This window comes from Sarcophilus harrisii, chromosome 1 (genome assembly GCF_902635505.1).
Source record: "Sarcophilus harrisii chromosome 1, mSarHar1.11, whole genome shotgun sequence".
NCBI classification, from domain to species: domain Eukaryota; kingdom Metazoa; phylum Chordata; class Mammalia; order Dasyuromorphia; family Dasyuridae; genus Sarcophilus; species Sarcophilus harrisii.
The window spans coordinates 577133668-578112817 of record NC_045426.1 but is presented as its reverse complement, the minus strand read 5'-3'; the positions used below and the strand labels follow the sequence as shown (position 1 = coordinate 578112817).

Sequence of the window (979150 nt, the reverse complement as noted above, 5' to 3'; positions counted from 1 at the left end):
CTACCTACAGGATTGTGAGGATCAAGTGAGAAAACATTTGCAGAACATATTTAGTACAATGCCTACCATAAAACCAGGCACTTAATAAATGTTTATTGATTGAAAATCAATTAGTCAATCAATCAAAAGCAGTTGCTTTCATGAAAAGTGTGGTAGAAATTTTTTAAAAGTCCATTTTGATTAAAAAGGATGGAATGAGAAAAGATACAGAGATAGAAAACAGAAGAAGGAAGACGGGACATGATGAGTGGTCCATCTTGGTTGGAATGAAGAGTATGTAACGGGCAATAAGATAAGACTGGAAAGGCAAAGAATCCAGATTGTGGAAGGCATTTTGAAAGTCAAAACAAGGAGTTGATGATTCTTTGGTGGAAATTGTGGAACCACGAGAAAGTTTTTGGATAGAAGAGGAAGGTGATCTAAAGAATAATTTGGCAATAGTATGAAAGATAGATGTAAGAAGGAGACAGGTAAAAGGTGATAAGTATAGGAAATGAAGAAATACGGGGTGTTTAATACAGTCATTAAAGCTATCAAAGCCTAAACAATTATTAATCTGTTAATTAATGATTTTATGAATAAATAATTATTTTTTATTAATTTAAATGATTAAATAAACTTAATTAAGCCTTAATACTTAAAAACAGCACTGACATTTGGAATATTCCATATTTCAGATGTGGAATTGATAGGAATGAGCAAGCAATTAGATTTGGTGGAGTATGGAAACAGACTCAACCAAAATATGACTTCCAGAGGTATTTACATTTTAAAAGTAAATAATAGTTTAATGCAAAGAGACAAATGGCACAATTTCAAACAGAGAGCATACGTTTTTGAGGTATTTGAACCTCCCCAGAGAGCCCCTCAAATCCCAGGTTCTTTGAGTACCTCTTATTCCAATTCTAGTTACTGATAAACCAATTGAAATGAAGTCAGATCTTCTTGTTCTAATATGAGTTTCAGTACTCAAGGAGTGAATATTATGACAATTTTCAAAGAAAATGGAAAAGGATGAATGGTCAAAAAATCTAAGACAGCGAGTCAGCATAAAGAAGGAAGAAAATAAGCATTTATCCAGACCTACTATGTGCTAATTATTGTTGTCATTTTTCAATTATGTCAGACTCTATGAGACCCCATTTGGGGTTTTCTTGACAAAGATACTGGCGTGATTTGCTATTTCCTGCTCATTTTACAGACGAGGAAACTGAAACAAACAGGATTAAGTGTTATGCTCAGAGTCACACAGCTAATAAGTGTCTGAGGCTGAATTTGGACTCACAAAGATAAGTCTTCCTGACTTCCAGTCCAGTGCTCTATCCATTGTGTTACCTAGGTAGCTGCCCTATTATGTGCTAGGCACTTCACAAATTTTAATTTCATTTGACTTTCATAATAACCTGTGTGATAGGTAATGCTATTATCTCCATGATACAACTGGGGAAACTGAGGCAAATAGACATTAAGTGACTTGTCCAGGCTCATATAACTGGTAAGTATGTGAAAATGAATTGGAACTCAGATCTTCTTAACTCTAAGCCTGGTGCTCTATCCATTGTATCACCAAGCTGCCTCTAGAAGAGAAAACAATTACTAGTAACTAACTAGATTGGATTTATCAAGCACTACAACCAACTCACATGCATTGATCACGATCTGGTGCCATCTTGTATCAGTGGCCTTTCCTGTCAGCACTCAGCAATTGGTGCTTTCTGACCCACCTAAATTACTTTACATTTATATTATATATAAACTTGATATTTCCTCCTCTGTATCCCATGTTGTAGTCCTTAGGAGAATCAAAAGTTATTGGAGTCCAAAGACTTTCATATTTGCCTGTGAATCCCTTGCACATAGTAGGAGTTTTATAGAAGTTTATTGAATTGAATTGAGTTCCCTTTGGTGAGTGGGGTTATTAGAATGGTTTCTCAATAATATGGACTTGCTATAAGCATATGCATGGACTTCAGAAAAATATTTGAAAATGTCTCCACCATAATTGTGGACAAAGTATGGTGAGCTAGTTGCAAGCAGACTTATGTGGATCTGCAACTGTGCTGTGGTGTAGAGGAGTGTCAGAGAAAAGTGTTTGCCCCCAGAGATATAGCTTAACAAACTTTATTGTTCCAAGGGGAGGAGAGCAGCTGCTAGCAGGGCCTGTCTCAGTGGGCGACCTCCATGCTTGTAGTAGGTAGCACATGGGGGTAGAGTGGGAAAGGTTGCAGTTGTCTAAAACTGGGGAAGAAGGAGGGAAGCATCTGTACTCATCACAGGCCTAAAGTACATAAAAACACATATATAGTTGGCATAAAGAGCCAGTAGGACACCACTGGGAAACTCTTTTGTCTATAGGACCAATAAAGTGAAAATAGTCTCTCAATTATTTAATAAGGAGGAATGAAGATCAGAGAAGATGGAAGGAGGAATAAGGAAGTAAGGAATTTAATACTAATGGTACCCTCTGAGAAGGATGCTGAAAAAGAAACTGATTATCTGGGCTTTGAATTAGCCTTTGAATATTTGCAGCCTAGAGGTCATTTCAACTGGGTTGGTTTTCACCAGTCCCTACATCCAAATCCCTCAATGGTTATGTCTGTTAGAACAAACCAGGATAGGACGTTGGCTTCTTCCCTCTGCTAATGCTAATCTTCTCCAAGAAGTACTAGGGGGTTTGCCAGGGCTTCCTCCTAAAGTGCAGCAAACATTGACCAAAAAATCCATGGATTCTAGGGGCACCAGGGTAGCCACTCCCAGAAGGTTTATGTCAGGATTGCTGTTCAGGCATCTACAATCCAATAAATACAAAGCAGAAGATGTAGCCAGAGGTCCAGGCTGAGTTCCTGTTATCCCATGGGGACAGTCACCTCCCTAATGGGGGCTAGAGAAAGACAGCAGCCCTATTTCCTATTCTTCTAGATAGGGATTCAAATAATCCTCCCGCGATCAGAAGTCAGAAAAAGAATGATGCAGAATGGAAGTGATTCCTCTGTAAGGTTTACCAGCTCAGTAGCTCTTTCTAGTCAGTGGTCAATAAAGGGATACTTGGTCATCTTAAAAGTCAGACCCTTCAATGATGAGTCATGCATGTCTCAAAAATTGTCAGGGGAGCTTTGCATATGTTTCACGGGATGGAGCTCCTTCCCCCTGTATAATTTCTGGGTTGAGGATGAGCAGCTGTGCCTTCCAGGATAAGCTCCTTGTAGGGTTAGACATGATATTTAAGCTGGGCACTGAAGGAAGACTTTATGAAGCACAGGGAGGGAGGATTGCGTTCCAGGTATTAAAGACATTCTACGCAGAGTCACAGAATATGTATGAGGAACAGAACATGGGCCAGTTTATCTGGAACACTGAGTGTATGAAGGAGATTAGTATGCAATTAGCCTTGAATTGGATTGTGAAGGACTTTAAATGCCAAATACAGGAGAGTGTAATTGGCCCTAGAAGCAAGAATTTTTTGAGGAGGAAGGGGTCAAGGTCAGACCCATGCTATAGGAATATCCCACGTTGGTGGGACTAGCTTTGTTCTGTTTGACTGAAGGGAGAAGAATTAGGAACAATGAGAGAATCAGATTTAAAATTCCTCTCTGAAAAAGGAACAAGAATTGAGTGTATTGGGCATCGTGCTACATATTTGTAAAATATCATCTCATTTGATTCTCACAACAATCTCACAATTAAAACTAGCCCAAAGTAGAACAGGTTGCCTCAAGAGATAGGAGTCCCTAGAGATGTTTAAGCAAAAGGTAGATGACCTCTTGTTGGGGAGATTGAAGAGAGGGTTTCTGTTAGGAATGAGTTGGACTGGATGTCCTTTGAAATCTCTCAAAATTCTATAATTCTTTGATTCCTTTCTGTGTGGTTTATTGTGAATAGGGAGTTGTATGATTCTCTGTACTGATAACCTCAGTGTCTAGCACAGAGCCTGGTACGTAATAACTATTTCCTAAAGACTTGTTAATTAATTGACTGATTTGTTGCTATATTAGAAGTGACTTCAAATAGTGGACTATACTTTTAATTTCTTGGAATTCAGGCAGAAAGAGCTGCCTATGACTTGATCAAATTTTATTTTTTTGAAGGTGAACATGTCTTGGATATGTCCTTAAAAGTAAAGCATATATGATTGTGTCAGAATTGTGCAGTGCCCTCCATCCTTCCCCATCTAATCACAAAACACAAAACAGAATCCCTTTGAATAAACACAATGCATATTATTCTTGCAAATGGAACAGATTTATTCAAGTATTTACTCTCATCAAGGAAACCATTTTTCTTAAGAAAATGTTACACTTGGACAACAATAAAATACTGGCAATAAAAGATTTTAGTCTTGCTATTAAAATAAGAGAATTAAGACAGAGTTGAGAAACATTCCACAAGAAGGTAAAAGTATTTTTTGAAGTCAAGAAACAAAACCAAAATCAGCCTATGGGGCTCTATAATACTGGATTCTGGAAAGAATATGGTTTCTTCCTTGTTTTTTAATTTTTATTTTTTATTGTCTGGGCAACATCTCATCTAGGTCAGCAATGACGTAGGAGACAACAGCCCAAACAGCAGCCGAGTAATTCATTTGCATGGGATCCAGTGCTGTCATGGTATCTCCGTGGGAATGATGGAAAGAGAAATACTGCTTTAGGTCATCCAAGAGACTGGCACCTAGGGAGAAAACAAGAGGAATTCTTAGTGGCGTATGATTACATTTACATAAAAATCTGGGTAAAATTCACCTCTTTGCTCACCGGAATCAGTAATGTCTTCTCCTAGATGTTGACAGAAAAGAACCTTCCTATACCTCACCACTAGTTTGCCTTTTCCTACTATAACTGGATTTTTAATTTTTTGTGTGTCACGGACCCCTCTGGCAATCTGGTGAAATGTGCAGATAGACTAGATGATTTCTTTGTTCTCTTTCAGCTTCAGATCCTTGATCCTATAAATACTGAAAATGGATGTCATAGGAGTAACTCTCTACTCTGATCCTGACTCATATGTGCTTATGGGCCTGGAATGAGGTACAATAAACCCTCATTACCACTTCACCTAGGGCTGGCTATCCAGTTTGGGATTAGGAACGCAAACCATGAGTAGTTTACACCCTTTAGCCTCTCCTCATCCCCATCCCACCCCCTTCCTTTGTTGGAAGCATCATCCAGAATCTATTCCTCATTACAAGCCTTTCCTTTTGATTCATTCAAGTTTAGCTCAGAGTTCAGTCATGGTGTTATACACACTGTAAACCAATGAGGCAAAAATAAAAAGCATAAAAAATCACTCAGTCATGAAACACTGGCAATTAACTGTTCAGGTGCTTGTCTGCAGGTGCAGGTAACAGTATATAGTTATCCTTTCCATTATTGCTTGAGTTAGGAGCATGGGTGCCCTTGTGATATAGAAAATGCACTTAAATTTTTTTGTTCTTCCCTAGAGAAATCTGAATTATTATGGTATTATAAGATAAATTATATTGATATTATATAATACTGTAATACATATATTTTATGTGTTTCTGAGTTTCTAAACTTCTTTTGTGTCATTTGCTGATATGTTGCTGCAGCTTCTGCAAAACTCCCCCAAAATTCCCATTTCTTATGCTGACCTGTGATATAAAATACTCTTTTGAGGAAAGTCACAATGTTGATGGGATAACTATACATTAAGTTGACAGTATCTATCTAAGACCTCACTTGAATTTAGAAGGCATTTTCTTCTTTTATTTCTGAACCTGTAAACAGTGATTTTAGCTCAATAGCTAGGAAAGAGGGGAATCAAATTGCCTGTAACCCATAGCATGATATTGTCAAAAGGTTGCTAGGCATGGAATCAATAGACCTGGCTCAATAAATCAAATCAACAAATATTAAGTGTTTAATATGTGCTAAATGCCTAAAGAAAGGCAAAAACACTCTCTGCCTTCAGGAGGTTTACCTTCTAATGGATGAGACTGTATGCAAGTCATTATGTACATGTAAGACAATAAAGAGAAGGCAATCTCAGAAGGAAGGCAATTTTATTCCCAGCTCTCCCATATAATACTTGTGACACTAAGTTCCTTAGCCACTATGATCTTTAGGTTCTTCATCTATAAAACAGAGAAAATAACATTTTTTTGCCTATTTCCTGGTCCTGTAAGGATCAATTAAGGTAATGTGTATTAGTAACAATGCTTTATAAGTTTAAATCCACATTGATTAAGTATCTACTATATGAAAATGAAAGAAAAGCTTTATAGTGAATAGAGTATTAGCCTTGTTGGATAGACCTGGTTTCAAGTTCTACCACTAGACATACACCGGGACTATGACCCTGAATACTTCACAACTTGTTGCTCAGAACCCCTGGTAATTTAAGGCTATAAATAGCAGGGCTAATAGCCCGGGAGGTACTAATTTCTGAGAGTATAGTTTCCACATATCAGCAAACTCACAAATTCTAATCCAAGTCATCCTCACAACCCCTTTCTGGCACTCCCCAAAGTACAAGAATTATGCTAGGGACTGTAGATACACCAACATTACCAAAAACAGTTTCTGCCTTCAAGGAACATACATTTTATTGGAATGGAAAAATTTGCAAGATATTCTACAAATGGATAGCAAAATCTCTAAAGGAAAGGGCTTTCATTTTTGTGTTCCCATCTCCAGGTCTTAGCTTAATGCCTGTGGATCAATTAACTATTTCTCTACCTCTTCCTTCTCCATTTCAAAACATTATCTGACTATGCTATGCTAGATATAATGCTAGGTAGAGATACAAATGGAACAGTCTTTTCTCTTATTATGAACAACAACAATAATACTGAGATGGGATATTTCCCTGAACAAAGTTCAAGGTTAACAAATATTCAGGTCACTGACCAATGATGGAAGAAATTCTTAGAGAAGGATGTTATGGGGAAAGACTGGTCAATATGGGGTGGGGGACATTGTATTAGTTGCAATTATATTAGCCAATCTTCCTGCCTTATATAATTTAACTTCATTTCCAGTAAACAATCAAACGAAAAATGAATATGATTTTGACAGAACTGGAATTTCTGAATATGATTTTGACAGAACTAGAATTTCTAACCGCATGTCTTATCTCAAAGTCACATGCAGTAAAAAAACAATTATGCTTTCTGACAGAAAAACAGTTTCTATTTGAAACAGAAGACGCTTAAGAACAAAATGGCACATGGAACTCTAATTCTGACCATATCACATCTCTTACAGATTACTGACAGTCTGGCAATGAGAGGAAGCCCTAGAATAAAGAGTATACAATCCCTTTTTAGAGAAAGAGATCCAGCCATTTACCTGTATGTCATCTCTTCAGTATCATCTATGTCCCCAAATCTCCCAGCTATCAGTCATTTTTCAAACTCTTTAAATCTCTTTAGCTCTTTGTGTTGACCTTTTCCTTGCCCTTATGCTTAGTATAATAGCAATTTGTGTACATTTCTTATTCTACCTTTACATCATAAGTTCCCCAAGAGGAAAAACTATTGTCATTTTTCATTTTCCCATCTCTAATAGCTAGCACATTGCCTTACAAACAATAGCTCTTTAATCAATATTTGTGGAATTTAATAGAACTCAGAGCTTCTAGTTCTGAACTTCTCATAATCAAAACAACTGGAAAGGTTATGTTAATCAACTATCCTATAGTTCCACATATCATTCCTTTTTAGACGTTTTAAACCAAAATAGCAATCCCTGGCTACTACTCTCTGGTACACTCTTATGTTGTATCCTTTTATTAGAATGAAAGGTTCTGTATTTGTAACTCCAGAAGTTAGTATAGAGTCCAATACACTTTAAACACTTAAATGCTCATTCATTCATTCACTTCATCTCCCAGAATGAAAGAGGCTAACCACTCATTAGGCAGTAATCTCACGACTTCCTAGACCCTGTGGATTATAGACACATACTTTTTCAATTCTTTTGAGACAGTAGAAACAGCTCATAAAACTAAATGACCGAACCAAAAAACCATGGCATCAAGCCTCACTGGCAAGAACCCTAATAGCCACAGCTGAGACTGAACTAAGAGTAACTCACTAAAATGTTTTTTTCTCTAAAAATTTAAGAAGACATTTTTTCCTCACTGCTTACTATTTTCAAAGACTAGTAGAAAAGGAGAGCCAATATTTCAATTTTCTTAGAGCATCTAAGATTGCAGAGTAAGGGGTTAGAGGTAACGTCAAATACCCCAGGGATGCAAATCTAACACATTTTGACAGGGAGGTGAACTTTAAGCAGAGAACCATGAAATATGTTTCAGAAATAGTGACATGAAGGAAATGATTCTGATGTAAAAGCCAGTCTCCTCTTCCAAGAGTAACTTATAATATCTGTATCAAAATATGTTTCTTCATCTTATCTTTAGAGGTTGTGGATGGCTCATTTCCTTTAGGATGTGAGCCATGGGGGCAGAGGGATACTGTTTGATGTGGTGGGGGGGGGGGGGGGATAATAATCTGTCCTGTATATCACAGGACACATGATCAGTACTTAACAAATGCTAAATAAGGAAAACAGATCATAAATATGTCAGTACTTTACTATTTCAAGGAAACTTTGATTTCAGTGGTAGAGGGATTCCCTCCAATGAAACAGATTAAAGTCTTTATACATTCTCTAAATTGATTATTATTATTTTTTTAGTCTAAAGAAATTCATCACCTGGGAGCCACACTTCCAATAGTCAGCCTCTGAACTTAGATAAGCTGGTCCCCATATGAGATATAAGCAGTCACATATGCAGCCAGCAGGGCAAGCAGCACAGATGACCCTCAAAACAGCTTTATAATTCATGATATGGAAAGAATATAAAATGTAAGAAAGATAAATTCAGCTGAATAAAAGAAAGTTAGTCACTGCAGAGGCTGCAGTTTTAAGAGTTTATGTGTTAAATTTTTGCACCCTTTACATCTCACTGCCCTGAGGCAGAACCCTAGTATCTCTGCCACAGATTAGGTTTCCTGGTATTTTTAGCTTGGTAGGAATTGGCTTGTATTTTGTTAGTCTAACTTTTGAAAATTCTAGATTATTTTCATTCATGATGAAGCACTGGAATTGATAGATATAATTAGATATATCTGTATGATCTATATGCCCATATATATATATATGATATATGTGCATATAAACGTTTATCCTGTTTTCTTGCTATTTTGCTATCTCACTATCTAGGCAGATAGACAGATATGTAGATAGGTAAATAAAAGGAATACTTGTTAATTATTTGTGACAGGCATTGTATAATATGTGGGATAAAATCAAATAAAACAAAATGCTTTCTACTCTCAAAGAACATGTTCTAGTAGGGAAAAACAATACACAAAGAAGGCAGGAGAGGGAAAAGAACTGGTAGAAGATGTTTATACTTTTATGGATAAAATATTACAAAGAGTGTATAAAACCAAATGAACAAACTGAAGTTTTTGCTATTAGATTGGAAAGCTCAGCGATGAACTATCTGCTGTTCTTTGACCCTAAGTTTTGGATTTTTTCCCCCAATTATGCAATCACCCAACATTTATGAAAAGCTTATTCTGTGTCAGTTGTGGGGGATACAAAATCAGAAAGATGGAGCTTATATTCTATCAGAGAAGGTAACGTGCATGAGAAATATATGCAAGGTAAATTTTTGGGGAAGGGTGGGAAGTAACAGAAGTTGAAGGGAAAGTAGAAATCAGAAAATGCTTCTTTTAAATCTTCTTGAGAAGTCAAAACATACACACACACACACACACGCGCGCGCGCGCGCGCTCCCTCTGCTCCTTTCCTCAAAGGCAATATTTTCTGGCAGTATAGCTGAGTGTTAAATATTTAATTTAAGTGACGTAAATATATATTTATTTATGTTTATACATATATGTGTATAGGTATATATACATACATATATACAAATACATGCATACATATCCACTGCTATTGTATCTGCTCACAAGAAATTGCAGTGAAAGAATTATGGTAGGGTTACTAGAAAGCAAGTGAGCTGGATTCTAGTCATGCCTTTGATGTTAGCCTCTTATGTGACTATGGGCAAATTACTTGCTCTCTCGAGGTCTCAGTTCCTTTGTAGCATATTAGGTTTTCAGTATTTAAAATGGAGATTACACTACATGAACTCCAAGGTCCCTTCTACCTGTAAAATTCTATGACTGTCTCTTGATATTTCAATCCCTTTTGATGTGATTAGTTGATTTCAGTGTAAGCAAACTGAGTGATTAATTTTATAGAAGTTTCTGAAAAGATATTTGAAAGCTTTTGAAAGTTAAAAATACAAACCCGCTATTTTGGTGCATGCATTAACTTCTGAAAAGACTGCATTAAGATGCACTTACAGCTGTGGAAAATCCATTTCTCTTTTCTAAACAGATCTTTATCAGTCTGGGGACATAATTTAATTGCATGGAATGTATAACAGACATTCTCCTAATCATAATAATTATGGGCTTATAGAATAGTGTTATGTCCTTAATTTAGTTCTCCAAAGAAAACTTGCTCTCCCTAGAATTCATAAAATGCTAAAAATATACTTAAAATGTAATTAAAAATTACTTTGTCTTTCAGCAACTTTATCAAGTGAGAAAACTTTGTTGCCAAAACAATTAGCAAATCAATTGATGGAATTTGCAGATGTTTAATTTCCCTTTTCAAAGAAGGCACTTTTATGATGCCTGTGCTCTGTCTCACGGAGGCTGAGACTTAGAATCAACTAATTAATAGCTTCCCAACCAAGAGCCCCCCCCACCTGAGAAAACAATTTGCACATGGCATTTCTGAACTCACACCAGGAAACCACCATCCCTGTAAAAAAGCAAGCAAGCAAGAAAAAAGAAACATGGATCCTAACTGTCCAAGAAAAGAATTATGATTTGTTTCTAAAATAACATGTGTAATATTAATGCCTGCTACAGCACTCGGGCACACTGGGTTTGGAGTCAGGGAACCTGGGGTCACAATTCACATCTGTTACCAGCCCTCCCTCGCCAAGTCACAATCTCTTTGACCTTTAGTTTCCTAATCTGTATGTTGCAGCTCTACTATGCTACTCAGCAGAGAACAGATATTACCTTCAGATTCAATGGGTGCTCTGTCTACAATTAGGAGCTCATGAGAATCTAGCCCCTCCTGCCTTCTGGTGGGGAGAAAGAGAGTTAGGGAGGGATGGAGAGGAAGGAGAGGGAGGGAAGGAAAGGAGAGACAGAGACAGATTCAAAGAGAGAGATGGGAACACACACACACACACAAACACAGAGAGAGAGAGAGAGAGAGAGAGAGAGAGAGAGAGAGAGAGAGAGAGAGAGAGAACACACAGAGAAAGAGTTACAGAGAGAAGGAGAAGGAAGGAGAGAGGAAGGGAGAGAGAGGGGGAGAAAGGGACAGGGAGAGACTGAAAGACAAAGAGAGAGGGAGACAGACAGGGACAGAGAAACACAGAGACAGAGACACACAAAGACAGAGAGAGTCAGAGACAGACACACAGAAAGAAAGAGTTACAGAGAGGGAGACAAACAGAGACAGAGGCAGAAAGAGAGACAGAGTCAGAGACAGAGAGAGGGAAAAAGTAGGAGAGGGAAAGATGGAGACAGAGAGAGACAGAAAGAGATAGAGAGAGAAAGAATTGGAAGAGAGAGAAAGAGACAGAGATAAACAGAGACAGAGACAGGCAGACAGAGACAAACGGACACAGACAGAGAGATTCAAAGAGAGAGACAGAGACAGGCAGACAGAAACAGAGACAGACACAGAAAGAGACAGAGAAATTCAAAGAGAAAGACAGACACACAGAGAAAACGAGTTACACAGAGGGAGACAGGGAGAGGGAGACAGAGGCAGAAAGAAAGACAGACTCAGAGACAGACAGAGGCAGAGAGAGGGAAGAAGGGGGAGAGGAACAGAGACAGAGAGACAGAGAGACACAGAGACAGAGACAGACAAAGACAAACAGAGACAAGCACAGGCAGAAAGATTTAGAGAGAGACAGAGAGAATTACAGAGAGGGAGACAGAAAGGGAAAGTGAGAGAGACAGAGGCAGAAAGAGATACAGACTCAAGAGACAGACAGAGACAGAGAGAGGGAAGGAGTGGGAAAGGGAGAGAGACAGAGAAATAGAGACAGAGACAAACAGAGACAGGCAGACAGAGATAGAGACAGACACAGACAGAGATTCAAAGAGAAACAGATACACAAAGAGAAAGAGTTACAAAGAGGGAGACAGAAAGGGAGAGGGAAACAGAGACAGAGGGAAGAAGAGGGAGAAAGAGAGACAGAGACAGAGAAAAGATATGAGAGTGAGAGAGAGACAGGGAAGAAGGGAAAGAGAGAGGAAGGGAGAGACAGACAGAAAGAGAGAAAGAGAGAGAAAAAGTTGACTCAATCATTACAACAACCCTGGGAAGTAAGTGTTATTATTACCCTCTCATTTTATAGATGAAGAAATTGAGGCTAAGAAAACAGACTTGTTAACTATTTGAGGCAGGTTCAGCTATCTCTCTGTGATACCAGCTAGCTACCTCTTTGAGGTAAGAGACAAAAATTCTTCCCTTTTGCTCTTCTTCCTCCCTCAGCTTCTCTCTCTTTCCCTCATTCCCTTCTCCTTCACTCCCCATCTCTGCCTCTCACACCTATATACATTCTGGCGACAGGCAGAAAGAAAGAAAGCAGACAGGTCAGAGGTATTAGCTCAAAAAGTTGTTAATGTTCTGGACGTCACTGGCAAAGCAGATGTAGATAAATCAACAGGATACCAGAATCATGGTTTTATTTGAAAACAACTCAAGGATGAAATGGTGGAATTGTTCACCAAAATACACTGGCCACTATTGAATAGCCGAGGTGCTATGTGTACATCTGTCTGTCTGGGTAGCAAAAGGAGGGCTGGATTGGTGGTCAGGAACACTCATGTTCAAATCTCGGTAAGATTATGCGATCTGGGGCAAATCACTTAATCTTTCTCCCTTAGTTTCCTTTTCTGTAGAATGGGATAATAATAATCATATGTACCTTAGAGGATTCCTGTGAAGAATAAATATGATTATAATTGTAAAGTGCTTTAAAACGTTACAATATTATTGTTGCTGCTGTTGCAAAAGGCTCCTGAGGATGTTTTGGAAACTACTGACCTGTAAGTCTGATACTCATATTGGAACTCTGGTGAAAATGTAGAGCTAAGGAAAGGGTCACTGGGCCCCAAAACAAAGGGTCTTTCTCTTAGGAGAAGGATAACATCATTTCTGTGAACAGGCAATGTGGTTCAGTGGATAGAGCCCTGAACATTTGGGGAAAGGAAGACTGAGGACTCCAAGTGTCTAAAGAAAAGTCACAGGGAAGTCAGTTACATGCATTCTGTTTGGGACTAGAGGGAAGGATTATATTAGCAGGGGCTGGAAGATATAAATAGGTAAATTTAGGCTTGACGTAAAGAAACAGAACTAGCTCAAACAGGAGTACTTGATTAGGGATTACTGTTCCCTACTTTCAAGAAGCCTATAGTTTACTGAGAATAGTTGCCACGATAAATATTAAACAATATTAGAATATTTGTTGTTGTTAAGTCATTTTTCAGTTGTGTCCAACTCTCCATGACCTTATTTGAGATTTTCTTGGCAAAGATAATGGGTTGCCATTTCTTTCTCCAACTCATTTTACAGATGAGAAAACAGAGGCAAACATGGTTAAGTGACTTGCTCATGGTCACTAATGAGCTAATAAATATCTAAGGTCATATCAGGAAGATGGGTCTTCCTGACTCCAGGTCCAGCACTCTATCAACATGACTCCACCTAGTTGCCTTAAGTGTGAACAATTCTACAGCAAAAATGGTTATGGTATGAGAAACATGCACAGTAATATTTTTGTAAATATGTAAAACTTTTTGATAAATGGGTAGGAGATATGAGGATGTCATTTTTTTGCAAACATTAAAATGTGAATCGATGAAAGGTCATAATATAAATATTTTTTTCACCCTTGTAGGAAAAAAAAAAATGAAGCCTTTTCAGAGCTCTAGGCAATCCTATGAGACTCCAAGTTAGGGAAGGTGTTGAAGTGGATTGGAAAAGGGAGTTTCCTTATACAGGAATTTCCTAGATCAATGAAATCATATCCTGACCCTTTCCCAACTCCACAGAATGGACTGCCACACCTAAGATATAAAACTACCTCCTTTCAGAGACTTGGTTAAACATAGTAACAAAACTCAGAAAACTAAAGTTGCCTTCTAGCTATAGAACTCTTTCTAAATCCAGAAAATCCTTTATTATTTAGGCATTAACTTGGCTTTTCCTTCTCTTCAGCATGGCTTCTTAAATGTCAGAACCCATTAAAAATTAATTTAAAATAATGATGTGACCATTTCTTAGGGATATGATGTGTTAAAGACATTATTATATAGTCGAAAGCCTACTGCCCTGGGAATGAGGACACCCGCATTCTAGCTGCTACTCAGCTAATTCTACGTGCTCTTGGCCAAGTCACTTAATTTCTACAGACCTCAAGTTTCCTCATCTATAAAATGAAAGAGGGTGGTCTAGATGATCTCAAAGGACCCTTTCTTGTCTGAAGCTTAGTAATTCCAAGATTATGTACAAACTACTTGGCTTGACAAAATACGACTTGAACTCTCCTCCAAATCAGCTTCTTAAGAAAGGATCCAAGATGGCACCTACCCTGAAACCAATATGGAACCAGTAAAATTGGATGTTGACAACAGCCAACATGATGGAGGTCTCTGGTGATATTTTTCTTAAAGTCTTCAGGTTTATTTATAAAAAGAGCTTTTCCTTTTTACTGGTCGCCTGGTGGTTTCCCATCTTGGAAGCTTAATAAAATTAAATGATTTTAGCTGAGTAGCTGCTAAAAGGATACAGATTTTAGGCACCCAAATAAAACCTACATGGGAAACTAATAAAATGTTTTAAAAATTATATTCAGCAAGGGAATCAACTTGTTAAAAATGTAAGCTCTGTGAATTCCCAAACAAAGGAAAACAAGTCTGAAAGAACAGATCTGTGAAATGAATATATTTTCCAGTGCTCTAAACACATTTCACTGAAAGCAAAATGTCTGTTAGAGCAATATCCATTAACTGGTTATCCTCTGTGAAAGGATTCTGGAACCCAGCAATTCATTTAAAATGTGTTTATTATGCAACAACCCATGTTTAGCCGGGATGTAGAGGTTTTGCTCTAGAGTCTGGATTATTTCATGGAAAGAACAGTGGACCTAAGAGAACTGAGTTCTAATCTGGGTTTAGCCATAAACTAGGAAATGTCAGGAACTTCACTTAATGATGTACCCTATGTCCAAAGCCTTCATATTCCTCGTTTTGTAAAATGAAGGGGTCAAATAGATCATCTCTAAGGATCCTAAAAGTAGAATGGCAAAGGATAACAAAGGTGACCTCATCCAACCTCATCATTTAACAGATGAGGAAACAGGCTTGAATAGGTTAACAACTTGCCCAATATTACACAGATGATAAATAGCAAACCCTGGATTTAAATTCAGGTTTTTAGTTTTTGTTGTTCAGTGGATTTATTTAATCCACTCTTTGTGACTCAATTTGAAGTGCTTTTGGGGAAGGCAGGATTTCTAGGGAGAAGTGGGAGAAAGAAGTGCACTTTGGGAAGCACTAGAGCTTCCAATATGTGGACATAAGATATGTATTGGGATGAGCTGGTAGTCTCACTTCATTGGAGAAGAGAGATAGGAAAGATAATCATAGAAAATAAGATCAAAAAGGAAGATGGGAACCATAATGTAGAGGGCTTTAGATGCCTAGCTAAGGAATTTGTACTTCATCTTAGAAGAAACAGGAAAACAATGAAGATTTTTCAGTGGGGTTGCTGACAGTCAAATTAGTGTTTAAGAATATCTCTTTGGTAGTTTGGGAAAGCTAGATTGGAGAAGGGGGACCCTGGAGGCAGGAAGACCATTTAGGAATTTCTCATAAAATAGTCCAGCTCAAGGTTGATAAAGCGGTATTGTGAGAGTTGATAAGGGAGTGTGTGTAAGAGATGGAATGGAAGTAGCATTGATAAGACTTGGTAACTCTGGATATATAAGGTGATGTTGAGGGAAGAGTCAAGAATGACTCTAAGACTGTGAACTTGGTTGACTAGCCAGAATGATGATGAGGACCATATTTGAACCACAAATTTAATCTTGATATGAAGGGGAAAAATGTTAGATAAATTCATTAGTGGAAATGGCCCTTTAAGAAAAAAGATAGAAGGAAAAAAGCATTTATTTACCACCTACTATATATCATGTTCTGTGCTATTCAATTTGCAACATCATCTCATTTAATCCTCACAATAAACCTGGGAGATAGATAATATTAATATTATTATTCTCACTTTACAAATGAAGGAACTGAGGCAGACAGTAGTTAAGTACCTTGCCCAAGGTCACACAGCTAGTAAGTTTGAAGTTACATTTGATTTTCTAGACTTCAGACCCAGTGCTCTATCCTCAAAATTGCCATCTGAAGTGGGTGGGTTTCCTTCCTTTGGAGATTTTTAAACAGAGGCAGAATGACCACTCATTGGGTCTTAACAATGAGATACCTTTGTAAGGATCAACTAGCTGGCTACTCAACTTTCTGGTTTTATGATTCTTGCGAGACTTCCCTGGAGAGAGAAAGTGCATTTTATCCCCCCCTCCCCCCCCACCAAAGACTCTAATACTTTAGAGGTAACAATTCCATTTATTTTCCCATCATTTATGCCCCTTAATACTACAAGGAAAGTGGCCAAAAAGTGGGGAAAAGAGCTTGCTCAAGGTCCTGACATGGCTTCCAGAGCAGAGTTTATAAATAACACTGGATTCCTGCTGTTTTACCTCCAGAATCAAAATTTTTTTTTTCCTTACAAGGCTTTAGAATTCATGACAAAAGATAAAGGGAAGGCCTGAGGTCCTTCACTGGCTAATTAAACCACAAGAAGATCACATCATCTAGGATAGGGAATATGTAGCATGAAGTATTTCTTGTTTAATTTCCTACATTTGAGTAATAATCTTACGGCTGCTGTAAACAGGCTAAATGACTGCTCAGAATGATCGCAGCCACTCTGACAATATATTAACCTTTCACTCATTGCTGCAAAGCCGCTGGAGCAGCTGGGGATTTTTTTTTCCCCAAACTAGGCTTGCATAAAATTGTGTGAAATTGGGTCTTGGGGAAAGGAGTTCCACTCTGCAGAACAAAGGTTGGCTGGAATCGAAAATAACACATCCCCAACTGCTTCCAACTGCAGAGAAACAGATGAAGCTTAAACACTGCAGGGCCTCCAGGGCTCTCATTTCTCCAATCCACCCTGACCCCCCCCTCCCCAAGTTTGACATGAGCGCAGGTTTTATTCTGAAGGCTAGCACATCCTGCAGCATGATATTGGCCAGAGGAAAGGCATGCAAGGTTTTACCCGGTTTATTCCAATCATGTCGTCTCTGGAGGAGCATTTATGCAAATGTAGTTAACAGAACGGTAAAGAGCAAGAAAAGTCTCTCTAGATGTAAGCTAGGGATGTCCACATGGATTGTCTGACTGTAAGAGAAGCGGCTTTTGGGTGGCGTGGGTAGCTGGAATGCCCCAGGAGGATTCAAAGGATTTTATGTTCTTGTCTTCTGTCTCCAAGGGGCATATCAAGTTAGATTGATATCTATCTTCCTCCTAAAATATCTGTGATCTAGGGATATGGAGCAACTAGGACGTATAGTGGATTGAAATCAGGAAGATTCAGCTTCCCAAGTTCAAATTTGGTGTCAGATATTCCCTAGAAAGTCATTTAAAATCCTATAAGCCTCAGTTTCCCTATTAGTAAAATGATCTCTCAAAAAAAAATAGCAAACCATTCCAGTATCTTTGCCAAGAACACCCTAAATAGGGTTATAAAGAGTCTGGCACAACTGAAATGATTGAACTCTGGGTATGAATCTGAGTTCAGAAAGAAAGCTCCTTTTCTAGTCAGTCATAAGGAGTAGGGAAATCCTTAGTTTACTTTCATCATTAAACTGTGGTTGTAGAAAAGACCATCACAAATAGTAAATGATAAGTAAACTCTCATTTATCAAGTAAACAGCCAACAGAATCAGAGAAGTAATAAAGATCATAATATACCAGAAAATAGACAAGAGTGAAAGAGCTCTTCAGTTGAAAGTAAAGTAAATATCTCAGTCCCAAACAAGAGAACAAGATTGCTCCCAAGGGAAGTCTTTTTTCAAGTTCTGGAAGGTCAACATGTTTGTGTGCTGGCTTCCCCTACATTACTGCAGCTCTGGGGAGATGTTGATGCTTTTCTCTTGCAATAGTCTTCCTTAGCATTCTCCAGTGGTCTCAAGATAGTCCTTTCCCACCTCATGCCAAGTACCCAGTATCTCTGGGGTCCTCTCTGCCAATTAGGAGTCCCATCTCTCTCTGCTATGCTGCAAGCAGTACAATTCTGCAAAAACACCCCAGGCTTGACTGGGACCTGGTTACACAGATAAAAGGAAGATTTGGGGCTTTCTTCAAACTGTAAGTTTCCCAAGGGCAAGTGCCAATAGCTTTGCATTGCACACCCTTCAGAATGGTAACTTGTAGAAAAATATGCAGTGCAATGCTCTGAATAGACTGAAGTGGGTAGCCCTGATTCTTCTGAAAATGAGAACACTTGTGTATGTACCATTTTGCATTTCATACAATGACTTATGTTTAATTTTACATATATGCCCAGTTTATCCCCTAAATTCAACTTGGAGCTCCCTGAGAATAGAAGTTGGATTCCCTTACTCACCCTAGCCATCTCAGAACACTGTCTGTTCCTACACAGCACAGTATAGTAGACTGTCTCTGCTCTGCACAACCTGAAGTGAAGAGTTATCATCTTTTTTAATAAAAATATTTATCATTTCATTTCATATAATACCTTATGTTTAACTTATGAATGTGCCTGATTTTTTCTGTGAATTAAATTGTAAGCCTCCTGAAGGCAGAGAAATTGCCTCTTCTTTACCACCTAAAATTATGTACAGAAAAATAGCTTGAACAGTCTGTGTTCTATATCATTAAATAACACCAACAAGATATGCAAAAGAGCCTGATGAAGTAACGAATAGACTGGACTAATTTCTCTCATATCTTCTATTTATTTAGAATTCAGTCTTTCATTCCAGGAAACACTGGATGTACCTGTAGCAGGATGTCATGATTATAGTATTGGGGTGAAAAGACAATTCAATCAATTACTTCAATCAAATCTCTCCTAAACATTTCACTTATGATCATTTCTTTCTGGAGAGTTTCCTTTAGATCTAGCTATTATCTTTTCCTGTTTATATTTGATTTCCTTCTCCTTCCCATCCTTTTTCATCTGGGACGTAGAAGAGTAAGGTTTCTCTTCTTGCCACTTCCTCTTCCCTATTGAAAAGATGGCAACTTTGTGAGTTTTCAATGGTTGAAAGATCTAGAATTCTCATTGATATTGGTCTACCTTGGAAGCTAAAAGATACACTAAGAACAAATCAGATACATGGAGGAAAGGTAGCTTAAGGGAGAACATTAGCTTGGGGCAGAGAGGACTATCAATTATGGATTTTACAAGATGCTGATACTAAGTCCCAGCAGAAAGCAAAATCAAAAAGGAACTTCATGAAGACTCAAAGAAAGGAGAGAAGGATTCGGGGTAACCCAGATTTGCTACATGTACTCACTATATGGGTACCTTACTACTTTTGAACTTTCAATCTGTATTCACCAGGAATATAGGTTCATGTTTGCAAGATGAGAGGATACACATAGAGTTCTGTTATTCAAATGTCTTTGTTATACCTCCTTGGTAAATACCTTTTCTAAAAGCTACTTATGTCTAGCTTATTCTTAGTAAAAAGTTCAGTAATGGGGGCTTGTAAATGAAAGTACCAGAAAAATCTAATGATTCTAAGGTTACTCCTGAAGTCCCCAAGGAAAGTCAGAGTCATGGTCTTTTAGGGATCTGACTCTGCCAGTGGGAATGGGAATTGGAAGAGTAAGCCAAAAGGGAATGCTATGCTTGAATGAAGACATCCATAGACTATTTATCAAAATTTTATAATATACAAAACTAGATGGGATAGGTAAATAGGAAAGACAGAATCAGGATCCAAAAGGATAGTGGAAGGATAATGTAATGGGCTGAATCAAATAAGATAGAATTTAGTAGAAATAAATATTAATAAATAAATAACTCCCACACTGGAGTTAAAAACATTAATTTCTAAAGGTGGAAGTCTGTCTGAAAAGATCTGGGGAATTTAGGACTCTACTTTGATGAAACATCTCTCAAAACAAATGTGATCATAGACAACATTGAGATTGTTGAGAACATAAGATGTATCATTCTACAATTTTTTCCCTCCCCAGAATTCAATTTTATTCAATTCTGAGTACTATACTTTCAGAGGGACTTTGGCAAGATCTGGAGAACATTAAGAGAAGGGTGACTGAAAAAACTAAGGAAACTTAGCTTGGAGAAGAGGAGGTTTGGGGTAGGATGGCAGGGATAGGATAACTGTCTTAGAATATTTGAAATGTGGTCATGTGGAAAAGGGATTATATTTGTGTTAATCATAGAGGGCAGAACAGGAAAGGATAGAGAGGTAGTTGCCAAGAGATAGATTTATATTTCAATAAGTAAAAATTTCTTAACAGTTTCACCTGTTGCAAAATGGAATAGATTGTTTAGGAAAAAATAGTTTTTCTTATCACTCTGAAGATTTCAAAGGCTGGTTTGTGTAAGAACCACTAGTATGGGATGTTGCTAAAGGGAGGCCTAGATGGTCTACAAGGGCCCTTTTAACTCTGAGATTCTTTAATTCTTAATAATTTTCTTTCCTCTCATAGTCTGGCAAAACTAGAGTCTGCTAACTGTTGGGGGAAGAAGGGAAAGGTCCCAGCAGTTTATGCCAGTGTTTATAATTCTATTTGATGTGCCCAGCAACCTGGGTATTGGACATACTATAAAAATCAAATAAAAATTAATCTATTTTTACATAAACAAACACAGATTTGTTCAGCAAACCAACCCATGCAGTGAAACTGATTTCCTTTCTCTTTTTTTCTTGAATAGCATGGTGTACAGGTGTTGAAAGTGTACCTCCATCATTGCTATTGTATAAAAATGGCCTGCTGCCAGGCCACCCCCTGCAGGGATGTTGGACCAAGTTAGAGTTCCTGTCTGGTAAATGTTTAATGACAGTCTTCAGAGTATAAAAGGATAAAGATGCAATTAAAATCTGCATTTACGGACAGATACTGTGATCAGATTAGACTTTTGTGCATTATTTCCGTTTTTGATGTAGTAACATTGTGTCATCTTCAGTACAGTATCCCTGATCTAAATAATCCCCCATTGATATACATGAGGGAACTCATATCAAAGAATAATGGAATCTAAATCATTTCTGACTCATCTGACAATTTCTACCAGTGAAAATAATACTTTGGCTTTATTTAGCCTTTTCCTAAAAGGGAAAAAAAAGGAGCAACAAAACTTTTCTATTTGTTTTTCATATTTATTTTAATCATATTTCTCTGAGAAAAAAAAGAAATAGGGATATGGGGATGGAAAAAATTGGAGAAAGTGAGCTTGTAACCTCCCTACCCCCAAGATGACACAGTCACAGTGGCAGAGTCTGTTTTGCAATGAAAAAGTCTGTGTGTTCTTTTTCTTAGATCACGGAAAGTGCTGAAAGCCTTGCTTGCTGCAAAGCCAAAACAGCCTCCCCACAGAGACATGAGAAAACTCAAAGAAAATCATAGAATTTTAGGAATAAGGGGGGCCTGGTCCAACCCCATTGTTTTATCGATGAGGAGAGGAAGGGAGCTTGCCCAAGGTCACACAGATCTGGATCTGAATTCAGATTCTCCTAGAGGTCAGTGCTTTAGCAGAATGAAGGAGGATGGGAAGGGGAAATGGGGAGGGGAAGAGGTTGGAGGCAAGCAGAGCAAGTGGCAAGAGTCAGAATGAACCCAGTTCAGGGAAAGCTCTTGGCTGGGGATCAGAGGCAGGCCCAAGGAATGGCGCTTGTGATGCTGGGGTTTAAGTCTTTCTAATCTGTTTTTGTGTCTTTATTGAATGTCTATAACACACACACACACACACACACACACACACACACAGAGGAAATGTTTAATTTGTGTATGTTTTTAGAAAAGTCTATTTAGAGTCAAAATATAACTATTCCCCAGCTGAAATTATTAGATGAATCAGAAATCATGTGACAGTATTCATGGGTAACTCCACTAGCATTAATTTGAAATTGTAGCTCATGTTGATCTAGTGTTCACATCATGTAGGAATTATGGAAGCTCTTTGAGGACAGAGACTACATTGTTTTCTTTTCTTTTTTTTTTTTTTTTCTTTGTAAAGTCAGTGTCTAGTATAGTGTTGCTTAATAAATACATGTTAATTGGTTGGTTGATCCAGATTAAAAAACAATGCTGTTTTTAGGGAGGGAGGGAGGGAAAGAAGGAAGGAGGAAAGAAGGAAGGAAGGAAGGAAGGAAGGAAGGAAGAAAGGAAGGAAGGATGCTTACTCATGGCTGGCTCAAAACTGACAGCTTTCATTTTACTGTAGATATCACAAACTCCTAGATTATACAAAGATAAAGTCATAAAGAATAAAGCAAGTTTGACTAAGAGTCAAAATATCTAGATTTAATACCTGGCTTTAATATCTATTGGTAGTATTGTCATACAAAAATCACTTAATTTCTCTTCAGTATAAAGTATCTCATCTATAAAATGGGTATAATTCTTACACTAACTTTCTTACAGGATTATAGAGGGAAAAGCATCTTGTCAGCCTTCAGCTATAAAATAAATGGGAATTTAACTAAAGAAAGCTATGGGCTAAATCAAAACCAAGAGTCAGCACTTTTTTCCTGGGCTTTCCATTCCTGTCTTGATTTAATCACAGTACTTCCTATTCTCAAATACATCCTCCATCTCCTTTTCCTCTTCCTCCTTTCTCTTCTTCTTTTTCCTTCTTCTTCCTCTTTTTTTTTTTTTTTTTAAAGGCAATCAGGGCCACACTGCTAGTAACTGTCTGAAGTGAATTTGAACTCAGCTCCTGACTCCAGGACCCATGCTCTATCAAGCTCATCCCTTTTCCAAATTTCCCTATGTCTGTGGAGATTACCCTTCAGGTTTTTTTTTTTTGTTTGTTTGTTTTGTTTTGTTTTGTTTTGTTTTGTTCTTTAAATTTACAACCTTGGTATCATTTTGACTCCTGTCTCCTTCATTCCCATATTAATTTGGTTGCTAATTCTTGTCTCGCCCCCTCACGTCTCATATACAACTACTTCTTCCTCCTCACACATCCACCACCGTGGTTCAGACCTTCATACCTCTCACCTAACAACAGCAACAACTCCTACTTAGTATTCTGGCCTGAGATTTCTTCCCTTCCCAATCTATCAACCACAGAACTGTCAGAGTGATTTTTTCTAGAGTTCAGTTTTCTGACCAGATCCCTCCCTTATTCTTAACTCCATGGGCCTCCCTACTGCCTCTAAGATCAATTACACCCTTTTCTGTTTGATATTTAAAGCTCTTCACAACATGGCTCTAACCTACATTTCCAGGTTCATTGCACATTATTGCCTTTAATGTACTCCATGTTCCAGCCAGATTTGCTAACTTGCTCTTCTTCACATGTACAACCTATGCCCTGTGCAACTTCCCCATCATTGCTTGGAATAAATCTCCTCTTCACTTCTGTCTCTTAAAACCCCTACTTAGGCCTTTCCCAGATTCCTCATTTATTAGTCCTCTGTGTCTCCTCCTGCTTCCCCACCATTTACCTCTAAATGCAGATAAACATTTACATGTGCTCATCTATGAATACGTTGATTCTCACTACATTCCCATGTAGGCTCCTTGAGGGCAGAAGAGTTTCACTTCTGTCTTTGTATCCCAAGAGCCTAGCACAGAGGGTGATGGATAATACTTTTAAAAATTCTTCTTGGTTTTTGACCAGGCTGCAGGAATTAAAGAGCCTCCCTGTGGCTTCCAAAGGCAGGCCCCACTGACTCACCCTGGCCTATGGTACATTAAAGTAAATATTGAGACTATTAAAACAAGGCAGTACTGGAACGGTTGCTAATACAGACAGACTTAGGAATCAGAAGGGACCAAAAACCTTGGCAAGAACCACTGTAAAGAGCTTTTGGGCTTTCCCTATAGAAACCCTCATCACTGTGAACCTCATTCTCATTTTTTGGTTTCAGCTAGGGACTGTTTATTGAATATATTCTATTTTTTAAAAATCAATTTAAACATGCATTAGTGGATTCTGTTTCCACTGCAAACTGGCCAGACCTAGTAATGAGTCCAACAAGCTCCTATTTCAGTATGGATTAGCATATGTAGGGGACATTCCCTCAGACAGTCAGATTGTCCTAAGAAACCCAGACTCATACATTAATTAGACACACATCAAACTCCTCATCTTTTTTAGCCATAACTAGCCAGTGATTCTTGTTTCTTGGATCGACTTTCTCACTTTACTTCCATAATGCTTTGTATTATTTAAGGCCCTTTCAGCTCACTATTTATATTCTTTTACCTGTCATCTTTCTTCCCTTCTGTTTCTTCTATAAAATATCTTCCCATTTTGAGCATTTCTCTTCTCTCACCCATTTTTCTTTGCTATCTTCTTTTTTTCTTCCTCTAGAGTACCCTAGTCATCATTGAATTCCTTTTCAGTTTTTTCATTGTCTGTTTCTTTATTGTCAAGGTTATATATATTTAAGATAGTTTTTTTAAACTTAAAAGTTGTTTTATTTCTTTTTAAAGATTTCATTCATTCCTAAATATATCCTTTCTCTGAATTCTCTACTCATGGAATTTTCTCTAATAGCAAATGGAAGTTTAGTATGACAGTATATACAACATTAAGATACTTTAAAAAAATCAACACACTATATTATTCAGAATACTTCTTCACGGATCCATGATTTAGATCATAGGACCACAGATTTAGAATAGAAGGAATTATACAAGATAATCGGTGAAACCCCTTGAATTTGTTTATTTTTAATTTGACCTTTTAAAAAATTATCAAGCATTTGGGGGGAAGAAACCTTGAACAAACACCCATAGTCAAGCAAAATGAATTCTCCTATTTGTGAGAATTCTCACATCCAAAAATGTGCGCCTCATTCTGTATAGTTAGCCTATTCACTCTTTGTCAGGAAGAGAAGTGGCTTTCTTCAGCAATGGCTCTCTGGAATCATGGTTGGTCACTGTGCTGATCAAAGTTGTTTAAGTCTTTGAAAATTATTCATTTTGACAATGTTATTGCTATAGTATAAATTGTTCTCCTGGTTCTGCTTGCTTTACTCCATGTCAATGCATCCTTTCATTTTAAAAATGGGTAAACAGAAATCCAAGCAAGTTAAGTGCTAAGCTAAAAGCTGCCCACATGGCAAGCAGTGATCCTGGATTCAAAGCTAGAAGCTTTGACTTTGAACCCAATACCCTTTGGCCACAGAGAATTTTCCTATGGTAGCATGAAAAAAATGGTTAGTTGATAGCCGGCATTCTAGTGAGGAGATATGAGTAAAAAACACTTTTAAAGCTAAAAAGTCAATGTCAATGGATTTTCAAAAGTTGAGTTTTAAAGTGCATTATGTTGGAGCAGAGGGCAGTTAGGTGGTGAGGTGGACAGAGTGCCAGACTTGAAGTCAGGAAGACTCACCATTCTCAAATACAACTTCAGGCACTTACTAATTGTGTGACCCTCAGCTTCAATTCACTTAACCCTGTTTAGTTTTCTCATCTATAAAATGAGCTGGAGAAGGAAATAGCAAACAACCCCATTATCTCTGCCAAGAAAACCCCAAATGGGATCATGAAGAGTTGGACATGACTGAAATGACTGAACAACAACAAAATGTTGTAGATTCAGGGAGAAATCACATAAGGGATTCAGCATTAGCTTAGCAATAATTCTCAATAACCCAGTTTTGTGCCTCTGTGTTTATGCCAGAGAGAAAAGGAAGCACATGATTTATCTGAAGCCTGACTACATATGGGCACAAAAACAGACAGACAGACGAACAGAACACATATTACACATACACAGTAAATCCATCCAATCAGGCTAAATGCAAACCAGAGAACTTTCCTTTCCATGGTGCTGTGAAGCCTGCCAAAGTCAGGCGCCGGCCAATGATCTGAGGAGGATAAATTCAAAAAGCCCTCAAGTTTTCTGAGAACAGTTTGTAAACCAACTGTTCCCATGGAGTTTGGTTCCAGAAGCCTGATCACCTGAGCCAGGGAGCCGCAGTCCCACTGGGTGACTGGACTTTATGCTTAATGGGCTGAGGAATTCAAGATGTAGGCTGCAGATCGCAAATCTATTGATACCAATATGTGCTCTCTCTCTCTCTCCCCCTTTCCTCTCTCCTCTCCCTCCCCCCCCTCTCTCTTTCTCTCTCTCCACCCATCTATCTATCTACATATCTGTCTACACATTTATCCATCCATTTATCCATCTACCTACATATCTATTTTTCTCTATCTAAATATCTACATATCTATTTATCTCACTTTCTTTCTGTCTTTCTATCTATTCACCTTTCTTTCTATCCATCCACATATCTATCATCCATCTTTCCTTCTCTCTCTTTCTTTCTTTTTCCTTTCTTTTCTCTCTCTCCCTCTTTCTTTCTGTTCTTTTCTTCCTTTCTTTCTTTTTATTTCTTCTTGTCTTTCTTTTTTTCTTTCCATATATCTATCTTTCTTTTAATTTATATATCTATCTATCCATCTAGGTAGGTTTCTTCCCCTTCTCCCCCCCCTCTGTGTGTGTGTGTGTGTGTGTGTGTGTATGTGTGCAAGCTATATATGTGTATATATACATACACATGGATATCTAGGTAAAAAGTTGTAGTGCTTTCAGGTTTGTAAAATCTTTACATGTATTATCCCATTTGATACTCATTTTACAGAAAGGACACTGAGGATGAGACAGGTTACATATCTTGTTCAGATTATGTCAATCAGTTAATAAACATCTGAGGCAGGATTTGAATTCAAGTCTTTCCAACTCCAAGTATAGGACTCTGTCTACTATACTGCTCACCTGCACGAAATTAGAATATTAGGACAGTTAGATAAAACCCACTAATTCTAAGTCAAGATGCAAACATATGTTAATTACATACTGCACATCAGGCACAAGGCTAAACACCAGGAAGACAGAGAAAAGCACTGACTCTCGCTCTTCCTCTGCCCTCTGTTCCTCTTCACAAGTTCCTTCTCTTAAGGAGCTCACAGCTTAATGGAGATGACAGACATTCAGTGTTTGTCTGGGTCTGTGAGCAGGATTCAGAACTGTCCCTGTCAATAGAATTCTAGGATACAAAAGACAGAGAAGGTACCAATAATGATCTCAGTAAGAATAGATAGATTTCTGTCATGCACTGTATATTCAAGGCCATGGGCTTGTGTGGAATTAGAAAAGGCACCCAGGGTGTCTTTAGAGCAGTTGGTCTCTCTTAGTGAGAATAAAGCTAATAGGCTTTTTCTGAAACAATAATAAGGCACATTGCATCTCGAGCCCCAACTCCTCTTTCTGCCTCAGGAAATTTCAGTTTTGCTGAGAACCTTAAGAGAGAAGGATGGGAAAAGGGAGGAGGAAGACATAAATGCGGGGAAAAAAACCTCAATTTAACCAGGAAGAAATCCAATTAGGGAATTGAGGACTGTACTTTTTAAAATGGAAATGGTAGACACATTAAACTGTCCATTAACCAAATCTAGGAAAATAAGATGGGGGAAAGGAGACAGACAGAGGAAGGAGACAAGAGGAGTCTGCTATATTTCTCAAAGAGGATATGGGGACAACTGAGAATGCAGCCTAGATTTGCATATCCTACAAATACATGACATTTGTTGGTGAGCTTCAACAATGAGGAAACTTCCTAGCAATAAAGTATGATACTGGGGGAAGGCTTTGTGGTTTTATGTCTAATGTGAAATTTTCCACAAGTCTACTTTTGAAGAAGAGAGCTTTGTCCTAGGCAGAACCTGGGGACACACAAATGGATGACACAGTTCTTGACCTTGAGATACTTACAATTTAAATGGATGGAGGGTTGGGGAAAATATATCTGCATGCCTATCTATCTTAACATATATCTATATTTATCTATCTATCTATATATACATATATATATATATCCACATATAGCTATCCAGAGTTATAATATCCACATACATATATCTAGATAACTTATCTATAGATAATTATATCTATATATTTATCTATATCTATATAATTATATTTATAGATATAAATATGTAGAGAGATAACTAATTATACATAATATAAGGGCACAAGAGAAGCTATGCTGAGGGACCTGAGAGATCCAAAAAGAATGGGACTGGGGAGAAGAGACAATAATAGATGATAACTAGCATTTTTCTATGTTTTAGGGTTTGTAAAGAACTTTATACATATTACCTCATTTGAACCTCACAAAAACCCAATATTGGAAGTGTTATTATTAGCCTCATTTTACAGGTAGCCCCAATCTTTATCCACTAGATAAAGATGAGGAATAAGAGTTTAAGGGACTTCCCTAGGGTCAGGAAGTTAATAAACATCTGAATCAGGATCTGAACTTGGAACTTTCTGTCTTCAAATTCAGCACTCTATCCATTACACTGAAGCACATCCCATGGTGATTACAGAAGGCTTCATAGCAGCAGCGGAATGTGAGCTATAGCTTGAAGGAAGAAAAATGATTTCAGCATATTGTCAGTGAATGGATTCTCCCAGTCTAGTACAGATACATTTATGTAATGAAATTCCCAGGTCTCTTCATTAATTGAGTAATCTGTTAGCAAATTAATACACAAGAGGTAGAATTCTGGCAGACTCAAGGGAATTTCCAAATTTGTAGCAAGGGGAAGGGAAACAGCATCTTTACTTGCTTATCGTCTAGGTCTCTAATGTTCAACTCCTCAGACATTTGTTAAGTGACTAATGTTTATTGGACACTGTTCTAGGAACTGGTAATGATGGATTAAGTAAGACAAAGTCCTCCTTAGCACTTTTTGAGGCAACAAAAATTTTAAGACAAAGTAAGTGTTTAAAGATTGAAAAACAAATGAAAAAATATAGAAAAAATATTATTGTATGTATATAAAGACAGGATGAATCTTGGCACTGTTACAAAGATCCATTTGTGATGTTTTTTCTTGGAGTACAGGTGGCCCTGAATTCTGTAATGCTGTGCCAACATAAGGTTAGATATGGGAAGTTCTACCATTTTGAAGAAGTTTTGATTATGAACTTTCTGAAGCCCAGCCTAGTTAAGGATAGAAAAGTTCACCAGTAAAAGATTCACCAAATGATGAATTCTTAGTGCACAGTTAATACATAAAAAAAGAAAAATACAAAATTCAATAAAAATGAGTATTTCTCATCTATCCATCAAAATAATTTAATATTCCTTTAAAGATATAGCAAAAAAGTCAATGCTCTGATAATGTTCAACAAGATGAAGTATGCAACAGGGAGAAGCAGGTTCAATAAAGATGTTTGTCTCTATGATAGAGAAGAGCTGGAAACTAGATTGGAAAAGGACATATTGTGGACGGTGGGGCTCTCTACATGATCCTGTTTGTACAGAGACTAATGGAGGATATCTGGAACTACTAAAAAGATATTGGACTTATTATCCACAATGAAAAGACCAAATGGATGATGAATGGCTATTGTCCAGATTATAAAATGAACATGCATATGCATATACATACATACACACACATATGTGGCTAGATAGCCTCTCAAGCTTGTTTATCCATATATTTATATGACACAAACAGTACATGTGCATAGAGAAATGGATTCAGAATTGAACAAAAAGAGGAAAGCAAGGTAGATTGCTTTTAGGAAGTTTTAAAACCTCTTTAGGGATCCCCAACTTCCATAAAAAACAAATTGCTATCTTTTTTAATATCAGCATTTTATAATTATTCCTATATGTCAGTAAGAAATGGGACATAACAATATCTGAAGAATTAAAAATGAGTATCACAGGGAGAGAAATGGAGAGAGGTACAAAATAAACATCAGGAGACATAAAACTGATGAGAAACTTTGAAGAAGAACAGGATTAAAACACAATGCTGAGGAAATTTATGATTAAAAAAAAGAAGATGAGTTGTTCATCTTCTTTTCACCCGCCAAGGAATGGCGGGTGGACAGTCAGAATGTTCTTCTCTACCTTTACAACATCGTGGAGAGTAAAGAAGACTTTTTAGCACTTTGGGGGGACCCTTATTGGTGAAATTTAGGGTAGTGGACACAGGAGGGATAGGAAGATATGGGTTGTGATCTGAATCATGGGAGGGAACTTTAAATTTAGGAGATTATCAATCTATTTGAGTCTCTGAGTAGGAGAAATGATGGACTTGAGACACCAAATGGAGAGAATGTAAAAAAAGCAGAATCCAGAGAATAGGAGGCCCAACCATCACTACTAAATATCACTTAAAGTAGTGCTGTCAAATTCAAATAGAAACAGAGACCAGGGAATCACATGAGGATCCCCACAGGCTCCATCCATCTTGAGTTAGATTTTGCAAGTGTTGTGGGCTCGGTATTTGACACCTCTGTCTTAAAGGAAGCTAAACTCTGAATAAATGGAACACCAAAGGAAGGTTCAGAAAACAAATAAAGAAACACTTCTCCCTCTACATGGAAAAAGGACTAGTAGGATATAATAATAACGATAGTAATAATAATTTGCATTTACATAGTCCTTTAAAGTCAGACTGCCAGTGCATTGGAAAGAAGGAAGGAAACAGTCTTCTGAGACATTATTTCTCTTTATACTCTATGGAGTCCTGTTATAATGATCTGTTTATGGTTCTGCACAAACATCTCCCATCTGCATGCTTTTGTCCTCAAACCTTAGAATGTGCTTCTTCTTCATTTCCAGCTACTGGAATACCTGGTTTCCTTCAGGACTCAAATCAAGTATTAATTATTATATAACATCTTTCTTAACCCCTTTCTGCTCTTCTTCCTCAAACTGCCTTCTTATTTATTATTTTTTAAATATACTTAATGACCAAATAGATGTGTTTTGTCTCTCCTAGTAGAATGCAAGCTCCTTGAGAGCAAGAATTATTTTGTTTTTTCATTTGTATTCCCCAGCACTTAGGGCTTGGCATAGGAAGTGCTTAATAAATACTTCTTGATTGCTTGCTTGATAGGGAATATTTGGGATCAGTAGCACCTGCAATCACATATATAATTTCAGTCTAGTTTACCAATAATTGGACTGTGAATTGGGCGTCTTAAAATTATGAGATGCTAAGTGGTACAGGAACTAGAATGTTACTGAGCTCAAATCCTGCCTTGGACACTAATTAAATGTTTAGGCTTGGGTGTAACTTAACCTCTCAGTCTTAGTTTCCTATCAGTGTTGGGAGCCCAAGAAATCAAGGCCAGGAGAACAAAAATCAGAAATATTATAAATCAAACTATGTGGAGACCACTGAAAATTTGTAGTTCCCTAATCTGAGCCATTCTTGAGTTCTCTGAAGAATATAGCACAAAACACCCTGAGAAAAGTGCAGCAGGACTCTAGAAAAATATAGATCAGGACTACACAAGATTATACCATTTTCTCCAGAAGTGCACTGAACCTGATCCTAATATAAAGTTCTATATTAGGAAAAGAGGCTAAAAATGAGTGGACATATAAGATATCAACGATAAAGAACTATTTTGAATCTAGGGATATGTAAGAGACAAACCTAGAGGAAGAGAATAAATATATAATGCCTTTGGTAAAACCCTCAAATAAAAACATGACATCCATAAATAAGGTCAATCAGAAATCTTGGAAGAAATGAAACTAAATTTTAAAAGACACTTTAAATGAAATGACAACTCTAGGTAAAAGAATAGGAAAAGAAATAAGCGTTTCTGGAAAAAAAGAGTTAACAACTAAGTATAAAAAGTATAAAACCTTATTCAGGTAATAGATTCCCTGAAAATTATAATGAAACAAAAAGAGGTTAATAATAACTCCAAGAGACAACACAAAATATCAAAACAACATCAAATAAGTAAAAAAGAAAATAAAATATATAAACTATCTCGTATCAAAAACAACTGAACTGGAAATTAGGTCAAAGAGAAAATCCATGAATGTCTAGTATGTTGACATATCATCTATGGAAATCTACTTTGGGTAGCTTTCAGTTAAGAACCTGAGATCTCCTAGAAAATCATTAGGGAAGAAACTAGTACCATCAATGAAGGACTGTAGATTCAATTATTTTTTATAGGTTTATTTCAACACTAATTAAAACTTGAGGGAGGAAAAAAATAAGACTCTTGGAGGGGTAGAGGTTACAAGATACTTCCATTATGGAAAAAACCTTTCCTTGAATTGTGGGATCATCAAGATAACTGCTTCTACCCATACCTATTATGAAGTATTACTTCCTAATAGTGGGGCCAACAAGCTGGATAGAGAGAGAAGTTTTAAGGGAAAATAATAATTAAATTTGGATATAATTGAGATGTGGTATGGAGTTACTGGTTTGGCATAATAGAGTTCAGAAGCTGGTAAAGGAAGACCTATATTTGTCTCAATATTCATTGTGGAAAATCAGTGTAATTTGGATCACTTGCTTACATGACCGATTTCCCTTTGTTTTCCTGTAATATATATTTGTAACTCAGGAAAGTCACGGGGCCAGACAATGAATTCTGAGAGGTCTTAGAGAGTTAATAATAACTCCAAGAGACAACACAAAATATCAAAACAACATCAAATAAGTAAAAAAGAAAATAAAATATATAAACTATCTCGTATCAAAAACAACTGAACTGGAAATTAGGTCAAAGAGAAAATCCATGAATGTCTAGTATGTTGACATATCATCTATGGAAATCTACTTTGGGTAGCTTTCAGTTAAGAACCTGAGATCTCCTAGAAAATCATTAGGGAAGAAACTAGTACCATCAATGAAGGACTGTAGATTCAATTATTTTTTATAGGTTTATTTCAACACTAATTAAAACTTGAGGGAGGAAAAAAATAAGACTCTTGGAGGGGTAGAGGTTACAAGATACTTCCATTATGGAAAAAACCTTTCCTTGAATTGTGGGATCATCAAGATAACTGCTTCTACCCATACCTATTATGAAGTATTACTTCCTAATAGTGGGGCCAACAAGCTGGATAGAGAGAGAAGTTTTAAGGGAAAATAATAATTAAATTTGGATATAATTGAGATGTGGTATGGAGTTACTGGTTTGGCATAATAGAGTTCAGAAGCTGGTAAAGGAAGACCTATATTTGTCTCAATATTCATTGTGGAAAATCAGTGTAATTTGGATCACTTGCTTACATGACCGATTTCCCTTTGTTTTCCTGTAATATATATTTGTAACTCAGGAAAGTCACGGGGCCAGACAATGAATTCTGAGAGGTCTTAGAGAGTTCAATAAAACATGGGCAATGCTGATTTTGTTATTAAATAAGCAATTATTATTAATAACACCCTCTAACTATACCATCATATTTCTCAAGGCAGAATGCAGAGAACTTTGTAACCAAATAGATGTGAAATAAAAAGGCAAGGGAGCTATCAGGCAAAGTTTCAGGCCTCATTGTCTAAGGGCAGCTAGGTGGTTCAATAGATAGAGCTTCAGAGTTGGAGTCAGGAAATTCAAATCCAGCCTCGGACACTTCTTAGCTGTGTGACTGGGCAAGTCATTTAACCTGCTTCTGATTCCTTCAGTATAAAATGGGGATGATAATAATAGCACCTACCTCCCGAGGTTACTGTGAGTATCAAATGAGTTAATATTTGTGAAGCACTTGGCAGTGTCTGACACACAGCAGACACTTAAAAGGAGCTTGCTGCTTTCTTTCCTTTCTAACAGTGATGCCAGCAACAAATACAGAGATGTTGGAAAGAGGGACAAGTTGTAGGGAGAAATCATTCTTAATTTTTTATATACTTCAGATGTTGTATGGAAGTACTGGTTTGACTCTACAGGGTCAGGAGTGGAGAACTGAAATTGAAGTCAGGGAAATACCAAAAGAATACATACATATATACATACTTATAAACCATCACTCATAATATATATGTGTGTTTATATATTATATATATGAATAATATGTAATTTGTATAAAGACAAATATACAGATATATGTTATGTTTATGTACACATATTTATATGTGTATTGATATCTATCTTTATCTCTACATACATACACCCATGAATGAGGACTAATGAAAGAACCTTAGGTGACTTTTATAGTTAAGATTATTAAAAGTTTTCTAATATCTTTTTGATTAACATCTTATTTACTGTATGGATTTGGAAATGGGTTGTAATCACAAGCTTTTTCTTTCCCATTAGCTTTAGTCAAAATGGCAGATCAAAGAAAAAAGGTAACAATGGCTAAGGAACAGTACTGATGAAGTAGATTTACATTATTAAAAACTTAAACTTAAAAATGTTTACCTTTAAAAAGTTAACACTATTAGTAATCTGGCATTTTCAAACAGTGCTGTTTGTACTTGGCCATCATCCACATACCCTTCTTAGTGGAACTTGAATTCTACCTTTAGGATCCTAGGCTCTAATAGATGAGCTCACCTTATCTTGCCCATGCCATTTTCTGGCCTTTTCCAAACCATGTCTCCTGAACTCTAGCTTTTCTACACATTCTAGGCCCACTTTTAGGCTTGTTTCCCCATTAGAATGTAATGTTTAGAGTGGTTAGAATATAAGCTTCTTGAAAAGTTTCTAGAATATAAACTATCTCCTGACTTACATGAACGATGCTGAGTGAAATGAGCAGGACCAGGAGACTATTATATACTTCAACAACAATACTATATGATGATCAATTCTTATGGACCTGGCCATCCTCAGCAATGAGATGAACCAAATCAGTTCCAAGGAAGCAGGAATGAACTGAACCAGCTACGCCCAGAGAAAGAACTCTGGGAGATGACTATGAACCACTACTTAGAATTCCCAATCTTTCTATTTTTGCCTGCTTGCATTTCTGAGTTCCTTCACAGGCTAATTGTACAATATTTCAGAGTCCAATTCTTTTTGTGCAGCAAAATAACAGTTTGGACATGTATACTTATTTTGTATTTAATTTATACTTCAACATATTTAACATGTATTGGTCATCCTGTCATCTAGGGGAGGGGGTGGGGAGAAGGAGGGGAAAAATTGGAACAAAAAGTTTGGCAATTGTCAATGCTGTAAGATTACCCATGCATATAACTTGTAAATAAAAAGCTATTAAAAAAAAAAAAAGAAAATGCTATCTCCTTTGCTTGAATTTCCACAGTTCCTGGAACATAATAAGTACACACACACACACACACACACACACACACATACATACATACTGGATTTATATTAGAAGTTTTTCCAATAAATACAGAATAAAAATAAGAATTCCCCTTTTCCTGTTATTATTTGCTAATATAGGCAACAGCAATAAAATAAATTAAAAGTATAAAGATAAGCAAAAAGGAAACAAAACTATCTTTATTTGCTTCTGACATGATGGTTAACATACAATATTGGAAAATCAGCAAAGAAACTGAGATAGTTATTCATTTCAACAAAGTTTTGGACTATAAAATAAATCTTTAAAAAGATCAGTATTTCTTGCTTTACATAATTGTATAAATATAACCTTCCTGATTGCTTAACACCTCAAGGAAGGGAAAGGATAGAAAGGAAGATATAAAGGAAGGGAGGTACAGAATTTGGAATCAAAACTTTAAAAAGTATTAAAAATTGTTTTAACGTAATTGGGGAAAAACAATATTTTAAATTTAAAAAAATCAGTATTTCTATATAATTAACAATAAAATTTAGGAGGCAATAAAAGAAAGGAGAGTACCATTCAATGTAAAGACAAAATTCATAAAGTATTTTGGAGTCAGTTTAGGAAAGTATATAGAGAAAACTTCAGAGACTTGGTAGTAACTCCCTTGAAGTAACCTTGAGTTCCTTTACATTTCTCCTCTGTGCCTATTCTGTGTGGCCTGGCTGCTAATCCTCTGGGAGAGGTACTTGATCTGTCAAGAGTGCATGCATATGCATGTGTGTGTGTGTGTGTGTGTGTGTGCATGAGAGAGACAGAGACAGAGACACAGAGAGAGACAGAGAAGGAGAGAGAAAGAGACAGAGAAAGACAGAGACAGAGAAACAGAGAAAAAGACACAGAGAGACAGACAGAGAATTGGGGTTAAGTGACTTGCTCAGGATCACACAGCTAGGAAGTGTTCAGTGTCTGAGGCTGGATTTGAATTTAGGCACTCCTGACTTCAGTGCCCTAACCACTATACTATCTAGCTGCCCGAAAGAGGTACTTGAGAACTCACAGACTCACAAGATAATAGGATCACAAATTTAGATCCCAAAGGGATCTTACCATTCTTTATTATCATAGATTCATGTTACTCTTTGGGAATCGATCTCATAATGAAAGACAATGTTGAAAAGAATGTTGTTTTCCGCATAATTTCTTAAGAAAATAACTATTTACCAAAAGGTGCCTATGATGTCCTTCCCCATTATAGAGCAGAAACAAATGTGGGGTTGTTTTGTTTCCTGGGAGAGAAGGATAAGAAAAAACTGTTCCCAGCACTCCCACCCCATCAAAATATGTATAAAAATCAAATAAAGCAAAGAGAGGCAGACAAATGAAAGTTCCTACATTTCATTCTCAAGATGAAGCAATCCTGATCTGGTTACACAAAGCAGTGTTCTACTTAATATCTCTTTTTAATACTTTTTTTTTCTAGTTTGATTTATTTTATTTTTAATTTATGGGAATAAAACATGCATTTTCATAACAGAATAATAAAAAATTGCATAAAATGCAAGTCTATGATATACAACTTGCTATTTTAAAATATATATATCTATATAATGGTTATATAAAATTCTTTTTTCCCCCCTCCCCAAGAGAAGGCTACCATTAGACACAAATATGTGTATAAATATATGTATGTATGTATGAATGAATGATGTGGACTCTGAAACCAAGTTTATTCTCTTCCCTTATCTTGAAGAATCCCAGATGGTTATTATCAGTCATAATCAAGTTCTAGATTGTCTTGTTTGTATAGCTATTGTCTAGAATGCCAACCTCTGAGACTGTCTAGTTAGCATTTTCAAACAACCTTTGAGATCTTGATTAGCATATTTTTTAGACAGGTCTGGGTCAGCTAGATGGATTCCACCTGATTTCTCCTAGATTCTGCCTTTATATCTTCTAACTCCTCAGTTCTTCCCCTTAAGTCCCCTGCCTCTGCTCCCCAGAGACTTTAAAAATTGTTTACCTGGAAATGCAAATTACTCATTCATTTATGACTTTGCATTGTAATTGATTGAGACCAGGAAAATAGCTTCACATAAATAAAATAGAACCCTTTTGTAACCTGTGATGGATGCCTGACTTGAATTCTTCAGGTCATTTGAACTGTAACTGAATCTTTATTATACTCTTTTTATATAATATTCTTTTACAATCTATTGCTCTCCCGAGTCTATTTCATATTACTACTCCTGGTGCCTATTTTACTTCTTCATGTATATGTGGGTGTATAAAATCATAGTATTCGTACTTTATCAGTTCTTCTATTTATCAACTTCTCTTAATAAATCCAGATGTCTGACTGCTTTACCATGTGCCCCCAAATTGGAATGACTAGTGATTAATAAAATAAGATCAGAAGTACTTTCTTACTAGAAGAGAACAGTAAGTGAGTGGTAGGGAGGGAAGGGGAACTGTGCTAATAAGATGTAGAAAGTTCATTCTGAGCAGGTGAGGAGAAGACAAAGATCCCTCCAACTTCAAGTCTAGTTGGGCATCCCACAGTAAAAACCACACATAGAATTTTTAAAGAAGAGACTGATCACTTGGTCCAGCACTGGGAGGTTCTTAGTTGCCCCGGGATTGCCTTAGACATCTAATTAACCTCTGGAAGCTTGACTAGTTCAGTTCCACCATTCTGGAGAAGTTCAATTAGAGAAAGGTTAGAGAGATTAAATCCTGATTTTTCAGTAGATCAGAATTTTTCCAAGGCTGTTAATACTGGTTTGTTCTCCCCAAAACTCTTCAAAATCCCAGAGGTCAGACTATTCCTTGAACTGAGACCCTTCTTTTTCCAAAAGCTGGCCTGTCCCTTGGGCTCTGGGAGTAGACTACTCATTGTGAGTCCTTCCAGGCTTGTGCAGAGTCCTAGTAGACTGGGAGGTGCCTAAGCTATTGGAGAAGTCCAAATACCTGGGTTAACAGGAATAAAATACCTACAGGTAAGATCAATTCTTCATTTTAGCCAGCTCCCCAAAGCTGCAAATAGCCTTTTTCTTTTCAAGTTGGAGAAGAAATCCAATAGTTTGTATCACTTGCCACTATAAATCTGATAAAACGCCTTTCCTGAAGGCTATAACAAATGGCAATGTGAGCCTTTATGTTAACTCTGCAATATTGTAATACACAGCTGGACCATTCAGACTGTATTGATCTTGGACAGTTATTGCCTTGTCATGTGCCTCAGCACAGCATCCTGTTAGCTTCACTGCTGCCTTTATCCCTCATTAGATGCTGGTCCTCACAGTGGGGGGGGGGGGGTCTGGAGAAGGGAGGGTGGTTAGAAAGGGACTTGAGTTGCTATAATGCAGAGCTAGCACTTGGCCATGATTAATATTTGAAATGTTCTATTCCTCCCAATTTGAAGCGATTCTCTCCTTCCTCAAATTTCTCATGCAACTTGATCAATGAACTTAACTCTATTCTAACTTGCATCAGATTTACTCCTGTAGACACCTCTTTCCTTATGATACTGTCCTGAGGGACTATGTCGTTTTTCATTTTTCTAATAATATATAGCCACGTTTAAAATAAAAATTGAGCTCAAATATTGCTCCTTCTGCAAAGCCTTTGGCAATTCCCTCAGTTAGAAGTCCCACCCAGTCTCTCCCTTTTCAAATTACTTTGTTTTACCTTAACTGTGTACACACTGCATTTTTTAGTCAAATGTAAAATCTCTGAAGATGGTGACACCTTCATTTTTGTTTTTATATCCACTGAACCCTACCTTTCTGTGCCGTACCTCCCACAAGATATCCATTTCCTGACTTGGAGCATTTCCTCCCCCTGTTTTGAATTCTCTCTCTCCTCATTTCCATCTCTTGTCTTCCTTCAAGTCTCAGTGGAAATACAACCTTTCTGAAGCCTTTTGTTCAGTTCCCTTTAATTGTAATATTTTAATTAATCTGTTGCTTATCTCTAATTTACTATGTTGTTTTCATTGTTAACTGTCATTAGAGTGTGAGCTCTTTCAGAGCAGGAAGTATTCAAACAAGAGGTGTTTAATATATGCTTACAGTCTGAACTATTGATTTATTGATGTCTTAGCCAGTCCAATAAATGTTTCCTGAATTGAATTAGCAAAGATTTGTTAAGGTGAGTTGTTTTTTGTATCATCCCTTGAATCTTCAGTATCTCTTATCTGCTAAATTCATACATATGTCAAAGGTAGGCCATTCAAATTGACCACTACCTGTTGCACCTATCTTTTTTTCTGGGACAGCCAGCATCCTAATTTAGACCTTTACTACCCCCACTTAAATTGAATCACATATGAAAAACATAGTTCCTTCTAAGAAACTTAAAAAAAAATTTACAAATGTGTATTACTTCATTAGTCCTGATGATAGCCTGATGAAAAAGTAGGAGATGTAGGTATTAATGAGGTCCTGAATAGTGGGTATAATGGTCATAGAGAAATTGAAGAATTCATAAAATTGATCTCTGAAGCAGGCAGGGAGAAGGCTCTGATAGAGATCAATTTAGCTCCATGGTCCTACCTTATGTGGAGATCATTCAGTCATAAATCCAAGTTATGTCAAACTCCTAAGGTCCACCCTCTGTGGGGATCATGGGCAGCTTCACCTTGCCACTTCCTGTCAGAATCCCAGGAATGTCCCTGAGGCTAAATGTTCCCTATTAATACTTAGTGCCTTCCTTTGGGTCAGTCTTCCATGACATTCTGTTTCGTGGTATCTTTCCCCTTACCCTTACTCCATGCTACATGGTGCCCCTTCTTATGGCTAACTAACTCTTTTAACTATCCTTTCAGGATTTAGCCTATCAGCTAGGGGCATCCTCCAACCTCATGGGATGTTCCCTTTCTCCTGGGTAATTGTGAGTTCCAATAAGGAACATTTACTATTCCTGCTGTTTGTTTTATCTCTTCATTTTGTCTGTAACCTCTTCTCCTAAATAAACCTACCTCCTGCCAAAGAGAATGGCCACTGAGAATTCTTCACAAGACCGAATTCTAACATTTGGTGCCTACAAACATCAGCCACATAGGGTATTATTTCTATAATGCTTTTTATTCAAACAAGGAATAATATAAGAGAAGGAGTTCTTGTCTGGAGTCATGGCACAGCATCCCTGAGTAATTTCCAGAGTTGCAAAGTCCCTTGGTAGCTAGCAAGTCCAACTTGTGAAAAATAAATCTTTCTATAGCATAGTCCCCAAAGTATTCATTCATCTTCAATTGAACAACAAGCATTTATTAAGTGCCTATTATATGCTAGGCACAGTGCTGGGAACATAAAAAGTAACCAAGACCAGACCCTCAGAGGATTCTGATTAAATAACCTCTAAGGAAGGGAAACTCTTCTATATCCCAAAGTGATCCATTCCAGCTCTAGATACTTCTTATTGTTTGGAGAATTTAACTATTCCTGGATTAGATCCCTGGCTGCTGCTAACTTTCCATGTTACTTTAGGAAAGTCATTTAGAATCTCTAGGACTCAGTTTCCTTGTCTTTAAAATGGGGGTACTAAATGATCTCTGATTTCTCTTTAAATTTTGATAGTCTGTGACCATACTGTAAGGGTAAAGTCAACAACCATAGGTAATACTCTGGGGATTAAATTATCCCACCTGCAATAAGAGAGACTGAGACAGAGATCTGAGCCAATGGCACAATAGTAAAGGGTTCATAGTTCTCCCTAATGAAATGGACTTCAGATATTCTTCATCATGAGCTGACTTGTTTCCACTTTCCAAGTCCCATTTTTACATAGACCTATACCAAATACAGAATAATTCCATTGATTAACATGTGATGCATAAGGTAAAAGCAACATATCATCTATCACTATTTAAGATTAAACAGCCTTCTCCTTAATTTGGGCAGGATGAGGTGGTACAAGTTATCACACTCAGTGACCTAAGTGGTCATAAGATGGTCATCCCTTCCCATTGGACAAATGATTGGTCCAAAGGTGCAGAAATATTTGGGGGGACTTTCCTTGTAGTTGCGATCTCTACCATACTGGACTTGGTCATAATGACAAGGCAAAACAAGAGTGGAGGGCCTGTAGTTAACTTGTTATAATTAAGTAAGTGAACTTAGAATCTGTTGTATAGAACTTTGATATGATTCCCTCAAATTGCTCAATACTGATTGGAACAGAATAGCAACAAATGAATTATGTCTCTCAACTATATATTTTAAGGATTGCAAAATACCTTAATGATACGAAACTATTTGGTTCTTATTATTACTAGTAAATATTTGAGGATATATCTGAATTCAGACTTTTATAATTCTAAGTCAAATAGTATTCACTATACTTCCAATCTGATTTCTTAACACTAATCAGATGGCCTTAAACTTTTCAGTTCATGGCTCCTAATTCTGGATCCTTTGACATCCACTTCTTTCCTACTTTCAGATAGAATATCTTTTCTGTTCTTACTAAACAGCATTATGTTCAGTAAGTGGTCACAGTGTCTGGCTCAGAGACTATTTGATTTTACAAATACAAACACTCATACATATCTATTAAGGAAACAGATGAAACCTCCTGCAAAGACTCCAAACCACCCAATCTCTCTGACAATGTCATCAACTCAATTCATTGGTAGCTGTCATCTGCATTCAGAACAGACACTCTCCAGAGCAATTACCTTACAAAGGGTTATTATTGTGAGTTTCCAATATAATGGAGCATCCTAAAAATGAGGAAGATGAGGGCACATTGACAGTACTCATTGATGAAAAGACAGAGGCCACACAACATGATATTTTATGCACCCGCCTCCTGGAAATCATACAGAATTACCAAATAGCTTTGCCACCTTATATGATTTGGACAGTATAGAGGTGTAAGAGTGAGACTGGCTGGAGAACTTTGAGCTGCATCTGTGGTGCCCAGCTGGAGATGAACTCTCAGCTCTGTGTTGGCACATGGTCAAGGGTTTTCAATTCTATTTTCTTTTTCCACAAGTCTGATGTTTTTTGAAATGTGTAATCAACCTAATGCATTCATAGTATTCGAAGATTGTCATTTTAGAGTAGGGAGGGATCTTAGAGGTCACTGGACTCAATACTATTATTTTATAGATGAGGAAACTGAGGCACAAAAAGCCTAGTGATTTTCCCAGAGTCATACAGCTAGTAAATAGGTAATATAGGACTTTAACTAAATTACTCTGAATCCAAATCCAAGAACCTATCCATGACACCATGCTGCCCTTTTAGGATATTAAAAAAGTGTCCCTTCCCCCACAACATATAGCATTTAAGAATTCATCCTAACTCTAAACTAACCCTAAAATGCAGTCACAGGAGTAGTAGCTAACTCTTTCATCATGGTCTTAGAGAGGATTTCCAAAGAGCAGTTACATTCATCACAAAAAAACACTAGCCCATGTGAAAGATGGGAAGTAAGGAAAAAAAAAACTTGAATTAAATTTTGTGCAGAAAATAAATGTATGAAGGGATGGAAGGAAAAAGCTTAAATTCTTGAAATTTGTTTTAATTTCTGGAATGACAAAATCATTCTCTCAAGTTCAAAGATAGAAGAGAGCTTGGACAACAACAACAACAATAACTGAGCTTATATATAATGCTTTAAAGTTCATAAAGTACAAATATCATGTCGATTCTTACAACAAATTTGGTAGGTAGATGCTATTATCATCCTCATTTTTACATGGAAGGAAACTGAGGCAGATAGAATTTAAGTGACTTGTCCAGGATCACACAGCTAATAAATATATGAGACTAGGATTTGAAGTCAGATCTTCCTGATTCTAGATCCAGCACTATATTCATTGTGCTACCTAGCTATCTGAATTTTCTTTTTCCAACTCTCTTATACATATAAGGAAATGAAAGACTTTTTGGGTTTAGGTTCTCAAACCCTCATTTCCTAAGAGATATTACTCTTGGGTAGCTCAGTAATACAGCAGTTAGAGCACTGGGCTTAAAGTTGGGAAAACCTGAATTCAAATCCAGCTTCAGGTATAGGAATCTGATACTAGGTATAGGAATCTGGGTAAATCAATCACTTAACCCTTGTTTGCCCCTTGTTTTTCACTGCTGTAAAATGTGGATAATAAAAGCATCTACCTCCCAAGATTTTGGTGAAGAACAAATGAAGTTATATTTGTAAAGCATTTCTCCCAGGGCCTGGCACATAGAAAGTGCTATATAAATGCTTATTCTCTTTCCCCTAATATTCAACATTCAAAGTTGAATGCAATTGTTTTCATACTTAAGTTAGAAGCTGGGTATCATGGTGGAAAGAAAACTGGATTTGAAATCATAACTGGACAGAGTAGTCATTCATTAGTTCAATGTCAAGCGTGAAGGAAATCTTTAATAGAGACTTCCAGGGATCTGTCCCTAACTCTATCCTATTCTTATCAATGGTGTAAGGGCAGAGATTACATATCTATCACGTTTGTGGATGACACAAAGTTGGGAGGGACAGCTAACAGACTGAGTGACAATAAGGGCCCAAATACATCTTGGCAATCTAGCTTATTGGAATGAGTGCAATACAATGAGATTTGGTAAGCAGAAACACTTAGTCTTAAACTGAGGTTCAAAAACCAGACTCCACAAGTATAAATACAAGATAGAAGAGCATTTAGTTTGTCTTAAATCTGGGTGTTTTTAGTAAACTGCAAGCTCCATATGAGTCAGCAGGGTGATATGACAATCATGAAAAGCTCTTAGGAGAAGTACAACTTCCAGGAATAAAGACGTGATCCCAGCCCTGTGCTCTGCCCTGATTACTTCATATATGGAAGACTAGATTCTGTCCCGTGCCTCACAGTTCATAAAGGTCATTGATAAGCTAGAGACGATTTAGAAAGATGGTGAAAGACTTTGAGATTAAGCCACACAAAGATCAACTGAAGAACCAGCAGCTATGTTGTCAGAAGAAAAGAAGATTAGGGAGCTAGGGGAGATGGGGGGAATAAAGTAGTAGTGTTCATATGGGAAGGACTGCCATGTAGAAAAGGGGTTGGACTCATCTCAGTACCAAGGCCAAGGAGCATAAATTTCGAAAAAAAGATAAATTTGAGCATGATGTAAATGAAAACTTCTAACAGTTAATGAGAATGATCTCCACTCCCACATCCTAAACACACACACACACACACCCACCCATACACACACACACACACACACACACACACACACACACACACGCTGCCTTGATGTGGTCTCTTAGTGTGGTTTTCCTTGTTGGAAGTCTTCAAAGGCTGGATCCTTTGCTAGACATGATAAAAAAGAATGTAGATTGTATTCAATGGGCAGTAAAATGCCTCCTTATTTTATAATCAGATATCACTTCCCTGGGTAGTCTTAACCATTAGAAACTGAGCAAATCTAAGTATTAGCAAATGGAAGAGGTAAAATTCCTGGGCAGTATTTTCTATTCATCTGTATATCATTTACATATATGTTTGCTTCTTGTTTCCCTATGAGTTTTTGAGCTCCTTGAGAGGACTATTATTTTTTATCTTTTTTTTTTCTTATTTGATGTCTTAACTTTATTTTTTTTCTTTTTTTTTCTTTAATAACTTTTTATAGACAGAACCATGCCAGGGTAATATTTTACATTATCCCTTGCATTTACTTCTGTTCCGACTTTTCCCCTCCCTCACTCCACCCTCTCCCCTAGATGGCAAGCAGTCTTATACATGTTAAATATGTTACAGTATATCCTAGATACAATACATATGTGCAGAACTGAACAGTTCTCTTTTTTGCACAGGGAGATTTGATTCAGAAGGTATCAATAACCCGGGAAGAAAAACAAAAATGTAAACAGTTTACATTCATTTCCCAGTGTTCTTTCTATCCATCCTTGATCAATTGAAGTTGATCTTCTCTTTGTCGAAGAAATCCACTTCTATCAGAATACATCCTCATACAGTATCATTGTTGAATTGTATAATGATCTCCTGGTTCTGCTCATTTCACTTAGCATCAGTTCATGTAAGTCTTGCCAATTCTCTCTGTATTCATCCTGTTGGTCATTTCTTACAAAAAAAAATTTTTTTTTTTTTTTTGGTAATTTCTAGTGGTTAGTACATACTTATTGACTGACTCACTTCTGACACGAGAGAACATGTATTCCCTCTTTCTGGGTCTCATTTTCCTCATTTGAAAATGGGACCGGAATATAGTTTCATAAGGAATTTGAAACTTTTGAGTCTTTCATTTCATTGATAGCTTCAGTATCCGTCTTATCTTCAAAAGTAAGATATTACACAATGGGTACTCAAACAAGGTACTCTTCTTAGAATCCCTGGTTTCCTTTAAAACTCAACTCAGTTGAGTTTTAAATTGAGGTAACTCAAATGAGTTACCTTCCTCATGAAGCCTTTCTCTATCCTTATTACCCCTTGGTTGTAAGAGCCCTTCCTCTCCCCCACCCCCCCAAATGACCTTGTATTTACTTTTGCCTATATTCTATATATACCTTAATATGCATATGTTGTCACCCACTTTAGAATGTCAGTTCCTTGAGGACAGATACTATTTTGCTTTGTCTTTATATCTCTAGTATTTAGCACAGGACATGGCACATACATTTAATAAATGCTATCTGGTTGGTTGGTTAATTGAAGAACACTCAGAAACAAAACACCTACACTTTAAAGGTGGATACCTTAGGGAGTGGCAATTTACTTTATAAAATCATCCTTCTCTTTATTCACCATAGGGTTCTATTAAATAGAATGACATTAACATATTTCAAAAATTAACTTCTAGGACATTTTATTTATATGGTTCTTCAGGGACATGTGTAAAAAGCATAAGGCATTGTGCAACTTGTACAGTTCATTAATGCTTAGTTGTTATGAGGAGTCCTATGGTAATGGTTTTGGAAAGGATTATAACTTATTTCAAATGATCCTTACAACCACCCTTGGAGATCAGTAAGGCACCTGTTATTATTTCCATTTAATGGATTAGGAAAATGAGACTCAGACAATAGACAAAGCAACTTAGTTAAGTTCACAAAATTAGTAAGAGGAAAATCTGGGATTATAACTAAAGTCTTTTGATTCCAAGCCTGCAATATTCTTTCTCGTATACCACATTGCCTTTATTTTCCAATGATTTCCCAGTAGAAAATAGGAAGGCATTCTATTTATTTATTCTATTCTATTCCACACTTTGGAAGAAAATAAAAACTTCTATAGCCACAAGAATCATAGCACAACAGACCTAGAATTGTAAGGGCTAAGAAAAGCCATTTAGTCTATTCCTCTCAATTTACAAATGAGAAAACTGAGGTACAGAAAAATTCTGGTGTGCCCAAGATTATATAGATAGTGAGTTTCAGAAGTAGGAGTTGAATCTATGCCCTCTGACGTCAGAAATTCCTCAGAAACTCAGTACATTTTAAAATGCAATGGAATTGAGTCATGTTGTTATTTAGTGAAAAGATTCATAAACTTAAAAATCGGAAGAGGTGAGTAAAAATTTCAGCTTTGCCACTTAGTAGCTGTATACCTCTGTAGGTCACTTAGTGTCTAAGAGACGCATTCCTATGCTATCTAAGAGTTCCCAATGTATCTCAAAGATTTATTGTAAGGAAAGGTCTTTTAAAACTAATTCTTAAACTATAAAAGATATACATGTTGCTATTATTGTTATCTTAATCATCATCAAGAGAAATGAAGATTGGGGAGACAGGGGAGATGGGAGGAGGGGATAAAATAGCTGTGTTCAAATGGGAAGGGTTCCCATGTAGAAAAGGGGTCAAAATCATCTCAAAACTAAGACCAATGAGGAGAAATTGAGAAAAAGGATAAATTTGAGTATGATGTAAGTGAAAACTTCTAACAGTTAATTTGAATGCTACACACACACACACACACACACACTCTGCCTTGATGTGATCTACTAGTATGATCTTCCTTGTTGGAGAGACCCCAGTAGGAGTAAGAATTTTCCTGATCTAAACTTGCTGATCACTGGAATCTTAAATCACACCACAAAATTTGTTTCAGGCAATGTAAAGAACTCTAGGACTTGTCCATACTTGATCATGAAACCCATATTTAATCTATTTGGTTAAGAAGTCAGAATTGTACACTGGAAAATATGGGACTTGAATTCAAATCCTCACTGTCACTACCCACAGAATTCTGGGCAACTCATTTAATCTTTATGGACTTTGGTTTCTACATCTACAATATTAGGGAATTGGAGGAGATAACCCTTAAGGCTCCAGATCTTTGTTCCAATGATATGATCTGAAATTTCCATTCCTTCTTTAATAATAAGTTTAGTGAATAACTACTGAATTTTGAATTATACAGCTAGGCAGGCTCAGTAACCATGGTTTTGAGAATATTGTTGAAAAGAAGTTTAGACCTGTTTTTGTCAAGTACTTTAAAGATGAGGAATATTATTCATGGCAGAAATCCTTGACAACAATAAATCTTTGTCTAATGTGCCTTGACAACACAGGTACCATTGGGTATTATTCTAGGCAAGTTCCTTTACTGACTCATTGAATGGATTTTACCTCCCACATAATAACTTTGCAGAACTAAAATGAACATTTCAATTTACAGCAGTGGGACAAATTTTACTTTGAAATATCACTTCAAATATACAGTTAGAAATCCAAAATATTTTCTCACTGAGTTTTGAAATTATTCACTAAACAAACACTACATTTCTGCCTTTCCAATTGCTCCTTCCCACCCTCTAAATGGAAACATACAAAATCTCAAAAATTGGAACGGACTCCAGAAATCATCTACATTAACTTGTATCTTGATAGAAATCTTTTTTTTTTTTTAACATCATTCTCAGACAAATAATCATCCTTTGCTTGCAGCCCTCCTTTTGCCTACTGAAGCAACTCATCTCACTTTGGGTGAACTATGGGAATTTTGGGTTCCCAAATCCAAATTTAAGAAAGATAAAAGATTAGAGAGATGCTTTGTCTCACTATGCTCTATCATTGTGAGACTCACTCACAATGTGTTCCATTTTGGGTATCATATTTTGGGGACTACAGGGATAAGTCAGATGGTAACCAGGATGATGAGGGACCTCCTGATTATGGCATATGAAGATCAAATGAAAGCATGGGGGGGTGTTTAGTGTAGAAAAGAGAATGTTTGGGGATAAAGGGTATGTTCTAGTTTTTGAAAGGCTACTCCATAGAAAAGTGATTGGACTTGATCTACTTAACTCCAAAACCTAAAACTAGGAACAATAAGCTCCTACTTCTATATGAGCTATATGAGCAGTTGCAAAGAAGTAGTCTTAGGCGTGATGTAAGGTAATGTTTCCTAATAGTTGGAGCTATCCAAAGGTGAAAAAGGCTTCCTCCGAGAGTCTAGAATCCCATTCACTGGAAGTCTCCAAGTAGAGTGGAGGGCTACTTATCAGGTATGTGGTAGAGAGCATTCTCATTCAGAGGGGTATTGGACCCAATAGCTTCTGAGATTGCTTCTGACTTTGAAATATGTGACCTGGAACCTATTTCTCTACAAGGACCATTCTTTCACTTAGTATAGCTCTTGACTGACAAGAAGAATGAGTGTGATTCCTCTTTCATGTGACTACTCTTCAAATGTCTGAAGTTAGCTATTATTTTTCAGGACAAATCTCTAGGCTAAACATTCCCAGCTCCTTCTCTTGGTTCTAATGTGGCAGGATTTCTAGTCTTGTGAATATCTTGATATTCCTCTAAAGGGCAAGGGCTCATGACTTAAGGTCCATTCTAAAATGGGATGTCCAGTACCTGTTGTTGTTCATTCTCTCTCAAAGATGATCAAGGACATCAAGAGCTGAAGTTTTGACTTGCAAGTGAAATGAATTTACGTGAGGCAGAGCTGTGCAAAATCAGCAGCCTCACTCTTTCCTACAGCGTGCCAAGTCATTGGTTAAAGTGACTGGAGATGGCCAATCTTTCCCTAAGTTCCCAAGGTTTTTCCCAGTTTGTTTGAGACAACACTTATTCAGTAGTTAAAGGCTAAATAAGAACTTAAGTTTGATAGGGAAGGAACCAAACTGGGATAAAGGTTAGCTTGAGGCTTACAAGTACCCAGACTGCAAGAAAATTTTCTTCATTTTGTTTGCCTGGGCAAGACCATGGGTTCACTGCATCCTAATGTCCTCTCCATTAGGTAATCCTGTCATCCACAATTCTATAATCTTTAAGGTGCCTATCAGCATTAAATCCTAAAATCCATCTGGCTCCTGGTAGTTGCTTTGACTGTTTCTCAAGCCTGGAACATCTTTCTACTCCAGTTCAACTAATGACATCCTTGGCTTCCTTTAAGTCTTAACTAAAATCTCACCTTCTAAAGAAAGCTTTGCTTAAACCCTCTTAATCCCAGTACTTTCTCTAGTTTAATTATTCCCCTGTTGTTAAGTCAGTTCAGTCATGCACAACTCTTCGGGACATCATTTGGGGTTTTCTTGGCAAATATATTAGAGTGGTTTATCACTTCCTTTCCCAGCTTATTTTACAGATGAAGAAAATGAGACAGATTGGATTAAGTGACTTGCACAGGATCATACTCATACACGTAGGAAGTGTCTGAGGCCAGATTTGAATTCAAGAAGTTAAGTCTTCTTGACTTCAGGCCTTGGCATTCTATCTATGGTGTCACATAGCTGCCTTAATTCTAGTGTTTTCCTTCCTTTATTTTCCATTTACCTTGTATTTAGCTTGTTTTAAATATATTTGTTTACATATTGTCTCTCCCATTAGATTGTAAGCTCCTTGAGAGCAGAGACTGCCTTCCCCCCCACTTTTTTCCTTTTTTTTGGATCCCCGGCATTTAGCAAAGTGCCTGGTAAAGAGCAAGCACTTAATAAATGTTCACTGAATGAATGATTAATTCTTATCAGAAAATACTTAGTCTAAAGTTAGACAGTTATGTGACACAGTGGACAAGTTCAGGAAGTAATGAGCTCAAATCTTGGCTCAGTCATTAAATACTTCTCAGCCTCAGTTTCCTTATCTATAAAATGGGGATAATAATAGCCCCTGCCTGTTGTGAGGATAAAATAAGATTACACACACACACACACACACACACACACACACACACACACAGAATTTTGCAAACCTTAAAGTGTTAGATAAATGACAGCTACAAAATATTGTGATTGCAATAATGATTATAAGAACAATAACAGAAAGTATTATCATTGATCTACAAAGGACTTCAAAGGCCATTTAGACCAATTCCTATATTTTACAAAGAAACTGGACCTCAGAGAGGTAATGTGATTTGCCTAGGGTCACCCACCTTGAAATCATTTGGAGACTTAAATTGATTGTAATTAAATTGTAAGCTCTTTGAGGGTAGAGCCTGTCTTTTATTTTCTTTTGTAACCCACAGTGCCAGGAACAATAGGGGACATTTAATAAATGTTTAATTGAATTGATGATAGTCTAATGGCCTGGCTACACAAGAACATACATTAAGGTGCCAGAAAGTCTAGTATCCCATGATTCCCAGAAAATAAAAAAATGAATGTAGAATATGAAACTTTTAGTAGCATTTGCAGGAAACTCAGATTTGTTCCACGTAGAGAAATGGAGACTTTCTACATATTCAACAATAGTTAAATACTATCCAATTCAAAAATATATGATAGCAAAGTCCCACTGCTCTTGAAAAAAAATTAAAAGAAGTTATAATTTTTGAGATCACTGCTTTCCACATATATTTTTAAAATTTTTCTTAGGGAAAACAGGGCTGAATTTTTAATGGGATTTCAAGGGAAGCAAAAGGTTAGTTGAGGAGGTGCTATTTGGTCCAGCAAAGCAGATTGTAAGAAATGTGATTATAACTAAAATTAACAAGAGTGTTGTCTGAAAAGTGAACAGAAACTCCAATCCCTTCTAAAGCGGATATAAAGTGAGGTGGGAGGGAGGGTTAGGACAATTGCCAGAGTACAAATCTTGGGAAATCTGGCAACTCCAGCTTTCTCATTTATTTTCTGTGTTAAATTAAACTTACATTTGAAGGCTTGGGGGGGGGGGTAGATGGGATGTGTGCCTAATCTAACATATTGTTCTCTGATAACATACACCCCTCCCACAACATTTCAACAACAACATTTGTGCAAAGGAAACCAGGGGTTCTAAACCCAATAGATAACAAAACAGAACAAGAAAAACCTGAAGGCAGGCTAGCCCAGTGAGCTCAACTGTCTTATAAGCAATGGAAGCCCAGTCCTCCCTATCAAAAGACAATTTAAGGCTTTTTTGTGTTGTTATTTTTATGTCATTAAATTTAGCAGTTTAGTAAAAGTTTTATGGACTTCTCAGAATAAAGAGAATGAAATAAATTTATGAAATAAGATACAAAAGATTATGAAGGCAACTAGTTATATTGAAACACAGGTAAGAAAAATATTTTTAAAGTTCTTAAACCCCAATTTAAGAATCTTTGCTATATAAGATCAAGTGTAGTATTTGACACTTTAAAAATAGATAACCAGTCCTCTGTACCACAGAGAATTTAAATTACTATTTGTTATAATTGTTCTTTGTTCTTGAAGAGGACCAAAATGACATTTCTATGTTTGGAGGCAAGGTTCTACTATGTCTGATCAGACCACTAAGAGCTCAGAAAATTCTTCCACAGGCCAGGCACAAATAGTACCTATGGACATCTAAAGAGGAAATGTTTCTAAATTTGTTCATCTCACTAATAAAAACTAAAAGAGGGAGGTGAATTTTAAGTTTCCTCCAATGAGTTTGTCAGCAGATTCACACAATCTAGATCTACTAGTAGTGAAAGAATTGGCAGATATAACAGCAGAGATCCTATCAATGATATCTGAAAAATCAAGAAAATGAAAGAGGTAACATTAGAGTAACTACCCTAGCTTTCAAAAAGAAGAGAAGAGACTAGAGCCTTTAAACTATAAGTGAAGGAGCTTAACTTTGATTCTTAGGAAAATTTTAGAATGAATTATTAAAGAGATAACTGGTGAACATCCAGAAAGGGATATAGTGATTACTAAGAGCCAATTGGCTTGATAATGAAAAGATGATGTCAAAATAAACTCATTTTCTTCACTGACATGGCTATTAACATGGGAGATGAAGGGAAGTCTATAAATTTAATTTACCTAGAATTTCAGCAAAGCTTTTGTTAAAGTCATCTTGTGATGAAAATCTAGACAGAAGTTAACAAGATGACAAAGCAATTAAAAAGACTCAGAGACTAATCATTAATTTTTACATGTTAATACAACTGGAGACCTTTATAGCAAGAGTATACCAGATTCTGTGCTTGACTATGTACTAAAATGTTTATCAGTAGCTTGGATTAAGGAAGTGATAGCGCAATCATCCAATATGAAGATGACCCTCAGCTGAGGAGTATAACCAATAAAAGAGAGGGTAGATACTGGAACCAAGATGATAATAGCAGGCTACTATACTGAGTTGGATTTAGTAAGATAAATTTTGTTAGGGATAAATGTGAAATCTTAAACTTATGCACACACCTATACACACACACACACACACACACACATACACACACACACACACACACACACACACACACAAAATCAACTCCACAACTGAAAACAGTTAGATGCTACTTTTAATGGACTACAAACTCAATATGAGTCAGCAGGGTGATGTGGCAAGAAGAAAATAGACACATTAGTCCACTCCTAGGACGATAACTTTTAGAGATGAAAGAAAGAAGAATAGGACCCATTTGTACAAATATATTTATAGCAGTTCTTTGTGGTGAGGTGAATTAACAACTCTAATCAATGCAATGATCATTATTCAAGAGGACTTGATGAAGAATACTACTTATTTCCTGCTAAATAGGTAATGGACTAAATGTGCATGAATGAAATTGGGGTAAGAGAGAATGAAAGTCTTTATCTCCAATGCGAGAAAATATCAAGAAACTCATTGAGTAGGTTAGTAGAGGGTGGAGAAAGTTGAATAGTTAAATAAATTGGTAGGCACAATCTCTAGTTATCCATTAATCTTCCATATGAGGAATTTCCTGAGACCCTTCTCTTCCTGTTTCCCCCACCAGTGTGCTTTATCTTTATCTTTAATGTGCTCCCAGCTCTAACTCCTATTTCCTCTACTTAAGTTTTCAAAGTGACATGGAGGTGACTGGGCTTTTAAAGGACTATATCAGTGAGCCTAACATATTTTCTGGTAAATACTTTGAAGCTCTAAGGCTTTAAGCATGAACTGGCAATAAGTTTATTAATCATAGGGAAGCCCAATTGATTATAAACTCAGAGAGATTAATATATTGAGAAGATGAACTGGTATGTGAAAAATTGTTTTAGGTGCCACAATTTAGCCAACTATTTACTAAGGCAGGAAAGGGCAGCAATCTGCACTGGTGAAGGAGATACTCAGAAGGCTGAAGTCATGATTCATTTGAAGTATCAAAGCTTAATCTTGAAGTCTTTTATTGACTTTTTAAAATTGATCATTAATAGCTACATTCCTTTAAATATAATATAATTGAGAAGATGTATTTTAAGAGGTCTGAGAGCCTATGTAGCTAGCCTTAGCCTCAAGAAAGACTTTCTAGCTATGTTCAACTTTTTGGAAATTAAGCTTATGCAAATAATTTGGTTGGGTCCTAAAGGAAGCACTGGTGAAGAAGACATTGCATAGACTACTTAGGTCATGAAGCTTCCACTGGAACCTTTATTTGGAGGCTGGACCACCAAAGAGGAACTTTCCATTCTATATGTTTTGAGGTATGGTTTTCTCCCTAAGCATTTAAAAAAATGATAGCCATCCCACTTATTAACCTTTATCCTACCGGGCAAATTTTTAAAAGTAAAAAAAAAAAATAAGTCCTCAATTCACAGCTGCATATTCCAGCAAAAGAAATCAGCCCATTAGCTTTGTTTGAAAATACATGTTTTCTTTCTTCATCTTAAGTTCATCACCTCTATCAGAAGATAAGGGGCATGTTTCACATTTATTGTTTTGAGCTTCTTGGTCTATTACTAAATCGATTAGTGTTGTCTTTTTCCATAATGTTATCAGTGGTACAAATTGTTCTTCTAGTTCTACTCACTTTGGTTCAAAGAGAGTTTCCCAGTTTCCTCTGAAATTGTCTTTCATGATTTCTTACTTACACGTTTATACTTACACATTAAGCTCTATTATTTTCCACATACCATAATTTGTTTAGTCATTTCTCAACAGGAACTGATTCTCTTACTTGGTAATTTTTGACTGCTATCGGAAGAGATGCTATATATATTTTGTTCACCAAGATTCATGTTTTTGGTGGGGGAGTATAGTCCTTGTAGTGATATCATCAGGTCAAAATGCATACATAGTTTGGTAATTTTCTGACCAAGACTAAGGCCTCCACAAAACCCTATCCTGATGCCCCATTATGACATGGAAATGAATCTGTATTCCCCAAATCCACATAAATAGATTATAAAGTCCAGTAGGTTAGAACATGTTAGAAAGACTTCAACTATGGTGACAGACAAGATCAAATCCATTTTCCAAGAACCAATCTAACTAATCATGAAGAAGCATAACACCAAGAAGTTGGTTACCTGGTGAAGATTTTTTTTTTAAGTCACAGCAAACCATGAAACAAAGAAAACTTTAAAAATGTTCTGTAATCCTGTGCAGTTCCCTTCTTCTTTGGGGGCAACATGGTGAGAAAAAAGAAAACGTAGCAAGTTTTTAGAATCACATAATTTTTAGATGATCAGTAAACTTTAATACTGGTACAGAGGCCAGCAAAATGTAAGCATGTTGAGAGCAGGAATTATTTTTCATTTTTTGTCATTTTGAATGGATATCCTTAGCGCCTAGCATAGTGCCGACATTACACTTAATAAATGCTTATTAAATTAAATTGGATTGAATAGTAAGAAATGATCCTTTGATGGTGTAGTAGGTAGATCACATGGTGCTGAGAAGCCCTAACTATCAGGTAGGAGACTAGGGTTTGATTCCCCAAAGGAGAGCCTGGAAGCAGCTGGGTAGCTCAGTGGATCACGTGCTAAGGCTAAAGTAAGGAGGACCATTTTAAAATGTGGCTTCTGATATTTACTGGCTATGTGACTCTGGGAAAAGTCACTAGTCTCTGACTGCATCAGTTTTCCTCATCTGTAAAATGGGGAAAATAATAGCATCTACCTCATTCAGTTGTTATGAGGCTCAAATGAAATCACTACAAAGCACGTGACATGGTGTCCAGCACATAGTACACTTTATATAAAAGTCAGCTATTATTACTATTAATTAGAGCTAAGCCCCTACTCTGATGGCTATTTATGTTGGGCTGAGAATGTTTGCTGAGGCTTCACACTTAGGGGATGATACCTGGAGAAGGAATTTGCTCCCTGACTACAGCAATGAAAGCACTGGGTATTAAACCCCTAATGAAGTAGAAAAGCATATCATCTCAAAGAAGATTCTGTCCAGCCTTTCTACTTGGCAATGACCAATCTTCACAGGGAGGACTAACATGTGACTATCTTTAATTGCTTTATTATCTGGCACTGTGTGACTTTGGGTAAATCATATAACTTCTCAATTTTTCCATCTATAAAATGAGAGGGTTGCAATAGATGATGTTTAAGCTTCCTTTCAGTTCTAAACCAATGATCCTATGATATGCTATCCAAATAGGAGCAATTGCTCCTAAATAAAAACCTGGCAGAGATGTAGATTATACCATGAAACTCATAAAGAGTACCCTGGCGTGCCAAGCACAAAAATCCAAGGACTTAACTGAAATAATAAATTATGACATATTTAAAGGTTTTGGGAAAAAATTGACAAGAAACATAATGCCTCCTAACTTATACAAATTTCAGCATTGCACATGTTCAAGTTATAAACATATTGGATGAAGATAATAATGGCAAAGAGAAATCTTTGTCCTTTTTCTTTTGATGATTTCTACTTTTAACAGATCCATGGGTATTGAACCAGTTCAAATTGCAATTAGGTATACCCTCTCCTTCTGTAAAAATTTTGTCCTGTCTTTCCATAAATCCTCCATAGAAAAATTATCCAATATGCTGCAGAATTTTCTCAGTTTCATTTATATTTTTTGGATGACAGTGCTCCAGTTAGGCTGTGCATCTTACCATTCATTCACTTGGTCACATAGTACTTGGCCTATATCCATATATGTCCTTGATGCTTATTTTTTCTGAACTTCTCAAGGCAAGTCATGTTGGAAATATGCTGTTAATTGCTTGCACCCATTTGGAATTTTTACATTTAAGTCACATGAAGTTTTAGGAGAGCTCTATGACTTCCTGGAGGGGGAACAACACTGGAAGAATACTGATGTTTTAGAAAGATCAGATTTGTTGTTAGCAAGTAGCCTGCGATTAATGAAAGTGCTTTGTGATTTTCTAAATGCAAACTTATTGGCCCAGTTCAAAGCTCATCTGTAGCATCTGTTCAATGTATAGTGAATGTAAAACTAAAATGCTGCCATCCATAGAAATGCTTCCCTGAGACTCTTTCAATGAATCTTCCTTTCAAGTTTTCCAGTTACATTGAATCAGTTTTGAGAACTCCCCCCCACCACATTTATACTCTTTTTTCTGCTTTTACATGATGTCTTGCATAACAGTGAAGCACCCACACACTGAATCATTAATGGAAATGATTTTATGGTTTTACCCATTTTTTAACCCAGTACATTTCAAGCTAGCTTAGCAGCTGTTTTCTATTTTCAGTGAGTCAGATATATTTTTGGTGACCTTTCAGGTTCTGAGTGTGGGAACCATTAGGATCCCAGGGGCAGTGAGTGAGGGTTTTTAGGAATATGGCATGGATCTTGGCATCTTAATATCTAAAAATAATTTGAGACAGGATGAGGGTTTTGTTGATAGTCAGAGGAAGATTTTCTGTGTGCTCCGAAATAAAATGTTAAAAACATGTTACCTTTCTTGGTATTATATCTGGGCACCAGACTTGGAGTTGGAAGAGCTGAGTTTATGCCTAAGATTATAATAATAATAATAATAATTATTATTATTATTGTTGTTACTAATGTAACTGCTTTTATGAAGATCTTGGTTTTGTTCCACAAAAAGTGCCTCATCGTTTGTCATAGCATTCTTATTAGATAAGTAGGAAGAAAGTTTAATTATCTCTATGTACACACTGAGAAGTTGAGTCACAGTGACATCCTGTGACTTGTTAAAGGTTATCCATCTGATCAACAATGGAGCAGGTGATTTAATTCTGGTCAAATGACTCCTGTTCTAGGTCACTTTCCCAGGAACTATTGGATGAAGTTATATTTCCCCTAAATAAGAACTTATTAGTAAACTGTCTTTGCTTCAAAAGTACTTTTAGTTTTGAACCAGACAACATAAGCATCAAAAAAGTAGAGCCTCCAATTTACTAATAAAATACGATATTAGTAAAACAAAATATGAATAAATGAATATCAAAGTTAAATAATTGTACAATGGTTACAGAAGTAAATTCAATAAGAGACTGAATAATTACTTTTTAAAAAATTTACTTATTTAATTTTTTTGGCAAGGCAATTGGAGTTAATGTGTCTGAGGCTGTTGAACTCAGATCTTCCTGACTTCAGGGCCAGTGCTCTATTCATGCGTCATCTAGCTGCCCCCAATACCAAAAAAATTACTAATTCATTGATACTCAGATGGGTTTGTGATTTCAATGGTATGTATACTATGGATATTCCTTTGGTGGAGACAAATTATAATAACCTTTGATGTTAGCAAGTGGGTTTCCAGTTGTGTTCAACACTTCATAACCTCATTTGAGCTTTTCCTGGCAAAAATACTGAACTAGTTTGCCATCTCATTCTCCAGCTCATCTTATAGTTGAGGAAACTGAGGAAAACAGGGTTAAGTGACTTGCCTAGGATCACACAGCTACTAAGAATGTGAGGGCAGATTTGAACTTGGGAAGATGAGTTTTCCTGATTTTAATCCCAGCATTCTATCCATTATGTGATCTAGCAAAAATGCTACTAATTATAATAAAAGTAATTCACATTTGTCCACATAGTTTAAGGTTTGCAAAGTGTTTTACAGACCATATTTGGTCCTTACAACTTTTCTCTGAGATGGGTTCTTTCTATCATTATCTCCATTGATTCTGATGAAAAAAACTGAGTCTTAGAAACTTGGGCTGGGCCACACAGCTGGAGTCTGAGATGTAATTTGAAATGAGGTCTTCCCAATCTCATATTTGGTGTTTTTTTTTTTTTTTTTAACTAAACCACACTGATTCCAAGGTAACAATATTTCTTTTCTTTGGTGCTTCTTGTTTTTGTTTCATCTCTATGAGTCTTTATGGTTTTTATGTTTATTGCATGCTATAATTTGAGATTTATTTTTTTAGCCAATCTTTAATTCTAACTTAATTAAATTATCATTATTTTGGAGGCAGCTAAATAGTGCAGTAGATAGAACACTGAGTTGGAAATAGGGAAACTCATCTTCATGAGTTCAAATTTTGCCTCAGACACTTACTAGCTGTGTGATTCTAGGGAAGTCACTTAAACCTTTTTCTCTTAGTTTTTCATTTGTAAAAAAAAGATGAAGAAATGGCAAATTGCTCCTTTTATCTTTATCAAGAAAGCCCCCAAATTTCATGAAGTTAGACACAATTGAAAATGGCTGAACTGACTTCAAGCTACATGGGGGCCAAGCAAGTTAAACTTGACCTCAACAAAGCTATAGTATAATCTAGTAAATTAAAATGTCTATTACCTTCAGCTATGCAGTCATGGAGCTTAAATATACTGGATCCTATTGCTGAAGTCTTTCACTGAGTAACAATGGCAATATATGCAGAGTAGAAGAAAGAAGATAACAGAACCTCTGGGAAAGCTATTTGCCACAACAGCATTTAGATCTCAATTACTCTAATTTTCACCATTGAAACTAATAAGACTATTCAGCAGTTGTGGCACAGTTAATCATTCTTATTGCAGCCACACACTTTGGTTCTGAAAAGGAAAAATCCAGGTGGTGTACATTCTAATACTGGTGATAGATCTCCGAATATTCTGCTGTGGGACTTGCATGAAATATATAGAACCAAACAACATGTGTTAAATGAAATCAATGAGCCTTTTAGATTCCCCCAACCAAAGGGTAACCTTGAACACAGATAATTAAATGTGTTACACAGGAAGCACATAACCATTTGCAAAAGCAAACTCTAATAATCAAAGAAAAGAATATCCAATTTTAAGTTACCATCAAGTTGGCAATTGGTTTAGACAAGATGGACTATACCTATATGAGGTAATCTTTATATAATGTTCACTATCATCATTTTTTGCAAAGCATTTTTAAGAAAAGAGGAAGAAAAGGAGGCAAAAAAAAATCAGTAAAACAAATCTAAATTTTGGAAAACCTGATATGAAGTAGAATGATTCACCCCTTTGATCCTTGATCTTTGCAAAAAAGACGAAGTGTCTTATACCCTTTCTGGAGTCAAGCTTGTGTTTTTTATTTTTTTAAAATCATTTCATAACATGGTTTCTGCCATTTTGTGGTCATTCTTTCCATTTACATTGCTGTACTTGCATGTGTTGTTTTCTTGGCTTTGATTACTTCACTTGGTATCAGTTCATGTAAATATTTTCTGTATTCATCATGTTCTCAATTTCTTGCAGCAAAGCACATTATATTCCTACTCCACATTGAGCTTAGTCATTCCCCAATCTTTGACCATCATTTTTGTTTCCAGTTCTTTGATATCACAAAAAATGATAGTATAAATATTTTGGTGAACATTGAGCCTCTCTTTCTTTTCTTTTCTTTTTTAAAACCAATAACCTTTCTGGGTTATACACCTACCAGTTTAATCTCTGGATTAAAGAGTATGGAAATTGTAGTCATTTTTATTCACATAATTCTATACTGTTTTCCAGATTGGTTGTACCAATTCACAGCTTCAACAATAAATTGATTGTTAAAAAAGCACCTATCCCCTTTGAGAATTCATATTCTAAAGAATTAAGGTGATCAGACCTTTTCCTTTAATTCTTAGTAATAATAGTAATAATAATAATCATTATCAATATAATAATTATCGTTAGATCTGAGATGCTTTAAAATTTGCAAAGAATTTTATATTTTATAAACATTACTTCATTTTATTTTCATAATAGGAGATAGACACTATTATTATTTTCACTTTATCAATGAGAAAACTGAAATAAGTGAAGTGATTTGCCTGTGATCTCAAAGTTAATAGTTTCTGAGGCCAGATTTGAACTCTAGGTTCAGCATGAATGATGCTAAGGTCCCAGAAGAATTATGGGGCAATCATATTCTGATTGTAAGAGAGGAACACATCTCTTTTCTTTTATTTGAATTATATTAGTAGCCTGAACTACCAGTAATTTTTAGTAATTTAATACCTAATAGTTCAAGAAACCAAATATACTGCAGAGAGCACAACAATGTGGCTGACCACATTATTCGAATAACAAACATACACTTGCCTAAAAGATGATTTTATGGAGAACTCATGCAAGAAAGATGCTCATGTGATGGTCAGAAGAAGCAATATAATGACACTTTCAAGTTGTCTCTTAAGGACGTTGGAATTGATTGCAGAGCACGGGAGACACTTTTAGCAAAGGATCGCTCAGCATTGCAGGGTCACATCAAAAAAGATGCTGTGCTTTATGAGCAAAGAAGAATTGCAGTAGTTCAAAAGAAATGTGAGGTGTACAAATTTGGAAACATTTCTACCCCAAATGTTCTGTGAACTACTTGTTTTCAATCTGTGGTAGAAGCTTCAGAGTTCATATTGGTCTGATCAGCCACAATTGGACATATTATAACTTGACTTTGACAAAGTGATACTATTTTGGTCTTCAAGAACAAAGGATAACCAGAAGCCAATCTAATAAGCTAATCACAACATGATAAAATAATAATAGCTAAACTTTATAAAGTGCTTTGTACTTTGAAAAGTACTTTATATAAGCTATTTCATTTGACAATTTAACTTATTATGTTATCACTAACTTGTTGACCTCATGCCAACTGATAACCCAGTTACACAATATTGGGAGATGTTGGATACATGTTTCTCTTTCTCCTTCTCACTGCTGACATAACCAAGAAAAAGGAGTGAGGCAGAAGTCTGAGGTAGCAAGGCAATGAGCATTAATTAAGCACTTACTATATACTGAGCCCTGGTTCTACAAATACAGATAAACAAAAAGGATAGTCTTTGTCATCAGAGAACTTACATGTGTTGAAGAAACTATACAAAAGGTAGATGAAAGCCAGAATATGTTGGAAGACAGGTTGAAATTACTCAGCAAGGGAATAGTGTAAAATTTGGAAAATCAGAACCAAAGCTGTCAGGGGGAATGAAAGTTTTGGCCGGTCTTTTCTCAAAATGGAAGCATCAAGAGAAACTTACCAGTGAAGTAAAGGAGCTCATATGGCAGAAGAGGTAAAACATTTATTGCTTCAAATATACATTTCTCATAATTAAGCTTAATGTCTTTTATGCTAATGACTAAGTAATGAAAAGAGGGAGAAAACTCCCAGCAGGAGTCTGGACATCACATATTAACAAGGGCAACAACAATAATAGCCAGTATTTATCTGGTATCTACTATGTTTCAGGCACTGTACTAAGTGCTTAACAAGTATTTAATCTGATACTCACTAAACTGTGGGAAGTAGGTACTATTATAACCCCATTTTATAGTTGAAGAAACTGAGGCTAAGTGTATTGTCCATAGCAGGCAGTGTCTGAGATGTGCTTGGAAAGAAAGTAGTATTCTACAATGAAGAGATGAGAAGGAAGGGCATTTCAGACATGAAGGATAGTTAGCACAAAGGTAGGAGATGATAAGTTATACAGTGTGATTAGCAAATAGTCAATCTAGAAGGAACATAGAAATGATGATGATTATAATGATGATAGCAGTTGACACTTACACAGCACTTTAAGGTCTGCAAAGAACATTACACATATTTCATTAGAGTCTTACAACAAATCTAGGAAAGTAGCTGCTATTTTCCCCATTTCACAAATGAAAAAACTGATGCAGAAATCAAATGTCACTCAGTAAGGGTCAGGTCTTCCTGGCTCAAATCCAGCACTCTATCCCCACCACTTAGCTGCTTATAGGATATGAAAGAAAGTACTATAAAAATAATTTATAGAAATTCATTGGTATAATATTTTGAATAGATTTAAATGTCAACAAAGGGGAGTTATAGGCATTAAGGAGTCACTCTTGAGTGACTTCAGAGATAGAAACTGTGCATCAGGAAAACCAGTTTTGTAGCTGTATGGGTGATGGATGAGAGAGAGAATAGCCTAGAGACAAGGAAATCAATTAGGAAGTTATTTCCATAATTTAGGGGAAAGGTGAAAAAGAGCTGATTAGAAAGTTGTCCATTTCAGTAGAATGAAGGGGAAAGATACAAGAGATATAATCAAGGAGTTTGTAATTGATTAGATATGAAGTGGATGGGTGATGGAGAGCAAAGTCAAGGGTGATACTGAGATATTGATCCTAAATGACTAGAAACATAGTGCTGTTCTCTACAGAAATAGGAAAGTTAGGAAAAAAGGTATGTTTGAGCCAGGAATGATGTTACACTTTGGACATGGTTTGTTTGTAGCATCCAGGTGGAGAGATCCAGAAACTAATTAGATGTTAGTTCTCAATTATAGTTCAAGAGAGATGTAGATTTTGGAATAATCTGCAAAGAAATTGACTCCATGAAAGTTTCTGAGATTTCCATGTGAAAGTAAAGTATGAGCGAGTGGTATAAGTGATCTGAAGAAAGAAGATAAGATCTGGAACAGGTATGTGAAGTATGTAATAATAGGGAGTTAATAAAGGAAGGGTAAAATAATTGCTGTGCAGGATTGAGGGCTTAAGTGAGATCAAATAACAAAGATGTGTAGTGTATCCAAAGCTATAACCCTTTGTCTAATAGTGTTATTCCATGAGTAGAAACAGAGGAGACAAATAAGGAAATCATGTCAGGCTGAAGTATGAGAAGGGAAATGGAGAGTGATTCCAGGGTAGAGAACAGTGTGAAATTAAAATATCAGGATTTCAAAGGGATAGGGACAGCACAGAAAGTTATAGAGTAATGGGAAGCTTTAAGGAGAGTGAGACACAGGCAAAGATGGAAAGGTAAGAGGCCATGGTTGGCTAAAGAAACACAAGTTTTGATACAATAAGTTAAACTTCAAATTATAAGTATCAAAAATGGATTGTAATTCATAAGAACTTAAATGCCACTAGAAATCTCTTGATGTGTGACAAGATATAAGGAATAAGTGGTTGCAAATACATCCCTTTTTTCCTTTAATTGGGTACTAAGAAATTGGCATCTATCTTTAATCAAGTATTGGATGTGAAGAGGAAATATCAGAGCTGGTAACAACCATTCGAGAAAGAACTTTTCAAATTAAGCTTTCAGAATTCACATCTAGAAATCCCAGCTGATGTCAGTTCTCAGATGTAATGACAGCATTTTGCATTTGTGATTCTGAGGATTAGGGTAAGGGTAATGAATGCACAAAGTTGGCTAATTTAGCTTAGTTTCAGTCCCCAAAATTGATGTCACTGGATTCCTAATGGGAAGCATTTTGATTTTAAATTCTGGTTTGGATCTCTTCATTTACTATTCAAAAAGCAGTGTCAATTAACATTTTTTAAAACCCTCAAAAGATTTCTTAAAGAAAGCAATAGAACAGTATTGTGGGTTAAAGATTTTCCAAGGCAATATTGCTTGTTATTCAAAGGTGAAGACTCCAGTTAAACATCAGATACCATCAGTATGATGTGGTCTGGACACATGAGACCTGGGGACAAGTTAAATTCCTCATTTCCTTTCCTTCTGTCCCATATAATTTGCAGCTATTATCATAGATATTAGACATGAAAAAGACTTGGCAGGTCATCTAATTCCCTGGCCCTTTGTGCAAAACTGTCTCTGATGAATATTTATGAGAACATTAGTTAGCAGGACTCTTCAAATATAAGTGTAATGCATCATTTGGCACTATAGTGTGGGCAAACAGCATCAAAATAATAGAAACATAAGGATGAATAGGGGAATAATCACTAGTAATAGTAATAGAAATGATGGGGTAACTAGGTGATACAGTGGATAGAGTACCAAACCTGGAGTTAGGAAGATTCTTCTTTCTGAGTTCCAATTCAGTTTCAGATAGGTATTAACTGTGTGAATCTAGACAAATCACTATACTCAATAATCATATAACTCACTGTTTGCCTCAGTTTCCTCATCTATAAAATGATCTGGAAAAAGAAGTTACTTCAGCGTCTTTGTCAAGAAAACCTCAAATGGATACAATCGAAAAATGACTAAACAACAATAATAATAAAGATATAAAGTAAAAGGAATAAAAAACCGAATGGAAATAGGATAAGGTTCATTTCATCCTTGACCTTCTATATAGACACAAATATTTTCAATAAGCATACAAAAAATGAGTTTGCATCTTACCCCTCTTATTCAATCAGAAAAGAGAAATCATTTTATTGACCTGTATAATAGTCTACAGATTATTTAATCTGGGTGAATAATACCAGGATAGGGTTTTGTTCCAGAACTGTTTTCTATCTAAAAATTTATTTTGAAAAAATGATAATGAGTCAATAATAACTGAGATGAAGAAAGGCAGCATGGAGTAGTGAATGGAGAGCTGGCTTTGCTCAGTGACACTGGGTCCAAGTTCTGAATCTGTCACATATGGCTATGTAATTATGATTATGTCATTTAATCTATTAGTACCTCAGATAGCTTTCTAAGACTAAGCTACAGAGTCTGGAGGCAGTTTGTTGGTGCCATAGATGGAGTGCTGGGCCCAGAACAAATTCAAATCCAGCTTCAGACATTCAATAGCTGTACTACCCTAAACAGATCAATTAACTTCTTTCTTCCTCAGTTTCCTCAACGGTAAAATAGGGTTAATAACAGCAACTAACCACTTTTCCTACAGAGTTGCTGTGAGAATGAAATAAAATATTTGGAAAGGACTTAACCCAGTGCCTGACAGTAGGTTATAAATATTTCCTTCCATTTACCATATGCATTAATAGAATAGCTTCCTCATTGGGAGTTTCCTATACCAATCAAATTAGATGTCTGTCAAAAACATCCAAACACACATTTTATATAGCACTTCAAAACTGTCAAAATGTTTTATTCACAACTTGAGCCCTATAGATAGTGTAAATGTTTTCCATTAATATTTTACAGCTAAGGAAATTGAAGCACAAAGAAATTAATAAGCTTGCTTAAGAACTCCTGGCTACTAAATGCCAGAGCCAGAGTTCAGACCTAGGTGTTTCTATAGGCTAATCATCAGGCCCAATGGTGAGGAGAATGATGGGACACATTTAGATTTACCAGAGAAACTTGAGAGTATGCTTCTGCTGGGTGTGTGTGGTCAGCCCTCAGGGCTCCAGATCTTTTCTGTCAATTGTTTCTTCTGTTTTTAATAAAATGTCAAAGTAGTCACGTGCTAGGTATGGCATGTTGATCAAAAAAGACTATGAGATTTTAAAAGTAGATTTAATTTGTGCTGACAGAACTTACTTAATGAATATAAGAAAACTTATCTAGCATTTCACTTGAAATCCAAGTGCATTTCACTTGACAGCAAGGCACAGTGCAAAAGACCACTGGACTCCAGAAGGCATCAGTAGCTTTGCTCCAAAACCAGAAAGGACTTATGTAACATCTGGAGCTCCAAAGTAGCTGTTGTTGTTTATCCTTTATTCTTGAAGATCAATGACATCAGGGGTGATGTCTTGACTTGCGCATGAATTACATCTAAGTGAGACAGAGTTGAACAAAGTCAATGGCCTCCTTCTCTCCTCCAGAGTTATCAGAAACCACTGGCAAGACAAAAGTCAAGGTCACTGTTTCTGGCTCAGTGGATGAAATGCTGGGTGTCTAGTCAGGAAGATCTGAGTTCAATTTGTCCTCAGTCACAGTAAAGCTCTGTGATTCTGGGCACATCACTTGCTTTTGTTTGACTCATTTTTCCGATCTATGTTCCAATATAATAATAATATCTACTTTGCAGGGTTGTTTCAAGGATTAAATCAGATAATGTTTGTGAAAAATTTGTAAAAAGATAAAGTTTGTAAAAACAAAAAGTTGTAAAATGTTAGGAGAACACTTTGCATGTAGGCATTATCTAAATGCTTACTCTCATTCTTCCCTCCTATCCCTTAAGAAAGATAGAAACACAGGAGTCAGAACTGGATGGGACTTTGCCACTTACAAGCCATGAGTCAAGTTATTTAATCTCTTTGAGCCATCATTTGCTTATATGTAAGATGGTAATAATTTATTCAGAGCCTTGAGATGTAATGTTTGTACATGTTCAAAGTATGAGAAGATAGGGGGTTCACTTGTGGTGTGGGAGGAATACACATGCTAGTTTTGCCATTCCTAAAGAAATGGCTGTTGCTTGAGAAATGGAAGACTAGGGTGTAGGTACAAGATACTGAGGGAAAAAAAGTAAAAAAAAGAACACGACCCAGGATAAGGTAGGCCTGGAGAGGAAGTTTTTTTAGGAAGAGTATTGTCAATATTCTCTAAATTTTGGGGGCAAACCTCCCACACTATTTATGGATTTGATACTTATTCCTAAATCATAGGATTGTGAAGAAAGACCATTTTACATATTATAAAGTCTCAATAAGGTGAATTTTGATTATTTATTATAATGGTAATGGAAACATGTAAACTATTTATAAAGCAAAAAGTAAAGAAAAGATCCAACATTTTTTTTTTGTATTTGTAGAATTTGGGAAGCAAATCTCCAATATCAGTTCACACCATGGGGCTTGGTCCAGTTGACTGCTTCCCCCTTTCAAGGACACCAAGAGAATAAGAGTGCTAAGATCAGTAACCATTAAGTGTTGCTGGCAATCTCTAGTATTGTTTCTCATGAGCTCCCACTGGTGTGGTTTTCATTGCTTATTAACCGATCTTAATTAAAAAGGTTATTTAGTAAGTGAGTATAGCAAGGAAGTTATTATAGAAACTTCTTCCCAAGCCAGGGTCAAACTCTCCTCTTGCACATACAATGTCTCTAAGAGGAGTGGGCTCATATCATTTGACTATTTATTAACTGAGGAATAGAAATATATATATATATATATAATTTAACATATTTATATAAAATATAAAATTATTCCTTGTATGTATGCACACAAATTAATGTACACAAATATACATTTTCTCTGTCTGTCTCACACACACACACATACACACACACACCTCTAATGGTAGCCATCTCCAGGGCAGGAGGGAGGAAAGAAAAAAAAAGAAGAAAAATGAAATTTACATGACAAATTATATTTAAAAGGAATAGCAAGTTGTAAATAATAGATTTGCAGCTTCATATGCAATCATCTTTTTAAAAATTATATTGTTGTGGAAATGCTTGTTTTCTTGCATAAGTTTAAATTTTTCACATTTATTTTTAATAAAAGAGAGGGCACAAATTTGTAGAGTAAATGTATCCAAAGAGTAGACTAACAGTTTCAGATTACTTGAAACCTTTTTTTCCCTTTCAAGAGACCATCATGAAGTTCCCATTAGATGCAGCTGGGCACTGAAGATTAGTGCCCCTGCAGAGTCCTGAAGATGCCTTTCCTCAATATGCTGAATTTATTCTCTGTGTATCTCCTATTTTGGAATATGTATGTTGCCATAAGCCACAACTGCTCCTGGAAAATTGCTATGATGATTGCTTTGCTTACAGGAACTCTAGATTTTCTGATCTTTTTAAGTTCACATTTCAAAACTTGAGAGAAACTTGTTCTGCCTACCTCAGTATTCTTTACCAAAGTATTCAACCAAGCTGGAACGTGTACACGGTCTGATACACCCTAGGCCTATCATTAGATTTTTCCAAAATGGCATTCATCTGCTTTTATCTCATAATCCCTAATTTCCAAAATCTTTCAAATTTATTACGAACTTATTCACATGTAGTTTACTTTTGATGGATTCAATTGAAGTACAGCTAGGCCTTCTATGATTATGCTATTTAGAAAGAGGGTGCTTGCAATTTGTTAGATTAATTTAGATAACTCATGAAGATCATTGATGTCCCAAATGTTCAGTTGTATCAGTCTATATGCTGTGTCACTTTTATTGAGTGTGCCATAATTGATTATGGTGATCCTAAACTCCAGATGCTTATTTTAAGTAGATTTTTTTAGGGGCAGAGTGCAATTATTTTACAAGTAAAACTGCACAGTTCTAAATGTAATCTCAGCTTCAAAATTTTTCTAACCTACTAAACAGCACAGCTAGCTTTTTCAAGTGCCAAGCAATTAAAATTGCTCTGTTAGCATACTACTTGAGTTTAATAGTTCCAAAGCTATGCAAAAATTGATGTGGGTGGGGAAGCATACTTTTGCATCTCCTTTCCCTCCAGCAGGATGAGGTGAACCCTCAGTGGCTCAGAAGACTAATAATTCAACAGCCTGACTTTTGCTGAATTCCTAAGGTTGCTCAAGATATTTTTTTTTAGCAAACACTGAAGAATCTTCACTTCACTTACCACACCATGGCAGCAATCCATTGAAATATTCAGGATAATTAAGCATTATAGCACCTGATTCTTTAAAATGAAGCAACATCATTAACTACCAAGAATGAAACCATCATTGGCTCGAGGCTCCATTTTCATTACAGCTTTTTCCATTACCTGAAATGTAGTTCTCTCCCTCCCTTCACTCTCATTTATAATTCAGACTTATTCTATCTTCATACTAAGGCATGACCAAATATCTAAGTGTTTATGATCAAACATACTATCCAGTGATCTGACAATGTACACCTAGTCTCACTTCCTTTATGAGTAAGTTATTTCCTTAGTAAAGTTGCTTACCCATTTGAGTCATGAAGAGTGAATGATATAGTATTCATGAAAAAGATGACACACCTTTCATTGGTTTGAAGTACTTTGGGGGAAGGAATGACATTCTTTTTTCAATATCTGACCCAATATTTCTCTTCAATGTCTCTCTCCGGAGTGAGGCAACACCATATGGAAAATTAGTGGTTTAACACCCAGTACAGAAAACAATTTAATATCAGGTTGTTAAAAAATAATAACAATAATAAAATGGGTAAAACCATAGAGAACCCAGGAACTAAGTTATTAGAAAAAGAAGGAATGAAAAAGGAAACCAGACTCATTGAAATAAGCTTTGTGTATGAATAAAATACAACAGACTCTTTATTCATTTTCTAACATAAGTTGGCTCTCCTTTGGTGCATACAAAAATTAATAAGGGTGAGAGAAGGCAAAAAAAAAATGTTCCTTTATAAGGCATTTAAACACATTCTTGAGCAAAATTAAACTCTTTGGTTCCAGGATAGTAAAAAAAAAAAAAAAAAAAAAAAAAAAAAGAAAGAAAGAAAAAAGCATATGCTTTGTACAAAGTCCCGGAGGGTTCGTCAAACAGAGGCATATGCCATGGAGTGATTGGCATCAACTGCTCCTCTATAATCTTCAACAGATGTGGCATGCCATTTGATGGTGAAAAGCAGCTTCTAGTTAGCACTCATTGCTTTCTGGTGATGGATAGGACCAAAGTCTTTGATAAATGTAGTACTGGTGGCCAAGGCTCACTGTTGAATTGTGCTAAGTTGTCTGATTCATATTTTCATTAAGTTTATCAAAAGATCCAAGAAGTAAAAAACAGAGAGAAAAGAAAAAAAAATTTCCCTGCGACTTGCAAGGAAAAATATGAGAAAAGGAATTGAAACAGAGACGTATTCTAGCATTGGATAAATGTTACTAGGAGCTACATAAAATATATAATCAATGAATGTAAATGAAGTCCTATTAGCAGAAAATGAAATGAAATTGGCCTTAGGATCAGATGGGGGTGAGGCAGGAAGGAAACTTTATTATTTTTTTTTAACCTCAGGATATTCTAATAATAAAAACATGTCTCTTCTTTAGAGATGGTGACTTGTCAGTCTTTTGGGCTACTTTATACCCAGTAGTGAACATTCCATTCCAGTGTAATAAATATTTCCTGATTCTCACCTAATAGCCATCTCTTGCATTTCTTTGTCTATTTTTACAAAGGGCTTTACATCTTAGTGGATCTTCACACCAGTCCTATTAGGTAGTGGTTAGGGTGGGTGTTTTTATTCCTAGATTATAGAAATAATCTCATCAAAGTGGGACAATTTGTCTGGTAAATCAAAGAATCAGGTCCAAAATGCCTTCTGACTGTGCCCAGATTCCCTCCATTACTTCACTCTTCCTAAAACATAGGAAAATATCAAGGTCAGGCTTATTCAACATGTAGTTAATAGGGAAATGATATTGGATCAGTCTGGAGTCAGGATCCAAAAGATCTTGACTTGCTGGAATGATGAGGTGAATCTAATAAAATAAAAATTCATATATATATATATATTCTTATATATTATATATATATATATATTTTTATCATATCCATTCTACAGTTGAGGAAACTGAGCCAGTAAAGTGACTTAGCCAGTATTTCACAATTAGTAATTCTCTGAGGATGAATTTCAACTGAAGTCTTCTGACTCCAGACTCATATCTCTATTCACTGAGCCATTCTAGAGCTACTAAGGTGCTTTACATTCAATATGAATCATCAGAGCATTATTCCAGCCCCCAAAATTAATATTACCCAGAGTATATTAAGACAAGCATAGTGTCCAGAAAAAGTTAGGGGATCATTCAGTTGGATCTTGTTCTGATCATATTGCATCCAGGATCTAGAATATGGGACTCAGTTCTAGGTGTTTCATTTTAAGATTCATACCCTGAAGAGGATGGCTAGGTATCAGGAGAACTGCAGACCATGCCTTAGGAAGATGTATTGAAGAAATTAGCATTATTTCAGCTGGAAAATGTGCTTTCTCCTTGTCCTGACTCTGCATCTGAGAATTCTTAGCTTTCTTCAAAGCACAGTTCAGAAAGCATTTCCTGATCTCTCATCTTGTTAGTTTCAAGTTTATTTAATATATAATTTGTGTAAATTTTGGGTTCTCTTACTCCTAACACTCACCCTCAACCTCCCAAGAAAATATAACCTTCAAGGGCAGGAACTGATTTATGTTTGTATGTTTTGCACCCCTAAAACAGTTCTTGACATATACGAGGTGCTTAATAAATGTTGAGTTGGCTGATTGTGGAAGTGGTTTTCAGTTGGGTCCAACTCTTCATGATCTCGTATATGGTTTTCTTGGCAAAGATACTGAAGTAGTTTTCTTTTGCTAATTTAATATTTATCCAGTATATAGCTTACTTTTTATATATTTATTTGCTCATTGTTTCCCCTGTTAGATGGTAGGCTCCTTGAGATCAAGGACTATCTTTTGCTTCTTTTTGTATTCTTAGCACTAAACACAGTATTTGACACATTGTTGGTGGTCTTTTGTTTTTAAAGAGGACAAAAATGACATCATTTTGTTAAAGTAAAGTTACTGTGTCTGACTATGGATGATCAGACTAAGATGAGCTCAGAAAGCTCTACCACAGATTGGCCACAAATAGTCCCTATGAAAATTTGGGGTATACTCTCTAACTTTGCACATTTTGAATTTCTTTTGAGCTTATTCAATTCTGCTTTGCTCACAGATCACAACACCTCTGATAAGGGACCACCATGCTTGGCTGTATCATACAATCGATTCTAAAGTTCTTAAGAGATACTTGAAAGTGTCCTTTTATGGTTTCTTCTGACCATGTTGCGAGTGCTTTCCCTGAGTGAGTTCTCCCAAAAATAGTCTTTTTTGGCAAGCGCACATTTGGCATTCGAATAACGAGACTCTTTGCAAGAAAGTTTGGATGCTTGGCAGTTTACTTAGAGAAATTGACCTCAGTGTCTGATATCTTAACCTGCTAGGTGATCTTTAGAATCTTCCTAAAACAATTCAAATGTTATAGCATAGTAGGAGTCTGATAAATGTTTATTGATGGAATTGAACTGAAATGTAAAGATATAAAAGTACCATGATAGTTATTTACAAATCTTTCAAGAACTATAATGAAGAAAAAGGATTAGGTTAATTCTTTTTAACCTCAGAGAGCAGAATTAAGAACAATATAGGGGAGTTACAGAAAAGCAGATTTCAGTTTAATGTAAGTAAACAACACCTAACAGCATTATTCTAAAGTGTAATGAACTTCAAGAAAAGAGTTGGTTTCTTCTCCCTGGCAGTTTGTAAGCAGAGGCTGTGGAGTAACTTGTCAGGGATGCTACACTAGAGAGGCTTGCTGAGGAACATATCAGGCTAGGTTGTCTTACATGGCTTCTAAATCTGAGATTCTGTGATTTTATGGTTCTAACATTCTGAGAGATCTAAAACCCCAGCAGTCTGCTCATCATCTCTTGAGCATTCTTTTCTAGGAAATGAACCTCTTTTGACTTGATTCTGTATTCTGTATTGATGTCTCTAGCTTTGGAACCTTAATTCAGGATATCTTATCCTCACTTATTTTCTATTCAGTTGTTTGTGACTTATTTTACCTTTGGCAGCTTCTGATTTCTTACTATGACTTGTATGCCCTGGAACAGATACTATCTGTGGTGTAATAGAAAGAGTGTTGGACTTAGGGGATCTGCATTCACATCTTATCTTAGCTACTTTCTAGCTGTGTGATTCTTGGCAAATGATTTAATCTCCCAAAGCCTCAATTTTTTCTTCTAGAAAATTAGGATAATATCACCACCCACTTCACAGGGTTGTTATGGAAATCAACTGACCATTATTGTTGTTGTGATTATATAATAATTATTATTATATAATTATACATGCCTCATGGTTCCATTACCCATTCTAGTTGTTTGATCTGGGTGTCTGGCATTCAGATAAAAGCATAGCTGGTATAAAGGATATCTTAAAAAGATTCCAAAGAATCCCATGGCAACACCCATTCTGCTGCTTTCAATAACAGGAGATTTTCCCTAACAACTAACCTAAATCTTTCTCATGTTCACTTCTTCTGCTTTGTTACCAGGAAGGTGTTCTGCCTGTAGTAGACAAGAAAGGCAAGGAAGGAAAAGTTTGGAATTCATAACAAAACTGACATATTGATAAGTTTTCTGACCATAGGCAAGCTAAATGGCTTCTCTGACCTTAAGTTTCCTCATCTATAAAATGAACATAATGCCACTTGCCCTCTCTCCCTCACTGGGTTGCTGTGAAGAAAATGATTTATGAACTTTAACAAGTCCAAGTAATATGAGTTATAAAACATGATTTTTTATGAAGCTAAAGTTATGAAATATATACAAGACATACATTCTCCTTTTTCTTCCCGTTGGTGTTTCTTCACCAAAAGGTGATAGTTGACACTTTGATTTAATAAAAAGCCATGAAGGCACCCTTTACATAATCAATAAAACCCACTATTTTATATGAAAAGAGGAATTTATTCTTGTTCTACTAACATTTGACTTATTTTTTTCCCTTTGCTTGTTTGATATTGCTGCCATATGATATATACCACTAATACACTGAGCTAAAATGTGTCCCTTCCCACAGGAAAAAGAAATGTATAATAGAAAAAGCAAGAGTCAGAAGAACTAGGTTTCATTCTCACTTCTGCCTTTTACTATTTGTGGGACCCTGGACAAGTTCTCAGTTTCCTGATTTGTAAAATGAAGTAGTTGGACTAGATAGCTTCTAACAACCTTATTTGTTCTAAATATATGACCTAGGTGGCTTTGGGCAAGATACTTCACATTTCTGGGGTTCAGTTTCCCTATTTGTAAAATGAGAGGGTTAGGCTAGATGACATATTAAGCTTCTTCCATCTCTAGATATATGATTTTTTCAAATGCATAAGAATACTAGAGAGTTTAACAAATGCAAAAATATTTGAATTCTTTTAGGAGGAACCACATAGTAGGTATTCCTAAGTGCAAATGTTCTGCAAATATCTATAATACTGCTAGCATATTTCCTCATTTTCTTGGAAATATTCCATGGGTCCTCGCCCTTAGAATGATGAAGAAGAGTAAGTGAGGATAACAAGAAGCAACATGGAATCATGGGTAGAGGACTGGCCTTAGAAAAACCTAAGTTAAATCTACACATATTAACTACAGAACCATGCATAATTTATTTAACTTTTCAGGACCTCCAATGACTTTCTAAAGCTATAAATTACAATATACTGGCACTTTGTATTACCGAGGAGAGTTTTCACGTTGGAAAACCATACATTTGAACTAAAAAAAAGAAAAAGGAAGAGCATCTTCAAAGTGTTTTTCAACTCTATGATTCTGACTTAAAGGGATATTTATCATCTCAAGTGATTAATAGCTCAATTATAATAGTGCTTTAAGATTTGAAATGTACCATATTTGAGTTATCTTATTTGATACTCAGAAAAAGCCAGTGACGTAGATTCTTTTGTGACCCCCTACCACACACACACTTTTGCAAAGGAGAAAACATGTTCAGAGAGTTTGGCTCAGTGTCATGCACGTAGGGACTGTTTGAGATAGAATTTGAACCCAAATCTTCTTGAATCAAAGTTTGTTGTTCTAACCACTCAACTATTTTCCTCTTAAATACACTTTTGAGGAACACAAACATTATGTGTGGGGAGATCATATTTGCATGAGTAAAGAAATAAGTGCTTTAGATTATTTGATCTCTTATTTCCCTCACTGCCTTGCATCGGCAAGCAAAGTCTAATCAATCCCCAGATTGGACTCGATGTCAGCCATTAAGTATTTCTCTCTCAAAGGAAGCAAATGGCTTAATAATTAGACAAAAATACTTGCTTCTGGCTAATCTGAACACTGAATTGGTCTTCATTTACAAAATAAAATAATAGCTTAAGCAAAATTTTTTCCTGGACAATTGAAGTTGAGATGCAAAGTTTGTGACAATGACCTGGGTATCTGGGGCAAAACTTGAGGAAATATCTACTTCATGGGTTGTATATAAATGCATATAAAGAATTTTATAAATCTTAATTTTATAAATGTTGACTTTTATTATTTTGGAGGAGGAACTTGGGCATATTGAGAAAAGACTGAATTACCCGGAAAATTCCTTAAATTTTTTACTTCCCTTTGTGATAGACTCCACCAAGGAAAGGTAAATGATACTTGCTGTCATGCCAAACTGTTGAGCAGTTAAGACAAACAAATATTTCTTAGGTACAGAAAACATGTATGTTGTAAATATATCAGTAAACTTTTCTTTTTAGAAACATTTGGAACACTAAAATAGAAGGGATTTTAAAAATCATTGTGATTCACTCCCTTTCATTTTATAGATGATGATATTGAAGTCCAAAAAGCTTAAATAAATAGCAAGTAGCAGAGCCAGGATTTGAATCCACATTCTCTCTGAATACAAATCTAAATCATATTTCTACAAGATGGTCCTAAGTGTATGTAGCTAATGTCCCTATATAGTGGTCAATACGTTTTTTGCTATTAGTAGTCCACCTTCATTATAAGATGAAATAAGAGAATGTAGGGGAAAATTGCATAATTAACTCATACAATACTAACATAATAAATATTACATGATTAACATGTGAATTATTTAATTCACATGAATGTGAGGGGATAGGAAAGAATGGAAACAAAATGTACAATTCACTTCTGTTAAATTCAACACATTCACTCACATTCCAAAGACATGCTATCATCATTCATTGAATTTCATGGAATTCACTAGTATTTGTTTTATTTTTATGAAAGTACAAATAGTCAAGACAAGAGAAATTCTAGTTACAAAGCATCAGGACTGAAGATCTATTTAAGTTTTTAAAAACAAGTTTAAATTTTTAAAATTATATAATCTCATCAAGCTTTTATAAAAATTATGAGGGAATTTGTCATTCATAGTACCAAAAACTCCCACATGGTAAGTAAAAAACAGAAATATGTCCCAATAGGGCATTTTTTAAGTGCCAATATTGAGATGAATTATCCATACTGAGGAAATCCTCTCTAATCACTTCAGTTGAAAGTACTCTATCTCCAATTTTCCTTTGGTAGATTCTATTCTTTGCTCTTGGTCACATGCTACTTTGATTCATATTTATTTGTTCATATTTCCTATGTTATTAGATTGTAAACTTTTTGATGAAAGAAAATTTGTTGTTATTATTATTTGCTCTGTGAATCTTCTAACACAAAGAAGGTCCTTAATCATAGTTTGTTGACCTGAACTGTCTGTACCTTGTTAGCATACTTTATGTTTTACGGTAAAAAATCATTAACTAGTACTAGCTCACTTATCACAAAATCCCTTGCTCATTGTGATGTTTTCCTCATTGCTTCCATAATTCCATGATTATTAAGTAAATCAAATTGCTAAACCTATCTTAGTAAAGTATTTAGGTGAAATTGATAAAATGTCACAATACTGTAATGCATATTTGAATCAAGGGAGATTCAACAAGTTGTTTTATTAAGTTCAATTAGTTTCCTCATCACTGTAAATAATCAATCAATCAATATGTATTTATCAAGCATCTTCTATGTGGTAGGCACTATGTCAGGGGCTAGAAATAACAAAGACAAAAATTAAAAAAAAAGTCCTTGCCCTTAAAGAATTTATGTTCTATCAGAGAAAACAACCTGAAGGCATATAAAGTAAATTGATACAAAATATGGAAGCAAAATAAACAAGGGGTAAATAAAAACAAGATAGTTTGAGGAAGTGTAGAAAGACTAACAACTGGAGGAATCTGGAAATCATTATTGATTTCAGGTGAAGAGAACATTCCTTATAGAGAAATGCCTTGTGGAAAAAATATAATAATAAAAAAAAAAAAAAAAAAACAGAAAACCATGGGAGAAACTGGCTAAAACCAGTTTGGTGTGACCCAGTAGCAGGAAAAGATACTTTAAAAATTTTTTTAAAATGTCAATAAATTAATTTTATATATGCACACGTGTGTACACAATACATAATGTATATGTTCACATGTATAATAGCTTTATATAGCACATTCAATATATTCCTATGTATAACATATATATGTATTATATGTTTACATATAAAGCATTCATCTATTGAAATATGTGAACCTCCTTCTTCCAAACCATATTGCAAAGCACTGTGGGAACATTTGCAAAATGCACATTACAAGATAAATGAAGCACAATTAGCAAAGAACAAAAAAAAAATAAGATATTTGGAAAGGAATTGCTAGTTAAAATAAAACAATATTTAAGAGATGAATTATTAACAACTATAAGTACACATTATTGCTCTTCATCATAAACAACTAAAATAGGATTCAATTCATTTGAATTGGATAAACATTTTTAAAATGTCTCACATGCAGATAATCTTGGAGATATATCAGGCACAGCATGATGACCTTCCTCCTTCAATCTTACAAAGCACTCGATCTTTCTTCTTGTTAAAACACTTATCATGTATCATGGTGTATTATTGTTACTATATATTGTATGTGTCTTAACTCCCATACTAGGTTATAAGCTTCAGGAGGAGAGTAATTGTTTTATCTAAATTTTGCATTCTCCCATACAAAGTGCTATAAGTTCAGTGATGAAAAGATTTCTTCTAGTTGAGAGTTTGACTTCATGGAAGACATGGGAATTGACTGGGGGAATAGGGAAAATAGAAAAAGATTTCAAAAGGCACATATTAAAGATGGAAATTAGATCTTGAAAGAAATATTTTTTGATAGTCCAAAATGGGAGTTGGAAAGGCATTTTAGGCAATGAAAAACCAAATGAAAGACATGAATAGGGAAATTGTAAAATTCATAAACATCAAGTAACCCAGCTTAGCCAGAGCACCAGCTACACATTGTTGTTTGTCCTTCCTTTTCAAAGAGGGCCCATGATCTTGCATGATATCTTGACTTGCACATGAATTGGATTTAAGTAAGACAGAGTTGCACAAAGTTATCAGCCTCATTCTCTCTTCCAAAGTCATCAAGGTCTAGTGACAAGACCAAAGTCAAAATGGCTGGTGATGATCTGAGATGCAGTGCATAACCTTGGCAATTCTGATGCCTGACCAGCTCTATTTGTTCCACAGCACCTTCTTTGGTCATCTTCATGACCACTGGAACTAGTTGTTCTCCTTGGCTCCTTGAATTAGGAGGAAGTATTCACAAGCTTGGGGTTGACACTCTCCTAATTCACCAACAAGTTTTAAACTTTTGGTTTACCAAAAGTTTGGTGGCCTTTTGGTTACCCTCACCCTTTTTTAGTCCATCCGCCAAGAGCCAAGATAGTTTACCAGAATATGGTTGCTATAACTTCCTAGATCCATAGGTGAGCGTTTCCATGGAAAGGGATTGTGTCTTCATCATATTTTTGAAGCACTAAAACAACACTATTAATTTAGTAAGCATTCACTTACTAAAGTCTTTACTCATTAAATGATGAGTGAATAGCAAAATGAAAGGAGTGTCATGGTATGGGTCGTGTGTCTTGATCCCCAAACTCATGATGGCTTATCATTCAGTCATTCAGTTGGACCCAACTGAACATGGAATTTTCTTGGCAAACGTGCTTGAGTGGTTCACCATTTCCTTCTCCAGGGCATCAACTTTAGCTAGAAATTTGCACTATGACCTGTGTGTCCTGTGTTACCCTAAATAGCATGGCTCATATTGTTATTGACCTTAAATGACTTTGGAGGAGAAAGTGAGGCAGCAGACCTTGTACAGCCTTCTCTTATTTAAATCCAATTCACTTGTATATCATGACATTACCTCTTTTATGTCACAGACTTCTTTGATGCAAACAAGAACAACACTATGTCAAAAAAGCTAGCCTGGGTGGTCTCAACTCTTTCAAATAATTACATATACAGAAATTGTGGGGAAATAAGGAAAAACAACAACAAACTATAGTTCTCATAGAAGGACATATTCTGGAGGATGGCAAAATTTCATGGTGAGCATGAGAGGGTCCTGTCTGAACCAAGAGTTTACTGCCTTCCAAGTAGCAACCTTATTATAATATTGCCAGGTTTACAGAGGAATGAGGTAGCTATGGCTACAGTTATGTATCCGCTGGAAATGTTTGCTGGCTTATGGAGTAGGGTAAGATTTAGGGGGAAGAGACTAGCAATATGGCAAGCAATTCCGTCACTAAAAACTGCAAGTCTTTTGTTTTGGAGCCAGACAATACTGTCAGTCTGCCCAAGGCTAGACCAACACTTGTGAGTGATGGGTAGACATCCAGGCAGGGAAGTATAATCTTTGCCTGGGGAGAGAAGAGACTAGATCTGAATTGGAGGCAAAGAAGGAAGAACCAAGAAGCCTGGCCAAGCTAGCATCAGGGAATCTGTGCTATGCCCAAATTCAAGATGCTAAAGCTTGCCCCCTCCCCCCCCAAAAAGCAAACAAAACCAACCAACCAAACACTCCCCTTCCAAATCCCTTCCTCCCCATATAAGACAGATAACCAGATCAGAACTAGGAAGCAAAAGGCAGACATAGTCACACTGCATCATTGCTTCCCTGGTTCAGTCTGTTTACCACAAAGCTTAGTCTATTTGATACCATTTATTGGCATTCTCTTCTCCTTTCATGGTTAGGGTCCACCCTAACTCCACCTGACTTTAGCTTCACAAAATTGTCATTTGATACCATTTATCTAAATTTTTCCCTTTCTTTTTTTTCAGGATTAATGATCCCAGTTTACTTTTTACTCACAAAGTGCTTTTTAACACCTTAAGTCATTTCCATGCCTACTTTGCTGTGATTCTTTTACTTGGTTAAAGATAGTTCACTTAAAAATAATTAGACATTAAAGTGATAATTCTTGTAAGGATCTGGCCAGTATTGAGTGCAGTGGGATTTTTTGAGTTTCTGCTTCTCATTACTTACTAGTCAAATAGATCCATGGTCTCATTGGTCCTAGAATTTCCTACAAAGATGCCTGCTCATGCTGTGGACTCTGATTCATGCCTCCTATTAGTTCTATAAAGAGGGACCATTGCTAGTCACTTTTTCCTTTTTCTCTATATATATTGAGAGGAGTGGAAGCTAGTGATTGTTTGTCATCCTTTCATTCTTGCCAAGTGACTTTTTCCTCCTATTATACAATTCCTTGATAATATATTTTAGTTCTGTTTCTTAAAGAGTTTATCATAGATTATATGCTGTGATCTTCTCATACCCACTAGATACTTTTCTACCAATTACCTTCTGTGTCATGCTAAATTTTTATTCTTCAGAGGCAATTGTATTCCATGTCTCAAAGCCATATAGTAATACCAGTAGAATATAGGATTAGCAAGGCAAGCCTTTTCTTTCATAGAAAGCTTGGAGTTAGTAAAGCAGATTTTCAATTTACTTAAGCAATTTAGTCTGCTTTCCTTCTTCTGTTTAACTCTGGATCCAATTCATTGTCGATTTGAACTGTCATATAAATATATATGCATGTATGTGTGTGCATATGTAACATAGAGAAGTTCACATAGAGATAAGTGCACTGGTGAACAAGCTCTTTAAGGTATTTCTCCAAATACATGTTGGAATTTGGACAACAGACACCCTTCATCAATTTGGTTTTTTTTCTGTGTGGATATATAGAACTAACTGCATTGAATAATTACAAATCTCATGCAATCCCCACAGTGTCATCTGTAAACAGTAGTATCTGGAAGACTTCACTATCCATGAATAATCCCTCTCTGACTTGAGTCCACATTCGATCTCTTCTATCACAGGATGAATGCCTTTGGCAAGCATACATTTCCCTGTTTTATGTCTTATCTGACATTTATTTTTAGAGGGTCACTGAAAGGGTTATTTCTGTTGTTATATCTTCCAAGGAATCTTAAATAATTTTGATGTACATATGAGAGACACCTTGCTGTTGAAAGAAACTGTAAGGTGGTGTTTTATTTTACCACATCAATTTTTTTTTCATAATGAACAAACAATAAGCACAATGGAATTGTCTGTCTTCATCTTTGGATAATTGTAAAATGACAAAGATGAAGTCTCCTGTTGAATATCATTTACAAAAGTTTTCTTGTTCTTTAATAATTCTCATAACTGAGTTTTCCCTTGATTCATATAAAGATGACTTTGATAAAGATTTTACAAAAATGGGAAATTAGTCACTTAGGTCAGTGGTTATTCATATTCTCTTGGTAGCCTTTTTATTTTGTACTAATAAAGTCTAAGATTTTTTTTTTTTACGCCCTTGGTAACTTCTCCTTTACCTTGTATAATAGTGTTTCAAATTCTTACAAAATCTTCAAATGGATCTCTTTCCCCTCCTTGCTTTTCTTCTATTTCTCCTCCTCCTCCTCCTTCTCCTCTTCCTCCTTCTCCTCTACTTCCTTTTCTTCCTCCTCTTCCTTCTCCTCTTTCTTTTATCTCTCCCTCTTCCTCTCTCTCTTTCTCTCTTTTTGTCTCTGTCTCTATTTGTCTCTCTCTAAATACACACACAGACATAGACACAGACACACACACACACACACACACACACACACACACACACATACACACACACACAAATATAATCCAATACAGCTGCTTTTATGTCTTGGTTTTCTTTAATGCCATTTCTATACCTCAGGGATCATGATATTCTGCTAGCCTCTCTCTCTCTCTGGGATCCATCTCCAAACCTTATCATATGACTGAAATTTTTCTCTTCAAGGACATCAATGCTAAAGCTATTCACTTTTTTTTTCCCAACCTTCATCGTCTTTGCAATATTCGACACTGTGATGATTGACATCTCTTCCTGCCTAGTCTCTCTGAGTTTTTGTGTCAGAGTGATCTTTTCTGATTCTCCTTTTACCTGTCAGATCATTCCTGTGTCCAGATTATCATCTACATGTGGGTGAATCCTCAGGTTCTCTTCCCTTTTCTCCTTTCCTGACTTTTTCTTTCTCCTCTTCCTCTTCTTCCTCCTCCAGCTCTTCCTCCTTATCTTGCTTTTCCTCCTCCTCCTTCTCTCTCTTCTTCTTTCTTCTCCTCTCTAAATCTCTTTGTTGGTGATCTCTTCAACTCCCAAGGGCTGATTTACCATTTTTATGCAGATGTTTCCTAATCCATCTATCAAATCTTTCTCTCTCTCTCCACGACCTTACCACCAACTGATTTCTAGATAACTCCACTTGAATGTCCTATACACTTCACTAACCAACACGACCAAAATAAAAGTTATCTTTTCCCCAAAACACTCTTATAATATTCCTACTTCTTTTGGAAACAACCACCATCCTCCATCTAATTCCAGTTTTCAACTTTGGCATCATTCTAGATTCTTTCCTCTTCTTCACTCTCCATATGAAATTACTTGCCAAATATTGTCATTGTTATCTCCAAAGATTTTGTACAGGTTCTCTTCTCTCCATTTACATAGATATTTCACTAGTTAAGGTCCACATCTCTGCAAACTGAGATTATTGCAGCAAATTAATTATTGGTCTCTTTGCCTCTAGTATCTTCCTTTACTGGACTGTCTTCTACCCAGCAGCAAAAATGACATTCCTAAAACAGAGATCTAACCATATCATTCTACTGTATGATAAACATCAGTGGCTGTCCACTACCTTTGGGATAAAAACTTTTCAGTATACTATTTAAAGATTTAAAATCCTTCATAATCTAGCTTCAATTCACCCTGTCAAACTTAGTTCACAATACTTCTAATTATGCACTTTATGCACCAGTCAAACCAATATTTTTTTGGGGGGGTCCCTTTTAAACAATATTCTATATGTCCCACATCTATACCTTTTCATAGACTATCTCTGATGCTTTTTACCCTCACTTTTGACTTTCAGAACCACTAGCTCCAGTTACAAGAACCAACTCAGGAGGCTACCTCTTACCTAAGGCCTGCCTTCACTGTTAATAATTCCCTGTTCCCCAAATACTTTGTATATGAATTGAATTAATTTTGTATTAATCTATATTTATTTATACACTTTTCTTCTGATAGAACATAAGCTCCTTGAAGGCAAGAACAATTTTCACTTTTATCTTTGTATCCTCAGTGTCACATAATTACTATTAATATTAATACTATTAATACATGTCTGTGGAATTGAATTGAAAAGTTCTCAGCTCAGTTTGAAAATACTTTACTGATGGAGATTTTCTGCCTGAACAAAAGGCCATTCAAAGAAAGGGCTTGATTTTTTAATAAAAAGTTTAGTGAGTGATTCTTCAAATGCCAATTCAATTAGTATACTGACATTGGTAATAATGCTTATATTTTAGCCATTCCAGTATATTAGGTCTCCAAGGGGGAAGAGCACTCAACTGGTACATTTTTATTTTCCATTTGAGACTTCTACTCTTTTTTTCCCCCTCAAATTTCCAGTTTCTGAAATTTTCAGTGAGAAATAAGAATCACAATGAAAGTAGCCTCATCTTAACTTCCAGGAATAGTATAAAAAATTGAAATACTCAATACTAGCTTCAAAATACTAAGGAGAAGACAGCAATCATCCAGTTTCCATTGTAGGACTCAAAAGAAAACTAAAGAGAATTCCAGGAGAACATTTATTGCTTTAAATGAACCACTGACTACAACAGCATACAACACAATACAATAGAGGGGAGTTGCAAAGGAAATGGGTTATGAAAAAAATAAAAGGAGCTATTTAGAACAAACTTCTTTTATTACATTTTGGTAGAAAGTTGAACTAAAATCCTTCCTATTAGTGGAAATGAAGAAATGTATCCCTTAAGATATTTAAAAGTAATTAGAAAAACATAGTTTATGATTTCATTTGTCCAGCGATCCCAATCATATTATCATGGGACTGGAGGGTTTTTGGTACCCATAATATTCTTCATATTTCAGTTAAAAAAAAACAAAGTTAAAATTAACAAGATTAACCAACAGGCCAGCAATTGTAACCTATTACTATTGAATGGATCAGGCTTTATGCAAGCTATATATATATATATATATATAAACCAAACCAAAAAAAAAACAAACAAAAGTAAAGACAGGACTACTTCTTAGCTATCCAGCTTACTGAGAAAGACAGACATTATAGAAATGTGCATTCCTTACATAAGCTCCAGTAGTAGTATGTATCCCAACACAAATACTGAGTTATTAGATGAAGGTTCTAGCCTCAGATCAAACATTGATTATTTCTATAAACTGGGAAATTATTATTTAACTTCCTCCATAAAATGTGAGGATACGATTAAATAGGATGTCCAAGTTGACTTCCAGGTCTAAAATTCTATGGTTCTAGTTAACTTTAGTCATTATTGTCACACCTTTCTCCTATATTGCACCAAAATTTTGCCCAAAACTATATATAGCAAATAGACTGATTTGGATTTTTGCATATTCTTAGTAAATAATGATTCACTGAAGCATTCTTCTTAAAAAAACTTTCAGCTTAAGAAATAGGATTTCAGGAAAAATAATTCTTCAGTCTAATTTAAATGTCACTGACCATGCCTCTAGATAGTAAGACTAACTGCAGAAGAAACAATAATAAATGACCAGAGACAAAATTTAATGAAGATAGGGATTCCATCTTACTCCTCTTAATTTCCTCCACAATAATAAACACACAAAGAACAAAGTTTATAATCGACCTTTCATAGATATTTACTGAATGTCATCAAATGATAGTGATTAAAGACACTGATCATTTAACTTTCCTGCTCAAGGAATTGCCCATTCCCTCTTAAGCACAAATACTAACTCCAATGCATTTAATACCTCTTACAATCTAAGTATAGACTATCTTTCTAGGATAATTCCTCATCACTCTACTCTATGGATTCTAGTTTTAGCCAGCCTGCCTTAATGCCTTTCCCTGTAACTAATATCTCATTTCCCACCTTGATGCCTTTGCAAAGTCCCTTTACAATAGTAAACACCTAAAATGTTCTCTTTTCTTATCTTTACATTTTAGACATCTTAGCTTCCTACTGAACTCAAGTCAAGTTTTACCTTCTTCAAGTAGCCTTTCCTAATTATTCCAATTATTAGTGTCTCACTTTTGAAATAACATTGTGCTTATTTTTTCTGTATTTTTTATTATTTTATGCACAAAATTGTTCTATTCTCTTAGAACAGTGTCGGTCTTAGGGATGAGAGACTATTTCACATCTTATTTGTATCCATTGGACCTAGTAGATATATAGTGTAATAGATACACAGGCACATAGTACTTTTTAGTATCAAAATGCTTGTTGATTGACTCACACTCTGGAATAGTTTAAGATGTCTGGTCTAATGATACACTTACCAGTGCTATGTACAGGACTGTTCCTTTAAGACAATCTCAAAGTTTGGTTAACAGACACACAGAAAGAATGAAAAGAATTTGCAACTTGTATTTTTTTTTTTTAAAGATAGTTTATCCTATTTTTAGTTATGAAAGATTATTTTAAGCCTTAAAGCCAAAATCATGATTATTATCTACATTGTCACAAGTAGAAATTTTAGCCATTAAATGCCACCATCACCACCATGACCCCTGAAACCCACTCCCCACAAAACACTTAAATACACATAGTACATTGTCGGTGAAGTCCATTTTACAATAAAAAAAATACATGGGTTGTTTGTATAGGTATAGCAAGGAGGGAGTGGTTATTTCTAGTTTTTTTGTAGCTATAGAAATGCTTTTCAAAACAATGACAAAAAACAAAGTCCTTGAGGGCAGGTATTGATATGGCAACATTTTTTCCCCTCTGTATCTCTACTGCCTTTCACAGTGCACATAATTTGACAGGAAGAAGGGAACAAGAATTTATTAAGCACCTATTATGTGCCAGCACTTTGTTAAGCACTATAGATAGTATCTCATATGATGCTCACAACAATCCTGGCATCCCCATTTTACAGTTAAGGCAGACTGAAGTAAGGAGAGTTGTGCAGCTGTAGGATTAATCTAGAATTGAAATTCATATTCAACAGGCAGAGTCTTAAAGAGGATGGGTACAAGCTTAATACTGCTCAGACCCTTGATTTATACAAGATAAAAGAAAAGAGAAAACTTAGAATATGAAAGTAATGAGCAATTAACAAACACGGTGATGACCAAGATGACATAATTAACAGACAACATACAACACACATCATCACCACTACAAGGAAGCACCAGCACCTGAAGTCCTTTAGCTGGGAGAACCTGGGTCACAGCTGTTCAGAGTCTCAAGTGGGAGGCTGTGTTAAGCAAGAGCACCAAACTTCCTAACTGAATTCTCAAAGTTCCTTTCCACTAAGAGGTTTTTATAGGCTGAGAACAAAGAAGGCACTATGCTAAATATTCTCAGTTGATATGTGACTTTTGAGACAGAGTAGCCCCTCCTTGGTTACAGGACGCTCTATCACAAAAGATCTAAAAGAGAACATTTGTTTATTCCTTTAGGAAGATTATATTTACTCCAGGAACTGTCCAGGTTTATGGGGTAAATACAAACCTGCCATAAAGGATGTTAATTAATTAAGGCACCAGAAAAATAGCCAATCTTCCTAATGCTTCCTGAGATTCTATTAGATTGCTGGTAGCATATTCTAAAGTTCTCAGCAAACAAATTTACACAAAGGCATGCCTGAGACTTACTGGGATTTCTTATTAGAATTCCCTATAGTAGCTAATATATCTGAGGTTGAATTTGAACTCAAATTTTGACTCCAGGCCCAGCACTCTTATCCACTTATCTAACTTAGCTACACAAATGTTTTCCAAAATAATGATAGGATATAAGCTCCTTGAGATCAGGAGCTGACAGTTTTTTTTTTTTTCTTTGTGTCTTTATTGCTTCTCATTGTACTTGTCCTTATTAGATGTTTTTAGAATTGAAATGATTTCAAAATTAAAAAATGATTGAAAGTTGAGTCTAAGCTTCTAGAGGACAGGCTAGTATGAGGTTACCTGTCCCCCTCCATTCCTTTTTCTTTAAAGATAGGGCCCCAAAACAAGTTCAGTTGAGAAAAATGCAGATGAAATGCATCATGAGACTCAACCTGATCTCCCAGCTGTTACTGCTACTTAATCTTATGTTGCTACATGCAGAATGTAAGTATACTATAGCAACCAAAGTTATTTGCTGAGTGAGGCAACTATCTACAAATAATCTTGATACCATGATGATGACACAGTGATAGGAAACCCAAATCAAATGCTGTCACAGAATGGCATCATCTACTCTCTCTTGAATTTTCTTAAGGGTAGAAGGGAGTTAAAATTACAGCAAGTTTTCTTCTGTCATAATATATTTGCTTTCTAGACGGGTACTGGAGGAAGAAAAACAGGTGGCTGATCACCTACATCCAAAAGGCCCTTAGGAATCAGTCTGTATCACTCACTTCTAATTCTGTGGCCAAGTTTGCTTTCTCAGATTGGCCAAGAGTTTAAAGTATAAAATCACGGTCACACAATATTTCATAAATGTATCTCCACTGGCTCATGTGCCCTCATTTTCCACTAAAGTTCTTACTTCACAGAATCATAAATTTAGAGCTGGTAAGAATCTTCAGACCCTTTGTTCCAGTGATTTTTATTTTATAGATGATAAATAATAATCATTAATAAAAGTTATAATGAACATTTAGATAGCATTTAACAATGTACCAGGTACTATTTTAAGTGCTTTATAATTATTATTTCATTTATTCTTTGCAACAATCCTTGGAGGTAGATGCTAGAGTACTTGATCTGGAGACTGGAAAATCTGAGTCCAAATCCCACATTATTACTTATTAACTGATTAACTATGTGATATTGAACAAGTCATTTAATTTCTTTGTGCCTCAGTTTCCTCATGTATAAAATAGGGATAATAATAGCATCTACCTTCCAAGGTTGTTACAAAGAACACAGTTCCTGGCAGGTAGTAAATGCTATATTAAAAGCTATTACTAATACTAATATTAGCATCAGAAACCAGACTTGAACCCTTCCTGCTAGTACTTTATTCACTATACCATTTTACTCAATAAGAAAACAAAATAAAAATAAGAAACACATGATCCTCCAAGATCATTCTCTCTATGGTTCTTATAGCTTTTTTTGTAACCCAGACCTTTCCTACACTTACACTTTTCTTATACTTTATATCTTTATACAATATCACACATGACATCAGACAACTTGCTATTTCAAACACATGATACTCTTATCTTCTGGTTTTGTAACTTTTCACAAGCTGTCTTACATAGCTGGGATGGTCTTCTTATCCACCTCAGCCTCCTGATTTTCCTGGCCTCCTTTAAGACTCAGCTCAAATTCCATCTTCTGCAAGAGAGTCTTAGTCACACCACTCCCTCCCAGTGCTAGTCCTGCTTTGAAAATTATACTATATTCACTGACACTTATACTGTTATATATTAAGATTTATATTTACACTGTATATATCTTATAGGTATTTAATTGCATGTTGTTTATCCCATTAAAATGTAAGCTCATTGAAAGCAGAGTCCATGTTTTTGCCTTTTTTTTGCATACTCAGCTCTTTCTTATCATTATATTATTATATATATTATATTTTAATATAAAATTATTATTTTATTATAATACCCATGCCAAAGTAATTTTTTACAACATTATCCCTTGCACTCACTTTTGTTCCTTTTTTCCCCTCTCTCCCTCCACCCCCTCCCCTAGATGGCAAGCAGTCCTATATATGTTAAATATGTCGCAATATATCCTAGATACAATATATGTATGCAGAACCAAACAGTTCTCTTTTGCACGGGGAGAATTGGATTCAGAAGGTAAAAATAACCTGGGAAGGAAAACAAAAATGCAAACAGTTTACATTCATTTCCCAGTGTTCTTTCTTTGGGTGTAGCTGCTTCTGTCCACCCTTGATCAATTGAAACTGAATTAGGTCTCTTTGTCAAAGAAATCCACTTCCATCAGAATACATATTCATACAGTATCGTTGTTGAAGTATATAATGATCTCCTGGTTCTGCTCATTTCACAGCATCAGTTCACATAAGACTCTCCAAACCTCTCCGTATTCATCCTGCTGGTCATTTCTTACAGAACAATAATATTCCATAACATTCATATACCACAATTTACCCAACCATTCTCCAATTGATGGACATCCATTCATTTTCCAGTTTCTAGCCACTACAAACAGGGCTGCCACAAACATTTTGGCACATACAGGTCCCTTTCCCTTCTTTAATACCTCTTTGGGGTATAAGCCCAGTAGTAGCACTGCTGGGTCAATGAATATTCAGCTCTTAAGTGAACTCAGAAGACTAGAACCCTAAGAGAATGGTAGAGCCATGTGGGATACAAGTTATGGGAAATGCTTGGGTTCAGCAGATTTTCCTGGATACTTCTCAAATCACAATATTTAGATAATTACCTATACTATCAGTAAATAGGATCACTTCTGGCATTTCCATCAGGTCATTTTGGAACAGAGCGTTAGAATTTCAAAAGTTGTGATTGTACAAATCAATTCACTTCATTTAAATTAAACATTTCTTTTTTTCTGAGTCAAGCATTCTTACCAGGTACTCCAGCTTTGATCCAGTAGTTAATGTCAGTTCCATCTCCATCCTCAAAGACTTGGGTGATATTTATGGGTTGTAGCAGGTTCATAACCTCCTTTATAATAGCCCGGGCTTTATCACTTCCAGTGAATGCCAGACCTGTGGGCATGAAATTGCCCAAGTCAGACTCCATTACCAGGCTGAAGTTAGAGATGTTGACCTAAACACAAGAGAGAAAACAGTTTAGTTCACATTCATTCACTTCAATTTTCTCTTGGGAATGTGCAACAACACCACAAATCCCTTACTCATTTGTTCCCATAATGACAAATTCTTTGGCTTAGAAGGGTTAATATCTCAGGGTCATACAGTAAATTGAGCAGGGCAGCCTGTAGTCTGGCAGTATTAGCATTTGCCTACCTCACACAATTAAACATTAATGAGGTATCTACTATATGCAATGGCAATTGGTTCTGGAGTTACAAATACAAAAAGGAAAATCACCTTATCTTCAAGAAGATTTCTGTTGCCCAGTTAAAAGTCTATTTGAAAAGATAATTAATGAAGATAATAAAACACAACTTAAAATAAAAACTGTCATGAAAATGTATATTCTCCATGACACATCTAACATTCAAATCGGGCTTTATGATTTGAAAAACACTTTCTTTATATTCTATCTCATTTGGGCTTCACAATGACCCTATAAGTGAGTTCTACAAGTATGAACACCCACAGATCTAAGCTGCATGTTCTGCCCCATTCAAAGTTTGGGTTCTTATTAAGTCTAGGAGATTTGATTTGAGTTTCTGATTCTGTTGTTCTTTTTGTTGAATCCCCAGAGTAGGAGGTAATAGTTCAAGGCCTCAAACACTAATCTCCCTGGTGCAAAACTGCAGAGCCCCATTCCCAGGTGGCTGACCTGAGCAGCCCATGTAGAAACTCTAAATTAAGTTAGCTGGAGAAGCACAGTGATGAGGGGGTAGTCTCTGTTTTCAGTGGGAGAGCTTAAAATACAAGATACTCTCAGCAGGTTACAGAGCTCAAAGGCACCCAAGTCTTAAACTTGCTTAGCTATTAAAATTCCACAAGTTTAAAGTACTTTCCCACTGGCAAGTCCATCTGTTTGTCAGCTTCCATCTGCCTCTTCACTTTGTTTGCACTGGCTACTATCATCCCAAGATACAATAAGGTGTTTAATGGTATCTTTATTTTTTATTATAACTATGGTCACTGAGTAAATAAAAAATAGTAAATTAATAATGCATCAGTAGGAAGAGCAATGGATTCAGGGTAGGAGGACCTGGATTCAAATTCTAATTCTCCCTATGCAACTCTGACCAAGTCATGCAAACCCCTTTGGTGTTCCTTTTCTTCATCTACAAAATGAAGGAGGTAAGGTAGATGGCTTCTGAAGTCACTTTCAGTTCTAAATTTATAATCCTATGATCCCAAGTAACACTTACTCTGAATTATATAAGGGAATAGATTTTAAGTCATTACCAAGAAGAATTTTCTTATAATTGGAGTTACTCAATAAAAAATGGTTTCTCTGTAAGAAGTGAGTTCCCTGTTGTTAGATATATTCAAGCAAAGGCTGTATGACTACTTGTCAGAGATATTATAAAAGTGACTTTTGCAATAAGGAGGACCTAGTTAACCTCTCAATCCCCATACAACTCTGAAAATCTATTCCCCACCCCCATCATTTATTCTACAATGAGCTAAATAAACACATCTATTAAGCTATTACTCCATTCAGAAAGAGCCCAACAGCACTGAACTAGAGATCAAATTTGAATTCTATCCCACTAGAATAACTAGTTGGTTCAATGGATCCAGTTCCAGGCCTGTAATTAGGAAGACTGGATTCAAATCAGTCTCAGTTACTAGCTGTGTTATCCTGGCCAAATCATTTAACCCTATTTGACTCAGTTTCCTCATCTGTAAAATGAACTAGGGAGGGAAATGGCAAAAGATTCCAGTATCTTTGCCAAGAAAACTCCAAAATGAGGTGAAAGAGTCAGACATGACTTAAAAATGACTAAACAACCACTGTGTCACTAACTTGCTGTGTGACATTATGTCAAGACAAATCTTCTCTCTCTGGGGCTCAGTTTACACTTTTTAATATAAAGGAAGGAGTTAGACCCATTCATCTCTAAGATTCCTAGAACTAATGTTCTAGGAATCTTTAATAGTTACACATAACTTTAGATTTCTGTAATTTTTTGAGGTTATATAAATATTTCTATAAGCTATTTCTGAGACTAAAAAGATTTTCTGATTTTAAATATAGAAAATTATTTGTGCTATAAGAAAATCACAAAACCTAAAAGGGGCTCTTCAAATATAAGCAGCAAAGTAAATGAGGTTTCCTCTTCCTGGTCCACAGGGCTATTTTTAGCAAGCTTCTAGACCCATGGGAACAGCTAACTTGGTTAGAAGACACAGTGCCTGGAACTATGGAGAAGAGTATATTTAATCGTGATTTCATCCACTACACCAAGTACATGTGAAGTTGAGAGAGGCAGGGAGATCCCTATTGTTAGGACATTCAAAAAGAATTACAGAAGCAACAGCCACAGATAATCAAATGGTAGCTGCAGAAGAGGGCTATGGATGCTATCAGTTGAAAGTTGTAGAGATCTTCAAAAAGAATGCTGCTCAGAAATAACAAACAAAAACTCCCAATGGCAAAGAAGTATTTATATTCTACTATAGGCTGTAAGGAGTAAACCGAGAGGTCATTATAGGATAATTTGAGGAGACAGAGAACACTAAAGACCAGGGAATCAGGTAAAGTTTCTCCTGTGAAGTGATACCTGAGATATTTCTTGGAATAATTTAAACAGCAAAAATGAGAAGGGAATATATTTTAGTATCGGGGCCAATCTCTTCAAAGGTTCTGAACATGCTGAGTTCTAGGAACAATAAGTAACTAATATGTTTGGAATCTAGCAAGTATAACAGAGAATAATGTTTTAATATCAAACTAAGGAAATAATGGGAACATGGTGGGTTGTATCATATAGAAAAGTCTTTAAATTTTCTAGATAAGCATTAATGAGCCACAAGTATGAGAAAAATCTACCCAGGTCCATATGTAATATGAGACTTTCTGACTTAAAAGGTAAGAGAAAAATAAAATAAATTCCAGCTGAGATAATAATTTGGAAACACCACCAATATAATGATGACCCAGAAGAAAGAGACCCAAAGCAAATGACATGGCATTGCTGTACATTCTACCCTTTCTTGCTGTTTTTGGTAGAAAAGAGGGTTATGCAGAAGAGGCCAGATATAAGGAATTTTCTTCCATAGTGATATACCTACTCCCTAATAAGCACCATAAAAAGAAAGACAGGTGGAAGTTCATCACTACTCTAGAAGTCAGAACATTTATTTATTTTAATTCATGTATTCACATTAACAATAAATGAGAGGGGAGGATTCTGGGAAGATGGCAGAATAAGGCAGTAAATTTTAAGCTCTCAAGATTTTCCTCACAAATAGAACACATTTGCTCCTCCAAGATGAACACAGACTGGTGAAAAATCAAGAAGACTTGGGGCAGAATAGGGGTCCTCCAAATACAACTCAAGAAGATCTAGGCCAGAGATTAACCCACGTGAAGTACAAAGAGCTCAAGGCTGGCTCACATAAACACCAAATGGGGAACCCTGGGGCTAGCTGGGTTGGGCTGGAGCCTTAGCAGCTAACCCAGAAACTTTCACTTCCCAGATAGGTAGAGTCTAAGGTCCTAGTCCAGGAAGACACAGAGAGAACCTAGGCTAATTAGGAATACCAGACCCAGCTATGTTGCAGAGATATGGCCCTGGGCAAGAAGAAATCAGCATACCCAGTGAGTGCAGAAGTAATGGGGCAGGGATGCTGCTGGCTGTGGGCACTTGCAGGAGGGAGTAGCTCTTGGTTTGGTGTTCCAGGTCAAAGAGGAGAGCTGAAGTGAAGCTAGAGGCACCATATCTCCACCTCACAATTAGAAGGGCTTACACTAATCCTTCTTATTTAAAAGAAATGAACCACAAAGACAAATCCAATTATAAAAACTTATTATGGGAACAGAGAAGACCAGGGTTCATCTTCAGAGGAGGGCACTGAAGTAAAGAAAGTTTCTTCTAACCCAAAGAGTAGTGGTAAATGGCTCCCTACCCAGAGAGAATTTACAGAAGAACTCAAAAAGAATATAAAAATCAAATAAAAGACATTGAGGAAAAAACAAAAAAAAAACATCCAAGAAAAACAAGATTATGGAAAAAAGTTATCCAACTACAGAAAAAAGATACAGAGTCTTAAAGATGAAAATAACTCTTACCCAGCAAAATTATCCACAAAATTAAATGAAAAAAAGGATATTATTTTTAAAACTTTCTTTTAATTAAACCTGAATTTAATAGAAAATTTAAGATCTAATATCCAAGAATAATTTCAATGAACTTAACCTGGACAAATTGTTTATTTTTTTTTTTACATGGAAATATAAGCCATATGTTTAAGATTGACATTAGTAATTATGTAGCTGAAAAGAAAGAGTGGAGCAGAGTTGAGTATAATCTCTCAACTTTTTGAGAGATTATAAAAAGCAAAACTTTCTATGCCAACATAAATAATAACTGTTATACACATGAAGTGCAGAGGAAGAATAGTCACAGAGTGGGGAGGAAGACACATAGTTCTGAAAACCTATAAATATTGGGAATGAGTTAAATAGACAATATTACCTAAATATCATCAAAGTTTAGCACCCTCCAAAATCTATGAAGAAATGAGGGTAGGGGGGAGCAAAAGGTAGGGGAAGAAGACAAGGGATGGATCCACGGGTGGAAGGAGGTTAAGTAATAGCAAGAGTTAGGGATAGGAAAGAAAAGATATACCAAACACTACAAAAAGAATCAGGAGTAGAATTTATTAAAATAAAAAGTATAGCTACTAATCATTGATCTTAGACAAAGTCAAACAAAGATTTAATCAACAGAAAAATCTACATTGTATGTCAGCAATATTAAAATAATTTTAGATGCATTTTTACATATGGGTAAATGCATATAGATATATAAATGTGTCTCAATATATGTAGATATGTATCTCTCTCTCTCTCTCTCTCTCTCTCTCTCTCTCTCTCTTTCTCTGTGTGTGTGTGTGTGAGTGGGTCTGTAGATGGGTGCAAAAGTGTATGTGCATCTGTGTATATGTATATGTCTATATAAATAGGTATGTGTTTAACTATAGCCTATTTGGGGAAGATGTGGGGATGAAAGGGGAAAAAAAGAATAAAGCAAAAAAAAGTGTGCAGCAGAGAATAAAAGAACAACCTACAAGACAGAAAAGATATACATTCATGAATATAATTTATTTCACTACTATATATCCTTTCTTGAAATGGAAATTTATTGTTAAATATTTTGAATCTTCCCTGAAGTTTTGCTAGACATGTGCCAATATGATGTTCTGTTTTATTTTGTTTCTATTTTCCTTTTCTGTCTTTCTTTTTTCTATTTGTTTTTTTCTTTAATGAAATAAAAAAAATAACTGAGAAGAGTTAGTTGAATAGTGGGTAGAGCCAGCCTTAGAGCATAACAGAATGATTTCAGTTACCACCATCTGATATTATAAAGGTAGTTTTCCTTTTTTTAAAAAAAATATTATTCAGTTTTACTGTTTTCAGTTCCTCTTGTCCCTCTTATACCCATTGAGAAGGTAAGGAATATAACACCCATTATAAATATGAAATTATGCAAAGCATTTCTTTATTTAATATGCTTGGAGGGGAATAAGAAAAAGGAAAATAAAAAGAAAATAATTGTTCCAATCCATACTCTGAGTTCATCAGTTTTTTATCTGAAAGAAAACAGCATTTTTTAAAATTGTTCTCCTGGTTTTGTTCACTTCAATTTTGCATCAGCTCATGTAAGTCTTCCCTGGTTTTTCTAAAAAAAAATTCTCTTCATCATTTCTTATAACACAATAGCATTCTATCACAGTCATATATCATGACTCATTCAGTCATTCCCTAATTGTTGGACATCGTTAAGAAGTGCTTTCTCCAGTGGCACTCAAAGCTATTGATAAAATTATACTTATTGAATGGAGACAGTAGCAGATGGAAAGTTATACTTGTAGCCAAGAAGATTTGGGTTCAAATTCCATCAAGTATACATATTAAGTGACGCTAGGCAAATCACTTAATATCTCAATGTCCCAGGTTACTGGGAATAAAACTACCAGCTGAAAATCTGATAGGTAGAAGTCTCCTTTGGTTGAGGGAGTTTACTCACTGACAGCTCCTTATATCAAAAGAATCACAGATCTGGACCAAAAAAATAGCACCCTGATTTTTATGTAATGCATTATGGTTTGCAAAGCACTTTGTATATATTTCATATGAATTTCACAATGACCCTCCCATGTAAGCACTATAGATATAATCTCCATTTTACAGATGAGAAAAATGACTGACAGAGTTGAAGTCCATCCGGGTAAGAAGAGTTGGATTCTTGGCTCTGAGACCTGTACTCTACCCACTAAACAACACTGCTTCCATCTAATGTCTATGAGACATTTGTGAGGTGATTTTCTGAGACAGAACTTAGTGATGAGATTAGGGTTATATAATAAAATATGACACCTCAACTGTAGCTACTGATGATGCACTATGGTGATGTCACTGGAGTTAATAATATGTGAGATTTGCATTACATTCAGACCTCATGTTCAACCCTTGTTTGGTGATGTCTGGTCAGCTTGGTGATGTCTGGTCAGCAAATCTGCCATGAAATTCTGCAATACTCATCAGCTTCCCCTCTTTTGTCTCCCACAACACACACACACACACACACACACACACACACAGCATAAAAACAAAAATAAAAACATACTGCCATAAAGGAGGGCTTCCAACATTGATCCCAGAACTCTTCTTCAGGGAAAGGAAAAACCCAACAGCCTAATTATCTACCATTTAGGTTAAATGTGGAGACTAGTGTAGAAGTGAACTGTTATGCTTTGACAGCTAAGTGCTAATGAGGCAGCTGGGTTCAATAGAGAGAGTCCTAGGATGACAATTTCCAGAGACCTTGCATTCTAGTTCAATAAATGACAAGTTGAGCCACTTTAGGGGAGAGTTAATCCTTCCTTCTTTCTCCCAGTTATTTAGCCTGGGCTTCTCCATCTGTAACCTAGGGATAATACCATTCTCAAGAGGAAAAAATAAGAATGCTTAGACAAGAAATGTAGCTACTTAAAAGAATAATGTATATGGCATCCATTCAAAGGACAGTAAGGTGTAATGGATAGAGAACTGGCCATAGTCAAAAAGGCTTAGCCATTTTCATCTACTGGCAGTCTCAGTACATCAAGCAATCTTACAAGATTCAAAGTCACAAAGAAGGTATTAGTCTAAACTTCCCACTGGGAATTCATTATACTAGTGAAATAATAGGTCCAGTTGCTGTTATTATTTTTTAATGTCATACATATGTCAAAATTATACAAGATTCCTTGAAAGCCATAACAAAAAATAGTAACTAATAGGTTTGTTTAACCACCCTCTTACAAACAAAGGAGGCATATGCTCCAAAGTTGTTTGCCACGATCATGAAGGAGACAAGTCAGAATTCAAAAGGAAGAAGAATCTCCTGCAGATAGTAGGGGGTCTTTTGGATATTCCTGTTTGTGGATGGCATTATGATGAATGCATTTAACTAGGACCTTGCAAAAATTCCTGGATTAGATTCATAATCATTTTAGTGAGTAGTGTTTAACGATCTACATGAGTAAACCAAGTAGATGAAGAATTCCTATTTTTCCAGTTGAATGGAAAGCCTATAGAATTCATCTAGCAGAGTGCATGCACACACACACACACACACATTCACACAGATATAGACACAGATATAGATGGCACATACTGCAAATGGACAATCAATTAGATCCAGATAGAAAAGGAAAGAAGAATGAATTGGCTTTGGGGAATTTCAACATTCTTTAAATTAAAATTTAATTTAGAAAATATTTTTTAATACCAATATTTTCCTGTTGATGTTATCTGGTTACAAGTCATAGAACCGAAACTAACAATCACCAAAAAAATCAATAGAGAAGTACAGTAGTGGATATGAGCAGACTCCAATACATTACAAACACAGAAATCTGAAGGAAGAGGAATGTAAAAGATGCCATTAAAGAAATGTATGGATGAAAAAAACAAAACAAAACAGGTACTGATCATATGGCTAGAGGGAAGGATAACAGATAGCAGTTCTTTATACCACTGAAGTCTCGGGTCCAATCCTTTTCTAATACATTGTTATAATTGGCATTGAGTCCCCGGAGTCAGGAAAACCTAGTTCAAATCCAACCTCATACATGTTGGTTTTATGATCCTGGACAAGTCACTTATCCTTTTTTATTTTATTTTCATTATTTGTAAAATAAGCTGGAGAAAGAAATGGCAAACTACTGCAGCATCTTTGCCAAGAAAACTCCAAATGGAACACAAAAGAGTTGGATCCAATTAAACAACAATAATAATGGTATAAAATAATAAGTATAAATTCTGTGCCCTCAAACAACAACCAAAAAAACTTCAGAAATGGCTCTAATACCATTAGATTAATGGGAAATAGATAAATCTCCCCTGGAGATGTGGATGGAGGAAGGAGGGCTTTTTGTTGCTCTTCTATCCCCTCCACTTCTTTGCAGTTCAGGAGGTGCATGGACAGGATGGATGCTAGGCCTAGAAGGTGATTTGCTTAAGCAAAGGGAGTAAAAAAAGAACAAATATACTTTCCCTGTTGACCAAATATTTCCTGCTGATGAGAAATAAAGAGCCCAAAGTAATAAAACTTGTTCTTGCTCTGAATAAGCCAGTACACACAGATATCAATGCACCACAGCTCTGGGACCACTAGGTAGAGAAGTGTTTGATTTTTACTCATGCTAAATTTTATAAGCTGCTGCTAAAATGATGGCAGCCTCCCATTGTTTTCTATTTATATATAAATGTTCACATATGTTTTCAATAAGAAACCTAAGAAAACAAACCACCCACAGTACACGACACTGCCTTTTCTCCTCATTTATAGAATCACTATCTAATTGTTAGCACATGGAGAAGAGGCCAGACCAAAACTTCTTTGGACAAAGAATTGGGGATGAGCAAACCGGATCATTGAAATGTTAGGAATCTCTGCTTCTCTAGTAGGTCTTCATCAACATCCTTGTTCCTTATCCTGCAATGAGTAATTGAGTAATTAAGGCAAACCTCCCATGGATTTGGACAGCAGAACACCATAGGTTCCAGCAGAAGCAGCCTGCATTCATTCATGCAGCCCATTTTAGACTGTAGACTCAAAAAATGTTTGAGAGGGAAGGGGCCTTGGAGATCAGCCCATCCCATATAACTCAATATTTAGGGTGTCAGACAAAAAATATTTCATGTAACTGAATATTTTATTTCCTCCTGGAACAGGGCTGGGTTTGCCACTGCTGAATGAAACAAGCTGAGGTTGGATTTGTTCCGGTGGATAATTTTTGAAGAAATTAATAGATACACAGAGCTGAAGGATGCCCCATGGATCAGATATTAGCTCAGCTGCTCTGTGTCCACTTAAAATCTGCATTTTAAACCAGCATGCTAATTAAGAGCTGTTGAAATTGTCATTCAAAGGCTGGGCAGTTACCGCAAAGGTTAGCATTCTTTATGATGATCTGTGGGAAAGCCTCCACAAGCAAAAATGAAGAACCTTGACCTGGGCTTGCTCCAAATTCAAAACTCTTAATATTTTTCTCTGTCTTTAAGGGTCATATTATCCACTCCCCAGAGAATTTGGTTAACTGTAGTCTAACTATATTAATAGTCTTAAAAAAATTGGAACACCATATTAAATCAAAACATTTAAGGTAAGTATTGGCAGCTAGGTGGTTCAACGTATGAGTGCTAGATTTAGAGCCAGGAGGACTTCAATTCAAATTCTGCTAGTTGTACCCTGGACAAATCACTTAAGCTCTTTAAGATATGGGGATATCTTTCAGTTAATGGTGATAGTAATAGCACTTATCAGGATTATAGTGAGGACCAAATGTGATAACATCTTTGAGATGTTATGTAAACTTTAAATTGCTATAGAAATGCTAGTTATTATTAGTAAGAGTAATAGTTATTAGGTTCTAGAAAACACTTTCTTGTGTTTTTAGAGGATTCTAACATAGCAATATTCTGAAATGTAGAATTAGAATTTTCAAATAATTTTTCCCTTGGAAGATAAAACAAAAACAAAAAACAATTAAAAAACCCCAAACTCCAGACTTATCTTTTTTGTTATAAAATGTTCATTGCATTGTATGCCAACTTTGATTCCATCCAAATGACAAGGGAATTTTTACTTCCAGTTAATCCCGCAATTAATGTAGTCATTAAAGAATGAAGCATCAGTCTCAAATAGGCCAACAAAGTCCACTGATTTGGCTCAAGAAACTAACATGTTACAGGCGTTAGTGATGTTTGGTCAGCTGCTTGCCTTAAGTTGAGTTTTCAAAAACATATTTTCATACAATAAATGTGCTGAGTCACTACACACCATCTTCTCTACCTGCAGCTGGGATCCTGGAATTTCCAGTTCAAATGAAAGAGGTAGAAAGGAGATAGAGTGAGACAATAAGCAACCTGTGCTTCTTCACAGATTTTCTAATGTTTCTTTGTTTTAAAACAAGCCATCTCCCTGCCAGACACAGTCAAGAATAGTGTTTCCCTTCAAAGCTGACTGCTGAGATACTTATAGTGTATGGCTCAGCATTTGACCCTCTGACACAGTGTCCAGAACTCAGCTTTGATCCTTGGTCTTGCCTACCAGAGGAAGAGGCAGAAAAAGGCATGATGACAAAGTGGAGGTATTCAAGTTATTTTTATTTGACAGCTAACCTTGTTTCAGCTTCAGGAAAATGGGCAGTCATTGTGCTGTTACATGAAGGCTGAAATAGAAGACATCTATTGAGATGTAAGTACAGTCTTAGTTCCAGACAGGAGAGGAAAATGAGTGATTTCTTGAGGTCTCCTTCTAGTTTTGGGATTCTGGGCATGTGTACAGAGGGATGCCTATGTGTGACAAACCTGTGTTTACCAGCAATTTTCCAAGATGCCATCTGAGGCTGCCTTGATCTCAATGAATACTCCTCTCATGCTGGTTACAGTCAAAGAATAGCTCTCTAAACTTATTTAAAACAACAACAATAACAACCCACATCAACCCTTGGTGAATATCACTATGGTAACAATGGCAAATGAAGAAGCTTATGGAGAAATATGGCAAAAACATATGCTAAAAATCCCAAGTGTTTGTTTGGCAGGAAAAAAAAAGATAAAAGAAGACAATTACCAGAATATTCAGTTGATGCACTTAGAAAAAACTCAGATGGCAATAATGTCAATCTTGATTTCTAATTTTAGTCCAGCACAATGGAAGCAACAAGATGGCATAAATGGGAAGGAGAGAGAACAGGCTCAAAACAGATGTCAAAAAGCAACAGCAGGAGCAGGACTCTGAATCTCACAGCTGTGAATAAAAATTTCATTCCTTTAAATACTTGGATTCTCAGTAGCTTAGGGCAAGAGTCTAATGTTGTTAAGATATAAAACCAGGCAAATACTTCACTACAGTATTGGAGAAGATGAATCTCCAATTGAAGCTGGGATTGCATTAGCAATGTGCCCCTGCTTTCACTGGCCCATAAAGCAAGAAGCAAATTGTCTCAGTGGGAAAGCTTTTTGGAACTTAAGAGTTTTTCTATACAGCATCTTGACACCCTAATAATAATAACAGCAGCTCATATTTATGGGGAGCTTTAGGGCTTACAAAGCACTTTCCTCACAATAATTCTGCAAGGCGGGTAGTACCACAGTTATTTTTTTTTCCCATTTTACATATGAGGAACTGAGATTCATAAAAGTGTTTGCTTTTATAATGAATTGTCCATATGCTCATAGCTAGTGTCTTAGATGTGTCCAAGAATCATACAATAATCGAGATAGTACCAGGGATTTCAGTGGTCAAGAGATCCAATCCATATCTGAACAGGAATCCATTTTACAACATGAATAGAAAAGCTAGTTCATTTCATCACTATTCCAGAGTGGTCATTATTCTCTACCTGAATTTACTCTACCTCTACCTCTACTTTCCATAATAGAGAATGAACCCATTAACTTCTGAAGAAGTCCATCCACTCTGCTTTTGGGCATTTTAACTATGAGCTATTCTCCAGATTCTAAGATCCTATGATACATGGAAGGTTTCTCCTCCACTTTTAAAAGCATGTTGTATCTGTTTTCTCATCATAATTGGTGAGAAAATGAACATAACTTTGCCTAGCCCGTATTTGTTAGCATCAGAATAGATGATGCTTAATTTCCCATTCAACAGTCCATCTAAGCCACCTTGCCATCTGTCCTGCTTCTCTCCACCTGCAGTAGCACCATTAGGCCCTGACCTAGAAAACATTCCTTCAGGTCCAGGAGGAATGAATCCACTCAGCTTTGGAACTCCTACCTTGAGGTTCAGCTGTGTTGATCCTTAAATATGTGAGTGCAAGTTTGCCTAGTACACTAAATCTGGCTGTCCTCCTGACTACCAGACCATGTTTCATATCATATCCAGTTTCCCACCCCAAGACTTATTCTGTTCCTTAGTCATCACTCCCTTATACACCTTTTCTTTTGTATTAGAATATAAGCTCATTATAGTGATATTGTGTCACTATAGTTACTTATATTACTTTTGCAATATTTGGTACATAGTAAGTACTCAAAGTTATTTTATTTATTTATTCATTCATTCATTCTTCTAAAAAGGAAACTGCTAGACATTTGATTAGAAGGAAAACAAGGGAATGTGTGGAGAATATTAATATTTTAATATTCCTTGCATCTTCTCCCCAAGATGGAAGACCAAACTGCATGTTGTATACATGTAGCTATTAACTGATACTAGTAGGAGCATGAATGTAGTCAGCTCTGGATAGATACCTGGGATCTGCTTTTATCCACTATTTCTTGCTTGTGCTAAGAGCCTCATTTTTTTTCTACTAATTCCCATGACACTGCTGTGTCAAGTGTTCTTTCACTGGAAAAAGAGTGACTTTCCCATGTTTCTCTTGAGCTTTTTACATCTTTACTTACTCAGGTATATTTGATCTGCACTAAAAAACTTTCTGGCAATGCCTTAATCTAATGAGTAGTGGCCCATTTATCCTTGATTACTTTCTCTTATCTTTTTGTCAATCAAATTTCATAAATTTAGACCTTACACTTAACCAAGCATTTTCTGGGCTTTTTTTTTTTTTAATATGATGCTGAAGCAAGGATGTATAAGAAACTGCTAAAAATCGAAAGCCAGCTATTAAACTTGCTGTGGAAACATTTATATATCAGAAATCAGAAAATTCTACAAATCATAATTTTTGTTGATCATCTAGACTTAAGAAAGTGATGCAAAAATATTAATGTAGATTACACTTAAAAAAGGACCTACATGTGCAAAAATGTAGTAGCTCTTTTTGTGGTAGAAGAGAATTGGAAAAAGAATGGATATCCATTAATTGAGGACTGACTAAACAAATTGTGCTACATGAAGGTAATGGAATATTATTGTTCTATAAAAATGAGGAATAAGCTGATTTTAGATTTACATGAATTGATGCTGAGCAAAACAAGCAAAACCAGGAATATGTTGTACACAATAACAGCAAGAATGTACAATGATCAACTATGAAAGGCTCCGTTCTTCTCAGCTTCAGTGATCCAAAGCAATCCCAATAGACTTTGGACAGAAAATGCTGTCTGCATCCAGAAAAAGATCTAAGGAGAACGAATGTAAATCAGTATGTTGTTCACTTCTTTTTTCTCTCTCATGGTTTTTCCCTTTTTCTCTGATTTTTCTCTCACCATGATTCATAAAGCAATATATATTAAAAATAAATAAACTTAACTACAATAAAAACGCAGACATGACTCAAAAGATTTAACAATAATAAACTGGGTGATCATGGCCAAATCAGTTAAAATCTAAGTGTCCATTACCTCATCTGTAAAATGGAAATAATACTGTTGTACTTGGTTCACAGGGCAGTTGTGAAGATTTGTTTACAATAACATATGTAAAGGATTTTGCAAATTTTAAAACACTACTGAAATGTCAGCTATTTTTATTTCACAAGGTGAAATAATTGATAGACATGAAATCTGAAATTTTTTCATTGTACTATCCGATAGGTTTGTGAAATTTCATCCAGGAAAGGCTGACAAAACAGAAAAAAAGTATTATATATACATTCCTACTCAGGTGCTAAACATTTATCAGAACACCATAGTAGTTTAATAAGTCTAATCTGCATTTATCAGATTTCTAACAAATTCCTAAAGCAAGTTATTGCTATCCTTATGTCTATCTGTGAGAAAGTAAGTGTACGTATTGTTTTCCTTTTATAAAATACCTCAGTTTCTGCTTTCATCCTCGAGTTTGATCTTTCTTTTTATAAATATATTTTTATTTCATTAAATATTTCCTTTGAATCTCCTTTGAAAATGTTAACATTCATTTTAAATTTTAAGTTCCAAATTCTCTTTCTTTCTTGCCTCTCCCTTACCCCTTCTGAAGGCACGTAATATAATATGGATTACACACTTAAAGTAATATGAAACATTTTTCCATATTAGTCATGTTGAAAAAGTAAACAAAAAAGAAAATGAAAAAAGTATCCTTTCATTTACATTCACAGTGTATCAGTTAATTCTTTGGAGGTGGATACCATTTTTTATCATGGGTTTTTTGGAATTGTCTAGGATCATTGTCTTGATCAAAGTGGCTAAATCTTTTAAAGTTAATTATTATTATTATATTTACTGTAACTGTATACAATATTCTTCTGGTTCTGCTCACTTCACTTTGCATCAGTTTACATCAGGTTTTTCTTAAACCATACTTCCAGAAAAGTATTCCATCACAATTACATAATACACTGTTCAGCCATTTCCCAATTGATGGACATACTCTCAATTTCCAATTCTTTGATACCACAAAAAGAGCTGCTAAAAATATTTTTATACAAATAGGCCCTTGAATCTTTGTCCCTCTTTAATCCCTTTCGGATAGATTTAGAAGTAGTATTGCTAGATCAAAGAGTATGCGTACTTTTATAGCCCTTTGAGCATAGTCACAAATTGTTCTCTGGAATGATTGGATCAGTTCACAACTCCAACAGTGCATTAGTATCCCTAGTTTGCCACATCCACTCCAATATTTATCATATTCCTGTCATATTAGCCAATCTGATGGGTGTGAGATGATATCTCAGAATTTTTTTTAACTTGCATTTCTCTAATAAATAGTGTTTTTAAAGTATTTTTTCCTCTAAGTTTTGATTAGCTTGATTTCGTCTTCTGAATACTGTCTGTTCATATGTTTTGACCATTTATCAATTGGAGAACTAACCCATATTTTTATAAATTTGATTCAGCTCCCTATATATTTCTGAGAAATGAGACTTGTATCAGAGAAACTTGCTTGTTTGCATTAATTATATTTATGCAAGAGATTTTTAATTTCATGCCTTAAATTTCACTTAATTTCATGCATAATTTACTTATGATGTCACCCTTTATATCTAAATCATTTATCTATTTTGATCTTATTTTGGTATACTGTGCAAGACTGAACTTTATGTTTAGTTTCTGTCAAACTATTTTACAGTTTTCCTAGTAATTTTTGTCTTACAAAGAGTTCTTATCCCTAAAGCTTAAATCTCTGGGTTTGGCAAAGATATATTACTATGACTATTTACTACCGTGTGTTGTATACTTAATTTATTCCACTGATCTATCACTCTGTTTCTTAGCCAGTAACCAGATTGTTTTGATGATTATAGCTCTGTAACAATTTAAGATCTACTACTGCTAGGTCACCTTCTTTCACATTTCCTCCCCCCTTCCCCCCAAGAATTGGCATTCTTGACCTTTTGTCCTTTCAGATCATTTTTTTAAAGTTCTATAAAATAATCTTTTGATAACTTGATAATTGGCATGGCACTGAATAATTATACTTAGGCAAAATTGTCATTTTTATTGGCTTGGCCGACCCATAATTTATCCAATTATTTAGATCTATCTTTATTCATATGAAAAGGGTTTTGTAATTATATTCATATAGTTCCTGGGTCTATGGTAACAGGTAGACTTCCAAGTATTTTATATCATCTGAAACTATTTTAAATGGAATTTCTCTGTCTCTTCCTAGCAGTGATCTTTCTTAAGATGTTTCTTTTCCACAGAAGAGAAAATTAAGATAATTGAGAGAAAAAAATTAAAAAGTCTGGCTATGGTAGTCAAAATTGAATCTTACCATTTCCCCTTAGATGTTGATATTGATTAGAGGTCTCTGGAAGTATGTATAATATATATTCCAGAAATATTTTAGGCTACAATCAAACTGAGATGATGAACATTTTACAGTTTGTTATAGTTTTATGGCCCTTTTGCCAACCCTTCTAACCTGAATAAGAAACTTGATATTTTTGGTAGAATAAGACCTGGCAATTGTTGGATAAATCTAGCTTTTGAGAACACTGTGAAAATATCAAATTCCATGAATTAGTGTAGCTGACATCTTATCAGATTCATTTTAGTCATAAAGAAAACCATGAAGAAGAGTTGTGTGTTTGATTTATGCGTATCTACCTAACTTAGCCTTGATGGCTTTGTAAGGATCAATTAATTCTGCTTTGAAGTTTTCCTATTAATGACTTATAGTTCACCATTTGTCTTAGAGGTACTCCTAGGCAACCTAGTTTCAATGAAGCTATGTCTCTCTAAAGAAAGCAAGTTAAACAAGACATTTCAAGATGTGAAGTTTTATGCCTTGAATGTCTAGGCACTTAAGTGATTAGTATATACAGAAAGTTAGATTTAGACTGGAAGGTCTGAATCCAAATCTTATCTCACATGCTTACTAGCATGTCTGACTTTGGGTAAGTCATTTAATTTTTCGCAGTGCCAGCTTCATTATCAGCATGATAGGAATAAAAATAATAAGAACTAGCATTTTTATAGAATTCTAAGACTTGCAAAGCATTTTACAAATATTAACTCATCAATCCTCACAACAACTCAGGTATAATTATTGTGTTCATTTTACAGATGAGAAAACTGATGCACATTGGGCAATAATTGTATATTAGGCTTAGGTTCATACACAAAATAGAATAATTGAGTATAAAGAAAACACGTTTACTAATGATTTTGTTTTTAAAAAATTGGAACTCTTATTAAAATGAGTAATTATAACACACTAAGGACTTTTTTTAATGGGGAACATTTACAAAGCATCTGTGAATTTTACATTTTTAAGATTTTAAAAATTCTGATTGTGGCAAATATTCTTAAAAAGATATTTCCATATATAAAAAGAGGATTATATGTGAAACCATGTATTTCTGTTTCTTGTAGTTCAAAAACTACAGGAATAAGTTCTTGAAGAAATCAACATCTAGATTCAGTATGATATTTTTCTCATTAACCTTCTGCTGTTTCATATTTTGCTTAATCTAAATTTAGTTTTATTCCTAAGCTTAAATAGAATAACAGTTTCTAATTCAAAGTTGTGTCTTTATTTTGGAGTTGGAATTTCTCTGAGATAGTCAAGAGGCTTATGGCCATCATGTCATCATTCTGAAAATTTCTCCTCAGCAACCAGTCTACTGTTGTTTATCTCCCCTAATAAGGGGCATAGTACTCACATGCCAGGTTAAAAGATCCCAAAAAAAGGGTAGCCACCATTTTTACTTGACTTGTCTTATTGGCTAGGAAAAAGGAAGGGCGACATTTCAATTGTATGTTCTGTCTTCTATGGAGTAGAAACAGATTTCATGCACAGATCTCAAGATGAGTAATATGAATTTCCGCTATTCTTTTTCAATGTAAGTAGGATTTAAAAAAAAAAAAATCAGTTTACTTCTTATTTGTTTTTAGAAGACCTTATTTCTGGATTTCTCTCAACAACTACCAACCTTCCATTTACCAAAATAATTCCCCTTGGAGAATTGTGGTCTTTGCTAGGAAACAACCCCTTTTAAAACTGTTTCAGATGAAGAATGGTCTTGGGGGAAAATTTCCTGAGATTTTATTTTAAGTACTCTTAATTTTGTCAGAAAAAGAAACAATAGAAATGTACAAAGAATAATTTAACTAGAAAACCAAAGAAAGTTTCCAAAAAGATTTAGTTTATTAATGATGCAGATTTGTAATTAGATAAAATATGAAGTCCTAGTTAATAATGGACTGGAATTTGCTTTTAAGATATTCTAGAATTCAATGAATAAAACTTATCCAATATGATGTGCAACTTAAGGATTAACACAGTGAGAGATAATTGGTTTTTGTTTTTGTTTTTTTGTATTTGTGAGACTAGCCATCAAACTCAGCTGTTTTTGAACATTTATCTCCTACGAGTGGGAGACAGATGTTTCCAGGTGAGATTCCAGCTGATGTGAGGATACTCATATGTAGTTGTTAGTGAAAGAAAAGTTTTATCTCCTCTAAACCTCTACACTATTGAAGAAGCGGGGTGTGTGTGTGTGTGTGTGTGTGTGTGTGTGTGTGTATGGAATTTGAACCAGTGCACAGCAAAGTTATAGTTAGTTTTTCAGTTTGATTTTTGCAGACTCTGGCTGGTTCCATGACTCACTCATCTTAAGTGACTGGTGGTAATAAAGTTGAATCAGAAATTCTCTCTTTATCATATCATATCATATCATGAAGTCAAACTCTATGTGTCTACCCATGGCAGGAGAATTCAAGTATGTTCAGATCTTTGTAGCATCAATTTGAGGGTTCAGCTCCTCTTCCAAGGCTACAGTAAATAACATAAAATAAAACTTAATTGTTCACTGCAGTGCCAAAGAGGGTAAGATCAAGTGGATTTGGAATTTTGATTGGAAAACTTTGGAACAAAGAAGGGAGTCTAATGAGGCAGAGAGAAAGATGCTCTGTAAAAATTTCCTGTTCATGCACTTAGGAGCTGGCTTATTTCTATTTCCATCCCTTGGCTTTGCTCCCTTCAAGTCCCAGCTAAAATTTTCCCTTCTGTAGGAAACCTTTCCTGATTTCTTTTAATTCTAGTGTCTTCCTTTTGCTAATTATCTCCACTTTATCCTACATATGGCTTGCTTGTATATAATTACTTGCATATTGTTTCTGCTATTAGATTGTGAGTTCCTTGAGAATAGGGATAATTTTTGCCTTTCTTTATATTCCCATCATTTAACACAGTGCCTGCTACATAATAGGTGTGTTTAATAAAGCTTCTTGACTGAAGACTCACTCTAAGATAGGATATAGTGAAATACATATCCATAATTTAAGAATTTTTTTCTGAGACTATTTTCATATCTTAAGATGATAAGCATCCTTACTTTGTAAGGAAAGGAACCCTTACATGCAAAGTAATCAAGGATCAGCTTGTTTAGAGTGATTCTACAAAATCAAAGAATCTCTTGAGTTGAAGGGTACCTCACAGATCATTTTTAATAATAAGAACTATATATACATAGATACACAAACACACACACACACACACACACACACACGCACACACACACACACACACATATATATATATATATATATATATATATATATATATATATAATTTATTATATGCCAGATACTGTGTTTGGTTCTCACAATAATCTCATTTGATTCTTACAATAATCCTGTGAGATTATTATCACCATTTACAGATAAAGAAACTGAGGCAAAGCAGAGTTAAGTGACTTTACTCAGTATCACACAGCTATAAATCTGAGACTAGATTTGAACTCAGGTCTTCCTGATGCCACGTTCAGCATGCTATCCACAGTACTGCTTAGCTGCCTCCACAAGACTACCTTCTGCAAGATCTCTCACAAGAAGATATCCACTCTTTTCTGAGAAAGTTCACTTTACTTTGCCATAACTGTTATGGAGCCAAGATTTGCCTCTAGTTCTGTCCTGGTGCAGAAGCAGAAAGTCAAATATCTTTTTCATAGGAAAGGCTTTCAAATGACGAAAGATGTGCCATCTTTCCCTCACCAAATTTTTTCTTCTTTAAGCTAAACATCCTATATCCCATCAAATGATTCTCATGTCTTATTATGTGATTTGTAGTCCCTCAATCATCCTTTGTCTGAAGGACTTTCAATTTAGGATTATAAATTTAAAACTAGAAGAGATTTTAGCAGCCATTGAGTTCAACTTCTTTATTGTACAGTCTAACAGTTTGACTTTGTGGTGTCCTGTCTGTTATGATTCAAACTCATCTGAGTTTGAACTTCATGATTCCAAGTTTAACTATACCACCTAGTTGCTAAGATTTTTTTTTTTTTTGTAATGAAATGAAGGAGATTTCATCTCTATTAAGTTTTCTTTTTTTTTTTTTAAATTTTTTTTTTATTTAATAGCCTTTTATTTACAGGATATATACATAGGTAACTTTACAGCATTAACAATTGCCAAACCTCTTGTTCCAATTTTTCACCTCTTACCCCCCCCACCCCCTCCCCTAAATGTCAGGATTACCAGTAGATGTTAAAATATATTAAAATATAACTTAGATACACAATAAGTATACATGACCAAAACATTATTTTGCTGTACAAAAAGAATCAGACTCTGAATTATTGTACAATTAGCTTGTGAAGGAAATCAAAAATGCAGGTGTGCATAACTATAGGGATTGGGAATTCAATGTAATGGTTTTTAGTCATCTCCCAGAGTTCTTTTTCTGGGTATAGCTAGTTCAGTTCATTACTGCTCCATTAGAAATGATTTGGTTGATCTCGTTGCTGAGGATGGCCTGATCCATCAGAACTGGTCATCATCTAGTATTGTTGTAGAAGTATATAATGATCTCCTGGTCCTGCTCATTTCACTCAGCATCAGTTCGTGTAAGTCTCTCCAGGCCTTTCTGAAATCATCCTGTTGGTCATTTCTTACAGAACAGTAATATTCCATAATTTTCATATACCACAATTTATTCAGCCATTCTCCAACTGATGGACATCCATTCAGTTTCCAGTTTCTAGCCACTCTATTAAGTTTTCTTTTATTAGGTTTGGCCCATTATTCTAGCCTGCCAAGAGCTTTTTGGAACCTAATTCTTTCATGCCCCATGCCAATGGAAATTATGTCAATAAAACATTTGAAGTGGAATGTGTGTGAAGTTATATTAATCAAAATTAGCCAAGTGAAGGGCCAAGAGAGGATAGCTCTACCAATTTTTCTGCAGAGGTCAAAGACCCATGGGGTGGAACAATGTACCTAACAAGACTTCTCTGACATGTGGATCAATTTTAGTATTTTTTTTTAATATGAAGGATAAGTGAGAAAATGGGGAAAGAGAGAAATTATGAAATTTAAGTGGTATAAAAACAAAATACATGTATAAAAATTGTTCTAAAATATATTTTATCAATGAGCACTCTATTCTTTTGCATGGGTCTCCTCAGAAGTCTCTCTCTATCTTATTTCTTGTTTATTGGACTTATTTTTCTTTGCCTCATTATAATTTTATTCTTATGAGCTTCTCATCTTTTTAGAATTGACATCCTCTATAAGGTCTTTCTTTGAAACTTTGAAATTTATTCTTTCAAAATCTAGACTTTTCCTCCTCACCTCCATTTCTTCTTGATTACTTTAACTTTGTGACTCACCTCAAATCCTACATTCTGGGGAAAAAAAAGTCTTTCATGGTCCCAATGCTAATGCATTGCTTCTCAGATTGTCTTCCATTTACTCTGTATGTTTGCATACTATTACCCACATTACAATGCAAGCTCCTTGAAAGTAAGGACTATTTTCTGATTTCTGAAGTAAAAATAATCACATTGAAAATTTAACAATCAGCTTGTGAACCTATATTAGTCTGCTCAATCATGCCTTTGAATGTCATCCCTGAATAGAATATGATTCTTGAAGAAAATATTGTATTTAAGGAAAGGAGGGAAGTGCAGAGTGACACTACATATTAAGGATACACACACACACACACACACACACACACATACATGTAAGAAAATGTGACCTCCAGAAGGACAAAAAGCATTTGGTTATGACCAATGGAGAAAGAATAGAAGCAATATTTTATAGATAATTTAAAAGAAGAAAAAAAAATAGAAAAAGGGATTTGGTACATGAGTGGGAAGCTTGGCAACAAAGATCATTCTAAGGGGGGGTTGGAGAATTTCAGTTAAACATCATCTACTGAAATTATTTCTATCCAAAGGAGAACACATCTAATATATTTTTGGTTTGCTTTAATGAAAATTTTATTTTTCACAAGATAGGAGAACTGATGAGAAATGCTATGGTCGAACTAATTCTGACCAGCAAGGCATAATTATCTGCTTCAAGAATGATCTGAATATTGGAAGAAGAATAGTCACTTCTTTGGAATTCACAGGAGAGGAAAAGATAACCTGGGAATTGTCTGAAGTAGAGCCTCGTCAATAAATCAACAAGGATTTGTTAAATATTTACTATGGCACTAAAGTGCTTAAGATTCAAAGAAAAGCAAAATATATCATTATCAACAAACTTTTATAAAGATAGAAAAATAATAACTAAACTCATCTGAAAGAGAAAAATGTCACAAATATCAAGGGAATTAATGAAAAAAATGTGAAGGAAGGTGGCCTATCAGTACCACATCTCAAACTGTATTATAAAGTTTAATCTTTGAAACATTCTAGTACAGGGCAAGAAGTGGAATGGTAGATCAGTGGAATAATTAATTATATAGTACTGAGTAGTAAATGATCATTGTAATCTAATATTAATAAAACCAAAGATCCAAGGTCTTTGGACAAGAACTCACTATTTGGCAAAAATTGCTGGGGAAATTGGAAAGTTGTTTGTCAGAAACTAGACATAGACCAATATCTCACACTGTATACCAAGACAAAGGCAAAATGGATACATGATTTAGTGTGACACCCATAAACAAACTAGGAAAGCATAGATAATTTTATCTGACAGATCTATGGATAAAGAAAGAATTTATGACCATACAAAAGATAAAGAGGATTATGGGATGCAAAATGAATAATTTTGAGTAAATTAAATTTAATAAGGTTTACATGAGCAAAACCAATGCAACCAAAAGCAGGAAAGTGGGGAACTGGGAGGAAATTTTTACAGTAAGTTTCTCTGATAAAGAGAACAGAATGAACTCAGATATATAGAGAACTGAGTCAAATTTATAAGAATATGAGTTATTTTTCAACTGATATATGGTCAAAGAATATCAATAGGCAGTTTTCAGAAGAAGAAATCAAAGCTATCTATAGTCATGAAAAAAATGCTTTTCATCACTATTGATTAGAGAAATGCAAAATAAAAGAATTCTGAGTTATTCACACCCATCTGATTGGCTACTATGTCAGAAAAATTTACCAATATTGGAGAGAGTGTGGAAAAATTAGGACACTAAACATTTTGAAAATCAATGTGGAACTACGCCCAAAGGACTATAATTATTGTTGCACACCCTGTGGCCCAGGTCTGCATTCCAAGGGATAAAAGAAAAAAAAAGGAGCTATTTGACAAAAATATTTATAGAATCTTTTTTTGAAATGCAAAGAATTAGAAATTGAGGAGTGTGCATGAATTGGATAATGGCTGAATAAGTTGTGGCAAATGACTGTAATGAAATACTACTGTATTAAAAGAAATGAAGACCCTGCTGGTTTCAGAAAAACCTAGGAAGAGATATATGAACTGATAGAGACTAAAGTAAACAGAACCAGGAGAGCATTGTATATAGTAACTGCAATCTTGTATAATGATCAATTGTAAATGGCTTAGCTATTCTGATCAGCACAATGATCCAAAACAATTCTGAATAAATTATGAGGAAAAATGCTATTCACCACCAGTAAAAGAGCTGATGGAGTTTAAATGTATATTAAAGCATAAATTTTACACTTTCTTATTTTTCTTTTTTTTTTTTTGCAACAAGGTTAAGATGAAAATATGTTTTGCAATGATTTTACATGTATAATAGTTATCACATTTCTTGTTTTCAGAATGAGTGGTAGAGGAAAGAAAATTTAGAACATTTTTTAAAATCAATGATTAAAAACAAATAATAAATTTTTACAAAAGAAAGTAGATTGAGACATAATTTAAGAATTATTAAACTAACTCTTTCTTTTTCATTTTGTTCTTAAAGAATACTCACATATGACAAATAAACACAGTTCTAACAACAACAACAACAAAAAGAATTATTAAACTGCCAGAAAGGCATAGTTTATAAACAGAGCCTAAATGTCATCTTTTAAAAAATGTAAAGTAAAACTGCCCAAATATTATAGAATCAGAGGATAAAATCAGACTGGGCTTCTGATGGGATTATGTACAAAAGGAATGTATGTATATAAATATATATATATATATATATATATATATATATATATATATAAAGAGAGAGAGAGAGAAGGAGAAAGAGAGAGGACAATAACTAACATGAACTTTTCCTGTACTATTGTGCTGAAAGGCAGACCTAGATTCTCCCCTTTAGTGAGAATAAAAAAATTAGAAACCCTTCTGAAAGCAAATTTCAAACAAAGGTTTTTCATGTATTCTAATTATTCTACAATAACAATGTGATGAAAACTATTAAAGGTAACTCAATTTCTGACCTTAAATTAAACAATTTTCATGATTTTAAATGAAACATTTGACCAAATATCAGAAATGATCAATTGCAAATGAATAAATGCATTGCTTTGGTTTGCTTAGCTCATTGGAGATGTTTGGAGCATCAGATGAAGTTAAGAGATAAAATCTACTCAATCCATTCTCTATATTTTCAGGCATCTCTCTCTCCTATTTTTCCACCTTGCCATCATCACCTTATACTGGGAACTCCCTGAGGGTCAAGCTTATGCTTTTTCAGGAACAGAGGAAAAGATACTTCTAAGCACAAAAGCGTTTATGCATAAAGAAAGCCTGCAGAGCTCCCTGGATAATACCAGTTGAGTAACTGAACCAGCAGTCACATCATCAAATGCAATCTTCTAGCTGTCATTTGGGGAAAGAGTTCTGGAAGTCCATGACAAGGAAATCTTTTAGCTGGACAAAGGATATGTTTTTCAAACTATTGTTCACTGAAAAAAAATCTGAAAATAGGGGAAGGGAAACAATTCTAATAGAGGAGACCTTGAAAAAGACCTTCCCATGATGTGATACTAAGGTTCAACCTTATATTTGTCTTACTGAAATAAAAATGTCTTTAGAATGAAGACATTCTGGGAAAACACATTAGGAAAGCTCCTATTCACTATATATTTGTAATTTGCAATGTAATCTATATTAGGTGCCTCATGTCAGAATAAAAGAATAATAAAAACAGAGAATCTTTTTTAGTTGAAAAAAAGCATAAAATATTTCATTTAAGCATTTAAGGGACAAGATCAAATATAGTTTAATCAACCAGAATTCATTAGTTATAGGTAAGTGGTAAGCACTAAATGGGATATGAAAATGAATAATATGCAGTCTTGCCCTCAAAGAACTTAAAGCATAGTGGAGTTAGAGAAAGAAACCACGTATTTAAGTAAATATAATGATAAGCAGAATTTCAAGCGGTCTAGGAAAGTGGCTAAGAGAGGCAAAAGAAAATACCATGAGAATTTTAAAGAAAACAGAACCAGGAAAGATTAGGAACATAAGGGCCCTTTAAAGAAATCAAGTCTACCTTGTTTCCAGGAAGGCCTGTGGCCAAAACATACAAGATAGATGACTTTTTAGCGTATTTTTAGAGGACTCCAGTAGCACAGATTTCACCTGTCCCAGCATTTCTTTGCATCTTGTAATCACAAGCTAGCTAAGTAGTAGTTCCCACCCACCCAGTCAAAATTTTAGGTGTTATTGAAATGTCACTTATTGTCCTGTTGCAGAAAATTCTTTTTAAATGGTAACTTTGTGGCTTCAAAGTTAAATCCTTAATTCCCGTCTATGTTATGAACAGGAAGGTGCTCCCAAGGAAAGATGGAAAAAGTAGGAACAATTTTAGGAGAATTTGAAAGCAGAAAGTTTAGATTTAAAAAATAAACTTGAAGAAGAAAATAATATTTTTAAGAAGCTTATACAATTATAATTATACAATGCATGGGACAAAGTTACTTAACAAATACTTGTTCATAATAATGTCTGTCATAATAATGACTAATCATCATGAATCTAAATTCATGAGGAACAGTATGAAATAGTAGAGATAGAAATAGGAGACTGTTTTTGCATTCCTTTAATACTCTAATTTGGTTCTATATCTTCTAATTAAGAATTCATTTATAAGATCTCTCTGAGGAGAGAGCTCTTCTTCCCCTAAGCATATTGAGTTACTCCAACTGACTGGAGAGAGGCCAGCAATGAAAAGGAGGGCTTCTGGGTGAGTCAGCTACCCAAAAAGAAACAAAACACACAAAGAAAAGTAAAGGAGCATTCAGGAACAAACAGTAACAGGAGGCTAGGGCACCAGACCTACAACTTTTGTTTTTCTTTTTCTCTCTTTTTTAAATGTTTTTTTTCTTCCTTTTATTCTTGGAGATGCTTTGACCCTCAGTCATTTATATCTTCTCATCTTTTAGAGCATTAACATAATATGGCAAACTATGTTGAGGCTCTAATTTAGGCATCATTTTATAAATCACCAAGGAAAGAATGGAACAAATGAAAAGGGGGAAAAAAATACCCTCATGCAAAGTGGCTACCTTCAATTCTCTAAAACTATAGTTAATAGCTAATTATACTGACATTCCCATTGTGTGGAAATGGAGAGAATGCAAATATAATTCCTTAGATAATTATTTCATTAAATGAAAATGACTTGTGTGAAATAGCAAATTAACATAAATGTCTTCTTAGGAGCTAGAAACTATGTATTTTAATTTGGAAATGTTTCAACTTTGAAATAACAGGAAACCCACTGCATTTTTCAGGTGACTATAATGATGAAGTTTGAATTGGATATCATATTTACTCAAATAAATGCCATTCTACCTTTAGTTGTTATTTTATTATTAAAATGGAATGAGTAAAATATGTAGGTAGATTCCTACTAATAAAGGGGCTCACGGAATCTCCAGGGCTGTTACTGAAACCTCAAGCATTAGTTAGTACTTTGAAGACTCCTTTTCTTTGTTTTTAAAATGTTTCCCCTTTTACATTTTAAATTCCAAATCATCTCTCTACTTTCTTCCCCAGAGCCCTAGAGGAAGCCACTATTTTCTCTCCCTCCCTCTCCTTCCCTTCCTCTCTCCTTCCTTCACTCCCCCCACTGTGTCTCTGTCTGTCTCTGCCTTTGTCTCTCTCTCTCTCTGTTACACACACACACACACACACACACACACACACACACAACCATACTATACATATTTCTATTAGTTTTTTTCTCTTGAGGTGGATAGCATCTTCCTTCACATGTCCTATGTAATTAAGTATTTATAGAATAACTTAATCATTCACAGTTCTTCTTTAAACAATATTACATCATTTTGTACAATGTTCTTTTAGTCCCGCTTATTTCCCTCTTCATTATTTCATGCAAATTCTTCTATATTTTCCCCAAATCAATCTGCTTGTCATTTGTTATTGCACAGTGCTATTCCATCACAATCATATGCCATAAATATTTAGCCATTCTCCAACTGAGGAGCCTCTCCTCAATTTCCAGTTCTTTGCCACTAAAAAAGAGCTCCTAAAATTTTTTAAAACATACAGATTCTTTTCCTTTTTCCCTGATCACCTTGAGAAATAATGATGGCATCACTATGTCAAGGAGTATACACAGTTTTACAATTTTTGCGATATGATTCCAGATGGCTCTTAAAAAATGGTTGGATCACTTCACAGTTCCACCAATTGTGTATTAGGATTCGATTTTCCCCCATATCCTTTCCAACATTTGTCATTTTCCCCTTCTATTGTTTTAGCCAATCTGATAGATCTGAGATTTTATCTCAAAATTGTTTTAATTTGTATTTCTCTAATCAATAATGATTTAAAGCATTTTTCCTATGACTTATATGTAGCTTTGATTTTTTCATTCAAAATCTACTTGTTTATCCTTTGATAATGGGGAGTGATTCATATCCTTATATATTTGAAAAAGTTCTCTATAAATTTGAAATGTGATTTCTTTATCTGGGAAACTGTATATAAATTCCTGCTCTTCCCCCTCAAAATTGTTTCTCTGTTCTTTTTCTAATCTTGGTTACACTGATTATATTTGTACAAACTTATTTTTTAAACTTGATATAATCAAAAGTAGACATTTTACATCTCACAATGCTGTCTTATTTATTCATATACTTCTATTCTTAAGAATAGGAATATATATATATATATATAATAGAAAATGTTTCATGTTCTTTTAATTTACTTATGGTATCTCCCTGTATATCTAGGTTATGTATCATTTTTAATATTATCTTAGTAACTGGTGGAAGATATTAATATATACCTAATTTATACCAAGAATTCCCAATAATTTCCAAATTATTTTGAGCAAGTAGTGAATACTTATCCTTAAATCTCAAATCTTTATGTTTGTCAAACACAAGATTACTATCAATATTTACTATTATGTATTGTATGTTTATTCTGTTCCACTGATCAACTTTTCCATTTCTTAGCCAGTACCAGATAGTTTTTTTTCATATTTACTATCTTATAATATAGTTTAAGATCTGGTACTGCTAAACTTTCTTCCTTTACATTTTTCATTAATTTATTCAATATTCTTGATCTTTTGCTCTTCCAGATAAATTTGGTTATTATTTTTTCTAGTTCAAATTAATTTTTTTGACAATTTAACTGATAGGGTATTGAATAAATAAAATAGTTTAAATAGAATTGTCATTTTTATTATACTGGTTCTGCCCACCTATAAACATTATTTTTCAAATTATTTAAATTGGACTTTATATATATATATATATATATATATATATATACAAATGTTTTCTAATTATGTTCATGTTGTTCCTAGGTTTGTTTTGGCAGGTATACTCCCAGGTATTTTATATTCTCTGTTGTTATTTTAAATGGGAGCATTTCTTAGTACTTATTCTTGCAAGCTTTTACTGATGATATATAGAAATATATGCAGATGATATATACTTATTATTTATATGGGTTTATTTTAATGGTTTCAAGTAGTTTTTTTATTTAATCTCTAGGATTTTTAAGTATCTCATTATATCATCTGCAAAAAGAGATAATTTTTTAATATCATTGCTTATCCTGATTCATTCGATTGCAATCTTATTGCAATTACTAGTATTTCTGATAATATGCTGAATACTATTGATGACAATGGGAATCCTTATTTTATTTCTGATCTTATTGGAAAGGTTTCTTGTTGACTTGTCTTTTAAGAGTTCAAAGCATATGAGCCTTTTGATCTCAGAGGTGAGATGAATGAGGCAGGAGACTCATAGAGAGTGAAAAGAGTTCCAGTTTATTATGCTGTACAGCCTTGTTGCTAGACATTTTTGCAAGTGTGATCAGCGTGTGAACAGTAGGGAATTCCCAATCACCATTCAGAGAAGCAGCTTGTGGGCTTTGCATTTGCATTGTATCTGCCAATGGGAGGAGAGCCAATCTAGTGATTCAGCAGCTCACTCACAAGTGAAAGGCCTTGTCAGGCATCCCTGTTCACATAGCCACTAACTGTGACCCTTGGCTTACACCGGTTCCCATGATCACAAATCATTGCTCCTTGCTTAAATAACGTGTTTCTGCAATGCAGCAGAAAACTTATTGTGTGTCAAAAGTCTAGGTAGTCTCGGTACTCCCTCTTGGCAGGGTCCCATAACTCAACAGTTTCTAGCTTATCCCAGTTAAAAATAATGCTTGCTAATGGTTTTAGATAGATAGTCCTTATCATTTTAACAAAAAAAAAATCCATTTATACTTGTACTCTCAAGAGTTTTTAATAGGAATGAGTATTGTATTTTGCCAAAAATCTTTTCTGCATTTATAGAGATGGGTACATAATTTTTATTACCTTTGTTATTAATACAATCAATTATGTTAATAGTTTTCCTTATATTAAACTATTCTTGCATTTCTTGTATAAATCCCACATGGTTACAATATATAATTTTTGTGATATATTGTAATTGCTAAACTAGTATTTTATTTAGGATTTTTGCATAAATATTCATTAATAAAATTAGCCTTTAGCTTTCATTCTTTGTTTTTGCTCTTCCTAATTTTGGTATCAGCAACATATTTATTTCATAAAACCAATCTGGTAAGGCCCTTTCTTTGTCTATTATTCCAAATAACTTATTCAATATTGGAATTAATTAATTCATTAATTTTGGGATTGATTTAATATTGGATTAGTTGATCTTTAAATGTTTTGCATAATTCACTTGTAAATCCATCTGATCCTGTTTTTTTTTTCTTAAGAAGCACATTTATAGTCAGTTCAATTTCATTCTCTAAAATATGTTTATTTAGACATTCTATTTCTTCTGTTAATCTAGGCAATTTATATTTTTGTAAGTATTCTTCCATTTCACTTAAATTGCTACATTTATTAGCAAATAATTAGGCAAAATAACTCCTTATAATTGCTTTGATTTCATCTTCATTAGTGGTATATACCCCCTTTCATTTTTGATATCAGCAATTTGGTTTTCTTTTTTCTATTTTTAAATAACATTAACCAAAGGCTTATTTTTATTGTGTTTTTCACAAAAAAATAACTCCCCATTTTAGTTCTTAATTCAACAGTTTTCTTATATCCAATTTTATTAATCTCACCTTTAATTTTTAGGATTTCCAATTTAATGTTTATTTGGGAAGTTTTAACTTGTTCTTTTTCTAATTTTTTAAAAATTGTATACTCAAATGGTATATGTCAAATTTCTGACAAAATACAATATCTATTGTTGATTTTAAAGCATTGAAAATCAGAGAAATAAATGGACTTTTCCTTAAAAGTGATAGCAATATACAGTGATATCTCTGCACTCATTGCTAATTCATTCTAGAAGGGAGATGAAGGGTGAAAATGAGGAATACCTAATTTTTCCCATAATACATCACCAGTCTGCAACCTAACCATCCCTTCCCATACAATTCCCTAAAGTGAAAAATGGGGCTTCCAGCTGTGAAGAAACAAGACAGTCCAGCCAGGCTTTTCCCTTCTTGACCAAACTCACTTACTGAGAGGAACTTTATACTCTTTTTCTACCCCAAGACATCCAAGCCACCAAGATGTGGGAGTGGGGCTGGATGTGGAGGCAGAGCTTGGATATCACAGGTAAGGGAAGGTGATGAATATAGAGGTTGTAGTTTCTTTCAGCAAGTTAACAAGTACTAAGGTACCATTGTATTTCTATTTGACAAAGTATTAGAAATGCTAGCTATAGCAATAAAACAAAAAATGATGGAAAAATCATAGTTTAAAAAACCCAATAAGAATCACTTTTTATAGATTATTATAGAAGGAATAAAGTGCTTGGTAATCTACTTTCCAAGACATACACAAGAACTACACAAATGCAACTGCAAATAGCTCTTTTTATAAATGATAGACCTAAGTAATTGGAAAAAATGTTAACTGCTCATGAATAGGATGAGTCAATAGAATAAAAATGACAATATTGCCTAATTTATTACTCAAAGCAACCCTAATTAAATTGATTTCACTTAAAGTATTCAATAGGTTACTTTATAAAAATAGAAAAATAATTACAATATTCAAAGAGAGGGAGGAAAACAGAGTAGAGAATATATATTAAAAAAAAAATAAATAAATGGGAACAAAGGGGACCTAGAAAGGCCAGATTACAAATGACACTACAAAACAGCAATTGTTAAAAACAATTTGGTTTTGGTTAAAACATAGATTCATCAGTGAAATATACAGAGGTAAATTATATAATACCTTAGTATCAATAAATACAAATACCCCAGCTGTTGGAATATGACCTATAATCTAGGCCCTTCCTTCCTACTTCCAGTTTTCTTACTCATTATTTCTGCTTTCTTTCCCCTCAATTATTCACCCCAGTGCACCACCTCACCATAATGAACTATTTATACCTTCTTAAACACAATACTTTATCTTCAATTTCCGTTCCTTTTCACTGACTGGCTCTCATGCCTGAAGAAATCTCCTTCCTCATCTACTCCTCTCAAAATTCTTCCCTTCCTTCAAGACTTGGCTCAAATGTAAAGCTTCTGCATTACATAGCTCTTTCCTGGTTCTCCCAAGTTCTAGTGGTTTCCCAATTATGGTCACCTTTCATTAATTATACATGTATCACTTATGAACTTATTTATATGATACTGTCATTATATCATACTATACTGTATATATATCATATGCATATTTATTATTAAATGTATATTTATATATTACATTTATAATGTTACATTATATAATATGAAAGCTCTTTGAGGAGAGAGACTTTTTTGTATTTTCTTTGTATATAGTGTGTGACAGAGCAAGCACCTAATTCTTACAAATTGACTGATTTTTGTTAATAATTTAGAGTTTCTTATTAAAATGATTTGTTTTGACAAAAATTCAACTTATATACATGTTTCCTGGGAAAATATCCTTTATTCAAAGTGAGATAAATCTAAGTCATCAAAGATTACCAGTTCATTTAGGAAAGAATTTTATTTATAAACTGAATATGGCATACACAAGAAAGAACTATAACTCTAAAATACCATGTTAAATGGTTTTTTTTAATTGATACATTCCAATTCTAAGATTTTGGAAAAACATAATATTTCAGCAAGAAATTTATGAGAACTTTGAAAATATTTGTTGTACCTTAACTGAATGTCAGAACTACAATGAAAGATTTATAGCATTTATTGTTGTTGCTATTTTTTAAATGGTTAACCTTTAGATATAGAACACAAAGTTAGAGAGGGTCCTTGATTTTTTATCATCAAAGTGTGCTTTACTGAACTTTAAGAATTTAAACAGTTGGATACAACCTTGTAAGAAGGATAATTTTGATGACAAATCAATAAAATAATTTAAAGCTAAAATTCAGTATACTAATCACAAGATAATATTTTACCTATAGACTTTTGAAGAAAGAGAGTGAATAGAAAGTAGGTATATGAAAACTAGGGAGAAAAAAGTCAAAGTAGCCAAGGTCAATGGCCTGCTAGGCATGTATCATTATTTAAAACATTTAAATTATTTGAAAATCCCTGTTTTCCTGGAAAGGTCATCACAAAAGTATTATATTGTCACCTGTCACAATTCAATTGCATGTAGCTTTTCCTACTATATAATATATATATATATATATATATATATATTATAATTCAAGATACACTGCACATATTCATTGCTTAAGAATGCTGATCAATGATAATCATTATAAATTAGAGATTGCCTGGTAGATACTAATCCTTGTGTACATATGAAAGGCTATATTCAATTCTGGGTGCTATATTTTTAGAAAGATTTTGACAAATTGCAGTATATGCATAAAAAAGCAACTAGGATGGTAAGAGAACTCTAAATTTGGATCCTAAGCAGGATATAAGACAAGCTAGAGAAGAACAGCATGGCTGGTATAGTCAATATTTAATGGGGAAAAATAACTTGGAATGGAATAAAAAAACCAATACTTTGGGTCATATTGATGAGTAGAATCTGAGTAAATAATGAAGACAATGTAAAAATTTACCTCAAGGAAATAAATATCAACTTTACCGAAAGCCCTGAGCCTTGCTAGTGGGTATGACTGGAGTATAGGAATGGAAAAATAGCCTTGCTCAAAAGAAATAGATCAGACAGATGAGGCAGATATATAGTAATGTGTATCAAGAAAATGGACATTTTTACAGAAATCCATGTAATTTAGTCAGAAACACTGTGGAGAAAATTTGTATGAAGATAAAAGGAAATAGGGATAGAACTGGACCTTTGAATTTCCTGGTATCTAGTGTGGAAACTCCCTCTTCACATGCAGGCTGGCACTTTCTCTATAAGAGTCTTAGAGAGCTTATGAGAACAATGTGGCATTAGGTGATTTGTCCAGAGCCATACAATCAGTAAGTGTCAGGAAGGGGAATATAGCTCTCCGTGTACCTTTGAAGAAGATTAAAAAGTAAAACATAAATGGTGATTGGAGGCACCTATCCCATTAAACTATAAGCACCCTGAAAGCAGATTTGTGTTTTGTTTGTTTTTCTTGTATCCCAGCACTAAGGGCAGTACCTGGCACATATAAGGAGATTACTAAATACTTGTTGACAACTTATGTAGAAAAGCAGAGAAAATCGATAAGTTCTTGGTAGCGATTACAAAATTGGCATGGAGGGTAGTCATAGTACAGTATTATTATTTTTTTTCTTTTACAAACTCAGTAATTAAGATATTGCTGGCATGTAATAGATATTTAATAAATGCTTACTAATTGATTAGTAATGGGGATTTTCAGTACATAGGTATCACATAAGTCACAGAAATTTTATTCATTTAAAAGCGGAACATTTAACCAACTTGCTTTGCTGACAGTTTCAATTCTTAGAAGGAAAAGAAAGCAATGTCAAAGAATAAATTTAATTCTGGGCAGTGAAGAAACACTAATTGGTGAAATGAAAGTGACAATAACTTTGGGGGGAAAAGTACCATAGTCTTATCACTTATTATAACCCAGTAAAGGAATGCTATGATTTAAGAAAAACAGAGTTTGAAAAGTCCAGAGAACAAGAAGAACAAAGTCCCATGAGACTTTAAAAGAGGAGATGACTTAATGGGAGATAATAATACTTAAGACTTTTCCAGTTTACAAGGTATTTCTCTCACAATAACCCCATGAGACAAGTTTCCAAAAATTTGAAATTTTAATTTATATAATCATAAATAATCTCAATGAGATTAGCAACAACAAAATGATAGGGTCAGCTAGGTGGTACAGTAGTAGGTAGAATACCAGTCCTGGAGATAGGAGAACCTGAGTTCTAACTTGACCTTGAGAAAGTTACATAAATCCAATTGCCTCACTAAAAATGGGGGCAGTGGGAGAATGGGCATGAGAAAACCTTCGATAAGTTCAGATTTTCTTTTTTTTAAAGACAAAAAAGACAGATTATAGTATTTATTAAGAGGTTACCATATGCCAGGGACTATGTTAATATAAATAAGTAAGGCAGTCCTTGTACCCAAGAAACCTACATTATAATGGGCAAAACCAACAAAAGGTGAAGATGGATAATTGCATATTGTAGCCTGGCTTGAAGATGGCAGAAAAAAAGTGGTTTCAAGGCAAGATAAAGTGAATGGTCACCTACCAGAGATTGGCGTGGTACCGGGGTAAAGTCTAAGTTCTTGTGGGGAGGATGACCAAGATGGAATTGGAGTGATAAGAAGGTAGCTGAATTTTGACAAAGATAAAAGATATAGATGGGTATATAACTAAGGAAGAATACAAAAGGCTGGCATGACCTAGAAGGATAATATCAAGGTCAAAGTTCAAAATGAACTGTTTGGAAAAAAAAAAAGAAAAAGAAAGAAGAAATGAAGGAATAATTAAAGAAAGTGAAGGAAGATAAAAAGACAAAATAAAGACATTTTAAATTATATTTTGTGTCAAGAAAGGAAAACAATGGGAACTAGTTCTTAGACTTGATTTTGTAATGTTAGATCAGACTATACAAGTCTTATTTTGCTTGCTTTTTCACTGACAAGAAGCATGATGTTCAAATCGGAAATAAAGGAAACAAGAGGAACAGACATGATGAACACAAAAATGAAGAGATAAGTGAAGATATAGGAAGAGCTCACTAATTTGTTCAAAAATTTCAACTGTCCTATCCCAAAAGAATTACACTGATTCTGAAATATTTTGCAAACATGATGGTGATAATTTTGAAGGGACTGAAGAAAATGGAAGAGGTACTTGAATTCTGGTGATGGACAAATGTCTTGATTTTCAAAATAGGGGAAGAAAGAAGAAAACACTGTTAATTTTAGATCTGAAATTCTAATGTGAATATATATATATATATATATATATATATGTATATATGTATAGCAAATATCTAGAGCTCATTAGGAAACAAGTGACTTTTAAGGAAAGAAAACAAAAAGGAGTGATCATATAAATGCATAATCAGATTTGACAGTGAAATTCAAGGGAAATCAAGTCTAATGCTTCTGAAGACCATACTATAATTAATATGTTATTAATAATAACACCCACCTTATTTCGATAGAACTAGTTATTAAGAAATTCCTATTCCTTTATTACTTACATTCACTTGTCCAGATTTCTCTTTATGGAGTTACAGATCCTCACAATCCTGTTGAGATAGGCATTACTATTATCGGCCGCTGAGGAAATTAAGGCAGACAGCAATCAATTGACTTGACAAGGATCACACAAACTGGATTTAATTAGGTTTTCCTAATGCCAAGTCCAGTACTCTATCCACTGAGTCACCTACCTGTCTCAATCTCTCTTTGAGAAGAAAGAGTTGTTAAACTCTTCCAAAATTTGAAGCCCACAGTGATGTTCTCAAATTTTGTCTTCTCCCAACTAGAAGAGAAGGAGTTAACTGTTGTTGTTGTCCCTCCTCCTTCTCCTTTTTTCCTTCTCTTCCTTCTTCTCCTTCTTCCCTAATCTTCCTATGACATGATTTTAAGCCCTTATTATTCTAATTGCTTTTCCCTGAACACAATTCCAGCAATGTTATGGCTAAAATTTAACATGACATTTCAATACAAAACATACAAAACATATAAGCACCAAATGGTATATCATCCAGATTCTTAAAGGAAAAGTTAAATGGCTTTCAGGAAGAAATAGACAGCAAAACTATGCTGGCAGGGGACCTCCAAGAAACTAAGGATGTAAATAAAATATTACAAAAGTTAGATATGAGAGACCTCAAAAATTCTGAATGGAAACAAAAAGAAATATTCTTTTTTTCTCTCAACAACACATGGAACCTACACAAAATAGACTATGTAATAGGGCACAAAACCCTCAAAATTAGATGTAAGGAAGAAGAAACACTAAATGTATTCTTTTTATATCATGATGCAATAAAAATTACCTTCAAAAAAGGATAGTGGAAGTATAGATTAAAAATTAGTTGGAAACTAAATGATCTAATCCTAAAGAATGAGTGTTGTCTGTAGTGTGCAGCCCTCTACAGTTGTTAAAGAACAAATCTTAGAAACAATTGATAATTTCATTAAAGAGAATTACAACAATGAGACAGCATACTAAAATACATGGAATGCAGCCAAAGCAGTACTTAGAGGAAAATTTATTCCTCTAGATTCTTATATCAACAAACTGGAAAAAGAACAGATCAATTTATTGAGCATGCAAACAAAAACACTTGAAAAAAAAAACAAATTTTAAAATCCTCAATTGAGCACTAAATTAGAAATCCTGAAAATCAAAAATGAAATTAATAATATTGAAAGTTAAAAATTAAGCTAATAAATAAATCTAGGAGCTGGCTTTATGAAAAAAACCAGTAATATAGATAAGCCATTCATTAATTTTATTTAAAAAAAGAAAAAAAGTAAAGCAAATACTCAGTATGAAAAATGAAAAGGAAGAAATAACTACCAATGAAGGAGAAATTTAAGCAATCATTGGAAAATATTTTGTCCAATTACTCAGATTTTACAATCTGAGTAAAATCAATGAATACCTGTGAAAATATAAATTACCTAATTAACAAATTTAGAAAATAAAAAGCCTAAATAATTATGTCATAGATAAAGAAATTGAATATGCCACTAATGAGCTCAGGAAAAAATCCCCAAGTGAATTCTACTAAACATTTACAGCAAAATTAATTCCAATATTATATCAACTATTTGGAAAAATAGGTGGACATAAATTTACAATACAAATATAATGTGGATATTTAAAATAGGAAAAGCTAAAACAGAGAAAGTTATAGATCAATTTCCCTAATGAATATTGATGCAAAGATATTAAACAAACTACTAATAAGGCAGTTTACAGCAATATATCGGAAGGACAAGATGAGATATATACCAGAAATGTAGGGTTGGTTTAATATTAGGAAAACTTATAATTTACCGTATCAATAACAAAACTAGCAGAAATCATACAATTTTCTCAGAAGATGCTAAAAAAGCTTTTGACCAAATACAGTACCCATTCTTATTAAAAATATTAGAGGGCTAGAATAAAAGGAGAATTCTTTATAGTAAAAGTGTTATCTATCTAAAACTATTATCAAATACTATCAATAATGCAGATAAGCTAAAAGCCTTCTCCATAAGACCAAGGGTAAAGCAAGGATGTTGTTTCAATATTATTGTTATTGTTGGGAAGAGATTTTGGAAAGATGAAGATTGAGAAAAATGTCACTATATTTTTCAATTAAGACAGCTTTGATAAAATCTGGAGAGAGCAATTTCAGCTGAATTATGAAGTTGTAAACTAGGTTGTAAAGGGTTTTAAAGAGTTAGAGGAGAAAATAGAAGTATCCAGAATAGACATTTTTTCTCAAGAAATTTAGCTGACAAAGGAAGAAAGGAACTAACGAAAGGGTTTTGTTCTTTTTTCTTTTGTTTTTGTTTTTGTGGTTTTTTGTTGGTAAGAATGGGAAGTGTGGGTTTTACCAGAAGCAGAAAGAGTCAGGAGATAATGAAGAAATAGAAGATTAGAGTACAAATGATGGTGGAAGTCATCTACTGGAGAAGATGGAATGGGCTGGAATCAAAGGTGAATGTCGAAGCAAAGAGCTACTTAATCAAAAACTGCAATGAAGGATGAGACAAATATGAAAAGATATCAGAGCCTATATATGTGGAAACAAGGGAGCTTTTGGTGAACAACTTCATTTTTTAAAAAAATGAAATATTACTACAGATCCTCTTTCTACTTGTATAAGTCCTCCTGCGCAAGTGCAAAGAAAATCTGGATCTAAATCTAGAATTCATTTTTTTTTAAAGTTTAATTTGAGATGAACACAAAGAAAAACACAAAGACTTATATGAGCTGTTGCAAAGAGAAGTAGGAAGAACCAAGAAAACACTATACAAAATTTGTACAACAATGTAAACAGCACAACATAAATTTCTACAATGTAAATAGCACAAATAACCAAAAGAACATTACAAAATATAATGAAAATACCTTGGCCATCCCCAAAAGAGATGTGAGAAAATATTCCTGCTGCTTTGAAGAAGTGGGGATACATGAGCATGGAACATCTTTTTTTTCCCCTACTATGTTGATTGGTTTTGCTGAATTCTTTTCTCGCATCTTTTTTTTCCCTTTGTTATTAGAGATGGATTATTGGAAAGATGGATACAGAGGAAAATGTAGGAGCTATAATAGCTAACAATATTAATAAAAGATCAAGGTTTCCTACCACATTTGGGACCATCTCCAGTCCTCCTGATCTATATTTTGCTATTGGACTCAAATGACACTAGAGAAAAAGATGGGGATGGTGACTTTGTACAGCCCTCTCTTACCTCTGTAAACAGTAGTAGAAGCTACCCCACTGGCATTCTAGCTGATTGAACAACACTTCTTTTCTTTCTTTCTTTCTTTCTTTTTTTTTTTTATATTCCTTTCCCTTCCCTTTCCTTTCCTCTATTCACATAGGATATCATACTCTTAACCTGCAGGAACTCTGCCTAAAGGAAAGCAAATTTTGATCATGAATAGCTCACAAAATATCTTGCAGTTTACAGGCTATATTTCTTTCAATATAGACCTAGAAATATTAGATGTAGTAATAAGAGAAGAAAAAAAATTGAAGGAATTAGAAATAAAAACAAATCACTTGAAATAATTAAGAACTTTGACAAAGAGGCAAGATCACAAATCATTAGCATTTCCTTATATAACCAATAAAGCCCAGCAACAAGATATAAGAAGACATTTGGTTTAATGGAATTTAACTTAATTTAAAATAACTATAAAAATATAAAATGCTTAGGAGTCTATGTGCCAAGACAAATGCTATATATGAACTATATAAACACAATTACAAAACCCCTTTCACACAAATAAAGTCAGATCTAAACAACTGGAAAAATATCAGTTACTTGTGAGTAGATTGAGCCAATATATTAAAAATGACAATTCTACCAAAATATTTTTCTTATTCAGTGGCATGCCAATCAAACTACCAAAACTTATCTGATAGATCTAAGAAAAACAACAATGTAATTCATCTGGCAGAACAAAAGTTCAAGAATATCAAAGGAGTTAATGAAAAAACATAACAAAACAAAAAACAAAAGAAGGTAATCTATTAATACCAGATCTCAAACTAAATTATAAAGCAGTAATTATCAAAACTATCTGTACTGGATAGAAAACAGAGTGGTGGAGCAGTAGGAGAGATTAAATACACAAGGCATAGTAGTACATGACCATAATAACTTGTCCTTTGATGAAACTAAAGACCCCAGCTTTGGGGATAAGACCTATTTGACAAAAATTGGAAGAAAAACTGGAAAACAATAAGATACATATGATATCAATCAAAACCTCACATCATATTCCAAGATAAGGTCAAAATAGGGACATGATTTAGACATAAAGAATGACACCATAAATCAAATTAGAAAAGCAAGGAATAGTCTACCTGTCAGATCTATGAGGAGGAGAAAAATCCATGACCAAAGAAGAGATGGAGAGAATTACACAATCCAAAATAGATAATTTTGAATAAATTAAATTAAAAAGCTTTTGTGCTAACAAAATAAAAACAACTAAGCTTAGAAGGAAAACAGAAAGCTGGGAAACAATTTTTACAGCAAGTGTCTCTGATAAAAGTTTCATTTCTCAAATATATAAAGAAGTGAAATTAGAAGGTAAATATGGCAATTTAGGTTTGATGTCAGGCAAAACTTCCTAACAATTAGAATTGTCCAAAAATAGAATGGACTGACTCAAGAGAAAGTTGACTTCTTTCCTTAGAGATCTTCAGGCAGAGCTAGATGTCTATTTGTTGGATAGTGACAATTCCTTGAATGTATGGATAGGATGACCAGGAGGACTTCTGAGGTACTCTTTACATCTCAAATTCTGTAATTCTGTGTGTTTAGATTTCCAACTGTCAAGGATATTATAGAGAGGGCTTATTAAGGGGAGAGGGGTTGCTGGGCTGGAACAGAATACTCTGATATATCTTCCAATCCAAACTTTGATTCCTAATCCCAAAGGTGCATTTCTGCAAAATTTGCTTATGGAAATTAGAAAGTTAGGAGATGACACCTGAGAGGAACCTCAAGGATGAGAAAGACCCTGAAAGGTGAAGATAAGGAAGATATGTTAGAGATATAGAAAGCCGCACATACATTTGTAGTTCTACAGCACCCTTGTAGTAAAGTTTGTTTGAAATTTAGATTTTGTGAGAGGACAACGGGACATAAGGCTTAAAGATAAATTGGGGAACTTTCTATGTCAGGCTTAGGAATTCCCATTTTAATCCAGAGACATTAAAGATGTACTAGTGGATTTTGATGTAAGTAATATGATTTTCTTTGATCCCTCACCTGAAAATATTCTGTCCTTCCTCAAAGATTAATTGAGCAGCTCCTGTGGACTCCTCTTTTGCCCCTATTGCACCATACTTTGTATAATTCTGATCTGTGTGTACATGGTGCCTTCCCAACCCACAACACTACAGAATAAATGCTCCTTTAGGACAAAGGCTGTTTTTTATTTTTATATACACACAGGGCTACCAATAGGCAAGTAAGCCTCACAGCCCTAAAAATTATAATAAATCCCAGATGACTTGTCCTTTTTCCAGCCTAGTCCCCACAGATGCAATCTGGCAATCTCTTCTGCCAGAAGAGCTCCTATCTACTCAACAACCACATGGAAAAGAAAATTCTTGGTACTAAGGTCCTTGGCAATTGTTCAGTATGTTCACATTAAAAAGTGATATGGTTTTATGAATGAAAATTATACCAAAGAAGATGCATTCTCATTTGCTTTATGACCACCTTAAGAACCATGAGGGCTTTCCATGTCACTTGTAGTTGAAACCTCTTATTAGTGATTGTCTTCCAAATCAGAATTTGGGCTTGACACCAAGAACTACATTGCCCTGCTAGCAGACCCAAAATTTAGCAGTGTTTGGCACACTGTAAGTGCCTAATAAATGCTTTCCATTCATCTGTGTACTCAGTTACTGCCAAGCTCAATACATTAAACATTTCATTGAACATATGTACAATTGAACTGCATCGAGTCTGCTGAGCTGATCAATCTCTACCTATAATCAGTGAGTATGTGACACGTCACAAGTCTTAACAGACTACTCAGGAGGATGTAAATAAATGCAAAAGATAAACAGTTTTTTTTTTAATAAACAAATACTATCAGAGTCAAATAGCTCCCATGGGTACTGTGGAAATTATATGAATGTTAAAAAAAAATAAGAGTTGCAAACTTAAAGCCTACAGAAATAAATGAAAATCCAAGAAATGTTGATCTGCCTTTGACAGATTCATGCAAATATCTAATCTGTGAAAGAAAAGTCCAGGCTGCAAAAAAGCCCAACTGTACTGATGGTGACAATAACTTATAATTAGTAAACTTATACTGCATGGAATGGGGAAGAAATAAGTCAGGCTATCTTTGGAAATAGAGTTGAGATGAAATCAGACTGAATGGCTACAGCAATCCTGTTATTTTCATAGCAGTATATGAAGACCATATTATTCCCACTTTAGCAATGTCACCATAACTAAATCTACTTTATATAAACCCAAACACTACAATGATGGGTCGACAAAAAAGAAAGGAAGAAAGAAAAGAAACCAAACCTAAAGAAACTCATTTACATATATATATATATCTATTTCTAAAGTGGTAACATAAAAATACAATTTTATTTGGTGTCAGAAGATTGCCATTAAATCCCAGCTCTGCTACTTACTATCTGGGTAATTTTTGGCATATTAGCTTATCATTCTGGGATTCCATTTCTTCTTTCCCAGAACTTTTTGCAGCACTTTGCAAATTTAAAGCACATATAAATGGTAGCTATTAAGTGCTTTTTCATTTGATCTTCACAACAACCTTGTGATGTAGGTGCTATTATTAATTCCCATTTTGTAAATGGGAAAATGGAGGTTAAGTATTTGCCTGGAGTCACATGACTATCTATGTCTGAGGATAGATTTGAACTCAGTTCTTCCCAACTATAAGCATTGAGCTGCCAAGCTGCTTCTATAAGAAATGGAAGGCTCTAAGATTCCTTTAAACTCCATATTTTCAGTATGTTTCTTAATTTTTGAACAAAGATGCTGTATATTTAGAAGTTGGCAAGAGTCTCATAATTAAAAGGAGAGTCTTTGTAAATTTATACTCTAAGCATCCCCTACACAGGTTCTATTAAAGTTTGTTTCTGAATATTTTTGGACAGGAAATTCAATAAAATAGTACATAGTTTCATATGACCTTTTTTTGCTTTACAGTTGGCTAGAATTAGGATAAACCTATGCATTTCAGCAGCTCATACCAACCATTCTTCATTTAATAAAATCCATTTAAAATACTGCTCTTATTAATGACTACCACGAAACAGCAATGATCATACTCCCTGTAATTCAATTGCCAAAAGTTTGTGCAATAAATCAGGAAAAGGTTAAAATATTTTTTCATCCTGGAATCGAACATATCAATCTAGTTTATTTGATTACCTTGTCTTATGAGGCTTTCTAAAAGCTGGATAACTTGACTTGTTATAATTATGCCAGATCATATTTTGTCTTTTAAAAAAGCTGACAATCTGGTTGATATTATTCTTGGATTATTTTTCCCCTTCTACTTTGTAAATAATCCTTCACTCAGATTCCGACTGAGTTTAGTACATAAAACCCAACAGCCTCAATCTACTTTTCCCCTTTCCAGGCTAAGAAAGAAATCAAGCTCTGTCCCATGAAGAGCAGCTTAGGTAAAATGGCTTCTTGGAAACTCTCTATTTATTCCTTCATTTGAAAATACAATGGAATACAAACCTAAAACCTATTCCAAGGAAAAAGCTCTTCATGAAGCATCAGAGTTACATAATGCAATTGCATGAAAGGAGAATGAGGTTTTTCCCCCTTATTAAACATTTAAAGGATTCAAATGTCTATCTCTTTGAATCTGAATGCAAAGGAACAATAACAAGAAGATGGTTTAATGAAAAGAATGTGGGGTTTGGTATTAGAAATCCTAGGTTCAAGTCATATATTATGTGTCTAACACCTGGGGCTCTCTTTCACACATGGAATTGTGATACCCCATCTACTCAAGTACATAACTCAGGTTCAAGTAGCCCCCTAGGGCTTTAATTTTTACCAGACAATAGGAAGACATATTTATGCTAAAAAAAATGGCACAAGCAAATAACAGAGAAAATTAAGTGACAAGAAAAGATATATTCCCTCCTGCCCCCTCATTCCAATTAAGCACATGCTATACCCTCTCCACAGGGTTATCGAAATTTAAATAGCCTTAATTCAGAAATACATATGATCAGGAAATACACATGGAAGGAATACATATTGGGGTATGCATATTCAAAGAAAAATTATGACCAGGCCATATGTATTAGATATCTTTGTGGTCAAGGAGTGAAGGGGACAAACATAAGGAACCTGGACATATATCTAAGGATCATACCTAGAGGGTATGTGTATTCATAGTGAAAATTGGAGCTAGGACAACTCATACCTCAAAGTGCTATAGAATTCCTGATAACCCTTGGTAATATGATTTGTTGTTTGGTCTCTCCAAATGTGTCAGACTCTTTGTGACCCCATTTGGTTTTTTTCTTGGCAAAGATACAGGAGTGGTTTTCTTTTCCGGCTCATTTTATAAATGAGGAAACTGAGGCAAATAGGGTTAAATAACTTGCCCCCAAATCACACTGCTAGTAAATGTCTGAAGCCCGATTTGAATTTTGAAAAAATTAGTCTTCTTGACTTCAGGCCTGGCAGTCTGTCCACTGTACCACCTAGCTGCCCTCAACTTGGTTCTATATCTTCTAATAAAGAATTCAGATTATTTATAACATCTTTCTAGTGACCTCTTTCCTAAGCCCATTGATTTATTCCACTAGTATCAGCTGATTGGAGAGAAGCAACCTTTAAAAGGAAACTGAGAACCAATGAAGAATCATCCTGAACTAATGCAAAGTGAAGCAAGCAGAACCAGGAGAATAGGTAACCACAATACTGTAAGAATGATCTAAAGTGAAAGACTTAGGTACTCTGAATAATACGATGATCCAAGACAATTCCAAAGGACTCATGATAAAAAAAAAAATGCTATTCAACCCCAGAGAGAGAACAAATGAACTCTGAATACAGAATAAAGTACATTGTTTTTCCCTTTATTTTATCTGCTTTTTTATTTCATTTTATTTTACTACATTGCTGATATGTAAGACTTCATACGTATAATATATTGCTTGCCTTTTCAATGGGTAAGGGAGGAGCTAGAGGTAGGAAAAGAAATTAAAAGTTTTAAATGTCCCTTGTCTTGACATTTCTCTTACTATGAGCCCTAATAGGGTCATAGTATCACCTATCTAGAAGTAGCAATGATAGCAATGATCATCTTGTCAAATGCAGATTAAAAAAATAGATAAAAACTTCCAGTGGATGAGAGGGGGAGCAGCCATTAAAAAAGGGCATGGCCATTGAACTTCTGGTATTCTCTGCACAAACCCATTTCACACTGAACAAATGTTAGCTCAAAAGACCTAGGATGGCTTCATTAACAGTTGATTCTAAACTACAGGAAAACTCTAATATTTGTTTGTTTCCCTTCTCACATATAGCATCTCCTATTTGCAGCCTTATCACACATTTTATCCAAAAAACTATTTCCCTGAAAAGTGTTATAGAGCTATTTCAGTTTATACTGTTTAAGGTATTTATACAAAAGACCAGCATTTTGCACACTCACCACACTTTAAAACAGTTTAATTAAGCGCACAGTGATAGTATTAATTGTGTTAATATTTAAATAGCACTGTAACCTCTTTGTCATTATGGCCAATTAACTAATCTATAGTCACACATGATTTATCTATACCGTTAATGGAAAAGGCACAGAGTTTTTATACAAAAACAATTTAGAAAATGACAGATGAGTATGGGTCCTGGATTTGCCACATAATTTAAATTTAATTTCATGTTTTTCTTGGTAGAAAAATTTGCAAAACTTAAATTACTAGGTAAATGTCATATTTTATTCTAAAGCTAAAAAAAAAGACATAAGGCTAAAATTATTATTAAGTTTGGAAAACAATAAAAATTAACATCACATTTAATTTCATTTTCTCAATTAGATAGCTTTGGCCCAGAAGAATTCCTTAAGAAATAGCTTTTACAGTACTTTCACTAATAAATAAATTTTGAAATTGATGTGGAGAGGAAAAACCCACATTTGGAGCTTTTTGTTTATATTTAGTGGGTAAGAAACATTTTTCTATATGGTATCCTCCATTTTAAAGCAATAGAACTGAATATAATAGAGGGCTAAAGTAACTTAGTTCATAGATTTAAGGGCTGAAAAGACTTCTTTGAGAGCATCTGGTCCAATACCAATTTTTCAAAGAAAAAAAACTGAGGCTCAGATAAGAGATGTGATTTGCTCTTTATAACTTCTTCCCTCTTAAACTACTGTGTGTAGTTTGTATTTTCTAACCTTTATATGTGTTATAGGCAACAGTTGAATGTCCTCTCTGAAGCAGAGGCTATTTCTTTTTTATCTCTCTATTACTATCAGGGACTGGCAAAAACAGTGTGGTACAATGGGAAAGAATACTGGGTACTTCTCAAACAACCCAATATCAGATAATAAGAATAATCATGATGTTGAGAGGAGGAGGAAGAAGAAAAGAAGGAAGAAGAAGAGGAGGAAGAGAAAGAGGAAGAGGAGGAAGAAGAAGAGAAGGAAGAGGAAGAGAAGGAAGAAGAAGGGGAGAAGGAGGAGAAAGAGGTGGAAAGGTAAAAGGAGAAATATCATTTGATTCTCACAAATTTGGGGAATAGATGTAATTACTGCAATAACTGAGGCTAAGAGATTATGATTGCCCAGGGTCACAAGCTAATAAGAGCTTGAGGCAAAATTCAAACTCTAGTCTTTCTGATTTCAAGTATAGTGTTCTATGTACTGTTGAATAAGTGATAAAAAAAAAAAAAAAAAAAAAAAAAAAAACTTACAGGGGGAACCAGTCTGAACAAAGTAAGAGGTGAATTACAGCAAATTTTTAAAGAGCAGTTAATATCTATGGTACTTAAATTATTATAGGAAGTTAAGAAAGAAAATATTCTACCATACTCTTTTAATGAAACAAATAGAGTCCTAATATGGAAGGAAGAAATTGATAGAGCAAGGAAAGAGGACTACTGGTTGATCAATAGTTGAAAACATTCATTTCTGCTAAAAATCTTATGACATTTTGATATTGAAGGCTAATTTTTATGAAATAAAAAGGAAACATCTAAAACTCCATGCTAGCATAATTTACCAATGACAACACTAGAAGCTTTCCCAATAAATACAGAAGCAATGCCAGGTTCCTTTCCTCCCTGTCCTTTATTAGAGTCCTAGAAATGGTATCAATAGCAGTAATCCAAGAGATAAATTGAAGAGATAAACCACAGGCAACAAAAAGAGGACATACTTGTAGATGAAATAAAGGTTTACTTAGAAATTCCCAGAGAGTCTATAAATCAATTAATTGAAACAACTAATTACCTAGTAGTGTGATAAGGTGAGAAGTCACATAATCTCTCATTAATTAATCTCCTCACCTTGAAATGGGGATAATATAAAGCTCAAGTGGGAAAATTCATGTAAAACATTTTGTGAACTTTAAGCCACTATCTGAATCTCAGTGGACTCTGGCGATTTTTTTGTTATCAGACAAGCCTGTGCACCCTCTTGACCACCAAACTTCCAGAAGAAGCAAATAAAAATTAATTCTTACTCTCAAAGAGCTTCTTCTAGTGAGGGAAACAATACATAGAGAGAATAAAGGGACAGGGGATGGAATTTTGGTTTGGGGAATCAATGGATTGTGAACAGAACTATAGGAGGTCAACTGTTTTGCCCTTTGGTACCAAAGATGTACTAATGTTGTAAGTGCAAGACCAAGGAAAGGGGGAAAAGAGGGCTGGAAGAGGAAAACAAGGTATGTTCAAGTAACAGGGCAGAAAGGAAGATGCCTGAATAGAAATGGCTTCCTGAAGGATGACTGGATAAGATGTCTAATGTCCTCTGGACTTTTTTTGTTGCACTGTTAATTTATTTTCAAAGCACATTGCTTTATGAATCATGTTGGGGGGAAAAAATCAGAGCAAAAGGGAAAAATCCTGGGAGAAATAAAAAACAGAAAAAAGAATTGAACATAGTATGTGTTGATTTATATTCAGTCTCTATAGTTCTTTTTCTGGATGCAGATGGCATTTTCTGTTCAATATCTATTGGGGTTGCTTTGGGAGTCTTTTGGACATACTGTGTTTGGGGAGACTTCATTCAACTTCTTCCCCAAAATCAGATCAGCTCAGGTCCAAGGTAGAATTTTAAAACTGAGAAAAATAATCCTCAGGTTTTGGTCTCTGGAAGTCTAGTCAGAAGAATCATTGCTCTATAGAGAGAGGGGGTCAGATGATGGAGGCAAACAGAGAAAATATATGTGGTAAGGGTATAGGCAGAGAATCAGATTGGGCTGGGATGTTGAATTAGCAATAAAATACCCTTATGGGATGGGTTTCCAGTTTGTTCTTTTTGCGTCCTCAATGTGTGTGTGGGGTGTGGGTGTGAATATGTATTCCACAGGTGTCTATGATGGTCTAATGGGGCAGCTAAGTGGCACAACGGACTGAATGCTGGGCTTAGAGTCAGGATGACTCCTCTTCAAATCTGGTTTCAGATTCTTACTAATTATGTGACACTAGGCAAGTTTCAAGAGACTTTTCCTCAGTTTCCTCATCTATAAAATAAGATGGAGGAAAAAATTGGCAAATCACTCCAGTATCTTTGGTACAAAAACCCCAAAATGGGTCACACAGAGTTGGACACAACTGCAATAACTAAATACACAGAGTCATCCAAAGCCTGTGCTGTTTCAGAGCCTAGAAGCATAGATAGTAGGTGCAATGGATAGAACACTGAGCTTGAAATTAGGAAGACTTGAATTCAAATGTAGCCTTGGACACTTTCAAGCTGTGTGACCTCAAATGACAAAATCTCAATTTCCTCAGCTGCAAAATCGGGATAATGATAGGTCCTATCTCTCAAAGTTGTTAGGAGAATCAAATGACATATTTGGAAAGAGTTTTGCACAGTGTCTAGCATATAAATATATATAAGTGCTATTACTGTTGTTGTTATTGTTATTCACTATTTACCAGAATAGCAATACTGAGGAGAAATCCATTCCAGATGCAGCTTAAGGCTTCCTAGCTGATTGAAACAGCTGAGCTCCCTCCTAATCCACTGTCTTTGGACAAGACGGTTCTGGGAGCAAGCATAATACTTTTCAATTAAGAAGCACTTCTCTATGCAGAACCTCATGTGATCCTCACAACAACCCTGTGAAATTAGAATTATCCTCCCATCCTACAGATGAGGAAGTTAAGATTCAGCAAGATTAAGCAAAGTTTTTGTTGTTCACTCTTTTCAATTTTGTCTGACTCTGTGACCCCATTTGGGTTTTTCTTGACAAGGATACTTGAGGGTTTTTTTCGGGGGGGTTTTGTTTTGTTTTGTTTTGTTTTGCCATTTCCTTCTCCGCCATTTTACAGATGAGGAAACTGAGGCAAAGAAGGTGAAGTGACTTTCTGAGGGTCATACAGCTGGTGAATGTCTGCAAGCAGATTTGAACTTAGGGAGATGAGTGCTCTGTGCAACTATGGCATCTCCTAGCAGCCCAAGCTTGCAGAGCTAATAAATGGAGCTGCAAATTGAACCTGGGTCTTCTAGCTTTAAATCTAGTATTCATTCCATTCAGTTCTGAGGAGGAAAATATTCACGGATTCTACATCTTTTAGATATCTTTTGCACATACCAGAGAGCAAAAGTTAATAGAAGATAAAATATAATGGTTTCTCAACAAAGTTAATTGTGAAGTCTGACTTAGGGATACAAAGGGTACCCATACACTTAGATAAGGGAGGTAGTGACTAGGGACCTTAGTTTTTACCTTGTGCAGCTGGTAATACTGGAGGGAACCCACACCACCTTGCTCCTCTGCAGTCCACATCACCAAGCGCAGGGTCCTTTTTGGCCGCAGCCCTAGGAAAAGCAAATGAAACACTATAGGTGCCCAGCTCTTTTTACTTTTTGCATTCAACAGAATTGATTTTCTGCCTTCTGGAGGAAGGTGGGGGCAGGAGGTAATCACCCCCTTCCCCTCCCACCCTGGTCCACAGAGCCAAGAAGCCCCATACACACACATAGCTCTCTAGAGAGGGTTAACAAGGAAAGCAATAGTGATAAATGCTCTCTCCAGGGCTGAGAAGTGCAGGACCAGTAATCACACCCTTATCTGAACACCCTGCATGGCAGCTCAATGGAGCACTGTGGCCTACCAAGCCAGAGGTGACTATTGTACGTTATTAAAGCACTTTCTGAAGATTCAATCAGGTTGAGGAGGAGGAAAGTCAAGGGAAGGGATCCCGTGACCTTACAATGGCAGTAATTGAAACGCAGCAGTAAAGTGGGGCTCTGCTCCAGAGTTCTAAGTATCTTATGACCTGAGAAAAGAGAGAAGGGGGAGGGAAAAAAGGGAAGAAAATGGGTTTCTCTATGCTGCTGTGTCTTAACAACTGAGTGAAACTAACCTTGCTGAACCCAAGAAGGGGCTGAGCTATAAGACAGAGGGAATGTGTTTGGGGGTTTTTTGCAGTCAGAGGTATTTTACTCCCTTTCTTGGAAATATAAGATTATTCTTTCAGTAACAAAGACAGGAAAGAGCACAAAATACCTGTCTCATAGAATGCATAAAGATTGGTTAATGGTTGCCATTAATCTGTAACAAAGTCCAAGAACCATAGCTGGAACCTCAGTTCCCTCTCAATACTTATTAGATCAATGATTTCCTCAATGTGGGCATTGTTTACTCCAATACACATTTCCACCCTTTTATGATTCTTTTATTTGTTTGTTTGTTTGGAGGTGAGTGAATTGCCTAGAACCACACAGTTAGTAAGTATCTGAGGCTAAACTTGAAATCAAGTCCTCCTCACTCAGGGACCAGGGCTCTATCACCTGGACTGCCTAGCTGCCCCTTTCCACCAGTGTTCTCTGTTCTCAAAAAAGACCAAGGAAAGCTGGAGGTCGAGGTCTTGCCTTGCAAGTAAACTGGATTTAAATGAGGCAGGTCTGTGCAGTGTCATCTGCTTCACTCTTTCCTCCAGTGATCTGAGCCCAGTGGCAAGACATAGGTCAGGACATCAGGAGATGGACAGTGGCAGACCCAGGCCTTTTTAAGCTAAGATTTTTCTTTCCCAGATCCCCCCTTTTGCTGAATGTATCTGAGTATTGTCTTAAGCTTTAGAGGTGGGGCTTATAATAATAGTAATATTAACATTTCCACAAATGCTTTAAGGTTTACATTACAGGGGTCCTCAAACACGGCTGTGGACCAGATGCTGCAGCTAAGGACTTTTATCCCCCTCACCCAGGGCTATGAAGTTTCTTTATTTAAAGGCCCACAAAACAAAGTTTTTGTTTTCACTATAGTCTGGCCCTCCAACAGCCTGAAGGACAGTGAACTGGCCCCCTATTTAAAAAGTTTGAGGGCCCCTGGTTTACAAAATACCATCCACGTATTAGCATATTTGATGTGAATGAAAAAATTCCTCACTGGGCAGCTGCACTAGTAATGATCCCTTCTCATAATTATTCAGGCTGTCAGTTGGATGATGCATGTAAAGTATAGTCCCAAGACGATGCTCAAAGCCTTCTCAACTTGGCAGACCTGCTGGATCTTGTTCTTTCTAGAACAACTTTCAACAAACCCAGAATAAGCTATTCACAACACTGAGGCAGCAGACTAGTACTTGCGTGGATTATAAATACGGCAAACAGGTATATCACTAAAAATTATCTATAAAAGATCTGCTTCTTAATTCACTTTTCTCTCAGCTTAGATAAGCTAAACATGCTTCCCCATGGTAAATTATTCTATTTGGAGGTAGTATGGTACAAGAACAGAGCAGTGACTCTGGAATAGAAAGACTTGGTTCAAGTGGTAAACTTGGGGGTTCAGTAACAGCTTGCTGGACTTGGAGTATGAAACATGTAACTTCAACTCTTGTCTCAGACTCTAAGTGACTCTAGATATCACTAAATTTTGTTCAGTCTCAGTTTCTTTACCTGCAAAATGGGGTAAGATTGAATAGCTCTCTCATTGATTGCTGTGAAGATCAAAAACAATAACATGTAAAGTTCTTGGCAAATTTTAAAGCACTTATGTAAATGCTATTATTGCTATTAATTAAATTTTGCCTCTGATGTTTACTACCCATATAACTTTGGGAAAGAATGTCATTTAATTTCCTTAGTCTTCATTTTTTCATCTTTTAAAAGAAGGATGTTGAATGTGATAACAGCAAGTCTCTGCTGAGCCCTTGAGCTGCGGCCTTATTCTATTTTAAGTGAACCTAAATGATGTTCTTGAGAAATAATAAAAACAGAAAAATATGAAGCTTGCCTCAAGCAGAATAAATGGATTATGTGTAAGGAGAATCCTGCTTTGGTTCTACCTTACCAGGGGGCCAGAAGTAGTGATTAGCTTAGTCATAATGTACGCTGGACAATTCTGAGATATGCATGAAGGGAATATTAAGACTCCATTCTGTATGAGAAGCAGCTGAGCCCATTCTCTGGGCTTCTCTGCTTCCTTGCTAACAGCCTTCTCATCCCAGTGATAGCTCTGAACCCAAGGTCTGAGGGGCCCCAGTCATGCTTAGTTCACCCTGAACTTCTCTTTTCTAGCAACCTTGCCCTCTCCTTCAAACCTTATTTACACACACACACACACACACACACACACACAGAGCTCCCTTTCACAAGTCTTCTTCCCCCATTAGAATGTAAAGTCCTTAAAGGTATACACTGTCCTGTTATTTTGTCTTTGTATTATCACAATGCTTGACATTGCAAGTTCTTCATAAAAGCAATGTTCTCCCTCTCTTTCTCCTTTTTTTCCCTCTTTCCCTCTCTTTCTCCCTCTCTCCCTCTCCCTCTCTCCCTCTCTCCCTCTCCCTGTTCCTCTCTTTTTCTCCTTCCCTCTCTCCCTCCCTCATCTCTCTTCCTTTCTCCCTCCCTCTCTCCTTCTCTCTTTTCCTCCTCCTCTTCCCTCTCTTCCAGGAACCTCCTTCTCTTCCCCCCTCTTTCCCTCCCCTTTCCTTCTCTTTCCCCCCTCTCCTTTTCCCCTTCTTTTTCTTTGTGTCTCTCTCCCTCCTCCCCCAATGCTCTTACTCTTTCCTGTCCTTCTCTGCCCATGTCTGTTTGTCTTTCCCTTTCTCAACTATCTATCTACATCCCATAGCAGAGAGAAAAAGAAGATGAAAGTCATGTATTAGCTCTTTCTCCTACTACATATGAGACCCTAAGCAAACTACTTCCGTTTTCTAGGCCTATTTCCTCAGGGTTGCCCTGGATGATCCTGAAGGTTCCTTCTGCCTTTAAATCTATAAAGACAGCTGGGAGACACAATGAATAAAGAGCTGGACGTAGAGACAGAAGGACCTTGGTTCAAATATAGCCTCAGATACATTTTAAATGTATGATTGTGAACAAATCACTTAACTTCTCCCTCAATTTCTTCACCTGTAAAATGGAGACAACAATACAACTTACCTCCTGAGGTTGCTATATAGATTAATTGTATTTGTAAATTATTTTTCAAGCCATATATTTGTATGTACAAATAATAAATAAATAATATATATGTGCATATATAAGGATATCGATAAACCTACACAAACACATACCTATATAAATCTATATAACGGCTAGCTATTGTTATCCCTATAACCCCATGTTCAATATGAATATACAAGGGAGTATACTGAGTGAGAATATTGGAGTTAAGGATTAGAGTGATTTCCAACTCTGTATTTTTTCCTCAAACTGCTTCAAATGCTTACTTTTCATCATCAGTACTGGAGTGTTTCAAGAGGTATTTTATAGGAAATTGAAAGAGACTCAGCCGCCATACAGTCCAACCATATACAAAAGGAAATCCCACTATAACATCCATGACAAGCATTTATTTGGAAACCTCCTCCCATGTCTCCAATCAGTCTATTCCACTTAAAGATGACTCTGACTCTTGGCAAGTTTTTCCACTTTGCAATGTCCAGTCATAGCTCATATAGGTCCATCCTCTGGGGCCAAATAGACTTAGTGTAATCTCTCTTTTGCATGACAGCTATTCAGATACTTGACGCTAGGTATGATGTCTCCACTGAGTCTTCCCTTGTCCAGAGTTAACATTTCTAGTTCTTTCAAGTGATTTCCTTGTGAAGTGGACTCAAGGCCCTTCAACATCCTGGTTTCCATCTTTTGGACATTCTTTAATTTATTAGGGATTTAGATCATGAGTTTACTATGCCAGGATCATAAATATTTCTACTATGAATAATACTGTGAATACCCTGACACACAAACAAGTATAGACTGAGCGGCAGTTTAGAGGCAGTCAAGTGGTTCAATAAGTAGAATATTAGACATGAAGCTAGGAAGGTCTAAGTTCAAATCCTCCTGCAGATATGTTTTAGTTATATGATTCTGATTAAGGAACTTAACTCCTTTCTAGCTCAGTTTCTTTATCTGTAAAATGGATATAACAATAACACCTGCCTTACAGGGTTAATAAGAGAATCAAATAATATAATATGTGCAAATGCTTCATAAACCTTAAATGTAATTTAATTTTTAAATTAATACATTAAATTAAAATAATTAAATTAATACATTTAATTTAAATGTAAATTTCAATTATTATTAATTATGAGGGCTCAGAGTGAAATTTCATACAAAAGCATCCAATGTTGGGGATGGAGAATTCTTAAATACACAGTGCCTCGTGAAAAATGAGGTTAAATCACCTGTTCACAGACACAGACACAGAAAGCTGTTTTTATAAGACAGAAATCTAATCAGAGAAGCTAAAGATTACAATCTTTGGATCTCTGAGAGCAAAAAAAGCTTAGAGCCAACTCAATCCAAGTCACATTTTGCTTGCAATACAGACAAAAGTCAACCAAGGACAGGCTACAGTTATTCATACATTACCTTTGCAGATTCTGAACAGAGATAATTAACACAATAATAATCTATAAGAAAAGGATGGTGAAAGCACCATACTTTTTTACACATTTCTGCACCCAAAAGCAAAATGATTAAAATGGCATTCTCTAAACAGGGATAAAATAACAGTTAATAGACTGAAGAAAACTCATTTTTTAAAAGCAAAAGCTCTGGTTATCCCTAAAGATTTACTGTTCCACTTGAAAGTCATTACACTATAGGATTATTCTCTTTCACATTTCAACTCAGCCAGATGGCCAATGATGTCATATTAAGATAATAAAGAAGTAACTAAGATATAGTGAATAAATTTGAGGCCACAATATAATAGCAGCTGTTGGTCTGGAACATGAAAGGAGAGACCCTTGCAAGCATCTATGTAGTACAACACAGAAGACATACATTAGCAGAGAAAGTGTCTAACTACTTAACTAACAATCAAGGCTTTGTGATGGAAAAAAAATCAAGGTTGAGCTAAATTATAGGTCTTAACTGTTCTCCAAGTTTCTTTAAGCTTTATAATACAAGGATTCCAGGAATAAATTTGGGAAGAAAAGGGATATGTTGTAATGGATTTGGATTTGAAGTTTGCCTCTGACATATACTGTGTAATTAATCATGGACAATTTACTTAACCTCTTGGTGCTATACAAGGTTTTCTGAATCTCCAAGTTGCAGATAAGTATGTTCATTTGCATCAATAGAGGACATTTTTACATGAAGAGTTCCTGTATCCATGAAATCATAGCTGAGGACTGACTGACAAAAAACTTGGGGTCATCCATAAAATAGAAGTTAACCTAGATTGATTGGTTAACTTTGATCCTAATTTGTCCTAAACAGCAAAAATATTGCAATTTTTTTAAATTAAAGCTTTCTATTTTCAAAACATATGCATGAATAATTTTTCCTACTTTCCAATTTTTCCAACAATTTTTATCAAATAGTGAATTTTTATCCCAAAAGCTGGAGTCTTTCAGTTTGTCAAAAATTAGATTACTATAGTTATTGACTATTTTGTCCCATGAACCTAATCTGTTCCACTGATTGACTGATCTATTTCTCAGCCATACCAAATGGTTTTAATGACCACTGCTTTATAATATAGTTTTTAGCTCTGACACAACTAGGTTATCATCATTTGCATTTTTTTCATTAATTCCCTTGAAATCCTTGACTTTTTGTTCTTCCAGATGAACTTTGTTATTATTTTTTCTAGATCTGTAAAATTATTTCTTGTTAATTTCATTGGTATGGCACTGAATAAGTAGATTAATTTAGTATTGTGGTACTGTCACTTTTATTATATTAGCTCAGCCTACCCATAAGCACTTGATATTTTTCCAATTGATTAGATCTGACTTTATTTGTGTGAAAGAGTTTTGTAGTTGTGTTCGTATAGTTCCTGACTTTGCCTTGGCAGGTAGACTTCCAGATAATTCATATTATCTACAGTTATTTTAAATGGAATTTCTCTTTGTATCTCTTGCTACTGGATTTTGTTGGTAATATATAAAAATGCTAATGATTTCTGTGGATTTATTTTATATCCTGCAACTTTGCTAAAGTTGTGAATTGTTTCTAATAGTTTTTTAGTTGATTCTCTAGAGTTCTCTAAGTTTACCATCATATCATCTGCAAAGAGTGATAATTGTTTCCTGATTACCTACTCTAATTCCTTTAGTCTCTTTTTCTTCTCTTATTGCCAAAGCTAACATTTCAAATGCAATATTGAATAGTAATGGCGATAGTGGGCAACCTTGTTTCACCTCTGATCTTGTTGGTAATAGTTCTAGTTTGTCCTCATTATATATGATGCTTGCTGATGGTTTTAAATAGATGCTACTGAACATTTTAAGGAAAAGTCCACTTATTCCTATACTTTCTGGTGTTTTTAATAGAAATGGGTGTTGAATTTTCTCAAATGCTTTTTCTGCATCTATTGAGATGATCATTTGATTCTTGTTAATTTGGTTATTGATATAGTTGATTATGTTTTCCAAATATTGAACCAGGCCTGCATTCCTGGTATAAATCCTACTTGGTCATAGTGTATGATCCTGGGGATGATTTTCTATAATCTCTTTGCTAATATTTTATTTAAAATTTTTGCATCAATATTTATTAGGGAAATTGGTCTATAATTTTCTTTTTCTGTTTTTACCCTACCTCTTTAGGTATCAGCACCATATCTATGTCATAAAAAGTATTTGGTAGCACTCCTTCTTTCGCTATTTTTTTCAAATATTTTGCATAGTATTGGAATTAATTATTCTTGAAATGTTTGATAGAATTCACATGTAAATCCATCTGGCCCTAGAGATTATTTCTTAGGGAGTTGATTAATAGCTTGTTCTATTTCTTTTTCTAAAATGGGACTATTTAAGTAATTTATTTCCTCTTCTGTTAATTTAGGCAATTTATATTTTTTTAGGTATTCCTCCATTTCACTTAAATTATCAAATTTATTGACATATAGTTGAGCAAAATAACTCCTAATTATTGCTCTAATTTCCTCTCATTGGTGAAAAGTTCTCCCTTTTCATTTTTGAGACTAACAATTTGATTTTCCTCTTTCCTTTTTCTAATCAAATTAACTAAAAGTTCATCTATTTTATTGTTTTTTTTTTCATAAAAACAACCCTCATTTTTATTTATTAATTCAATACTTTTCTTACTTTCAATTTTACTAATCTCCCCTTTTATTTTCAGAATTTTAAATTTGGTATTTAATTGGGGTTTTTTGATTTGTTCTTTTTTGTAGAGTGCCACAGATAGTGGGGGAACTCTGGGTGAGGTATAAGACTTTTCAACTCAGAAGGAATCTACTAACAATGTCTAGTTCAGCTTCCCATGTCCCCTAAGGGCTCTCGGTCTTCCTGAGAAGTCGGGGGCAGTGACAACCTACCTGTGTTGTGATTGAAGTAGAGTAACAGCAGGTGGAAGAGTGATAGCAGGTGGCAATCTACACATAATAGCAAGTTGTTTATGTGGTCCCACATGTGAAGTATATGCTTAGCTCATGCCTATGTTTTCATTACATAAGTGCATTAATATATAAAAAGGGGAAAGAAGTGAGAATAAATGGACACCATATTTGCACCATCCTCAGGAGTTCCGCCTTGTCACTTCTCCACTGTGGCAGTATATTTTAATTACCCCGGCGTGGGGGCTCTAGAAAGCATGGTACATTTTGTCACACCCATTGATGAGATAGAGAAAACATATTATAAAAGAAAGAATTCTATTGGGGCAGCTACATTAAAGAATAGATAGAGCACCCACCTTGGAGTCAGGAGGACCTGTCTCAGACATTTAACATTTACTAGCAGTGTTACCCTGGGCAAATCATTTAACTCCGATTGCCTTCAGAATGAAAAAGAAGGAAGAAAAAGAAAGGAGGAGGAGGAAGAGGAGGAGAAGAGGAAGAAGAAGGAAGTAATTTTAAGTAATAATAGGCACAATGAAACAAAACAAATTCCCACATTGGTCACATCTAAAAAAATGCATTTGTTACTCGTCAGATTGGTCTATCATCTCTCTGTCACAAAATGGGTCACATTCATCTCTATGAGTCCTCTGGAATTACAGCTGATCAGTTGGTTGAGGAGAGTTTTATTTTTCAGAATTGTACATTTTTACAATAAGTATGTCAAAATATAAGTTGTTCTGCTGGCTCTGCTTATTTCACTCTACACCAGTTTATACAAGTCTTTATCTCTTTGAAGTTGTCTTTTCCCATCATTTTCTACAGGCTTGCATTTTATATTCACATAGCCATATTTTGTCCATCCATTTCAAAACTTATGGATATTCTTTACTTTCCAGTATTTTTTACCACCACAAAAAAAACTACTAGAAGCATTTTTGAACATATAGCATCTTTTCTACTTTCTTTGATCTTTTGAGAAACATAGGCTAGTAGTCATTCAGTAAATGTAGTTAAAAAGCATGTGCTGCTTAGCAACTTTTGATCCACAATATTCAAATTATTCATTCATAGTTCTATCAACCACATATAAATATGCCTGTTTTTCCATAGTCCTTCCAACATTTGTCATTTTTCTTTTTTTGGTCACCTTTTCTAATATGTTGGGTATGTGATGGAACCTCCGAACTGTTTCAAATTCACATTTCTCTAATTATTAATGATTTGGAGCATTTTTTTCACATCAATATTTGGTCTAGGAATCTTCCTTGAAAACTGCATATTCATATCCTTAAACCCTTTATCAATTGAAGAATTTCTCTTATTCTTATAAGTTAATTCTTTATATATATCTTCAAAATAAGACTTTTCAAAGAGAAACTTATTCAAAAAAGTCCTTCACTGATCTGAGTAGCTCATCAATGTATATTTGTTACTAGTTACCAGAAGAATCAGGTCAGAATAAGTACACAGACTATTCATCAATTCAGCAAATGTTGACTGAATATTTGTTATATGTAAAATATTTTGTCTATTACCATCACTGGGACTGTTAAAGTCGTCAACAGATTCAATTCACCAAATGTTTATTAAGTGACTAAAATGAACAAGGTACTGTCCAATATTTCCCCAACTTTTCCATCATGTAATTGAGCTTATTCTTAAGTAAAAAAGCATTCATCAATGAAATCTGATTCTGTCAATGTGAGATTTCACTTAACAAGGCAGATTATAATCCATCTATAGTTTATCATCTTAAAGTATTTTTTGAGGCTCAGAAAAATTAAATGATTTGCTTAGAAGAACACAGCTTCTGTCTTGACTCTGAGTTCATTACTCTAATATGCCAAGTTCCTTCTCAAACTAAAGAAAATGCATGTTGAATTAAGTATTTTTAAATGTGACTGCTCAAACTCTTTCTTAATATGGAAATTTAATCACACCTGCTTCATGTTTATGAAAGATAACCTAAGCTCTGTATGTTCTACATTTTCCTCTACCTCCTTCCACATAGAGGGGGAAAAAAATCTAAAACTCATCTGAGCAGAATACATTACAAAGTTTAGAGCATCAAAAGCTAGTATTATACTTGAAAACTAAATGCAAGAATTTACTTTTATGTTACCTGCTAGTGTTCTCTTCCACCACATATTTCAAAAATAACAATAAAATCTCTTGTGGCTTACAATACTAGTCTATTGTCTGCTTGCATTTGTGTATCTTGAAACATGATATTGTTTTTTGTGTGTCCTTATTTACAGTATTTTTATCTATAGAAAGAAGTGGAAAAACCCTAGTAAGTGATAAATTTATGGTCAGATTGTACATTCAGCACATGCATTTTAGCCAAAAAGTAAAGAAAAACATTACACAAACTGCTCTATGCCAGGATAAATTAAGTAAAAGTACCACACTCTTCTTGCATGCTTCCAGCAACTAGGACTGTCCTTTAAATAACTTCTCCTCTGAGGATTGTACCTCAAGGGGGAAGAATGAAGTGTTTACATTTATAGGCAAACTATTTAAAAAGTAATATGTTTTCAACAAGAAATGGAAATCAGGAATTTCATTGAAACTATAACTTTTGGACTCCAAAGAGCAAGCATGAAGTATAAGCTGCTTAATAATGCAATAGTCTTTTAAATAGATTTTAATGATATCTTTTGTTTTTATATCACTTAGATTTTCTCCTATATTCTTTCCCTTCCACCCTTTTAGGGAGTTAACTCTTTTCATAAAGATTTTTTTAATGAAGGGGAGAAAAAAAACTATTAAAACCAAACATATATAAAATGGCATTATTATATGCCCCACTGCATAGCTTTGGACCCCTTCTCTGCAGAAGAGTTGGGGAAAATATTTTCTCAGATCCTTTTTTTCATGGCCAACCTTAAAGCAAAACCCCACAAGTAGTTAAAACAACAAATCTAGGAATATCAATCTGTATGGAGAGTATGAGAAATGTTACAAAGACTTGCACTTAGTGTATGATATTTAAATTTCTATCACAGCTATCTGACTATTCCAAACAGAGGTTATTCTCATTCTCTCTCTCTCCTCTCTCCTCTCTCTCTCTCTCTCTCTCTCTCTCTCTCTCTCTCAATAAATTTGATAAATACCTCTCCATATTTCTTCAAGCTGAAAACATGATGGGAGGAAAACGGGAACTCTAAAACAAATTATATTTGATAATAGGGATATATTGTATGGGAAAAGTAAAGCAGTCCCACAAAAAAATAAGAGTAGGATTCACTGGAGAGGGAAGATATAAAGTGGGAGATGTGGAAAATGCCTCATCAGGAGATTTGAGAAGAGAAAAATGTCAGAGTTGTTGTATAAGATAAAATTTATAAAGCACTTAACATGGCACCTGATACATTCCAAGTCCTTAATAAATGCATGCTATCTTCTCTTTCTCTTAATCAAAAGGGCTTTAAAACTAATAGAGTAGAGATAAAAGTGCCCAGGTTTATCTATCAAGCTAGATAGCACAAGAGACACACTAATAAATAAGAGAATATAGCAGTTGAGACATCCAAAAGTTAAGAGGAGACAAATTCAAGAAAGAAGATAATGATATGATCCAATGTTAAATCCAATGCCCAAAGCTTAGACAATAAAAAAGAGTACAAGTTTCCAAAGTAAAGGGACAAATTCAGTTTTACAAATATCGCTATGAATTGGTCAGAAGAATCTCTATACTGAAATGTAAAATCTCTTATTCAAAAGATCACACAAGTTGCCAAAATGATTTCCTAAAGCATGTTACTCTACCACTCAATAAACTCTAGTGGCTCCTTATTTCTTATAGAATCAAATATAAGCCCCTCTCGTTGGCATTTAAAAGTCTTTAAAATTTGGCCCCAAGTAATTTTTCTAGTCACAATACATGCTGTTATTGTTGCTTTTGAGTTGGTTCACTCCTGCCTGATTCTTCAAGATCCCATTTGGAATTTTCTGGGCAAAGATACTGGAGAGATTTGCCATTTTTTCCCTCCAACTCATTTTACAGATGAGGAAACTGAGGCAAGTAGGATTAAGTGATTTGCCTGGGGTCACATGGCTTCTAAGAGTCTGAAGCTAGATTTCAACTCAGCTCCTCTTGGCTCCAAAACTGGCACTTTAACCATTGCACCACCTTCCTGCCCATATACATGCTGTTTTCCTTAAAACAGAATCCATATGAAATGGGCTCTCTTGCTATTCCTCATACACATCATCTCTAATGCTGTCCCCTATGAATTTATTCCCTCTTCATTTTCACTTGAAAATATTCTGAGGTTCTTCCATTCATTCTCCTCATGATCCAGTCAATGTGGCTTTCTGCCTATTCCTAACATACAAGTTTCCTTCTCCCTCTCTGTGTCTTTGCATCAACTCTCCCTAATGCTTGGAATTAATTTTCTCCTCATACTAATCTCCCTGACTTTCTTTAAGGCTTAGCTCAAGTCATTACCTGAGTGAAGCTTTTCCTTGACCTCTCTATGTTACCTTTCTTTGAATTTTGATTTTTTTGATTTTGAATTTAATTTGAATTTGATTTTGAATATTTATTTTGAATTACTTCTATATATTCTTATATACATACACATATATATATATATAAAATCTTGTTTCCTTCAATAAGATATGTCTTGAATTTAGAAGCTGCTTCCTTTTTATTTTCATATTCCTAGAATCTAACACAATAGCCAGCCTAAAATATATACTTAATAATTTTTGTTAATAAATAGTTCTGGATAACAACTTCCACATTAAAACATAACACTTTTATCATTTAGTTATTTCAATGCAAAAAGAGATCTAGTAAAGAAGAAATGTCAAAACATATGTGGACTGCAAAGAAATATGATAGTTATGTCCAGGATTATAAAATTACATAGTTAGAGCTGGACCCTAAAGCCTAAAGTCATATAGTCCAAAACACTCATTTCACAGAGGAAGAAACTGAGGCTCACAAAGTCAGTGTCCTTCCTGAAGTCAGATAATTAATAAGTGACAGAATCAAGATTTAAACATTAATCCTTGGATTCAAAATTCAACATTCTTTTCCCTGCATCAACATTTTCCTCAAGAAATAATTAGGAGGGACTAGGCATTTCAAGTGTCAAATAATATTATAAAAAATGAAACTGATTATATTTTAACAAATAGGAAAACAACTAGTTACCAAAGGGCCAATCATTCCCCAAATCAGCTTCTATATACGATGTCTTGGAGTAAAGATAACTGATTAGAAGAATAACAATAAGGATACATGAAGTTTCCCTTGGGCAAGTGCCAGCCAATCTGTTTGAACCTATCTTGTGCTGGAAAATGAATAAAACAAGAGATGCCAACACAATTATCATTTTCTAAGGAAGTTTAACCAGTGTAAATCAATAGTCACAACTAGAAGACTGAGAGATATAGAAACTGTCTCAACTCAAAAACTCTTCATTTCCTTGACAAATAGAACTGTGGCAAGCAAGGATAAGGTTGGATTAGGATATAAATTTGTCTGTAGAATCTCACTGACCTGACAATTCAACAAGCATGTAATATATACTTCTATTTGTCAGACACTAAGAATGCAAAACCAAAAACTAACTAGGTCTTATGCTTAAGGAGTTTACATTTTGCTAGGGAATGGGTCTAAACACACACACACACACACACACACACACACACACACACACACACAAAGATACACACACACACAGATACAAAATCCTCCCAAAATAGACATAGTAAAGAAAATTTGAGAAGCAGTAAAAATTATTAAGGTTTGGTGGGATCAGGAAAGCCCTCCAATAATTGATCAATCCATAATTGATCAACAATAGGTGTCTTTATCAAGAACCTACTACGTGCCAGGAATCAGAGGAAATGGCAGTTGAGCTAGATTTTGAGGAAACTAGAGTTCATTATATACATAAGTGAGAAAAGAAAGCATGCCAAGGAAAAAGGACAGCCCATACAAAGTCACAGAGGCAGGAAATGAAACATCACATACAGCAAATATCAAGTAAGTCAGAAAAAGGGCTAGCAAAGGGAGAAAAGGCAAAATTCCCCTTCAAACAACTTTAAAATAACACTTCAAAACAAATTCTGGAGCAACAGATCTCTAAAAAAGACAGAGTGAAGCACTTTTTCCAGTCTAGGACAACTTAGAAGGTCAAAAGTAAACATTTGTTATATTGGGTGAAAGTGAAGTGCAGTCCACTGTAAAAAATTCCCCCATAAGATAAAAATAGGTCTTGGGAGTTACCGAATTGATAGCAGCAGTTTCCAGAGCTCCTAACCTATGGATGATAAGAAGATAAAACAACTATTCAGAAGGAGATTACAGGGGTCCCTTTGCCAGTATTGGTGCAGAACTCTATTATATTATTTACATGTAGATCCAAATTGCAATCCTGAATCTCAATTCCAAGGTGAGAAGGAGTTCTAGCACACTGGAGCTTGCAGTTCCTTTTATTATTATCTTTTTTGGAAGAACTGAAAACTTATGAGATGTACAAAAATTTACTAAAGAAAGGCACTCTTTAAAAAAGTAAAATTGGCAAATAAAAGGACACACAAAAATTTACCAAAGAAAATAATTCCTTAAAAATTAAAATTGGGCAACTGAAAACCAATGACTTCATGAGATATTAAGAAACAATAAAACAAAATCAAATGCAGGAAAAAGTGAAAAATATCATTGGAAAAATAACTTGGAAAATAGACTAAGAAGAAATAATTTAAGAATTATTGGACTACCTGAAAGCCATGATCTCTAAATGAGCCTATATACAGATCTGTCAGGAAATTATCAAGCAAAACTGCTCTGACATCCCAAAACAAAAGTGCAAAATAGAAATTGAAAGAAACCATCAATTTTTGAAAGCAATACCAAAATGAAAATCCTCAAGAATGTTACAGTCAGCTTCCAGAGCTCTCAGATTAAGAAGAAAATATTGCAAGCAGTCAAAAAATAAAAATGAAAATATTGTGGAGTTAGTCTGGACAAAGGCAAGAATTAGAGGATCAGAGTGTTTGAAATATGATATTCCAGAAGTCCAAGAAGTTGGATTGCAGCCATGAATCATGTACCCAGCATGGGCATTCAATGAAATTGAAAACTTTCAATAACAGTTGATTAGAAAAAATTTTTTTTCTAATACAAGACTCTAGAGAAGCATAAAAAGGTAAATGGGAAAGGGAAATCATAAGAGATTCAATTCCCAAAACTAGGTAGTGGACAAGAGATTTGTCAAATGGCACTTGATACTGTGCTGGCAGAAGGATCTTCTAGAGTCTTTTTCTGCCTGAGATGTCCTAGCATGGCAAAATGACCATGACAATTTGTTGACTTTCCTATTTAGAATTCAATTTAGGGTAGTATTTTTTAAATATTGGTATACAGGGGGTATACATAACTCTGCACAAATACTGATCCATTCTACTATCTTGGCTTCACCCCTGAAACTGAATATTTGTTGAGTTTAAGGTTCAATCAATACCAATAGCCCATTCTCCCATCATTCCCTCTAATGCAATAGCTTTTTAATACCCATTTATGTGAAATAATTTATCCCATTCTACCTTTTTCTTCCTTCTGCACCCAGTCTACTTCTCTTTTTTTAATCCTTTAATTTTTATGCCATTCCCTCAAATTCATTTTATATCGATATTCTCCATCTAAATAATATTCCTTCTAGCTATACTGTCAGTATAGTTTTCTTTCTGCTCATTTAAAAATTATAACTCTTTCCAAATCCAATTCAATGTTGTCCTCTATGAAACTTCTGTTTATTATAGCGCACAGTGATCTCTGAACTCTATAGCTCTCAATCATATATGGTTTTTCTGATAGCTCATTTATATAATGAAATATTTTAAATATTTATATCATTATTTAATATTTCATGCATTTATGGTTGTTCTCCCAATTTGCTTTCCCAGAGGCAGCTAAATGGTACAGTGGATATAATGCTGGGCCTGGAGTCAGGAAGACCTGAGTTCTAGGGGAAAAGAAAAAAAATGGTTTATAAAGTAGAATTGGCAAAATAGAAAGGAGATACAAATATCCATTGGGGAGAAAACACAATTTCTTAAAAAGTATAATTGACCAAATAGAAAAGGAAATACAAAAACTAATTGAAGAAAACAACTCCTTAAAAGTTAGAATTGAGCAAGTAAAAGGTAATTTCTCAATCAAGAATCAATCAAAATAAATTCCAAAGAATAAAAAAAGAGAAGAAAATGTATAATTCGTCATCGGCAAAACAATTGAGCTGGAAAATAGATTCAGGAGAGACAATGTCAAAATTATTAGACTACCTGAAAGACATAATCAAAGGGAAGACATGAACAGCATCTTTCAAGAAATTATCAAGGAAAAGTGCCCTGATATCTCAGAATAGAAAGAGAAAATAGGCATCAAAAAAATCCACTGATCATCTCAGGAAAGAATTCCCAAAATAAAAACTTCAAGGAAAATTATAGCCAAATTTCAGATCATCTCAAGGGGAAAAACTATTTCAAGTGGTCCGAAAGAAACAATTCAAATATCAGGGAACCACAATCAAGATAACACAGAGCTTAGCAACTGAAACATTAAAGGACTGAATGCCATGGTACATAATATTTGAGAAGGCAAATAACTAGGACTATAACCAAGGATCTTCTACCTAGAAAAATCAAGTAGAATATTTCAAAGTGGGGAGAAAGAAGGAAAATAGTCATTCAAAGAAATAGAAGGATCAGAACTGAATCCAAAAAAATGATCTCCAATATTAAAATTCAAGATTAGGCTTAAAAGAGCAAAGAAAAAGAGAAAACATAAGGCATTCAATGGAGCTGAACTATATACATCTCTTTATGGAAAGATGATACTTGTAATACTTAAAAATTGTACCTGACACTAGAAGGAATATTATTTAGATGGAGAATATGGATATAAAATGAATTTGAGGGAATGGCATAAAAAATTAAGAGATTAAAAAAAGAGAAGTAGACTGGGTGCAGAAGGAAGAAAAAGGTAGAATGGGACAAATTATTTCACATAAAGGGGTGCTAAAAAGCCATTGCATGAGAGGGAATGATGGGAGAATGGGCTATTTGTATTGCTTGAACCTTAAACTCATCAATACTGGCTTAAAGAGGGAACAATACACACAATCACTTGACTAGAAATCTATATTATCTTACAGTAAAGTAAAAGGGAAGAAGATTAAGTAAAGTGAAAGTGTGGGTGGTAAGGGAGGACAGAAAATGACAGAAGAGAGAGCAAACTAGTAGAAGCAAAAGAGTGGGAGGGAAGGAAGGGAAAGGAGAGAGAAGACAAACAAAATGAATAATAGAATGGAGGAAAATATATAATAATTAGAATTATGAATGTAAATGGGATGAATTTTCCCACAAAATGAAAGCAATCAGCAGAGTGAGCTAGAATCCTTCCCAATAATGCAAGGAATGAAGCAAGAATGTTTATTATCACCACTACTGTTCAACATAGTACTAGAGATGTTAGCTATAGCAATAAAAGAAGAAAAAAGAAATTAAAGGAATTATAGTAGACAATAAAGAAATAAAACTATCACTTTTTGCAGATGATATGATGGTATACTGAGAGAATCTTAGAGAATTAACTAGAAAACTATTTGAAATAATTCAAAATTTCAGCAAAGTGAAAGGATATAAACTCACATAGATCATCAGCATTTCTTTATATGACTGACAAAGCATAGCAGCAAAAGACAGAGAAATTCCATTTAAAATAACTGTAAACAATATAAAGTATTTGGGAATCTACCTGCCAGTGGAACTATATGAACACAATTACAAAACACTCTTCATACAAATAAAATCATATCTAAACAATGGGAGAAATAACAATTGTTCATGGGTAGCCTGAGACAAAATAATAAAATTAGAATTCTGCCTAACTTAATTTACTTATTCAATACCCATACCAATCAAACTACCAAAGAATGTTTGATGGATTAGAAAAAATAATGACAAAATTCATCTGGGAAAACTCTTGAGTTTTCAAAAAGCTCAATATATCTAGGGAATTAATGGTAAACAAAAAAAAAAAAAATACAAAGGAAGAAGGCCTACCAATACCAGATGTCATACTATATTACAAAGCAATAATATCAAAACTATCTGATACTGGCTAAGAAATAGATCTATGGGGAGGGAAAGAAATCAAAACCAAACAAGAGATGGAAAGCATTAAAAATGTAAAATATATAACTTTGATTACATACAAAAGCTTTTGTACAAACAATAGCAATGCAATCAAGATTAGAAGAAAAGCAGAAAGCTGGGGAACAATCTTTATAACAAATGTCTCTGATAAAGGCCTCACTTTTCAAATATATAGAGAATTGAGTTAAATTTATAAAAATATAAGCCCTTTCTCAATTCATAAATGATCAAAAGATATGAATAGAAAGTTTTTAGAGAAAGAAATCAGAATTATCTATACATGTATGAAGAAGTGCTCTAAATCATTTGTGATTAGAGAGATGCAAATTAAAATAATTCTGAAGTACCACTTCACAACTATCAGATTAGTTAATATGACCAAAAAAAAAAAAAAAAAAAGGAAAATGATAACTGTCGGAGAGGAAAACTAGGGCATTAATGCATTCTTGGACTAATCCAACCATTTTGGAGAGCAAACTATCCAGCAATATTACTATTAGATCTGTATCCTAAAGAAATTACAAAACAATCCCAAAAATGTGGAAAAAGATCCACATTTGCAAAAAAAAAAACAAAACACAGCACCCCTTTTCATGGTGCAAAATATTGGAAACAAAGGAGATGCCCTAATTAGGGCATAACTGAACAAACAGCGGTATATGAATATAATAGAAATAAGAAACAAACAAGCAAATCTCAGAAAAATCTGGAAAGATCTGATAAATGATGAAAAGTAAATGAGCAGAACTAGGAAAATATTGTATTAAGTATTATCAATATTGTGTAATCAGCTATGAGTGATTCTGCTCCTCTCTGCAATATAGTGATTCAAGACAAGTATATGTCAAGACTATGCCATTCATATCCACATAAAGGACTGATAGATTCTGAATGCAGATCAAAGCATATTTTTTCACTTTATTCTTTCTTGTGCTTCTTTTCCTTTTGATGTCTCTTCTTTCACAACTCCTATTAATATAGAAATATGTTTTACATGATAACACATGTATAAATTACATCAAACTGACTACCATCTTTTGAAGAAGGAAGAGGAGGTACGGAGAGAAAAAAATTAGAACTCAAAGTCTAGTAAAAATGAGTGCTAAAATTAATTTTTTTGACTTATACTCAATTAACTATAAAGGACATATGAAGAAAGATGCTATCCACATTCAGAGAAAGAAATGATAAATAGCCAAAGGTTTAGAATAATTATACATATATATATATATACACACAGATATATATGTTTATATATATTATATAATATGTGTGTATATATGTGTCTAATTGTAGACACTTCTAAAGTAGGGGAGGGGAAAAGGAAAAAAAAGAAATTTACATGATAATTTCAGTATATATTTATAAGTAATAACAAGTTCTACAGAATAGATTTGTAGTTTCATGTGTAATGGTCTTTTCAAAATTGTATACTATGTTATGAAAATGCTCATTTTATTGCATAATTTTAAAAGAAAAGTTTTAAAAGTGTTCCTGCCCTCAAGGTGCTTACATTCTAATGTAAAACAATACATACAAATAAGCATATACAGAATAAATGAAATTTAAAAATTTACAGAGTGCCTGCTATCTGCAACTCAAACAGGTAAATTTGGTGACAAAGCCAAAACCTATTTGGAATCTGTCAGGCTAAGAAATGAAGGGAACTTTTGGAATGCCAGTCCTACAGTGAGCACTGACTTATTCACTTTGTACCTTATAAATTTCCATATCAAAAAATGAATTAAAATTTCCATGCCCCAGTGAAGCATTGCTATTGGATACCTTTTTGATACTCTGAACCATCCTGTACAACCACTTACCTATCTCTGGTTTCTTTCCAAGATTTCCCCATAACAAAGAAGAATCTGTATGGTCCCCCCCAAAATACACAAAAGTATGACCTAGGACACACATGGATAAATAGCAGTTGGTGATTAATAGTGTTTGCAAAGCATGATAATACATGGTTGCATTTGATTCACACAAAAAACCTGGGAAATTTTTGTTGTTCAGTCAATTTTCATTTATGTTCTACTCTCCATAATCCTGTTTTGGGTTTTCTTGTCAGAGATATTAGAGTGGTTTGCCATTTCCTTCTCCAGTTCATTTTACAGATGAAGAAATTCATCTGAGTTAAGTAGCACATCCAGGGTCACACAGCTACTTCATGTCTGAGGTCAGATTTGAACTCATAAAAAATAATCTTCCTGATTCCAAGCCCAGTGTTCCATCCACTCTACCAGCTAGCTGCCCTCCCTGGGAAGTAGGCTCAATTATAATCCCAATTTTTTAGGTGAGGAAACTGAGGTAGACAGCACTTAGGTATCTTGTCCAAGGTTACATAGATAGCAAGTGTTTGAGGCAGAATTTGAATTCAGGTCTTCCTGACATGAGATTCAGCATTCTACTACTCAATGTGTCACAGAGCTGTCTCAGTTGAAAAGACCTGAGGTTTTAAGGGGACTGTAAGCTAATATGAATTTAGCTTGCATTAAGAGAGATAAAATTTTGAGGAATAAAGAGGTAATGATAGTCCCATTGTACTCAGCTTTGGTTATATCACACTCAAGACGAAGAGCTGGAGCACTGTGCTCAGTTCTGAGCTCCACCATTCAAAGAAGACATTGATAAGCATTAAGGAGTGCATGGGGGAAGACATCCAAAATGGTGATGGACCTTGGGACTATTCCATAGGACAATTAGTCCTATCCTCAGCAAGAAGGGAATTCTCATGGAGAACATGATGGTTGTTCAGTCATTCAGTCATCTTCCACCATAGAATGGACCATAGAACCCCAATGATGTTCATGAGTTTTTGGCAAAGATACTGGAATGGTTTGTCATTAATTCTCCAGAAGATTAAGGCAAACAAAGGTTAAGTGCCAAGGATCACATATACAGCAGGTGTGTAAGGCCATATTTTAATTCAGTTCTTCCTGACTCCAAGCCCAGCACTCTAACCACTGAGACAACTAGTTGGAGATCATAATAGATATTCTCAAATATTCAAAAGGTTTTCATGTAGGAAAGGAAATAAGTTTCTTCTCTCTGGTTCCAGAAGGCAAAACCTGGAGTTGTAAAGAGACTAAGTAAGGTTTGATGTGATGGGTATAAGAACAAAACCTCCTCATCAGTAGAACAATCCATAAGTGGAATGAGCTGCCTAGGACTTTGGTAGGCTCATCTTTTTGGAAGATCTTCAGGCAGAGTTAATAGCTACTTTCAGATGTTTAAAAATCTGTCAAATAGAAAAGAGATTAGACTTGGTCTGTTTGGTCCTAAGTGGAAGAAAGAACCTGGAATGACGGATGGAGTGCAAAGAAACAAATGTAGGTATTCGTGTCAGGAAAAACCTCTTGACAATGAAAGGCATCCCAAAGCAGAATTAAGTGCTTTGGAAGATTATGGGCTCTAGCCTCTAAGTAGAAGCTGAATGACAATATAACATATATTGTATATTTACAGCTAAGTGCATGCTAAAACTAGAGTCAGAAAGAAATGTGTTCCAGTTCAACCTCAGACACTTAACTGTGCATTGTTGGGTAGGCAAATCTCCATTTGCTTTAGTTGCTTCACCTGTAAAGTAGGGATAATAATAGCACTTACCTTGCAGGGTTGTTGGGAGGATCAGATAGGATAATTGTAAAGCATTTAGCAAAATTCTTGGGACATAGTAAGCACTATGTATTAGTTATTATTATCATTATTAGTTATTTACTGAATAAAAGTTGTCCCTCCCTTACCCACTGTATCATTCTGTGGTTCTGTGAGCCTGCATGTAACTTCTGTTGTTTTAGGCTTCTGTTTACCTCATCCAATTCTGTACCACTGACTTCAAAATTCAAAAGGAAGAAGCAGCAAGTACTAGAGGCCTAAACCTGGATTGCGTATATACATACTTTAAAAAATAGGTAATTTTTCTTTTTATATAATCTTTATTTCCATGCTATATTCCACTTTGTTCTCACCCCAGAGATTCATATCTTATAATAACAAAAATTAAAACAGAGAGGAAAAAAAGCTTAGACTAACTAATTAAGACATTAGCCAAGTGTGATAGTGGATGTAATGTTACATCCCTATAGTTTCCCCCACTCCTGAACTAAAAGTAAAATGGATTTTCTCATCCCTACCTCAAGACCAAACCTGCTTATTATAGTTTGTTTGACTGTTTTTTAAAGAAATGGAGAGAGAAAATGAGAGTAGTGCAGAAGGGAAGTGAGACAGGGAAGTCAGAGCAAAAAGAAGGAATTGCAAGACTGGACTAGTTAAGAGTTATCTCTTAGGTGATCAGGAATTAAATGTCACAGGTCCTTGCTGGTACATAGCAACAGCAATGATAAGATTTAGAAATGTTCAGTCTAGCAAATCATTAACTCTGACAAAAAATTAACTCTGACTAGACATGAGCAAACATACCAGGGGAATCTTTTTGTCATTCTGAGTTGTTTTTAATCTCCACTTGTGGTTAGTTGGGCTTAAATCTAGCAAAATTTAAGATGAACTCCCAAAATGAACTTCCCTGAAGCCAACTCAACAAAAAAAGAACAAAATTCAATGTCTGAAATAACTTTGTATTTCACATGGCTTAAAAACAAACCACCGCATAATTCCATTAAGTTTGCTGTGAAAAATAACAAAATGTGTACAATCACTTTTATTGTCAGGAATAAATATGGGGATGAAAGCTCAGAGGGATGATAACAAGATAAAAGATGTTGGTACAAGTACGGACTACACCCTAAAATGAGATTTCTTTGAAAGAAAAACATGTATATAGACACACTTTAAAATAACATCAATTATAAACAGAAATTAAGTTTTATGAAAGCTGGATCCAGGAAGAAAAAAAATGCATGTGACTGACATATGAAAAAAATGTGGTAATGTATACAAAGCCTATGAATTCTTCTAAGGAAAAGAAATTTCTAAAAATACTACAGAATTACTATATAAAAATATAGAGAGTTCACCATTCAATGTAACATGAATAGACTAACAGGCTATATATAATATGCATATGGAGAGAAGTCAATAGCAGCCAACTTATGAATTCTTACTTTGTTCAAGGGTAGAGTAAGAGGAATTAACACTTATAATAACAACTAGCCTTTATATAGCTCTTTAAAGTTTGTAGAGGTTTTTAATTTGATTTTATTTGATTCTCACAGCAGCCCTGGGAGGTAGGTGTTATTATTATTGCTATTTACAGATAAAGAAATGGAGGTAGACATTTAGAGATTAAGCAACTCAAAAGCAAGAGAGAAAAAATAAAATAAAAGCTTTGGAAGAAAGACTTAGGAAAATGGCAAAGGCAGCTGGGTGGAATGTGGATAGAGTTTCCAGCTTGGAGTCAAGGAAGACTCATGTTCTTCCTAAATTCAAATCTGACCTCAGACACTTGCTAGTTTTATGACCCTGAGCAAGTTCCTTAACACTGCTTGCCTCAGCTACCTTATTTGTAAAATAAGTTGGAGAAGGAAATGGCAAACCATATCAATATCTTTGCCAAGAAAACTTCAAATGGGGTTACAAAGAATCTGGCATGATTGAACAACAACAAAAACTTTCTTAAGAAATGGATTCCCTGAAGATTAGAATAGACAGCTAGCATATCTTAGGAGTTGGATTGGAAGTCAGATCTTACTGATTCCAGAAATAGTACTCTATATCCACTGTGCCATTTAGCTGCCTTTATCATTTTCCAGTCTTTCCTTCAGAGATTTCTTTTATCTCATTTTTCTCTTGCTTTATTTCTTCTAAAGTATTCTTTCACTCCTTGTAGAAAATATTTTTCCTCTAAATGCATTTGTCAAAAGCTACTCCTTGTGAGGAAGAATTTTTATATCTACAATGATTCTTTATACTGGATAGTGTTTTCTTTTATTTATTTATCTCCTCAGCTTTTGTCTTGAATTTGGACTTTTTCCTTGGGCCAGGCTTTTAGTTCTGCAGTACTTTGCCATGCTAAGTTTCCTCTTCAGTTACCTAGGTTCCTGAGCTGATCTCCATTTCTTGAGGTTTGTGCCCCATGGATCTTTAAGGTAACTAGTGCTAGATCTTCAGGGCCTCCTCTGGCATCTCTGGAAGATTTCAGGATCCCTGGACCTAAGCTATCCTGGTCTGAACGTTATGATGTGGGTCTGGAAATAGTGGTATCACATTGGTCTGCCCGATGCTCAGGGCCCACTGCCTCTCTGTGATACTTTATGATCACCCGAGAGCTTTCTTGGGGGAACCCTCTGTAATTATTGCTGTCTTTCTCAACACAGAGGCTTGCAGGCTCTCAGTGTCTCTGGCCCAACTTTGGGCATGGCAGGTGATTACTCTGCCATGGCTTTGCTAATAGCACCTTTTCATTCTCAGGCCTCTAATTGACATTTTATGCAATTCCAAAATGGTAGACATCACTTACTGTAATTTGTCATTGATTTTTTGATAATTATCTGGTCTGGCACAAAGCTCATGGTTTTGTTGGAATAGTTTTGTGAGAGATAAGCAACCTACTTCACATTAAGAAAGTCATCTTGGCCAAAAGTGTCCTATCTATAAAAACTTTCTATTCATAATGATGAATCTGAATTTCAGAAAGTTAACTATTTGATATATGCCTCAAACCTCGATTTTGTGATTTCATGTATAGTGTTCTTCACAATACACCAAAAATTAGAAATAGGTATCTGTCATTATATTGAGAAAATGCAGGTAAAACAATATAATTTAGGAAAAAAATTAATAATTTAAGCCAACCTATTGTGGGTCTCCACAATGAATAGGGGTACAGGTAAACAGCTTTTATAACATATTCTTAATCCATTAAAAAAAAAACACCTTTGAGTTTTAAATTCTCTGCCTCTCTTCTTTTCCTCCATTGCCCACTGAAAATCTAAGCATGCTATCAATTATACATGTAAAATCATGTAAAACATATATCCATGGCAGCCATATCACAACAATAATAACAAAAATCAATAAAGTAGAAGCATATATGCTTCAATTTGCACTCAGAGTCATCAGCTTTCTCTCTGAAGATGGAGAGCATCTGTAGATTCTGACACTGTTACTGTGGTACTTGTAGTAATTGGCCATTGGTATCTGATTTATTTTTCTTCATGTGTGTATTGTAGAAGAGAGTAGAAAGAGTGAATATGATAACTCTCTTCAAGCAGTTAATGATCTGTCACATGGAAGAAGTATTAGACTTTTTCTTCCTGGTCTCAGAGGATGAAACTCGATGCAGTTGGTGGAAGTTGAAGAGAAGCTGATTCACATAAATGTAAACTATTATGTGCCCTTTGGAATTGTCTTGGATCATTGTCTTGGTCAAAGTAGCAATGTTGATCATCACTACAATATTATTGTTACTGTGTTCGAAATACTCCTAAATTTGCCCACTTCATTTTATGTCCGCTCATACAAATCTTTGCAGGGATTTTCTAATATTTCTATAATTTATAATGCAAAATATTTTTTCTTATAATGTATTCTAGTTATAAATATAATGCTGTTCTGAATTGTATAATTATCATTATTATTATTATTGAAACTAGATTGTGTATCTAGGTTTTAAGTATAGAAATCATTCAATGAACTCAATTCTACTACTGATTGACATGTAAACTTTGACTTGCTCCATTTCTAAAATGAACTGGTTTGCTCCTCCTTTGGTAGTCTGGTGGTCCCTGCTCCTAGGGCTCACACCCCAATGCTAGACTTAGTACCGACACCATTTGACTTTAACCCAATTACACATTAGAACTCCTGAACTCAAACAATTCAGCAGCTGCACACTCCCTCAGAAGCAAGGTTTATAGGTGTATGCTACCAAACCTAACACTGTCTTCTAAAGGACATTTGACCAATTGTGTTAAATTACCAAAAAAAAAAAAAAAAAAAAAAAAAAAAAAGGCATTATCAAAAGAAGAAGGGATATCTGGGATATCTATTTCTTAGATTTCTTACTCATTAGCATCATTCTTTTCCATGCTTTACTTTGACTGAGATCATGGGGTCATTTAATTTTGCTGAGAAGATGTTTCTTTCTTTTTTTTTTTGAATTTAATAACCTTTTATTTACAGGTTATATGTATGGGTAACTTCACAGCATTGACAATTGCCAAACCTCTTGTTCCAATTTTTCCCCTCCTTCCCCTCTCCCCCTCCCCCAGATGGCAGGATGACCAGTAGATGTTAAATATATTAAACTATAAATTAGATACACAATAAGTATACATGACCAAACCGTTATTTTGCTGGACAAAAAGAATCAGATTCTGAATTATTGTACAATTAGCCTGTGAAGGAAATCCAAAATGCAGGTGGGCATAAATATAAGGATTGGGAATTCAATGTAATGGTTTTTAGTCATCTCCCAGAGTGCTTTCTCTGGGCGTAGCTGGTTCAGTTCATTACTGCTCCATTGGAAATGATTTGGTTGGTTTCCTTGCCGAGGATGGCCAGGTCCATCAGAACTGGTCATCATATACTATTGTTGTTGAAGTATATAATGATCTCCTAGTCCTGCTCGTTTCACTCAGCATAAGTTCGTGTAAGTCTCTCCAGGCCTTTCTGAAATCATCCTGTTGGTCATTTCTAACAGAACAATAATATTCCATAATATTCATATACCACAATTTATTCAGCCATTCTCCAATTGATGGGCATCCACTCAGTTTCCAGTTTCTGGCCACTACAAACAGGACTGCCACAAATATTCTTGCACATACAGGTCCCTTTCCCTTCTTTATGATCTCTTTGGGGTATAAGCCCAGTAGAAACACTGCTGGATCAAAGGGTATGCACAGTTTGATAACTTTTTGAGCATAGTTCCAAATTGCTCTCCAGAATGGTTGGATGTATTCACAATTCCACCAAGAATATATCAGTGTCCCTGTTTTCCCACATCCCTTCCAACATTCTGCATTATTTTTCCCCGTCATTCTAGCCAGTCTGACAGGTATGTAGTGGTACTGAGAAGATAAGTTTCAAAGCAAATGGTAAAAGAGGGAAAAGGAAGTAAGTGATCTTAGAGGTCAGTTGCATAGATTGTAGAACCAGAGAAATGAAGAATTAGGAAGGTCAGTTAATCCAACCAAAGCAGAATAGAAATTTCCTCTACCAAATCCCCAATAAATGATTACCAGAAAATCAATTTGAAGATCTCTAATGAGAGAAATCTTTTACCATCTTCCAACATAGTCCATTCTACATTTGGAAAACTAATTTTTACAATACATTCCTTTATAAGGCAGCTAAGTGGTGCAGAAGAAAGAGCTCTGGTCTGGAGTCAGGAGAATCTGAATTCAAATGCAGCCTGCAACATTCCTAGCTGTGCGAGTCTGGTCAGGTCATTTAACTTCTATCTGCAACATTTTTTTTTTATCTGTAAAAAGGGGATAAAAATAGCACCGATCTCCCAGTGTTGCTATGAGTATAAAATGAGATAATAATTGGGAAGTACTTAGCACAATGCCATGTACATAATAGGTTATTAATATTAGCTTAAATTTATCTGAATCTGCTTCTCTTCAACTTCTACCAACTGCATACCCAGAGAGAGAACTGTGGGAACTGAGTGTGGTTCACAACATAGCATTTTCACTCTTTTTGTTGTTGTTTGCATTTTATTTTGCTTCTTTTTTTTTTAACTGGTTTATTTTGATTTTTCTTGTGTAGCAAGATAATTGTATAAATATGTATGCAAATATTAGATTTAACATACATTTCTATTATATTTAACATATATTCAACTATTTGCCATATAGGGGATGGCATGGGGGAAGGAGGGAAATTAGATGACAAGATTTTGCAAGGGCTAATGTTGAAGAATTGTCTATGCATATGTTTTGAAAAATAAAAAGCTTTACTAAAAAACAAAAACAAACAAACAAATAAATAAAACCCCTTCAACCAACTGCCTCAAGTTTCACCCTCTGAGGCCAGGAAGAAAAAGTCTAATACTTCTTCCATGTGACAGATCATTCACCGCTTGAAGAGAGCTATCATATTCACTCTCCCTAGTCCCTTCCAGAATACACATATGGAAAGGAATAAACCAGATATCAATGACCAGTTACTACAAGTACCACAGTAATAATGTCAGAATCTACAGACCACAGACCTTTAGGAAACAAAGGGAGGGGAAGATTAGAAACTTAATGAGCATAGTGGAGTGGTCTGGTAAAATTGACAAAACTCCGAGACAAGGGCTTCCCAAGTCCCACTACAAACATGAGGGCCCATGAAATCACAACCTCTCTGAGATATCTTATTTAAAAGATAGTAAATGATAAATAATAGTTCTTCTGAAACTGGTCAATGTTAGTCTTGGGAACATGTAAAATTGGTGACCCTGCTTTCTAACAGTAAGATGTAACAAAGGGGTCATGGACAGTCATCCTATGACCTTAGTTTACAACATGTTTTTTGGATTGGCTACTGAGCCAGTAATGGAAGTGCATACAGAAGACATCTTCATGGAACAAAAAGCACTTTTTTGGGAGGAAATAATGAGGTGAGGACGTCAATATGTCTTTGGATTAGGGTAAAGAGGTAAGAGCACTGGCTTTCTTTGGTAGCTGCCTATCTCAAATTAAGCTGACCAGCTGACCATGAAGATGATTGATAAAAAGTCACTCAAAGTAATCTACTGCCAGGGTAGAGATCTCGGATGAGACTATCTTTTTCTGTCTCTGTTACTCTCTAGTTAATAGATATCCAGTAGTCCTAATAGAATGTATAAGCATTAATAATGCCATAAGTTGTAGACTAAACTGGGAAGGAAGATAAAGAGAAGGTGAGAAATCTAATAAACTTTGATCAAAGTTATATGACAAAATGTTTTTAAATCTCTAAGAAGTACCCAAAGATTGAGAATGAAAATGGAAATAATTCCCTTGCATAGTCTTTATACCTTCCTCAAAGTCAAAAGAAACATCATCACAGATAACATGAGGAACTGGAGGGAAAGCTGAAAAGGGTAGATTAGTGGCCAGACCCTTATTCCAATTTTATCTACAAGAATCTGTTGAAATTTTTAAGGTGTTTTTAGTAAAGACATGTAGACAGAAAACCTGTTCTAAGAAATTCAGTAAATGATAAAGAGAATGAGAGTTTTTAAAAATACATAAGACAGAAAGCTTTGGATAATGGAACATGATGCATGTAAATTTTCTGTTCATAAACATTTAATAGATATTACAATTAAGCCCCTTGTGGGCAGGAGTCAATCTTTTTTTTTTTTTTTTTAAATCATTCTCTTCAGTACAAAGCATGACTCTCCACATGAATATATGTATTGCCTTTGATAGGAATGGCAGTAATGATGGTCATTATAAGATTAGTTCTCCCTTATTCAGAGTACTACAAGATAAAATAAAGCATGGTATCCCAGTCAAAAATAAAACAAGACCTAAAGCCAATGTGAAGGTCCACTCTGATAGTATTAAACTGACCTAAAGTAGAAGGTGTTAAAAGAAATCAGAATACATATACTCCCCAAAGCCTCAAAGCAATTGGTATTGAGAAATTAGTACTGAGATGATAGAACCATTGATTTCAGCTTCCCAGTTTTTCTTGGCTTGACTCACTCCTTTAGTTGCTTAAATTTATTTCTGCACAAAAAAGCAAATCAATAGTACAGAGTCAAATTGTTCAGAACAAATAAGTTTTCCTTTAAAATCTTAAAATAGCAATTTCTGCTTAAAAGCCTGAAGAAACATCGATGATCTAATAATTTCCTCATGTCCAGAAGACACGGGAAGCAGTTCACCAGTTTGTTCCCATTCCCACCTGTATTTGGGAAGCATGCATAAAGATCTGGGCTTAGATTTTATTAAGTCTTGAACCTTTAACACCTTGGGTCAAATGACTAATCCCCAAAAGCAGCATTTCCTCATTTATAGCTCAAATAACCATAAACATATAACTGAAAGGGTCCTTATAATCAAATGGCATAAGACTCATAAAAAATTTTTAAATATATTTTTATTGATGAGCATAGCTCCCCTTCTCATTGCTCCCCTCACCCCATAAAATAATCTTTTTGTTTTGTTTTGTTTTCTTTTTTGTTTTGGTGAGGCAATAAGGATTAAGTAACTCACCTGGGAAAACACAGCTAGTAAATGTTAATGGCCTGAAGCTAGTTTTGAACTCGGGTTCTCCTGACTTCTCTATCTACTGTTCCATCTAGCTACCCCCTTCTAGGATCATCTTTAAACAATTAAAACTTACAATAAATAAGCATAGTCCAGCAAAACAAATTACTCTCTGGATTTTAACCCATCCAGGATTTTAAGTCCATTATTCTCTAGCAATAGGTAGGAGGTATAATTCATATTCAGACCTTTGGACTTATGGCTTATCACCGTTAGTCAATTTTTCAAAGTTGTCTTTCTTTTTAGTGTCATTGCCATTGTGAAAATTGCTCTCCTGGTTCTTTTTTTACTTCACTTTGCATCAGATCATAGAGATTTTCTTAGTTTCTTCTAAAATTATCCACTGTGTCATGTTTGTACGTGTGTGTGTCAGAATAAATATTTCACAGTTTATTAGGTATTCCCCTAAATACTTACTCTCCTACTTTGGGACTACTAAATGAATGGATAGGTGAATAAATGAATAAATGAACTATTACAATTTTCTGCAAGTACTTAACTATGACTGGGAAACTAATATTATTTCATCTTGATGAAATTTCCAAATATGAAAATCAATGTCTGGTTTATTACGTTTTTTGTGTCTGAAAAATATAATCAATAATCATAATAATAACTAACATTTACATGTCTAATAATAGCTAATAATAATCTAATAGCTAATATTTATAATGTTCCTTATAAAATAATCTTTTACTGAAGTTTAAAAAATTATAACCAGACTACATGGATAAACTAAACAATTCTATAATTTGGCTTTATGTTATTCTATTTTATTCAGTGATTGTAACAGACAGTTATTCTTGCCCTAATTTTAAAGTTTTCTAGTTAAAAGCTATCATCTTGGGTTTCTTTACCAAGTTAACCATTTAGTATTTAGAGTTCCAAAACATTAATGTATTACATTTATATTATATATGTATTTACATTTATGTATTATATATTATTCAGAAAACTTTCATGCTTTATATAAGATATACAAATCTGAAATAAGATACTATAACTGATAGCTGTTACACTTTGCAAGCTGCATTGTGGTGATTAACACCAAGTCTTCCAAACATTATGTTACTTGCTTTTTTATAAACTTGATCTTCACAACAACACTAGGAGTTAAAGACAAACAGCACTATTATCACCTCTATTTTGCAGTTGAAGAAACTGAGGCAGAAATTAAGCCACTTGCATACCTCCCAGCTAGAAGGTACCTGAAGTTGAATATAAACTCAAGTTTTCTGACTTCAGGTCCAATATCTATCTTTCCACTGTGCCACTATAATAAACTTTTGTTTTAAGAATAAAAATATCAAAGCAAAACTACATTCTGGATATCTGTGTTTAAGAAAAAAAAATCCAAATCTATTTGATTTGCATTTTTAACTTTTTTCCTATTTTTTTCTGCTCTGCAGCAGATCTTGCTTTGGCTACTTACAGTCAAAAAAACCCTTTCTAAAGCCTAGTCAAATAACTTCAGCCTTATGCTATCATGGTAGGCTAATCTCTCATAGCTGAGTTAGAGTTACTATTCAATTTTTAGAACTGTCTCTTTTAAAGACTAAATTATGGGCCAGGAGGCCCTGTCAGACTTATTTATTCTTTTTCCCTGAGTAGTACCTATTGTATACTCTCCAAGTGTTCTTGTTATCATCAGATACCACAGGGGACATGGGATGACCCTGGCAAGCAGAGGTCTCACTAGAAAACACCATCCTACATCCACTCCCAGAGTTCTAATGCCAAAAACAAGCAACACAGAAAACTATTGTGTAAAAAGTCCACATGAAATGAAAGACTCTGTATCTTGTAATGAAAGCCCCCAATTTCAGAACCAGCTGCTAAGTTCCTGCTTAGAGATCCAGAGACATCTATTCAAACAAACATTTGGAAAGAAAAAATAAAAAGAAGGTGGATATGGAGGAAATGGGCGGGCTTTTTAAAGTCTTGTGCTAGATTTGCTTTCCTTCGCTTTTCTTCTGTGTTTCTTCATAAAGACTATTTCATACCTTCCCTGTAATTTCACAAGGTTCTTTTTATATACTGAAAAGCTAAAATAAAAAATAATCTTTGACACCATGTACTCAACTTAGGTACCATGAGGGAAGGTTTCAAGCTCTGTGCATCAGTAATACAGTCACTGAATTTACATTTTAATAAGTGTTTTGCTTTTATTACATTTTTCTTTATATGTATAGTTCCCAGAAAAGGACCTATCTGTGATAACCTATCCAGCTCAGAGTAGGGATCAGATGCATCTTAATGAACTGCAATTTCCAACCAAGGAATGTAACCTGGAGTCCTGCCCAAGTCATCCTTCAAAAAAGACAAATATTTTAAAAGTGATAGGTGTATTCTGGAACAAATTTATTCTTGTTTGGTTTAGGATTGTGTCCTAAGCAATTTCTGTTGTCCTATTTACTAAAAACAAAATATGCAACGGGGATAACTTCGTTTTTCTGTGAGATCAGGAAACCAGTTACAAGCTCCTTCTTCCTTCCTGCATGACTGAGCAAAGCTAAGTGTTAAGTATATCTTTTTTTGAGGGGAGATGGGGGACAGAAATGTAACTTCAACTATGTATGGTGCTTCTGGTGTGGAATTCCTTTTACCAATGTAGGTGGATAGTTCATCTATAAACTATAATCTTAAGGATTTATCCAGAGCAGAGGCTTCAAAGTGGTAGGGTATGGGGTTGGGAACACTCTTGATTGAGGCTGAAAGAGATTAAAATGTAATCAGGAAATATTTAACAAAAATAAATAAAAATGCAATAGAACATAGATAATGCCCATCTGTGATTTTTCTAAGTCACCGTTGGCCCAGGGAAATCCTTATATATGGCTTAGTAGGTCCATTTTTATTTGAGCATGATATCACTGGCCTACAAGCACAGGGAAATGTAATAAGCACTTGGCCAAGTTCCCAATAGGTGTCAGTGGTAAGAGATGTGTTGGAAGTCTTCTCAAACAATCATCTGATCTCTATTATACTATGCTGTCTCTAATTCAGAGATTGTGTCATGGACTCTTTCTCAGAATAATGCTTTGAAATACATAAAATAGAATACATTTCATTAAAAAGGACTGAAACACAGTTATCAAGATGTTAAAAAAAATTCATGGATCCCAGGTTTAAGAACCCATGTTCTAATTTCTTTTCTTTTTTTTTTTCATGTTCTAATTTCAAAAATTGCATTACATATAATAATGAAAAACCTATTCAAATGGCAATAGTATCTGAGGTTATTTCTTTTACCTTTTTCTTGTATTCCTTGCACAAAATATACCAATCTTTTCTTTTAAAATCCTCTTCTTTACTTTACCTGAAATTATTATACTCCATGGTCTTTCACTTTCTCATTACCATGAATAAGCATTTCCACTGTAATTTCAGCTCAAGGTCATCAACTACAAGGATGTCATTGGGAGGACAATGCCAACTGACATCAATTGCCTTCAAAAGGATAAAAAAAAATCTGACTAAAAGGAAAGGTCAATCAGAGTATGCCTAAATGCTTGGTTATAGTTAGTGCTAGTTATCAAATTCAATTTTTTTTGGGTTCAGAGCTCTCAAATGGGTAGAGAGCACCAGGATCAGCTGTGGTTTGTGGTCACACATTTTATATCACATCACTAAATATAGCTTGGGGAAAGAGATACATTTAGGGGACGTTCATCATGTGTGTAGTACTAAGTGGATATGTGGTAAAGCTGTATTAATTAGAACTAGAGCCTTTCTGAAATCATCCTGCTGGTTATTTCTTACAGAAACAATAATATTCCATAAAATACATATATCACAATTTATTCAGCCATTCTCCAATTGATGGGCATCCACTCAGTTTCAAGTTTCTGGCCACTACAAAGAGGGCTGTCACAAACATTTTTGCATATGTGGGTCCATTTCCCTTCTTTAGTATCTCTTTGGGATATAAGCCCGGAGTATGCACAGTTTGATAATTTTTTGTGCATAATTCCAGATTGCTCTCCAGAATGGTTGGATGTATTCAATTCCACCAACAATGTATCAGTGTCCCAGTTTTCCCACATCCCCTCCAACATTCAGCATTATTTGTAGTTTTCAATTTCTTTGTCTGAGAATTGTCTGTTCATATCCTTTGACCATTTGTCAATTGGAGAATGGCTTGATTTCTTATATATTAGATTCAATTCTCTATTTTGGAAATGAGGCCTTTATCAGAACCTTTGACTGTGAAAATGTTTATTGTTTCCCTTCTAATCTTGTCTGCATTAGTTTTGTTTGTGCAAAAACTTTTCAATTTGACATAATCAAAATTTTCAGGATGATTTCAGGAAGGCCTGGAGAGACTTACATGAACTGATGCTGAGTGAAATGAGCAGGACCAGGAGATCATTATATACTTCAACAACAATACTATACGATGATCAATTCTGATGGACGTGGCCATCTCTGGCAATGAGATGAACCAAATCAGTTCCAATGGAGCGGTAATGAATTGAACCAGCTACACCCAGCGAAAGAACTCTGGGAGATGACTAAGAACCATTATACAGAATTACAATCCCTCTATTTTTGTCCACCTGCATTTTTTATTTCCTTCACAGTCCGATTCTTTTTGTACAGCAAAATAACTGTTTGGACATGTATACTTATTTTGTATTTAATTTATAATTTAACATATTTAACATGTATTGGTCAACCTGCCATTTGGGGGAGGGGGTGAGGGAAAGGAGGGGGAAAATTGGAACAAAAGGTTTTGCAATTGTCAATGCTGTAAAATAACCATGCATATAACTTGTGAATAAAAGCTATAATAATAATAATAAAAGAAAGCTACTTTAGTAACAAGGAAAATCTAAACACCAATTCAGAAGATCTAAAACAATTCTGAAAGATTCACAATGGCAAATGCTATCTACATCCAGAAAAAGAACTATCAAGCCTGAATGTAGATTAAAGGATACTATTTTCACTATTTTTGTTGTTGTTGTTTATCATGGTTTTTCTCTTTTGTTCTGCTGCTTCTTTCACAACATGACCAATGTGGAAATATATTTACATGTATAACCTATTTCAGTAAATATTAAGGGGAAATTTTATATGTCTAGATGCTTTCTTGCATTAAATAGAGAAAGAGAAGATCAATAAATTGGGCTTGCAACTAAAAATACTAGAAAAAGAACAAATTAAACCACGTCCCCCAAATCAAACACCAAACTTGAAATTCTAAAAATAAAAGGAGAGATCAATACAACTGAATCTAAAATCTATTGGATTAATAAATAAAACTAAGAGTTGGTTTTAAGAAAAAAACAACAAAATAGATAAACCTTTAGTTAATTTGATTAGAAAAAGGAAAGAGGAAAATCAAATTGTTAGTCTCAAAAATGAAAAGGGAGAACTATCCACCAATGAAAGCAAACTAGAGCAAATATTAGGAGTTACTTTGCCCAACTTTATGCCAATAAATTTGACAATTAAGTGAAATGGAGGAATACCTACAAAAAAATAGATTGCCCAGATTAACAGATGAGGAAATAAATTACTTCAATGGTCACATTTTAGTAAAAGAAATAGAACATGCTCTTAAGACTATACAACAACCAATTCTGATGGAAGTGGCTCTCTTGAATACTGAGATGATTCAAACCAGTTCCACTTGTTTGGTGATGAAGAGAACCATCTACACCCAGAGAGAGAACCTTGAGAACAGAGTGTGGAACACAACATAGCATTCTCACTCTTTCTGTTGTTATTTATTTGCATTATGTTTTCTTTCTCAATTTTTTTTCTTCCTTCTTGATCTGATTTTACTTGTACAACAAGATAACTGTAAAAAATATGTATACATATACTGGATCTAATATGCATTTCAACATATTGAACATGTATTGGACTACCTGCCAGCTAGGGTGTGGAGCATGACGGGAAATTTTGGAACAAAAGGTTTTGCAAGGGTCAATGTTGGAAAAATTATCCATACATATGCTTTGTAAATAAAAAGTTTTCAAAAAAAGAATGTTAGAATTTACTTGTATATTAAACAAATACTATGGTGTGTTCACTACTATTATAGTTATTAAAAGTCAGAAAGACCAAAATCTTGATAGTAAACAAAATTACTAGATAGTATGATAATAGACATTCAAAATTAACTTAAATCTATAAAAACTGACCAGGACTGCTGGACCACATGGCCAACAAAATGGAGGAGTTGACATTTTCTTGAATCCTTGAAACGCTTCAAATAGAAATAAAGCAATTTCTATTTTATTTATGGCATGGCTAGGTAGAACCTCCCACCCCCAAAAAAGTTTTTAAAAATTAATTGACATTTCTCTATTGTCCACAATGCAGCATGCATCAACAAGCCAAGGACCCAACCTGCAGGCCTATTACAATGCATTTATCTACCTTGTTTTCCCCTCTCTCTTTCTAAGGGTTTAGACTCTAGACTGTGGAAGTTTGGGAGGCAACTAAGAAGCTTTGAGATCTACCTCCCAGAGAAGTATAAGTGATGAGGGAGTTGGATAATGAGCAATAAGGAGAAATGATGGAATTTATCAAAGATCACAAGAAAAAGAAAACAAGAGACTGGAACATAAGCAGAAATATCAAATGGGAAAACATTAACAAGCAGAAAGAAAAATAGCCTCCACATCTACTAAAGGAGTTCAGACACCTTGGAATAATGTAAAACAAAGGAAAATGATCCAACACTTAAAAAGACAGAAAACCATGTAGAGTGAGATAAGTACATGGAAAATCAATATATAATTTCTAAATGTTTTTTAAAAAGTAAGAATGATGAAAGTAGAATTTATGGTCTCCAGAGTAAAAATAAATTACAGAAGACAAAAACGAATCCATAATGGTCTCATAAAAGAAAAAAAAAATGAAGGATTAGGAACACAAAAACACATAAATTAGTGACAATCTGAAAGAAGAGAAGCAAAACACAGTAATACAAAAGCAAAATATATTTTCTATCCTAAGCAGAATGTACTTATTCCAAAAATAGGAGATAGGACAACTTAAGGATTGTAAGTCTCTCAGAGAAACAGAATAGGTTAAAAACTTCAACACCATCATTCAAGAAAAATGTCAAAACAACAACAAAACTCAACTGTCCAGGACTCTTGAATCCAGAAAAATGAAATGCCATATTGAAAAAGAATTGAAAGAGATTACATAACATCTCCTTAAAAGAGAACAAACTCAAGTCTGCAAATTTCAAGGCAATAGTTAAATTTAATAATTGAAATCTGCAAATGATCAGCAGAAAAACATCAATATATAGAATAAATGAAACTCAAATAACATAAGACTATTCTGCACTTATCATAATATTCAGGAGAGAATAGGATAATATGTTCCCAAAAGCAATAGAACTCAGGATGAAGTCCAGCATGACCTACCTTGCAAATATGAGCTTAAGTATAAATGAGAAAAGATGGACATCTAATTATGAAGAGGCATTTCAAACATTCTTAAAAAGAAAATCAGATCTGAAAAAAATGTTTCCTTCTGGAACCCCCAGAACAGGGAAATTCAGGAGGGATGAGCAAATGCTAATACCAAGGACAGCAACTGAATTGAGAGTAGACTAGTAGAGATTCCTTTTTAATGTACATATGACAGGGTCCAAATTAGGTAGAGGTAACTATGAAGAGGCAAACAAAGTCATTATAGACAGAACACTGCAACACAATGCCTACAGATGAATCAATGCTTTTTTTTCTTGGAAAGGGAGGGTAAAATTACATAATGAATGAGAAGGTACATGAAAGGAGGTTGAAGAAGAAAATAGAGTAGAATAAGGATGTATTTGGATCAAATTGAGGGCTAGCAAAGAAAAGAAGTTCTAGGAAAAATAGAGCCTGTAATTGAGTAGGTAAAGAGAGAGGGAAGATTGAGAACAGACATACTAGAAAACAAAATTCAACAATGTTTTGCTTATAAGAAAAAATGTGTTGTATGTATGTATATATACATATATATGTGATTTATGATATATTTTTAGGAATATATACAAGATAAAACTGAGGAGATGGAAAATAATTTATTATGCATCAAACCATGATGGAAAAAACATTGAAATGTGATATAAAAAGTAGAAATGGTAAATACATCCTTTGCAGATTAATTAACTTTTAGCAAACTATATTAAAAAGGAGAAAACAAAATCAATACACTACCAAAAGACAGATGTGAAATTGCAACAATACCAGAAAAAATTTTTAAAAGGATCAGAGCATATGTGCTAACAAATCTAAGAATACAAAAGAAAGAGTAATAATCTTCAAATGTATAAAATACTCAAATTATAAGAACTCCAGAGAGAGATAATATATATCCCTATCTCAAAGAAGGAAATAGATGATGGTATAAAGAACTACCAAAGAAAAAAATTCTAGTCAAAATAGATTCACAAAAGAAAAATTCTATCAGGCTTTTAAAGAACAATAAGTATTCTTACTTTTCAAATTATTCTAAAAAAAAATAAAGCATCTTATCAGAATATTTACAGTCTTAATACATAACCAGAAAAAGACAAAACACAGAAGGAAAACTATAGGTCAACATTATTCAATGAATATTGATTAAAAAATTTTAAACAAAATTTTGTCACTACAGTAATTTATTCAAAAATTTATTCAAATTTATTCATAATTCATTATGGCCAGGCAGAATTTATACCAGGAATGCCAAGATGGTTCAATATTAGGAAAATAATCAACATAATTAATCATATCAAAAACCAAAACAGCCTAAACCCCATAATTATTTCAACAGACATAGGAAAAGTTTTAAACAAAGTACAGAATATTTTTGCTAAAAACAAACAAAAAAATCCCACCAAACTCTACAAAATATAAAAATATGATAAAAAAAAACAACAACTATTCAAACACAAAAGAAAACATGATATACAATGAAGATATACTAGAACCTTTTCTGATATAATATGGGAGTGAAATAATGATGCTAACTCTTCCAACTATTATTTGATATCATTCTGGAAATACTAGCAAGAGCACTAACGTAAAGAGAAAGAAAATAAAGTTATAAAAACAGGTAAAGAGGGGAGGAAATTGTCCTGATTTGTTGATAATAAGATAATACTGGAAACCAATAAGGAATCATTAAAAATACTAAATTAATTCATTATTAACGTCAGTAAAATTTCAGGCTACAAAATAAACCTTCAAAAATGAGCAATAATGCAATATAACAATAAAACAAAAGAAACCATAATAGAAGGGGAAATTCCATTCCAAATAATTATGAAATGCATAAAATATCTAGGAATTGACCTTTCAAAGCACTCACAAGATTTGTGTAGATTCAATCATAAAGAAATAAATAACAATTTACATAAGTGAAGGAATATTCATTATTCATGGCTTGGCCATGCCAATATAATAAAAATGACAATACTGTCAAATTTAATTTACATTTTAAATGTTACATCAATCAAATTGCATAGAAGATGCTTTATGGAACTTAAGAAAATAATACTAAAATTTACTTGGAAAAACAAAATATCTAGAATATCAAATGAAATAATGAAAAGAATGAAGGGAAATAACACTTTGAGACCTCAACTATATTTAAAAGCATGAGTCATCAAAATCATCTGGTACTGATTAAAAAATAGAGCAAGATCAATGAACAGGTTAGCAAGGGAGAATGCAACACAATAGAACTAAGTAATCTAGTGTCTGACAAAAAGGAGAAATTACCTAGGGAATATTTTATGTAATTGCTGGGAAAACTAGAAAGCAGTCTAGCAAAAATTAGGCTTATAACCAACATTTTACTCCATATTCCATAATACATTCTAAATAGATATGACCTTAATATTAAAGACCATATTATTTTGTAAAATTAAAAATGAAGCAGAAGAGAACATGTGCTTTTTATATCTATGGGAAAGAGATAGAAGCAATTATAAAATATAAAACTGATAACTGATTATATAAAACTGAAATGCATTTGCACAAGCAAAATTAACACAGGATAAGAAGGGAAGTGGTCAAATAAGGAAAAAAAAATATATCAAATTTATTTTATAAGAAATTTTACATCCAAAATGTATAAACAACATGTATAAACAATATTTATACATGTGTACATATACATATAAGTGCACATGTATACTTATATATGAGTATATATGTGTGTATACAGACACATATATGTATATAAACTAATAGCCATTCCTAAAAGATAAATCATCAAAGGATATAAACAAGATTCTGAAAAAAAAAAACCACTAAGTATTACAACCACATGAAAAATGTTCCAAATCATTAATAATAAGAGAATTGCAAATCAAAGCAACTCTGAGATTTCATCTCACATCCTGCAAGTTGGCAAAGATGAACAAAAATGGTGATGGTGAAAGTTGAGAAAGGCTATGGAATGATAGGCACACTAATACATTGTTGATGATGCTGTGAAGTGGTACAATTATTTCAGAAAGCAATTTGGAATTATGCAAATAAAGAAAACTAAAAGATATATATATATATACATACATATATATATAATTTTTATCATAGCAAAGAACTGGAAACAAAGTAGATGCATATCAATTGGGAAATGGCTGAACAAACTGGTATACAAAAGCAATGGAATATTACTTTCTTCTAACAAGTGCTATATGTGAAGAATACAAAGAAATATGGAAAGATCTAATGATGAACTAATACAGAGTAAAGTAAGGAGAACCAAGAAAAATATACACAATAATTACAACAAGAAACACATACAAGCCAATGTAATAAAATTATAGAAATAAAATGTGATCTGGAAAAAGAGATAGGAAGAGCCATCCTTATCACTACATGGAGGTGGGAAGTCCACAAGTATTATACATTACAAATGGTTTTGGACTAATCAGTTATCATGAATTTTTTTTTCCTTCTTTTTCTTTCTTCTTTTGATTTTGTCTTTTAAAAATGCCACTTGCTATATGAGGTGACTCTCTGGGAATGAGGTAGAGAATTATGCTGGAGAAAATCATAATAATACATAAAAAGAAAATATCCATAAAACATATAAAATCTGTTAGTAGATGGTACAGTGGATAGAGCACTGGGTTTAGAGGCAGGAAGAACTGAGTTCAAATCTAGCCTCAGAGACTTTGGAGGTCTAGGCAAGTTATTTAATTTCTTCTACCTCAGTTTCATTGTTTGGGTCCCAATTCAGATTGAATGTAAATAGCAAGCATTTCTACTTTGGTCAGAAATTCTGAGTGTTTTCTCCTCCCAGATTTATTTATTTAGATTTTTTTTTTTTTGACCAGGTTAAAAAAGAGATTCTTTGTCTCAATTGCTACCTATCCTTAATCACTGAATGGGTGTGATCTCAAACAGAGACCTGTTGAAGACCTTAGCTTAAAAAGGCCAAGGTCTCCCACTGCATCCAGGGCCATCTCCAGTCATCCTGAAATATATCTGGTCCCTGGACTCAGATCGTTCTGAGGGAGTGGAACGAGGACAACTGAGGCAGGTGACTTTATACAGCCCTCCCTCATTTAAATCTATCTCCTTGATGCCATGGTCCTCTTTGAGAAGGAAGGACAAAAAACAACTTCCTGGGCTTGTCTTAAGGATGAAAATGAAATAATTGTAACATGCACAGTGGTAGCATATAATAGGCACTTAATAAATGCTTACTGACTGATGTGCAGAAACTACTATTTTACATTCTTAAAAATATTTTCTCATTTATTTATTTATTTATTCTTTTTTTTTTATTTAAATATGCTTTTAAATATCCAGATAAAAATTTGGGTTCTTACATCAGGAATAGGTTCAAAAGTGGGTTATAGTTAAGAAAATTACCTATGCATATGTTTTGTAAATACAAAAAGGTTTAATAAAAAAAGGTGACCAGCAGAGGACAAAAGAACAATTTACAAAGAAGTAAAGAAAAGATGGATATTCATGAATATAATTTCTTCTATATATATTCATATATATGTGTATATATATATATACACACACACAAATACACACACTTTCTTGATGTAGTAATTTGTTGTTATATATTTTGAATCCTCCTTGATGTTCTATTGGACACATGACAATGTCTCTTTTGTTTTGCTTTATTTGCTTTTGTGTTTCATTTCTATTTTTCTTTTTTCTTTTACTGGCTTTTTTCTCAAATAAAAAATGAAAAAAAAAGAAAATTCTGGGTTATTCAAGAGAAGCCTTGGATTGAACCAGGATATAAGCAACATCTCACATCTTTGGTAGTAAATGTATAGTAATAACCCTTTAGGACTAACTTTGCATTTTCAACCCCATTATATGATGCCACACAAAGGAATTTGTAAAAATCAAGTGAAATGAATATTAGAATTTATTACTCTTATTTTTAATATCAATGAACATATTAAGCAATGTATTAAATAAAGGCAACAATATTTAGAAACAAGAAGCTTATCTGTTCATTCCACAGATACACCTGAAGCTCCAATACAAAGTTAATTAAGTTGTCCTGAAAACTGGCAGGAGGTTGATCCTGGTCAAATCAAGGGGCCAAATCAATTACAAGAGACTACTCCCTCTTGTGAGAATATCCTTTTCCTAGGTCCCTGGTGTTTATATGAACAATCTTTGCATCTATATCTTTGGTCAGTTTTCTCATAAAACAGCAGAACCAATTCTATAAGCTCTAATCTACTCAGCCCAGACAAACTTTGTAGGAAGACCTTTAACTGTTAGAGAATAAATCAGAAAAAGACTTGGGAATGCCTTTGATCCAAATGTAGACATTACCAGAACTGTTTTTCCCCCTCTCCTGAGACAAAGAAAACATCTCAATAGACTTTCCAAACAGAAGTTCCTGATAAAAGACTACTCCAGCACTATGAAACACTCATAAATCCTAACTCTCTTATGCCCTAGGAGGACTTAAGGTGAGTGATGAGAGAACAGGGACCTCTTAAAACAGGGCCAATGGCTCTTCTTAGAAGAAAATTTCCAGATGTTCAACCTAACTTATAAAAGTAGGCACATATCAACTACTACTCTATTCTGATGAATAAATTCTGAGGAAAGATGGTCAAAATTTTGAAAAGCATCATCTTATGGAAGAACTTACCCAAAGAGATGCTCTCGTGATTTTAAACTCATTCCTTGATACATAAGAGAATAGGAAAAAGACAAATCCAGAACTACTACAACTGATTGAAGGGGAGGAGAAAAAAATTGAATTAAAATTTTTTTAAATGGGTCAGAAATATTGGTTACTATCCCAGTTAAGTAGTAAAAACTAAATACTTTGCTTGTTGGATAAGCTAACTAAGTCTCTGGGAAAGAATATTAAAGGCTTTGAAAAACATCCTCTGATTGTTAAGATTATTCATAAACAGATAGGGTGTGTGTGGGCATATGTCTGTTGGCTAAAAAAACTGAGTAGTTGCTAATGTCCCTATCAGAAAAGAATAATTAACAGATCTATGAATCACTGCTCAATTTAGACATAGAATACCAAATTACATTTTTTAGCTTAAAGCAGAACAAGCTAAACTTGATTACAGGTGTCAATAAAATGAAAATATAGACTGAACTTCAGGCTTTGATGGTAGCTGATTAAAACACCCACACAGAGAGATAATATTCTTGATTTTTAGTAGAGTAAGAGAGAGTGAAAGACAAGAGAAATGATAACTATCTATCTAGTAGGCAATATTAAAAACAGAACAAGGACTCATATTTATAGCAAAAATGAATGACTGAAAAATCTATTAATGTTAAGGTCTTATTTACACTTCTGCATATCTTATTCACTGATTAATTCAATCTTATGGCTTCTAACTTTTTAGTAGACAGCTAAGCAATATTTGTCAATAAGATCAAATAATAAGAATAATAACTCACTTTGATGTAGTGTTGTATTATGTACAAAGCATTTCTGTACAACAGTGAAAGATACACATGTATTTTTTTTTAACTCTCCCCAAAAGGTACAGAAACTGAGACCCAGAGAAATTAAATAAATTGTTCACAATGATGAAGCCAGCGAATATTTTCCAATAGCATTGTGAAGTCAAATAGTGCAAGTATTATTTTACTGATTTTAGGGATGGAAAAACTGAAGTTTTGATTCTGATTCTCCAGACTCTGCCACCAAGAATCACCCTTTAAAATTTTTTTTTTCCTTTCTTACTCTGCTTTGACCACCATCTTCAGATAATAAGCTCCTTCTAGGGTCTCCATTTGGGGAGTGGGTCCAGGCAAACTATCTTTCATTCCCTTTGATGCTTGCTTCTAACTCTCTCTGGACTCAGCCACTATACCCTCACATCCTTTCTTCCCATCCTTTCTCCTTTTAAGGGGATATTCTCTTCTCCCATTAGAATTTAAGCTCCTCCATTGGCATCCAAAAAGAGGAATATGGAAACCAAATGTGGATTACAACATGGTATTTTCACCTGTTTTGTTATTTGCTTGCTTTTTTTCCTCACTTTTTCCCTTTTTGATCTGATTTGTGTGTGTGTGTGTTGAATGATAGATGTAGAAATATGTTTAGAAGAACTGCATATGTTTAACATATATATATTGGAGGGGATGGAGGAAAAGGAGGAAGAAAAATTTGAACTACAAAGAAATTCACATTCACAAGGGTGAATGTTGAAAACTATTTTTATATGTATTTTGAAAATAAAAAACTATTAATAAAAAGAAGAATGCAAGTTCCTTGAGAAAGGGATTCTCTTTCTTTTTCACATGTATTTGCAAATACAGCATTAAGTGCTATATCTTGTACTTAATGAGTGCTTAATAAATGCGGATTGCCTGCCTCCTTGCCTGTCAGAGTTAAATACTGAAACTTGGATGTAAATCCTGACCTCCAAAGTACAAGTTCAAAACCCTTCCCTGATTCCACTTGAATTCTACAATGACTAATGAACTTCAATCTGGCCTTCTATGGTCAAGGACTTAATCTCAATATAAATGTTCATAGACTCATAGAATTTCAATTTGGAAAGGACCACATTCACTTCACATGGCAATTGTGATAAAGCACAAGGTCACAGAAACCAACATATAATAACAGTTTAACTTGATATAGTACTTTGTGGCTTATTATCATTTAAAAGTGAGTCAATTTGGCAGAGAAGACTGGGTTTTAAGTCAATAATATCTGGGTTAAAACCCTTACTCTGATTCATATAGCCATGTGACTATGAGAAAGTCATCAATGGACTTTGTAGCATTCCAGAAAAAAAATGAATGCTCATGACATAGCCAAGTTTCACTGGCAATAGTTTTCATATTGACATTTTCCATACTAATGAACACACTATTGCTTTTTTTTTTTATTAAAGCTTTTTATTTTCAAAACATATGCATGGATAATTTTTCAATAAAAACTTTGTTTTGTAAAACTTTGTGTTCCAAATTTTCTCCTCCTCCCCACTTTCTTCCCTAAATGACAAGTAATCCAATATATGTTAAACATGTTAAAATATATCTTAAATACAACAGTATATATAATTATACAATTATCTTGCCGCATAAAAAAAATCAGATCAAAAAGGGAAAAATGAGAAAAAAAAGACAAAATGCAAATAAATAACAACAAAAAGAAAATGTTGTGTTGTAGTCCACCCTTAGTTCTCATACTCTTCTTTCTGGGTGAAGATGGCTCTCTTTATCACAGGATATTGGAACTGGCCTCAATTATCTCATTGTTGGAAAGAGTCACGTCCATCAAAAATGATGAACACACTACTGCTGAGCAAAAATAGAGGAAAAAAGAAAGTTTACAAAGACCATCGTCATAACAACTTTTGTAGGTCAAGCATATTAATTATTACACCCCCATTTTATAGATGAGACAACTGAAACTTAGGAAGTCTTAAGTAATTTGACTGAGATCACACAGATATTAGATAGCAAATTTCAAATTTGAAACCAGTCCTTCTGAGTCTGAGCCCAGTAATTATGTCCACTATGTCATCCAGCCATTTCCACATTAGAAATGAAATATAATTCAAAAACATAGGGTTATAGAACTTCAGGGTTTGAAAAAATATCAAACATTATCTAGTCTACCCCTCCCCAAAATGTGAATATTTTCTACTGTTGTAAATAAATACAAAAAAGTGCTTTTCCATCTTTAGCCTAATACTTTTCATCTTGGGAAACTATGTTTTAAAGAGGCTACTGTTTTCTTTTGTTTTTCTTAGTAGTATTTTATTTTTCCAAATACATGTAAAAATGGTTTTTCACTTGATTTGTGTAAGATTTTGTGTTACAAAATTTTCCCCTCCTTTTTCACTCTCGCCTCACTGAGACAGCAAGCAATCTGATATGAGTGAAACATGTACAATCCTTGTAAACATATTTCCATTTTTGTTATGTTGTTACTATTTTTAATGGCTAATTTTAAAAACTTCTATTTGCCTGAAATCTACCTCCTTAAAGTTTCTTCTCATTTGATAATGGTTTTAGTCTCTCATCTTAATAGAATAAATCTAATTTCACCCATAAAATAATCCACTAAATACAATGACAGCTAACTCCTTCCCATTAAATGTCTGTTATCTCACTATCACTTTTGATTTTTTCAGCCACCAAGGTATGGTTTCATCCTGGTCCATTCTCCTCTGGAAATGATTCAAGGAATGAATATCCTTTCCAAAGTGTGGTGCCCAGAACTGAAAGGAGTATCAAGTGTGGACCTCCCTTATTCTGGATAAAGCAGCCTCTAATAACCAAGACCATGGTATAACACAGCTAAAATTACTTGTTTTGGCTATTGAGTCACCTTCTTGACCCATATTGAACTTCTGAAATCACCAGGTTATTTTTCACATTAATGGCTATCTAATCACTGTTCTTCCATTCTATATCTGTGCTGTTGTGTCTGTTTTGTTCATTTGTTTGTTTATTTTTTATTGTTTTGGGTTTGTTTGTTTGTTTTTAATGTAGTATATAACATTTACCCTATTATATTTCATCTATTTTTATTTAGCTCATTGTTCCAGGGTACAGGGTTCTCAATCTGTCATCTACCATATGAGCTATTCTCCCCAGTTTGAGTATCTGAAAATGTCATAAGCAAATAAAATGATTCAATTTCTGTCAATAGCACCTTCATATCCTGATGGTGATGATTTTACCTTACTCTACTATACAGACTTAATCAATTACTAAACCCTGTCAATTCTAATTCTCCCTCTCCAGTCTTTCACATATGTCCCTTCCTCTTCACTGACACCATTCCATTCTCTTATTCTTTTTTACCTTTTAATTTGAGGAGACTTTCACAATGGAAGGAAAGCTACAAAAAGAGTTAAATTTTTTTTTGCTTCAGATTCCATTTGTGCTACAGTATCTTTTTGATGTTGGGTAACCACTTCTTTTGTGGTCTCATTTTTTAATATGTAAAAAGAAGGGGTTGGACAAGATGACTTCTAAGATTTCCTTTCGCTCTAAAATCTATTATCCTATGATCAGGATAGGATCCTATCTATGATCCAATTTTATAAAAGACAGCTACCAAAGTCATCTTCTTAATGTCTAGTTATGATTATATCATGCCCCTGATCAAAAGTAAGCAATGGATCTTCATTGCTTAAGCTAAAAATAAATTCCTTGATCTGGAACTTTTAGGCTCTTTGTAATTGAGCTTCCATGTACCTTTCTTTAGAAGTCTAACATTTCTATATAGTTAACATTCCAATCTAAATGGTACTACTATTTGATGCTACTAGTCCTAGATCATTTCCTGTCCACTCTACCATTAAATCAAAATGAGCATTCCTTATACCTGAATTAAGCTTCTTTTATATCACCACCAACTGAAATCCTCTTCCTCCTCTTCTTTATTTTCCTCCCTTCCTCCTCCTCCTTTTTTTTTTGGGGGGGGGGGAGGCAATCAGGATTATACGACTTGTCCAGGATCACACAGATAGCAAATGTCGAGTCTGATGCTATACTTGAACTCAGGCCCTCTTAACTCCAGGGTCACTGTCTACTCACTGTGCCATCTTGATGTCTCTTTCTCTTCTTTCAAGGTCAAACTCAAGTACTACTTTGTCAATGAAGCCATCCCTAATGCGGTCAGCTGAATGATCCCTCTGTCTTCATTAGGTCAATAATTACATTATCCTTAGTATTAACCTCATTTATATGCACAGTTTATTCCTATTTATTGTACTATAACATTTCTAAGGACAAAGACAATGTTATTTTTCAAGTCAATGGTGTTTTTATTCCCAGTATTTAGAATAGTGCTGGATCCATTCAAAGCACTTAATATATATGTCTGAGTCAAATTTTTTGAAAATGCATCTTCATCAAATTCATTGATTAATATTTTAAAAAGTACATGCCAAGAAGTCTACTATCCATTTTACACTATTAATTTCTCTTCAGAATTTAATCATGACTCTAACATTCTCACATATGGTGTGACATGCAAATTACTACATAAGATTAGAACAGCTTCAACCTCCTATTTAAATAAGCTATCAATTAGGAAAAAAAAATAGATGAACACAATAAGACTTCAATTCCAAATACAAGTTTCTCCTAGAAAAGTTTCAGTAATACAAAACCTTTGCCAGAATGTAAGGCCTATAGTAGTCTAGAATGACTTTAGTTAATTTTTAGTTTTAATCCTTTCTCTGATGCATATTCCCTTTGTAACCATGGCCAAGATACAACTCCCTAGGCTTCTGTTTCCTTGGGTTAAAAAATATGAGGAAATTGTACTAGATGGCATCTGGGATCCATTCCAGTTCTAAATCTATGATCTCTTGATTTATGATCTAAGGATTCTTATAAAGTTGAGAGTCATATAAATAACAAAAGTCTGAGTACAGGCTCATCTGCATACATTTCAGAGGAGAATGATAGAAGACAGTCAGCATCTCTTCACAAAATAATGAAAAAACAGTTGAATGGAAAATAAGTCTATAGTAATATGGTTTAAATCCACCTAAACCAGAGCATCCTGAAATCACAATTAGTGCCTAAACTCTGAGAAAAAAAAGGAAAGAAATATTTGGGAAATTTAACAGATTTACTTAGCATTTTGTAATTATCATGTCTCATCAATGAATAGAGTAGGAGTATAACATTGAACTTCATCAATATAGTATGTAAGAACATGGTTCAGATCCATGAAATGAAGTCAAGAAAAAAATCTAGAACTGATAGAAAAAAGTTTATTTTTAAACTATTTCTGAGACAGTATGATTCCAAAACATTAGAAAGATTACCAAAAAGGAAACTAATATGATCAATCCTTGACTAAAACTCTATTAGCATAGGACTCTCCTCATTGATTGAGACTAATTATGCAATGATTCCCACCTGTCTGAGAGGCAGAATTGATAGAAGTTTAAGAAAAGAGATAATCCTGATCTTCTGGCTTCCAGTTTTAAGAAGAAAAAAAAAAGAAAGAAAGAAAGAAACATGATTCCAGAATGTCTTATATTCCTGAATAAGAGAAAGATTCTGGGAAGAAGCCAACACATGAAAGAGCCAGCACCTCAATAATTTTGTCTTCTAAAAAGTCTAAAACAAGGTCTTTTGTATTGGAAAGAAGAAGCAAGAAGGCCAGTATATTTCTTCTCTCAAACTCTTGCCAACTCTATCCTTCATAGAGATAAGGAGCATTGAATAAATTGATCTCAAACAATGAGTAGAGGCTTGTGCAAATTGATATTGAGTCAAGGTTGCACTAAAAAAAAATGATGGCAACTACCAGTCTGTATGCTTGCTCTCTTATGATTACAAAATCTTTATAAGAGTGATCTATACATGCACATGAGAAATTAAGAAGCAGGATTTCAAAATGTTCTGCAACATATGGTTTCTTTATTATAATTGATTAAAAATTAATAGAAAACATAGCATTCTGCTATTTGTATTATTTCTGGATTTTTAGAAAATCATTTCAGAATTTTGAAAGTATAGCTTTCCTGACAAGGTCTCTCTCAATACATATATTTAAAAGGACATAAAAATCTGTGACAGCAAAATAGTGAAGTAAACAGAACCATGAAAACTTTGTCCAAAGTAACAATAATATTGTACAATGATCAACTCTAAATGACTTAGCTATTCTCAGAAATACAAAAATCTAAGACAATTCCAAAAGACATGATGAAAAACACTATCAACTTCCAGAGAAAGAACTGATGGAATCTGAATTCAAAATGAATTCTATTTCATACTTTCTTTTTGTGTTTTTCCTTTCTCTATGTTTTCTTTCACAATGTGACTAATATGGAAATATTGTTTGCATGACTGCACACAACCTATATAAAATTGCATTCCATCTCAGGGAGATGCAAAAGGGAAAGAGAGGGAGAGAATTTGAAACTCAAATTCTTTTAAAAATGTTAAAATTTTTTTTTACATGCAATTGGAAAAAATAAAATAATAGCATGTACAAAAAAAAAAGAGTCTATGACAGGAATAAATATAAACATACTTTGTTCACCAATCTAAGCATTAACAACACCTGGGGTATCAAGCACAGAGATGGAAATTTACTTAAGGCATTCACTAATTATGTGGAAGGTAACTTGCTTAGGTTTCAAACAAAAGAAGGAATTACCCATTAATGGTGGGTCTCTAAATATTCTTATTTATAAATGACATTATATTCATTTCATTGAGCAATCAAAAATTACAAAATTATCTCAGCGAGATGCTCTAGGTATATTTTCTATGTAAGAGTCTATGAAAATACAGACCAAAAAAAAAAAAAAAACCTATATAGGGTACAAGGAATGGGGCAAGTACTCATGGCAATAAAATCACAAATCTGACAGAGTATGAAGTATGTGGTACTATATTACACCTGTATAGTTTTAAGTGTTTAAAAGACTTTCACAAATATTGTCTCATTTGTGTAATGTTCTCGTTAGCTTTCTGGGGGACCATCAGATTGGCCTTGATCTTCTTAGTGGAGGAATGCAGAAGGCAGGAGAACCACCAGGATGGTGGGAGATGGAATGTCTGTGGCTGACTTTGTCCTCAATTTAAATACCCTATTACATTTACATCAATTGTAGAACTATTATATCACTATGGTAAGTACTAAGTATATGTAAACTAGATAACCATTGTCTTATGGAATCCACTGAGTTAACACCTTGTTGTAAGAATCCTTGTTTCAAGTACATTTCTCCAGAGTTCTAGCCCATTACACACTTGTTCCTTACAATAACACTATAAATTAGGCAAGATAAATATTAAAATCAACACTTTTACAAAGTAGAAATTTGAAGTTCAAAGAAATCAAGTGAATGACTAAAATCACAAAGCAAGAAAATAAGGATCCCGAAGCTCCAACACATATGTGTGTGTATGTGTGCATCTATTTTTTTTTTCTAGAATTCTGTGAACATGGTATAAGGAGATCCTCAAAGGCAGGTTCTGTCTTAGTTTTGTATCTGTAGTTTCAGTATTCAACAAAGTGATGAATATACGGTAGATAGAAATGACTGTGAACTGATTGATACTGATTTAGGTATGCTCATGAAGAGATAGTATTCCTATACTAGGGCTTAGGGTTGTTTAGAGACCGATGGGGGATCTTCTAGTTTCTGGTTTAATATTAATTTGGAGTTAGTTACCTAAGCATTTCTGCTCCCATAAAGCTAGTCTAACTAGCCATTGCATTCCAGCAAGTTCTGTGTATTCCTACAAAAATCAAATGAGAGTTTTATTCTCCTGCAACTTTTACTAATGAGAAAAACAAGAGGGATTTTGTAAGAGGTATCAATCAGGTTTTCAGACTTAAAGAGGGCAAGGACAACAGATTTGAAGCATTAGCAATGGATTTTGTCCCTCTACATATATTATATCTATAAACTAAATATTATATTGTCACTTTTTATTCTAGATTAATTTCTGGACAATTATAGGGAAAGTGGAAAGAAAAGCTCTTGCAGGTAAATCTACTATATCTTCAGAAATGTAGCATTTTTTTTTCAAATGATATCTGAGGACATCTTTATTTTTAATTAGACTTATTTGTTGAATTAACATACATCCATTTTATCTTTCTCTTACCTTCTTCCCTACAGACAGAAGAAAAGAATGCCCCAAATATATAATAAACATGCATAATCCAGAAAAACATTTCTCAAGTTGGTCATGTCTAGATAAAGTATGTCTCAGCTTGCATACTGAGGAAGAGTTGCAATGTTAAGTTAGAGTTAACTAGTCGGGTCATCTGTGCCTCTATAAACATATAAACATATGTATAATGAAGGAGAAGTTTTTCATTTTTTGTTTTTTTTTTCTGAAAAGTGAAACTACAAGACCATTGGTTTTTGAAAACTAGATTTGCTCCTCTTGTAGTTGTTGGTAGATACTTGGAAAAGTCAATACTTACATATCTGAATGTGAGTACTAAACTATCTGAGGTTTAGGGATGGCACTATCACTATTTATGTGACTTTGGACAAATTACCTCTTCTCTCCCTGGGTCACTTTTTTTTAAAACCTGAAAAAATGATTTGAATTGGATGATAGCCCTTTATGTTCTGAAATTATGTTTCAATATAATAAAGCCTAAAATAGACAGAGTATGTGAAAAATTTATAGAAAATGTAGCCAATAGGGATAGAGACAGTAATTTGGTTATTATGCTTAGCTATTTCTCCCTAATGATGGAGAAAACAACAGAACAAAGCCCACATAAAAGGTCAACATCATTTATTCTGCATATCAGGTATAAGAATTAACTAAGAATCCGAGAAGAAAACAATGTACTTTTGAAGCTATTAACTCATGGACCAAAAAAAATGAGTTTTTGACTTCTGCTGGTACAAGTATTTACTTCTCCTCCAACCTTTGCTTAGTAAGTAGGATATTTATTGAAAATAACAGAATCTACCTCTTAATACAACAACATAGTTTGGACATCCTACATGGCTACTAGAAAGAAGAGACCAAAATTAGCATTTGAAGGGTCAGCTGAATACTGTCCTTATTTGTCTAACACCAAGGGAGTTCTTATATCTGGCCCTACTTCTGGAAAAGATAAAAAAAAAAGGAACAAGAAAAACTATCTATGGAGGGGAAGGTCTTTCATAGATACTATGATTCTTATGATTCCTGATATAAAACCTGGCCAATGATTAGCTTTATTGGTCGTCATCCATCATGATGTGTAAACACTAACCTGCTTCTTTCTAAAAAGTCACTTGTTTAGTATTCAGAAGGAACAGCATTAACTGCCATGGGAATCAAATATAAACAATTTCACAATCTTTGAGATTCGATGTATTCACTAGATGTTTAACAAATGTTTTTTCAAATGAATTCTATAAGTAAAGCTGTTCTTTTGGGTGGATCTGATAGCTCCTAGAAGCCACTAGTTCCAAACTGAACATTGGAAACAATATTGCAGAATACGACTAAAAGCCCTGATTTTGGCTCTGTAGCTCTGATTTAATTTAAGTCTGTCTAGCAGAGAATATCACCAAATTCAAATATGGACTAAGTGTCATTTATTTCCAAAATTTAATACAACATTCACAATTCTAGTATCAAGCTCAGATTGGCCACTAGAAGCTCACCTGCAAAATGATACAGTAGCTACTTTTCTCATATACACAGATAGAAGAAAGATTGTAAAGAGCTTAGGACACTCACTGGATTGAGGGAACATCTAAAACAGAAGATTTTTCTCTTGCTGTTATAGAAGTTATTACCAAAGACAAATAGTTGATTATAATCCAGTATTTTAGAAACAAGAACATAAGTGACATAGGTATCACCTTGAGTATTGAGTATGGCAACATGGGAAGAGAAGCAATGATTGTAATAAATGTATTTTCCAGGCATTAATTCTTTTAATAATATTTTATTTTTCCAAATATATGCAAAGATAGTTTTCAGTACTCATCTTTGCAAAACCTTATCTTCCAAATTTTTCTTTCCTTCTCCCTCCCTTACTTTTCCTAAAACAGCAAGCAATTTGAATATAGGTTAAACATGTGCAATTCTTCTACACATTTCCATATTCATTATGCTGGATAAGAAAAAATCAGATCAAAAGGGGAAAAATATGAGAAAAGAATAAAAAAAGCAAGCAAACAACAAGATAGGTGCAAATACTATGCTTTGATCCACTTTCATTCTTCATAATTTTCTCTCTGGATGTGGCTGGGCACTTTTCATCACAAGTCTATTGGAATTATCTTGGATCACCAGGTATGAATTTTAATGAAACTAGAAAGCAGAGGTACCACAGTGTGAGCAACAGTGGAAGCTGATGATTGGGAAATCCTCTGATGGGTTAGAATAAGAATAGAGGTTGAGAGTCAGGACCTCAATGTTCCTTTTCCTAGTACGGCCATCATTGCATTCTAAGAATGAGCACAGAACTTGTGACTTGGTTGCTACTATCCTCCCAGAACAGAGCACACATTGACAGCACACAATGAGCAAAAAAGTTAAGACCAAAAAGCTTTTTGTCTAGTACAACCTATCCAAATTGTGGGAAAATGAATTAAAAAGGAAATTGGCAGGAAAGCAAAGGGAATAATAGGCAACCTAGCACATGTATATATTTATGTATATGCCTCCAAACATGAGAAATGTTAATCAATAACCAAAAACTGTTTTGTGTCTATTATGACACTGCTTTATTCAAAAAAATCTTAGGATTACTTAACTTTTAAATAAAATGGAACTCTAAAGATCATCAAGTTTAAACCCCTCATTTTAAATGGAAAGAAACTAAAACTAAGAAAGAAGAATTAATTTGACCATTTGATCATTATCAAATCTATTTATCTATTTAGCTAGCTAGCTATCATTTCTGTCCCTCTTTTTGATCAGCAGTTTTGATTTCACTCTTAAAAATCACTTTTTGATTTTACTCTCTAAAAATCACTGAACACTCCCCCAAAGAGCTTTTGTTTATGTAGGTTATATTTATCATATTAGAAATTAAAACATAGTAGTATTATGAAAACAGTTTTGATCTTAAATATCTCCCCAAATAGGGTCAATGAATCACACTTTAAGAACTACTACTTTAGAGAGACAAAACTGACATCTTTAAAAGCATTCCACTCATGGAAAGGGGTCCTTTTGGTGGGAATCTTGGAAAATATAAACTTCCATATATTCTTGAATTAGACTGAACACATCTGGATAAAAAAAAAAAAAAAAAAAAAAAAAAAAAAAAAAAAAAAGATAGACTTTTTACTTGTTGATCTTTAGCCTAAAGATTTTTGCAACTAAAAACAACTCCAAATTTTCTACTTCTCTTCAAATCATACCACATAATAAACCTAGACTATCTAGAAAGATATTCAGTAAGTTAGGATGAGGGATACCACTCCCCAGCAATGAAAAATGTGGAAACCATTTCTTTGAATCCATTTGTCTTTTTCAGCATGCAGCTGTTTCAATGGAAGTCACAGCCCACCAAGTTCTTACTTGCTTCTTTCAAGATTCATTCCCTTTGAATGGGAGATGCAGATTTCTTTCTTCAGTTTCACTCTAAGGATCATTTTCTCTTGAAGATAATCCTTCACCCTTGTGGTTCTTGTAGAAGGAGGCTTTTATTCCATGGTTTGAGACTGACTGAGAGCTAAGAAGAGGCCTAAGTTTTGTGTCTGATATACTTCTGCTCATTTTTGGCTGCTGTAAGGGACCTTGGGAAGAATAAGTAGAACTCTCCAATAAAGATGAAGTCATCAGACTACCTCAGTTTGGGACATATGAATGGCATCAACAGAATAGATAATACTATAAAGATCTCAAGAGAGTCAGAATAAACCTGATGCCTAAGAGACTTTGTTAAGTTTTTATACATATAAACTTAAATATTCTGAGATAGGCACTTAAGAAAGTCATGCATTTCTGCCAGAGGGAATCAAAATTGAGCATAATTGATTTGAATTACAAACATGAATATAGTTTAGCATGCATGTGCCTACATACTGTATCAATGCAGAACTGCTAAAGCAATGATTACAGCAATAATGTAATCTTATAAGTAAAGGACACAAGTCATAGTATTTGATAAAAACTATAATATTTTCAATAAACACAGGCCTTTTGAAGCAGGACTTTTTAAACTTTTTCCACGCACAACCCCTTTTCACCTGAGAAATTTTTACATTATCCTGGGTATATAGATATGAAAAATAGATGTGCAAATCAAACATTTACTGATAATAAATCATAAAGAAATCTACTTTAAAATAATTCTTTGGTATACATATACTTTTATCACTTATTAAATACAAAAGCAAATTTGCATACTAATGAGATATAATGAGATGCTTGTTTATTTTTACATACAGAATTAGATCTTGCTAGAATATTCGATAATTTTTACTGTTGTCAAACTTTTTGGTCCCCCACATTCAGTTACATGATCCCAATGGGGGTTGCAACTCAAAGTTGAAGAAGTTTTGTTTTAAAGCATCAAGAGGTGAAAAGTAGAATGAACATTCTATTTTCTTACTGGTACCTCATATGGGTCAACTCAACTGCTAACATTATTACTCCCACTGTTGAACTACAAGAAATAAATCTTTCTAAATCCATGAAGGCAACAACCAGAGTTTTGTCAAAGCCAGAAAACAGAGCCTATCTTGGGATGTTTCTCACGGTTCCAAGCAGTAAATCACAGAAGGGAAGGGGGAGGTGGAGGGAAGACATTTATTGAAATTAAATCATCAGCTTATAAACAGTAGAGCTTTTTTTCCCATTGTGAAGACACTAAAAGAAAGGGGGAAACAACCTGAATAGGTTTTGTTCATAAATAGACCAGAAAAGATGGTGATCTGTCTTCAGTGCCATTTTTATTTAATGATGAGTGTATCATTGAATAAACATCCTCAAACATGTTAGAAGCAGGCATGTAGACAGGGGAAATCTGAATTTAATGAAGGTGATTCCATACAGGAAAGATAAAAAGATTCCTTTTTTTTTATATGGGACTATGAAGAGAGGAAGAAATGAACTGAAGTGAAATCCTGTGACAACTAAAGATAACAAATCTATCCAGCAACCAACTGGCAAACAGCTGTCAAACCCAAGTAAAATAAAACAAAACAAGAAAATTCCCTCTGTGTCACTCAATTTATCTCATACATTTTTTTTTGGGGGGGGAGGGAGGAAGTTAAATCAAGTCCTACACAATGTGGGATTTCAAAACCTATGAGGATTAATGAGAGCACTTCAAGGAAGACTGCAGCAATTCATTGAGCAGAACAGACTCTGTCATGCCAGTTTATAATAGTTCGATAATTTTTGTAGAGCTTGGTGAATTGTTAAAAATTGGTTGACAATCTGGTCACCACAAATCTCTCAATACTCTGAAAAAAACTTCAATGAGATCTGTTTCCTTCCATAAGTGGGGATAAGTGTCATCTAGATGGAACATAAAGGACTCAAAAATTGCTGACCAATATAGTCTGAGTTTTTAAAAAAGTTATATGAATTTATAAATTAAGTTAAAATCCAAGGGTTTTTAAAGTGGGAGCCAGTAAGCATGAAAAGAAAAACAAGCAGCAAAAAAGGTGAAAAGCTCACCAAACATTAAGTATGGTGACCAGATGTCCCATTTTGGACAAGAAACTCTCCCATCTAACTTCCTGTCCCTGCAAATTCATCTCTGAAGATGTTACTCATTGACATGTATGCTCTCCTGAGTCACACTCTCAGCTTTTTGTTTCTGCTTTCTCTCAACAACAGACATATTTGCTTGCCTTTATTATATTTCTGTGTTCTAAGGCAATTTTATAGCTGCTGCCATCAATTCTACTGGTTGGTCATGCTTTTACTAATCATATTCATCTCTTCTCTGATTGACACATAACTCTTAGATTGGAGTATCCAACTGATGCCGGCTATATAAAGAGATAGAACAGGTAGCTACCTAGGTAATAAAATGAGGAATCAAAATACCAACTTCCATTGCAGCTTAGAAAAAAAAATAAACTCATGATGGTCTATCAGTTAAAAGCTAGCACTTTTTATGCTTTAATTTTTGAGTGTTTAGGTGGCCAAGAAGCTATGTCAATGACCCAAGCCCTTTAGTCTTCTGAACTAATTAAGTTCTAGGAAAATTTCAATACCTAAGGGAAAATTAGCCTGATGCTCATGATTTTAGAATACTGTTTCCTCCTCACATGTCCTTCATGCAAACACCCAAGCCACATAAGTTCCTTAGGCATCCCTTCTCTGCTCATTGCTGGTGTGTATGCATTACTGGGAGTATTTGTCACAGGTCACTGGGAAGAAGGAACTGGCAAGGACAAAGAATATTCCATATCTATTTTTTTTCTCATGACATTATTTTACTAAATGATTTTATTTTGAATTAGAGCCATCATTTAAGACTCTGGTAAATGTAACACATTGGTGGTGTTCATGAGTTATGGTTTTATATGGATATGGTCCCAAGATCATCTTGAACTTGGGACAATTTTTTCTTAAGGCCCTTTACATGTGGTTAGGGGTGAGAACTCCTAAGTACTACTCCTAGATTTGCTAAATGTTTACTTCTTTTCATAGTTTTGTGTTCCCTAGAATTTGACACAACTCTTGCAGTTGTGTCATGAAGGTCATGACCATATATTCCAGTCTTATTTCTCGAGGCAAACTTTAATGTATATGCTTTGCAAATAAGGATTCCATTTCTCTGGTCCTAAACTAGGGCGTTACTTCCAAATCCACAATGAAATGAAAAGAGAGAATCTTACTGTTAACATTACATCCTTAAATCAGTGTGAACACATGAAGACAGCATGCAACTTCTAAATGGTTAAGGCATTCATTTTTCACAGGACCTTAGTGCTAGGAAAGCATACTCCTAAGCACAATTAACTAGCAAGGGTATTTCTGTTGCCCATGAAAAAAAGTTAACAAGACTAGAGATGCTCTGGCTAGAAACGTCTCATAAGGTTTTCTGCCTAGGCTTCCAATTATCTTTCAGCAGATGCTTCATTCAGTAGTCTTACTTTCCTGTTTTCAATGAATATTAGGACATGAATTAAAATAGCTATCTCACAAGTGAAAAAAGATCTCCTATCTCTCCCCAAAGGAAGAAAGACAAGCATCCCTTCTGTATCAAGGGAATAGAGGCACTAAATAATTTGATCTGGTTGTCATCTGCAAAAGCAGAGGACATTAGCATGAAAAATAACATTTAAGATGGATATCTCCTGAGGGAAATTTTGATGAAGCAAATTAGACACAGTGAGATATAATAGAAATGTGTTTACATGCATAATCAGTCAACACATATATTTACTGAGTGCCTACTATATAGCCAATAATTTGCCTATTTAGATAATACTTATCATTGCCAAATCAAAGTTTCAAAAACCATTCAATCCCAAGTTCCATGACAGTAGTAGTGGCCAAAAAAAAAAAAAAAAAAAAAAAAAAAAAAAAAAAAGTTAAAATATGAAAAGTTCTCAGAAACTTTCATATACAAAAAAAAAAAAAAAAGTTGTCCACATGAAATTGCCATGATATTTGAAATAAGCAATGGAGCTAATACTAAAAGTACAGACTGTTGGGAAAAATTGCTTTATCTTCATATACTTTAGCCTCTTCATCTGTCAATGGCGAGAACTGGGAGATGAGATATCCTAGGAGAGAAATGGACAGTGGTGCAGTGTAATTGGATTATAAAATATATAGAGGGAAGTAAAATATAAGAAGATGGGAAAGATGGGAAGAGATCAGGTTGTAAAGGGGCTTAAATACCAAAAAGAAGATTTTATGTTTTAACACAGAAGTAAGATTAAGTCATTGATGTTTACTGAGAAGGTTAGGTTAATATTGTCTGATATGAGAATTACTTTGTGGGGGCGTACAGATTGAATCTTCCTAGTTCAATGAAGCTAAAGTACAGCACTCCCTCAAGGGTGGGTTCCTATTAAGAAGGTCCTATTCTATTAAGAAGATGTAATAAGTCCTAGCTTCTCTACTTTGGGGACCAAAATGCCCCTAAAAGTCTTAAGCAGAAACAAAGTGGACATCTGGATGTCACAGGAGAAAAAGGTGATCATGAAACTTGGACTATGGATCTTGATCATGCTGCTTATCTTATTTGACATAATAGAAGGAAGAGGCAGATTAGAAGAGAGGGTTGGGTGTGATGGTAATTGGATTTTATAATAATCAACCACTTTTTTTGTTTGTTTACTTGCTTGCTTTTTGGGAATAGTGGTCTTTTGCTCTCTCTTTTCTAGGCTTTTCACGCTGCCTATTCCTAGCATTTTCTAAAATCTTCTATGCCTAAAACCTTCCATGGCACCTCATTTCCTGTGACCTCAGAAAACAGATTAAACCATCAGATACAACAAATAATACACATCCCACCTTTAATTCATTATTATACTACTGTTTTGCTTATTTTTTCCTTCCTCCTGGTCTTTTCCTGAATCACTGAGCTGCCCTGATACCTCAACTACAATAACTTCAGAGATTGTGCCCAATGATCCGGGTGTAACAAGAATTAGGTATAACCTATATGTGCTAAGTTGAGAGAGCAGCCTCTCGCAGGACAATGTTGCATTCTTCTCTCCCATCATGGTTTAATGGCCATTTCCCTTAAAGCCTGGGAGACAGCCTTTGTGATATTTCTTCCTGCCCATCTCCATTCTGCTTTGGAGGTATGAGCTGCTGACCTAGTTAGGAAGTAGATGCCACCATAGTATCCTTCCCTTGCTTTCTCTGACTCTCCCTCTGTCCTTCTCTGGTCCGAGTTAAACATGCTCAGTAAAGCTCCCTTATTTATAGCATCATAGGCTGTTCTTGTTCCTTTTTTTAAAGCCTTTTTTTTTTTTTTTTTTAAATCCCAGAGCAGCTGTATAGGTTGGGGACAGGTGGCAGAATTTAAATACTAATCATGGTCTTAGTGATGTTTTTTGGAGAAGGGAACTTGGAAATTTTGACTTTTCAAGGTCCCTTCCTTCAGGTTGATAATTCAGTTCCCTCTCCCCATATACTTTCAGGAATATTTCCCAAACCTATCTATAGTTCCATTCATAGAGAGCTGTCACATACCCGCACAGCTGAAAATATTCCTGTGAATCATTATTGTACATTACCTGTCATTTCAGGACTAAATCAAAATATCCCAGAAAAGAATATCAGAAAACTGAAGGGCAGGCAGAGGAGTCTGCTCTTAATGAACCTACAAAAACAATTATCACAAAACAATAACCACAACAATGTTAATAATCACAATAATGCTTCACAAGGGTATAGAACTTTGGAATTTACAAAGTGATTTCATTAATACTCCCTTGAATACTTTATATGAATAATCTGCTCAAGCACTATTCAATATTGTATTAGAAATATTAGCTTTGGCAATAAGAGAAGAAAAGAGGTTAAAGGAATTAGAACAGGTAAGGAGGAAACCAAATTATTACTCTTGGCAGATGATATGATGGTATACTTAGAGAATCCTAGGGAGTCAACTAAAAAACTACTAGAAACAGTTCACAACTTTACCAAAGCTGCAGGATGCAAAATGAATTCACATAAATCATCAGCATTTTTATATTACAAACAAATTCCACCACCAAGAGATAATAACTGTAGATAATACAAAGAGGCAAAGTTAAGAACTATATGAACACAATTACAAAATACTTTCCACACAAATAAAGTTGGATCTAATCAATTGGAAAACTATAAAGTGCTCATGGGTGGGTCAAACTAACATAATAAAAATGGCAACACTACCTAAATTAATCTACTTATTCATACCAAACAAACTCCCAAGAAATTACTTCATAGAGGCAGAAAAAATAATAATAACAATCATCTGGAAAAAAACAAAAGGTCAAGAATTTCAAGGATATTAATGAAACAAAATGCAAATGAAGGTGGCCTAGCTCTACCCCATCTAAAACTATATTATAAACAGTGGTCATCAAAAGCATTTAGTACTGATTAAGAAATAGAGTAGTCGATCGGTAGAATAGGTTAGATTCACAGGACAAAATAGTCAATAACTAGAGTAATTTATTGTTTGACAAACGCCAAAATTTTTTATTTATCTTTTGGGATAAGAACTCATCATTTGAGAAAAAAATACTGGGAAAATTGGAAATTAGTATGGCAGAAACTAGACATTGACTCACACCTAACACCCTATATACCATGAGGTAAATGTGTTATGAATTAAGCATAAAGATTGATATTGTAAGCAAATGAGAAAAATCAGGTTTACCTCTCAGATCTGTGGAGAAAGAAGTAATTTGTGGCCAAAGAACAACTCAGGTACATTATTGAATGCAAAATAGATAATTTTGATCATATTAAGCTAAAAAGTTTTTGTATAAACAAAACCAATGTAGATAAAATTAGAAGAGGCAATAAACTGGATAAAGACTTACATTCAAGGGTTCTAAAACAAAAGTCTCATTTCTAAAACATATAGAAAATTGACTCAACTTTATAATAACTCAAGTCATTCGGCAATTAATAAATGATCAAAGGATATGAACAGGTAATTTTCAGATGAAGAAATTAAAACCATTTCTAGTCATATGAAAAGGTGCTCTAAATTATTATTGATCAGAGAAATACAAATTAAGATAACTCTGAGGTACCACTACATACCTCTCAGATAGACTAAAATGATAGAAAAAGATAATGATGAATGTTAAAGGAGATATGGGAAAACTGGGACACTAATACATTATTGGTGGTCTTGTGAACTGATTCAACCATTCTGGAGAACAATTTGGAACTATGCTCAAAGGGATATCAAACAATGCATATTCTTTGACTTTCTTTTCAATTTGTATTGGACTTATATCTTAAAGAGATCATAAAGAAGGGAAAGAGACACACGTGCAAAAATGTATTTGTAGCCTTTTTGTAGTGGCAAGAAATTGTGAAGTGAGTGGATGCCCATCAGTTGGGGCATGGCTGAACAAGTTATAATATGTGAATGTTATGGAATGTTATTGTTCTATAAGAAGTCATCAGTAGGATGATTTCTGGAGTGACTTCCATGAACTCATGCTAACTGAAATGAACAGAACCAGGAGATCATTGTACATGTCAACAACAAGATTATACGATGATCACTTCTGATGGATGTGGCTCTTTTCAACAGTGAGATGATTCAGGCCAGTTCCAATGATATTGTGTTGAAGAGAGGCATCGATACCCAGAGAGAAGACTGTGGGAACTGAATCTGGATCACAACATGGCATTTTCATTCTTTTTGTTGTTTGCTTGCATTTTGTTTTTTGTTTTTTTTTTCATTTTCCCCTTTTTGATTTGATTTTTCTCATGCAGCATGATATTTGTGGAAATATTTATAGAGGAATTGCATATGTTTAACATATCACTTGTCGACTGGGGAAGTGGGTGGGGAAAAGGAAGGGACAAAAATTAGAACATAGGGTTTTGTAGGGGTGAATGTTGAAAATTATCCATGTATATATTTTCTTTTCTTTCTTTCTTTCTTTTTTTTTCTTTTTTTTTTTTTTTTTTTTTTTTTTTGCTGTACAAAAAGAATCAGACTCTGAAATATTGTACAATTAGCTTGTGAAGGAAATCAAAAATGCAGGTGGGCATGAATATAGGGATTGGGAATTCAATGTAATGGTTTTTAGTCATCTCCCAGAGTTCTTTCTCTGGGCATAGCTGATTCAGTTCATTACTACTCCACTGGAAATGATTTGGTTGATCTCCTTGCTGAGGATGGCCAGGCCCATCAGAAGTGGTCATCATATAGTATTGTTGTTGAAGTATATAATGATCTCCTGGTCCTGCTCGTTTCCCATGTATATATTTTCAAAATAAAAAAGCTTTAATTAAAAAATAATGAAAACTCCAAAAAGACTTGGTCTTACTGAATCAGACACAACTGAAAAATCACTAAACAATATCTTTCTGATTCTAGGACCAGCATTCTATTCATTGTACCACCAAGCTGCCTCCAAGGCTCCTGAATTAAGACTAGAGAAAGAAAACTCTGAACTAGGAAGACTTGGCTTCAGTTGGCTGTATGCCCCTGGGCAAGTTACCCAAACTTTTATGCAGTGCTCTCTTGAAAATACTTGAAGAATATAAGTTTCAGAGAAGATGATGCCAACCTACATTGGTGGAGGGAATTTCTGCATCCTGGAGGTCTCTGAATCAATAAAATCATATCTAGTCTATATCCTTTCTTTCTTTCTTAGGATAAAGTATAGTCATTCAGTCCTGGATATATATAAAAAGCCAAATGAATATAGCAATTTAGAAAAGAAGCAATCAATATGACTGTGGACAATGATCAGTGAATCAGAGTGGTAAGAAGGATCTAGGCTGAGATGAACTACATCAATAGGCTATGAGTATAAAGGTTGATTTATTGGGAGATTGACACTGACGCTAGCAATGAATCATATCCACAGTTTTGACTTCCCTTTGATTTCACCAGTACTTGTTGTGATATGGAAGTCATCTGCCAACTTTTTTGGCTGTCTAACTCAGGTCTAACTCAGACCTGTAGAACAGATCTCTTTATGTGAGAGGATGATGATAATACAAAGAGACTGAGAGGCAGTTGCTATTCTCTGACCTCTCCACTGAGAGGCAGTTGCTGTTCTTTGACCTCTCTCCTCTTCCCTCTGCCTCCAATTTATTTCATTCCCAGTCCACAAGCAACACCTGTGTCAGTAAAGGCTGCTTTGCAACTCCTTCAGATGTTAGGATTCACAGTTGTGGAGGCTCTGGGAGAATTGAGCTGTCCCTTCACCTAGGCATGTTCCTTAACAAGTACTAAAGAAGGGGAACATGAAAAGTGCTGATAAAAATCTTCAACAGAAGCTGTGTCCAAGACTTCAATCAGTCAGTTAATCATTAAGATAAATGAAACTTGGCCTGGGATCTATTGGTGGCCAATGAGAATCACACTGGTTTTGATTTAAGGCATGGTCCTTAAGAAATCTAGCCAGTAAACCCCAAGATATTTTGAGAGGCTTCAGAGGTACAAAAGAAAATAAAAAATTACTTTTAAGAGCTTATGTAGGAAAAGGAATGATACCCTATGTGGACAGAGGGTAAGAAAGGGAAGGAGGGAAAGAGAGAGGGAAGGAAGGAAGGAAGGAAGGAAGGAAGGAAGGAAGGAAGGAAGGAAGGAAGGAAGGAAGGAAGGAAGGAAGGAAGGAAGGAAGGAAGGAAGGAAGGAAGGAAGGAAGGAAGGAAGGAAGAGAAGGAAGGAAGGAAGGAAGGAAGGAAGGAAGGAAGGAAGGAAGGAAGGAAGGAAGGAAGGAAGGAAGGAAGGAAGGAAGGAAGGAAGGAAGGAAGGAAGGAAGGAAGGAAGGAAGGAAGGAAGGAAGGAAGGAAGGAAGGAAGGAAGGAAGGAAGGAAGGAAGGAAGGAAGGAAGGAAGGAAGGAAGGAAGGAAAAGTTTTCCAATAGACCAGTTCCAGCCAACTTTACCCACAGAGATGGTTGTTTGTCCTTCATTCTCAAAGAGGATCATGAAATCAGGGATTTGATGCCATGACATGCAAGTGAATTGGATTTAAGAGGGGAGGACTATGCAAGGTCATCTGCCTCACTTTCCTTTGCAGAATGATGTGTGTGTGTGTGTGTGTGTGTGTGTATGTGTGTGTGTGTGTGTACGCACACATTTGGGCTAGGTGAAAGAGGAGATTCTTTGCCTCAGCAGCTACCTATCTTTAATCACTGAATGGATGACCTCAGTCAAACTTTGGAGTTTCAGCCCTCTACAGAGATCTGTTGAAGATCTTAGCTTAAAAAAGGCCAAGATCTCCCATTTCATCCACAGCCATCTCCAGTCTTCCAGAGCTATATCTAGCCATTGGACCCTGATGGCTATGGAGGGGAAAGTGAGGCAGGTGATCTTGCATAGCCCTCCCTCACTTAAATCCAATTCACTTGCATGTAACATCACCTTCATGATGTCATGGTCCTCTTAGCAAATGAGGGTCAAACAACAATGATCAATAAGCTCTTAGACAATAAGTATCTGATGAAACAGTTTGTGCCCTGGAGGAGACTGGGTTCTATTGTGGGGAAGATAACAGAAAAGCATATTTACATACATCTATGGGATCAAATATATGTGAAGTAAATACAAGCTACTTTTGGGAAGGTGCTAGAAACTGAAGGGAAGAGGAAAGGCTAATGATTTAGGTCTGGAGCCAAAATATGGGGCATATGGTTGTAGGAAATTACATACTACTAAATAAGAGTCCATAACCTTTCTCGTGTCATGAATCCCTTGGCAGTCTAGCAAAGCCTATGAACCCTTGGTCAGAATAATGTTCTTGAATGCATAAAATGCATGAGATTACAAAGAAAGCAATCACATTAAAATCTAGTGATCAAAATATTGGAAAAATGAGCTATTATACCCTAGATTAAGAGCTCAATATAGAGTAAAAGGCCTGTTGTATTAAAAAACACAGAATAATACTTGGAGGAGATCTCAGAAGCCATCTAATCCATTTTGCTTCATTTTGCAAATAAGGAACTGAGGTAAACTCATGACAAGTAGAAATTGTATCATTGTTTTTATATGGTTAATGCCTACCACATAGTATGCATTTGATCAATATCTATTGATGACTGCCCAAGCTCCCACAGATAGTAATGATCAAAGGTATGATATCAACCTAGGACTTTTGATTCCCGACCCATTGCTCATTCTACTATAGCATGCTGAAACCCTTCATAAGGTCCTTTTCATTTTTCTAGCAGATACTCTTTCTTTCCTTGGTCTTTCCTTCAGTAAGGAGCACAAGACTGTGAAGGAATCTGAAAAGAAGCCACAATAAATAGAATCCCACTCACTTCCTAATGATCACTTTTGAAATGAAACTGATCACACAAAAAAGACCAAAATGGAGAAATGACTTCAACAGACACAGGGATCTCAGAATATATTTCCTTATCAAAATCTCCCAGTCCTGATACGTAGATCTCAATTTTTAGACTCAATGATATAAATGCAGTAGATTTTGGATCAGCCCTGAAAGATATCACAGACCATACCCCCTCATGAATTCAGAAGAACAGGTGGCAGAAATAACTTTAATAATCTAGTGTTTGACAAACCCAAAGACCCCAGTTTTGGGGATAAGAACTCATTATTTGACAAAAATTGCTGGGAAAATTGGAAATTAGTATGGCAGAAACTAGGCATTGACCCACACTTAATACCATACACCATAAGGTCAAAATGGGTTCATGACCTAGGCATAAAGAATGAGATTATAAATAAATTGGAAGAGCATAGGATAGTTTACCCCTCAGACCTGTGGAAGAGGAAGGAATTTATGACCAAAGAAGAACTAGAGATCATTATTGATCACAAAATAGAAAAATCTGTTTATATCAAATTGAAAAGTTTTTGTACAAACAAAACTAATGCAGACAAGATTAGAAGGGAAACAATAAACCAGGAAAACATTTTTATAGTCAAAGGTTCTGATAAAGCCCTCATTTCCAAAATATATAGAGAATTGACTCCAATTTATAAGAAATCAAGCCATTCTCCAATTGATAAATGGTCAAAGGATATGAACAGACAATTCTCAGATGAAGAAATTGAAACTATCTCTAGCCATATGAAAATATGCTCCAAGTCATTATTAATCAGAGAAATGCAAATTAAGACAACTCTGAGATACCACTACACACCTGTCAGATTGGCTAGAATGACAAAGGGAAAGATAATATGGAATGTTGGAGGGGATGTGGGAAAATAGGGACACTAATACATTATTGGTGGAATTGTGAATACATCCAGCCATTCTGGAGAGTAGTTTGGAACTATGCTCAAAAAATTATCAAACTGTGCATACTCTTTGATCCAGCAGTGTTTCTACTGGACTTATACCCCAAAGAGATACTAAAGAAGGGAAAGGGACCTGTATGTGCCAAAATATTTGTGGCAGCCCTATTTGTAGTGGCTAGAAACTGGAAAATGAATGGATGCCCATCAACTGGAGAATGGTTGGGTAAATTGTGTTATATGAATGTTATGGAATATTATTGTTCTATAAGAAACGACCAGCAAGATGAATATAGAGAAGCTTGGAGAGACTTACATGAACTGATGCTGAGTGAAATGAGCAGAACCAGGAGATCATTATATACCTCAACAATGATACTGTATGAGGATGTATTCTGATGGAAGTGGATTTCTTCAACAAAGAGCTCTAACTCAGTTTCAATTGATCAATGATGGACAGAAGCAGCTACACTCAAAGAAAGAACACCAGGAAATAAATGTAAACTGTTTGCATTTTTGTTTTTCTTCCAAGATTATTTTTTACCTTCTGAATCCAATTCTTCCTGTGCAACAAGAGAACTGTTCGGTTCTGCACACATATATTGTATCTAGGATATACTGTGACATATTTAACATGTATAGGATTGCTTGCCATCTGGGGGAGGGGGTGAAGGGAGGGAGAGGAAAAGTTGGAACAGAAGTGAGTGCAAGAGATAATGTAAAAAAAAAATTACCTAGGCATGGGTTCTGTCAATAAAAAGTTATAATAAAAAATTTTTTTAAAAATACTGAGATTTGATAGATTTAAGTGACTCACCCAGAGTCACAATGTAAATGGCAGAACCAGGATTTTAAGACAGGCCCATTCTAAGATAGGGACATAAAATGACTTTGATCATTACTATGGTCAAATTAATTTTTAAAAATTCAGCCAAACAAGAAAAAAAAAAAAAAGAACAGGTGGCAGAGAGGGCTTCTGGTAGGGAATATCCATCCTCCTTCTCTCTGCCTCACAAAATTATTTCTTTTTGCTGCTCAAGCACCAAGCCTTTCTTGAACTCCACAACTGCTCATGTCCTTCGTCTCAAACTACTCTGTTGTTATTTATATTTGTATTCACTCACTTATTATTTAACCTGGATATACTTAAGTTAGGTATTTTTTCACTTTCCTTTCCCCACAATGAAATATATGATCTTATCTTGAAGAGGGATTGTTTTACTCCTTTGCATTTGTACCCCAAGTGCCTAGAACAGTGCCATTGCACTTAGCAGACATTTAATTAAATACTTGCTGATAAACTGAATGATTGAAGAGTTACCTGGGAAATGTATAGCTCAGGTTCTTGATTTTTTTAGCATGTTTAGGGAAAGGAGACAGCTTCACCTTCAACAACCACATGATCCAGGGAATCTAGCCAGGAATGTGGGGGCTGTAGTTCATAAAGAGCAGCCCAGCTGGGATCTCCATCCTGACTAATGCTCATGGCTTAGGTTCCCCAGAGCCTAATTATGTCATGTCTTGCTGTATCACCAAATCAGTCTGGCAGGAACCTTATGTAGTCACCTAATTCTGCTCTTCTTTCTCTAATGCTAAGGCTTTTTTTTTTAAGGACAGCAATGGGAATGGATAAACAAATTGTGATCCATGAATATAACGAGATATCATTTTGCTGTATGAATACAGAAAAGCATGGTAAGACATACAAATTATTCCAAAGTAAATAGTAAAGTTACATATGTGTTTATATATACATCATATACATATTTATAATTTTATATATACACATGTGTATATGTGTATCTGTGTGTATATATACACACATATATATGTGTATATACATATATATGTATCTACATATATAGATAGATAAATCAATATATATGTAAAATACCTACAAAATATGGATGGAAAAAATAATAATCACAAATCCATAAAAACATAATGCTGTCAAATCATAACTTGGCTTTAAAGAAGAGTAGTGAAAAGGCACTGCCCACTTGCTCCTTTGTAGAAGCCAGGGACCAAAGGAGTGGAATATGCTTTTAACATTAGATTTTTGTTTCCAATTGGTTTTATTATTTTTTCCCTTTAAATATATGTTTATGAGTGTTGATTTATAAGAAAAGGGGAAGATTACATAGGAAAATTTAGGTAATATAAAGACAAAAAATATAAATAAAAATCAATTTTTAAAGAGGACACTAAAAGAATGACTAAACAAAATGTGACAAATGAATACAATGGGACTATCACTGTGCTATAAGGAATTATGAACATCAAGAATTCAGAGAATCCTGAGAAGACTTAGTTAAACTGATGTGAGTGAACTAAGCAAAAGAAAGAAAACAGCATACACAACAATGTAATTGGGGGGAAAGAAAAGAAAAAACTAAACTAAAAACTGTGTAATTAAAATGACCAAGTTTACCCCTGAAAACCTGATGAGGAAAGGCATCTTTTTCTTTCCTTTCCTTTATATACTATCAAACTTATTTCATGTTAGTTTTCTTAACTGCCTTTTTTCCTCATTTTTTTTCCCACAAAGAATGTTATCTTTAAGTAAAAGAAAATAAGGCAATATAAAAACAAAAGCTTATTAATCAAATTATTTTTTGAATTATTAAAGATCTCATAATTTTTAATAGTAACTTTAGTTATTATTATTTATTGATCCTTGTTGTCAAGATAATTTTCCGTAGAGGAAATATGATAACGGTAAAGTGATCTAGACCTTAAAGTCCTAAAGATTATTAATTCTTCTAACAACTTAAATATCTTAAGCCAGCTGACATTTATATCTACTAAATCTTATCTTCAAAAAGAATACTTTTTCCCCACATTCTAAATAACTTCTCTTCATACAGTCATGAAAGTTGGTCACTAACCTATATTAGGGTAAGATCTGACTCATCCTTCATATAGAAAGCAATTTTTTGGTTTTAGCTAAAATAAATAAATAGAAGTATTGTAGATACATTCACCCTGTCTAAGGCAGAGGAGAGGTTTTTAAATGGCTAAGAGAAAAAATAAGAGTTTGCTTAATCTAATCTAAAAGTTAAACCATGTTCTATGTAGTTAATTTTAAACAAATATTAATTTATACCATTGCTAATATGGCATTCATATTTATCAAGAATGATTTCCTTTCTTTCTTTTTCTTTTTTTGCAGACATGGTGAAAATTTCTATGTGCATAACCCAAGTGGCAAAGACGTTAAATATGTTGATGAAAGGGAGAAAACTTATACGTAAGTTCAAACCAATTTGTAGCAAAAGAATTCAGCAAATCCCAGCTGAGAAAATATGTATCCACCACAGGTCTAATAATAAACACAAAAGCTATACAACTCGCCACCAGAGGAAATAAAATATTTTAATAAGAAATGAGCAACTCATCTCATAACCTCATGAAAAGATGCCACAAAAGAAAACAAAATATATTCTATATCACCAACCTATTTTTGGGAGTTATAAATGTCTATACCAAAAGGTGTTTTCTCAAAAGGAGAAAAGTAACCAAATGAATTTCTCAGTTGATTTTTATATTTATGATTTAGGCATCAACAAAACATAAATCTAGTCAATCATATAACAAGTCCTTTTCAGTAAAAGCAGATATCAACTTCCAAACATTAAAATTAAAATAAGGAAAGGAAATAATAATAAATATAATGTTAGAAGAAAAAATATGATGAGGAATTTAAAAGAATTTTATTTGTTTGCTTTAGTTAAAACTTTTTTATTCTCTTGGAGTATTTTATGAGTTGATATACCATTTTTCAGAAGATGTTGAGAGAAGGATAATGATTTTAAAAGAAAACATTTTCCTGTGACTAGTCTTCTTCCCAGCATGCAGCATTCAGGAGTGAGAAAAACTAAGTGTTAGAGGACAGAGATTTCTTAAGTTCATTAATCAACTCTAGGGGGGAAAATTCCCCTCCCCAACTTAAAATCATTTAGTCACATGAAAATTTGGCACATTGAGTTTTTTTTTTTTTCCAAGTGTAATCAGCAAGATACACACTCATTAAAGTTCAGCCACAAGGAATAGGGAAGTAATTCTTTGGGTACATTTTGCATTTGAGTATGTTTTAACATACATAATTTAAGAACTGATTTTATATTTTTATAATTTTATAAATTTTTGTAATTTTTTATAATTTTATAATTGTACAGCTATTATAGCCTAGAGGTCAAAATTAGGTATAATGATAGAAATGACAAAAAAGTAAATTTAAACTTGATTTAAATCAATGCCTTGAGTGGTGCTTGGTTCCCTAAGATCAGAAGTTTTTAAGTAAAGGCTATATGGACACTTAAGTATGTTAGATATATTCAAGTATAACTGGACTGGATGACCATTAAGTTTCCTTTTCAACTCTAAAGTTTGTGATTGTATTTTCATTCTTCTGATTGTAGATGAAATCATTAAATGTTTCTATCAGTCCAACATTAATATAGTCCTTACATGTGGAAAGATAGCTCCTCAAATACTAGAATGAAAACGAAAACAAAAACAAAAATATCCCACAAAGTCAGTTAGATATACTCTAGATTTTAAGCTGTTTGTATCTCAAGATCTTGGTCCTAACCTTCTCAGATATATGCTAGGGGTAAGGATTAAGCTGAGATTCTTCCAGATAAAATATCTGACATTTTTACTTAGATTAGTCTCTGGGCAATAGTTAATTATAGCATTTCCCTTTAGGGCTCAGTTTCAATATAAAATACAAAAGATGTTTTTTTCCATGAGTTCAGAATACCTCTTCAACCTTAGTTCTCTAGAATTAGCCTCCTAGCACTATCTCTAGGTAGAAGGATTGGCTCTACACTTGACCTCCACTCTTGCATTAATATTCACTATTAGTGATGATGTAAGTCCATGGGAATGTGATGAGAGCACTCAAAGGAGTTCCATATTAGTAAGTGATATCATTACTAGATCCTTATATTAATGGCTTACCAGACTTTTCATAATTTTCCTCCCAATTCCAGCTTTGCAACTTTTGCTTCAGTCAAGGATTAGTAACCATCAGTCTTATTTATTCCTATGAGCCTACACAGAATTGTTTGTGAACTTAGGGGAAGTCATACCAGTCTTCTACTGGATTCATGCCTGCTCTCTTAAGAAGAAGTTCCATGGGAAACACGCAAAGCTTTGTGTGCAACAAAAAGTCATTTCTTCACCTTCTAACACAGTAATTATTTTTCTCCCTATTCTTCTCCAGAAGTAAAAGGTTTCTTACATATCCCAACTTGTGAGGGCCAGTTAACATGGCAGGTACTATCTTACATCTAATTAGGACCAAAATCTCAATATCCTGTATCTGGCAGAAATAATTCAGCTGGAAAACTTTTGGGATTGGTGGTGGTGTGTTTACTTTTTGAGTAATAAATTATTAAGTTGAAGCAAAACATCTTTAGCCATAGGATTTGTCCATTGGCACCAAAGTATTTTTGGCAACAATACTCAAAATAAACAAAGCTTTAAATCCAAAACAACTTCAAACAAACACACACAGTACTTAGCAGAATTGCATGAAGAATAACCTTTTGTTTACAGCTATTGGGAGTCTGTGCACTGATAAAACACAAATAACTCTGGAGCTGGATTAGTTGATTATTGTTCACATTTATGCCTGCTAGGAGTGAAGCAATAGGGGTGGGGAAAAGGAGGAGAGAGGCAAGGGAAATAGAATGAAGTATCTTAGAAAAACATTCCCAGTTTAAAAAAAAATCCATAGGCCAAGACTATAACAACATTTCATATAGACTTTACCAAGGACCTTTGACAAGAATGCTATATGACATATCATCCATGGAACATCTACCAAAAAAAAAAAATCAAACCCCTCATTTTCCTGGGAATAAAAATTTTTTTTCCCAAAGGGTTTTCCAGATTTCACCAATTTAAACATTCTTGGTTCCATGTGATATTAGGAACCCATTTCTTGCCCTCCAGTACCATATCCTGTTTCTTATTCAGCTATATCAGTTCCTTCATTAGGGATTTTTGATTCTCAGCATGTTAGGGGCTCAGCTGTTGCTGAGAACACACACAGGAAAAGCAAACTAAAGATAGAAATCTGTGACCATGATTTTGAAAAGAATAATAACAACAATAATAGAAAAACCCACCACAGATTTCTGCAGTGGGATAATTGATCATTTTGAAAGCCCTGTATACCTTTAAAGCAGACGTTTTAAGGAAAGCCAACTTTAATCCCTTATGCTTTAAAGTACAGACTCAGAAACTTTCCCTATAGTTTTTTTTTTTTAAGTATTAGTTAAGCCAGGAGACATTGAACAAATGTATGATGTGAACAAAAACTGAAATAAAATTTTACATGAAATGAATTAACTACTATGGGAAAAAGAGCCAATTTGGCATCACAGGAAAAGGATCAGTATTGGGTTCAAATTCTATCTCAGATATATATTATTAGCCCTTAAGCAAGCAATTTATCTTTCAGTGACTTGGCAATCCTGTAACTATAAATTACAGAAGAGTTGCCAATGTGTATTGGTAGAGGGAGTTTTTATACAGGGAATTCTCTACACTGAAGAAATACAGACAGAACTCTACATTACTCCAACAGCACAGAAAGTTCACTGAGTTATGTATTCATCATTCTCTAAATCATCACACAATTTTTGATTGCAAAGTAGAATGGGAAATAAATACAATAGAATCCTTCAAAGGATGTGAATTCAAGTCAGAATTCTGTCATTTCTAACTGTGTGATAATTGAACTTCATTAGTACTTGGCTTCCTTAGCTATAAAATGAAGGATTAGGACTTGCTGACCTCTGAAGTCTTTCCCAAATCTTAATTTATGATTCATTGTTTGTTTCACCTTATATTTTAGAATATAATTATTAATGCAAAGTAGAATATAAGTACAAATAAAAGGTATGAAAATTTTCAGAAAATTGAGAGTCCAATTCTACTTGAAAGCATCAGGATGGATTTCGTGGTACAGATGACAATTGAGCCTTAAAGGCCTTAAAAGATAGGGAGAATTCTAACAGGCAGAAATGAGGTACATAACAGATTTAAGGAAGGCAAAGGCATGAGGCAGGAAAATACAGAATATTCATAGGGAATTTCAAGAAGACTGTTTAATGAAAGGCAATAATAAGAAAAGAGTCCAAATGAGGTACCTATGGCCAGATTGTGCAAGGCCTTGAACTGGAGGCTGAAATTAGATTTTATTCAGTAGGAAATGAGGAAGCATTGAAGGATTTTGAGCAAAAGACAGGTTATCATATTACTAAATTTGTGTGTTGGGAATTAGCTAAGGAGAGATTGAATGCAAAGAGACCATGTAGGGTAACAATGTTTCCATAATTCTACTTTGATGAGTCTACTGTAGACTCATCAGTGTAGGAACTCTGTTCAAAGATGTAATCATGTCCCATTTGCACCTGCTTTTCCTATGAAGCTTCTATCTTTGTTATCCTGGAGGTGCCAGAGAGGACCCACCCAACCTGCTGCAATTGTTCCTCTATATCCCTTGACAAAGCAATGGAATCTGCTGATTATCCCCAGTTATCCTGTTTTGTTTTGTTTTTTTTTCTTAATGACTGACCTGTCTTTCTTTTCAATTATACATTTCTCTACTGTGATATTTTGTTTTGATTCTGCATCGTGATCCCTCATTTATAATTACTGTAACCATATATGCTCATTTTTAAAAATCACATATAGTTCAGCCTTAGTAGACTTTTTCTATTTTTTTTTTAACCAAGGACCAACCTTTTGTTCATCTAGAGTTGTCTGCATTTAGCCAATGAGAAGCACAACACCTTTCCTGCTTACACCCCAGTACACCATACCCCTTTTTTCCAAAACATGAGTATGTTGCATGTGAAATTTATTTCTATTGTGACTACACCAATGAAACAGAACAATTAACAAAAGTATAAGTCTGCCAAGACTAGATAGGTCAGTAGGTGCTAAGGTCTCTTAAAAACAAACAAACAAAAACCCCCAAATAGAGAGAAAACACCTTTTGTTTATCCTTACTACATTTTACATATATTATAGCACACCAAACATAATTGGTGAAAATGTGAATTGTTCTAAATCTTCTGGAAAACAATCCCAAATTAAGCAAGAAAATGAACTAAATTGTCCATACCCTTTGACCCAGCAATCTGACTACTGGATATATATCCTAGGAAGATCAAAGATAGCAACAAAGGCCCAATAGATTAAATATATATATATATATTTATAGCAGGTTCTTTTTTGTGGGGAAAAAAGGAGGGATGGGAAAACTGAGTGTCCAACAAATGGTAAATGGCTAAGGCATCATGGTACAATAGAAAGATTACTGGGTTTAAAGCCAAAGAACTGGGATTTGAGTCACAATTTTGAAGTTTAATACCTATAAGAATTTGGACAAATACTTACTTTTCCTCAGTTTTCTCATTTATAAAATAAGAGGTTTGAATTGGATGACCTCTGGGTGTCCTTCTAACTCTAATTCTATGATCCAATCAGAGGAACATAATAAAATATTATTGGATGCTTTAAAAAAGATGCATATATGGAATTTTAAAAAACACAGGAAGATTTATATGACTTGAGACAGAGTTAAATAAGTAAAACTAGAAGGAAAATATTTATAATAACTACAATGCTATAAATGAATACAAAAAGGAAACCCAATTCTGAGTAAATCTAATAACCACTTAGTCCAGAAAAATAATAATGAAACATCCTTCCCTTCTAGATCTCACCAAAGAGGCAGAAAGCTAAAGGAGCAGAACATTACACCCATTGTTAGATTCCATTACTGAATAAGTTTTAATAAGTATTTCATCATTTTTATGTTTTATGAAGGATAAGAGTAGGATGGGAGGAAAATGAGGAGTGTCATATTTTACTAGAAATAAGTTTTAATACCTTAATGATATAGTAGCAATAAGTTAGTCATTTTCAATTACCCATCTTCATTTTGTCTTAAGCCTCCATTTTGGGTAAATTATTTTCCCTTATTTTTCTACATTTAAAAAAAATTATCTTTCAAAAATAATTTCAATAGTAATAGTAGTAGAAATTGATAGACACTTGTGGACCTTCTAATAAGACAGACCACCAATGAAAAAAAGAATATAAGCAACTTTATCACTAACTTAAATAGTAAACTACCAAACAAATTACGTGGTTAAAAACAATAACAATAACAACACTTGGAAGCAAACATAGCTAGGACTGGAGACCCCAGCTATAATCCTGTTCCTAGGATGTGACTATAGCTGGTTCCTAAACTTGAGACTCAGGAAAGCCATTGTTTGTTAGAGGGGATAATATTGACTGAGTGACAAAAACTTGTCAGATGGCCAACTTGGAAGGAGACACACAACCTCCAGACAGACAGAGGATAAACCCTGTTGTGAGTACAGTAGGAAAGATACTTGCTTATCTTAACTTTTAAGACTCAAATTGGTAGTTTTTCCATAGTTTATTCTGAGGTAGTTGTGTATGTTCCCATGATCTTCCCTATAGAATAATGAAACAATCCCATAGTGATGAGGTATATAGTAGACTAATGATTCAAAGATCACATCCAATAAAAGCTAAATGTTTAACTTCCACTAGAGATGACTATAACAGTAGTTCTTCACTAGAACAGACAGTTCTCAGTCCCAAGAGAACCAACCTTTCTGGTCCTCACAATAAAAACACCTCTGCTTTCTACTTATAAAGGTGCTCATTACTATACAATTGTTCATTTCTTCTCCCCTTCTAAAGTCCACCTTTAGATTTCACTGAGAAAGGTATTGTAATCTAGTCTTGCTGGTTTCAGTGGAGTGACTCATAAATGTCTCCTTCTGCCCTTGGGCTGGTCTTTGAAGTCTGATTGCCAATACCACTTTTATACATAGCACTGAACTAAAAAAACTCAACAAAGTTTTTTCTACATTTGTACAGGGACTTGAGAGAGTAAGAACCACCAAGGCACTGCTAGTTTTACTGATTAAACTATTTCCCCTACTTTCTTCATAGAAATCTAGCCTCAGTCTAGCAGAGGTATCAACCACATTCGATGACTAAGATGGTGTTAGTTACAATGGCATACTAATTTTCCATAATGATTAGTCTATTTAGTACTTTTAGTGTGTGGAATACAGTTTAACACTTCACTCTTAAATTTGGTTCTAGGAAATTAGTAATAGGGAAATGCAGGAGGCTTTGCAAACACAAGGGAACCAATATTTTGCAACATAGCTTGTTCCTAGAGTTAAAACACCAATGAACATAACAACAAAGATCCTACCATTCTTGAAATGCTTATACCTCAGTTAACAACTTTTTAAATATTTACCTAGATCTTTAATAAGAGAGAGGGCTTCCCATGATACAAATGCTCCACTGCCATCATCAAGGGCACCCTGTCCAACATCCCAGCTGTCCAGGTGTCCACTGACTAAGACAACCTAAAAAATATAAATACATTGATTTACTAAATGTGAAAAGAAAAAAAAGTTAAAATGGCACTTACTACCTGGACTGTAATTATTCTCTTTATAAAATATTACAAGAAAAAAACTTATGAATACATTAGATGTAATAAAATTTATAAAGCCAATCCTCCACTCTTGTGGTGCCTCTCCTTCAAACTGTTCTCCATAGTATAATGGATACTCTTGTGAGTAAAGATTTTAAAATTTCTATATTCATATTCCTAGAGTTTGTTCTAGTGCCTGCAATTTATAGTAAGTCTTCAATTCTTATTGATCTACTAGTATGTGTGGTACTTTCTTAAATTTTATGATCAATAAAAGGAACACTATTTAAAATTAAGGGTCTCAATTCTAATTCTAGATATCCCACTAGTTTCCTGTGTAACCATGGGAAAGTTGCCCAAACCTCTATGGGCATTATCATTAATTGGAGAATGGTATTATTTTTGTAATGTATGATTTTTATAGAACACTGTTGTGCTATAAGGAATAATGAGTTCAATAATTTTAGAAAAACATAGAAAGACTTGCTCAAAAAGATGACGGGCAAAATGAGTAGAACCAAGAAAACATTGTATACAGTAATAGCATTATTGCTTTAAAAAAAACTTTGCATGAGTAAGCTATTTTGACTATTATAAATATCCAAATTAACTATAAAGAATATATGAATGACAATGCTATCTACATCCAGTGAAAGGAATGATAAATAGAAGTATATACTATATATTTGTGTCTAATGGTAGCCATTTCTAGGATAGAGAGAAGAAAAATATTTACATGATAATTTTGTTGTATATTTCATATGCAATTATTTTTTCTATTGTACTATGTTATTGAAATGGTTGTTTTATTCTATAAATTAAAAATAAAATTTAAAGAAAAAGAAAAAAAGGATTTGAGATTTGGACTAAATAGTTTCCAAAATTCCTCCTTAGCTCTAAATCTATGCCTTATGATTCAAAAGAATTTGGAACAGGAAGGACTCTTAAAATGTAAATACATTAATTTAAATGCTTAAATTTACTATTGTTAAATAAGTCAGGAGATAATAGCATTCTCTAAGAGGTAGAATCCCTGCAGCTTTCAGATAATCATGCTTTGTGATTTTAAAAAATTAGTAATTTTTTCTTAGAAAATAGATGTTTCCACCTGAATCATTTTTCTATGTGTGGATAAATTTTTAAAAACTGCCAAGTGGAGTTGGATTAATTATCTGAATAATTAAGGCTAAGAGAAATCTTTCTGCTTTTAGAAGGAACTGAGCTTCCTTTCCTCTATTGCCTCTATCTGAATAGATAAAACCAAACTCCCTTTCATTGTAGTCACATGTGACTCTTATACTGTTCCCCTAAATAGCTATGGAGCTGACCCAGAAGGAATGATTTCTTTGGGCCCCAAGGAAAGAATGAATACATATTGCAAAAAGAGGAAATTCTGATTTTAAAAATAGCATAATCCCATTTGGGATGCTATTCTAATCAGTTGGCATTCTTATCTTTCTTGCAATCCATGAAGTGACACAATTAAAAGGAACACTGGATTAGCAAGAGTTTAACATTTTTTGAATGAACTTTTATTTAGATCAGTTTTGTTTTTTTTAAAGAATAAAAGAAAAGTTAATTTTGCTTTTCCCCCCTTGAAATGGTTCATATGCACAAACTGTAATGGATTGGGAAATGACACTTCTTTTTTTTTTAATATTCTTATTTTCCCCAATTACATATAAAACAATAATTTTGTGGGGTTATATATGTACACTCATTTTTTATATATTTCCATTTGAATCCTGTTGGGAGAGGAAAATTAGAATAAAAATAGAAAACCACAAGAGAAAAAAGAAGAAGAAAAAAAAGTGAACATAGTATGTGTTTGATAAGGTTTAGATTTAGGGAACCAAAATGAGATTAGGGTTTCTGTTGGTCAGGGAGTTAAATGATAAGGTCTAGTGGCAGGTTCGGGGTTTAGGGAACCAAATGGAGAGGTTTGGCTCCTCTGCAACCCCTTGGGATTCGGCGCAAGGATAGGGAGTTTGGGGGACTTCCTTCTGGTGGTACAGAGGTTCTCTGTAAAGGAATTTACAGACCTGAAAACCTAGATTGATAAACAAGGTTTACTATGGGGATTGGAAGTAAGGTTAGAAATCCTGCCAGGCATAAAGTCTGGTTAGGGAAATAGTTGAGGATAAAAAGAGGGTGACACTGGAAAAGAATATTCTAGTAGACAGAGGCTCCTTGGCATCCCAAACATAGCATAGCTGGCATGTTTGGAACCTCTGCAAAGAGAAGATTTTAGTTTGGCTCTTTTATAGAGTGTCCTAGTGGGGGCTGGGAGAGCCCAAGTTGGCTCAGACCCAGTGGGGGCTGGGACAAGCCCAGATCTCCTATTAGAATTTAAAGGGATGCTTTTTGACCAGTGTTTGTAATTGAATCAAAAGCTCTGGCATCCTGGAAAGACAACTTGTCTGGGGAGGATATGCCTCAGCCAGGAGGGGCTGGGAATCTGAAAGGAATCACAGATCAATAGGAAATACAATTTCTTAAAGGCATCACAACCTGCTTCATATTGATTTACTTTCAGTTTCCATATTCTCTCTGGATGCACATGGCATTTTCCATCCAAAGTTTATTGGAATTTCCTTGGATCACTGATCAATGATGATACTGTTGTTGCCATGTATAATGTTTTCCTTGTTCTGCTTGTTTTGTTTAGCATCAGTTTATGTAAATCTTTCCAGGCCTTTCTAAAGTCAGCCTGTTCATCATTTTTTATAGAACAATAATATTTCATTCCTCAGTTGATGGGCATCTACCCATTTTCCAATTCTTTGTCACCACAAAAAGGGCTGTTACAAACATTTTTGCACATTACCAACATTTTTGCACATATGGGTCCTTTCCCTTCTTTTATTATTTCTTTGGGATGCAGACCCAATACTGGCACTGCTGGATCAAAGGGTATACACAATTTTGAAATGGCACTTCTTGATAATGTTTTCCCAAATGTCTCCCACCCCCCCCAAAAAAAGTTGAATCCTATTCAGGATTAAATATAAAATCAGAAGTGAAAATATAGTCAAAAAATAGACAAAGATTCTGAAAACCATGGGGCATTCTGTATAATATGGTCTTTGGTGTCTCTGTAGCACCTTTATCCTTTATCTGAGCAATGGAATAATGACTAAAATATTAAAGGTATCAAGAAATGGAGGGGGGAAAGAACACCTAGTAAGACTTGGGTTTGAATCCCAGTATTGACACTCATTAGCTATACGTCTATGGCCAAATCCCTGAATATTTCAGTGCTTCTTTTTTTTTTTTTTTCCATCTGTAAAGTCAGCATAATATTAATTACAATTATTTTCAAATAAGTCAATTAGTTCTATGGAAACACTTATTGATAATTAGAACTATCATTAAGTAGAATGGGTCTCTCCAGTTTGATTATAAGTTCCTTAAGGGTAGGGGCCATCTTTTACTTGTTTTTGTATCTCCAGAGATTAGAACAGTGCCTGTCAGACGCTTAATAAATATTTATAGAATGAATGAAGAATGGGATGCCTAATGAAATTTCCCCTCACTGAGGTTTTCAGGCAAAGAATGGATGGCCACTTGGGGGAAGTGAGGTAAAGGGACATAAAGGGGCATCTTGGTAAGGTATGGATAAGACAAGATGGCCTCAGAGGTCCCTTTCAAGTCTGAGGTTTTGTAATGCTATGTCTGTGAAGTAATATGTGAATCTTTGAGGTTTACATTTAGGGGGAAAGAGCCATTATGTGCCAGCTATTATTATGTTTGTTAATATTTTACTCTAAATTTAATATTAGACAAATGCAAACAATGACACTTGCATTGCAACTGCTTGAATATAGATAAATGAATTCTGAAATGAGTAAAGGGCATTTGCAAAGGACTTCAACCTGGAAATGAGGTCAAACTCAGAGGACATGATTAGAATTCAAAATATATTATCAAAGTGGTCAGATGCATGCACAACAGGCAACTGCTGGAGAATTTTTATGTTTTAAGAACAAAATAAGCAGACATGTGGCAACATGTGAAAACATAGAAAAGGGTTTAAATATGATCCAGCCACAAGGAAAGTCATCATAATAATTGAACACATAGATCTAAATTAATTATAAGATTAAAAAATAAGTTAAAATAAATTAACTATAAGATATTCTTATCAAAACCTCAACAGACTCTTTTTGGGATAAAAAAGGCAAATATGATTGCAATGGATTTCAAGAAATTGTTAATATCATTTTGTTGTATGGAAATTTTAGTACATTAAACATCGGAAAAAAGTGGGCCAAGTGGTGGACCAAGATTGTGGAGTAAAGGCAAGTTCTCATTTGAGTTCTCTTCAGCCCCTCTGAACGCTTTTAAATAATTCCTCCAAACAAATTCTGGAGCAGCAGAACCCACAAAAAAAGGCAGAGTGAAACAATTTTCCATGGGAGGTTAGGCAAGTCTGTCACACCTGGGTAAGAGTGAAACACAGTTCAGCACAGGACACACCATAGGCTTCAGAAAACCAGAAACAGACCTTAGAATGGATGATTCAACAACAGCAGCAGAAATTTCCAGAGCTCTCAGCCCACAGATAAATGTTCTGAACAACTGCTCAGAAGGAGATTACAGAGATCCCTTTGCTAGCATTGAGGCAGGATTCTGTTGCTCTGTCCATATGAAATCTAGATGGCAGTCCTGAGCAGCTAATACACCAGAACTTGCAGCTTGGTCCTGAACTAATTTTCAACTCAATAGAGGGTGCAATTAGTCCCACCAAGATAACAAAATGAAACTACTTTATCTTGATTTCCTGAGGTGGGCTTCTCCCAGAGGAGAGTTTCTCAAGAGTTCAAGGAAAGTTTCTCCTCCTCCCTCTCCCTACCCCCCCCCCCCCCCGGCCCCAAGCCAAAGTCAGAGGACAGTTTCAGGGTTCCCTCATCAATATCACCTTAAAGAACTGAAAACTTAGAATCCCTAGAAATATCTCTGAAAACAGATGCACAAAACCCCTGAATGTTGGGAGAGAATTTACTTTCCACCCTGGAAGCAGGGTTTACTTTAAAAAAAAAAAAAAATTAATGGTCAAGTTATAGACTAAGAAAATGAGAAAACAACAGAAAAAGATTCTGACCATAGAAAGTTACGCTGGTGACATGGGAGACTGAAACACATACTTACAAGATATCAAAGTCAAAACTCCTATATCTAAAGCCTCCAAGCAAAAAGAAATTGATCTCAAGCCATAGAAGAGCTCAGAAAGGATTCTGAAAATCAAGTAAGAGAAGTAGAGGAAAATTTGAAAAGAGAAATGAGAGTGATGCAAGGAAATCGTGAAAAATAAGTCAAAAGCTTAGTAAAGGAGACACACACACACACACACACACACACACACACACATGCAAAAAAACAAAACAAAACAAAAAAAAAAAACCTGAAGAAAAAAAGACCTTAAAATATAGATGAGGCCAAATGGTAAAAGAAACACAAAAAGGCAATAAAAAAAAGTCTCAATAAGCAGAATTGGCCAAAGGGAAAGAGAGACTCAAAAATTCACTGAAGGGAAAATAAAGCTCCTTGAAGAGAATCAGCAAAATTTAGAGGGGAGGAGGATCTACTGAAGAAAATAACTCCTTTAAAAATAGAATTGGAGATGGGAAAAAAGTATCAAAGCTCTTTGAAGAAAATAATTCTTTAAAAGCAAGATTTGAGCAAATGGAAATTAATGGTTTTATTAAGAATCAACAAATAATACCAAAAATATAAAAAAAATTAGATAATATGAAGTATTTCATTGGAAATACAAATGATCTGGAAAATAGATCCAGGAAGATAATTTTAAAATCACTGGAATAAAAAGCTTAGACTTCATCTTTCAAGAAATTGTTGTCAAGGAAAACTAGTTTGATATTCTATAATGAGAGGGTAAAATAGAAATTGAAAGAATCCACTAGTCACCTCTTGAAAGAGAGTCAAAAATTAAAACTCCCAGAAATACTATAGCCAAATTCCAAAGCTTCAATGTCAAAGAGAAAATACTGCAGGCAGCCAGTAAGAAACCATTCAAGTATCTTGGAAGCACAGTCAGAAAAACATAGGATTTAGCAATTTTCATAGTAAAGGATCTGAGGGTCTGGGATAGGATATTCTGGAGAGCAAAGGAGTTAGGATTTCAACCAAGAATCTTCTACATAGCAAAACTGAGCATTATCTTTCAGAAGAAAAATAAATACACATTCAATGAAATAAAGGATTTTCAAACATTCTTGATGAATAAAAATACCAGAGCTGAATAGTAAATTTAACTCTCAAATATAGGACTCTAGAAAAGTTTAAAAAGATAAACAAGAAAGGGAAATCATAAGGAACTTAATGAGGTTGAACTGTTTGTATTGCTACATGGGAAGATGAGACTTGTAACATAAGAAGATTCCCATTATTAGGGCAGTTATAAATAAAATACATACATACATACATACATATATATATATATATATATATAGAGAGAGAGAGAGAGAGAGAGAGAAAGAGAGAGAGAGAGCGAGCGCACAAGTGTTAGTTGAATGTGAAGAAATGATATCTAAAAAATAAAATTTATGAGAGAGGAATGTACTGAGGGAAAGAGAGAGATAGAATAGAATAAATTATCATGTATATAAAAGCAATAAAAAACTTTTAGAGTTGAGGGAAAGAAGGGTGAAATGAGCAATAGTTAAGTGAACCTAACTCTCATTAGTATTGACTCAAAAAGGTAATATCATCAACACACAACTGTGTATAAAAAATCTACCTGTCCTTACAGAATAACAGGAGAAGGGGAAAAGATTATTGGGGGTAAGATTGATAGAAGAGAGAGTAGATTGAAGGAGAGGACAGTCAAAAGTGAAACACTTTTGAGGAAGAAAAGGGTGAAAGGAGAAAAAGAATGAAGAGCAAGAGTAATTGTGAAAAAAAAAATGAAGCAAGTTTCTGTGATAAAGGCCTCACCTTTATTTCAAACATATAGAGAATTGAGTTAAATTTATAAAGAGATCTTCCCCAATCGATAAATGATCAAAAGATATGAAAAATTTTGAGATGAAATAGTAAGTTATCTGTAGCTGTATAAAAAAAAAACTCTAATTGACTTGATTAAAGCAATGCAAATTAAAACAATTTTGAAGTACTATCACATACCAATTGGATTGGCTAATAGAACAGAAAAGAAAAATAACAAATAATGGAGTTATGGGGAAAATGAGATATCAATGCACTGTTGGTGTAATTGTGAAGTGATTCAACCATTCTGTAGAGCAATTTGGAGCTACTAAGGAACTATAAAACCATGCATGCCTTTGACCCAGCATTTAGGTCTATACACCAAAAGAGATAAAAAACAAAAAGAGCTATGTACAAAATAATACTTGTAGTATTTCTTTTGGAGAGGCAAAGAATTGGAAATTGAGGGGATGACTATAAATTGGGGATTGGCTGAATAAATCATGGTATGTGATTATGATGAAATACTATTGTGCTATAAGGAATGATAAGCAGGATTCTCTCAGAAGAATGGGGAATGACTTAACATGAGCTAATGCAAAATGAAATGTATTGTGTACAAAATAGCAGCAATATTATAAGATGCTCAACTGTGAATGACATCACTGTTCTCAGAAATACAGCAATGCAAGACTACTATGAAAGACTAATAATGAAAAATGCTATCCATACTGAGAAAGAATTGATAGTGTTGAATACAGTTTGAAGCTTAGTTTTTGTGGGGGGGGGGGGTTGTTTTTTTTCTTTCTTTCTTTCTTTTTTTTTTTTTTTTTTACTTTCTTTACTTAAGAGCTGAAGTTGTTTTTGTTTTTTCTTGATTTTTTTGGGGCAGGGAGGGCGTTGTTCTATCTTTTTTTCTTTCACAACAGAACTATTATGGAATGAGTATTTTGTATAAATTACATGAAATTGTTTGCATTCACAATGAGGTGGGACTGGGGAGGAAGAAGGAGGAAGAATGTGGAACTCAAAAGTTTCAAAAACAAATGTTAAAAATTGTTTTTACATATACCTGGGAAAAATAAAATACTAAAAAAAATAAATAAATAAATAAAATAAGTGAACCATTTGCTGTTGTATGTCAACCATCCTACAGAGGCTTTTGTCCTAAGGAGATATGACCAGGATATTCACTTTCCTACAGTTTTAGAAATGTGTGGACTACTGGAAGGTAAATTCAGAGGCCAACATAACAGATCAAATATCTAATATTTTCCGTTCAAAGTTTTTGTTTTCAATGATATAATTGAAAGGCAGTGAGATATAGAATAAAGAATGCTAGGCTGCGGGCCATGAGATTTGAGTTTTGGAGCTGCTACTGCAACTAATCCATTTTATGATCTATTCTACAACATTCCATTTTGCCTCTCCATGACTCAGTAATGAGTAAGAGATATTTAAGGTCCCGTCTAGTTTTAAGATTGTCTAAGTCCATGGTCAAGTATGTTAGGAAACCTCCATTATTTCACTTAATATAAATCCTTTTTATAACCAAGTGAAACATGAATAGGGTCACCTATATAATCAAAATGGGGGAAAAAAAAAGATTCCTACCTTCAACCTCCCACCATCATTCCCATTTGTTTCATTTGCTCCTGGTCAGGAACCAAACTGTGTGGCCCTTTCTTATCAATCTCATTTGTCCTTTATTTTCATGACACTACTACGTCGAAATCTCATTGAGTTGACTGTGGTTAATTTTGCCAAAGCACATGTAATAAGAAGTCAGACTTGTTTGAAAAAAAAAAAGGTTTCATGGTATTTCAGTACTTTCATGTTTCCTTTGTTTATATACTTATCTTTTGAATGACTGACTAATCTTGACACCTGGTTTTTAATATTCTACACCTCAAATTCAGCTACATATATAGATTTATTGCTATGACTATGATCCCTTCGATGCATTACCGATAAGTGGAGGCATTTGCTAAATAATGTCAGTCAGATCATTAGGCAATAAAATTTATTAAGTACCTACTGAATAACAGATAGTACTCTGCTTAATGTTGAGCCTGCTTGTAAAGTAAGGAAAAATACATTCCCTGTTCTCAAGTAGCTCACAATCTAATGGTGGAGATAATTATATAAAATAAGCTATATAGAGGATAGATAGGAAATAAAATATTAGAATTAAAAGGGGTTGGGAAAGGCTTCCTGTAGGAGATGGATTTTAGGTGAGACTTGAAGGAAGACATGGGAAGCCAGTGGAAAAGTATCCCAAGAAGGGAGGACAGCCAATGAAAATGTCAAGAGTTGGAAATGGTATGTTTTGTTTAAAGAACAGCAAAGATATTACCACAAAATACATGCTGAAGTAGAAAGTATAAGAAGAGTGGAAAGGTATGAGGGAGAGGAGGAAGGGCAGGTTATGAAGAGCTTTGAAAGCCAGATTTTACATTTTACTGGAGAATATTCTCTTTTACATATATTCTATTCTGGACTAGAAATTGGGAAACCAGATGTCCTTGATTGTTTTTCCCCCAGACTGATTACTTTGATCATATTGAATTGGATCATTTCAGGAGGTGAGAAAGGGTTATTAATGTTATGAAATGCAAGTGATGACGCATTTTCCAGACCACAGGGGAAATCCTCAAATTCCTAACAAGGAAGAACAGTAAAAGGCTGAAGACTATGAACTATAAAGAAAAGAAAAGATGAAAGAATTCAGCTTATTTAGCCTATAGGTGGAACAAGCTGAAGGCTGGTCTAATAATGGTTTTTAGATGTGATGGCGAATAGTTGAGAATAAGAACAAAGAAAGGGGGATTAAACCACAGCAATAAGAATTTAGGTTTCATAAAAGGAAAAATTTCCACAGAGAGGTAGCTAATCATAGGACTGCATGACAGTGGAAGAGGGGGAAGCCTATTACAGGATTTTTAAAATAGGATTATTTCATGTTTAGAATAGATGCCTGAAAGGAAAGAAATGCTTAAGAGAATAAGGTAACCTTGCCTGATCCCACTGAGGCCTATGATTCCACGTCACTTTTCATGGCATCTAATTGTTATAAAACCCATTTTAATGGGGAGGAATTTGTTTGAAAAAAAATCTAAAGATATCATTAAAAGTGAAAGAGGAATTAGCTATAAGAAATAGAGTTGTTCTTTAATAGAATAAAAGACTGAAAACATTCCTAGTAATTAGGAAATGGCTATATAAATCAAAGTATATTAATCTTGAGCTGCACTGTGTTATAGTGTTTGGACTTTTGGGTTTAGATTTAGCAAGCCCAAGGTTCAAGTTCTGCCCTTGACACATAATAGCTATGTAACTTCCACCAAGATCAAGTCATTATTTCTCTTCATGACCCAGGCAATGCTTTAAGACTTTAGAGGAAGTTTCCATGCTGGAAATTCCCTTTGTTGAAATTCCCATGAGTCTAGATATAAAAATACATAAAACATCTATATACATATATGTATGTTTACATATGGTATCCTAAAACAACAAATATAAATAATACAAAATAATATGGTGAGATATGAAGTAATATAAAGCAAAATCATCAACACAGGAAAATCAATATACATTCACGACCTAAATATAATTTACTAATGAAGTCTCCAAGAAGTTTTTTAGGCCCAGAGAGATTAAGTGACTTTCCCCTGATCATACAGATAATGTCAGCCAGCATCATAATATTCAAAGCCAAGGTCTTCCTGTCATCTCTCATGTCCAGAACTTATTAAGTCCCTTGCTGTGTTACGTTTTATCCTTGATCTTTACTCTTACTCATCAGACAAAACCAAAAAACCAGTCACCAAATCTTGTTTCCAGTTCTACAATATCTTTCCCTTCTGTCCCCTGATCTCTACCTACAAAAAACCACCCAAATTCTCATAATCTTTCACCTGCACTACTTCAATAGCTTCTTTCCTTGTCTCTACCTCAAATCTCTTCCCATTCCAATCTATCCTACACATAACCAACAAGGTAATTTTTCCTTAAGTTCAGTTGTGCTTTGTATCTTCCCATTCACCAACCCCTATTCAATAGAGACTCTCCATAATTCATTGGAACAGCTGGACCTAATGGCACATTTACTGTTAATATGCATGACACTTTTCTATAATCTTGCACTGGTTATCCTTCATGTCTGGAATCTATTCCCTTCTTATCTTCATCTTTTAGCACCCCCAGTTTTCCTCAAAATTCAATTTATTTATCACTTTATATACGTAGTCTTTCCTGATTCCCCCTAGATACTAATGTCTTTCATTTCCAAATGCCCATTTATTTTCTATATACATATATATGTAAATATATATATATATATATATACCTAGATGTATACACATGTATACATGCATGTGCAAATGCTATTTCCCTTGTTACAATTATGCTCTTGGAGGGCATGGATTGCTTTGTTTTCAAAATCAGGAAACTGAATTTCAGAGATATTTAGTGACGATCACAAGAATAGTAAGCATAAAAACTGGATTTTTTTTAAAAGGAAGGTCTCCTTATCCCCCTGAGCTTCAATCCCACTAAAGTTTAGAATGGGTCTTAAGAACCATTCTATTTCCAACCTAAGCACTCAATCTTTCTTGGACAGTCCATTGGTCCCCCAGCTTCCCATGGCTCACTATATCAGTAGTGATACCTGATAGTTTTAGCCCTAATGAAATTCAATAAGTATTCTATCATCCTCAATCCCCTCATCAATAGAAATTACATCTGACTCACAAGTAGAATTTGAACCCAAAATGCTCTCACTTCAAAACTAATGCTCTATCCACTGCACTACTTGCTTCTAGATAGGAACCCTGTATTTTGCAAGAAAATGTTGGTGAATATACTACTCAGTATAGACAAATATGGCTTAATTCAAATAAATATTTCCCTATATAAATATTAGAGGCATGTCTGTGGAATAGAAATAAGCCTCACAATAGAAAGTGGTGTCCTCCAACCTTTACATTGAAAACACAGGGTCTTCCCTTTCCTAACAGTTCCTTATCTCCAGGCTTTGTGCAATGGAGCCTTTGGGTGTTGGTAGCCCTGAGGAAACATATCACTTTCAAAAGGAAATGTGCCATCTATCCAAAAACTCACACTGACTGATGAGGTGCTCCTGGGAGAAGAGCTAAGTAAGGCTTGTCCAGCCTGCCCCCTCTTTTAAGTGTAGGAGGGAAAGTCAGATTTGCTTCATGAAAAGAAAATCATGTCTGTTCCTGGATGAAATCTCTTAGTGCAATATTGAACTGATAGATGAGGACAAAACATGAGGAGACCTAATTTATCTGGGGCTCAAGAAAGCCAAGCCACTGATGGATTTACAAAATGGGATTGCAAAGCATTCGGAGAGAAAAATGGCTGTAATGGATTAAAAATTGATTTGGGGATAGGGGAACAGAGAATGTCTGTGGGAGGAAATCATTCTGATTAAATGAAAGCACTGGGGTTCAGAACAGCAGTAATGACAGGCTGCAATAGGAGATGATCTCTTAAACAAGGGGAAAGAGTGCCTTGAGACTATCCAAGGGATAGTACTACACCACAAGAGAGCATAAGAACATGACAGAAGTAGGAGGGCTGCTTTCAATAATGGTCCTCTAATTTTTTTTAACTAAAGAGAGTAAAGGAGAGCGCAGAGATAGGACTCCTTTCCCTTAGACCACAAAATCACTTTGAAGCTATCACTTTATCAAAAAGTAAGGCTCACAATTTACAATCTGCCTGGAGAAATATCTAAGGCAGGACCTGAACACAGATCTTCCAAATTATGTCCAGTGCTCTATTACACCATCAAGCTCACAATACTAACAGTGAGTTTTCTCTCTCCTTTTAGTTAAATTCCATAGAAGCATGAGAGAAAGCATGAGTCTTTACAACTCAAGCATAAGATATAGCATAAAAATAATTTGTTATTGAATCTGAGGGCTACTGGATGGGACACTGGGAATAGAATCAAAGAACCTCCCATTATTAGCAACCATGGGAGCTTAGAAGTAGTGTGTGTGTATATATACATATGGTATATATGTATACATATATCTATGTCTATGTGCATATAGATATCATATTGTTGGTGTGTGTATATATATACGTAGATCATATCTAAAACATAAAAGTATATAGATATAATCTATTATATATAAGATATTATAGGTAAAATATATACATACATATATATATACATATATATATATATAAAAGAAATACAATTCAATGGAAGAATACAATATCGTATTCTTTATTCACTGTTTCTCTTCTAGCTGTAAATTATTGATCTTATGGTATTAAATTATCCTAGACATTCAGCCCTATGTCCTAGGATAGCAAGTCACCAAGCAGAAAGAATGTTGAACCCAGAGTCAGGAAAAACTGGATTGAACCTTTCCTTAAACAGTTACTTAGATGCATACTATAAATCTGGGAAAATCACCTCACTTCTCCCACTCCACTGTAAAATGAAGATATAAATGGTACCTACATCCTAGAACTGTTGTAGGGATCAAATTAATTAACATATATAAAATTCTTTGCAAGTCTTTAAGTGCTACATGAATATTAGCTGTCATCAAATCTCCTACATCCCTTGAAGCACTGTATAAATATGAATTGATATTCCATGTCTCAGTTTCCTCATCTATGAAATACACAAGAAAATAATATATCACAGAGCTGCTGTGATGAAAAAGCCTCATAATTTTAAAAGGTACATAAAAATATTAATTTTTAGTATCAGTCCTACTATTTTTTGTTTTGACTTTTGCTCCATTACAATCAGTCTCAGAGTTCTTCTGGATCTGACAGTTTCTAAAATCCTAGAAGTCACTTGCAGCCTACTGCAAAAATACTGATAAGCAAAATTTTATGTGGTTAATTAGATCAGATCATTCAATCAATCTAAAGGCATTTGTTAAATGCCAACTATAAGCCAGATAGTATCTTAGGTAGTGGAGGTAAAGAGATAAAATTAACAGTCTCTGAGCACAAGGAGCTTTTATTTTATCAGAGAGATAAGCTGTATACATATAAATAGAAACAAAATAAATACAAGGTAATTGGGATGGGTAAGAGATGCATGCACTGACAGATGGTCAGGAAATGTCTCATGTAGGTTAACTGGGTTGTTGATTTATTGGGTGGTTGTTGTCCTGTATTCTTAAAGAAGACCAAGATGATATCAGTGTATTAGAGTCAAGTTACAGTTATCTCATTGTAGCTGATCAGAGCAAAATAAGCTACAAGTCAGTCACACATAGTCCATGTAAACATTTGGATGGATTCTCTAAATTTGTACATTTTACATTTCTTTAGAACTATTTCAATTCTGCCTTACTCAAAGAGCACAGCACTTTTCTGATGAGGGCATATTGTAAGAGGTCTTCATGTGCCAGTGTCTCCCATGTCATACAATCAATTCCAAAAATTTTAAGAGAGAGTTTGAGAGTATCTTTATATCACTTTTTCTGACCACTTTGTGAGTGCTTGCCTTTTGTTAAAAATAGCGTTTTTGGCAAGCATTTATTTGGCATTTACAATGTGGCCAGTCCAATGGAGTTGCACTCTCTACAGTAGAATTTTAATGCTAGGCAGTTTAGTTCGAAAAATGGAAAATGATTCAGTTTCCTAGCATAGTGCTTCAGGTTTCACAGCCACACACACAGGACAGCACAACAGCTCTGTAGATCTTCAGTTTGGTAGGCAGTCTAGTACCTCATCTTTCCCACATTTTCTTCCAGTATCTCCCAGCAGTGACCTAGCTCTGGCAATATGTGTGTATCAGCCTCATTATCAATGTATACCTTCCTGGAAAGTATACTGCCAAAGTAAGTAAATTTATCCCCAGCATTCAAAAATTCTCCATTTGTTGTAAGTGTTATCTGAAAAAAGCTTTGAAGAAAACTAGGGATTCTGAGAAGCAAAGGTGAGAAGGGAATATATTTGAGGCATTGGAGACACTATGTACAAAGGAATGGAGATAGAGCATGAGTTTATGAGAATCAGCAAGACTTTAGTTGGCTTATAAAATGTGATAAGAAAACTGATACATATAAAGACTGGGATGAAGGTTGAAAATAGGTTGTGAAGGAGTTTAAATACACAAAAGAGCATTATATTTAATTCCAGAAATGAAAGGGAGCCATAGGACTTTACCTACTAGGAGAATGGCATATTCACACTTATGCTTTAAAAATATAATGTTGGAAGTTGTGTGCAGGTTGGATTAGAGTAGGGAGAGACTTGAAGCAAGGAGGGGAATTCGATAGCTATTATATTTTTCCAGGTCATAGGTAATTAAGGTCCTGAATTAGGGTACTGTCATGTGAATGAAGAAAAGGAAAGGAAGATGAAAAAAGAAGTACAATTAACAAGACTTGGCAACTGATTGGATATGTACAATGAGAAAGAGTAAAGTATGAAGGCTGGCTTTGGGGCTGCGAACCTAGAAAACTGAAATAATAGTGGGACTTTTACTATAAATAATTTACAAAAAGAGAGTTTTTTTTTTTTTTTCCAGAGAAGTTTATGAGTTCTGCTTCAAACATGCTGAGTCTGAAATGTCTTGGAGACATCCAGTTTAATAAACTCAATAGTCTTCCCATAAAATGGGACCAGAGTTCAGGAAAGAGAATAACTAGAGATATATACATATATATGTGTATATATAAGTAACAATAATATTAACTAGCACTTATGGATTTAAATGTTTGGAATGTACTATCTCATGTGATTTTTTTAACGACTCTGAAATAAAGACTATTAATATCCTCATTTTACAGCTGAGAAGACTTAGAAAATTTAAGTGAGTTGCTAGCAAGCATTTAAGTTAGGATTTGATCTCAGGTCTAACTAACTCCAAATCTGGTACTCTAACCATTAACTAGTTAAGTAATAATGGTTGCCAGGTTATACCTGATTGTCTAATGTGACAGTAACTGAACTTATGTGAAAGAAGTGCAATCAACAAGAGAGTATGGAGAGTGAAGAGGACCAAGAAGAGATCTTTAGTATGCTCAAAATTAGAGGGCATGATCCAACAAAAGACACTAAAAAGGAAATGTCAGCAGATAAGAGAACCAAGATTAAAAATTGTCAAGAAGGGGCAGCTAAGTGGCACAATGGATAGACCATCAGCCCTGAAGTCAAGAGAACTTGAGTTCAAATCTAGTCTCAGACACCTAATACTTCCTAGCTGTGTGACCCTGGGCAAGTCACTTAACCCAATTGCCTTAGCCAAAAAAATGTCAAGAAAATTCAGAGTAGTATTAACTATTATTAAATGGAGCAGATAAGGAAAGAAAGTTAAGAAAGACTGAGATAAGAATATAGGATTCTGTTTATGGCAGCCCTCTTTGTAGCGGCCAGAAACTGAAAACTGAGTGGATGCCCATCAATTGGAGAATGGCTGAATAAATTGTGGTATATGAATATTATGGAATATTATTGTTCTGTAAGAAATGACCAGCAGGAGGAATTCGGAAAGGTCTGGAGAGACACATGAATTGGTGCTGAGTGAAATGAGCAGGACCAGGAGATCATTATATACTTCAACAACAATACCATATGATGATCAATTCTGATGGACGTGGCCATCTTCAACAATGAGATGAACCAGATCAGTTCCAATAGAGCAGTAATTAATTGAACCAGCTACACCCAGTGAAAGAACTCTGGGAAATGAGTATGAACCACTACATAGAATTCCCAATCCCTCTATTTTTGTCCACCTGCATTTTTGATTTCCTTCACAGGTTAATTGTACACTATTTCAAAGTCCAATTCTTTTTGTACAGCAAAATAACTGTATGGACATGTATACATATATTGTATTTAACTTATACTTTAACATATTTAACATGTATTGGTTAACCTGCTATCTGGGGGAAGGGGTGGGGAGAAGGAGGGGAAAAGTTGGAACAAAAGGTTTTGCAATTGTCAATGCTGAAAAATTACCCATGCCTTGTAAATAAAAAGCTATAATAAAACAAAAAAGAATATAGCATTCCACAATTAAGAGAAAGGAGAAGAGAAGAAGCATTTGTTAATTGCTAAGCTTTACAAATATTGTCTTATTTGATCTTCACAAAGAATCTATGAAGAGGTGCTATGATCAGCCCCATTTTACAGTTGAGAAAGCTGAGACAGAAAGAATTTAAGTGAATTGCCTTGTATCACACAACTAGATAGATTTTGTACTATCTATCTAGTTGTGTGATACAAGGGAATTCACTTAAATAGTACAAGTGGATAGACCACTGGACTTGGAGTCAGGAAGACCTGAGTTCAAATATAGCCCTGGAAACTTATTGGCTTTCTGACCCGGGCCAAGTTACTTAAATTCTATTACCTACCTCACCGATTTTACCAGGTTATTGTGAAAATAAATTGAAATAATATTTTTAGAACACTTTAGAAATTTTAAATCAATTTATAAATGCTTGCTATTGTCATTAGATATTATCATGTTTAGCAAAAACTTAATTTTATGACATAAGAATGACCCTGTCAATTGCTGTTCTAACCCTAAGATTCTGGTATAGTGGTCCTAACAAGTCAATCAAAAGGAAATAAGATTCTGAAAGGCACAGCCAGTTTTCCAAGTGCTGCCTGATATTTTCCTTTGGAATATGAACCCTTTAAGAGCAAGGACAATGTCTGTATCTTTCTTTGTAACTTTCATGCTTGTAAGTGCTTAATAAATGCAGTGCTTAATAATATTGTAAGTTAATAATATAATAATAATGTAAATGCTTAATAAAAACTTTGTGCTTCTCTCAATAATCTTTATTTTTTAATTTTAATTTTTGTTTTTTATTTACAAGTAATATGCATGGGTAATTTTACAGCATTGACAATTGCCAAATCTTTTGTTCCAATTCCCCCCCCCCTTCCACACACTCCCTCCCTCAGATGGCAGGTTGACCAATACATGTTAAATATGTTCAAATATAAGTTAAATACAATATGTACATATATATATAGTGTGTGTATATATATATAGAAATATATATCTATATATCTATATATATATATATATACACACATACATACATGTCCATACAGTTATTTTGCTGTACAAAAAGAATCAGACTTTGAAATAGTCTCACAATAATCTTTTATTTCTTTGGGTCACTTTGAGGCTAATAATAACCTCTGTTTCCTCTTAAGTGAATGAATGAGGCTAGAAACTCCCTGAACTTTCTCTCTCTCTCTCTCTCTCTCTCTCTCTCTCTCTCTCTTTCTTTCTCTCTCTCTCTCTCTCTCTTTTCGCAAAGTAAGTGGAATTAAGTAACTTGTCTAGGATCACACAGTTAGGGATTATTAAGTGTCTAAGGCCAGATTTGAAATCAAGTCTTCCTGACTCCAAGGCCAGTGCTCTATCCACTGCATCATCTAGCTTCCCTTCCAAGAACTTTTATCAACTAAAGGGTTACTACAAATATTAAGTATCTTATTGACATGCATACTTGTCCAAAATAATACTATTTTTACATATTAAGCCTAGTCCCACTTCAATTTTATCACAGTTAGGATAATATATTTAGGGAATTCATATATCATGCAGTTCATTCTGTTCAATTTACAAATAAGGAAACTGAGGACCATGGAAATTAAATGCCTTCCTCAAAGTCAATTTGAATCTAAAGCACAGAATCATAGAATTTTAAAGTTGGAAGACGATAGCTCATTTAAGCCATACTCCAAAAGTCCCCTTTACTACAACAGTCATCTAGTTTCTGCTTGAAGATCTCCAAAAGCAGAAAATTTACTCTGGAGGAAGCTCATTTTGCTATTGTTGTTCAGTCATTTTTTCAGTATTTGTCTGAGCCTTTTGGGGTTTTCTTGGCAGAGACCTTAGAGTGGTTTGCCATTTTCTTCTCCACTGGATAGCTCCAAATCTTGGCAATTTCTTCCTGATCTTGAGCCTGAAATCACCTCTTCATAACATCTACCCTCTGTTCTGTGTCCCACCTTTGATGCTAAATCCAGCACTTTTTCCATGATACTATTTAACATAGCTATTCTAGCCAAACTATGCTTTTACAGGCTCTGTAAGAATCCAACAAAAATGTATACTTTGTATATAATATAGTTTAGCATAATATGGAGGGATGAGGGAAGTCAGCCTGTCTTAAGTGTTTGAAATGCAGTGTAATAAATCTTAACTTCCAAGCTCTTGATTAAATGACAGTTTCAGGAGGAGCAGAAGTGACATTCCTAGTCTCATAAGACTCAAAAGCCATTAGCTGCTAAAACCTGATGATTAGCTTTTAAAGGTTCAGTACCTTGACTCACAAAGAGCATTCTGAAAGCTGCTGCTTCTGCAGAGTACAAGGTTGAGCAGAGAGAATGGTTACCTCCTAATAGAGCTCTCAAATAAAACCTACCAACTACCCCCCACAAAATGATGAGTCAATGACAAGGCAAAGAAAGGAGCCTGAGAAACATGAATTGTCATAACATTCAATGAAGGAGGAGATGCCCAAGAGAAATTAATCTAAATTGGCTGCTATTCCACCCTGAGGGTTAATGAGGGACTATTATTTAAAAAAAAAAAAAAAAAAAAAAAAAAGAACATGATGGAGAGACAAGGTCATTTTAGATCTCTACAAAGCCCTGAAATACTTTGCCTTAGATTCCCCCTCTCCAAAACTGAAATTAGTTAAAATTATCATTATGGAAATGGAAGCAAAGGTAGTATGACATATGGGCATTTCAAATATTTAGGTTTATAAGGTCAACACTTAGGAAGCTTTTTATTTTCTCTTAAGTTCTTTACCTGGTGATAGTCTATCTTAATCACAGGCAAATGTTGGTACTTGGTTTATGACCTTGGATACTGATACACACATTTCACCCAAACTGTAGTTAAGTGAAAATAATTAGAATGTTTTTTCATGTAATTATATTTTTAAAAACAATTTAGCCTATTAAAACAGCTTAATATAAATCAACTAGTAATAGCATTTTATGTTAAGCTCTACAACTAAAACAAGATTTAAAGAAATATAAACATTAAATATGAATTCTTTCTACAACATAAGAGAACTATTCTAGCCCTTTGTTTCCTTTCTCTCTCCCTCTTTTCTCTCCCCTTCCATCTGGAAATTAATCAAATACTTCTCATAATAGGAAATTTATTATTTTATGGGGCTAACCACTCTACTTTAGAGTGTGAGATTTCAATTATTTGGAAGTTCTTCCTTATGTAACTGAAATTTGTCCTATCTCCAACTTTGATTCAATAGTTGAGCCAAATTCATAAAAAACAAGAATCATTTTTCAATTAATAAATGGTCAATGGATAGGAACATAGAAATATTTTCTGAAGAAATCAAAGCTATCCACAATCATATTAAAATGCTCTAAATAACTATTGATTAGAGAAATACAAATTAAAAGAATTGTGAGGTACTAACTTTATACTTATCAGACTGACCAACATGACAGAAAAGGAAAATGATAAATGCTAGAGAAAATGTGACAAAATGGGTATGCTAATGTTCTATTGGCAGACTGGTGAATTGGTTCAACTATTCTGGAGAACAATTTTGAACTATGCCAAAGAACTATAAAACTGTACACATACACTGTACACTCAGCAATATAAGAAATAGGTCCATGTCCCAAAGAGATGATCAAAGAAAAGGGAAAAAAGGACTTATTTGTACAAAAATATTAAAGTGGTTCTTATTGTGATGGCAAAGAATTAGAAATTTAGGGGATGCCATTTGATTGGAAATGACTGAACAAATTGTGGTGTATGACTGTGATAGAACACCCTTATGCTAAAAGAAATGACAAGCAGGACAGTTTCAGAAAAACCTGGGAAGTCTGATATGATGGGAGTAGAACCAAGAGAATATCGTTCACTGTGATAGTAATATTTGTTATGATAATCAACTATGAAAGATTTAGCTACTCTGAACAAGTCAGTGATTCAACACAATTCCAAAGACCTATGATCAGGGGTAAAAACAAACAAACAAAAAAACCAAACAACTCTCTAGAGAGAGATCTGATGAATTCTGAATACAGAGTGAAACATACTTCTTTTTTTTAACTTTTTACATGTTTCTTGCTTTTATTGGTTCTCTTTTTTTGTAACATGGTTAATATTCAAATATATTGTTACAATTTCATATATATATAATTGATATAGTTTGTCTTCTTTCAATGAATGGGGAAGGTACTGTAAGAAAGCACAAAATTAGGAATTCAAAAACTTTTTTAAAATAAATGTTAAAAATTTTGAAAATTAAAGAACTAGTGAAAAAATTAGTCAAGTCAAGCCAACCAACAGACCCACCAATTAAGAATTGGCTCTTATCCCCTCAACTACCTATACCTCTCTTTCCTTTCTCTGCCAAAGTCTTTGGGGGAGGGGGAGCCAGAGTCTATACTCATTGCCTCTACTTTCAACACTTTGCAATTTGGCTTCTGGTATTACCGTTCATTTGAGTTCTCTCCAAGGTTACTAATTCTTAATTGTTCAATCTTTTCAGTGACTTGACTCGTCGACCAATTAATTCTTAAATTCTAGGTTTTATGATCTTTTCTCTCAGCCTTTAAACTATTTGACTTCCCTGATACTTTTTACATTATTCACCACCTTTTCCTTTTGGACATTTCCCCACACTGAAATTTCATATTACTTTCTTCTGAACTTTCTCCTACCTAACTATTCCTTCTCAATCTTCTTTGCTGGCTTATCACAAAATAATTATTTATTGGTATGGGTTGGTTTTTGTGGTTGATCTAATGAAAGTTTGGTTTTTTTTTTTCCTTTTTAAAGGATAGGCAAGCTTTGAGCATGTTTAAAAACAGCAGGGAAAGAATGGATGGGTAAAGACTACAAAGGTAGGGGATGAAAGAGAGGCAATCTGCTAGAGAAGATGAGAACTGATACGTTCCAAGAACTACATAGAAAGGTTGGTCTTGGCAAGAAGAACCATATATCAGAAACCATATCAGAAACCAGAAGAACCATATATCAAAGGAAAGGAGGAAAGAGAAGATTGTATAAAGTTTTTTTTTTTTTTTTAAGTTTTCGTTTTAAGATGAAAAAAAGGAGAAAAGGAAGCTCACAGTCAAAAACTCCAATTTTCTCAGAAGAGTATGAAGTCAGGTGCTCAATTAACAGAATGGGGGCAAGGAGAAATGTAGGAAGCTGACCAGAGCACAGTACAGTAGGGTGGATATCTATATTCCCACAGGTGCTTTATTTAATGCAGCCCAAGATTACATTTTTTTTTTCCTGGGGAAAGAATTGCTATTCACATTATTTATTCATCCTGAGTTTCTCATCCACTATATTCTATATTTTTTAAAAAAATAAGGAATCACAGTATTATCTTAGTTCATCGCTCCACTTTTATCATTCTGAGATCTCTCTCATACATTCTATTATCTATAAACTATATTGCATATCCATTTCTCTAAGATTGTACCCTATTAATCAGCTCTACTCTTTGGGATTAGAAGAAGGAACCTGCCTTCTGCTAAGATATTTGGAATTATGAAAAAAACCCCCCCCCCCCCCCCGCAAATATTGCTTTTTGACACATTTAAACACAATATTTCAAAGTTTTTCAACAGATACAAAGTAAGCTTATCCACATCTACTTTTTGGCCATCTTCATAGTGACATGCTATCATCTTCCATCCATCCTCTCCAACCTAACTCTCAAAGATCCTATCTAGAGTTCCAGGAATTCTGATTAATTATCCCCCATAGATAACTTTGCACTCACGCCAAACACTCTATTTCTTAACTTGAAATACAAGTTCTTCCCTCCCATATCCCTTTCTACACTAAATGGGAGAGCAGTAATCCACTGCTTCTGGGCCATATCTCACTAAGATGTTTTCTCTAACAGAATGTAAACTTCTTGAAGGCAGGGGCTATCTTGCTTATATGGTTTTCCCATAGTTTACCATTGTGTCTAGCACATAGGAAATGCTTAATAAAGGTTTTTCCATTACCTTAATCAAGGATTGCTGAATAAGAATCAGCACTAGAGCTCTTTAGAAGTAAGCAGAGTAAAAATGCCAATGACCCATATCATCCTCAAGACAATCTCCCCAAAGTCTTAAGATGCTTCCCCATCCCTACCCCACTCCCTGCCATGATTTCACCTTCACCTCAATCTATTATTTGGTACAGCTCCGACCTGACACCATACTGAGAGATGAGAGGTTCAGAAAAATCATAAACACATATTCCTTAGTATTCTGTGGATAAGGAAATAACTGTGAGTGCATGTGTGAAAAAAAAGTTAGTTAAGAAATTCTTCTAAAAAGAGGTAACAAAAATGCTCCCAAAAGCTCTGACCCTAAGCCTGTTCTAAGGGATCTTATTTTCTCTTTGAAAAACAAAAAAACAAAGAAAAAAAACACCCCAAAAAACAAACCTAAACCTAAGTATTTAGCTTCTTTCATTGGATTTTCTTTCAAAAGTTGCCAGCTACTTAGCTTCTCAGCCCTTAAAGTGCTTAATTAGAATTTAAAGCAAAAATGACCAGTTCAAATACACATACTTGAGCAAGCATCCCCTTCTCTCTCTCCTCCCCCTCCCTCCCTCCCTCTCTCTCTCTCTCTCTCTCTCTCTCTCTCTCTCTCTCTCTCTCTCTTTCTCTCTCTCTCTCTTACACACACACACACACACACACACACACACACACACACACACACAATATTCTCCACTGAGTGGGTTTATTTTTTCTCTCCTCAACTTTGAGAAACAACAGAGAGATGAAAGGAAAAAAGTTACTCTCTTAAACTTCGGGAATGAAAGGGACCACAGAGGCCATCTAATCCAATCTCATCATTTCACAGTTGAGGAAAGAGGGGTAAAGTAAATTGCCTGTGATCACACAAATGGTAAGCAGGGGAGCTTGACTACATTGAACTTAGGTCCTCTGACTCCAAATCCATCACTCTTCCAAATGAACTATTAACAGTTACAACAACAAAAAATTTCAGGGTACTTCCCTGGGAACCTAGAAATCCAGCCCAATTTGCTACACTTTCCATATCAACATCTAAAGTGCTATGTGATGACAATTGATGCTCAGAATGAGGTCCTAGGGTCTTGTAATATTTCATATCATTAAAAAAGAATAAAATTTCTAAAGTATAACTGTGCTCAATGAGGTAGGAACACAAATGAATATATTTTAGAAAGACAGTCAAAAAGCAAGAATTAAAACTAAAGATGATTTCAAATTCTAATCGTTAATAAAAAAAAAATGATTTACTGGAAAAGCTTGCTCTCCAACTGAGATTTTTACTGCAGTAGGGTTCCTATTTTCATTTCCAACTTTGAGACTTTTTAAACTCACAAGCCCACATCAGAGGCTTCTTATCTGACCCTTCCTTTAAGATTGAGGACCAGTTTCACAGGAAAGTCATAAAACTCAGTGGATGGCATAGGGCTCTGTCGGTCACTTCTATTAATGCTTGGGAGAAATCATTGTACTTGGAAAAATTATAGATTGCATTGAAACTCTTGGGAAAGAGATATAGTTAACAATGAGTTAGGATCCCAAACAAAAGAACTGGATGTTTAGTGTTAAGAAAAGTTGGGTGAGTGAAGAATATTGATATGTTAACAGTGTTGAAATATTTGGGTGACTTACTTTTCATGTGGAAGAAGGGCCAAAATTATTTCTGTGCTATCTCCTTTATTTGATTGACCACAGAAGGCAGAATATTTGGAGAAAGTTACAGACAGGTAGATTTGGGTTCAATTTTAAGGTATAACTACCTAATCATTAGAATAATCTGAAAGTAGAACAGGGCCTGGAAATATGTGTGTCTACTCATTAGGTATGCTAGATAGGGAATTGCTGATCAGGTAAAAATTAGAACTGATCATGTCAAAGGAAAATTTCACTAGATTCTGTAACATTGTGATATGGCAGGCTAAAAAGAGAATGTCTGAATTCATAGGAGCAGAATGTGGTGGTCCAAATGAATGGAATGAAATTATAGCATTACAGAATTCAAATAAATCTCACCAGTCTATACCTGAACAGGTACAAAACACCTATAAAAAAATCTCTAGCAAGTGGCAGGTTTTTCCATTTGAAGAGATGATGGGATTTATTTCAATTCTACATATATTTATTCAATGCCTATTATGTCCATAGTACCCACTATTTCAAAAAGAAATTCATTTTACTTTTGGACAACCCAAGAAAGGCTAGGAAGATTTCCTTTCCTGGAGTCAAAATCTGCTGCTCTACAATTTCAAACCAGTGCTTCTAGCCCTGCCCTCAAATTCAGCAGAACAATTCTAATCCCTTTGAGGCAATTAAGTAATACATTGGATAGAACTCTAGGCCTGGAATCAAGAATGACCTAAGTTTAAATCTGACCTCAAACTCTTATTAGCTGTGTAACCCTTGCCAACGAATTAATTTCGCTTTGTCTCAGTTTCCTCAACAGAAGAATGAGGATAATAATAATAATAGTACCTATCTCCCAGGGTTGTTGTGAAGATCAAATGAGATTATATTTGTAAAGCACTTAGAACAGTTCCTGGTGCACAGTAGGCACTATATAAATGATTTTCCCTTACCCACTTTCCACATAATAACCTTTCAGATATTTGAAAAGAGTATTCATGTCTTTCCTTCTCCTACTGATTTGTTTTCTCTTTACTAATAGTCCCTAAGCATTTCAAAATATCCGAAATAGAATGGTCCTACTCATTGTATGTTAGTCAACTTCCTAGAGTAAAGGAAGGAACAAGCATTTGTTAAGCTCCAATTCTGTGTCAGGCACTGTGCTAAATACCTTACAAATATCTCTTTTGATCCTCATAACAACCTTGCCAGATAGATGTTGTCCTCATTGTGTCCATCATCTCCATCATCATCATCATCATCATCCCCAAGATCAGTTCTAATTTTTACCTGACCAACAATTCCGACACAGCAAACCTAATGCGTAGTCACACATCTTCCCTTGCCCCATTTTACTTTCCAGACAATTCTAATTCTTAGATAGTTATAACTTAAAATTGAGCCTACATCAACTGTCTGTAATTTCCTCCAATTGTTCTGCCTTTCTGTGGCCAATCAAGTGGAAGGAATGGGGCAAGAATAATTTTAATCTTTCTTCCACATGAAAAGCAAGTTACTCAAATGTTTTAACACTGTTAACATATCAATATTCTTCACTCACCCAACTTTTCTCAACACTAAATATTTGCTGGTCCTTAAAATTGGTTGCCAAATTTGTTGAATGACACCGAACATTCAGTCTATTATAACTACTAATACAATAAAAAAATTTGTGGGGTATGAGAAACACCAAGAGAAATTTTAGAAGAAAATGATTTTTGTAATACTTACAAACAGAAAAAAAAATTGCAAAGGGCCCCAGGGAACCTGAAATCAATTAAATGATCAATGAAAGAGTTGAAAGCAAAGGTAGAGTAGAATCAGAGAATAAAAAACTTTAAGGGACAGAAACCAGAGGTAAAAATCACTATATCTATGTCTATATATCTATATCTATATCTATGTGATAGAGGAAATGGAGCCCAAAACATTAAGAAATGTGAACACAAATTTGAAGCTTCAACAATTGGAATAACTCAAGCTCTTCTTCCCTTAGAAGCCAGAACTCTAAGAGGCAGTGGGTAGAAATATTAGGAGGAGGCAAATTTTGCTTTGATATCAGGAAAATGTTCATGATGATTAAAGCTAACCAAAAAAAAGTAAACTCTCTTCAGAAAATGGTAAGCTCTCCTTCATTAGCAAAGCCTGAAAGATCACTTATTGGATATGTTGTAATGGGGATTTTTATTTTGCTATGTTGAAGGAGATGTCATTTGAGCTCCCTTATAATTCTTAAATTCTATGACACTGTGAGATAGTTAATATCAAATTACAAAAAAAACAACAAAACAATAAAGCTGTACAAAAAGGTCTTAAAGAGATTGTTGAAGGGAAATTGGTCTTCCAGGAAAATATGATAAAAGAGCATGAGTAAAATAGCAGCAACAGCAGCCACAAAAACAGCAGCAATAATTACAACAAATATCCAAACGCTAACTATCATATTTTGGGAAATGATGAAGGCTCAAAAGTACTGGAGTCAAAGAAATGCCATACCATACTAACATATTATCCATAGGACACCACTAGAAATGAACCCTGGAATTAGATCTTTTAAAAATATGGGTGTCGATCTACTGAGAAACCATATCAAAGTAAAATATTGTAAGTAACAAGGAACAGATTGATCATACTTCAAGAAAATACAATCAGATTTATGTAAGAATACAATTCTTGAGAGATTAATGAAAAAAATTAAATAGAACATACTGAAATTTTTTGAAAAGTGTCTTACACCCAAGAATAAATTATACAGAACAGTCAAACATAATCTAACAAGGGAATAGGGATTTTAAACAGCACTAATGGCCTGTAAGCATTCATTTGAGAAAAGTAGAGTTAGAGTTTTTGAAATATAAATAAAATGGATAAACTACATTGAAGATGAACAAGTTGAACTGGTTTGAAGGGCTAAATGATTATCCAGTGTTCATATTCTCAGAGAAGGAAGACTATTGTCACTTTACAGTGTTATCTTGTTGAAGGATTATTGAGAAAATATCCCCATAGAATCTTTCCTGATATGTCTACCTGAAAGTATTTGGTATCTTCTCAAATTACCTTATGTTTACTTATCTACTATATCTCTCCAACAGAATACATGCACTTTAAAGAAAGGAAGTACTTCATTTTGTTTTGAAATCCTCGCTATCTAGAACACAATTATCATATGAGCAATAATAGTGATGATAATGATGATAATAATAATAATACAAAAAGCATTAATGGTAAAAATAGCAGTATATCTCAGTGGTATAAAGAGCTAATTATATAAAGGAATAATTAGAAGAGAAGATATTCAAAGATATCTTTTGACTCAAGTATAAAATAAGTAAATAAAACTCTAGACATGAGGATAAAGTTCTTCATTTATACCAGGGAAAAATGGACACTGATGACTTCAAGCTTTGATCTAAAGAACTTATAGAACTAGTGGATGAAGGCCATTCCAACAAATTCCTTGGTCCCCTCCAAGCAAGATATATTAAGCATTACTATAACAATAAGAAGCCTATGACTAATAATATTAAGATGCTACTGAAATCAAAGCTGAATGGATAGAACACATGTAAAGCAATTAATACATATGCAATTTCAAGAAGCTACTGAAAACGTGTGATAAACTGTAATGGATTTAAAAGGCAGCCTACAAAAATCGTAAGAAAATATATACATGCATATATATATATATATATATATATATATATATATATATATATATAAATATATGTGTTCCTATATATAGTGCTAGCAAAGAACAGGGTCTATCACTTTAAAATAGCTATAGAAAATTAATATTTCTTTACTAAAGATGAAGAAGATAGACATTTTAAGGTCAATGGATAAACAGTTTAAAAATCAATAGAAATACTTATAGAATTAGTAGACCATATGTCACTGAACATTAAGAAAGGCTAATAATCAGTACACTCCATTGGATTTGTCTGAAATTGAAATGGTTTATCTCTAAATGGAACCTATGAAATTTCTATGATAAAACAACTAAAATGATTGTAAGGAAAAAATTCCTATTAATTCAACCAACAGTATGCCAGGAAAGGGAATAGGGGAGCACTAAACTGACTGAATTGTGGATTTGTTTGTAGAACAGGAGGGGTTTATAAGGGCAGCTCAAGACCTGAACATTGCCACCAGAAAGTAAAGAATGAGTATCCTCAAGGAACCAGGACTTAAAGGTAGAATATTTGGGTTATTATCTATAATTATATAGGTGAGAGATATAATTATTTAAATTGTTATATACATTTTGATTATAAGGAGTAGAGTCAAGAAGACCTGGGGGTCAAATATGGTCTAAGACACTTACTACTTATGTACTCCTGGGAAACTCACTTAATTTCTCTCTTTGCTTCAGTTTTCTCACCTGTAAAATAGGAAAAATAATAGCAACTATCTCCTAGGGTTGTCATGACGATAAAATAAGATAATTACTGGAAAGTGCTTGGTACATAGTAAGCCTTATATAAATGTTAACCAATATTATTATTATTATTATTATCATTATTGTTATTAAAAGGTAGCAACTGTGTGATATATCACTGCAGGGTATAAATAATGTAGCACTTACTGATCATATGGCAAGACATGAGCTGGTGGTTAGAACTATATATCAGCAGTACTTAATCGTTCATAGACTGATAGATGAGAAATCCTCATACCTGGTAGCATATCCAGGTAGCACAGAGAATAGGACACTGAGTCTAGAATCAAGAAGACCTCCAGTCGAATTTGGTCTCAGACACTTAATAACTGTGTGACCCTAAACAATTTATTTAATTTGTATGTCTCAGTTCCTCAACTATAAAAAGAAGATAATTACTTCCAAGGATTATGTGAGGATTAAGTGAGAAATCTATAAAGTACTTAACATAGCACTCAGTATGTAATAAGTATTTAATTAATACTTAATATCATTTCTTCGTGCAAAAAAATACTCAGAATTTTCTGGAGACCTGAATCTATGAACTATGTTGGAAAGAGACCATTATCAAATATCAAAGTGTTGTCTACAACTGCAGTACTTAGCACTGATCCCAGGGCAGCTAGGAAGCAAAGTGGAGAGAGTGGGAGAAAGACTCATCTTCCTCAGCTCAAATTTGACCTCAAGTACTTGTTAGCTCTGTGATCCTAGGTAAGTGACTTAATCCTGTTTGCCTAAGTTTCCTTATCTATAAAATGAGCTGAAGAAGGAAATGACAAATTACTCCATTATCTTTGCTAAAAAAAAAAAAAAATCCAAATGGGGTCAGAAAGATAAGACATGATTGAAAAAATGACTCAGCAGCAAAAGCACTAAGTAATAAAAATTTTAAAAATACTTTCAATACATGTAGCCATACTAAATTCTCATATTTGATAAATATATGTAATTAAGCATTTTGAAATATAAAAACCCATAAGAATTCAAAACCATGTGTAAACACAGTAAGATGCATATCATCTCTGTTTTCTTATCTATTACTGGAATTGTGCTGAATATAGTTTCTGCAACAAAGCCACTATTTATCTATCTGTGTAACAATTCATAGATAATGACTTATCCTAGCCCTATTTCTATCTGAACCCCAGCAATAAAAATGAGAAGAACAAGATAACAATTCTTACAATAAGCTTTAAGAATGAATACAGAGATAGAATCAAACTAATTGCCAAAGATGATAATTACAAATACCTCAGAGTCCCACAAATAAGACACTCTGAGGACAAAAATATGAAGGAAAAAGGTGTGAAATCTTAGCTTAATGAGAGCACATAAAACAACTTAACACATTACACAACTCTTAATATTCATATTGAAGATCTCAAAATAGACCATAATGGATTTGGAAAGGCTCCTAACAAAACTGATGTTGTTAGTCCTTTATTTTCTAAGCAGACCAATTATATCTGGACTCATGTGTGAATTGGATTTAAGTGAGGCAGATTTGCTTAAAGTTGTCACTATCATTCTCACTTCTAGAGTCACCAAAATCCAGGAGCAAGACAAAACTAGCAATGGCTGAGGATTCAGGAATGATCTTGGTGCCTCCAAGGGCTCCACAGTTCCACTTTAAATTACTACATGTGCCAAAAATTCTTGGAGTTATAGGTGAGACTTGAGTGCTAAATAGATACCAAAAGTGGATGAGTCTCCCTGAATAGGGCTGGGTAAGGCTTCCCTCCAGAGGTGCTACTCCTATTCAAACACCTTATAGACACTAATAAAAGCCATGAAACATAAATGAAACTCTAAGACAGATCTAAAAGGTGAATACTTTATTAATAATCACTCTATTAATAATAATTATCTATTAATAATTAATAATAAATAAGCATTTATTAAGCACTGAAATGTGCCAGTTATTGTGGTAAGTGCTGGGATTAAGAAGAAGAGAAAAAATATGGTCTTTGTTCTCAAAGAGCTCACATTCAAATGGGGGTAAGGGGAAACAATATGCAAATAATCATATACATTCTTTTGCAACAGACTACTTCCCAAAGCAAAAATAAAAGATGACCACAAATATTACTTAACTTGCTGAATATAATCCAATGTGCTTTTATCTCCTGATTGAGCCTATAAAACAGAAAAGCTCCATCCAAGAGCAAAATCAAAGTTGTATGTGCTGACAAAGAAATGTGGAACAAATAGCTAAGTCATGTGAGTTTGTTTACAGAAACAGAGAATGTTTTAATAGATAGACATATGTATAAAATTTCATTTTATTTTTAATTCTACCCCTGCCCCCACAAATTGAGAAGACAAGAAATACTAAACTGATTGAAACAAAAAAGTTTAGGATTGTGGTTCAGATCAGGTCAGTGTCACATTACAGAATAGTACAGAAATTACAGATATATTAGTTATTATAGAGTATAATTAGAAATTACAGATAAATTACAGATATATAGTACAGAAAATACATATATAATAGAAATATTACCCTTAAGAAGTTTAGGATTGTCCACTGATACAAGTAATGTGATAAAGTGGTAGACACTATGTGATCTAGCACAGCAGGTTGCAAAAAGTTAACCTCTATTTGATTCCTAGAAAGTCATGGTCAGATGGCTAAAATTATAAACCAGAAACACTCTATATCTTATCAACTAACAGAGAAAAAAATATATATTACATTGACAAATTAGGAAAGAAAACTATATTTGATCCATAGCATAATTATAGACAAAACTGTTGCTTGCAACTTCTAAAACATATCATGATTAATTTTAAAAATTAATAATAACATGTTTAATAGAAGTTGTTCTACTGCATACTCATAATTTCCCAACAACATTGAATGAAAATACTTTAAAATATATAGAACTATCAAAAGAAATGAAAACTATGTGAGAACAGGATTCCCATTGTCCTATCTGGTACCAGAGCTGTTCTAGAGATAATTTCAATGATTCTCTAGAAATAAGCTTCAATTCAATACTCTTTTTTCAATTATAAAAATAATCATTTTATCCATTTGTGCACCACTCTGCAAGACATAAAATATAAATAGTAAGATAATACCTTGTCTTTAGGTTATTTCTAGCTAAACCCAATTAAACAAAAAGATGATATGATGGTTTACTTATAGAACATTAAAGATTCAAATAAAAATTAATTAAAATAATAACTTCTATAAAGTATATAGATATAAAAATAAACCTACAAAAATCATCAACTTGTCTTACAATTACCAACAAAACCCAGGAGGAAAAAATAAAATGAGAAATCCCATTAAAATAAGTAGAGAATTTATAAAATATCTGAGAAGTCCATTTATCAAGATACTCATAGGAATTATATGAATATAACTGCAAAGATTCATTACTGAATAAAAGGAAAACTCAAAAAGGCATTAACTGTTAAACTGGTCCATAGCAATATAATAAAAATGGCAATGGTCTCTAAATTAATTTTCATATTCAGTGCCATACCGATTAACCTGACAAATGGTTATTTTATAAAATTAATAAAAATTAACAAAATTCACATGAGGAACAAATAGTCATGAATCTCAAGGGAAATGAAGACAGTTAAAAACAAAGGAATCCAAAACAAAAAGATCTGAAGATATGCTATAAAACAACAATCACCAAAATAATTCTGTAGTGGTTTAAAAAACTGAAAATTGGATCAACAGATCAAATCAGATACAGCAGAGACAAAAACTGTCAACCATAGTAGCAAAGTGGTTCATTAACTGACAGATGTCAACTACTAGGACAAAGACAAAATTCCTTGGAAAGCAATATGATAGAAAAAAGATTAAAACAAAACTCTCACAATTTATAACATGATATACTCCAAATGTATACATAGTATGTGTGTTTATATGGTCACAAAAGAGATAGGAAAGTCTGATAACATACACATAATGTATATAGCTTATATGTGTGTATGTATACACATAAACATATATGTTTGTATATGGATAGGTTATATGCACACCTGAACACATATTATACATAAACATTAATAGATTAAGAATTTATATAAATATATAAGAAAAAGAACTTCTCCCCAATAGTCAGATGGTCAAAGAATATTAAAAGGCAGTTTTCAAATGCAATCAACAACTATGTGGGAGAAAAAAGTTCCAAATTAATAATCAAAGAAATGCAAATTAAAAACATTTACATTCAAATTCACACACATGAGATTGACAAAGATGAAGAATAAAAGAAAATAACAAGTGTTGAAAAAAGCATTGTTATAGACCTATGCATTGGACTAATCATTCTAGAAAAGTTTATACCCCAAAACTATTTAGTTGTACATATCTATGACCCTATATCAGGGACAAAAAGAAAGGACACGTATGAACAAAAATATTTGTTTCACTTTTTTTTGTTGGAGCAGAGAATTAAAAAGCAAAGTGGGTATATTTCAATTGGAAAATAGTTGAACAAATTACAGACTATGAAAATAATAGAAACACTGTCACAAAAGACAAACAAGATGGATTCAAAATTTAGGAAGAGTTCTATATTACAATAAAGAAAGAGTGAAGTGAGCAAAACTAGAAAAATAATTTATCTAATGATTATATTAATAAAAAGGAAGTATTTTAATAAGACTTAAGAACTGTGCTCAGCAGAATGGACAATCATGACTCTAAAGGAATGATGATAAAACAACTTTCCCATTTCTTGGCACATAAATAATCGACAGAGGTGTAGAATTGGATATAAATCTCCTGTCATAGCCAATGTATGCATTTGTTTTACTTGACTATATATAACTATTATTGTTATATTGCTCTTATTTTTTATTTATTTATCAATGTATTGGGGGGGGTTGCAATATTGTGGGGGAAAAGGTGAATAGGGAGTAATAGACATACTTTAAAAGTGTCAATGAAACACTAAAAGATACAGAGATTAGAAAGTTTAGAAAATAACAAAGAAATAGGGTAATATTGGCACCATTGTGTTAAACTTAATTGATACTTCTAAAAATGAGTTCAAATTTTATATAATAGAACTCCATGGTTTTATACATTCTATATTGGAAATGTTTGTCTTTATTGTTTAAGGTAAAAATAAAAATAAAATATATAAAAGCAATGAAAAATCTTTTATCAGCTAAATTGATTTTTTTAAATTTTTATCTTATTTATCTTAAAGACTGGTTTCCAAATCAAATTATCACTCTTTGCTGATGATATGATGGTATACTTAGAGAACCCCAGAGATTCTACTAAAAAGTTATTAGAAATAATCCACACCTTTAGCAAAGTTGCAGGATATAAAATAAACCCACGGAAGTCATCAGCATTCTTATATATCACTAACAAAATCCAACAGTTAGAGTTACAAAGAGAAATTCCATTTAAAGTAACTACTGAAAGTATAAAATATTTAGGAATCTATCTGCCAAGGGAAAATCAGAAACTTTATGAGAAAACTACAAAACACTTTCCACAAAAATTGTCTGATCTAACCAACTGGAAAAATATTAAATGCTCTTGGATAGGGCCTAAACTGATCTATTTATTTAGCGCTATACCAATCAGACTCCCCCCCTCCCCAAATATTTTAGTGACTTAGAAAAAATAACAACAAAGTTCATAGGGAAAACCAAAAAGTCAAGAATTTCAAGGGAATTAATGAAAAAAAAAAAATCAAATGAAGGTGGCCTGGCTGTACCAGATCTAAAATTGTATTATAAAGCAGCGGTTACTAAAACTATTTAGTATTGGCTAAAAAATAGACTAGTTGATCATTGGAACAGGTTAGGTTCAAAGGACAAAACAGCCAATAACTTTAAAAACCTAGTGTTTGACAAACCCAAAGACCCCAGTTTTGGGCATAAGAATTCACTATTTGACAAAAATTGCTGGGAAAATTGGAAATTAGTATGGCAGAAGTTAGGCATTGACCCACACTTAGCACTATACACCAAGACAAGGTCAAAATGGGCTCATGACCTAGGCATAAAGAATGAGATTATAAATAAATTGGAAGAGCATAGGATAGTTCACCTCTCAGACCTATGGAAGAGGAAGGAATTTGTGACCAAAGAAGAGCTAGAGATCATTACTGATCACAAAATAGAAAAATTTGATTATATCAAATTGAAAAGTTTTTGTACAAACAAAACTAATGCAGACAAGATTAGAAGGGAAGCAATGAATTGGGAAAATACTTTTACAGTCAAAGGTTCTGATAAAGGCCTCATTTCCAAAATATATAGAGAATTGACTAATTTATAAGCCTCCAATTGATAAATGGTCAAAGGATATGAACAGACAATTCTCAAATGAAGAAATTGAAACTATCTCTAGTCATATGAAAAGATGCTCCAAGTCATTATTAATCAGAGAAATGCAAATTAAGACAACTCTGAGATACCACTACACACCTGTCAGATTGGCTAGAATGACAGGCAAAGATAATGCAGAATGTTGGAGGGGATGTGGGAAAACAGGGACACTAATGCATTGTTGGTGGAATTGTGAATACATCCAGCCATTCTGGAGAGCAATTTGGAACTATGCTCAAAAAGTTATCAAACTGTGCATACTCTTTGACCCAGCAGTGTTACTACTAGGCTTATATCCCAAAGAAATCTTAAAGAAGGGAAAGAGACCTGTATGTGCAAGAATGTTTGTAGCAGCCCTCTTTGTAGTGGCCAGAAACTGGAAACTGAGTAGATGCCTATCAATTGGAGAATGGCTGAATAAATTGTGTTATATGAATATTATGGAATATTATTGCTCTGTAAGAAATGAGCAACAGGATGATTTCTGAAAGGCCTGGAGAGACTTACATGAACTGATGTTGAGTGAAATGAGCAGGACCAGGAGATCATTATATACTTCAAAAACAATACTATATGATGATCAATTCTGATGGACATGGTCATCTCCAGCAATGAGATGAATCAAGTCACTTCCAACAGAGCAGTAATGAATTAAACTAGCTATACCCAGGGAAAGAACTTTGGGAGATAACTAAGAACCATTACATAGAATTTCCAATCCCTATATTTTTGTCCGCCTGTATTTTTGATTTCCTTCACAGGCTAATAGTACATTATTTCAAAGTCCGATTCTTTTTGTACAGCAAAATAATTGTTTGGACATATATACTTGTATTTAATTTATACTTTAACATATTTAACATGTATTGGTCATTCTGCCATCTAGGGAAGGGGGGGGGGAAGGAGGGGAAAAATTGGAACAAAAGGTTTGGCAATTGTCAATGCTGTAAAATTACCCATGCATATAACTTGTAAATAAAAAGCTATAAAAACAAAAAAGGCTGGTTTCCAGCATTATTGTCAGTTCTAAGTAGTAAAGATTTCTATTAGGCATATGAGTACAGTAAGCAGATTTCAAACAGGGTTGCTTCAATGGATGGATGCTGTTTTGGGAGCAATTATTCCTTGTCACTTTAAATTATGGAGAGATTCATTCTCAAGTACCCATTACTGAGAAATATGACAAATATTTTAAAATATCTTGTTTGGGAAGCATAATTCAAACCAAAAGAATTTATTTTCTTTGAAAATATATAATGAAGGCAAGAAAAATATCTGAATTGTATCTTGATGTTGAATAACTGTGTGGGAATTTACATACCAAGGAATAATATAATTATGGCATTCTCAAATTCCACTTTAGATGCAAGGTGGAGCGATGAGGTAAAAATGAATGAATTTGAAATAAGTATTTCAGCTGGGAACTTCCTCTTTCTCTAGGATGAAAAGCACTGTATAGGTGGGATGACTTAATATGGTCCAAATTCAACACTGACCCACAACTGCTATTTTGCATTCACTGATTTGAGCAAAGCAGAAAAACAAAAGTCCTTTCCCTCAAAGACTCCTGCCTGCATGTAGCCTTTGAATGAAACAATCGTTTGAAAGAAAGGGAAAGAGGAACTTCACCTGGAAAAGTGGTGGTTAATCTGGGAACCATGTTACTTTCTATCTCATTTCACAAAAATTACGATCAGGCAGCTAGAAGGCAAAATCAATAGAAGAATGATGACCTTAGAGTCAGAAATACCAGAATTTAAATCCTGACTGAATCACTTATTAACTGTGTAATTTTGGGCAAAGTTTGAAACCTTTTGAGTTTCAGTCTCTTTATTTGTAAAATAGAAGAGTGTTATTATGTGTTGAGAATGTAAGTCCCATAGATTGTAAATAATGAGAAATTATTTTCTAAAAATAATTCTAAAAATTTAGTCAGTGCTAACATTATTGTTGTAAAGTTTGGGCATCTGAAAGTAATTCTTAGCTACAGAAATCAAAAGAAAGAAACAAGGAAATGTAATGATCTTAGCTTCAGAAATAAATAGAAAACATCAAACTATCTTTGAGATACTTGTTCCTCTTTCTAAGACTCCTCAGAGAACAGGAACTAACTCAACATTTATATTTGATTCCTCAAAACCAGAAATATATAGTGTCTGGCATAGAGTAGATGGTTAATAAAGCTCATCACCTGACTAACTGATTTCAAAGTCATTTACATTCATTCATTTTCAATATCTGCATTTCAAAGATTAGATTGTCAAAAACAACAAATAGCTTGCCTATATTCAGTCTCTCTTCAACAGCTCTACTTTACATTATATATCTTAGTAATTTGCTAAAAATGGGAGTGGTTATGACTTAATGTTGAATTAAGAGTTATCTGATTCATCTCTTCTATCAATATATTGTTCAATCATTGAGCAAGGATGTAGAGTAATAAGAGTCAAATAAAAATCTGACAGGCTAAAAATTATGTGATTTTTAGCCTCTCTCAATACCATGGCAAATTAAAAAGGGACCACATAGGACTAAAGATGATCTTAAATTTTTTATTTGTTTAATGGTTTGCTACGGCTAAATAAAATCCTTACTTGTTGGCTAGCCTATTGGTAATGTGCTTCCACAGGTCATTATGAGGTCCTAGGAAAACAGAAATTAGTATGCATATTTGAGACAGAGCATGGATAACTTAATAGTGAGAATGGGTAGGGAAGTGAATAGGAAGAAAAGAGATTAGTTAGATTTCCTTTGGGAAATTGCAAAGCTCCTTTGACCCCAAGCTTCCCAGGAAAACACAACCCCATATTTAATTTTTTTTACTGATTATTTTTTAAATTTTATGTATTTTTATTATTAGAGTTTTATTTTCAAAACATATCCATAAATAATTTTCAACATTCACCCCTGCAAATCCCCATGTTCCAAATTTCTTTCTTTCCCTTTCCCCTATTCCTCCCCTAGACAGCAAGTAATCTAATATATGGTAAAGATGTGCAATTCTTCTAAACATATTTCCACAATTATCGTGGTACACACACACACACACACAAAATCAAATTAAAAAGGAAAAAAAATGAGAAAGAAAATAAAATACAAGCAAACAACAACAAAGAGTGAAACTACTATGTTGTGATCTACATTCACCCCTCACAGTCCTCTCTCTGGATGCAGATGGCTCTCTCTCTCCATCACAAGATCATTGGAATCACTGGAACTGGCTTGAATCATCTCATTGTTGAAAAGAGTCGCATCCATCAGAATTGATCATCATATAATCTTATTGTTGCCATGAATAATGATCTCCTGGTTCTGCTCATTTCACTTAGCGTCAATTCATGTAAGACTCTCCAGGCCTCTCTGAAATCATCCTGCTGGTCATTTCTTCTGGAACAGTAATATTCCATAACATTCATATACCATAACTTATTCAGCCATTCCCCAACTGATGGCCATCTACCCAGTTTCCAATTCCTTACCATTACAAAAAGAGTTGCTACAAGCATTTTTGCACATATGGGTCCCTTTCCCTCCTTTATGATCTTTTTGGGATACAAACCCAGTAGAGACATTGCTGGATGAAAGGGTATGCGCAGTTTGATAGTTCTTTGGACACAGTTCCAAATTGCTCTCCAGAATGGGTGGATCAATTCACAACTCCACCAACAATGTATTAGTGTCCTAATTTTTCCATATCCCCTCCAACATTTGTCATTAACTTTTCCTGTCATTTCAGCCAATCTGACAGGGATGTAGTAGTATCTCAGAATTGTCTTAATTTGCATTTCTCTGATCAATACTGATTTAGAATAATTTTCACATGAATAGAAATGACTTTAATTTCTTCATCTGAAAATTGTCTGTTCATATCCTGTTAGAATCCTTACAAAGTGATGAGTCAGTTGCCTAATTTAGCATGGTACTTAGCAAATTCTCTAGCTCACTAATGTATTTAAGTACTCATTGGAGTTCACACTTTTGGAAGATTCACAAATCAGTATTCAGTATGAGATTCACAAGTCAGAAACCCAAAATCCCACTCTCTCAGAGGAGGAGTCAACCTTTGAGTTCACACCTCTAAAAGAGTTAGTGAAGTCAGTTCAGTTCAGAAGAAGCCACGAGTGGGAGTTGAGCTAAAGTCAGAAGTCACTTCGGAAGATTGAAAGCCACAAATTGGAGTTGAGGCAGAGGCAGAAGCAAAGGACAAGCTGCAATAGCTCTTGGAATCAAGGAAGGAGAAAATAAACATTTGGATTTTATCAGCTGGCTGTATTTTTGGTGATTATTACTCAGAACTGAAACTAAGGTTGTCTCCAGAAAACCTCCCCAAGAAACCTGCTTAGAGAGAACCATTATATTTTAAAGAAGAGAACACCACACTATCCTTTAATCATTTATCAATTGCAGAATGGCTTGGATTTTTATAAATTGGAATCAATTCTCTCTATATTTTAGAAATGAAACCTTTATCAAAACCCTTGAATATAAAAAAAAAAAAATCCCAGTTTATTACTTTCTTTCTAATCTTGACTGCCTTGGTTTTGTTTGTATAAAAACTTATTAACTTAATATAATCAAAATTATCCATTTTGCACTTCATAATGTACTCCAGTTCTTCTTTGGCCACAAAGTCTTCCTTCTCCACAGATCTGAGAGGTAAATTATAATTTGGCAAGCTCATATTTTTAATATTAGCATTCTACCACTGTTGTTGTATGACAGGGAGGCATGGAATATAACAGTCTCCACAGCAATAAAATTGAGAGGATAATATAGAAGTGCATGATGGTTTGATCAGGTTACAATATCTGAATTATAAAGAATCTAAGAAGAAATGAGGAACTGTATTATATAAAGATGTACTGAGACAGAGTCAAGGTGATGGAGTAGAAGCAGAAGTTTGGCCAATCTCTCCCACAAACTGCTCCAAATTCCTTTAATTAATGATTCTACACAAATTTTAAGACATCAGAACACCCAAAAGCTGAAGACAACTTATGAGTTGTCTGAGACACCAAGTGAGAGTACAGTCCTGCCAGCTCAGCCTCAGCCCCAGCCCCAGTACTGGCACCGACCCCACACCAGTAAAGCAGGAGCAGGGTTAGTTCTGAATCACTGGCAGTCCTAGTAGCTTCCAGACCTCTCAGGCCAGAGAAACCAAAAAAGATTTAAAGGGCAACAAATAATAACTGTGGCAACAGGATAAGGGTCTAGCATCCTCCAGCCTCAACCCTAGCACCAGCACCAGCAAAGGAGGAGTCCATTGCTTCAGTATAGTAGATCTTACAGTTATAGTGGTATGGAGACACTACTAACAGTTCCAGGGCAAAAAATGCTTGTGGTCAGATTCCTAGAAGGACACAAAATCTCTGAAGCTTGCAACAGTGTACCTTCTATCCTAGAAACAGAGCTGTATTTTAACAAAGAGTTGAAAGTAGAGTAATAGGCCTAGGAAAATGAGAAACAACAGAAAGAATAATTTCTGACCATAGAAAATTACTATGGGGGCAAAGAAGATAAAAACATTCCCTCAGAAAAAGATTACAAAGTCAAAGATCTTACATCCAAAGCATCCAAGAAAGATAAATATTGGTCTTGGGGAAGAGCTCAGGGGATTTTGAAAATCAAGTAAGAAAGATAGAGGGAAAATTAGGAAAAAATTGAGAGCAGTGCAAAAGGAAATACAAAAGGCTAATGAGAAGAGGAATGCCTTAAAAAAGCAAAATTGGCCAAATAGGAAAGGAAGTAACAAAAACTCATTGAGAAAAATGATTTCTTAAAAATTATAATTGAGCAAATGGAAGCTATTGATTTCATGAGAAATCGAGATACAATACAACAAAACCAAAGAAAGAAATTTTTAAAAAATTGGAAAAGTGGGAAATATCTCATTGGAAAACAACTGACCTGGAAAATACATCCAGGAGGGATTGCTTAAAAATTATTTTTCTACCTGAAAGTATAATAAAAAAAAAAGACCCTAGACATCATCTTTCAACACTTTATCAAGAAAAACTATGCTGATATTCTAGAAACACAGGGTAAAATAGACATTGAAAGAATGCACTGATAATTTCCTGAAAGAAATCCCAAAATTAAAACTCCCAGGAATATTATAGCCATTCCAGAACTCCCAGGTCAAGGAGAAAATATTGTAAGTATACAGAAAGGAACTCAGTCTCAGTCAGGATAACACAAGATTTAGCAGCTTCTACATTAAAGGACTGGAAGGGATTGGAGTATAATACTTTAGAGAGCAATGGAGCTAGTATTATAACCAAGAATCACCTACCTAGCAAAACTGAGTATTATACTTCAGAGGAAAAGGTGGAAATTCAGTGAAATAGAGGATTTTCAAGCATTGGTGATGAAAATACCAGAACTGAATAGAAAATGTGATTTTCAAATACAGGACTCAGGAGAAGCATAAGGAGGCAATCAGGAAAGTGGTATCATAAGGGACTTCATAAGGTTTATCTATTTACATTCCAACATGGGAGGATGATACTTGTAGCTCATTAGAACTTTCTCATTATTGTACCAATTAGGAGTATATACAGACAGAAGACAGAGGTGCAAGTTGAATATGAAGGGATAATATTTTAAAAAATGAAATTTCTCTGGGAAAAAGATAAAAGGAGAAGTGGAATGGTATAAATTATGTGTCACAAAAAAAAAGGGGGGGGGGAGCTTTTCAGTAGAGAAGAAGGGATGGAGATGGTGAATAAGTTATTCTGATCAGAATTACCTCAGAGTTTTGAAATAACATAGACACTGAATATGGATATAGAAATCTATCTTATCCTGCAGGAAACTGGATGGGGAATGGGATAGGGAAAAGGCAGGTGATAAAAGAAAGGGCATATTGGAAGAGGAAGTGTTTTCTTGTATTCTTATAAATTTGAGTCAATTCTCCCTATATTTTAGAAATGAGGCTTTTATCAGAACCCTTGGATATAAAAAGTTTCCCAGTTTTCTACTTCCCTACTAATCTTGTCTGCATTGGTTTTATTTGTATGAAATCTTTTTAATTTAATATAATCAAAATTACCCATTTTGCATTTCATAATGCACTCTATTTCTTCTTTAGCCATAAATTTCTTCCTTTCCTATTATGGGCCAGAACTCTGAACTTGAAATAAAGGATTATTACAAGGTACTAAGTCAGTGGAATTGATAGAGACAATAGTTATCTAATTTAGCATGGTTCAGTATGATTGATTTAATCCTACAAGGAGATGCTATGGGCCAGAACTTGAAACAAGGTACTAAGTGGAATTGAGGAGACAATAGTTAAATCTAGTTTAGCATTGATTTATTCCTACAACAAATAATGGTTTCCTAGTGATATAATGATTGGTTTGTACTCAGTGTGGGGTATATAAGGAAGAAGCTCTCAAGGCCAAAAAAAGGACAAATGCACTAGAAGCTCTCGGAGGCTGAGACAGATTCATTCCATCTTCCACCCTTGTGGTGGCTGGAGGCTGAAGCACAAACTTTTGGATTCGGGGAGATTCAGAAGCCAGAGAAGTCAGGTGGGAGCTCAAGCTCTCAGAACCAAGGAGAGAGATAGGCCTCCAAAAAAACTAGCAGAGCCCCAAGTGAAGGAGACAAGACTTTGAAGGAAACAATAAAGGATTTGGACTTTAATACCTGGCTGCATTTGGGGTGATTACTGAACTGAAACGAAGGGTGCTCCAGGGACCCCAAGAAAACCTCAACAGAGAACATTACATTTTAGAGAGAATATTACACTTCCCCACAGATCTGAGAGGTAGACTATCCTTTGTTCTTCTAATTTGCTTATAGTATCACTTTTGATGTCTAAATCATCAACCCATTTTGACCTTATCTTAGGATAGGGTGTTAGGTGGTGGTCAATGCCTAGTTTTTGCCATACTATTTTCCAATTTTCTCAGCAATTTTTGTCAAATAGTTCTTATTCCAAAAGCTGGGGTCTTTCGGTTTATCAAATATTAAAATAGTATAGTCATAGAATATTTTGTCTTTGTGAAACATTTTTGAGGAGGGACAAGGTGAAAGCAGAGATAATAGAATAAATGGGGAGAAATACATTTAGCAACAGTAATTACAAAAATAATTTTGAAGCAAGTTTTCTGATAAGGCCTCATTTCTCAAAGAAAAAAAAAAAACTGAGTAAAATTTATTTAAAAAATAAATAAGAGTCATGCCCTGATTGATAAATGATCAAAAGATATGAAGCCCAAAGGGCTATAAAATCATGCATATCCTTTGACCCAACAATACTACTATTAGACATGAATCCAAAAAGAGATTTTAAAAAAGGAAAAAGACCTATATGTACAAAAATATTTATACCAGCTCTCTACACAGGGTAAAAAACAAAACAAAACAAAACAAAAAACTAGAAACTGAGGGGATACCTATCAATTGGAGCATGAATAAACTGTGATACATGATTATGATAGAATATTATTGTTCTCAAGGAAATGATGAGCAAGATACTCCAGAAAAAAATTAGAAAACCCTCCACCAATTCAAACAAAGAGAAATGTACTGTGTAGATAGGAGCAGCAATGTGGTGGGATAATAAACTGTGAATGATTTTGCTATTCTTAGCAGTATAATAATCTGCAACTGAAGACCTTATGATGAAAATCTTATCTATAGCCAGAGAAAGAACTTATTTATCTGAATACAGATTTAAATATTTTCTCAGTGTCTCATACTCTCTCTCTCTCTTTTCTTTTTCTTTTTTTTAGGGGTGGGCCTACATTTTCTTTCACAACATGAATTACAGAAAGGTCTGTGCTTTTTTAATGAAGCTGAAGGAGAGATAAGGAAAAGAATCTGGAACTCAAATGTTTAAAAACAAATGTAAAAAATGTTTTCAATTGTTTCAATGGAGAAAAATATTTTAAAAAAATTTTTAAAAGAAACATAAAAAGATGGACTGATTAGGTTGCAAGGGTAGATAGCTGTAGTGCTCCATTAATACTCTTGTGAGATCAGAAGAAGACACGGAAGGCCTTTGGCACTTTGAGTGAATTTCATGCAGCAAATTTAAGAGAGGACATAGGTGGACATTGCACAAGATGAGCAGACATGAACAGATTGTTGTGTATATTACTAGTAGAGCATCCCCAAATCCAGGAGATCATCATTTCATCTAAATATTGAGAAGTTCTGGATATATCTATTATAAGCACTGAATAATTATGAACTTTGATTTTGTTTTCTTTGATAGCAACATGATTTAGAAATGTGTTCAATTTCTAATAGAAAGTTTAAATTATTTTCTGATCAATGTATGATTTCTATGTGTTTCCAATAATTACTTCTGTCATTCATAACTTTATTCAAAAGATACTAAACATTAGCTTATAAGCAGCCATTAGATTATTCACTTTATTTTCTCCAAATGTAAACAATGTGCATGTATAAAAGGATTATTCCTTAGTTTACCCTTCAAAAAACTAGAATCACAACAGAACCATAAACTACACAAATTAGGACATCTTAGTCAATAAGCCTCTATGAATGATCTATTATGTGCTAGGCACTATGCTGAGCATTAGGGATAGTCCCTGCCTTTAAAGTGTTCAGAATCTTATGGAGAAGAAAGCATGCAAAGAACTATATGCATACAAGAAATATATAGAATAAGTTGGAAGTAATCAACAAAGGAAAGTCACTAATAATAAAGGGGATCAAAAAGGTAAAGAAAGTTAAAAATGATTATAAAGGTGATTATGAAAATTATTTGTCCATCAAAGAATAAGATGCAGTTTAAAACTTAGTTTTAGGATAAAAATTGTTGACCATTAACATTGGGGGAAAGATTTTCAAAAATTTCCTTTAAAATAGAAGTTAAAAACCCCAATTAATGCAACTTGCATTAAAATTATAGAGTTGATGGATAAAGCAATGTAGGAAGTCAGAGGATCAATTTAATTTCCAACAACTGATTCACAAAGAGTGTTGTAAACAATTCTTTTCAAGCATGGAAAAAACAGAAAGAACAACTGAATAGGGAGCCCTAATATAATTTCCCATATTTACTTTTCTAAACACAACCATTATTCATATTTTCCAGTATGTGACATGAGAATAGGCTAAGTATTTAATTTTAATAAAAATATTATGGAAAGACAACCCCAGGATTTTCTTTTTAAAAGTTATATCTGTGTACCATGATATAGTGGAGAGAGGGTTGACTTTAAAATCAAAAAGATCTGGATTCCAGGAAGGAGAGATTTATTCACTGCTTATTATGTGCCATGCTTTGGGCTAACCGAATTCTGGGGATGTAAGAAGGTACCTGTGAGAAAAATAAATGAGGTAGCCCAAAAACACAAATAGAGAAATAGTTCTTTGAGGAAGGTCCAGTGAAAAGCTGACTTCACAAAAAAATAGCACTTGTCTGAGCAGTCTGATTTCCTGCCAGCATCACCCAATCAACACACCTGCAGGGGCTCTGGGAGGATGAAAAGCAAGGCTACTGTTGAAGGATAGCCACCTTGGAGCTGATTTTGGGAAATTGCATTTCATAGTGTTGCCAGGTACAGGTAATTAACAAGCGTAACCAGGACTAGCAATAACCAAATGTAGAGGGTTCTTCTCTCAGAAAAATGGAGAACAAGGGAAAACTAATTAAAGAAGAAATCTTAGGTGAAAAATTCTGAAGAAATCGTTAGGTTGAAAAAATAAAAAGTTTTGGGGGAAAATGAAAATTTTAAGGGATGTAACTGTGTAATCGAGGCCATGAAGATAAGAGAAGCTTGGTATAAAATCTATCATTTACCAGATGGGTGACTTTGGGTAATTCATTGAAACTCTCTGAACCTTAATCCCTCACCTGCAAAGTACAAATATTATTACATTCTTGTCAAGGATGTTGAGGATTAGAGATTTAGAGCTAGAAAATGCTTGTTAGAGACCATCTAGTCCGATCCTTTTCCTTTCCCCTCCCCCAATTCCATTTTGCAGTCAAAGGTCTGAGACCCAGAAAGAAAAGCAAAGTGATCAGGGTTACACAGAATAAGCAACATTCTCAAGATTCAAAGGTAGCTCTCCTGACTTAAAAATCAGTACATTCTGCTGTACAGTGTCATAAGGATTCTATGAAAAATGTAATGAGTTCTTTGTAAAACATTATAGACATTGTATTTGCTTTATATTACATATAAATTATATGTTTTGCATATACTTTATATCATGAATAAATTATATATTTATATATACATTATATATACCTAAGGAAAAGGCAAGAGAGGTGCAGATAGGGAAATGGAGTTCAGTGGTGAAGAATGGATTATGATAAAAGCTCCTGAAATGTAAGCAAGAAAGCTGGCACTATATAATCAAAAGTCCTCCACTTGTGTTGTGCATTAAGGTTTACAAAATCCTATATTCACCCCAAATTTATGAGATACATAAGAACCAATGCAGGCTAGTGATGACTGGCAAGAGATGGAAATGTTCAAAAATTCTTCAGTTTTTGGCCCAGGTAATTCTGAGGATGGTAGTACCAAGCTCAGGGGTTTGGAGTAGTGGGGAAGGTAATTATTATTATTATTTTTTGACTTGTTGAATTTGATGTCATGAACAGTAGGGCAAATAGGTGTAGGTCAGATGTATAGAGAAAGTTTGGATTTGGAGGTAGAAGACCTGGGTTCAAATACTACCTGTGTCACTTGGTGAATTTTTAATCTTGGGTCCTCAGTTTTCTTACTAGCAAAATGAGCAAGTACACTCTATAACCTTTCTCTGAGATCCCTACCATCTTTAGATTTATGATTCGATAATCCAATTAATCCACAAGCAACAACTACTGAGTGATTAATCCAAAAAAGTGAAAAATGTGGACAGACATATTTAGATAGATAGATAAACATAGATAGATATAAATAGTAGGAATAGATGCATGGAGATAGACACAAAATAGACATCTAGATAGAAGAGCTATTTAAACATTAAGCTAATTTACTATGTGCCAAGCACTATGTTGAATAATGGAGATATAAATACAAACAAACAAGATACTATTTATCCTCAAGGAGCTTACATTCTAATGGAAGGAGACAAAAAACAAAGGGGGACCAGAAATGTGGAAAAAGGGAAAGAAGAGTATAATAACTGCAGCCATAAGAGAAGAGGTAACTGATGAGAAGAATTTAGAAATAATAGAGATAGCTCAAGTCATCATCTTGTAAGACATAAGGAGGTAGCTGAAAGAAAGAAAAGTGGTAGCACATTAAGAAGTAATCAGAGGGAGAAGAAAAGCTATAATGTGATTGAACAATGCCAGGAAAGTCAATAAAGGAAGTAATATAAAGAGAACAAAGAGTTATGGTATAAGAAAGTGATGGAATATTATTGTTCTATATAATGAACAAGCTGAGTTTAGAAAGGCCTAGAAAGATCTACACAAACTGATGATGAGCAAAACAAGCAAAATAAGGAATACAATGTAGCAAGCACAAGTACAAGTAACAGCAAGATAGTGTGATGATCAACTATGAAAGACATGGTTCTTCTCAGAGGTTCTGTGATCCCAATAAACTTTGGATAGAAAACATCATCTGTATCCAAGGAGAGAATTACAGACACTGAATGTAAATCAACACATCCTATTTTCTCTTTATTTTCTTTTGCTTCAGTTGTTGTTTCTCTTGTGGGTTTTCCTTTTTCTGATTTTTTCTCTCACAGCCTGATTCATATTTAATGTGCTTTTTAAAAAAAAGTCCATGTATAATCAGAAAAAAAAAAAAAGGACATGGATCAGAAATTTTCTATTTGGAAGAGACCTCAAAAATCCAAACTATACATAAATAGAACTTCCTTCTATACCATCCACAATAGTGATAGGGTTCTTATAACTTTTAATCTGACCACTGCACTTTTGGACAACATCATTTGTTAGGAAGTTTTGATCTATCAAGGTGAAATCTGCCTCTTTAAATTCTGCTCGTGGCTTCTAGCTTTGGCTTCTAGAACCAAGAAAAACACATCAGCTGCCTTGTCCATGAGACAATCTTGTCAATACTTGAAGATAACTATTATAATCTAAGATTGCCTATTTTTGTCACTGTACCTGGCATTGTGCTTTGCATAAATGATTGTTGCTACATTGCTAAATTAACTTTTAGAATTGGTAGCTGACAATGTTGACTCATATTACCATTGTTGTCAACTAATATTTCATTTTTCAATATGAAGAATTGCATAATCAAGACTCCTATATCTGTACAATGATTTTTTATATCCCATGTAAAACTTTACATTTATTCTATCAATTTTCTAGTCCACATGTGTGAATCTTGCCCACAAAGATATCTTCAAATCATTGTCAAATGCCTTGCTAAAATATAATTATGCCATGCCTTTAGCATTTCCCTAAATCAACTTATCTAGTAATTCTGTCAAAAAAAAAAAAAAAAAAAAAAGAGTGGAATTAACTGTCATTCTTGATAAACCCTTCACAATCTGGTTACAACCAACCTTGCTCTAAATTACCTCTCTGTACAAATTCTTTAGTCCACCTACACTAGCCACCTTGATCTTCCTCACCCATTATATATCTCTATACCTTTACACAGACTATTTCCCTCATGCTTGGAATGCAGTTTCACCTCATCTTCCCAACTCAGAATCTGTAAGTCCTTTTAAAATTCAGCTAAACTGCCATACCCCAACACAAAGGCTTTCCAGACACCTTCCCCTCACCACCAGTATTACCTCATACTTATTTCATATATACTTAGATATGCATATGTTGGGTTACTTAATAGAGTATAAGCTTCTTTACCTTTATCTTTAGGAGAAAGATAATAGCTTCATTTTTGTCTTTGTATTCAAAGAACCAAACATAGTAGATGCTTTAAAAATGCTTGTTGCTTGCTTAATTGATGACTCCATATTGATAATCAATTCCTTAAGTGCACAAAACCCACATCTTTACAAATTATATGCCAATATTCCTTAGAATATTGCCAGGCTTCCAAATCAAGGTCACTCACTACCATCTGAAAAATATACTTTTACTATCATTTTGAAAATCCTCTGCTTTCTACTTTCCTTTTATGTGTTGTAAACTCCTTAAGGGTAAGAACAATTTGTTTTGGCTTATATTTGCATTTCCAGTGTTCAGCACAGTGTGTGGTCTAACTAAACTCTTAATAGATGCTTTATCTATCCATTTATCTATCTAGACCATGGAGATACAGAGAAGCTCAGTCATCTTGATTTGATTCTTAACATCTTGCCCTTTCTTATCGAGAACTCAAGTAACAGAAATGCTGAATAGAATGGGATAGAGGGAGCAAAAGTCATGAAGAAAGTCCCCTACCAGTAGCGGACTGTTATCATATTTGTTAAGTATGGGACATGTGGCAGCTAAGTGGCCCAGTGAATAAGGTGCCAAGTTTAGCCAGGAAGACTTCACTTCCTCAAATCAAATCCAGCCTCAGACATTTATTAACTATATGAGCTAGGACAAGTCACTTAACCCTATTTGCCTCAGTTTCCTCATTTGTCAAATGAGCTGGAGATGGAAACTGCAAATCTCCAGTGTCTGCCAAGGACCCCAAATGGGGTCATAAAAAGTCAGGAACAATTGAAAAACAAATAAACACCAAAAAATGTGGAGCACTGCATATAAGATGTTAAATGCAAATCTCCAGTGTCTTTGCCAAGAAAACCCCAAATGGGGTCATGAAGAGTCAGAAACAATTGAAAAACAAATGAACAATAAAAAATGTGGATCACTGCATATAAGATTAGAATTGGTTGACACTGATAAATTGGACCACCAGGTGATAGGTTGAATTAGAAGGGACTTTAGAAGCCATAGAATCCAGCCACTTCAATTGACAGATGAAGAAATAAGGGCCCAGACAGATGAAATAATTTGCTTTTGACACATTAATACATTAGGCACATACAATACAATACAATAGACACATTAAGAAGTATCTGAGGTAGAATTGACACTCACCTCCTCTTGTTCTAAGTCTCATGATCTATTTACTATTCCATGTGGTATCTAGTTTTACTAAACATTTTTTCCTCTTTATAAAACACCTTTCTTATATTCTATAGTTCTTTGGGAGTGATATTTTAGGAAATAGAGGTGATATAAAAATAAGAATTGGCAATAAAAATTTTTTCAACAGAAATTTGATCCATTATAGGAGAGTGAATCAAGGCATTTCTTCATTCCCCATCTCAACCAGAAACCTGTAAAAGTTAGGAGAGGAAAAAAAAAGAAGCAAAACATGCAGAAACCATAACCTTTCAGAAGCACAACTGTTTGAAGAGTCTCCATCAGCTTTCTCAAATACTCTAAAACAATAAGCAGCATGACATTTTTCAAACAAATATTTTAAAACTTGGGTCCATATGTGTGCTGAAAATTAACATCGTCTGTTCTACAAGAACAGCCCTGGTTCATTTCCACTATCACACAACAGACTGTATTTGCTTATTTCATTAAATCCCCCAAAGGTTACAGCCTGCTGAAATATTAAAAATTCCACACCTCCACCACTGGGAACTTTACATGAGGCCACACAAAATGAGAAATGCGAAGCAGGATCTTCTAGTACTCCAATTCAATTCAATATATTCAACTAAAGTAAATGAAGCAGCCACCAAAGACTAGACATTATGAGGTGGCTATTCAGATGATCAAGAACCTTACACTCTAGTGGAGAGGAAGGATAGAGAAGAAAAGTGACTCCCTCAAAAAATAAAACAAAACAAAACAAAACAAAAACACAGGAAACTAATGAGACAGAGATGAAATACAAAAACCAAATTTGTATGGAAGTAAAAGAGAGGAGAAATGTTACAAGATTGTTAATGCAAAAAAAAAAAAAAAATTGTTAACCACATCCAGGATTACAAGGAACCTTTAAATTGAGTTGAAGGAATATTCAAGCACAGGAAGTAAACTACAGACTTGATGCTATTTAGTCTGGAAAAGACAAGCTTTGAGATTAAAAAAAAAAAAAAAAAAAAGAATTTAAGAACACTTTTCACATAGAGGAGACACCAAAATATGATAAATGACTGATCTACTTTTTTCAATGAAAACAAATTATAGAATGGAGTTAAATCCTACCCAGAAATATTTCCCAGTTGTAATGACCATACGTGAAAATAATATAAGCTTGCTTTATGATATAGTTGCTAATGTGATCTTGGGACTACATTGAGGATTGCTTCCAGAAATAAGGATGAAATATTCCAATTGTACTGTTTGCCCTGGCCCTGGTCAGATCATATCTCAATTCTCATGTCAGTTCTGGGTACAATAAATTAGAAAGGACAATGATGATCTAGGGAATAACTAGATGAGGCAATTGGAATAGGTAAGGATTATATTCATACCCTATGAGGACTATTCAATACTGGAGATATTTAGCCTGGAGTAAAGAAGACTGAAGGAGGTCATGAAGGATAACTTTAAATGATTAGAGGCTGTCATATTGAAGAGATATTAAACTCCTGTCAGCAACCAAAGGGCAAGAACTAGAAGCAATAACAAAGTTTTAAAGAGCCTTCACTTGATGGGTAAGGGGAAGTTCTTCATAATTGTTTGTTCTTCAATCATTTTTTCAATCGTACCCAACTCTTCATGATCCCATTTGGGTTTTTCTTGGCAAAGATACTGAAATGGTTTGCAATTCCTTTCTCTAGTTAATTTTACAAATGAGGTAACTGATGCAAACAAGGTTGAGCAACTTGTCAAAGATCACATAACTAGTTAAGTGTCTTAGGTTAAATTGAACTCAAGAAGACCCATCTTCCTGACTCCAGGCCCAACACTCTATAATGCCACCTAGTTGCTTCTTCATGATTAGATAATAAGCAAAAAATGTAATGGACTGCCTAAAGAAGAGACAGGTTTTTCCCTTACTAGAGATCTCCAGATAAAAACTGTATAATTCAAATCAAGTCATGAACACCTACTGTGTATCAGGTACAGGAGTAAATTATTGAGTGTACTATAGTGGAAATTTTTAGTGGGGAAGGGATATGTGTGGGTTATTCTAGATTCCCTCAGAAGTCTCTTCTAACTTTAAAAGACTAATTCTTAGCGTTTCTAGATTACATTATTGGAAAAAGAGCAATACTCGAAAACTTAATTTTCTCATTTGTGAAGTGAAGGTTGTGAACTGTTTGCACCTTGAAATTTTATCAATCAATAAGTATTTACTAAGCACCTACTATGTGTAGTAGTGATCTGTTCCTATCTTTACATGAGGTGTCTCAACATCCTTAGAATGTGCTCCATAGCATGCTTTAAGGCTCAGCTCAGGTGCATAACAGTGCTCTTTCTCTCATAATTATCTCCTACTTCCTTGTCTATTTTACATGTTTATATCATCCAGCAGAATGCAGAGGATAGAGGCAATTTTCATTTTATCTTACTTCCTTATAGACCATAAAAGTGTCTTGTACATACATAGCAGGTTTCCAACTTTGATCCCAAGCACTGAAATTAAGTATCACCTTTTTATATGAAGCTATCCCAACAGCTAATAGTTCCCCTGTACTTTCCTCCTGTAAAAGTCACTTTAGCAGTTTTGTATATAATATGTGTATAAACATGTTGTCTCCTCTAATAGAATAGAAGTTCCTTAAAGATAATTTCTTTCAGTTTTCTTTTTTATACTCCAAAACCTGGAACATAGTAGGCACTTAAAAATTCCTCTTGAAAAATTGATGTTGTAGAGACTTGGATTAGATTGAATAAAGGGAATCAAGGAATAGAGAATTAAGAATGATTAATATTAATATTAATAATTAATAATAATAAAATAATATCATAATCACATTAGGACCCCAAGTGATGATTAGAATTACACAAAATTAGGACATTTTGAAAGTCATTGGATTTAGGAAAGAAGATAAATTCTCTTTTGGATGTTTTTGTGTTGAGTGTGACATGCTCGGGTAAGATACACTATCCCTTTAAGATAAATGGAGCTATTTAATAATGGCAGAGACATGAAAAAAAGAGATTTATATTGATTGTCAAAAGATGTTAGATATTGCCATTGTTATGGATGAACATTTTGATATGCAATAGGAGCAGAAACACACACACACACACACACACACACGCAAACCTTAAGCAGTCCTGAGTAGTACAGATGTTCCTGAATGCACTAATAACATCATGGTCTCCTATCCAGAGGTGTGAGTTATATATAAGCACATGTGTTTTCCTCTCTCATGTGTTTCCCTGCCAGATTCCTATAAGTGTGTCCCCATTCTCTAATAAAGATACTTAATGAATTGAGGGGAGAGTGTGACATGAATTTAATATGTGCATTTAATATATGTAATATATTTTCATATTTATGCATTTGCTTTATCATTTTAGTATTTGCAATTTATTTTATTTTGTTGTTAAGCAAATGGATAGGTATAAGATCCAAAAGTATCACCGTATACACTGAAAAAATGATTGAAGAACAAACAAGTATGAAGAACTTCATGAAGGTTGATTTGAGTTTATGGTTGTCTAGATAGAAAACCCATTGCATAGGTGCTTAAAAGCCAGACTGTTGACTGGGAAAGTACATTTCCTTCAGATAGGGACTATCCTTAGGACACTGAGTTTGATTATAGTCATGAGGTGGTAGTCTATATTTTGGGAATTAGTCACAATTTTGGGAATTGTGAACATAAGAGCAGCTTAGAGTAATCGATCATAGACAAATCCAGAAAGGAGCAAAGGTGTTTGACACATGTAGGTGAGAGTTATCAGAGACAGTTAGATGACACAATACGCAAGATATTCTATGTTCTATTAAGGAAATTCTGCATCCAAATCCAGTTCAAATACTTCTTAGTTGTATGATTCTGAGCAAGACACCTAACTTCTATTTTCCTGTTTCCTCAATTCTAAAGTGGGAATAATTGCAGCATCTATTTTGCAGGATATTGTGAGGATCTAATAAGACAGAAGCACACAGGGCACAGTACTAGCACATAGTAGGTGCTTAATAAAGCTTTTTTCCTGTTCCCCTCCCTTTGCTATACATATAGTCACTAACCCCACAATATTGACTAGATTCCCCACCTGTAGCACATATATTGTTATATTGTAAGATATTTGATGAAGTGCCAAGAACATACTGGCCACCCTATACCTACAAGATATCCAGATGGAGTAGGATTTATTAAATTGAGTATGGCAAGCTATAATTTTTTGATTGCAAACTCTCAGAGTAACTTGAACCTGGAATTATTGCCTTTGGGGAAACTAGCCCTTAAATGGGATATGAGGAGGGAGGTAGCCTATAAAAGGCCTGATTCTTTGCTAATTAACATTTTTATCAATGACTCAGAAAAAGGCAAAGTTGGTATGCTCATCAAATCTGCATGTGGCATTGAGCTACAAAGAATAGTTAACAAGGAAAGACAGAAGCATAAAATTTAAGTTCATAAGAACAATATGGGGGAAGATATGATTAGAAACTAGTTTGAAAAATATTTAGAGGTATAAGTTGACTACAAGTTCATATGTGTTAATAAGAGCATCAAGAGAAGTATGGCTTTTTAAAATAAGGAAACAAGCTCCTCTGTACTGTACCTGTCTCACACCTCAATTGGAGCATTCCTCTCAAGTATGGGCACCAGAGTTTAAAAGGAACAGTGATAATAAACTGGAGAACCCATAGAAGGACAGCCCAGGATATGAAAGGACTTTGAGCCCATGCCATGTGAAAAGCAGCTGAAAAAAACTCGGGATGTTTAGTCTGCTGAAGAGAAGATAAGGAAGTGAATGGAAGAGTAAGAATATCTTGTCTTGTATTTGTATTTGGAAGTCTCAGCTGAAGAATAAGGATTAGATTTATTCTGTTCAGTCCCAGAGGGCAGAATCAAGATTAGAGTGATGGATACAGATAGTGGAAGCAAATGTAAACATGACATTAGGAAAGACTTCAAAACAAAAGCTGTCCAAAAGGGAAGTGGGTGGCCTGGGGAGGAGGCAGCTTCTCCCATTTTAGAGATTCTAGAAGAACTTGGATAAGCACTTTTCAGATACATTATAATGGTGATTCCTTTTGGACACAGGTTAGACTAGGTGGTTGCAGAGGTTTCTCACACCTCCCAAATTCTATGATTCCATGATTCAGACAGATCTTTGTAACTTCCCCATGGTCCACTCTTTTTAGGGATTAACATTATAGGTTGTTATTTCAGCACACCATACTTTTCTAATTTCTTTTCTAACTAGACAGAGCTCTCTTTGGATTTTGATTTAAAACTATGCTAGTGGTCTAAGTGTCTCTCCAGAAACAGAAATAATCCCCAGGAGGGATTCTTTAAGCATGGCCAGTGCATTTTCTTCTGATTACTTGAATTGATAACTGAAGAACTATGTAATTCCAGAAAGATATACTAAGTCCAAGACAGCCTTTAAATACAGTTGTGTGCACACACATTTTTTTTTTTTTTTTTTTTTTGGATTCTGGGAAAAATTCTTGACTGAGCCAGAAATGTTATATTCACCATAGATCAAATGTGGGGCACTCATCAGAGGACCAGTAAACTTTTGAATAAGAGTATCAACAGCTATGAATGTACAAAAACTCTATTTGAAAATGAGGACTCTATAGTTATGGATGGCTACCACATTACAATGGTCTCACTGCAAATGGGAGCCAACTATGCTTTGGAGACATTGTCAAATGGTACAAGAAGCAATGGCAGCAACCCTGACCAGATAATCAATATTTTGAATAAATTGAAGAAATAAATTGAATGAAATAAGTGACAACTGGGTTTCTAGGTTTTTATTTCACTGGGTTTTATTGAAAAAGAAAAGAGCAAGATTCTTACTACCTACTGGAGATTTGGAAGTGCCATGTTTTTTCTCCCAAGTATTTGTAACATTTTTTCATATCTCCTGATTCACCTAAGTAGATATTCTACTGAAATTTAACTTTTGGAAAGAACCATCCTTTTCTTTCTCAAGCCAGAGGGAAAATTCTCTGAATACAGGGTGATAAAAGTTAGGGATTGGTCTAAGCTTCTTGCCCAGCAATACGTCCTTGTTTTCTACTCTCTAAGTAAATGGTCTATCTCTAGATTCTAAATAGGTACTCCAGAACCCTCTATCTCTCATTTTTATATACTGAAGAATGTTTCACTAGAGGTAAACCTTAAAGGGCAATACATATGTGAGCTATTTTATTAATATTAATTATTACTCCCCATTTCTTTAATGCCAAAATTCTACTAGTGCCATATGGCTATAAATCATGTAAAATTAGTTTCTGAAGAAATGAAACCAAGATATCACCCAGACAATAACAGAGATGCATAGTGAGTATGAGGCAGGCGGTAAAACATTATGAACAAGAAATTAAGGGTTGTTTTTTGTTTAAAATGCCATCAAAACATATGAACAAAAAAGATGACCTAGTCATAAGGACAGAGAAAGGAGTAATAACAATGTGAACAGCTTAAGGATATGCTTCCAATGTCAAAAAAAATCAAGGAATGTATCTTAAACATTGAGTGAGTTCCTTGAATTAAACTTAAAAGAAGGCATAGATAAAAGTCTGACAGAATGAGCAAGTATGGATGGATTGCTATGCATTACTACAGAGAATATGCACAGTGAATATCTAAGTATGATTCTTATTATAAATAAATATATTTAGTCAAAGTAAAGAGACTCCTCAGCTGGTGATTCAGTGGATGGAGTGATAGGCCTGCAGTCAGAAAGACAAGAGTTCAAATCTAGTTTCAAACACTTAATACCAGTGAGATCCTGGACAAACCAGTTAAGTTCTGTTTACCTCAATTTCCTTGATTGGAAAACAGGGATAATAATTGAACCTATCTGCCAGCATTGCTGTAAAGGTCAAATGATATAGTCATAAAACCATTTAGAACAATGTCTGGCACATAGTAGGCTCTACTATAATGATTATTCCCTTATCTATTGCTATCCCCACCAAGACCCTAACAGATGCCAGGCAATCTTACTACATCTTCCTTGTTCACATTCAATCCCACTTTCCACAGTGCCTCCTCCAAACTTTTTTATCCTTCCATAAATCTCCCATGGTTCTCCTCCCCACCCCACTCTCTCAATTGAGAACCTAGGCATATTTTACAGAAAAAATTAATGTCAGTTGTCACAAACTCACTCTTATCCCTTCTTTCTCATCTCCGACCATGCAAATGGCCTCTGTCACTTTCTCCTCTTTCACCTTTCACCATCTCTCATGTTGAAATGGACTTATTCCTTACCAAGGCAAACCCTTGTACCTATTCAAGTGAATCTATTCCATCCTATTTCCTCCAACAGATTACCTCCTCTGTCATTCCCATTTTCCCATTTATTTTCAATCTCTGTCTCTCCATGGCCTCGTTTTTGCTGCCTACATACAAGCCCATGCCTCTTCTACCCTGAAAAAAAAAACTCACTTGACCCTTCTTTCATTACTATTACCCTTATTTCTTAGGCTTTTTGTAGTTAAACTCCTCCAAAAAGGCTTTTTACAATAGATGCCTCTGTCTTCTCTACTGTCACTGTTGTTTTAATCTCTTACTGATCAATCAAAATTGCCTTATTCAAAGTTCCTAATGATCTCTTAGTAGACAAATCAGTCTTTTTTCAATTCTCATCCTCCTTGACCTTTCAGCAGCCTTTGATGTTGTTGATCAATCTCTCCTCCTTGAAACTCTATTTTCTCTATATTTTTTCTACATTTTCAGAAACTGTTCTCTCTTGGTTTTCTTCCTACTTATGTGATCATTCTTCTCTCTCTCCACTGCTGGAACTTCTTTCAGACCATGTTCTCTCAGCACAAGTGTCTTCAGAGTACTGTCCTGGACACTTCTTTTTCCCATACTACTTCACTTGGTGCTCTTAATCACTCCTATGGATTTAAATGCCATTTCTATACTGATGATTCTCAAATCTACCTATTCTGTCTTGATTCCTCTATAAAACCTCTAATCTCTAATCTCACTGTCTTTCAGATATCTCTAATTGGACATCCTGCGGACATCTAACTTAATATATCCAAAAAGAAACTCATTATTTTTCCTCCTAAGTCCTTCCCTTATCCTATTTTCCTTATTATTGTAAAGGCAACACCATCTTTTCAATCTCTCAGGCTCTCAATCTAGGGATCAATCTGGATTCCACACCATCTCTCACCCTCCATGTATAAGATGCTGCAAAGGCCTGTCCATTTCAATTTTGCAACATGTCAAATATTCCCTTTTCTCTTCTCTGATACTGCTACCATTTTGGTACAGACCCTCATCACCTCACACCTGGATTACTACAAAAGCCTGATAGTGGGTCTGTCTGCCTCAAGTCTCTTTTTACTTCAATCAGTCCTCTATTCAGTCAGCAAAATGATTTTCCTAAAGCACAGGTGTGATCATGTCACCCCACTCAATAAACTCTAGTGACTTCCTATTGCCTCCAGAATCAAATACAAAATCCTCTGTCAATCAAAGCCCTTCAAAACCTGGCTCTCTCCTACCTTTCCAGTCTTCTTACATCTCACTCCCTGACATGTATTCTTTGATCCAATATCTCTAGCTTCCTGGCTGTTTCACGAACAAGAATCTCCATCTCTTGGCTCCAGACATTTTTCTCCAGCTATTTCCCATGTTTGGAATGTCTTTTCTCCTCTGGTCCAGTAACTGACTGACCTCTCTGGCTTCTGTTATGGGGAAAAGATTGCCTTTTTGATTTTGTGTGGTAGGTTACTGCTACTGAAATAAATCTACCACAATGCAGAAATTATAGAGGTAAAAACTAAGGCTTTATTATTTTTAAGCACATATTCAGAGGGTAGAAAAACAACCTTGAATGAAGATTAGAATTTTTTGAAAAGCTTTTATAGAGAAAACTTTATCAGGGAAATAGAGAAATAAATTCTTTTATATATTTTTATCTTGCATGTTCTATTAACTATAAATTTTTCTAAAGATAGATTAATGACCCCATGCTTCTTTGAATGTCATTAAAATTGAATAAATTCAGTTAAACAGAATCATAATCTCATATAACTTCTAAGGAAACAAATCTGGTTAAACAAACTCTATAGGTAAACTAAGTCAGGTTACAAACTAAATTACATCTAGAAGGGTCACAATGGGCTGACTGAAAGGAAATATTTGCATGATTAGATATTTGATATCAGTAGAACATTTCATCAAATAAGGCAGATCAAATTAATTGGTAAGACTTAATTCCCTTTTTGGCTTCCTATTTGAAAAATGTATTAAGTCAATTTTCACATCCCATGAAATAGGTTTCAATCAACACAATAACCTCCCAATTAGGAGACCCAGCTCTGACTCCCTAAATAATAAAAATCAATAAAATGTGAAAAATTATTATCACACTTCCTCTAAGTTCCAACAAAAAATATATATATTCTATAGGAACACTTCCCTACAACTCCTCTAAATTCCAGGTCTTTCCCTCTATTAATTAATTCCTATTTGTCCTCTATATGACTTGTTGTGTATATATTTGTTTGCATGTTGTCTCCTCTATTAAATTTTAAGTCACTTGATGACAGACTTACCTGCCATTTTTTGTAACCCCTCTGCTTAGCTCACTGCCTCCAATGATTGAACCCACTGATTATCTGTGTAACCTTGGTCAAGTGCTTTTTTTGATCACTTAATATGTAATTTAAGCTACATGATTGTATCTGCAAGCTGTTACAACATAGATGGGGTAGGAGGCATAAGCAAAAGTGTTAAATATAGTCCCTTGACTCCTGCTATAGATCAAAGCTTTATCAGTAGCCTGGTTTTACTATGGACAGAAAGAAGAGGCTTGGGTTGTTCTTTGATCTTTGATTTTCTTCTCTGTCACATCAAGGGTCTCTTTTATCTATCTGTCCCCTTTTACCATTCCCTGACCCCATCTTAACCAAAAGCAGATCCAAGAATGCAAATCAAGTAAGAGGTCATGGGTAAGATAGGAGTCCTGGGAACTCGGCAAGCAGAATGCTTCTTTTTCAGAAGCATCTCTCTATAAGTGAGAACAATAGCACCTGGCAATTGTATCATAGTTCAGATTTTTAAAAAATCAATGGATTTTTTAAAAATTTTACACTTAATTAGGAAGAGGATAAGTTACCCAGATAGTAAAATACATTAAAAATAACTCCTTATCTTTTAATCATATTTTTCTTTTTTTTCTACTAAACCTATAGAAATTATTCAGAAGAATTCCCTCTATTAATACATGTCAGCACCCAGAGCACTAAAAGATTAGGTAACATGCCCAGAATTATGAAGCCAGGATGTGTCACAAAAGAAAAATTGGAACTGATATCTTAATTCTACACCCATGTCAGGAATACAGAATTCCACATCACATTCTGGAAAAAATCAATATGTACCTTTCACCCCTAAATTAGACATATCTATCTTGTGCTCAGATAAACACAGTTATCCACATAGAAGGGGTTAGTGTGATAACCCATGATCTGGACAATTCATGTAAAAGTTTGGGCCTTCTCTTTGTATCAGAAAAGAAGTCTAATTTTCATTTATTTTTTATTTTTTGTGGATTGTTTACAACACCTTATTGTAAAATTTGGGTTGATTGTATATAATACTATATATATATTTTATATATTTCTGAGTTTCTAAACTTTTCCTGTGCCATCTACTGACCTTACTGTGTTGTCTGTGGTTTCTGCAAAATTCCCACTTAGTTTATTATAACTAAACCTGCAATAGATGGAAACCACAATGGGACAAGTTGTAGCATAGAAGGGATAACTGTAGTCTAATGTGACATTTTTGTCACCTCTCTAAAAAGGAGAAGAAAAGAGTATAATTCTCATGGTCATTCTTTTTAAAGGAATTTAACATTTCCTTAATAACTAAATATTTTCCCCTTTTATGTGTTTCAGTATCAGTTCCCCTTACCTGGGGTGAATACCCCAGTCTTTGCCTTCTTTATTTGAAAACAGAAAAAATATTTCATTCAATCAATACTGAGGACAAGAAGACTACTGATATATAATGTACATAATGATGTAACGATTATGGGCAAACACAGGGTTCCAGAAGAAATAATATTTTCCATGCATTTTTCAAACTCGTATTCAAAAGAATTATTATACCTCATATTTGTGGTTTTCACTTATTCCCCCAAAGGAAAGAAAATTGAAAATAAAAGAGAGAAAAAGACAGAAACAGGGATGGGGGGAGAGGCAGAAGGAATAGAAGTAGTAAGAGGGAGAAAGAGAGGGAGAATAGTGAGAGGGAAAGATGGAATGGGGAGGGAAGGGAGAGGGAGAGGTAGGAAAAAAAGGAGGGGAGGGAAACAGAGGGGTAAAGAAAATCTTTAATGGAATAAAGGAAAGGGAAGGGGAGAGGAAGAGGGAGGAGAGAGGGATAGGAGAAGGAGGGGAGAGAAACAGACCCAGAATACTTCTTAACACTGTGAGTAGGTTAGTATTGCACAACTGAAAGTGCACTGAAATTGGATGCAAGAGTTGGATTCAAATCCTGGAATCTGCTATTTAAAAATTTTTTCTCTAACCTCAGTTTCCTCATCTATGAAGAAATGAAAAAAATAAATGAATAGAGAAGTATTTATAAGAGCTTATCATATACCATGTACTGGATATTAAAATTAAAAAGTGATGTTAATTCATGCCTTTAAGGAGTTTACTTCTGATACATCCCCATTAAAGTGAAATGGCTAGATGATGTCTAACCTTTCTACTCTAAATCTGGGGAAGTGAGATGGTACAATAGACAGAGTTCTAAGCCTGGAGTTGGGAAAATCTGAGTTTGAATACGACACATAATAGCTAGGTGATCCTGGGCAAGTAATTTTACATATGTTTGACTTAGTTTCCTCATCTGTGAAGTGGGGATAATAATAGCACTTACCTTGCAGAGTTTTTGCAAGAATAAAATGAGAAAATACTTGTGTTACTTTGTAAACATTAATGTACTCTTTAAAATGCTATTATTGTTGTTATTAGCCTACGATCTTGTGATCCTCTGTTGCTCCATCAACTCAGTCCCATAAGTAATAACTCATTATTAATAACAAGCAAAATTAATGTCCAGGATTGCAGATACACTGCCCTACTTTGTCTACCTAGGAAGATTTCTCATCCTCACAGAAGCACAGGCTAGTACAGTACACAGACAGCTGAAGGTCTGAAGCTGATTTATATGCATGCCATCCAGGACAAAAATATTAAAGAAACTGGGGACCCAGAGCAGTTTCAGCTGATCTCCAGAATACAAATAAAGTTTACGAATAAGAAAAATATCCAAGCTATAATGGGAGAGAGCAAGGCCAGCATAAGTCCAGCCAATTCTAGCAGCTTGTTAAAAAGGTTTCACCTCACCTTCCTCCCCCAATATATTTTCTCCCTGATATTAAAGTAATGGAAGTATACCACCAGCACATTTCATTCATTACCTGCATTCTGGCTGGTTAATTACTAGGCATCAGGAATTTTCCTACTGTAGAGTATGGAGAGCCATTTTGTAAGTCCCTATGTTTCCATTAATGCAGAATTTCTCAACTTTTGTAGGTCACAGAAACACTCAGTGATTATAAGCATTTATTTGCAAGGGAAATGGGCTGGGGGAGGGGAAGGAAAGAATCTGGCTCATAATAAGGAGCTCCATGCCAGTTTGTGGAGAATGAGCTTGAATGTAAGACTCAGAGATGAAAAGACCTCAGGTCAAGTTCCAGTTCTACTCCTTAACTGGCTGTGGAGGCTAGGCTAATTCATGTGACATCTTTAAGCCTGGGTTCTTTAGAAAATATAGGGTGCTTCCAAATTCTTTTTTTTGTTTTTGTTCTTTGACAGTTTACTTATTTTTAATATGCATTGCTTTATGAATCATGTTGGGAGAGAAAAATCAGAGCGAAAGGGAAAAAACCATGGGAGAGATAATAAGAAAAAAATAAGTGAACTTAGCATGTGTTGATTTACATTCAGTGTCCTTAGATCTTTTTCTGGATTCAAATGGCATATTTTGTCCAAAGTTATTGGAAATGTTTTACGTCACTGAACCACTGAGAAGAGCCAAGAGTTTCACGTACCAAGCCTTTCATAGTTGATCATCACACTTTCTTGATATTACTATGTACAATGTATTCCTGGTTCTGCTTGTTCTGCTCACCATCAGTTCATGTAAATCTTTCCAGACCTTTTACAATCATCTTGTTCATCCTGTTTTATAGACTACTACTATTCCATACCTTCATATAGCTCATTCAGCCATTCCCCAACTGATAGCATCCACTACTTTTCCAATTCTTTGCTACCACAAAAATATCTGCTACAAACATTTTTTCACATGTGGGTCCTTTTCCCTCCTGTATAATTTCCTTTAGATATAGTCTCAGTAATGGCACTGCTAGATCAAGGGTATGCAGAGTTTTATAGCCCTTTGGGTGTAATTCCAGACTGCTCTCCAGAATGGTTGGATCATTTCACAACTCCACCAACAACACATTAAGATCCCAGTTTTCCCAAATCCCCTCCAATATTTATTATTATCTTTTCCTGTCCTATTAGCTAATCTGAGAGGTGAGAGTTGTTAAAAGTTGTTTTAATTTGCATTTCTCTAATCGATAATGATATAGAGCATTTTTTCATATAACCATAAATGGCTTTAATTTCCTCATCTGAAAATTAACTGTTCATATCAATTAAAGAATGACTTGCTTCCAAATTCTTTAAGCTTTAATAACTTAAAAATGCACTGAAACCATTGAAGCACCTTGAATAAATAAGAATCCTTGCATTAAATAGCTCTCAGGTATTAAATATTTAGGAACCTAAGATTATATGAATGTAAATATAGAGCTGGAAGCAATTATAAGGAGTCATTTGAGTATCTAGATAAGTAATAGACTCATTTCAACTTCAACTCCAAATCTGACTTTCTTTCCCTTGTACCACATTTACCAAAAATTTACCATCTTTGATCTCTTGAACCTAACATATAATTGAGAAAATAAGACACAAATGTAGGCAATACAATTGCATCCTAATACTTTGGTTTGAAAATCAGTTTATAAAGTTTGTATAACTATATTATATGATAAATGAAATTGAGAGATTTGGTTGTTGGTTTTGTTTTGTTTTTAAGTACAATTTAAGGTTTTAAATGATCCTGAAAAATGGCATTACCAACTGAGAACATCAGGGAAGACTTCACAAATTAGCTGGTGTTTGAGGTCAGCTTTAAAGGATGGCTAGCATTCTCCCATTGATAAGTAGTCAAAGGATATGAACAGACAATTTTCAGATGAAGATTTTAAAACCATTTCTAATCATATGAAAAGGTGCTCTAAATTACTATTGATTAGAGAAATGCAAATTAAACCCTGAGACACCACTACACATCTCTCAGATTGGCTAAGATGACAGAAAAAGACAATGATGAATATTGGGGGGGATGTGGGAAAACTAGGACACTAATATATTACTGGTGGAGTTGTGAACTGATCCAACCATTCTGAAGAGCAATATGTAACTATGCCCAAAGAGTTATAAAATGGTGCACACCCTTTGATCCAGCAGTGTTTTTCCTGGTCTTATATCCCACAGAGATCTTAAAGTAGGGAAAGGGACCCACATGTGCAAAAATGTTTGTGACAGCTCTTTTTTTTAGTGACAAGAAATTGGACAGTGAGTGGATACCCATCAATTGGAGAATGCCTGAATAGGTTATGGTATATGAATGTGATGGAATATTATTGTTCTGTAAGATGACCAGCAGGATGATTTTAGAGAGGTCTGGAGAGACTTTACATGAACTGAGTGAAATGAGTAAAACCAAGAGATCATTGTACTCAGCAACAGCAAGATTGTACGATGATCAATCCTGATGGATGTGGTTCTTCTCAATAATGAGATGATTCAGGCCAGTTCTAATGGTCCTGTGATGAAGAGAGCCATCTATACAGAGAGAGGACTGTGGGAACTGAGTGGGGATCATAACATAGTATTTTCATTTTTTGTTATTATTTGCATTTTATTTTCTTTCTCTTTTTTTTACTTTTTGATCTAATTTTTTCTTATGCAGCAAGATAATTGTATAAATATGTATGCATATTGGATTTAGCATATATATATATATATATATTTTTTTTTTTTTCCATATTTAACATATATTAGATTACTTGCCATCTAGAGGAAGAAGTGGAGGGAGGGGAGGAAATTGGAAGGTTTTGCAAGGATTAATGTTAAAAAAAAAAAGTATGAATATGTTTTGAAAATAAAAAGCTTTAATAAAAAATAAAGGATGGCTAAAAGTTCAGCTGGCAAAGACAGGAAGAAAGTACACCCTAATCAGGGAAATAGCATGAGGAAAAGTATATAGGTATGATTGTATAGGTCAGGTTTGGGAGATACAAAGTAATTCTATTTGACTTGAGCAAAGAGAACATAAAGGGGGAAAATATGGGTTAAGTCTCAAAAGATAGTTTGTCCACCAGAATGTTAAAGATCTTGAATGACAAGCAAAGAATTTGCTCGGTAGGCAAATAGAAAGCACTAAAGATGAATGAGTTTCCTAAATTTTTATATAAGTGTTGAACCTGCTCCTTCCATTTACACTGCTGTAGTCATTGTATATATTGTTTTTGTAGCTCTGCTTAATTCACTTTTTATCAGTTCATGTAGCTCTTTCCATGTTTCTCTGCATGCCCCATATTCATCCCACAACTCCTCCAACATTGATTGTTGCTACTTTTTATTATCTTTGTCGATTACCAAGATGTGAAGTGAAATTTATGGGTTGTTTTGATTTCTATTTGTCTTGTTATTAGTGATGGGGGGGGCATTATTTTATTTGGTTTTTGATACTTTGTAATTCTTTTAAGAACTGTTTATTCATATTATTTGAACATTTATTTATTGGGTAATAGATACTAATCTACATAAATACATACATATATATATGCACATATATATATGTTAATTATTTCCTTATCTTGTATACCAAACTTTTATTGGAGAAATTTTTGGAGAATTTTTCCCAATCACTTCACTTCTTATCCTCAGTACAATAATTTGGTGTGTGCATAAAGAAGCTTTTTAACCTCATATAATCAAAATTACCTGTTTTAATTTTTATTACTGTCTTTATCCCCTTTTTAATTAATAATACACCCAGAGCTGTGAGAGGTATGTGATTTTCTTCTATTTTTTTTAATTGTATGATCATTAAGGTCATGTACCTATTTAAAATGTATTGTGGCATAGGGTACAAGGTGTTGGTTTAAACCTAATTTCTGCTGAAGTGCTTTCTAGTTTTCTTAGAAGTTTTTATGAAATACAGAATTCTATCCTAAATAATTTGTGTTTTCAACTTATACTGGCTAACTGAATTCCACTATTTCTGATCCTTCCTTGTCTATTCTTATCCTCTTTATACTTAATGATTTTGATGACTGCTGCTTTATATTATAGTTTGATGTTTGGAAGTATTATTCCCTTTTCATCTCTACCACTTGCCATTATTTCTCTTGATGTTTTATGTCTTGTTTTTTTCAAAAGACTTTTGCTATTATTTTGTCAAGTTATGTAAAATATCATCTTGGAAATATGATTGATATAGCCATTAAAATGTAATGTTACTATTTTTATTTATGGGCATGACTCATACCTGAGCCTCCAGTGATATTTGTTATTTTGTAAAGGAACCCTCAATAATTGAATCTATATAAGGTTCTGATTTGATGTTATTGGCTCATCCGCAGATATTTTATGCATTTTGGAGCTATTTATAATATGATTTCCCTACTATTATTACTTTTTAGATTTGTTACCACGGCATAGAAATGCTGTTGATTTTTGAGGGTTAACTTGTAGTCTGAAGTTTTGATAAAGCTATTTAATTGTTTCAGTTAGTATCTTTGCTGACTCCCTAGGATTTTCCAAATATACTATCATATCATCAGCAAATAATTTTATCTTCTTTTTACCTATCTTTCTTTAATTTCCTTCACTTGTCTTATTAATGTTGCTAGCATTTCCAAAACTTTATCAAATAATAATTAGGAGAGTGGGCATCCTTACTTCAGTCCAATATTTTTTAGAAAAGGTTCTAGTTATCACCATTGCATTTGATGCTTGTTTTTGATTTTTTAATAATATTTTAAAAATAAAAATGTTTCTCTGTGTTTATATTTTGTAGAGCTTTTAGTATAAAAGAGAGCTGTACTTTATCAAAGTCTTTTTCAATCAATATTGAAATAATCATGTGTTTTTAAATGTTTTCATTTTTAATTTGATCAGTAACACTGATTGTTTTTCTAATAATGAACCATCACGGAATCCCTGGTGTAAATCTTAATTGGTCATAATAAATTACTTCTTGGATAAGTTGTATAGTCTGACAAGGTTTTATTTAAAGGTTTTTAATGTTTATTAATTAGTGATAATGGATTTTCCTTTTGCGTTTTATCTTTCCTTGATAGAAGTATTGGAACTATATTAATCTCATAAAATGATTCTAGTGAATTTTTTCTTTTTCTATTTCTAGGAATAATTTGTTAAGTATGGGTAATAAACTTTAAAAGTTTGATAGAATTGTCTTGTAAATCCATTAGGACCAGATTTTTTTCTTTGTTAATTTCTTTAAAGATGGATGTTTCCTTTTTTTAGATTGGTTTAAGATCTCTCTCTCTCTCTCTCTCTCTCTCTCTCTCTCTCTCTCTCTCTCTTCCGATAGTTTAGATATTTTATGTTAATGAAAACATCCCTTTATTTCTTTTGTGTTTTCAGTTATGCTGTCATATGTGTACATAATGTGTTCTGAGTTTTTCAATTTCTTCTAGTTTTTGTTGTGATTTCATTTGATATTTTATTGATTTAATTTTCTGCTTTCTGCTCTTTAATCAGATTGACTAAAGGTTTAAGAATTTTGAGTCTTTCTGAAGAACAAATTTTTAGTTTTATTTATCATTTCCATGGGAGTATTTTTTCAATTCATCCATTTCTCCTCTAATTTTCAATATCACCTGCTTTGACTTTATTTCAGGTTTAGTTGTTGTCTTTCTAATTTTTAAAATGCATATTCATTCCATTAATCCTCTCATGTATCATCATTATAATTTTCTTTCACATAATTATTTGTATGATTTCTTTGATCCATTCATTTTTTAGGATTTCAATATTAAATTTCCATTTGGGTCTGTGTTTTTTGTGTATGATCTCTCAACCAATTCCTATGTTAACTGGGTTATATCCTCAATCCTGTCATCCACTCCTCCTATGTGTTACTTCTTTCTCTTTGGAATTTTGCTTGTTAGCTCCTTTTCTTTGGTTATTTATTCTTCTCCCTCTTTTTTATAGCCTAATAAGTTTAATCTCCTTTCCTCTCTTTCAATTCTTGTTTATTAGAATTTTTAATTTCATTTTCAACCCTTTTCAGAGAATTTCCTTCCCTTACTCTCTTCATTATCCATCCTCCTTTTCTGTGTACTCTACCCTTGAATTCTCTCATGACCACTTATATTTATTTAATCCTTTTCTGTTCTCTTCATTCCTCATGGAATCAAAACTTCCAAGTCCTCATTATGGGTTTTCCTCTCTATGTTATTTTTACCACTGCCTTGTACATTTTGTCCTCCAGTGTCCTCCTTTCATTGTGCCTCACTCCCCAAGAAAAAAAAATGCATTAGGAATGACATAAAAGAATGTGAAGAAATAAAGAAATTTTGCAAATAGTCTCCCCCTCAAAGGCAAAAGACCTACTATAATTCCAATCAGCCCAAAAATATTTCATTAGCCCAACCTATATTAACCAATAATCCCTTCTAGTTTCCTTATTTTCCCCAATTCTTTCTAAATCTCCTTGTTTTTCTAGGACAAGAAACTACTCACATTCAGTTTTCACAAGCACATCAGGAGTTTTGCCCCCTTAAACACATAAAATTAAATAAAAGGAAACACCCTCCTTCTATTCCCTTGCAAAATATATTAAATTTCCAACTCTGCTGCCTGATTTAGAAATCAGTACTATAACTTGATTTGAGTTAGTTTCTCCCATTAACCAGCTCTTATTTAATTGAATGAAGTCTATTTTTCATAGTTTTGGTGGTTGGGTTTTAAACACATAAGAGAAAAGGAATAATCCTTGCTTCCCCTTAGAGAAGATGATTTAGTCTCTGACTTCATTAAGAAGACTGAGGCTATCTGATATAAGACCAACATCATTTCTCCTCTTACATTCCTCAAAATTCTTAGAAGCAACTCCACATCTGATTTGCAGAGTATCCTGGCTACTCTCTCTATTCCTAACCTTGATTATTCATCCTCAAACTTCCTTAGGATAAATGTGGCTCTCTCTTAACTAAACTGGTTGTCCCAAGTTCTATAAAGAGAAGGCACTTAAAATAATCGTATGTTGAACTGAACTGAGTTTAATTTAATTGTATAGGTGAACACATTTATAAATAGCAGCAACTTGCAACCATTTGGATGCCTACTCATCTATAAAATATTTGATCCTTGTATGATCTGAGATACGATATTATGGATTATGACATGGTATGATTTGAGAAGTACTGAAAGTCCCATCTGCATAAAGTTCTACAATGCCCCAAACCAGATCCACCTCTCATCCCCTTCCCCACTCTGTGTAGGAAACTGCCACATTACTGTTTGGAGTTGGAGTATTAAAAGTCCCTGTCAAAATTCAAATGCTATTATGGATGGCTAAAATATTAATCCATTAACAAATTAGCTTAAATTAGTTCATCAGATTATCTACTTTTTACCAAGAGCACATATCATGCCTTATTAGGAAAAATACTATATCCAAATCAATGCAATTCTAATCAATGATCAATTGAGATATTATATGTAAAATGCTTTGTAAAATCTTAAAGATCTATATAAATGATAATTGTACTGTTATTATTATTATTATTATTGTGTTATTTTCATTATAATTAAAGAAGATCTCTAGAGAACAAAAGAACAGTTTGACCACTGTTAATTCAAGTATTCTTAACCTATTCTGTGCCATAAACTCTTTGGGAAATTTGGTAAAACCTGTGTATTCCTTCTCACAATAGAATTTTAATTGAAAATATAAAATAAAATATATAGGCTTGCAAAGGAAGCCAATTACACTGGTAGTTATCTTTTTTTTTTTTTTTAATCCTGGTCTAGTTGTATGTCCCACAAAATTCTCAAACTCTTTTGGATTTTAATTTGTACCTCTAAAATGAAGGAATTTGATTAAATATACTTCTAGCTCAAAATCCCTGATCTAAATTATCTCATATAAGAAAAAAAAAAAAAAGCTGAGAGGTTTTTGAATTAAACTTCAATCTGAAAATGAACTTCCTCCTAAAATGTTTCCAAAAGTGATGATGTATTCTATGCCAGAAAAATACCTAATTTAAGAGAATTCATTGTCTTCTGAGGCAGGTAATTCCACTTTTAAACAACTCTAATTATGAGGAAGTACTTCCATTTATTAAGCAGAAACCTACTTCTTCCTAGTACTACCTACCATGGTGTGGTGTATAGAGTGCTGGATTTGTAGTCAAGAAGACCAAGTTCAAATCCAGCTTCAGAGACTTAGCAGTTGTATAACTTTGAGCAGGTCACTTCACCTGTTTACTTCAGTTTCCTCAATTCTAAAATGGGGATAGTACCATTTGCTTTATGAAGATCAAATAAGGAAATATTTTTAAGATACCACATAGTAAGTGCATAATAAATGTTTGTTTCCTTCCTTCTTTAACTATCTCATTGCCAAATAGAACCAGTTTAATCCTTTTTCTACATGGCAGTCCTAGTCCCTCTAAATTTTTTCTTCTCCAGGCTAATCCCCTGATACTTCTATCCACTATCATTTACTATAGTTTCCATTGCCTTCTCCCTTTCTGGTCACCATTCTCTGGATGCCCACTGATTTTCAACTTTCATAAAATGTGGTACTCAGCATTTGTACTAACACAACATTGCCATCTAGTTAAAAATTAAATAGTTTTAAGGTTTAAAATGTATTGAAAACTAGAAACATTAAAATTAGAAAACTAGAAATATTTTTAAAAGGGGGCAAAATTTGTAACTACCCAGAATTTCTAATTGGCAAGTAAAAAAAGTCAGAGAAACCCAGAGCTGGAAAGGATATGAGAGATAATCTACTATACAAAATGTCTTCTATAACATCTCTGATCAATGATCATTCAGACTTGCCCTAGATGCATTGGATAGTTGGGTGAGTGGTTGGATAAAGGATCCAGTGCCTCATGTGTCAATTCTATTTTTGTATAGCTTGAATTATAGCCAGAGTGTTTCTCTGAAACTGCTATCTATTATACCTAAAACTGTTTTCCAGAGCCAAGAAAAACAAGCCTAATTTCTCTTCTGCATGACTTCCTTCCAGGTTGACAGAGATTGATTACTCAGTATTCTTTGAGTGTAGTCATTCAAACAATACAAAATTCAGCTAAGTATATCATGATAGCACAATACAAAGCAGGTTAAATTTGAAGTCAAAGAACCTGGATTCTCTGCATTTAAACTGAAGTTGTGATACCCAAGTGATCTCAGGTAAATTGACTAACCAAGGTCTCACTTTTCCTCATCTGTAAAATAAGGAGAATGAATTAAAGGACCTTCAAATACTATGAATAATGATCTAATCCACATGTCTTTATTTATTTTAGATTTTATGACTTTGGAAGAAAGAGCAAAGTTGATAACCTTGTGCAACTCTATGTCACTTAAATCCAATTCATTCTCAAGTCAAGATATCACCTATGTTGTCATTGGTCCTCTTCAAAATGAAGGAGAAACAACAATAATAAACAGATATCAAAGATATTTTACAAATCCCTTGCTGAAATCCAGGCATATGATATGGCTGTGGTACTTCTCTGACTTAATCAAAAAAAATAAACAAATTGTTTTGATATTATCTATTCTAGATAGATCCATGTTGGCCCTTAACTATTTCTCATTATAAAGTGACTACATTACTCAACACCATATCCCATTCTAATTGCTCAAAAACTGCCTTTTAAAAATACATTCTAAAATTTTGAGAACTAAAGTTAAACCTACCAGTCTGTGATTAAAATAATCTTTTTCTTCTTAGGGAAAAGCAGATAAAATTTGAGTTTTTCCATTCCTATAGTACCTTTCTAATTCTCAATGAATTTTCATTAAAAATACCATTTGTTAAACAAAGCATAAAGAAGAAAATAACACCAAAACATTTATATAAATGAAAACATTTATATAAAAGAATGATAATTCATGAAACAAAGTACTTATACAAAATTGATTATTTACTTAAAGAAAGACAAGGTGCTTTAAATTTAACAAGGGAGTTCACTGTATTTAACCTGAAATTTGTGGCAGTATAATATTGTCCAATGATCATCATTTTCCTCCAACTAGTCCCTTCAATGTCAAGCCTTTCTGTCTTGGACCCTTTTCTATTTTCACCACAATAATCCCACAACTTTCTTTCTTGATGATATCATCAGCTCCTCTAGTTTTAATTACATCTATATAAATTACTTCCAAATCTAAATATTCAGCCATGGTCTCTTTCCTGAACTCTAATCTTAAATTACAAATTGACTGTAGGACATCTAGTCTAGTTATCTAGTAAGCTCCCCATACTCCAAAAGAGAATTGGCTACATCCACCACCATTCCCCCAAAACAAAAGTATTACTCTTCTAAATTTCCTTATTTCTGCTTAAGACATCAAGATCCTTTCTCACCAGGTTCATAAGGAAGTCATCCTGGACTCTTTCCTCTCCCCAAAGCCCTAATCCAATCAGTTACTAAATCTTCATTTTCCAAAGCCATCTATTACTTATAAGCTCCTACTTTAATTCAGCGATACATTACTTCTCCCTTGGACTGTTAGCATAACCTCTTTATTTGCCTTCCTGTTTCTAGTCTCTCTCTTCTCTAATCCATTGTCCACACATTGCTGCTAAACAGAAATTCTAAAACAGATCTTTGGATATGTCATTGTCTGGCTTAAGAAGCCCAAAGATCTTCTTCTTGCTTCTGTTTTTCTTTTTAAAGTCTTCAAAGTTTAGCTGTAGCTCCTTTCTCCAGGCTTATTGCTCATTTCTCTCCTCCAGCACTCCAAGTTGAATTAAATTTACTTGTTTTCATTTATACACAACTGTGGTCTTGATATATACAAATCTTCCCAGTTTTTTGGTTTTTCATATTTTTCATTCCAAATGATGTAATAATATTCCATTAGATTCATATCCCATGGTTTGTTAAGCCAGTTGATCATTGGATGTAGAGTTTGATTCTGACTTTTTTGCCATGACAAACTGTACTGTTATGGATTTTTCTATACACATAGGCCTACTTTCTCCCTCAGTAATATTATTGGGGTATTCTGTGATTTTTCAAAAATCACCTAGAGTAACCAACAGAAATCACATATGCCAATTTATTCAGGCAGTTTATAGCCAACTATCATCATAACGCTGCTTCTACTTCCTCAGTTATCTTCACTCAAATCCTCTTTACCATGCTTTCCTTCTCTCATTATATGGATTTCCTCATACTGGTATATATTCTGAAAATAAAGATTAGAAAATTCAATCCAGCAAACATTTGTTAAATTCAACTTATTTTCAAGAGTTATGCTAGGCAGTTTATAAAGATTTTTTTTTTAATTTATCACTCCAACTTTTAAGGAATTTGTATTCTGCTATAGAATTCTCTACTTAGCATCTATTTTAATCTAACTTGTTTCTTTTTGAGTAAGACATCCTCTTCTACAACCATATTCTAAACATGACAGATACTACCCTGTCTCAGTCATAAGTGTAACATTAAATTTGCCTTTTTTCATTAAGATTGCTGGTCCTTCTCATTATTTATAATCTGTGGATTTGTGTGCTTATCTTGAGACTATGAATGTTATTATTGTTCATTTGCTTTGCTACTCTTTTCCAAAAATTAATAGTTCTCTACACTAACATTCTTCTCAAGTTGTTTCTACTAGTTTCTGTGATAGCTAGGTTGGTAGAAACATACAGAAAATTGTTTTCCCTCTCTCATCTTCAATTTTCATTTTAAAGCATTCTTGCTAAGGTATAATTTCCTACTTTCACAATTTAGCTCATGCAATCTTCCCTCAGACTTTTAGACTTTGAATTTCCTTCTTCATTCTCTCTTGTTTTCCTCCCACCTATCCCTTGGATATATTTCCTTTTTTTTTTCATTTGTGCTACTAACCCTCTAATTCATGCTTTCTTTCCCATTTCTTCTAATTCTCCCTCCTTCAATCCATCTAAGAGACAGAACAGCCAGCCTCCTGACTGATGAGTTCTTAACCTAGACCATCATACCATAGGGATGTCTAGTCATGCTCACATGCTCTGCTTCTCTGGACTTCCTCTCCAGCTCCTCACTAGCAATCCTTCCCCCAGGAAGGTATTCACTTCTTTTCTAACTTCCCTTTATAGGAAGTCTTTCCCTATTAAAATTTAAGCTCCAGAGGGTTGAGGTTGCTTTGTTTGCTCCAATCTTTATTCCCCAGATTTAACATAGTACCTAATACACAGAAACAGTTCTTAGGATGAAATGAGATAATATTTATTAAAAAGCTTAGCACAACATCCCACAGGTAGTAGACAATTAATGACTACTTGTTTTTTTATTCCTTAAATATTGTATCTATCTCTGTGTCTGTCTATCTACCTGTCTTGAAAGATTTGATCATATTATTCTCTTGCCCAAAAACCTGTAGTAAAATCTCAACTTTTCAGGCCAAGTTAATGTACCATATGATTCCAAATTACCTTTACATATAGTCTCCATATATACCATGTACTCTTTGTTTCTCTATACATGTGTTCATGATGTTTACCTCACTTTCTTTCCCATAATTTCACCTTAAGGTTCAATTTAAAGGTTCATTGAGTAAGCCTTCTCTAATCTTTGTATTTATTGATACTGATTATTGATATTGCTATCTTCCTGATAGCATTTTCTTTCTTTTTGGTTGTTGTATGGTCATTTCAGGAGTTTCCAACTCTCTGTAATCCCATTTGGGATATTCTGGGATTTTGGGATAAGGCTGAGATACCTTAATGGTTTGCCATTTCTTTCTCCAGTTCATTTTACAGATGAGGAAACAATGAGTTAAGAGACTTAGCTAATAAATGTCTGAGGTCAGATTTGAATTCAAGAAGATGAATTTTCCTGACTCCAGGTCCACTGTGCTACCTACCTGACTATTTACCTTCTGCCTGTCTTACCTTAAACCAGTCTGGCCACTGGATTCAGATGGTTCTGGAGGAGAAAGTAAGGCAGATGACCTTGCCCAGCCTGTCCTCACTTAAATTCAATTCACTTGCCTGATAGGACATGACCTCCCTGATGTCATGTTGCTCTAGGACAAAAAACATTCTAACTAAATCTCAAACCTCATTATTTTGTGATGAGAAGGAAAAGGTGGGAAGGAAGGAGAGGAAATAGGAAAAGGACAAGGACAGAATAAACATAAAGAGCTATCATTCCAAGAAAACTAAATGAGGCTCTTACTATTAGTAGCACTATCTTCCTTCTCACAAGGATCCCTGAAAAAAAATACTGCAGGAATGCCTGAGCTTCTACTCTGGGACAAGAACTCTAAAATACTTTCTTGTGTTAGTGGCTGATTTATTCATTCTTTGTTCAACATAAGTTCATTAAGCAGGTGTCTCCAAGATGGTAAGACAGTGTGTTTAAAGATGTTCTAACCTATAGCCAATGAGGAACTCTGGAGAAGATCTGGAATAAATGCTGTCCACCAGTAAACATATGAAAAGAAAGAGAGTTGCCATAAACTGGTCATGTGGTGAGGGCCAGGGATACTGAGTGGGATCCACTTCAATAGTTCCAATGTCAGGAGCAATCAATGTAGCTCCTTAGTGATCAACCTGAGGTGAATTTATGAGAAGCAACAAACAGGAATCCCAACTTGGGCAAGTATGGATCTGTTGTTATCTGCATCCCTGAAGGTAAATCCAAACAGGTGACATCACATCCCTGATGAAGATACAAAGCTTTCATGAAATTTCTAATCATGACCAGTTTATACAGATACAAAATAATACAGAATTAAGGTACAAGAGGGGTATAAAGTACTCTGAGAGAGTCAAGAAGATGAAGACCATTCTCAAAATGGGAGAAACAATAATGATCAGTGAGAATCTCAAAGAAAAAGAATCTGAACCTTAAGTTTAAGGATGGTTAAGATTTCAACAGGATGATGGGGCCCAGGAAACAACTGGCAATGTCAGTTTTTATTGATCTAACATATCTAAATTAAATTTATTACATAAACTAAGAGCTGCCAATGCACAAAATTTAAACAAGAATAACTAGTTCCAGTCCTTTTCATCTTCTGGTTCCCTGTGGCAATAAGCTACACATGGTTCCCTCCGCATTTTCATCAAATATTTACTAGGCATTCCTAATTGTGTGGCACCAATGAGGACACTATGGGGGGTTACACAAAAATCCTGTCCTGGAAGGATTTATAACTGTGTTAAAAACAAGGTATGCTTTTAATCTCTGGTAGCAATTCTTGAATAATTAGGTACAAAGAAACCATTCTTCCCAGAAATAATAGATGGGTTTAAGAATTCCAGAAAACACACCCTCTTGATAACTATTTGGAAAGGTACCATCTGATTTATCACTATAGACACCTCCCTCATGTTCCTGTATACCTCAAATTAATCAATAAAGTCATGAAGACAGATCTTTAAACCTTTAGCCCATTTTTACCATGAAATATTAGAAAACAAAGGAATGCCAAAAAGTTCACCATAAAGCTATCTTGAGTATAAAGAAATATACTGAGTACATAGGAAAATCTAGTTATCAAACACCCCTTTCTCATTAATAAGTTTTAAGTCAGCTTATATGGATAATCTGTGGGTAGCCAAAGTCTTTCTGGGCCCAAAATATTTCCCCCTTTGGACAACAGATTTTCCATAGGGTTATTCCTTAAGATTAAGTCACCAAGTCACCAGAAGGTCCCTTTTCAAATGGAAATAAATTAATAGGTAAGAAACAAGGCATTAAATCACTAATACTCAGCACTAGAATGACATCAGTTTTTCAGATTATGAAATCAAATTCACCTTTCAAGCCTTACCATTAAATGAAGGTGACTAGGGATTTTGAAAGACTTTGACTATGAATCAGAATATTAATGAAACTAGCATTATATAATATTTGAAGTTTTACAAAGCTTTTTATATACATTATCTCATTCAATCTTCACAATAAATCCTTGAAGTATGTATTGTTATTTCTATTATTATTATATTTCTATTATGTATGTCTATTTTACAGATGGGATAATTGAAGTTGGAATATTAGGTTCTAAATCCAGGATCATTTAGCAAATAAATATCTGAAGTTGGAACTCAATCAGTTGACTCAACTGAAGTCATTCTCTAAGGTTTCAATGATCTCAACAATACAATCTGATGGTGTTTTGTTAGTCCATCATTTTTGACCTCTCTGCTACATGTAACACTACTTTCCTAGATGCTCTCTCCTTCCTGCTTTCTCTTGATTCCCTTATCAATATGATCCTTCTCACTTGGTTTTCTATGTGATATCAACAGCTATATTGTAACCTCCAAGGCTCTGTCTTAATTCATCTTTTTCTTTTTACACGCTCTTGGTGAGGTCAACTCTTCTGGTTAAATTACCATCTTTATGAAACTACTTCCCAGATCTAAATAACTAACCATAGTCTGTCTCCTTCCAGATTCTCATACCATAGACAGTCTTTTAAATATTTCAAACTTGATGGCCCATGGACATCTCAAATGTGAGCTCCTTACTAGATGTGATTATCACTTTCTTATGTGTATCCCATGAGTACAGTGCTTTGCTTGGATATAAATTAGGCTAAATGATCTCTAAGGCTCTTTCAGTCTCTAAGATTCAGTAATTCTGAAATCTGTCATCTGAAGGGCAGATTACCTAAATTTGAAAAAGGCTCATCAACAGAAGGTTCAAAATGAGAGGTGGGCATTGGTAAAAAAAAAAAAACACAAAAAAAACAAAAAACCAAGCCTTCATGATTTAACTGTGTTGCCCAGGGCAAGCCTTGATATGCTTCAACAGCCAGAAGGCTTTTATGGCACAGAAAACTGAATAAAGTCATATTCCCTTCTGCTACTGGGTTGTCTTCAGTGTATCCCTCATGAATGGCATTTAAAGAGACAAGAGGGCAAGCCTTTCTATCATTGGGATAGTCAAAAAGAAAATCCAGGATCAAAGATTTTTTTTTTTTTGCTTACTATTTTGCTTACTTGAGGATTAGAGATTAGTCAAAACTTTCAAAGGAAAGGAAACCAATATGAGTAGATTCGGGGAAGGAGTGGAGAAAGACACTTTAAAGTTCTTACTCAACTCAAAGATGTTGGTTTATGACTAGGTCTGTCCACTTGTTCACTACAGCAAGCTTTTCATCCTACTTCCTCCCCTCTCGATCAGCAGGGACTCTAAGAGCACCAGAAAATACAAGACACTTGGCTTTAAATATTACTAATCTCTACATTTGAGGAAATGTGAAAACTAAATATAGCACCAAAAAGAATGAGGTCTTTTTTTTCTGTTCTCTGAATACTTTTCTGGACTTTTGTCTGTGTTAATTCACTGAAGAAAACTCTACCTTTTGTTCAGTGCTACAGTTGGTATTAAGCATGATGAAATTATTCAAATGTTCTTATCCCATGAATGAATGAAAAGTAATGCTTTACTTGCTCAATTTAAAAATCAATTCGAACTTCAGCCACAAGGCCCCCAAACCTCCTGCCAGCTCTTTTTCCCCATTCTGACTAGTCTTATCCACCCCTCATTTTAAAATGGAGTTTTTATGCTTTATTCATCCCCTTCCTCACTCCACTGTGACTTCTCTCTGGCCTTTTTTGTGTCATGAGCCATCTAAGGAGTCTGAGAAAAGCTATGGCAGTTATAGCTCTCTTATAGAATATTTCTTTCAGTGTTTCAGTTTTCTTTTCTTACAAATTATTTAATATTTTATTTTCCTTTGTTGTATGAAAAAACAATTATTAACATCTGTTGTTAAAACTTTGAGTTCCCCACATGTGCAAAAATGTTTGTAGTAGCTATTTTTGTAGTGGCAAGAAACGGAAAATTGAGTGGATGCTCCTCAGTTAGGGAATGGTATACGAATATGATGGAATAATATTGTTCTATAAGAAATGATGAGCAAACTGATTTCATAAAAACATGGGAAGACTTACATGATGCTAAAGTGAGTAAAACCAAGAGAGCATTATACACAGCAACAGCAAGATTATGTGATAATCAGTTATGAAGGATTTGGCTCTTTTCAACGATGAGTTGATTTAAGGCAATTTCAACAGACTTAATGATGGAAAAAGCCATCCACATCTAGAGAGAAGACTATGGAATCTGCATGTGGATCACAGCATCTTTTTTGATGTTGTTCTGATTTGTTTGCTTGTTTTTTCTCTAATTTTTTTTCTCTTTTGATCTGATATTTCTTGCAAAACATGATAAATGTGGAAATGTATTTAGAAGAATTGCACATGTTTAAAATATAATGGATTACTTGTTGTTTAGGGGAAGGAGAGGTGGTGAGGAAGAGAGAAAAATTTGGATCAGAAAATTTTGCAAATGTGAATGTTGAAAACTATCTTTGCATGTATTTTGAAAAATAAAAAGCTATTATTATTTTTAAAAAATAAAATTAAGTTCCAAATTCTCTCTCTTTCTTCCTCCTGCCATCTCTACTGAAAAGGCAAGTGATTTGATATGATTATATCTATGTAGTCATGTAAAACATTTCCATAGTATTCATGATATGAAAGACAACAGACAAAAAAACTCTTAAGGAAAAAAGTATACTTCGATTTGTAATCAGACACAATCAGTTCTTTCTATGGAGTAGATAGCATTTTTCAATCTTAAATCTTTCAAAATTGTACCTAGTCACTGTATTGCAAAGATTAGCAAAATCATTTATTGTTAATCATCTTAAAATATTGCTGTTATTTTGTATGTAATATATTTCATTTTACATTAGCTCATGTAAATCTTTTGAAATTTTTCTGAGAGGATCCTGCTCATCATTTAGCATTCCATCATAATGACATAACACAATTCAGCCACTCTACTATTCATAGATATGCCTTCAATTTCTAATTCTTTGCCATCAGAAAAGAGCTATTATAAATATTTTTATATTTACTGGTCCTTTTTCTTTTTTTTTTCTCTTTGAGGATACAGATATAATAATAACAATTTATAAGTCAAAGGATGTGAATGGTTTTATAGCCCTTTGGGCATAGTTCCAAATTCTTCTACAGAATGGTTGAATCACTTCACAACTCCACCAACAATGCATTAATGTTTCATTTTTCTCATATCCTTTTCACCATTATTTTATTTTTGGATATCATCTTTTCATATTCAACTCTGTCTAGAAACACATATACATAATTTTCTATTTAGCTCTGGTTTTTTCCTTGAGAATATTTAAAAGTCTTCTAGTTCATCTAATATTCATTTTTTTTCTCCTGAAGGATTATATCTAGTTTTGCTGAGTATGTGATTCTTGGTTCTAATCCTAGTTCCTTTGTCCTCCAGAATATCATATTCCAAGCCTTCCTATGCTTTAATATAGAAGCCACTAAATCTTGTGTAGTTTCATATTTGAATGATTTCTTTCTGCCTGCTTGTAATATTTTCTTCTTAACCTGGTAATTCTGGAATTTGGTTATAATATTCTTGGGATTTTTCATTTTAAAATGTCTTTCAGGATATGATCTGTGGATTCTTTAAACTTCTCTTTTTTATCCTCTGGTTCTAGAGTATAAGGACAGTTTTCTTTGACAATTTCTTGAAAGATGCTATCTAGGTCCTTTTTTTGATCAAGACTTTCAGGCAGTCCAATATCTCTAACTGGATCTACTTTCCAGGTCAGTTGTTTTTCCAATGAGATATTTCACGATGCTTTCTATTTTCCATTCTTTTGATTTTGTTTATTGTTTCTTGATTTCACATTGTCATTAGCATCCATTTCCTCAATTCTAATTTTGAAGGATTTTTTTTTAGTGAGCTTTTGTACCTCCTTTTCCACTTTTCCAATTTTACTTTTTAGGGAATTTTTTTTTTTCTTCAGTGAATATTGTGCATCTTTTTTCCATTTGGGTAATATGGCTTTTTAAAGCATTCTTCTCCTCATTGGCTTTTTGTTCCTCTTTTACCATTTGGCCTACTCTGTTTTTTAAAGTATTATTTTCTTCAGAATTTTTTGTGATTCATATACCAAGCTGTTGACTCATTTTTCATGCTTTTCTTGCATTACTGTCATTTCTTTTTCTAATTTTTCTTCTACCTCTCTAACTTGATTTTCAAAAATCCTTTTTGAACTCTTCCAAAGCATGAGACCAATTCTTCTCTTTCTTGGAGGCTTTGGATATAGGAAGTTTGGCTTTATTATCTTTTTTCTGAGTGTATGTTTTGATCTTCCCTGTCACCATAACTTTCTTTGATCAGATTTTGTTTCTGTTGTTTATTCATTTTCCCAGCCTATTTCTTGACTTTTAATTCTTTGTTAAAGTATAACTCTACTTCCAGCATGGAAGATGCATTGTCCCAAGCTTCAGGGGTTTTATGTAGCTGTTTTCAGAGATACTTGGAGGGACCTGTAAGTTTTTAGTTCTTCCAAGGTTATATGATCTAAGGAAAGATGTATCTACTGTTCTTCTGGCCTGTGCTCTGCTCTGTGAGCATCTACAAACCCTCTTTTCTGCCCTGGAACTGTGAGGACAGTCTCCACTCCACTCTGGCTGCAAGCTCTGCTTGGACTACCACCCAAGATTTCAACAGGCCTTCTCTGTTTTCTGGAGCTTGGTCTGCCCTGACTGGGCCTGGTCTGGATTGTGCTTTTACTCTCATCTAGTGGGAGTCAAGTGGGAAAGACCTTTTCTGCTGATCTAAGTTGTACTTGAGTGGAAAATGACTTTATCCCTTTCTTTTGTGAGCTCTACTCCAGGAATACTTTGTGACACAGCCTAAAGGTGTTTGATGGGGTTCTGGGGAAGAGTTCCTGCTTTTTTCATCTTATTTTTGCCCACCACCCAACATTTTAAATGCATGGAATAAAATATATATAATCACAAAAGGAAATAATCATATTGAAATAAAATTATCAAAATAGTAACCTAATACATTTATAGATCCCAGTTAAAGAAAATTTGCTGTATTTCATGTCTTTCCTGACACTTACCTATAGAGACCAGAAGAGATGACACCTTCAGAAGAACTGAGACTATTGTCAACAGTCCTAAGGCTTAAGTTTTCTATGGATTTAACAACATCTTTGATGACCCTAATGTCAAGTCAACCTAAGGGACAGTTATGAAGGTCTGAAGTTGCTGCCTACAGGTACATTGATAAAATGAAAAAGCTAAACCTTAAGGATAGCTTGAGCTTCTTTAGGGAAAGCCAGCAAAAGGTTAAGTCTGTGGATCTCATTGTAGATAAAATCACTGCTTCTCTCTAAGACAAAGACTAGCCAGCCAGAAAAGTCTCTATGAGCTATAATACCTTGCAGAATCAGGATTTGGGGTTATTAAATAAACTGAAGTAAAAGTGAAGAAAATAAAAGCAGACAGAGATGTATACTCTACAGTAAAAGTGCTATCAGAGACTTCAAGGTATGGTAAATTAAAGCATTTGAAATTAAAATGCCCAGTAGAGTGGATCTAGTATGTTCACAGAGGGTTTTATCAAAGCAATCATAGTGAGCAGAATCATGACACTGAAGGAGGTAGAGGAAGCATAACAATATACTGCTGAAGTTTGAGTCTATCAATCATCAAAAATCTACAAACACCCTAAAATGCCAGGTATTTATAGGAGAACATGTTTAAGAGCTTGTTCAGGGGCAGAGAGCAGAATGGGGACAGAGTGATTTGGAGGAGGCATATTTTTACTGTGCCATGTTTGCTGTGAACTAGTCATATGTACTGGTTGACTATAAAAGGGAAATATACTGGTAGGGGCTTGTGAGCTATAGTTTTAGAAAGACTGGCCCACAAGATACCCTACACTATGGGTGAAGCACTGATTTTCTGGGAATCCAATCCAATCTTGCAAGAGCAAGATGAGGAAGTTCTATATTGAGGTGGATAAATTAAGGCTCAGAAAAGGACAGTGATTTGTACACTGTCTCACAGCTAATAACTGGAACCCAAGTCCTTTGGCACAAAAATCCAATGTTTTTCCCACTAGAGTACAGATGCTTTTTCTAGTAACTGGTAGATGAATAGCACAAGTACACAAAATGCTAATTTTTTTTTTAAATGCAAGTGCACTATTTGAAGAATGAAAATGAAACCAGGATCACAGAAAAAATGTTTTCTTCTGAAAAAAATATCTTTGGAGCGTGCCAAAAAAGGGACAAAGAAGTGCAATATAATGCTGGGGAGGAAAATTCCAATATTGCCTTTTATGCAGAAATAATGACATGAAGGAATAAGCAGGAAGAAAAGTCTTTGATTTCTCCTCTAGTATCAATACATTGGATTTCTTGAGAATCCTTAGGGACAATCTGCCAAGGAAAATCTTGCAGATTCCAAAAGCTAGTGTCCATGTTTCACAGCAGGGCAAAAGTCTCCCTCCTGGTTTTGCTGACTGGCCCAAGTCCAAGAAGATAAGTATCTGTCTCACATTCCAGCAGCCCATCAAAATTCTTTTCTTATCTTGTTGCTCAGTCAGTTATGCCTCTCTTCTTCTTCAGCCCTGTTCAGAACTTTTCTGTTAACAATTCTGTGAAATGACTTAGCATAGTTCTTGGTATTCTTAAGAAACCACCACTCAGAAAATATAGATGACAATGGAAAGGCATATTTCCACAGGGAGATGGAACTGATGTGCAAATTACATTCCCAGGCTTGATGCTTTAATACTGTATTGCAATCAAATTCATGTTTTAAAACAAACAAGAAAAAAATAAATTATGACCATAAAAAATTGACCCTCACAACCACAGTCATACTTCCTGGAGGGAGTTGGTTGCTGGAGGGACTAGCCAAAAGAATCAGTCTGTGTATTCACTTTTCCCAAACTGCCATCCTATAGACTTCATCTTTTCCACAGGGGACTTGACAAGTAGAGGATAACAACAACTTTGTCTCCACTGCTTTCAGGCTGATGCCAAGATGAACAAAATAACATTTGGATGCTTTCCAAGAAGGAAGCTAGAAAAATAGAACAGGACCAACAGAAAAGCAACTGATTTTCTTAATTCTCCTCTCTTCAAGGGAAAAGACCTCCAAGGACTTTTAGGTCCTTTTTGTCAGCAAAGGAAGTTTACTCGTTGGTTGCTGACCATGTTAAGCTAAGGGGTCTTAAGAGACAAAAGGGGTACTTAATTTTCATATTTCATTTTCATTGTCATGGAAACTTCAACAGCCTCCTTGATTATGCCTCTGGAAACCTGAAATCTACAAGTTACAGCATATCAAAAAGATGGGATTCCTGGCAGTCCATTTAGGAGAACTCTAGTGTGTTCGTTTCTCTCTCTCTCTCTCTCTCTCTCTCTCTCTCAAAAAAAAAATATATATACATACATATAGATATATAGATATATATACATATATATACATATATATATATATATATATATATATATATATATATATATATATATCACAGAGGATAAAATATGTTGAGAGAGACATATGAACCTGGAGTCAAGTAACTACAATGAACTATGTCACCTCACTCTCAAAAAAATTGCTTTGGCTCCCTATTACCTCTATGTTTGGCATTAAAATACTTAATAAGTAGACCCCAATCTACTTTTCTCGTTCCCCAGATACTATTTGGTGACACTGGCCACCTTGCTGTTCAACACAGCATAACACAATATCCACTGATTCAGAGCTTTTATACCAGCTATCACCCAAACCTGGAATATCTTCCCTCTCAACCATATATCATGATTTTCCTGGCTGTCTTCAAGACTGTGCTCAAACACCATGCTCTAGTTCCCCTAGGTGCCTTCCTCTAAAATTACCTCCCATCAACTTTGAATAGCTAAAGAGTATACAATTCAATATATTAAATTTGTGGGATGCAGCCAAAGATGTAATAAGGGGAAATTTTATATCTGTAGATGCTTACTTGCATAAAATAGAGAAAGAGAAGATCAATAAACTGGGCTTGCAACTAAAAAAGCTAGAAAAAGAACAAATTAAAAACCCCCAATCAATATCAAACTTGAAATTCTAAAAATAAAAGGAGAGAGCAATAAAATTGAAAGTAAAAAAAAACTATTGAATTAATAATTAAAACTAAAAGTTGGTTTTATGAAAAAACCCAACAAAATAGATAAATCTTTAGTTAATTTGATTAGAAAAAGAAAAGAGGAAAATCAAATTGTTACTCTCAAAAATGAAAAGAGACAACTATCACCAATGAAGAGGAAATTAGAGCAATTATTAGGAGTTACTTTGCCCAACTTTATGCCAATAAATTTGACAACCTAAATGAAATGGAGGAATACCTACAAAAATGTAGATTGCTCAGATTAACAGAAGAGGAAATAAATTACTTAAATAGTCCCATTTTAGAAAAAGAAATAGAACAAGCTATTAACCAACTCCCTAAGAAAAAATCCCCAGGACCACATAGATTTACATGTGAATTCTACCAAACATTTAATGAATACTTAACTCCAATACTATATGAACTATTTGAAAAAAATAGGGAAAGAAATACTCCTAAACCAGGAAGGATGAAAACAGAGAAAGAAAATTATAAACCAATCTCCCTAATAAATATTGATGCAAAAATCTTAAATAAAATAATAGCAAAAAGATTACAGAGAATCCTCCCCAGGATAATATACCACAACCAAGTAGGATTTATACCAGGAATGCAGGGCTGATTCAATATTAGGAAAACTATTAACATAACTGATTATATCAATAACCAAATTAACAAAAACTATATGATTATCTCAATAGATACAAAAAAAGCATTTTTAATAATAAATGATTGAATGGATAAATAAGTGAGCGATTAAGTGAATAAATAAATAGATAGATAGATGAGTAAATAAATGAAAGTTATAAAAGGTGAGGAGAGGGAGCATTCTATAAGTCAGGTACATAGAAGGTGAAGTATAAGTAATGTAAATTAGATAATGGTTGATTACATAGAGTGTATAAAGGGGAATAATAAGAGACTTTTTGAATTCCTAAAGATTAGGAGTGACCTTCTTTTATTTTTTCCTTTCTAATTCCTTCTATCTGTCATGTTTTCTTTCCACATACTTGGGACTAGAGTTGTAATCAGGAATTTTTGTACTGGGGAAACAATGGATGGCAGGATAGAGGCTAAGAGAAATTCATCTAAGCTGCTACCATTGTGAGGACGACATTACAAGGTTTCTACCTGCTGAAGGACTTAATGCTGCTGAAAATGATATGGAATAAGCAGAAATGGGAGCCAGAGGCATAATAACTTGAAGGGAAAAAAAGAGTACCCCAGGATGAAGCTATCATCATTAAGAGAGCCTGGAGGGGAGGAGCATGTGGTAGATGATGGAGGAAGGAAGAAAAAGCACACCCTAGAACAGTGTTCTTGGACACTTCAAATTTCAAAGACTTTGGACAAGCTTCAGTTGCCCTGGTTATGGCTTTTCCCAGCACTATACTTTCCATTTGTTGGTATAATAAAATATAATTTTAACTAAGGAATTTATTCATCTTGTTTAAAGAAGAGCTCTTTCTCCTATAGAGTTTTCAAATAAGATTTTTTCGGGGAGGGGGAAGAATAAAGTCATTTTAGCTGTTGTGTTTTATAAATATAATTGGTCTTCAGAACTGTTTTCAAAAAAAATTGTTGCTCTAGTTAAAAAAATAATCCAAATTGTTTGGGTATAATTTCTCTTCATCGGAACATGTCTCAATGCCCATCTTCCTGCTTGATACCTTTCTCTTATGCTCCTCCCTCTCATTAGAGTTCTCCATATCTTGAATTGCCATGCAATTCCGCCAATTAGTACTTCTCTGCCTGTGACATCTATGGTGAGTAACCAATCACATAGACCTGAACTCCATGTTCAGGGAAAACCTTCCCTTTCCTTATAAAAGACCTATGTCCATCAGATTCCTCAGTCTTTTGTGGATACGTGGATTAAAGATAGACTCAGACTCAGAAGTTCCACCTATGAAATGGCAGAGATATTGGTGTAAACATATACCAGATCTTTTGCACAACTTCTATGGACTCTCTTCACATTCCCCTGTCTGAAGAGCATTAATACTCTGTGTTGACATCATTTGTTGTATACCTTCCCTACTCTTTTTTTTTGTTTTTTTTTTTGCTCTCCTCTGGTCATGTGGGTCCTAATTTTGGAGATGTCAGCAATTGCCCCAGTTGGGAAGATGGATGCTCCCAATCACTATCTTGTCATTCATACTCCCTTGAACTAAGACACAAAGGACCTCACTTAAACTAAATGAACGAGCAAATTTATTTCAGCACTGACCACCTAGCTCCCCTGCTTCTTTAGGGGAAAGACCCTTTCTACAGCAAGAGAAGGAAGTATAGTTTAGTTGAAATAATACTGAACCAGGAATCAGAAAACTGAGGTTTTCATCCTGTCTCTGCTACCATACAAGCTATTTGATCTTGGCTAATTCACAACTTATCATAGCCTCAGTTTCCTTATCTATAAAATGATGGGATTAAACTAGATGATTTTCAAAGTTGCTTCCAGTTTGAAATTTTATGATTTTAAGAGTTTTGTGGGTAGGCCTTCAGAGAAAAAATATAGCATGAACCTCCTCAAAGATACAATAATAGGTTAAGTCAACCTATGGCTTTGGGTTTATCCCAAAACTCAATAAGCATGTAATGGCTTGTCGGTGATTGGCTTAGATCAGGCAGTAATAATCAGAAACATTATGAAAAAATCCTCCTGTTTAAATTTCCATTACAAAAAAGGAACTGCTTATTATACACATATATCCATGCATATGCACCTCCCTTCCCTTTTAAAAATATTGATTACAAAAGATGGTCCTATGCAGTAGGGTGTGAGAGGGAAGAAGGGACATATCTGGAGTTGAAAAAATAATATAAAAACTAAAGACATCAACCACTTTTTAAATGCCAAGTCTTATACAAAAGATCTTAGATCCAGACCTGAAAGGGATCTCAAAAGTCACCTAGTCCAACTGACTCATAATAACAGATGAGGAAACTAAGTCAGTCTCAAAGACATTTAAGGGAATCACCACTGTTATCTATCTCAGTGTCTGGTACACTGAAAGAACTTAAAAGCTGCTTTTTGTTGTTTTTGTTTTTGTTTTTTGACTAACAAGTAACAATCGGCAGACTCAGGATTCCAATCAATTACAATCAATTCAATCAGGACTTGAGCCCCAATGATCTTTTCAATTCACTTCAATCTTTGAGAGTCTCCTTCCTTCTGTGTGTATGTGTGTCTGTCCCTGTTTCTCTTTTTTTTTTCTTTTTCCCTCTCCCTTTATCTTTCATTTGTAATATAGGCTCAATAACACCTATAGTGCCTATCTTTTTTTTTTTTTTTTTTTTTTTTTTTTTTTTGGAATGTCAAAGTAGCTAATGTATTTAAACTATTTGCAAACCTTAAAACCAACATAAATGTCAGTTAAAAGTCTGGGTATCTTCTCTGCCTCAGTAGCTCATTAACAGTTAATTAGAAAGATCTGTGCAGAAATGAGAAGTCTGAATGGCATCTTGTCACAAATCCATCTCAGTAGAAATGTATACAGGTCTTAAAATAATTTACAAACCTCAAAAGCTACCTGGACCGGGGTGGGATCTGTTTGTTTTGAGACCTGACAGAAAGCCTGAAGGCCCCTAAACCACAAATCAAAATCAACCCCAAATCCAAACAAGTCCTTGTTCCTGATCCTCTCCCCTGAAGGCCAGAGGGGCGTGTTCTCCATCTCCCTCCCTTATAAAACAAGGCGGGCTGGAAGCCCATCTTGCAAGCAGCTTTCTGGGCACAAAGCTGAGTGACTGGCCTCTGTGATGTGGGCCTGGCTGGCAGCTCTACAAAGGCCAGACCGAGGGGATGCAGTCTAAACAGAGAGGGCTGTTTGGTTTCGCTTCCGGAACCGCTGAAAAGCTAAAGTAAAGGGGCTTTTCAGGCTCGTTTGCTGGCTCGGAATTCTCCCAGGCTGGCCGCCCTTGATGAGGAGGAGGCTGGGAGACAAGCATCTGAAAAAGGAGCTCGGGGTTAGCAGCTGGATAATATGCTGTCCCAACAGATCACAAGGTTGCCCATCTCAGGCTAAGTACAGGCCAGGACAAAACCCCTCCCTCTTTGTCTCCCTTACCAGCACCCTCTCCTCTTCCTAGAAAAGGAAGGAGGAAGCTACCCTGAGCCAGACTTTTCACATCAGGAATCACATCAGATTCCTAATCAGAAAAGCAGCCTGACACTAGCCGATTATGTTAACCCCTTCACTCCGAATTCCCTGGCAAGTGGTTCGGGCTGCAGCCCCAAAGCAAATTCCCGTTTAATTTAATTGCTTTGGTTTACGTTCTTCTCAATAGCACAAAGGCAGAAAGATTATTAGTGCATAAATGCCCTAGGGGCTGGAACTGGAAAAGGTTTTTTTTTCCCCCCCTTCCTTTCTCTCTCCCTCCCTCCTAGTGATGTTAGTAAGTGCTACTTGGGAGTATAACCCAAGCACACTCAACCCATAAAACGAATTAAATAATTGGTTGGTTGTAAAATATCATGATTAACTGGAACTACCCAAGACTCCTTGGTACCGCTCCACACATTTTCAGTTTTTTTTTTTTTTTTTTTTTTTTTTTTGCCTACTGAACGCCATGCAATTAGGGCAGGGAAAAAATATGCTGTAAATAGTGAGTGAATGGTGCTTTTTTGCTCCAAGGTACCATTGGGAAAGAGGGGGAATAGGAAGCAGAGGAAAGAAATTAGGACTTCCTTCCCAGCGTAGTCACAGCTGACTTAATACTCCTGTGCCAGCTCTACTGCCCCCTCTCAAGCTGCGACCCTCATTCTCGTGGATCACCACCAATGCCCTCCGCTACCTATGGCTTTATCGTATTCTGTATCACCTCTACTACTGCCCCCAATTTACCCCAGTGGGAAATATCCAGTGTGTGGCACTGCCAGGAAGCAGGCAGGTGGATGGGTACAGTCTGGGATCATTCAGGTGAGATGAAGCAGAAGTCTAGAGAAAGACCTGGAATTTTAGTAGAAGGAAAAGATTTTGGAAACTGCTCAACCATTTAGCACTTATTTAACCTTGGGCAAAAATCACTGAATTCTCTAGACCTTGCTTCCTGAGCAGTAAAATAAGGTACAGGACCAAATCACCTCTGATTTCTGAATTTCTTGCCAATTCTAAATCTACAATCAAATGAGATAATATTTGCAAAGTACTTAGCATAGTGTCTGACATATTAATAAATGCTCATTTTGCATCCCTTCCTCCATCTTCCAAACTAAATGAAATAGAGATAAAGAAGAAAGATGCACTAGAAGACAGACAGTAGAAAAGAGAGGTATGTTAAGGGAATAGTGGACACAAATTATCTAGCTACACCTCTCAGTGGAAATACTTCCAGTCATGTTTCTCCTATTGAATTCCTCAAATTTGCTTCAAAAACCATGTACATGGAAGCAATGAGCAGTTATTAGAGATGGGCTGCTGGGATGTACTTCTTGCTCTGGCAGCTGCTGATTTCAGCACCTCTATTTATGTGGAGGGAACAGGACTTTAGATCCCAGTGTGACCTGGGCCTCTTCAGTCTTCCCATAGGCTTTGGAGAGCCATATAAATCCTGTGTGACCAAAACATTTCTTTAAACTGCTTTGGTTGTTTCCCAGAAAAAAAAAATGCCTTCATTCAGGAAACTGGCATTAGAGAGCCAAGCTGGACATAGCTTTTCTGCAGATTTCAGCCTGCCTGTTTCTTGCTTTGTAGAACTGTGGGTGGGAAGGAAAATAAAAGAGAATAAAGTCAGGGAGACAGAGAGATAATAATCATCACTTACTTCAGTTTCTACTCATCTGAGGAAGCAGAATGAATCAGGAGGAACTTTGATAAGTCTTCTTGTTTCATCCCTCTATTTGCAGGAGGGTTCAAAGGAGGATTCAAAGGATTACTCCAGAGAGATCCATGAATAAAAGGACAGGGTCCCAGTTAAAAGGACCACTGTATTGGTCATACAGTGATTACAAAGGTTAATGACCAATGCTATCCAATCTCTCTCTTATGTGTAGTTTAAGCTCATTATATATTCTCATCTTCCAGTAATCTATGTATTAATTTTGCCCATAAGGTAGAGTTGAGGATAGTCGGTCAGTGTCTACCACATGCCATATGCTGGGAATACAAGGAAAGGAAAAAAGTTGGCTTCTGTTTTCATTAAGCTCACAATCTAATGGAGGAGACTACACACAAAAGACTATATAAAAATACCATATCAAGAGACAGATATACACACATATATTTGTATGTATATGCGTAAATTATATATTATACATATGGGAGGATTACATACAAAAGACTGTACAAACTATATCAACAGATAGATTTGCATGTATATTTATATGTATACATTTATATATACATACACATATATATATATATGATAAATTAGAGATGATTAACAAGAGAAAGCACTAACATTAAAGTGGGTTGGAAAAGGCTTCATCTTGCAGGGAGTGGGACTTCAATTGGGACTGGAAGTCAGTAAAACTAAAAGGCAAAAATGAGGGTGAGACACACAAGCATGGGGGAAAGATTGGGGAAACACCCAAAGTTGGAAATGGAGTACCATGTGAGGAACAGCAAAGAAGACAAAGGGCTTTAGGAAGATCATATTAGCAGTTGAGTGGAGCATAGACTGGAATAGGGAGAGTTTTGTAGCTGGGAACATAATCTGGAGGCTATTGTTACTGCAGTAGTCCAGGGATCAGAAGATGTGGACTGGACTGTACCAGAATGGTAGCTGTGTCAGAAGAGAGAAGGTGTTATATATGAGAGATATCAAGAATACAAAAAAAGGCAGTTTATGATGGGTGAAAGTGAAGAGTCAATACCAAAATTGTGAGTCTAAATAATAGGGAGGATGGTGATGCTCTTGACAGTAATAGGGAAGTTAGGAAGAGGGGAGGGACAGAGTATATCAGTGATTTCAGTGGTCCTTCCAAATGAGGAAATTGATTCTACTAAACCAGGTCCACACTTTCTCTAGAACTTTAATCTCAGCTACATGATGACACTGAGAAGACTAAATAATCTATTAAGAGTCCTACAACCAGTATACATCAGCTTGTCCATCAAACAATATGCTTACTCCAACACCCATCCAACAAAATTGATTACAACATTTTTCTAATTTTTTTTTTCCTTTTTGGGATAGCTTTTAAAGCAAGTACCATTTAAACCTACGAGAAAGTTTAGCCTTTAAATGTATGGCTTCAAGGAGAATATATGTTCTCAAATCCCACATGAGTATTATTCAACTTCCTACCAACTACTTTTCATGATTAAACAAACATACTAGCCCAGTGAAATTCTCAGTAAAAATACTAATTAATTATTAAGATGTCAATAAGACAGAAAACTTTTCCTTATTGCCCTATTCTTCCCATCCTGAATATTCTAGTGAACATTACAGCTTTGAATTGTGTGTGTGTGCATTATGTTGTAGATTTCTGGGCCCGGTGTCTGTCTGTCTGTCTCTCTCTCTCTCTCTCTGTCTCTCTCTCTCTCTTTCTCTCTCTCTCTCTCTCTCTCTCTCTCTCTCTCTCACTCACACATACACACACACAAATATTCCTTTATTAAAGTCCACAAAGGGATTCATTGACTAAATTTATATGTGTGTGTGTGTGTGTGTGTGTTTTTAAAGTAAGACCTGAGAGAGATTCTTTGGGTAAACGTAATTTCTTCCATCAACACAAAATGGCAAGTATTTTGAAATTTAAAATCTTAGAGAGTATTCTATGGTAATGAGAAGTTGTGATTTTTTCCTAGGGTTACAGTCTGTAAGCCACAAAGATAGAAATTGAACCTAGATATTCTTAATTTAGAGACACTGTAGCAAAATCCCTTATCTCCTAGATATCAAGAGATAAAACTGAAAAGAACTTCAGAATTTATCTAATCCAATCTTTTCATTTTACTAGGAAGGAAATTGAGAGGGAATTGGAAAGTGGGGGAAGACAAAAAGAGACAGACTGACTGACCAACCTTATAAATTTCCAAAGCAAATCATTATGATGATCCTGTGCTGGTAAGCCTAAATTGTAAATGTATTATTGTCCTTATTTCTCCCCTTCCTCTTCCTCTCTTTTCTCCTCTGGGAGGTAGTACCACTACTCTATAGTTCAGTCTTTCATCACTTCACACCTAGACTACTGTAAAAGCCTACATTTGGGTCTGTTTACCGCAATCTCTATCCTCCTTTCAGCCACTAATGTGATATTCCTAAAGCATCAGAACCCCATGTTTAACCATGTAACACACATCCCACCCCACTCCCTTACTCAGTAAACTCCACTACTTCTCTATCACCTTCAGGATCAAATATAAAACATTTTGTTTGCCATTCAAAGTCCTTCATAATCTAGTCCTCCTCATCTTTCCATCTTATACCCCACTCCCCAACATGTACGCTCTGATAAAGTAGCACTGGTCTTATTAAGGTTCCATAAAACAGGACACTCTGACTCTTTTCTGGTATTTTTCTCGGTTTCCCCCATGCCTGGAATATTCTCCCTCTTCAATTCTATCTACTGAATTCCTTGGTTTCCTTTAAATAGCAATAAAAATTATATTTTTATAGGAAGTAATCCTCAATCCTTCTTAATTTTAATGTTTTCATTCTGTTAATCATTCCCTATTTATTATTTATATATATATTTAGATATTGCCGCTACTTTTAGATTGTAAGCTTCTTGAGGACAGTGATTGGCTTTTACTCCCTTTTGTATCCCTACTCTTTAGCACATTGTTTAATAAATGTTTACAGATTGACAGATTATTCAACAAAAAAGGAAAAAAGATTTGGAAGCATCAAGTGACTTGCTATGGTCATACAACTATTAAGTATCAGATTTAAGAGTCCAACTTAGATCTGACTCCAAATCAAATGTTCTTAATATTTTGTACTGGATTGTTATAATAGTTCTCTACCCATGCATGTCTCTTTTCTTCTACCTATTCACTTCTCCTATTCTCCTAAAAATACTTCTGGTAGAAATATGTAGAGGGCTGAAACTCTGAATCAGGCAAGAGACCACTTAAGGCTACCTATTCAACATGAGATAATGGCTCTATTAGCATATATTTGGATGATGGCTCCCCTCAACATTAGGTGCTTGCTAAATGTTTGGTTGTGAGATAATTGTAGGCAAGGATTAGAGGGCAAAGGGAGAGAAGTCAGAATCACTTGGCGGCAGGACAAGGAGGAGAGAAGCTGGAGTCTCTGGACTCAAGAATCCAGGATACATCTCTGGCAAGCCATGTGGCAGCTTGTCTACCTCCTTCACTTCTCCTCCTAAAGACCAAGGACTTTAATTTATCCTGACTCTGGCTGATCCTGAGGCCCTCCAGGGAGCTAGTCTGTACTTAACAGAAATAACTTAGGGCTTTTTTATTTTTATTTTTATTTTTTTTATGGAGAAAAGATAAGACCTGAGTTCAAATTCTTTTTTCTAAAACATATTACCCCCAGTTACATTTTAAAGATTTTTTTTTTACATTTGTTTTTAATTGAGTTCTAGATTGTCTCCTTTATTTCCATCCTCAGACCACATTAAGAAAGCACATGTGAAGCTAGGCAAAACATTTCCACAAAAATCATGCTGCTAAAAAAAACGCAAATCTTCCAAAAAAAAAAAAAAACAAATTTTCAAAGTCAGAAAAAAAGAGAGAGAAAGAGAGAGCTTCATTATCTCTTTAGATACAATTAGTTCTTTTTCTAGGTATGAATAGGATTTTTTTAATCATAAGTCCTTCAGAATAGTCATGGATCACTATACTGCTGAGAATAACAGTCATTCATAACTGATCATTCCACAACATTGCTATTACTCTTTTACACAGTACATTCACTTTGCCTGAGTTCATGGAAGATCTTCCAGGTTTTTCTAAAAGCATCCTGCTCATCATTTCCCACAGAACAACAATATCCCATCAAGATTATATATCACAATTTATTCAACCATTTCCCCAATTGATGGTCATCCCCTCAGTTTCCATTTTTTTGCCAAGAAGAGAATTGCTATAAATATTCTTTGCACAGATAAGTTCGTTTCCTTTAAAAAAAAGAATTTCTTTTGGGATTCATACCTAGTAGTTGTATTGTTAAGTCAAAGGATATGCATGATTTTATAGCCCTTTGTGCATACTTCATATATTTTGATCATTTATCAACTGGGGCAGGACTCTTATTTTTATAAATTTAACTCAATTTCCTTTATGTTTGAAAAATAAAGCCTTGGCAGAGAAATTTGCTTAATTTTTTTTACAATTACTATTGCTAATTGCATTTCTTCCCATTAATTCTATTCTCTCTCTCCTTTCACCCTGTCCATCCTCAAAGTATTTTGCTACTGAACACTCTCTCTTCCTCAATGTGCCCTCCTTTCCCATATCCCATTCCTCAAGAGATTTTCATACCCATATTGAGTGTGTATGTTATTTCCTCTTTGAGCCAATTCTGATGATAGTAAGATTCACTCACTCCCTCTCATCGCCTCTGTATAGTAAAAACTTTTTCTTGCCTCTTTTTATGGTAGATAATTTACACCATTCACTTCTCACTTTCCTTTTCTTCTAGTATCTTCCTTTCTCACCCCTAATATCATAATTTTTAAAGATATTATCCTTTAATATTCAACTCATACCTATGCTGTCTCTATATACTCCTTCAAACTGTAATAATAATAATGAAAATTTTTAGTAACAAGTATCATCCTCCATGTGGGAATCTAAATGGATAAATTTTATTAAATCCTTTATGATATCACTTTCCTGATTACTACTTCATGCTTCTTATGAGTTCTGTATTTGAAAATCACCCTTTCTATTTGGCTCTGGTATTTTCATCACAAATGCTTAAAAATCTTTAATTTCATTAAATTTCCCTTTCCTCATGAAGGAATATATTCAGTTTTGTTGGGTGAGATGATTCTTTGTGGTAATCCTAACTCCATTGCTCTCCAGAATATCATATTCCAACTCTCTGGTCCTTTATACAAGCTGCTAAATCTTGTGTTTTCCTGACTATGGCTCCACTATACTTAAATTGTTTCTTTCTGGATGTCTATAGCATTTTCTCCTTGACTTGGAAGTTCTGGAATTTAAATATAATATTCTTGAGAGTTTTCATTTGGGGATCTCTTTCAGGAATTGACTGGTGATTTTTTTTCAATTTCTATTTTACCCTCTGATTCTAGAACATCAGGACAGCTTCCCTTAATAATTTCTTCAAAGATGATGTTCAGCCTCTTTTTCTGATCATTTTCAGGTAGAACAATAATTTTTAAGTTATCTATCTTGAGTTATTTAAGTTATCTCTTTTCCAGGTCAGTTATTTTTCCAATGAGATAGTTCACATTTTCTTTCTTTCTTTTTTTGGTTTTGCTTTATTGCATCTTGAATTCTCATAAAGTCATTAGTTTCCATTTGCTCAGTTCTATTTTTTTTAAGGAATTATTTTCCTTAGTGACCTTTTGAACCATCTTTCCCATTTGGACAATTTTACTTTTTAAGGCAGTCTTCTCATCATTATTTTTCTTTTTTGCATTTCCTTTTATATCACTCTCAATTCTTTTCCTAATTTCCCTCTATTTCTTTTTCAAAATTTCTTTTAAGCTCTTCCACAAGCCTTCTTTTCTGCCCTGGAGCTGTGAGAAGTGTCCCTGCTTCATTGTGACTATAAAATTTTAATGTGCTAAAGCAGCAGAGTTCTTCCTCAGACACATTCTGTGAACTGAAACCTCCAGAAGCTGTCCCTGACACCAATGCACATGCCTTCTCTTGGTTTGCTGGTTTCCAAGGCTCCCTCACCCTTCTGACAGACATTTCCTGCTTATCTTCTGAGTTGTCTTTGGTTTGAGAGATCTAGAAATCATCAATCAGAGGTCTGCTTTACTGGTATTGTGGTCAGAGCTGGGGCTGCATAGTCTGTACCAAGTCTACATGTTGGACTTCTACCCTGGTAATTGTCTTCAGCTAGAAAGTCTTCTATTATGTCTTTTTGAGTTTTCTGATGCTCCAAAATTTGTTTAGAGTTATTATTTAAAGGAATTTGGAGCGATTTGGGATGGAGATCAACAAGTTCCTGCTTTTACTCCACCCCTCTGGAGTTCAAATTCTGTCCATTATTAATTATCTGTGCAATTTTGAATGTGTCATCCAAAGTCTCTGGACTTCACTTTTCCTCATAAGAAATATGGAGGGATTAGCCTGAATCACCTCCAAGGTTCCTTTCAGTTCTAAATCCTAAGAATCCTGGAATCACTTCCAGACATTTTTATTGGGAAGGCAAATCAGCATATGCATTCACTTTCATTAAAATAGCATTTCTTGTTTATTTCATATACAGAACCTTGCAAGGCAATATGGAGTGGATCAGTACAAAGATGACTAAAATACGATACCTGTCCAAAAGGCACTTAAAATTTAGTATCAGAGAGAAGATATGTACTATAAATGTAACATAGGTCAGGATGTGATAAGTGGTGCAAACAAATACAAGTTCATGAGAATTTCCCTTAACTGAGGAAGGAGTAGTTAAGAAATATTATAATTAGAATTTGATGAATCAGCAGAATCTTGAAAGGGAGAGTTTGGGAGTTAGGGGCTGACTATCCTAGACAATGGGAACAATGTTAGTAAAGAGAGAGAAAGAGAGGTTGTTAGCTGTATAACCTGTTTGGAGAATAGTGAGCAGTTTGATTTTTGCCAAATCATAGGAATAAGAAAGGGAATGAGAGTGATTTCACTTATGTCACGTCTTCTTCTTTTTCTTCTTCTTCTTCCTCTTCCTCCTCCTCCTCCTCCTCCTCTTGCTCTTTCTTTTTCTCCTCCTCCTCCTCCTCCTCCTCCTCCTCTTCATCGTCCTCTTCCTCCTGCTCTTCCTTCTCCTCCTCCTCCTCCTCCTCCTCCTTCTGCTCTTTCTTCTTCTCCTCCTCCTCCTCCTTTTCTTCCTTCTCCTCCTCCTCCTCCTTCTTCTTCTGTCTCTTGACCAAAAAAGATGGTATGCATCATATGTATATCAATGAAGCTTTTTGGCTATCCATCAGTTATCCTTCAGTATCACTGTGTGACCCTCACATGTTTCACCTAATTATACTATACAATTCTTTGATGGCATCTCTCATTCCAATTTTCTTACACAAATCTTCATTTGCAATGTGTTGCAGCTGGCTCACATCCACCACGAACAGCTCCATTGACCTTTGGGTAACTTTCAGCTGTCATTTTTCAGAGACTGTCATATTCAATGACTCATATCCATAGTGCATTATTTAAGAATACTCTAAGATTAAAAGAAAATAAATTTCAGAAGGAAACTTAAGATCACTAAAAGTACTGCACAATTTTCCAATATCAATCCAGACTATTCTATTCAATCCTGATCCATTTGTGGTGTCTGTTCAATACTGATGGACTGATAGACCAGCTCTATAAGATGTCCATCCAACTGCTTATCATAATCTGTTTTACAGGCTCACTTCATTTTCTTGATTTTTATGTGGATAGCAACACTGATCTTTTGAGTAACCATGGTGTGTAGCTATTCTTCAATGAATAGTCAGAATTGTTTAAAACACTGAGAGGTTAAGTTTTTTGTCCAGGATCACAGAGCTATTATTTGACTTGAGGTTTTCCTGGCTCCAAAGCCAGCTCTCTATGTATTCTGCAAAGCTGCTTGCTATTAAATCAAATATATTCCTATAATCATTTAACAATAAACAGAGGAATCTTATATTTTCTTCTCCTTTTAATCAACTGCATAACTAAAAAAAAATAAAGACTAGTATAGAATATCATTTACAAAAGCCTGCCTGTTTTCCTTCCCAAATTTTCATGAAGGCTAATCCTTGAAAGGTGTGAAGATTATTGTCATAAAAATGCTACAATGATAGAAAGGTGGATAAATAAGTTGATTTTTTTATATTCTCTGTTATAGCAGCAGGAAAATAATAAGGTTTAAAGGTCCAGAGTCCAGTTGTTTTTCCCATCTTTGTTTTCTTCAATGTTATTTCTACATCTTCACTAAGCACATTGAGGAATGTAATACTGGAATCTAATAATGCTGTCTGCACTGTCAACTGAGTGCATAGAGGATTTGATGTAAATGTGTGTACCTCTATTTGTCATCAAATTATTGTCTTCCATCTCATTCATGTTTAAATGCTCCCTAGATCACTTTGTTTAAATGGAACTTTTACCAAATTTCCATTAAACTTATTTCTCCCTTCCACTGAGTTTCACTATTTTGTACTATCAATAATGTTCCATTGTCTTCCTTTGTAAGATTTTACAGATTTATATTCTAAATCTGTCTTTAGTTGCTATACCTCCTGGAAAAGAAATTAAGTGTTTAAAGGCATGAGTGATTATTTTTTGGTCACTTTCACCTCTTTGTGATAGACATTGATTATTTAGTTCAACTTCTTTAATAAGTAGTTATAATTTATATTGATGTATGTGCTTTTATCCATTTCTATTTGTCAGTATCAACAGACTGTTTCAGTTGAACAGGTAGAAGCTACATCACTTAGGTGACATATTTTCTCATTTTTATTTTTTATTCTGGTTTGCTGTTAATTTTTACCTTTATCCTAATAAGTCAGTGATCTGATCATAACCAACTATTTCAAAAATGAGTCCTTGACAGTAACTAGCTGTTTCTAAACTGTTAAAATATACTCAATTCATAATATTATTTGGTGCCAATGATGCCTCCAAACTCTTTTATTAAAGAAGGTATTTGTGATATATGGTAAGGAATATCTTTGCAATATAAAAGACTCGAAATTCTTATTCCTAAACTATATTTTCCACAATCCTGCCTCACATATACCTTTGTTGTTTTTATTGCTGTTATTTGTCCTTTGTTTTCAAAGAGAATCAATGACATCGTGGGTGATATCTTGACTTGCTCTTGAATTGAAGTGAGGCAGAGTTGCTCAAAATTGTTTGTCTCACTATTTCTTCCTAAATCTTCAAAGTCCAGTAGCAGAAAAAACATCAAGATGACTGGCAATATAGGTACCAAGTATTAAAGCATAAGTTGATAAAATTTGGAGGTAATTTCAGTTCTTAATAAAATTCCTCCATCTCCATGTCCTCTGCCATAGATACTTGCACATAAGTCATAATTATTTTCATGATAATATTTTTGCAAATATTTAACATGAGTCCTTCAACAAAATAAATTACCTGTGGGATGATGGTTTTTATCCATTCCCTTCTTCAAGAAGAACAAGAGAGCCACACCTTTCTTCCATTTAGCTGTGATTTCCTTTAATTTCTTGGGTTCATTTACAGTATAAAATATCAAGACTGATACAAATAAATTACACTAGAAGGGTATCTTAATAACTGATTATTAGGCAAAAAACTTACAGTAAGAGTATTATCAACTAAGTTTATATTTATAGATACTCTAAAAACTGGATTCTTTTTTTAAATGATAGCTTTTTATTTATAAGATATATGCATGGGTAATTTGTCAGCATTGACAATTACAAAACCTTTTGTTCCAACTTTTCCCCTCCTTCCCCCCACCCCAGATGGCAGGTTGACCAATACATGTTAAATATGTTAAAGTATAAGTTAAATACAATATATGTATGTATGTCCAAACAGTTATTTTGCTGTACAAAAAGAATCTAACTTTGAAATAGTGTACAATTAGCCTGTGAAGGAAATAAAAAATGCAGGTAGACAAAAATAGAGGGATTGGGAATTCTATGTAGTGATAGTCATCTCCCAGAGTTTTTTCGCTGGGTGTAGCTGGTACAATTCATTACTGCTCTATTGAACTGATTTGATTCGTCACATTGTTGAAGAGGGCCACATCCATTAGAATTGGTCATCATATAGTATTGTTGTTAAAGTATATAATGATCTCCTGGTCCTACTCATTTCACTCAATATCAGTTCATGTAAGTCTCTCTAGGCCTTTCTGAAATCATCCTGTTGGTCATTTCTTACAGAGCAATAATATTTCATAATATTCATATACCACAATTTATTCAGCTATTCTCCAATTAATGGGTATTCACTCAGTTTTCAGTTTCTGGCCACTACAAAGGGGGCTGCCACAAACATTCTTGCACATACAGGTCCCTTTCCCTTCTAATCTCTTTGGGATATAAGCCCAGTAGTAACACTGCTAGGTCAAAGGGTATGCACAGTTTGACAACTTTTAGAGCATAGTTCCAAATTGCTCTCCAGAATGGCTGGATGTATTCACAATTCCACCAACAATGTATCAGTGTCTCAGTTTTTCTACATCCCCTCCAACATTCCATATTATCTTTTCCTGTCATTCTAATCAATCTGACAGATGTGTAGTGTTATCTCAGAGTTGTCTTAATTTGTATTTCTCTGATTGATAATGACTTGGAGCATCTTTCATATGGCTAAAAATAGTTTCAATTTCATCATCTGAAAATTGTCTATTCATATCCTTTGACCATTTATCAATTGGAGAATGGATTGATTTCTTATAAATTAGAGTCAATTCTCTATATATTTTGGAAATGAGGCCTTTATCAGGACCTTTGACTGTAAAAATGTTTTCCCAGGTTATTACTCCCCTTCTAATCTTGTCTGCATTAGTTTTGTTTGTACAAAAACTTTTCAATTTGATATAATCAAAATTTTCTATTTTGTGATCAGTAATTATCTCTAGTTTTTCTTTGGTCATAAATTCCTTCCTCTTCCACAGGGCTAAGAGGTAAACTATCCAATGTTCTTCTAATTTATTTATAATCTCATTCTTTATACCTAGGTCATGAACCCATTTTGACCTTATCTTGGTGTACAGTGTTAAGTGTAAGTCAATGCCTAGTTTCTACCATACTAATTTTCAATTTTCCCAGCAATTTTTGTCAAACAGTGAGTTCTTATCCCAAAAGCTGGCGTCTTTGGGTATGTCAAACACTAGACTATTAAAGTTATTGACTGTTTTGTCCTCTGAACCTAACCTAATCTACTGATCAACTAGTCTATTTCTTAGCCAATACCAAATGGTTTTGGTAACTGCTGCTTTATAATATAATTTTAGATCTGGTATGGCTAGGACACCTTCATTTGATTTTTTTTTTCATTAATTCCCTTGAAATTCTTGACTTTTTCTTCTTCCATATGAACTTTGTTGTTATTTTTTTTTAGGTCATTAAAATAGTTTTTTGGGAGTCTGATTGGTGTAGCACTAAATATATAGATTAGTTTAGATAGTTTTGTCATTTTTATTATATTTGCTTGCTCTATCTAAAAGCATTTAATATTCTTCCAATTGATTAGATCTGACTTTATTTGTATGGAAAATGTTTTGTAATTTTGCTCATATAGTTTCTGATTCTCCTTTGGCAGATAGATGCCTAAATATTTTATACTATTGATAGTTACTTTAAATGGAATTTCTCTTTGTAGCTCTAACTGTTGGATTTTGTTAGTGATACATAAGAATGCTCACGACTTATGTGGGTTTATTTTGTATCCTGCAACTTTGCTAAAGGTGTGGATTATTTCTAATAGCTTTTTAGTAGAATTTCTGGGTTCTCTAAGTATACCATCATATCATCAGCAAAGAGTGATAATTTGGTTTCCTCAGTACCTACTCTAATTCCTTTTATCTCTTTCTCAACTATTATTGCCAAAGCTAGCATTTCTACTACAATACTAAATAGTAATGGTGATAGTGAGCGTCCTTGTTTCACTCCTGATCTCATTGGGAATGGTTCCAGTTTATCCCCAATTACATATGTTACTTACTGATGGTTTTAAATAGATGCTACTGATTATTTTAAGGAAAAGTCCATTTATTCCTATACTCTCAAGTGTTTTTTAATAGGAATGGATGTTGGATTTTATCAAATGCTTTTTCTGCATCTATTGAGATGATCATATGGTTTTTGTTAATTTGGTTATTAATAAGGTCAATTCTACTAATAGTTTTCCTAATATTGAACCCGCCCTGCATTCCTGGTATAAATCCTACTTGATTGTTGTATATTATCCTGGGGATGATTTTCTGTAGTCTTTTTGCTAATATCTTTTTTAAGATTTTAGCATCAATATTCATTAGGAAGATTGGTCTACAATTTTCTTTCTCTGTTTTCAACCTACCTGGTTTAGGTATCAGTACCATGTCTGTGTCATAAAAGTAATTTGGTAGGACTCCTTCATTCCCTATTTTTTCAAATACTTTATATAGCATTGGGGCTAATTGTTCTTTAAATATTTGGTTGAATTCACATGAAAATCCATCTGGTGCTGGGGATTTTTTCTTAGGGAGTTGATTAATAGCTTGTTCTATTTCTTTTTCTGAAATGGGACTATTCAAGCAATTTACTTCCTCCTCTGTTAGTCTGGGAAGTCTATATTTTTGGAGGTAGTCATCCATTTCACTTAGGTTATCAAATTTATTGGCATAAAGTTGGGCAAAGTAACTCCTTATTATTGCTCTCATTTCCTCTTCGTTGGTGTAAAGTTCTCTCTTTTCATTTTTAAGACTAACAATTTGATTTTCCTCTTTCCTTTTTCTAATCAGATTTACCAAAGGTTTATCTATTTTATTGATTTTTTCATAAAACCAACTCTTTGTTTTATTTACTAATTCAATAGTTTTTTTTTTTACTTACAATATAATTAATTTCTCCTTTTAATTTTAGAATTTGAAGTTTAGTAATTTATTGGGGTGGTTTAATTTGGTCTTTTTCTAGCTTTTTAAGTTGCAAGCCCAATTCATTGGTCTTCTCTTTCTCAGTTTTATTCAAGTAAGCCTCTAAAGATATAAAATTTTCCCTTATTATCACTTTGGCTGCATCCCACAAATTTTGGTATGATGTCTCATCGTTGTCATTATAGACAACATTATCGTTGTCATCATCATTGACAACAAAAAATGATTGGGTGAAACAGCAAATTATAGACACAATGAATGAAATTATTGTGTCTATAATTTGCTGTTTCACCCAATCATTTTTTAAGATGAGATTATTTAGTTTCCAATTACTTTTTGGTCTATTTACCCCTACATTTTTGTTAAATGTAGTTTTATTGCATTGTGATCTGAAAGAAAACATTTACTATTTCTGCCTTCCTGCATTTAATTTTGAGGTCTTTATGTCCTAATATATGGTCAATTTTTGTATAGGTTCCCTGAACTATGGAGAAGAAAGTATATTCCTTTATGTCACCATTCAGTTTTCTCCATAGATGTATCATACCTAATTTTTCTAATATTCTATTTACCTCTTTAATTTCTTTCTTATTTGTTTTGTGGTTTAAAAACTGGATTCTTAATATCCTTTCCCACTTCCTATTTTCCATTTTAAGGAAGGGTCCAGGCTGACCAACTTTCTTTCCCTTCCTCAATGTGCTTTTGATTTCTTGAACATCAATACTATGCCCCTATATGGTTACCTTCATCTCTTGGTCTACTCCACATTTCTTTAGTCTATCTTGCTTTTCAGCTCCCTTTTTTTGTTGTCTTCCTCTGTTAGAATGTAAGCTATATGAAGGCAAGGACTATTGTATTTGTATCCCCAGGACTTAGCATAGTGCCTTGAACACAGAAAGTTCTTTAATAATTGTTTTTTGTTGGCATGCCTACCACCAATACCCAGCTGCAGAAAAGGGCCACCTGCAACAAAACATTATTTTGTCGTTTTCTGTTTCATAGTCTGCTATTGCCAAAGAATGCATCCTCAGGTGGCCATTCTGTTTGTAATGAGCAGTCTCTATACTTAGCAAGGTCCTCAGAAAATAGATCCTTGCCATAACCTGTTTCTCTAGGCTGCTATAGCTAGGGATTCACCAGCTAGAACCCAAGATCACTTCTAAGTCAAGAGAAAGTTAAGGAAAAATTTTAAAAAATATTATTATTAAGGAAATCAGAGAACTGGTTACAATTTCCACAAGCTCCCTAGGGGACTTATTCACACATAAAATTGGACACTGGAGAGTCACCACAGATATATAAGGTTTGTATTATTTTGGTATTATATCATCCTCCACCCCCATCCCCTATTTCCCTTTCTACCATCATCATCCCATAACAAACTAGTCATTCATCAATCACAGTGTCCAGCCTGGTCTTACAACAGTCCCCCTTACTGAATTGACTGAGTCAAAAAAGTTCTCTCCAGCCCTCTGTATATACTTACTAAAACACCATAATTAAGGAGTGAATGGTTATAAAGCAAACTGCATTAGCCATTAGAAGAATTATGGTATGTGGATATAATCAGTCTTACTAAGGGAAAAATATTTCACAACAGTTAGAAAATATTCTTTCCAAATGACAGAAAATAAATCAAATGGGCATGATTAATGTCAGTATGGGGAAATGCATGGTGGTGCTTTTAGTTACAATATTTTTGTGTCTACATAAATCTTTGGTAAAGAAGTTCTGGGGATAAGGGAAGATATATATATATATATATATATATAGGTATATATATATATATATATATATATACCTATATATATATATATATATATACATATATTCACTCACAAAATGAACCATTCCAACTAAACATAGCACTAAATTACTGTATATGAAACAGTATATACTCTATACAGAATGGAAAAGCCCACAGGCATGTCTATCTAGGACAATTCAATTGAAATAACATTTACAAAGTGCCTGCTTTGGCTCAAGCACTGTGACATAGTGCTAGGTATTAGAGACTTAAGCACAAAAATAAGAGTCCTTGTCCTTCAGTAAGGGAAAATCCATTGGGTAAATAGATAACTAAGCAACAAAGTCTATTCCAACTTGTGGGTTGTTATTTTATTTGTGTGTCTTATGGAGAGAGTTCTTATGAAGAACTTTTTTTTCAGTAAGTTCTTAGCCAAAGGCAAATCTTTGACCAAGGTCTTTCTGTTGCTAAGGACAGCTCTCTAGCTACTACTTTTTCTTTCAAATGAATATAAAATATAATCAGGAATATACAATGATTAAAAATCATTTCATAAAGAAGAAAGTAATAACAATTGGTAAGTATGGGAAAGGATTTAATCAAGTATAAAGTGTGTGTGTGTGTGTGTGTGTGTGTGTGTGTGTGTGTATATATTATAAAGTTTAAGCTAAAATTTGAACAGATCTAGGAATGCTAAGAGGTAAAGAAGAGAGTATACACTGCTAAAATGGAGGACAGCCTGTCTACAAGTAAAGAAGGTGAAAGATAAAATATAATGTAAACCATTAAAGTGGCATATATTCTTTGCCTTAGTAATACCACTAGATGTATAGTTTAAAGAAATTGAAAAAAGAGGAAAAGGAGCCATAAAAAGAAAAATATTTATAGCAGTTCTTTTTATAGTGGCAAAGAAAACTAAGAGAGTGGTCATCATTTGGGAAATGGATAAATAAATTATGAAACATGAATGTAAAATTGAATATTATTAATGTGATTTAATAAGTGATGACAGGCAAATTTGGTTAGAATGGCTAGAATAAATTGATGCAAAGTGATTAGAGCCAAAAAAAAAACAATTTATACAATAAAAACAATATTGTAAAGAAAGAACAACTTTGAAATATATGAATAAGGAGGTATTAGCTGGCTAGTTTGATGAGGCAAAGAGGAGATTTAGTTTAGGTTGCATTTTATGTGGTTTTCCCTAGGTTCTTGAGGGGGCAGAAGTCTTGAGAAGACACAAGAAGTAATGTAAAAGAAAAAATTGGACATAAACAATATGGGATCCAACAACATAGAGGAGATTCTTATGGTTAAGAGGAGAGGCCCAAAGAACTCTTATTTCTTTCCAGAAGATCATAGCATCATAGAGATATAGAACAAAATTAAACCTTAGAAGTCCTCAAGCTATTAAACCCTGTCATTTCTACATTCCTACCATTTCCCATGTCCCCTTCTCTCCTCAGACACTGTACTACCCAGATTACAAGCACAGAGATCAATTATGTTCCAATAAAAGATGATGAGAGTCTATAGATAAGGGAAGGAATTTAAGAGCCATCACAGAAGTAAAATCTCCAAAACTTGGCAACTATTTGAATATGGAGAGAATAGGTATGATAAAGGAGAAGAAAGAGTTAAAAGGACTATGAGATTATCAATCTGGAAGTAAAATGACAGGCTTAATGCAAATATGATATGATATGACTTTACTAATGAAATAAACAAATTTGGAAAAGTGACAGGTTCGAGAGAAGGGGGAGGTGATACATTCTGTTTTGGACATGGTGAATTTAAAATGTCTATGGGACATTCAAGGGGGGATCTATTCATAAGCAAGCAGTAATATAGAAATAGAGATCAGGAGAAATATTGGAGGTAAATATATCGGCTTGGGCATCATCAGTATAAAAAGACAAATAAACTCAAAGGGACCTGGTAAGATTTCCAAAATAGTGCCTGGGAATGAACCCACACCAAAGATTCTCATTCCTGCCTTCTCATTTCCTTGGTTTTCAATTAGAAACATTTCCCAACTCTTCTTAATTCTAGGTCGTTCCTTCACTTATTTATTTAATATTTATCCTGTATATAGTGTGTTTGCTTATTGTCTCCTCTACTAGGATAGGGTTGTCTATTGTCTCTTTTTGTATCCCCGATGCTTAGCACAATGCCTAGCATGTAGGAGGAATGGAATAAATTATTTTCATTGAAGGATGGAAACTCTCATTTGAGAGTGTATAAAAATGAAGTGCTGTGAGGGTGGAGAGGAAGCTGAGGAGAGAGGAAAATATTTTCACAACTATTGCAGTGAGTGAGATAGGTAATTAGGGAGATATAAAAGAATTGCTTTGCTGTTGCAAGGACCCAAATGAGGTTATGTAACAAAAATCTGTCATAAACACAGTACAGTTTGGTTATTTTTTCCAGCTCTATTCAGTAGCATAAATGTTTGTAGGCTTCAAGGAAGAAGCCAGTAATAGGGAGAGAATGAAGATGAAAGACAGAACTTTGAGAATAATCAAGGAGTAAAGATCTTAGAAGATTTGAGGGGGAAAAATGGAATTGAAGGCACCAGTAGACATTTTCATTCAGCAACCCCAGAGAAGGATGGTAAAACTATATACCCTGAATTCCCTCCAATATCCTAATTTTACATATTAAGAAACTCTAGGTCCAAAGAAACCAAGGTAAAGTCCAGTGAAACTGATCTGATAGTGTTGGTTTATCAATGTCACTGACTTTGTTCTCTATAAGTTTTAATTCTCAATAATTTAGAATTATACCCATTTTCATTTGTTGAAAGAAACTTCCTGTCTTCTCATATGTAGCATTGCCTGACTTAACTATGTAGCAGACAGGATTTTCTTTATCATGGGGGAAAGGAAGGAGACTGGGACAGAAGGACCAGAAAAACAAAAACAAAAACAAGTATTTGCTTAGTTTCCTACAAGAAAAGCATTAACTTACTAACCCTGACAAAACACCAGCTTTTCAAGCTTGATAAAATGAACTTAACAATTGTTAAATTATCTACTTTCTTTGTCTTTTTGTATATGTGTGTTATTTAAAACTGCAAGGAAAGCTTATTCTATGGAGTCAAACCATTGAGAGGCAATGAATGGCCCATCTCACATATTCTGGTCACCAGTTATGTGGCTTCCAATCACATTTGGCAGCTTAGGGTGAAAGTATAGAATGTGTGATTGTCCATCCCCTTCCAAAAGAAAAAAAGGGGAAACAAATTAAGGGTTTAAGCCTCAATGTCTGAGGCACTGCTGTTTCCCACTGTCCAAATCCCATGCTGCTGAACCAACAGCTTTATAGGCTGAGTCTGCACAAATCATTTTGATTATCAGCCAGTTTTTTGAAAAACCCTCTACTTATGTCATCTTGTAAAACAGAAGGTTAGGGAAATATTAGGCAGTGAGCCTATTTAGGAAGAAGTGGTTGCCGTAGATACTGTTTTATAAATATAAGGCCCTGGACCCTTTCCAACTCTGACCATACTGCTGAAACATTTTTCTAATTTGATGGCCAGAAACAATAGAGTTACGTACTCTGCTCTTTACACCCAGGACAACAAAGAAGACAGAAGAAATAGAAACTTTATTTTAAAACCCAGGTTATTCTTGTGCAAAGCTAACAGGGTAACTTCCTATTTCTTAAAGTCATATTTTCAACGTACATTGAGAAAATGAAGTCTAAAAAGACTCATTTTTTCCAATGTGCTATTTCTTTCCTGTCTCTCCTCTAACCTTAAAGCTGACTCAAGCCTGCCTCCTCATCCACATGATCCATTCCACCATTACAGCCCAGGGCTATTCAACATATAACAACTATTATAACTTACTGAATCATCGATCTAGAACTGGAAAGGACTTGAAAGTTTCCCTTGTTCAATAGCTTTATTTAACAGATAATGTACTTCTTCCTCTTCTCTTCACCCACTTCCAAGTTCAAGAACTGAAGCCCTCAATCAGTTCAATTCTGCCATTGTTCCTGAATGATGTGTATTGATCTATTCCCAGTTGACTCTCCCAGTCATTCCAATGACTTTTGGTACCAGAGTGTCTCTCCTTGTCCACCATTTTAGGATGTAAAATCTTCAAGGACAAGTCCTAATTTTGATTTTGTGTTTGTTTCTCCAGAACTAAGTGGAGTGTTTGGATTCTAGAGAAAGCACATTAAAAAAAAAAATGATTTTTCTTTCACTTACCAGGAAGAAACTTAAAGTCACTTGTAGAAATCTGGCAACACTAATTATTTTTAAATTATTCTTATTCAAAAATACTATATATTCCCAAGGAATACATAATACAATAAGAAGCAGAATTGAATTTCATCTTTATGCTCCTGAAAAAGGCATAGTTGCAACTAAAGAAGAGAAATTAAAGAGACTTTACCTCTCAGGAAGCTGACAGAGGAAGGGAAGGGTATCTATATCCTCCCTCATAGCATTCATCATCACATGTCAGGGACTCGGGTATGAACCAACACTCTTTGACAGTTGGGCCCCCTCCCCCAGCTCTTCTACTACAACACTAAGATGGACAGTTCTTTATATAATACCTCTACAATCATAATTAATAAATTTGCCTTGGGCATTCTTTCTCATGTATCTTATTTCCATAAGATAGTCATTGAGAGTCCTCACTCTTAAATTTTGTAATTGTACAGATATCTCTTTGATATTGTGACTTTTCCCATTATAGCTAGAAGATAATTCTAATAGACTTTAGATGGAAAATGCCAAACACATCCAGAGGAAGAACTATGGAGACTGAATGCACATCAAAACATACTATTTTCATTTTGTTTTGTTTTGTTTTTTTTTTCCTTTCTCGTGGCTTTCCCCTTTTGTTTTGATTTTTCTTTCCCAAAATGACTCATATAAAAATATGTTTAAAATTATTGTATGTGTAAAGCTCACATCAGATTGGTTACTGAATTGGAGAAGAAAGCAAGGGAGAGAAAAAATTTAGAATTCAAAATTTTATAAAATGAATGTTAAAAACTATTCTACACATAATTAGAAAGATAAAATACTATTAGAACAGGTTTTTTTTGTTTTTTTAAGGAAACAAAGTAGGAATGAGGGGGGGATTTTGTGGATGCCTCAAATAACATGTGAAGGCCAACAGATGACACAGAAAAAAGTTTTATCAACTCAGAAATGTATAAAATATAGATATAGTGTTATATAATATCAACCTATTTTCTCTTTTAATACTATAAATATTCTATAAAAAACATTCAGATCTCAAAAATATTATACATGGATTTTGCAGATTGGGGGGCACCAGACCCCTAATCTCCAAGATGTGAAAGGAATAACTACATAAAAATCATAGTTGTGAGTCTGGAAAGACTATGGGATCACAAATTCAGAGCTAGTCTGGAATCCTCTCACACAATCACCTCTAAAACATTAGAGGTGAGGTAGTGGAAGCCTAGAAAGGAATGACTTTGCTGAAGATCTTATAATCAGTGGAGATTGGATTGGAACACAGGTTCTTTGAATCCTAAATCATGCTTTTTTTTCTTACATCACCATGCTATTTTTCCTTAATTTAAATGTTATTCCACAAAGTTGACTAAACATCAACTTCTATCCAAAAACATGCTGTGGGGATGGAGATAAACTGCTGCTAGTTCAGCAGAATATTAGATTTAAATGATAGAATTATAGGGGAACAACATATTGTAATTGTTGAGAAAATAAGTCCATTACCAAAACAACACATTTATTTACACCGATGGCCGCACAACATTAACAGCTCAATGGAGTAGCTAATGGACTTTGGAGCATAAGAAATGATTTCTATAGCTGTTCCTTTATTTGGATGCTGGAACAACATCTTTCAATTTAATAGGTCTCTGCTACCCTTGAATTCATTGGAGAAAGTTTGATTGTTTCTCTAGATTACTAAATTCTTTTTATACAACAACAATAATAACAACAACAAAAAAAAGTTTGGGAGTTCTTCTGTTCTTGGTTCTTGGTTTTTGCTGATGGCATTGTTTGTCAAGTAGCCCAGACTTGTGGTGATCAATTAATTAACATACTGTTATTGAATACCCATTGCATAGAACATAATTTACAGAGGGTTTGGGTTATAAAATTCCTATACCCTATACTGTTGGGGGGGTTCCACAATTATTTCTTCATAACTCTTTGATATTCATTCTTGACTCTTCAGTTTTATTTCTCTCTCATGTCTAGCAAACTTCTCTCTCCAGAAGGACACTCTGATTCCATGACCTCCCTTTCTCTGATTTATTAGTTCTTTCTAAGAACTTCCACTTTAAGGAAAATTCCAAAACAAACCATGTTAATCCTTCCATTCCTCTCTAATCTTGGCTCCCATAATCTTTAGGGTACCTTCTCCTTATCTCTTTCCAGCTTCCTTTTTGCATATGATATTCCCTTATTAAATATAAACTACTTAAAACACAGGGACCCTTTTTGTTTTCCCAGCATTTAGTATAGTATCTTGCCCACAGTAAACACTAAATACTTATTAACTTGATTAGAGTTCCATTACTTAGGGTATTAATCTCATTAATACTGCTACTACATTAATAAAACTATGAATGAAGTATCTAAAAGTAGACACGATATTTATTTTTTATTAAAGCTTTTTAATTTTCAAGATATGCATGGATAATTTTTCCACATTAACTCTTGTAAAACCTTGTGTTCCAATTTCTCCTCCCTTCTCCCCATCCCCTCCCCTAGATAGCATGTAATCCAATATATGTTAAACATGGTTAAAAAATATATATAGACATGATACTTTAGATGTGGTTTAAGTAGGTCAGAATATAGTGAGACAACTATCTCATTTGAATTTGGATGCCTCCTTCATAATATCGCAAAATTTTTAGAGTTAGAAGTAGACTGTAACTGAGAACTACAATCATACTTGAAGACTTCCAAAGAGGCCTCTTCTATTTCATGACAGTTCTAAATGTTAGCAAATTTATCTTGAAATTAAACATAAATTTGCCACTTTATAACTTCTACCCCTCATTCCTGGTTCTGCCTTCCAAGGTCAAATAGAAAAAAAAAATCTAATGACTGTTTTTCCCACATGATAAACCCTTCAAACATATTGTAAAGGGCTACAGGGCAATGTTAGTCAATAAATGTTTATTAGACTATGTGCCAGCCATTGGGCTAAGCAGTGAATAACCAAAAAGGAGATATAATCTCTTTTCTCAAGGGTTATATTCTAATTTGAAAGATGAGATTAAGAAAATCCAAATGACTGTAACATTGTAACAGAATTAATGAATGTAGAAGACACATACTTTGAGTGTGTGAGTAGGTGCTATAATTTCTCTGCTTTCACAGGCTTTATTTTACAAATGGACTTTTAAAAAATATACCACACTAAAGAAAACAAATTGTTCTGATCCAGGAAGGTTTGCTGTAAGTAGCCCCATGTCTATCTCAGTTTTTAAGCATTACAGTTGCTAACTTCTAACAAAGACATACTGATTAAACACTCCAAAAAAGAGTGACCACCCACATCTTAGAGAATTTACCTGTACCACTATCCACCAAACACTTATAGATATGGAAGAGATGCTAAATAAGCTAATTTGAGGCTCCAGACTCTTTAGGACTGCACAACATTGAAATACAGACTACATACAATTCTTATCCCTCATAAAGCCACACAGCAACAAGCCTCACTCCACAGCTCAGTAATGGTTGCGCTTTTTCTCAAAAAGCACATTTCTATATCACATGAATGAGAAGTTACCATATAGCCCATAACAGGAAAGCTAGTGCATCATGTCATAATCCATCTTTTCCGATGACTTAAAAGATTTCTTCCTAATTATTTCATAGATGATTTCTCTGCCAAAAAAACAGCTGCAGTAAGTCATGTTCCCTATTTCTGCCTGTAAGACATACCATAATTTGCAGAAATGCGTGCCACAGAAGTTGCCTCTAACCTACCATTAGAGCTTACATCAACAAATTCCACCAAACTGTGCAAACGTTATTCCATCTGAGTTATCCTCTCTGGCTTCTTACTCCAAAAGAGGGAAAGGAGGAGGAGATTGGTTAGAAAAAATTTACATCCAGTGCAGTCCATGAATTCTGTATGAAATTAGCACAATGGAATTCTGATCAGACATCTTCAACAATTTAAAAATAAAACATAAAAAAAAATGACAAAGTAGAGCCAGGAGTATGTTCTTCTCCACTGGAAACTGAACTGTTTAACAGAAGGGGGGAATATCACAATTCTAGGAGAAGGAATAAAAGAATATTTTAAGTTACAAAACTTGTATTTCAAAGTGGAATCAGCAGCATTTTTTCAGTCAATTCAGAGGACTGGCTCACAATCATAATATCCATAAAGTTTCTATCATCCATCCTTGCTGGGGGCAACATAGAATTTCTGAAGTTCCAAACAATTGATTGTTTTCTCTTTCCCCCAATTATCTTAAAGTATTCCAATTATCTGTTCCAAGTTGAAGTAAGAGAGGTTATGAGGCAAAATTGACTTTCCAGTCTTATACCATGCCCTATAAGCCATAGTATCTCAAATTTCTTCTCTATTTTCTTCTCGCATATGGGGATAATAGGTATAGTTTTAGTTTTGAATTGCCTTTTTTCCCTTTCTTTTTAAATCTTTGTAATAAGAGAAGGCATATTGTGAAGGAGAGGTGAGGGGAATGAATGTGATATAAAAGCAAAAGGCATCAAAAATAAAATCATAGTTAAATAAAACATTAAAAATATTACATTGTGATTTTGCTTTGTGATTATCAAGTATAGAAATATAGATAGGAAAGGAATGATTGGAAGGTCAATTGCCAAAATGTCCTTGGAAAACTTTTAGATATGAATGAATAAATCTCTAAATGCAATAATTAAACAAATTGGTAGGCACCAGAGAAATCTTATACATACAGGATAAAGTAGAAGAATCAAGAAGTCTCAGGTTCATATTTATGTATATGATTATGGTTATGATGCCTCTTAGTACCCCTAGGCAGCTCACCAAAGCTCTAAATTACAGATATATTGTTCCTCTGCATTAGGGGAGGGAGTCTCCATGGCAGGACACCAACATACCAAAGAATCACACATTCTGGATCCCCCCTCCAAAAAAAAAAGTGGGTGTTGGGGAAAAACTCCTTAAGAATAGAGACTAACTTTTACTTCTTTTTGTATTGAACAATGTCTGACACATTCATATATTCAATGACTAACTATTGGGAAATTTTAACAGCTGAGAAGTGGTAATTTTGGAAAATAGGAAACAGAAATTTAAGAAACATGAAGAATGTGAGATTGGTTCTTAAATCACATCTTGAAGCTTAGACAGGATTTTAGAGACAGGCGGCATTAGCTCTTATCAACAATAAACAAAAATTCGAGTGTTATCACACACCAGCTATAAGATCCTAAGAGAATCTAAGGTAATGTCAAACAGAGGAATCTCAGAATAAATCTCTGGAAGAGATTCTAGACCTAATCTGACTCATACCTGAAAACGAATTTCTATCACAGTCCACCAAACAAAGGGCTATCCAGTTTCTTCTTGAAGACTTCCATTAAAGGGTTACCTAGGACCGCCACAGCTATCCCATTTTGGGACAAATCTAATTTTTAAGAAGTATTTTGAGCCTTAAACTACTTTAACTTTTCTCCATAGTTTCTAGTTCTGCCCTCTGGCAGCAAAATGTCTAATTCTTCTCCCACAAAATAATCACTATGTCTCCCCACCACCATTCCCCTAGAGTCTTCTCTTCTGTGCTCAAAATTCTGTATTTCTTTAACCAGTCTCATGGAGCACAGATTCAAGTCACTTGACCATTTCCTGAATGCTGTCCAGCTTATCAGTGCTCTCAAAATGTGATGCCAATAACTAAGCATCATGCTCCAGATGCAGTCCACTAGGACCAAGTACAACCTGACAGACCTCCTCCCCCATCCTTACCCTGGAAAGCATTTGCTTGATTGGCTCCATTTGCCCAATTCCTAGCACTAACTCAGGAGAAATTCCAGAGACAGGCAGGGATAAAACTAGACTAGTAAATTCAGAACTTTAGGGTAGACATAAAATTAAATATCATTTTTGAAGTGCTGAGAGGTAGTGGCAATGCATTGGATAAGGGACTTGGTAATGTAGTGGATGAGGGATTTGGTAATATAGTGGATGAAGGACTTCCTTCCAATAGGATAACCTATATTCTAGTCTAGCTTTAAACACATCCAAATTGTAGGACTCTCTGCAAATCCTTAACCTTTCAATGTCCCCAGAAACACATTAAGATTCCAAGTGGCAAATTCACATTAGTAGTAGCTGCTTACTCCCTCACTGGAAGTCTCCCCTAGAGCAATAAAATCACAGTTTTAAAAAAAAAAATCCTAGTTAATGGGGATTTTGGAAATTACATTAAAAAGCAAATTGCTACTTATCATGTTCATATTTATTGATGAACCAGTACAACCAACAGTTTCTGCTATTTTTTTGTATCAGTGACACAAGAGCTGGTGGCCAAGGACTTTGTATTTCTGCATATCTAATGCACATATTTAATAGAAATGCTGGGTTTTAAGCATCCTCAACTTTGCAATATAAATTAAATAAGTTTTCCTCAGATTTACTGCATTAGAGAAAAGAACAACAACCAAAAAATTTGGGAGGATCAAGAGAGCTATATGGAGGAGAGCTAAGCCAGAGAGGAAAAAGTTCAATGCAGTCACAGTTCCTTTATTAAAACTGGATAATGTTATTATTTAAAATGTATATGTGCAGTGACTCATATCTTCCTCAGTGGAACCCTTTAATTTCACCACAATGACACACATCATGTTGAAAACAACCCCATTTGGAGGCAAAGGGAGTTGGTAATTGAGAAAAGTATGTGGAATAACTCCATGAAGGCTGAGGTGAATTTGGTCTTTGGGGAATATTAAATGCTTCTGAGCTTGGAGAAATATAAATAGGCTATTTTACTTAATGCTCCTGTGAGGTTGGTCAGGTTCCACTGTTTCCTTAAAAGAAGTAGAGGAGAATTACACATTCCTGTATCCAACTGATTAAAGGAGAAAAAAGCCTTCAAAATTATACATGTAGTCAAGAATTTACCTAATAAATACCACATTTAATACAATTATGGAAAAATGAACCTGATGTGTGTGGTGTGTGTGTGTGTGTGTGTGTGTGTGTGTATGTGTGTGTGTGTGTGTGTGTGTGTGTGTCTCAAAATAGCTTTATCTTATAACCTTTTTAACACACAATTTATTTTATAAAATTATTTTTAACACATAGACATTTTGGAATTCTTCTAATGTTAAAAGGTTTAATTAAAACAAATTATATGTCCAAATAGGTTTCCTGGCAACTCAGAATACAGAGTGCATTTTCACACATATATTTGGGTTATCAAAAGGAACATATTAAAAAAAATATGGCTTCTTTCATTTCTCACTAATGGTATCAAAATAGGAGAACAAAAATTGAAAGTCAACCTGAAGGGGAAAAAAAATATTTATTCCACACAAATAAAGTCAGACTTAAACAATTGGAAAAATATTAAGTGCTCTTGGATAGGCCAAGTGAATATAATAATGATGACAATACTCCCTAAACTAAACTATTTATTTAGTGCTATACCAATCAGACTTCCAAGAAAATATTTTAATGATCTAGAAAAAATAATAACAAAATTCATATGGAATAATAAAAGGTCGAGAATCTCAAGGGAATTAATGAAAAAAACAATCAAATGAAGGTGACCTAGCTGTACCTGATCTAAAACTATATTATAAAGCAGCAGTCACCAAAACCATTTGGTATTGGCTAAGAAATAGATTAGTTGATCAGTGGAACAGGTTAGGTTCACAAGACAGAATAGTCAACTATAGTAACCTAGTGTTTGACAAACCCAAAAATCCTAACTTTTGGGATAAGAATTCATTATTTGATAAAAACTGCTAGGATAACTGGGAATTACTATGGCAGAAATTAGGCATGGACCCACACTTAACACCGTATACCAAGATAAGATGAAAATGGGTCCATGATTTAGGCATAAAGAATGAGATTATAAATAAATTAGAGGAACCTAGGATAGTTTATTTCTCAGACCTGTGGAGGAGGAAGAAATTTGTGACCAAAGATGAACTAGAGACCATTATTGATCACAAAATAGAAAATTTTGATTACATCAAATTAAAAAGCCTTTGTACAAACAAAACTAATGCAAACAAGATTAGAAGGGAAGCAACAAACTGGGAAAACATCTTCACAGTTAAAGGTTCTAATAAAGGCCTCATTTTCAAAATATATAGAGAATTGACTCTAATTTATAAGAAACCAAGCCATTCTCCAATTGATAAATGGTCAAAGGAGATGAACAGACAATTTTCAGATGATGAAATTGAAACTATTACCACTCATATGAATGAGTGTTCCAAATCACTATTGATCAGAGAAATGCAAATTAAGACAACTCTGAGATACCACTACACACCTGTCAGATTGGCTAAGATGACAGGAAAAAATAATGACTAATGTTGGAGGGAATGCGGGAAAACTGGGACACTGATGCATTGTTGGTGGAGTTGTGAACGAATCCAACCATTCTGGAGAGCAATCTGGAATTATGTCCAAAAAGTTATCAAACTGTGCATACCCTTTGACCCAGCAGTGTTACTACTGGGCTTACATCCCAAAGAAATATTAAAGAAGGGAACGGGACCTGTATGTGCCAAAATGTTTGTGGCAGCCCTTTTTGTAGTGGCTAGAAACTGGAAAATGAATGGATGTCCATCAATTGGAGAATGGTTGGGTAAATTGTGGTATATGAATGTTATGGAATATTATTGTTCTGTAAGAAATGACCAGCAGTATGAATACAGAGAGGCTTGGAGAGACTTACATGAACTGATGCTAAGTGAAATGAGTAGAACCAGGAGATCATTATATACTTCAACAACGACATTGTATGAGGATGTATTCTGATGGAAGTGGATTTCTTTGACAAAGAGACCTAATTCAGTTTCAATTGATCAATGATGGACAGAAGCAGCTACACCCAAAGAAAGAACATTGGGAAATGAATGTAAACTGCCTGCATTTTTGTTTTTCTTCCTGGGTTATTTTTACCTTCTGAATCCAATTCTCCTTGTGCAACAAGAGAACTGTTTGGTTCTGCACACATATATTGTATCTAGGATATACTACAACATATTCAACATATATAGGACTGCTTGCCATCTAGGGGAGGGGGTGGAGGGAGAGAGGGGAAAAATCGGAACAGAAGTGAGTGCAAGGGATAATGTTGTAAAAAATTATCCTGGCATGGGTTCTGTCAATAAAAAGTTATTATAATAAAAAAAAAGTTAATGGAAAAAATTATTTATGCTACAGGAATTTGAGCATAAGGAATAAGACTAACAAAGCTGCATATCATCTCTCTCTTCATTAAATACATGAAATTCATTAATTTAAAGGAATTAAACTCCCACTAAATAGCATGATATGTGCTCCAATTCTGCAATTAGTTTATATTGTGTTATCCTGAGCACATCTCCCAGCCTCAATTTCCTCATCTATGGTTAGGTTAGGTAATAATCACGCTTTCTTTTATGTCACTGAATCAGATCACCAGGTCAACTCTTGGATAGCTCCAAAACATGCTAATATAGACCAATGTTTTTCAGAATTTGGAGTTTCAGGATCCCTTTATAATCTTCATAATTATTAAGGAATAATACCCCAATATCTTTTGTTTTTGTGAATTATAACTATTTTGGTTATGTCTATTGATATTTACCATATTAGAAATAAAGGCATATTAATACTATATGAAAATTCTTTTGACCTTGAGGAACCCCTGGAAAAGTCTTGGCATCTACAAGAATTCTTGGACCATACTTTGGGGATCTCTAGTCCTGCTCTTCCTCCAACCAGAACTTGGACTCCATTCTTAGGATCCTGCGCTCTGATAAAGTGAGATTTTTCACCTTATTTTCCCCAGAATCAGGAGACTTAGTACATTCTAGCTTTCCAAAACATACTATTGCTCATGTACTCTCATCTGGCTCCTACCACCTCTCCCTCACTTTCCAATTGTAGATTCTCATATAGTCTTCCTCCATTAGAAAGTAAGCTTCTTGAGAACACTGTCTTATTTTCTTTCATTTCTTTCTTGATTTTCCCTCAAAACTTATTGATACATAGTGTTTTCATTCATTCACTCAGATTTAGAGTATCACTTTAAGGTATATAGAGTGCTTTCTTTACAACAATCCCATGAAGGAAGAATTGAAGGGTTTGTTTGTTTTTTTTTTAATCTACATTACATGTCAAACAATAAACATTAATTAAGAACTATGCTAAATCTCTCTGGTGGCTAAGAATTGGGAAATAGCTATTATGGAATATTACTATACTATCAGAAATGACAAGGAAAAAAACCATAAAGACTTACATGAACTGATAACAAAGTGAACAGAAGTGAACAGAACCAGGAAAACAAAGTACACTTAACAGAAATACTATATGAATGAATGAATACTGTAAATAACTTAGCTGTTCTCAACAATATAATGATCTAAGACAATCCCAAAGGACTAATGATGAAGCATATTATCTGCCTCCAGAGAAAGAACAGACATTTTTTTTAATTAAGGCTTTTTATTCTCAAAACATATACATGGATAATTTTTCAGCATTGACCCTTGCAAAACTTTGTTTCTCCTCCCCTAGATGGCAAGTAATCCAATATATATTAAATATAATAAAAATACATTAAATCCAATATACACATACAAATTTTCACAATTATCTTGCTGCACAAGAAAAATCAGATCAAAAAGGAAAAAAAGAGAAAGAAAATTAAATGCAAGCAAACAACAACAAAAAAGTGAAAATGCTATGTTGGGATCTACACTCAGTTCCCACAGCCCTCTCTCAGCGTGTAGATGGCTGTCTTCATCACAAGATCATTGGAACTAGTCTGAATCATCTCATTGTTGAAAAGAGCCATGTCCATGAGAATTGATCATCATATAATCTTGTTGTTGCTATGTACAATGATCTGCTGGTTCTGCTCATTTCACTCAGCATCAGTTCATATAAGTCTTTCCAGGCCTCTCTGATATCATCCTTAACATTCATATACCATAACTTATTTAGCCATTCTGTAACTTATAGGCATCCACTCAGTTTCCAGTGAGAACTGATATTTTAAAAATATGAACTGAAACACACCACTTTCATTTTCTTTCATTTCTTTCTTTCTTTCATTTATTCTTTTTTTTTTATTTTACTCTTCTTGTACAAAATGGCTAATATGGAAATATTTTACATGATTGCACATGTATAACATATAAGATTGATTATTGCCTCTGGGAGGTGAGAAGAAAGGTCATGTTAGAATTTGGAACTGAAACTTTTTTAATGTTAAAAATTGTTTTAACATGTGATTGGGGGAAAAGAAATTATATACATGTAATGAAATATAATGAATAAAACAATCCCTCTTCATAAGGAATTTACATTCTGATAGGAAGAGTAAAAATACATATAAAAGTGCATATAATATAAAATATATGTATATATATACATTATATTTCAAAATGGGAGAGAAACACATACATACAAATATCAGAAGTAGATCTATAATTTAATTAGTACATAAAACACCCATATGAAGAAACTGACTCACCACTAGATCGTTTTCAGCAATTTTTAATCTTTTTTTGTTTTGTTTTCAAAGGAAATAAATGATAACTTGCCTTATATATGAATTGAATTTAAGTGAGGCAGAGTTACACAAAGTCTTCAGCCTCTTCTTCTCTTTCAGAATCATCCAATTTCAGAATTGTGTGAGAGCATACCCAGTAGGAATGTGTCAAAGGCAGGATGAGAGTCTCTCAGACAAGCCAGTCCTCTCTTAAGCTCTTCATCTTTTATGCCTTGCTGCTTCTCACAAATAAATACAAAGTGCTTAAGTATCTTCTTGGTAGTTTGAGAGGGAGAGCACTAGCAATTGAGTGGAGCAGCAAGGACTTCACATAGAAGATGTTGTTTGAGTTGATCTTGAAGGAAGAGAATAGAACTTCACTTTGCTCTGCCCGAACAAGATTCCTCTCCCAGGTTAAGGTCATCACTTCCAAACTCACCACCTTGCTGCTAACTCAAACCTTGACTAACACAACTACAATCTTCTCTCCCAGGGCTGTATGGGAGAGCTGGATGGTGAAGTACCAAACTCCTCCCAATGCTTTTCTTTACAGATAGCAGAAATTAGACCACCAGCTTAATCTACTTTGCATTCTCTGCTCTATTTGGTTTCAACACCACAGAAGATTCCTTTCAAAGTCCGATTCTTTTTGTACAGCAAAATAACTATATGGACATGTATACATATATTGTAATTAACTTATACTTTAACATATTTACCTCCATCTGGAGGAATGGGTGGGGGGAAGAAGGGGAAAAGTTGGAACAAAAAGTTTTGTAATAGTCAATGCTGAAAAATTACCCATGCATATATGTTGTAAAAAAAAAAAAAAAAAAAAAAAGCTATAATAAAAAAAGAAAGTTGTGTATTGAATTTGTTCTTTACTAAAAAAGAAACACAACCAAGTGATAGACATTTGGAGTTCCTGTTCTGCTTTATTTTCCTATATTTTTGCTGTATAGGCTCATCTAAGTTTATTGGTGTTTGTTAAGTTCAAAATCCCCCTCCCCCCAAAAAAATTAATGGCATTTTTAGGCCCCTGGACTACTACTCATCATGCAGAAAAATACAGATTGATAAGAGTAAATCAATCCTTCTAGTTAGAAGGTACAATATCCAATACTGTGGGAAACCATTCCCTATACTATTCTCAATTCATCAGTGTAACATAAACACCAGCACTCATCCCATTGTAACAAAATTACTGAATTTATACTTTTTGTGGTAGCCATGTCAAGGAGAAAAAAGGAAAAACACACATATACACATACTTATGCACATACAAGCACACACACACAACAAAAGCTACTGAGAAATGTTCCTTTCTGACCACTGCCTGAAACTTGTTTTAAACATACAACATCTAATTTCATTTTATTTCCAATTTTAGTGATGTAATAGTGAATTTCTGTTGCATTTTTAATTAAGGAAGAAACAGATGGTAATGCTTAGTATTAAGTAATAAGGAGGGGCCATTAAAACAATCAGGGTTGCCAGGAGTATATATGATATCAGGAGTTTAGTTTTAACCATAACAAAGTTTCATAACCATGGGAAAAAAGGAAATGAAATGAAGGCTTGAAAAATGTATTTTTTATTTCCTTCCCTCTCAAATGATTCATATTATTGCTGTCCCTCTTGAAGGAGGCACATTTCAGGCAAACAAACTTCCCTCTATTACACAAAAAGTGACCCACATCCTGATTTTGTCTCAAACTGCTAGCATCAATGAGAGAACACAAAAACCCAAGATGTGACATTGACCCACTTATAGGAAGACACAAAAGCCCAGATACCTCAAATGGCAAGGGAAGTAAATTCTGAATTCCATGGAAATAGGACTAGCTTTTCTGACATCAGGGGAATATAAGGATTACAAATTCCCCAAATGAAACTCAAAACAAAACAATCAGAGAACAAAATGGTAACAATGTTTAATTTGCCAAACGAAAGAAACAAATGAGAGTATTAATGAATAACTGTCTTCAGTTATTGGACTGTCTACAATGTATCCCCACACAATAAGAACTGTTTACAGGAATGTCACCTTCTACATGAGGCATTTCCTCATCCTCCTAGTTACAGTTATTGATTTTTGCAATCACTTTGTATTATTTTTTGTGTATTAGCCATGCTTTCCTCTCCCTAACTCCCCAGAACCAGTAGAGAATAAGCTTCTTGAGAACAGGAACTATTATGGTGGTGCTTTTTTAAAATTATATTCCCATTCCCTGGCACAATACCTTACACAGAATAGGCGTTAAACAAATGTTTATTGAATGAAATTGATCCCTTTGGTAATGTGAGATTTCTAAAGCAATTATTGGTTCCTCAGACCTGCTTTTACCATGTTCTCCAAGGTGACTTAATTTCATTTCACTGGGACCACACTGTGGATTCACAGGGCTCCAATGATCACAGTGGGAAGCTTAGCCTCCAAAATAAAGAGCCAAATCCAGCTGGCTCAAGATCTTATCAATCTGCCACTGTGCCTTTTAAGGGTTTCTGTCACCTGCCAACCTTCACTCTAGCCCATTAATCTTGTGAGATGCATGGTGGCAGAGTAGCTTCACCTTTAGAATGTCCCAAGGTAGCTCATTATAGGACCCTCCTGTTACAAAATATACTCTACATCATGGAATAATGAGGAACAGAGCTTGATGATTGTGACAGACTCTATACTGATAAAATGGCCTTCCCTTTCCCCCCAACCACTCCGACAAAGCAAATAAAGAAGCGGCATAGAATGGGGAGTGTATGGGGACAGGTATAGCTTAGGGAGCCACTGAAGAAGGAGGATGTTGGAAATCTGTGAACTCATTTTCTGCCTGGATGGCCCTAAAGAAAACACTCTTAATGTTTCAAGGCTGCGATTATGTGGAAACAGTCACACTTGAGATTCATTATGTCACATCTGTAGGACAAGCAAATAGAAGGCAATTCTTCCGGGCACCTTTGCCAACATTTTCCAATTGACAGTACATTTATTAACTCCAGTGTAGAATTCAACAAGTCCCTGTGTCCCTACTTATAACCTGCACAGGCTCTGTGGGCTAGGAAGCCCACAATTAAGGAAAAGGATATGACATCCTGTTTGCTACGCTGAAAAGCTACCAGGCTTTAGCTAGATGAAGCTGGGAGTAGTCTGCAAGCATCAAAAGAACTGATATCTCACCACAATGAGAAAGCAAATGCCTGTTAGAGGCTACAAAAAGAGCTATTGGTACAATTGTTATACTCCTCCTGCTGAAACAAAAATGAAGTAAAAAATAAATCCATTATTAGGAAGATATTGACAATATTTTAGAACATGATTGCTTCATCTACTGATTATCCTCCTCCTATCTGCCTGGATACTTCTTCCTCTAATTTTGTTTTTCAAGGGGGTAGCTCCTATTTTTTTTTTTTTAAGATTTCACATAGAAACATGATTAATAACTGTACCACTTTGGCTTAATAGAGAGCCTTTGCAGGAAATTCAATTTGATTGAAGTATTTATTGAACACATATTGTATGCTGAGCACTGAACTACATATTGTGGGGAAATATAAGTACTTGATAACTGTTCCTCCTTTCACAGCCATACAGTCTATCTTGTTTATTGTCAACAAGTTGCAGTCAAAGACTTGACAGATGCCAGTGCTTTTTTCTTACTTAGTCCTCATGTAAGCTAGGTTTAGGGAAGCAAAGATAGATGCCCAAATGAATCTTGATTCAAATAATTAGTTCAGGACAGGCCAAAAAGCAGAAGCTTGATCTTCTAACCAATTAATTTGATTTCCCCTCTGCCTCATCAAGGACAAGGGCATTTCTCAAGTTAGTCCAGCTCATAGCTCTATCCAAGATGATAAGGTCATGAGAGCACCAGGTCACCAAGCATTGAGCCAGGCAGAAACAAATCAGCCACATGTTGGTTTACCCTATTCCTTTTTATCTTTCCCAGGTCCAGCTGATCCCCAGCTGGAAGATTCACCAGTGATTCATTAAGGAAATTAGGACCAGAACACAGCTCTTCACATCTTTTTACCTTTAATCTTTCTCTCTAAACCATGAGTTTATGAAGTCTTGAAATTGCTGTGGTATCACAGAAACAGAACCTTAGAAGTTCTAAAAAAGCTGTTTGGCAATAACCATAAAGAATATTTCAATGAACTATTGGATGAACTCCTTAGCTCACTAAGAGGCCTCCCTATCATTTCTTTCCTGTGCAATTGTAATAGCCCCTAATTTATCTCCCTGCTCTTAGATTATCCCCTTTCCAACCCATGCTTCATGGAGCTTGCCAAATTGATATTCCTAAAATATGTATCTGATCATGTCATCCTCATACTCAAAAATATTCAGTAGCTCTCTACTGCCTTAAAGACAAACTACAAATACCTTCTTCACCTGGCATTTAAAGCCTCCCACAATCTGGCTCCTACCTTCTTTTCTGAACATATTTAATATTTTTCTCTTTCATACACTCTAGGAGGAACTGGCTGTTCCTCATAAAACAGTCCATATCCTGACCCCAGGCGTTTGCATGAGATGTTTTCTAACTTAATATCTTTTATATACCATCTCTACTTTCCAAAATATAACTTACTTCCATTCCAACTCTGCCTCTCTTCTACTTCCTCATTTCTTTGCTTTCTCCCTCTGGAAATTTATTTTTATCACTTGGGAAGGGAGGGGCAACATGACACAGTGGATAGCAAGCTGACCTTAGATTCAGAAGACCTTAGTTCAAGCTCTGTCTCTTATCTATCCTGGCTGTGTGACAGGGGGCAAATATATGCCTGCCTTAACCTCTTCATGCCCCAGGCAACTCTCTGAGGCTAAACCTGTAAGCTTCCTTATATAAGTGAAACCATGGACAGGAAAGGGAAAGTACAATCTGCAATGGGATCAAGGGGAATTGTTTGACTTGTGAGAAATTTCCATTCTTTAAATTTTGTATTTTTTTTTTTTGTAATTTACTTTGCATTTGTTCTTATACATGTTATACCCCCCCTTTTCTCCCAGTGAGGGAATAAGCATTTATTAAGAGCCTACTATGTCTCAGGCATTGTACTAAGCATTTTATAAATATTATCGTATTTGATCCTCATAACAACTTGGGAAGTAGATGCTATCATTATCTCTATTTCATAATATAATCATAGTATAGTATAATTTCCTTTAAAACTTAGGCTTAGTTAGTATATTTAGTTAGTATAATTTTCTTTAAAATTGAGGTCAAGCAACTTGTCCAAAATCACCCAGCTAGTAAGTGTTTGAGGCTAAATTTGAATTCAGATCTTCCTGATTCCAGGCTCAATACTTCATTCAGCTGCCCAGAAAAAAGTTAAGGTGCATGAAAGCAAGGGCTATTTCCTTTTTCCTTTTCTTTGTTTCTTAATGCCTACCTCACCATAGTCACTTACCAAATGTTGTTATAGTGAATTGAATTAGGAACAATAATGAAAAGCAATTTTTTTAAAAATTAAAAACACATAGATACAAGTTAAATATCTCCCCTCACTAAACTTCAAATATTATGCATAATTGATTGATCTAATTCTGGCTTTCCTCACTTTGCTTTAAGAAAAATTCTTTCTCTAAGTAAGAGGTGTGAAAAAACTTGTTCACAGCTCCTTGGATGCCCACTTTCAGTGTCAGCTTTCCTCTGTTGTTAGTGTTAATTGCCTTGCTGTTAGCTCTAATTGTCCTGGTGAAAGAAATAACATCACCTTTGACTGAATTCTGCCAGTCTTGGAGACCCAAAGCCTTGCCACTTTCTTGTATAAGAGAACAACTTTAACTCTCTCTCCAGGCTTTTGCCTACACCAACTATCATTCCCTGATTCTTTGGTTTCAGCAGGAAGAAAGAGGATGGATGGAAGCCCAGAGGTTCAAATATGGATTTGGCCGGTGGTGTTTATACTTTTCCAGCCAGAAAAAGGTTACCCTGGTAACCATCCTTACTTACTGGCTTGCTTTCTGACTAATTCACTATAGAAGTTACTTTGCACAGAATATGAAAGATTGATTATCTTTTGCTTGGCCTAACAACTTTCAGCTCACTGGAAATTTGCTTTTTAAAAGGTTTGTTCCCTACCTCCTTTTCTCCCTATCTGAACAATCAATCAGTCAGTCAATAAATATTTATTGAACACCATGATGTACCACAAGACTTGAAACCAAGAGATTTTATACACTATTATGCCATAATTTCCCCCATCTTTTCACTGGAGGCTTGTTAGGAACTGATTAGTCACTGTTCCTGTACTCTTACTAGAAACTAGAATTTACTACTTGAATAATCAACCAAAAGGCATTTATTAAGTGCTCACGATATACCAGACACTATGTTAGATACAAGGAACAGAAAGACTGAAACAATCCACACTCATAGGGAATTTATTTATATTTTAACAGGAGAGACAACAGATATATTCAAAAGTACATAAAAATAACTGTAAAGTTGTTGAAAGTTGTCCAACTCTTTATGACCCCATTTTGGGTTTTCTTGGCAAAAATACTGGAGAGGTTTGCCATTTCTCCAGCTTATTTTCCAAATGAGGAAATTGAGGTATCCAGAGTTAAGCAACTTGCCCAGGGTCACACTTCTAATAAGTATTTTAGGCTAGGCTTGAACTCAGGTCCTCCTGACTCCAGGTCCCAGTATTTTATCCATCAAGCCACTTAGCTGCTCCAAATGTAAAGTTAATAAATACAAATAAAAAAGTAAAGGCATTAAATATGAGGTAGTTTAGCAAAAAGTGCTTGTAATTGAGGGGATGAGAAAAAACTTAACATTAGAAAAGGGGTTCCTAATCTGGGGGGTCTGTGAACTTGTTTTCTTTCAAATTGTCTGATAATTCTATTTCACCATAATCAACATTAATTATATATAATATATATTATGCATTTTAAAACTTTTCAGAGAAGGGACCCACAGGCCTTTTAAAAAACATTTTTATTTATTTCATTAAATATTTTCCAACTATGTTTTTTTTAAGTTCAACATTCATTTTTCAAATTTTTGAGTTTCAAGTTGTCTCCTTTCCTCTTCCCTCCCCCCAACCCTTGAGAAGGCAAGTGATATAATATCAATTATACATGTGAAGTCATGTAAAACATATTACCATATTGAAGATTGAAAACCCTTAATGTAAAAAATGATATTTTAGTATGATATTGAAGGAATATATCTTTGTAGGCTCAATCCACTCCAAACACTGAGAGCAGCTATGACCTTGGGCAGGAATAGTCATGAGAAGTACCTGTCTTGAAAGGTGGCTAGCCAGGTATTGAACAAGATGCATTTTTGTTATTGGTACTCTAGGCCTGGTCATCCAATTTGGGCCCTGATCCTCATCTCTGGCTTTCCAGACTCTCTATTGTTTCTTTACCCCATCACCTGGGTTTTTGATTTTTTGTTCTTTAATCTTCTCCTCAGAGTTTCTGATCAGTAGAGTTTCTCAACTTGGAGCCACAGGATTTAAATGCTCCTCTTTGTCTTAACTAACCTTTAGAGACTTCACTTCTGGTTCAGTTGCCCCAGAATACTACCTGCCCTTCCTCCAGTCCAGCCAAATTCCCAGTCCTGATTTTTTTCTGGACTGCCTGGTGCTACTGCCGCCTAAGTTGACAAGTAAAAAAAATTGTTGACGGTTTCTATAGCTCTACAAATGCTACCAGACAAATCTCATCCAAGTCCCTACGCTCAAAGCTCTCCCAAAGTAAATAAAAATGCTAATTGGCTGCCTCACTAGATCTCTCAAATCACCTGAAGAAAACACAGTGCTCTACCACTTGGCAGCTCCGAGATGAGCTCATTAGGAAGCTGCCAATGAAAAAATATGACCGTAGAAATGACAGAGATTATCATGACTAACAAAACCCAATCTGAGTAGCTGGCAGCTCATTCACACATACACATATGGGCCAATTGTTCCCCTAATGGCACTGATGCTGGAGATTTCAGAAGATGAAAGGAGCCTCTCTCTTTGGTTCAGAGCTACTTCTCAAGCCAACACAGCTTAATAATATGGCCACAAATGATAGGAATCCAAAGTTTGTGACTGGAGTTTTAAGCACAAAGAGCTGAGTGAAAGGCAGCTAGATGATAGCGTGAATAGAGCACTGGGTCTGGAGGCAAAGAAGTATCTGTTCCCTGAGTTCAAATGTTACTTCAAAAACTTATTAGCTGGGTGAGTCGGGGCAAGTCACTTAATCCTCATCTGTAAAATGAATGGAGAAGAAAATGGCAAACTACTCCAGTATATTTGCCAAGAAAACCCCAAATGGAGTCGTGAAGAGTTAAAAATGACTAAAAAATTACTAAACAACAAGCTAAGTGGAATTGTCAAGGTATTCCGGCCAGAATCAAGCAGCAAGAAAATTGTACCAGCTTGTAAGGGGTGGGTCATTTTTTGTTTTTATTTGTTTTGGGTTTGGGGCTTTTTTTTTTTTTTTTTTTGAGAGATTAGAATGGATGTGGGGTTGGAGGTTCTGGGTTTCAATTCTAGATTTACCACTTACTGTTTGTGCAGCCTACAGTGATCAGAGCCTACAAAATTGGTATCCTAAGTTTCCTTAATAGTATCTGAACAGGCTTCCAGCCATCTCATTTATTGTTTGCTATGTTCTTATTTCAATTCTATAACAATTTTCACTTCTAAAGTTCACATCGATCATTTCATTCCTGAGGAAAATACCTAATGGATGAGTATTTAGGTTTTTTTTCCCTTTGTTAATCAAATGCTGATCTTGTTTTTAAGATTAGTATTCTTTTCTTTGTACCTCAAAGATTCTGTATTACTCTTCAATGGGTATCATAGTTTCAGTAACAAATAATAGTAATGGTAATTATAATAATGAGGAGGAAAAGGAGGAAGAAAAGTAGAAGGAGAGGAAGGGAAAAGAAGAAGGGGAAGGAGAAGAAGAGGAAGGAGGGGAAGAAGGGGAAGAGGACAAAAAGAGGGAGAGGGAAGGAAGGGAAAAGGAGAAAAGGAGAGGATGGAAAAAGAGAAAGGGAGGAGGGAAGAGGGGAAGAAGAGCAGGAAGAGGAGGGGAAGGAGAAGGAGGAGGAAATGGGAACAAAGAGAGGAGGGAAGGGAAGAGGAGGAAGAGAAAATAAATATACAAATGACAAAATAAATGCAAAATGCTTTATGAACCAAATGTATTATGTAAATGTCTACTATTCTGATTATTGGGAAATAACCTAAAGTGTGATGATGGCGTATTTTAAAATCAACCGGAATCAGGAATTCAGGTTAGGGGAAAATTGTCAATCTTTATTCTCAGTGAAGAAAGATAGGAGGTGGAAGAAAATGGGCAATAGCAATGTGTGCAGCTGAGTCAAGAAGCTAGCTAGAACACTAGCCACAGGACCAGCAGCTGCCAGACTAGAACCCAGGCCCAATCTCTCCCCGCCTCTCTTCCTGTCTCTCTCCTCCACCCACCAAAATCGTCATTTCCTATACAACACATCAGGACTTGCACAGAGAGTGGCGGGGGCCATTCTTTATCCAAGCATGTATATTAATAGAGTATAGTCCAATTACTATTTAGCCTCAAGTGCTTGGGACCTCAGTGCATCAACTCAAGCCTCAGCCCATTACACTAAAGAGTTCTAGATTTGGAGAAAAGGACCTGAGTTCAAGTATCAGATTTCCCACATATATCCTCCTGCACACAAAGACTTGAACCACTCAATAACCTAGCATTCAATAGGCTAGAATACATAAATTAGGAAAGAATTCTCTATTTGATAAAAAGGGCTGGGAAAACTGGAAAGCAATCTGGTGGAAATTAGGTTTAGACTAACACTTTATGCATAGAAATAATTATTTATTAATAGCCCCTCCCATTTCTCCATCCTCAACTCCCCTTCCTAATGAATCACCTACATTTTAATCTTAATTTTCCCAGAGGAAGAAACTTCAAGGGCTGATAGTACTAGTATTTCATATATGAGCCCTCAACTTATTTGCTGATAGCCTGTTAATACTTTAAAAAAAATTTTTTTCCCCCAACTAAGTTGCTAAGTATTGAGTTCCGTTGTTTCTGATTCTCTCTGATCTATTCTGTCCCATTCATCTACTTTTTACTTCTTTATTTTTAAAGCTTTATTATAACTGAATTTAAATCTTGCCTTAGAACTTTATGTATCTGCATGATTCACAAGCCATAAGATTATAAACTATTTGAGAGAAGGGAGTATCTACACTTCCCTCAACTGGGGAAAAAACAAAAACCAAAAAACTTGTAAGAAATATGCAAATTCAAAGAAAACAAACTCATTCCTACATTAGCCAAGTTGAAGAATGTGTATTTTATTCTGCATATTGATTTGGTCACTTCTCTGTCTAAACTTTTCCTTAACACTGCTGTTCTGAAATCATGCTTGGAACTCTGCCCCAAAAGTATTAAAACTATGTATGCCCTTTGATTCAGGCGCATTGAAACCTTGTTGCTGGAACTGGTCCAGCCACTCTGAAACATAATTTGGAATTATGCACCTAAAGTTACCAAATTATATATGCCTTTTGATCCAGAGAAATCACTTCTAGGCTTATGTCCCAAAGAGATCAAAGAAAGCAGAAAGGGACTTATATGTATGAAAATATTTACAGTAGTTCTTTTTGTGGTGGGAAAGTACTAGAAATGAAGGGAATATCCATTAATTAGGGAGTGATTATTAATTATGATATATGAATGTACTAGAATATTATTATGATATAGGAAATGATGAAAGAGCATACACTTTTATATTCTTTCTCTCTTTCCTTCCCTGGCTCCTGAATTTCTCAGCTTCTTCTTTGTCAAGCATGAATTCCTTCACTAATAGGTCTTTCTGCACGTCTTTCTCCTCTGCTTCCTTCTGAATCAGTGTGGGAGCAGTAACAGAATCTGCAAATAGGCCAGGGATGCCAGGTCTTGAAATATCATCACTTATCTCCAGAAGGTTCATGTACCATCTTATAGCTCAAAATGAAGCACAGGGATGTACAGACAGAATTATTCATGGAGCAAGAATGAAAGTTTGGTTACAAGGACTACCACAAATGCTGAAACAGGATAATTTAAGGAGGGATGATGACTTCAGATGATGTTGGGAAATGACAAAATTCTATATCACTCTCTGATTCTTCTCCTTTAGCCCTCACATAGAAATCTCAAGGGACACTGTGTCCCCTTACAAAAATCTACATTTTAAAGCATCAATTCTCAAAATTACCTACACCTCCCTTGAAGTGCTTCACAGAAGTTAGAAATAAGCAATATGAGCGCTTAACATTTATTGTTTCAAATGAACCATTTGGAATTACTCTGTCCCTTGTTCCTCTATAACTTTTACCTAACATTTAAAAAAACAGATTTTTTAGTGATAAAAGTTTTTTTTTTTTATAAATAGTCCCATAATAACCTTGTTATAAAAAGGCATATAAACATTTCTTTCTTTTTAACTTCAATTTCTGATTAGGTGCTAGTAAAGAGTTAAATAAAGGCTAGCTACAAAAATGTAGTGTCATGAAGACCACAAACAAGGAATGGGGGGAGGGTAAGTTGGGCTCTGGTCCCAGCTCTGATGATAACTAGCTATGGGGCCATGTACAAAACACTTTATCTCTTTGGGGTTTAGTTTCTTTTTCTGTAAAATGGAAACTGGACTTTATGATTCCTAGAATCCCTTCCTTTTCAACCATCCTATGTTTAAGAGACAGTATGGAACTGTGGAGAGGGCACTGAACTTAAAATTAGAAAGAACTGGGTTCAAATCTTAACTCAGAAATTTATCAGCTGTATTTCACAGGATAAGTCATTTAATCACTGGCCCCAAGTTCATTCCTTCCTTCCTTCCTTCCTTCCTTCATTTTTTCTTCCTTTCCTCCCTTCTTTTTTATAAAAATGCTTTTTTTTTATTTTTCCAAAACCATGCAAAGATAGTTTAGCTCTAAGTTTCTTAAACTGTTATATGTTGTAATAAAAATGAATGAGATATTTTTTCCAACTAGACACAAAAGGCAGCTCTGGGAGCTATGTATAGAAAGAAAAGAAGCAGAGTTCAGCTTCATAGAGTGTTAAGCCTAGAATGAGAAAAACTTGAGTTCAAATCTTGCCTCAAACATTCATTAGTTGTGTGATCCTGAGCAAGTCATTTTCATGCTGCTTGCTGTTAGTTTCTTCATTTATAAAATGGGCATAATAATAATAGTAACTATATTCCCGGGGGATTAGAGAAAAGATCATTGTAAAATATTTAGTCCAGGTACTACTGGACCTCATAGGAGGTGTTATATAAATATTGTTGTTGTTCAGTCATGTCTGGCTCTTCGTGACCCTATATGGGGTTTTCTTGGCAAAGATACTTAAGTGATTTGCCATTTCCTTCTCCAATTCATTTTACATCTGAGAAAAAATGTTAGCTATTCCCTATAATCCCATCTCAAGAATAATATAAATAAAGGCACAGAGATGGAAAAGTACAAATTATATATGGGGACTGGTAAGGAATCCAAATTGGAATCTAAACACAAGATTTGTCAAATTAGAAAAATCTGTGAACTTCTCAAGATGGGAAATTCCTATTCTGGGAACTTCACCAACCAAAAGAGCAACCCATCCATGATACATAAGGAAAGTCCTGAGGACTGGTTGCATGAAGCAAATGGAGTTTAAGTGACTTGCTCAGTCACACAGTTGAGTGTCAAAAATGGGATCAGATGTCTGTCTTTACTCCTGATTCCAAGCCCCATAGTCTACTTAATATCCATGCTGCCTCTATTTACAGAGTACATGCATAAAGAATGAAAGAAAAAAAAAAAAACATGGTGGGTCCAGGCTAAGGAGATGCTAAGTTAAGGACACACTTTTCCCCCAGAGAAGCAAGAAGCCATTAATAATTTGTCATCAAGGTAGTGATAAAAGCAGGGATATAGGAAAAGTAACCTTGTCATGGATTTGTAAAAGAGAATGCAAGGGAAAGGAAATAAGTATTTATTGGGCACCAGTTATGGGCCTGTCATTGTGCTAATTAAACTTTTTATATATCTTATTTCATCCTCCCAACAAAGCTAGGAAGGAGATATTAACATCCTCATTTTACAGATTAGAACACTGAGGTAGATTTGTTAACTCACTTACCCAGGGTCATATAGCTAATAATAGTTTAAGGTCAAATTTGAACTCAGGTTTTCCTGATTCCAGGATCTTGGAATACCTGCTTCTAATGGAACCTTTTGTGCTACCTGCTCTTCCAGTGGAGGACTGGCACCAGGCTTTCTACTCTAGAATGCAGATCAGATTAACAGATCCTTATTACTAAAAAACAACCAAAAAAAGTAGTTGCTATTGTAAACACAGAGGTCTCTAGATATAAACATCACAGAGAAAAATAAAGAACAAAAAAGCCACTGAAACCTGGCAAACTAATTTTTGGAATAAAGTATGGTAATTTTGCAAAGAGATGATGCCCGACCAAGGAAGAACACTGCATTAACTGCCCATAATTGCTGCTAAAAATTCACATGAAATAAAATTAAGTTAGTTTAACCTTAAATTACAAGTCAAGATTGTGCACAGAATAATAATATTCTTTGTTAAATCGTTCATGTTTAATTTAACTAACAGCATAACTATGATGGCCTGTAAGCTACCACAGAGCCATAATGGGCATCTCGAGCTTCTCAGAAGTTGGTTTTCATGGCAGCAAGAGTAGCTACATTAACCTTTGCCTATGCTTTCCATCAGAGTTGATTCAAGAGGACCTTGGTATCTCAGGCCGATAAGTAAACAGTGCAGTGATTCAACTTCAGAAGGCACCACTCCATTTCAAATAGGCTGTGCCATTTCTCCTGAAAAATTATAATGCAGTCCTCCCTCCCAAAGAAGCCAGTAAGTCCACAGAAACAATGGAGCTGGAGCTAAACTGGGAGTTGGTGAGGAGGTTGGTTACCCTCCATAAACTTAAAGGTTTTGCTCACGGGACATGAAATAGAAGACAATTAAAGGAATTAAGGGGGTTGGAGGAATACAAGTAAATGAGATAGGAAAGACTCTGGGGAGGGAAGGATAATACAATAAATAGAATTCCAATTCTGGAGTCAGAGGACCTAAGTTCGAATCTCATTCCAAACATTACCTGTGTTAACTGAAGCAAAGATGAATGGAAATCTCAGCATTGGGTTGGTAAGGAATATTTAAATAGGTTCTCATTTCATGGTTATCATCTAGAAGAAAGCATGACCTTCTTTGATGGATACAGGCAGCCATAGAGTTAGAAGGAGTCAAAGAATATCTATTTAAACCTCATTTTATAAATGAGCAACCAGTCCAGAGAGGTTAATTAATTTGACATTTCCTTCTCCAGGTCATTTTACAGATGAGTGAGCCAAACTGGATTAAGTGACTTGTCTAGGGTCACACAATTAATAAGTGTCTGAGGCTGGATTTACACTCAGGAAGATGTCTTGCTGATTCCAGGCCTAGTACTCTATCCATTGTACCATTTAGCTGCTACCCCCATATAAATATAATTTTCTCTTCTCTTACTAAGTTTATTTCAGAAAATCACAGAGTCTCAAAGTTGTAAGAGACCTCAATAGATATCCAGTACAACTTACAACAACAAATGGTGATGTAGTCTTCCCTTTGAAACTTCTTGTAGGAGGAGGAAGAGATTTACCTCCATTACCTCCAAAGGCATCTCAATTCACTGTGAATAACTAAGGGTTAAATTTTGATCAGCTAAATCTGCTGCCTAAATCTGTTTCTCTGTAGTTGATTGCTACCCATTGCTCCTAGTTTTCTAGGGCCAAATCTAACAAGTATAATCTTTCTTTCACATTACTAGTCTAAAAATAATTGAAGACAGTTCTCTCAAACCCAACTAAAGCTTCTTTTCTCAAGTCTAAATTTCCCTGGTTCTTTTTATGGCATTATCTCAAGTCTCATCATTATTCTAGTTACTTTTCCTTGGATGCTCTCCAGATTGGCACTATCCTTTCAAAGATTTGGTGCCTAAGAATGAACATAATATTCTAGACATCTGACCAGGACAGAGGGCAAATAAAATTAACCTCTTGGGTTTTGAACATTGTGCAATGTAAAATCACATTAGCTTCTCTGACTGTCATGTTATACTGTTGATCCTTACTCAACTTGCAGTCCACTAAAATCCACTAAAATCCACAAATCTTTACAAAAACCATTATCTTTTCACCATCTTATAATTCTCAAACTGACCTTTTGAACCAAAAGACTTTATATTTAGTTCTATTAAATTGCATCCATTTCTCCTCCACTTTCCAAAAGATTTGTTTGTTTGTTTGTTTTAAGATGTGGCCCATTGTTCTAAAATTACTAGAGATTTTTGCATCTTTACTCTGTCATCTAACACATTAGCTATTACTTTAAGTTTTATGACAGTCAAAATGGAATCAAACCATGTATGGAGTTATGTAAGTCACAGAATTAAAATACACTTCCTTCCAAGTTGACAATAAACCATCCAAGACAACTTTTTGCAGTTATTCAATCATTTTCCAATTCCACCATCCTGTACTGTTGGAAAACCTATATCTCTCCATCTTTTCCACAAAGATAACATAAAAAATTTTCATCTAATCATGTTATATATCTACACAATAGCATAAATGCAATATTCCCTGGTCTACTAGTCTAATTATTCTCTCACCCATAGTCTCAAAGTCCAACACCAATCTAGACTGACATTTCAAATCACAGAGGTAGGATTAATAAGCAGCATCAGGGTTGACATTTTACCAGTTTCTGGCTGCCAAGAAAATAGGCAACAGAACAAATGAGGATAGCTTTTCTTTTTATACTATGGTCACTATCTTAGAGGAGGGCAAAATTGCACTTAAACTTTCCTTTTGAAAAATTTATAAATGTGTGAATCTTGACTAGACACAAAAAGCCAATTTAAAAACTAAGCAAAAAATTAGCTAAAGACCATTTTGCTTTGTCCTCCATTTGAGAGACAACTTAATTAGCTTTAAACGACAAGAATTATTGCTCTTCACTCATTTCAGTTGTGTTTGACTCGTTGACTCAACTTGGTGTTTTCTTGGCAAATATACTGGAAGTTTCCCATTCCTTTATCTAGCTCATTTTACAAATGAGGAACCTGAGGATAAACAGGACTAAGTAACTTATCTAAGTATCCAAGGCCAAATTTGAACTCGGGCCTTCCTAACTTCAGGCATTCTATCCACTGTCCTGCCTGGCTGCCCCATCAGAAATATTTTTTAAAAGCCTTAATTATCAACTATCTTTATCCAGGATTAAACCCAGACTCAGGTATAGAAATACAAAAGAGCATTCTTCATTCCTCCTCTAATCTCTAACAGGATTTTTAAAAAATAGCATGTAGGTTAAGCAGACCTTTATAATTTATATTTAGGCACTAAGATTTATGGTCATTAAATGGTCATTAAACATATGGCTTTAAAAGTTTTTTGGTTTTTTTTTTCCTAAAGAACTAGAAACAAATTTAATGGCAATAAACTGGGGAATGACTGGACAAACTGTGGTAATAAAGAGTGATCAATGAGAGGAATTCAGAAAAATAAATCAGATCTGTATAAATTGATGCAGAATGAAATAAGCAGAACTAGAATGAATGAATTAATAGAAAAGCATTCATTTAGCATTGATATGTAAAAAAAAAGGTAGGAATACAAATAGAAAACTGATGGTCCCTGCTTTCAAGCAGTTGACATGCTCATGAGGGAGGCTACACATTGAGAAAGTTTTATCTGCAAGTCACAGTTCAGAAGAAAAAAAAAAAGTACAGAATAATTAGCCTTAGTGAGAAGAAAGTCTCTTAATGTGAGACAGGGGCAAAGGATTACTTCATTGTAGAAGGCATCCTGGTGATGGGAGATGAGAAAGATGAGAGAAGAGGGATCTGTTGGTAAATGATATTTTCAATAAAATATAAAGCAAAGTTCTCAGTTCACAAGGAGGAAAGAGGGAAAACTATTGGAAGTTTAACAAAAAATAAAAAGATTTGGAAGAGCTCACTATGAAGAGTGGGATTTTGATTTGTGCAAGTAAATAGAATAGTAACTTGATAAAGTAGGTATAGAAAGATTGCCTAGTAGCAGTAAGAAACTAGTTGAGATTGTGTAACACAAATTTGTAGCGGTCTTAGTACATTTTCATGACTTTTTTCCCACCTTCTAGAAATGGCAGGGCAAGATTATCAATATAAGGGATCAAGGGACTCACAAGAAGGCATCATTTGTCAAAGAGTATGCATTATAAAGAAGATGGCGTAAGAGAAAACTTAGGAATCAGAGTGTTGGAAGACAAAAAAAAAAAAAAAAAACCAACAACAACAACAAAAAAAAAAAAAAAAAACAGTATTTGGAATTGCAAGGAAGAGAGGAAAGTAGAATGACAATAGATTGTGACCAGATAAGGGAACTTCAGGGTTCATAATGATGGAAGTAGTATATTTGTGGATGATGGCAACATCAAGATTATGGCCATCTTTTCTGTGTGATTGAAGTAGGGATGGAGAAGTAGGTCATGTGAAATGAGTAATCTGGGAAACTGTGAAATTATGGTATCTAAGGGAATTTCTAAATATATATTGAAGTCTCCTACTATGAGACAAGGAGTAGAGGAGAAAAGAAAGATTGTGAACTAGGTACTGAACTTTTGAGAAAGGAAGGGAACTATCTGGGAGATCAGTAGACAATACCTACCAGTATTTCAATTGGATGGTTGATATGGATTGCCTGAACTTCAATGGAAGAGAGGTTACTCAGTCATGATGGTAAAGAGATAATCTGGAAGTGACAATGGGGAACAAGGAGAATTCACCCACTTGCACCTCAACCAGCAAGCAGAGGGGAATGACTAAACATGCAGTCAGAGCTGGAAAGGTTAATTAGGAAGATTTTGTCACAAGTAGGGAGTAGAATCTCATTAAGAGACAGAAGATGGAAGAAATTTTGTTAAACGGAATGGGAATAAGTGATTGGATGATGGGGGATGGAGAATGGGGTTTGAATGATGATCAACAGAGTTAGAATCACTAGAATGGGAAAAATATGATCAGGGAAAAGATTCTTAATCATTCAGGAAAGATTTTAGATGATTTTTCAAGGTCCATTGCGTTTTAACCTCTGGGTAAAATCTTTTCCAGAGTCTTAGACAGATTAGGTGAGGAATCAAATAGATGAAGTAGAAGGAATGATGTTCCTCCAAAGCAGGAGACCAGACTAGAGATCTGAGGTGAAGAGACTTGTAAATTCACACAGATAATGTGTATTTGAACCAATGTCCAGTTGGCTACAAAAAAAGCACTCTTTCTGTTATTGCCATACAGTGTCTTTCACCTGTAATTTTCTACTAGGAGGGATATAACATATCAACCAATAATTTCCACTTATATATGTTGCAAAGTTAAAATTATTTAAGTGTTTTAGAAGCTCAACAAAACAGCGATGGCAAATGTCATGAGGTAAAAAAAAATTCTCATCTTAAAAAATTCATTTTTTCCCTAATTCAACCAAATCCTTCCATTTGAAGACCACAAAAGGATAATTTATTTGCTTTACTTGCCTACCTAGGTGGCTAACGAATTCAAACCAGTCAGCATGGCTTTCGTTCATTCCAGTTGCTACTTTTATAGGCCCACAGGCATGCTCTGGAAAGCACACATTTTAGAAATTTGAAAAATAAACAATGAAAAAGCTCACCCTCACCACATATGTATTCTTCACTCTTCTCCCCACCCAGGTTTAGGTTGGCCAGTTTGAAGTCATAAAATGTTTAAAATAAAAAAGAATAAAATATGCCAGCTTAAAATTGTCCCCTCCACCTCAATTTCCAGTTTAAGGTTAAAATGTGAACAAATGAACTTTTCTTACCAATGAGTTCATGAAAAATTTAATCTTTCTTTGCTTATTAAATTTTAAATAGCTATTTAACTTTGTGAAAAAAGCTCCCACCCAAGCAGAATAACTTGGTGTTCCCATTAAAAAGAGTTTTACAAATCTTCAAATTACATATTCATATGGCAGGCAAAAAAAAAAAAAAAAAAAAAAAAAAAAAAAAAAAAGCTACTTTTTCTAATAGGTTTCAAAAACAGTTCAATCCTTCACATAATGGATATGGCCATCAGTTCTAGAGTATCTTGTTTGCTCCCTTAACATGAGACTTAAGACATCAATGTTTATGCATTCTTCAAAGGGATGCTATCCAACAATTTATTTTTAATTCATATCTAATATATTATTCTTTAAGGTGTTTTGTAGTATTGCACACGTAAAATATATGATTTCTGCAATGTGTATTTCTATATACTATAAGCAGAGGTGTCCTGGATTAAGCCCATACTAGATTTTTAAATTTTCAATGTGAGCATTTACACTTAGGAAGTCAGCAAATGCTACAAGTCAAGGCTTGATTTATTGTTTTATTGATTGACTAGATTCAGGAACGTGAAAAGAAAATGTTAATAAAACAGGTTAAACTTAAAAGGATATCCCACAATTTTGGAGGACCAGCTATTAAACATTTATCAGCATACTCTCAATTACAAGCTGAAAAAGAAAAAGGAGAGTGGTGGATTGTGGTTATTGTTGTTTGTCCTTTATTCTCAAAGAGGATCATGAAATCAGAAAGGTGATGTCATGACATACAAGTGAATTGGATTTAAGTGAAGGAGAGCTGTGCAAGGTCATCTACCTCACTTTTCCCTCCAGAGCCATCTGGGTTCAAAAACAAGATATAGATCAACAATTCTGATAGACGTGGCCCTCTTCAACAATGTCATGAACCAAATCAGTTCCAATAGAGCAGTAAAGAATTGAACCAGCTACACCCAGCGAAAGAACTGGGAGATGACTATGAACCAGTATATAGAATTCCCAATCCCTCTATTTTTGTCCACTTGCATTTTTTATTTCCTTCACAGGTTAATTGTATACTATTTCAAAGTCTGATTGTTTTTGTACAGCAAAATAACTGTATGGACATGTATACATATATTGTATTTAACTTATATTTTAATATATTTAACATGTATTGGTCAACCTGCCATCTTGGGGAGGAGGTGGGGGGAAGAAGGGGAAAAATTGGAACAAAAGGTTTTGCAATTGTTAATGCTGAAAAATGCATATATCTTGTAAAAAAAAAAAAAAGCTATAATAAAAAAAAAAAAGACATAGATTAAGATGGCTGAAGATGGCCCTGGATGCAACGGGAGACCCACTAATTCAGAGCAGATTGTGGTTTGAGTTGTTGCAGAGAGTTCTCGAGCTGGTAGCTCTCCACAACAATGACGAAATCACAGCTTTTGCACATTTAATTAACTTGAATTTCACAATTCAAGTTAATATTTTTGAAACATAATTATATATAGCAAAATAAATTATGACATCCTTAATTTTCTGCAAGCTTTGGTATCCTTCCCTCTTATAGATACCTGGAGAATGGATCCCTCAATGTTCTCCAAACTATCACTTCCAATATATACCTCCTTCCATGTTTACTGGTATTCCCAACATTGCTTTTCTGCAATTTTTCTATTTCATCTTCTTCATTTAGCATATTGAGGCCTGAGATACAGAAGTCCATATGTGGTTAATCCCACTACTATTAATGGATTTAAAATTTCTTATTAAAACCTTTACAGGCTTTTCATTGTTCAAATGTTTGACCAAACTTTACAGTACCTAAATAATTTAAGTTTCAGGTCACACAAAAGCCAGCGGAGAGGAACATAGAAGAGGAATGACTAGACTAGCCAGAATGGCTAAAATGATTGAAGGAGAAAGCAACTAATGTCAGAGGGGATGGGGAAAAATTGGGGCACATTCATTACTGGAGAGCAATCTGGAACTATGCCTGTATACCCTTTGATCCCTCAAAAGCAATACTAGGTCTATTTCCAAAGTTGATTGGGCAAGAAAGAAATGAACCTATATGTTCTAAAATATTTATAGCAGCTCTCCTTGTGATGGCAAAAAACTGGAAACTGAAAGATTGCCCCATCTATTGGGGAATGGCTGAATAAGTTATGGTATATGAATGTAATGGAATGTTATTGTTCTATAAGAAAAAATCAGCAGGATGATTTCAGAGAGGTCTGGAGAGACTCACAGGAACTGATCTAAGTGAAGTGAATGAACTAAGAGAACATTCTACACAGAAACAACAAGATTATGTGATGATCAATTGTGATAGGCTTGGCTCTTTTCAACAATGAGGTGATTCAGGCCAATTCCAATAGGCTTGTGATGGAGAGAGCCATCTGCATTCAGAGAGAGGCCTATTGGGACTAAATGTGGATCACAACATAGTATTTTCACCTTTTTTAAATTGTTGTTTGTTTGCTTTTTTTTTTTCTTTCTCATTTTCTTCCCTTTTTGATCTAATTTTTCTTGTACAGAATAATAAATGTGGAAATATATTTAGAAGAACTACACATGTTTAACCTCTATTGATCACTTGCTGTCTAAGGGAGGAGTATGAGGGCAAGGGAGGGTGAAAAATTTGGAAAACAAGGTTTTGCAAATGTGAATGTTGCAAACTATCTTTGCATGTATTTGGAAAATAATAAAAAAAAAAGTATTAGATTTTTTAAAAGTACAACTTTTGGTACAAAACTTATTTTGACTATTATAAATATCTAAATTAACTATATATAATATATGAATAAAGATATGACCTGCATACAGAGAAATGACTAATAGAAGTACATATAGAATATTTACATATATATATATATACATATACGTACATGTATATATACATACGTACATATATACATAATATACACACGAGTGTGCACTTATTTGTATCTAATGGTGACCATCTTTAGAGCTGGATGGGGAGGTGAAAGAAAAAAAGAAATTTACATGAAAATTTATCTATATATTTAAAAGGAATAGCAAGTTGTATAAGTAGATTTGCAATTTCATATGCAAGCATTCTTTTTTATTATGCTGCTGTAGAAATGCTTGTTTTAATCCATAAATGAAAAATAAAATAAAACTTTTAAAAAATTATACACATGTCCCAAAAGACTTAGTACAATTTTAAACTTTAATACCTTAAAACTTTAGTAATTTAAACTAAAATGGTTTAAACATTTAATAGATAAAAACTATACTAAGTCTTTGAGGACATTCTGGATTGCCAACGACAAGTTATACAGGAAAAGAACTATAAAGGATGTCATCAGAGAGATGTATGATTGGAGGAGGTGAGGGGAAAAAGAGATTCATTGACCATGAATCAAGAACAAAAGATAACTAATGAGTAGTTTCCAAGGGGCAGCTAGATGGCTCAATGGATATAGTGCTGGGCCTGGAATTAGGAAGCCCTGAGTCTTCCATCCTCAGACATTTGCTTGCTACATAACCATGCGCAAGTCACTTAACTGTTTACCTTAATCTTCTGGAGAAGAAAATGGTAAACCATTCTAGTATCTTTGTCAAGAAAATCCTATGAGCAATGTGGTCTACAAAGTCACAAAGACTCTGACACAACTAAATGATTGAACAACAATGAATAACCTGCACACTTCAGTGATAATCTTAAGCATATCAAGGGATCTGGAGAAAGATCTCCAGCTTGTTGGGTAGATATCCCTTGTAAGGGATAGTAAAAAGTGGTCAAATCAATCAATAAGCATTTAAAATATCTATTATATGATGGCCATGGTACTGGAGAAGTCCTAAGATAAACTATTCCCTGCCCTTAAGGAGCCTACTTTCTATCTGGGGAGGTAACATGTGCACGAGGAAGAGACAGACAGATAGATAGATAGATAGATAAACAAGCCATTTAGGGGAGGTAGGCTAGAGACTGGATTCATTAGGAAAAGTTTCATCAGCTAACACTAGCTGAGAAGCTACAGATAGATTTTGATTATCATTGTTGGAGAAGTCCACATAGCAGTGAGACCACTGGTCCAACAAAGTATTGTGTGTTGTTCTCTGAGGCTGATCTTACTGTTAGTTTGAGGCTTCCACTCAATTTGGCAAAATCTAAGCCTCCTTCAGGTAAATATGGTACATTCATCAAAAGATATATTTCATCTCTAAATACACAATAAAATCCTATCACTTTAAAGTTAGAAAGGCTGGATGTAAAAAAAAATCAGCTAATGTAATACTCTCATTTTAAAGGTAAGGAAGAGCCTTTAAAATACAAAGAGATAAAATACAAATAATACAAAGGTAAATTTCATGAATTCTGAAGGTCACACTGTTAGTAGTAGAGAAGGGTTGTAGAAATTCTGCCTCCTCTCTCCTAATCCGCTGCATTTTCCATTTGATTGCCCTGCTGGTTTAAAAAAATATGTCCACTCTCCTTTCCAAATTCAGATAACAATTGTATCATTTAAAAACTATTTCCCATAGTAACTGGTTGTTTTGTAATTCTGCTGGCAAACTAGAGCTAGAGTTATGTTTTAAAAAAAAAATCTCTGAAAAGAGCTGTCAGCAGAGAATGAGGCTGTTTGTTTATAGGAAATTTCCCTCATTCTCTCAAGTCTTCTTGATACATAGTCTTCTTGATACATACAATCACAAGATACCACTCTTTGAAATCTTTTACTGGTCCCCTATGCCTACACCAAAAAGGTCCTAAATTATTAAACTTAGCCTGCAAAGCCTTCCAAAATCTCTCCAAATTACAATTCTAACCTTGCCCCAAACTGCTCCTTTTTCATGTATTATAATGATATAATATAATAATAACAATAATGGCTGTGACAAAAGCAATAACAGACACCGATACAGCATTTTAAGGACTGCTAAATGCTTTATATACGTTATCTCATTTAATCCGCCCAACAATCTTGTGAGGTAAATACTAAAAATCTGTCCAGGTATAGACAAAATAGACTCCTTACTATTCCCTGAACATATGCCACACAACATTTCATAATAAATAAAAAGGTGAAGTAGGAATCAAATAGACTCTAAGTTTCACATGGATTACTTGAGTAACAATGAACAAATCACCTTTAGACTCCCCTGAGTATACCATTTGTAAAATGGGTATAAGCAGCCATAGTTTCAACTTGTTATGAATTGTTTGAGATTCAAATGACATGTGAACAAATTTTGGAAACTTTAATGTATAATAAAATATCACCTATTGTTGAAGTTATTGCTGATGATATCTTTATTACTTCCACTTCTATATCTTTACTCACATTTGCCTTATGCCTTTTATTCCTATTTTACTAATTCTATTAAATTTCCACCTATCATTCAAGGACTATCTCAAATGATACTTTATTCAAAGGGAGTCAGAGCAAGAAAGGAAAAGAAGGTTAGCCAACCATGGCCAACCTTCTTTTCCTTTCTTGCTCTGACTCCCTTTGACTCTCTTGGACTTTGCCCCCATGCTTCAGCTGCCATTTTATCCTACAGCTTCCATTAGCACCTGAAGCAATCTCCCTCAAGAATATCTATCTTCCCCTGTGGTTTGCCCACCTAAAAATATCCCTCTACTATGCTAATCTTCTCTCCCTGATGAGTTCCTCCTAGGGCTTCTCTTTTTAGGAGTGGCTCAAGTTGGCCAATTTTCACTCCCTTCCCATCTCTGCTCTGACTTTCTGGAATTGGTCATCATGCTTCAATTGCCCCTCACTCTAGAATAGTACTTTGTCATTCTCATCTCCTTTTCTTCCAGAGTTCTTCCTGGGCTTTCATTTTGAAGAACAGCTCAGACTGGCCTATCTTCATTCTTCTCCTAGCTCTACTTCTGACCTTCTGGACTATAGTCCCATACATGTCTAATATATATTTCTCAGTTCTTTCTTATGTATTATCTTCCCCCATTAGAATATATGTTCTTCAGAGCAAGGGATGTTTATCTGTTTCTGTCTGTCTATCTGTCTCTTCTCTCTTCTCTTCTCTTCTCTTCTCTTCTCTTCTCTTCTCTTCTCTTCTCTTCTCTTCTCTTCTCTCTCTCTTTCTCTCTCTCTCTCTTTCAGTATTGTAATCCTCAATTGTATCCTCAGAGTGAATGGCACACCATAAAAGCTTAATAAATGCTTATTACCTTCATGGTTCTCATAAGTGGAAGTGACTTCTTCCTCTGAATTCTCACATTATTTATTTGTACCTCCCTTTTCCAATACTATTTTAAATGTTTTGTTACTAGGTTTATGCTTGTCTTAGCTTCCTATTAAGAGTATAAGCTTCATGGGAGGAGGGAGCATTTTTTATTTATCTGTGCACCTCCCACAATCTATACAGTACAGTGCTTAGCATATAGTAGCAGTTAATAAATGTATGTTGATGTAAACAAAAAAGTGATATGATATGATGTTGTAAATGGTGCAGCAAGAAGCTTTAGTCTGACATTCAAGAAAGCGGCAAATATTAGAAGCTTAATAATTAGAGGCAATAAAGGATTATTTAAGTTAATGTCAATTCAATTTCCTGTAATGTGTTAAGCTCAGGACAAAATGCAGACACAATCTAGCCTCTGTCTTGCATTCAGGGCTGGTCTAACAGTGGCTGAGTAGGAACTCACCCATAGGAAATCAATTGAATGATCCTGGAAAGTCACCTCCTGCTTAAAAAATCTTCCCTACCATTCTTCTCAGACCAAATGTTGTCTGAAGTTTCCATATTAGAAAATTTATTCTTTTGAGGAAGCAAGAGTGGCTTAACACTTATACCCCATAATAAAAAAGGGTAGCTTAGACAGTTGAGGAGTGAATTATATTGACATATATGTCTGAATTCAGCCAAACTCTGTATTTTCAATTATCTCTTGTTCTAAACCTATTGCTTTATAACTGACCCTAATTTAACCTAAATCTCTCTAAGACTCTTACTTCTCATCCAGTATATTAACAAATGGAGAAAATCTCCACATATCTTTCTGTGCATCTCTCTCTCTTCCTTCTTCCCCACAGCACATAGGTCTATTACTAGCTATTCTTATCTATAGCTATTGATGACTTTGACACCCTGTTCTGATGGCAGTTTTTCTTTATTATAGCTTTTTATTGGCAAAACATATGCATGTTTTCAACACTGACCCTTGCAAAAACTTCTGTTCCAACTTTTTCCCTCCTTCTGGCATCTTTGACAGACACCATGGTACCACTAAGATGCACTACTGGTATCAGTGACAGGAAGCATTGCCAGACACCAGCAGCACCAAAGACAGATGCCACAACTAATAGATACCACTGGTATTATCAACAGACACTTTCCCAGCTGCCAAAGTGAAATTCTTAAAACATGAATCTTACTTTATCATTTTTCTGCTCAAGAAACTTTTATGGCTCTCTCTTTCCACTAAGATAAAATAAAAACTCAACTGTTGAACTTTTTGCAAGCTACAACTTTCACAGTCTGACTCTAGCTTTCTTTTTTAGGATCACTACAGATTACCCTCCTTTACATATCTTTTTTTTTTAAAGAAATAACATTCTACCAATGGTTATTCATAGTATGGAATATTCATATTCCATTTTCAGTTTCTGTGACCTTGCTTGACTATCTCTCAAACCTTCAGCTCTGGAACTATTACATTTGGAACATACAATAAATATAACAAATCATTTTTCAATTGAGGAAACTTGGATTCAAGGAATTGAGATGACTTCCCCAAGGTCCCACAACTAATAAACAAAAAGTTAATTTGAATTGAAGAGTTCTGATCTCGACATACCAGACTGTTTTAAACCATGGCAGAACCAATGAGAGAAGACTCACTTAGATGGATGAGTTTTGATGTGACAATATACCAAAAACCTATGATTTCATCAGTGTAGGAAATTTTTCATTGGCTAAGCTCTAAATCACAATCTTAAGGATTTCCCAAAATTCAAATTAACCTGTTCATAGTCCTATTTTGTGAAATGTCAGAGATAGAATATGAACCCACTCTTGATTCTAAATTATACTCTCTAGTTACTACTTCACATTAACTTATACATTTTAATAGGTTTGGTTTGTTGTTCTAAACAGCTGCATTAATCATGGCTTATATTGAGGATTTTTTTCAAGTGTTTGAATCACCTCATTCATTTTAATAACAGTTATGGTACCTTGTCAAAGTCTCCAGGGAACTTCCAAATGCCTAAGCAATAGTTAATTTCCTGAAAACTGTAAAAGAGAAGGAAAAGACATGCAAGTCTAAATTGTTAATAGTGGTAGGTGGTTTCCCCAACAAAGACACTGAGGCTAGGACTGGTTCAGTCCAGGCCTATTACTATTTTAGTTACTAAAAGACTCGGAAATAAGAGAAGGCAATGCAAAGATTAACACCATATGTGTTTCTCCAGGACTGAGATTCACATGGTTTCTTGAAAAACAAAGGAAGAATCCTCACCTGTAACGTCTTTGCTTTAAATAATGTGTCCATGAATACTTAATAAGATGGTAGGAAGAGAATGTTTCTTTTCAAAAAGGTTGGTGTCAACTCTGAAGACTATCAATCAGCAATTTTCTAATGTTGCACTCTCCTCTACCCCCCCCCTACACTTAATTCCCCCCTTAAAGTTCTGCCTCCACACAAAAGGAGAAAAATTTGACATCCAGCAAACTTCTGCTTTGTTAAGAAGTAATTTCCATTGTAGCAAATTTACTTGGCATTACTTAGCACTTTGTTCTACTATAATTTGGAGCAATTTAACAAGGAAGTGTCAAGGAAAAGTAAATCAACCTAAACTAGCTAAACTACAATTTATGTCATTGTCAACCTGGAGGTGTTGATGGAAGATAAAGGTGAAAGCCTTCAAAGGCCAACCTTATGAAACCTTCTGAAGACCTCAGGGAATTTCATCCATATTCAGATTTAAAATGCTAAAAACCAAGAATTTTTTTTTAAAAATGGAAATGACATTAAAGAAGATTCATAAACATCTGCTTTTCAGTTGCATTGTAAAGACTATGGAGCCTTTTCCATCTGATTCTCAGCTGAAACCTTCTAGACATGTGGTCTCCTCAACTAGAATATGAGAGCTTGAGAGAAGAGACTGTTTTGCTTTCCTATTTATATCCCTGGAACTTAGCACAGTCCTATACACAAAGAAAGTACTCAATAAATGTTTTTTTTTCATCCATTTATCCAATATATCCTCTGTAAACTCAAGTACAGTCATACTGACTGATTTGTTAGTGTTCATAATCAGCTCTTCATCTCTCATCACTCTACCTTTGTAAGGATTGTTCCCCATGCCTGGGAATGCTCTCCTTTCTCAAGAGCAGTATGGCATGATAAATAAAGCTCTGAACTGAGAATCAAGAAACTTGGTATTGAGTTTCAATCCTACCTAAGATACTTACCAGCTAACAACAACAATCCTACTTGTCTCCTTCATAAGGATGTAAATTTCTTAGAGGGGCTATTTTTGCTTTTTCTCAGTATCCACAATTTTTATAGTGAACACTTAATAAGCTTTTTCTCTCCCCATTAAACACTCCTTCACCCCCACAATGTTCTGTCTCCATATAAATGGGAAATAAATTTGGTATATACAATAAACTTCTGCTTTCACTTAAGGATAAAAACAAATGACTTAAGAATGAATGTCATAGTATGCTTACAGGATGTAAAAATGACAAGTTGGAGAATAGAGTTAACCTAGTGGATTATAGGGTTAAGATAAAACAGGAAAGAGTGCGTCAGCCAATAACTTGGAATGGAATCTATTAAGAAGGAATGAAATGGAGATAATTGTCATGTTCTCTATTCAAGTTCAAAGAGTCAACTGAAAAAAGAACTCTGGATTTGAAGGCAGAGGACCTCAGTTTGATCTTGAATCTGTTGCTTGCAAATTGTAAAGATATGTCACTCTCTTCATTGTCCTAAATGGTAACAGAGAGCAAACCTTTACAGAAGTGAAAAAAGGCACATGAATTTCATGAGCAACTTTCTTTGAATTAATGACAGTAGTACAGAAAGGAGCCCAAAAGCTTTGGTACTTCACAGATGTCCTCTATCTCTTGTCACCTCTTCCTCTGGTAACCTCCTGTCAAGATTCTGGCAATGTTACTCTGTAAATCATTTTCAAAAGAACAATTTTCATCACTGCTAATGAAAATTAAGAGAACCTGTCAAAAGTGGCTTCATGTATAATTAACTTTTAAGATATCACCATTCTGGTTTTCTGGGAAAATAATGTAATTCAGCATCTTAAAACAAAGTAAAGACACCATATATCCATATAGTTATATATATATATATAAGTTATATATATATATATACATATATATATATATATCCATATATATCCATATAGTTAGCTCTTATTTAGACTGATTTTTTTTCCAATTTGTACATTATATTCAGGCCCTGTTTGCCTCACCCCTCAGGCAGTTGGATTTGATATTAATACCCTCATGGGACACAGAAGATAAAAGGAATAAAATAAGCTGATAAGTTCTGCTCATTCTTGAGAAGCTTTGCCTAGAACTTCGAAGAAATAAAAACTTGAGTCTACTCTCTAAAAGAAGGCTTTGGAAGTTTTGAGGCAGCATGGTATAGTGAACAGAATACCAGGCTTAAAGCCTGGGTTTAAATCTAATAATTACATGGTTCAGTACGATGGAGAGATCACTTATCCACCATAAGCTTGTTTCCTCAGTTTTCTCTTTTTGATACTGTGGCTACTTCTCAAAGATGCTATGAGATAAACTAGACAAGACCCTCTACAAAATTTATATTATTTATATCAATATCAGTGGAATTACAATTGCCCCTCTTCTCCAAATCCATTAAAAAGTAACAATTAATTGGAAGCTTCCCTTCTGAATTGTAGAAGCATATTCTTTCTGGAATGACACTTACCTGTTCTGGATATTTGCTTCCAGTGATCTCAGCCACAGTATTAAAGGAATCTGTATCTGGGTAGTTCTTTGCTTCCATCTTTAGTTGGATGACAATTTTGGTCCCCCGAGAAGCCATCCTTGCCATCATCTCTGCATCCTCCACAGTAATGCAGGCTGTTGGGATCTGAGGCACACCATCCTGGTAGAACTGAATTCCTGTGTGAGGACTTGAGAAAAAAAAAAGCCTTCATTAACCTCAAAAAACTAAATTAGATAACATAAAAGCATTTATAAAATTTCATCAATATGTTTTCATTTGACTAATTCTTGTTTTGTTTTTCCTTTAATTTTTATTTATATATTATAATTATATATTTATTATATTTATATTGTTTATATCATATAATATAAAATAAGAAAAAAGAAAAAGACAAAAAAGAAAATAAAACTATAACTAAATATAAAATAAGAAAAAATAGAAATAGAAAAAGAAAAAATAAAACAAAACATTATCATATGCTGAACAAAACATCAGAGAGGTTTTAAAACATGTAACAGTATATTTCCATTTCAAAAAAGCATTCATAATAATGGAAGAAATTATATTCATGACTGTACATGTTTTCTTTGCTGCCTTATAGGTTATTCTAAATTTCTCTGCTGTGCACTTTTACTTCACTTTTTTTCCCCTTTCATTCTCCCCCAAGCAAGCTACAGTTTAACAGGGACACCTTTATGTATACATATACATGCACACACACACACATCTATATACACACATTCTCACATACGCATATACACATATGCATATGTATTTCTACATACAGACATAAATCTAAAACAATATCAATATGGCTGACATAATGTAGATTTCTCTCTTGATTGAATCTTAAGTTTGACTTTAAGATGAATGATTACTAGTCCTCCTTTTTTTCCCCAATAAATTCTTCTACTGATCTGTGTTACTCTGTTTTTGTATATCTCTTACTTCCTATCCCTGCTAACTCTTATACTTTACCTCTACTCCTTAACTTGCTTTGTTAACTTAATCTCTTCCCACACTTGGATCCCTTCCTTATCTTCTCCCCCTACCTTTTTTTTCCTGCTTTATCTCATTCCCACTAATCTATACTCAATATCCAACTCCTAGTAGTCTAAATACTCTTTTATACTTTACCTTATCATATTCCCTTCTCCCTTATTTCTTTTGGAGGGTACTATACCTCTTCATGATATATATGAGTGTGTATATATATATATATATATATATATATATGTATTGTTCCCTATTTAATCCATTCATGATATGAATAGATTTTCAGAACTACCAGTTCTCCCCCCTCATTTAATGCTTCTATATTAGTTCTTCCTCTGCACCTCATTCACATAATGTAATTACTATTTTTATCTTTCACAAGATAGTTTTGATTTTTAGAGTTAGATCATACTCAGCTCTGCCCCAATTTTTCTTTTGGACTACTCAATCACTAATATCATTATTAAACATATGGTTTACATTTCCACATATAAAACATAAAGAGTTTGCCATTATTAAATTCCTTGAAATTAATTTTTTATTTTGGCTCTTATATGTTAAATTTTCTAGTGAGTTCAGGTTTAAATCCTGAAAATCTGTGAATTCATTAAATGTCTTTTTTTTTTCATTCAATATTATGCTGAATTTTGGAGGATATATTTTTGGCCATAGACCTAATCCTTTTGATTGTTAATATATGATATCCCAGAACCTGTGGTCTTTCATTGTAGCTGCTGATAAATTCTTTATAATTCTTATTATAGTTCCAGCATATTTGAATTATTTTTTGTTTTTTTCTTGTAAAATTTCTCTTTGATCTGGGGTTTTTGAAATTTAGCAATAATGTTTAAGTGTTTTCCTTGTAGAATCTCTTTGCGGTGTCAATCAATGAATGTTTTCCATTTCAACTTTTCCCTCTTGTTCTATCACTTCAGGATAATTTTCTTTGATTATTTTTTAGAATTATTGAGTCAATGTTTTTTTTTTTTTTATCATACATTTCAAGTAGTCAAATTATTCTCTTCTTGATCTGTTCTTCAGATCTGTTGTTTTTGTTATAGGATATTTCACTTTCTCTTCTATTTTTTTTTATTCTTCATATTTTGTTTTGTTATTTCTTGGTCTTTATAGCTTCACTGACTTTATCTTTCCCAGTTCTAATTTTCAAAGAATTATTTTCTTCTTTAAGACTTTTGATTTTCTATTTTGATTTAGTTGACTTTTTTTTTTTTTCATTATATTACTTTTTTCTGAGTGGTTCTTTTTTGGGGTTTTTTGTTGTTTGTTTTTAGTTTTTCCTCAGTCTTTCTCATTTGGTTTTTAAAGTCCTTTGAATTCTGTAAATTCTTTCTGAGCTGGTAGTCATTTATAGGTATGAAAGGTATGAAAGACTTCTTTTATTTAAATTTTCTCCTTTGAAGATGAATCCCATCATCTCTATTCTTATAATAATTTCCTATGATTTCATTCTTTCTCCTTTGCCTGATCTTTTTCTTTTTTAAATCAGAGACTGTTAGAATAAACACCTCTAGTCGTGGAGTGGGGGAGATGGAAGTACCTGCATCTAGCAGGTAACCCTATCCAGTGTTCCTGCACTCACCAGGTATGCTGATTCCTTTTGCTGATTCTCACACAGCCACAACTGATTCTCAGCAGTACAGCTGGTAGTGGCATTACTAATCAGCAAAGGTTCCCTCAATCCTGGACTCAGGACCCCTGACTTCTCAAGCAATCCAGGATGTAAAAGTTTCATTTGAGGCTACCTCTGAACCAGTGAGCCCTAGGAGGGCTTTCTTTTACCATTTTATGGGTTAAAAGTTCTTTTTACCACCGTATGTCCACCCTGAGGTGCAATTTTGTTTTGTGTAGGAAATCTGGGGAGCTTGGAATTTTATGACCTACTCCACCATTTTCTCAGAATCCTCCTTGTTTCATTTTTCAAATACCAGCTACATGTGAATAGGCTAAAGAGGATTGTTTTCTTGACCAAAGAATTATTATTGCCATGATTATTATTTTTCCATTAAGATGCTGCCTTCCAATAACAGAAAAAAAATGTGTGATGATCAATTCAAAGACTTGATTCTTCCCAGTGATTCAGTGATCCAAAGCACTCCCAATAGACTCTGAACAGAAAATGCCATCTGCATCCAGAAAAAGAACTATGAAGATTGAATGTAAATTAACACACACTATGTTCATTTCTTTTTTCTGTTTTTTCCTCCCTCTCCCATGGTTTTTTCCCTTTTGCTTTTATTTTTCTCTCCCAACAAGATTCATAAAGCAATGTGTATTAAAAATCAATCAATCAAATACTTACAAAAAGATGCTGCCTTTTTGAGTATGAAGGTTCTATTATCATTACATAAGCTCTGGTAGATCCTATTGATCTAGAAAACTTTTGGATAGAAGACCAGCAATGGACTTGTATGACAACATGCTTTTCAAAACAGACTAATTCTATAAAGTTTGAAGAAACTTGGCAGCAAAAAGCTGGCTACCAGATTTGAAATTTGAGGGTCACCAGTACTCATCAAACTGTTTACCTAAGACTGTAGCATGCATTGATGAAGGAAGAAGACATGTGAACAAAATTCTGGATCTTATGAAATGATGAAGAAATATGGATAATATCAGGATAGGACTGATGATGATGATAGGACTCAGCAAAACAAGAATTTAAGTCTTTCACTCAGTTCATATTAGCTATGTAACCATGAGCAAAGTTATTTAACCTCTAAATGCCAGTCTAATACAATTAACTGCAAAACAGGTAGAGGCAAAGGGAACTTTGTAACCATAATAACAATAACTCCTGTTTATATACTTTATAATTACAAAATATAACATTCATTCTGAAAGAGTTGTGAGATCTGAAGTAGGATAATAGATTCCCTATTTCTTTGGAAGTCTTTGGAATCCTTTTTCAGAATAATATTTTTAAACTCATAAAATAAAATACACAAGTTTACAAAGGAAATCAATTCTATTGAAATAATTATTAAAATTTTTTTTGAAAAATAATCTCATACAGAACCAAGAGAACACTACCCACATTAACAACAAGATAATGTAATGATGAACTGTGATGGACTTAACTCTTCAACAATGAGATAATTCAAGGCAATCCCAATAGACTTGTGATGGAAAGTGCTATCCACATTCAGAAAGAGAACTATGAAGACTGAATGTGAATCAAAGCATAGTATTTTCACCCTTTATGGTTGTGTTATTTCCTTTTTTTTTCCCATTTTCTTTTTTTCTTTTGATCTGATTTTTCTTGCACAGGATGATGAATATGGAAATTTGTTTAGAAGAATTTGATACATTTAACCTATATTGGATTGTTTGCTGTCTTGGGGAGGGAAAAGAAGAAAAGAGAGAGAAAAAATATGGAAAACAAGGATTTGCAAAATTAAATGTTGAAAACTTTCTTGATCTGTACTTGGAAAAATAAAATATTATTTTAAGGAAAATATGTTTAAAAGATAAATAAAAAAGTTCACAGCCCCCAAGTTAAGAACCCCTGCTCTATCTCATTTGAACCTCACAACAAGGGAAAATAATATCTATATTCTAAAGATATGTTAATTGAGACTAAGAGAGGATATATAATTTGTCTAAATTACCACGAGTAAGTGTTTTTAAAAATTAGGTCTATGCATGCCCTTTAACCCAGCAATGTCAGTATTGGATCTATATCCCAAGGAAATCATAAAGGAGGGAAAAGGACCCACCTATGCAAAAATGTTTGTAGCAGTTCTTTTTGTGGCAGCAAAGAATTGGAAAATAAGTGGATGCCCATCAAATGGAGAATGGCTGATTAAGTTGTAGTTTATGAAGGTAATGGAATGTTATTATGTATAAAAATGAACAAGCTGATTTTAGAAAAACCTGGAAGATTTACATGAATTGATACTGAGCAAAACAAGCAGGAATAGGAATATATTGTACACACTGACAACAAAAATGTGCGATAATCAACATAAAAGCCTTGGTTCTTATTCAGTGATTCAGTGATCCAAAGCAATTCCAATAGACTTTGGACAGAAAATGCCATCTACATCCAGAAAAAGAGCTAAGGAGACTGAATGTAAGTGAACATATTCTATGTTCACTTCTATTTTCTGGGTTTTTTTTTTTAAGTCTCTCCCATGATTTTTCCCTTTTGTTCTGATTTTTCTCTTCCAACATATTCATAAAAATTAAAATAAAATAAAATAAAATAATTTACTGCAATTAAAAAAAATAGTTCTTCAAACTCCAAATCTGGTCCTTTCTTCCTTCATACCTAAAACGTGATCTTATTAACAATATGGTACAGCTTCTTATGTAAGTTTTCAGGATATCTATTTTGGCATTTCATATAATCCTTTAACTCTTAGCTCACATACTCCATTGGCTGTCAGTTACAAGACTGTCAACTGGATAGAAGCTGTCCCTAACCTGTGCATAACAGGGATATGAACAAAGCAAGCTAGAGACAGGAGAGTCAAGAATCAAGCAGAAATGTAATTTCAAAATGAGGGAAATTTTTACAAGCAAGGAGGAAATTCGACACATATTCGACACTACAGACTTATACTTATATCAAAGGCTACCCAGTGAGTTGTTACCCTGACAATGAGGGGTAATAGCAAAAATGTGATTCAGAGCAGGGATTCCTAAACACAACTTGCTGGGGCTTGTCTGGTGCTTGTCTGGTGCTTGTCTGGAGCTGGTCAAAGCAATACAACCATTATGTGATTTTGCCAGAGGGTGAGTGCAAAGGATTGTTGTTATACCAAGCTCAAGGGACAGCTTCTAGAAAAAAAAAAGATGTCTCCTAATAGTATCTTGATAAGACCAAGAAAAGACCTCTTAATGGTGTCAAAGTTGGTGGAATCCTGTGATGCTGACTTAGAAAACCACAAATTAATATTTTCAGTTTATTTATTTTGTTAAAACATTTCCCAATTGTATTTTAAACTAGTTGCTTTCAGGATTAGATACTAACTAGTTGTATGATCTTGAACAAATCCCATAACCTCATATGCTTCAATATCCTCAACTATAAAATGAGGATAATAATAGCAGCTACCTCTTAGTGTTGTAAAATATATATATATATATAAAGCACTTAGCACAATCTCCAATACAAAGCAGGCCCTTAATAAATACTTGTTAACTTCCTCCTTTTCTTTCCCTGGATAATAAGTAGACCCCATGATAAACTATGTGTGTGTGTATATATGTGTGTGCGCGTGTATATACATGTATACACAGAGAGAGGGAAATTAAAATTATGTAAATAAAAGGAAAGCACATTAACAACAAAATAGATGATAGCTGAATGCTGTGAAATTCTAATGATCAAGTTCAACCCCAGTGAAATAATACTCTGTCTTTTTTACCAAAATAAGCACTGTTTCTATACAATACAATCAACATCTGACCTTTTGGATATATATATTTATATATACATACATATATATGTACATATATAGTATATGTGTGTGTACATATATACATATATGGATACATATGAAGAAAGAAAGAGAAAGGAAGAAAAATAAAGGAAGGAAGGAAGGAAGGAAGGAAGGAAGGAAGGAAGGAAGGAAGGAAGGAAGGAAGGAAGGAAGGAAGGAAGGAAGGAAGGGGAAGGGAGGGAGGAAGGGAGGGAAGGAGGGAGAGAAGAAGGGAGAAGAAAGAAGGAGGGAGGGAGGAAGGAAAGAAGATAAACAGAAAGACAAAAAGAAGAAAGAAAAGAATAGATGATAGAAAATCGATGGATAGATAGAAAGATGAATAGATGATAAATAGATAAATAATTGTATTTCTCTTCTCTTTTTTATATTCTTTTTCATTAGGGAAAGCTCACTGAAAGGATAAGAATTGAGGGCAATATAGATGATATAAAAACAAAAATATCCATAAAGCAATTTTTAACTGAAGGATAGAAAAAAAATATAATTGTCAAAGATTTTATGAGGATTCATGAAACAACCTGGTCAAAGTGCACTCTTCTCCTTTCCTCTTATATCCAATCTACACAAATATAAGAAAGCATTATTATTCTGTACTAGTTTTTTTCTTTTTTCCTTCTGGTATTTTTTTTTTCTCCCCAAAGAATGATTTTTAATCAAAGGCTTTATTAACATATTGGTGATTCAGCATCTGTTTTCCCTAAATTACTTTGCTCTAATCCTGCTGCTTCAATAATGTCACCATCTTTCCTATGACCTCAGTCACAAGATTATATGATTGAATGGTGAGAGTTTCTGACAATGGCTTTTAAAGCTCTCTATCAATTAATCTCTCCCATTTTCCAACATATCCCCACTTCACCTCCTAACCTGACTTTTTTACTCCAAGCATTTTTCAATCTATCCCATGTTCATAAGAACATTTTCCCCAATGTTTTCCAAACCATAACCTTGATCATCCACTCACTATTTATTATTCATCTCTGCTAAGAGCTATATTATCCTAAACCTTCACAAGCATAATTGTCCAAAATTGCCATACATTTTGGGTTACTATGGCTAGTGGACTTTTGAAATAGCATCAACAAAGGATCAAAAAATTCAAGATTACAACCTGATAGTTGAATGTGCCTGCTCTTTTTAGATTTATTTTATCAATGACTTGAATTAGGGCACTTATGAATACTTATCAAAATTAAAGATAGCACAAAAGTAGGTTGTTGTTATTGTTGTTTAGTTATTTTTAGTCCCAATGCTTCATAGTCTTATTTAAGGATTTTGACAATGATACTAGAGTGATTTGCCATTTCCTTCTTCAGTTCATTTTCTTTAACAGTTGAAGTAGCAAATCACTTCAATATGTAAATGACTGCTAAAATTCTAAAGACAGCCCTAACTTCTCTTCTGAGTTTCATTCTCATATCACCAATTGATTTTTAGGGATCTCAGACAGAATGTCTTTTTTTGGGGGGGGGAGGGAATGAATCATAGTATTATAAAGACAAAGTTCTTTTTATTTTGGAAATACAACTTTTTTTATTTTAACTGAGAAATTGTCTATAAATTTTGTTTTCTCATTTTTCTGCTTTCTTCCAATCTTGGCTATATTTGTAGAAAACCCTTTGAATTCAATGCTATTTAAATTACCCATTTTTTACTTAACTTTTCTCTCTATCTCTTGTTTATTCATAGTTTGTATATCTCTTCATAAATCTGATAAGTAATATGTTCCATGTTCTACTTTTCTTGTAAATCTCTCTTTATATGTATAGTTCATGTATCCATTTTGATTTTATCTTGGTACATGATGTGAGATACTCAATTTCTGTCATACTTTCTAGATTTGCCATATATTTCTAGATTTCCTTATATACACAAACATACACACACACATATATATAAAATCTCTCTCTCTCTCTCTCTCTCTCTATATATATATATATATATACACACACACACATATATATATATATGTGTGTGTGTGTGTGTGTGTGTGTGTGTGTGTGTGTGTATGTGTGTGTATTTGGAATTTTCCAAGAATATCATATCTTCTGCAAAAAGAGATAGTTTTATCACATCATTCCCCATTCTGATTTCTTCAATTTCTTTTTGTTCTCTTAATGCTATTTTTGAGGTTTCCAATACAATAGTGAATAATACTAGTAATAGTATTTTACACCTTGTTTTATGCCTGATTTTAGGCTAAAATTGTTTAACTCATATGGGATACAAACTCAAACTCCCTGGATTAGGAAATCAATGTCTTATGCCATACTATCTGAATCCCTATCATCTCCTTATTCTTCTTTCAAGATCTGTGAAGAAGAAAGAAATAAAGAACTAGACTACATTATGGAATACAAAATTGATAATTTTGATTATATTAAATTAAATTTTTTTGTACAAATAAAACCAATGCAGACAAGATTAGAAGAGAAGCAATAAAGTGTGAAAAAAATTTACATCCAAGTGTTCTGATAAAGGCCTCATTTCCAAAATATATAGAGTATTGATTCAAATTTATAATAAAAGCCATTTGACAGAACATCTTATAAACAGTTTCAAATCAACATGTCAAAAAAACCTCATTATATTTTCTTCAAAGCCTTTGCTCCCCATTCAAGCAAGCTCAAATTCTCAATATTATCCTTACTTCCTTAGTATTTTAAAACAGAGGTGTGCCTTTCTTTGCATCCCTGTGCTTGGTATAATGCCAAAGTACTTAATACATGCCTATTGATTGGCCAACTGATTGGTAGTATTTTATATGTAGTAAAAACTCAGTAAATGTTTATTGAATTAAAATGAAACACAAAATTTTAGGATTGGAAAAGACATCACTATCAATCTAGTTCAACTAAAACTCCTCTTTAACAATGAAAGAAAGGAGAGGCTGCAAGTTGTGCAAACATGCAAAATTCAGCATTAGTTTCAAAAATTACTTGCTTAAGTACAGAATATGGGAGCTGTGACTATGAAATAGTACCTGTAAGAAAAACTTCAGCATTCTATTGAACCGGAAGTATTTATGAATCAGTAATTTAGTGAGGCAACTAAAAGAATTAATGTGACATTAACAAAAACAATGTCTGTCACAAGAAAGATTTTAATGAAAATGAAATAACAAGAATTTAAACATGAAGGGACCTCATTGGCCATTGGATCCAATTCTTAGCTGACCCATGTATAACTTACTCAGACAAACCCAGCATCACCTTTTTTTAACTTTTACTAAAGCTTTTTAATTTTCAAAAGTTATACGTGGATAGTTTTTCAACATTAACCCTTGCAAAATCTTGTGTTCCAATTTTTCCCTGCCTTCTCACCCCCCACCATAGCAAGTAATCCAATGTATGTTAAACACAATATCTTCTTTATTCATATACATATATATAATCTTTTTTATTTTCAAAATACATGCATAATTTCAACATTCACTCTTGTAAAAGCTTCTGTTCCAAATTTTTTCTCCCTTCCTTCCCTCTATCCCCTTCCCTAGATAGAAAGTAATCCAATATATGTTAAACATGTGCAATTTTTCTATACATATTTTCACAATTATCATGCTGCACAAGAAAAACCAGATCAAAAAACAAAAAAAAAAATGATAAAGAAAACAAAAAGCAAGCAAACAACAACAGAAAGAGTAAAAATGTTATGCTCTGGGCCATACTCAGTGCCCACAGTCCTCTCTCTGGGTGTAGATGGCTCTCTCCATAACAACATAATTGGAACTGGCCTCAATCTCTTTTTTAAATAACTTTTTATTGACAAAACCCATGCCAGAGTAATTTTTTACATTATCCCTTGCACTCACTTCTGTTCCAATTTTTCCCCTCCCTCCCTCCACCCTCTCCCCCAGATGGCAAGCAGTCCTATACATGTTAAATAGATTACAGTAGATCTTGGATACAATATATGTGTGCAGAACTGAACAGTTTTCTTGTTGCTCAGGGAGAATTGGATTTAGAAAGTATAAATAACTTGGGAAGAAGAACAAAAATGCAAGCAGTTTACATTCATTTCCTAGTGTTCTTTCTTTGGGTGTAGCTGCTTCTGTCCATCCTTGATCAATTGAAACTAAGTTAGATCTTGTCTTTGTTGAAGAAATCCACTTCCATCAGAATACATCCTCATACAGTATTGTTGTTGAAGTATATAATGATTTCCTGGTTCTGCTCATTTTGCTCAACATCAATTCATGTAAGTCTCGCCAATCCTCTCTGTATTCGTCCTGCTGGTCATTTCTTACAGAACAATACTATTCCATAAAATTAATATATCACAATTTACTCAACCATTCTCCAATTGATGGGCATCCATTCATTTTCCAGCTTCTGGCCACTACAAACAGGGCTGCCACAAACATTTTTGGCCTCAATCTCTTGTTTTTGAAAAGAGCCACATTCATCAGAATTGATCATCACATAATCTTCTTGTTGCCTATACAAAGATCTCCTGATTCTGCTTGTTTCACTCAGCATCAGTTCATGTAAGTCTTTCCAGGCCTCTCTGAAATAATCCTGCTGATCATTTCTTGCAGAACAATAATATTCCATAAGATTCATATACCATAACTTATTCAGTCATTCTCCAACTGATGGGCATCCACTCAGTTTCCAGTTTCTTACCACTACAAGAGGGCTGTCACAAACATTTTTGAACCTGTGGGTTCCTTTCCCTTTTTATGATCACTTTGGGACACAGGTGCACTAGAGATACTGTCCAACATCTTGAAAATCTTCAAAGGGTGAGCCTTCCACTATATGAGGGCTGCCTATTACATTTTTTGTCTAATTTTTAGAAAGCCCTTTTTTCACAATATGCTTAAATTTGCCTTTATGTAACTTCTACCCCTGCTCATCTGTGGCTACAAAAAGCAGTACCATGCACAGCAGCCACAATCTTATAAACCATCTTGGCAAAAAGACTAAATCAAGGTGAGAGTAACTGACAGGCCTAAAACCTGTTAATGAGTTAGAAGAATGTCTATCCCAAGCATGTGAAGAATTGCCCTGGGGGAATGTGAGGATGAGAACAATTTGTATCAGCTCTCATGAAGGCAGATGAAGCAGGTATTGTGGAGTATTTAAAGCCTGGTCAAATGCATCCCAGTCTATTGGCAGCTGTTTAGTCTTGAACCTGAACTTGAATGATTCTGAAAAAGAAAGGGAAGATGCTGACTTTTTGCATCTCTGCCTAACTTAAATCCAGTTCACATGCAAGTCAAGGAATCAGTGATGTCACTGATCCTCTCTGAAAATGAAAGATGAATGAAAAAAGTCCAATGATAATCTAAGCACTCTTTCACATAAGCACCCCTTAAATTCTCGAAGCAGATACTGCATCTCTGCTGAGTCTTTTCTTCTCTAGGATAAAGATTACCAGATTCTTCAGTGGATCTTTATGTGGCAAGCAATCTTCAAGGCTTTTTACCATTTATTTGCCTTCCAGAGCTTTTTCTTCAACTTAATATCCTTTCTAAAATATAGTATCCAGAATTGAATGTAGTATTTCAAATGTCACCTTGTCAGAATGATTAATTACATTATATTTTTTCTATTTATACTAAGTATTGTTTCCAGTTTAATCAGGCAACCACATTTATTAAAAATTTACTATATATGAAATCCTGTGCTGGGTAAGTAACGAGTGTGTTGAAAAAAGGCCAAAAGAATCCCTTTCCTCTAATAGTGAAAGTTAGGAGTTTGGGGCTCTACTCTCCTAAGACTGTTTTGTTATATAACTCTGATACATTTGGAACATCTAGTCTTAGATGAAACTAGCTACTGAAACTCTTTAGCAAGTCTACTAATAAGGAATATAAATCTATTTCCCTCAACCTAAATAAGCCTTCTCCGTTCATTTTGAGAAATCCGTCCTTTTGCTCCTTGTGCATGTTTCTTGATACTATCATCCAACCTGAGAATGTGACAACTGTCGTGGCAGATACTTTGTCTGAAAATCCCATCTAAACCCAGGCCCCCAGTGATTCTGGGCCTTCAACCCTAGAGTATGTCCCACTATTCAACTGGTTACCACAAAGTGTATTATCCCGGGGAATGGTAGGGAAGTCACAAGTGATACCAGACTGGAACTGTTTATATCTCCTGTGCTATACTTGACTGCATCAATAAACTATTCTAATCTATCCCAGTGTCCCTACCTGCCAGTCACCTGAGTTTCACCCTAAATTTATATGACAGAATTTATATTCTAATGGGTCAAACAACATGAAAAAATTATGTATATACAAGTAGTTGTTTTATTATTTCAGTCATGTCTGAATCTTTGTGACCACATTTTGGGTTTTCTTGTCAGACATACAGGAGGGGCTATTTTCTGCTCTAGCTCATTTTACAGATGAAGAACAGAGGCAAACAGAGTTAAGTGATTTGCCCTAATAAGTGTTTCAGACCAGATTTGAACTTGGGAAAATGAGTTTTCCTGACTCCAGGACTGGCACTAGCCATCTAGACCATTGGTTCTCAAACTTCTGCTTTCAGTATCTTTATATTACTAACAATTGTTGAGGATCTCTCCAAAGAGTTTTTGTTAGTGTACGTTATATTTAAAGATATTTACCATATTAGAAAAATATAATTTTGAATGTGTAGACCCTCTGAAAGGGATCTACAGAGACTCTCTAGATATCACTTTGAAAACCACTGATCTAGACACTTCAATAACAGATATACCGATTCTAGAATGCTATAAACTTGGTCAGTCACATTTCCCCTACAGTGACCTTCATTTCTTCAGACCAGTGTTCCACAATGATTCTTTATTCATGGAGCCGATGCAGTGATGAATGACAAGAAAATGTCCAGAAAAAACAAGGTTTACATTAATATTTATTATTCATACGGGATATCTAGTATTTAGTTAACAACAATCTGCTTGTTCTCAAGCTGCCTTTCTTAACAGAAGATCAGTCTAACACTTCCTGACAGGGATGTTTTCAACACAATATGTCTTCAAATTAATTTGTTCAAATAAAGTACAGATAAAAGTTCTCACATTTGGAACAATATGCCAGAAACTGAGTGAGATTTTCTAGCTTGGATCCAAGATTCAAGAAATAAGTCCAAACATTAGCAATTTATTCCTGGATGTAGTAATATTTTCTAGATTTAGTAAGAAGTAACAAATTGAGAATGGCCTTCATTCCAAAAATTTAGATGCTAATGAGAGATCAATTGATAACTGAGCAATAATTACAAAGTTGTCAAGGTTGGGTTCAACAGGCTCCTAGAAATTTTTATTCAATAATCACCCCTTCAAAAGTAAGACAAAAACCTTACCACACACTAAGTGGTGATTTGGGGGAAGCAAGTTCTATAGTAGGAAAGGGTTTGGTTTGCAGTCCAGAAAAACCTGGGTTTGAATTCTTTCCACATGTAATAGTTTTGTAAACATGAGCAAATCATTTAACTTATCAGCCTTTCTTCCTTCACCTTAAGCTCTTAGAAAGCATATTTTCCTTTGAGATTTGACTCATTTAACCTATCAACCTTTTTCCTTCACCTTAGACACTTAAAAAGAATATTTTCCTTTAAGAGCTGACTCAAGTGCTTCTGTATCAGTGGTTCTTAACATGAAAACTCTGAATTTGGTTTAAAAATTTTTTGATACGTATATTTCAATATTATTGATTTCCTTCGTAGTCCTATGTACTAATGCATTTAAAAACATGATTCTGAGAAGGGATCCACAGAAGTGGTTGCCAAATACCAAAGCAGTCCTCAACACAAAAGAAGAGTATCTCTTCTATATGAAGCTTTTCCTGATCTCTCATCTACCCACAGCTACTGGTATCATAAACTCCAGCTTACCTTGCATCTGTTTTATATATACCTACGTATGTATATATTATCTAACATATTAAGTTCCTTGAGGTCAGGGTCTGTTTCACTTTAGTCATTCTTCTCAGCACCTATCATAGTGGCAAGCACATATTAGCTACTTAATAAATGATAGTTGGCTGATTGATTGCATATGGCAATAACAACATCTGTAGCACAGAACTCATAAAATTGTAATCAATGAGATACAGTATTATTAATATATGGTATTATCCTCAACAATTATAAAAATGTAGATCTTTCCAATTAAGGCACTGGTGGGTTTATAATAAAATTCCCATATATCAACTGAAAATGAATTCTCTGAATCTCTTTTTAAAGTTTGTAACACTTCAAATATTAAAAGACACATTTGGGGGATTGCTGAATTTTTTGAGTTGTCCTCAATTCTGAATAAGACAAATATCCAGTTTGAATAAACAAATTGCCTCATCATTATTATACATCAATCAACTAATGTCCCCTCAAGAGCAGTCACAACTAATTCTTTGTTGAAGAAAAAAAAAAGTATTTCTGTTAGAAAGCTGCTTCTTTATTTGCAAAGTTCACATCATCCTTGAAAACAGGTATTGCAATATACATGGTATATCCATAAAGAGGACAATTATACATCTGAGGGAAGCTATAGGTCTTTCTGTGTTTTGGATGTGTTTTTTTTTTCCTCAGATTCATATAATACTTTAACTAAAATGAAAAAAATATTAACATCACAATAAAGTCTTAGAATGTCTAGGGTCTGGAGGTGGGAAAGAAGGGGGAGAGGTTGTGGAAGGCTAAGTCCTTTGAAGCTGGGGCCTTTTGTTTCCACATTTCTTTTCTTAGAAATTTCTTCTCTAGTGAGGTTACAAGGGCAGACACTTATGCTGTATATCATTTCCAGAATCTTGGTAGTGATCTGTGATTTTAAAAAAACAAGTTAAAAAAAACCCTTCCCTTAGAAAGATCAGTACTGACTCTAACAGTTCAGACTGCCACACAAAATTCAGCTCACATATCCATGTAATCATCCACACCAAAAAAAGCAAGGAGCTCATATTCATACCAAATGTTAGAATAAAAGTTCATGCTAAAATACAGATAACAATTCTTCAGAAGGAGATGAGGCTAGTGGGGGGTTCAACAAGTTGTTTTCATCTCTGTTTTCCCACAATTCTGCTCAGTTGAAGACAGAAAAAAAATCTATTTCTAGATTTTGTTCCATATTGATGGCATACTCTCTATAGATAAAATGTAAGTGACATCTAGCATATCTTACATTCACTGAACAGCTCTCATTGAAGAGACTTAAATATGGCAGCCTTCACACCTGCCATAGAAATGGAGTCATTTTTATGAGAGAAAAAGAGGAAGCCAACAAGACATATTGAATTTGGATTCAGATAGCATTGGCTTCAAATCTTGTCAATCATTTTCTTCCTGTGAGACTTAGGCAAATCACATCATCTCTCTGGACCTCAATTTTCTATCTGTAAGATGAAGAACTGGTCTAGATTGCCTCCAAGGTTCTTTCCATATCTAAATCCAGTGATATGCTAGAAAATGTTTAACAACTGAATCAATGGGGGAAAAGAAGTATATGACACACTTTTACATTAAAGTGCATTATTAATGCTGCTTTTTTGAGTCTAGACAATAAACAAAATAATACATCAAATTCTGTTAAATTTCCTTGTGAGCATTTACCCCTTGAAAAACTGCAAAACCTACAAATCAATCTGTTCCCAGTACCTGGTAGGAATTGGCTTCAGCACATTCCTGCGTTACCTGGGAATTTAGTTCCCCCATGAGGCTGTGAAACAAATAAATATATAAATGCATAATATATAAAAATCAAAATTGACATCCAAAAATGTTTAGGACCAAGACTGTGAAATACACATATTATTTTCTAAATATATTACTAGGGCCTTTGGTTGCCTACATAAAGAAACAAAAAGTAAGGAATCTTAGTTCGTGTTACAAAACAAAGAGCTGAGTCTCAAGAATATTTTGGGATGATGTAGTTATTGTTGTGATGTTATTATTGTTGATGAGTTGTTTCTCGGAGTCTGACACTTCATGATTCTATCTGGGGGTTTCAAGGCAAAGATACTGGAGTAATTTGCCATTTCCTTCTCCAGCTCATGTGAAAGAGGAAACTGAAGCAAACAGATATAAATGACTTGCCCAGAATCACATTGCTAATAAATAAATGTCTGAGGCCACATTTGAACTCAGATATTCCTGATTCCAGGCCTGGCACTCTATTCACTAACCTAGCTGACTTAGGCATTATTGGGTTAATGTTAACAACTTAAATTTATATAACAATTTTGTCAACTTTACAAATTGCTTCATATGCACATATATTCATATTACTGTGTCACAGAAACAATTCATGCATCCATGAATTATTAAAAGCTTTTTAAAATGACCTACACAAACATTCATAGGATTTAGGTAGGTAACACATTATTATGCTCATTTCACATGTTTAAAGCCTGAGAATGTAAGGTCAAATAGCTTGTCCAGAGTCACATAATTAGTAAATGCACCAACTAGGATTGGAATCCTAATGTTGACTTCAGGTCCCTTCCTCATTCTACTACCTCCATACTCTCCTATAGAATAAATAAGTACAAAATCTGTGGCAGATATTAAAGCTAATTCATCACAGCCTCTATTTTACATTTACTCAAACAAATAGAAAACAAACATCAAAAATCACATGAGCATCTTTAATTATTGAATATTATTTTTTAACAAATTTATCTTTTGCTAATTTAAAATTCCTTTTAAATTCACTAGGGCTTTATCCCCTTTCTTGCATTTTCCTCAAATCACTAACATGAGGACAAACTTATTTTTGGTGTAAAAAAAAAATGAATAATATGACTTTCATTCATCAAAAATGTTCCTGATAAATGATTTTTGATAATGCTATGGTGAACATATTGAAAAGAGGCAGAATAAAGTAATGGAAAGAATAAAATAATGAGTCAGGAGGCCCAGGTTCAAATCCTGACTTCTCTGCTATTAACCACTGATAGAGGAAAAAGACCACTGGATCTATAATCCAAGGGCATGGGTGTGAATCACAGCTGCTTCATTTACTACAGTTGAGCCCTTTCCTTATCTTATCTCTAGCTATAAATTCAAAGGGCCAAACTAGACAGTTTCTAGCAGGAATATCTTAGCCATTCTGAGCCCCAATTTTCTTATTTGTAAAATGAGAGGGTTGGACTTCCCAAGACATCTCTAAGGTCCTTTCAAAGCACCACAGTCTATATTTCTAGAGCAGGCAAAAGTAGTATGTGGTCAGCCTTTTCTTTTAATAGAATGAAGTCAACATGTCTGACTACAGAACAACTCCACACTACAGCTCTGATTACTGCTTCCAAAGGCAACTTTAGAGGGAAAAATGAATCCTAACATAGAATCATAGGCCTGAGAGCACCAGTCCATCAGGCTCACATATAATTTGTAGTCATCCTAAGACTGTGTAGTCAACTGTGGAAACTCATGTTTACATCTCCCTATCTTGCAATACCAAAATTCTCCTGTTTAAGTAAATTTCAATATTTAAATCATAGCATATGGTGTTAAGAGAAAGTCAGAGCCTAGCATGTCTATGATGAGGCTATTACTGTATCCATCCATTAGGACATGCTAATACATACCCAAGTCTTATCTAATAAAAAAATAATTAAATTAATCTTTAAAATAATTAATTAAATTAATTTTAGAAATTAATTCCTTTAACTGTCTTCATTCTCTGAAACCTAGAATGGAAGTATGGGTCAAGACTTAAGTAGATGGAGATAGATATACTTTTATGTGTACATACATATATACACAAACATGTGTATGAATATAGATATTTATACTATACACATATATAATTAGGTGAATTAATTCCTTCAAGAGTCAAAGCTTTCACTTGTTAAAACCTAGAAAGGAAGTCTAGGGCCAGAAGAAATCTTAATACTTGATGAGAGAGATACTTATATGTGTACATATAAGAATGCATACATGTATATATGTGTATGTGTATAGATATTTGTACTATCCATATACACACTTATACACATGTATAATTAAAGGAATTAATTCCTTCAAGAGTCTAAGCTTTTATTCTTTGAAACTCAGAATCAAATTCTAAGGTAAGAAGTAATCTCAATACTTGACGAGAGACAGAGAGAGAGAGAAGTGTATATGTGTTTATATATAGATATTTGTACTATACACATAAAAATACAAATAGCTAAAAAAGGGAATTAATTCCTTCAAGAGTTTAAGACTTCACCCTTTGAAAACTAGAATGGAAATCTGGGGCCAGAAACAATCTCAATATTTGATTATATATACATAGAATATAGAGACAGATAGATACACATACATATACACACATGTATGTATGGTATACAATGTGCATATGCATGCAGGTGCATGTCTAAAATATGTAAACTGTGTTTACATATTGACATATACATATGTGAATGTGTGTGGACATATATGTGTGTGTGTGTGTGTGTATATATATACACAGACCCGGGTTCAAATGCTGCCTCAGATATTTACTAGCTCTCTTACTCTAGGTTAGTCATTTAACCACTTTCAGCCTAAACTTCTTCATTTGTAAAATGGAGACAATAATAGCATCTATTGCATAAGGTTATTGTGAGAATTCCATTAAGATAACACATGGAAAACACTTTGAAAACCCCCAAATCTTATAGAAATGCTAGCTATTATTGCTGTAATCATAGTCAAACTAAACAAATAAACACAGTGGCCATATCTAAAAATCTGTCTCAGTCAGCCCCTGGTTTTTAAGTCACAGGGGTTAAACACCTGTGATAAATCCATAAGGGGAAAAAAGCTATTTAAATTATTCTTCTACCATCTAATTTATGAAATGCTTGCAGCTGGATCTTTTGATTGGGACTGATCTATCTCTACCCAGCTACAAAACTAATATTTTCTCAATGTCAATCATTTTCATAATCAAAGGCTCTTCCTATACATCTGCTAGTAAGTCAATCTTGTGCATAAACTTGGGATCAATGGTCAAAGGTACATGTATAATGCACTTTAATTTTTGGATAATTGTATTGGGATAATTGTCTCTATTCTGTATAACCATGTGGACAACTTGGATTCTTTTTGTTAGCATTCCTGTACATAAGGAATAGGCATTTAGCTGCTTCAAAAGAGAAGAATAACATATACAAACACCATCTGTGCAGCGTCATTAGCATATTGGTCTCAATCATAAATTTCCATGAAATAAAGTATATTCCTTGATTTAACGTCTACCTTCCCTCTGCCTTTTGTTTGGCCCTTTCATTTTGGAATCATGAAGCTATACAAGGCAAGGCTTAGACTGAAACAGGGCAGTAGCTAGGATTTGTATTCAGTCAACTACCCAAACCAATAGGAAGACCATTAGTACAAAGTGTGCCTCCATATTTGTGGGGAAGATTATACAAAGTGTTGTAAAGGAAGGCAAAGACCCCAGGTCACTTAAGGCTACTGATGTGGAAATTACCATGGATGGGTCAGGTCAGCAGGGAAGAGCAGAGTTTACTCCTACAGCATGATCTAGTAGCTTCCTATTTGAAATAATTTTTCATATTAATCGGATGCTATACTCTGTTACCATTACCTTACTGAAATTAAAGCATAGTGTGTGCTTTGAGAGCCCTAAGGAAAAGGTCCGATTATCCCTCCCTAGTAACAGTTGAGATCTCATAATCTAAGATCAAGTGACACTTTGGGAGAAATCAATTATATTTTATTCAATGCAACCCTAGAAAAATCCAAAGGCAGGCCACAGATATCATTTCCTACTGGCCTTTCAGGCCTAGATCCAAGAATCCAGAATATTTTGGCACTACACCAAACAACATCTATAGCAGAGGACAGGTGGCTAAACTGATGTCTCCGAAAAGGAATCAGTCTGATTCTCTTTTAGATTCTTGTTAACCCCAGGCTTCTATATTATAGAACATATCATTATATTATATATTATTTATATTATATAATATATTTATATTAATAATAATAACATATTATATTATATTATAAAATATGTTATATAATAGAATATATAAGAATATAATATATTATATTATATATTATATTCTTTATATTATCTACACTATTTTCCTTCATGGACAGTCCACTCTGAGGGCAGTTCAGTATTGGTTCTGAGTAGGTTAATGATGCCCCAAGAATGTGCCAATACTGATATACTAATTATTCTACATATAGTAAGTTTTGTCAGGTCTCCTATTTCAGCCTCTTGCTTTCATTACTTCATCTTTTGCATTTCTATTCTCAATTTTTAGCTTGTGTTACATTTCCTCTATGCAGAAATTCACATCCTTAAAATTATCTTTATTGTATAGAAAAAGTCAATCCTTTAACAAGGAGATGATGATGATGATAGTTACAATGATAGCTAACATTTTTTACAATGCATTAAAGTTGGTCAAAAACTTTTTTACATATTATCTCATTTGATCCTCACAATAATCCTATTAAATCACTACTACTTCTGTCCTATTTCACAAACAAGAAATCAAGTGACTTGCCCAAAGTCACATGAATATGTGAGTTCAAGTCTTCCTAACAGGTCCAAAAACTCTTTTTACTAAGATAATTCTTCCTCTCAGGGAAAGTACCATATAAAGAGTATTTCACTGTTGCTAGAATTAGGGGAAGAGAAAATGGGGAGAGGAAGTACCATTACATGGTCTATATCTTTTAATGTACTCTAGCAGCCAACAAAAATTCATTGACTATCAATTATATACTCAAAGCACAGAGGTCATCATTGTGAAAATTACATAGAATTACAGAATGTCAAAGCTAGAAGAGGATTTAAAAATCATAGAACAGCAACAACTTGTTGAAATATTATTCATCCTTTAAAGTCCATACCAACTATAGCTGCCTTCATGAAGTCTTCCACATTTTCTTAATCAGATAGAATCTACTTTTCCAGCTAACTCTCACTTATTGTGTTCTAATTCTTTGGAACTGGTTTTAGAACCAATCTCAAATATTGAATTATTGGCTTTATTAGTAGTAAGTAAAGATTAAGAAAAGAACTATATTCTATGTGATTTGTATTATATTCATTCCTTCCCCTGATGAAGGCAGGAACTAAATCTAATTCATCTTTGTATTTCTCAGACAATGAAGAACAGAACTTACACAAAATGATAACTACATATCAAAGTAAACAGGTCCTCAGAGCCCAATCACCTTACTGTACAGATGAGGAAACTGACCCAAGGGAGTTTGAGTGACTTGCCCAGTAGTAAGCATCAGAAATGGGATTTGAATTCAAGTGTTCTCTCTTCAGAGCCACATTTTTTCTACTGTACCACTTTGTGTAAATATTTTATCACCTCTGAATTTCCAGTTTACTATCCCAAACTCTAGTCTGCAAACAATGGTAATGTTGGTCCAGGAACAAGAAGGCAACAGCATTCAAAAGTAGTCACAACTTAAGTCTTCACTCTCCTCCTCATCACATATACCCTTCATGTGTGCTAAGGCAGGAAGCCCAGCCAAATCACTTAAAATACCCAAAGTATGTGTACATTGGCTGGTGAACACAGATCCTGGGGTACATTATTGCTTGTGAAATGGCTTATTAGAAGGCAAAAGAAAAAAGCAGCATGGAACCTTTGAACACTCAAATAATATGTTTATAATCCAAAGAAAACCATTCCATTCCCCAGGCTTGTTATAAGTACTGACTAGAGAGCTACAAAAATACTCATAGAAATATTACTATAAATTTCACACTAATGTTTTCTCATGTGGTGCTTAATTTTTAAAACCCTAAAAGTTTTGTTCTTTAAAAAAAAATGAAAGTTTTCTTCTTCTTCTGCCCTTTCCTCTTTCCATTGTCCCTCTAGAGGTTTCTTGAAACAGATGGGCAGTGATGGGATAAACAGACAGGGCTCCATTGGACTATGGCTCTTACTGTAGTCCTAATAGGAGAATAGGAAGAATTAGTGAATGTTCACTTGAAGGTCACTACCCAGGTAGTCTTCTACCCCTTCTATAAAATTCCATTTAACCATCTGGCTTAAGAAGTAGAAAATTAAATTTCTCTTGCAAAGAGAGAATATATTTTGAGGAACAGAGACCAGACCAGGCCAGAGGTGCAAAAGCCCCTGCCAAGAGCTAAGTATTATTCACAAGGAGATCTACATCAAATAAACTGTGTGCCATGAAGAAAATAACTCATGATAGGAAATTAGTCTGTTTAAGGCATAGAAGAGGTAGGAGTAATATTTAGGTGAAGCCAAAAGGCTTTCATCTAGTCCTTTGAAGTAGGCAAATGTTTCTTGCCCCAAACTAAAGTGTAAACAGGACATTAGCAAAAGGGTATGTTATAAACATCTGGGTAATATGCTTCTAAAGACTGGGACTGGATATCCAGAAATCAGCTGGCAAGAATTCCAAATCTATCACGGGTTAAAACACTTTTTTAAACACTATGATGTCTGGTAGATATAGTGGTTTGGGTTACAGCAGTTCATTGTGGAAGTTTCAATATGTTTTATAAACTTATGTATAGATATTGTTAAACTTAGTCAAATTTCAGTTGGAAGAAAGCAAGAAAATTAAAACACATGCCCCTTTCCCAAAAACACATATACAAACCACACAAATTTTAAGAGAATAACATGAACTCTAAAATCAGAAATCAAGTGGGAACCATCATTTCCAAATTTTCTATTGAAATTTCATTTCTATGAGAAATTAATACCCTTGTCTTTTACAGAATAATAAAAATCATTACATCATTTAGTCAATTCACCCCCAACTATTGCATTCCCACATAGTCCAATAGCAATAAATGTGATCATACTTTTATTGTTTGCCTTGTGAAAATATTATAAATCCTAAGAGACCTCACTAGTTGATAATTTTTTCTATCCTAACCTGTTATAAAATTTCATTTCTGTTAATAAGAAAATCCTTCATGTAGATCCAGTCTTCAATTTTTATTTAAATAAAAGTGGCCCAAAACATGTGATTTAATCCACAGGTTGTTTTTTTTTTTAATTATTACACTTTGAAATTTTTCCACCACCAGGTTAATACTGGAGATTGTCAATTTCTAGCTGACTAAAGAGAATGGATTTTGAACAAGTCATCTTACTCCTATAGGTCATAATTTCCTATCTACAAAATGGCAGAATTCCTTGCCAAAATGGGATCTCCCACACACTCCAGCAAAACTCTGAAGGAGAACATCATAAAGGAAGGAACAGCCATAAGAAAACAAATTTCTTGATCCAAAATGGGGAGGAAAAAGGGGGAAAAAGAAAAGAACTAGAATTAAAGGAGATATCTTAAATTCTATCCCTAACAACTGGAGAATGACTAAACAAATTTTGATATAGGAATAAAAAATAGCACTGTGCCAAAATAAATTATGAAGAGAGTCAATTTCAGAGAATCCTAGTTAGCATGAACTGATGCAGAGTGAAATGATCAGAAGGATCATCATCATAAGGAGAATAACATGCAAAAAACCAATTTTGAAAGACTTGAAAATTCTGATCAATTCAATGTCTAATCTTATCTTCAGAGGACCTTTGATAAAGCATATCGCCCACTTTCTGATGCAGAGAAATTATAATGACAGACTGAATATGGCTAGCATGGTAGATTTGTTTTGCTTGATGGTGCTTATTTGTAACAAGATTTCTTTTTTTTTCCTCTCTTGATTGTAAGGGGGCATCAGAGGAAAGAGGTTAGTATTATTGTTGTTTTTTAAGACAATCACTGAAACTTAAAAAAAAATTATAGAGGAGAACTGAAGAAGTTTCAGAAGGAAATATAGACACTAGTTCTATTTCCAGAGATCATTAGGGACAAAGGAAAATAGACACACACACACACACACACACACACACCCCTAAAATATTTATAGAAGTTTTCTTTGTAGTAGCAAAGAACTGGTAATTTCAGGGATGCCCATCAATTAGGGAATGATCAAATAAATTGTATTATGAGATTGTGATGGAATACTACTGTGCTCTAAGAAATGATGAGCTTGATGATCTTAGAAAAACATATATTGGGGAATACCCATTGACTGGGGAAGGGCTCAATAAACTGTAGTGTGTGTTTGTGATGGAATATTATTGTTCTATGGGAATTGATGAGCAGGATGCTCTCAGGAAAAAAACAAACAAACTGGAAAATCTTCCATGAACTCAAACAAAGTTAAATGTACTGTATACAAAGTAATAGCAATGTTCTGGGATGACCAGCTGTAAATGATTTTGCTATTCTCAATTCTACAATTATCTATGACTACTCTGAGGGATTTATGATGAAAAAGCTGATCCATAACCAGAGAAGGACTGTTTATGTCTGAATACACATTAAAGCATTCTCTCTCTCTCTCTCTTTCTCTCTCTCTCTCTCTCTCTCTCTCTCTGTGTGTGTGTGTGTGTGTGTGTGTGTGTGTGTGTCCTCTCTCTCTCTTTTCTTGAGGGTTTTTGTTTTCATTAGGGTGAGAGATCTCTTGTTTTCTTTCACAACTTTTATGGAAATGTTACACATGCCTTCATATGTGATTTCTTATTGGTGGATGGGGATAGGGAATTCAAAGATTTTGAAAACAAATACGGGTTTTTTTGTTTGTTTTAATTTAACTGAGGAAAATACTAAATAAATTAAATTGAATTCGATTGAAAAATATAGACTTTCACAAAACAATGGAGGTTGAGAGTGAGATGATCAAAACCAAAAGAACCTTAAATATAGTAACAGCAATTTTGTTTTAAGAATACCTATGAACAATTAAGTCATTCTGACTATTATAAATGCTCAACTTAACTAAAAAGAACTTATGAAGAAAGAAATTGTTTGTATGCAAAGAAACAACTGATAAATAGAAATATATATAGAATAATTTACATACATATACCCACAAATATATATTACACTTAAATATGTGTGTAAGTACATACACTTAAATATGTGTGTAAGTACATATACATACATATTTATACATGTATACATACATACACATTTAAGTCTAATAGTAATTTCTAGGACGGGGGAGAGGAAAAAAGGGGGAAGAAGTTACATGATAAAATATATATATGTATATATATATACATATATATATATATATATAAAAGGAATAGTATTTGTACATAACAGATTTGCAGTTTCATGTGCAATCTTTTTTTTTCCTATTCTACAATGTCAAGAATATACTTGTTTTATTTCTTAAGTTCAGAATAAAAGTTTTTTTTTAAAGTAGGAAAGTTCTGAAAGTGACAAGTAGAAGTTATGATATATACAAATATATATATATATATAGCAAGTGGTATGAAATCAAAATTCATGGTTTCATAGAGAATCCAAATCATGTATTCATGACATTTTAGAGCTGAGAAAAAAATTCAGAAATTTTTTTCTTAAAAAATAAAGTGAGAGAATTGGAAGTCTCTTCCAGTTCTAGGGCTATGATCCATTATAGAACATAATGTAACATGTGACATGTTACATTAGGATAGAGCCTTGATCAAGGGCATAAGAAAAGAGCTTTGGTAAGCCTTTTCTTACTAAAGAAAAGGATTGGGTAATTATTTCATTGTCCATCATTACTGGGGGGGAAAAACAGATTGCATTCACCTAGGAAAAATTTAATCTTTTCTTGTAATTTTGGTGTCAGCAAACAGGCTTTCCTACTTATGCAATCTCAAGCACATTGCTGAAGTTCTCCAGGCTTTTAATCTTTTCTCTGTCAGAAGATGACATAATCTCAAAAGTCCCTTCCTGATTAGAGGCAATAGTCCTCCCTCAGCTGGAATTATTCTCAGATCTCTAGATTCACTTAAAATCATTATTATATGAAATGAGAGGCAACAGGCATAATGGGTAGAGGGTCAGGCTCAGAGTTAAGATGATCTAGATTAATGGCCTGCCTCTGACACATATTGGTTTTGTGAACGCAGACAAATTATTCAATTTTTCAATGCCCCTCAGAAGACTATCCAATTCAAGTTGCAGAGCACTACCCAGGCAATTTTTACCCCTACTGTCCTATTTCTCTGAGAAGACTGATAACAAAGCAGATATTTCACCTCTTTGAAGAGGTGCTACATGAAACGTGTATTTTCATTCATGACCAGTATATTTATTCATTCATTACTAGGGAGAGTTTTCTATTTGGGAAGGATAGAGGAAAAGTTGAAAGATAGAGATGATGATGAGAAAAAAATGTAGTAATGACATAATTAAAAATACACAAAAGAGAGCAAAAGGAAGTTCAAAAGCAAGCACAGATAAGCAGTGAAGTGTTAATATACATGCTAAAAAACATGTTAATATACATGCTAGAACTAACAGAATTTTAGATGTTCATATCTAATGCTCTTTTCTATTATTTATATATTGGAATGCTTGTGTTTTCTACTGATTTTTGTTGAGTTAATAATAAAAAATAAAAATTGTTGATACAGAGTCAAGCACTCATCTTCATGAGTTCAATTTCATGCTCGGACACTTTTTAGCTAATGACCTTGGACCAGTCACTTCACCTTGCATGCCTCAGTTTCCTCATCTATAAAACAATTTGGAGAAAGAAATGACAAATTTTGACCAAAAATGAAAGGAAGGGCTCAAGAAGAGTCAGATACAACTGACAAATGATTTTTGATTTGAAGTCAAATGACCTGGGTTGTAATTCTGGTTCTAGTTTTTATTACTATGTGATCTGAAGCAAGTAAATTTAAACATTCTAGAACACAAGTTCCTTCTTTATAAAATGAAGAGGTTGGGCAACATAATAATGAGCATAACTAACATTTACATAGTACTTTATAGTTTGCAAAGCACCTCATATTCTTTCATAAAATCCATTTACCTTCATGACATTCACAGCAACCTTAGGAAGCAATGTTATTATTATCCCCATTTTATTAATGAGAAAACTGAGGCAGAATGAAGTTAAATGATTTGCCAGGGCCATACAACAGGTCAGTGCCAAAACAATGAGGTTATGAACTCAGGTTTTCATAACTTTATCCCTTCCAAATTAAAGTCTATGGTTCTATGATCCTAGAACATCTATGATCCCTTCCAAATCTACCCTTACAATTTTATTGACTTATTCTTTCCATAAACAGTTTCCTTCCAGTGTAAGCAGATGAAAAGGCATGTGTGTCTATGTCAGGGAAGTCAGCCTGTGGGACATTGGAGGAAGCTGCTTTTTCCTACAACCCAAATCTATCTACCCCCCACCGCAATCCTTGTCAAAATTTCAAAGGAGATGGTTATTTTCTGTTCTTCTAACTTGCTTTCTATGCTCAGATCCCTCCCCTAGTTTTTGCAAGAGTTCAGTGTTTCCATGCATGCCCCAAATCATCTTTTCCTTTAATCCTTAATGCTAAGGGTTAGGAAAACAAGTTGATTAAACTACAAGAAATCCCCAGAATTCATGGATTTATGGTTGCATCATCTTCAAATACAAAGGTACAAGCAAACTCTCCCACAACAGAGCTGCTCTTTTGTAAGCTCCTGATAACAGCTGCATTTGGATCAGTTCTAAATACTGAAATATTCCACACCTTGATGGACTTTTAAAAAATACCACACAGAAACCATAACCTGTTTTTCACTCTGATAATTCAACTTGCTTCTCATCTAACTTCCAGCTCTAGCATTTTCTAGGTTTTTGCCATTCAGCCCTCACCCCCCCCCAAAAAAAAAAAAAAAACACCACACTTTACTGATGAGTTTTTCTGTACTGGCTGATTTTATTGGGAGCTTGGAGGACATCATGTATCACACTTGTCATTGTAAGCCACATAGAGTGCCATGAAAATGTGAGCCATTTTGGCTTCTAAAGAACCCTAAAGTCAAATCATTCAGTTTACTCCATTGAAAAGTATGGCACCAGAAAGGGAGGTAAGAAAAAGGAAAATAAGAGGCAAAAATAGGGAGAGGGTAAGATTTACTCAGAAGGTCCCTTTGAAGAATTCTGTGGAACTTCTTTGGCTTAGAAGACTAACATTCAAATCTTTTGAATTGTAGATAAATCACTGATGAGTATGTTAGAATCAGTGACTTCTAAGACCCTAAATCTATGATCATGTGACCTTAATGGTTAAAATTCCTTGTTTCTTCAACAAGGGATGGTCTGATTTCCCTTCTAAGTGTAGACTTTTTTTCACCCCAAATTTAATTCAAGACTGTCAGGATTAAATTGTTAACTGTTTTGGATCTGGCTTTGACCTAGCTTTCTGTTTACTGACTTGAATAAAGTTGCCCTCAATAGAGAATCCACTTTCCCCCAAACTACAATGTCAACCCAACCCCCACACACACACATATTGAAATCATACTTTCCCTGCTTATTGAGACCAGACAAGTTCTGGCAGTCATGAATTTATAATCTCCCTCACTTCCAAGGTTACTTTTTTTTCCTGAGTGGACCTCAGAAGTACTCCTATTCATCTCACAGACTGGTGCTAAATTAATCTTTCTAATGCATAAGCATAATCACATCACTGGGTTGCTGGAAAACTTTTAATGACTTTTCCTCTAACTTCTTCTTGCACCAGATACTTTGCCTTTGCAGAGGCAAATGTATTTAAATGGAATTCACCTAAGTGTGGTACACAAACATTCCAATTAGAAGATATAAAGATACTTAATTTTATGAGCTTCTGCCCACATTGTACTCCTACCACCAGTATAGCAAATACCTTCAGCTTACTGCCTAACCTCTTGCTTTTCCCCTTCCTGAGATACAGACGATACAGAATACAGATACCTGAACACTTAATCCTGTCATCTCTCTTACCTAGTTTCCACATTTATAATTCTTCATGTCATTCTCGGGATTGAGAATGGGATTCTCATGGGATTCTCGGGATACGCAAATCAAGAACTACTTCCATAAAGCCATTCCTGATTCCTCAATAGCAGTAATAACCTTGCTCAAAACTCTGTTTGACTTTACTTCATACTCTTTTTTTTAAAGCTTTTTATTTTCAAAATGCATGTATGGATAATTTTTCAACACTGACCCTTGCATAGCCTTGTATTTCAGATTTTCCCCTCTTTTCCCCCCAATCTTTCCTCTAGATGGCAAGTAATATATATGTTATACATATTAGAATATGTGTTAACTCCAATATGTATAAACATATTTATACAATTCTCTTGTTGCACAAGAAAAATCAGATCAAAAAGGAAAGAAAATGAGTAAGAAAACAAAATGCAAGTGAACAACATCAAAAAGTTATCCACATTCAGTTCCCACAGTCCTCTCTCTGGGTGTAGATGCTCTCTTCATCACAAGATCATTGGAAATGACATCAATCATCTCATTGTTGAAATGAACCATGAATACCAGAATTGATCAATGCATAACATTGTTGTCTCTGTGTACATTGTTCTCTTGTTTCTACTCATTTCACTTAGCATTAGTCAATATAAGTCTCTCCAGGCCTCTCTAAAATCATCCTAGTAATGATTTCCTATAGAACAATAATAATCCATAATATTCATATACCACAATTTATTCAGCCATTCTCCAATTGATGGGCATCCACTCAGTTTCCAGTTTCTGGCCACTACAAACAGGGCTGCCACAAACATTTTGGCACATACAGGTCCCTTTCCCTTCCTTAGTATCTCTTTGGGATATAAGCCCAGCAGAAACACTGCTAGATCAAAGGGTATGCACAGTTTGATAACTTTTTGAGCATAGAATGGCTGGATGTATTCACAGGTCCACCAACAATGTATTAGTGTCCCAGTTTTCCCACATCCGCTCAAACATTCATCATTATCTTTTCTGGTCATCTTAGCCAATCTCAGAGTTGTCTCAATTTTCATTTCTCTGATCAATAGTGATTTAGAGCATCTTTTCATATGATTAGAAATGGTTTTAATTTCTTCATCTGAAAATTGTGTGTTCATATCCTTTGACCATTTATCAATTTAAGAATGGCTTGAATTCTTATAAATTTGAGTCAATTTTTTATATATTTTAAAAATGAGACCTTTAGCAGAACCCTTAAATGTAAAAATGTTTTCCCAATTTATTGCTTCCCTTCCAAGCTTGTCTGCATTAGTTTTGTTTGTACAAAAACTTTTTAACTTAATATAATCAAAATTATCTATTTGGTGTTCAATTATGAGTTCTAGTTCTTCTTTGGATACAAATTCCTTTCTTCTCCACAGATCTGAGAGGTAAACTATCTTATGTTCTTCTAATTTGCTTATAATATCATGCTTTATGTCTAAATCATGAATCCATTTCAACCTTGCCTTAGTATGTGGTGTTAAGTATGGGTCAACCTAGCTTCTTCCATACTAGTTTCCAATTTTACCAGCAGTTTTTGTCAAATAGTAAGTTCTCATCCCAAAAGCTGGGATCTTTAAGTTTGTCATATACTAGGTTGATATAGTCATTGAGTATTTTGTCCTGTGATCCTAACCGATTCCACCAACTAACTATTTCTTAGCCAGTACCAAATGGTTTTGATGACACTGTTTTATAATATAGTTTTAGGTGTGACCCAGCTAGGCCATCTTGTTGGAGATTTTTTTTTCCATTAATTTCCTTGAAATTCTTGACCTTTTGTTCTTCCAGATGAACTTTGTCAATTATTTTTTCTAGGTCTGTACAATAATTTTTTTTTTTGGGGGGGGGGGAGTTTGATTGGTATGGCACTAAATAAGTAGATTAACTTAGGTAGTATTGTCATTTTTATTATATTCACTTGGCCTACCCATGAACACTTGATATTTTTCCAGTTGATTAGATCTGATTTTATTTGTGTGGAATGTGTTTTGTAGTTGTGTTCATATAATTCCTGACTTTTCCTTGACAGATACATTCCCAAATATTTTATACTATCAACAGTTATTTTGAATGGAATTTCTTTTCATATCTCTTGCTGCTGGATATAAAAAAATATGATGTTATATCAGAGAGATATATATATATGCTGATGATTAATATGGATTTATTTTGTATCCTGCACTTTGCTAAAGTTGTGAATTGTTTCTAGTAGTTTTTTTAATTGATTTTCTAGAGTTCTCTAAATAAACCAACATATCATCTGCAAATAGTGATAATTTGGTTTCTTCATAACCTATTCTAAATCTTTTAATCTATTTTTTCTTCTCTTATTGCCAAAGATACCATTTCTAATATAATACTGAATAATAATGGTGACCATGTTGCACTACTGATATTTTTGGGAATGGTTCTAATTTGTCCCCATTACATATGATGCTTGCTGATGGTTTTAAATAGATGCTACTAATCATTTTAAGGAAAACTCCATTTATTCCTAAACTCTGTAGTGTTTTTAATAGGAATAGTTGTTGGATTTTATCAAATGCGTTTTCTGAATCGATTGAGATAATCATATGATTTTTGTTAGTTTGGTTACTGATATAGTCAATTATGCTAATAGTTTTCCTAATATTAAACCAGCCCTGCATTCCTGGTATAAATCCTACTTGGTCATGTTGTATTATCTTGGGGATGACTTTCTGTAATCTTGTTGCTAATATTTTATTTAAGATTTTTGCATCAATATTCATCAGGGAAATTGGTTTATAATGTTCTTTCTCTGTTTTCACCCTATTTGGTTTAGCTATTGGCACCATTTCTGTGTCATAAAAAGAAATTGGTAGAGCTCCTTCTTTCCCTATTTTTTCAAATTTTTCAAAATATCTAGTTTATGTAGTATTGGAATGAATTGTTAAAATCTTTGGTAAAATTCATATGTAAATCCATCTGGCTCTAGAGATTTTTTTCTTAGAGAGTTGATTAATACCTTGTTCTCTTTCTTTTTCTCATATGGGACTATTTAAATAATTTATTTCCTGTTCTGTTAACCTGAGCAATCTATATTTTTTTGTAGATATTCCTCCATTTCACTTAGATTATCAAATTTATCAACAAATAGTTGGGCAAAATAACTCCTAATTATTGCTCTACCTTCTTCTTCATTGGTGGAAAGTTCTCCCTTTTCATTTTTGAGACTAACAATTTGATTTTCTTCTTTCCTTTTTCTAAGCAAATTAACTAAAGGTTTATCTATTTTGTTGGTTTTTTCATAAAACCTACTCAGTTTTATTGATTACCTCAATATTTTTATTATTTTCAACTTTATTAATCTCCCCTTTTATTTTCAGAATTTCACATTTGGTATTTAATTGAAGGTTTTTATTTGTTTTTTTTCTAGCTTTTTTAGTTGTAAGCCAAATTCATTGATCTTCTCTTTTGCTATTTCATGCAAGTAAGCATCTAGAGATGTAAAATTTCCCTTAATAACCACCTTAGCTACATCCCACAAATTTTGGGTTATAGTCTCATTATTGTCATTTTCTTGGATTATTGATTGTCTCTATGATTTGTTGTTTCACCCATTCATTTTTTTAGGATTAGATTATTTAATTTCCAATTAATTTTGGTCTATTTTCTCTTGGCCTTTTATTGCATGTGATTTTCATTGCATCATAATCTGAAAAAAAATAAATTTACTATTTCTGCCTTTCTGCATTTGATTTTGAGGGTTTTATGCCCTAATACATGGTCAATTTTTATTTAAGTTCCATGAACCACTGAGAAAATAGTACACTCCTTTCTGTATCCATTCAATTTTCTCCAAAGATCTATTATACCTAACTTTTCTAAAATACTGTTTAACTTCTTTCTTATTTATTTTGTGGTTTGATTTATCTAGTTCTGAGAGAGCCAGGTGGAAATCTCCTATTAGTATAGTTTTGCTGTCTATTTCCTCTTCCATCTTTCTTAACTTCTCCTTTAGGAATTTGGATGCCATACTACTTGTTGTACATATATTTAGTATTAATACTGCTTCATTATCTATGGTAACTTTTAGTAAGATATAGTTTCCTTTCTTATTTCTTTTAATTAGCTCCATCTTTGCTTTTGCTTGATCTGAGATCAGGATTGCTACCCCTTCTTTTTTAACTTTACCTTAAGCATAATAGATTCTGCTCCAATCCTTTACCTTCACTCTGTATGTGTCACTATGCCTTAAATGTGTTTCTTTTAAGCAACATATGGTAGGATTCTGGCTTTTAATCCAGTCTGCTATCAGCTTTTATTTTATGGAAGAGTTCATCCCATTCACAGTTAAAATAACAATCCTGTATTTCCTGCCATCATATTTGCCCTAAGTTATGATTTTGTCTTTCCTTTCCCCCTTTCCTCTTCCCCAGTATTTTGCTTCTGATCAACACTTCTCTCAAACAGCCCTACCCCTTTAGAGCCCCTCCCTCTTTTTACACCTTTTCCCTATTACTTCTGTTTCCCCTTCTATTAACTTTCCTCTTTCTTTTTCCCTTTCCTCTCCCACTTTCCTGTAAGGTAAGATGAGTTTGTCTGTGAAAACAAGTATGTCTGATATTCTCTCTTTGAGCCAAATCTGATGAGAGTAAGATTCACACAATGCTCACCCCCCTCCTTTCTTTCCTTCAATTATAATAAGTCTTCTTTGCCTCTTAGTAAGATGTAATTTCTCTTATTTTACCTCCTTTTCCCTCTTTTCCCAGTATAATCCCCTTTCCATCTCTAGTTTCTTTTTCATATTATCATAATAAAATCAAATTATACCAAAATTCTCTAAGTATACCCATAACAGAAATATAGCTCTCAAGAATTCTTTTCTTTCTACCTTTTTATGCTTCTCTTCAGTTCTGTGTTTAGAGATCAAATTTTTTGTTCAGTTCTGGTCTTTTCATCAGAAATAAGTGAAATTCATCTATATCACTGACTGTCCATCTTCTTCCCTGAAAAATAAATGTTCATTTTAACTTGATAGATTATTCTTGGCTGTAATCTAAGTCTTCTGCCTTTCTGAATATCAGATTCCAGGCCCTTTTATCTTTAAGGTGGAAGCTGCTAGGTCCTGGGTAATCCTGATTGTGGCTCCTTGGTATTTAAATTGTTTCTTTCCAGCTGCTTGGATTCTTTTTCTTGGTTTGATAGTTCTGAAATTTAGCCATGATATTCCCTGGAATTTTAATTTTGGGGTCTCTTTCAGGAGGTGATCAGTGAATTCTTTCAATGGCAATTTTACCTTCTGATGTAAGACATCAGGGCAGTTCTCCCTTTATGATCATCATGGCTTTCAGGAAGTCCAATAATCCTTAGATTGTCTCTCCTAGATCTATTTTTCAGGTCAGTTGTTTTTCCTAGGAGATATTTCATATTTTCTTTTCCTTTTTTTTTCCTTTTATTTTGTTTGACTGATTCTTGAAGTCTTCCATTTGTTCAATTCTAATTTTTAGCCTATTATTTTCTTCAGTTACCTTTTCATCAAATCTATTTTGTAGAGAGTTATATGTTTTTCCCATCCCTTCTTGCAAAGATCTCATTTATTTCCCCCATTTTTCTTCTAACTCTCTTTTAAGATCTTTTATGAAATCTTCCAAGAAAGCCTTGTGAAATGGGCAACGGCTCATATCTCCCTTTGGGACTTCTTCTGGGATTGATTTTCTTTTAGGAACCTCAGGATTTGAGGTCTGTTCTTCTCTCTCTCCATAAAAGGTATCTATGGTAAGAGTTCTTTTTGGTTTTTTGCTCATTTCTTAAAAGGCTTGATGTTTGCTCTTAACAAAGGAGTGACAAGTTGCTTTGGTTTGCACTGGGGGCAGTTCTGCTATTTGATTTCTGATGCTGAGTAATCGTGGCTAGGTCCCAAATTCTTCTCAGGCTCAGTGGTTTACAATTTGCCTTTTGTAGCAAATCTGCTAGATCCCCCACATGCAACCAGACAGAGTAGCCTAAGAGTCTCACAGAAGATTCCCAGGTGCATGGAAGCTGCAAAGCTCTGATTTCCCACTCCAGCTTCTTGTCCCGTCTCCCTGTGCTGTGATCTGGGTTCAGCAGATTGTCCCCCTCCCCGATTGAAACAGATCTGTTCTGAAGTTTTTCCAAGGTATCTCCTTCTGGGAATGTGTTATCCTCCATATATATATATATATATATCCTATGACTCCAAAGCCAGTGTAGAGGCTTAATTTGCTGTTGGTTTGAGAGGTCAAAGGAGGTCACAGAAAGTCATGACTGCTCTCTGCCATCTTCCACTTCATATTCTAATATGTATTATGCTTATTTGTGAATAGAATGTCTCATCATCCAACATAACTATAAGCTCTCTGAAGGCAGAAATTATGGTATAATGAATAGAATTGGTGACTAACAATATAAATCAAGTAAGACCAAAAAATGTTAAAAAAAAAAAAAAAAAAAAAAAAACAAAAAAACAAATAGCACCAAGATTTTGAGCATAGATGACTGGATGAAAAGCATAATCACTGAAGAAAAAATGTGACACTTGAAGGAAGAAGAGGTTTAAAAAGAAAGACAATAAACTTAATATATTATTATATGTTATTGTGACATTAAGTTGGAAGTTTAGACAGGCAGTGAGATATCTTGGGGAAATGTCTCAAAGGCAACTGGAGGTGATAAGATTAGATTTTAAAAGACAGTTTATCACAGTACTTGGCACAAAGTTGGTGCTTAATAAATACTGGAATTTATTGAATGTTTTCTCTTGTCTAACAAGTAAAAATCAAACTGTAAACAAGTCTTTAAAGTTTGCAAAGACCTTGTGTATATGCTATCATCTTATTCCCACAACAAGGTGGATATTGTAGTTATTGTGATATTCATTTTACAAATGAAAAATCTGAGTCTTGGAGTAGTACAATGACTTTCTCAGGCTTATACAGCTAGAAAGTGTTTGGGATAGGATTAAACCAAGGTATTTCTAACTCCAAATCCAATCTACTATTCCATTTTACCTCTTCAAATAAAAGAAGTCCTAACCTGGAATTCAAGGCATAAAAGACCAATGTTGGGTCTCTATTTTAACTTGATGCTGAGGTAGTGAAATATTTCCAGTTAGACTATTCAGGGAACCAACACTAAGTCCATCTTGGGATTGGGCTAACATGTTACAATGAATTTCTGATATAATTATAAATATTTCATTTCTCATTTTCCCAAAACATGCACATTTCTCATCTATTATTCTCATCAATTTTTCCAAAACACAGATAAAGAAAATCAACTAGGAGCATCAAGAGATCTCTACTTGCCCCAATGAAAATACAGAAAAAAAAACTTACACTCTATGAGCCCTGCCTTAAGAGTAAAACAAATACATACATATGCAGGAATTAAGGAGGGGGGAACCCCCATATTGCTGTGCTTACACTGAGGAATCTCAGATAAGATTCCAATCACCATTCCTAAGTAGCACCAAAGTAATATTTTCTCATATTCTATTTATCAGAATATATGCAGCTGTATTGAAACAATCTCCTTTAAAACTTTTACAAAGAGGAAACATTAGATGCTAGGAAGTTCTTGGTACCCATTGCCATAGATATCCTCATCAAATCCAGTTATCTTCATTCTAAAACAGCCAGCCAGAAAGAGTCTGTCCAATCAGGAATCATCTATCCATGGAAAAGGTAACGTGGCATAATAGATAGAAGTATTGGATCAAAATATCTGGGTTAAAATACTCCTCAGATATTCATCAGCTCTGTGACCTAGGCAAGTCACTTAAATTATCCAAGTCTAATCTTCCTTACCTAAAAATATAGAGATAATAATAGCATCTGCCTCCCATGGATGTTTCAGTCAAATAAGAAAATGTCTTCAAAATTCTTTATAAACTTTAAATGCTATGTAAAAATGTATTGCTATTAATAAAAATAGCAGTACTAATAATCCATTAGTAAAACTGTAATAATAGTCTCTTTCCTAAGCTTTCTTTGCTAGTAAACAGTTGAAGCTACTGTATCACCCTCTGATCTCCTAAAAAAAAAAAAAAAGGCTCACAAACATCTAACCAGTTACTGGAAATTTGGCAACAATCTTATTAGCTAAGATCAAAGCTATCACAGACACACTAAACAAATTTGAGTTTGTTTTGCTTTGTTTTAATTAACCAAACATACAAAACACTCTTTAGTTCTCTTCCTCTGAGCAATGTGGAAATCCCCTTTCTTCTATCCCAATTCATTCACTCTCACTCTAAAAAACTCTAGCTCTAAAAATTATCCCAAACTGTTTTGTCTTGAAATAAGAACATAATTGTTCTCTTTTTGAAGACTTGAGTCAGACCTAGATAAAAAGCAGGGACCTCCTTTTATTCAAAGTGAACACTAGGGCAAACTACTTGGAAAAAACAAAACAAAACAGGAAGATCCTCAGTTAGATATCATGCAACTCTATCATTCTCTAGAAGAACATTTCTGAGAGAGCAAATAATCCCAAGGGCATGAAAGAATGCCACAAAATTTACCTGATCAAATGAAAAAAAAAAATAGTCACTCTAATTTCTTACAAGCATCCCTACCCCAGTGTTTAAGATTTATTTCTTTAAATTTGATACTGCAATATCTCCTAATAAGAGGATAGACTAGAATATGTATGTGTATGTATACACACACACACACACACACACACACACACATATATTCATTTATTTATGTTTCCTAATATAATCTTTTTAGGCCATGGTTCCCATTGGTAGTCTAATGAGTCCTATAGGATCATTCCCTAAATAATCTTTTGAAATGCAAAAGATAAGATAGGATAACACAGAAAATGTTGAAATATAGCTATAAAACTTTTTTTTTTTAAGTTCATGAACTTTAGATTAAGACTTCTTCATATTTCCTAATCATATAACAAATCAATATCCTAATATTCATGGATTTGGAGATGCTTCCTCTTCCTTTTTCTTTCATCCAACTAAACTTTATAGAATCAAAGAATTTAAGACTGGTCAAAAACCTCAGAATGGAGGCCGTAGAAGATAGACTGAATAATTAGTTGGATCCAGTCTTCTATAACAACACAAAAATAGTTACAACAACAAGAAAAGCAAACTAATGACTGGGCAAATAATTGGTGCAATGGATGGAGCTCCAGGCTTATAGCAAAGGAGACTTATCATCCCTACTTCAAATCTGGCCTCAGATTAGCTATGTGAGTCTCAGTTTCCTTATCTACAAAATGAGCTGGAAAAGAAAATGACAAACAACTTCAGTATCTTTGCCAAGAAAATTCCGCATGGAACCAAGTCAGACATGACTGAAATGACTGAACAACAACTAAATAAAATAAACACAAAACCCATAAGTCTTCATAAGAAAAATTGTTTCATAATGAATAAGGTGATATATGCATATATATGTGTGTGTATGCACGAATATGCACTTGAAATAAACATAGATGTATACAAAATACAATGAAAGAATATTATAAGTTTAAAGAAGATAAAGAACAGATAAAAGAAGAGAAGTCAGATAATTGGACCTGGAAGTATTGCAAAAATACTTCAGATTGGATTAGAAGTTTACTGAGAAAAAATATGGGAGATGTAGTATCTTTAGAATTAAGATAAAATTAAAGTAACTAGGGAATTTGAGTTTAGAAAATTAAGTGAAAATTATTAACAAAAGAACTAGACTTTATAAAGAATAAATAGGCTTTATAAAGAATACAATGGTATTAATGGAAGAAAAGCAGCACAGAAGATTGCATAAATTATTAAGTCCAATAACATAATTAGAGAAAGCTACAAGCAAAAAGTAAAAGAATTAAAATATAGAGTTCTAGAAAAAATGGAAAATTGCAGCTTTTCCATAAAATATGAAAAAACAATAAAAATTCTACAAGAAAAATTTCTTATAGATATTAGAAACAAAAGATAAGTTTGACCAAATATATGAGATGACAAAAATAAACATACCATTTCAAAGATTAAGACATGAAATCAAGTGGTACAGAAACAAAGAAAGAATTTTGCAAGTAAACAGTAAGAAGCAAGTCACATATTAAAATACAGTCACTCAAGGCATACAGTTTCTCACACTGAATAAAAAATTATAGGGAAGAAATTGAGTATAATATATTGAAAAGTAAGATAAACTGACCTGCAGTTTTAAATTATTTATCTAGAAATATTGAGCATATAATTTTATATTAAAATATTGTTTTAAAGTTAACCTAACACTTTCCAAACATTCTTGGTTGTAGATTAGACTTCAATTATGTCTTTGATATACAAATAAGGCCATGAAACAAAGAGACGAAATAATGAATAAGTAGTGATTCAAATCATTTATATTCTGGAGGGAAGAAAAAAGCATACTATCTCTTTGCAGTTCAGATTTTCAAGAATTATCAAACAGGCAGTAGCTAAGATTTAAATGGCTCCACAGGAAAAGCTCAAAAGGAAGCCAACTTTGAAAATTGGGGAGGCATAAAAGAAAAAAAGAAGGTTATTCTACATTAGTAAGAGCAATAAAGTTTTAGCTAATTAAGATGTAGGAGGTATAAATTATGTAATTCCTAAAATATTGTTTTCTCTAAAAATAAGGGATGGGGCAGTGAGTTGGTACAGTGGATAGCGCATCAGCCCTGAAGTCAGGCGGACCTGAAGTCGGGTGGTCTCAGACACTTATCACTTCCTAGCTGTGTGACCCTGGGCAAATTGCTTAATACCAATTGCCTCAGAAAAAAAAAATGAGGGAAAGATTTGAAAAGCTAACTTCAAGGAACTAATATGGGATGGAATATGTGTGTGTGTGTATATGTGTGTGTGTGTGTGTATGTGTGTGTGTGTGTGCGCGCACAATGAAATAAGGGGAATGGTACCCAGCACATATTTTTCTAAAATTAATACAATGTCAAATTTAACAATAATCATTCTAGATGTAGATAGATTAAATCAATCATAAGCAAGAAAAGGATATTAAAATGGATTATTCAGAAAATGGTTCCATGATATATGTGCCTACAGTAAAGATCCCTAAAACAAAAGAACACACATATTCAAAGTGTGAGTCTACATAACATTTATAGTTTTTCAGCTAATACCAAAAAAAAAAAAAAAAGTTGAGACCATAATTTCAAAGTAGAAATCAACACAAAGAGATAACAGACAAAAGAAACAGAAATAAATAGATTAACTACACTATTATTATAGAGTACCAATAGCAAATATATAAAGAATGATGTACTAGTAAATGCATGACTTATGTTAAAGTTAAAAAAATATATAAATGGAATAAAATATGTTGTCTTTAAGTCTATCACAGTAGTTATTTAGACACCTGGCATAAGGCCACCTTCTTTGTCCTTTATCTGTAACTGTAATTTGCCCAGGTAGGTTTAGGGAAGTAGGTTTTCCAAATCTAAAATTTTCTTTTTATTCAGGGAAAATTATATTTAGCCCCACTCTAGAGTGTCTACATAAGTAGGGGGAATAAAATAGTTACTCAACATAGCATATAGTTTGGCTATATGAAAGGACATTTTATTCCCACATGAAAGGCAAAGATATATGTAACCAATCACAACAGGATTAGCAGAACAATTTCAAAAAGAATCAGAAATTCAACTTCAAGGCAGGTAGTAATCTACTGGGAATCTGATACTAAGTCTCATTAAGACATAATGCCATTGCCCATTAGCTACTTCACATTTCGCTCTACTATTCAAATCTAATCAACCCCCAATCATGCTCTTTTCTGGTAGCCCTACTCTCTCTTATGGCAGTTCTTCTCTTAGCAACAACTTGCTTCTACTCTTAGGAACAAACACAAGTGATTGAGTCTTCATTTAAATTTATAAACTTCCTGAGTAGGTAGATTGCTAAATTATAGAAATAGAAATAATCCTGTTCAATTAATTTCTGATAATTTATTAATAGATGTGGCTCTCTCTCTCTCTCTCTCTCTCTCTCTCTATATATATATATATATATATACACATATGTATGTGTATATATATATATATATATATATATATACATACACACACACACATCCATTATCCACATCAAGGACAATAAGGTAGTAAAGTAGATAGAGCACCTGCCCTGGAGTTAGAAGGATCTGAGTTCAAACCCAGCCTCAGACACTTATAGCTATGTGATGTTGGGCAAGTCACTTACCATGTTTGCTTCAGTTTCATCATGTATAAGGTAAGCTGGAGAAGAAAATAGCAAACCATTCCATCATCTTTGCTAAGAAAACCCCAAATGGGGTCAAAGAGTGTCAAACATGAATGAAAAGATTCAAATAATAGTCCACATCAAAGATAGATTCTCTGTGAATAAAGTTCCTCCATAGGTTCCTGTTTGCAAATGACACTGTGCAGATCAGATCAAGTCATAAAATACTGTTGAGTTTTCCACAGGGAATCTATAAGCAAAAGAGTTTTCATTCACTGGGAAAGGTCTGACTTTTCAATATTAACAGTGTGGCTAACAGACAAGATGTCGAGAACCATTGCCCATAAAGGCATTCTGATGAGCTGTTATCACCCAGAGGGTAAGTGAGAGACTCACAGCAGACTTGTGAAGACTGTAACACATAATGAATATATGAGGAAAAACAGAATTTAAAATACCAGTAAGGAATTGTATGACAGCTAGAGAAGATACGTTGTTCATACATGATGCCAGATGGACAGTCAGAGTGCTTTACTGATACTCACATGGGACTAGAAGAAAGGGAAGAAGAGTTCCAGAACATTGAGTGGTTCTTGTGATTATATATTAGGAGAATATGTAATCACACAATAAATATTTTATTTTAATAATATTGATGATTAGCATTTATGTAACACTTTGAAGATTTATACAAGAAGGTAAGCAAAGATGGGTGACAATTGGTATCCCTGAAAGAAATCCCTGAATCAATAAGCTCAAAATTCCATTGAGGATATGTAATCAAGAGATGGCTCCCTAAGACAGGAAGAAAGGAAAAAGGAATACACTAGGGAGTAAAAGTGATGTTAAAACAAAAGATATTGATTTTAAAAATTTCTAAAAATTGTATTTTTTTCTTATTACAACTAGATGTATTATGCCCAAATACATAAAGAACTGACAATTTCACAAGAAGAAAAGCTGTTCTATGAGTCTAATAGATAATTGGACATAGGATATGAACATGAAATTTTGAAAAAAAACAGAACCACAACCTATCAGCAACTATTTGAGACATTGCTAAAATTTACAAATAGTAAAGCATACAAATTAAAATATTTCCAAGAAACAACACAGCAATCAACAAACTGACAAAGGTAGTAAAAGATGATGAAATTCCTTATTGGGGTGTGGGAACTGGGCAGGCAATTATATGGTGGATTTTTAAAAAGGTTTCCCTGTTTTGAAACCAATATGGAATTATATAACAGAAGAGTCAAATTGTGCATACCTTTTGACTCAACAATCTCTGTTTTAGGTTTATGCCTTAAGGAGGTTAATGCCAGGAAAAAAAGAACCTTCTGAATTAAAAAAATATTCATAGCAGCACTATTTGTTAAAAAAAAAAAAATGCTGGAAACAAACTGTGTGCCCAATGTCAGGGGAGCAGGTGAATATATTATTATCTTTGAATATATTATTATCCTATATAGAATCACAAAAAAGAATATACATAAACATAGAGATATGTATACAAAATGATACAGAATGAAAAAAATAGAACCAAGACAACAATATCCCAGTTAGTTTCATATCTGAGACCAAACTTTAAACTCAGGTATCCCTGACTCCAGGTTTAACATTCAATTTACTTCACCATCTTGCTACCTTTCACAACTTTCCATCCATTCATTAAAAATCATAATCAAACTAAAATTCAAAGAAAGGAGTCTTCTCTCTTTTCCATAAAACAGTTTTCAGTTATGGGAAGATAACTATCATATTCTCTGTATTTTCTTTTCCCCAGACAAAGCATGCCCAATTTTTTCCAATTATCCTTAACAATCATGGTAGCCAGCCTACCTTTATGCTGGTAGAGTACTTCAGGAACTGAGCTGTAGTCAGACAAGAAGATTTGAGTTCAAATCCTATTATGGCCACTGGCTGAGTGACTTTGGACAATTGACTTAACTCCTTCAACATCAGTTTGTTTCCAAACTGGGAGGGTTGGACTCCAAGGCTTCTAATATCCTTCCAGCTCTAAATCTATAATCCTATGATCTTTCTTGAAATTTACATTATGACATCCATAAAACTCCAGGTTCAGTCTGACCAGAGCAGCATATAATAAGACTATCACTACCTTTGATCTTAACACTACCTCTGCAGAAGGAACTCAGATCAAGTTGGTCTTTTGGGGTTGCTAGGTTACACTGTTGGACACATATTGAGCTTTCAATGCCTCTATTCTTTTTAAAATCCAGTTATGTCAACAGGCTCTCTTTCCAGTCATACCAGGCTTCTTTTCTACCTCTCTCTTGTTTTATCCTCATTTATAATCGCTGATATGTTGACCAGTTTGCATTCTTGAATGTCAGGCACATGGTTTCCTCCTAATTTTTGCTCTGAACATTTTAAAATCTACTTATCTATTAATCTAAAACAAGGAGTGCTGTGACTTAATGGATAGGGAGTCAGATAGGATCATATGACCCTTGATAAATCATCTCCTTTTTCAGTGGCCCAGGGAACATTCCAATAATATAAGATAGAGATATAAATTCTGGATTAATGATGAATCGTGTTGCCAGGCTGCACTGATCAAGGAAATAACCATGGCAGGAGTTTTTCATAAACTAATCATAATCACAGATCAAACAAAAATACCTAAGACACATCAGGCAATATATGACCTTAATTTGCTTTTTGAAGGCTGGAGAGAATTACATGAAGTGATGCTAAGTGAAGTGAGTAGAACCAAGAGAACATTGTACACAGCAACAAGATTGTGATGGACGTGGCTCTTTTTAACAATGAGGTTATTTCGTTTTGGTCATGTATACTTATTGTGTATCTAATTTATATTTTAATATATTTAATATCTACTGATCATCCTGCCATCTAGGGAAGGGGGTGGGGGTGGGGGGTAAGAGGTAAAAAAATTGGAACAAGAGGTTTGGCAATTGTTAATGCTGTAAAGTTACCCATGCATATATCCTGTAAATAAAAGGCTATTAAATAAAAATAAATAAATAAATAAACAATGAGGTTATTCAGGATAATTGCAAGACTTGTGATGGAGTGAGGCATTTGCATCCAAAAAGAAGACTATGGGGAATGAATGTGAATCAAAATATGATATTTTCACCCTTTTTGTTGTTGTTTGTTTCCTTTTCTTTTTTCTCATTTTTTTTCCTTTTTTGATCTGATTTTTCTTGTACAGCATGAGAAATGTGGAAATATGTATAGAAGAATTGCACATATTTAATCTATATTGGATGATTTACTGTCTAGGAGAGGGGGGAGAGATAGAGAAAAAAATGGAACACAAGATTTTGCAGGGGTGAATGTTGAAAACTATCTTTGTAATATTTTTAAAATAATAATCTATAAGAATTTATTTAAGAATAAAAAAGAAATTTGCTTTTTGATCACCAGATGCTTTAGGACAAGAATATTTTTTCCTTTTGTCTTCGTGGCCCTCCCCCACCCCATAACACAGTTTCTTGAATATAAAAGATGGTTAATACAGTCACTTTTCATTGGTCAGAATTAAATTCCATGTAGCAGATTCCTAAAATCTATTTTGAAAAATAAAATTATCAGAAAGGCATATTGTTTAGATGATACATGTATAGAAAGAATACTGTGAATCTTAAGGAACTAAATAAAAGTGAATTACTAGTTATGATAATGGCCATGTAAGATCTTAATATAAAGACTGTATCTTTCTGATTGCTTGCAAAAATCATTATAGAAAACTGAAGTTGTAATACTTGATAATTACATTTTGAAGTATGTTAAATTCAGTATTGCTCTATGGGTTCTCTTACCCTCCTTTACCATTTACCATGTTATTGAGCTTTTTGTTTCAAATTGTTTTTCTTGATACTAGTAATTATATGACTGCCTTATAGAGACCTTTAGGGATCTATCATTTAAATATCCAGCATTATATTTCTTAGTATTAAAAAAATTTTTTTTGGTTTGATATTTGTTGACACATCTCTACTCTTCTGTATTCTCCCTCCACCATTTTCTTTCTGAAAGTGTCGCAGGGGTCCTTAAACTACGGCCCATAGGCCAGATGCGGTAGCTGAGGATGTTTATCCCCCTCACCCAGGGCTATGAAGTTTCTTTATTTAAAGGCCCACAAAACAAAGTTTTTCTTTTTACTATAGTCCGGCCCTCCAACAGTCTGAGGGACAGTGAACTGGCCCCCTATGTAAAAAGTTTGAGGACCCTTGGCAGGAATTGTCAAAAAAAATTTTTTATTCTGAATCACTGATTGCTTCTTCCCCACCCCCACCAAATCCTTCTTTAAGATTTATGATTTCCCTACTTATGTTTTCCTTCAATTTTTAAAAATAACTATTCTAACCTATTCCAAAGAGCTAAATTGTTGCTCGATTCTCCTTTTGGAGGGGGATTAATTTTGAGTAATGTAGTCTTTTTGCTTTGGTTTGAACATTTTATAATTTCCATTTACCTAATTATATTCACTCAATGTTTTAAGGAAGATGTCTTTCTTTGGTCTCCACTGGTCTTTCTGTGAGTTTACCTTTTGAATATTTCTTTCTGATATTTTCATTAGATACTACACATTCTTGCAAATTCAGGTATACCCTGTTTTATTCAACAGATGTTCCCCAAAAGAAGTAAAATGTTTACTGAAAAGAATTGTATGGTAATAATTACATCTCCCCATTAATCTTTACTATAAATCTAATTTTATGTTGATAATTTGCTTTTCAAAAGGGACACTTATATGTACATGTGCATGCATATATACACACATAAAACTTCATCTCTGTGCACAAGGATTTTTCAGACATTTATCTTCCATATCAATAATTAATACACTAGGTTTTAGTTTCTCCTACCTTCATCCCATACCACCAAAATTAAGGGGTTCTATTAAGCAACCAGATGGTGTAAGAATGCTGGACTTGGAATAAGAAAGCCTTAAGTACAAACCACACCTTAGACAATCACTAGATATTCGATCCTGAACAAAGCACTTAAATTCATCCTCAATTTCCTCTTCTGTAAAAAAAAAAAAAAAGGGGGGGGGGAATAATACTATTATCTACTTCATAGATTTGTTGTGAGAATCAAAGTATATGTACACACATATATAGATATATGTGTATGCACATGTACATATATATGTATATATTCTTACATGCATATATAAAATACTTTTTAAATCTTTAAACTATGTAAAAACAAGGTAAAAGTTAACTTTTTATCAGTGTTTTTCCCTCTTGAAATTACTTTGTTTAAACTCTTATAGTGTATATTTTGTATTTATTTAAGTGAGTTAAGGCTGAATGCATGATCCTTTAGGACAAGAATATTTTTTTTTCCTTTTGTCTTTGTATCCCCCACACATAACACAGTTTCTTGAATATAACATATGCCTAATAAACTTTGATTAAATTGAGTTTTGAAAGTTACATTACCAATGCTACTAATACTTTTGTGAGGTGGCATTGGAAAAACAACTGGTCTCCGGGACTCTTAAGATCTCTTTTAGCTCAGTCCATTGAAGAATCTTCTCCAATCTTTGTCCTCTTTTTTACTTGAAATTTCTTTTTAAATCATTCAGCTGGACATTGGTGAATGGATTTTGAGCCTGGAGAAGAAAAGACTCAGAGGGAATATAATTGTGTTCAAGTGTTCAAGTATTTGAAAGGCTGTCAAGTGGAAGAGGGATTGGACCTAATGTATTTGTCCCCAAGAGCCAGTATCAAGAAAGGTAGGTAGAAATTGCAAAGAGGCTAATTTAGTCTTGATGTCAGAAGAAACTTTGTAATAATTAGAATTATTCCAAGTGGAATGGGCTATCTTCAATAATCTGGGGCATAGTACTAGGATCTTCAAACAGAGGCTAGATTGCCCACATGTCAGATAAATTAGAATGGGGATTCCTATTGGGTATTGGTAGATTATAGATGACCTCAGAGATCCACCCAAATCTCAAATTCAGTTATTCTGATTCCTACTCCGAATCACATCTTGCATGTATTAGACTTCTTGCTCAATTTATTATTTCTTCTGAAGTCAAATTCTTTTAGAAAAGAAGAAAAAAGAAGAGAAAGAGGAGGAAAAGGAGAAAGTGAAGAAAGAAGAACAAGAGGAAGAGAAGAATTTGTGTTTGGACAATTGGACCAAACAATTCACTACACAGGCATTGCTGTCCTGGAAGGTAAAGTGCTAGCTTTAATAATAATTTAATAATTTTTAGCCTATATTTACATAGTGCTTTAAAGTTTGCAAGAAATATTACAAAATACTACAACAATTCTCTGAGTATTACCATCCCAATTTTTATGGATGAAGGAATTGAGTCTAAGAAACCTTAGGAAGCTGAGATTCAAACTTGGTTGATTCCAAATACAGCATTGCACAGATATTACCACCTAACCACCTGCTTTTAAAATTTCTTTTAAAATACTACTAGTCCCTTACAGCAATTTTTTTTTTTCTTTTTTGTTTTGTTTTGTTTTTACTTGACATAGGATGAAAGGAGGAACTTTCCTTAGGACACTTGCCAGACAAAAAAGTAAAAGGGACATCTCTGACAGCATGAAGCAAAAGGGCATCCGAGGCCAAGGCTAACTGAGTAATTCCACTCCAAGAGTTCAGATCATTTCCTTCCTCCACAGACTTGGCAACTAATCAGTTTCTTAGTCCAGGAATTATATGTTCCTGAATCTTCCCAGGAGCAGGGGGTCCAGCCCTGGGCCAAAGAGGTCAATTGCTCTAGGATAAATATGGCTTCAGTTTTTAATCATTCCCCACCCCACTCCCCAGCCACAAGTTGTTACAGGTTTAATTCAATTCAATAAACATTTATCAATATGTCTACTATGTGTAGAACTCAAAGTTTTTGTTGTTTTTCAGTCTTTCTTTTTTTAGTTGTGTCCAACTTTATATGGGGTTTTCTTGCCAAGATATTAGAATGGTTTGCCATTTCCTTCCCCGGCTCATTTTACATATGAGGAAATTGAGGCAAGTAAGATTAAGTGACTTGCCAAGGTCACACAGCTAAGAAGTGTCCTATATGACATTTAAACTCTTTCTGACTCCAGGCCTTACATTCTATTCATAGTCCTACCTACCTGCCCCAGGACACAAAGTAAAGGAGCCCCATTTTTGCACTCAGAGTATAAAGCCATCATTTTTCACTGGGTTATTCACATCCTAAATCCATTTGCTGGGTTAATAGCAGGCTGCTAAAGCCTCCTCATTTCAAGAGAATGTGCAGCCTGTACTAAAGCTGCCTTAAGTTAAACTGCTACAAAAGGAGAAAGGAGAAAAGAGGTCTCTTTCAGAATTTTAGGTTAACTGTCTTGAGTCCTAAGACTTATTCTTATCCCCTACCTATTTGGCAAAAAGCTTAATTCCACCCTTGAGAGGAGAGGACCATGTTGGATCATTCTCACCCTAATATTAAAACACAAGCCCCAACATTGGAGAAGGATATTTACCACATTGGTTTTTTTCTAGGTTACTCCCCCATCCTGGGAACAAGCCCTACCCCTGCTCACCACATGACATCAATAAAAGACTAGGAAGAAAAAGCTACTAATTTTTTCTGTGTATGGGCATGGGGAAAGAATGTTACCGAATGCACTGAACAAATACCTCCACAAGACAGACTTTATAGCAAAGACATGGGTAAATCTCTGTTATAAAGAAATTACATAACCAGTAGTTTGTACAAATTGGAAGAAATAATTTCAGAATTTTCTCAGGATTCTGGAAGAGCTCATCTACCCCATTTTAAAATTCCCTCATATTGAAAATATGCTATTCTTGGTGACTAGTTATTTTCTATCAGTTATTACTTTCTCTCCAGTGCCCACATCACTCTCTGGTAACTGAAAGAAATGCATTAAAACTCCACGAGACCAATAGATGTTTCACAAAGGCAGCATTTATATATGTCAGGTTATCAATGAGGTTAGTACTCACTATGTCAAAACAATGTACTCAGTAGCTCCCCAGTACAAAGAAAATGAGAGAAATAGATACACAGAGACAAAGACTATGAGAAAGAGACAGGGATGGAGAGGCACAGAAACAGAGACAGAGACAAAGACAGAGACAAGAGAAGAGTCATAGAAAGTCACACAGAGTATCTCTCACTAAGCATCTAACCAAGGAATGACTACAACTCAAGTTGAGTCAACAAGTATTTATAGTTGTTGTTGTTCAGTCTTTCAGTCATGTCCAACTCTGTAATCTTGTGGACCACAGCACATCAATACTGTTCATGGCATTTTCTTGGCAAAGACACTCATGTGATTTGCCATTTCCTTCTCTAGTATATTAAGGCAAACAGAGATGCCATCTCCCATCTACAATGCTTTGAGCATGTATGTCTTTTAGTTATTTATATATTGTCTTCCCCAGAATAACTTTAAATGCATTTTGACTGATTGGCTGATTGATCACAATAGGTAAGACAAGGCCATAAACATTTATCAAGTATTTGCAATGTGCCAGACATGGTGCTAAACTCTGGAGATTCAAATATAAGCAAAAAGAAAGACTATTCTTAATAAGGAAGAAAGAGATAGGATGCAACCTATCCTACTGAAAGAGTACATAAACTGAATTTAGTAGTGAGAAACAATAGAAGCAAAGGAATTAAGTTTAGGTAATTTTTTAAAATAAAAGTTGAATTGTACACAGTAATCACAAGATTATGTGATGATCAACTATGATAGACTTCACTTTCCTCAGCAATACAGTGATCCAAGACAATTTCAATAGACTTGGGATGGAAAATGCCATCTGCATCCAGAGAAAGAACTATGGAATCTGAATATAGATAGAATCATAATATTTCAGCTTATTTTTGCTTGTTTTTTCTTTCTTGTAGTTTTCCCTTTTGTTCTGAATCTTCTTTCACCACATGACTAATATGGAAATATGTTTAAAATGATTGTACATATATAGCCTATATAGTTTTAGAGAGGGAAGAAGAAAAAACTGGAATTCAAAAATCTTGAAAAATGAATGTTGAAAACTATCTTTATATATAATTGGAAAAAATAAAATATTATTAAAAAAAAGTTAAGATAGACATACATGCCATTCTCAATGAGACCTGACACAGTGAAAAGAAAATTAATGAAAAATTTCAGTGTCACTGAGAAATTTTCAAAGAGGAAAAAAAAACTATTAAGAGTAATCTCAGAAAAATGGAAACAAATATCTTTTAATAATAAGAGCTACCATCAATATAACATGTAAGGTTTACAAAGCACATTATATCTTCACTACAACCTTGCAAAATAGGTGCTATTATTATTAATTAACCCCATTATAGATGAGGAAACTAAGGCTGAAAGAGGTTAAATGCCTTGGCAAAGATCACACAGCTAAAGTATTTGAAGCTTGATTTAAACTTGGGTCTTTTGATGCCAAGTCTAACACTCTATATATAAAACCATAACTCCAACCATTGTATAAATTATTAGAAGGGTGTCTAATATGGTAGAAGCTTGGATGTCATTCATTCTAAGAGTTCAATAACTATTTACTAAGTATAAACTACTTCCCCAGAATTGTACCAGCCATTAAAACCAAGGTCTACTATAGACCCCTATATCTATAGATCTATTGTAGTAATGGTATCCTTAATATTTTGCCTCTTCTGCTTAATTATATCCTTCTGTCTTCTTCCTCTCTTTCTTCAAAAGGCACTTCAAGATTAGCCAGTCTATGTGTAGAGATGGGATGGATAAAGGAGGGTGGAAATGGGTTGGGAATGAGAGAAAGGACAAGTTGTGAACTGGAAAAGTTGGAGAGGTAATAACTAGTACAGTAGTTTGGACCCAGCAGATGTGCCATAAATATTTATTAACTGACTTGACCACACAACTACTCTGGCTGAAGTGCTTAGTTGTGTAACCGCTGATGGAAATTGATGGGCTACCAGAGCACTCTCAGCCAATTCTGGTTAGGAATCATTTTTCATTTATCATTTCAGTAGCTGACCAACAACCCAGCAAATTGCTTCTTCCTGATTGTTCATCCTTATCTTGGGATAAAGCAGAAAGGCTTGAGGGCAAGCTAGGTTCCTTGGAAATTTTTCTGTTTAAATCAGATGGTATGGAAGCAATTACTTCATAAGAAAAGTTTTAACATGTTCTTTAAACAAAGGGGAAAGGCTGGTTTGGGATTGTTTTGTTGTTGTTGTTGTTGTTGTTGTTGTTGTTGTTGTTGTTGTTGTTATTGTTGTTGTTGTTGCTGTTGTTGTTTTGTTGGTTTTGATTGGTTTTGATAAGCAAGCAATCACTCGTTAGATCCCTTCAGGTAGTGCCTCCTGTCATCATGAGGGCAATGGCTCCAATTTATACCTTCTTCTAACAGTTCTAATCTTCCCCACCAGTGATATTGAGTTACTTTTTGCTGATAAATTTGTGGCAGGGTTGTGTGTGGCTACATGAACACATAGGTGGGCTGTCCATGACTATTAACAGCCAGGTTCCCAGGGAAACAGCTAAATTACGGGCCTGCCCAGACAGTGGCTGGTAGGTGGTTTAGACATTGCTAGCCTGGGAGGAATTTAACCAGTTCCCCATTCCTTCAACCGTGAACAGCTAAAAAGACAGAAAAGGGTTTGGAAGTTGGCTTTCCCGTGTCAGAGATGACTGATTAATTGATTAAGCATCAACTAGTGCTTAATGTGTGGGCATAAAGAAATACAGAAACAGTCATTACAACAACTAACAATTTAACAGCATTTTTACATATAGTATATACATACATTTTAATAAATATTATCTCAGTTGATGTAAAAACTCCAATCCATCCTACCAAACCTCGGGGTTGGCTATGTCAGTCATGTAAATTCCACTAGTTCCCTATTACCTCCAGGATCAAATATAAGTGCCTCTGACATTTAAAGACCTCCCCAATCAGGCCCTTTCCTACCTTTCCAATCTTCAAAGACCTCAATCTCCTCCATAATACCCTACTATCCTGGTCTATTTTCAGCATCTCACTCCCTTCCATCTTCTGACTCTTTTACCTTTTTCACTGTCCATATGTTTGGAGTACTCTCTCATTCCTGCCTTCTGGCTTCTATCAGGCCTCAGTTCAAATCTGATCTTTTGTAAAAAAAAAAGTTTTTCCCAACTTCCCAACCCTTTTCCTTCCCCGTGAAAGATTTCTTTCTATTTACACTGTAAAAATCTAATATGTGTATAGCTATTTGCATATTATCTCTCTTTAAGAACACAGACTATATTTTCATCTTTCATTGTATCTCTTATACTTATGTCTCCCATTATACTTTGTATTCAACACTCACCACAACACCAAGCACAAAGCACTTAATAAATGTTTATTGACTTCCTGAAATAAGTACTACCATCAGTATTATTCCCATTTTACAGATTAGTAAATGGATATTCAGAGAATTAAAATAACTTGTAGTGGTCACATGGCACATAATTTTCAGAGATATGTCTCCTGACTTCCATCTCAGAATTCCATGTGTTATGCACTATACTACCTCATAAATAATTCCATGTTATCTGCCCTTATGGAGTTTATGATCTAACTGGCAAGATGAGACTAACATATGTGAAAAAGAGTCTCTGAAAGATAAATTGCCCAGAATGTAAATGAAAGATAGGTCTTAAATCAGGGCCATGCTATAGCCAGCTCATACAACTTTTGGTATGAATATTTTATACTTTTTGTAGAGTCCATTGTTAAACATTTATCATTATATCCCTGAGCTCAAAGTACAAGGGGATCAGTAAGGTCATGGTCAAGAAAGGTTGCACAGAAAAAGATAAAACTTGAAATAGTCAATGGAATCTAAGAATTTTTATTTTAATTTAAAATGTAATTTAAATCAATTTAAATCTAGAATTTAAAAAGGAAAGGAAGGGGAGATTTGATTCCGAGCAGGAAAAACATGAGTGAAAGGCAAAAGTATAGAATATTCAAAAATTCAATTCAAAAAATGTTTGTTAAATACTTCCACTGGATAATAGTGGATATACAAATATAAAAACAAAACATCTTTGTCTTTAAGACACATTCTTCTAAGGGCATAACATATATACAGATATATACATACAACGTAATTTGAAAAAAGATAAAATAATAATTGATGCAGTGGAGAAGTTTTCATAGGAAAAACATGGGTTTAAACTCAAACCTGCCTTTTATTAGAACAATATAGAAGACACAATGTTCAAATCACAGAGGTAGGTGGAAGCAGGTGGAGCTGGGGCACTAGACAGGGCACTTTTGCTTTCATGTGGCTTTGAACACTGGCAGCAAATGGCTTAAGCCAGAGGTTCTTAACTTTTTTTCAGGCATGGATCTTTTTGACAGGAAAGTGAGTGAAGTCTATGGACCCCTTCTCAGAATAATGTTCTTTCAATGTACAAAATAAAATTAATAGGATCACAAAAGAAGTCAATTATTGAAATGTAATTTTTAAAGAGTTAAAAAAGTAAATTTGTAGTCTCCAGGTAAAAGCCCCCTAAGATTCAATCTTTAAATATGTCTCTGTACAGTTATGTATCTACTTTTACATTTGCCCATTTCCTCCTTCATGAGGCTGGGATTTGTAACATCTAAGTGTCAGTTGGCCTTCTATTAATAGTCTTTCCTTCCCCACCTTGCTCTGCCTAGTTTGTTGCTTCTAATATTCTGTGGGTTGGATATTCATATAACCAAGCGTGTTAAAAATTCTATAAATCAACAAGAATTTATTATATATGTGAGGATAGGGAGAAAAAGTTATAAATGAGTCAAAAGGATTTTGAATTAGGGTGTCAAGAATAAAGCACAGGATCTTTATGACTGATTTTAAGTACTCAGCTACTTCATGACTTTTTAACTCTAGTCCAAAAATTCTTAACCTTTTATGTATCATAGATTATCAGATAAAGCCTAAGGCTCCATTTCAGAATATTGGGATTTTTTAATTAATAAATGAAGGAAAACAAATTTTGATTCCAATTTAGTGAAAATGAAGTTCTAATTTTTCTCATCCAAGTTCAGAAACCCTCTAAAACCTATTCATAGATTCTTTAGAGATCAGTGGACCCTAGGTAAAGAATACTTGCTATAGGTGGTTAAGGTTAGGATAGCATCAAACACTAAGGAGGTAGGTGAAGCACTGGATTTGATATCAGAAGTCAAAGTCAGATTCTGTCATAAACTAGCCATGTAATCCTGATTAAGCCACTTAATCACTCTAGACCTCAGTTTCTTCATTTACCAAAAAATTAAGGGGTTGAATGAGGATGGTCACTTCCTAAAGTCACTTGCAGCTCTAAGTCTGACATATGAAAGTAGAATGAGGTAACTCAGAAGGCAGTGCTTTCACATCACTGGAAGTCTCTGCACAAAGAGCAGATTGAGTACCTGGTAGGGAAGAAAGGCTTGACTGGGTAGAGATTGGACCAGATATCCTCTTAACTGTCTCCTTATACTGAGACTGCAATTTTGTGAAGACTGACCTCTTCAGGAGTGGAGAATTCTAGGAAAATAATCAAAGCACCATCTTTCCTGAGTTTTATGATATTCATATTAAATAATGAATATAAAGGTTTTTTTCAAACCTTAAAGCAGCATTTCTGGTTACACCTACCATTATTGCTGAAGTTGTTTTGACATTGACTTATAGGATTCGTATTGCCAGATCAGAGGATTGCTGAATACACAACCAGGAAATATGGGAAATGCCCATTTCCCTGAACAAGTTGATCTTTTATTTCTTCAGATTCTGCTACTGGGGTAAGTTGCATCACAAAATTATCAACATTCCAGAACCTTTAAACACTTGCATATTCAGGGCCAAAGCATACCAAGCTGGTAAAAATAAACCTTCTCAAGTGAACAAATATTGACATAAAAATCAATATACAGCATTATAAACATCTGCCCTGTTGGCTTGACTAAATCACTAACTTGTTTCGCTCTTGCAGTAGGACTGCTGAATGACCAGAAGCAGTTTAATTCCAGGACTTGTCTGACAAACATAAGCAAATAGAAAATATTATATTAATAACTATTGTTTTTTTTTCTTTTTATCCTTTTGTTTGTGGTCAGTACTGTAGGCAAGTTAAGGAGATAATGGTCCCTAGATTATAGCAATTCACAATGGCCTAACCTTAAATTTCAAAATGTTCTACCCATATGGAAACCACATATCATAAAGCAAAATTATCTTTCTATGACATCTGAGTATACAAGAGCCTTGCCTTGTCCAAGAGTGAGGCAAAATTAGTAAGGATATCTAATGGGCATCTGGGCATTAGGAAGAAGAAATAAGGTGGTATCTGACCATGTCTTCTTTGTAAGAAATGCCAGGACCTAAATAGGGCTGATAGTTTGAAAAAGCTGAATTTTTTTACCACTCAGGTAGAACTACTGTTTTAAAAAACTGAGCCTAAGAAACCCTCTGTAAAGTGGCAGTAATAAATAAGGACTATTCTTTTGGGAGAAAAGGCACATAGAAAAACATTTTTTTGCCCCCTTTGAGCAGGCCACGAACAAAAGCACAGAAACAAGGAAAGGGCTCTTGTTACATGAACTACAACTCTGATAAAACTTTCTCCAGTAGAACCATCTGTTGTGTTCTGGCACTTGTCATCCAAATTGCTATTCTCTTGAACAAATTTAGTTTTCCCTAGACAGTTCAGCTTAAATGAGCTTATACTGTATATCTGACACCTGTCAGGAAGAGTGAAAGATTTCTGGAAGCATGAAACTGGAAGAGATCATGCAAGCTCAGGCTTCTTTCATGAAGAGTAGTATTTTTATTTCTTTCCTTAAAAATTCCCCAACACTAAGAAAAATGAGAGCAAGTAAAAACATCAATTCAAATCACCATTGCCCGAAAACTAGGTAAAGTGTACAACTAACCACCATTCCATTCCAATGATTATCAAAAAGAAAAGGGGAAAATGTTGAGAAGGAAGGAAATAGTAATGGAGAAATTTGAACCTCTTTTGACAGCACTGACTGAAGCTCTCTTTGCTTCCTGGCTAGAAGAGAATTCAGTAACAGGCAAGGGCAAGCAGGGCAGTGATTTCATTAACCAAGTCTTGATTTTGTGGTTTGCATATCTACAGATTTGCTTTTACTTCCCCAAGTCTAGGAAAGCAGCCAATTTGAGTGAGAAGAGTGATGATAATGGATTGAAGGTGCCAAAGGGCATGTATCTGGAAGGAGAGATAGTATAAATAACTCCTAGGAGGGGGTCTGTGGCATGCTAGTTGGAATATCTGGGAGAAGAAGAAAATTTAGAAAGCACCAACTGGAGGGTCATAATGGTGTTAGTCCAGGATGGAGGAAAAGGAAAAGGATAGCAAGAGGCAATAATTAATAATAAAAACTTGCATTTTCATAATGCTTTAATGTTTACAAAATGCTTTACAAATATTACATTATTTTTTCCTCACAACAACACTGGGTAATAGTACTACTATTATGATTATTAGAAAAGGAAACTGAAATAGAGGATTATGTCACACAGCTAGGAAATATTTCAAGCAACATTTGAACTGCAAACTTCTTGATTTTAGTTTCAATGCTTTCTCCATTTCACTATCCAGTTGCCTAGAATATAAATTTGTTGAGGTTAAGAATTGTCTTCTTGCCTCTATACCCTCAATGCTTAGCACAGTGTCTGGCACAGTATCTGGCATATTGGAAACATTTTTTTTTAATGTTGAGTGATTGATTGACAAATTCCCCCAAACAAAAAAATGGTCAAAAAGAGTTTTTCTAGGTCTCCCAGGAAAGATTTGATGCAAAATAGTTTAATCAGGGTCCTTGGAGATGAGAAAGCATTCATGAACAGAAACAGCTAGCATGACTGATAAATCCATGTATATAAATCCCTAACACCAAAAGAATTCTACCAGCATTTGTGCTTACACTTAAATAACCAAATCATAAGTGATGTATTTAAAGATGATGAAATTGCAATCCATTTATGAAAAGCTTTAGCTGCCATTGATTATTTTGATACAGACCTCTTCAACCTCTAATGGCCTCAGGCCATTTGGAATGGCTCTATTTCTCAATAGACCAATTGGCTGAGTTGCAGTCACATGGATAGCTCTGCTTGCCATAATCAGGCAGACATTGGGATCCATTAGTAGCATTGGTAAAGAAGCAGCATATCTTACATTCTTTGGTAAATGAGTATTTCACTAATAATTTATGCACTAGTAATGGATCCTGTAGTAGCTTCAGATGAGCATGGCTACATTTCCATTTTTTGAAATCTCAAATCACATTACAAAATGTTGTTCTGAATTACTAACGCCTCATTTAATGGAAAAGTCAGTGAGGTTAAGGCCATGTAGTAAGCTGGTAAATTCTGTCTTACCATTCTGAGTCCATTTGTGATCCATGCTTTCCTTTGGAAATTGTGACATTTTGTCTCGACTCCTCTAGCATATTTTACTAACCTGACAACACAGATCCCGATAGTTGTCCTATAACCCCTTTCTTATTTAATTGGATCAAATTTCCCAAATGCAAAGTTGGAAAAAAAATTTCAAATGAACAAATCTGTTTCATAATGTTCTATGAAATTATCAGACATTTTAGAATGAGTTTTAGAGATCATATGTGTTTTTATAATAGAAAAAATCCAAATCCAAAATTTATCAACTATTGTATATTAATTGTGGTATTTATATGTGTATGTATGTGTGTATGCACTTATGTAGATTTATAATGTGTGTGTGTATATATATATATATATATATATATATATATATATATGTATGTGTATATATTTTTTTATATTTCAACAAAGATGTTTTGTCATTGACAGATTCAATTAAAGATGAAGTCTATATAATCTTGTAGTGCTTTTTCAGGGCACTTATAAATATCCTTTGGGCTTTAACAAAAACTTATTTCAGCATAAGAAGACTTTAAATACATCATGGTGTTTTGCACCCAGCCAGTGCTAAGCAACCTGAGGCTTGTAAGCAATGAAGATCTATTTCATAGCTTCTTTCCTTAGCTGGTAAAGGGATGACATTTTGTCTACCAAGGCTCCCTGGAGATTAAAAACCAAGCCCAGAGGAATGGTCATGCAGTTGACACAGGCTCTTCCTCTATTAGGAAAAGGAAAATAGAATAAAAGTGTGCACAGTGAGCATTAGTTACAAATGGGGGGGGGGGGTTTCCACTTCCTCTAATAGTGTACAGAATATGAACACTGCATTATTAAAAATCCTACTGAAGGAATGAAGAACTGATTTATTTTTGGTGAAAATGCTGCATGATCAATGTTAGAGACAAATGAATAAACCTAAATTTTGAAAATCTCAATTTTAGAGAAAAAAAAACTAAAAGAAAATGTGAGAGCATACCTAATTAACTTATACAAAGTACTAGAAGCCTCCATTTGGCATTGATTTGCTTGACAAGCATCTTTCAAAGAGGCAAGAAAAGCAAGAGAGAAGAGATAATTTTAAAGTAATCTTGGGTGCCAAAATAGCAAAGAGAAGTAAAGAGGATGACAAAAAATGGAAAATGTGATTTGAAAAAGAAAATGAAACAGACTCCCACTTTATAAGAATTTTTAATATAATTGTCTTTAGATATATACAATATATAGAGAAGGGAGAGAAAGACAGAAAAACTGAGATAGAAAGCAAGATAGAAAAGAGAGAGAGGCAGAAAGACAAAGAGAGAAACAGAGAAAGAAAGAGATAAAGAGAGACAGAGACAGAGATCACTAAGGGGTCAAAACTTCCTGAGAGAAGGGAATGATAAGTAGTAAGATCTGGAAATAAATAAGACAATCTAATATGTGATGTATGGGTTGAATATGGACTTCAAAAAAAAAAAAAAACTGTGGTCAAAATCCTTGATTTTCTACTTACTTTGTGACCATAGGCAAATCACTTAAGCCTCAAGTTCTTTACCTATAAAATGGAAATAATAACATTAGGGAGCCTCTCTTTTAGAGCTTTCACAAAAATTCATATGAGACAAAATAGGTGCTTCTATATAAACTTTCTATAACTAAAAAAAAAAAAAAAAACTATGGAAAAAGTGTAAATTCAATGATTATCACAATTAAGATTCACCTTATTCTCCTCTTCTTTGACAAAGTCCAAATAGAAACTGTCCTGAGATGAGTCACAATTCTTTTATTATTTTATTTTTAATGTTTGTCCAATAAACAAGCTTCTGATTCTAACTCTCAGGTCATGCTTGCTAAGTATTCATTAGGTGCTAAATTCCTACAGCACATAGGGTTATATTTACACAGTTTCTATGTTTCCTTATATAACAAATACTTTGGCCTCATTCTCTTAGACCTAAGTGGCCTATATTGCCTTCTCAGGGTTCTAAAGGTACCCCTGAGAAGTCAGAGTATCTTTCTCTAATATTATTCACTCAGGTCCCCATTCCAATGTGGTCTCTCCACTATGGATGACAAATTAATAATGTCTCAGTTTCATTTAGCTAATATTAATTACCCTTTTATCAAGGTATATTTACTTTAAAAATATAGCAAGACAACAAACATTATTTGTAATAAATAAACCAGAAGTCTTCCCAAGAGATTGGGAGTGAAACAAGGATGTCCATTATCATCAATATTATACAATATTGTTTTAGAAATGCTAGCAATAGCAATAAGAGAAGAAAAAGAATTGAAGGAATAAAAATGGGCAATACTATCTTTTTTCAGACAAAATAATGTTATACTTTAAAAATCCTAAAGATTCAACTAAAAAGTTAAATTAATAATTTTAGTAAAGTAGCAATATATAAAATCAACCCACAAAAGTCATCAGCATGTTTATATAACACCAACCCTGCAAGAAGAGATAGTTAGAGATACCCCATTTAAAATACTTGTAGACTATATAAAATACTTGGGAGCATACTTACTGAGAAAAACCCAAGTACTATGTGAGCATAATTATTAAACACTTTTTTAGAAAATAAAATCAGATTTAAATAACTGGATAATATTACTTGTTCATGAATGGGCAGAGTAAATATAATAAAAATGACAATTCTAGCTAAAGTAATCTACTTATTTAGTACCATTGCAATTAAATTACCAACAAGTCATTTTCTTGAGGTAGAAAAAATAATAATAAAATTCATTCAGAAAAAGTCAAGCACATAAAAGGAATTAATGGGAAAAAAGTGTAAAGGAAGAAGGTTTAGCAGTACCAGATCTAAAACTATATTATAAAGCAATAATTATCAAAACTATCTAACACTGGCTAGGAAATAGGTGGATCTGTAAAATAAATTAGATATACAATGCGCAATAGGAAATTATTGTAATAACACTGTGTTTTACAAATGTAAAGATTTAAGCTTTTGGAACAAGAATACATTATATGGCAGAAATTGTTGGGAAAACTGGAAAGGAGCCTGGCAGAAATTGAGTATAGCTCAATATCTTACACCATTTACCAAGATATGGTCAAAATAGACACATGACTTACATATAAAGGCAGATATAAGACAACTGGAAGAACATGGAATACATTACCCAACAGACTTTATTCTCCTTCATATACTCTATGGTCTACATTACTTAATTTGCTGTTCCTACCATACACACTCCTTTCCCAGATTTGTGACTTGCACTGGATAATCTCTCATTCTTGGAATGCTTTCCCTCTCCCTTTCTCCCTCTCTCCCTCTTGACATCTCTGACTCCCAGCTTTCCTGGCTTTCTCTAAGCCAGGACGAAGAAATCCTTTTTTTTGTTTGTTTTTTTCTGTGAAGGCCCACTTGGATATTATAAACTTGGATGTTATAAACATCATCTGTGAGCCACATAAAATTTTCAACTTATAGAACTCAAAGCAGTAGGAATCTATTGTACCTAGCTTTCATTTCATTGCCTTGGTAAATGTTTTTGTGGGTTTATATCCTGCAGCTTGAATGTTCTCCACTACTATTCTAAACCCTAATAAAAATCCAACTTTCTACAAAAGTCCTTTCCTACCCACTTCTTTGTAGTTCCTCCCCTCTAAGATGATTTTTCAAATATACTGGGCATATCTTGTAAGAACATAATTATTTGTACATTGTTTCCCTCGCTTTAAAATGTGGGCTCTTTGAGAACAGGGACCACATTTTGCCATTCTTCGTGTCCTCAGCATTTAGGACAATGACTGGCACACAATTATTAAAATTTTTTGTTGACTGTTCACTGACAGTTCATAGATAGAAGCTCCAAGGATGAAAATTTCAAAATAATTTTTAAAACAGTAAAGTGCTTTCAAATAAATATTTTGCCCTAAAGCTCACATGGGCCTCATGTGGTGGGAACAAAATAGCCCTTTCTCACTTAATGGATGGATACAGAAACACCATTGGAGAAGTATGTCTCTAAGTGCCTTAGTTCATTCCTTTTTTCTTCACAATGGGGGAGTAGGAGCCACACAATAGAGTTTGAGTGTGGGTGTTATTGTTGCTGTTGTGTTTTTTAAAGAGGTATTTGGGGAGTGTTACAGATAAAAAATATTGGGTGCACATTCAGATGAGGTCATTGTATTATGTTTTACTTTACTGTTTTACTTTGTAACAAGAGAGCACTCATGAAGTAACATTAATCTGTGAATATCTAATGTAAAAACAAGATACGAGAGTATTTTTTTTAAATATAAGTACAGAAGTTTAAAACAGGTTTGAGAAGCCAAACATACATATACACACACACGCACACAGATATGTATAAATGTAGGTATATAGAGATATATGTACATATAAAATATGCTATATACACATGTACATTTATAAATGACATAAATACACATATGAATATATATATAATGCATGTACATTTATACACACACACACACACACACACACACACACACACATATAGTCATGAACTATATATAGAAGCTCTCACCTCTTAATCCTTTGTTTTAGCTTTTTAGATTTGCTATGGCAAAGAGAAAAAGATCAGAGCTTTAAACTTCATACAACTCAACAAAGATTTGCCTAAAAATACAAAGCAGGTAAATGGGGCACGTTCTGTGGAAATCTATCATGAAATTGAAATTTTTCCAGCAGGCTTGTCCATAGATAACTCTTTGGCAATTATAAAAGGGATATATCATTTAGCTAAACTGCATAAAACAAAAGAAGTTACAATCTTCATTTTTTATCCATCTCATCAAAAAACAGTTATCAAGTTATCTATTAAGTGTTATCTAACTACTATTCAATGTGATGGATTAAATTAGATATTACCCAGTTATTAGTCAGTTCTCCAAAGACTCTGGATACCCATTCAGAATCATGATGATATAAGGAAACTGAAGAGGTAAGTCGTTTTTAGCATTTTTTCACAAGCTCTCAAAATTTTTACATGTAAACTGACATTAAATGGGAGACTCAAGCAATGGGTCAGTCCCCATCCCTTTATTTTCCTTGGTTATAAAAAGTGTTCTTTCAAATTGGAGACCCCTAAACATCAGCAAAAAGTGGCAAAGGATGAGAAGCAATGACTGTACTTAGGATATTTGCTCTTTCAGGTTTTTTTTTTTTTTAATTTTGTTTTTGTTTCCCCCCCATTAACAGCAATTTTGTTTGTTCATTTGCATATCACTTCTATGGCATAGATGGATAATGATATTCTCTAAAAATAACTACAGAGGTTATTACCCCAAATCTCATGCTGTTAATGAGAAAGTTCAGTGGAAATAGTATTGATTAGACTCTGTTAATGAGCCACCTTCTCTGAGGAAGTTTGACATTTAAAAAAAAAAAATTCATCAGATTTGCTTTTAGTGTCCCCAAAGAATTCAAGTTTAATGCAATGTAGTAGTCAGGAAGAACTGGATTTAAAGCCCATCTCTGAAGTTTCTTCATCGATGGTACCCTAAAATGAAACCATGAATTCATAACTCATGTATGTGTGTGTGTATACACAGACATATAAACACACACCCATATACACAATGTTTTAGAATCTGTGATGCTCTAGCAAACCTGCTTCAAATTTCATAATATTGCACTCTCATTATAATTTCAAATAAAGACCACAGTTTGCTATGTACTATTTCATAAATTGACACATGTAAATTGTTCACTTAAGGCTCTAAAAGATCCAACTGTAAAATATAATTTCAATCAGATGACCAATGGTTTTCCAGGACAGATATGTAAAGAATTAGTGGGAGCCATAGTTGAGTCATCAGAACTCTAGTCCAAAGGGCAAGGCAAGATCAATAACTAGGAAAACAGAGAAAGAGCTCCTTTAGAGCAGAGACTTTTTTGTTTGTGGAAGGTTCCTTTTTTAATTCCCAGAGTTTAGCATTGTGCCTAGTACATAGTAGGTGCTTTATAATAATATGTGCCTAAACCTATAGTAATTATTGATTTATGACTGATTGATTATGCCTGTAATCAACATAGCAGGCTTAAATACTAGTTGACTGAATGCAGAAAGTCTACAAAGCATTTTCCTGGACAGACATGAAAAAGTAAATGGAGCAAAGCTCTCTGGTGATCACTAACCATAGTTGTTTTTCCAGCAACTACCAATGAATTCCTGCTGTCCTTCAAATTTCAGTTAATAATAAGTGGATTTAAAGCTATGATTTGGTGGATTAAAAAAAGATTAAGAAGCATTCAGTTTCTGGAGTTGATATTGGAGTCAGGAAGCTATCTTGGGCTCATACACTGGGCTATGTGACTAGCAAGTCAGCCTCAAATTCCTCATAACAGCACCCATCGTGAAGAATTACCATGAGGATCAAATGTACAGGACATTATATAAACATCTGCTATTATTATTAAAGCGGTTTTTAATTTGGAGTTTGAACTTTTTAAAATGTATTTTGATGACCATATCATTTTCCTTTCATCCTGTACCTTTTATATTGTGCATTTAAAAACATTATTCTGAGAAGGTGTCCATACCCTTTACCAAAGTGCCAAAGGAGTCAAGAGATACATAAAAACAAAGATTAAAAACCTCTGATTTAAAGAATCTTCGCCTCTTTCACTCAGGCCCCTTCTCCTAAGGCCCCTGTTCTAAATATATGTGGGACCTTACAGGAGAATTAAAACTGAGATGGTGTAAGATCTAGGGCTCACTAGCCTGATGTATCTTCTTCATGGCATCATGCTCTGAGGCCTTGCTCACCCAAGCTCTGATAAAATCCTATCAAGGAAATTGTCTAATCAAAGTAGCCAATTTCATTAATATAATCACACTATCCTCCATTCTTTCAACATCCTTTAATTCTGAATGGCACCATTTGTCATTCCAAATCTTGCTACTATCAATGAGGTTAAAGAGATGAAGAGGAAAAACAACTACCATATTACATATGTTGTCAACTTTGGTTGGTTTTGGAGGTTTCATACATTATTTTTTTTGTTTTGTTTTGTTTTGTTTTGTTTTACACTCAGACAGCATTTATTAAGCCTCTCCATGAAGAGCATCCTGCTACAGGTACTATAATTACAAGGGAAAAAGATGAAGATCTTTTCCTAAATAAACTCATAAGATTTCATTACTCTATTGCCCTTGTCCTGGATAAAATCAAAACATCTCAGTGGAAAAAGTAAAATTAAAAAGAAATGAGACTGACTTTTCAGGTTTTTCCTTTGAGCTCCATTTTTTCACTATCATGTGTCTAAAAGACATTAGATTATAAGGTGTTTGAGGGCAGTGATCACCTTTTTGCATCCCTAGGCCTTAGCATTTAAATCCATAGTGCTGCTTAATAAATGTTTATTGATTCATTGATTGTAGGCTTCTCAAATTCATATGTCCTTCTGGCTATTTCTTCTTAGTCAACCAACAAAAATTTGTTGCTAATTTAAAACAGGAGAAAGATTAAAGCTCAGGGATACAATAAAAGGACAAAAATCCAAGAACAGTTCCCAATCTCAAGGAATTTACATATAAAGAAGAAAACATGTAAATGGATAGGTACCTGCATACATGTTTCTCCTATGTTAGTTGACATTTCCCATCGTTGTGCAACTTGTACAGGCTACCTAGAATATATTCATTTTTCAATTCTACTTCTAAGAATATCAATTTTCCTTTAAATTTTAAATCAATTGCTACCCCATAAGTGAAACTTATGCTGATCTTCCCTGTTGCTAGGATCCCCCAAATCACCTCTTTTTACTATGTATTTAATTTATATATACTTATATGTACATAAATACCCCAAAAGACCATAACATTTTGTGCTAGCATATCAAACACATAGATAGATATTGATTGATGTTGAATGGGGTTACTGTGAATAAGTTACAGCAACAATCAGTACCTCAATTTTTTTCATCAATAAAATAGAGATAATTATATTTGCTCCACCTACCTCTCACAGGGTTGTCATGAGGAAATTACATTTTAAAGTATAAAATGTTAATTATATATATATATATATAATACATATATATGTATATAAACATTTTACATATTTGATAACATATATGTTTCATCTACTATATTAATATTTTTAATTCTTACATAAGCAAGAAACTATAACATCATATAGGAAGCAGTATGGTACACTGGAGAAAGCACACTGGACTCAAAGGACCTGGATTCAAATCATTGCTCAGATGCTTCCTTCCTGGGAGACTTTGGCTAAGTCATTTCACTTCCCTAAATCTGTTTTCTCATTTTTAAAGCAAAGGCACTGGATTACATGATTTCTGTTGTCTTTCAAGTTTAGGGATGTGTGTATATGTGTGTACATGTACATACATGTCTGTACATATACATGTGTGTATACACATCTGTGCATGTATGTGTGTGCTAGCTTTGGAGTATTTATCTCATTGCACCAATCATATGTCATTACACATCATTAAGTTTACCTATCAGAGATATCAAACATATGTGCCCCCCAACAAGTATGTGTATACAGGATTAGGAAAACAGTATGAAATTGCTAAGAGTTACACTAAGGCGCTTAATGGCAGGACTGGGCTTTTGCAAAAGGTACTGCACAAGTAGACAACATTGCTATAATCTCTAAAACCTGGATTCAAAATGTATTAATTTCTTTTTAACACTAAAGATTTTCAGAGAAATATACCCTAGCACTGTGGTTGTTAAGTCTGTACTTTCTGGTCATTTGAAAAATAGAAAGTGAACATTTGTAAGTTTTAAAATTACATATGCAAAGTAGCTGCCAGAAGTGAATTCTTCTATCAAAGTTACAAGCAGATGAAAAATGGCAGCTTGTACCAGAAACTCAAACAGATCATTAATTTTAGAAGCTCTCTAAAGAATTACTATAGCACACACTTTGCATGTACCATGCAGAACATTTCTATAACTCAGTGGTCTCTCATTTCTGACATTCTATTTCTGACAAGTAGTAATACAAGGGGCTCTTCACTTTGTTGGTATAATATGCAGCTTTGGTGGATGTGAAATTAGAACTCCCTGAGTTAATGCCCTAGCCAACTGAAAGGGCCTTTCTTTGAAGGCTTTTGTATCAAAGAATGGTTTAAGTGCATAACTCCACAGAGACTATGAGAGCCAATAGATCATAGACCTAGACCTCGAAGAGATGCCATATACTAACTAATCTAACTCTTTCTTTTAAAAATCAGGGAACAGATTTAGGAAAGTTAAGTGACTCACAAGAAGGAGAATCTAAACAGATATTCAAAGTCAGGTCCTTTAAGTCCAGAATGTTCTTTTGATTGTACCATACTGCCTCCTCTACGATGTTACAGTTTCTTTTTTATCTGAGAGTTGAAAATATACCAATATACTAGATGAAGCATTAATGATGATGAACAAACAAGAATTGCATGCAGAATGAATCTCTTTGTCTGAGTTCCAGATGTTGGCAAAAGTCGCTTGATTTGATTGCACTGGTTTGTTTTGTGCATAGAAGGTAATATGTCCCCATTACCTAATTCAGGGATAAGAATTCTCCGCTTCAGAAACATTTCAGAATTCTTTTCAAAGTCCCTCTTAACAAAGAATCTGGTGCTCAGAAATGAAAAGAAAATGAAAGGAAGGGCCAGGAAGCCAGAGAATTGTATTCAATGCCGGCCTTTCTCGTTCTCTCCCCTTGAGAGCACAGTGGCCCAACACCTGCTTGAATGATGAGACCTGGCATTCTGCTTGATTACTGTACATCTGCTACAGAACTCAGAACAAATTAAGTAAAAGAAAAAGGGAGAGGGGGGAAGGATTAGCAAGCAAGGTTGGCCCAGTTGCACCACTGTGAATCACACTAGTATTTTTCATATTTTTATAATCATCGGTGGGCACACATGCCCTAAAAATTGCAAAGATATTTCAAAAACAATTTAAATCAAGCTTGATAGCTAATTACCCTAACGTCACGCTGAATAACCAAACCACCAGGATACCAAAGAGAAATAAAGACCATCTAAGTGTGAACTATAAAGTATTATTCCTTTCCCATTTTTATTCACGTTCTCAGTTTTACTCCCTGAGAAAAGCTTTCCAGTTATTTCCCAAAATACATGTCATCTATACTAAATGCTTTAAATTGGCTGTTAGATTACAAAAAAAAATGCCCCAGTTCAGCTTCATCACTATACTTCCTCTTAAGTCAAAATGTTTTACTGATTATAAAGGTTCTCATAAGATCATAGATTTCGAGATGAAAGAGAACTTGGATGCCATCAAATTCAACCACATTTCCCTACTTCTCCATTTTAGAGATGAAAAAAATGAGGCCCAGAAAGATTAAACCATTTGACAAAAGAAATATAAGTATTAAGAATATGAGCAGGATTTGAAAATAGGCCTTGCCAAGGCTAGTGTCTTATCCTGATACTTCAACTCAAAGTGTCCTCTGCCAAACTATATTTTTCAATTTATTTTATACACATACACATAGAACAGGAGTGTGTGTGTGTGTGTGTGTGTGTGTGTGTGAGAGAGAGAGAGAGAGAGAGAGAGAGAGAGAGAATGAATGAGAATATTCCCCATTGGAAGATAAACCCTTTTGAGTAGGGATTGTTTCATTCTTTGTACTGTATCACCAGTGCCTAGTAGAGTGCCTGGAAGAGAGTAGGAATTTAATAAATGTTTTGGTGAATGTCAATAAGTCTTACAAAACCAAGAGAGCAGTTTCTCCTACAAATTCCTATTTCAACAAATCTGCCATCAACGAACACCTCTAACCTTGACTTGATGCAAAAGTCTTATATTCAGAGTTGATTAAAATACATAGCCAATTTTCTATAATCTAGATTAGCAGAGGTGACCATTGATAGAAATAATCCAAAACAAAAAATAATAAAATAGAAAATAAGTTTATATATGTAAAGCAATATTTAAAGCACAAAAACTATAGAAATATGAATTAGTATTATGATTTCTTATCCCACACCTGTTCTCACACCATTTTGTTCCTCTAAAGCTTTCTCCTTTTGGCCTCTCCATTCATCCTTGTCCTGAAAACTGTTGTAGCCATCAATAATCTCTATTTCCTCCAGACTGGAATACATAAGGGAAGTTTCAAAGGAGGAACAGGTCTCATAATAGTCTCATTTAAGAGAACTTACAAAAGCTCAAAAGCAAGAAAGAATGAGAGTCGAGATTAAGCTGAGGTCAAGGGTATTTTCCCCTCTTATACTGAATCCTAATATGCTGTATTTAGCCCCCTTGTTAATTTTTAAATGAAAGTACTTATACATTGAAAATCAAAAAAACATTTCAAATCAGGGCTTAATGTATTGTTTTGTTGATTGTCTAGACTTGAGAAAATGATGGTAAAAATTATAGTAATGAAGATTAAATTTTACATTTTTCTTGTATACATTTTTCAGAGCTAATTATTAAACATTAACTAGCATACTCCCACCTAATGACCTCCATCTAATATAATATCATATGTTCCATAGAAGCTCAATAAATCATATATGGATTGAACTAAATGGAAACCAACAGCACACTAAATTTAGAGTTATCTAGGAATCAGGATTCACATTTGGAGCAAGGATTTGGGTTGAAGAAGGAAAGGATATTGAAAGGACTATAACAAGCAAAAACATTCACCTGGACGGACTGAAAATTGAAGTGATAGCTCCTGACAGGATTTATATTTAGATTTTCATGATGAAATATGTTTTTAAAAAATCTATAAGACCAGACAATTTCATCCCTTTCCAACAACCTAAGACCAAAAATCTGACTATGCAATTAGATTTCCCAAAGAAGGATAAAGCCTAGAGCACACTGATAAATTCTGCCATTTCTTATATGCAACCTTTCTGATACCCATAGCTTCTGGAGCCTGTCTTCCTCTGCTGAGAACACCTTATTTTTACTTCGTGAATATTTTGGATCTATTAATGTATGCAGGGCAATTAAATGACACAATGGGTATGATGTTGGGCCAAAAATCAAGAAAATTCATCCTCCCAAGTTCAAATCTGGCCTCTTACACACATTATTTGACCTTGTGTAAGTCATTGAACCCAGTTTACCTCAGTTTCCCCATCTGTAAAATGAAGTGGAGAAAGAAATGGCTAATCACACCATTATCATTGCCAAGAAATCCCCAAATGGAATCACAGAGGGTCAAACACTACTGAAAATGACTAGACAGCAAATTGCATATATTATTTCTTCCAATAGAATATAGGCTTCTTGACAGAAATTTTTTTCAAAAAGGTTTTATTTTTTAAAAAATGTTTTTATTTTTATCTTTTTCTCTCTAGTGCTTATTCTAGTGTAAGGTACATACAGGGGTTAAATAAATGCTTATGGATTGACTGGTTGGCATTCTGATGAGATGCTAGAGTATTAATACTTCTATATTACCTTTTTAAGCTAGACATGGGAAGAAAGGCGATGTTGGGAGGAGGCCTGGGCTGTGACAACTATTCTAACAGTTTGAAGGCATCCTTTAATTAATCTGGCTTGACAAATGTAATACACTGAACCTGAACACTCAGAGGGTCAAATGATTTTTTCAGTATAGGGCATTTCCAAACGACCAAAGCATATAACAATTCACTTCTAAACATGGGAATTGACTAATATGCAAAGAGAAACAGAGGGGAATTTAAATGCAGGTCTTTCTGACTCAAAACCTGGCATAGAACTCTCTAGTATATAAGACTATAACAAATAAAACCTTGTCAAGATTTGTGGAGTGCCACAGAAAGTGGGAAAACTCTGGGTGAGGTATAAGACCCTTCAGCCCAGAGGGAACCAGCTGACAATGTCTAGTTCAGCTCCCCATCTCCCCTAAGGGCTCTCAGCCTTCCTGAGAAGTCAGGGGGCGGTGACAAAATGTATTGTAATAGAAGCAGAGATACCAGGTGGAAGAGTATATACCAGGTGCAAACTACATACAATAGCAAATTGTTTATGTGGTCCCATGAGCACAGTATATACTGGACACATGCCCAAGTATTATTTTGATTACATAAGGATATTAGGGTATAAAAGGGGAAAGAACTTGGAATAAATGGACTCCATTTTTCCACCATTCTCAGGAGTCTTGCCTCATCACTTCTCCACTAGGATGGTATATTTTAATCACCCTGGCGTGGGGGCTCTAGAAAGCATGCTACATTTTATAACCCCAACTTGGGGGATCTAGAAAGCAGGACACAACAAAGATTATAGGATTCCACATTACAGGTGTGTGGATTTGGGAAGTGTGAGTGTGGAGGAATAAGAAGAGAGCTAGAGCATTGTGGGGAAAAAAAAAAAAGATAGCCAAAGAATTTTTTTTAAATTCACAAAAGAGAACAGAAGGATATTCCCAAGGAAATACAGAAAAACAGGACAACTTTAAAAGTTGCATATTTGTTAAATTTTTTTATATACTTTTTTTTTTCATTTTCCTCCCAGTTTTGCTTCTGACTTTCTGGATTTTGCCCATATATCTCAGCTGCTTCAGCTCCTGGCCTCCTCACTTTGGAACAGTTTGTGTCATTTTTCTCCTCTCATTGGTGAGCCCTTCCCAAGGCCTCCATTTTCCTTTATTCCTCTTCTAGACTTTGCCATCATGCTCCAAAACAGGATTTCTATTTGCCCACTTTACAGCTTTGTGGACTTTGTGGGCTAGTGTTAGAATGGAAAGAGCTTTAGGGCAGGGCTTGTATCTTTTTTTCTTGTATTTCTATCTTCAGCTCTAAGCATCGTAATTGGCAAGTTTGTTTGTTGAATCACTTCAGTGACTTCCAACTTTTCATGATCCCATTTGGAGTTTTCTTGGCAAAGATACTAAAGAGGTTTACCATTTCCTTCTCCAGCTCATGTTTTACAGAGGAATTGAGATAAATAAAGTTAGGTGACCTATCTATGGTCACAGAGGTATGCCTCAGATCACACTTGAACTAAGGTTTTCTTGACTCAAGCCCAGTCCTCTATTTACTGTACCATCTAGCTCCCTGGCAGTTAGTGCTTGGTAGATAACAAACACTTAATAAATGCTTGTTTCCTGATCTTAAAAAGAAGCAAGTTATAGATAATAAAGATTCATAGTTTAACAGATAATAGTTTTCTTTTCTACTTCATATATGAAATTTTTTTGTTATTTGTTAATTTTAGAATTTTTAAACATTGTAATTTTTAAAAAATGATTGCAGAATTCTATATTGGATTCATGTTGCCATAAAAATTCTTACTCACTGGATGCTGCTCTGTAACACAGAGCCTTTCCTCCAAAAGATATCTAGTAGAACCACAAGGTTATGGATCAGAAAGGAAGGGGAAATTTTTCCAAAAGCATTTGAATTACTTCTGCTGTTGCTGCTGCTGTAAGTACCCAGGGGCAAACACCTGTTGGTTGGGTGTTTGGGGTGTTTGAGGGAGACACCTGAAGTAAGGGAGTATTGGGAGAAAAGAGATTGGTATAACTGTGTCTACAACGCAATTATTGACATATAATTGGCTATTGAGGGGAGGCTAGAATGCCACCTATCTTCTTGTTCATTGATTAATCACAAACTCCCTGGTGATTGGGTCATGGCCCTCACTTTGCAGACTGCTGCTCTAGGAGATATGACAACCTATAAGTAAAACAGAAGACAGTTCCAATTCCTTTTCAGTGTGGATAAGCATGCTAGGGATGATGCACCCAGCATCTCTGCAAAATCCACATTGATAAAAAGAGCAGCCAGTAACTTTACCTTCAAAGTAAGGAACCCTCTATAATGGTGTTTGCATCCTCTGTAGAGTAGGGGAAAATATTAGAAGACTTCTGGATACCTACCCAACTCTGTGATCTTTTAATATATAAACAGAGGTGTGGAATAGGACATTCTTCCAAGGGAATGGAACTTAAATAGCACTCATTCCCCAAAAGACTAGTAATATAGTGGACAATTGGCAGGAAATATTTTTTTAAAAACATAAAATAATTGGATCATGGGTGTTGCATATTGACTGCCTTCATATAAAAACTAAGAAAAACCACTCCCTAGACAGGCATTTCAGATCTAGACTTCTCAAAGTTACACAAGCCTATAAAAGCTCCAAGCCAATAGTGGGGTGCCAGTTTTGCCACTAACTTGCTATGTGACCTCAAACCTTTCATTTGTAAAGTGGACATATAATAATATTTAACACTCACTATCTCATTAGGTGATTGTGAGACTCAAATAAAATGATGCATATAAAGCAGCTTAGCCATCTTAAAACATTATATAAATGTCAACTATAATGTAGTAGTAGTAGTAGTAGTAGTAATAGTAGTAGTAGTAGTAGTAGTAGTAGTAGTAGTAGTAGTAGTAGTAGTAGTATCATCATTTTGGTGTTTCTATTATGTTATTTAGGTTAATAGAGTACTTTCTGATAGGAAGCATAATCCATTTTACAGGTAAGGAAATTTATTTATTTTCAATCAATCAATAAGCCTTTTCAAAATACCATATGTGGTTGTTCAGTCATTTTCATCCATGTGTGACTTTCAGTTGGGATTTTCTTTGAAAAATTCTGAAGTGGTTTGCCATTTCCTTCTCCAGTTAATTTTATTGATGAAAAAATTGAAATAAACAAGATTAAGTAACTTGTCCAGGCTCACACTTCTAAGTAAGTGTCTGGGCCACATGTGAACTTAGTTCTTCCTGACTCCAAGCTTGATGTTCTATCCATTGCACCATCTAGCTTCCCAATGAAGTATATTCTCAGTGCTTAATAGGCACTGTGTTGAATGCTAGGAATTTGTCTTCCCCAAAACTGACAGTCAAATAGAAAGGGTTAAGTGCAGAAGGTTGCCATTATTTGCCCACACCTTGAGAAATAATTAGAAGCCAGGGCCGGGAACTTCAAATCCAGAATTATTTATAGTACAGTAAGTTTCCTTGTATTATCAAATGAGATAACATGTGTGAAAGCTCTTTGCAAAACGAAATGCCTATACAAATGTACAGTCATATTATTGTAACCTCAATTGTGGAAAAAAACTGATTTGACAATCCAAAGGATTTGAAAAATGCTTGGCTGAAACATTACTGAAAAGATTTAATCAGGCCAGAACTAATAAGTAGGATTCCTATCTTTTACAGACCACAAGTTGTTGACTTTAAACCTTTCAAGTGGAACAGTAAAAAAGATATGTAAAATGTCTTCAGTCAAATAAAATATTTCTCATGCTTCCAGGCTGTAGGCTTGTCACATAGATGTCTTCAAAAAAAAAAAAAAAAAAAGCCCAATAGAATCAATATGGTACATCAAAATATTAAGATTTAAATCCTATCTCTGACACCTATTATCCCTGTGACCTCAGAAAAGTCAATCTCTCAGGGCCTCAGTTTTTCATATTTAAAATGGGAAGGGGATAGGAATGAAAGTGAGGTGATAGTAGATCACTGTAAAATTTCCTTCTAGTTCTACATCCCTGATCTTATTGTAAAGTGGGAGGATATTCATTGATTACCACATCCCACTCAAAAGTAATTATCTTTTTTAATTGAAACAATGATCCATCACTTGGATGTGTAAAAGATCTGTATACTTTTTTTTTTAATCAAAGACATTCTAATTGAGTGTAACTAAAAGTCTGTTCTTATTGGATGATGGACTTGGTCCCACCGTAAGGATCTTGAATAAAATGAGGATTCAAAGAATCTAATGGTAGAGAACTAGTAGAGGAATCCAGAGCCAGAAAGAATTGGAGAACCTCTGGAAACCAATGAAAGAGAAAGGTAGAACTGACTGGATAAGAAGATAAGGATAAGAAGATAATAGATAAGAAGAAGGAATCAGAGGAAGGCCATCAGCCCTACAAGCATCTCAAAGGAGAAGACTTGGACTGAAATCTCCACATTCTCAAGAGCAGACTGAGTTTGCAAAAAAACTTTGTTCTTTCTCTAGCTTCCCCTTCTTGGTACCTGATAGTATGATAAAAGCTCATGCTTCTTTATCCAGATGCTGTTGATAAACTGAATTTTGACTAACCACAAAGAGATAGGGATTAGATAGAAATAAATATGAATATTAATGAACATTCATTCCAGACCTCTGGAAATATTAGGAATTTTCCCAACTGCTGGCTTAGAACAAATGTGATTGCAGTCTTAACTTTTCACTTGATGTAAACTCAGTAAAGCAGAAGAGGGAATTACATGGATCTGAGGGGTAATTATATTTCCCTAGCTTTAAAATAAGCTAATTATTGAAATAGTTGAACTATCAACTATGGTCCTATGAACTGGTGAGCTTTGGGAAATCCTTAGCATTAAATAACCTACAAATAGTTTTGGATTTTTAATGCAAAAATGTTTTCTACCAATCATGGATTCACAAAATAAAACAAAAAAATCCCAAATCTCTAAGAGAATTTCTACAATTAAAATAATCACAAATAGGTCAATCTAGAAGGTAGATTTGATGGAAGGACAAAACAAACACAATAATTATTTCAGGTTGTCACCTCTGAAGGTAGTGAAGTAGTAAATAGATTATTTGATTTGAATGAAGTGCTTTGAATTGAAGAACTGGATTTGAATTATGCCGCCATAATTGAATTGTGCAACCAGGTGCAAATTGATAAAACTTCTGATCTAAGCCTCTGAGTCTCATTTTCTTCATTTGAAAAATGGGGTTAATAATAATTGTAGCAACTATTTCACCTGATTGCTATAAGGCTCAAATGATATGAAGCCAAAGAACTTTACAAACCCTAAAGTATCATATAAACATCAGCATTTCAAAGCAGTAGCATTCCTGGCTTGTGCTATAAAATCATAAGATTTAAAGGGAGGGACCATAAAGATCATCTGGTGGAATTCCTTTGTTTTATCAAGAAGAAAAGAGATTCAGAAAGAAGAAATAATTTGCCCAGCATCACACAGGAAAGAAGTCTGAGAATCAGGATTTGAGCTTCCCTCTTCTGATTCCAAATCCAATGTCTTATTCACTTGGCCATGAACAACTGCCATGATTTCATTAGCCATGAGATCATTTGGAAAACCAACAATTTTTTTTAAAGGAATTGCAATATCATTATCATCAGTTCTTGTTCCCATAAATCTCACTACAAATGACCATGACTCAATCTAATCTTCCTTTCATGGGAAGAGGGGAAGGGGAGGGAAGAATACACACACACACATACCCCTCACACATACATATATACATACAAAAATATATTGTGTATGTATGTGTATGTGCATATATATGTATGTGTGCATATGAATATATGTGTATGTGTGTGCGTGTATATATATATATATATATATATATATATATATATATATATATATATATATACTAGTGTGAGTAAGAAAAATATTATATTCCTCTTCTCTTCTTTTTTGGACATTTCCTCTTAGAGGGGATTTCCCACTTCTGGGCTCATGAAATTTTTCAGTTATTTCCTTTTGAAAGGATGTGGGATGATAATTGAGGTCTAGCAGCTGTGTCTACAGCATTCATTCTACAGTAACTATGTGGAACAAAGAGATTTCCCCTTCACACCCAAAAATCCAGATTCCATTTGGAATCTTAACTAAATACTATCTCCAAATGTTTTAAAGGATGTTTTTCTATGTTCATTATGTCCATATAAAAAAGTTACAAGATGAGAACATTAATTCTTAGATACTATTTCTTTCTGTTCATTCTCCTCATTTCTTCCCCTCCAAAAGAGTGTGTTTTAGCCAAAGTCAACTACAACAATCTACCCAAAGAAGGCAACATGTAAAATGACGATGTTTTGCATCTTTTCTACATAAAACTCCTAGACTATCTGAAGGAAAAGAGCCTCAAAGACTCAGGGATGGCAAGAGAGCATCATCAACCAGGCAGGAAATTAAGCACTGAACAATTTAAGACATTGTCAAGTTCTTAAATTTTTGAGACTTGATTTGTATTTCCGGTTTCTAACAATAATGAAAAACAGCTAAGCTTCCCAAAGTGATTAGGAATCCTTGATAAAACACAGATGTGAATTCATCTCTCCTTCCAATGAAAGTACATAAAATATAAGGCACAATATTCAAATTTATTATCTCATTAGAGATAATGAAAAGCTTTCAAAAGGTAAGCACAAATGACCCTTTGAAACTGGATAAGGATGAGGCAGTCATGACAAAGAAATGAGTAAAAACAATTTCTGTAGATCAATGTATACCTCTGTTTGTGTGTTTTAGAAAGGGAGTATTACATTTTCTTGAAGACATTTGTTTTCTGGAAATCAACTTGTGACCTAGCATAAAGTGCCCTGGATTTTGAGTCAAAAGACATGGTTTCAAGTGCCAGGTCAGCCATTTATTAGCTGTGTAATCTCAATGACATCAGAGGTACAGATAGCTTCTCCCAAGAATCTAAGAACTTGGATGGGAAGGAAATTGCATATGCTTGTTTATAAGAGTGTGTGAGTGTGTGTGTGTGTGTGTGTGTGTGTGTGTGTGTGTGTGTGTGTGTAGGTTAAACCATATATATATATGTGTGTGTGTGTGTGTGTGTGTGTGTGTGTATATCTATATATATCTACATATATATGTATATCTGAAGGACATATTAAGTTTCAACTAAGAATTAAATAGTCATAATTTTTTGATGTCCTTTTTAATCCTATGCATTTTATTTTACACATTTAAAACTATTATTCTAAGAAAGAATCCATCAGACTGCCAACAGAGGCCATAACATTAAAAATATTTAAGAATCTTGGATCAGATGAATTCTTAGGTTCGCTTTCAGGTTCTAACATGCCATTATTCTGTAAATCTGTGATTTACTACAGAGAAGATTCAGATAAGCAATACAGACTTACCTATAGATAGAGAAAGAAGCAACAGATCTGATAAGGGAGGCCACTGCACCCACTTTTGCAGCTTCTACTGCCCCTTGAACTCTATACTGTGCAGTTTCTCCATAACCTTTGTATGGCTGGTTATAAACAACAATCTTCCCTCTTGCTTCAGAGGCCCTTCTATGCAGTTCATCAAAAGAGGACACCACCAGAACTTCAGCTGTAATTCCTAGAAAGAAAAATTATAGGAACTTGATATTATTTCCTACAATCAGCTATTTTGGTACACAGAAAAATGTGACATTGATATTCATTCAACAACATGAATGAATCACATACCCTAAAGCAAATAAGAAAATTTGACTTCATGAATATCCCCCTAAGTCTTCTTGGGATCAAACTCATGAATAGAATATAGTTCTTATTCAAAAGAACAGAGAAAGGAAGGAGGGAGGGAGGAGGAAGAAGGAAGGAAGGAAGGAAGGAAGGAAGGAAGGAAGGAAGGAAGGAAGGAAGGAAGGAAGGAGAGGAAGGAAGGAAGGAAGGAAGGAAGGAAGGAAGGAAGGAAGGAAGGAAGGAAGGAAGGAAGGAGAGAAAATACACCTGCACTTTATATTAAGAATATATATTCAAGAGGTACACATTTGGAAATGTGAGCAGTATGGGGATTTGTTTTGCCTATGTATATATGTTACAAGAGTTTTGTTTCTCTATGCCCCCTCCCCCAAATTAGAAAGAAGGAAGTTGAAGCAGATGATTTTTAATTGAAAAAAAAAAACTTTTTCTTAAAAAATCAAGTGATAAAATCTTGGAACTTTAGGGAATCATATTGTTGTTGTTCAGTTGTTTCAGTCTGACTCTTCATGACTCCATTTGGGGTTTTCTAGGAGACATTGGAGTGGTTTGTCATTTTCTTCCCTAGCTCATTTTACAGATGAAAAAAACTGAAGTAATCAGGTTAAGTGACTTGCCCAGGATTATAAACTAGTGAGTTTCTGGGACGGACTTTGAACTCAGGAAAATGAATCTTCCCAACTCTGGGCCTACAGGCCATTCACTGCACCACCTGCCCCCAGGGAGTTAGAATGTGAGAAGCATTTAGGCAAAAACCAGCAGAAATGAAAACAGAAGCAATTTACTAACTAGTAAGAAAAACTACTGATCATCAGGTGAGATAGAAAAAAACAGATGAGGAACTCCTGACATGTCACAAGCATAGAGTTAATAACACAATAGTGATGGAGACCACCTATGGGAGAGCAGATTCTATAGGTAAAAATTACCAAGAAACACAGATTTATTTCTTTGAGGAAGAAGCTTTATTATCAAAAAAGGGAGGTAAGCTTTCAGTTATTGATTGGAACTAACAAGCTACTGTTGGGGCCCCAAAACTTGAAACATTCAGCATGGTGAACTGCCTACACCTTGGCTCAGTGGCCAAAGCATCCCCCTACAATCAACTGCTCTGGAAGAAACTAACAAAGGCTCTGCTGGGGCTCATCCCACAATTATCCCAACATCTACAGGAACTCTTTTGATGTCAAAAATAAAAATTTAACAGACAATGATTTATTGATTTGCCTTACTAATAATTTCATTTTCCAAGAGAAAGGATTTGGGATCTAATTCTCCTTAGTGAGGAACCAGTTGCTAGGGAGGAGGAAAAATGGAACTTTGGAGAAATAACTACTCCATCTTAGAATTTTATATAGAAAAGCTGAGCAAGATTGCACAGTAGTCTGGCATGAACTGTAAATTGGAGGACAGAAGATTTCAAAAAGAATAGGTAGTATGCTAGAAAATAAAACTGAACAGAAGTCAGCTCAGGAAAAGGCTCTGAAAAATGAAATTCAGAAGACACAAAAAACAATTATTAATAAAAGAAAAAGGGGATATCCATCTTGAAAATGGATACACAAGAAACTCACTAATCAATTTAGATTTTTTTTAAATGTATAAAAGGGAATCAAGAATTGATAATGAGCTGTATTTCAATTTATTTGGTTTCCTTAGTAATTCTATTTATCATATGCATTTAAAGACATTATTCTGAAAAGTGTCCATGAATTTTGCCAGACTGATAAAGGTTAAGGACCTCTGCCTTAGGCACATGTAGCTCATTGCTAGGATCCAAAGGTCTGTGATCACAAGAGATTTGGATTGCCAATCCATTAACTTTCAGTTTGACCTCAGAGTGCCTTTCAATTCCTGACACAAATGTTGCTATTAGCCACTACTGTTACAGGGACAACTGGTCCTCACCAATTTAATTGGATTAAATGGCTTCCAAGATCCCGTCTTCATCTCAGGTTCTGTGCTTCTGTGATCACTTACATACCCACTGCATACACATCACTGTGCCAGGTCTGCGAGTCATATGAAATATATATATGAAAAGGTTTCTGCCCCAAAACAAAATCCACAGATAACAATAATGTATAATATTAACTGATACATACAGCTTTTGACTGAGAAAGCCCTGAATTCAATTCCTGTCTTTGCCATGCACTGGCTATGTAATACTGGGCTAGTTGTTTGATTTCCAGAGAGTTGTATGTATGATTCTAAAATCACAATTTTTAAACGATGTGCTGTGTTGATCTACACAGATATTCCATATGTCAATGAATTTATAGCTCTAGCCCCATTTCCCTATTGAATAAGTACATTAGAATTATCATACTCTGAAATAATCAAAGATAACCAGAGCCATGTGAAAAACATGCTTTAATTTATTATTGACTAGAGAAATGAAAATTAAAACAATACTGAAGTAATACCTCATACCTAATTAGATTATGTTGGTTCATAGGACAGGAAGGGAAAATGATAAATGGAGGAGGGGATGTGAGAAAAATGAACCACTGATGCACTGTTAGTGGAGTTGTGAATTGACTGGACCATTTTATAAAGCAATATGCAACTATGTCCAAAGGGCTATAAAATCATGCACACCCAAAAGAGATTTTAAAAAGCTCAAAGAGGAAAAAAACATATAAATCCACAAACATATATTTTATAGAAGCTTTCTTCTGTTGTCAAAAAATTGGAAATTGACATGATCCCATTAATTAGAGAATGACTGAACAAATTGTGGTCCCTGATTATGAAGGATTATTATTGTTTTATAAGATATGATGGGCAGAATGTTCTCAGTAAAACCTGGAAAGACTTACATGAACTGATGCAAAGTGAAATGTACTGTGTACAAAGTAACAGCAATATAGTAAGATAACCATTTGTGAATTAATACAATGATCCAAGACAGTACTGTACTTATGATGAAAAAATTATGAAAGAATTAATAGTATCTCAGTACAAATTGAAACATACAACATACTTTTTTTTTAACTTTATTTTTGAGGGGTTTTTTTGGTCTATGTTTTCCTTTACAACATGACTATTATAGAAATGTTCTGTGTGTAATAATATAAATCAAATTGTTTAACCTTCTCAAAGTGGGAGGGGGGAAGGGCAAAAGAAGATGATTTTAAACTCAAAGTTTTAAAAGTAAATGTTAAAGATTATTTTTACATATAACTGGGGGGAAATGCTAAATAATTTAATTTTTAAAAAAATTAATATATTCTGACAAATAATGAATATGAAAACTTCTGAAAATTTAGTTAAGACGAATATGAACTAAAGCTGAGCAAAAAGGAAAGTAGAACCTGAAGATTTATACAATGACCCTTTAAGGAAAACAATACCTGTTTTGAAAATTTCACTACTCTAATCAACACAATGACCAATTGTGATTTCAGATAATGCCAGAAAAAAAGCATACCTCTTATCTCAGAGCACAGAGGTAGTAGACCACAGGTACCTAACACTTTGTTTTAGTCAAAGGTTGATTCATTACAGACAATTTTCAGACAAAGAAATTGAAACTATTTCTAGCCATATGAAAAGATGCTCCAAGTCACTATTAATCAGAGAAATGTAAATTAAGACAACTCTGAGATCCCACTACACACCTGTCAGATTGGCTAGAATGACAGGGAAAGATAATGTGGAATGTTGGAGGGGATGTGGGAAAATAGGGACACTAATACATTGTTGGTGGAATTGTGAATACATCCAACTATTCTGGAGAGCAATTTGGAACTATGCTCAAAAAATTATCAAACTGTGCTTATCCTTTGATCCAGCAGTGTTACTACTGGGCTTATATCCCAAAGAGATTTTAAAGAAGGGAAAGGGACCTGCATGTGCACGAATGTTTGTGGCAGCCCTCTTTGTAGTGGCCAGAAACTGGAAACTGAGTAGATGCCCATCAATTGGAGAATGGCTGAATAAATTGTGATATATCAATGTTACTGAATATTATTGTTCTGTAAGAAATGACCCTCAGGATGATTTCAGAAAGGCCTGGAGAGATTTACATGAACTGATGCTGAATGAAATGAGCAGGACCAGGAGATCATTATATACTTCACCAACAATAATACTATATGATGATCAATTATGATGGACATGGCTCTCTTCAGCAATGAGATGAACCAAATCAGTTCCAATGGAGCAGTAATGAAATGAACCAGCTACACTCAGCGCAAGAACTCTAGGAGATGATTAAGAATCATTACATAGAATTCCCAATCCCCATATTTTTGTCCACCTGCATTTTTTATTTCCTTCACAGGCTAATTGTACACTATTTCAGAGTCTGATTCTTTTTGTATAGCAAAACAATATTTTGGACATGTATACTCATTTTGTATTTAATTTATACTTTAATATATTTAATATGTATTGATCATCCTGCCATCTAGGGGAAGGGGTGGGAGAAAGGAGGGGAAAAGTTGAAACAAAATGTTTGGCAATTGTCAATGCTGTAAAATTACCCATTCATATAACTTGTAAATAAAAAGCTATTTAAAAAATGGTTGATTCATTTTGTTCAATTGCTTCAGAGAAACAACAATTTTTTTTAAGGGAAGCAAAAATCCATTATTTTCTAAACCTATTTGAGGGGTGTATAAAAAGAATGCATGAATAATGAAGAAAAGAAAGATTGTTAGAGACTGATGGACGTGGAAAAGACAACAAAGACTTTGTAGACAAGATAGCATTTGAGTGACACTTTTAAAATTGATAAGAATGCATTGTGGGAAGACAGGAAAGAAAGATTTTCCAAGTCTTGGTAACAGTGAGCAAGTATACTCACAGGTGATTATATGGTATAGTCCAGCATCGTTTTGTTCACTTGTTAAGTTATATTCAACTTAACGAACCTATGGACCATGGCACATCAATACAATTTATAGATTTTCTTGGCAAAGATACTATAGTGGTTTGCCATTTCCTTTTCCAGTGGATTAAGGTAAACAAAGGTTAAGTGATTTTCCTAAGATCACATAGCTAGTAAATATCTGAGGTCTGATTTGATCTGCCTCCCTGACTCCAAGCCCAGTATTCTTATCTAATGGTCCATGATCCAGGTTCAAAGAGAAATTCATTTGGATGGAGCACAAAGTATGTCTCATGGAATAACACAAAACAAAGCTGAAAAGGTAGGTTTATGCCAAATTGCGGATTGATCTTAAGTACCCAACAAAGGCACTAAACATTAGATCAAATGCATCAAGCAAACTGGGTCAATAAGATCATACTTTTCAAGCCATCTCCCATGCTTATAATAGTCTCTTGGATAGCAAACTAATCCTAAATCATAGTTTGTGAGAGAGAATGGGGTGGGAATATGGAAAACAGAGTCGAAAAGTCACCCATTTAAAAGAATGGCAGCATTTTTTACCAAGGGAAAAACATTTTTTGTTTCCTTTGAGATTTATGAAACACATATTTATCTTATCTTGGACATATTTTGATGTGTTGCTAAACAACCCACACTGACATCACACAAAGGGATTGACAAAGTTTGGGAACAATGCCCTTGGAAGCTAATGCACCTCATAAATCCAACTCTTAACAAATGGTTAATGTAACCACTCCCAAAGGCCACAAAGGAGCTAGTTTGTTTCTTTTTTCCTCCTTTTCCCAAAAGTTCTCAGGGAATATGGAAGTTTTTCTTGCTTCTCAGTTTACAAAACATGTACCTTATTCATTACCAAGTACATCACTATTCTTCCAAAAAAAAAAAAAAAAAAGAATCTATTGTCTGAGTGTCCTATAATACTGAATCCTTGCTTAAGCAAATAGAAAGCATTCTGCCATCTTCCCTCCTGACCAGTTTTTACTTAATTGGGAACCATATTTAAGGCCTTCAAAGAATTCATTCACAAGACTGCCAAAAGACCCAATTTAGTCAAGTGGTAACAGTGACAAGTGAAAAATGTTCAACAATAAAGGCCAGTCACCATGGTAAGAGAGAAATGTGGATATTAAAGAAAGTCATAGTTAGCTGATTTTTTTATTTGTGACTCTTAGGTAAACTGTGTAGTACTGAAATATGTCAGTAAAAACTGAAAGTTGTAACAAATGTCTGGCCAGCTTGCATAATCTCATAAGCTAAGGAACTAGGTTTTGATGAAAGTTTAATAGCCACCATAAAAAAGACAAATATCTTAAATATTTCTTGGAAAATCCTTTTAAAATGAATTGCAGAACAACAATATAAGTACAAAGAATAATAAAATGAAACTAAACCTTATCTAATTCTAACGGCCAAAGTTGGGCCTAATGAAAAACTGAGTGAATGCAAAAAATAATGACTCTCAAGTCATATTATCTAAGATTAATTTCCACTTCTGATAATGATATACTATGTGATCTTGGGCACATCATAACCACCCTGCACCTTACTTTGTTCATTTCCAATAGGAGGAATTGGACTCAATAGCCTCTGCTCATCTTTCCACAGATCAGTGATCCTATGGCTGATGTCTTTTCACCTTAAAGGCAATTGACTATGCATAAAGAATATTGTACATAGGCTATCAAGCATTATTATAATTATCATCACCACCATAGCATTAAAATAGTGTTGTAATGTTTGCAAAGCACTTTACCAAATATCTCATTGAAATCACACAAGAATCCTCGGAGGTAGCTGCTTTTGTTATCCCTATTTTATAGAAAAGGAAACTGAGGCAGGTAAAATGTTAAATGATTGCTCAGGGATCACAGAGTTAGTAAATATGTGAGGCTTTCTACCTCCTCTTTCTACAGTGTCACCCAGATGCTTTAATAGGTGAAGAAAGTTAGGAGAAAGATTCCAGGCACAGGAAACAATGAGATATTTATGTCTTTGAGGACAATATGATTCTATTATTAAAACAAACTTAAGTCACATTAGCTTTTTTGGCTCTTAGGACACTACCGATGTAGCATTATTATTATTATTATTAAATAGTGAAAATGATGTTGATAATAACAGCTAGCATTTATATAGAGATTACTATGCTACACAATCACAGAGTTGACTTGTTTTGTCTAAATTTGTATTTTTTGTGGGGTTTTTTTAATCTTTGTTATGAGGCAAGACTTGCTATCTAGGATATATTTGAAGGAGAGCGCATATCTGGAAATGAATGTGATATAAAAATAAAAGGCACAAAATTTATTTCAATAAATGAAACACAAACATTCAAGAATGCTTGATTTCAAGATAGGCACCAATCTGTAGAAACCGTGGAGCCTGGCCCCTTTTGTCCTTTTTGCCCTACTCTATTTAGAGATATAAAATGCTGAATGGGTGATTTTTTAATTTCAATAACTGCCTACATATCCTAAAGCATATCTTTAACCATAATTAAGAGTTTAACTTATCTCAAAATGTCAGCAGACATATACTGACCCAGAAGAACAAAGAAAACGGAAGGGTAATCCATCTACTTGCTTTTTTTATCTTAATCTAAAATAGAAGCCATGGGAAAATTGGAACTCACTGCCTTTATCTGGACAGATATTGAGATTCATAACTTTCTGGAATCAGGAAAACTACTTCATATTTTAACTGAAGCTATTGTTGGCATATTAATGAAAATATGTTGATAAGTTACAGCTGTTTTTAATGAACAACAGACTTGAACATCTACCCAAAAAATGCCCTAGTCATTAGGAAAACTTTGGTGTCTGGATTAGAGCCCTGGAAATGGAGCCAAATACCTGGAAGATTTCATGGTCCACTGTGAAATTAAAGTAATATTAAGGCAGCATTCTACTATGTTCAATATTTAAATGGATTCCTACAACCAACAAGAGAGTCATTGAGTCAGGAGAAAATGAATATCTACCAGCCATCAAAACTGATGATCATTCAGCCTGATTAGAAATCTCCAGGTGTGCAAATTGATAACAGACTCCAGTAGGAGACCAAAGTCTTTTATTGTCTTGAGGTTTTCTTGCATCAAAGAGTGAACCATGGAATCTGGCTTCGGAGACATTTGCATTAAAGAAATGTTCTTTTTCAGCATTAGAGAAACACTTCCCCTATCCAGAACTCAAAGGCAATCTGACTTATTCAGAACACTGCTAAGGGAAAGGGGGAAGAAACTAATGAGAAGCCAAAATGGATGTTACAAAATCTGCTAACTAAAACCCCTTCAACAAAATTCCTTTAAAAGGACTTTCAGGACACCCTCAGAGAATCAAAAAGTCAAAAGTCAGGGATCATCAGTTCCATTCATACTAATTCAGGAATTTCATTTTAAAATCTGCCAAATAATAGAACATGTCATCTGCATCCAGAGAGAGATTTCTGGAGGCTGAATGTACATTGAAGCAAATGTTTTCACCTTTGTTTGTTTTTTTTTTTTTCTTTCTCATGAGTTTTTCCCCTTTTGATCTTTTTTTTTCTTGTATAATATGACAAATATGCAAATATGTTTAAAAGGATTATACATATTTAACCTATTTCAGATTGCTTGCTGTCTTGGGAAGGAAGGAGGTAAGGGAGAGAGGGAGGAAAAACTTGGAATACAAAATCTTACAAAAATGAATGTTGAAAGCTATCTTTAGATGTATTTGGAAAAATAAAATATTATTGAGAAGAAAATAAAACATGTCCCAAAAGTGGGTGATACTTTTCTTGAATATCTAAAGTCAGAGGGAATTCACAATCTCCTAAAGCCACCCATTCCACTTTGAGATTCTAACTGTTGGAAAGTTTCTCCTAATCTCAAATCAAAAATCAGACTTTTGGAAACTCCAATCTACTGGTCATAGTTCTGCTCTTTAAAGTCAAATAGAACAAATTTAATTTCTGTTCTGTTGATTTTAAAAGTTTGAATTACTTATGCCTACTAAGTTTTTATCTGGCCAAGTTCCTTACTTACTAAGTGCTTAGTTACTTACCCAGTCTTCATATGGCATATCCTTCAGTACCCTGGTTATCCTCCTCTGAATGCTCCTCCACTAATCAAGGTCCTTCCTAAAATCCGGAACCTACAACTAAATTTAAGATGTTGTCTGACTCTTCTCTTCCCTTCCCTTCCAATAAAAATTCTAATAGGTGGTGCTGAATATCAGGATTTTAATAGGGATAAATCCAAAATTCTCCATTTGAGATTTTAAAAACATCATCCCCATAAATTAAAGATGGATAAGGCCTGACTAGATTGCTGTCCTAGGAGAAAAATATGTTCTCATGGATAGCAAGTTCAATATGAACTAATAGTATGATGCAACAACCAAAAAAGTAATGTGACTTTGTACCCAGAACTAAGGAGGTGATGGTCCTATTGTACTTTCAGTACAATGAAAAGGATGGAAGAAATACCAATTCAGAAGAGGACAAAATGCCTACATGTGAAACCTCAAAGAGAGCATGAATTAGTTTCAATCCCAAAGAGGATTCTTGGAAAAGCTCATAAAGGATTTTAAAACTCAAAGAGGAAGAAGAAAAAATGGGAAAAGAAATGAGAATTATGCAAGAACGAATCAACAGTTTGATAAAGGAAGGACAAAAATTGACTGTAGAAAACAATTTCTTAAAAATAATACTTCTCTTTATCTCTCCACTGATCATAAACCAAATGGTATTCCTATGCTTCCTACTTCCATTTCCTAGATATCCTCCTAAATGTAATTTCTCTATGTGCAATGTTACTCTACAATACCTTACGTGTATTTTTTTAAATAAAATATGCCCTTCAACATTCAAATTTGAGACTAAACTGACATTCTCAGAAATAGCTATGCTATCAGATTTTTAGTGGAAAAAATCATTGAATTTGAACCAGAGAACTTGAGTATCTATCCTGGCTATGTCACTTTCTACCTGTGTGAACTCGGAAAATGTCACTGAACTTCTCAGGGCCACAATTTTCTCATTTGTAAAATGAAGGAATTGAACTGAATCATCTTCATATCATCTGCCAGCTCTAAATCAAGTGTCCTATGAGCATTAGGCTAGGTTGTCCGGTTCAGCTTCTTCATTACTCAGTCCTTGTGCATGTGTCTAGATTATCCAAGACCATGGGGTTTCATTTCCAACCTTTTTATTGGATATTGTCTCCAGAGAATTACTCTTCAGATATTCTTCTTCCTGTGATATACCTACTCTATAATAACTGATTGGAAGATTATTCATGGGCAATTATTCCTTACAATGCCATTCTCAACTTAAAAACCTTTACAAAAATTCACAATAACTCATGAAAAAGATATTTCAACCAGTTCTCAATAAGATTTCTTTTAAAGTCCATTGTGCTTGTATTTTAAGCCATCATGGAGAAATTGAAATTCCATTTTCAGACATTGTTTTTCCAACCAGCTGTCTGTCTTATTGTTTCATCAAGTGTCCCTTTGGCTTCTTAGAATTTTGGTCCTTCCTACTGGCCATTCTAGGAAATTTAGTAATCTTGTTTCCAATAATAATAGTACCTCACTAATATCAAGAACTTCAGAGTTTACAAAAATGCTTTCACATATGTGATCTCATTTAATTTTTATATAACAAGTATGATACAAAGTATGATAGGAAACTTTGTTTTCTACCAATAACCTGAATTCTCTATTGTACTCTCCTCTCCTTTTCTCCTTGTACATTCTATACAAAACTCCCAAAGACAAAATTCACAGAGAATCCTGCTCCCTAAAACAAACAAACAAATATTTATACGTTAAGGAACTAGTTTGTTTCCCTAAATCACTGGAGAAAAAATTAAGCTTCCCCACCAACAGCCTAGTAAAAGAAAAGTCATATTATGTGCTTTACTATTTCCATTTTTAATATGACTAAAATGAACAAAGAAAAGCTCTTCTTTCCATGCATATTACTCAAAGTCGGATTCAATTATCATTTATTTTCCATTAGACTCCACAAGATTTCTCTCATAAATCAGGGGACCATTATCACATCAGGTCCCAATCTATTAATAGAGATGATTGGAGGGGTGCTTCCTCTTAAAAACAACAGTAATCAGACTCTATGTGAGTAATGAAAAAGACAAAGATGGTTAATCCTGAAAAGAAACCTAAATTATAGTTAAGATTGTCAGGATATGAAACACTGTCTTAGGCCACAGCCAAAAGAGTATTAAAATCTCCTGGTTTCTTTTCCCTGTGCCATACTCTATATTCATTGTTCAAAAAAATTAACAGAACCTAAGAGTTGGAAAGGACCTCAAGGGACGACAAGGAAGGGGAATGGGTTAAAAAAAAAATCCAACCGGAAGTCATTGGAACCTTGTGTCCAATAAACTTTAAAAAGAGCAAAGGATGGTCCATTACCTCCTTTCAAGAGCCCACCCCAAAATGTAGAATACTCAGGGACTTTCAAACCCTCATCACTCCTCCTAGTTTTGGAGGAATAAGGGAATAAGCATTTAATAATCACCTCTTATGAGCCAGGTACTGTGCTAAGCATATTATATTTATACATATTATATTATCTGACCCTCATAATAAACTTGAAAGATAGATTCTAGTAAATCACTTGGGTCTATGTCATCTTCACACAATGGCAGTTTGTTGCCAATGCCAAGAGCCATAGTTTTTTTGTTTGTTTGTTTTACGGTGAGTTCACATTTGCCCAGGTATACCTGTTTGGAAGAGACAGTTATAATGACATAGCACATAGAGTGCTGTGCCCTAAAGTTAGGAAGACATTAAGTTCAAATTCATCCTCAAAAACTTCCCAGACATCCTCCCAAATAGAAAACTTATTAAATTAGCTGATAAAACAGAAAGAACATGGGCTTTGGAGTCAGAGAACCTCAATTCACATCTTCACTACATGGATAGGGAAAGTCACAAACTCTTTTTCCTTTATCTGAAAAATAAAAGAATTGGGCTAGTGACAATTCAAGCTCTAGATTTATGATGCAAAGCCCTCAACATCATATTATCTTAATTAATTACAAGAGGTCATCCTACTTTTGCTTGAAGACTTTCTGGGGGGGCAAGGCTATTCTACTTTTGTTATTCAGTCATTTTTAGCCATCCCCAACTCTTATACTCTCTTGGGATTTTCTTGGTAAAGATACTAGGAGTGGTCTGCCATTTCTTTCTCCAGCTCAGTTTACAGATGAGGAAACTGAGGCAACCAGGGTAAGTAACTTACCTAAGATCACATCTAAATATCTGAGTCTGAATTTGAACTCAGATCTTTATGATTCTTGACTGGGACTCTAATCCACTGCACCAACTAGTTGTTCCCTTATTCTACTTCTAGAGAGCTCTAACCATTACAAATTTTTATGTGAAGTGCAAATTGTTCTCTTTTTAATTTCCATCTGTTGTCTGGATTTTACTGTTCATGACTAAGAACCAGTTTAATGCCTCTTTTCCAGGACAACCTAAAAATGACTATCATGACTCCATAAATCTTTTTTTTTTTTTTTTCCTGCTCTCTAGGCAACCTCAGTTCCTTTGACTGATCTGCTACTACATAATTCTGAGGAACTTCCCATCATGACACTCCTTACTTTGTAGGCTCCAAAGTTTATTAATGCCCACTTTAAAGATAGTGTCCAGAATTGCACAAAATAGTCCATTTATGGTCAAATGTAGAGTTACAAAATGCTAGCATTGGAAGAGTCCTCAGAGATGACTTAGCTTGAGAGAAAGGTGTAGTAGAAAGAACATTGGATATAGAATCAGAGGATCTGATATTCAATCCAGATTCAGCAGTTTATAACCCCAGCTAATCTTGGGCAAGTCACTTAATCAATCTGGTCCTCATTCCAGCTATAAAATAAGGGGCTGAACAAGATCAGGAGTTGTTAATTTTGGGGGAGGGGGTGTCATGGGTTCCTTTGGCAAGTTGGTGAAACCCTCCTTCTCAAAGTATCTTTTTTAAAATTCAAAATTGAAGGAATTGTTAAAATTCAATTAGAGATCAATGACTATAAACATGGAAAACTGAATTTCCAAGTGTCCCTGAGATATATACTGGTGAAGTTGGGTGGTACAGTGGATAGAATGCCAAGTAAGGTGGCAGGAAGACTCATCTACCTGATTTTAAATCTGGCCTCAGACAATTAGTAGTTTGTGACACTGGGCAAGTCACTTAACCCTGTTTGCTTCAGTTTCCCTATCTGTAAAATGATCTGGAGAAGGAAATGGCAAAGCCCTCCAATATCACAAAGAGTCAGACATGACTGAAAATGACTGGATAACAAAGATGCATAATGGTCCCTTCAGAAAATCTTCAAGCAAAAGTAGGATAACTTGTTGTAGCCAGTTAGGATAGCATAGTGTTGAAGGACTATGATCATAGATCTAGAGCTTCATTTATTAGTGGTCCAATTAATTTATTTTATATTTGAAAAAAAAAAGTTGGACACAAATAAAACAATTCAACAACAATATGGCATAACTATAACAAATCAACACATGATAAATGCAATTAAAAAGATATAAGATAAAAACATATCCGAAGTCCAAGATTGGTAAAGTATCTTACTGATTAGGATATCAGAGACATGTTCATGGAGAAGGTGACATTAAATAGCTAGGAATTCAATAATAAATAAATAGGTTGATGACAGATAGATAAAACCTAACATTTATACAATATTTTAAGGTTTATGAAGTGTTTCACAAACATCTCCTTTTATTATCATGAGAATCCTTAGAGTTGGGTGATATACATATATATATACATATATGTACATACATGTATGTATGAATGTATATATATACACATACACCCCTTATTGCAATTATTCAATAGAGAGAAGGCATTTGCATTAAGGAGGATCAAGAAAGGATTCCCAGAAAAAGCAGGATTTTAGCTGGGACTTGAAGGATTACAGGGAAACCAAAGGAAAAAGCTGAAGAAGCAGAAAATGTTAAGGTATTTAGGGAAGCTGGTAAATATGCCCAGAGATTGGGAGATGGAATATTTTAGGCAAAGAACATAAAGAAAGCCAGTTTCCACTAAATTATAGAATATATAGGATTGGATAAATTTCAGGAAGAGTAAAAAAGGCAAGAGGGAAAGAATCAAGGATAGAGAAGCCACTGCACTTGAACTCTTAACACCAGAGTCCTTGAGATGCTCATAAAAGAATTAGAAATGACATGAAAGAAAAGAAAGGCAAATCCATGATGGTGGAATAAAAAGCAGGAGCTCACCCAATCTCTCCCTCAAACTACTCCAAATTCCTTTGAATGATGACTCCAAATGAATCTTAGAGCATCAGAACACCCAAAAAGATGTAGTAAAACATTTTCCAGCCAAGAGAGACTTGGAAAGTCAGCAAAAAATGTCTGTGACGTGAGGGTAGGAGCAACAGCCCTCATGCAAGCCACACCAGAACAGCCCTGGCCCTAGCCTCAGTTTGGCTTTCTGAATCAGTGTCAGCTTTGGAGGCTTCTGGACCCTCAGCCCAAGGCATCAAGGAGGGCTCTGTGGATAACTAGCAAGGTAGTGGGAATCTGGCATGCAGTTTCAGCTCAGGCTGCACTCGCACAGCCCTTACCCCAACTCTCAAGGTGTTGTTTATCACACTAGATCTTACAGTTACTGTAGGGCTGGGATGCTCCCAACATCTCCAAGACAGAAAAGAATGCTTGTGGTCAGATTCCTAGAAGGATCTCTGAAGACAGCTGCACAAAACCCCTGAAGCTTGGGACAATGCACCCTCCACCCTGGAAACAGAGCCCTCTTTTAACAAAAAGTTAAAAGCCGAATAATAGGCTAGAAAAATGAGCAGACAATTTAAAAAAATGTTTCTAACCATTGAAAGTTATTATGGTGATAAGGACAATCAAAACATACTCAGAAGATGATAACACAGTCAAAGTTTCTACATCCAAAGCCTTTAGGAAAAATGAGAATTGTGCTCAGGCTATGGAAGAGCTCAAAAAGGACTTTGAAAATCAAGTAAGAGAGAGAGAGGAAAAATAAAGGAAAGAATTGAGAGTGGACAAAAGGAAATACAAAAAGCTAATGAGGAGAAGAATGCCTTAAAAAGCAAAACTGGCCAATTAGGAAAGGAGATTAAAAAAAACTCACTGAGGAAAATAATTCCTTAAAAATAGAATTGAGCAAATGGAAGCTAATGACTTTATGAGAAATCAAGATACAATAGAGCAAAACCAAAAAAAAAAAAAAAAAAAGGAAAGAAATGTGAAATGTCTCATTGGAAAAACAACTGACCTGGAAAATAGATCTAGGGGAAATAATTTTTAAATTATTGGTCTACCTCAAAGTCATGAACAAAAACCTGGACGTTATTTTTCTTTCTTTTTTTTTTAATTAAAGCTTTTTATTTACAAAGCATATGCATGGGTAATTTTTCCAACATTGACCCTTGCATAACCTTTTGTTCCAAATTTTCCCTTCCTTCCCCCCACCCTTCTCCCCTAGCTGGCAGGTAGTCCAATACATGTTAAATATATTGAAATACACATCAGATCCAATATATGTATATATATTTATACAGTTATCTTGTTGCACAAGAAAAATCAGATCAAGAAAGAAGAAAAAGAAAAAACTAAGAAAGAAAACAAAATGAAACCAAATAACAACAGAGAGAGTGAGAATGCTATGCTATGTTCCACACTCTGGTCCCATGGTTTTCTCTCTGTTGTAGATGGCTCTTTTCATCACTACACAGATGAAACTGGTTTAAATCATCTCAATGTTGAAGAGAGCCATGCTGGACATCATCTTTCAAGAAATTATCAAGAAAAACTGTCTTAATATTCTAGAATCAGAGGATAAAACAGAAATTGAAAGAATACACCAGTCAATTCCTAAAAAAGATTTCAAAATGAGAACTCCCAGGAATATTATGGCCAAATTCCAGAATTCCCAGATCAAGGAGAAAATATTGCCAGCATCCAGAAAGAAACAATTCAAGTACAGTAAAGACAAAGTCAAGATAACACAAGATTTAGTAGCTTCTACATAAAAGGACCAGAGGGCTTGGAGTATGACATTTTGCAGAGTAATGGAGCTAGAATTACAACCAAGAATCACCTACCCAGAAAAACTGAATATAATCCTTCAGAGGAAAAGGTGATCATTCAACAAAATAGAGGATTTTCAAGCATTCATGATGAAAAGACCAGAGCTGAACGGAAAATCTGATTTTCAAAAATAGGACTCGGGAGAAGCATAAGGAGGTAATCAGAAAAGTGATATCATAAGGTACTTACTAAGGTTTATCTGTTTACATTCTTACATGGGAAGATGATACTTGTAACTTATTAGAATTGTCTCATTATTATAGCAATTAGAAGGAGTATATATAGACAGAAGGCACCAGTATGAGTTGAATATGAAGGGATAATATCTTTTTAATATATGATAAAATTAAGGGTGAAAAAGAATGGGAGAAAGGGAAAGACAGAAGTGGAATGGTACAAATTATATGCCATAAAAAAGAGGCAAGAAAAAGTTTTTACAATGGAAGGAAAGGGGGAATGTAGAGGAGAAGAGAGTGAACCTTATTCTTATCAGAACTAGCTCAAAGAGGAAATAACATACATACTCAAAAGGGATATAGAAATCTATCTTGCCCTGAAGGAAAATAGGAGGGGAATGGGATATGGGAAGGGAGGAGGCTGATAAAAAAGAAAGCATATTGGGGAAAGAAGCAATCAGTAGCAAAACACTTTTGAGGAGGGACAGGGTGAGAGAAGAGAGAGAATAAATCAGGGGAAATACAGTTAGCATTAATAATTGTACAAAAAAAATTTTTGAAGCAAGTATCTCTTATAAGACTTCATTTCTCAAATATAGAGAGAACTAAGTCAAATTTATAAAAAAAAAAATGAGACCCCATTGATAATAGATATGATTTGTGCCAAAAGGGCTGTAAATACATGCATATTCTTTGATCTAACAACACCATTACTAGGCATGAATACCAAAAAAATTCAGGGGGAAAAAAGAAAATTACCTATATGCATTACATATATATATACAGAGAGAGAAAGAGAGAGAGAGGGGGGTCTCTTCTTAGGGCAAAAAAATTGGAAATTGAGGGAATGACCATCAGTTGGGGAATGGCTAAATAAACTGTGGTATATGTTTGTGATGTAATATTATCATTCTCTGGGAAATGATGAGCAAGATACTCTCAGAAAATTTTTTAAAAATAAGAAAAAAAAAAAGAAAGATTGGACCAAATATATAGGAAGAAGATTTCAACTGCAGGTAAAGTCATTTGACTGATTGGTATACACGATATTTGAAGGATTTACATCAGGGGTCCTCAACCTTTTTAAATAGGGGGCCAGTTCACTATCCCTCAGACTGTTGGAGGGCCGGACTATAGTAAAAACAAAAACTTTGTTTTGCGGGCCTTTAAATAAAGAAATTTCATAGCCCTGGGTGAGGGGGATAATCATCCTCAGCTGCTGCATCTGACCTGTGGGCCGTAGTTTGAGGACCCCTGATTTAAAGGAAGATCAAAGAGGGGTTGAAACTTAGATCTTGTGAATATAGGAAAAAGATAACTGAAAAAATACCAGTAGCTACAGTTCAATATGACCACTCTCAAATCTATATAAAATCTTTACTAGTGTCTTCTATACATCAGTTGAAGACACCATTATTAAAGGCATTGAGACAGAACAAGCAAATTTTTACCAGTGACATTTAGCAATGGATCACATATTTACTATGTCAAAATTAACTGCACATCTGTCTACATTCATCGAACACATTTGCTAAATACCCACTTTGTACTATGTATCAAGAAGAACAAAGAGTTAACTATCTTTAGGATCCTCAAAAAAGCTGAAAACTTAGCCTCTGCTTTCAAAGACTTAATAGGTAAGGTAAAATATATACATAAATGAATAGGAGACAGAATGCAATAAATACTATTTTTAAAAATTACAGGAGGCTGGAAAAGGGACCTTTTTTTTTTTTTTTTTTTTTTTTTTTTTTTTTTTTTTTTTTTTGGTTTTCTGTCCACCATTTTATACCAATCTCTCAAAGTTTCTAGGTGAAAAGTGAATAGGTATATTCCACTTGTTCAGTTAAAATCAAGTTTCTCAATAAAGGGAAAACAAGTAAGCACAAATTTCAGTTCAGCAAATTCTGAATTTGTGGGTCCCAAGACCACAGTGATTCCCTGGCAGATTAAGCACCTATTCCAAGCAAGCTATACCAACATCTCATATCTAAGCACTTGGTAATCACACCCTAGTGGCCTCTAAGAGTTAATACAGTTGCCAGAGCTACCCAATATTCAACTAGGCATTAACTCAAGCAAAGGAACAAACTGGCTTTCTGAGTTTTGGGGGAAAAAATTAGGGAACATTGACTTCATTCCAGGATGTTTTCCTGGAAACATACTTCTCACTCAAGTAGCCTCTGTATATGAATTATGGGAGAGAGGGCCAGTGACCATGTATAGAAGATCAGCCCTAAAGTCAAAAGGACCTGAGTTCAAATCATGCCTCAAATTAGTTGCGTGATCTTAAGCAATTGCCACTCAAAAAAAAAAAAAAAAAATGCCAACAGTACTCACAGAGATTACAAGTCCTACAAATAAGCAGCACAAGGATGAGCAAGTTGGTCAGTGGTCCTAGAAGAATCTCCTAGAAAGACTGGACACATCCAGGTGGGATAAGACAAAGCCTTACATATCAGAATTTAATAAAAGCTTTATGAAGAAAGAGGGCATTAGAGGGCTGGGGAAGGGAGCTCGGGGAAGTAGCAAGAGACAAGCTATCCAATCATTCTAGAGAACAATTTGGAACTATGTCCAAAGGGCTATAAAATGACATACTCTTTGACCCAGCAGTGTCTCTACGGGGCTTGTATCCCAAGAAAATCATAAAGTGCAAAACTGTTTGTAGTAGCTCTTTTTGTGGTAGAGAAGAATTGGAAAATGAGTAGATACCCATCAATTGGAGAATGGCTAAATAAGCTGTGGTATATGAAAGTAAAAAAAAATTATTGTTCTTTAAAAAATTATGAACAAGCTAATTTTTAGAAAGGCCTGGAAAGATTTACATGAACTGATGCCGAACAAAACAAGCAGAACCAGGAATACATTATACACAATAACAGCAAGAATGTACAATGATTAACTATGAAAGACTTGATTCTTTCAGCATTTCAGTGATCCAAAACAATTCCAATAAATTTTGGATGGAAAATGCCATCTGCATCCAAATCAGCATACATCATGTTCAGTTTTTTTCTTTTTTTTTTTTTGTTTTTTTCTTTTTCCTTTCTCATAGTTTTCTCTTTTTGTTCTCTCCCATTCATAAAATATATATATATATATTTTAAAAATGAATGTACATATATAACCAGAAAAAATTAAAACAATAAAAAGAAAAGGGGGAAAAGACAACCTATCAATATTTAAAGGACAAGAAGGAGGTAAAAACAGAAAAAGATAAATGTGCCTGAAGGGAAATGACAAAAGTTTACCAAGTCCTGGGTAAGAAGGAACCAGTACATCTGAGTAAGTGTTCAGAAACAATGGGGCAGTGACACTTCTGGCTGTGAGAACTTGTAAGAGAGTGAAATTTTTGGTTTCAGGTTCCGGGCCAGAGGAAAAAACTGAAGAAGGACCTGAAGTCAGAGGCACAATCCCCTCACCCCAGGACTAGAGGTGATTACACTAATAATTCTGACTTAAAAAAAAATAAGCAGATAAAGAAGGAAGAACCCAACCAAAGAAATCACTATGGGAATAGAGAAAACCAGAGTTCAACGTCAGAGGATGATATTGGAATAAACAAAAAGCCTCTCCCATTGCAAAGAGTAGCATTAAATGGTCACCTGCCCCAAAAGAATTTATATTCCAAAAAGACTTTTAAAATCAAATGAGAGAGATTGAAAAAAAATCTTGAAAAAAGGACAATCCAAGGAAAACAAGATTACGAAGAGAAGGGGAAGCCAGTAAAGTTATAAGACCAATAAATAATAAAACAAGATATAAAGAGTGAAAAAAAGAAGAAATATCTCATAAGAAAAACAACTGGGCAGAAAAACAGATTGAGAAAATGTAAGACACCTGTTAGATTGGCTAGAATGACAGGGAAAGATAATGTGGAATGTTGGAGGGGATGTGGGAAAACGGACACTGATATATTGTTGGTGGAATTGTGAACACATCCAGCCATTCCGGAGAGCAATTTGGAACTATGCTCAAAAAGTTATCAAACTGTGCATACCCTTTGATCCAGCAGTGTTTCTACTGGGCTTATACCCCAAAGAGATACTAAAGAAGGAAAAGAGACCTGTATGTGCCAAAATGTTTGTGGCAGCCCTCTTTGTAGTGGCTAGAAGCTGGAAAATGAATGGATTCCCATCAGTTGGAGAATGGTTGAGTAAATTGTGGTAAATGAATGTTATGGAATATTATTGTTCTGTAAGAAATGACCAGCAGGATGAATACAGAGAGGATTGGCAAGACTTACATGAACTGATGCTGAGTGAAATGAGCAGAATCTGGAGATCATTATATACCTCAACAACAATACTGTATGAGGATGTATTCTGGTGAAAGTCGATTTCTTCAACAAAGAGAAGATCTAACTCAGTTTCAATTGATCAAGGATGGACAGAAGCAGCTACACCCAAAGAAAGAACACTAGGAAATGAATGTAAACTGATTGCATTTTTGTTTTTCTTCCCAGGTTATTTATATCTTCTAAATCCAATTCTCCTTGAGCAACAAGAGAACTGTTCCGTTCTGCACACATATATTGTATCTAAGATCTACTGTAACCTATTTAACATGTATAGGACTGCTTGCCATCTGGGGGAGGGGGTGGAGAGAGGGAGGGGAAAAATCGGAACAGAAGTGAGTACAAAGGATAATGTTGTAAAAAATTACCCTGATTATTTGACTACCTGAAAGCTATTTTAAAAAAAAAAAAAAAGAACCTTGATAGCATAATAAAAAAAATAAAGAAAATTGTATTGAAGTGTTAAAACAAGCGTAGAAGGTAGAAAAAAGAAAAAATTTCCATCTGAAAGAGATCCCATAGGAAAACCTATAGGAATATCATTGCCAAATTCTGAACCCCCAGGTCAAGGAGAAAATTTTACAGGCAACAAGAAAAAAGTAATTCAAATATGGCAGAGTCATAATTAGAATCACACAATACCTTTCAGCAGCTACACTAAAAGATCATCAGTCTTGAAACACTATATATCAAAGAGCAAAAAAAAACTGGGAAAAGGGAACCCTTTTTCTTATTTTTATTTGTTTAAAATATATTTTAAAAATTAATCCCTTCTCTCTCCTCCCTCCCAAAAAAACCCTTTCCCTAAAAAGAAAAGATCTGGATCCTTTGAGGAGGAAAAATCAGCTTCTCCTCCCAAGAATGATATTCACAGAGCCCACAGATACTATCAGGGGAGAAGTCATCTAGTAAGGAATAGAAAAAGGCAAAAAAGTAATTGGTTATCCCCTGGTCAGGGGTATCAGGACCATTATTTGTCAACCTAATAACAGAAAGGTCGAGAAGGAAAAAGAAGGGAACAAGATCCTATTATGTGATGGGTACTTTACAAATATCATTACCTTTGATCCTCATAACAAATCTGCAAGATAGTATTATCCCCATTTTTATGGTTGAAAAAACTAAGGCAAGGGTTAAGTGATTTGTCCAGGGTCACATAGCCACCAAGAGTCTGAGGCTGGATTTGACTTCACATCTTTCTAACTCTCAGTGCTCTGTCTATACACCAGAGTTTCTGAAACTTTTTCACTCACCTTTTTGCCTAAGAGATTTTTACGTGTCCCTGGCTATACAGGTATGTTAAATAGCTTTGCAAATCAAACATTTACTGATAATACGTCATAAATTTGCAACCCTCATATTTCATTAAGAGACCTATATGGGATTGCCACCCACAGTTTAAGAAGCTGAATACCATACTACCTAACTAACTCATACATGGACATTAATTTAAGACCTAACAGAATCTCTCAAGCCTTATCAAAACAGATGACAACTTCCTACCTCTGTTGATTCACATGAGCATAAATGACATTTCCTTAAAGAACCTAAAAAAAAAAGCTTTGCCAATAATTATAAAGTTTTGGGCAATTAAATAACAATCATAAAAGTACAGGTTGTGTTCCCCTCCCTGTTGCCCACTAAAAGTAAGGGATGAAGTTTTTTTTTTTTTTTTTTTTTTTTTTTCATGGCTGCAGAGAAAAATCATACAAGAAGTAAAGAACTGGCCAAGAAGCTGACATTTAAGAGTGCGATTTCAAAATCTCAATCAAAGTTTACAATATAGAGTTGATTCTTGGCCAGAAAAGGAGCACACCTAACAGATTGGTGAGAATGCATTAGTCAAGTGTCTCATGGATTAATCAAAAAAGGTTTTTAACTAAAGAGAACACATGAGAGAAAAGACTGCTTATGAATAACGCCAAAGACAGATACTATAGGATACAGTAACAAAGAAAGAAGAATATCAAGTGAGACTCCCAGAATCAGAAGTTTACAAGAGACAAAATTTAAGAAAGTAGTAAAACTCAGATTTTTCCTCTGGCTATCCTAAAAGCCTAAAATTTGTGTCCTTCTTACTTCTAACCCACAGAATCTTTCTCTGACTTTAAATTAAGGTCAGACCCCATCTTCTGCATGACATCTGTCTTGTTTCCTCTCTATCTTCAATTGCTAGTACTCTTTCTCCCAAACTACCTTGGATTTAACTTTGCATATATGTGTATTTATGAATTTATATTAATACTGTGTACTATTTATGTAGGAGGAAGATAGCACAATGGATAAAGTGCCAGCTCTGGAAACAAAAGAATCTATTCAAATCTAGTTTCAGATACTTAATAGTTATGTAACCCTGGACAAGTCACCTAATTCTGATTGCCTCAGTTTCTTCATCTGTAAAATGAGCTGGAGAAGGAAATGACAAACCACCCCAGCATTTTTACCAAGAAAGTCCCAAACAGGGTCACAAAGAGTCAAATACAACTGAAAAATTACTGAACAACAACAATTATATTATGAAATCCACAAACCAGAGAAGAGAAACATAGTTATGAATATATAAGTGAAAGTCAAAGGAAGGAGAAATAGGAAAAACAGAATTCAGAAGAAAAGTAAGTATAATGCATGGAATAAATTATTTCCAAGAAAGTACACTCAAGAAAGAAAAAAAGATACTGAAGCATGAAATTCTAAAGACACAAAGGGGGGGAAAAAGTCTAATGAAGAAAAAAATGGAATTTGTTTAAAGAGTCCAATGTGGAGGTACAGGAAACTCACCAATCAACAAAAATTTTTAAAAGAAATTAATAGAAGATGGAAAGTCAAGTAACAAAAGATACTTCTTTAAGAAAATAATATGATTCTTTAGAAATAGCATTAGTGAAGCTGAAGGTCAGAATGTGCCAAGTTTGGTGAAGAAAGCTCAAGGAAAGCAAAAGTGGGATTTTAGAAAACGGATGTTCAAAGGACCTTTGCTTGGGGTTGATGGGACAATGATAACTAACAACAGAAAGAAGACAGAATGACTCAGTTATTATTTAATTTCTATTTTCTCTGCTAAGGAGGATAACATACAAAGGAAATATCAGACTAACAAAATGACTAACAAGGAGTTGATACCCAAGAATAAAGAAACCATAAAAGAATACATTGCTGCCAATCATAAAGTCAAACCATCTGCCTCACGTAAGTTAAAGCTTCACATCCTGAGAGTCCCAGAAGATGCAATCTCTGAACCAGTCAGTGCTATTTAAAATATCATAGAAAATAGGAGAAGGGCCATAAGACTGGAGAAAAAGGGCAAAAGTCCCAATTTTCCAAAAAAGTTAAGAGAATCAAGTCTGCAAAACTACAGGCCAGTGAGTTTGTCTTTGGTTCCTGGGAAAATATGAGAAGGGCTCACTAAAGAGATTGCTAGTGGATATTTAGAAAGAGAAAAACTGATTACAGGGTGTCAGCAGGGTTTCATCAAGAATGGGTCAGGCTAAACTAACCTCATTTCCTTTCCTTTTTTGACAGGGTTCCTAAACTTGTAGAAGAGGAAATTATTATAGATATAGTTGGCCTAGATTTTAGCAAAACTTTTGATCTCCTACTATTCTTGGGGAAAAGAAATTACAAATTAGAAAGAAAGGAAAGAAAAAGTATTTATATAGCACCTACTATGTGCCAGGTACTGTTAAGTGCTCTTTTACAACTATTTACTTCATTTGATCCTCACAATTACCCTGAGATTATTATTATAATATCCAATTTACAGTTGAAGAAACTGAGGAATTAAGAGAGATTAAGTGACTTGCTGAGGGTCACACATTTGAGGCCAAATTTGAATTTAGTTCTTCCTGACTCCAGGCACAGTGATTTATCCACTACACCATCAGCTACTACTATTACACGATAATACAATTGGTGGACCACTAGAGACATACTGATTAGAAAGTAATATAGTCAGATGAATTCAGAACCCACTAAATTGTTTTGAGAGGCCAGACTCAAAGGGAAGTTGGGAATGTTCAAAATCAATGTGACAGGAGGTCTCTAATGGAGTACCCCAGCGTCTGGTGCTTGGCCCTGTGCTCTTTATTTTTATTAATGACTTAAATAAAAGCACAGGTGGAATGCTCATCATATGTGAATATTGGGAGGAATAGTTAAGCCACTGTGTATCATTGGAATCCAAAAAGGGTCAAACTACCCCATCAGAAGCAGCAAGAAACCCTGAGGAAGAGACAACAGGTACCTTGTTTCAGCCAAGTCAAATCACTAATGCCATCTTAACTTCTAACTCCCCTTAAAATGCAACAAATAGAAACAGCCCGTGACCCTGCATCCCAGAGCTTTGAGAATAGCAATGCTTGCAGCAATATGCCTTCAGCCATCATCCTGGGAACCATCCATAATGGTGCCTGGCAACTGCTCTTGTAGGTTAGCCAGCCACAGTTAGTGAAGGCTTAGGAAAGAAAGTTTTTGCCACCAGTCATTGACACTGTCAAACAACAGAATAATAACAATAAAAACAGGTACCCCTTTTATATGGCATTTTAAGGTTTGTAAAGTATATACTTTATCTATGTGATGCTATTTTATCTTCACAACTCTGGGATGCAGGTACTATCATTATCCTTATTTTACAGATGAGTAAACTGAAGCAGACAGAGGTTAAATTATTTGAGCAAGGTCAACCACCAGTAAGTGGCTGAGACTAGATTTGAACTGATCAGCAGCAATTACATTAAAAATGAGACATTAGTACTTTACCCACCCTCCATGTGACTTGCAATGGAAGTCTACCATGCATATGTAGTGTCTGTAAATTTTAAGTGCAGTGGATAGAGCACCAGCCCTGAAATCAGGAGGACCTGAGTTCAAATCTTATCTCAGACACTTAACACGTCCTAGCTGTGTGACCCTAAGCAAGTCATTTAACCCAAATTGCCTCAGCAAAAAAGAAAAAAAAAATTATTTCACTTATCTTTTCATAGCTCTCTATCTTCCATGTATTTGCCACAGAGTTTCCAACTAAATAGATGCCTTCTTTGGAGTCATAGATGTTTTGAGAGTATACCAGTGTATCCTTTGCTTATCCCACATGGTCAGCTCAGCTCCTTTCATATATTTTATGGTATACTTCAGTCTGGATCAAAACTGCAAATGTGCCATAGCTTCCTTTACCCACCATGATTCAATCTGTTGCCCTTAAATTCACACCCAACTTCAACTGCTCAGAGCAATATTTTCTCAAGGTTTTTGACCAAAGAGCACAGCCAGGAAAACACAGCAGTTGAAAACATTGGTTTTTGCTCTAGGCAGCAGAATGAGATCTTTAAAAAGTAAGAATTTGGAATGGAGGCTTAACCTATAAGATCAGAAGTAGTTTGGTACTGCAGAAGAGTGATAGCATTCATCCAGGGAGCAGGAAAACCTGAGTTCAAATCCAGCTTCAGACATTTAGAAGATGTGAAACTTTAAGCAAATTACTTAAATCTCTATCTGCCTTAGTTTCCTCATCTGTAAAATGAAGATAATAATAGCACTTACTTCCTGGGTTGTCCTTTGGCTAAAATGAGATAATACATGTAAAGTACTTTGCAAATTCTGAAGTAATACATAAATCCTAGCTATTCTTGTTATTATTGTCCAGTAAAATATGTGGGGCTTATAAATGGCTCCACTTTAATCAACTCAGTATCTACTTCCTAGGGTTTTCCCATGACTAAAATGAGATAATATTTGCAAAGTACATTGCAAATTTTAAGCCAATATATGAACCCTAGCTATTCTCATTATTATGATTAACCAGTAAAATGTGTGGGGCCTATAGATGTCCACTTTAATCAGTTCAATAGTGGTTTTAACAAACAACAGTCTTCCAAACATATTTTATTCCAAAAAACATTTTCCCCTACATTCCATCACCAAAATCTAAGGGCAAAAATGACGAAGATACTGTGTTTATGTTGGTATTAAATAAAAATAATGTTATTACAGCTTTGTATAGAAGAGCTAAAATAACCCAAGGAAGCTTAACATACCAAAAGGGTTATGTATTTGTTTGTTTGTTTCTCCACGACAGAGTTTGGGATCCCTAAAGCCACATGAAATATAAGAGGCAGAGCTGGATTTAAAACCAAATATAATGACTTCAACTCTAGGTCTCTTTCCATTACACTAGCAGACAATCAAAAAGTGTCCGAAAGTAGAATGTGCCACAGTAATTAGTAAACTTCTTATATCTTGGAATACTGTCTATGAAATGATTTAGTTTCGACTGGGGTTCAACATGATCTCTAAGGTTCTCCTCTAGTTCTTAAGATTCTACACCCTTTCTACCAAAGAGCAAAAAACCTGAAATTAGGATTAGAAGTACAAAGTATTCCCCCTTCCAATTCACCCCATTCCATCCCTTCAACTTTTCTTATTTTTGGAATGGGAATCCACAGTTTTTAGCTAAAAACAAGAAACTGTAATACTGCCCCAAATCCTTCTCCCCATCCACCCCCACTCACTCTCTCTCTTCTCTCTCTCTCTCTCTCTCTCTCTCTCTCTCTCTCTCTCTCTCTCTCTCTCTCCCAGTAATTGAAGCCAAGAATTCAGTAGTCATTAGACCTACTGTATTTCCTTTTCATGTATATTCCATTTATCATCGACTTCCTTGATTTATATATCTAACAATGGAATATTTGGGTCAAAATGTGAATATTTTGGTCATTTTCTTAGCCTAATTCCAAACTCCTTTGATTTCTATATTTTAGTTACCATAACTCAGAAGGGGAAATGAACAAGATGGTCATCCCCAGGGTTGTAGTATCAAATCACAAAACAGGATTTTCTAATTATGCACTTTTATCAAAATAAATATCCAAGAAGGACAGGGCCTAGAAATATAATTCAACCTAAAAAACACCCTTCTGGTAAGAAAAAGACAATCACTGGGTCTCACATTTCAAATGTCCAGAGGAAATAGGACTCCTTTTTTTTTCCTTTTGTTCTCTATAAAAAATAGAAAAAATCTAGCACTAGGAAGAGCAAGCTACAAATCCTAAGAAGGCATCTCCCTTTTTTGTCTCCAAGGAGCTTAGAAACATCATGTTTTACGAGAGAAAAACTCAAGGGCTGGAGGGTACTGAAATGGTAGAAAGGATACTAGATTTGGAGCCAAATGGCTTGGGTTCAAATCCCACTTCTAATACTTATCTGTGGGACATGGTCAAATGCCTTCACCCCTTGGACAGTTTCTTCATCTATAAAATTGTTAGCCTAAATAGGCTTTGATATTCCTTCTGTTTCTGATTCTATGATCCTAAACTCATCTAAAGAGTTGCCTTCAAAGACTTCTAACACAATGCTAATTGTACTTGAGGCAAAAACACAAAATTTTAACACAAATTAAGAGATTCAAGGTGAATTGAAGAAAACCCTTACTCTTAAATATGGAGAAAATCAGGGTTAGATTAAGCCACAATTGCTAACAGTTAAGGATTAATTTGTAAAATACCTAATTGTATCTAGGAGTTTCTATTTCCTTAAATCTTGTCCTAATTACATTTCCTACTTAAATAGAATAATTAGTAACACTAGTTAGTGTGTTTATACTTAACTATGAAAGCCTGGCTATTTTGGTGGCCATGTGTATATTGCATATGTGTGCCTCTCATATCTCTGTTTGGGGATCTCTATGTATATGTTTCTCTCCCAGTTAGTCGCTGCCTCTTTTTATTCACTTTATATTTCTCTTTCTGTACATCTCTCTCATTTAATTGGCCATTATACAGAACTTCTCTAATTTTTTTTTATTGCATTTACTGAATGGAGTTTTATATTCTCTGGTTCTTAATTTTTAAAAGCGGAATGCTTAATATTTCCATTTTAAAAACAAAACCAAATTAAGTTGTTTTCTACTTTTAGGGCTTTCAGTAGGAAAATAGCTCACGTCCCTGACTGAGATATGAGTTAGTAGAATGCTTCATTAAATCTACAATCTCCTCAATATGAGTACTCTTTTCAATGTAGTTCACATCCCATCTAAATTGTCATTATAATGAATCACTTTCCAAATCTTACTATCAATCCTCTACAGAGAGTTTGCCCTGAGTGTCAGGACCTTCAATCAGATGTCTTGACATTACCTAGGTCTCAGTGGAGTCTAAAGGCTGCCCACACATAATCCCTTATTTTTACATTTCATTATCTGGCCACTCCACCTTCTCTTCCTGATACACTGTTTCTGGTGTACAATTTCTCATTGGTAACATCTATTCAAACCCATCATTTGTCTCTCCTCCACCCTCACCTACAGTATTAATTCTGTGGAGATTAGTGTTTCACGAATATTGGCATTATAGTCCATAACTATATCCCCGAGTGCCTAGCACAGTGTTTTTGGTAGTGGATTGAAAAATTGGCTTCAGCTCAAGGAATTATGGAAGGCTTAATTCAGGAGGTAGCATTTAAACTGGACCTTGAAGGAAGAGGAATAATTGGAGATAAAGTGGTAGAAAAGAGGATATTTCTTACAAAGAGAATATAGTGAGCCAAACTGCAAAGGTAGGAAAGCACAGCTTATATTTGAGCAATGGATAATAGTTCCAGTGAAGGAGAACAGAATATATAAAAAGTGAAAAGGAAGGTTAGAAAGGAAATTTTTTTTAAAACCAAGTAATAATACAAATAATATATAAATATAATTGATTTTTTTTACATATAAAAAACTAAGGCAATTTATGGTTAGATGACTAAATAAATGACACAATTATTTCCATAGGAATTGAAGAGCAAAATTATCACCGAGGCCTACAATGATCAGAAAGATCCAACTGAGGAAAGGAAAGGAAAGGGTTGAATTGGATCTTGAAAAAGACTTACAATTTAGATAGGTAGAATGTGGGGGAAAGCACTCAAAGGAGAGGAGATGGCATAAGCAAAGATTTAGAACTGGATATGAGCTTAGGATATTCTAAGAATAGGACAATTGATTTATTGATTTAGATGGAGATTGCTTGATTTTGAGAGAGAGGAAATAGTGTCTTGGAGTCAGATTATGAAAAGATCTGAGACGTCTGTACTTAATCCTGGAGATAATAGGGAGCTACTTCATATGTTTGAGCAGGGGAGCCAAATGTCATCAAGGATTCACTGCATAAGATTTCCTTCAACATAGCACTACAAAGAGAAGGAAGCCCTGTTTCTCTAAAGAAAATGACTTAGACTTGTTTTTCAAAATTCAGATCAAAAGATAAAAGCATCAAAAGATGAAAGTCAGAAGTAGGAAAAATTCAGCTCAATATAATAAAGAACTTTCTAACAATTATTACTGCTCCATTGATTCAGTCATGTTCAACTTTTTGTGACCCCATTTGAGATTTTCTTGGCAAAGATAAAATGGAGTGGTTTTCCATTGCTTTTTCTAGCTCATTTTACAGATGAGGAAACTGAGGCAAGCAGAGTTAAGTGACTTATCTAGGGACTCACAATAGGTAACTGTCTCAGGCCAAACTAGAATGCAAGATGAGTCTTCCTGACTTCAGGTCCAACAGTCTATCCATTATAACCACTACCTCCCCTTTCTAAAAATTAGAGCTGTCCAAAAATTGGATTTGGCTACTGACTTAACATCTATCATTTGACATGTTCAAAGATATTTTAGAAGTGATTTGTTACTGGAAAGGCTATTGTTCAAGTGATCTCTCATACCCCTTACAATCTTGGGCTTCCATGATTTTCCAATGCTTATAACACCACTGAAATGGAGGTTTTTTGTTTGTGCTTTTTTTTTTTTTTTTTTTTGGTCAAACCATATTAATCCAAAGCCTATGTACATTTTGGCTTTCTTTGAAACTTGTGGTGATTTCTTCCTTCACAAAAAAAAGTCCAGTGAAATCCAACCCATATTGAAACACCATTATATGCAAGGTCCTAGGAATACAAAGACAAATTGAAAAACAGTCTCGGCTCCCATAGAATTTACCTACATTCTGTTGAGGGGACACAGCAAGTGTGGTGGAGGAATATCTACCAGAGTCTCCTATCAAGAAGTCTGGATTATTTCTTTTCCTAAAAGGTATATTGAAAACATCCTGGAGATTCAATTAATTTAAGGGACTAAAGATTCATATTTTTGATGTCACTTCTTGTGTGTCTAAAAAATGAAAGGCCAAGAGAAATTATAGCTCCTCTTTGGAACGTGATCTATAGACCATCATGAGCAATTCAGAGGAGGGAGAATTGTGCTCAGCTAAATCAACCCAGAATCTTGTTAAATATCTTTCTTCTGCTAGGACTATGTAAATCTTTTCTTGTTAACTGGCATACGGACTGTAAGTGCCTTGTTTTGTTCTGGTCTCAAAATTAATTTACCAGGATTCTGGCCTCATTACTCCTAGTCATCAACAACATATAAACGGATAAGTGTAGACATGACAATCTGAGGAAGGAGAATATGCTAAGTAAGGAAAGCATATAAGGCTTCCAACAGGACATAAGCACACGAGATGAGCTCTTTTAAAGAAGCTAGAAAGTTTCAAAAGTGGATGTTGTTGTGCCACAGTTCTCTTCTATTGTCCTGCCTCAGTTTCCCTAAATTGTTCTGCCTCGGTTTCCCTAATTGGTCCTGCCTCAGTTTCCTTAATTGTTCTGCCTCAATCCCCTTAGTTGCAAACCCCACCTCTGGTTCACTAAAAGTGGTATAACTCAAAGGTTATACATTGTCAATGTGTAAACTCAAAAAGGGGGAGTCCAGACCTTCTGTCTCTAGCAAGACACTTTTTTACCTCCCCATTAGTAAGAAGTTATGGTACTATCCCCAACCTATCAGAACCTGATTAATGGTTCCTGCCTGGAGATTCCCACTCACCAAAGTTTGGACTTCACTCCCCCCTGCCTTTGTTTAGTTATTGTGCATAAATATGTCATGGAGAACTCACATTCTCTGCTGGATGCTGGATTCTTGGAGATGATAGTCTCATTCAACCCTGACACCAAACCATGGATCCATTTGGTCCCAGTAAATCTCTTTTAAATAAAATATTAAAAAACTCTCTAATCTCTATCTTGCCTCAGTTTCTCCAACATTACAGATGTAAGGAAAGAGTATGTTTCAGTATGCCAGATAACATATACACGCAAAAAATATATAAAAATAATTACAAGGTAATTTCAGAGAGTAGGGTGAGATAATAGCAGCTGAGGGTATCAGAAAAAAAATTTATGTAAAAAGTGAACTTTTAATATGAACTTTGAAGAACAGTAGAGATTCAAAAACAGCAAAATGCTAGATGGCACAGTGGATAGAGCACTGGGCCTAGAGTTCAAATCTGGCTTCAGTGTAATCCTGGGCAAGTCACTTAACCCTCAGTTTCCTCATCTATCAAATGAGGTAGAAAAGAAAATGATAAATTAGTCCAGTATCTTTGCCAAGAAAACCTCAAATGGGGTCACAAAACATAGGACACAACTGAACAAGAACAATAAGCAAAGAGTACATTTCAATCATGGGGGGCAAATTGCAAAGATATTCTGTGTGAAGAACTACAAAAAAAGCCAGTTTGAACAAAAGGAGATATGAAGGAAAGCAATATACAGTAAGTCTAGGGGACTGACATCATCAATGTTTTAGGAAAGTCTTTCAACCGTTGTGTGGAGAATAGATTGGAAAAGAGAGACAGAGGCAAAAAGACTAAGTCGGAGGCTTATGTATTGTCCACATAAAAGGTGAAACAGGGTAGGCTATGGGAATGGAAAGAAAGGAGTATACATAACAAGATGTCACAGAGATGTCTTCATTTCACTCAAACCAAACCTCAGTCCCAGAAGTCCTGTCAAGTTATCTCAGGAGGAAAACTGCTTTACCTTTTTATTTTTTATTACTCTATATGTTCATTTTGTGGCAATTTTCTGTCTGTTTATAAAAGAAAGCTGGAAAACCTGTAAATTTCTCCATCTTCCCAGAATGCTTGGGACATTGACAGAATATCAGATAAGAATTTACAGTAAAGGGGGCGGGGGGGGGGGGGAAGGAGGGAGTGATAATTCAATCCAAATTTCCTACATTGACTTTCATTTTCTTAGATTCTAGATCTTACAAACAACAGATCATCTCCTATACTTTGCTCCAGATAAAATGAGACTCTACAAGGTACTGCATAAGACATGGAGAAGACATAGATCCTGGCCTCTAGGATTTTATAATCTAAGAATATTCTTACAACAATACTTCTATTTGCCTGCCTTGACACTTCTTATTGGGTTTTCAGTTTATTTTTCCAAATACCAAGAACAGGCCGCCCGAAGGCAAACTTACAAAGTGCTACTTCACAATCACACTAACTTTTCAATCCCTCCAGCAATATTTTACAGCAATTACCTTCAAAAAGAGAAGTTCTTTATTATACATGAGGCAAGAGACATACAGTAACCACAGTTTTTCAACAAAAATAACCTTATAAATTAATACATGCTGTTTGGTGAATAGGCACACTGAGCTGGAGGAGCTTCTAATCCTTTTAAAATTAATGTAAATTCAAATGTAATTAAAGATGAATAGTTCAGAAACATCTTTGCTATGACAGCAGAAACCAACATGGAGTAGGAGAAGGTCTTTAAGACAAACAAAGCCCTGGCAAGTAATAAAGCATTTTTTGTGGGGAAAGTACCCAGACTGACAGAACTAGACTGAATGTCTTTTTTTTTTTAAACTTAGCAATTGCTAAATTGGTATATATATTTAAAAAAAAAAAAACCAACCCACACATTTAATGAAGTGTAATTTTCTTCTGCTAGAATGCAAAAGAAAATAAAATTATGCATTAAAACAATACACCATAAAGAAGAGAAATTATTGGACTAATGTCCTATCAGAGTCAAAAATGTGTCACTCTAAATAAAGTTTATCAACAAAAATTTGGACTGTATTAAATTCTTCCCACTTCCTCTCATAAACAGGATTCATCATGGGAAAGTTTGATTCATATAAAGGAAATAAGCATAAGAATTGGATCCATTCCCCAAACATTTTCAGATCCTAACCCAAAACATATTTGAAGAAATATCTGTTTGCAATATTACAGTAAAGTGATTTTTATATAACAAGTTAATGTTATTTTGAAAATAATAGTTCTAAGATTAAAAGTGCCTTTAAGTAGAAACTGACTAATTAAAAAACCATACCACATATGTAAATTGTGTTCAAAGGCTTTTCTTTGTTTTTAATTGTAATTACTTGTTCGGAAATGTAAATGTTTCAGTACTGTGCCAGTAAAATAATTTACTGCCAGTACAGCCTCCCTTTTCCCTTTCTTTTTATAACCACATATCTATGGACTATTAAAACCCATGTCTTTAATACTGCTACAAGTCAACTGTCTCATCAATATGGATGTTCTTTCCCATGATGTCTATGAGAAACATATCCTTTTGAGCAATTTTTGCCCATGTCCTTCTTCTAAAAATCCTCCACTGGGAGTCTACCCAATATACTGGTGCCCTTTGTCTGTTTCACTTAACACTCAGTGGCTACTTATTAATGGAGTCCAGAGGCTGTTCAAAAGTCTATTCTTACTCTTGCCAAAGAATAAAGCCCATCATTGTTTCTGGTTATACAGTTCATCTGGTCAATCAATCAATAAGCATTTATTAAGAACCTACCTTGCACCAGGTACTGTGCCTTTTACCAAAGGCAAAAATAATATAATTTCTACTCTCAAGGAGCTTATATTCTATTGGGGTAGACAATAGGCACATTATATTTTAAGATAACATAGACTGGCATAGAATTGTTGATGAAACTGGCTCTTAGAGTCAAGAAAGCTTGACTTTAAATACTGTTTCAGACACTTATTAGTCATGCAACCCTCTCAACCTCTCAGAGCTTCAATTTCCTCATCTCCAAAATAGAGATAATACTGATAACTCATAATGTTAATAATAGTTAGCATTTAAGGAAACGGCAACCTACTCCAGTTTCTTTGCCAAGAAAATCCCAAATGAGGTCACAAAGAATTGGACACAAGTGAAATGACTGAACAAATATAGCATTTACTATGTGCAAGGCACCATGCTAAGCACTTTACAACTATTATCTCCTTTAATCATCTAGGAAGTAGGTGCTATTATTATACCATTTTACAGATGAGGAAACTGAGAGGGATGGGAGTTAAGTGACTTGTCCAAAATCACCCAAGTTACTAAGTATCTGAGGCCAGATTTGTATGAGGAAACTGAGGCAGAGGAAAATTAAGTGACTCACATAGCTGCTAAATGTCTGAGGTCAGATTTGAATTCAGTCTTTTCTGACTCAAGACCCAGAGCTCTCATCACTGCACCACTTATCTTTCACAAATTATTATTTGATAACAGCACTTGCCTCGCACTAACTGTGAAAACCAACTGAAACAATATATATAAAGTCCTTAAAGTGCTATATAAATGTTAGCTATTATTATAAATATATACAGAAAACAAAATAAATGAGAGGTAAATTTAGAAGGGAGGGCACTGACACACAGAGAGACCAGAAAAGGTTTCAGATGCAAAAGAAGTGCTTGGAGTGAGTCTTAACGAAAACAAGAGATTCTAAGAGGCAGAAATAAGTAAGGGTGAATATTCTGGGCATGGGGTGAAGGAAGGGAGAAATCAGAAGAAAAAGACAAAGATAAAAGATGGAGTCTCACATGCGAAAAACAGGAAGACAACCCATATGGCTGGACTACAGAAGACAGAATAGGGAATACTACATAAAGAGGCTGGAAAGGTAGAATTGGGGCCAGGTTGTGAAGGGTGTTAAAAAATAATATTAGCTGACATTTATATAGTGCTCTATGGTTTGCAAAGCACTGTGCATACATTCTCTCATTTGGTCCTCACATCAAATACCCAACAGAAAAGCTTATCTTTGATCCCAGATTCAACAGAAAATTTCTGCAGTTTATAGAGAAAAGGAGGAGTAAAGGCTTAAGAAAACTCATGTTAGCAATCATGTGGAAGATGAAATGGAGGGGGGGAAGGCACTTGAAGCAGGGAGACCAAAAAGCAGGGAGCTCACTGAAGCAGTTCAGAGTGGCGGCCATATGAGTGGTGAGAAAGGAACAAAGTGCAGATCATGTGGAGTCAGGACCTGACAGGCTAAATGGGAGAGTGAAGAGTGAAGGCTAAGCCTGGAGGATGGGCTGGAATGAAATAGGAAAATTAGAAGGGAGCCGGGATGTCATATCATGTGTTACTTTTTCTGAGCAAGTTTTGCTTGTTAATGGGTTGTAGCCTTCTCAAACCTACCATGCACTTCTCAATTTTCCCCTTGGGTTATCTTTAACTTTATTTCATCACAGAGGGTAGTAATCCTTGATTTGAAACCATACAAGCATCACCAGAAGAATATTAATTTTGTTAAATGGTTCTTTGTTTCAGGGAGAACCTTAAAGTCATTAAAAGCATTGCACAATTTCCCCAAAACAATCAAGACTATTCTTTTCCTTCTGTTAAAATTTGGGCCCAGTTAATTATCTATTGTGTCTGTCCAAGACATATGTATGCAACAGTGGACAAATTCTAGAAGCTATCTACTCAATTGCAAATGACAAGCTGGACACTAAGTAATTTTCACCTACTTAGATTTTATTGTGTAGATGTATGGGTGTGTGTGTGTGTGTGTGTGTGTGTATATATACATAAAATGCATGTATTAGTTTGGTCCAAACCAATGAAGGAAGCTGGGTCTTGAGTTCAGGGGGGGGCAGGAGGGAGAAGAGGGAGTCGGAGGAAGGGGAAATTCCTAGTAGTATCATTCTGCTAGCAAAGCAGATAGGGAAATCTGTAATTTAGAATCTTAGAAAGGTGCCTGACTAAATAAGAGAATAAATGTTTTATTCATAATCATATACCTAATATATATCAGAGTATGACTACATCTAGATATTACTGAATTCAAGACCTAGCTTCCATTCACCATAACATACTGTCTAGTATATCTCTAACAACAATTACAATACTTTGAATATAGATGTTTATTAAGTGTTTATTGGATTGGATTGTCCTTCGATGCATTCTTAGTGCAAATTAAACTGTAAATTAATTAATGAGGTTTCCTTTCTTTCTATGTATCAAGCAGTAGAGCTGCAAGTTTGCATATACTTAGGGAATTCCCATTTCATTGATACAGGTTTTCCCTCCATCTACAAAAACTGCTTTCCCTGTGCCCTTTGTTCTTGTATTTTTGTGACTATAATATTAACACCAGGTCCAAGGGACATATTTTGAGTCCTCCAGTGGACTATAACACAGCATCTTTACCTTGATAGACCCTGAGAGAGAGGGTGTTTAGCAGGTGCAGCCTTTGAAACACTGCTCCCTGACATGATGAGACATCAAAGTAGGACTTTACCATCCGAAGGGACAGAGGTGTCATACTTCCCACAGGAAAACTCTCAAGTGAGACCAGAACCAAATTAAATTGCAATTAGACAATGTTTAACAAAATAAAGATTCAATAGAATTTAGAAAAATGTATCTGTGGTTCTCTAAGTCAATACATGACCCATAAGGATCTTTTGATTTGAGTTTGGCATATGGAACTAATGGGAAAAACAAAGTACTGTGTTTGCCTGTTTATCTAAAAACACTGGGTTTTGTGAAGTGGAGTTTGTACAATGTTATGGGTCTCAGTCTTTTCCATGAGTCACTGAAGTCAAGACAAGTGGCAATGACCCAGGATCCAGTGGATGAACTTGGTGTCTGTAATACTTGATCAAGATCCAGCCGGAACAAATTGTTCTCATCCACCCATTCCATCACCAGTGTTAAACTCTGTATTATCACAGTCAGTATGTATACCTGTGTGTTATACAAATGTGTGAATACAAATGTGGTTATTGTTGTTTATCCTTCATTTTCAAAGAGGGTCAATGACATCATGAGTTAATATCTTGACTTACAAGTTAATTGGATTGTAGTAAAGAAAAATTTCATAAAATCACAAGCCTCACTTTCCCTTCCAGAGTCATCAAAGTCCAGTAGGACAAAAGTCGAGACTCCTGGTGATGGGGAGGGATGCAGTAGATGAACCCAATAACCTCAATGCTTGACCGAGCTCTAAGTGTTCCACATTATCTGCTTCAGCCACCTCCATGGCTTTTAAAAAAAAAATTGTTCTCATGCACCCATTTCACCAGGGACATCTTCACATGCTTAGGGTAGATATCCTACTAACTTACCAGCAGGTATGAGACCTGTCAGTTATTATGAATCTGGTTTATACTGTCAGCTGAGGCAGTGTTCTGGAGATGTAGTCTCTGAGCATGCTATTGCTTCTTGCATTAATAGGTGAGAGTTAGATGAAAGGTGGATATCAAAGGAAGATGAGCAGCCCCAATATTTTGTATCAAATATTCCACTACTTGGCAAGAAACTGGAAACTGAGTGGATGCCCAGTTGGAGAATGGCTGAATAAATAATGGTATATGAATGTTATGGAATATTATTGTTCTATAAGAAATGATCAGGAGGATGATTTCAGAGAGGTCTGGAGAGACTTACATGAACTGATGCTGAGTGAAATGAGCAGGACTAGGAGATCATTATACATGGCAACATCAATATTATACAATGATCAATTCTGATGAATGTGACTCTTTCCAACAATGAGATGATTCAGGCCAGTTCCAATGATCTTGTGATGAAGAAAGCCATCTGCACCAGAGAGAGGACTGTGGGAACTGAGCATGGATCACAACATAGTTTTTTTACTTTTTTTGTTGCTGTTTGCTTCCATTTTGTTTTCTTTCTCATTTATTTTCCTTTTTGATCTGATTTTTCTTGTGCAGCAAGATAATTGTATAAATGTGGATACATATATTGGATTTAACATATAATTTAACATGTTTAACATATTGGATTATCTGCCATCTAGGGGTTAAAGGGGGAAGGAGGGGAAATTTTGGAACACAAGGTTTTACAGGGGTCCGTGTTGAAAAATTGTCCTTGCAATTTGAAAATAAAAAGCTTTAATAGAAAAAAATATTGTACCACTAGGCATATATCCCAATGAATAAATGAAAAAAAGCACTTACTTAGCCCCAGGGAATCAAAGACAGAAAAAGAAAGGTTCCATACCCAACAAAAATGTCATAGCTGTACGTGTTTGTTTTAACAAAAGTCTAAAAACAAAGTGGGTACTCATTAGCAGTTGTTTGTTGTTCAGTCATCTTCAGTTGCATCCAACTATTGATGCATTTGGCATTTGGGATTTTCTGTCAAAGATACTGGAGTGTTTTCCTTCTCCAGATCATTTTACAGATGAAGAAACTGAGCAAAACCGGCTTAAGTGACTTGCTTAGAATCACACAGCTAGTAAGTGTTTGAAATCATGCTTAAACTCACAAAGAAGTCTTCCTGATTCTGAAATAGGCCTGTAAGGATTTGAGTAATTGGGCACACTCCTAATAGAGACCCAAAGTTTTATCAGGCAGAAATGTTAGAGGGTGCAGGAATGTCGATGAATGAGTGGTCTGGTGTTCTATCCAATGCACCATCAAACTGTGATACAGGAATATAAAGGAATATTAATATGCCTTAAAGAAAGATAAATATGAAAAATTAAGAAAAACATGCAAAGATCTATGAATTGATACAGAGTAAGATGAATAGAAACAAAGAGATAAATATACACAATAACCACAATAATATAAAGAAAAACAATAGTGAAACCAAGCTAAACTCCTAGTAAGTGTGATGCCTAATCCTGACCAAGGAAAAGTCCCTCCTTTTTATCAGACTACAAGTACATAATGTTGAGTACACTGTCTAATCAGGTCACAATTCTGATTGTTTTTTTTCTGTTATTCTTTGTTACAAAGGAGGTATCATTTGTGAGAGGATGGGAGAGGTATCTAGATATGACTGTGATATAAAAACAAAAGGCATCAACAAAATTTATTCGAAAATAAAATAAAAACAATGGGATTCCAAGTCTTCTTTAAAATATAGAAAATTATTCCATTTAAGAAAGAAAATCTTAAAAGAAAGAAGGCTTAAAAGAATATCGTATAGAAAATGTGCATTTGATTTTTTTAAACCATGTACACTTTGATACAGTGTATTTCTGAAGCAATGAAATTATATTGTCTTAGAAAGTTTGGAATGACAAGATTAGTAAGCTCCAGAGTTTCAGAGAATTTCGATGAGTTTAAACTTGAAAAATATCTAAAAGGGACTAAAAGATAAATAAACAATAAGAGATGACTGGACTAGACTTTGAAATGGAGTCTTTAGGGAGGAAACCAAGCAACTCTTCTTCTGGCTTATTACAGCAAGCCATATTTAGTGTACTTTCTTGGCTTATCATACCAGAGAATTTTATTGCTTTCACATAGAGGTGAAAAAAGGTGGATCAGAATTCCTGATTTCACCAATACAGAAAGCATTCTAGCTGCCATTAAAAAGCTGGAAAAGACTAAGAAATTCAGAAGACATGACTCAACTAAACATTGAAAAATATAAGGATATGGGTTTACTTTACTTCTGGGAAGCAGGGAATTTGCATATGTTTTATGCAATTACACAAATGATCTTTGAATTCTTTAGCATAAAGACACTGCCCCCCCCCCCCAGTATAGAAACTCCTCCCATCAACCTATAGCAATGATTTAGATCACATAGATCATCTATGATTTGACAGCTAAATTTTGGAGAGCTAACTAAAACAAAGATTGACTTATCCAAATTTAAATATGTAATATCATAAATAAGATTTGAATTCTGGCCATCCTGGTTTCAAATATAGCACTCAATTCACAATGTCATATTGTGTGAGTTTCCCCTTCAATGATTGTCTCTACTGTATGCTTCCTTAGTGTTAAGGTATATTGTGAATATGTATTAATGTCCACTTAAAACCACTGCTCAGAAGCTTCACTGGTGCATTTAATTTTACTAATCCAAGTAGACATGTTCATTTAAAACAAAAGACATTTAGTTAATTATCATACCAGGAAAAGTAACATGAAAATTTTCTCCATGTATACAGGGAGCATACCTTTCCAGAATACATGGTACCAGAGAACAAATCTGGAGGATATACACATAAAGAATTTGTGTGACCTATGGACATAAAGCACAACACATAAGAAGCACACATGACTCAAACAACCCACACTTCTGTAGCTATACTTAATAATAAAATATTTTCATTAAATTATTTATTAATTAAACTACCGAATCATTTATTTATTAGGTATGTTTGTTTATCTAAATAATTTATTTATTAAATTCTATTAATTTATTTATAAAAATATGTTTATATATAAATATAAAAATGTATTTAATAGCTAATTTTAATAAAATAATAAATATTTAATAATAATATCACCAGAGGTATTACCCTGTTCTTTGCTACTGGTCATTGTGTCTCTGTTTCCTTTTTAAGTATTGTTTCTACAATTATGGTGTCACCACACTCAACTGGACATCTCTATTGATTAAGTTCCACCAAGCTGCTCTTTACTATTTTCTGCTGGTCTTCAGCCTCTGCAAGGATATCTATTACACTCTTCTACCATGAACCAAAAGACAGTGGCTAATAAGCCTCTCCCTGCCCAGGGAGAATTAAAACTATTTTAATGTATAACCAACTTACTATACTCATCTGGGAGGAGAATCAAAGTCAGAAGTCAGAAGAATTCTCTAGGATAGATTAAGCCTTATTCTTTTTTTTTTTTTTTTTTTTTTTTTTTTGGTCCTAATTCAAAGTTTCTGGATCCAGTCAACTATCTTCCTTGTTATTTGAAATTTCTTTTAACTCCTGTTAAGTACCCGATTCTCAGCCTCTACACCAAAAACTCAAATTGAAGACTCCAAATAACAAGGTCCCACAGGAACTGTATGGCATCTGTGGCCTTGAGGCTTCTCATCATGTTTCTTGATTGGCATGCAAATAAACAGGGACAAAGATAAAAAAGGCTATAGCCATATGGTCATTCCACATTCCTGTCTTTATTATGCATATCTGTAGGCAATAAAATCACTCATTTTTGTGCCACAATCTGGTTACCTCATGTCCTTACATAGGTCATATGGATTAAATGTGTTGAATCATAATGAGATCACTATAAAGAACATACATTTGAGATAAAATATAAAGGAGTACATTGAATGAAATAGTGTGAGCACATTATTACTGTAATTGCTCTATGCTTATTCATTTCATTTAGCTAAGAGTTTTAAGATATTATTGGTCAGAAAAATGTTAAAGCATGAAAGAACAACGGAGACTGTATAATCCTACCCTTATTTTATAAATGAGAAAAGTAGGGGTGAGAGAAGTAAAATGAGTTGCCGAAGGTCACATAGTGATAGAGGGAGGATTAAATTTAGCTGACTTGCAAACCAATGGACTTTCCATCATTGGAAAGACCATTGGTTTGTAAGTCAGATAAGTTTAATGGTTACATAAGTGAAAGAGTTCCAAGAGAAAGACTATTAAGTACACAACAGCAAATATCCCCAAGTATTGCCCAATTTTACCTGTTAGAATATATTACTAAGTTAACAATGTTCTGTAAAAACTCTTTGCCGTTACAAGCGTACCTATCACTCAAGCTGTTTAAAGCAAGCCAAAAATAACAAGTATAAGGTATCTGGCACTGTTTTCTGTACCATCCCTCCTGGGTACTATAGAGTACTGAAAGATGGATCTGTGTGCCCTCTCAGTTTTTAAGCAACAGTGGCTCTAGGGTCATTGCTTCTGAATTTTAGCTCTAACATCCTTCACTTCAACTTTAGAAAGTTTCAGCAAGAGAATGTCAATATATCTAAGGAGGTCATAGGAAGCAAAAATGCCTGTCAGAAATACTAGACCTGTTCACTTAGAGCTCCAAGAAAAGAAAAGATAAAAAAAGAAAGGTCCTACAAATATCAAACCATTTATAGCAGCATTTTTTTGGTAGCAGAAAAATTGGAGGAAAAATGATGCCCATCAATTGGGGGATGGCTAAACAATTTGTTACATGGCTATAATGGAATACTATTAAACCCTAAGAAATAATAAATGTGGAGAATATGGAAGCATGATAAGATTTATATGAACTGATGCAAAAGTGAATTAAGCAAAATTAGAACAATAATATAAACAATAACAATGTAAATAAGAAAAAATGAAAAAAGCAAAATAGTGCAATTATAACGTTTGAGTTTGAGCCCAAAGAAGAGATATGGAAATATACCTCCTTTCATTCTTTGAAGAGGTGTGGGCCTATGGGTATAAATCCTGGTAGGCTTAGTTGCTTACACTGCTTAGTTTTGCTAAGCTGATTTTTTTCCTTCTCTTTTATTTCCTTTTTATAAGGGATGATTATTTGAGAATGGGAGTAGGAGATGATATATTGTAGAAAACAAAAGAAAAAAGCCTTTAAAAAAAGAAAGAAATAGCAGGCGCCTCTATGCTAGAAAGAAAAGGGCCTTAAGCAAAACTTTGACAAAGCTGTATATTAAATCGTGAGCTCTTTCAATGAAGGAACTTTTTACTTATTTGTTTGCCTTTCTTTGTATCCCCAGCACTTAGCACAGTATCTGGCATATAACAGATATTTAATAAATGCTTATTGACTGATTTTACATTCTATATGTGGTATTCAACTGACCAACGATCCTCTTACAAGTCTTATCCAGTGATACATCTGGATTTAAACACAGTTAATTTTTTATATTGTCTCCATTTTTATCATTTCATGAGTCTCATTTTTTTCTTTTACACAAGGATACATTGCTTATGCCTGTAATTTGTACTGTTACTCTAAACCAGAGGTCAGCATACTACAGTGAGAGCCAAATCTAGCCCAAAGGCTCTTTTAGTATGGCCCACCCATGAGCTCAGAATAGTTTTTGCAGTTTATATTCAAAATGTAAAAATTCTTAGCTCACTAGCTATATAAAAACGGCAATAGGCCAAAGTTGGACCTTGAGCCATGGTTTATGATATGAACCTTTGCTATAAACATATCCATAATGTTAAATCTGCCTGACTATCCCTTAACTAAAACCACAAATTTTCCCCTGGTCAGTTAAGTCACCATCACACTAGCTATTTAGTTAATATGACTAAACTGAATCTGAATTTTTCAAAAGCGTCACTCAAGGACAGCATTTGAATGTCATGGTCAAAACTAAAATGCAGCTGAAATTCTCTGGACAATCACTCAAAAAGTACTAAGTGATACTAAGTGACAACCACTGCAAGTCATGGCTTCACACAAACACAAAGAGAGCATAGTTTTGCTTATAAATTATATTATACATGTTTAATACATTTAAGTTTATCTGACAAATTAAAAGAGTGAATTATTTTCTTTTTTTTTTTTTTTTTTTTTTTTAATTTAATAGCCTTTTATTTACAGGATATATACATGGGTAACTTTACAGCATTAACAATTGCCAAACCTCTTGTTCCAATTTTTCACCTCTTACCCCCCCACCCCCTCCCCTAAATGGCAGGATGACCAGTAGATGTTAAATATATTAAAATATAACTTAGATACACAATAAGTATACATGACCAAAACATTATTTTGCTGTACAAAAAGAATCAGACTCTGAATTATTGTACAATTAGCTTGTGAAGGAAATCAAAGATGCAGGTATGCATAAATATAGGGATTGGGAATTCAATGTAATGGTTTTTAGTCATCTCCCAGGGTTCTTTTTCTGGGTATAGCTAGTTCAGTTCATTACTGCTCCATTAGAAATGATTTGGTTGATCTCGTTGCTGAGGATGGCCTGATCCATCAGAACTGGTCATCATCTAGTATTGTTGTTGAAGTATATAATGATCTCCTGGTCCTGCTCATTAAGAGTGAATTATTTTCAATGCATTTTTTGAAAAATGTTCATCTTGTGGCCTTTACCATATTGTGTTTTTTGCCTATCCCTGAGAGTCTAAAGAATCATTGGTTCCAATCTTACTTGTATGACTATGGGCAAGCCACTTAACTCTTCTTGCAAAATGAGGGGACTGGACTAAATGGTCTCTAAGGTCCATTCTATCTCTCAAATTCTCTGATTCTATTCTTGAGCAGTGATTTACAAAAATTTAGAGATCTCTAAAGCTACAAAAGGAATAAATTTGTTGAAATGATAATAAAATAGAAGTGTTGTACTTTATATATTGCACTTTGGGGACATTTTTTCCCCCAATAGAATGTAGGCTCTTTGAAGGCACTTATGCTTCCATGTTTTTCTTTGCATTCATAGTAACTGTCACATCATAGACATCTAATAGATGCTCATGAATTAATTGACTGACCGATAGAGAACAATATTAAAGGACTAAGTTCATGCTATAAAAGAGCTATCTGAAAGAGCTGGAGACATATTGCCTGGAGAAGAAAAGACTTGAGGTAACTTGAAGGGAAGAAGAACATGATAGTCATGTTCAAAAATTCAAAGGGTTACTTATCATGTGTAAAAAGGATTACAGTTATTCTTCTTGACCCCAGAGGAAAAAAAAATCTATTAACAACAAACAGAAGATTCAGAGAGAAAGCAGATTTGAGCTTGACATAAGGAAAGGAGCTCTTGAGGATTAGAGCTGCACAATTCTGTCTACTACACTAGATCATTCCAATTGTTAGGAAGTTGTTCCTTAGATTAAGTTACAATCCACTTCTTGGCAATCTCTTTCCCTTTCAAACATTCAAGAAAGTTAATGGGTTGCCTTAGGAAATAATTCTCCAATATCAATAGCCTGGGGGGAAAAAAGCTGGATGACCACTTGGGGATGTCATGGAAAGGATCCTTCTTCAAAGTATAGGTTCAGCTAGAAGTCTTTTGAGGTAGGTCTACCTTCCTATTCTGAGAATTTTTTGTGATGCAGTGTGGCTTTAGACAAGTCTATTTAATTTATGTCTATTTCTGCATCATAAGGCCCAGTTCCAAACTTACACGAGGATTTGAGGTTTCAAGGCATGAAAACACACAAAGATTCCAAAAGTTTCATAACTTTTCTTCTATAAAAACTTTGGCAAGGATAAGAGTTTTGAATTGCAACATCTTCAGAAAATATAAATTACGACACAAGAAAGAAATCAGGCCCTCATTTCCTGATAAAAAACAGTTTCATTTCAACCTGGTAAAAATTAAGGAATCAGACCATTTTTAAAAATCTATTGCTAAGAAAACACAATAGCAACTATGGTCTATTTTTTCATGATTTTGGAATGAAAATAAGCTATATTACAAGTTCAATAAATATTGATTGAATGAATAAGAGAATAAAAGAAGGATATTGAGAACAGCACTCTATCAGCACCCAAAGCAGGACATCTTTTGGCCTCAGAAACGCCAGTGAGAAATTGGGTTTCTTTAGTGGAATAAACTTGATAAAAAGAAAAACAGAGGCACAAGAGTGACATATTGTCAAGGGACGGAGCTAGAAGAACTTCCTCATAAGGACATTGAACCCTACCAGTTATGGGAGCAAGCCAAGATGAAGTGGACATCTTACCTATCAGATACATTTTTTAGTAATTATTATCATTAATCCCACAAAAGGAAGTGTAATAAAATGAGAGCTGGACTAGGAATTGTGGCAAAGGGTAAAAGCACTGGATGAGGAATCAAAAGACATGAACTCTAATTCTAGTTCTACCATACACTACCTTGGCCTTAGTTTCCTGCTAAATGAAAGGATCAAGCTAGATGAATTTTAAGGAGCCTTTCAACTCAATATCTATGATTCTAAGATAGGAGTTCATATGTCACCTCTGACATTTGATAACTCAAACAAAATAATATTTGCCAAAAAAAAAAAAAACTCTTAGTATAGTATCTAGTACATAGTAGGTTCTATATAAATTTCAGGTCTTATACATGATAGACCAAGAGGTTCCATAAGAAATCATAGGTCCTCATTGTAATAACTGGCATGAAGAGACAATTTCAGGTGGTATAATTCTCACTAATAGCTTACAATTAATATGAAAGCATTAATCAAACTTTTAAAAATAAAAAAGTATACTAGGACAGCTAAATAGCACAGTGGACAGCACACTAGGTTTGAAATCAGGAAGACTCATTTTTATGAGTTCAGACCTGGCTTCAGACACTAGCTAGATGAGCCCAAACAAGTCACTTAACCAAATTGCCTTAGTTCCTCATTTATAAAATGAGCTGAAGAAGTAAGTGGCAAACTATTCCATTATCTCTGCCAAGAAAACCCCAAATGGGGTTATAAGGAGTTGGATATGACTGAAAAGACAAATGCAATAGTTACAAGTTTTATTGTTTAAAACAATCATACAATATCCATTTTTCAAAAATGATAATTTAGTAGTTTTTCAGCCATGTTTACAGCTCTACCAAAGCATTATTTTTTAAAATAAATACTTTTAAAATTCAATTAAATAAACATACCTAAATTATCCTTTGCAAGTGACTCTGGTAATGTCCTTGATACCTCAAAAATTACTTTTGATTTACTTTATATGTTTGTGCAGGTTGGAAGACTACAAGTTCCTTAAGGGAGGGAATTGTGTCCTTTTTTTAATCCCCAGTGCTTGGCACAGTGCCTGACATATAGTAAGCATCTAATAAACAATTACTGATTAAATTATTGAATATTACATTTTCTGTCCTTATATCCCCATCACCTACAACAGAATCTCATACATTGTGGGGAGATTCTTGTTGAACTGAATCAACATGAGTTGGGTTTTTTGGCAGTGGTGATGACAATGATAATGGTGAAAGCCACTATAGATTTGAAGGAGGAAAAAAAAAGACCAGGAACTGATGAAATGAAGAGAGCTGAAGGTCTTTCTTACAGTCAAATATTTAAACATTCTCCATATATGTTCTCTAAACATTCTCTTCTCATTAAGGATGGTAAATTCCTAGTGTGAAGAAGAAAGTTATGTTAGAAGGACAGCAGTAATAGGATGGCCTGAATAAAGAGGCATTTTGCAAGCAATCAGTACTTCAGTTAAAAGATACATTAGCTTTATAACCATTAAGATGATAATAGGCAAAACATGGATAGATGATCACAGAATGCCAAAGTAAGGAAGACAGAAGCATTAGAAGGTGATGAGATCAGCAATAGCAGCACTTGGGAAGGCTACAGGGCAAGAAAGTTTTTTGGGTGATTACCAAAATACAGTACTAAAGTTTTGTTTGCTGAGTTAAGAAACTGAACATAAATAAATAAATAAATGAGTAAGTAAATAAATGGGGGAAAAAAACAAATCAATGAATAAATGAATTAGATTAATAAATGGATAAATAGATAAATAAATAAGTAAATAAGAGCCTTTGCTACAGAACCTCTAGGAGAGTCCCAGAACAATTCAAATAAAAATATTTTAAGATCTCACAAAAGCACCAGAAATATGATTTCATTAGTCGGGATTAAGTACACAATCAAAAAGTCTATACAGCACACTGCACACAATAGGGGTTCAATAAACCCTTACTTAAAACCTCAGGAATCAAATCTCTTGAAACATACTGCTATTTCTAAGAATTGGAAATTACCTTCCCAACTCTGTCCCAGATGCAGGCATTTTCCCCATCCCTTTTCACCTTCCTTTTGTATATTATCTTCCCCCATTATGCTATAAGCTCTTTCTTTTTCTGATTTGGATCCTTAGAGCACTTAGCACAGTTCCTGGCACATAATAGGTACTAAACAAATATTTACTGAATTGAATTGAATTATTTTTATCAGTGCTGGACTCAGAGCCTTGAGATTTCTGGGTTTGAATTAGTGATTTTACAAATTACTAACTAGATAATCATAGACAGTCAATAAGTCTGCACCTCAGTTTCCCTATCTATAAAATGAGAATAATAACAGCTATAGTATCTACCTGACAGGGTTGAAGCAAGGCTCAAGGAGAAACATGTGAAACGTTTTGTCAAACTAAAAATGTTAGATAAATATTACCTTTTATTAACCCAGAAAGAATCTTGCTTCTTCAAAAATACAAGTTAGACATTTGGGAAGTTTCAGATCAATGATCCATAAAGCACAATATTCTATCTCTGGTAGAAGCATCAAATGACATTTTGTATAAACTATGTTTGTTATTCATGGTCTTAATAAGTATTTGTTGAATCGTTGAATAAATCTCAAAAGTTTAAGGTTATACTCTGAACAATCCTGAATTCTCTTATTCACCTGGTAGGAATTTTACCTTTATGAATTTACTAAACCTTTCTTGAACCCATACATGCGTATATGAGAACCATAAATATACAGCCCACTGCATAAAATAACTTTTTTAAAAATTTGCTATAAGCTTAACACTTCCTCTTTTCAAAGGATGAAGCATACTTCGAAAATTTGGTAAGTGTCCACTTTATCCATATGCTTCATAATTTTGGAAACTTTCTAATATTCCATCAGAGAAATAAGGACAATTTTTAAGACATTTTGTTAGCATAGTGAACAAAGTACTTAGAATCAATTCAAATGCTGCTTTAGACACCACTTACGTGACTCTGGGAAAGTTGCTTTCAATTTTTTAATCTGAAAAATAGGGAAAAATAATAGAACCGACCTCACAGAATTGTTATGAAGATCATATTAAATAAAACATGAAAAAAGTGCAAATCTTAAAGTCCTATATAAAGGTTAGTTAGTATTATTATTAATAATAATAATAATTCCTGTCACTTTGATAATTTCTTTATTGTGGACTTTTTTCTTTAACTTCTATAATAATAATAATAATATGCAAGCCTTAACTTCTGAACCAGCTTCTACTCTCACATCTCCAGATGTCTTCAGGACATTTCTTCTGACCACTGAATTCATCTCTCTTATGCCAATCCCATTTATCAAATTCACATTTCTATCCATGGATATAACCAGAGATAAAACGCATTTTATTTCTGTATTTATTTTCCCAGTGTCTGACCTATAGTAGGTACCTAATTTGACCTGCACTCATCTTTGATGCTTTCTACTCAGTAAAACAATCAGGTGATACAGTGGAGAAAATCTTGGGCCTGGAATCAGTTCTCATTCTCCTGAGTTCAAATCTGACCTCAGATACTTACTATGTGACTCAGGGCTAGTCCCTTAATCTTGCTTGTTTCAATTTCCTCATTTATAAAATGAACTGAAAAAGGAAATGGAAAATCAGTTCAATATCTTAGCCAGGAAAATCTCAGATAGGATCATAAAGAGTAGGGAAAGACTAAAATGACTGAACAACAAAAACCAAAGACCATGAGGTAATATCATTGCAAAACATATATGCGCCAAATGGAACATTCAGATTCTTAAAGAAAAAGTTAAATGAATTACAGGAGGAAATAAATAGAAAAATTATACTAATGGAAGACCTCAACTTTCCCTTCAAAACTAGATGAATTTAACAATAAAATAAAAAGAAAGATATTGAAAAGATGAATAGAATTTTAGAACAGTTAGATATAACAGACTTCTATAGAAAAGTGCATAGAAACAAAAAAAAGAGTGTGCTTTCTCAGCTATACATGATATTTTCACAAAAAATGACCATGTATTTGGGAATAAAAATCTCTCTCCCCCCAAAAAAAAACACAAAAAGGCAGACCTTTTCAGACCATAAGTCAATAAAGATTACTTTCAATAAAAAGCTATTGAAATATAGATTAAAAGTTAATTGGAAGTTAAATAATCAAATCCTAAAGAATGAGTGGATCAAAGAACAAATCAGAGAAATCACAAATAATTTCATGAAAGAGAATGATAGCAATGAGAAAACATACCAAAATTTGTGAGATTCAGCAGTTCTTAGGGGAAATTTTGTATCTCTAAAAGTTTATATCAATAAAACCAAGAAAAAGCAGATCAATGAATTAGGCATGAAATTTAAAAAAAAAACTAGAAAAAGAACACATTAAAAATTTCCAAATAAATACCAAATTGAAAATCCTTAAAACCGGAGGATGGATTAACAAAACTGAAAGGAAACCATTGAACTAATACAGAAAACTAGAATTTTTTTTTTTTTATGGAAAACTAACAATATAGGTAAACCATTGATTAATTTGATGAAAGAAGAAAATCTCAGTAACAAACATGAATATATCACCAATGAAGAAAAAAACTAAAGCAATTAATAGAAGCCCTTTTTGCCAACTATATTCCATTAAATCTGACAACCTAGAGAACCAACTAAAATCTAGTTGAAACAATTAACAACTTTGACAAAGTTGCAGGTTATAAACTAAATGCATATAAATCATCAAGACTTCTATATATTATCAACAAAGTCTAGCAGCAAGCGAAAGGAAGAAAAATTTCATTTAAAGTAACTGCAAGTCATATAAAACACTTGGAAGTCTCACTGCCAAAACAATTCTAGGAACAATATGAATGCAATTACAAAATACTTTTATACAATAAAAACAATTAAAGAAATATTAATTGCTCATGGGACCACTGTAACAAAAACATCTAAATTAATTTACTTATTCAGTATCATACCAATCAAGCTACCAAAAAAATTATGCAAGCTAGAAAAAATAATAACAAAATTCATCTGGAAAAACAACAGGTCAAGAATATCAAGGGAATCAATGGAAAAATGTAAAGGAAAGTGAGCTCCAGTACCAGATCTCAAACTGTATTACAAAGTAGTAATTATGATAATAATTTAAAACTGGGTAAAAAGCAAAGGGTTAATCAGAGAAAGAGATTAGGTATATAATATACAGAAATAAATGACCATAGTAATCTTAACAGTTAATAAATTCAAAGATCCAAACTTTTGAAACAAGAACTCAGTATCTGACAGAAATTGTTAGGAAGACTACAAAGCAGTTCAGCAGAAACTAGGTATAGAAAACCATCTCATATCATAAACCGAGATAAAGTTAAAATGAGTACATAATTTAGATATATAGGGTGATATCATAAGCAAATTAGGAGAGCATGGAAAATTTTACTTGTCAGATATCCGAATAAGAGAAGAATCTATGGCAAAACAAGAGAAAGAGGATCACAGCAAATAAAATGGATAATTTTTTATTGCATTTAATTAAAAAGCTACTGTTTTGTAGAACAACACATCCAACATTAGAAGGAAAGCTGCAAATGAGGTAGGAGGGGGAGGGGGACATTCTGGACAGCAAGTTTCTTTAATAAAGACCTTATTTCTCAAATTGCATCAAAATTTTAAAATATTATTCATTTCCTAATTGATAAGTGGTTAATGGATATAAATGCCCTGTTTTCAAAAGAAATCGAATTACCATAGTCAAATAAGGGATTTAAATGATTGATTTTTAAAAATGCAAATTAAAAGAACTCTGAAATAATTGGCTAACATGAAAGAAAAGGAAAATGACAAATGTTGGCAGGGATGTAGAAAAATTGGAACACTGAAGCACTGTTGGTACATTTGTGAACTAATCCAATTATTCTAGAGAGCAATTTAGAACTATGTCCAAAGGACTATAAAACTGTATATACCCTTTCATCTATCAATACCACTATTAGATCTGTATCCCAAAGAGATAAAAGGAAAAAGGACTAGCAACTCTTTTTTGTAGTAGAAAACGATTGGAAATTGAGGGGATACCCATCAATTGGCGAATGATTGAACAAGTTGTAGTATGTGATGAAATATTCATGTGCTATAAGAGATGACAAGTAATATGGTTTCAAAAATACTTGGGAAGATGTATTTGAACTGGGAAATGAAATGAGTAGAGAACAATATACACAGTAATAGCAATATTGTAATGATGATCAACTATGAATGATGATTTAGCTATCCTTAGCAATATAATAATCCAAGACATTTTCAAAAGACTGATGATGAACAATGCTCTCAACCTTCAGAGAAAGAACTGATAGAATCTGAAGGCATATTGAAGCATGTCTTTCTTTTATTTTTCTTGCTTTTTCTGCAGCTTAACTAATATTTTAAAATATGATTTGCATGATTTCACACATATAATTGATATCCTATTTCTTACTTTCTCAATAGTTATGTGAAAGACAAGAAAAATAAAATTTAGAATTTTTTTTGTTTATTTGTTTAAATGTTTAAAATAAGTAAACAATTTTTTGAGAAATAAGTATAAATTGAGAAAAATGCCATCCACATCCAAAGAACTATGAAATCTGAATGTGGATCAAAACAGAGTATTTTCACTTTTTGTTGTTATGTTTGTTTGATTTTTTTTTTCCTTTCTCATGGTTTTTTCCCCTTTGATCTGATTTTTCTTACACAACATGAAAAATATGGAAATATATTTAAAAGAATTACACATGTTTAACTTCTATCAGATTGCTGTTTAGGGAAGGAGAGAGAAAGGGAGTAGGAGGAGAACAATTTGTAACACAAGGTTTTGCAAAAGTGAATGTTGAAAACTATCTTTGCATGTATTTGGAAAAATAAAATTCTATTTAAAAAAAAGAAATATGTTTAGTCTATTTGTCCCACTGTTCTTAAAATAGTCTAAACTATCTTTTCAAAAGAATATTAACACAAAAGATTATTAATTGGTCTCCTTACAATCAAACCTTCATACAGCCACCAAATTAATCTTTATATAACAATATTTTAGTATGTCATTTCTATTTATGAAACTCTACTAGCTCTCTCCATTTTCCATAATATCAAGACTGGAGTCTTCATTTCAACATTCAAGACTACCAAAACTTAACACCTTACTTACTAGCCCATCTCCTCCTCTGACTCCTTTCTTATGTATATCCTCCCCTGTGATCAAGCAAGTATCCTCAATATCCCCTACACATGACATTGTGTTACATGAATTGCTACCTCTCCTTCTCCTCTCTTTTATTTTTGAATGGTTTGAAGAGCTCATTGACATGGTTATTCCCTTCACTATTCACACCACAGCTCACAACAGCTTTCTCATCCTTTGTGATTTTCTATGTCCTTTCCCAAGTGCACCAGAGAGAATCTACATCCCAAAGATGAAGCATTCCTCTAAGTCTTCTAGCATTTATTGGTTACTAACCCACCTAGCTAGGTACCAGCTAGGTAGAGCAGTACATAGAGTAGTATTACTGGAATGAGAAAAACCTGAGTTTAAATACAGCCTTAGACACTTGCTAGCTATGTGATCCTAGGCAAGTAATTTAATGTCTGCCTCAATTTCCTCACCTGTAAAAGGGGGGAGAGTAATGATAGCATTTTTCTCCCAGAGGAATTTTTAGGATAAAAGGAAATGAAACTTGTCAAGTGTTTGTTTATCAGAATTCCCGGCACATAGTAAATAAACCTTTAAAAAAAATTATTGCTCCTCCAATTCATCTCCCATTCTGATCTTACATTTTTTCTGTATGATATCTTTTATGCCATCTCTTAAGTATAGATGATCATCATTAAATGGTTAACTCATTTATTCCCACTACAGGCTCCTTTACTGCCTGATGGATCATATGCAATTTTCAGTCTCCAAAGACTACAATGCTCCATGATCCCAGGGCAGTGAAAGTCCTTGAGCTTGTTTTATTTTTGTCTGTGTCCCTAGTGCTTATTATATAGAAAGTTAACAGGAGATCAATAGGAGAATACTGGTATTCAAAAAAAGGTGGGGGGGGGGGTTTATGTCAAGATATAATCTGAGATGGCTAAAGAAAAGAGCTGAACAATTTTCCAAATGCAACACAGACAGCTCAATTTCTTCTATTTAATTCTGTGCCCAGTTCATTGTTGCTCCACAGTGCATGTCCAAGACGTGTGAACTGATGGATTAACTCAATGGATTTACCATCTCACTGCACATCACAGTCTGTGCAAAAGGTATGTTTCAGCCATCTGGTTTTCTTGCATAGATTATTATATATCATCATTTCCCATTCTGCTGCACTTCTCTTTGACTTTCCCATTTCCCCAGGAAACTCATCACTGGGAAATCTCATCATCCTGTGAGATCCAATCAGCCATGGTACTCACACCACATCAGTACCCTTTGTCTTTCTGAGTAGAGGGAGAAGCTATGAACTCCTCAACCTCCATTTAAGGACAGATCTCTCCTCAATTCCTACCTGGCTGCACTAATTTTAGACTTCTTTGACTTCTACTTCATGCTTCCTGACCTCTCTTCATATCTCCCTTTCAGCTTCTTTTTGTGTATCTTTCCCTCTTAGACTGTAAACTTTCTGAGGTCAGGGATAATTTTTCTTTTTCAAATCTGTATTGTCAGTAATTTGTGCAGTGCTGGGCACAAATTAGGTGTTTAATAAAAATTTTCTCACTACTGATTATTTGATACATCTCTTTGTAGGACTTGTAGATTTGACTGAGGAGACCCAATCTATTATGGTTGTCACTAAAATCAGAATTATGCCATCTACCAACAGGAGTATCCAGAAAAAGTCACCAATTATAAGGAATATCTCTTTCATCTGAACAACTTTAGTGAACATATATTGTCCTGTTTTATGCTTCACTAGATAATGCTAACTAGAGAAGTGCTGATCAGTTATATTTGTAGTTACCCTAATTAAGAAATCTTATCTGATATTAACATACACATGGGAGAGATCTTATGGATGAGAGCCTTTAAGGGAGTATTTTGGTTAAATGGTATTTTGTTTTTAATAATCATCAAAAAAAATAAACAAAATGGGATTTCATATTCTCCTTACTAGTGGTTCTCAAAAAGACCATCAAAGTCCCCAAGATACTTTTCAGAGTCCACAAGGCCAAAACTATTTTTATAATAATACTAAAATGTAATTGGTTATTAAACACTCTTTTCATTTCTAATTACATATCTATGTTATTTGTTGGATTTTTTCCATATACCACAACCAAAAAAGCATACTGTTTCAGACTGAATGCAAAAGCAAAGAGAAGAATCCAGCTGTCTTTTATTAAGTCAGACTTTAAAGAGATTAGCTTATAAAACAGCTTCCTCTCACTAGATTTTTTTTTTGTTTTGAAAATATAGATAAAGGGGATTTAAAAATGTGTATATTTATGTTAACATGGAATGGTTTTATTCCTGGTATTTCTAGATGAATTGATAAGTATTTTTAAATTGTATCAGTTTTAATTTCTGATATGGTAAATAACAATTAATGTAATTCACATAAACAAAAGATTTTTGATATGCTCAATAATTTTTGAGAATGTAAAAGGGTCTTGAGAACATAAAGTTTTAGAACTGCTGTTCTCCACTCTTCAGAAGCAGTATGGTATAGTGTATTGCTGTAACTTTAAGTACTGTCTCTGATATATGGTGGCTTTGTGATAGACCTTCATACAACTTTCCAGTGACTCAGGGAGAGCGCTATGACTTTATGTTACAGTGGAGTTGCTGAAAAGTTACTCAAAAGAATAACATTGTGAGATTATTTTTTTTAAATCTTCAAACATCTTACATATTCATCCCTTTCCAGAGGTGAAGAGTCCACAAGTATTGCTAACTACACATATCTTGCCAAAAATTGAATCTTTTTTGAAAGATAAGTACATTACTACCTCATGCTTATGTGTCCTCCTTAAAGAATTCTAATAGATTAACTGGTCAAAAAACCATGTTGCTTTAACATAATAACTTATCTTCATTTAAATTGATCATTGATCTTACTCTTCGTTACAGAACACTCCAGTTAGCCTAATAGAGAAGTGAACTTTACCAATCTCTGTTCTCCCCTGGAATCATTTTTATGGATGCTTCAGTCACACTCTACAGCTAATTCAGTCATCTATTAGCTGATTCAACAAATTCATCCCAACATTTTAGCCAATTGTTCCACAAATTCAACTTTGAGCTTCTTCAAAACTGCTGGTAAGTGACATCTGACTGTAGTGATTTATTAGCATCTGGCTTGTCAATTAGGTCTAGAACACTCTGTATACTTGAACATTATTTGATCTAATGCCTCTCAACTCATCTGCTTTAAAAGACAAATTGGGATCATAAATCTTACAAATGCTTTCCTTGGCCAAAAGTTTCAATTTCACAGTACAAGTTCTACTAAACAATTTGCATGTAATTATCTAAGAGAAAGAGTACTCTGAGTGCACTAGAAGAAGTCACAAGAATACAGTGCATTTAGCTTCCCTAGAGAGGTCAAGGAGCCTTTAGTGAATTGATATTGTTAAGGCTGTAGAGAATTCCATCAAAACAACATTGAATCTTCAGAGATCTTGAACATGACTAGGAGCAGTGAGAATGGAAAGTTGGGATGGATACAACAGATACTATTGCAAAATCTACAGATTCTAAGGCAGAATCTATAATAATTTGCATAAGAAAACTATGACCATGATTTACAACCATATATTCAAAAAAGAAACTTCCACACAAGAGAATATCAAAAAAGCTAATTGATGGTGATATGATTATTAGAATTAAATTCATTTTAAGGACCTACCCTACTAGTTGCTATAAAAAATCAACTAGAGCAGAAAAATCTGTAAGAGAAAGGAACCTAAGAAGATACTACACAGAAGGGACAAACATTTAAAGATAAATAAGATAAAACAAGTGAAGTCGTTGTTATGCATACAAAGAGGCAACCATGGTGCAATGAATAGAGAACTGCCTAGTATTAGGTCCCAATTCTAAAATATCTTTTGTGTCCTGTGTGAACCACTGGGCAGGTTAGTTAGTCAAGCAATGACCATTTGTATGTACTATGATCCAGGCACTGTGCTAAGTGCTGGAGAAATAAGGCAAAACTACAAGCCTTGTTCTCAAGAAGCTCCCCATCTAGTGAGGGAGGACAACTTGCAAAAATAACTATGTGCCTTGTTGATAGAGTTGTAAACTGACCCAACCATTCTGAAAAGTAATTAGGAATTATGCCCAAAGAACTATAAAACTGTGCCTACCCTTTGATCCAGCAGTGTCATTACTGGGTCTGTATCCTATGGAAATCATAAAGGAGGGAAAAGGACCCATGTGTGTAAAAATGTTTGTAGCAGCTCTTTTTGTGGTAGCAAAGAATTGAAAAATGAGCAGATGCCTATCAATTGAGGGATAACTGAACTGGTATATGAGAGTAATGGATTATTACTGTTGTATAAAAATGATGAATAAGGTGATTTTAGAAAGGCTTGGAAAGACTTACTCTAATTGATGCTGAGCAAAACAAGCAGAACCAGAAATACATTGTGCACAGTACAACAAAATTATGTTATAATCAACTATGAAAGACTTGGTTTTTCTCACTGGTTTAGTGATCCAAGGCAATCCCAATAAATTTTGGATAGAAAATGAAAAAATATATATAAATATACAAGCAAGCTATCTACAGAATAAAATTAAAGTAAACACCAAAGGTAAGATTTGATTTGAGAGATCTGAAAAGACTCCCTGTGGAAAATGAGATTTTAGCTGAAACTTGAAGGAAGCCAGAGAAGCCAAGAGGTGGAGGTGAGAAGGGAAAACAGTGCTTTAGACCCCAGCTTTTTACACTGTGGTTTGCAACCCCATATGGCATCTTGTAACTGAATGTGGAGGTCATGAAATTAAGATTTATTCTCAGCAATTTGTATACATGTATACCTGGAGTCACATAAAACTTTCTCAGGTGAAAAGGAGTCATAAGTGCTAAAAGTTTAAGAAGCCCTGTTCTAGGTGACTCTCAGTGGAAGAGAAGATGCTGAATTGCATAGATAAAGGTAGTTTGCCCATTCAGAACTTCCCTATATTGTTAAAACCACACTAAGACCTATTCCTTTCTCTATCTCTATACAAAAATTAAGTAACCAGTGAGAGGTGGGGAAGAGAAGTAATGTGGACAAATGGGTAGAGACTGGTGTAGAAGTTAGGAAGGCCTGGATTCAAGATTTGCCTTTAATACAGGGAGATCCAGGATAAGTCATCAGTTGCTGATCTTCATTGATGGAGTGAGTTTGAGAGAACAGGGGTAGGACATACTGGTGACTGGTTAAGGACAGTCACCTCTCTTTCCATAGTAATATGTTTAGCATCCAATTACAAAAACATACAAAAATACAAAAGGTATTTCAATATCCTTGAACTATTATATGTCAAAAGTAGTAAGAAATGGAGCACAGTAGAAATGAGGAGAAGTAAAAATTCTTGTATTTTTCTTACATGGAAGAATTCAGGTTAGACAGATTCTCACCCCCTGATCACTCACTCACTATCCAGTCTTCCCAACACAACTCATGTGCTCCATCTCATGGTGGGGAGGAGGGGGGAATCAAGAAACAGAAGTAAAGAAAACTTGGACACACAGCTGAAAGATGTTGATGAAAAAATTAGAAAGATTTGCCATCTCAGTCTCATGGTATGAATCTTGAAAAATGATCACATTTTTCTCTCATGTTGCATGAAAAATATCCCAGATCTTTCTATGAGGGGAATGGAGATGACCATCAGCAATGATCTAGTACAAGTCACACCTAGGAAATAGACTCCACTACACCCCATCAGATAGAAGGTCAACTGTCTAAAGAGGCATTAATAGCCAAGGGGGTTACAGACTCTTGGTGTTTAATAAATGCTTATTGTTTGAAAAGAAATGAGGGGAAGCGAGAAGAAAAATGTGAGAGGAATGAAAAGCAACCAATATCTCCACTCTTAGGGAAAGATAGATAGAAAACAAGGCAATATTTACCACTGAAAACCTATACAGGATCTTTACAATCATGGATAAATACAGGAACATCTAGCACTTAGGAATCTCATCTGAGCAGAAGCGGCCTGTATCAGGATCCCAAAGGCAAAGTATTATCAGAGGTGACAGACCCCACTGACCACTCTATTGTTGTTGCAGTTAGATACTGGAAAGAGAGGAAGGGACATCTTTTAAGTTAAAACCTGATAGGAAAACATATTAATTTAGTATTTCCCATAAGTGGAACAAAGGTGTAAATAGATAATTAAATGAAGATATCTTTGAATGAATTAGGTAGCATTTTAAAAAGAAAAGTTTTGAAAATGAAGGCAAAAGAACTCAGTGCTCTAGCTGTATTGTTGTGAGAAAATGACAGACAGAATAATATAGCAGATGTAAGGACTAGAATGGATAGAATGTAAGAAAGTAAAAGATCTGAAATAAGGTTTTCTTTATCTTTGGGGCCCAGATTTAATAACAGGCTCACAAAATTGTTAAGTTTGATGAAGGACAAGAGCTTGATTTAGCTAATATTAACTTATGTTCTTTTTTCTGTCTATACTCCTCCCTCCAAAGTAGCAAAGAGAGTTTAACTTTTAAAAGTGGGGAGGGGGCTAAACATGAAAGTCTTAAGGAAGATCTGGAGAATTATCTACTACCTTTCTTTCCTCCCATTCCTCATACCCACTCTTACTGTCTTCCAACCCAACAAATTGACTAAAATTTCTCTCTCCAAGATTACCTATAATTTAACTGCCAAAATCCAATAACTTTTTTTCTGAATTCTTATTCTACTTCAGAACTTTGCAGTTTCTGACATTGTCAACAATGTCCTTCTCCTGACTATTCTTTCCTATGACAATTCTCTCTAGTTCTCCTCCTACCAACCAGCCCATTCTTTTTCAGTTTCCTATTGAACCATCACTGTACCTGTCAATTTTATTTGGGGTACCTGTCAATTTTATTTGGGCTACCTTCCTAAAACTTTGTGCTAAACCCTTATTTCTTTCTACCCTCTGTTTTAGTGATTGTTCTTACATGTTCAATTATCATGAACTTCTATAGAGACTTCTAAATCAATATATATAACCCAAGTGTTTCTCCAAGTGATTGCTGGACATTTCCACTTAATACCCCATAGGCATCTCACACACAACATAACAAATAATAAAGCTAATAATATTTTCACAAAACCTGTCTCACCAAGATTTTTATTCATGTTGGGGTCATTATCCTTTTATTAACATAAGTTTATCATTCCCTGGTCATTCTTGACTCACCTTCTCTCTCACCCCCTTTTCTCATGCTCCCTTTTCCCTCACTCCCATGGCCACCATCCCTACTTCAAGCCCTCATTGCCTTTTATTTGGATTACTATAATGGCCTCCTATTTACTCTCTGATCTGCCAGTCCTACATATAGCAGCACACTATTTTGTACTCAGTAGGCAGTTAATAAATCTCTATTGATTTGGGAAAAGGAATAAGCATTTATATAATACCTACTTTGTGCCAAACACTGTACTAAATTTCACAACAAGTCTGTGAAACAGATGATATAATTATCCTCATTTTGCAGTTGAGGAAACTGAGGCAGAGAGATTAAGTAACTTGCCTAGAATCACACAGCAACTAAGTCTTGGAGGCTAGGTTTCATCTCATGTCATCTTGACTGCAGTCCCAGAATTCCATCCCTTGTGTTAGCTATCTGCCTCTACACCATACAGTTGCCTGAATTGAATGAAACGATAAACAAAGTGATTTTTAAAAAGCTACAAGTGACATAATAATAACTAAGCAACAGCAAAGGCCCAGATGAGGTTATGCCACAAGAATATGTAATAGAAGAAATCAATATCTATGAAATCAAATGCTCAGGGAAGATTTTTCTGAATAAGAAAGGATCTTCCAAAATCTTCATTTAAATTAGATCTCTTTCTCCCACTCTCAACCTCATAAATGTGTTCTCCCCAACTTGTCAGAGCTCTTTGGAAGTTATAAAAGACTCCAAAGAAGTAACAAAATTCCAAACGATGTGTGTGTGTATGTGTGTGTTGTATGTACAGGCAAACACATTTGTTCTGCTCTGAACCTGTGATTTCTGGTACTAAAGAATTCAAAGTCTTTCTTAAGAATTTTAAAATTGACTGTATGACATAGGAGACACTGGCACAGGAACACCCAGCATGATGTGCCCTCATCAGAGAAGATGCTGTGTTATATTAACAAAGAAAAATTGAATTAGCCCAAAAGAAAATCAAGATTGCAAAGCTAGAGTCCACCCCAAATGTACAAAGGGACTCTTTGTGTCCAACCTGTGGCAGAGCATTCCAAGTTCATACTGGTTGACCACAGTTGGACACCCTGTAACTTTTCTCTAACATAGGTTTGTCTTTTCAGTCCTCTTTGAGAACAAAGGATAACAACCAGCTAAGGAACTCTAAAGAGAAAACTTCTTTAACTGATGAAGGTCAGTTCAAAACCTGTTCTGCAACTGACAACATTAATGATAAATACATGCATGCATATATATATATATATAATATATGCATATATATCTGTGAGAAAGAAAGGAAGGAGGAAGGGAGGGAGGGAAAGAAGGGAGGGAAAGGAGGGAGTGAGTGAGGAAGGGAGGGATGGAAGAAAAAAGGAAGGGAGGGAGGGAGGGAGGAAGGAAGAAGAAAGAAAGAAATTAACATCCCCTAGAGCAATAACTATGCCTGTATGACCATCCCCAAAAGGGTTTGATAAATGAGGGTTCATTTTAGGCCCTTAAAAAAAAATATGTTGACTTGATGACCTAGCATGTAATATGAGTTATTGATTCAAACAGATTCAAACCACAAACATTTCAGTTGGCATTCTTAGTGGGTTCTTCAGAAACCAGAGTTCTCTTTATCTTAAGTGTGGCCAAGTGATGCATGTAGATATTCTTTCTTCAAACTGTCCCTTTCCCAGTGAGCGTAGGAAAAAGCCTTGCAGCAGAATTCAGTGTGAACAAATCATTAGAACTACAGCAAGAATGTAAAGTACAACTCAGTTCTGTGGCAAGCCCTCAAGTCTGTATGTAACCCTACTGAGTATCTGAGAGTCTTTTAAAGGTTGTTTTCAAACCTAGTTCAATTTCATTTCCCTCCTCCCCAGAGCTCAAACTTATGGATGCCTGGTAGTCAAGAGCAATTACTTTTTTATCTTCATATTTCCAGGACCAATCACAGTTACTTGTACCTAGTTGTTAAATTTTATTAGACCAACTTAAATCTAGTTACTAGCCAATTGTGGACCTACTTTCAGCCCCTGAAAAATTAAGAGATAGGTCAATATAAGTCTTAAAAAACACAAGGGAAAGCATTCATTTTCATAGGTCCTCTAGATCCATATGAGAGACAATAAATGCTTTTAGGTCAAACAACAGCCTCTGATTGGTTGACAGGGATTCTTAATCTTCATGTTTTACAATATCATTTGCTACAAGAAATATATATTCTAGCCTGAAAATTCCTGAAGTTTGAGGCTTCAAGTTACATATATCCAATTAGTTCCTTTAATCTAATTAATTACTTCATTACATCTATCATTAAGAAATTATGTATATTAAATTTGCCTAGAATTTGCCTGTCTTGGGTTTTCATTAATTATATGTCTAAAAAGATTCAAAGGGTAAATGAAAACTCAAAATATTCATATGTCAAGAACTGTAGTATTTATTTAATGATGAAAGGGATGTGGAAAAACTGAGACACTAATGCAATGTTGGTGGAATTTTAAAAATAATCCAACCATTCTGGAGTGCAATTTAGAACCACACCCAAAGGGTTATCAAACTGTGCATACCCATTAATCCAATCACTACTAGGTCTGTATTACTAAGAGATCACAAAAGGAAAAAGAACCAACATGTGCAAAAGTGTTTGTAGCAGCTCTTTTTTGTAGTGGCAAGGAACTAGAAACTAAGTGGAGGCCCATTAGTTGGTGAATGTCTGAATAAGGTATGGTATATGAATGCAATATTATTGTTTTATAAAAAATAAAGAGCAGGCTGATTTCAGAAAAGCCTAGAAAGACTTACATGAACTGATGTCAAATGAAGTGAGCAGAACCAAGAGAACATTGTACATAGCAACAAGAAGATTATGTGATGATCAACTATGATGGATTTGGCTTTTTTCAACAACGTGGTACTTCAAGGCAATTCCAACAGATTTATGATAGGAAATATCAATAACATACAGAGAGAGAACTGTGGAACGTGAATGGATTGAAGCACTTTTTGTTGTTGTTGTTTGTTTACTTATTTACTTTTTTTTTTTTCCCTTTCTTGTGTTTTTTACCTTTTCATCTGATTTGGGGCAGCATGATGAATATGGACATATTTTACAAGAATTACACATGTTTAATCTATATCAAACAGCTTGCTATCTTAGGCAGGGGAAGGGGGAGAGAGAGAGAGAGAGAGAGAGAGAGAGAGAGAGAGAGAGAGAGAGGCAAAAATTTGGCTCACAGGGTTTTGCAAAGGTGAATGTTGAAAACTATCCTTGCATGTATTTGGAAAAAATAAAATATACTATTTTTAAAAAGGAACCGCATCATTTATACAACCAAATGTATGTACCTCTATAACCAAAGTCTTGTCCAACTGACTTAACTATAAAGCAAAAACAAAGATAATCAATGAAATCGATTAAAATAAGAAAGAAACTTCTTGTTATCAAAAGGCAATTGTTGAGATATAATAAAAAGATTTAGATTTGCAGTCAAGACCTGCATTCAATCCCTATAGCTACCACTTCAACTAGTAACTTAAATACTCTATTACTCAGTTTCTTTGTCTGCCAAATGGAGTAATAATTATACTTCTGACTTTAATAAAGTCTTGATGATTATTCATGGCATGTTGACTTTACAACATTGTTTTGAGAATCAAATGAGATTAATTAATAATTAAGAAGCATTTATTAATCTAACAACAATCAACAAGTATTTATTAATTGCCTACAAAGTGTCATAGACAATACTAAGCAATGAAGATAGAAAGACACAAATAAATGAGCCCTGACTGAAACTTACTTCATCTGGAAATAAGAACTTCATCATAGAAAGAGCTTTGACAATTGTAATGTATTGTGTATATGTCATTCATTAATCACTATCATCATCAATATTTTAATTATTAAAGAAGCTTCATTTTGGAAAGCATGCAGGAAAAGGATAAGAAAATAACAACAAAAAAATCTAGAAATTGTTGAAGATAGGTGTTAAAGAATCTACAGTATTTGTTCAAAGAAACTGGGAAATAAGAAACAACTTCCTGATCTACTTTTCCTGTGGATTTAATTTAAAATAAATTCCAATGTTTTTTTCATCATCCATTTTTTGAGAAGCATCATCATTTTTGTTTTATTTTTTAATAAGCCATGCAAAATTATTCAACAGGGCACAACATACCTTCCGGAGGGGTCCCAATACTGCTCCCAAGGCCTAAAATGGCCATTGAATGGTTTCTGGGCTCTAGCATCATAGCAGATTCCTGCCCTCTTTCCCAGCGGGGCACTTTGACAGGTTCCAGATGGACATTTTCCAATCCATCATTTATCAGATTCTGGTACATAATTTGAATAGCCTTTTCTAGGTTTTTGGAGCCACTGAGTCTAGGTCCAACGGTGTCAACCAAAAGTGCCAGTCTCTCATAGGATCTGTTCTGGGCCTTGCCACACACAGCAAGATCTATAATGGCCTTAGCAACATCTTGGTAACCTGCTATTTCTTCTTTTATTTTTCTAAATGTCTTCATGTGGCCAACATCTTCACACAAAGCTTTTCCAGAGCATGAAGGTAAAAGGTAAAAAACACCCATGAAAAAGAAGATGAGAGGAGCCATTGTCTTTCCCTTCTGTAAGAACCTAGAAGAAAAAGAAAAATTTACATGTAGGAAACAATGTCATTTGCTAGTCAACCATACTATAGTTCTAGTAAGAAAGAGAACAGAGAAGAATTGTGTAAGGAAAAAGATCCAATATGGGTATAGTCACATGAACAAATGCTACAAAGAATTCAGGACAAAATCATTGACTTCCAGACTAAAATATCAAGGTTAGTACAAAAGGCTTGCTATAGGGAAAACATGGTGATTTTTAGGGCTTAAGGTCATTTTACTTTGGATGTCCAGGTTTACTAAAGAGGAAAAATAACATGAAAGGCAAATAAGATGGTGATTTGTTCGTTTTACAAAGAACTTAACTATGATACCTTAAAAAAAAAAAAAAAAAAAAAGAGGTCCAAAAAATTATCTATTTTAAGAGAGAAATTTTAGAGAGGCATTTCAGATGTAAAATTATCAAAAACTTCATTCAATAAATGACCCAAGTACAAATTAGCAACTGTACAATTATTTAAGTTAGTTTAGAATCACCTTAGAAGTGATGGCGGTGACATAATAGTAGAAAGTGTTGATATTGTTTTAATTATTTGAGATAAACAGATGCTTAAAAAAAAATTGTTACTAAATAAAGATGCGTGTACTTGAAACCTGCCCCTTCTTCATTTTTTTTTAATTTCTGTTGATCTACCCAGTATAGAAGTTCATAATTTTGAAACCACTTTTAATTTTTTTCCCTTTCCTTCCCCTTCCTCTCTCCTTCAACAATACTCCCCACTCCAAATCTATTTCAAGGTTTTGTCAGTTCAACTTCTACAACATCTTTTGCTTCTGCCTCTTTTTTAACATGAACACTTCTACTATCTTTTTGAAGTTCACATCACCATTTCCCTGGGCGATGGCACTATCCTTATATCTTTCTTCAGTCCCACTCTCCTGTTCAAAACATCCTCCAAAATAATAGTTTTAAGCTCTAAAGTTCAAAAGTGCACTTAAGATTTTGGGGATATATATATAGGATACAATCAATCAATCAATCAATTCAAGCAATAAATATCTATCACATGGCTACAGATGTTTATCACATGCTCTAAACACTCCCTCAATGCATTTCCAGCAAAACTTTATTTACCAAAAACACAACTGACTCTTGATTCTTTAGAAATAGCTTTATTGTTTAATATGTGCCAATGAAATTAAGGTCTGCTATGAATTCAGAAAAGAGCAAAAAATGGCATAGATCATGATACAGTGTTGGCAGTGGACGCATGAAGACCTGGGGTTGAATTCTACCTCTGACCCCTATGTGAATGACCTTGGACAATGCCTTGACCTCTTGGTGTTTCAGGCAACCCTGAGGATTTCTCTATTAAATTTTTTTAGAAAGGTGGTAGATCAGTTCATACTAGGTATTTTAAACTCAAAAGTCATTTGAATCGTTGATTATGAATGCAAAGAAAGGTAATATTTTTCACTCATTAATAAATATATCATCTGCATAATTATCTGAATTCATATACAAAGTAGGTAACCTGATCTTGGCAGTACCTCTAAAAATATGTGATAAATAAGGTGTGCAAGAAGACATTTAACAAACAAAAAGAAAAGACTGGAGGGAGCAACTAAACCTCATTCTCATCTGAACTGGTCAAAGCGGGGAAGAATTCACATACACATACACACACACACACCTTTTATAAAGAAATACATTTCACTCAATAGTGAAAAAGGAGAGGAAAGGGAGAAGGAGGAATTTAGAAGGTAGATTATTGGAGTGATTAATCCTAAGAGGAAAGAAATAACTAAGGATGTTCAAAAATATTTATAGCTTTTTCTATAGTGGGAAAGAATTGGAAACTTAAAGGCTACTAATCAATTGTGTAATGGCAAAACTAGCTATGATATATAAATGTGATGGAATACTAATGTGCTATAAGAAATGATGGTTTCAGTGAAACCAGGGGATGTGTATGAATTCAGGCAGAGTGAATTGAGTAAAAACAAGAAAAAATTTTATATAGCAATATAATAATAAAAAAAAAAACTTTGAAAAAAAAAAAAAACTCTGATTGGCATAAAGACCAAGTTGATTCCAGAGGACTTATAATGAAACAATACTCACCCCCTGATAGAGAGACAAAGGACTCAAAGTTCAGAATTAGATATATAGATATATTTGGACATGACCAATGCCATTTTTTCTTACTTTATATGTATATGTTTTTAACAAGTTTTATTTTTCTTTCCTTCTCAATTGAGAGAGTTGAGGTAAAAGAGAAGAAAATGTATTTTTTCCAAATTGAAAAAAATATTTTTTAATTTAATAAATAGAAAACAAACTACAGGCAACATATGTTCAATAGAGTTGTTCCCTGGGCTGTCAGAAAAGTAATGCTATTGATTCTAATGATACCCTACTATGAATGGAGTTTTGGTTCCTCTACAATCTACAGCAATGGTGAAGTTAGGTCTCAAAAGGAAGGAGCATAGTTCAACAGGAAGAGCACTAGGTTTAACCTACTAAAACCAGGCTTAAACATGAACTCGCCATTTGAAAATGAATAAAGCATTTAAACCCTCAGTAACCAGCAAATAATAAGCTAATAAATACCTTATCCTGTGCTATTTTTAATGAAGGAGAAAAATAGCTGGCCTAGCTATTTTATAAGACTGTAACATATTTGGGATGGAAAAGGCCTTAAGGATGATCAAATCTAATCCAGTAACTTTATCTATGAAGAAACTAAGAAATGGGACTAAGTGAATTGCTTGATATTGCAAAATTATTAAGTAGGAGGATTAGAATTTGAAGCAAAATTTTATGTCTCCCAGGTAGTCTATATCATGTTATCTCCCCAGGAAAGTTGCAAAGGAGATTCATTATAAGAGCCGAATATATATATTTTGTTAAAGTCTTCAAAGTGGTAGCTTAATAATAATTAACATTTATAGAATTTTTCAGTATGTAAAAGAGCTTCTCTTCTAATGATCTCTTGAGATAAGTGGCACAAGTATTAGTAGCTGAACTTCACAGATGAATAAATTGAGGATCAGATTAAGATTAACTACCACAGACCAGACTCAATCTCAATCTCTGACTCAAGCATTACTTTCACTAGACCAAGTATAAGAAGAAATGGTTCCTGGTCTTTACCATCACCTCAGTGACCCTTTTGTTATAGGATAGTTTCTAATGCGAGCAAAATATATGCCACTTCATCCTGCCATCTAGGGGAGGGGGTGGGGGGAAGAAGGGGAAAAATTGGAACAAAAGGTTTGGCAATTGTCAATGCTATAAAATTACCCATGCATATAACTTGTAAATAAAAAGCTATTAAATTAAAATAAATAAATAAATAAAACAAAAACAAAATTAGTAATGCTTTTAAAAAAATGTATACCACTAGAGAGCAATTTATCTTTGAAAATATGATAGTGAAATGATTTTTTGAAGAACCAAAAAAAACCTTTTCTATTCATCCAAATAACCACATCAATATCTTCTCATTAGACAATCTCTAAGTATTCTGCAAACATTAATTAGCTTCCTTGCAACATTTTTATAAAATGGGATTAAAAGTATATAATCAGAGACTTTTCAAGGCAGAAGGGACCTTGTAGATCATCTCTTTTATTCGTTTATTTTGGAGAAAGTTAATAAAAGAATATACCCTGAATTTCACAAATGGTAAGAATGACAACAACGAGCATTTGTATAGCACTTTATGGTTATCGGAGCATTTTAGACAAGATATTTTCTTTAATGTTCAAAACAACCCTGGTAGGTGAGTGCTATTGTGACCTCCATTTTATAGATGAGGAAACTGAGGTTCTGTAACTTGCTTGGGGTTACCCAGCTAGTAAGTGTTATAGGCTAGACTTGAACCCAGGGCTTTCTGACTCCTAAATAGTCTACAATTAAGAAACCAGTGAATAATAATCTTTTATAAAAATAGATAAAGAGTAGCCACTCAATAATATGGCCAATGAAATAGTTTCTACTGAGGATTGCATATGGAAACTAGTGGTAGTAGAACTCTAAGATATAGAGGCAATGGAAAATACCCAAACTCCTTTGTCTTATGTACTATATATGTCTCTGACGTTGTGACTACTACAGAAGTATTATTGATGTTCAGTTCTTTCAGTTAGGTCTAACTCTTCTTGACTCCATTTGGGATTTTATCAATGAAGATTCTGGTGAGGTTTATCCATTTCTTTCCCTAAAAACTCATTTTACAAATGAGGAAACTGAAACAAATGGGATTAAGTGGCTTGCCTAGTGTCACATAGCTAGTAACTGTCAGGCTGGATTTGAACTCAGGAAAATGATCTTCCTGATTCCAATCTCAGTGCTCTTATCTACTATACCACCTAGTCTTAAAATAGTTAAGGTTTACAAAGTGTTTTACATGGTATCTTATCTGTTCTCACAACCACTCTTAGTGAGATAGGACATATTACTAGTCTAGTTTTACAGATGAAGAAACTGAGGTTAATAGTGATTAAGTGGTTTGCCCAGGGTCACATAGCTAATAATTGCCTGAGGCAGGATTGTGATCCTGTGCCATTTTTACTGATTAAGTTACCACCTCTAAAGGTGAAGATTACAACCTGCCCCTACCTTATCAACTATATGATTATTGTCCATGTCTTCTATAAGATGCCCAATCAATGAATTAGGAATCTTCTCCTGAGTCTGATATAAAGGAACCAAGACAATGTGCGTCCATCTATTCTGTTACCTATCTTTTCCCCACATAAAAAAGCCCTTCTCCTTTATGGCCATACGTATCTTTGCTGATAGTTTTTAGATTAATTTTTGCTTTCAATGATAACTGATAGATATGTTTCAGAACGATATTTTCACCAAGCATCTCTATTGTTCTATTTAGGCTAAAACTAAATAAAAATTAAGTTACATAAAGATACCCTCTCCTTCTCAAAAGCCCCCAGTGGCCCCTGAAAGCCTTGAGGATAGATAAAACACAAACCATTTAACCTGATAAAATCCCTATTATTTTCCTTCATCTACTCCATGTTCTAGCCATAATGGAGCTGTAACTAATATCCAAACTCAACACTTTGTTCCTCACCTTCATTCAATCTCATACCTTGGCCCCATTACCTAGAATGTGTGGTCTCCTCATCTCTACAATCTTTACCTCTTGGAAACCTCCTCTTCTTTCGAAGTTCAGTTCCAGTGTGACTTCCTTGATGGAGCCTTCCCTAATGACATCAAAGTTAGTTCTTCCTCCTTTCTAAAATGATCTATTTTTTCTATGCATTAAGTATCTCCAAGTTGAATGAAACTCCTTAAAGAAAGAAAAGGTCTTATAATTCATCTTTGTATCTCTAGTGCCTAGCAGAGAATTTTAAAATACTTCATATTTATATTGCATTTTAAGGTTTGCAAAACAATTTACCTTATGTGATTCTCACAACACTCATGTGAAGTACATAGATGGTATAATCTCCATCATACAAATGGAAATAAAAGCTGAGAAAGGTTGTAAATTGCTTAAAATCACACAGCTAGAAAGTGTCTGAAGTAAAATCTGAACCTAGTTTTTCCTGATTTCATGTTTAGCTCCTTCTCTATTATGCCATTAGCTGCCAACATGTTTCTTTGTTTGTTTATTTTTGGAAGCAGTTTAGATTAAGTACCTTGCCCAGAGTCACACAGCTAGTAAGTATCTGAGTCTGTTTTTGAACTCAGGTCCTCCTGACTCCAGGACCTAGCCAACATACATAATAGATGTTTCTTGGGAGTATCATGAATTATACTCTATAGACTCTGCAAAAAGAGAAATCAATTTTGAAAGTATTTGAATCATTATTATTAGTATTTTTAATGTTAACGTTCTTTTGTTAAATGAGTTTTTTTCACTGAACTGTCAGTATCATTGCCCTCTCTATCCTGCTTTACCTCCATTCCTGGCCTAAAAGAAATGCTAATATCAAATCAACAAGCATTTATTAAGTGCCTATTATATACCAGGCATGAGACCAAAAGAAAGAAAGAAAAAGAAAAGCAGGCTCTGCTCTCAATGAACTCAAGATCTGAGCAACATGCAAACTGTTATGTCCAAACAAGATATACCCCAGAGTACTAACATTTTGAAAGCTGTTTGTGGTAACATACCTAGAGAATCATACTATGTTTGGTGTAAGGTCTGCTCAAGAATTCTATATTGTGAACTTTTAGAAAAGAGCACAGGAGATTTGTAGGCCTAAATCTGTGATATGCCTTGATATACAACAGAAATATCTCAGGGAAAAAAGGATCACAGCCCTTGTAATCAAACACCAGGCTTATTCCTCTTTTTCTCTCTTACCTAAAACTACCTCCTTTACCTTTCTCCTCTTCTCTCTTCCCCTTCCTCACTATTACCTCCCCTTCCTTCTCTTTCTTCCCTTTTTCTCTTGTTCTCCTTCTTCTCTCTTCATCTTTATCTCTTTCATCTTCTTCAAGCTTCAGTCCTGTTATCTCTCACCCTTCTTTTACCCATCTTTCTCCCTCCTTTCTCTCCTTCCTTCCTCTTTTTCTTTCCATTTCCCCCTATTTCTTCTTCCTCTTTCCTTTCCTTTGTGTGTGTCTCTCTCTCCCTTGAGGTCCCTACAAGCAAATGCCAGAGTATCATAGATTCAAAGTTGGAAGATATCTTAGAAATCACCACATGCTGAGAACAGGTAGAAAAAAAATCTTCTCTGGTGTTCAATTGTTATTCCTTTTAGCATTAATAAATGCTGGCCAATGACCACAAACCAGTCTGGCATCGAGAATCAGGGATGGCAGAGGACCTTATTTATCTATACAATTCAGCTAAGCCTGCTGAAGTTTAGCTTTGCTGATCTCTCTGAAAAAAAAAATGATTTGTAATTCTAAATACAAGCATTCTTAAAGACAGGGCATGAAAGTAATTCACTTAAGCAGATACTCAAAGTTTTCATCTTTTTAAAATGCCTAATAGCAAATAATTCAATTGACATGAAAACATCTAGAATCCTTTCAAACAACTGTAGGATGGTTTGATAGAAAAAGACTACAACTTATACTGAATAATACATATAATGACCTTTATTCATACATAAAAGATAAAATTATTGTTCCCTCTCTTGAATTTAGGCTGTTGAATTCCTCCACTTTATATTCTTCAGAATCTTAAACAACTATTACTTAAAAAAAAAAAAAAAGCTACTACCTAGCCTATTCCAAAGTAATGTGCTTTAGAATTCAGATATCTGCCTTCAAAAGAAACTTTAGAGCTCTGTTTGAATAACAGGTTGGCTTTTTATTTATTGTCTTCATAATCCATGGTAACAGATTATCTTTCCCACACACATACACACACAAAGATAAAGTCTTTTATCTTGCCATTTTCATTCTTTTCCACTTAAATCAAGGAATGAGCTAAAGTGAACCCAGCCTTTGTCCTGCTGGGAATTCTAGTCTATGTATATAGAAGGTTTATGTCTTGAAGAAACAAAGCAAAACGTTTTTCTTTGGCTTCTAAAATCACCATCCCTCAAAAAAGTTTGTTAATGTCTTAGGCAAAATAATATGTGCTAATTGAATAAACTAACAAGAGTGAGAAGAAAATGAAAAGTGAAAAGTGAAAACAAAAAATAAAGACATCATATTTCTACTCCTCTCCTAGGTCAGAAAAAGGGGTTTTTTCAATGACCATGATGCCTTCACTTGCCCCCATGATCCTGCTGCCTCCTTCCTAACATACATACAGAGATGAAAGAGACACCAGAAATCTAATTCAACTCTCTCAATGAGGAAAGAGAATCAGAGAGATGAAGAGTCGTATTACCCATAAAAGATGAGAGAGGGATGTTAGAACACAGGTTTCCTGCCATCCAGTTCAATGGTCTTTGCATCTATATCAGCCCTTCTCTAAATCCCTTTTCTCCCTTACAATCTCTTCCCTCTCTGGCTCATTCACATGCTTAGGTCTCACCTAGGCTAAGAGAACAAAAGACTAGCTTTAAGGATTCTTGTTTTCCCCTCAAGCTGCTATTCCATCTCCTTTATCATTTTCACTGACAAGTTTCTTTAAAAAAAAAAAAAAAAACCTAACCCACATCAGCTGCTTCCCATTTATTCATTCCTCAGCTCTTTGAAAGCTGACTTCAGTTCCCCAAATCTACTGAAATTGATCTCTAAAATGTCTTCTGCTTGTTGAATCCAGAGGAATTTTTTCCCTCAAAACTTCATTATTCTGAACCATTTAATATCTAGATACCAACCCCTGAATACTGAATTCCCTCTGTTTCTATGATATTTCATATTCATACTCCTTTCTCCTACTCTTTGCCTCCTACTCTCTCATGATACATCAATCAAATATTTATTAAGTATTTACCAGACATTATTCTAGGAAAAATGGATGAAAAGACAAATATAAAGCAATAATTGACCTCAGAGAGATTATATTTCATCAGGGGAAATAAAATATACATATAAAATGTAAACACATATAAGATATATACAAAATTACTACAGGTTTGTTTGTTTTAACTTGCAAAAGTACTAGTAGCTGGAACAATCAGGAATAGCTTCGTTTGACTTGAATTACATAGACATTGTTCTATTTATCCCTCTTTCTATACCAACTCCCTCGTAATCTCTTTACCTTTCATCTTCAAATGTTGTTGTTCCATTGTAACACTTGTGTCTGATTATTTGTGACTCCAATTGGGGTTTTCTTGGCAAATATATTATAGTATCTTCCATTTCTTTTTCCAGCTCATTTTACAGATGAGGAAACTGAGGCAAACAGAGTTAAGTAACTTGCACAGGGTCACATACTTAGTAAAATTCTGAGGCCACATTTGAACTCACCAAAATGAGTTTTCCTGACTCAGGGTTTAGAGCTCTATCCACTGCATCACCTATATTAGCTCTATCCATTACATATGAAACCTTGAATATAGGCCACAATTTCCTCATCTGTAAAAAAGAATCACACTTAAATGATCTTTAATGTCTCTTACAATTCTGTGATTTCCAGATTTCCATCTCTAACATTGACCTCTTACCTGAACTTCAGATTATCATGTACAATCATCTCCTGAGAAGCTTGACTTTAATGTAACAATCAAATCTCAAGCTCAAAATATCTAAAACTGGACTCATCATCAGTCATCTAAAATATGTTCCCTTTCCCAATTTGTTATTTCTATTAATGACATCTCCATTTTTCTAGTCATCCATGCTCACTACCTTGGAGGCATCTTGGACTCCTCCTTCTTCTAAGCCCTCCATATATAATCAATAACCAAAACTTGGCCAATTCTCTCTCTATCGTATCTCTTTAACACATCTTCAATCCTCCTGCTAAGCTGAAGGAATGAAAGTGTCCATACTTATACTGTTGAAATAGCCTCCTAACCCCTTTACTTATTTCCATTCTCTCCCTCTCCAAATCATCTTTTAAACCAATCTTGACCTGATTTATTTTCTTATTCTACTGTTTTGCTCTGTCGCTATACTGCTAAATCACCTTTTGTAGATTTCCATCTTTTTTTCTTCCAAATAAAGTTCAAACTTCTTAGTCTGAAATTCAGAGGTTCTTCATAATTGTTCATCCAACCTACATTTCAGTGTTATCTCCTCCTAATTTTTGTCATGTACTCATCAAGTCTAGCTCCTATTATCCACTAAGCATTGTGGCCACAAAGATAAGTGAATGAGATGATATCCACTATTTGTCAAATACTGAGCTAAGCAATGTGGATTCAAATACAAAAGCAAAGATAATTCTTAACTTCAAGGAGCTTACATCCTAAAAAATGAGACTATACACATTTGTCCTGAAAGTTCCAGAGATGGCAAGTGAAACTATAAGGGAATAACCTAATATTTCCTCTCAAAGAATAAAGGCAAAGTTGGTTCATCACGGTTCCAGAACAGAGGGAATGGGATGCACAAAATGGAAAAGAGAGTACCCTTGGCTGCAAGACTAAAGATGGAAAAGTATGTAATTCTCACTCTTAAGGAATTTACAATCTCTTGGGATGAGATTCATACATAAATAAAAGTAGGAATATGATAAATTCATAGAATTATAGAGCTAGAAGGAACTGAAAGACAAGTTATATAATCCAGCTCCCTCATTTTACAAACGAACAGACCAAGGTTGATAATAAAGTTAAAAAAATGATTTGCCCAAATGATCAAATGGAAAAGTGTGAGAAATTTAGAAAAGGAAAAAGTATATATAACTGACAGGATCATGAAAAGATTCATGTAGGAAAGAACAACTGGAACTGGGCTTACAAGGAAGAAAAGATGCTTATCAAATACATACATACATACATATATATGTATATATGAGTCTTCTAGGCACGGAGGACAATATATGCAAATACATGAGATCAACAGGCAACAGGGCAAAAATAAAGAAAAAACTTTAACATAGTTTAAGTTAGGGCTTCTTAAATTTTTTTCATTCATACCTTTTTTCACCAGAACAATTTTTACATGACCACAGGTATATAGGTATATAAAATAGGTATAAAAATCAAACAATTACAATATATCATAATTTCATGACCTCCACATTGGGTCACAAACTATTGCTTAAGAAGCTGGAATTTAGATGAAATGTAATATTTAAATAAGAGATGACATGATATAATTTCCCCATTAGGAAGAGTACATTGGTACAATATGAAAGATTTTTTATATTTGACAGAAATGACACTAGAGGTAGAGACTATAACATCATTCCAGGTGAGAAATAATGATAGCAGTTGGGGAAGTAAAAGGACAAAGGAAAACAGAGGCTAAATATATGGATACAACCATAGATGTTAGCAATTTATTGGACATGGAAGATGAAGAAGAGGAAAGAGTCAAAGATGACTCCATCTTCTTAAACTAGATAATAAGGATAGTACCAATTCCATCAACAGAAATGGGGAAGTCAGGAAAAAGAGAAAGTTTGAGAGCACAATCAGAAGTCTTGTTTTTTAAATATATTGAATGTGAGACAATATGATGCTGGTGGGACAATTAGGAGGAAATTTATCTTTAAAATGATCTATTTGGGACTTGGGAAGGAAAATGCCATCTACATTCAAAGAGAAAACTATGTAGACTTAATGTGGTATTTTCATCTTTTTTGTTATTGTTGCTTGTTTGCTTTTCTTTCTCATGGTTTTTTTCCCTTTTAATCTGATTATCTCTTGCATAACACAACAAATATAAAAATATGTATAAAAGAATTGCACATATGTAACCTATATCAGATTGCTTGCTGTTAGTGAGAGGGGGTCGATAAGAGGAGAGAGAAATTTTGTAACACAAAGTTTTATAAAAGAACTATCACTTGTATTTGGAAAAATAAAATACTACTTTAAAAATTGATCCATTTGGGCTAAGATCAAGTGTTATTTGCCTATAAATTACAGATAACTAGAATTTCAAAAGATTCAAAATTATGTCACCTAAAAATAATTTCTTTAATGTACTAATCAAGAGGGGATTATGGAGATTGAATGTGGATCACAGCACAGTATTTTCACCTTTTTGTTGTTGTTTCCTTGGGGTTTTTTCCCTTTCTCATTTTTCCCCTTTTGATCTGATTTTTCTTGCAAAATCAGATCATGTTAAATGTGGAAATATGTTTAGCAGAATTGCACATGTTTAACCTATATTGGATTATTTACTGTCTGGGGTTAGGAAAGGAAGGAAGAAAAATTTGGACACAAAATTTTGCAAGGGTGAATGTTTTTAAAATTGTTTTTGCATGTATTTTGAAAAATAAAAAAAAATACTATTTTTAAAAATAAGAGCAAAAATCTATTGAGCATAACGTAAGCAGCATTCTTTTAACATGACTTGTATGCAAGAAGTGACTTAGGTTTGAATGACTCCAGCAAGAGGAGTACCTCACTTCCAATGATTCCTATTCTATCTTTGGACAGAAGACATTTAACATTTACTAGCTATGTGACCTTGGGCAAGTCACTTAATCCCAACTGCCTCATAGAAAAGAGAAAACTCACTGCACTATTTATTCCTTTCTCATGTACTTCATATATTCTGATTGCTATTGTAGTCATTTGTGTAAATTTCTTATCACCTATACAAAAATGCACAATAAAATACAAGGACCATAGTTTTGTATCTCCCTCATGATATAGCACAGTATGTATTTCAAACACAAGTAAATGCTTGTTTAAAGAATAAATAGAAATAAAAGAATCATCAGTTTAGGGATGGAAGGGACTCTTAGCTCATCCTGTTCAGCTCATTTTACAATTGAGGAAACTGAGACCCAGAGAGTTTAAGTGATGTGTCACACATGTTATAAGTGACCAAATCAGAACTTAAACCTAGTTTGTCTGATCCTAAGTCCAGTGCTCTTTCCATTGCATCTGAAAGATACAAGAGCTATGATTTTCAGGCTTATATTGTTTCATTATAAATAACTAAATTTGACATTTTGCTTAAAGGGAAACATATCTTTTTCAATCTTCATTTGTTAAATATGACTTACTTATATAAACTTAGCTCTTAATTCCCTAAATCTGCATAGTCTATGTGGATCTCAGTTCAACATCGAAAAGTATTATATACCTGTGAAGACCAGTCACAAAATCCATTCTTTGGGTAACTGGTGACATGACATTCCTGTGGCCATAAGAAAGAGGAGAAGAAGAAAGGAAGAGGGAAGAGAAGGGGAAGGAATACGATAAGGAGGAAGAGGAGGAGGAGGAAGAGAAAGAAGAGAATGGAGGAGATGGAAGAGGAGAAAGAAGAGGAGAAGGAGGAAAAAAGAAAAGGCAGAGAGTAGGAAGGGCAAGGGAAGGAGGAGGAAGGGAAAGTAAAAGAAGAAGGAGGGAAAGGATGGAAAGAGAGAAAAAAAAAAACCAAACATGGAACCCTAATCCATGAATTTACTGTTTATTCTTCTCAGTTTCTCAGACACAGGCACAAATCCCACCTATAAGGCTGCTTGTCAACCAGGCCACTTACTAACACACCTTCTACCTGTATCAAATACTTTTCTTCCTACCTAATGACATTTGATTTTGCCTTTATTATCACTGCATGCTGTCATGGAGTGATTTTTTCATCATCTTATCTGTATCTAAGCCTCATTAACTTGAGAACAGAAGTCATTTTTTTGTCTTTCTCTTTTGTCTTTTTATTTCAGTACAATTCAATCCAACAAGCAATTATTGATCAAGCACTTACTTACAAAATGCAGGACACTGTTCTGGGGACACAAAAAAACTAAGCAACAACTATGTACATCTTAGTAAATTCTAGGAAAACACAAAGAGGTAAATTCTTAGTCTCTGCCCTCAAAGAGCTTAAAATCAAAAGGGAAGAAAACACACACATTGACATATACAAAGCTAACTATATGCAGGATAAATAGTTAATAATTAATAGAGGGAAAGTCTGGCTTTAAGGATTAGGTAAAGCTTCCAGTAAAATATTGCAACAGAATGAATATGAAAGCAGATAAAATAATTCAACAATCTTCTATTAAGCCAGACATTCAAAAGATTTGCAAAAATATGTAAAACAATGCCACTTTTCAAAATAAATTCCTTTTGAAGAATGTTCTCATTTTTCATTAGAAAATTATTGTTTGGGGCAGCTAGGTGGCAACAGCCCTGAAATCAGGAGGATCTGAGTTCAAATTTGACCTTAGACAGTTAACACTTCCTAGCTGCGTGACCTTTGGCTAGTCACTTAATCCCAATTGCCTCAGCAAAAAGATAAGAAAAGAGAAAGAAAGAAAGAAAGAAAGAAAGAAAGAAAGAAAGAAAGAAAGAAAGAAAGAAAGAAAGAAAGAAAGAAAGAAAGAAAGAAAGAAAGAAAGAAAGAAAGAAAATTGTTGTTTATGTTAACATATAATGGGTTTAATATCTTAAGTGAATTAATATTAATTTGAAAACCTTATCAGTTTTCATTTCTAACACTGTAAATACTTTTAGCTCTAACTCACATAAACAAAAGGTCTTTGGAATTCTCAATAATTTTTAAGACTGTAACCTAGAAACATTCACCTGCATAGTTTTATTTGGGGAAGGTGGGGAACTTTCTAATGCCATGAGTTTATAGAAACTCTCACTGTTGTGCAGATTTGGCCAGAGATCTCCAACTTAAAATTCTTAGCATGTTGCCTGAAAGTATCAAGAAAATAAGAAAATTGCCCAGTGTTACTCAGCCAGAAAGTGTCACAGGCAGGCCTTAAACCCAGGCCTTCCTGACTCCAAGGCTGGCCTTCTAGCTACTCCATCATGCCTCTTGCTGAGAGGTGCTTGATAAAATGGATTAGGTTAGATTACTCCCCCAAAGGACTCGGTGCCCACAGCAAGCATCCAATGAATACTGTTCAATTGAATTTTTCACCATAACCAGAGGGCAAGCAGCTAAAGGATTGTACCTCCTGCTCCTTTGTCTCCCTTACAGCCCCAAACATAGAATAGGAGTTCAATAAACATTACTTTGATTTGCCTGATTCCATTCTTTCCCAGTAGTGAGGAGAAGAGAGGCAACAGAGAGAAGAAATAAATAGACAAGGAATATACAGCCACAAACTGCTGCCTCCATCAGCCATGTGAAAATATCATTCGGGTGACAATTTTTAGAAAATTTTCACAACCATAGAGTCTTAAAAAATACTAATAACTACCAAAATGAAATGTTCCTAATTGTGTGACCTTAGCTTCCTAATCACTAAAATGGGGGAAAGGGAGGCAGCCAGGTCAGCCAGTAAATATAGCATCAGCCCTGAAATCAGGAGGACCTGAGACACTTAACACTTCCTGGCTTAACCCCAATTGCCTCAGAAAATACATAAACAATAAAATGGGGGAAGGGAGCAGATCTTTGAGGGGTCTGCTGATTCTGAAATATTGTGTTTTATGGAAATCCACAGTAATGACATGATTCACTTGGGAAGATCGATGGAGGTGTCTGATGATGTAAAGTATATGAGGATTTACGAATCTAGTATATGTTAAGTACTTATATAAATGTCAAGTAAGATAATGATTATTTTCATTTGTTTTTGTTTTTTCCATCTTTCATCTCCTTCCAATTCCTTTAATTGTGAAATATTTCTGTGGTTAAAAACATTTTTGTATCTTAAATCAAAGACTGAAACAAATGGATGGGTCTTAAAAAAAAAAGCGGATAGCATTCATTCAATCAACAAACATTTATTAAGTGCCAACTACTAATGGGCACTGTGCTATGTGCTGGGGATATGAAGACATATCTTGAGGGCAGTCTCTGACTTCAAAAAGCTTACATTCCTGGGGAACACAACATAAACAACACATACTTGTATGAGGTAGAGACAGAGGGAAGGGGCAGATAGAGAATGAGAAAGACAGGGACAGAGACAACAACAACAAAAGAAAAAAAAACATAAAAGGAAAGAATAGTTTATATATATATAGATAGATAGATAGATATAGATATAGATATAGATATACTCCATATATATATATATATATATATATATATATATATATATATACAGTATGACAAACACACATTTATGTATGCACATATAAATACATACTACCAGACTTTAAAGATGAGTTCATAAGCCCATGGGCTATCAAACTGTGCATACCCTTTGATCCAGCAGTATCTTTACTGGGTCTGCATCCCAAAAAGATCATAAAAAAGGGAAAAGGACTCACATGTGCAAAAATGTTTGTGGCAGCTCTTTTTGTAGTGGCAAGGAATTGGAAATTGAATGGATGCCCATCAGTTGGGGAATGGCTAAATAAATTGTGGTATATGAATGTTATGGAATATTATTGTTTTATAAGAAATAATCAAAAGAATGATTTCAGAAAGGGCTGGAGAGACTTACATGAATTGATGCTGAGTGAAATAAGCAGAACCAGGAGATCATTGTACACAACAAGATTATGTAATGAACAATTCTGATGGATGTGGCTCTTTTCAACAATGAAGTGATTCAGGGCAATTCCAACAAACTTGTGATGTCTCCATCCCGAACCAGAGAGAATACTATGGGGACTGAATGTGGATCACAACAGTATTTTCACCTTTGTTGTTGTTTCCTTGCTTGGTTTTTTCTCTTTTTTTTTTCCCCTTTTGATCTGATTTTTCTTGCTCATGATAAATGTAGAAATATGTTGAGAAGAATTGCTCGTGTTTAACTTATATTGGATTACTTGCTGTCTAAGAAAGGGAGTGGGGAGTAGGGAAGCAAAAAAATCTGGACAACAAGGTTTTGCAAGGATGAATGTTATAAAATATCTTTACATATATTTTAAAAAATAAAAAGCTATTAGTATTTTAAAAAAAAAGACAAGTTCAGTTAGAATTAAGACAGGACCTTAAAGACTTATAAAGGATGCAGTTGAGCAGTAGGCCTGAAATCAGGAAGATATGAGTTCAAATGTGTCCTCAGATTAGCTAGGTGACCCTAGCCATGTCACTTAATCCTATTTGCCTGGGGCTGAAATTAGGAAAATTTTAATTCAAATAAGATCTCAGACATTTACTAGCTATCACTTAATTTCTGCTTGTCTAGGTTTCCTGTAAAAATGAGCTGGAGAAGAAAATGGCAAACTGTTCCTATAATTTTACCAGGAAAACCCCATGGACAGTACTGGTGTGCTGGGATCCACAGGGTCTCACAGAGTCGAACACAACTGAAGGACTGAACAATTTAGAGACCATTCATTCTAACTCATTCATTTTGCAAATAAAAAAGTAAGGTGTCTAAAGTGACCAAGGGAAAGATCATTCAGTCTAACTACTTCAGTTTTTCAAACAAGAAAACTAAGGTCTCTAAGTGTCCAAAGGGCATGTCCAAGCTATTACTGTCCAAGGGTATAGCACAATCAGGACTGGAACCCACACCCACTTAGGCTGATCCAGCATTCTTGCTAATACACTTATTAATGAGAATTTGTGCTCATTATTATCCTTAACAATTGAAGATTCTGCTATATACTATAAGGTAGACTCTCTTGGGAATGAGACTACAGATTACTTTTAATTATTTTCATATGTACATACTCATCTATTTTTATTGGCTACATCCAAATGCATGTACTCTATAAAGACACAGATAATTACATGTAAAATATATCCTTTGTTCCCCACTCTCATCTCTCCTCCGCTCTGCCCCCACCCAAAAAGATCTCTTTTCAGGTTCCAAGAAGCTTGAAGCCGCAGGATTTGAGACATCCCCAAAGAGAAAATGGGACATAAATAGCCAACAAGTCCTAATTTTTCAGGCCCTCTCTCTCTCATTCAACATGATATTCAAAGAATGAGAGGAAATACTTATGTTTTACCAGTGTGTATTGAAGCATTTGTCTTCAGTCTGGGGATATTAAAAAGATGTTATCAGCCAAAGCAGGGACTTCTGTCAGAGGGGAATAGAGGACAGACCATACTGAAGCAGACAAAGTGCAGAAAATTTCCAGGGATTTAGTTGCAGAAAGCAATCTGGAGATATATAGATTTAATTACCATTCACCAATATAGTATTACAGTAGGCGGAGTGTACTAAGTGTTCTTATTACTAAACAGCATGTTCTCCCCATGCATCTTCTCTTCAATTGGTTTATAACATGCTCCAAGGCACTCTCTGGTAGAGATATTACTAATTTCCTTTGGAACCCTCTGCTCCCTTTGCTTGGCTTTCACCAGACTCCCTGGCCCCATGAACAGAAAAGCAAAAAGGCCTGACATGAACCTGGTAGTCAGTATAATTTTGGTTGGAGAAACCAGGGAGACATCCCCCCATCACGAGTCTGATGCTTGCAACAAAATCCAGCACAGCCTCCTAGTAGACAGAGATTATTATACTTAGCTAAACACCTAAAATGTTTCACAGATTTCTTATTTGAAAATTCAATGTACCTTAAACTCAACTCAATGGAGAGTAGATGTTAAGTTTAGAAAAGAGCCAATGCACATATAAAACTTCCCTAAATCCTAATGCTAGTTCTTTGCGCTAAAATTCCCATGATGGTGAGTGCCATGTGGTAGACACAAGCCACAAGCACATATAAACTTTTTTCATGGAAAAGAACATTCTGTCTTGCAAAAGGACACCGGAAATACAGTACCTCTGAAATAATTTCGAGACAAACAGACTTGCTGAACCCCACATGTCCTATCAGGCAGATACTACTCAGCTAGGAAGATGAAAGACAAGCTATATAAATTAACAATGATGGAGTGACAACAATTATTTATTCCAACTATTTCATCAGGAACCATAAAGCACATCAGCATGTCCACAACAAAATTCTACCAACTTTCCTGTTGGTATACTCAAAATGTATTTTGCAAATAAATATTTGCAGAATGTGTAACACCAGGAAATTTAAAAGTATCCAAAAAATGTGAAAGGAATAGAGAATGGGCTGACAACATACTAGGGAAAAATGTGAAAAGTTTCTAAAAAATTCATACCCTTTGATTCAGTGATAATATAAGGACCAAAAGGAAGGAGGGGAGGGAGGGAGGAAAGAAGGAAGGAGGAAGGAAGGAAGGGAGGGAGGGAGGAAGGAAGGAAAGAAGAAAGGAAGGAAGGAAGGAAGGAAGGAAGGAAGGAAGGAAGGAAGGAAGGAAGGAAGGAAGGAAAGAAGGGAGAGAGGGAGGGAGGGAGGGAGGGAGGGAAGAAATAAAAGAGGGAAAGAACAAGTATCAAATTACGAATAGTTATATTTTTGTGGTAGTAAAAATTAGAAGCAAAGTGGGTACCTAATGACTAGGGAATGACTGAACAAGTTGTGGTGTATAAATGGAATATTAATGTGCAGGAAGAAATGACTAAAACTATGAGGAATTCAAAGAAACATGTGAACACTCGTTTTAAGTAAAGTAAGATGAAGTGAGCAAAAGTACATAGTAAGTAAGAATATAAGAAAAACATATTTAAAATGAGGGGAATAATCAATCAATCAAATTTTTAAGTATCTGGAATGTGCCAGGCACTGTACTGGGGAAACAGAAAAAAAAGATATACTATATAGAAGATAATAAGGCATAAAAAGTAACTATGGCATTTTGATCGAACACTGGACTTGGAGACTAGAAGATACAAATTCAAATTCTGCTTCACTTAACTGTGTGACACTGGAAAAACCAGTCAATTTTTCTCAAACCCAAATTTCTTCCTTGGTAGAATTGTGGTTATTGTTGTTTATCTTTTTTATCAAAGAGGGCCAGGACATCAGGGAGGTGATGCTATGACATCCAAATGAATTGGATTTAAGTGAGGGAGAGCTGTTCAAGGTCACCTTCCCCTCTAGAGCCATCTCAATCCAATGGAAAGAAATAAATCAGGTAGACTGGAGATGGACTTGGATACAGTGGGAGACCTTGGTCTTTTTTTAAGCTAAGGCCTTTAACAGGTCTTTGTTTGACAAAGGCAATAGACATTCAGTGATTAAGGTAAGACTTAATTGAGTCAAAAATGGTCACTTTTACTAGTCAAAAAAAAAAAAAAAAAAAAAACCCAATCTAGAAGAGGAAGACTTTCAGAATTTCTAGTCAAAATAGAAATAATTGTTATTTACATTTACTCTAAATCAATCAAGGCCCAAATAATGACTAACTGGGGCTTCACCTGGGACCTATTGTTGGCCAAACCATGACAGCCAGAATGATCTGGATTTTAGACATGATTCTTAAGAAAGAAAAATAGCTTGTAAACCTCAAGATATTTAGGGAGTTTCAGCAATCATATATATATATATATATATATATATATATATATATATATATCCCTTTGGGTGGCGCACAAGCAGGTAAGGATATTATACAGTATGTAGACAGAAGGAAAGAAGAAAAGAAGGGATGAAGGGAGGTAGGAAGGAAGGAAGGAAGGAAGCATGGTTGTTTTCTTTTTCCATTTCACAAATCTGTTTTTCAGGGCATTGTTTTCTTTTTCCATTTTGTCAACTTTGTTTTTTAAGGAACGAAGGGATGAAGGGGAAGGGAAGGAAAAAGGAAGGAGGGGATGGAAGAGGGCAAGGAAGGAGGGATAGAGGATAGAAGGAAGAGCTCTATTAAATGCCTACTGTGTGCCAGGCTCTACACCAAGCACTTTACAAATATGATTTCACCTGAGATTACAGACTATTAGAGATGGTCTCTGAAATCTCTCCTAGCTCTAAACCTATGATCTTATGATAAGTAAAGATTCTTTAACCTCTTTCAGACTCAATATTTTCAACCATAAAATAGGGGTAACAACAGAACCTACATTACAGAGTTGTTGTGAGGACCAAATGAGATAATATATGTAAAGTGCTTTGCAAGTCTTAAAGTAATTCATAAATGTAAATTATTATATTACTTATTACTATTACTACTCTTTTATAGAACAACCACAAAGTTAAGTGCTAAGAATAAATAGATACACACACACACACACACACACACACACACACATAAATACATGCACACACACAAATCCCAAAGACCATGAAACAAGTTTAAACTATACAAAGGAATGACTGTTTTTCAAAGATGATTTCTAAATTAAAAACTATTGGTGGGGGGAGGGAGAGAATGGAGAGGAGCACTTCACTTTCCTCCATATTTGTGAGACCCAGTACTTAATGGAATGATCATTAAAAAAAAAAAAAAAAAAAAAAAAAAAAAAAAAAAAAACAGGATGAAAAGAAGCCCAGCACTATATATAGACTGCAAAAAAAATAATAATAATAATAATAATAAATAAATAAATGAATTATGTAAAAACTTTACCTGTAGGGATATGTTGAGGAATGAGGAGGACAACTGGGGAGGGCAAAAATCAAATGTGTCACATCTTCTCTCTTCCCCTCTCTCTCTGTCTCTATCTCTATCTCTGTCTGTCTCTCTCTGTCTGTCTCTCTCTCTCTGTCTCTCTCTCTCTCTCTCTCTCCCTTTCTGATTTATTTCCTGATATCGCACTTGAAAGATGAAAAGAGCAGAGCAAGGTCACCAGATTCATGGTTTTGGGAAATGAGGTGAGGAAACAGTAAGTTCAGAATAATCGCCCCTTAATTGCCAAAAGGTCTCCTAAATCTGGGAAGGATCTTACTGTTTCCTAAAGGCAGAGCATTTGATTTTCCTCCAGAGAATGCAGGAAATCATATCCTTTGAAGCAGATGAGAAATTTCGGATAACATCAGATTCTATTGGAATGCCCCAGGGTAATGAGACTACATCAGGCACACTGCATATGAGTGTCTGATACTTTTAGTACCAGATGAGGGAAAGTTTGTTGTGACAGCTGTAGAGAAAGAGTTGGAAGGTTAGGTGGATTTGAAATATGAGAAGGTGATTTGGGGGGAGGTAGAAAGGAAGGCTCCTCCAATGGGAAAATGTGAAGTTAGAAAGTGGAAGCTTTATCCTTCAGAAGTGAGAGCAAAAGGAAATTGAAGAAGATAGAAACAAGGGTCTGTTCTGTCTGTTAAGTATTCCCTGAATAGCAAGAGGCTTGAGTCCAAATTGGGAATTCCCTATAAATGGGATCACTGGTCATTTTTAGGGCATCAAGACCAGGACAAACGTAGACATATTAACATGCATCTATTATATCCATGCCTTTCAGGGGTCCTTATCACCCAGTTAATTTCAAAATTATTCCTATTACATAAAACCTGTTATATTGTGTATCTTTTAGTCTTTGCCTGAAGACTTCCCATGAGGGCCTGTATCCCAAAGATATCATAAAAATGGGGGAAAGACCCATAGCTGAAAAAAAAAAAAAAAAAAAAAAAAAAAAAAAAAAAAAAAAAAAAAAGCAGCCCTTTTTATAGTGTCAAGGAACTGGAAACTGAATGGATTCCCATCAGTTGGGGAATGGCTGAATAAGTTATGGTATATCAATATTATGGAATACTATTGTTCTATAAGAAACAAACAACAGAAAAATGATTTCTGAAAGACCTGGAGAGACTTACATGCACTGATGCTAAGTTAGGTGAAGTGAGTAGAACTAGGAGAATATTTTACACAGCAACAACAAAATTATGTAATGATCAATTCTAATGGACATGATTCTTTTCAACAAGAAAGTGATGCAAGCCAGTTCCAATAGACTTGTGATAGAGAGAACTATGTGCACCAAGAGAGAATATTATGGGGACTGAATATAGATCACAACATAGTATTTTACCTTTTTATTGTTGTTTGCTTGCTTTTTTGTTTTTTTCTAATTTTTACCTTTTTGATCTGATTTTTCTTGTGCAGCATGATAAATGTGTAAATATATATAGAATAATTATATATATTGAAATGTTTGCTTTCTAAGGGAGAGGGTGGTAGAAAGGGAGGGAGAAAAAAATTGGAACTCAAGGTTTTGCAAGGGTGAATATTGAAAATTTTCTTTGCCTACATTTTGAAAATAAAAAGCTATCATTTAAAAAGAAGAAAATAAAAAGCTATTTTTTTTAAAAAGGCTTTCAGTGAGAGGGGGGAGGGAGAACCATAATCTCCAAAGGCACTAACTATACCCTCTGTTTGTACAGCTCTAATAGTTAGAAAGTCGTTGCTGACATTAAACCTAAATTTGCTTCTTTGCATCTTCTCCCAATTGTTTCTGGTTCTGCTCTCTGAGGTCAAATAGAATAAGCTGAATTCCTATTCCATATGGCAGCCTTTCAAGTATTTGTAAGCAGCCATGATGGTTCCCCTGAGCCTTCTTTTCTCTAGTCTAAACTCCCCTCTCCCAGTACCTTCAACTCATCATCATAGGATATGGATTAATTGTCATTCACCAGTGAGAGATTATTTACTTTATTAGTCATTTTAACATTATGGATAATTCCCCTCCTTGATCACAAATAACTAGATATATACATTCACAGATATGTATATCCATAAACCCATAAGCACATGAATACATAGGATCTTTCAAAAGTCTTAGCACACCTCTTCAACAATGAGATGAACCAAATCAGTTCCAATAGAGCAGTAATGAACTGAATGAGATATACCCAGGGAAAGAACTCTGGGAGATGACTATGAACCACTACATAGAATTCCCAATCCTTCTATTTTTGTCTGCCTGCATTTTTGATTTCCTTCACAGGTTAACTGTATACTATTTCAAAGTCCGTCTCTTTTTGTACAGCAAAATAACTGTTTGGACACGTATACATATATTGTATTTAACTTACACTTTAACATATTTAACATGTATTGGTCAACCTGCCATCTGGGGGAAGGGGTGGGGGGAAGGAGAGAAAAAGTTGGAACAAAAGGATTTGCAATTGTCAATGCTGAAAAATTACCCATGCATATATCTTGTAAATAAAAAGCTATAATAAAAAAAAAAAAAAGAAAAAAAAGTCAGCACAGATTTGAGCTTTATCAGCCTAAGACTAAATAATTCAGATTCAGATCTATGATTTAAATGCAACAGGAAACTTTCAATGAGCAAACTCCCTCCACCTTCTCTACAAATTCTAATCTTAAAAAGCGTTGTAGGGGATTGAGAGTTGAAGTGACTTGCTTGGGACTATAAGACCAGTAATTGACATAGGTATGGCTTAAACACAACTTTTCCAGTCACTACTCACTATTTCTTACAGCCTATCTACTTTTTATGATTCTCATTATTTAACCAAGAACACTGTATTCCAAAGATAAAACTGCTCCTTCCCAGTCCCAGTCTATCTTCAATGCAAAAGGATTTGTTTCACAACCTTCACAGCTGGAAGAAGCATTTGAGATCCACCTTATTATTGATCACTAAGGCATATATAGCATGAATTCTGTTAAATATTTCTCCACAGATGCTGGAATATGAAGACCTAAATGCCTCTGTCCTTCATATGATCCCCAAGGCATATTTAAAAAATCATATGGGTTTGCCATTTATTTTCTATCTTCTTTCCACCCCTTATTCAGAATGTTTACTTCTTTACCTGTGAAGAGTCTTAGGTAGGTTATGGCAAAAAAAGTTTGTACCATTTTATACACACTTCTTCTGGTCACCTCCAGCTGGAAATGCCCATCCCAACAATAATTTACCTTATTTAGAACTGTTCGGTTCTGCACACATATATTGGATCTAGGAGATACTGTGACACATTTAACATGTATAGAACTGCTTGCCATCTGGGGGAGGGGGTGGAGAGATGGAGGGGAAAGTGGGAACAAAAGTGAGTGCAAGGGATAATGTTGTAAAAAAAATTACCAAGGCATGGGTTCTGTCAATTAAAAGTTATAATTATTTAAAAAATAAATAAATAAAATAAAATAATTAATTTACCTTGTTCTTACTGTGCATATAATTGTTTATGCATATTTGACCTCATCTAATACAATGTAAATTATCTAAGGATAGGGATTTTTAATTTTTATACCCGTTTCTCCAGTGCCTAATAGGTCGTTGGTATATAATAGGCACTTAATAAATGCTTAGGAATTAAAGCAAAGTAACTCTCGTCCTCCCTCTGCTACCAATTAGCTCTATATTTCACACATTGCAACTTTGGGACTTGATTTTCTCATCTGTAAAAGAAAGACTTGCTTCTCTAAGTTCCCAGAGCTAATATTCTTTTGTTCTTTATTTTTTGCTGTGCATCATCTTGAATGACACGAAAGTGAAAAGATGCTAAATCTAAGGGTGTTAAGATGGAGTACAGTCCCTGGATAGACACCAGAGAAACTGCAAACTTAGGTGGGAAAACAAACAAAAAAAATCACATCTTTATTTTCATTAACATCTAACTGAAATTTATCAGCTGGGTGGTTCAGTGGAGACTATACTAAACATGGAGTCAGGAGCACCTGAGTTCAAATCTGGTCTAGCTGGTGACCCTGGATAAATCATATGATCTCTGTTTGCCTTAGTTTCTACATCCCAGGATTACTGAAAGGATAAAATGAGATTATTTGCAAAGCATTTTAAAAACCTCAAAATCACTATCTAAATTTTAGTTATTATTATTATTATTCAATTATGAATACAATCAACAAACCACAGTAGTATTAATAGTACTTGTGATTGTGTCACTAATCAATATGACAAATATTTTCTTAGCACATTACATTTGTTACAAGTAGTTTAAAATCTCATTTATGCTCAGCACTACTTCAAAATTGCTGAAGTTTTTAAATCTGCCACTACATATATATTACTATACCAGAAATTTTAGTGATTTTTTTTAAAAAATATTTTTTGATAATTGCATTTCAGTATGATTGGTTTTCTTTGTCATCCTGTGTATTTTGTTTTAAGAATTTAAAAATATACTGAGGAGTCTATCAGTTATCAATATCACACACATCCAAAGGGATCTATAACACATAAAAAGCTAACAATATTGTACTGCTCTATAGAAACAGAAGAATAATATATACTGTAACAACAAAATGATAAAAGTGAACAAGTTTAAAAGGCTTAAAAACTCAGATCAACCCAATGATCAACCAAGTTTCCAAAGGACCAACACTGAAAATTGCTATCTACTTAAAAAAGATCCTAAATCTTGATGGAATAAATACACAGGATAAGATATACATTTTTGGACACAACCAATGTGGGGATTTGTCTTACTTGACTACAAATTTTTATTCCAAAAGACTGGTTTCTCTTTCCTTTCCTCCCTCTCTCCCTTCCTCCCTCTCTTCCTTCCTCGATCCCTCCCCCACTCCTCCCCCTGTTTCTCTCTCTTTGTCTCTCCCTCTTCCTCTCTCCTTCCCTTCCTCCCCTTTTACCAAGATGGGAGGGATGTGAGAGGATGTTGGAGGGAGAAGAAAATAAATGATTGGTAATTGAAAAAAAAAATGAAATTTAATTTTTTTAAAAAAAGAATCTCTGCTCTAAAGAAAGGGAAACAGCTGAATTTACATCAAATGACATCAATAGATTCAGCTTTCTTTCTGAGGAACTTCTTAGTTCTGGTTTTGATATGTCACCAATTGACATAAAAATTTCTGTAAATGGTAATATTTTTGGAGTTTGGCAGAAGTTGCAAATGACAGAAAAAGTTTAGAAACTCAGACATATATAAAATATGCCTGTTACCAAATAATTAACCCAAATTTGCAAAAGTGTACTATAAACATCCCACAAAAGAAAGAAAAAGAATTCAGATTAAGTTCCTCAGAACTTAGAAGTTCCTCAGAAAGAAAGCTGAATCTATTGAGATCAGTAGAAAAGTAGTAGCCACAAATTTGTTTTTAATTTTGTCATCTGATTCAAAATATTAAGAAGCAGAAAAATTTAAAATGGATGCTGTAGGATCTTAAGGATATCCTACTTCTAAGAGCTCACAGTTCTGCCTTCATGGGATTGGCTCCTTCATGTGAAACAGTTATTGATGGACTTATAAAATAGGGTGTTTAAATGCAAGTGACTTTGTAACATTGTAGACTTGGTATTCCCTAGATGAAAATGAATATTGTGTTACAAGTATCTGTGCTTGGGTGTTAGATTTTTCCCCATTCTTTTTCTGGTTAGCAATAAGAAGTATTTATAAGTCCTCTCTTTTACCTTCTAAATTCCCCAGATACCAATTATAAACATGGAATGTCAGAGCTTCAAAATGTTTAAAAAGCTCTAGACTTGAGTGTTTCGTTTGCTTTGGTTTTTCTCCTTCTGGGAAAAAAGATGGAAAAGAGAATTAAAGTATCCTAGTCCATGTCACCAGGAGCCATCTCCATTCTTGTCAATTGGGATTTTGTAGAGATCTTGGTTTACTGATGGAGAACGCAGTGTTCTAGACAAATATCCTTGGGAGTTCAGAGAGATAAAAGTCTCATGAATGCCAAAATAGTCTGATCTGTATTTTTTGTAACAGTTAAAAAATAAAACTGGAACCAAAGTGTGTATACTCTGATTGAAGAAATAGTTAAATAATCTGGTAGAAAGCGAGATGTGATGGAATAATATTGGGCAATAAGAATTCATATAAAGGATTGAGAAAAATATAATAAGGCTTACATGAATTAATTTTTTTAAAAAGTAAAATAAAGTAAACAGAACCTGTATAATAGTTTCTACAACACTAAAAAGACAAACTACAGTTATCTCATCCACATTACAAGGATTATGGGGTACAACACCTCCATGATCTGGAAAATCTGCATAAAATACTTTGGTCCTCCATTAGTACCAAAGAAAAAGTCTGAATTCTTTTTTTTTTCTTTTGTGGGAGGTTTATACTACATTTTTGCAAATTTGGGTTAATTGTTTGGTAACAGGCATATTTTATATATGTCTGAGTTTCTAAACTTTTTCTGTCATTTGCAACTTCTGCCAAATCCAAAAAAATTACCATTTACAGAAATTTTTATGTCAATCTGTGACATATCAAAACCAAGATGATTAAAGTTGTGATGTGGAAAGGATAATAGTATTTTTTGAGGCAATAAGGGTTAAGTAACTTGCCCAGAGTCACACAACTAGTGTCTGAGGATGGATTTGAACACAGCTCCTCCTGACTTCAGGGCTGGTCCTCCATCCATTGTACTACTTAACTGCCTCAGGATAATTGAAAGTTTTAAGAACTCTAATCAATACAATAATCAACTCATGATGAAATATGCTCCAGATAGATAGCTTATGGACTCAGAGTAAATACTGGAATTTTTTTTTGGACATGACCAATATAAGTATTTGTTTTGACTATCTATGTTTGTAACAGATTTTGTTTTCCTTGCTTTCTCATGAGAGAAGGAAAGAGTTAGGAAGGAAATAATGCAGATCTGAAAATAAAATAAAATTGAATTATTTTTTTAAAAGGAAGAAAAGCAGAAGCAAGAGAGCAATATACACAATGATAACACAATGATAACAATGCAAATGAAAACACTACTAAAAGGCAGCTAGACTTGGATTAAATGCAATTATCTCTGTGAGATGATAAAATACACTTCCATATTCTTGGAGCAGAGGGAGGCACAGGGTTTGTAAAGCTGCATGTACTATTAAAAGGTTTTACTGAGTTAGGGAAGGAATATAAGAAAATGACTGGATATTTTAAAATTAATGAACTTTTTTTGAAATTTTAACAGCAAAGTCTAAATAAAATTATTATTTTTTTTTTTTGTGACACTATACTATACCTCGGAGAAGCAGTGTGACAAGCAGATAAAAGGCCATCTTCAGAATTTCGCTCAAGTCATGCCTTGGAAACATAGTAATGGTATCAAGGCAGATCATTTAGAAACAAACTGGTGATCTGAATTGATGGAGGGAGTTTCCACATTGAGACTTTTTCATACCATTAAATCACAAGTCCAGACCTACCAAAAACATAACACTCTATTCTTCCACATTCTCTATTATTTTTTAGTTTAAAAATCTGTCACTTGAAAAAATGGCAATAAGCACATGTCAATATAACACATAGAAATGCCAAATTTATAACAGAAGAGTTAAAATTTAAAACCAAAAAAAAAAAAAAAAAAAAGAAAAGGAGTGTGTTGACAATGTGTATTTCACAGAGTAGACATGTTTTACCAATCACTTTGATACTGTTTGTTACTTTACTATAATTTCTCACCAGCCCCTAAAAAACCAATATAGGGGTAGGAAGTACCCAAACAAATTGGGATTCCAAACAGAGTTGTTAATGGCTGTTTTTCTCCACTGTTGCAATCTTTCTCAAGTACAAACTGAAATAAAGACGTGTGAGATGTTCAAATTATTGAAACAGACAAGACATACCTAAGAAGCAAATTATGTATTTGAATGAAGTACATGCAGTCAGTAAAAATTAGACGGCACAAGAGAATGGACTGGATTATTTGGAAGAACTTATCTTTCCTTTGTCCTGAATCTCCTGAAGACCCTTATTGAAGTTTCCCTAAGTATTTTTGCAAAAAAAACAAAAAAAACCCCTCAAACTTCATTATGAACCAAAGTACTCTAATTAGCCTAAAAGGTAAGCACTAAACACCTAACTACCTTCTTTTAGGGTCACAGGACAAAAGTCTTAGATCTAAAAGGGAACTTAGAGGTTATGTCCATGCTCCTTGTTTTTACAGATGAAGTAATCCAGTGACTAACCCAAGTTCACAAAGACAATAAATGGCAGACCTTATGATTCCAAATCCTTAGTCCATTCCACTGCACTATGCTTTCTCCCCTCATATCATCAGGCACCTGTCAATCATACATGCAGAATACCCAATAGGGAATATGTCCTTAAAAACACCATTTAGAGAATTAGAAAAAAAGGAAACCATCATTGGAGAATGTCCATGGGTTAAGTAAGTAAATGATGAAGTATGAAGCACTTCCTTGAGATATTGAAGACCATACTTAACATATAAGGGTCTTTCTTCAGACATATTCTTACAAAGTCCTGATTGGTAAGAACCCCATGTGGTCCACAACAACTAGACATCTATCCCTGTTTTACTTTAGTGCTTCACCTCCTCATCTCCCCCTTCCCTACTACCTTGCCTTACACATATCGTCCACCACGCTCTGCCTCTCAGCTGTACCCCTTATAATCACCATTTTCCAGTTCAGAAACCATAATTAAATCAACCTTTTCATTCCTACTAAAGGAGTATGTCAATTTATTTTATGATTCGCCATCTCTGTAGCTTTCCAAAGGAAAATATCTTTCTCCATCCATCTTTTTAATATTACCCTTCTCCCACTTTAGAATCCTTGGGGAAAGAGAATATCTTAACTTTTGTATTTATATCCTAGTTATTAACATAGGTCTTGACACGTAATAAATATCTTTATTCATATCTACCTACAGGGTTGGTAATAAAGGGTTTTGTAAATGAGAAGGTCTGGACTTCCTCAGCTACCACTAGAACTCTGTTTTATGTCTCCAGATTCAATTTTCTTTCAATAAAATTTAATAAGCATTTATTACATGAATATCAATCAATGAATCAACAAGTATATATTAAGCATCTTCTAATGTGTCAGGTACTGTGCTGGTCATTAAAAAGATCAAGACAGAAATGAAAAAGTTCCTGCCTTCAAATATGCTATCAAAAGAGAATGCATAAATGAGTATAGACAAACATATTTACAGGAAGAAAAAAAAAGGAAGATAAATTGGGGGGAGAAGGGAGAGATGCTAGCAACCAGACAAATCAGGAAAGATTTAAGAAAAAAGAAAGGTTGTAACAGAGCAAAATAGTAAAGAAAAGCAAGGAATTATAAAAAGCAGAGATGAAGGAACTACACAAGTGACAGTCTGTATGACCTGTGGAGACAGGAGAGAGAATGTTGTATGAATAATAGCAAGGAAGTACCTTTCTTTTGAATACACCATTAGAGTAAAGGAAGAGAATTAAAGCATTATAAAGACAGAAAGGAGAGTTTGACCTAGGTTTTAAAGGTCTTTAAATTCTAAATGGAGGAGTTTATATTTGATTCTAGAAGAAACAGGAAGTCAGTGGAGTTTATTAAGTAGCTATATTGATGAATTAGGGGAAAAAATTGGACAAAGTAAATGAAGGATAGGTTAGAATAGGAAGAGACCAATTAAGAGATTATTGGAAAAGTCTATGCAAGAATTGATGGAGGCCGAAAATAAAATGGGGGACAAGAAAGAGAAGAAGGATAGAAAGAGTCATGTTGAAATGGGAGGATTTGACAATTAATTGGCTATGTGGGGTGAGGGAAAGTCAAGAGTTAAGAACAACATCAAAGTTTTGAAACTGGGAGGAGGTGGATGAGCTAGACAAAAATAAGGAAGTTTGAAAGACAGGTAGCTTTGGGAAGAAAGGTTATGAGTTCAGTCTTGAAAAGGATAAGTTTAATTTGTGAATAACAGTGAGGTCAGTTTGACTAGATCAAAGAATATGGGAAAAGGAATAAATAGTGGTGCTTGAAAGCTGTGGTCAAATTGTGAAGGGCTTAAAAAGCTAAGCAAAAGAATAGGCAATAGGAAGCTACTGATGTTTATTGAGTAGATGAGTATTATTAAATATTATAATTATTTCATTATTAAAATAATTATATTTACTATTATTTTACAATTAAAATAAATTCACTTTGGCAGTAACCTTAGAGGACTGACTAGAGTAAGAGATGAGGGAGAGAAGCCAGCTAAAAAACTATTTAAGTAATGTAGTTAAGAAGTCATAAAGTACTAAATCAAGGTGATAGATCTGCAAATAAAGAGAAGGATATGGTTGCAAAAGAGTATTGTAATGATATGGATGAGATCATGGGTTACAAATATTCAGCACTCACCAAATACCTAACAAGATACTACCTTGTAGCAAGAACAACTATTAGAAGTTTGCTATCTTTCACAAACTAGAGACAAGAGAATCTCACAAAAAATCCAGATGTTTTAAATACAAATCCAAAACTGAATTCATTATCATTTTCCCCAAATTCTTCCCCATTCTGAATTTCCCATTTATTATTAAATACATCATCATCCTCCCAGCCTTCCAACCTGTCCCTTAATGATTTCCTCTCTCTCATGTACCATATTCAATCTATGGCTAAGTCCTATTGACTTCACCATCATAATACTTTTTATATACATTTCTTCCTCTCTTCTGACACTGCCACTACCTTGGTACAGTCTCTTGTCATTTCATACCTGGATTATTAAAATACCTTGTAAGTTGGTCTCCCTATCCCAGATCTTTTCCCACTCTAACCCATCCTCCATAAAATTTTGAAATCAACTTTCCTAAAGCAAAGGTCTATCATGTTACCCTCCCTGTTCCACTGAATGCACAAGGTTCCTTACTATCTGGAACTCCCACCTTTTCATCAAAGGATCATCAAAGATCCTTATGGTCAACATCCTATTCTTCATGCACAAGGACACACCTCTGTAGGCCTTCACTTTGTTATCATTGTTTATTGGACATTTGTATGGAACCACAGAACCAACAGCATTTAATTTCATTTGCAGTAATTTGCATTTAATTATAGCTCAATATCCACAAATCCACTATGACAATAAAAATTTCAGAAGTTCCCTATTTCCTCCAAGACCAGATAAAAAATTGCCTGGTGTCCAAAATATTTCATAACCTTCAATCTTCTCACACCATATTTATTCCCCTATAATGCTGTGAGGCTGTGATAATGACCTCTTTCCTGTCCCTTGGATAAGACACTCTGTCAACTCCATGTTTTAATTTTACTGCCTGTTCTATATGCCTAGAATTCTGTTCTTCCTCATCCCCATCTTCTTGGTCTTCCTGGCTTCCTCCAAGACTCAACTAAAATTCAGCTTCCTATAACAAATCCTTCTTGATCCCCTTAATGCTACTACTTTTTCTCTGTTTGTAATCTCTAATTTATCCTGTATATATATTATGTTTGTACATAGTTGTTTGCATGTTGTTTTCTTCATTAGACTGTGAGTTCCTTGTGATGTCCCTAGAGTTTAGCACAGTACAGTAGACTATTAATACATGTTTATTGACTAATAACCAGTAAGGAAATTAAAAGAATGAATAAATAAACACTGTGGTTAATAATACTCACCACACATAAGCAATCAAAAGTGGAGGGGTGGAAGGGAAGAGAAAATGGGAGAGAATAGACGCAAGATTCAGTAGCTTTTCCTAGTAGGCAAAATTCTTTGATTCCACAATAAATTTTCTTTAAAAGCTAAGTAGCAAGATAAGAGAAAAGGAGAGACTTCAGCTGCTACAAGGCTTAGAGAGAGTCTACAAGAAAGCATTCTCTTTCCTCCTGTACTTCCTGGCCATCTTAAAATCATCCTACCTTCATTTGAGGATTACACATCCTCCCCCTCAGAAATTTGAACTTTGTCCCTGAAACTAAAGAAGTGTGTTTTTGTCTTATTTATCCTAAATTCAGGTCTTTCACTCACTTTCAGACCACTTTACCTCCAGAGAAAGCTGCCAGGTACTCACCCTCCTCACCACTACTTTCTAAAAACCTTTATGTTTGTCTTTAAGTTCCTTGAGGGCAGTGACTGTCTTACATATCCCAAAGTCTTTAACAACACTCCCCTCACAAAGCAACCAGTCCTTGCCTTGTCAGAACAGCTATTGTACTACAAATACAGACTTCAAAATATCCTGCAAAATTCAACCAATAAATTATATTTGGAGCAGAACATTATCTCAGAGAAAATCAGTGCCTGTAAGTTCCCAGAAATAACACTGATCCATCAACATTAAAGAATTATGTCTCATAGATATCATCCCCCAAACTCAGAATCTCTAAGTTATGTGGGATGAAAAGTTTCCAAAATAAAGTCTTAATGAAAAAAAATCTAAACCATATGGGAGTAGGATATATAATAACCCATATCCTCACCATCCTGTATGCGCCTATCATTTTCAGAAGAATGCTTTCACTGGTCTTAAAGAAGGTGGGCTTTCATCCTTTGTATTCAAAAACAAAAATGAATTATTATCCACCTGTGCAATAGTCTATAGAATGTTAAATTTAGAAAAATAATAGTAGAATAGTAATTTTCCCATACTATTTTTATCTATATACTTTCAAAAGATGTGAATGAGATCATTATCCGTAGTAGTAGTAGTAACAATATGAAGTGGCTTCTTCCTTAACAAGGTTAATGCTTCCACCTCTTCAAGGGTCTGTCAATTTTACCCTTGCAACATCTCTAGAATATATCCCCTTCTCTCCACTCTTAGCACTCTGGTATAGTCTCTCATCACCTCAAGGAGTTGCTTTAAGCAAGATAAAGGGAATTTCACACCGAGTCTTTCACCTTGATGAAGTGAAGGAACTTCATCTGATGTGAAGTTCCTAAACATATGTGACTATAGGAAAGACAGTTACAGCTAATATTTAATTGGAACACATATACAGTATAGTATAGAACAAAGAGCACTAAATGGTATCAGTAGGTGGGTTCTATAAGATTTTGGGTCATCTTGGGAAATTACCCACTTATCCCAGCTTCACCTATAAAATAAGTTATAAAAAACCAGTAGCTCTCTCTGATGCCCTTTTCACCTTCCACACTGCATAAGCTTTATGCATTCTGAAAATCCAGAGAAAAAAAACAAAATGTAGTGTTTTCAAGTCTGGTATACCAGCACACATATAATAAAAGTAGGAACTAATGTAAGAAGTAAAGGAAGGACTAGTGGGCCATGTAACACAGAGCTCCAGACAGTGTCATACTCAAGAACAGGTCCCCTATAGTTCTCATCAGCTATTCACCCTGCTTATCTATAGAAGGTAAAAGACTTAGAACTATATTCACTCCTTCTTCAGGGTAGTACAGTCTTGGCATGGCACACTGAAAATCATGCCACAGGAGGCACTGGCTCCAGGACAACAAGTACCCATTCACTCTGACCCACAGGAGAACTTTGTCTTCATGTGATTTATTATTATTTTATTTTGTACAAGTCACGTGGATAATAGTTAAGCATATCATCTATAGACAAGACATTTTCTATATATATATATAATAAAAGAAAAACCAGGTGGACCAAGTCAGGTCCTCTAGGGTTTGAATCTTCCCTGGCTGTGGGTGGCTTCAAAAGAAAAACAAAATTATTCTTTAACTGCAACGTCTGCATTTTGACAGTAAAGCTTTATGGTTTAGAAGGAGGTTTCCTACCCTGAAAGTCAGTAACGGCTGTTAATTCCCTATCAAGTTACAGGCATAGTGCTCTGCTGCCCAGGCTAATCAATGTTCTTTCTGAGTGAGGCTCCAGCAGCTTGAGCTCATTGGATGGAAGATCCCATTTCTCTTGGATATAACTACAAGTTCCATATTTTTACCCTAAGGCTGATATTTAAATCATTTCCTGCCATACCACAACTTCCCAACCTTTACTATATAAGGAAAGAGTACATAGCACTTAAAATTAAAAACATCATTCTCTCTAAATGTGTGGGTTTTGTTATGATGTTTGTATATCAAGGAAGGGCAGTCTCCCTTCCATTTTGAGCTGTTCTTCAAGGTGCCTAAATAATGTATTGGGTAACCCAGCATTCACTAAATTTATGTTTGTTTCTAGTCTTTTTTGTGCTTTTGATAGCTCCCACCCTCAGTCAATCAATAAACATCATTAAATGTTAATTATATGCCAGGAATCATGCTCAGCCTTGGGAATACAAAGAAAGGCAAAAACATGGTCCCTGACCTTAAAAGGCTCATATTCTAATGGAGAAGACAATATGCAAAAGAATGTGTTACACATAATATATATCTAGACACAGATATACATATATAGTGTACGTGGAAGACAATTTCAGAAGGAAGTTACAACTAGCAGTTGAGAGCATTAGAAAAGGCATGGTGAGTTGCAAAAAGTAAGGTTTAAGCTGAATTTTAAATGAAGCCAAGAAAACCCATTTCAGAAGTAAGAAAGTAGAGTATGCCAGATACAGGAGATATCATAAGTGAAATGTTACAGAATCTAGAGATGGAGAGTCTTGTTCAAGGAACTGCAAGAAGACCATTGTCAAGAGATCATAGGATTTATGAAAACAGTATGAAAAAGACTAGAAAGACAAAAAGAATCCAGGGAGTGAAGAACTTTAAAAGCCAAATACAGGACTTTATTTTTATTTATTTTTTATTTATTTGATTCTGACAGGAAGTCAATGGAATTTAATGAAGGTGGGTGTAAAATGGATCAATCTGAGGGAATACCATAGTGGTAGATATCCAGAGAAGAATTGGAGTAGGAAGACCCTGGAAGCAGAGAGAGCAAGCAGAAAGCTATGGCAATAATCCAGGCATGAATTAATAAGAATCTGAACCTGGATGATACCTATATAAGTGGAGAGAAGGGGACAGATAGTGTGAAGCTGGAAAGAGCAAGACTTAGCAAAAGACTGGACATGTGAGATGAGTGCAATGGAGGATTGAGAATGCCTTGGAAAATAGGAGTATCCTTGACAATAAAAGGTCAAGTCAACAAGTATTAATTAACTATTATATGCCAGGTACTAGGCTAAGTGCAAGAGAACAAAGAAAAGCAAAATAAGCCAACAAACAAACAGAAAAGTTTGGAAGAAAGGAGGATTTGGGAGGAAAGAAAATGAATTCTGGTATGGACATGAGCTTGAGAAGCATCTGAGAAATAAGTTTATGATGTTCAAGAGTAAGGTGGTAAAGTATTACAACAGCTTTTGAACTCTTGAAATCCTACTTACTAGAAACTGTTATTTTATCTAATTATTTTCTGTTCCAAGGCACCCTCCTCAGTAATCATTCATAGGACCTAAAAGAGCAGTAATAGTAGTAACAGATATTTCTTTAACATTTTAAAGTTTATAAAGTCTCTTATTCACAGGATTGATTATATTTGACCTTCAGAACCACAATGAGGTAGGTAAAAGGGCTGTTGTCTCCATTTTATATGTAGATGGTTGATCAAGGGAGACTTGATCAGTTGATGAACTTTCTCAAAATTCTTTGTTTAAATCTTTGGAGAGCACTCCCCTATGAAACCTGTGCACATATCATTTGGTCCCCTGACAGAAGTAAGGAAACTGAGAAGTTGAGAGAATTCTGCAGAATAGCACAACTAAGTGTTTGAGGCAGCCTTTGTATCTGGCCTTCCTGTCACTAAATACAGAATCCTCTCCAGTTTTCCACATTGTCCTGTTGTCTTACTTTCGACTACTATTATAAGGAATAGGATAAGACATCAAATGGGCCATAATTGTAACTTATTTCCTAGGCACTGTCTGACTGGGCTATGGTGAGAAAGAATGAATAATTATGTACAATGAAAAGTGTTACAGAAATGCAAATGAGTGCTAATCATAAGGTTCTTAAATTCATCTGAAAAGCAAGACAATTTGAATGAGGCTCAACTTAATGTTCAAGAAAAAAATCAATTCTAGAAACCCATTAACAACAACTCACACTTCAAACAAGAGGTTTTTAATGTTTCATACAAATTTAAAAGGGCCATTTATGATTGTGAAGCACACTAGTATGTGGAATTGACAAAGAACAAAGACAACTCTCCTAATGTAATGCTGGAGAAACTGAGGCAAAATAGAGATTAGAGAGTTTATAATATTTTATTGAAAGGGAGAGATTTGCTGGGGGCATGCTGACCCCAGGGCTGATGTTCAAAGTATTCAGCAGAGCATGTGAGTTCTCCATGACATATGGCTCAGCTACAGGGGCAGACCAAGGTAGGGATGGAGTCAGAGCATTGAAAGTGGGAACAGACTATCAATCCGGTTCTAACTGGGTGGGGGAGGCACCAGACATTCTGGTAAATTGGGATAAAGAAGAACTATGACAGGATAGGGGATAGGACCATAAATTCTTGATGACAGAAGAAGTTGAAGATGTGTCTAGCTTAGAGCCAGAAAGTCTGGACTCCCCCTTATCTTGAGCTTATACATTGATAATTTATAACCTCTGAGTTATATCAGTCTTAATGAACCAGAGAGGGGCAGATTGCAACTAAGGGGATTGAGGCAGAACAATTAGGGAAACTGAGTCAGGAAAATAAAAGAGAACTGTGGCACAACACCAATAGTAACTCCACTTTTAGTAGAGGCCTGTGGGAAGAGGGAAAGAGTGTAAGTATAAAACAGGGAAGATATGTAGAAAGAAAGTAGGAACAGCAAGTCCAGAAAGGACATGTTTGCACGAGTTCACTCTTGTGTGACAATCCCAGGACTACTGCAAATGAGGCAGTATTTTTTTTAAATGATCAAAAAAATATGCTTTATGCCCAAAGGTTTATCCTTTGATCTAACAATACCATTACTAGGCATGAATCCCAAAATGTGATTTTTTAAATGTTTTTATTGTTTTTTTTTAATAGCTTTTTATTTACAAGATGTATACATGGGTAATTTTTCAGCATTGACAGTTGCAAAACCTTTTCTTCCAATTTTTCCCCTCCTTCCCCCCACTCCCTCCCCTAGATGGCAGGTAGACTAATACATGTTAAATATGTTAAAGTATATGTTAAATACAATATATGTATACATGTCCATACAGTTATTTTGCTGCACAAAAAGAATTGGACTTTGAAATAGTGTACAATTAACCTGTGAAGGAAATAAAAAATGCAGGCGGACAAAAATAGAGGGATTGGGAATTTCTATGTAGTGGTTCACACTCATTTCCCTGAGTTCTTTCACTGGGTGTAGCTGGTTCAATTCATTACTGTTCTGTTGGAGCTGATTTGTTTCATATGAGACAATATTTGTAAAGTATTCAGCACAATGCTGGAACATACTGGGAACTCAATAAATGCTTCTTTCCTTCCTCTTCCCTCTAGCATAGACCATGTTACCATTCTCATTATTATTATGTTATTATTCCAGCTTACTCCCAGAACTATATTATCTTTGATTTCAAGACAATCAGACTAAGATCAATCCAGGGATCAAACTACAGGTTTGGGTCTCTTTTAGAACTGATCTGAGGATAATATGACTTCAATAAACTAATAAATGGACAATTTGATGGATAAAGGGCCAGATATGGAGTCAGAAAGACAAATTCAAATGCAACCTCAGACACTTACTAGTGGATAATACTGGGCAAGTCATTTAACTCTGCTCCAGTTTCCTTATCTATAAAATGAACTAAAGAAGAAAATGGCAAACCACTTTAATATTGTTGCCTCCCCCCAAAAAAATTAATAACCTAAATGTAATTATGAGTGAGACACAATTGTACAAATCAAACTAATCAGTGTTGGCCCGTCCCTGGAGTTTGAGATATGCAAATGCAAGAAAACTTGGAAGTGTAGATTTTAGAATAGGCAGGGACCTAAGAAGCCTACTACTCCAGTCTCCTTAATTTAAAGATAAAGAACTGAAGCCAAAAAATTCATTAATATGCCCAAAGTTACAAAACTAGTAAAGAGATAGTCCTTGTTTTATACTCAAGACTTTGGATTTTAGATCAAGGTCAGAAAAGAACTTCTAGCTATAGCCTGGGGAGGTTGAATTCAAGGTCACACAGTAGTAAGTGCCAGAGGGGAGGGATCTGACTATAAAACTATCCATCCCTCCATGCTGCACTCCTAATTCTCTGAACTTTCTCAATTTCCCATCTCATGTTCCCTTAATTTTTATGATTTATGGTAATTATTTCCCAAGTCATAAAATTTCTGTCCAAATCAACCTGTCCCTTCCTCCCAAATTTCTGTTCCTCTGCTGTTCCTTTATGTTATATTCTCTATCATACCTACTACATCCCTAGACAACATTCCTTCATCATAAATCTTTTTGGGTCATCCTTTCTCTCTAATTTTTACCCCTTCCTTGTTCATAGGTCATCTTAGGATCAATGTGGAATGCTCAATTGTCTATACCATTTGGATAAGATGGGAGTCCTCAACTCTGTTCCTTCCAATGAGATAAAGTATCAGCAAGTCTTAGCAGCTTCTCTGCCATTGCCTCCTAAAGTTCTCCTGGTTTTACCATTTGTCCTGCCTCTTAGCTCTTGGAACCTCTGGCATTGTCATCTGGCATATTCATGCAAACTAAAGATCCATGGGTCTTTCCATCCAGCCAGCAGCTGGACTTTCTTTTAAGTATTATCTCCCTGTAAGAAACAAGCATCTTACCAAGAACTCCACTAACTCAGTGATGAATCCAGGAAAATAATTTTATTTTCTTTCTTACAAGAACAGGTGTCCAGCTAGTAGTAAGCACATCCTTGAAGCAGAAGAACAACCATTTATTTCCCATTCTCAAAAGTGAATTCCTCCACTGTTTCCTGCATGGGTTGAGTACTACAGAGCTTATAGTCTAGCCAACATGCTTAATTCCCTAACATGAGCAAAAATCCCCAATCCAATTACATCTTCCATTGGGTTCACCTTACTTGATCATAGTTTCCCATGAGTGACTATACTGGCAGTCTTTCCCTAATTACAACTCCCCTTCCACACATTTTGGTGACAATCCTTATTTTCTTTTACCTTACTTGGGTGTATATACATCTGCACCTATCAATAGATGGCTTCCCTCTATAAATTTCATTTCCTTGGTCCTATGTCAGCCTAACCTTTAACCTTTCTTAGGTTTCAATTTCATTCCTCTAATTTAAGTTTCATTTCTCTTATTTTTTAAAATGTAACTGCGGAAACTAAACCTTTTAACCAGTTTTCAAACTCCCTATATTCCATTCACTAAGTAAAGAAGGAGAGGAATATTCCTAGGTCCCCTATGTTACTTCTAGATCCTATCTCTATCACCATCACTTAGCAACTCCCCTTCTTCCTAGGTCCATGTCATTTGTCTCTGTAACCTGGTCTGGCTACATGTTACTAAAATCTGCCTTCACGTTACCCTCCTGCATTTCTCCTGCCTCCAGAAGCACTTACTAATTGCCTACTACCTATACAACATTGTTCTCTGTACTAAGAGTATGAAGACAAAAATGAAAACATTCCCTTACAACTTCAGTGTCTAGTTGAGAATTTTCCTTTCCAAATTAAGCTACTCTGATCAATACAATGATGCAACACAACTCCAAAAGACACCTGATGAAAAATGCTATCCACCTCCAGAGAGAGAACTGATGAATTCTGAGGATTAATTTTAGGGTGCTTTTTTTCAATTTATTTTTTACCTTTTTTGCATATAATTCATATGATATTACTTGATTTCTCAAGAGTGGAAGAGGGAAAGGAGAGAGAGAATTTAAAACTCAAGTTTTTTTTTTAAAGAATGTTTAAAATCAAATATTTTTAAAAAAAAATAAAATACAGGCGTAGTAAAAAAGAAATTCCCTTTAATCTCAACATCTATCCTCATATGTAGTGACTTCAAAATATATGCTGATGTCTCTCAAATACATTTGTTTCCCAGTTTATGTCTCTTGATATCTACTACCATCTTATATGACCATCATCATAACTATGTCACATATAATTCTGAACAGTAAAACTCTCATTTCTGATCATAATCTCCTCTTTTCCCATCTCTTTCTCTACTTATTCCTAAACCTATTTTTCTATCCTCCTTTCAATTTTTATTTCCCTGATCCTTCCCTGTTCTTCCAGTCCCCTCACTCCAGGCTTTTTGACCCTGTAATTAAACAAGTCTCTTCTTTTTTCCTCTACCCTTGACAAGTTATACAAACTTTGACTGCTTCTGTTTCCCCACCTATAAAATGGACAGAATAACAATCTCTAACTCTCCAAGATTATGAGGATAAAATGAAATAAATATACTTGTAAGACATTTTGCAAACTTTAAAGCATTATATAAATGCTAATAGTTATCATCCAGCATCTTGCCCAAAATCATAATAGGCAGTATGTATAAGAGGTCATCCTGACTCCAACGCCATTTCTCTAGCCACAGTTCCCAAGATACACAAGAGATAAATTATTCTGTCTGAGAGGGTGTTGATTTTGTTTTTGCTATTGGGGATCAGAGGGGAAGACAAGAGAAATAATCTGGACCATTTGTGCCATTTCCTAAACAGATGTCCAGTATTAAAAGCACCAGAAAAGGTAGAATACCACAAACAAGCACTGCTAAAAGATAATGATTTTAGCACCTAGAAATAAGAACTCGTTTTAGTAATTGCTGGCTGAATTGAATAAAATTGAATTCTATAACAATAATTGACAGCCAAATCAACCCTAGTGGATTCTAATTAAAAGGACCCTGTAAAGGGGGAAAATAGAGGGAAAAGGCAAAAAAAAAAAAAAAAATCAAACTTTCTCAGAAGTAAGAAAGGTAAAAGACTGACATCATACTTCTTTATCACCATTTTTTTTTTTAAAGAAAATGAAAACGTGACCAAGAAAGCAAACACAAATGGTAGAACTGACTACATTTTAAAAGATAGGAAATAGCACTTGAATGAGAAAGGAGTAATTGCCCAACCATCTATCTGTATATAGCTAGAACAAAGGTAAAGAATCTACATCAACATGGAAGAAAATTAAAATATATGCCACAAAATGAAGCAACTCTCAACATGGCCTATTTCAACAAATTAATAATGATCTAATATGTTCAAGAAATTGTGCATCCTCAAGAAGCTTACATTCTGCTACAGAGACACAACTTGTACATGCATAAGTGCAAAATATATACAAATTAATGCAAAATAATTTTAAGACGAAAACTAAAAACTGGTGGGAATATAAAATATCTCATATAGGGTGTGGGACTTGAGATGTATTTTAAAGTAACCCAGGGATTCTCTGAAAAAGAACTGATAAGGAAGAATGCTCTAGGCAAGAAAGACCATTTGTATAAAAGGTATAAAGATGAGATATTGCATACAAGACTGTGATTGATAGATGAAAAAAATGCTAGATCTAATATAGATGCTGATATGATATGAGAAGGGGCAAGAAACTGGAAATGACAAAAATAAAAAGAGTTGACATTGAGTCATACTACACTCATATTCTTTGAAACCCAACCAGGAAAAGTTTCTGTTGAGAACAACACTAGGACTATGCTAAATGATTTAGAATGATAGAAAATAAACATTAAGGTAGCCAAAATTTAGGCTTTTGAAATGTCTCTGGAAATGCATCTAAAAGTACCTGGGAGAAAAATATTTTTTAAGCAGGAAAGAAATATGTAGCCAACAAATGAGCACCAGCAACTAATAATCTTTAAAAGAGACAAAGAATATGATGGGCAGATATTCTGTGATTGGTTACTTCAACCTTCAAGAGTGTTCTGATTGACTGGTATGGGATCTCTTAAAGATATTTGTTATGGAGATTATACTGTTAATTTATTGAACTAAGTGCTATTAAATTAAGTTTTAATTTAAGGCTGATCCAAACTTTTTTTTTTTTTTTTGCCATATTGATTTTTCCATGAAACATATTAGCTACCTTTCCCAAATTTGTGTTATACCTAATAATCATGCTTTCTCTGGTTTCATCCAAATTTTGTTGATAAAATTATTGTAGAGAACACGGTTACATTTGAGAACATCATTAAAAGAAATATAGTCAATCTCATGTTAAAATTGAACTAACTTGTAGTTTAAGGAGATGTTGAGTAACACTGTGTTCCTCCCAAAAATTTAAAATATCTGAAAGCACTCTTATGAGTTCACTGCTACCCCAGTTCTACAGCACACATTTTCAAAACTGTAGATATATGACATTCTCTTATTCTATCAATATAAGAATTATTTTAGAAAGATTATTTGGGCTTGACTTCTTAGTAAACCTATTTTGGTTCTTGGCAATCATCACTTCCTCTTCTAAGTGCTCATAAATAATCTATTTACTAATCCAGCCTAGAATTTTGGAAGGGCCAATTGGTCTGGATTCCTGGATTCCTGGAATCTATTTTTTTCAATTCTGAATATCACCATTGTCTGAAAGATCTTCTACTTCAGATGCTAGCTCTCGTGACCTCTGCTATCTCATGGTTCTTTCTGGCACCAGAAAGAGTAACAGTTGTTATAAAAACAACAAATTAATGAAAAGTGAATGTAGTGATCTGATAGACACTAGCCCCTTTTACCTTTGAAACCAAAATGCTTAAGAACAAATGACCTTTAAATGTCCTTGGAAATGGACTAAAGGGAATGTATGATTTCAGAACTCGGATGGAGTAAGAGGTTGCTCAGGATTCATAATGCCAAAATGGCTAAATTTGTTTCCATAGTAGTAAAAAGTCCATTTAATCATGAAGGAGCACATATGAATGAATAACCTTTCTCTGGTTAGAGAGTAAATGAAAAAAGATAAGAATGATGCTGAGAATGGGGATGAGACAGAAGAAATTTATGATAATGAAGGCATTTATAACTCTAGGAAAGCAAAAAAGGACTATGCTGGGATCATAGTTGCTCAAGATTGGAAATAAGAACTGCTTACACATGCTCAGGGGAAGTGCACTGGAGAAGCTTCATTTTGAATCATCACCTAGTGGCTAGTACAAATATTACACTCTAAACTGTTTTAGCCCTACCCTGCAGAGGAGGTATATGAAAAATATTGATTGCTCTGTATGATGGTACATGTGCTTGGTCTGACCACGACAACTTAAAGAGACATTCAGGCTTTTCATCAGAAATAAGAAATTGACTTCCAATTAACCTTAAGCATAAAATCCTTTCTTAGGGTATTTTGGATTCTATGTCTCTCTTAGTTCCTTTCTCCCTTTTCTTTTCTCCTCCTCCTCCTCCTCCTTTTCCTCCTTTTCTCTCTCTCTCTCTCTCTCTCTCTCTCTCTCTCTCTCTCTCTCTCTCTCTCTCTCTCTCTCTCTCCTCTTTACTAACCCCCTCTCTCCCTCTCTCCCTTCCTCTTTATCTCTCTCTTTGGTTTCTTATCATTAGCTGTTTAATTTTTTCCCTATTATTTGCCATGAACTAAAAAAAGAAATACATAAAATTTTCTGAATTTATATAATTATATTTAGAAGAGGAATGTAAAAGATCTTCTAAGCAGTGTTTTCAAGGACTATATTCTCTAGATACACAATCAAAAAGAGATCTGCTTCTAGAGTCTTCTGAGGCCCTCAGAAATCTATCCACAATTAGGGATATGGATAATGCATCTGAAAGTATTCCATTTTTTTTTCTCATGAGGAATATTGGTGATTGAAGAGCAGGTTCTATCTTTTCTATCTTTTTCTAGCCTTTTCTATCTAGGCAATTGAATGAATCAAATATTTATAGAGCATCTATTATGATCAAAGCAATATTCTTTTCATCTGGTGATCACTAAGGAAACTTGAAAATTGGGGAAATCTGCCTGTATATTCTATAGTGAGATTACTTTATACAGCAAGGTCAAGACATTCCCCTAACATTAGTAATTAGCAAATCAGGTGTATATAGGAAACAGCCCATGGAATATGACGTGGTGGTGCGCAACAAAGATTGTGGACAGAAAATTTGTGCTGCTGTCAGAAGTATCATTGATGGAAGTCAGAGATAGTGATTATAAAATATAAAATGTATATAAGTGTATTCTTCTCTCTGTGTGTGAATGGTCTCTGCTAAAGATTTCCAGGAGTTTAATGGCCATCACTAAGTACACAAAACAGAACAGGAGCTCCTAGCCTGATATCCACAGCCCCAGAGGGGGGTTCTTGGATAAGTTTGGGGGACCGATGGATTTGAATATTAAAAGTATTTCTATAACTCTATTTTAATGCAATTGGCTTCCTTTGTGTATTTAAAAAATGTTATAATAAGAAGGAATCCATGGATTTCACCAGATTGCCAAAAGTATACGTGACAATATGCTTGAGAATCCTTCTCCTAAAGGGTTAGGATTACTCCTATGATAAAACTTGTGTTAGTATCACTAGTTGGGTAGAGTAAAGAATGAAAATCAAATTTTGGTGCTTCATTTGGAAGAAAGAGCAAAATTCCATTTAAAATAACTACAGATTTTACAAAACACTTGGGAGTATACTTGCAAAGATATACAAATGTATACAACTCAAAACACTCTTTATACAGATAAAGGCCAAAAGTTTTTAAAATATTAATTTCTAAAAAGTAGGCCAAGCCAATATAATCCATAATAAAATAACAATAATACCTAAATTGATTTACTTATTCAGTATCATAAAAAGCAAACTACCAAAGGGATTACTTTATAAAAGTAAGATAACAAATTCTAGTGTATAATGTTCTTTGTTTCGGTTTCCTAAATGTAATGTTCTCTGTTTTGGTTTCCTTGGGGGTCTCTGGAAGCAGCCTTCATTTCAGTTCAGTAATCACCACAAGTGCAGCTTTGTGTTAAAGTCCAAATCGTTTATTGTCTCCTTCAAAGTCCTCTCTCTTTCACTTGGGGCTCAGCTAGTTTTCTGGAGGCCTTCTGAAGTCTTTTTCAGTGAAGAAGGGGAGAAGGGGTGGCACGCCTGCCACCAAGGCGGTGTGAAATGAAGTGAATGAATCTAAGTCCAAGGACTTGTGCTCCAGCCTCCAGTCTCCAGTCCACTTATCTTCTCTGGCTCTTCTGTCCATTTGTCTTCTCTTGCTGTATCTGGCTGAGTTTGTCTGAACTTATATGCTCTCTTATCATAGGTGTGAATCTTGTAGAACTATAGTAAATACTAAATACATGTACTGAACTACCATTGTCTTTATCAATTCCACTGACTTAACACCTTGTAGAATCTTTGTTTCAGAGTTCTGGCCCATAACACTATTATTCTAATTGTACATGTCATGCCAGTTTTGAGTTTGAAGTGTCCCAGTCCTAAATTTGCCTAGACTTACTCAGGGTCTTGAATTTGTATCCCTACTTCACAGCTTGTTGCTAAATGAGCTTTGTATTGTCCTGGTTCTGACTTGCCAAGAGTCTGCTCTTTATCATCAGCTTTCATAGTTGTCATGTCGACAAAAAGATAGACTCCTTTTGACCATACCCAAAATCCTGCAAAGCTGGCAATGATACCAATATTTCCTAAAAAGCCACCTCTTTTCTTCTTTGCATCTCCTTGAATTTCCCTATTTCTTCTCAGGTTTAAAATCTATACTATGTTAACTTGTGAGGCTTTATTCAAGTTCAACTGCCTCTGACTCATCAACCTTTTTTCTCTCCTCATCCCAAACTCCCTCAATTAGGAAATCCCTGGTATTTGTTGACAAACCATTTCAACAATTTTCTGTTAAGTCTGGAGGGCTTTCCATTCTTGGTCCTAATCCTTGCTGAATGATACATGAGTGGAAATTGTCCTAATCCTGACTTGGGACAGATATAAGTCTATTCACCCAGGAAGGCAGCACTCTTACTTTTCAAAGAAGCATTCCTCATCACCACTCACAAAAAAAAAAAAAAAAAAAAAAGTGATTTTTTTCCTTCTTTTCTGAGTACCCTCACTGTTGGTTAAATTATATCTCTGTGAAACAGGTTGCATAAATTCCTACAAAGTCTTACCATTAGGTAGTTTCCTAAGGTAATTCATCTTGATTAGACCCTTCAATCTATGGAAGAATTCAGAAGAGCAACAGACCCATGAGCAGATTTCAACCTGTACTGTAGAATAATATAACTTGGATAGGGAGGAATATCATTCTGTTCTGGAGAAGCTGAAGAGGGATAAATTGTTTAAATAAATAAAAGCCATAGCCCTTACCCTTAAAGAGTTTTTAATTCAGTAAAAACACGCACACAAGTATTAAGAATATTTTCACTATTCTTTACAACTTTCTTGATTGCTAGGCCATATTCAAAGTGGGAAAGTTATTCAAAAAACTTAAAGCTATTGCCTTTGAAATCAAGGAAGATCCACAACAACCAAAGAATATTAAGAACAACAACCATAAGTAGCATTTATATAGTACTTTAAGGTTGGTAAAGCACTTTATATATAATCTTATTTGATCCTCACAAAAACCCTATGAGGTAGGTACTATTATTATCCCATTTTACAGATGAAAACTTGAAACTAAGAGAATAAGTGACTGTCAGAATTTTAGTCTAGAAGGACCTTTAGAGATCTCATTTTATAGATAAAGAAACTGAGGCCCAGAAAAAGTTCATTTTCCTAAGGTAATAGAATTAGGAACCAGAACTCCTGAATTTCTATTCAGGACTTCTTTTTGAAATATGTGTATGTGTATATATTTTTAATTTATGGAATAAAATAAGCATTTACACAGCATAGTACAATTAAAAAAAGGATGATTGCACTTGAAACTGGAAATCCCCTATTCCATACTGCTTCTACAAAGCCAATTTTATTTAATAGCAAACAAAATCCCATTCACCTAGGTGGTTCTAAAAAGCTACCCCAAACTTCAGGAATTATTTAGGTCAGAATTTACTCCAAAATACAACTTAAAAAACTCTGCCAACATGTTTATTTTTACAAGTCATCTGTAGAAGATACTTAATTCAAAGAAAAGACATTAAATGAATAAAAAATAAAAGAACAATCCATTCATAATCCTGGAATTCACTGTCCCAAAAACACATATTTTCTGTGGTGCTTAGGAATCATCCAGAATACATGCATCTGGGGAACACATAAGGCCATGATATCCAGAAGCCATACATCATCAGCTAGAGCATACATGTGGAAGGGCTCCTCAAACCACTGACACTGAATAGCTGCTAATGACGTCTGATAGTATTATTTCAATACTCTCTGTTGAGTTTGCTCCTCTGCAGTTCATCACTGGGGATCATGCCTTTTTTTTTGTCCCGCCAAACATCCACTGTTCTCTACAAGACATCACTTTATATTGTATCTGATTTTTAGTTATACACCTAACTTCAGAATCACACAGTAGCTCATGCAACATTAGAAGTGCTTTGGTTAGTATGTTTCTTTCCAGCAATGGAGGATCACTGTTTTATTAAAGAGCTCTTTCTAGCCTCTCCAATGGAGGGATGCTGTGCTTAATAAGCCTCTCCTCAATAGCTTCCTCGATTAATAGCAATGAAGCACTCTTTCAGTTTCTTACTATGAAACCTTTCCCCTCAGCCAAACTGATTCCCAAAGTAGTAACTGTCCCAGTCAAGAACATATATACTTCTTAAATTTTTCTTTCCTCTACCATGTACCTTTGGTTCAATTTTCATTTAAACATTTATCAGTAATTCATTTTATTTGTAAGATTTTATTACACTCCTCTAACAAAAAAAAAAAAAAAAAAAAAAAATGTATCCTCATGACTCCTTTCTCAAATGGAAAAGGAATTAAGTAAAATCAGGCCAAAGAAACAGCTTTCAAATTTCTCCCATCATTCTCATCTTTTCTACACAAATCATAAGGGATGATCTGGTTAGGAAACACTAAGAGGGCTAGTGACCAATTTCTCTCAGGAATAAAATGTGACCTGGTTTCTCTCTCTCTTCTGTATCTACAACAAGCAGCTTCTAAGAAGTTTCACAGTTGTTTATTGTGCTTCTCACAAGGGTAAACAACTTCACATGTAACTCATTAAGAAGCTATTTAAAATCCAGTTAGATTCTTGTTTTGTTTTCTGCACTAAGACAGAAGTGATTGATCCACTCATAGCTAACTACACCTATCAAAATTGGGACAGTTATGGGTCATAAAATAGATGTTACATACCAGGGATCAATAATCCTTGGGTAGTATGTTAGAATGTGGCATAAACAGTAGAGTGGTCTAATAGAAAGAGCCTGAAACTAGAAGCCAGGGAACCTGTGTGTTCTAGTGCAACTCTGCTATTAATCATTCAGCTGTGTGATCTTCAGCAATTAGTAAACTTCTCTGTGATTCAGTTTTCCTCATCACTTAAGGCAGGGATAAAAATATCTGCCCTATCAATTTCAGTAGGTTAATGGGATACTCAAATTTTTTAAAAAATTAGACATGAGAGAGCTTTGCAAAGTAAAAGTTCATTAGTGTTCCTTAATAGCTCTCCACTTAAAACCTCTAGCAGTATGCATATAAACAAGCATAGTCATAAAATCTGACCTGATCATGTTATTCTATTACTTAAAAAATCTTCAATAGCTCCCTATTACTTTAAGGATAAAATAAAAAAAAAAAATGTTCAGTCTTACATTCAAAGACATTCACACTCTGGCTCCCAATTACCTTTCCAGTTTTATTTCCTATTATAAGCATTTTCTTCTACAGTCAAACTGGTTTGCTAGATATTTCTTGAATGAGAAATCTCACCTCCACTTTTGAAGAATTGATAACCTATGTCTACAATTGATTTCATTATCTCCATCTCTTAAAATGCTTAGTTTTTTTTTTTTTCCAAAAGATTTCTCAAGTGTCCCATTCTACAAAAAATCTTTTTGATACCACTTGATATTGCTTTGTAGAGAGGCAGAACTCTGGAGAAGCATACTTGAAACAAAGTGTTAAAACAGGAATTGATAAGACAATGGTTATCTAGTTTAGCACGCTGATTAATAGTTCTCTAGTTCAGTACATGTACTTAGTACTTAATATAGTTCTACAAGATTGACACTTATGGTGATGTAATTATAGTAGAGTATATAAGAGCCAACAAGGACTGGGCAAGAGACATTCACTCCATCTCCCACCATTGTGGGGGCTGGCCTATCCTTCATTTCTCCACTGAGACCAAGGCCAGTCTGAAGGGCCTCCAGAAAGCTAGCCTGGGCCCCAGGCAAGGAGACAGACTGTGAAGGAGACAATAAAGAATTTGGACTTTATCCCTGGCTATTCTTGTGGTGATTACTCAGCTGAAACGAAACTAGTCCCCAAACCTCCAGAAAACTAAACCAGAACATCAATTGCTTCATGAAAATAAATGAATGAATGAATAAGAAAGAAATTGCTTTGTAAGGGTAAAAAAGAAGAGAAAAAAACTGTTTTATATGTATTTGCCTATATGTTGTGATCCCTCTGGTTTTTAACTTTTTTTTTGCATCATGGAGCCCTGTGGCTGTCTAGAGAAGCTTTAGGACAACTATAATGCTTTTAGATGCATAAGTAAACTACATCATATGACAAAGAAAAATATTATAATAAAATACAGTTCAAAGATTAAAGAACAAACAAATTCATGTACAGCATGTTAAGAATCCCTTGATTTAATTAATGTAAGCCTCTTAAGAGAAAGGGATATTTCAATATCTGACATTGTTGTCATTTTTCAATCGTGGCCCTCTGTTCATAACTCCATTTGGAGTTTTCTTGGCAAAGATATTGGAATGGCTCACTATTTCGGTTTCCAGCTCAGAAACTGAGGCAAAGTTAAGTGACACAGCTAACAAGTATCTGAGGCCAGATTTGAATTTAGGGGTTCTTGACTCTTGGACTGATGTTTTATCCACTGTGCCACCTAGTTGTTCTATGGCACACAGTAGGTGCTTTAAAAGCAATTATTGAATAATTAAAACTAAAGTTGGAACTTTATGTATGAAAAAAAGAGTCTAGAGGAGGTGGACTCTTACCTGAGTTTAAGAACTTCAGAATGGCAGATACTTGTCATCCAAGTGGGGAAAAAAAGATAATAAAAGACGGAAAAAAGCAGAGGGCACTAGGCAGTGAACCTGTCTATATTGCTGAGAACTATTATATTTTTCTCCTATAATAGACACCAGATCTTCACCAGAAAATATTTGCATCAAGGACAAACCTCGTCTCCTTCAGCCCTCTAGTCAATACTCAGACCACATTTAATTCTCAAATATTGTTAATGCCTAAAATAAGATACAAGTCTTTTCTTAAGTAACATTTTCAATACAGAATATGGATGTTAATATTAAGCTGAATATTGTTTTGCATTTTCTAGATTGAACGCTTAAAATTAATGAGCCTTATGCTGCACTCAGGCTTTTTCTCTATAAAGCACACACAAGGATTATTTTTCTCCCATCCAAATAGGTATTGTAGGCTTACATCAACTCATCATCAAATAGCATTTATTAAGCTCCCACCTGTACATGGCAAATAACAGTGCCATGAGCTAAAAAAGGTTGAGGAAAGGAAAACAACAGTGCCATGAGCTAAAAAAGGTTGAGGAAAGGACAAGTTCATTTGACAGCTGCTCTTGAAGGAGATGGAGTGTTTGGAATGGCAGATATTTTCAGAGGTTCATAGGATGATTCATTTAGAAGTTAGAAGGGATCTTATTGTCCATTTAGCCTTATCCCCTTGTTTTATAGATAAGGAAAACAGGGTCCCAGAGAGGTGAAGGAACTTTTATGTAATTAATAATCTAATCATCATAATTGGGATTAGAGTCCAGGTTTGCTGACTCCCAGTGTTCATTCTCTTACATAAAGGGTTCCTAATCTTCATTTTACTTGTCATGGACCTTTTCTTGGAATAATGTTTTTAGATGCACATAAAAATTACAACAGATTACAAAGGAAAATAATTAGATTAAAATACAATTATCAAAATAGTTTAAAAACAAATTCAAGGGCCTGAGAATAAAAATCCCTTCCCTGAACCAGAAGAACTTTATACACAATAACAGCAACATTGTACAATAATCAACTGTGAAAGACTTGGCTCTTCTCAGCATTACAGTCATCTAAGATAATTCCAAAGGACTCATGATGAAAAATTTTGTCTACATCCAGAGAAAGTACTGATTAGCTCTGAATGCAAATCAAGCACATTATTTTAACTATCTTCATTTTTTCCCTTTTAGTCTGTTTCTTCTTTTACAACATGACTAATAGAAATATGTTTTACATAATTACATATCTATGTATGTGTAAGTATGTATAATCTTTATCAAATTGCTTACCATTTTAGGGAAGAAGGAAGAAAAAATGTAGAACTCAAATTTTTAAATGAATTTTTAAAATTGCCTTTATACGTAATTAGGAAAAAATAACTCTTAAAATAATAAATAAGTAAATAAAATCACCCTTTTCTTCTCCTCCCCACCCCACCAGCCCTACAACTCATTTTGGTTCTGTAGCTCCACTAGAAGTTGAGAACTGGTTTAGAGGAATTTCTGGCAAATTTGACTAATTTAACATCCTGTGTATCAGATATGGATTCAGATGCAATATGGTATAGTGAAAAGAGAACTAGCTTTGGACCCACATATGTCTTGTTTCAAATTATACCTCTAACATTTACTAGCTGTGTGACTTTGGGAAAGTTACTTAACCTAAATCATGATCTCCTCATATATAGAATGGCGGTAATACCTCTAGTCCTTATCACATAGGACTTCTGATTCCAAAGCCATAGTTCTTTCCCTTTATACCAAGTTTCCTTCAAATGCGATTGCCACTGGAACCTCAAAACAACCCAATGAGGTAGGTAGATAAAGGAGGTACCATGGCTTCTATTGTAAAGGCATGTGAGAAAAGAGAAGTAGAACTCACAGTATAATTCCTCCTGGAAATCTGTCAAGATTCACCCCAGAGTTAACTCATAATGGAAAAATAAACTTGTCCCAACAGGTTGTAAAGGGAGATGGTCTAAACATTCTTCCTTTTCTAGAACTGAATTTGTAGCTTTGCCAAAAAAAAAAAAAAAAAAAAAAAAAATGTTTAGACATTCTGTATTTAAGAAAGAAAGAAAAACATCATTAGATTTCATATAATAACCAGTGCTGAATTAGTGGACAAGGGTATTTTGAATAAAAGGTTTATGAAATAAATCAACAGTAAAAGCCAGATTTGGGAGGAGAATAAAGAGGGCTTACCAAAGTATAAGAACTAAATAGCACCCAATTATAGATAAACGTTATCACTCAAATGTAAATAGGACCAGCAATGCTTTGGCTAGTGGCAATCTAACTTCAAAACATTCTAATCCATTAAAGCAGGGCATTCAATAGGATATACTTGTTATTTTCTTGTAGATTTGAGTCCCAGTTCTGTTCTAACCTAGTTGTATAACCTTGGGCAAGCTACTTAATTTCTCTGATCCAAATGGAATCTATGTAAAATAGAACTAACAATGCGCACTTGACATAGATCACAAGGTTGTTGGGGGGGGGGGGGGGGGGAAGAGAAGAGGAGAGGGAAAAGAAAAGGGTTCAAATTAGATGATATTAAAAGAATATAATTCATAAACCATAAAGAGCTATACAGATACAAGGCACTATTGCATAATTATGCTAGTAATATAATTCAATATAATTATATAGTAATATTAAGGCCACACAAGTTATCTTCTGTACTAAAAGGAGATGAACTAGAAGGGAGAATGGACAGAATGTTTATCTCACCTAGCAGAAAAAAATTTGAAAATTTTGACTAGAAATAGTTATCTTTAAAATAAATAATATGTATACATTATAAATATACATAATATAAATATGAAATATACATATATAATATATATAATATAAAGGGACAATCATTGGGTCTAGCCATGGACAACTGGAGACTCTGCTTTCTCAAACTGGTTTTCTTAAGTGGACAATCTACCTCTTACTCGGTCTAATGATCTAGAATGGTCTTGAAAATAGTTGTCCCACTCTCATCAGTGGCTCAGAAATATCAGATAAGAAGGATGTGCCCATTATAGTATTTACCATTCCTCTCCAAAAAGTCAGGATGTTAATAATAAAAAAAAAAGTATATGTATATAGTAACTGAAAGTTTACTAAGCACAAGAACCTTATGTATGAGGTAGACAGTATTATTCATTGTTTTACAGATAAGAAATCTGAAGTTATGTAGGTTAAGTGACTTATGCATATAATTAGTAAGAAATTACAGAAAAACCTGAAAATGCCCATTTCCTCATTCCAAATTCCCTTTTTTACAGTCTCATGTGAGCTGCCATATTTTTAGGACTTAAAAAAAAGGCAGAATTAACAACATTGTGATTTCAGGTCCTGAAATGCCAAGCTGGCTGTAAGCAGGGACTCCCCAAAAGTCTCTGCCTGAGCGTAATCATTTCTGGTGCCATCACAATAAAACTGGTTGCTAAGCATTTCTAGCCCCACTTGCAAGAAGCCCTGCAACCTCCGAGATTTCTCCTAAAAGCCAGGGCAGACATCCAGCCCAGCAACATGAATTTTGAGATACCATTCCTCAATACCTCCTCAATTCAGCAAAGAAAGAAGCATGATTGCAATTAAGCAGAGAAGCATATACACAAGCACCCTTCTTACTCAGATGCTGTAAGGAATGACTGATTAGGAAATAATGTTATCACTTTGTTCCAAAGCTAAGTAGTAGGGTTTTGAATATTGACTATATCCTCCCCAAGCTTCCTCTCAATCCAGAGAATTCAGCCATCTTCTGCAACATGATTTTTCTGATATAAAGGATATACTGCAGGCAATCCTAGGATCTTAGAACCAAGGAATTCAAGACTTGAAAGGGATTCCCATGTCCCATGTATAGTCAAAGTCAAGCCTTGGTCCAAAACATCATCACTGAAAAAATTTAAATTGCTAAACTACAAAATTCTAACACTAGTACATGGAAGTGACAACAGAAATATGTTCAAGAAGCATATAACCAAATGGTCAATAAGAATTTAGTTAAGTGCCACACAAATTTTAGGTCCTGAGGAAAAAATGCAAAAAAGAAATAACCCCTGCCCTTAAGAGATGTCATCCATGGAAAGATTCAAGGCAATTTCATAAAGAAAACAGGAGTAGCTAAAAAAGGTGAAGGCTCAGTAAAGACCAGTAGCAGTTAGAGATTCTGAGTGTTAGATGGGAGAAGCAATGCATCCAATCCAGCCATGAAAGAAAGCCTGCAAAGATACAGGGACAGGAGAGGGAGTGTCCTATATAAGGAACATTACAATGAGAAGTTGGGCTAGACTGAAGGGTACACAAAGTAGAGCAATGTGTAATAAACCAGGAAAGCCAAGAGCCATAGTGTGATGGGTCTAAAATTCCATAGAACTGTGCATTTGACTATACTCATTAGAGTTTAATAAGTAGTAAAGTGATATTCCCAGTGTTTTTCTTGAGGAAATAGAAGAAGGATCTATACAAAAAGGGCCCAAATAGACTGAGATGCAAACATTTCCACCTCATTGTAGATAAACCTGTAATTGTGTAATCACAACTTGAATTTCAACTGGGTAGCATTTCAAAGAGGCTTAAGTGTTACAATCTTATTTTTAGTAAGACTATGATTGGGACACCTAGGTGGCAAGACAGGTAGTGCCCTGAGTCTAAAGTCAGGAAAACTCATGGTGAGTTCAAATCTGACTTCAGACATTGGGAAAGTCATTTAACACTTTTTGCCTAAGTTTCCTCATCTGTAAATTGAGCTAAAGAAGAAATGGTGATCCATTCCAGTATATCTGCCAAAAAAAAACGCCAATGGGATCATGAAGAATGGGACACTACAGAAACAAACAAAGACTTTGATTATGAAGGTACTTTGAAACTATTCTAATTTGGAAATGTAAGAAGTAATGGAAAGAGCTCTGAATTTTCAGAGAGAGGAGCTGGGTTCAAATCAAAGACCTACTTCTTACCCCTCTGGGTCAATTTCCCAATCGATAAAATGAGGAGACTGGATCAGAATCAGATGGTCTAACTCTAAGAACCAGAATCAGAAGGCCATTAAAACTCCAACTCTTAGGATCCCAAGGACTGATATTTATGAGTAAAAGGAGGATTTTTAGTAATTTGAGGATAAGGAATACTGAGTAGGTTATCCTTACGTGACTAAAAAATGAAAGTCTCTACTCAAGAATCTGACCTCCCCACTCCCAATTCAACTGCTCACATAGTCTGAAATTTTATCCTTACATAGTCATTCCTTGGCATCAACAAGTAGATTCTTTTAAAGTGTAAATGCTTCTGGTTTAAGTCCTGCTTTCACTCATTCACAACTTATTGTGAATTACTTTATTCTTCCTTTCTTTTGAGAAGTTAGCAGAAATCCAAATAGAAGTGATTTTTAAAATGGATCTGAAAGCCAGTTACCAGTTAATGGTAACCCGATAAAAGGGAGCAATCATTGGCTCAGCAATTATAGATCTTGAATCCATATCCTAACCCTAACACTGTGTAGGAAGTAGAGTGGATGGTCTCTCAGTTCAGCTGAGTCATCTGTCCTCTGACTCCCAACTCTGGGTCCATGATTCTAAAATTATATATATCAGCTCCTTAAGAGCAGAGACTGTTGTCTTTTTATTTTGTATCTCCAGCATCTAGTACAGTACTTTGGTATGGGTGGTGCATAATAAAATGCTTATTAATTCATTCATCCACAAGCATTTCCTAGGGGAGGTACATTATAGTACATGTACATAGTGGGGTGGTACAAGGCATTAGGGAAGGTGCACAAGGTGTTTATTCTCTCTGTCTCTTCCACCATCTCTCCCTTTCTCTCTCTCTCTCTCTCTCTCTCTCTCTCTCTCTCTCTCTCTCTCTCTCTCTCTCTCTCTCTCTCTCTCTCTCTCTCTCTCTCTCCCCTTCTTTTACTTCCCCCCCTGCTTTCTTTTATCTCCCTCTATCTTCCCCTTCCTCCCTATCTCTCTCCCTCTGTGTCTGTCTCCACACACACACACATACACACAGAGGATTAAGGCAGGAGAGAAGTCCATCAAATTTGTCTTTCTGTTACAAACCAGAAACCAAAAAGTTTAGCATTTAGTAATCATGACCCTGATCACTCCAAAGGCAAGAAAAAAAGATGTTCTCCCACCCAGACCCCACACACCAGTCATCAAATAGACACCAGCCATCCCCCAAAAAAACCTACCCCTGATGGATTGTATTCAGTTGTCTGACTCCCAGAAAGCAGAAAAGTAAGGTTAGCAAGCTGTGCTGCATCAACTCTGTAGAAATGAATCAGCCCTGTACAAGATCAAGATAGTGTAAGGTAGAAGGAAGGAATCACATTTTTTAATCAAGGTGAGGACATGAGCACTGGTGCCAAACTTAACTAAAGATAAAGAGAAGGTGCCACCCAAGATCGTGTTTTGACTTGACTTACTAGCTGAACACCAGTGACATCAGGATTGACCTAGATAGGTTCTGGATCACTATTAATTTGTGGATAACTTCTCCATTATTTTAGATTGTATTGAATAGGCCTTAGATCACAAAGACCTCTATTTTCCTGACCTTTTCTCTCTTCCCAAATTCCTTTGGCCCTTTTCACTCAAAGTCTACTGATGTCCAGATGGGCAGGTAAAAAGAGAAGTTTATATTATTTGATTTCAGCATTTGTTGGGAATGCCAGAAAAGAGACAGGTGGCTATCAATCATGTCCAATTCCTCAAGATCCCATATGGAGTTTTCGTAGCAAACATCCTGGAGTGCTTTGCCATTTCCTTCTCCTTAAGGACAAAAGAGACAAAAAGCTGTTAAGTGACTTGACCCCTCCGTGACATCAGGGAGATGATTCCATGATATATCATGAATTGTATTTAAGTGAGTTAGGACTGTGCAAAATCACCAGCCTCACTTTCTCTTCCAGAGTCATCTGGATCCAGTGGCAAGATATGAGTCAGGACATCTGGAAATGGCCCTGGATGTAGTGGGAGACCTAAATCTTTTTAAGTTAAGGTCTTTAATAGATCTCTGGTTGACTGAGGCAAAGCCCATTCAGGGATTAAGTCTAGATAAGAAATGAGGTAGAGAATGGCTTCTTCTACCTAGTCAAATATATATACATATACACACATATGTATGTATGTATATGCCCATACATATGTGTGTGTGTGTCTGTATTTGGGAGCTAAAGATGCCCCAAAGTTTCTGGTCCAACAGAAACAATTGCTATTTACATTCTCTATGATCCACTCATGACCCAAACATCGACTAAATAAGCTTGCTAGCCAATCAAAGAGAACTGTAGTGATTTGGGTTTAATTTTAGAATAGGAATAGGAGATCAAAAGCAACTAGTATTATTGGCCAAAGTGAAATTTCAGTATTTTCTGGGAATTTTACTTGAATAATACTTATTATTATTGCATTTTAACCAAGTAGTGTTGCTTAGACCACTAAACTGTGCCTAAGGTCCTGTTTGAATTCAGAGCTTTCTAAATCCAGGCCAGGAACTCTATCCTCTCCTCTGGTCTGGACTATTGCAAGAGCCTGCTGGTTGGTTTCCTCTTCTCAAGTCCCTCCCCACTCCAATACAACCTTAATTCAAAACTAACCTTTCAAAACTCATCTTCTAAAGAGCGGGTCTGACCTGGTTACCTCCCCACCTCATCTCCAAATTCAATTAACTCCAGTAGCTCCCTATCACCTGCAGGATCAAATATAAAACCCTGTGGCATTTCAAGCCTTTCCTTAACCAACCCTTTATTCCCTTACCAGTCTTCTACACCAGGCTCTCCCCAAATACTCTGAGATCAGTAACACAAGGCTCCTTGCTGTTTTTCACACAAGATATTCCATCTCCTGACTCCAGGTATTTTCACTGCCTGTCCCTCATGCCTGGAATTCTTTCTATTTTTGTCTTCTCACTTCCATGGCTTCTCTAAAGTCTATCTAAAATCCCACTTTCTAAGAAGGTTTTTCCAATTCTCTCTAAAATCAGTTCCTTCCCTCTATTGATATTTCTAGTTATCCTGTATATAATTAGTTGGTGGCTGTCTGCATGTTGAATTCCAAATTAAATTATGAGCTCCTTAAGACAGGGATCCTTTGTGCCTTTCTTTGAACCCAGAGCTTAAAACCTATGCTAAGATTAATAAATGCTTGCTGACTGAGAGACTGACTCAAGGGTTGAATTATATATCACTGTTTAAATCCCACCAAAATATAAAGAGATCACAATACAGAAAAAGAATTGCAGCTGTCAGGAATTGAGGTTTCTTTCTAAGTGGTTTATTCATCCCTCTTTGCTTTCTGTCTCTTTTTCTTCCAAAAAAAAAAGTGTGTGTGTGTGTATACACATAAAAGACATATGATGGGGTCACATATTAATTCCCCACCCTATGGCCTAGCAGAAAGAAAATGCTTGGGTCTCTTCCATAAAAGAGCACAGTCTACATGTTTACATGGATCTATGCTCCCCCCAGGGAAGGTGGGGACAGGCCATGGGGTAAAACCAGCCTTGCTGCCTTATGTGAATTCTTTACCAATTATCTGAGGGCTGTAGCATGCAGGGCAACCCAGCTGCTGCCAATCCCCAGAGCCAAGGACCTATTCAACACCAAATGCAAACCATCAAAAATTCTTTCTTGAGAAGAGCACAGCTGGGGAACATTGTCCTTTCTCATTATGAAGCCCTCAATGAGGTACAGATGCTCTGAGCAGTGGAGGGGTGAGGTAGAGAAAATACCTGGGAAGTTTAAAATGATAATGTGCTACTTCTCCCTCCCAAACATTCAGGTAGCACTGGCTGCCACTCCCAGAGTTCCCTTTCCTTTTTTCCACCTCCACACCCTTCAGTTACCATTTCATCCAGTGAGGGTGGGGAAGAAAAAAAGATCTTTCGTTTTAGAGATAGAAAGCAAAAACTAATGGGAAAACTGCGTCAGGAACAACATGGTAGTTTCCCACTCACCCCAAAATATCTTCCCCCATAAAAATTGCTGAATTTTCTTCTTAGTATTGTCACTGCCTGAAAGTCTATCAATTTAAGATTAATTTGAATTAACAAGTAATATGTTTTTAAAATTGAGATACATCTGCCAAGGTAAAAAAGCAATTAGTCAATACAATCATTTAGTATATTTATCAATCATCTAGTATATGTATGATAGGCAACATATAAGCTGACATTTTATCAGAAGAAAACAAAATGTACACAGAAAAAGATGCAGAAAATAAATACAAAAGAAATGTGATGTACTGGGAATGAGGAGAACACTAGTGTCTGGGAGGGAAAAGAGGAAAGGTCTATATATGAGGAGATGTTTGAGTGTGGTCTTGAAGGAAAAAAAGGATTCTTACATGTGGAGGTGATGAAGGAGTACATTCCAGGCATTAGGACTTAACAGTACAAAGTCACAAAGATAGGAGATTAAATGTGTATGAAGGGTAGCATGAAGGCCAGTTTGACTGAACCAGAGTATATAATGGAGGCTCATGCATAATAAGATTGGAAAGGGAGGTTGACTCCAGACTGTGAATGCCTTAAATATCTTATAGAGTTTACATTTTATGATTAGGAATATTATTTTGGAATATGGATTGGAAAAGGAAAAGCCTTGAGGCCATACTCTGGAGTGTCAAAAAGGATACTATTATAATAATTTCAGTGAGCAATGATAGGGGTCTGTACAGGAATGATGCTCAATAAGAGGAGAGAAGGGGACAGATTAAGGTGATGTTGTGCAGAGAGTACTAACAAGACTTCATAATATATTGTGGGATAAGAAAGAGTGGGAGCTGAGGGTGACTTCAGGTTGTTGATCTGTATTACTACTAGCAATGTCCTCAGTAGCAACAAGAAGGTTCAGAAGAGAGATAGGGGAAATAATGAGTTCTGTTTTTGACATGTTGAGTTTGAGGTGCCTATGGGACAATCAGTCATACCAAGATCATGCAAGAATCAGTCACTGTCAAGCTAATAAATCTCTCGGAACATCTAGCTGCACCAAAGGAAAGAAGTTTTGATTAGAGATTAGGAGACAGGAGATAAATAATTTTAGACCTTGGAGCACTTTGAGGGGATGTTAGAGGGAAGAAAGGGAGATCTGATTGGATGCCAGAATGCAAAACCCGATGTTCTTTGTAGATTCTGAATTCTGCAGACCATGAATTCAAATCCGGCCTCAGATATTTAACATTTCCTAGCTGTGTGATCCTGGGCAACTCACAACCTCAATTGCCTCAGCAAAAAAGAAAGAAAAAGAGAAAGAAAGAGGGAAAGGAAAGGAAAGAAAAAGAGAGGAGAGGGGAGGGGAGGGAGAGGGAGAGGGAGAGGAGAGAAAACTCTTTAAAACTTGATGTACTTCCCATTAAAAAGGACACCAATGAGCTAGAGAACACATACACAGGAATGCAACCAGTATGGAGAAGGGTCTCAAGTCTACAACATATAAGGATAAGACCAAGGAATCAGAGATGTGTGTTCTAGAAAAAAGATGAGAGAAACATGGTGACTCTCTATAAGTATGTGAGGAAGAAGAGAGATTAGATTTGCTCTGTGTGGCCCTAGTGGGCAGAACTGAGAGCAATAGGTAGAAGTGGTAGAGATGTAAAATTATTAGCATGATCCAAAAGTGAAATAAGCTGTCTTGGGAAGTAGTGGACTCTCCACCACTGGAGGTCTTCAAACACAAACTGAATAATCATCTGTCATGTCAAGGAAGCTGGAGAGGGAACTCTTGTAGTTACATGGTGGACTAAATGGTCTCAGAGGTCCCTTTCAACTCCAAGATTGATTCAGGGACTGAGCCCAAATACAGATGCTACTCATATAGCTTCCTCACAACACCTGACTGACCTGAACACATGCTAGTGAAACATCTGTATCTGATATGACCCCTGACTCAAGGGCACAGAAACCTATGTGATTTATAAGATGTTTCCTCACTGACTATATTTGATACTAACCATATTCATCTTCGGTGTGTTCCAAAGTAAGATAAACAATTTTCTGTTTCAGGAAAGTCATGCCCCACATGTTAAATAAAACATTTAAACTAGCATCTAATTAATCCAAATGTGGTGAAAAAAAAAAGTGAATGCCCCTAAGCAAGCCAAAGATACTTCCTAAATGAGAGATCTAACCATTGCAGCCATTCTGATCCACTGAACTTTTGGTTAAAAGAAAGAACAAAAGTCAATAATAAGCATTTATTAAGTACGACACCATCTAAACAATAGGTACTAGAGCAAAAGAGGGATGAAAAAAAGAATGGAGAATTAAACAAACATTTGGAAGCCAATTAGGTCTCACACATAGAGCTTATATCATACTTCCATTTTCAATACTAAAGAAAAGTTTCAGAGACAGAGCCAAGATGGCAGAGGAAAGACAGGAACTTACCTGAGCCCTCCTCCAATTCTTTCAAATACCTTTAAATAATGACTTAAAGAATTCTAGAGCAGAAAAATCTACAAAGAGACAGTGAAACAATTTTCCAGCTCAAGACAACTTAGAAGGTCTTAAGAGTAAGAGTGGAATGCAGTCCAACACAGGTCATGTCAGCATAACCCCAGCCCCATGAACAAGCCTCTAAGTAACTGAATCAGTGGCAGCAGTGGTAGTTTCCAGACCTCTCAACCCACAGATGCCAAAGACAAATTAAAAGAATGGCTGGAAAGGTTGGTTGCACCAGACAGAGAGATGCACATTCTAAGGCAGTTCATACCAGCACAACCCCAGCCCCAGCAAACAGGGATCAGGCTGTTGAAGCCACTGAATGAGCAGCAGCAATGGCACTTTGAGAGCTTTCAGCCCATAGACAGTAAGGGAGTCAAACAATTTGTCATAAAGAGATTACAAGGGTCTTTTAGCTAGTATCAAGGCAGGAGTCTGTTGCTTTGCCTATATTCGAATCCAAGTCACAGTCCTAAATGACAGTCCTAAGGCAGAAAGGAGCACTAGGACACCAGAGCCTACAATAGAGCCACAATGGAGCAGGGACCCTCTTCACAATAAAGAGTGCTTGTGGTTGCCCACAGACCAGAGGACAGGCTAGGAGAATAATAAATGCACATCTCCTTAGATCATACTACCTTGGAAGATTGAAAACTTAAAGGTCCCTAGAAGTATCTCTGAAAACAGCTAAACAAAACCCCTGAGATTGGGGAAATGAGCCCTTCACTCTGAAAGCAGAGCCCTGTTTTAACAAAGAGTAAAAAGTCAAGTAATAAATTGAGGAAATGAATAAACAATAGAAAAAGATTCTGATCACAGAAAGTTACTATGGTGACAAGGAAGATCAAAACATATACTCAGAAGATATCAAAGTCAAAGCTCCTAAATCCAAAGCCTCCAAGAAAAATTTGAATTGGTCTCAAGCCACGGAAGAGCTCAAAAAGAATTTGTAAAATTTATATTAGAGGCAAAGGAAAAATGGGAAGAGAAATGAGAGAGATGCAAGTAAATCATGAAAAATAAGATACCAGTTTAATAAAAGGGACTCTCTCTCTCTCTCTCTCTCTCTCTCTCTCTCTCTCTCTTTTGAAGAAAATAACAGCTTAAAAAATAGACTAGGCCAAATAGTAAAGTACAAAAAACAAAAGAGAATATCTTTAAAAGCAGAATGGGCCAAATGGAAAGAGAGGCACAAAAAGAAAACAACTCCTTTAAAAGTAGAATTGGAAAAATAGAAAAGGTATATAAGTATATAGAATATTACTAAAGAAAATAATTTCTTAAAAATTAGAATTAAGCAAACGGAAGCTAATGACTTTCTGAGAAATCAAGAAACAATAAAACAAAACCAAAAGACTAGAAAAATAGAAGACTGTGAAATATCTCACTGGAAAAACAACTGACCTGGACAATAATAATTTCAAAATTACTGAACTGCCTGAAAGCCATAACAAAATAAAGAGTCTAAATATTATCTTTCAAGAAATTTTCAAGGAAAACTGTCCAGATATTCTAGAACCACAGGGTAAAATAGAAATTGAAAGACTCTACTCATCACTTCCTGAAAGAGATCCCAAAATGAAAACTCCCAGGAGAAATTCTGGAGCTCCCAGGTCTAGGAGAAAATATCACAAGCATTCAATAGCAAACAATTCAAGTATAGTGGAACAACAGTCAGGATGACACAAGATTTAGTGGCTTCTACATTAAAGGACTGGAGGGCTTGAAATATGATGTTCCAGAGAGCAGTGGAGCTAGGATTGCAACCAAGAATCACCTTCCCAGCAAAATTGAGTATAATCCGAGCAGCTAGGGGTGTAATGAGGACTTGAGTTCAAATCAGACACTTAACACTTCCTAGCTATGTGACCCTGGACAAGTCACTTAATCCTGATTGCCTCAGCAAAAAAAAAACAAACAAACAAACAAACAAACAAAACCTGGATATAATTGTTGGGGGAGGAGATGGATATTCAACGAAATAAAGAGTTTTCAAGCATCCTTAATGAAAAGACCCATGCTATATCGAAAATATCTGACTTTAAAATACAAGACTCTAGAGAAGCATAAAAAGATTTAAAAAAAAAAAAAAAAAAGGAAAGGGAAATCATAAGGACTTGAAGTTAGATTGCTTGCATTCCTACATGGGAAAATGATACTTGTAACTCATAGGACTTTCCTATTATTAGGACAGTTAGAGGAAGTATATATAGACAGAGGGCACAGATGTAAGTTGAAGTGATGATATATAAAAGATAAAATTAAGGGGTGAGAGAGGAATATACTAAGACAGAGAGAAAGGAAGAGGTAGAATGGGGTAAATTATTGCACATAAAAGAGGCAAGAAAAGGCTTTTACAGAGAAGGGGAAAGGAGGAAAGGTGAGCAGGAATAAATAAACCTCATTTTCATCAGAATTAGCTTAAAGAGAGAATAATATGCACGCTCAATCAGGTATAGAAATTAATCTTATACTACAGAAAAGTAGGAAGGGAATGGGATAAGGTATGTATGAGGGTGATAGATGTGAGGCAAATTGAGGGAGGGGATAGTCAGAAGCAAGATACTTGAGGGACAAAGTGAAAAGACAGAGACAGAGAGAGAGAGAGAGAGAGAGAGAGAGAGAGAGAGAGAGAGAGAGAGAGAGAAAGAAAGAGAGAGTAGAATAAATGAGGTGAAAGACAATTAGCAAAAGTAATTGTGAAAAAAAAATTGAAGCAAATTTTTTCTGATTAAAGGCCTCATTTCTTAAACATAGAGAAATGAATCAACTTCATAAAAATAAGAGCAATTCCCTAATTGATAAATGATCAAGACATGAACAGTTTTCAGATGAAGTAATCATAGTTATCTACAGTCATATGAAAAATGCTGTAACTCATTCTTTATTGAAGAAATACAAAATAAAACAATTCTAAAGTACTACCACATACCCATTAGATTGGAAAATAGGGCAGAAAAGGAAAATGACAAACATGGAGCTGATGTGGGAAAATGAGTTATTAATGTTGGCAGAGTTCTGAAGAGCGATTTGGAACTATGTCCAAAAGTATATAAAACCATGCATACTTTGACCTAGCAATATCACTACTAGGTCTAGTTCCCCAAAGAGATAAAAAACAAAAAGGAAAAGGATCCAGTTGTTCAAAAAATATCTATAGAGGCTCTTTTCTGGGGAGAAAAAAAATTAGAAATTGAGGAGATACCTATTAATTGGAGAATGGCTACATAAATTTTGGTATATGATAGAATATTATTGTACTATAAGAAATGATGAACAGGATGCTCTCAGAAGAACCTGGAATGATTTCCATGAGCCCATGCAAAGTGATATGTACAAAGTAATAAGAATACTTATTTTATATATATATATATATATATATATATGCATATATATATACATATGTATATATATATGCATATATACATGTAATAAAATGATCCACTGTGAATCAATACATACAAATGATCTGAGGGACTTATGATAGAAAATGCTATTCATCCCCAGAGAAACAACTGATAATGCCTAATACAGATTGAAATATACTTTTTTTTTAACTTTATTTTTCTTGAGGGTTTTTTTTTATTTATGTTTTCTTTCATCACATGAAAACTATGGGGATACTTTGTATGATTACACATATAAAATCTCCATGTAATTGTTTGCATTCTCAATGGTGGTGGGATGGGAAAGGAGGAGGGATGAGAATCTGGAACTCAATGTTTTAAAGACTAATGTTAAAAATCGTCTTTCCATATAGCTTGAGGGGAAAAATAAAATACTAAGTTTTTAAAAATAAGAAAGAAAAGAAAAGTGTCCAAGTTAACATTTTTCTTTTCTGCTTAGCTTCCATATATCAAGCTTCCATGATGTCATTGCATGGGCTCTCCTCTCCACCAATAAATACTAGTACCATTCTAGATTTTATTATATTTGAAAAATACGTTGATTAAAAACTCCATCTCCCTGAAGCTAACTTGGAAATATGCTGACTAAAACTGAACAAGCTTGTCATCAGATGACAGATAGACAATCCATTAATGAGCCTTTCCAGCTTGGCACAACCAATCACAGTTTGCCCTATGAACACAGCACTTAAGAACAGGAGTTTTTAACCTTAGGGCCATGAACTTAGGTTTGTTAGTATTTTTTTTTAGCATTTTAATAAGTACATTTCAATATGATGGATTTCCTTTGGAATTCTATGTATTTTATTGTATATATATTTTACAACATTCTGAGAAAGGGTCAATAGATTTCAATAGACTGCCAAAGGAACTCATGACCCATTAAAGGTTAGAAACCCTATTCTAAAAGGAAATCCATTGCATTACAAATATAGAACTGGAAGGGCTCTTAAAAACCATCAAATCCAATGCCTTTATTTGACAGATAAGAAAACTGAGGCTCAGAAAAGTCATGTCAAAGTCAGGCATTTAGTAAATATCTGGGGGAGAATTCAAACTCAGGTCTTCCTGACTGATGGTCCTTTGTCCTCTCAACAATCTCTCACCATCACTATTAACTTGATTTCCTGGATTTCTACAATTCCTGAAACAATGTTCCACAAACATTTCCCACTGTGGTGGGTAGATCTAGTTCCCAAGCTTAGACCAGTTTCTGTCTCACTAACTCTCTCACTAACAGTCAGTCCTGGGAGCTGAGATTTTCAGACGTGTCTAGTATAAAAGTATTGGCGATCACAGCCATGTTCTAAGAGCAAATAGACTACAGTGGCTTTCTTCATAAAGTTTAACAAAAGGAGGTCTTACCAATGCCCCCCCCAAATACAAATTCTGAAAATGGATAGGGATGGGTTTAAATGAGGGATATAGTTTATAGATGACAGAGATGGGATTATTTCAGATGTTATCAAGACTATATAGTACCTGAACAAGAATTTCCTCTAAAAAATATCTAATAAGTTACTATCACATCTCCATTTGAAGACCTATAATAAGGGAAAACCCACTACTTCCTAACATTTCACTTTAAGATATCTTTGGTTATTAGAATGGAAGGGAGGAAGAGAAGGAAAGAAGGAAGGAAGGAAGAGAGAAATAGAGAGGGGCAGGGAAGGAGACAGAAAGAAAGAAAAAAGGAAAGAAAGAAAGAGGGGGGAAGAGAGGGAGGGAGGTGAAAGGGATGGAATTTCCTATACTATAGTACTAAAAATATGTAGAAGAATGATGAACTTTTCACTATATAAATATAGAAATTATAATAGGAATCCCAAGGATAATCTCAGTATGATCCATAGCAGAGAAGTCCATACTCACATCAATTACAGCTATCCTAGAACCAAACATTTAGTTTGATTTAAGGAAAAAGTGTCTTAAAAATTAGAACTATCCAGAAATAGAATGGGTTTCATGGGTGACTTCAATAGAGGTTTTTAAGCAAACAACAGATTACTACTTATGGGATACAGACTAGAGAGAATTCCTTTTCACATATAAATCTGACTAGATGGCCTCCAAGATCACTTCCAAATCTGAAATTTGGAATTATGCAATGTCATTTTCTTTTTATAGCATTCCTTCAAAGTTAACTCCCAAAAGGGTAGCTATTCTTATTCCAAAAACTATAGGTCCCACATTCCAGTGGACTTCAATGGGAAATGCCACCCACATACACAGGTAGAACTACAGAGACTAAAGGCAGATCAAAGCATACTTTTTTTTTCTTCTTTTGCTTTTTCTTTATCATATTTTTTCCTTTAGTTCTGTTTTTTCTTTTACAAGATGACAAATATGGAAATAAGTTTGGAGTGATTATATATGTATAACATATCAGATTGCTTGCTGTCTTAGGAAAGAGGGATGTAAGGAAGGGAGGTAGAAGAAATTTGGAACCTAAAATCTTGTGAAAATGAAAATTGAAAACTATCTTTACATATGAAAATTATCTTTACAAAATATCTTTACATACTAATGAGGAAAAAAAAAGACAGACAAAACCAACTATAGGTCACAAGACCCTACCCCTATACTTTCCATTAACAATTAGCCAGTACATGCAATTAGCTCAAAGTACAAGCATTTATTAGGATGGCACAATAAGAGTAGTTACAAAATTGTACTTCTACAAACCTGGAGCACATTCTCCCACAAATTTAAACTACATCCATGAGAAGACTATTTAGAGTACAATGTTGGTAGGGGAAGTCAAGGCAGCTCACACCTCCTGCACTGCTGAGCAACAAGAGTCTTTATCTCCTCATGCTATCCTCATCTAGTTCACCTACCAATTGACAAAATTATTTCTCCCTTAAATCTACAATCCATTCTCTTGTCTTCTGCAGGACATCATGATCCTTGAAATTATTTCCTCCTTTTAGTGGCTTTAGAAGCTTCTTCAAGAACAATTGAAGAGTATATGTCTGCTAAATTCTGAGTACACCTCAACTGTGTCTCAAACTATCTCTAGAACTAATCCCAAATGAATGAACAGAGCCTGGCTCTTAATCAACATAGCCAATGAGAATAGAGTAGGAAGGAAAAAAAAATCTCTGACATAGGTAAAGGGGCTACAATTCACAAAACACCACCATACTCCAGTCTTCATAAGGGGCATAAATAGATATAATGGTTTAATGGTGACCCTGAGCCTAGGCTTTGAAAAAAGAGTCCTAAGAGGATTCATTCTTCTCATAATTAACAATAAAATGTACAAAATACAAATGGTGGCTGAATGATCCAACAGTAGTATGTGAACCCTGATCTGAGTCTTCTCTGACAATAGTAAACAAAACAGTTTTGGTGAGCATATGTCTTATGTTTTATGCTTTAGCATGATCAGAGAATTATCAAACAAAATCAACTTTATTATATCTTTTAAATAATAATAATATATGATGCTGACATGCCACAAGAGATTCCTTGTTGGAAGAGAACACTTAAAGTGACATTTTGCTATACTGAATTACATGCTTTTAAAAAAATTAGTCAAAGAACAATCAGAATAATAGAATCTGCTGTTCTCTATAGCTTTCTGTCAATTTTGTGATGCTAAAGATAACTACTATGAATGTACTTGTGAAAGGTGACCTCTTCCTACCTAATACTCTAATCAAGGAATCCTTTGTTAAATATATGAATTATCATAAAATTATACATGGATATGTATATATTTTCATATATATGTTTATACATACACACAGAGGAAAGAAGCTAGCAAATATAACTGCTTGGAGTTACAACAGAAGTTATTTTTTAAAGAAAGAATTAAAGATTAAAGATTCAAAGATTTTTTTTAAGTACCAGTAAGGTCCTAAATTTTTCTTCTATATTTTTGCTTTCATTCTTTCCTTTAAATAATCTGAGAAATAGTCCTTCAATATCCTAAAAACTAGTCTGATTTCAACACTGATCTCTTCTATATATTCACTTGGACTGGTCCAAATCCTTTTTCTAATTTTTATTTTCGTCATTGTCATTTCTACTTCTTCTACAAACACATATGAGACTATTATACATTAAAAATTCAAATGTTGTGGCTCCATTGTCCCTGATGAAAAGTTTATTTAAAAAAAAAATCTTGCAAATCTTTTTCATCTTTCACCTATTTGTTGTCTTCTTCTTACATGCATCTTCAAATACACTCAGAATGACTTTGATCATCTGGCTATCTAGCCAAATTTTCTCCTTTTTTTTTTAAATTATTTTCCCCTATCCACAGGAAAGAACAACTTTCCCATATTTTATAGTTATACAGGTTCATAATTTTCCAACATTTTTCTCTGTGAGATTTTACAAATGAATATATATTCTAAATAAGTGTTGCCCTTCCTCGCCATAGATCTTTGCTTAGTAAATAAATCATTTGCTGGGAAAGGCAGTTTTTAGGCTCTTTTGGTTTCTTCAATATAGTAAATTATTTGTATTAGTTTAACTTCTGTATGAAATTATTTCTTTCATCATTTTCCATCTTTGACACTATTTGCTTGCTTAGATAAATCAGAATGGTTATTTTAATTCCATGATATTTCTTATGCACATTTTTATTTTTACTTCTAGCTTTGTATTAATTTTTTTTCTTGGCTCTAACAAGTCAGTGTTCTGGCTATACTTAGCTGATTCAGGAATAACTCCAACATCAACAATAAGCACTTTCTTATTTCTTAAAATGTAATCAATTTCATTTTGTGATATTATTCAAGATGTTCACCATGTCCATACAGTGATTTCTTTTTTGAAGAAAGAAATGTATGATGATCAATCATAGTGTGAGGCTTCTGTGTAGTGTACAAGTCTTTGGCCTCTAGGCAAATTTTTCAACATATTTTTCACAGTCCTGGTCTATTCATACCTTTGAATTTAAATGATTCAATATCAAAGTATATGCTAATGAGATCTTCCAAGTATTTCATAAATTTCAGTAAACACTTCATCCTTTCCAAAGAGAAGTCTACATATAAGCTACAGACATTTTTTTGGTATTTTTTAATAAATATTTATTATGAAGAATTATGGGATGACCAAATGTACCACAAAATGATATTTCCTGCTACCTTTGGACACATAATAGAACCAACTCTACTAATTTCAATCTACATTTCAAACTTCATCAAATAAAACTCTTTTCCACACACCATAAACCATTCAATTGACCTTTTTTCTTTTTCTTATTTAGAAAATTCTTCTTTCTGAAATTTTTTTTCTTGGAAAAGTCCACTTATTCCTATGCTCTTTAGTGTTTTTAATAGGAATAGTTGTTGGATTTTAGCAAATGCTTTTTCTGCATCTTTTGAGATGATCATATGGTTTTTGTTCATTTGGTTATTGATATAGTCAATTATACTAATAGTTTTCCTAATATTGAACCAGCCCTGCATTACTGGTATAAATTCTACTTGGTCATGGTGTGTTATCCTGGGGATGATTTTCTGTAATCTTTTTGCTAATTTTTATTTAAGATTTTTGCATCAATATTCATCAGGGAGATTGGTCTATAATTTTCTTTCTCTGTTTTTGTCCTACCTGGTTTAAGTATCAGTACCATGTCTGTGTAATAAAAGGAATTTGTAGGACTCCTTCATTCCCTATTTTTTCAAATAGTTTATATAGCATTGGAGTTAATCTTTAAATGTTTGGTAAAATTCACATGTAAATCCACTAGGGATTTTTTCTTAGGGTGGTGATTAATAGCTTGTTCTATTTCTTTTTCTAAAATGGGATTGTTTAAGCAAGATACTTCCTCCTCTGTTAATCTAGGCAGCCTATATTTTTGAAGATATTCATCCATTTCACTTAGGTTATCAAATTTATTACCACAAAGTTGGGCAAAGTTAACTCCTAATTATTGCTCTAATTTTCTCTTAGTGGAAAGTTCTCCCTTTTCATTTTTAAAGACTAACAATTTGATGTTCCTCTTTCCTTTTTCTAATTAAATTTACCAAAGAGTTATCTATTTTCTTGGTTTTTTCATAAAAACCAACTCTTAGTTTTATTAATTCAATAGTTTTTTTTCTTTTTACTTTCAATTTTATTAATCTCTCCTTTTATTTTTAGAATTTCAAATTCAGTGTTTGGGGTTTTTAATTTTTTCTTTTTCTAGCTTTTTTAGTTTCAAACCTAATTCATTGATCTTCTCTTTCTCTATTATATGCAAGTAAGCCTCTAGAGATATAAAATTTCCCTTTATTACCTCTTTGGCTGCATCCCACAAATTATGGTATCTCGTCTCATTAATGTCATTCTCTTGGGTGAAATTATTAGTTGTATTTATGATTTGCTGTTTCACCCATTCATTTTTTAGGATGAGATTATTTAGTTTCTAATTACTTTTTGGTCTATTTTCCCCTGGGTTTTTATTGAATGTAGTTTTTATTGCTTCATGATTTGAAAAGGATGCATTTACTATTTCTGCCTTTCTGCATTTGAATTTGATGTTTTTATGTCCTAATATATGGTCATTTTTTTGTATAGGTTCCACGAATTGCCGAGAAAAAAGTATACTCCTTTCTGTCTCCAGTTTTCTTCAAAGATCTATCATAACTAACTTTTCTAATATTCTATTTATCTCTTTAACTTTTTGTGCTTTAATTTATCTAGTTCTGAGAATGCAAGGTTGAGATCTCCCTCTATTATAGTTTTGCTGTCTATTTCTTCTTGCAGCTCGATTATTATTTCTGAATTTTTACATTGACTATCTTCCATTCCTGGAATGAAATCCTTCTATAATTCTACCTCTCGGAGTACCTCTCTTCAAGATGCAGACTGAGCACCAGCTTCTTTTTAAAAAAATACAAATTTATTTTAAATGCATTTATAATCTGACTCTCCCACCAATATCACTTTCTTATTAAAGAAAAAGAAAAGAAATGAGTAAAGGAAGATAAAGGGAAAAGAAAGGAGGAAGAGGATGGGGAAGAGAGTGGGGAAATTACAGAAGGAAGCTAAGAGGAAAAGGAAGACAAGGGAAAACAAAATGCATCATCTACAGACCAAATTTCTACATGGGCAATGCTTGAAAATATATGTGTCTTTCTGTATTTTAAGTTCATCAAGCCCTGACAATAGGTAAGTGCCCCATAAAATCTTTTGTCTTCTACACTCATAGTTTACCTATCCCCCAGGGTTGTTTTGAGAATTAAATGTGATAATGATTGTAAAGTGCTTAACACAGTAACTGGCATATCATGTTTGGGAATGGAGTATGTGAGTGAATGTGTAAATGTGTTTTTATGTACATACGTATATATGTGTAATTATACTCATATCTCATATAGACACATAAATACATACATTTGTTATATATAAATATTAGCTTTTAATTATTATCATTAAATTAACCTGAGTTCCAAAGTTTTTTGAATTAGTTTTCTCTGTTTTAATCATTAGATAAATCATTCTCTCTTTAAAAAAAAAATCTTTATTTTTTAGCTTAATACAAACTTAAATACAAACTAGAAAGAAAAAATTATTGCCATGTGCATAACAAAAACATAAGAAATTCAAAATATAAAACAATACAGTTCCATTTCAAGAAAGCTTAATAATAAATACTACACATTGTGTTTAGAGTTGTCCATCATTTTTTGCTTTCTTTTAGATTTTCTATGGTTCCTTGCTGTGTAGTTTTTACTTTATTCTTTTTTCTCCTTTCCTCTCTTCCTCCCAACCAAAAAGCATGAATACATTTAATTACAATTAAGCATGGATATATTTATATGTTCATATATGTGTATGTATACACATACATGCACATTCATAGTATGTACATATAAATAGATTTCTATAATACACATATATAAACATATGCATTCATTTACATCTATATAAGACTACTCATTTCTCTGAAGGTAAATAAAATCTTCCTTCATAAATCCAAGTCTTTCCATATTTTTCTAAATCCACCAACTCCTCATTTTCTACACTACAGCAATACTCTAACCTTACACTATCTAGTTATTTTAAATAGCTTTAAACAATATTGATTGACAATACAGTGTAGTTTCTCTGTTTTTCTCTTTTTATTAAATCTATTTTAGATTTAACTTTGAGATAAATAATTACTACCCGGGTTTTTTTTACCTTATAAATTTTACTCTTGATCTTTATTATTATGTCTTTTTGTATTTCTTATTTCCTATCCCACATGACTTTAACTGTGGCTCTGCCACATTTGATTTGATTCTGTCTGTGTATGTGTGTTGCTTATAAAATTTTCTTCTTGACTTGGAAGGTGGAAATTTGGCTATGATATTCCTATAGATTTCCCTCACAGGATCTCTTTCAGATGGTAATCAATAGATCTTTTCTATTTCCACTTTCTCCTCTTGTTCTAACACTTCAGGGCAATTTTCTTTAAATATTTTTGTATTTTTTTATCATAGCTTTTTGATAGTCCAATTATCCTTATATTTTCTCTTCTTGATCTGTTCTCCAGATCAGCTAATTTTTTAAATGAGTCATTTCACTTTCTCTTCTATTTTTTCATTCTTGATATTTTGTTTAATTATTTTTTGATCTTTTATACCTTGCCCAGTTTTAGTTTTCAAGAAGTCATTTTCTTCCTTAAGATTCTGGATCTTCTTTTCTAGTTGGCTGACTTTCTTTTCATAATGTTCTTGGGCGTTTTTTGGCTTGTTTTTTTTTTTTTAATTCTTCCTTAAACTCTCTCATTTGATTTTTTAAATCTTTTTTGAGTTCTTCTATGAATTCTTTTTGAGCAAGTGACCATTTAAGTTTACTCTTTGCAGTAAGAGAGACTTTTTTTTTCTGCTTCATTGTTCTTCTCTGAAGATGAACCCTGGTCTTCCCTATTCCCCAAATAACTTTCCATGGTAGGGTTCTTTCTCCTTTGCTCACTTATTTTGTGGTATATTATAATAATCACTTCTAGCTTGGGGCATGTGGTACCTCTGATTTCAGGTCTTGATTCAGTTATCCCTTTTAGCCTAGAACCCAAAACCAAGAACTCTACTCTCCCGAAAATGCCCTCAGTCAGCAACATTGCTGCTCCACTGATTCTGTACTCCCTGGACTTGTATTAAGTTCCTTCACTCCCTCAGCAGCACAGATGGGTTTGCCATCCCTCATTGGCAGAGGTTCTCTCAATTTTCCCAGACTCAGATTCCTGACTCCCTACACTGTATGGGAGGCAAAAATTCCTGTGATGCGGGCTAAAGCTATCTCCCAATCTACCTAACCCCAGGGGTCACAGCTTGTTGTTGCAAAGGAACTAGCACAGAAGTGTTTATACTTCACAAGGGCCAAACCTTTCTGGTATCTTTCTTTGGATCCTCTCCTGGGAGGACTACTATTTCTTTCCAACTTTTGTTTATTTTTACCATTCTATGTTCATACTATTTTATCTTGTTTGTGAAAGATATATAGAGTTTAGAATTCACAAACCTATTCCATCATCTTCCCAGAATCTTTCAATTGTTCTCCTAATTCTGCTTACTTCATTCCCAAATTGTCACTTTGATCATTTCTTATGCTACAATAACATTCTATTATACTCATATACTGCAATTTGTTTAGCCATTTCCCAGGAGAATGAAACTCTCCCAACGCCCTCCCCCTCCATTTTTGGTTACTACTAAAAGACTTGCTATATAATTTTTTTTTTTTGCACAAATAAGTAGTTTTGCTGTTTCTTTGATCTCTTGGTTCTAATAGTAATTGTTGTTGTTTGTCCTTCATTCAATTACAAAATTCTCTATACATAAAGACAAATAATTAATGGTATATGCATTGTTCTGGGTAAGAAGTGAAATGGGAAGATAGGCAAATAGTTGCAACACACTGTTGCAACATAAATGCAACTGTTAGTGGAACCATTATGAAAAATGTGAAATTATTCAAGAAAAGTCACTAAACTGTTTGTACCCCTTCCCCCTGAAATACTACGACTGGACATACAAAGGAACAACACAAAGGAAGTCAAAGACATAAAAACTTCATATGAATCAAAATATCCATAAGAGCCTTTAAGTAATAGAAAAAAAAGGAAGGAATGTGGTTGTTCATTTACAAGGGAGGAAATTGTGTCATGTGAATATCATGGAATACTTTTATATTATAAAAAGCAACCAGCATAAGGAGTACAGACAGACATGAGATGACTTATGAAGCAGAACCAGATTATATAAGAGAAAACAAAAACAAAATTCCAAATAACTACAATACCCAAGATTGGCCCAGGAGGATAGTTAGGGAAATGTGCTTCCTTCTATTCACGAGACAGGAAGGTTACCCCAACATTAAAGGGGGTACAGCATTTCTCATGAAAAATTATTTCTATTCTTAAAACAAGACTATAATTCTGAAAGAAGACAAAAGAGAAACAAAAAGGAGCTTGAGAAAGTCAATCTAACATCCAATAAATATAAGGAGGGATGAAATAAAATGCCCATTTCCCTAACAGAAAGGACACAGGGAGGAATTCTGGACAGAGAGAGATGGTGCACTAACTTTAAAAGTCCCAAAGCAACAGAGCCTCAGCTGGCAAAAAGTACCACCTCCTGCCAAATTCTTCTGGGTCAGGGTTGCCAAGGAAGGCTCTTGTAGAGCTGAGAATATGTGATTCACTGTGCCTTCCTAATGAAATGTGTGTGGCACTTCTGAAGTCTGGCATTGATCCCACCTCAAATTACCATCATCTTTCTGAACTCAGCAAGGTACTCTTCCTCCCTCTCATGATTTTCATAGTATTGGCTTTAAAGGAGATTCACTGAAATTGACAAATTAAGTGGGAAAAGTCTTGGTAAAAAGACACTGGGTTTCATTCTAAAAAATATATATAAATTAGGATGTTTGGAAAGTAATAAAAACATTCAGCTCAAAATATCTAACTAATAAAGGCTTATTTTTTGGAAATCAAAAATTATTTATGAGCTCCTACTATGTGACACACACTGTGTTAAGTCCTGGGCAAATACAAGACAAATACAAAAATGAATCAAGGAATTTACATTACAATGATTGGGATGGAGGAAAGAAATACACATTCTGATGGAGATACATATTTGTATGTATGCTATGTGTGTATGTATATATATATATATATATATGCTATATATGTATATATATATGTATATATATATATATATATATATATAGCATACATGTATATAAAACAGATATATGTATTATGTTCAATATACATCCATACATGTACATTTGTGTACTTCTCTTCTTCCTTATATTTCTTAAATGATGCCTTTAACTCCTTTCTCTTTCTATACCCTCTCATTTGGAGAGCCCATCTATTCTTACATCTTCAATGATGATATACACAAAAATATATGCATGTATATACACATATATAAACACATATGCATATATGCCCAATTTTTATATTTTTTCATATTATAAATACACATCTAAATATACAAATACATGTAGAGTATATGCACATGTGTGTAAGTATGTCATCCCTGAAGACATAGAAATAGATGGATTTCCCAAATGAGAGGATATAAAGAGAGAAAAGTACCATGGACATTTAAGAGAAGAGAATATAAGATATAAACATATTCTCTCAGATCTGTGACTTCATTTAGGGAATTCCCATGAGAAAACTTCCTCCACTGATCAAGACTGGTACCTTCTTTGCAATTTCTGGTCTTAGAGAGCTGCCTGGGGTAGGGAAAGATAATGTCAGGAGTAAAACTTTACCTCAAGTTGTCTGACTCCAAGTCTGTACTCCATGCTAGGCTACCTCTCACATGAAAGTAAGAAGTCCGAATATTAGCAGTCAATTAGTCAACTATTTACTAAGTACCAACTATGTGCCAGGAAGTAGAAATACAAGTAAAAAGATTAGAAAAATTCCCTATGGACAAGTAGCTTAGGAAGACAAATATATGAAATGATATACAGCATAAATCTAAATTATTTAATACATATACATACAAAGTAGTGCAATACAGATATGGGAGGGAGGGCACAAGCAGCTGGTAGAAAAAGGAAAGCTTTCACAAAGAAGAAAAAGTTTTATTATTAAATCGCTCCCTGATCTCTTCCTGCCGATGGAGGATAGGGAGATCAAGTAAACAAATTGTAAATGTAGAATTGGAGTTCTAACAAGAGGCTGAGGAAGGATATTAAGATTTAGTAGTTAGTTCCATATTCAGAAGTCATTACTGAAGACTCACTGGAGTAGACTAGTTTGCCAAAAGAAAGAACACAGAGAGAGAAGAGGGCCAAAGACAGCATTTAAAAGATATGGAAAAAAAAAAGTAAGCAGAGGAGATGATAAGAGAAGTAGGAAGAAAACTATGGAAAACAATCAAAAAAGGACAGTCATCATTGTTGTACATTGCTAAGAGGTCTGGGAAGACAAAGGATTAAAAAAAAAAAGAAACTGAATGTTAAACATAATTGTGAGATCATCAATAACTTAGCAATTTCAATAGAGTAGTAAGGTAACTGGGACGTGCAATGGATGAAGCTCGGGACCTTGGAGTCAGGAACACTCATCTTCCTGATTTCAAATCTGGCCTTAGACACTAACTATTTATGTGACTCTGGACAAGTCACTTAACCCTATTTGCCTCAGTTTCCTCATCTGTAAAATGAGGAAGGAAATGGCAAACTGTTCTAGTATCTTTGCGAACAAAACCACAAATGGGATCCACAAGTTGGACAAGACCAAAAGGACTAAACAACAGTAGGGACGAAAATCAGAAATGAGAAACAAGCAACAAGTATCAAAGGAGACACGAGTGTAGACATTTTTCTAGAAATAAAGGGGGAAAGAGAGTTTTAAAAAATGGCTTTAGGAGAGACCAGAATCAGGAGAATCTCATAAGAATAAAAGAAAACCAAACTATAAATTGAATGTAAGGAAACATGAGAAAAGAAGTGATCAATGAAATGAGATCATGGAAGATAGGATAAAAGATTATATTAATAATGGGAATTCACAGAGAACTTTAAGATTTACATAATATTTCCCACACATTATCTCATGCAAGTCACAGGACAACCATGTAAGATAAGTACCACTGGGATGGGAGCTCCATTTTACAAGTGATTAAAAAATGGTAGTATTCACATCTACATCTGTCTGACTCAAAGCTTAATGTTCTGTCTACTATATCACATATCAAAATTTAGTAGGGAAAAAATAAAGTCAGAAAATAATTAATGTACTGATAGAATAAGAAAAAACAAAAAGCTCAAAGGTTATAATGAAGATCAATAAATAGGAAGAGCTAAATAGTGGATGGTTGTGGAAAGGCAGGAGACTATCCAAAATGAAGAACTTGAGAATCTAAGAACTTGGCAAGGGGAGCACTTTCAATGATGAAGTAGTCAAAGGTATGAGTAGATGACAGGAATAGATTTCCTTGAGTCATAGGAAGTATAAGTCAGTCAACAAGCATTTAGTAGGTATTTATTATGTTCAAGGCACCATGATAAGCATTGAGAATATTAGGAAATTCAAAAACAGAGACTGTGAAAACTGTATATGAGAAGGGACAGCAATTTGAACTATACATAATTATATGCACATGTTTTTCAGAAAAATCTTCACTGCTATATCATGCCTTTCAAAGACATGCTGGGCTTGGACCATTCCCCATGCCCACTCCTCATTAGACTGTGAGTTTCTTAAGAACAAAAACTATCTTTTGCCTTTCTTTGTATCTTTGACACTCTGCACTATGCCTGGAAGACAGTAGGTGCATAATAAATATTCAATGACTGACAATTTTGTAAAAGAAGAATTAGACTTCTTCTTCAGGGGCAGAATTAAAATCAGGGGTGGAAGTAGCTGAGGAGCATAGCTATGCAAAAATCCTGGACAGCTGATGATGGCATAACCTGGTAATGGAGAAGCTTCCCAGCAGTCCTGCCCCAGAGACAAGTAAAACTCTTGAAGGTCTTCTAAGAGATAATGAACAAGCACTTGTTGGGCAATACTATAGAGGAAGATTCTGTTTTAGTATGGAATAGGCTAGAAATTCCTTCCAACTCTTGAGATTCTGTGATATCTGTTGTACAAATCAATGAAGCAAAGCAATGATGCACCAGCATTATTACTGCTCTGAAGATTGGCAAGAAATACAGAGAGAAAAGTCAACTCCAGAAACAGGATCCATTTGTAAAGAAAAAAGCAATTTTTCTGGATTTCAGGAGTCAAATTAATTTAATGTAATGAAGATACATTGAGTATCAGGATGTGTGAGGTATAATACTATGTACCATAGAGAATGAAAGTGAAGAAGTCACAGTCCCTGATTTTAAGGTAGAAATGATACACACTCACAAACAAACATAATACAAATAAGTGACTTAAAAGGGGAACAAAGAAAGTGACATGAGAGTTCAAAAGACTGAAAGATGACTTCTGGCCAGAGATAAATAGAGCGAGAGCGAGAGCGAGAGCGAGAGAGAGAGAGAGAGAGATAAACATATATATATATATATATATATATATATATATATATATATATACTCATACATATACATATGTGTGTGTGAATATGAAACAAAAGAAATAGTAGTTGTTCTGTATATTAAAGAATAGGTTGGTTTTCAACAGGGGATGAGAAAGGAAAGAATTCTAGATGTTAAAAATGGTGTAAGTAAAAATCTAGAGACAGGAAGTCTCTAAGTCATGCTTTGTTTGGGAAATAGTAAATAATCCAGTTTGACAGGAATACAGAGTTAAAATGAGATTGAAAAATAGGATAATAGATTTAGAATGGGAAGAAAGCTTTAAGATGATCTATACCAAATATCCTCATTTTACAAATGAGATAACTGGAACCCAAAGAGTTTACTGACTTTTCCACAGTCACACAATTAGAAGTAAAGTGGGGATCTAAACACTTTGACTCTAAACCAAGTACTCTCACACTATCTATTTATCTACCTATCTATCTATGATAAATCAGGGATAACCTTAAAATGTTAAGCAAAGGATTTTCTTTGGTAGAGAGTAAGGATGCACCAAAGATTTCTAAGTAAGAAAGTAATTTGGGAAAATGTTATAAGTACATATAATAACTGTAGATATATTTTATGGCAAGCTACTATAATATATAACTATGACTTATCTCTGAAGCAGGATTCTTAATCTGGTGTATATGGAACCTTAATTCATAAACTTGGATAGAGAAACTAAATACTTTCACTAACTTTTGACTTCCTTTTTAATATTATTATACTGCATGCATATAAAAATATTATTCTGACATACATTTTGGGTATGGCTCTTGGGGAAATTTATTTTGCAGTACTATGCATGCTTATAATGAATATTTTTGTTTGGGGTTTCCCACTGTTTGGAAGTTGGAAAGAGTTGTTTGATTTGTTCAATAGAAGAAAGGCTGCAAAAGAGACAAATTATAAATGCATGTAAAAACACGTTTTAATTATCTTAAAAAAATAAAAGTTCACACAAAAGAGTTTCACCAGGTTGCCAAAGAGTCCATGATTAACAACCCCAGTTCTAGAGATTTCCTAAACAAGCTAGGTGGGGACCCATTGCTATTTTTCATTGCATCTAGTCCTATCCCAAACAAACCCAGAGAGTGTTGGATAACATCCAAAGCCAACAATTATAGCACCCAAAAGGGGATACTTGCCTAATAAGGAATAAGTAAATGGCACTTTCACTATCAGATCTATATCACACCATAGCCATCTCTGGGCACCAACAGATAGATCAGTAATTGCAATGACATTTGTAACCAAGATGCCCCATATCTGCCAGCCTGTGGAACCTTTAATTAACCATTTCTCTCCATCCCAGGTGGTCCACAAACAAGTAAAACAAATGAAACAAGAAATCTTTTCTACTCACCCAAGATAAATCAATTTAGGAAAATGAGTTATGATGGATTTTGTTTTTAAGTCTTTAATACAGTTCCTTGTTTGAGGCCTCATTCATCTTTCCTAAGGCTTCAACCAATGTGTATAGTCTCTATTCTTCCAAAGAAGGTGACATTGTGGGCGTCACTGTTTTTGTTCCAGGGACAAGATTAATCTGGCCTTTAAGGTATCAATATTTCAATCCTCACAGTGATTATATATAACTCAAATAACTTGAAAACAATGCCATAGATTTATCACTGAGTCTTTTTTTTAAAAAAATCTCTAAATCATTTCTGTTTTTCCAACAAATCTATGATAAAACATCAAAAGAGATTCCCCACCAGCACCACCATTTACAATCAAAAGTGGGCTAGTTTTCAAGGATATCTCATATGTTAATGAAAACAAAAGACAAAGTTTCCTAAAATTTTGTGAGTGGGGTAACATGTAGCATTAAGAGAAGGTTGACTTACATTAATAAAACATTAAACAAGTCTATTTTGTTCAAATATTACTCCAATTTCACTCAGCTTTAAAACACCCATGCCAACTTCTAACAAGAAAACATGGGCCAACATGCTGACAAACTTTTGTCCTGAAATACATGAAGGTAACAGAGCTGCTTAGCAAGGTAATGGTGTGTTCAAGAGTTCATTTTAAAGACTCTCTAATATCTGTTTAAAAATCTACTATTGATCAATGCATGAGCTCTAAAAGTAAAAGTAACTTAAAAGTTCAGAGAACATATTTCATTCATTTTTACTGCCTTAGATACATCCGCCTTCCACGTTGGTTCCTCTCCTATAAGGAATCCATATGATGACATAAGCTTTGGGTATTTCAAGTGAAGCAGAATATTGTATATAAAGTCTATAAAAAAATACAGTCTGTATTGCCTATTGTCTAGGTCATTGCTGACAGCTGATTTCCCAATGAGCCATGTTTTGTTAGTAAGTATACTTCCTCCACTAATCACATATTGCCAACTGCTATATAACTTGATAACTTCAGAGGAGCACATGATCAAAACTCTAAATCAGAAAGGGGTTTTAAGGGATTTTACACATGAAGAAACCAAGGTCCTAAACTCAGCATGTTTCTACTCTTCTTCAATTACTGCTATCACCAAAAAATTCACTTTGCAGAGGACAACCTCTTATTAGCACATTTGAATTTTTGCCTTTCTTCAAACAAAAAAGCATGTTTCTTCAAAGTATCCAAATTCAAAATCCGTCCAATTTGTGCAGCCTTTGAGAACTTCCAAATTCATCTTCAAACCATATTAAGACATCAAAGAGAACAATCTTATCTACGGTATTTTGTTGGCTAGGTTTGTCTTGCATATTTATTTTCTTACCTATGACAACTCTCTAAGAAATAATGGGAGGAAGGAAAACAAATCTTCATCTTATCCTGCCCCTTTTTATTTCTGCAGACCCAACTTCTGTATTTTTAATTGTTTCAGGACCAATTTTGAATTTCTGCAAAAGCCTGTGCTGCATGTAAACCAGAGATCACAAATAAGGGAGACCCTCTTTGCAAACTGAGTGCTCCATAGTACACATTAAAAACATAGACAAAATCACTTAGAAAAATAACTTCATTTTTAGAAGATTGTTTTGGGTTTTGTTGTTGTTTTTTAGTTGTCTACTTTTTCTCATATGGTGTTATGCCCTGAATTGTTATCCTCTGAATAAAATTATTATAGCCTCCCTCCTTTTTTCTTGCCATTAGGACTGGGAGAATTGAGTTAGGAAAAAACCTTCATATATCATTGAGTCATAAAAATCCAGGTGCATTTTCTCGATCCTTGCTAGGATAACTCCTACTCTGTTTGAGTATTGCTCTTGCCTTGCTGTCTCCTACCCTTGACCTTCTTATCTTGACCTTTATCCTGTCAGGATTAAGTTGTTATCCTTTCCTGGAATTATGGCTTGTCCACTCACTCAATGTTCTCTTTCCCCTTATCTGCCTTTATTTCCCCTAAGGGATTATATATTCAGGTTATATATTCTGTTTGCAAACCTTGTTTAGCTAAAACCCTATAAAAGTTTCCTGCCTCAGTACCTCACTGCCAAATGATTTTTTGAACATTAGTTCCATTCGGTTAGCTAGCCTAAAATTCTCCACATTAGAAGGTTAAAAACCAATCTCTTGTCTTGCCTCAGTTTTTCTGACATTACAATGGAAGATAGCTGTATACACCATAATGAATTTCCATTCTCAGAATTCAGAGAAAGAGATATTATGAAACACACTGTAATCTAGAAGGGTTTCTCCTTCCCAGAATATGAAGTTTGGTTGGGTCTGTTTCTTTCACAAATTGCTAAAGATTCTGCTAATAAAGTTTCTCCCATGCTAGGGGTTATCCTTTCTCTGAGATATTCAAGGATTTCTTTCAGGTCCTTATGAAAGTATAAATAGTTGTTCCTTTCAATGAAAATCTGGGGCTACAGTCATTTGTCCACAAAGTTTCAAACACTCTAAGATTACAAACCATAGTAAAGATTGGGGGGAAGGAAAGAACTTTGTTTTTTCTTTTTTTAAAAAAATCTTTGGGAAGTAAGTTCTGGGATCTCAGTTCACAGTCACTCAAATTACTGGATGGAACTTTAAAAATATATATATATAGCATTGCAGTTGACCACAAATTGATAGGTTCTTTATCTCAGCTGCCAAGGCACAAGCTATGCCATTTGTTTTTCTTCTGCTTTGCATAATTCATATGGCTTTGACAACACAATGCCTCTTACTGTATTCAAGCCACAGATACTAAGAAAGGAATTCTTTTTGGCAAGTTAAAGGCTAGATAGGATTACACAAGTCACTTTACTCCATATCCTTTACAACTTTCAGTAGAACATTAAGAATATGGAAGTGGCAGAATGAACTCTCTGCTCCCACATCTACATATACCTATTCTCACACCTTGGTTTCCATGTACCTATATATATATAAATTATTTTATAGTTCTGAAAATACTAATCCCAACTTGCATTCACTTAAAATTTATTAAGATGAAAAGGCAGTCACATAATCATCACCATCATACCACCACCATTGTGAAAATTGACATAGTCCTTTAAGGTTTGCAAAGTACTTCATATATGATGACCCTCACAAATATTCTATTAGATAGTTGCTTTTATTATTTTTAATAATTATAACTTTTTATTGACAGAACCCATGCCAGGGTAATTTTTTATAACATTATCCCTTGCACTCACTTCTGTTCCGACTTTTCCCCTCCCTCCCTCTACCCCCCTCCCCCAGATGTTAAATATGTCACAGTATATCCTAGATACAATATATGTGTGCAGAACCGAACAGTTCTCTTGTTGCACAGGAAGAATTGGATTCAGAAAGTAAAAATAACCCAGGAAGAAAAACAAAAATGCAAACAGTTTACATTCATTTCCCAGTGTTCTTTCTTTGGGTGTAGCTGCTTCTGTCCATCCTCGATCAATTGACATTGAGTTAGATCTTCTTTTTGTCAAAGAAATCCACTTCCATCAGAATACATCCTCATACAGTATTGTTGTTGAAGTACATAATGATCACCTGGTTCTGCTCATTTCACTTAGCATCAGTTCATATAAGTCTCTCTAAGCCTCTCTGTATTCATCCTGCTGGTCATTTCTTACAGAACAATAATATTCCATGACATTCATATACCACAATTTACCCAATCATTCTCCAATTGATGGGCATCCATTCATTTTCCAGTTTCTAGCCACTATAAAGAGACCTGCCACAGACATTTTGGCATATACAGATCCCTTTCCCTTCTTTAGTATCTTGGGGTATAAGCCCAATAGTAGTACTGCTGGATCAAAGCGTATGCACAGTTTGATAACTTTTGGGGCATAATTCCAGATTGCTCTCCAGAATGGCTGGATTCATTCACAACTCCACCAACAATGCATCAGTGTCCCAGTTTTCCCACATCCCCTCCAACATTCATCATTATTTTTTCCTGTCATCTTAGCCAATCTGACAGGAGTGTAGTGGTATCTCAGAGTTGTCTAAATTTGCATTTCTCTGATCAATAGTGATTTGGAACATTTTCATATGAGTGGTAATAGTTTCAATTTCATCATCTGAAAATTGTCTGTTCATATTCTTTGACCATTTATTAATTGGAGAATGGCTTGATTTCTTATAAATTAGAGTCAATTCTCTATATATTTTGGAAATGAGGCCTTTATCAGAACCTTTAACTGTGAAGATGTTTTCCCAGTTTGTTGCTTCCCTTCTAATCTTGTTTGCATTAGTTTTGTTTGTACAAAGGCTTTTTAATTTGATGTAATCAAAATTTTCTTTTTTTGTGATCAAAAATGGTCTCTAATTCATTTTTAGTCACAAATTTCTTCCTCCTCCAAAAGTCTGAGAAATAAACTATCCTCTGTTCCTCTAATTTATTTATAATCTCATTCTTTATGCCTAAATCATGGACCCATTTTGATCTTAACTTGGTAGATAGTTGCTTTTATTATTCCCATTTTGAAGCTGAGAAAACTGAGGTAAACAGAAGTTGTGACTTGCCCAAAGTCACATACTAAATGTGTATCTGAGGAAAGATTCCAGCTCAGGTCTTTCTTTTTGACTCCCAGTCCCACTCTCTATGATAAAAACTGTCATGAAAAGCACTATCTTGCCTAAATGAATACCAAAATTTTACTATACTGGGCAACAATTTTAAGACCTTAAGAACATAGATGGTATCTTCATTGTTGCACATAGTGTAGGGACTTTAGAAGAAAAATACATTTGGAAAAGGAAACAGGTAATTTAAAAGATGGTTTCTGAGAATGAAGTTTGGATTTCTGTGCTTCCAAAAAAATGAACATGTACACCAACTAAGGGCACAGAAGAATGTAGTCACCTGGATATCATATCATATGATAGACTAAAGAGCACATTTATATTGGAAGGACATTCATATAGGGCTTCTTAAAGCTGGAATCTATGAGCTTTTTTGCTGAGGCAATTAGGATTAAGTTACTTGCCCAGGGTCACACAGCTAGTGTTAAATGTCAGCAACTAAATTTGAACTCAGGTCCTGGGCTGGTACTCTATCCACTGTACCACCTAGCTGCCCATCTTTCAGCTTAAAAAAAAGATTTTGATTGTTACATTTCAATATAATTGGTTTCCTTTGCCATCTTATGTATTTGACTTTGTACTTTTAAAAACATTATTCTGAGAAAGTGTCCATTGGTTTCATCGATATGAAAAAGGGTCCATAAACACAAACTTAGAACCCAAGGCTTAGAACTCCTGAAATAAATAGGAGGAAATATACAACAGGACAGAAAGAATATTTATGAACAGTTCTCTACATAGTTGTGCATAGTTAGGCAAATAAAATAGAGATATTAATGCAAGGAAGCAAAATCTATCTCATAGTTACCACTGAAAGTTAACAAATTGTGACTTGTGACTAAATGGTGATGATAGAAGTATTTTTGCCATATTCAAAACTCGCTTCAGTAGAAATCAGGAGAAAGTATCTCTGCCATCAATGAAAAGTGTTGACCATTCATGTCCCTCTCATTTTGAGCAATTCATTTCTCTGTGTTCCCAGACAAAGAGCTGAGCTGACTCAACATTTTGGAATCCTCTCTATATACTTTTATACATTTTGTATCATATAGGCAGCAGACAGTCAGGTGACACAATGGATAGGGTACTGAGCCTATAGTCAGAAAGATTCTTCTTCAATTCAAATCTGGACTCTTACTAGCTATGTGACTCTAAGCAAGTCACTTAACCCTGTTTGCCTCAGTTTTCACATTTGTAAAATGAGCTGGAGAAGAAAATGGCAAACCACTCCTATAATCTTTGCCAAGAAAACCCCAAATGGTGTTACAAAGAGTTAGACATGACTGAAAACAATTGAATAACAAATCAAGTATATAATGATCAGGCTGTCCCTCTACTATTCCTAGATCTCATATTGCAAAACTGACCCCCCTTCTTTTCTGGTGATCCATTTCCTTGATGATATCAACAGATTTAATAAAAAAGAATTAATAGGTTAGGGCTAGATATCAAAAGATATCTCCCTAAGAGTAAATCTCCTTATTGGAAAGAGGAAACAGTAGCAAGTAGTTAAATAAGGATCAATGGAAAGGATAGTATGAGATAAGTATACTAAAAACCAGCTGGTCAGAAGAAGGAAATGTATAATGAGTTTTGAAAGCAGATTGCAAAATTCATTTAGAGGTATCTCATAATAGTGATAAAGAAATTTGTTCAACCAAAAGCATGATAACTGCTGAGTTTCTGATCAGTCTTAAAGATAAAACTTTTCGAATTGTAGAGGAACTGACTGCAAGGACTTATTTGGGCCTTGATTCTAATTTAGAAATATGTAAATTAGTTGCTGAATGTTTCATATGGGTGGATCACTAAGAGCTCCAAGGGTTCAAGCAATCTTTTTATTTATGAATATGAAAAACATTTTCCAATACCCCCCAAATATTGCAGTGTCCAAAGTAGCTGAAAAGAAAATCAAGAAGATAAAAGCAGTTAAAAAGCAACAAGATTCCTTAGAGTCTCAGAATTTCTCCACCACTTTTATATTTTTCTAGCCCAACAGCCCCAGAGTGTAAGTTCCCAGATAAATCCACCCAGAGACAAAAGTAATCCAAACTATTCCAAGTCTGTATCACAACTTCTTTATTCACAAAAGTCTCAGCTGGTATTTGTGGTAGTCCAAAGAAGTTAACTCATACTTCCCCAGAATCCTGACCCATATCCCTAATGAGAAAGTCTGAGTACCTTAGGATGAAGTGGCTATACTATTTTAGAATTTTTAAAGTATATAGTGTTAAAGACTCATTATTTACTTCAATTGCATCCTGAGCTCCAGATCCAATTATATGTCCTTTTTTTTCCACAGGAAGACTAAATAGATTCAGAAAAATGACAGTCACTGATGTAACAGAATGGATTTAGGGCTAGAAGGATTCTCAAAGGTCACATTTTAAAAATAAAGAAACTGAAAGGTTAATTGATAAAACCAAGACCATGCAATGAATAGGTACCAAAGTGAGTATACAAGCCTACCTCCCCTGAGTTGAAATCCCACAACTCTCTGTACTATCCTACTTTCTCAATGTTGCCTGGGAATCTGGAGTCTCACGCTCAAAGTCCAGGTAAAGTGTTCCAATCTATGCCAGTCCTAACACAAACTCTTTCTCTGTACCAATCTACCACTAAGACCCAAGCCCGATATTGTAGGAACCTATGAAAAACTACCTCAAAGAGAAGGAAGGGCTCAATGTTCCAAGTAGGTATGATAATGATCAGAACAAACAATGAAAAAATGGCAAACTACTCAAAATTTTTTTTTGTCTTCTACTTTATAGGATGATGTTCAGACTGGGAAATATGGAATGAAAATAGCTACCAGAGAATTGAAACTCTACTCATCAGAGTGCCTATTAGTTGCCCTTAATGAGCTCATATCAACATGCTTTACAAAGTATATTGCAAAGAACTTGATACAATTGCAAAGTTTGTCAGTAATAATTTAAATAAGTGTGTGTGTGTGTGTGTGTGTATGTGTGTGTGTGTGTATGGACTCTTGAAAGTCTAGTGAAACCAATGGCCTGCCTCTTAGAACAAAATATTTTAAATGAATAAAATAAAATATGCAGAATTACTCCAAAAATCCAATTGTATTGAAATATAATTATTAAAACATTAAAAAACAATTTTACAGACACCAGATTAAGAAAACCTGATCAGACCAATATCTTCTATCACATACCACAATAAATTTCAAATAGATAATCAAGTTAAATAAAAGAGAATTTCATTATTTTGATGGAGTGAAATAAATGAAGGTATCTCTCAAAACTGGGTAGGAAGGGGGATAATTCTTAAACAAAGTATATAAGAGATCGTACAGATAGAAAATACAATTTCCATTATATGTAAAAGAAAAGGGTTTGTAGGAATGAAATCAGTGCAACAAAATCTTATATTGAAATCTGTATCAAATATCTCTTATGAGACTCTGATATCAAAAATGTATATACAAATGACCAAGAGCTATTCTCTGTCACAGAATATGAACAAACAATAGCCATAGGAGAATGGCTTAAATCATTATTAACAAGAAAAGTTCAAATTTTTTAAAAAAAACTATAGGAGTTTACTTTATACCTAGCAAACTATCCAGGATAATTTTTTTTAAAAGAGAAAAAGTAAATAGTAGAGAGTTTGAGTACCTTCTATATGAGTAGGAACAGACATAAATACATTTGGTGGGATCATGACTTGGCCCATTCTAGAAAGCAATTTGGACTTAAGTTTAAGGGAAAAAAAAGAACAAATGTCCATACCCTTTGATCCAGAGATACATAAAGAAAGGTCGCTATAAATAAAAACATTTTCACAAGTCAAAAAAGGTCAGAAACAAATATGTATGTGTATATATATATATATATATATATATATATTTGGTATTAATGGTAAATATATATATATATATATATATATATATTTACCATTAATACCAAAATATTAAAAAATATTTTATGGCACATACACACACACACACACACAAAAAAAAAACAAAACCAGAAACCAAAGAGGTGAGGAACTATAGTTGTGAAATGCTCTCAGATGTGGCCAGTATCAGATGTTTTGCGAAATTGTTTTGCTTTTTTTATTCCACTTTATAAGGAAGATAAATATTTGGAAATAAATGTTATATAAGACATTAAAATATAAATGATATAAAAATACAAAAAATATATTTTTTATAGATGTACAATTGGAAGAAAGAGAAGAACTAATAGACTGAGGAAAGTCAAGTGTGATCAGATTTTCAAAAAAGTCAGGGAAAGGTGGAGCTTTCCAACCAAGGATTGGAAAATCTGACTTGAATTCATGACAAAATTCTAGAAAAGGTTATTAAAAGACAGGTTTAGTGAGTGTGAGAAAAGGAAGAAGTAGTCACAAAAAAAAAAAAAAAATAAAATGAGGTCATCAATATTAATTTAATTTCCTTTTTCTGAAAGCTTACTAAATCAGTAGACAAGGGGAATACCATATACATAGTGAAGTTAAGAAATAGGAAATTATCCTTTTATGGAAAAGCTGTATAACCACTGGATGACCTCTGCAGTCCCTTCCAACTACGAGAATTTGTGATTCTATGAAACAATGTAATTGTTATTATACTATAGCAATAATAATAATGTTACTTTATTTAATAAATAGTAACAATATTATAACATTATTATAGCAGTTCTCAAAATTTTTGGTCTCAGAAAAACTTTTCACTTTTAAAAATTGTTGTGGATTTGCCATCAACAGCTTTTGTTTATGTTATATCCATTTACATATCATGTTAAAAATTAAAATGTTCTTGGTATTATTAAGAAAATAGTTTTACAGACCCTCTGAAGGGGCTTTGAAGACCTTCCGAGATCCCTAAACCAAACTAAGAGAACTATTGTTAATAATCAAAAGAAACAGCACTTAGGATCATAACCTTATAGCCAAATAGAGACCAGGAAGGTAATCTTTTCACACAGATAGTAAATAACAGAGTTGAAATAGTTAGTAATTTCTCATCATAGTCTTTGCTAACTTTTACAGCACAGGCTATATATGCAAAGACACAGTGCTCATAAAAATTACTTAAGATCCCCCTCTAAGAGCTTTCCATGAATATTTGCCATATTAGAAATTTAAATGGATACATTTTAAAATATTAATTTGAAAATAATAATAAACCCTAAATAGCATATTTTATGAAAAAAAATGTATTTTTCAAACAAAAATATCATTGAAAAGAGTAGTGTTGTTTTTCATGTTCCTACAGTTGGACTTTCCTATCTATTTCTGCATTTATATTGTTTTATATTGATGGAAGTATACAAAGAGAATCCAGACTCACATAGATATGTAGTTGAAAAAGGAGTATTTTGTAGGCAAGTAACATATTGGGAGTATTTTGAAGATTTTTTTTTGCTCAGACAAAGTATATAGAGTGCTGGGTCTTCCAGACTTGAGTTCAATAAGACTCAAATATTTACTAGTCTTGTAACCCAAAAAAAGTCATGCAATATTGTCTACCTCAGTTTTTTCAATAATATAATATGGAAATAATAGCACTTACCTCCAGAGGTTGTTTTGAGCATCAAATGAGATAATATTTATAAAGCACTTAGAAAGCATAGTTTCTGGCAACATGATAGAAGTTTAATAAATTTCCTCTGACTCCTTCCCCTGGAAAAGGTCCCAGGGACTCCCAAGGGTCCATGGACTAACTTTGAGAACCTCTGATATAGATATTCCTTTATAATACAGCCAAGTTATTCTGTTCTAGAACTTGCCGATCAAATCAATCCATAATAAGTCCTAAACTCTACATTATGAATCCAGCATGCACTCAGCTGAGTGGAGGCTATAAGAAGTGAGAGAATTTATTATCTTGTTATTATTAATTATTAATAACCAATGATTAAAACTAGGAGCCAGGTTTTATTTTTCAAATCTTCTTTTATTTCCTCATTTACAGCCCAGCCCCTGTAGGTCAGTCAGTCAGTCACTGAAAGGCTTTGGCTGATTGATGAGATTACCTCTAATCCTTGGGGAACATGCTCCTCAAGTCTTGAGCAAAACCATATTCAATCAGGATAAAGGGAAGTATAAACAGGATCTGGGCAAGTTCTTCCACCAAGATCAGTCCTAGTACCTCTCCATTAGTGTTATGATTCTTACAAGGTGCTAAGTCACTGGAATTGATAGGCACTCTGGGAGATTCACAAGTCAGGATTCAGTCGGGAGATTCACAAGTCAAGGAGATTCACAAGTCAGAAGCCCACAAGTCAACTAGAGACTTTGGGAGATTCACAAGTCAGGATTCAGTGGAGGAGATTCACAAGTCACAGAGAACCCACAATCCCACTCTGGGAGGAGGAATCAATTCATTCCATATATATCACCTTTGTGCGGATTGGAGGCTTTGGATTCAGAGTTGAGCGAGAGGCAGAAGCTAGAAGAGCTAAAAGACTAGCAACAAGAGCTCTTGGAACCAAGGAGAAAGATAGGCCTCTAAGAAAACTAACTGGGCCCCAGGAAGGAGATTCAGAAGCCAGAGATAATAAAGGATCTGGACTTTAATAGCTGGCTGCATTTGAGGCAATTATTACTTTGAACTGAACCTAAGGCTGCCTCCAGAAGTGCCCAAGAAATCTGCTCCCAGAGAACATTATATTTTAGAGAAAAGAACATTATACATTAGAGTTTAGAATGATCCAGCTCCTTAAGGAGAAAAACAACCAGAATGGTCCAGCTGGGAATGCATTCTGTCCAGAATGCTATAGGTAAACCCAAGACCCACCTTCTCATTAGATGTCCACCAATTAGAGCATGCAGTGTCTCCAGGAGGGGACTTTGGTTACCAAGAGAAACCATTGACCATTAATTTACTATTAGCTAATCTAATTAATAAATTGACTATTAGCCCTTGTCTCAAGTTTTTTATTTGTCATAATTGAATAATACAATTCTTGTTTTCAAGGAGCCTATCATCTGGCTGGAGAAATATCATGGAATGATATCTCACTCCTTAATTTCCAAATGCCTGCTAGACATCTCCACATGGATGTCCTTCTGACACCTCAGCCCCACTATGTCAAAAATAAACCATTTTTACCAAAAACCTATTCTACTTTCTAAAAAAGACCAAGTAACCATTACTTCAGAGTCAATCTTTGGGTTTTTTCTTTCTCTTCTACTTCCCAAAGATTTCCATCTATCTATTCAGTGGTCAAGATTTCTTCAGTCTACATATATTTTTTTTTCCTGAGGCAATTGAAATTAAGTGATTTGCCCTAGCCCTACAACTAGGAAGTGTTAATGCCTGAGATCAGATTTGAACTCAGGTTGTCCTAACTTCAGGAATGGTGCTCTATCCACTGTGCCACCTAGCTGCCTCCTAGTCTACATATATTTACAATGTTTCGGAATATTTGTCTTCCCTTCTGTTTCCACTACCATAATCTTGCTTAGACACCCTTTTTATCTTATTATTTTAATAAGTTTTTAACTGATGTCTTTTGATTTGGGCAGTTATATATATTATATGTGTATGTATTTATATAAAACACTTAATAATAATTTATAATATTATATATCTATATGTAATTTTCATTCTGTATCTTTTTTCTGAACTATCATATTAGTTTCCTAACTCACTTCATGGCCCTCATTATCTCCCCACTTTTTCGACATACTACTGCCCTTCCTGAAACAAAACTATCACATCACTCCTTTGGTCAGAATTCTCAATTGTTCTTCACTACTTTATAAAGTCCAATATCATTAATCTGAAAATCAAGATTTTACACAGTTTAGCCCCCAAATACTTTCTCAATCTTGTTTCATGTTTCCTTCCTTGCACACCCAAAACTACAATCAAACTGAAACTCTATGTCTCTTTGACATGAAGCTCTCTGTCTCTATCTCTATGTCCCTATATCTTTGAGGTGATCTCATTTTTTAACTAAAATACCCTTTCTCTCCCCAACTTTATTCACTGAAATATTCCTCTTCCTCCAATCCTGGGTCAAATGTTATTTCTCAGATCTTCTTTCTCTGAATCCTTTTCTTATGATATTTACTATATTCTATCTTATATTAATTATTTAGGTACAGGCCTTATATTTCCTACTTAATTGTTCATTCTTTTGACCTCATCTTTATGACCTCCTCTTTTACTAAGTGAAGTGTCTCATGTATATTAAGTATTCAACAAATGTTTGTTAAGAAATGAATAAAGTCTTATGCAGTGGTAGCCATCAGCACGTATGGGCTACTACAGGTTTCTCCCTTTTGTGCTCCTTTCCTTCCCCATACCTCAAATATGGGTATACAAACTTAAGATTAAACAACATGGAAGAAATAATTGCAACTTTTTTCATTAACAATGGCTCCAGTATGTTCAAAGCAAACTTGGCTGACTTGATTATCCTCAAACTATATTCCTAAGGAACATCACCTTTGGTTGCTGAACATCTAAGACACTAAAGGGTCAAGAGGCAATTGGGACAGAAGGACAATTATTTTAATAATGAGGCCCAACACAAGAAAGGAATTTTAATTCCTTAGTACTTTACTAAATATGGCAAAGAAATATATAGGGTATCTAAAAGTCAGATTTCTAGAATCCAAAAGAGTTAACCATCCTAAATTTCTCTCCTAGGGAATTCATCAATAAGTTTTGGAACATTTTGCCACTATCTTAACAGGAATAGATATTTAATCCAAGCCTTAGGAATAAATTATTTTTTGCCCTTCTTGTTTTCTTCAATTCATTATTTTCCTCAAATGTCACAGGGCTAAATCACTTAACACTGAGTTGCAAAAAAGGTTATACTTACATATCTGCAAATTTGCACACCTGGTTAGTTTATGTAAACTTTTTTGTTATCTTAGCCTCACATGACAACAGAAAACTGAGCTGATAATTGAAATGCCCAACACATCAATATGTAAGAAAGAATTAAAATGCTGCAAAGTTAGTTGGGGGAGGGGGGTCACAGGTAAGAAATGAATGAATGGAACTATGTTTGGGGAAAGTCACATAGTAGTGGAAACTGAAGCTGTCACAGCAGATTAGTTATCTGAAAAAAGATTATAGAGAAAGGGAGCTTAGGACCAAGGACTAAACCTTGGGAATAACAGTGGTTAAAAGAGAGAATTGCTTATAAGAACAGAGACATAAGCAAGTCTCTTCAGTTTCAGTGTCATAAAGAATTTCCAAACGTAGGGAGTAATAAAGACCATTAAAAAACAACTGAGAAAAGTCCATCAGTAATATCTTGACAAGGCAAGAGAGCACCTAGCCCTCCTGGTATCCTTGGAGGTAATGCTCCCCCTAATTACTACCAATAGAACCCAAAGAAATGATTTCCTTCTGATAGACTCTTCCCTTCAAACCAAAGCCTCTCAAGGTTTAAAGATAAAAAGCTGGAAAAGAGCTAGGAGCAGCATTTAATCAGTTAATAAGCCTTTCAAGAGACTGTCAAAGTAGATTACTTCTGCATCTTTCTCCTTCACTATCTTTTCTCTTATTCACCCAGCTGTCAAGAATTTAAGTATTTTTAAAATACAATTTATATTTATTGAGTAGTTTCTCCCTATGTCTGAATAAGTATGCATCTATCTCTTACTTACTGCATTTAAATGTCAGCTATCATTTTTTCTTGCCTGTTCTTTTCTCCCCTTCATTTATTCTCCAATTTTCTCTCCTTTCCATCCTCTTCCTTTAATCCTTTCTTCCTTCTTCCATTAACTGTTCTCTTATGCTTTTCCCTCCTCTCTTCTTTTCTCCTCTACAATAAATTAGGATCAATAAATATAAATTATAAAGTGGCAAATTTGGGCAATGTCATAAAAAACATTTTTTGCTAATTAGGGTTACCCTAAAGTAGAATAAATGAGTTCCTTGGAAGATCTCACTGGAGTCATTTAAGGAGTAGTTGAATAAGCACTTATCAATTATGTTGTGGGTTAAAAAAGAGTCTTTTTTAGTATCACTTGGACTAGGCAATACCTGAGATTCCACCCAAATCTGAAATTTAGATATTCAGTGAACCAGCCCTGAGGAAGAGAAATAATGTGGTACAATGGGGAAAAAGATAAGCCCAGAATAAAACTCCCAAGTCTACTTCATACCAAGATCACTTGTGCATGGTTGTGTAAAAGTCTCGTGGAGCCTCAGTTTTCTCATCTGTAAAATAAAGATATGGGCTAGATGACCTCTAAGGTCTCTATCCCCCCTCCCCGCTCCGAGAACCATGATCTTAATTATAAGGATGGAAGTCAAGTGAATAAATAAATAACCCCATTTCACTTAAAGTTGTTTTAAAATATTCTAGCTTTGCTATCTAAAGTGGGTAAAAGAAAATCTCTACTGGATAAATCAAGGAAATATGAGTATATATAAGATGTCCTTGAAAGCTACTGGATAAAATGGGTGACATCCCACAGTATGTATATTCATAAAGGTTGAAGAAATTTAATCACATCTTATGAGACTTGAATAAGATCAAAAGTCAGTTTGGAACCCACGCATTCAAGTGGTAAATCAAGAAAGAACAAATCTAGTCAAATCTCTGAGATGATATCAGGAAAGACAGAGAGACAGAGAAACAGAGGAGAGAGAGAGAGAGAGAGAGAGAGAGAGAGAGAGAGAGAGTCAGTCAAGGTAATCAGCATTTATTAAGAATTTATAATGCAATACCAAAAAAAATGCAAATAACAACTTCTATTCTCAAGGAGCTCAAAATCTAATGGGGGAAACTACATGCAAAAGAAAAAACTACACTCAAAAAAGATACATGCAAGTTAAAGTGGACATAATCCCAGAAGCAAAATATCAGCATTAATGGGAATCAGTAAAAGCTTCCTAGAGGAAGAAAGAAAGGAAGGATGTAGGAAAGGGAAGGGAAGGGAAAAGGGAAAGGAAGGGAAAAGGGAAGGGAAGGGAAAAAGGAAGGGAAAGGAAAAGGGAAGGGAAGGGAAAAGGGAAAGGAAGGGAAAAGGGAAGGGAAGGGAAAAGGGAAGGGAAGGGAAAAGGGAAGGGGAGAGGGACAAAGAAAGAAAGGAAAGAAACAGATAAAAGATGAAGAAAGAAGAAAAAGGAGAAGGAAGAAGAAGAAGAAAGAGAGAATGAGAATGAATGTAAGATTTAGTTGTGATAGAGAAAAGAGATCAAGGAAGGATTATTGGCCCTATATTCAACTTGGCAAAACACTGAAGCTAAAGCCACCATTTATATTCATCTCTTCAAAGACTGAGGAAAACACCATGAAAAGATCTGCTCTTTCCCCAATTTCCTCTTCCTATGCTTCTCTGTAGGGCAACTAATTGGCACAGTGGATAGAGTAGAGGGTCGAAGTAAGAAAATTTATTTTCCTCAGTTCAAATCTGCCCTCAGATCCTTATTAGCTGTGTGACCCTGAGCAACTGACTTAACTCTGTTTACCTCAGCTTCCTCATCTGGAAAATGATCTGGAAAAAGAAATAACAAACCATGCTAATATCTTTTTTTCAAGAAAACCCCAAATGGGGTCATGAAGAGTCAGATACATCTGAAATGACTTAAGATAATATACTCACTTATTTACCCAACTGTTTTTAGGAACCTGAATTCTTGCCTTACCCATAAAAGTTAGCAACAAATAAATATAAATTTAGGTTAGTTCAGAGAGCTAGACGTGTGCCTGAATGTTAAGGATTTTCCTAAATGGGGGCTCTTGTGAGTGAACTCCAAACTATATTTTTTTCACATGGACTCCATAAAGCAATCAAAGAGGAAACCACATAATCTGAAAAGCCACTGTATAGCCTTAGTTTCACATTGTATTACAACTGGTTACGATTGATTAAATCTCTTAGAAAAAAATAGAGAAGGGCAACAATAATTATCAGACAATCAACTACTGACTATTGCTGATCATATGTACCTTATTCATAGACACATGCATCCATCTGAGTTATACTGGGAATGGGCAGTCAGGGCTAATTCTACTAGCCACTTTTATACTTCTGTGAGATCTAAGTAGTTTAGAGTTTTGCTAAAATATCTAAAATATGAAATATATGTTTTTGGTCTTGAAAAGTGATGCTACCCAATCTGGAATTATGCCCAAAAAGTTATCAAACTGTGCATACCCTTTGACCCAGCAGTGTTTCTATTGGGATTATATCCCAAGGAGATACTAAAGAAGGGAAAGGGACCTGTATGTGCCAAAATGTTTGTGGCAGACCTGTTTGTTGTGGCTAGAAACTGGAAAATGAATGGATGCCCATCAACTGGAGAATGGTTGGGTAAATTGTGGTATATGAATGTTATGTAATATTATTGTTCTGTAAGAAATGACCAGCAGGATGAATACAGAGAGGATTGGCGAGACTTACATGAACTGATGCTAAGTGAAATGAGCAGAACCAGGAGATCATTATATACTTCAACAACGATACTATATGAAGATGTAATCTGATGGAAGTGGATTTCTTTGACAAAGAGACCTAATTCAGCTTCAATTGATCAATGATGGACAGAAGCAGCTACACCCAAAGAAAAAACACTGGGAAATGAATGTAAACTGTTTGCATTCTTGTTTTTCTTCCCGGATTATTTTTACCTTCTGAATCCAATTCTCCCTGTGCAACAAGAAAACTGGTTCTGCACAGATACATTGTATCTAGGATATACTACGACATATTCAACATATATAGGACTGTTTGCCATCTAAGGGAGGGGGTGGAGGGTGGGAGGGAAAAACCGGAACAGAAGTGAGTGCAAGGGATAATGTTGTAAAAAAAAATACCCTGGCATGGGTTCTGTCAATAAAAAGTTATAAAAAAATAAATAAATGAATGAAAGAAAAATAAAAAAAAAAAAAAGAAAAGAAAAGTGATGCTACCATCTAGATTTCTTCTTCAATTAGTCTAACTCCACAGTTCTCAAGCTGGCAGCAGCTCTACTGACTTCAAGAGGAATTTTGCCTGCATAAAAGAATGAGTGAACTCCATGAAGGAGAGAAAAAAATTGAATCTACTAAGGCTGCATCCCCAACATGAAAATGAGAGGCCAGAGCTGAGAGTGGGTCAGCTGAGGAAACAAACATTTTTCTCCATTGGCCAATGTTTAATTGAACATTTTGAGAATCTAATTTCATGTGTGCAGATGCAAATGTTTGAAGAGTTGTTTACAAGGCTGTTTGTGCCAGAAAGGCCCTTGTGCCAAGACAGCACACAGTCCCCTATTATCCTGCTGGATTCCACTTCTAAAGATGTTTCAGGGTTTTCCTGAGGCTTGTCCATTTTCACATTCAATGTGTCATCTGTTTCTTCAAAGCAGAGAACTACTTCCTCTTCTCTCTATGCATCTCTTCCCTCCCTGACTGGGGAGTCTATAGAGAAGACACCAAAAGAGGAACAGAGCCCATCCTTAGAAGAAGGCAGCTTGGGATCAAAGTTTTACTAGTTTCTGAGAAGCCAACACAGAAACAGTCCCAGATCCTGGGTAGTTTGTACCATATGCTGCCTCTTCACTTATTTATTCTAATCAATTGTTTCTCCTCTTCACTGATTTCAAGGCTCAACTCAAAAAAGAGTCCTTTCCAAATGTGTCCACCAATGTTTGTGGGGACTTTGACTGAAAACAAAGGTCCCTCACAACCTGCTTATAGGGAAGGTGGTCTTTGATCAAGGTGGCCCAAATCCAGCCTTCTGTAGGACACCTTTCCCTGTTTCTCCCACCAAAACACCTCCCCCTCTGAAATTACCTCTCATTTGTTTAGTGCTGTTTGACTCCATTTGACCCCATTTGGGGTTTTCTTGGCAAAAATACTGAGGTGATTTGTCACCTTCTCCAGCTCATTTTGCAGATGAGGCAACTAAGGCAAAGATGATCATCTATGAAATTATTGGTTCTTCTCAGCGGTTCAGTGATCCAAGGCAATCTCTATAAACTTTGAATAGAAAAGGCCATCTGCATCCAGAAAAAGAACTATGGAGATTGCATGTAAATGAACACATGCTATGTTCACTTTTTTTATTTTTTTTTCTCTTGTGGTTTTTCCCGTTTGTTCTGATTTTTCTCTACCAACATGATTCATTAAAAAAAATATGTATTTAAAAAGTTAATATATGTGTATAACTAGAAAAAAGTAAAACCTGGGCAATTAGGTGGAGCAGTGGATAGAACACCAGCCCTGAAGTCAGGAGGACCTGAATTCATATCTGACGTCAGACATTAAACACTTCCTAGCTGTATGACCCCAAGTCACAACCCCAAATTGCCTCGCAAAATAAAAAACAAACAATTTTTTAAAAAAGGAAACTAAGACAAATAGGGTTAAAGTGACTTCTCCAAGGTCACATAGATAGTGAGGATCTAAGGTAGGATTTCAATTCACAAAGATGAATATTCCTAACTCCATGGCCAGCACTCTACCCATTGTGCCATCTCACTGCCCAGATTTGAAGAGATCTGAAAGACCCAGATTCAAATTCCAGCTTTGTTAACTTATTGTCTATGTGATCTTCGATAAGTTACTTAACCAAACTGGGACTTGGGGAGTTACTTCATGACAAATGTCATACTGTTCACCACAACTTCTAAGTAATCCTTCTGTGGTCTAAGATTCTTCACCCCAAGACCAGCTTCAGTCACTCACCTCTGAACTATATATTTGTAGGCTTTTTAAGAACCTCAAAAATCATCTTGTTCAATCTGAAACTTAAAAAGAAACTCTTCTATCACCTATCAGACAAGTGATCAGCCCATCTCAAGAGCTACAGTGAGGGGACACCAGCTAGAAGTGACTCAAGATAGCTAATTGTTAAATCATTGTGACCATTTATACTCCAGATATTCACAAATACTACAAATCAGGGCTTGATTCATTGTTTTGATGATTGTCTAGATATAAGAAAGTGGTGAAAAAAATGATAATAATGTAATTTAAACTTAAAAGTGTATATTGTACATTCCTCCCTGCCCCCAGACCTCAAACCACTTGCTAAAAATTTAGCAGGATATCCCTGGAGAGAACTCATTTCCTGTAGCTGCCCAATACATTTTGACATAACTTTTTACTTTTTATATAAAGCCTATAATTGCCACTTTGTACCTTCTACCATAGGGGCAACCAAGTTAGCACAGAAAATAGGGGGCCAGGTGCCAGGAAGACTCATCTTCCTGAGTTAAAATCTGCCTCAAACATTTGCTTGCTGGGACATTGACTTGTCTTAGTTTCCTCATCTATAAAATGAACTAAAGAAGAAAAGGGCAAACCACTCCAGTATCTCTGCCTCATGAAAACCCCAAATAGGATCATGAAGAGTTGGATACAAATGAAAATTGAACAATCTTTCATGGCTGGCCTCTCATTCACTCCTCTGGGACCCGCAAAACTTATCCTTCTTCCAAACACTAACACTTGAAGACAAAATTCATGCTATCCATGACCTCCAATCTTCTTAACTCTAGACTAAACAACTCTGTTTAATTATTTCTGTCAGTTCTCAAATGAAATGATCTTGAAGCCCTTTAACATCTTGACTGCCTTTTCTTCTGCCTACTTTTTATATAATCAATGTCCCTCCTATATGCTTTCACTGAGGCAGAGTGCCCAGTGGGACCATTATCAGCCTATTCTCAGATATCATTACCCATTAATATAGACCAAGATCTCATTAGCCTTCTTGGCTGCCATATACCACCACCAACTTTCCTCCTTCTTAATATCCTAACTATATCCAAAGAGACCTGTCATCAATTGCTGCCCTCTCCATCTGCTGCTTTGGCAATAGAATTATAGCAAGTTGCTTTTTGTTTGCTTTCTGTCTTTTTTTCCTTTTTGATCTGACTTTTCTTGTGCAACATGATAATTGTGGAAATATGTGTAGAAGAATTGCACATATTTAACCTATATTGGATTACTTGCTATCTAAGGAAGGGGGTGAGGAGAAAGGAGAGAGAAAAAAATTGGAACAGAAGATTTTACAAGGGTGAATGTTGAAAACTATGCATATATTTTGAAAATAAAAATCTAAAAAAAAGAATTATGGCAAGAAGGCTGCAAACAACAGTATCAACAGCTTTCATCTTGAGCTCAGCAGCATCCTAGTGTCATAAGAAAGATATCCACACCTGACTCTTTCCAAGGCTAAACTGCAGTTCTTAAAAAGGGAAAAGAAATACATTTGGCCATGAATGACATAATCTACATCCTTTTTGCAAGGACTATTAACTGAAGAAAAGATATTTAAAGGCTCTTCCATCAAAAGATGGAAAGAAATTAATAGAAAGAACTCTTTCCTATTTCCTTGGTAAGATGAGCAATAAATGATCCATCTGGTTTTCCCTGATTGGTTGATCTGCTGTTCAAGGATCCTATTGGTATCTGCAGTGTCTCCATTCATTTCCTCTCCCGCCTGTGGTATTATGCCTTTCACAAAACCCCAGATCAGCAAAGTGTATAAGGAAGGAATAAAAAATATTTCAGATAAGCAGCCAGCTGTTTTGAACAATAATTCTGAAACATTATACATATGGCATCAGTATATTACAAGGACACTAAGCAAAGCAATAATTACAGGTCTGGATCCAGAATGGATTTCAAAGACAAATTAATTTTAATAGTCAAAAAGATTCCTTTGAATGACACTGTATTTCTCCTCAGCATTAAAGTGGAAATTGGAATATTTAGGCAGTCTAATACCTTTCTGTAATGGCAAAGCTTTTTTTTTATGAGAATAAGGTTTTTGCAGTGTCTTTATAATTATTTTTCTTTCATTATTTTAGCTAACTATGAAAATAAGGGCAAGTCCAAAAACAATGAAAGAGAGATGATAAAAAGAAAAGAGAGCCCTGGGAAATGTTGAGTAGGGATAATAGGCAGAGGAAATATCTTCATTCATTCAACAAGCACCTATTAAATGTCTACTAGGTATTAAACTGGCAGCTAGATTGCTCAGTGGATAGAGCACTAGCCCTAAGTCAGAAAAATCTGAATTCAAATCTGATTCTCAGATACTTCCTAGGTGTGTGCTTTTTTCTGTTTGGCTTAATCCACTGGAGAAGGAAACAGCAAACCATTCCAATATCTTTGCCAAGAAAACCCACAATATGGCCCACAAAGTTACAAAGAATTAGACATGATTAAATAAGGTACTAAACACTAAGTATGATACAAAGATATGAGAACAGGTCCCACTTCTAAGGATAAATCATTCTCATCACCATCATCATCATCATTCTCATCACAGTAAAACAATGCTTTACTGTTCCATTAGTTCATTTGATCTTCACTATGACCCTCTAAACTTGAAAAAAGTAGCATTATAATGTTTATTTCCCAAATATACAATATAAGTTGGAACCTGTAAAGAAAGGAGTTTGTGTGTGGGAAGCAAACAAGGAAGGTTCCTCAGAAAAACAAGCATAAAAAATGAAGAAATAGACAGCTTTCTAAAAACTTGTATGAGGTTAAAAAAAAAAAACTAAGAAATCTTTAAAGGAAGAGACTAATACTTGACTAACTGTGAATAGAATGAAAAAGAGAGAGAGAGATAATGGAATGATCATAAGAGTTCCCAGAAATGAAAGGCCTAACAAAAGAATTTAAAGAAGAAATAAAGATAAAAATGGAGTTCTTTAAAACCTGAAGAAAAAAAAATGAAAGTTTAGAGGAAAACCTGGTAAATTTAACAAAGCAAAAGATACCTCCAAAAAGTCATGGATGAGATGGCATTCAAAATAGATATATACAACAAAACATATGAGAGTAAAGTAAAAAGTCTGTAAAATTAGAAAAACAGATGAGGTCTCAGACAAACTAACTGGGCTTCAAGGTAATGTGACAGAAAATCTGAGAATCATTTGGTGTAGTAGAAAGAAAAGATTCCTCCCAGGAAGCTAAATTTCATACTTAAGTAAATTGTATTAGAAAATGTACTATTAGAACTCAAAGTTCAACTGCATAAAATTTAGGGGATTCAATTTGAAAACACCAAGTATAACTCACCCAAAAATTTAGTCACCAAGTTTGAAAGCTGCCAAATTAAAGAAAAATCATACTTGCAACCAACAGAAGACAACTTGTCAAGAAATGATGGTCTGCACTTCCCAATATTATTCATTGATGACAGGAAATTATTTGGCCCAGAAACTCCATTTCTAGGCGTATACCCCTAGGAAATCAATGACATGAAGAAAGGTTCTATAAAAGCCAAAATATTTATGCTACCATTGTTTGTAGTACTTAAAAATAGAAACAAAGTAGATGCCTAAACAAATTGATATTCATAAATATGGAATATTATTTTTCTGTAAGATACAGCAAACCCGTTAAACACAATGAAACATAAAGACTTATAAGAACTAATGCAAAGTGAAGTAAGCACAGCCAGAAAAAATAAATATATACATCATAAATGGAAATAGAAAGAATACCACCATAAAATAATTGCAAACAAATATTGCAAAAGCAACACTGTGGCCCCAAAGAAAAGATGCAACTCTTTTGCAGAAATTTGAAGGGAAAGCCATTAGATTCTAAAGTTGTAGAACACTAGATAGAATGACTATTTTTTTAATGAACTGATTAGTTTTAAATTTTCTTTTTCTTCAACTTGCTCATTTCGTTGTTGTTGTTTTTTTAATATTTATTATAAGGAATCCCTCTCTAGAATGAGTTGAGGACGGAGAAAGATGAAAATTTAAGTGGCATAAAAATAAAAGACACCTACTAAAAATCAAACAGATATATAAATATAAGAATATTACCAAAGAAACAAGCTGAATGAATACAAAGAAATCTGGAAAGACATAGAAACTGATGCAAAGTAAAGTAGGAAGAACCAAGAAAACAACATGCATAGTGATTAAAACAATGTAAAGGAAAAGAACAATTATAAAACAATCAGGTCTAAGAAGCATAAAATTAAAATTGCAAAAGTTTTGCCACAAAGGAACAAGGACATCTACTAACATACCTTTGCCCCCCACCCTGTGGAACCTTGAATATATTCTCAGATATTTTCCAATGTGTTGATTAGTTTTGCTTAATTACTTCTTCTCTTCCAATTTTTTTCAGTTATGAAAGGTGAATCTCAGAGAAGTGGAAAGGATATAGGGAGAAATTATGTAAAATCAAAACATGAATAAAAATCTATTTTTGAAATGTAAATGTTCCTATAGCCCCTACTATCTGTTTTGATTTTTTTATCTGTGCCATCTTACAAAATGTAAGGGGAAACTTCTGGGTTGTTTTAAGTAACATTTCAATCAATTAACAAGCATTTTTTAAAGACCTACTATGTGACAGGCTCTGGGCTCCCTGTACTCAAGGAGTTTATTATTATAAGTATTATTATATATAATACACAAGATCATCAGAAGAGAATTCCAGGCATTTTCCTCCAACTACATCAGTTTAGAATTGAAAATAAGATCCAGAAAAATGAATTAGTCCAAATACAACATTACGGTTCTGGGTAGTTTATCTAGCTATCCCCCATACCTGAAACTCTTTTCTTCCTCAACTACAGCTCTTAGCTTCCTTCAAGTCCCAATTAAAATCCTACTTCCTACAGGAAGTTTTTCCTAATCCCTTCCCTTTGTTGACTATTTCCTTTTATGCTATTTATAGCTTCTTGGTCCATAATTGTTTGCAACTTGTCCCCAAATAGATAGTGAACTCTTCCAGGGCAAAAACTACCTTTTGCCCTTTTTTGTATTGTCAGCACTTAGCATAAAGTCTGATAAATAGCTGAAGTTTAATAAATGATTATTGACTGACTGACACAGTATCATATAAAGACATTACATAAAATATATACAAAAAAAGTAATTTTGGGGTGAGAGGGGAGGCCATTGCAATTGGGAGATCAGGAAAAACTTCATTTTATCTGATAGGTATTTGTAGTTCTTTCAAAAACTCCTTTTTCTTATATCTTCGACCACAAATCTATTGAGGAATATTCCTGGTACTATGCATTTTTGTTAATAATTCCTTGCATATGTTCAATATCAGACTTTTATTAGTAGTGTTTGAAGCAGCTATTTTTCCTATTCTTTAGTGTCTCTTCTCATTTTATCTTCATTGATTTTACTCCTGAAAAAGCTTTGTATTTTTATGTAGTCAAAATTGCCCATTTTGTCTTTTATGATCTCTGCTAGCTTTATTCTCATTATGAATCCTCTTCCCAGTCAAAAGTATTTCTTTCTGGTTTTGTTCTCTAGCTTATTTTATTATTATTATTATCATTACGGTTTTGTTCTTTCTAAAAAAAAATTCATGATGTGACCTTTTATTTTTAGGTCAAGTAATCATTCTGAACTGATTGTGTTATATGGCGCAAATTGTTGGTCTAAACATCTTTTCCTAAGCAGTTGTTGCTCAAAGCCTTTTGCCCAGTATGTTCTGTTCTGGAATTTATTGTTTCTGTGTCTTTCTTATCTATTCTATTTCATTAATCTACTCTTCTGTTTTTTAACCACTAATTAAGAGTTTCAATGCATACTTGACAATACAGTTTGAAGTTGACTATGGCCCTTTATTCACACTTGTATTTTTCATTATTTCCACAGGTAATTCTAAACCTTTTGCTCCTCCAAATGAATTTCACTATTATTTTGTCTAGTTATATATAGTAATAGTTATATATTGGTCATTTGAATGGAATTGCACTAAATCTATAAATTCATTTAAGCAAAATCATTTTTTATTAAATTAGTAGCAGTCAGAAGAACTGTCTATTTTTCCACTATTTAAGTTTTCTTTTATTTCCATAAAAGACTGTTTAGTGATGCTACTCAAACAAACATGCATCAGTCTTTGTAATGAAGAAACATCAAACAAATTCCAGCATTTTCAAACAAGAATATCCACTGTCAGCTGCAAGAAGTCAAGAAAAAGAAAGTGAGGAATAAGGAAAAGAAAAACATATCGATTTCCCAAAAACTTGATGATTTACTTGGTTAACTCTAGAGAATTATTTTTAATCAAGAAAAGGAATAGCTTCCATGAAATAACAGACACAAAATAAAGCTACAAAAATCATCAGGTTAATGCTAAAAATAAATCCAAGGAAAAGGAAGAGGAATTCAGTTCAACTGAATTGATTTATTATTTATTATCACATATTTATTATTAAGCACTTATTAAGAATCAGATGCTGTACTAGGTACTCTATCCAAAGAGAAAACAAAACATTTCCTTCCCAAGGAGCTGACATTCTATATTATTCTAATTTATCTTGTATTTTACTATAGATTGTAAAATACATACTCCAGGGTGGTATAATGTCTCATCTCCAATTAATTAGGAATTGAAGGGGATACAAAGGCTTCCTGGTAAAGAAGAGTCTGTATTAGCATGTTTAAACTACATGGACTTTTATAAGATGAGGTTACCTTTAATGTGTAAATATGTATTATGAAACTGTGAATGGAAATACTGTCAGAGCAATCAACCAATCAATAAGCATTCATTAAAAAGGTACAATTTGAACTGAGTTTTGAAGGCATGGGGAAAAAACATACATCCAGATAGGGAAGCCTCAGAGAAGTGAAAGGAGATGGCAGATGGATTTTGTCTGTGAGGAACAGCAAAAACACCAGTTTATCAGGACCAAAACCCTCAGAAAGAGAAAAGCTGCAAAGGGAGGCTGGAAGTAGGCTATGGAGGACTTTATATGTCCAAAAGAGGAGATTCTGTTTTATCCCAAACTCAAGATAGTGCCACCCGTGAACTAGAATACCCTTGATGGGATTCTGTTGTTGCTCCCAGCCCAGATCTGCTCCCTCCCCTAATCCAAACCCCACAGAAATCACTAGCCAACAGGTACAGGTACACCGTGTATAATTCCATCATCCATCAAGTTTAGATATCAACTAATAAGAAAGCAGCACCAACAACAGGTGTAGATCAAGACATTAAACCACAAACTATAATTAATCTTCCCCTAACATGGCATCTATGTATCCTCCTTCTTTACTGTCTTTCGGGTGAACTAATGAGGAAGTCCAGCTAATTATAGTATCATATTATATTAATAACCCCTCTCTAATGGGTTTTCCATATGCATTCTTGGTAACCACATGCACAGTTCCAACAAGGCTTTAGAACTTCCCCATTTTAGCAAACTCCTGTAACCTCAAAAATCTGCATATCTTGTGATATAATCAGATTCCATAAATATCTTCATCTTGCTTTGTTGGGCTGCTAACTTCGGGTAGATTCCTATACAGCCCACTCTGAGTATATGATTTTCAATTAATCTTAACAAATGCTTTAACTGGACTTGGAGATGGCTTGAATTCTTTCAAAGACAATACCACAGTTTATCTGTTTGCTCCCCAATACCTGAATCCCAAATTACACAGAACTCAGTTGTGGAGCAAGTCTAGAAAGGATCTTTTCTCAATCATCCCTGCAGGGAATCCAAGGAGCCAGATGCAGACAGGTATAATATAAATTAAAGCTCTGTTGCTTTGCCCATATGGACTCAGCTCCCCAACATAGTCCTGGATCGCAGTCCCAGGGTGAGGAGGATTGCTAGGAAGCTAGAACTTGCATGCAGAGTGGAGTGAGGACCTTCCTAAAATTCGAAGGCATTAAAAAATGTTTATGGTCACTTACAGACCAGAGCACAGGTCAGGGTAGTAGTAAACACACTTCTCCTTGGATCATACTACCTGGGAAGAACTGAAAAAATATAGTTCCCTATGCTGCATAAAATCCCTGAATCTTGGGATAGTTACACCCTCCACATCTGGAAATATAGCCCTACTTTAGCAAAGCATTATAAGTCAAGTAATAGCTTGAGAAAATGAGCAAACAACAGAAAAAAATTCTGACCATAGAAAGTTACTCTGGAGACAACGAAAATCAAAATATACAATAAGAAGATAACAAAATCAAAGCTCCTACATCCAAAGCCTCCAAGAAAAATAAGAATTTGCTCTCCTTTGGGTGAACTTATGAAGAAGTCCAGCTAATTATAATATTACCATATATTACCTGTATTAATTACCCCATTACCATATATTAATTACCCCTCCCTACTGGGTTTTCCATATGCATTGCATATTGCAGCCTTGAAATGACTTTGCTATTCTCAGCCATACAATAATCAATAACTACTCTAAAGGATTTATGATGAAAAATGCCATCTATACCAAGGGAAAGAACTGATTGTATCTAACAGATTGAAGTATAATTAAAAATATTTTTTCTTGAGGTTTTTTTTTTTTAACTTGTGGGGGTAGAGTGTGCATATTCTTTTACAACAAGAATTTTATGGAAACATTTTGTATAACATCACATGTACCTTCTCAATGGTAGGTGGGGGGAGGGACAGAGGAAGGGAAAAAATCAGAAACTCAAAGTTTTAAGTACAAATGTTTTTTTTTTTAATTGTCTTACATGTAACTGGGGAAAAATAAAATATTAAATATATTTTAAAAGAAGAGAAATTCCACTTAAAATAACTTCAAACACAAAAACTGTATAATTACAACTACAAAATAATTTTTATAGAAATGAAACAAAACCTGAATAATTTAAGACTAGACTGTGTTAATACAATAATATAAAAATGTTAGGCAGATTTAGTTCCATATGTATCGAATTACTAAAGGGATACTTAGAGTTAGGTAAAAATAAAAAAAAAAAAACATTCATTTGGGGGAATAAAATTTTTCAACAGGCTGAATTCTTTGGATCTTTTCTACCATGCCTCAGAAATCTCTCATTTCTGCAATGTCACCCTAGAATTCACACCTCTGACATCCTCAGAGATCTCTGAGGCTTCTACACAAATACAATTAAATGGATTTAGAATCAAAGGAAAAGATATCAATTAGGGAAAATCTTTACATAATATCATAGCCATAGGATTTTTTATTTGATTTGAAGATGATCTATTGTGGAGACATCAAACTCTTTACATAATATCATAGCCACAGGATCTTTGATTTGATTTGAAGATGACCTATTATCATGAGCTATCAAACTCAAACATACTCCAGTGCAGCCTGAGCCAGAATAAATTATAAGTGGAAAATATTTGACAAAATAAATAAAAATATAATAAAACATATGCAATAATTAATGGTATTTCTAAGTGAATATACAGTCTACAGTGAGTTCTTTCTATTTGGGAGTAGTTGTCTAGCTTCCAACACTTTTTTTTTTTTTTACAGATGACAAATTACAGGCTCAGAGACATTAATTGATTTGCTCAAAGACACATAGGAAATGTTATAGAGTTAAAATCAAGTTTTCTGATACCAAATCCAGTGCTCTTTACATTGAGTCCTATTGTCTAGCCTGGGATCCAAAATCTAGGAGGAACTGAAATAAAGCTGTTAATCGAGAGCTATCCAGTGGTCCATGGTCAAGTAGAAAAAGAATATTAACTTTTTTTTTTCAAAAGGATAAATATGATCAACAACCATTTGAAAAAAAAAAAAAAGAGTTCAAAGTCACAAATAATGGAAGAAAAACAAATAAAACAACGCTTGATTAACCACACACCCATCCAAGCATTAAAGACTTTTTCATAAAATGAAAAAACTCATTATTGGAGGAACTACAGGAAGAGAGGAATGCTAACTCATTGCTGGTAAAGTTCTGAATTAGCTCAACCATAAGGGGAGATAATTTGCAATAATACAGGAAGAGTTGCTCAATTGTTTATATCTTTTGACCCAGAGATCTCACTAGAGGGTTTATACTCCAAGGAAGTCAATGATAATAAAAGCAGTAAAAGAGAGAATATATTCATAGCAGCATTATTTGTGATAGGAAAAAGCAGGAACCAAAATATATGCCAAATGACTGGGGAATGGTTAAGCTTTGATATATATGATTACGTCTTGAAAGGAATAATCAATATGAAGAATTCAGAGGAATATGGGAAGACATAAATGAAAATATGAAAAATGATGAAACCAGAAGAAAAGCAACAATGCAGATAGCACAGACCCTCCTTTCACCCTCCAGTTTCTAAAAAGCATGAAAGCCTGATTCTGGTTCAATTTAATCAAACTGATACTACTGAGCCCCATCCCTACAGATCATTACTTTAACTATAAGATATCTCATGAAGATAGTGGAAAGATAATTTACTTAAAATAGAAAGTCAATTAAAATTCAGAAAATATGTTCATGGCAAATATCCTCAAGGCCTGAAGCTCAAAGCAAATACCCTCCCAATCATTAGATTATAAAATCAGTGCCAGAAAAGAATTTAGGAATCATTTAGAGGTCTCTGTACCACATTTTACCAAGGAGAAACTGAGGCCAAGAAATTCCACAAGAATCACCATTCTTTCAGTCACCCAATCACGTTGGACTCAGTTTTTTCTTTTTCTCCCTTTCCCATATCCAATCAGTTGCTGAGTTTTAAAAGCAATCTCACATCAGTCTCCTTCTGTCTTTCAATTTTCTTTCTATTCCTCTTTAAATCAGTCCCTGGATCCCTCAAGGATGGAAATTTTATTTCCAGATGAACCCAAGTCAAGACTTAACACCTTGCCTAAGGAAACCTTGAAACTCTGGAATAAATGGCCACTCAAGTATTGTGACTTCATACCTAAAACCTGGTGGGTGAATCACAGGTACTTTGTGCTCCTGTTCAAAACAATCCAACTTGTTAAAAAAAAAAACAAAAACTATATGGAAGACATGGCACCCTCAAGAAGCTTACAGAAGGATACAAAGCATCAAACAGTTAAATACATGCATGATAATTCCAAGAAGGAGAAAGCAAGAGAAGAAGAAAGGATATTTGAAAGGTTGATAAGAGCCTGTATTATGATGGTAATAAAGAATAATTTAAATTATTATTTAATTTAATAAAATAGAATAAAGAATAAATAAAGAAATAAGTGCTGATTTATGGACAGTAGAGAAATTGAAATAAGGTAGAGTAAAGGGAAGAAGACTGATGTGAGATTGTTTTTAAGAGTTAGCAACCTGATTGAATATGGGGAAAGAGAAAGTGAAAAAGCTAAGAGTCCAACATGACTGAGATTGTGAGAGGGAATCTCAAAACCCTCCCAATCACAGTGTGAAGCAGTTAGTCTTGAAATTTATTTGCCTCTGCCTTCTCCTCTGCTTTTCTACTTATACTGTTCTCATTCCAATCATTGATCTTGGTTCCTAAGGTATATCATTCTGTGCTGTTGGCTCATGAAGAATTTTAAAATTTAATTTGATCAGTGTTTATTTCATTTATTAGTGTTGATTATATTTAATTTTATAATTTAATATATTTTTAATTTATATTTAATTTTTAAACAAGTATTTCCATAACACATTACAATTTTTTAAAAAGGTGATTCTTAGTGATATGATTCCAAAAGAACATGATATTTCCCACACTTGGGATATAACTAAAAAGAGCTATAGATATATACATACACATACATACATATATACGATGACTATAACCATGCAAAGTAAGCCACCATAGAGAGCCAACAAAATTTTGGTCCAATATATTGGACAATTATTAAAGTTACAGGACACACCATTCCTTTCAGTTATTAATCAGTAAGATTATACAAGTCAAAAGTAATACATATCCAATTATTTGCAATCTTTTAATTAGTTTTGTTTTAGTGTTTTACTGTGAATGTACTTTGTGATATCATTTGTTTGGACATATGTACCCGGCACATAGTAAGTACTTAATAAATGCTCTTTCTAGCTAGCTAGCTATCAGCCATCTCTCTCTCTCTCTCTTTCTCTCTTTCTCTCTCTCTCTCTCTCTCTCTCTCTCTCTCTCTCTCTCTCTCTCTCTCTCTCTCTCTCTCTCTCTCTACCTCTCTCTCTCAATCTATCTAGATGCCCTACCTGTCTGTTCCTTCCTATCCACTCTGCACAGGAAAGAATATTATACCTGACATTTTATAACTTGGGTTCTAATTCCAATTCTGAAACTTATTCCTTGTAGATTCTTGGGAAAAGTTTAATTAGTCACTCCAGAACTCAGTTTCTTCATCTGTAAAATGAAGAGGCTAGATCAGATGACTTCTGAGATTCCTTTTGATGCTAAATCTGTAACTCTTATCTCCTATGCAACCTAAATTGGCCACTCATTGTTTATTATATACTCATCCTTTTTTTCCTTTCCCTTCCCAAAAAAGGTTCTTTAAAAAAACAAAGTTCTAAGAACTTCTCTGAATCATGAATCATTCCAAATTCAATGGCCATTTGCCTTTTTCAGAAAGTGGTATAATCAAGGGATGCTGGAATCAGCTCCAATCTTCTGGAGAACTGATTGTTAAACTTTTTTTTCAGTTTGAGCATTTACACCTCAGAAATTAGAATATGCTACAAATCAGGGCTCCATTTATTGTTTAACAGATTGTCTAGACGTAAGAAAGTGATGGAGAAAATGTTAATAATGCAAATTAAATTTAAAAGCATATCCTACCTACTTTTTTTAAAACACAGACTGTTTAACATTTACCGTTAAATCCCCTCAATATATTAAATCATTTTGTGTCTTCAGACTATTGAATCTTAAGGCATAAACCTGTTCACATCTGGTAGAGTTCATCAACCATACAGCCTTTAACTGTACCTAGGCCATTATATAAATAGCAAAGAAACAAATACTCTGGGGACATAGGATTAGGTCAAGCCTACAACTTCAGAGCATTAAGTGAATAAGACCTAGAACTAAAAAGCAAAGGGTTTAACAGCTTGACTCAGGAGGACACATGAATGGGTTGTTTGTTTTTAAAACCAAAGTGGCTTAGAGGAGGGAGAGAAAGAACATTTTAAAGCTCTAGCTTGGGGGTAAGTAATAAAAATTGTTGCCTTAATGTTTTTTTTTTTCCATAATATTGTGAGCAGAACGAAGGTCTACTCCATCATATTACCCCTTAGGGTAGAAAGTTACAGTCTCCTGAGCTAAATCAAACTGGCACCATGCAGTAGTTTTTCTGACGGCAGCAATTGGTTTATGCCAACCCTGGGCCTTACACTTGGCAGATTTAAAGAAAAAAAAAAAGGCAGCACAAGACTTTAACTTATTTTATGGGTTTCTCTTTTCTTCTCTAGTTACCACCAAATTAAGAACATAGGATCTGAAACCTCCATCTTTCTTCCTTCACTTGCCCCTGAATTAAGGGGCTATCTGTACAAAAGAAAGTAGATAGTCTACAAGCCACTATCACCTTGGGGTCTACTAAAAATGAAAAACCCACCCAGAAAACCACTCTGATAGTATTCTCACCTCAAGATCACTGAACTGAAGGTAGTAGAGACATAAAAGATCTATAAAAGACATAAAAGATTCTGTGAGCCAGAATTTGAACCCAGATCCTGCTTCCAAATCTAGATCTCTTTGCACTAAATATTTATTAATTCACTGACTGATTGGCTACATCATGATTTTCAGGGACATCTGTCAAAAATTAAAAACAACATAAACCATTTCATGGAGACTTAGTAGGAATTATTCATACAGGGCCACCTACTTTCTGCTTCCAAAATTGGCAACTCTATAAATGTTTATATATGGCACTGACTGTCTTTCTATTTGAGTCAAAGCTAAAGAATTTTAGGAGAAAATGTACTGGATCTAAGATTTCAAGGATTTAAAGGTACACAAACTTAAAACAGTGGTTAAATAGCCCATTAAATTAATTATGACCCCACCCATCCTTGTAAGGTAAAAATAACTTTGTGGGATTACTGAACATATATTTCACATTCACTTCAGACCATAATGTCCAAGAAACTTAGAAGTTCAGATCTTTTGGACCTCCAGGAGATAGCTTTCTCTAGCAATCCATTAATTAGTGTTAGTATGAATTTAGCTCCTCTCTTCTCAAGAACTTATTAAAGAATTCCTTTCGTGATGGTCAAATGGTACCAGACTATTTATTCCTCCTCTTTAACTGAAACTTGCATACAATTTCCTCCTCACTCTCTCCCTCTGTACCCAATCTGTGGCCAAGAATTTCCGTTTCTATTTTCATAACCTCTCTTATATTTGTCCCTTCTCTCCTCTGCCACTGCCACTGCTCTGGTGAAGACTCTCATCATCACGCTAGGATGATGCTGATTTATTGGTTGTATGCTGATCTAAAGGTTGGTCTCATTGCCATGTCTCTCTCTATATACATACATACATACATACATATACACACACACACACACACACACACACATACTTTCCCTTCCTCTTGGCTACCTAACATCTCTATTCCTCACACATTATCTTCTGGTTTGATTTTCTCATTCCTAGAAGACATTTGACCCTGTAATTCAGTTCTCTGAACATTTTTGAAGTTCCTATTAAATACATGGCACTATACTATGCACTAATTCAAAGATAAAAACCAATAACAATAACACAAAGTCCCTCAAAAAACTTACAGTAATTAACCTGGAAGAGGGAGAGAAGGTAGGACATATAATTATACATGATATAAGGTAAAAAATTAATATGATCAAGTCAAAGGATGGCCAGGAAAAAATTCTGTGATAAATTTGAGAAAGCACAAATTCTGATCAATTTGAGGGCAAGGGAATGGAAACTTCAGGAGAAGAAGAAAGGCAGGAAGGGTCAGAAAAAGCTTCTGGTTTACAAAAAATAGCCAGAAACATCAGATCCCCATTGATTTGCCCTGATTTGCCCCCTAAATCCCACTTGCTACAGTCTTATCCGATTCAGCCATTCATAACAAATAAAACAGGTAGCATTGCTTTATTTTGTTTTACTTTTACTCACTTTAGAGTTTTGATTATTTAGCCATAATCATACAAAATTATTTAAATTTGCATGTAAAAATATACTTTAAAATGTGAATAAAAAACAATATGATCCCAAAGGTTCCTTCCAGCTCAAAAAGCTATGCTCTGTGATCTCAAATTGGGAGGGGTGGGGAGGGGAGAGAAGAGGACAGAATATGGCAGCCTCAGTCAGGGTTTTAATTGAAGCAAGTGAGTCACAGAGAAGTAAAACCATGGAATTTGAAAATAAAATCATGTTCTCCTCAATCACCCTCACACCCTGTTATACCAGAAGAGAAGAGGAAAGACAAAGAGCTAGAATTCATAACTAATTGCCAAAGAGAAAGGATATTTAAAGAATCACAAGCAAACTCTCTTGGGTAAAGAGAGTTCCTTGGAAAAATCTATAATTTCAAGAACAATAAATTATTAGTCCAGACAACATTTTATACTGGTCTGACCATAACCTACATTTTCTACCTCTAACCTTTAACCTAGCTTGAATAAAATTTGAATATTGTTGATAACTGGTGTCATTATTTAGTGTATATTGTTTTTATTGTTTAGTATATCAGTCATGTCTGAATTTACATGACCCCATTTGGGATTTTCTGGGCAAAGATACTGAAATGGCTTGCCATTTCCTTCTCCAGCTCCTTTTACAGATGAGGAAACTGAGGCAGGTTAAGTGACTTGCCCAAGATTACATCAGGCATTCTATCTACTGTAATACCTAGCTGTCCTTATTAAGTTTTACCTACATATTTGTTTACTTTCACTGAGATCTTATTTTAGTATGACCTATATTCCAGGATAATTCATTCAATTCAATAAGCAATTATTAAATACTATGTTACAGGCACTGTAAGAGAGGCTGTTAACTGCAAAAAACAAAACAAACAAAAAACCCAAGAAATTTGTGCCTTTAAGAAACCTACTTATAACCTTGATATAAACAATATGGTAAAATAATGGAATTTTTAATTCAACATTCATTCACTCAGAAAGGCAGCATAAATTGATGGAAGAGAAGACTGAACCTAGAATCAACTATATGTCTCTATCATAAACTAGTTGTATGATCATAGGCAAATCAACTAATCTATGATAAAATTTCCTCATCTATCTGCATTTAAATCACACACTAGCTGGAGAATTGATCAGAGATGTTGGAGAAACTAATCAGCACAATTTACATAACATAGTCAGACTGCCCCAAAGGATGATGGGAGAAGAAAAAATAGAAAGAAAAGTGGGAGGTTTTGCCCAACACCAAAAGATTCAGTTGGAAGGAATAATCCAAGTAAAAGGTACATTTTTCAGGCACTGAGGGAGGAAAGAAATAAAGTACTTACTAACTGCCATGAATCAAATCAAAGACGAAAACCTGTTGGTTTGGATCAGATATTCCCACAACTACCTAAAAAGGCTATTGGTATGCAGAGTTGGATAGTGGGACCAAGAAATAAATAGGGAGAAGATTTCAGTAGGCTGGAGGCAAGTTAATACAGTGTCTAACCATTTTTGCATCATGTACCCCTTTGGCAGTTAAGTGAATCCTATGGACCCCTTCACAAAATAATATTTTTAAATGTGTAAAAAATGTATAGACTTATAAAAGAAAACTAATTAAAATTAAGTTAACAAAATACCTTTCTCTTTCAAGTCATGGAACCCCTAAAATCTATCCACAGATCACTTAAGAGTCCATGGACCCAAAATTAGAAACTTCTAATCTAGAGAAAAGAAAGCTTTAAGTTTCACTTGAGGCACCAATGCAATCCTCTCGAAATTCCAAATGTTCAAAAGCTTCACTATTTATTGGAACAGCCAAAATAACTGTGAGTTGAGAAGCAGGTCTAAATGTCAAGGAGGACCTATTATATCTACAGGCAGTAAATGAGTGCTAGAACACCAAGAGAAGAGAATTTGCCAGAGGGAAAAATCCCTGAGACCCAGAGAACCAAGGAGAAGCAAATTCAAGCCTTCCCCTTAATGACCTGGGATCATGCTTTATGTTCCAAGTACTGTAAAGCAAAAGGAGCAAGGGGTTAGCTTCTTGGATCTCTGCAAGGGTGAAAATGAATATTATATGTGTCTTTTTCTCTATAAATAAAACTGTTGTTTTGAATCTTTATCTGAATAAGTATTTTAAGAGAGCCACTAACTATGCTTGGGGGACTACCAGAATTTGAAGTGCCCTGGCTTCCTGCCAGGGTCTGAGCAATGAGCTAGACCAAGAGAGGCCCCTGAAGTGTATCAAAGCCTTTGACAGGAGCAACATGTGCAAAGGGGATAATAATATTTGTAGCTCTGCCTCATAGAGTTGATATGAAGAACATGAGATAATGTTTGTAAAGTACTTTATACACTTTAAAACGACATATAAATGTCAACTAATGTGATTGCATGGCATTATGGTGATAGTGTGTTAACAGTTCAAAATTAGTGGGGTAAAGGAAAAATATAAGTAGATAAATAGTTTAAATCTTAAATAAAACTACAGAGAGTGTCCCAAAACTCTTAGTGCTGTTTTAATAACTTGGATAACCCTAGGATTTTGGGGAAAACCTGTGTGGGGAAAAATTTAGACTGATAAAATGGACATATTTAAATTAGGAGTGATCATTCATTTTGCTAAGTCACCAGATGAATCCTTTAAATAGGCACCTTCCCATCCTCATTTAAAATATAACTCAATTCACACACACACACAAAATTAGTTTATGTTTTTCATCTCTATCATGTAACAAGAGCTCACACTTAGGTATTTAAAAAGCACTTCCTTCAAGAAATACCTGTGAGGTAGGGGAGTTGTAAATAGAATAATCTCCATTTTCCACTTTAATTAAGTAAAATGGACCTAGAGAGCTAGCCAATGATACAGTTGGAACTCAAAACAAAACAAACTTTTGTTGAGGATTCCTCCCCCAAGCTTTCTTCTGATAAGCCAACAAGGAATACAGATTTCTCTACTCTCTGTATCTCATGTGATATCACAAGATAATGCAAGAAGAGATTTAGAATAGTAGAGGCTCTCAGATAGCATCTACTCAAATAATCTCAACTCTTACCCCACCAGGTCACAGATAGGGAAACTGATAGGGAAACTGAACCTCAACATCAAAAAAATGATTTACCAGCATATGCAGAGACTGTCAAGAGTAGTTCAATAAATAACCTGCTTCAGGTTGGCCTGTGTAGCAACATAACATACTTCTACGTATAAGTAAAATGTTAAAATCATGAAATAGTAAAGCTAAATCAATAGAATAATAGATTAAGAGATGGAAGGAATTCAGAGGCCATCAAGTTCAACTCCTTCATTTTAGAGGAAGGGAAACTGAGACCTAGGGAGATGAAGGGATTCGCCCATGGTCACACAGGTTTGATGTATCAGAGAAAGGATTTCCTCATAAGTTTTCTATTCTGGATCTGTGCTCTTTTTACTTTACAAGATGGGTTGGTTCCCTGAAAAACAAAAGGAAACCCTTTTCAATACATTCATTTTAGAGATGAGAAAGCATAAGTGCAAATGTGTTAGTAATTGTATATCTTCAGAGCACCTGGGGCCAGTCTACCAAATCCACAGCACCATTGCAAGGCTAGAGTTTTTCCTCTTAAAAAAATTCTTCTGCTAAGAAAATCCTCAAAAATGCCCTTTTCCAGGTTTGTCAATAAATGAAGGATTCCATTATTCACTAAAGTTTCTTGAATCCACAATTTAGTCTTTTCTGGTCAGATTTCCAGGTATGATGACAGATTGAAGAGTGAGAAAAAAATGATTGAGAGCGGTTGGAGCAGAGGGATGAAAAAGTCATGAAACAAATAGAGGAAGAGGAAGGGAATAAGCATTTATATAGGACCCACTAAGTGCCAAGCACGCTAAGCACTTTACAAATATTTCATTTGATCCTTAACAATCCTAGGAGAGTAGGTGCTGTTAAAATTTCCATTTTACAGCTCAGGAAATTGAAGCAAATGTCATACAGTCAACCTTAACAGAAATTAAGTATCACGCAGCGGGTAAGTATCCCAACATCTTAACTGAACTCACATCTTCCTGAGTCCCTGCTCAGAGTTCTAGTCACTGCCTCATGTAATTTACCCAGAACAAAGCACTCTATTAGGTTACAGAGACACAGCAAGGAAATAAAATATGATTTCTACCTCAATGAGGCTACAATCTAACCTGAGAGATGTTAAATATATAATTCGAATACAAATTAGAAGTGCCAAAGAGATGTCTTGAAAGAAAGGATCTTTGACGGGGAAGGAGAGACACTACCAATTGCATTTCCTACATCATTCTTAAGAAATTGCTTATACTCCTCTCCACCCCCGAGGAGGTCTTAATTGTACTACGGTTCTGACAGTTGGGTCATACTTCATCTCTCTGGGGATTGGGTGGAGGGGAATTAAGTAAGATGTTTCCTGGAGGCCAAGAATAGCGTTTTAAGAGTAGGAGTCACGAGATCTGGGCTTGCCCATGAAGGTCAATCACTTAGCTTCTTTGCTAAAAAATTGGGAGACTGTATCTACAAGCACCTTTCAAGTCGGTGCAGAAGTTCCGGGGTAGTTTAAATAAAAACGTTTCCTTCCTTCTCCCAACCCCCACGCAGAATGTAATCTCCTAGAGAGCAGGAATTGCTTTATTTTCTCTTTCTTTCTTTCTTTCTTTCTTTCTTTCTTTCTTTCTTTCTTTCTTCCTTCCTTCCTTCCTTCCTTCCTTCCTTCCTTCCTTCCTTCCTTCCTTCCTTCCTTCCTTCCTTTCTTTCTTTCTTTCTTTCTTTCTTTCTTTCTTTCTTTCTTTCTTTCTTTCTTTCTTTCTTTCTTTCTTTCTTTCTATCTATCTCTAGCTCCTACCATGCACACAGTAGTTCGATCTTTGCTTTCGAAGAGGACCAATGGCATCACGAGTGATGTCTTAACTTGTAAGCACCGCTTAGAAGGGGGGTTTTTTCTTCCCGTTTTAAAGCAGTACTCCCGTCCTTTCATACCGACCCCACAGAAGGCCAGGCTCCTATCCTCTTCCCCAGGATTGAGGCCTCCCACCACCACTCGCTACAAACGCACCTTGGAGCACGCGTGTAGAGAGGTCGGCAGCGGCCGCGCGCGTACACTGGATGCAGGGGCAGAGGCGGCAGCAGTAGAAGCAGCAGCTCAGGAGTGGGGGACACCCGGGCCGGGTGGTTCTCTGCCTCTGGAGCTCCGCAAGGAAAAAGTCCTTTCCCTGCAAGCCCAGTCTCGTGACTGCGACGAGGCCTCTGGGTGCAGCGCCTGCAGTGGTAGGAATGCAATCCCGGTCGCTTTTGTTCACCTGCAACTAAAGAGCCCGGGGCACCTAGAGGAACAATTTCAGGAAGGGCAGGGTGGAGAGATCCCTAGCCTGTCCACTCACTCTACTCTTCCTACCCCTCTGCATTGAGGCACTCCTTTCTAGGTTGTCATAAACCTTATTACATAAATTGGTCATTTAACCTAAGAATTTAGTGGGTTTTTTTTATAAATATGTATATATTTTTAATCAACCAATAATTTTTCTTTAAAAGAGATGGAGGGAGCAGGTTAAAAAAAAAAAACTCAGGGGAAGATGGAATGGAGTTAATTTCAGAAGCAGCATCCTTGGGCCACAAAGACTTGGCCTGAAGATAGTTTGGTCCAGGAGCTACTGGAGATATAGCAGAAAGTGCAATTCATATAAATGGTTTTGTATAAGAATTCCGTGAAGATAGGGAAGGAACTACTTTTTGAAATTGAGAATGAAAACTGAAAATAAGATTCCTCTCAAGCTGAGTTTTTTTGGTATTGTTTTGGAGATGGGGAATGCCTTTCCATAATTAAACATTTAGCACAATTCTTGGAATATAGTAAATGTTTGTTGATTGACTGAGGCTTGAATTTAGAAGGATGATGAGGACTCGCTCTCTTTCACAACCAAGTGGAAAAAGGTTTTTGAAGTTCTATTAAGCAAACTGTCTTGAATAAATAAATGTATAAAAAAATCAGTTTGCTACTAATATTAGCATTTATGCAGCTCTTTAGAATTGGCAAAGCACTTTGGGTATATTCTTTTATTTAATCATCATAATAGCCCTCTGAGGGGGAAGGGCCATGGAGAGTATTTTGGGCAGGAAATTGAGAAAAAATGGTGGTTGGAGCTTTAGGATAATTGACTACTATGATGTTTTGAGGGATGATAGGTTTGGTTTTATTGTAGTTCTCACAGTTAGGGGAGGGCAGAGGAAAGACAGTTAAAAAGAGTGTATGCAAATCTTTGACCCAGTACTGCCACTACTGGGTCTGTATTCCAAGAAAATCATAAAGAAGGAAAAAGGACCTATATGTGCAAAAATATTTGTAGTAGCTCTTTTCATGGTAACAAAGAATTGGAAAATGAGTAGATGCCCATCAATTGAGGAATGGCTGAATAAGTTGCAGTATATGAAGGTAATGGAACCATATTGTTCTATAAAAAATGATGAACAAGCTGATTTTAGAAAGATTTATATGAATTGATGCTGAGCAAAACAAGTAGAACTAGGAATATATTGTACACAATAACAGCAAGAATGTGAGATGATCAACAATGGAAAGATTTAGTTCTTCTCAGTGTTTCAGTGATCTAAAGCAATTCCAACAGACTTTAGACAGAAAATGCCAACTACATACAGAAAAAGAACTTTGTAGATTGAATGTAAGTCAACACATGCTATCTTCACTTTTTTTTGTTTTTCTTTTCTCTCCCATGGTTTTTCCCTATTGCTCTGATTTTTTCTCCTCCAACATGATTGATAAAGCAATGTGTATTAAAATAAATTAATTAATGAAAAAAGTATATGCATTGGCATTGAGATGTAGGGGAGTGGTCTAGATCTAGGCAAGACAAATGATAAGCTAAACAATCAGAACCTAGGGTGCCAGGGATAGAAGTGCAGATTCCAGGAGCTGCCCACAGAAATAACTTGTTGGACTTGAATTAGAACAATATGGTGGACTGGTTTTTCGCCTTGAAAGTGAGCTCTGATGTGATGCCAAAAAAATTGGGTTTGAATCCTGCCTCTGCTATGTATAACCCCTGTTAGTTCATAAAAGTCACCCAAATCTAATGACCTTTTCTTATTACTTAACCTTCTTGACCTCTTTGCAGCCTTTTACATTAGATCACAGTCTTCTGCCTGGATTTTTAGTGACATTGCTCTCTCTCTTGTTTCTCCTACTTATTTGATTGCTCTTTCTCAGTCTCCTTTGCTAGATTTTCATTTAGATCATGACTACTAATAATGAATCTCCTTTGAGCTCTGTGGTGAGCCCTCTTCTCTTCTCCTTGGATACTATTCACTTGGTGACCTCCACAAGTTCCCACAAATTTAATTACCATCTCTTTGAAAATTATTTTCAGATTTTATCCAGCTTTAATCTCCTTCCTGATTTACAGACTCATACCTACAAAAACATCAGCAAGTCTAAAACTAAACTCATTTTATATATATATATACACATACATATATGTATGTATGTACATATACATGTGTGTATAAGTATATATTATTTATGTTTATATTCTGTTTGTACATAGAAGTTTGCATATTGTCTTCCCCACTCAACTGTGAGTACCCTGACAGCAGAGCCTGTCATTTTGACTTGTGAATAGTACTCTGCTTGGTATACCACATATGTATCCATAGGCACATAATAAGCAGTTAAGAAATGCTTGTTGACTGGTTGACTATGCTGAGGTGTTTCTGGTCCTAGTATCCAGGAAAAAGAGAAAAGGGCCCACAACAGAGCCCAAAGGAGGTCTATTGTTAGTAGGTGTGACCTAAATGAAGATCTAGTGAAGGAGACTGAAAAGGAGCAATCAAATAAGAAGGAGGAGAATCAGGAGAGAGCAATGACACAAAAATCCAGGTATACATACCTAAATGCTTATTGATAGACTATTGAGTGATGGAGAATATGCATATTGGTTAAAGATTTGATAGAAGCTAGGAAAATTGATTTCCACTTCAAGGATTTAATTGTTGTATGATTGGCAGTTTGAAAAAGTAAGAAATTTAACAAAAGGAATCATAACATAATACACATATTTCAATAATTCAATTAAATGAAAAGTAACAGAACAGCTAGGTGACACAAAGGATACAGTGCCTGGCCTAAGTCAGAAAGACTCATCTATTCTGCATAAATATTGGATTTACATAATTGTTTGCATGTTGTCTCACCCATTAGAATATGAGCTCCTAGAGTACAAGAACCACATTAACCCATAGCAGTACAATGATCAACACTGGAAAAATTTGGTTCTTCTCAATGTTTCATTATAAGAAAGCAGTTAAGAAATGCTTGTTGACGATTGACTAAACTAAGGTGTTTCTAGCCCTAGAAAATGGTGGTGAGAGTAATTGGTGTGGTCTCCTCCCCTTTTTTCTAAAAATTATTAGAGCTTAAAATTAATTTTTTTCTGTACAAGAAAAAAGTATTACCATAAGGAAAAAGTATTGTAGGCAGATGCCTCTTATGTTTTGCCTTATATCCATGGAAGATTTAGGAGCTAAACATAGCATCTTCTTTTCCATTCATCAGTCACACTTGCCAAGGAACCAGAATAAAGCTTCCTTCCTTGTATAATTTACTTGTATGAATTCTGTATGTCTTAATGCTCTTTTTTTGCGAGGGCTTGACATAAATAATTGAAAATATATGTCATAGCAATCAACTCTGATCTAGCGTCATCAAGGAAGAATCAAGCATTTTATGGTTTGTTTGGAGAGCTTTTTCCAGTCACATTTCTCCACATTCAGAACCAGGTTCTAAGTTATTGAGTATTGATTCATGTAGAAAGCATGAATCGCCCAATCCCATCACTAGCAATGCCAAAGTCTATTCCTGGAATACAGAAATAAGAATACTTCCCCAACTGTGAACATATAGATCAAAGATATAAAGCATTTTAATCTCAGAAGCAAAACAAACCTTGTTCATATGAGGCACATAAATGAAAATTCATACTGTTTGGGATAACTAAAGCTAACCCAAACCGAGAGTATTTGGCTACTAAAATCCTGGACAAAAGAACTTAAAAAAGGGTCAAGCTATTTTCAGTGATTGAAGGATTCTAAGATAGAAGGAGTTTCAAGCATTTATGAAGCACCTACTTTGGGCTAGGCACTGTGCTAAGAGAAAGAGACTCATTATCTTCTTATTTAACAGTAAAGATAGATTACATCATTAACCTTCCAGCTCCATATCTGTTGATCAAAGTGCAAACAATTATGAAACTTCTACTAAGCTTCAGAAACTGATAAGAGTTAGAGATACAAGGAGAAAAAAAAAAAACTCAGATCTCAAAGAGCTTACATTCTAATGGGATGGGGAGGGGAGGAGAGGGGAAGAATCCTTTGCATTTACTCTGCTATGCAACTAGACTTTTCTCAGAATAAATCTATATAGCTTTGGCCAGAAATTACGAGAGTCTTCCCCTCCCAGTTTTTTATTTAGAATTTCTTTTTTCCGACTAAGTGAAAAAGGAGATTCTTTGCCCCATTTGCTACCTTGCCTTAATCACTAGTTGGACCCTAGTTTAAAAAGACCAAGGTCTCCCATTGCATCTGGGGCCATCTCCAGGCAATCCCGATCTATATCTGGCCACTGGACCCAGATGACTCTAAAGGAGAAAGTGAAACTAGTGACTTTGCCCAGCCCTCCATCACTTAAATCCAATTCACTTGCATGTCATGACATCACCTCCCTGATGTCAAATTTGTCATTAAGAACAAAGGACAAACAACAAGTAACAACCTTCTATAAATATTATGGCAGCTAGGGTGATCCAATAGAGAGTTGTCCCTAGAGTCCAGAAGCCCTAATTTCAAATTCTGCTATGCTAGCTGTATGACCCTGTGCAATTTTCACTTAACTTCTATTTGCCTCAGTTACCTCATCTGTAAAATGGGGATAATTAATCTCTCAGGATAGTTCTGAGACTCAAATGAGATAATACTTTTAAAAGCATTTTGTAAACTTTAAAGCACTACAGAAATGTTAGTGGTTATTAGTATTATTATTGTTGTTGTTTTTATCTCCTAGCACGAAGGCTTCCCAAGAAATAGGTACTTCCCAAATTGCCAAGCAGTTCTTTGGAGAATTGTCTCCCAAGCAACTTCTCCCTTGGCAACTGTGTGGGTGGCCATCCATATGATGTCATAACAATCTATCCACAAAACCACAGTGGGAAATGAGTATGTTAAAAGTGCTGAAAATGTTTACCTATGAATGAAAGATGGGCGTTCATAGTAGAATTCATAGTAATTCTGGGTTCTGGTAAAAAGCAGAGGTGGTCTTCACAGAGATGGTGGTTATTCAAGCCAAAGGAGAATATAAAGGGAGGCAGAATATAAAAGAAGATGGGGAGCTTAACTGTTTCCTGATCCTTTTCCCTCACTGTTAATACAGACAACATGGAAAAGCAGTTAATGGGAGCTGGACACCACTGCAAATTATGGCATGTGTTAAATGTGGAAAAGCTATGTTAAAGTAGATTCGAATACAATTGAATTGCACTGTTAAACTGCTCAGTATTTTACTTCAAGAGATACTGGGTCAAATCAAATCCTCAAAAAGTCCAGCTATGTCAGATATTTAAAATTAGTTCTCTTCCTTTTCTTCCTTTTCCTCCTCTTCCTTCTGCTCCTCTTCTTCCTGCTCCTCCTCCTCTCCTTCTTTCTTCTTTCTCTTCTTCTTGCTCCTCCTTCTCTCCTTTGGCAGTGTGATAGAACTTATTATGACCCCTTTCTAAAAATAATGTTTTTAGATGTATAAAATAAAATATATGGAATTACAAAACTAATTAATTATATTGAAATATAGTTACCCAGATAATTTTTTAAAATAAGTTTATGGGCTCCAAGTTAAGACCCCCTGAGCTATCCAGCAGTAATAAGTAATATTTATAGAATGCTTTAAAGTTTATCAAATGTCTTACATAATTATTTCATTTGTTTCTCACAACAATCCTGTGATAGATTTGCTTTGATTTTTTTTTTCATTTTTCAGAAGTCAGTCAATAAGCATTTAAGGACTTACTATGTACCAGACTCCGTTCTAAGAACTAGATAGACAAAGACAAATAAAAATACACTCTTCTATAAACATCTGTGTACTTATAAGATATATACAATATAATGTAAATGGAAAGCAATCTCATAGAGGGAAGAGTGAGGCAGAGTGGAGATAAGAAAAGCTTCTGCAGAAAGAAGAATATAAGTAGAGTCTTGGAGAAAGCTAGATGAGGAAAATGATGCATAGAAAGGTTAAATATCTTAACCAGTGACATAAACTAATTACAGAGACTGGATTCAAATTCAGATCTTCCTAACTTTCCAAGTTCAACATTCTCTTTTAGTACACCATGTAGTAAAAGTCTTATATAATCCATTTATATTCACTAAATGTTAGCCCAGTCTTCTAACATCCATATTATATCAATATTATGCTACTATATTCATTTTAAAATTATTTTATTTTAATAATATTTTACTTCCCAATTACAAATAAAATAATTTTAAACTTTTTTTAATTTTGCATTTCAAATTCTAATCCTTCTTTCTTTCCTCTCCCTCTTCCCTGATATGAGAAGCAATCTGATATAGGTTATACATATAAAATCTTGTAAAACATTTCTATATTAGTCATTTTGTGTAAAAAAAACTAGAACAAAACCAGAAAACAAAGTGAAAAATAGTTTGCTTCAATCTGTGTTCAAATGTCATTAGTTCTCTGGAGTAGGATAACATTTTTCATCATGTATCCTTTGAAATTGTCTCGGATCATTGTATTGCTGAGAATAGCTAAGTCATTCATATTTATTCATCAGACAATATTGCTGTTACTATGTACAACGTTCTTCTGGTTCTGCTTACTTCACTCTGTATCAGTTCACATATGTATTTCCAAGTTTTTCTGAAATCATCCTGTTTGTCATTTTTCATAGCACAGTAATAGTTCATTATTATCAAATCCTACAATTTGTTCAGCCTTTTCCAATTGATGAATATCCTCTCAATTTTCAATTCTTAGCCACTAGACTATATTCATTTTAAAAATAGAACATGAAATGAAAATGGACATTTTTTACTTTCTCTCTAAAGAAACACATTATAGTTAAATTGTAAAGCTCAATCTGGTTTGCTTAAACTCATATATCTAGAGATATTACTGCACAATTGGGCCACAGAGAATTTAGACTTATGGTTTTTAACCATAGGTCCATGAACCTCAAAGCATCTATGGATATATTTCAGGGGATTTCAGAACTGAGAGAACAATTTACATGATTCATATGGAAATATGTAAAAGATGAATGTGCATGTATAACCAAAAAATGTTTTACATGTAACTGAGGAAAATAAAAATTGAAAAATTGAAAATATGACTTATAGTAGCATTTACCTTCCAAGGCTGTTTAGGAGGATCAAACGAGATATTTTTTAAGCACTTTGTAAATCTTAAGGTGCATGTAGTAGTATGCTATTTTTATTCATCATCATCATTATTAACAGATTCATCTTCAATATTTGATAATGATAATTTTTATATTCTGATTCAATTAATAAGCATAGGGAGGAATACTAGTAATTGGGTGCTGGCAATAAAAAATAACCACCATAATATCTATAAAGAAAAACCAGCTAAGATGACAGGAAAAAATAATGATGATTGTTGGAGGGGATGTGGGAAAACTGGGACATTGATTCATTGTTGGTGGAGTTGTGAACGAATCCAACCATTTTGGAGAGTAGTTTGAACTATGCTCAAAAAGTTATCAAACTGTGATACCCTTTGATCCAGCAGTGTTACTACTGGGATTATATCCCAAAGAGATTATAAAGAAGGGAAAGGGACCTGTATGTGCACGAATGTTTGTGGCAGCCCTTTTTGTAGTGGCTAGAAACTGGAAACTGAATGGATGTCCATCAGTTGGAGAATTGCTGAATAAATTGTGGTATATGAAAATTATGGAATATTACTGTTCTGTAAGAAATGACCAACAGGATGATTTCAGAAAGGCCTGGAGAGACTTACCAACTGATGCTGAGCAAATGAGCAGGACCAGGAGATCATTATATACTTCAACAACAATACTAGATGATGACCAGTTCTGATGGATCAGGCCATCCTCAGCAACAAGATCAACCAAATCATTTCTAATGGAGCAGTAATGAACTGAACTAGCTATACCCAGAAAAAGAACTCTGGGAGATGACTAAAAACCATTACATTGAATTCCCAATCCCTATATTTATGCACACCTGCATTTTTGATTTCCTTCACAAGCTAATTGTACAATAATTCAGAGTCTGATTCTTTTTGTACAGCAAAATAATGTTTTGGTCATGTATACTTATTGTGTATCTAAGTTATATTTTAATATATTTAACATCTACTGGTCATCCTGCCATTTAGGGGAGGGGGTGGGGGGGTAAGAGGTGAAAAATTGGAACAAGAGGTTTGGCAATTGTTGATGCTGTAAAGTTACCCATGTATATATCCTGTAAATAAAAGGCTATTAAATTAAAAAAAAAAAAAGAAAAACCAGCAATTGAATAGAAAGTAAAATATCGTTTCTCGCCAGGATATCTGTACAGCCTATCATCCCTTTTTTAACAACTGCTATTTTCCAGAAGAAAAAAAAAAAAAACCTGACACTTTACTGAATGTGTTTGGTTTCTCAAGATCAAGGTCTTTTCCACATTATCATTTTTCCATCACCATTTGCTGTTCTTAATCCAATATCAAGTGTCATATTTTGCCATCATGAGACCAGAAGAAACTCACTGGGCAGCTACATATAGGAAAACTTCTCTATCAGGCAGATTGAGTCAAATAGAATTAAAATCCCTATTACATGCTCAATCTACAGGGGTTAAGTGAAAATAGACCTAAGTCATACAGGTATTAGACAGAAAAAAAAAAGGTCAATACAGACTTTTTTTTTCATCACATCAGGATTTTTCCTCACCACTACCATGTGGTTTATATTTTAAGCATTAAATCAAATCATCCCACTGAAATACAAACTAGAAAAAAAATATTTTCAGGAACACAAAACGTCAACTGATGACTATTTAAACATATTCTTTTGTGAAATCAACCTTGAGTTATGTGAACCCAGTTTCTTTTTATTCCTTTAAATTATTGATAAGCTCAGTTCTTCAGACATTCAGCATTAGAGAGTGTGATCAAGTCACCAGGGAGTGCCCTCTCTTTTAACCTCACCTCTGTAAGTGCTGGCAACTTTTTTGATCTGCAATTATGATTTCATCAGTGTAGGGACCTGCCAGTGCGGAAACCCCTCCTCCGCAATCCAAAATGCTAGTTCTCTATAATTTATAGCCTTAAAAAGTTGGCAGGGACAGAAAGAAATTGAGTTGTTCTAGATGGCCCAGCCAATATGTGTCACAAGCAGGCCTTGACCCAACTGTTTTGACTCAACTACAGCTCTCTCATATACAAAGAGAGTTAACAGTTGATTGTTTAATAATCTAGTGTTTGACAAACCCAAAGACCCCAGCTTTTGGGATAAGAACTCACTGTTTGACAAAAACTGCTGAGAAAATTGGAAATTAGTATGGCAGAAACTAGGCATTGACCCACACTTAACACCATACACCAAGATAAAATCAAAATGGGTTCATGATCTAGGCATAAAGAATGAGATTATAAACAAATTAGAAGAACGTAGAATAGTTTACCTCTCAGACCTGTGGAGGAGGAAGGAATTTGTTGACCAAAGAAGGACTAGAGATCATTATTGATCACAAAATAGAAATTTTTGATTATATCAAATTAAAAAGCTTTTATACAAACAAAACCTCTTCTATTCCAATCCACTTGCTTCTGAATTGAAATTGAGGAAGTCCCACAACTCTGCAACTGAGCCTTCTACAAATCTGTTATTTCACATAATTAGAGCATCCCAGCAACAAGAAAGCCCCTTGATTTCTCTAATTGATTCCCTATATCACTCTCCACAAAAACTATTCCAAAAATGTTCTTCTCTTTTAAACTCTCCCACAACTCCTCTATCTCACATCTTCTCAACTAAGGATCCTGCCTTTTACTTAAGAAAATTGAAACCATTTTTCTAGGACACCTCCTTTTGCCTTTCTCTTCCATCTCAAAATAAATTGACATCATCCTCTACTCTCTTTTCCTTCACTCTCATCTCTAATAAAGGGGTAAGCTATATAATGTTTCATACATAAGCATAAATGAGATAGTATGCTTTATAAAATGCTTTACTAGAATTTGGGTAAATTAATAACATTTTCTCCTTGCCAAGACCAGCCCATCTACATGTCCCCTTAAATATATCCCCTTCTCTCCTCTTGCAGGTTGCCCCTTGTATCATTGTCTCTGTCTGTCTCTATGTCTCTTTCCCTTTCTCTCTGTCTCTATCTTTCTGCAATCTTCCTCTCTGTTTCCAATCTCTTCTCATCTATTGATTCCTTCCCTTCTGACTTCCTTTTAATTGCCAAATCTAAAGGTCTTTCCCCCTCATCTTTTTTTTTTTCATTCTGCATTTCATATTGTTATCCATCCCTCCTTCTGTATACTTTCTCCAATAAAAAGATGTATATCCTCTGTGTCCCTTTAGGAAACGTAAAAATATTTCCCTGAGGGAACTGGAGGAGGAGCTAGACATTGTCCATAGACAAGAAAGCTTAATTGCTAAGTCTTCCAGCCCTGAAGGAAGTTGAGGAAGCCCAGGAGACATTTTGTAGTATGTGAATCTCCTGTCTGTACCAGAGTCTGGGAAGAAAAAGAGAAGGAAAAAGGAGTTTCTCTCCTTCTTTCCCTACCATCCACCCTTACATCTATAAACTCAGTTATTCACCCAACGGAGGACATGAAAACTAGCACTTTGAGGGTTTGTCACAGTTTAGGACACAATTGAGAGGTATCTAAAATTAATCAAATGCATGGATATTTCATTATCAGACATAGAAACAGAAAGACTGTCACTCGAGGAGAAAACTTCAAGGAGTGTGATCCCTGGCAGCAGAGAAAAGAACCAAATTTGGATTCAAGAGAAAATTATTCCTAAAAACTGAAAGCTGAGCTCCAGAGAGAAATTCCCAAGAGCCCAGTTTAGCAGAGACACAATGGCACAGAGGGAGCTGTATAAAAAGACATTAAGGCCCCTATAGAATTTACTGGAGAAATGAATTGCATTGGCCATATTTTTTTTAAATGGGTGCCTCATTATTGTTGTGTTATGAGTTTATATACAGTCTTCTCACAGATGCTATTTATATTTATGGGAGAGTAAATTCCAGGTTTGAGGCCAAATATTTTATAGCTACTGTTCTTACTTGCCATCTTAAAAAGTGCCTTGTTTCAAGCTAAATGTGTTTCCTATCCAACAATTTAGGGGAAGAACACATCAATGGGGGATTCTGACTTATATTAGTAGAAGTCCAGACCCACAGTCTACCCTAGAACCCAAAAGAGCTGCAAAGGGGAGCAATGTTTTAGAGGGAGTAGTACATATAACAACTGCACTGACGGAAAAAATGAGGCTGAAGGCTTTGGGACAGCCCTCCTTCACTTTAATCCAATTTACTTACATGTCATGGCATCCCTTCCCTGATGTCATGGTCTTCTTTGAGAACAAAGGACAAACAACATTTTCAAAGGTGCTCACCTAAGACAGTGACTATGAAAATAGAGAAGAGGTCAGATGCAAGAGATGGCATGGGTAGAAATGGCAAGGTTTGTCAACTGCTGGGATATGTGGGTTGTGGAGAATAAGGAGTACAGGATAATGATAGGATTACAAATCTGGAAGATTATCCAAAGAAAAATGGAAGTTTGGTAGAGGGCTAGTTCTTTTTTTGGATATGCTGGGTTTGAGATGTTTCCAGAAAACAAAGTGTGAAGTTGTCTAATAGGAAATTGGTGCAACAGGATTAGGAAGAGACAGAGGCTGGATATCTTGCTCCATAGAGATGCTAATGAAACCTTAGGGAGTTGATGAGATCATGGAGAGGAGAAAAGAGGACTCAGGACCTTTGAAAACGTTGTTTGTCCTTCCTTTTCAAAGACAATAACATCAGGGAGGAAACATGTCAAGAGCAGGGACTGTCTCTAATTTATATTTTATACTATAGGCACAACACTTGGCATATAGTAAACATTTAATAAAGGCTATTCATTTATTCATTCAGTCATTCACAGTTCAATACCCCACATATAAATGTTCAGCAAATTGAGAAGCTCAGCTGCAGAATGGGCATATTCTCACTTATACCATGATGGTTTTCATCAATAAATACAAGAATGTGAAATTCTTTGTATCTGGACACTGTAAATCACTTGCTTAGGGACTGATTCTCAGATGAAGAGAAAATAAATTGTCACTAAAAGTGAATCTAAACTAAGCAGCATTCAAAATTGTAATGTTATTTAACAGGCCCCCCAAAAGACCATATCTGTTTTCTAAGACATTTCACAGTTGTTCCAACAGCACCAGTGGAACTAAGCCAAACAACCTCGGAAACTAGCTCAACAACTGAGATGCATTGTCAGTAGAAAAAAAATTTTAAGAGCCATATCCTAGTTTGGCATTTGGGTCCTACAGCTGCCAAATAACATTCATTAGTTATGCCAAACTATTCCATGGGGAAACCCTCCATGAAAAGCATTATGGTTCAGTGAGCTAAGACATTAGTTGGGATTGAGGTGACTGTGGATTCAGATTCTGCTACCATCTCTATTCTAGAATCCCAGAATCTCCAAATAGGAAGGAATAGATCTCAGAGGTTCTATCTATCCCTAAGTTGGAGTCTTCTTTCTCTACAACATCTTTGACCAATAGTTATATAATAAACGTTTAAGATCTTTCATGATAGAAAAGTTCTTACTTCTGAGGCTGCCATTTTGGAATAACTATCATTGATGTTCTTTGTTTCTTTTTCTTATAGCAAGTCAAAATCTGCCTCACTGTGATTTCTATCTCACTAGTTTGGCCCTTAGGATAGGTTATCCTTGAGAGATTTACTGTAAATTTATAGGTTCACATATTAGTCCCGTAAAGTTTTCTGGAAAGTACATTAGAGACTAATAATTTATTAGTTCAAGCTTTAATTTTGCAGAGGAGGGAACTGAAGTCCAAAGAATTAAAAAACTTGTCCCAGAGTGACATTGGTTGAAATGTTGATCTTGGGAGTCAGGAAAATATGGATATAAATCTTGCCTCTGTCATTTATAAGCTAATTGTGTGATACCAGAAAAGTCATTGAGTGTCATTGAGGTTCAGTTTCTTTATCTGTAAAGTATAAATAATAAGAACATTGACTTCAGAGCATGGCTGTTGGGGGTCAATTGAATGGATGATATATGTAAAGGGCTTTGCAGTCCTTACAATGTTATTTAACTTTGAGTGGTAATTACTAATTAGTCCTATTGAGGGTCACACAGAACTAGTAAATGGAAGAGCTAAAGCTGAAACCTCACTAGCTTCTCTGACTTCAAGACTGGTACTCGTGTTACTGCACCAAATGTCCAGGCCTGGTTTCTTTGTCCATAAAAAAGGAGCTAATTGTTGTGATCTTGTTGTGAGTATGAAATAAGGAAAAACTAAGACCTCCTCCCAAAAAAATCCTCTAAAATCAAATGCTATCCATGTTACCAAAAAATTGGGAATGAGGGTCAGAAATAATATGAATAATATGAACTAGCAAAGAGAAGAGAACAAAAGCTACTACTTATGCCATGTCAGCTAAGGGAGCATTTCCTAGTGCCTTCCCCCGAGCCTCTGTAAAACAGGACTGGAGCTAGAATCCTTCCCAACCTAAGCCTTAGATTAGTGGTTCTCAGACTTTTGTTTTCAATATCTTTATCCTATTAAAAATTATTGAGGATTTCTCCAAAGAGTTTTTGTTTATCTGGATTATATTTATAGACATTTACCATATTGGAAATAAAAAACTATTTTTGAATTTGTAGACCGCCTAAAAGGGTTTCAGAGATCTCCAGGATTCAGGGGTCCTCAAACTACAGCCGTGGGCCAGATGCAGCAGCTGAGGACGTTTATCCCCCACACCCAGGGCTATGAAGTTTCTTTATTTAAAGGCCCACAAAACAAAGTTTTTGTTTTTACTATAGTCTGGCCCTCCAACTGTCTGAGGGACAGTGAACTGACCCCCTATTTAAAAAGTTTGAGGACCCCTGCCTAGATCATACTTTGAGAACCACTGCTTAGATAAACAAAGGTCATGTCAGCTTTCAGTAAGAGGACCCTGGCAACTAAAGGGCTACAACATTCCACATAAGAGGACAAAAGGAAGCCAAGGGGGCAAGCTCAGTCTTAGGGAAGACAGAGGGCTGGTACCAGGCCATCTGCTTGCTTTCCTCTGCTGGCCTCGTACTGTTGCTAGAAAACAGATGACTGGCAGAAACCTGAATTTTAAATTTATGAATGGAAATTTGCACACATGTTAGTAATCAAGATGGTATATAAGAATTTTTTTCATACCATGTTTATGGCTTAGCCCCCCTTCACACAAATGGGAGAGAGGGTCATAAAAAGGGGAGATTTTTCTTTTTTGATCTTCCATACAGCATGGGTCTAGTATTAGAAGACTGTGAGGGATGACAAAGGAAACATTTTTAAAGAACAAAGAGGACAAAACCACTAGATGGTCAGTGCTCATTTACAACTGCTGAAGTGCATCAGGAAGGAAAAAATATCCTTCTTTCAGAGCCCTCCAGAATGCATCGGTGCCTGAGACTTAGGTTAAGTTTCAAATTCAAATGGCCTCCACCAAATGTTTTAGAACAAAGGTTTTTAAACTTGTCATGTGGTGTGAGCTCTTCTTTATGACTATGAGGCCCCACCATCCTTGGCTTCTTAAATAGCTTTGTTACAATCACTTAGGAGTTCTTCAGATCTCACCAAAAAATTGAGCTTGAGAACCAAGTTATAATGAAAGTAGAAAATAAAGATATCCAAGAAGGTAGTACCAGGAGAGCATTCCGGGAGTCTAGATTTGAAACTAGAAGAGACCTTAGAAGTTATTGAGCCTAATCTCATTTAATTTTATATTGGAAAAAATGGAGGCACAGAGAAGTTTTGCCCATGATCATATGGTGCTAAGTGAGGTGGGATTAAAATCCTAATCTTGATTCTACAACCAGCATTCTGTTCGTTATTCTATATTGTATCTTCAAAGCAGTCTAAGGGTCATTCCAGAAGTCCTAAAACTACGGCCCGCGGCCAGATGCAACAGCTAAGGATGTTTATCCCCCTCACCCAGGGCTCTCACAGTTTCTCACAATTAAAAGAGAAGACAGAAAGCCTCCTGAGGTTCCAAGGTAAAGTTCCTCAGTGGGACTGTTGTTTCAGGGATAAGGGATAAGCCTAATACCAACTAAGGGGCAGGGTCATTTAAGTGATTCAGGCCTTCGTTGAAATCATGCTTCCAGCTCTTTTTATAGTGACAAAGAATTGAAAATTGAGGGGATGCCCATTAATTAGGAATGGTTGAATAAGATGTTATATATGAATGTAATGGAATACTACTGTGCAATAAGAAATGACAAGCAGGATGCTTTCAGAAAAAACTGAAAAGACTTAAATGAACTCATGCTAAATGAACTGACAGAACCAGAACATTGTACATAGTAACAGCAACATTGTTTGATGATCAATTATGAAAGACTTAGATCTTAGCAACACAATGATGTGAGACAATTTCAAAGAATTCATGATGGAAAAGGCTATCTATATCCAGAGAAAGAACTAGGGAGTCTAAATGCAGATCAGAGTATGTATTTTAAACTTTGTTTTTCTTTTTGTTTTTTTCTTTCTCATGTTTTTCCCTTTAGTTCTGATTCATCTTTCACAACATGACTAATGTGGATATATTTTTAATATAACTGCACATATATAACCTATATCAGATTTCTTGCTGTCTCAGAGACGGGGATGGGAGAAAAATCTAAAATTCCAATATTAAAAAATGTATGTTGAAAACTATCTTTATATGTAATTAGAAAAAATTAAAGACTATTTATAAAAAAAAGGCAATCATGTTGCCAAAATAACATCCTTAATTCACAAATCTGACCATGTTACTCCTCAGCTCCAAAAAAGTGGCTATGTTCCCTCCAGCATAATGTGTAATCTCCTTAGTTTGACATCTAAATCTCTCTCCAATGTGTCTGGAGCCTACCTTCACAAGTTATTTCATATCATTCTTCTTCATGAGTCTAGTTTTCTAAGCCAAGCCATTATGAACTTGGCATTGAATCTTCCACCTTGGCCATTGCACAGGTTATGCTGCAATGTTCTCCCCTAGCTTCTTTCCAGGCTAAATTCATGTCCAACTTCCTGATCCCCCCAGGTGATAAAATGGATAAAATACCTAGTTTGGAGTCAGAAAGATCTAAGTGCAAATCTAGCCTCAGACATTTATTAGCTATGGCAAGACATATATTATCTATGTCACCCTGGGCAAGTCATTTAACCATTATGTGCCTCAGTTTCTCACCTGTAAAACAGGCATAAAGAATAGCATTGACCTAACAGGATGGTTGTTAGGATCAAATGAGTAATAATTGTAAAGCATTTAGCACACAATGCCTGGCACATAGTAAGCTCTCAATAAATATTAGCTATTTTGCTGTGATATGAACCAGTTTGGTGAAGCCTATGATCTCCCCAGAATAAGATTTGACCTTTGTGTTCTTGGCACTTAGCACAATGCCTTTCAAATGTTTTTTGACCTGGATTGATGAGACAGAACAGAGAGTGAAAATATTTATCAGAAGTAGAATTCAAGGACATGTAGACTAAAGGGGATATATGTAGAGAAGCTCAAGGGCATATGTTAGAAAGCATTAGATGAAGGAGAGTAAGATAAGGGAGGGAGGAAGATAAGGGACCTTATGTAGCCCTTGTAAGTGGGAAAGTCTACTTTGTCTGCATTTTAGGGTTGGTTAATTCACATTTTACTTTCCTGAATTAATTTCCTTCTTTTTCTCCTTCTCCTCTCTTCAATCCTAAAATCAATGCATTCTATAACTAAAAAAATAGATTCTTAGTATTAGTTTAAGGAAAATGTAAATAGGAAGGTAAATCTTGTTTTTATAAATCACAATATATAACAAAGCCAAATTCAGAGAATTATTCATAGTTTATAAGCAATTCCATTCACAGTTATTAGGGAATAAATATTATTTAAATAGTTTCTATCTCCTTAACCAATTTTTTTTTTTAACAAATCAGCCAATATTGACCTGGTGGTAAGTGACCTGGTAAAATTGAAGCTTTTATGTCTCTTCTTTAATCTGCTTAAAAATATGTAAATATGAATTGGTTTTAACTTTTGTGATTTCTCTCCCTCTTCTACCAGCACCATCAGCCAAGGTTGAAAATGTTTTTTGCCCAACATTTGGTCAAAATCAAGTCAGTGGAAGAGTTAACTTGGCAGATGAAGTGCTAATCTGACTCCACTCTACTTTTCTAACCATAGGAAGGTTATTATACATCCAAAGGGTGTCTTGAAAATCTTAATCAAGTTTTAAGTCATTCTCCCCCAAAAAGTTTTTAAATAACACTAAACTTTTGGGACACTCCATCTATTCTTTTCCTTCACACTTTTCTGTTCAGTCAAACTGTTCAGTCCAATTCCACATTCTTAGAATCCTTCAGGTGATCTCCCCAATTGCTAGGATCTTCCCACAGGGTCATTATTTTGTATTCATTTAAAAACTAATAACTATTCAGATTTTCTTCTGATAGAGCATAAGGTCCTTGATGACAGGGACTAGTTCATTTTTTATTTTTAAATCGCTTGTGCTGGCACTGTAGCTTAATAAAATACTTATTTGCTCAGTTAATCCATACTTTGGTAACAGACTCAAGATGCTTTGCCATGGAAACTAACCTAATGAATCTTCTCATGTACTTACTCTAGGGCTAGAAGTCTGGACTGAACGCTTGGCTTTTTAGATAACTTATAGGAAAGCATGCTCCTATCCAAAATACTGTGTGGATTTGACCAAAAATGAGCCCTTCTTAAAAATGCTGGTGGCAATGGATGGGGAATGAGAGGTAGCAAGGAGCCCTCTGAAGAGCAGAAATTGCACCAGTGAAGTAACCTGCATCTGGGTGGGAGAAATGATGCTGCAATCCACTGGAATTCCATTTACTGGACTTGAAATTAGGCTAATTCAAATACAGCCTTACATTTATCAGCCCTGAGCTCTGGGTAACTCACTAAACTTGGAAACTGTTTCCTCATTTATAAAATGGGAATAATATCTACTACACATGGTGGGCATGAAGTTCAATTGGTAAGTAAGATCTATTGCAAACCTTAAAGTTATAAATGTTAGTCATTATTCCCAGCAGGAAGGACAGAGGTGTGACTGTTTCTTTAAAAAAAACACAAACCAAAAAATTGCATTGCAAGACTCATCTTAATCCTACAGAGACATCCAAGTCACCATTTTTATAATTAAAAAATTATAGAATACTAATTGGAAGACATTCTGTGATGAGACCATCTTATATGGATGGTGAATTCCAGGCCCTGAAAAAACTCTTCAATATATCTTTAAGATATCTATTTTGGGGAGCATTCTTTGTAAGTTATTTTAAAACTTTTAAAGTCATCTAAAAAGGGCATTTAGATTTAATGTATTTAATCCATATTTTTTTCCAGAGAAAGGACTTGCATTTTTCTGGTATCAATATAGGCAAATATGGGAATAATTATTTATTCAGGTGTGTGAATAATGGGCTCCCATATGTTCCTTTGGAGCCAGTGGTGTAGTAAATTACTTATTTACTTTATACTGTGTTAATGTCCTCAATTCAAAGTCATCATGAACAGCAATCAAATAGGACATAAGGATTGCGATCTGCACTAGCATAAAGAGGATAGCCATATCATGAGAGCTCACTGATCCATTTAGACTTTTGACTACTGAGATCACAAGATCTTAGATCAAAGGTGAAAGGGACTTCAGAAGCCAATTAGTTCAACTGCCTCATAATATAAATGAGCAAACTGAAAGCAAGAAAAACTATATTACTTGCTCAAAGGTCACACAGGCAGTTTCACATCTAATTTACCTAATTGTTACTTGGCTCACTTATTAATCAGATTCTTTCCCTTGCTGATTTTTGTCAAGTGTTGAATCCTGTCCAAATCTTCAAGACTCCATTTGGGATTTTCTTAGCAAAGATACTGGAATGGTTTGCCATTTCCTTCTCTAGCACATTTTACAGATGAGGAAATTCTAGGATCACACGGCTAATAAATGTCTGAGGCTGGATTTGAACTCTGATTTTGTTGACTCTAGGTCTGGCACCATATCTACTGAGCCACCTCAATGCTCCTAATTTATTCACTTATTACCTGGCACATTTATTAATCAGATCCTTTCCATTATGGCCAAAAGATGCTAATGCACTGTGCCTGATTCAAGTCAAACATCTAAGTATCTTCTCACTTCTCACAGCCATGGCTATGTTGGGCATAAAATCAAAGAAAAGGCACTATCTTGAAGTTTGCACTCTGTGGAAGGAATTCTTTTTATACCCATATAAAGCATAACCCCAGATATTTAGAAGTCGTTAAAGCAGCACTACCAATTATAAAGATGGAGGAAAGGAGTTAAGGAAATCTTCACAGAGGAAGTAGCTCCAGATAAGCCTTGAAGGATCAATTAAACAACAAGCATTTATTAAGCACTTACTATGTGCCAGGTATTGAGATTGCAAAAACAAAAATTAGACTCCAGAGGTCCCAATCCTCAGGGATTGTATTTTTTAAACTGAATCAATCGGGGAAGATTTAATTCACAGGTAGAGAGTAATTCACCGTCAAGGATGTGGTCCAGTAAATATTTATTCAAGCCTTTCCTCAAATTTTTATTAATAGACTAGAGTTCCTAAAAGCTTTTGGAGCTAATCTCAGTTTTATTAATCAAATCAAATGTTTGAATCCCCAGTAATTTACTTTTCAATGGCAAATGGAACCTTTAAAAAAGAAACAAACAAACAAAAAAAAAAACTTATCCTGTCTCCATTTATATAGGACTTGGGAAAATTTCCAAGTATCTGTTACTACATGTCCTAAACACAAGAATGATACTCAAGAGGAAGAAAAATATTTTCTTCTAGTAGCTAGTCAAACAGCAAGAATTCAAGATGAATTTTAATATTTACTTTTTAAGCTTTTCCTGACTTCAGTGACTACAGTTAATAGTTTTCATATACTGCATTAAAAAAAACACAACCTAAGAATAAACATCATACAGTGGAAGAAAATTGGATGTCAGACTGTACAAATGAATTTTTACTTTAGGCATGACAGACTTTATTTTGGCACTTTAACAAATACTTCGCTTTACAGCAGTGACAAAATATTTGCCAGAAATTTCCCTTTCCTGGCACAGTGATTCCAAACAGTTCTAGGATTTGAATTTCACTGCCCTCTGTACAATGAGAGGTATTTCCACTACATTCTTAACTTTTTAGTAATGGATGGACATCGAATAGCTTCAAAACATGTTATTTCCTTTTCCTTTTTTAAATGAGATTGTTTCTACACTCATGGAACATAATCATGAGTATTAAGGCCATTGGAGTTTAAGATAATACTCTAGTATCTGCTTTTTGAGGGACCCTTTGAAGCTCTGTAAGAATTTGAAAAAGCCCCCAGGAAAATGGGTCATCCTTTATTAATAAGTTGCACATTGGAAAAGGTTGACCACTAATCTTTGTTCCTAAATTGGTGGGTCAAAATTTAAAAAGAGAAAAAGCTTTGGTAAAACTGAAGCAGGTGATGTCCAAAGGATAAACACAGAAGAGACACACACCATTTTCTTTCCAGAATATATACATTTTTTTCCCACCCATATGAATCCTTAACAGTCAGGCCTTTCTGTCATACAGAAAGAGACAATTCCACCCTCTTTGGAAATCATTAAACTATTCTATCTATTATACTTCTATTAATTTCAGAAGAGAGTTGAAGTACAATTTTTAGAAGTAAATCAAATCAATGACTAAGTCTCAGATACTTAATTCAGGAAAATCCCTTTCATACCTTTGGAACCTATAGTTCTGAAAGAGTTATTTGCAAAAATCATGTGTCTATCTCATATTGCCAACAGCTATTCCATAGAGGCCTCATAATTCACCGGCAACCTTCCAAATTTCTACATCAACATATATACACAAGCTGATATATTCAGGTTTCATCTGACTAATTGAAAAGGGCGTCTTGCTACAAAACAGCCTCATCCATGTCTTCTTTGGTCTTGAATTACAAATAGCACCCCCTGAAATCAAACCCATGTCATCCTTGATAATAAACAGAATCATAAGCTGATGGAAAGCATACATTTGATCGAAAATGTATAAAATCTATAACAATGACATTTTCCATATTAGGCCACATGATTTATTCAGTAGTGTTTATGTTCCCAAATTACAATTTATGTCTATCCATAAGACTACAAAAGTTACCATTAGAATTGTCTGTGCTTATAAAATACCAACTTCTTTTTTTTAACTGTTATATATACTCATTAACACCAGTCTGCAACAAGTTACATAGAATCATAGGCACTTCAAAGGCTTAAAAAGACGTTTACAACTTAAATGCATGTTTTTAAAGAACAAAAACTATATTTTTTTTCTTTAAACCCCTACTCGTACCTTCAAATTGCAAGAAATTAACAAATACAGTGACCATAGGAATCTGCAGCAACTTCTTGAAATACTGTTAAGAGTCTTTGGGTCTGCTTAAGTTTGTCAGTAACTTACACCAGCTTTTCCTAATGGAAGAGCTGATTAGTAAAGATATGACTATACAGTTTTGTGATAACAACCCAATTTTACACATTAATCTGCTGTTGCAAATCTGTCTGCAGCTATAGGTACACTGAGAAACAAAGCAAGTGTAAAATGGATATTCCAACACTCAGAAATTTATACAAAGTGGAGGTGAAGTTGACATCTCTGAAAATCACATTTACACTAAATTACCTTTATCTGAATTATCCAAAGACAAATTGCACCATGACAGCTACAAAAGGTGGGGACAGGAGAGGGTAATGGTGATGGCAGGAGGGGGGTCGGCGAAGGAAAAGGAGTAGGGGAGAGAAACAGATAAATTAATGAAATAAGACTAACTTGTAAGACTGATCTGAGACATGCTGACAAAAATTAAACAACTTTCATCATCGAACCATAGGATAAAACAATCATATTATTGTTTTCATATTTACGCATAAAGGTTTAAAATGATTCCGTGAACATCAAGGTTTTTCTTTTTATAAAATAATATTTTGCCACTGCTATTCACAGAACACTGCAGATGTTAAGTTTTAATTTTACCTTGTTCTAAAGGAATACATGAAAAGTTTTAAATACAATGGGACTTTATCATAAAGGTGCCAGAATGGCTCTTTAATGAAAAAAAAAAAAAAACCAAAAAAACAAAGATCTTCATTATTCTATGCAAAAGCTTTTATTTTAAAAAGTTCAGTGATCTCATAAATAGAGACACTAAATGGGAGTTTCACGCATAAAACTCCTTAGTAGGTGCCTTTTGATAAGCAGCACTGGATGGTTTCCGTTCTCCAAGGTCATAGCTGCCTTCATCCTTCTTTCTCATACGATATACCAAGAGCAAGATAAGGAAAATTGCAAAGAGAAAGCCAATAACTCCACCAGCAATGACAGCTGCAAGACAACAAAAAGAAAGGCTATTGTCAAAAGAGATGCAAAAGAGTGTGGAAACACGATTTATCAGGCTGAATGCATTTGTATTTGTATAAAAGACTTAATTCCCAACCTGAACCTTTATGAAATGAGCTAGATGCAATGTAGCAACTAGGTAATTATGCAAAGCTAGCAGTCTTGGGGAAGGTAGGTCACTTTCTTTGATTAGTGTTAACAATATCCTCCAAAAGCCTTAACCAGAAGATATATTTGGCCATGATTATTAAACCGCAGCTAGGTCTGCACTCTAAAATGTTATAATCTTTTCAACATTAGAATTTCATACTGGATTCTCTAATTACCCTTCTTTTACCTGATGGGTTTCTATTTACATTCATTTCATTTCCTAAGGATGGTCATGAAAAAAGAATTTATTTGTTCTTTATATTACTTTTCTAGTCCCACATTTCTTTGTTACATTAAGTTTATCAGATATTCTTAAATCCATTTAATTATCTAAGGAGAAAATCCACTTAAATATGAATATTTACATCGGATGAAATCAGAAGCAAATATGGGGGGGGGGAGAAATGAGATCAATCATTTTAATAAATGTAACTCATCTCTCTTATGTTCTCTAAAATTATTAAGATAAGAGAATTTGGGGGAAATCTCTTATGATCAACACATCATTTGTGTGTGTGTATGTATATGTGTGTGTGCACAAAGAGGGGGTAGAGGAGAGAGAGCATATAATGCAACTGGGAAATACTATCTGCTATAAATACCAACTCAAAATTAGCTAGAAAGATGATGGTGCTATCACTCCAAAAAATTATTATTTCTTTATACCAAGTAATGTCCTTTAAGAACAACTAACTTAAAACTGAAAATTTAACACATCATCTTTTAAGCAGGTCATTTCTCAAACCAATTACACTTTTAATAATTAACACAAATCTATTCAAATTCTATAATAATCAACACAGGTTGGTTTCCAAGTTTACACATTGTTTTTGGGTTCTCAGCTTCTCAGAAATCTTCTTAGTCTGGCTATAAGACATATGTAATATACAGATAAGAGTCAAAAGTCTCTTCATGTAAATTGACTCTGAAAGTCATAACCAGCTTATCATTGGTCAATGGCAAATTCTCATGGGTAGCCATTTTGAACAGTAATCTTGGGATGACCAAAAAAGGGGGGGAGGACAATTCTATTGCCTCTGTCTCCAGCAGAGTGATTGCTAAATTAAATCAACAAAACAACAAATGGCATCTTTCCTCCACATGTTTTGTTTAGTGCAAGTCCTGAGAGTATAATATACTTAACTTCAAAGTCCAATTTAGTCCAAGGACTAACCTGTCCATGCTGGCCTTCACAAAGCCCTTCTAGACCAGAAAAGAGTTCTAAAATGATCCTTCCTCTTTTTTGGCTTCTCTCTGTATGTCACGTAATTAAATATTCATCAGACCTTCTCTGAAGATTGGCTTTGCTTCTCACTATGAATGATGAAAGATTTTCAGGATTGTCTGGGACAGGATAGTGAGTCAGAGATAACTTAGCATTTCTTTGGTTATGGATTTCTCTACTTTTTTTTTACTGTGCTTTATAATTTTTTTAATATCTCTATCTCCTACCTTCTCTGTATGTTTTGTTCTGGGAGAAGGAGAGAACAGAGTTGGCTAATACACAAAAAGTAACTCACCTGCAAGTACTTCTGTCCTCTTGAACAGATTGTCTGAGTGTTTCTCTGTATACACGTTCGTACCCTCATCAGTTGCCTCAATTTTTGTGCCAGAGTCTGAGATGCCAACTTCCTCCTTGTCGATTTCTTCAGGAGACTAAAGCAGAGAGGAAAAATGGGAAAGAATTTTCAAGCCAAAATTTTACTGGATGAGAAAGAGGCTACGGTTACATGGACATTATAAGGTTCTCTTCCATTATTTACACAAAGATCATGAAAGGCAGCAGTCCTAACTGTTATGTCAACATAATTGGTGAAAAAGGATATTCAGTCTACAGATCCCAGATCTAAAACTGACAAGGACCTCAGAGGCCATATCAAGGTCAAAATTTTCATCTTATTGGGTACATAAGGAACAAGTATCAGAAGTTGGGTCCTTTGCCTCTGAGACTAATATACTTCCTCCCTCTCTTATTTTGTACCTCCCATATACATGTAATGTACATATGAAAAAAATCAGTAGATTTGGAGGGAGAATCCCCAGATTAGAATCAAGATTTTGCTTATGTATCATTTGTGTGACTTCATAAAAATCTACCTGATTTACAAGTGAAAATCAGATAAATTATCAGATATCAGAGATCATATTTTTAAGGGCTACATGTATCATTCTGTAAAATACAAAAACAAGTTCACCTCTCTAATGTTCAGTTTCCTCATTTCTAAAATGGTCTAGATGATGTGTAGGGCTTCTCCCTGCTCTATATCAATGATCTCCATTCTAACTTATGTGACTCCCATCCCACCACACCACACTCCACTGCAACTCATTCAATTGTCATTAATTTTTTCTATAACTTCCAAGGGTACAGGACAGAAAGTCAGAGACCTGGTTTCCAGTCTTTCAGTAAATAAACATTTATTAAGCACCTTCTCTGTGTTGGGCACTGTGTGCTAAGGATCTCACAATCTGATGGGGAAAATTACAAACAATGATGAACATGATAAAGTAAAAATAATCAATAGAAGGCACTGGAGTTAAGGATGATCCTTATCAGTTTCTCCAATTACTAGCTCTATGACCCAAAACAGTCACTTGGTCACACAATCTCTGCTCCTTCATCTGTAAAATGATGAATTGGATAGTGTCCAAGTTCCCTTTGAACTATGTCATCACTCTTTTTCTATGTTCCCTAGTTTACTTCTCTAAGAGCTGATTTTTCACCCAAGTTCAGTTTTATGTTTCCAGATGTTTGCACTTATACATCCACAATCACAAACCATATTGTCTTTGTTCCATTATGTCCAACTCTTCATGACCCTGTGGACCATATTGTATATGGATTTTTTTTTGTCAGATATACTGGAGTGGTTTGCCATTTCCTTCTCTAGCTCATTTTATAGATGAGGAAGTTGAGGCAAACAGAGTTTAAGTGACTTCCCAGGCATACAGCTAGTTAGTGTCTGAGGCTGGTTTTGAACTAAAGTCTTCTCGACTACCTTGCTATCCCAAATTGATCATGTCTAATATTAAATCATGATCATCACCATCAAATCATCTCTTCTTCCAAGTTTTTGCTATACTCTTAGCATCCTGGAATCCCAACTGTGGTATCATTTTGGATTCCTTCCCAGTGTCATTTTCTCCTCCTTTTGTCACTCCTTTCTATCCCAGGTCGTCATATCCCCATGCTTGAATTATCTGGGCAATTTTCTTATTGGTCTTCCTGCTTCCACCTTTTCTTTTCCCAATATAATCAGATAGCTAGCATCTCCTAATTTATCCTCACATATTGGCCTACACATTCTTACCTCTGCTTCCCCAACCCCTTCTGTTCTCTAAAACCTGGAATACCATTCCCCTTCACCAATCCAAAACTACTTCCTCTTTTGAGATGTATTCCTGGCTACCCAGCCTACTGTGATCTTTACAAAAGTTCTATGACCTCATTTAATAAAAATCACACAATCAAATGCTTAGTGGTGTATTGGCTTGTAATGCTCTTGAGTTGTTCCTCCTTCATCTTATCTTCCCTTATAGATTTTGGAGGGTAGGGACCATGTTTTCTATTTCTTGTCTTTTTTTTTTTTAATATCTCCTATGTTCCTTAGCCCTGAATAAGCACAGAACTGGAGCATAATAAAATACAATATGCTAAATCTGGAATGAATGTGAGAAATCATCTAATCCAATGATAATATCCAATCATTTTGTGTTACAGGTAAGGGTTTTTGGAGTGGGAAAGTGATACTATTTTAATCTAATAGCATCCTGTTCATTAGAAATATAATTTAACACATGTCACAGTGGCTTGAATAAATGGGATTCCAAAGATATAGCTGGTCTATTTAACTAATGATGTTATTATTGTTAAGTCAAGTTTGATTCTTCATGGCTCTATTTGGGGTTCTACTGGCAAAGATGATGGATTGATTTTCCATAACCTTCTTCAGTTCATTTTACAGATGAGAAAACTGAGGAAAACAAGGTTAAGTGCCTTGCTCAGATTTTTAATTCAGGAAGATGTCTTCCTGATTCCCAGCGTGGTTTTCTTTATCTACTGCATCACCTTGCCATCCCTAATGATGATAAGGAATAACGATAATAAGGACTAGCATTTATATAGTGCTTTAAGGTTTGTAAAGCATTTATCTTGTAGTCTCATTTGATCTTTACAATATCTTATAAGATCAGTGCTATTAGCTCCATTTATACAGATGAAGAAACAGGCTGGTAAGGCTTAAGTGACTTGCCAAGGGTCACACAATTAATAAATGTCTGAGGCAGGATTGAAACTCAGATCTTCTTGACACCAAGTCTCAGATACTCTAAGTACTGTGTCACCCAGGTTCCTCAAAAGGCCCTGTAAGGATTTATATTGACAGTGAATACTAGTCAAGAGTATAAAAATATCTGTCAAAAATGCTAATGTGATGTTTAACCTATATTGGATTACTTGATGTCTAAGGAAGGGGTAGAGGGAGAGGGAAGAAGAAAAATTTATAATACAAGATTTTGCAAGGGTGTATGTTGAAAACTATCTTTGGATGTGTTTTGAAAAATAAGTGAATCTTTAAAAGTATCTTTACACATAATTAGAAAAAATAAAATATTATTTAAAATTAAAAAATAAACTATTATGTCTATAGGTTCTAATGTCTCTTAAAAAATCTGATCACAGATATTTACTGATAAGGTTCATAATTGTCATGGAATAGGAATGAAATATTCACTTCTCATTTGTGTTCATAAACTTGAGTTTTTTATTGAAATAAACTTACATTTTTTTTTGCTTAAATGCTAATATGACTTTTGGCTATATTAATTATTACAAAGTATAATGAATGAGATGCTTAAAAATTCCTAGCACTCACTGTTTAGATCAGGCCAAAGTTGTAGTACTGGGCTTAGCTATGAACACCGTATTTTCACAGGGTATGATAGGGCGCGCTGTGTCAAATCAGGGGAAGGAACTAGGTATGTTTTCTTGTAGAGAATGTTAGGAATTTTTGAGAGAAGGGGGTAAGGGGAGAGAGGAAAAGAGGGAAAAGGATCATAATTAATATCCTAAAAGTTCATGTAGAAGAAAAATCATTTATTCTTCTTAGCTCACAAATGAAAAATTAGGACCAAGAGATGCAAGACAGAAGAAAGTTGTGTTCCAGTTCAGTTTAAGCAAGAACATTTTAATAATCGAACCATCTAATAATGTGTTTTGGTGCTTCTGGAGACAGTGATCTTCCTGTCACTGTAGATGCCCAAATAAAGTCTGGATGACTACTTGTTGGAAATATGTTTGAGGGGATTCATATCTCAAGTGAAGAGTTGGACTAGAAAATGGTGTCAAACTCAAGCAAACAGATCCTTGCTGGTGTTTTTTATTTATTCTGTTAAATACCTCCCAGTTATTTTTAATCTGGTTCAGATCTCACAGAGGAATTATCTAGCTACCCAAGATGGGCCAGGAGTTTGATACCTCTGAACTAGATGATCTCTAAGATTCTAGGATTCCACTTCTAGGATTCTACAATTACAAAAGTCTTGTCTAACTTTAAAATTCTATTAATGCTGTACAGCCCCACTCCCCCCCAACCAAAAAAAGGAATAAAATAAATAATGAACTGACTTGAAATTTAGTTCTGTATCCAGAATATTTCATTTCAGGAAGCATTATCTGAATTGTTTCAATTGATAAAATCATATTGGATGAAAAAGTAAATATGATAATCCACATTCTACTGTGTAACCTTCAGAAAGTCATCAACTTCTCTGGGATGTGCCTTTTATCTGTAAAAAGAAGGAGCTAGACTCAATGGTTTCTAAGTTTCTTTCAACTCAAGATCTATGAGATTTTATGAGTTTATAAATAGAAATACCAAAACAATAGACTTGCCAGTTACATTACTTATCTGGCTTCCATATCTCCATGTGTTTGACATTTAAAGAAAATTGTTTTAGCATGGTTACATTTATAGGAATTGTATATTACTATGTCTTAGTCTTTTCCATATTTCCTATCTAAACATGAGGCCTAACCATCTGGACCACCATCATCAAATCTAATTGTAAGCATAAGAGGAAGTATGGATTGTAGGGAAGATAAAGTATAAATTTCTAGAGAATCTAAAGAACCTGAAAAAATAAAGCAATACATAATTAAAGCCTAGAAAGCAGATAATAATGATTGGCCATGAACTCAAATGCATGGTACTAGGCATGGGTAATGTGGGGCTCATAGTTACAATAAAATTCAAAGGGAAAAAAAAGTCAAAGGAAAGGGAATGGATTTGATAAAAAGATATTGGAAAGCCATGTTTTATGCTAACGCATAAAACAGAGGGAAAAAAAGGTAGAGTGGAAATTTAGTCAGGGTCTACAGTAAGATGTCAAAGAGGGATTCACATATTTAAAGAATTTTGGAACTGGAATCTTTAACCTTAAAGGTTACCCATTCAATTCTCATTTTGCAATTAAAGAAATTGAGGTTAAGTGATTGTGTCCAAGGTCATATATAGCTAGTTCGGTGGTGAAGAAGTTGGGATTAAAACTCAGTCTGCAGGGTCCTATTAGTCTGGTGCTCTTTTACTAACTATGGTGTTCAATGGCCCTAAAATAATTTTAAATGGAAAAAAAAATAAAAGAGGCATGAATAAATGACTAGCAGAAGATAAACCTTCACTTTTATAACTCTTTCCTCTGATTAAATGATTCTTCCAATAACCTCCATTTAAGGAAGTTGCTTGGACCAGCTGTCTCATCAGCACCTCTACCATGCCCCAACTTTTCATTCTGACACTCTCTTTGGCCTTGGAATTCAGCCACTGGAAGCATTCTCTATCTCTGGATGCCGTCTCCTAAAATCTCTATTTAAGGAAGTCACCCAGGTTAACTTACTCTTGTTTTTCTCCAGTCTTTCTATACCAGTATATTTTCTACGCTTTCGATACCGCCCCCTCCCTCACCTGCTTTTCAATTTCCTTAAATGTGTTGTCCATTCCTTTTAGAATGTAAGCTCCTTAAGGAGAAGGACTGTTTTTTCTTCTCTGTTCATATTTGCATTCTCAGTGTCAGGCATCTAGTAAGCACTTAATAAATATTGGTTTTGCTGACTTGACAGGTTAAGCTTATTGGCTTGTCATGACATTATTGCCAACAGCAATTTCTCAATAACCAACAATCTGCTACTACTAGATCAATTAGAAAGTTTTTATTCTTACTTTCCAAACCTTAAGAAATTATGTTTGGTCATGACCCTCTACAGTTCAAGGACCATGGAAAAATTATCTTCTCTTTGCAACATGTGATGCTCCTGAGAGTTTGATTAACTATATTCTAGAGTAAGCCTAGGAACAATTTAGTGGCTCACAAAGAATTCCCAGGCCTTCGTATGCCAAGACAAAGTCAAAGAGAACTGGCAAATTTAATTTGCAATGCATAATAGACTGAGTTCTTTCCATTTCTCAAGTGTTTTATGCTCAATTCTTCTTTCTAAGATATCTCAATAGAAGCCAGGATTTGATCGGTTGTCCTGCAGGCAGAGGCACAGCTCAATTATTCCAGGAATAATTATCCAGTTTGTGGATTATCTAATTCCTAAATCCATGGATCTTTCAGTCATTTCACTGGGGAACAAGGCTGAACTTAATGGCTGAAGTGAAATTGGCAGTGCAACTTTGAAAACTTATGTGTGCTATCCTGGTTCTAAACTAATGTTAATCATATGAAATTTTCCTTGGTTTCTAATTGCCCTTATCTATGCTGAAACACATACTACTTCCGATTTACCTCTATGGTCTGTTTACAGGAATTTGGCTTGCTGTGAGCCATATCCCTGAGATGGATAATCATCCCCAAATTTTCTCCAAATCTCAAAACATTCTGAATAGTTTGTTCCCTTTAAATTTTAATAGATTGAATATAGAGAAACAGGCACAGCACTGCAAGACTGTATCATTAAGAGAAAAATAAATCCTTATAAGATATAGAAAGTAACAATATGTTGTTTTGATGCCTTAGAAGTTCCATATGTCTGCCAAATCAAATTAAGACTAGGCAGCATAAGCAATTAAATGCAAGCAATTAAAGATTTGTCACATCCATCTCTAGTTTGAATTCCACGGAAATGAAATTGGACTAACGGATGGGCAAGCCTGTGCTTAAACAAATACCTGACTGCTTCCAGTTGTTTATAATTTAATAAGTAGATAGACTGTCAAAACACTGACATACAATATCCTGCATCAGTGCCACAGTGAAGCAAAAGAAAACTTTCAAATTCAAAAAGTACATAGAATACATCGTTCAAAATCCTGGAGGCAACATTAATTGCATCACGTAGCTACATAAGAGAACTTTCAATTAATGTGATTTATGGTAGGAGTACTTTCAGCATATACAACAACCTAAACTATGAATGAATTAACTGCGCTTATGCATCCTTAACTTCTAAACTTTTTGAGTTGGTATCTATTTGCATTCTTTGCCTTGATCCTATATCAACAAAGAGTTTGCAGAGTCACCCTAAAAGACCAGAACTGATTTTTTTCAGTCAGGATATAATGTGCTCAAAATACTCCTCCCCCTCTCCACATACATACAGTCAGAGGTCTGACATCTTTATTAATAATGTGACTAACTCAGCCAAGAGAGCTGTTTTGTCTAAAATTTGCAGGACTTAAGGTTCAATTACTAAAACCTACATGTTGAAATCCTTCACTAAGATAGAACTAAAAGGCAGGAAATAGCAAAAACTTAGCAGTGTAACACTGAAATCTAGACTAGAATTTGGTAGCTTCATAATTCATTCTTTATCACTTGTATTTTTTCTTCTTCCTCTTCCTTTTCTTCTCTCTCTTCCCCCTTTCAATCCTTCTTTCTTCCTCTACCCTTTTCCCCTTTTTTCCTTTCTCCCTCTCTCACTTTTCCCCTCCTCTATTCTCTTTTCTTCTTGTCCTGTTCTATCCCCTTTTCAGTATTCCAGTCCTCCATTTTACTCCTTCTTCTCTACCATTCAATAAACATTTATTGAGCACTCAGAAGAGACTTAGGAACTGTAGGAAAGACAAAAACAATTAACCAACAGTTTTGCCTTCTTTTTTTTTCCCTCTCTTTACTCTGCCTCAAATTGGACAATGGTACCAATATAGGTGCCATTTTGATTGCAGTGAGAACCACAGGGCTTGCACCTATACATCTGAATTCTTGAGTCCAATTTTATTTAGATCTACAATATACTACTCATGTACATAAAGATTGCTAGTTATGAGACGCAATGCAAATTCCTAAAAATTCTCCAAAATGGAATTAAATTTAAAAAGTAGCAACTCATACACACTGAAGCCTTAAGTGAGAAGCTATAAATGTGGAGGAATCTACCCACACACCCCATTTTGTGAAATTAGTCAAAAGCATTCAGGAAATTTTTATTCCTTAGTAAGATAATTTCCAAATCAAATCATTGGGATAGTAGGTTCTCTTTCTATTTGTCTACCTGTTTTTTTTTTTTCATGTCACTGCCTTTCCCCCCTTTCTGCCTGTCCTTATCTCTTTGCCCTTCACACCCTGTATTCTCCATTCCTAACATGTTTCCTCTTATCAAATTCAATTCAGCCACCAGTTATAATAGTAGTAGTAGTAGTAGCAGTAGCAGAAGCAGCAGCAGCAACAGTACTATTAGTAGTAGTAAACTACATAAAAGAAACAAAGTAATGATTGGCAGTATGTGTAGATTGAGGACTGGAATTGTGAGACATGAAGATCTGTGTACTATAATTCATATCAGATACTTTCTATCTGTGTGGGACTATGAACAAGTAACTTAACCTGGAGATAATGCTGGCCACACTACACTGAACTTGAAGTTAGGAGACCAGGATATAAAATTTGCAGGATATATAATGTATAAAAATACATTAACTGTGTGATCCTGGAAAAGCCAGTTAACCCCTTCTCAGTCTCAATTTCCTCATATTTAAGGTAAGTATGATAATAATACCTACTTCCCAAGACTATCTGAGAAACAAAGGCGATTGCATATATAAATCACTTTGCAAGACTTAAAGCTTTATTATATAAAGACTATCATTAACCTATATTTCAGTTTGTTATTGTTGTTGTTTAGCTATTTCAGTCACGTCTGATTCTTTATGACACCTTTTTGGAGTGCTTTCTTGGCAAAGATATTGGATTAGTTTGCTACCTCCTTCTCTGTCATTTTACAGATGAGGAAACTGAGGCAAATAAGATTTAGTGACTTGCTCAGGGTTACACAGCTATAAGTCTTTGAACTAAAGTCTTCTTAACTCATACTTTCTCTTGTAATTACATGGATGTACTTTGGCAAAGTAGCTTTTCTGGAGAGCTACACATCCTACTCCCTAACATTCACCTCTTGAAAATGCAAGGGAGACAGGAAAGGAGAATATAGATCACAGATTCAGATAGATAATTATACTGGAAAGTTAACTTTAAAAACATAAATCAGTACCGTAATTATTGGATACAAAATTTTGTTGTTGTTGTCTAATCCTTTTATTTATGTCCAACTCTTTGTGATGCTATGTGTGTTTGGACGAGATACTAGAATGGTTTGCCAAGGGCTGCTAAGTTGTGCAGCTGATAGAGCACCAGGCCAGGAGTCACAAAGATTTGAGTTCAAATCTAGCCTCCTATACTTATTAGCTATATGATCTTAGGCAAGTCACTTAAGCCTGTTTGACTGTATCCTCATCTATCACACAATTCACTGGGGATTATGTGTCAAAAGTGTTTTCTTTGGTATAGAGCAAAGTTGTCAAACACAAAGCCCCCAACACTGTGGCTCCAAACCAGATTAAAATATAACTGGAAAACATTTATAATAAAAATACAGCTTAAAGGGATCTTTACTCCCATCTTCTTATTTGGGTTTGATATCTCTGAAATGGAGAGCAAATGAATAAGAAATTCCCAATGTCTATGAAAATCAGCAAATATTCTACCATTTTTTCATTACTTGAAAAATGAACTTGTACATGTTTGCAAATAAAAGTACTTGGTGAAGTGAAAACTTAAAAATTTTTTGACATTGGGGTTTAAACTCTAAATGGAACTGAAAAGACTTTGCTTTGTTTGTCTCATATGTGCTATGTACATTTTTGCTTGTAAACCCTTAGAGGACATCGATCATTTCCTCACCATCTATGGAAATCACAGGCAGGGTAGAAATACACACATATGGGCAATTAGACAAGTAAAAAAAAAAACAGAGAACAATAATGAAAAGCAACAAGGTAGGCCCAGTACAGTTAGTAATATACCTTTAAGAAATGATGTAGAGATGTGATTTTAAAATGGTTTAAAATCCTTTAAGATTTTTAAAAGTTGAAGCAACAAAAACATTAGAATTATTATAAATGCACACCTTTGTCTGAGCGGGAATCTTAGTCTGAATTTTCAATGTTGTTGTCTCAACTTTTGGAACATCACTAGTAAATGATATCTTTGGAATTGTTCGGGATGTTGGCATCTGCGGACTTTCTACTTCCTCCTCAGCTCCTGAAACAACAAACAAAAATCAATATGAGAAATATGAAACGGAGCTAGAATGTTATCTGACCCTGAGAATAGTGCTGTACTTATAAAATACTCAGCTTTCACTTATCTGACTCTAATTTTCCTTTGGGGATGAAAGAGGATAAGAATTGAATTTTATTGGTATAGAAAACTCTCACTTGAGAAATCTTTTTATATACCTTCTCAAAAGCACTCCTGGTCTATGTCAAAGGTGAGATTTGAATTCAGCTCTCCTTGGCTCTAAACCCAGCTTTCCATTTTATACTTTGCATTTCCTCTCAACCTCAATATGTTGGGAAGAAAAGGTGATGCAAAGGCAGGATCTGGTGCTCTGAAGAGTACTGGCAATTCCTTTCATGTTCTAGACTTCTTACCTGGAGACCACTGCCCTTCCATTTCAGTGCTACCTTCTGACATATAATTCATAAAGGTTTATGAGATCCAACTACAATTTTTTTAAATGTTAATTATTTGCAAGACATATATGTAAGTCAACCAGCATCTTCAGGGTATTTTTAATTACCTTGAAGAGATAGCCTAAGAAAATAGCAATGTTGTAAGTCTATATTTGGATTAATAAAATAAGCACTTCAGAAACACAAAGACAGCTGTCTGTAGTTACCTTTTTGTGGCCATTCCTTGATTTTTGTTTTTACTACCCTAGTTGAGGTCTCATACTGGATTATTGATTGCAACAGTCTCCTAATTATTCTTTCTGCCTCTGATCTCTCCTAAGTCTAACTATCATAAAAATTTGATCAAGTCACTCCCCTTTCTTTCACCATCTTCCACCACCCTAGTGGCACACATCACAGAATAAATATAACGATCTTAAGCTAGAAAGAATCTTGGAGATTTTTTATTAGTTGAACTTCCTAATTTGAAAGATGAGGAAACCTAGGTAGTTCTTGATCATTTCTAATCAATCTTTCTGACTTTTATCTTTTAGTCCATGAAAACTATAGGAATCAGATCTACTACAAGCAAAGGAATAAGATTAGGGGAAAGATGTCCTATAATGTTCCCTGCAACTTTCGAGCTCTACATCTCTATCAGAATCTCTTCATCCTGAAAGATCATATCAACCCTGTAACTCATGATTTGGAAGTATTCACTGTCCCTGAAGCCTCTCTATTTGATTAGATGGCTCTCTCCAGAATCTCCACTTAAGAATGGTCACCAGGGCAGCCACCTCTTTATTTTTTCATGAGGCTGCAATGTAGACTTTGCATTATGTCAGGTACCTTCTTTCCACTCTTCATTTTATCTTTATTTTATGTTTTCCTCCCATTAGAACATAAATTCCTTAAGGTCAGGGTTTTTTCCTTTTGCTTATATTTATACTCCCAGAAATAAAGACAGTGCCTGGTATATAGTAAGCACTTAATAACCACTTAATCACTAATATTTCTATCTACATCATTCATTCTTCTTAGAATGTTTTCTCACCTCCTGTTGCCTAATCTGAATCCTACTCTTTCTCACTCTCAGTCTCTCTTCCCCCCCATCTTCTCCATTAAATTTCCTCTGATTTTTCAATCCTATAGTAATCTCCATCATTCTTTAAAATCCTATAGTAATCATTTCTGTATCACTCACTTGGCACTTCACATATGCATCCATGGGTAAAGTTTAATGTAAACATGTTTCATTTCCCTAATTAGATTAGAAAAATCTTGTATTGCCTCAATGTGTCATAAACACACTAGATGTTAAATAAACATTCAGTGATTTAATGACTTGATCTATGGTAGGAATATTATTATTGCTTTTGTTTCCACTGGTTCTTCTGGTAATAAGTTAGATTTTATTTCTTCTGACCACTTCAATACCATCTAATAGTTTATCCCTTATGTATGTATGATTAGATTATTCTTCTAGGACCCAGGTAAATTAAGAATGCACTCAATATTACTATTTAATTTGTAAAGATGTCTCATTTTTCTATCTTAATCTTCAATCTAAATCTTTCTATTGGAAAAATCATGATTTATGATAAAATGCATTTCCTATGGATTTAGTTCATGGTTTTAAATTTCCCTTTGCCATTATACCTTTGAACATCTAAATTCTTCTTTGGGTCATGTACAGAGATTAGGAAGATTTGGAGGGAATCTAAAGGGTAATGGAAGAATTTGTGAGTAGGATAAGTAGATTCACTATGGTGACTTGCATGTGAAAAAGTTCATAAAAAGAAGTTGGAAAACGTGACCCACGGGATACTATAAAAAACTTTTAAATGATAGGAAATATAGTGGGCCATTCAAGCAGTGAGAATGAGAGATGATACATGTCCAGCCCAAGTACTACAATGATATCCATGAAATATTAGAAGAACCAGAAGAAGACCTTTAACACCTTGAAGAGATCATCTCTGGAAGATTTATGTGAAGACCTGGATAAGACTGTCACAAGAAAAACATGGAAGTATTGCAATATATGTTAGTGAGAAGAATGTCAACACTGATGAGAACACAAATGCATCTACATAGAAAAGTATCCACTTGTTATATTTAGCATATTAATCTCAAGAACACCTTTCTACCAGCTAGCCTGTTAATCTATTAGCAATTTATGTACAATATAATTCATTTGTTCACAAAGTGAATGATTTAATCTTTAAAGAATTACTTGAATTTGAATGAGAACTGACTATGATAAAAATTAGTAGGTTAGTTTAAGGGCTAAAAATATTTATATCCATTAGGTAATGACAAATAAAAATTGTTTTTCAAAAGCTTAGAGAGATAGTCAATTCTTATGGCTAGATCATGTCAATATAATTAAAATAGCATTATTATCTAAATTAATTTACCAGGTTAGTGTTATACCAAGCAAATTATCTAGAAAATACTTCAGGGCTCCTCACAATATTGCCAAAACTCATTTGGAGAAACAAAAGGTCTAGGATGTTAAGGAAAATAATAATTTAAAGGAAGGAATGAAGGGGGAATGGTAATTATAGACCTCAAATTATGTCATAAAACAGTAGCTATCAAAACTAGTTAATACTAATTAAAGAGTTGAAAAGTAGATCAGCAAAACAGACTAAATAGCAAGAGTTGGAAACAATCAAATTCAATAATTGAGTGTTTGATAAACTGGTAAACAAACTACTTAGGAAAGATTAGAAGTGCTGGAAACTAGACAGTAATTCAGTTGAAATTAGGTTTATACCCTAAACTTATATAATCTATCAATTAATATCAAATGGACATGTGACTTGAATGTAAAAGTCATTAGATCATTAAAAGAAAGCAAGATCAAGGACCCTACATAATCATGTGTATGAGGACAATCTTTAGCCAATAAGAGTAATCACAAAAAATGAAGTAATTTTGATTACATAAAATTGAAACACTTCTGAATTTAAAATCTGCATATAGAATAAGAGGACAAATTGTCAACTGGGAAAAAAATTTTGCACCAAATATGTCTGATCAGGGTCTGATAATCAAGATATTTACATATAATTAACACACACATATATGACTATGCCATTCTCCTATAGATAAATGGATAAATGATATGAACAAATAGTAATCAAAATAAGAAGTTATCAATAATTGTATGAAAGATTATTCCAAATAACTAATAACAGAAATGAAAATCAAAATAATTCTGTGGCTTCAACTCAGAACCAGCAAATTAGAAAAATGACAAAAAGTGGAAATTGTCAGAACTGGAGAAGATTCAAAAACATAGGAAAATTAATACATTGGTAGAGCTATAAATTTGTCCAACTATCCTGGAAAGTACTTTGGAATTATTTAAAAAAAATAAAAGTGACAACAACATCCAGTCCCTTGGACCAAAAGATGCCTACTTATAAGAATATATATCAATATATATCAATATATATATATATATATCATAGAGGTTACAATATAAAAGGATTTAATATAATAAAATAATAAACAACAACAACAAAATCAAACAACAAATAAAATTTTCATAGCAGTCCTTTTAGTGCTTGAAAAGATTTGGAAACAATGTTATGTGCCTATTGATTGCAGAAAGGCTAAACAAATTGAAATGTGTGAATATAATGGAATATTATTATGCTATAATCATGACTAAGAAAATATATAAGAACTGATGAAGAAGTGGAACCAGAAAAATAATAGATAAAATGATTAAAATAATGTAATTGGAAAGAATAAAAAAAAGAAAGAAAACTGAATGCTACATAATTATAATGTCCAAGCTTGGCCTATAAGTAGACTTGAGAAAATAAACCTCTTTCCCTTCTTTGTAAAAGTTGGGGAGAGGGGAAGAAACAAAAGTATCAAATACTGTATTTTCTATTTGACATGGTCAATATACTGACTGATTTTGCTGAAATTATTTTTCCCCTCTTCAAACTTTGTTAAAAAGGGATGACTTGAGGCTTAGGAAAGAAGGGAGGGGTATTTCAAAAGGCAATGTGATGCAGTAACAAGAACAATCAATAAAAATAAAAAAACCAAAGAGTTCTAGATATAAAGTCTATCTAGATATCATATTTCAAGGAAGAAAAAAAGAAAAAAGTGAATTCAAGGGAAAAATAAAAATTACAATATAAATTTTTAATTAATAAAAATATGAAGAACTTGGCATCTGTGAATTTCTTTAAGGGAGATTACTAAAGATAATATCTCACAAATCTCACTGATGAATTGAAAGATATTGATGGAATCTAATTATTCTTTTAAATCCAGAAAGGACAAGATATGTCATTAATAATACCACCTCATTTTCTCTCCTAAAACAAAACAAAACAAAAACAAAAACAAAACAAAACGAAACAAAAAAAAAAAAAAAAAACTCAGTACTAAACTGACTGAGTTTATCCAGTTGTCCATCCACTTTCAGTACACAAACTGGAAGACATGAGAGAAGTCTCAGGATCCATGTAATCCAATATATAACTACTTCCTTCAAGGATCCCCTTATAATCTATTCAACAAGTGACATTTAGCCTTTATTTAAAGATACTATAAAGGAGGGACTCACTAAAGAAAGAAGACATTTTCTGCTTAGTCTCAGATGACAAAATGAAAACAATGGGTAGAAGTCCTCTCAATATAAACTTCCTGGTAATTAAGAGTGATCTAAAAATAGAATGGTCTGTCTCAGTATTTACTGGGTTCATTAGCTTTACTGGTTCTTATGTAGCAATGTTGAATCATCTGGAATTTGTAAGTCAATTAAAACCCCAAATCTTCTTTTCAGATAAATTGCTTTCTAGCTATCGCTCCCTCTTTTTGCACTGATAAAGTTGATTTTTTGAACCCAAATATAGACTTAAACATTTCTCTCTATTAATTTTCATCTATTTTAATTCAATTTAATTCAGCAAATATGTGCTAAATGTGCAAAGCACCAGGGAGGCAAAGAAATTTTTACCTTCATTTTATCCTGTACATGTATTTTTGCATCTTGGTTCTGTCATATATTAGCTACTGCTTCTAACTTTGTATCAACTGCAGATTTGATAAGGATGTCATCTATGTTTTCATCTAAGACATCTAATAAAAATATTGTGCACAAGGCCAAGAACAAATACTCAAGGCATTCTTCTAAAGATTGCCCTTCTAAGTTGACGACTATCCATTTGTGACAACTCTTTGGGTTCAGTCATTTGACCTAGCTATAAACCTTCCCACAAAGAAAGCATGAGACACTTCAACTTTCCCCTAATCTACTTACTATCTATTGATCTCAACCAAAAAGGAAATGAAGTTAGAATGGCATAACCTATTCTCGATGAAGACATTACTAGCAGAGCAGTCACTAATTCCTTTTCTAAGAGTTTACAAGTATCCCTTGAATAATAATATGTTCTAAAATTTTGCCAAGAATTGAAGTTAAGCCACCTGGTCTACAGTTTATAGAGCCCACTGTCTTTCTTGTTCTGAAATTTGAAACATTTACCTTTCTCAAATTGTCCATCACCTCTGTATTGGGAACACAGGTTAGAAAAGTTTGAGAACCACTATCTTAAGCCAAGAGTCAGCAACTAACTTGAAGAACAACATATTCAAAGCAAAGAAAGGCAGTGATAATGGATGTTCTTGCTTTTTTGCACACTTTTTTCTATAGCTCTGATCAAATCAATGCTAGATCCAGGAAGTAAGAGATAATAGCCTCATATTTTAGCCTCAGCTCTTTCCTTGCTACAGCCTGTGATTTCTGGGATTCATCTATTCATCCACATCTTTGAAAAGAAAATTTTAACTAAGAGGTGGTATAAAATCCTCTCTCCTAAATCTTACTAGAAGAAAAAAATAAAGAGAAGAAACATATATCTCTTGGAATAACTTAGGCATTCTTATGTTTAGGGGTAGCAAAATGACTTGTGTAATCTCCAAAGAGTCCTTCTAAACCTTGAATTCTAAGATCTATGGTATAGAAACAAGATTTGCCCAATTAATTATGTGCTTGGGAATTTTGAACATTATTTAAGTACAAAGAATGTCTGAAACACTAAGAGGAAAAATATGTGTTATGGGTGTAAAGTATTAATAGTGTTTTAGTGAGTGACATCAGGGCTCTGCTGGGCAATACTTAGCCCACTTGTTCTGCATGTGAGAAATATATCACTCCCCTAAGAATAGCAATGGCTATTTTTATAACCAGGATTGCATTGTAAGCTCATACTTACTAGGTCAGCAAGCTCTTCCATCACTTTCCTAGACTTGCTGTTTTTCCATTTAAAACACTACACCTTATATTATAACTTGGCTTTTTTCAAACAGAGGATCAATTTGAATCTTTCTGGGTCATTCTGCATTTTGGGACCAGTCTGCTAATCAGATTGCATATATGAATCTAAGCCCAATGCAGCTATTAGGACTTTGGGGATTACAAGTGAAAATTCTAATCAATAAAAGTCCCAATAAAGATTTTCATGGTACCCTGCTGAACACTGTTTCCTGATTTGACCATTAATTACCTCTGTGCTCAAATCTTGTCTTGGCCACAATTTCCACTGGGATTGTTCCTGGAACAAGTAAAATGATTGGCCACTGAACTAAAGAGTGTTTATTCCAAATGTTTTTCAATTCAACTGTACATTTTCCCTTCCTCCCCTAGGGTAACCCAGAGGAAGTAAGTGAAGTCAACTGTTTCTGATTTATCCTTTAATTTCCAATCTGTGGTATGGAATTTTGCCAAGTAGGTGTTCATTTAATTTCTTTACAGATGTTTTAGGTGACTTTACCTTCAATGTCTTAATTCAAAGTCCCACTGAAACTCAAATATATTCTCTTTGAACTGCTTCATGAGAACTGTTTCCCAAAAATGTTTAAAATAGAACCAGAGTATTATCTTAGAAATACCAATGGACAAAGTGAAAATATACAGAGAAAACACAGTTGAGATAAACAATATATTAAATTGTTATTGTTGTTAGAAAAATTGTCTGAAGACTTCCAGCTACCATTTTATTAGGTATCTCACTCCCTTTGTTAGCTTGAAAGTATACGTGCATGTGTATGTATGTATGCATATATATGTGCACATATGTATATGTGTGGGCATACATATTTATACAGATATAGAAGTATACATACATATGTACACTTAAGATTTGTTCTTATTCTGAAGCAAAGTAGTAAAGGAATTAATAGCTCAACAGACTCCCAAAAGAATTTTGGAATCTACTTAGTATCATACCATCTAACAATCAATTAATTCTGTATTAATGTTGAATAATAAGGCAAGATCTTTATGTGGGAAGAGGTTGGGGCAGAGGGTGAGAAATAAAAGTGGTTTTCCACTCTTACCGGAGCCTGATGCAGATGCATAATCATCATCATCAATTGGATAAACTCCAGATGCTTCTTCAATAGAGCTGTTGTCAAGGTACATGTCTTTATCAGAAGTCAGCTCTGCCCTCTAAGAAAGAAAGGAGAGTGAAATTTAAGAGAGTAAACTATTAAGAAACTTATATTTATTTATTTATTAAATAAATTTAATATATTTATTTATAATAACTGATATTATTCAGTTTTCTCTATTTACTTACCTTCCTTCTATCTTACTCCCCCCTCTTTACCCCCATTCTTCAAATCCTGTATCTAGGAATGGTTTAATACTATCTTAAAGAGCCAAATGAAAGGCAGAATAGTGTAGGGGCTGAAGAACCCACTATGGAAACAGAAAAATTAGCATCTCAAGTCTCCCTGCCAACATACACTGGCTGGATGACTTTAAGCAAGTCATTTACCCTCTCTGAATGTCCTCCCTAGACAGTTCTCTGTAACTAAATTGCAGAGAAAATGCTTCCTTCAGTGACAGAGTAAATATTCCTCATCCAGGAATTCACTGTAGCAATGAAATCACGGCTTTAGTGCCTATTCCTATATACACAATACAAATCTAAAGTGCTGGGTGCAGCATGCTGGGGAGACAGGGACTATAATTTCATTTAGTATGTTTAATCATATATATTTATTAAAAACCTACTGAGTGTCAAGCACTGAGGTAAATGTAGGGTGTAAGAAAGTGTAAATAATACGCCATCCCTGTAATTCTGCTTACTGTGGTTTTTTTTTTTTTTTTTGGGGGGGGGTGGAAATAAATAAAACTGTTTCTACTTCTGCTTCCTCAAGTTTAAAACAATTATAAGCCTATCCTGGACTTACTTCTTTTGCCTTCACAAGACTTTTACAAAGCAACCATTCCCTTTGAGTTCATTGAAGCTAAATGTTAATGTGCTATTAGGCAAGAATTAAGAGTGTGCGGGTAAATGTTTAGCAATTGGCTTGGAGAAGAGGCAATGACATACACATTCTAGATACACTTTAAAAGGTTTAATCTGCTCTAACATTTTCTCCATTGCTTTCTGAAGTCTAAGCCATCAACAAAACAATAAATCAATCCTTGTTTTGTAGCATTTGATGATTTTGAGATAAAAATGTTCATAAAGAAAATTTAACAATTAGCATAAGCAAAGTCAAACTGTATTCAGCATAACCTGCCTATGAGACTATTCAGTAAAACAGGAAAGAAAGTAGTTGTCAGTCATTCAAGTGAACAGTAACAATTACTACTATCACCATTATCATTTATACAGTAGTCTAGTACTTTGGGGTCGTGCATGATCTTATCTATGGCACCTGGCATGGCAAATGATTTAAACAATGTGTCTACACAGATTATTTGATGATGGAAATATTGCTCTGATGACTCTAGTCCTTTGTTTCTTTGACACTGAAACTAATGATCAGTACACCAAATAAATAATAGATGAATAAATAAGAATAGATCCCTTTAAAAAAGGACCAAAGTTCAGTAATAGCAAATACTATGTTTATCTTTTGAGAAAAGTAGAATTATAGCACTTCAGAATGAGAATGGGTCTTGCAAGCCCCTTGGACTACCAACTATAGTCTAATATTACTATACTTGAACAGGAAATCCTGTCGTTGATGTCCCCCAAAAGAGATTCGTCAGCCTCAGCTTGAAGTTTTTTTTTTTAAACCAAAGACACTAAAGACATGAGACTTAGAATTAAGAGTTGTAAGGGAGCATTAAGTATGTCTAATATAGGGAGTTTTGCCCCAAGTCTGAGAACTTGTTTTAAAAAATATTTTGATAATAGTATTTAAAAATATTTGGTTTTCTTTTGTAATCCTAATTTTTTTTATTTTTAGCTTATTGGTCACAACATTTACTGGCACAGTTACGCTACTGATTCACAGTTTACTCAATAAAAAAGATTTTATTCTAAAAATCCAACTAGAATTAGAATAAAAACCCACCTTAGGGTATTATTATTATTATTATATAATTAGGGAACTAGGATATTGGATATCTATTTAAAATGATTAGAATAAGTTGATCACTTCTATAATCAAAACACTGTCAATACCAAAACAATTCTTATAGTCTGATGAGACTAGAATTTATACATAAAATTAGTAGCTTGACCTAGATGACTTTTAATATGTTACGTTTTCTAAGTTTATGATTCAATCATTAACATACTATTAACAAAATTTTGAATGCTCACATCCAATAAGCTTTAAAAAAAATTCTTTCCCCACAATATTGGTTTCCACTAGATTTTTCTGTTCCAGTAGTCACTGGTTGGAAACCATCCTAGGCAGAAAGGCAGGTCCCAGCCTTGAAAACAGTATGACTTTATTCTATCAAATTACAAAGCCTGCTAGGAAAGGGGAACACTTTTTAAATTTGATCCTACATTCTCTACTATTTCTCTATGCCAATTCATAGAAAGGTATGTGAATTCATCTTGCTTAATCTGTTCTATCTCTCAGACTCCAAGTAGTGAAATCATAGGCTCTGGTTTTCCAATGGCATGGCTTTGAGTAATTACACAGAGACAAAAGTCTGAAGGAACTTTTCTCCCAGTATGGTCACATCTCAATTAGGCACACTGGCTAAGATCTGTTCTCCACTTTGCTCTTTTCTAAGGTTTTTCACAATTTTCAATGTGATAAAGTCTTCTCTGATAATTCTAACTTTCATGGACCACTATAGCATGCATAATTGTAATTCAATTCAAACAATCCAACAAAGATTTATTAAGCCCTGATCAGGTACATTATGCTAAGGCATTGTGGGAAATAAGCAATCTAGACAAAATTTGGTTCCTTCCCTCAAGAAACTCAAAGGTAGTATTTATTTAAAGCACTTAGAACTTAGAGATGGAACTAATGGTCTATTATCAAACAGTTCAGAATTTAATTATATCATTTCTCATTTGGGTTGATAAGTCATGTAGGTCTTATTGCTTTTCCATTCAATCATAAAAGGAGAGGTGGAAAGGACCTGAGAGGCTATCTGCTCTAATCACCTCATTTTATAGATATGGAAACGGAGTCCCGAAGAAGTAGTGTCTAAGGTCACAGCCGCAGGGCTGGCATTCAAATCCACTTTCCCAGAACCAGTAGTCATTCTATTTTACCAAGTACTTTCATTTTCTAGATTCCAAACTCTCAGAGAGCAGGGATTATATCAAATTTATCCCTTTATCCCCACATACTTAATACTGTTTTGCATATAGCAGGTGTTCAAGAAATGCCTTTTGATTTACATGCATAGAATAAACTGGTCTTTGGGTCAGAATGTATAACTAACAAGTTACCAACAACACCAAGTCTCTACCCTTTATTATCAGATTCACAAATGGAAACTAGATCTATTTCAGACATGGATGGTCTTCTGACCCCATGTTTTGAATAAAAATTTAAATACTCAAGCTTCTTCTACACATGAGTTACAGCACATAGATTTATTTTCAAAGCTAGAGAATTTAGAAACTTTTTTCAAAATGGGAAAAAACCCACCTCAGAATACTAGGAACTCTGTTTCCTTTTCTTTACAAGTGAGTGATTTTAATTTCCCTCTGCCCACACCAAACTTCTGGTTTGATAGATCTAAGTACAGCTCTAAGATATTCAATCCTTATTTGTAAATTGAGTTTCCATTCATTAGATAACCCAGCTGTCTAGACCTACACATCATTCACACACTAACAGGCAGATGGAGGGAAAAAAACTTACAGATAATGCTGTTTACTTTAGATTCTTTACAATTCATCTGTACTAGGTAGTCAATCTCACACACCACTGAATTCACCAAAATAAATGACTTGCAAGTTTATGCCAGGCTAATATCACTCTAGGACTCTAGGTTAAGACAAAGGTGAACCTAGAAGACAGAATCACAGGCTGAACATACAGCTTCCTTGTTAATTGGTTTAGCTTCCTAGATAAATGTTTTCTTTTAGTACACTCAAAAAATTTCTTGAGAATAAGAGTTGGAAGAGGAAACAAGAGAATCTCTACTATTTGAGTTCTTAACTCAAGTCTTAGAATATGTATTTTTAAATATTTTGAATATTGTATTTTAACATAATTGGTTTTTGTAATCATATGTATTATATTTTTATTTTAATGAGTCAGTCAATTAGCATTTACTATACTTTGAAATATATAGCACTATGCTATATAGCCACCATGCTAAGCATATTTTATGCACTTAAAAACATTATTCTGTGATGGAGTCCATAGGATTCATTAGAATACTAAAGGTATTCAACAACAGCTACTCAGAAAAACAAAAAGTGTAATCTATTTTGTTGTTGTAGAAAAAAAAAAAAAACACAACACATCTTTTCTGAGAAGAAAGTAGAAAAAAGCAACCTAGCAAATGAAATTTCCTAAGAAGTAAGGCTATCCAAAAATGGAACAGACTCCTATTCATTAGTGCTTATTAGCAAAGGCTAGATGCATACTTGCTAGCCATGTTTCATTGGGGATCCTTTGTCAGGTTCAGGTTGGACTAAATGGCCATTGATGTTCTTTCCTCTGTGAAGTTACTCCCATTCCCATAATTCAGCTGTCTTGTGACCCATCTAGACTAGGCTGTTACACACACAATCAGCTCAAGTTTTCCCACTGTGGTCGTTACCTCCAAATCTGCAACTTTTCTGAAGCCAAAAATGTGACCTCTCAACATTAGTGAAATATAATTTTAATGTCAAGGAGGAGAAAACCCCAGAAACAGATTTTAAGACATTGAAATTTATTTTATGTTAATTACTCATCAGAACCAGAAAGAAAGACCCGATATTTCATGAATCAAGGTGGGGAGGAGGGATCGAAGAGATTCAATGAGGCAAGCTTTAGCTATGAAAATAAAATACCAATCTAGCATTAAATTTCTGAACCACTCTATGAGAAACTAAAAACCCAGACAGGAGCTTTTGTTTCCAGATAAAGGCACTTCTAGCTCCTGACTTAAAGGGGCCTTACCTGCACAGCTGAATTTACCTTTATGATTAGTGTAAAGGGATGAAGTACCTGGTGGCATGTAACTTTAGCTTCTACTTTCATTAAGTTAAACTGATATACCATGGGCTGATCTATTATGAAATAATAATCATCTCCAAACTCTTGTCACTAGTCACTTAAGGAGACCTAAGTCCTTAAGTCTTAAGGAGGATGTACCCATTCTTAAGTTTTTTCAAATATTTGTACCCCATAATGATTTTTAGAGGGCTAATCCAACCTCTTTACTCTCCATATGAAACAAATCCCAGAGAAATTAAGGAAGATAACTAAGGGAGAATAAAATTTTCTTTTTTTTCCCTTTTTGACTCTCTTTTTTATCTTGCAGTAAATTATTTAACTATTTATTAGTATCAATCTGCTGCTGATTATTAGTAGAATTTTTAGTTCGTTGTCAAACTGTTAAATGTACTTATCCCTCAGCCAAATTTTAGCCACAATTCAAAGCTGGAACATTAAGCTTATTGATATATATGATTCTATTTTTGACTTTATGAAATATCCTTAAGCTACTGCATGAGTTTCTGTTTGGAGCAAAAACTAAGGTCTGGTCTCATTTTACTCAGTTAAACATTTTTTGCCCAAGAGGCCTGGAGGTGACCTAATCTTAATTTCTTATGGTATTCCCTCCAAAGGGCAGATCATAGGCCCCCCCTTACCTTCTCTTGTCTAGTACTTTTCCCATTTTCTTCTACAAATCTTTTATAGGAATGCCTCCCCACTATGCCAGGAGCCTTCCCCTGGATTTTTAAAAATATTATATGGGTACTAGAACAACAGATGGCTGTGCATATGTTGTTCCTTCCTTTAGCTACAAGACTGACCTACCACCTGTTCTGCTCGTGGATCTCTTGAATGGTATCTTTTATACAACTTTTTGAGCACATTATCATTGATAAAATGCTAAAAACTTATTTATGTTCACTATATCTTTTAACATTTTCTTCCATGAGTCCAGTTATCATCTTCTTGAAAATGATTTGATGATCTGTATACTGAGATCTAAACTCTCTTCTGAGCTTCAGTTTCACATCATCAACTGACTATTGGCTATTTTGTACCAGATATCCAATAGGCATTTCTGTCTTGACACTTTCCAAGTGGAACTCAGTATCTTTCTTCTATTCTGAACTTCCCAATAACAGCTGAGGAAACCACCATCCTTTTAGGCAAAGAGGTTTGATATTTTGGAGTCTTTCTCTTCGACCTCGGACATCTACATCCATTGTCAAATTTTGTCATTTCAATCTCCTTAGCATTTACTGCATGTCGCCTCATCTCTATGGACACAGTAGAAACATAGTTTAATTCATGCCCTCATCGCATCTTGTTTAGATCTCTTCTTAAATTCTGGCTCATTATGACCCACATGAAGGTGAGGGTCGCAAAATTATATGATAACAGTATATATTTGAATTAAATGTTTATTGCTTATATACATAGGGTCATGTAAAAATTTCTTGGGTAAAAAGGGATCAAGTGGAAAAAATTTAAGAAGCCCAGATCTAGCTTATCACTATGATTCCTAATTGGTCCCTTTTCTTCAGTTCTCTCTCTACTCCAAACCAGCCTCCAGATAGCTACCAAGGTGTATACTATGACTATGTTATCCCTAAATTGCCCCAAGTCAAAGAATTCCAGCAGACCCTTATAATCCAATATAAGCTCCTCTGCCACTAAAAGCTCTTTTTAATCTGCTTCCTTCCTACCTTTCCAGTCTTCTTACATATTATTTTCATGCACATATTCTATGGTCCTCCCATAGTGAATGACTTGCTTTCCTTATATATGACATTCTTTCTCGTCTCCATTATTCTCCAATGCACTCCTGGTTTCACCTCGGCCTCTGAGAATCCTTACCTTCTTCTGCATGATACCTTTTTTCTGAATCCTTCAACCCGAGACCTCAATGACAAAGCTATCTTGAATTCATTTTATACATAGCACATATAAGTATGGGATACATATGCGTCATTGAGACAGGGGCTATTTAATTTTTGTCTTTGTACTTTATGGACAACAGATATTTTTCAAAAGGAACTTAAAAGGTTACCTGGTACATCAATTCTCAAAGAATGATCTAGGGATTTCACATTAGGGTGTCCACAAGGTCAAAATAATAATTATTTTCATAGTAATTCTGTCACTTAAAATATTAATGTATAAATATTGATGGCTATAACACATAAACAAAAGCTCTTGGGGGGAGTCCTCAATAATTTTTTTAGTGTAAAAGGATCCTAAGACTAAAAAATTTGAGAACCAGTGATCTAGTCCAATCATACTGTGATATATGGTAGAAAGATCAATCAATCAATATTTACTAAGTACTAGGCACTATCCTTAGCCCTGGAGATAACAAAAAGAGGTTCTGCCCTCAAGGGGCTTACATTCTAATTTTGAGACAACATGCAAACAAATATATACAAAGCAAACCATAGCCAGGATAAATAATAGAGGGAAAGCATTGGATTTAAGAGGATTTGGGGAAGACTTCCTATAGGAAGTAGAATTTTAGATGAGACTTAAAAGAAGCTAAGAAAGTCAGTATCTGGAGAGGAGGAGGAAGAGCATTCTTGGCACTAGGGGAGGGGTGTGGGATGATAAGATACTCTAGAATCAGAGGACCAGGGTTCTAATCCTTCCTCTTGATGAATACTGCCTGTGTGATCTTAGAACATGTCTTGGGTCATGGTTTCTTGTGTGTGAGTGTGTGTGTGTGTTTTTCATGGTTTCTTTATATTTAAAACAAAGAGTTACACTGAATGCCCCCACTCTAACCCCAATCCCTTCCTGCTCTAAATCTATAACCCCTCATTTTACAGACAAGGAAACTGCATCCTAGAGAGATTAAACAACTTTCATAATGTGACAAAGATAGTATTAGATCCTAAATCCCGAGTCCAGAGGTAATACTCATTTCATTTGTCACACTATTTGTATCCTCTTTAGCATAGAATCTATCCATCCATTCAATCCTAAGAATCCATCCATGATTCTGCAAAACTCCACCTATTTCCACATACTCTACAGTTTTAAATTCAGATTCATAGGATGTTGAAAGTGGAAAAAATCTTTAAGATCATCTAACCCAATTCTTATTTTAACATAGGTATAAACTGAGATCTAGAGAGGTTATATAATCTCCCTCCTAATATTCCTTTTTTTCCAGAAATGAGTTATCTGAGACGTAACTTAAGAGTTAGCTAAGTGGCGTAGTGGATCCTGAAATCATGAGGACTTGAGTTCAAATACCACTTCAGATACTTCCTAGTTGTGTGATCCTAGAGAAGTCACTTAACCCTGTTTGCTTCAATTTCTTCAGAGAAGGAAATGACAAACCACTACAATATCTTTGCCAAGAAAACCCCAAATGGGGTTACAGAGATTCACATAAGACTAAGTAACATATCTATATGGTGAAAGGGGGTCAAGATTAAAAAAAAAAAAAAAAAAAGAATGAAACTGAAAGGGCCCTGGTCAAGAAAAATCCTTGAGACAATAGTCTGGAAATTTCTTCTGTAACTTAGGATTCCTTTCAATTTTCCTATAACATTCTTAACCGAAACACAAAAATCAAAACATTTCCCTGATAAGTTATTTCAACATATAATATAAAGAGAAAGTAAAGAGCTGAATTTACTTAATGTGTATATAATCAGTCAAGCAAATTAGGAACATAAACTCAATGACTTTAAGAAGAAAAAATCAAGCTGTGGGAAAACCGAGTTAAATGGGTAATTAACTACACAGGATGGGGGAAAGGACTTTTTCACAAATAATCCCCAATCACAGACAACTGAAAACATTAGAAAATGTATTAATGAAATCACAGCATCACAGAATTTTGGTGTCAGCGAGGATACTGGAAACCATTTCATCCAACTCATATTTAAAAAAGAATTTTCCCTTATAACACACCTGGCAGGCTGTCATCTAGCCTCTGCCTAAAGATCTCCAGTAAGAAGGATCCATTTCTTCCTGAGGATGCCCATTCTACTTCCAAATAGCTTCCATCAGACTTAAATGGATCTCTTGAGAACTTTATTGCACTCTGGTCTTTCTGCTATGACCAAGGAGAACAAATCTTAAACTTTCTTCCAAATGATAACCCTTTATTTAAAATATTTCCAATCTTTCCCCCTTTCTCTGTTTTAAATATTTATTGTCAGAAAAGCTGGCCAACTGAAGGAAACCTATGATACAATGACAACTCCCTCTTCTCTAACCTTTTAAGAAATGGAAAGCTAGAATTGGGGTTTATGAACATGTGAAAGATGGTTAAGAAAGATTTGCTAGGAGTTCACAGGACACACATGTGCAGATGTGTGACTTCAGAATATTCCCAAGAAAATGCAAAATGGCTGTTTTGAACTGACGTTCAAATTGATGATATAAATACAATTCTAAAACTAAATCTCCAAGGCTTCATATTTCTAAAAATTTGCAGTAAGACATTAGCACCTGCTCTTAATATAGTCCTATTACTTCCATGAATCTTCATCCCTAAAATTATTGCAACCCACTTTTACAAATAAGAGAATTTTGTGGTCTCTTTGTGTGAAATCCCCTTTTAGTATTTTACAGAATTCTAGGGATGATTCTAATAGTTTTTCATGCACTACACAGTGGGGAAGATGAATAATCTAAATTAGAAATGGTTCTTGGCTTTAAGGATAATGATAAACAGATATAGGAATGGGGTCAGGACACTGGTACAGTGAAAAATGTGAAATTATAATCAGGAAAACCCAAGTTCAAATCTCATTTCAGATACTTACCAGCTGTTTAAACTTGAGAAAGTCATAAATTGCTTTGTGACTTGGTTTCTTGATCTGTAAAATGAGGTTGCTAAATTGGAAGACCTCTTAGGTTCCTAACAATTTTAAAATCTACAATTCTAGTATGATTTAGCATGTAGGATAAAATCCTATGACATCAAGTGAAAGAGAAATAACTTCCAGCTTGGGAAATTAGGAAAAGCTATAAAGAATGGAGGGCATTTGAACTGGACCTTGAAAGAAAAATAAAATGTCAACAGGTAATACTCATGAAAATTTTATTAACCTGTTTAGTCAATCAATAAAGCAATCATCATTTATTAAGTACTTCTTGGGGAGACAAAGTCAAAAAAAGAAAGAAAAGAAATAATTCTTGCTATTAAAAATTATTTAGCTGTTACATTAACCTCCTATGAAGGATCCAAGAAGAAAAGAAAGGGTAGTCCCAAATCCCCATTTTCTTCCCTAAAACAAAGCCCCATTTCCTTTGAGCTTTTAACTAACCCAACTTGTTTTCATTGCATCATAAAATGCCTTAGAGAACATCAATTATGGTTCAAAAATATTTTTCAAAGTTAATCAACAGAAACTATAATTACTAATGGGGCAATATCTTTTTTATGCTACATTTTGCATATTTTCAGTAACCTAAAAGCATTTTTAAACATAAGAACTTCTGAGCTAGCCAATTAAATTTCGCAATAATCTTAAAAGAAAATCTTTTGAGAGGGCTGACTACACTTCCAGGATTTATCAATCACTGACTCTTACAACCAAAACCATTTTTTTCTTTTGTTTCCTTTTCTTTCCCCAACATACTTCCACATTAGTCATGTCATGTAAAAAGAAACAGAACAAAAGGGCAAAGTGATGAAAAACAAAAAACAAAATGAAAATAGCATGATTTGATCTGCATTTCAGACTCCATAGTTCTTTCTCTAGATGTGGATAGTATTGTCCATGCTGAGTCTTTTAGAAATGTTTTAGATCATTATATTGCTGAGAAGAGCTAAATGAGTCATATATGGTCATCATACCATGTTGCTGTTACTGTATATAATGTACTCCTGGTTCTGCTTATTTTACTCAGTATAAGTTCATATAAGCCTTTCCAAGTTTTTCTGAAACCCTCTTGCTTATCATTTCTTATAACACAATTATATTCACACCCCATAACTTATTCAGCCATTCTCTCAATTTTCAATTCTTTGTCTCCACAAATAGCCATTATAATTATTTTTGTACATATAAGTCCTTTTCCCCTTTTTTATGGTATCTTTGGGCTAAAGACTTAGAAGTGGTATTGCTGGATTCTGCACTGTTTGATTGCCCTTTAGGCATAGTTTCAAATTGCTTTCCAGAATGGTTGGATCAGTCACAACACCAACAATACATTAGTGTTTCAGTTCTCCCACATCTTCTCTACCATTTATCATTTCCCTTTTCTATATTAGCCAATCTGATAGAAGTGAGGTGGTACCTCAAAGTTACAAAATCATCTTTTTCACAGAAAGCTCTTTACTGGAAAAAGATAAACTACTTGTTTTTCTGACTTTAGTCCAATGTTGGTCTGCCTATTGATTCTAATATGAAGCAATAACATATGTGCCCCAGCAAGATCTCTGTTGGGCTGTTCTATTTTTCTGTGACTCTCATTTAGTCCAATTGTGTTATTCGAATGCAATGACCTATTGGTCAATTATATTGAACCAAAGTCCTCTGTTACTATCTCTCTGTAATGTGGAATCTTACAACAGCCAACAGTCATGATCACATCCTGCCAATATATATTCACATCCACTAATTGTTTAATTCACAGAAATACAATACTACAAAATCCTTTGATCTAAAAATTTATGAGTCTCATTATCAGAAGAACACTTCATGGAATAAAATGGTCTGTAACAAATCTGGATCTACCATTCCCATTCCTAACTTGTATTAATTTTGTAACTCAGAATTTAACCTACAAAATTGTGAAATCAACTAATCAGAAGCAATGTTTCCTACATGGAAATTGGTTCCTGGCAGATGCTTAAAACACTCATTCTTCATGACATTCAAAAGAAGGCTAATCTGACTAATTCTTAGTTGGATCTAGAATCTGGATCTGGAGAAAGAAGGAAAAGAATTTCTATCTTGGACTGAATTTAGTGGCAGCATTTAGCAAGGTTCCAAAGTGGGGAGTCAATATGAAGAAATGTATATTAAAACAATGCTTGGGACTTTGAACAGGATTGTTTTGGATATGTATGACACACAAAGGGAAAATGTTCATTATTTACAGATGTGTACAAAGCTGTGCTCTCTTCCTTTTTTGGTATATCAAATGGAGGGTGTGCTCGCTTCCTTTTTTGGTATATCATATGGAGGGAAACATGAAGTTTGTAAGTCATGTCATTACCAGCACATTGCAACTCTCTTGCCTACCAAAGGATATTCCAATATTTATTTTGTACACAGGACTAGATGAGAGAAAGAGACAGACAGAGAGAGGGAGAGAAAGAGAGGGAGGGAGGGAGGGAGAGAGAGAGAGAGAGAGAGAAGAAGAGAGAGAAGAAGAGAGAGAGAAAGAGGAAGGAAGGGAGGGAGGGAGAGAGAGGAGGGAACAAGGAAGGAAGGAGGAAAGGAGGGGGGAGGGAGGGAGAAATTTTGTTCTTAAGCTGAATTTCAGTTGGAATGTATTAATGTGCTCCCACTGATTGTCTCCCACTGGAAGAACCAGACTGTATTTATAGTGTAGTTTAGAAAAATGAAGACATGGGTTTGTGACTTTAAAATTCCTTATTGTTTTGATTTTTTCTGTTTCTTAATTTGTTTTTGATTCAAAAGTGTTTTGTTGCTGTTATTATTATTGTTTATTCTGAACCTTTAATTTTGTCAAAACAGAGACCAAAAAAGTTCCTTCTACTAATGTTGTTGTTTTCAGTCATTTCTAAGGCTTTGTGGCCTCATTTGGAATTTTCCTGGCAAAGGTACTAGAGTGTTGTTGTTGTTTTTTTTTTTTTTTTTTTTTTAATCATTTCCTTCTTCATCACAATTTCCAGGTGAGATAACAGTAAACAGAGTTAAGTGAAGTGACTTGCCTAGGATCACGCAGCCAAAAAATACCTAAGGCCTGATTTGAATTCAGGAAGAAAAGTATTTTTGGCTCCAATATCTACTTCCAACAGTCTATCCACTAGCTGCCCCCTTTTACTAATATTTTGCTGATTCTCTGAAGATCTTAGTTTTAGAGACTTACCAGAGGGACCCTGAAAAATTAAGTGACTTGTCCAGTGTCATATAGTCAAAACCTCAAACAGAAAGAACTTGAAGCTAGATCTTCAATGACAGCTCTGTAACAACTGCAAGATGTTTCCTTTCTTTCAAAGACATTTTGCACCCCCCACCATAAAGAGGGGACTTCAAATTTACCAGGAAAGCAGTTCTTCATCTTGGAGTCAGTGCTTTAGCCAAAGGATATTTCTAAATACGTTTTACCTAAAAAATTAATTTTAGCTCCTAAGATCTAGCAATGCATATTTTTGGATGAATATGACTGTTATCATATTTACATTAACAATGTATAATAGTGGATGGTGCTATATGAATGACAGGAGAATGGAAAATGAATGAGACTGTAGGTTGTTAACAGATTCTACCTAAGCAGTCTCATATCATCCAGTGCCTGGGAACCATTTTGCCATATTTCATGCATAGAGATGGAACCCACAACTGAGCATGTATTGCAAAAGCCTGGCTAAATAAAACTCTACTTGAATACCAATAAATACATAGGTCTCTCTAGAGCTAGTCCAATGAGAGAAATGTTATGCAGAGGACTAGTAAAGCTGATAGAAAGGATTCTTGTCTATTTTAAAACATACCAGCTATGCAGAGGGCTCAAATCCTATTAATCATAATCCATGAGAGCTAGGGATCAGCTTCCAAGTATCAACTCTACGGGTAAAGCCTCTGAGAGAGGAGGATTTTCCACTCTGGTGATACAATACCTTGTCTCTCAATCTTATAGTAGCAGTTGCCGTTAAGACTGAGCTTTACCACTTCAAAAATGGCCTTTAGTGAAGGTATAGGTCAAGAGGAAAACTTCTAAGTTCTACTATCTTTTATACCTCTGATACCATTTCTTCTTCCTTCTTCCAATCCTTAATGGTGATACTCCCCTTTCTTTCAAGGCTTCAAATCTTGTTTTATTTTGTTTTGTTTTTGTTTTTGTTTTTTGCCTCTCCTTGATCATTGTTTCAGGAAGAGCCTTGGCTAGCAGATGATCCAACTGAAACCTATTAAAGGACTTGTGCAGTTACACAAATTCAAACCCAGATCTAACTCCAAATTCAATTTTCTCTCTACTATACTAACTCCTAATCGTGTTATCAACATAGAAAAAAAATTCTTAACGTCTCATTACCTAACAAATAAAAGTACAAACTTCTTAGTCCAGTATTCAAATTCCATCTCAGTTTCTTAGTCATTTCCCACAACTCTGAAAATGACCTTTGCTTTTCTACCTTTGCAATTTTGTTCAAATCACTCCCTTTTCCTGGAAAGGACAGTTCCTATCTAACCTTCAAAACAGTTCATAGGTCACTTGTTCCAAGAAGATTCATCACAGTGTAACAGACAGAACATTGGACGTCAAGTCAATAAGACCTGGCTATGAATCCTGCATCAGTTACCCACTTGGTATTGTGAGCCTAAGAAAAGTCAGGAAGCTAAGAGACAGAGATGGAAATGCACAGAGCATTCAAAGCATGGGAAACAACCATTACAAAGCAATAAAGATGGAAAGGAACAAAATAAGCCAAATGGCCAAAAGTCTGCAAAACTCCAAGGAAGCCAGTGTAGCTGGATCATAGAATTTGTGTGTGAGGTTGGAGGTAGAGAAAGGTGTAAGAAGGCTGGGAAGTGTAGGAAGGCAGGACCAGATTGAAAAGGAATTTAAACATCAGAGGATCAAAGAAAATATATTTTCTAATCCTTAAAGATATATATATATATATATATATATACACATATATATGTATATATGTATATATATGTATGTATCCTAGAATTGCTGAATTAGATCTCAAAGGAAACTTAAAAAGTTGAATTAAACCTTTTCATTTGACAGTTGAGGAAATTGAGGCTTAAAGGCAAAATTTATTTTAAGAAACATTATTAAAATTCTAGTCTTTCTAACTCCAAGTCCACTGAGCCCACTAGCTAGCTATGATTTGCTCCCAACCAGAAATAAGTGGAATAATAATAGATAGCATACCAGGGCTGGGGTCAAAAGACTCATCTTCTTGAGGGAGAAAAATTTAAAACATGAAGTTTTACAAAAATGAATGGGGAAAGCTATCTTTACATGTGTTTGGAAAAATGAAATACTGTTTAAAAAAATTGAGGTCTTGCTTAAGTTGCATCAACTGTGGATAAATGGGATTTTGCCGAGAGGTTTGTAATGGGTCATCCCATTTGGCATTTTATTTATTTCTCATTGACAACACAATTTTTCCCTACTGTTTATAAAAGGAAAACAGGATTATAAGGATACAAAGTGCTTCATATTTGGCCAAATGCTTCAAAATAATTTTTGGTTAGAGAGAGATAAGAGCAGCACTGAAGAGAATCTAATTCCACTTTATCCCTTCATCTTGGACCACGAGGACAAGAAGTCTAGGAAAATGGATATTTAATTGCAACATTCTGGTTTCCAAAATTCCCCAGGTCTAATTACCCATCTCATTAGCTATTTTTTGCTTCTCAGTTATTTTAAAGCAAGAAGTCGACTTTCTGTGACAGTCTGAAGGATGGCCAGACCAAGAGATTGCCAACCTGAAGGTTAACAAGCTCTTTTTTGGACTTACTCCCTGCTCTTACCTGTGTCTAGAACACTTTGACTCTGAAACACTCATTCCCTACGGTGAACAGTCACTCACCAGTTCTTCAATTAAAATTAGACTTTTGTGTTGATCTCTGGATTTTTGTACCAATTCTATTACACTTATCTCTCTGAATAGAAGGAAACATTATCTTGTTGTAATAGTAACTGCTTGTTCTGCCCCTTGGAGCTGGTTTCTCTGTTTGCTGATTACAGAAAAGGCTTTGGTTTAATGACACATATTGAAGACCTGATTTAGAAGGACTTTAAAATATGATGAATGAAGCTGGCATCTGTTCCCTTTCCCTACAGGAATGGGCTGATCAGCATGAATCAAGCAAGAGTAATAACAAATAACCAATGGAAGGATTTTCACTAGGGCAATAGGGAAAGGGATACATGTAGGACTTGTGCCTGGAACATAGTAGATGCTTAACAAATGTTTATTGACTAACCTGTAATTTCAATGATTCAGGGGACTCACAGATGAGAAAACTCTCTCTACTAGTGCAGGTCATACCTTTTCTGTAATGTATAGTTTTATAAAATTGCCTTAAACTGATTTGACCAAGATCATACAGCTAATATGAGGCACTGAAGGTAGCTCCTACTTGGAAGTATCCTACTTGGCTCTGAAGGTAGCTCATTATCTGCTAAGGCAGGCTGGATGATGGATAAGTGAGGGTGTGTGTGTGTGTGTGTGTGTGTGCGTGTGTGTGTGTGTGTATTTTACTCTACTCACTCCCTTCATTCCTCCTAACCCTTTGTGATTTTTCTTGAGGTTTTGATATAATAAAATCCTTCACAAAGGATCCATTCAGCGAATTGAAGGCCTTTTTCTGGGTCTTTTAAATATCTAAAGGGTATCAATATAAATAATACCTACAATTAAATTAAAAATAAAATTCCAAACTAAAGTCTTTTTTAAAGATGACGCCAAGTCATCATTGTATCTGACACCAAAAGAATTATTCACATTCCATATATCTACTGGAGAAGAAAGGGGAAAGCCCTAGATTTTGCTCAAAACCTATAGCGCTAGGCCCTGTATTTCTCTTTATAGATTGTGGTATGGCTTGATAAAAGTTATGTTGTGTCTATATATATGTGGTTTTAAGGATAAAAAGTAAAGAAAAATAATTTAAAATAAAATTACTTGGCAAGAAACTGGAAATTAAGGAGCTGCCCATCAGTTGGAGAATGGATGAATAAGTCATGGTACATGAATGTTCTGGAATATTATTGCTCTAAGAAATGACCAGCAAGATGATTTCAGAGAGATCTAGAGAGATCTGGAGAGATTTACGTAAACTGATGCTAAGTGAAGTAAGTAGAACCAGGAGATCCTTGTACAAGGCAATAAGATTAAACTATGATCAATTCTGACGGTCATGGCTCTTTTCAATAGCAAGGTGATTCAGGCCACTTCCAAAATCTTGGTATGAAGAGAGCCATCTGCACCCAGAGAAAGGACTGTGGGAACTGAGTGTGGATCACCCTCTGTTTTCACTTTTTTGGTTATTGTTTGTTTGAACTTTATTTTCTTTCTCATTTTTTCCCTTTTTATTCTGATTTTTCTTGTGCATCATGATAATTGTGGAAACATATATAGAAGAACTGCACATGTTTAACATATTGGATTACTTGCCATCCATAGGTGGGGAGAAGGGAAGGGAAAAAATTGGAGCGCAAGGTTTTGCAAAGATGAATGTTGAAAATTATCTATGCATATGTTTTGAAAATAAACATCTTTAATAAAAAAAAAAATCAAACTACTTTCCTAACAGGGAAGCTAATCCACACAAAAGTAAATTACAAAATCCAACCTAAATTTATATAAACATTCATTCATTCAACTGTATAAGCATAAAGCTGCATGACAATAACAGTTACTCAAAGCTCTGTGTGTATGTCAGGAGAGAAAAATCAAAATTTGACTGTTTTAGCACAAAAGTACAGGATGTCAGTACCAGAACACAATCTCCAAGCAAACTCATTTATGCAAATCACCTGCTGTGAAGAGATGGAACACATATTAATGAGAGCTTTATCTAATGGGAACCAGCATTCTTTTTTCAATTCAATTCAGTTAACACGGATTAGTACTTACTGTAGGACAAAGAATTCTTCTGGAACAAAGAATATGAAGATAGGATGTGAAATCAGCCTTGCCTTCAGGGAGCTTACAGGAGGAGGAAATAGAGTGCTAGCAAAGGAGAATGTGATGAGGGCAAAGAAGGGTTATAAAAAGGATTATTTAAAAATGTGAGTTAGGAGAAAGATGACATTCTTTTGATTGGGACAGGAAAGACTTCACCGAGGCAGTGGCACCTGAGTGAAATTTTGAACAAAAGAAGAGAGGCTGGTGGGAATTGAGTAAAGGATCCATGAAACGGAGGAAAGTATGAGTAAAAGGAAGGGAATAAGACAGAATTAGATTTCCAATGGGAAACAGTATTCCAGTGGAGTAGATTTTTGAGTCTCTGAAGAGTAGTATGAGCCAAACCTGAAAAAAATAGGTTGGAGGCATATGGTAGAGGGTTTCAAATGTCTGAATTGGGAATTTGTACTTTTATATAATATGCAATGGGAGTGAGTGAAGATTTTTAAGTATAGGGTATTATGGAAGATTACTTGATCAGAGGTTTGAAAGACCGATTTTGGAAAAAGTGATGTATTTAAAGTTTTTTTTCTTGTTAAATTTTTAATAGAATGCAATTTGGACACAATTGTGAATACATCTTTCTACAAGTATGTATTTCATTCCTATGATGGGGAGCAAACCTATGATGGATTCTACTTCTTTGTAAAATCTTCCCTCTCCAATCTATCCTTCTCTCTCCAATCTATCCACTGCTGCCTGAGTAGTAGTCCTAGCATGCAACTCTGATGAGATTTTCCTCAAAACCTTTCAATGACTCCCCATTGCCTGCTTAATAATAAAGGGAAGTACTTAAATATCTGGGGAACCAACACGGGCAAGACCGAATGATAAAAAGTTGTAGACTCACTTTAAAATATATATATTTAAAATACTCGATTACATAAACACTATTTTCTACATCTTTCTGCATGAGAAAATAATTAAAAGCTTCATTTGCATGTGTGCACGTGTATACAACCTCCCCCCCCACACACAAACAACCTCACCCGTTGTAGCCATTTTTGCTCCTAAGTGCAGTTGTCATATGTTAATTTACTAGTGACAATTAAAATACCTCAGATGGAAAACATATGATCATAAATGCATTTATTTGGGGGATGTTTGCAGCATTAAGAAATGAAATTCTTGAAGAAAATACAATTCAGAAGTCTCAAGAAAATTTTTATTAGGTGAATTCAGATAAAAGAGATCTACTATAGCCTTAGTAGTTCTGGACACCTAAGAATAACAGTGCCACAGATTTCTTTTATTTAATGTCCACATTGCCTGAACTCTTTTAATTCTTCCCTATCTTCAACTTCTTTCCAAATGTCCACTATGTCTATCTATGCTGGACAATCAAAGATAAAGTCCATTTAAAAAACAAACATCATTTAGTCCTTTTATGCCTTGATTCCTTTTTACCTTTTCATGTTTCACTTACTATTCTAACTTTATCATTTGGAGAGCAGGAGTTATATTGAAACTGAAACTGCTAATAGAAATCCTGATAATTACATATACACACATGCATATGTACACGTATATGTATGTATGTTATATTAGATATATTTAAAGACATGCATATACATAAAAGAGAAGAGGAGAGCAAGAGAGGAAAGTTACAGGATTGATATTCAGGTATGACCACCAAGTCCTAGAAATTTATGTTTCCCCAACACTTACTGTGGTATTCATCATTGTGTGGAGCACTAGGAAGTTTTGTATGCCTAATTTTCTTTAGTGTGGAAAGTGGGGGCTTGAGATAAGGGGAGAGGAGGATGACACTCCAGGCTACTGTTAGATTTTACATATAAACTTGAGTGAAATATGAATCTTCCCCTTTACTTTTACCACAGTAGATGTACTTAAGGATAAATGAGCTCTAAGCTAGATTTCTGTGGCACCTTCTAATTGAGCTACCTCCTTATAGAATCTTCCCTTTCCAATCTATCCTTCTCTCTCCAATCTATCCACTGCTGCCTGAGTAGTAGTCCTAGCCTGCAACTCTGGAGATTTTCCTCAAAACCTTTCAACGACTCCCCATTGCCTGCTTAATACAACGGGTTAGATTTTGGCACTAAATTTTTTATTTCAAGGGTACAGTGAATTCTAGGGTAAAGAACCTCCTTCTCCCAGTGCAGATCAGCATCTCCTCTGAAATACATAATCTCTGGCATTCAAAACCTTCCCCAATATGGCTCTAACCCAAGGGCTAGTGTTTTGTGTATGTATGTGTCACGAATCCTTGATAATCTGGTAAAGCCTAAGGACCTCTTCTTAGAATGTTATGAAAAGCATAAAATAGAGTTATGAAGGAATCCCATTATATTGAAATAAACTTATCAAAAAATTTTTAAACAAGTTCAAAGATCCCAGATTAACAAATACCTAATAAAACTTTACAGACTTAGTTTGAACTACCTTCCATACTCCTATTCAAGCTACTATACTCCAAATTCTAGTTAAAATTTTAAATTCTTTTATACAGCAGTCCTATCAACCTGGAGGCTTAAAACATCCTCATCCTTATCCCATAGCTTCTGTATTAGCTATCTGTGTAGATATATTTTTTCCCTAATTATAGGATTAAAAAATCTTAAATTGAGGGTTCTGTGTGATGTATCTTTATATCATCTGTACCAAGCACATGACATGCATCATGTCTTACACACCCACTTAACAAATATTTACTAAATTGAATCAGCTGGCATCCAGTGACTTCTTAACAAACAACTCTTCTTATGATAGGGAAAAAAACTCGTTTGGGGTTTGCAAAATGCAAAAAGAAAAAAAAAAGATGTGACCATAGAAAGTCATTTTCAATTATTCTACTTCCAACTGGGCACACCTGCTTTGCTTAATGCTCTGAAATGAAGAAGTGCTTCCGATTCTCTCTTCTCTCTGCTTATCTTAACTTACTCCATAGAAAAGAAAACTACTTACTCTTGTCTGTCCTGTTCTGAAGGCTGGACATTGTAGCTGAAAGACTGAAGCTGCCCGGGTAACCTCTCTGGCATGCATCCCAATAACTCCTCACCTAATAGTCTTCCCTCTGCCTCAGTGCCCTGGACCACTAGTGATTAGGACAATCCCCTCAAGTGGTCAAATTGCAGGGCAGGCCCCATGGAAACCCATTTGGAACTGTTCATGCTCATACCAAAGAATGATGTTTTTTAATACAGATTGTTCTTTTAAAAATCCTTACAAAAGCAGCTGTAATCAATCGTAAGATTGGGGAATGGGGAGGCGTTCTGCTATTTGGTAAGAGTTGATACTGATTCTCTTCCTTTTCATGCTTTTTAAGAAAACAATCCCATGGTTAACAACACATAATCAATTTCCCTGTATTCTAACATGAAACAAAATCTAAATTAAAATACACATTTTAAAATTAAATAAAAACCACAGAAGATATAAGAAACCTATTTGTTATACAATCTTGCAGACAAAGAACTGTTTTTTAAAAAGTCCATTGAACAAATTTGGTAATTATTAAATACAAATTAAAGCTCAACAACTGTTGTAAAAATTGTTTAACAGGTGCCACAGGCTTGATGAGTGAGGGGAAATCCATCTTCATTTGAGATCTGGCATTCCTAATTCCTAATTTGCAAGATAATGAACTATTTTTTTTTTCAGTTCCTATTCTCAGAGAAAACTATCAATTCTATGTCGATGCCTATAGGCAGTCATGGTTCTAAAGTGCTGATCTCGCCTGAACTTTTAGATTCCAGAATATTTTAAGTCTTTCCTACCTTTGGCTTCTATACACTAAGAACTGACATTTAGAACCATAACCCAAAGGCTCAACATCAAATCTGTTCTCTCACCAGAACTTCTAAGAAATTAAAGCATTTCAAAAAGTAGAAATCAGCATTTAAGGTTAGTTTTAAAGACTTTAAATCATCCTGGTTTTTGCGTTTTAAAACATACCCTCCCCATCATTAACAGGCAATTTCAAAATAAACATTAGGGAGAAAAGAGTCACATTTGTATATATTATCTGTTTTTTTTTTTTTTTGAGGAAAAATTAAAGGTATAGATTAAGATCAGCAGCAACCTACAAATATTACCTTTTATACTATATTTGAACATGTGGCATCTGCCATATAAAAGAAATGAGACCTAATAAAATCCATCCAGAGTGCTGGCAGCATTGCAAAGGACTATAAAAACTTAATGGCATTTGCTTTTCCTTCAAACAAGAAGAAAATTGAATTTCAAGGGGTATAGTCACAACTTCTGTTGTAAATATTTGACATTCATTCATGTCTCACATTCCCAGCGTTCATCTACCAAAGCAGGAATTTGTTGATGGGAAGTGCAATTTACAAATTTGTCAGTTACTTTTCAGTATTAGCCTTAAAAATTTTTCTGCCCCACCCACACCGAAACCCAATCAGAAAACAGCTTTTCTTTTTACCAACTCTATGAGCAAGGCTCCTGCATTCTGGACAACTAGTCAACTCTATCTGGTCAAGGAAATGAAGCTTTTTCATTGAGGATTTCCAAATGTTACTGACCTGTACAATCTCAGTCTTGTTTAGTCATTTTAAGCCACTGCTGCAAGCAAGAATCTTTTTATGTTGGGTTTCAGCTAGTGCACTGTAAAAGTCTCCATGGCACAAAACAGCTGAATCCAGAGAATGCTAGGTTAACTCATTTTGAGCGGCTAACCATTTTTAGCCCTGTTCTTATATATTTTTAAATGTTTTACAGATCACAGAGAGACTGTTGATGGGAGTCTGGCTAAACATCAAAGCTATCTATCTCTTGAAGAAGCTCTAGTGCCAAATGTTCTCTTTCAACATTTAAAAAAAATGCACATTAAAAGCAGAACTCATATGCCCAACAGCATATTGCTTTCTCCATCGTAACAGCCTCTCCTCACTTTTTATCTTATGAGGGCTCCCTCAATTGTAAATAAATGTAGGTCTTAAGATCATCTTATCAAAAGATTTGTATTCTCCAGAATACAATCCCAAATGACATTAAGTACCATTAATCACAAAGAAGAAAATTCTCATATTTACAAACTGTTTTAAAAAAGAAAATTTGGTAGTTTTCTTTGACCCTGAACACATACACTTCCACAGCTCAAGACAAGATTAGTTTTGGGAGAATCAGCATATGGGAGTTCCTCACAGCTTAGGGTCACCTGGAAACCTCACCACCATCACTTTACTGTTCAAACTCAAATACATGGAAAAAATGAACTACGGACTATGATCGAGCCATAAGAGAAATAATGGATATAAAAGATGTATGAACTGATGCTCAAGGCATCAGAACCGTAAAACTCTATATTCAGGGAAGATTTGAAAAACATATTTCCCTCATACTTTATCCTTCATTACAAAAGTACAATTATTGCATAAAATTATCAGATAAAATGTATTGATTAATTATACTGAACCATTCCCTCCACTTCTTTTATTCCACTCTTTTAATCTTTGTTACAAGGGATTGTTCATGGATGAGAGAAATGGGATGAACACATTAGATCCCAGGATGATAGATTTTAAAATGAAAGAGACTGTAGAGATCACCTATTCCAATCTTTTATGTAGATATAAAATTAAGGAGTTCAGCTAAACGGTCTCTAAGTTCCCTTCCAGTACTAAAAAGAAAATAGAATCAAGAGATTAACTAATAGCCAGAGTCACACAGCTAGTAGGTGATTAAAACAGGATCTGAATCCAGGTCTTCTTGAATTCAAGTCTAGCACTTTGTGCTACTCTATAAAAGTGGAACGTTTCAATAAAAATATTGTCTTAAATTTTTTCCCAAAAATAATATATAATAATATAGTAATCAGATAATAGCATACTAGGGACCATACAGTTGAACCTGCACCTGAAAAATGAATTTTGACTACAACAATGTCAGTAAGTGGTCCTCTAACTATTGTTCAAAGATGTTACTTCAACTCCTTACAAAGGTAATGGATTTAATATGAAGAGACAGATATTTTTAGATATGGCCAACAGGGGGAAATGTGTTTTGTTTGATAATACATGGTTGTTACAAAGGTTTGTTTTTGTTTTTGTGGGAAGAAGGGGTGTGAGAAGAATAGAAAATAAATGCTTGTTCATTAAATTTTTGAAATTAAAAAAACTTCTTAAAAATAAATTGTTCTTTAAATGGCTCCCACAAAAGATTTTTAGTAACTGAAAATTCATTACTTACCAGAACAACCAAGATTATTTTGGGGGGACTGTTCTGATTGTTAGAATTATTATTATTTTTGGAGCTGAAAACTACTTGCATGCAATATCCATGGAATGGTTCTTGTTATGGTTTCCTTCTTCAAAAAAAAGTCAATCAAAAATATCAATATTAATATCAAAATTAGTTTTAAGACACTTTTACATTTTCTTTCAAGGTCAATGAGCTCTAACAAAGCTTTGTTAATAATAGAATTGATAAGAATTATGCTACATGCCAGGTAAGATACATAAGATCTCAATGTACCCCTCAGAGAGCTTATAATCTTTTCTATCAGGCTAACTTTCTTCAATCACATCACATATGACATAATGAATTCCCTTACAATCCAGGTCATCTTGTCTTAAAAGCACATTGTAAAATATGACCCCCAGAACTAGACCCAGTAGTTAGAATGTGGTCCAACAAAACAAAGAACAGTGAGATTTCTGCCTTCCATGTTCTGAATAATGTTCTTATCATATTAGGCAGCTAGATGGTTCCCATAAATAGTGGTCTGTATCTGAATCAGGACAGCCCTCAGTTCAAATCTAACCTCAGATACTTACTAGCTATGTGACAATGGGTATATCAGTCTCTGTTTCCTTAGTTTCCTCAACTTATAAAATGGGGATAATAACAGCACCTACCTCTAAGGAATGTTGTGAGAATCAATTAAGATCATATTTGTAAAGCACGTAGCACATTGCCTAGCATGGAGGAGATAAATGATAGCTATTATTCTTTCAGCTAAAATCATACTCAGTTTTTAACTGAATTTAAAGTCACATTAAGCTAACATAATATATTAATACATTATTTTTTTCAAGATTTTCTTTTATTCTGCTTTAATCATGTATCCTTCCATGCTTTACCAATACAGTTGAATTTGTTAACCCAAATGTAGTACTATATTTATCCCTATTAAATTTCATTTTTTTAAAGTTATCCCATAGTTCCAGTCTGTTCAGAATTTTGGGAAGCCTGATTCTGTCATCCAACTTAGTAGTTCTCCTTTTCAGCTTTATGCTATTGGCAAATTTCAAGTGGCTGCCTTCATCAAAATCATTGATTAAAAGGTTGGACAGGACAGGGTCAAAGAGAACCATCTACAGCACTCCACTAGCAGCTGCTTTTCAGCATAACACCAATATATTAATCAATCCATCAGCATTCTTTTGTTCTTCTAGATCAACTAAGTCCAGCACTACCTAAATATGCAATCTTCTCATCAGTCCATATCTCTCTATCCCATTCACAGGTCTTATCATGACAGATTTTGTCAAACACTTTATGAAATTCTAATAAATTATGTAAAATTATGAGTTATTATTAATGTTTTCCTGATCTGTCAGCTTTCCAGCATCCTGGACTTTGAGAAATAACAATGACAGTTTATAGTCATATGTGAATGTGTGTGTGTGAACAATTCTTGCTTACATTCTTGTGTTCTATAAAAGACTTGTTTTGTCTAGCTTAGATAATACTTTTAGTAATTCTTTTTTTTTTAATTTTATTGAGGCAATTGGAGATAAGTGACTTGCTCAGGGTCACACAGCTAGGAAGTATTAAGTGTCTGAGACCAGATTTGAACTCAGGTCTCCTGACTTCAGGGCTGGTGCTCTATCCACTGAACCACCTAACAACTGCTAGCTTAGATTATACAAATTGAATAACCATCTAAATATACATTGCTTTATCACTCCATCACCACTATCATATTTTTTTAAGAGAACTACTAATGAGATTCCTATAACTCTATTATTAACCTTGGAAATATGATGATAAGGAGGTAGGCACATTTTATCACTAATAAACATAATCAGAAAGGCATGTTTTATACTATGTGCTACAAAAATGGGAAGAAATATATATAATATCACAAGAGTTAAACTTTCATTTGCCTAGAAATAATAACTTAAGGTTATACATGTTTTCATGTTTGCAAAATAATTTAAACATTAACCCATTTAATGCCCATGACAATACAAGTTATATAAATGCTAACAGCTCCATTTTATAGAGGAGCTAACTGAAGCTGGGAGAGAAAATGATTGATTTACTGAGGATTCCACAGCTACTAAATATCTAAAAAAAAAAGAATCTTAACCTAGGTCCACTAAATCATTATGCCCACTAAATTAAGTAGGTCCCCAAGGAAACAAACACTTCCAAAACAAGACAGGAAAATAAATAAACAGAACTGTATAGTTGTCAGAAAAAGGACTCTCATGAGATGAAAAACAAAAAGGATCTAAGTCTTAGAACCTGCAAGAAAGAAGAATCAGAATTTCATTAGGCAGAAGAAATCAAGCTAGTACAAAAGCATGACAAAATGTATCTTCAGTTAAATAGCTGGATGGACAAACTTTAAGGAATTCTTTGTGTGACATCATATAGCCAAACCATATACTATACTTCTCTATAATAAAGGTCAGGAAAAGTAAATACTTTCTGTCCAGGAAACTTTAATGAAAATCAAATACAAATGAAAAATGAAAAGACAATGAGAAATCGACAAACAGTTCAAATGGCTTGTAGTTGACATCCGTGGCTTACAAAGCACTTTACTTTTTTTTTTTTTTTAAGCAAAAATCAAAATAAATCAAATGTTGTAACTTAGAGAATACAACCATGGCTAATTAGCTTAATAGATGGAACAGGGGAAAAGGGAACAGGCTCCCAAACAGCTGAGCCAGAAGTCTGGAATTCTATACTTCTGAACTCTTTGCCTAACTCCAAATAGTTGGCCTGGCCCCTTTGCCAAAATGAACAATGGAAATTAACAGTAGATAGAAAACTGTGACATTACTGGTTTTGCTATGTGAAAAGAGTAATTATTTTTAAAGAATAATGAGAGAGCAGGTTTGCATGTATGTGTACTTAAAGAATAAATTATTTCTGGTCCCATCTAGCCACAGTATTAGCAATAGTTAGATGTGACTTTTTTTTTTTTAATGGTAGAAATAAAATACATGTCCAACAGTAATGGATCAGCTGATTTCATTCTGTGGCATTTAAGGCACACCTATATGTCTGAGAGCTAAAAAGTCAGAGTATATCAACATGCATTCTAAGGTAAACATATTTACCAGGTATAGCATCTCCTGGGAACAAAGCAAATCCCTGTAGAGTTTTCAGAAGGACTTGGATTTCTTGGTTTGCCTGTATATAAGCAGACAAATACTATATTGTCTTTTACATTTCTCCAATGGAGAAAGACTCTCACGTGCAGTTAAGAGGGGGAAAAAAAACTTCTCATAAAAAGTTAGTTTTGTGACAAAAGCTTTAATAGCAAAACTAGTTAAGAAACTTCAAACAGGTGTTATTCCTACCATAGTAGATTAAAATTCCACATACAGCATAGATAATAGACCCTCCTCCCCCTACTTTTTTTTTTTTTTACTTGTAGCTAATGGAGACAACCTGCACCTGGGTAACCACAGATAACCAATATTAGCTACCATTTGGGAAGGCTTGTTTTTCTCTTGAAATATTTAACAGGCAGTTATCAGTTGGGCCAGTGATGGCCAAATGGCAGGCCCCTGAGGAGCTCCTGGCCTCCCAGCTGTTGTTGCTCTGTAGCAGCTCTTCAAATATACCTGGGGTATATTTAAACCTACCTCTTTGCTGTGAGTAAGGGAGCAGTCCTTTGGCTGACAGCCACCCTTCATCACGGTCTCCCTTGCTCAGGCAACTAAAGTTATGTTGCCCGTGCTGCCATTTTAGCAGATAGTACTAGCGTCATCAATATCTCCAAAAGCAGTGGAGTATAGCTAAGAATAGAGAATTTAAACTGGACAAACTTGGCTGTTATATTAGCTGTTTGACTTTAAGCAACCCACTTTGCTTCTCTAAGACTCAGTTTCCTCCTCTATTAAAAAAATAAAGAATAATGAAATTTGAAATATCCACATATTTGAAATCACCACGATGTGATGATTAAATAGTTAAGTATAGTTAAGTATGATTAAATAGTTAAATAAGTTAAGTGTGTAAACCACAGAGCCCTAGATGGTTGCCGGCTATAATATATATAATATATAATCCTGAAAAGGTTAAAGAAACTAGTTATACTGCTCAAATTCTAGCATGAGAGGAGAAAGACATGGAATTAGCACACAAAAAATAGGATCTATAGCAAAAAAAAATGTTTTTGAAAGATGAAGACTCAAATGTGAATTTTCTCCCTTTTTTTGACCAAAAATTTTCTAATGCTTTGTCAACACCCTCGTTTGTGGAAGATGCATTCACTCTTTTACACGACAAAGGGAAGAAAGACTCCCATATAGTCTAGAAACCTTTCCCAATGTATGTTTGTAACAAAAGTCTAAAAATGGGGGTTAATATTATCTGACTAATCTTGACATCAACCAAAAATAAGTTTCTAAGGATCAAAATTAGATGGAAGGGAAAAAAATCTTTCCTTAAGCCTAAAACCTAAGTTCTCTTTACATGTGCCCACTGAAATTTAAAGAGTTCATAATTTATATACTGTTAAATATAGTTGAACTTTTGGCCATAACATTATCTGAATGAAAGTACAGGTGTTCCCTCCCCATTCCTTGTTGCCACTTCCCCTTTCTTCCTTTAAACTTTGAATAAAGCTTAAAACTGCCATAAAATATCTGGTAACTCCTAGATATGAATCTTTTGGAACTGAAATTCTTAACTCGGTAACAGATTTCTAGAGGTCTTTTTAAAAATATATATATTTTGATAACTATTTCAATATAATTGATTCCTTTGTAATTCTATGCATTTTGAAACATTATTCTGAGAAAGGGTTCAAAAGCTTAACCAAACTTCCAGAGAAGTACAATACACAAAAAAGGTTAAAATCCCCTGATTTAAGCAATATTTACTCTCATCAGATGACAGATTTGTTTTGTCTCATTTGTTGATGGTTATATAACAAAAAACCTCTTGTACTTCAAAGGAAAGTAAATATTGGGAAATCTAGAGATTTGATTTTATTTTGCCTTTCTTTATATACCCAATAATTAGCATAGGGCAAAATGCTTGCTGACTGATTGCTATATGCTTGAATAATGCTAACCTGTAAATCTCAGGTTAATTCAATAGGAGAATCTGCCCAAACCTTAACTTTAAAATAGTTCAAAAACAGTACAATTATCCCTCTACTAATCACTGGCCTGAAATGCCAATTATTGAAAAAAAAAGATTTATTTTCAATTTTAATAAAACCATGCTCATGAAAGGATCCAAGTACAATATAATAATTATTATTTTTGTACTTAGTGGTCCACAACAGTTAGCTAAAAGACTTAAGATAGAAAAAGTTTTCTTTGCAAATTAAGACAACTCTGAGATACCACTACATACCTGTCAGATTGACCAGAATGACAGGGAAAGATAATGCGGAATGTTGGAGGGGATGTGGGAAAACTGGGGCACTGATACATTGTTTGTGGAATTGTGAACACATCCAGCCATTCTGGAGAGCAATTTGGAACTATACTCAAAAGGTTATCAAACTGTACATACCCTTTGATCCAGGAATGTTACTATTGGGTTTATATCCCAAAGAGATTATAAAGAAGGGAAAGGGACCTGTATGTGCAAGAATGTTTGTAGCAACCCTCTTTAAAGTGTCCAGACACTGGAAACTAAGTGGAAGCCCATCAATTGGAGAATGGCTAAATAAATTGTGGTATATGAATGTTATGGAATATTATTGCTCGGTAAGAAATGACCAGCAGGATGATTTCAGAAAGGCCTGGAGAGACTTACATGAACTGGTGCTTAGTGAAATGAGCAGGACCAGGAAATTATTGTATACTTCAACAACAATACTATATGATGATCAATTCTGATGGATGTGACCCTCTTCAACAATGAGATGAACCAAATCAGTTCCAATGGAGCAGTAATGAACTGAACCAGCTACACCCAGCGAAAGAACTCTGGGAGATGACTATGAACCACTACATAGAATTCCCAATCCCTATATTTTTGTCTGCCTGCATTTTGATTTCCTTCACAGGCTAATAGTACACTATTTCAAAGTCTGACTCTTTTTATACAGTATAATAACTGTTTGGACATGTATACATATATTGTATTTAACTTATACTTTTACATATTTAACATGTATTGGTCAACCTGCCATCTGGGGGAAGGGGTGAGGAGAAGGAGGGAAAAAGTTGGAACAAAAGGATTTGCAACTGTCAATGCTGAAAAATTACTTATGCATATAATTGTAAATAAAAAGCTATTTTAAAAAAAAGAAAAGAAAAAGTTTTCTTTTAAAAGGACAAATTTCAAATTTTAATAGTTTTTCCTTTTGAAAGAAAAGATTTGAAATTTTAATAGTCTTTCCTCTCCCAGTAAGAACATACATTTTCCACTAGATGCTCCAAGAGGACAAGAGTACTTAGAAAAAGATGAGTCATATAACCTCTGCTATAGAGCTTAGCATAATGGGAACCATCTATCATTTTCACAGACACCCATCAAGAGAGGTCAGAATTTTGAAATGCACAATAGGACAGAGAAGGCTGATTGTGCTGTTAGCTTATAAAGGGCCTACAAACTTGATGGCTTTTTATGCAAGGATAAACAAATTCTATCCTATCTTCCTTAAAACTTTTTGTTGCAAAGAGTTATCTTTTAATTTATTTGTTTTAATCCAAAGACTTTATGCACAGGAACATTCCTCTTGAGAAAAAATAATCAATCCCTAAGCACAACTATATATTCAAGACCCTATGTTAGAAGTGAAACAAATTCTCTCTCCCCTTTATCCCAAGAATTAACAATTTTGAGATGAAAATGATTACAGGCAAAATAGAATGTTAAGACTCAGTTGTCAAACTATAATCATACAGAAAATTATTTTTTAATTGGGATAAAAAATATTGGGTTTTCATAAACCTCTCTCAGATGAGCTTGGACATAATATATTCTTAATTTTCTTGGCTATAATTAAAAAGTTGAAAAACAATTCTACTAAGAAATTATCTCATAAAGAAGGAAAGAATGAAATGTTGATCAGGACAAAAACTCAAATAAACAAAACTGAAAATATACTTTGATTAGTTTGCCATAATCTTTTCATGAAAATGATGAATTTTAGATGAAAGATAGTACAAATTTGAAATTCTTTTCAAGTGGCCCTATTATTAAAATTTACACTTATTTTTGTTGGGCTAAGAATAAGTTTTATCACACTTTACATAATCATAATCTAAAATAGTGCAAATTCAAATACATATGACTACTTTGCAGGATTCAAAATTTGTATTAATACAGATATTGCTCTACAAGTTTAAGAAATGTGAAGTTAGTCAATCAAAATAAATTATTAAGCAACTATGATTGTGTACTGGACATCTGAAGATACAAATACAAAGACTTAAATCTTTCTTATTCTCAAGGAATAATTTACATTATTTACATTCCAACAGAATGTAAGGTCAAACACCCATGATTCCATTTTATGTTTATTTTTTTCCAACTTACAAATTTGTGCCAGTTTAGGAAAAAAACAATGAAAACAAAAAATTCTAGTAATGAAGAATGTCTACTGTCAAGCCCATGTGGTACAATTAAGTGAACAACCCAAATAATATATCTCTGAATACATAAATATTGAAGGAGTCTCTAAAAATTAATATATTGGGCCTAAATTTAAATAGGAGAGTAAACTGGATTGTCTTTAGAAAATTGCAAAGTTTAATGACCTCCTAATGTCTCCCTGAAATATAGAATCATCTTTTAAAATACCTACATTCTTCTGGTGATATATGGAACTGAGTAAAGGAACATAGGAGAAATGAAGTTTGTGTGTGAAGTTTCTCACACACAAAAGGCATTTAATAAATTATCACTCAAAGGTCAACGGCAAGTTTCATGGTTGATAGAAGAAGCAGGCTGTAATATATTACATAGAGGAAATTAAGTAGATTATGAAGAAGTATTGTCAAATTCACCACTGCTAAACTTCAGAGGGAGGGAGGGAGGGAGGGAAGGAAGGAAGAGAGGGAGGAAGGAAGGAAGGAAGAGAGGGAGGAAGGAAGGAAGGAAGAGAGGGAGGAAGGAAGAGAGGAAGGAAGGAAGAGAGGGAGGAAGGAAGGAAGGGAGGGAGGAAGGGAGGGAGGAAAGAAGGAAGGAAGGAAGGAAGGAACGAACAGTGATGGATAAAGGAAACAGGGAGGGCGGGAGGAAGGAAAGAGGAAGGAAACAAAGGAGGGAAGGATGAATTTAAGGGTTTGATTTTATCAACAATTATGGGAATGGAATGTTACTATTATGACCATTTTACATCTGAAGAATTTGAAGCAATGATTTTTTTAGTTGACTTTCCCAAGATCATATAGTTTAGTAAATGTCTAAGACCATATTTGAATTCATGTCTTCAGAACACCAGTCCCAGTGCTCTATTCACTGCCCCACCTTAGATGTCTCTAGAAGTCCAGGAATGCTTAAAGAAGACAATGGGCAAGATTTGGGGAAGATGGGCAAGCAAAGAACAGTTGACATTTGGGTTAAAAAAGATACCATAACAATGATACCACAGAACCATCTGAGTTATGTTTATAGAACATTAAGCTTGCATCAATTTTTTTTTCATTTAACAATAATGCTCTATTAATCATTCCACGCCATACTCAAGCTATGACTATAAACACAAACAAGTACAGGAATATGATTTGTGCTAAAAATCACAGGTTTTGCTTTTTCATATTTAACCTACAATTTGTGGGGCAATGTCCAATACCTTTAAACCGCAACCTCTAAATTGGGAAAGTGACACTTAACCACTCACAAAGTAATATGAGGCTATGTAAAAGAATGGATAGAGAGCTAGCCTTGGAGGCAGGAAGACCTGGATTCAAATTCTGCCTTTAATACATACTGGTTATGTAACTCTGGACAAGTCTCTCAATTTCTCAGAGACTCCAGCAACTCTCTAAGTGTCTCCAGATGAGGGAATTCTCTACATAATCAATAAAATCACAGATCTAATCCCTCTCCCTATCCTACTTTTTGCAAAAGCACTACCTTCCTAGACTAGATAAAGCACTTATTAAAGCCCTTCACTGTACTGTATACTGTGCTAAGTCTAATTTGCTAAGTCCCAAGAGAATATTTTCGCAACATTCCACAGCACAGACATTACCCTGTTCTTTGTCTATGAAGAGAATGTTGCAAACCATCATCAACAGGGAACACATTTTTGGTTGTTATTTTTCCCATAGTGACAATAGATTGGGACTTGTTCACCCACTCTTTCTTGTGACTTCAGGCAACACACTTTTGCAAGGGGCTGGCTGAGATCTGATGTACAATCTTTGGCCATAGAACAGAGTAAACCAAACTGGCTCATAGCCTCAGTAGCACCACATTCTAACTAACTGATCTAATTACTTCATCTTGTACAAACTTGCTGATATAAGGAAAGATGGCATTGCTTTTACCTAATAGACTTTGTTTATAGCTGCAATTCTAGAGCTCACATCAACATTTCTAATTCCAGAGATTCCTTTGGGCAGTTCATTTTAACCTTTCTGGCCCAATTTCCTTACAGACTTAAATATCTCTTCCTCCTCTAAAATCATCTCACAAGCTAACTTAGCTTTATTTAATACAGAATAAAATTTAAATAAATAATTTAATCATTGGGTACTGTCATCTAACAATCAGGCAACAGTATCTTTGCCAAAATGTTTTGTGCTTTGCACATAATTGATTGACCAATTATCCTCATAGATAGTTAATAGTTCAGTCGATTGTGGGAGGGAGGCACTCTGATGGAAACAGAGAAAAGATTTTGTCTCTTGTCCTGCCCTTAGGCACTTAGAACCTACCAAGTACAAATGAAGAATCAGTATCATGTAAGATCGACAAAATAAAAAATATATAACAAAACTGGATTTGAATCCAAGCTGCACGAATTTATGCATCTATGACTTCAGGGAAATCATTCATCTACCCCACTGGACTTCAGTTCCTCATTTGTAAAATAAGCAGCATGAACTAAATGACCTCTGAGTTCTTTTCCTCTCTGCAGCTCCTGCACTTCAAAGAAGATAATATCCATAAAAATTTTATACTTTATATATTTATATGTATTTAGATCAGTACAAAAACACCAATTGTTAGTCTCTTATGAAACAAACATATGAACCTATGATGATTCTTTAAGTTTACTGATACTAAGAGAAACTATTCAAAGTTGCTGGGGTAACTTTTTGTTGTTGTTCAGTTGTATCCAAATATTTGGGGTTTTCTTGGCAAAGAAACTGTAGAAGTTTGCCATTTCCTTCTCCAGCTCATTATATAGATGAGGAAACTGAGGCAGATAGGGTAAGGTGACTTGCCCAGGGTCACACAGGTAGTAAGTGTCCCAGATCAGATTTGAAGTCACTAAGATGAATCTTTCTGACTCCAGTGCCACCTAGCAGCTTTATGGTAACTTGGGATACTGTAATTATGGCTATATAATATGTATAACTTGGCTGATTTCAGAGCAAGGTTCATATATTGATCACTGTGGTAACTGGATTCCAAAATTTGATGAGGGCCAATGATATCCTAGTCATGTTAGAGATAATAGATCATAAAGCCTTTTTTAAAGTAGCATAAAAGGCCTTTTAAATTATTTCAAGTCTTTGCTTTCTAGAATTCTGCCTTTAATCCAGAGGAGTGATATATGATCATAAACTTTAGTAGCCAAGAGCTCTTACTAATAAATCATCAAATTTGTAATCTCTAGAAAATTAAGATATACATACACCTCCCCCCACAATAAAATGCTTGTAATAGGATTAAAGTCTGAGCAGAGTCCCAGCTTCTCAGGTTGCAAGGAACAGAAGTGCCCTTGAAAATCATCCCCTGCTGTCAGGGAGAGCCAAAAATGCCATCAAAAAGTAGCTTTTCCATTTTTGTACACAATGTAGGTATGTGTCCGTTCTACTTCATGCAAATTTAATAACTTGTTTGATTGTTCAAGTTTTTTTTTCCCATAAGTTCAAAATATTTAAATTAACAATTAAAGTCCACTATGGTTAGCCTTTTATAATTTGCCTTGAGAATGGTGTTACTATGTATTTTTGGAATGAAAGTAGTGTTTCTTATCATTTTCTCCTGCTATTTCTAGTCTTTCCCTTAAAATTCATAAGGCTTTTCAAGGTAGTTAGCTAGGTGGAATAGTGAATATAGTACTGGATTTAAGAAACAGGAAGTTTGAGTTCAAATACCGAGTCAGTCACTTACAGACAATTTTCAGTCAAAGAAATTAAAGCCATTTCTAGCAATATGAAAAAATGCTCTAAATCACTATTGAGTAGAAAAATGCAAATTAAGACAACTCTGAGGAAATACTACCTACCTCTCAGATTAACTTAATTAATTAATTAATGAAAAGATAATGATAAAGGTTGGAAGGGATGTGGGAAAAGTGGAACACTACGACATTGTTGGTGGAGTTGTGAACTTATCCAACTATTTTGGAGAGCAATTTGGAATTATGCCCAAAGAACTATCAAATTGCATACCTTTTCATCCAGCATCTCTCCTGGGTCTATATCCCAAAGAGATAAAAAAGGAAAAAGGACCTACATGTGCAAAAAATGTTTGTAGCAGCCCCTTTTATAATCTCAAGGAACTGGAAATTGAGTGGATGCCCATCAGCTGGAGAATGGCTGAATAAGTTCTGGCATATGAAAATAAAGGAATATTATTGTTCAAAAAGAAATGACAAGCAGGTTGATTTCAGAAAAACCTGGAAAGACTTACATGAATTCATAGTAAGTGAAATATGTAAAACCAAGAGAATATTGTACAGTAACAGTAAGATTATATGATGATCAACAATTATAGATTTAGCTCTTCTCAGCAATGGGGTGATCCAAGATAATTTCAATAGACTTGGGATGGGAAATTCACATCCAAAGAGAGAACTATGGAGACTGAATCAAAGCATAATATTTTCACCTTTTTTGGCACTGGTGTTATTTGTTTGCTTGTTTTTTCCCCTCTTTTTTGTTTTTTCCCCCTTTTGCTTATTTTTTCCTGAGAAACATAATGAATTTGGAAATATGTTTAGAAAAATTTAGTGGACTGTTGTCTATGGCAAGGGATGAAGAGGAAGGGAGGGAGAAAAACTTGAAATACAAGGTTTTGCAAAGGTGAATGTTGAAAACTATCTTTGTCTATATTTGGAAAAATAAAAAGCTATTATAAAAAAAAAAAAAAGAAAAGCTTATCCCTTTCTAAATTTACTAGAGCCTTGATTGACATCATCTTACTCGTATTGGAGTAAGAGGAGTAAACTCCTCCCAATGTCTTCCTTATAGAGGGCAAAAAACAGGACTTTTATCTTACTCCACTTTGCATCTGCTGCCCTGATTGGTTTTAATTTCATTCCTGTTTTTATTCTTGCTCCCTTTGGATTGTAAGCTTATTGAGGGAAGGGTCTTTCTTTTAATAGTATACCCAGCACTTAGCATAGGTGCTTAATAAATGTTGATTGAATTGGACCAAGTCTTCTGAGTTCCAACTTAGCACTTTCTCTCTAACTACTGGGCTACTGCCTTTAAAGCTTAAAATATTATGAATTATTTTCTTCATTTAAGATGCCATATAGTGAAAACTCTTGTTCCACTGGGAATCTGAAGGCAGTATTATACTCAACCATCTTTTGAAGCAGACTATGTCATTTGTTTTATATTTTCATTCCAAGTGATATGTTAGTCTAATTCTCTGAAAACTGTCAATCTATGTGGGAGAGATTTGCAAATGCCCATTGAAAGGGCAAAAAAGAGAAGGGACCAAGTATTTATCAGGCACTTCCCATGTACCAGACATTGTAGAAAACACTTTACAAATATTATGTTATTTGATCTTTACAATAACTTTGTGAGTTAGGTGCTGGGTTTGAAATCAGGTCTTTTTGACTCTAAGCCAAACCCTTTACCCACTGAGTCTCTTGTTTAACTAGCTAACAACTATATAATGCTTTCAGATTCACTCTATGAAGTATTTAGAACAAGCTAAAAATCTGATTAGCCAAATATGCCATTCTCTTGTAATTGAATTTTTTGTATATATGTATGTATATACGCACATTAAGATAGCAACACAGTAAAGATTACGAAATGTGTTCAAGTGCAAACTAACAAAGTAAAGTATGTTGTGACTTCATGGTCCCAAAATTTAATGGTAAAAATAACAGGACAAAGTACCCACAAAGTCCAATTATGCAGGCAAAGTAACAGGCACCTATCATAGCTCTAACTAACCTTGTCAATCTCAGTACACACAGTCCACAAGGAGATTGAGAATCCTGAGGAAGATCCTCCAAAAGGTCAAGGAGCTTTATTTCAGAAGAGGCAGCAAGGACCCAGTGAATGAGGGTAGGGACAAGAAGAACAGGTCGGAAACATCTGTCCCCTGGAAGCATTCTTGAAACTTGAATAAGCAATTCCTTTCTCAGCCCTTCACCCTGCCAACATTCCCACACAAAGGCAGGGAGAAAGAAAAGATGGTCAGGAGTCTACAAGTCTGACCCCATGAATAAGTTAAATGACAGCAGCCTGCTTGTTGTCTCTAATGTTTTGCTACACAATCTTTCCCACTTTCTTTGACCGTTTCATCTTAAAGCTCTTCATAAAACCAATGCACAATTCCTCTTCCCCCCATACTCAGGTGTGATACTTCACCATACTAAAGATAGTAGGAAGGATTCTCTGTGTTTAGTTGCTTTTCTTCCAAGGCATTCCCATTCCTCACCACTTATCACAGTGTTTTTTTTTTTTTTTGTTGTTGTTGTTGTTTGTTTGTTTTTTGGAGAAGTCACTTTTTACAATGTTATATTCAAAGCCTGGAGTTATCCAAGCATTTCCAACAGGAAGCACACATTTCTACCAACCTCCCAACTGAGTGGATCCAGACCATCCAGAAGGGAAGATTTCGGTCCAGATGAAGAACTTTATTGTTTTCATTTTAAGTTAGGAAGAAAGACAAGGAAGTATATACCTTCCAAAGAATTCATTGCCAGAAAAAAAAAAAAAAAGATTCCAAATATGCCAAAGAATTTATAACAGCACTTTTTATGACAGCAAAGAATTGGAAACAAAAAGGATGTCTATCACATACGGAATAGCTTAATAATTGTGGTACATGAATGGAATGGAATGTAATTGTCCTGGGTTTTTTTTTTTTATTGACATATGATAAATATAGAAAAACAGGCAAAGACTTGCATGAACGGATGCAAAGTGAAATGTACAGAACAAGGAAATCAATATATACAATGACTTGAACAACATGAATAGGAAGAAAACTAATTAAAATTGAATTTTGAAAAAAATATAAAGAACAAGCTTAGCGGAAAAGAAGAGATGAGAAGACAGTTTCTCTCCTTCTTTGCTGAATTTGGGTCAGGGTTGTCCATAAAGGGAAATCATGAGCAAAGAACTTTGCATATGGCATCAGATCTATTTTAATTGGGGCTCCTGGAATTTTTTTCTTCTTCTTCCTATTTAAACTTTTTAAGAGAAATTTAAAGAGAGATGGAGAGACAGACAAAGACAGAAAAGGAGAGGAAAAAATACAGAGGAAAATATAACATAAAAATTAAATATATCAACATTTAAGTCTAAAAGACTGAGGAAGCATGATAACAGGACTGAGGCTTAAACCACCCTTGTAGTACAATGGGAACACCTGGGTTTTACAAAGGGAGTAATTATCACGCCACTAGCAGTTATAAGCTCATGTTTGTGGCACAGTTACCCAAGAATCTCAATCTGCAGATGCTGACCTAAGCTTTGCTAACATGACTTCGGAATGCAGGCCTATGTTTCTATAATTGCTGGTAGGATTCTAGTAGGCCATTTTTGTCCATAATGACAGTGTATTGAAAAGAGCACAGTCATGGAGAAAGGAACCACTTTCAGCCATTCCTCAAGGCTGTCAATAAAGAACATGAACTAATGCCAAGATTTTTCTTATTCCAGTGATATTTTTAAAAACTAATGTTTTATTTCTAAAATTAGAGATCATTAATGTTAAGTCTTTATGGCATATAACTATTATAGCCAGGCTGGAATAACTAATAAACTTTTTTCTGAATAAGGTTCACTTCTTTTACCCCTAATCTTTTTCTGTATAGATTTTAGTACTCTTTTCTAAGGGCACGAGGTAGCACAGAGGATAAAACACTGGACTTGAAATCAGTTTTTTAGTTCAAATCCAGTTTCTGACATTCACTGTGTGACCCTGAGCAAATCACTACTCTGTTTGCCTTAGTTTCCTCATCTGTAAAACGATCTGGAGAAAGAAATGGCAAACTACTTCAGTATCTTTGGCAAGAAAACCCCAAATGGGATCATGAAGAGACAGATCCAATTCAACACCAACAATTCTTGACACATGCTCCAAAAACTCTTGAGGTTAGATCTTAGTATAAACTTGGGGACTCACAGTAAGCATTTCTTGATTATTTCAGGAAACTTTTCAAGCCACAACAAAACATGCTAACAATCATTTTTTCTCCTTTTCTATGTGGGAAATGAGAAGAACCAACGCTGGTAAATTAAAGTCAAGTGAACGAGCATTTATTAAGCACTTATTATATGCCAGGCATTGCGCTAAGTACTTTGTCAAGAAGAAAATATTCTTTGAGGTAATGCTATCTTTTCTTTTCACTTTCCCCTTCCCCCCCATCCTTAAACAAAGAGCCATTCCTTAAGACCCAAAAGTCAACTAATCCTTCTTAAAGTGATGGCCAATCAGGGGTTTAAGATATTAATTACTTCCTCTAGGGGTATCTGTATTTTAATAGAGAGCTCGAGAGGCAAAAGCTTTTTAGAACAAAGGGAAGGATGAACCTTTAACAGCAGAATTTCTGGCACTTGTGACAGCTGGTTCAAAAGAATTGTTTATTTTACCTTTTTTTCTTGAGGTTATTAGGTCAAAGTGAGCAAAGTTATTAATAAAGTAAAGAATATTCAGGAAATTTTCCTGAAACATAAAGTAGACCTAGAAATTAAATTTCTATTTAGTCTTTGTTTAAAAAAAAAAAATACTGAAAAAGTGAAACTGAATTAATGAGTGGGGAAAACTATAATGACAACAACTACCTTCTGAAAGTATTATTAATAATAAAAATAAGTTCTTATTTGACTTCTTTAAGAAAATGTGTTTATACGTTAACATATTTAACATGTATGGGACTACCTGCCATCTAGGGGAGGGGATGGAGGGAAAGAGGGGAAAAGTTGGAACAGAAGTTTTTGCAAGGATTAATGTTGAAAAATTACCCATACAAATGTTTTGTCAATAAAAAGCTATAATAAAAAAAAAAATAAAATGATTTATTTTTCAATATCTCACCAAATTTCTGGCATTGAAAGAATTTAAGTTTGATGCATGTAATCATCTCATTTGTACATATAACCATCCTACAAGGCAAATACTTGTCATTCTATTTTTGTAGGTAAAAAAATGTGACTCAAGTTACAAATTTATGGTCATACAAGCAGTGACTATTGGAGATAGAATTTGAACCCACATTTATTCTGACGTTCATTCTTTCTGGCACTTTTTTCACTAGACAATATGGCCTCTCAAAATAATGAAAGGATGAAAAGGATAGATTTGAAGAAACTTAAAGAAAATTTGCATGATGAACTGATGCAAGGTAAAGTGACAGAACCAGAAGAACTGAACTCAACACTGTAAAGATAAAAAAGACTGACCAATGCAGTGATCATTCAAGACTTTAGAAGAGCTCTGATGAAGCAAGCTTCCTATTTCTTAACTGGAATATGATAGAGCAGAACTAAAGAATTAGACACCTTTTAAGTAGCCAATGTGTGGATGTTTCACTTGACTATGATTACTGTTACAAAGGGAAACTTTTTAAAAGGAGGAGGGTGCCAGAAAAGTGGAAAGGGAAAAGATGGTCGTGTAAGAAAAAAAAAAACTTCATCGATTTTTAAAAAATATATAGAAGAAATTCAGAGGGAAATATAAATGCAAGTAGGAGAGATTTCAAACTAATGTGCTGAATTAATTATGTAGGTTATAAAAAGAAAACAAACCCCAAACTGAACATAACAGATATTTGCAGTTAGGTGTACAATGAATCCTTTTCTTAACTGATAATAGTGCTATTATCTTCTAATGTTTATCAAATTCACAATAACAATTTTTTTTAAATTTAAAAGCAAAACACAATTTTAATTTGCCCTATAAAATCCAAAGTCCTCTGAATGTGAAATTAATTTGGAAAAGGAACAAAGCCATCCACAGATGTAGTGAGAGACAATAAATAAAATTCAATCACCAAAACTTCACAGTGTTCTAAAGAAAATCAGGGCATGTTTTAGGGGTCAGTAGAAATGAGAATCAAAGGTAGATTTATTTATACAAACTTCCTTATATGAAATTCTGATGGAATATAATTTATCAATCAAGAAATCAATTCATTTTATTGGGTAAAATTTCTTTTATAGGATTTGGAACTTTTAAAGTTATGAATGAGAAGAGTGGAAAAAAGAAAAAAAACTGAGGAATATATTTTTTGTCAATAAGACCTCTTCACATATAGTCTTCATATTTTCAAATTCTAACTCCCCAATGACCATGGCAACTAAAGAATGAAGGACAGAAAGATTAGCTGATGTAGCAGATCTGTTTACTACCATTTTCATTATTCTTTGGAATGCCATAACTTTGGTTCAGTCATAATGCTAAGGATGTCTCCAAAGGCAATCAGTCCAATCTATTCAAAGGGAAATTCTGAAAGTTTTTAACTTAGGTCTGCTTCTTAGGCAAAATATAAACAAGTCCAAATCTGCTGCCTCAGCCAGGGTGCATGGCCCTGCCCTCCAAAAGACCAAGAGTCAGAATCTTATTATTATAATTCTATTCACCATCTCAGGGAGAAATTCCTACAATTTACTAAAGTACTTATCTTCTATTCCTCATCCAATCATAATTGAGAAGAGGGAGAGTGTAAAATGGAAATGAAATTGGCTGGTACACTTCACAACAAAGAAGAGATGGTATCCTTACCTACCTGACAGGGTAGATCTCGACCTAAAGTTTCTTTTGGTTACTCTGTAAACAAAAAGAACCTGAAAATCTTTTTTTTTTTTTTTTAATCAGTCTCCCTTCAAAGGAGGCAGAGTTTGCTGCCCTGCTACCTGTATGCTTTTGGACAAATTACTTAGCTTCAGTGGGACTGAGTGACCTCATTTGTAAAACCAGAGATTGGAACAGATTACCATTTTATAATCCAGGTGGCCCAATGAGGTCCTGTAATGGGCTGAGGTTTGAGTTGATGCACTGAGGTCCCAAGTACGTGAGGCTAAATAGTAATTGGGCTATACTCTATTAATATACATGATTGGATAAAGAATGACCCCCGCCCACTCTCTGTGCAAGTCCTGATGTGTTGTATAGGAAATGACGATTTTGTTGGGTGGAGGCAGAGAGGGAGACAGGAAGAGAAGCTGGGAGAGATTGGGCCTGGGTTCCATACTCCTAGCTGCTGGTCGTGTGGCTGCTGGTCTAGCTAGCTTCTTGACTCAGCTACACACATTGCTATCGCCGATTCCCTTCCACCTCCAATCTTTCTTCACTGAGAATAAAGACTGACGATTTTCCCCTAACCTGAATTCCTGACTCCAGCTGATTTTAAAATACGCGGTCTTCACAAGGGACTTTCAGTCAATAAAGGATTTATTAAAGCACATACTGTGTGCCAGCACTGTGTGCTAAGCATTAGGGATATAAATACAAGTAGAAAGAAAAGCAGTCCGTTTCTTCCCTCAAAGACTTTACATTCCATTGGGAGAAGACAACAGATAAAAGTAAATAGAAAGATGAGACAAGGCATTGGGGAATTGTTCTCTGATAATCAAGAAAGTATCCTGGAAAAGAAGGAAGGTTCCATCAGGGAGGTCCAATTAGTCTCAATATCAGTTGTTGGCAACCCCATCTATTTTGCCATAAAAGCAGCCTTCAACTATAAGACGGGCACCAATGAGACATGGAAAATAAAGTTTGAGGATGTCTCTTTTCCATTCTTACAAAATGACCAGTCTCTTCCTTACATCCAAGGTGGCTTTCAGTTAAGCTACAACCATTTTACATTTTCTTGGCTTTCACTTCATTTTATCAATTTCTCTTTTCTAAATCTCTGAGCTGTAGTCTTAAATATAACTTTATGAATGCTTGGGGCCAAAACTTTTTCCATGCTAATGTACCCCCTCCTTTGTGTGAATCTCAATCACTTGAAAAGCTGCTCTCAGATCTCCCATAGAACTTAGCTCATATGCAACATTTGCATATGTTATATCCTCTCCCAGAGTTTAAGTTCTAAGAGGGAGGGGAATGTGTATTATCTAAATTTGTTCATCTCTCCAGGTGCCGACCACATTGATCTGCATTAAAAAGGTACTTATTAAAATAGCTACTAGTATGTCAACATATTGGAACAATTTTTAAAGACTTACATACTCTGATCAAGCATGATTCCAGAATACTGATGATGAAGAATGATTTCCTGATTTTTTTTAAAGTAATATGCAGAATAAGATGCAAATTTGGGGGAATTTGCTTTTTTATCTGTGATTATAATTGTTATATGAGAAGGTTTTTTTTTTTTTCCTAATAGGGGAAATAATGTTGAAGGAAGAAAAATAAAAACTTAATCATTGAAAAAATATAAATTTTTAAAATGTGCTTTTTTTTTTTTAAAGGAAGAAGTTGAAGTTTCTGGCACCTAAGATTCCTTTCAGATATAATCTATGATCCTATGATCTATATTTTTAAAATGAAGAGATTGTTTGTTTTTGTCACTAAGTGAAAAATAAAAGTAGTAACTAGGTGTTGAACAGCAGGCATATAATCTGGAAAATCAATCCAAAGTCTTTCATATTATGCCTGATAAGGCTGTTCTAAAACTTCATTTATCTCTAGATCCTATGAGAAGTCAGTACTTGTTTATACTAAAGTCCTAAGAGGATTTAAGCTACAGGGGACTACAATATGAAAGGAATGTCAGTCATATACATTGGTTTTTTTTTCCCTCATTATCTCTCAAATTCCATTACATTTCATCCAATCTCTATGAAATACTATATGGGTCAATACCAAGAGAGAGTGTCTTATTTTTATCTTTGAATCTTCAGCCTACTTCAGAAGTTAGAACACAATGTGTGCTTAGTAAATGCTTATTGATTATATTTTACATATATCAGGAGGAAATCAGAAATTAAAAACAGAATGGCACATAATAACATTCAAGGTCTGTGGTTGTATTTAGCATAATAAATACATCATGGAGGTTGCCAGCTCTGAAGATAAACTATGTCTTCCTAAATGTAATATGTTATTAAAAGTAGATATCAAGCTGTAGACATTTACTTCTAATACTCTGCCATTAAAAAATCAAAATGTATTTAAGCAATAAAATCACAGTGTGTACCACAGAATTGCTATCCTTATACTGACATTTTATTATACCCTACCCTCTAATTTAAGAGCTAATGTTTTAATTTTTTTTAATCTTCAGCTAAAACCTCATACAAAATAAGTAGAGTTCATATTAATTTTGCAGTTTATAAAACATGCGCTGGTTAGGCCACATCTAGAATATTGCATTGACATTTTAAGAGGGATAATGAGAAATAGAGGTATGTCCAATGAAGGAAAACCAGAATGATGAATACAGTTTGTTAAAAATATATGAAAGAAATAAGGATATTTATCCTGGAAAAGAGAAGACTAGTGGGGTGGGGGCTTATAAGATGGGCACATAATAATGAAATATATGTTAAATTTAATATATGCATACATATTTGAAATATATGTTAAATTTAATATATGCATACATGTTTATACAATTATCATGCTGCACAAGAAGTCAAAATCAAATCAGTGAGGGGGCGGGGGGAGAGAGACAGAGAGAGAAGCAAAATAAAATGCAAGCAAACAACAAAAAAAAGGGAAAATGCCATGTTGTGAACCACACTCAGTTCCCACAGTTCTATCTCTAGGTGTATATGGCTCTCTTCATCATTGAACAATTGGAACTGGTTTGAATCATTTCATTGTTGAAGAGAGCCACATCCATCAGAATTGATCATTATATAATCTTGTTGCCATGTATAATGATCTCCTGGTTCTGCCCATTTCACTTAGCATCAGTTCATGTAAGTCACTCCAGGTCTCTCTCAAGTCATCCTGTTGGTCGTTTCTTACAGAACAATAATATTCCATAACATTCATATACCACAATTTACCCAACCATTCTCCAATTGATGGGCATCCATTCAGTTTTCATTTTCTAGCCACCACAAACAGGGCTGCCACAAACATTTTTGCACATGTGGGTTCCTTTCCCTCCTTTAAGATCTCTGTGGGATATAAGCCCAGTAGAAACACTGCTGGATCAAAGAATAATCACAGTTTGATAACTTTTTGAGCATAGTTCCAAATTGCTCTCCAGAATGGTTGAATTCATTCACAATTCCACCAACAATGTATCAGGGTCCCAGTCTTCCTATATCCCTTTCAACATTCATAATTATCTCTTCCTGTCATCTTAGCCAATCTGACAGGTATGTAATGGTATCTCAGAGTTGTCTTAATTTATATTTCTCGGATCAATAGTGATTTGGAGTACCTTTTCATATGACTAGAAATACTGTCAATTGTTTCATCTGAAAATTGTATTTATTATTTATCTCCATTTATCAATTAGAGAATGGCTTGAATTCTTATAAATTTGAGTCAATTCTCTATATGTTTTAGAAAGGCCTTTATCAAAACCTTTGAATGTAAAAATGTTTTCCCAGTTATTGCTTCCCTTCTAATCTTGTCTGCATTACTTTTGTTTGTACAAAAACTTTTTAACTAATATAATCAAAATTATTTGTGATCAATAATAATCTCTAATTCTTCTTTGATCACAAATGCCTTCCTCCTCTACAGATCTGAGAGGTAAACTATCCTATGTTCTTCTAATTTGTTTATAATATCATTCTTTATGTCTAGATCATGAATCCATTTGGACCTTATCTTGGTATATGGTGTTAGATGTGAGTGAATGCCTAATTTCTGCAATACTAGTTTCCAATTTTCCTAACACTTTATGTCAAATAGTGAACTCTTATCGCAAAAGCTGGGGTCTTTGGGTTTGTCAAACAAAAATTGACTATTTTGTCCTATGAACCTAACCTATTTCACTGATCGACTACTCTGTTTCCAACTATTTCAATAAAATAGGAATATCTACTCTATAAGATTGAATTCAATTCAAATTCAAATTTTGAATTCAAATCCTTTGCCTCTGAATCATCATTCTTTATCTGAGATAAGAGGAATAACACTTCATGGGCTCCCTGAAATGTTAAAAGTGACTGGAGTTCTCATTCACCCATTCATTTTCATAGGCTTGGATACTTTGAGAAACTTGTGGCAATCTCAACAAGAAACCATCCTTTCACATACCCTCGCTCCAAAGAAAAAAATATTTCCTCAGCTCAGCATCAACTGAGGAATGTTATTGGAAATGACAAAGTAGAGTACGGCTCACTGGCCATCAACATGTGAACCAAAGATGCCACGGGGACATGAGATTTAAGTTTTTGGATGACTTCCAAAGCATTCCCATCCCCCATTCCGTCTCAAGATCTCCAATCTTGTGACTATAAGTGCTGCTGAAATCATTGTCAAAATCTTTCTCCCAGATACACTGAAACCCAAGAATTAATACACATTCAGCTTCTCTTCTTCAGGAAAAAGCCTCCTTCAATAGAGAAAACACACAGACACACACACACATCCCAGAACCTTGGCAAATCAAATGATTTTTTTTTAAGTTACTGACTTAGGCTTGCAGCTGCTCAGCATCACATGACTACAACAGAACCGAACCTTTTCTAGAATGGGTCTCACATAATTAGATTTGTTCTGATTAAATATACTTTCCAATTATAGGCTTTATTTACAAAGCATAACTGAAAGCAGACCCACATAACACATGTCCTGATTTGTTGGCTTTTGCTTGAAAATGCCCTCAGGATCAGTTATTGTACCTATATTTTTACTGTGTTTAAGTAAGTATCTGCATGTTGAAAAGAAACTTCAGCCTGACACAGTAGAGTAGGGGTGCATTCTAGGGCCACAACAGGCCTACTGTGGATTTACTTAGATTTGGGGCAAGGTATTTAAGAGATAAAAGTAGTATACTGTAATAACTCTGTTCTTTCATAAGTAACATCTCAAATGCCTTAGACAAACATTCTTAAAGACAAACTATATTTTTAGCTCTAATATCAGGGATTCTTAGCCTTTTTTGTATTATGGACCCCTTTGGAAATCAAATAAAGTCTATGGATCCATTTTCAAAATAATGTTTTTCGATGCATAAAATAAAATATGTAAAATGATAAAAGAAATGAATTAAGCAAAATATAATTACTAAAGTGTTTTAAACCCTGAAATCTATGTATGAATTCCTTGAGGGTCCCATGGCTTCTAAGAACACCTACTCTTGTTTTACTTAAAACCATATTAACTAATCATAGCAGAAAAGTACAAGATACAATTTTAAGTTATAATGCACTTAAGATGGAAGAAAGGTAGACAAGATTAGATAATACAATAAAATAACTGTTATAGTTATAATTTTGTCTTTTTTAAACAGTTGCCTTGTTTTTACAAAAAAAAAAAAAAAAAAAAAAAGCTGAAATAGAGTCAAGCCTTGAGCTTGATTATGTACTCAAAACAGAATAAAGCAGAGGTATGAAAACTTCACAATGATATACCCCAATAATTTATCTGGAATTTTATTTCATTTTAGGAGTAGTTATGTACAGCAGTGGATAGTGTCAGATTTTGGAAACAATAAGATTCATCTTCTTCCTGAGTTCAAATCTAGCAGCAGACATTTATTAACTGGGGAAGGCACTAAACCCTGTTTGCCTCAGTTTTCTTATCTGTAAAATGAACTGGAGAAGGAAATGACAAACTGCTCCAGTATCTTTGCCAAGAAAACCCACAATAGGGTTGCAAAGAATCAAACCCAACTCAAAGGACTGAACAACATGGTAAGCACTATACTAAGCACTGGTGATATAAGTAGAGAAGCAAAGAAAGTCCCTGTTCTCTAGAAGTTTGCACTCCAGTGAAGGACACACACACACACACACACACAAGTAAAATGGTCAAGAAGGAGCACAGGGATTGTGAGGGACACCACACCACTGGAGAGTAGACTGGCAATCATATATACACAAACACACCCCATCCACAAAAAAATGGCAGTTGATTTGGTCATGGTTCATGGTTCTATAACTGAAGAGATATTGAGGCAAAGGAAAGAAGTTATTGAATTACCGGATTGAGGAAGAACCCAGGGTGGCATAAGAGGAAAAAAGTTAGAAAGCAAATTTTAGATGATTGGAAAGATGAGAATGATGTGAAGCATGGTTGGAGCTTTCCTGAAATACCGTTCCAGTAGAAATAGTCATCAATCAAGTACAGCAAAGACTTTACTTAGAGCTAAAAGAGAATTCAGTGTTGTTAAATGATCCAACCATTCTGGAGAGCAATTTTGAACTGTGCCCAAAGGGCTATAAAACTGCACATATCCTTTGACCCAGCAGTGCCATTATTGCATCTGTATTCCAAGAAAATCATAAAGGAGGGAAAAGACCCACATGTGCAAAAATGCTTGTAGCAGCTCTAATGGTAGCAAAGAAGTGGAAAATGAGTAGATGCCCATCAACTGGGAAATAACTGAGTAAGTTGTGATATATGAAGGTAATGGAATATTATTGTTCTATAAAAATGATGAACAAGCTGATTTTAGAAAGGCCTGGAAAGATTTACATGAACTGATGCCGAGTGAAACTTGTAGAATCAGGAATACATTGTACACAAAAACAGCAAGAATATACAATGATCAACTACAAAAAACTTAGATTCTTCTCAGTGGTTGGTTCACAGTGATCCCAAGCAATCCCAATAGACTTTGGACAGAAAATGCCATCTACATCCAAAAAAAGAACTAAGGAGACTGAATATAAATCAATACATGCTACATTCACTTCTTTTTTCTGCTTAAAAAAAATATTTCTCAAGGTTTTTCCCTTTTATTCTGATTTTTCTCTCCCAATATGATTCATAAATCAATATGTATTAAAAATAAGTTTATTAGAAAAAAGAGAGAACTTAGTGATTGACCAAGCCAAACCTTTCCTTTAATAAATGAGGAAATGAGAATTAAGTGATGGAATCAAAGCCATAAGTGCAAAAGGCAGCACCTGATGGAAGCCAGGTACTTAAGACTTCAAACTAACACTCTGACCCAGTTGTGAAAGCCTTTTGCAAACCTCAAAGTAATATGTAAATGTGAGGCAATGAAGATGATGCAAATATTTCACTGAAATTCCTCTAACGAATTAGAAAGTATATGAAAGCACAGTTGTATTTAAAAACAAAATCATTAGTACATTTTGATGTAGTGATTTGCAAACACTCACTCATTTTACAGAATACAGAAAAAGCTAAGAGCTCCCAGGGCAGAATATGGCAGAAGGAAAAAGAGACACATAGAGCACTTTGTACATAGTAGGGATGTAATAGATATCAGTTGTCTGACAGGATGGAATGAGAAAAAAAAATTTGTAAATAAATAAACCACAGTTCTCTGAAATACTATTTTAATGTTCAAAAGTAGCTACCTAAATTAAGCTGATCCTGAAGAACAGAGGCATTAAACTTACTTAGAGATAAAACACAAGTTCCCAGAACTGGTCCCTAACCAGTACCATTTTTCTGCTTTGAAATTCTGCCTACTCATAATGTCTTATCCTCTCATTTAGGTAAGAAAGCAGATTAAAATCCTGCAAAAATTTTGGTAAACCAAAGCCTACCCAATCCTATTTCCTCATCCCCCTTTAGAGTAAAGGGAACAATCATTTCTAAGTCATTTTCAATTCTTCTTCATTTGGGGTTTTCTTGGAAAAGATATTAGAGTGTTTTGCCATTTCTTTCTCCAGTTCATTTGAAAGAAGAAACTAAGGCAAACCTGGTTAAATGACTTCTAAGGCCATACACCTAGTAAATTTTAACTCAGATCTTCCTGATTCTAGGTTCAACATTCTATCCACTGTACACCTAGCTTCCTACAGCCATCACATAGCTAGTAAAAAGAATCTGAACTCAAAAATTCCTGACTACAGGTGCAATGCTACCCAATGAAACATTATAACCCTACCATCCCACTTTCTACAAGAAATCCTTCTGGATCTTTCTTAATATTAGTATCTTCACTCTGTCAATTATCTCCAATTTGTCTCATATATTCCTTGTTTGTACGTAGTTGTGTGAACTCCTTCAAGGCAGAGGACTGTCTTTTGCCTCTTTTGTATCTGCAGTGCTTATAACAGCACCCAGAACATAATAGTCACTTAATAAATGCCAGCTGACTTACCCTGGGAGATTAGTATGACATTTATTATCTTAATGGGGTCAAGAATAAAAGGAATGAACTATATTTTCTTCACTGGTCTAGAGATCTAGTGAATAAACTCCCTCTACTAATACAGACCTACAACTTCAAGTCATAAAGTTATCTGAAACATTGATAAGTAATTTGCCCAATGTTACACTTGATATAGATTTGAGACAGATCTTAAACTCACGTATTCCTGCCTCTGAGATCAGTTATCTATTCACTAAGTCATGCTGTTTCTAATCTTCATTTTGTAGATAAGGAAACTGAGGATCAGAGATGTTAAAGTAATATATTCTTGATCACAAAGCCAGTATCTATGTCCAGAATGTAAACCAAAGAAAATGTAAGAGGTATTAAGCAGAGAGATAGAGTAATACTATTACTCAGTAAAAATGTAATACTTCAACTTTCCTGAAAGGAATAAATTTCAGGTAATAGAGGACTTTGTTAGTATTTGAAGGTTAATTTACATTAACATACCATTCAAGTGACTGGTATATGAACATACTTACACTGTAGATAATGACTATAAATTTTAATAAATAAGGATCTTACTTTTTCAATAATTATAACCAAGAGCATTGTTAAAAATGATCTTTGGAATGAATCTTCAAGTGAGTGCCATCGATCAATTAGTATATACCACCAAATGCCAAACCAGGCAGATAGATTAAAGACATTATTGTATAAAATCAAAGTTAAGTAAGTTGAAGTAAATGGGATTTTCCTGGTTAAGAAGCAATATTCCAGAGTGTAACAATAAAGCACGTGGGAACGTATAAAACACTTATAGTTCTTTTAAGATAAAAGAATGGCTGTATTGTCTAGTTTATTAGTGATAACCTTTGTCTCCTCAAAAAAAAAAAAAAAAAAAAAAAAGGAAAAAACACAAGCTGCTTACTTTGGAAGACTGGAGTTGACACAAGTCAAGCCTATCTGTACAACTTCCTATTACTCATATCTCTTCCTAAAAGGAAGACATTAAAGTTTTAATAGCACTGAATGAATAGGACAAACAAAACATGAACATTCATCATGAACAAACATTAGTTTTTAATGAATTCAAAATTATTAGGTATCTCTATTTGGAGTCTTTAAAACCAAATTTTTTTTTGTATTCAAAACTTAAAAAAAGAGAGACAGATACAATTCCACAAAAGTCTACTTCTCAAACATTTCTAAGTAAAAGAATCATAAGGTCTTTTCCTCTAGCAAACCTTTTTAATGGGTATATATTTAAATTTTATCTTATATTTATACAAATGAACCTTGTTTTTTTTTTCATGTAATTTTCTTTCCATTAAAACAATTCTGTCTCTTAAAAGAATTCCCCTCAAATATTTATAACACCCCACATTTTTGTTTATACATTTTGTATACACTCTGTAAATGCCAAGGCCTTCTATTTTCAAAAATAAAGGTGTCAAATTTGCAGAAATACTGTTTACATTTTTCTTAACACCTACTTCTTATTGAAACTTATATTATCTATTTTTCACCCCCTCCTCCCAATCTCTAATCTACTTGCTCTTTATGATAAAATAGTTATTCAGGAATTCCTAGAATACTTGCAATTCCTTTCGTTCAATACTAGAATACTCTTATGGACCTAATGAATCAGGGAAACATTAGACTCTAACAAAGACAGGATGCTTCAAGACACAGGAGGAATTTTCATCATTCAGGATCTTCCAACACTAAAACCCAAAGACAAAAAAAAATCATTATAAAAAAATCAATTAAATTCACAGAAATTCTCCAATATATTTCTTCTACAGAGGGAAATGTTTAGGGAATGAATAAAAGGGAATCTGTTGCTACAATTTAGCATTTTAATATTACAGAAGAGATTTTTTAAATCCTCTTTCCTCATTTCTTTACTTTCTTTTCTGATGAAATATTGCGCAAATTCAATAACTAGTATGAAAAAGGTTTTTTGTGTATATTCTCTAATACATGACATCTCGGTGGTGTAGAAATTTTATTTTCATTGACAAAATTTTTGTCTTCTCATTATTAAGTGTTTAAACTCAACAATATCTTGCTTATGGGTGGTGTTCAACAACTATTTGTTGAATGGACAAATCAAAGCTCACATTTATAGCACAATTTACTATATAAATCACACCATTTGACAGTTTTATCAGCAAGAATACTGGAATAGTTTGTTAAAAAGAATTTTTCCCCCTCTTCTTTTAAGTGAGGCAGGATATAAGAGGGAAATAAACATTTTAAATGATTCATAATACATAAAAAGTAACAATAATAATCTTATAAAAATGAGAAAATATCTGTACATACATAAAACAGTGAGCATGCTATGATATATAATAGTGTGTATACCTTTAGATTGGGCCACTATATTATTAGCTTTAATTATTTTACTTTTTATCATACTTTTATTATGAGACCTCTTAAGTAATAAGGATAATATGTAAATGTAATATTTTTAAAATAAATAATTTAAAAATTTTTAAATTAATTCAAAGATAAACAGAGGAAAAAGGAGAAGTTTGGATTTAATCAAATTCATGATCACCAAAAGTTTAATAAATTCAAGTAATGGTAATATTTTTCCTATTAGGAAAAGCAGAATTTAATGTGTGAAATCATGAGTTGTGATTCTCAACAAGGGTACCTTGCCCAAGTGGACTCCAGCCCCTTGATAGTAATTCCTGCTTTTTTGCCTCTTTGGGCCATATGTCAATTGTTCCCAGAAGAAAGGATGATAGCAAAGTGGGATAAAGGGCTCGTAGGGTAGGGAGAAAAGTCTAAAGAAAAAACATGTTTCAAGTAAAGCACTGAGCACAGGCAACAGCTGACTTGGCTCCTGAGCTGAAAGGGGTGGGGACCTTCCCAAAGCACATGGGCTTTTGAGGCATTACTTTCCGTTTCTTGTGACACTCTAACCCAAAAGAAAAGCAAAATACTCTTTGATCTACTCTCTTAGACTCAGAATAATGCACACATTTTGTGATTTAGAAGATGATTAAAGTAGGTTGGGCAGAAAATGTTCTGAGAGCTCAAATCACCTGAAAAAAGGCAACCCAAAATTCAATGTTAGGCTTCCTGAAACTAGTGATTTTACTTTTTTTAGATGCTTGGCAACCAATAGCTGAAATTACTTCCTCAGGAGCTAGTCTGCTTTAAATTGTCCAGTTTAAAAGGATATCAGTTGTAGCAGAGAAAATTTCAATCAAGAAAAGATTTTCTAACAAAAAACATTTAGTGTGAGATGTGCCTGTGCAGCATTGTATATCTAGAATGCCAGTGAAGACAGCTTCAAGTTGGAGCTGGGAACTGAGAGAAGCTTTCAGCCACCCTTTCCTGATAGCTCTTAATGCTTGCTGAACGGATGTATTCTCACTACTTAAGATGAGTACAATTGAGGTAACCTAATAACCTAGTAGATGTAGCTCTCAATCTAAGAAAGTTAAGTAGTAAAAACATTGAAGAGCGGGGCCAGTGATAATAGGTAACTCCACAGATGGATCTTGGTGTCAACACACTGCTAGGTAGCAGCTTCGTATGCTGGATGCCTCTAGGCGTGTTGACTGAAAGTATTCCTTTCTGAATGGCCCAGGAGTTAAAAAAAAAAAAAAAAAAAAAAAAAAAGTCTGGAGATTTCAATAGACTATGAAAAAAGTATGAAAAAAGCAAACATGGACTAAGTAGAGATGAGAGCTTAGGAACTTCTGCAAGTATAAAAAGCAAGGTTATTAATGAATATCACAAAGGTACCTCTACAAATCAGGTCCCTGGCCAGACAGAGGCAGTACTGAAAGGTGATACAGGAATGAGTTCATGGTATTGTATGAATGTATGAACCAAACATTTTTTCCCACACAAAGATTGCGATATTAGGATAATTTAAGAAAACTGGATTAGAGTGACATGTTTGTTTATATCTAATAATTGCTTTGTTTTTTTAATGAAGATTTCTTCTCATTAAACTTCTTTTTGGATTCACCATCACCAGTTTGTTTGCAACTTGATTCAATAAATACATATTAAGCACCTGCAAGGCACTGTGCTAGGCTTCAAATGGGGATGTGCTCCTAATTTTAAAAGGAGCAAGAAGGTAGATATTAGATTCTACAGACCTATAGACCACACTCTATCGTAAGTCTGATATCAAATACCTCAGAAAATTCCTATAACAGATGGCTTATGGGCACCCAGAAAAGGAAGTAATAATCACTAAGATATACTATGGGTTAATTAAGACAAGCTGTGACAAACTTATGTTTCCTTTTATGGTAGAGTTGTTAGATTGGTTAATCAGAGGAGTATGATAAATGATGGGGGATGTTGCACAAAAGTATGTAATCAAATCTCTCTCAGTATTCTCATGGATATCACAAAGAAATAATTTTCTTCTATTAATTTCTTGAGTCACTATCCCCAACCTACCAGAGATGGTCCTAAACAACTGGGGCTTATTTTACTCCTTGAATTTGGAGCATTCCTATGTAACAATAATGACAAGCAAACATACATTTATAGTTTCCATAAAGGAGAGAATATTACCAGTGAGCTGAATATTCAAAAATCAATTTTAGAGCTCAAATTAGTGAATTACAGTGGATTATTGTGATAAATTCTGAGCAGTTGGTAGCGTGATAAATGTTTAAGCAATAGCAGCTCTCCAACATGGTCTGAGATTTAAGGGAGTAAGAAGATGCTGATTTATACATCAGCAATGAAAATAGTTACACTAACAAAATCACAAAATTTCTGCAGTACTGGTCTTCTGGATCCATGGTTATTTTATTACCTCAGTCTAACAGACCTTTATGTGATTGCTGCATAAGGCATCTAAATTAAATTTAGTTTGCTTTTGTTTCTGTTAAACAAAGAAATATTTCAATATTCCGTGAATCCTTAGACTAATGAAGATTACAACCTGACTATGATTGGGCAAATGGTATTTGAAAGCAGCCAACATGGTGATGAGCTCCTTTGATCTTAGCTCTATCCTTTGGAAAATAATCTATCACCAGGGATATTTTTGATGGAGAACTCAGTTACCTCCACACGAGGATAGGGCTTTTGAAAGAGGAGGAAGAAATATAGTATCTATCAGAATAAAAAACAAATCAAGAGCAAATACTTATTTACCACTTAGTTTGTGTAAGATAACATGGGGAAAATGGAGAAGTCTAAAACACTAAACCTTCAATCAATTAACCAATTAACTATTTATTAAATGCCTACTCTTTGCTAGACTTGGGTACAAAGACTAACATGAAACAGTTCTTGCCCTCAAGGAACTTATATCTAACAAGGAGATAATATATATAGATATGTGAAACATATCAAATACAAAGTAATCTTGGGAGGGGCTATAATATTAAGAAGCTACTGTTTTGGGAAAATCCACTTAAGATCAGTCATATCTTGATAAGAGATACCAAAAATACCATCGTGCATGATTCTAAAAAATACCTAAATTGTAGTTATTGGTACAAATTTCTCTAAACTCAAGTTTTTTTTTTACACAAAAAAGAATAAAAACAAAAGGACTGGCTAATATTTATCCTCAGGTAATTGAAAAAAAATCCTAATCTTGTTAGGAAGATGCCTTCATATATCAGATAAAAATCAATTTTGCTGACAAAATGATTATAACCAAAGCAGTAACTAGGGCAGGTAGACCAGAGCTTTGTCCCAGGGCAATAAAATGTAAAGAGTGTAAAAAAAAAAAAGTTTGATATTCCTACTTCAGTAGCCACTAGAGTAAGTAATTCTTCTTCCTACTTGATTTAATTTATTTTGATTACTTCATATATTATTTTTGTGTTGATAATTAAAAACTTGATTTGAGGGTGGGTTTTGCTGGCTTGCCCTAAGCACATTTTATGCTGTTTATCCTGGACAAACTGCTAGTTATGACTTTGACTGTAACTAATAAATGAGAGCTAATAAACACTTTGGAAAAGGACTGAGACTCTTAGCTCATTTCATATAGTCCATAAAGTCCATAAATCATATGTATTTACCTCATCAACCTCCCATTTTCTGTATTGACTACATGATATATAATTGTTATTCAGTCTAGTTTTTCTAGCTGATGGTAACCTTCTAACCTTCAGTAACAAAACTGTAGGCCACTAACATTAGATTGTGACTTCTAATACAAGAGCAAGAGGAACAGATATTTCAAGAAAATAAACATCTTAAGAAAAGATTTCACCTCTTTTAAGGAATACTAGTAGAGGCTGGAAAAATAGAATTATTGAATTAGCAAAGTTCAATAATATATTCAATAATAATTTTTATTCAGTAATAATATTCAATAATTCAACAATAATAATTTGTTTATTTTCTTTAAGCACTAGTCAACCAAAAATCATTTATTAGTCACCTTCTATGTGCCAGGCACTATGCCAAGTACTAGGGTTTCAAAGAAAGGCAAAAGGGAGTCATGGCTTCCAAGGAAGTCACAGTCTAATGAGAGAGACAACATCAACACAACTATGAACACACACCAATCTTCATTCTTGGTGCAAAACAGTTTAAGCAATATTACTTTGGTAAACATTCAGATTAATCTTCCTAGACAATCACATAGCTGGAGAATCCTTAGCTGGAGCAATATTCTTTGAAAAGATACAATTAAACTGAAGCTAACTTTTACTTAAAGTGGCAGTTCATTTATATTTTAGAATTTAACAAAAAAATTACATCACATAAAAAAATTAAACATTGTCTATTTTGTTGGTACATTTCCTAGGAAACCATTCTCATAACATTTGGCTCTTATTTCCCAACCACAACAACAAAAAAAGATATTGGGTATTTTGGATTAGGGAAGGAAGAGAGGAAAAGGAGATACAGAATTATCCTAACTGTAACCAATCCTATGAATGCAATCAAGAGAGCCAATTTTAAAATTTTAGAAAGAGCTGAGTTCATTCAGTAATTGAAAGGTCAGATGTGTTCTTTCTTGTGGGGTAAGAGGAAAAGGGTATTTTGGTGTTTCTGTTACAAGTCTTGGTGCCGTTCCAGCTCTTGTGTTAAACCAGGAGGCTCAAATAAAGAGAAGCTCACACCAGCAGTTCCATTTGTTCACTATCAGTCAGTAGGATGAATTCATCCTCCAATACCATTTATATTTTGGAAGATAAATTAAAAAGATATTGGAAACCACAAGCAGTGATGAGAGCAAATTAAAAGCAGAATAAGCTGCCATGTTCTTCTTTACTGCAGGCTGGACAACCACTTAACAAGACATGCTGCCATTAAAATTCTTTTTCTGACTTGTATGAACTGATGCAGAGTGAAGTGAACAGAATCAGGAGAATATTGAACACAGTAACAGCAAGACTGTGTGATGATCAACTATGACAGACAGCTCTTTTCATCAATAACAGTGATCCAAGACAATTCCAACAGACTTGGAATGGAAAGTGCCAACCAAATCCAGAGAATGAGGATCAAAGCATAAATGTTCACCATTTTTCTTTCTCATGATTTTTCCCTTTTGATATGATTTTTCTTTCACAATATGATTAGTAAGGAAATATGTTTAAAATGATTGTGCATGTATAACCTATATAAGATTGTTTGTTGTCTTGGGAAAGAAGGAGGGAAAGAGAAAAAAATTTGGAACTCAAAATCTTACAAAAATGAATGTTGAAAATTATCTTTACATATAATTGGAAAAATAAAATACTATTTAAAAAAATAGAATTCTTTTTCAATCATTCATTGTACAAGATAACTTATCAGTATCTCTTCCAGTTCTAAAATTCTAAGACTTTATGATTCTACTCTACCAACATGGGCTCAGAACAATCCTACTGTATTCTTCTTTCATGATTATCCCAGGCTAATAATCCCATTGACTCAAGATATGTGATTACTTTTCTCATCTCAAAGAACACAGATGTTCTCATCCAACACACATAGTGTTATTTAACAATTCCTAGTGGGTTACTTCTATATATAGTATTACTGAGGGAGGGGAGGTGGTCCTACAGGTTTATTGGTGCTCTGAGTCAGAATTAAAGCTTTCTAGATCCACATTTATTTACTGTGAGTCACACATTAAGTTGAGCAGTGGAAGCTTTTTATAGTGGAAACCAGAACACAACTATTATACAGAGCCTATAGCATCTTTATGATACTAACAACCTTAAAAAAAGATCATCACTGCAATAAGTTAGAATTTATATTGCTTTAAGGTTTGCAAAGCATCTAGAAAATATCTTATATTTGATGTTCATAACTACTATGAGAGAAAGATGCTATTAGTGTTCCCAATTTTAGATGAGGAAACTGAGACAGTTTAAGTGAATTTCCTAAGGTCACACATTTAATAAGTATTTGAGGCCATCAAAATCTTGTCAAGTATGATCTGAATGGCTTTTACAAGCTAAACAAATATATTTAAAAGAGCCTATTTCTTTTCCCCCTTTAACTAATCACAATAGGTCAATCCAGTGCAATAAAAGTAGCATAGCAAAATCAATACGGACATATAAAAAGTCATTTGGACTTGTCCATTTTCTGCCTAGCACGATGGCTTGTTAGATTATTATTTAACCACTCGATACTAATACCCAATATAGAGGGCACATGCTTTATTTGGAAAGCCTGAAATTCAAAAAAGAGGGAAGATATCCTCATTGTGACCTTTCTCGTCACTAGAAGAAAGGCATAGCAGAATATTTTGCTGGGCATATTAGTGAATAGATGGGAATGCAGACAAAAGTTTTAGTTCTGTCTAAAAAGCATTTTTTCAAGTCCACAAAGAAATCGCAACAAATAGAAGGGAGACAAACTCTTAGGTTAGGAAGCCAAAAGTTCTGACCTTTTGTGAACATGAAAAACACATTCAAACATGCTGTAATTACACATCAGTGTTTTTCCACTTCTCCAGACTTATCAATAATAACTAGCAATTCATTTTCTTGTCTTTATTGCCAACACTGAGTCCTCTCTTTGCACTGTAGTTATCATGGCAATTGCTTCCATGAGAAGCACAAAAATTAGTCATACTCAGCAAAAGGTTCTTCTTTCCATTTCCTTTCAGCACAATATTAATGATACCACATAGATTTTCTACAAAACCAATGATAAGTTACTCTTTCTGAGAAGTAAGGGTTCATCCATCATAGGAACTGCCCTTTTTTTCCCCCTTTCTGTTCTCCTTCACTGGCAGGAACCTATTTATTTAGGGTTTTTCAAAAACAAAATAACAACAGGTGGGTTCCTCTGACATTACAATGCAGTAAGTAAATAGGCAGCTCTAGGAAGGCTTAAATTTCACCTAAGGCAGCAATAAACAAAAATACACTGAAATTTCCTGCTTCTCCACCCAAAAAAAATGTATATACTGAAGCAAACTAATAAAAACAATCCTTGTAGTACTTGAGTATCAACAATATTATATTATAATCATAAAATTAATATTATTGATTGAGAACGGAAGACTGGAAATGTGCATAGAATGCTGCATTTGAAATCAGAAATAGTTGAGTTCAAATCCTACCTGTACATGAATAATAATTGAATTCCTATACCTAGGAAATCATAAGTCTTGGGGGTATTTAAGTGTTACTGATTCATGCCCCTCTCAGGCAAATAAATACATTTCAAAAATTGCAGCTGCTTTCTTAGCTTTAGAGACATCGGATTAGTAAATCCCATTTAAAGACTTAAGTCCAAAGAACAATCCAGCAGTCAACATTAGCAAAACACCAAGAAGCTATATCATAAAAAAATTAATGACTCATAAGAATTTTCTTCAGCATTAGAAACATTCCATATATATATAATATATATAATGTATGTAATATAAGTAATGTATTATATATAGAAAAACACGAAAATAATTATATGTGATATAGAAATTAAATTTATGCAATAATTACTTTCATGGAATTGTTGTCAGGAAGCAATGTTTTTCTAAAGAAGTGTTTTGAAAAATGCAAACTGCAATCATCTAAATGAGATTTCATTGTCATTCATAATCATCTAACAGTAAGATGGCCAGTTATTTGTCTTCATTATAGCTCCAACGGAAAAGCTGTATCATTTCTTGCTTTTTATTCCCACTGCTTTCCACACCTCATCATCTTATACTAGACCAATAGTCTCCCTGAGCCTTAATTCTCTTTTCTCCCATTGAATCTGTAGTTCTGTACATTACATTACATCCAAATTACTTTTCCAGGCATTTAAGGACTTTCACAAGCTATTCATACCCGATCCATTCAAATGTATCTCCTACTACTCTTCATTTATAATAGCTTGGCTATTCTGACTCAGACACATACCTTCATGTTCATTCCCTCTGTTTAAACCTGTATATTTCTTTTTCTGATCTGTTTTTCTTATCCTTGTCATCATAGCCAAATCCTAGTAATCTTTTAAAGCCCCTCAAAACTCTCATTTACTCCAAAACAGCTTTCTTGGGAATTACAGCAAACTCTTCTCTCTTCCCATGTCTAACCACGATAACATTACCTCTCTCTAGTGAAGAGATGAACAATAAAGGTAGTCATAAGGTTACTAGGATCCAACATGTGAATGTCTCTTTTTCAGGAATGCTAAAAGTTCTCTACCTAGTAACCAGGCTATCTTTCCCCATTGGCACCACCTGGTGGCTAACAAAAACAGACCTCTTTTTTCCTATTCTTAACCTTTCTTCTCTCTCAGCTGGTTGATGCCTGAACAATGTTGTTGTTCCTCTATTCAACATGTTTTGAAAGTAACTGAACTGATGAGTGACCATATGCTATCACTCTATGGCTCCATAACTTGGAAAGATAGATACAAATGTGATCTAAGGATATTTGGTTTTTTCTGAACAATAACAATAGGTCATTTTTACATAGCACTTTAAGGCTTATAAAAGCCTTTTCATATATTCTCTTGATTATTCTTCACAACAGTCCTATGAGAGGAGTGCTATTATTATTCCTGACACTGAAGCTTATAAAAAAATTAAATGACTTAGAATCACCTAGACATTCAGGGTTTGAGGTAACATTCAAACCCAAAACTTTCAAACTTCAAGAGAAAGAGTTCACAGATCTATTTCCAAATGTAGTTATCCATCTCTGTTTAGAAACAAATTAAAGAAAACTTATAATTAAATGATTTTTAAAAGTTAGGTAAAATGTTTAATAATTAGAGTTCTCCAAAACTGAAATAGAGTCTCTCAAATGAATAATGGATTCTCATTCCTTGGAGGTCTCCAGGCAGAGAATGGATGTTCACTTAAAACATGCTGTCAGGGATAATGTAATACTCAGGAAAAATATCCTAAAAGGGAAAGGGAATACTGTTTCCTAAATTTCTTATATGGGTCACAATACCCTCTTCTTCTTTCTCACCCTGCCTTACCAACAAGATATAGATGATCTTCTTAGTGAAAGGAGAATGGGAACAAATTCTCTCTATGTCAGATAGAGATGATTTTCCCCAACTTTACCTTTCTCCCCCCAGAAAGAGCTTTCCTGCTTTTAAGACAATACAGCACACTGGAAACAATGATTTTATAGTCAGAAGACCTGGATTCAATTCTCTTTATATCAATTAATATCAGTCTGACTTTCAGCAAGTCATAGCCTCTCTTGGATATGATGGCCTCTATGCCTCCTTCAACTCTAAATCTATGGTCCTTCCAACTGAGATTAGAAGTAAGGGAGATAAGAGGACTGACTTAGCAAAAATCTGGACTCCTCAAACTGGTAGTAGTCAGTCAAAATAAACACAGACTTCATGCTTGGACTATAATAGTAATACTGTCCTATTGTCCATTATGATAAAAAGGATATAGTCACAGAACCTCAGAGGCTCTCAAACAAGTGGAAAGGATTATAGAGAAAAATAGGAAGTTAGATTTTGGACATTTGTGACACTCTCAACTTGGAAAAGGACACAAAAATTCTCTAGGGAGTATTAAATGATCTTCAAAATAAAATTAGGTATAAATGGTCTCTCATAGTTAAGAGTTTCATATACTTACTAAACAAATCCTTTGCTTAGATTGGAATATTCCCAACTTCTCAGAGGAACTAGCAGATTCTAGGTGTGTGTGTGTGTGTGTGTGTGTGTGTGTGTGTGTGTGTGTGTTTGGATCTGTCCAAAAAAAAAAAAAAATCCCAAACCTTTCCCCCAGATCTCCCTTCTACCTCCTACTGCTTAGAGAGAATGCCATGAAGTTTTTTTAGTCTCTTGGCTGGAATAAGCCAAGATTTTTACTGGCAGAGTTGCCTACCCTTCTTTCAGCAAACTACTGTGTTTAATACTCCAATACTTAGTTTAATGCAGTACTAATAATAGCTAGCTAATATTTCTACAGAGATTGCTATGTGTCAGACACTGTGTTACACATTTTCACAATTGTTATCACCTTTGGTCCTTCCAACAGTGGTTGGAGGTGGCACTATTATTAAATCCAATTTACAGATGAGGAAACAAACTGTTTTATGGCTTGTCCAGGTTTACATACAGTTAGTAAGAATGTGAGTCTGGATTTGAACTCAGGATTCCATGACCAATGCTCCGTCCATTGTACCAAATAACTACTTTAAAGAAGATGAAGTGAATTTCTTCTTCCCTGTGTAAGTTTGAGCAAATCCCTTACCTTTTCCAGGCCTGAGTTACCTAATAGGAAAAATGAGTGGATTAATTTAAATCATCTTTGATGTCTCTTCCAGTTCTTAATCTATGAACCTACGATTCTCTTAGCACTAACTTCAGTAAATATGACAGAAATCAAGGCAAGCATTGCAATCTGGTAAATATATATATATGCAGTCCCAAGATTCTTAGACCTTTTTTTCTAGAATATATCATTAGAAAATTAAGGATGGTGTACATTCACATAATAGGTGCTTAATGTTTATTGATTAAATAGTAGATACACGGTAAGTTGATTTGTAAAAAGATAAATAAATTCTTAATCAAATCTAATCAGAAAAAAGAAGCATTTTTCCTGGAATTAAGCTCCCCCACTTTTTCTTCTCTATTCTAATCACATCCAGGAAGGAAAAAACAAAAATCCAATTTATAAAATGAAGTAACCAACTTACTATTGTCAAGACTTTATAAAATATAAATTCTAGGTGGGTGGATCAATAAGAACAAGAAAGAGGTACATGAAGAAAACATTTCAAGTTTCTTATCCAGGTTCAATTTTATTTCATCTTCAAAACATGAGTGAGGGAATATTTTCTTTATTGAGTTACTGCCATCAAATGTAAATTACATGACACCCTGAACTGCAAATTTTCTAGGCCAAGCATTATTATTTTGCTCCATGTTAATAAGACAACTGTATACCAGATCAATCAACATCTCTATCTCTATACCAGAGGAAGTTTGGCTTACTAATTTCTTTCTTTTTTAATAAAAGCAAAATTAGAAAGTATTAGGAGCAAAGATGTACTGTGACATAGCCAAATTTTACATTTTTTCATTACTCCTGAAAAAAAAAAAACTACTACTATAAATCTCTACTTAGCTCATAAATAAAATTTAGTAAAGTAATTCAAGGGACTTTAAAGATACAAAAAGCAAAGAATATCTGTGAATGAACTGGAGGGGCTAGGGAAACACAGGGAGTTTCCTTTTAATTTTTTTAGCAGCTTTTAATTATAGTCTCCACCACAACATATAAAGTTTATTCAAAAGTGATCAAAATAGAAATAACTGAGACATCCCAAACCACAAGTCAAAACAAGGCTGTAAATCTCTTGGAATATATCTGAGCACCTAAATAATGATTCTCATTTAACCTGCTTGGATTGGAAACAGAATTTTTAAATATTCACCTTGGAACCATCAGTCCACTTAAAAGACCTCTCCTACTTATACTTATTTCTTATGTTAAAGTGAAGTAAAACTTATTGTGGTTTGACCATTTTTTGAAGAATTTTGAGCCACCTTTGACATTGTTAGAACAAGAAATATATTTTTGATCAAATGTTATTAGATAACAAGAACACTTCTCTTCAAATTGTTGTCTTATTTTACTTTACGATGTCATACAGGAGGAAAGAAAGATCCAGTTTTTCTTAAAGTGAAATAACCAAATTTTTTTCATGCAATACTTGCCAATGCTGCAATATCTGAGCGGGTGACTCTTGACAGCATTGACCCATGACTTAGTTGAGCAGCTACCAAGATGAAAGACTTTTAGCCTAGAGACAACTTATATTAGAGCAGTTAAGTGGTATACTGGATAAAGTTCTGGAAGTAGAGTCAGGAAGCCTCATTTTTGTGAATTTGAATCTGGCCTCAGCCACTTACTAATTGTGTGAATCTGGCCAAGTCACTTCTCTCTGTTTGCCTCACTTTCTCATTTGTAAAATGAACTGGAGAATCAAATGACAAACCATTTCAGTATCTCTGCCAAGAAAACCCCACAAAGGATGGAACAATAAAAAAAGTTACATCAGGTACTAAAAGACAGCTTTCCCACTCTAATTCTGGTTTCTTATGTCAGCATTTTTTCAAATGATGATCAAAAACAAGATAAATCTAACTTCCACGAATATCAACTTTTGGGGAAAAAATAAAAATAAATAAAAATTAAAATTAAAAAAATGCCAACTTTTGGTTTTTTTTCTATAACCTCTTTGCAAAGAAAAAAAAGAATTCCATTGAATTGCTTAAAAAAAAACTTTGTCTTTCTCAGAATTTTTCAAATTCAAACATCCCCAAAGGATTTACTCCAATTTTATTAGTCACAACGCATCCTTAGAACTGTCAGTATAAGGTGGGGAATACAGACAAATAATAGGAGTCATTACAATGGGTCAGTAGCTAGGGAGTATTTTTTGTTTCCTTAACAGGTCAGACTGTTGGTGACTAGTAAATAGTCCAGTCTACATCCTCAATCAATAAGGGGTCTAAAGAATGTTTAATCTTTCCTCTGATAAAGCCAAATAAAATGATCTGTAGACACACTGTAGGCAACCAAGAGTTATGACCAACAGCATATTATCTATCCTTGTCACTGGAGTGATAAAATGCATAGACTGAGCCTCATCAAGGCAATCTAAAGTAATTTGCTTATATTTCTCAGTAGCAGGAGTTGGTGGCTTAAGAGAAACAGGATAAAGCAGGATGCCACCGAGCTTAATTTTAGCAACAATTTCTGACCATTGAAAGGCAGAAAGTCCAAGAACCTGATATAAGTTTTCTTTGCCCAACTCACTAGCTGTGTGACTACCCAGACCATTTACCTCTTCTGTCCTTTATCTTAGGTTTCATAATGTATAAAATAAGTATGTCAATAATAACTGTTCTGTCACTTGACCATTCCTGAAGCCCAGGTCTGGCCATATTACTCCCCTGTTTAGGAAAAGTCAATGATTTCTTTTTGCCACTAAGATAATATGCAAACTTTTTGGTTGAGCTTTCAAACCCTTCACAGTTTGGCTCCAGCCTTCCTTCCTAGGCTTATGGCCATGATTCTCCTTCACACACTGCCAATCCAGTCAAACCAGGAAACTTGTTGCTGTTCCTCCCACACAACATTTCATTCACTACCAGAACCTACAGCCTCCTAGAACCTCTCCCTTCCTTCAAACCTCAGCTCAGATGCTACTTCATGCAGGAAGCTAATCTTAGTTCTAGTTTTTCAGTGCTCATTCCATGTTGTTTTCCCTGAATATGATGTAATCTTTGTGAGAATAAGGACTTTTTCAAGACAATCAAATAAGCATAATCTAATTCTTTCTTTACTTAAGATACAAGTTATTTCTTCTGCTGCTTCCCTCTCTTTTCATTTAATTCATGAGTTATTAAACACCCATTTGCATAGCTCATACAATTAAACTAAGAAATGAGCTTTTATACAGTTTCTAAAGCTTTGGCCATGAGAACTCATTTAAGTGTTCTCCAAGGCTGTTGTACTGTCGTCATTTAATTCATCAATAATATTTCAAAATAACAACTTGTGGTCAATTTGTAAAGATTCCAGTTGAGTGGAAATTGTCCTGTGGGTTTATGTTAATTTCCTATTTCTTGACCAGTGACAAAGTATGCTTTACTACCCATTTCTGACAGAGAAGTGATTGGCTAAGGGACCAAATGAGGTACATTTTCTTTTTTTGGACATAGTGTGGGAATTTGTTTTTTTTTTTTTTTGACTATGTACATTTTTATGGGTTTGTTTTTCTTTTCCCAGTGCTGGGGGAAGGAGAAAAATTCATTTTTGTTTATTGAAAACTTTTTCATATTTTTAAACTTTTCTCTCTCTCTCTCTCTTTAAGTTAATAATAAGTGTAAGAAAGACTTAACTTTAGATAAATTGGTTATGTTAGAATAAAAAATACCAGACCCAGTATATATCAACTTTTAGACTCATGTTTTAAGAGTTATGTCTAACTCACATAATATTATTAAATATCAGAAAAGCCTCCCAAAACAGAAAAACATTAGGGGAAAATGTACAAACTCTAAATATGTCCTGTATGTCAGAGGTACTTCTATTTTTTAAACCATTATCTATTAGAAGTTCATAGTGGTGGGGGATAGAATGCTAGGAAGATCTGAGTTTGAATCCTGCCTCTTTTGCCCAATAGCTTATTAACTATGAAAGCCTGGGTAACTTCAATGGTTTCAATTTCCTTATTTTCAAAATAAAGCAAAAATATCACCTCTTTTTCAGGGCTGTTCTGAGGATCCAATTAGATAACAAGTGAAATGTTTTACAAACCTTAAAGAACTAACCATTTAATATACTGTTTAAGTTAACAGTTCTTTAAAGCAGCACCAGAGTAGATATTTTTGAGGCCAAAATTTGTTGAGATGATGGGATAAAGGTTAAGAAAAAGTCAGACTGCAGGGGCATTTGATGGGAAAAGAAACAAAGGCTTATTGATAAAAGGATTGGGAACAAAGCACAAGCTCAGAGATACTATGCATGTAAACATATACTGTGGAGAAACTTTAGAAGACTTGAGAATTCCTTAAATTTGCTCAATTGCCAAAAAAAGAAAGGCTTAGCATATAAAAAGTTGGAGAAACAATGATCCTAAGCAATACTGCAAAGGCAAAAGGTCAGAAATAACTTCACATGAGGGTGGCCATCAGGAAATACAAACTCCCACCTATGATAATGTATTTTTTTCCATTGGTTAATTCCTCCTGTTTATCTAACTTTTTCTTCATTTGGGCAAAGCTCATTCAGAAACAGGAGCTGCTCACTTGTGCTAAATGACTACTAACTTTCTTAGAAAACTGCTTTCCTTTAAAAATTATTTTTCTCTTTGGTTGCATATCACTATCACTCAAGGTCATAGAAACCAAATCATGTCCTTCCTTTTCTCCTTCCATATGTTTCACAAAATTTCTGGGAAGCAATGATCAAAGATCAAAGTCAACTAAATAAACAATACAGAACCAAACACTTCTCTCACTCATGCCAGCAGGAGGCAGGGCATCTTTGCACTCTCAAAGCACCAAAAGGCCAAGCAAGCAAAAGCAGAGATGGGTAGTCTCCGGACTTCTTTTTTTGCAGGCTGCTATAGATAGGATCACAGACTTCAAGCGGAAAGAGATGTCATTGTCACATATAGTCCAACACTCTCATTTTATATATAAGTATGCTGAAGCCCAAGTAAACTGACTTGTCCAAGATCACATAGATAGTGTCAAAGCATTTGACACTCAGTGTCAAAGTAGCATTTGAACTCAGGATTTCTGATACCAGCACCAGTTTATCACATCATACAACATTACAAATCACAATCATATAACATATACCCTAACATAGTGACTGGCACAGAATTGGTGCTTAATAAATACTTGCTTAGTACTTGACTGTTATTTGATTTAAAGGCAAAGAAAATTCAGGAAAAGTAGAAATGAGGAGAGAGGCCATTTATTTGATGATCAGGTTCAGAAAACACACAGAAGTGAGAGGTGACATGCCAGCCAAACAAATATCATGCACACAAATAAGAATAATGTGATGTTTCAAACAAATAAATGAAATCTTTATATAAAAAATTATGCAAATAATATTTATCTTTCCCCTTAACAAATCTTTGGACAAGTTATGGATGAAAACCATAATGAATCCTTTAAGCAAAAAGAGATATCATCTTATACTTCTATTTTTCAAAGGCTCACACAGTTTGGCATGTTAGTAATCAGGTTATAATATTTTTAAAAAGCAACAAAGGATAAGTGGTCTCCTTTTGGAAATCTTGTCACTGTGCCTATAGCAAATTTTTTTCCTAGAAATCAAATTACTTTACTGTGAATATGATAAGCATATAACATGCATAACCTATAAGAAATTGGTAGTATTTTTATTAAAATGTATATAATAATAGTGGGCTTATCTGGAACCCTATGTACTAGAAATTTATATTAATATACTAGTCCAAAGTGGTAAGTGATGTTCAAAACCGTCACCCTGAGGCAAAGACAGATTCTAAAGAAAGATTAAATTAGGTTCAGCAGAATTTTCATAATGAATTTATTTGAATGTATATTAAGCCTTTGGAATTTGATAACCAATTAATAGTTTGTATACAAGGAAGTTTGAAAGCAAATTTTAGAGGGCATTTAAATGCCAAGCTGAATATTTTATAGAAGTATTATTTATCATAACTAATCTTAACCTGTTCAATTCCATATACTCCACAGAGTTGCCAAAATAATTTCCCTAAACCAGGGGTCTGACTGTGTCACTCTGATCAAGGATCATCCCCACCTGTCTGTGACTTACCTTTACAGACATCGCATATCGCATCCCATTCAGACATTCAAGCTTCAAACCAAACTGGTTACCTTGCTATTTTAAAAATTCTGCATCCTATCTTTTGCACTCTTGCAAGATATTTTGTAAGACCATTCTTTATTCCTAGAATGCCCCCCCATCTCGCTTCTTAGAATTTTTGACTTCTCAAAAGGTTTGCATGTCACCCCCTATGAGAAGCTTTTCCTCATCTTTGCCATGTGCAGAGGAAGGTTAGTTCTACTCTGACTCTGGACACCAGAATCAGAAGTGATGTGTAGAAGCTGCCAAAAAGCAAATCAAGGGTTGATATAAGGAGAGAAAAACTTTTTACCTTTAGAGGTAATAGGCCCCCTGCATTGGAGATCTTGGAGCTGATGGAGCAGCATTGTCACAGGTATACTATAGAGGGGACTGCTTATCTTGCAGCGGTCCCTTCCAACTCTCAAATCCTGTGCTATTCCTGGCTAGTGAAAAATCTCCCTTCAAATCTTGTAACTTACCTATGATAGAGTTTCCAGGCCTGGGATTAGGGACCTGAGTTCAAGTACAGCCTCTGATAGCTCCTCAGATACGACCTCAAATACAGGGTTGTTGTGATGATCAAATGAGATAATTGTCAAGCACTTAGAACAAAACTTGGCACTTAGTTAGCGTTATATAAAATATTAGTTATTCTTCTTAATCTGTGTATATATTATATACCTCAATAAAATGTATACTCCTTGCCAACAGGGATTAAGGGGAAAGGGGGCAGGAGGATAGGAAAAGAAGGTTGTCTTCATATCCCCTGTACAAAGAGCTATAACTTTTACATGGCAGGCACTTAAATAAATGTTTATTTATTAATTAACCAGACTGTTTCTCCAACAGTAACAAGTAAAGTATTTACTATGCTTTCCCCCAAACTCCACAATTTAGAGAAAACATTTTTGAAAATTTTGAACAGTTAACATGTCCAATACCACCAAAAGTAGCTGTATTGGGAAACTATAGAAACATGGTCTTAATCATGTCGCTCCGCACAGTAATGTCTTCTTACATGAGCCAAAGGAGGAGCAAAGAAATATGTGATCTAATCAGGCTCTAACTAATGGGTTAGTACTTAGGAGATGCGTCTGATGTCTTGGGTATCTCATTTCCAAAAAGATAGAAATAAACTGGAGGGAATTCAGATGGGATAAACAACAATGATTAAGGAGTTAGAGGGATTGGCATGAGAGGGAAAAGTTAAAAACAGAATTTGTATAGCTTGGCTAAGGCGAAGCATCTGAGAAACATGATAACTATATACACAAGGGACCAAACAGAAGGAGAAAAAAGAAATTATTCAGTGATTCAAGGGATCTTAAGTAAAAGAAATGGGAGAGTGACTATAGGATCTCGGGGGAAAGGATTCTTACAGGATAAGCAATTTAAATGGGGAAAGTTTCTGACTTGATACAATATATAAAGAAAGCATTTATAAAAGTACCCTATCAATGTTTCATGTCTCAATTCAGCCTTGAAAATAAGCAGTAGGCTCTAAATCCAGCAATTTAAAGACACCAGGTTATCACATAATAAGCAATTTATAGAATGCCATTTTTCTCGTTCTTTTTTTGTTTATTTTATTTTCATGAGATCCTGTTTGGGTAATCACGATAAAAGCTCACATTTACATAGGTTTGAAAGCTGTACTTTATATGTGTTATCTCATTTAATCTTTATAAATATTCTGGGAAGCAGATGCTCATTATCCCCATTTTACAGATGAGAAAATTAAAGCAGACAGAAATTTAATGACTTGTCCTGAAGCACATAGTAATAAAGTATTTGAGAACAGATTTGAATTTAGGTGTTCCTGGCTTCAGGTCTCTCTATATTCATTTTACATCTAGTTGTCCTAGTAGTACAACTTTGGGATATTTTTACTGTAAGTGGACACTTCATATAAGTCTTAGCTTAATTAACAACATTGAGATGGAAACATATAAGGCAGCTAACATAGACTATATCAATACCTAACTATGCTTGGCACAGAGTAGGCAGTTAAATGTATGTCAAAGTGTTGAATCCAACTAAACCAATAATCGGAAGGTTTTTTAAATTTAATTTTAATAGGATAATATTTCCCCAACTATGTGCAAAGATAGTTTTCAACATTCATTTTTATAAGATTTTGAGTTCCAATTTTTTTTTCTCCTTCCCTTTTTTAACTCCTCCTTCCCCAAAACAGCAAGCAATCTGATATAGGCTTTACATGTATATTCATTTTTAACATATTTCCATAAGTCATATTGTAAAGAAAAATCAAAACAAGAGAGAAAAACCACAAGAAAGAAAAAAAAACAAAAAAATTTAAGTAAAAATAATATGCTTCAATTCACATTCATTTTTCATAGTTCTTTTTCTGGGTGTGGTTGAGCCAAGTAAAGGAATTAATTTTAAAAAAAACCACTTACAAAGATATTTTGATAAATGGCTCAACCTTGTTCTTTTTTTGTATCACAAATAGAGTGTGATTCTTCTCACACATTCAAAACTTTGTTTAGTTTGGGATTTATTTTGGAATTATTTCCTTTCTTCCCAAATTGTCAGACGACATTTAAGGTACCCAATTCAATTAATAAACAAGTATTTATTAAACACCTACTATGTACTAGAAACTGTGATAGGCACCAAGAATATAATGATTTAAATAATCTACTAATCAACGAGCTTAAATTCTATATAGGTATTATAAACATAAAGAAAATAAATAGAATAAGTAGTAATTAATTACAAAATAATTTGAGGGATCAAAAAGGCTTGATGGAGAAGGTGGTATTTAAGCTGTCTTAAAGAATGAGACAAATTCCATGAAAGATAAGTATTAAGGGAGTGAGTTCTAGGCAGAAGAAGCCAGCTAGCAAGTGCAAAGAAATGAATATAGGAGATGAAATATCATCACTGAGGAAGAAAGAAAAGGCTAGATAGCAGTACACAGAAGACAAAATAAAGTACAACAGAGCTGGAAAGATAGGATGGGGGCTGGGTTATTTAGAAGCAATAGGAAGTCACTGGAGTTTACGGAATAGAGTACTGACATTGTCAATTTAAAATTTCATTAAAAAATTAATTCTGTTGGAATGATAGACTTTAGAGTTAGGAGATTATTTAGTCCAATTTCTCCATTAAAAAGAGAAGGATACTGGAGCCCAGAGATTGATCTGTCCAAGATCATACAGGTGGTGGTCAAGAGTAAAACTGGATTCCAAACCAGACTTGCTGAGTTTAAATCCATTCCTTTTTCTGCTTTGATATCAGCATAATAATAGCTGTTATTTATAATTAGTTTTAAGGTTTAGATATATAAAGTACTATATAAACATTAAATTGTAAAATCGCCTAGATTAGTAACTGACTTTAACCTGGTCCAAAACTTTCCATAGTTCCTCACTGCTATAGGGTAAAATGCAAACTTCTTAGCCTAGTATTTAAAGCTTTCCATAATGTGGGTACTACCTGCCTTTCTAACTTTATTTCATACCACTCTCCTTCATTAACTCTACACTTGCCCTTTACTAATCTTGATACATCAAATATATAGGTGCATTCACACAATCCTATTCCTAGAATTAGTCTCCCTCTTCATAACTCAGGATCTTTGTCTTCTCCTAAGGCTCATCACAAATACCACCTTCTCTTTAAAACTAACTTATATCTCTAATTATTAGGGCTATCTTCTTCCTCAGTTTTCCTTGTATTATTCTCCTTTTAATTAGGTTGGCTGGAAACACAGAAAACTTCAATTTAAAACTAGATGATACCTGAGAGATAACATAGTAGAGTAGAAATGGCCCTAGAATAAGAGAACTTGGAATTGAATACCAATTCTGATCCAGCATGTGCCTATGAGCAAGTCATTTAACCAGTGAACCTCAGTTTCCTTATTTGTAAGATGGGTGTAATAAAACTTCACTACCTCCCTCAAATGGTCTTTGAGGAAAACACTTTGTATATGATAAAACCTAAAACAAATGTACTATAAATTTTTAAAAGAAAAAAGAATGCTAAGGGATTTAATTATTATGACATAGTTAGAAGGATCTAAACTGGCTTATTTCCCACACCAGATTTCCCCAATATGCTCTGCTGCCTTTAGGGCTCTGTCTTTATAAAGTGTACTAAGAGGCTGTGAAAGCCACTGTACAGATTCTTAGGGGAAAATACACATCCTTCTTTACTCCGTCTATTGCTATTATGTCCTGTCTGGCACTGGCTTCCATTTGGTTCCTCCACACAATCTGTCCACTGTTAGAATGAGATCATTCCCCCTTTGTGGCTGTTGCCATCTCTAGAACTGCTTTCCTTCCTCCAGGATCCTCATCTCAAGACAAACAGGCTGAAAACGTCTGGTTTCTCTGGCCTCCACTTTTGTAAGCCACGGGAGAGGATGACAAGCATCTTTGTAATTATGAAACTGCCAAATAATGTCATTAGTATGTAACTGCCTATATAATGGGAAACAAAAGTTACTCAATAAAAATTAAGCAAATTTTTAAAAATTTTAATTTAATTTAACTAAAAATTAATTCAATGAAACAAATATGTTCAATTTTATAGAGTGCTCAGCACTATGCTAAAAAAAAATAGGAGAAACTTTAAAATTTCAATTAAGATGCAGTACTTTGCCCTCATGGAGATTACTCATTAGACCTCTGGACTTGATGTCAAGATATGTGACACTGAGTTTTATCAGCTGCACATGGGAATGACAATAATAGCAGCAACTTTCCAGGGCTGTTGTGGGGAAATGAATGAGGTAGCAAATCCAAACCCCTTTGCAAATCTTAAAAGCATTATGTAAATGCTAGCTATAATTATTATTAAAAGGGAATTTGAGATTTGTCTAGATAAAAACAACATAAAATTTAAAATATGTAATAATCACATTATATAATTGAAAGAACCCTGGCTTTTACACTCAGAGGCACTGTATTCAAATCCCAGTTCTGCTTTTTCCTATGTGACTTTGGCTAAGTGACTTAACCACCCTGATCTTCAGTTTCCTCATCTTTTAAAATGAATGAGTTAGATTATAGAGATGACCTCTAAAAATCTATAAATTCATAGGAAAAAAATGCTAGAAGAAGTCTGAGTCGCAGAAGAAGGGTCATTACTAAGGACTACTGGGCTATCAAAAAAAAAAAAAAAAAAGACTTCATGAAGGTCTTTTAGGTGAACTTTAAAGAATGAGGAGAATTTTAAAGAATGAGGAGAATTTTAACAGGAAAAGAAAGGAATGGGAGGAGGTCTGCCGGGTCTAAGGATCAGTGCAAACAATACCAGAAAAGGGAAGGTATGGTAAATGTACAGGGGATGAAGCAGAAAGTAGTCTATAACTAGGTATAGCAGAAGCTACACTGAAGGGTATGATGTGAAATAAAATGAGAGGGCTAAAAAACTGGAAACTTATTTGCTAGGAAATAAGGAAGTATTGAAGTGGTCTATGAGGAGGGGGAAGATGATAAGATGAGATCAATGAATAAAATGAATCCAGAGTGATGCAAATGGTAGATCAAATAAGACAGGGAGTAGAAGGGAAGAAGATGAAGGGGAAAGTCAGATTAGGAGGTTATTGGAAGAGTCTTGGCACTATTATGTAGTAATAGAAACCTGACTAGAGTGATGGAAGTAAGACTAACTAGGATTATAGGAGCATAGAGTTAGAGCTGGAAGCAATCCTAGAAGTCGCACATCACAGATTCTTTATTTTACAAATAAAGAAACAGGTTCCAAAAAGGCTACTACCTTGAGTCAAGCAAGGTTGCTTGATTTTACCCTAGGTCAACGGTTCTGACCAGAAGACCTTAGAAGTACCAGCCCATGGGTTGGTGATGCATTGAGTAGGGACAAAGATGAGAAATTACATACAGAGAGAGCAGGGACATGGTCACACAAGTGAGGAATATAAGACTGAAACAACTGTGCATTACTAAAGGACAAAAATAAATTTCCTGTCACTCATCTCAAGTATCCAAGCAAAGAATGACAGAATCTTAGAGGTCAGAGGGTCATAAATCTAACACAGCCCCAAACTACATTTGTAGTCTTATGACATAGTACTCTTCTTCCTGTTCTCTACAGTCTGGCCAAATTGGAATTCTTGATTCTCCTTATCCACATTTATTCCATATACCGTCTTTGTTTCACTGATTTGTCCTGATTCCTAGAATTTAATCCCTTTTGATCTCTGTCTCTCAAAATCCCCAGCAACTTAAATTCCACCTTCTATGTGAAACTTTTTCTTATTTCCCCAATTGCTAATGCCTTCCATCCTCTCCAACCTCACTAAACTACTATGGATGTGTGTGTGTGTGTGTGTGTATCCCAGATAAAATGGAAGCTCCATGATGTTAAAGACTATCTTTTTTTGTGGTTAATTTATCTCAGAGCTGTGCATAGTGCCTGAAACATAGTAGATACCTAATAAATGATTGTTGAAAAATAAAATAAATGATTTTTGGTTAATTGAAAGATTCTGAGCTGGAAATAACTTTACATTTATCTATTCATATCCTCTCATTTTTCATGTGAAGAAACAGGCACAAAAAATGATTTGCCTAAAATTTCAAAGATCTCAAGTGGCCATTGAGTTTAACTCATATCAAGCATGATGGCACCTGGGTAATTTGTTCTAAAAAAGCAATATCATGGCAGCTATTTGGTATCAAGTTGCCATAATGATAGTACTTCTTTCCTAAATATACATTGCGAGCCCCTTTCTTCTGGATGTATTCATCATTTCAGGTTTCTTCCTATCATCTCTTAATTTCATACTACTACTACTAATAATAATAATAGTAGTAGTAGTAGTAGTAACAGTAGTAGTAGTAATTGGCATGTACAAAGCATTTTAAGGTCTACAAAGGATATTACAAATGTTATCTCATCTGTGATCACTAGGAGAGAGGTATCTCAGGTAGGTATCCACATTTTTATGAATTCAAAACTGAGGAAGACAGCAGTTAAATGATTTGTTGAGGAGCACAGTATAATAAAGACCTTAAAACAAGATTTGAACTTATCTTCCTTTCTTTAATTTCAGTATTCTAATCACTGTACCATCTAGCTGCTATATCTGTATCCTTATTAGTAAAATCAGATGGTTATTCAAGCCAACCTCTAAGACTGTCCTTCTAGTTCTAAACCTTAAGCTCTCGAGTATAATTAACTTCTCCATTTCATGGAGAAAAAGATCATCAGAGATCCTAGTCTACAACATATGGCTATTAATTATTTGGGACTTTCAGTTTATCACTCTATCAAGAATTACAACTGATCTCTGTGTGTATAGATATATATTGGTATATTTTACACATATATGCATTTTATATAGATACACATTTATATATTTATATGTATATATCTATATCTATCTCTCTATTTATATATACAACAAATACACATATACATACACATTCCAGAAAGCAAAGGAAGACTGTCCCAGACAAGATTATAGTAAGAGTCCTTGAATCTTGTGAGTGGACCCTAATATCAACAAGTTAACCACACAAAAATAAAAGAAGAATGGATCATCCTGAAGTGCATGGTCATCAAACAATTCCAATCAGTCCAACAATACACAGAATAAGAAATACTAGAGCCCTGGAAAAATACCCTAAACAAACCTGGAGCTAGCATCTAAATATGTGGAACAGGGCAGGAAGAAGCTTACTCAGGATCAAGTTACATGGGGGGATGAATAATAATAATAATTAATAATAACAATAACTAGCCTTTATACATTTTAAGACTTGCAAAGTGCTTCATGTGTTATTTTATTTGAAATTTTTAACAACCTTGGTAGAGAGGTGGTATTATGGTTCCTATTTTACAGTTGAGAAAACTGAGGCAAACTTAGGTGATTTACTTAATTTACCTAAATCACACAGCTAGTAAATACCTAGAGTCAAATATGAATTCAGATTTTCTTGATTTCAGACTCAGCACTCGCTACATAGCTCCATCTATCTGCCTTTGTAACTAGAATTTACATAACACTTTTAAGTTTGCAAAGCATTTAACAAATATGGTCTCATTTTATCCTTACAACAACCTTGAAAGGTAAATGCTATTCATAGTTCCATTTAATACATTAAGAAATTGAGGCAAAAAGATGTCAGATGACCTGCTCACAATCTGACAAATGCTTTGTCAAAAATTTTTTGAAGCTGAAAATTCTTATTAAATCAATCCCCATAACATAGAAATGCTATTTTAATCACACTGAATTACAGGGGTCTCATAGAGACAATGTACCCAATGAAGACCATTTGATGAAGACACTTCCTCTGGTTCAGCCCAACAAAGAAAACTTCAGAAACTCACAACTTCTGATATTCTGAATTCTAAACTGGGATTTTTCAAAATCTTGAATGAGAATATTTATCTACTATGACTCTTGCCTAGTTTTCATCACCTCTTTCCCCATCCACCCATCTGGATGCTTTCAGAGACAACTTAAAGCCCAAGACAAATTTAATTCTGAGTCACAACGGAGCAGGCCCAGCAGACACGGGGCTTTTATAAACAAAGATTTAGCCCTCTCCCCATTTATTTTTTTCTTGCTGACTTCCAATTTGATGTTTCTAAAATGATCTATGTAAGAAAGTTAAATTTCATGAAAAGAATGTCCAATAAAGCCATTAATTTTATTTTTAGCTCATATGGCTACAATTTCTGCCTGGAGCCTTTTCATTCCAAGAAAACTCGGAGCTGCTGAGGCACCTGGATTCACTTCAGGGTCTCTGCTCCATGAACTATTACATTCCACACATAGTTTCCCAACACAAATACTAAACGTCTGCTCCCTAGTTCTTAGCTCACTCACTGTCTGTACAACATTCCCCACTCTTTGATGTGAAAGAAAAAGATTTCACTTTACAACATTGTCCAAGATTAGAACTTTAAAGGGGAAAAAAGTGTGGGGAGTGGCAAACTCACTAGACATCCTTATGCAATAATAACAATTCTGAGACAGAATATTTTTATTCTATCAATACTTCACAAACTTAATAACTTTGCCTTCCTTCCGTTCCCCTATAGAAAATACTTGGGGTCAAGGAACGAGTCTTAGTTCCCAGGGGAATCCCATCTAATTCTCCCCATAAGGCCATTTGTTGAGTCATATGCAAGAGTTACAAAAACCAGACTTCCTCAAACATCCCTCATTTTCCCTTTTTGCTTCATAGTATCTGGTACATTTCATTAATTGCCAGCATCCTCAGAAGCCATGTTTTTATGCTGTTTCCAACAACTTTCCACCTCCTCCTGCCCTCCCATAAGGATTTCTAAGGTTTTAATAGCCAATCACACAACTACCTCCTATTGAATAATTACAGTTTCTGATCAATTAATCAAATCACATCTTCATAGATTTTTATCAGCTTACAGATGTAAATCTCCCTCAAAGGGCAGAGCTGGGCATAACATGAGATCCAGTGAACTCTCTCCTGGACAAATCCAGGTCCCTGAAAACAACTTCCATCAACAAACTGGACTAATTAAATGTTATAAAAAGGAGAACTGACACCATTTCTTCATCTTGTCTAAGGAAAGCAAGTCCATTTCTCCTGACTTCAAGTTGTCAGGAATTGGGGCTAATGGTGCCCTGCCAAAAGCAAGTTTTAAAAAGTTCAGAATGGTAAATTGTAAAGGCTAAGAGCCTTGCACAGCATGTAACTCTCTGGAAATTCATTTTTATATATATTTTGAGGGACTGGGGAAGTATTTGAAACTCTGAGAAAAAAATTATTCCATTGCCCCAGTGAATGATTCATTTCAAACCTGACTGTAAAGTAAATGAATTCATATGTGTCCTTGGAGGATTTTTCCTTGAGGAACTACAAGGCTTCTGCCTTGTGCAGACTACGGGGGATATGCACATCTCCATCCAAACTCAAAGTGACAAGCAATGAAAAGGAGAAATTCCAACCTCAGGCAAAAGCAGCAGGTGGGAAAAATACTCCATTTATGTAAAACTAATCCAGGAAAAGGCTCCCCTTCTGCTTAGAAGAAGCTACCACCTGAAGAATGTGATTACTCAGTCCCAAATGCTAACAACTAAGGGATGTTTTCAGTTGAAATTTAGGTAATGCTTACTCACAGTTGTTTGTTTTTTCAAAATAGTGGCAAAAAAGTTCTTTTGTAGAGTTAACTATAACAAGTATTACCCTTTTTCAGATGAGGAAGAGAAGGCTTCAGAATTATACAGGTTCATAGACATAAAGCTAGAAGGGGTTCTGGCCCTTCTTATATCTCCTTATTTTACAAATGAGGAAACTGAGTGTCAGGAAGGGCAAAGTATTCTGAACTAGGGATGCCTATAAAAATACATTGGGTCAAATGTCTTCATAAAAGACTGTGAAGGCATGAGCAGGCAAGATGGGTGACAACCACCATTTATATAAATTAATGAGAACATAAGAGAAATTGTGTCCATATAATAAAGGAAAACAGTCATGCCCAAACTGTGTACCTAGACATCTGAAATCTCACTAAGAGGAAAACAATAACAGCATATTTAAAAATATTTCCTATGTCCTTTTATTATTTCCCCCTGCCCAGCATATTATTAATATTCTATATTCAGTGGTTTCATAAGATGTATTTTATAATAATTGGTTCTTCAGTACCTGCAAAAAAACTCAATCCAATTCAGCCCCATGGTATAGCTGGAATAAAGTATGAGCAATAAGAAATTCTTAGCCCAAAGCTAGGAGCAAGGAGCCACTACTATATATAAATTAAATGAAACAAAGCTAGGAAAACAATTAACTTTTTGAGCCATCCTAAACTATTTATCAAAAGCAACCAAATGACTTTTTTTGATAAAGGAAGGGAAGGAGAAATAAGGAACTAATTTATATCTTTTTCTTTCTGACCCAATCCTTTATCCAACCACCAGGACTTAATCATCACCAGGTAACCATTTTCAAAAAGCTCACTAAAAAGCAATTGGGACTTCAAAGGCCCATCAATCAATAAACAACACATTAAGAAAGACCCTACAGACACAAATCATGTCCTGAATTAGGGACACAAAACCAAGCCCATATTATCCTCCTCAAACAGGAGCCTCACACATTTCCCAATCTCCTTACTCTTCCTCAAACATGTCTGTCCCACTCTGGGAGTGGTTAGCAAGAGGAGTTTGATAAACTGTCAAGTCCCATGTAAATGTGAGCTACTTTGAGAGGAATTATGGATATTCTGAAAACAATGCAGTTCAAGAAAGAGAAATGAATCACTGTAGAGCAATATTGGAAAGAAAGGGGGTGGATGCTGAATCCTGATTAAATCCCAGTAAGGTATCACATAAATGTAGTCTTTTCTTCCCATTATAGAAAAGAGGTTAAGGGGAGGGGACAGAGTCAGAGCCAGGAGATAAACTCTTCACTTACCCTTTAAAAATGAAGAAACTCAATTAAAAAAAATCCTACCATTAGGTGTATTGTGTTGTATAGTCATTTTGCATGTCTGACTCTTTGTTGCCCCCATTTGAGGGATTCTTGGCATATAGGTACTGGAGTGGTTTGCCATTTCCTTCTCTAGCTTCTACTGGGGCAGACAGAATTAAGTGACTTGCCCAGGGTCACTCGGCTAGTAAATGAGGCCAGATTTGAACTGAGGAAGATACTCATGTAACATTACAAATCCACTTATCCTGTCTTTTCAGTGGGTAGACAAGCCTCAAGTGATCACTTATTTCCCCCTTCCGTCTCCCAAAAGGACAAAATAGATTTCTATTCTCTTCTATTTCAAAATAAAAACTAAACAACTAAATCCTTCAGTTGAAGGTAAGGTGAGGGATTGGGGAGGGGGAAGCTTAATCTTTATTTTTTCAAATTCCTCCTTTATTTCTGTATTGTTCACAGCATCCTAGTAGAAATAAAACCCCAGTCTCTTCACTAAAGAAATAAATGCTAATAAATAAGATAATAATAAATTAATTAAATTAATAATAATAAAATACTAATCTTGTTTCAGTCCTTCCCGCAACCCTCCCCCACAAAAACAAAACAAAATAAAAAGCCCCACATTGAAATTTTCAAATATACACACAGACAGAAATAAATAGTAACATATAGAGTCTCAAAGAACTTCAGATAGCCATCTTCTCCAAAGCTCTGTTACTTTCCTAGCCTTGGGCTCAAAGCCCCCCTACACACTCAAATAATGGGAGGGCCCACCCATCTTTTCCAGACTGCAGGCCATAAATCCTTAGCGGTGGCAGTTCTGTCCCAGACACTGCCACAGTTCAATCTTCTGTTCCATTTTATAAACATCCTTCCTCAGTTTTCATAGTAGCACCCCCCTGATTCAAGTTATCCACTTCTCCATCTTCCCTCCACTCCCACTTTGCCTTAAAGGCATATAGTCTGAACTCATTAAAATGATCCACTGGGTTTGTTGCATTCTCAGATAGTAAAAACTTCTGCCCAGACTACAAGCTACTTGAAAATGATATCCCATTTGGGGTGGGAGGATAGGAATGGAGCAAGGAAGGCTTGAGGCAGTCTGATAATAAGCAACATAGAACAAAAAGTGGTTTAACATACTATGAAGTATATATCTAACCTCTGGCCTTCATACAATTTTCCAATTCAGGGAAAAATGAACTCAAAATACACTTTTGAAACTAGCTTGTAGATAAGTGGACTTAGAGAAATGGGGGGTGGTATAGTAGTGAAAAGAATCTTCAACTTGGAACAGGAAAGCTGTTCTATTTGCTCTGCTCCTATATAATCCTGAGACAATGGTCCGAGGAACAAATGAAGATCCTATATGAAAAGTGCTTTACAAAGTTAAACTAAATAAATGCTCATCATTCTTCTCTATAAAATGAAGGCGCTATAGCAAATGAAAGGTGCTTAACTAGAATTCCCTGAACTTTTCATGGGAAGGGGAATTGCCTGAGATCGCACAGCTAGTAAATGTCTGAAGCTGGATTTGAACTCAGATTCTCCTAACCCCAGAGTTGGTGTTCTATTCACTGGGCCACTTACGTGTACATCCCTCACCCCCAAATGTATTTTCAAAAATACTTTGATAACTCTATTTCAACATAATTGGTTTCCTTTGTAATCCCATGCATTTTGTTTTTTGAATTTAAGCACATTATTCTGAAAAGAGGTTCATGAGCTTTTCCAAACTGCCAAAGGGATCCATGACCCCCAAAAGTTAAGAAATCTTGTCTTTACATGGTCTCAAAGTTCCCTTCTAGATCTGAAAGCTGGGGGGTCACAATTTTTAAAAAATCATGTATTCAAGTCTGGTGGCACAGTAGACAGAGTGCTGAGCTTGGAGTCAAAATCTCACCCACTTTCTATTTGTGAGATCCTAGACAAGTCGCTTAGCCCTATTTATCTCAGTTTACTTATCTATAATAAGAAAAGAAAATGGCAACTCACTCCATTATCTCTACCAAGAAAACCCCAAATGGGGACATGAAGAGTTGGACATGCTGAACCACTCAGATCTACCTCCTTCCTTGGAATTCTGTCCACACTTTATTCCCCACCAGATTACCTTTTGGCACCAAAAAGTCATATGCAAGATATGCATAATCAAATTCAGATAGCAGCTGCCACTCCTTAGAGTTCAAGCTTTATACCTTTTGCAAAACTTCTTTATCCAAGTTTGGACCTAAGTTAATTTAATAAAAATACAAGTGAAGTGGGCAGAAGTATAATCTGCACACGAGGTGAGAAACTGCTCACAAGTATGAACTTCACACTCCTTTCTAAAGTTAGAGTACAATTTCTATCAAGTCACAAAGAAAACGAATGCTTATTGGGGGTCTACTATGCACAAGATAATTTCCCTAAGCTTTTGTTTGATGCCCCCATTAAAATAATAATAATAATAGTTTGCAGGGAAGTAGGGTTAATTGGTGAAACTTCTTTCAGCTATGCAGTGTATATAGTAGAGATATATATGTTAAGGATTATCAATGTGAAACTTAAGAACTAGGGTGGCAATAACTTTTGGAAGAAAATCTGCCCCAAGGAACTTGTATTACAAAAGTGAAGAAGCTTTGTATATCTTGGGAAATATTTAAATATAACCACAGAATCAGAATAACAGCTATTTTTCCATTAAGCATTACATAAATGACTAGTGTGAACCTAAGAAATATATCATATCATTAAAAAATTATTTTCACTACAATTATAAATAAGTTGTTCAGACAGTAGAAGAATATCAAGGGAATTATTTTCTAAAATTGTATATATATATATATATATATATATATTTTTTTTTTTTGTTATAAGTTCCCAGAATGCAATAGTGATTCAAATAGTTTCTCATAGGGCAGGCATAAATTTAAAATATTTTTAAGTCCTGAAAGTTTTCTCTGTTTTGAAACATTAAAGATAAAATGTAATGAACACCTCAATTTCAGAGGAATAATGATAAAGCTTGATTATTTCCCCTACTGACAGAAATGACAGACTCAAGTTGCACTTTGGGAAATACCTTTTTGAACAGGGCCAATGAAGTGATTTGATTTGCTTAACTATTCACAAGTTTTTTTAAAAAAAATTCAGAGAAGGGGAAGGGGAGAAAATAAATGCTTGTTAATTGAAAACAAGTTTAAAAAAAGAAACACTGGAGAAATAAATTCTGACAACGTGATTTATGTAAACTTTATAATTTACAAATTACAAAGCCTTATCATTTACAATTTATTTAACTATAATTAAGTGACTATGTCTGTTGATGGTTGTTGTTTGGGGAGGGGAAGAAGGGACTTTTTTTTTAAAAAGGAGCTTCATAATTTTCCACCGCTCACTCACTATTATCAAGAACATGAAGGAGAAAAGGAACACTTTTTCAGGAGGGGAAAAAAAAAAAGCTGGGCTCCTTTTTCTCCCCAGCAGGTAGTGAACACCATACTCCAAGTTCAACTTCCATTCACAAAACTCTTAAGCAAACAAGTTTCTCATAATAAAACTACTAATTGACAGCTGCAGAGGACAAAATGAAAGGCTACCACTTCTTAATTGCAGGTCACTTCTGTTAATCTCCATGTTACATTTAATGTAGGCCTTCCACATGGTTTATTTCAGCTCAAAAACTCTGAGGCAGTAGCAGCAGCAGCAGGAAAGAAGTCTGGAAGGACTGGTGCCTGTTTTGTCCTGTGAGCTTTAATTTTTAAAAAGTAGGTACTTCCCCTATTTTTGAAGGTGCAAGATATTAAGAATTCACCATAATTGTAGCAAATTAACAAGATAAGGCAGGCTTGTTATACTTCCTCAACAAGAAGTAGGTCAGGATAACTCGGAATGCTTCTAGTTGAAGGCATTTTCAGACTTCAGAACAAATATTTTCAGTGGATTAGAAGTTTAAGAAATTAACTTGTTTAACCACTCCAAATTAAAAATAATGGCTGCAGTAGTTCTGCATCACAAATTTTAAAGCTGGAAGGAACTTTAGAAGTCAACTGAGACCCAGGGAGCAGTGGTCTACATCCAAGGCACCCAGATTGTAGAGTCCCTATCCCCCAATTAAAATCCCAATGTTCTTACTTCACCAGTTGTGGATAACTATATGCCTCGAATTCACATAGAATATTATAGAATACAATAAGGGTTGTATAGAATATAGACTATTCTAGTCTATTCATATAGACTAGAATAGAATATAAACATTTTCATTGCCATTATTTATTATGAACAATTCATACGTACATTGCATTTTAAGGATTACTTTTCTCACATCCCTCTGAACATGGTGCTACAAATCTTACATTATTATTCCTGCATTAAAGATGAGGTAAATGAAATTCGCAAATGACTTGCCCATAGTTGCATAGTTTGAAAGAGTTGGAGCTTAGATTCCAACCTAGGTCCCTGAAGTACAAACTCAATATTCATTTTAAATTATAATGGCTCTTACTCTTCAGAAGAGGTTTAAAAAAAGAAATCCATAAGGTACTTTACTTTTCCTGCTCTTTGGATGCAGCAGTTTCACTGACTATACAAAATGGCTGATACATGAAATGATGACAGCATTTTTTTTTTAAAGCAATGTCTTGTTTTAAAAAAAAAAAAAGTTGTGGAAGTAAAATATATAGTGCAAGCAGTGGGAAGACTACAGGTCTAGAGTTAGAAAGAACCGAGTTTAAAACTAATTAGACACTAGCTAGGTGATCTTGGGAAAGTCACTTAATCCTGTCTGCTTCAGTTTCCTCATCTGTAAAATAAGCTGGAAATGGAAATGACAAAAAACTCCAGTGTCTGACAAGAAAACCCAAATTGGGTCATGAATAGTCAGATACACGAAACACAAAACCATACAATATGGTGTCCAGAACCTCTAGTACAAGGTTTTCTCCACCACTAGAGGCTAAGTTGCTTAGATAATGAACTATCACAACCCTTTCCTCTTTACCATCTTCCCTCTACTCTCCCTAAATCACAAGCTGCAGCAATATTTGAGAGAACCGAGAATGATTTGTCTTCATTCTTCCTGTCATGGGGACAGTCAGAATAAAGGCAAGAATGATTGAGTGTATACATTTCAAGAGTATTGCCTTTTCCAAGAGTTAAGTCATTCATGCAAATCACAGAGCTGAATACTAGAACCCTCAAAGGGGTTAAATGAGACAATGTGTGAAAATGAAATCAACTAAGATTATATATATATATATATATATATATATATATGTACATATATACACACATATATGGAGAGAGAGAGAGAGAGAGAGAGAGAGAGAGAGAGAGAGAATTTTTCCAACTTTAAAGGGTTGTATAAATGTGAGTTATTATCAATCAAGAAGTATTTGGATGTAAGAGCTGCTATGATAGTGGCCTTGGAAATACAAAGACAAAAAGGTAAAAAGTCCGGTATTCCAGGAGCTTATATTTTATTTAAGACAACATGTACATGTATAAGCCTGTATAAAATAAACACAATGTAACTGGTAGGAGGAGAGGGAGAAGCATCAACAACTAAACAAGTTAGGGGAAAGACCTCAGGAGGAAAATGTTTTTTGAATTGAGCTTTGAAAAAGCAAACAATAACTTTCAAGAGGCAGAAGTGAAGTGGGGGAGGAGATTGCATACTAGCCATGGGATACAATTTGTGTGCAGAAGCACAAACAGAGATAAGGCATGGAAGGTCATGTTTGAGAAGCATTGAAGTCAGTTTTGCTAGATTTGTGGGGTACATGAAGGAAAGTAGCATATAATAATTCTAGAACAGTATGTTGGAGGCAGGTTGTAAAGAGATGAAAATATCATGAATATATTTCATTCTACAAATGTTAGGGGACATTAAGAGTTTTTTAAGGGGGTAATATGGCAAGACCTGTGACTTGGGAAATTAACAGCAGCTGTGTGAATGATGGATTGGAGATTGAAAAGGAAAGATTTTAAGCAGGGAAATCAATTGGGAAACTATTGCAATAGTCCAGATGAGAGTGGAAGAGAGCCTTAATTAGTGGAATGATCACCAGGAGAATGAAGGAGAGGGATAGCATTCCTCACTTGATGAGAAGATTCACTTGGCAATAGCCAGCAAATTGCTTTCTTCTCCTTATTCTGGTTACAATCCTTTATCATGAATATTCTATCTAGATGTCTTATCTATCATCTATCTAGATATAGATCTGCCATTCATCTACATCCTATCTCTCTATCAGTTTATTTACTTTTGTTGTTTAGTCAGATTTCAGTAAGGACTAACTCTTCATGACTCCATTTGGGATTTTCTTAACAAAGATACTTCTTTGTCAAGCTCATTTTATAGATGAGGAAACCGAGGCAAATAGGATTTCAATGTCTTGTCACATAACTAGTATCTGAAGGCAGATTTGAACATAATCCTAACCCCTACTCTATCTACTGTGCCACCTAGTTGCCCTTTTTATCACTCTACTTTTTAGAGTTCGATGTCATCTGCACAGCATCATCTTCAAGAAGGAATATACAGTGGATTTCACTACTTACAGGAAATCTTTTTTTCTTCTGTTTGAATTCTATACTGAAAAGCCAAATATCTTTGATGAGCTCTTATCAACTTGCTTTAGGCTTCCTTTGATATTAATAATCAGAGAATCAAATAAAAGTATCTCAATCATCTCTGTCATTAAAATGCATGCTTCCTGCAACTTAGAACTATGTCCAAAGGGCTATAAAACTGTGCATATTATTTGACCATGCAATGCTACTCCTGAATCTTTCCCAGAGAGATCACAAAAGAGGGAAAAGGATCCACATGTACAAAAGTGTCTGTAGCAGCTCTTTTTGTGGTGGCAAAAAATTGGAAATTTGAGTAGTTGTTCATCAATTGGGGAATGACTAAGCTATGGTTTGTAAAAATAAATTTTATAAGAAATAATGAATAGGCTAATTTCAGAAAAGTATGGAAAGAGTTATATGAACTGATGCCAAGTGATGTGAGAAGAACCAGGGAAACATTATATACAGCAACAGGAAGATTATATGATAAACTAAGCTCTTCTCAGCAATTCAGTGATCCAAGACAATTCCACTAAACTTTGAAAATGCCCTTTGCATCCAGAGGGAGAAGTATGGAGACAAGGCAGATTGAAGTATACTATTTCCACCTTTTTTTTCCTTCTTTTTTCCCCTTTCTCATGTTTTTTTTTTCTTTTTGTTCTGATTTTCTCTCCCAACCTAAAAACATTTTTTTTAAAAGTGTGTTCCGGGCCAAGAGATCATTATATACTTCAACAACAATACTATATGATGACCAATTCTGATGGACCTGGCCATCCTAAGCAATAAGATGAACCAAATCAGTTCCAATGGAGCAGTAATGAACTGAACCAGCTATGCCCAGTTAAAGAATTATGGGAGATGACTAAAAACCATTACATTGAATTCCCAATACCTATATTTTTACCCACCTGCATTTTTTATTTCCTTCACAAGCTAATTGTACAATATTTCAGAGTCCGATTCTTTTTGTACAGCAAAATAACGGTTTGGTCATGTATACTTATTGTGTTTCTAATTTATATTTTAATATATTTAACATCTACTGGCCATCCTGCCATCTGGGGGAGAGAGTAGGGGGAAGGAGGGGAAAAAATTGGAACAAGAGGTTTGGCAATTGTCAATGCTGTAAAGTTACCCATACATATAACCTTTAAATAAAAGGCTATTAAAAAAAATAAAATTTAAATAAATAAATAAATAAATAAAATAGTGTGCTCCTTGAAGTCAGGGATTATGTTTTTCCCTTTCTTTACATCCACAGAGTTCAGCACTATGCCTGGCATATAGCAATAATAAATAGATAATAAATGTTTACTGTTGTTATTGCTATTACATCTTTCAAGAAACCTTATATGATTTTGAAATATGCACAGAAGATATTTTATTGAAGAGATGAGACTTCAAAAAGATTTTTTCCTACAAATTAAGTTATCTTTATAGTTACATAACAAACAGCAGGATTTTTCTTTTTCTTAAGTTTTTGGTCATCTATAACTATTGTTAATCACAATTATAATGTGATCAAATTATACAATATTACTTGTTAAAGGCTGTCTAGTTTGTTTATGTGGAGTATTTTTTCCTTCAAGACTTCCATCTACATATATCACAAAAATGTGTAGATTATTTTAATCAATAATTTTATAGAGATGAGAAACTAGGCATATGAGTTGATATTTAGTTGATTTTTTTTCTAGGTTGCTTTTTTGTTGTGTTGATACTAAAGTATGAGATTTTTCCCACAAGCATTTGATATACTTCCCTCATTCAAATTCCTTGAGAATCAGTCCCTCAAGATCTCCCAAATTTTGTTTCTTTCAACAGACTTCCTCTTTACTTATCTGGTCTAACTGAATTGTCTTTCCCATAGTTCTTCTCTCACCTACCTCAGGTAACACATTGGAGCCTGTGATGTTAAAGTACAAATATAGGAATAGATGTTATCAAAATATAGACATGCTATGCATTATAGAAATATTGAAAAAAATTTATCTGTTTTTCTTCAGTTTCATCTCATCATGTTTTAGAATTTGATTTGTTTGGGTCTCTTGCCAAAGTATATTTAAACTTTATTTTCCATCTCCTACCTTATACTTTGATAGGATCAAACATCTTCAGCTAGAAGGGTCATAGAGCTTAACCCCTTCTTTTTATAGACAAGGAAGTTAAAGCCTATAAGATGGAAGTGATGCCTAATGTCACAAATACTAAGTAGCAGAGTTGAAATTTGAATGTAAGTAAAATGTTGCCTCCTCACTTAGAAAATTCTCTGCCAGTATGTCATAGATCACTTTCCAGGTACCAAAAAATGAGCTGCCCAGATTCTTAGCACTCACAAGAAGTTTGAATTGTTTTTCATGACCTCTATTCCATAAAGCATTATGAGTTTCTGTGAATACAAAACCCATACATCCAAAGCATACATTTGTGTGCCTGGCTCTAATAGGTGGATACAACTCTTTTCTTAACTGTGAGAAATCAACCTCCTTCTCCCAGCTCTTCCACTCTGCCCCACCCCAAAAGAAAATCCCATGTTTCCATCTGGTGGAAATGAGAAACCTGAGATATAATAGATAGAGTAGATTGAGTGCTTGAGATTATGGAATTGGCACTTAAATGAAGATTAACTATTTACAGACATAATTTTTAGTACTAAACTCTTTAACTCTTAATAACAATTGTAACCACTTGATCTAACTATTAGCAAAGACAGAGAAAGATACAGATTGAGCTGGACTTTTAGTTATCTGTGCTCAGATACAACAATGATGAGGGGAGGAAGAAGAGAAGAGAAAACCTTCTTGAGAAGGAGAACCCTTCATAAAATCTTAATTCTATAAAGAAGCTTAAAAGTCAAACCCTGAAATCACATTTTACAAATGAAAAAATTATATCCCAGAGGAATGAAGTGACTACAAAAGTTAAGCATTACTACTGGGACACAAGCACCCAATTTTCTCAACTCTTAATCCAGTGCTCTTTCAATTATATTCCAGTGCTGTTGATCTTAAACCTACGTTTGAAGTGTGAAAGCTGGTGCTATTTTGGAAAAGGCATAGAAGAAAAAGGAAAATCCAGATAACCAGGTTGTCTATTTCTTCCCATACCCAGTCTAAAAAATACTACCAGTTAGGTTCACAAGTAATAAAATGCAAAGAACAAGAAAAATTCAATTCAGTGAGTATTTAAGTTCCTATTATGTACTAAACACTGAGTTCCGGTGTAGGCTTTGTCACATACAAGTTTGGGATCCTAGGATAAATCATTTAAACTCTGCATCTAAGTTTCTTCAACTAATAACTTGTACTGCCTATGTCACTTGCACTTGCACTACTGTTGTAAGAATCAAATGAGATAATGAATGTAAAGTGTTGTGTAAGACTTAGAGAAAGTACTCTAAGATTAATACTGTATTATATAATCTGTGAATATTTCATTGATATTATCAAAGATTGCTTATATGCTAAGCATTTTCTGTTTTAAAACCTTACTCTGATCTCTTAAAATGACATAAGAATAATTTTTAAAGGGTCATAACAAAACACAATGAATGCTAAAAAGAGAATTTCCTAGACATTTTTCAAATGCTTTTATCAATCTTATTAGACCAATAGTAGGACTTTCAACATAATCTTATTCATTCAAAACAGAAAATTTTTGAATAAATAAAATTTGCATTGGCTGGATTCAGATTATTTTGCATTTCTATTAAAGGAAAACTGGTACCTAGTATTTTAGGAACATCAACTGTTTTAAATTACACACTATTTTGATTAGTAATGATGATAATAGCATATTATGATTTACAAAGCACTTTAATAAATATTATCAACAGTCTTGGGTAGTAAGTGCTATTATTATCCACTTTTTTTACAGATGAGGAAATTGAGGCAGATAAAGGCCAAGCGATTTGCCCAGTCTCATATAGCTATTGAATGTCTGAATCTAGATTTCAACTCAAGTCTTCTTCATTCCAGATCTAGAGCTTCATCCATTGCACCCAAGGGCAGTTTAGTGGCGAAATGCATAAAGGGAAAGCCCGGAGTCAGTGAGATTCATTTTTGTGAGTTCAAATCTGACCTCAGACACTTATCAGCTATATGATCCTGAGTAAGTCATTTAACTGTTTAACTCAGTTTCTTAATTTGTAAAATGAGCTGGAGAAGGAAAAGGCAAACCACTCTAGTATCTTTGCTCACAAAACTCCAAATGGGCTCCTAAAGAGACAGGTATGATTGAAAATGACTGAATAGCAACATACACTGTACTTCCTTGCTGCCTCTAATGAAACTTTATTATGTATTCCGTCTATATCACCCATCATATCATCTGTATCAGTCATCACTTATGAGTAACAACAGGTAGATTTGCAAGCAGCCTACGGGTATCCAAGTGATATGCATACAGCAACCACTTAATAAATGCTTATTCACAGAATCACAGAATTTGAGAGTTGAAAAAGAGCTCAGCAACCATCTAAGTCCAACTAATTGAAACAAAAGGATGTGCCCAGGCAGACAGTTGGGCAAAGCCTGGGATAGAAATAGGTAATGGCAGTAAAACATACAGGAACTTAGAATAGCACCCTGAAACTTTCCCTCAGTCTGTACTTGCATACCTAATAGCTGTGGGTCCAGTGGAAAATCACAGTCTGAGTTACTCCCTCAGGGCCAAAAACAGAAGTTCAGAAAGGGTCTGAAATTGTGCCATGAATTAACATTAGGATCAGTTTTAGAGGTGAAAGAAGGATAGCTATAGGAATGTATATATGAGAAGGAAATTCCTTCTATTTTGTTTTTTAATTTTTGTTTGTTAATCCTTACAGGCTTACGAGCTAATTTAACAAGAGACAGGATCTATTTTTAAGAAATAAATTGTGGGAATACTTATGTTTCCTTATAATGTCTCACTCCTTCACCCATAAGGCTGGGGTCTGGACAATCACAGACACGCCCCCACCTCTACCTCCAGGGTCTCCATCAGGCTCATATGCAGGCCAGAACTTCAGGCCTACCTTCTGTCTAACTACTGTGAATTCAGGCAAAATAGTATACCTCTTTTTTCACCTTCCCTGCCATATTTATCTCTGACATTAGGCAACTGTACAAACTGATCTCAAAGAACTATTCTACACTATATATTATGTATAATGGCACTAGATACAAAATGTCCTTCAAGGACCACACTTTCATAACCGCAAACATTGAAAGACATATATATGTAGGACTTATTTGTTGCACTGATATAGCTATAGTCCGATTATAATAATAAGCAATAATATCAAATAATCTAGATTCCACAACTTCATCAGCTGTTAACAAATTTGCTTTCCAGCTTCAAAATTTTAAGCTGCAAGTTTACTTGTTTAAACACGTAGTTATTTTCTAATATTATCTGGAATAACTTTCCTTAGGTATAGATTTTTAAATCACAATTATTTTTTTCTGGGTCACATAAGGCATTTTCTGTTACTTAATGGGTTGTAAAATGTGTTTTAGACAATACTGCTCTCAAAGTAGATATGTGATCAAAGGAAATTACAAATAGGTTACAAGTAAAAACTAATGATAACTCAGGAAGTTTCAGTGGTCATAGTAGCCTAAAGCAATTCCCTTTTCCCTGCTATAACAGGAAACCAACTAGAGAATACTGTTAGTTATGTGAATTCAACAAATTCAACAAATTAACTCAGTTTCTTCATTTGTAACATGAGCTGGAGAAGGAAAAGGCAAAACTCCAAATGGGATCCTAAAGAGTCAGGTATGATTGAAAATGACTGAATAGAAACATTTTTTTTTTTTACAAATGTAGCATTTTGAGTGCAAGAGGAACATCCTTAAGACATATCTGCTACTTACACACAATTAGTGGACTTAAGAGCTACTGAAAACAAACTTTCCAGGCAAGTAAACACATCATTTTTCTCTGTCCAAAGTATAAAGTCCACCAAAAATCTAATAAACTGACAAAAATACTTTAGTGAAACTATACTAAGAAGACATGAATCTTTTATTGAACCAGAGCAAACAATTCTTTACAAAGTGAAAACGTTTTGATATTTCAAAAACCATGCCAAAGCTAAGATTTCTAATACAATAATAAAAAAAAGAAAAAAAAAGATATTTCAAAAACCATTCACAAATACATTTGATTCCTACTTAGAGCCTTTTGTCCTAAGAACTCAAAAGAACCTAGAGAACAGTGTAATGCCCAAGCCCACAGTTATAGAGAAGGGTCAAAGGATAAAGTGCAGGAAGAGCCAAAGTATAAAGGGTACAAAGGGGGTAGGGAGGAGAAGAATTTCAAATTCAGCAGGCAGAAAAGAAGATGGTGTTCAAGCAGATAATCACCTAAGTAAATGATGATGATGATGATAGCTAATATTCAGATCCATTCAATCATTCATTTAAAATTTGCAAAGGGTTTTTATAAATATTAATTCTTTCATCTTCTCAACAAATCTGGAATTTGGTGATATTATCCTCATTTTTACTAAAACTGAAGTAAACAGAGGTTAAGTGATTTGCTCAGAGTCATAAGGTTAGTTAAGCATCTGAAGTTGAATTTGAACTCAGATCTTTCTAACTCTTCCAGAAGTCTAGCCACAGTTCTAACACTATTCCACTTTGGAGATCATATACAATAGATGGTACTTAACAGCTACAGAACTATGCAAAAAGAATTCAACCACATGGGGTTAAGAATCACGCAAGGCAGGGAAGCTGGGTAGCATAGTTAATAGACCACCAACTCTGAAGTCAGAAGGACCTGAGTTCAAATTTGGCCTCAGACACTCAACACTTCCTAGCTGTGTGACTCTGGGCAAGTCACTTCACCCCAATTGCTTCAGGAAAAAAAATTATACAAGGGATAATAATGAGACATATAAATAATAAGACACATAACATATTACATATGAGACTATATAGGAAAAATAGAAGGCAAAATTTGTCAAAGAAAAATACAACAGGAAAAGACAGATTGATCACAGAATAAGATCCAGGGCACTCATGTTCCATCTTTGAGATGGAAACGGAACAAGAGGACGGCTTTCCAATGAGCTGACACATTTGGGAAAGACAGAAATCAAAGTTAACACAGGACAGGCAAACATAAATGGATAGCAAACTGTGTACTAAAAGGAACAGCCACATTAGCCTTTAAGCATTTATTAAGTGCCTTCTTGTCCAAGACACAGTGTTAAGTGCTGGAATCATAGCACTTTTAGGGTATTACGGTATGTATGTACAGTAGGACATGTATGTTTATATGTAAATTCTATTTTTAAAAATGTATTAATACCTATTATGGACCAAGTCCTATGCAAGGTACTGAACATAATATGAAAAATGACACAAAATTTAAGGAACTCTCAATCTAAGAGTGGGTGGAAAATATATATATAAAGAAGGATGATGCAAGGTTAAAATGTAATGGGGGAAAGAGGCAAAAAAGTCTTCTATATTTAATATGTTTTTTATTTATATATATTATTTCCTCCATTAGAATCTTATCTTCTTGAAGGCAGAGATAATTTTGCCTTTTTCTGTATCATCAGTTCTTAGCACAGAATCTGACACATAGTTAAGTACTTAATAAATGCTTCTTGATTAATAGGAAAATTTAAGGAGGGAGGGATTACTTGGATTGACAGGAAAGAATGGGGAGAGTGGAGATAACAAAGGTTTTGTGAAAGAAGTTGTACCTGAGCTGGGTCTGAGAGAAAAGAAACATTTGATCAGGCAGAAGTATTACAGGCCCCATAGTCTGAATGGAGGGAAAGTAGATGAATGTGCAGAGGTAGGAATGTGTAGGACTAGGCCAGATGACAAGCAGTCCAGCTGGTCTGGAATATACAATGTGTGGTTGAGAGTTACTTTAAATAAAGACAGGTTAGGTGGAGAGCCTTAAGTAAATGCCAGATTAAAGAGACAATGGGGAGTCACTGAAGGTGTCTGAATGGAGGGATGACATGGTCAGATCATAAATCACATGTAAATATATAGATACATATATACATAATATATATATTCCAATAATTTTTAAAGGCAATAGAATATTGTGCTAAGAACCTCTTCTTTTGGTAGTAAATTTAAAATGATCTCTCAAGGCCATGACTTTATCAACAAATTTCTGGAAATGATTCAACTTTTAAATGTACTCACAATGTTTCTATTGCAAAAATTCAGCACCAACTTGAACCTTTTGCAGAAAATGTTTTCATTCCTCTATCAAAACCAGAATAAAAAAATTTAAGGAAAAAGACACATCTGAGACATTCCCTTAAAGAGGCTTTCCAACAAAGGCATGACTGTACCTTTAACTAATCCCAAATGTTTCAGTCCCTTTGAAAATTAAATACAAAAGTACCAGAAGTTGTTTAAATATTTACCACAATGCTATGTAAACAGTTTGCAAAATTTATTCTTTGAATGAACCCGAGATACAGAAGTGTGTACGTGTATATATTATACATAACTATATACACAAATACATATGTAAAATCTGTGATATATGTGAATGTGTGTACACATGTGTGTATATGTATATCACATATTGCTATAGTGATATTTTTCAAATGTGACTTTGGGAATAGAAGAGTAATATAAACTTTTATCAAGAATGAGGAAATAGAATGATTTCCCATTTGCCAAACCTGTATAGGGTCTTTACAGCTCAAGGATACCTCCCTTATAGAAACCAACTTGTTTTAAGTATAGAGTGAAGATCTGAATGGAGGTCTCTTCCAAGTCAGAGAAGTTATAGAATAGGCATCAACTTGTTATCGGTAGTAGGAGTTTCCTCATCTAATAGTTCCCTTTCCTAGTGGACTTTACAGTCTAGTCTCTACCCCAATACCTTCTTCAACTTATTTTAAACTTGGTTCTAAACTTATTTTAAAATTGGTTTCTAAAGAGTGAAAATATGATCCATATTTCATACTTTTATATCTAGAAGACAACTTTTCCTACCTTCTAATTTCTTTCTTTCTTCTTTCTTCACTTCTTTCTGCAACTTTTTTGAGGCAATGGGGGTTAAGAGACTTGCCCAGGATCACACAGCTACTAGGTAGTCAAGGTTGCATTTGAATTCAGATCTTCCCGATTCCAGTTCTAGTGCATTACCTAATTGCCACATTAATCAACAGACAGCATGGAGATTCATAAGTGTGGCTAGAATCTAAGAGTCATTGAAGAATAATGTGTAATCAGCATAGAGACTGGTTGGGTTCAAACAGTGAAAGGCTTAAAATGCTAAAGAGAAGATTGTATTTTATCATAGAGATCACAGAGAAACACTAAGGCTTAGAGCAGGGGAGTGCCTTGGTCAGATGGAATATCAGATAGATATGTGGATTAGAGAAGGGAACCTTCATATTGAGGTAGAACAAATAGGAGGCCATTACAATAGTCCAAGATGATGGTGATAAGGGCCTGAATTAGGGTGATTGCAATATTAGTGGAGAAAAGGGAATGGATATGAGAGACATTTTGGAAGTATCATAGACAAATCTTGGTAACTGATTAGATATGGGAGCATTGGGAGGAGGGGTGAGAGGGAAGAGTATCCTTAGGGATTATTCTTCAACCAAGGAATTTGTGGCTGGGTAAAAACTAAGATGGAAAGTAGGAAGGGCAAGCATGGATAGATAGCAGATGATCTGGAAAGATCTGGTGCAGTTTAGTGGGTTGCAAATGCAATCTGAGTAAATGATAACTGTGGTAGGCAAAAAAAAAGCTAATGCAATCTTGGCTTCCATTAAGAGGGTTATGGCTTCCAAGAATAAGGAAGTGGAAATCTTTGTCTTAAACGATATCTGGAGTTCTGTGTTAAACTCTGGGCACCATAGTTTAGAGAAGACATGAGATGGGATAGCTATCTTCAAGCATTCTGAAAGCCTCTCTTATCAGATTTGTTTTGTTTGGCCCCAGATAGCGGAAATGGAGCAATATAGTGTAAGGTACAAAGAAGCAAATATAGGCTTGCTATCAGGGAAAACTTCCTAATAATTAGAAAGCGATAGGTTCCCCCTCTGTGAAAGTTCCCAAGTTGAGCTCCTCTAAGGCAGAGACTGTCCCCCTAGAACTTAGCACAGATCCTAAGCATGTAATCAGGGGCTTGATGTTTATTGAGTCCCTGACAATTATTACAGAATTTTTTGCATGTATGGGTTGGACCAATCCAATAGCAAAAAAATTAAGTTTCTTATAGGAAACCATTTGATACATAATTTAAATGTTACCTCAGGCTTCTTATTTTACACATATTATGTGTTTCCTTATAAGATGTAAGGCTAGTAAGCCTGCTTGTAATGACAGCCTGATCCATTGTTGAAAAACTTGATTTAAAACCATTGAGAATGCAGAAGATCCAAGAATGCAAATTTATATCATTTTCATTCCCAACCCATATATGCTCTATTAGAGTATTCTTGAGACCAAGAGTTTTAAGTTAGCTAGAATTCTTTTTGGGAATCCAAGAACCCAAAGTTAGTATAACATAATAAACTATTTGGAGAAGGGAGATGGTTCATTCAGGTGCACTTTCTTCTACTATCATTTAGCCATTCTGTTTTTCATCAACTTTTTAAAATTTTTGTTTTCTTTTTGGCTAGTGGAATGGAGGAGAGAAAAAAGCTGAAAATCAAATCTCTCCAATTCAAATATAAAATCCTAATTCTTGAATCACACTAACCTAAGGAACTGCACATGCATTTCTTCTGGAAAAGTAGTCCACTGTTTTACAACTTCAGTTAATTGTAGGCTCTGACTATTCTGCTTCTTTGGCAACTTTGAGTAGATATGTATATGTCTAGCTCAAATATGTTTAAGGGAAATTAACAATAATAACTGACATTTATGTAGCGCTTTAGGAAGTCCAAAAAGTGCTTTGTATACTTTTAGGTGATCTGAGCTTCACAAAACAGATGAAGAAATGGAAGAAAACAGAGGTGTAGGGATTCCCCCTAAGTCATAGCTAATAAATGTAAGAAGATTAAAATCCCAGATTCCAGACACTGTGTCCACTATTCAATTCAATAAACATTTATTAAGTACCTACTATGTATCAAGCATAGCACTACTACATCATATTGCCTTTCATCTGTTACCTAATTTATACTTTTAATAAGCTGTGTACTTTTGAAATATGTCAAGATTATCATCAATTACCGTATATAAAGAATTAGTAGTAGTTCCCAATTTTCCATATTCTGTTTCAAAAGGGATTCTATGAGAAAATGTCAATGTCTATGAATTGTCCAGGAATAGCTATGTAACTTTGGACAAAAAACAATTTCTTTGAGTGTTCCATTTTCTCACCTGTAATTTGGCTTAAAACTCAGTATTCTTTCCCAAACCACCTTTAAATTAACCTGAGTTGTCTATATTTCCTGATCAGTCAAGGGAGGCTGTAGCATGGCACAGTCCCTGACCCTAGTGTCAGACAATCTGGGTTCAAATTCCATCTTTAATACTTATGACCTCTATGTCCCTATGCCTCAGTTTCTAACAGACTTAAATTTTTGTTCTTGTTCAGTCATTTTCAATTGTATCTAACTCTCTATGACCCCATTTGGGATTTTCTTATCAAAGATTCCAGAGTGCTTTGCCATTTCCTGCTCTTGCTCATTTTACAGATGAGGAAACAGAGTCAAATGGGGTTAAGTGATTTGCCCAAAGCGACATTGCTGGGAAGTGTCAGAGGCCAGATTTGAACTCAAGAAGATGACCCATCCTTGGGCCAGGTCCCTTCTAGGTCTAAAATTCCAAATAAATATTAAATCACTCTCCAAAAAAAGAAGTAGGAATTGAAGTGTTCTACGACTCCATCTTCTCTTATCTTTGCGGAAACATTACAAGCAATTGTCCTATTTCTTTTTTCCCCTTTGTGTTTACTTTGTATTATCCTTGGCATTTAATTCCACTCAGCTCCTCCTGCTTTGGCATTCCCAGCATTATTTTTGTATCTATCCTCAGTGACCTCCTTTTGCTTCTATATTCTCTGCAAATTTTTCTAAAATCTGAGTTGGTCAATAAACTTCCTGTAGAATCACATCAGTCTCCTTAAACTAGTTGCACCTTTTCTTCCTCATTTGAATAATTTTTATTTGAGCATTTCACCTATCTTTAGCTAAGTGGAAGGATCTTAAAATAAAAGCCATGATATGATCATCTGCAGGGCCCCTACACTCTAAGGACCATGGGACCTTGCTATCTCACTTGAAGCAGAAACCTTTCATGTCCTCCCTCCCCCTTATTAGACTATTAGCCTATAAGCTCCCTGAGAGCAGGGACTGCCTGTCTTTTTTATTTGTGTCCTGGGGATTTAGCATAGTGTTTTGCACATAGTAAATGCTTCATAAATGCTCCATCCATTTAACTTCTTTTATTAGGACATAGGATTCTAGAAACCTGTTTTCTGAACATTTTGAAAATCTATTGAATTAGTTCTCAGAAAGGGTACACATTGGTACCCTGGTAGCTCCTCCTCATCTATACTCAAACTTGAAGGGGGCAGAGCCACACCCTCCCACATTTTAGTAACTTTTACTTCAATGACTGACCCTTCCTTACTGGTCGAAATCAAGCCCAGACTAGCAAGAGATCCCATTATTTCTTCATCCACTTTCTGAAATAGCAAATTATTAGCATAGCAAGTCAAAAATTCCTCAACTCTTTTGTTTTTAGCAGAACAGCTGAAATAAAACCTCTAACAGATGAAATAAGAGACTTGATCCCTGCCCTCAGAAAATTCATAGTTTAGGAAGATAAGATATACACACAAATAAATAATACAAAATACCTAACAGAAAGGCAACATGCTCTGAGAGTTTGCTTTTCTGGAAAAAAAAAAAAAAAAAAAAAAAAAGGTTACTTTTCAATTATAGGAGTAGGGTGAGGGAGGCAACTCTTGAGCTGGATCTTGAATAACTAATAGGATTTCAAAGGGAAGAAAAGGTAGGAGGAAGAAGGGTGTGGGTGGGTGGGGCAAAGGAATGGAGAGACTGAAGTTCAGAAGGCAATGGGCCAAAAGTCAAGTAGTGGTACAGGGAAAGTATCCTCTTATGGATGCAAATGATATTTCAGAGAAAGAATCTAAACACTAAATTTACCATTTTATTATTGTTGCATAACTATCATAGTCACTTTTTACTAGTTTTATAACCAAAATCAAGATTATAGAAAAGACAGTAACAACAAAGTATTTTGTGAAAAACATAGTTACTACACTACTGTGGTTTTCATGAAATATAGTTAATAGATGCAATATTTGGGGAAGGAAATACTAATTCACAGCTTCTCCCTCATAACTTGATATCAAGCCTGAAGTACACATTCACAAAGTTGGCCTTCACATGTCACAGTGCATAATACAGTGTTTCATTTCACTGGTACCACACAGTGAAGAACTACTGAGCTTCCCACCCCCACTCCACAATCCTATTCTTTGTGTGCAACTCAGAGGTTTAAGAAAATCATACATGTATCCTCTAAAGCAGTGGTATCCAATGCAATTAGAAAATGATCTCTGAATATTGAGCTGCATATCGACTAACACAACTAAAGAATACTGTGTTGTATTGTATTGTTACTTATTTTATTAAACATTTCCCAATGATATTTTAATCTGGTTAAAGGTTACACAGAAGGGGTGAAGTGAGGGGGGGGGGTGTTAAAGGGAGGTCTCAAACTTTTGGTCCCAGGATTTCTTTACACTATTAAAAATTGTTGAAGACCCCCCTCACCAAGAATTTTTCTGCATATGGATTATATCTATCAATATTTGTCATTAAAAATAATAAAATCTTGGCATTATTATGAAAATATTTTTGACTGTCGTAGACCGCTCCCTGACAGGAACCACCTTCTAAGAGTGACTAATCTAAATTCTGAAGTTCTTTCTACTTAATAAGCTCTTCCTTTAAATCTTCTCACAGATATTAACTTGGCTTTAGTCACTTTAATTATCAAAATTAGGTATATTTTAGCATCAGGACCTGAACTTCATTTGTCCAAAGGGAGAGATTTTATGCATTTCTACTATTACTAAAAATAACAAAAACAAATAAAAAAAATTCATCACTAACTCCCAAACTCTTCCCACCTTGTTTCAAGTACTTTAGAAATACATCATTATAACTCTTCATTCAAAAATTAATAGTAAATTTGCTGGAAAGCATTAGAGACTCTTATATCAGATGAGGTCTGTTTTCTGTTTCATATCCTGTGAATCCCTTTCTATTTAAGGTAAAGAACTTCCAAAAACCATACAACCAAATTCTATGGAAGTGACATCACTAATATTTACACACTCATTCTTACAGCTCTGGACCGTGTCTTGTACCCGTATATATCCATCATTCAAACAACAAAATATCTATTTAACATTTGGGGAATGGGTATGGGGAATACAGACCACAAAACTGTAACCTTCAGGGAATCTATGATTTTACTTACAAGATGAGATTCATACAATTTCTATGGGGTCTTTCTGTTTGAAATCCCATTTCTCCTATCATCTTGATCTCAAAGTTGGAAGAGTGCTTTGACATTCATAGAGCCCAGCCTCTTCACTTAATGAAGAAACTGAAGCTGAAATCAAGAAGTAGCTTGTTCAAGGTCACAGACAAAAAGAGTTGATGCCAGAGCCAGGAATATTACCAAACTACATGTATCAACTTGGTGTTAAATTGTTTAAATGCTGTACAGTCTTTTCAGGACTGAAAAGAAAATTAGTGAGTGTTCACATGATCATAGACTTAAGAGTTAGACCTTAAAGATCTTGTAGTCCAACCTCTCATATTATGGATAAAGAAGCTAAGGTTAAGAAGAGGGCTTTTTCAAGGTCACACAACTGGAATGTAGCAGAGGCAAAGACCATCAATAAAAGAGCAAAATGAGAATTGTGTGCTTGTGTCTATCCACATAATTTGACACCTCATAAATTATTTCCTATGTCACAGAAGTTATTGGATTTTAAGATATTAAAATGTTTTACTAAGAGAACACACAGATTATTTTCCCCTAGGTGCTCTATTTGGCAAACAGAAAGAATAAGGAGAAGTCTGGAGGTGATAGAAAACACAAATATATCCATATATGCATGTAAAATACACATACACACATATATCTTATATATATCATATACATATCTTATAGATTGATATAGGTTATGTCATATATATAAATATGTAGTATATATAAATAGATGGAGGGGGAGAATATATACATACAGATTATATGTATTGTTTTTCTCACCAGACAGTCTTGGCTCATCACATCAATTGATATTTATCAAAAACTGCAATGGGCTTACTTAGATAACCTGAGGATTTGCTCACTCCAGGCAATCTAAAGACCTATTAGTCTGTCTCACACCCTGAATATTCTCTTTGAGATTTCAGTAACACAAAGACCTCTGGTAAAGTTACCTAAATTTCAAAATTTCAAGGCTATTTGTATCACAGAGTCTTTGTCATCAAGGGAATAAACAGAAGGTCTATAATTGTATTTTTCTTTCTGAAACAATTTTGTTGTAGTTGTTATGGGCAGTATATTTAAACTATAACTTAAGATATAATTTTCCAGATCTGGTAAGCCATACTAAAGCAGAAAGAAGAGCTAAATAATATTCCTGAAATCTTTTCCAACCTTCAGATACTACAGAATGTCGCACACAATCCTCAGGTTTCCCAGAACAAGCTTGACTATTACCAGAGAATAAGGAGCACCATCAAATCTTGCTATAAAAAGGTCTTCAGAGGGGGTCAGTCAGAAATGCATGATCAATTCCCTTCTGTGATTTATCTACTCTTAGAGCAAGGGTTTTTAACCTGGGATAATGAATAGATTCCAGGTCATCAATGAACTCATCTGAGGGTAAAATTATATCTTCTCTTCAATTTAATTGGTTTTCTTTCAATTCCTATGTATTTTATTTTATGCCTTCAAAAACATCATTCTGAGAAGGGCCCCGAGATTTCACCAGATGGGTCTCTGAAACAAACAAAAAAAATTAATCAAGAATTTCTGGCTTTAGAGAGACCTCCTTCTTGAATATTGTCTGACTGTTTCTACTATTTGTATCAAGCTTCTTACAAAAGTAATTTGTCCATCCGAGGGACTAGCCATAAGGTTATGGGTCTCCAATTTTATTTTTCCTTCTAAAACAAACTCTTAAAATCTATTCCTTGTGGATTAAACTGAGAAGTAAAACATGAGCTCAAACTGCTTGACAGTTTCTTTTTTGAGTACACAGAGTTCTAAACATGTGTATAAATTCTTCCATTTCAAAGCAGATTTCTGTATTTTCCTAAAGTAAACATCTTTCAGCTCAAATTATATGTTTATAGCAGTCTGTAATATATTTCTTCTAAAGGCAGCCACATGGAAAGGAGAAGCAGCAGCGTAGTCACTCACATTCCATCCTCTCTTTCTCCCCATGTTGCTCCAGTAGAAAAGCATGAATGTAGCATGGCAAACTGGATTTCACTAGGAAGCCACTTACTGCTCCACTTCTAATCAACCCATAAAGTTAGACATTCTATTTCCTTCTCCTGTTGCTTTGAAACATGTACAAAAGCACCCTCCCTCTACCCTTTCCAAGCCAAATCAAAAATTTAACACTTCACTAACTGTTCAGATACTTCTCAAAGGAAGAGTATAGCTTTAAACACTGGGGGAAGGGGGGGGGGGGGAGAGGGAGGGAACATCACTTTTAAATCTCAGAAAAACAGTTGCAGCTTCCAGATCAAAAACCAAAGTTCTGTGACTGGTAAAGGTTCAAAAGAAATAACCTTTCAAATCCATCATCTTCCTGGATGTTCAGTGTTTATACAAAAAGAACACTAAAACTTGAAAATAATCGAAATTGAGTATTTGGCCATTTGGGGTTTTGAAACTGAGTTTCTAAGAAACACTGACTCACCAACCAACAAAGGTTCTTTGCTACAGTCTCTGTGTTGACATTTAAAGAATATCTAATTGCCCTTTTGGATAATATTCCAATGACTTAAAATCCTGTTTATCACAATGCAGTAGCTCATTCTAACAGCATAAAATTCCTATTCAAGTAAATATATTTATAAATGTTAAAAACCTAAATGTGGGGAGATAGGTAAGCAGATGACCAAAACAAACAAACAAACAAACAAACAAAAAACCATTCTTGTTGAAACAAGAGCCCAGTAAGAAAGGTAATGTCCAAATATTCACGTTCTAGAATCCTGAGAATGGTACTTTTCCCAGAACGAGCTCAGAAGCAAAAGGTCCTCTTGAAATGCCCTTCTGTTTTGAAAGGTTCTCTCTCTGAGACAGTTCTAATAAAGGAATGCTTGTTTCCCCTTTCCAGATACTTTATTTTAGAGAGCTAAGGCATCTTGGAATGTTTCTCTGTAGTAAACAATGGGACACCATCAGAGCTCTCTCCTGTGTAAAAGCATGATAAAAGTTCATAACTGGCTGCAAGACTGCTTCTCTGAAAACAGACTAAACCTTCGATCCACAAAAGGAAAATCCAAACAAGGCTTAGTTAGGGTGCAACATCAATTCCCAAACAACCACGTAATCCTTATGTGTTATATATGAAGCATATCTTTCTAATTCTGTATTATAAGAAGTACATTTTTTTTACTGTAAAGCCGAAGTGACTACTTCACAGAGAGAATCCCACTATTAATCATTGTCTTCATTTTACTCTACCAACCAAAGGCATTTCTCCATTGCAAATTCTAGCACTCTCAATCCGGGAGGAAGGAAAAAAAAATTTTTTTAAATGCTACACAGAGATCATTTACTATGTGTGTATGTGAAGAGTAACCACAAGATGACTTAATTTTCTTGAAAGTGACAGCTTATTTAATTAAAAAGGCCAAATTGGGGGTGGGATGCTGGAATTGAGGAGATGGGGGAGGTGGAATCAAGGGGCATGGAACACACCAACAAAACAAAACCTCAGTTGGGGAAGACCTTCAACCGCTTAGGCCCCCAGGAGTTTGCTCAGCGACGAAGTCAGCTGTGATTGCTTCCATTCAGGGAGACAATGCTCCGCCGAAGCAGCACTAGGCTAGAGAGAGGAGGCAGTTCTCTTTAGAGGGCGCCCATTGGGTGATTTCGGGAAAACGTTTACAACCCCCAGAAACAGAGCCGTAGTCAACTAGCAACCAAATTCCTCCTCCTCTGGGGCAAGGGCGGGGGAGGAGGACGAAGTGGCGCCAACACAGTAACTACCTAAGAGAGACCCAAAACCTTCCCCCACGTCAATTAAGCCTCGAGGTCTTATTCAGGCAACTCACGCCAGGAGGGCGAGGCCCAGTAGAAGAATTGCCCTCTACAATGGGGGAGACACCCCAAAGCTCATCAGAGGCTTCCAAAGAAATAAACGAAAGCCAGCTCTCCACTTCGCTTTCAAATCTCGTCTAGCTCCTGAGACTCTCTGCTATCCTCACACCAAACACACACATAGACACACACTGTCTCTTTCTCATGTCTCGTGTGTGTGTGTGTGTGAGAGAGAGAGTGAGAGAGAGAGAGAGAGAGAGAGAGAGAGAGAGAGAGAGAGAGAGAGAGAGAGAGAGAGACTGAGACTCTTACATATAGAGGCACTCGATCTCTCTTTGGGTGCGGGCTCCTTCAGATTTGCTGGCAAGCTCTAACCTCTGTGGCCCTTCGCCTGTCCCCCCACCTGGGGCAGCCTTTTCCCTTGCAATGGCCTTTTTTGTCCAAGTCCTTGGACAATACAAAACACCAACGACCAAAAAGTAAATCAATAAATAAACTTTGGCAAACTTCACACTGTAAGCACAAATAAGATTCTTTGGGTCTGGGGAAATGTCTCTGCCACTTGTACCAGCATCAGAAAAACGGAGGAAGGGGGACTGGCAAGGGGGAAAGAGACCCCAAAGTTTTCAGAGTCATTCTCTCCTAAGTTAAGGTTCCCAGGCTGGGAAGGCAGCAGCTAACAAGGGAGCTGAGAGCACACCATGCGCCCAGCGTGGACCTCTAGCACCTTCTCCCCGGACTCCTGCTACAACTACTGCGTCTCCCCTTTTCTTGTCCCCAATATTCTCCCAGCCATAAAGGAAGACGATCAACTCGACACCAAAGTTGAGAATGACTTCAGGGGCCTCTATAGCTCAAAAGGCTGCGGCTCTGGTGCTGCCCATCCCCAGGGATGCCAAAAAAAGAAACGCTTAGGGCTGTGTGTGTGTGTGTGCGTGTGTGTGTGTATGTATGTGTGTATGTGTGTGTTTCTTTTCCCTCGGGTAAAAAGGCAGAGGGAGAGGGAAGGAGTACATTCTCTCCCGGAACCCGAGCAAGCATATCGGGGTTCCGCTGGATTCTTCAGGCTGGGATTCTTAAAAAGATACGCGGTGAACAGTGAAGATAGCTGTAACAACCCACCATGCAGAAGATCTCCCTCTGAGTAGGGAGTCCTGAATGCAATCTTTCTCCAGAAAAGCAGAAATCCGGGAGATATACATAACACACACACACACACACACACACACACACACACACACACACGTCCTTCCACCATCATTGACCCAACCTCTCCAATTCGTGTAAACTTACCGACTCCCCCGACACACAGGCCACCAAGCCAAAGGTAAGCAGTATCCACACGCGCCGCATAATTCCCAGGGGACCAGCTGCTCCCAGTCAAGCACGAACAACCCGAGGCGCTTCCGCCGCTCTCAACCCGGTGGGGAAGAAATGACAACCACCAGCCCCGCTTCTGTTTCCGACTACTGCCTGTCCCAAAGCCGAAGAGTGCCGGGATAGCAGCGGCAATAGCAGCAATGGCAGTGGGATCTCCTGAAGGTTCAGCTTCCTCCTCTTTCTGTTCTTTCTCCTTCTTCTTCTTCTCTTTCTCCAACTGCTGCCGCTGCTTGCTGCCGCTGTCTTTGCTGCTGCTGTTTCTCTCACTTGTTGGTTTCTGGACTCCCAGAACAGATCGCGAGTGGTTCTGAGCTTTTTATTTTTTCTGTATCAGTGATGGTAGTTTTCAGCTTCTCCAAGTACTCCCCCTCGCCTTTGGTTTAGCTTTCCCCCTTCTTTTAATCAATAAATTAATAGTTATAATAATAATAATATCGTTCGAGCCAAAGTTTTGGAGGGTGGTCGAGTTAAGCAGACGAGGAGCCTATTCAGCTGAAGCTCCCGGAGTATATGCAGAGAAGTGCGTCCTGGTCCCTGCTTGTTGCTGCTACAGCTGTGCTCCTCCTCCTCCTCCACCTCCTTCTCCTCCTCCTCTCGTCCTTCTCCTCCTCTTTTACCCCCTTCCCTCCCTCCCTCCCGGAGTCCGTCTCTCCTGGCTCCTCCGTGTGTCTGTGTGAGAAAAGTCAGCAGTGCGACTCCTAGTTAAAATGAGGAGAAATTCCTACAGGGTTGCAACGCAGATTGGCAGCTTATCCCACCAGTGGAAGCAGTAGAGTGCCAGGTTGCAGCCCTCTGGTTTTCTCTTCCACAAACCAAAGCCACTTCATTCCTCTCTCCTTCTCATGTCACACCCCCAACAAACGGAAAAATATCTACTACCCTACAAGGTGATGAGGAAAAGTATTAAACATATTTTGCTTTGAACTTGTGAGAATTACACTAATACTAAAAGACGAACTTTAATTTTGTTAATAAAGTGATTAATCCCTTCGGGCTATTTTAAAATACATTTTTATTGATAAGTTTATTGATAAATCCGGACTCCAAAAGGCAACTCCCCCCTCTTAGGGAACTCTCAGTTTTTTAAAAGTATATATCAGGTGCCAACTTTTAACTGATCACCCCAGTAATTAGCACTCTACCTTTTGAAATTACTTGGTATTCATTTGGGAGGGGAGGGAGAAGCGCTGAGGAGGGGGTGTTGTTGATAGTGGTAGTGATTTGGGGGTATTTGTTCCAGGAATGTAATTAATCCTTAAAAGCTTTTCCTGGAATGTGGAGGGTTTAAGTGATTTGGCAAATATATGTAAAAAGGAGAATTTGTACTTATATTTTCCTAACTGGAAGACCAGGAAATTATTACTTATGCCATGGCTGTCCCTATTTAAATATCCTTTTAAAAAATTCTTTGTAATATAGAAGGCCGTAGTTTTAGAGTGGGAAGTTACATTGGAGGCCATCTATACAAATCTCTCTTTTTTGAGGAATTTAGTATATATACTTTTCCCCCTAGTGGTTAAACTTGTGTGCATGTTTATCCCATTGGGGGCAAAGAGTATTTTTGTTTTTTATCTTCATATCCCTAGTACATTGCCTGGCACTTTGTAGTTGCATAATAAATATTTGTTTAATTGAATTGAACAACTCAAAAGCCAATAGTTTTATTAAAACAGGAAGTATCATGCTTCTCTCAAAGATCCCATCTAGGATACATTTGTGTGATACTCAATTCTATTCTCATATCTTCATTTTACTAAAGATCTTTACATTTGGAAGTTATAGATTGGTCAATTTGGTAAGAAATTGACTTGCTAACTCTTTTGAGTAATGGCAGATTAAGAGAACTTTTACAAAGAAAGAAAGAATAAAGCAGTTTATATATTTTAAAATAGCTTTTTTATTTTCAAAATATATGCAAAGAAAATTTTCAGCTTTTACCCTTGCAAAACTTTGTAATCCAAATTTTTCTTTCTCCCTTCCCTTGGCCTCCCTCCCCTGGAATGCAAGTAATTCAATATAGGTTAAACATGTGCAATTCTTCTAAACATATTTCCACATTAACCATGCTTTGGCTACCACTTTAGTCAGCCTGTTATATGAAATTCAGGAATAAAAGTTAATTACCATGTACTTTTCCAATTAGGCAGGCACACATTTTTTTCTTTTTAGCTTTTGTTTTCAAAATATATGCATAAATAATTTTTAGCATTCACCCTTGCAAAACCTTGTGTTCCTAATTTTTCTCCTTCCCTTCACCCCACTCCTTCCTTAGACAGGGAGTAATCCAAGGTAATACAGGTAACTCTTTCCATCATAAGACCACTGGAACTGGCCTGAATCACCTCATTGTTGAAAATAGCCAAATTCATCAGAATTGGTCATCACATAATCTTGTTGTTGCCGTGTACAACGTTCTCCTGGTTCTACTTACTTCATTTAGTATCTGTTCATGTAAGTCTTTTCAGGCCTTTCTGAAATCATCCTGCTGATTGTTTCTAATGGAACAATAATATTCCATTATATTCATATAACATGACTTATTAGGTCATTCACCAACTGATTGGCATTCACTCAATTTCCAGTTCCTTGTCACTACCAAAAAAAAAAAAAAAAGCCTGCTACAAACATTTTAAGCAGTTTATATTTTGAAGAAAATAATGAGCAAATCTTGCTTGAATGACAGTAACTAATATGAATATTTTTGTTTCACAGCCTTTTTTTCCCTTTCAAATTGGTCTATATATATATATATGTCACAACATTTTTCCACTATCAGTTTTGTGACTCAGAAGAAATCAATTATGGAATCATTCTGGGTCTAAATCTTGGTCAATTCTTTTGAAGAACAAATCTTTTGTAAAAATATTGTCATAGGGTTATTACTATTATAATAATAATGCCTAGCATTTATATAATGGTTTAAAGTTTGTGAATTACTTTTCAACAACCCTAGGAAGTAAGTGTTATTATTATCTTCATTTTACAGATGAAGAAACAGGCAGTTTTTTTAAGCTAAATGACTTGCCCAAGATCACACAGGTAATAAGTGTCTGTAATTTACCGGGCGCTGGGGCTGCTTTTAAAACCAAGTCTTCCTGATTCCAAGTCCAGTATTTTATCCACTGTACCATGCAGCTGCCTCTGGTAGGTTCAGAGCTTCAAGGAATCTGGAAGGACACCTGATTCAACCTCAACCTCTTCCTTTTAGAGATAAGAAAACTGAGACCTAAGGTAATTAAGTAGCAATCAATTCTTTTTTAGTCTAGCCCTAGAACAAACTATAACAATATAGTAGATGAATATATATATATATATATATAACATATCTACTATAACAATATGGTAGTGTTCCAGAGCCAAAGATTCAATCCCTGTTACAAATCACAAAGAAAGGAATTTAGGGCATTGAAGAATTATAGACTAAGTAAGGGGCCAGCAAACCCTTTAACTCTGTGTCATCAACAAAAGTAAACAGTGCCAGTGTCCGGTTTAAAGTTATAAGCATGGAAGAAAGAAAGGTAAAAGAAATAAAATGACATGAAAAAAGATATTTTTTATTTATAAAAAACTTCCCTCCTATTACTGTTGTGAGGATCAAATGACAACATTTGAAAAGTGCTTTGTAAATCTTAAATGCAATCTTAGTAATCTAAATAGATCTCTCTCTCTCTTCATTCTGGTGCCTTCCCTCTGTTAATTATTTCCTACTTAATCCTATTTATCCTATATGGACAATTAGACTATTCATTGGATAGAATGTTAGGCCTAAAGCCAGAAGACTACTCTGTCTCAGTTCACACACTTAAGAGATCTCACACACTTACTAGCTATGTGACCCTGAGTAAGTCATTTAGTAGTGTTTGACTCAGTTTCTTCATCTGTAAAATGAGCTGGAGAAGGAAATGGTAAATTACTGGTAAATGGTAAACTATCTTTGCTAAAAACAAAACAAAACAAAACAAAAAATCCCAACTCAAAGGAGATCACAAAATGTCAGATATGGTTAAAACAACTGAACAACAATAACATTTATCCTTTCTATAGCTTGCTTTATGTATATATTTGTTTGCATTCAATTAAGATTGTAAGCTTCTTAAAGGCTGAAACTATCTTTTGCCTCTTTTTGTATGGCCAGTGCTTAGCACAGTACTTAGCACATACTGAGTTTAATAAATGTTTATTGTTTGATTTATGTTTAATAGATGTTTATTAATTGATTCCTTTGTATTTAAATAATTTTGTGCATTTAAAAACATTCCTCTAAAGAAGAATTTATAAGCTTCACTAGAGTACCAAAGGGGTCTGTCACACAAAAACAGATTAAGAATACCTGATCTAGTGTATTTCTCTACCTTCAGGAAGTTACTTCAAATCACACTGGTAGATATAAATCTCCCATAGAGATTATAATTTAGATAAAATATGTTGGATTCATTCAGTCCATTGTTTTCCTTCTTCAGGAAGATGGGGAGGCAAAGAGCAAAATGCAAAGTCACAAGTTCCTCTGGATAAATGCTCAGCAATTTGTTGTATTAGAGAGAATCTGAAAAAATAAACACAGGAGACTTTTATCCTGTCAGGTTCATCAGAGGATGTGTCCCCCAGATACCTGGCTTTATTTTCAATAGTACATAGCGAAAGCAGCTATTATATAATTGATGCCATTTTGAAATTCACACTGTTACAGGTATCTACATAACTCATATGAGAATTCAGGTCCATGGCCACCCTCAGCAATGAGATCAAACAAATAATTTCCAATGGAGCAGTAATGAACTGAACCAGCTACGCCCAGAGAAAGAACTCTGGGTGATGACTAAAAACCATTACATTGAATTCCCAATACCTATATTTATGCCCACCTGCATTTTTGATTTCCTTCACAAGCTAATTGTACAATATTTCAGAGTCTGATTCTTTTTGTACATCAAAATAACGGTTTGGTCATGTATACTTATTGTGTATCTAATTTATATTTTAATATATTTAACATCTACTGGTCATCCTGCCATCTGGGGGAGGGGGTGGGGGGTAAGAGGTGAAAAATTGGAATAAAAGGTTTGGCAATTGTTAATGCTGTAAAGTTATCCATACATATAACCTGTAAATAAAAGGCTATTAAATTAAAAAAGAGAGAGAGAGAGAGAGAGAGAATAATTCAGGTCCAGAAATAGTCAAGGTGTCATACTTATTTTCCTGAAACAAGTTCAATTGCATTAACAGCTGATGAGAAAATATTATTTCCCCCTTCACTATCAAACTTGGTGGTTCCCATAAATGACATTTTATCTCCCATTTTGGTATAGAAGTTTACCCAAGCCAAGAATACTCTCCCTGTTCCCAGTCTCTTGGAATGTCTAGTTGCATTCATGATCCAGCTCACATGCTACTTTATACAAGAGGACAACTTCAATTGTCAATGATCCTTTCCATATCCATCCTCAAAATCATTTTGGATAGCCAAGTGGAACAGTGGATAGAGTGAATGACCTGAAGTTAGGTAGACCGGTGTTCAAATGCAGATTTAGATCCTAGCTGGGCAAACTCAGTTAAGTCACTTAGTTTCTCTTTGCCTCAGGCTTCTCATCTATAAAATAGGGATTGTAATAGCTACAACTCTCAGAGTTATTGTGATGATCAAATGGTTAGTTGTTCATTCTCAAAGAAGACCAAAATATCATTTCTGTATTAGAGTCTGTGACTGATTAGATCAATACAAGCTCAGAATGCTCTGCCACAGGTCAGGCACAAATAATCCATATGAACATTTGGGGTAAATTCTCTAACTTTTCATTTCTCATTTTCTTCTGAGCTACTTCAATTCTGCTTTGCTCAGAGAGCACACGGCACCTTCTCTGATGAGGGCACACTGTTTTATGGAGCAAATGTTCCACATGGAACATATGTTCGTATGGAATGAAGGAGGGCACTATTTACTTTTGTTGATGACAGAGTTAAAGGGTTTGCTGGCCCCTGATTTATGGAGTTTTATGTTTATCAGAGCAAACACTCATGTGGTGGTCAGAAAAAAATGATAGAAAAGCACGCTCAAGGTCTCTCTTTAAGAACTTTAGAACTGATTGCACGATGTGGAAGACACTGGCACAGGAACAAATAAGATAATAACTGTAAAGCTTTAGCCCAGTTCCTAGCACATAGTAAACATCATATAAATGTTAGCTATTATTATTTTAGAGCAGCTTCATAGCACAACGGATAGAGTTGTCAGGCCTGGACTCAGGAAAATTTATCTCCCTGAATTCAAATCCAGCTTCAGATACTTACTAGCTGTGACCCTAGGCAAGTCACTTAAACCCTCTTTGCCTCAGTTTCCTCATCTGTAAAAATGAGCTAGAGAAGGAAATAGCAACTCACTCCAGTATCTTTTCCAAGAAAATCCCAAATAGGGTCATGAAGAGTCAGAAATGATTGAATAACAACAAATTATTATTTTGTATACAATTTTTATTTTCAAATTTGTGTAAATATCTCCTTTTCTGCAACCCATTAGAATGTAAGCTACTTCAGGGCACGGACAAGATTCATTTTTGTTTTTGTATCTCCATGACCAAGCATGATTCCTAACACATTGTAAGCCATCAATAAATACTTGTTGAACTGAAATAACAATCTAAAGTATTACTCATGGAATTGAAAATATTCTCCACATCCCTGAGCAGATATAGGAAAGGTGATGTCTGCTAATTTGAGTCAGGAATATCTGATAGCTGCAGAGCTACAGATGTGTGTGTGTGTGTGTGTGTGTGTGTGTGCGCGCGCGCCTGGCTAATTGGGCTTTGTTTTTACTCAAGTGGAACCACAACTCTGTCAAAATTTGTGGAATATATTTAATAATTTCAAAATATACCATGACTATAGCAGAATAACTCCTTGCTATCAAAGTTTATCTTACTAGAGAGAGAAGACTCCTGTTCTAAGGAAAACTGATATGACAAGCATAATCCATCCCATCCTGTTGTCTCATGGTCTCTTTGATAATTAAAAGAACAGAGCAACAACTTTGAAAAGAAAAGATGAAAATTCCACACTTGAGGATAAAGAAAGGACATCCACTACCATGCAGAAATGTATCAATAGAAATGGAGAAATACGATAGAGTAAAAGAATAGGAATGATAGTAATTAAAAAGAGAGTCATACTATAGTAACTGGGAAAGGAAATAGAAACTACTAGGGAAAAAAATGAGTTTTGCTTGGCTTGAGTGGTAACATGTTTTAGTTGAGTAATATACAAGGAGAGGAACGAAGATCTCAGAGAAAAGGCAGGAAGTTGCCCCGGCTCTCCCCCATTTTCCTCAAAACAACTTTAAGCCTCAAAACAAATTCTGGTGTGACAGAACTCACAAAAGGACAGGATGGCACAATTTTGCCAACTAAGATAACTTAGAAGGACCATATTCTTATGGTCCTTCAAAGGTATGCTTCAATTGGGTGAAAGGGAGCAAAGCCTAGAACAGGTGGTGTCTAGGCAAGTCAGTGAGAGATTCCTTGAATCAGCAGGATAGATCAGAAGCAAAGGCCTTGTTGTCCTAATTAAAGAGGCCAATTGCATAGGATACCAGATGTGGCTCCAGGCCACCTGCCAGCCCTAAATCCTTGGGTGCAATAGATGAGTCACCAGATCTGGAGGTCCCATCACATCAAATCAGTGACCACTGCTTCCCTTTCCCTCTAAGAATCTTCAGTTAGTGTCTTCTATACTTCAGAAGCAGAATTCAGCTTTAAAAGTCATGAAATAGACTGGAAAAAGATCAAACAAACAAAAACCCAAAAGCCCTGATGTCTAATAGCTATTATGGAGACAAGGAAGATCAAAAAATAAATTCAGAAGAGGAAAACGATATCAAAATGCCAACATGTGAAGTCTCATAGAGAAATATGAATTAGTCTCTGGCCTAAAAAGTCTTCCTGAAAGAATTCAAAAAGAATTTTAAAAATCAAATAATACAGCTAGAAGAAAAATTAGGAAAAGAGATAAGAGTTATGCAAGAGAATCATGAAAGAAGAGTCACAGCTTAATAAAGGAAGCACAAAAACACGAAAAAATGTACAAAAATTCATTGAAGAAGACAACTCCTTAAAAAATAGAATTGGACAAATGGAAAAGGAGATAACAAAAATCTACTGAAGAAAACAACTCTTTAAAAATAGAACTGGCCAAATACAAGAAGAGGTACAAAAGGTAACTGAGGAAAATAATCCCTTAAAAATTAGAATTGGGTAAGTAAAGCTATATGACAAATCAAGAGTCAAACAAACAAAAACAAAAGATTGAAAAAATAGGACAAAATATAAAATGTCTCACTGAAAAAAATAACTGACCTGGAAAAATAGTTCCAGGAAAAATAATTTAAGAATTATTAGACTAGCTAAATTCCATGATATATTTAAAAAAAAAAAAAAAAAAAAAAGAGCTGAACAGCAACTTTCAAAATTTTTTAAAGAAAAACTGCCCATATCCTAGAACCAGAGGGTAAAATAATAATTGTAGATATATACATACATACATACATACACACACACACTCACACATACACACCCCGCCTCCATATACACACACATGTATTTCCTATCCCTGCTGCCTCTTTAATTAAATTCTGCTCCATAACTTGCCTTACTATAACTTAACCTCTTCCCACCCAAGGATCCCTCCCTTGTCTTCTTCCCTTGCCCTTTGCTTCTCCATCTATCCATATATTGTATATATCACATTCCTAATGTGAGTAGGTTTTCAAAATGATGACCCCTCCTTCCTTCTGTAATGCCTCTGTGTCTATTCTTTCTCTGTATCTCATTTGTATCCTGATTACAATTTTTACCTTGACTCTCACAATCTTGCTTTTGAGCTCTACCCTATTGTTGATGTAAATCTTAAACATATGATATACATTTTCCCATGTTAAAAAAAAAAACAAACAATTTGTCCATGTTTAAACAGTTTGTCCATGTTAAGTTCCTTAAAACTGATCTTTCATATTGATTCTTATACATTAAATTTTCTGTTAAGTTTAGGTTTGGTTGGCAGAAATTTCTGAAACCCTGAAAATTTATTGAATGTCCATTTTTTTCTATTCAAAATTATAAATAAATTTGCTGGATATATTTTTGCCTGAAGACCTAAAGACCTAATTCTTTTGATTGTCTATAGATATGATTCCAGAATCTGCTGTCTTTTATTGTAGCTGCTGATAAATCTTGTACAATTCTAATTGTTGCTCCACTGTATTTGAATTTTTTTTTCTTGTTTCTTGCAAAATTTCTCTCCAATCTAGGGGCCTCAAAACTCAATAACATTCCTGTGTGTCTTCTACAAAAGACCTTTCTGAGGTGGTGATCAGCAGACCTCCTCCATTTCTACTCCCCCCCCCCCCCCCCCCCCCCCCCCCCCCCGCCCATGCTCCACCACTTCAGGACAACTCCCCTAGATTATTTCCTTTATCACCATGTCAAAATATTCTCCCTGGTCACAGCTTCCTGGCAGTCCAACTATTCCCATAGTTTCTCCTTGATCTGTTCTCCACATCTGTCACTTTTTTCATAAGATGTGTCATCTTCATAGAATATATATCTTACCCTATAGGAAAGTAGGAGGAGGAGGGGAGTGATAGAAGGGAGGGCAGACTGAGGGAAGTAAGAGTTGGAAGCAAAACACTGGTGAAGAGGAACAGGCTGAAAGGAGAGAAAAAGAAAAGTATAAACAGGTAAAATAGGTTGGAGGGAAAATACACACATAGCTGTGAATGGGATGAATGCTTCCATAAAACATAAGTGGATAGTAGAGTGAATTAAAACCAGAATGCTTCAATATGTTATTTACAAAAAATACATTGGAAGCACAGAGACACACCCAGAGTAAAGGTAAAAGGCTAGAGCAGAATATATTATGCTTAATCTGAGGCATTCTTCCAGCCCAAGACAACTTAAGACGTCCAAAAGAGAGATCTATGACAGGAGAATGGAGATTGACCCAAACAAAGCTTACATAGATAAACATCAGTGATAGGACCAGTTAGTGGCTAGAGAAGCAGTAGTAGCTTTGGGAGCTCTCCCAGGGACCTGACAACTGATCAGAAAGACATTAATGGAATTTTGTGCTAGCATTGAACATAAGATTAGATGTTATTTGGCATCTTTATTGTACATACCCACTTCTGGGTATAGTCAAGTGTGAAGAGGGGCACTTTCAATCAAGAGAGAGGGGTAGTTACAAGGGATAGTATCACTAATAGTCCCAGTGGATAAGGGATTCTGTGGAACAGTATTATTTTCAGTCCCAAGGGATCAGGAGCCCTGAGGAGCAGTATCAATTGCAAATACGAGGGTTAAGAGACCCTTCCTATAAAAGTACCAGTGTACAGATCAGGGAAGCAGTGACCACACCTCTTCAAAGATCACATCATTTTGAAAGGCAAAGGAGCTAGGATTACAACCAAGAATAACCTATTGAACAAGACTGAGTATAATCCTTCAGGAGGAAAAAAAATGTATATGTAATGAAATAGAGGACTTTCAAGCATTTCTCATGAAAAGACCAGAGCTGAATCTAATACAAGACTCAAGAGAAGCATAAAAAGAAAAATGTGAAAGAGAAATCATAAGGGACTTATTATGTTAAAACTGTTTACATTCCCATATGGGAAACTGATATTGTAACTTCTAAGAACTTTATAATTATTAGGGCATTTAGAAGGTACCTACAAAGATAGAAGATATGAATGTTAGTCTTACGTTGGGATGGTTTCCAAAAATATGTCTATGAATGAAAGAGGAGAAGGAAGCACTGGAAGAAGAGGGAAGTAAATGTCCAAATCTTCATGAACCCATTTGGGGTTTTCTTGTCGGATATACAGGAGTAATTTGCCATTTCCTTTTCCAGCTCATTTTACATATAAGGAAACTGAGTTAAGTAAAGTTAAATGACTTGTCCAAGGTCACACCACAAGTGTCTAAGGCCATATTTGAACTCAGAAGAGTCTTCCTGACTCCAAGCTCACACTGCCACCTAGCTGCCCTTAGAGAAAGATAGAATGAGGAAATTTTTTCTCAAATAAAAGAAGCACACCAGGAAAAAGCTTTTATGGCAGAGATGAAAATGGGGAGTAGGGGTGGTCAGCACTTGAACCTAATTCACACCTAAATTAATAATGGAAATCTATCTTATCTCACAGGGAAGTAGAAGGACAAAAGAATAAGGGAAGGAATGGGTGATAAAAGAAAGGACAAACATAAGAAGACAATAGTTAGAAGCAAAACAGACTTTAGAGGAAGGTCAGCATAAAAAGAATAAACAGGAGAAAATAAGATGGAGAAAAATGTAGTTAGTAATAACAACTATGAATGTAAATGGGATGAATTCACCCATAAAACAGAAGTGGGTAGCAGAATATATTAGAAACCAGAATCCAATATGTTGTTTATAAGAAACATACTTGAAACAGAAAGACATACACAGAGAGTTAAAATAAGGGTCTGGAGTATAATCTATTGTGCTTTGGTTGAAGTAAAAAAAAAAAAAAAAAAAAAAAAAGACAAGGGTAGCAACCATGATGTCAGATAGAACAAAAGCAGAAATAAACCTAATTAAAAGAGATAAGCAAGGAGACAACATCTTGCCAAAATAAACCATAGACAATGAAGTAAACATATATGCATTAAATGGCATGGCATCCAAATTCTAAAAGAAAATGTCCAATGAGACATTTGAGAGAAAATAGTATTTGTGGGGAAACCTCAATTTTCCCTTCTTAGAGCTAGATAAATCCAACAAAATATAAATAAGAAAGGAGTCAAGGAGATGGGGGAATCTTAGAAAAGTTAGGTATGATAGACCTCTAGAGACAACTGAGTGGGAATAAAAAGTAGTATACTTTTTTCTCAATTGTATATGGCATCTTCCCAAAAATTTGATTTGTGTTAGGGCATAAAAACTTTACAACCAAATGAAGAAAATTAAAAATATTACATGAATCCTTTTCAAACTATAGTGCAATAAGATTACATTTAATAAAGGGCCATGAAAGCAAAGATTAAAAATTAATTGGAAACTAAATAATCTAATCCTAAAGAATGAGTAGGTCAATGAACAAATCATAGAAATAATCAATAATTTCAGTAGAGAATAATAACAATGAGACAGCATTCCAAAATTTATGGAATATAGCCAAAGCAGTACTTAAAGGAAATTTCATATCTCTAAATGCAAACATCGATAAAAGTGAGAAAGAATAGATTAATGAATTGGACATGCAACTAAAAAAAAAAAAAAAACTAGAACAAGAATAATTATTAAATTTTTAAAAAATTAAACACCAAAATGGAAATCCTGAAAATCAAAGGAAAGACTAATACAATTGAAAATGAAACAAACAAAAAAAGAATCCATTGAACTAGTAAAGCTGGTTTTATGGGGGGAAAACCACAATAACAGATAAATCATTGATTAATTTGATTTTTTAAAAAGAAAAAACAAAATCTAATTACTACTACCCCAAAATGAAAAGAGTTAATGCACCATCAATGAAAGTAAAACAATTATTGGGAGTTAATTTGCCCAATTATATACCAGTAAGACTGACAATCCAAGTGAAATGAATATTTTCAAAAATATAAACTGTTCAAATTAACAGAAGAGGAAATTATTGTTGTTCTTATTCAGTTGTGTCCAGTTCTATATGACCCCATAGATAAAATCCATGTTTTCTTGGCAAAGATATTGGAATTGTTTGTTATTTCCTTCTTCAATATGTCTTCATTTTATAAGTAAAAAATGGAGGCAAATGGGGAGTAAGTGACTTGCTTAAGATCACACAGTTACTAAGTATCTGAGGCTGGATTTGAAGTCAGATCTTCCTGACTCCAGACTTAGTGCTCTATCCTTTGAGCCATCTAGTTGCCTCTCACAAAGGAAACTAGGATGCTTAAATAACCTTATCTTAGAAAAATAAATTGAATAAGCTATAAATGAGCTCCCTAAGAAAAAATCCCCAACACCAGAAAGTTTTACAAATAATTCTAACAAACATTTAAGTTACCATTAATCCCCGTACTATATGAACTATTTGGAAAAAATAGGCAAAGATGTCCTACCAAATTCCTCTTATGACATAAATATAGTTTTGGTATCCTAATTCAAGTGAAAACAAAAACACAGAAAGAAAACTATAGATCAGTTTCCTTAACGAATATTGATTCTTTTTTTTTTTTTTTTTTTTTTTGCTGAGGCAATTGGGGTTAAGTGACTTTCCTAAGGTCACACAACTAGGAGGTGTTAAGTGTCTGAAACCAAACTTGAACTCAGGTTCTCCTGACTTCTATCCATTGTGCCATCTAGCTGTCTTGATGCAAAAATAAATAAATAAATAAATAAAATACTAACAAGGAGATTATAGCAATGTATCACAAATATCATACACTATGACCAAATAATACCAAGAATGCAGGACTATAAGCATAATTGATAATGTCAGTAACAAAATTACCAAAAATCATATGACTCTATCAATAGATACCAAAAAAGCCTTTGACAAAATACAATATCTATTCCTGTTAAAAATACTAGAAAGCACAATGAAAAATGGAACCTTTCTTAAAATGATAAATAGTATCTACCTAAAACTACTATTATTCAATATTATCCTAGAAATTCAAGAGATAGCAATAAGACAAGGAAAAGAAATGGAAAGTATTTTTAAAAAGGCAATGAGGGGGGGAAAGCTATCACTTTTTACAGATCATATGATAGTTTACTTAGAGAACCTTATTGGATCAATTAAAAAGTGATGGGAACAATGAACAACTTCAGGAAAATTGCAGTGTGTAAAATAAATGCACATAAATTATCACTATTTCTGTAAACTGCCAACAAAGCCTAGCAACAAGAGATTGGAAGAAAAATTCCACTTAAAATAACTGCAAACAATATATAACACTTGAGAGTCTACCTGCCAAAACAAACCCAAAGGTTATATGAACACAATTATAAACATTTTTCACATAAATAAAAACAGATCTAAAAAACTGGAGACACATCAGTTGCTTATGAATCGGCTAAGCCATTATAATTATAGCTAAGTTAATTTACTTATTCAGTGTCATACCAATCAGACTATCAAAGAATTGCTTTTTAAATTAGAAAAATCAATAATATAATTAATCTGGAAGAACAAAGATTCATGAATATCAAAGCAATCAATAAATAAAATGTGATGCAGGGTGACCTAGCAGTTCCAGTTTTCAAACTATTTTACAAAGTGATAATCATGATAATAATCTGGTACTGGCTAAGAAATGAGTGGTAAGTTAATGATATAGATTAAGTGCACAACATATAGTAGTTTATAAACCCATTATCTCATATTGAGTAAGTATTTAGCCTTAAATACTGTCTTAGATTCAAGTACACATTTTCAGAGTTCCAGTCCTCTGTACTAAGTGAAGTGAGCAGAACCAGGAGATCTTTATACATGGCAACAAGAAGACTATACAACGATCAATTGTGATGGACATGACTCTCTTCAATAATAAGATGATTCAAACCACTTCCAATTGTTCAGTGATGATGAGAGCCATCTACACCTAGAAAGAGGACTGTGGGAACTGAGTGTGGAACACAATATAGCATTTTCACTCTTTCTGTTGTTTGCTTGCATTTTCTTTTCTTTCCCAGGTTTTTTTTTCCTTCTTGATCCAATTTTTCTTCTGCAGCAAGATAAGTGTATAAATGTGTATATATATTTTGAATATAAACATATATTTTAACATATTTAACATGTATTAGACTACCTGCCATCTAGGGGCATGGTGGGAGGAAGGAGGAGAAAATTTGGAACAGAAGGTTTTGCAAGAGTCAGCATTGAAAATTTACCCATGCATATGTTTTGTAAATAAAAATCTTTAATAAAATAAAAAAAATACTTTTCTAATCTATAGTTAAAGAGAAGAGCTTTTGACCAAACAAGAGATAGAGAGGATCACTAGAAACAAAATGGATAAATGTGATTACATAAGGTTAAAGAAATGAAAATAGGAAACTGAAGATCTATTTGGACAAAAATATTTACAGTAGCTCTGGATTTTTTGTTTTTTTGGTGGCAAAGATTTGAAAATCAAGATGATATCCACGAATTGGGGAAATGGCTAAACAATATTTGGTATATAATTGTAATGGAATCCCATTGTGCTATCTTCTAGGCAAAATGGCTTCAGAAAAACTTGAAAAGACTTCTAGAAACCATGTAAAGTGAAGCGAGCAAAACTAGGAGAACTTTGTACATAATAACATCAAAGCTGTGAGGATGTTCAACTGCAAAAAACTGAGCTACTCTGATAAAAACAATGCCAAAGGACCTATGATGAAAAATGCTATCCACCTCTAGAGAAGTGATGAACTCTGAATCCAAATTGAAACTTTATTTTTGCTGTTTTATTTATTGATTGTGTTTTCTTTTGCAATGTGGCTAAAATATGTTTTGCATGATTTTAAATGTGTAATCAGTATCTAATTGCTTGCTATCTCAAAGAGAGGTGAGGAGTAACAGGGAGAGAATTTGGAACTTAAAATTTTTAAAAATGTAATTGAGAAATATCTAACAAAATGACTAAAATATATTAATTTTTAAAAGTGAACTTAATAAAAGTATAAGCTCAATTGAAGAGATAATTCCTTTGTGAAAGTGGAAGGTCCACAGTTGTATACATTGCATATGTTTTTAGACTTTTTCCAATATATCTGTCAGTTGTGCTTGAGTTTTTTTGCCCTCTTCTTTTTTTTCTCTCTTTAAATAAAAATATTATTTATTATATGGAATGTCAACAAAGATAGATGACTCAAGGATAATTCACACATCACTAAAAAGTCTTTTTTCCTTTGTGTTATTTTGTAACTTATTTGGTTCTTTGGAGTGTTATTTGGTGTTCACCACATCTAGGATTTAGCAGTTCTTTTAGTGAAGAAAGTATTAATAATAGACTTGAGTTCTATGTAATATATACATCTTTGTTGTCTCTCATCCTTTTTCCTGAACCATGTTTTGCCATATTTTTTCCTCATTTTAACTTTTCTTAATATTTGAATTAAACCCACAAAATATCAGTGTGTATTGATTCAATTTGGAGTATTTTGTTAAACTTCACATAAAATTTCTCCAACAATTCATTCTTAGCAACCAATGTTAGTGCATGAGCTACAAATGTTTTCATAGTGTTCTTTCTGCAAATGTTTTTCATTAGTCCTGCAATAAATGATGACCAAATATCTTATGAAGAAAAAATATTTCTTGTTGCCTTAGGTCATATAATAGAATCCATTACATCGATTCCTTTCTTTGTGTCTTTAAGGAGTGCTTGTGAGCTTTCCTTTCATTCAATTACAACTTTCTTTTTTCTTCTGATTTCATTTGTAGCAAGAATGTTGACTGATATGATTTGCCTTTTCTGGCAATGTGTCTTCTTGCTGCTCACTGGTTAACATTCTGTGACAGGTTTACTACAGAAAAATCTAGTAATTATAGTTTAGGATTAGAAGGTAGTGGGGTCCCCATAGGGACAAGATATTTATAACCACTTTTTTGTGGTAGCAAAAGAGTTGGAAATTGAGGAAGTATCAACTGAGGAGTGTGATTAAATTGCGTTATTTGAATGGTATGGAATACTATTGTGCTATAAGAAATAATGAAAGAGTTTCAGAGAAACCTGGGAAAACTTGTATGAATTGATATACAGAGAAGTGAGCAGAACCAAAGGAACAAATTAAACAATAATAACATTATAAAGACACAGAATGTTAAAAGATTTAAGAACTCTGATCAATGCAATGACCACAGTTCCATAAGATATGTTACCCACCTCCTAACAGAGAGGCAGCTAAATAGAATAGCTTATTAGAGATAAAAATTCAATGAAGTAAAAGTGAAAATGAATAATATTTCAGATCAGGAGGCAGTTAGTGAAAGGCATGGCAGTCTGGTCCACTTAGATAGGGTTCAATTCCTGTTCAGGGAAGAAACTTTTGGGACAGTACATAGAATGTCCAGCCAAGAATCAGGAAGACTCATCTTCTTGAGTTCAAATCCAGCTTCAGCTGCTTCTTAGCTGTGTGATCCTAAGCAAGTCACTTGATCCTGTTTGCCTCAGTTTCCTTATTTGTAAAATGAGCATGAATAGGAAATATATTTATCATTGACCAAAAAAAAAAAAATCCCAAATAGAGACAGGAAAAGTCAAACATGACTGAAAAATGACTCTACAACAACACATAAATATCGGGACATAGAGTATTTCTTGAAGCAAAGAAGACTGTTTGGAGGGATGGCAGAATTCAGAAGATGAAGTAATATACAAAGAGACTGGAAGAGTAGGTTGACAGCAAAGTTCTGAAAGGTTTTAAAAATAAAACAAAAAAAATTTTATATTGGATTGAAGTTGGTCTCTTCAAAGTTAACAATGATTCGCCATTTCCTTCTCCAGTTCATTTCACAGATGAGAAAACTGGGATCACAAAGATTCAGACATGACTGAAAAAATAACTTAAACAACAGAGAAATTATGTACACAAAGTGCAGTTTGAGATTTTTTTTGATATGACTAATTTGGGAATTTGTTTTGGTGAATTATGCATATTTGTTACAAAACCCTTTTTTTTTCCAATGGAAGTTAAAAAAAACAGATTTTGTTAATTGAAAAAATCTAAAACTTTAAAAATGCAGTTGGGTACTAGCAGATGACAAAATGCAATAACAACTTTACTTAGAGTGAGGTATTTTTTAAAGTTTTTAGAAGTATGTAATTACTAAAATTTAAAAAGATAGTATGGGTAAAACTTTTTTTTTTAACCTCCACATTCACCAAAGCAATCTGAAACACCAGATGAGAAGGTGCTCCCTGTAAGTAATAAGAATTTTGCTAAAACCTCCAATACCAATTTCCATAGGCTTGCTTTTTTATGACTCAGGTAGTGAGGCAGTCAAACCAACAATGATCTTGGCAACAACCTTCTCAACTTTTAAAAGGAAACAAGTTTTAACATACTTAAAACTGTACCAGTCAAGGATTTCACAGAGTACCAATAGATAAATTGAAATTGGTTCATAGTCTTTTGACTGTAATTTTTAGCACTCTTTGCCACCTTTCTATCATTCTGATATATCACTGCAAAAGGACTGAGGGCTGCACAAACATGTGCAGGATCATTTAACAGTTTTTTGTGCATCATAAATTGCAATGGCCAAAGAAAATCATCATTAATTGAACAATCTATTGGTGATTTGCCTTTCTATTACCTAAGTAGGTGCTCAGAAAACAGATTAAATCTTTTGCTGGATAATATAGGGCGTGATGAAAGCACAAGAGAAATTGAGATAAAGTGCTGTTGAAAAAGAGAATATTGCAGAGGAATCAGGGGAATGTTCGTGTAGGAATGGGTTTTGAGCAGGAAAAGAAAGCTTCTGAAAGACAGAAATGAAGAGGGAGTACATTCCATTTATGGAACATAGTCTCTGGGAATTCACCAAAAAAAGGAGATGACATGTCAGTTTTTGAGAACAGGTACAATGTAATTCAATTTGGCAAATGATTCAAGCAACTTGCCTAGGACATGCAAATCCTTATAATGATTTTCAAACCTAGGCTTGCTTTCTTACTTGAAGTCTAGTATTCTTTTCCTTAAATGGCCTTGTTCTCTCCCTCTCTTGATGTGCTATCTTGAGAACAAATATTTAGTTTTTTGTATTATATCTTAGAAAAGAAATATAGGACTCTATTGGTCTAGAAAACAGCAGTTAAAATAATCAAGAGACTGGATGACCAACTGAAGAAATGGCACTCTCCATCCTCCCAAAAGAAAGCTCATAAAGAATGCCTTTTAAGTTTGTAGCATCATGAGAAATATTGATAAAATAAACATAGATTTACTGTTAAGTCTTGGCTATTGGAACCAGAGAGCATCCCCTTGAAACTCCAAGGTTATGATGTGAGGAAAAATGAAAGAAAGTTGTTTATTTTAAGCTTTTGGAACTCATTATCCCAAGGAATTGAAGATATAAATAGATTTAAGAATAGTTAGATCAGTTCACACAGGATTTGATAATGGTTCATTAAGAAGAGCTAGGAATATTTGGTCTACATTCTTAACCTTTTGAGCTTAGAATCATAAAGGGAAAATAACATATTTTCCCAAAACAAATAAAATCTCCTGTTATCACTGGCAAAGATGGAGTTTTGGGCTGGTTGAAATTGTTGTGACCCAATATAGCATTTTTTTTTTTTTTATCTTCCTAACGCTGTCAAGTGACAATGGTTTTTATCACACAGTCATCTTTAGTTTTTAACACATGGAAGATACTTCTCAAATGAAACCTTTAAGTGATATACAAAACTGACTGCCTTTGATGGACTGAACTATCCTGGGGAGGCTTGATTGTCAAAAGAAGGTCTGGTGAAGGAGGCAACTAGAATGGGTATTTCAGGCTGGATAGTCCATTTTCCTTCTTCTTGTGAATGTCCTTCTGAAAATATGGCATCCAGAACTAAGCATAATACTCCAAAGATGGACTAATTTGGTTTTTTCCACCAAAGGTAAGATTTAGGATAACAGGGTAAAAGGCACATATACCCTAGAAAAAATCCTTTCTGAGGCAGTGTCAACTAGCGGCAACTGAGGTACCATCCCACTGGGAAATTCTGGAATCTCAGGACTTGACTCTGGTTTGAAATTTAAGCTCTTGCAAGTGTTTTAGTCTTTCTCATACCTATTGCAAAACATCACTTCAATTCTACTGTCTGTTCCTGACAGACAAGAATCAGATGTTCCTAAGGATCTATGTATTGATGTGGGAGGAAAGCATAGAATGAAACAGGTTACAATCAAAATATCTTTCCATCAGGGGTTGTGCTGAAGGAAATCAAGAAATCTAGGAAATCTAGGAGAATTCTGAAATACATTTGTTACTGTGAGATGCGAAATGAGATTCAACAAGAGAATTTTGCTTTCTTTTTTTCTGGTTTCAACATCAAATTGTGAGACCCTCTGTCTTTTTTTTCCCCCTCTCTGGTCAAGGTCAAGCTGACTCATTTTACATCAATGAAGATAGTATCATACATATGGAAACATTTATTCCATTTGGTGGAGTCAAAGAGAAGTTATTTGTAAAAAGCACAAATCTCATATCAGTCTTAGAATGTCAGAGTTCAAAGGGAACTCAGGAACAATCTAATCAATACTGCTTATTTCATAGATTAGGAAAATAGTACCCAAGCACTTGTCCAAGGCCACATACCTGTCTCATAGTGACAGAGTTGGTACTTAAGACACATTTTACTTTCAATTCAACCCATTTTAAGGAAATTGTAATCATATTTTGAAGGACTTTTCCAAAGTCATAGAATGTAAGCTGCTTGAGGAAAGGATAATGTTCTTTTTTATCTTTGTATAAATTCTTATTGACATGATTGATATAATTAATGGTCAAGCATCCCAGGAGGCTCCATCTAAATAATTCAAGATGAAAACTCTCCTAAAGATGAGATCTTTATTACTGCCTTCATTAATCCTTCAGGAAATTTTTTTCTGAACCTAATCTTGAATGTACTTCTGTCTCTTCATTCTGACATTCCCTCCCATTTAAAAACAGCTGGAATGAGCCACATTTGTGTATGGATTGAAAAAATTTGAAGGATTATAAAACAAAATTAAGGCAAATTAGTTTTGTAGACATGCATTTTTGAGTCAATGTTTATGAAAAAATTGTAGTTCTATAAAATATTCACCTGTTCTTTTGACCATAGCCATATCTCATCAGTGAAGTACCTGATGACAGGGAGCAAATTAGTAATAATAATATAATATGAAGACCAGGATTGGTGCTGGGGGGAAGGGGTTACATTTTCAATTTTAAAATTCTTGTGTACATCTTGATTTAATTTGGGCTCAACTGATTTATCTTGGATCCTTGGCCCCAAGGATGTAGACTGAGCCAGATAAACCATTATGGGGCAAATGAATGAAAAAAAAAATTGAATGGTAAACTAGAAGATTAAAACTAATTCTTAGCTTTCTAAAATTCTTTAGATAAGCAGGGCTTAAATAGGTTCCTGCTGAATTTTTAACCAATTCCCTGCTAAAAATGAAAAGGTGAGAAAGCTTTAAAAGATTTTTCTAAATAATCCTGAAACATGATCTCAAATTGAGGCTGTATCTGCTACGAAGAGTGTTAAATGAATTCTTCTTTGGGAAGTAGTAAAAAATGCTTTTTAAACCCTTTAATCCTGAAAAAGGATAATGCAATTTATTTGTTCTCTTCCTACTGTATCCTGGTATTTCTTTCCCCACTGACATTTTCTTCTCTATATTGATTTGTATTCCTTTCTTTGTTTAACATTCTCTTACAAGATTTGTATGTGTATGTGTGTGTGTGTGTGTGTGTGTGTGTGTGTGTGTGTGTAAGGGGCTGAAGAATAAAATAAAAATGAGTGTGACTTGAATTATGACTCTTCTATATAGTTTTAGTGGTCTCTAGGTGTACATACAATAGATGAGTCATAAAGGCACATATCAGTTTTAGGTAGAAGTTGTTGATGATGGCTTTATTGCCCACATGTACAATAAGAAACTATAATTCACATCTTTTTTTGAGGGGGGAAACATTTTATTGTATATAAATATTTTATCTGTTAGAGTTATGAAAATCTTTTTCTCATATTACTGTTTCTTGCTCAATAATAAAGGAAGACAGTTATTGAAGTTGGCTGTGAACGCTTTACATATACTGTTAAAGGTATATTCATTTTTTTGTCTGTAAGACTTTTGGGTGCATTCTCTGGAAATAAGTGAATTGAATATGTCATATTTCTATTGCCATTTTCTATCTGGGGATGTGTGACTGCAACTTTTTTATTGAGCAGAAAGCTGTGTGGGGCTTGTTTGGTTCAGCTCAAGAAATTGTTAAAATCTTGTCTAGCCTCTGCTTCTATCATGCTGGGCTTTGAACAAGTTATTTTATCTTGCCTCTATTTCTGTAATATATTAAATTAGAACATCAGTAAACTACCTTACAGGATTTTCATTAAAAATTAAGGAAAAAATTTGAAAACTATTCAGTGAGGTGTATACCATACTAATTAACGTGATTTTCCAGTTTATCTTGAAGACATTTGGGTTTGGGTCTGTCACCATTCTTGACTTTTAAGAGAGAGAGAGAGTTAAAAGCAAGAAGCCTGTGTGGTATCTATGTGTACAAGTTAGCACATTTGCAGGAGTGCCCTGGAGAGAGCTTACAAAGTGATTGAGGGATAGTGTTTACATTTAGGATTTTTTTCTTTTCAAATGTCAAATGTGGAGCTTAAGTACCAGTGGTTCTATGGGGAGGAGAGTGTTAAGAGGGATGGGAAGAGAACTGGAGGGTGGTCAGATGGGGGTTGGGGGAAAGAATCAAGAAGATACTGCAGGCCCTTTTTGTCCTGTTCTTTCCCAGTTTGATGGTATCTTGCTTCCCAGCAAAATAAATAAATAAATAAAATAATACCCAAATCTAGATTTCATTCCCTGAACAAGTTAGCTCAGAGTCAGTCATCAAAGTTAACTGCTGGTCAAACCTGGCCTCAACCTGGACCTTATTACTCACTTAAGGTGAGGAGATAGATATTGTTAGGACAGAGATGAGGACAGGGATTAAGCATTGGTTTCCTCATTCTATCTCAACCAACTGCCAGAAGTTGGATACTGTTGGTTGTCAATTTAATTTACTTTGGTTTCTCTTGGAGGACAAAGTGCAGTAGTCTATGCAAAGTATCCCCTAAGGAAATTTTCTAAGTAAGGTGCTCCCAGCTGTGAAACTGGTTGATTGTTTTAAAGCTCCCAAAGAGCTTTTGCTGGCTGCTATAGAATTATTTGAAACAAACCAAAAAAATGTATTTGTACCAAGAGGCAAGATTCTGAGACTATAGCCAGTACTTTAAGGATCAGTGGCTTTGCCAAATTGAATCTTTCTTCATACTTTGTATAGTGTAACCCCTCTATGGTTAAATGAATTGTTATTGTTGAAAAATTCACCAGCCTGTATAGGTCAACCTGGTGCAATCTTCAACACTAGGCTAGTCCTCTGATGATGGACAGACACACAATCCCATCACAAAGCTATACATAACTCTTTATATTTATAAAATTATTAGTATGGTGTCTAGCACGTAATAAGTCCTTAACAAATGTTTGTTTCTTTCCTTCCTTCTAGTCATTCTTCCCTTTCTGTCTCTCCCTCCCTCCCTCCTTCTTTCCTTAGCTCCTTCCTTCCCTCTTCCCTTCCTTCTCCCCTGCTTATTAGTATCTGTCATACTTAATTTTATTATCACAGTCTTAAAGACCCCAGGGTTTCCTTCATACTAAGATGAGTCATAAGAAAAGAAAGGAGGAATGGATTATGTAGGGGGAATTTTTCCTTATTTTTTTCCCCTAAAAAATGGAACAGGTGCTTGAGCAAGAGACAAGTAGGATTGAGAGGGTAACAGAAAAGGAATAGAAGGCAATGAGATAAGAAAATACTTCATTTTGTCTGGTCTTCCTTGAAAGAGTTAGAAATCTCTCTGTGGTCTACAAGAGAGGGCAAAAGGGTATTATATAGGTAATTGGGAAGACATAGGTTTGATGCTGCCTCAGATAATTTCAGTGTGTTGCTGGAATTTAGCATTTTTGAACTTCAACCTGATTAGATTGATACTCTATATTGTTATAGAGTTAGGGGTTCCCTGATCTGGAAAATCCAAATAAAAATTTTTGGACTTCTTTTTTGTGTGTGAGAAGTTGGGATTTTTCTTTTTTTTTTTTTTTTTAATGGAGTGTTTACACGCCATATTGTAAAAATTGGGTTATTATACAGTATTATACATATATTTACTATACACTTACATATATTTTATGTACTTTACTGTATATATATATATATATATATATATATATATATATACCTACTTTACTCAAGATACATACTTTAGTATACATATATATATTTTTTGCAATTCTGAATTTTTCAATTGTTTTATGTCATCTACTAGCCTTTTTTCTGAATTGTCTGGGACTTCTATAAAACTCCCATTTAATTTCTTAGACTAACCTATGATAGATTTGAAACTTGATGGGGAAAGTTACAATGTGGAAGGGATGTACATTGCTCTCCTGCTTCTGCTCACTTCACCCTGCAGATCAGTTCTGTCCTTAACAAAAATTGGAAAGTTTAGAAGAGGACTGGTTTAAAAAGAGACCATGACGAGTTTCATTCTAAAAGGTAGCTATCTAAAAAGGCTTCTATAAGGACCAGATAAAATAAAAATTCAAAGGATTTTGTAAACCTTAAGGTACTATATAAATGTGAGCTATGTTTTTGTTATCATCTCTGGAAGCAAAAAAAGTCAATACATATTATTCAACAAATATTGTCAAATATACATAAGGCACCTAAGAATATTTCAAAAGTCATTGTTCATCTTGACAATTTGAACTATCCATAAAAACCTTTAAAAATTAAATTGAACTCACTAAAAAGTGCTTGGTTGTTTTTTTTTCCTGAACCTGTGATGTACAAACATATTTATAGATACTGTTTTTGTTATAACAAAGTAGTAGAAACTAAAAGTGCCCATCAATTGGGGAGTACCTGAGCAATTTATAGTATATGAATGCAATGGAATATTATAGTGCTATAAAAAATGATGAAAGGGATTGTTTCTCTGAAACCTAGGAAACTTGTATGAAGTGATGCAAAATATTTCTCCTTTTCTCTGACATCACTATCACCCTAGTGTACATTTTCATCAGCCCATGTAGATTATTGCAAAAGCCTGCTGGGTAACTGTCCAGCCATGAATCTCTTTTCAATCACTGCCAAAGTGATCTTGAAGAACAGGTCCAACTACATACTATCTACCTCCCCAAACTCAATAATTCCAGTGGCTCTCTATTGCCTCCAAGATCAAATGCAAAATCATCTGTTGGGTGTTCGACTCTACCTTACCCCCTCTATACACACACACATACACACACACACACACACACACACATACACCCCTTTCCATTCCTGAACAGAACTTTTCTATCCAATGACAGTTTCTTTCTTACTTTCCCTTGAATAAGAACTCAACCCCTGGGGTGTCCCCCCTCCTAGAATTCTCTCTCCCCTCATTTTCTGCCTCCTAATTTTCCCCACTTTCTTCAAGTCTCAACTAAAATCATACTTTTTACAGGAAATCCTTCCCAATTCTTCTTAATTTTTGTTCTTTCCCTCTATTAATTATTTCCTATTTATTCTGTATATAGTCACTTGTACATATTTGTTTCTTGTCTCTTCCATTAGAATGGGAGCTACATAAAGCATAGACTGTATTTTTGCTTTTCTTGGTCTCCCAATCACTTATCATATTGCCTGACACAGTAGGCGGTAAATAAATGCTTATTGAATGACTGAAGTGAGCAGGACCAGAAGAAAAAATTATACAATAATAACATTGTTAACAAAAACATTTTGAGAGGCAGAGCCAAGATGGCAGAGAAAGGGTAGGAACTCCCCTGAGTTCTCCCTTACATTCCTCCAAAGACCTTTAAATAATTATTCCAGACAAATTTTAGAGCATTAGAATTCATAAAAACACAGAGTGAAACAATATTCTAGTTAAAAATAATCTAGAAAGTCAGGAGGAAAGGTCTGTTGCACCAGGGTAAGATCAGAAAAAAGTCATAGTGAAAGCAGAGCCAGTATAATCTCAGCCCTGGAAAACCAGGAGCAGACCTTGGGGCCTCTGAATCAGTGGGAGCAATGGCAGTTTCCAGACCTCTCATCAGGGACATCTTAGAAATTTCTCAGAAAAGTTTGTCTTACTGGGATGTGAGGGAAGCCTCAGCAAATCAAGAATGGGCTTTGGGAGCCTCTAAATCAATGATGGCTGCAGAAGCAGCAGCAGCAATTTCCAAAGATATCAACTCATAGGTAAGGGGACAAAGAATGGGCAAAAAGGAGATTAGAGGAGTTTTTTTTTTTTTTTTTGGCTAACACTGAGGCAGGTTTCTGTTGCTTTGACCATATTTAAATCCAGATTGTGGTGCTGACTTACAGTATAGAGATCCTTTTAGAACGATCTATGAAAACAGTTGCACAAACCCTCTGAAGGCTGAGACATTGCACCCTCCACTCTGAAAACAGCCCTACTTTAACGAAGAGTTAAAATCCAAGCAATAGACTGGGAAAATAGGCAAACAACAGAAAAAGATACTGGCCACAAAAAATTACTATAATGACAAACAAAATCAAAATACATATCCAGAAGAACATAACAAAGTCAAAGCTCCCATATCCAAAACCTCCAAGAAAAATAAAAATTGGTCTCAGGCCATGGAAGAGCTCAAAGGGGATTCTGAAAATCAAATAAGAGAGACAGAGGAAAAATTAGAAAGAAAAATGAGAGTGATACAAAAGTTAGTACAAAAACCAAATGAGAAGAATTCCTTAAAAAGCAAAATTGATTAAATGTAAAAGGAGGTATAAAATCTCACAGAGGAAAATAATTCCTTACAAATTAGAATTGACTATGTGGAAGCTAATAACTTTATGATAAATCAAGAAATAATAAAATAAAATCAAAAGAATAAAAATTAGAAAACAATGTGAAATATCTTACTGGAAAAACAACTGACCTGGAAAATAGATACAGGAGAGAAAAAATTAAAAATTTTGGCCTATTTGAAAGCTATGATCAAAAAGAGAGCCTAGGCATCATCTTTCAATTATCAAGGAAACTGTCAAGGAACACTGTCCTGATATTCTGGAATCAGAGAGTAAAATAGAAATTGAAAGAATCCACCAGTCACCTCCTGAAAGAAACCCCAAGATGAAAACTCCCAGAAATATTATAGCCAAATTCCAGAATTCCCATTGCAAGGAAAAAATTTTGCAAGTATCTAGGAAGAAACAGTTCATGCAGAGTAGAACCACAGTCAGAATAACACAAGATTTTAACAGCTTCTTCATTAAAGGCTTGGAATATGATACTGCAGGGGCAAAGGAGCTAGGATTATAGCCAAGAATCATCTACACAGCAAAACTGAATATGATTCTTCAGGAGAAAGGGAGAATATTCAATGAAATAGAGGAATTTCAAATAGCTGTGATGAGATTGTGATTTACCAAAGGTAAATAGAAAATTTAATTTTCAAATACAGAACTCAGGAAAAACATAAAGAGGTAATCAGGAAAGGGAAATCATAAGAAACTTAATACAGGTTAATCTATTTACATTTCTACATTGTAGCTCATAACTACTGTCTATTAGAGGAATTAGAAAGGGTATAAATAGACAGTGTATATAGACTCAGTTGTGAGTTGAATATGAAGGGATAATATCTAAAAAAAAGTAAGGGGTAATAGAGTAATGTACTGAGATAAAGGGAAATAAAGAGGTTGAATAGTGTAAATTATCTATACAAGAAAAAGCTTTTACAGGGGAGGGGAAAAGGGGCAAGAAAGGGAGAGTGAATGAACCTGACTTTCATCAGAATTGGCTCAGAGAAGAAATAACATACATGCTCAATATACATATAGAAATCTCTTATCTGAAGGAAAGTAGGAGGAGAAGGAGAAATGAGAATGAGGGGAAGATGATAGAAGAGAGGGTATATTGGGAGAGGGAGTGGTCAGAAGCAAAATACTTGAAGAAGGACAGAATGAAAGGAGAAAGAGAAGAGAATAAACATAGGGGAAATAGTAATCAAGAAAAGAATTTTGAAGCAAGTTTCTCTGATGAAGGCCTCATTTCTCAAATGTATAGGGAACTGAGTCAAATATATATAAAGAGCCATTTCCCAATTGATAAATAATCAAAAGATATGATCTACTCCCAAAAGACTATAAAATCATGCATATCTTTTGACTTAATGATAGCATTACTAAATATATATCCCAAAAGATTTTTTAAAAAAAGGAAAAAGGAAAAAGGATCAATATGCAGCTCTTTTTTCAAGGTAAAAAATTAGAAATTGAGAAGATGGTCAACAATTGGGAAATGGCTGAATAAATTATGGTTTGTGAAAATGGTGGAATACTATTGTTCTGTAAGAAATAAGCAGAATGCTTTCAGAAAAACTGGAAAGTCCTCCATGAACTCATGCAAAATAAAATGTATTGTGTACAAAGTAATACCAATGTTGTGGAATGGTCAGCATTGAATGACTTTGCTATTCTTAGCAGTACAATGATCCAAGACTACAATGAAGGACTTATAATGAAAAAATGCAATCCATATTCAGAGAAAGAGTCAATTGTGTCTGAATACAGATTAAAGTATAAATTTTTAAAAATTTAATTTTGAGGAGCTTTTTGGGGAAAAATCTTTGTTTTCCTTTACAACAATCTTTGTTTTCTTTTACATGACTTTTATGGAAATGTTTTGCATTACTTCACATATTCCTTCTCAGTGTGGGAAAGGAGAGGAAGGGAGAAAATCTACAAATGTAAAAAATTGTTTTACATGTAAGTGGAAAAAATAAAATATTAAAAAAACTCAAATTATACTTTAAAAAAATGCAAAGGATGATGATGTAGGCATACCAGAACTAAAACTGTAATATAAAGTAACAAAACCAATTGGTACTCTTAAGAAACAGAGTGGTACCAATTTGTTTGTTTACTTTTTGTTTCTCGTGGCTTTTCCCCTTTTGTTTTTTTTTTCACAATATTACAAATATGGAAATATGTTTAAAATGATTGTATGAATGTAACCTATATCAAATCCTTTATTGTATTAGAAGGGGGAAAGTAAGGGAAAGAGCAAGAAAAAATTTGGAGTTCAACATCTTACAAAAATGAATGATGAAAACTATCTTTGAAAGACTTAAGAATTAATCAGTATCTCCAGAGGACTGTTACCCACTTTGGACAGAGAAGTAGTGAAGTCAAGGTATAAAATAATTATTTTTAAACATGAAAAAGTCATGAATTTGCTTTGCTTGGCTATCCCTATAAGGATTATTGTTGCCTAGTAAAATTTTTCATATTTTTAAAAATGAAGGAATATGGAAAATATTAATAATTGTCTAATAATGTAGTAATAAACCTTCCCCCTCCTCCACAAAAACTTAAAGAAATAAAAGAGATTCAAAAGTATTTTAAAAAATGAACATGGGAGAAAGGAGGAAATTCAGAAAGAGACTGAAGCAGAACAGCTTTGAAAATGACATGTTGCTGTTGGTGGAACCGCGAATGGATCCAACTATTCTGGAGAGGAATTTGGAACTATGCTCAAGAGTTATCAAATTGTGCATACCTTTTGATCCAGCAGTGTTTCTAATGGGCTTATATCCCAAAGAGATCTTAAAGAAGGAAAAGGGACCCATATGTGCAAAAATGTTTGTGGCAGTCCTTTTTGTAGTGCCAAGAAGTAAGTGCATGCCCATCAATTGGAGAATGGTTGAATAAATTATGTATGTGAATGTTATGGAATACTATTGTTCCATAAGAAATGACTAACAGGATGATTTCAGAGAAGCCCGAAGAAATTTACATGAACTGATGTGAAGTAAAATGAGGAGAACCAGAAGATCATTATACATGGCAACAAGATTATATGATGATCAGTTTTGATGGATGTGACTCTCTTTGATGATTCAGATCAGTTCCAATGGTTTGGTGATGAAGAGAGCCATCTATACCCAAAGAGAAGATTGTGGGAACTGTGTGGTTCACAACATAGCATTTTCACTCTTTTTGTTGTTGTTTGCTTGTATTTTATTTTGTTTCTCTTTTTTTCTGGTTTGATTTGATTTTTCTTGTACAGCAAAATAATTGTATAAATATGTATGTACATATTGGATTTAACATATATTTCTACCATGGTTAACATTTATGGACTGCTTGCCATCCTTGGAGAAAGGAGGAAAAATTGGAACATAAGTTTTGCAAGTGCTAACGTTGAAGAGTTGTCCATACTTATGTTTTGAAAAATAAAAAAGCTTTAATAAAAAAAGAAAATAACATGTTTAATTTATCATATACTTTTTAAAAGTACCATTTATATAAAAAAAATTTGTGTCTGCACATATAATTAGCTTTTCTGTTCTGTTTTGGATATGGAAATGTTCCTTTTTGATGTTCATTAAATTCAGAATTTTGAAACAATTCAAATTGTTTTAAGAATATTTCAAAATGTGTTGCTCACCTGGACCTTTTGAATCATCCATGAATAGCTAAAAGAATTACTAAATGTAATATCCTATTAAGCTCTTGGTTGTATTCCTTTTTGTTATTATTGCTGTTGGATCTAACCCCATAGGGTCTAAGGAATTCCCAATGAGGAAAATCCCTCAACTCTTCTGCAATTTATAGATTTAAAGAGCTGCTTAGGGGCAGTGAGAGCTTAAACGTCTTCCTCAGGGGTCACACATGTTATTATGTGTCAGAGTAGAGACCAGTCTAAGTCATAGTTTTGTCCTTGATAGAAAAAGGAAATTTTAGAGAAGGTACAAAAATAATAGTAGTCTGACTTTCTATGCAAACAGGACATCTGATGAAGATTTCATCAGGAAGATGATGTCCACTGAAATTTTTTCTGTCTCCTATTACCAAATTCTTGACCAAAGGCAGTAACCCAACCCAATTTCCTTGCTAAATCAGAAGTTATCAATGAAAACTGTAACACTTTTTATTCCATTTTGAAACCACTAAAGATTAGCAGTATGAGTATACCCTTTCTACTATTATCCTGACTGTTGTTATTCTGTAATAGCATTGCTTCTACATTATATCCAAATGTACTCCTTTGGAGAAAACTTTAATCTAGATTGTTGATGAGCAAACTGTACCAGAAATTAACCTCCTAAGAATCAGTCTGCTTACCTTTGCCATATTGCTTACTGTTTGTAGATAAATATTATTCTTGTGGAATTGACTGCTCCCTATAAGATTATTTTACTTATTGTTATAATTTCAAAGAATTAATGACCATAGCTGATTTACCCTTGGAAACATTTAATAAGGTGTAGAATTTAGACCTTTGTATTTCTGTGCCTTCCTGGACTTATCAGAACAATTATTCATAATTACTCATTTATTTAATGAATTTGTTTTAAAGGTAGGAGAGCTACAGAGAGGAGTGAACAAGGGATTCAGTTCAATTCAATTCAATGAATTTAGAAGAAGCTAATTTCTCCACATAATTCTGAATATAGAGGTGGCTATAAGATATATCTACATCTCTCAATCTCCAAGGTCCCTTTCAGCTATGTCTATATGATTTCTATATTTCTTAAACAAATGATTTAAATATTTTAACTCAAGCCTTCACAGACTCCTAATATGATGCTTCATCTTAGCATAAAGGTGACTCAGTTCTTGAAGACAAATAGAACCCATGTTCTAGCAGGTTCTATTCTCACAAATATTTCAAGAGTAATTCTGAAAATAAATTTAATGTTTTCTTAGAATCAATAGACTTACTAAGTATGGGCAGATTTATCAAGCAGTCAGTACATCAAAACCTAAGTTCATTCTATGTGCCCAGCATTTTGCTAGGTGCTTGAGATTAAACCAATAAAGCAATTCATGTACTCAAGGAACTCACATTCTAATGGAAATTCAAGAAGAACTTAGATTTATTCTATGTTATTATAAACATTATAAGTATAAGGAGAAGGTAGTTTGAGATAAAGGTCTTGGAGATCAGGAAAAGCTTCATGTAGAAGGTGGTATTTTTGTCTTAAAGAAAGAAAAGAATTCAATGAGGTAGAAGTGAAGAGGGAATAATATTGCAGCTTTGAAGGACAGTTAGTGAAAGTCATGGAGGTTTAGTCAACACAAACGGGGTTCAATTCCCAGGTAGGAAAGAAATTTTTTGGGTTGTAGATAAAGTGCCAGGCTTGAAGTCAGGAAGATTCATCATCCTGGGTTCAAATCTGGCCTCAGATATTTATTTTTTTAAATGTGTGACCCTGAACAATACACTTAATTCTGTTTGCCTCAGTTTCCTCATCTATAAAATGAGCTGGAGTAGGAAATGCCAAATCACTTTAATGTCTGCCAAAAAAAAAAAAACCAAATGGGGTTATGAAGAGTCAGACATCGCTGAAAAAATGACTCAACAACACATGGAGATTGGGAAAGAGAGTGTTACTTGTGTTGCAGAGAAGTAAGTTTGTTGGATTTCAGAGTAGAAGGTGAAGTAATGTACAAAGAAACTAGAAGAGCAGGTTGGAGACAAGATTCTAAAGAGCCTTAAAAAAATTAAACAAAGAATTTATATTTGATCAAAGCTCTTCTTTCTAAAGTTACCAATAATTTCTTAATTTCTAAATTTAAGAGTATTTCTCAATCCTTATCTTTCCTTTCCTTTCTACAATTTTTGACATTGTCAATCATCCTTTTTCTCCTTGATATTCTTCTCTTTAGGTTTGTATAATGCTAGTCTACCCTGGTTTTCCTTCTACCAGTCTGACCTCTTGATCTCCTTTGCTGGATCATCTTCTAGATGTTAATGGTAGGTCCCCTTCAGAGTTCTGTCCTGGGTCCTCTTTTCTTCTTTCTCTATACTATTTCAGAGGATTCAATGATCATATCTGTGCTGATGTTTCTCACATTTACTTATTCAGTTCTAACTTGTCTCCTCAACTCCAGATTCACATTTCAGCTACCTATTATACATCTCAAATTGGATTCCAATAGATATCTTAAATTCAACAAGACCAAAATTGAATTCATTATTTTTTCCTCAATCCCTTTTCAAAAGTCCATATTAAGGATAGAGGTACCATTATCCTCCCAGTCACCTACACTCACAATCTAGGTGCCATCCTTGATTTCTCACTCTTTCTTGTTCCCCCGAAAAGCATATCCAATTTTTTCCTTTGACATTCTATTACCCAGTGCATGTCTCCATCATCTCATGCCTTGATTATGGCAATAACCTGATGAATGGTTTCCATAATTCTTTTCCTGCTTCAATCTATCCTCCATTCAGTGGCCAAATTAATTCTCCTAAAAAGTCTGACTATGCCATACATACCCCAACTCCCATTCAGTCAAAGCCAATATTTACCTTCACTTCCAGGATCAAATATAAAAATGGTGGGCCTTATAACATAAATAAGGAAGTTTGCAAGATGGGTGAATTGCAGTAGAAGGCAAAAAGAGTTCTGTTTTGGATATATTTAATTTGAGATGATAAAAAATATCCAGTTTGAAATGACCAATAGGTAAATGATGATATGAAAAGCCTGCTACTGGACATATAGATTTGGGAGATGTAAGCATAGAAATTATTAAAAAATACATGGAAGCTGATAAGGCCACAAAGAGAAAGTATAAAAAGAGAAGAGTAGGGCTGATCTGAACTATATTCTAACCCCTTCCCCTCATGTGAAATAGGCTTGAAGGTATTGAGAACTTCCATGAGATTTGCTTGACTCAAGGGACTAAAAGGTCAGAATCTTAATGTCACTTCTTCATTACCTGAGTACAAAGTTGCCATTAGATCATCTAGGAGAGCTTTGATGCTTCTGGATCACAATGGATGATCTTGGTAGATTATGATGGTTGAGGGGTGGGGGATGGGGAATGAGGCAAAGGAATTTTGCTCAGCTGAATCATCCCCAGATGTCAGTACCTATCCTTATCAACTATTCTCCTGCTCCTGCTAAATAAATCTCTTTTTGTTAAATGTAGAATAATCTACAACATTTCATTCCATTATGGAAACTAAGCTATCAGTAGCTTGAGTCAATCCCAAACCAGAACAGAATCCTAATAATCATAATGAATCCTAATCCTTGGGGATCACCCACAATTAGGAAGTATGGTAAGGATGATGAATCAGGAAAGGAGAAGGAAGAAAAGATATTAGATATGTATGAGAAAAATCAAGAGGGTATTATTAGTCACAAAGCAGAGGGAATTCAGAAAGAGTGGGTGATCAACAAGAGTCAGATCCAACAGACTGATTGATAAGGATGAGGAATGAAAAAAGACCATCAGCCCATCAGCTTAGCTACTAAGAAATCATTGATAACTTCAGAGAGAGCAGTTTGAATGATGAAGTCAGAAGTCAAATTGCAAAGGATTAAAGAGAGAAAGCAGTAAAAACAGACACATCAGTATAAAGAGCTTTTCCTTGGGGTTTGTCTGAGAAATATAAGATGGAGATAATAAAATCTAGTGAAATTTTTTTCAGGTAAGTGGGAGAACTTGAGCATATTTGAAGGCAACAGTTAATGAACTAGTAGATAGGGAGAAATTTAAAATTAAAAATAGATGGGCTAATTGAGGATGCAGTCTTCTGGAGAAGACAGAAAGAATGGGACTGGGGCACATATAGAGTAGTTAGCTTGGACAAAGAGAAATACTTCCTTATTGTCAGAGACTAGGAGTAAGGAAGAGAGTGGGATACAGTGTCAAGGGATTTTGACATGAAAAGAATTGGAGAATATGGAACTTATGAGAAATGACAAGAGTATCAGCTGAGAGAGGGAAGAATGATGATATGGAAATCTTGAGAGAAAAGAAATTTTAGAAAAATCTTTGTGAAGAGTAATGTAGAGATTCAATGACGGAAGAATAAAAGAATTGCTTTGCAATCATGCAGACCATGTTTGAAGTTGGATGATATTAATTATAATATATAAAGTTATTATATTTAATAATAATTATTATTAAATATAATAAGAAAGTGTGACTTACTCCAGCTCCTTTTAAATATCACATGAGGAATAATGGAAGAATCATTAGTCCTCCAAGATTGAGATTTTGGTGAGGAGTGAGTAGTAATAAATAGAGATGGGAGTGGCAAACCACAAAATAAAATAGTATTTTATTTTTCCAAATATATTTAAAGATAGCTTTCAACATTCACTTTCATAAGACTTTGAATTCCAAAGTTTTCTCCCTCCTTCCTCTCCCTTCCCCAAGACAGCAAGCAATATAGGTTAAATATGTGCAATCCTGTTACACATATTTCCATATCCTGTGCAGGAAAAATAGACTAAAAGGGGAAAAAAAAACTATGAGAAATAAAATAAACAAACAAGGTGAAAATACTATGATTTGATCTACATTCAGTTTTCATAGTTCTATCTCTGGATGTGGTTAGTATTTTCCACCCCAAATCTATTGGAATTGCCTTGAATCACCATATTGTTGAGAAGAGATAAATCCATCACAGTTGATAATCACTTTACTATTTTTAACCCCAAAACCCCCCCAAAAAAACAAATGAGGATAAAAAAAGTCAAACATGACTGAAAAATGACTGCACAACAATAGAAAATGGTAGTAAGACAGAAGTTGGGTTGGCTAAATCAAGATTAAATAAGGAAATAATTAAAAGAATGCATATGATTTGAGAAAATACTGAGGAATTAGAGGAATTTGGGGTACTGGTGAGGGCAAAGAATAGGTATATAAAGGAAGAAGCATAGGGAGGAACAGATAGGAGATTGTAGTCAGATTAAGGAATGTCAGTTTTTCATTTGGAAGAGTGTAGGCTGAACACTTGGTGAATTATTTGGCTACAGATATCCATTAAAAAAAATATATCAAATAATTCTCAGACACTATGCAACCCCCTTCTGCAGTGAGATTTCAGGTTGGAGGCACAGAGAATAGGAGGACTAAGAATGACGGTTTTTAAATTTATTGTAACCTTTAACATAGTTGTTGGGTCTATAAATATGAGAACCTGGTCCTATGGCCAATGAGTGAACATATAATTGGAGGTACCAAATCCTATCAATCTTAATATCCTCACTATAAACAAAACCAGAAGAAAGAAGGCATTTCTAGCTAAATGGGAGGATGGCTTACAGAGTTTGTAAAAGGCAAACAAAGGAGTTAGAGGGATTGGTTTTATTGGGTGCCCAAAGGAAAAAAAAAAAAAAAACCACATCATTTTATGAAATATTTGGCCAGATCCAGCAGTAAAATATGTATTGCAGTCTGTAATTATAGTGCTTGTGATAAGTATTTGCAAAAAAGACCACCATGAAAATAATTGCAGCTTATATATCAACATCTGCTCTAGAGGATGAATAGAGAAATTTTATGAAGAATTTGATAAGACTATCCTTTTTTTAAAACAAAATATACTTTGATAGGAACTTCAGAGCAAAGGTAGTAATAGAGATTGGGACCATAAGAAATATGCCAGAAAATATGGATTGGGAGTATATAGTATGAGAGAGGATAAAGATCTGTAGATTACACAAAAGTCTCATGACTATATACAATGAATACTTTCCTTAAGGAAAGTATTTAGAAGGCACTGGACATTGCAAACATTTAAAACATAAAAAAAATGAAATGTATGACATTCAGCTAATAAATACTAATAAGCTAATAAGTACTCGCTATGTGCCAAGTACTGTGCTAAACAACATGTATACGAAAAGAGATAAAAAGACAGTCCCTGTTTTTAAGAAGCATACTTAAAGGACAGAAAAAAAAATTCTGTTTTTGTTGTGGGAATCAGCTGATTGTGTGGAATCAAATCATTGCTTGACCTATTAGATCAAAATGAGTCCAAAACTAGAAGGAATTTTTGAAAATTAGGAAAAATTTAATGTGAAATTAAAACAATAAAATACTGGTTTATTAATCTGTCTTTAGACAAAGAAATGTGATATAGATTTGTATGGAATAGAGAGAGATAAGGTGAAGAACTTACAAGAATGTATGATTTCTTTTTCAATATTTTATTTTCATTATTTCTGTGTTTCCTCTATGGCCTGTATAACATGTGCAGGCTCATATTTACTTGAGCTTTGGCCAGCTAGAAACATATTTACTTAACCTGAGCTGATGACATTTATTGGTATTTGACATTTATCGATATTTAGTCTATTAGCGTGACCACTATCTGCTTGATTAAGTGTGAAGGCCTGATTTTCTGTTTCCTAGAAATCAGGAGATTTTGGGGAAACAGAAACCTTCCATTCCAATCTCCCCAAATAGCAACAACCAATTACATGCCTCCCCTCCCCCTTTCAATGCTCTCTTACTTGTGATGTAATTTCTTGTATAAAAGCTATGTATCTTTACTACTTCTTTAGTCCTCCTACAGCTAACTTTCTCTTTCTAATCTTGTGATGGGATGGCTCATCCTCCAGAGGTTTTTAATAAACAACTTCTCTGCCTTCTACTGAGTGATCTCTGAGTAATCATTTTGGGTAAGGGTCTTCTACATCCCTCACAGATTGAAGGTATGACATAGACACTGACTAGACTCTTTCTTGGAGAGCTAGACTTGGAGCATTTTTTCTGACTATCCTCCATACCTGGAATATCCTCCTTTTCTATCTCTATCTCCTAGCTTTGTGGGCTTCCTTCAAGTCATTTCATCTAATACAAGAAGCCCTTTCTGAGCCTCCTTTAAACAGGGTTTCCCTTCTATTAATAATCTCCAGTTTATACTGTATATTGCTTCTTTGTACATAATCCTTTTCTTGTTGTCTCCTTCATTAGATTGTCAGCTTTTTGGAGGCAGGAACTGTCTTTTGTCTTTCTTTGAACCCCAGCAGTGTTTAGCACAGTGTTTGACCCATAGTACATGCTTAATAAATCCTTATTAACTGACTGACTCTACTGATTTCATGTAACCAATATAAATCAGTGTGTTATAATGGGTAGTCAATCAGCAAACATTTGCCTTACTTGCCAAGGGGAAGATTGATAATCATCAAAAGTAATACCGATGTAGAATAAAGGATCACTGACAAAGACTTGTAAAAAGAAGGATAGATGATAAATAGTTTACCTCATAAAACAGAAAGAAACAGTGGTGGTAATGATCAGTTTGAAGAATGTTTGATGGAGACACAAGTCAGCAAAGTCATACCAAGGGCTTTTAAGGAAAGTAAGATGATAAGAAGTAGAAAAATGCAGGAAAAAACAACAACCACCTATAAATATATTTTATAACAATGCCTTTTGACCACCACTCCTGGATGTGCTCATAAAGGAGAGGTGCCCTTAAAGAGAATAATGACATGAATTGCAAATAAAGCAAAGTGTACTTAGAGAGTTGTATTCTGTAGGTGACATAATTTTAAGAATGTTGAAGGCGAGGTTCATAAAGTATCTCAAGGAGAGAAAAATATCAAAAGCATGGGGAAAATGAACTTTATTAATACAAATACCAACTAAAAGGATATAAGACAACCTGCCTACATGCCCACATTTGTATTTACATAAAAAATTTTAGGAAAATCATCTATATACACTTATCAAAGGCCTCCTTGATGAAGATATTAATAGAAATAGGCAAGTTTCCTATATTTTTTTTAAATAGTAGACTACATTTTAACTGTTGCACAACTTATTGGAAAATGAAAAAAATCCCAGATCCCACTGCAGCTGTTATTTGTTTTTTATGGAAAAGCCTTTAATTCCATAGGGCCAAAACACTGTCTTAATGGCTTTTTTCCAAGAAAATTTGTCTCATAAATCCATCAGAATTATTCAGAATTCCTTGAAAGATATAGCAACAAAAACAATCTCATTTGAGTCAGGAAGACCTGAGTTCAAATCTGTCCTTGGACAGTTATTAATAGAATGAATCTGGGCAAGTCAGTGTCTTCCTCAGTTTTTTCAACTATAAAATGAAGATATAGCATTGACCTCCCAGGATTGTTGCAGAGATAATAATTGTAAAGCACTTAGCATCTGATGTAAAGCATCTGATGCATAGTAGACATTTAATAAATATTTACTTCCCTCCTTTCTCTTCTTTCTCCTTCTATTGTATTATTATGATCAAGTAAGACACAAAACAAGGGGATATATACTCAGTAAAAGTATTTATCACACTCATGGAAGAAATTTAAGGCAGAGTCCAAGTTGAATAGGGATTCCCTGTGAATGGTAAGGGAATGTACCTTTTCGCAGAGGACATAATGCTGAGTGCAGCATTCCCTGGAACATTGCAGAGCCTCCCAGACACAATCTATAACCACTCAAAAGAGGTTAGCCTAATCATCCACACAGGAAAAAAGCAAGTGAACAAATAATACTCTATTTATTCAGACTGTGACATGCAGATAGATGAACAACGTACAGAACTAATTCATCTGTATATATACACATTGGACTGGCAGTACAAATGAACAATGAGAAAGGTATGAAATTAAGCAGGCAGAGGAAAGAAAGCAGGATTGCCAATGGGAAATTTCAGAGCTCCTTTAAATAGCCCAAAATTTCTCCCTTGAATGAAACTCAGCATCTTCAATACCAATATTTTATCAAGGTTGATATATACTTGTGGATCAAAAAATATTATAATTCCCAAAGAATTTAAACTGAGTATCACTCAAGAGTGATAAAGAAGTGTTTGATGTGTATGAACATTCTGTAACATGGTAAATGAGGGACTACAAAGAAGATTTAGAACAAACTATGTCACCAAAAAAAAAAAAAAAAAAAGATTTGATTGAAAAACAAGATGGTGGATCAATGGCCCTAGTGAGGGTTGAACACCAGGTAGCTTGTTTGGTCCATTTATATCTTAATGTTGTTAAGAGAAATTAAGAAAGGCTTCTAGCAAATGGACTGCTTCCTTGCCCACCCCACAATCCTCTCCCCAACCCTCCCTGTTTATAGATGGGAGGACATGGATGAGCTTTGCAGAGGTCAGACAAGCTATGGTGGATTATGATCTATATAATTATCCTCAACTTTGAGGTAGACAGAGTACTTTCAATAATAATATTACAGAAAAAGAAGCTGAGGCCAGGAAAGATTAAGCAACTAGATTGGTTCTGAATTCAGGTTTTTCTGATTCCAAATCCAATACTCTCTTCACTCTACTCCCTAGCTGTCACTCATCATCATAATCATCATCATTATGGTTATTATTATCATTGGAAGAAGGAAACAAGTATTTATTAAGTGCCTAATGTATGCCAGGAATTGTGCTAAACTGTACAAATGTTGTCTGAGTTAATCTTCACAACAATTCTGAGAAGTAGATGCTCCTATTATTCTCATTTTACAGATGAAGAAACTGAGGCAAAAAGAGATTTAAGTGGCTTCTCCATAGTAACACAGCTAATATGTATCTGAGGTAGGATTTGAACTCAGGTTTTTCTTTACAAATCCAGGATTCTGTCTACTAGTTATCTAGCTATCGCACATCATCATCATCACTATCATCACTATTATTGTTATATTTAAAGAATAATTATTAAATTAAATAATAAATATATTTTCTGTTATTATCATTGGAAGGAACATCTAAATTGATGATATCACAAATATAGATGAGTAACTCAACATAGTAGTGAAAGAATACAGCATTTAGTCAGAGGATCTGGGTTCTAATACTGACTCAGCCATTGATTATCATGAGACCTTAAATAAGTCACTTAATCTTTAGGTTTGATGAGGAAGAGATTGGGGTAGATGATGTCTATGATTTCTTCTAACTTCAAATTATATAATCTGTTGTCGTGCAACACTCAGGAAGTCTTGGTCTAGCATTGACCTGGGCCTTGACTCTCCCTATTTCTTTTCCCCTCTTCTCCATTAGCTCTATTTATGATGATTAAGAAATGGAGTACAAAGCAAGAATGAAGACAAATGGCCTAGCTTGTCACTAATGAACAAAATTAACCAGTTAGCTTTAGTACAGACAATATTTTCTGCTTGAAAAATGAATTAAAGCCAACTGTGTACATCCCATACTCTCCAGGTTCATTACATTGCTTTGGAAATTTAAAATTTGTGATAAAGTCCACCCAATAAGATAATGAGAAAATTCAACTCAAGTGACTTTCCTTAAGTCACAGAACAAGTCACTTAAATTTAAAAATCAAAGACTTATAAATATTAGTGTCAGAAGGGGACCTTAGAGATCATTAGTGATTTAATGATAGAATTGTATTTTTATATAGGAACAAAAGAAATTGGTCAGTTGACCAAATTAGTTATATAAAACAAGATATTGAGCTGATGAACTGATAAACTGTTAAAAATCACCCCCAAAACAAAAAGTGGATGAAAGGTGTTGCAAGCACAGAGTGTGCAAACTTAATCAGTTAATTAATATTAATTTCTCCTCCCCAAATGGAAGTTTTATGCCATTTTAAAACATGGATTGTATAATGATGGAAGGGGAATGTATCAAGGAGGAACATGCAATGGGAGAACTAAAAAAAGTCCGTTAACTTTGTTATCTGCAGCCATTTGGGGAGATGAAGGCAGGACCTTGCCCTTCAGGATAGGAAATAAAAGGTTCATTCCTGTACCTATAAGAGTTGATCTCCCTAAGTACTGCCCTTTGGTGGATCGCCTATTTCTTACAAGAATTGTAAATAAATCAACCTACTTCATACATTCCATTTTTATCTCTGTAGCATACTTCTAACAATTCACTATAATGGAAAATACACAAGCTTTCTTGTGAGAAGTCCTAGCTTCCATTCTGCTTCCTTCTAGCTGAATGGCCTCAAGTGTTTTATGTTATCACTGAGACTCAGTTTCCTTATCTTTAAAGTAGGAATAACACTTGCAATACCTATTTTTAATAGGGAACTAGTAGCCTTTGCCATTTCAGGAGAGGTTATTGGCAATGGCCCTTTCTTCTCTGCCAGTGTTTCTAGTACTTCCTTGAGTTTTTTATGTAATTTTTCCAGTCTTATCACTGGAATACTTGAAGAAATGACATGGGAAAGCAAAAGACCATAAGAATCAAACAAATGAATGAGTGTAAAGGAGTGTTTTTTCTCATTCTTAAGAAGATAGAAGAAGGTATTGACTATATGGAAAGGAAGATGCAATATTATAGGACTAGATATAACCAGGGCACTGTCATTGGCAAACAGAAACACATTCCCTCACCATTAATAGAAAATCCTCTTTAATTTGGATTTGGAATTAGATTTTGGGTGTTCTATGGGGAAAGAGAACAGCTAGAGGGAACTGCTTCGGAGAGGTCCAAGTACCTGGTGAAAGGTAAGGAACCCAGTTATTGTTCCCCTTGGTGAGTAGGGGAACTCAACATCACAGAGGTAAACGCTTTTGGTAAATATACACCTTGTTATATTCTCTTCTTGCTGTTGTTTAAGTGTTTTAGTCTTGTTTGACTTTGTGATTTCTGTGGGGTTTTCTTGGCAAAGATGTTGGAGTGATTTGCCATTTTCTTCTCCACCTCATTTTACAGATGAGGAAAGTGAGGGTCAATGGTCACAGAGCTAGTAAGTGTCTGAGGTCGGATTTGAATTTGAGAATATGAGTTTTCCTGACTCCAGCCCAATGCTCTATCCCCTATATCAGAAGTCTGCCCTTGCCTTATTTTGTGAATAAAAAGAATTTTCTGTTATATCTTTCAAGGAATTTTGAATGATTTTAATGTATTCATAGTAGATACCTCACTGGACAAGAACCTTAATAGTCTCTTACCCTAAAAATCAAATGCATTTTCATAATTTAAAAATCCAGTAAGTCCACCATGTCTTCCACATCTTTCTGTCAACTGCAAAATGATAGAGATGTGGTTATTGTAGAATATTACTTGTAAAAGCTGCTAATTTCCTAATAATTTCCTGATTAAAGATCCCACTGATTTGTGTATTGATGACTCTTACAGATACTGGGTAGACACTAAAGGAAAGCAGGAATTGTGGTTGGTAATTACTGATGTTTTTAGAGTCACTTTCGGGGGAATTAATATTTGACAGATTTGACTTTGAACTACTAATGGCTGAGCTTTCGGTTCAGTCGATCAATCCAAATACAGCTAACTATTCTACTGTGCAGCAGACATTTCTCTGTCTTGTCAATAAGGACAGCATTAAGAAATCTGATCAAATGCTTTGCTGAAATCTAGTTACATGTATCTAGAGCAATGACTTCCAGCCCTTTCGAAGATAAGGATCCTTTTTTAATGTAAAACAATCTCATGGATCCCTACTTGATTTTAGTTTGACTATTAATACTCATTGATTGAGAAACTACATTATTATAAAAAATTACTATAAAGTCAATAACATTTTAAAATAATTTTCATTTTATGAATGACAGTACATCTGCTTCCATTTGGCAAATATTAAGATAAACCTGGACAATATTTCATTCCTTCTGTGAGTTAGATTTGCTTTTTTAAAAATTTGCATATGAATTTTCAGACTTCTTGTTATACCTTCCTGTCTCAATACCAACATCAAGACCCCACCCCCACACCCCATGGGTCCACAATCCCTGAGGTAGGAACCTTTGTTCTAGAAGGCTTTCTTCTAAATAGCAACCTGGTATTAAAAGTGCAGTCTCATTAAAGTACAAAGGTTAGGATTAACCTTAATTTGCAGCCTATTTGTAGTTTTTGAGCCAAGGCTTGCCTCTTCTGGAGGGGAAATGTGCATACTTTAGTACACACCCTTCTCCTCTGTAACCCCCAAATTCTACATTTTAGGTAACTTCACCTGTGAAAAAGGAAATTAAAAGCCAGTTTCCTAGGAACAAAACAAAAAAGAACTGTATGTGAGGTTTTACTAAAACAAAACAATTTTTGCATGTTTATGTTTGTGGTCAAACTCAAAATATTCTAAAAACAAATTCCACTAATTGTAAATGAAGAATAATGGACATTGCATCAACAAATAAAGGTAAAATCAGGACTTAAAAATTATGTTCATTGCATGAACACATACTATAAAAGATTTGATTTAACTCCCACTAAAGAAAAGAACATAATTCTGTGAATACATAAGGAGTAACATAACTTTGATTCATGATCTCAAAGAGAATGCATATAATTTATAACTTCTCACTTTGAAAAATAAAAATCTTGTAGATTAACATTAAAACACTGAACATAATTCCAAAAAGAGATTTAGATAAGATATTTTCATCAACTCATCAATTAATAGCAGGAAGTTTATGTGTGTAAGTGTGTGTGTGTGTGGGTGGATGGTTTATATTTTAAAGAGTTCTTGGCCCTCTTTTCTCATTAAAGAATCTTTTCTTGGGAGGGTGAGATTGTTGAAGGCCAATGGGAAGAGTATAAGAAAAGAAAGAACTACATTTTCACTTAAAGGCTCAAAAATCTCAGAATTTTCTTTGCCTTTTCCTTGTCTTCATTTTCCACTACCCATCATTTACCTTAAATTGGTGCATCAAAGTCCTTACTATTGTCCTTGCCTTAAGTCCTTTTCATTCATGCTGTAAAAATCATTAAAATTTTTTCTGTCATTTTGGTATCTTTACTGAGGTCCTATTCTAATCATACATTAGCTAGATAATCATAGCTGGAAGAGACTTCAAATATGCTTGCCCTCCCTCCAAACACACCCATCTTTTTATCTGTTATCAGCGCCAATTTAGGCTGCCTAGGGGTCCCTTACTTATAGAAGCTTACTGTATTGGTTCTAGATTTACTTTAGCCCCATTGAATCTCAGGGCTTAGGGGATCAAGTCATTACCCAGTTTTCCAATAGCAGAGACTCCACAGTGACTTAAAGGTCAAATGACTTGCTTAAATCACACATATAAGTGTCAGAGTGAGATTTAAACAAAGGTCCTCTGCAGAACTAGAGTGCTTTCCACTGTACCACACTGCTTACGTTACCTCATTGTACACAGAGGTAGATGATACCTGATAATTAAGACAAATTCATTTTTCAAAGCCGTAAGTTCAACTACCCTGAGAAAGCTTAAAATAAAAGCCAGGTAATAGATCATCTGTGGTGTCCAAGGATCACTACGTTGGGTGCAAAATTATGCAATAGACCATGTAGTCCATTCATGGAGAAAATATACATATTGACAATGTCATAGATACTTGACCCTTTGCCAGCACTGAGTACAACTGGCACTGATTGGCAAGTCTATTGCCCATATGCAGTTCTGGGTTCCAGTTCCAAAACAGATAAGCCCTGGTAGTCAGTCACAACGGGGTATGAGGGAGGACCAGTGACTCTTCCTTGGTAAAGACCAGAATGCCATCTGGAAAGCAGTGACCATACTTCTCCCTGAATCTTATCACCTTGGAAGCACTGAAAACTTGCAGACTCCTAGAACTAGCTCTGAAAATAGCAATATTAAAAAGTCTGATGTTTGGGACACTCCTAGTTGGGAAGAATCCAACTCTAACATAAAGTTCAAAGTCAAAAAATAGGCTGAAAAAAATGAACAACCAGCAACAAAATTTGACTATAGAAAGCTACCACAATGAAAAAACCAATATATAATCTCAGAAGAAGACAACAATATGAAAATAGCTACAAAAAAGAAAAATGATAGTTCCATCTAAGCCAAATGAGAATTCCTAGAAGAGTTAAAGAAAGATAAGAGTAGGATAGGAAAAAATGAGAAAAGAAATGAAAATGGTACAAGAAAATTATTAAAAGAGGAGTAACTGCTTGGTTAAAAAAAAAAGGGGGGGGAGGGGGACAAAAATATTGAAGAAAAATAACAAATCTTAAAAAGCAGGATTGACTTAATGGTAAAATAGGAACCAAAATTCACTAAAGAAAAGAACTCCTTAAAAACTAAAATTGGTCAAACGCAAAAAGAGATGCAAAACCTCACTTCAGAACATAATTGCCTAAAAAATTAAAATAAAATTGGGAATCAGCTAGGCTGCACATCAGATAGAACACTTGCCCTGAAATCAGGAGAACCTGAGTTCAAATCTGGTCTCTGACATTCGACATTTAATACCTATGTGACCCTGAGCAAGTCACTTAACCCCAATTGCCTTGTCCTCCTCTACCCTCCCCAAAAAATTTAGAATTGGACAAGTGGAAACTAATGATTCCATGAGACAATAAATAATAAAACAAATTCAAAAGAATGAAAAAAAAAAAAAACAGAAGACAATGTGGAATATCTTATTGGAAAAAGAGCTGACTTGGAAAACAGATTAAGGAGAGATAATTTAGGAATCATTGGACTACCTGAAAGCCATGATCAAACAAGAGTCTAGACATCATATTTCAAGAAATTGTCAAGAAAAACTACCCTGATATTCTAGAACCAGAAGGTAAAATAGAAATAGAAATATTACAATCACAATTTACCTCCAGATAGAGTTCCCAAAATAAAAATTTCCAGGAATATTGTAGCCAAATTCCAGAGGTCCCAGAAAAAAAAAAAGAAAATCATGCAGCCAGGAAGAAATAATCCAAATATTGAGGAGCTACAGTCAGGACACACAATATTTACCAGCTTTCACATTAAAGGAACAGATGGCTTGGAATATGATATCCTAGAAAGCAAAGGAGCTAGGATTACAACCAAGAATCACCTACCCAGTAAAACTGAGGATAATTCTTTAAAGTAAAAAAAATGGATATTTAATGAAATAAAGAATTTTCAAGAACTCCTGATGAAAAGACCAGAGTTGAATAAAAAATTTGATATTCAAATAAAACTCATGAGAAGCATTAAAAAAAGAAAAACATGAAACAGTTGATCATACAGAGACTCAATAAAGTCAAACTGTTTACATTCCTATATAGGGAGATGATTTGTGTATCTCTTAAGAACTTTATCATTATTAGGACAGTTAAAAGAAGTTTGCATAGACAGAGGGCATGGGTATGAGTTGATTATGTTGCAATGATCTTCAGAAAAGTAACAATAATAATGAAGGGGTGGGGAAAAGAAATATATTGAGAGAATAGGGAAGGGAGAAATAGAATGGGGAAATTTTTCTCACATAAAAGTGGCATGCAAGGAAGAACTTTTACAATGGAGGGGAAAACAGGTTGTCAGGCAATGCTTGAATCTCACTTTCATTGGAATTGGTTCAAAGAAAGAATACACAGACATACACATACAAATCCACTCACACAGAGTTGTAACTTTCCAATAAGTATATAGAAGGGTAAAGATATAAGAGAAAGTGGAAAATGATAAAGAGAAAGCAAATTCAGGGAGGCAATGGTTAATAGCAAAATGAACTTTTGAGGAGGGACTGGATAAATAAGAAAAAAAGAAACAGAAGATCTAGTTAGTAATCATAACTGTGAATGGGAATGGGATGGGCTTACTCATTAAATGGAAACAGCAGGATGGTTTAGAAACAAGAATCAAATGATATGTTGTTTGTGAGAGATACCCCTGAAATAGAAAGACATACACAGAGTTAAAATATAGGACTAGAGCACAATCTGATGTGTTTTAACTGAAATTTAAAAAAAAGGCAGCAGTAACAATCATGATTTCATACAAAATAAAAACAAAACTAGGCCTAATGAAAAGGAATAATTAAGGAAACTACATTTTGCTAAAGTGTACTACAGACAATAAAGTAAAATTAAAAAAAATTACAGCAAGTTTCTCTGATAAAGACTTCATTTCCCAAATATATGCTGAATATAAAACTCACATTTATAAAAATAAAGAGTCATTTCCCAATTAATAAATGGTCAAAGGATGTAAATGGGCAGTTTTCAGATGAAGAAATCAAAGCTATCTGTAGTCATATTAAAAATGCCCTAAATCATTATTGATTAGAAAAATGCAAATTAAAACAACTCTGAGGTACAAGTTCATACCTATCAGAAATGACAAATGCTGGAAGGGATGAGGGGAAAGTAGATACACTAATGAATTTCTGGTGGGGTAGTGAACTATACAAACCATTGTGGGAACTAATTTGGAACTATTCCAAAAAGGTTCCAAGGCAGACTCCTTGACTCAGCAGCAATACTTCTACTAGGTCTATATCCCAAAGAGATCAAGGAAAAAGAAAAGGACCTTTTAAGTAATGAAAAGGTGATGGCAAAGAATTGGAAATAAAAAAGATACTTATCAATTGGGGAATGGATGAGCAAATCATGTCATATGATTGTGATGGAATACTATTGTGCTATAAGAAATGATGATAAGGGTGGTTTCAGAAAAATATGCCAAGATCTGATGCAATGTGAAATGTGAAGAAATGGAAGACCATTGTATAGGAATAGCAATGTTATAATGATAATTAACTGTGAAAGATGTGGCTATTCTAATCAGTACAATGATCAAAGACAACTCCAAAGGACTGAAAATGAAAAAATGCTCTTCACCTCCAGAGAAATAATATTGAATTCTAGATACAAATTGGAGTGCAATTTTCTCATTCTTTATTTTTCTTGCTTTAAAAAAATAGATAATATGGAAATGTTTTGTATGACTTCACAAGTATAATAGATATATTACTTGCCTTCTCAGGTATAATGGAAAAGAATGGAAGGGAAGAAGAGAATTTAGAATTAAAAATTTTAAAAGAAAAAAAGTTAAAAATAAATAATAATTTTTAAAATAAAAAATTAAAGAAATTATTCTCAAGTCACATCAAATTCCCCAAGGGGTCCATATCACAAATAATCTTATTCTCTCTGACTAAATTTTACAATTGTTGTTGTTCAGTTGTTTGATCATATCCAACTCTTTATGACACTATTGGACCTTGGCATTGGACCTTCAAACCCTTCTGTTCTTTACTATATTCCAAAGTCTGTCCAAGTTCATGTTTGCTGCTTCCATGACACTATCTATCCATCTCATGCTCTGCCATTCTCTTCTCTTTTTACTTTCAATATTTTTTAACATCGAGTCTTTTCTAATTAGTCCTGTCTTCTCATTGTGTGGCCAAAATATCTAACCTTCAGCTTCTATATTTTTTCTTTCAAAGAATAGTCTGAATTAATCACTTTAAGTATTGATTGATTTTATCTCTTTGCTGAACCAGGAGATCTCAAAAGTCTCTTATAGCAACACAATCAAAAACGTCAATTCTGCAACATTTAGTTTTCCTTATATGGACCTATCACAGTCACACATATTACTGGAAAAATCATAACTTTTTCTATATAAACCTTTGTTGACAAGGTAAGTTCTTTACTTTTTAGTAAATTCCCTTGCTTTCTCCCTAATACAGTAAATGTTGGCAAGTTAGTCTCTAGCTTCTCTGTTTCTTTAAAAACCAGTCTGTTCTGTGGGAAATACATTATTGATGAAATTGTGAATGGATCCAACCATTCTGTAGAGCAGTTTGGAACTATGCTCTAAAAGTTATCAAACTGTGCATACCCTTTGATCCAACAGTGTTTCTACTGGGATTATGTCCCAAAGAGATTTTAAAGGAGGGAAAGGAACCACATGTGCAAAAATGTTTGTGGCAGTTCTGTTTGTAGTGGCTAGAAACTGGAAATTGAAGGGATGCCCATCAGTTGGAGAATGGCTGAATAAATTGTGGTATGTGAATGTTGTGGAATATTATTGTTCTGTAAGAAATGACCAACAGGATGAATACAGAGAGGCTTGGAGAGACTTACATGAACTGATGCTAAGTGAAATGAGCAGAACCAGGAGATCATTATACATGGCCACAATAAGATTATATGATAATTAATTCTGACAATTAATTAATTAATTAATGAGAGGATTGAGACCAGATGATCTTGGTGATGAAGAAAGCCATCTATATCCAGAGAGAGGACTGTGGGAACTGAGTAACATAACATTCTCACTCTTTTTGTTGTGCTTGCATTTTGTTTTCTTATTCATTTACTTTCTTTTTTTATATGATTTTTCTTGTGCAGCAAGAGAATTGTATAAATATGTTTATACATATTGGATTTAACATATATTTTAACATGTTTAACATATATTGGATTACTTGCCATCTACGGGAGAGGGTGGGGGAAAAGAGGGGAAAATCTGAAACACAAGGCTGCACAAGAGTCAATGTTCTCAAATTATCCGTGCATGTGTTTTGAAAATAAAAAGCTTTAAAAAAAAAAACCAGTCTGTTCTGGTAATTCTTGGTTCATATATTACTGAAGCCTAGCTTGTGGAATCTTAAGCATAACCTTGTTGGTGTGTGAAACAAGCCCAGTTGTTTAGGAATTTGAACATTCCTTGGCGTTCCCTTTCTTAAAGATTGTTCTATAAACTGATCTTTTCCAATCTAATGGCCACTGTTGAGTTTTCCAAGTTTGCTGGCACATTGAGTGAAGTATTTTAACAGCATCATTTTTTAGGATTTTAAATAGCTCAGCTGGAATTTCATCATCTTTACTAGCCTTTTTGTTAACAATGCTTGCTAAAGCCCACTTGATTTCATTCTCTGGGAATGTTTGGTTCTAGATCAGTTACTTTACCATCATAGTTATTGACGATATTAAGATCTTTTCTGTATAAGCTTGTCATCTCTTCTGAATCTCTTCTATTTCTGTTAACCCTTTATCAGAAAATCTTCCCTATGACCTGCTCATCTTGTGTAACTCTACATGGCACAAGTCATAGTTTCACTGAATTGCGTAAGCCCCTCCACCATGATCCATGAAGAGAGATCTACCATTGACTACTCCAGTGGGAGGAATATAAGATAACATGATGAAGTAAGATGGGATCCAGATTATGGACAGTCTGGAATGCAAGGATTAGGGGTTTGTATTTCCATTAGTAGTCAAGGTTTTAGAGTAGACAAGTAACATGACAAAAGAATCATACTTTGAGAGTATATGCAAATATCACTATCTTTTCCCCTGAATATAACATACAGAGTTCTTATCTTTGTTCTTGTTTCTTTTCTCTGGAATGTCCTTCCCCTCCCTTCCACCTGCCCAAATCTTACTCACTCTGATGTTCCCAGATCTACTCCTTCAGTAAAGGCTTTATCTACCATATTTTACCTAATTCTGATGATCTTCTTTCCTGAAACCTACAGAGAGACAATTCTTCCAGTTTATCACTCCTTTGACAATAATGGTTGATGTTTACATAGTGCTTTGAAGTTTGAAGATACCATTTCATTTCATCCTTACAACAACCCTATGGAGTAGGTATCTCATGTGTCATTATCTCCATTTGGTTGATAGAGAAACTGAGGATCAGAAGGGCTAAGAGATTTTCCCAGTGGCCATGCTGCTAGAATCTTGGTCACTGCCTAATTCTGTCTCCTCAGTCAGAGTATAAACTCTTGGCGGACTGGGATTCTGGTTCACATTTCTTTCGTATGTCCCTCAGTCCTGCAGAGGCCTATGTTGAGGCAACTATGTGACTCAATGGATAGAGGATTTGGCCAGAAATCAGGAAAACGAGTTCAAATGAGGCCTCAGACACTTACTAGTTATATTTCCTGGGCAAGTCATTTAAGCTCTACTTGATTCAATTTCCCCAACTATAAATGAGGATCATAATAGAACCTACCTTCCAGGGTTGTTATGAAGATCCAGTGAAATAATGTGTAAAGTGCTCAGCATAGTGCCCAATACCGAATAGGTGCTTAATAAATGCTTGTTCCCTTCCTCCCTTATGCATATCAGGAATACTCTGTTAGATGTTGAAGAAAAAACATTTATTGAATAAATTAAAAGTTAGGGTGAAAGAGGGTCATTGCTCACCCCCCTTCTTGAGAACAAGACTGGCAATATATGTGTGGAAGAGAATAATTTTTTATTCAAATGTATGAGTACTAAGGTAAGCTGAAAGGATCCTTAATCATGGCCAATAATTATTATTTCTGTAATAGCAATTACACCAGTGGAATTGGTAATGATACTTGGCCTTCAGGATAGGCCTATACAATTGCCCTATAGATCTAGTGCCTTTTATACAAAATTCTCAAGGTACTTAATTGGAGAAGTACCACAAGTAAAAAGAAAAAAGTCTGTGTGAATGAATAATTTCACATTTAAGGCTTGTATGATAATAACCAAAGACTTTAAGTCTGTAAAACAGCTTAGTGATAAGAAAATAATTGCACAAGAAAAAAATGCCTTCAAAAGAATTTTAAATTCCTTGCAGATGAAAAATTATATAAATACTTGGTACATAGACTTGCCAGAAAATCCAAACTTGTGAATGTGTAACCCCCTATAAACCTTTTGACTCTGGTTTACATAAATTGCAATATCTGGCGGGGGGTGGGGGTGTGTAGTTTGAAAGAAATGAAGATAATAATCTGTATGTTGCTATCTTCAACATAAACGTGAAGAAGAGGTATCTTCTTCCTCTCTGCTCCTTTCCCATTTTCCTTACGTGTTGCCTTTCTTGTTAGAATATAAACTCCTCAAGGACAGGGACTGTTTTTCATTTTGTTTGTATTTGTATTCCTAGAATATAGCAGTGCCTGGTACATAGTAAGTACTTAATAAATGCTTATTTATTGACTGACATATATTCCTATAAGAACCCCCACTATGATATCTAGACCTCTTCTTGAAAATTCCAATAAGGAGAAACTCAATATTTCCAAAGACAACCTAATTTTTTTTGATTATTCTAATCAAGGTTTTTTCCAACATAAAATCTCAAGTGGCCTCTTTGTGGTCTCAATCGGTTGCTCCTGGTTCTGTCCTCTGGGTCAATACAAATCCAATCCTTCTTTCAAATGATAATACTTCAAATATTTGAAGACACCTAAGTGCCTCAGTGGATAGGTCTGAAGTGAAGAAGACTCTTCTTTATAAATTTGAATCCAGTCTCAGATACTTAGTTAATGTGACCCTAGGCAAGTCACTTATCCTTGTTTGCCTGTTTCCTTATTTGTAAAATGAGGTGAAGAAGGAAATGGCAAAGCATGCTAGCATCTTTCCCAAGAAAACCCCAAAATGGGATCATGAAAAGTTGGGCATGGTTGAATTACAATAATGTATATATGTATATGCATGCATACATAAATTTGCATCAAAATGACTGATATTTCATCTCATGTCCAGCAAATTAGCAATGAAGGTAAAAGATGGAAATAAACAATATTGAAAGAAATATGATGAACCTTTTAGAAGGTCTTATATGTGCCAAAGTATTCATAGTAGTGTTTTTTATGACAGTAAAGAATTAGTAACGTAAGACCGATTAGAAAATGGCTAAACAAATTATGCTATGTAAATTTAATGGAATATTATTATCCACAGGAAATGATGAATATGAAAAATTTAGATAAGCATAGGAAGATTTTATGAAACTGATGATGAATGAAATAAATAGAACCAAGCAAGTAATATATACAATGACTCTAAAAACTAAATCCTATGTCATTATAATGGTCAAGTTTAAGTCTAGAAAATATGCTTTTCATCCTTCTTTGCAGAGGTATTGAATTATGAAAAGGGACCATTTTATATATATATATATATATATATATATATATATATATATATATACTGTTAGACCCAGTTGATGCGTTGGTTAGATTTGCTGAATGTTATTTTTTCTCTTTAAAAAAAGGTCTCTGAAATGCAAATTAAGACAACTCTAAGATACCACTACACACCTGTCAGATTGGCTAAGATGACAGGAAAAAATAATGATGATTGTTGGAGGGGATGTGGGAAAACTGGGACATTGATTCATTGTTGGTGGAGTTGTGAACGAATCCAACCATTTTGGAGAGTAGTTTGGAACTATGCTCAAAAAGTTATCAAACTGTGCATACCCTTTGATCCAGCAGTGTTACTACTGGGATTATATCCCAAAGAGATTATAAAGAAGGGAAAGGGACCTGTATGTGCACGAATGTTTGTGGCAGCCCTTTTTGTAGTGGCTAGAAACTGGAAACTGAATGGATGTCCATCAGTTGGAGAATGGCTGAATAAATTGTGGTATATGAAAATTATGGAATATTACTGTTCTGTAAGAAATGACCAACAGGATGATTTCAGAAAGGCCTGGAGAGACTTACACGAACTGATGCTGAGTGAAATGAGCAGGACCAGGAGATCATTATATACTTCAACAACAATACTAGATGATGACCAGTTCTGATGGATCAGGCCATCCTCAGCAACGAGATCAACCAAATCATTTCTAATGGAGCAGTAATGAACTGAACTAGCTATACCCAGAAAAAGAACTCTGGGAGATGACTAAAAACCATTACATTGAATTCCCAATCCCTATATTTATGCACACCTGCATTTTTGATTTCCTTCACAAGCTAATTGTACAATAATTCAGAGTCTGATTCTTTTTGTACAGCAAAATAACGTTTTGGTCATGTATACTTATTGTGTATCTAAGTTATATTTTAATATTTAACATCTACTGGTCATCCTGCCATTTAGGGGAGGGGGTGGGGGTGGGGTAAGAGGTGAAAAATTGGAACAAGAGGTTTGGCAATTGTTAATGCTGTAAAGTTACCCATGTATATATCCTGTAAATTAAAGGCTATTAAATAAAAAATAAAATAAAATAAAAAAAAATAAAAAAAAATAAAAAAAAAATAAAAAAAGGTCTCTGTTACATGGAATGGCTTGCTGGTAGGAAAAGAAGGGGTATATTGGAAATAAAGGCTATGTAAATACAAAAAAAAATCAGCAAAATTAAAAAGATAAAAATGTTTTATTAGGAGCTTTACATTTCTCATTCTCACCAGATTAAGCCTTATTTTGTTGAAAAAACAAGCAAAAACATTTGAAACAGAAACTGTCTGACAATGTATAACATTCAGCATTTTATTTTATGTAATGAGAGAGAATCCTTAGCTATTTTTTGTCACTTAAAATTCAACTATTTTTAGAGATCTTTATTTACTCTGAGCCTATTATCCTGTTGATACTGATTATTTGTTTCTGAATCAGTTCATGCATATTTTCCCATGTTTCTACAATTATTTATATTTGTTATTTCTTACTGCAAAATAATATGCCACCACCTACATATGTGTGGATATATGTATATAAATGTATGTATATACCAGATTTATATCCACTCACAAGAACTGATCATTAAATTTCATTTTGAAATTTTACACCTCAGATCTCAGCTTTTACATTAAGGCTTGATTTGTGGTTTTGTTGATCATCTAGAACCAAGAAAATGATGAAGAAAATATAACTAATACAGATTAACCTTAGAAGTATGTTATGCATATATTCCCCCACACCTTGAAAGCCAGATTCTCTAACTTTGTGCATTCATGTCTCTTCTAAACTAATTCAATTTTGCTTTGCTCATAGAGCATAGCACCTCCTCTGATGAACATACACTATACTGGGCAGTTCTGTGCCAGTGTCTCCCATCTCATATAATAAATTCTAAAGTTCTTAAGAGAGACCTTAAGAGTATCTTTGTGTCACCTTTTCTGACCCCCTTGTGAGTGCTTGCCCTGTGTGAATTCTTCACAAAATACTCTTTTTGGCAAGTGTACATTTGGCATTTGAACAATTTGAACAATGTCCAAAATGACTAGACCAATTCATAGCTCCACCAGCAGTGTATAGTGTGCCCATCTTACCATACATAGCCCCTCCAAAATTAACTATCCTCATTTCTTTCCATCTTTACAAACACTTTGGTTGCAGAAGATAGAAAAAAACTAAATCTATGAAGGATCTGATAAAACTCTTCAAATTAAATCAGCAAATTCTTTCTCATTGACTTAGACGTTGAGGGAGCAACAAATGAGAACAACAAAAAGATAAATCTGTATCAGGAATAAGTAGTGAGACTAAAGGCTTGTTGACAGGATAGTATCTTCATGGCTTTATATTGTGAGTACATTTATAATTTGGTAGTCATTAAATATGGTGAGCACCTAAATAAAATACAAAAAAAAAATCTAATTTATTTTAATTGACAGGAATCAACCCATCATTTATAGGGAAATTATTTCTAAATCAGCTACTATGTATACAATCAGACTTATTAGAGCAAAGATAAAAATTAGCATGAAGGAAGAAGTGATCATTTAGATTTAAAAAAAAAAAGATGGCATGTACTTGTAACCATTCAAACTCAAGCTATTCAAGCAAGTTATTGATAGTGAAAATTGAATAATGTACAACGTAAATGCTATTGATTATAATAATTTTATAGAGATTTAATTGCTTTAAAATGTAACAACTACATATCAATTACCATATCAAGGAAATTTAATAAGCATTTCAGTCAAGTTCCAAAAAGATCTTGAATGTTATAAAATTAAACTGAATCTAATGAGATGAAATTCAATAAAAATAAGAGATACAAAGTTAGACTCCAGAGGCCATCTCATCTAATTCCTTCATGTTATAGATGAGGAATGTGTAGCCCAAACATGCCAGAAACAGAATTTGAACCAAGGATTTCTATTTCTGGGTAACTAGGTGGCACAGTGGCTAAAGTGCTTGGGCTGCTGTCAAGAGGACCTGACTTAAAATCTAACCTCAGATATTTAATAGCTGAGTGACCCAGGGTGAATCAATCCCTGCCTCAACTGTGAAATGGAGATAATAACAGTACAACAAGGTAATATTTCAAATCATTTAACACAGTGTCTGGCACATAGTAGGTTTCCTTTTTGTTTCCTTTTCTTCTCTCCAGAATTAGTGTTCTTTCCACTGTTCCATAATACTTCATACATTTTAGTATCAAAACACTAATTTATGAGCACAAGATTGCGATAATAGTAGTGGAAGGAACGTATGGATAAACAGATCATCTGATAAGGGTCTGTGGAATTTTAAGGACATTAAGCTGAAAATGAGCCAGTAGTGTGCTCTTGAAGTCAATAAAGTGATCAGCCTTGGGCTGTGTCAGGATGGGCATAGGAACTAAGAAATGGCATTGTTGGTGACCTCTGTCCTACTCAGCTCACATCTGTAATGTTGTGATTACATTCAGGATTCACCATTTTGGAAGGATGTTTCTAAACAGGATAAGAACCAGAATAAGATTTCTTAAAATGCTGTCCTCTAGGGCAGTTTGGAGAAACCTATGGAGTCTTTCTCAATAATGTTTCTGAATGCACAAAAGAAAATTGATAGGATTGAAAAGAAGGCAAAATTCCAATAACCTTATGCTGGAAAGTGCCATTTGCATCCAGAGAGAGAACTATGGAGATTGAATGTGAATCAAAGCACAGAATTTTCACCTTTTTTTGTTTGTTTGTTTACTTTTCCCCCTTTCTCATGTTTTTTTTCCCTTTTGATCTGATTTTTCCTGGGCAGTATGACAAATATGAAAATATGTCTAGAAGAATTACACATGTTTATCCTATATTAGATTGCTTGCTGTTTTGGGGAAGGGGGAGGAAGAAAAAGGGAGAAAACTTAAAACATAAAATTTTTCAAAGTTGAATGTTGAAAACTATCTTTGCATGAATTTGAAAAAAAAATACTTTTTTTTAAAAAAGGAAGCCAATTATATTGAAATTATTATTGAAAAAAATTTTTATACAAATTCACAATGCCCTTGAAATCTATGGAGTTCAGTTTAAGAACTTCTGATCTAGGGGAAGAAGATCAGAATAGTGAAAAGACTTGAGTCTATCTGCCATATGAGGACTGAGGGAAGGATCATGAGCTATTTAGTGTGGAGACAAAAAGACTTAGAGGAGGGCATAGTAGCTGTCTTTCAGTTTGAATGGCTGTCATGTGGGGGAGACACTAGACTTGTTCCTTTTGGTGCCAGATACAGAACTGGGAGTGATGGATAGAAATTGCAAAGAGTTAATTTCAGTCAGCTTTCCTGATATCAGGAAATATTTAAACTACAGAAAGTAAAAAGAGTGCCCTTGGTATGTTGTGTAACACATAGTACATTAAACAAAAGCTGCATGACTTTTTACCAGGTAATTTATATTAGTAATCTCTTTAGCCATGGATTAAACTCAGTGGCTGTTGAGATACTATCTGATTCTGAACTCTGATTCTGTGACAGATAGCTAATCCGTGCAATAAATGACAACATAGGATTTTATCCCCATGCTCAGGAAGAACAGGTTCTTGGAATACAGATTGGAAGGAGCCTTCAAAGCATGTCATTCAGGCAGCTGTTGGTTCTGCCTTTTTAGGACTGGCCTTGCCAAGGCATCTGCCCTCAATAGACCTATTTCTTACCAGAAGTATTGTGCAGCTCAAGAACACAGGTGATGTGTCATGTAAATAAATCCGAGCATCCTTGGTGGAAATCATGGAGCCCTAGTGTGTGATCAGGACATTGCCAATGTATTTGCATAGTAGACATTATATAGGATTAGATAGTTAGGATGCTTGTATCTATGATGCTGGAGCTTAAAGAATTCTACTGCTACAGTACCTGGAATCTCTTTTTCAATGGATCCTTTTAATGCATCTCCCTTTATTTTAGACTCCTAGATTATTATTGATTCTGAGACCATTTTGTTCCTTGGACAACTGATACAGATAGGTGATGAAGTTGATGGAGCTCTGGGCCTGGATCCAGAAAGATATTTATTCAAATCTGGTCTCAGATATTTATTAGCTGTTTGATCCCTTGAGCAGGTCATTAATTTTAGTCATCCTCAATTCCTCACTCCCTTTTGCTGCCCACCATTCCCACCACCTCTGGCCTCATATCCAGGCTGCTGTCAAGTCCTATTATTTTACCTTCAGAACATCTCTCAAATATAACTCTTCTCTCTTTTGACCCTTGTCATCTGGTGCAGGCCCTCATCACCTCACACCTGGACTATTGTAATAGCTGCTCGTTTGTCTACCTGCCTAAAGGCTCTCTCCCCTCCGGTCCATCCTCTACTCCGCTATGAAATTAAAGAACAGATTTGGCCACAGCACCTTCCTCCCTCCATTCAGTAAACTCCAATGGCTCTTTATCACCTCCAGGAATAAATATAAGGCATTCAAATCCCTTGGCAATCTGGCACCCTCCTACCTTTTCAATCTTCTGACACCTTTCTCCTTACCATGTTCTTTGCAATCCAGTAAGACTGATCTCTTTGCTTTTTCTCACATGAGACATTCATCTCCTGACTGAAAATTTTCACTGATAATCTCCCCACACCTGAGATGCTTTCCCACCTCATCTCTACTTCCCAGCTTTCCTAGCTTCTTTCAAGTTCCAACTAAAAGCCCAACTCGCCTGCAAAGAGCACAACTCCATTGGGCTTGCTACATGTTCAAATGACAGATGTACACTTGCCAATAAGACTGTCTTATGGAAAACTCACACAAGACAAGCACTCACACGGTAGTCAGAAAAAGTGATACCAGGACATGCTTAAGATCTCTCTTAGGAACTTTAGAATTAATTGTATGGGAGACATTGGGACAGAACTGCCCAGCATGGTGTGCACTCAGAGAAGGTGCTGTGCTCTATGAGCAAAGCAGAATTGAATTAACTCAGAAGAAAGGTGAGATGTACAAAGTTTAAAGAGCCACCCCAAATGTGCATAGGGAGAGGCAGTGTGATGAGCCATTGTCAGACACGCTATAACTCAACTCTAACATAGTGATGTCATCTTGGAACTCTTCAAAAGGATGACAACAAAATCCCACCTACTCTGAGAGAACTTTCCTGATCTCCCTTCATGCTAGTTTCTTCCCTCTGTTAATTATCTCCAGTTTATTTTCTTTGTAGCTTGTTTTTACATGTATCCTTCATTAAACTGTGATGAACTCCCTGAAAGCAAGGTCTTTTTCTCTTGTTCATATCTATGCAGTGCTTACCTAGCACAGAGCCTGGAAATGGTAGATATTTAATAAATATTAATTGAATAACTGATTGATATGAATATACACTATTTGTAAATTATTCTCTTTTAAAACATTTGCATATTTTCTATGTGTATACACTTTCAGATTGTGGGATAATCTTTCTCCCAAAAGTTTAAATCTAAGTAACTGGTTCCATTATAAATCAAAGAAATCCAAAATAATATACAGAGGAAAAGGGTCTCCAAAGTTTTAGGTATATTCTGTTTGTCAATATATTTAAGAAAAACTCCACACAACTCTTAAAAGTTGATTGAAAAGGATGCCTAGTGATAAGTCACAGTATTCCAGGATTGCTGAAGTTCTAGACTGTGCACATTACCTTAGGACTTTTATTAAAATGGTAAATTGGAGACATTCATTAAGCAGGTTCTTATGGCAACATTTTAATAAAGCATGCGACAACTCTATCAAATGGAAAAGAAAGAAATCTTTGACCAGGATAGCTCTGATACAAGGTGTGCTTTGTAGAAAAAGAGCAGAAATAATAGGGAAAGAAGTTATTGACAGGGTGCCACGTGTGAAATAGATTTTGAGACATTAGAAAGGTGGTAATCTACTCTCTTCCTTCATCTTGAGAAAATGCTCCAAGTACCATCATATAAAGAAAGCTCTATTAAAATGGTGTCATAGACAAGAATATGTTTGCTAGAGTCTGGAATTCTGCAAACTTTGAGACATCTATTTGAAATGCTTAAAATGCTTTTACAATTTTATAACTGTACATTTCCAATTAATCATGCCAGTGTAACAGTGAGATTTTTTAAAAATTCTTTTTAATAAGAAAACTCATTATCACTTTTCTCTTACTGTGGAGCTGTCACCTGTTCTCTTAGCCAATGTCTGTGCACAGTGTTAGGAATCAAATTTCATGCTAGATATGGAACTGAGGTCCCAATGTAATCATCAAAAGCTCAATGAAAAGCATTGCATGAGAGCAAAAAAAGGATTCCCTAGGGATCTCTTATGGTATTTTATGCCCTTCATAACCTCTCTCTAGTCTATCTTTTCAGAATGATTATGTATCATTTGCCCTCATGCAATCTATGCTCCTGCCCATTTGACTTACTTAATGTACTCCATTCATAATATTCCATTTCCTGCTTCCATGACTTTATAGAAGCAAACACCTTCTGCCTAATATGTTCTCCTTTTTCTTTTTTGCCTCTTTTCTTTCAAGGTCAGCTTAGGATCCCTCTGATTTCCCCAGTTTACTGTTTCCCACCTTGAAACTATATCTATTTTTGTACTTTTTGGTAGTTATTTAAATACCTAACTACCTCTTTTTACTTTTTTCTTCCTCTAGCCTCTACTACTTCCATTACATCCAGCACACTAATACTAAGTTAATCTTGCTTAGAAATCACTCTAATCATCTCCCTTTCTGTTCATTTTTGTCCATTGCCTATAGAGCACATTTCACTTCACTCCCATCCTGCTTCTGCTTCTCCTTTCCAGTTCTAGAATTATAATCAAATAAACTCTGTCATTGTTTCTGGGAAGGGCTTATCAGTCTACTACCCTATGGCTCCATTCATTTTTCCTTTAACTTTCCAAATCAAAATATTCTATCCTGTTCACCACTCTGCTGTAGTTGTTACCTTTTATTAGAATGTAAGCTCCCTGAAGGCAGGAATTACCTTCACTTTAGTATTTCTTTTTTTTTTTTATTTCATAGTTTTTTATTTACAAGTTATATGTATGGGTAATTTTACAACATTGACAATTGCCAAACCTTTCCAATTTTTCCCCTCCTTCCCCCAACCCCCTCCCCTAGATGGCAGGATGACCAGTAGATGTTAAATATATTAGAGTATAAATTAGATACACAATAAGTATACATGACCAAACAGTTATTTTGCTGTACAAGAAGAATCAGACTCTGAAATATTGTACAATTAGCCTGTGAAGGAAATCTAAAATTCAGGCAGGCAAAAATATAGGGATTGGGAATTCAATGTAATGGTTCTTAGTCATCTCTCAGAGTTCTTTTGCTGGGGGTAGCTGGTTCAGTTCATTACCGCTCCATTGGAACTGATTTGGTTCATCTTTAGTATTTATTTCTATACCACTTAGTACTGTGCTTGGCACATAGCAAACCTGTGCTAAAATAGTTTTTATTCATTCATCTGAAATGCTTTTTTCTACTATTTCTGCTTTTCTTTCTAAATATTATTTTTTGGGTTTAACTTTGCCCTGACAACTCAAAAGTTCTTTAATCCTTTGAAATAATCTTTCCTTTGAAATTGTAAAACAGTTTCTACCAAGTCAAGTCAATAAACATTTATTCAGAGCTTCCTATATACTAGGCATCATACTAAGTAAATACAAGTAGAAAGAAGGTAGTTCTTGCCCTCAAAGAGCTTACATTCTAATGAGAGAAGGCAACATAGAAAAGGAATCTAGAAAGCAGGGGAAGGAGGAAGACAACAAAGTCAAGAGTAAAACCTGAAAAATAATGAAAATATGAGTGGCCTAGATAGGCCTCCTTGAAAAAAAAAAGTATTGGGAAGAACAAACCAATCAGAGGGAGAGGCCACAGGTTCAGAAGATATTTTCAATGTATAAAGTCTAGGACTAAAGTGAGTTTCTGGGGTGAAAAGCTTTTTATGGTTTATAGAAAGTCTGTAAAGTCAGGATTTCAACCTAGAAAGGATGAAGACTTCTTTCTGCTTTAATAAAATTTAATTTATGATACAAGATTTGGGTAAACAAGCCACCGCAGATTATATCATATTATCAGTAGGTAGACAAGCACTAATATGGAAAGTTGAGGAAAAAAGCTGATCTTTTCTTAGGACTACTTACCGAGTTTTCTATGCTAAGATGACTTTAGGATCAGTGACTCTAATATTTCCTTTCTCTTTCACAATTCAAGTCATACTTTTGCTCCTCAGGAATATTCTAGGATGATATATTTGCTCTAGTCTTTCAAAACTAGACCCTCCTCATCTCTATCTGGTTCTGAGATACCTCCTTCCCTTTTATATAAATTCTTTGTGATGTGACCAAGTCTCTTCCAAAGTGACTTTGATACATTTAAGATGTTTATATAGGTCTCATTCACATTTGGTTCTGATTGACTCAATCTAGAAGTGATCTTAACCTAACAAAGGTAATTTCTTTTAATCAGATGGGATAATCAATGTAGTACTACTTCTATATTATTTATTTGTCAATTCATCAATAATGAGTTGCTTTGGTAATAGAAGTTTATAATAATAATTAACATTTATATAGTGCTTTAACGCTGGCAAAGAGCTCATTTGATCCTTGCAACAACTAAATTAGATGCCATAATTATCCTTATTTTATATATGAAGTATCAAGAGGTTAAGTGACTTATCCAGGTAATAAATGTCTTGAACTCAGGTATTCCTGACTCTAGGCCCATTAGTCTATTCACTCTACTACTTAGCTGTTACGCCAGCTTTCACTTCTAAATGAACAATGAAACATTTGTATTATTTTATTTTAAGAGGTATGAATGGAAGATAGTTGCATGATTAAGTAACCAAGGATAAAAACAAAAAGAGTGCCTTCACCTTATAAAAAGTGCCAAGCATACAAAGACTCAGTTTAATCTGGGAAAATGTTTATAAAAACACAAGACCTTTTCAGTAGTTGGTAGCAAAATTAAGGTCAAAGAAGGGATAGGTACATTGTTCAAGATGCATAGAACTATGATAACTGTCAAGGGAGAGCTGAAGAACACGATTTTAATTTTGTTTCTTTTTTTCTACCAAAATAGAATGATCTTTAAATTAGGAAAGATTAAACAAACAAAAAATTATGGGAAGTTGAGATTCTAGATAAATGACAAGATGTTAAAGGAGAACTTACTTGCCTTCAATGAGCTCAAATCATCTTGCCTAGATAAGTTACATGCCAGGTTTATAGAAAAATTTGTATTTATGATTATTGAAATGCTATCAGTGAGCTTGGAAAAATTATGGAAAGGGACAAGATGTTGCAAAATTGGTGATCAATAAATTGAGTTCTGATTTGTGTTCAGAAGAATGTAGATTCTTATAACCACATTTACCAGTAAAATCAACTCCGATTCTTAGCAAAGATGTATTATTAAAGGCATATATAAAGGTGAAGTTCAACCCACTGACTTAACATTACTTAAAATATTAAGATGTTGATACATTAAGCTTCTCTAGTGAATCAATCAATCACGTACTTTGCATTAAGTACAGAAAAAGGCTCTTGATCAGTTTAGATGGACTTGAAAGTTACTGGGTTAACTAGAGTGACATTGCATAGGAAATGTATTTAGATTGATTGAGGAAACTTGGCCATTCCCTGTTGTTCATCTAGAAAAAAGTTAATAGATTGGAACTGAGAGATTCAAGTTGCTAGAGGTGGGGAAAAATATCACCATTGGAAAAGAATACTTGAGATGGGGGTGTAGGGAGAAGGTCCTGACATGGGCCCTCCCTATCCCATTGGCCAATGGAGAAACTTGTAAAATTCAGAGAACAAGAGAATTTTATCTTGATCACTGATGTTATAACAAAAGTTGATGGCAGTATCTACGTTATTTGCATTGAACTCTGCAGATAGAATTGATCTATTGAGAAAAAGGAGATTCAAGTCCCTACAGGAAACTCAATGGAAAAACTACACCTTGTCTAAGAAGAACATTCTGAGGACTTCATGAAAAGGAGAAAAGGACTTCCTCCAATCATCATGTGTGAATTTTGCCACTTGTACTCTAAGCTTATCTATATTCTTCTGGGCTCTGCATTTACTTGTGAAAGAGTTATGTCAGACTTTTGAGGGATTGTTTTGTTGTTTTATATTTGCTTCAAAATCAGGGATCGGGAACCTTTTTTCTGCCAAGGGTCATTTGGATATTTATATCATTCATGGCCACACAATATTATCAACTTATAGAACTCAATCAGCAGGAGGCTGTTGTACTAGTTAGAGCCAGATGTTCCCCATGCCTGTTCTAAATGCTAATCAAGTATGGCTAGATAATTGATATCAACTGCTAATCATTTGGGAAAACACACACTAATTGAGATTCAATTTGGCATTAGAAAGATACCCTCTCCCAATCCTCAGAGATATCGAATCGGAGATGAAGCAGCAGAGCTCAAGAAATCTGGTCAGCCAACTCAAACTGAAAACAAAGTAAATTCCTATTGATTCTAGAATGTCTCATTAAGTTGTGGTATGTGCGTGTGGGTGTGATATTACTGTGCTATAATCACAAATACAGACAATATTGGGGAACACAGGAAAATATATGACGATATGAATTAAAGTATGTAGCATTATGAAAATAATAAAGCAATGACCACAGTGATATAAATTAAAAGAATAACAACAGTAGTCCAAATTAAAAATAAATGTTGAAGAATTATAATTTACCAAACAAGAGATATGAAAGTATACCTTCTCCAAGTCTTTGAAGAAACTGGGGACTATGAGTATGGAACACTTGATATACTCTTGAACATGATAGGGTAAATGTTATAAGATAGGACATGCTAGTAGTTTTTCTGTGCAATTTTTAAAAATCACTTTTAAAAAATTCTTTGTTATAAATGATGGCTCTCTGGCTATGGCAGGGATATAAACAAATCAAGGAGATACAAAAACAAAAGATACGAATATAAAATTTGCAAAAGATTTCCAAAAGCTAGGATAATAGAATGAATATAATGAAGTATTTTTTAAATTTAATTACCCAGTGTATGTCTTAGCAATATAGTGATTTTAAATTGGATGCACTTAACTGATTTTTTCAATGATAAAGTGTATGCATTCTCAAAATGGTAATATCAATAATCCCATAAAGTTCAAACAATTTAAACAACACTTTTTAAAAACAAAATGACAATGTATTTTTATATGAAGTATTTTATTTTTCCCAATTACATGAAAAGATTTTGGCATTCTTTTAAAAATATTTTAAATTCCAAATTTTCTTTGTCTCCCTCATCTCCCCCATCTCTAAGATGGTAAGCAATTTGATCTAGGTTATGTATATGTAATCCTGTAAAACATGTTTTCATATTAGTTACATTGTAGAAGAAGAAAAAAACTAAAAAAAAAAAAAGCTACAAAAAAGATGAAAAATAGTATACTTCAATCTGCATTCAGATTCAATCAGTTTTTTCTCTGGAGGTGGATAGTAATTTTTTTTTTCATCATGAGTCCTTTGGTATTGCTGAGAATAGCTAAGTCATTTAGTTGATCATTGTACAGTTTTACTGTTACTGTGTACACTGTTCTGCTTTTGCTCACTTCGCTTTCATGTCTTTCCAGGTTTTTTTTCTGAAATCAGCTTGCTCATCACTTCTTATAACACAATAGTATTCTATTACAATCATATGCCATAACTTGTTTGGTCATTCCCTAAATAATGGGCAATTTCTCAATTTCTCATTCTCCAAACATCACGATCTATATCTTGCCATGGACCCAGATGGCTCCAGAAAAGAAAATGAGGTTGCCCCCCCTTCCTTAAATCAGACTCACTTGCATGCCATGGAATCAACTCCCAGATGCTGTTCTTTTTGAGAACAAAGGACAACTTCTGAGTAAAACTGCCACACTAGAAACCTAGCTGTAACTGATTGATTGGGCAACATAGTTCTTTCTTTTTCTTCTTAATTTTCTTTCTTCCCTTCTTTCCTCCCTTCTTTTCATCCTTCCTTCTTTCCTTTTTTTCCTTCCTTTCTTTCCTTTCATATAGGTATCATACCAGATACTCTGCCCAAAAATATAACTTTTTGATCACTGAAAGCTCCCAAGACATATCAGAGTTTACCTGCTAGATTTCTTTTTTTTAAGGATCATGCCTTAAAACAAATCTCTCTGGTTCTCAATGATTGGCCAAGAGTAGGTCCCAGGCCATGCTTTATTTATTTGGTCATTATTTGGGCCGGATCAACTTGGAGTAAATGTAAATAGCAACTGTTTCTGTTTTGGCCTGAAACCCTGAGGGTCTTCCCCTCCCAGATTGGATTTTTTTTTTTTTTTTTTTTTTTTTTTTTTTGGAATAGGTAAAAGAGGCCCTTCTTAGCCAGTTTCTTACCTATCTTTAATCATTTAATATGCGTGGCCTCAGTCAACCCAGATCTGTTAAAGATCTTAGCTTAAATAGATCAAGCTCTCCCATTGCATCCAAGGCCATCTCTAGTCATCCTGATCTGGCACTGATCCCAGATGATTCTGGAGAAGAAAGTGAGAGTGTTGACTTTGTACAGCCTACCCTCACTTAAATCTAACTCACTTGCATGTCATAGTATCACCTTGATGATGTCATGGTCCTCTTCAAGAATGAAGAACAAACAACAGCAATAATTCTTTTCCCTCACACACAAAAAAGCTCCTATAAATATTTTTGTACAAATAAGTTATTTTCCCTTAAAAAAAAAATCTCTTTGAAATAGACTTGGTAGTGGTATTGCTTGATTAAAGGGAATGCATAATTTTATAGCCCTTTGGGTATAATTTGTAATTGTTTTCTAGAATAGTTGTATCAGTTCATAACTTCATCAACAATGTGCCACTGTCCCAATTTTCCCACATTCCTTTCAACATTTATCATTTTTTTATTTAATATTAGACAATTGGAAAGGTGTGAGATAGTTATGTCAGAGTTGTTTTAATTTGCATTTCTTTAATCAATAATGATTTAGAGCTTAATAAAGCATTCTATCAGCTATAGGAATAAGAACAGTCTTACACTGAGAGGTGACTGATTTCAATAAGGTTTCGTTAGAAAGAGATCAAATTATACCTGTAGCAAAGTTTTTTGTTTTTGATTTTGCTCTTGAAGATTTTTGTCTGCATATAGTCTTAGTCCCTAATTGTTTTCCCTTCATAATTGTAATTCATGTTTTTTGTACAAGTCTAATTAGCCTGAACTATAGCTCTGATTGCAGTTTTGACTAATAACTCTAATACGAATTACTGCTATGATATACAGTTCTGATGAATAATCACCATTTCCTTTCAACTTGGCTCATGTCGTTTTCCTATTTTCTGCTTGCTACCCACAGATAGATAGAAATTTGAACCTGCTGTGTCTCACTGAACATAGTTACGTGACTAGATATGACATAGTGGTTGTCCACGGAAGCAAACACATGTTTAAATACTTTATGAAGCATTTATCCAACACAGAAGTTATAGTCAAACAAACTACATAATAACAAGAAGCAAACTTGTAATAAAACAATAAAAATCCGCCAACAGATAATGAATCCATCTTTTACTAAATCCAGGAAATCAGGCCAAACAGAAAATTGATCTGGATGTAGGAGTACTAAGAGGTGCACAGTTGCAGTTTGTTTAGTTCTGCATGACCATACCTCTTATGAAAGGTCAATGGCTTGTAAACTATACAATTTCAACCCTGTTCGGCTCACTCTTCCAGTAAGACAATCAGAAGCAGAGATAGAAATTCTGGAGGAATTTTGGACTTTAGACTCATGGCATGAGTGTTTGGAACTTTGTCCTGGATATTTCATCATTACAAGGGAATCATGGCTTTCAAAGAGCAAGATAAGTTGATTTATAAGCCAGCCTACACCAAGAGAACATTATGCTAGCATGGCTGGTCCTGGCATCCTGTTTTTTTTCTGATTTCAAGTAAAGCTGCTTCTTTCCTCTTCTCCTCAGCCAAATGGGTATAACAGCAGCTACCTCCCAGTGCTGTGGTAAGGATCAAATGAGATAATAATTGCAAAGTATTCAGCACAGTGTAAGCTCTATGTAAATATTAAATATTATTATTTTGTTTCTTTTCTTTCTGCAAATGAGAATGACCTTTAAACTGGAAATGACTTAACAAAAATGATTAACAGGATACTGATATATGAGATAAAGAGGGCACCTAATTGTCTTTGATGAATTCAAATCATCTGATTGAAATGGACATACTGATAGACTGAACCCCAAAAAATCATGGAAAAAGAGGAATAGTACCATGACACCATGGAAAGACAAATATCTCCATTTAAAAAAAGGGGGAAGGGAAAAAAAAGTCAACAAACTTGAGACCAGCAAGTTTTAATTTGATTCTCATGAAAATTCTAGAATAGACCATTAAAGATATGATTGGTAAACATCTGGAAAGAGAACCAGTGATGACAAAGTACCATCATGGTTTCATCAAAAATAAGTTGTGCCAGACCAATCCCATTTGATAGGATTACTGAACTAGTAAATGAGAAGAATTCTGTAGCTGAAGCTCGCTTAGATTTTACCAAAGCTTTTGATGTTATTTTTTGTAGAAGCTATAGAGAAATGTGTATTGAACAATAATATAAGGACTCAAAGAATATTTAATGATTTCATATCACCATGACAAGAAATGCTCATAGAACACCTCAGGGATTTGTGCTTGGACCCGGGATTCTTAAAATATTTATCAGTGCACTGGATAAACATATGAGTGGTATACTCATTCACTCTGCAGATGAAGTTGGGAAGGATGACTAATATGGTAGATGACCAAGTAAGAATCAAAAGCTACTGACAAGCCAGAGCCTCGAGCCAATCTAATAAGATGAAACTCAAAAGAGATAAATATACCATGTTGTACTTATACCCCCCAAAACAAATTTTGCAAGTGAGAAAAAGCAAGGCTATTCAGTACATGATCTGGAGGTTTTAGTGTACTGCAAGTTAAATGTGTCAGTAACCTTATATGGAGGCTAAGAAAGCTAAGGCACTGTGGACTATATTAACAAAGGTATATAGCTCCTAGAAATAGGTAGGTTGAATACAATACTCCTGATGCAATTTGATAAGAGTAAGTACAAATTGAATCAGGAATACTGTGTTGCTGTGTTAAGGATATTAATAAACTGAAGAGTTACTCAAGATAATGGAGTCCATATCACACAGGTGTTTAGCTTAGAAAAGGTATGTTTAGCTTAGAAAAGGTATAAATAGGGATCTAAGGAGGGAACAAGATAGCTGTCTTCAAATATTTGAAAAACTGCCATGTGGAGAAAGCCATTTGACCACAAAACCAGGAACAGTGGGTTAAAGTGTCAAAGAGGTAGATTTAGACTCTAAACAAAACAAAACAGAACTCTTCCTAACAATTAGGGCCAAAATTAGAATTAGATTACCTCTAGAGATGATAGAAGATCTCTTTGGAGGTCTTCAAGGAGAAGCTGGATAACTACTTGAGGGTATGTTATAGTATGAGTTCCTTTTGCATATGGTTTGAAATAGTCCCTGAGATTCCTTCCAACTTTCAAATTTAGTGATTCTGTGGAATTCCATAAATAGCTGGGACAAAGCTCCCTGGAGTGTGAAATCCTGCAGGAGCATTCTAGTTGTGGAATCATATAGAATTTCTGCCTCAGAAAACTCATTTAAGAGGTCCAATCAAATAAAAAGGAGGGGCAGCTAATGAAACATTACCCCATGCAGAACTGCTTCCATTTGTCCTGGCTCCCTCTCAGGCTCTTAACAGTGATGGATCCATTAACAGTAGTCATGGGATTGGTGTGACTCCAGTAAGAGTTTCCACAAAATCAATCAATCAGTCAGTCACAGTATTTATTAAATGCCTGTTAGGCAGTGCTTGGTGCTGGTGACATAAATACAAAGAATGAAACAGTCCCCTTGCAATGGCTTCCATTCTATAGAAAGACAAGGACAACAATAATAATAGTTATATTTATATAGCAGTTTGAGATTTGCAAAACATCTTACATACATTATTCTGTTTCATCTTCACAGCAACCTATTATTACACACATTTTGCAGATAAGGAAACTAAGGCAAAGAGGTATGCATAGAATCACACAACTAGTATCCGAAGAATAAATAAAAATATATGCAAAGAAGTTAAATACAAGGTAGTTTAAGAGTGAAAGCAGTTGGGAGGGATAGTAAAGTTTTCATGCAAAAAAAAAAATGGTGTGTGGGTAGGTCATGCAAAAAAAATGGTGTGTCTTCTCTTGAAGGAAGAGAGGGACTCTTAGAAGGAAGGAGTGTATTCTGGGCATGGAAATAACTTCTGCAAAAGCACAGAGATGGGAATTATCTACACCTGTCAGGCTCTTCTACACTGAAACATGAGGATCTTGCCTTATTGTCAGATGAAAAGAATTCAGCTAAGAATGATCTTCCTTGTAATGTTTCGTTTACATTTCAGATGTTTGAAAAGTTTCCTTTTCATAACAATGTAAAGAAAGCATGATCGTCTCATTCCCAAGCAAACCTACTGAATAAATCTCTCCAGTTACAGAGGACTTCTGAATGGTAGCTGGGGTAGTAAGCACAGATTCTATTCTTTGGAATGCTGTATATAAACTTCTTGAAAGTGGAATCATGGCAGCTCATCTTTCTTTAGCTCATACGTACGTGGCAATGTGCGAGGGTTGTGTAAACATATGATGAAGTGACGATAGCCAGAATCCCAGCTGTATCGGTTGGGGTTGGTATATGTCTTCAGTGCTCTTAAGGCTTATTTATGTAGGGCTGTGATAACACTGGCAGGCAGGGCACCATATCTGGAATAGTATTCTCTAATTCTTATCTTACATCTGCCAGGTTGCAAGATTGCTCATGTAATTTTCTCTGAAGCCACATTGTAATTCTGTTTGTAACAATTAGATGAGGAAGATCTAGACCAACATCTTAGTGCCTAGGCAAGGCAGAAAATAGTAACAAGTTATAAGAAATAAACTTTCCCCTTTTGTTTTTCCATTTATAAAAGTAGAAGAATCTGATCTGAGATCATAGAATTAAGAGGTAGAAAGAACATTTGAGATTATCTAGTCCAGGGGTGTCAAACTCAAGCAGGTCAGAAACAGATTAAAATGTAACTGGGAAATGTTTGATATAAATAAAAATAGATTAAAACATAGATAATGTTAACTTTATGGTTTTCTCAGTCAATAGGCTGTCAGTGATTTGTGTCTATTTGAATTTGACACCGAGTCCAACACTCTCATTTTACAAGATAAAACAAAACAACAACAACAACAACAACAACAACAAAAACTGAAGGCCACAGAAGTTAGGTAACCTGTCCAATGCAGTCAATTATAAAACAAAGATCCATAGTTACAGGATCACAGAAATTGGAAGGGACCTTAAAGATGGTAATGTGCTGGTAAATGTTTAACAACAGGTTTTCAGGAGAAAAGCAAACCAATTTGTACATCATACACTTTAAAATTCAGTCTATGTGAGTAAATGTTTCTTGATCACTTTCTTAACTTTAGACATCCAAAAAATAATACATCAAATTCTGATTTATAGGATCTACTGATTTCCCAGGCATAAATTTCCACACTGAAAATTTAACAATTGGGTCTGAAAGTTGGTATAAGTAGACTCTAGCTCACTCTTTCTTAAAAACCATTGAGTTTCAGCAAAAAAAAAAAAAAAAAAAAAAAAAAATGCAATATGGCCAATAATAAGTGGGCAGCCCATTGTACTTATAGATAGATCTCATTGTTAGGAGGTTTTTCTTAACATCCAGCCTTAATTTGATTCTTTGTGACTTCCACTCATTGGTCTTCATTCTGGCCACTAGGGCATACCAGATGAAGTCCAGTCTCTCTTCTATCTAAACAATCCTTCAAATCATCATCATCATCATCATTGTTATGGCTAACCTTTAAATAGCACTTTAGGGTTCACTTAAATCCAATGCCCTTACATGTCATGGCATCACCTCCCTTCATGGTCCCCTTCTAGAATGAAGGGCAAACAACAATCTCTGTGAGTAGTAGTAAGAGCTGCCCCATTGGGGACTCAACTGGAACTGGCCAATTGGGCTACACTTGCCTCCCTTTCCTCCCTTCTTCTTTCTCTTCTTCCTTTCCCTTCCTTCTGTCTTAGGGTATCATACCTACAGCTCTGCCCAAAGGAATGTAAATTTTGATTGCTGAAATTTCAGAAGATATCTTTGGGTTTATGGCTAGGACCTTGTCTTAACCTCAAATCATTCTGGTTCTCAATAATTGATCAACAATAGGTCTCAGGCCACTTGTTTATTGTTTGAACCCTGATTGGCTCAAAGTGAATTTAAATAGCAATTGTTCCCATTTTTGGCCAGAAATCCTGAGGGTCTTCCCTCCCAGATATATATATATATATATATATATATATATATATATATATATATATATTTTAAACTAGGTAAAAGAGACCATTCTCTCCCTATTTTTTTCTTATTTTTAACCTTAATTACTGATTAGGTATTGCCTTGATCAAATTGAAGTCTGTTAAAAACCTTAGGACATTTCCAGTTTTTCTGACCTACATCTTGCCACTGGACCTAGAAAGTGAAATTGGCAACTTTGCACAGCCCTTTCTCACTTAAATCCAATTTACTTGCATGTCATGGCATCACTTCCCTGATGTTATGGTTCTTTTCAAGAATGAAGGACAAAGAACAACAACAGCACTTTAAGATTTCCAAAAGCTTTAATATATATACATATACACTAACTAATATATAAAAGAAAGAATTTAGACTATGATATTCTAAAAGATATGGGATTATAACCTAGAATAATTTACCTAACAAAAATGAGTGCAATGATACAAAGGGAATAATGGAATTTTTTTTTTAATGAAATTGAGGACTTCTAAACATTCCTGATGAAAAGACCAGTATTGCAAAGAAACTTTGAAGTTCAAACACAGGAGTAGAGAGAAACATAAAAAGGTGACTAAGAATGAACAATGATAAAAGATCAAACCAGGATAAATTACTTACATTCAAGTATGGGGAGATTGTACATGTCTCCCCTCTGAACTTCATCATTATCAAGTTTCATAGAGGGAATTCAATTAGGTAAGCCTGGGACTGGCTCTGATATGTATTGATTATATTCAGAAAATAATGGAAAGGAAAGAGGAATATAGTGAGGAAGGCGAAGGAAAAGAAAGTTTATATAATAATAATCATAATCACTACATAATCAGGATGGTAAAGTGATAACTATACAAATGAGAAGGAGAAGTGGGAGGGGGACTGGTTAACACTTGAACTTCTCATCTGAACCGATCAAAAGATGAAAGAATAGACACACTCAGAGTTAGGTACAGAGATATATTTCACTCAGTAGGGAAATGAGAAGGAAATACGAAAAAGGTGGGGCAGAGATAGGAAAGATAGATTAAGTGGGGATTAGTCTTAAGTAAAATGAACTAAGGGCATTCAAAAGTATTTATAGCTCTTTTTGGGGTAGCAAAGAATGGGAATCTGAGAAAGTGTTCAAAAATTGTGAGATAAATGAACAAATTATAGTACATAAATAGAACACAATTGTGCTAAACTCTTATTAGTGTTAATGACCAACCAGAATTCCAGAGATTGATGATGAAATATATTGTCTACCTCCTGATAGAGATGGGACAGACTCAAAATGTAGAATGAAACACTTTTTTTTTCCCCTCTGGACATGGCCAACATGGAAATTTATTTTGATTAATTACATGTGCTCATAATGGGTTTTGTTTTTCCTGTGTTTTCAGTGGAAGGAAAGGGCAGAGAGGATGAAGAAGAAGAGAAACTGGGGAAAACTGTATATCTTAGATGATTAAAATAAATAAAATACTTAACATTTTTACAAATATAATAAATGAAATTATCCTTATCTATAAGTAGCTTACATTCTAATGGTGGAGACAACTAGATTATATGTGAATATACAAAATAAATATGAAGAGAATACACACAAATAATAATAACAATAATAGTTAACATTAATATTGTGCTTTAAGGTTTGTAAAGCATTTTATATACTTATCTCTTTTTGTCCCCATAACAACTCAGTGAGATAATTTCTATAATTACCTCATTTTACAGATGAGAAAATTGAGGATGAAAGAGGCCAAGCTACTCATTCAAATCAATTCTGAGGCAGAATTTAAATTCAGATTTTCTTGGCTCTAGGTCCAGCATTGTATCCACAAATGCAAAGAATGAAACAATCTCTACTTGTAACAAGTAAACAACAGTAGTAATATCTACCATTTATTTAGCCCTTTAAAGTTTGCAAAGCAGCTAATATATGCTATCTCATTTGTTCTTGCAACAACTCTGTGCCCAGGGTCATACTCCAAATCCAGCTCTCTATCCACTGGGGCACCTAGATTCTTCATTCTTCCTAAAAAGAACTGAACACAATAGCCCAGTTCTAGCCTGATCAGTAAAACTGTCATTTCCCTAGTTGTGATGCCATATGCTTTATGAGATAAGAACTCCACTCCTTTGATTCTAGATTCTATAGTGCTTGGCTCCAATACTTAGACATGTCACATTATTGGTAAATTATTTAATCTCTCTTAGTATCAGTTTGTTCATTTGTAAAGTGGAAATAAGAATAGTTTTGCTATCTACCTCACAGAATTGTAGTGAAATAAGTAAGAGAACTATTATGTCAACATCTTCAAATGTAATGCAATTAAAAATATTTCATGAGTGCCTCCAGTTTTCAGGGCACTTTAGTAGACCTTGTAGTTTGGTGTTTTCTTTTTCCATATTGTCATTTGCTCAAGTTTCACTCTTTGTGCATACTCTTCATGGGATTTTCTTGCAGTGGGTTGCTATTTCCCTTTTCAGAATTTAAAAGATTTGCCCAAGGTCAAACAGCTATTAAGCATCTGAGGCTAGATTTGACCTTGATTTTTTACATTTTTTTTTCTTGATTCTGGGGCGCAATGAATCTCAGAGTACTAGATCTGGAGTCAAGAAGACTCATCCTCCTGGGTTCAAATCCAGTCTCACACACTCACTACCCTCAAGTCACTTTGTTCTGTTTGCCTTAGTTTCCTCATCTGTAAAATGAACTGGAGAAGGAAATGGCAATCACTCCAGTACTTTCTGCCAAGAAAATCCCAAATGGGTCAGGAAGAGTCAGACAGGACTAAAAAAAGAACTGACTAATAACAGCATTTTCTGACGCCAGGTCCAGCATTCCACCCACTAAGTCACCCAGCTGCCTCCTTTTTTCTATATAGCTGGGCTTGAGTACAACCTACAAGATAAATTCACAAAACCAACTCTATCTCTCCTTTGCTTGAAATTCCATAGTCCTGAGCCTTGACCATTCTCTCTACCTTTGACTGTGATATGTTTGATCAAAGGAAAACATTAACTCTTCTGTCCAGTTTTATCCCCAGTATATAGAATATAATTCTTATTTTTCTTACTTTGCTATAGGCCTCTTCTTTTTTTCCAAAGGAGAATGGAAGCAGCAGAAAAAAATTGATTTACATCTTCACTCTTCTTCCCCTAAGTTAAACTCTTTTTTGGATACCTTAGATGGCTTTCCTCCCTATTGAGATTTGACTAAAGAGATGCAGGATTGTCTTGGAAAAAGCAGGAACTCCTGTTTAGAGTACTGCCTCTGATCTTGGCAACTTCATTTTTACTTCTTAGGACTTTAAGTACTCCAACTGTAAAATGAAGAGATTAGACTAGGCCATCACAAAGGCAGCTTCTAGAGCCAAATGTTGAATTCCTGCTCATGTTAGGTGCTTTCCATTGTCCCCTAGTAAGTCCAGCAAGTGAATCTTCTCTGGCTCTCAGTGCCCTCATCTTTCTTTCTTTTTTAATTCAACAAGCATTTATTAAGAAAAAAAAATCCTCTAATAGTTTATGATTTCAAGGAGTTTACATTCTCATTTTAGAAGAAGGGCAACATGTACAAATATCATGAAATGTAAAACATTTGAAGATGGCAAATGACTTTTTAAAATAACTTTTTATTGACAGTATATGCATGGGTAATTTTTTACATTATCCCTTGTACTCACTTCTGTTCTTACTTTTCCCTTTCGTCCCTCCATTCACTCCCCTAGATGGTAGGCAATCTTATACATATTAAATATGTTATAGTATATCCTAGATAAAATATATGTGTGCAGAACTGAACAGTTCTCTTGTTGTACAGGAAGAATTGGATTCAGAAGGTAAAAATAACTTGAGAAGAAAAACAAAAATGCAAACAGTTCACACTCATTTCCCAGTGTTCCTTCTCTGGCTGTAGCTGCTTCTTTCCATCATTGATCAATTAGAACTGAATTAGATCTCTTTGTTGAAGAAATCCACTTCCATCAGAATACATCCTCATACAGTATCATTGTTGAAGTATATAATGATCTCCTGGTTCTGCTCATTTCACTCAGCATCAGTTCATGTAAGTCTCTCCAGGCTTTTCTGAAATCATCCTGCTGGTCGTTTCTTACAGAACAGTAATATTCCATAATATTTATATACCACAATTTACCCAACCATTCTCCAATTGATGGGCATCCAAGTGCCCTCTTTTTTCAAATGGACTCAATAGCCTCTGAGTGTCTTTATCATAGTAGACATATGATTCTATAGTCAGTCGGTTGTTTGCATTATACCTCTTGGACCACCTACAAATTTGGCCACATTCAAGGGATTTCATTAATTAATTTTCATTAATTTATAAACTAAATTTCATTTAATTCACATTTTAATTCTACCTACTTTTCTCACTTCCCACAGGATCACCTAATTCACAAATTCTACCTACTTTTCCCACTTCCCACAGGATCACTGTGACTCAGGCCTTCCTATGACTAATGGGCAGAAACAACAAAAGCAGAAAAAAAACAAAACTAATCTCTCATATGCTGGAGGATTCAATAAGTTACCAACATTCAAACAAAACAAAAACAAAAACTGTTTTACAACAAAATTCCCTGATGAAAGAGATTATGACTTCAGTATATGTTTACAAAACTGTAGATATTTCGTAGGTACTTTTGATGCTGTTGTTAAATTCTTTCTGGAGTCCTTCTGTCACTTTTTCATCATTAAAATGTGAACAACTTGTATTGAATGTTGCAAAAGGATTGTCCATCAACCAGTCAACAAATATTCCTTGGCAGTTTAGTATGTGTCAGGAACTACACCAGATGTTGGTTATACAAAAAAAAAAAGGCAAAAACACAGTCCCTGCCCTGAAGGAATTTGTGTTTTAATGGAAGAGATGACAAGCAAATACAAGATATATATAGTGTGAATGGAAGGTGATCTCAGAGGAAAAGGCACTACAATGGTGAAAGAGGAGTGGGAAGGTGGGGAAAAGCCTCCTGAATAAGGCAGACCTTGAGCTGAATCTTGAAGGCAGCTAGAGGAAATAATACACAAAGATGAGGGTGGAGGGCATTCCGGGCATGGGATCAGCTAGTGTCCCATGATGGAGGGTCTTGTGTGCTGAGTAGCAAGGAGGTCAGTGTTGTTGGTTTGCAGAGTATATGGAGGCAGGTAAATTGTCAGGAGACTGGACAGGTAGGGAGGAGCTAGGTTGTGAAAGACTTTAAATACCAGGCAGTGGTATTTTAAAAATATTAATTATTAAGATAGATAGCAAGGGACCTTTCCCCTCTTTTATCCTCTTCAAGAGAAGTGTAATACATGTATTGAATTATACTAACAAGTATACTAATCAGTGATCACCTTGTATTCCTTTAAAGAAAATCCTTATAAATCTTCAAAAGTATGATATTATCAATAAATAAATGTCATTGCTTTCTTAACTGATATTTGCAGGATACATTGTCTGCAAAACTTTATATCCATCATTTTTTATGAATCTCACAAGAATTCTGTGGAAATAATAATACTACATGTATTGTATTCCCATTTTACAGATGAGGAAACTGAGTCTCAGGGAGTTGTATAACTTGCCCATGGTCACTAAAGCAAGCAAATTCCAGAAGTAGGATTTAAATCTTCATTTTTCTGACATAAAATAAGAAAGAAAAGGCTTGGGAGATGGAAGAAAGGGAAGTTCTTGGTTTTTAAAAGAAGGAAAAAATGTTATTTTGTAACTATACTCTTAAATTCCTATACACGTTTACACTCAGATCACAAGAAAAACAAAAGGTCCCAGAATATTCTATTCACTTTCCTTATATCATCAATCAGTCAATCAAGCAAAAAGTATTTATTAAGCACTTATTAAGTGTCAGATATTATATATTACATATTGTAGTGCTTACTTAGCAGGGGAAATCTCATAAACAAAAGTCATCCAAAATGATCTGATTTTCATTTCCAGCTGTATGACTTTGACCTCTTTAGATCTTATTTCCCTCATCCAAAAATTGGGGGGGGGGGGGGGGGGGGGGGGGGCAGGGATGTTGAAAATAGTAAGAAAAATGGACAAATGAAGATGATTGGCAGTATAAGAGCATAAACTATTTTATAAAGCAATATTCATTGAATCATTTTCATATTGTTTAAGAACACTACTTATATGGATGTAGATGACAAAGTATTTAGAGCTGCAGGCCTTAAATTAGGAAGCTCTGGCTTCAAATTTGACTTCAGATACTTACTAGCTGTGTAATCCTGGGCAAGTCACTTAACTCTATTTAGCTCAGTTTCCTCATCCATAAAATAGAGGTAATAATAACACCTATCTTCCAGGGTTGTTGTGAGGTTCAAATAGGTAATATTGATAGTAGGTACTTCATATGTCCTCATTTCCTTCCCCCTTGGTCTTTCCCCCTCTTCACTTCCTTAACCAGGAGAAAAGTAAATCAGTTGAAGAGACTAGATAAACAAAACCCAGAAATGACTGGAAAAAGTAGCCCATTATTTGATAAACTCAAGGACCAAAATTATTGAGGTAAGAGTCACTTTTTGACAAGACTTTCTGGAAAAACTGGACAGCATCTTGACAGAAATTAGTTTTAGAGTAACTTTTTCCAATCAAGTAAGCTCAAAAAACATATCTAACCTGAATTTTTTTAAAGGTCACATTCAATTATTCCAATAAACCTTGTAAAACTTAAACAACCATTGTCCATGTCTTCCCATAAGTTTACCTAGGGTGAGTTAGGAAAAGGACTGGGGAGGATGGCCAATGATCTTGTTCTCTTGACATCTCAAAGATACGAATGGAACATTTAGATTGTCCAACTGTTATTCCTCACTCATCAGATGAGCTGCCTGTCTTTTTCGCTTAGTCCATACCCTTAGAAATAACCTTAATTCCTTTTCTTCGACATCACTTATCTCTTATACTGCAAATGGATAATACTTACCTTGTACCTTCTCTTCCCCTTCTGAATAATGCTAATTTTTAGTTCAATAACCGTTGGTGGAATTTTGGTGTGAAAAAGATGGGCATTTGTTTCTTGTAGAAGTTTGAAGTCAAACTGTGCATACCCTTTGATCCAGCAGTGTTACTACTGGGATTATATCCCAAAGAGATTATAAAGAAGGGAAAGGGACCTGTATGTGCACGAATGTTTGTGGCAGCCCTTTTTGTAGTGGCTAGAAACTGGAAACTGAATGGATGTCCATCAGTTGGAGAATGGCTGAATAAATTGTGGTATATGAAAATTATGGAATATTACTGTTCTGTAAGAAATGACCAACAGGATGATTTCAGAAAGGCCTGGAGAGACTTACACGAACTGATGCTGAGTGAAATGAGCAGGACCAGGAGATCATTATATACTTCAACAACAATACTAGATGATGACCAGTTCTGATGGACCAGGCCATCCTCAGCAACGAGATCAACCAAATCATTTCTAATGGAGCAGTAATGAACTGAACTAGCTATACCAGAAAAGAACTCTGGGAGATGACTAAAAACCATTACATTGAATTCCAGTCCCTATATTTATGCACACCTGCATCTTTGATTTCCTTCACAAGCTAAATGTATAATAATTCAGAGTCTGATTCTTTTTGTACAGCAAAATAATGTTTTGGTCATGTATACTTATTGTGTATCTAAGTTATATTTTAATATATTTAACATCTACTGGTCATCCTGCCATTTAGGGAGGGGTGGGGGTAAGAGGTGAAAAATTGGAACAAGAGGTTTGGCAATTGTTAATGCTGTAAAGTTACCCATATATATATATATATATATATATATATATATATATATATATCCTGTAAATAAAAGGCTATTAAATAAAAAAAAAAAAAAGAAGTTTGAAGTCATCAAAAACAGATTTAAAATTTCCATAAAGCAACAAATCATCTCTTATCCTCTATTTAATTCTGCCCAAGCTATACAACTTTTGTTTGTGTCCTTCCATAAGTTCCTGTGGGGTGGGGTTGGGGAAGCACACTTAATATTCCTGGAGCCTCCTTTTGTTATCTTTGGAAAATGTGCTTATATAAGTGTTCCTACATGCATGCTGTATTTTATGTGTGTGTGTGTGTATATATATATGGAAGTTCTATAGCTGCTCCATTAAATGAACTGAACAATCAGATGTCTTCAAATACTTAGTCTTTTCTATGTAGATGACTAAATAGATCAGAAGCTTTGGAGTGACAACAAAGGCTATTCCGGGAGATATTCTAGTGTTTTGGGCTTTAATGCAAGTCTTACAGTGCACCCACAAATGGGGGTATCTAGAGGACTTTGTCTTATATAGAGAATGCATCTTCAGCCTAGACATTGTGCTCTTCATCATAGTGGAAAACACCTTTGGAGATTATCATGCCTTCTCATTTTTTTTCACTTTTCTGATATTTTTTACATATCTTTCAAGGAATCTTGAATAATATTAATGCATGTATGATACCATTTGGTGTTTCTGTGGAGCACAGGCTGTGTGATCTCCTAATTTCCCCCTTCTTTTATAGAAATTTAGGATCTCTAACCTGTGTTCACATGCTCAGTGGTCCCATACTTTAATGACTCATTTTTCCTAAAAAGAAATCTTAGTCTCAAATTCAAATTTTAGATCTACTTAGAAGAATTATAGGATTTTTCATTAAACTCCATTGTGACTCATTTAATCCCACGGAGGTCTTAAATTGCCACTTACAGGGGCATAGCTTAGTTTGTGAAATACAAAATCTTTCAGGACCATCTTTCCAAGTACACTGTGCTCTAGAGTAATGGTATGCCCACAGACAATGGGAATGAACCAATTTATTAAGAGAATCTGGTTTTCAATGTGTCAGTAGCAGCATGAATACCAAAATAAGATATATTGCATTATATTTTCTCAGTTCTGCCTAAACAGAGGGAGAGGAGAAAGAAGTTCACCCTCCACCTCCATCACCACTGTACTTCTCAGGCCAGCTTGGTGAATACACATTATGCCCTTCTTCCAATCAAATCACTACAGCCCTCTCTGATTATGATGAAAGATCATTCCGACCATCCCAGAGAGAACCCAGTTTCTAAATTTCCACTTCCTGCTAATGCCACCAGCCATATAACCTCCTATTTCTATCCACTCTAATTTCTTTTTTTGATACCACAAACTATGGAGGGGCCAGAACCTATTTCTCATCCAAACTTTGTGAAAAGATCATGACTCTTCCTTCTAGGATGCTGTTGAATTCCTCCCTGGAATCTTGTGGGTAAAACTACATATGCATTTGGACCCATCTTGTTGCAAGAAAATCTTTAAAGTAGCACTTTCCTCAATCAAACTCAATGCTTAAAAAAAAATCCACAAGAAATAAACACAATAGGCTGCCGTATTCTATATTTATTTTAGTCAATTGAGTAACGACAAAGATGTGGTCTACTTTGGAATACTGCTTGTGGAAATCTTCCTATTTCCCACTAATATCTTCAAAAAGGATGGAATATGAATAATTCTCACACATTTTTTACATAGATATTTAATATGGGACAGGAAGGTGGTGCAACTGATAGAGTGCTGGGGCTGAAATCAGAAAAACTTATCTTTCTGAATTCAAATATGGCTTCAGCCACTAGCTGTGTGACTCTGGGCAAATCATACTAATGCTTTTTGCCTCAGTTTCCTTATCTGTAAAGTGAAGGAAATGGTCAGCCACTCTAGTATCTCTATCAAGAAAACCTCAAATGGGGTCAGAAAGAGTTGGACATGACTGAACAACAATAGCAACAATAGGAAAAAATAAGAAAAGTAGGTATACAAGTTGGGAATTTTTATTTTCTTGTTCATCTTTTTTTCTATTATTAATAAGGTCTGGGATCCTCCCCTCCAATATTTTGCTATTTCCTTCTCCTTCAAATATCTTGCTATTCAAACCCTTAAAACCTTCACAATGGAGTTACCTCCAACATGGATTTTGCCCCCCTCTAACTCTATTTCTCATGCCCACTCATTTTCATTCCCATCTTATTCTTTGACTCCTTTATAAGTTCTTGCCTTTATGATGTCAGAATCCACATGATTGCTTTGTTACTCTTGATAAAGAAAAAAAATTTTATAAAAAGCATTTACAGATGTTTTCCATTTTCTCTTGGTTGTTTTTCCTCCCCTTTTCATTTTTAAACATTCTCAAGATGATTTTGCCTCATTGGGACTCTTGCCAAGCTTTATTTAAACTGGTTTTACCTTCTACTTTTTTCTCCCTGGGAACGTTGCTCATAATCTTCTGCCATTCTGCCCTTCAAGATTTTTCAAACAAGTTTAAGTTCCAAATGGGTGCTGACTTTGGCTGCCATCACTCTCCACTTAGCCAATAAGTCAAGTGTTTGCTCACTTAGGCACTGTTAGGCTCTCATGTTTTTATTATATCAATTGATTCATATCAATCAAACTTTCGTATTAAAGTATTATATAGCCTGTAACTATGGGCAGCTATTCAGTGATGTGACTAAAACACCAGGCTTAGAGTCAGGAAGCCATGAATTCAAATCCAGTTTCAGATACTTCCCAGTTGTCTGATTTTGGGCAAATTACTTAACTTCTGTTGCCTCAGTTTCCTTATCTGTAAAATGGAGATAATAATAGCACCTACCACCCATTGTTGTTGCTCATCAAATGCTCATGGTCATCAAATGAAATAATTATAAAGGGCTTAGCATAGTGCTTGACACATAAGAGGCACTACATAAATGTTAGTTATTATTTTTATTTTCTTTCATCCATTTTTCACTATTAGTAATTTGTTTGAATTGGTCAGAACTGAGCCATTTTGACTGCAGGTCATATTTCTTCTCATTTTTAGCTTTATACTACTTTTGCTATAAAAGATCAGTTGTCCAACTGCACATAGTTCAAGAATGAATTCCATAAGAGTAATGAATTCTTTGTTGTCTTTTAAAATATAAGCAATTGCCCTTTTTTGTATGTATAAGGTTATTTGATGCTCACCATATCCATGACTTACTTAGTCTTTTCCTTAAAGGAACTATATAGTCATATAGTTTCTGTTTTGTCTACAAGTTCAGCACTTCTCTCTTTTTATTAGTCCTGCCTATTTTTCCCCAACATATTTTTCTTGTCATCCTCATTTATTCAGATCTTTGCCTTGAAGTCAATGAATATCAAAGCATATGTTGATTTTATCTGGAGATAATCTCAAGATATTTCTCTACCTTTTCATTCTCTGTAATCTCTTGGTACATGTGCTTAGGAAAGAAACTTTGGAAAACTAATTGCATCAAATATCATCTATAAAAGCCTGACATCCAAGATACATAGGTAATTGACACAAATATATATAACTATTCCTCAACAAATAAGAGTATTTTATGGAGGATAAAGAACTGGTCTCGGAGCAGGAACACTTAGATTCAAGACCTTTCTCTAACAATTATTGCTATGTCATTTTTCAGTTGTTAGCTGTGTCTGCTCTGTCTGACTCTTTGTAACCTTATCAGTGGTTTTCTTGGCAAAGATACTAGTATATAGGGTGTGGAGGGAGGACTAACCCCTCTGCTGAGATCTTTTCAGGGCTGCTCATACCCCTTTGGTGACCACCTCTCACTCAACTTTCACCTGTGACTCCAAGAAATAGCATGAACAGCAGCTATACCCTGCAAACTGTCTTGGCAGATGGCCAAGCTAGTTGAGAGTAACTGACAAGCTTCAAACTTTTGATGAGTTAAGGGAATGTCTAGCCCAAGCATATGAAGATTTCCTCCAGCAGAATGGGTGGATAAGAACAATTTGTTCCAATGGCCAAGAAGGCAATTAAATAGATTTGTTGGAGCATTTAGAGCTTGGTCAAGCATCAAAGATGCCGAGGTCATCCATTGCATTTCACAAAAAAGTTGGATTATGAATAATTGAAAAACCATTGAAGATTTCACATACAGATAATGAAAGGAAATATCCCATCCTTCTCAGAGAAGAGAGGCAGGGGGACTACTGGAAAGAATATTGTATATTTTTCCAGATATAGAAATCATCTTATTTGGTCATTAATAAGGATGGTTATACTTAAACCATGTCTTATCCTTGATGTTGAAAAGGAACAGAACTGGGTATTAGGCTTAATTATTTTTCTTTTTCACTAAGAAAGGTTTATTCTGGAAGAGAGGGAAAGTACTTCCCCCTCTTCTAGAAATGAATGATTTAAAGATAAATGTAATCAATAAAACACATTAAAAATAAGATTCTTAATTTTTTTTTCAAATTGAGGGGGATTCTTAAAGCAAATGGTTCTCTACTTATAGAGCTTTACAATAATGTTTTATTTATTTGTCTATTAGATCAGGGCTTTTTAAAACTTTTCCCATTAGCAAGAAGCTTTTTACCTGAGAAATTTTTATTTGTTGGGTAGATAGATATAAAAATAGGTAAACAAATAAAACATTTATTGATAATAAATCATAATTTCATAACCCTCACATTCAGTTACAAGACCCTGTATGGGGTCATGATTCACAGTTTAAGAAGCTTTGCATTAGTGCTGCAAAATTACTGCCTCTGATTTCTTACATGGGAATTGTCTATTTGGTATGGCTTGCTAGACTTGGAATCACGAAGAACCAGGTTTTTACTGAGGAGCAATATGGAACTATGCTCAAAGGGCTATCAAACTGTGAATATTCTTTGATTCAACAGTGTCTCCACTGGACCAGTATCCCAAAGAGGTCACATAAAAGGGAAAGGGATCCACATGTACAAAAATGTTTGTGGCAGCCTTTTTTCTTGTGACAAGGAACTGGAAACTGAATGGATGCCCATCAGTTGGGGAAAAGCTGAACAAGTTATGATATGTGAATGTTATGGAATATTATTGTTCTATAAGAAATGATCAGCAGGATGATTTCAGAAAACCCTGGGGAGACTTACATGAACTGATGCTAAGTGAAGTGAGTAGAGCAAGGAGATCATTGTACATGGGAAGAAGAAAATTATGTAATGATCAATTCTGATGGATGTGGCTCTTTTTAACAGTGAGGTGATTCAAGCCAGTTCCAGTAGTCTGGTGATGGAGAAAACCATCTGCACTTGGAGAGTGGGCTATGAAGAGTGAATATGGATCACAACATGATATTTTCACCTTTTTGTTGTTGTTTGCTTGCTTTTTGTTTGCTTTCTCACTTTTTTTCATTTGATCTGATTTTTCTTATGCAGCATGATAATTGTGGAGGTATGTATAGAGGAATTGCACATGTTTAATATATACTGGATTGCTTGTTGTCTAAAGGAGGGGAAAGGAGGGAGAAAAAAATTGGAACATAGGATTTGCAAGGGTGAAGTTGAAAACTATCTTTGCATGTATTTTGAAAATAAAAAGCTTAAAAGCAAACAAAAAAACAAGTTTAAACCCTGCCTCAGACATTTAGTAGCTGTGAGGCCATGGGCAATTGACTTAACTTCTTTTCAGACTCAGTTTCCTCATCTGTAGAGTGGATGATAATGATAATATCTGTACCTCAAGTCTGTTATGAGGACTAAATGAGATAATTTATATAGAGTATTTTGCAAACCTCAAAGTGTTATTTATCATCTTCCCTTGTCTGTAAGACCCCTTTCTAGGATCTTTTCTTTCTTCCATAGCCTATCCAGCTATACAAATACTAAAGTTTAATAATGCTCATTCCAACTGATAGATTTAATGACTCTCCAGGAAAAAAAATATATATATACATATATATATATATATATATATATATATATATATATATCATTCATGTTAAATTCTGTGTTGTGCAGGAACATTTCCTTTTCAACCCTGTTGTCAGGCAGAAACTAGAGGGAGGTGGACAGTTGAAGTTTGCACAGTTTTTTTCACTTCTTGTTAGGAGCTTGATGGTTTACAAACTCTAGGCTCCCTTAATGGGCCTCTTGGGATGCAGTTCTGTGTTTCTTAGAGATCCCAAGATGTGCACATGCGTTGTGCTGGCAAGCTTCCAATTCCTTTTCAACATCGAGGATAAGATGTGCACATCTGGTTTATAGTCAAGCCATCCTTATTAATGCCTAATCTCTTCTCCAAAATAACACCACCTGCCATCGCTCAAACTTGAGTTTCCTAAGAGCCTACATCAGTGTTTCCTGGAATACTTCATAAAACAAACTCCCACTGATGACAGTCTTTCACCTCCCCTTTCCTGAGAAACAATCACAACAAGAGAGAATTTTAGCATCTCCACAGAGGCCAAGGAATTCTGCATATTTTTTGGCCTTCATTTGGACTAGCGTTCTCCTCTTAAGAAAATGAATAAGAAAATTTTTTTTCATACCTAAAGTTTATGCTGTTATCTTATAAAATAATTATATGTTATATGAAAAGGTGTTCCAAATCACTATTGACCAGAGAAATGAAAATTTAGACAACTCTGAGGTACTACCTCACATCTCTCAGATTGGCTAAAATAACAGGAAAAGATAATGTGGAATGTTGGAAAATGTGAAAAAACTGGAACACTGATACATTGTGGGTGGAGTTGTGAACTGATCCAACCATTCTGGAGAACAATTTGGGACTGTGCTCAAAGGGTTATCATATTGTATACCCTTTGATCCACATTCTATTGGGCCTATATTCCAAAGAGATCTTAAAGGAGGGAAGGAGACCCATATGTGCAAAAATGTTTGTAGCAGCCCTTTTTATAGTGGCAAGAAACTGGAAATTTCCCATCAATTGGAGAATGGCTGAATAAATTGTGGTATATGAACGTTATGGAATATTATTGTTCTATAAGAAATGACCAGCAGGATGATTTCAGAGAGGCCTGAAGATACTTACATGAACTGATGAGAAGTGAAATGAGCAGAACCAGGAGATTATTATACACGGCAATGGCAAGATTATATAATTAGATGTGGCTCTTCTCAATAATAAAATGATTCAGGACAATTCCAATAATTTTGTGATGGTGAGAACCATCTACACCCAGAGAGAGGACTGTGGGAACTGAGTGTGGACCACAACGGAGCATTTTCACTTCTTTTGTTGTTGTTGTTTGCTTGAATTTTAGTTTCCTTCTCATTTTTTTTCTTTTTTGATCTGATTTTTTCTTGGGCAGCAAGATAATTGTATAAATACATATGCCTATATTGGATTTTCATATATTTTTACCATGTTTAACATGTATTGGATTACTTGCCATCTAGGAGAGGAGATGGGGGGAAATGAGAGAAATTGGAACACAATGTTTTGCAAGGGTCAAAAATTATCCTTACATATGTTTTGAAAATAAAAAGTTTCAATAAAAAAATGTAAAAAAAAAAAAACAAAAAACAACAACTATGTGCTGATTTACAAACACCCAAATAATGAATGTTGAATACCTATAGTTATGCCAGATGTGGAAATGGCCTTCCCTCCTCTTCGTGCATCAAGAAGAGGGTTTCTTATGTTATATTACCTTCTTACTATACACCAACCATGTCTAGAAAGGGGTTACATAACTTATCATATTTCCTTCCTGTATGTCCAGTGATTTTCCTATAGGAAAATATAATAATAATAATAATGGTGGTTTGTCCTCAAAAATCTATTTAGCCCAAAATGTAGTACAAAATATTGTCTGCATCATATTGTAAACTGTTTGAAGGCAGGGACTGTCCCATATGTCTCTGAATCCTTAGAACAGAGTATGAGCTCCCAATATAATGCCATCTACCTGACACAATCTATCCAAAAGATCATCTTTACCAAGCAAAAGTAGAATTATCAGACATTCAGTTTTCCAGTAAGAAAACTATTTAAATTCTCACATCTATACTTATTAGCTATGTGTCCAGGAAGAAGTCATTTAACTTTCTTGAGTTTGTTTCCTCATCTGTAAAATGGATACAGTACCTATCATGAGGCTATTGTGAGGCTTTTCTCCTTTTTCAGCAATTTCTTGTGTCCTGACAAATGCTGTTCTAAAATGAAGGACCATGTGGGTATGAAGTTTCAAAGACCCTAAAAAAGGGATCTCCAACCAATCCATCATGGAGCTGCTGCCATTTTCGGCCACTAGGGGATTTTCTCACTTTTCAAGTGGTAGAATTTTCAGGAAGAATAGTTTAGTGATGGTAGTATCTTTGCTTCATTCCACCCTCTTTAGACTCCAGTGTCCCACTGCCACTACTTCAACACTGTCAGCAATTTTTCCTTCCCAATCTTCCAATCATTATAGTATGGTGTGTATGTGTGTGTGTATGTATGGAGAGGAGGAGAATGAAAGAGGTACCTATGGTCTAGGACAAATTCACAAATTGACAATAGAAAATTGAAAAGTTTTTTAGAAACTGAGTCAGTGTAACTAGAATAAGAAACATTGTCAGTTTAGGAAAAATTATTCATTTCAAATATATATGATGCTCAAGATATATTAGGAATTGATAGAAAAGACTAAGAGCTATTGCCCAAAAGGTAAGTAGTCAAAATATATAAGCAAATTGTTTTTCAGAAGAAAAAAATACACAACCAGTAATTCTATTTTTTAAAATGTTCCACATCACTAATAAAAGCAATTAAAATTAAAACAACTCTGAGGTTTCCCCTTTTGCCCTCCAAATTGACAAAGATTATAAAACATGGAAAGAATCAATAATCAGTGCTGGAGAGGTTGTGCAAGGACAGACATATGCAGAGGTTATTGACAGAGCTTTGAATTAGTCTGACCATTTTGGAAAACAATTTCAAACTATGTGAGAAAAGCAATTAAAATAGTCATACCTTTTGACCCAGGGATACTAATACTAGGCATTTGTCACAAGAAGATCAAAGACCAAGAGGGAAAGTTTCCACATATGCAAAAATATTTACTGCAGCATTTTTTGTAGTAGTAAGAAGTTGGAAATAAAGCAAGCACTCAATGAGCGAGGTAATGGATACAAAAATATTGGGGTATATGATATAATGTAGCATTACTGCATTGTACAATATAGTAAATATGAAGATTTGGGGAAAACTTGGGAAGACTGGTATGAACTGAGACATTATAACATTAGCAACACCAAAAGGACAACATCCACAAAGACCACAATTAGGTAAGGAAGACAGCAGTGAAATACATATTATCAAGTGAGATAGTATTTGTAAAATGCTTAGTAAAGTGCCTGATACATAGTAAATATTTAAAAGATGTTTATTTGCTCTCGTCTCCCTTAATAGATGTTTATTTGCTCTTTTCCCCCTTATATGAACTCAGGTCAATGAATCAGCAATCTTGACCCCAGAGAACTGAGGAGGAAATGTGTCTTTCTTGTCTCAGAAGAAAAGTGCTGAACCATAGGTGTGGAATAAGATAGCTGACATGGTCTTATTGATTGGTTTTAACTTTTTTGTTACAAGGAAAGATTCTATGAGAGAGGAAATGATATCTAGAAAGATAGCAAATTTTTTAAAAAAGTATTAATAGGATGATTGAGTTCTGACAAGTTCTCCTTTTCCCCAAGTCAGTGTCTGTTTGTTCTGTACTTTGACAATGACAAGGCACATTCGATTTAGAAAAGCCTCTGTTTTCAATGTGTTTGCTATTCCAAACTAGAAAAAGAAAAAGCAGTGAGGGGGAAATTATGTAAGGTAAACATTACAAAAAAGTCTTCTCACAATGAAAGTGAAATATATAAAGGGACCCGCAAGGAGGAAAATATGACAATTTTATCATATATTAAGTGGGATTTAATTACAAAGAAAGTCACTGTAGGCATGTAAAACCTTGATTTGGTGTTAGAGCTGGCTTTATTTTAGGATAAGGGAGTACAGTTGCTCTGGGTCACATAGTAATAGAGGACGGGAGTTATGAAAGCTCTTGGTAAGAAGCACTGTGGTGAAGAAGTCCTTTGGGAGTTATAGGAGAGGGGAGGGGAAAAAACAGGACTTGAAAAGACAGCTTTGCTCATTAGAGCAATCTTCTGTTCCCATTCTGGCTGTTTTGGGCCATAATCAGGAAGGGTTATATGTAAGCAGCAAAGCAGTTTGCCATTTGATTTGTCAGCCCTTCACCTCCCCCCAACCACAGGTAGGTCACTAGCCCTAGTCCTTAGAAAAATATTTCAAGGTTGTTTTTAATGTTCTCCTGCATTGTTATTACAACGGTGAAGTTTGTTTGTATTGATTTATGTTTTGTAAAGAGGTCCTAGTCTATGTGAGGCATCCTAGTCATAATCTCTGGCCTTTGCTACTTCCTTGTGGAACATACTGTATTTTCATCCAGGATTAGTTATGAGTTCAAGAAGTGATAGTATTTCCTATAATATATCACCAAAGTCACATTAATCATAACACTCCCTTTTTCCCTTTCTCAAAAAAAAAAAATCAGATCACATTAAATATATATATATATATATATATATATATATATATTTATTTACACCTTTTGTTTTTAAGTTACAGTCCTGTCTAGAGAAAAAAGTGCTAACCCTCCCCCCCCAACGAACCCTCCTGGTAATAAAAATATCTTACACTATTACTGCATCTATTAATGTACATAACATTTTATTAAAGCAGTCCCTTACCTCTCTGCTATAAGAATGGAGTAATGTTTCATTATCTGTTCTTTGGACTCAAATCATGTTAAAATAAACAAACATAAATTGAAAAATCAGCTCTCTTATTGAAACTTATATAAAGTTTTTTACATGTTGTTAGATCATGAGCTTCTTAAGAATAGGGATAATCTATTGCCTCTTTTTGTAACCCCAATACTTAGTTAGCATAGTGCCTGGTACATAGTAGGCACTTAACAAATATTTATTGGCTATTTGTTGAATACTATATATTCAAGTTGCTTTAAGGGTATTATAATGATATCAAGGCAACTAGAAATATACATCATGGATTATTATCCCTCTTAATGGGATGTTGAAGAAAATCACAATTTGTCCATCAAACACCATCAAAGTGAAGATAAATCATCAAGAAAAAAAGCATTAATCCGCTCTCAAAATTCTAACCTAGTCAGAGGGATAGTATCATATACTCCTACTAAAATGAATGTGAGTTTCAAGTGCCTGGTATGCCAGGGCTTACAATTCTGGGCAGTCAGCAAGAATTCACTGAGAGCCGATGCTGAAATTTCTGCACAAAACAACAAAAAAAATATCCCTGTTTCTTGGGTAAGAGCTAGAGCACTAACACTGAACTTCCTTTAGGAAAATTTCTAAGTAGACAGTAGTCCTACTTGGATGAGATGAAAAATATGTTTGTTGTTTATTGTTTTTTTTTTTCATTTTTAAATTTTAAAGGAATAAAGAATAAAGGAAAAAAATAGTAAAACTCCTTGTTTCTTCCTTCCTCTCTCACTCTTCTTCTTTCTTCTAATATAATTTTTTTGGAATGAAAGCAACAGTGATCTTAAAACTAGACTTTTAGAGTTCTTTTTCCCCATAAATATATTTAGGCCATTTATTGAAACCATTTTTTTTTTTGGTCTGAGGCAATTGAGGTTAAGTGACTTGCCCAGGGTCACATAGTTAGCGTTGAGTGTCTGAAGGAAGATTTGAATTCAGGTCCTCCTGACTTCAGGGCTGGAGTTCTATCCACTGCACCACCTAGCTGACCCTTGAAATTAATTTTTAAAAATATATAGTCTTTAATTCTTTCTTTTTTAATGAGGGCTTCTTAACTTTTTTTCCACTTGCAACTTTCTTTTTTGTCAGAGAAATTTTTACACAAAAATATTGATATATAAAATAGGTATACAAATCAAATATTTAAAGAAACTTTTTAAAAATAATTCTTTGGTATACATATGATTTTACCATTTATTAAAGATGAAAGCAAATTTGCATATTAATGAGATAGAAGTTCTTGTTAATTTCTACATAAAGAATTAAATCTTGGCAGAATATCTGGTATCTTTTTCTGTTGCCAAATTTTTTATGATTCCCACATTCAGTTATGCAACCCCATATGAGGCCTTGATCCACATTTTAAGAAGCTTTGACCTAGATGATCCAAAGTTCCTTCAAGTCTTAATCTGTGTTCTTGGTCTGATGCTCTACAGCATTATCTTGGGCTCCTTTGAACCATCCCATTTACCCAATCATGAGACCTCAGTTTCTGTTAAAGATAAAGTATCAGCTCAATTCAACAAGCATTTATTAAGCACCTAGTTTGTCCTAGACACTTTTCTAAATGCTGGACATACAATGATAAAAATGAAAGAGTTCTAGCTTTTAAGGAGTTTACAATCTAAGATAAAAATCCAGAGTAGAATGATCACTAACAGATCTATTTCTAAATCTAATGTTCCTATGTTCCTATATTGCAATGCTTTACTAAGCCCTTCAAAAATTTCCCTGAGATAACTGGTGAGAGTTGAGAAAGGTCTTCCTCAGAGTCTCTTCAATGTTTCCTAAGTGATGGGAGAGGATGAGGACTGCTCTTTAGACCAACTCTTTAGCCACTGAGACAGTGGCACATGGAATCACAAGAGCTCTCACACTTTCCAGACAACCAAGCTACTAAATAATTCTTCAGAAACAGCCATATGGTGGCTGAACCAAATGCACCAAGTGATGAAAGCCAGAGTGACACATTGGGAATATGCGGCTCACTGAGTCATTGGTGAGCCAGTTTCCAGGCCCTGAGTCAGGAGATTATAGGACTTTCACTGCTGTCTGAATCTGAATCCCAATGGGTATGTGATGCTTTTTTCCAGCTGCTCTAAGGCAATGTGATTCCTCTGTTAAAATGCCTAACACTCTTAAATTAGACTTTGGGGGCTTAAGTTCAGGGTTGGGTGACTATCTCAAAGAGGGTTGGGAAATCTTCACAATTCTAATCCTCAGAAGCAAGAAATAACCCCCTCTTCTTACAAGTTCACTTCTGAGTTGAAGATGAAATAAAAGAAAATTCATATCATTCTCCAACCCCAATCCTGTCCTCCTCAGTTAATCGTCCTTCCTGAAATATATGTCTTTTCTTTGTTCAAGACTAAACCTCAGACTCACCTTGGTCAGCCCTGGCTCACCATATATCCCACTCTGGTGGTGCCTTCTAACCATAAACCTTGGCACCCACATATACTGTTTGTACTAAATTACCTGGCACCCATTCATTTGCTCCTGAGGAATTGTTCTCAAGTTATTTCATTCATGCTGGTCTTTTCTTCCCAGGGAGATCATTTTAAGGTCATAGACCATGTTTTCTCCTGCTCTTTTTTTTTAATCCCCTGAAATGCCCAATCTCACACTAGGACCAGAGTATATCTTTATATATGTCTCAGTGAATGAATGAAATTGTACTTATATGTATATGTTTTTTCAGTAAATATGCCCATATAAACATATATACATACATGCATACACATACATGTTATCTTCCCTATAGAACTGCAACTCTTTTAAGGCAGGAATTATTTCTTTTATTTGTCTTTGTATCTCCAGAGCACATAGTATCCTTAGTGGGTCCTTATAATTAATTGTCTGTTGATTGATTGAATAATGAATGAATAAATCAATGAAAAAACTTAGGAAAACAGTGAATAAGTGGGACCATTTAAGAGTTGATTATCAACTCAAATTTTCCTCTTAAGAAGTTTAACTCTGCCCCTGTGGTCTGTATAGCAACCAAGTAGTCGGGAAGATCTGAGTTCCAGTTCTGCCTCAGACATGTATTTGCTGTGTAATCTTAAGCAAGTAATAACCGCTGCCTGGCCTAAGTTTCTTTGTCTATAAAAAGGAGATAATAATAGTATCTACCACACTTGGCCACTGTAAGAATAAAATGAGATAAAGTTTATAAAATAACTCTGATAATCTTTTTTACAATAATAATAGTTTTTTTTTATTTTTCAAAATACATGCAAAGATAGTTTTCAACATTCACCCCTGCAAAGCCTTGTATTCCAAATTTTTCTCCCTCCCTTAGACAGTACATAATGTAATATTGGTTAAACATGTTGCAATTCACCTCTGCAAAACCATGAGTTCCAATTTTTTCCCCTCCCCTATACAGTAAGCAATCTAATATAGGTTAAACATGTGCAATTTTTCTAAACATATCTCCACATTTATCATGCTGCACAAGAAAAATCAGATTAAAAAGGGGAAAAAATGAGAAAGAAAAAAACAAAAACAAGCAACAACAAAAGGTGAAAGCACTATATTGTGATCCATATTCAGTCCCACAATCTTTTTTTTGGATGCAGTTAGCTCTCTCCTTCTCAAGTCTAATGTAATTGGCCCGAACCACCTCATTGTTGAAAAGGTTCAAGTCCATGAGAGTTGATCATCACATAATCTTGTTGTTGCTGTGTAAAATGCTCGTTTGACTCTTCTCATTTCACTTAGCATCAGTTCATATAAATCTTTCCAGGACTTTCTGAAATCTGCCTGCTGATCGTTTCTTATAGAACAATAATATTCCATATTCATATACCATAACTTATTCAACCATTTTCCAACTGATGGGCATCCACTCAATTTCCAGTTTCTTGCCATTATAAAAAGGGTTGCCACAAACATTCTTGCACATGTGGGTCCCTTTCCCTTTTTTATGATTTTTATGATTTCTTTGAGATACAGACCCCAGTATACTCTGAAAATCTAAATAGATATATACATACAAATATATCATTTAAAAATTTTTATACATTTACTTAGGCAATACAATAATAGCACCATTTATTTATGGGTGTTTTTTAAATTTTATTTTATTTTGAACTTAAAATATAAAACAAGCATTTCATAATATAAAAAATGATTGCAAATGAAATTGAAAATCTCTATGTACAACTTGCTATTCATTTTAAATACATAATAAAGTTATCATGTAGTTTTCTTTTTCCCCCATAGCTGTTTTTTAAAACTTGATATCTTATTGGTACTCTATAGTCATCACTGTGAGAGTGCAGACTTGTGATTTCATTGTGTATAGAGGAAGATTAGGGGAGAAAGAAGATAACTTCCAATGTGGAGAATCCTTCCATTAACATAAATTGGCGGCTCATTTGTAATTTTTGATCTTAGAGAATGGCTCAGAACACCAGGGAGTTACATGACTTGACTGGAATAACACATCTAGTGTTTATCAGAGTCAGGACTTGAACCCAGAGTTTTCTGTCTTCAAAATCAATCCTCTATCCCATAAGCCATTCTGTTACATGATGTTACTAAATTAGTATCTGTGGCTCATGGTCGCTGTTGGCTAGCTCACAGTGCTGAGGTCAGAGCTTGGATATTTTACATGAGACTTACAAATAACTACAGAGAAGGGGCTTAGAGGTAACAGTAAGGTGAGACATAAGAAAGGAAAGATGTAAACCCAACATGGGCTACATGGCAGTAACATACCCTTTAATTACCAGGAATGTGCTGTTACCTGATATAGTGGAAAGAGATTACTGGGTTTGGGATTAAAAACCCTGAGTATAAATAGCACCTGTACAATTTACTGGCTGCATGACCTAGGCAAGTCATTTCATCACTTTTACTTGGATAGCTCTCTAGGAATTATTTATGACTTTCCTAAAATGAGACAATTGGACCACATAATTACCAAATTTCCATTCAGCTCTAAAATGAATAGTACCTTAAAGAATAGCAAATTAATATGATTATAATCATCCATTTACTCCAAATATTGAAATACATGATATTTACACTCCCATCTATGATATGTTAAGTGCTTTTAGGGAATGCTATTTGATTTAAAGAGCAATTACTGTGGTGGGTGTTTAGCAGTTGAAAATTGAATCTACAAGCACTTATTAAGCACCTACTGTATAATGGATACTATGGTAATCACTTGGGACACAAAGACAGGCAATAATAGTCCCCACTCTTAAGTAGCTTGTGGTTCATTGGAACTAGCAGCATTCCTTGCTGGGGTGAAAGGCCCAAAGTGTTGCAATATAGACAGATGAAAAGCCTCAGGATATTTGAGGTAAGACAAACCTTGGAAAATATCTTCCCATATCTAGTACAATTGCTACCTTGCCTAAGGTCACAAACCTAAACAGTAACTGGGCTGGACTAGACTTTAAAACATAAGAGATTTTTTAAAATGCATGTTAAATGAGGATAAGGTAATTTATTCTATCAATTTCTAAGCCTCACTAATTGAAATAGTTATTTCTATACCTAAGGAAGGTAAAATCTATGACTCAAGATGGGGTCTCTATAGGAAAAGTGAGGTACAGTGTTGATGTAGACTAGGAATTCCAGCCCCTGAGACTTCTCATCCTCAACAACAGAATTCTGGGGCCTGATTTACCCAGATTTACTATAATTACATTAGCATGCTATGCTTTGGCTGTGTATATAAGTCCTTATCTAATGTTTTAGATTTCCATCATTTATAAGATAAACAATTATAGCTTTTGCGTAGCTTTCACACGTCATTCACTCTGCAGAATGCAGATTAGCATTGTGTCACTTAACTTCATGTCCACATGCACAAACATACATACACTCAGAAATAAAGAAATCCAATAGTGTTTATGGCAGCAAGAATAACATAAAGGTTTAGTCTGCTAGTGGAGTCAGGAACATGGAGATTGTTCAGTAAAATGTTGGATAAATATTGAACAATTTCCTTGTCCCTGCTTTTCTTGCCCAAAGCAGTCTGAAATTCATTGTATAAAGGGTCAGGATATTAGCAAGTCTCCCTGCTTCCATTTTCTCCACTGCTTCAGTTCAGCTCCCTCATGGATGCCAGATTAACCTTCCTCATACCTAGATGGTCATGTTACTCTACTCAAAAAATTACCTTTAATGGATGATGCTCTGTTGGCTATGTTCAATTTTCTTTTGTCATGCATTCAATACCACTCCATAATTGGGTGCCCCCCTATCTTTTCAACCTCTCATTTTGTTTGCTGCACACATTAAACTGCAGGCAAACTGAGCTATAAGATGCCCAATACTTTGCAGCCTCCTTGCCTTTGTTCATAATATCCTTTATTCCTTAAAATTACAATTCTCATGTGTGATTTGGGGGCAGCTCATTTTACCTCATTTTACCTGAGTTTCCCTAGCCATCATATTAGAAGATTGTATTCAATGATTCTTGAAATCCCTTCCAACCTAGGTCTGTGATCTATGGCTTTGTACACCTGTAGAATTGGTTTGAATTATCCAATATTTCATTGATTCATGATATCATCAATGTGGTCACACTGTCCAGTATTATAGGGCACAACCTATATAAAGCTTCTCGCCTTATAGGGGAACTCTTGTCCATCTTCTTCTAGTAATCCTTCCTCAGTAGTTTTCATTATTCATTTGCACTGTCTGTCTAAGATGTATGTGTTGATGAAACTTTTTTATAGTTTGTTTACCATTATCTGGAAGCTAAATGTTCTTTATCTACTTAGGTTTTCCTTTGGGGATAGTTAGGCCAAACACACTTAAGTGTTTATACATCTCATTACGGATGCTCTGTGGTGTTCTGGGGCTTAATGTAATCGGCACAGTCATCCAGGAATATCTGAAAGACCTTATCATCTTTAGGGAATCTCTTTTTAATTTGAACTCTGGAGTGACACATTGGAAATGTGTCCTCTCCAACCCCCTTGATAAAAGTATACCTCCCTATGCTTCACTTGATATGAACAAACATAAATTGACTGAAAGAAGTTATCTATTATTATAGTTTTCAAGGAACCTCATGATATTCACAGATACATGGGAAGTATCTTGGAGGAGAAAGTCTTTTTTTAAATATAGCTTTTATTTTCAAAATATATGCAAAGACAATTTTCAGCTTTCACCCTTGCAAAACCTTATGTGTTCCAAATTTCTCTCCCTCTCTTCCACCCACACCCTCCCCTAGACAACAAATAATTCAATATATGTTATACATTTGCAGTTCTTCTATACATATGAGAAGAAAGTCTTTAAGACATTCTTTTGTCAGCACTTAGCACAGTGCCTGGCATATAAAAAATGCTTAATAAATGTCTGTTGAGTTGACACATTTTTAGTAGTCAACAAACAAAAAAGTATAATGAGATATTTTATTCTCCTCCCTTTTGTACAATTATATGGCTGCATCATTCCAAAGCCTAACCCCTTCCTTGTCAAATCTTCATCAAGGATGCCCTTAATGCATGTATGGATTATTTTCATAACAATATTGTAGAGTTGGGAAAATAGTCATATGGGTTGGTAGTTATTGGTGTTCTCTTGCTTATCTATTGTTGGCAATAATAAAGTCTGTGATTTATCACTCCTTTGGCATCTTATTTTGCAAATGCCTTGACAACTGATATCTCATAACCTTCAAGTCTATGTGAAACTGTTCCAGTGTGGAACTTTTTTGTTTAAACTGGGTTCAGTCTATCTGTCTTCCTCATCTTGTTTTTTTTTAGTGCCATTTCCACTTCCTCATATAGAACACCAGGGTCTGGGATGTTAGAGTGTAAATGTAGTCCACTGTCACTGATGGCGAAAAGATTTTCTTATAAAAATCTTTACAGAACTTTTCCATTTCCAATTTGTTGCTCTCCATCTGATTTCATCTTTAAATGCCCTCAGGATGATTTTGCTTAGATGAGTCTCTTGCCAAGCTTTCTGTAAACTTGTTTTCCTCCACACTGCTTCTTACTGTTTTATGAGAAGATAATGTTCAATACTCTGACTGTACACAGACAGCTGATTCAGAAATGGCTCCCTTATTGGGAACTAGTCATTTCTTCTCTATTAAGGTACAGGTCAATTTTATTTTTGTGTGACATTATTTAGGACTTACTACATCCAACATTCCCCTCCTAACTCTCTTCTTGAAGAAACATCCCAAAAGAATATTAGTATTTAAAACATTGGTTTTGGTTCAAATTTTATCTTGGATTTTTGTTTTCTTTTACTTCACATAAGTGCTGTTTTGATACCTCACTGAGGTATGCAGGTGGTTCCATTATGCTGAAAATCATTGAGTATGGTTCCACTGATAGACTATATAGAAATAAAAATTCCAGATGGCCTCCAGTCCTGTATGTCCCTTCTCTGCTCCTGCAATGATAGTGGGGAAAATGGCAGAAAAGGGCCCTAACAGGCTTAGAATCCCACTATTTTAATATGTCTAGAAATGTTAACTTAATCATTGGTGTTATAAATGTGAGATCCTTGACAATGACCTCCCATGGTATCCAGTAATGAAAGTGATGTAATTATTAATAGTGTTAAATCATGTCAGTGTTAAAATTCTTATTAGAAAATGAAAATAAAGGTATAAGGCATAAGGAATGTGTCTCACAGAATCTCCTTATAGTGGGAAGGCAGAGTTGCTTTTATTGTGCTTCCAAAGGCAACAAAAAACATTTCAGGTGATACTAGGCTATCTCTTATTGAAACACTATTGAAAAGCATAGGGTAGCATTGCCTACATAGGCTATGCCCACATGGGTTTTTCTAAATGCAACCGAGGGAGAAGCTTTGATGGATATCTTGTCCACCCTCATTTAAAAAAGACTTTGTTCCTGACTGGAGGACAAGAGGAATTTTGCCCATCCCAATTTAAAGATTTTGTACCTGCCTTGAGGGGGAGAAGGAAGGGACATGAACCTGAAATTGTGCTCTAATCAGAAAAGAGGTACTAGATTATAACTGTATCTATCTCTTCCTTGAAATGTAGATAGTCAAGGAGAAATGATTTTTTTCTTGAATTCAAATAAATTTCTTGTTTTTTTATCCCTTAAGGAAGAGCAGGTGCCCCAAGCTTATATCTAAAAATATGACCTTTTATCCTCAAATGTTAGTTACACCAAAAAAATCATTAAAATAGTGAATAACAAGTGAACTCATTTATCTGAGCGGAGAGTAAATTGAAGTTAAAGAATTTATACATATTAGAGAATACTAGAAAACACACAGTGAAGAAACTTTCCTACTGGAAGTGAGATATCTATCTGCTCAGTAGATATCAAATGAACCAAGAAAAAGACCCTGATCTCACTAAAGGAGAATTTGCCTTCAGTTGAAAAAGAAAATAAAATGAAAACCTCTGTAATAAATTTGCAGAGTAAAACAAAACAATTTCCTACATTGGCCATGTCATATATGTATATATAAAAACATATGTGTGATTATATATTCATACATATATACGTATGTATATCTTATTTATAAGTAAAACATTGACCATGTCCTTTGTAGACAGATAAATATGTGTATATGTATTATACATGTAAATACATATATATGAGTGTACAATATATGTCTATATTATATGTCTTATATATGATGCACACACACAAATGTCATGATACACACATACATGTACAAATATAATACATGCCCAATATTGGAAATGGTTTTATATGTATGGTATATGTATGTACATATACACACCCAGAGGAGGGGGGGGGGGAGAGAAGGAAGGAAGGGAGAGAGAGAGAGAGAGAGAGAGAGAGAGAGAGAAGGAAAGGGAAAAGGGAGAGGGAGCGAGATCTTAGTTAATTAGATATTAGTTGGATAGTATATGTATATATATATGTGCCAGACACTGTGCTAAGTTTCTAACAGGTTAGATGTCAATATCTTGTAGTATACCATCCATTTGTTGTCTCTCATTCCTATTATACAATAGGCTTATCTCTCCTGTTCGGCATGTTATCTTTTATGCTACTACTTAGGAGAAAGTCATTGTCAGCAGCACAAGGCAGCCAATTCATATTCATCATTCATCTTTCTATAGCATTTTGGATTAGAAAATTGAATTCTTCTGATATTGTGGAAATTTAGCTGTATTCCATCACTGAGGAAATATTTGTGTAACTGTTTTCTAAACTGTGAAAGTTGATAATTTTTCTATACGATCATGTTTCTTGTTTCATCTCACATAGAAGGCTGTTATGCACTATTGTAATTATTAGTGCAGGAGGAAGAGGATAGACAGGTCTTGTTTAATTTGGGATCCAGGAAATAGTAAATCAAAGAATACTTGACCATGGTTATCGTTAGAACCAATGAAATACAAGGAATTGCTTCACCAAAGCTTTAGCCTTTGTGGCACTGTTGGCAAGTGTTTCCTGACATCTTACCCTGTATATTAGCATAATAACAGGCATAGTTACTAGGAAGGTCTCTTTTTAACTCAGTTTTGCTTTTATGAACAAAGACATCTTCACTCATTCATTGATTAGCTTTTATTTTCAAATCTAAAAGAAAAATAGCAGTGAAATGCAAATAACATAAACACACTTGAAAAATACAAGTACTAATAATATGTTCATATATTTTATTTTAGCCTAATCCCTAATAATCAAATATCTTTACACAGTATAAGATCACAGTTCTTGAATGGAAGGGTCCCTTTGGGCTCATATAACTCCTTCATTTTACATTTGAGGAAATTGGCCCTGAGGATCCCTCATGTGGTAAGCTGCAGTCAGGTTTGATTCCAAATCCATGAGTCTCCCAGGACCTTGTAGGATTTTTAGCATGTGACCGAATTCTAAGAAATGTTTTTATTTTGGCTATTCATTCTTTGCTTTTCTTCATTTTCTGGGCATGATTAAACTCAGTCCAAGGGAAGGTCAGTCAGCTCATCTTCTTTGTGGTGTATGTTCCTGATCTATTTGTGTTTTGTTAAATGCTACATATTGGCAAGTCGCCAATAGCAGAGAATGGCTTTGCCTTTGTTACAATATCTGACAACCTATATTCATCACTTGCCCTTATGTTCCATTTGCTCTAGCCTGCATTTGGATGCAAAGCTAATTATTTCTTGCTTTTACTATCCCATTCTTGAGAATTTTGAATGTTCAGGTAGTTTGTTTTTACCTTCTTGCTTCCTCTTTTAAAGCATAAGGATGCAAGTTGGAGTTGAAATTTCAAATTTTGTTCTGCATATTTCTACTCATGAGGGTGTCATGGAACCCAAATTGAAAGCAAAAGAGATAATTAACAACATCCTAGAATGTAAGTATTATTTGATTTGTAAAATAGACATAAATAAAGTGGAAAACAAATTGAATATCAATTCCTTGAGTTTCATCTAAAACAAAAGATGTTTCAAAAGAATCAATAAACCCTCTGCAGAAGAATTAATATCGTCATCCTAAATAGTTTATCAATTAAGTATACATAGAAACAGAAAGGATGTGTTATTTATATAAATGCTTATTATTCCCTTCCTCTTACACTGTTGTAATTTTTATAACATAGCAAATAACTTTTATGGAGTTGTTTGTGGTGCTTAAAGGTTAAGTGACTTTCACAGAGTCACAACTATTAAGTGTTAGAGGTGGATCTTCATCCTAATTCTTTCTTGATCCCTAGCCTGCCAATTTGTTTATGATACTATGCTTCTCCTTATTAATATGTTTATTAAAGCTCTATGACAAATGATTATTTCTCTCCTATATTAATAAGCATTTACTATTGGAAAGACCCAGGATCTTTTCTCTTCCTATTTCCTTATTCTCTGTTAGGTCAAATTAGCTCCTGAAGAATAGAGCTGATAAAAGATTGGATTTACCTTTCTCAACATTCTTGTTCAGATCTCACCTAACTTGTGAAGCCTACTATATTCTACTCAGGTTTGGCTGGGTGGTAGATCCTTTACTCAGGGTTGGGGGTGGTCTGGAAATAAGAAAGACATAATCAAAGTCACATCATCCAGCTCCTTATTAGAATTTATTATAATATCCATTCTTCTAGTTAATTGTGAACCCATCAGTGGTGGTTGCCATATTTTGGGAACATCCACTCTTGCAAGGGTATATAAACTTCAATAGGGTGCTATGATGCATCATTGTTTCATGAGAGACTACCAAATGACCATCCTTTTATCAATTATTTACTAGCTGTAATTAATAAAATGATTAATTATCCTGAAATTTTTGTGTATTATAGTCCTATATTGGATTTAGATAAGATGGAAGACCTGAATTTAGAGTGCCCGATGTGGTAGAAGGGAGATACACTGACATGTGGAATTATTTAATCTCATTTTCTTGGTTCATCAACAATGTCTGAGGTAGTAGACTGAACTGTTTGCATTTATTTAAGCAGACTGACTCTTACCTTTGAATAGGTGATCAATGGAGGAAATGTGAAATACACTGAAAAGAGGCTCTTATGGCAGGGATCTAATCATATCACTCTCCCTGGTCAATAAATTCCTGTGGCTCTCTATTACAAGAAGATAAAATATAAACTGTTGTTATTCTTTAAACTCTTCAAAACTTGACCTTCTTATCTTTCTAATTTTCTTACATATTACCCACCTCCATACATTATATGTCAATTTTATATGTTGACTTCTTTGCTGTTCCTCACTCATTACAGATGATCTCTCCTCTCTGTGCTTTTGCACTTGTTATCCCTTTTGCTAGAAATATCTCTTCTAAAACTCTACCTCTTAGAATGACTAACTTCAAAAAATCCTATCTTCTGTATCATAGGAAACCTTCCATTCTAGGAATATCATTTATCTACTCTGAATGTAACTACTTATGTATATATTGTTTCTCCCATTAGACTCTAAAAGGCACTGTTCAATTTTCCTTTGTGTTAGGAAGTTCCATGTATTGATTTCAGCAAAACTTAGTCTTTTGTTGTTTAGTCATGTCTGAGTCTTTGTGACCCCATTTGGAGTTTTCCTAGGAAAGATATTGGAATAGTTTGTCATTTTCTTCTCCAGTTTATTTTACAGATGAGAAAACTGAGGCAAGCAGGGTTAAGTGATGGGTTCAGAGTTACACAGCTAGTAAAGTCTGAGACTGGTTTTGAACTCAAGTCTTTTTTACTCCAGTATTCTGTATAGAACACCTAGCCCTTATAAAGACAATCATTAAAATGTAAAATAAAAGGCCTTCAGATACGAAATAAACATTCCATATCTCAGAAAGGGTCTGAGATTTGAATACTCAATTGCATTTGGAGATAGGGAATCGACTTCTATGGGCATCTAGATGGCATAGTGGATAGAATGCCCTGCCTAAAGTCAGGAAATTTAATCTTTCTGAGTATTGAATCTGGCCTCAGATACTTATTAGTTATGACCCTGAGGAAATCATTTAAACCTGTTTACCTCAGAGTCCTTATCTATAAAATGAGATGTAGAAGAAAATGGCACACCCTTCCACTATCTTTGCCAAGAAAATTCTAAATGGGGTGACAGAAGCTGACTCAATTTTAATGACTAAACAACAAACTCACTTTTATCATACATTGTCCTTCGTGTAAGAAAACATCAACATAAGCCAGGGGAAAGTCCCTGGTTGAGAAAACTGATTCTGAATCAGTAATAATAGTCAAACAAAGAAGTAGACCTCTTCCATCTCATGCCTATAGGGAACAAATCACAGAACTAAGATTTGGAGGGCGTTAAAGAGAAGAAGCTTCTGTTAATCCTAGGCTAGGATTCATTTGCTCTGTTTGAAAACAAAAATGATAGCACTCCAGCTGAAAAGAGCACTATCAAGCTTTAGCTAAAGAGAACACACAATCCTCAACATTTGTGCATTTAATTTTCATGACCTCAAGAATTCCAATGATTTGGCAACAGCAAGATTATATAATGATCAACTCTGATGGGCACAATGAGATTATTCAAATCAGTTGTAATTGTTCAATAATGAAGAGAATCAGCTACACCTAGAAAGAAAACTATAGGAAATTAGTGTGGACCACAACATAGCATTTCCATTCTTTCTGTTATTGTTTGCTTGCATTTTTGTTTTCCTTCTCAGATTTTTTTCTTTTTTTCTAGATCTGATTTTTCTTGTGCAGCAAGATAACTATATAAATATGTTTACATATATTGGATTTAACATATATTTTAACATATTTAACACATAAACTTATTTTGTATTTAATTTATACTTTAATATATTTAACATGTATTGGTCATCCTGCCATCTAGGGGAGGGGGTGGGGGGGAAGAAGGGGAAAAATTGGAACAAAAGGTTTGGCAATTGTCAATGCTGTAAAATTACCCATGCATATAACTTGTAAATAAAAAGCTATAATAAAAAAAAAAACATATTTAACATGTATTGGACTACCTGACATCTAGAGGAGGGGGTAGGAAGAAGGAAGAGGATAAGTTGGAGCAGAAGGTTTGGCAAGATTCAATGATGAAAAATTACCTATGCATATGTTTTGTATATAAAAAGCTATTAAAAAATTCCTGTGATTTTATTAATAACGCCATTTTCACTTTCTTATTGGCAGCCACACATATTCTCGGCTATGTACAGTAGAGAAAAAATTGAGAGGTATGATGCATGCACGTTTGTTCAGTAGCTGGTATTCTATAAGATACTTTATTAGCCTTATTCACCCTACCATTGAAGAGTAAAAAGCTGCCCATGTATTCAATGCATATTTTCATTATTTGCCTTTGAAAATCAAATCCTAAAGCATTGTACAAGTCCTTTGGGCCCTAAGCCCAAGCATGCAAAGTCAGCGATGCAGCTAAGTGAGAAAATAAAGGTGTTAAGGTAAATTTAGTGCTGGAATGTCTGCAGCCACTGTTGCATGGAGACCTTTAAGGATCTCAAGTGAAGCATAAAGCAGACTTAACATGATCTCTAGCACTATCCACCACCTATGAAACACAGAGTGTCTGAGATGATGTGGAAACCTTCACATCTTGGTGCCTTCTGACACTGGCCACTGATTAATGTCTCAGCAATCTCTCCAATGGCTTTCTAAGAGCATCCAAGGTAGAGAAGTTCAGAACACCCTCATTCTGTCATCTGGCAGAGAGGAAGATAAAATTTAGATTAAAAAATGTTTTAGTTTTAAGTATTATATTTGTTGGGAAAACTAGATGACACAGTGGATAATACTGGACCTGGAGTCAGGAAGACGTGAGTTCAAATGCAACTCAGTCACTTAACAGGTACTAGCTATTTGACTCTGAGCAAGTCACTTAAACCCAATTGCCTTGTAAAAAAATATATATAGAAGAAAAAATTTATGATACCATAGATTTCATGTGTTATAAAATGTGAATATTGCTTGAAATCAATTTTTAATTGAAATGTTATACACAATTCTAGGGAATTTCTAGAGAGAAAAAATTTTTTACATATTATCAAATTTATTATAGATTATTCATGATTATTATGTTAGGGAAAATACATATTATCAGAATTAATGTTTTATTATAAAGAATTGTATATAGAAAAGTATATTTTTGTCAATCCCTAGTGAAAGATCACAGTTTTTAGTGGTAATAAAATCCCAACCCTCTGTTTCCTATAGGCTTAATTTATCAACATTCACTAGTTTTACTTTTGCCTATTTTCTAGGAATTTTATTAATTTTAAGAGGACCATTAGGAGAAAAGAAAGGACACAGAAAACCTTGAGTCCAGATGGATAAGTTTTGTTGACCACTTATGTTCCCTACATGTGTGCCTCACTACCATTATACTTTAAGTTATATTCATTGTCCTACCATTTCCCTAGACCTTGAATATATTTATGGGAGAGTGTCCCAGATATGGAGGTAAACATTTTATAACTACAGATCCTGTTGTGACATTTGATTAAATATCTTTACCACAGAGCTAAATCTACTGGCTCATTGTTAGGAGGAAGCACAACAATGGGGGCTCATATACTGTCATGTTTCCCATAAGGGATACCCTTAAAATCCTCTTCTGGGGAATCAACCTGACAGCGCTCATGTGAGTTAGGGAAAGAGGCCAGAGCGGGGGTGTTGTATTTGTATTCTTCAGGCATAGCATAATGCCTGGAAAATTGTAATTGCTTAATGAATGCTTATTGATTAATTCATTAATCTAGAGCAATTAATGATCTCTCCAACTCTAGGTTTTCTCAAATATAAAATGCAAGGTTTGAATTAAATGACCTTAAAGTTGCCTTTCATTTGCAAATCTATGGTCCTATTTTGTACCTTGGGCACACAAAGGAGTTGCAGAGATCCCATAATGCTTTGGACATGATAGAATATTGTATAAGTATGAAACCTATATTTTCCCTTTCTTTCTGAGAGTCACTCTCCCCTACTCCATCCATATGATCTTCACTTTGTACAAGTCATAAGGTTTCTGAGTATAAAAGTTGTTCACTGGGAAGCCCCTTTACACCTAATTGATTGTCTGAGAAACAAAGACTGGGGTGGAGCAGCATTTTCTAAAACATCGAGAAATTTTAGAGATGTCTGGCCAAATGCATGGGTGTCCTTTATTGGGTGTACACACATTTTGTGTCTTTGACCAAAATCAGAGTGTCAATTTAGCATTACTTTTGCAAAATGTGGATTTTTTCCAATGTATTTCCTGAGACCAGGTGTGAGTATGGAATAGTCTGATTGAAGATTGATTGCTGAAGGGCTTTAATGAAATATGTACTCTCCATGGATAATTTGGAAATTATCATCCAAGAGAAGGCACTAGTATTAAGGGAGTTCAGGAAAATCTTCTTGAAAAAGAAGGAATTTTAACTCAAGCTTGAAAGAAAAAAAAAAAAAAAAGCCAGAAAGTAGAGTCAAGGAGATAGAGAACTTTAGGAATGGGAACAATCACTAAGAATACTGGGAAATAGGAGAGGAACATGCTGTGAAGAGCTTTGAATGACAAACAAAAGGTTTTCTATTTTGAGGAAACTCCTGAGATTTATTGAAGGAGGGGGAATGTAGAGAAACTTGACATAAGCAAATTCACTAGTAGACTATTACAATAGTACAGACAGGAGGTAAAACGGGTCCGCACCAGATTGGTGGCAGTGTCAGAGGAGGGAAGGCAGCATATTCAGTAAATGTTATGAAAGTAAAAATCACAGGTCTTCAAACAGATTAGACATAGGAAATAGGGTGAGAGTGAAGAATCAAGAATGTCAGATTGTGAACCTGAGTGACTGAGAGAATGGTACTGAATTAAACAATAATAGGGAACTTTGGAAAGGAAAAAGACTAGGGGAAGGGGGACAAAAATGAGTTTTAGAAGTATTATATTTAAGATTTCTATGGTCGGGGGGGAGAAAATTAGTTTTAAGATAATCTGCATGAGGCAAAAAATTGGAAATTGGGTAGATGCATCTCAATTGGAGAATGGTTGAATAAGTTATGCTATATGAATTGCTATATGAATGTAATGAAATATTATTGTTTTAAAAGGAATGATGAGCAGGCTGATTTCAGAAAAGTCTGGAAAGATCTTACATGAACTGCAGCTGAGTGAAGTAAGAACCAGGAGAACATCATACATAGTAATGGCAACATTGCACGATGATCAACTTTCATAAACTGCTTGTCTCAGTGATAACAATTTTCTGAGACAATTCCAAAAGACTCAGAATGGAAAATACTATCCACATCCAGAGAAAGAACTATGGAGGTGAATGCAGTTTGAAGCATACTATTTTCCCTTTTTTCTTTTAATTTTCTTTCTCACGATTTTTTCCTTTAGTTCTGATTCTTTTTTCACATCATGATTAATTTGGGAATATGTTTAATATGATTGTAGAAAAAAAGATAGCTATAGCATATCAAGTTTGAGATGTCCAATAAGCAGTTGAAGAAGAGAAAGGTCATGGCTGGCTCAGTAGATCTAAGAATCACTAGCATAGTTCTGAGTACCACATTAAAGAAAACATTGATGTATTGGATCTAGTTAGAAGAGAGTAACAAGAATGGTGAAGATGAAGCAGTTAGACAGATGGCTGAAGGGAGCATGGATGGAAAAGTAAAACTTGGAGGGAACATGACAGCTGTATTTAAAGACTGCCTCAAGGATATCTTTTAAAAAAATTTTTATTATCATTTAGAGTTCCAAATTCTCTTCCTTATATTACTCCTTCACCCATTGAGCAGACAAGCAAAATGATATTAGTTGTACATGTGAAATCATGTAAAATATATTTTTATATTAGTCATAACATACAAAAAGGAAAAAAATAAAGAAAATTAGAAAGTTGTACTTTAGTTTGCACTCAGAATTATCTCTCTGGTGGTGAAAAGCCAAGCATTGACTGCCTTGCACTCTTTTATGTGAAAAAAATTAATGAGACCTAGTTCTGGGAGTTTTTAACACTTTCAAGATAATGTGATTCAGGGAGAACTAGTCACTGCTCTTTTGGTTTGTATTCTGGCCTTTACCCAAAAAAGGCTCCTGTTCCCCTATAGCCACAAGCATTAGTGTTCCTCTTGGCCCTAAAAGTGTGACCAGGGCGCCTATGCCCTTGTGACTGACCGCAAGTACTTCTCTCTGCCTAGAAACTGTGACCCAGAAATGCAACCCAGAACTTCATATGGGCAATAGAGTTGCCAGTCACCACCAGCTGCACCAGTACTGGCAAAGCGTCCCCTAGAAAGAAAAAAGGAAGGAAGGAAAGAAGAAAGAAAGAAAAAGACTAGATAGTATCCAGAAATATATAAAGAAACACACTTAAAACATAAAGACATAGAGAGAATTAAGAAAAGAAGGAATTTATTAAGTGTCCACTGTGTGCCAGGCCCTATGCTAAACATTTTACTAATATTGTCTCATTTAATCCTCATTATAACCCTGAGAGATGGGTGTTGTTATTACCTTTATTTTATAGTTAAGGAAACTGAGGCAGGCAGTGGTTAAGCATTTTGTCCAGGATCACAGAGCTATTCGGTGTCTGAGCTTAGATTCATCTTTCTGACTCTAGTTCCTTCATCTATCCACTATGCCACCTTAGTTCCTGTGCCAATGAAATCCTCAGGTGAGCCCCATCTGAACCCCTCTGTAAGTAAACTTGGATCTTCCTGATTTTGAATTTGACTTTCTCTATCTACTATACCATATAGTTCCTTATCATGTGCCACAACTATTGTGAATAGAGCTAAAATTGAAATTTAGCTAATATCGAGCATTCAAAATCACCAAGGGAAAAAGGATTGGCTAGTTGTATATGATTTCCCAGGAGTTTCATCTCTTTTCCTGGGCCATGAATATTCATAAATATGATACCAATAAATTTTCTCTGAACTTTAGAAATGACAAAAACAGTTTAAAATACTTGATTAAATTTTAATCTAGTATAAATGAAAATCTTTGCAAATCTTTTTGATATGGTTGATCAGAAGCTTCAAAAAAGAGACAAACTTAGGAGGTAGAACTTAATTTCCAGTTCAACCACTAACTAGCTGTGTGAACTTTGGTGAGTTACTTAATTCAATTCTATTCAACTAGATAAACACTCGTATGCTAAAATAAGGAAGCTGAGGTAGGGAAGACTCAGGGAAATATAACTCATAAGCAAAAACAAACAAGCAAACAAAACAAAACACTGAGCAGGATTTACAGGAAAGAAGGAAATGATAAACATCTATGACATATCTGGGCAAAAGAGTGGAAGCAGATTGCATTAAGCATAAAGTACTTGTGTTTAGAATCCTCTTATCTCAGCATCTTCTTTGTGGAAAAAGAGGCAGAAACTATAAGAGAACAAAGTATAAGAGAAGTATATGGAGGAAACACATATAATTAAACCATAACTGAAATGAGAATGAGATTAACTTACTTACAAAATGGAAAAGGATAGTAGAATGGATTAAACAATATTCAGCAATATATTATTTAAGAAACACTTAAAATATAAAGACTGTAACAAATAATCAAGGGAACTTCATTAGGCTTAGAGGCAATGAATAGGGAACCCCAAAACTCTGAAAACCCTTTAAGGAGAAAATCTCCTTCAACTCTGACTCAATGAGGGGGCTCCACCCTGAAGCACAAACAGTTTCATCTTTGTTATCTAGGTGGGGTCAGCTCAGTCCTGAAACCCATTGAATTCAATTCAAATTCTAACCCTAGCTGAAATCCAGTGGAGGAGCCAACCTAGAACTCCACCCATGAACCCTCTTCAACTTATAGCCAAAGCCCCCTATTATAAAAGAGCTAAACTAAAACCCTCTCTTTGCAGAGGTTCCAAATATGCCAGCCATTCCATGTTTGACATCCCAAGTAGCTTTTACCCACTGGAATAGTTTCCAGTGCCATCTTCTCTTTACCCTCACCTATTTTTTTAACTAGACTTTAACCTTACTTCCAATCCTCATAATAAACCTCTTTTATCAATCTAGGTTTTCTGGTCTGTAAATTCCTTTACAGAGAACTGCGCCTCCAGAAGGGAGTCCCCCAAAACTTCTTACCCTTGCACCGAATCCCAAGGGATGAAGGGGAGCCAAATGTACCCTGTACCCCGAACCTGTCACTAGACCTTATTTAACTCCCTGACCACCAGAAATCCTAGTTTCATTTGGGTACTCCAAATCTAAACCTCATCAGCACTATGTATAGTGAATTAATACCAACACTTAATATACACACAATGAATGAAATAGCATCAAAATATTTAAAACAAAAGCTGAATGATTTATAGAAAGAGAGAGCCAAGCCATAATAACTGCAATGCTCTCCCTTTTAGACCTAAAAATATCTAATCCTCTTTTTAAAAAGTTAAGGATATGAATATGGTAATATGATAGTCCTCTGAGAATTATGAAATGGGAATAAAAAGGAATATACATACATCTCAACACTATATTATATATAGTGCACATTTACAAAAATTGAACATGTAATTGAGCATAAAAACCCTCCTAACTAAAAGCAGATTAAAAATCAAATGCAGAAAGACAAAATATTTTAAAATATCCTTTACTGTCCATAATTCAATAAAAGATTATAGAAGAAAAGATTAAAAACTGGAGACTAGATTAATGTTAAAGAATTGGGGGAGGCCAAAGTACAAATTTTAAGACAATAAATAGTTTCACATAAAAAAAAAAACCCGACAACAGTGAGAAATGTACCAAAATTCATGAGATATAGTCAAAACTGATCTTATGGGAAAATTCATATTTTTAAAGAGTTTTCTCAACAAAAGAAATAAGAAATTGATTAATTGAGCATGTAACTTTTAAAAGTTTAAAATCAACATGTTTAAAGAAAAAAACTTAACTACATTAAACTTAGTAGTAGACATTAAAGTAGAGGTTTTGTAAATCTAAAGTGATATTAACAAAACTGAAAGTAATAACAATTATTGAATTAATAAATAAAGAACTGGCTTTGGGGCAGCTAGGAGGTGCAGTGGATAGAGCACCAGCCCTGAAGTCAGGAAGACCTGAGTTCAAATCTTGTCTTAGACACTTAACACTTCCTAGCTGTGTGACTCTGGGCAAGTCACTTAACCCCGATTGCCTCAGCAAAAAAAAAAAAAAAAAATGACTTTATGAAAAAATATAAAGTAGACAAATTATTAGATAGTTTTTAAATAGAAGGAGAAAAATCAAATTTCTGGCATCAAAAGTTTTAAAAGGTGAATTCACAACAACAACAAAAAAGAAATGTCAGTTTGCCTACACATATGCCAATAAAACTGACAATCTAAATCAAATGAATAGTTACAAAAATACAAAATCCCTGATTAACAGAACAGGAAATAAATTTCTTAGCCTAGTATTTAAAAAAGAAATTGGACAATCAATAAATCAATGCCTTTTTTTTTTCCCCCTGAGGCAATTGGGGTTAAGTGACTTGCTCAGGGTCATACCTCATGTCTGAGACCAGATTTAAACTCAGGTCCTCCTGACTTCAGTGCTGGTGCTCTATCCACTGTGCCACCTAGCTGCCCCAATCAATTTCTTTAAAAAAAAAAAAAAAGATTCTAGACCCTTTGATCCATTAGTGTCTTTACTGGGTCTGTATCTCAAAGGGATCATTAAAAAGGGAAAAGAACCCACCTGTGCAAAACTGTTTGAAGCAACCCTTTTTGAATGGCAAGGAACTGGAAAGTGAGTGGATACCCATCAGTTCAAATGGTTGAATAAGTTATGCTATATGAATATAATATAATATTATTGTTCTATAAGAAATGAAAAGCAGGGTGATTTCAGAAAGGCCCAGAGAGATTTACATGAACTGATGCTAAGGGAAGTGAGTGGAACCAAAAGAATATTGTACACAGCAACAACAAAATTATATAATGATCAACTGTGATGGACTTGGCTCTTTTTGGTGGTGTGATTTGGTTCCGGTGAACTTGCAGTGAAGAAAGCTATCTGCATCCAAACTGGGGACTGTGAGGACTGGTATGGATCACAACATAGTGTTTTCAGCTTTTTTGTTTTTATTTGCTTGCATTTTTTTTTCTTTTTCAATTTTTGTCTCTTTCTTTTTGGTCTAGTTTTTTTTGTACAGCATGATGAATTGGAGTTATGTTTGGAGGAGTTGCATATGTTTAACCTGTATTGGATTGCTTGCTGTCTGTAGAAGTGGAAAGTTGGGAGGGAGGAAGAGGGGTTTGGAGTATAGGGTTTTATAGGGGTGATACTGAGGGCTGTCTTTGCTGTATTTTGAAAAGTTAAGGGCTATTATAGGGGGAAAAAATCCCAGGACCACATGGATTTAGATGTGAATCTTATTAAAGTATTCAAAGAACAATTAACTTCAATATATTAACTTTTTGGAGAAATATGAATAAAAGAGATATAACCAAATTCCTTCTAAGATGAAAATATGGTCCTTATACTAAAACCAGGTAAAGACAAGTCAGAGAAGAAAACTATGGAGCACTATTCCTAATAAATACCAATGAAAAACATCTGAATAAATTGTTAGTAAAGAGAATAAAGTAGGGGCAATGAGGTAGCACAATAGATAGAGCATGAGCCCTGGATTCAAGAGTACCTGAGTTCATTTTCATCCTCTGGCACTTAACACTAGCTGTGTGACCCTGGTCAAGTCACTTAATCCTAATTGTCTCATACAGAAACAAACAAAAAAAAAAAAAGCGGCTTAAACACCATAACAGAAATATACAATACAACCAAGTTCGCTTTATCCTATGCATTCAAGATTAGGGAAATGATTAGCATGATTGACTATTTCAATAACAAAAATAATAAAAATCACATGATTGTATCAATATATACAGAAAACGCTTTTAATAAAATTCAGTACCCCTTATTATTAAAACACCAGAGTCAATGTGGTGGATTAAAGGCAGGAACTTATCTGAGTTCTTTCAAATTCCCATCCATATATCTTTAAAACAAATTCTGGAACAGCGGACCCAGCAAAAGTACATTTTAAAATAATTTTCTAGGATATGACAACTTAGAAGGTCAACAGAAAAGGCTAATCACTGAGTAAGAGTAGAATGCAGTCCAGGGCAAGCTACATCCAGGCAGGAAGAGCAGCAAGCCTTAGGGGTTACCAGGGAAATAGTAGCTTCCATAAATCTTAGCCCACAGACAGCTGATCAGAAGGAGATTTCAGGAGAATGGTACTAGGTACAGAATTCTGTTGCATTGTAGTTGGTTCTGGGTGCCAGGGTGAAGAGGAGCACTACCACACTAGAACCTGTGGCAGCAGGGGGACAGGGGACTGGCCACAGTTCCAAGGTGGAAAGGTGTGCTTGTAGTTGCTAAAAGAGAAGTTGCCACAGGGGGAAAAAAGTGTCTCAAATTACCAATAACTGGGGGAGAGGGGGAGGAGAGTGTACATTTTGAAATCTTTAAGATTTTCCTTCACACCCAACAGGTTAAGATGACAAAACTAAGAAAATGTCAAATGTTGGAGGGACTGTGAAAAAATGGACCCATTAATATACTTTGGGCAGAAGTGTGTCCACTTATTCTGCAATTTGAAGGTATTCTACCAAAGTCACTAAACTATGTATACTTTAACTGAATGTATATTAGGCACATATAGAACTTACATGTATATATATATATGAATATTTAAAGTAATTATTTTTGTAGTGGCATTATTATTTATTATTATATTATGATTATATATGATATAATATATTATATTATAATATATAGATTATGGTATTATTATATTATGATTATGATTATATTATATTATGATTATTATATTATGGAAGAGAGTGTTCCAGAGAAATTTGGAAAATCTTATCTGAATCACTGCAGAGTGAAGTGAGCAGAATCAGGAGAGCAATTTGTATAATAACAATGACAATCTGAAGACAAATAACTGAAAGACTTCGGAATTTTGGTTAATGCAATGACCAACCATGATTTCAGAAGCCTCATGATAAAACATGCTCACCAACTTTCTAACAGACATATGATAGATTCCTAGTGCAGACTGAGACATATATTTATCCAATGTGAACAATGTGAAAATGTTATTGTTGTTGCTGTTCTTGTTTACTATATGTTAAGAGAGCTTTTTTTTCCCTTTGAAATTGAGTGGGAAGGAACAAAGTAGCAAGGAGAAAGATATTATGATTAATGTTCCTAAACAAAAATGAGAGAACAGAAGAAAGAAGGAAAGAAATAACAGACACACTGGACAGCTGTGAAAGTTATAAATTGAATATATTATGTAACTTAAAAGAAAAATAAGTTCAATAAAATCAAGATTCACGATTTCTCCTCCTGTTCTATAATGGAAATTTAAATACTCATTTTCCTTGGTATTTATTAATTTTAGAATGTAGCATTTCATAATTTATATAACCAAAATCCTAGAGGGAGTCTTTTATCTCTGAATAAACCTTTGTATAGAAATGGATTTTAATGGAAATAAAAATAAAAAGGTATTTTCAAAGGGATGCTGCTTCATAGCTAAATGTTCTAAATAGCAGAACTTTTAAAACTGATTTAATGTCATAAAACAGCAAATTTCATCAAATTACACTTATTTACTTCCTTACATCCATATATATTAATATGTTACCTTTCTAATACTTTGCTGCTTTGTCCAGAGCAAATTTGTATAGTTGAAGCAAAATCGATGATCCATCAATAGTCAAAATAAAAGCTGTAATATTTGTTTTCTACTCAAAGGTAGGTCCCTCAGGGCCTAACCCAGAGCCTAATTTTTTTCCCTGTATACATATAATTCTAATAGCCCTGCTGATTTAATTTTCAAGTCCACAACAGATTAAGAATACAAAATTAAGAGTAGGCCTCTAGAATCTCTAGGTAGGTACTTTAAGCAGAAACATTGACAATCTAACAAGAATAATGTGATTGAATGAAAAGAATACAGAAGCAAATATCTATAAGACCTGAGCTTTGTTCCATCTCTGCCATTAACTAGCTTTGTGACTATGGACAAATCATTGTGCCCTTATGAACCTCAGTTTCTTTATCTATAAAATGAGAAGAGTTAAAATAAATAACCTCTCAAGTTTTTTCCAGCTTTAATATTCTATAATTCCAGGGAAAAAAAGGGGGCGGGGGGAGACAATTATCAAAAGCAGAGAAAAGAGCTTACAAAGAACAGAAGTCTAGAGCCATTTAGTATGTGTGATTGGGGAAGGAGAACTTTATTATACCTCAAAAGGCCCTGAGGGTATAACTATATAATAGTACTATATGATAATTGATATTCATGGATACTCCTGAGTAAAGAGAAGATTAAATTGCTTTCCACATACACTGCTTAAGGAAGCAGAGAAGTCTAATACATTTTATTGGAACTTCATTCCCACTGGTTGAAATACATCTTTTTTGATTGCTTAAAGAATTAAATACTCAGCTATCTGAAAAACTTTACAATAAAGAATGATTCATATTCCAAGGTTTCTACAGAGCCGAGTTTTATTATGCTTTCACTTCCCATAAATTTGTACTTCTATGAGTTAAATTTCAGATATGTTATAGGTTTTGGCAATTCCTGATAGACTGGGGCCAAAAACCTAGGCTCCATCCCTAGGAGAGTTCAATTAGCTTTGTTCTTTTCCAGGACCCCCATATCCCAATTCCGTTGTTCAATTATCCTTAAAAATAAAACTTTTCTTTATACCTCTTATCTTAAAGGATATAAAATATGTGTGCACATACATACATACATATATACATATCATGCATATATATATGAATTGAGCAACTGAATTAGGGGGATATATATAATATACATATATACACTATAAATGATGATAAATATTTGTTAAAAAAAACTGCTATTAATCAATTGTAACTTATGCACTAATATCAGTTCTTGATGGGAAAATAGTAGATAAATTTTATAAAGAATTTTAAAAAATCTGCCAAATTAAATCATTATAAATCCTGATACTTGTTAGCTTCATTACAAAGCCAAGGAACTTTGATGCTGAGGGAAAATATTTGGAGAAGCATCATTCAGGAAGAAATTTGAGAGGACAAAGATTTGTAGAATGCAAAGTCTTATCCCTGAGCACATTCTTCAAGAGAAGAATTGGTAGATCGTGACTATGTCACAAACCAAATAATACCATTAAGAATGAAATAGATTACATTTAAATATAAAGAAAAAGACTTGTTATTGATGTAGGAGTTAGCTCTAAGTCAGTAATTGGACCATCTACTCATTAGAACTAAGATCATGGTTAATAAAAATAAGAATGCTAATATTGAGAAAAAGCCATGGGGTACAATTTCAATGATTTAACCTTGAATTATTTAAACAAATAATTTGAAAACCAAAAATGAAAGCTAACAAAAATTATATCAACAACAATTATACTAATTTCTTTCAGGTATTCAACCAATGTAAATGAATTGTTATAACAAGGAGACCAAAAGGTCCCTTGAACCCCTTGTTAGTAAATTTCTGGCTTACTTGCCAGAGAAATATGGCTATCAAAGATGATATCTGTTGACAATGTAAAATTGTTTATACAATCATATAAAGAATAATGAGAGATACAACGTGTATGTAGTGTTTTAAGGTTTATAAAATTCTTTATAAATTATTATTATATTTTGTCCTCACAAAAAGCCTGGAAGTAGATGCTATTATTATCCCTATTTTACAGATGAGGAAACTGAGGTCAGTGGAAGTTAGGCAACTCACCCAGGTTCACACAAATAGTCTGTGAGGTTAGGTTTGAACTCAGATTTTTTTTTACTCCAAGTCTAACATTCTATCCATCACATCACCTAATTGCCAAAAATAGGATGTCTACAAACAGGAAAAAAGAAAACACAAAAAAACCCCTCATTTTATCACACAGATTTCTCTATTAAGATCTCTAGAGCCTTAACACTTGGACCCTAATATCACCTCACATCCCTGACATGCTTAATGGAGAAAATAGAAATGATATTAAAGAAAACAAAGAAAAAACAACCAGATTAGACCAAGGATATAGAGAGGAATCCATACTAGAGGCAATGTAATTACAAAGACTTAAGGAACTAATAAAGTTTATGAAGGAGAGGAAGATACTAAAGGAATGGAAAAAATCTTGGATTTTATTAATAGAAATAAAATGACCAGAGAATGCTATTATCTTCAGACTTTATGTCTACTATGCTATCTATACAAAATTTTTATAAGAGTCAGCTATACTTGGATCCAGGTCATCTTCATTGAGGGTTTTTTAGGGGAAAAGCAAGTTTTCTCAAGAAATATTCAACAATGGTATAAATCTTTATCATTTCACAATGAACTGAGAGATTATAACAACAAATTGTTGTTTGTAGTATGGTCATTTGAGTTGTGTCTGATTCTTTGAAATCTCATTTGGAGTTTTCTTGGCTAAGATACCGGAATGATTTGCCTTTGTCTTCTTGAGTTCATTTTATAGATGAAGAAAATGAGGCAATCAGGATTGTGACTTGTCTGGGGTCACACAGATAGTAAAGGTCTGAAGCTGGATATGAATTCAGATCTTCCTCACTCCAGTGCTGGTGTTTTATCTATTTTGCTTCCTAGCTTCCTATAATAACAACAATAATAGAAACCTAAAACTATTTGATTTGAATGAACAGCCTAAGAGGCTCTTCTAAACCAAAGATATTTCTCCCAGTCATATAATATCATTCCAGAATTCTTGGAAGAGAAATATCCCTATTTAATGACCTAATGTATCAGGTAAGTCATAAATCTAAAAGGAAATACGTACTTATTAAGGGCCTCCTATGTGTGTTGGGCACAGTACCTTACACATTAAACATATCTTATTTCATCCTCACAACAATCCTGAGAAGTAGGTGCTATTACTAAGCCCATTTTACAACTAAGGAAACTATATTGGAAAGGAGTTAAGTGATTTATCAAAAAATTGTATGATGGGAAGAGAATATGGGTTAGTTTATATTAATTGAAACTCCTTGGGGCTAGCTTAAGGGAAGATACAACAAGAGTCACATTGGGGCACATATGGATAGAGTACAAACTATATCACTAGAAGAAACTCTACAATCAATGATATCACAAATTCCCTGGGACATTTAAGAACTTCCATAGTCTGGCTTCTAAACCTTTCCTTATCCCTACTCACATTTTGCCCCTTCATATATTCTAATTCTAATCAAACTAGACTATTAGCTAATCCCAAATTCATCCTTCACCTCTCTTCCTCTATGCAATCTTCCCTCCATATTTATCTATTCTTGTTGAAATCTTCCCCTTTCTTCAAAATTCTGTTCATGTGCTGCTGCTTCCAGGGGGCATTTTCTAATTCCTACTAAATAAATACTTCACCCTAATGAAGTTGTCCAATGCTGTTAGTGATTTTTTCTCTCCTCAATTTTCTTATAACAATTCACTTGGATTTCTCCTTTTCCCCTGGATCAATTTATTCTTTAATCACACTTATACTGCTGCTGGATTGCAAACTCTTTGTTGGCAGGAAATACATAATACATTTTATATATATATATATATATATATATTCATTTTTGTATTCAAAGAGCATAGGCCAGTGCTTTGTGCTAAGTAGGCAAAATTGAGTTGAATACCTATTTAAGGAATGGGTGAAAAAGTGTGAAGGGGCCAGTGAAAACCAATATCAGGACACAAAAAACATAAGGTATGTTCTATTATTATGAATCAATGGCGTCATCTCCTTGGATGAAAGCCTGCAATGCACAAACTTTGATGTTGAATAAGAGTGTTGTCATACATGAATTGATGCTGAGTGAAATGAGCAGAACCAGGAGATCATTATACACTTCAACAACAATATTGTATGAGGATGTATTCTGATGGAAGTGGATTTCTTCGTCAAAGAGAAGATCTAATTCACTTCAAACTGATCAATGATGGACAGAATCAGTACCCAGAGAAGGAACACTGGGAAATGAATGTGAACTACTTGCATTTTTGTTTTTCTTCCCAGGTTATTTTTACCTTCTGAATCCAATTCTTCCTGTGCAACAAGAGAACTGTTTGGTTCTGCACACACATATTATATCTAGGATATACTATAACATATTTAATATGTATAAGACTGCCTGCCATCTAGGGGAGTGAATGGAGGGAGGAAAAGGAAAAGTAGGAACAGAAATGAGTACAAGGAATAATGTTGTAAAAAATTACCCATGCATATTGTACTGTCAATAAAAAGTTATAATTAAAATAAAATAATATAAAAAGTTTTTAACAAGCAAAGAAAAAAAAAGTGTTGTCATAATTGACCTTAAGAACATTCTGGCTCATGTGTAATTTGTAAATAATTTTTTTGCTCTAATTAATTTGTTGTCCCACCTTGATATTTCTTATACTCCTCATTTTCTGTCTAGTTCCTCATGACCAACTTTATTTATAATAGGTTTGAATTGTTAAGAGTATAATTCCCAAAAATAGGTAGATAAGGAAACAGACTTAGATACAGAACAAATCCACTGAATCAATGTGGTACAATGAAAAGAATGCTTAACTTGGGGTAACAGATCTTGAGTTTGGAATCTGGCTCTTTTGTATGCTATCTGCATGACCTTGGAAAAATCATTTAACTTACTCCATGAGGCTCAGTTTTATCAAAAAAAATTAATGAGTCAGATTAGATGACCTCTAACCTCTCAGTTCTAAATATTAAGTTTCTATGACTGATCAAACATATGTTGATCTCATAATCATAGTGCTCTAAATTCCTGAAGTAATAATCAGTCATTCAACAAGTATTTATTTGAAAATACAAAATATTTTCTTAGACTTGTGACCAATACAATGGAGGACTGAATATTTTTTTCAGTTCTCAGGATTTCTCAAACTTCTTCAAAATGGGAATTATATACAAAAGATAAAGCAATTTCAGCTGCCCACAACAGTTTACTGATATAAAATCTGATTAACAACAACAACAACAAAAATAATCCCCGACTCCTAAGAAGTCACTTACTGCCCCGCTCTCTCATTACCCACCATCCTCTGGCATGATTGCCACGAGAAACTGAGAGAACTGGGGGAGGACTCTCTCTCTCTCTCTTTCTCTCTCTCTCTCTCTCTCTCTGAGTGTGTGTGTGTGTGTGTGTCTAGAAAACTGAGATAGCTTTGGAGTACAGGTCTTAAGGAAACTTTCATCAAAGGGGACAAAGTGATCAGTAGAAGAACATAAAAGGAAAAGAAACAAAAGGCCAAAGATTTCAAGAAGAAGAAAACTCAGGTAAAGACCTAGAGCATAAGTGGATAAAACCACAAGGAAGTTACATATAGCAGAAGAGAATGTTATCACCAGGTCATCTGAAAGAGTCCAGACTCTCTTAAATATTACAATACAAAGGAAAATGATTCATCTCATGATGAAGACATGTGAAGAATGTGAAGACACATTCTCAAGAGAATGTGTAACCACAGCAAGATGTTCCTGAATTATTTTTAAAAAAAAATTAGCATTTTGCAAATTAAGACAACACACTTCTCAGATTGGCTAAGATGACAAGAAAAGATAATGATGAATGTTTGAGGAGATGTGGAAAAAACTGGGATACTAATACATTGTTGGTGGAGTTGGGAACTCATTCAAAACCATTCTGGAGTGTAATATGAAACTATGTCCTAAGGGTTACCAACTGTGCACTCTTTGATCCAACAGTGTCTCTTTTGGGTCTGTATCCCATAGAAATCATAAAAAAGGGAAAAGGATCCACATATGCAAAATGTTTATAGTAGCCTTTTTTATAGTGGCAAAGAATTGGAAACTGAGTAGATGCCCATAAGTTGGAGAATGGCTGAATAAATTGTGGTATATGAATATTATAGAGTGGTGGTGTTCTATAAGAAACGATCAGCAGGATGATTTCAGAAAGGCCTGGAGAGACTTATATGAACTGATGCTAAGTGAAGTGAGTACTTGTATATAACAACAAGATTATGTGATGATCAACTCTGATGGGCATGACTCTTTTCAACAGTGAGGTGATTCAAGCCAATTCCAATAGACTTGTTATGGAGAGAGCCATTGCTTCCAGAGAGAAGACTATGGGGATTGAATGCAGTTCACAATATAGTATTTTTACTTTTCCTGTTGTTTGCTTACTTGGGTTTTTTCCTTTCTCATTTTTTTTCCCCTTTTTGATCTGATTTTTTCTTGTGTAGTATGATAATTGTGGAAATACGTATAGAAAAAATGCACATGTTTAACATGTATTGAATAAGCTGTCCCAGAGGAAGGGGTTGGGGGAAGGCAAAAGAAAAAAAGCATTTTGAAAACAAAATTTATGGTCTGTGCCACTAAAGACATAAAATTTATCCACAAATATAAATAAATAGAAGAAAGGAAGGAAGGAAGGAAGGAAGGAAGGAAGGAAGGAAGGAAGGAAGGAAGGAAGGAAGGAAGGAAGGAAGGAAGGAAGGAAGGAAGAAAGGAAGGAAGAAAGGAAGGAAGAAAGGAAGAAAGAAAGAAAGAAAAAAAAGAAAGAAAGAAAGGAAAGAAGGAAAAAGAAGGAAAGAAAGAAAAGAAAAGAAAGAAAGAAAAGAAAAGAAAGAAAGAAAAGTAGGTAGGTAGGTATGGATAGAGAGATAGATATAAAGAAAGAAAAATAGATATATAGGTAGATTGATTGATATAAAGAAAGAAAAATAGGTAGATAGATATAAAGAAACAAAACTGGATAGTTAGAAAGAAAGATAGATAAATAGATAAACTGACAACTCAAGCTATAAAATAATTCTAGAAGGTTATAGACAACTAGTACTAAAATACCAATCATATATGTATACATATATTGTATTTAACATACTTTAACATATTTAACATGTATTCTTGTATATAACTTGTAAATAAAAAGCTATAATAATAACAATAATAATAATAAAAGTTCATGTGAAAAAGAAAGCAGAAAAAACAAAGACCAATCATAAAGAGCTTACAGTGAAGGACTGAATATCCTAGAATGTTTCAGTAAAGACCAGAAAAGAGGGAGGGGGAATATGAGTTAAGTGTAGTGGGAATCCAATTTTTCACTTATAGAGTTCCTTCTGAGTCCTCTATCACCCCATATGGACCCCTAGGTGATGCATCTTCCTCAATTCAAATCTGATCTTAGTTACTTACTACCTATGTGATCCTAGGCAAGTCACTTAACTTGCCTTAACTTGCAAGCCTTAGATTCCTCATTTGTAAAATGAGCTGAAGAAGGAAATTGCCAATCACTCTTGTCTCTTGCCAAGAAAACCCCAAATGGAATCACAAAGAGTCAGATACAATTGAACCACAACAACAGCATCACCTCTATGATGTTTCTCTGACCACCATCATGGTCAAAGAAGAACTGTGAGCCTTGAGTGAGTCTTTTATATTTAAACTGGGGGCTGTACAGAATACAACAATCTAAACCAGTGGCTTCCAAAGTCTGGTCAAATGGAACAACCTCAGGATATGTTTTTTTTTTTTTTTTTGGAGTGAGAGGATGGGAGTGTACTAGTAAATGTTTAGCATGTATTAATAGAATTTGGTCCAATTAAATTCAATAACCATTACTTAAGGACCTGCTATTTAAAAGGAATTGTGTTCTGAGAAAAAGGTTCAAGATTCCTGTGAAATGTATAGACAGATGCTTTTAACAAGCAATGTATTGACAGAGTAAGGTCAAGGGAAAAGATAGGGGATTGGGGTCTGTGACCTGAGCATAGCCAGCTGCCACATTGAAATGAGCCACAATGACAGAAATAGCAGCATTATATGATCATACTCACAGAGAGGAAATTATAGGCATGTCCAGTGTCAAGCCTTTCCCAGCTCTGAGGATGGCCATAATCCTCAGGATATTTGTACCCAATCTTGCTGCAAGTAGGCCTTCCATCAGGGCTAGGACTAGCCAAGTGTCTCTCAAGGAATAGTTTCAACTCACTAAGAACCTCTCCTGCCCAGTTCCATAGAGGTAAATGCACTAAAGACCTCAGAAAAGCTTAGGATTTTAGTTTTTTTCTATGGCCTAGACTATTTTGTTGCATTCATTTTATCTTAAAAGCCATATCATGTTCTATGGCTATTTTGTGTATCACATACAGTAAGAGAAATTTACTATTTTGCAGACTCCACTTTAACCTGCCTGGAAGTAGCCCAAGGCCATGTAATTCTTAAAGACCATAAATCCAATGATTCATTAGTCCTTAGCCAACAGTCACAGTCCAGTTAGCACTTTGATCAATTTAGATAACTTGTTCTTATGCCATGGCCAGTTGGACTTTGTGGAGGGTCTCAGTAGAATCCTAGAGGTCATTAATGTCTGTGGTTCCTCTGCTGGGACCTCCTAAAACAAAGCTACGATAGCTTGCAGATCCAACCTGATACTGGTGGGGTGGAGAGGTATACCTTTGGAAAGAAACTAGTCCCTACATGACCCCTACATGGCAAATGATGTTGAAGAAGAAAGTCTAGGATAGATGTGTGTGTACCTGAGGGAAGATATTCCCCTTTTCTGAGTCTTTGAGGAAGCTTCATCAGCATCCTGCTGGAGAAAATAATTGAGTCTGATTTATCCAAATGATAGTGGATGTCTCAGCCCCCATACCCAATATGGTGATTACCATGGTTCAGAGTACAGGCAGTTTTCATCATATTTGGGGGTCATCCAACTGTAATGAGAAGTTTGTATAATATTGTTGGTTGGGTTGTGGGAGTGTGACTTGACTGGTGTCCAGGTGGTAGGAAAAGGGCCCTTCCTTTTAGTGTACCAAGCTCATTATGGGTCCTGCCAGGGAGAGAAGAACCAGTTTCCTGTGCTGTTTTCTGTGATGGGCCTTAGAAGCAAGCCTGACAGCTCACGAACTTGGTGGACATGAAGTTTCTCAGCCAGGAAAAAGTGATGATTGCTGAGATAGAGATTACTTTGCTTGGGGGATGGGCCAACCTAGTGGTACCAATTGGTTTATAATTGATTCAGAGTTTGAGCTTTGATTTAACCATGAGATGGATCTCAGTCCTTGAGTCGGGTTTCTACTAACTACCTGCCTTCTATTTTTATACTCTGGAAGAACAACAAGGGTGGTGATGTAACAACCAAGCTCTTAGAGTCATCTTAGGTCACTGCTTAGTTTCCCAGTGGGCTACACCTGTTTGCACTAGACATTGAAAAGGACAAATATGATCTTAAAGTCTCCTTATGATTCTCAGTAGCAGTGACAGGCATTCACTAGAACTGTATGGTTTGATAATATTATATTTGAAAGTCACTGGGCAATGGATAGCTTTCCCTCACCAAAAGTCATTCTATAGGAATATGGCAAGAGAAACAAGTTGGGGGTCTCTGTCATCCCAGTGATGATCCTTGCCCCACTGAGGGTGCTAGAGTAACTGATTCTGAAAGACCTATGGTCTTAGAGCAATTTTCACAGCCACGTCAGGAGGCAACCCAGGATCTTTTTTGGTATAGTTGTTGGAATAATGATTTCTGGGACCCAGTCAGATGCTGATGTTGATGATAGATCACAGCATAGCACCTTGGGGCCAAGTCAGGGAAAGCACTTCAAGCTGTTTGAGGAAAAATTGAACTAGTCTTTCTATTCCTGGGAGGCGGGATCATTACTGTAGTTCAGTCTTAGCCATTTTTTAATGTCAGTCAGATAAGACTGTCCACTTCTTCCTCCAACAGGAGGCCCTTTATTCCTGTGAAATATAAGGTGAATTTAGGAGGTGAAGAGATCAGGGCTCCCTTTGGGATCCAGAGACTGGGATTTTATGGAGAGCTATGTGGCTTTTAATAAATTAGAAAAGATACAGTAGTGGGTGGGTGGGATCATTTGAAGCAAAACAAGGAAGAAAGATTGGAGGTAGTCCATGGTGGTGATATTTGAGTTGCTCCAGGGATGTGGAATATTATGATGTTGGGAGCCCCCAGGTTCTTGTGCCAGATGGCAGGCTCACTGATATTTTGTAGCCCAGGGCCATTCTCCAGGACAAGTCCAGAGTGCAATGGTGGGGAGGGGCTCAGGCCACATGTAATGAAGGGGAGACTTTGAGGTCTGGGTGGGCATTATTCTGAATAGAGGCTGGTCTGGCTAAAGTGCCTTCACCCTTCTTTCCAACTGAATTGAGGCCAGAAATTGTTCTGTGGATTTTCTTAACAATTCATAATAGTTTTCCCTTCCTTGGCTCATTGCCCACAAGTTACTCTGTGGTCAGCATTCATGGAATACTTTGTCACATTTGCTCAACAGGCCCCAGGCAATTGTCCAAGTGCCTCAGTCATGCTTTTGCTCCTCATGAGTCAGGTCCAACAGGTATAAGTAGGTGATTGTTATTCATCTTTTTTCAAATACCAATGACATCACAGGTGATGTTTTGACTTGTGCATAAATTGGATTTAAGTAAAGCAGAGTTACACAAAGTCATCCACCTCAATCTCTCTTCCAGAGTCATTGAAGTGCAATCAAAATGAGGTGATGGTTGGGGTTTTAGTGTATGACCTTGTCTCTTTTATGTCTGACCAAGCTCTAAGCATTTCATGACACCTGTTTCAGTCATTTTCATGTTTATTGGAACAAATTGTTCCTCCCGTTCCTTCACCACAAGTCCTCACATGCTCAGGGCAGACATCCCCCTGACTTGTCTAACAAGATACATTTGGAGGTGCTGTCAAATGGCCAATCCTATTGGTAACTGGAGTCTTTGCATTTCCTCTTTGTGACCTCAAGATTTGCCAGGAGAAGTGCTGGTGGAAGAAGATATCAGTAAGCTGGTCAAAATGATTTCTGGAAGAAACTGGGTGGGGAGTTCCAGGAAAGAGCCCTTATCCTTGTTGTCCTAGTCTTCCACTGGGAGACAGACCATTTCAAAGTCCCTAAATTGTGCCATAGGAGGATCAATGTAGAAAATTGTGGTTCCCAAGGAAGCCTGTCTAAGCGTCTGATCCATCAATGAAGCAAAGGGGGTTTATCTTGCTTACACCTGCTGTCTCCTACTCTAGGAATCTTAATCACTTCTTCCACATGTAGATCCTTTCAGTGTGGATATGAAAGTTGTTATCACTAGCTTAGCAGTAGATTTCTGAAAGTTTCTGGAAAGCATCAGGAAACATATGAAAAACAGAATTGGACAAAACAGCAGCCATGGATGATGGGGAGAGGGGCAGTTGTGAGGAGAGGTTTCAGACTCCATTATAATCATTGTCCCTATTGATGAGGTAGGAAGACAGGCTATCCCTAGGTCTTCATATTGGGGGCTAGGAGGACCATGGCAAAATACCCAGGTTCCCACTTGAAAAGATTCAGGTATTGCCTAATTTTGGCCCACAATACAGTGAGGCATAAAAATGGGTAAGTCCAGGAATGCTTTTCTATCTTTTGCAGTCTGGAAGGTATCTGATTTTTAAAATAAACCATATGTCTTGTATACATTTTTTCTTGGGTTTCTCTTAGCACACACATGAAGCCAATCGATTTCCAGCTGCTAATTCTTTTCTGATTGATGTAAAGGTTGATGTTGAGTCATCATCAGGCCCAATAGCTAAGGCTTTCCTTGACTGATCAAAATTATTAGTAGCAATAAAGCCAGAGCAGTGGTCAGACTTCTCTTGTCCCACTTATATAGTTTTGGGATGTTGAGGTGCAAAGTGTTATGGCCAAGCCCACTTGCTCATTGATGATCTTCTCCATGCCCTTATTTAGAAGCCAGGGCTTCTGTAGTGTTTTCTGTGCTCCAGGGTAAGTGTCTGGTCATCCATAGAATCATCCCCAGAGCTTTGTGTCCCTCAGGGCAGGGCTGAAGAGTAATAGCTGCCCTTCATAGAAGCCAGAGCATTAGGAGATCCAACATGAGAGTAAGGAAAAAATGGCGGTGCAGTCATTTTTTTCTTGAGTATCTGTGGCAATTTTACTAGTCGAGGCTTGCACTCTGGGTAGAGTTTTTATTTCTCCTTTATAGCCTAGCCAAGGGTACAGGCACACGCATCATTATTTCAACAGGGAGTTGCTGTGTACTAGTTGGGAGTTCTCCCTTCCCTGGCACATTACCCATAAGCTGGTTCCAGGTCCGGAGGCAATGGGCTTCTATGTCAATATCCATAAGAGAACCATCAGGTCCAAAGCATATCATTTTAGTAATTAGTAGAAGGTTCTTTTTCAAGTATGAGGCTCATTGCATTATATTTTCTATATTAATGGAGAGAAAGGAGTGCACACTCCCATCCTTTGGTCCATGGAGACTAATGAGAAGGGGTACTCATACTCCTTCTCTCTCTTTGGGACCAATGGCAACTGGAGTCAATATGGGTAAATGGGGTCCATATGGGCTTCCATGACTGCTCCTCAAGAACCCAGTGAGGGACTTGATCAGGGCAGAGACTAGTAGATGATAACAGAAGAAATGTCCATGACTCATTTGCATTAACCCAGTGTAGATGATAACAGAAGGAATGTCCATGACCCATTTGCATTAACCCAGTGTTGGGTTTCTTCAATAGTACAATGTGTTCCTTGGTCATTTTGGTTGATGGATAGCAGACCAAAGGATATGATGAGGTGGACTATAAAACAAAACAAATTACAGTGGTATCAGCTTATTGTACCAGGCAGGCCATCAATAAACCAATAAAAGTGTCTATGGTAGTAAGCACAGCACTGGCATGAGAGGGCAGAGGATCAGTGTTGCTGTATGGACATCGCTGTACCAAATATGACCTTTCAGGAAATGATACCATAAATGAGCTTGAATAATAACTGACCGCCTCCAGAAGGGCTAGGTCCAGGATAACCAAACCACAGTGCTTCAATCAGTCCTGAAATTTGTTTTTGGCTAGATGACCGGAGGTTTCATTGTTGTTGTTGTTGTTTGTCCTTTGTTCTTGAAGACCATGACACCAGGGAAATGATGCTATGACATTCAAGTAAATTGGATTTAAGTAAGAGAAGGCTGGGCAAGGTCACCTGTCCCACTTTTCCCTCCAGAATCATCTGGGCTCAGCAGCAAAATATAGATCAGGATGATTGGAGATGGCCCTGGATGCAATGGGAGACCTTGGCCTTTTTAAGCTCAGTTTTTCACTAAGTCTCAATTTGACTGAGGCTGTACCCATTCAGTGATTAAAGCTAGGTAGCAATTGAGGCAAAGAATATCCTCTGTTACCTAGTCAAAAAAAAAAAATTCTAGGTTTGCAGACCCAATGGGGACTAATGGTAGCAGCAGAGTTAACAGGATGATCAATCTTGACATTAAACTTAGTCTTCAGTGAGGGTTGGTTGGTATAAACAGATATATGATGGACAAACAATCAAGGACTGGCTTTAGCCAGGGCAGCCAAGAGTTCTTGGGCTCAAAGTTAGTGGTACTGGATGTATTAATCACCCAGTGGCCAGACCAGACAGCCAGTCCATTAGCCAGTGCCCAAGAGTCTGCATATAAAGGGCAGACCATTAGATCTAAGGATGCAGCATAGTATGCAGCTAACAGTAGCTCCAGCTTCTTTTCATTGTTTAGACTGTCCCATCCCTTCCAGACACAAGTGGACATATGAGTCTGGATGATATGTAGTTCTGTCTGACTGTTGGATTGGTCCCATTTTTCTGCAAGACTCATCAGTGAAATATAGTTCAGACAGATTACTCAATTCATCCACAGGGACTCCACAGGAATCAATGGACTTGGGAAAAGGCCTCAGGTGAGGGTTGTCCATCTGGGAGGAGTTGAGAAACAGAGGTAGCAGAATAGCAAACTTTTATTGTTGGCAAGCATTTATTAAGCTGACCAAGCACTGTGCTTAGTTCAGGCCTTCAAGGAACTCACCTTCTATAGAGAATTTTAAGTATTTTATTAATGCATACAAATATTTTACATATATTATCTCATTTCATATAAGAGATTTGAAGACAGATAAGTGATTTCCAACTGGAGGAATCAAGGAATGCTTTATGGAGGAGTTTAATGGCCCAGCACTTCAAACTCAAGATGTCTAAAATATCATTATCACTGGATAAAAGAAGGGCCTTGGATCCCCTTTCTTTCACCTGGAGCCAGCATGAATTGAGGACATGGCACTGCTATTGTTTCCTTTGAAAAAAATTTCAATAGTAGTTTATTTTTCCAAATACATGCTTTTTCTATTTTTTTTTTTCCTGGCTTTTAGAAAAGCTTGTGAGCTTCAAAAGGCCAGGAAATGTGTAACAAGAGAACTGTTTGGTTCTGCACACATATATTGTATCTAGGATATACTGCGACATATTCAACATATATAAGACTGCTTGCCATCTAGGGGAGGGGATGGAGGAGAGAGGGGAAAAATTGGAACAGAAGTCAGTGCAAGGGATAATGTTGTAAAAAAATTACCCTGGCATGGGTTCTGTCAATAAAAAGTTATTATTAAAAAAAAAAAAAAGGCCAGGAAAGTGGTTCACCATAAATCTAAAAGTTGGAGTTGGGCTGGAATTTGCCACATGTCATCAGATACTTGCTCCTTAGAAGAAAACCCATGGCAATTCTGGACAGCATACTAAAAAACAGAAACATCACCTTACCAACAAAAGTCTATAACCACCAAAGCTATGTTTTTTCCTAGTAGCAATGTTTAGCTGTGACAGTTGGATTATAAGGAAAGCTGAGTGCCACAGAGTCTATGCTTTCCAATTGTGGTGTTGGAGAAGACTTTTGGGAGTTCCTTGGACACTAAGGAAGTCAAATCAGTCGATACTTAAAGAATTTAACTCAGGCTATTCACTGGAAGGTTAAATGCTGAACCTGAAGCTAAAATATTTTGATTACTTAATGAGAAGATAGGACTCAATGAAAAGATCATGATATGAGCTATAAAACTGTACATACCCTTTGATTTACCAGTGTCTCTCCAAGGCCTGTATCCCAAAGAAATCATAAAAAAGGAAAAAGGACCCACATGTGCAAAGATGTCTTTAGCACTCCTTTTTATAATGGCAAGAAACTGGAAACTGAGGGGATAGCCATCAGATGGATAAATTATGGTATATAAATGTTATGGAATATTATTGTTCTGTAAGAAATGACCAGCAGGATGATTTCAGAGAGGCATGGAGAGACTTACATGAACTGAGGCTGAGTGAAATGAGCAGAACCAGGAGATCATTGTACACAAGAAGATAATGTAATGATCAATTCTGATGTACATGGTGATTCAAGCCAATTCCAACAGACTTGTGACAGAGAGATCATCTGCATCCAGAGAGAGGACTGTGGGAACTGAGTGTAGTTCATAATATAATATTTTTACCTTTTCTATTATTGTTTGATGCTTGTTTTTTTTTTCTTTCTCATTTTTTTCATCTTTTTGATCTCATTTTTCTTGTTCTTCATGATAAATGTGAAAATATGTTTAGAAAAATTGGGACAGCTAGGTGATACAGTGGATAGAGCACCAGCCCTGAAGTCAGGAGGACCTGAGTTCAAATCTGGTCTCAGACACTTAACACCATCTAGCTGTGTGACCCTGGGTAAGTCACTTAACTCCAATTGCCTCAGCAAAAAAGAAAAAAAGAAAAATTGCATGTGTTTAACCTATATTGGATTATTTGCTGTCTAGAGAAGGTAGGTGAGGGAAAGGGAAGAAGAAAAAGTTTGGAACACAATATTTTTCAAGGTTGAATGTTGAAAACTATCTTTGCATATATTTTAAAAATAAAAAGCTGTTATTTAAAAATTTTTAAGAAAAGAAATTCCTTGATATTGGGAAAGATTGATAGCAAAAGGAAAAGGATAAGATATAAGATAGATATAATTATAGAAACAATGAACATGAGCTTGGACAAATTTTGGAAAATAGTAGAATATAGAAGAGCCTGCTGTGCTGTGGTCTACAGGGTCTCAAAGAGTTGGACATGACCAAACAAATGAACAATAAAAACAAAAATTCCAAGCAACCTGCCTGGCAAAGAGTTTCAGAGATCCTAATTCATCCAACCATTAGTCATACTGCATTTGGAAGTGAATTTGGAGTGCTATACATGTGAGCCCACTTGTCCCAGAGATGAAAGCAATACAAAGTGGCCTATGACATCTGGGTAACAAAGTGAATAGAATGCTGGTAAAGCCAGAAAGATCTGTATTCAAATCCATCCTCAGACACTTAGTAACTACATGACTCTGGGCAAGACTCTTAACCTCTATTTGCCTCAGTTTCCCCAAGTGAAAAATGCGGATGATAATAGCACCTACCTCCCAGGGTAGTTGTGAGGATCAAATGAGACAATAATTGTAAAGTACTATAGAAATGTCAGCTATTATTATTAAGTATTGGAGAGAAATGTTAGGAATTTTTTTTTTGTTCTATCTTTGAATATATCTTTTCACCTTGTAAAAACTAAATGATGTTAGTTGGTTAAATAAAACTGGCATGCTAATAATGACTGCTGGGAACAATGAAGTAACTCATCAGAATGGGAACTTGAATCAATTACATTAGGGAAAAAAAAACATTCTTGACCCCTCAAGATATCTGTTGAAAGAAAGATGTAGCCAGCCTAGTTCCTGAAGAATGAAAGAACACCCACAAGTCCTATTCATTCTACTACTTCTGCAAACCTGAACTCATTGATTCTCCCCCCCCACCCCCATATGGATGCTTCCCTGGTCTATTTCTGCCCTCTGGAGTTGAACATCAAAGTTTCAGAATTAGACACTCAATGAACTTTGTGGACCCCCTATGGGGCCAATTAACACATACAAAGTTTATCCAAGCATTCCCTAATGCCTACTTAACTAATCATAGAATCATCCAGTGGGAAGAACTAAAGATCATCTGACTGACTTCTCTTACCTGTAGAAACTAACATGCATTTCATTAAATTTCAAGAACTTTAATGATTTTGTTATATTGTTTAAAGAGACTTATACACTGTACAATAAGTATTTGATGAAAGAAGTATAACATTGTAAATATTATAATGGCTAACTTTTATGTACCCTTATAAAGCATTGGACATAACCTCATTTGGACCTCACAATACCTTTGTATGAGAGGAGCTACAGGTATTATTGTCATTTAGCAGGTGAGGAAATTGACTGTCAGGATTATTAACTGGCTTGTCTGAGGTTACCTAATTAATGAATGTCAGAACTTTGCTCAAAGCTCAAATCTCCTGTTTTTAAATCGAGTTTTTTCTACTTTATCATGGGTATCTCCCCCAAAAGAGGTTTAAGTTTATAAGTAAATTCCTGTCAGGTGTCTAGGTGATTATTTAAAGCTGTTCCCCTAAGCCTCAAAAGTTCTTCTTCCTCACCTCTGCTTCTTACAGTCCCTGATTTATTTCAAGAGTCACTTCAAACACCACCTTTTATGGCAGCCCTTTTCCAATAAGCCATTCCCACCCTTATTCCCTTATCCCCATGCTAGTCTTTTCCTCAGAGATTGACTTCCATCTAGTCTGCAAATACTTTCTATGGATCTAATTACTTACATGTATCCCCCCCAGTGGAATGCAAGCTTCCTGAGGGTTCTAGAGACTATTTTTGAATTCTTTGTTATCCCAAAATGCTTTGTATGTAATAAATGCTTAATAAATATTAGTTTGACATAATGAAACTGTGGCTAAAATATTCAAGTCCTATGGAAGTCCATGATCAATGCTAACTGATTGTGAAGAAATATAAAAGTATATATGTTATATGCTTAGGACATGCTTTGCTAGTAGAGTATAGGTGATAGTTTGTATAGTGTTATTTCAGGGGCTTAATAAAAGTTCTTTTACCTCCAGTTTGACGATAACTTCATTTCCTAAGCTTTTTCTTGCACTTAAGCAAGAGCAATACAGGAAAGTACTGGTAAATATTTAGTAATGGGGCTCTTCAAAATTAAAAAAAATATGCATATATATTTTGAAATTATATTATTAATACTTTTTAAAATCTAGATACTCAACGTAACAATACACCAAGCCCTGATTTGTAGCAATTGCAGATTTGTGAAGACTTACACTGAAAATTTGACAAGTTTTTCCTAGTTAGAGCTAAGACCCCAGTATACCTTGGATAACACTAGAGGCCTGGTGACTCTAGACTAAAAATAATAAATAATAGTAATAATAACTGATATGGCACTTTGTTTGCAAAGTACTCTGCATCCATCATTTCATTTTAGCTTCAAAATGTCACTGGGAAAGGAGCCCAAAAAGAGAAGTTTGGGCATACAAAGACTTAATTTAGTCTACAAAAACTGCCCAGGGAAAGCCTTAACCTCCAAAGATTTTGTTGTGTCCTTATGCATTGATGACTTGCAAGGTTTTGTGGAAGAGTTAAATATTCAAAGAAAAGATTTCTTAGAATGGACTTTGCTGTTTGGCTATTTGGGAATCTTCATGACCCTATAAACAATACTTGTCATAAGGTTTTCTTGGCAAAGATATTTTCCTTCTCCAGTGGAGTAAGGCAAATAGAAGTTAAATGATTCACCCCGAATCATACAGCTAGCAGGTATTTGAATCAGGTTTTCCTGACTCCAGGCCCAGTGTGTTATCTGCTGAGCCACCAAGCTGCCTTCAGAAAATAATAATAAGGTATAGAAATGAAGCCTAGGACAATGTTATGCTTAAAATTAAATAAAATAAGTTAAAAATAAAAAATGAGTAAGAAATGGAAAAAGAACCCAATTAGACAGCTATAAAAACTTTCATATTCAAAGGGAGTGAGGTTAAAAAACAACACTCCAACCCCAAAGAATAGTGTCAAATGGTCCCAAGCTCAAAAAGAATTCTTAGAAGAATGCAAAAAGGAATTTATAAAATAAATAAGAGAGATTAAGGAAAAATTAGGAGAAAAAAGAAAAGTGATACATGAAGATTATGAAAAGAAAATTAATCAATTGGGAAAAGTGATACAAAATCTTAGGGAAAAAAATTGACTCCTTAAAAATTGGATTGGGCAAATGGAATCGAATGATGTTATAAAACACCAAGAAATGATAAAACTGCCTTCTAAGCAGACAGAAGTTGTGACTTGCCCAAACTCACAAAACTTGTAAATGTCTGAGTCAGATTTGAATTTTGGTCTTCTTGACTCCAGGCCCAGAACTCTAACCACTCAGTTTTCTAGCTATCTTTGGAAGGGACCTAAAAGGCCACCTAAGCAAACCCTCTCATTTTACAAACTGAGGTCCAAGGGGAAATGAGGTGACTTGTTCAATGTCACACAGGAAGGAAAAGAAAAAAAAATTATTAAGCACCTACTCTGTACCAAGCACTGTACTCAATGCTTTATAAATATTATCTTATTTGATACCCTCATAACAATCCTGGCAGGGACATGCTATTATTATCCCCATTTTATGCATAAGAAAAAAAGAGACAGATAAAAATTAAATGATTTGCCCAAGGTCATACAGCTACTAAGTGTCTAAATTCAGATTTTAGCTCAGGTCTTCCTAACTCCAGATCCAGTGCTCTTATCCACTCTAACAACTATCTGGTTAGTAGTTAGTGAAGAGCCAGAATTTGAACCCAGAGTCTCTAACCCCATCCTGGTCTCTTTCAAATACCCCTCAGCAACTTCTACCCATTGCTACTGATTCTGTCCTTTGGGATCAGATGGAATAAGCATCATCCCTTTTCAACTTAATTCCTAGTATTTGAGTCAAATCTCCTTTGCTCCATCTTAAACTACCTTAAAACCATTTTTTATATGAAAATTTTGAGCTTCCTCATCATCTTGGTCACTGTCCTCTGGTGGGATTCCAGTTTTTCCTTCTAAAATGTGGCATTTGTACCTAAACATATTATTCTAGACATGATCAGATTAGTTGGAATATGATAGAACAATTGGCTCCATTCTTCTGGACATTAGCTCTCTCTTAATATAGCCTAAAAACAAATCTTAGTTAGTTTTATCCTAGTGGATCACATTGAACTCAGAGTCACTAAAATCAAATGGTTGTTTTTTTGTTCTTCATCTAAATGTTTATTAATCCACACTTCTGCTTATGCACTTTAAAAATAACCATCAGCACCACCATTACCACCTTTATATTTAATTCTATTCATGTTATTAAATTAATCTTATTATTTTAGTCTCAATATCTTTGACTCTTGTCTGACTTGTCAACTATCTTTCGAGTCAAAACGTGTGATTTCTGTCATTTGATAAGCATACTTTGAGCCTAATAATGCTAGCACCCAAGCTATTGACAAAAATGTTGCAAAGAGTAGAACCAAGGACAGGGAAGCTCCTGGAACTTCACTGGAGACCTCTTTTTAGGTAGGCAGAAACCCACTATAATAAAAATAGCTATTATTTATATTAGATTTCAGATGAAGAGGCTTGAATTCCAGCCCCAGTTCCACCACTAATTGGATGGCCTTGGTCAACTAAGCCATTGTTGTCTTGAAGGTTTAAATTCCTTTAGTTGTATAATAGAAGTGCAATACTATTTTTTTGCTGTAGAGAATTTGTTTTTGCTTTGCTGTTGGGAACAACTTTGAATAAAATGAATTAAAGAAAATTCTCCTATCAATAACCTTCAACAACAGTTTTGCTACTAAATATCTAAGTACAAATCCAGTGTAAAACATTTACTTGCTGTATGATCCTGGGCAAGTCACTTAATCTCTGTGCCTCAATTTTCTCATATGTAAAATGAAGATAATGATAATAGCACCTTCCTTTCAGGGTTGTTGTAAGGATCAAATGAGATTATAAACATAAAGCATTTAGGAAATGTGTGAATGTTAGCTATCATTCTTATTATTATAAAATTTCTCATGGCACTAAGAAGATAAGTAGTATGTCCTGGGCCAATGAGCCAGAGTTTCAGAGGCAGAATTTGAATCCAGGTCATCCTGATTGAGTCCAGATTTTTATCCACTATGTTATGCTAACTCTCTTTATATTACTTCCCTACATGTAACATATCATTGTTACTTGAAATACTCTAGGAATCCCTCTAAATTTAATGCCTTTAATTAATTTCAGTCTCAAAAATAAAGTAAAATTCTTCTCTTTTAAAAACATTTGTTCATAAACTACCTTCTTATACAAGGAACAGCTGGGGCACAGAGAATAGTTTTTAGATAAGTAACGCATAAAATAGGAATAAGGGATAAAATTCCCAGGAATGGAGTCAAAAGGATTATTTAACACCTTCCCCCAGAGGTCACACTGCCATTAACTTTGACATGCTCATGCATGGTTTGATGACTGTTTATCTCTAATGGACTCATAGTTTGTTCTGGCAACTGGACAACCGTGTAATATGTGATCGATTACTGTGGATTTAGAGTTAGAAAGGATTACAATTCAATTCCATTAAATGAAAAAGTGCCTACCACGTTTAAGGCACCCAATTCAACCCCTTAATTTATAAATCATTATGACATCAAATTTGAGACATTAGCTTATTCAGGAACACATTTAACTAAGACCAGAATCAGAATTTTAGAGTTGGGGGAAAAAAATTCAAATTTAGATGAACTCTGGAGAGCTCCATGACCAACTCTTTCATTTTTTAGAAGAAGAAACTGAGACCAGATAGGTGAAGTGATTTGCCCAAAAAATCATGGTAGGTGTTAGCTCAGTTCTCCTGATTTATTCTAAATGTGTCTGTCTTTCTTTATTGCCATGTTGCCTGAATAGTATCTTGAGACTTTTAGAGGAAAATAAAGATCTTAATTTGTACCAAACCTCTAATTGGTGTGACCTTAAATAAATCATTTCACTTCTAGGTATGTCATTTTTCTCATCCGCAATTTTGTCAAACTCAAAGACAAATACATTCCTGCTAGCCACATACTTAGAAAAACCACAAATTAGTATTGTGTTATGTTGTATTTTTATTTATTTTGTTTAAATGTCCCAATTAAATTTTAATTTAGTTTTAATTTAATTAGGAATTTTGCAGACCCACTGCTCAGACTTTGATACCTTTGGACTATATGATATCTGAGATTCCTTTTATCTCTGACATTCCGTTGTCTGAATTGTAATGTCTTAAGATCTAGATTTAAACGTGAACTTACAGGTGATCTATCCAAACACTCTTATCTTACAGATAAGGAAATTGAGAATTAGCAATTGAGAGAGCAGAAATTAGTTTCCTAATGTCAAATCTATAAAATGTTAAGTTTCTCAATAATTAAAAACAACAAGGAATACCCTGAAGTGGTCATATTATTCAAATTCACACTGCATATTTTCATTGGAATGGAACCAATTACACTATTTTATATAATTATAATTTCAAATAATGTAAATTCAAATACATGTGACCACTTCAAGGGATTCATTCTTTGTACTAATCCACACTGAACATCAACAATGTTAACAAAAAGACCCTGTCACATTAATTAACTCATTTTAATCCTAAGGGCACTATAAGAGTTCCTAAGGTCCATATGGTTGTCTCCTTTGTAGCTTTAGGGAATTTATTTTAAATGAAAAGTAATGAGTATAATCACAGTTGCTCAGAGCTCCTAGTCAAGGAAATTCCTAACATTTAGTCCATAGTTTGGTTTTCTGCTTTAATTTACATTTGTATCTATCTCTAGTTAACTTCTGACCTCTTTGTGTTGAGGAAAGATTGACATTGCTAAAAACATTTGATTAATAGTGCCTGTGGATAGAGATGAACCAGTAAGAGAATTTGAAGAAAGAACAAAACATTTTCTAGGAACTTCTTAGTTCTTTAGCAGGTGGGATGGATGTCATCTTCCCAATTCTGTTCTGAGATGCCTGAAGGATCACTGATTCTCTTCAATGATTCTTTCTGCCCCAGCTCAATTCTATTCTTCCTACTTGCCGTGGAATCACTGAATCTTTCCAGATCAGTTATATATGATCATATCCTCTCTGCTTCCTAACCCTCTAAATCAAAACTTCTTAAACTGTGGGTCACTACCATATATGGGGTCTTATGTGACAGTCGTGAAACTGTGATTTATTATCAGTAAATATTAGACTTGTGTACCTGTTTTATATTTATATACACACACAAACATACATATACATAGATTCAATCAAGTGTTCTTACCTAATAAAGGCAATTATTTTGATTGGGTTGGATAATGACAATCTTAGGGAACAACTAGGTAGTACAATGGATCAAGCACTTATCTTTTTTTTTTCTGAGGCAATTGGGGTTAGGTGACTTGCCCAGGGTCACACAGCCAGGAAGTATTAAGTGATGAACTCAAGTCCTGACTTCAGGGCTGGTGCTTTATCCACTATGCTACTTAGCTGCCCCATGACTTTTCTTTCTGAGTTCAAATCTGGCCTCAGACACTTACTAGCTATGTGACCCTGGGCAAGTCCTTTAACCCTCTTTGCCTCAGTTTCCTTATCTGTGAGATGAGCAGAGAAGGAAATGGCAAATCACCTCAATTTTTTTTTCCACAAAGAAAACCCCAAATGGATTCATGAAGAGTTGGATACAACTCAACAACACCACAAAAATATCACCATAAGAGGCTTTGCTTGATTTCTATTTCAGGGAACATCAAGCCTTCCTCTAGGATAAGCTAATCACCTAAAATCTCATCACCATGCATGTTGACTCAGTTTTTAATATTCACACTTTCTTCACCCCTTAAGCTGACTCTCCCCTATGACTGGAGGGCAGAGCAATAACTCCTCCCAAAGTTTCTCTTTATAGAAGGTTTGAAACTTTCCAGATAACTTCTCATTTTCCATCAACAGCTCACTCCTTGACATGTTTTTTCTTTCATGACTTGCAAATGAATTGAATTTAAGTCAGGCAGAATTGCACAAAGTAGTCAGTCTCACTCTTTCTTTCAGTACCAACAAAGACAAAAATTGAGACATTAGTGATGATCTGGGGTTCATGAATGATCTTAGCTTCTTCAGTGTCTAACCAAGCTCTAAGCACTCCACAGTGACTGATTCAGCGACCTTCATGGCCTTTGGAACAAATTATTCTAATGCACCCATTCTGCCAGGGGACGTCTTCATATTCTTGGGGTATCATCAAAGAGTTTGATACCTGTCTATTACCTCAGTCTGGTTTAGCCTGTCTGCCAAGACAGTTTTACTAGGGTACAGCTGTTGCATGTGGTACAGCTTCTTGGAGGCCTAGATGAGAGTTGGTGAGAAACGTACATAAAAGAGGATCAGCAGCTCTGAAAAGGGCTCAGCAAACCCTCACACCAGAAATACTAGTCTTCCCTGAAACCTCTATGCACCTTCAACACAAACCCCCTTGTTGCCCCATACCCTCCGTGGACTCTTAAAAAATCTAGCTTCTTTGATGTGTTGTCTTTCCCATTAAATTATAAACTCCTTGAGGTCTTTAAAAAATGTATATCCCTAATGCTTAGCACAGTCATAGAAGTTGCTTAATAAATATTTACTGAACTGACCAAAAAAAAGTCAATGCAGCAGCTTCTTCCCCTTATCCCCTTCTTACACAGATGTCAAGAGATAGATCTGGAACATGAACATAGATGTTCTGATTCTAGATTAAGTGTTCATTCTATGGAAGAGAACTGGAAATGTTTAGCCAAAGGAGAAGATTAAGAAGAGACATTATAGCCATCCTTAAGACTCTGAAGAGCTATCATGTGGAAAAGAGAGATGAATTTTTTTTATTACACCCCAGAAGTGAGAATTAAGAGCAATGGGTAAAATTAGGAAAGACACATATTTTAGACTTCATAGAAGGAAAACCTTTCTAATAATTGGAACTTTCCCAAATGAAATTAGCTACCTCATTATAACGATAACTACAGAAAAATACTGGATGATCAACTTGCAGTAAGTGTTGTATTCATTTTCTGGTAGGATTGGACTAGCTGACCACTGAAGTTCCTTCTAAATCTGAAATTCTGGGGTTCTTTGATTTTATAGTGATGCTATTGAAGAATCTATCATGTTCCAAACCAATTCTTGAAACAGATAAGAAGTTCAATTTCAAAAGAATGATTCAAATACCATACTGATGTTGAAGCAGCAGTCAGTCAGGCCTTTAGAGTGAATTATAATACAAACAAAAACAAAATCTAGGAATTAAGGTACAAATCAGGGAATAAGATGAGGACCCAATTCTTTCAGTCAATCAACCAGGCATTTATTAAGCAACTTTAGTTTGCCAGGCACTGTACTTTGCATTGGAAATAAAATAGTTCTCTGAAAAAATTCCCATTCTAATGGGGGACACAACATGTTAAAAAGCAACAACTAGGTGTGTAGATTATACAGAGTGAATGAAAGATGTCAGAGGTAGAGGAATTAGCCATGGTGGGGAGGAATGGTAGTGAAGGAGTGGGGAAAGGGTTTAAGGACAAGGAAGTCCTTCTGCAAAAGATGGGATTTGAGTTGAGTTTTGAAGACAACCAAAGAAACTTAAAAGGTATATATATAGCCCCTTAAGCACAGAATCTTGTCTATTTTTACAAAGTGCTCAGCCTTCTGGCATGGATTTTTTTCTGTCACTGACTTATTTTCATCATCCTAAAGAATAGATCTGACCACATTATCCCCATCTAGTTAGTAAATAGGACCACTAGGCAGTGCAGTGGATAGAGTGCCAGGACTGGAGTCAGGCTGATTCATCTTCCTGACTTCAGATATGACCTCAGATACAGCTAGCTGTGTGACCTTAAGCAAGTACTGTTTGCCTTAGTTTCCTCATCTGTAAAGTGAGTTGAAGAAGGAAATAGCAAACCACTCTAGTACCTAGATAGCTGTTTGATCTTAGAAACAAGTCACTTCCTTTCTAAGACTTTCTTCATCTGTAAAATGGGGAGAACATTGACATAAATGCTCTCTGGGATCCCTTTTATGTCTGTTTCTATTATGCATTTTAAAAAATTCAAGAATCCATTACTCAACATAAGTTCCAGAGCTCTTTATTTTCTACCTGATTTTGAGGAAGGAATTTTTATTAAAATGGAAATAGAAATGTTTTCATGTTTTTTTCTTTCATTTTTTCATTGATGCTTTCCATAAATTTAAGGACTAGGAATGTTCTTATTTGATTACATTTTAACCCAATGGAGCATGTGGGTATTTACAAGTGAGGTGTGCATAAACTCTAGCATAGCAGCCAGTTAGTTACTTTCTTTCCCCCTATTGCATTCCCCTATAAAACCAGGCCTAAGAAATGAAAAACTCCTTTTCCTATATTACCCAATGTGTTCTCTTGCCATTTGGAGATTTTGCATGTGCTTTTAAAATTCCATTGGTAGTGAAAAGCATTTTGCTTTCCCTTCCACACTTTAAAGATTTATTAACCCTTGATACAGTAAATATACTATTTCCAACATCTCAGCCTTCAGATTTCATATGTATCAGACCAATTGATATCTCCTCTGGAGGAGTTGCCACACATGTGGGATTCTAATTCAGGAAGAATCAACCTGGAATCTCAGCAAGTGATTTTCCCATACGATTGGTTTCTTCCAGTCATAAATCCTCTTCTTTCTAAAGTTTGACTGTGACTTCGATATGAGTCAATAGTAGGAGATGGAGGCCAAGAAAGCTAATGGAATCTTGGACTGTGTTTAGGAAGTTAGGACATTCAGAACAACAAAGATAGTCTTGTACTCTGCCCTGGTCACACATTAAGATATTGTGTTCAGTCTGGGAGATATAATTTAGGGAGAATCTTAAGTAGGAAGACATCTACCCACAGTAACAGACCTTAGGTTCATGGCAAACAAGGAACAGTGAAAAAATCTGAGTATGTTTAGCCTGGGGAAGAGGTGGTATGGGGAGATGTGATAATTGTCTCCCAATATCTGAAGGATTGGCAAGTGGGAAATGGGTTAGACTTAATCTGTTTTGCGCTAGAGATTTGAACCAAGGACAATGAGTAGAAGATGTGAAAAGAAACACAAAACAAATTTAGACTCTATAGAAGGAAAATCTTAGTAACATTTAGAACCTTCTGAAAGTATAATAGATCAGCACAGTAGGAAGTATATTGTCCCATACTGGACATCTTCAAAAAGAGGCTAGATACACATATTGGATATACTATATAAAAAAATTGGAACCCAAGGTCCCTTTCAACCTTGAGATTCTGTAAATATGCAGTTATTTTGGGTGAAGATTGTTGTTCCATTTAAAATGGCTTACCCAGCCCTTTTCTAGTCACATCGCAAGGAAATACTAAGAGGCACAAATATATTGTATAAACTATCAGTGCAGATGGTCCCTACTTGATTTATAAATCAATTCTCTTTAACTCAGAATATACTGCATCATAGAAGCAAGATTATACATCATGGTTAGGTTCCCAGGATCCTTAACCTGTAATTTAATTGAGTTATTTGTGCTATGATAGGTCCTGGATCCTAGGCTCAGGGAGAAATATATGATAGGAGGTTATATAAGAGAAGAGAATTTCCCTCCATTTTCTTGGTGCAGAGATAGAATGATTAAAATTTTTCCTAGTCTAAGAGATAGCTTGATATAGTTAGAGGGCAAGGCAAGAAACCTGACTTTTGCCAATAAATTGTTATATTTCTTTTGACTAATCATTTTTACCACTTTAAGCCTATATAAAATGAAGATTTTGTATTAGTAATCTTATAGCTGTACCATGTTTTGTATCTAAACTCATTTTATATACTCTCTCTCACATCTCCTAATACACTTCTCTTCAATCTCCTTGGAGACAAGTGTTATTATTTGCCCACCTATCTCCTACTCAAGACTGCCCCATTTCCAAAGTGCTACCCTGGCTCATCTTGCTGATATCTCTTCTTTCCTTTGACCAAAGCACTCCTTTTGGTACATTGAATTTCATCTTGGTTTTTAAAGAAACACAATGTAATTGAGTGAATTCATATCAACCGTGAGATTAACTAATAGTGCTTTAACCACACTATTGTGTGGTACACACAAATCTATCCAACTCACTCTTCTGTCCAAGAAATTTCAGTGACTCACTTTTGCTTTGGGCATAAAATATCAACTCTTCAGCTTAGTCTTGATCGATCTGGCTCCAATCTATCTTTTGAAAGTAATTGCACTTTACTTCTCCATGCTCAAGCCAAATTGGCCTATTTCTTATTTCCCAAATGTAGCACTCCATTTCCTCTCTTTGTGTCTTGGTGTAATGTCTTTTCCATGGTGGCTATATATGGCTATATATTCTAGCCTAGCCTCTGCTTCAGAATCCTTAGCTTTCCTCAGGACTCATTTTCTGTAGGAAGGTTTTCTTGTTGGTAAACTGTCCCTTAACTTTATCTTGCATTTTTTTAATCTAGGATAAGTTACTAAACTAGAAAGTAAACTCCTTAAGGTCAGGGATGAGTCTTTCTCTGGTTTTTGTGTACTCAGTGTCTAAAATAGTATCTTATATTTAATACATACTTGATAAATATGTATTCAATTGAATTGAATATAAAAGTTTGATATTTAGAATAAATTTCAAATTGGTGAAATTTGAAGTAGTAAAATGAAGGGAAGTAAAAAGTGAAAGCTATGGAATAGGATGAGGCAGAGAGGAAAATTGTAGGGTGTGTTGTTGACAATGAGGCAGTGGGGGTGGATTGTGGGAAGGATGCTAAATAAGCAGGCCATCCTTGCCTTGAAGGCTTCTCTTGAATTAACTCCACTAAATTCTCCTTCTCTTTCATAATCCTTTTCACAGTCACATGCTTTTGAACCCATGGTTTTTCACAATGACTCCTATGTAAAGGTAAGGGGCAGAGAAGTTGGTAGCCTATTATTAACAAAGGTCTTTTGTAAGTTGGAAGCACCTGAATTGGAGTAGGCACAGACTGGAATTAGAAAGGGGTATGGGAAAAATAAAGGAGGAATAACAGATGAGAACAAACTATGCCCTGGGAAATGAACCTGCAGAAACTTGTTTGGGGATGGCCAGGACATCTAATGCCCAATGAACATAAGAGATATTATAGTATTCCATAGTAAATATAGTAATTTCCTAATGCAATTAACAGAGATAATTTTCCTATAGAAATCTCCAGTCATTGATGGGAGACCCTAAGGGAGATCATTCTACTGCTTTGAGGACCAAGAGTAGGGAGAGAAGCCTTCCATATCTGAAGGGAAGACCTCTGGTGAAACTTAGCAAAATGTTTAATTGAATCTCTTTACTGAAATGACCTGGAAACTCCTGTGATTAAAATTTTATTTTGAATTGAAAGGTAGAAAGTCCTTAGGAAGAGTGAAATTCAAGGGATTATTCTCTTAATTATGATGGAAATGGCATTTTTATCCCTTGCATTGTCCTATTACATAGGAGATAACTGATTGAAGTAAATTTTGAGTTATGAGACTCCACAATCAGTACTCAACCATGTTTATTCAATTGAACCCTGACATTTGTAATTCTTAATAGCAGACCTAACAAATACCCATTATGTTGTTAAAAAAAAAAAAAAAAAAACCCCAACAACAATAAAAAAACAAAGGTAGCATTTATATAAGGCAATTAGGTGTCACATGTATAGAACACCGAGCCTGAAGTCAGGTAGATTTAAGTTCAAATCTTTCCTCAGACACTCACTAGCTATGTGGCCTCAGGCAAGTCACTTAACCCTGTTGGACTCAGTTTCCTCAACTGTAAAATGAGCTGAAAGAGGAAATGGAAAACCACTCGGATATCTTTGCCAAGAAAACCTCAAATAGGGTTACAGAAAATTGTACACAAGTGAACAAAAACAAACATTTAAATAGGACTTTAAAGTTTGCAAAACACTTTACAAATAGTATCTGATTTGTTCCTCACAACAACACAAGGAGGCAGGTGCTATTATTTTCTCCATTTTACAGATGAGGGAATGGAGAAAGGCCTAAAGTTAAATGACTTGCCCAGAGTCACACAGTTAGGAAGCAATAAATAGAATGTGAAGTAGATCTGGAATGATATTTTTTGTTATAGTCAAAAATCTGATTTTTACTCTCAGCATACCTTCGGTAAATTAATAAGGTCCCTTTCAGTTCTAACTGATATGACGAAATCATCTCATTTCTTTCTAGAGAATGTCCTACACTACTACATATTAGAAGATATAGAGGAAGAAGATAGTAAATAATCTTTTGATGTCTCTTCCAGAACTACAAGGGCTTCACTGTATATTTTCTCTGGTTATATGCAGGTTACTAAGTAGTAATGGAAGAAATAAAATTCTCTTCTGTTTTATAAGAATCATGGAACCTCAAAGTGATAAGAAACCTCAGAATTTCTCCCAATCCATATTCAAAGAAGAATTCTTTCTAGAATTTACTTGGCAAATGGTTATTTGGTTGTTGCTTAAAGATCTTAAGTAAGAGAGAACACACTACTTTCTATAAACAACCCATTATATTTGGTATGCCTCTAATTATTAAACAGTTTCTCCTTGTGTCATGTCTATATTTGCCCGTGGGCAAATCCTACTCATTGTTTCCAGTTTTGTACTCAAGGAAAAGAAGTCTACTTTCTCTTGCAATGGGAAAGCCTTTTAAAAACCTAAAGAAAGTGACTGTATTGCTCCTAAGACTTCTCTAGGCTAAAAGTCCCATTTCCTTCATGCAACTCTCATTTGGCATAATTCTGAGACTCCATTCTGCTTGTCTTCCCCAAGATGATTTTCATTTTATGCCCTCCCTATAATGTAATGGTCAGATCTTAATATAGTATCTTTTCTTGTGAGGACATACTAGCTCTTTCTAGTCATGGCTTCCTTTTCTAAATGTTTACTAATCATTCCTTAAATAATATGTTCTATAGTTTTACTAGGAATAAAAATGAATCATATTAGTATTTAGTGGTGTATATTCAATTCTTTCCTATTTTAATCTATTTAAATTTTTAAAAAATGTGTTTTATTTTTAATTTATGGAATAAAGTGAGCATTTCTAAAAACAATATAATACAATTTCTTTAAAAAGATGATTGCACATGAAGCTCTCTCCCACTTTTGAAAATTTAAACACTAAATTACTTATGACAAAGATAGAATGTCCTAGACAATCGGGCTTGGCACAATTATTGGCACAGAGCATTTAAAATAACAATTATTTGAAGGAACTTAGAAGATTTAGCCTAGAGAAGAAAACCCTGGGTATGGAGGTCATGGAACTTGATGGCCTTTGAAGGGTTGTCAAGTAAAAAGAGGATTGGATTTATTCTTATGTGTCTAGAAGCCAGAATAAAGAATACTGAATTAAAGTTATAAAGAGTCTATTTTTTTATTTAGGCAGAATGTCTGCAAGGACTTCCTAACACTTAGAACTACTCCTACAATGCAATAGGCAGGTTCAGGAGGTAGTGTTTCTTCCTTATTGGACTTCTTCGCATAGAAGTTGAATGACCACTAATTGGGCATATTAAAATAAGGATTCTTTTGGGATATGAACTGGACTAGATGGATGCCTTCAACTCTTAAATTCTGTGATTTGTTCTTTTTTACTCCAATACCATGGCTCCCATTTCCCACAATTTTTCAAAATCACTGATGATGATTCATTTTTGCTAATTCTTTGCATATCTTAGCTCTATACATGACAACTTGACTTTATCAAAAACAGCTATGTGGTCTCTTACTATCTTCCTGTTTATATTAGGTATCAGTTTCCTGTTTTTATTTTATCCTTTTTAATCCAAGTAAAATGATCAGGAGGTAAGGGGCTGGGATATCATAAGACAAAGATTTATTTTCTATTAAATTCAGAGGCCAGTTATTCTGAGGGAGGTTCTTCTTTCTTTCTTTTTTGTTTTGGAGATTTTGAAATAGTATTTTATTTTTCCATGTAAAGTCAATTTTAATAATTATTTTTATAAAATTTTGAGTTCCAAATTTCCTTCCTCTCTTCTTATAGTTTACATATGTAAAATATGTAAAACAACTTTCTATATTAGTCATGTCATGAAGGCAAAAGCAGAACAAAAGAAAAAACACATTTAAAAAGAGTGATGTATGCTTTGACCTGCATTTAGATTCTATTCTCTGAAAGAAGATAGCATTTTCCGTCATGAGTCCTTTGGAATTCTCTTGGAGCACTGTATTGCTGAGATCATTATACAATGTTGCTGTTCCTGTTTACAATGTTTTTCTGGTTCTACTTACTTCATTTTATGTAAGTCTTTCCATATTTTTTCCAAATTCTACCTGCTCATCACTTTTTATATTACAATAGTATTCTTTTATATTCATATACCACAAGTTGCTCAGCCTTTCTCCAATTGATGGGCAATCCCTTAATTTCCAATTCTTTACTACCCCCAAAAAGAGGGCAAAAATTGCCCTCTGAGCATGCATATTCCAAATAGTTCCCATCCAGAATGGTTGAATAAGTTGACATCACCAATAATGGATTAGTGTCTCAATTTCCACACATCCTCTCCTGCATTTATAATTTTCCTTTTCTGTAATTTTAGCCAATCTGAGAGGTGTGAGATAATTTGCATTTCTTTAATGCATTTTTTCATGTGACTATTAATAGCTTTGATTACTTCATGTTAAAACTGCTTGTTTATATCCTTTAACCTTTTATCAATTGCAGAATGATATGTATTCTTATAAATTTAACATCAGGGGAAGATTGCGGAGTAGGTGAGAAAACTTCCCACTCTCTAAATTTCTTCCACAAAAATAAGACAGAACTTCACCTCAGAAGGAAAGCAATTGTTCTCCTAAGACAAATTTGAGAAGGACCCCAGGAAAGACCCAAATTTCAGGGGTGGAGTCTCTGCCAGAGTGCAAACACTTCTAGTCCAATTCAAAGAAACCAACAAACAATAAGTCCTGTAGGCAAATGGATGGCTAAGGCAGCCTCAGTCTTAGAAACTTCCATCTTGCTGACATCTTGCTGACAATATAGGGGTATGAATGCTAAGTAAAAGAGTGAAGAATCTCCCACTATGGAAAGAAGCCAAGCATAGTTCTGCTGACCAGAGGAGTCTCAGGCTAGAGTGCCTCTTAGGCAGTGGCAGAGACCCTGCTGGGTGAGCACTTGCAGGAGAGCAGAGTCTATATTTTCAGTTCCAGAGCAGAAAGGACAGTGGTAGTTTGCAGCCATATGAAAGACCACAGGGCACAAGATCATCTGTGGTACAGTATGCTGGGGCTCTAGTCATGGCTTAAGAGTGCAAGTTTGAGCCCAAAACAGACCTCAGAAAGTAAGAGTAAAAAGGACCCTAGATTGAAGCATCATTCCCTATATCTTGGTTCTAGAACCAATTATGCTTTTATTATGCTAATATGCTCAAATATGCTTATGATTATGCTAATAGCTGCTGAAAACAAAACAAAATAAATAAAAATGAGTAAGCAAAGAAGGAAAACCCCAACCATAGGTGACTCCTTGGGAATAGAAATGATCTGGGGACATATTCAGAGGTAGATAATGAAGCTTTAAAAAAAAAATCCTTTTTCAATGAGAAACATCAAATGATTCCAAGCACATACACACAAAAAGTTCTTGAAAGAATTTTGAGGACTTTAAAATCAAATAAAAGAGATTGAGGAAAAATTAGAAAAAAAAGAACAATTTGAGAAAATTTATGAAAAAAATGAAATAGAGTATCAAAAACTTAAGAAAATAATTCCACAAAAACTAGAATTGGGAAAGAAAAGGTAATGATGTCCTAAGACACAAAGAAACAACTTAAAAAATCAAAAGAATGAAAAACACAAAAGAAGATGTGAAACAATTCATAGAAAAACAATTGATGTGGAGAAAGAATTGAAGAGAAATACTATAAGAATAATCAAACCATCTGAATATTACAACAACCACAAAAGAAGCTTGATACAAAATTACAAAAATAATCAAGGAAAGATTAACCTGAAGTTCTAGAACAAGAAGACAGGGCAAATATAGGAGAAAAAATTCACTGATCACCAAATCCCAGAAGAAAAACTTACAGGAATATATAATACCCAAGTTTCAAAGCTCCCAGGTTAAGGAGAAAATATTGGAAGCAATAAGAAACAAAAAACAATTTACATAGCATAGAACTACAATAAGGGTTACAAAAAATCTAGCAGCTAATATGTTGAAGGACTATAGGTCTTGAAATGCTATATTTCATAGAGCAAAGGAGCTGGGGCTAAGACCAAAGGTAACTTACCCAGAAAAGTTAAATATAATCCTGAATGGGGAAGGGCGGTATTTAACAGACTGAAAGACTTTCAAGTATTGTAATACAAACAGCAGAACTTAAGAAAAAATTAAACAATAATATCCAAGAGAAACGAGGTAATAGCAAAGACCAATTATAAGGGATTCAATAAAGTTAAAATATTTACTTCCTATATGCAAAAATATTATTAGTTCTTTTATGACTGTCAGTATTATCTGGGTAGTTTGAAACAATGGCTTAGACTGAGCTGAGTATGATATGATTTTTTAAAAATTAGGTAGGGAGTGATAAAAAAGATAATTATCTCATACAAAGGAAGCATGAAAGGAATAATTGATACAGAAAAAAACTAGTTGAGGAAGGTGTATAAGTACCAAAATCTTACTCTCAGTGGGAATGGGTTAAAGAGTGAAAATATATATGTATATACATATATATACATGTATACATGTATGTATCTATGTATGTATAAAAGTCCCCTAAATTCAGAAAGAAAAAAGAAGGCCAGGGCATGGGGAAGGGAAAGAGGATAAGGAAGGGACTTTTGAAGGGTGGATAGCTTAAGGAATAGAAGGGCAATGTAGCAGATAGAAAGTAGAGGAGTGAAGAGGGATAGGAAGAGGTTGACATGAAAAATGAGGAAAAATAGGAAGGAGAAAAATATTCAAGTAATTATAACTTAGTATATGAATGGAATGGCTTTACCTATAAAATAGAAACTAATAGGAAACTAAAAATTTGAATTCAATAATTTGTTGCTTTCAGAAAATGCTATAAAAATAAGAGATACACATAAAGATAAAGGTTAAGGGTAGAATTTATTATGTTAAAAAAAGCAGTAGGCGTTGTAATCATCATTTCAGACAAAGTTAAAACTAAAATAGATTTAATCAAAAGAGAAAAATAGGTTAACTACTCTATGCTTCAGCAATAACATCCAATATTGTTTTAGAATATTTAAAATAACTTGACAGTATAAAATATCTGAGAGTATCAGATACAGGATACCAGAACAGATGCCAGAACAAATACAGGAACTATATGAACATAAACATAAATTACATTTTTATACAAATAAAGTCAGATCTAAATAATTGAAATGATATTTATTGTTCATGGGTAGATAATGCCAGTATAGCAAAAAACAAAACAAAAACCCCTAACAATTTTACCTAAGATATTTATGTAATGCCATCCTAATTAAATTACTAAAAAAAAAAAAAAAAAAAAAAAAAAAAAAATTTACTGAGTTAGGAAAAAAATAATAACAAAGTTCATTTGGAAGAACAAAAGGTCAGGAATTTCAAAGAAATCGGGGGGGGGGAGGGAGAAAGTATAAAGGAAGCAGATTTTGTAGTATCAGACTTTTATTATTTATATTATTATATGAGAGCATTATTGAAATGTATAATGGATAATTTCACTTATTTTAAATTAAAATTTTTGTATAAATAAAAATGTCTTGTTTTACATTGAATTCTCTCATATTCTGCTGTTTATGTGGGATTTCTTTTTCTTTCCTCATTTTGTATTTAAGTTTAAAATAAATTAAGAAAATAAAAATAATAAATTGGCTCAGTTCTCTATATATTTGAGAAATGAAGCCTTTGTCAGAGATACTTACTGTAAAAATTATTTCCCAGTTTTCTATTTTCCTTCTAATCTTAGTTCCATTTGATTTGTTTGTATAAACCCCTTTTAATTTAATATAATTAAAATTATTCATTTTACATCTTATCTCTTTCTCTTGTTTGGTCAAAAATTCTTCCCTTCTTCATATATCTGACAGGGAAATTATTCCTTGTTCCTAATTTGCTTATGGTATCACCCATTATGTCTAAATCACATACTCATTTTAACCTTATCTTGGTAAATGATATAAACTATTAATCTATATCTAGTTTCTGTTACTGTTTTCCAGTTTTCCCAGCAGTTTTTGTCAGGTAGTGAGTTCTTTACTAGAAGTGTTTGGGTTTATCAAAACTAGATTACTGTGGTCATTTACTATTGTGTCATGTACCTTATCTATTACACTTATTCATGACTTTACTTCTTGGCCAGTACCATATGGTTTTAATGATTGACACTTTATAATATAGCTTGGAATCCAACATGGCTACATCACCTTCCTTTACATTTTTTCTCACTAATTCCCTTGATATTCTTCACCTTTTGTTTTTCTGGATGAATTTTGTTATTATATTTTCTAGATGTATAAAATGTTTTTGGTAGTTCAATTGGCACGGCACTGAATAATTAAAGTAATTTACATGGAATTGTTATTTTTATTATATTGATTTGGCCTACTCATAAACAATTGACACAGTGTCTGGCACAGAATAAATATTATATAAATACTGACTATGAGAATAATAATAGCAATTATTATTATTGGAGGTGAACTGGACCTGCTTCAGGATTCTGGTTAGACTAGAGCAGCTCCTCTTAGAACATCCTGGGCTAGATCCTTTAAAGTCTGCATGCAGGGCGATTTGTCTTCCCACGTTTTCTCTTGCAGGTCTCCTCTTGCCCCAGTAATCAAGACTGAAATCATTTTATAATCACTAGTGAATAATAAAACAAAAGTGGGGACATTGTCTCCAGAAGGACACAATTAAAACAACACCAGTTACCTATGAGCAATTTTTTCCTGATAGCACATTAATACAAAGTACTTAATTGTATCTTGGGCTGAAGAGTCATTTACTTCCCAGAATTCTCTTTCCTGTTGGCTTACAATAGACATTTAATAAATGTTCACCAGATAGACACAGCATGATGAAGCTGAAAGAGAATTTGAAGACCATCTTATTCAAATTCCTTATTTTTTAGATAAGGAAATGGAGGCCAGAGAAAGCAGCCTATTGGGGGAAAAACTGTTATTAAAAATAAACTTTTCTTTATAAATAAACAACAAAGAATTCCTTCCTTCTGCCAGATTTTGACCTTAGCTGTGGAATTGATTTGTACCTGCTCTGGATTAAGGAAGAGATTTTTCCAGGCTTAGAGGTGAAGATTCAAAACTAGAGATTCACACCTGTTTCCATCTCCAATAAACTCCCCTGCTTCTTTTTTGCTACAGATACCCTACGTATTGATGAGGCCTTCAAGGTTGATGTGGTTAGCAGAGGAATTAATAAAAATTAATCCCTGAGGCAGGCTGGGAGAAGGCTCAGATAGAGATCAGTTTAGCTCCTCTCTCTGGGGAGGTGGTCCAGTTAGAACTCCAAATTATATTAGACACCTGAGACCCACCCTCTGTAAGGGTCTCCAGCAGTTTAAACCTTGCCATGCCCAGTCAGAAATCCCAGTTATGTCCCTGAAGTTAAATTTTCCCTATAAAATCTACTTATGGGCCATCGCATGGTTGGTGCCTTCCTTTGGGTCAGTCTAAAATTGTACCCTGTCTTAAGGTGTCTTTCCCCTTACTTTTCCCCATGCCATGTGGTCTCACCCCATCATGCCTTGTGGTGTCTTTCCTGACCTTACTTGTCCCCCTAATAACTTACTAATTCTTATGGGGTACTAAGTTCCTTTCAGGATCTAGCCTGTCTCTTGGGTGTTTTCTTTCTCCTGGTAAAATCCCTTTCTATGCTTTCCCACTCTATTTCATATTTACCATTCCTGGTGTCTATTGTAGCCCTTCATTTTGTCTGTAACTTCTTACCAACATAAATCTACTTTTTGCCAAAGAGAATGGCCATTGCGAATTTTTTACATAACTGAACTCCAACTTTTGGGGTTCTGATGTCTACATCATCCATATCAATACCATGATTCCACATTATTTTACAATCTCCAAAGGTAATTTTTGTCCTCAATGATAACATGTCAATTAGGCAATGAGTCTATTTGTGCATAGACTAAAGTTTTAAGCAATCAAATTACTATAAACTATTATCCATTTCCCATCCTTGGTGCAAAGAGCATCATTTTATGTTATTCATTTCAGCACAAAGAACATGAAAGAGAAAAGTTCTGTTAGGCAGGTAAAAAAAATTTTTTTCTCTTAGTTTTAGTCGCCCTAATAATGAAAATCATCATTCTGACTTTCTAAAAACCCAGACTCTTAGAAAGAAATGTCCTTCTTCAGCAACTCAATCTTGGCATAGCAGGATTTATTAGTTCCCAAAGAAAACAGAGCTAAGCTACTGGGCAATGCTTTTTCAACCACTAAAGCCTTCTTTTTCTTATTTTTCTTTCTTTCTTTTTTTTTTTAAAGCCACAGCTGAAACATTCTGACTGACTTCTTGGATGTCATCTGAAAAGTGTTTGGAGGGGAGAATAAGGGAGGGAGAACATTTTTCAAGGCTTTTTTCCATTAGGAATTGACGTTTGATGATCTGTGCATTTTCCCACACAAATGTGCTGGGCCAGTTGTATTAGCCAGGCATTTCCTGTGAGCCTCAGTTTTTTGTTATTCTTCCTTCTCCCTCTACCCCCACTCCCTCTACTTCTTTTCAGGGAATTAGCCCAGATTTGTAGCAAGCAGTTTTCGCCACATCCTCTCAGCTCTTAGTCACACTGTCCTTATATGGAAATCCTTATCACGGTACCACCTCCTGGATTTCAGCGTTGGCCAGGATGTGGACGCGATTGTGGTACTTTTCAGCTAGATAATCCTAAACATGAAATAGCAGGCAATTGCAACAGGCCTGCATGGGTCTGGGAAAAAGGAGGTAGGAGATGGGGGGTGGGGGGGGTGGGGAGGGAGACTAATATAGGCTTTGGAGCTGCCCTGGACAGGTTTGACAAGTTTTGACACAAGCTTGCTCTCAATAGCTAATAAACAGTACAATGTATCTCAGTCTTTTAAAAAAAAAAAATCACTGATTGATCTGAGGTGGATTTGGGAGGGGTGATGAAAGATTTCTTCCATCATGTAGGATTTTCAACATTCTCCCCCTTTTTGCATTTTCTTTTATTATGGAAATATTAGAAAACACCATTCAGTTTTCAATTTATCAAGGTCTCTCATTTCATCCAGAACCATCTCCAGTTGTCTTGATCTATATCTGGCCAGTGAATCCAGATGACTCTGGAGGGGAAAGTGATGCAAGTGACCTTGCACAGCCCTGACTCATTTAAATCCCATTCACTTGCATGTCATTACATCACCTCCTTAATGTAATGTTCCTCTTCCAGAACTAAAGGAGAAACAACCACTACGGTTTAAATAAACAAATACTGAGATTATGACTACTGAAAATTCTTCTAGAAGGTAAAATTTTACATTGTAGAATACATACCTTTTCCTCCTCCCTCCCACTCTGTCCATCAAGTAAGTAAACAAGTATTTATTAAATGGCTACTCATGTGCAAGGGACTGTGCTATACGTACTAGAAATATGGAGAAAAAAGGGAAACTAACCCTGCCCTCGGGAAGCTTATAGTTTAGCAGAAGTAGACAGCATATACATATATGTAGGTGGATACAAAATGGATTCAAGATAATTGGGATGGAGGTGGGAAAGAATAATAGCAGGTGAGATCAGAAAAGGCATTAAGCAGCAAGTTGTGCTTGAGCTGAGCAACGAAGAAAATTAAGGAGTCTAAGGAGAGGTAGATGTTTATTTCCTTCCTCTGACACTTAGTACTTATATAATTTGGACAATTTATTTAAATCTTTGGATTTCTTTTTTCTCCTGTTATTGAGGGAGCTTGCTGAAAAAGAGATGGAAAGCACCTCAGAGGCCCTACAGTATGATAGCCTCATTTTACAGATAAGATATGTTGTTTCCCCTATTAGAATGAAAGTTCCTTGGGAACAAGCAATTTCTTACTTTATTTGTATCTCTAGATCTTTTTCTTAAAAATATATATACTTTATTTTATTTTTAACTCATTAAATAAAACAAACATTTCTGTAATATTGTAGAAAAAGTGATTTTGCATGAAACTACAAATCTGTTGTGTACAACTTGTTATTCCTTTAAAATATATTAATGAAATTATCATATAAACTTCTTGGTTTTTTCCTCTTTTTTTCTTCTCTTCTTTCCCCCTGCTCTACAAATGCTTACTATTAGATACAAATATGTATATATGTAAATCATTCTATACATATTTCTATACATATTTTCAGTTCTTTTTTCTGAATGCAGGTAATCTTCTTTCATATGAGGTTTGCATATAGTAAGTGCTTAATACATGCCTTGTTCATTTGTATGGAAACTGAGGTTAGAGAAAGTTAAATGGCTGTCCAAGTCATAAAGATATTAACTACCAGAAGTGGGAATTGAACCCAAGTCTTCTGTCTTCACAATGAGAGTTCTTTTCACTATGCCACAATGAACTTTTCTCTCACATCCAATCAGTTACCACATCTTTTTAAAAATGTTTTTAATTAAACCTTTTTTATTTACAAAACATATGCATGGGTAATTTTTCCAACACTGACCCTTGTAAAACCTTTTGTTCCAAATTTTCTTCTTCTCGCCACCACCTCCCCTTGCTGGCAGGTAGTCCAATACATGTTAAATATGTAAAATACATGTTAAATCCAATATATGTATACATATTTATATAGTTATCTTGTTGCACAAGAAAAATCAGATCAAGAAGGAAGAAAAAGAAAAACTGAGAAAAAAAAGAAAATGCAAGCAAGTAACAACAGAGAGAGTGAGAATGCTATATTGTGTTCCACACTCTGTTCCCACCATTCTCTCTCTGGATGTAGATGGCTCTCTTCATCATTGAACAAGTGGAACTTGTTTGAATCCTCTCATTGTTGAAGACGTCCATCAGAATTGATTGTCATATAGTCTTGTTGTTGCTGTGTATAGTGTTCTCCTGGTTCTGCTCATTTCACTTAACATCAGTATGTGTAGGTCTCTCCAAGCCTCTCTGAAATCATCCTGCTGTTCATTTCTTACAGAACAGTAATATTCCATAACATTCATACATCATAATTTATTCAGCCATTCTCCAATTTGATGGTCGTCCACTCAGTTTCCAGTTTGTTGCCACTACAAAGAGGGCTGCCACATGTGGCACATGTGGGTCCCTTTCCCTCCTTTAAGATCTCTTTGGGATATAAACCCAGTAGAAACATTGCTGGATCAAAGGGTATGCACAGTTTGACAGCTTTTAGAGCATAGTTCCAAACTGCTCTCCAGAATGGTTGGATCTGTTCACAAGTCCACCAACAATGCATCTATAAAATCTTATTAATCATAGCTCTGAAAAATCTATCTTTGCTTTATTTTTCCCATGGCTAGTGACCTAGTGGGCAACTAGATGGCACAGTAGACAGAATACTGGACCTGAAGTCAGGAAGACCTGAACAAGAAAGTGACTGACCTCTCCAGAATCTTTGCCAAGAAACCCCAAATGGAATCATGAAGGGTTTGGTACAACTGAAATATCTGAACATCAAATAGTTATTATTTTTTCAGAAACATATATGATATATTATGGAATATTATTGTTATATAAGAAACAATCAGTAGGGAAACTGAATGGATGTCCATCAGTTGGAGAATGGCTGAATAAATTGTGGTATATGAAAATTATGGAATATTACTGTTCTGTAAGAAATGACCAACAGGATGATTTCAGAAAGGCCTGGAGAGACTTACACGAACTGATGCTAAGTGAAATGAGCAGGACCAGGAGATCATTATATACTTCAACAACAATACTAGATGATGACCAGTCCTGATGGATCAGGCCATCCTCAGCAACGAGATCAACCAAATCATTTCTAATGGAGCAGTAATGAACTGAACTAGCTATACCCAGAAAAAGAACTCTGGGAGATGACTAAAACCATTACATTGAATTCAGTCCCTATATTTATGCACACCTGCATCTTTGATTTCCTTCACAAGCTAATTGTACAATAATTCAGAGTCTGATTCTTTTGTACAGCAAAATAATGTTTTGGTCATGTATACTTATTGTGTATCTAAGTTATATTTTAATATATTTAACATCTACTGGTCATCCTGCCATTTAGGGAGGGTGGGGGTAAGAGGTGAAAAATTGGAACAAGAGGTTTGGCAATTGTTAATGCTGTAAAGTTACCCATGTATATATCCTGTAAATAAAAGGCTATTAAATAAAAAAAAATTAAAAAAAAAAAAAAAAAAAAGAAACAATCAGTAGGATGATTTCAGAAAGGCCTGGAGAGACTTACATGAACTGATGCTAAATGAAATGAGTAGAACAAGAGAACGTTATACACAGTGGTAACAAAATTATATGCTGATCAACGATGATGGACATAGCTCTTTTCAGAAATGAAATAATTCAGGCCAATTCCAATGGAATAATGATAGAGAGAGCCACCTGCAGCCAAAAAGAGGATTTGGGGAACTGAATATGTATCACAAACTGTATTTGTGCCTTTTTTGTTGCTGTTTGCTTTTTTTTTTTTCTTTTACTTTTTTTTCCTATTTTTTTGTCTGATTTTTCTTGGGAAGCATGATAAATGTGAAACTATGTACAGAAGAACTGCACATGTTTAACATATATTAGATTGCTTGCTGTCTAGGGGAGAGAGTGAGGGAAAGAGATGGAGAAAAACTTGGAGCACAAGGTTTTGCAAAGGTGAATGTTGAAAGCTATATTTGCATGTATTTTGAAAAGTAAAGCTATTATTAAAAATACAAACAAACAACAAAAAAAGAATGTGAGGAAAGGGGAAAAAAGAAGAAAAGAGACAGATATCTCATAGCAAGTGCCTACTCCTAATCTACATTTGAATAACTTTGAACTGGACATGACTGAAAAATGATTAGACAACAATACCAAACTGATACACAAACTCATCCCCTCTGCTTACTTTTCCTTCTGATTCATCCTTCACACTACTTCCTTTTTATGTAATGATCTGAATAAAATGCAAGTTACTTTGCTTGGCATTCAAGGCTCTCCTCAAAATAGCACTGCCATAGTGGTGCAACTTTATTGTTTCCATGAATTCTGTTTTATATTATTATGCTCACAGAATATGGGTGATACTCTCCATCTTTTGCTCTTGACATAAAACAGCTAGGTGGACTTGAAGCCAAGTTCAAATCCAGTCTTAGAAACTTATTAGCCCTATGACCCTGGGCAAATCACACTACCTGCCTTAGTTTCCTCTACTGTAAAATAAGGATAATAATATCACCTACCTTATATGATTGTTGTGAGAATCAAATAAGATAATATTTTTAAAATGTTTAGCATGGTACCTGGCATGTCATAGATGCCTATTTGCTTTCTTCTTTCCCTGTGTCTATATCTTTTATCAATCAATTAGCAATAAATAAATAAATAAATATTTATTAAGCACTTATTTATCAGGGGATACCAAAGGAGGCCAAAAATAGTCCCTCCTTTCAAGGATCTTAGCAGTTACATCCTTGATCTATTTGCTTCAGATGAGATAATGCATCTAAAGGATTTTATAAACCTCAAACTGCTGTATAAATGTCAATTTCTATTACTGTCAATATCATTATCTACTTTATCCTTCAGAAAGATAGTATGACATAGTAGAATGTGGGTCTTAGAGTCAGGGAGACCCAGATTTAAATACTGCCTCAGACTAGGAAACCTCACATGGGTCTCTTAAGTCTTCTGACCCTTGATTTCACGTTCTTTTATATTTCATGATCAGCAAAGTGTTACATAAGTGAATTAAATAACAAACTTTCTGATTTAAATAACTAATTTTCATTGAATTAAAGGACTGAGATGCAAGTTTATCTTTAGATGTAATGAAAGCATCTTCAGGACAATTATCACTATTGTTACCACTACTATTGTTGTTATCATTATTATTACATTAGGAGGAATGTAGGTGGTATAAGGATTAGAGTGCTGAACTTAGAGTCCAGAAAACCAGGTTTAAATCCTGCTTCAGATACAACCTAGCTGTGTGATCGTAGGCAAATCACTTAACTTTTCTCAGTCTCAGTTTCCTCATTGTAAGGATCAAATATATGTAAAATGCTCTGTGACCTTAAAGCATTATATTAATGCTATTATCATTATCATAATTATTATTCATTTGTAACATTTCTTACCCATTTTTAAAAGTTCAACTCAAATTCTATCTCTTCCACAAAAAACCTTCCTTTATCCCTTTGGTTGTTTCTCCCTTGCACCTTTCATGGTATTTTGTTTTGTAAATCTCTTGTTCAACCTCATATAACTTTGAAAATTACATCCAATAATAGTACACTATTTCAAAGTCCAATTCTTTTTGTACAGCAAAATAACTGTTTAGATATGTATACTTATATTGTATTTCATTTATACTTTAACATATTTAACATGTATTGGTCAACCTGACATCTGGGGGAGGGGATGGGGGGAAAGAGGGGAAAAATTGGAACAAAAAGTTTGGCAATTGTCAATGCTATAAAATTACCCGTGCATATAACTTGTAAATAAAAAGCTATAATAAAAAATAAAAAAAAAAAAGAAAATTATATCCAAGTGGGTTGTTTACTTAATTTCCCTACTAACTTGTAAAGTCCATGAGGACAAGGGCTATGTATCTTTGTATTTGTCCCAACACAGTTCTGCATACTGTGGAAAGATTTTTAAGTCCATTTTATGTATTTTTTAAAAATGAGGATAAATAAAGGTAAGCAATTTATCTAAGTTTATAACCCTTCCATCATACCATTCTCTAGTTTATTAGATTGTGAGCTCCTTGAGGGAAGGAATTGTCTTTTGCCCCTTTCTGTATTTCCAGTACTTAGCATTGTGACTGGCATATAGTAAGTACTTAGTAATTATTGATCAATTAATCAACTGGCTCAGATATCTTCAAAGGTCTCTCTCCCATTGTCTCTATGATCAAATCTAAATTTAAAGGGTGGGATGTTTGATTCTGATCTGCCTTTCCAATTCCTCTAGCCCTAGCCCTTTGATCATATAATAATTTTCTTGTACCCTATCTATCCTCCCCCATCCTCCATTTCAACCCAACTGAACTATTTACTGTCTCCTGAATATATGTGTGAGACATAAGAGACAATTTACAGCATAATTTATACTTCAGAGTTCCATGGTGTTAGAATGGACACTCCTTTCCCACACTAATTATCCACTCTGATTTGGTAGATGGTTTTTCAGAGTCTCTATTCAGAGTTGCCATGGCCAACTTGATAATGAACTTCTTCAGTGTTAAATGGCTATTCCTCTGCCTCTAGATGCACTTCACTGAACCTATATTCATAGAACTTTCAACTTGATTGCTGTTGTTGTCCAGTCATTTTAGTTGTGACCCCATTTAGAGGGTTTTTTTTGGCAAAGATACTAAAATGGTTGCCATTTCCTTTTCCAGCTCACTTTATACTTGCGGAAAATGAGGTCGACAGGGTTAAGTGGCTTGCCCAGGGTCACACAGCTAGTAAATGCTTGAGGTCAGATTTAAACTCTGGAAAATGAGTCCTCCTGACTCCAGGCCCAGCACTCTCTCCATTCTACTACCTAGCTGCACAATTCAGTAAGTCTTGGAAAAAGCCTTTAATATTGTAGCTTCTGAGAATTCCAGGGATACTCTCATTTCAAGATAAGCCAATGAAGATATATTATACATCTGTGTAATAGTGAGAAAGCTTTTGTTGTTGTTCTAGGTATGTAGTTCCATCAGTGTAGGGAAATATTAGTGAGAAAACTCTCCCTACCAATCCAGATCTTAACTGTTCTACAGCTTAGTTGTCTGGACCCATTAAGAAGTTAAATAACCTCTCTAAGGTCTCACTACATGTCAGAAGCTAGTACATGTCAGAAGCAAGACTCAAACTCAGGTCAATATACATTAGGGTACACTGCTTTTTTTTCTTCCTAAATAAAATTCTTAAATACTCTATTTTATCAATCTTAAAATTTTGAGAAGACTTAAGTCAGCAATAAATTGTTTCATATGAAATGATACTAACTTACAGCCATAATGTTGATTACAATAATAATAATAAATTCATATTTCCATCAAATTTCCAAAGCACCATCCTCATAATAACTCTGGGAAAAGAAGAAAACAAAAGTATTATTCTTTCCATTTCATGGATGAAAAACTCTGTTTGGTGAAATTAAGCTACATATCCTACCTAGATCACACAGATAATAAGTGCTTTAGGGTGTGAATCTCAAGCCTCTGATTCCTAAGCTGTTGATCTGTTTTTTTAAATATATTTTATTTTCCCCCAATTATATGTTAAGACAATTCAATTTTTTTTTTTAAGTTGTAAGTTCCAAATTCTATCACCTGCTTCTTCCCCAACCCTCCTCCTTCCTGGATATGGTAAGCAATCAGATATAGGTTATACATGTGTAATCATTCTATTTTTTATGAGGTTTTATTATATAGGTACTATCATACTTATAAATCCATGAGTTTTATGGAGTAACTATAAGCCACTGTTTTCTTCAATCAATAGCTAATCAGCAATAAGCTTACTGGGCCTTTCTAGGTAACATTAGGCCATGATAATGTTAATATTTCTGGAGGCAGAACCTAAGTGAGTCCTATGATGCCTCATGAAGGCAGCAGCAAGGGTAGGGAAAGTAAAATAGGATAGAAATTTAGCCAGTTCCTCCATTCATTCTGGTCCTGGTTTTCCCATAGTTTTGTGCTTTGGGCAATCAATGAATGGAAGATACAGCAAAGCTCATAATGAGACTACCATACTCCAAATATGTTGAAGTCTTTTTCAGTAGGAGACCTGATAGTCTGAACTCCACTTTTTTGCCTGAAAATTTTGCCTGAAAGATAGAGATACAAATATTTGATGGGATTCTGAAATATGGTCTTCGGAGGAGCTCAGGAATCTCACTTAATTCTATAGCCTTCCCTTCTTTTAAGTATTTTTAAAAATTATATATAGTATATTTGTTAATATTTGTTCATTTGGGGGCAGCTAGGTGGTGCAGTGGATAGAGCACCAGCCCTGAAGTCAGGAGGACCTGAGTTCAAAGACCTCAGACACTTAACACTTCCTAGCTGTGTGACCCTGGGCAAGTCACTTAATCCCAAATGCCTCAGCAAAAAAAAACAACCCAAAAAACAAAAAAAAATTGTTCATTTGTTGTTTCATCCATTAGACTGTCAACACCTTGAGAAGGACCAGTTTTTGCCTTTTATTTTAATCCGGATTTAGCACCAAGTTTGGTTTATTGACCATTATTAATAATGGTCAATAATGGTTAATGGATAAACAAATCCACCCAAATTGCATCTATTTTATTTATGTAAGCTTTCCATACTGGGAGAAGAAAATGGATCACCAGTGAACCCCTCTCTATCTTATGCCCAGAAGGACTTGTCATGCAGCCTCTGGAAAGTAGGGGAAGAATTGTCCTAAAGCCTAAAGCTCTCCCTAAGAGAACTAGTGTTCTGCTGCATTTCCTACAACTTTTTGTAGTCACAGGTAAGAGTTTTAGGAGAAGTGTACACCAAAGGTGGATGAGCAGGGCAGGGCAAGCTCTCACACCAGAGGAGTTAGTTTTTCCTGATATCCCCATCCCCATTCAACCTGGGAGGAGGTGGTGCAATGGAAAGATCAGCAGCTTTGCATTCAGAGGCCCTAGATGTAAATCCTATTTGCATGACCTTGCAAGTCTTTAACTTCCTTGTGACTCAGTTTCCTCATTTGTAAAATGAAGAAATTGGATTAAATGATCTCTAAGATTCATTTAAGCTCTAGACTTAAAAGATCATTCTGGACAATGAAGGTAACTATTTATCACATAACTTCTCAGTGTTCCAAGCAACTAAGATTACAAATTGCAGATAATGCTGACTTAATACTTGACAGAATTTCCTCACTTGGTAGTTCCCTGTATCAATGAAATTGCAAATCTTCTCTCTAGCTACAAGTCTAGAATCCTTTTTAATTTTTATTTTGTTTTTCTTTTTATTTCTATTGAATTGTTTTACAAGGTAACTGAATATTGGTTGTTATCAAGAATAGCTTAGCAGTCAGGCTCCTAAAAAGTCCCTTGGAGCTATCATTATTGCTATTGGTGCTCTGTCAACGAAAGGAGTGGTTAAATGGCTGTTGTCCTTACTTAAGCTCCCTGAGATAGAACTATCTCTAAATACTGGTCAAGTGGAAAGCAACTTACTTAGTATAATTTAGAGATGTAAAAAATCCTAAAAATGTCTCCCTTGTTGTTCTGGTCTAGAGACCAAACTTTACATCACTAGTTGTAGCTTTTCAAGTTAAAAGAGCAGAAGTTCCCAGATAAAAGGTTAGTATTTTCTAGAAGGAGAAACATACTATGTCATTGTCAATTATGTATGTATGGTTGGGATAAGTTTTAGTTTGTTTTTTTTTTTTTTTGGTTTGGTTGGTTTTTTTGTTGTTGTTTTTTATTTGTTTTAGCACTGAGGGAATGGGACATATTTTACATCATTAGGTCTCTGTTTTCTTATCTGTTAAATGTATAGGTTGAACTAGATGTCCTCCAAGTTTTCTTCTAGCTTATCTAAAGGAAAAAGATTATTTTATGATTCTTATTAATGACTTTTGCCTATAAAAACCCATGTATATTAAAGTAATAATTCAATAACCATTTATTAAGTGCCTACTATGTGTCAGGCCCTGTTAAATACTAGGAATATAAAGAACAGCAAAAATAGACTGCCCTCAAGGAGCTCACATCATGCAAACAACAATGTACATACAAAATATGTAAAGGGGAAATTGGAAGTCATCTTCAAGGAAAGGAATTAGCAATGGGGATAGCGTGTGGCAAATAAAAATAATGATGGAACAAATGAAATTATTTAAGGAAATAAAAGGAGTTAGTGTGGTAATTTGCATCTAATCTGCTTGCTTGAAAGTGCTTCTGGAATGAATATTTGGCAACCATCGTGATTTGTCATTAAAGCAAAGTTCAACAAAATGAGAAGTGATCAAAATGGACTTTTTCTGAAGCAGCAGTACCCATGTTGTAAAGACTAAACTTAATGAAAGAAAAAGGACCTAGAAAGCTCTCCTGTAGAAGGTGGAATTTGAGAAGTCTTGATGGAAGCCAGGAAAGCCAAGAGGCAGAGAAAGGAGAAAGAACATTTCTGTCATGAGAGACAAACATTGAAAATACAAAAATAGAAAATGAAGCAGCCCATGAGAAAACTAGCAAGAAGATCAAGATCCCCATATCAGAAAATATAGAAGGAAATAAAATATGTGAGGACTGAAAAAGTAGGAAGTTATGGAGTCTAATTCTATCACTGCCTGCTATATGAGACTATATTTAAAGAAACTGAGACTTGGGTTCAAAAGGTTATAAGAAGCCTCTTTTTTTTTTCTTCTTTTTTGACTGGGTGAGGAGTAGAGGGTAAGCAAGAGATCATTAAAATGTTATCTGGAATTCCCATGGGTTTTCTTCATCAAATTTAGCACCAGAGAAAATACTCTGCTTGCTACATTTTTGACCTAGAATGTGTATTTTCCTGTGGAATCTGGCCTCTCGAGCCTCCCTTCAAAGCTAAATCCCTGAGGGCAGTGAGGTAGTTAATATGTAATTGATTAGACACATTCCAAGCATTATAAGGAATTCCATTTTTCTTAGTCACAGATTTTTGTCATTCAAGGTTTCCTGCTCTCCAGTCCACCCCACCTCCTGGTTGCCCACAAATGTTTTGGAAACAATTGTATTTGCTTATCTAGAGTAGTAGCTAAATCCACTCTCATGACACCTGTGTGGGACACCAAGGCAATCAGAGGACACTGTGGCAAAGAGATAAATAAGCTCTCAGCACATGCATTGAGCGGCCAAGTCCTTTGGCAAGGAGCCTAGTCAGATAAATACCCTCTGTGTGAGCACCTGGTGCCAGGCTTGGGGGGTGAAAATTCTTTGCTTAGTTAGCTCTATAGGATCTAAGAGCTTATATGGCCATATGGAAAAAATTAAATCCCTTTATACAATACCTTGAAGTGAAACACACAGAAGTGTTTGTATAGTTTTATTGAGTCAAAAGGATACAAATAGACAGGTTTGTTTTTTTTTTTTTTTTTAATGACTGCAGGCCAAGGGTATTCTGCATACCAAAAATGTTCCAGTAAATGTGAGGCCTGATTTTTGGTTTAAGCTGTGACTGACTTCCCAATGACGAGGCAACCAGCTGCATTAGGATGAGTCTGGTTTCCAGGAATACTGTATTCTGCCCTCATCAGACTTCCTCTAATTTCATTACTCATTTCTGGACACCATAGTTTAAGGAAACCATTGGTAAACTGAAGAGTATCCAATAGAGAGTACTCAGGATGATGAAGGGCTTTGAGTCCATGTCATAGAAGGCGGGTTAAAGAAGATGTGCAGTGGAGAAGATAAGATTCAGTGGGGATGTGATACCAAACTTCATGTATTTGAAGAAACTTTTATGTAAAAGAGGGATTCAATTTGTTCTGATTTTGATCCAAGAAGGAAGAATTGGGAGCAATGAACAGAAGTGCAGAGATCAGTTTAGTGTCAAGGTCAGCAAAAATCTTCCTAAAAATTGGAGCTGTCCAACACAGTCTAATGGAATGCCTTGAAAGATGGTAATTCCTCCTCCTTTCAATCACTTGGGCATATCATAATGGGAATTCTCTTGTATAAAGATTGGACTAGCTGGAGTTGGGTTTCCTTCTAATTCTCAAACATTGTAATTTTGTGGGAATTCCCTACACCAACAAAGTCAGGTTTGATCCCAAACTTTTTTAAGCTAAAAGATATCATTTATTAATTAATTAGCAATTTCTTGCTTTTAATTTTGTATGTTAAATCTAATTTTTGTGACTTTATTTTATTTTTTATAATAATAGCTTTTTATTTTTCAAAATATATGTAAAAGGATGATTTCAGAGAGATTTACATGAATTGATGCTAAGTGAAGTGAGTAGAACTAGGAGAACATTGTACACAGTAATAACAAGATCAATTCTGATCAATATGTCTTTTTTCAACAGTGAAGTGATTCAGACCAGTTCCAGTGATCTTGTGATGAAGAGAGCCATCTCCACCCAGAGAGAGGACTGTTGGAACTGAATGTGGACCATAACATACTATTTTCACCTTTTTTGTTGTTGTTTGCTTACATTTTGTTTTCTTTCTCATTTTTTCCTTTTTGATCTGATTTTTAAAATTTTTCATTAGTTTCCATTTATCCTTTAATAAAGGTTTTTCATTCACTATAGAAAAGTAAACATTTTTCTTGAGAGATTAACTTACCCAGATAGACAGAATAACAACATTCTTTATTCTCAATTCAGATATTCTTGCTAGGAAGAATATGATTGTAAAGTACAGTGGGAAAATGGATGGCAATGAAGGGGAATTAGTTTAAACATCCCAGGAGCAATAATCATTTCTTGGGGATAGAAGTGAAAGAGATCTTAATTGTCTTTAAAACTGGAGGGTTTTAACCCCAAGTCCACAGACCCATATCATTAGACAGATTTCAGGGGATCCATGAATTTGGGCAAGAAAAAAAATACATCTTTCCTTTCATTAACTTCTAACTAAAATTTAGTCTTTCCTTCAGTTATTTAAAAATATGAATCTGAGAGGGAGTCAAGAATCTTTACCAAATGGCCAAAAGTGTTCACAACAGAAAAAGAAGGTTAAGAACCCCTATTTTAACCCAACACTGTTAATTACAGAAATGATAAAACTGTGCCCCAAAGAAATTTGTTGTTGTTTTGGATTATTTGGCAATTAATGTTTTTTGAGGATGTCACAAGCCTTGTATTCTATGGCAAAATATTAAATGCATAATAACCTCCTCTCCTTTTTGGCAGTGAAAACATGCCTGCTTTAGATGATCCAAGTAACACATACTCTCATTTAGTCCTAGAGTTTTGAAAATGAATATCACAAACATTTCTTTCAGCCATAACAGAATGTTTGCAAACATTTAAAGCATTTAACTGGTATCGAAAAGTGATTTTTCTTTCTTGTCAGGATGTCCTCTCTCTCTCACTTCATTCTCTAAGTCTGTGGATGGGGTTAAATTTACTGTATTCATTAGATTGATTACCCAATTGTCTGGCATCACTGAATACCTCTTTCCCAAAGGACTACAATGTAAGCAAAGGGAGGGCACCAAGTCTAAACCCTTGTCAAAACTCTTAATTCTTGATCGCTAACTAATCTTCCTCTCACTCTGTAGTCCTTAGCTAGGGAAATTTTAAATATTTTATCATGTTTTAAAACATTTTTTAAAAATTATGAGTTCCAAATCTCTTTCTTCTTCCAGCCCCCTTTTTGTCCATTGAGAAGGGAAGCAATATCACATCAATTCTACATGTGAAATCATGGAAAATATTTCCAAAATTAGAAAGTTTAAAATATCATACATCTTGTTATCTAAAGCCTGAAGTCACAAGAACCATAGCACAAAAGGCTTATAAAATAGAGCCCCTTAAAATTTTTAGAGCTGTGATTCAAAAGGCCAGAGATTCTGGATACAGAGAGGTGGTCCCCTAGGGGAAAGAATCAGAGCTATCTGTTGAGAGTTAAAAAGAATTGTAAAAGGTGCAAACTAATAATGAAGCAAAACATCAGAAAATGCTTGAATGGGAAACAACAAAAGGTGATACACATTGAGAATTGCTAGAAATGTGAGCACCATACATAGCAATTTAGAAGGGCAAAAAAAGGCAGTATAGGGGAACAGTGACCAATCATATTTGCAATTAGAAGTATAAGTTGTAGAAAAGACAGAAGGCCCCTGAATAAGACCATTGATAGAGCTCATCTTTCTGGAGTCCTACATAGGACCATCTTGAAGTGACTGAGACTATGTAAGTCTTTACTGAGGGCTAAGTATTGGCCACTAAATTCTTTAGGCTCTGATATAAAATTTGTTTCATCTGACCTATAAATAAGCTCATAACAAAATTTTGTCTGTAAGCAACTTTGTTGTTTACAGAATATAAGAATAATATTAATTCACATGTATATATATAGTGCTGTTTTGCAAAGTGCTATATTAATATCAATATCAGGGCAATTAGGTGGTGCTATAGTGCACAGAGCATTGGGTCTGAAGTCAGGAAGACTCATCTTCCTGAGTTCAAATTCAGCCTCACTTTTATGCGTATATAATGAATATATAATATAATATATAATTTGGTCTACCCAAATAATAACTTTCCATATATTACTGAGAACAATGTGAATATATTATGTGCCCTATGCCCCAAAGGAAAGGAAAACAAATATCTTTCTCTTTGGCATATGAGCAACCCAGACAGACTGATTCAAAAGTGATAAAGCCAGAAATTCATGAAATGCCTTCAAGAGCTCACTTGCCACTTTTCAGATACCAGCCACACTTGGCACAGGTTGGAATAAATCCCAGATCAAATCCTGCTGATGTCCCAGAAGGCCCAGTTCAGAGATAGTCTGGGATGTTTCACTGCCTCCCATCTGTCCAGAACCAAAAAAGATCAAAGAAATAAAAGGCCCAGACTTATGGAATCTAAAGGCTGTGGTTGGAATTTCTTGGAAGCAAAGTTCCCATAACTCAGATTAGATCAAAAGTCAATAATGTGGCTGAAGGAAGCCCAAAACTTGAATTAATAGGCACTAAAGGGGAAGAAAGTAAGCAACACTGGAGTCTGATAGGAATAACCCAGATGCGCTGAGAAATGTGCTTTGAAGTTTGCTCTGGCTGCATTCTTATGTTTCATTGGGAGACTTGTAGAAATGCATGCAACGGCCCTACAAAGAATGACTTACCAAAGCAATTATAGGGCGTTTCAAAGTCACCGTCGATGAATGGCTGGCCACCTGTGGCACAAATGGGCTTGCTGCTTTCCACGCCTCATTTGACCAGAAACAAGCTCTTATCTTAGTTTGAGATTGATGGGGTTATTATGAAGAGTATGGTGGTGGTAAATACACATAATCTGGGGACAAAAACATATGCCCTTAAGGTGCTTTGGGAAGGAAAGCAGTCATGGGATCACAGATTTAGAACTGGAAAGTATCTAGAGATATTAATTATAAGTATCCTCATTCTCAGAAGAGATCATCAAGGTCATACAATGAGTGAGGAACAGTAGAAGAAGGGAATTCAGACCCAGGTTTTCTAACTAACTCAGGGCTTCATTCTGCCATTCTCTCAGGGATCAGATTGGACGGGGTCTTAGAAATGGTGCCATTTAACTCTTTTTTTCTTTTCTGGAGAGCAGAGAAGGCCTTTGTTGAAGGGTATAAAGAAATCTATTTTTACATTAAAGTCTAGTCTCAGTCCTATACATATCTGATTCATTAATTCATTAATAAAATGCTTATTAAGTATCTACTATGGATAAGATCATATACTAGGCACACGGAGTAGAGTGTGGGATATAGAATTGAATAAGAGCCTATATCTGTACGTAAAAAACTAGTCTAGTAGGGGATGTAAGACATGGTTCTGTTGTTCAATCATTTTCAGTCATGGTTGACTCTGCATGATTTTCTAAAAATACCAAAGTGCTTTGCCATTTCCTTCTTCAGCTTATTTTATAGATGAGGAACTGGAGCAAACAGGGTTAAGTGACTTGTCCAGGGTCACACAGCAGTGTCTGAGGTCAGACTTAAACTTATAATGACTTTTGTTAAATCCAAGCCTGGCATTGTACCAACTTGCTGCTCACATGCATTTTTTATTAAGAATCTACTACTTGCCAGGCACTATACTAAATGCTTTAATATACCATTTCATTTAACCTCATTTGATCCTCACAGCAACCAGGAGAAGCAGGTGCTGTTATTATCCCCATTTCACAATTATGGAAACTGAGGCAAGCAGATTAAATGAGTTCCCCAGGGTCATACAACTAATAAACGTCTGAGACTGACTTTGAAGTCAGGGTTTTTTGATTCCAGGGCCAGCACTCTATTCACTAATGCTCCTACCAGAGAGAGAAAAGAGGGTCTCTGAGCAAAATCACCCTGTTTATTTAGGAATTAGGAACTATTTTTATTCTGAATATCTTTTGTATATCCCTCTTTGTATGTCTGTTGTATCCTTCAATAGAATGTGAGCTTTTTGGGAACTTTTTTGTCCTCTGAACAAGGTGTATTTCAGTCCAGCTCAGGAATTCAAGCTCCAGCTCCAAATCAATGAAACACCCCATGGATCATAAAATGAAATAAAAAATAAGCATAGTCAGGATTAGATTAAAAGATACAATTTGCTAAGAATAGATGCTGCTCCCCTTTTTCCTCCACATTCACTAGAGCAGCAACACTTTAGGATAGGGAGGAATTCACCAAAGCTTGGGATATGGACTGGACTCTTTATAGCACATTTCTCAAGAAAACAAGTGGTTCATGTCTTAATCTTCCAAATCAAACAAATAGAAGATTGGCCTCTTTACCCTTTTAGAGAAAGCAACCCAGCAACTGTAAAACAGATATTTCTTTGTATCACCATCCCTTCTCACCTCCACCCTTTGGGAGAGTAAATAGCAGATATTCCTACACTTGGAATATGTTTCATTTAAACATTCAACAAGAATATTCTCTTAAACATCCAACCTCTGCTTGATGACACAAAGATCAAAAGAATGTCCCCATCTCAGAGCTTCTTCTCCAGGAGCCTTTAGAGAAGCTGATAGAAGATAGGTCAAAAGCCAAGATTTGGTGCTATACTTATATTATACTACTTTCCCTTACTTTGATGAAATAAAATTAATCCTATGACAGTCATGAGAGGATAGTAGAACTAGAACTAGATTTGGAGTCAGAAGATTTGGTTTAATTGTCAATTAAACCAAATCCTTTCTTTAATCAAATCACTTTCTAAATGATCCTCTTCAGTCTCAGCTTTTCAGGGGTTCTCAAACTTTTTAAATAGGGGACCAGTTCACTGTCCCTCAGACTGTTGGAGGGCAACTATGGTCTGGAGGGCTGGACTATAGTAAAAACAAAAACTTTGTTTTGTGGACCTTTAAATAAAGAAATTTCATAGCCCTGGGTGAGGGGGATAATCGTCCTCAGCTGCCACATCTGGCCCACAGGCAGTAGTTTGAGGATCCCTGATTCTATATGATGGGAATATTGTAATAATATTTTAACTACTTAGCTTGCAGGGTTGTTGGAAGGATCAAATGAGATAATTAAAACAAAACACTTTAATATTTATATAAGAAATAAGAGGACTAGCCAATGAGGGCCCCATCTTTGGAGCAGGTATAGGATTCTCTGCCCAGTCTGTAGAAGCTTGGTGAGCCTTCTTTCAAACATATGTTTCAGAAATCTTGACCTAAGTCTTACTACTGAACTCTGATGACTCTGGAGGAAAGAATGAGACTGATAACTTTGCACAGCTCTACCTCACTTAAATACATTTCACTTGCAAGTCAAGACATCCTCCTCCTGATGTCACTGGTCTTTTTTGAGAACTCTGAATAACAGTGGAAAAATCTTTTCCTTTTGCAGTTCATAGAATTCCTGTGGCAACAAAGTTGGCAACAAAAAAGTCTTTTAAATTATTGCTGAGCTAGAACTAAGTCTGCAAACAAAGGCTCACATAGACAAAAATCTTGGTAGCAATCAAGGCAAGACCTGCTGTAAACATCAGGAAGGTAGAAGAGGAAACTATGGTAAAAGCAGCAACAACATGCGTTTAACTGCTTTATCTCCTTACCTGGCTTCCATGGGTCCATGAATGCATTGTATTTCCACTTTCTCAGTTTCTTTTCTGATCTCTGTTAGAATCAGAATGGATCATGTTACTATTTTGAGAGCTTTAAAAAGTCTTAAGAGCCATCAAAGGCACCCTCTGCCTCCAGAGATGGTAGCAGCAAGAGCCAAACACTGTGAGGAGCAATCCCTGAGATTCAACTAAATTGGCCCAGCCTAGCACTGAATTGGCCCAGCACCAGAAACAATGTGAATTGCAAGGGAAGGATCAACTTGATCATCATTTTTGCCAAATTCAGAATTATCAACCACTTCAGGTCCATTCTACCAGCAACTGAGAGAAAGACAGCAAAAGTACGCTTCTAGTTTGACTATACACACTCAGTAAATATTCCTTTAAAATCTAATTGAAGTTAATTAGATTCAGTTATGTTGTTGTTCAGTTGTCTCAATCATTTTCTGCTTTGAGATTTTCTTGGCAATGATACTGGAGTAGTTTGCCTTTTCCTTCCCCATCTCCTTTTACAGATAAAGAAACCAAAGTAAAAAAGGGCTAAATAACGCCCAGAGTAAGTGTCTGAGACGTATTTAAACTCATGAAGGGATCTTCCTGATCCCAAGTCTAAGACTACCCCACTATGCCATTTAGCTGCCCCTGGCTTAAATTATATTGGAGATAAATTAATAGGCAATTGGTATTAAGGGAACACAATGAATGGGATCTCAGGAATATTATTACTGGATTCCTGAGGGGCTAGAGCCAGCCACCCTTTGGGAAAGGAAATTGCTATGGCAAATGAGGGTTGGAAGAGTAAACCCCAGAGCCTAGATTTCTCTCTCTCTGTTTTTGTCTCTCTTCTCTCTCTCTCTGTCTCTCTTTGTCACACACACTTTATACACATATACATTTGGATGGGGAGCGTATATAAATATGCATATTCACACATATATGTATGTAACTATATTCATTTCTATTTTTATACATACATAGGTATTTATACATGTATATAGATGTATATACATGCTTCCATTAAAGAATATATAAATGTATATGTGTATATATACACAAATAACATACACATATGCAATTCACATTCTCAACATACATATACAATGTTTCTTCCCATATATATGTATATTTCTATATAAATAATGCTTTAATTATTCTTTAAAGTTAGCATTTCAGAGCAAGGGAAAAAATCTTCTAACAAATAGCTCCTTTTTGTGATTTGTTTTTTTCTACAATGAAAACTCCCATTTGTCCTTTTAGATTCACAGAAACAAAGGGGTGATAATCATTTTTTCACTATTTGTTTATCTGCTTCTTGGCAAATATCAAGCACAAGTTTGTATATTTGTACTAAGCAAGACAAATGGTCTCAGCAATATCCCAGTATTTAGTAAAAGGAACAAAACTCTTCCAGTTTCATGAGCAGCACTTCTCTGACCTTAATTCATCGGGGAATGAGAGAGCACTAGGGGAACATCAAATGAAAGAGGCCAGGTTGTTTTTTCTCAATAGGATAAATATCAGGCATCAGTCTGCTTAGAGGATATCATCCATCAGTTATACAAGCCCTAGAGTTTGCCCTATAAGCAAATGCATTGAAAACAGATGTAGCATCCCCTCTGGACTACTCCATCAACTTAGATCCCCAGAAGGTGGCTGCTACTCTTGGGATCTAGTAGTAATTGTGTAGGTCTGCATTCCTGGAACTATAATTCATGAACCCAGACCAGTGTGCTTCCCATTAACAATCAACTCACTTGATTGTTGTAGACTCACTTAACTCCTAGCAAAGGCATTTACTAAACCTTTGGAGAGACCCTTTTGCCGGTTCCTTCAATTTTCCCTTCTTCTAGTTCTAGGACCACAGAGACATCATCCTAGGGGACCAGACGAAAAGAGCTGTATGGCTGTTCAAAATCCCTGGATAACCCAGGAATCATCAATTGCAATCCTTCTAGAAAGATATAGGACCACTAACCCTTAATTTTTTTTAAGTCACTGCATCCTAAAGTCCTCTAGATCTTGTCATTGTCCTGCTGAAATTCCCTCCAGACTTCTAAGCTCTACCATGTGACTTATTTATGTACGTTAAAGGCACTGAGACCTTGATCATTAAATTCATAGGATTTTTAATCTTTCTCTTCCTTGCAATTAAATTCTCTTATATGGGATGAGTCCCCCAAGTAGAGTATGAGCTTTTTACAAGCAGACACTGTCTTGATTGTTTTGATTTTTATTCTTATTACTTAACATGTAACAAGTGCTTTATAAAAGCCTTTTCGTTCATTCATACAGAAACAGTAGTTATAAAACAGTCCCTTCCTCAAAGCTGGGGAGCATTTTTATACAAATCTATGTCAGGAGCCCAAGTTTAGAATTAATCATAATTAAGTGTTCATGTAGAGAATATGTAGAGCCTCAATGTCCTGTGATGAAGCTGACCCTGACATCCATGCTGGATATATTGCTCAGCTGGGTTTCTTCTTCACAGGGCACATTGTCTTTATCGCTTTTTGTTTCAGGTTCAGTTGTAACATGCAGTTGCTTCCAGAAGAAGCAGAGACCCTTAGCCTAGGACTGAGATGCTTCTTCAGTTATTTCCTCAGGGTTCTCCCAGGCAGGAGGTGGAAGAGCAGGAAAGCAGGATCTTAATGGTATTATCTTTTCTTTTCCACTATTCTTCCCAGTATGTGGCTGAGTCCCCATGGTGAGAGACCTCAAATTAATTTATAGTGACTATTCAGTCCATTTCCCAAATCTTTAATTCTATATGCTCCAAATCTGGCAATGGTCATTTGTTAAGTAATCAACAAATAACTTTGGAGCACAACGTCCTCTCCCCCCACCCCACCCCTTCTTCTTCTTCTTTTTTTTTTTTTAATTCCAGGGTTCTTTCATAGATTTAAGAAAATAAGTGATGTCTAGTAATGGGGGCTGGAGAAAGGGCAGCCGGAGAGGTGGGGAGGAGGGAAGTTCAGAGGCAATCTATGACTTCAGGCAAATTCATAGCCTCTCCTGGTGGTTTAGAGACTTTCTCAGTCTTTTTCTTTACAAAGGAACTTTTTTTGTATACTACACTCTACTTAAGGCTAAAAGAGGCTTACCCTATATAAGATACAAATGCATTCTATGAGAAATATATCTTTATATCTCACTGTTTCTGTAACTCATCCCTCAGGACCTGGAAATCTGATGGAGTCTGAAAGAGACCCTCATTTAGGTAACAAGCATTTAAAATAAAAACAAGAGAAGGGAACAAGAATTTATTAAGTTCATAGCATGTGCCAGGTACTATGCAGAACACTCTACCAATTTTATTTTATTTGATTCTCAAAACAAACCTGAAAGATAAATGGTATTATTATCTCAATTTTACAAATGAGGAAACTGAGGCAGACTGAGCTTAAGTGACTTGGCCAGGATAACACAGCTACTAAGTGTTAAAAATTAGATTTGAACTCATGGTAAAAGACTTGATAAGTAGTGAAAGGAGCCTTTAATGCAGTAATATACTCTTTCAAAAGCACATATACACCATCAGAAAGAGTGAGTATATATAGGGAGCATACATTATTTAATTCTATTTGCTAGGAAAATCTTCTTAATCTCCCTTAATATATATTATTCCCTTTCCCCAGATTTACCAATGTCTCTCCTTCCCTTCCCCATATAAACAGAAAATACTAATACAAAACCACAAAAGGAAAATGTACTTGAGGGAGGAGACTTCGATCCATCATGAATGTTCCTTGCCACTGTGAGTTTTTTTTTATATTCTCAATACTTAGCCCAGTTCCTGGTCCACAATAACTGCTTATGATGCCTAAAGAACAGCTTTCATCTTGTCACTTCTCTGCTCAGAAATGATCAATGGCTTCCCATTGCCTACAGAATAAAATTTAGAGTCTACATTGTGGCCCTAATCAAGCTTCTTTGCCTGATTTCACATCTTCTCCACTTTTGCTCATCTGGATCATTTGCCATTGCTTAGACATGCTTATGTTTTCATACTCCCATGCCTTCACTCTTATTTTTCCTTTTACCAGGAATGTCATTGAAATATTATCCACGTTTTAGAGCCCAAGTCAAATGACATCTCTTCCATGAAGGTTTTTCTGTTCTCAGTGGTAAAATGTTTTCCCTGCTTTGAACTACTATGGTACTATAGTACTCTTTCCCTTCCAGAAAGAATTGATGAACCCTGAGTGCAAATTGAAGTATACTTTTTTTTTAATTACTATATTAGGGCACGTAGGTGACAGTGTAGAGACACTTAACACTTCCTAGCTGTGTGACCTCGGGCAAGTCATTTAACCCTAATTGCCTCAGCAAAAAGAAAAGAAAAGAAGTTCATGTCCCCAAGTTAAGAGCCTCTACTAAGTAAACAAACATGAGAATTTGCCACTATTCCATCAAAAACTCAAATTTTGAAACAAAATTTGTAGAACTTCAGAAATAGCTTTATTTTTGATTGAAATTGTTCCTTTTCTGCTCTCTTCATAGATCCCACCTCCCATCAAACAAACAAACAGAAAAAGTAAAGGAAAACAGAAAAAGATTATCATAAAAAATACCAATAAGACTAATAGTTGTTATTGATAGTTCAACTATTCATAACCTCATTTGGAGTTTTCTTGGCAAAGATACTGGGATGGTTAGCCATAACCTTCTCCAGTTCAGTTTTGCTAGAGAAGAACTTAGGAAAACAGAGTTAGGTGACTTGCCCAAGGTCTCAAACTTGTGTTTGAAGCCAGATTTGAGCTCAGAAAATTGAATCTTCCTGACTTTACATCTCAAACTCCATCCATTGAAGTCACCTAGATGCCCAATAAAACTAAATATCTTAACCCAAGCAATAGTGCTCTTTCTCTCCCACTGTATTTGGCCAATTGTATGCCAAACAATTTGTCAATCATATACCAATACTTTACTATCAAAGCCCACGACAGGTCTCAAAGTCAGCTATATGCTAATTATAAACCAATACTTTCAATGGTAAAGTTGGTGTGTAATTGCCATATTGATATATAACTGGTTTAAATGGTAAGTATTAATGTAGAGTTGGTATGTAATGGCATGTTGTTGGCTTTGACTGTAAAGTGTTGGCTGTTTTTGGCTTTTGCCATTAAGTGGTTGTACAGTTGTTGAGGTTTTGGTATTAGCTTTGATGGTCAAGTTAGGTATAATTGGAGTGCCATTGTTAGTAGGCATTTGGTTGGCATTTAATTGGCATGTTGTTATGCTCTTAGCTTTGAGGTGTGATGTGGATATATTGTATTTAGCAGGAATCCTAGTGATGTGAAGAGATTGAAGGAAAGAGAAAGGTAAAGCTCAATAAAATATCCAACAAACATTTCAAAATCATTCTTGAATATCTTAATTCTAGCCCCTGGGAAGTTCTATATGAAAACAAGCCATTGTAATGTAGTGGTTGTAAGTGTTTATATTGTAATAGTATGAGGTAATACCTTTGGTTTTAAATAAATATAAATTATTTAAAATGCATATCCTGTGGTAGAACCTTTCAGCATGGTGAGTAGAGAGAAAAATGGATTGTAGTTGGAGGACCAGAATCCAAATTCCAATTTTGCAGAGACAGTAAGGGCTATTTGTGAGACAAAATAGTTTCAAACAACAGGTGACCCAGCAGCAGACACATACTTACCAAAAAGGCAGGGATCAGAGCTTAGTTGTAGGAGAACAATGACCTTGTCTCCTTAATTAACTGTTTGTTTTGGCTTCAATTCATTTGCATGCTAATTAACAAAAATGTTAAACACTAATTTAGAGAAAGTCTGGAAAATTGGGCTTTATCCCTACCCAAACCTGTTCCCTCCTTTCTTCTCCATGCCCCACCGCAAGTTGTCTGTATTTTTTTTTCTATCATTTCCCCAGTACTATCACCTTGGAAGCTTCCTATGTTCATCATTCCCAGGCACCTTTTCACAATAGAAAATACTTGGGTTCCAACATTGCCTTCCTTTGATTGGTTGTTTCCTTTAGGATCCTCCATTTTAAGGAATGGTCTCCAGATCAGCCATATTCATTCCTTCATTCCTCTCTAACCTCTATTGTGTGGTCTTCCTTGAATGGAGATTTACGGTCCATGGGATTAAGTATGCCCTTCTTTTTTGCTTCTATTGTATCTCCAGGCTGTGGCTGACACATAATAAACACTTAATAAAAACTTATCACCTTGATTTGACCCTAACTTTGGAACCCAAAAGAAATGAGCTCATCTTAGCCCGGGGGCCCTCTTCTTCTCTTTTGTTAGCTAAATGTGATGCCTAGGAGCCCTCAGCTGATCCCCACTTGGGAGAGATCCCCCAGGCACCATACCCCCAAAAATGGAAATCAAGATGGCCCTGAAGAGTATTTTTTCTTAGAGCTACACTTTAATAGATCTTCTCTGGTCCAACCATTTTATTTTACCTACAGTAATTTGCCAATTCACCTAGATGGGATTTGAAATGTCCTCTAATTTCAGAGCTAGTGCCATACTGATGTAATATAGTTTCTAGGGGAGACAGCAATAATTTTAAGGTCTCCTGACTTTAGGGGGCTTCTATTCTAACAATGTCAGTGATTCTAAAGTCTTGTGGCTTTGGAATCTGTGACTCTGAGAACCCCTACCCCCAACCTATTATTCTAACAATCTGTCAACAAACATTACTGTCTGTTGATCAGTGCAAATCCTTGAAATCACTCCTTGGTTCTAAATTTAGGCCATAAAATTAGCATATCTATAACATGAAGACCTAGGTAAATGTGTCTCTTTGCTTCTGTTTCTTTGCTAAATTCTTTTGGAATTTAAACTACTTCAACTTGCATTACAATTACAATAAACTGCCTCTTGACTTGGAGGTGGGTTCAAGCCTGCAAATCCTTTTGAAACTCCTCACAACACCAGTCTGTGACCCCCAATCTTTTGGGATCCCTTTCCAACCTCAGCAATACTAGCCCAAGGTCACATAAGCTGTGAGTACCACCAGTAATAGCAGAGAGACTCAGGCTCAGTTCTTCTTCTTCTAAACCCAGCACTTTTTTTTTTTCATGTCCATTTTCAGGGCTGAAGTTTGGCAAGATCTCAGAAATGCTACCATTTAATTTTCCTTCTCTTTTTGATGAATAAGGGAGCTCTTTTTTTTTTTTCAATAATATTTATATTTTTCAAAATACATGCAAAGGTAATTTTCAGCATTCATTCTTGCAAAACCTTGTGTTCCAATTTTTTTTCTTCCTTCCTTCCCCCTTCCCTTCTCTCTCAGATGGCAAGTAATCCAGTATAGGTTAAACACCCATTTCTTTTTTCTTTTTTTTTTTTTGCTGAGGCATTTAGGGTTAAGTAACTTGCCCAGGGTCACACAGATAGGAAGTGTTAAGTGTCAAGTTGTTGAGGTGTGAGAATTGAAGATTGAGAGATTCCCTAATAGCAATGGGATCCCCTTTGCCTGGTGGCAGGTTTTGTGAAATAATTCACAAACCCCAGTGAATACAGGCTGGAGATTAGTGGGCAAAATCCTATTAAAACTATTGCAAAAATTGATTTACACTGAGAAGAAAGTATCTTCATCAGTGGGGAAAATCCCATTAGGACTTCTGCTAAGATGGTTTTACACTGAGAAAGACGCAGCAGGCCAAGTCCAGAAGGGCATTAGCAAAGATTTTGGGTTCAGATTTATCTTTTATTAGCCTTCTGAAGTTTGAGGCTGAGGAGATTAAGGGCCAATTTTTTGATTCAATTGAAGGCAATGATTATGCGCCAGGTCAAGATCTCCAATTAAATGAGATTACTTATCTGGGAGTTTCCCTTATGGACTGAAGGGTGTGCCCCTCCCAGAGGCAGGGAGGGTTTGAGACTCTGAATCACCCTTGCCCTAAAGATTAAAGGGGACACAGTTTACATCAAAGTATCTGAGACCAGATTTGAACTCAGTTCCTCCTGAATTCAGGGCTATCTACTACACCACCTAGCTGCCCCCGACATGTAATATTTCTAAACATATTTCCATACTTATTAAGCTGCACAAGAAAAATCTGATCAAAAGGGGGAAAAATGAGAAAGGAAAAAAAAACAAGCAAGCAAACAACAACAAAAAAACTGAAAATACTATGTTGTGATCCACATTCAGTCTCCATAGTGCTCTCTCTGGGTGCAGATAGCTTTCTCCATCACATCTTTTGGAATTGCTCTGAATCACTTCATTATTGAAAAGAGCTAAGTCCATCACAGTGGATCATCACATAATCTTGCTGTTGCTGTGTACAATGTTCTTCTTGGTTCTACTTACTTTGCTTAGCGTCAGTTCATGCAAGTTTCTCCAGGCCTTTCTGAAATCATCCTGATGACCAGGAATATATTATAGAACAATAATATTCCTTAACATTCATATACCCTATCCTTATTCAGCCATTCCTCAACCGATGGGCATCCACTCATTTTCAAGTTCCTTGCCTCTACAAAAAGGGTTGCTAAAAACATTTTTGCACATGTGAGTCCTTTTCCCTTTTTAACGATCTCTTTGGGATTCAGGCACAATAGAGACACTGTTAGATCAAAGGTATGCATAATTTGATGGACCTTTAGGCATAGTTCCAAATTTCTCTCCAGAATGGTTTGATCAATTCACAATTCACCAACAATGTATTAGTGTCCTAGTTTTCTGACATCCCTTCCAATATTCATCTTTATTTTTTCTGTCATTTTAGTCAATATGAAAGGTATGAGGTGGTACCTCAGAGTTGTTTTAATTTGCATTTCTCTAATCAATAAGGATTTAGAGCATTTTTATATGACTAGAAATGGCTATAATGTCTGAACATCTGAATTTTCCTATTTCCTATGAACAATCTGAAAATTGTTCATATCCTTGGACCATTTATCAAAAAGAGAATGGTTTGTATTATAAATTTGAGTCAATTCTATCTATCTATCTATATTATTTTTCCCCTCTGAAGTAATTGGGGTTAAGTGACTTGCCCAGGATCACACAGCTAAGAAGTGTTAAGTGTCTGAAACCAGATTTGAGCTCAAGTCCTCCTGACTTCAGGACTGGTGCTCTATCCACTGCACTATCTAGCTGCCCCATTCTCTCTATATTTTAGAAATGAGAGCTTTATCAGAAACCTTGGATATAGAAGGGAGCTCTTTGTTTAGAGGTAAAAAGAAGACTGACTTTTAATTTTTGTTCTGCTTTTTTAACCTTTAGAGCTTCAATCTCAGCCCATTAGGTGTTTGATGTTTAATGAATCACCTACTATGGTTAAGAAGATCTTCCTAACAAATAGAATTAAACCATGTATGCTCTCTATATATGATCACTCTTCTTTTTGATGGTGTGTGTGTAGTGCTTTTGAAAGAGTATATTACAGGGAGAATGTTTTATTGTAACTTTTCTTACTATATCTTTCATTAAATGCCTTTTTAAAAAATGCTAATTGTTTCTTTTGGCTGACTACAGGAAAAACTCATTGATGGGCACTCATGAGTTATATGTTTTGAGAAAATTCAGATCCATAAAGTATTATTTTTCAGATTTGTGAGAAGGGATGCCCCAGGTGCTACAGGTAACTAGCTATGTGGAAAATCATCACTTTTCAGTGATTTTCTCATTTTTAAAATAAGAAGACTGTCAAGAGGTCAGAAACAAACAACAAAAAAAGGCTCCATATATACCAAGTTATTCATAGCAGCACTTCCTATGATAAAAATCCCAACCCCCACTTACATTCTCTTTTTTTTTATGATTTATTATCTATCAGTAAATGTTTTATTTTTATTTTATTTTATTTAATAGCCTTTTATTTACAGGTAACTTTACAGCATTAACAATTGCCAAACCTCTTGTTCCAGTTTTTCACCTCTTACCCCCCCCCCCCCCACTCCCTCCCCTAGATGGCAGGATGACCAGTAGATGTTAAATATATTAAAATATACACTAGACACACAATAAGTATACATGACCAAAACGCCATTTTGCTGTACAAAACGAATCAGACTCTGAAACATTGTACAATTAGCTTGTGAAGGAAATCAAAAATGCAGGTGGGCATAAATATAGGGATTGGGAATTCAATGTAATGGTTTTTAGTCATCTCCCAGAGTTCTTTTTCTGGGCATAGCTGGTTCAGTTCATTACTGCTCCATTGGAAATGATTTGGTTGATCTCGTTGCTGAGGATGGCCAGGTCCATCAGAACTGGTCATCATATAGTATTGCTGTTGAAGTATATAATGATATCCTGGTCCTGCTCGCTTCACTCAACATCAGTTCGTGTAAGTCTCTCCAGGCCTTTCTGAAATTATCCTGTTGGTCATTTCTTACAGAACAGTAATATTCCATAATATTCATATACCACAATTTATTCAGCCATTCTCCAACTGATGGGCATCCATTGAGTTTCCAGTTTCTAGCCACTACAAAAAGGGCTGCCACAAACATTCGTGCACATACAGGTCCCTTTCCCTTCTTTATAATCTCTTTGGGATATAAGCCCAGTCCCACTTATATTCTCACAATGGAAACAAGGCCATTAACTAGGGAATAACTGCGCAAATTGTGCTAAATGTATATAATGGAACTCTGATGCCATAAGAAAAAATCAATACTAAAAATTCAGAAAAGCATGGAAAGATGTGTAAAGTGAGAAAATGAATTAAACAGAAGTGCAGTTGATATAGTACTGGGTCTTCAACCAGGAAGATTCATTTTCCTGAATTCAGATATGGCCTCAGACACTTACTAATTATATGACTCTGAACAAATCACTTAATTCTCCTTGCCTCAGTTTTCTCATTTGTAAAAATGAACTGAAGAAGGAAATGGCAAAACCACTCCTGTATATTTGCCAGGAAACCCCCAAATGAGGTCCCAAAGAGTTCTGGGTACAATTGAACAACAACAGACCCATATAGATACAAGAACTACAGTAATGTAAGCAAAAATAATGTTAAAAACTCAGGTAGGTGATGAAATACATCTGTCTTTGGATTCAGAGGTGGGAAGAATGAGTGTGTTATGTGTTGTCAGATAGTCATTGTGTCAGTAGGATTTCTCTGTTTTTCTTTGTTACAAAGGAGAATTCAGCAGGAGTAGGATAGGGTTGGGTGTTTCCTGGGAAATGATTATGGTGTAAAAACAAAAAACACCAATAAAATAACAATAAACCCACAAACAAAGAGATGGTTGTGTCTTCTATCTCTAAATGATCCCTGACCTTTGCTTATTTTTTTCTTTCTACAAAGTTGTTTTCAACACAGGACATTGCAGACATCCCCTTGCTCAAAAGAAATTACACATTAGTAGTCAAGAATCCCAACTTGATTTTTCTATGTGTACTACAGGTGGAGTGGCTTTGTTGCACTGCAGGCTGCTTAAATATTTTGTTCTTTATCTGCAAGACTCAATTAAAGCATTTTCCACTGAAGCTTTATTCTGCATTGAATCTAAATTCCCTGTGAATAAGTTTCGTGCCAGTTCTTTCCTGCCTAGGCCAAGGAAACAAGTCTGGCATAAGCTCAGTTTACCATTCCTGCTGCTCTTTGGCATTTGAACAATTTTAATAATATTCATCCTTTCTCTGTTGTCATATTCAAGCAGAAGACAAAGAACTTATAAAAGCAAACAGAAAACCTCCCAGCATACCATGCTAAAATATTATATGTTGCTGATTCTGTTCTAACTCTTACTCAAGCACAAAGTATGAGAAGAAAGGGAAACCGAATCTAAACAAAAAACAAAAGATCCTATTTTTGAACTAGAAAATCTGAACAAGTTTCTTGGTCCAAGGGACTCAGCTTGAGCATGTACCCATGTTAAATGGAAGGACATGATCTCATACCATACCCCTTGGAGCACTCTGTTACAGCCAGCTGGACAACTCACAGGCTCATAAGATCCTGTCTCTTTCCTGTACACTATGTTGCTCTCCACTCTTACTCAGGTCATCTTCCTCTCTGGCCTGTTTCATGTATATATTTACAAGTCCTTCCTTTCCTTCAAGCTCCAACCCAGATGTCATCTTCCTGAAAAAGTCTTCCCTGATTCTCCCTCCTCTTCGCTATAAAAGTGATCTCCTTAGATTTCCAATAACCCTTTTTTTGGACTATCCACGTTTATCAAGAGCAATTAGATGGCACAGTGGATAGAGCACTAAGCTTGGAATCAGAAAGACTCCTCTTCATGAGTTCAAATCCAGCCTCAGATACTTACTAAAAAGTGTCTGACTCTGGGCAATTCATTTAACTCTATTTGCCTCAGTTCCTTAACTGGAAAATGAGCTGGAGAAGAAAATGCAAACCATTTGAGTATCTTTGCCAAGAAAACACCACTTAGTTGCCCTTGTGGTCTAAATTTCTTTTAAAAACACTATCAAACACATAACCCAATTTGGGCAGTGAGAGTTAGAAGACCTGAGTTTAAATACCAATTCTAATACTTGCAGGCTGTATGACCTTAGATAAATGATTTAACTTTTTTGAGCTTTGATTTCCACAATACCAAAGATATCCTTCCCCTCACAAGGCTACTGAAAGGAAAATAATTTAGAAATGTCTGTTATTGTTGTTGTTGTTATTTTGCCACCAGTTTAATATGTGGGTATTATTTATGCAATAGATTGGCCTAATGGGTAGTCTCCAGTGTAGTGATTCCCTCCCAAAACCCAGGGAAGGAAGTCGGAAAAAGGCGCTGTATAGCAGGATGCTATGTTTCTGTAAAATTACATAAAGGAATCCTTTCAAAATACATTTTGCATTCTATCAAGAAAGTTCTGCCTGGGGAACAAAAAGTGTTCTAACTTCTGCCCTCATAATGGTACTTGTTTTTAGGATTGGGATTTCTAGTCATCTCTTTATCAAATAGCAATCAAGAGGATCCACAAGGGGAATTTGAGCATAATTAATCAACTCATTAAGTTGCCATGTCAAAAACAAGAAGCCAACAGTTTAATCCCATTGCTCTATTCTCAGGCATTTCTTTCTCTCTAAAAAAGGCTCCATTAAGCCATTTTATCTTTTAGAGCATGTTGGCCTTCATCTCTGTCTAAAGTTCAGTCTCAAGATCTTTGGTTTCAATTGAGTTCAATTAATAAATATTTATTATGTCATAGCCATTAAAAAAAGAAATGACAAACCACTCCGGTATCTTTATCAAGAAAACTCCAAGGACAATATGTCCAGAGTTACAAAGAGTCAAACATAAGTGAACAACAATGTGCATAGCATTGTGCTAAGATTGGGGAGAACTAGGAAAATTAGGTAAACTCTAGACCTGGCATGAGGAAATCTGGAATTTAAGTCCCATATTTACCACTAACTAAATGTATAACCTTGGGCAGATCACTAACTAGAAATACATCATGGTATAGAGGGAGAAACACAACATTAAGAGTCAGATGATCTGAGATGAATACCTGACTACTACTTACGTGTTGGGTGATCTTGGACAATTTACTCTTCAATTTCCTCATTTGTAAAAATGGGAGAGCTGGACTAGATGACCTCTAACCATGATTATAGATCTAAGGCCCATGATTACAGTCTAGCAAGTAGATAAAACATATTCATGGATAATGATAGAACAAAGTAATGTTTATTAAGTCCATAAGAAAAATTTATGTGAGATACAAGGTGGGACAATAAAGTTATTCATTGAGGAAATCATGAGAGGCTTCATTTAAAAACTGACATCCTAATTGGTCTTTAAAGGGTTGTTAGGCAGCCTGAAAGTTGGGTGTAGGAGGAAAAGAGTTGGGGGATAGCATAGACAAATACATGGAGTCAGAAAAAGTTTTTTAATATTTTTTATTTATTTTTATTATTATAGCATTTTATTTCAAAACATATGCATGGGTAATTTTTCAACATTGACCCTTGCAAAACCTTCTGTTCCAAATTTTCTCCTCTTTCCCCCCACCCCCTCCCCTAGATGGCAAGTAGTCCAATACATGTTAAATATATTAAAATATATGTTAAATCCAATATATGTATACATATTTATGCAGTTATCTTGTTGCACAAGAAAAATCGGCTCTAGAAAAAAAAAAAAACCCGAGGAAAACAAAAATGCAAGCAAACCTTAACAAAAAGAGTGAAAATGCTATGTTGTGGTCCACACTCATTTCCCACAGTTCTTTCTCTGGGTATAGATGAGTCTTCATTACTGAACAATTGGAACTAGTTTGAATCATCTCATTGTTGAAGAGAGAGGAAGAAAAAGTTTAAAAAGACCAATAGTCCAGATTGACTGGAACACCATTTATTTGTAGACATATTAAATTCAGGCTACCTAATCTGCTTATATGACATTTAAAAGAAAATTCCTTCTTCTTTTCTAAAGTATATGATGCAAACTGGTCTTAAGATAGAGAGCATAGTTGGGAGGACCAGTGATCAGTTGGATAAGATATCAGTTCCTTGGTAGTTTTTAAACAGATTCTTTGAAAATCAGATGGGCTAAATCAATTCAACCACGATATAAAGGACTGACCCACAAAGATCCAGTCCTTAAGAATATGTTCAGATTTTCTCTTCCAGGTATCTTATATAGAATATATTTACTATTTATTCTCTGGCTGGTTCCAATATAACACATAGAGACTTCATGGACTTACTTGAGTCATAAATGATTCAAGGATCTGAATTGTATAGTGATGAAAAGTGTTGAAGCTTGAGGATTGAATACTGAAGGGATATGGATCTGGAACAGACATACATACACACACACACACACACACACACACATCCTGTTCTCAGAGGTATATCTGTGTGTGTATGTGTGTGTGTGTGTGTGTGTGTGTGTGTATCCTTCCTGGTCCCAAATGAGTCAAGAACTGCTGCAAGCTGCTCTATGGTAAAAGATGTGATAACATTCTTATCTTTCCACCTGTCTACCATGTGTCCCCAAAAACATATCTTAAATGCTACTTCTGTCTCTCTTATGAGTTTTGAGAGAGCAAATACCCAGACAACAAATAAGTTTGGAATATCCATTATAACCATCAAAGATGTTTCACATTTACAACTGAAGGCAGTAGTAGCAGCAGCTGAGTCTGTAAGGAGGCAGTATAGTAGACCTGGTTGATCCAGCCCAGCAGTGAATTGACCAGTCAGATGAGATGTCATAATGAGTCAAAGAATCTGTCTAGTTGAACTAAAAAGAGATTCATCCCATCACTGACACCTTATTTCAAACTGAAATTAGTAGGGACTCCATGAAAAGAGAAAAGGCATTCCTAGGATCCAGTGTCAAGAGTTATCTCTTCTTTCCTTATGTTCCCAACACACATATCTTACTAATTTTATACTTTAATTTTGAGCTCAGTTTCCCCCCCAGGGATCTTATGTATTGTAGAAAGGGAGAGTGTATCACTCTGTTTAAGACTGGGAAATATTTTTATGTTTTCTGTCATTGCTATACCTTCTCAATAAATAAACTTGTGTCAAGATGAATCTATGTCAACTAGTTGATTAAAGCTGTGGAACACACCAGATGGAGGCTCATGAATAATGGTATTTAAAAGCTACATTTCAAGGTTATCCCTAGAATTTTAAGGCAAAGAATAGTGAACTGCCCTCTGAGGACACAACCCATCAGTGTGAATGGTGGTTTAACGAGTGAGTTCAAAATAGGACTAGAAATTTTTCTGATGAGGCTTCTTTCCTCCTACATACACAAATGGGGTGACTTTACAAAAAAAAAGAAAGAAAAAAAAAGACAAAGCTGCCTTGACTTTAATGAGATTTGATTCATTCTGGTTTCCATGACACAACTTTCTGGTCATCTAAAGGTATACAAAATCCCAACCACATGGAATATGAGCCTCTCAGTTAGTGAATATTTGAAGACCACATGAATCCGAATGTCCTTCACCATATTCCATCCTGTAAATTCTACTGTGTCCTTGTTGTGTTACGATAAAGTAAATCTCCCTTTTTAACTGTTTGATAACTTACTAGTTTCGCATTTTATTTCAACATCAAAACTGAACTAAGAGACTGGGAGCATTAGAGTGACCTCCAGCAGGGTGATGCAGAGTTTATTTCTCACCTCTATGTTTCATTTCAGTTTCTTTCAGACTCATGATCTCTCTTCATGGAAATATAAAGAATGATAAAGAAAATTCAAAAACTCAAATACCACCACCACCATCTGCTCCCCTCTCCCCAGGTGATTCTTCTTTCTTTTAGAAATATCATCCTTTGACTTTAATACAGATGCTCAAAAATGACAGGAAAAATCTAACCAAAATATTTACTTGCTGACTGATCAGCCACTCTGTGCCAACTGAATCTTGGTCCTCCAGGGAGTGGGTCAATTGAATCATTAAAAGAAAGAAGAAATATGCTTTTAGTAGTACCTTAAGATAATGGACTACAGAATTCTATTTTATCCCCATTCCTCAATCCAAATTAAAGGAGAGAATATGTCAAAAGGGCAAGAAAACAAATCTTAAGAGAAATGTGTCTGGAAGACAGACTGTCTCTTAAGAACAGATCCACAGAAATGATATAGCACGACATCCCCCCTATGTATGTAATCCAGGGTCATTTGTTCTTCTGGGACAGCTAAGTGGTACAGTGAATAGAGTGCCAGGCCTGAAGTCAGGAAGACTCATATTCCCGAGTTAAAAATCTGGCCTCTGACTCTTATTAGCTATGTGATCTCCCAAGCAAGTCACTTAACCCTATGTCCCTCAGTTCTTATCTTAAAATGAACTGGAGAAGGAAATAGCAAACTACTCCAGTATCTTTGCCAAGAAAACTCTAAATGGGGTCACAGAAAACCCTAAATGGGGTTACAAAGAGTCAGACATGGCTGAAACAGCTCTATAACATTTCACTTTGTGTAATCATTCCCTTGGAGAATCCATCTACTTATGGTTTGAACATTATGCTTCCTAAATTGATTGCTCTAGACCTGATGTCTAATTGGATAGTAGACATTTTTAATTGAATGTCTGATGTAGTGGAAAGAGAGTTGGATTTGAAATCAGAAAGCTTGAATATTAGGTCCACCACTAACTGTATAATTTTTATCAAGAAATATCTGTTTCCTCATCCCTTTTCCTCATCCTTTTTCCCCTTTTCGTTTTGGAAAGGTGGAATGATAAGCAAATAAACTCTGTTATCACTAAATTCTGCTATTGTTCCTAGATAGGGTGTATCAATCTACTCCCCATCCCCACTTGTCATCCTTGTAACTTTCAGGATTGAACTGCATTTTGATCAGTAGCTAGATAGTTCAGTGGATGGAGAACTGGGTCTAGAGTCAAAAAGAGCCAAGTTCAAAACTGACCTCATATGCTTATCTGATATGTGATCCTGAGTAAGTCATTTTGCCTTTATCTGACAGCTACTCATCTGTAAAATGGAGATAATAAGAACACCTATCATATCACAGGGTTTTTGTGAGGATCAAGGGAGATATTTTTTAAAGAGTTTGCAAATCTTAAAATACTGTGTAAAATACTATATAAATCATTATCATCACTTCACACGTGGATTATTGCCACAATTTCTAATTGATCTTCCTAACTCATACCAGTGCCATCTTAAACATCAATTTAATACTATTACCTCCCTGCTCAGAAACAAACATTTCTGGGCTGTCTACAAGATAAGAGCTGTTTAACAAATATGCATTAAATGTTTACTAATTGCGATGTTAGAGTCTATTTAGCTTGACATTAAAGTGTCTTACAATATGATTTCAATCTAACAATACATACTTATCTCACACAATTCTTTAATAAAACTTTCCATCTTGGTCAAGTTGTTCTATTCACTGGTGCCTTGTCCCTGACTTCTTTTCTTTTCTTAATAGCTTTTTATTTACAAGTTATATGCATGGGTAATTTTACAGCATTGACAACTGCAAAACCTTTTGTTCCAATTTTTCCCCTTCTTCCCCCCACCCCTTCCCTCAGATGGCAGGATGACCAATACAAGTTAAATATATTAAAGTATAAATTAAATACAAAATAAGACATGACCAAACTGTCATTTTGCTATACAAAAAGAATCAGATTCTGAAATATTGTACAATTAGCCTGTGAAAGAAATAAAAAAATGCAGGCCAGCAAAAATATAGGGATTGGGAATTCAATGTAATGGTTCTTAGTCATCTCCCAGAGTTCTTTCTCTGGGTGTAGCTGGTTCAGTTCATTATTGCTCCATTGAAACTGATTTGGTTCATCTCATTGTTGAAGAGGGCCACGTCCATTAGAATTGATCATCATATAGTATTGTTGTTGAAGTATATAATGATCTCCTGGTCCTGCTCATTTCACTCAGCATCAGTTCATGTAAGTCTCTCCAGGCCGTTCTGAAATCATCCTGTTGGTCATTTCTTACAGAACAATAATATTCCATAACATTTATATACCATAATTTACCCAACCATTCTCCAATTGATGGGCATCCATTCATTTTCCAGTTTCTAGCCACTACAAACAGGACTGCCACAAACATTTTGGCACATACAGGTCCCTTTCCCTTCTTTAGTATCTCTTTGGGATATAAGCCCAGTAGAAACACTGCTGGATCAAAGGGTATGCACAGTTTGATAACTTTTTGAGCATAGTTCCAAATTGCTCTCCAGAATAGCTGGATGTATTCACAATTCCACCAACAATGTATCAGTGTCCCTGTTTTCCCACATCCCCTCCAACATTCTGCATTATCTTTCCCTGTCATTCTAGCCAGTCTGACAGGTATGTAGTGATATCTCAGAGTTGCCTGACTTATTTTCTATTCCACACCTTTGTTCTTGCTGTTTCTATGCATAGCATGCCCTTGCATCTCTGTTTCACCTGTCCAAAGCTTTCCCAACCTACAAAACCTATGACAAGTTTCTTTATTCAATCCATTAGTTAATTATATAACCCAGGATTTAAGTACCTTATTATTATTATTAACTGAATACTTTATTAAGTAGCTAAGCTCTGTACTGGCACTGAAGTAATAAAAGCTTCAGTCCTTGCCTTCAAGAAGTTTATGTTCTATTGGGGAACAGAATGTGCGCATAAAACTTATACATAATCAATGCACTAATACACATAAGATCATTTTAAGGGAGGAGGCAGTAATAGGGGAGAGCAATAGTAGTAATCAGGGAAGGCCTCCTATACAAAATTATCCTTGAATTGAGCTTAGAAAGAAACCAGGGAAATTACAGACTATGAAATAAAATTACTTGGGATAAACATACAATAAACTCAAGATATAAGATAAAATCATCAGCATTTCTGTGCAATACCAACAAAATTTGACAAGAAAAGATAGAGAAATCCCAATTTAAAAAAATTATAGTATGTGTAAAGTACTCAGGACTCCACCTACCAAGATAAACCTATAGAGATTGTATAAGTCTACAAAGTCTACTACAAAGTATAAGTCTACTACAAAGCACTCTTTACACAAATAAAAAGAGACCTAATGATTGGAGTAATATTAGTTATTTGTAGGGAGGCTGAGCTAACATTAAAAAAAATAACAGTACTATCTAAATTAATTTACTTATTCAGTGCCATATTAGTCAAACTACCAAGCATTTATAACAAGAAAAATAACAACAAAATTCATATGGAAGGATAAAAAGTCAAGAATCTCAAGAGAAATAATGAAAAATAAAAAATAAAAAGTGGGAAGGAGCCTATACTATAATATATATATGATTTGATAATGGCTAAAAAAGAGGGTGGGAGAAGGAGAGAGGGGCAAGAGGAAAGAGGGAGTGGAAAGGGGAGAGAAAGAGAGACAGAGACAGAGAGAGGAGGGGGTGAAGAGGAAGGATGGAGAAAGGGAGGGAGAAAAAAATTATCAGTAGAATAGTTTAGGAACAAAATATACAGTAGAAAATTAACTTATTTTCAGCAAGTCCCAAGATCCCAGTCATTGGAGTAAGGACTCACTGTTTGACAAAATCTGCAGGGAAAACTGAACAAGCAGCTTAACAGAAATTAGTTTTAGATCATCACTTTATACCATATACTAAGGTAAGCTCCAAATAAATACATGAACAGTTATAAAAGTTCACATTTAAATTTATCAGTGGGGACACTTTCTTAAGTGGTGCAGATAGTAACCATCGATGCCTGTCATCCTAGGTGACTCTTATCCATGTCCTCCCATAAATCCTCCACCAGAGGCCCCTCAATATGTTGGGAGATTTCTACTTCATCTGGTGCGATGGTGACCCTGGGTTCCAGAGTACTATGCCAGCAAGAACTGGTCCAACTATGGTGAAAAGTCTTCCAAAACTGTCTACAAGTACTTTCTGAAGTCCAAGCTAAGACTAACTGCCAGCATAGTCTTCACGAGTTGAGAATAGATCAGATGAAATGAAAGAAGGTCAAGGTCCCAGAAGAAAAGCCATACCATAACTAATGGAATCATCTTGAAGATTATGGCAAGACTTCCAGGAATTGTGAATTATCTCTTTACCCCATAACATATCCAAACAGAGGAGTCACATTGTCAGAGCTAACTCAGCTTTTGGGGAGCTCAGAAAAAAAAAGTATGGGAGAGAAAAGATATTAAGTTGCCTACCAAACTGAAAGTCTATAGATCTGTTGTGTTCAATAAACCTTTTCAATATACCAGCATAGAAAATTGAATCACTACCATTTGAATTGTCTTAGGAAAATTCTAAAGATCACCTAGTAAGATATTGTGATGGTCACTGAAGTTCTTTCTCAAACTGAACTGCCAAGCTTTCAAACTCCACTGCAGAGAGCTCAACTCTGATGGGCCGACCACCTTGTTTGAATGCCAAATGTTCACTTATCTAAAAGATTATTTTATGGGGATCTCACACAAGGAGAACGCTAAAAAAGTTCAGAAGAAGTGGTAGAAGGACACTCAAGATCTCTCTGAAGAACTAGTATTGATTGTGAGACATGGATGATATTGTCACAAAACTGCCCAGAATGATATGATCATATCAAAGAAATCACTGTGCTCTGTGAGTGAAGCAGAATCAAAATGAGATGTGCAAATCTAGAGACATCTCCATTCCTACTGTTCAAATAGACTTTCTGTGTCCATTCTGTGATAGAACCTTCCAAACTAGAATTGGACTGCTCAGTCACAACTGAACACACTGTATCCCAACAGCCCAACATCTCTGAGCACAAAGGACAAACAATATCTCCTTTCTGGTCTGGTTTATCCCTCCTTAGGAAGCCTAGTGACTTGCCTGTTCCTGAATGCTCGCTACAATTTGGTCAAAGTTTATTCAGACACAGAATCCATTTAAAACACCCCACCAAATATTATTGTGCTATAAGAAATGACAAACAAAATGACTGCAGATAAACCTGGAAAGATTCGTATGAACTGATGCATAACCAGGAGAAAGTTGTACATAGAACATAACAGCGATATTGTTCAATGAAGAATTGTCATTAACTTAGATATTTTCAGCACACAATGATCCAAAATTGATGAAGTCTTCACTATTAGATGTGGTTAGCAGAGGAACTGATAAAAAATTAATCCCTTAGGCAAGCAGGAAGAAGGTTCTGATAATGGAGATCAGTTTAGTTCCTTGCCCCACCCTCTAAAGTTGATCTAGTCAGAAATCCAAATAATGTCAAGACCCTGAAGTTCCCTGAGGTTCTCTATAAAAAAAAAAAAAAACATATAGCCTATGGTTTTACCGCTATCTTCCTTTGAGTCAGTCTGCCATTATACTCTGCCTCTTGGTGTCTTTTCCCTTCCCTCTCTCCTATGCTACGTGGTATCTCCTCTAACTCTCCTATGCTTATCAACCCCACTTCTCTTCCTTACATCTAACTCATTCAGGGTGCTAAGTCCCTTCCAGGATTTAGCCTGTTAGCTAAGGGTATGCTCCAGCCTCATGGGGTGCTCCCTTTCTACTGAGTAATTGTGAGTTCCACTGAAGAACTTGTCTTTCATATGCTCTCCCATTCTATTTCTTTTTTTTTTTTTAACTTTTAGAAAGATTTTTGTTTTGTTTTGTTTTATTATAGCCTTTTATTTACAAGATATATGCATGGGTAATTTTTCAGCATTGGCAATTGCAAAATCTTTTGTTCCAACTTTTCCCCTCCTTCCCCTCACCCCTTCCCCTAGATGGCAGATTGACCAATACATGTTAAATATGTTAAAGTATAAGTTAAATATAATATAAGTATACATGTCCAAACAGTTATTTTGCTATACAAAAAGAATCGGACTTTGAAATAGTGTACAATTAACCTGTGAAGGAAATAAAAAATGCAGGTGGACAAAAATAGAGTCTCCCATAGTATTTCATATTTACTATTCCCAGTCTATTCTATCCTTCCATTTTGTCTATAACCTTTTCCCTAAATATATCTACCTTTTGCCAAAAAGAATGGCCATTGTGAGTTCTTCACATGATTGAATGCCAACTTTTGGTGCCTGCCATCATCTGGTGCCAGATCATATCAAAGACAATCCTAAAGGACTAATGATGAGGTGTACTATCCAACTCCAGAGAAAGAACTAATATGGATTGAATAGAGACTGGATTATTTTTCACTTTTTTTTTTCAAGTCTTATACAAAATGAATAACGTAGAACTATTTTACACATGTACAGCTTATATCTGATTGTTTACTGTCTCACAAAATGGGGGAAGGAAAAGAGGGAGGAATAGAATGTGGGATTAAAAACATTAAATAAAAATGTTTAAAAATTGAAAAATAAAATAAAACTCTCAATCACTAAAGCTCATAGCAGCCAAGCTCAAAGGATCTGCTAGCCTCAATCTCCCTGGCAG

General features: G+C 34.8%; 2 protein-coding genes across 3 annotated transcripts; both read right to left on the bottom strand.

The window, feature by feature from the left end:
* Positions 1-4223: 4223 nt before the first annotated feature.
* On the bottom strand, positions 4224-634386 carry CPQ (carboxypeptidase Q). Of its 2 annotated transcripts, none has more exons than XM_031947017.1 (8): positions 634127-634386; positions 512838-513292; positions 448062-448269; positions 370483-370690; positions 218647-218758; positions 140177-140268; positions 89908-90109; positions 4224-4665 (listed from the first exon to the last, which is right to left on the bottom strand). In XM_031947017.1, the coding sequence occupies exons 2-8, from the start codon at positions 513268-513270 to the stop codon at positions 4502-4504; spliced, it is 1419 nt and encodes a 472-aa protein (XP_031802877.1). In that variant the 5' UTR covers positions 513271-513292; positions 634127-634386; the 3' UTR covers positions 4224-4501. The 2 variants fall into 2 exon arrangements, with proteins under 2 accessions (XP_031802877.1, XP_031802876.1); XM_031947016.1 differs by lacking the exon at positions 634127-634386 and adding an exon at positions 570200-570280.
* Positions 634387-654419: 20033 nt separating this feature from the next.
* On the bottom strand, positions 654420-784044 carry SDC2 (syndecan 2). Its single transcript, XM_003760269.4, has 5 exons — positions 783156-784044; positions 676310-676421; positions 668389-668522; positions 658508-658643; positions 654420-656822 (listed from the first exon to the last, which is right to left on the bottom strand). The coding sequence occupies exons 1-5, from the start codon at positions 783213-783215 to the stop codon at positions 656659-656661; spliced, it is 606 nt and encodes a 201-aa protein (XP_003760317.1). The 5' UTR covers positions 783216-784044; the 3' UTR covers positions 654420-656658.
* Positions 784045-979150: the final 195106 nt, after the last annotated feature.

Coding starts and splice junctions, on each gene's coding strand:
- SDC2 (XM_003760269.4), bottom strand. CDS start 783,215: ATGCGGCGCGTGTGGATACTGCTTACCTTTGGCTTGGTGGCCTGTGTG. Junction 658,644..668,388: donor AGATTCCCGCTCAGACAAAG/GTGTGCATTTAT, acceptor TCTCTGCTTTAG/TCTCCTGAAGAAATCGACAA. Junction 656,823..658,507: donor GAGGACAGAAGTACTTGCAG/GTGAGTTACTTT, acceptor GTTGTCTTGCAG/CTGTCATTGCTGGTGGAGTT.
- CPQ (XM_031947016.1), bottom strand. CDS start 570,270: ATGCAGCACAGCTTGCTAACCTTACTTTTCTGCTTTCTGGGAGTCAGA. Junction 448,270..512,837: donor TATTGGGACCCCTCCGGAAG/GTATGTTGTGCC, acceptor TTTTCTTTCTAG/GAATTACAGCTGAAGTTCTG. Junction 370,691..448,061: donor GCTTCTTTCTCTATCTATAG/GTAAGTCTGTAT, acceptor TTTTTTCTCAAG/TCCTCACACAGGAATTCAGT.